Below are 1153433 nucleotides of genomic sequence, written 5' to 3'. Positions count from 1 at the left end.
TTAAGAAGAGACCTGCGGTTTGCAACTTTGTCTTTTCCCTCCCTGGCAATCTTACTACATCTACGGAGGAAACAACATCGCGACTTGATGTCGGTGAGGGAGAGTCTGTGTGTGGTTGGGGTTATCAAAGACCTACTATTTTTTATCTATTCCAGACTGAACTTTTTTTTAACTCTTTTCAAATTTTGATTCTCCTGTGAATGCGGTGGTTCTACCAGATGGAGTTCGCAAGAAAGATCGTAAGGGCCAAGGATGAGATTGACTGTTTAGACCTGATATCATGACTTCAATGGACACGGGATTTGCTACCATAATTCTTGTGGGAGGTTGGGCGGTGCCTGCAACTTCCCCTATTTGTTTTGCCTGTATATTTTGATGGTTTTTCGACTATACCATAGGGGTTGTTTATTTCTGGCGGGGGGAGGGGAGTCCGGGAGCCTGTATGATGATTTCCACCTCCATTTTACTACCTTTAGTATTTAGTTAGTTGGGGCGACAGGCACACTGCTAGTTGGGTTAGGCGACAGCCATATGCAGGGGTGCAGGTTGGGGGGGAGGGGTTTATTGTATTGTCTTTGTTTTTCATTTTTATGTTCTGAATCCTATTCATATCCTGACAAAGGGTGCCTTCCTAAATGGTTATCCTGCTCGGTGGGCGGACGGGTCCTGGTGGTCGTAGTGTTTGCACAGTTTCTTACAATGCGTGGCCTTTTAATTGCTGCGAGCTGGGTGAGGTCGCTGTCTTGTCCACTGCTCTTCTTACTATGTTCTCCTGCCACTCAAAATTGCCTCAAACATGATAATCCTGTTACCTATGGGTGGTGGACTTTTAAATAATGTCGATTAGATTGGATTTGAACTTATTGCATTTTATACAGCCGCACTCCAGTATCATCTCATGATTCAGCTTCTGCCTTAGGGATTACCCGTCTATTTATCGCCATATGTTTGTATACTTGTTGTTCATTCCGTGATGTAAGACACTTGTTGTGTTCTTAATTAATAAAAAGATTTATAAAAAAAAAAAGAAAGCACCCTTCATGTGATTAACTTCTATAATGCTAAACGCAACGAAGAGGGTTGTGGGATCGCTGAATTAAATAATTTTGTTAAACAGAGTTGTGGTCCCTTCACGAAGAATAGGGTCATTGTAGGAGACTTCAATGTCCATCCATGAGGCGAACCTAATTTAAATGCCCTGGAGACATTGGATTGCCCGTTGATATCGGGACTCCACTTTGAACACACCAAACAGGGCAATGCCTTAAATGATATGCTTGATGAGCAAGACTTAACTTCTGCACTGAGTTTTGCCCCGCCATCTAGCAAACAAAGGGAACCCACCTTTAACCCCTTGCATGCTGGTGACGAACCCCAGCCGTCACGCTCCGCGGTGCTCGTGTGCGGATGACGGCTGGGGTTCGTCACGGCCCCGCCCTGTTCGTTTGTTTACCGCACAGCGGCGGAAACGGGCCAGCATCGAAGGGGTTAAGGGCAGAGGCTCTAGTTCTTTTATAGATCGTATATTATTATCCAGAACTAGCCTAGCTCTTCTTCAAGGTTTTTTCAATAATTCCAAGTGCACACAGCGACCATAACCCTGTCTGTGTGACCATAGGAGGGAGTATCATGAAGAAAAAGGGCATAGCACAGGCAGAATTAATTTACAACACATCAATGGAGGGCGGCGGATTAAATGGAGTCAAGTAATCCCGTCCCTCTTATAAGATACTCTCAAAGTCGCTTGTGAGGCAGAATTTTCCTGTTGCCTTAATGAAGAATCATCAGCCACAGGAATTTTAAAATCCTTTGAAGGGATTGCTTCTAAAGTGGGGGGTTTGCTACTTGCTAGGGGGAGAAGTAATACGTCCAGTGATCCCAAATGGTTCTCCTGTCTTTGCTCAAAAGCTGCAAGACAACTTAAGGCAGGCCTGAAATCATCCCCTAGGGATAGATCCCTGATCAGTAATCTCCGAAAAACCTACAAAAATGTTCTGGTTAAACACAAGGCAGAAATGAAGGAAGCATTATGGAGGGAACTTTTGGAACCCAGGACTTTATCTAGTAGTTCCAGATTTTGGAGCACCATCAACCGATCACCTTTTTTAACGGAAGGGGTCAGAGGAGTGGGCTCCAACATCACAGAGGAGGAATGGGTGTCGCACTTTATTAGTATATTTCAAAAGGGGCCCACTTTCACAAATCTGCCTGACAAGACTGTAGACAAAGAAGCAGTGGTGTTTTCTGTTAATGAAATAGAGGAGGGTATTACCAATCTTTCTAATAAAAAGGCCCCAGGTCCAGATGGTATTCCTCCTGACCTTTTTAAATCCAACCCTTCATTCTGGGCTCGGATCCTTACTGCAGTAGGGAATGCTGCGGTTAAGGAAGGCTGTCCAGCATCTTGGGGAGTCTCAACTATCGTACCGGTGCACAAAAAGGGGGATCGTAACTGTACGATGAACTATAGGCCAATCTCTTTGATTGATTCTGTTGTAAAGGTTATTGGTGGAGTCATTTTAACCCCTTGCATGCTGATGACGGCCCCCAGCCGTCATGCACTACAGTGCTCGTGTGCTGATGACGGCTCGGGCCGTCATGACCGCACCCGCGCTGAAATCTTCAGCAAAGGAGCAGAATCGCGGCAGCATGGAAGGGGTTAAAGAGGTTGTGTACCTGGGCAGAGGAAAACAAGATCATCTCGGATATCCAGTATGGGTTCCGCCCAGATCACTCGACCATGGCTCAGTGCCTAAACCTTTACTTGATCTGGGGAAAGTACACCATCGCCCGTTCCGGGACTATCTATATGGCATTCATGGACCTTTCCTCGGCTTTTGACTGTGTCAGCCGGGGAAAGTTGTGGCAGTCCATGGAGGCCATGGGAGTAGAGTGATATTTGATGGACTTCCTGAAAGACATTCAAAGAGATACCAAGGCCAAAGTTAGATATACCACCAATTTGAAGGTCTCCAGGAAGTTTGATATTGAAAGGGGAGTTCGGCAGGGGTGCATATTAGCCCCCTTCCTTTTTCACCTTTATATTAATGATCTAGAAGGTTCATTGCTAGACACAGGGGCCGACTTTCCATACATGGGGCAGCGAGGACTGCCCGTCCTGCTTTATGTGGACGACGCTGTCCTCTTAGCCCGAACCCCAAAAGGATTACAAACCCTACTTAATACATTTACTTGTTTTATGGCTAAGCGTGACCTATCCATAAACAACACCAAATCTTATGTGATGCAGGTAGGGCCGCGCCTGAATAAAAAGTATCCCTTTATGGTGAACGGAGTGAGGGTACCAAACTGTACAACTTTTTCTTACTTGGGTGTCCTATTAGATCATCGGCTCAACTGGGCAGATCTTCTGGAGAAAAAAAGGGGTGAGGTCACTAGGGCAAACAGTGCGTTATTTAGTTTTGCAGCTAAAACGGGCAACCGATCTGTGGCAGCTATGCTAAAAATTTATCGGGCCAAAAGTCTATCAATAGCAAGCTATGGAGCGACATATGGGGATATTCTGGTCTCGACGGTCTCCAGGTGACAGAAAACAATTTTTTAAAACAATTACTGATCGTCCCAAAGGGGACTGCGAATTTGTCAGTACATGAAGAAACTGGTATGCCTTTTTTAAGTGACACCTTGGCCTTGCGTCCCCTTACTTTTTGGTTACAATGCTGGCTTAACAAGGATTTAGGTCTCACACACAATATCTTAAAAGAGGTTCTTAGTTTAGACCACATGATTAATATCCCCTGGATCAAATATCTAAAAACCTGTTTTAGCGAGCTGGGACGTCCGGACTTGTTTTTAAAGCCCGAGGGGATCACTAAAAAGGATTGTACGCTCGTAAAGCACTCTTTCCTTCTAATTAACATGATGGAAAGAGAAGATAGAGAGTTGCTGAAACCTAGTGTAAGGTCACATTTGATGCTTAAAACCTCCCCAGACATGGAACCATATTTATTATGGCCACTCCCAGCGTACGAGCGATTTTTAATAATTAGGTTAAGACTGAATTTTTTTCACATTTTAATAGCTGTGCCAAGGGGCAGTTAAAAAGGGAAAGTGTTAGCACCCTGTGGCTGCGACAACATGTCTCCTCAGGATCTGCTTCACTTTATGTTCTTTTGTAAATACTATGAAATGCCCAGGACCCTCTATTTAAAACCTATCTTAAAAAATCTAAATTTTGTGCAAGTACGTCCCGCTCTTTTTTATTTGCAACTATTAAACCCTGACTGTATCCCCTTTGTGGTTTCTGAAATGTGCAATGAATATACAAAATGTCTGGATTTTTAATTGGTTATCATGTTTTTATGGCTTTTATTCTTTATTTTTATATCCTTTTACTGGCCGTTAAGTCTCCCTATTTCTTTTGATAACATCACTTCTATATTCGTACTAATGTCTCTTTATCAGGGCATTGTGTATGCTGTATTATTTTTCTCCTGTGATTATGCGTATCTTGTATTGTGTAACTTTTATGGTTTCTTAACAGTAAACCGAATAAAGTATTTTGAAATGAAATGACTGTCACACTTAACAGAGAAGTATGTGCCTTGGGAATGTACCCATGCTCAAAACTAACCAAGAATGTAGCTCATTTTTAGACTTACCATTGCACTTGGCAAAATGTGTAGTAACACACCACTAGAGAGCTTCTCTACCCCCTGCCTTGACAACATGGCAAAACTCACTAATTACATGAACAACTGCAAAAAGCACCATTCTGATGCCTGATGCGTTCGGGAGTACCCTACTGCAATGCACTACGATACCTTACTATTCCGCTTTTTCAAGCAGCATGTGAAGACGGCCCTCCCTGAAAGGACTGTATAGTGACGCCTCACACCCTCCCTGATTTAGAGTAAGACGGTCTTCCTGTGGCACCGTCACTGCGTCGGTCCCGGAAAGACCGCGAAGCCCCTGTCACGGGCGGGTATGTTTGGCTCATAGGAGAGCCTAAACAGCATACCGCTGCTGTGACAGAACCTCCAGCACACTTGTGCACATGTTGTGCATGCCACTCAGTGCCCACACAACTATGCACTTTTGAGGGGGCACCCCCATGGACAGATATGCCGGGGGGCCCTGTTGGGGGCCTGTAATGGTGTAGCCACGCTGGGCGCCCCTAGACCCCTCCCTTCCTCAATGACACAGGACTCTGGACTTAGAAAAGGGCTGTTTATTGAAGTCCTTCCCTTGTCCTTTTGGTTTGTAGTCCCAATACTTCTTGGGAGTTGTTTTAACAAAGGGGGGGGGGAGATGGTCTTTCACTATAGTTTCTATCACGGACTAGATAGTAATGTCAGACTTGAACCATACAGAGGGAAAACCCAGAAGAAGGAACTGCCGTTGTTGTTGTCCCTCGTCTTGCTCCTGGCTTCCAGAGCATTGGGGTTGTCTCCTCAGGAGGGAACCGGTAAAAAAAAACAAAAGACAGGGTCAAGATGCTGCCCTATCTGTATATACGGAGGAGTTTTTGCACCCTTCACCAGTGGCCTATCTTTGTGTCATGCCTAGGTGTAGGGGTACTCGGTGGAATTAGGACGGTGAGGCCCTTAAACCCGCCCATCAGCCCTTAAAAGAAAATGAGAGCATGCTGGGCACTTGCCTGAACCTACGACCCTCCGAGGCTGTGGGGAGGGGAGTCGCAGCCTCCGTTTCCCTTGTTGGAGCACTGGACTCTGGCACGGTGCTCCCTGAGTGGTCTCCTGCAGCAAATTCTTCCTCCTTATGGGGAAAGGCTCCAAGCACCCCCCGGCACATTCGGTTCATCCCGTAATGGACTGGCCTCTCGCTTTTCGTTGAGCGCCTCCATCTCCGCTTCATCGTCCGTCGCTTCTCCTTCCACTTGTCTCCCTGTTGGCGCCATCTTTTTGTTGCCTCAGGCTCTGCCCTCCTGATCCTGTGTTGCCAACAAGAGACTTCCAGGCTCTGTCTGCATTGTTAGAGCACGAAGCTCACTTCCTGGCCACGGCAGGGCTACCGCCATGTTGGGTTTGTCGGGATAGCTCCCCGTCTCCACCACAATCACAGGGCCCTTTTCCGTGCCTTTGAGCCAAGTAGATCTCCAAATAGTGTTAACATCAGACCTGCCACTCATGTTCCACAATAGTCGTTTAGCTCTTATGATTATATTGCCGAACTTTTTTCTCCTCTGTGCCTACCGTTGGTCCAGCCAACACCTAGCAGGCACATTTAACCGATGGTTCCTTTGCAAAATATTGTTCCTGTAACTTGCCTATGTTGTAAGAAACTATGCTTGGGGCAATCGCACTGTTATCAGCTAAGCGCTGGCGACATGTAATGCATTGGATAGAAACTTGTTAAAAAGCAAATAAATACATTTTTACAAAATATACATATGTGTCTGTTAATTGATTGCCAAAACTTCCGGTTCTGAACTAAAGTGCTCTGAGACTACTAGTTAGGGGGTTGCAGCAATTTATAAGCCCCTAAATAACAGAAATAAAATTCGAAAATTAGTTTTGGACAATTAAATCAGGATATGTGGAACTGCACTCTTGACTTACGTGTGCAAATAACCTTGAGAATCAGGCCGGATAGTGCTTAATTGGGGTGTCAGCATGGACTAATGGTGGCCCTAGCATGTTCCTTTTGCTAAGTTCATAAAGAATCTTGGTTATCAGACTCAAGCACCAGAAGTGGTTCCTGAGATGCACAAGCTTGATATCCAGGCCAGTCAGGAGATTTTGTTGGTCTCATTGCAAAAACATTTTAGGGCCCTTCTCCTATTTGTTACCAAGAGACCACCTTGCAATTAGGGAAAATGCCCACTGGCAAAAGATCAAGCCCATATCTTTATTAAAGCAATTGGTGTGGAATACCAATACAATACTCTGGGGGAACGTTGATGTCAAGTAAAAGAGTGGATGACACCTATCTAGCTTCTGCTAAGCAGTGCATCATCTCAGTTAATATTATTTGAATTTAAAAAAGCTTTTGGATACGGCAGCAAATTCCTGTTACTGCTTCCACAAATGGAACAAAGCACATCCCCATTGTCCAATATGGTACATGAATTGAAATAATTTATCAATTGCCTTAAACGCATTAATGTCCCAATAATTTGCAAAGGGGCCAGAAAGTATATCATATTTCAGAGAGATCTTTAGAACATAGGGGATTTGAATATTTCTGTCAGGCCATAATTTTGTGAGGAACCATTTCCCAAGCAACACTGTCCAAAACAAGAAATGGAGTGATGTTCATAGCAGGATTATTCCATTGTGCTCTGTAAGAAGAAAAATGAGGTTGAAATTCCTGAACCACAGAAAACAGCCGTTATATCTGAAATATAATTCCCTTGTACCAGTAGCAAAAGTCCACATTGGAATAGATGAAATCCATTAGCAATGCAGATATATGACAATAGTGGAAAAATATGTCTCTCACAGAAAAAACAGCAAGCAAGGATCCATCTTTAGTGCTGACTAACTGGAGGTATAACTATTGTCTTGCTTCAATCCAAAACTAAAGTCATTTTCATATACCATAACTTCATGCAGCAGTATTGTTGGGACAGAAAAGTCCCTCACAAGATAACAGTTGTGCACCCCTGTCCGGAGTGCCTCGGATGCAATGATGTCTAGATCCCTGGTGCTGATTTTTGTTGTCAGGGACAAACATGGATCATGCTTGCACGCCATGACATAGACCTGTCTCACAGACTGCGGTATTGTTGGACCAGGGGGGTTGCCCATAGCACTAACCTCATAGTGGTGAAAGGTTACTGTCTTTACTAGAAGTTAAATGGCATGACTTTGGTTGTGGCAGCATATTGTGTAATGATCAGTAGAAGTGAACAGGCCCTTTCTACCTGTGTCAATGGAGTGAGACCTACAGGCTCACTCATGTAAAGTTCCGCTGCTGTGTGCTTAATTCACCCTTGGCCTACATCAAGTTAGTATGTACCGCTATGCAGTGTGTGTTTGTAGTATGCATGTACTGATTGTATGTGTACGTATGAATGGTACAATACATGGAATATTCTTGGGTCCATTTTGGAGGAAAAAAGAAGGTAGAGGGATCCCACCAGACAGCTTTGTGGTTTGTTGAAAACCTGTGACCTGAGTGGGACAAACACGCTGAAGGAACTAGAGTCAGCCTCCTCAGTATACTTCAAAGGGTGCTTGAGAAAGAGATCACTGGTAAGGGCTCCTGAGCATATCTCAGCAACGCAATGGGACTGATAAAAAAATCCTGAAGAGCAGGACTAAGATTTGGAGTCCCACCTGCTGTGACAGACTGCTTTCTGGAGGAAGGGCTGGGCAGACCCCCAACACAAACACCAAAGACTCAGACTCCAATTCACATTGGATATCTGAAAATAGCCTATAAGAAGGGGAGTTTGAGACCTCCAAAATTGTCATCAGTCAAGCAGCCAGTTGGTCTGTGAGAGCAGTAGAAGCTCTGCATGACTTCTGGATGTGACTAGGACTGGATGTTTAGGCCTGCCAGTCTCCCAGCTGGGTAAAGGACCATCACCCAGGTAAAATCCAAGATCACCTTCCCCTGGAGCCTTGAGCACCAGTGTCTGTCTGCTTGCCAAGACCAGTGTGCTCTGTGAGGAAGAGGAGATTGCTGGAGGGAGCGAAGTTAGCCATGTTGAAAGGGCTGTCGCCCATGTGCGATGGAGAATTGGAGACCCATATTCCAGATGGGCTTGACATGAAGAGGACTTTGCTATCATGCTGATCTGGCAGTTGCCCGAGAGCGGAGTAGGTGTGGTGACCCTGTATACCAGAGGAGGCCCCTGGAAAGGAAAGGACAAGGATTGTAGCCTAGTTGAAGTCGTCATTGAGAGGAAAGACTGGCGTGGCTCTGACTGAGGATTGGAACCAAAAGCTGTGGAATGCCCCCGCCCCCCACTTGAGGGAAGGATCAAAGGAAACTTATGGTGGCATTGGTGGAGCGCCGAAGACACCCAGCCGCTACTCCTGCAGGGCCACGAGCATTACTCACGAAAGGCATCTGCTGCATCCTTCGCACCCGTGAGTCAGGCGCTGTCAGAGTTTAGTTGTGCAATACCTGCTGGTGTAGGTAAGCTAATCAAAGGTCTGGAAGGACCCTGTGAAACTTATCTGCTAAATAGTGCTTCAGCAATGGATTAATTTGGACTTTTTCTAATAGAGTCCGAGTGGGACTCATGAGACTCCAACTGCTAGAAAAGGTCTAACCTGAATGCCGCCCATAGTGATTTGGGAATACCCACTACCGCTAGTTAGAGTGAAGTGGGACTCAGGAGCCTGCCTAGTAAACACAAGAGCCCTGACCTCAGGAGGCTGTCTATAATGTTTGTGTCTGCTGTATTTCACTTTCTGCTCATTCAGAAAGACTATTTTTGTCATAAAAGACCGTATTTGACTGGACAATCATTTATTGCTGCTGTTGAACATACTGTGAGTTGCCAGCCTGTGCTCTCCTCCCTGAATCTACCTCACTCCCCCACACCCTGAGAAGCCTTGGACTGCTCGACCCACGCTACCACTGAGAGTCAAGTGCTAAAGAGGTACTTGGCCCCGTCGCACAGGACCTGCAGCAGGTCAGGCCCCAGGACATCAGGAGTAAAAGGCCTCACCGCAAGGTTGGGCCCAGTGGCTCCTGCTAGCCCTATGGCCACATGAAAGGGGCTCTGTCTGGCATCATTTCATATGATATGGGATCTGTTGGTGGTTCATAATAAACTATTGTTGCAGAGGTTGCAATTGTTGATATTGCAGCATCAAGTGCACTTCTTGAAACTAGCACTTGTAGTGCCTCATTTCATTCATCATTTGATGTTGGTGGCACTTGGTGTAAAGCTGGAGACAGTAGTCCCATTAATTTCCTCAATGGTGTTGAAAATTTCTATGGGGCAGTACTCTTCTTGGGGTAGTTCTTCCAAAGGAGGGACATATTCCGGAGGGACATATTCCAGAGGCACTTTGGTGTCCACAGAGTCGGGCACAGAGTGCTTTTTGATGTAAATAATTAACACTCTCTTGTTTTTCTTTGCACCAGAAAATGGTGTTAACCACATCGACGCTGATGACGAGCTCAGCTCGTCATGAGGTACACCTCTCGTACGCTTATGACGAGCTGGGCTCGTCATGAACCGCGGGATTTTCAAATCTTCAGCGCACAGCGGGAAAATGCGCCGCACCGATGCGGTTAAAATTAATTTCCGAATGGCTTCTATCCAAAAGACTGGCACATGTGATCTGCACATGGTTTACAGACTTTTTTTAAATGTATTTTTATTAGAACTTAGCAATAAATCTTGTTCTGCTAACAAGCAACATCGTCAGCACATCTGGGGAATTGTGGGGGAGGGAAGTGAGAGAAGGAAACAGCATAATGAACAATGCATAAGACATTGTTGTGAAGGACTCCCCAGGACATAGTCATAGAAAATTTACATGCGCAGCAGCTACCCGGAGGTTTCCCCACGCCTACAGACCTGCGCTAGAAAGAAAAAGGGCAAACTATAATGGTTAAATAACCATGTTTTTAGGCCTCTACGGAACTTGTGGTCATTAGTTTCGTAACGGAGATGAAGTGGGAGTGAATTCCATAGTGATGGAGCCAAGTAAGCAAAGGACCGTCGGCCCATATGTGCTCGCTTGATCCTGGGGACTCAAAACTTTACCTGATTTGAGGAGCATAGAAGACGCATAGGGAGGTACGGGTGTACCAAGGCACTAAGATAGTGTGGTGCTGTGCCTGCTTTAATCCTGTGCATGTAGCAAAGGGCTTTAAATTTCAAGCGATTTTTTCCACCTATGTAGCCAGTGGTGATGTTTGGATCTGGTCGGATGTATTAAAATCTCTGTGCCTGAGCCAGTAGTTAAATGGTTCCTAGATATCCTTAGGTCGGGAATGAGGGGGCATCAGTTTCCAATATATGGACAGTTGCTCTTGGCAAAATGTAATTTTGTGTAACTAAGTTTTAAGTGTGGGTGCAAGTTCTCTGCCCCAGTGCATGGGCACTCTTCTCTCCGCCAACAACAGCTTCATGGCATTACGGCAGCGATGTGACTTGGAGGAATCTTCAACCTATCCCAATAATCCAACTGATGTAGTCCTTGAGACAGAAACCCAGTGATCATGTGCACGTGTGTAAATACGTCCTCCCAAATGGATGCCACCCATGGGCACAGCCACGCCAGGTGCAATAATGAAGCCTGTGGTGCCTTGCAGCACAGACAGGATGAATCAGCCACCTATCTGATGCGCTATAATTGCTGAGGAGTACAGTAGACGCGAAGTAAAAATGTAAAATGGATTAACCTCAACTGGCAGTTTGGGGACAGGAATTTCAATTGCCCACATCAGTAAGCCCATTGGACGTCTGTTATAGGTGAATCTGTATGTGGTTCCCACATTTCCAGAGCTCCTGGAACTATGTTTGGAGAGGTATGTTGCATAGTGTTGTATAAGCGTGTAACTAATTTCAGTGAGGTTGAAGTGATGAGGGCATGTTCCAGTGCCTAGAGCGGTAGTGGCGAGGCCTGAAAAGTAGTATGCGTTGAGTGACATGTGGCCTGTAGTTGGTAGTATAAAAGACTGTACAGGAATTTGGGAGGTGGCGTGTCAGTTGGCTGCAAGGGAGGAAGGAACTGTCCATGTGGATAAAGGTCAGAGAACATCCTGAGATTGCCTATATATATGCACAATACAGCCCCTTTTTCAAATAGTGGCAGTATCTGAAGGTTGCAGGACAAGGGGATAGAGGGGGGTAAAGGCGTGTACCAAGGCTCTTTTCCTCAAACACTCCCATACCCAGTGAACGCACTCGACAGTATCAACTTCTTTTCTAGGATGTTTGTAGGGTTGGTGAAGCGCCACTGAAAGTGCATCCGTGTTAGCACAGTTTAACTCCACAGCCACATGTGGCTTGAATGGGGTTGGGTGCAGCTAGAAGTGGAGAAGTGGGCCTGAGCGCAAAAGGCATATAGTGCTAATTCTGGTGCACCCATACCTCCTTGGGCGAGTGGGAGGGTGAGAAGGTCCCAGGTGGTCCTAGGTTGCTTGCCTGCCCATAATAATGTAATCATGTGTGACTTCAATTGACCAAGGAATTTAGCTGTGAGTGGGAGAAGGATGTTAGTAAACAGAGATAAAAATGTAGGGAGGACAATCATCTTTGCAATCGCGATACAGCCTGTGAGGGACAGAGGGAGTTTGGACCAGATAGCTATCCTGTCCTCCAGCGTGCCATGGCGCAGCTATAGTTAGCCTACCGGAGATTTTCTACATTACGACTGAGCCATATTCTAAGATACCGGACAGGTTCAATGTCCCACTTTAGGGGATATTCTGTGGTGAATTGTTGCGCATTGCCAGTGAGGGGAAATATTTTGGATTTTATATGTACCCCAGAGTAGCCTCTGAATTCAACCACCTCACGTGTCAAGGGGGCAAGATTTTCTATTGATTTGTGGACATAGACGGTGAGCTCGTCTGCATAGATGGAGATCACTAGTCCCCATCCGATACCTCTACTTGCATGGTGTTGACACAGCCACGCCGCCAATTGCTCTATCACTATAGCGGAAAGAAGCGGGGTCAGTGGACATCCCTGCCTGGTACCGTGACCAATTACCTAGGGTATGATATCAGTGCAGTAGAGGAAAAAGATAACTCAACTCCAATGAATCAAAAGCCTTAGTGGTGTCCAGTATTGGTGTCCAGTAGGGCAGCCACCGGTGATATTTGAGGACAAAGGTGGTGCATGACTGCAAATATAGCGCATAGGTTGTGAGTGATAGAGCGGCCAGGAATAAAGCCTGATTGGCCAGGTCAAACCAACATGGGCAGCAAGGGTTGTAGGTGGTTAGCCAGCAATTTAGCAAGGATTTTATTTTCTACGTTTATTAGTGACAGGGGCGATAGAAGTCGCATAGATAGGCCGGTTCCCTGGCTTAAGTAGTGTAATATTAGCTGCCTCCCTCAACGAAGGGGGTAAGAAGCCAGTGTTCATGGAATCATGAAACATTGCAAGTTGATGTGGGCCAGTATGGAAGCATATTCTTTGTAAAATGTGGTTGTAAGGCCATCCAGCCCTGGTTCTTTGTCGCCTGCCAAGCACTCCAAGCACTCCAGGAAAACACAAAAATGATTGTAAAACTTTCTACTTAAAAAAATCCCAACCATTTCTTTTCAAAAATACAAAATAATGCATACTCAAACAAAAAAATGATAATTACAACAGGTGACATTACGTGTAGCCAAAAATCGTACCTTCCAATCCACAAAACAAACAAAGCCCAAAGTCAGAAATACAACATACAAATAAATGCACCAAAACGTAAGTAGATTAATCTAACTACAATACTATAACATTAAAACTCACTACACTATACCTTAACATAGTAACTAAACTTAATAACAATTAACTTGAGCTGACTAACCGAGCCACTGTAACTAAACCCACTAACACTCACTAAACTTAATGTAGACCTGCCCGACCTAGTACTAATAGTTAAAAAACTGAAAAGAAATAGCCTTACCTGAAACGCAGCCTCACATCCCCCGAAATGCCATGCTTGTCAAACACTGCTGCTTACTATAAAAAAAAACTAAAGAACACAATGATAAAAAAATTGTGGTGGAATGGAAATATAAAATAAGCACTGGCAAAGTCAAGAAGTCTGGCACTGGCCACAATCCTTTTTATGTTGTTCTGTCACGGTCTTCGCAAAACGTTTTTGTTGGGAAACCTGCTGGGACCTCCGCAATCTAAAATAAATATTTGTTTAAGTCAAAAATAGTTTTTGGTCTGAAAAAAGCACACAATATTATAGTAGTCCCTGGCTTAGAAGAGAACTGCTTTGTGTGTGGATGTGCTCCTTGTGAAAGGGTAGCATGCTGTAACTCATAGTGAAGTCAGCCTATGGTTGAAGGGTGCTGCTGGCTCATTGCCCCATGATGCATGGTGGAGTGAGTGGAAGAAAAATATGAATGACAACAGACTGATAGATACCGTCTGGCTGAAAAGCCTCATAACTTAATTAACACATAGGGCCTTATTCCGATGGCAGTCGGTCAGAAGGCTGACAGCCATTGCAGCATTTGGGAGACCACTCAACAGGCATGCGGGTGGTCCGACCCCCGAATTTGGATAGAACTGTCCGGCTGGCGATCGGAACTCGGGTGGTACTACTGCAGGGCATGCTACAGCATGTGCTGAAGGCGCTGCACGGCAATGGCATGTGCTGACATGCCATTGCCGTGCAGCGCCTTCAGCACTGTAGTGTCATAGCTGACACTGTTAAGGGTTAACAATGTAAGTCTACACTAAACACCCACCCACCACTGATGTCACGAGGCACGTGACATCAGTCAATAAAAGGAGCCGAGCGCACCTGCTCGTGGCTCACTAACCCACGTACCACTGGTGTCCATGTGTCGCAGTTCTTCTACCATGTGGGCCTAGGGCCCCACACTACTACAATGGCGACGAGGCGGAGCCGGTGCCCATGCGTGCACCAGCATTAACGTTGGGGGGGAAAAAGAAGGGGAATGCTGCTCGTGCCATGAGCAAAACCCCCCCCCCCACCAGCAAGTGACCTTCGGCGAGAGGCCCGTGGGGCGTGTGCCGTGCCCCGGGCCGAGTCATCGGAGAAGAAGTGGACCGGGCGGTACCCACCTGCACCGGCCGCAACTGTGCCCCAAGCGGCCCGACCGGAGCCCACCCGAGACGGCCGCAGGAGCAGACAGGCCCGTAGGCCGGAGGTGAGCCCGGGGACTGTGAATGCCCCTGGGGGGTCGCGTATGCCAGGAGCGATCCCCCCTGTGATCGCACATAAGCGGTGCCCACCCGCATGGTCAGGCGCCCTGCCGGGCGTGAAGCAGCCGAGAATTGACTGTAATTAACGGCAGACCAGCGGAGCCCACCCGCGGCCTACCTGCTGCGTCCCCGCCGCGCAGCGTGTGAGAAGTGCGGCGGCGGGGTAAAGGAAAACGCCCGCAGCGTGTGAAGTGCTGCTGGGCGTTGTAACGGGACAGCGGAGCCTACCCGCATGGCCATGGTGCCAGGAAAATAAACTTTAAATACAGCAGTGCCAGCGGAGCCCACCCGCGGCCTGCCTGCAGCACTCCCCGCCGCGCGGTGTGTGAAGCGCGGCGGGCGGGGAGAGTGAAATCACTGTAAGCGGAGCCTACCCGCTGTGTTCACTAACTTTGCCCCACCTTTGACAGCGCCACGGCCGGGAGCAACTCTATCAGCAACCCCCCGCGTGCAGCACGAGAGCAGAGTGAAGCTGCGGCGGAGGGGAGAAGGGGACTGGAAGTGGCAAGGAAGCGCCCGCAGCATGTGAGGAGCTGCTGGGCGCTAACATTGTAAAGCACTGTCCCATAGGCGGCGGGGTGAAAGAAAACACCTGCAGCGTGTGGAAAGCTGCCGGGCGGTGACACACTGACGCGGAGCCCACCCGCGATCACCACAAGTGCCCCAAGCCAAAGCACACAGATAAATCCCCGCGCATCACAGAGCAAGGACCCTGCCGTGGGTGGAGGACAACGAGAGACATTGCAGTCCCTGGGTAGACATTCCCGGGACACAGGGCAAAGCCACATGGGACACAAGTAATGCAGCCTCAGCCGAAAAAAAAAAACCCATCGCACCTCAAAGACTCTTGTGCCCCACTGGCCCATGTTTTCAAAAAAAAAAACATTTGAAAGGAAGGAAAGAACTTACCTGCAGCCAGCAGTACCTCCAGCCTCCTCCCCCTGCACACTCCATGGCCAAGGCAAATTCAGCAAGCCCAAACAACATGGGAAGGAAAGTCACCAAGAGGAGCCAAGCTGTTGCTGAAGGGAATCCAGCCCACAATGCCATCTAGTGGTCACTAGGTGGTATTGCATCAAAAGAAGCCACAAGAAAAAACAAGCACAAGTAAGCACAAGGGACAGCCTACAAGGAAAGCAAGACTGCAGCGACGCGGATCAAGACGGAGACCCAACACCGCGGCAGAAGTGACGCCTGTGGCCACAGGTGATCACCGCAATCGCAGAAGACAACCTCACGCTCGACGGAGAGGAAGAGTCAAGACGTCTACCGCAAGCAGCAAGTTTCACAGGCAACCGACTGGAAGAGCGCCAGTGTACCCCTGACGCGGACAGTACAAGACAGCGCCTGAAAGTAAGGAAGCCACACCCAAACCACCAGAAGACGTGCGAGGCAAGTACCCAAGTGTGAAGAAGAAAAGTGCGACACGCAAGTGGAAGAGCGACAACGCCTAAGAATCTAATGAACCGCAAGGAACAAAGCTACACTGAAGATGTATCACGACGGTACCAAGTGAAGCAAGAACTTGCCACTACACTGCACACTGACGTGCACCGGAAGAGTAACGCAAAGTTACCCCGCAGCCAAAAGGAGGCGAAACAACCGAGCAAGGTGAACGCCCCAAGAAGCTAAAGAGCCTCACCGGAAGCGAGCACGAGAGGTGCATCCACCGGAGAAGGTCCAAGGAGAGGTGAAGCCAACCCTCCGGAAAAGCAGAGCACACGAAGAGCGCAGGAGAAACTGCGCCAACGCAAAAGCACTGCACCAGAACCAATAGCGATCCCAACGGTCGCGGATAGCAAGAAGACTCACGAAGAGCAAGCTGTCCACCCCATCTGGTAGCAAAGAAGATCGCCCAGGAAAAAGGATGATCCGACAAGCCAGAGGGACGCCCAAACAAAAGCCGATCACCCAAAATGATCGCTAGAAATGAAAGAAGAAATTCTGCCAAGTCAGGATGAATATGTCCTGCCAGAAGACGTCCGTGAACTGAGAGATCAGAAGACCCGGAGAGACGGACGCAACACCAAGAGTAACTAGAAGTAATCGGAGACAAGAGAGAAGATCGTAATGACCGGTCCAGTCACCGAAGAGTGGAGAGAAGACAGTGTCCTAAAGACAGGACAAGACCAGAAGGAAACAGGCGGAGTGCACGCTGCTTGAAGAAGCCTGGTCAGCAAGACAAAGGAAGAAAGGTGACCGCACTGTGTCGTGAAAAGGAGAAGAGTGGCACGATGCCATGAAGAAGAGAACTGAAGAAGTCATGTGGCACGACGCCATCATCAACAACTTCTGGAAAAGGTGAAGAGAGGTGTAACAAGTCCACACACCTACAAGAAGAAGAAGAGGTGACACACTACAACATCGTGTACAGTGACCCGCACGTCCTGGAGAACACTGATAGCACCAAGAACAGAACAGGCACCTATTCACAAGACCCCGACGACCCGTGGACGGTAGGAGAGCACAGGCCGGACCATTGGCAACACCCACCTTTGGGATTGAGCGGAAGTCTGGAAGCTGAGGGAGCTCAGATGTCCTGAACAAGGAGAACTGACCAATCCACACCAGCCCGTGGAGATCCAAGGGGCAAAGGCCTCAGGGACACCGGTGGCAGAGGGTCCCAACACGAGAGATGAGTCCATCGCCGTCTAACCTGCACGTCCCAGGAAGATGAGGAACTTGTGCGCAAAGGCAAGAGTCAACAACTACCCTTCAGGTGGAGCTACGGACTTTGCGAGGTAGTACCCCCATCGACTCCTCCATTCACACGCAGACTGTGGAGTTGGAGCAACGCTGTGGAATAATACCCGGCCCAGTGGAAACCTGGCAAAAGGGCCTCCGGTGATATCTCGTGGCAGGAGAACACCCGCGAGAGGGGCGTCCTAGTGAGAAGAATGTCCTTCCAACACTCCACCCTTTGAAAAGTAAAGCCAAGAAACCGACGGACCAGCTGAAGACAACCCCATCCAAGTCTAACTTCTGGTCATCCTGTTTGACGTCATCCTCAAAAGTAAGATCTCCGTGGACTGACCACCACACGTCCACGGCGCAAGCAAAGAAGAACACGCCCACCGAGAACCAGGACATCGAGCCAAGAAGAAATAGTCTCAGCAGCAATTTCCATCACCGTCATCAAGCAAGCAGCTGAAGAGACTCACTGTAAATTTGTAATTACTGTATATTTATGTACTTCCTCCCACAGGCTCGGACTTTGTGCCTTTCCTTAATTTTTATTAAACTTTGGGAGGAATGTAGTGTCATAGCTGACACTGTTAAGGGTTAACAATGTAAGCCTACAGTAAACACCCACCCACCACTGATGTCACGAGGCACGTGACATCAGTCAATAAAAGGAGCCGAGCGCACGTGCTCGTGGCTCACTAACCCACGTACCACTGGTGTCCATGTGTCGCAGTTCTTCTACCATGTGGGCCTAGGGCCCCACACTACTACAAGCACATCAGTGCACCGTGTGGCATGCACTATGTCGTGAATGGCACACAGTGCACACACTACAATACAAATGTAGAGGAGCACCACTTGTGCCCCATTGCACTTTTTTCTACAGGCTCCAATGCACAATCCGCTTTCTGACAACCTTTCCATGGCGGGGTTCCCGCTGTGAAAAGGTTGTTAGAAATGGCCATCGTAATTCAGGTGTCGGTGCACCGCAGTCATTCCCTGGCACTCTTCCGACCACAACACCATCGGAATCCAGGATCCTGGGGGAGGCAGTGGTGTGGCATCAGGCTAATGGCGGTCCGACCGAGGTGCTGTCAGACGGGACATTGTCAGTCTGACCGCCAGCATTGGAATGAGATCCATAATTTTGGTAAAATCAAAAGGGCTTGGATAACACCAGACCTAAAAAAAAGCCAATTGATCTGCCATTAGCTGGCAGCCTCTTTGCTAATTCTTTTTTGTAATGTTTTTGTAATTCTTTATTACAAATAGATAAGCAGCGTTGAAAAGATAAGTAAAAAGGGAGGCATACAAAGACATATAGAAAGAATGGTGTAGGTAGGTAGGTAGGTAGGTAGGTAGGTAGATAGATAGATAGATAGATAGATAGATAGATAGATAGATAGATATATAGATAGATAGATAGATAGATAGATAGATAGATAGATAGATAGATAGATAGATAGATAGATAGATAGATAGATAGATAGATAGATAGATAGATAGATAGATAGAGTTGTATAGGTAGATAGACAGGTTGCTAGACACATAGAGGGTTAGATATCTAGATTGGTCATAAGGCAGATAGATAGACAGGTCGCTGGACAGACGGGCGGACAGATAGACAGACAGACAGACAGACAGGCAGACCACTATACAGCCAGATAGAGAGATAGACAGCCAGATAAATAGATAGAAAGATAGATAGATAGACAGACACATAGGGTTGCATGCATAAACATACATAGATAGAAAGATTAACAGGTAGATAGACAGACAGTCAAGTAATTAGATAGACAACCAGACAGGTAATCAGATAGCCAGACAGGTAATTAGACAGACAGGTAAATAGCTAGACAGATAGGTAATTAGAATGACAGACAAAATGGGTTGCATAGATAGATAGATAGATAGATAGATAGATAGATAGATAGATAGATAGATAGATAGATAGATAGATAGATAGATAGATAGATAGATGAATGATATACAGACAGACAGGGAGATGGATAGCAAACAGATCATTAGGCAGAAAGGCTGAAAGAGCTGGATAGAAAGATAGATAGACATAGATAGATAGATAGATAGATAGATAGATAGATAGATAGATAGATAGATAGATAGATAGATAGATGTACATGGAAGAAACAGCAGAGCTAAATATAACAGTTATTTGTTTATCTAAGCATGACATACAAGAGCGAAAACATTGGTTTACAAATATAATAAAATACAAAAGCACATAAAGCAAACTAGAAGACCACACAAGATTGACATACAAAGTATATTGGTTTACAAATATAATTGCAGTCCTCAATTAAAATGCAGACAAGCATGGCATATAGGGGAGCAGTTAGAAATGCGCGTCATTGCATAAACACTAAGAAAAAGAATGAATCACGAAAACACTGTTTCAAAGGTACACAGTTTTGGTATGTTGTGAAATAGCAGCAGTCAGATAAGTAATAAAAAGGCCAATTCAAAAAGATGTTATAACACCAATAGCAGGAGACAGGAACTGATAAAGCTGAAATGTGCCCTCTGCTTAGCATGGAGAGTTACTAGAAAGCATCCTGCTATCTCATCAGACTCTAAACACAAAGGCGACACCGAAGTAATAAAATAAAAACTGCCACTGAAGAGAACTATATTGTGAGAGGATGTTCTCTTAATGAAAGAGCAAAATGCAATCACCCAAAGTCAAGTTATCTATCGTGGTTTGCTGTAGTGGAAGGAAGCAAATTATGAATTATGAATGTCACAACAACAGACCAGTGGATGAAGACAGATGGCTAAAAGCCCCTTTAAATAAGTATATCATGCATGTATATATATATATATATATATATTTTTTTTTTTTTTTTTACCTACTGGCAGTTGCCAGTAGGTAGTTATAGTTAGGACCTAGTTACCATAGGAAAATGGCAACATTCTATTCCTAATAAGTTTGGCGCCAGTTGATGAATCATCGCGAAATTTGCAAAACTAATTTTTTGTTGCTATCACCTCCTTGGTTGAAAGTTTGGGAGTGATTCGTCAAGGAGGGGCCGAGAAAAAAGGGGGGTCCCAAAACGTGTTTTCTCCATGTTAATTTCCGTAGGAAACTTTAGACAAGGCTACAGGATACCCACTGGCAGTCGTCAGTAGGTAAATATAGTTAGGACCTAGTTACCATAGGAAAATGGCAACATTCTATTCCCAATAACTTTGGCGCCAGTTGATGAATCTTCGTGAAATTTTCTAAAAAATTATTTGTTGATATCATCTCCTTATTTTAAAGTTTGGGGGAGATTCATCAAGGAGGGGCCGAGAAAAAAGGGGGGTCCCAAAATGTGTTTTCTCCATGTTAATTTCCGTAGGAAACTTTAGACAAGGCTACAGGTCAAACGGGTGAACGGAATTACACCACATTTGCCAGGGAGAAGTGTCTTGGTCTAGAAAGCGCACTTTTGTTTATTTGGTGTAAATCCGTTCAGTAGTTTTTGAGAAATATTGAAATTTACAGATATCGATATTTGGGAATTCTGCCATCTGATTGGCTGAGGTGTTACGAGCACGAGCTTGCTGCTGATTGGCTGTGAGTGCTGCGAGCGGTTACAACTAGGAAGTGTTGGCCACCATTTTGTGATTCGTTGAAGCGAGTAAAGGGAAAAAGGGCAGCAAAAAGTGTGAAAGAGGAGGGTAGGAGCGCTGTGAGGTCTGTAGGGTGGTTAGAGTGTGCTGTAGAGGGAGTGTGAAGTGAAGTATTTACTCCGATCGGTGTGAAAGTGCTGTTTTGCCCACTGTGAGATGGTGCTGAGGTGAGGTGCCGGAACACTCCGGGATGAAAGCGTGCGTGTAAACCGTGAGCTTAGTGCTGTAACTAATGTGCTACGGGGGCTGTAGCATACTGGCCAAAGCAAAGTATTTACCCCTACCGGTGTGAAAGTGCTGTTTTGCCCACTGTGAGATGGTGCGGAGGTGTGGGCTCTGTGAACTCGGCGATGAAAGCATGTGCCTAAAGTGTTAGCTGAGTGCTCTGTGGCATCCTGGCAAAAGCGAAGTATTTACCCTTACCGGTGAGAAAGTGCTGTTTTGCCTAGAGTGAGATGGTGTTGAGGTGAGGTTTCGGTAAAGTCGACGATGAAAGTGTGTGCTTAAGCTGTGAGCTGAGTGATGTAAACTGATGTGCTGTGGGCGCTGTAGCATATAGGCCAAAGCGAAGTGTTTACTTCTACCGGTATGAAAGTGCTGTTTTGCCCACTGTGAGGTGGTGGTGAGGTGAGGTGCCGGTACACCTGGGGATGAAAGCGTATGCCTAAACTGTGAGCTGAGTGGTCTGTAGCATATTGACAGAACCGAAGTATTTTCCCTTACCGGTGTGAAAGTGCTGTTTTGTATAGAGTGAGATGTGCAGAGGTGAGGTACTGCTAAACTCGGGGATGAAACCGCGCGCTTAAACTGTGAGCTGAGTGCTGTAAACTGATGTGCTCTGGGCGGTGTAGCATACTGGCTGTTGTAGCATATGTGTGCAGGTGGTGTTAGTATGCGTTTAGAGTATAGCGGGAGTGGGAAGTAAAGTACTCACTGGTACCGGTCTGAAGACTCTGGAATGAAAGTGTGAGTGTAAGTCATGAGTTTATTGCTGTAAAGTGATGTGATGTGGGTGCTGTAAGATACTGGCCACTGAAGCATACCTGTGTAAGTAGTGTTAGTGTGCGTTTGTACTATACAGGGAGTGGGAAGCAAACTACTCACCCCTACCAGTCTGCAGACTTAAATGAAGTGTTTTAGGAAGTAGGAATAAAGAAATAATCGTGAAGAATATAATGCAGAATGTTGCAATGCCACAGAAGAAAAATTGTGAAATGTGGTGTGTTTAAGAAAGTGGCTGTGTGTAATAAAGGCATGGAGTTTCAAAATTATATAGAAAGTGTCTTTACTTAAGTGCCATCATTGGACCCACTGGTGCAAGAGCTAGGGCATCCAGCTGATGCAAAGTTGAACCACTTCTGCTGTATTCAAATGTAAGCTCCTGCATCAGTGAATTGCATATTACATGTTACAGTTGCATGCGACATAAACAATAGCTATTACACTTGAATGACTCGAAATTCTATAAGGAAAATAAAGGTAGTATACGATTACCACATGTATCCTTTAAGAAAAAGAAAGAACAAAAAAATAAATTGCCAAATGTAATCAAACTTTTTAGGTACCCTGGCAGTGCTTTTTTGTAAGAGAAAATTATCAACAGTAGAATAGTTAGCAATCTGCTGCACAGTAGATTGATTGTGATGCGTGTCAGAATTGGTACTAGTTCTGATTACATTGGAACTTTGAGGATGAATACAAACATTGCGCTTCTGAGAAGCACATTCGGTACCTTTGTAGTCAAAACATACATTATTGTCTTCAGCTGTTTCACAAAAAACATTTTTTATGAAGAGAGCTAAGACATCGAGCTGAGACAAACTCCAACCGCTTCTGCTGTAGTCAAATCAAAGCTCCTGCATCAGTGAAATGCACATTATATGTTACAGTTCTATGTGACGTACACAATAGCTATTAGAAATTAATGAATAAATTGTATAATGCAAATAAAGGTAGTTTACGATTACCACACTGTGCCAACCAGTTCCTAAACAAAGTCGTCTTTTTTCAATATTATTGTGAGTTTCTGAGGCTTTGTGAATAACAGGGAGGCAGAGAGGCGAGTGTACAAAGAATAGACGTGGTTTCTAAATGGGTGTCGGGTTTAGGCTAATTCCGGAAGTAAATAGCGTATTTGCATAGGCCATAAATCACCATTCCCTGGTTAAAGTGGAAAAGTAAGGGGCAACAATGAAGATAGAGTTCAAATGTCTGAGTATACTTAGAACGTTGTTATATAAAAGTAGTAGGATTGAAGGGTATTATAAAAAAAATTAAAAGAAAAAGTAAAAAAAGATGGAAAAAAATCCATTCAAGAATAACGTCAGTTTCTTACAAGTCTTGCAGATTCCAGTCCATGAGTTCTTCAGTGGTTTGAGATGCGTAATGTTCCAAGAGGCTATTGTTGCCATCGTCTGAGAAAAGCGAAGCGGTCCAATTCATATCTTCAAAGGGACAGTAATGTTCTTCAAATGTTGGAGCGGCAATTTGAATTGGAAGGCAATCTGCGATGTTGTGAAAGGTCGCACGTTGCAGGAGATCTTTCGCGGCTGCGCAGAAATCCCATTCCGCTGCAATTCCTTTTTGCATTGCATTCGCCGTTGCTCCACTGCCAGAAAAATCACGTTCATGGTTTTCAAGATAATGTATTACCTGCTGGATATCAGGAGCGATTGTTGGGATGTTGGCAAGGCATACATCCATTCGCCAGTCAAATGGGCAAGTTTTGCAATCAAACAATGATTGTACGCATATTGCATAAGTGTAGATAAATGTTATGTTGTAGCTACCTCCGATAATAGAGGCAGGTCGCCGAAATGTTTTTCCGTTTTTTTACAGGATTGATGTAGCTTGGCGTAGAGGCGTATTCTGTCGGACATAGTTTTTTCCACAGAGAGCCTAGCCATTTTTAGAAGTAGAATTAGTAGTAGGATGGCCGTAAAGAGAGCGAGAATTAAGGGCACTGTTCCTGCTATTCCAGAGATGATCGAATGAATGTAGTCTGGTATTAAAAGAAGAACAGTTTGAAAGCGTGTTAGAAGGCCGTAGGAGACTGTGTTAAAAAAGTGTGCCAGACCTTGAGAGTGACATGTGTTGAAAATTGTGTAACAATTCAAAGTGTAATTGGCAGTTCGTATTTAAAAGGGAGTGTATTTTACTTGAGGTTCGTGGTATCTGCAGTCAATGAATTTCTTTTGCAGAAGTGAGGGAGAGTTCTGTTCTGGACAAAACCACTTTTAGTTTGGTTTGTTTCTTGAAATCTGTTTTCAAACGAAGAATTGGAGGCCAAGTTGAAGTTTGGGAGTTAGTTTGTGTGGGTGGGAATAGACATTGCCACAGGAAGTTCCTGTGTTTGAAACAATGAGGACATGAGGTGTGCCAGCTCACATTCTGTAGGGGTGCATGTTATTGAGAAGCAGATAACTGCCGTTAGAAAGCTGTGTGAATGTTAGTCTGACTGTGGGAGTTGGCGTTCTTTTAAGAAAGGACGCAAGGTTGGGGGCTCTAAGCTTAGAAGCGCCATGTAGTTGGACATTCTTGGATAGTAATGAATGACTGTCATTGTGGTCACACTTTTCACCTGTGAGAAAAACTTCTGTATGCGCTTTAAGACAGTGATATATGTAAATGGGAGAAACCACTGCTCGTGAATAAACGTGCTGCCTTATATAATCACATACACCATGACAAACAACATGTGCCCCTAGCAGACACAACAACACTACATAATGTGGGAAACGTGGGTAGCCATGTGCACAAATGAAACTTGGCATGGCACCTCTGCCTCACAATGCAAAATGCATGGAGAGATGGGAGCAAAGTATGTGTGAAGGTGGTAAGTAATTATCGATTATAAAAGTAAATAATGCAAAGTGTTGAGGGGATGTGCCGGACAGAGTTGAGTATGCAGAGCACAGACATATACATGTCAACATACAAGTCTACTGAGTGAAGTGGACAGTGGACGGAACCATGATAGTACAGTCAGTAGGGAAGATTACGGAATGGTAGGGCGTACGTGCCTCCCCCCCACTAAATGTTTAGGGTAGTGAGCTGGCTCGGCATACGCAAGGCTGGCTTAGGGGTTTGAAGAAGAGGCACATTTCTCTGGGTGTGGTTCTCTAACGGATTGGCGAACGTGTCTGCCAGGTCTGCGCAGCTTACATTGCCACGAGGCTGACGCCATGAGCGAAGCTGGCTGTGTGAATGATGCTTTCCGCGTGCTGGTATCTACAAAGCGTAATGGCCGCTGCAATGCATATATGCTCCACAGTTCACCTTTCGACACCGCCATATGTGAAAGAGGGCCTACCACGTGCCGGCGGAAGTTCCTGGACCGAGGTCTCTGAGCTCGGAAGTCTCCTGAGAATAACACTGGGTACCGCGACACAGGCACACAGCGCCCAGCCTGAGGACCAGCACCGTGGAGTGCTCTGTATACTACTAACACAGTAGTCTGACAGGTACCAACTGTGGAAAGCTGTTTTTTATATCATAGTGGGCGTTGCTAGAACTGTATCTGAGAGTGGAGATGAAGGTACTCCTTCCGACTAGGTGTAAGAAAGTCTAGGTCGCAACAGTGGAACAGTGTGTTGATCCCTCAATGGATGATGTTAGAACTGTGTCTGAGAGTGGAGACGGAGGTACTATCTTCGACCAGCTGCAACCAACTCTAGGTCCCAACAGTGGAACGGTGTCTTGATCCCACCATGGACGATGTTAGAACTATATCTGAGAGTGGAGATGGAGGTACTCCCTTTGATCAGCTGCAACCAACTCTAGGTCCCAACAGTGGAACGGTGTCTTGATCCTACTATGGACGATGTTAGAACTGTACCTCAGAGTAGAGATGAAGGTACTCCCTTTGACCAGCTGCAACCAACTCTAGGTCTCAACAGTGGAACGGTGTCTTGATCCCACAAATGGACGATATTAGTACTGTATCTGAGAGTGGAGATGGAGGTACTCCCTTCGACCAGCTGCAACCAACTCTAGGTCTCAACAGTGGAACATTGTCTTGATCCCACAATGGATGATTTCCGATATTACCTGCTGCTTGCTTTTGTCAGAAGTTCGTGTGTTGAGGTGCATCACAGTCTGTGCTTCCATAGCTAAGTGCTGCACATGATTAGTGGGCTTGGTTGACAGTAGTTGGTGGAGTATACTGTGGTACAGCAGGTGTGAACAGTGAAATGGGATCTTGATTGTATGATTACAGGATGTCATAAGTTAAAGTCTGTGATGATATCTGTGTGCCCTCTCTGATCATGTGCAACCAACTCTGTGCTTTCAAATCGACCAGTATGTGGCTGTGAGGTGTTAATGACCACTGCATCTGGTCTAGACTGCGGTTCGCAGGGTTCACAATTTAGATTGAGTGGTGATTGTTTAATTACAGATTCCAGTAGTTAAGTCATTAGAAGGTATATTGAAACATACACAATATTGTTTTATTAGAACATTGGAATGTTGGGAGCTCCATTGAAAACAATGGAGTAGTTCTGTTCTTATAATGGCTTGTATAAGCCTGGAGCTCCAACACTGCAAAGTTTTTTTGTTCACAGCTCTGAAAGTGAAGAAATGCTTTAGGGAGCCTGAAGGGATTACAATCCCCCTGCGCTCTCTTAAGGCTTTGCTTTATTTTTTATAACATTCTACCCTGTAGTGGCAGAACGCTCAAATAAACAACAAAAAACCTGTAAGTCGAATAGTTCAGAGAAAGTTAAACTGACACTGGATATGTTGCACAGAAAAAGTGATTAAACTGGCTATCAACAAATGCTGTTAAAGTCCTATCAGACCACCCAAGTGGCGGAGCCTCATCATGTAGGACTCCCGGACCTTGGTTTGTGTGCAAATGCCCAGATGTATTTTGGCATTGCATCACTTGGCCATGGTCTGGTCACCGCAGTTGTTCATGTGGGTGGTGAGACTGATATGTGCAGTGCAAAGAATAAGGTGAAGTGTATAAAATGGCTGAACAAGCAAACAAAAAACTTTAATGGTGTTTGCCTGAACGTCAGATTAAAAAATAGTGAAGTGACAGTGTGACAAAATCACTGTCTAGCTTGCTTGGTAGAGATCAAAAATTAGGGCCAACATGTTTCTGCCATAATGTGAAAGTTCACTGGCATTCTTCAGGGCCAAGCTTGGATGCTACTGCAATTTACACTATTAAATGTGCTCTAATGAAGGCGTGTGAAAAGAATAATTTTCAACAAAATCAAATCAGAGTGGTCATACAGGACCATCCTACCGCATCTTCTTGTTAAGTCCCCTAGATGCAGTTGGTCTTCCCTGGAAAGAATATAAAAAGAGAAACCATATAGAAAATATACACAGATAATGTATGTAGAGACATGAATATTACTGTGAATCTAGTGTGTACTTAATAAATAAGTGCTAGTACTGTGCAAAAACCAATGCCTGCTCAAAAAACACTGAAACAGGTCCATCACAACTTAGCGATGGCCACATTAAAGGTGCGCCACCTAGCGTCACCAACAGATAATCTGTGTGTCCTTTATCATAAGTTTGAACACTTACCCATCAATTTTTGGGAAGTGAGCCTCACCTCACCCGGCAACTGCTCGGAATGATAAGGCCCCGCTCTAAACATGTAAATAAAGACAGTTCCATATTAGATCTCTGTCCCTAGAATGTTACTTCTGCATACTGTTTAAAACCCAGTCATTTTCTGTTCTGTCTAAAGGAGGTCCCCCCCAAAACAGAACTGGTGGAAACATAAGGCGACTGACGCAAACAATCCTTCAGGACATATGGTCAGTTGTGATGTATATTAGTGTTAATATTGGACAAAGGTGCTGTTCCAACATGGCCCACCATTTTGTAAATGGGGTCAGTTCATGCTGTTTAATAGTAGGATTGATCAATAATTCTGTTGTTAACTGCAATGGCCAAAAGGGGGAACTTGATGGTTAGCAAACATGAAAAAAGGGAGCTACCCTTTATTCCCATCTGCCCTTAGATTCCTTAAAGCTAACTGTGTGTAACCAGCCAGCCCACCAACACCCCAGTGGTCTACCCAGCCAACCATAACTCAGCAAAGGCACCCTGCTCCTGTCTTACCTGTCCGTCGGTACCTCACGGCAGGAACTCGAGCCGAAGGGGAGGCACCGACGGGCAGGTTGAGCGCGCCTTTATACTCCAGTTAAGTGTCCAATTGAGCCTCTAATTCGGCTCAGCTGTGGTAACGAATAGTCATTCGCGCATGTGTAGCTCAACGACACTATGCGTGACGCATGCGCAGTCAAAGGAGCCTCCGCGCATGTATTGCCCGCTGCCACTATACGCGACGCATGCGTAGTCCTTCAAATGGATGCCCCTAGGAGAGACACTCCATAAGTATGGTCGCGCATGCGCGGTCACGCAGGCGCGTCATACAGCACCGTGCTTGTGCATGTGGCGTGTTTGGCTAACGCATAGCTATGCGCATGCGCAAAGGCCAAACACATACCGTTATCGAGCGAGCCTGATATTAGACACCTGGTGCCATTAGCCACATGTTAACACCGTCCTGCACTATGGAAATGGAGCCTGTTAATCAGTGTCCCGCCTGCCCATGGTCTAATCCACATCCTTTGTGAAATTCGGCAAACTGTGCTGAGCCCATATGCGAACACTAGGGTCTGGATACATTCCTCTTAGTCAAGACGGTCAGATTAAGCACAATCGGTATCATCCGATATAGTATGTAATAATGGGCGATATTTACCTGAAGGGCGTCAATCAAGGCCATATGCCCACCCATCGTTTAGACATAACCAAGGGGAATGTACCTCCCTTTCATAGCACAAACCTAGCAACAAGGTCGCAATACCATTAGGTAGATCTCGTGCAGGTATCACTAAGGAACTGAGTGACAGGCCAAAACCATTCTAGCTGGAGTGCGGTAACGATAGATTAATCTCAAACAGATGTCATTGTGGAGTCAAATGAAAGGATAATGAGATCACCCTATTATGAAAAGTACCAAGTATGATGGTGATATGTGACCCGGTTGTAGAAGAAGGCGTCAAGCCCCATTAGTGATAAACCAGCAGTATTCATCTGTGGAAATGGAAATGAAAATGAGAAGCCCTCCAGACCAAACCAGGGATTACTTACAGGGGATCATATGGAGGCCTCATTACATACGGATGTACCGGGGGAGTACCAGATGGCAAATGTAGCACTCAGATCGATATCCACGAAATGTTATCATTTAGCCCCTTGATGTCAGACTTCAGTTTAAAGATCCATCGCTGTTCTCTGACAAACAGAAAATGAGAAACATCCGAAATATGTGACGGGATGTGAGGCTGTTCTAGGACCACCCACATTAGTTCCTCTGCTTTGTGTTTCGCCTCCAGGAAATGGTTTGTTAGGCCTGTCGCCTGTTTCCTGCAACGGATCGTACTTTTATGTTCGCTAATGCGGGACTTGATCATTCTCGTTGTGTGGCCCACATACTGCTTCTTGCAGGGACAAGTGATTAAATAGATCAATTTCTCTGAGTTACAGTTGGTGTGTCTCATGAGCTTCCAGGGTCTATTGGTACCAATGTCAATTGTGAGGGTCTTGCATGTCTGTGGACAGGCTGCACAATTGCCACATGGGTAGTGGCCCTGTACAGGGTTGGTGTTCCATAGGGTATTCGGGGCTTGTCTGATCTCACTCCGTGGTCTAGTATGGACCAAGCTGTCCCGGATAGATGGTCCTTTCTTATAGGCGAACAAGGGGCGAGGTATTGTACCTGCACCTACGTTCAAAATCTTCCAGTGTTTGAGTATAGTCTTCTTCACCGGATTGGAAGATGTGGTGAAAGTCTGCACCATGGTCATCCGGTCTTTGGTGTCCGCTGACCTCTTGTGCTGCAGGAGTGCCTCCCGGTTGTTGTTGAAGGCCCTCTTCCGAGCACGGCGTACAAGATGGTTCGGGTAGTGCCGCTCTTTCAGGTTGGTGGACAGTTCTTCAGCATGGTAGTTGTAGAGACTCTTAGAAGAACAATTCCGTCTCACCCTCAGAAATTGGCCTACAGGCAAATTTTCACGCAATGATTGCGGATGGAAACTCTGGAATGAAAGTAACGAGTTCCGTGCCATGGCGTTTTAAAGAGTTCCCTTTGAAGACCTCCCTCTGCTGGAAAAATTCGGAGGTCCAGGTACGCAAGTTCTTCTTTGCTGCTCTCCATAGTGAACTTGAGGAACCGATTCCTTGAGTTGAGCCATGTGTGAAAAGACGACACTTCTATGGACGATCCTCTCCATATCACCAGGATGTCGTCAATGTATCTTTTCCACAGTACCACCTGGTTCAAAAAGGGGTTACTGTGGTTCAAAACATGGTCTACCTCAAATTGGTGCATATACAAGTTGGCCAGACTAGGTGCAAAGACGCTCCCCATTGAGGTCCCTGAGACATGGAGATAAAGATCACTCTGGTATTGAAATTTTTTTTCCATCATGGCGATTCTCGCGCACTCCATTATGAAGGCAACTGGTGTTATTGTGTCCATTGGTTTGGCCTCCAAGAGGGTTCTGATGCAGTCTAGTGTTTCTTGCTGCGGGATGGAGGTATACAGAGACTCGACGTCGAAACTAACCAACAGGTCTGTTTCAACGTCGAACTCTGCATCCGCTAGTAATCTGAGCACATCCCCGGTGTCCTGTAGATAGGTCGGTGTTTCCTTGACTAGAGGTTTCAGGAAAAAATCCACAAAGGTGGATAAAGGCTCGAGTAACGAGCCTATACCCGAGATGATGGGCCTTCCGGGAGGGGGTCTTTGGGCCTTGTGTATTTTCGGAAGGCAGTAGAAATACGGGGTCACTGGGTGCATTGCAATCAGATACCTCGCTTCCTGGGGAGTGATCCACCCTTCTGCCGATCCTTCTTCTACCAGACTCTTGATGTCATTGAGATTCTCTGCGTCGGATCTTCGTTAAGGCGACGATAGGCACTGGTAACATTAAGTTGTCTCTGACATTCCTCATGATAGACACTGGTGTCTTGCAACACTATAGCACCGCCCTTGTCAGCGGGCTTGATGGTGACGAGTCTGTCGTTCGCTAGAATGGACAGAGCTCGTTTCTCAGAAGTAGACATATTGAAGAAGTGTTTGCGTTGCTGGGTGTTGTTCATGATCTCATGAGTAACTGCTTGTTCGAAAGCTAGGACATTGGCTGGCATTTGTTGGTTCAAGGGAGTAAAAGTTGATTTGGGTTTAAGACCAGTATTCAATTCACCTTGAACCTTGATCCAGTATAACAGCCTCTTCCGCGTTGGAGCGGGATGTTCTGAAAAAGAAATGCAGCCGTATTTTTCTGAAGAAGCTTTCGAGTTCACACCTCAAATTGAAGGGATCACCTAGATTAGTAGGGACAAAGCCCAACCCCTTGTTCAAAACCGTGTTTTCAATAGGTGTGATGGCCCTTGTGCTCAGATTCACCACTAGGTCGCAGCTCCTGTTGTTGGGCCTGTCTTGTTGTTGGTCTGTGGTGCCCAATTCACAGTTTGCTGGCCTCTCCTCTTGCCTCGGTTCCTGCCTCGCCCCTGCCATAAAAAAGACTGGTCATAGTAGAATGACGGGTTGGGTGGATACATGGGCATAGGGTGACCCATTGGTGGAGGTCCCATTGGGCCCTGATGGTAATTCTATGGTCCTGGAGGCCACCATTGTCCCTGGTTGGGGTGTTGTTGCCTTCATAATGGAGTGCGCGAGAATCGCCATGATGGAAATTTATTTTCAATACCAGAGTGATCTTTATCTCCAAGTCTCAGGGACCTCAATGGGGAGCGTCTTTGCACCTAGTCTGGCCAACTTGTATATGCACCAATTTGAGGTAGACCATGTTTTGAACCACAGTAACCCCTTTTTCCACCAGGTGGTACTGTGGAAAAGATACATTGACGACATCCTGGTGATATGGAGAGGATCGTCCATAGAAGTGTCGTCTTTTCACACATGGCTCAACTCAAGGAATCGGTTCCTCAAGTTCACTATGGAGAGCAGCAAAGAAGAACTTGCGTACCTGGACCTCCGAATTTTTCCAGCAGAGGGAGGTCTTCAAAGTGAACTCTTTAAAAAGCCAATGGCACGGAACTCGTTACTTTCATTCCAGAGTTTCCATCCGCAATCATTGCGTGAAAATTTGCCTGTAGGCCAATTTCTGAGGGTGAGACGGAATTGTTCTTCTAAGAGTCTCTACAACTACCATGCTGAAGAACTGTCCACCAACCTGAAAGAGCGGCACTACCCGAACCATCTTGTACGCCGTGCTCGGAAGAGGGCCTTCAACAACAACCGGGAGGCACTCCTGCAGCACAAGAGGTCAGCGGACACCAAAGACCGGATGACCATGGTGCAGACTTTCACCACATCTTCCAATGCGGTGAAGAAGACTATACTCAAACACTGGAAGATTTTGAACGTAGGTGCAGGTACAATACCTCGCCCCTTGTTCGCCTACAAGAAAGGACCATCTATCCGGGACAGCTTGGTCCATACTAGACCACGGAGTTAGATCAGACAAGCCCCGAATACCCTATGGAACACCAACCCTGTACAGGGCCACTACCCATGTGGCAATTGTGCAGCCTGTCCACAGACATGCAAGACCCTCACAATTGACATTGGTACCAATAGACCCTGGAAGCTCATGAGACACACCAACTGTAACTCAGAGAAATTGATCTATTTAATCACTTGTCCCTGCAAGAAGCAGTATGTGGGCCACACAACGAGAATGATCAAGTCCCGCATTAGCGAACATAAAAGTACGATCCGTTGCAGGAAACAGGCGACAGGCCTAACAAACCATTTCCTGGAGGCGAAACACAAAGCAGAGGAACTAATGTGGGTGGTCCTAGAACAGCCTCACATCCCGTCACATATTTCAGATGTTTCTCATTTTCTGTTTGTCAGAGAACAGCGATGGATCTTTAAACTGAAGTCTGACATCAAGGGGCTAAATGATAACATTTCGTGGATATCGATCTGAGTGCTACATTTGCCATCTGGTACTCCCCCGGTACATCCGTATGTAATGAGGCCTCCATATGATCCCCTGTAAGTAATCCCTGGTTTGGTCTGGAGGGCTTCTCATTTTCATTTCCATTTCCACAGATGAATACTGCTGGTTTATCACTAATGGGGCTTGACGCCTTCTTCTACAACCGGGTCACATATCACCATCATACTTGGTACTTTTCATAATAGGGTGATCTCATTATCCTTTCATTTGACTCCACAATGACATCTGTTTGAGATTAATCTATCGTTACCGCACTCCAGCTAGAATGGTTTTGGCCTGTCACTCAGTTCCTTAGTGATACCTGCACGAGATCTACCTAATGGTATTGCGACCTTGTTGCTAGGTTTGTGCTATGAAAGGGAGGTACATTCCCCTTGGTTATGTCTAAACGATGGGTGGGCATATGGCCTTGATTGACGCCCTTCAGGTAAATATCGCCCATTATTACATACTATATCGGATGATACCGATTGTGCTTAATCTGACCGTCTTGACTAAGAGGAATGTATCCAGACCCTAGTGTTCGCATATGGGCTCAGCACAGTTTGCCGAATTTCACAAAGGATGTGGATTAGACCATGGGCAGGCGGGACACTGATTAACAGGCTCCATTTCCATAGTGCAGGACGGTGTTAACATGTGGCTAATGGCACCAGGTGTCTAATATCAGGCTCGCTCGATAACGGTATGTGTTTGGCCTTTGCGCATGCGCATAGCTATGCGTTAGCCAAACACGCCACATGCACAAGCACGGTGCTGTATGACGCGCCGGCGTGACCGCGCATGCGCGACCATACTTATGGAGTGTCTCTCCTAGGGGCATCCATTTGAAGGACTACGCATGCGTCGCGTATAGTGGCAGCGGGCAATACATGCGCGGAGGCTCCTTTGACTGCGCATGCGTCACGCATAGTGTCGTTGAGCTACACATGCGCGAATGACTATTCGTTACCACAGCTGAGCCGAATTAGAGGCTCAATTGGACACTTAACTGGAGTATAAAGGCGCGCTCAACCTGCCCGTCGGTGCCTCCCCTTCGGCTCGAGTTCCTGCCGTGAGGTACCGACGGACAGGTAAGACAGGAGCAGGGTGCCTTTGCTGAGTTATGGTTGGCTGGGTAGACCACTGGGGTGTTGGTGGGCTGGCTGGTTACACACAGTTAGCTTTAAGGAATCTAAGGGCAGATGGGAATAAAGGGTAGCTCCCTTTTTTCATGTTTGCTAACCATCAAGTTCCCCCTTTTGGCCATTGCAGTTAACAACAGAATTATTGATCAATCCTACTATTAAACAGCATGAACTGACCCCATTTACAAAATGGTGGGCCATGTTGGAACAGCACCTTTGTCCAATATTAACACTAATATACATCACAACTGACCATATGTCCTGAAGGATTGTTTGCGTCAGTCGCCTTATGTTTCCACCAGTTCTGTTTTGGGGGGGACCTCCTTTAGACAGAACAGAAAATGACTGGGTTTTAAACAGTATGCAGAAGTAACATTCTAGGGACAGAGATCTAATATGGAACTGTCTTTATTTACATGTTTAGAGCGGGGCCTTATCATTCCGAGCAGTTGCCGGGTGAGGTGAGGCTCACTTCCCAAAAATTGATGGGTAAGTGTTCAAACTTATGATAAAGGACACACAGATTATCTGTTGGTGACGCTAGGTGGCGCACCTTTAATGTGGCCATCGCTAAGTTGTGATGGACCTGTTTCAGTGTTTTTTGAGCAGGCACTGGTTTTTGCACAGTACTAGCACTTATTTATTAAGTACACACTAGATTCACAGTAATATTCATGTCTCTACATACATTATCTGTGTATATTTTCTATATGGTTTCTCTTTTTATATTCTTTCCAGGGAAGACCAACTGCATCTAGGGGACTTAACAAGAAGATGCGGTAGGATGGTCCTGTATGACCACTCTGATTTGATTTTGTTGAAAATTATTCTTTTCACACGCCTTCATTAGAGCACATTTAATAGTGTAAATTGCAGTAGCATCCAAGCTTGGCCCTGAAGAATGCCAGTGAACTTTCACATTATGGCAGAAACATGTTGGCCCTAATTTTTGATCTCTACCAAGCAAGCTAGACAGTGATTTTGTCACACTGTCACTTCACTATTTTTTAATCTGACGTTCAGGCAAACACCATTAAAGTTTTTTGTTTGCTTGTTCAGCCATTTTATACACTTCACCTTATTCTTTGCACTGCACATATCAGTCTCACCACCCACATGAACAACTGCGGTGACCAGACCATGGCCAAGTGATGCAATGCCAAAATACATCTGGGCATTTGCACACAAACCAAGGTCCGGGAGTCCTACATGATGAGGCTCCGCCACTTGGGTGGTCTGATAGGACTTTAACAGCATTTGTTGATAGCCAGTTTAATCACTTTTTCTGTGCAACATATCCAGTGTCAGTTTAACTTTCTCTGAACTATTCGACTTACAGGTTTTTTGTTGTTTATGCGGTTACATTGGGGGTATTTACCTGGTTTGTCGTTAAATTATTTCCCTCGGACCCTCCCCTACGAGTAGTTGTTATATAGAACGCTCAAATAGCCTTATAGCCCTTTGTAGCTGGGCTATAGTGGCTATTACAGTCCCTCTCCCTTGTTAAAGGCCATCGCCTTCGGCTTGGGCCTTTAATGCTGAAGATGGCCTTTAATAGCTGGTACAGCCTGCTACGGCGGGCTATAAGGCTATAGTATACTTGCTTGAAGAAGTTTTTTTGGATGAGTTATAGGTTTAGTAAAATGACCAAATTAATATTGTAAATTGAAAGGAACAGTGAATAGTGTAGACTGTGGACAGATTAAATCCAATTTTAATTGTTTCGATTAATTTATTGTAGACTTTTATATAATTTTGTTGTTGTATTTTGTAAAGAGGGAGTGAGAAAAAGTATTGATGGTTTTGTGTGTGAGTACTGCCTTCAACTAACAATGCAGACAGTAGTGTTCACAATTCAGATTGATGGCTGGTTGAGTGCGTTACCATGTGTGTAGACGCATCCTTGTGACTGGGCACACCTTATTGGTTCGTCATAATCACGACAGACTCCTTTGAGTTTCCAAATTGACTTGCTTTTATTTTAGGTTCAAATATTTCAACATTTTTCACGTATTTTGTTTTTGTGAACTCCTTTAATCCATATTAATGCATATGATTAAATTGATTCGAAACTGTAGTTTTTCACACAGGACAAATGCTCCAATGCATTTCGGGCCGGAAAAGCCCTTTCTCAAGGAGCGCTGAAAACATAATGATAAACGCCCTTAAAATGTAGAACTAACTCAAGGACATATATATGTTCAAAACATTACAATGGTGTAAAACCCACTGGTAAACATGCTAACCTAGTCACATAATATCGTGTGTAAAAATACCTTATAACCCTTGGGGATTATTTTGGACGTGACGATGTTTGAAATAGTGGATTGGGTAAAAAAGTGGATTGGGTAAAAAATGAATCATGCAAGCGCGTGTTGAAACACTTACGCCAGGGTAGCTGGTCTGTTTGGTGAAAACCTAGGCGAAAAATAAGGAAAGTATCGTAAATGTACGTTTCAACCCGAACGGTGAAACAGCATTATGATACCCGTCGGGGCCCCGACTTACTTGTAGGATTTATCGAGCGCGTGCAAGACGCTTCAGGTTATGTTCCGTCAGCTGCTGTGGTAACGGCAATCTGGTGCGGAGTTGCCGCGGAGTGGAACATAAAGTTATGATTAGCGAAGTGAGACGGAGCCATGTGACTGGTCATGTGGCTCGGTCTTAAACATGGTAAAAGGTCTAAGGGTGAAATGGCATTCAAATCGCCATATTGAAGTGGGGAGGTTATGACCAAAGGTTATGAAATGGTGAGGTTTAAGGGAAAAGGCGGACAGGTGGGGTGTAGGGTGGGGTAAAAGCCGAGGTTTTATGGGTGCATAGCTGTAAGGTGTAGTAAGGAACATACATAGGAATATAGTTCAAAAACAGTAATAACATTCAAGCTGATGCTGCCAAGGGACAAAGTGTGAACAAGGTACCACACAGGGTACTACAAAAAGGCACTGAGTTCAATGCGGTCATTTAGACCGTGCGGCTTCATCGCCTGAAGCCTGTAAATCCAGGCCGTTTCGCGTTGGAGGAGAACTTTGTTATTGTCTTTGCCTTCTTTTTTGCAAATAATCTCAAGTACCAAATATTTTAGTTGAGCCAGGTTGTGGTTAAAGTCATTAAAATGAATGGCAACGTTGGATTTCTGATTTTTTGTTCGGATATTTGATTTATGTTCGTTGAGACGAACCTTAATTTTTCTGGTAGTTTTTCCCACGTAGATCATGCCGCATGGGCATTTGAGAAGGTAGATAAGATTGGAGGAGTCGCATGTGGCATCCACATTGAGTTTGATTTTGAAACCTCTCATTGGGTGGTTGATGCTGTTTCCAAGAATGACATTGTTACAGCTGTTACAATTATGGCACGGACGTGTGCCAGTGTGTGATACCTGTTCATTCGGTGGCTTGGATAATAATTCTTTGAAATTTTCAGTTCTTGTGTAAGCGAAGATTGGTGGTTCTTTGAAAAGGTTCCCAAAGTCAGGCTCGGACGACAAGATGCGCCAATGTTTCAAGATGATACTTTTGAAAGTTTTACTAGCAGTGGAGTATCTTGATACTAATACCGTTCTTTTGCTGTCTTTTTTGGTAGTGGATCCTCTAAGGGCTTCCTCTCGCGTGATGTTAGATACTTTGGTGATTGCTTCATTGAGGGTTGTTTGTGGGTACCCTCTGCTTTGAAACCTTTTGGCCATTTGTGTCATTTGGGTGATGCATACATCTGGATCTGATACAATTCGTTTTACTCTTAACATTTGGCTGAATGGTAAATGTCTTTTCAAAGAATCCTGGTGGAAACTGGTGTGGTGGAGAGTATTATTGCGGTCAGTTGCTTTCCGGAAAAGATCTGTTTCTAATCCTGTTTCTGTGAGTTTTACCATGACATCAAGAAATGTGATTTCTTTGTCGTTGATGTTCCATGTTAGTATGATGCGGTTATCTTTGGTGTTTAGTGCATTTAGAGCCTTCTCTAGGGTATGTTGGGTGTTCTTCCAGATGAAGAAAAGATCGTCTATGTAGTGAACATATAACAGAAGGTTGTCGGTCCAATTAGTGTCAGTGTAGATATGTTTTGACTCAAATTCGCCCATGTATAGATTCGCATAGGTCGGTGCTGCGCAGTTGCCCATTGACATGCCGGACATTTGTAGGTACCACTTTTGGTCATGTACAAAATAGCTATGAAGAGTGTATATATCATCAATTCCATGAGGAAGGTTTCGAGAGATTCCGTGATGTCGCTGTTCAATAGGACATTTTCAATTGCCTCAATGCCACCGCCATGGGGAATGGAGGTGTAGAGGCTTTTCACATCGGCGGTGCATAGGATCAATGGTACGTCATTGGTGATGATGATTTCGGAAAGTTTTTTTAGAAATTCTGTGGTGTCTTTAATGTAACTTTTGAGCTTAATTACGGATGGTTGAAGGTATCGATCAAGGAATTTACCAATCGGCTCATGTAAGGACCCTCTCGTGGATACGATGGGTCGGAATGGGGGATTCGTCAAGTTTTTGTGAATCTTCGGCAACATGGTTATCGATGGACTTCTGGGATGTTCTACTATCAGGTATTTTTTGGTGCGATCATCAATGATGCCGTCTTCATGCGCTTTGGTGACTAGTTCCATAAGTTCCTTTATGTATTGAAGGGTAGGATTGCCTCCAAGGGGCAAGTATGGTTCCAGGTCAGAGATGTGTTCCTTAATTTTACCCTCATACATGCAGGTATTGAGGATGACAAGGGCACCCCCTTTGTCAGCTTTGAGGCATTTTATGGTGTTGTTACCTGCAATTTTCTTTAAGGTATCTTTATCTTTCATGGTGATGTTTTGTCGTTTTTTTTTTTTTAAGGTTCAGTTTTGAGATGTCTTGTCTCACAAGACTTTAAAAAATATCTATACTTTTGTGGCTGCATGGAGGCATGTAGGTGCTGGATGGGCGTAGGCCCCGCAATTGATCTATTTTGGTGTCAGTAACCGGTGGTAAGATGTTTTCGAAGAAGTGTCTCAAACGTAGTTTCCGAGTCAACTTGAAGGTGCTGACTTCCAACTCCAATAAGTTTGTGTTGCTTGTGGGAATGAAGGATGTACCTCTTTGAAGGAGTTTAATTTCGTGGTTGGTGAGGTGTGTGTCTGATATGTTTATAACTAATGATTCTTCTTCCCCTTGGCTTTCTTTTTGTTCAATGGTTGGGTGTCTTCTTGATCCTTTTCCTGCTCTTTTTCCCCTCCGGGGTCGTTTGTTTCGTCTAGACCTGCCTCTAAAAAAGGCACAGATGTCGTAGGGGTGTCGTCTGTACTGTTTGGGATGGATTTTTGCCTTGAGTCTCGTGATTCTCCTGGTCTGGTGGATTCTGTGGTCGTTTTTCTTGGTGGACGATTGGTGCTTTCGCTGCCTGAGGATGATGTATCGGTGTTCTGGTTGAAGGGTTTGTTCCGGCGACGCTGGGCATATACGTCTGCCCAGGTGTAGACTTCCCCTAGCTTATAGTCTAGGGTGTCACGACGAAATTTGCGGATTTTTCGTTCATTGATCTCCTTGGTGTGTTTGTCTAACTGTAAAGTTATGTCTTCAAGAATTTTGAATAATTCCTCTGGAGTGATGGAGTCCTTGAGTTCCTGTTCAATGTCAGTGATTTCTTTTGTCAGTTCCAAAAGAATAGTGGATAACTCCTCCACGATCCAGAGAATTAAGTCGAGACTACATTTGTTTAAGATGGCGTTCCACTTTTCTTGGAACACCTGTGAGTTTTTGCATAAAGATGGTTTTAATGCGATCCGTAGTCCTCTGGGTATGCGCAGGGCCTTATGGTATTTAATGAGGGTATTTGCGTGGAGTTTTTGGTTAATCCTGCGTTTTGAAAGGTAAAGGAGATGTTTAACATATTGTTCCTTGGTGCGGCTTGAATTGGTTTGAGTTAGGTCTTCATTAATGAGAGCGTAAATCCGTTCAGTCTCATCTGATCCGAAAGCTAGTGTGCTAGCTCTAGCTTCGGTAGTTTTAGAAATTTCATCATACTGCATACTGCTGGGTTAGGTGTGGCGTGCTGCCTGCCGAGCGGGCGGAATAGGTATTGTAGAAACTGTAATTGGGCAAGGCGCACTGCGCAAGTAGTTTGAAGGTATCAGTTTTTCACGAAATAATTGATATGTAGTTGTTGGAAAGTTTGAGGATTTTTAGGGTGCTCCAACAAGTGGCATAACCGTCCCTGTACGCCGTAGATTGATGGCTGGTTGAGTGCGTTACCATGTGTGTAGACGCATCCTTGTGACTGGGCACACCTTATTGGTCCGTCATAATCACGACAGACTCCTTTGAGTTTCCAAATTGACTTGCTTTTATTTTAGGTTCAAATATTTCAACATTTTTCACGTATTTTGTTTTTGTGAACTCCTTTAATCCATATTAATGCATATGATTAAATCATTATGTTTTCAGCGCTCCTTGAGAAAGGGCTTTTCCGGCCCGAAATGCATTGGAGCATTTGTCCTGTGTGAAAAACTACAGTTTCAAATCAATTTAATCATATGCATTAATATGGATTAAAGGAGTTCACAAAAACAAAATACGTGAAAATTTTTGAAATATTTGAACCTAAAATCAAAGCAAGTCAATTTGGAAACTCAAAGGAGTCTGTCGTGATTATGACGAACCAATAAGGTGTGCCGAGTCACAAGGATGCGTCTACACACATGGTAACGCACTCAACCAGCCATCAATCTACGGCGTACAGGGATGGTTACGCCACTTGTTGGAACACCCTAAAAATCCTCAAACTTCCCAACAACTACATATCAATTATTTCGTGAAAAACTGATACCTTCAAACTACTTGCGCAGTGCGCCTTGCCCAATTACAGTTTCCACAATTCAGATTGAGTCACTGTTGTAGATGATGCAGTCCTATAAGAGAAGAGATTGCTGTATTGTGCTCTGTCTGCACCAGTTATACGCATCATTGCAGGCTCCGCACACGTTTTCTTTGCTTTACGTATAGCAAACTGTAGAGCTCAAGTCAATGCCATGTGGCTGTGGGCCCTTGCTGAACGCTCTCTCTGGCCTGTGATGCAGACTTCAGTATTCACATTTGACATTGAGTCGGTATTGTAGATGATGCAGTTCTGTAGGAAAAAACACTGCTCCAGTGCGCTCTGTCTGCACCACTCATATGCATCATTGCAGGCTTTGCGTACGTTTTTTTTGCTTCGCATATTGCAAACTGTAGAGCTCAAGTCAATGCCATGTGGCTGTGCGCCCTTGCTGACTGCTCTCTCTGGCCTACACTGCAGATGGCAGTATTCACAATTGAGATCAAGTTGATATTGTAGATGAGGTAGTCTTGTAGGAAAAGACATTGCTCCAGTGCGTACTGTCTGCACCACTCATATGTATCCTTGGAGGCTCTGAGGACGTTTTGTTTTTGCTGAGTGTATTGCAAACTGTAGAGTTCAAGTCAATGCCACGTGGTTGTCAGCCCTTGCTGAAAGCTCGCTCTGGCCTATACTGCAAACTTCAGTTTTCACATTTTACATTGAGTCGGTATTGTAGATGATGCAGTCCTGTAGGAAAAGACATTGCTCCAGTGCGTACTGTCTGCCGCACTCATACGCATCATTGCAGGCTTTGCATACGTTTTTTTTGCTTCGCGTATTGCAAACTGTAGAGCTCAAGTCAATGCCATGTGGCTGTGGGCCCTTGCAGACTGCTCTCTCTAGCTTACACTGCTTATAGCAGTGTTCATAATTGAGATCGAGTTGCTATTGTAGATGAGGTAGTCCTGTAGGAAAAGACATTGCTACAGTGCGTACTGTCGGCACCACTCATACACATCATAGCAGGTTCTGCACACGTTTTTGTTGGTTTGTGTATTGCAAACTGTAGAGCTCAAGTCAATGCCATGTGGCTGTGGGCCTTAGCTGATCGCGCACTCTGGCCTACACTGCAGACAGCAGTGTTCACAATTGAGATAGAGTCGCTATTGCAGATGAGGTAGTCCTGTAGGAAAAGACATTGCTCTAGTGCGTACTGTCTGCACCATGCATATGTATCATTGCAGGCTCCACACACGCTTTTTAGTTGCTTCGCTTATGACACACTGGGCAGCTCAAGTTACCTTATGGAGGTGTGGGTCGTTGCTGACCACTGTCTGAGGCCAACAATGCAGACAGCAGTGATCACAGTTCAGATTGAGTTGCTATTGCAGATGATGCAGTTTTGATGGCAACAGATATTGCTCCTAGTACGGCCTGTCTACAGCACGCATTATTGCTGGCTGTGCACATGCTGAATACTTTTGATATGGCTATGTGAGTGCACTAGAACTGATGGAGCGTTTATGATATAATCTTTTTGTGTATTATTTCATATCTATTGATTGTGTGTCAGTATACCACAAGTCGTGGTTCTTTTACGATAGAATTGTTTCTGTATTATTCCACATCTACTGTCCCTAACTTACTGCAGCAAAAATGATTGATTCTTTTAATATTGAATCTTTGTGTGTGATGCAATGATTACTGTTGTAGTTGATGCTAGCAGCAACCATTCCCTGAGGGCTGGTTTACACTCACTCCACACGCATCCAGCACAGACGTCACAGGATATGTGACCCTGGTAATAAAAAGTAGTCGAGCACACGTACCCGTACCCACTTCCACTATCTATCTGTGTCCGTGTGTTCATTATCTATGCACGATACTGTCTCTGGGCCGTACTATATTACGTTGTGCTGTGGACAGCGTATGCAACCATGTTACCTCTGGTATTGGAGAACATTTTGGTAATGTAACTTTTAGGTGTATGGCTATCACAGGTGGAAGGCTACTTTACAGAGCATGAATATTGATGAAAATGATGGTTGCATGTTGTGTGTAGTGTGAGATATGTGTATTTTGCAAAATGTTTAGAACAAAGCTCTCTAAGCAGAAGAGGTGTGTTTCATGAAATGCAGTACAGATATTGACTACAAAGGGTGGCGCTTTCGAATTGTTACAATGGGAAATTTTTATGAACTAATGGCATTTTTTGTTTATGGTCACATGGCAATTGCGCAGCCAGAGCGCAATGTGATCGCTCTCGATGTTATTTTGAGAAAATATATTTACTATAATATAAGTTTATTACAGTTAGAAATATATAACTGTTTAAAATATTTTTAATTATCGCTTGCTCTCATATACACATTAAAGTCATTTAGATATAGTTTTGAGACAAAATAAATGAGGGAATGGCGTATGCGGCGCAATATCGTACATCTATGATGTAACATGGTGTGGTGGCATGCATTCATCGCATTTGGAACGCGCAGCGGGTGCCACCCCATACGTACATGATGTAACGCACCGCTTGGTATTGCGTACTGGTCGCATCCCACAGTAGCAGCTGGCGCGACCTCATATGTACATGTTGTTCCGCGGGACGTGGTGTTACAAACCCGTCGGATACGAAATGCGCATCATTTAAATGGTGTGGATAGGATTCACGTGCTGATCAAGGTTGGTAGACTACCGGTACGGGACTGTAGTTTTCTCCCCCCCCCAAAAAAAAGTTTGATATGCATATTTTTGGGGGAAGATATATTAAACATTACATAAAAGAGTTGTAAAATATTAGAAAACAATTAGAAAAAATATAGGTTTTATAAATATTAAAATATGAAATGAACATTTAAAAAACCTTTGAAATTCACTGAAAAAAACATAGGTTTTATAGACGTTATAGTTAGGAATTAGCATTTAAAAAACCTCAGATATTCACTGAAAAAACAATAGGTTTCAGGGATGTTATAGTTAGTTGGACATTTGACTCATATAAAACCAGAGAAATTCGCCAGTTATAGTTAGTTGAGCAAACTATAACTTGTGCGCCCGCAATGCACTGCTGATGACGTCACATATTACATCACTCATGTCCAACTAGCTATAACGTCCCTGAAACCTATGTTTTTTTCAGTGAATTTCTAAGGTTTTTTAAATGCTAATTCAGTAATTCCTAACTATTACGTCTGTAAAACCTATGGTTTTTCAGTGAATATATATATATATATATATACACATGTCACCTCAGGCCCCGCCCCTCCCTTCACCACAGTGCAAAGGCGCCCCCTGGTGCATTGTAAGTTGGGGAATTTATTCACCTTGAATACTGAGGGTCCCTGGGGGCCAACTAGCCCACCAGGTACCTCCAGTAAGCGCCACAGAGCTGCGTTGCAGAGAGGTGTAAAAAGGGGCGTGGCCTGGACCACCTCTCTGCAACGTAGCCCTGTGGCGCTTACTGGAGGTACCTGGTGGGCTAGTTGGCCCCCAGGAACCCCCAGTATTGAAGGGGATTTAATTCCCCAACTTAAAACGTGCCACAGGGCGCGTTTGCAGAGTGTTGCTGGAGGGGGCGGGCCTCCGGCACAATCGCGTGTATTTTATTTTTTATTTTTTAAGAAGGGGGGCTGTGTGACCCCCTTCCTTTTCTATTTTTTGCACCCTGGGGACCCCATCCACCAGGGCCTGACCTATTTTTTAAATTTTTTAAAAAATGGAAGGGGTTCACGTGGCCCCCCTCACGAGGCCATATTTGGCCCTGGGGGCCCCATCCCCAGGGGCATGGCCATTGTTTTTATTTATATTTTATTATTTGGAGGGGGCTGGGGCGTGTGGGGTGGTGCGACCCCCCCACAAAGGTGTTTGTAATTTTAAATAAAGCCCCGGGGTGGCCGTGTGGCCCCTGCTAATTATCGAATAAAAGCCCCAGGGGTGGCAGTCATTGAGGCTTGGGGGGCCTCCAAGCCCACCCACACATTTAGAAAACAAGCCCCACGGGTGGCGGTCCCCGGGGCTGCGGGGGGCCATGTGCCACCCGCAAATATTGTTGCAAAGCAGCGGTCCCCGGGGCAGTGTGGGATGGATTGGGCCCCCCATACATTTTTTTACTGCCTCTGGGACCTGGCCCACCTGGGGGCTTCAATTAAACTTATTTATTTTATTTTCTCGCCCGGATTCGCGCACACAGTGTGAATTTGGCCGTTTTTTCTTTTTTTATAAATGCTTTTTTGGGCCCTGAGCAGGCCTAGGTGGTCAGGGTGTTTCTACCCTGACCCCTTTTCTTGTTGTGCACCTTTGGTTTTATGTTTTCTAACCGAGGCACAAAATGGCTGCCAACACTTCCTGGTTTGATGTGTTGGCAACCAATTAGAATGCAGCTCGTGATCGGCAGGGTGCGAGGATCCTCTGTGCTTCTATATATCAATATTTTTATGTTTTGATTTTCTCAGCAACTACTGGAACGGATTTATAGCATTTAAGAAAAAGAGTGCTTTCTGAACCAAGCACTACCTTTCTACCAAATATGGTGTAATTCCGTTCAGCAGTTCCAGCTGTAGCTGTGCCTGAAGTTTCCAATGGGAAATGCATTTTTTCACCTCTTTTTCTCGATTTTCTCAGCAACTACTGAACGGATTTACACCATTTAAGCAAAAGAGTTCTTTCTGAAACAAGGGCTACCTTTTTGTCAAATTTGGTGTAATTCTGTTCAGCAGTTCTGGCTGTGGCCATGTATAAAGTTTCCTATGGGAATTAACATGGAGAAAACACGTTTTGGGCCCACTTGGCGAATCACCCTGTAAATCTCAAGATAAGAGCAGACCGAAGTGCCCCACTAGTTTAGAAAATTTCGCGAAGATTCGTCAACCGGCGCCAAAGTTATTGGGAAAAGAAAAAACGCTTTTTGAATAGAAACAAGGTCCTAACTATAACTACCTACTGGCGACTACCAGTAGGTAAAAAAAACTATATATATATATATATATATATATATATAAATATATATATATAATTTTATTGTTAAATCAATATGAAGTTAATGGAAATAATATTTTAATGTTTGTTTCCTAAAATGTAAATATTATATATAAATTATGTTGCAAAATGTTCACATTAAGATAATTGATTTATATTTAAGGATACTACTGAGTAAATGACAATAAAAAGTATTATCAGTGTTTATAAATATGTTACTAATGTTCAAGAAAGGAATATTATTCTGTATCAAATGTGCAATATTGTTTATTTCAACTAAATTACCAAAAAGCTACTTTTATATTTTACTTTGATGTAATTCATACATTTTTTAATTATTAAAATGTTTGCTTATATGTACTTTTACCATTTATTTTAATTAAAATATTTAAAAGGCCTCTTATTTATTATCTAAGTATTACTATACAATTGACTTTGAAAATGCATTCACATTTTTTAAACCGTTTAATTAATTTAAATATGCCTACATATTTAAACGTACTCATGCCTACTACCTCTCGTGGGGTATAGGCCATCAACCAGAGATTTTCAGCTACCTCTCTCCTGGGCTTTTCTTTCAATCTGACTCCAGGTGTAACTAACCTCCTTGCAGTCAGCATTGAGGCCTCGGCGCCAGGTGTTTCTAGGCCTTCCTCTTTTCCTTTTCCCTTGTGGGTTCCAGGCCAGGGCTTGCCTGGTGGTATTTGATGCAGCCTTGCTGAGGGTTTGACCTATGCAGCCCCAGCGTCTTTTCATGATTTCTTCATGAGCAGGGAGTTGGAAAGTCTGCTGCTATAGGTCGTTGTTGTTGATGGTGTTTGGCCAGTGGATTTGGAGGAGTTTTTGATAAAGATCTGGACTATGTTGGTGGTAGTCACAATTGTCCTCCCAGTTTCTGCTCCACACGGAAGGACAGATTTTAAATTGGTGTTAAAATGTTTGATCTTGGTTTGCAGCGTTAAGTCCATGGAACTCCAGATCTTCTTTAGCGGAATGAAGTGAGCTCTTGCTTTGACGATTCTTGCCCTGATGTCGGTATCTGTGCCACCCTGCTTGTCTATGACACTGCCCAGGTAGGTGAAGGCCTCAACCTCTTCCAGTGCATCACCTACAAGATTGAATTCAGTTGTGCTTTCCATGTTAGACTTCAGGATCTTGGTTTTTCCCATATGGGTTTTGAGGCCAAGTTGTGCTGATTTGGCTGACACACTGTCGGTCTTCTCACGCATCTGCAGATTGGTATGAGAGATTAGGGCCAAATTGTTTGCAAAGTACAGGCCGTCAAGCCTGTCCAAGGTGTCCACTGGATCCCATTTCTTCTCATTGCTGTGGATGCTTTCATGAACCAGTCTATGGCCAGCAGGAAGAGAAAAGGAGACAGCAGTCAACCCTGGTGGACTTCGGTCCTCAGTTGGAAGGCTTCTGTGAGTTGCCCTACATGGACTATCTTGCAGATCATTCCCTCGTAAGAGTTTCTAATGATTCTTACAAGTTTATCTGCACACCATAGTGGTGGAAAAGTTTCCAAATTATCTTTCTCTCCCCGCTGTGGAATGCCTTCCCATAGTCAATGAAGTTGACATAGAGGGGAGAGTTCCATTCCATCGACTTCACTATGTTGATCCGCTGTGTTGCAATCAAGTCTGTGCAGGATCTATCTTTGCGGAAGCCAGCTTACTGATCTCACAACTGACCATCAACTTGTTCCTTCATTCTGTTCAGGATGACTCTGTTGAACACTTTTCCTGGGGTTGAAAGAAGAGTTATTCTTCTGTAGTATGCTCAGTTACTCAGGTCACCTTTCTTGAGGATCTTGATGGAATATCCCTCCTTCCAGTCTGGTGGTACAATTTCCCCTTCTCCGATCCTTTCAAACATGGGGTAGAGGATGCCTACCGATGTTTCAATGTCTACCTTCAATGCCTTAGAGGAATGTTTAAAACCTATATTCATATCTGAACAAGGCGAAAGCCGAAACGCGTTGGTATGAGGCAACATTGCGTGAATAATTTTTTGAAGCATCCCAGAGTGTCCTGGTAATCTCTTGATCGTGGGGATTGTTGGTGGATGTTTAGGGCTACCAGAGCCCGAATATATATATATATGTCAAGAGGAAAACACGCGGACTGCTGGCATGCTGCCTAATCGTTGGTGGTATTCAAAAAACTTTGCAACAGCTAGTGCAATGAATCAAAAACAATTCCAAACCCTGGTAGGTGAATGAAAATCGGCAACCAGATGTTGAGAAGATCAAGGTGAAGAAATCTGGTGCAGGGAATCAGATAAGGATGATTATGGGGTACAGTGCCTACCAGTCTAGAGTGAGAGATAGTCTGTGTAGGCACTGGCACCTGATACGAGACCCAGTACTTATTGAGGTGGTATCTCAAAAGCCCATGATCACCTTTTGTAGGGCAAAATCAATGAGGGGCGATCTGGTAGTCAACAGTCCTGAAGTCAGCGAAACAGCCAGTTGGTTGTAAAGTGTCCCAGGCTTTCATAGATGTCCTAAATGTAAAGTGTGTAAGATCAGACGTAATGAGAAACAAGTGACGTCACCAATATTGTACAGCCCATGGAAAATCAGACAGTGTTCTGAACTGTAGAAGCGAATATGTTGTTTATATCTTGCAATGTACATGCCCAAAAATATACGCAGGCAGTACCATTCATATGGGTCATAGCCGCATTCTTCAGCATTTACGGGCTGTCGAGAATAATGACAAGAATTATGTGGTAGCTCGTCACTTAAATGAAATACATAAAGGGAACTTAGATGATTTGTCCTACTTTGCAATTGATCAAGTCCCCAAACTAAAAAGAGGAGGAGATAGAGAGGGTAGAGTTCATCAGCTGGAGTCCAAGTACATTTTTATTCAATACAAATACGCCAAATGGACTAAACGTTAAGGAAGATCTGTATGTCCATTTATGATAATCCTGTTATTCTTTTGTCAGATATTAATAGTTGCATAGCAGAGTGACATTTTATGATGGGTGAAGGCAGGCTTCCATCAGGGGATACGTCAGTAATTAGAGCAATGATTAGAAAATTGTTAATGTTGAGTCGCATTGTACCTATGAAGCTGGAAGTAAAGATGGATCTCTTGCAGTCAGAAGTTAAAAATATTTCCTAAATGGGGAATAGAAAGATTGGTAAGGGTCCTTGAGAATGTCGTGATTTTGGTCTGCAAATCAATGAAAGTAACTGGTGTTTTAGGATATATAATAAGTACTGTGACGCACTAGCACTTTAATATGGGAAGGTAATTTGCACTATTCATGAATGCCAGTACAACGGGATATGGGTTGCACTTGCACCAGACACTGGAATATTGGCAGATGTATGAATGTTCGAATGTTGAATTGGTACTGTTATGCACTAGCACTTGTTTGTGGAATTTTGCAGTACTTGACCAGGAAATAATTTGAACCAAAGTGAATATATATCTTAAGCGCTTGTAGTTATCTATTTTTTTTAATATCTCCCCTTAGATCTTATATATATATATATGTATATATATATATATATATATATATATATATATATATATATTACCTACTGGCGGTCGCCAGTAGGTATATATAGTTAGGATTTTTTCTCTATGGGATTTTTGAAAATTCTATGTCGAATAACTTTGGCGTTTAGGACAGAATTGGCTGAAATTTTCAGGAAAATGGAACATTTTGTGTCTGAGCAGCCCCTGAATATTTGGGGGGGTTTCGTCAAGGGGGGGCCGAGAAAAAAGGGGGTTCCCAAAACGTGTTTTTCCCATGCAATTTTCCATAGGGCGGTTGGACTCACTTTTAGCTCGAATGGCTGAATGGATTTCCACGAAACTTGGCAAAATTGTAGGGACTGGTAGCCCAATGTGCCTTTGCTAGGTCTCAATATATGTGCTCCAGTGGATTTTGAGAAATGAACGTTCAAAAAAATATTTATATCTGTAAGCGCGCTCCGGGCAGGGCCCCGGTTCGCGTACCTGACGCGTAACGGAACTTCGCGAAGCGTAGCTGATTGGCTCTCTGGTGTCTGTCAACATTCTAAACAGTCCGGAGCGGCCGCCATCTTGTCTCTCGGTAGGATCGAGAGACAAGAGGAGGCCAAAACAAAGGAGTAAATGACCATAAGGGGGCATAGCAGATCCTCCCTGACCCCCTAGGTTTGATGTGGAGGCTTTAAAAGGGCCCCGCGGGGGGGGAAATCTTTTTTTTTGCGTGGGGAGCGCCCGGTACGCGCACCGGGAAGCAGTCTGGGGAGCGTACTATAAGGAAAAAAGAATGATAGACTTTTTAAATATTGTATGTTTATTGATTGTTCATTTTGTTGTTTTTTTTGTTTTTTTTTATTAAATATAAATTTATTTTTGTGATTCTTTTTCCAAATTTAACAGAACATTTAACAACACATTGTCGGAAATGTCCTCATTTTCAATCAGCGAATCTACTGCATCTACACATTGAACTAATTCATGGTCCCGTGATTCATCCATGAAATCTGAGTCATCATTGTCCTCAATATCTTTTTCTGTGTTGTTCTCCAGAACAATTTTGAAGGAAATATTCTGCTCTCCTTCCATTTTCTTGCTGTAATTTGCATAAAAAATAAATATATCAGTAGAGATAGGGCACTGTTGGGTTTAAGTTCAGACAGGTACTTGTGAGTTTATAACAGAGAAGTAATCTATGGGCACTGTATGGTTTCAGGCGTGAAGTAGTACTATTAAAAAGTGCCTGTGAAGAAGCCTAAGTAAATTCATAATTATACCACAGAAACCTAAATCAATCCATAATTATAATAAACAAGCCTTTCTCAATGTCTAACTCTTACAGAGGGACAGTATATAACTATCTAAAAATGTTTTCCCAAATTAATTTAAAGTGCATGACATAGTTCTCCTTTCAAATTTACAAAATAACATCTTACCTTTTAAAAACAAGTTTAAGTTGTCAGTGAAAATGCTCTTGCAATGTACTTCAGGAAGTAGTAGTCAAAATGGCTGTGTTTCTCTCTCTTTATATATATTCAGGTACATAACCAATCAAATGTCAGGTAAAAAAAAGTAGAAAATGAAAGTAACATTTTAATTGGTTGTCAATTCCAACAATTCAGATGTGTTTTGTGAAGTAATTTACCTCAGGGTATTTAGAGAGGTCTACAGGCTAAATGGCTTTCCAAACAAATTTGTGAAAATGGTAGGGATTGGTATGTAGTATGAGCTAATCTATATTTGGTGAAAGTGTCTCCAGTGGTTTTTCTGTATATTACTTTCCCACCTTTTTTGAGCGAGCGCTTCCCGGTGCGCGCCCCGGTACGCGAACCGGCAGCGTTACGGGAGTCCTCCATTTTGTGTTTCGGTAGATTTGAGATACAAGATGGAGGGCAAATAATTTTGAGAAGGGGTAGAAGGGGGGCACGGTAGACGTATCCTGACCCCCTAGGTTTTCTGAGGGTAGCTGAGGAGGCCCATATGTGCGAAAAAAAAACCATTTTTTTTCAAATTTTTGCACGGTTAGCGTCCGGTGCGCGTACCGGGTAGCGCTCCGGGGAGCGTACTTTGGTGAAAATTAGTGAAAAAAGTTAGAGTAAAATAATAATTGTGAGTGATCAGATGTAGGGTAGCTCTGAAAAGAGCTTTTTGGTCCTGTGGCTGATTTAGGTACCTACAAGTAGGTACCAATGCACAGTCTTAAATTCAGGATGAAAATTCTGTTCCCCTCATCTGAGAAGTGAACTCCATCTCTTCTGTAGATATCTTGCATGTAGTAACGCAAGTTATTGTTGTAGATGGAGCCCATTCCAATGGTCTCTCATGTAAGCCGAAACAGACTTATTTACATGCTTCCTCGATTTCTCAATTTGTGGACAAAATTGGTTGGACCACCTCCATTTCTGTCTTTGGCATATATTTGAATATACCAAGGCAGTTTGAGGAAAAAGTACCATCAATTGGTCAAATGTGTCTTTTAAAATCATTTCCAGACCTACCCCAGTCAAAGTGCCCAAGTCATTTCCTCCACAGTGCACAATTAACAGGTCAGGTTTTGGCAAATGCAAAAAGGTTTTCACCAATGGTATCAATTGGTGACATCTTAATCCTCTGTGGCCAATCCAGTTGATTTCCACATTTTGTAAATTGAGGTTGTGTAAATTTCTGTTATCAGCATACCTTTGAGCCCAGTGGATATAACTATGTCCAACAATCCAGACAGAAAACATGGTGAGAGGAGGTTCTGCTGCAGTCAGATGAAGTGTGGGAATGAAATGGCAGTTGGAACAGTAGGAGTATGTAATGAAAAAAACTGTGGAGTTTCTGTGGTAATTAATCAGTAGCAGTGATTGGTGGATTTTGATTGCTGAAAACAGAAAGTTAGGGTGCATGGATGAGTTCTTTGAAAGATGTAATTTGAATGGTCAAGAAAAAATCATTTTATGAAAGATTGCACTGGATACGCAGGTGTACTGAGAGCTCAGAGTTCAATTGAAACATTGTTGTGTGAACTTGCAAACATGAGAAGTCTTTCAGGAGGTGGTTGCTATGGAAAAAAGGCAGAAAGGGCAGAAGGGGGAAGGGTGTTGATTTGAAAAAAGTGAGGGAAGAGTTTTGATTGGGTGACATGAGAGATATGTGTGATGAATTACAGCATTTCTGTGCCATTGTTGGTTGCAGCCTCTGGAGTGCATACCTTTTGCTCTGCTGAAGACAAATTAGTGTGTGTCTGAGACTGTTTTGAAACTGAAAAAGTATTTGCTAAGGTGAGAAAAGATTCATTTAATTAGATAGAGAATAGTATGCTTTAGGGAGAAAATTATGAAGAAAGTTGTGTATTTAAAATGTTGCTTTGTTTCATAGGTTGCTTGGGGCATATTTACAAGGCCTTTGAGTCCCTTTGATGTTATTTTTCCCATTTTAATTTAAGACATTTCCCCGTGGTGCAAGGTTCTTGTAAATACGCCCCCATGTGTGCTTGGCAAATTTAGATTTTGTTTCTTTGAGTTACATAGCCATGTTAAAAGTGATGCAAAAATGGTTTAAGGGCCTTCAAAATACGCTTTCATGTGTGTTAGGGCATTTTAAGTCATTTCCCCGTGAATGTAGTTGAATAACTGCTTTACTTGATGTGTTTAAAAACGTTTATTGAAGTCATTTAAGTTTATTGATATGTACTGCTAAAGTTTCATAGGCTGCTTGGGGCATATTTACAAGGCCTTTGAGTCCCTTTGATGTTATTCTCCCCATTTTAATTTAAGTCATTTCCCCGTGGTGCAAGGTCCTTGTAAATACGCCCCCATGTGTGCTTGGCAAATTTAGATTTTGTTTCTTTGAGTTACATAGCCATGTTAAAAGTGATGGAAAAATGGTACAAGGGCCTTCAAAATACGCTTTCATGTGTGTTAGGGCATTTTAAGTCACTTCCCCTTGAATGTAGTTGAATAACTGCTTTACTTGATGTGTTTAAAAACGTTTATTGAAGTCATGTAAGTTTCTTGATATGTACTGCTAGAGTTTCATAGGCTGCTTGGGGCATATTTACAAGGCCTTTGAGTCCCTTTGATGTTATTTTCCCCATTTTAATTTAAGTCATTTCCCCGTGGTGCAAGGTCCTTGTAAATACGCCCCCATGTGTGCTTGGCAAATTTAGATTTTGTTTCTTGAGTTACATAGCCATGTTAAAAGTGATGCAAAAATGGTGCAAGGGCCTTCAAAATACGCTTTCATGTGTGTTAGGGCATTTTAAGTCATTTCCCCATGAATGTAGTTGAATAACTGCTTTACTTGATGTGTTTAAAAACGTTTATTGAAGTCATTTAAGTTTCTTGATATGTACTGCTAAAGTTTCATAGGCTGCTTGGGGCATATTTACAAGGCCTTTGAGTCCCTTTGATGTTATTTTCCCCATTTTAATTTAAGTCATTTCCCCGTGGTGCAAGGTCCTTGTAAATACGCCCCCATGTGTGCTTCGCAAATTCAGATTTTGTTTCTTTGAGTTACATAGCCCTGTTAAAAGTGATGGAAAAATGGTGCAAGGGCCTTCAAAATACGCTTTCATGTGTGTTAGGGCATTTTAAGTCACTTCCCCTTGAATGTAGTTGAATAACTGCTTTACTTGATGTGTTTAAAAACGTTTATTGAAGTCATTTAAGTTTCTTGATATGTACTGCTAGAGTTTCATAGGCTGCTTGGGGCATATTTACAAGGCCTTTGAGTCCCTTTGATGTTATTTTCCCCATTTTAATTTAAGTCATTTCCCCGTGGTGCAAGGTCCTTGTAAATACGCCCCCATGTGTGCTTGGCAAATTTAGATTTTGTTTCTTTGAGTTACATAGCCATGTTAAAAGTGATGGAAAAATGGTGAAGGGCCTTCAAAATACGCTTTAATGTGTGTTAGGGCATTTTAAGTCACTTCCCCTTGAATGTAGTTGAATAACTGCTTTACTTGATGTGTTTAAAAACGTTTATTGAAGTCATTTAAGATTCTTGATATGTACTGCTAGAGTTTCATAGGCTGCTTGGGGCATATTTAAAAGGCCTTTGAGTCCCTTTGATGTTATTTTCCCCATTTTAATTTAAGTTATTTCCCCGTGGTGTAAGGTCCTTGTAAATACGCCCCCATGTGTGCTTGGCTAATTTAAGTACTGATAGGATGTGTTTCTACATAGGACCTGTGTTGTGTTTTCAAATTATGACCAGAAAATCGTTTTTTTTTTAAAAAAAAAACGCTTTTCACATTTATGAGAAGGTCATATTGGTGTCTGCTTCTTTAAATAAATATTGAACTGAGAAATATTAAACTGAGGCTTCTGTAAGTGTCAAAGGAGGTGAGTAATGTACATCGCTCTGTTGCATACAGTCCTCATCCTCTGCGTACTCTTGGATATGCTAGACTAAATCTGCTCAATGAGATAACTAAGCTGAGGAAACACAGGTGATGTGATTGTGAATTGAGCATAAATATTTGCACGTTTTTCAATTACATCACCTGTGTTTCCTAACATTACGAATCACATTGTGCAGATGAGGTTTAGGACTGTCCAGGGAGATAGAGGAGGTCTGGCCTTTGTTCAAGAGTGTAGTGGACATGACTCACTTAATTGGTAGGCCTGCACATGTATTATCTCCTCTGTACTCTTCAACAAGCCTAAATTTAATCTGCAACACTGAGTAGGCCTCACCTCAAACAAACCTCTGGATAGGCCACACCTTATCGTCATCCTGAATCAATCATTTAAAATGTTAGGGGCAGATTTATGATGGCCGTGCGCCTCTTTTGTGCCGCTGTTGCGTCACTTTTGTGATGCAGCAGTGATGCAAAAGATGCACCATGTTGCAAGACAGGCCTCACTTCATTTCCAACAAGATACCGTCAGTTTAAACTGTAAACATTTAGGACTGTGTAGGGGGCATGGAGAAGCTGAATCTTCTGTAAATGTCAAAATTGTTGCATACAGTGCTCAACTTCTGCGCAGTCTTTGATATGTTAGTTTCCATCTGCGCAATGAGATACCTAAGCAAAGGAAACACAGGTTATGTGATTCTGAAATGAGGAAAATAAATTCCACATTTTTCAATTACATCACCTGTGTTTCCTAACATTATGACTCACATTGTGCAGTTGAGGTTTAGGCCTATCCAGGGACACAGAAGAGGTCTGGCCTTTGTTCAAGAGTGAAGTGGACATGACTCACTTCATTGGTAGGCCTGCACATGTATTATCTCCTCTGTACTCTTCAACAAGCCTAAATTTCATCTGCAACCCTGAGTAGGCCTCACCTCAAACAAACCTCTGGATAGGCCACACCTTATCGTCATCCTGAATCAATCATTTAAAATGTTAGGGGCAGATTTATGATGGCCGTGCGCCTCTTTTGTGCCGCTGTTGCGTCACTTTTGTGATGCAGCAGTGATGCAAAAGATGCACCATGTTGCAAGACAGGCCTCACTTCATCTCCAACAAGATACCGTCAGTTTAAACTGTAAACATTTAGGACTGTGTAGGGGGCATGGAGAAGCTGAATCTTCTGTAAATGTCAAAATTGTTGCATACAGTGCTCAACTTCTGCGTAGTCTTTGATATGTTAGTTTCCATCTGCACAATGAGATACCTAAGCAAAGGAAACTCAGGTTATGTGATTCTGAAATGAGGAAAATAAATTCCACATTTTTCAATTACATCACCTGTGTTTCCTAACATTATGAATCACATTGTGCAGTTGAGGTTTAGGCCTGTGCAGGGACACAGAAGAGGTCTGGCCTTTGTTCAAGAGTGAAGTGGACATGACTCACTTCATTGGTAGGCCTGCACATATATTATCTCCTCTGTACTCTTCAACAAGCCTAAATTTCATCTGCAACCCTGAGTAGGCCTCACATCAAACAAACCTCTGGATAGTCCACACCTTATCGTCATCCTGAATCAATCATTTAAAATGTTAGGGGCAGATTTATGATGGCCATGCGCCTCTTTTGCGCCGCTGTTGCGTCACTTTTGTGATGCAGCAGTGATGCAAAAGATGCACCATGTTGCAAGATAGGCCTCACTTCATCTCCAACAAGATACCGTCAGTTTAAACTGTAAACATTTAGGACTGTGTAGGGGGCCTGAATGAAGCTGAATCTTCTGTAAATGTCAAAATTGTTGTATACAGTGCTCAACTTCTGCGTACTCTTTGATATGCTAGACTCCATCTGCACAATGAGATACCTAAGCAAAGGAAACACAGGTGATGTGATTGTGAAATGAGGAAAAGAAATTCCACATTTTTCAATTACATCACCTGTGTTTCCTAACTTTACGAATCACATTGTGCAGATGAGGTTTAGGCCTGTCCACGGACACAGAAAAGGTCTGACCTTTGTTCAAGAGTGCAGTGGACATGATTCACTTCATTGGTAGGCCTGCATATGTATTATCTACTCTGTACTCTTCAACAAGCCTAAATTTCATCTGCAACACTGAGTAGGCCTCACCTCAAACAAACCTCTGGATAGACCACACCTTATCGTCATCCTGAATCAATCATTTAAAATGTTAGGGGCAGATTTATGATGGCCGTGCGCCTCTTTTGTGCCGCTGTTGCGTCACTTTTGTGATGCAGCAGTGATGCAAAAGATGCACCATGTTGCAAGAGAGGCCTCATTTCATCTCCAACAAGATACCGTCAGTTTAAACTTTAAACATTTAGGACTGTGTAGGGGGCATGGAGAAGCTGAATCTTCTGTAAATGTCAGCATTGTTGCATACAGTGCTCAACTTCTGCGTAGTCTTTGATATGTTAGTTTCCATCTGCACAATGAGATACCTAAGCAAAGGAAACACAGGTTATGTGATTCTGAAATGAGGAAAATAAATTCCACATTTTTCAATTACATCACCTGTGTTTCCTAACATTATGAATCACATTGTGCAGTTGAGGTTTAGGCCTGTCCAGGGACACAGAACAGGTCTGGCCTTTGTTCAAGAGTGTAGTGGACATGACTCACTTCATTGGTAGGCCTGCACATGTATTATCTCCTCTGTACTCTTCAACAAGCCTAAATTTCATCTGCAACACTGAGTAGGCCTCACCTCAAACAAACCTCTGGATAGGCCACACCTTATCGTCATCCTGAATTAATCATTTAAAATGTTAGGGGCAGATTTATGATGGCCGTGCGCCTCTTTTGTGCCGCTGTTGCGTCACTTTTGTGATGCAGCAGTGATGCAAAAGATGCACCATGTTGCAAGACAAGCCTCACTTCATCTACAACAAGATACCGTCAGTTTAAACTGTAAACATTTACGACTGTGTAGGGGGCATGGAGAAGCTGAATCTTCTGTAAATGTCAAAATTGTTGCATACAGTGCTCAACTTCTGCGTAGTCTTTGATATGTTAGTTTCCATCTGCAAAATGAGATACCTAAGCAAAGGAAACACAGGTTATGTGATTCTGAAATGAGGAAAATAAATTCCATATTTTTCAATTACATCACCTGTGTTTCCTAACATTATGAATCACATTGTGCAGTTGAGGTTTAGGCCTGTCCAGGGACACAGAAGGGGTCTGGCCTTTGTTCAAGAGTGAAGTGGACATGACTCACTTCATTGGTAGGCCTGCACATGTATTATCTCCTTTGTACTCTTCAACAAGCCTACATTTCATCTGCAACCCTGAGTAGGCCTCACCTCAAACAAACCTCTGGATAGACCACACCTTATCGTCATCCTGAATCAATCATTTAAAATGTTAGGGGCAGATTTATGATGGCCGTGCGCCTCTTTTGTGCCGCTGTTGCGTCACTTTTGTGATGCAGCAGTGATGCAAAAGATGCACCATGTTGCAAGACAGGCCTCACTTCATCTCCAACAAGATACCGTCAGTTTAAACTGTAAACATTTAGGACTGTGTAGGGGGCATGGAGAAGCTGAATCTTCTGTAAATGTCAAAATTGTTGCATACAGTGCTCAACTTCTGCGTAGTCTTTGATATGTTAGTTTCCATCTGCACAATGAGATAGCTAAGCAAAGGAAACACAGGTTATGTGATTCTGAAATGAGGAAAATAAATTCCACATTTTTCAATTACATCACCTGTGTTTTTACTAACATTATGAATCACATTGTGCAGTTGAGGTTTAGGCCTGTCCAGGGACACAGAAGAGGTCTGGCCTTTGTTCAAGAGTGAAGTGGACATGACTCACTTCATTGGTAGGCCTGCACATGTATTATCTCCTCTGTACTCTTGAACAAGCCTAAATTTCATCTGCAACCCTGAGTAGGCCTCACATCAAACAAACCTCTGGATAGTCCACACCTTATCGTCATCCTGAATCAATCATTTAAAATGTTAGGGGCAGATTTATGATGGCCGTGCGCCTCTTTTGCGCCGCTGTTGCGTCACTTTTGTGATGCAGCAGTGATGCAAAAGATGCACCATGTTGCAAGATAGGCCTCACTTCATCTCCAACAAGATACTGTCAGTTTAAACTGTAAACATTTAGGACTGTGTAGGGGGCATGGAGAAGCTGAATCTTCTGTAAATGTCAAAATTGTTGTATACAGTGCTCAACTTCTGCGTACTCTTTGATATGCTAGACTCCATCTGCACAATGAGATACCTAAGCAAAGGAAACACAGGTGATGTGATTGTGAAATGAGGAAAAGAAATTCCACATTTTTCAATTACATGACCTGTGTTTCCTAACTTTACGAATCACATTGTGCAGATGAGGTTTAGGCCTGTCCACGGACACAGAAGAGGTCTGACCTTTGTTCAAGAGTGCAGTGGACATGATTCACTTCATTGGTAGGCCTGCACATGTATTATCTCCTCTGTACTCTTCAACAAGCCTAAATTCCATCTGCAACCCTGAGTAGGCCTCACCTCAAACAAACCTCTGGATAGTCCACACCTTATCGTCATCCTGAATCAATCATTTAAAATGTTAGGGGCAGATTTATGATGGTCGTGTGCCTCTTTTGCGCCGCTGTTGCGTCACTTTTGTGATGCAGCAGTGATGCAAAAGATGCACCATGTTGCAAGATAGGCCTCACTTCATCTCCAACAAGATACCGTCAGTTTAAACTGTAAATATTTAGGACTGTGTAGGGGGCATGGAGAAGCTGAATCTTCTGTAAATGTCAAAATTGTTGCATACAGTGCTCAACTGCTGCGTACTCTTTGATATGCTAGACTCCATCTGCACAATGAGATACCTAAGCAAAGGAAACACAGGTGATGTGATTGTGAAATGAGGAAAAGAAATTCCACATTTTTCAATTACATCACCTGTGTTTCCTAACATTACGAATCACATTGTGCAGATGAGGTTTAGGCCTGTTCACGGACACAGAAGAGGTCTGACCTTTGTTCAAGAGTGCAGTGGACATGATTCACTTCATTGGTAGGCCTGCACATGTATTATCTCCTCTGTACTCTTCAACAAGCCTAAATTTCATCTGCAACCCTGAGTAGGCCTCACCTCATTCAAACCTCTGGATAGGCCACACCTTATCGTCATCCTGAATCAATCATTTAAAATGTTAGGGACAGATTTATGATAGCCGTGTGCCTCTTTTGCACCGCTGTGCGTCACTTTTGTGACGCAGCGGTGGTGCAAAAGATTTGCTATGTTGCGACATATTTACAACTTGATGCATCTAGGCAGGTGTGTCATGCTGTAAAGTCCTGTGCCACATGAAACCTGCGTCAGATTTCATGTGAGCGTTTTGTTGTAGGGTGGGCAGTCATTTGCATGAAAGCCCTGTAAAACTAACACAGTAAAATTAAGAAGATTTCACTGAGTCACATTTATGGCATGCTGAATCAAATCCTTACGCCTGTTTGAAACAGGCATAAGGAGTGATGCACCATGCAATGTGTGGCTTGCCCCTGTGCATTGCAGTAGATATGTCGCGCTTACGATGTGATTCCTGCAATGCGCCGTTTTTGTGGAACAGATGCGTGACGCATCTGTGCTGTTTTTGCTCAATGGTGCTCTGCATTGTAAATGCGGTACATCATGGGTGGCCGAGCAGTGGCGCACGTTCACTGGTGCATCCCTGGGGATGCACCAGTTAACATAAATCTGCTCCTTTAAATTTAAGTATTAGCAGGGGACACAGTGTTGGTGAGGCTTATCCAAGGTTAAGAAGAGATGAGTCCTGTTCACTGAAACAGTGGTGCGGTGGGAGACGGTGGCAGTGTCTCCATACCGCTAGCTTGCTGCCGAGGAATACGAGCTGCAGAGTAATTGACTGATGCTGAAACTGTAATGCTGCATTTCTAGCCGCATTTTAAATATTTCTGTGCTTTTAAAAAGACTTGTGCACTTTTAGCAATTTGCGCACTACCTTAGTTTAATACTTCTTTTAATTCTCTAGAAACTCACCGGAGTGCTGGTCTCGATCCTACTTCCTGCCCGCCTCGTTCCGACTCGGTAATTCGTTACCGTTGTGCGGAGGGCGGACAGGTGAGGGCCAGGCACTTCCGGGAGCGGTTAGCGCTCTAGCTGTTTACAGGGGCTATTTAGCCTTCGCCTCACCGGAAGCGCGCAGCCTCATCCCAGCCGAAGACCAGCCAAAGAGCTGCCCGTCTGCGCCCGTCCGCGACAGGACGGGGCCAGGGGCTCCCCTCTTTGCTTATTACATCTTGGTCATGGATGCTCCTATCCTAAGATATTCGGCACAGGCTCTTCTTGCTCTGCAACCCCAGGTAACACACAGATGTACCAACAAACCGCTAGTTAGCCCTGGAGGGCCTTTTTCTTGCTTAAAATGTAGTTTTCAAGCTACTTATCACAATATAATAGCTGGTCATCCTAATATTGATACAGCCACTCCAAATGGTTGGAAAAGCTTCTTACTTAATGTGAGGTCCCTTCCAAAACATCACATGCAACTCTGGGACTCAATTTACAGTACTAAGCCTGAGATCTGTTTCATAACTGAAACATGGCTTAAACCCCATACTATTCCAACTATCACCCTGGGAATACCTATGGGGTATAAAATTCTCCGCCAAGATCGGCTGGAGAAAGTAGGAGGCGGGATCGCCATTGTTTATAAGGATAGTCTGAATATTAGGGTCTTAGAACAAACATTGCTACCCACTATGGAATTAATTGTCTTTCAATTGAAAGTCAGCCCTAAGATTCACTGGAAAGGAGCCCTAGTGTATCGCCCGCCCGGACCTAATGCTGGCTTTTCTCTAGCTCTGACAGAACTTTTAGCTCCACATATGAAAACGAATGAAAACTTCATTTTACTAGGAGACTTTAATTTCCATATTGATATTGCAGACCACCCTGATACTGTTACACTCCTGGCAGAACTGGCTTTGTTGGGCCTTCATCTCCGAAGTAGTGGCCCCACTCATTCTGGTGACCACACTCTGGACCTAATTTTTACTACCCTTCCTAATGTTTATTGCCACCCTCCCAAATATATTTATTGGTCGGACCACAAAATGTTAGATTTCTCCTTTCTTCATCTACCCGAACACATTAACCGACCCACCACGCAAATGACCAAACGCAGGCCATGGCATAAAGTCACTCCAGACAGGTTTACCCAGGTCTGGAAACAGCCAGTCTTCACAAACATGGATGACATTGAGACAGCTCTCTCAAAATTTGACTCCTCTCTGATGGAAGCCATTAACGTTCTGGCTCCTCAGAAAGTAGTCAAACAACCTACCACAGCCAAAAGGGAAGCATGGTACACTGAGGCCCTCAAAATAGAAAAACAGGGGTGCAGGAAATTGGAAAAAATATGGAGACGATCACATAAGGAGGAAGACAAAGATCGTTACTTAACATCTATGACTACCTACTATAAAAACATCAAAAAAGCAAGGAAAGTCAGTCTTACCTCCCAAATAACAGAGGCAGGTAACTCCACCCGAGAGTTATTTAAAATCGTACAGACCTTTACCAATCCTGTAATATGTGAGAGCCCGGATGTTTTTTCTCAAGATCAACAGTTTTTTGAGGAAAAAATTGAGGGGATATATAAGAAAATTACAAAAGTTACAGGTCCTCTGGAGACTATGGCTCCTGAGACCCTCCCCTCAACGACCCCTGATAATACGCTCCATGCAATCCCAGAAGTTACCTTAAAAGATCTGATCACCCTTATTGGTAACATGAAAACTGGCTCCCCCACTGATCTGATCCCTGCAAAAATGGTTTCCCCTTTGGTGGAATCATTAGGCCCTACCATTCAGAAGCTTATTAATCTTTCCTTTGCCGAAGGACAACTTCCACAACCTTGGAAAGAAGCGGTTGTGAACCCTATACGGAAAAACTCCACCCTTCCTTGGTCAGAGCTCTCCAACCTTCGCCCTATTTCCCTTCTCCCTTTTATTAGCAAGCTGGCTGAGAAACACGCCAATACCATCCTCTCCAACTTCATCGAGGCGACAGGGGGCCTGGACCAATCTCAATCTGGGTTCAGGCCCAACCACAGCACTGAATCGGCCCTCCTATCTGTGACTGATAAGATCAAAATGTCACAGGATAGAGGAGGGTCCATGATAATAGTGCTGTTGGACCTGTCCGCGGCCTTTGATACCGTGTCTCACAACATCCTTCTCAGCCGCTTGCAGGGAGTGGGAATTAGAGGCTTAGCTCTATCTTGGCTGGAGAGTTTCCTCTCAGGAAGATCGCAATCTGTCAGCCTGGGCCCCTATCGTTCCACCTCGAAGGCGCTCACGAAGGGGGTGCCCCAAGGCTCATGCCTCAGTCCCACATTGTTCAATGTATATGTGGCCCCCCTTGCTGAGATTGTGCGGAAGTATGGGTTCATACCAGTTTCCTACGCTGATGACACCCAGCTCCTCTACCCTTTCAGCTCCCTTGGTCCTACAGTCAAGGAAAATTTTGCTGAGGGTATGAGGGCAGTGTCACACTGGATGGCTGTAAATTGCCTCCAATGTAACGTTGCAAAAACTGAGGTTATGCTCTTCGGCAGGGCGAGCCTTCTATGGTCTCCTGAATGGTGGCCGTTGGACCTGGGCCCAGTTCCCACATCAAAGCCCCATGTAAAAAATTTAGGGGTCAAGATTGATCAAAAATTGACCCTTAAGGAGCATGTCAACCACACTGCAGGACTATGCTTCTACACCATTGGTCTTCTACGGAGAGTATTTCCTTATCTTCCTGACACCTATAGGAAGACACTCGTGCAGACTCTGGTTCCTAGCCGCCTAGACTACTGCAACGGCCTGCTGACGCTAGCAAATGCTGATGCAATAGGTCGTTTGCAGGTGGTCCAGAACACGGCGGCTAGGCTGGTCATGGGTGTGCAGGCTAGGACCCCCTCTAAGCCTTTGTTGATGGAGCTACACTGGCTCCCGATACGACAGCGCATTAGTTTTAAAATATGCTGCACGGTTCACAAATGTTTATATGGGAATAGCCCTAAATATCTTGCCCAATCTGTTGAACTGTACCAACCCAGTCGTTCGCTTCGCTCAAGCAACCAAGCCTTTTTGAAACCCCCTGCAACAAAAAGAGCTAGGCAGGGAGACCGAGCATTTTCATCAGTTGGCCCTGCCCTGTGGAACAAACTTCCCACAGAAATGAGGATGAACACCAATCATCTGGCCTTTAGAAAGGCGTTGAAAACATTCCTCTTTCAGGAAGCATTCCAGTCTCTCCAACGCACCTTGTAGACTTTGACCTCTCTGGCTGGCAAAGCGCGGAGATACCCCATGGGATTGATTCCAGCGCGATATAAGAAATTAAAATAAAATAAAATAAAATAAAAATTGGATATAGGCCTCACCTCCTCAGCATCGCTGGACATGGTTAAATAATATCTGCAAAATGTTACTCTTGTTAAACAATTTTACAATTATAGTCTCTGAGATTTGTCTCTTACTCTGCAACATCTCATTGTTGTTCTCTTTCTTTAAAGATAACGACAACATCAAGCATGAGTGATAATGAGCAATCTGTTGATCTCGATATTATCATTGAAATTGTGATTGAAACATCAGTGGAAGTAGATCCCTTGGATGATTTAAATCCTGAGGATGATGAAGAACATGATGAGGATGCCGATTTGTCAGAATTGTATGACATAGGGTGGGAAGCTGACCTGCTCGAGCCTATGGAACTATAAACAGTTATTTTTAAAAGTTACTGGAAATGAAAAGTAACCATGTTAACCGTTTCATTTAAAATTAAACACATCTTCAAAAACAGCGTGTGGAAAGTGTCTTTAATAAAATAGGGAAATATGCTGATAAAAATTAGTTCAGATTTACATATAAAAGAGGAAAGGTCAAATGTAGAAGCATTCTATTTCTTTGCTACTATTTGTGAGTACTAAATTTGCCAATGCACTAAAAATTATTGTATGTAAAATTGACAAGTAGTGTGTTAATTTTTTGACGACTGTTATTGATTTACTGTTTGGTAATAGTGGTTAATAAAAAATTTTATTATATTTTACCACAGATTCAACTGCAGATCATTTCAAAAGTACAATATGCCATCTAAAGAAAGAAGCCGAAAGGCTACAAAACGTCAAAGACAGCAGATTACTAAATGCTTGCAGCAGTCCTCTACAATAAAAACTCGTCATGTCACCAAGAAAGCTCCGGGTAAGACAACGAAATCATTCCTAAGAAACATTTGTAGAAAAAAAAGTATTACTACAGAATATGTTTTAGTCCAGAAAAAGAGAGCCAATTTAAACGGAAAGGAAAGGCCAATCAAAAATGTTACTGCTAGAGCAGGAGATAACTCTGTGCATGGTAGTAGAAGGAAAAATCAGTTTAGGGACATTCGTAGACGAATGTTCCGCAACAGGATAATTGGCAATTTGTTAAAAAATATTAAGAAAGGTCAACAGAAAGTGGTTTTTTATAAGAGAAAAAAAAAAGTTGAGAAAATTATTGATCAGGCATTCGAAATTAAGCGAAAGTTATTTATTTTGATAATCAATAGAATTAGGAAACTAAACAAGGCAATTTATGATTTCAAAACAAATAGTAGATGGAAGAGAACAGTTAATCGTAGTAATTTTTGTGAAGTTTTTTCAGGAGAATGGATGCATAGTTCAAGTTGTGAGGCATTTTTTAATGAGGAGAGTTATTTCCAGGATAATGATTTGGTGCATGCAGTTGACACCAGTGGTCGAGCTTATGAGGTGAAAGATGGTTGTCCAGTTGAAAAAGAAAAACTTGTGACAACAGAGGCAGAAGAGGTGTTAGGTAATGAGGTTTTAGGAAGACGTCCTAAGGGACCAGTGTATACCTGGAAGTGTAGTAGTATTTGCAGTGTGCGACAGGATTCTATCAATTTGCTTTGTGATTTTGTACGGACATTTAATAAGAAAACTTTAAAACAGAAAATGAAGTTGTTGCAAGAATTAGATCCTTGCAGAGTGAGAGAAGTGACAGGTTTGCATGGTCATTCACTGGCTTGTCTTTCCAGGAGAGTATGCCAGAGTGTTTTTCATCATTTCAGGATGCTAGCAGTGCATCATAATAAAGTGAGGAAATTAGTTAGAATGTTGTATTATGCTAAGAGTCCAGCAATTATGCTTAAACAATTATGCACTGCTCTTTTGCATGGTTCTGAAGTAGATGTGAAGAATATTTGTGAAGAAATTGAGTTTTGTTACTTTGCAAGTAAAGAGGAGAATGTTGAAATTGACCCAGAAGAAGAAGGTAATGTGGAAGATAGTGTACAGGTTTCCAGTACAGATAATTTTCAGAAAGAAATTGCCACGTTTCAGGTGAAATCAAGTGAGAGGCCTAATTTCACTTGTGTGTGTTGTCGACGCACTTATTATAAGAATCAGACTAAGTTAGTGGATATATATGCGAAAAGTGAAAGGGAAAATAATAGTGAATGGAAGGATTTTGCAACATACTTGATGGTAGAAAATTGTTTTGATTTGGGATCGGATCAACGTGTGTGTACTTATTGTTGTAACAAATTAAATCAAAACCGGATGCCTGCTAGAGCGGTTCATAATAATCTGGAATTGGTTGAGATTCCTTCTGAATTGAAGGATTTAAATACTTATGAATCTATTTTGATTCAAAGTATCCATCCCTTTCAGGCTATTGTACGAATGGAGCCAAAGACAGGGAAATTGCCTCCATCAGATTTACAGAGAGGATTAAAGGGAAGAGTTGTTTATTTGCCTCTATATTTGAAGAAAAACATTAATACAATTGGAGTAGAGAAAGTGGAAGAGGAACCTCTGGTTATCTTAGTTAATGGGGTTCCGACAAAGAGTAAGAAAATCTGGCAAGATTTAGTGGATGTTAGGAAAGTCAAAAAGGCAACATTGTATTTGAAGAAAAACAATAAGTACTACAAGAATGTATATGTTGCAGAAGAGGAAGTAAGTGGAGAAGAGGATAGCGATTTGTGTGCTGGTCAAATTGAGAAAGTAGAAGCCTCTAAAAATGAAGAAATATATGAACATTATAGTGTTCATCCTTTGCATTCCAAGGAAGTCATGGGGAATGCTATTGAGTTGTTTCAAATGAAACAAGCAAAGGAAGTCCCATTAGTGTTTGGGAGGAAAGTTTGGAAGCTCGGTGTTTCCCACAGCTATTTCCAACAGGTCAAGGAGGAAGATATGATGAGCGACCTGATCAAATTCCTGCTTCTGAATACCGGACTTTACGATTGTATGCAGAAGATCCTAGGTTTCGTCAATGCATTCCCTATTTGTTTCATCTACTGTTTGAAAGTGATCTGTCTGGACTGTCATATGCAGTGAACCACATCTTGAAAAGTGGTGTACACATGCAAAATATCTCGGCAAGGGACTTTATGGATAAAGTCAATGTGCAAGACAGTATTTTGGATTCTCACCTGATTAATCTCATGGCGTGTCAGCGTGGTACTAATGAGTACTGGTACCGTCGTCATGGTGATTTAAAATGTATGCTGAGGAACTTAGGAACTCCCACATGGTTCCTCACTCTCAGCTGTGCCGAGTATGGCTGGGAAGACTTACTTGAATTTCTACGAGAGGCAAATGGAAACATTGAAAATATCGAATTCAAGACACCCGGAGAACTGTGCTCTTTGGATCCAGTGAATGTATGCAGGTACTTCAATCATAGATTTGAAGCTATGATGTCTTTCATCATGAACAAGAAAAATCCACCTCTTGGAGAGGTGTTGGATTTCTTCTGGAGAAAGGAGTACCAAGCAAGAGGTGCTCCTCATATACATATGCTGCTGTGGATCAAAGATGCACCCAAATTTGGAACAGATCCGGATGACTTAGTGATGAGTTTCATAGAACAGTATTCTACATGTGCTGTTCCAAAGGCAAAGGAAGACAAAAGCCTAAGAGAACAAGTTTTACGCTTCCAAAGCCATCGTTGTGGAAAGTACTGTCGTCGTAAATTCAGAAACAAGGACAAGTTCTACACAAAATGTCGTTTCGCATTTCCACGACCGGTGATTTCTAAAGGAAGAGTGAACAGTTTGATGTCTTCGCTGCGACATAATGTGATGAAGAAATCACCCAAAAATACCTACAATTTGAAAAGGAACGAAGAGTCCAAGTACATCAACGACTACAACCCAGTGATTTTGTCCATGTGGAATGCTAACATGGATATACAGTTTGTGGCTGATAACTGTATGGCTGTGGCTCGGTATGTGACATCTTACATCACCAAAAAAGAAAAGACAGAATTGAAGGATATGTGGGAGGACATTTCCCATGAAAAGAGCCTCAGTAAGAAGTTGTACAGTTTCAGTCTGAAGATGTTGTCGCATCGAGAAATCGGAGCTTACGAATGTTCTGACCGGTTGTCTTCAGCAAGTCTCTATGCCAAATCCAGGAGTATCATTTGGGCGAGTCTTGGTCTTGCTGCAACGCGTAATCGAGTTCTGAAACCTGTACGGGAAATTGAGTATTTGGCGGAAAAGGAGCCAAACAGTACAGATATTTTGAAGACCAACATGTTGGATACATATTATCCAAATAGAAGCAGTCACCTCGAGAATGTTTGTCTATATGAGGTTCTACAAAATTACATATTCAAGAGGAACATCAAAGAAGATATTGATAAAGGAGTGTATGCTGTAATTGGAAGTGAGGGATGTCTGGTCAAGCAAAGAAAATGCCACTTGGTAAACCATCGAAAATTGAGTGGCGAATCTCCTGAAAGAAAAGAGTTTTTCTATTTAGCACTTTTGCAACTTTTCAATCCTTGTCGTGCAGAAGAGGAACTGCTTGGAGATTTCCTCTGTTACGAAGACTCTTTCAATGCCGCCAAGGAGACCATAGAATGTCCTGTTTTTCCCAAATATCTAGAAATGTTGAATGCGGAAATCGAGCAGGAAGCAACGATTGTAGCCAAGATTGCTAGAGACAGTTCTCAGGACAGTCAGAGTTCTGTTTCATTGAGTCAGGATCCACTAGGAGGACCAGTTATCGAAAATGAAGCTGCCACTGCCATGATTGAAGTGGAAAGAGCCATGGCACATGCTCAGGAGGATGTGATTAACTTAGAAGACTTGGAAAGACAACTCAACGTTGAGCAGAGGAAAATATATGACGAAGTTACCAACCAAATAGATCATGGATTAAGTCATGAGAAGAAAGAGTGCTCATGTACGTCGTTGAAGCCTGTCCGACTGTACGTGAGTGGAGAAGCGGGAACTGGAAAAAGTTTCCTCATTAAAGCAATTTCATGTTATTTGCAGAAAAGGACTGAGTCATCGCTGTCTTGTGTTGTCACTGCTCCAACTGGACTGGCAGCACATAACATTAAAGGTATTACTTTGCATCGTCTACTGATGCTGCCAGTGGAGCATGATAACAAATTACAATACCACAAGTTATCTGGAGATGCTTGTTGTGAAGTTTCAAGAGTCTTGAGGAAAATGAAACTTCTTATCATTGACGAAGTAAGCATGGTTTCCAATGTCATGCTTGCCTTTGTGCATTTGAGAATGCAAGAAGTTCTCAAAACAGAGTATGATGTGTTATTTGGTGGCAAACACATCATTGTTTTCGGTGATCTTCTGCAGCTGACACCAGTGAAAGGACAACCTGTGTTCAAAATGCTCACGCATGAAGATACTAGGAAGTGCCTAGGGAGCATTGGCAACGTTAATATATGGTTAAACTTCAATTATGCTGAACTGCGTGAAAATATGCGTCAAGCGAAGGATGAAGATTATAAGAATATTCTACAAGATGTTAGAATTGGAAAAGTGACCGAGCATGGGAAAGAAGCTTTACATGCACGATTACTATCAAATTTGTATCCAGAAGAAGACGTTGTGCCTGAGAATATTTTTTCGAAAATTACTGAGAAGAAATCTGGAATATGTTTGATGCCAACTCTTGCAGAATGTGCCATCTTTAACAACAAAATGTTGAATTTAGAAAACCAAGAGATTGTGAAACTGGAAGCTATTGACAGAATAGAGCATATGGGAGCAACACTTATTTTGTCTGAGAATTTGAAATCAAAATTGGATTCATTAGAGAAGACTATATCTAAAACTGCTGGTTTTGAAAAGACTCTGAATGTGTGCTTAAATTGCTGTATAATTTTAAGAAGGAATTTACATGTTGAAAGAGGTCTGGTAAATGGATCAATGGGTAATGTTGTTGATTTTGAGAAATACAGAAATAGAGATGGAATTGAATTTTAAAAAATTAAATTTGATGGCATTGAGGAAGTACAGCTAATTGGTCGTTGCTCTGCTAGGTTTTTGCTTGTAAAAGACTTATATGTTCGCCGTAAGCAGTTTCCTGTTTGCTTGGCATATGCGGTGACAATCCATAAATCGCAAGGTTTAAGTGTAGACAGTGCATTGGTGAATATTGGCAGTTCTGTGTTCAAGGAAGGTATGGCATATGTGGCATTGTCACGAGTCAGAACTTTATCGGGATTGTACTTGATTGAGTGTGATGTCACAAACATTTGTGCGGATCTAGATTGTGTTAAGGAATACAATAGGTTAAGAAGAGAGTATGCGCCACATTTGCCTCAATATCCTTTGTTTGAGAAACGTGTGGTAGGCCGGAAACGAAGAAATGTGACCAATAGTAGGGAGGTTGTAGCAAAAAGACGAAAAGTCGATGAACCCAAAATTATAAGCAGAAAAAAAATGGATTCTGTTGAAGATGTTGTTGGTTTTCAATTTGAAAATAGTTCTGGTGTCAACTGCTATGCTAATGTTGTGGTTAATGTTGTCTTTTCTCTAGAAACTTTAAAAGAAGAGATTGTGGTCAATTCGGATCAAAGATTTTGCAGTTTGTTAAATTCTGTGTTAGAGAAATGTAGCACTGATAGAACAAAAATAGAAAGTGTGTCTGAAATTCGAAATCTGTTAGACAAATGTTCAGGTCAAACGCAATTCTCTCAAAATATTCATCAAGATTGTCAGGAGTTTTTAATGTATATGCTTGATGTATTGCAAGATGAAGGTGTAGATGTAGATCACCTGTTTGGCCTTTCTTATCAATGGCAGCATGACTGCGAGAACTGTAGGGTATCAAGTACTACTAGTGTAGACTCAGAAAAATTTATATATTTAACTTTGCCAGACAGTAAATCAGTGTCCTTTAATAAGCTAGTAAAAGCAGCCGATCACAACATGGAGTGTAGCCAATGTAAGTCTGAAATGTTGTCCACATTATTTATACGAACATATGGCCAGTATGTCATTTTAATGTTCCAACGATGTAGGCCTGATGGAACAAAATTGACAACTTTAATTAAAAAGTTTGTGGCTTCGCAGTTGTCAATATCAGGAAGGACTTTTGTAACTGCAGCAATTATATATCATGACGGTCCTTCAACAACATCAGGACATTACACAGCTTATTTGAAGTCTAGAAACGGCTGGTCATTCTGCAATGATTCTGTTTTAACTTTTAAAAAAAATTGCCTTTTGACCTTAAAAATTCTTACCTGGTGTTTTTACAACCAAAATTTTAGGGAAAGAATCTCGGGATTTGCTCTGAGGAATTTCAAGAGGTTCTAATGGCTCCTACACTATTTGGCCTTGAGGATAAGTGTAGTACAGAGTCAAAAGTTATTTTTGAGTTTTAAGTAGTTCCTGTAAAAAAAAGAAGGTTTTCTTACAGAAAGTGGTGGGCACGGATTAGTTAAAGGACAACAGAGTATTTCCTAAAGCAAACAGTGTTCTTACCATAACACTTGACGTCATGGAAAAATAACTGCACTTTGAATGAGTTCAGAAAAACTGTTTCTTTTAATAAGCTAATTCAAGCAGCCAATCAAAACATGGAGTAGAGGTAATGTAAGTCTGCAATGCTGTCGACATATTTTGAACATACTTTTGGTTATAATGTCATTTAAAAATTCCAACTATATAAACCTGATGAAAATAAGTTTTCAACTTTAATTACAAATGTTATGGCTACACTGTCGTTGATTTTAGGAAGAACATTTCTAACTGCAGCTATTATATGACATGATGGTCCTTTGACAACATCCACTTATTACACATCTTATTCAAAATGTAAAAAAAGCTGATGTTCCGGAAATAATTCACATTGCACTATGAAACAATGTTGTCTTTTTATTTAAAAATATTCTTACTTTCTGTTTTCAGAAGAAAGAATTTAGGGTAGGTAACTGGCCTATAATGATTTTAGGAGTTGATATAATTTTATGTACTGTTTTAAATTGCTTTGTGATTAAAAGTGATGTAGAGAATTAAATAATTGTAGTAGTCATAGAGGTAGTGTAAGTCTGCTTCATAGTAAGCAGTATCAGTGTCATAGGAAATGTGGAACATGAGTGAGCAAGAAGGGTGAGATATTACTAGTACAGGATTGTGAAAGTGATCTTGAACGTTTTCTTTCTGAAAGTTGCGGAAAAAGAAAATGACGGGATTTGCTTAGAAGAATTCCAAGAGTTATAAATGGCTCTTACACGATTTGGCCTTGAGGAGAAGTGCGGTAGAGAGCGAGAAGTCATTTATTGTATGTAACATATTTGTCAAAACGATTGAGCTTTTCTTTAAGAAAGTGGCGGGCTGAAAATAATAACAGCACAACAGAGTATAAGCTGTTCATAGGACATCCTTCGACGTCATGGAAAGTAAGTTACTTTTGAGGAGTTCTGATTTTTGATTGGTTATGTTATATGGGTTTTTTAAACACAATCATTTTTATTGTGGTTTTTTTTCCCCGCTGTTATATGATGAATACCTTCAAGTCACTGTTTTTAGGGGGGGCGTGGCTTGAGCGCCGACTGCGATGGCGGCGTGAGCCCGGAGCTCCGTCCGCGATCCCGAATTTATCCTGTCTATCCCTGCACCTGCGCTGGTGAAAACACTGGAGAGCTCGCCCCCGCACCGGACCCGCGGAGGTGAACGTTGCGGGACCGGCGGGGGCTCAGAGGCGGTGGGGAACACCGGAGCAGAGCTCCTGCGGAATCGCGCTCCAGCGCCCAAGATGGCGGCGGCAGCGCCTGAGGCTGCGATGGCGGAGGTCGGCGGGGCTCCCAGGCAGTGGTGAGAGAGGAGCGGCTGCGGGCGGGCGCCCAGCGGGACGTGGCCCCGACCGCGCTGAAGAAGCCAGCGACGTCCGCGCTGAGGGGAGCGCTCGCGGGGCTGGCGGCTGGTGGGCCGGTGGCCCTTCCCCCACTGCTGCGAGGGACCAGGACGCGGGCTGCCCTACAGAGCCGGGGCCATAGCTGGCGCTTATTGAAGGGAGGAGGAGGCGGCGGCCATCCCGGTGGTTGCCGGGTGTCGGCGTGCTGCAGTGGCCCCCAGGCGGAGGTGGAACAGCTGACTGGAGGGAGACCACGGGCCGCGCCCGCCCTTTGGCCGGGCCTGAGAGGTCGCGAGCGGTGCTGCCTGCACGGGGTGGGGCGGCCCTGCCTGGGGCTCAAGCCGGCGCTTCGGAGGACGACCAGTGAGGTCGAAGGTGACCGTTGCCTCACACGGCTGGAGACTAACGCAGGGCTTGCCCCGGAGGACTACGGTGAGGGGCTCCCGGAGGTGGCGGAATAGCAGGCCCATTCCGTTTCTGCTTTCGGGCCCCGGGCGGAGGGCCGCACAATTGCAGGTAGGCGCGGTGGAGAGCGACTCTGCGCTACGGTGTCCCTGGGGCCTGCGGGAGAAGCTGGGATGTGTTGATCCCGGGGACACAGGTGGACACTGCCCGTTATTTGTGACCGGGGGGTGCTTCATTGTGCCGGGCGACCATCTGCGGAGTGGAGTCCACTTGCTCCGGACGTGAGAGCTGTGCTGGCACAGGGTGTTCATCGGGCCTGCGGATTTGGGACTGAGGCGGTTCAGTTCACCCTCGTGTGTTGGGACGTACTTTTGGAGGTCCTCTAAGATGGCGGATGTGGTTGACAACATGGCGGCTGGGCAGAGTCGGGGCGCGACGGCTGGGCCGGATGGGGCTGCAGCACAACAGGAATTCCCAGATACCACAGCGCAGGAACGCCGGTTGAATGCTCGCCTAGATGGTATACTGGAGGCGATTACTGCGACCAAAGAGTCATTGCACCAGGACATAGGGCAGGTGGCCATGGGGCTGGGCCTCCTGAGAGCGGATCACGCCAAACTGTCTGATAGGGTGAAAGACAATGAATCGCTACTTCAGGAGCTTAAACCTGCGGTGGTCACCGCGGAACATAAACTTTCTGATATCCTGGCCCGACTGGCGACGCTGGAGAAACGAGCGGAGGATTCCGAAAGTCGCAATCGCCGGAACAACGTCAGGGTGGTGGGCCTGCCGGAAAAAATTGAAGGGGACGATGCTGTGCGATACATGGAGGACTGGTTCAGATCCACGGTTGCTCCTGAAGGCTTATCCCCGTTCTTTTCCGTTGAGAGGGCGCATAGGGTCCCGTCTCGTCCTCCCATGCAGGGCCGTCCTCCCCGACCGATGGTAGCCAGGCTTCTGCATTTCAGGGACAGGGACCTGTTGATACAGAGGGCGAGATCGACGGGACCCTACCAAGTGGACAATAGCCGAGTGACTATCTTCCCGGATTACACCCAGGAAGTCCAGAGGAATAGAGCAACCTTCCTTGCGGTCAAGAAAGAGCTTAGGGAAGAGGGTGTGCAATACTCGCTGCTCTTTCCGGCACGGCTGATGAGGCCTGGTCATGGCTAGAAAGGTATAGGATGGGTACTGACCGCCAACACAAGGATGGGAAGGAGAAGAAGAGACCGACGCAGATCCGCAAGTCCCAGAGGATCCGCAAACGCGACAGGCTAAAGCAGGCGATGAAGGAGGAAGCGCTGGCGGCGGAACGGAGAGGAGCGTTGGCTGCCACGGCGACGATCACGGGCTCTCTGCTCAGGGAGTTGGAGGAGGACTCGGAATCGGAGGCCGCAAATCGGATGGTGAACTTTCCGAGGCGGACAGCTCTGTGGGACCGCCGGTCACGCCGCAAACGGCGGATGGGCTGTTTAATGGGTAATTGTGGGGGTGCGCTGAAGACTCGGCAGTGGTGAACATTTATCCAGTTGACCAGCGTTCAGCAGGTACTCTGTTGTAATTTTCATGTGGGATCTTGGACATGGGGTATGGGTTGGCCTGCCGCGGGTTGGTGCTGCGTTACCCCCCTATTGCCCTTACGGCTCCTGTGGCGGCTGCCACAGGTTAGTATACTGTGTGTATTGTGTGGGTTTGGATGGAGGCTGATGCACCGTTGTTAGGTCCTGTCCTGGGGAGTGGGGTTGGGGTAGTTTTTTGGGGTGTTGGGGGGGTGGGTGTAGCTGCAATGATGTGATGGGGTGGTTGATGCAGGCGGAGGGGAGGAGAGACAACAGTGATGGGGTCGTTACCTGATGTGAAGTGCTTAACATGGAATGTCCGGGGTCTCAGAACAATGTCTAAGAGATACAAGGTGCATGCTTATTTAGTGAGGCGGGGTGTTCAAATTGCCATGCTCCAGGAAACTCACTTAACCAAACTTGAATGTGATGCATTGCAGAAAAGGTGGCGGGCCATGTGTTTGGGACCTCTTATTCGGCGTTTGCGAGGGGGGTGCTGATATGGGTCAGGGCGGGGGTCCCATTCCAGGTTACGGATCGGGTGGTGGACCCCGGAGGTCGATATGTAGCAGTGAGAGGGAGGCTGCATGGGTCTGAGGTGGTGTTATGTAGTGTTTATGCCCCTAATGTTGACCAGGCCCGTTATTTTGATGTCCTGTCGGGCTCCTTAGCCCATTTTCTGACATGTCCCATTATCCTGGGGGGGGACTTTAACTCTATCACAGATATAGGGTGGGATAGGTCCCACCCGCCGTTAGCGGAATCCCGGGTGCGGAAGCTGTCTGAACGTAGGAGGGAATGGAAGGACAGGTGGGGATTGCTGGATGTGTGGAGGAGGCAGCATCCTACTGATAGGGATTATTCCTTTCATTCGGCGCTGCACGATCTACATGTCAGAATTGATTCTATATTGTGTGACGCCCATATGGCGGCCATGGTGACACATACTGAGTATCTTGCTAGGACCATTTCGGACCATAACCCTCTGCTGGTAGCGTTCAGATGGCAGAGGGCGAGATCTGCGATCCCTACCTGGAGGCTACGGCCGGACACTTTAGAAGACCAGGTGTTTGGGGACACGGTTGGACAGGGCTTAACGCTGTATTTTGGTGAGAATGAGGGCTCGACTGCAACGAGAGCGCTGGAGTGGGATGCAATGAAGGTGGTGGTGCGGGGTGTGTGCATGGGCAGTTTCTCGAATGTGCGGACGTCTGTTCTGGCGGATTTGGGAAAAGCGGAATGTGTGTTGAGAGACATGGAGAGGAATAGGCCGGAACGACCGGATCTGCAGGACCGACTGCTGGAAGCAAAGGAAGTGGTGGCAAGGGAAACGGAAAGGTTGAGATGTTATGATTATAAGCTGTACCTCGTAAAGGTCCATGCGGAGCGGGACAAGGTGGGCACGTTGTTGGCAAAGATTGCTGATCCAGTGCCGAGGAGTGGCCCGATTCTGTGCATCAGAACCGAAACGGGGGAGGTGGTCCATTCACCGCAGGCCGTTTTACAACGTTTTCAGCGGTATTACATGAGCTTGTATGATACTCGGTTGGAGGCGGATCCCTCGTATATCAGTGCTTATTTACACGAGGTACAGCTCCCAGTGTTAGACGAGGAGCCGGCAAAGGATCTGGGGGGTCCGATTACACTGCTGGAAATCCGTGGGGCTATTAAACAGATGGCCAGGAACAAGACACCGGGGGTTGATGGGCTGCCTGTGGAGTTTTATGCCAAATACGCGGATGTACTGGCGCCCAGATTGTTAGCAGTGTACTCGGAGGCGATGACACTGGGGCGCCTTCCCGTCTCTATGAGGGAGGCGCTGGTAATCCCGCTTCTGAAACAGGGTAAGGATGCACTGGAGGTGGCGTCGTACAGGCCGCTGTCCATGCTGACGGTGGATTACAAGATCTTGAGTCGTATATTGGCTACCCGACTGCTCCCGCATATGACCTTGTTGGTGCACGGTGACCAGGCGGGGTTTATCCCTACCAGGAACACAGCCATCAACACGCGCAGGCTGGTCGGTGTATTGCAGGATGCCTCGGGTTCGGACGGAGCGCCGGCTGTTCTGTCGGTGGATATCGAGAAAGCCTTTGACAGCCTTGAATGGTGCTACCTGGATGCGGTGCTGGAGAGGTTCGGACTAGGTGAGGGGTTTGTGAGCTGGACGAAGATACTAGATTCGTCGGCCACGGCCAGGGTGCGAGTGGGGCCGCTTATATCCTCTGCTTACCCGGTGCGTAGAGGAACCAGACAGGGCTGCTCGCTCTCTCCCCTTCTGTTCGCCCTTGCGATGGAACCGCTGGCGGCACAGGCCAGGACGGGGGACTCCTTTCTTGGAATCCGCTGCGGCGGAAGTACTCACCACATATCATTGTATGCCGACGACCTGTTGCTGTACTTGGCAGACACGGAGTTGGCCTTGAGTGGAGCCATGAGACTGCTTTCTACCTTTGGTGAATTCTCGGGGCTCAAAGTGAATTGGGGTAAGACCTGTGTTTTTCCGTTGAGAGCGGAGGCTCAGCGCCCGACTCTTGCGGCGAATGTGGTGTGGGAGGACAGGTGCTTTACGTACCTGGGAGTCAGGATCTACCATGATGCTGAGAGCCTGTTGGAGGGGAATGTGGGACGAGGTGTCAGAGGATTGCGCGGCTGCATGTCCTTCTGGGCTACTCTACCTTTGTCGGTGCAGGGACGGGTAGCACTGTTGAAAATGGTGGCGCTCCCTCGACTGTTATATTACTTCAGGACCTTGCCTATTTGGATCCCGCAGCGGGTTTTTCAGGAGCTGCGGTCAATGATTATTGGGTTCCTATGGGGACGGGGTAGACGTAGGGTGGCGTTGCATACCATGACTCGGCCCAAACTGGAGGGGGGGCTGGCAGTGCCGGATTTTGAATTATACTATCTGGCAGCCCAGCTCCAGGTTCTGACGCAGAATGTGGCTAGGGAGTTTAGGGGTCCTGACTGGGTCCGGGGGATGGGTATCCAGAGACACGTTCTCTCCTACATTGTTCTGCAGCAGCGGTTGGCGTTGCGAGGGCATACCTTAGAGGAAAAAACCCTCCGACTCTGTTGGAATAGGAGCCTGAAGCGGGCGCGAGCGAGGCGGCCGTATGCCCCGGAGATTCCCATTGGGATGTTGACGGCTCTACCGCATGGGGGTGATTGGTCTCCGCTGGCAGTGTGGGAGGAGTTGGGCCTACAGATGGTGGGAGATCTGTTTGTGGAGGGGGTGCTGGCCCCGTTTGCGGTGCTCCGGGAGCAGTTTGGTCTCCCGGACGGGGATTTTCTCCTACACGCTGCGGTGACTGCGGCGATACGGAAGCACTGGCAGGGGGGACTGATGGAGCCGAGCACGACCATGGCCTGCCAATATGTGGTGATGGCCGCGGGCACAGTCAAGGCGGTGACCTGTCTCCACTCACGGATGTTGAACGAAGGACTGGAACCTCTCACGGCGCTGAAAGCTACGTGGGAGGACAGTGTGGGCAAGCCTATTCCGGATACTGAGTGGGGCCACATTCTGGCTCGGACGTGGAAAGGTAGCAGGAATGCCAGGTTCCAACAAATACACTTCTTCCTTCTGCATAGGGCGTATCTGACCCCGGGGAAACTCCGCCGGCACTTTCAGGTGCGAGACGCGGCGTGCCCGAGATGCCTGGCCGGTGGGGTAGAATTGGACCACATGATGTGGGGTTGCCCACAGCTGGGTGCGTATTGGCCTGAGGTGGGCGCCCTTCTGAATGCGATTACGGATAGGGAGGTGGATTTTGACATGGCGGCTTGCCTACTGCTGTGGTTTCCCCACACGGCAAAAACGAAAGTCACGAGCAAGTTCATTGATTTGGGGCTCATGTTGGCGCAGAGGGAGATTACGTGGCGTTGGAAAATCAAAGAAGGCCCGGCTGGGGGACGTTGGACGAATGAGTTGTTGAAGTGGTCGAGGTGCGAGAGCATATTGAGATTGCGGCAGGCCACAAAATTGGGGACGGAGAAGGGCTTGGAGGCAGCTAGAGCTTGGGAAACGATTGTGCAAGCTTTGAGTGACCGCTTAACGGTGGATACAGAGGAAAGACTCTCGGAGGCTGAGTTCCAGGGAACTGATAGCACGAACGTTTGATCAGTATTGACGACGCACTGTTACTACTAGCACACATCATTGCCAACCACACTAGCAGCGGTTAGAGGGGGGGAGGGATAGAGGAGTACGTAGACTGCCCTGTTAGAGCGTGGAAGTGGGTGGAGAGGAGTATCCATCGGGCGGGTTGGCCTGTTACACGTAGAAGCGGGTTGGGCTCTGTGGATCTACCGCGCTGGGAAGGTGTTGCAGTGGTGGGTACGACTCCTCTAGGGAGCAATTGGGGGGGGGGGGGGGGGGGAGTTGTTGTTGAGGGTCCAGAAAATGCGGAACCAGGATTGTGTTGTTGACCTACCGTCCCTATGTGCCAAGCGGGGAGACTTCTCTTGCACACTGACTTAACGCCGCCCTGCCTCCGGGATGTGGGCTGATGGGCTGTGTACTACTGATTTTCCACGTGGGGTCTTGTATGGGGACGGGGCTGATGGTTGATACTTTCGATGTTTTGTCTGTAACTCTGCAATAAAAACATACTTTAAAAAAAAAAAGTCACTGTTTTTAGTGAAATTTGATATATTCTGAGAACAGCAAAAATAAACCATTTAACATGTATAATTAATTCTGTACTTTTTGTATTTATGATATACATTTAGAACTGTGTAGGAGGCATGGAGAAACTGAGGCTTCTGTAAGTGTCAAGGGAGGTGAGTAATGTACATTGCTCTGTTGCATACAGTCCTCACCTTCTGCGTCCTCTTGGATATGCTAGACTACATCTGTACAATGAGATACCTAAGCTGAGGAAATACAGGTGATGTGATTGTTAAATGAGCAAAAATATTTGCACGTTTTTCAATTATATCACCTGTGTTTCCTAACATTACGAATCACATTGTGCAGATGAGGTTTAGGCCTGTCCAGGGAGACAGAGGAGGTCTGGCCTTTGTTCAAGAGTGCAGTGGACATGACTCACTTCGTTGGTACGCTTGCACATGTATTATCTCCTCTGTACTCTTCAACAAGCCTAAATTTAATCTGTAACTCTGAGTAGACCTCACCTCAAACAAATCTCTGGATAGGCCACACCTTATCGGCATCCTGAAACAATCATTTAAAATGTTAGGGGCAGTTTTATGATGGCCGTGCACCTCTTTTGCGCTGCCGTTGTGTCACTTTTGTGACACAGCAGCAGTGCAAAAGATGCACCATGTTGCAAGGTAGGCCTCACTTCATCTGCAACAAGATACTGTTAGTTTAAAATGTATATATTTAGGACTGTGTAGGGGGCATGGAGAAGGAGAGGCTTCTGTAAGTGTCAAAGTTGTTGCATACAGTGGTCACCTTCTGGGTAGTCTTTCATATGCTAGACTACATCTGCACAATGAGATACCTAAGCAAAGGAAACACAAGTGATGTGATTGTGGAATAAACAAAAAAAATTGAACGTTTTTCAATTACATTACCTGTGTTTCCTAACATTATGAATCACATTGTGTAGATGCCTCACTCAGTCTGTATCTGACACTCTTTCCTTCACTTCCTCTGTCTCCTCTCTCCCTCACTCTCTTTTCCTTATTCACCCTTTCCTTATATAGTTTACCTTACTCAGTTTCTTTTAGTAGCTTTCACAACTTCAATTTAGTTTTCTCTTCTATCCTTCTTTTCTGTCACTGAAAGTATCTTCTTTTTTTCTCTTAGTAATTTACTCTATTTCAATTTCTTTTTGTCTCTGACTGTCTATCACCGTTTCTTTCTCTTTTTTTCTGCATGTTTATCTCTAACTTTATTTCTTTGTAAAATTGGATGATTGTCAATCTTTTCCCTTGTCTTTTCTAATTTTTAAATACATGTTTTAATATTTTTCAAATTTTTGTTGTTTCTTTCACAGATTGAAAGTATAAAAATAACAAGTGACTAAGTTAACGACAATTATAAGGTAAATGTTTTGTACTCTTTTCGTTACATTTCTATCACATTTAACTTCTATTAGTTCCACTGCTTCATTTCTTTAACCCTCAGTTTCCTGCCTTTGCTAATTCCCTCATTCCTTTCTCTATTACTTACTTACTCTACTCCTTCCACTCTTTTTCTCAGTCCCTCTGTTCTCATAGTTCCTCACTCCTGTTCACTCACTCCGTCTCTATTACACTCACTGTCTCTGACTGATCACTCTTTCACTACTTGTTCATTATGCTTTCTCCCTGTAGTTCAAGCACACTAAGGGGCATATTATCAACACAGGCGATAAAATTATCGCTGCTTTTATCGGCAGAAAACTGCCGCAAAAGCGGCTTTAGCGGCAGTTTTCTGCTGCAAAAGCGGCTTTAGCGTCAGATTTCTGACGATAAAAGCAGCGATAATTTTATCGCTTGTGTTGATAATATGCTCCTATGTTATTTACATTTCTTTGCTGTTTCAATAATTCCTTTTCTGTCACTTCTTCTTTTCTGCTTTCTGTTTTTTCTCTCTGTTATTCCACATGTTTTAACCTTAGTCACTATCATACATCTTGTTTTATTCCTATTTACTTTTGCTCACTGTTTTCTTAACACTTTCCCTCATGATTGTTCTTTTAGTCCGGTTCTATCCCTACCTCTCATTCCACATCCTTTACTATTTTTCTTCTTATTTTGAACATTCACTCACATTCTCTAAGAAACTCTTGTTTATTATTCTTCTACTCTCCTTTTTTTCTTTCACTTCCTTATCTATTTTGTTTTTCACAATTATACCCTCTTCCATCTTTTCTTCGGTAAATAGATCTATTAAACAGTATCTCTGTGTTACTCCCTCTAGCTGTCTTTCTTTGAACATTACTCTCTGTTTCCTTCCCTTATACTTACTCTTCTTTTTTTTAAAAAAAAGAATTTGGGTTCGCTTCCGGTTCGCGTACCGGCGCGCGAACCGGGAAGCGAATCAAAAGAAATAGAGGTTGCCAGAGTGCTAAACATTCTAGCAATTTTTTATAAAGGGGAGGTAGTTCTGAAAAGAACTTTTTTTTAAATTATTTTTGTTGTTTTATATTTTTTTTATTATTTTTCTGAACATTTTTTTTACTTTTTTAGTCTTTTTTGAACGATTTTATATTTTTTTTGTTTTTTTTGGGGGGGAGAAACGAAAATGATTCATTATAAAGGGCTCAACAGGAGCAACAAAAAAAAAAAAATTATTTTCTGGGGCGTTTTGGACAATCATGATTGTCGATAGCTCTGTTGATTAGAGTGATGCTACTTTCCCTGTAGCATATCAATTGGCCGCAATAAACGCAGACTTGTTTGATACTCCCAAACTTCATCTGTATATTTGGGACCGTCTCCCTCGCCTCTGGTCCCGTCACTGCCTCTACATTTGATGTTCTGGCCACAGGAGGGGGGTTATCCTGCAGGTCACGTAATTGTGTATTACTATAATTATTAGGGTGCCACCTCTGCATATGGCGATGCATGGTGTAATTGCCATAGCTATATTTTTTATCTGTCCCTCTGGACAGATCTTTCTTGCAGATAAGGCAAGCTACATAGCGGGCATTCACTTTCTTTTGGCCCTGGGGAAATGAATAAAATTGCCATATGAAATCTTCCTTTATATGAGAAATTCTTGGCTCCTCAGGCAAAAAATGCCTCTCCCCTTGCGTCTGTTCCTCTTCTTCCTCTTCTTCCTCCTCCTGTTGAATGATAATCTGAGGAGGTGGTCCTCTCTTCCTAGGAGGTGGTGGTGGTGGTGGGGGTGCACCAGCTGCAGCTACAAGACTTGCCATTTCTAAGTAATGAAAAAAGGTCTTCCTCTCACAAAGTTGAAAGTCAGAGTGAGGAAACAAGGAGGGGTTGTCATCATTTGGGGAAAAAAATAATTCTAAACCAATGAAAAGTGTTATTTTTAGGTCACATGACCTAGCCTTACATCATTAGGAAACCAAAAGTGAAATGAACCAATGAAAACTTTTGATAACAAGTTATATGACCTGTTACGCTTACATTACGCGCTGCGCGCCGCGCCCCGGATCGCTTCCGGCGTGCTGCGCTTCGTGCCTCGGTTCGCGCTCCGGAGCACTTCCAGGTGCGCTAACGCGGCGCGTCACAAGACGCATTACGCGAGAACGCCATACGTCGCGATTACGCGACGCGTCACGATGTTGTTTTCTAACGCGGCAGTTGCGCAAACGGAACGTTTATCGGTTCGCGGACCGGGTCACGGCACCAAATTGAGCTAACGGGAAGCGACCCGGTTCACGGACCGGGAGCGAAACAAAAAAAAAATAATAAAAAAAAAAATACATAATACATTTGTATTAAAAACATATCAAATATATTTTTCGAATTAAAGAAGAATACATTTTAAAGCTTTTGATATTTGCTATTAAAAAAACATTGAAATTCACTGAAAAAACCATAGGTTATAGACCATATATAGTTAGGAATTAGCATTTACAAAACCTTGAAAATTCACTGAAAAAACCATAGGTTATAGACCATATATAGTTAGGAATTAGCATTTACAAAACCTTATTTTACTCACACAAAACCATTGAAATTCGCATATATAGTTAATTGTACTAACTATATATCGCGCACCCGCAATCCACTGCTGATCATGTCACATATTACATCATTCATGACATGGTCAGTGACATCACTGATAACATCACTGATGACTTCTCAAATGACATCACTGATGACATCACTGATGACATCTCAAATGACCTCACTGATGACATCACTGATGACATCATCCAGTGACTGTGTGTTTCTGTAAAGTTTAAATATGTTTTACATATTGAAGAATGAGTGGATGTATAAGTGTCTGGATTTAGTAGGTGCGTGACTGACTGTATGAGTGAGTGAATAAATGTGTCGTACTAAATGCATGGGTTAGTGACTAAACTGTTTGAATGTGAGCATCAGTATGTCTGTTGTGGTGTAAACTGCTGCATGTGTTGATCATTAGCTATACGAGAGGGTATATGTGTTATTGATTGGTTGCCCAAGTATTTGTATGGGAGATTGAGTGTGTGTGGGGGTGGCTGGGAGGTGTGTGACTCTGTGCATAGATGTGTGAGCAGTTGATTCACTAGGTGTATGAGTTCAAGAGTGCATGTGGAAACAGCTACATGGGCGGTTGACTGTGTGCATGAGTGTATTGATGAGTGAATTGATATCTCAATGCTACATGTCATAGTAAGTACATATGTAAAACACAGTACATGTGAGAGTTGGCATATATAAATAACTGTGCATGAGAGCCAGTGAATGTGTGAGTGGCTGTATGGATCATTGTGAACTTGTATCAGGGATTGTATAAGAGAGTAAATATGTGTTAGTATATGTTTGAATAAGTAAGGTGTGTATAACTGTATATTTGAGGAAATGGATGTGAGATTGATTCTTTGCATGACTGACTAGGTGTGTGAGTAACTCCATGGATGAGTGACAGTGTGTGAGTGTCTGTATACACTGAGTGTATCTAAGGTTATATTAGAGTCTGAAGAGGTTCATCGTATTAGCACATGAATGATGTCATCAGTGATGTGATCAATGATGTCAAATGAGATGTGATCAGTGATGTCATCAGTGAGGTCATCAGTGATGTCATCAGTGATGTCATTTGAGATGTCATCAGTGATGTCATCAGTGATGTCATTTGAGATGTCATCAGTGATGTCATCAGTGATGTCACTGACCATGTCATGAATGATGTAATATGTGACATCATCAGCAGTGGATTGCGGGTGCGCGAAATATATAGTTAGTGCAACTAACTATATATGGAATTTCATTGGTTTTTTATGATTAAAATATTCACCTAACTATATATGGTCTCAAACCTATGGTTTTTTCATTGAATTTTTAAGGTTTTGTAAATGCAAATACCTAACTATATATGGTCTCAAACCTATGGTTTTTTCTGTGAATATATATATATTTGGTCCTTGCATCTGTGTTCCTGGGGGAAGCTGTGGCAAGCTGCGGCGCTCCGGAAAACTTTTGTTTCAAATATATATATATTTATATATATATATATATATATATATATATATATATATATATATATTACCTACTGGCGGTCGCCAGTAGGTATATATAGTTAGGATTTTTTCTCTATGGGTTTTTTGAAAATTCTATGTCTAATAACTTTGCCGTTTGTGGACGGAATTGGCTGAAATTTTCAGGAAAATGGCACATTTTGTTTCTGAGCAGCCTTTGAAAATTTGGGGGGGGTTCGTCAAGGGGGGGCCGAGAAAAAAGGGGGGTCCCAAAACGCGTTTTTCCCATGTTAATTTCCATAGGGCGGTTGGCCTCACTTTTAGCCCGAACGGCTGAATGGATTTGCACGAAACTTGGCAAAATTGTAGGGACTGGTAGCCCGATGTGCCTTTTGTAGGTCTCAATATATGTGCTCCAGTGGATTTTGAGAAATTAACGTTTAAAAAAAGATATATATCTGTAAGCGCGGACCAGGCAGCGGTCTGGTTCGCGGACTTTTCGCGCAACGGAGCTTTGTGAAGCGAAGCTGATTGGTTCTCCGGCGTCTGTCAACATTCCAAACAGTCCGTAGCGGCCGCCATCTTGTCTCTCGGTAGGATCGAGAGACAAGAGGAGGCGAAAGCGAAGGGGCAAATGACCATAAGGGGGAATAGTAGATCCTCGCTGACCCCCTAGGTTTGATGTGGAGGTTTTAAAAGGGCCCCGCGGGGCAAAAAAAAAAATAATAATAATAATCGAACGGCTGAATGGATTTGCACGAAACTTGGCAAAATTGTAGGGACTGGTAGCCCGATGTGCCTTTGCTAGGTCTCAATATATGTGCTCCAGTGGATTTTGAGAAATTAACGTTCAAAAAAAGATATATATCTGTAACAGCGCTCCGCTTCGCGTACTTTTCGCGTTACGGAGGTTTGCGAAGCTGATTGGTTTTTCGGCGTCTGTAAACATTCCAAACAGTCCGTAGCGGCCGCCATCTTGTCTCTCGGTAGGATCGAGAGACAAGAGGAGGCCAAAGCGAAGGGGCAAATGACCATAAGGGGGCATAGTAGATCGTCCCTGACCCCCTAGGTTTGATGTGGAGGCTTTGAAAGGTTCTCGCAGGGCAAAAAAATATATACAGTTTTTTTAGTTTTTTTGCGTGGAGTGCGCTCGGTTCGCGAACCGGGAAGCGTTCTGGGGAGCGTACTTTCTTGAAAATTAGTGAAAAAAGTTAGAGTACAATAATAATTGTGAGTGATCAGATGTAGGGTAGCTCTGAGAAGAGCTTTTGGGTTTATGGTACATTTAGGTACTTATAAGTAGGTACCAATGCACATTCTTAAATTCAGAGTGAAAACTCTGTTGCCCTCATCTGAGAAGTGAACTCCATCTCCTCTGTAGATATCTTGCATGTAGTAACGCAAGTTATTGTTGTACAGGGAGCCCATTCCATGGTCTCTCATGTAAGCTGAAACAGATTTGTTTACATGCTTCCTCGATTTCTCAATTTGTGGACAAAATTGGTTCGACCACCTCCATTTCTGTCTTTGGCATATATTTGAATATACCAAGGCAGTCTGAGGAAAAAGTGCCATCAATTGCTCAAAGGTGTCCTTTAAAAGCATTTCCAGACCTACCCCAGTCAAAGTGCCCAAATCATTACCTCCACAGTGCACAATTAACAGGTCAGGTTTTGGCAAATGCATAAAGGTTTTCACCAATGGTATCAATTGGTGACATTTTAATCCTCTGTGGCCAAACCACTTAATTTCCACATCTTGTAAATTGAGGTTAGGTAAATTCCTGTTTTCAGCGTACCTTTGAGCCCAATAGATGTAGCTATGTCCAACAATCCAGACAGAAAACATGGCGAGAGAAGGTTCTCCTGCAGTCAGATGAAGTGTGGCAATGAAATGGCAGTTGAAAAAATGAGAGTGTAAAATGAAAAAAACTGAGGAGTTTCTGTGTTAATGAAGCAGTAAGAGTGATTGGTGGATTTTGATTGCTGAAAACAGAAAGTTAGTGTGCATGGATGAGTTCGTTGAAAGATGTATTTTGAGTGGCGAAGAAAAAATCATTAAATGAAAGAATGCTTTGGATATGCAGGTGCACTGAGAGTTCAGAGTTCAATTGCAACATTGTTGTGTGAGAGGTCTTGCAAGAGGTGGTTGCTATGCAGAAAAAGCAGAGAGGGGGCAGAGGGGGGAAGGGTTTTGCTTTGAAAAAAAGTGAGGGAAGAGTTTTGATTGGGTGACATGAGAGATCTGTGTGAGGAATTACAGCATTTCTGTGCTTTTGATAGCTGCAGACTCTGGAGTGCATACCTTTTGCTCTGCTGAAGACAAATTGGTGTGTTTCTGAGACTGTTTTGAAACTCAAAGTACTTGCTAAGGTGAGAAAAAATGTCTTTAATTTAGATAGAAAATAGTGTGCTTTAAGGAGAAAATTATGAAGAAAGTTGTGTTTTTCAAATGTTGCTTTGTCTCAAGTGTTTGACAAATAGATTTTGTTTGTTTGAGAAATTGTAATTGGAGAAAATGTGAAGTATTAGTACTGACAGGGCTTTTATGTGCATAGGAGCTGTGGAGTGTTTTCAAATTATGACTTGTAAATCGTTTTTGAGAAAAAGCAATGGTTTTAATATTGATGAGAAGGACATAATGGTGTCTGCTTCTTTATAAGGTAATTGAGAGTCTTTCCCATTTCAATGTAAGAAGTTTGTCTGTGGAGCAAATTGCTTGTAAATATGCTCCCACCTGTGCATGGCAAATTTAGATTTTGAATGTTTCCGTTACATAGGCATGTTAAAGGTGACTGAAACATGCTGCAAAGGCAATCAAAAAATGCTTTTATGTGTCTTAAGGACATTTTAAGTCATTTCCCCATGTGCAGTGTTTTCAAATTATGAGTTGAAAATCGTTTTTGAGGTAAAGGAATGTTTTCAAAATTTATGTGCGCCATATGACCCCAAATTTTTTTTTCAGGGGTGCAGCAGGGTGTTCTTGAGATACCCCTGCACCGTCGGAAAAATTCGTAATTTGCGATGAGGTAATTGCTAATCGCAAATTGCACCTTCATTCCTATGGGCCTCCTGCTGCATGGAAATGAATGGGTAATCTTGCTGAAATGCAAAGTCGAATCTGTATTTAAAAGGGTCTGCACCTCTGTACGGGTGTTCGCTATGTGAAGCACGAAAGTTTCACGGGCCGAACTCAAGGCCACCTCTCTCTGAGACAAAAGAGCTCTTATTCTTGCCATGCTGTTGAAATGTGCTCCCAAGGTTGGTATTTGTGGCCAGATTGAAAACTCCCTATGTTCATGTGTGGGAGGAAATAGAACATTTCTGCAGCAAATAACCCGTTCATTTACTGTTACGATAAAATGAATACTTTTAATTAACCCAGAACAATCTTCATTATTGAGCATCAAATAACTACCATTTTCCAAGAACTTGAACGTGGGGATGATAGCAGGAACTGGCGTGCCTTGCAACACGCAAGCCATATTTGGTCGGTGTTTGTTGCATGAACCGTGTAACTGTCTGTGCCTACACATTAGTGAATGATCTGGCGTCTCAGTGCATTCCTCTCCATTCAGATAAAGTTCTTGATCATCTTTGAAAATCTGTATGTGTATGGAAGCGACCAGACTTGATGAAGAAAACCACTACCTAAAGGTTAATAACGACCTATTGGTATATATTTCATACAATTTGAAAACTTATATAAAGCAAAAGGCAGCGTTATTAAACCGTGGATAAGGCACGTTGCCAAAGCAGTCAACCTTTTGCATTTATACTGGAAATGTTAAAGGAAGAATTACGGAGTAGGGCCTGTAAATCTTTAATAGACAACGAGTAAAATTACTCCAACCATCGTATTCCTCTAACTCCGGGATAGTAGGGGTGTTTAATTTTTTAGAAGTAGCCAATCCAAAGCATTTGGTCTGGGAAATTGTTTCATTCACAAACAACATATGTTTTGGGATGAGACATGCACGGTGGAAAGCCTCAGTGCCTTGTACCTGCCAGGTTCGTGAACCCCAAACTGATGTAGATCCTGGATATTTTTACTCTGTATTACGTTAGCATGGTCTCATTACTGGTTTAAACGCCATTTTTCCTTTTTTGTAACTTCTGCACACAACACTTAGTTGTTGCTTTAGCTTTCAGCCTACCTGCGTCAAGATCTATGCCTGCTTCAAGCAGGCGCAGGGTTTTGATGTAGCTTTGTCCTATCTGATTGTAAATGCGGCACACCGTGGGTGGCAGAGCAGCGGTGCACGTTAACTGGTGCATCCCTGGGGATGTGCTAGTTAATATAAATCTGCCCCTTTACATTTAATTATGTGCAGGGGACACAGAGTAGGTGAGGTTTATCCAAGGTTAAGAAGAGATGAGTCCTGTTCAGTGAAAAATTGGAGATAGGCTTCAGTATATTATATACTTAAGTAGTGTGTTAAGTTTTTGATGACTGTTATTAATTTACTGTTGGGTAATAGTGGTTAATAACATTTTTTATTATATTTTACCACAGATTCAACTGCACATTATTTCAAGATTTTAGGATGCCTAGCAAAGAAAGAGTAAGAAAGGCTGGAAAACGTCAAAGACAGCAGGAGCATGGAATATTGCAGCAGTCCTCTAACAAAAAGATTTGTCAAGTCACCAAGAAAGCACCGGGTAAGAGTCGAAAAACAGTCATAAGAAATATGTGTAGTAAAAAAAATATTACTACAGAAAATGTTTCACTCCAGAAAAGGAGACCGAATTCAAATGGTAAGGAAAGGCCAATGAGAAATGTTACTGCTAGAGTAAGAGATAACTCTATGCATGAAAGTAGAAGGAAACAACAGTTTAGGGATATTCGTAAACGAATGTTCCGCAACAGGATAATTGGGAATTTGTTAAAAAATATTAAGAAAGGTCAGCAGAAAGTGGTTTTTTATAAGAGAAAAAAAATAGTTGAGAAAGTTATTGATCAGGCATTTGAAATTAAACGTAAGTTATTTATTTTGACAATCAATAGAATTAGGAAGCTAAACAAGGTAATTTATGATTTCAAAAGAAATAGTAGATGGAAGAGAATAGTTAATCGTAGTAATTTTTGTGAAGTTTTTTCTGGAGAATGGATGCATAGTTCAAGCTCTGAGGCATTTTTTAATGAGGAGAGTTATTTCCAGGATAATGATTTGGTGCATGCAGTTGACACCAGTGGTCGAGCTTATGAAGTGAAAGATGGTTGTCCAGTTGAAAAAGAAAAACATGTGAGAACAGAGATAGAAGAGGTGTTAGGTAATGAGGTTTTAGGGAGACGTCCTAAGGGTCCTGTGTACACCTGGAAGTGTAGTAGTATTTGCAGTGTACGACAGGATTCCATCAATTTGCTTTGTGATTTTATACGGTCATTTAGTAAGAAAAGTTTGAAGCAGAAAATGAAGTTGTTGCAAGAATTAGATCCTTGCAGAGTGAGAGAAGTGATAGGTTTGCATGGTCATTCACTGGCTTGTCTTTCCAGGAGAGTATGCCAGAGTGTTTTTCATCATTTCAGGATGCTAGCAGTGCATCATAATAAAGTGAGGAAATTAGTTAGAATGTTGTATTATGCTAAGAGTCCAGCAATTATGCTAAAACAATTATGCGCTGCTCTTTTGCATGGTTCTGAAATAGATGTGAAGAATATATGTGAAGAAATTGAGTTTTGTTACTTTGGAAGTAAAGAGGAGAATGTTGAAATTGACCAAGAAGAAGAGAGTAATGTGGAAGATAGTGTACAGGTTTCCAGTACAGATAATTTCCAGAGGGAAATTGCGACGTTTGAGGTGAAATCAAGTGAGAGGCCAAATTTCACTTGTGTGTGTTGTCGACGCACTTATTATAAGAATCAGACTAAGTTAGTGGATTTATATGGAAAAAGTGAAAGGGAAAATAATAGTGAATGGAAGGATTTTACAACATACTTGATGGTAGAAAATTGTTTTGATTTGGGATTGGATCAACGTGTGTGTACTTATTGTTGTAACAAATTAAATCAAAACCAGATGCCTGCTAGAGCAGTTCATAATAATCTGGAATTGGTTGAAATTCCTTCTGAATTGAAGGATTTAAATACTTATGAATCTATTTTGATTCAAAGTATCCATCCCTTTCAGGCTATTGTAAGAATGGAGCCAAAGACAGGGAAATTGCCTCCATCAGATTTACAGAGAGGATTAAAGGGAAGAGTTGTTTATTTGCCTCTAGATTTGAAGAAAAACATTAACACAATTGGAGTAGAAAAAGTGGAAGAGGAACCTCTGGTTATCTTAGTTAATGGGGTTCCGACAAAGAATAAGAAAATATGGCAAGATTTAGTAGATGTTAGGAAAGTCAAAAGGGCAACATTGTATTTGAAAAAATATAATAAATACTATAAAAATGTATATGTTGCAGAAGAGGAAGTAAGTGAGGAAGAGGATAGCGATTTGTGTGCTGGTCAAATTGAGAAAGTAGAACCCTGTACTAGTGAAGAAATATATGAACATTATAGTGTTCATCCTTTGCATTCCAAGGAAGTCATGGGGAATGCTATTGAGTTGTTTCAAACGAAACAAGCGAAAGGGAGTCCCATTAGTGTTTGGGAGGAAAGTTTGGAAGCTCGGTGTTTCCCACAGCTTTTTCCAACAGGTCAGGGAGGAAGATATGATGAGCGACCTCATCAAATTCCTGCTTCTGAATACCGGACTTTGCGATTGTATGCAGGAGATCCTAGGTTTCGACAATGCATTCCTTATTTGTTTCATCTCCTGTTTGAAAGCGATCTGTCTGGACTGTCATATGCAGTGAACCACATCTTGAAAAGTGGTATACACATGCAAAACATCTCGGCAAGTGACTTTATGGATAAAGTCAATGTCCAAGACAGTATTTTGGATTCTCACCTGATTAATCTCATGGCGTGTCAGCGTGGTACTAATGAGTACTGGTACCGTCGTCATGGTGATTTAAAATGTATGCTGAGGAACTTAGGAACTCCCACATGGTTCCTCACTTTGAGCTGTGCTGAGTATGGCTGGGAAGACTTACTTGAATTTCTACGAGAGGCAAATGCTAACGTAGAAAACATCGAATTCAAGACACCCGGAGAACTGTGCTCTTTGGATCCAGTCAATGTATGTAGGTACTTCAATCATAGATTTGAAGGTATGATGTCTTTCATCATGAATAAGAAGAATCCACCTCTTGGAGAGGTGTTGGATTTCTTCTGGAGGAAGGAGTACCAAGCAAGAGGTGCTCCTCATATACATATGTTGCTGTGGATCAAGGATGCACCTAAATTTGGAACGGATGCAGACGACTCAGTGATGAGTTTCATAGAACAGTATTCTACGTGTGCTGTTCCAAACGCAAAGGAGAAAAAAAGCCTAAGAGAAAAAGTTCTACGTTTCCAAAGCCATCGATGTGGAAAGTACTGTCGTCGTAAATTCCGGAACAAAGACAAGTTCTACACCAAATGTCGTTTCGGCTTTCCACGATCGGTGATTTCTAAAGGAAGAGTGAACAGTTTGATGTCTTCGCTGCGACATAATGTGATGAAGAAATCACCTAACAACACATACAATTTGAAGAGGAACGAAGAGTCTAAGTACATCAACGACTACAACCCGGTGATTTTGTCCATGTGGAATGCTAACATGGATATACAGTTTGTGGCTGATAACTGTATGGCTGTGGCTAGGTATGTGACATCTTACATCACCAAAAAAGAGAAGACAGAATTGAAGGATATGTGGGAGGACATTTCCCATGAAAAGAGCCTCAGCAAGAAGTTGTACAGTTTCAGTCTGAAGATGTTGTCGCATCGAGAAATCGGAGCTTACGAATGTTCTGACCGGTTGTCTTCAGCAAGTCTCTATGCCAAGTCCAGGAGTATCGTTTGGGCGAGTGTTGGTCTTGCTGCAACGCGTAATCGAGTTCTGAAACCTGTGCGGGAAATTGAGTATTTGGCGGAAAAGGAGCCAAACAGTACCGACATTTTGAAGAGCAACATGTTGGATACATATTATCCAAATCGAAGCAGTCACCTCGAGAATGTTTGTCTGTATGAGGTTCTGCAAAATTACATATTCAAGAGGAACATCAAAGAAGATACTGAGAAAGGAGTGTATGCTGTAATAGGAAGTGAGGGATGTCTGGTCAAGCAAAGAAAATGCCACTTGATAAACCATCGAAAATTGAGTGGCGAATCTCCTGAAAAAAAGGAGTTTTTCTATTTAGCACTTTTGCAACTTTTTAAGCCTTGGCGTGCAGAAGAGGAACTGCTTGGAGATTTCCTCTGTTACGAAGACTCTTTCAATGCTGCCAAGGAGACCATAGAATGTCCTGCTTTTCCCAAATATGTAGAAATGTTGAATGTGGAAATTGAGCAGGAAGCAACGATTGCAGCCGAGATTGCCAGAGACAGTTCTCAGGACAGTCAGAGTTCTGCTTCATTGAGTCAGGATCCACTAGGAGGACCTCTTATCGAAAATGAAGCTGCCACTGCTATGAATGAAGTGGAAAGAGCCATGGCACATGCTCAGGAGGATGCGGTTAACTTAGAAGAGTTGGAAAGACAACTCAACGTTGAGCAGAGGAAAATATATGACGAACTTACCATGCAAATTGATCATGGATTAAGTCATGATAAGAAAGAGTGCTCATGTACGTCGTTGAAGCCTGTCCGACTGTACGTGAGTGGAGAAGCGGGAACTGGAAAAAGTTTCCTTATTAAAGCAATTTCATGTTATTTGCAGGAAAGGACAGAGTCATCGCTGTCTTGTGTTGTCACCGCTCCAACTGGACAGGCAGCACATAACATTAAAGGGATTACTTTACATCGTTTACTGATGCTGCCAGTGGAGCATGACAACAAATTAGAATATCACAAGCTATCTGGAGATGCTTGTTTTGAAGTTTCAAGAGTCTTGAGGAAAATGAAACTTCTTATCATTGACGAAGTAAGCATGGTTTCCAATGTTATGCTTGCCTTTGTGCATTTGAGAATGCAAGAAGTTCTCAAAACAGAGTATGATGTGTTATTTGGTGGCAAACACATCATTGTTTTTGGAGATCTTCTGCAGCTGACACCAGTGAAAGGGCAACCTGTGTTCAAAATGCTCACGCATGAAGATACCAGGAAGTGCTTAGGGAGTATTGGCAACGTCAATATATGGTTAAACTTCAATTATGCTGAACTGCATGAAAATATGCGTCAGGCAAAGGATGAAGTTTACAAGACTATTCTACAAGATGTTAGAATTGGAAAAGTGACCGAGCATGGGAAAGAAGCTTTACATGCACGATTACTGACAAATTTATATCCAGACGAAGATGTTGTGCCTGAGAATATTTTTCAGAAAGTTACTGAGAAAAAATCTGGAATATGTTTGATGCCAACTCTTGCAGAATGTGCCAAATTCAACAACAAAATGTTGCATTTAGAAAAGCAAGAGATTGTGAAATTGGAAGCTATTGACAGAGTAGAGCATATGGGATCAACAATTATTTTGTCTGAGAATCTGAAAACAAAATTGGATTCATTAGAGAAGAGTATATCTAAAACTGCGGGTTTTGAAAAGACTCTGAATGTGTGCTTGAACTGCCGTATAATTTTAAGAAGGAATTTACATGTTGAAAGAGGTCTGGTAAATGGATCAATGGGTAATGTTGTTGATTTTGTGAAATACAGAAATAGAGATGGAATTGAATTTTTAAAAATTAAATTTGATGGCATTGAGGAAGTACAGCTAATTGCTCGTTGTTCTGCTAGATTTTTGCTTGTAAAAGACTTATATGTTCGTCGTAAGCAGTTTCCTGTTTGCTTGGCATATGCGGTGACAATCCATAAATCGCAAGGTTTAAGTGTAGACTGTGCATTGGTGAATATTGGCAGTTCTGTGTTCAAGGAGGGTATGGCATATGTGGCATTGTCACGAGTTAGGACTTTATCGGGATTGTACTTGATTGAGTGTGATGTCACAAACATTTGTGCGGATATAGATTGTGTTAAGGAATACAATAGGTTGAGAAGAGAGTATGCGCCACATTTGCCTCAGTATCCTTTGTTTGAGAAACGTGTGGTAGGCCGGAAACGAAGAAATGTGACCAATACTGGGGAGGTTGTAGCAAAAAGACGAAAAGTTGATGAACCTGAAATTATAAGCAGAAACAAAAAGGATTCTGTTGAAGATGTTGTTGGTTTTCAATTTGAAAACAGTTCTGGTGTCAACTGCTATGCTAATGTAGTGGTTAATGTTGTCTTTTCTCTAGAAACTTTAAAAGAACAGATTGTGGTCAATTCGGATCAAAGATTTTGCAGTTTGTTAAATTCTGTGTTAGAGAAATGTAGCACTGATAGAACAAACATAGAAAGTGTGTCTCAAATTCGAAATCTGTTAGACAGATGTTCAGGCCAAACACAATTCTCTCAAAATAGTCAGCAAGATTGTCAGGAGTTTTTAATGTATATGCTTGATGTATTGCATGATGAAGGTGTAGATGTAGATCACCTGTTTGGGCTTTCTTATCAATGGCAGCATGACTGCGAGAACTGTAGGGTATCAGCTACTACTAGTGTAGACTCAGAAAGATTTATATATTTAACTTTGCCAGACAGTAAATCAGTCTCTTTTAATAAGCTAGTAAAAGCAGCTGATCACAACATGGAGTGTAGCCAATGTAAATCTGAAATGATGTCCACTTTATTTATACGAACATATGGCCAGTATGTCATTTTAATGTTCCAACGATGTAGGCCTGATGGAACAAAATTGACAACTTTAATTAAAAATTTTGTGGCTTCACAGTTGTCAATATCAGGAAGGACTTTTGTAACTGTAGCAATTATATATCATGATGGTCCTTCAATAACATCAGGACATTATACAGCTTATTTAAAGTGTAGAAATGGCTGGTCATTCTGCAATGATTCTGTTTTAATTTTCAAAAAAAAATTGCCATATGACCTTAAAAACTCTTACCTGGTGTTTTTAAAACCAAAATTTTAGGGAAAGAATCTCGGGATGTGCTCTGAGGAATTTCAAGAAGTTCTCATGGCTCCTACACTATTTGGCCTTGAGGATAAGTGTAGTACAGAGACATAACTTTTTACCATAACACTGGACGTTATTGAGAAATACGTGCACTTTGAATGAGTTCAGAAAAACTATTTCTTTTTATAAGCTAATTGAAGCAGCGAATCAAAACATGGAGTAGAGGGAATGTAAGTCTGCAATGCTGTCTACTGTTTTACATTGCTTTGTGATTAAAAGTGATGTAGAGAATTAAATAATTGTACTAGTCATAAAGGTAGTGTAAGTCTGCTTCATAGTAAGCAGTATCAGTGTGATAGGAAATGTAGAACATGATTGAGCAAGAAGGGGAAGATATTACTAGTCCAGGATTGTGTAAATGATCTTCAACATTTTAATTCTGAAAGTTGCGGAAATGCGAAAAGACGGGATTGGCTTACAAGAAATCCAAGAGTTATACATGGCTCTGACACGATTTGGCCTTGTGGAATCGTGTGGTAGAGAGCGAGAAGTCATTTATTGTATGTAACATGTTTTTGAAAACGATGGAGGTTTTCTTTCAGAAAGTGGCGGGTTGAAAGTAATAACAGCACAACAGAGTGTAAGCTGTTCATAGGACATCCTTGGCCGTCATGGAAAGTAAGTTAACTTTAAGGAGTTCTGAATTCTGATTTGTAATGTATGGGTTTTTTAAACACAATCATTTTGATTGTGTTTTTTTTTCCCCGCTGTTATATGATGAATACCTTCAAGTCACTGTTTTAGTGAAATTTGATACATTCTGAGAACAGCAAAAATAAACCATTTAACATGTATAATTAATTCTGTTCTGTTTGCATTTATGATGTACATGTAGAACTGTGTAGGAGGCATGGAGAAGGTGAGGCTTCTGTCAGTGTCAAAGTTGTTGCATACAGTGCTCATATTCTACGTAGTCTTTTATATTTCATTACTTTCACTGTTTCTGACAGATCTAAAAAATTTTTTTTTAAAAGAACAGTAAGTATAAGGGAAGGAAACAGACAGTTATGTTAAAAGAAACCCAGCTATAGGGAATAAACTAGGGATACTGTTACCCGCAATCCTCTGCTGATGATGTCACTGAGCATGTCATGAATGATGTAATATGTGACATCATCAGCAGTGGATTACGGGTAATAGTATCTCTAGTTTACTCCCCTATAGCTGTCTTTCTTTTAACATAACTGTCTGTTTCCTTCCCTTATACTTACTGTTCTTTTTTATAAAAAAAATTTTTTGGTTCGCTTCCGGTTCGCGTACCGGGGAGCGAACTGGGAAGCGAACTAAGAGAAATAGAGGTTGGCACAGTTGCAAATATTGTACCAATTTTTTTATAACGGGGAGGTAGTTCTGAAAAGAACTTTTTTTTAAATTGTTTTTGTTGTTTTATATTTTTTTTATTATTTTTCTGAACATTTTTTTACTTTTTTTGAATTTTTCTGAACAGTTTTATATTTTTTTTGTTTTTTTTTCGGAGGGGGCAACGAAAACGATTCATTGTAAAGGGCTCAACAGGAGGAAGAAAACAAAAAAAAGAATTTATTGTTTGGGGAGTTTCGGACAAACATGAGCATGATTGTTAATAGCTCTGTTGATCAGAGTGATGCTACTTTCTGCGTAGCAAATGATTCCACTGCAATGTACGCAGACTTGTTTTACTTCACGAAATCTCGTTTGTATATTTGGCACCATCTCCCTGCCCTCTGGTCCCGTTACTTCCGGTACAACAGATCTTCTGGCCATAATAGGGAGATTATCTAGGTCGTCCTGTTCCTCTTCTTCCTCTTCTTGCTGAATTATAACTTTAGCAGGTGGTCCACTCTTCCTTGGATGTGGTGGAGGTGGTGGGGAAGCACCAGCTGAAGCTAGTAAAGAAGCCATTGCTCACTGGTAACAAAGGGTCTTTCTCTCACAATGATGAAAGTCAGAGTGAGGAAAGAAGGAGGGATTTTCACCATTTGGGAAAAAAAATAGTTCTCAACCAATGAAAAGTGTTCATTTTAGATCATATGACCTAGTCTTACATCATTAGGAAACCGAAAGTGAAATGAACCAATGAAAAGTGTTATTACTAAGTCACATGACCTGCTGTGTTTACGTTACGCGCTTTGCAGGGCCTCCCGGTTTGCTTCCAGAAACCTGTGCTTTGCGACTCGGTAAGCGTACGAGTTCGCTAACGTAGCACGTCATATGACGTATCACGCGACAACGCGAAACGTCATGCGGACGGGAGGCGTCACGATGTTGTTTTCTAACGCGGCAGTTGCGGTAAAGAAACGTTTACCGGCTCGCGGTCTATTTCGCGGCATCAAGGTCAGCTAACGGGAAGCTTCCCGATTCGCGAAGCGGGAACGAAGAAAAAAAAATATTTAAAAAAAAAAATTATTCATAAACATATAAAATATATTTTTGGATTTAAAGAAGAATACATTTTACAGCTACAGATATTAGCTGTTAAAAAACCAATGAAATTCACAGAAAAAACCATAGGTTATAGACCATATATAGTTAGGAATTAGCATTTACAAAACCTTGAAAATTCACTGAAAAAACCATAGGTTATAGACCATATATAGTTAGGAATTAGCATTTAAAAAACCTTATTTTACTCACACAAAACCATTGAAATTCCATATATAGTTAGTTGCACTAACTATATATCGCGCACCCGTAATCCACTGCTGATGATGTCACATATTACATCATTCATGACATGGTCAGTGACATCACTGATGACATCACTGATGACATCTCAAATGACATCACTGATGATATCTCATTTGACATCAATGGTCACATCAATGATGATATCATTAATGTGACAATACAATGCATCTCCTCACACTTTAATATAACCTCTGTTACACCCAGTGTTAAATACAGAGTATAATTTTTGAAACCATTGACACACCAATACTAGTTACTACATACCCACTCACTGATTCCTACGTCTACACACACATTCACTCATTCACCCATACAATCATTCATACATACAATCACTCATCTTTACAACACTATCATATGCACTCATACACCTATACAGACACTCACACTCTGCCACTCATCCATGGAGTTACTCACACACCTAGTCAGTCCTGTAAAGAATCAATCACAGTTCCATTTTCTAATCTACACAGTTAAACATAGAGTACCTTACATTTTAAAACATATACTAACACATACTTACTCTCTTATAGAATCACTGATACAAGTACACATTGATCTGCACAGAGTCACACACCTCCCAGCCAGTCATACACACACTCAGTCTCCCATACAAATACTTGTGCAACCAATCAATAACCCATATAGCTACTTATATAGCTACTGATCAACACATGCAGCAGCTTGCACAACAACAGACATGCTGATGCACACTTTCAGACAGTTTAGTCACTAACCCGTGCATTTAGTAAGACGCATTTAATCACTCACTCATACAGTCAATCACGCACCTACTAAAACCTTCATTGAGACACTTATACATCCACTCATTCTTCAATATGTAAAACATATTTAAACTTTACAGAAACACATAATCACTGGATGTTGTCATCAGTGATGTCATTTGAGATGTCATCAGTGATGTCATCAGTGATGTCACTGACCATGTCATGAATGATGTAATATGTGACATCATCAGCAGTGGATTACGGGTGCGCGATATATAGTTAGTGCAACTAACTATATATGGAATTTCAATGGTTTTGTGTGAGTAAAATAAGGTTTTTTAAATGCTAATTCCTAACTATATATGGTCTATAACCTATGGTTTTTTCAGTGAATATATATATATATATATAACATTTCTATGGCAAAATGAAACCCCTCATTTTGTTCCTTTTCAAATTAAATGTATTAAGTGTTACCACTTTATTCCAATCAAGATGACTTCAGGTGTGCCATACTTTTGTCATAAGTAAGACTGTTAGCGTTCTAGTTGTTCTTTAGAACACTCTGGGACATTCTGTCATTGGGCTATAGTTGGGCTACATCTGGCTGATATTTGGGCTACATTTGTTTTTTTTTGTCTCTGGTGGCCATCTTTGGGCTACATTGGGCTACATTGGGCTACATTGGGCTACATTTGGGCTCCAACATATATATAGCCCAATGTAGCCCAATATATATTTTTCAAAGTTAATTTTCGTAAAAACCACTGGAGCATATATCTTGAGACATAGCAAAGGCACATCTGGGTACCAGTCCCTACAATTTTGCCAAGTTTGGTGGAAATCCATTCAGCCGTTCAGGCTAAAAGTGAGTCCAACCACCCTATGGAACACTCAATGTTAAAAACACGTTTTGGGACCCCCCTTTTTTCTCGGCCCCCACTTGACGAAACCCCCCCCAAACTTTCAGGGGACGGTCAGAGACAAAATGTGCCATTTTCCTGAAAATTTCAGCCAATTCCGTCCATCAACGCCAAAGTTATTCAACATAGAATTTTCAGAAATCCCTATTCAAAAAAAATCCTAACTATATATACCTACTGGCAAAGTAAGACTGTTAGCGCTCTAGCTGTTCTTTAGAACACTCTGGGACATTCTGTCATTGGGCTATAGTTGGGCTACATCTGGCTGATATTTGGGCTACATTTGTATTTTTTTGTCTCTGGTGGCCATCTTTGGGCTACATTGGGCTACATTGGGCTACATTGGGCTACATTTGGGCTCCAACATATATATAGCCCAATGTAGCCCAATATATATTTTTCAAAGTTAATTTTCGTAAAAACCACTGGAGCATATATCTTGAGACATAGCAAAGGCACATCGGGGTACCAGTCCCTACAATTTTGCCAAGTTTGGTGGAAATCCATTCAGCCGTTCGGGCTAAAAGTGAGTCCAACCACCCTATGGAAAACTCAATGTTAAAAACACGTTTTGGGACCCCCCTTTTTTCTCAGCCCCCCCTTGACGAAACCCCCCCAAATTTTCAGGGGCTCCTCAGAAACAAAATGTGCCATTTTCCTGAAAATTTCAGCCAATTCTGTCCATCAACGCCAAAGTTATTAGACATAGAATTTTCAGAAATCCCATAGAGAAAAAATCCTAACTATATATACCTACTGGCTATCGCCAGTAGGTAATAAAGAAAGGGTGGTCCTCATCTCTATACAACTGGAGCTGAATCATCTGGAAAAAATCTCCTCGCAGCTGTGGGGTGTCCCCGTATACCCCTTGTGCCTGCAAAAGGTCTCATCCTGCGTCACAAAATTCTCGTCATGGACCCCCACTTTCTCAAATTTCTGCAGGCATCCTCTTGATTTTTACACAGACTTCTATGCCTGCATACACCAGTCAATGTTAACTGACCACTGTTCAAGGACTGCAACATCCGGGATACCCCACAATCTAACAATATCTCTCTTGGTCTTCATGAGAGCAACATTATACAGAAGCAGCATGTATTTGCGACCTTGCGGCCCATAATCTCAGTGTGACTGGCGATGGGCTGAGTGTAAAGCTCTATTACAGCTGAAATCAGGTGGCTCTGCGGCTCACTCATGTTAAAAAAAGTCGTAAACTCAGACAGCCCCACAGTGTGTGTAAAAGTATGCCAACTTGTCCACACCCTCCCAATGCAAATCTGTTCTCCATATACAGAAAAGTCTGCTCCTTGTAAAGTATGCCCTGTGTAGGATCTTAAATTGCACCAGGCAGAATGCTGACCTAATGGCAACCTCTCTTAGATACAGGCAAGCTCTTCATCTCACAAAGCTCCCAGGTGGGACTCCCATTTTCCTTTCAATGTGGTACGGGAGGGCTGGCAGCCATTCACCAATGTTCTATGAATATGCGAGATGACATGCTCATGGAAAGGATCAGTTAAAGTCTAAGGGCATTTCATCTGCTATGCCCTGCAGACTATCCCCATATCTTGTCAAAGAGCGTTTCACCTGTATGCAACAATAACGCGGATTCACTGCCAACTCATATTGGGTTGTAATTCTTCAAATGAAAGGAGTTCCACATGTCTCCTAGTTTAGATATCTCCAGCATGTCCCATAGCCTTCGCTCTCAAGTTTCTAAATCTACCAAGGAGTCTGACTCCTACTGGGGTGTTTCTATTGTCACCGTACCTGCCCATCGCAGCTGTTGTGTAGCCCTTTTACATGCTTTGATTACACTCTATTGTATTAGTTTGTCAGGCAGGAATGGCGTTGCCGTATAGTCGGCAGGGGTAACTGCCCATGGCCCATTATCTGTCTCTCCACCATAAGCACAGGCTTCAGCTGAGATGCAAAAGTCTAGTCACTCATCACCAACAGTTGGGCTGCCTAGTAATGCAATTGCAAGTTTGGAAGAGATATACCGCCATTGTAGGGATTCCTTGTCCTAGTTGTTGATGTTATTCTTTGTACACCCACATACCGAAGCAGCGCTCGCGTAACCATGTCTGCTGTATGCAAATATTTATCAGGGACCTCACACAGTGTGTTTTGCAGCAAGAGGAGAAAGTTGGGTAGCTGCTCTGCCCAGCAATTGGCAGAGGGAGTTTCCTCAAGTGTGCTACATATCTTTTATATTCTCTCAGAAATCTCCCCACATTGCATTGCTGGAATTCGACTGGGTCTAGTCTCACATATACCCCCCAGGTAGGTGGAACCCTCTCCTGATCAAATAAATGGACACTCCCAAATAGTCAGGGACTGCCATTCTGTGATCAGCAACACCACTGACTTGTGCAAATTGATGCATAGTCCTGAGTACCTGCCAAATGGGTCTAGCATTACTAAAACACTTGGGATTGAAGGTAGCGGATCTGCTAAGTACAGCAACATATTGTCCCCATAAAAGGAGATTACATCCTCTAGATTACATTCTCCCCACCTGCTGTCCATCATAGCCCGCTGATCTGAGTGTCTGCCTGTACTCTCTGTTATTCCACATGTTTTAACCTTAGTCACTATCATACATCTTGTTTTATTCCTATTTACTTTTGCTCACTGTTTTCTTAACACTTTCCCTCATGATTGTTCTTTTAGTCCGGTTCTATCCCTACCTCTCATTCCACATCCTTTACTATTTTTCTTCTTATTTTGAACATTCACTCACATTCTCTAAGAAACTCTTGTTTATTATTCTTCTACTCTCCTTTTTTTCTTTCACTTCCTTATCTATTTTGTTTTTCACAATTATACCCTCTTCCATCTTTTCTTCGGTAAATAGATCTATTAAACAGTATCTCTGTGTTACTCCCTCTAGCTGTCTTTCTTTGAACATTACTCTCTGTTTCCTTCCCTTATACTTACTCTTCTTTTTAAAAAAAAAAAGAATTTGGTTCGCTTCCGGTTCACGTACCGGCGCGCGAACCGGGAAGCGAATCAAAAGAAATAGAGGTTGCCAGAGTGCTAAACATTCTAGCAATATTTTATAAAGGAGAGGTAGTTCTGAAAAGAACTTTTTTTAAATTATTTTTGTTGTTTTATATTTTTTTTATTATTTTTCTGAACATTTGTTTACTTTTTTTGTCTTTTTTGAACGATTTTATATTTTTTTTGTTTTTTTGGGGGGGGAGAAACGAAAATGATTCATTATAAAGGGCTCAACAGGAGCAACAAAAAAAAAAGATAATTTATTTTCTGGGGCGTTTTGGACAATCATGATTGTCGATAGCTCTGTTGATTAGAGTGATGCTACTTTCCCTGTAGCATATCAATTGGCCGCAATAAACGCAGACTTGTTTGATACTCCCAAACTTCATCTGTATATTTGGGACCGTCTCCCTCGCCTCTGGTCCCGTCACTGCCTCTACATTTGATGTTCTGGCCACAGGAGGGGGGTTATCCTGCAGGTCACGTAATTGTGTATTACTATAATTATTAGGGTGCCACCTCTGCATATGGCGATGCATGGTGTAATTGCCATAGCTATATTTTTTATCTGTCCCTCTGGACAGATCTTTCTTGCAGATAAGGCAAGTTACATAGCGGGCATTCACTTTCTTTTGGCCCTGGGGAAATGAATAAAATTGCCATATGAAATCTTCCTTTATTTGAGAAATTCTTGGCTCCTCAGGCAAAAAATGCCTCTCCCCTTGCGTCTGTTCCTCTTCTTCCTCTTCTTCCTCCTCTTGTTGAATGATAATCTGAGGAGGTGGTCCTCTCTTCCTAGGAGGTGGTGGTGGTGGTGGGGGTGCACCAGCTGCAGCTACAAGACTTGCCATTTCTAAGTAATGAAAAAAGGTCTTCCTCTCACAAAGTTGAAAGTCAGAGTGAGGAAACAAGGAGGGGTTGTCATCATTTGGGGAAAAAAATAATTCTAAACCAATGAAAAGTGTTATTTTTAGGTCACATGACCTAGCCTTACATCATTAGGAAACCAAAAGTGAAATGAACCAATGAAAACTTTTGATAACAAGTTATATGACCTGTTACGCTTACGTTACGCGCTGCGCGCCGCGCCCCGGATCGCTTCCGGCGCGCTGCGCTTCGTGCCTCAGTTCGCGCTCCGGAGCACTTCCAGGTGCGCTAACGCGGCGCGTCATAAGACGCATTACGCGAGAACGCCATACGTCACGATTACGCGACGCGTCACGATGTTGTTTTCTAACGCGGCAGTTGCGCAAACGGAACGTTTACCGGTTCGCGGACCGGGTCACGGCACCAAATTGAGCTAACGGGAAGCGACCCGGTTCGCGGACCGGGAGCGAAACAAAAAAAAATAATTAAAAAAAAAAGACATAAAAAATTTGTATTAAAAACATATAAAATATATTTTTCGAATTAAAGAAGAATACATTTTAAAGCTTTTGATATTTGCTATTAAAAAACCATTGAAATTCACTGGAAAAAACCATAGGTTATAGACCATATATAGTTAGGAATTAGCATTTACAAAACCTTGAAAATTCACTGAAAAAACCATAGGTTATAGACCATATATAGTTAGGAATTAGCATTTACAAAACCTTATTTTACTCACACAAAACCATTGAAATTCGCATATATAGTTAATTGTACTAACTATATATCGCGCACCCGCAATCCACTGCTGATCATGTCACATATTACATCATTCATGACATGGTCAGTGACATCACTGATAACATCACTGATGACATCTCAAATGACATCACTGATGACATCACTGATGACATCTCAAATGACATCACTGATGACATTACTGAGCACATCACTGATGACATTATTCATGTGATAATACGATGAACCTCTTCAGACTCTAATATAACCTTAGATAAACTCAGTGTAAACAGACACTCACAGACTGTCACTCATCCATGGAGTTACTCACACACCTACTCAGTCATGCAAAGAATCAATCACACCTCCATTTTCTCAACTATACAGTTATACACACCTTACTTATTCAAACATATACTAACACATATTTACTCTCTTATACAATCACTGATACAAGTTCACAATGATCCATACAGCCACTCACACATTCACTAGCTCTTATGCACAGTTATTTATATATGTCAACTCTCACATGTACTGTGTTTTACATATGTACTTACTTTGACATGTAGCACTGAGATATCCATTCACTCACCAATACACTCATGCACACAGTCAACCGCCCATACAGCTGTTTCCACATGCACTTTTGAACCCATACATCTAGTGAATCAACTGCTCACACATCTATGTACAGAGTCATACACCTCCCAGCCACCCACACACACACTCAGTCTCCCATACAAATACTTGGGCAACCAATCAATAACCCATATAGTTACTCATATAGCTACTGATCAACACATGCAGCAGTTTACAGAACAACAGACATAATGATGCACAAATTAAGACACTTTAGTCACTAACCCATGCACTCAGTGAGACACATTTAATCACTCACTCATACAGTCAGTCATGCACCTACTAAATCCTTCATCCAGACACTTATACATCCACTCATTCTTCAATATGTAAGACATATTTTAACTTTACAGAAATACACAGTCACTGGATGTTGTCATCAGTGATGTCATCAGTGATGTCATTTGAGATGTCATCAGTGATGTCATCAGTGATGTCACTGACCATGTCATGAATGATGTAATATGTGACATGATCAGCAGTGGATTGCGGGTGCGCGATATATAGTTAGTACAATTAACTATATATGCGAATTTCAATGGTTTTGTGTGAGTAAAATAAGGTTTTGTAAATGCTAATTCCTAACTATATATGGTCTATAACCTATGGTTTTTTCAGTGAATATATATATATATATATATATATATATATATATATATATATATTATACCCAAAAAGAAAATCGAAAAATGCCCCAGGAAGGTATTGAGAAGCTGTATATGCACATCCTGAACTTTTTGAAAAAAGAGGGTTCGACAATTGGGACCTTCATAAGTACGACAATGTTCCCTATTGTATTTTAGTACCAAACAGCTTTATGTTGGGTTTTGGACGTTTCTCTTTTTAATGACAAACTTATTATTATTGAGTAATATATTGCATAGTAATCCATGATTTTTTATGAAAATGCTATGTATTTTGCATTCCAATTGAAGATAGAGTGATACGCACAATTCGATTGAATAGTGCCTCTGATGTGAGGTTGCAACATTGGCTTTCAGGCACTAGCCCATCAATGGACTTCTGAATGTGTGCACTCATATTTAAAAGACACTCATGGAGCAATGAGGAAAGAAAATGAATTCTTGCACTTCCACTTTTTTTGTAACCCAACGCTGTAAATAGTGAAACAATGGCATTTTAATTGTTAACTATTTGATGAATTCGAAAATGATTTTGCTTTATGGAATTAATTATTAATGTTTTGCCCAAATTATCAAGCACATCAGTGTAAATGTATAAACAAAACAAGTGACTGTAACTGTTCTGATGTGCCGATAGGAAAATCTGTCTTTGTTATCCATTGAAAAGTCTCCGGTCATGTGATCGGGTCACCCTGCTGGCTTTTAATTTAAATGCGCGCTTAACATGGAGTGATCACTGTGTGATCAAGGCAGTTGATGCCGAAAAGCGTTGCAGCGTAATTTCGGAATAAAGAACTTTATTGACAGAAATCTCACTGTGTTGGTGTCCGATTTCCTTTTGAAAGGAATCAGATGTGGTGTTCAAATATATATATATATATTTTTTTTGCACAAATATATATATATATATATATATATATATATATATATATATATATATATATATATTACCTACTGGCGGTCGCCAGTAGGTATATATAGTTAGGATTTTTTCTCTATGGGTTTTTTGAAAATTCTATGTCTAATAACTTTGGCGTTTGTGGACGGAATTGGCTGAAATTTTCAGGAAAATGGCACATTTTGTTTCTGAGCAGCCCCTGAAAATTTTGGGGGGGTTCGTCAAGGGGGGGCCGAGAAAAAAGGGGGGTCCCAAAACGTGTTTTTAACATTGAGTTTTCCATAGGGCGGTTGGCCTCACTTTTAGCCCGAACGGCTGAATGGATTTGCACGAAACTTGGCAAAATTGTAGGGACTGGTAGCCCGATGTGCCTTTTGTAGGTCTCAATATATGTGCTCCAGTGGATTTTGAGAAATTAACGTTTAAAAAAAGATATATATCTGTAACAGCGGACCGGGCAGCGCTCTGGTTCGCGGACTTTTCGCGCAACGGAGCTTTGTGAAGCGAAGCTGATTGGTTCTCCGGCGTCTGTCAACATTCCAAACAGTCCGTAGCGGCCGCCATCTTGTCTCTCGGTAGGATCGAGAGACAAGAGGAGGCCGAAGCGAAGGGGCAAATGACCATAAGGGGGCATAGTACATTGTCGCTCACCCCCTAGGTTTGATGTGGAGGTTTTAAAAGGGCCCCGCGGGGCAAAGAAAAATAAAAATAATAATAATCGAACAGCTGAATGGATTTGCACGAAAGTTGGCAAAATTGTAGGGACTGGTAGCCCGATGTGCCTTTGCTAGATCTCAATATATGTGCTCCAGTGGATTTTGAGAAATTAACGTTCAAAAAAAGATATATATCTGTAACAGCGCACCGCTTCGCGTACTTTTCGCGTTACGGAGCTTTGCGAAGCGAAGCTGATTGGCTCTCCGGCGTCTGTAAACATTCCAAACAGTCCGTAGCGGCCGCCATCTTGTCTCTCGGTAGGATCAAGAGACAAGAGGAGGCCAAAGCGAAGGGGCAAATGACCATAAGGGGGAATAGTAGATCGTCGGTGACCCCCTACGTTTGATGTGGAGGTTTTAAAAGGGCCCCGCGGGGCAAAAAAAATAATAATAATAATAATCGAACGGCTGAATGGATTTGCACGAAACTTGGCAAAATTGTAGGGACTGGTAGCCCGATGTGCCTTTGCTAGGTCTCAATATATGTGCTCTAGTGGATTTTGAGAAATTAACGTTCAAAAAAAGATATATATCTGTAACAGCGCTCCGCTTCTCGTACTTTTCGCGTTACGGAGGTTTGCGAAGCTGATTGGTTTTTCGGCGTCTGTAAACATTCCAAACAGTCCGTAGCGGCCGCCATCTTGTCTCTCGGTAGGATCGAGAGACAAGAGGAGGCCAAAGCGAAGGGGCAAATGACCATAAGGGGGCATAGTAGATCCTCCCTGACCCCCTAGGTTTGATGTGGAGGCTTTGAAAGGGTCTCGCAGGGCAAAAAAAAAATATACAGTTTTTTTAGTTTTTTTGCGTGGAGTGCGCCCGGTTCGCGAACCGGGAAGCGGTCTGGGGAGCGTACTTTCTTGAAATTAGTGAAAAAAGTTAGAGTAAAATAATAATTGTGAGTGATCAGATGTAGGGTAGCTCTGAGAAGAGCTTTTGGGTTTATGGTACATTTAGGTACTTATAAGTAGGTACCAATGCACAGTCTTAAATTCAGAGTGAAAACTCTGTTGCTCTCATCTGAGAAGTGAACTCCATCTGCTCTGTAGATATCTTGCATGTAGTAACGCAAGTTATTGTTGTACAGGGAGCCCATTCCATGGTCTCTCATGTAAGCTGAAACAGATTTGTTTACATGCTTCCTCGATTTCTCAATTTGTGGACAAAATTGGTTCGACCACCTCCATTTCTGTCTTTGGCATATATTTGAATATACCAAGGCAGTCTGAGGAAAAAGTGCCATCAATTGCTCAAAGGTGTCCTTTAAAAGCATTTCCAGACCTACCCCAGTCAAAGTGCCCAAATCATTACCTCCACAGTGCACAATTAACAGGTCAGGTTTTGGCAAATGCATAAAGGTTTTCACCAATGGTATCAATTGGTGACATTTTAATCCTCTGTGGCCAAACCACTTAATTTCCACATCTTGTAAATTGAGGTTAGGTAAATTCCTGTTTTCAGCGTACCTTTGAGCCCAATAGATGTAGCTATGTCCAACAATCCAGACAGAAAACATGGCGAGAGAAGGTTCTCCTGCAGTCAGATGAAGTGTGGCAATGAAATGGCAGTTGAAAAAATGAGAGTGTAAAATGAAAAAAACTGAGGAGTTTCTGTGTTAATGAAGCAGTAAGAGTGATTGGTGGATTTTGATTGCTGAAAACAGAAAGTTAGTGTGTATGGATGAGTTTGTTGAAAGATGTATTTTGAGTGGCGAAGAAAAAATCATTAAATGAAAGAATGCTTTGGATATGCAGGTGCACTGAGAGTTCAGAGTTCTATTGCAACATTGTTGTGTGAGAGGTCTTGCAAGAGGTGGTTGCTATGCAGAAAAAGCAGCGAGGGGGCAGAGGGGAGAAGGGTTTTGCTTTGAAAAAAAGTGAGGGAAGAGTTTTGATTGGGTGACATGAGAGATCTGTGTGAGGAATTACAGCATTTCTGTGCTTTTGATAGCTGCAGACTCTGGAGTGCATACCTTTTGCTCTGCTGAAGACAAATTGGTGTGTTTCTGAGACTGTTTTGAAACTCAAAGTATTTGCTAAGGTGAGAAAAAATTTCTTTAACTTAGATAGAAAATAGTGTGCTTTAAGGAGAAAATTATGAAGAAAGTTGTGTTTTTCAAATGTTGCTTTGTCTCAAGTGTTTCACAAATAGATTTTGTTTCTTTGAGAAATTGTAATTGGAGAAAATGTGAAGTATTAGTACTGACAGGGCTTTTATGTGCATAGGAGCTGTGGAGTGTTTTCAAATTATGACTTGTAAATCGTTTTTGAGAAAAAGCAATGGTTTTAATATTGATGAGAAGGACATAATGGTGTCTGCTTCTTTATAAGGTAATTGAGAGTCTCTGATGTTATTTTTCCCATTTCAATGTAAGAAGTTTGTCTGTGGAGCAAATTGCTTGTAAATATGCTCCCACCTGTGCATGGCAAATTTAGATTTTGAATGTTTCCGTTACATAGGCATGTTAAAGGTGACTGAAACATGCTGCAAAGGCAATCAAAAAATGCTTTTATGTGTCTTAAGGACATTTTAAGTCATTTCCCCATGTGCAGTGTTTTCAAATTATGAGTTGAAAATCGTTTTTGAGGTAAAGGAATGTTTTCAAAATTTATGTGCGCCATATGACCCCAAATTTTTTTTTCAGGGGTGCAGCAGGGTGTTCTTGAGACACCCCTGCACCGTCGGAAAAATTCGTAATTTGCGATGAGGTAATTGCTAATCGCAAATTGCACCTTCATTCCTATGGGCCTCCTGCTGCATGGAAATGAATGGGTAATCTTGCTGAAATGCAAAGTCGAATCTGTATTTAAAAGGGTCTGCACCTCTGTACGGGTGTTCGCTATGTGAAGCACGAAAGTTTCACGGGCCGAACTCAAGGCCACCTCTCTCTGAGACAAAAGAGCTCTTATTCTTGCCATGCTGTTGAAATGTGCTCCCAAGGTTGGTATTTGTGGCCAGATTGAAAACTCCATATGTTCATGTGTGGGAGGAAATAGAACATTTCTGCAGCAAATAACCCGTTCATTTACTGTTACGATAAAATGAATACTTTTAATTAACCCAGAACAATCTTCATTATTGAGCATCAAATAACTACCATTTTCCAAGAACTTGAACGTGGGGATGATAGCAGGAACTGGCGTGCCTTGCAACACGCAAGCCATATTTGGTCGGTGTTTGTTGCATGAACCGTGTAACTGTATGTGCCTACACATTAGTGAATGATCTGGCGTCTCAGTGCATTCCTCTCCATTCAGATAAAGGTCTTGATCATCTTTGAAAATCTGTATGTGTATGGAAGCGACCAGACCTCATGAAGAAAACAACTACCTAAAGGTTAATAACGACCTATTGGTATATATTTCATACAATTTGAAAACTTATATAAAGCAAAAGGCAGCGTTATTAAACCGTGGATAAGGCACGTTGCCAAAGCAGTGAACCTTTTGGATTTATACTGGAAATGTTAAAGGAAGAATTACGGAGTAGGGCCTGTAAATCTTTAATGGACAACGAGTAAAATTACTCCAACCATCATATTCCTCTAACTCCGGGATAGTAGGGGTGTTTAATTTTTTAGAAGTAGCCAATCCAAAGCATTTGGTCTGGGAAATTGTTTCATTCACAAACAACATATGATTTGGGATGAGACATGCACGGTGGAAAGCCTCAGTGCCTTGTACCTGCCAGGTTCGTGAACCCCAAACTGATGTAGATCCTGGATATTTTTACACTGTGTTACGTTAGCATGGGCTCATTACTGGTTTAAACGCCATTTTTCCTTTTTTGTAACTTCTGCACACGATACTTAGTTGTTGCTTTAGCTTTCAGCCTACCTGCGTCAAGATCTATGCCTGCTTCAAGCAGGCGCAGGGTTTTGATGTAGCTTTGTCCTATCTGATTGTAAATGCGGCACACCGTGGGTGGCAGAGCAGCGGTGCACGTTAACTGGTGCATCCCTGGGGATGTGCTAGTTAATATAAATCTGCCCCTTTACATTTAATTATGTGCAGGGGACACAGAGTAGGTGAGGTTTATCCAAGGTTAAGAAGAGATGAGTCCTGTTCAGTGAAAAATTGGAGATAGGCTTCAGTATATTATATACTTAAGTAGTGTGTTAAGTTTTTGATGACTGTTATTAATTTACTGTTGGGTAATAGTGGTTAATAACATTTTTTATTATATTTTACCACAGATTCAACTGCAGATTATTTCAAGATTTTAGGATGCCTAGCAAAGAAAGAGTAAGAAAGGCTGCAAAACGTCAAAGACAGCAGGACCATGGAAGAATGCAGCAGTCCTCTAACAAAAAGATTTGTCAAGTCACCAAGAAAGCACCGGGTAAGAGTCGAAAAACAGTCATAAGAAATATGTGTAGTAAAAAAAATATTACTACAGAAAATGTGTCAGTCCAGAAAAGGAGACAGAATTCAAATGGTAAGGAAAGGCCAATGAGAAATGTTACTGCTAGAGTAAGAGATAACTCTATGCATGAAAGTAGAAGGAAACAAGAGTTTAGGGATATTCGTAAACGAATGTTCCGCAACAGGATAATTGGGAATTTGTTAAAAAATATTAAGAAAGGTCAGCAGAAAGTGGTTTTTTATAAGAGAAAAAAAATTGTTGAGAAAGTTATTGATCAGGCATTTGAAATTAAACGTAAGTTATTTATTTTGACAATCAATAGAATTCGGAAGCTAAACAAGGTAATTTATGATTTCAAAAGAAATAGTAGATGGAAGAGAATAGTTAATCGTAGTAATTTTTGTGAAGTTTTTTCTGGAGAATGGATGCATAGTTCAAGCTCTGAGGCATTTTTTAATGAGGAGAGTTATTTCCAGGATAATGATTTGGTGCATGCAGTTGACACCAGTGGTCGAGCTTATGAAGTGAAAGATGGTTGTCCAGTTGAAAAAGAAAAACTTGTGACAACAGAGATAGAAGAGGTGTTAGGTAATGAGGTTTTAGGGAGACGTCCTAAGGGTCCTGTGTACACCTGGAAGTGTAGTAGTATTTGCAGTGTACGACAGGATTCCATCAATTTGCTTTGTGATTTTATACGGTCATTTAGTAAGAACAGTTTGAAGCAGAAAATGAAGTTGTTGCAAGAATTAGATCCTTGCAGAGTGAGAGAAGTGATAGGTTTGCATGGTCATTCACTGGCTTGTCTTTCCAGGAGAGTATGCCAGAGTGTTTTTCATCATTTCAGGATGCTAGCAGTGCATCATAATAAAGTGAGGAAATTAGTTAGAATGTTGTATTATGCTAAGAGTCCAGCAATTATGCTTAAACAATTATGCGCTGCTCTTTTGCATGGTTCTGAAATAGATGTGAAGAATATATGTGAAGAAATTGAGTTTTGTTACTTTGGAAGTAAAGAGGAGAATGTTGAAATTGACCAAGAAGAAGAGAGTAATGTGGAAGATAGTGTACAGGTTTCCAGTACAGATAATTTCCCGAGGGAAATTGCGACGTTTGAGGTGAAATCAAGTGAGAGGCCAAATTTCACTTGTGTGTGTTGTCGACGCACTTATTATAAGAATCAGACTAAGTTAGTGGATTTATATGGAAAAAGTGAAAGGGAAAATAATAGTGAATGGAAGGATTTTACAACATACTTGATGGTAGAAAATTGTTTTGATTTGGGATTGGATCAACGTGTGTGTACTTATTGTTGTAACAAATTAAATCAAAACCAGATGCCTGCTAGAGCAGTTCATAATAATCTGGAATTGGTTGAGATTCCTTCTGAATTGAAGGATTTAAATACTTATGAATCTATTTTGATTCAAAGTATCCATCCCTTTCAGGCTATTGTAAGAATGGAGCCAAAGACAGGGAAATTGCCTCCATCAGATTTACAGAGAGGATTAAAGGGAAGAGTTGTTTATTTGCCTCTAGATTTGAAGAAAAACATTAACACAATTGGAGTAGAAAAAGTGGAAGAGGAACCTCTTGTTATCTTAGTTAATGGGGTTCCGACAAAGAATAAGAAAATATGGCAAGATTTAGTAGATGTTAGGAAAGTCAAAAGGGCAACATTGTATTTGAAAAAATATAATAAGTACTATAAAAATGTATATGTTGCAGAAGAGGAAGTAAGTGAGGAAGAGGATAACGATTTGTGTGCTGGTCAAATTGAGAAAGTAGAACCCTGTACTAGTGAAGAAATATATGAACATTATAGTGTTCATCCTTTGCATTCCAAGGAAGTCATGGGGAATGCTATTGAGTTGTTTCAAATGAAACAAGCGAAAGGGAGTCCCATTAGTGTTTGGGAGGAAAGTTTGGAAGCTCGGTGTTTCCCACAGCTTTTTCCAACAGGTCTGGGAGGAAGATATGATGAGCGACCTCATCAAATTCCTGCTTCTGAATACCGGACTTTGCGATTGTATGCAGGAGATCCTAGGTTTCGACAATGCATTCCTTATTTGTTTCATCTCCTGTTTGAAAGCGATCTGTCTGGACTGTCATATGCAGTGAACCACATCTTGAAAAGTGGTATACACATGCAAAACATCTCGGCAAGTGACTTTATGGATAAAGTCAATGTCCAAGACAGTATTTTGGATTCTCACCTGATTAATCTCATGGCGTGTCAGCGTGGTACTAATGAGTACTGGTACCGTCGTCATGGTGATTTAAAATGTATGCTAAGGAACTTAGGAACTCCCACATGGTTCCTCACTTTGAGCTGTGCTGAGTATGGCTGGGAAGACTTACTTGAATTTCTACGAGAGGCAAATGCTAACGTAGAAAACATCGAATTCAAGACACCCGGAGAACTGTGCTCTTTGGATCCAGTCAATGTATGTAGGTACTTCAATCATAGATTTGAAGGTATGATGTCTTTCATCATGAATAAGAAGAATCCACCTCTTGGAGAGGTGTTGGATTTCTTCTGGAGGAAGGAGTACCAAGCAAGAGGTGCTCCTCATATACATATGTTGCTGTGGATCAAGGATGCACCTAAATTTGGAACGGATGCAGAAGACTCAGTGATGAGTTTCATAGAACAGTATTCTACGTGTGCTGTTCCAAACGCAAAGGAGAAAAAAAGCCTACGAGAAAAAGTTCTACGTTTCCAAAGCCATCGATGTGGAAAGTACTGTCGTCGTAAATTCCGGAACAAAGACAAGTTCTACACCAAATGTCGTTTCGGCTTTCCACGACCGGTGATTTCTAAAGGAAGAGTGAACAGTTTGATGTCTTCGCTGCGACATAATGTGATGAAGAAATCACCTAAAAACACATACAATTTGAAGAGGAACGAAGAGTCTAAGTACATTAACGACTACAACCCGGTGATTTTGTCCATGTGGAATGCTAACATGGATATACAGTTTGTGGCTGATAACTGTATGGCTGTGGCTCGGTATGTGACATCTTACATCACCAAAAAAGAGAAGACAGAATTGAAGGATATGTGGGAGGACATTTCCCATGAAAAGAGCCTCAGCAAGAAGTTGTACAGTTTCAGTCTGAAGATGTTGTCGCATCGAGAAATCGGAGCTTACGAATGTTCTGACCGGTTGTCTTCAGCAAGTCTCTATGCCAAGTCCAGGAGTATCGTTTGGGCGAGTGTTGGTCTTGCTGCAACGCGTAATCGAGTTCTGAAACCTGTGCGGGAAATTGAGTATTCGGCGGAAAAGGAGCCAAACAGTACAGACATTTTGAAGAGCAACATGTTGGATACATATTATCCAAATCGAAGCAGTCACCTCGAGAATGTTTGTCTGTATGAGGTTCTGCAAAATTACATATTCAAGAGGAACATCAAAGAAGATACTGAGAAAGGAGTGTATGCTGTAATAGGAAGTGAGGGATGTCTGGTCAAGCAAAGAAAATGCCACTTGATAAACCATCGAAAATTGAGTGGCGAATCTCCTGAAAAAAAGGAGTTTTTCTATTTAGCACTTTTGCAACTTTTTAAGCCTTGGCGTGCAGAAGAGGAACTGCTTGGAGATTTCCTTTGTTACGAAGACTCATTCAATGCTGCCAAGGAGACCATAGAATGTCCTGCTTTTCCCAAATATGTAGAAATGTTGAATGTGGAAATTGAGCAGGAAGCAACGATTGCAGCCGAGATTGCCAGAGACAGTTCTCAGGACAGTCAGAGTTCTGCTTCATTGAGTCAGGATCCACTAGGAGGACCTCTTATCGAAAATGAAGCTGCCACTGCTATGAATGAAGTGGAAAGAGCCATGGCACATGCTCAGGAGGATGCGGTTAACTTAGAAGAGTTGGAAAGACAACTCAACGTTGAGCAGAGGAAAATATATGACGAACTTACCATGCAAATTGATCATGGATTAAGTCATGACAAGAAAGAGTGCTCATGTACGTCGTTGAAGCCTGTCCGACTGTACGTGAGTGGAGAAGCGGGAACTGGAAAAAGTTTCCTTATTAAAGCAATTTCATGTTATTTGCAGGAAAGGACAGAGTCATCGCTGTCTTGTGTTGTCACCGCTCCAACTGGACTGGCAGCACATAACATTAAAGGGATTACTTTACATCGTTTACTGATGCTGCCAGTGGAGCATGACAACAAATTAGAATATCACAAGCTATCTGGAGATGCTTGTTTTGAAGTTTCAAGAGTCTTGAGGAAAATGAAACTTCTTATCATTGACGAAGTAAGCATGGTTTCCAATGTCATGCTTGCCTTTGTGCATTTGAGAATGCAAGAAGTTCTCAAAACAGAGTATGATGTGTTATTTGGTGGCAAACACATCATTGTTTTCGGAGATCTTCTGCAGCTGACACCAGTGAAAGGGCAACCTGTGTTCAAAATGCTCACGCATGAAGATACCAGGAAGTGCTTAGGGAGTATTGGCAACGTCAATATATGGTTAAACTTCAATTATGCTGAACTGCATGAAAATATGCGTCAGGCAAAGGATGAAGTTTACAAGACTATTCTACAAGATGTTAGAATTGGAAAAGTGACCGAGCATGGGAAAGAAGCTTTACATGCACGATTACTGACAAATTTATATCCAGACGAAGATGTTGTGCCTGAGAATATTTTTCAGAAAGTTACTGAGAAAAAATCTGGAATATGTTTGATGCCAACTCTTGCAGAATGTGCCAAATTCAACAACAAAATGTTGCATTTAGAAAAGCAAGAGATTGTGAAATTGGAAGCTATTGACAGAGTAGAGCATATGGGATCAACAATTATTTTGTCTGAGAATCTGAAAACAAAATTGGATTCATTAGAGAAGAGTATATCTAAAACTGCGGGTTTTGAAAAGACTCTGAATGTGTGCTTGAACTGCCGTATAATTTTAAGAAGGAATTTACATGTTGAAAGAGGTCTGGTAAATGGATCAATGGGTAATGTTGTTGATTTTGTGAAATACAGAAATAGAGATGGAATTGAATTTTTAAAAATTAAATTTGATGGCATTGAGGAAGTACAGCTAATTGCTCGTTGTTCTGCTAGATTTTTGCTTGTAAAAGACTTATATGTTCGTCGTAAGCAGTTTCCTGTTTGCTTGGCATATGCGGTGACAATTCATAAATCGCAAGGTTTAAGTGTAGACTGTGCATTGGTGAATATTGGCAGTTCTGTGTTCAAGGAGGGTATGGCATATGTGGCATTGTCACGAGTTAGGACTTTATCGGGATTGTACTTGATTGAGTGTGATGTCACAAACATTTGTGCGGATCTAGATTGTGTTAAGGAATACAATAGGTTGAGAAGAGAGTATGCGCCACATTTGCCTCAGTATCCTTTGTTTGAGAAACGTGTGGTAGGCCGGAAACGAAGAAATGTGACCAATACTGGGGAGGTTGTAGCAAAAAGACGAAAAGTCGATGAACCTGAAATTACAAGCAGAAACAAAAAGGATTCTGTTGAAGATGTTGTTGGTTTTCAATTTGAAAACAGTTCTGGTGTCAACTGCTATGCTAATGTAGTAGTTAATGTTTTGTTTTCTCTAGAAAATGTAAAAGAAGAGATTGTGGTCAATTCTGATCAAAGATTTTGCAGTTTGTTAAATTCTGTGTTAGAGAAATGTAGCACTGATAGAACAAACATAGAAAGTGTGTCTGAAATTCGAAATCTGTTAGACAGATGTTCAGGCCAAACACAATTCTCTCAAAATAGTCAGCAAGATTGTCAGGAGTTTTTAATGTACATGCTTGATGTATTGCATGATGAAGGTGTAGATGTAGATCACCTGTTTGGGCTTTCTTATCAATGGCAGCATGACTGCGAGAACTGTAGGGTATCAAGTACTACTAGTGTAGACTCAGAAAGATTTATATATTTAACTTTGCCAGACAGTAAATCAGTCTCTTTTAATAAGCTAGTAAAAGCAGCTGATCACAACATGGAGTGTAGCCAATGTAAATCTGAAATGATGTCCACATTATTTATACGAACATATGGCCAGTATGTCATTTTAATGTTCCAACGATGTAGGCCTGATGGAACAAAATTGACAACTTTAATTAAAAATTTTGTGGCTTCACAGTTGTCAATATCAGGAAGGACTTTTGTAACTGTAGCAATTATATATCATGATGGTCCTTCAATAACATCAGGACATTATACAGCTTATTTAAAGTGTAGAAATGGCAGGTCATTCTGCAATGATTCTGTTTTAATTTTCAAAAAAAAATTGCCGTTTGACCTTAAAAACTCTTACCTGGTGTTTTTAAAACCAAAATTTTAGGGAAAGAATCTCGGGATGTGCTCTGAGGAATTTCAAGAAGTTCTCATGGCTCCTACACGATTTGGCCTTGAGGATAAGTGTAGTACAGAGACATAACTTCTTACCATAACACTGGACTTTATGGAGAAATACGTGCACTTTGAATGAGTTCAGAAAAACTGTTTCTTTTTATAAGCTAATTGAAGCAGCCAATCAAAACATGGAGTAGAGGGAATGTAAGTCTGCAATGCTGTCTACTGTTTTACATTGCTTTGTGATTAAAAGTGATGTAGAGAATTAAATAATTGTACTAGTCATAAAGGTAGTGTAAGTCTGCTTCATAGTAAGCAGTATCAGTGTGATAGGAAATGTAGAACATGATTGAGGAAGAAGGGGAAGATATTACTAGTCCAGGATTGTGTAAATGATCTTCAACATTTTAATTCTGAAAGTTGTGGAAATGCGAAAAGACGGGATTGGCTAACAAGAAATCCAAGAGTTATACATGGCTCTGACAAGATTTGGCCTTGTGGAATCTTGTGGTAGAGAGCAAGAAGTCATTTATTGTATGTAACATGTTTTTGAAAACGATGGAGGTTTTCTTTCAGAAAGTGGCGGGTTGAAAGTAATAACAGCACAACAGAGTGTAAGCTGTTCATAGGACATCCTTGGCCGTCATGGAAAGTAAGTTAACTTTAAGGAGTTCTGAATTCTGATTTCTAATGTTGTATGGGTTTTTTAAACACAATCATTTTGATTGTGTTTTTTTTTCCCCGCTGTTATATGATGAATACCTTCAAGTCACTGTTTTAGTGAAATTTGATACATTCTGAGAACAGCAAAAATAAACCATTTAACATGTATAATTAATTCTGTTCTGTTTGCATTTATGATGTACATGTAGAACTGTGTAGGAGGCATGGAGAAGGTGAGGCTTCTGTAAGTGTCAAAGTTGTTGCATACAGTCCTCATATTCTACGTAGTCTTTTATATTTCATTACTTTCACTGTTTCTGACTGATCTAAAAAATTTTTTTTAAAAAGAACAGTAAGTATAAGGGAAGGAAACAGACAGTTATGTTAAAAGAAACACAGCTATAGGGAATAAACTAGGGATACTGTTACCCGCAATCCTCTGCTGATGATGTCACTGAGCATGTCATGAATGATGTAATATGTGACATCATCAGCAGTGGATTACGGGTAATAGTATCTCTAGTTTACTCCCTTATAGCTGTCTTTCTTTTAACATAAGTGTCTGTTTCCTTCCCTTATACTTACTGTTCTTTTTTTAAAAAAAAATGTTTGGGTTCGCTTCCGGTTCGCGTACCGGGGAGCGAACTGGGAAGCGAACTAAGAGAAATAGAGGTTGGCACAGTTGCAAATATTGTACCAATTTTTTAATAACGGGGAGGTAGTTCTGAAAAGAACTTTTTTTAAAATTGTTTTTGTTGTTTTATATTTTTTTTATTATTTTTCTGAACATTTTTTTACTTTTTTTGAATTTTTCTGAATAGTTTTATAATTTTTTTGTTTTTTTTTCGGAGGGGGCAACGAAAACAATTCATTGTAAAGGGCTCAACAGGAGCAAGAAAACAAAAAAAAAGAATTTATTGTTTGGGGAGTTTCGGACAAACATGAGCATGATTGTCAATAGCTCTGTTGATCAGAGTGATGCTACTTTCTGCGTAGCAAATGAATCCACTGCAATGTAGGCAGACTTGTTTTACTTCACGAAATCTCGTTTGTATATTTGGCACCATCTCCCTGCCCTCTGGTCCCGTTACTTCCGGTACAACAGATCTTCTGGCCATAATAGGGAGATTATCTAGGTCGTCCTGTTCCTCTTCTTCGTCTTCTTGCTGAATTATAACTTTAGCAGGGGGTCCACTCTTCCTTGGATGTGGTGGAGGTGGTGGGGAAGCACCAGCTGAAGCTAGTAAAGAAGCCATTGCTCACTGGTAACAAAGGGTCTTTCTCTCACAATGATGAAAGTCAGAGTGAGGAAAGAAGGAGGGATTTTCACCATTTGGGAAAAAAAATAGTTCTCAACCAATGAAAAGTGTTCATTTTAGATCATATGACCTAGTCTTACATCATTAGGAAACCGAAAGTGAAATGAACCAATGAAAAGTGTTATTACCAAGTCACATGACCTGCTGTGTGTATGTTACGCGCTTTGCAGGGCCTCCCGGTTTGCTTCCAGAAACCTGTGCTTTGCGACTCGGTAAGCGTACGAGTTCGCTAACGTAGCACGTCATATGACGTATCACGCGACAACGCGAAACGTCATGCGGACGGGAGGCGTCACGATGTTGTTTTCTAACGCGGCAGTTGCGGTAAAGAAACGTTTACCGGCTCGCGGTCTATTTCGCGGCATCAAGGTCAGCTAACGGGAAGCTTCCCGATTCGCGAAGCGGGAACGAAGAAAAAAAAATATTAAAAAAAAAAGTTATTAATAAACATATAAAATATATTTTTGGATTTAAAGAAGAATACATTTTACAGCTACAGATATTAGCTGTTAAAAAACCAATGAAATTCACTGAAAAAACCATAGGTTATAGACCATATATAGTTAGGAATTAGCATTTACAAAACCTTGAAAATTCACTGAAAAAAACATAGGTTATAGACCATATATAGTTAGGAATTAGCATTTAAAAAACCTTATTTTACTCACACAAAACCATTGAAATTCCATATATAGTTAGTTGCACTAACTATATATCGCGCACCCGCAATCCACTGCTGATGATGTCACATATTACATCATTCATGACATGGTCAGTGACATCACTGATGACATCACTGATGACATCTCAAATGACATCACTGATGATATGTCTGACTATATATGGAATTTCAATGGTTTTGTGTGAGTAAAATAAGGTTTTTTAAATGCTAATTCCTAACTATATATGGTCTATAACCTATGGTTTTTTCAGTGAATATATATATATATATATATATATATATATATGCATACTATTAAAAAATAATAAATTAAACCCTAACAAAGTTTCTTGTATATGATAATCAATTATACATCTTAATTTCATTTCCTTTCTAAAGTGGTTTCAATAGATAAATTGTGTAAAAGAAAAGCACAGTATTAACTTAAAGCCCATTCATAGACAAAACAACATTAAGTAATTGGGATAATCAAATTAAATAATCTTACTGCAAAGCTGTCCTCATTGTGTAAAGCGTTTAATGTTGTCCAATTCAGATTTATTGTTCTAACTTCAACCCTACTACCATTGGGGAAAGTGTTTAATGTTGGGGAGTTCAGGTTTACTATTCTAATGCCAAACCCACACCTATTGGGAAAAGTATTTGTTTGTGGATTTCCGATTTGCTATTCTAGATCAAAACCCATTCTTACAGGGAAAGTGTTTAATTCTGGGTATCATCACAGTAAAAATTAACAACAAATGTGCCATTTGCCGTAAAAATATGCGAGCGGCTGTAGTTTGAGGTGCTTTTGTTTTTTTCTGCACTACTTTTAGCTCAAAATGCATCTGATGCATGTCATGCTAAAACATTTTGTAAACCTCTAGTTCAGATTTACTATTCTAACTCTAAAAACATACCCATCAGGAAAAGTGTTTAATTTTGCAGAATGCACATTTTAATTCTAACTCCACACCCTATTACCATTGTGAACATTTTCATTTTATAGGGGTGGTCGTAGGTGGGAGTGGGGGGAGATTCAGAATTACTACTCTAACTCCACCTACCACTATCATTGGTGAAAGAGTTTAATTCTGGGGATTGCATACTTACTATTCACACTCCAACCCTCTTTCGACTGGCCAGGACAGATGACAGTGTAAGAGAAGACTTGTGGGCAGCGTTACTGAAGGAAATCCAGGAGGCCAAGGAGGGCACTCAAGATTCCACTGTGATAAGTCAGTCTACATAAGTGAATACATAAGACAGGTACGTGGAGGGGGAGGGATTGGGGGAGCGTGTGGTGTCGGCAAGGCCTGCTACAGAGGAGGGATGAAGTGATTAGCACTGCTGGGAGAAGCAGGTATGGAGGAGTTCTCTGATAAATCCAAAGATTGCAGAAAAGAATAGCATATGTGTGTCTTTTGAAATGATAATACAATAAGGGGGGCAAGGGTGGGAAAATGTTTAATGACCTTGCATTGTTGCAGTCCCTATAACTAAGTAACAAACAATGTGCAACAATGGGTCAACACAAGAGTGCAGCAAACTATGTGACTATGTGTAGAAAAGGGGCACCATTCCTGAATCCCAAGTATCCTTGGTGAAAAAGTGTTCCCATCAGATACCCGTCCTGTACCGCCCTACATCACTTGGGATCCTTCACCCGAAGGAAGTGGAAAAAACCACTTAGGATTAGGTAGAGTGTAACCTAATCAGAGTTTGAAGGGATATAAAGTGTGTGGGTTTGAACTTAGTGAAGGTATCAGGGGGTACAAAGAATTAACATAAAGCAGTGCATGAAGTGCTCAATGTGGCAACTAGAAGTGAAAGAATTAATATTGGGTTGTGGGAGTGGAAAATAGAGTTTAATAGAGTCCTACCCACACCCAAGGTTAAAAAAACAGTGCAAGTAGTGGTAACAAATAACTACTCAGATTGTAACTAGGTCGACATGTTTCTGCAGTTAGAGTTGGTTCAAAGGATACCAGTCTGCTTCATCAGGACCTTCTTATTATTAAAGTGCAACTGCTGTTATCAAAAATATATAAGTGTGTAAAAAAGGATCATATCACCTGCAAGCGCCAGTGGATATGGTCCAATCAAATAGGCAATGGACAAACACACATAGAGAACAATACACACAGTTATTCAAGAATGCTGCAAAACACAGAGATATGCTCGTGAAGTATTTGTATGCCAAGTAGTTCATGGTCAGTATTTGTAATGTCAATCAAATGTATGGGCCAGGTGCATACATCCTGGGCTTGAATCTAGTTATTTCACTCACCCAAGTTCTGGGGAATGCGCTCTCCACCTCACCCGGCAACAGCTCAGGTACAAATGGAGCACCGCTCTATTAGATGTGAAACAAAAAAAAGGAAAACATGAAAGAGGAAGAGTTCACCATAACTCCATCCGGCACCCCATTCACTTCATTATTGGGTATTTCTTTACACAGGTAGAAGTGATTTATTGTTGGTATTTGCATCACCCTGTACATCTACTTTATAATTTCGGCAGAAATAATCTCACATTTCGATTTTGTACTGTTTGCTCTGTTGAGTCTAAATCTGCCCCTTTAATGCTGCTGAAAAAACGTTGCTCAGGACAGCAGAAACATGACATCTAGCTCAATATATGCAACGAGCAACCAAGCTCTGACATGGTATAACAAGTGTTTCTTGGAATGCCATAATATCGCCAAAGTTCTATATTTAACTATTTATGTTATGCTCAGGAAGAATAGGTCTTGTTTGTCCAGGTAAACAGATTCTGCGTCTATAATGCCGATACTTCGGAAACCGAGAGACGGCATTTCTCTCTATGTGCGCCTTTTAATGTTTACCCCAGTGCCTATGCGATCCCCTCCTTCGAGTGACCGCGCTTTAGAAGTCGATCGCCTAGAGGCGATTCCACCCAGGGAAGACCTGAACGCCACAAAAGATTCCTCCCTCGCATCCCATAGTGCTTACCTGTCCGTCGGTACTCCCCGCCTTCCTCTAGGCTGACTGGTGGGAGGTACCGAATGGACAGGAAACGGACTACTTATCTCTGCGCTGGTTGGTCCGGTGCACTGCACGTGTGCTCCGCGTCATCCGGCGCCTTTACCCACGAAATAGTCTTAGCGTTGACTATCCGCTGATTGGCTAGTCGAAACCTCGCGATACCACGCATGCCTAGTAATCTGTACTTTGCACTTGAACTACAGAATGACTGGGAATTGTAGTTCAGGCAACGTTAGTGTATTAAACAAAGCATAATCGGCGCTAGGACTACAAAACTGATGGGATTTGTAGTTCGGTTGTGGTGTACTTTGCACTAGAGCTACGGAATGACCGGATGAAAGGATGTCTAGTTTGCTGGATTGTGGTGTAGGCTTTTGGAATGATTTTGTATGATTTAAAACAGTCAAAGATTTAGACTGTAACTTTATATCTCTATGTCTTGTTTCAACCTGTCCAAAATGTGGTTTTTTATCAGACCAGTCTTGTGTCTTATTATTCTTACTGGATTCAGGATGATAACTAATGATAAATAGGCATTTTAGGACTGTGCCCTCTGGCTACTGTACTCTCGGTGTCATAATTTATAGGGACATCCACGGGATATCTTCATTTAAACCCGTGATGTCCGTTTGGAGTTTGTACACCCACCTCTGTTCTCTGTGGTGTAGAAGTGTGCTGACATCAGTAACATGTTTGGGGATCATCGGCTATTCAAGCACAGTCCATTGGAGGTCTGTTGGTGCGTGATGTGCCTCCAAAAAGTGTTTAGTCATACGGGTTGTTTGCTTGTTACACCGTATTGAGCTCTTGTGCTCAGAGATCCTTATCTTTACCTTTCTCGTGGTCATACCCACGTACTTTTTTCCACAGGGACAGCTAATTAAATAGATGAGGTTAGAACTGTTACAGTTCGTAAACCTCCGCTGTTCCCAGGGATGTTCTGTGCCAATATCAAGAGTTGTGGATTTGCGGGTTTGAGGACACGCTGCACATTGTCCGCATGGGTGGTGTCCAGTCACAGCTGGCATATCCCAAAGGGTGCCTGTGTTTTTGGGGATTTCAGTTTTGGGTCTTGTGTGGACCAATTTGTCCCTAAGGCTGGGTCCCCGTTTAAAGGCAAATAGGGGAACTGGTATTGTGTCATTCCCCGTGTTCAGAATGCCCCAGTGTTTTTTAATGACACTAGTTATTTGATTGGACATTGTGCCAAATGTTGTTACACACGTCATTCTTTCTGTTTTACCTTTTGGTGTAGAGATCTCAAGGAGGCTCGCTCGATTGTTATTTTGCGCTCTTTTCTTGGAGCGATTTATTAATTGTTTGGGGTAATCTTTCTCAAGGAGGTCTTTTCTTAAGTTACTAGCATGGTTTTCGAAAGAACCTTTGTCTGAGCAATTTCTGTGTATGCGAAGAAACTGCCCATATGGCAGATTGTCTCGAAGAGCCTTTGGGTGACAGCTATGATAGTTCAAAAGGGAATTGCGGGCCATGGGTTTTTGATAAAGCTCGGACTTCAATCCCTCCACTGTGCCAATTATCATCAGGTCCAGAAATGCCAGTCTATCTTTGTTAAATTCCATGGTGAATTTTAAGAACCGATTTCTGAGGTTCAACCACTCATGGAACTCTTTCAGTTGAGTTTCTGTGCCTCGCCACACCACCAAAATATCATCAATGTAGCGTTTCCACGCACGCAGACACTGAAGATGAGGATTGGTGTCTACGAGAACATGCTGCTGCTCAAACTGATGCACATACAGATTAGCGAGGCTAGGGGCAAAAACGCTGCCCATACTGGTCCCGCTAATCTGCAAATACAAGGAGTCTTCAAAGGCGAAGAAGTTCTCCGTCATGGCCACGGTTGCAAGGTTCATGATGAGTCTAACAGGGGTGATGGAATTGAGTTCTCGAGACAGTAACAGATCTTCTATTACTTGGAGTGTCTCAGTCTGCGGTATAGAGGTATATAGGCTTTCAACATCAAATGACACCAATAGATCTGTCTTGATGTCATACTCCATCTCGGCAACAGTCTTAGTACGTCTTTGGTGTCTTTTAAATATGATGACATCTCTCGTACCATTGGCTGTAAAAATACATCTACAAAGGTTGATAACGGTTCTAATATCGAACCTATCCCAGAAATTATGGGTCGGCCAGGAGGTGGACGTTGGGCCTTATGTATTTTAGGCAGCTGATAGAAATATGGAGTAACCGGGTGTGTTACTTGCAGATATTGACCCTCTTTAGGGGTTAGCCACCCTTCGGCTAATGCTTCTTCTACGATGTTAGCTATGATGTTAGTTAATCTAGCCGTAGGGTCCTCTTTGAGTTTTTTGTAGGAACGTACATCATTAAGTTGGCGAAGGCACTCATTCCGACGATAAAACCTTCCTCCATGATTGGTACCTAATAGCGTGGAAATGCACGCGCGATTGGTTGTGCCTAATCATAAAAACGGCTAAAAAAACTGCTGACAGAATATTGATAGAGATTCAGACCTTGGAAGGCCAGATAAAAACAACAATCTCTTCAAGTAAAATATTCACCAAACACCAGGAGGACGGTAATAAGTCTAGCAAAGAATTTAGAGACACGATATTGTTTACTAAATTAGAAAAATTCAAAAAGGATCTGGCCAAGTTTTCTGTTGAAAAAATATACCCATACACAAGTGATACGTTTGGTTCCACCAACCAGAAATCTGGAAATAAAGGCGGTTCCAGTTATGGGAGCTCCAGCTCGGACGGAGCCTCAAGTGACTCCGATACCAGTCAATCTTCCTTCAAACAACATAGGGGTAGAGGAGGAAACAGGAGAGGGTGGAGAGGATTTAATCCCGCTTTCCCACAACCACAATTTCCACCTTGGTGGCAACCTTCGCCATGGGGACAAGCCCCTTTCCCACCCATGATGAATCCATATGGCCCACCTCCATTCTATGGTGATCAAAATCAACAACCTTTTTTAGGAGGTGGCCGGAGGAGCCGGGGTCGTCAAAGAACCCCCAGAGTAGGACAGGTCCGCTGGAATATACCACCCCAGACCATGGATCTGAGAAGTGGGAAGAAGATCCCACAGGATCTTCCGACAACCGCAGCGGAACAAGTCTAGTGATCAATCTTAGCTCCCAACAACTCTCTGTAACCCAAGAGCAAGTGCTAAATAAAGGTCTGGGCTTTGTGGCAACAAACCACACGGATCCCTTTCAGGCCCAAATCGAACTCAGCAAACTCTATCGGAAGATCAGGCTGCACTTTTTATTTGCGAACAAAAATAGTGGAATTTCTCAAGAACCCACTATTAGCAATACCGGTCTGAAGAAACCCTCGTCATTCAATCCTACAGCACTGGGCCAACCACCCAAGGTGTTAACGTTTGAGGAAGCGGTTAACCATGAAGTCAAAGAACTCTTCTCTCACAAACAGAAGATGTTCTCTAATTTGACGAAAGTCGAAAAACTTGCAATCAAAGAACTCATTGAGAACCCCCTTATTGTAATTAAACCAGCTGATAAGGGGGGTGGAGTGGTCATTCTAGATGCAGACACATATCGGAATGAGTGCCTTCGCCAACTTAATGATGTACGTTCCTACAAAAAACTCAAAGAGGACCCTACGGCTAGATTAACTAACATCATAGCTAACATCGTAGAAGAAGCATTAGCCGAAGGGTGGCTAACCCCTAAAGAGGGTCAATATCTGCAAGTAACACACCCGGTTACTCCATATTTCTATCAGCTGCCTAAAATACATAAGGCCCAACGTCCACCTCCTGGCCGACCCATAATTTCTGGGATAGGTTCGATATTAGAACCGTTATCAACCTTTGTAGATGTATTTTTACAGCCAATGGTACGAGAGATGTCATCATATTTAAAAGACACCAAAGACGTACTAAGACTGTTGCCCGAGATGGAGTATGACATCAAGACAGATCTATTGGTGTCATTTGATGTTGAAAGCCTATATACCTCTATACCGCAGACTGAGACACTCCAAGTAATAGAAGATCTGTTACTGTCTCGAGAACTCAATTCCATCACCCCTGTTAGACTCATCATGAACCTTGCAACCGTGGCCATGACGGAGAACTTCTTCGCCTTTGAAGACTCCTTGTATTTGCAGATTAGCGGGACCAGTATGGGCAGCGTTTTTGCCCCTAGCCTCGCTAATCTGTATGTGCATCAGTTTGAGCAGCAGCATGTTCTCGTAGACACCAATCCTCATCTTCAGTGTCTGCGTGCGTGGAAACGCTACATTGATGATATTTTGGTGGTGTGGCGAGGCACAGAAACTCAACTGAAAGAGTTCCATGAGTGGTTGAACCTCAGAAATCGGTTCTTAAAATTCACCATGGAATTTAACAAAGATAGACTGGCATTTCTGGACCTGATGATAATTGGCACAGTGGAGGGATTGAAGTCCGAGCTTTATCAAAAACCCATGGCCCGCAATTCCCTTTTGAACTATCATAGCTGTCACCCAAAGGCTCTTCGAGACAATCTGCCATATGGGCAGTTTCTTCGCATACACAGAAATTGCTCAGACAAAGGTTCTTTCGAAAACCATGCTAGTAACTTAAGAAAAGACCTCCTTGAGAAAGATTACCCCAAACAATTAATAAATCGCTCCAAGAAAAGAGCGCAAAATAACAATCGAGCGAGCCTCCTTGAGATCTCTACACCAAAAGGTAAAACAGAAAGAATGACGTGTGTAACAACATTTGGCACAATGTCCAATCAAATAACTAGTGTCATTAAAAAACACTGGGGCATTCTGAACACGGGGAATGACACAATACCAGTTCCCCTATTTGCCTTTAAACGGGGACCCAGCCTTAGGGACAAATTGGTCCACACAAGACCCAAAACTGAAATCCCCAAAAACACAGGCACCCTTTGGGATATGCCAGCTGTGACTGGACACCACCCATGCAGACAATGTGCAGCGTGTCCTCAAACCCGCAAATCCACAACTCTTGATATTGGCACAGAACATCCCTGGGAACAGCGGAGGTTTACGAACTGTAACAGTTCTAACCTCATCTATTTAATTAGCTGTCCCTGTGGAAAAAAGTACGTGGGTATGACCACGAGAAAGGTAAAGATAAGGATCTCTGAGCACAAGAGCTCAATACGGTGTAACAAGCAAACAACCCGTATGACTAAACACTTTTTGGAGGCACATCACGCACCAACAGACCTCCAATGGACTGTGCTTGAACAGCCGATGATCCCCAAACATGTTACTGATGTCAGCACACTTCTACACCACAGAGAACAGAGGTGGGTGTACAAACTCCAAACGGACATCACGTGTTTAAATGAAGATATCCCGTGGATGTCCCTATAAATTATGACACCGAGAGTACAGTAGCCAGAGGGCACAGTCCTAAAATGCCTATTTATCATTAGTTATCATCCTGAATCCAGTAAGAATAATAAGACACAAGACTGGTCTGATAAAAAACCACATTTTGGACAGGTTGAAACAAGACATAGAGATATAAAGTTACAGTCTAAATCTTTGACTGTTTTAAATCATATAAAATCATTCCAAAAGCCTACACCACAATCCAGCAAACTAGACATCCTTTCATCCGGTCATTCCGTAGCTCTAGTGCAAAGTACACCACAACCGAACTACAAATCCCATCAGTTTTGTAGTCCTAGCGCCGATTATGCTTTGTTTAATACACTAACGTTGCCTGAACTACAATTCCCAGTCATTCTGTAGTTCAAGTGCAAAGTACAGATTACTAGGCATGCGTGGTATCGCGAGGTTTCGACTAGCCAATCAGCGGATAGTCAACGCTAAGACTATTTCGTGGGTAAAGGCGCCGGATGACGCGGAGCACACGTGCAGTGCACCGGACCAACCAGCGCAGAGATAAGTAGTCCGTTTCCTGTCCATTCGGTACCTCCCACCAGTCAGCCTAGAGGAAGGCGGGGAGTACCGACGGACAGGTAAGCACTATGGGATGCGAGGGAGGAATCTTTTGTGGCGTTCAGGTCTTCCCTGGGTGGAATCGCCTCTAGGCGATCGACTTCTAAAGCGCGGTCACTCGAAGGAGGGGATCGCATAGGCACTGGGGTAAACATTAAAAGGCGCACATAGAGAGAAATGCCGTCTCTCGGTTTCCGAAGTATCGGCATTATAGACGCAGAATCTGTTTACCTGGACAAACAAGACCTATTCTTCCTGAGCATAACATAAATAGTTAAATATAGAACTTTGGCGATATTATGGCATTCCAAGAAACACTTGTTATACCATGTCAGAGCTTGGTTGCTCGTTGCATATATTGAGCTAGATGTCATGTTTCTGCTGTCCTGAGCAACGTTTTTTCAGCAGCATTAAAGGGGCAGATTTAGACTCAACAGAGCAAACAGTACAAAATCGAAATGTGAGATTATTTCTGCCGAAATTATAAAGTAGATGTACAGGGTGATGCAAATACCAACAATAAATCACTTCTACCTGTGTAAAGAAATACCCAATAATGAAGTGAATGGGGTGCCGGATGGAGTTATGGTGAACTCTTCCTCTTTCATGTTTTCCTTTTTTTTGTTTCACATCTAATAGAGCGGTGCTCCATTTGTACCTGAGCTGTTGCCGGGTGAGGTGGAGAGCGCATTCCCCAGAACTTGGGTGAGTGAAATAACTAGATTCAAGCCCAGGATGTATGCACCTGGCCCATACATTTGATTGACATTACAAATACTGACCATGAACTACTTGGCATACAAATACTTCACGAGCATATCTCTGTGTTTTGCAGCATTCTTGAATAACTGTGTGTATTGTTCTCTATGTGTGTTTGTCCATTGCCTATTTGATTGGACCATATCCACTGGCGCTTGCAGGTGATATGATCCTTTTTTACACACTTATATATTTTTGATAACAGCAGTTGCACTTTAATAATAAGAAGGTCCTGATGAAGCAGACTGGTATCCTTTGAACCAACTCTAACTGCAGAAACATGTCGACCTAGTTACAATCTGAGTAGTTATTTGTTACCACTACTTGCACTGTTTTTTTAACCTTGGGTGTGGGTAGGACTCTATTAAACTCTATTTTCCACTCCCACAACCCAATATTAATTCTTTCACTTCTAGTTGCCACATTGAGCACTTCATGCACTGCTTTATGTTAATTCTTTGTACCCCCTGATACCTTCACTAAGTTCAAACCCACACACTTTATATCCCTTCAAACTCTGATTAGGTTACACTCTACCTAATCCTAAGTGGTTTTTTCCACTTCCTTCGGGTGAAGGATCCCAAGTGATGTAGGGCGGTACAGGACGGGTATCTGATGGGAACACTTTTTCACCAAGGATACTTGGGATTCAGGAATGGTGCCCCTTTTCTACACATAGTCACATAGTTTGCTGCACTCTTGTGTTGACCCATTGTTGCACATTGTTTGTCTTTTGAAATGGTCATGGCCTTCCTGTGGCGAAGGGGGTGGGGAAAGTGATGATTGCTGATCTTGTAAAGCTGTCGACTTTGATGCTGGCTTCTTGTTGTTTATCAGTGAAAACAATAACAACTTGTTTTTTAACTCCAACCATATTAGCATTGGGGAAAGTGTTTATTATTGATGAGTACAGATTTACTATTTTAGCTGTAGCCCAACTACCACTGGGAAGAGTTTTTAATTTTGTGGAGTACAGACATATTATTTTAACTCCATCTCTTCTACCACTTTTAATGTTGGGGGAGTGCAGGTTTAATATTCTAACTCCAACCCTGCTACCATTTTGGAAAGTGTATAATTTTGAGGGAGGCAGATTGACTCAAACACGCAAAAGGAGATGGGAGGAATACTTTCAATGTGTCTAACCACTGGCAGTTGCTCGGGGTAGCATCCCAACCCATCATTTTTTTGCTCACCATGTCACTTCAGGTTGGACCCAGCCGTATGCCAATCAGCCTTGACCCTGGCCCTCATTGGAACAATCCAGTCTGCACTACCAGGACAGGTCTTCATTGAATCGGAACACAAGCAACTTAGGAGCGGTGTCACCCTGATAAGGGCTCATCAGCCTGGAATAGCTTAGTTCTAGTGGCACAGTGAGCATGGGACCCATATCTGGACATACTATTGCCACTACAAACCCACATCCATTTGGAAGTGTGTTTAATTTTGGTCAGTTCAGATTTACTTTTCGAATGCCAAACCTACACTCATTGGTGAAAGTGTTAAATTTGTAGAGCTTCAGATTGATTATTAATATTTCAACCCCATTATAATTTCTTATATATACTTTTGTATTTTCTTTTTTGCCAAACTGTTGATTAAATTTTCAGAAACATAAACTTGTGAACAACCATTCAACTCAATTCAAACACATTTTACACTTTTTTCTCCACAGTATAGATATTCAAGGCAAAAGACACTACGCTGATAAGGGTATATATATATATATTCAATGAAAAAACCATAGGTTCGAGACCATATATAGTTAGGTGAATATTTTAATCATAAAAAACCAATGAGATTCCATATATAGTTAGTTGCACTAACTATATATTTCGCGCACCCGCAATCCACTGCTGATGATGTCACATATTACATCATTCATGACATGGTCAGTGACATCACTGATGACATCACTGATGACATCTCAAATGACATCACTGATGACATCTCAAATGACATCACTGATGACATCACTGATGACATCTCAAATGACCTCACTGATGACATCACTGATGACATCATCCAGTGACTGTGTGTTTCTGTAAAGTTTAAATATGTTTTACATATTGAAGAATGAGTGGATGTATAAGTGTCTGGATTTAGTAGGTGCGTGACTGACTGTATGAGTGAGTGAATAAATGTGTCGTACTAAATGCATGGGTTAGTGACTAAACTGTTTGAATGTGAGCATCAGTATGTCTGTTGTGGTGTAAACTGCTGCATGTGTTGATCATTAGCTATACGAGAGGGTATATGTGTTATTGATTGGTTGCCCAAGTATTTGTATGGGAGATTGAGTGTGTGTGGGGGTGGCTGGGAGGTGTGTGACTCTGTGCATAGATGTGTGAGCAGTTGATTCACTAGGTGTATGAGTTCAAGAGTGCATGTGGAAACAGCTACATGGGCGGTTGACTGTGTGCATGAGTGTATTGATGAGTGAATTGATATCTCAATGCTACATGTCATAGTAAGTACATATGTAAAACACAGTACATGTGAGAGTTGGCATATATAAATAACTGTGCATGAGAGCCAGTGAATGTGTGAGTGGCTGTATGGATCATTGTGAACTTGTATCAGGGATTGTATAAGAGAGTAAATATGTGTTAGTATATGTTTGAATAAGTAAGGTGTGTATAACTGTATATTTGAGGAAATGGATGTGAGATTGATTCTTTGCATGACTGACTAGGTGTGTGAGTAACTCCATGGATGAGTGACAGTGTGTGAGTGTCTGTATACACTGAGTGTATCTAAGGTTATATTAGAGTCTGAAGAGGTTCATCGTATTAGCACATGAATGATGTCATCAGTGATGTGATCAATGATGTCAAATGAGATGTGATCAGTGATGTCATCAGTGAGGTCATCAGTGATGTCATTTGAGATGTCATCAGTGATGTCATCAGTGATGTCATTTGAGATGTCATCAGTGATGTCATCAGTGATGTCACTGACCATGTCATGAATGATGTAATATGTGACATCATCAGCAGTGGATTGCGGGTGCGCGAAATATATAGTTAGTGCAACTAACTATATATGGAATTTCATTGGTTTTTTATGATTAAAATATTCACCTAACTATATATGGTCTCAAACCTATTGAATTTTTAAGGTTTTGTAAATGCAAATACCTAACTATATATGGTCTCAAACCTATGGTTTTTTCTGTGAATATATATATATTTGGTCCTTGCATCTGTGTTCCTGGGGGAAGCTGTGGCAAGCTGCGGCGCTCCGGAAAACTTTCGTTTCAAATATATATATATATATATATATATATATATATATATAAAATTTCTATGGCAAAATGAAACCCCTCATTTTGTTCCTTTTCAAATTAAATGTATTAAGTGTTACCACTTTATTCCAATCAAGATGACTTCAGGTGTGCCATACTTTTGTCATAAGTAAGACTGTTAGCGTTCTAGTTGTTCTTTAGAACACTCTGGGACATTCGGTCATTGGGCTATAGTTGGGCTACATCTGGCTGATATTTGGGCTACATTTGTTTTTTTTTGTCTCTGGTGGCCATCTTTGGGCTACATTGGGCTACATTGGGCTACATTTGGGCTCCAACATATATATAGCCCAATGTAGCCCAATATATATTTTTCAAAGTTAATTTTCGTAAAAACCACTGGAGCATATATCTTGAGACATAGCAAAGGCACATCTGGGTACCAGTCCCTACAATTTTGCCAAGTTTGGTGGAAATCCATTCAGCCGTTCAGGCTAAAAGTGAGTCCAACCACCCTATGGAACACTCAATGTTAAAAACACGTTTTGGGCCCCCCCTTTTTTCTCGGCCCCCACTTGACGAAACCCCCCCCAAACTTTCAGGGGACGGTCAGAGACAAAATGTGCCATTTTCCTGAAAATTTCAGCCAATTCCGTCCATCAACGCCAAAGTTATTCAACATAGAATTTTCAGAAATCCCTATTCAAAAAAATCCTAACTATATATACCTACTGGCAAAGTAAGACTGTTAGCGCTCTAGCTGTTCTTTAGAACACTCTGGGACATTCTGTCATTGGGCTATAGTTGGGCTACATCTGGCTGATATTTGGGCTACATTTGTATTTTTTTGTCTCTGGTGGCCATCTTTGGGCTACATTGGGCTACATTGGGCTACATTGGGCTACATTTGGGCTCCAACATATATATAGCCCAATGTAGCCCAATATATATTTTTCAAAGTTAATTTTCGTAAAAACCACTGGAGCATATATCTTGAGACATAGCAAAGGCACATCGGGGTACCAGTCCCTACAATTTTGCCAAGTTTGGTGGAAATCCATTCAGCCGTTCGGGCTAAAAGTGAGTCCAACCACCCTATGGAAAACTCAATGTTAAAAACACGTTTTGGGACCCCCCTTTTTTCTCAGCCCCCCCTTGACGAAACCCCCCCAAATTTTCAGGGGCTGCTCAGAAACAAAATGTGCCATTTTCCTGAAAATTTCAGCCAATTCCGTCCATCAACGCCAAAGTTATTAGACATAGAATTTTCAGAAATCCCATAGAGAAAAAATCCTAACTATATATACCTACTGGCTATCGCCAGTAGGTAATAAAGAAAGGGTGGTCCTCATCTCTATACAACTGGAGCTGAATCATCTGGAAAAAATCTCCTCGCAGCTGTGGGGTGTCCCCGTATACCCCTTGTGCCTGCAAAAGGTCTCATCCTGCGTCACAAAATTCTCGTCATGGACCCCCACTTTCTCAAATTTCTGCAGGCATCCTCTTGATTTTTACACAGACTTCTATGCCTGCATACACCAGTCAATGTTAACTGACCACTGTTCAAGGACTGCAACATCCGGGATACCCCACAATCTAACAATATCTCTCTTGGTCTTCATGAGAGCAACATTATACAGAAGCAGCATGTATTTGCGACCTTGCGGCCCATAATCTCAGTGTGACTGGCGATGGGCTGAGTGTAAAGCTCTATTACAGCTGAAATCAGGTGGCTCTGCGGCTCACTCATGTTAAAAAAAGTCGTAAACTCAGACAGCCCCACAGTGTGTGTAAAAGTATGCCAACTTGTCCACACCCTCCCAATGCAAATCTGTTCTCCATATACAGAAAAGTCTGCTCCTTGTAAAGTATGCCCTGTGTAGGATCTTAAATTGCACCAGGCAGAATGCTGACCTAATGGCAACCTCTCTTAGATACAGGCAAGCTCTTCATCTCACAAAGCTCCCAGGTGGGACTCCCATTTTCCTTTCAATGTGGTACGGGAGGGCTGGCAGCCATTCACCAATGTTCTATGAATATGCGAGATGACATGCTCATGGAAAGGATCAGTTAAAGTCTAAGGGCATTTCATCTGCTATGCCCTGCAGACTATCCCCATATCTTGTCAAAGAGCGTTTCACCTGTATGCAACAATAACGCGGATTCACTGCCAACTCATATTGGGTTGTAATTCTTCAAATGAAAGGAGTTCCACATGTCTCCTAGTTTAGATATCTCCAGCATGTCCCATAGCCTTCGCTCTCAAGTTTCTAAATCTACCAAGGAGTCTGACTCCTACTGGGGTGTTTCTATTGTCACCGTACCTGCCCATCGCAACTGTTGTGTAGCCCTTTTACATGCTTTGATTACACTCTATTGTATTAGTTTGTCAGGCAGGAATGGCGTTGCCGTATAGTCGGCAGGGGTAACTGCCCATGGCCCATTATCTGTCTCTCCACCATAAGCACAGGCTTCAGCTGAGATGCAAAAGTCTAGTCACTCATCACCAACAGTTGGGCTGCCTAGTAATGCAATTGCAAGTTTGGAAGAGATATACCGCCATTGTAGGGATTCCTTGTCCTAGTTGTTGATGTTATTCTTTGTACACCCACATACCGAAGCAGCGCTCGCGTAACCATGTCTGCTGTATGCAAATATTTATCAGGGACCTCACACAGTGTGTTTTGCAGCAAGAGGAGAAAGTTGGGTAGCTGCTCTGCCCAGCAATTGGCAGAGGGAGTTTCCTCAAGTGTGCTACATCTCTTTTATATTCTCTCAGAAATCTCCCCACATTGCATTGCTGGAATTCGACTGGGTCTAGTCTCACATATACCCCCCAGGTAGGTGGAACCCTCTCCTGATCAATTAAATGGACACTCCCAAATAGTCAGGGACTGCCATTCTGTGATCAGCAACACCACTGACTTGTGCAAATTGATGCATAGTCCTGAGTACCTGCCAAATGGGTCTAGCATTACTAAAACCCTTGGGATTGAAGGTAGCGGATCTGCTAAGTACAGCAACATATTGTCCCCATAAAAGGAGATTACATCCTCTAGATTACATTCTCCCCACCTGCTGTCCATCATAGCCCGCTGATCTGAGTGTCTGCCTGTACCTGTTTTGCCGGGGGTTCTATGAATAGTGCATAAAACAGAAGGGAGAGCCGGCAACCCTGCCCCGTCTCCACCCAAGCTCAAACTCCTGCGACAGTATTCCATTGCTTTGTACCTTAACTACTGGTTATGCGTTAAATACCCATGTCCATGACAAGAACTCAGGCCCAAACCTGATCTAACCTGTGATCACCCACAGATAGTGCCTCTTTATTGAGTCAAATGCCTTTTCGACATCTAGGGCCAACATGCTAGCCAGCTCCCTCTGCAGATCACGTCTTGCCAAGTACCCAAATGGAGTATGGCAACATGGATGGCAGCTTCACTATCTTTCATAGTTCATACTTGGATTGTCTGCTTCTACCTACTGTATGGATGAGTGACCAGAAATGGAGAGAGACAACATATAAGACCCAGACATGATTAGTGACTTACCTATGCCCAGGTTTCACAATAAAATGGAAGATATAGATGAGTACTATTTAGATCTTTCCTCTTGTGCTATCAAATGGTGAAATCTTGCGTGCTATGCCAATCCAAGTTGTGTGACCATTGAAAGAAAACTGACTTCAGTGGAGATCAAACTGAAATGTATGCCCCTCAAATTAGGCCCAATGAAAAGAGAGTGCAAAAAGTGGCGACCAATGTGATGGAGATTATCTCCATACTCCAGGTTCTGCAGCACCAAGATGCCCTTTTTTGTTAAGAGTGGAGCTATACAAGTTCAGTCAACATTATATAACATAGAAAATCATGATCTTAGAACACTTAGCAAATCCCACCATAATTTAGCAAGTTGCAAAAAATGCAAAAATCTTCACGTCTGTAAAATTTCCATTTTATTTTTTTAAAGAAAATACACAAAAAATAAGAATGGTGCCCTTTTTTTAACTGTGTACTGCTGCTGCGACAATAAAATAAGGGTGAGCAACAGGCCAGCAGAGGTGGTAACTTCCTCTGTTGCCTTACTGTATAGCACTTGTAAATGCACAGGTGTCGGAAATTGGGCTATTAGTTGTGTGGCCTGCACAAGAAAGAGGACCACAATTTCTCCTTACTGGGAACCAAGCCACCCATTGTAGCATTTGAATCTTTCAGGGTAGCGGAGCACAGCAGTCCAAGGTGTATTCAGGGGAGGTGGTGTGGGATAGTAATCCCCATTCGCTGTTACACAATAATAACAGTCAAGGGGACACTGTTTCTAAGGAGGCGCGCAAAGAGTCTCACACTACCTTGAAAAGAAGGGGGGAAGAGAAGGGTGGGAAGCCTAGGCCAAGGATTCCTGGTGACAAGGAAGAACAAGTCGTATTCCTTGTTGCCCTCACACACCCCGAAGGATGTCATGCTTCATCATCGGGTAGTTGCTCTGCGTCAGGCTGGCGCTGCAATGCCCTAAGGTCCCCCGAAGGGTCACTTTAGCGGAGATCTTCTGTGAACTGCCGTATGGTGCATGCAGGTGTGCGAGGGGAATACTAGATAAGTAGTGACAGAGTGCGTGCAGTGATCTAAAATTGACTACGGGTTACCAAAAAAGTGCGATTTTAGTATGGCAGTACCCTTGCCAAAGTAAACACCCGTAGGTTGGTGGTTACCCTACAGAGCGTAATGTGCCTGGGTAACTTAAGCGGCCACTGGAACGGGAGTGGAATCCACCCCATGTTGGGTGCACAGCTTCATTATCCATTGCACTCAAAAATGCCATCACATAAGTCCTTTTGTCCAAATCCTTTTTAATTCATCATCTTTATTTATAACTTCATCATTTCTTCTTGCTTTTGCGCAAATCACAAGAGAGGACGCTTACTTCTTCACTCAATTCTTACTGAAGCACACATGCTAATCCAAGCCTTATTCTGCACCATGAAAAGTATCCGTAAGTTTTGTACACATCCATAAAATTTGTTTAACCCAATGCATTTCGGGCCTAATGTCCGGCCCTTCGTCAGGGGTGTTCTAAAATATAAAATACATTCTATTAGACTGTGCTAATCCCCATTCTTACATAATCCTGAGTACACATAACAGCCCAACCCTGCTCTCCCACATCAACGTTTTTCCCGCTACAAACCGTAGCTTAATGCTACTCTTTCTGATGAGTATCCTTGCTCTCCTTCGTGCCTTTCACCTATTCACTCATCGTGCCCCTCATGCTACTCCTCCCAGCAACATTACATTCCTCCCATTCTTCTCATACGTTTCAACTCTCCCGTATCCCCTCTTAATCAATCCTGCCTCTTTTGTGACTCCACTACCCTATCTATCGTTCAACAATAGGTTTTCAAACATTATGAGCGTTATAAAATCTTCCCAACTTCTTGATGGTAATATCCTATCCATACCTTCCAAAACGTTCGTGTTCGTGTTCACTGCTCTCTCAACCAAAACCGATCTCAACCTAGTATGTTGCCTCCTCTGAACCAGGCTTCTCATACCACAATTCGTCTCCGCCCCTCAACCACACCTGCTTCCAAACCACCTCGTAACTTCATTACCCCTCCCCCTCTTAACCGCCGCCTCCAAAGCCCATAGTGCACTCTGTATGTGAAACTGTTACTCCGATGTCAAGCACCATATGTAACCCCACTCGCTATGTTAATCTTCCTCACCTAACTAAATACCCATCCTTTTATGCCCCGCCCGCCCGTAGATGTTACAATCTAACGTTAATGATTTAGTATACACATGCTACGATCTTCAAAGCAACGTGTCTTGATCAAACAGTTACGGTCACTCCAACATTCTTTGTTCAAATTATGTTTTAAACATTAAAACATATCCCATTCTCCATATGTATTTCATACATTACAAATCTTATAACAAACGTTGTAAATATATGTGTTTAAACAATTGTCCCTCTTGTGACGTTTTAAATATTTCTCCAATTTTATCGTAGTTATTTGTTGTGGGTGCTCCTTGTTCAATGGGCTGTAAAATTTATAAACAATGCACTGTAAGTAAAGACAAAGTGCACACCTTATTTCTTTTGCTTATGTCTTATTTATACCACTAAATTTCCTTTTGTTGCATGCTTCCCCAAAAGGCGCGGACAGCCCGAGACCGCGCTGTTGAATTATACACCACTGCAAGAGGGAGTGGAATCCACCCCATGTTGGGTGCACAGCTTCATTATCCATTGCACTCAAAAATGCCATCACATAAATCCTTTTGTCCAAATCCTTTTTAATTCATCATCTTTATTCATACTTCATCATTTCTTCTTGCTTTTGCGCAAATCACAAGAGAGGACGCTTACTTCTTCACTCAATTCTTACTGAAGCAGACATGCTAATCCAAGCCTTATTCTGCACCATGAAAAGTATCCGTAAGTTTTGTACACATCCATAAAATTTGTTTAACCCAATGCATTTCGGGCCTTATGTCCGGCCCTTCGTCAGGGGTGTTCTAAAATATAAAATACATTCTATTAGACTGTGCTAATCCCCATTCTTACATAATCCTGAGTACACATAACAGCCCAACCCTGCTCTCCCACATCAACGTTTTTCCCGCTACAAACCGTAGCTTAATGCTACTCTTTCTGATGAGTATCCTTGCTCTCCTTCGTGCCTTTCACCTATTCACTCATCGTGCCCCTCATGCTACTCCTCCCAGCAACATTACATTCCTCCCATTCTTCTCATACGTTTCAACTCTCCCGTATCCCCTCTTAATCAATCCTGCCTCTTTTGTGACTCCACTACCCTATCTATCGTTCAACAATAGGTTTTCAAACATTATGAGCGTTATAAAATCTTCCCAACTTCTTGATGGTAATATCCTATCCATACCTTCCAAAACGTTCGTGTTCGTGTTCACTGCTCTCTCAACCAAAACCGATCTCAACCTAGTATGTTGCCTCCTCTGAACCAGGCTTCTCATACCACTCATACGGCGATTGTGGTATGAGAAGCCTGGTTCAGAGGAGGCAACATACTAGGTTGAGATCGGTTTTGGTTGAGAGAGCAGTGAACACGAACACAAACGTTTTGGATGGTATGGATAGGATATTACCATCAAGAAGTTGGGAAGATTTTATAACGCTCATAATGTTTGAAAACCTATTGTTGAACGATAGATAGGGTAGTGGAGTCACAAAAGAGGCAGGATTGATTAAGAGGGGATACGGGAGAGTTGAAACGTATGAGAAGAATGGGAGGAATGTAATGTTGCTGGGAGGAGTAGCATGAGGGGCACGATGAGTGAATAGGTGAAAGGCATGAAGGAGAGCAAGGATACTCATCAGAAAGAGTAGCATTAAGCTACGGTTTATAGCGGGAAAAACGTTGATGTGGGAGAGCAGGGTTGGGCTGTTATGTGTACTCAGGATTATGTAAGAATGGGGATTAGCACAGTCTAATAGAATGTATTTTATATTTTAGAACACCCCTGACGAAGGGCCGGACATAAGGCCCGAAATGCATTGGGTTAAACCAATTTTATGGATGTGTACAAAACTTACGGATACTTTTCATGGTGCAGAATAAGGCTTGGATTAGCATGTCTGCTTCAGTAAGAATTGAGTGAAGAAGTAAGCGTCCTCTCTTGTGATTTGCGCAAAAGCAAGAAGAAATGATGAAGTTATGAATAAAGATGATGAATTAAAAAGGATTTGGACAAAAGGACTTATGTGATGGCATTTTTGAGTGCAATGGATAATGAAGCTGTGCACCCAACATGGGGTGGATTCCACTCCCGTTCCAGTGGTGTATAATTCAACAGCGCGGTCTCGGGCTGTCCGCGCCTTTTGGGGAAGCACGCGACAAAAGGAAATTTAGTGGTATAAATAAGACATAAGCAAAAGAAATAAGGTGTGCACTTTGTCTTTACTTACAGTGCGTAACTTAAGCGGCCGACATGTTTCGCGCCTCCAAGGTCCCGTAGGATCCGTGCACTTCTTTAGGACCAGGTGAAGGTAGTGTTGTGTTGTGTCTAGTGCACGTGAGAAGTGAAAATACACTAACAAACAAATAAGTACGCAGAGGGTCAGTCACCCTGTTGGGGACCAGGGCAGGGCCAAACTTGTGATTACTATGGGTGGGCTACAACTTAATAGTTGAATCCTGCTTCCTGATAGTGGGCCTAGGGACAAAAGAGAGCAAACAGAAACATACAGACATATATATGGCAGATAAACAGGGCTCAGTAGGATGCCATCGATATACGTGGTATCACAATGCTGAGTGCATTTCTGTAAAGACATGAGAGACAGGCATGGTCGATGGTGCCAAGGTGTCACGTAGTGGCCACTGCACAGGGTAGGTAGGCGGGCAAAGGGCACTGTACTACCACCCATGTGACTAGCACGGCGCTCTCGTCCACCGCCACTCCCTGGCCTGGGCACAGACCGGTAAGTGCCTTAAAACACTAGTTAACCCGTGGGCGCCAAGAGTCGTGCTGGGCATGTCACACGCCTGGCACACCAAGGTTTAGACACCACGAGTGCTGTGCAACGGATCAGCATATGGTGTAGTAATCATCAGTGCACGGTATGAACATGCCCACCCACTAATGGTTCCACTGAGCAAGGGTCGGTATACCTCGTTAATGGAGGAGGTTGTTATGCTACCAGACGCGCTGCAAGACCTTTAACTATGTATAATCGGAGATGTACTCCAAGGGCTATGGCCGTGCGGTGCCTGCACCTTATCAGGCTGGGGGGAGAGAGAAACAAAAAGCAAGAAAGCAGAGCTCATCAATACTTGGCCCAGCACCCATCCGGTTCCGCAGCGACTTACTGTACGCTGTCTTGGATCCGGGTCACAGCTGATCTACTCAAACAACAAATTCGGTGCCGGCTCTTCTACACCTATCAGGTCCTCACGTCTGCCCGGGAAGAAGGAAGGGCAGGCAGGGACTGACTACTTATAGTGGCTTTAATTGGAAATTTGGCAGTATCTACATCCGCTATGCAGTGTCATGCCAGACTTTGAAGCGCATGCACGTGTAGTAGTGTGCATGCGTATAGAGCCACCTAAGAAAACGCGATGCTGCGCATGTGTCAGAGAAGCAGTGTCATTGTGGTAGCTGCTGATTGGTGTTGATTGTGCTGAGTGAAATTATAATTCACTGGTTGAATGTTTCCTAGGGTCGACAACCCTGTCTATTATAGTGCACTCCACCATCAGTAATGCTGTTGAGAAATGATGAACAATAAGCAGTCCCGCATGTGGAGGAAGGCCAGTGTCGGTGCCAAGAAAATAGTTTTTTTTGTTGTAGCTATTTTCCAGAAGTACCCACCCGCTCGTGTCATCCATAAAAAATGCGGGCAAGAAATGGGGCTATAGTGCACATGGTATAGTCAAACCAAAGGGGATGATGGACGGAGTGTTGAACATTGCAAGCACTCACCCCCAATCAACTGATTTGGTTCTAATCCATCATCATTCTTTAGCTCACTCCGCCACCCCAGTTCAGACATGGCCATATGTAAATCAGTCTGACCCTGTGCCTCATGGGAACAGTCCAGCCCAAACTGCCAAGCCATGTCTTCCCTGGACCTGAAAAAAGCATCCTGGGACTGGTTTCTGGCTAATCAGCCGTCATCAGCCAGGTTAGCTTGAATCCAGTGGCAAAGTGAGCAAGGGACCCACGTCGGGCATACCCTGCCAACTTAAGGCAAACAAATCAAAACCACAGGGGGTGATGGACGGAGTGTTGAACATTGCAAGCCAGTCAACTGATCTGGGTTTAATCCATCATCATTCTTTAGCTCACTCTACCACCCCAGTTCAGACATGGCCATATGCAAATCAGTCTGACCATGTGCCTAATGGGAACAGTCCAGCCCAAAATGCCAAGCCAGGTCTTCCCTGGACCTGAAAAAAGCATCCTGGGACCGGTTTCTGGCTAATCAGCAATGTTCAGCACTCCGTCCATCATCTGCTTGTGTTTGCTTTCGACATGGTATAGTCCCCAGGGATGTTGAGATGTATCCCCATCCATGGGAGGAGGGTATCTCAGCTCAGTAAATGTGGCTAAGGTGACATTCGCACAGTGGTCTCACCAGATAGGGAGGCTTCGAAGTGCTTACGGATTACACTGGGCAGTGTTAAAAGGTAGATGCATCGGACAACGAGCTCAGTTATTGGCCCCTCCTGAAAGCATGTACAGTGTAAGGGTACATAGCTAAACCCGGAGTGTGGCTAAGAGGGTGAATGCATAGGACGAGGGGATAGAGATAGGCCTGGAGATGTAGAGATCAGAGCTCGGTCCAAGGTATCTCATCGTTCAGGCCATGGGAATGGGTCTGGAGACGATGAACCCAACGTTGCTCATGGCGCAGTAAAGACACTGCTCCAACTCTGATTGGCTTCTAGAATGGTCCACTGTATCTCCTCACAGGATTGTCTCCTCTCAATAAAGTGGTTGGTCATTCTAGTGGCTGAACGGCCCCGTCTGATTGTACTTTTATGTTCACTGATCCTTGTTTTGACTGGTCGAGTCGTCATGCCTACATATCTAAGTTGGCAGGGGCATGTCAGTAGGTATACACAATTAGTGGTATTACAGTTTGCGAGTTTGCGTTTATCCCATTTGATGTAATCCAGAAGAAGAGTTTTAGTGTGCCTACTTTGAGGACAGGCAGCACAGTTACAACAGGGGTGGTGGCCGACCACGGGTGGCAAGTTCCATAGGGTAGCATCCTGGGTCTGCTTCTTTTTCCGAGGACGTGTGTTGACCAGTTGGTCACGGAGATTCGTAGTGCGTTTGAACGCAAACCATGGTAGTTCAATCTGTAGGGAGTCAGTGTTCAGAATCCTTCCACTGTGCCTGATGATGTTCTTCAGTTGGTTCGACAATGGAGTGAAGGTTGTGACACATGTGATCACATTGCTAGTTTCAGGTGCTCTTCTCTCCAAATGTCCCTGGCGATTGTTATCCCTTGCACGCTTTTGCGCCTTCCATATGACCTCTGCGGGGTAGTCCCTGTCCTGAAGACTGTTAGCAAGAAGGGTGGATTGGATGTCGAATTCATGGAGATCGCTTCAATTCCGTCCAGGCCTCAGGAATTGGCCATACAGGAGGTTCTCACACAGGGCTATGGGGTGGTGGTTTTTGAAACTGAGGAGGCTATTACAGTCCGTCATCTTCCTGTATGTCGTTGTATGCAGGTATCCATCCTCAAGGGTAATGAGCAGGTCTAGGAAAGATATAGACTTCTTACTCTATGTCTTTGTGAAGCGCAGATGGGGATCCAGATTGTTGATCCATTCATGGAATACGGCTGCGGTCTCCTCTGTTCCTTTCCAGAGGATAAGCACGTCGTCAATGTACCTTTTCCAGGTGATCATATTCTCATGGAATGGGTTTGTGTCCGAGAATATGTTAGCAGCTTCGAAATGTGACATATACTGCCCGCCAGATTTGGCGCGAAGGTGCTCCCCATACTTGTGCCCTGGACTTGGTGGTAGATGGTGGTTTCATATTGGAAGAAATTATTCTTCACAGCGATGGTTATAACATCAATGATGAAGTCAGCAGGTGTGTTCGTGGGGAGTGTTGCTTAGTGTAATAGGGTTCCCACTACCTCAATGGTGGCGTCCTGGGGAATATTCGTGTATAGCGCTTCCACATCGAGTGTCAGAATTAGGCTGATCTCCTCCGTTTTGTCATCATTGATGTCTTTTATCAGATTGAGGACGTCATGTGTGTCCTTGAGGTATGCCGGTGTGGCTTGGACAAGAGGACACAGGAAATGATCACTGAATTGGCTAAGGGGTTTGAGTAGGGAACCTATGCCAGACACAATAGGGCGTCCTGGTGGGGGAATTATGCCTTTGTGGATCTTAGGGAGAAGGTAAAAATACGTCATTTTAGGGTTCACGTTCACCAGGAAGGCGTTTTTTTTTAGGGAGATCCAACCCTCATTTGCTGCCTCATTGACCATAATCCGGATCAACATGAGGAGTCGTTCAGTGGGATCAACATCAAGTCTCTCGTAATACTGGGTGCTTCCAAGTTGGCGGGAGCATTCATTTTCATAATCCTTGATGTCAAGGATAACGTTGGCGCCCCATTTGTCTGCTGGCTTAATGATGATCGTGTTGTCGTTGTTAGGGGATTTGATGGCACCACGAAGTCTGTTGGATATGTTGTTACAGGCAGGTTTTCCCTTCAATTGGTTAAGTACAGCCTTTTCGAATGCGAGTACCTCGCTGGGGACCATCCCTCTGGTGGGGGTGAAGTTTGAGGGCGGTTTAAGTCCCGAATCTTCACGCTCTGTTGTTGATGTTTCACTGAAGAAAGATCTGAGTCAGATCTTCCGGAACAGTTGGTGGAGTTCCTCGTTCATCCGAAAGTTGTCCTCCTTCGGGGTTGGTACAAATCCTACATCTACAGTGGGCGTCAGGTGTCTTTTGCGCTTGATTGCTTGATTGGGTAGGCGCATGTCGAATCATAGCCGGATTTTTCCGGGCTGCTTTTCCTTCTACGCGATCACCATGGGGGATACCCATGATGTCAGCCCTGTAACTTTCTCAATAATGCCTTTTTGTTCCATTTCTTGTAGGTCCTTCTCCACTGGGTTTCTCAGGTGGAACGGTACTCCTTCTGTGTCTCAGGGCTATTAGCTTTTTGGCTTTGTCGATATACAGTTTCATCGGGGCTGTCTTTGTGCATCCGAGTCCTTTGAACAGTTGCAGGAAGAGATTCAGGACGTCTTCAGTTTGTAGTGTCTTGATCGAGTTGGAAAATGTAACTAGGCATAGATCTTCGGTTGTGTGGCTGCCCACCAGAATGTCTGCCTCTCTGTCCACCGCGTGGAGGATGGTTGTGACTTCATGCCCATCTGCTTTGACTTGACCAGTCGTTTCTCCTTTTAGCAGCAGATGGGTCTGGCTGCCATACGTGAGGATCCTGACGTGCGATGGGGATAGTTTGGGCCGTGGGTTGAGTTGTTTATAATGTTGGCACCCCATCACATTCACCAAAGCTCCTGTGTCGATCAGCGTGGTGATCTGGGATCTGGCAATTTCTATGGCGCACGTGGGTTGTGGCTGCCTTTTCCGATTTAGGTCACTAGAGAATGAGATTAGATAGCACTCACCCTCTTCGTCGTTTGATGAGTCTTCGAGGTAGTGCTTCTGCCTAGTGGGCGTCCGGGTCACTCTTAGGTTTTCTGGCTCTTCCAGTGGTAAGTTTTTGACTGCTCTCGACGGCGGCCGTGGTCCTCGGGCTCCTTGACTCCACGGAACTCCTCTACATGCTATTACAAAGTGGTTGGGTGTGCCAAACTTGGAACATGTCTGCCCTTGCGCTGGGCATTCTTCCTGCAGATGTTCCTTCCGGCCGCAGTATCCACAGCAAGAACTTTGTGCACTTCTTCCAGGCCATCATCCTCGGGCGCCTTTGCTCTGGGATTTGACCACGTCCACACTCTCAGTCTTGATCGTAGCTGGTTTTTCCGCTTGTTGAGTGATAGCAATGTCCATTGCTGTCACCCTGGCATCGGATAGATTGTGCGACCTGGTCATAATGAGGATCTCCTCCAGGTTAATACCTGGCTGGCGCAGCATGCGGGTCCTAAGGTTCTTGTTCCGGCACCCTTGGATCACTTGAGCCCTAACCTCTTTGTTCTGGTCGTCGTCCGAGCAGGTCCTTGCCAGCTCACATAGACGTCCGTGGAACATGTCCATTGATTTCCCTTTCCTCTGATGTGCCTGGCGCAGTTTAAACCTCTCATAATCCGGGTTTAGTTGTGGGTCAAAATGTGCGTTTAGGGCTCAGACCGATGCATTGCAGTCGTTGGGCGTTCTAGTGTTAGGGGGGTGCGCAAATAGTTTGTATATCTCATCGCCACCGAAATGCAACAAGAGGGAGCGTTTGACTGCTCCGTCTATTTCTCACATCGCCATGAAGTAGTTGTCTAATCTGCTGATCCAGAGTGTCCATCTGGGAGACGCAGTGGCCGGATCTGAGTTCGCTGAAAGGAGGCAGTGCATTGATTTGCAAGTCTTGCAAGGCTGGTTGAACGGCTAGGAGCCCAGCTTGATGGGCAGGTTGTAGGGGTGGTGGCGGTGCTGACTGGGCTCGCTGGTCAGACATCATTGTGCGTGTGTCGTGCACCTTGGTGTGCGCTTGCATCTTCTCTTTAGGTGTGGCTTGAACTTAGACTCTGCTGAGTAGGAGTGATTGAGGGCTCGGGTGTGGCTTGAAGCAGAAGACACAGCTACTGCAGAGCACCTGAATGCGCTCCCCTTCTTGTTATTGGCATCCACAAGCTGGGAAAGCAGAGGGGCTTCCAGTGTGTTGTCTGTGCCTAGCTGTCACGCCTGCCAGATCGCGTTTACCTGCAAAGATGGCTGCCCTGCAGCACGCATCTGCGAGGGGGTCAGGCAATAGTCAAAAGCCTGACTTCCCCCCTAGAGCGGTGCTTCGCGCTCTAGTGTTTTTGGTCTTTGCGTCGCGTCACTTCCGCCGAGCCGTCTTCATTCACTGCTTCCCATGCTCAGATCATCTCTCGTGCTTGGATTTTCCTTCGTTGGTGCGGGACCTAGTTACCTCCCGTGTTTGAGCCCCCTTCTGAGATCCTTGTCCATAAGGGGTTTCGCTGCTCTTTTGCAGGGCCTTGGCAAACCCACACTTCGCCTCCGTCCTTGTTATTTGGGCGGACTCATGGGTTCCTCTCCATTTTTCCTAGCGCCGGCTATCCTCTCCACTGCTCCCTGGGGGTCGCCAGCCTGTTGCTCCCGGTTCCGCCCGCCAACCGGACTTTGTGTTCCGTTGGTCGGCCGGACTTGGGTTGGGCATGTGCTTGGTTGCTCCAGGGGCATTGTGGTAGTTGTGGTCCCCTAAGTATTTATCCTCCTTGTTCTTTTGGACTTCCTTATTGTATCGGATACTGGCATTCGTCACAGTCTTGAAGCTTGAAGACATGGTAAAGCGTTTGCGCAACTTTACGATTATATCTAAAATTGAACCATCTGTATGCTTATGCTTGAATTGCTATGTTTCAGAAACTGCAGACTTGAGAACCCATTATTGGGACTTTATTACCTACTTTGCTCAAGCAGTTCACGATAGGGTAAGAACCAACACCGTAGCACTAGTCTTAAATAGCATTGAGTAGGCACACCCTGTATATACATATGTTTTCATTGCTAGAGTCGTTATTGTGGTGATTCGGTCCTATGTAACTCCTGGGAGCAAGTTAGTCGCATGAATTGTATGAAACTTCTAGACACCCCTTAGGTAAACACATATAGAAATACAACATATTGTTATATGATTTCTCTTGTTGCATGTTGACCATACTTCTTTCTTTTAGCACCTGTTTCCGACCTGCTGGATTGTCCTGTCCGTGGAACCTTTTTCCCTTCCTTTCCTTGTTTTGTTCCCTCCTTTCCCTCCATATCACCATTGTGCTCTAGAGTTTGATAGACACAAGAGGTGTAGGGGGGACGGGTTGGGCTTGTCTTCGGTTACTGGCACTCCTGCGGAAACAGCACTTGGATCCTTACACTAGCGTGTGGTCCAGTTCATTTCCACCAGTGCGCGGCACATGTGATGATGCAGAGAGCACGGCAGGTGGTGCAGCATGGCTCCTGCCATGTTCTGGGGCTCACCAGGTGGTCTTGTGCATGCTTGCCCAGTGAAGCTCGGTGCGGGCTCCAACCGGGGTTCTGCCGGGAGCACCAGCGACACCGGTGCACTCTGGAGGCTGTGCGAGGGGATCGCAGGGTGGCAGACCAACGCGTACCTGTGCAGATGGCAGATGGGCCTTTCCTCACATGATAGGGAGACGGTCCTATCGTGCAGTCAGGGACCGGGGACTGTGCAAGTGACTTCCCAGTGACGCTGCAATGATATTCAATGGTCTGCCAGCAGGGTCGGACTGGCAGTTGCGGGCACCGGGCAATCCCCCGGTCAACCGCAAGTTTGGGGGCCGGTTTTTTGCCCCTGGGGACCGTTTTTGTTCCACGGCCATTTTTGCAGCAGAGCTGCAAAATCGGCCGTGTAACAAAAGCGGCCAAAAACCGACACTGGCAAAGAGTTCGGTCGCACCCCCAACTCCCCCTGGGGGATGGCCGAGCACTCTGCCAGGGCCAGTTTTGGTTCCCAGTCCGGCCCTGTCCACCAGGCCGATGGGCTGGGAGCGTGTTCCAGTATGATAGTGGGGCACAGGTCATCGTCGACGGATGATAAACCGCCCACCCTCGTCGCCAGTGTAACGCTGCCTGCTGTGTAGTGAACAGGCCTCGGATGGCGCAGCAAAGAAATAAGCACATGCAGGCTGTCGGTGTATTGGTATGGGCCGGAGGTCTTGAGCGACCTCCGTCCGTTTATTTATACCCTCTGGCCATGCCCGGCCAAAGATTGATACAAAGTGTAAAGGCCCGCTTCTGTTTGTGGTGGCCTCCTGTTACCCCCAGCCATGGGCATGGACAGCCAGGCAGGTACACCACCACTGGAGTCGGTGTGAAGGATCTCCCCTCTTTCCTGCTGGAATTCGTGGTCGGGGATGGTGTCCTGGCCTCCTTTATTGTATGTTTTGCTGAAGATGTTTTATTGTACTTTTTTTATCAATTGTTTTATTCTGCTTTGTTGGCTCTGTGCCGAAATTAAGCTATTTTGATTGATTGATTGAATCCTCTGCACCTCCAAGTTGCCTACTGTGCCTCCTCCTCCCGTGACTCACGTGACCCCCCCATTTCACTTGTCCCCTCACCCCTATCCCCTGCTGCCCTGAGCAGCCCTTAAAAGCAGGTTCCCAATCCCTGGTGCCAGAGAGTGCAGAGCTTTCAAGTTGAAATCTGCACTCTGTTCCAAGCACCCTCCTATTCAGGAATGGTGCTGCTGGAGACTGCCACGTCACTGACTTTGACATGACAGTCTCCAGCAGTGACAGAGCCCAAATCAAGCAGCAATTTGTGACAGGCACACTTTCTGCCTCATATTAATCACAAGTTTCGGACCACACATTTTACCAAAAAAAGCTTAAAAATCCAATCGTGAGTGTCTCTAACTTTACAGAGTCTGTTGTTCCCAGCCTTCCACAAGAGAGAACATCAAAAGGAAGTGCTACTGATTCTGAAGACTGAGGACGAGCAAGACACTCACTTGAAGGTGATGCTTCAAAGATACTGGCGTGAAAAAATTGATTCTGCCAACAGGTCCAAACCAGTTCCAACTTATCAGCCGCTATCTACACAAGAGCAACGCTTGAACAATTAATAGGCCACAGGACATGCCCAAATTAACACTTTTTACAGACTTGACCAACTGTCCGAACAGCCACATCATGTGCCTTGTGGTGCTAAAGAGAACTGTCTGTTAGCTTCAAACAAGATGAGAGTGCCTCGATCCCAGTGGCTCTAGATAGAACATGGAGCTGTGACGCATCAGAAAATAAAATAAAATTTTCTAGGATGTTTCCTATGTCCCCAAAGCAACTATCTTCCTTTCCTCTGAGCGGCCCTGGAGCCTGCATGCTTCACCCTATCACCACAACGTGACAGCCGGGCCAAGCGGCAATGATACTGAAAAGGGGGGGCCCTTGGCCCCCCCGCCCGCATGGCGGCGCGGTGACCGCCTCCCCCTTAGTGCCTCTCGATGGTGGGGCGGGCCCTCATGGGCGCGACCCGCCACCGATTGGCCGGCGGCCTCCCTGACCCGGATACCAGGGTAGGATGTCCGGGTCAGGGGGGGCGTGCTGCTGGAGAGGCTGGGCGGGGGGCGTTGCCATCCCCACCCGGCCCCTTGTGAATAAAGAGGCGGGGAGCGCCCAGGAGACCCTTCTTGTTCCCTGGACGCTCCCCCACAGTGTGTTGTGCCCCGTGCTCGGGGCTTCTTTGTTTTTGTAAATTTCTCGTTTTGTTTTGCAGGTATCGACTGATGGCTGGGGAAGGTCGTCGCGATTGGGAATAGCTCCGTTGGGAGAGCGTGAGCCGGAAGATCTACGGCGGTACAGGAGCAAGACGTATGGCACAAGGAGAGTCGGAGGGAGGGCCCAGACGGAGTTGAGAGCTGCTCGGCATTTCCGGGAGGGCAGCGGCAAGCAGAGATAACGCCGATCCGGCAAAGGGCTCGGGTGTGGGCTTAACACGGGCTCGGGCAATTAAGGTGAGCCATTGGCCGTGGTGCCGCGTTGTGCTCATGCGGGCGGGGGGGGCGAAGGCCCCCCCCTTTTCAAAAGGTCGTTTCAAACGTTTGCACTCTTTGTTATATTATTTTGTTAACTTTGCTAAAATGAGGACAGAGAGATGTTTCCCCTGTTAGCTCGCGCTGGATCCCTGATCAGCACAGCCGGAGGGAGGCAGGTCGCCTGAGGTATGCGGGGCGGGACGGGTTTAGGGTAACGCTACATAGAAGTCGCCCTCCTTCCTGCTTTAAATAACCAATGCCGCGGCAGGCCGCATACAAGAATCTCCCTCCGCGTGGACTCGGGACAGCTCGCGCATGAAAGGTACGAGCCCTCTGTTCTCCTGGAATCTTTACCGATGTTTCTTTCACGTGTGGAGTTATGATGAAATCCATCATGTGATGTCAGAAAGTGGTGTGGGTGTTTTAGAACAATCATCCGACATTAAATTGAGGCATCACAATTGTTAACGCCAGTCAGAGGTATTCATATTTACTGTAAATATTGTAAATTGATTAAATAAATTGGCCAGACACCCCCGACCCCTAGATTATTTACTTCTAATTATTTCACAAAGCTTTAAATACTACAAGCGGGATGAAACATTGGAAGGAACATTGGCACTATCTATCCTTCCTCCCTGAAATAGAGACTATTTACTCAGTGGTACTTTTCAATGTTGTTCACAATACATGTGTGTTGTGAAGTACCGCGAATGAGGTAAATATTGCAAATGAGAACAAACAAAGACAGTTTTAAAACGATCGTAAACTTCGGTCCCGTGTTGCCTTTTCTTATAATAAATCCAATACTGAATTAAAAGCGCACAGCAAAATGCCCGAGAGATTTTAGGAACCGGTGAGACACGTACCTAACACATTTTCACACAGACATTGGTGGCAGTTGTTAGATTTTAATTTTCTCATATTCAGTTTGTCAAAGATTGCGGTAGTGTTTACTCATCCCTCGTGAAAGCACGTTTCGCTCAGCGCACTGACCGCGTGCGATTGGTTGTCAGGGACAGCTGCCCGGCGTAACGCGGAAGCGTCCGTCCACCTGTCTCCCGGAGCCTCACTTTCCCTCGGCAGCTCGCTGCACACTGGAATGGCCTGACTGTCCCTTAGTCTGAAGATCAATGGTAACGTCAGTTACATCACTGGGCCTAGACATACGAAATGACCCTTTAACATCGTGACATGACAGGATCGACCCCTTGTTTGGCACCCCCTTCCCCCCTCAGCAGGCTCCTAGTTGCTGTTAGTCAGCCAGGAAGAAGGAGTGGATAATACATAATGAAAACAAGTGCTGTTTACTGTGACAGTAAATCTGTTCTGCTTAATTGGTTGCAAAGTCGGCATTTTAAAATATGTTGTAAGGTTAGAGCATCTGCTGCGGAGAACTTTGTGTGTCCAGTAAACGTCAATGAGAGTAATGGTAAAATAACTCTGGGGGTTACCACATTTCCTGGAGAAATATATGTTTTCTCTAATCCCAGTTTTAGATTAAAGTAGCGTAGAGGGTTAATGTTTCTCCTACAAAGTTCATCATGTAATATGCAGATGACAGATTTTGTCATCTATGTAGGTAGGTAAGTGGTTAACTGCTTTTAGCACAGAGTTCCTTTTGTTATTTGCAGTTCATAAATCACAACCCTTCTAACATTGCACAGTGAGCTAGGAAGGACGTGTGTCTCCTACATCATGTATCCCTCACTATCTCATGCAGGCCCACTGGCATTATGTGATTCTGCTGCCACTGCATTTTTCGCATAGTTATGGATTTGCTACATTTGCCACATATTACATCTTCTGCTGCATAATTTACAAGTTGTTCTTAGCTCAAACTGATCAAAAGTTACTAAAAATGCATGTTCCTATGAAGCTGAATACACTTTGCAAAAGCTGACTGTTCACCTTTCAGTTGCATGTTGTGTATTTGGGTGTTAAATTAGTACTTATAAGATAAGACCGTTTATCCAGATAGTGTTAAGATGTGAACATATGACAAAATAAAGAACTGGTACTAACCCAAAATGTGCCGCATTATGCTGCATAATTTAGCAAGCCCTGCTACTTAATTTAATCCTTCATTGCCGCCTAATTTCAGTGGCCCTGGTCTTAAGTAACACACACAGTTCATTGGTTTACACACACAATTTGTTTTCAATGTATAAGGCGTATGTGTAATGTAAAGTGCTCTGACACCCTGCATTGGGATGAGTAGCACTACAAAAAGAAAATTGTGGGTTTTAAATTGAAATATGAGTAAATACTGGGCCAGAAAAACACATCTGACATTTTGACAGTGCATGCATATCTCCCATATATCGGCACTGAAAAAAGGCAAAACAATGCCTCTCTTAGGTACTTGTAAAGCAATATTCAGCTGTGTGCCTTTGTTTCGCCTCCATTGTATTTACATCTAGGTGTGAGGCTCCAGATAGCTCCTAGCCAAGATACTGAAACAAAAGGAGGCCTAATGGTCCCTTAATTTGACCTTTGTATTAGGCCCAGCTGGAATAACAAAGCCCCCCCTGCTGCCTGCACGTTGCTGTTCGGAACGAAGGCAGGCAACATGCAGGAGCTGCTGAATTTGTTTAGCTGTCTGAAAGTTTCACCGGGACAAGTTCAGCATATTTCAGTGGGCCCAACGTCTTGGCAGGCAGGACCGCATTAACAATGCGCAAACTTTTTCTCAGCAGAAGTCTGTCCAGTAGATGGTTTTATAGTTGCTTCACGGCGAACTTTCTGTTCATACAGTAGTGGGCAATGATGATCAGTATAGACTCACCGTTGCAATAAGGTCAGACAAACGGCAACAACCTCATAGAATGTTAAATTCACATGCGCATGACACAGGGGTGGCTGTAGCCTCATCTGGTGAGCTCTAGACATGCCCTGGGGGGCAAGGTCAACACGCACATATCAAGGGTAACGTCCGGTATGCCAAACTTTGAGGTCCCGAAGCCTCAATTAGTTTGAGCAGGAGTATTCACTTCAAGATATAGTTCTACCGGCTACTGCCTGCTCCACCCATTCCTCCATTGCACGCTTGCCTGCGTTCATATACAAGATGGTTGTAAGTTTTGTTAGGAATGACAGTAGGAAGGGTTCCCTATCGCTATTAGCTGTAAGTCTATTCCAGATCTGGGGGATCACGACTGAGAAAGCCCGTCCTCCCATGGTGGTTCTATTAAAACACGGGCAGACCGGAGGTCCCGACTAGGCGAATAGGACTTGGAGTGCCATTCCGAATTGTGGCTTTATGCGCAATGCACAGGCTCTGGAAAGTTGATCAACTGCCTAAAAAGGAACCAAAGGAATTGTTTAAGCAAGGGAATGGATGCTCCCTCAGGCTAGGACAGAGCTATACCTCTCTGAGGTTTGTAATGGCAGGGACACATGTCAGGGGTGGTTTGAACCATGTCAGGTTATTTTTTGACGGTAGGTAACTTAAGAGCCAACGCTATGACTAGATTGATAAAGGGCTTAGGGTCAATTTTACAGCTCGGCACGGATAGCAATGGGCTAACAGAAGGCTGAATGAAGTTGTTACTATTTGCAGTGGGAAGGGTTCCTGGGAATACATTGGGTGTTAATAATGGCTAAGACATGCCTTGTGCAGGCAATGTAAGACAGGCTTGTGTAATGCAGTTTTCGCCACGAAGCCGGAAACACTAATTGTTTGTGTTTGTCTATCTTTGTATTCACGGCTGGGTCCATGGCGGAGATCTGAGAGGTGCTCCACACCGCAACATCAGCAGCTGGTGGACGACAAAGAAAAAGGAAGCATACGTCAGGCACGGCGACGGCAAGCAGCGACTTCAAGATTGTAGATCAGGAGAAAGAGGACACCCAAGGGCTCAAGAAGCAGTGCTGGCAGGTGTAAGTGCTACCCATTCCCTAAGGTGGAAGTGGGAATTGTCATCCAGGTTTTCTTGGTCTTTTTCTGGTTCTTGCAGTTTCTCAAACCTGTGACGCAGGGGGGGAACTCATCGCCAGAAGTCGAGGAGCTACAACGTCCCAGCACAAACAGCAGGCGGGACGCGGGACAAGGAAGATCTGGTTTGGGGGGCCACTCTTATGTAAGGCGGGTGCAAAAGGTTTTCTTTCAGCAGACCGTAAGAGAAGGGTGGCATTGAAGGGGTTAGACATCTCATTCTTCAGGAGAGGGGGTCTGTGCCTTGGTCAGTTCAGGAACTTCTTTCAGGGATTCTTAGCTCAGCAGCCCGACCCCCCCCCCCGTCAGTGGTGATACTTCACCTAGGGGAGAATGACTTGGCCAAACTCGGGAGGCGAATACTCATTGATGAGATCATCTCCAATGCGGGGGGGGTCTCCAGGACTTGCCCGGGTTGCACAGTAATATGGTCTCAACTTATCCCTCGGTGGCAGTGGGGAGGGGGGGACTCGGTCAGGGCGTTGAATCACTCGGGAAAGAGGATCAACACACAGTTGGGCAAATTGTTCCGAGCCCCCCCGCCGGTTGCAGGCGATCCCACATTGGTGTATTTGGGGTGCACAATTCTGCCTGGGAGATGGGGGTCCACTTGACTGAGTAAGGGTACGTCCTGTGGTCAGATAATGTCTGGGCCTGGTTGGAGGGTTTTGCTAAAGTGAGAACTTTCTAGGGTAGGATCCCACATGGGTGTATTTGGGGTGCACAATTCTACCTGGGAGATGGGGGTCCACTTGACTGAGGAAGGGTACGTCTTGTGGTCAGATAATGTCTGGGCCTGGTTGGAGGGTTTTGCTAAAGTGAGAACTTTCTAGGGTAGGTCAAGACAGGGGGAGGCCAGATCGTCGGTTAACAATGCTGGCCTGTGGCGGTAAGGTCATGACCGGTGAGCAGCTATTTTAAGGTCTGAGGGGGCGGGCATCATCCAATGGAGGTTCCCGCCCAGGGGGAGGAGGCCATTGGCCCCTCCTAGAACTTCAGGGGCAAGGTAATTGGTGCTTCAAAGGGGCGCAGGTTGGAGGAGTCACGCTTTCCTTAGGCTGGTAGCCACCCCGCGCGCGCATACTTATGACGTCACCGGATGACGCACAGTAAGGGCCCTACTTAAGTGAGTAAATGGAGTTCACGGCGTGGACCGGGTAATTACCAGGCCCGGCTGCGCATGCGCACATCTCTAGGTGAGGCGCAGCTAGTAGGACCTGACACCGGTTAGCGACCTTGCCATATGGCCAGAAATGTAGGATACAAAAATCAAGATGAGGATGTTAGATTCGGTTAGGAAACAACCTGTATTAGAGTTTTGTTAAGGTTAGCCTCTCAAACTTGTTGACGATATTGTCCTGATGATTTTTGTATAAACTGTTGACCATGCAATTAAAAACCTTTTTTAATTTCATATCTTAATAAATACGGCCGGGGGACTAGCCCCCGCCTTCCAAAGATAACCAGGCCTCATGTTCATGTTTCTGGGGTTGGTGTGGTCGGATGGGGGGGGGGCGGCAGCCAGTCGCCGACCATGTGAAAAGGGGGGGCCCTTGGCCCCCCCGCCCGCATGGCGGCGCGGCGACCGCCTCCCCCTTAGTGCCTCTCGATGGTGGAGCGGGCCCTCATGGGCGCGACCCGCCACCGATTGGCCGGCGGCCTCCCTGACCCGGATACCAGGGTAGGATGTCCGGGTCAGGGGGGGCGTGCTGCTGGAGAGGCTGGGCGGGGGGCGTTGCCATCCCCACCCGGCCCCTTGTGAATAAAGAGGCGGGGAGCGCCCAGGAGACCCTTCTTGTTCCCTGGACGCTCCCCCACAGCGTGTTGTGCCCCGTGCTCGGGGCTTCTTTGTTAACCCACCCACCATCCCTGGAACAAAAAATGGTTGATGCTGTATTAGTCGTGTTAGGTGTAATTTTGGGGTGATTGTTGCCATCCTGGCTATGCACATGGAAAATTGTCGGGTTATATATTATGCGGATGATGCTTTCTTTAGGAATTTTCCCCTTTTAGTGAACGGTAGATATGTTATAATTTGCAATTGTGTTTAGGAAGTTTTTTCTCCATTTAGTGGACTGTGCTGAAATATTTGATGCTTTCTTTAGGAATTTTCCCCTTTTTAGTGAACGGTAAAATATGTTATAATTTGCAATTGTGTTTAGGAAGTTTTTTCTCCTTTTAGGGGACTGTGCTGAAATATTTGATAATTGGCAATTGTGTTTAGGACCTTTTTTCCCTTTGTAGCCTTACAGTGATGCTTTGATGTATTAGTCAGAGTAGTTGTCCTTTAGAATTTTTTCCCATAGGTCGTCGTATTTATTAGGTATGGGGCATGCGGTAAGGTCATGACCGGTGAGCAGCTATTTTAAGGTCTGAGGGGGCGGGCATCATCCAATGGAGGTTCCCGCCCAGGGGGAGGAGGCCATTGGCCCCTCCTAGAACTTCAGGGGCAAGGTAATTGGTGCTTCAAAGGGGCGCGGGTTGGAGGAGTCACGCTTTCCTTAGGCTGGTAGCCACCCCGCGCGCGCATACTTATGACGTCACCGGATGACGCACAGTAAGGGCCCTACTTAAGTGAGTAAATGGAGTTCACGGCGTGGACCGGGTAATTACCAGGCCCGGCTGCGCATGCGCACATCTCTAGGTGAGGCGCAGCTAGTAGGACCTGACACCGGTTAGCGACCTTGCCATATGGCCAGATATGTAGGATACAAAAATCAAGATGAGGATGTTAGATTCGGTTAGGAAACAACCTGTATTAGAGTTTTGTTAAGGTTAGCCTCTCAAACTTGTTGACGATATTGTCCTGATGATTTTTGTATAAACTGTTGACCATGCAATTAAAAACCTTTTTTAATTTCATATCTTAATAAATACGGCCGGGGGACTAGCCCCCGCCTCATGTTCATGTTTCTGGGGTTGGTGTGGTCGGATGGGGGGGGGCGGCAGCCAGTCGCCGACCATGTGTGTGAAGCCCCATGTCTCTTCGCCCTGCGCCTCTGTCCACCCTTCTGCTATGCATATGTCAGTGTAAGGCCAGTGTGTCTGACAGCGCTGCGTCCTGAATTCTTCTGTGGCTGGTGTCTGAGTAAGGCTGGTGTGCCTGACAGTCTCTTATTAACTCATACAACAAATGTTTCTATGTCCTGTCAGCCATTTTGTACATATATAGACATGGTTCATTTAAACAATCTGAATGTAAAGACCTGTCAACTTTTCAGACCAGATGGGGTTTCCTCAGGATGAAAGATGTATTTAACAGTTGGATGCCCCTCCAATGGGAGTATTGTAGCATGGGCTATCAACGATGGAGGTAAGGGAGCAGAATGAACCCCCTCCCCTTTACAGGCTAGCAAGCTCAAGAGAGTCACAAACAACAGAAGTCAAAAGCTGTGTTTATAAATAAAGCAGGATTGTCAAAAACAGATCGATTACAGGTGCTCTCAGGTGTGCTAGGTTACATCTCTTGCCACAATTGTGAGCCGCGCATACATGATAACTGCACACTGAATTATTTGGCAACAAACGCACGTGTACGACCATGTGCTCAAGAAAGCCTCATCTCATGGGTGCGCTCTACAGTGCTCGACTACGGATGGCTGTGTGAGCCAGTGCGGTTGACAGCGCTCCGCCATTGCATTGTGTGTTCTTGAGCTCGAGTCACATGACCTGCACTTGCTACCCGGGATCCTTTTCCCTGAGTGGCTGGTTTGATGCACAAGTTTTGTACCTGCCACCTGGCCAGAGACTGCTGCAACAGCCTCTTTTTGCAGACTTTTGAGGTGTGTGTCTACTGCAGAGTACTGTGGTCCATATCACAGTCCTGAGAAACGCCACATGCAAAACAAAAAGAGGGACTGTTTAAGGTATCAAACTATACTAGGAAGAACAATCCATTTCATTTTCTGTACTCAACTAGATTAACAGAAATGTGTTTTTTGCTGAATTACCACCTGTACGCTCAACCCTGGGAAGCACAGAGAGGTTACTGAGTAACTAGATATGGACGGAAAGTAAACATTCTAAGAGTTGCTGAGCTTATTACCCTAATATTAATACCAATCATATACCTTTTGATTAAAGAATAACTGCATGGAAATTATATTTAGTGCGCGTGATTGATACATGTGCTTCTTGAACTAGATGGTCTATGCCACACCACCCTCCATTGGCACAAATTGACTGTTCGAACTTGCTACCAATGAAAGTCGAAGCCTAGTAAGGAGGGACTTAGTCATTTTTGTCACACTGCAGGTGAGTCACACAGGGCCCACAGAACCGGCTTGACACCAGGAATGTATGTTATGATGGGCTACACATGCTGTGAAATATGGCTGAAGCACAAAGACATGTGGAGAAGTTCCAGAGAGATTCATCCCTGTGACTCCTTGTGCTGCCTAGCACAGGAACGGAGTTGGTCATTTTACTGCAAACAAAAGGAAGTCACCCTAATAGCCAAAAGGGGCAGGATAATTTGGAATTGAACAAAAACTATTTTCCTTTTGTGCTTTACCTGTCTCTTTATACCTCATTAGACACATTAACACCATATTCGAATGAGTACACATTTTGGGCAATATGCAAACGTATTAAAAAAATGCAGATGGGCTCATTTAAGAGGCCCCATAGCGGCATTTTTGTGCCACCTGAACAGCACCTTCTGGACGCTCGAGTGGAGCGATACAAGGCCAAGCAAAGCCCCTTTACATGTTTTTTCATGGCTGTGTAAATATGTGCCCCTTTCACGCAGAACACTGCGTGATAGGGGCGATCGATGGGTGTTGATGTGGGTGTTCCCCAGCAACACCCATGGAATCTGAAGCACCCCCAGATTTATGAGGAATCGTAAACCTAAGAATGAGTCAGATTCTAACTTGATCTCACGGGTGGCATTAGGGAATTGCAACGAGGATAAATATCCTTATTTCTCCTCGCTGTTTCCTCTTTCTATGTGTGCTGCAATCTGCAGCACACATAGAAAAAAGAAAACACCTATTGTGAATGGTTTTGTGCAGGAAGGTGTTGTGATGTGTACTCAGCCTGTTCTCCTTCTTTCTGAGTGTCTCATGGGGTTGGCGTTGTGTCCGTGGAATGCCATGGGGATTCCAGAGAGGCCTAGCATTCTCGTTGAGGCGGTTGACGGAGGTAGCAGACTGCGAGCCCTCTCCTGTTGCAGAGACTAAATAAACTTACCTACGTTGGACTTCATGGTGTCTGTCGTCCTTCATTCCTGCTTCAACATTTTGGCGACAATTGCCTGCAGTGTCTCTTCCACAGCAGGGAGTGAATCCATGGCGTTTTTGTCCTCGGCTCACTATCCATGTGTTTGCTACTTCATTAGCATTACTTTGTGGTTCATGGTGAGCCCAGACCCCATTCTCCGCAAGGAAAAGGCACTGTTGAGTTTTCTTTATTTACTTTGACGAGCCGTTACACACTTGCGCTTGCTTACTTTGTCTCGTATTGACTAGCAACCACTTTTCTTCAACGCACCGAAGGCTTCCCCATGCGCTCTGTCTACTGGTGTCAGCATGCTCACGCTGACGTGACTCCATTTTGGATTTACCTTCTATGGCTTCACTGCGCTCTCCGCTCCAACGCCAACATGCAAATGTTGACGTGCCTCCATCTTGAATAAACTTGTGCCCTGCTTTATTATGCCTCTTTGCACAGCTGTTTTCTCCGATGTTGCTTTACACTGCTGGCATTGTTTACGTGCTGATATCGCGCTTTCATTCATGTCTATTTGCAGATCAGCACGGTGATCTGCACTCCTTTCTTCATACCTTTGTGGTAACATACTGAGTTGCATACTTTTGCTCGCAAGTTATTTTTACACATACTTTCTGCTGATCAGTACGGTGAACCGCACACCATATATCTACTATAATAAACCACACATCGTGGTAGCTCAGTGATTTGCACACTTGGTCTCACAAGTTTTGTTTATCCTCATCGCATCCGAGCAGATCCATAAGGTGTTTTGGTGACCTACACACCTTATATTTTCTACGGTGATTTACACACCCTGTTGACACTCTCTTCCTGATTTGGTGCTGTATTAATTTAATCTTCATTACGTCATGGCTGCAAATCAAATGGTGTCACCTCCTTCTGTTTTCCTTTCGGAAGGTGAAGCACCGTCCATAGAGTGGGAAGAATGGATTGGCATTTTGGAAAACTCTTTAGAAGCCATTGATAGTCTTAGGTTTCAAGCTACAAGAAAACAGCTTTGTTATTAAACTCTTTAGGAAAAGAGGGTCAACATGTCTTTAAGGTTCTACCTGAGGTTAAGGGAGCTGATGGTGAACCTATTGATAACCCGTATATTGAGGCGAAGAACAGACTTGGGAAGTATTTTGGCAAACATGTCAATATTGTTATCCAACGTCACAAGTTTTATTCTTTACCTTAAAAGGAAAGGAAACAGTTGATGATGTCACACAGTTACGAGAACTGGCAATCAAATGTGACTTTGGCGCTATGACTAAGCAGTTGATTAGAGACTTGTTAATTGCGCAATGCAAAAATAGGAGAACCAAGAGAAACTTTGGGCTGCTAGAACTCCTACTTTGCTTAAGGCCATTTTTATTGCTAAAATTGTAGAGTAATCTGATGTGTATGCGAGAAATGCATAGTTTAGAGCTAAGAAAAGAAGACACAGTAAACGTATGAGCCAAGAAAGATATTCAATTAGATAGTGAGCTCAAAGTAAAACATAAAAGGGAAGGCACACCCAGTTCATCCAAATTCAAACCTAAGCCGCCAAGTGATAACAGAAGTAAATTTAATGGCTGTTATAGATGTGGCAGTATGGGTCATGCTGCATATTATGTGGGTTTTTATGCTAGAGACAAAATTTGCAGAAAGTGTGGGGGGGAAAAGGCCATTTGAGCTGAATTTGTAAATAAATTTCAAGTTGCTTTTGTTGATGAAGTTTGTGTTGCACCTGACATACTATTGTGTGTGGAAGACGAATATGTGAACAGGTTACAAAGACCTAAAGCGACTTAGTGAATAGAGTCGCTGTAGAATTGATGGTGAATCCTGGTTCTATGTTCACTATTATAACCTTTCGCATCTTTAATGAGCTTTGGCCCAACGTGTCACTCTCTGATAGTGACATTTCTCTCAAAGGGTACAGTGGTGAGGCTATTTCCATTAAACATGTCATGGAAACTAAATTCAAATTCAAGGGAAGGAGTGTAATGGGAAGGGTATATGTCTCAAATGACAGTTCTGCCATTTTAAGCTGGGTACAACAGCACAATTTGCATGTAATCATAGATCCCAGATCTGCTGAACAAGTAATGGTGGTGGAGGATTATGCTACAATTGATACTATTCTATCCAAATACAATGAAGTCTTTCGAGTAGACTTGGGAAAACTGGTGTGATACATGCATGAGATTAAACTTAAAGATGATGCTCGGCCAGTCAGACATGCATTAAGAAAGATTCCCATCTCCATTCGCAATGAGGTTAAGGAGATGTTGAGTGATATGCAGAAACAAGATGTTATAGAACCCGCAGAAGTATCAGAATGGCTTTCTCTTGTAATCCTTACCAAGAAAAAGGATGGTAAACTTTGTTTCCGTGTTGACCTCAGGTCCCTTAACCACAACATCATCGTAAATAGTTTTCCTTTACCCAACATATCCGCGATGGTACTTTTGATGGATAAAACCACGTAAATTAGATATAAGGTCAGCATACCATCAAGTTATGTTACATCCGGATTCAAGAAAGTTGACTGCCTTTCTAACCATGGAGGGGGCATTTCAATTTAAGAGGCTTCTTTTTGGCCTCGCATCGGCTGCTAGCGTATTCCAGCACATGATGCATAGTCTACTTAAAGGGGTGAGGAATACTCACTATTTTCAAGATGATATCCTTATAACTGGCAAAAACAAAGCTGATCATAACAAAACGTTGGCAACAGTTCTGGAAATTTTACATGGGGCGGGTCTAACCCTAAGGAAGGACAAATGCAAGTTTTTATTGAAAGAGGTGAATTACTTAGGGTACACTGTTTCGGAGGGTGGTGTTTAACCTAAAGAAGATTTGTTGAGAGCCATCAAGTTGGCTGCCACACCCACTACAAAATCACAGCTAAAATCCTTTATGGGATTGGTTGAGTACTATTCCAAGGTTGTTATTAATTTTGCACACAAAACCGAGGCTTTAAGAGAATTGTTGAGGAAGGGGGCACCATTCACTTGGAATTTAGCACAAGAATGGGTTTTTCAAAACATTAAGGATGAAATTGTGAATGCTGGTATTCTTACTCCTTTTGAGCCTGGTAAGGATACTTTCATTACCTTTGACGCCAGTGTTCATGGTATTGGTACGGTGTTATCGCAAAATAAGTGTGGTGTTGAGAAAACAGTGGCCTTTGCACACTTAATAGTTCTGAACGTAACTATGCAGTCATTGAAAAGGAGGCTTTAGCTGAAGCATATGGTGTCCAATATTTTCATACCTATTTGTGCGGAGCACATTTCACCTTAAGAACAGACCACAAGCCCCTTATCAGAATGTTGAGTCCTGGGGGGGGGGCAAGTAAAGGTTCTTCACGGTTAATGAGGTTTGCCACCAGGCTGCAAGAGTTCATATACAAACTTGAATACATTTAGGTTGGAAAAACGTCCAGGCGGACTGTCTATCTAGACTACGGCTTAGTGAGGAGGAGAGTGGAGAAATTGAGGAGGAAATGGTTTGTGTTACGGCCAGTATTGAGGATGTGTTTGTTAATGAATTCAAATTGGTCTCTAAGGATGAGTTGCATCAAGCAGTTATGAACAATGGTGACTATAGAGAGCTTGTTAATTCTATTAGGACTGGTTGGAGGCGTGAAGGTAATCTCAAGTCATCCTTATGGAATTTTATCAAATTGCAAGAAGAACTCCGTATTGGTGTGGCTGACAACTTATTTTTAAGGGGTGAAAGATTTGTTCCTCCAAGAGCACTGAGAAAGAAGTTGTTTCTTTTGGCACACAAAGGTCATCTAGGACAAACTATTATGAAGAAACGTCTTAAGGATCGTTTTTGGTGGCCAGGTCTAGAGGAAGAGTGTGGGTGGATAGCTGTAGTTTGTGCAGGGAAAGTGAGAAAAGGCTTAAAGTAGGTTCGCAAGGTATGAGTTCCATTTCTGGAGGACATTGTGGAGTAGCTTGGGATAAAGTGTGTATAGATTTCATTGGCCCCATGGATTTTCTTCCAGGAGATAAACGTTTTGCTATGGTTTTGGTGGATGTCTATTCACAGTGGGTTATTGTAGAATTTTGGATTAACATCACTACTGGTACTGTGATCAAGAATTTAGATTCGATCTTCAAGAGAGAAGGTTTTCCTAGTATCATGGTAACTGATAATGGCACTCAACTTGTTTCCCATGCCATGCAGGGTTTCCTAAAGAGAAATGGCATAAAGCATGTACGCACATGATTATACAACCCTCAGGGAAATGACATGATGGAACACATGAATAGGGTCATCAAAGGCACTGTACAAATGGCCATTCAATGGAATCAGGATGTTCAGAGAAGCGTGGACAACATGGTGTGGTCATACAACACTACCTTACATGGCGTCACTAATGAAATTCCGTTTAAAAGAATGAGGGGTAGAGTCCCAAAGACCAAACTCACTCCGCAGTGGATGCGGGAGAGTGATGTTCATGTCAAAGGAGAGCACTCTGTGAAGGGTGGTAAAATAGAGGCTGGTGATTTGGTCAAGGTAAAATTGGGCAGAAGAGAGCAAGATTTTCTGCACCTGTGGAAGTGAAGGAAGTGCACAAGTGGCATGTTGTGTTAGAGAATGGACAAAAATGGAACAGGAGGAGAGTAGCCCTGTATTGTAAAAAGGGTGATGTCTGTGGGGATATGTATATGGATGACAGCTCACAAGACATTTCTTCTGAGGCAGTGCGAGGTGTTATTTCTGAGAAAAGAAGTCAACCTTGTTTACATTCTGTTCCTGTAAAGTTTAATGATTTTGTAGTGGACTAGGATTTTAGATTTTTTACTTCTTTCAGTTTGTTATTTTTGTTTTCTTCGTTGCCTTTGTTTGTGATGTTGAACTTTTGATGTGTTTTGCTTAGGTTTGTAAAGTAAGGGGATATGTTGTGATGTGTACTAAGCCTGTTCTTCTTTCTGCATGTCTCGTGGGGTTGCTGTGGTGGCGTGGAATGCCATGGGGATTCCAGGAAGGCTCTGCATTCTTGGAGAGGCGGTTGATGGAGGTTGCAGGCTGGGATCCCTGCCCCTGTTGTAGAGACTCAATAATGTTACCTTTGATGGACTTCGTGGTGTCTGTCATCCTTCATTCCTACTTCGACAGAAAGTATCCCCTACAACGCAGACACCCTTGTACCATGGCGCAAGGGTACCTGCGATGGGGCATGGTAGCCCATTGTGCGCCAGTGCAGGGGTAAAGGACAGGAATATGCCATAACGTATGGATACGGTGCATTCCTGCTCTTTTCTTCTAATGCAGGGCAGTGCAGCAATAGTCCTTGTGGTGCTGCCCTGCGCCAAAACCTCATAAATGTCGTCCACAGTCTCTGTCTCACTTTTGTAGTTCAAAGAATTATCATTTATTTTAAGAATCTGATTCATTTCAAAGTAATTATTTTTATTTAGCATTGTTGTAAAATGGGAAATGATTTATGTACCAGAATATTATGTATATGCAGGTGATCTTTTCAAACTAACGAACGTGTTTTTTAACATTTATGAGGTGTATATCCTTAAGTATATAATAAATTATAATTCTTTGCACTATAGTGAAACAGAACAGAGACTGTGTTTTTTAGGCCAAGTCTAGACTGCGGGCAGCGTCTTCGAGACGTGCCGTATTCACGCTATGTGCTTTGCCAGTGGCGTCACTAGGGGGGTGCGGGGGGTGCGGACCGCACCGGGTGACACCATCTCAAGGGTGACACCGTTACGCTGCAGCCTCACCTCACCGTCCTCTGCTCTGCTTTGCTTTATAATGAACCCAGGGCCTAATGAAACGTTGACACTTTTATGCTCAGTAATTCTGATGCTCACTTTACGTGAAGTGCGTCGGGTTGCCAAAGAAACTTTTGTTTTCAGAATTTCTCTGATATTCTTAGACCGTGTGTGCGCGAATAAGGGGTTGTGTGTGAAAAGAGTTTTGAAATAGGCTTCTTGGTCCAAAACTTCCCATCTGCGTGAAATGTTTTTTTTCTAATTTGGCAGCCTGGTGAGAGAACTTCTACACGAAAATGTCTCTCTTCTGGATCGTGATGTCGATAACAATTATTTGCTGTTTTCTAAGTTGGGCCGAATCCAGTATTTCCCGAGAATATCCTCGTTTTCTTTTGATTTTGGTCACTGAAAAATACGCAACTGAAAACATTGGTTGATTCGCTATATCATGTTTTGATAATATTGTACAATCTGATTTGATTCGTCAATCATGCACTGTTTTGTTGTCGCAAAGATTTAATTGTGAATATATTAAAACAATGTAATTACTAATCTGATTTACAGAGTCTTTGTTGAATTTATGTTTAAGTGATTAATTATTGTGTTGAAACCTTAGGGGCTATTTGCTGTGCGCTTCAATAGAGCACGGAATTGTCTTCATACCCATTTGAGTGACAATCTTTAGGAGTCTGCATGCACCATCTCACCCCCTGCCTGCACGGTGCAGAGGAAGAGATGGTGCAGGCGGAGGGGAGATGGTGCAGGCGGAGGGGAGATGGTGTAGGCGGAGGGGAGATGGTGCGGACAGAGGGAGAGATGGTGCAGGCAGAGGGGATATGGTGCAGGCAGAGGGGAGATGGTGCAGGCAGAGGGAGAGATGGTGCAGGCGGAGGAAGAGATGGTGCAGGCGGAGGGGAGATGGTGCGGACAGAGGGAGAGATGGTGCAGGCAGAGGGAGAGATGGTGCAGGCAGAGGGAGAGATGGTGCAGGCGGAGGGAGAGATGGTGCAGGCGGAGGGGGAGATGCGGGAAGGGAGATGGTGCAGGCAGAGGGGAGATGCTGCAGGCAGAGGGGGAGATGGTGCAGGCAGAGGGAGAGATGGTGCAGGCAGAGGGAGAGATGGTGCAGGCAGAGGGAGAGATGGTGCAGGCGGAGGGGAGATGGTGCGGACAGAGGGAGAGATGGTGCAGGCAGAGGGGATATGGTGCAGGCCAAGGGGAGATGGTGCAGGCAGAGGGTAGATTGTGCAGGCAGAGGTTGAGATGGTCCATGCGGTAAGTCGTGAGGGGGTGACACCATGAGTTACCCGCACCGGGTGACACCAACCCTAGTGACGCCACTGTGCTTCGCTTCCAATTGGTCAAAATGTGTATGTTCCCGAAAAGCTTTCTTTTCTATGGTTTCTTGTGGTTATATCTCCCACCTTCTCGTGTGTTGCGCCTCCTTAGGAGTATTTGCCTGTTACATGTCCCCCTAATGGACTCTTTTTTCACCCGATCCTGTAATTCAGGAAGGGCTTCTTTGTTCACCCGATTCTGTACGCTTCATGAAGTGAGTTCAGCCATTGTTTCCTTTCTGTATTTTGTGTAGATTATCCAGAGTTCTACCATTTACGTAGTATGGCATTGTTTCCTTTCCTATTTTGTCATGGTTTAATTTTAGTTGTCGGCAGCTCTGTATGTAGCACAATATTTTTTACATTTTATTTATTACAAACGAGGAAAGCCGACGTCGAGACTCGAATTTGGTTCACCAGTCCCAAAGTTTTTGCTCCACATTCCGCCCCTCCCACTTCCCCTTTTGTCTGGTGCTCCTGTCCCAATGCCTCATGCCTTCCACCACGTTACTTTTTTAAATTATTTCCTTTCCTGTTTTGTTTAATTTTGTCAGCAGTTTTGTATGTTGCACCACATTTTTAATTTTAGTTATTACGATCTAGGATAGCCTACACCATGACTCAAACTGGGTCCCCAGTGCCAAAGTCAGCAGTTCTGTATGTTGCGCCACATTCAGCGCCTCCTACTCCCCCTTGTTCCTGGTGCACCCGTCCCTCACCCCTCCCGCCACGTTACTTGTTGTATACAGCCGTACAATTAGTTATGAATATTCTTATTTCTCTTCATGAAAATGTAGTTCTATGAGGCCAAAATTACCATGTCTCGTTAAATGCGTTTTTTTTTTTAAGTTGATGTTTTTTACCTGACTAAGAAAGCCCATCTTTTTGTAAAGTGCACAGACGTATCGGCTCTAGGCTACTTAGGAAAGGTAGCAATTCAGAGACCTCAAGGGCTGAACAAGCTTCGTGCATGAGGCACCAATGTTTTAAAGAGGGAAAAAACTACAGCCCAGACAGCAAGTACAGTTGCAAGGTGGCTCAGCGAGTTAAGCAGCAAGACGACTCAGCAAATTAAAAGCTTACCTTTCACATCTGGTGTACTCTGCATAATGGCCTACATCAGCACTGCCATAACCTATTTGTAGCAATTGTATAGCTCTTCAATCCCTGGTTAGATGTCCCAAATTATATATGGGTAAATCAACCCTAAGTTATTGACACTGTTTTCGTGACGCTAGTGTGTCTTCTTTTTTTTTACTTCAATATGGTATAGGGTACACCTTTTTTTCTACATGATCACTACACTGCAAACAAAAAAAAAGAAGTAAAAAACATTATCATTTACAACACCAATAGCTTTAACTTTCACAAATGCGAGACCAATTGCATTACAAATGCTTGTTAACATAGCTGCATATTGCCAAAGATGTTGGATATGGTGTTCATGTTTCTAATGGAAGTGTAAAGAAACAGGTAAAGCACAAAAGGGAAATTGTTTTTGTTCAGTTGGTCATTTTACTCCTGCGTAGCTGTTTTTTGAGCCCCCTGAAATCAGGATGCCAGTGATCCACGGTAGATTCTGATTTTTTTGTTTTTGGTGAAAGTAAAGCATTTACTGCTGTTCGCCCTCCCCCTCACAAAAGACCCAGGGCACTCTCTGTTTTTAGACCACTGACAGAAGTAAGTTGTGATCTTTTTCACGGAATTCACTAAACACTTAAGCAGTCTTTTAGAAAACAAATAAAATATAAAGCATCACAGTATCTTCAACTATTGAAAGCAATAGGTGTGCCAAATTCAGGGGCAACTTTCAAACCCTTAGTCTCAGTATGTGGACAGACATAAACTCCAAAAAATAGTTTTCATGACTCCGCTACTGTAGAGATGGTTACACATGTTATATTTATTTATTTCGTTTGTTTCTGGTACTGCTACAGGCAAAAGGTATGAAAGCATTCTAATTAAGTCTGGAATGCACTAAAGAAAAAGCAATAACTTTCTGGGTTTTTTTCCAAGTGAAAAGGGCAATTTTTGACGTTAACTGGGAAAAAAATAACATAAAACAGTTAATCTCCGCTAGCATAAATGGTGTTTTGCGAGATGAAATGTTAAATCGTTAGAGTCCCTAAATATTGGTGCAGTTTTCAATTATTCTATCGAAAAGTAAATGCGATTTCTAGAAACCTAGATCAGAATAATTCTCTAAGCATGCCAAATAAGTTATTTTAATATACACGTTTTATATTTCATTTGCAACAATTTCCATTGTTTTGTAATTACTATTTTGTCAAATAATATTAAACTGAACTGAATAAGCAAGCCGGGTGCTGCTCTTCAGGGTCAACTCATTCAGGCTCTGATAATAATGATAATGCTACACAGATGAATGAGGCCGCCCTTCTTGAACGCGTGTAGGTACCAGTAAGAAGAATGAAAGCGATTGCAGTGTATGGATACTGGTATTTGACCTGGAGCAAAAAAAAAAAAATTAAATGTGTCGATAAAAATAATGGGGCCTGTTCACAACGACATTTTGGAATATTTAAAAACGTACACCAGTGGTACTATTTTATGTACTCTTATGTACTCTTCTAAATCTTTTTTAGACTCCCTTACCCCCACCCCCGCAGATCCGTGCCAGCCGCCACTGAGTGCACATTCTGACACAAATACGGTTTCACAGTGCAAATGTTTTTCCATGGGTTTTTCATTCCTTTAAGTAACTGGCCACATGACCGCAGCCAAAAAGTGCAGTACCTTCTTTTTTTATAGTATGTAAAGTTTTTATTTTTAAAACATTATTTTTATAAAGAATACAATCACAACCGCTGTTACAGGGTCAGCCTAGAATCAGTAGTAGTCGTTTTTACATTGGTGTTTATATAGCTAGCCCCTTCTGTCTATATTTTGAGAGCGAAAGAAAAGCAAGAAAAAAAGGACAAAAAAATTAGTGGTGAAAATAAAAGAGGTATAGGACAGGCACGGAGAGAGAAACAGTCACTGTACATTACATTTGGCATCAGCTATACATTATACATTACATCTGAAACACTTTCAGGATGTTTGAGTCTGCATGCAAGCCCAACAGGGCTATAGTGGAGAACAACTTTTTGGGTTGAGGACCAATGCGTTGTTTGGGCTTCTTAGCAGTTTATGGGGGTTCATAAGAGTCTAGGTAAGTGTCCAGAGCTTCCTACATCCCTCTTGTGGACGATTTCCAGAGTGAGTACTGTAGCGCAATATTGTCCGCTCCTCTGAGATGCGTGACCCAGTTGATCCAGCCTTTGTAGCTAGTCTTGCTTGTGTCTTTCCAGTTGGTTAGGACCATTTTCACTGCTGCTTTCAGTAAAAGGCCCAGTAGGTCCTTATTGTGTTCAGTTCTCAAATTTGTGCGCATAAATGCCAAGGTGAGGGTGAAGAATTCCATTGCTAGTGTGCACTCGAACATATCGTTAATGAAACCAAAGATTTTCCCCCAAAATACCTTGAGTGTTGGGCATTGGAAGATAAGGTGTGCTAGGTCACCCTTCCCCTTGTTACAGTTCCAGCAGAGTGCGTCCTCCCTGAGGTCCTAATGAGTATAGTTGCGCTGGGGTCCAAAATGCCTTGTGAAGCAGCCAAAATGCAGTTTGTGCTAGTACTGGGGTAATCTTATTATGCGAGGGCGAGGACCATAGTGTTGCCCATTCCTGTTCATTGAGTGGAGTTTTCGATTGTTTATCCCAGTAGGCGACTGTTTTTTCATTAAGTTTGGGGGCGCAGGAGTTTGTAGAGTAATACCAAAATATTCTCTGGAGGCTCTTACCAAAATAAAATGAGCAACTGTCTTAGGTTTTGCTACAGCACTAAATACTAAACTGGATGCAAAGTGCTCAAAAGCGTATGAGTTAACACTGATCAGGAAATGTCCACAATCCTAAGAAGATGGGCTCTCATCACAAGCGGTTATAAACAGAACACTGTAAACCAGGCTTCTCTAACGAGAAGCTTATGAGCTACGGGTAGCTTTCCAGCTAATTTTAAGTAGCTCTTCTCTGTGGCCCCGGTCTCCTAAATTAGAAACTTTTGGTTGTTTGAATTAATACATTTATACTAAAATTGGAAAGCCTGTATTTGAGACAAAAATGCATGCATAACTAGCTCATGTTTGGAGACAAATTGTTGTATTTTCAAAATATTTATAGCTGATATTTGAATGATAAATCATGCAGCTTTTGGGGAGACGAATTACCAGTAGTATTACCTTGGTGCCAAGGGATCTGAAGCTAAGACTGTTATGTGTTCCCCAAGTAGAGGCATTCCAAATTGACACAGCCTTTTCACATTACTATCAGGAACCCTTGCACCAAGGTGATCACTGCTGATAACCTTGCATATCGTGGCCGCTCATGTAATCTTGTCTGATGTGGTTGCTGTTAAGACACTAACAATATTAGTAGCTCATGGTGATTTTCATTGAACATAAGTAGCTCTTATCACAGAAAAGGTTAGAGACTCCTGCTGTAAACACACGATCTCTGCCCTGCATGAGATACCGGCAGCCCGACAAGCCATGCCTGCATATCTGAATATGTGAAGGGATGAGGTAAGAACCTGAGTCATCTGCTCTTGAACTTGCCTCTCCTAGATTGTCAGGTTGGCACATGGAGACCAAGATGACAAATAATTTATCGCATGGTTGCTTAAAATCATTACAGTAGGGAAGAAGATAAATGCACATACAACTTGAAAAATAAAGATAATAAAATATGGGTAAAAAAACTCTAACAAAGGCAAGTTAAAAGAAAGCAATTTTTCAAGCGTGTCAATATCAATTGAGGGACTTCTCTGCAACCATCATAAACTTAACAAATATGTAGTTCAAATGGGTGTTTGCCCCAAGAATTAATGCTTGGCAACAAGGTTGAGTTGTCAAATCTAGAAAAGCATTGGCAATGCCAAATGCATCTGACTTTAAAAGAATGTTATATGGTAATATGAAGAATCACAAGTAGATAGTGTGGGAATTGATACATATTTGTGTAGAAGCAAAGAACTGTAGAATAATATTGGGGTAGGTAAAAAGTCAGGTGATAGGTGCACTGTCCAGCCAGACCTAAAAATCCATTTAGGTTAATGACTGCCCTCCTTCCATTTGTGCTGCTGCCAGAGAAAAGTTAGTTATCCAAGACAATTTAATAGAATGTGTGCGCCCTTGAAAGTTCAGCCCTCACGCAGCTGGATAAACAAAATTATCACATCTGTGTGGAGAGCAAGTAAATTTTTGTGGAATCACCCAACGTTTGCCAATCAAAACATGTACTTCTGACTCCCAACATGTGGGTGGAGCCAAAGCTTAATTCCTGGTGTTCTAACAGTAGCAGCCGGTGTCCGGGCAAAGTGGCCGGGTGGGAGGGGATGGGGGATGACAGAAAAAAAAACATACCTGCCACATCGCCGGTCTTCAGCTCCTCTCTGGCTCCAGTCCACTGCAGGCACAAGCTTCCAAACTCCCCTGCAGCCACTTCTGACGCTGCTCTCATGCTGCTGGCAGCATGACAGCAGCGTCAGGATTGGAGTGAGCGCCCTCAATTTGAGCTACCTGTGAAATTGGGAGCCTGTGCCTGCTGTCTCCAACCCAGCAACATAACCCCATAGCTGCCAAGGTTTCATATTGCCATGTGTGACATTTTCATAACTTCAGTGTAATTATGAGTGACATTTCAAGAATTATGAGTGACACTTTCTCATGCACAAAATCAAGTAACGAAGACTAGGGAAACACATAAATATATGAAATGACACCCATTTGTGCAAGGTAGAGCTAAGATCTTGCCCTAAGAATACATTGCCCTACATAGAATATGGAAACCTCAGTGTTATAAGCGTGGTCGGTCTCTTCACTTGGGAATATTGTGTAATCCTTGTCAAATCAGCCGATCTTCATGTACTGCGCTCCGTTACTAACAAAATGTAACTAAAAAACCCTCAATTGTGTACCTGTTTTGGAAGACCATTGCTGGTTTGTACTGGGGTTTCTACATACATTTTTACCGAGCATAAATGCATACAATGTTGGCAAGTTTGATATTCTTCAGTGTGATGTATTTTAATGTGGATACTTACTCTGACAATATGCAAATGCTCCACTGCACTGTAGTCCTTTGAATTTTTACTGGTGCTTTATGTTACCCTGCAGCTTGAATACTTGTTTGTGTTTTTGAGTGTACAAGGGACAGCTGTATTTCTTTGAATAAGGATTAGTAGAAGCACTTCCAATTTTGTTTTAAAATACTAAACCCATTTGCTTTACATTTTTTATTGTTCTAACACTATTGCAACAAATACAATGTATTATTGAAGGGCGTGTGAGTGAATTGCACAGCAAGGCCATATTTCTAAAGGAATAAACAGGCATTCTTTCTCATTTTCGCCCCATGATCCTGCAGATGCTAAGGGTCGCAAGGACAGTGCCAGGGGTCGCAAAAGAGACATCAGGGGTCACAGATGCGACCATTTTGCGACCCGTAAATGGCATCAATGCACACACTGCGGTATTTGTTCAATCTGTCTCGGAAGAATGAAAGGGTATTCATTTTAGAGATCTTAGCAGGATGAAATGCGAAGTTGTACACAGCAGAATGTCACGTTATGAGGACTGAGGTAGCCTCAAACAAACGCTAACAAATCCATGATCCAGACGACTTCTCACGACACAATGCTTCCTGTAGGAAGAGAATTAGTAGTGAAGACGGACAAAAAAAACCAAGTAAACAAACACCCGCAAACACTAAAGAAAGGCTCCTGCTTCTTCTCCTCCACACTTTAAAACCGGAAGTGTAAAAATGAGAGAATAGGAGGAAGAGGACGACCACAAAAAAAGAAAAATGTTGGAGACGGCTTCAGGAGGACGCAGCATAAGAGGTGAAATACGGAGAAAGAGTTCCGGTAGGAGAGACAAAGGTTACTAGAGCGGCGCTAAGAGAGCTTTCTGAAGCTCGCACAGAGGGGGTTGTTTGTATTTTGCTTCAGTCAAAAGAGTGTAAAAACAGCCCTGGCTGGCATGGCATGATGTGTGCCAGGTGGGGCACAAGAAACACTGGGGCACAGAACTAGGATAGACTCAATTAAATGCCAGGAATCCAGGACATGTGACTGACCCTGCCACAGGCCAACAAACACCACCTGTAGAAAACACTAAACCTTCTGACAAGGTGCTTTATCTCTGTCTGCTAGGTGTTCAGACTTCTGGGTCCTCGATCCAACACCAATCAAGGCTGTCTTCAGCACGATTCGATTTTTATCAGAATACTTTAAAACAGCCTATGATTAAAAGCACTAGATTAAATATACTGTATGCACAGTGTATGTTAGGGATTATTTGTAGCACACATATTTACCAATATTGGCTTCATGGTGCTAGAATTCATGATGTGAGTGTTTGATTGGTTCAGATGCTCCGTCCATCACCACCCCCTTTTGTACCACTTTGTTCGCCATAAGTTGTCAGGGTATTCTCAGACGTGAGACCCTTGCTCACTTTGCCACTGGATTCAAGCAAGCCGGGCTGAAGACGGCTGAAATGCAAGGAAACCGGTCCTCGGAAGCTTGTTTCAGGTCCAGGGAAGGCATGGCTTGGCAGTTCGGGCTGGACGGTTCCCATGAGGCACAGGGTCAGACTGATTTGCATATGGCCATGTCTGAACTGGGGTGGCAGAGTGGGCTAAAGAACGGTGATGAATTAAACCCAGATCTGTTGACTGGGTGTGAGTGTTTGATTGGTTCAGATGCTCCGTCCATCACCACCCCCTTTTGTACCACTTCACCTAAAGTCAGCACCCGGTGCAGTCACACTGGTTGCACCGCCCTAGAGCTGGCCCTTCTCAAGGGTCCAGTGACCTCAGTGACTGTTGTTCTAGGGTGTGCTGCTTCATAGACCTACCCGCAAGACTGGAGGTGAACTTCAGTATGGATAGTGGTGGACAAGCCTTGAAGGTTAACCTACACTTGTCATACTAGGGTCCAACTGCTGGTACGAAGACACCAGCACTTCTAAGGTGTTGCGAAGCCTTCTAAGGTCTAGAATGCGATTGTGCTCTCGCAGGAGAGTGGTCTGGTGGGCTGTTTATTAAGGCTGAACCTGGTTCCCAGTTCCAAATTCAGCAGCTCTGACCATAGTGTCACATCCTCTCCCCCACTGAACACCGTAGTGCCCCACTGAGAAAAACTCCCACTGTTTTCAACTACAACCCAATGGTTGCCCGCTATAAACAAATGGATGCGCAATTTAAATAACGCACTAGACAAGAGCAATATTCGGCCTACAAAAAAAAAAAGTAACAACATCCTGGAAAAAGCAAACACTTATAGGGAATGCAAAATTTAGCAAACCATGGGAAATGTAAGCAGGAACAACATGGTTACCGTAATGCTTTTACACTCACTATTCAGAAATCAGTGAGTGCTTTTGCCAGAAAAGTTAAGGACACAACTACAGGGCCCTGAATGGACCCATTTCAATGGCCATTGCTTATATCCTTACAAAACGTAAGCAGTATGGTAAAAAGACCACATCCCTGGACGCAGAGCCGCAGCACACATTTTGTTTTCCAATCTACACATTGCAGTACCTCCAGGATTGGTGCACTAGTTCCAAGTCCAGGGAAAACAAAGACAAGAAAACAAAAATAGCGCTTCACTGGCAAACTCTGTAAAAGTGGCGCTAAAGTGTTTCAGTGTGAATAAAATCAGTTTGGCCAGTTTGTTACCACTCTGTCTTACTTTATTTAGTTATTTATCTATTTTTCATAATTTTAGCCTTTTATTCCCAATGCTGCACTTTGAAATTAAAAGGTCAGAAAAATAAGACATTTCCAGCAAAAGTGTCTTTCTTTTTTGGATCCATTTCACAAGGAAGCAAATAGAAGAAAGGAGAGGAAAGAGAGTGAGAACCCCGTCTTGAAGTCACGGTTTTCATGGGTGTCTGCAGGTCATGGGTGTCTGCAGGTCATGGGCGTCCGCAGGGAGGGCAAGGGGGGGTCGCAACGGGGGGGGGCAAGTGCCCCTCCTTGCCCCCCCCTGCGGACGCCCATGCTGGCTGGGCAGAAAAACTTCACCTAATTATACGACCGGCAATGCAGGCAGCAGATAGCGTGCTGCCACTAAAAAGCTAATTTAATTAACACACTCGCCGGCTGCACTCACTAAGTTTCGAGGCCGCAAGCCACGGTAATGGGTCCAGACCTGGCCGCTGCAACGTCACCACGGCAAATTCAAACTGAATATCATCGCACATGTGCAAATCACAAAAATAATTACGTCAATTATATAAACAATTTTAAACACAAATTAATAAAAGATTATTTCTTAACATTTCTTTAAGTTTTTGCTCACCTCAGTGTGCAGGAGGACCGCGTGAGGTCACATCCGATAATATGCAGTCCTCGGCACCCTGGTGAGTGTGGGCAGTGTGTCAGTTTCACAGCCTGCCACGCGGCGCCGTGGGCGGGGCCGGGAATATTAAGGGAATATTAATTAAGGCTGCCTGGCAGGCACGGCTGAGGCCGCAAATTGTAACAAATGTAGCTAGCGCAAGTGCATCACTCTTACTTCCAGCCAGAGCTGCGATCCTTAACTGTTTATGAGCCAGAGAGCGCTCAGCGGCTTGGCGGCAAGTGAATGTGCTGGAAGCAGCAGAGCTGTGGTGTGCTAGTAGTAGCACCCAAGGCAGTGGAACTAAAATGCGTGACAGAGCATTTCAGTGCGGTGATGCGTAACACCCCACTGAAATGCGTTAGTGTCACACATGATGCTTGATACTTGACAGGACTGTGGCTCGGGTTGGAGACCGCTTCAGTGCGCATGTCGGTTTGGTTGTCCTGATACGGGCTGCCGAAGCCACATGAGCACTGAAGGCATTGTGTGGAACCACTCCCTTAGGTGCCCCTCATCCCCCCTGGCCCCACCCCCATAGACTCAGCCGGGAAACAAAACAAAACGATAATAATCCCAGGTTTATTATCGTTTTATTTCGTAACAATTTTTGGGCTGCTGGCAGCAGGGGTAACGCTCCTACGCAATAGCGCTGGAGCTGCCGCTGTGTTCTTACATAATTGTCTGGCAACAGCTAGGCAGTCAAGCAGATCATGAAAACAGGGTTTTAAAAGGAGCAGTCTGGCCCGCTTTAAAAAAGGGCAGACACCTAAAATATGTAGAAAATGTAGAGCTGACTACTCATGGTAGCCACATAACCTACAACAGCTGTCTACACCGCTCTGAGCCCACGGAGGAGCTTAGGCCTTGCATGAAAAAATTCCTAAGAGATACTGAATTAATTTTCACTTAAGCTTTGGATGAAATGGCTGTGGCAGCTATGTTTGGTCCGCACCAGTCGAGAGTGAGGTCATTACAGGCCAAGCGTGTGAACGATTTCTAAGCACACTTATTCGGTTCATTTGATGCAAAACTCACTGATTTGTTTGATATTTTCTTGAAAGGGTGGCTTGTTGGTATAGTCCAAGGTCCCTCGAAATGCAGTGTTTTTAAATAATTCCCTCAAAGATACAACCAATTATTAATTTATGTAATTGTCTTGGAGAATATGTCCTCCCTAAAAAGTGTCCCAGCAAGTTTTCACAGCGGGTAATTTTTTTGCATGCGCTTTATGTAAGGCGAGATAACCTTTCCATTTGTTGGTCGCTTAAAGTAAATTCAAGTCGAATTCGCTGTTGAGAGGCGTTTGGGGGAAGGCAAAATACTGCCTATATATTTTGCAAATTAGTGGATCTATCCTGGAGGCCGAGGACTCAGGTGAGACAGCTGAACCATGGGCTTAAGTCTTCTGATTTTTGCTTTTCATAACCCTAAGTAAAGGTGAAAACGATGGACACCGAAGTTCGACTGTACTGACTTGAAAGCCTGACGCAATGAGTTAACCTTGGGTCCTAAACTGTGTGAATCCCTGGAAGGTTTCATGGTGATCGAAGAGCATCCCTAAGCATTGTATACTTGCAATATTTGGACGTTTTCTTTGGAAGTTCTTGATATTTTTCATGCAAATAATCATTGTTTCTGTTTTTTTTTTTTAGGTCGAGGTAATATCCGGTCTGCCGAAGGCAGAACCGGAAGTACCGAGATCTTATGTTGCTTAGATGGCTATTTCTCCCGCCTCCTCTTTTTGCCTCTCCTCTATTGGCTGGCTCCCTAAACGGAAGCCAGCCATTGGAGGGGAGAGCCGTCCCTCCAAATAGGCTCCAACTTTTTCAGATTCGGGGGCGTGTTCCTTGCTGTTCTTTCCACTTTTTTTCCACGCCTCTTTTGAACAGCAGAACACGCCCTCGAATCTAAAAATGGCAGCGCTTTTCTTTATGCCATTTCGCGACGACCGCCGCACCAAGAAGTCGCCGAGTCCTCGCCCCTGCTGCTGCATTACTGCAACAGAGCTCGCAATGGCCGGGGAGTTAGGCGGAGGCAGCCCGGCCCGGACAGAAGACACGCACAGGATCGTAGGTACGGAGCGGGAGCTAGAGCGCACAAGCAGCAGCCCCACTACACCCCGTCCTGCAGCTCGCACAGCCTGCACTCCCCATGGCCACCAGCGCCGTGCTGAGCATGTCCTCCCGGCTGAGCCCGTAGCGTCTCTACCTGGGAATGCATCAGGAGGAGCCTCCCGTTTTCGCCCAGCTCAAACCAGTGCAGCCGTGGAGCCGCGTAATAAAGTCCTAAGCCTGGTGACGGATGCTCAAAAGTTCAGCCGTTTTTTTTTTGCCCTCATCTCTCTCTTCCCGATGCATCCCGGAGCAGGCAGCCCCTGTGGAAGGCTGGCACACAGACACTGGCACATGCCACAGGGAGCTGAGCGCAGCGCCCAGCCCCAGAAACCGCAAAGAAACTTTCCAAAAACTTTTCCTGTGCAAGTTTTTCTTCCCTCTCTTGATCGTCTTCTACACCCAGAAGAGTTAGTCCAAGTGCGCAAACAAGGGACTGGAGCTGAAGCGATGAGACCCGAGGAAGGGCGTAGGGCCAGCAGGCTCCGCCACCCACGCCCCCCCCACCCTGGACTGTCACCCCGCTGCCTTTGAAGAGGGCTCCGCAGAGGCTCGGGGGGGCCGAAGAGAGGTTCCCCCACCATAAGACAAACTGCTCTGGAGAGGAGAGGGTGAGCTGCCCCCCGCGGCCATGCAGGCGCGCTATTCCGTGTCCAGCCCCAGCCCCCTGGGGGTGGTGCCCTACCTGAGCGGCGAGCAGAGCTACTACCGGGCGGCGGCGGCGGTGGGCTACACGGGCATGGCAGTGCCCATGAGCATGTACTCGCAACACGAGCAGTACACGGGGGGCCGCGGCTACGGACCGTACGGCGGGGTCATCACCATGGCCATCCAGAACGCGCCCAACAAGAAGATCACCCTGAACGGCATCTACCAGTTCATCATGGAGCGCTTCCCCTTCTACCGCAACAACAAGCAGGGCTGGCAGAACTCCATCCGCCACAACCTCTCGCTTAACGAGTGCTTCGTCAAGGTGCCCCGCGACGACAAGAAGCCGGGCAAGGGCAGCTACTGGACGCTCGACCCCGACTCTTACAACATGTTCGAGAACGGCAGTTCCTGCGCCCCCCCCACACACACATAGAGAGCAGAGCAGCACACACCTCGCATCTCCACACACCTCTTTTGCGCTCAGCAGTCTGCGCTGGAACCACACACGCACAAACACACACACCACCCTCCACTCAACAATGAACCGGCTGGGGCTGCCAGCGCTTCGATGCTGCAGCAGGTCAGTAGCCGCTAGAAGAGGGTGTGAGGCGGGTGAGGTGGGCAGGCAGGGCTTGGTGTGGATGCTGTGTGGTGCTTGGAACGGGCGTGAGAGGTCGGCGTGGTACTGCATAGGAGTTTAACGGTGTGCGGCGTACTTAGCAGTACCATTAACGCTATCAATCAATCAATCAATCAATCATAACACTTGTATAGCGCGCTACTCACCCGGAAGGGTCTCAAGGCGCTTGGGGGAAGGGGGTCGCTACTGCTCGAACAGCCAGGTCTTGAGTTGTCTCCTGAAGGCGAGGTGGTCCTGGGTCAGCCGAAGGTGGATGGGGAGGGAGTTCCATGTCTTGGCCGCCAGGTAGGAGAAGGATCTGCCTCCGGTGGTGGCTCTTCGGATGCGTGGTACGGCGGCGAGGGCGAGGCCAGCGGACCGTAGCTGGCGTGTGGAAGGTCAGGCGGTCGCTGAGGTACTTGGGGCCCAGGTTGTGGAGAGACTTGTGTGCGTGGCTGAGGAGCCTGAACGTGATCCTCTTGTTGACGGGGAGCCAGTGCAGGTTCCTCAGGTGGCTGCGTCGAGGGATGTCCAGGATGAGTCGGGCGGAGGCGTTCTGGATGCGTTGTCGTCTTTTCTGTTACTTGGCTGTGGTTCCGGCGTAGAGGGTGTTTCCCTAGTCCAGCCGGCTGGTGACGTGGGCCTGGGTGACCGTCTTCCTAGTTTCGAACGGGATCCATCGGAAGATCTTGCGGAGCATGCGGAGGGTGTGAAAGCATGAAGAGGAGATGGCGTTGACTTGTCTGGTCATCGAGAGGGAGGAGTCCAGGATGAAGCCCAGGTTGCGTGCGTGGTCTGTCGGCTTGGGGGTAGTGCCCAGGGCTGGGGGCCACCAGGCGGAGGGTGATGGTCCAAGGATGAGGACTTCCGTCTTGTCTGAGTTCAGTTTCAGGCGGCTGTTCTTCATCCACTTGGCGACGTCTTTCATCCCTTCGTGGAGGCTGGTTCCGGCGGTGTCGGGGTCTCTGGTGAGGGAGAGGATCAGCTGGGTGTCGTCAGCGTAGGAGATGATGTTGAGGTTGTGTTGGCGTGCGATGGCTGCGAGAGGTCTCATGTAGACGTTGAAGAGGGTGGGGCTGAGTGATGATCCTAGCGGGACGCCGCAGATGACTTCGGTGGCCTCGGAACGAAACGGGGGGAGGCGGACTCTCTGTGTTCTTCCAGCGAGGAACGAGATGATCCACTTCAATGCCTTCTCTTGGATGCCGGTGTTGCTGAGGCGTTGGACTAGGGTGCGGTGGCAGACAGTGTCGAACACGGCGGAGAGGTCCAGGAGGATGAGTGCCGCTGTTTCCCCGTTGTCGAGAAGGGCTCGGATGTCGTCGGTGGCTGCGATGAGGGCGGTCTCGGTGCTGTGGTTGGCTCTGAAGCCGGACTGCGAGGGGTCGAGGGATCCATTCGTCTCGAGGAAGGCGGCAAGCTGTCTGTTGACGATCTTCTCTATGACTTTGGCAGGAAAAGGGAGGAGCGAGATGGGACGGAAGTTTTTGAGGTCGGTGGGGTCCGCTGTCGGTTTCTTCAGTAGGGCGCTGAGCTCAGCATGCTTCCAGCTCTCCGGGAAGGTGGCGGTGTCGAAGGAGGTGTTGATGACGTCTTGGAGTTGGGGTGCGATGGTGGAGTCGGCCTTGTTGAAGACGTGGTGGGGGTAGGGGTCAGTCGGAGATCCGGAGTGGATGGTGTTCATCGTGCGGGCTGTGTCTTCGATGGTCACTGCAGTCCAGGTGCGGAGGGTGGTGGTGGGGTGCGTTGGTTCGACGGTTGGGTGCGAGGATGGTGCGCCGAAGCTGTAGTGGATATCGGCAATCTTGCGGTGGAAGAACGAGGCGAGGGAGTCGCAGAGATCTTGTGAACGGGTGATGTCGTTGTTGCCGGTGCTGGGGTTGGAGAACTCCTTGACGATGCTGAAGAGTTCCTTGCTGTCGTGGGCGTTGTTGTCCAGTCGATCCTTCAGTGATTTCTTCTTGGTGGTGCGGATGAGCTGGTGGTGCTTGCGGGTCGCGTGTTTGAGGGCGGTCATGTTGTCAGTGGTCCGGTCGAGGAGCCAGGCTTTCTCGAGGGTGCGGCAGGTCTTCTTGGAGTCCTTGAGTTCGTCAGTGAACCAGGGGGCCTTTTGCTTCTGGGTCTGCTGGGAGGGTTCTTCAGTGGTGCGAGGTCGTCGGCGCAGGCGGTCAGCCATTGCGTGAAGTTGCGGGCTGCTTCGTTGGGGTCCGGTGTGCTGGCAGGTGGGTTCTGGCTGAGGGAGGTGGTGAGCTGGTCGGCGGTGATCTTGCTCCATCTTCTGTGAGGAACCTGTTGCGGGTGGTGGTGGGTAGTGGTTTTTCTGAAGCTGAAGTGGACGCAGCTGTGGTCGGTCCAGTGAAGTCTGGTGGAGTGGCTGAAGGCGATGTGCTTGCTGGATGAGAAGACGGGGTCAAGTGTGTGGCCGGCGTAGTGGGTGGGGGTGTTGACCAGTTGCTTGAGTCCGAGGTTGTCCAGCAGGGTGACGGTGTTGCGGTCCTTGTTGTTCTCCAGGTGGAAGTTGAGGTCCCCTAGGAGGATGTAGTCGGCGGAGGGGAGGGCGTGTGGGCTGATGAAGTCCGTGATGTCTTCGCTGAATTGTGTGCGTGGTCCCGGGGGTATGTAGATGAGGGAGCCTCTGAGGGTCGTCTTAGGGTCGGTGTGAATCTGGAAGTGGAGGTGTTCGGCGGCGTTGAGGGTTTTGTCGGCGTCGGTCGTGATGCGGATGGTGTTCTTGTGGATGATGGCGATTCCTCCTCCGGTCTGGTTGATGCGGTCCCTCCTGATGATCTTGTATCCATCCGCGATGGCGATGTCAGGGGCTGAGGAGGCGTTAATCCATGTTTCATTGAGGAATGCTACGTCTGGTGATGTTGTGTCGAGCAGGTTCCAGAGTTCGACGGCGTGTGTGTGGACGGAGCGGGTGTTGAGCAGGATGCACTTGAGGTCGCAGCTGGGGTTTGGCTTGCGGGCGCGGTGCATGTTCGGAGGCAGGTGAATTTGCAGGTTGTGCAGGTGAAGGGTCTGTGGAAGCGTTTCGGGGCGGCCCAGCAGCAGACGGGGTTCCGGCCGGAATTGAGTGCGTTGAGGGCGGCGGCGTCGTAGGTCTGTCGGGTCGTCTTGCGTCGGTGGGGGCCAGGGGTCCTGGCGCTGGACGCGGTCCAGCCACGGACGGGCGCAGACAGGCTTACCTTTGGCGCGCCTTAGGCGCACAATCGGCGCGCCCGCTGCGCATCCGCGCGGTCGCCATTTATGGCCAAGTGGGAGGGAGGGAGGAGCAGCTGGGAGGCGGGGAGGGCACAGAAGAAAAAGGGGGCGTGGCCGCTAGTACGGCGGCGGGAAGCGGGGAGCGGGGCGGGCAGGCACAGGGGGCTAATAATAATACAAACACGGCACTGGGAGAACACAATGCAGGTGCAAATAACTCAAATGGGGAAGAGACAATAAACAGCACAAATGAGAGACCAAAAATAGAGAAACAGCACAAATTGGAAACAACAAGAAATAAAACGGCACACGTGGGGAAAAAAACGGCACTGGGAGAACACATTGCAGGTGCAAATAACTCAAATGGGGAAGAGACAATAAACAGCACAAATGGGAGACCAAAAATAGAGAAGATGATTCAGAAAAGGGGGTGGTGATGAACATTCTGGCAGACGGCTGCAATGCCAGAAACCGGTCGCCGGAAGCTTGTTTCCTTTCCAGTAAAGAATTGGCTTGGTAGTTTGGTCTGCCCTGTTCCCATGATGCACTGGGCCAGGGTCAGACTAATTTGCATGTAGCCAGGTTCTGAGCTGGGATGGTGCAGTGAGCTAAAAAACGGTGATGGATCAAGCCCTGATCTTTTGACTTGGTACGAGTGTTCTGTTTAATTCAGATACTCTGTCCATCACCACCCCCACTTTTTGAATCGTTTTAGCCACCACAAGTGTGGCAGGGTATACTCAGATGTGAGTCCCTTGCTCACTGCACCATCAGGATTCAAGCAAGCCGGGCCGAAGACGGCTGCAATGCCAGAAACCGGTCCCCGGAAGCTTGTTTCCTTTCCAGTAAAGAATTGGCTTGGTAGTTTGGTCTGCCCTGTTCCCATGATGCACTGGGCCAGGGTCAGACTAATTTGCATGTAGCCAGGTTCTGAGCTGGGATGGTGCAGTGAGCTAAAAAACGGTGAAGGATCAAGCCCTGATCTTTTGACTGGGTACGAGTGTTCTGTTTAATTCAGATACTCTGTCCATCACCACCCCCACTTTTTGAATCGTTTTAGCCACCACAAGTGTGGCAGGGTATACTCAGATGTGAGTCCCTTGCTCACTGCACCATCAGGATTCAAGCAAGCCGGGCCGAAGACGGCTGCAATGCCAGAAACCGGTCCCCGGAAGCTTGTTTCCTTTCCAGTAAAGAATTGGCTTGGTAGTTTGGTCTGCCCTGTTCCCATGATGCACTGGGCCAGGGTCAGACTAATTTGCATGTAGCCAGGTTCTGAGCTGGGATGGTGCAGTGAGCTAAAAAACGGTGAAGGATCAAGCCCTGATCTTTTGACTGGGTACGAGTGTTCTGTTTAATTCAGATACTCTGTCCATCACCACCCCCACTTTTTGAATCGTTTTAGCCACCACAAGTGTGGCAGGGTATACTCAGATGTGAGTCCCTTGCTCACTGCACCATCAGGATTCAAGCAAGCCGGGCCGAAGACGGCTGCAATGCCAGAAACCGGTCCCCGGAAGCTTGTTTCCTTTCCAGTAAAGAATTGGCTTGGTAGTTTGGTCTGCCCTGTTCCCATGATGCACTGGGCCAGGGTCAGACTAATTTGCATGTAGCCAGGTTCTGAGCTGGGATGGTGCAGTGAGCTAAAAAACGGTGATGGATCAAGCCCTGATCTTTTGACTGGGTACGAGTGTTCTGTTTAATTCAGATACTCTGTCCATCACCACCCCCACTTTTTGAATCAAAAATAGAGAAAGCACAAATTGGAAACAACAAGAAATAAAACGGCACAAGTGGGGAAAAAAAGGTTAGGATCACACGCAGATACCGGCGGAGGGTTGGGCTCAGCGAGGCAGAGGGTCGGGATCAGCGAGGCGGGCTCAGCAAGGAGAGGAGCACACACAACAGCTGGTGGCCATGCGGCACGGGGGTGTCCTGGGACAGGTCACACTCACCTGCGCCACGCGGTCGCCATTTATGGCCAAGTGGGAGGGAGGGAGGAGCAGCTGGGAGGCGGGAGCGGGGAGGGCACAGAAGAAAAAGGGGGCGTGGCCGATAGCACGGCGGCGGGAAGCGGGGAGCGGGGCGGGCAGGCACATGGGGCTAATAATAATACAAACACGGCACTGGGAGAACACAATGCAGGTGCAAATAACTCAAATGGGGAAGAGACAATAAACAGCACAAATGGGAGACCAAAAATAGAGAAACAGCACAAATTGGAAACAACAAGAAATAAAACGGCACAAGTGGGGGAAAAAAGGTTAGGAGCACACGCAGATACCGGCGGAGGGTCGGGCTCAGCGAGGCAGAGGGTCGGGATCAGCGAGGCGGGCTCAGCGAGGAGAGGAGCACACACAACAGCTGGTGGCCGTGCGGCGCGGGGGTGTCAAAAAATATATAGCGCTTCACACGACACGTCTAGGTTTCTAAACGCTCCAAATAAAACGCGTTGCTTTACTAATTGAATGGAACTCGTACCAGTGAGCAGTTATGCAGGAGGCATGGGGTTGTAGGGTGCAATGTAGAGTTTAGGATTTTTTTATTTGTGTGATAAGCAGGTTTATTAATTGAATGCAGGAGGATTATAGCAGTGCGGTCCAACGTGTGATTGTTTGGAAGTGGTTTTCTCTCGTGGTGTAGAAGATTTGGGGTGAGTGTAGAGTGGTTAAAGGGGTTTACAGTGCATGGAGGAGTTGGGACAGTAGGCAGGATATGTGTTAGCATAGTCTGTGTGTGGCGCTCTGTCTGTGTGTGTGTGTAGCGCTCTGTGTGTGTGTAGCGCTGTGTGTGTGTGTGTAGCGCGTAGCGCTCTGTGTGTGTGTGTGTAGCTCTGTGTGGATAGCTTTTTTTGTAGGTGGCTCTATGTATGGGTGACTGTCTGTGTGAGAGTGGCTCTGTGTAGGTGGCTCTATGTGAATGACTGTGGGTGGCTCTGTGTGTGTGGCTCTGTGTTAGCATAAATGCAATAGGTCATGCATTTGCGAGCGATTAAGCTGTTGGCATTGTAAATGACAATGCCATTTATTTAACGATTACGCTATTGGCAATGTAAATGACAATGCCATTTATTTATCATTAAAAAAAAAGTCATGAGCAATGCCAATAGCTCTACCTTTAATAATGCCGAGACCATTGCATTGTAAATGCTTGTTTTTAGTTTATTACCAGTAAATTATTCTTGAAATATAGACTCAGACAATCCAATAATCTTTGCAGGCCTGTCAGGGTTTTACTTACAGGGTTATGACACCTGGTAATTTTACCAGGGAGGAGAGCGGAAGGACACATATGTACAGACACACACTCACTCACACTCATGCATTCACACACACACACCCATTAACACTCACTAACAAATACACACATATTCAAATACACGCACGCATGCACCCAACATTAAAAACACATAAAACGTACCTTCACTGTAGAGAGGGAGGTTTTTGAGATCGAAGGAGGGTTGGGTCTGCTGCCTTCCCTCACTAGCTGACTTCAGGTCAGGTAGTGAGGGAAGGCAGTAGCCCATCACTCGCCACTGAGTGGGATGAAGCTAGTGAGACTGCTGACCCCACCCCACTCTGTGAACAGGTGTCATTGATTGCCACGTGGCATTGGGCACTTCCGGGCTTAAAACTGAAGCGCCCAGTCCAAGGTAATCAGTGACACTCCCTCTCATCACAAAGCCTCGAGGCACTTTTTCCGGGCTGAGGAGGTCACATTGACAGGGCTGTGAAATCCTCAGCCTGGCAAAGTTCAGCTCAGGCAGCCAGGAGCATGCGCATTTAGCACATGTCAAGCTCCTGGCTGCCTGACCTGCACAAGAAGAAAGTCTTTCAGGCTGACTTTTGTGCAGCATGACAGACACTCTTCTTGCTGTGGAAAAATGTGAGGGATGGCCCCTCAGCCCATATGGACGGGCTGCAGCTGTATAAGGGATGTCCTACCTGCAAATTGCAGAATTGGCTCTTTTAAGATGACCAGTCTTGGACGTCTGCAGCTAACTTTTGGTCTGCCTCATAGCGGTCTGAGGTAAAGATGTTCGATAAAATGGGAGTCAGATCGCGGGACTTCTTTGCATGTTGCAATTTTTCTTGAGGTTGCACCATTACAACCTATCTAAATCTGGCCCTATGTGTTGTGACAAAGGAACTGATTTGCATTTAACAATGGCCGAGGGATGTTCCATTTCGTCAATTTTTACCAAAGTAGATTCTGAGGAAATGTTGCTATGAAATCAATAACGGAAATATTCAATAGTGAGTATTTTAATAAGGCCTTGGACATAAAGGTGGCTAGTGATATATTGAGCTTGGTGCCGTGCCTGGGTAGAAGCCAGTTTGAGTTAGTGGCATTCAACCCAGTTCTTCAGCCCATTTTTTCAAGGTCCTGTAAAGAGCATTTGCCTCAGTATTTGGATCAATGTCTAACAATGCTATTAAGTGATAATTGGCAGCCTTTTCGTTTTTTTGTTTTTTTTGTAGATAGGTTGAATTATGGAGCCTTGCCATGGTTTTGGAGTTGCTTCTGAGAATCAGTAGAAGTTAGAGAGTGAAATTCGCACCATAGCCCAAATACTTGGTTGTGTTTGAAGTGCTCAGAGAACTGTCTTGGTGACCCTTCCTTATAACTACAGTCCGCGGTTGGGCTGATTTGATGTGGTCCTCAGGTTTCCAGCTGTCAAAGGCTTCTGCAGCACTTTCCAAGATCAGACAACAAATGTTTCTGGTGGAGGAGCGCACTTAGAGTTTGGTTCACCGTAGACTTGTAGAAATTAAACCAATTTTTCTTTGATGTGCTATCTTTGAAATTTTACATTGCTATTGACCAAGCTGTCAATTGTTCCCCAGAATAATCTGGGGTTGTATTTCATTCAAGCAGTTATTAGCTTGGTCCAGATCCCCACCCTTGCCTTATTTGTTTTGCTATCCAGGTAGATTCGTTTCTGCTATCTACTTATTTTTCAAACTCGATAGGAGATTGACATCTTCGGAGTATTTTTTTTTAGATTGTTTTTAGGCTGGAAGACTCTTGCAGCCAGATTCATCATGTCGAAATCGGCTAGCAAAGGTTCCGATTCTGAGAATCTGGCCCTTTGCGAGCGCAATTTTTGCATTTGGGATTCATCATCCCAAATGCAAAAATCGCAAATTGCGAAATCGCTAAATTGCGAGGAATTGCATTTAAGGAATCTCTATTTGAGATTACTTAAATGCAATTCATGGACCATTTTAGATTTGCGAAATCGCTATTTACCGCGAAGTCTGACTTTGTGGTATATAGCGAAAACTTAGAAAAATGAACTTTAGTGCATTTTTCTAAGTTGTATGTTACACAAACACATGTCCTTTGGACATGTGTGTGCGCAACATCAGTCTACATTTTCATTTCAGGGGTGCTGGCACCCTTGAAATAGCATCCTTATTTGCGATTAGCAAATTGCTAATCGCAAATAAGGAATGACTCCCCATTCATTCCTATGGGCCTTAGACCAATAGGAATGAATGGGGAGTCATTCCTTATTTGCGATTAGCAATTTGCTAATCGCAAATAAGGATGCGATTTCAAGGGTGCCAGGGGTGTCCAAAGGACACCCTGTAGCACCCCTGAAATGAAAATGTAGACTGATGTTGCGCACACACATGTCCAAAGGACATGTGTTTGTGTAACATACAACTTAGAAAAATGCACTAAAGTGCATTTTGTTAAGTTTTCGCTATATACCACGAAGTCAGACTTCGCGGTAAATAGCGGCCAAAAATTGCGATTTCGCAAATCTAAAATGGTTCATGAATTGCATTTAAGTAATCTCAAATAGAGATTCCTTAAATGCAATTCCTCGCAATTTAGCGATTTCGCAATTTGCGATTTTTGCATTTGGGATGACACCCCTGGCACCCTTGAAATCGCATCCTTATTTGCGATTAGCAAATTGCTAATCGCAAATAAGGAATGACTCCCCATTCATTCCTATGGGCCTTATGCCAATAGGAATGAATGGGGAGTCATTCCTTATTTGCGATTAGCAATTTGCTAATCGCAAATAAGGATGCGATTTCAGGGGTGTCCAAAGGACACCCTGTAGCACCCCTGAAATGAAAATGTAGACTGATGTTGCGCACACACATGTCCAAAGGACCCATAGGAATGAATGGGGAGTCATTCCTTATTTGCGATTAGCAATTTGCTAATCGCAAATAAGGAAGCTGTAGAAATCGCAAATAATATTGCGATTTCTACATGAATCCCGTTTTGCGAGTCTTTAATAGCGATTCCTTAATAATCGCTATTAAGGACTCGCAAAACAGGACAATGATGAATCTGGGGGTAGTTCTCTTCCTTTAATTTCTTACCGAACCATCGATTGCTCTAGTGCAGTCCTGTCCTTGGTGGCATGTTTTGTGTATTAGCATTGCCTCTTAAAGCAGACATTACCTTGAGAGAGCAGCAAGATATTGCCTAAATTTTGGTGCCTGTTTTTTTTTTTTTCAGTGTAACGCTTGCACTGAATTATAGCGTTGATGGCTAGTTATGTTGTAATTATTGGCCAGGATTACAGAGGTGGGTAGACCGCCCTTAGCCCGACCTAGTTTTGCATGCTTTGTTGTCTGCTTGTGGAATACTTAAAAAAACAGGTAATAGGAATGTTGTATGACGTTAGAGCGCAATCCGTTGCAACGCATGCCTTTATAATATATGAGTTACAACGCGAATGCCATTACCACGTATAACATTTACCACGAATATGCTTTTACCATGCATTCCTTTACCATAAACTTTGTAATAAAAACATGCATGTTAAGGGCATATTCGTAACAAAGATTTTTTCTGACCCGTGCTTCAAGCCTGGTCCCTTGCACCCGGTCCTTAAAAAGAAAAAAGAAATACCCCTGCCTGTACACCTACGCAACCCTCCACACCAAACCCTTCTAACAATTACCCCTCCCCTGAACCCTAAAAACAGACCCCTTTGCGAACCCTTTCCCCCACCCCTTCTTTGAACTACCCTGCCCCTGATCTCCTAGTAGCAAACCCCTATCCCTGCCCCCAGCCCATCTAAAAACGACCCCTCCCCTGCCCTGAGCGCTAAAAGGGGACCTTCTAACAAATACCTCTCCCCTGAACCCTAAATACGGACCCCTGAGTGACTCCTTCCCCTCCCTCCCCTCAGGCCCTTCTTCAAACTACCCTGCCCCAGAGCCCTAGAGGCGGTACCATACACCCCCCCCCCCCCCCCCCCCATTCCATCTAAAACCTACCCCTCCCCTGAAAATCGTTTAACATTATTTATATTTTTATTAAAATAAATACATTTAAACATTCATTTTAGAATCCCCCTTACCTCTCTATGACGTCACCTTTGAAGCTCCTCTGAGACGCAACGTATGTTGTACAGAGGAAACGGAAGGGTTTGTTTCCTCTAACGAATCTGATACACCACTCTTATCACACAAATAGCTTTACAACGAATTTCGTTATAAAGGCATGCATGGTAAAGGATGTGTATGTAACGGGGCATGCCTTGTAACGCATGCGTGGATAAGTATATTCAGGGAAACAGCTGCGTTGTAATAGCTGTTTCCCAATAGGACGTCTGTTTTGTACAATGCTTATTAAAGACAAACAGTTGAAAGTGGCAAATAGGAAATAGTCTCATCGTTTTGTACCGGCATTTCGAGGCCGCCCACTTTCCACGAGAGGAAAAAAGACGGACTGGGTGCTTCTGCCACGTCTTTACTTCATGCTAAGTTATGTGCATTTAGAAATGAAGAAAGCCACTGATAGTTGTCACTGGAAACCTGTCAAGTAGGTGGGACCACCACCCCGGGTGAAATGTCCTTGATCATTAATAATTGTGATCTTTAAATCTCGTGGTTTTTTCCCCCTTTTTTTTTCAGATCGAGGAAGGTTGAACAACATTACTTCAGTGGTCATGTGTATCTCCGTAATTTTTTCAAATCATTGGGTAGGGGATGGTAAGTACTCGGGTTGCAATAATTCCCCATCCTTTTAAAATCACTTTTTTGAAAGAACAAGATTTAAGTCGTCAGCTTAAGCCTATGTGATTCTTGGAGACTACCTAGGTTCTCTTGGCTCACACCCATAGGTCAAAGTCTCAGGAAGCAGGAGGCTGATTCATTTCATCAAGTTGGAGATGGAGAACGATGTTCTTCGGCTGAGGAAGAAAATCCCCCTAAGAAGTAACAAGAGTGAGGGGTCTTTTTAAATTGTGAGGTTAGAGAACCAAATGTTGTTGGTCAAGTTGGGGGCTCGTATGTGAACTGCATTTTTGGCTTTTTAGCATCTTACGATCAAGCTCCGAGATAGGAGATACTATGGGGAGAGACACATAAAGCAAAAGGTCATTCAGATGAGCACTAACTTGTTTCCAGGAGACAAATGGTCCTTTTCCATCTAAGATGTGAATTAAACTCATTTCGTCTTTTTCTGCGAGGCTAAAAGATACACTGAAGAGTGCCCACAACATAAGAAGTTAACTTTGGGAACACCTTATTTATTTATTTAAAACCCTGGTAAAGAGTAGATCTATGGAGAGAAAGGGAACCTGGACTGGCCCCCATCAAGCTGCACAGCCGCATAAGTAAATAAGTCAAATGAATCAAAGTCTCAATATCACCTTTCAATTTCTCTTGTATTTTATCCATATTTTGCACCTTTTTCACAACATTATTCAATTCCTTTTATACATTCCTTTTGCCATTCTCAGTTTTTTTCCAGTAGCATAGGAGAGTTCACATTTCTGCATATCACAATTTAAAAATGCCCTATACATTTCGGGAATGTTCCCTTCGTCAGGGGCATCTAAAATATAGAAATTCATAAAAAGACAATCAGCATGGTTTATTCCACACCTGACTTGATAAACAAACTTATTACAACTGCATATTCAATGTGGAAAATTATAATAGTAATTAAATACAATGCCGAAAATGTAGCATGTATTTTCAACCACCCAATATTTTATGCCACTTATGGTATCTCAACACACAAACATACAGCGAACTAATATCCTTGTAAACCCCAAGTTTACACATTGAAAGACTATATCTATCCACCGATTCCTTATCTTTGAAATTTCCAGGAGTCAGACTGAATCCGTAAAATCTTTCGTGAGCAGTACCCCAGCATGCCAGTAGGTGGCTTCTATCGGCTGCGCGTGCATTGTCGGCATCATCCACAGCGGAAGCGACATCGCAGAACCTTTATAGGCGCCACTCAAGCATGCTGATGTCAGTTACTTTTCACGAATTTCCATGCCAGAAGTGCGGAGCCATGAAGATCACTGACCACTAGGTACCTGAAAGGGTGCAGCCCTATTCCTAAAAATCTGTTTGCAGAGCGTGGAGGATGGGTGGGTGGGTCGGTAAGAAATCTGCGGCTAGAGATTGCCTCTACCAGATAATGTGTTACCAAAGGTAAGTAACTTCTTCATCTAATAGAGACTTCTAGCCGCAGACTCCTTACCTTTGAATAGATACCTAAGCATTACATCCCCTGAGATGAGTCTGTGGACCAATGTCAAACAAGGAAGACCTGCAGGACCGAATGGGCGAAATGCCCATCTCTTCGGACCTGACCTTCCCAGAGAGTAGTCTATGGTAAACGTGTACAGAGATGTCCATGTTAGTGCCTGGCAGATGTCCAGGACTAGAACTCCACATACTAACACAGTGGTGGCAGCTTTAGCTCTGGTGGAATGAGGCTGCAAGCCTTCAGGAGGTTGCTTCTTGGCCAGTGAGTAGCAGATTTTGATGTAGAGCACAACCCATCTGGAGATGGTCCATTTCTGAACCGCTCGACCTTTCTTTGCACTAACATACCCCACAAAGAGTTGGTTGTCCACCCAAAACTCTTGTGTGTGGTAAAGGTAGAACAGCAGCGCTCTTTTTAGGTCCAGATGGTGGAATCGCTCGTCTTCTTTACAGAGATGTGGAGGAGCACAGGTATGCAAGGTGACTGACTGACCTACATGAAATGGGGTGACCACTTTTGCAGAGAAGAAGCCCTTGTGCGAAGTGCCTGTTTGTCAGGCTAGACAGAGAGGTAAGGCGGCTTAGGTGATGAGGTCTGTAGTTCTCTCACTCTGCGGGCAGATGAAATTGCCACAAGGAAGGCTGTTTTCAACATCAGAATTCTGAGGGGACAATTTTAGAGAGGCTCGATAAGAGCACACCTTAAGAATGTTATGACCAGATTAAGGTCCCACTGAGGCATGATAAAGAGTGAAGGAGGAAAAAGGTGAACAAGACCCTTAAGAAACCTATGTACAATAGGGGACTTGAACAAGGAAGGTTGGACAGGCAGACGCAAGAAGGCAGTTAAAGCAGACAGATAGCCCATAAGAGGGTACAGAGCAGAGCCCTGCTGGGCAAGCGAAAGAATGAAGAGAAAGTCTTCCGAGAGAGGCACAGAAAGAGGATCAATATGTATTTCTGCACACCATGTCACAAATTGTTCCCAACAGCAGGTGGATACAGTCTTGGTTGAGGGATTGACTGGCTGCCAGAATAACGTGACAGACTTTGGGAGGAAGGTCGAAAGCTGTCAACTGCCGCCGCTCAATCTCCATGCAAGAAGGCGGGGAGTGGAAAGGTTCAGGTGGAGAAACCTCCCCTGCTGCTGTGACAGAAGATCCTCCCGAAGGGACAGCCTGATCAGAGACTCGATGACCATTTCAGTAGCTCAGGATACCAGACTCTCCGTGCCCAGTCCGGAGCCACGATGATGAATTGAGCCCAGTCGTTCCTGATCTTCTAAAGTACTCTGGTCAGGAATGGTATGGGCAGAAATATACACAGGAGGCCTCCGAGGTACACTCTAGATAAAAAGGGTCTCTGAGCGACAGCCGCCGAGGAAACTGTAGCACGCAAAACTCCTGACATTGCGCATTCTCAGCAGAGGTGAACAGATCTAACCAAGGAGCTCCCCACTGCTGAAAGAGACCTTGTGCTACCTCCGGGTGGAGATGCCATTCATGATCTGCTAGGCATCGACGTCTGAGTTCGTCTGCCCTGGGGTTCAGAGAGCCCCCCAGGTGTAGAACTACCAGGGATTCTGTATTTACTTCCTGTTTATTCTATATACATATTATTATTATTATTATTATTATTATTTATTTTTGTAGAGCGCATAGTCACCATAAGGTATCCCAGCGCTAGGCACCCTATCTCTTTGGTTTGGGCTGGTTCAGGACGGTTAAAGAAGGAACGGGGGGGGCAGGGGATAACTGTTTAGAGTAGGCGTGAGTCATTGGGGAAAAAGATGAGTTTTGAGCCGCTTTCTGAAGTGAAGGTACCGTGTTTCAAGTCTCAGGTCGCGGGGGAGCGAGTTCCAAAGGTGTGCAGTTTGGACTGAGAAGCGTCTTCCGCCTGAGCGGCTTTTCTTAAATCTGGGAGTGGTGATGAGGTTTTCTGTGTCCGACCGAAGGGATCTCGTGGGTCTGTAGGGTGTAATCAGTTTACTGAGAGCGGGGGGGCCTTGCTTTTGAAGTAGTTTGTGAGCTAGACACAGGGCCTTAAATTTGACCCGCTCCCTTATGGGAAGCCAGTGGAGGAGTTTGAGGGCAGGTTTGGCGGAGGTTCTAGCAGGGGTGTTTGTGATAATCCGGGCCGCAGTATTCTGGATTCTTTGAAGCTTGGTGAGGGTCGCCTCCGGGGCACCTAGATAAATCACATTACTATAGTCAAGCCTTGAGATTATCAAGCCTTGAATAAGCAATTTTTGGGAGTTGAAGGGCAAGAGGGGCAGGACTTTCCTCAGTGATTTCAGGAGCCCGAAGCAGGTCCCGGCTACTTTGTTTGCCTGCGCAGTGAATGAGAGGTCCGAGTCGAGCCATACCCCTAGGCTTTTTACCTCTACTTTTGGGTCAGGGGGGGGGCCCATACAGGCTGGCCAGATGTTCGGGGAGAGTGAGAGCCCTTTTGGACCGAGGAGCAGAACTTCGGTTTTTGTCCCATTTAATTTTAGGGCTGAGTTGTTCATCCAGAGGTGGACCTGTGAAAGGCAGTTAAATAGATCTGCTGATTGTTGTCTGGGGTGGGATAGAGACACCACTAGTTGTGTGTCGTCGGCGTAGCTGACGACGCTCACTCCGAAAGGGGTGATAACCTCCTCCAATGTGGACATGTAGATATTGAATAGAGTAGGGCTCAGAGAGGAGCCCTGGGGCACGCCACATTGGAGGGGAATTTCGGAGGAGCGGGCGTTTTTTTCCCAGATCTGATATTGACATTTGTTCTTTCATGTTTACATTCTATTTAAATATACATGTATGACAATTTTGGATTACGTTTATAATGCTTTGTGTATATCCTGAATAAAGCACTGCCTGTACCCTGTTTTGAATACTATATAATTATAACTGCACTAACCTTGGGTACCATTTTTTCAAACATGTATTTCTATCAGATCCTTCTGTTGATCAAACAGTATATCACCCTCCATTATTTTGTCTTTAAAGTCACACTATTATGTTAATTTCGTTAAGGTTGGGTCCTCTAATGGTTTTTGCCAACTTGGGTTTAATCTTTCTCTTCTCCTATCTGTCCTATCCTCAACATGTCTGACTATACACATATGTGGGTGTCTTTTGTTATGTTTCATGTTGCTTACTATGTCAGCCTTGAGAAAGCCCCAGGCTTGTGAGCTGGGAAGGGGTGAAACATGTGTTGGCTGTACTTTACATTTTGTGGTTCATGTTTTGGAACTGCATCCAAATATAAGTAATAAAAAATATTTTGCACAAACTCAGGACTACTGATTTTATGAACTACAAAAAATTACGCACAATATAGCTACTCAGCTTTGTCCTTCATATTTCTATGGTCATGAGAAGGTGGCATGGATGGAGGGGTAGTGTCGAAGGGGAGAGCGTAGACCCTTCGGACAATCTGCAAAACCCACCTGTTTTATGTTATGGACTGCCAGTAGGGCAGGTGATTGCGAATCCTATTGCCAACTGGATTGCCCTGGTGGTAAAGGGGCAGATTAGGAAAGTTTGGAGGTTACCGGGGGGATGGTGGACTGAACAGAGCCCTGGCTATCTGATCCATGATATCTGTGGTTACTGCGTCCCCGGCCACTCACAAGGCTGTGGAGCATGTGTGGCCCGATGGCTGGGAGGGAACAGGTGTGGCTGGAAGCCCCTTCACTAGCCTTGAAAGGCAGCAGAGAGGTCCAAGGACTTGGGCATAGCCCTAGAGTCCTTAAAGTGCTCAAGCACCAAAGTTGCATTGTCTCCTAAGAGACAGGTGCCATTCGAAGGGCATGTCCATAAGGGAAGCCTGGACAACCCCATAAAAAGTCAGTTGTCCTCAACCTGGCATAGTGCCTCTGGGCCACTGTCGATGAAACCGCTCAGCCAAGTGAGTCAGTCGTGCAGAGGCCACATTATATTGTGAACTTTGCTGAATCTCTCCCATCTGCAATAGCCTGAGAGAGAACTGCCCGGGCCTCCTCCTGGACCTGTGGCAGCACATACGCAACCATTTCCCACTGAGTGTGGGAGAAATGGCCGAAAAGTCATGCAGTGTTCACAGATCACAATGCTAGCCTGTCAGAAAAAAAGTCTTCTTCCCTAAGGAGTCCAGCCTTTTGGATTCCCTGTCCAGAGGAGCGACAGGGAATGCACCTTGGGACATCGAGGCTTAGACGACGAATGTCTATGGGATGAGGTGTTGGGTGAGGAAGTTTAGGACCCTGGGGCAGGGCGGTGGGCGATCGCCTGATTTATGAGAACCCCGGTGTTGGGTCTGGACCAAGTCCCCAAAAGGACAGCAGTAAGAGCATCACTGAATGGGAGTAAGGGTTTAGAAGAGGAAACACCTGGTTCTAACACCAGTCAAGGTGTTGCAAACAACGGCAAATGAAGGTCAAGGACCTCAGCTGCCCTCCACACCACCATTGCATTTGAGGCTCCTTCCTCCAAATCCATGGTAGGGAGATAAAGCATACCAGTGTCTGGAGAATCAGCCAGTCCACTGGCTTCACCCAGTTCCTCACACCACTCCATATTTGGGTCTTCTTGATTGGGCTGGTGTTCTGTAGGGTCCAGCAACCCCTCACGTTTTCCCCCCCCGAGGCCTAGCCCAAGGGAATAGGGCTCAGGCTCCGATCTAGGAGGCAAGGCTCCAGCTGGCATCTGAGTCGGGTGACGTCCACCTGGCTCTGTGTTGGAGTTGGGTGCCAGAATGTAGATGGCAACCCTAGTGGCAACGGAAATGTCGGCATCAGGCAGGCGCCGGGAAGGTGGCTTGGATGCCGATGCAGGCGGTGGTGTGAGCACTGAGCTCCGCTCGAGAACCCCGCTATTATCCTGAAGGACCCCCCAGACAGCAACTGGGGACGAGAAAGCAGGGGGGACCCCGAGTGGTTCCGCCTTACTGGATGGCTAACACCGAGATTGCAGAGGGGTTGCTTGGGCCACGGATCGTTGTCGGCGATCACAAGATGGCGGCCCCACTATAACGAGAGGAGCCTACGCAGCACTGTGAGCGCCGTGGACGGCCGTCTTGGGTTGTCCTGTGGGGTGTAGCATCATTGCTATCGGAAACGGCACAGATGGCAAGGGAAGGAGAGCGACTACGGCGCGGGAGATGATCCGCATCAGCTGGTACCCCCGGGGCCGAACTAGCAGAAGATCGCTGGGCTGGACTGCGGGACCGGTGCTGAGGCCGGCTGCCGCGCCCTGAGCTGAGGTGCGGATCAGCCCTGGACGTGGGGCGATATTAAAGGTGGCGCTTGCTCAGCGGCGCTGGTGCGGAGTGCGGCCCGCGCAGTCTGGCGCTTCGAGGCCGGCGGTGCCTGCAACCGCACCACAGGAGACAGCAGGGCCCGGACTGCGGATGAGTGAGCCCTACCCCTCCTTGTGACCATACCAGCGCGTCGGAGGCCATTAGGGCGGAGATCGAGGCCCGGGGCAACCTGAGGCCTGTATGCTGGTCAGACATGTGCCGGTGAGTGCAGGGAGGTGGCTGCTGGGGCTGCGGACGGCGGAGGCGCCCGAGTGGCCCTAGGGTGTTGCCAGTTGCAAACTGAGGCAAAGACAGAGGCTGGTGACTTGAGCCTCTTGCCGACCGACACAGGGAAGTGAAAGCGGCTTGACCCGGAGCCACTGGGACGAGACCTGAAGAGGTGCGTGCACACTGAGTAGCCTGCAACGTAGATAGAGGGGAGGCCCATTCCTAGGGGGGACCGGCCACTAACCCATTGTGTGGTCTTACGATTGAAGCGTGCCTGAATAACAGGAAACTTCACGGAGGGCTGCGAGGAAGCGCTCAAACAGAACTGGTGTAGGCCCACGTGTTGCCACGCTTTGAGCTGCAGAGGGGGGAGTGATCCTCAGGCTTGGGAGCACATTGGACTGGATATTCCTGCTGTGTTTTTTTGGCCTACCGGGGCCTACGCAGATTGCGCATTGAGCTGGAGGCACTGGCTGGTGGTATTGGTGGGGGCGATGCTGGCGGAAGACGGCCTGAGCACCCGGTAGATGTACTGGTGGGTCCTCTTGCCTAGGACCTGGACCCCATAGCCACCCGATACATATCGTGTGATCCGGCACTGCGGGTCTTCGTGCGAGCTCTGACTACCGACGCCATGGGTAAGCCCCGAGGGAGGAAAGAAGAGGATCACCAGCCCTCTGACACTGAGTCCCCGTCCCAAGCTAAACAGGATACGCAAGACTTGGCACAAAAACCTGGACTGCAACAACAACTGGATAAAATCCTATCTGCCATTGCGGACTCTCGTACTGCCCTACAGCAGGACATTGCACAGGTGGCGACTGGGCTTGGCCTCCTGCAGGCGCACCACTCAAAGCTATCGGACTGGGTGAAGCAAGTAGTCCAAGAGGTTGCGCCTGCACAGACCGCACTGGCTGCAACGATGGCAAGCGCTTTGGACCGGATTGCGGTGCTGGAGAAGTGCGCGGAAGATGCAGAAGGAAGAAACAGGCGGAACAACATTCGAGTGGTGGGTTTGCCGGAAAAAACTGAGGGGTCAGACATGGTCCGATACCTGGAGGACTGGCTGAGAACGGAGTTAGCTCCAGAGGGCTTGTCCCCCTTCTACACTCTTGAACGTGCGCACCGCGTCCCTGCTAGGCCCCCACAACAGGGGCGTCCTCCTCGACCGGTGGTGGCGCACCTATTACATTTTCGAGACAGGGACTTGCTTCTTCAGAAGGCTCGCACGGATGGCCCCATCCAGGTTGGCAATAGTAAGGTCACTCTGTTCCCGGATTATTAGTTCGAAACTCGTCGCCGTGCGTCCTTCCAAGCAGTCAAGAAGGAACTGCCAGCAGAGGGGATTCAATACTCCCTATTATTCCCGGCCAAACTTCGCATAATACTGGATGGGAAAACCTGCTTTCAAGACACGCCGGAGGATGCGTGGACGTGGCTGGAATCTTATCAAGCTGGCAGGGATGGACCAAAGCGGGAGGCAAGAGCACTGGTTGAGGATTCACTACCCCGAAGATCGCAGCGTATCAGGCACCGGCGGCGGGGATTGCGAAAACCATCGACCTCACAAACAGAGTTGGAGCGCAGGGGAGAATTGGCAGCGGTCTCAGCGATATCTGGGGACTTGCTGATAACTTCGCCGAGAGGCTCGGACATGGAGAATGACAAGGACAATTCGGAGGCGGACACTTCAGCATCAGACATTGTGCATTTGCCACTGGTCACACCGGGAACGGCGGATGGCCTGATGGATGAGTAGACTCTGTGTTTTATGCGGGGATGGGGGGTCTGATCTGTTTAGATGTGGAAAAAGTGAATGTTGTGGGCTCCCTAAGATGCTATCTAGCACTACAGTGCGGCGGGACCCCTGGCTGGGCTCGCTATTGATAGAACGGGCCAACACTTAGGCCATTGTGGAACGTGGAACTATGCTTGGGGGAACTGGGGTGGATGTATTTCTGGGGGGTTCCTGAAACGGTAACTGGGTGCTGCACTGACTAGCTACAGAATACTTGCTAGGCTCTATCAAGCCCCCACCGGATGGTCCCCAGTTAGTCGGCCTTCATACAGTTTGAGGCAATTGTTGGGCTGGTTTGGATGGGATTCACTATGTTAGTGCCTGTTCTTGGGGGGGGGGGGCAATGTTGAGGGTGGGATGGGATTGTTGGGGGAAGGGAATGGTTTGAATGGCAGATGGTACCCGCCGGCACGGCTAGGGGGGAACGGGAAGTTCCTGTGTTTTTTGCATCAATACTATGGGTTCATTACCTGATGTGAAATGTGTGACTTGGAATGTGCGGGGATTGCACTCCATGCAGCGTAGATATAAATCCACTCTTGCTTAGTGCGTAGAGGCACGCAGATAGCTTTCCTGCAGGAGACACATCTGACTAGAACAGAGGGGTTGGCACTGCAGCGCAGATGGCAGGGGCAGCTTTATTACACCACTTATTCAGCTTTTGCGCGAGGGGGTTGATTTGGATTAGGGCTGGGGTCCCCTTTCAAGTGGCCGACCACCTGGTAGATTCGGAGGGCCGCTATGTTGTTGTAAGAGGACGCCTTTATGGGCGGGAGGTAACCCTCTGCAGTATATATGCCCCTAATGTACAACAGGCACCCTTCTTAGAGCGCTTGTCTGACACCCTGGCAGATTACTTTACGAACCCGGTACTGATGGGTGGGGGACTTTAACTCCATTGCAGATGTGGCCATGGACAGATCCCATCCTCCCTTACCTTCGGCCCTGATTCATAAACTAGCGAAGATCAGAACCCAATGGCAAGATCACTGGGGTTTTGTAGATGTTTGGTGAGCGCAGCACCCGGATGAACGAGATTATACATACTTCCCGGCTTTACACGATTTGCATGTGCGGCTCGATGCGGTCTTATATAGTCCCGGTCTGGCAGCTATGGCAGTTGGAAGCGAATATTTATTGCGCACCATCTCGGATCACAATCCACTGCTGGTGAGTTTCTGTTGGGCTGCGGAGCGCCCTACTATCCCAATCTGGAAACTGCGCCCGGAGTTGCTGGAGGATCCGGCCTTCCGTGCCGAGTTAGGAGTGGGGATCGAGCAGTATTTTGTAGAGAATGAAGGCACGGCCACGACAACTGCCCTGGAATGGGACGCTTTCAAAGTAGTAATCCACAGGTTTTGTATTACTAAATGGGTAGGAGTGCGGAAGCTGTTGCTGCAAGAAATTGAAACTGCAGAGCAGGCGCTTAGGGAGGCCGAGTGAGCACACTCTACTGGCTCCGAGACGCAGGACACGGTCCGGACCTTGAGGGAAGCGGTGGCAGTGGTTATGGAGCGCTTAAGGTGCTTCGACCACAGAGCTTATTTGGCCAGTGCGCATGCTGAAAAGGATAAGGTGGGCACCTTACTGGCATGGCTGGTCAACCCCCTCCCTAGATGCGTTCCCATACTGACGCTGTTCTCATCATCGGGGCGACTAGACTACACGCAGCATCAAATAAACGATCGATTTCGGTCCTTTTAAGCGGACTTATCTATGAGCCACTTGCAAACCGGAGGGATGGACGTGCAGGCGTCCTTGGAGGACTTGGAGCTGCCTACCGTTGAGGCGGAACAGGCAGATTCCCTTGGCCAGGACATCACGATTGCTGAAATCTGTTGCGCCTTTAAACAGTTGGCGCACAAAAAAACTCTGGGTAGTGATGGGCTACCCATTGAGTTCTATTCGGCTTATATTGACCTTCTGGCTCCCAGATTATTGACGGTGTACAGAGAGGCCAAACAGCGGGGTGTACTGCCAACCTCCACTAGGGAGGCCATCATCATCCCCCTCCTTAAACCGGGGAAAACCCCCGACCGACCCGTCCGCGTATCGGCCATTATCTATGCTCACCACTGATTATAAGATTCTGAGTCGTGTGCTGGCTATTCGACTCCTTCCCTTTATGACGCGGCTGGTTCACCCTGATCGCAACACTGCTGGCAGCATACGCAGGCTGATACGTGTATTGGATGGGGACTATGGAGGGGATGATCAGGCAGTGGTCCTCTCGGTGGACATTGCCAAGGCATTCGACAGCCTGGAATGGCCCTATGTGTTCTCAGTCATGAAAGCTTTCGGGCTTGGGGAGGGGTACGTCCGCTGGACTGAAATATTATATTCCTCGGCAAGCGCTAGGGTGAGGGTTGGTAGGGTCATTTCCTGCTCGTACCCAGTGGGGCGTGGCACTAGACAGGTTTGCCCACTCTCCCTGCTGCTATTTGCCCTAGCCATGGAGCCATTGGCGACACAGGCTAGGATGGGGAGGGCATTCCAAGGCTTGAGACTTTGTGGCCGGACACATTATATCTCACTATATGCGGACGACCTTTTGCTGTTTTTGAGGGATGCAGGAGGGGCATTGGAGGGAGCGCGTGCCTTGCTCCGCCGATTCGGAGATATCTCTGGTCTGCGGGTCAACTGGGCAAAGACTTGCGTATTTCCAGTAACCGGAGTGTGCGACCCACCTACCCTACCGCCTGATTTGGCTTGGGAACCTAGGTGCCTCCCCTACTTGGGGTCGCATGTTTATCATACCCAGGAAGATCTGCTTGAAGGTAAAATAGGTAGAGCAATAAGGGGACTTAAGGGCAGCATGCACTTCTGGGGGACTCTGCCATTGTCGGTGGCGGGTCGGGTAGCACTGCTGAAAATGGTGGCGCTTCCTCGGCTTTTATATTTTTTCCGGATCTTGCCTATACGAATACCCGTCGCATTATTTCGGCAGCTTCGCTCTGAGGTGAGTGGCTTTCTTTGGGGGGCGGGGAGGCGTTGAGTAGCGTTGGATACTTTGATGCGCCCAAGAGCTGAAGGGGGCCTCGCTGTTCCCGACTTTGAACTATATTATCTGGCTGCCCAATTCCAGTGCCTTACCCAGGCAGTTGCACAGGAGTTTTGAGGGCCGGAGCGAGAGTTTGAACCAGATGTGCCGCGGCATGTACTGTCATTTGTGGTTTTTCAGCAAAGATTGAGGGCTGCTGAATTATCGGCTGAAGAATGCGCCCTAAGACATTGTTGGAAAAGATACCACAATAGAATTGGGGTGCAACGACCCTGCGCCCCAGAGATACCATTGGGCATGTGCACTGCCCTACCACATGGTGGGGATTGGTCTGCCCTCGCGGAGTGGGAGACACTGGGTTTACAGGTGGTGGGGGACTTGTTCGGAGATGGCGTATTATTGCCCTATAGCACATTGCAGGAGAGTTTCGGGCTCCCGCGGGGCCATTTCTTAATACACGCGGCCCTAGTTGCTGCCATCCAGATACACTGGGGCACTGGCCTTTCGGAACCACCAATAAGTGAGGCGTGTCAATATGTAGTGATGGAAGCTGGCACGTATACGGCGATCACTTGCTTGTATAAACACATGCTTGGGGAGGGGCTGGCACCATTGCAGAGGCTACGCGAGCAGTGGGCGGCGGATATAGATAGAGAGAGACCAGACACGGCCTGGTCGCAAATCCTTAAAAAGGCATGGAAGGGCACCAGAATTGATCCAATTTTTTATTCTGCACAGGGCATATCTCACACCGGCAAAAATCAACCAATATTTCCATGTTAATACGGCACTATGCCCCCGATGCAAGTTAAGGGATGCGAACCTCATGCACATGCTGTGGGACTGTCCGCAATTGGGTACATACTGGGAGGAATAATCACTTTACTCTGTAGTGTAACGGAGCAACAGCTTACTCCGGATAAGGGGACTTGCTTGCTACATTGGTTTCCACATACTAGCAAAACAAAACTGACAAGCAAGTTTTTGGACTTAGGATTGTTACTAGCTAAGAGAGAAATTACGTTCCATTGGAAAGCCGCAGTGGGGCCCAGCTATCTTAGATGGAAGACTGCATTACTTACGTGGGCAGGCAGTACCAGTCTGGGATATTCATAGGTAAGGAACTTGTGGCTAGAGGTAACTATCAGATAAGAAGAGTCAAATTTCTCAATCATGCAGAGATTTTGCACGTGTGCTGAGAATATCTGTGTTGACCGCCAGAGATGGGTGGTTGACAACGAGATAAACAAGTTATTTTCCTTCGGTAACAATGTATATGTAAGGGACATAAGTAGTTATAGATTCCTTACCTTAGAATTACCCCCAGGCGTCAGACTGGATCCGGTGAAATTCTTTCTTAGCAGTATCCCTGAGCGTCGGTAGGTGGCGTCGGTCAACTTCGTGTCCATTGTCAGCGTCGTGGTCGCCGGGATGATGTTGAGGTGTCTACTTAGACGCCATCTCTGCGCCTGGACATTAGTTCCGACACGACCTTCCATGCCAGAAGCGCAGCGCCATGCAAGACACTGACCACTGGTGAACAAAACTGGGGTCTGGGAAGGGAGTCCCTATCCCTAGAAGTCAGTTTGCAGAACGGGGAAGATGGGTGGGGCGATAAGGAACCTCTTACCAAAGGTAACTTGTTCATCTGAAAGAGACTGTAGTTATAGATTCCTTACCTTAGAATAGATACCCCAGCAATACCAACCCCGAGGGTGGGTTTGCGAACTAAGTTCACACCGAAAGTCCTGGAAAACATAACGGCCAAAAAAGCTGTCTCTCCGGACTTGGCTGTCCAGGCAGTAATGTTTAGTGAATGTGTGCAGGGATGCCCACGTGGCTGCCTGGCAGATGTCAATCAGCGGAACTCCACGTCCCAAAGCAGTAGTGGTTGCAGTGGCCCTGGTACAGTGGGCGCGCAGTTCTACTGGAGGTTCCTTTTTTTCAAAGAATAACAGATCTTGATGCATAGGACAACCCATCGAGAGATGGAATGTTTGTGCATGGCCCGACCTTTCTTGGCTCCTACATAACCCATGACGAGTTGTCGTCCACCCAGAATTCTTTAGTATGGTCAAGATAGCACACGTTTTGGGTCCAGACAGTAGAGTCTCTCCTCCTCTTTAGAAGGGTGCAGTTGCGGGAAGAAGTTGGGCAATGTGATGGTCTTACCTATGTGGAAAGAGGTAACCACTTTGGGCAGAAAAGAGGGCCTAGTGCGAAGGACCACTTTGTCCATATGAAAGGTGTTAGATCTGGGGGTCTCCAGTTGGCAGAGGTAAGTACCTTAGACCAAGTAGGGACCCTTGCTTGTAGTCAGGGTGAAGGAATAACCCTCCGAGATAACCCCTGCTCACCCTCTAGGTAGCTTGGCACGAGCAGTCTAGGCTAACCAGAGGCAATGTGTATAATATTTGCACTTAACACAACAGTAATCCCCAATCCACCACAAACTGAGACCACACAGGTAAGTATATTTTATAAAAATATATATGTCTTTATCTAGTTTCAGCAAGGTAAATAAAGCAGTTGCACGATAATCACTTCTTCAGAAAAATGTTGTACTTAATCTTAATGGTTGCAATACTTGTAAATAGGAAGTTTCTTATCTAAAACGATAGTCTCAAGTCTCTTTAAAGATCAGGGTTCAGAATAAGCAGTACTGATTTATGTCAGGCAAATCTGCTCTCAAAATGAGCACTCCAACCACTGCCCCCGTGTAACCTTACTGGTGGGCTTCAAGCGCTGCAAATGCGCTTCTCCGCGAGGCCCGGGGACTCTTTCTTTCCCCAGGGACCACCTCGCTCCTTCTTGCGCCTCAGGCGCCCCGCGCCGTGCAGATCGCACGCGTCCCCGCCCCGGCCGGCCCCCTTTCCTCTCCCGCCCGCTCTCGACAATCCAACGAGCGGCGGGGGAGGTGGTGCTGCTCACCTGGTGGGGGACGGCTGGCCAGGGGTGAGGGACGCTTCAGATTCCCTCGGCGGGGTCGGGTCAGTCTTCCCCGGTCCCGGCGGTGATCGTGGCAATTCCTCGGCTCTTCCAGCCGCCTCAGCCAAGGCAGCCAATCCCGTCGCGGCTCTTCTGCCGAGCCCTCCGTGATGTCACACACCTCCTCGGCCCTCAGCCAATAGGAGCGCGGCTCCTTCGTGAAATCCCGGGCAGTCCTCCAAAGGCAGCGCGGCCTTCTCAGGCGAGCCTCCCTGAGCGAGCCAATCACAGCGCGGCCGCTCCGAGGTTGCTCACGGGTCCCGGGCCGCTGGCGGTGTATCTCTTTAGCGGTTCTGGGTCCCTGGTCGCGGCGGTGATGCGCGGATCTGGCAAATCGGGGCACAGCAGTCCCCACCACAGGCACACGATGAATAGAGGCCGCCCTCAATGTTGTCCGTCTACGCCCCCAGCAACTCACGGGGGAAGCAAAGCAGTCCCACGGCCAGCGTCGGTTGTGTGTCGATAAACACACCGATTCTCTCCCACGGCTGGCGGATGATGTGCAGAGCGCAGGCTGGCAATGAAGACGATCTCACAGCGTCTAAGAGTCTCTTTAGGAACCTTTTAACCCTGGGTTCCAGGAACAGGAGGCCAGCTCTTCTCAGGCCCTTGGAGATTCAAGTTTGCAGACACAGCAAAGTCTTGGCAGTTTCAAGTAGGCAGGGTCACAGCACACAGCAAAGTCCCTTCCTCCTCCTCAGCTTTCAGTTGCAACAGCAGTACAGGTCAGCCCTTAGAGCACACAGCAAGGCAATCTTCCTCTTGTTCTCCAGCAGTCCTTCTTCCAGAAGAGGTTCCTTCTTGATTGTAGAATCTTAGAATCTAATCTTCTGTAGTCAGGGGTCCTTCCCTTATACCCCTCAAAGTCTTTGAAGTCCTTTTAAGTCTTTGTGCAAGTGGGCCCTGAGCCCGGTCTAAACCAGTTCTGGGGGTTGCGGAGCGCTGGGTGTTTCTGGTTTTCTTCTTCCTGACAGCTTCAGGGTCAGAGGTGACAGTTGGCGGGCAGGAGGGGGAGCCAGCATGGTGGTCAGGCAGGCACAGCCCTTCACTACCAGGCGCTATCTCCTCCCGCCTCCCTGGCAGCAGATGTGGCCTTTCATCCACGGGTTGACTCCGACCCCCTCCCTCCGGGGGCTCTGCAGCCCCTGTCACACCCAGACCAGACAGTCAATCCACAAACAGGTCCAGGCACACAGAAAGGTTTAGACAAGAGAACAGCCACTTTCTAAAAGTACTATTCTCAAAAACAGGATTAAAAAAAAACCTTCACTAAAAGAAGTGTTATTAAATTCTGAGTTCAGGGATATCTTTCACTTATGTCCATTTTGTTCCTATGAGAAGATAGGCTGGTATCCATGGGGACCAGCCTCCCCCATGTTATTCTATGGAGCAAGATAGCCTTACAGCAGTGAGCGCACAAAATGGCTGCCGCTCACTACCAGAGCATGTGACCTGCACTAGTACATGCTCTACCTTATCCATACACTGCACCCTGCCCAGGGGGGTACCTTGAGCCTTCCATAGGGGTGACTGATGTGCACAGACCGGGAAGGGTTAGGCCCAGCCAGTGGAGACACTGGCCAGGGGGACAGGGCAGTCCACTGACTGCACACAGGCCCTGCGCTGGCAGGCCTGAGTCACCTTTTTAGGGCTACTCATGTGGGTGGCGCAATCTGCGCTGCAGGCCCACTAGTAGCATCTGTCATCACCAGCCCTGGCACACATAGTGCACTTTACTAGGGACTTCATGGTGATGCAAGTATGCCAATCAGGTATATTTAATCAATATGGCAATTTACAGAGGGAGCACTTACACTCTGGCACTGATCAGCAGTGGCAGAGTGTCCAAAACATCTAAACCAGCAAAAACGAAATCCAGCACAGCATCAAAAATACATGAGTCAGAGGCAAAAAGATGGGGGAAAAACCACGCCAAGGGTGTCAGGTCTAACACGTGTCCCCTCCAGCTGAAAGTGGGGAGAACTACCCAACCTCTTGGGAGTCCTCATCACTAAGGCTGAAGAATCTGGACAGACCATCAGCATTGGCGTGTTCTGTACCAGGGCGGTGCTCCACCGTAAAGTCCATCCCCTGTAGGGAAATGGACCACCTCAACAGTTTTGGATTCTCACCCCTCATCTGCATTAACCATCTGAGGGGCCTGTGGTCGGTCTGAACACGGAAGTGAGTCCCAAACAGGTAGGGCCTCAGCTTCTTCAGAGCCCAGACCACAGCGAAAGCTTCTCTTTCAATGGCACTCCATTTCTGTTCCCTGGGGATTAGCCTCCTGCTAATGAAAGCCACTGGTTGGTCTCCGCCCTCATCATTGATCTGTGAGAGTACTGCTCCCACGCCTTGCTCTGAAGCGTCAGTTTGCACAATGAACTCACTGGAAAAGTCAGGTGCCTTAAGCACCGGTGCTGTGCACATGGCAGCTTTGAGGGTGTCAAAAGCAGTTTGACAGGCCTCAGTCCAATTCACTTTCCTGGGCTGATTTCTAGATGTCAGCTCTGTCAAAGGGGCCACAATGGTGCCATAGCCTTTGACAAACCGTCTGTAGTACCCGGTGAGACCTAAAAAGGCTCTCACCTCAGTCTGGGTCTTGGGGGGCTCCCAAGCCAGATTGGTATCAATCTTTGCCTGTAGGGGCGCCACCTGGCCGATCCCCACCTGGTGTCCCAAGTACACCACTGATCCCTGCCCTATCTGGCATTTACTGGCCTTGATAGTGAGGCCTGCCTTCGGCAGAGCCTTCAACACTTCAGAGAGGTGTTGCAGGTGTTCCTCCCAAGTGGAACTGAACACAGCAATGTCATCCAGGTAGGCTGCGCTGAATTGCTCCAGCCCCGCCAGTACCTGGTTGACCAATCTCTGAAATGTGGCAGGGGCATTTTTCAACCCAAAGGGCATGACACGGAACTGGAAGTGCCCCTCTGGTGTGGAAAATGCTGACCTCTCCTTGGCCCCCTCGGTTAAGGCAATCTGCCAGTACCCTGAAGTGAAATCAAAAGTGCTCAGGTACTAGGCAGCTCCCAACCGATCCACCAGCTCATCAGCTCTGGTGATGGGGTGCGCGTCAGTCTTGGTGACCGCATTGAGCCCACGGTAGTCCACGCAGAACCGAAGTTCTGGGGTGCCACCGGGGGTAGCAGCTTTCTTAGGCACTAAGACCACTGGGCTAGCCCAGGGGCTGCTGGAGGGCTCAATAACCCCTAGCGCCAACATCTTGGAAACTTCTTCCTTGATGCTGGCTCTGACCTTATCAGCCACTCTGTAAAACTTCTGTTTCACAGGCAGACTGTCTCCAGTGTCCACATCTTGGACGCACCACTTGGTGACACCTGGGGTCAGGGAGAACAGGGGGGCGAACTGACCCAAGACTTGGCGACAGTCCTCCTGCTGCTCTGGGGTCAGGGTGGGGGAGAGGACCACACCATCCACTGACCCATCTTGCTCCTTGACTGCCAGGAGGTCAGGGAGAGGATCACTATCCTCCTCCCCTCCAGCATCTGTAGCCATGAGCATAGTTACTTCAGACCTCTCAAAGTGGGGCTTGAGGCGGTTCACATGTAGCACTCTCAGGGGCTGCCTGGGAGTCTTCAGGTTAACCAAATAGGTAACCTCGCTCTTTCGCTCCACCACCTCATATGGCCCAGACCACTTGTCACGGAGCGCACAAGGCTCCACTGGCGCCATCACCCACACTTTCTGACCAGGGTGGAACTCAACCAGAGAAGTGTTCTGGTCATACCATCTCTTCATTTCCTCCTGGCTAGCCTCCAGGTTCTCTTGAGCGAGCTTCCTGAAGCGCTTGGTCTGGTTGCGAATGGCCAGCACATAGCTGAACACATCCTGAGGGGTTTTCCCACGGGATATCTCCCACCCCTCCTTCACCAGAGTGAGAGGCCCTCTGACAGGGTGGCCATACAGCAACTCAAAGGGACTGAACCCTAAGGATTTCTGAGGCACCTCCCTGTAGGCAAACAACAGGCATGGTAACAAGACGTCCCATTTCCGCCTCATGGGCTCTTCCAGGCCCATAATCATGCCCTTCAACGTGCGGTTGAATCTTTCAACCAACCCATTTCCTTGAGGGTGGTAAGGAGTGGTGAATTTGTATGTCACCCCACACTCATCCCACAGGGACTTCATATACCTAGAAATGAAGTTTGTCCCCCTGTCTGAGACCACCTCCCTGGGGAACCCCACACGGGAAAAGATCCCCATCAGGGCACGGCCCACCACTGGGGCTGTGACTGTCCTGAGCGGGATGGCTTCCGGGTACCGAGTGGCATGGTCCACCAAGACCAGGATAAACCTGTTGCCTAGGGCTGTCTTGGGGTCCAGGGGCCCCACGATGTCAATACCCACCCGCTCAAAAGGGGTGCTCACCACAGGAAAGGGTTGGAGGGGTGCCACGCACTTCCCTCCGCTCTTGCCACTGGCCTGACAAGTCTGGCAAGATTTACAAAAGGCAGAGACGTGCTTCTTCATCTGGGGCCAGTAGAAATGGGTGACAAGCCTGTGATAGGTCTTGTCTTGCCCCAGATGTCCTGCGAGAGGCACGTCATGAGCCAGACCCAGTAGGAAGTTCCTGAAGCGCTCGGGTACTACCAGCACACGGGCTGCACCGGGCTCAGCGAACTTAGGCTCACTATAAAGTAAGTCATCCTCCCAGTAGATCAAATGCTCCTTGGACCCCAGGCCTGCTGCCTGGTCTGCAGCCTGCTGCCGCACACCAACGAGAGAAGGGCACTCCTTCTGAGCCTGGCAGAATTCCTCCCTGGAGGGACCACCCTCTTGCTGCCACTGGGACAGCTCAGGCAATTCCCCCAGTTCGGCCACCTGCTCCCCTGTAGGTTCCAGAGCATCCCCCTCAGGGTCTGCTTCCTCCTGGACCGTGGGAACGGTGGGGGCTGGTTTCCCACGCCCTGTACCCCTTCCTCCCTTGGCAGGTTCCTGGGCCATTGTTCCAGGCTCCAATTCTGCTAGACCGCCCTCTCTGGCTGTCATTGCACGGGTGGACACACAGATCCACGCAGGCAAACCCAACATCTCCAAGTGAGTCCTGTGCTCCACCTCTTTCCATGGGGAGCTCTCTAGGTCATTACCTAATAGACAATCTACAGGCAAGGCATCACTTACAACACTTTCCAAAATACCGGAGACCCCTCCCCATTCAAATGGAACATTTGCCAACTTGCAGTAGCGCACTGAACTGTCAGATGCCACCACAGGCCGGAGTACCTTGGGAACAATTTGCTCTTCAGACACCCACCGACACCTGACAGATGTCACGCTGGCCCCTGTGTCTCTCAGAGCCTCTATTTCCTGTCCATTGATGGTCACCTTCTGCCCGTATTTCTTAGTGTTTTGGGGCAGCAAGGTTTCCTGGGCCATCTCTTGGTCTCCTAGAGAGACAAGGGTCATCAATGCTAACCCCTCCTCCCCACTAGAAATCAAATCCCCTCCCAAAGCTACACTGGCTAACGCCGGTGCTGGAGCACCAGTGGGTGCTGAGTTCTTCTTTGGACATTTGGGGGCAATGTGCCCCACCTCCCTACAAGCATAGCAAGTAGGCGGGGCCCTTTTGTCCTGCGTGCCCTTATGGGGCCAGGACTTCTTAGGCTTGGGGGGTTGAGACACCTTCTCCTGGGAACCATTTTGGGGCCCTTTAGAAGACTCCTTTTGATTACCCGTGTCCCCCCACTCTTCTGCGGGGGACCCTGTCCACCTTTGGCTGGGGTACTTACCACCCCCTTGTGGACCCTGGTGCTAGTCCAGCAGTCCGCCTCTTTAGCAAGCTCACTGGGATCAGTTAACTTGCTATCTAAAAGATGCTGGCGCAGCTCTGGAACACATAAACTACTTAAGTGCTCCCAACTAATCAAGTGACACAACCCCACATAATCAGTAACTTTGCTGCCCTTTATCCAACCTTCCAGTGCACGCGTGTACATACTCACACACTCCACCCAAGTACTTGAATCAAGCTTCTTGAAGTTCCTAAACTTCTGGCGGTACTGTTCTGAAGTGGGCCCATACCTGAGGCACAAAGCCTCCTTCATAGCGGGGTAGGATAAAGTACCTGCTGCTTCTAAGGGTGCCAAAACATCCCTCCCAGAGGCCTCAAAATGCTTCCACAATCCTGCCCCCCAATTCTTCTTAGGCACTTCATTCATCGTTAAGGCAAGTTCATACGCTCTGAACCACGCATAAATATCCTCACCCCTCTGATAATTCTGTACCAGATCCTTTGGTATGTATACCTTACCCGCCTGTACTGGTTGTGCGCTGCCACCATTAGAACTGGACTCCTACTTTTTGGCTTTAATGTCCAGCTCCCTCATGCTCAACTCATGAGCCAATTGGAGTTTCTTCTCCTCCAAAGCGAGAGCATTTCTTCTCTCCTCCGCCTCTTTCTCAGTTTCACGGCGCAGTCTCCTCTCATCTGCTTGTGCTTTGAGCTTAAATAGCTCAATCTCATGAGCCCTAGCTCTCTGATTCTCCTCCAGCTCCTCTGGAGAAATAATCCTACTGGAGTGGTTGCTGCCAGCCCTAGACGCTGGCTTCCTCACTGGCAACTCACTGGACAAAAAAGCATTCTCCTGTGTGCCTTCCTCTCCAGTAGCAGCTTCTGGATCACCATGTTTGGCCTCCCACCAGGCCCTCAGAGCTTTCTGTAGCTCTTCCTTGTTTGCACTGCACTTCGCTGGGAATCCAAGCTGTTTGCAGAATGTTTTCAGTTGCTCCTTGCTATAGATGAACAACTCCTGGATTTCAAATTCAAGTTCCAATTCTACTCTCCCGCTTGGCGCTTTCTGAGACATGATGCTTCCTAACCTTTTCAACTAAAAGGTTTCACCAAAAAGAAAAAATCCTGCGCAACCTGTGCTGCTAAACTAGACTAGTGATGTACAAGAAATCACTGTAGGTCAAGTGCAATTATTAGTTCAAAAATCCGCACCGCTGTCCAACAATGTTAGATCTGGGGGTCTCCAGTTGGCTGAGGTTAGTACCTTAGACCAAGTAGGGACCCTTGCTTCTAGTCAGGGTGAAGGAATAACCCTCCGAGATAACCCCTGCTCATCCTCTAGGTAGCTTGGCACGAGCAGTCTAGGCTAACCAGAGGCAATGTGTATAATATTTGCACTTAACACAACAGTAATCCCTAATCCACCACAAACTGAGACCACACAGGTAAGTATATTTTATAAAAATATATATGTCTTTATCTAGTTTCAGCAAGGTAAATAAAGCAGTTGCACGATAATCACTTCTTCAGAAAAATGTTGTACTTAATCTTAATGGTTGCAATACTTGTAAATAGGAAGTTTCTTATCTAAAACGATAGTCTCAAGTCTTTTTAAAGATCAGGGTTCAGAATAAGCAGTACTGATTTATGTCAGGCAAATGTGCTCTCAAAATGAGCACTCCAACCACTGCCCCCGTGTAACCTTACTGGTGGGCTTCAAGCGCTGCAAATGCGCTTCTCCGCGAGGCCCGGGGACTCTTTCTTTCCCCAGGGACCACCTCGCTCCTTCTTGTGCCTCAGGCGCCCCGCGCCGTGCAGATCGCACGCGTCCCCGCCCCGGCCGGCCCCCTTTCCTCTCCCGCCCGCTCTCGACAATCCAACGAGCGGCGGGGGAGGTGGTGCTGCTCACCTGGTGGGGGACGGCTGGCCAGGGGTGCGGGATGCTTCAGATTCCCTCGGCGGGGTCGGGTCAGTCTTCCCCGGTCCCGGCGGTGATCCTCGGCTCTTCCAGCCGTCTCAGCCAAGGCAGCCAATCCCGTCGCGGCTCTTCTGCCGAGCCCTCCGTGACGTCACACACCTCCTCGGCCCTCAGCCAATAGGAGCGCGGCTCCTTCGTGAAATCCCCGGCAGTCCTCCAAAGGCAGTGCGGCCTTCTCAGGCGAGCCTCCCTGAGCGAGCCAATCACAGCGCGGCCGCTCCGAGGTTGCTCACGGGTCCCGGGCCGCTGGCGGTGTATCTCTTTAGCGGTTCTGGGTCCCAGGTCGCGGCGGTGATGCACGGATCTGAAGAATCGGGGCACAGCAATCCCCACCACAGGCACACAATAAATAGAGGCCGCCCTCAATGTTGTCCGTCTACGCCCACAGCAGCTCACGGGGGAAGCAAAGCAGTCCCACGGCCAGCGTCGGTTGTGTGTCGATAAACACACTGATTCTCTCCCACGGCTGGCGGATGATGTGCAGAGCGCAGGCTGGCAATGAAGACGATCTCACAGCGTCTAAGAGTCTCTTTAGGAACCTTTTAACCCTGGGTTCCAGGAACAGGAGGCCAGCTCTTCTCAGGCCCTTGGAGATTCAAGTTTGCAGACACAGCACACAGCAAAGTCTTGGCAGTTTCAAGTAGGCAGGGTCACAGCACACAGCAAAGTCCCTTCCTCCTCCTCAGCTTTCAGTTGCAACAGCAGAACAGGTCAGCCCTTAGAGCACACAGCAAGGCAATCTTCCTCTTGTTCTCCAGCAGTCCTTCTTCCAGCAGAGGTTCCTTCTTGATTGTAGAATCTTAGAATCTAATCTTCTGTAGTCAGGGGTCCTTCCCTTATACCCCTCAAAGTCTTTGAAGTCCTTTTAAGTCTTTGTGCAAGTGGGCCTTGAGCCCGGTCTAAACCAGTTCTGGGGGTTGCGGAGCGCTGGGTGTTTCTGGTTTTCTTCTTCCTGACAGCTTCAGGGTCAGAGGTGACAGTTGGCCGGCAGGAGGGGGAGCCAGCATGGTGGTCAGGCAGGCACAGCCCTTCACTACTATCTCCTCCCGCCTCCCTGGCAGCAGATGTGGCCTTTCATCCACGGGTTGACTCCGACCCCCTCCCTCCGGGGGCTCTGCAACCCCTGTCACACCCAGACCAGACAGTCAATCCACAAACAGGCCCAGGCACACAGAAAGGTTTAGACAAGAGAACAGCCACTTTCTTAAAGTACTATTCTCAAACACAGGATTCAAAAACAACCTTCACTAAAAGATGTGTTATTAAAGTCTGAGTTCAGGGATATCTTTCACTTATGTCCCATTTTGTTCCTATGAGAAGATAGGCTGGTATCCATGGGGACCAGCCTCCCCATGTTATTCTATGGAGCAAGATAGCCTTACAGCAGTGAGCGCACAAAATGGCTGCCGCTCACTACCAGAGCATGTGACCTGCACTAGTACATGCTCTACCTTATCCATACACTGCACCCTGCCCAGGGGGGTACCTTGAGCCTTCCATAGGGGTGACTGATGTGCACAGACCGGGAAGGGTTAGGCCCAGCCAGTGGAGACACTGGCCAGGGGGACAGGGTAGTCCACTGACTGCACACAGGCCCTGCGCTGGCAGGCCTGAGTCACCTTTTTAGGGCTACTCATGTGGGTGGCGCAATCTGCGCTGCAGGCCCGCTAGTAGCATCTGTCATCACCAGCCCTGGCACACATAGTGCACTTTACTAGGGACTTCATGGTGATGCAAATATGCCAATCAGGTATATTTAATCAATATGGCAATTTACAGAGGGAGCACTTACACTCTGGCACTGATCAGCAGTGGCAGAGTGTCCAAAACATCTAAACCAGCAAAAACGAAATCCAGCACAGCATCAAAAATACATGAGTCAGAGGCAAAAAGATGGGGGAAAAACCACGCCAAGGGTGTCAGGTCTAACAAAAGGTAAAAAAAGGAGGCTTGGAAGAGAGAGCCTGAAGCTCACTCACCCTGCAAGCAGAGGTGATGGCAAGCAGGAAAGCAGTCTTTAAAGAAAGAAGATGAAGAGGACAATTATGTAGTGGGTCAAAGGGAGTACAAATAAGATAAGCAAGTATGAGATTCAAATCCCACTGGGGCATTACGAAAGGAGAAAGAGATGAGAAATGCCCTTCAGAAATCTGTTTACAATTGGGGACTTGAAAAGAGAATGCTGATCAGGAAGGCAAAGAAAGGCCAAAATGGCTGAAAGATAGTCTTTAAGGGTGCCCAGAGCAGAGCCCTGCTGGGCAAAAGAGAGAATGAAGAGGAAAACCTCTGAAAGAGGGGCAGAAAGGGAATCCAAAGCCTTTGCTGTGCACCATGCAACACATTTTTTCCATCTACAGGCGTATACCGATTTAGTGGAGGGACGCCTGGCTGCCAAGATGACAGACTTTAAAAAAAATATATATCTCCAAAACCTTTATTGAAGAATTACAAGTCAAGTACAGTACACTGTGCAGTAGGTAAATGTCAAGTAATACATTAGAAGCCATTACAAGCATAGAACAAAGAGAGCAGCAAACAGTCACGAGAATACAACATCTCAAGGACGCGGTACAAAGACTTCATACCGTATAAAGTAGGCACTCCGCAAGAGGGGAGGACCCTCCACCGCATCTGAATGAAATGTGAGAAACGTGCAGGAGCCTAATGCTGGGGAGGGGAGGGTGAGCACTGGGCAACACCGGCGGCCGCCGCGGGCGGGGAGCCGGCAGGGAGCGCAGGAGAGGCAGTTTTACTAGGGTGGAATCTAAAATGAAGGTATGTAACCAGGGGACGCCAAACGTCAGCCGGCCTAGAGTTGGAGCGCATCAAGTCCCAAAACTCCGATAGCAGAGTCTGACATTGTGAGGCGTCCTCAAGCCAAGCATTGACCAAGGGAGCAGGCCTGTGGCCCAACACATGGCGACCCTGCGGCGGGCCAGGACAAGCAACATAGCAATTAGGCGACGGGAGGCATCTGGACAGTGTTTCACGAAGCCCAGGAGGCACAGAGGGGGGTCAGGGGAAACTAAGGCGCCAGTAATAGCCGAGATAGTGGAAGAAACGCTTCGCCAGAAGCCGGCGACCCTCAGGCACAGCCATGCCAGATGCGCAAAGTCTGCAGCAGGGGCTCCGCAGCGAATCTAGGTATCGTGAGGTAAGAGCCCTAGCTTGTGGAGCTGGGCCAGGCTGCGGTATATCCTATCCAAGAACTTAAAATGTATCAGACAAAGCTGGTAATTAGGTGACAGCTTCTTCATCTGATTACAACAATAGAGCCAGTCTGCCTGCGCAATGTCTATGCCAAGGTCCACACCCCAAGCCTTGCACGCTCGGTTGGTTGAAATAGAGGTTGCCAGTTGTGTAAGCACATACAGTTTGGTGACCAATTTATGTGGGGAGGGGGATGTGTACACAAGGTCGAGGGATGGCATGGTAGGGGGGGCTGGGATGAAGTGTCCTACAAATGGAGCGCAGCTGGCAGAAGAGTAGCGTGTCCAATGGGGACGACGATTCAGGGAGGGAATAGAAGGCGTCACCAGGGTAAAGTTTCGCAATCGTCCGCAAGCCCAGCCGCGAAGCATGCTTAGACATGCAGGAAGGCTGGAGCGGGTGGAAACCAGGGTGGTTAACAATTGGCACAGCGTTTGCAGAGAGCAAGGGGAGGCCCGAAAGCCGGCGCAGACCGGACCAGGCCAAACGCAGCGTTTCGACCGTATCCACCTCTGCCTGGGGGCGGGTTGCCGGTGCAAACAGCACCGTAACCAAGGGCCATGGAGATGCTATGTCCGCCTCTACGGCAACATGAGGCGGCGAGGGTGTGGGATGTAACCATAAGTGCAGGAAGCTGGCCTGTGCGGACAACGCATATATCTTAAAGTTCGGAGCACCCAGACCACCAACCGACATGGGGAGAGTAAGAACATCGTACGACACCCGCAGCTGTCTGCCTGCCCAGACAAGTGAAATAATCAAAGAGCGTAATTTACGGAAAAAGTGGGCAGTGAGGAGGATGGGAATGTTTAAAAACAGGTAGAGGAATTTCAGCAGCACGACCATTTTGGCAAATGCAATCCGACCTGCCAACAACAGCGGGAGCCTGTGCCATACTGAAATCTTGACTCAAGCCAGTCCACAGCACACCCGAAATTCGACCTCCACAATTCGTCAAGATCCCTACTTAGCCAGATGCCCAAGTAGCGTATCGGGCCGATTGCCCAGACAAATGGGAAGTCAGGCGTGAACGGGGCAGTGGCATCCGTCAACGGGAACAAAACCGCCTTGCTCCAATTCACTTGTATACTGGACAAGCCACCAAAGGGTATGATTTCCCTGACTAAGGGGCTAAGGTTATCCTGGGGGTGGCGGACGTACAAAGTAACGTCGTCGGTGTACATGGAGACAAGAAGGGAGCAGGTGGAGAAACCTATTCCCCTATGCGTATGGTCCTGCCGGAGCCTGGCGGCAAGGGGCTCCATTGCGATGGCAAAAAGCTGGCGACCTGGCCGTTTATGCGTAGGCGGGCCGATGGAGCCGTGTAGAGGAGTCGGATTTTGCGCAAGAAATTCTTACTAAAACCTATACGGGGTAAACGGTAGAACAGGAAAGGCCACTCCAGAGTGTCGAATGCCTTTGTGGAATCCAGCAAAGCGGCTGGAAGGTTGGGATTGATCTGATGCAGGACAGCGAAGATTGTGCGAAGGTTGTCTGACGTTGCTCTCCCAGGGATGAAGCCAGATTGATCCGGGAGAGCAATTAGGGGCATGAGGAGGAGGCGAGAGGCGATAAGCTTTGCAACAATTTTATTATCAATGTTTATAAGGGAGAGGGGGCGATAGGAATCACAACAGTCCGCGGGCTTGTCGGGTTTAAGGAGGAGAGTAATCAGGGCCTCTCGGAGGGACTGAGGGAAAAGACAGTTTTCAAAAGATTCATTGTACATTGCCGCCAGGTGCGGCTCCAGTAGGTCAGCGTACGTTTTATAAAAGGATGCCGGAAGACCGTCGAGGCCAGGGGCCTTGTCCCCAGGCAAACCACTTATAGCTGCGAGAATCTCCTCCCTGGTGAAGGGGGTTTCTAAGAATTCCCGGTGATACCATCCTCCAAAGCCGTATTGTAAGTAGCTGCACCCAGGGGACGGAGGAGGTTGGCTAGAGTGCGGCCCGGGCGATCACCCTCACTGAAACGTCGCGCCCGGCTCTCGTGGCCTAGAAAGGAGAATTCCCAGTCCACAGCTTCGGAGAATTTGGTGTGTTTTTGGCATATGCGAGCCAGGTTATCAGGGCTGGGGTGCGCAATCTGGGCGGCATCCAGCGCATTAATCTCCTTTTCAAGCAAGGCCAACGTGGTACGTAGGGAGCGGAGCACTCCAGCCTGCTTGGATATGCATTCACTCCGAATTACTGTCTTGAAGCCTCCCCAAAGCACGGAAGCCGAGTCAACGGAGCCAGTATTAAGGTCAAAGTAGGTAACAATGGCAGTGTGGATGTCTGCGCAGAACACGGTGTCCCGTAAGGCATTAGGGGGAAGTCGCCTGAAGGCTCGCTGTGGGGAGCAAGGAAGGCAAAAGCGAATCTGCACCGGTGAATGGTCAGAGAAGGTACACGCCATGTGTGTAGCATCGGTCAACCAGAGCAGGATATCCAGGGAGGTCAACCAGTTATCAATGTGCGACCAGCAGCCCCTCGTGCTGGACATACAGGTGCTTTCCCGAGAGTCAGGCCGGAGGTGATGTCGGGCATCGTAGAGGGAGTTATCAAGTAGAATGGAAGCAAGAGCAGAGGCAGCACGGGAGTGGAATGAAAGAGGACCAGACCAATCTAATGTAGAGGACAGGGTGACATTATAGCCCCCACCCCAGACAATCGCAGCAGGGCCTCAGGAGGAAATGAGGTGCCATACATGACGGAAGAAGATGACATTACAGACTTCGGGAGGAAGGTCAAAAGCTGTCAACTGTCGCTGCTCAATCTCCACGCAAGGAGGTGGAGGCTGGACAGGTTCGGGTGGAGGACCGTCCCCTGGTGCTGCAACAGAAGATCCTCCCGGAGAGGCAGTCTGATCGGAGGATCGATGGCCATGCTCAAGAGCTCGGGATACCAGACTCTTCGTGCTAGTCCGAAACCACAAGAATGACTTGGGCCAGTTGCGCTTGATCTTCTTCAGCACTCTGGATAGAAGTGGTACAGACGAAAAGGCGGACAGGAGGCCGCAATTCCACTCACGGCGAAAGGCGTTGCCGAGAAAGTCTGCCTTGGAAACTCCAACGTGCAGAACTACTGACATTGCACGTTCTCTTCTGTGGCAAATAGATCTAACCAAGGTTCTCCCCACTGCTAAAAGAGACCTTGCACCACCTCGGAGTGAAGACGCCATTCGTGATCCATCATGCACCGGCAGCGGAGTTCGTCCGCTCTAGCGTTCAGGGAACCTGCCAGGTGTTGAACCACCAGGGATATACCCTGAAGTTCCAGCATGTCAAAAAGTGAAGGGCCTCTTGACATAGGGTCCACAATCCCATCTTGCCGTGTTTGTTGCAGTACCACAGGGCGGTGGTGTTGTCCATGAACACCTGCACTACTCTTCCTTTGACAGAAGGTTGATGTGGAGCCCGCACTCCGCCGGAGACCAGAAGCCTTTGATTTCCGCCTCTCCCATGTGGCGGCCCTATCCCAGGAGTGAAGCATCGTCACCACCGTGAGCTCTGATTGGGGAAGGGAGAGGTATCTGCTGTTGACCCAATCCTAGTTTGTGAGCCACCACTGCAACAGAAGTGCAGTCCCCTCCAAGATCTGGACGAAATCTGAAAGATTCCCCTGATGCTGCGCCCACTGGAACTTCAAGTCCCACTGCAGATCCTGCATATGCCATCAGGCATGATCCACCAGCAGGATGCAGGAGGCTATAAAGCCCAGTAGACTCAGGGTCAGTCTCACCGAAATCCGGGATAGAGGCTGAAACATCAGTATCACAGCCTGAACATCCCGGACTCACTGCTCGGGAGGATAGGCCCGAAATTGCACTGCATCCAGAACTGCTCCGATGAAAAGAAGCTTCTGAGAGAGAGTCAGGTGCAACTTCGGCACGTTGATAGTGAACCCCAGTGAATGCAGGATGTCCGCCGTAGTCTGCAGGTGGGAGACGACAGCCCTGGGGCGAGCCCGCCTTCAACAGACAGTCGTAGAGATAGGGGAAGACTGGAACCCCTGATCTGCGCAGATGACCTGCGACCACTGCCATCACCTTTGTAAACACCCAAGGGGTGCTGGTGAGGCCAAAGGGGAGCACGGTAAACTGAAAATGCTCGTGGCCTACAGTAGGTAACGCCTGTGGACTGGCAAGAAGGGGATGTGAAAATAAGCGTCCTGCAAGTCCAACGCTACCATCCAGTCTGCAGGGCCGAAGGCAGACAAGAGCTGAGCCAAGGTTAGCATTTTGAACTTCTCCTCTCAGAGGAAGCGGTTGACGACCCTGAGGTCTAAGATAGGACGCAGGCCTTTGTCCTTCTTGGGTACCAGAAAGTAGTGGGAGTAGCAACCATGACCTACTTCTGGCACAGGGGCCCGTTCGATAGCTCCTTTGACCAAGAGAGCCATAACTTCCTGGCGGAGAAGGGCCAAGTGATCCTCCGACATGCGATGGAGTACTGGTGGCATGAAGGGAGGGCTAGTTTCGTAGGGGAAGGAGTAGTCCCTTCGGACTATCTGCAAAACCCACCTGTCCTACGTGATGTTGTGCCAGTGGGGGAGGTGATGGCGAATCCGTCCATCCACTGGCCACAGGTGGCCCTGAAAAGTCAGACTAGGAAGGTTTGAGGCTCCTGCAGGGGGGGGTTTGGGTGGACTGGCCCGCCGGCTGGCCCCAAACCCATGTCGCTGGGTCCCACGTCCACGCATACACTGGGTAGCTTGCGTGGCTCTTTGGCCTTGGGTGGAACATGTTGGGGCACCCCTACCATAGCCATAAAAGGGGTGAAAGGCAGGGGGTGAGAGGGCGCTCCGAGGGCCAAGGATCTGGCCGTAGCCCTAGAGTCCTTGAAGAGCTCGTGCGCTGAGTCCGCCTTGTCACCAACAGGTGACAGCCATCAAAGGGCATGTTGAAAAGGGTGGATTGGGCTTCCCCAGAAAAGCCAGATGCCCTCAACCAGGCATAGTGCCTCATGGCTACTGACTTGAAAACTGTTCTCCTAAGAGAGTCAGCGGTATCCAGCTACACCGGATGGTGAACTTAGCGGCATCTCGACCCTCACCAACTGCTTGGGTGAGCATGGCCCGGCACTGCGGCAGGACCTGCGTAACCCTATCCCACACCGTGTGGGTATAAGGGCCCAAGACCGCAGCCCTAAGCTGGTGGAAGAAAACAACTTCTTCTCAAGATGGTCCAGCTTCTTGGATTCCCTATCTGGGGGAGAAGTAGGGAATGCGCCTTCGAGGATGAGGCTAGGACCACCAAGCTCTCGGGGTTGGGTGTTGGGAGAGGAAAAGTGGGTCGCCCAGGGCCGGCGGTGGCGTCAGGCAATCACCCTGTCCACAAGAGTCCCTGTGCAGGGCTTGGACCAAGTGCTCAGAAGGATGTCAGTGAGGGCCTCGTTAAAAAGCAGCAGGGGCTCCGAAGAGGCTGCTGCCGGTTGAAGCACCTCTGTCAGGTTAGTCCTGACTGCCACCGTAAGAAGCTCGAGGCCCATGGCCTCAGCCGCCCTACGCAACACCACAGCGTAGAAAGCTCTCTCCTCCATAGCCACAGTGGGAGGAGAAAGCATACCAAGGTCTGGGGAGGTATCCAGACCACTAGCATCACCCAACTCCTCTCGCCGGTCCGGCTGTTTAAGTTGGTCAGCTAGAGGGTCAAGATACCCCGCACAGACCTCCTCACCCTCCTCTGGCTGCCACTCAGGGAGATTGGGAATGGCAGGGATGCACCGGGTCCAAGTCGGGGGCGAGGCTGGGGTTAACGCCGGTTGGGGGCACAACCAGCTTTGGGGCGTTGTCACTAGAATCGGCACCGGGGAAGGTACCGTGAGGTCGACCAGCGTCGATCTGGATCCAGGCCTGGATCCTTGGGGGCCCTCTGCCGTTGAGGCCAGAGCCCCCGGCATCGAAGGCCCAGGGCCCCGAGCTGAGTCCGTGGGGCCCGAAGGCACGCCTGCAGAGTCAGGCTGCCCAAAGATGCTGTACGGCACTTCGTAAAATGCACTAAGCTGGGCAGGGGACACTCCAGGAAAGGGAGGGAAGCGCAGAGCCGTCCCAGCGGGCTCTGAAGATGGAGCTGAAGAGTAGTGACGCTTCCAGGTCCCGCTTCGAGTCGGCCCACAGATAGGGAGAAAGCAAAGAGCAACGTTGCTTCTTCGCCTTCTTCTTGTGCTCCGACTTACCCGAGGAGAGCAAAGACTTCGAGGATGAGTGGTGATGGCTCCGCGATCGGTCCTGTGACTTTCCTTTCGACCGGGCTCTCAAACTTTAAGGAGCAGACTGCCGAGCCTCCAAAAGCTTTTGGGACCGCTCCCGCAAAGACTTCGGGTTCATGGCCCGGCAGTTGGAGCACAAATTCGGGTTGTGGTCCCACTCCAGACACCAGAGGCACACAAGGTGCGGATTCGTGACCGACATCAGCTTGCGACAGGAGTCACAAGGCTTGAAGCCGGTCCGACGATAGGACATCCCTAGTGCACCAGGAGTCAAAGACTCAAAAAAGATGTCGACAAAAAGTTGAAAGAGTTTAGTCAAAAGGGGCACACTATCTCTGGATCGGCACTGGCTAGTGCAGAAAAAGAAAGAACTGACATCAGCAAGCAGAGGCGGCGTCTTAGTAGACACCAGGACGTCATCCCAGGGATCACGACGCCAAAGACGGACACGGAGTCGACCAATGCCACCTACTGACTCGCAGGGGTACTGCTACGAAATAATTTTTCCGGATCCAGTCGGACGTCTGGGGGTAATTGTAAGGTAAGGATTCTATAACTACAGTCTCTTTCAGATCTGATTTTACTCAAGGGTTTAAGGTGCTAACAGACATAATATTCTTGTGAAACATAGTGTCCTAGCATCACCTACAGCAAACAAACCAGAGAAGGGTTCAAAAACCCTTTCTGCTTGTAAACTGATAATAATGCATTGTTGTTGGTTTAAACCAAGATCTCCTGTCTTGCAGTAATGGAAAATTAATATTTAGTGCAAGCAACATAGCCTTCAACTCCAGGAGATTAATATTAATAATCATCCCTATTTATGAACAAATATAGTGGACACCCAAAAGGTAGACCACTGAATATTGTGGGTAACTCTGCAGTTTTTAAAGCACCCAATAAGTGAAACTGATTAAGTTATATCCTGAACCAAACCTTTTTTCCAAAAGACTCATGACTCAATCTCACTGTTCAGATAGAAGAAAAGTCGGATGAACAAAAGAAGAAGCACGGTCAGTGACAGGATGCAGTCCTTCAGAAAGAAGGCTTCCTTGGTATCTAGAACAACCAATTCGATGAGTTTAGCAAGGACTTGTGTTTGCTCACAGAAATCCATTAGTCAACAAGCAATGCTATAACCAGAGAAAAGGAGTCCCTGGCCTTCTGGGGGAAAGATATTCTCACCAACTGGTTGACTGATTGTTGGGAGTTGTGGACTGCTCTGTATCAAAAGTACATCACAACTGCTGCCATTCCCTTGGTAAACACCCTGGGTGCTAAAGCCATGGGGGAGCTGTTAACAAAACTGAAGCTAATACCCATGCTGGTTCAAATAAAACTGCAAAGATATACATACTTGAGGTCTAGGGCACAGAACGAATACCTACGCTAAAGCACACAAAAAATATGAAACACTGAAAACATGCTATTCTTTATTCAGCCATCTTGACCATTGCCATTGGTTGAGGTGGATTACCTTTCTTCAGTGTAACACTGGTGACGACAAGTAGAAGTATTGATGCCTCGGAGGAGAGGCTCAGCAGGTGGAGTCCACTATCGGCTGTAGAATACGATCAACTGGTGGAGAGTATGGCTTTTGGTGACGCTGTTCAAACTGCTGCAGGTGATTGTACACTTTTTATGCTTTAGTGAGTATTGGGTGGGGCTGGACCACCTCTACTGACCGGCCTCCCTCTGTACACGCTCCTTACACTTACTTCTGACAGCTAGAAGGCTAACTGCACAACGAAGCATGAGTGTCATCACAGCGCACCACGTCTGCGTGATGCTAATTTGAAGCACTTATACCAATACACGGAATCTGCCTTCTATACTTTAGAGCAGCCTGAGTGTCAGACAAGATTCCATCTGCAGGTGAAAGGCGTTGATTTTTTTAGACTATCTGTGCTTTCTTCCTGCACTTGGAGCATGCTTTATTCATTGCAGGACACGCTTTAAAATTTCTAGATGAAATTGGCTGCCACACCTGTAACAAAAAGGCCCAGTTTTTCTACTCTCCTTTTAGCTACTCGGAATTTTCATTGACTTACCCTTAGTGTATTTCCTAGAAGCATACAGTTCACTCTTTGAATCACCCATATTTTCCTATATGAATCGTTGACTGGTGAATTTCATTCACATAAGTATTAGCCACTCAGAGAGAAATCTGCACTAACCCATGAACATTCTTCTACCTGCTTACTATTTGTTTTCATGAGAATGTGGTTATCTAGTAATTACTCATAGTGCCAGAAGTCACAGGTTGTGGCTTGTGATCTCAAAGCAGCGACATAACCTTTGAGAGAGCGCCATTTACAGTGAAATTTGTAGGGGTGCAGCATATGTACAAGTAGTCAGCACCCACATATATAGAGGCCGGTTAATCATAGTTAGATGCAAGGTATGAAAAGTGCTAAAGTGAATTGGTATCAGAAATGTGCAGAGCCAACGTTACAAAGTGCAATCCATGCTAGCTGACATATATAGATGCTTTTAAAATGAAACCTTCTCCTAATGCAACGTGTGTTTAACAATGCAATAGAACTTGAGATCTGCTTTATCTGAAACGTAAAGAATTACATATATATATATATGATTTGCTTAAAGTAGAAGATGCATTTACTGCTTAAGGTTTGATGCCTGATGAGCTGAGAGAACAAGTTAATGTAAAACGTTGGGCCTATAACACAAGCAGAGGCCTAAGTTAATGGAAACGGTGCAGGCCTGTTGAGAAATGTCTTGCTTAACATTGAGCTGTAGACAGCATTGATAGATGTGACCTTTAGAAATGTTGCAATAATCATAGACTGCGAGTTATGTGTGTGTATTCCTTTGCAGGCGCCTCATCAAGCAGATAGTGCAGTAGAAGGGCCCATTGTGTGTGTACGTTAGGATTCTAGACCTAGACATGGAGGAGTAGACCCGGAATTCAAGGAGGCAACTTGAAAGGATAAAGAGCCTGAGACCCAAGGACGGCTGAACGGACAAAGATGGATCCTCGCCATGTGGAATTTTACAGAACTCAACACCTTCTAGAGGGCGTACCTATAGGCGTGTCAACAACATTGTGGGGTTTCGTATTAGGGACAGTGCCCCGAGGGTGGAAGCAGAGCAGAAGGCTGAGGAGCGAGAGAGAGCGGTCGCATGGGCAAGGAGCTTAGCAGCAGAGATGGAAATTTTAGTCTAAGAGAGAAGTGGCGAACTTCTTAGGAAGTTTCCACTGCTGACACCTTTGGTTAGGTTGGGCCATTGTTGAGTAGGGATGTCACCTAGCCTAGAGTAGGGACAGACTAATCTGAATTTATGTCTTTTATCCTGATGAGCACCAGAACACAAGTTATAGCTATCTTGTTTAGTTTAATGGTTCTGGAATTGATTCTCGTTCTTTTCATTAGTCGGTTGAGACTTTTCCGTAGGATTATGTTTGTATTAGTACCTGTTTATCTTTTGAACCTCTTGCTGAGGTGCCTGTATCTCCAGTTATTTTTGGTTATGTAATAAACCTTTTAAATTCAGTCTTTAGTCAGTGGTTCTTTGGGGAAAGCAATTGGGTATTCTGAAATTGATTTATTTAGTTGTGACTAGATTGCCTAAATTCACTCTATGACAGGTAAAAAGGTCCAGCCGACCTGTGACGGGATTTTGGAGAATGGTAAGCAGACTCAAGAAGTGAAATCCCGCCTTTTCAGTTGGTAGCAGTGTAGGATGGTTACCTTCTAGAGAAAGGGTAATCTAGAAGTAGGTTGAGATTCCCCGAGGCCCATAGAGAAGAACATGAAGAGTGTCCAGAAAGCCACGGACGGAGGATGGCGTTCCATGGAGTCTGACGGAGAGTAACGGTGCGGCGGAAAGCAGCAGGTCGGAAGAGAGTGAGTATGAAAAGGGTCATGCGTTGCTAGATTGCGGTGTTATGTTGTGTCATTGTGTTGTAATGTCTTGCGGAGTTGAATGCCTGTAGTGTGAAAGGAGATCAGGTTGTGAGCGCGCGCAACCGGTGAAAATCTTAAGCTCAAGGAGAGTTTAAGTGGTTTGGGTGTATCGAACATCCACAGTAATTGTCGACTGTTGTGAAAGGGGGTCATGAGGTACCATTGATCGCCCGAAAGAGTGTGTGGGTAACGGACGCTGGTCGGAAGTTACCGGAGACAGTTGAGGTGATTGTCTGTTCGCTCGCGTACAGGTATTTGCCGAGAAAGGTGACAATTACAGTTAGACTGTAGCCGTACAGTCAAGGAAGTGGTTGCTTGATCGGAAGTAATCATTTCTAGTGTATGATTGGGACGCATGCGTGACCGGTGAGACATCGGAGATAGGAGGGGAACTGCTGCGAAACGGAGGCGAGTGACGTCAGAAGGAGCCGCGCTGTGATAGGGCGGTTGGTGTGAAGCCGCGCTGTGATAGGGCGGTTGGTGTGAAGCCGCGCTGAGATTGGTGGATTGTCATCAGGAAGTAAACGAGGGTTGTAAACAAGGAAACGTTGTGGGTTTCATCATGAAATGTTTTAAAGTATTGCGGAAATGTTTCAAAGGAGAAAACAAGATAGAACCTCGGGGCGGGGAGGAGGCTCCACCCGAGGATACTCCAGCTTAATACATGGCAACGAACGTTGGGTTGCATACCATATTGTGGCTTGATAATTGGTGTAATATGACAGATGGAAACGAGGAATTGACCTTTCCTAAATATGGAACGTTTAGACTAGAAGTGTTCTACCAGTTGAAAGCAATTATGGCTGCATTGCGACCTTTGCCCAGACCAACACAGTTTGAAGCGCTCAATGCATGGATCAGGGCAGCCCACGACAGGAACAGAGACAGGAGACAGGAAAGAGTGAAGCGATCGGTAAGGGCGGTTCAGGAAGCGAGATGGGATGCCATGGAAAAGAGATGGAGGGTACAGACCATTACAGTAGATAAGTTGTATCCGTTACTGGAAAGTAAAGGGGATGGGCAGAAAAAGAGTACAGAAGATGAAGACAGTGAGACAGACGACAGCCTGATAGAGGCTGTTGTCAGAAAGGCCACCCCCATACAATCCAGAGCTAGAGGGAACGCAACAATCGAGAAAGCACTGGGAGGCCCCAACAGGGGAAGGCGGAGTTCCAATGGGGAACGGATGGGACACTTCAGGGGACAAGTTTACCCCAGATAAGGGAGAAAAGGCACCTCCACCCTCACAGGTAAATAGAGTAGTGGGAAGATTTACAGTACAGAAGGTACGGGTGGAAGAGGGTGTCCATTCTCAGAAACTGCCAGACGCACTTACAGTACCGGTTACCATAGGTCCCATAGTATCAGTGTACAATCCAGAACAGACACATAATGAAAATTTACCCCAGATGGGGAGTGAGAGAAGTGCAAGCGATGGTAGAACTCATGTGGCAGATGGGTGGAAGACATTACCTCAACCTATAGAACGGAGCACCCCTTTGGTAACATCGGCAGATCCTTCGGAAGACAGAGGGGGTTGGAGGGGATCGATGGATCTGAGAGGACCAAGGCCGAAGTCGATGAGGGAGTTTAGGCCAGACTTGAGAACTTGGGAAACAGTTGTGGATACCCAGAGTGACAGGTCGAGGAATGTGTTTGGGTCAGAGAACGAGGAGAATAGGATGGTCTCTCACTGTGCAGCTAGCGAAAGCAGACAAGAATGGGAACGCGGAGGTGTGGGAAGTAGGGGGACGTCCCACCACACCTCTGGAAACAGTAGGCAGGAATGGGACTGCGAGACCTGTGAGGGTAGAAGGGTTCCTCCTAACACACCTGAAGAGAACAGAAGAGTGAGTCAGAACGGCAGCGGGAGGGACTCTAAGGAAACTTCTAGCCAAGGCACGTTGAGAGCGGCAATAAAGGCAAGAACGTTAGACGTGCTGAGACTAAAGTCAGAAGTAGAGGAGATTGTAGAAGGTACACTGCCACTAGAAAGGATTGAATTATACGAACCAGATGAGCTATTGTTCGTGGCAAAGGATGTCACTCGGAAGGCTAGGACTGCTCATGAGAAACTCTCAGAAATAGCGAACAAGTATGAGGTGGATTTGACAAAAACGAAAGCCCTACAAGGGGGCCATAGGTTACAGTACTCAGATCAAGACCTGGAAGAAAAGAGGGTGATCGGGTTAAAGACCCATATCAGGGAGCTGATCATGGGAATCCGAACATGGTCCAACTTGGAGAGATGGGAGGAAAGGTGGTCAAAGAAAAAGACTGTTAGGCGGAGTGTTATTGGGACACCCGCGGGAGGAGGGTTGATGCATGTCGAAGCGTACCCCTTGCGGGAGGTGGCCCATGGGGGATATGTACATGTACCCTGGAGCAGGGGAGACCTGGCTGCCTTTACTAACACTTTCCCAAAGTTGCGAGAGAGCCCAGTGGAATGGTACGAGCAGGTAGAGAGGTTCGTTAAAATCTCAAAGGTGCTGTGGATTGATTTAAACACACTGTTTGACATTGTGGTTCCAAGTGATTTGTGGATAGCGTGCAAAGTCAGTGTCGAATGGCCCACAGCGGAGCCAGAGCGAGATACAGCCACAAACGGGCCGTCACCTAGGGTAATGGCAAAGTACGAGCAGGCGATCACGTGGCTGAAGACTAAAGTACCACCACAGGACATAGACTTGGTAAAAATAGATCGGACTAGGCAGGAACCAAAAGAGACGGTGCATGAGTACTATGAGAGGCTATTGCTGATTTTTAAACAGTACAGTGGATTAGATGTGATGGATCCGAAGGATATGGGACAGTTTGTATCCAAGTTTGTGCTGGGATTGAGGCCTGATATCTACCTCATGATACAGCAACATTTGATCTGTTGGCAAAACAAGCCTTTAGACGAGATTTTGAGGTATGCAAGGTACTGCAGTGATGAGATAGATTCGAAAACGAAGAAGCTTAAGGACAAACTGATGATAGTCCAGATGCAAGCAGGAGGACAGGGCCAATCAGGAAATGGCACCTTGGGAAGGAAGTCAGGGGGACAGAAAAGAGACAATGAGGAAGGTCCGAGACCTAGGATAGATATAGCGACCCTGAAAAAGACGACCACGTGCCATCAGTGTCACGAGGTCGGGCATTGTAAACGCGAGTGCCCCCATAATCCGGACAACCAGGTGCAGGAAGAGGAGGAGGAGGAAGTCGAGGAAGTCGAAGCCCCTCCGAGGCGGAAGGTGACAGTGACTAAGCCCCAAATGACAAAATGGGGGACATCGGCCCCTAGGGCTCCGGTTCCTCAACCACCTAAGATTTCAGTAGGGAACAAGGTTTACAAGCAGATGCCCTTCATAGTCGAGGGAGATGAGCATTATTACTTTGATCCAGTGTCAGGACGGTGCCTGAATGGGGAGGAAGACAGTACCCTTGGAGCAGTACTAGAGGTAGCTCAGAGGGGACCCTTTGTAGAGGCTGACGTAGATGGACACCCCACCACCTTCTTGGTAGATACTGGAGCTTCCAGGTCTACTGTGCGGTCCGCAGTGGTCCCTAATTTGCCCCTTTCAGGACAGACTATTCAAGTGGTGGGGGTTGCAAACAGAAGAATGACAAATCCCCTGACCGAGCCAGTTCCGGTAAATATCGGAAGTTTCAGAGATAGACACCAGTTTGTGGTGTGTGATTCTAGCCCCGTATGTCTGCTAGGAAGAGACCTTTTGTGTAAGCTGAATTGCACCATCTATTGTACCCCCAAGGGAGTAGAGTTGCAGACTAATGATGATGATGCCGATTTTAAAGTTGCAAATTCGCATGTGTGCATTGAACTGTACCCTGCTATAACTGTGGAAGAACTTCCCTGGGATTTGAGAGACTCAGTCGCACCGGAAGTGTGGGACTTTACGGGGGAAGAGATCGGACTGATCAAAGGGGTGGAGCCTGTTAGAATACAGATAAAGCCGAACGCTGACTTCCCTAGAACGCCACAGTACAAGCTGACCCCAGAGACACTTGAAGGTATAAAACCCGTGATTGAGTCCATGATTAGACAAGGGATCTTGAAGGAGGTTATGGGCAGCCCCTGTAACTCTCCGATAATGGGCTTGCAGAAGCCAAGCGGGAAGTACAGGATAGTACAGGATCTACGAAAAATTAACAACATAGTTGTCCCATGTTGTCCAGTGGTACCAAATCCAGCAGTAATACTGTTTCAGATACCGTTCCAAGCTGAGTAGTTTTCTGCGATTGATTTGTGTCAAGCTTTCTTTTCCATCCCACTGCATGAGGAAAGGCAATTTCCTTTTGCGTTCAAAATAGAGAGTCGCGTATTAACATGGTGCCGTATCCCACAAGGGTATACAGAGAGCCCATCGATCTTTAATCAGTTGCTGAAAAGGAATTTGGAGAGTCTAGTACTGCCACAGAACTCAGTTCTCGTACAGTACATAGACGACCTCCTTGTTGCGTCAGACTCCGAAGACGCTTGTAGGATTGACACCATAGCCTTGTTGAACCATTTGGGAGAGAATGGGCACAAGGTATCACCTAGCAAGTTACAGTACTGCCTGCAAGAAGTGCAGTATCTGGGTCACAGAATAGAGCAGGGAAAGCGGAAAGTGTCACCAGACAGAATAGAAACGATCATGAGAATGACTGTGCCCTCGACCCAGAGAGAGGTTAGAATGTTCTTTGGATGGTTGGCTACTGCCGACAATGGATTGCAAACTTTTCTCTGAAAGCAAAACCCTTGCAGAAACTGACGCACAAGGACGTAATAGATCCGGTACCATGGGACACAGACTGTATGATGGCTTTTCTCGAGCTGCGAGAGGACCTGTGTCGTGCTCCGGCTCTGGGAATGCCAGATTACCACAAATCATTTGCATTATTCTGCTGCGAAAGGGAAGGATGTGCTTTAGCAGTTTTAGTGCAGGATCATGGAGGAGTCCGTAGACCAGTTGCCTACTTTTCGGCTACCTTAGACCCAGTAGCCGCAGCGTTGCCCGGATGTCTCAAACCCGTTGCTGCAACAGGTGTCAGCAATGAAAGATGTGAAAGCATTGTAATGGGATATCCACTGACAGTGCATGTACCTCATTCTGTGGAATTGTTGATGACCAGGACCAGGACGCAGCACTTAACCAACAACAGGCTCACACGCTATGAGCAGGTTATACTTGCTGCGGAGAATGTGACCCTCAGGAGGTGCTCTGTCTTGAATCCTGCTACTTTGTTGCCATTACCAAATGATATAGATGATGATTGGGAAGACCATGATTGTCTCGATGTAACTGAACTATGCACCAAACCAAGGCCGGATATTGTTGATGTGCCGTTGACAGACCCCGATGAAATTTACTTTGTGGACGGCTCATGCATAAGAGACAATACTGGTCAGTTGAGAGCAGCGTTTGCTGTTTGTACTATTTCTGGAATAATTGAAGCAGCCTGCCTGGAAGGAGTACACTCCGCGCAGGTGGCTGAGATCATTGCGTTGACGCGTGCCTGTTTGGCAGCCAACGGAGTTCGGATTACCATCTTCACCGACAGCCAATATGGGTTTGGGGTGGTTCATGACTTCGGTCAGTTGTGGTCTCAGCGGGGTTACATGACGTCATCTGGCTCCCCAATCAGGAATAGCGAATTTGTCAGGTTATTGCTGGAGGCCTTGCAGGGTCCTGCAGCGATAGCAGTGGTTAAATGTACAGCTCACACCAAAGGCACAGACTTCGTGACTATGGGGAATCGTTATGCTGATGAAGTTGCACGTTACTGTGCAGAGCAGGGATATTCATATACTGAACAGACAATCGAGGGGCCAAAGGAGAGAACTGAGCTAAGCATGATGCTTGAGGTGGCAGATACCTGGGAAGAATTGAGAGACATGCAAGGACAGACGTCAGATTATGAGAAAAAGGTGTGGGAATCGGCTGGTTGTGTCAAGGGAGATCTGGACATGTGGATTTCAGCGGATGGAAGAGCTGTGTTGCCGAATGAGTTGGTGAGTGCGATGGCACGACAGATATATGGTCCTGTGCATCTGGGAAGAGATGCGATGTTGCGTGTGTTCAGACAGACATGGTACAATCCCAAATTTAGACAGGCTGCGGAAGCAGTATGTCAGAGATGTGTCACATGTCAACAGATAAATGTTGGGAAAAGAACACCAGTTACACTGAGTCACATTGGAAGGTCTGGCGGACCTTTTTACAGGATGCAAATAGATTTAATTGAAATGCCGAGGTGTAATAGCCTTAGGTATGTCTTGGTGATTGTGTGTGTGTTCTCTAGATGTGTTGAGGCATACCCTACTCGCAGGTGCGATACACTTACTGTGGCTAAACTATTGCTGAGGGAATTGGTGCCACGATTCGGGGTTCCGACCTCTCTGGAATCGGACCGAGGAAAACATTTTAATAGCGAAGTTGTGAAGATGCTTTGCTCTGCTCTGAACATTGATCAAAGACTGCATTGTAGCTACCGTCCAGAGGCTTCTGGCATAGTAGAGCAGATCAATGGGACCCTGAAGGCCCGAATGGCAAAAGTGTGCTCATCCACGTCCCTGAAATGGCCCGATGCACTGCCGTTGGTATTAATGAGTATGCGTAGTACCCCGGATAGGAGGACAGGGCTCTCACCTCATGAAATCCTGATGGGGAGGGCTATGAGACTGCCATCTATTCCTACAACTGCCTTGCTGAATATCACAGATGACCTGATTCTTGATTATTGCAGGGGACTATCTGATGTCATCCGTTCTGTGTCCCTTCAGGTGCAGGCTGCTGAAGTTCCGGCTGCTAACGACCTCTGTCACGACCTGTGCCCGGGTGACTGGGTGTTCGTGAGGAAGCACGTGAGGAAGAGCTGCTTGGATGTACGCTGGAGAGGACCTTTCCAGGTGATACTCGTGACCACTACTGCTGTGAAGTGTGGCGGATTGCCGAATTGGGTCCATGCTTCTCACACTCGACGAGCTCCAGCACCTAAAGAAGGAACAGCTCCTATCGTAGATGAGAACAATAACGACGAAGAGGATCCGGAAGAGGGGACAAGTCAAGCTGTGGGGGTGCCGGTAGAAGTTGGGAACTCCCCTGATCAAGCTGTGTATGATCACGACGACAGTGATACTGAATCTGCCCCAGAAGAAGAAAGTGGCGGAGAAGGTGATCTGAGTGCAGAAGAGGCTGACAGTGAGGAAGAACAGGGTGCGCAAACGAGAGGCCGGCGAGAAAGAGGTGCAGAAGCTCATTGGCCCGAAAGGCAGAGGCGAATGAATGTGAGATTGGCTTCCGAAAGAACTCGCCCCTGTGTCCGAAGAGTCCGATCTGGAAGGAGAAAACGAAGGAGCGGCGCAGAGTGGTCCGAGAAGGTCAAGGAGGGTGCGAGTGCCGTGCCAAAGATATGCCACTCCAGAGTGGATCTATCCTTTCACAAATGTTAGGATTACCAATGCCAGGGGTACTGAGGTCCGGGAGGGTGAGGTCAGTGGAAGTGACCAGCACAATCCCCAATGTTAAGCTGCAAGTGGTGCTGTTGATACCTGGACTTGAAATTGAAGGTATCCTGACACTCACCATTCCTAATCCCCCTCTCCTAAGCAAGATACGTGATTTACTCCTGGAAAGACTGATTTTTCCTACCTTCGTTCCGGACATGCCAGCCTATGATGTAGTTGTGCTTCGCATGGAACTTTTGGATTATGTGTTGCAGGCAATCGGATCAAGTATAATCATAGACTATTAAGAGCCGTGAATTGAACTTTGAACTTTTGAAAAGAACTTTGAGCTTTAAAATGTGCGTTGAAAGACTTTGAAAAGACTGTTGTGAAAAACTGTTAAAAACTAACCTAGAGCCGAGTGGAAGAAGAACAAAGTTAGGGACTTTCCACAGAGGACGGAGAAGGGTTAGGGCTGTCTGTTGATTGAAGAAAAAGAAGAACTGAAACAGAATATTCAAGTTACCAGGTGTGGTTCCAGAGACTCAAATAGCAAAGAAAGAGACTTGGGTGCTTTCCGAGCACGAACTGCTTGAGCCGAAACCATGGCACCTGGAAACCTGAATCGTAGAGCCAAGTGCATAGTAGGCACCCTTTTAGCAGGAGTGATTCTCCTTATAGTTATAGTAGTTTCAGTTTCATATTTTGCACCACACGAACGAGTAGAGAAGGCTGAGGGGACACCGACACCTAATACCCCTAGCCAGAAGGAGGAAAGAGAAAGAAGAGAGAAGGCTTTACTGGCTGCAGAAAGTCGTAGGTTGCATACTGACCTATCTAAAGGAAATTTTGGACAGAACGCTTATGCAAAACTGTTGTATGAATACATTGATGCGATGGATGCGAAAGACTGTTACGTGTGTATGCAATTGCCAGCTTCAGTAGATGAGGGTATTAGATACCATCACCTTCCGTTGACATATGGAATTTCCTGTAGTTTGTTGATTAGCATACTGTATGGTAGAAATCATTTTGAATATTATTTTTCAAATTATGATGCTGTGTTACCAGAAGTCCCAAATTACAAGCATTTGAATAAGTGGGACTATTATAAATCGGAAGACAGACTGGGATATTTGTTCATTCCCACACAAGAACTAGACACACCGTATGCACACCGACACAATTTGACTTGCTCGTTGTCAGAGGTAGAAAAGAAGTTCATTGAGCAGGTGGAGGATAGGTACACGAAGCAAAAACAGTTGCGAGATTCAGGACAAGGAAAGATAGATTGGACCGAAGAAGAGAAGAAGCACAAGTCAAAAGGAAGTTACGGTCCAATAGCTTTAGATGAAGTACAGAAAGGGAAGCTATGCCTCCATCGACCACAGACTTATTATGAGAATGTGTATGTGGGGCATACCACATGCGAACACACCTTTACATTAGAGTACTACACGAAGGACTTCTTGAAGAGCGTGGTGCAGGTGAATCCTACTGTATCCTTTGTCTGTGGAAAGAATGCGTATGTGAGATTGCCAGAGAAGTGGTATGGAACGTGTTATCTAGCAATTATCTTTCCCAAGATTTACCATACTGAGGATTTTGCTCTCTTGGAGGGAGGGTCCCAGAGGAGGGTAAAGCGGGGGGAGTGCTGGAGCAGTGATTGGAGATGTGTTTGGAGCAGCGATACCTATGTTAGGAGTCATTTTGAATGACGTCAAGATAAGACGGTTAGCAACTGTAGTGGATGAACTGTCAATGAATACTGCCAAGTCATTAGTGCTGGTTGAGGGTGAGATGTTGTCGATAAGGACAATGGTTTTACAGAACCGTCTTGCCCTAGACGTCCTCCTAGCAAAAGAGGGCGGAGTCTGTAAACGTTTGAAGATTCAGGAATGCTGCACTTATATACCAGACAACTCTAAGGATCTGGAGACATATATAAGCAACATTACTGCGATCCATTATGAGATCGAGGATTTGACCCAAGAGAATACATGGGAGACTGTTCGTAAAGGATTTGGGAAGGTTGGAAACTGGTTTGCCAACCTAGGAAAGGGTTTCCTTGGTTTTGTACTGAAACCCCTTATCATAGCAGTGGCATGTGTGATCGCCTTGTGGGGTTTAGTGAGGTTGTGCAAGTGGTACAAAGCGAATAGATTGGCGAGATCAATGAGAGTGCAAGAGATGCGAATGGAAAGACTGCAAGATAATCAATACCGCAGTTTGAGGGCATTGGAGATGCTCAAGAGGGGAAAAATGGCAACAAGCTCTGTTTAGTTCAGTTCTTGTCCTGAGGATGATGTGAGGGTGGTGATGACACGGGTCATCAAAGGGGGGAACTGAGAGAGCGCCATTTACAGTGAAATTTGTAGGGGTGCAGCATATGTACAAGTAGTCAGCACCCACATATATAGAGGCCTGTTAATCATAGTTAGATGCAAGGTATGAAAAGTGCTAAAGTGAATTGGTATCAGAAATGTGCAGAGCCAACGTTACAAAGTGCAATCCATGCTAGCTGACATATATAGATGCTTTTAAAAAGAAACCTTTTCCTAATGCAACGTGTTTTAACAATGCAATAGAACTTGAGATCTGCTTTATCTGAAACGTAACGAATTACATATATATATATATGATTTGCTTAAAGTAGAAGATGCATTTACTGCTTAAGGTTTGATGCCTGATGAGCTGAGAGAACAAGTTAATGTAAAACGTTGGGCCTATAACACAAGCAGAGGCCTAAGTTAATGGAAACGGTGCAGGCCTGTTGAGAAATGTCTTGCTTAACATTGAGCTGTAGACAGGATTGATAGATGTGACCTTTAGAAATGTTGCAATAATCATAGACTGCGAGTTATGTGTGTGTATTCCTTTGCAGGCGCCTCATCAAGCAGATAGTGTAGTAGAAGGGCCCATTGTGTGTGTACGTTAGTATTCTAGACCTAGACATGGAGGAGTAGACCCGGAATTCAAGGAGGCAACTTGAAAGGATAAAGAGCCTGAGACCCAAGGACGGCTGAACGGACAAAGATGGATCCTCGCCATGTGGAATTTTACAGAACTCAACACCTTCTAGAGGGCGTACCTATAGGCGTGTCAACAACATTGTGGGGTTTCGTATTAGGGACAGTGCCCCGAGGGTGGAGGCAGAGCAGAAGGCTGAGGAGCGAGAGAGAGCGGACGCATGGGCAAGGAGCTTAGCAGCAGAGATGGAAATTTTAGTCTAAGAGAGAAGTGGCGAACTTCTTAGGAAGTTTCCACTGCTGACACCTTTGGTTAGGTTGGGCCATTGTTGAGTAGGGATGTCACCTAGCCTAGAGTAGGGACAGACTAATCTGAATTTATGTCTTTTATCCTGATGAGCACCAGAACACAAGTTATAGCTATCTTGTTTAGTTTAATGGTTCTGGAATTGATTCTCGTTCTTTTCATTAGTCGGTTGAGACTTTTCCATAGGATTATGTTTGTATTAGTACCTGTTTATCTTTTGAACCTCTTGCTGAGGTGCCTGTATCTCCAGTTATTTTTGGTTATGTAATAAACCTTTTAAATTCAGTCTTTAGTCAGTGGTTCTTTGGGGAAAGCAATTGGGTATTCTGAAATTGATTTATTTAGTTGTGACTAGATTGCCTAAATTCACTCTATGACAGGTAAAAAGGTCCAGTCGACCTGTGACGGGATTTTGGAGAATGGTAAGCAGACTCAAGAAGTGAAATCCCGCCTTTTCACCTTCAATAGATTCACTATTTACCTGTCTTCTTGAATAAAATGTATACCTGTTCAAGACAGTGATCAATTTGTTCCCATTAGGCAAAGTACATAAGTCATTTTCCTCTCAGGGGCACAATTATTCATCTCAAGTATAAATCCACATAAGCAAGAAATACTGCTTTCCCAAATTTCCCAGTACAAAGGCGTTTCCCATGTGATGTAAAAAATGGAGGAGGAAGAACAATGCTGGACAACGTGATTCTATAAAGTAATAACCTAAGAAAAAACATTAGTCACAGTTTTTTTTTATAGTAACTGATATACAAAATAATAAGAGTGGTCATCATCATCACAGTACTTATTCTCCTTAAAACATTTCTACATCATCCCACAATGTACAGGGCATACGCGGGTGAATATGCCTTAATGGAGAAGATTTCACTCGAGCTGTGGTGCACACACTCACTTCTGCCCCAAAGACTATTATCTTAGCTACTACCTTAGCCTGTGGGCCTTGATAGAGCGCAGTCAACAAAAAAAGCAAGTGAAATATTTGCAAAAAACAATTTTACAGAGAGTTTCTTCTCTAGTTCATGATTGAAATCCAATTGCATGGATGGATCTCCATAGATCCGTGCTATCATATTTTCCAAAATATCATGCCTTTAATCATTTACACAATAAATGATGGGTATTTGCAAACATCTGCTAATGAATGTTGAACTGTTGATTCTATACTTATGTGCACAGATATTAGAAAGTAATCTTTTACAGCTTTCCAACCAGTTCTTAAGAAAGCAATTTCCAAACTATCCTCAAACATCCATGCCTACCGCCTACAGGTGGAACTCTGGCCTGCACCATGCACGCAACAAATCTTCACCGAATGGTAAATTACATGACCACAATAAAGTCCAAGCTGCCTCCAGGTAAAGTCCCCAATCAATCAAACATGACAACTCCAATCTACTAAAGAAGCCATCAGCAGACCTCAACTTTGGGCCAACTAGCTGGTGTAAAGCTACATCCAAACTAGGAACCTCAAGTCATCAAACAGAACTCGGGGGCCATATTATAGATAGGGTGCACAGCCCCGGACTACGCTGTAGTGCACCTTTAACAAAGTGCACCAGGCGCAGACTGACGCAGCTCACCCAATTACAACCAATGAGCTGCCCCCAGGGAGCTGCAAACTCAAACCTGCCCTAAAGGATCGCCACCAGCAGACCAGGGTAGTTCATCCTTTTACAATTATGGTGCTGCACCCAGGTCTGCTGAGAGCTCGGACCTGCTCTGGGACAGCGCATTAGTGAAACACAGCGCAGCTGTTTGAAAGCAGCTGCTCCATCTTTCACAAGCAACATGCACTCCAAAGGGCGACAGAAACCCTCCCGCAGGCGAGTGCAGTAAATGACTGCATCCGCCTGAAGGGGGCTGTCTAGTGGGTCTATGGGACCCATTTTACCTCTCCCTTCCAGAGGGCTTTCCTTTGGGGACATACTGAGTGCCACCTGTTTGTGGTCAAAGGTTCTTGCGCCTCCTTGCCAGCATCCATAAGGCGTGGGGGCAGGCACAAAGTGTTTCCCTCCTTTGTATGGGGCCATGGTCCCAAGATAACGTGGGACTGTCTTCTTAAGATGGTGCTGGAGCTATTTGTATCACAGAAGGGAGCACACACGCATCTGCAGTCCCTTCTATAACACCATAGTTTTACGGGAGGGGCGGGGGGCAGAAAGCAGGTGAACACTTCTTTTGTGCCCCCTAGGCACTCATGTAAATATGGCCTCTGAAGTCACTTCAGCAGACAGAAAGACAATGGCAAGTCTCTGGGAGCCAAATTTAGGAAAAGCCCTGAATGAAACACTCGGAATGGAGTCAAACTACCTACAATTCAGAAATGTTAAAACAAAAGTTTAAGAAATCTTTTGACAGACATTTTCTCTCAAAGGTTAAGACCTTCAAACAGCAGTGATCACGAGATCCCGTTTGCCACTAGCAGACAGCTATATACTTTGTAACTAGTTTGCTGTATTTTTTTATCTGAATAACCTGGCGCCCCAAAATTTTCGCATCATGTTCTCCTCACAGATATATTTATACATTTTTATTGATGGACTTGCCCCAGGGGATGATAGGTGCTTTAGAAGAGACATATGGTTGCAAGGATACACTTTTCCTCACCAATATACGTTTCATGAGCAGGCATTGATGTCAGTCGCTGAGGTATGGATTTCAGTTAATTTATATACATTAATGTGTGGTATCAGCACTTCCTACATGCAGAGGGGAGCAGGCTGTACTAGAGGTTTAGAGTGCGGTCACCACCAGTTGGTCAGAAGGATGAAGGACGGCTTATTTGATTTTATGGGGTCTGCCAGTTTTAGGAGTGGTATGTGGCAGGCAGAACATGATTATTTTCTAAGACTTCTTGTTTTAGGCATTATTGCCAACATAAGACCATGCTTCCAAAAAAACATTCTGGAATAGAGCCCATAAAACAGCTGATCGGTGTTTAACTAACTATGCAGGAGCCAGGCAGAGTTTAATGTAAAAAGGCACATGATATCATTACAATGCAGAAAATGTATGAGATTCAAAAGGTCAGCAGAGCCCAGGTCTCTCTATTCATCACTGCTTGAAGATGCTGACATAGAAGAACTACGTATGGAAAATCTTGCTTTATCAGCATATGACAATACAATTAACACATCAAATGACTTCGAGACATTCAACTTTATTATTAGATATAAAGAAGGACATAGAAAAGTCACATTGAAAAGCACGATCAGAGCAGATGCATAATAACTACTGTACAGAATTAAACTTTTGTGATAATCCGAAACTGTACCTCAGTGTGAAACTACTATTTTTGTCACATTTGCAAACTCTTGGAATTGAGGGCCAGATGTAGGTAGGGTTTTACCGGTCGGTAACGGCCGAATTCGGCCGTTACCGACCGGTAAAAGGAATTTGAGATGTAGGGGGCAGAATCGGTAATTTTACCGTTCTGTAATTTACCGATCTGTAATTTTACAGAATCTGTAAATATACCGGTCGGTAAATTTACAGAACGGTAAAATTACAGATTCTGTAAAATCGATATGTAGGTGGGACTCTGATGAGTCCCACAAGGCCTAAGAAATCGGTATTTTACCATCAAATTCAATTTGATGGTGAAATACCGATTCAGGTGAGCATGCAAATGTGTGCATGCACACCTGTGCCATATGACAGGCAGACCTGCCCTTAGGGCAGGTATGCCTGCCATATGGCCCCCGAACCTTTTTTGGGGGTGCTAGAGGGTGTCAAAGTGACACCCCCTGCACCCTTGCCAAAAATCTGTATTTACCGATCGGTAAATACCGACCTGTAATGCCCCATTCATTCCTATGGGCTTCAAAGCCCATAGGAATGAATGGAGCATTACAGGTCGGTATTTACCGAATCGGTAAATACCGACTTTTAAGGAATCGGTAAATCCACATCTGGATTTACCTACATCTCGGTACATCTATTTTACCGACTCTTAAATACCGAATCGGTAAAATTCGGTATTTAAGTGTCGGTAAAATAGATTTACCTACATCTGGCCCTAAATGTCATAATAAAAGATGAACTTGATCATTTAAAAAGGATAAGGAGGGCTTGGGGGTCAAGTTTTTACAATTTTTCTGCAGAATCTCCACGAGCTGGTTGAAAACCCTCGCTGTCTTGGTGTTTCCGCTCAGGCACTTCCTGGTAGATACTTGACACCGGGCAACCACGTGCAGATAAGGGGAGAAATATCACTGCGCGCGCACTCCCTGGAGGCAGTTTTGAGGCAGGTCCATTGTGTGCGGCGCTCATTTATCTACGTCCGCCGCTGCCCACCTGCTATTACGCCACATTGATTTTTGAAGGCTGTTGCCCTAACAGCCAAGATGACCTAGAAAAAAATGTGAAGGGGAAATAATTAGCTTCTGCCGGCGAGCAGGTGCAGCACCAGCTCCTCATCTTGGGCCAGGGAGAGGCCCGTGTCTAGCGGCGCCGCGGACTCCTTGGGGCCGCGCTTGGCCTTTTTCTTTTTAATTTTCGAAGGTGTTTCCTCCTCTTCCGCTCGGCTGCTGCCCGGGGTTCTTTTCCGCTTCGCCTTCTTTTTCACAAGCTCGTTGCTGAAAGAGAATGGCGCACTTTGTCACACGGAAAGATCAAGCGAGCATCCAGCTATTAATTATGAGGTGTTAAGGCAGCCATTAATGTAAAAACATAGCATATTTAAGAAAGCAATGAAGAAGCAGGCACAATGGAACTAAATCAGCTCACTTTCAAGGCTTTGGGTATGCAGGTACATCAGAGCATTTATTGATTACAGAGCACACGAAAATCAATATTGATTGTATTTAACTCTAGTCCTCTTTTCACCGGTACAAAGCAGAGAAGTATTAAGGCATGGGCAAAGTAGGCACTGGGCCAGGACCCCATCCTTTCAGGGAAACCCTGATACAGCCAGCTCTGTTCTGCATAAAGTCTCGCCCTGATGACATTAAATAATTCTTAAATAGACACTTTTCCTTTAATTTATTCTTAATGTGGTTGATGTATGAAAATATATGACAGTTATTTTGCAGAAAAATGTGTTTATGTTTGATGCAACATTCGTAAAACAGTTTTTTAGATCATTTTTTTAGATCAAAACAGGACCTCGCATCAGTGGAGGGTGCTACTTAAAGGCGGTTGGGGGTCGGAATGAATTAAAAAACAATAATCACTAACCTGCATGCCAGGCATGTGCACTTAAGAGACAGCTCACCACTCCTCCCCCTGCTCCTCTGTGACAGCCCAGCCTCGCCCCTAACCAGCTGAGCAGAGGATGTCAGAGATTATTTGCAGTACTATTAGTGAACTGTTGCTGTGTTACAATATTGAACACATGTAACACAATCCCTGAATAGTTGATGTAAATACTTTAAGAATCTTGACAAGTGTGCCTGTGCACTGACAGTGACCTGGCCAAAGAGGGCATGAAAGAGCTGAAACTGAATAATAAATTCAAAGGTGTTCCGAACAGGGGCCCCCCAAAAAACCCTAACTGCTGGGCCTTCACCCTACCCCAGTCCAAGTCAAACTAGTGTCCTTTTTCCAACATCTTGAGGATTGTAAAGGTACCTTTGTGGATTCCCCTGGAGAAGACAGAGAAATAGGCAAAATATAGATACATTTGGACTTTTTAGGGCAAAATACCAAAAAGTGCTCAGGATAGTAGTGTTTGGTTTTTATTTTTCTTCAGAAAATCCATCAATGAACTGTTCGTTGTGCTAAAGTCATCATCTTCCAGCAACATGAAGAGCTGAATAAAAAAAACAGACTTTTTTTTAAATCACAGATTTGACATTTTTCAAAGAGGATGTCCATTTTTCTTATTTTTTGTGCTCTAGTTTGTGGTGGAAACCAGTGAGAAACTCAAAAGAATTCAGCAAGGGGTCATAAGTGTAGATTATCCCTCAACGTTTTTCCAAAGAAACTAACTGCTGGAATAAAGAAATATTGATAATGAGCAGAGAAAAACTGTCATCTCTGACAACGTTTTAATTTGTCAGAGTGGCCGATTTACATAAAAATAAAATACCATTTTGTCCGCTAGACCCTTTTAGATTCTTATTACACTCTCTTGGTCCAAACCGTTGGTGCCAAATTTACGTGTAACAGAAGCAGCCCCCTAATCTTAACATATCAGTGGACCACAATGAGAGATAGCTGCCGCCGATCTTGTTCAAGGGTGGTATGCTTTTGTTCAGGGGATAACTATAAGAGAAGCCCGAAGCCCAATGTTAACGTCAAAGATACCTTGGAGAGCATTCACATCGCAGCTAACTCCGTTGCGCTAGGTGGAGTTCCGCAAGTGCTGTAATGAGTTAGGTGAGTTAGGTCATGCCGTTCGCACTGATTTTTAGCGCCAGGCGTCTGGGTTGTGCTGGAAAATAAGCACGAAAGGCAAAATGTGCAGCGCAAGAGGGTGCTGCTTTTTTCTGCAGCTTGAGCAGATTTGTTATTCAAGCGGCAGCTTCCTCAACGCAAACGGATGGTTTCTCAACGCGAGCAGTCGCGACCTCCCGCTTTGAGAAATCTCCCTGGGAGATTGTCTAGCATTGGATTTTCCTTGCATGGCAACTTAACAGTGGCGAGCAAGGAAAAAAGTCCCTCTGCAAGCAGGAGCGGCTCTCTCCACGTGGGCGGAGGTGCGTCGCCCCACTGCTTTCTTGCAGTGCAAGAAGCAGAAACATAAAATGATATTATGAATACCATTTTATGTTTCTGCTTCTCGCACTGCAAGAAAGCAGAAGGGTTTGGTTAGGGGTGGACGGTCCAGCTCCAGGCAGGGGAGGAGTGGCTTGCCCACTGTTGTGGGCGCTGGCTGTTTGGTCGGCCCCTGGGCTGACCAACCAATCATACACACTTTCTCCATGTAGGCTACATGCAGCCTGCATGCAGAAAATAGCCTCCCCATAGACGCCTGTGTGGTTGGCGTCCCAGCCAATCGCAACGCTGCCATTGCAGTGTTGTGATTGGCTCAGGGGATTAGAGGGAGGCTGCCTGCTTCCTGTGAGAAGCAGAGAGAGGAGATGCGTCGCGGGACCAGACGTTAAGGTAAGTTAATTGTTTTTAAATTAACCCCTCTTCCCTGCGCAACCCCCTCCCTGCGCGACCTCCTTGCCCCCACCCGCGAGTCATGCCGGCCGCGACACTCCACAAGTTTTCCGGAACTCTACATGCTCCGCGGAGCGTGGAAAACTACACAAACTCCTCGAACGGAGCATGGTTCACCCCCCAGGCCTACCATATAGGACTTCCACATCACAGCTATATTTGGCAAAGGGGGTTGCAAGTTTGTGTTTTAAACTGAGGGTGTGAAGTAGCAGCAGTGAGTGATGGTTCCTAAAAACGATCCTGGATCTCGATAACTATGGAGTGTCAGGGAGTAATCCAAACAATTTTGGAAGAATTGACTATAGAGGGAGATTCAATTGGGTCATTGAGAACACCCCTTTCTCTTGAATGGCTGATGTCCTGCATTCCAGACGGCAACACAGTCGCTTCACCATTGGCAGGAGTTTGCTGTTCCGAGACACCCTGCAGATCATCTGCCTTGGAGAGAGCCTTTAACCAAGAGGAGCTGTTACTTTAAAGGGGGAGGCTGGCTGTGGCCCAATACAAGAGAATGAGCACACTGAGAACAGTGCTACCTGCTTTGTGCAGGGAAGTTTTTTGTGGGGAAATGTGACCACATTCCTCCCCCGGAGGTGGAAGAATTACAGTGAAGCGATCTGGTCATACCACATGGGGTCCATAAACACTAATCCACAGTGAGTAAGGTCTTACTCGACCTGCTGAAAGAATGTGTTGCTTGAAGGATTTACTGATGAGCCAATCCGAGGGATTCCAAGTGCTCAAGGATACCTAAGATTTGATTAGTTCGCCCTTTCTCCTACCCAGCCCTGTGCTAGGAAAGCTACCTGATGGTTCCATTTTTCCTTTATACCTGTGTACTACCCTTTCATTTATCTCCCTGAAAGATTTCATAGAGCCAAGATACTTGTCAGGTGAATGTCGCGCTTTATCAAGTGTGTGTAATATCCATAGCATAAGTTTCCTCTTTAAGACCCAAATTGCTCCACCTACGCGCTTTACCACACTCCCGGGACTTTCCTTCAATCCTACTCGATACGATTGCCCCCATCCTAATCAGTACCTAACTCCTTTAACCACCCCAACATTTTTATGTTAGCCCACTTCCCTAATGAAGTCTGGGCCGGAGAACTACCCCCCAAATGGCGCACAAAATGCTTTCCTTTTTCAGTGAGAAGGGGCCATGTGGGGCTAGCACCCAGAATCAACCCAAGATGACTGCTTACCAAGTTGTGGGACCCCCCTTTGCTTTCTGAAAAGTTATTGTTTGAGTAGAATTTAAAAATGTCTGTTTAAAAAAAAATCATAGCAAGCTGCAAAAAACCACAGATGTATTTATGAGCTGAAAAAAGTAATACCCTTATTTAAGTTAAAAAGGCAAAATGGTACTCTACTCTGCTTTCTCTTGGATTGCACAATCCAGAAACAAGCCTTTCAAAGTAAAACATGAGACAGGCGATCTATTAAACTGCAAGTGAAATCAAAATTAAATTTAAGAAATATGTACAAAATGGCACTCATCAACTACTTGAAAGCATGAACTGGGCATTTAGGAGAAGCGGTAAAACTGATCCACGTTTACTTAAAATATTCACACTGCTGTGAAAAAGAAATACTGTTTGACATGACTGAAAGGGGTCATGACGCTAGAACACTATTAAACCGCCAGAAGGACATATCTTCCCATAAATGTCAATCAAAATCAGCCCAAAATTGTTTAATAATGTTATAGACCTTCGGAATGAAAGGAAAAAGGAGCTCACTCTGTTCTAACAGCACCCTGGAGGGGAGGATGCTCCGAAGCAATGGATATTTCAGTTAAATAAGTCTGGATCCGACTCAACTATGGGCATGAAATGGAATATTAAATGAAAAATGAAAAGTTGCGTACTGTATATAGTTTGATTTTCCACTTTAGTCCAAATATCAGATTTAGTGAATTTACAGTACCACGATTTTTGTTTTTTTAATGGGATACTTCGCTTGCCTATGCAATAATAATCACAAACTTTACTAAAGTGCATGCTTAATTTCAGCCGGTGGCTGCAAGTGGGGCCCATCGGCACTCTTTTTTGGGGACTGGTACTTACTTTTAATCACTAGTCTTTGACCCAGACAAATATGGAGAAAGGGAGCAAAGAGGGAAACGAGAAGGGAGGCAGAGAAACATTGACATGCAAAAGCGAGGATGAAAAGGGACCGGCAAGAGATAAGGGGGCAGGGAGAGTCCAAGGCGGAAGAGAGAAGCTGGAGGTAAAATCATGGGCCTACCTATCAATAGTGCAGGGGTATCGGGGCCAGAACTTTGATCAGTCCACTGCACCCCAAAGGAAGTTGTTTTTTCCTGCTGAACCAGGCAAAGGGGGCTTGATTTTCTTTACTCGCATTATGGCCCATGTCACCTTTGAGACATGACAGTGGTACAAAAACCGCATTGTTTCAAAGTGTACACAAATCTGCTCACCTTTGTCGTTAATGTATTCTTTACCTTAAAAGAAAAATATTTTCGAACACTGTCAAAAGAAAAACATTTTTATTGCTTAAATATGAAAAGAATCAGTGCCATGGCCAAAATTCTGTCTGAAGCACTCTGGGCCACTGCCCAAGTGTCAGGGTTGCTAAATAGCAAGGCTGTTTAATCTTGATTATTCTCGCAATAAGTGAAAATTCAATTACTGGAATGAGCTACATAAATAATGAATGCTATAAATTGTATATCTTTCTCGCCTCAGATTTTACATTTTTGGGGCTCCTTTGTGGATTGAAAAGGCACCTACTTTCAAACTCTTCAGACCATGGTGCAGCGCTCACTAACACAACCCACCAAATGCAAAGGGAGCAGAACAGAACCATGCATCTGGCTAGGCCCGTGGAGCCAAACCACGAGCAGAGCCTTCACAAGACCCACCATGTCTGCTTTCACTTTCGTGTTCGTTATTTAATAAAAAACTCCAAATTCTATGGTGAAAAAGCCAAATTCCTGCCTAGACAGTATTATAGCAGCTCACTTTTGTTATTCAGATTGCTGCTTGTTTTTGTTAATAATGGAGAGGGAAGAGAGGGCAGTGACCTGGCTCGTTCTTCCATTGGGCCTCACAGAGGAACCCGAGCCGCACCAGAACCTGAGCCATACTCCTAGCCTGAGCCTACCGTGGCTCGCCCACCTCTGTGCACTAATGTCTAGCCGAAAAGTACTTCCAGAGCCACTGATGGTGTACCAGGGCAAAAGCGAAACCACGCAGACTGCCGTAAGTCTGTTCTATGGTATGGTTGTCACTGCCCACCTCTAATTAAGCATGGGTGCTGTGAGAAGTTGGCCTGGTATATGATGCTCACTAGTTCTAGTGATCACCTTGTACCATGCCAAGCAACCCTTATGATGATTGGTTGTAAGTCAACCTTATAGACCAGCTATCCTAGTAGCGTGGACAAAGCAGTCTTAGGCTAAGCTCTGTAAAGGCATGTGAAGCAAGCTGTTTTACCATATACAATTCCCTTGAATACCAAATGAAAGGACACCACACAGATATATATTGAAAATATATATATTTATTTACTACAAAATATCCCCTATACTCTTTATGAGCACAGAAGCAAATGCGTTAAAACAAAACACAGTTTAAATACACAAAAGTTGCACAATATGGATGAGCCCTAGGGGCCACTTAAACCATATACTAAAATAGTGGTATAAGAACCACCAATGGGAAAGAAAAGAGGCCTAGGGCCTGGGGAATCGCTGGAGCTGTTCGGGACTAGCAGTGATGAAGTCGGGAAAGGCCCGCGGGACTCGGGTGCAGTGCTTAAAGTGCACGCATGCACCAATGTTAAGCCAATGGTGCGTAAAAGTTACAAAGTTAGTGTTAAAGGAACCTTCCGATGGACCTAGAAGGACAAAACTTTAGAGCTAGGCACTAGAGGTGTGTACCAGTGTAGGAACACCGGCGTTGCTGAGGTACCTCACCCACAGGAAGCGGGTGCACAGGTGCCAAGTCGTGTTGGGTTTCGTCACGCAGGTCGATGGTGCCTGGAGATGAAGATGCTGCAGGCGGGTCGTCGAGGAGAGTTCCGGTGGATCCAAGGATGGATCTGAACATGTGAAGACCTGAAAGCAGAGGGGACAATGTTCAAAGTCACTAGCCAGTGACTACCGTGGGACCAGGATGGAACCAGGCGATGTCGGGTGCAAACAGGTGAAGAGGTGCAGCTTGTCTCTGCAGCCACGTGGACACGAAGAGGTCAAGGACGTCCAGGAGTCGATCACGAGCTGTCCCACGAAGGCTCTAGCTGATGGCGGTATCGGCAACTTGATTGGAGCAAACAGGCCTTGGCTAATGCAAGCCACGCAGGAAGTGGAAAAAGCTTATTACTCGGACCAGCAAGGTCAGAGCGGGTGCTTCTTTTCAGGGGAGCAAGGGCCAGTCTGGAGCAACCAGACCAGCGGTGTAGTTTGTAGATTTCGTCGCCAAGATGGCCGCTAGCCACGTGGCAAGTGGCAAGTGGCCGGGATGGCGCGTCGAGTGGCAAAGTGCAAAAGGGCCCCACGCAGATCGTGGAGATGCTGGGGGGCTGATCTTCGGTGCAAATGCTGCTCGGTGGTGGGGCTTCTCAAACCCCAAAGCACAGCGTCGAGTGTGCCTCGGGTGCTGCGAAGTCAGCTTCTCGGGGGTCTTTCAAGATGGCCGGTCCAACGTCTCTTGGTGCCTCCACGGGTCTCTTCTTTTCAGGGACTGTGGCTCGGGCTCTGAGATGTCTGGGAGTCTGGGTCTTGTCAGGCTCTGGGCTCGGGCTCCGGCGGGAGGCGGCGGCAAAGCAGACATCGAGTTGCTGGTTGGTGCCTGTATTCACAGGGTGGTCACTCCTTGGCCACAAGGGAGATTCTCTTCAGTCTTCTGTGCAGCAGAATGTCGAAGTCCAGTTTTCTTCTTAGTTTCAAGTCGAGTTCAGGATGATCTGAAGTCTTGGGACACAGCTCCTACTCTTATTCCAAATCTAGGGGCCGGATTACCTGCTAGGTCCCTCCTCTGGGTGGGACCAGGAAGGGGGGCGGTTACACCCCCTTTCCTTTGTCCAGCTTCGCGCCAAGACTGGGGCTGGAGAGCCCCAGCACCGGTTTGAACTGGCATATGCACAGGGACACCTTGTGTGCCCCAGGCATGTCTGATTCTATTCAGCCCTGTCCTACCCAATACACAAAATCCTGTCTGGGGTGGTGCTAGCACCTCCCAAGGCAGGAAACCCTTTGTCCAAGCCCCCCTCGCTGGAAGGACTCCCAGCAGCAGGAGGTCAGACTTGTGTCTGTGGTGGCAGCATCCATTTTGTGATGCTGAGGCTCTAGTTTAACTTAACCGGGGTTCAGGTTATGTACATGTCGTGTCCCTCTAGAAGGGTGAAATGCTACCCCCGTCGCCAGAACTGGCGAGGGGGTAGTATTCCAATTCGTATGACACCTTACTCGACATGTTTTGATAAAGCCAAACTCAAGATAGCATTTAACCGCGAGGTTCATAATGCACTTAAGAGTATATGGTATGGCAGTATCATGGAACAGCTAAAGGACTTGGTTCCGAAAGCTGCAGACAGGCTCAGCTCATGCCAGAGCACCATCTCACATATTTCCAAGCACTCTGCCTCCAGGATTGAAGAGGCCTTCCATAGGAGTGGCTGATAGGAACATATGTGTCCATTTTAGGTTAGATATAGGCATACTATACCTAAGTAAGGGGTGATTACATCGACTTACCCCAGCTGAGTGATCAGCCAGTTGTGTCAACTAGGGAGGCCAGGCCAGGGGTGGCACAATATGTGCTGCAGCCCCTGGTAGGCCTTGGAAGCACCTATGCCCTGGGTACCTGGGGTACACTGTTACAGGGGCCAATAAGGTGACCCGGTTCCAATTTCGTAATGCACCTAATGTGCATTGGCATTAATTTAGAGAGAGAACAGCAGGCTGTGGGTCTGATTAGCAGGCCCACAGCCACATTAAGTCATAAACCAGTGAAGCAAAAAGCAAAAATTTGGGGTGACCATAGGATAGCAGACCCTACTCTCCTACACACCCCCCCCCCCAAACGCAGGGACATTAGACTAACCTTGACCAGTTGTGTCTTCATGTTCTAAGTGGAAGTACCTGGAGAGACCATCTGCATTACCATGGTCAGTCCCTGGGCGGTGCTTCACTGTAAAGTCCATCCCCTGTAGGGAAATGGACCACCTGAGCAGTTTGGGGTTTTCACCCTTCATCTGATTAAGCCATAAGAGGGGCTTATGGTCGGTCTGAATCTTGAAGTGAGTGCCAAACAAGTATGGTCTCAACTTCTTCTGGGCCCACACCACAGCAAAGGCCTCCCTCTCAATGGCTGACCAACGTTTCTCTCTGGGGGTCAGCCTTCTGCTAATAAAAGCAATGGGCTGGTCTTGACCATCTACATGAAGTTGTGAAAGCACAGCTCCCACTCCCAACTCAGAAGCATCTGTTTGGACAATGAACTCTCTTGAGTAGTCAGGACTCTTCAGGATAGGTGCAGAGCACATGGCCTTCTTCAGGTCATCAAATGCCTTTTGACAGTTTACTGTCCACTGAACCTTTTTGGGCATCTTCTTGGATGTCAGATCATTAAGAGGAGTCACAATGGACCCATGGTTCTTAACAAACTTCCTGTAGTACCCAGTCAGGCCCAAGAAAGCTCTGACCTGAGTCTGGGTAGTTGGAGGGGACCAGTCCTTTATGGTCTGGATCTTACTCTCCAGGGGTTGAACTTGGCCTCCACCTACAAGGTGGCCCAAGTATACAACTTTACTCTGCCCTATCTGGCACTTGGTGGCCTTGATAGTGAGGCCTGCCTTTTGCAGAGCCTCTAGCACTTCCTTCAGGTGGACCAGGTGATCTTCCCAGGTGGAGCTGAAGACCGCAATATCATCCAGATATGCTGCGCAAAAGTCATCCAACCCAGTAAGGACTTGATTCACCAACCTTTGGAAGGTGGCAGGTGCATTTTTCAAACCAAAGGGCATCACCACAAATTGGTAATGCCCACCTGGGGTAGAAAATGCTGTCTTGGCTTTAGACTCCTCAGCTAACCTGATTTGCCAGTAGCCAGCTGTCAAGTCAAATGTGCTCAAATACTTGGCAGAAGCCAATTTGTCTATGAGCTCATCTGCCCTTGGAATAGGGTGTGCATCTGTCCTGGTGACAGCATTGAGTCCCCTGTAATCCACACAGAACCTCATCTCTCTCTTTCCATCTTTGGTGTGAGGTTTGGGGACCAGAACCACTGGGCTAGCCCAGGGGCTCTCTGAAGGCTCAATAACACCTAATTCCAGCATCATTTGCACCTCAGTCTTGATACAATCTCTGACATGGCCAGGTTGCCTATAAATCTTGTTTTTCACAGGAAGACTGTCACCAGTGTCCACCACATGGGTACACCAGTTAGTCTGACTAGGTGTCAGGGAGAACATATGTCTATATGACTGCAAAACTTGTCTACAGTCATTTTGCTGATGTTCAGTGAGGCTGCCATCTAAGGCCACACCATCAACTGAGCCATCCTCAGGGTTCTGAGTCAGCAGGTCTGGGAGAGGGCCACTCTCTTCCTCCTGCCCCTCATCTGTAGCCATGAGCAAGCCCATGTCTGCCCTGTCAACATATGCTTTCAGCCTGTTAACATGGAGCACCCTGTGGGGGCTCCTGTGAGTTCCTAGGTCCACCAAGTAGGTAACCTCTCCCTTCTTTTCAATGATAGTATGGGGTCCAGACCATTTGTCTTGGAGTGCTGCTGGGGCCACTGGCTCCAACACCCATACCTTCTGTCCAGGCTGGTACTCAGTCAAGACAGCCTTTTGGTCATGCCAAGCGTTCTGTAATTCTTGGCTAGCCTCAAGGTTTTTTGATGCCTTCTCCATGTTCTCAGCCATCCGGGAGCGGAGACCAAGTACATAGTCCACTATGTCTTGTTTGGGCTTTTTGAGAGGTAACTCCCATCCTTCCCTCACCAAACACAGGGGTCCTCTTACAGGGTGCCCAAACAACAATTCAAAGGGGCTGAAACCAAGCCTCTTTTGTGGGACCTCTCTGTAAGCAAACAGAAGGTAGGGTAGAAGGATGTCCCATCTTCGCCTGAGCTTTTCTGGTAATCCTTTGATCATACCCTTTAGGGTCTTGTTAAATCTTTCAACAAGCCCATTGCATTGTGGATGATAGGGAGTGGTTAACTTGTAGTTGACACCACATTCCTTCCACATAGCTGTTAAGTATCCTGACATGAAGTTGGCACCTCTATCAGATACTACCTCCTTAGGAAACCCCACTCTGGAGAAAACTCCAAGTAAGGCCCTGGCCACAACAGGAGCTGTTATGGTCCTAAGTGGAATTGCCTCTGGGTACCTGGTGGCATGGTCCACCACCACCAGTATGAATCTGTGCCCAGATGCTGTAAGATGATCCATTGGACCTACAATATCAATCCCCACTCTTTCAAAGGGGACCCACACTACATGTAGTGGTATCAGGGGGGCCTTTGTTGTTCCACCTGCTTTGCCACTGGCTTGGCAGGTTACACAGGAGCGACAAAACTCCTTTGTATCTTCAGACATGTGAGGCCAGTGAAAGTGAGAGACAAGCCTGTCCCAAGTCTCATTCTGGCCTAGGTGTCCTGCTAAGGGAATGTCATGGGCCAAGGTAAGAAGGAATCCCCTAAATTGCAGAGGTATGACCAACCTCCTGGTTGTACCAGGCTTGGGGTCTCTACCCTCTGAAAAAAGGAGCCCACCATCCCAATATACTTTATGGGTAACTTGAGCATTCCCAGCAGCCTCAGCAGCAGCCTGCTGTCTGAGGGGTTCAATGGAAGGACGGGTTAACTGAGCCTGCCCCAAGTCTGCCCTAGAAGGTCCCCCTGTCCCCAGAAACTCAACCTGATCAGGTTCAAGCTCTTCAGGGACAGTTCCTTCAGGGGTCTCAAGATCATCTTCCTGTGAAGGCTGATCCTCACTAGTAGGCAGTTGGGAAGGCACAGCCTTTACCCTCCTTTTCTTCTTCTTGGAAGGTACTTGGTCCATTGTTCCAGGATCCAAGACCTGAGGTTCAGAGAGGCACTTTTTGGCCTGTGACCTGGTCACAGCAAGGACATGTGATGATATCCTTAACATCTCTGCATGAGTCCTGTACTCAACTTCTGACCATAGAGAGTTCTCCAGGTCATTGCCCAACAAACATTCTACTGGAAGATCAGCACTAACCACAACTCTTTTTAGGCCAGTTACCCCTCCCCAGGAAAAGTTAACAAGTGCCACACTATGTGTAGTAGTGACATTGCTGGCATTGGTCACCAGGTAATTATCACCTGGTAGGTATTGTCCAGGGTCCACAAAGCTAGGTGTCACCATGGTGACACTGGCACATGTGTCCCTGTATGCTTGAGCCACTTTTTCATTAATCAAAGGCGTCTGCCTGTACTTGCCCAGATTACTGGGACGGACAGTAGTGGACAAATCAATCTCCACATCACAAATCAGAACAGCCTGTGTAGGGGTTCTGACTAGGCCAGAATCTCCCTCAGTTCCCAAGGTGGTACCTACTACCCCCTTAGTTTGTGGACCAACACTGCTGACTGTACTAGTGGGTGCAGGTGCCTTAGGGGCTGCAGTGTTGGGGGCTCCACCCTTTTTACACTCACTTGTCCAGTGAGAGGTGTTTTTACATGTATTACACCAGGGTTTTCTTTGACCTTCTTTCTTCTTCTTCTTGGAAGTTTGGGGCCCACCCTCAGTATTAGTTTGGGGCCCTGTTGAAGACTTCTGGTCTTTAGCGTTCTGCTCCCCACCCTTCTGGTCTGTTTTTTTTTGGTCACCACCCTGGTTCTGGTTTTGGTTCTTTTGCTTAACTCTGGTTCTAACCCATTTGTCTGCCCTCTTTCCCAATTCTTGGGGAGAGGTCAGATCTGAGTCAACCAAATGTTGATGCAACTGCTGGTTCTGACAATTATTTAAAATGTGTTCTCTCATAAGCAAATTGTACAATCCTTCATAGTCTGTAACCTTACTTCCCAGCAACCATCCCTCCAGAGCCTTAGTGGCACATTCAACAAATTCAGACCAGTCCTGAGTCTGTGTCTTCTGGGTGTCTCTGAACATTAACCTGTACTGTTCAGTGGTTAAGCCTAACCCATCAATCAGAGCACTCTTCAGGACCAGGTAGTTTCTAGAATCCCCATCACTAACTGTGAGGAGTCTGTCTCTGCCTCTACCTTCAAAGGAGAGCCACAAGATTGCTGCCCACTGCTCCTGAGGGATCTGCTGTACTCTGCAGGCTCTCTCAAGTGCAGTCATCCATTTGTGGATATCATCCCCAGCTGTGTAGGGGGGCACAATCTTACTCAGGTTTCTATTGTCATAGGACCTGTCTTTATCCTTTTGGATAATGCTGCCACCAGTGGATCCTAATCCACTCTCTCTAGGCTGTCTTGCTCTAGCAAGTTTCTCTTTGGCCAGGGCAACTTCTAATTCTTGCTTCTGGATCCTAAGCTCAGCCTCTCTCATTTTGGCCTCATGTTCCCTTCTCTGAGGGCTAGTCAACCCCCTTCTGGAGTGACCATGAGAACCTCTAGAAGCTTGGGAGGTATTGGACTCACCTGAGTGATTCCTCATCCTCCTGTGCTCCTGGTTAAGTCCACTTGGGGGTCTGAGTGGGTTTGGCCCTGACTCAGTCCCAAATAGGCTTAAGTTAGCCTGGCTAAGCCCTCTGGCTGGCACCTGACTAAGTCTCTCATCATCAGAATCACTTTCTTCCTCCTCCTCTTCCTCTTCCTCAGGCTGAGTATCTCCAGTGTTCTGGTCTTCCTCATCTATCTGGACAACAGGGACAGGGGTGTCAGTATTATCATCTTCAGTGGGAGAGCCTCCTTAAACATTCCCTGTGGGGTCTGTTTTAGAGGTCTTTAGAGCTTCAGACTGGTCTAAAAGCTCTCTGAGGTGTGCTGTGGTAGGGACTGGACCCATCTTGAGACCTCTTAAGGTACACAGCTGCCTCATTTCTTTAAAGCTTAACATAGCAAATTTGGATGGTGCCCTTGGAGGGTCACTCTCAACAGGGATAGGTCCAGTGGACCCCTCTGCTCCAGACATTGCTCTCTTGTGGGTAGATATGTTGCAATCTACCTACACTGGTGTTTACCTACTAAACCTATCTAGTAGTTGTAGTCAGGGTGTGCTACTCCCTATCCTCTACAACAACTAAGTTCAGTAGAACTTAAGTATACTAGTCTTGTTTTTAATGTACCTATCAGGTACCTGTATGATCTTTCAAATTATACTCTCAAAGATTGTAATGGTAAAACAACAGCAAGCTCAAATCCCAACCGCTGCTCACCAATGTGAGAAGTTGGCCTGGTATATGATGCTCACTAGTTCTAGTGATCACCTTGTACCATGCCAAGCAACCCTTATGATGATTGGTTGTAAGTCAACCTTATAGACCAGCTATCCTAGTAGCGTGGACAAAGCAGTCTTAGGCTAAACTCTGTAAAGGCATGTGAAGCAAGCTGTTTTACCATATACAATCCCCTTGAATACCAAATGAAAGGACACCACACAGATATATATTGAAAATATATATATTTATTTACTACAAAATATCCCCTATACTCTTTATGAGCACAGAAGCAAATGCGTTAAAACAAAACACAGTTTAAATACACAAAAGTTGCACAATATGGATGAGCCCTAGGGGCCACTTAAACCATATACTAAAATAGTGGTATAAGAACCACCAATGGGAAAGGAAAGAGGCCTAGGGCCTGGGGAATCGCTGGAGCTGTTCGGGACTAGCAGTGATGAAGTCGGGAAAGGCCCGCGGGACTCGGGTGCAGTGCTTTAAGTGCACGCATGCACCAATGTTAAGTCAATGGTGCGTAAAAGTTACAAAGTTAGTGTTAAAGGAACCTTCCGATGGACCTAGAAGGACAAAACTTTAGAGCTAGGCACTAGAGGTGTGTACCAGTGTAGGATCACCGGCGTTGCTGAGTTATCTCACCCACAGGAAGCGGGTGCACAGGTGCCAAGTCGTGTCGGGTTTCGTCACGCAGGTCGATGGTGCCTGGAGATGAAGATGCTGCAGGCGGGTCGTCGAGGAGAGTTCCGGTGGATCCAAGGATGGATCTGAAGATGTGAAGACCTGAAAGCAGAGGGGACAATGTTCAAAGTCACTAGCCAGTGACTACCGTGGGACCAGGATGGAACCAGGCGATGTCGGGTGCAAACAGGTGAAGAGGTGCAGCTTGTCTCCGCAGCCACGTGGACACGAAGAGGTCAAGGACGTCCAGGAGTCGATCACGAGCTGTCCCACGAAGGCTCTAGCTGATGGCGGTATCGGCAACTTGATTGGAGCAAACAGGCCTTGGCTAATGCAAGCCACGCAGGAAGTGGAAAAAGCTTATTACTCGGACCAGCAAGGTCAGAGCGGGTGCTCCTTTTCAGGGGAGCAAGGGCCAGTCTGGAGCAACCAGACCAGCGGTGTAGTTTGTAGATTTCGTCGCCAAGATGGCCGCTAGCCACGTGGCAAGTGGCCGGGATGGCGCGTCGAGTGGCAAAGTGCAAAAGGGCCCCACGCAGATCGTGGAGATGCTGGGGGGGCTGATCTTCGGTGCAAATGCTGCTCGGTGGTGGGGCTTCTCAAACCCCAAAGCACAGCGTTGAGGGTGCCTCGGGTGCTGCGCAGTCAGCTTCTCGGGGGTCTTTCAAGATGGCCGGTCCCACGTCTCTCGGTGCCTCCACGGGTCTCTTCTTTTCAGGGACTGTGGATCGGGCTCTGAGATGTCTGGGAGTCTGGGTCTTGTCAGGCTCTGGCCTCGGGCTCCGGCGGGAGGCGGCGGCAAAGCAGACCTCGAGTTGCTGGTTGGTGCCTGTATTCACAGGGTGGTCACTCCTTGGCCACAAGGGAGATTCTCTTCAGTCTTCTGTGCAGCAGAATGTCGAAGCCCAGTTTTCTTCTTAGTTTCAAGTCGAGTTCAGGATGATCTGAAGTCTTGGGACACAGCTCCTACTCTTATTCCAAATCTAGGGGCCGGATTACCTGCTAGGTCCTTCCTCTGGGTGGGACCAGGAAGGGGGGTGGTTACACCCCTTTCCTTTGTCCAGCTTCGCGCAAAGACTGGGGCTGGAGAGCCCCAGCACCGGTTTGAACTGGCATATGCACAGGGACACCTTGTGTGCCCCAGGCATGTCTGATTCTATTCAGCCCTGTCCTACCCAATACACAAAATCCTGTCTGGGGTGGTGCTAGCACATCCCAAGGCAGGAAACCCTTTGTCCAAGCCCCCCTCGCTGGAAGGACTCCCAGCAGCAGGAGGTCAGACTTGTGTCTGTGGTGGCAGCATCCATTTTGTGATGCTGAGGCTCTAGTTTAACCGGGGTTCAGTTTATGTACATGTCGTGTCCCTCTAGAAGGGTGGAATGCTACCCCCGTCGCCAGAACTGGCGAGGGGGTAGTATTCCAATTCGTATGACACCTTACTCGACATGTTTTGATAAAGCCAAACCAAAGATAGCATTTAACCGCGAGGTTCATAATGCACTTAAGAGTATATGGTATGGCAGTATCATGGAACAGCTAAAAGACTTGGTTCCGAAAGCTGCAGACAGGCTCAGCTCATGCCAGAGCGCCATCTCACATATTTCCAAGCACTCTGCCTCCAGGATTGAAGAGGCCTTCCATAGGAGTGGCTGATAGGAACATATGTGTCCATTTTAGGTTAGATATAGGCATACTATACCTACTTAAGGGGTGATTACACCGACTTACCCCAGCTGATTGATCAGCCAGTTGTGTCAAATAGGGAGGCCAGGCCAGGGGTGGCACAATACGTGCTGCAGCCCCTGGTTGGCCTTGGAAGCACCTATGCCCTGGGTACCTGGGGTACACAGTTACAGGGGCCAATAAGGTGAACCAGTTCCAATTTTGTAATGCACCTAATGTGAATTGGCATTAATTTAGAGAGAGAACAGCAGGCTGTGGGCCTGATTAGCAGGCCCACACCCACATTAAGTCATAAACCAGTGAAGCAAAAAGCAAAAATTTGGGGTGACCATAGGATAGCAGACCCTACTCTCCTACAGGTGTTACGGTTGGTATTGAATCCAAGACAAGACAGTCATGTCCAATCAACCAGACAACGCAATCTTGCTCCGACTGTCCAAAAATAAGACAAGGCTGGAGTGTCGTAAGAGAACATTAGTGGCAGGGATGAGCTGTACTAAAGACAAAGCTGACAATTGTAATACAGGATTAAAAGGCTCGCACCCGATTCCAGCAGCACCGGCACTACCAACTTTCTGCAGGCCATGCATGAGGGTACCTTAAAATATTATCTGTAGAAACACTTTGGAAGTGTTGGAATGGGTAAATACAATGTCAATGTAGACCATGATATGTGCAGGCCTGACAGCGGCAATACCAACAAAGGCAAAATCAAAGTATGCCATAACCTGTGCTCGCAGGATCATGCCAATAACTGTCAATTTATTATCAATATATGTCAGAACCTGTACCCGCACAATGGCACCAACACCGGCAAGGATGAGATCAATGTATGTTATAGTGCATGTACAAATTACAATACTGTACATTATTACTTAAGCAAACTTAACAGTGTCAATACCAGTGAGAACAATGTCAATGTATGCTATAGCAACTGTATGTACAATGTTAAGGATGTTGATAGAAATGATACCAGTGACTGCCATATTATTTTCAGGAGTTCCAATGAGCTTGTATCATTGCTGTCGGATCACCCAAGCTGACCTCCCCATCAACCCCGAGTCAGAGATACGTGGTTAGACAGGTCCTACGACCCATGCCTATCGAATACCAGTGTCACAGGTGGGGTCTCTCTTAACTTTAAGACAAACATGTGCCCAGGGAAAACCCTGATCGATCCCACAGATAGTTGCACCACAAACAGGTCAGAGGCAATTGGCACCAATAAAACACATTTGGCCAAGGGCTCGCGTTCCCTAAAATACCATAAAGCTAGTTAACACATGTATATAGAAACACTCAACCATTCCCCAAAATACCACAAAGCTAGATACCACATGTAGATCGAAACACTAAACCGATCAGGACACAACATGCACTCCACACACAGTGATCACACACTCCTCATGCCGGGCATCTGCACACATACACACTAGCCCAAACTAGGTCTCCCCATGATCACGAGCCATCTGTGATCTTAGCAAATGCCCACATTTGTTGATTAATGACTGAGATGCTTTTTTGGAAGAGAATTTGTAGAGAATTGCTTTATTTGCCTCATGAACTGTATATAACAGAGGGCAAAACTTAGCACATTGAGAGACTTTGAGCAGAGGCACTCTGATAAGGCTCTCCCGGCCACAGTGTTTAATCAAACCAACTTGATCCTCTTTGGCAAACACCTCGTCTTTTCATTTATTGAAGGTAAACGCATATCCGAGCAACATTTTGGCAAGCCAGACAGGAGGTATTGGCTCATCGAGCCCGACTGCTGTCGAAGGAAGGACCCCAGATCGAACGGATTCACATCTGCGCAAAAAGATCGGTGAGCAGATGCCATAATTGATTAGAAGTTTGTCTGAATCAACGGGGCAGAGGTGCGTTCAGGAACAGCAGTCACAGGGTAATAGACTACATCTGATTCTAGCCCCAACGTGTGGCGTATGGCAAACTAGGACAAGCTAGATCACGTTTGTTTTTTCACTGGTCAGCACGCTACAAGAGTCAAAGGTAGCTTGACCTTGGGCATGGACCACAAGGTACGCCTCGTTCCTGGGTGTTAGTAAGGGATAGCCTGACCCGGGTGCAACAGGTATGCCTCGTCCCTGGGTGTTAGTAAGGGATTGCTAGTACCACTGGTCATGGATCAGAGGATACGCCTCGTCCCTCGGTGACAGTAAGCAATAGCTTGGCCTACTGGGTACAGAGGCAAGTCAGTACGCATAGGCTTTTGGAGTGACATAAAGCTAACATCTCATACTTTTAGTCACAAATTTATTATAAGTGCCAACGATTCATCACTGGTAACATCTAAACGAAGTGAGAGGTGTTCCCCCTTTTTCTCTCCACTTGGATCGCTGGAAGGAAGGCAGGGATATGCACAACCGCTGAGTGTGATATAGGGTGTCATTCGGAAATTAAGGAAATTCGAACCTTGGGGAATCAGGTGTAGCTTGTGTCAGGCCAACAGTCGGCCGATAGTTACCAGGTTATTGCTTTTTCTCTGCTTAAATTTTTGTCCGCCGAGCCTAGTGACAGACTATCAGGCTCACCTAGCTCAGCGTACTATGCAGAGCGTCTCCTCTCCACCGGCTATAGGCGATAGGAGAAGGCTCTGTTTTTTTAAAAGAAAAAAAAATGCTGTCAACCTTTTAAGTCTCCATGTGATTTTTTCCCATTTGTATTTATTGATGTGGTGGTGCTGTTGAAAGATTGCAAATCATGTTGCATGTTTAAATGTTAGGTCATGTTTGTAAGGCTATGCTTAAGCTAATAATAACCCTTATTCAAATCAAAGGATCATGATTGCTAGTTTGCAGCTACAAATCAACTTGTTCTGCTCTGAACTAGCAATTGCATTTTTTTATAGGTTATTATTTCATTGCACTTGTGTCTATTTTCATGTTACACACTTCTTTTTAATGAATCATTATTTTTCTGAGCTCATGATCGAATTTTCGGTACACCCCGTGGACACGGAACCCCAAAATTTGAGCATAATTGTGATTATTTATAAAACCTCGTGAAACTATCACAATTTTGCAAAGACCTTAAAACAAAAAAAGCTTCCTAATCCCTCATGGAGACTCCACTAGATCACATGCAGGCTGGGAAACTAGATAAACACTGCTGTGAGTGGCACGCCCATGCCAAAACCCATGTATTTCCCTGTCTTGAGGGGAGAGCATTCGATACCAACATCACAGAACTCACCAAACACATCCAGACAAGACACCCAGGATAACCAAGGTAGCTTTCACAGATCCCAGAGATGCAAAGTAGGCCAGCTCATTCTAGAGAAAGTATAGCCGGAGAAGATAGGGAAAGGTTTGCTTGCCCCTTTTGCGACCTCCTAGCGGAATGGATATAAGAAAGGAGCCAGTTTAATCTGTCCTAGCCCACAGTGGTCATTTGAGTCAGAAGACAGGGCAATAGTGGAGGATTCCATCAGATACGGTGAAGGAAACTCTGACTGGGGTTTACCCTACATGCAGAAATGCCTTACAAAATGGGAAAGGAAGAAGGTAGAGAGAGGAACAGAGATGAGAGCAAGTAGAAAGGGAAGGAAACATGATGTGGTTGCCGCCGAAACCCTGCACAGGGGAAAGGCAAAACCAGTCAGAACAGCTGTAGGCATCACGGCACAGAAGGAGGTGGCGCTAATGGGAACGCCGCCGCAGAGATTCAAGAAGGACACAGCATGTAGCCACGAAGGTCAGGAAGTTGTACAGAGAAGCCCCCCCAAGCCAGGGCCAGGACAACTCCTCCATTCTCGCAATCTCAACTAAATGGCCGGTCCAGCAACCAACTGGCGAGGAAGACACCCCCACTCTCACGTGCCTCGTGCTGTCCATGAGACAACGATCAGACAAGGAACACACTGTGACCATCCTGATAAATGATACCCCACACACTCTGATTGCCACTGGGGCATCTAAGTCCTGTCAAAAGGAGGGAAACATGCCCCTGTCCTGGGACTGCATGGGCACACAAGGATTCTCAGGTGCACTAGTAAAGGTCCCCTTCATGAAACCCTTAGAGCGAGAGGGGGGAGGCAGCAGAGTGAAGGGGCAACTGCTGTATCACCCATATCACCTACTCACCTCCTGGGCAGAGATCTAACGGGCAAATTAAATATGACCATCCATTTCTCTAAAGACAGGACAATGACAGGTCCACCCCAGGAGTCACCCTGACCAGGTTAATGTCCCTGTTACGCCCACAGAGCATGGCGGGACAAGTGAGGGCGACACCCACAGATTTGCCGGTCTTTATCAGTGCTGACCTCACTCCCCGTGGCTAACACCCCAGAGTTGTTAGGACAGAAGTTGCAACTGCCACTTACATTTATGTCCGCCATGAGGCTCACTGTGATGCGGAACCCTTGCGGGAAGACTTGTTCTGCTTGGAAGTTGTTGCGATACGGTACAGGTACGATGTACTGCTGGCCACAGACCAGACAAATGTAATGTGGGCATGCGTCATCTTCACAGTAACTAGCGCCAGCATAGGGAAATAACAGATGACCACCTGTTCAGCGATTACCTGGGGGCCCCGTAGACCATCTTCATGATGCCCATCCATCTTAGGGTAGAAGTACGGAGTGAGGCCCCGGTGCGCTTAGCAGTGCTTGCTACATGGCAGAACGTGGCTACTGTGCCACACCAACCGTGGGCCCAGGGGAATTACGATGTAGGGCTTATCAATACTGCAGACCCAGTGAGGATTACATTGAGAGAGAGAGAGCCCTTCTTCCGCATGTGTGTCAGGACCTTCTCTCCAAGATGCGGAAAAGGGCATAGCCCCTACGATCAAGGCGGGGTCCTCCATGTGGGGTTTTCTCCCTGCAATAGCCCGATACTCCCAGTCAAAAAGAGCCTGGGAGGTATATGGCGGCTAGTGCTGGATCTGCACCCCCTCAATGACATTGTGGTCTCAGAATTCTCAGTGGTACCGGACCCCGTTGTCATATTAATGACATACTGGCAGACGCCTGCTATTTCTACGTGGTAGACATAAAGAATGCATTCTTCAGCATCCTGTTGCACCCTAATAGCCAGTACCTCACGGCACTCACCTCCGCAGGGTCCAGCTGCTATACAGGAGACTGCCACAAGGAGACTGCGTATCCCCCCGTATTTTCAACAGAATACTGAGAAAAGCCCTCACCAACTTTCAGTCGAACAGCAACCTCATACAGTATTCTGTGAACATCCAGGTCTGCAGTCCCTCTGAGGATGTGTCCACAAGAGATGAGGCTCTCCTAACTGCACTTGCCACAAGAGGATATACAGTGGAAAAAGGTAAAGTACAATATGTGCAAAAGGAGGTTAGCTATCCAGGTCAGCTTATTTCAGCATCTGGCTGACTATTTTCACTGGAACGGGCAGATTCCATTAGGGCCCTGCTGCCATCACAGACAAAGAAGGGTATGCAAAAGTTCCTAGGTCTGTGCAATTATGTGTGACAATGGATTTTTAATTATAGCACGCTCATCGTCTCCTTGCTCGGGACAATGAAAAAGGCCAAAAGTGGCAACAAGGAGCTGGTCTGGAAATCCGAGATGCAAGAAACCTTTTGCAAACTAAAGGGGAAATATCTCACACTCTGTTAGGTCCGCCTGACTTTATGAAGGAGTTCTTACTGTTCAGCCACAGTAAAGGGAGGGTTCACACTTTGGGGCCACCTCCCAATCCCATCTTACACCGCACAAGGGGAAAGGGGGAGAACAGCATTTTTGTCTAATCACTAAGGTGAAATATAAAATGCACATCCTTACCCTACAGTCAGGGCTCGAGTCCGAAAAAACAGAAGTGGGGCGACTCACCAAGTTAGGCAGAATGGGTGTGACATCACAGCGTGTAATATCATCAGGCGTAACATCACAGGAAGTGACATTACTATGTGTGGCATCACAGGAAGTGGCATCACAACCCATGACCTCACAGGAAGTGACATCAGATCTTAAGACCTTACATATGTTTAGCAGGTCTATCAGGAGTACTTTAGAGCACATTACAATATTTAACAAATTAGATTTTGCATTGGGGTTGTGCCAAAATATTGATGCAACCCAGATGCAAAATCTGGGCCTCAACATATACTTTTATTTTTTTTAATCCTGCCACAAAGGAATTGGCAGCAAGGAGAAATGTGGGAGTAAATATGTTCTGCGCAATTGGTTACAATGTCTGTATTTTAAAATATCTTATGCGGTTAAGGCAACTCCTGCACAGATTTTTGTGTGCCAGCTAAATCTGAGGAATTATAATAATATTAATGGTAAGATAACTCTGAAGGATAACAACTTTGCTGAAGAAATGTGTTTTTTGCCTAGTCCTAGTTTTGAAACAAATTAGCATTGATGGTTAATATGTTTCCTGCAAAGCACATTATGTTATACACAGATGACAGATTTTTATTTTATGTAAATGGGTAAGTGGGTTACTGCTTTTAAGATAGATCCTTTTGTTACTTGCAGTTCATAAATTGTAATCCTTCTAATATAGCACAGTGCAGTATGAAGAACACGTGGCTCCCACACATTGTAGCCCTCACTGTCTTATGCAACAAATCCTTTATATTGGAGTACACACATATGCCACCTCTTCAGTCAGCCTTTGCCCTGGTATCACATGGAGTCCCTCAGGGCTCTGCTATCAGCCCCATTCTTTTTAATATTTATCTTAGACCTCTGATCTCTCTTATCAAAAGCTTCGGCATCAAGATTGTGAATTACGCCGACGACACGCAGATGATTCTCTCCCTGGAAGGCGAGGACTCCACTTCATTGGAGGTTTTACATAATTGTCTGCGTGAAACGTCTAGGTGGCTGAAGGACAATTCCCTTCAGTTTAATGCAGGAAAGACGGAGGTGCTTTTCAGTGCTGGCACTAGGATTCCTCAACCTTTTCCATCTAATTCTTGGCCCCCGGAAACGAGGACTTCTGTACGGCCAGTGGAATCTGTTCGGAATCTAGGGGTCATGTTGGACCAGAGGCTCAGCATGGAAACGCATGTTCAAAAAACGTCTGCCGGCTGCTTTGCTATCCTTCGCTCTATAAGGAAAGTCCTGCCCCTCCTACCTACTTGTGCCCGCGCTCAAGTGGTTAGATGTACCATCCTTAGCAGGCTGGACTATTGTAACGCCCTCCTGCTCGGGTCCCCTGAGTTCCTGCTGAATCGTCTCCAAAGGGTCGAATCAGCGGCTGCTAAACTGGCCCTGGGGCTTCCAAGAAGTTCTCATGGAGCATCCGCATTGGCAAAGCTGCATTGGCTTCCTATAAGGCAGAGGATCCAGTTTAAGGCCCTCTGTATAGTGTTTAGGGCTCTCCTCGGAGCTGGCCCAGCTTCTTTGCAATCTAAATTTTCTTGGTATTCCCCTACTAGACAGCTTCGATCCTCTGACGCTAAACTGGTAGTTGTTCCCAGATTCAGGAAGGTTAGAGCCGGTGGCAGATCCTTTGAAGTGACTGCCGCCAGACTATGGAATACTCTTCCCATCGAGATTAGGTATATTGGTGAACTCCTCCCGTTCAGAAGGAGGATAAAAACTTGGCTATTCCCCTGCTAGTCCGCTTCCCTCCGGTCTCTTATCTCTTAGCGCCAGGATGCCTGCAATGGTGATAGCTGCGCTTTTTAAATGCTTAAAAATAAAATAAATAAATAAACACATATAATTTATTGTCAATGTATCACCTGAACATGTGATGTAAAGCGCTCGACATCCTGCACTGGGTGAGTAGTAGCACTACTCATCCCAATGCAGGGTGTCAGAGTGCTTTACATCACCCATACACACAACAATTTAAATGCCACTATTTCGTTTTATTTATTTTATAGCGCTTTAGCACTACTGTAGTGCTAGAGTGCTATAAAGAAAATAAAACAAAATAGTGGTAATTCAATTGCTATTTGTAAATATACTGGAGCAACCAACACTTCTGACATTCTTACAGTGCATGCACATACATCTCTTATATACAGGAACTGAAAAAAGGCAAAAGCATTTCTCTCTTAAGTACCTGTGAAGTGATAAGATGTTAGCCTTTGTTTCCCCTCCATTTCATCTAGGTGTGAGGCTGCATAGCTCTCAGCCAAGGATATTCCAACAAAGAGAGGCCTAATGGCCCCTTAGCTTCGGCCTTTGTTATGGGCCCAGCTTGCATCTGATAAGCCCCTTCCCTGCCAGCATGTTGCTGCTTGGAACAAAAGCAGACAACCTGCAGGCGCTGCTGTAAGTGCCCCGGTGTCAGAAAATTACACTGGGACGAGTTCAGCATATTTCTGTGAATTCTGGGAGAAGTGGCAAAGGAACGTGGCACTCCGCTGAAAGCGGGCAGCTCTTCAGCAGGGTAGGCAGGGTCTACCTTCTGAAAATAGTGGGTAGATGGCATCTACCCGCGTCTACCCCCGACTCAAGCCCTACCAACAGTGCTCTCACACATCCACAATTGTGTTTCAAGAGGGGCAGTTGGAAAATGCAAATATTAACAGTGCTATTAATAAAAAGTAAATTAATTTCCTGCCCTAAATGTAGTTAATTTAGGGGAAAACTGTATATCCCTTCTGGTTGTTCTCCCTATTGAACAAGTTAGTTACCTTAGGTAGAGCTATTTGTAGTGGAACACTTCATCAAACTGCAGATTCCTCACCTAAGAACACTCCCCAAGTGCTAGACTAGAAACAGACACCTGCGACTAGCAATGCTCTACCTGCTGCTAGGTGGCATCGTATGGGTCAGCGTTAACTCCACACCACCCCAGAAGTGAGGGAGCGGAGCCAAATAGAAGTGCCAACCCTGTGCACTGGTGTTAAGTTTCTTGTCTATTTCCGTGCCCTCAAATGCGGAGCATGAATAAGTCATAGAACCAGTGTGCAGATTTCTAACTTGGGACCCTTTTTGGTTTTATAATTAGGCAACTCCACAGAATGGGGAGGTGGAAATGCAGGGAGGAGTCTGCAGTTAGATAGAGTATCCACCGGAATGAGCACTACAGAAGGTAGCTAACTTGTTCTTCTGATGGATACGTGCAAGTTCAAATTCCTCACCGTAGCATAAATAAAACAGCAGTACCTCCTGGAGGTAGAGGGTCTGTGCAGTGGACTCAGGCTAAAAAGTCCAGCAGAAGCAAGCATGCAAACTGTCCTTCACAGCGGACCAGGTCTATCTAAATGGTGAATGTGTGCGCCAACAACCACATCGCAGTCTAGCAGATATCAAGAACAGGCACTCCTCGTGTCAATGCAGTGGTAGCAGCCTTGGCCTTGGCTTAATGGGCTATCAGAGGTGGCTTCTTGGTCATTAAGAGGACTATCCAACTTGACAAGGTCCTCTTCTGCACAGCTTTCCCTTTTTCCGTCCTAAAGAACCCCAGAAAACGCTGCTCACCCATATGTCACTCATAGATACAATCAAGCCCTTTTGATGTCCCCCTGATGAAGCCTTTCCTCCTCTTTCAAAGTGTGAAATGGGGTGAAGAACGCTGGTAGGGCAATAGATTGCTCAAAGTTGAAGGAAGTCATGACTTTTGGCAAAGATGACACTCAAGACCGCAGCATCACTTTGTCTGACAGTTTCACCAATAGTGCCTGAAGCTTACTTCACGGCACGAGCTGTGGTGATCGCAATGAAGAATAGTTTTTAGATTGAAAAAAGAAATGAGCAGCTGTGCATCAGCTCTAAGGGTGTACACATGAGAAATATCACTGTCCCACTGTGACATCACAAACAGTTTGAGAGGAAGTATGTGCCTCAAACCTTTAATAAGCTGCATCACAACAAGTGATTCAAACAATGACAGCTGGTCCAGCAAAATCAAAAAGGCTGAAAGGGCCAACAACTGACCTTTAATAGTGCCCACTACAAGGTGTTCCTGGGCCAAAGACAAAACAAACAATAAAACATCCAACAGTTTAGCTTGTAAAGGGCCCGTCTTAGGGACTCCACACCAAGCCACAAATTTGCCCCAGCGCCCATCACAAATGGACTTCGTTATAAGACACCTGGCGGCAAGGAAAACATCCACAACTTCAGGTGGAGGATCAAATGCAATCAACTGCCTCGTCTCCAGTGGCGGCTCCTCCACTAAAGCGTAGGAGTGGCACCCAATTGCATTTCAGCAATGCAAAGAAAGAAAAACAAAATTATAACAACACAATGATATTTTATTTTTCTGTGCTCAAGCAGGCTGTGGGGCGGGGCGGGGCTTGGCTGTCATCACAGCCAGCAGGGAGAGGAGGAAATATGTGCACTTAAGTGCGTGTGACAGTTTGGCTGGCCGTCTTGGGCTGGCCAAACTGTCATGCGCACTAAGCATGTTCTCTTCTGGGCTGTAACTCACAGCCTGGGTGTAGAACATGCACAGGCTCCCACTGCCTGTCTGAGCGCCGACCAATCACAACTCTGCTGTCATGGTAACAGCAGCGTTGTGATTGGCTTAGGGGAGCCTGTGTTTTTCCTTACTCCGGAAGAGAAGCGGACGAGAAACGACGATGGAGGAGAGTCGGTGGCCTTACAAAGGTAAGTGAGGTTTATTTTTTTAAACCGCATCACCCTAGTTCAGTACCATCTGCCACTGCTCCTCTCAATCTTTATGCATGGAGGTGTAGATTGCAAAAGTTGGGAGAAGGACCCTGCCCTGCTGCTGCAACAGAAAATTCTCGCAAAGTGATTGCCTGACCAAGGACTAATTTTTTACGCCCAGATTTCCCAGGTACCACATTATCAGGAGGCAGAGGCAAGAAGGCAATCAGGACTGCTGTCTTCCATTCCAGTTGGAATGCAACTCCTAGCGAGAGTCTTTGCAGACTAGGTTCTCCACACTGTGGGAAGATGCCCTGTGTCACATAGGGATGTAGGAACCATTTGTGATCTGTCAGATGCCACCTGCTGGGCTTGTATGCCCTGGCATTTAAGGATCCTGCCAGGTGGTTCACAATAAGGGAAGTGCCCTTACGCTCTAGTCAACTTCAGAAGTGCAGAGTCACTTGGCACAGGAAGCATGAGCCCACTCGACTCAGCTTTTTGTAGTTCCACATGGCGATAGGAATGCGCACCAGCCTCCACTTGATGGACGGCAGGAAGGCCTTTAATGCCAGATAAATTACTAGCAACTCCAACAGATTGCTATAGAGCTGGGTCACCTTGGAACCGGGAGTTCTCTGATCTCCATCTTATCTAGATGGCCTCACCAACCCATCAGTGAGCCATCTGTCACAACTGTCAGCTCTAGGTGGCAGAAGGGAGAGGGTCCTGCCACTGCAGACGAGCAGCCACTACAGCAGATCATGTGCAATCTCCTATGACATCTGATTAGCATCTGGTAGGTTTCCTTGGTGTTCGGCCCATTGGAGCTTCAGATTCCAAAGCCCGCATATATCACCTGTCATAGTCAACAAGAATGCAGGATGCTAAAAGGTCAAGATCCAAGACTGAAACATCAGGATCAAAGCACCAATGTCCTGGGCTCATCCAATGTAGGGAAAGTCCTGAAGTATACCCTATCTAGGACAGCTCCAATGAAAGAATCCCTTGGTGAAGGAGTCAGGAGCCACTTTGGCTCGCTGATTGTGAGCCCCAATTATGTCAGGAGGTCCACTATCGTATGCAGGTAGTCTACAACTGACTGAGACAAGCAAGCCTTCAACAGCCAGTCATAGAGCTAGGGGAAACCTGGCGTTGCTGACTTCGGAAGATGGGCAGCAACCACTGCCACCACTTTTGTGTACTTCCGAGGAGCTCTTGTGAGGCGAAGGGGGGCACAGCAAACTGAAAATGCTCCTAGCCCATCTTGAACTGCAGGTAATGTTTGTAGGTCTGCAGAATATGTATATGAAAATATGTGTCTTGCAGGTCCAAGAACACCTCCACTTCCTCAGGTTCAGGGCAAATAGAATCTGGGCCACTGTTGCTTTTGAAATTGTCCTTCTGCAGGAAAGCATTCATAGGAATAAGATCTAAGATGGGTTGAAGGCCTCCATCCTTTTTCAGCACAATAAAATAGCGAGAGTAGCAACCCTCCCCTACTTCTGATTTTGGACGTAGGGGAGGCTACTTGCCTCAAACCTGCACATCTTGCAAAAGAAACCTGCACATCTTGCAAAAGAATAAATACGTGTTCCTCTGAGAGTCTCTTTGATGTGGGAAGAGGATGATTTGGCAGAGCAGATAGAAAGACATAACCATGCTGACTGGTTTGGAGGACTAATCTGTCGAATGGGATGGATCACCACCCTGGGAGAAAAAGCTGGCTTCCTCCTTCCCACACAGTGGTTGTGCGCCACTAATGGCAAGCGAAAATGGAAAGGTGTCTGTTGCTGCAGAGGAAGGGGACTGTGAAGACTGGTGAGCTTGTGGGCCTTTATGTTGTCTGCCAGATAATAAAAAAAACAGTCATAGAGGGAGCAAGCAGGGACTTCCAAGAGTAAGATAAAGGGGCAGGGAGTAAGATAAAGGGGCAGGGAGTGTCTGGTAGTGAATTGCAAAGGCATCAAGTGGAATCAAGACTACGCAGCCTTGGTATTGGGCGCGCTAACTTTTAATTGCCCGGGTGGTGGCTTCTGAGCAGAGATGGGGCAACAGCAGCCTTTATTTTACAGATCAAGTACTGCCTATAACACACATTTAGTTTGGCTAAAAAGAAAAAAAGACTAATGTGAGGAGAGGGCATGGGGCTGGGGGCTGGGCATGTGATGGGCAGCACGTGTGCTTGGGATGTCTGCATTGTAAAATATGAATGTCCCTAATAATGCGAGGTGGATGCTCCAGCCTTAGAGCCGGAGGCTGCCGCTGGTTAATGACAATAGTCCTTTCTCAGTAGTGATGTCATAAATCAAGTGACATAAGGTAAGTACTCCTATATTTCTTCCCGAGTCTAAGCCGTGTTAAACCTCATCCAGACCGGGAGAGTGATTTCATTGGCTTACAACAAATGATTTTAGGAGCACTAAAACATTCCGAAGGTATTTTTACACCTTCTTGGAAGGCTTACTTGTTTATCGATGCACTCAGAGGTATGAAGTATGGCAGTTTCTGTGCATTATTCACTTGCTGCATAGTAAATTATGTTGGAGTCCGCACTGGTTATATAAGGAATTTCTCTGGTACTTTTCTACTTTAGCCCGGCGCTCCATAAAACGTACTGAGCTCCAGTCGGTTCTGACTTATTTCTTTTATTCATTATAAATGAAGTCGTGTCCACTGGGGTGATAAAGAACAGCATCTCGAACGTCTCTCCTTGGTGTCTGCATGCAGGAAAATGCCAACAATATGCAGTGACCTTAAACTTCATGGGAATACTTGATTTATATTGTCATTAAATAGACATGTTAATCTATTATACATGTAAAGAAGACCTGTGTGACGTTTAATACACCGAAGTATATTCATATCTAGAATATATACAAGGAGCCATATTGTGTTTCATGTATGTTGTTCGAATATTCACATTTCTTCATTCGCCTTCTGTGGACTATCACATTTTAGAGGCATTTTAAGTCACGTTTAAATAACATGGATGCCAGCCTGTGGGCAGCCATGGACAAAGCCACCCCACGCCCCCTACCCCCCCCCGCCCCACCCCTCGACTAAACAAAGCCCTCTCTCGTAAATTGTGCTCTCTTTCCTCTCTAAGGCCATGTTGTGCAGCCGACAACGCCTATGCTTAAGTTGATGCCTGCGTCTGCCCCCATGAAATCGCGCTGCACATCTGACCTGAGACCCCTCCTCAGGCGCGTAAGGCCCATTGGGCTCAAAGGGCTTCAGCTCCTTCCGTCCTGTGGGTCAGCCCGGGCTGAGACAGCTTCCCGGGCACACAGACAGCCGCACCCGAGGACTTCACAGGTCTTTAACCCCTTCGCTGCTGTGTTAATTTTGCCGCGGTGCGAGGGGGGTGTGTGGGCGCGGCACCGCGGTGCTCATGACGGCTCCCGGCCGTCATGAGTCAAGGTAGTCATGTGCTCATGATGGCCGGGAGCCGTCCGAACTCCGCCTGCTGATTAATTTGCCTGCACAGGCGGGGAATTAATCGCACGTGGGCGGAGCGGCAACGTTCGGACGGCTCCCGGCCGTCATGAGCACATGACTACCGTGGCTCATGATGGCCTGGAGCCGTCATGAGCACAGAACGAGTTAAAAGCCCATTTACTTGTTAACGAGGCTTTGTTGTTTTTCATTCACCTCTTAGAGCCCCTGTATCTCCACTTGGCCAATTGCTGGAAGAATCATCCCCCCAAAGTTGGCTCTAGTTGCGCCTCTGCCCCTCCTTGAGGTAGTTCTAGGTCCAGACATCCCAGTCCAGTCAGAAAATAACTTTCGGGTGAAACAAGGCTTGGCGCAGCGAGTCTTGTGCTGAGCCCTGTTGCCCCAGCACCTGCTGCACCGATGATAGCTATCTATGCTCCTGCTCTGAAGTGGCCAATATGTGGGGGCACATGGCAGTCACAAAATCACCCATGAAGTAGATCCAACGAATCTAATGTCCAGTTAACTATTACATTTAAGAAGACCATGCAGACATATTTTACGTAATAGAACGCCCATGTATAAGGATAGCCACTCCCAATCTCTGCAATCCAAGTAGAGTGACTCCAAAACTGGACATGTGGATGCCCCACCCAAGGTTGCAGGTGACTACAGAATGGTTCCAGCCACCACAGCGAGAGTCGCTGCATATGGGAACCCTTCGGTGCATTGAACGTCATCGGCTAGGGGGTTACAGGTAAAGAGGCTGCGGAGTTGAAACATTACAAGCCATGGTGCACACAAACACGGATGGACAGGGTGGGCGAATGCTGTAGCCGAGTTAGGACTAAATGCAAAGGTTTAAATGAATGAGTAAATGAAAGACTTTAGCTAGAAAGAAGCTGGCATGCTGCAGTAGACAGATGGAGGAATAACTGGATTGCTTAATGGGCTTGGAATCCTGAATGAATGCATGGGCGCAGGTGAATGAATGAATTAATGAAAGGACGCTTTTCGGAGAAATATATGGCATGGGTGGAAATAATAATGTAGGGTAGTGGATGACTGGATCATTACACCTTTCCGGTGGTCCATTGGAGTAAATCCACGACCAGGGGCAGGATGTTGTTTGCCCAAGTAAAAAGCAGGGCCATTGCTGATCACACACTGGAAATCTACTCTTAAGAATAGAAACAAAACGCACCTTTCCAGGTTGGAGAAATGGAGACATCTTCTTATTTCTCGAGGATTGGGGAGGGTATTTTCCACGGGAAAAACATTTGGCTACTTTTGCAGGCATCGGTCGTGCACACTGTGGACTCTCCGCAAGGCGAACAATTCTGAGCTAAAGCAAAGCCATAGCAGAGTGCGGCCTAGAACTTTTATACCGTGATCAGATAGGAGAAGGGCCTTTCTTCTCTCTTGATATCCTTGTACAAAATATGTAAGCTCGGGCTCCCGTATGATGATGAATTGCTCAAGATGTTTTATCTCCCTAGTTCGATGAAACTGGTTATCTACAAACCCGAGCAGGGTTTTCAGAAGACTCTTCTAAATGATAATTTCTATTCTTACAGTTTCCGGTGTTTTTATTCTTGGTGAAGAAGTTCAAAACTCTCAATAGGCGCCCTGATACTGCCTAAGCATGCCAAAACATTCCAAAACATTCTTAAGAGCGCTCAACAGAAATAAAACACGAAAAAGCAGATACATACTTCTCGACAACGAGAAAAGTGCTGGCCATTAATAGAACTACATCAAGAAAATGTCCTGTTTCTGGGACTGGAAAGGTTTGCGAACCACAATGGGATAATTTTCGTCTTATGTAAAATGTGAAACTTGAATAAAAAGTGTAGTTATTTCACTAAATAGCTCAGCGTGTTGAGGCTCTGCTACATTTTATATGTGCAATTAGTCACTCACATTTTGTAACCACAGTGAAGCCAATTTACCCCTTTCTCCTATAAAGGTCAATACAATCAGTACCTTTGACGTTGGGTACAAGACATGTCAATTAAAGCACAAAAACAAACAAGCCTGTAGTATTAGCTATATTAACAGGCCGGTGTTATGAATATCCATGAGGCTGCTCTTCTCTTTGACTGCACAGTATGACCAGGCAGGTCGGGCCCTTCCCAGACTTCTTCGTGGCTCCTGTTTGTGCTTCATTGCACCAGTATTACTAGGGACTAAACTGTAACTCATGGAGAACAAGCTGCTCTGGTGCTCCAGGGAATGAAGGACATTCAGTGTACGTGCCTGCGGTGATGAAATTAGATGAGCGAGTGTGGAATGTAGTGTGTGTGATCAAGGATGTAGAGAAACACTAGAAGTAGTAGCGGTTGGCATCTGCAGGGAGAGGGAGGGGCAGGTGCCAAAATAAATAAATATATTTTAAAAAAACGTACCTGGTGAATGCGATGTCTTCCACTCGGACCTCCGCAGGACCTGGAAGCTGGAGCTTGGAACTCTCTTGACCAATCTCTCATGCTGTGCGAGCAGAGCCCTGATTGGAGGGAGCGGGCTCACTCAGTGTTCCACAGCACCCTGGAGGTCTGCACTGACTCTAACCTAGCTATCTTCTTTTCTCTCTGCTGGCTGACTGACTGACTGATTGTTCCCTCCTGAGGCGGAAAGCCGGGAGGTGGGCTGCTGTGTTGTGCACTGCTGAAAGTTAGCGTGTGTGCTTTGAACTTGCCACCGATTTTAACGCGGCGATTTTTAAATGTACTGTCATTCCCCACATCACTCACGTTCACTTTGCTGACCCTTTGGCAGCTTATATCCCCTCTCTCCGCACCTTGGCCGGTCCCAGCCGATTTAGGTGCTGAGTACCGGGTCCCGGGCGGTGAAACCCAGCAGTGGCCATCTTGGGTGGGAGGCGGCAGCACCTCCTGCGCTCTAGTCCTCCCTACTTAAAGAGACAAGCATGCCTCCGCGCAGCGGACGCGATCAGCGGTCGCGAGCATCAGCGCCAGAGTCATGCCAGAGTCTAGCCCGTCTGCGCCCGTCCGCGCTAAGGAAGCGCCAGGGGCCAGGGAAGCCGATGCCATAAACACTCCACTCTCAGTAAGCCTTACCTACTCCCTATGTACTCTTCAAGCGCTTAAGCCACCCTGGCAGACTTGTCATCACAAGTATGTACCTGAGAGACTGCGGGACGGTTTCGAGTGCTGCTGCACCAGGGGCGCGAAAACTGCCACCCTACCCACACCCCTAGGAACTTCGATTGTGACAAAGGAACAAAATCCCTCCTTTCCTCCTAGGGAAATGGGCTTTCTCATCAATGCCAGATCCCTAGTTAAAACCAATATATCTTTTAGAGATTTCATTTCGGAGAGGAAACCCTCATGGGCCTTTGTCACCGAAACCTGGGGCTCAGAATCCTCTGGACCTGAACTTGTTAATGCCATTCCCGATGGCTACGCCCTCGTGAGATTGGACAGATAGGGGCGTAGGGGCGGGGGAAGAGGCATTTTACACAAAAATTCCATAACATGCCGAACTGAGTGCCTCCCATCCCCTCAGAACTCCTTCCAGGCCTTACACTTTTCTTTAAACCCCTCCCCCATGGTGTCCTTTGCGGGCATTCTTATCTATAGCGACCTGCCCCAGGTCTGCCTTCAGCGCTGAACTCCTGGAAATATTGGAACCATTTATTGACCAACCCAATTTCACTATCCTTGGTGATTTTAACTTCCATCTGGAAAACTCCAACTCGGTAGACACCATATCTCTGGTAGACTCGCTGACTTCCTGCGGCCTTTCCCAAAGAGTTGGTAGTTCTACCCACTCCGCCGGCCATACATTGGATGGGGTATTTACCAACGACTCTAGGCTGGAAACAGGCCTCCCCCTTCCTCTATCCTGGTCGGATCATATGGCAGTTCCATTTGAGTTCACACCGTGCCCATTCATCGTGCCTCTAAAGGACAATAATAATTGGGTTTTGAAAAGGAACTATAGGGGCCTGAATAACGAGTCCCTCGGCCCCATTATCGCTAACTTTAAGTTCTCTCCTAAAATGGATACCGATGTGGCTGCTCTTGATCTTGTTAGCACCATCTCGAATGCCGTCAACACCTTAGCCTTAGCCTAGGCTAAGCCACACTATTCTGCCAGGAAACGTCCTGCTGCCCCCTGGTTCTCAGACTCTCTTAGACTGCTTAGGCAGGAGTGCAGGAAGCAAGAAAGGTTCTGGAGATGCCATCCTGACCCCAATGAGAGGACTAAACACAAAAGCCTACTTAAAGGATACAAGGCCGCAGTTTTGGCAGAAAAACAGTCATATTTCACCAAACTGACAGCCTCCCTCAGTTCTCCTAGTGAACTATTTAAAATTATAGATTCCCTATCCCTTGCTCAACTTCCCGATCCCATTGTTGCATCTCAAAAACTTTGCGATCAGATCTCCACTTTTTTCCACACCAAAATCGTGGATATCTACACAGCCCTGGAAGCCCTTAACCTTAATCAAGAGTCTGCCCCATCTCTTGTTCTATTTTCCCGGCAGGACCCGACCATTGGGCCTCGCGGCAACCTGTCCAACTTCCCTCTTCTCACCGCTGAAATCCTTAATGAGCTTCTCGACAAACTTAAATCTGGATCCCCCCTGGACCCATGCCCTTTAAAAATTTTGAAGGATTGCAGAGAGGTCTTGCTTCCCCCTTTTTTTGAGGTAATAATCCTGCCAATCTCCAATGGTTTCTTCCCCGCGCCTTGGAAGATGGCCACTGTTAAGCCCCTTTTGAAGAAGGCTACCTTAGACCCTGAGATCTTAAAAAACATCAGCCCCATATCCCTACTCCCTGCTCCCGCTAAGATGCTCGAGGCCCACCTTAATCACCATCTGAGCGCCTTCCTGGATAAATCTAGCCTACTAGACTCCTCTCAACACGGCTTTCGGATGGCGCATAGCACGGAGTCAGCCCTTACAGTGGTGGTCAATAACATCCGCGCTAAGGTCGACAGTGGTCAGACTACCCTTCTGATCCTGCTCGACCTTACAGCCGCATTTGACACCCTGTCCCTCACCATTCTGACCACCCGCCTTAGTGAGATGGGAGTGGATGGGCTTGCTCTGAGCCTCCTGACATCTTTCCTCAATCAGCGTGAGCAAAGGGTCAAACTGGGCGATTTCCTCTCCCCGCCAAGCCTGTGCAGTGTGGGGTCCCACAGGGCTCATCTTTGAGCCCTACACTTTTTAACATATATGTGGCCCCACTTGCCAGGCTAGTAAGATCGTTTGGATTGGAAGTACTGTCGTACGCTGACGACACCCAGATCATGGTCTCCCTTTCTCATTCTGTGGAGAACACGGCCTCAAATTTCAGGAACTGCATGGAAGCAGTGGCAGCCTGGATGACCTCAAATTTCCTCAAATTAAATGGAGAAAAGACCGAGGTTCTCATCTTCAGAGGTAAACAGGAGGTCTGATCGGCTGACTGGTGGCCGCCTGCCCTCGGAATATGTCCCAAGCCCTCCCTTGCCACCCGTAATCTGGGTGCAATTCTTGACACCACACTTTCCTTTGACAAGCAAGTCAATAGGACCGTCTCCACCTGTTGTGGTGTCCTAAGGATTTTGAGAAAACCTACACATTATCTCTCCCCGGAAGCCCGGAAACAAGTCTCGGTGGCTCTCATCTCCCCACGTTTGGACTATTGTAACGCACTCTATTTAGGTATTAGTAAGAGGCTGGTCCATCGTTTACAAGTTGTACAGAATGTGGCAGCAAGGTTTGTTGCTGATGCCCCCAGGCATTCATCAGGCTCCTTGATCGGAAAAAACCTTCACTGGCTTCCTGTGCAGGCCAGGATAAACTTTAAGGTATTATGTCTTACCTACCGTGCTCTTCATGGATCTGGTGTAGAAGACATTAGGTCTCTTGTGTCCTTTTATACCCCGGGCAGGGCTCTGCGCTCTGCCAACAAAAACCTCTTGTCTGTTACCCGAACTGCTAAGGCCAGGTGGGGAGGGAAGGCCTTTTTCTCCCTTGCCCCGAGACTCTGGAACATGAACTTAAGGGTCAGGTGTCCCTCGCTCTTTTCCGCAAAGGTTTAAAAACCTGGCTCTTCACAGAAGCCTACCTGTAATCGACATCTGGTTCCACTCTTCACTCAGCTGTTCCATCGGATGCGCCTTGACGCCTCAGGGCTAAGTCGCGCAATACAAATCCCAAATTCATTCATTCATTCATCTTAAGACAGCTGGATTAGAGATGTTTAAAGTGCGTAAGTGTGGCTAGCCATCTCAATACGGCCAGCCAAAAAGACATGCGCACTATAAACATAAGGGCATAGACAGCCCACTCTCATCTCTGCTCCGTCACTCTGAAGCGACCCTGCCACCATCCTGACGCTAGGCTCAGGGCGGGGATGAAAAACAAAATGGTAATAAATTACCATTTATTTTTAATGGGGTTTGCGGGCGATTTTAAGTGGGGCGACACTCCACCGCTCCAACAGAGGAGCCACCCCTGACTAGAAGGTGTGAGGTAACAGAGTGCAATAGAAGGGTTTGATTTTGGTGGTGGTTAGAAGCCGTTGGTGTCGCGCCTTATCAGCTGGTGTTACTTCACCACTCTTGCCTCGAGTGTTCCTTAAATCGGAATAAATCTACGTCCTTACTGAAAGCTCTTTCCTGTCTTCTGTTAACCAGCACCCAACCACCCTGGAAAGGTTTTGCAAGGTAAAGTATTTCTAATTCTAGAGCAAATACCGGGGTCCTGATATAAAGTTAAACTTTAAGGATTAAAATGTAAACCAAGTCAGAATAGCTCCTACCCAGATATCCCACACTTCGGTCATCTCTTTCCATCTGCAGTGCAAAAGCATTGAAGGGAACAAGATATGCAGTGAGGTTCAGGTGGAGCTCAATCATCTTTGCCACGATTCACTGCTAGGATCATAAGGTGAACAATGCAACATAGACATAGGCGTTTGAAAGATTTGTGGTGCGGCTGCTTCAAACTGATGTAATTATTCACCACAAATTTGTGATCCAATGTCTAGGCAGTTCTCCGGAACCATCAGCCTTTTCCCATCATACAACAGTGATTGCCAGGAGGATATAGGATGTGATGAGATAGGCCAGGGATGAGATGGATTGGAATACCACTCACCTAAAGAGGAGTAATTACCACTAAACAGGAACCCTAAATCTGACATGGATCACCTCCCTCCAAATGGGTAAATACCAGAGAACTGCGATAGATGCTGTTTTTCCGTCACTAACCATGTGCCTTAAGGTAATGACTGCCTCTGAGAATTTGATCCCTTGTTTTGCCTTGGATTCAAATTGAATTTAAAGGAGAAAAATACCTGGAGACATTTCTAATGCAACCATCTGGACTCAAACATATTCTTGGTTGTAGGAGTCTAGAACCTACAACTGCCCACTATTGATTTAAGAAAATATCCTTGAGAACATCTTAACCAGGAATAGACACATTACAGCCCTTGCTCCCATTCAAAGAAGCCCTCACTGACACCTTAATGGGTCCCTGATCAAAGCCCTATTCTTCCCTACCGGTGAATAGGCGGGTGGCCAGACGTCACAGACAGACACCTGGCGCCCCTGACTTTCTCACTAAATATCCTACTCCACAGAGTAGGCAGCAGCCACAAAACTGCTAACACTAGAAGTAGAGCTTTTGCATGACAGTCATTACCAGGGTGCCCCGTACTTGTTGCAAAGATGCAAACACTTTCAAGGTCACTGTGAAGCAGACAACCCCAGTTCCTCCTCTCTGTTGGAATTGGGTCTCTAGCTGGCAGTAGTATACACCCTGTCCAAGCAGGGACACTTACTTCTAGTCAGGATGAGTAAGGTACACACCTAAATTTGCCTGTTCTCACCCTCTGGTAGTTTGGAACAGAGCAGTCAGGCTAAACTACAGAGGCAATGTGTAAAGCATTTGTATATAACCCACAGTTACACAGTGAAACCGCCACAAATGGACACCACACTAGTCTAGAAAAATAAAGTATATTTATTTAAACCAAACAAGACCGAAACAACAAAAATCAAACATACAGATATCAAAATGTGACTTTTATAAGGAAAAAAAACAGTTCTGTCCGTAGGAAACTATGGATGGGTCACTTTTATCACAAAGTACCTGGGATGCGTCAAAATCACAAGAAAAAATAGCCGCAGGGAAGGTGCTGTATCAGTTCCTTATGCACAGGGATGGTGATGCATCGGTTCCTTGCTCAAGGGGAAGTGATGCATAGGTTCCTTACTGCCTCGCAGGGGAGGTGATGTGTAGGGTCCTTCCTGGAGAGGAGGTGATGCGTCAGTTTCTTACTGCAGCCCCATCGTGTGATGTAGATTTGGCACACAGGTGTGATGCATGGAGATCTGGATGCACTGGAGTTCCTGCGGCGGCGGTCATAGAGGTGCTGCGTCGATTTCTTCAGCTGCGGTCCAACATTGTATCTATTCTTTTAGCTGCATAGCAGGGCCTGCTTCGGTGTGCTGATCTCCAACTTCGAAGATTGGTGAACGGGGCTCGATGTACGGTAGTTTTCTGGGCCATGGATAGGTGCTGCGGCAATTTCTTCGGTCACACGAAGCTGTGCATCCAAACTTTCTCCCTCATGGCGGTGCTGCTTTGAAATAAACAACTGCTGGCAGAATGAAGCATCAATATTCAGGCTTCACAGCTTCGAGTATCAGGAACAATCTCCAGGTGCCCAGAACTGGCACTGGCCCCACCTGGCAGATCAGAATTTCCAGCAATAGTGTTCAAGGAAGCAGTTGTTGATGTCTTTGTGTCCCTGAGACTTCAGAGCAGCACACACAAGCCTTTGGAGATTCTTCTTAAGCAGGTTTCACAGCAAAGTCCTGTCTTTGTCCTCTCCTTTTCAGAAGCGGCAACTGCAGGATAACCCAGCAAAGCAGCACACATCAAAGCGGCAGTGCTCCTTCTTACAGCTCTTCTTCCTTGGCAGAGGTTCCTCATGATTCCAGAAGTGATCTAAAGTTCATTTTCTCTTTCCAGTCTTTGTCCCATGAGTCTCTAAGCTCTGTAAAACCAGTGCTGTCCTCCCTAGTCCAGCTTCACTACAGGAGGCGGAGACAGCATTGTTCAGAACAGACAGTCAATGCAGGTGCTAGTGAAAACTCGTACCACCACTCTAAATGCATGCCTGGCTATGAGTCACACAGGAAAGGCAGGACACACCTCAACTGTTTGACTTTCTAAAAGTGGCATTTTCAAACACACAATTTAAAATCCACCCCCGCTGAAAAAGGTGTGTTATTAAATTCTGAATTCAGAGAGCCTAAACTCCATTTCCCTGTCTTGCCCTAATGGAAAGGTACTCCTGTAAGACGTTACAAGGCAACTCCCATGTTAGCCTATGCGACAGACAGCTTTTCAACAGTGAAAAACTAAATGCATAGTATTTCACTATTAGGACAATGAACACACACCAGTATTTATCCTACCTTTCACATACACTGCACCCTGCCCGTGGGATGCCTACCTTAGGGGTTACTTACATTTAAGAAAAGGGAAGATTAGGTCCTGGCAAGTGGGTGCACTTGCCATGTCGACAAGGCAGTTAGAACCGCACGTGTAGACATTGCAGTGGCAGGTCTGAAACACATTTGAAAGGCTACTGGTGTGGGTGGCACAATCAGTGCTGCAGCCCACCTAGCATTTGATTTACAGGTCCCTGGCCATACACAGGGAACATTACTAGGGACTTACCAGTAAATCAAATATCCCAATCATGGGGAACCAATCATCATCACAATTTACACAGAGAGCATATGCACTTTATCACTGATCAGTAGTGGTAAAGTGCCCAGAGTCCTTACGCCAACAACAACAGGTCAGAAAAATAGGAAGCAAAGGGCAAAAAGTTTGGGGATAAACCTGCAAAAAGGGCAAGGTCTAACACTCTTGCTATTAGAAGACCACTCCACTACAAGGGACAGGACAACTTCCGTAGGTGTATGATGAGCGTCGCCGACTGGATGAAAAGCAACTGCCTAAAACTCAACACAGATAAAATGGAGGTGCTGAATTTCGGGAATAACACCTCCCAGTGGAATTACTCCAGGTGGCCCATCAGCCTCATTGACAGTACGCAGAAAATCTTTGGTAGAATCATCTTGGCTAGGCTGCGTAAGTGTCTCACAGTTGTTGTGTTACTGACTTCCTTACAAGCTGGCTTTAGAGAAGGTGTTGGCACAATCAATCAAGCATTTCGTATTCAGCTGCTGCATTGGAAGTATGTATTACTCAGGGGTTGCCGTCTATACATGAAGTTTGTTGATCTCCGGTGAGATTTTGACCTTGTCTCTCGGGATGTTCTTTGGAAGGTTCTGGGTGATATGGTATCCCCAAGTATGTCTTGCTCTTGATCAGGTTACACACTGCATCTTTGCACAGGTGCGTTGCGGGACCCAGGGCGAACTCACGGATGCCATTCCGGTCAACCAGGGCGTCAGACAGGGATGTGTTTTGGCCCCAACCTTATTTTTGCTTTTTATAAATGGGCTGGTAGCGTACTTGGCAGATTGAAAGATTGATACACCAAGTCATGCAGATACGGGTCCTACTGTTTGTGGACGACACACTCCTGATCTCTAGATTCCTGATGGCCTTTCAAAAGCTCATGGCTTAGTTTGGGTGTTTCTGCAAGCAGAGGGGGTTGGAGGTCAACATCAGCAAGACCAAGTACATGTTCCTTAATCCTTGTCCAACATCCATGTCCAACTCTGAACTGCATGGAGCTCTGCTTGGGCGAGTTACAATATTTGATTACTCGGTGGTCATACTAACAGAACAGTTTGATTGGTTTCCACATATTGTGAAATGAAAGTTGAAACTCAAACAGTACTCCGGTGGAATTATTAGGTCCCTCAGGGGCTCCCAATTCGCTCTATTTTCCCAGCTCTACAAATTTACAATATGCAAGCTGTGGGGGTTGCATCGTATGAAGCGGAACTTTGGGGCCACAAAGATTGTAGCTTGCTGGATAAAGTTGAGAACTGCTTTATGTGGTCATTGAGTGACCTTCCTGTTAGCACCCTCTCATCGCCTGCACCTAGACTTGGTACTGAGAGCACTTAGTTAAAAAAATAGGGCTTAGACCTTTATTGTATTGGTGCAGACTTTGGTGACACCGGAGCTATTAGCCTATGAGCAGCGCCTAGAGGATGTTCTCAGGTTACCTGGTGCCCTAAAAATACCACGGGTCAGGTACATTCAAAAATCCTTTACCCAACTAGGCTGTGCGAATGTTTTGACCACTCCAATAGACCATAGCAGGCTCACTAAGGCTGACATTAAGAGCTCGTACTGGCAGCATAAGACATTTACTTACATTGAGCAAGCATTGAATTTAAAGTACATTTTAAACTGGGACCCTCTTTTGATGCGGTTGAGCCCCTATCGGCTAAGACATTATAATTGAAATTTCATTATGTGATCCTTCCTCTGTGTTCTTTTATTTCTAAATGGCGGCGAGTTTCCAGGGATCTGGAAGGAACTTGCTCTCTGTGCTAAATCCAATGAAACCATCCATAATGTTCTGCTTTTTTGCCCAGCTTACAGGGATATCGGGTAAAATGGATACTTCTAATTTGCCGGCTCCTGGGTACACGAGACTATAAAACAGTAATTAGGATTTTGAGAACTGATTCTAGGCAATCCATAGTGTTTGCGGTTTCACAGTATCTGCTATGCATGTGGAGATTAAGGTCCAAATATCTGCAGTCCAGAGATTCTGGTTCCATTGTAGTCTGACTTGCACACATTCTGTATGTAAATTGTTGTTCTTGCTGGGATGATTCTTTTAGCCCAAGTATCGATTGATTGAATTAATCATGTGTTTTTATGTATTTTTATGTCAAGTGCTGATTAAAGGAAAGGTTAGATTTACTGCAGCAAGGTTGCGTAAAGTAGCAGGCAAAACATTATAATTAGATATCTATACTAGCTACATATAAGAATTAAGTTGTCCCTTTCTGTATTTTCCTATGGTCTATTAATTAATGGTAGGACATACTGGGAGTTGCATTATGCACACAGTGTAAGTTATGTTACGAAAATAGAAATGTTTATAATGCAAGAGTAGCTGCTCTTGTAAATTCTGTGCATCTATTATTGAGATATCTTTGCTACAACCATAGGTTGATGACAGCTGCAGTTGTTTTTGGGATAATTGCACATGGTTTAATGGTAAGTTGTTTTTACACACTATTGTTATTTAAGATGAAATATCATGGAGATTTTAACATCTGGAAATTTTTTATTGCAATTTTAATGAAATTGTTACAATGAATTGTATGTTTCTTTTATGATTTTTTTAACCAAATTAAGATCTATGTACAAGTGGCCTTCCGAACAAGGACTCTCACCCACTCTGACAGACCATGCTCACAACCGTGGCATTATCCTGGGCAGCTAGCTCACCATGAAAAGCCAGATCAATGGAGTCTCATCCACCTGCTTCCTCATTCTTGCATGCTCCGGAAAAATCTTCAAATGACTCCCCATCAACACCAGACGAACCGTCACTCAAGCCCTCGTCAGCAGCCGGCTGGACAACGGCAACACACTCTACGTAGGACTCACTACCCTCCTCCTGAAGAGACTGCAGACCATACAGAACTCAGCGGCCAGAATCATTCTCAAACTCCCCAAATGGACCAACATCACACCCCACCTCAAAAAGCTCCACTGGCTTCCCACTGAGAAAAGAGGTCAATTTAAGAAACTGATCCACACCTATAAAGCCTGTCACAATCAAAGACTAGCCGACATCAACCACTGCATTAAATTCTACCAGCCGTCCAGACACTTGCGCTCCGCCTCACTTTCCCTCGCCCCCCGCATCTGTTGCAGCAACGGTGGAGGACACCCCTTCTCCTACCTTTCTACTAAGTCTTGGAATGATCCCTCCCCCATTGCCCTTCACCTTCGGACCTCATCCTCTCTTCTGGAATTCAGAAAAGGACTCAAGTCCTGGCTGTTCAACTTAACTCATCTGAAGCAGCAAGGCTCTCAGCGTCTGGATACCCTCGTGGGTGATGAGTCGCACATTATAAATCCTGATTGATTGACAATTCAATTTTCCAACATTTCCCCAATGGAGAGCAGCCTTTATGTGGGCTGTAAGCGAGACCTGGAACTATTGCTGGAGAACCTCAGGCTGAACAGTGACATGTTTGTAAGTGGTCTGAAATTAGCTGCCTTCATGTTCTAGTCAAAAAAGTAATGGAATATGTATACCAACGACCTGTGAAGACAACCACAACCACCGACATGACCTTTGTAAACATAAGAGGGCGAAAGTAAGGCCAAAGGCAAGGACTGCAAATTTGTAATGAGTGGAACCACCACAAATCCAGGTATCTGAGGCAGGACTGCCACAAGAAAGGACACATCTTGAAAGTCCAAAAATACCATCTACCATGTAGTCTCCGTGATCCAAGGCTTGAAAGACTTGAGCAAGGGACAGAATGCTGAATCTCTTCTTCGAGAGAACCAAGTCCAACAACCTGAGGTCTAGGATCGGAAAAAGGTTTCTACCAAGCTTCTTGGGACCAGAAACCGTCAGGAATAGCATCCATGTTATATCTTTTAAACAGAAAGAGGGTTTGGAGCACCCTGCCTCACATCCCAGCACAGTCTGCCCCTTTGCATCCTGGTAAATGCAGTACAAGATTAGTGCTTACTTGAAATTTAGCAGTAGTTTTTCACCAAAGTTGGTGTAGACATTGCTGTATATCTCTAGACACGTATTTTATCAGTAGAGAGCAGCAGTTGTAGCAAGTAAAAGGAAAGTAATTTGGGGTGCTAGAAATGCTGCCAAATTCCTCTCAGGTCAGAGTACCACTCACAGGCACACAGGAGCATCTCCAAAGTTAGTCATTTTCTATCTTTACCTTGAGCAGCAACTCAGCACCTCCTGGAGAGCAGATGGGATGTGTGGAGGTACACGCGGAAAGGGCAAGGCACACCCAAGTTGAACAATCTGCAGGGCTCATTGGTCCTAAGTAATGGAACGTTAGTCATCCAGTAAATGGCGTATATTTTTCCTAAACCGGTGCTTGGGCTCACCTATGGGTGACCCAAAGATATTTTGCATTAGGGCCAGAAAGGGGGAGGAGTAAGACTGCTGCTGCCCCAACCCCTTTCACCGCCTCTGCCCTTGAGGGTTCGAAACTTTTGAACAGGCTCTGGTAGGAAAGCCAGGCCCATCAAGTACATCTTTGCATGTTTCTATTTAAACTTCATAAGAGCCGAATCACCCTGCTATCTAAAGAAGTGGGCAAGATGGAAGGACATGTCCACAAGTATAACTGGGATGTTTCCTGAGAACCTCAAAGAGCGCATTAGTGCACGTCTGCTAATGAGAACACCAAGTCCATAGCATGGGCTACTGTTGGAAACTAGGTTACTGGTTGAGGGAGGTAATACCATACACATGTAGAAACCAAAATCCCTGTCAGGGTTAAACACAAGCAAACCACAAATTAAACTGTGCTTAATCCTCTGGTAGCTTGGCACAAAAGCAGTCAGGCTTAACTCAGAGGCAACGTGTAAAGTATTTATGCAAACTGAAAACATAACACAAGAAAAATGCCACACCAACTTAGGAAAATAGAGTAAAAACTAACAAATTGAACCAAAATGACAAAAAGCCAATCAGTATAACCGAAGGTATGCAATTTTAAAGATTTAGGTGAAAATAGTGCCTAATAGCATAAAGCGCCAACTGTGATTATCTGGTTGTGCTGGACCATGACAAAGTCACAAGTTCAGACCTACCGCGATAGAGCACAGGCCAGATATAGGGACTCAGTTTGGCCTCCTTTACAAAATACCTTAAATCCTAATGTGTTTAGTGTTGAGAGATCCCGCTTTGAGGATGTGTTGTGCAGTCGAAGAAGAAGGCAGCAGCGATGCAGAATCCTGCGTTCTCGCTGAGAATGCTGTTGATGAGGGGTCAGCGATGCCAAGTCCTGCATTGAAAAAGTGATAAACATCAGACGGTTATGAAGAAACTGCGGGACTGCAATGTGGAGTCCTGCATCGTAGCGGATGCGGTCATAAGGATGAGAAGAGATAGTTCTGAGGAGGCTGGGGTGTGAGGTTCGGCTTTTGGGTTGCTTTGCACAGCAGTAGTAGCTGAGCAGCGAGATGTGTCGCAGTGTTTTGGTTCTGCCCACAGGACTAGAGATTGGCTGGCAGGGCATCTTCAGGCCCACTTCCAAGGGGTAGGGGCTGGGGTGGAACAACATGGGGGTAGGACACACAGAGGAGTCCAGGTGTTGGTTGAAGGTGGTTGGAGCACTTCCTGTCCCTGAGGCTTGGATCAGGAGGCCAGCTAACTGGCCCTTGGAGTCAATCTGGGGGTCATGGGTTCAAAATAAAGGTTCAGTTCTTTCACTCAGGCAATAGGACAACAGAGTAGCAATTCATCTTTTAGAGCAGCACAGCAGTCCTTTTGAGTCTTCCACAGGTCCAGAGGTGTACTGAAGAGTTGGGACTGAGAGTCCAATATTTATACCTGGAGCCCACTTTGTAATAGGAGAAAGTTCTAGAGGTTCCCATCCCCAGAGGTGTGTGGAATTTCCGGTCTTCCTGTCCTAGTCCCAGCTTGTCTGGGGTCACACCCTTTGTGAGTGTGCCTTAGTGATGTGCAAGTGTGGTATGTGACATCTCCTTACCCTCATCAAGTCAGAGATAGCCTATCCTATCAGCAACTATTGCCCTTTGTCTCACTGACTTGGAGCAATACAACAAGACCAACTGCCAACTACGCCTAGTCATGTGGCCTAGGACAAAGGCTGCAGACACCAAATGGTAAGGCCAAAAAAGTTGCAAACTTTCTAAAAGAGGCATTTTCAGAATTTGGACTTAAAACCTGACTTTACCGTTAAAGAGGGTTTTAAATTACAATTATTTAGACACCAAACCCAACACCCCTTGTATGTTTGCACTTAAAAAATGATCACTTATTAAATGTAATGAGGTAACCCAAAGTTATCCTGCGGGAGGGATAGACCTTGCAGTTGTGAAAAACAAATTTAAGAGATTTTCACTACCAGGACATGTCGATGTTAAGAATGCATGCCCAATGTTTGTAATATAATGCACCCTGCCCTATCAGCTATTTAGGGCCTACCACAGGTGCCCTATCGGCTATTTAGGGCCTACCTGAGGGGTGAATTCTATGTATTAAAAAGCAAGGGTTAGGCCTGGCAAAAGGTTTATTTTGCCAAGTCGAAATAGTAGTTTAAAACTGAACACATCGGCTGCAATGGCAGGCCAGAAACATGTTTAAAGGGCAACTTAAGTGGGTGGCAAAATTAGTGCATTTAAATTACAAGACCTGTTTACATGTAGCATTACTTTAGTATGGACTTACAGTTACATTAAACCTGCAAAATTATTCTTAATCAGGGCTGACTTTGCCATCTTCAGCCCCTCCTTCAGTGGAATCAGTTTTGACACCACTGGTGCTGCTTGCAGTTCTGTACTCTCACTCAGCCAGGGTTTGCCTAAATGTTACTGTACTACCACAAAAACGCACATTTTCTTTGATAAGCCCCTTGTGGCCTACCACAGGTCAGAAATTTGGCAGGATGGAGGCCATGCTTGATTCCGATTTGGATCCTGCTCAAATCCCTCAGATTTTTCCACAATATGAAGATGATGACGAGGATGCAGATAACCCCAACGCCCCACTCCCTCCAGAGGAGGCAGATAATCGTTGCAGGCACACAGTTAACTCATGAATAAAAAAAAACTCCATTTCCTTTCGCAGGAGGCTGAAACGTGCTTGGCTGCTGGTTTTCGGTAGTGAGAATTGATGAAATTAAAAATACATGGGGACCAGAAGTTCTGCAAAATTCAATGTAGATAATTAATCGGTTATTGAGGGAAAATCAGACACGCAAAGTCCCGGAAATTTAGAAATAATCTATCCCTCGGGTATTGGTACTTTGATAATCAAACATGTACTGCAACCAACGTGTTCCTATATCATAAATTTCAATTTACAAGGGTATGGCCTGTCGCTTAATGAAGATTAATGACTGTGGTCTCTTCAACGGAGTCCAGCGGTCTTCTCATTTACTGTCAGAGTGCTCTGGCAATTTACATTGATAATGAAAACATATTGTGCTAGCCTGGCCTGTTTGCTGGATCGCTCACTGATGCACAGAGAAATGACTACAACCCTAAACATGTTAGTAAAAAAATCTAGTAATACAACAGACTCTTATCTTTTCATTAGCTTGAAAAAATGACCACATTGAAAAAGGAACATTTTAAATTAGAATGGTGGTGAAAAATAATTATAAAATCCACAGTAATGTCATAAGATTAACTGAAGGGAGAAAACAAATGACAACCCGCTGATTAGGGCGCAGATATCACTTCTCCTTCATTAAAATAAGAGCTTAATTTGAGCAGGTTGTTGCAGCTGGGGCACACCCCCTCTTATTCTTCCTCATCAGACTTTGAACCATAGCAAGAGAGAGAAAAACGTAAAAGGGTGAAAAAAGTAGGAAGATAAAGACGGAAAACAGGGGCAAATAAAGGAAGCAGGGACGAAAAAGAACCTGTTTGAGTAAGATAAAGGGACGGGGAGTCTGGTGGGGGAGGAAGAAGCCTGACGCCGAATCAGGAGCCCTCGCAGGCTTCTACTCTTTTACAAATTAAGCTCTTATTAAAATCATAAGAAAATTACAACCCTATTTGCGCTGAAACTATCAGATAGCATGACAGCAGCAACATTATTGCACTGCCTATCAAACTAATTTTTTTCCATTTATATATGGCATTGACAAAGTGGATCTCTAAGCTCAAACACGATGTAATAATGTATTGGTACCAATCTGCACAGGCCACGTCAATATTCTGAGAAAGAGAAAGGGCAGCATGGAAAAAAACACACATCAAGCAAACCAGAACATCTGTCAGACAGACGAGTTCTTTCCTATACATTAATAAGATGCATCTCCTCGGCTCATCAATGCTGAAAGCAGATCAGGTGAAAAAGTCAGTCTAACAAACTATACTGCCAAACTCTGTTCTCAAGGCTTTAAGCGGCCACCAACGGTTGCCTGAAGAACAAATACAAACTAGTTTTAATTTGTGCTTGAAAGCAATAAATACATATTTTCAGAGCACAAATTACAAAGGCGCGGCCGTGCTGTCCTCGGACACTGCCTCGTTTGCTTGTGACTGCCTTTTCGGATCATCCTACGAGCAAAAAGATATACAAGAGATCCAGTTGACATAGTGCAGCCATTGACCCTGAAGGAGCTCCTGCTCGCACACATAACTATGTGCATGCCGACAGCACGGTAAACTGTAGTAACATAGTTGTAAACAAATGTGTAACCGACTTTTACGAATCAGAGAAACGTCCTTTGAAGGTGTGATAACCACAGCCAGAACTGCTGCGAGGGAGTTATTCTCGTGAGAGTTTGATCAGCTGGGCCAATTTAACTTACGCGTTAACACACTGCTGTATATTTGTGCTTAGCTATCGGAAGTGCACCTTTGGCAACTTCTCTGGACTCGCAGAACCCTTGGCAGCAAGCTGCTGTGGCGATCAACAGTCACAAAACAGTGGGGTGACCCAATATTAACCGGAAGGACATGGGGAACTTATGATACAGACAAACAATGGTACGAACGGAAAAAGCAACAAGAGGCATTCGAAGATTCAATCCACAGTTACGAGGTTAGGGCACCAGACAAGATTTCAAAAACAGAAGATTAAGACACATACACATAATTGCATTTCTGAAAGTTTCGTTACATATAACTCAGTCTCAAATAACATTCTTATTTACACATTATATCGAAAACTCTTGTTTCCACAAATGGATAAAGTGATAAAGATGAGTGCTCAGAGAAGGTGCTCACGTGGATAAGGAGTAGAAAAAGGAAAAGAACAGGTCTTCGGCTATGGCAGCAATTTGGAGAGAGGATGGTGGCCTCACTTCTTATTAGTGTCGCAGGGGTGATCAGCATGGCTGGCCTAATCAGGGAGTTCTCATATTTTGCAGTTGCGGCCACTGGGCTGTGGGGTACATCTTCTGCTTCGTCAGCAGCAATGACTCTTTGAAGCATTTGCCACCCGTCGGCCGGCACCAGTCCTTCAGACATGCAGTACCAGATGGCATGCTGCTGGTCTGACTTTAGTTTCTTCATGTTTCACCACATGACCTGCATTCTTGTAGTTTGGAACACCCCTCTCAACTCAAGTCACCACCTGCTCCCTCCAACGGGCAGTCTGCTTTTTTCTGGGCACTTTATACCCCGAAAAGATGGCTGGGGTTCTCCTCATTGGCAGTGTCACCCTCTTGCAAGGCCAGGTAATTTTCTTCCATTCCTTAGCAGGCAGGCTTCTAGGCGCTAGACAGGCCAACAAGTTCTACATTATGGTGTGCAGACTTCAGGTGATGGTCCCTTATATGATGGCTGTCATGCAGATGCAAGCACTGGTCTCACTGAAACAAAATCCTGCAGCACATTCTTTGGTTAAAAAGAACTTGTAACTGCAACTAAGTAGGATGGTTTGAGTCCCACTTTTATACTCATTTTCCAGAAAAAGAATGTGGATCCACTATCTACGGGCTTGGAAGTAATTTGGGGTGGTTCAAATGACATTTTCTGACTGTAGTACCGACTCAGCTTTTATGTAAGGTAATAGCTCTCAATTAGGCATGTATAAAACATGGGCACAATGAAGTGTGTAGTCACTGTACTCAATTGTCAATAGCCTTCTTGAAGTCACAATTAGGGACAGACAAATAGGCAAGCCCTGTCTTGTAACCATCCCACCCTCAACAGATTCTGTTTGCTCAACCCTTCTTCTCTACCATCCACTAAATGGCAGTGCTCTGGAAAATCTAAATCCCTTGCAAAAAGATCTTCACAGAAATTCTGAAGGTAGCCTTGCTTCCATTCTCCCTCATTTCAGTGCCCGGATATATATACACTCCAGACACAGGAATGCAGGCAACACACTTTCACTGTCCATGAAAGCTGTATCCACCCTACATTTTGTGCCATGCTAAACCAGTGGCAGTCCATAATGAATCCCACTGTTCCCAGCAATTATAGTTGCACCTCACACAAAATCTGACTCCCGTGAGTGGGACACACATCCACCATGCGTGCACTCATGCGACACACAATTTTAGCCCAAGCATCTGAGTGTTACATGGAAACGTACATTTGTACCAGTGGGGCAAGTAGGTCTGTTCAGGTGTATGAATTTCAATCCCATGTTGATCAAAAAAAAGACACGCTTGGTGTGCCCTGCCAGGTCACAGTTCAGGTTCAGGAACTTGGCACTACCATGGATAGAACAAGGCATCTGCACACATACTTGAACAGTAAAATGACAGGACAGGATCACATGGTGTCGGGTCACTCAGGGCAGGAGCCCATATACCAAGCAGCTGACATTCCCGCCCCAATTCCACATAATCAAGAACTCCAATCCCACCATATCCCCAACTCCATCCCCTCGGATGTTCTCAGTCTTTTCAATTATGGCATTGCATTTAATCCCACAACTCCTGCTCAAGGCCAGTTCTGGGCACTTATTAATTGTTCTGAGGAAGAGGGTATCTTTGTGTTAACCTTGCATCTCCCAACCATGTAGTACAGTACCTGCCATTTGCTTGCACTGCATTTATACTGCTTATATTTATTAAATATTGTGGTTCCAATTCTCTAACTCTCTCTCTAAGATTGTGCTGGTTAGGGTATTTGGCTCTCTATGTTTATTTCAGCCCATTTACCCTCATGATAGCCCACCTCTGATGTCACAGAAGGTTATATAGTGAGAGAACCTTCAATATATTCATGTAGAACTCCAAAATACATCAGAATCCTTTCAGGTAACAGACCCTGAGGATTGTGAAAGATCATATTAAAAGGGAGGTGGGGGTCAGTGTGTGTGTGTGTACAGTGTCTTTAATTCCATCTGTATCAACAAGCTGAAAGTGCTACACATTCCAGGTAGGTGTTGTGGTTGTTGTCACTGAAAGGGAACAAATGGAGGTGAACGCAATCATTTTACACTGATAAAGATCATATTGCATAAATAAATAAACAATGGACACAGTAATTTGATCTGCCGCTTCAATGGAACACACATTTCCAGGTATTTTGCTCCTTACAGGTTGCCACAGAGCAGCATATGTCTATTGTTGGATTTTTAATCGACCATGAAATTGTAAAGTGAGAAAAGGAAGCTGAAGAAAAGAAGATCTTTTCTGTGAAACTATAACGAAGGCTTTCTTCCAATGCGGTTACATCTGTCAATGTGCCCTGATAAATCCCATGTGTCACCTATTCAAAAACTGAATTACATATGTTCAGCATGACTCCCTCTTTGTGAAATCACAATGCAGCGCCTCCTGCAGCCCACTGAGTTCATGATTTCGGATGTTCTTTAACTTTAGAACGGATTCCATGAAATTCCTGCTATTCAGTGGTAATATAATCCCCCCTGTACAAAAGAGGTTTGCTATTTTTTTGATGTTTTGCACTGCACAGCTTTCATCTGTTGCTTGATTTCCTGGCTTCAAGTTCTTGTGCAGGCTGCTGTCTAATTTTTTTTATTGTATTTATATAGTTCTGCTGTAATGAGATCAAGCCTCTGTACAAGGTGTCAGAGCACATTAAAATGGTCCCGTGTTAACATGAAGCAAGATGAGCACTAAATTAGACATAATTAAATGAGGAGCAAGAACATAGTCACACTGATGTGCCATGATGTAAACAAATCCCTGTTTCTAGAACCCGTCAGGTAAGACATCTCAACTTCAGTATTATTGCCAAATACATAAATCTATATATGAATATGCTGAGGATGGTAGCGATTAGGTATGACATGCGTCTATGCACATCCTGGAATAGAAAAGAGCGTGTCAGGCAACAGAGTAATAAAAGGAAGGGGGAAGCAATTTGAGGCTGCGAGCAATGTCTCAAGTGGGACACAAAGACTGCTATCAAAGAGTAGTTTGAAGACTCTTTTGAATGGAGAAATCAGTGGGGCTAATCTCATGTGTAGGGAGAGCATTCTAGGCAATGTATGCATTAATAGGAATGGTTTGTTTCTATTTTATACGCCCAGGGGAAATTTTTGTTACACTGGCATAATCTGGTATAAGTAGGCATTACGCTTGGTACGCGCAATTCCAGTAATTGCACCACGTTCAAGGCAAAATATTACCCCATGAGTGCAGGAAGAATTCAAACAAGCAAAACACGAGCGGGTGCTGTTTGCGCCATTTGTGCTTTATGCACTACTTTTTGAAAAAGTGTTTTTAGTGTCCTAAATGAATGCAAAACGGCATTTTATTTGAACCCCTTCGGTGCTGATGACGGCTCCCGGTCGTCATCAGTTACGGTGGGCGTGTGCTGATGACGGCCGGGAGCAGTCATGACCACGCCCGCGATCGGAATGTGCCGCACAGGCGCAGAATTCCGGCCGCAGCCAGGGGGTTAAAATATATCGCTAAATGAATTCAATTTTAATGTCATTTAGCATATTTTTTTGCAGAATTTCACGTGGTTACACAAAATCAAATTACGCAAATTTCATACAGAATGTCTTGTTGAATGTGGGTGCGTCAATCTTGGGCAGTCCTTTTTTTCTTATATTCAGTTTATACTGGTAGTGTGACTTTTTGCGAGAGCTAAGCAGGGGTGTTGTACATAATGTGCACAGTTTGATAGGTGGATCTGAGTTTGAGGGGAAGTCTTCTTATTTGAAGATAGGGGAGATGCACTGCAATCTCTTGGATCACCCCTGCAGATTCACGGAGAGGCAATTTGATAGGTGCTAGGCAGGATTCAGTAGGCCTGTCGGCAATGCACTTCCCTCAAGAAGCGATGAGTAGTAACAGTAGTCCTGTGATGTTCAGGGTAGACTGCTCTGTGCTGTGCTGTCTGCGAATGTGGGTTTGTTCGATAGTGATTGCATAAGAGATAGGGTTAAATTACCTTCCCAGACAAATGCCAGTGAAATGGTTGGTAGTATAAGAGTTTACCCTACAGTGGGCTCTGTGCTGTTTATATGTGGACAATGGTAAGCGTCCAACCGCAACCATGTGAATGTTACGTGTGTGTTGGGGTTTGCCTGTCCGTTTAGAGACTCTGTTATTGCAACCCTCCACCTAACCCATGTCAGTGGGTCTTGATTTTAAGATCTCAGGTGACCACTGCACGGTTGTATGATGGAACAACGCAGGTAAAAACATTGCTTGCCTTTACAATGCTTTTGTTACCTCACGTATTTTTAGCACGCATATGCTTTTACCTCGAATGCCATCACCAAATATTGTCAGTCTAACTAAGGTAAGTTTAAATAAATAAAAAAAATAAAAAATAATAAAATATATATATATATATATATATATATATATATATATATATATATCTTTTTTGGGGGGGGGGAGACCCCCATACTTACCTTAAATGCATTGTAAAGTGATGCGTTGTAAAGGCCTATACGTGGTAAAAACCTGCACGGTAATTAATTTGCAGTAAAGGTACTGCGGTGTAAAAGTAGCATTGTAAAGACTATTTCCCCCAGTGCACGGATGAAGAGTCTTGTATTTTCCCAACAAGCTGTGTAAAAAGGTTCATTTTCTTGGAGATGCCAGCACTGAAAAACAACTTGATGGTAGGAGCAGTTAGGTGACAGCTGGTTGTAGACTATCCCATATCAAAAGGACCGCTTGACATGGCGGGAGATGGGGATAGCGTGATTTGCTTGTTGGGTGACCATATGACCAAATTTGTCAAGGACAGTTTAGCATTTGGATGTTTTTGTTCACTGTCCATCTGTCCATTTAAACCGCGGCTATGCTACCAACTGTCCATCATTTAAGTTGAGGTATGCAACACAATTTGACTGGAAAGCCAAGTAGAACATACCCACTATTTGTCCCCATTAGACAGCTAGGCAGCAAACTACTGGCTATCTGCCTAACAGGAGGGTGGAGCCAAGTGCAGGCATAGAGTCACAGATATTCAAAGAGCAAGTATTTTCTATGGACAGCTCTTGTTGGAGAGAACTTGAGAGCTAGGAGGGAAGTGCCAGGAGCACCTACTCTTGAATGAACATGACTTGAAGTACAAGTTACTTACCTTCGGTAACGATGTATCTGGTAGAGACGATTCTAGCCGCAGATTCCTTAATGTAGAATTATCCCCAGGCGTGAGACTGGATCCGGAAAACTTTTCTGCCACAGCATCCCTGCGCGCCGGCGAACGGCACCACGTGACTCCGCCCTGACGTCGTCCGCATCCGTGACGTCAGCGAGGATACATAAGTCCCACCCCTGTGCGCCTACGTCAGTTTTCTCCTGAGAACTTTTCAGCGCCACAACGCGAAGCCATCACAAACTAAACTGAGAGAATACTGGAACAGTGTGCGAAAACCCAATTTTACAGAAGGGAAAGTAATGAAAGGTGAGGAACAGCACCATCCAGAATAGTGCCAGGCACTAAGGCACCAAGTCATGGAATGACAGAATAGAGCGCAACTACAGCAAGCAAGCCTGCAACCAACATAACAGCCTCACTGGAGGCAGAAAGCATGTGAAAAAAAGGGCACAGCAGACGAAGAAGTCTGCAACCACTGCCCGGAGCCAAGAAGGGGTCCAAGGCCAGAATGGAAGATCAATGACAAGTCATCCCCCAACCACACCAGCAGGGGGGGGGGTCCCTTAAAAGAACTAAGGATCAATACCCAGCCAGAGGACCACAACCCCAAGGACTGTAAGAGTCAGAATTGCATGCAATACAAGGAAGCAGGGCACAAACAAACCCTACATTGGAGATCAAATATTTGCATGGGCACCGAAGCACCCAGGCATTCGTCAACTAGAAAGAAGGAATGGAGCAACAACAGCAACAATTAGGCGAGCATCCTCCTAGGGAGGGAGTAAGAAAAAGGCACTTGCAGAGGAATGCCGTCCTGAAGCAGGCGAGTGCAGAAGACCGAGAAGGGTCCTCGCAGAAACGGGGAGGAAGGGCGGGTCGTGAAGGAATCTGCGGCTAGAATCGTCTCTACCAGATACATCGTTACCGAAGGTAAGTAACTCGTACATCTGATAGAGACTACAAGCCGCAGATTCCTAAACGTAGAATAGATACCCTAGCCATACCCAAAGGGGAGGAGGGTCTGTGGGAAGACCTCTCCAACTCAGACAAGCACAAGACCCCCAACAGGGGACCAGTCACGGGGACAGGGAAAAATAGCCCCATCCACCGCCACAGGGGATGCGCCACAGGCCCTAAGTTGAAGAGAACTTCAGCATCGTAAGGGAACACCTACCCCACAGGGGATGTATTAGAACGACAAAAAAGGCAAACAAGCCTTTACCAACTGGAGAAGCAAGGGTAATCCGAAGGAGGCCAAAACACCTCAAGCCCAGTCAACGTGCCAGGGACCTCCACCGGAAGTCCCAAGGTACCGACAACGCAGAGGAAGAAGGGCCACCTACAGACTCCAAGGAGAAGAGGCAAAAGCACAGCAAAGCCCTCCACCGGGAAACATACCCAGTAACGAGGGCAGCTAAGCCCATCACAGCCTGAAGACTAGACAGAACGGCGCCTTGGCAATAAGGCAGGAGAAAGAATAAGAACGTAATCTCACAATGGCCCCGCATGACAGAAGCAGGAGCACCAGGGCGCACGCCAAGGCCTCCAGCCACAGAACAGAAGAACAGGCGGGGGCAGCCAGCCACTGACAAAGCTACAAAACTAAACCCCCGGACCACGTCAGGCTCAGTACAAGGGCAGGGCCAGTAAACCGTCCCGAACGACCCCCAAAGGGGACCGCCCCGGACAAAGGCGATCCACGTAGCAGTGTGATCAGCTAGAAGAGAAGAAACAAGTAGGACGGACCAGGCAGTCAACACAAGAAACGGCAAGCAAAGGGCAAAACCCCGTGGCACAATGCCGTTGAGGGCCTAGGCATGCCCCAGTAAGGGCCAAAGACGGCACAATCATAATACAGCCACACCAGGAAGGGCGACGTACCCGCAAGGAGGAGTCCACACCCCCCGCGTAAGACAGGGCTATAAATAGCTAGCTGTACCCCACATAGGGTAGGACACGTCCCAAGAAAGCATGGGAACCAGTCTTAGGAAAAAACAATCCTACATCTGAGGACAAAATCCTAGACCTGCGGCTGAAACCACAGAAGGCTTAGTAATTAGCCAGAAAGCACAGGCGTACCAACAAAGGGGGCTGGACCAGCAGCCAACTGAAGAGCGGGGCCAACCACAGTAACCCTCACAGAAAGTGTAACAGCCACTTCACAAACCAAATACCAGGAGCAAATGGGATAACGCCTCCCACCAAGACCCGGAGGATCAGCAAACCAACTTACTGAGGAGGAGGAGGAGGCCTGAGCCCCGCAAGAAGACACCTAATGGTGGAGTCCGCATGAGTATTAAACAGCAGGACCCCGTCAAAAGGGAGGTCGACCAGACGCTCTCTAATATTTTCAGGAAAAACAGCATCGCGTAGCCAACCATGGCGACGGAGAGCCACAGAAGTGGCCATAGCACGGCCAATAGCATCAGCAACATCCAAAGCCGCACGAAGAATAAACGCGGCCAACTCTCTACCATCCAACACAAGGCCCCGCAGTTCAGCACTGGCACCCTCATTAGAGACATGAGAAAGAAGGGACTCCACAGAATCCCACAGGCTAGAAGTAGCCCTTGTCAGCACACACAAAGTGTTAACACCCTCAAGGCAGCACTGGAAGAAGCGAAAACATTACGTCCCGATGAATCTAACCACCGGGCCTCCCGAGACGGAGGGAACAACACCACAGGCAAACATGGAGAGGCATTCCACAGTAGAGCGCCTTGAGTAGAAGGGTGGAAAGAAAGTCAGACCGGGTCGTGCGGAGCAGGACAGTGGCGGTGTAGTAGTGCCTGAGGCACCGGATCGCCCGTGGCAGGGCGCCCCCAGGCTGCCATAAGAGAATTATGGAGTGAAGCTTCCAAAGGAAGGAACAACTCCCGTCCACCAGAGCCCTGGTGGAGAATCTCCAAGAGGTTGTCTGTAGGGAAAGGAGTGACAGGTTCACCCATCCTCAGAATACCAGCAGCCGTGGAAATAGCCCGAACATAGGCAACACTGGCCTCAGTAGGGCACCGCGGAGGTGAAAGCAATTCCTCCGTGGGTGACGGTTGCAGACTGAGCCACCCATCCCCAAGTCCAGGGGGAAGCGGCCAGCCCCGGCAGAGAGGAGGATCCACACAGGAATGAGGGCCGATGGGGCCTCAGGGGTAGGCGGAGAGGCCGGTGGAGAAGCCAGCCGTGAGCCACGGAACGAAGGGTTCGAGGAGTTTGGCAATGGGGACGGCGAAGAGCCTTTCCTGAAAGATGCCAGTGAAAAGGCAACTACACAGCGCCCTGTCTCCGGGGAGGAACACGCCAACAGATGACCGACCTCACGATATGAAGGGACCTCAGGAGACGAATCCAGAACCTGGCGCGGCTCCTGATCAGCGTTGACCGGCGCAGGAATGGGCCTCCTTGGCGCCGGGCTGATTCCTGCCACCACGTGCTCTCCAGGAGAATGGGGCGAGGCTGACGCCTGACGCCTGACCAGTAAAGGCGCAGCGCCGGAAAGGCGCAGGCTCGGCCTCGGATGGGGCAGCCACCCTCGCCGAGGACCGAGAGGGACTCGGGAAGGTGCCCCAGGCCCGGCCTCCACCCGCGACTCCACCAGAGGAAGGCTCCCGGCGCTGAAAAGGCACCGGCTCGACCTCTGTTGAGACAGCCGCCTGCTCAGAGAACCGAGGGGGGCTTGTGGGCAAGCCCGGAGTCCCGGCGATCACCTGTGACGCCACAGGGAGCCCCTAGGGTTGATGCGGTGAGGCAGGGACGCTAGGCGCCGAAGAGGGGAGCCCTGAAGGACCGCACCACGACGATGCCACGCTCCTACGACCTGGATATGAAACCTGTGGCGCTGGGCCGGTGCTGTCGCCGACTCCGCGGAAGTCCCAGTGTGAGGCAAGGGATCCGCGGATGCCTCAGGAGGTGGAAAAAGGGCCAAAGAAGCCTGCAGAGCCGCAGCGTAGGCTGTCATTTGGGCACTAGTCGTCTCCGCCGCCGGGAAACAGCGGGTAGGGAGGCGACAGGCGGGGTGCACGTCCCGGGGGAAGACGTCGCCAGCTGCGGAAGGAGGACAGGACATCGGAGACAAACTGAAGGACCTACCAGCCAGTGAGCCACGCCCAAGGGGCCGCAGCGAAAGACGATGTCGCAGACGAAACCGGCAGCTCCTTGCTTCCGAGGTAGGGGACGGACGCTGGGATGACACCGACCTGGACAAGCACGCCAACAGCAACTTCATCCGGCGCTCCCGCCGTGATTTAGGTTTAAGGTGCTGGCAGGTGTCGCAACTCTCCGAGTCGTGGTGCTCACCCAGGCACCACATGCAAATCGGGTGAGGGTCTGTCGCCGACATGGGACGTGCATAGAAGGTACACGTTTTGAAGCCCGAAGTCATTCGCACACTGTTCCACTGAACGCCAAGCGTAAAAAGGGGATAGAAGGCCTGAAAACAGGCCAGGACACAATCCGGATCCGCGTTGTACGCGGAAGAGAGAAAAAACTGACGTAGGCGCGCCGTGGTGGGACTTATGTATCCTCGCTGACGTCACGGATGCGGACGATGCTGTGGCAGAAAAGTTTTACGGATCCAGTCTAACGCCTGGGGAAAATTCTACGTTAAGGAATCTGCGGCTATTAGTCTCTATCAGATAAAAGGAAGAATGGAGACAGGTGAGATGGGTGTAGGGCACGGCTGGGAATAGCTGCCTGTACAGCACCACTAACAGCTCCCTCTGCTCTCTCTGCCCTTCTCACCTTAATTGAGGCTGCAGATAAATACTGCCACAAGGAAGGGGAAAGTCCCACCACTGCTATTTCTTCCTTTCCTGCATTGGGATCAATGTAAACGCCATACAGCGGGACCCTCCCACTCACAACACAACTGAGAAGAGTTTTTGCAGATGTTTTGATGGTCTTTGACTATGGCAAGGCGATATCACAGAGTACATAGACCCATGCAGTGTCAGCAAGCAAAGAGAAGTGGTCAAACATAATTGTCTGTGCTCTGTGTTGCAAGCAAAATATATTGCCATGTATTGATCCTGATGAAAGAGCCAGCATCTTTGTTTTTTGTGGGTCTGAGAATTAGGAGGAAGTTTTGGAAGGGAGACTGGAATTTAAGTGTTTTCTAAAAGAAAGTGTACGAAAAATGTCAGTAAATACCTGCTGACTAGATCGGGAGGTGGGACCTAGGTAGAGAGGAGAGAGGGCACTGGGTGGTAGGGAAAATGGCTATGAAACTGCTTGTCAGTGGAGAGATAAGAAGTGGGCAAGTGGAAAGTAGATCAGGATTCGGGCTAACATGTGAGTAGCTTAGCATTCAGGAAAGATGAGGTTAAGAGCAATATTTTGCAGACTCTGCATGGAACAGAGAAGGGCGAGTGCTTGGGTGAGATAAGAGTGTGGGTACTTGAGAAATTAGGTACAGAGGCAGTTGCAGTAAGAAGAGTGAGTGCTGTGATGCTATCAGGCCAAGGAGTGGAATGGTCTGCCGAGAAGGAAAGTGGCTTGAGATATGGAGACAGGGAAGCTGTCCCACAGAGGATGTGTACAAATGAGGCCTGCTGCTAAAGAGCTACTGCCAGTCACAGTCTTGAAGCAAGACTGTAGCAAATCCACCTTTTCTGAATGGTCTTTCAAGATGTTTCACCTTTTTCTAGACCACATTTTTGCTGGCTTCATGAATCTGTGCACTGCACCACTGCTTAGCAGTAGTAAAGAGCCCTTGCTTTCGCTCTAAATCATCTGCTGTACAATGGAACTCCCTATTTGACCTACTGAGCTTCCTTTTAAGTCGGTTGTTTTTCTTCTAAGAAGTCTTTCCAATCAGGAGGTGTCAGTGCGTCCTACTCTGCTTGTTGGTGTTCATTGCCCCCGGCTCCATTGTTTGCGCCCAATGAGTGAGGGTAAGTATGGAGCAGAGTATAGAGAACAAATAGTGACCATGCAAGTAGAAAATGCATTCAAAATGGTGTGGCCTTGACGAGGCTGAGATGATTTGGTCCTGTCTTTGTAGCACATAAGCGTACGCTTAGCATCAAGCATGCAGAATTCTCTCTCAGCTGAAGAGATAGGTTGTGGAAAAAAGACTGGGAGCACAATATACCTTGAGCAAAAAGGTAGGATTGATCTTAAGAACCACCATGCCTTTGTAGACTTGGAAAAAAGTTCCAAAAGTGTGAGGGCCTGCAATTCACCGATGCGTCTGAGTGATGTGACTGCGACGAGAAGGCAACCTTCCGAGAAAGGAACTACTGAAGACGTATTTATTTATTTTATTTGAAAGGTTTTATTAAGCGCAAACATGACCCGTCTGGGTATCAGAGCGCTGTACACAAAGCATGCAAGATAAAGTGGAAAATGAAGTATATTAAACCTGTAGGTAGTCAGGTAAGTAGAAATCCAAGAAAAGAGCAACCCAGGTAATAGAAGGTATAACTCGGTACAAAATACATCATTGAACATAAATAACAATGCTGTAGACAAGAAGTAAGAGTTAGTTTGGGTGGCTTCAGGTCTATCGTTGCAGGTAGCTATTCAGGAGCAACACTGACTTCTTTTTTTAATGTGGCAAACAAGGGATTACATCTGATTTCAGTAGCAAGAGCATTCCAAATTCTAAGAGCAAAACCATAGAAGGCTCAGTTATAAGTTCTCTTCTTATTGAATGTTTGTGGTTTCAGCAATAGATTATTAGAGCTTCCAAAGGTTTGATTCAAGCCGGATAATTCAAGTTTTTTGCCATGTATGCATTGGCTCGAAAGGGGCCCCATGATGCAAGTGAGAAAAATGTTGATTTTCCAGACTGGGGCAGGTCAGAAGTCTTGGTGGAGTTACAAGCTTACGGCCCTCCTTGAGAACTTTGAAAACTGGGATTTTAAAGAGGAAAGAGTTTTCCCTGTTATGCATATATGAAGCAATGACCACTAGGTGTAGCCTGACTGATGTGTAAGCCAACAGTGACTTTTGAAGGTGTAGGATATAACAAATGATGTCCATCACTGCAGAGGTGTGCGAATGCATGTTGTTTGGGGTACAGTAGTGAACAAGACAGTTTCACTTAGCAGCATAGCAAGTGCATGTGGTGGGCCTACGGGCTATCTGAGTATGTTCATGCACTCCTACGGCAAACCAAGGTAACCAAACTCTAGGACCTCAGGAGTCAAATCGGTAGGTTGAGCTGCATGGGGTTTGGGTGCTTGACTTTCCTGTGATCTTGAGTGAGAAGGTCCAGCCTGTTGATGAGCTTCTTGTGAGGGGCAATAGACACCTCGAGCAGGGTTGAGAACCAGGGTTGTCTGGTCCATTTGGAACCACCAGGGTGAAGGCGAGGGATGCTTCTCTCAGCTTCCTGATCACATACGGAACGAATGGGAGAGAAGGAAAAGCATAGGAAAAGATCCCTGACCAGTTCATCACATGAGCATTGCCATGGAACACGGATGGGGAGACATGGCGACAAAGTTTTGGCATTTTGCGTTTCGTGCCCTGGTGAAAGGATCTATGTCTGGGGTATCCCACTTGCAAAAGTAAGGCAGCAGGACTTGTAGGTGGTTTCCACTAATGGACTTATTGATTTTCCGTGCTGAGCAGGTCTACAAAGTTGTTGTACACTCCCAGAAACACTCTGTCAGGAGGTGGTCCCGTTGATGGATGGTCCATGCAAAATCTGTTGCGTTAGGTGAGGTGAGTGAGCACCTCCTTGTGTTTCAAGATAGAACATGGTGGCCATGTTGTCTGTACATGCCAGGACTACCTTGCCTTGAATCTGTTGGAGAAAAGCTTTGAAACTAGATGAATGGCTAACATCTCCAAGTGGCTGATGTTCAGACCCCTTAGATGAGGAGGCCACAGACCTTGGACTGTGTGTTGTTGAGGTTCGTCACCCAACCACCTAGTGATGCACACGTGGTGATGGTGATTCATGCCCTAAAGTAACTATAACTCACGCCCCACATGCACAGTTTTCTCATCAATAATTTTACAGCAAATGTTGCAGAGACATTATCAATGATGTCATTGAAGATGTCATGAGTGTGGTAATATGTGGGGTAATTAGAAGTGCATGGCGGGCGCAGGTTATAGTTACCTTAGGGCATGAGTTATAGTTGCTTGAGATAACTATAACTGCTGAATGTCTGTAGTTTTGTGTGTGTAAAATCTTAACCTAACTATAATGTCCCTGTAACCTTTGTTTTTTTGTGAATTTCTAAGTTGTTTTTTTTATTTATTTCCCCAACAAAATCTCTGTAACCTTTGTTTTTTTCAGTAAATTTCTATAGTTCTTTTAACGTAAAATATTATATAATTACCATACATTAATCCAACCGCCCGCATGCAGTCAACCCCCCGCATGACCTTCAGCCATGTGCTGTTACAGATCCTGTGGCTAACCTGCAGGCCCTCTCCCGGGTCACTTTTGGCGCCGGGGACACCATCCCCTGAGTGTGGCACATTTTTTGGGGGGAGGTGGGCACAAGGCCTCCTCCCACGTCACTTTTGGCCCCGGGGACACAATTCCCCAGCAACATATTTCAAGGTGAGGGGGGCATGCAGCTACCCTCCCAGGCCGATTTCGGTCTCAGGCCCCAATCCCATGGGGCCCAGCACTATATTTAATAGGTAAGAATCACGAAGCCCCCTCCCCAGGCAAATTTGCGCCCCGAGACCCATCCCATGGGACCCTTTGCATTTTTTATTTTAGGGGAGGGGGTATGTGGTCCCCTTCCTGGGCTGTGTTTGGCCCCAAGGACCCCACCACCTGGGGCCCACCACTATATTTAGGGGGGTACAAAGCCCCCCTCCATGTGCCGATTTGTCTTGAGGATCCAATCTTAAGGAGCCCAGCAATATTCTAAAGGGGAAGCTCCCCTCTCAGGGCCCCAGTGCCAACATCCCTCAGGGCCCACCACCTGTTTGAAAGGGGATTGGGGTACGTACTCCCCCTCCTTCCTCTTTTCAATATCGTTCGGGCCCTGGGGATGGGGACCCAGGGGCCAAAATCAGACTGGGGACAGGGCCATGGGCGCCCTCGCACATATTAATATATGATGGCCCACCCTCTGGGCGGAAAAAAAAATACACGTCCTGGGGACCTCTCCTGTTTTCTTTTTGTTGCAGCTCCTCCATGAACTTACAGCAAAATTTTTAAAAAAACTACGTTTCTGGTATTTACTGATCCTCGACGAATTACCCTGAAACTTTCCAGACAGCAGCTGAAGTGAGTGCCAAACTAGTTTTGAAAATTGTGAAGATTTGTCAAAATGTCCCAAAGTTATAAGCAAAACAAAAACGCTTTTCCTATGGAAACTAGGTCCTAACAAACTACCAACAAGCAAAACGCCAGTAAGTAAGATATCACTCAGTGCCCCCCCCCCCCCTCCAAGTTTTTTCTTTTTAAAATGCAGCTTAATGCCACTGGAGCCAGAACTGGCTTAAAACCAGTTCTGCCACTTCTCACACCTCTGGAGCTGGAATACACATCCATGCCTAGCAAAGTTAATGAATCTGCCTCAAAGGACAATTGGTTGAGTCTGGCCTAGTAAAGGCCAATGAGTGTTAACTGCTGACCACTTAGTAGGATTTAGCTATCTGTAAGTGGCAGGAGCAACTGGCAGAACAAACAGCAGGTTCGGCACTACCTCTATTGTCTTGGGGAAGCCAGAAAGGGTTTCCCCTATTCAATCCCAGGACCCATCCAAGCAACCAGTCTCCAGCCACAACAGCTCCAGAGCTGGAATACACATTCTTCGCCGGGATAATTAACAACTCCAGCTTAGAGAACAATGGCTTGCCTCTCGGCCAAGGAAAGGACGATTGATGTTAACTGGTGACCATTAGCAAGGATACGCTATCTGGGAGTGAAGAGGAAGAGTGGGCAGAACAAATTGAAGCTTTAGCACTATCACATTTGACTTGGAGATGCCATGGAGGGATTCTCCTATATATCCCTAGGATCTTCCTGGACAGTCAGTCTCCAGCCACTGTAGGAAAGGAAACTGGTTTTTGCCTTGTCAGGTGATGAGTTGCCAAGAGGGTGATGGCAGGCCTGCCTGGTGACAGCTGGGTCCTACCATGTTGGAATTGGGGGCCTGGGTAATTTTACAGTAAGGCAAACAGGAAGTGCTGCAAAAGGAGTTGGGGAATTCTGAGAAAATATTAATAACCCGGCATTTGTAAAGCGCAAACAAATCACCCCTGAGGGTCTCAAGGTGCTGGGGGCCGTCGGGAAGATTAAATGAGCTATTGCCCAGAGTCACGTGGTGCTGGGTTGAGCTGCCGCCGGCGCCGGGGATCGAACCGTGAGCACCGTGCTCCAAAGTCAACTGCCCTGGCCACTGCGCCACACCTCTCCCCTACTTAGGATTGGGTGGAAGATTTTCTCCAATTAGTAACTAGTGCACCGACCTGAGATGACTATCTAAGGAAAAATGCTCTGTAGGGAGAAGAATCCTGACTTCTGCTGCAAGAAGAGAAATCACTTAAGGAAGTCTGAATCCTGCTGGCACCTAAGGCCTGGAACTGCTCTACAAGGGTGAAGACGTTGGCCCTCTGATTACCAGCTTCAGGGACACAAAAGCAGAAGATCTCCTGGCTCCAAAAAGGTCAAGCTGACTAAAGAGGACTTAACCCTGTTGGAGACCTGGTTGAACAGACACCTGGTGCCCAAAGAGCTAGGGGTCGCAGAACTTACTAAAAAAAGCTTCCCTAGCAGTTAGAAACTAAGTCTTAAAGTAAAACCTTTGAACATGACAACCCACTTGTTTGATTATCTCTGCTCCACTGCCAGAGGCCTTTAATTGCACCTAGGTCCCGGTACTCTAGCTGCTTTTGCCTTAAAATTGAAAAAATATATCTCCAGTTCCCCTTAACCTATTTTGATGGTCTTCACATTTTTTGCTCATTAATTTGTTCTTTATTTTTCCCAAGTTGCAAACAGAATTAACATATTAATATTATGACTGACAGCTATTCCTACATGCTTATCTAGAGGACAATGTAACAAAAGCAAGACAAAGACACTGACCCATCAATAGTGCACTCAAGCTTTGGACAACAGTGCACCTTCCTGTGAAGATGGTGCTATGAACTGAGGCTATGTTCCATCATAGTCAACACTTTGCTCTAAGGGAGCTCTTTGCACTGTTTATGAATATCATATGTACTATTCCAGTGAGTCTACATTCAGTACTTGATTGGCTTAACATGCACAACAGCCACCAATGCAACCCGTCTAATCTTCTGTAATATGACTCAGGGTAGAGGTTGCACCTGTCCATGGGTGGGAGCACATGGATTCCTTGTGGCAGGGCTGTGGAGTTTGTACACGCTTTCAACCACCTCATCGGACACACATAGAAATTCTAAACCACAATCAAACGTTGCACAGTTTTATCTTACATTACATGTACATTTCACTCTTACTAATTATGGCAGCCACTTCCATTGTCACAAAATCGAAACGTGGGGGGTTTACACAGACATTCCTCCAAGAACATGAAATAAGTCTCCTATAGGTGGTCCCTCAGTGTCAGCCTACGCAAACGTAGAATATGTTTAACCTGAAAACACGACTCTGGGGGTTTGTAAGCAAACCCCTTCCACTCAGAGGTGCAGTATGTTGACCTTTGCACAAGGGTTCTTGTAATTCATTTATGAGCAACACAGTTCCAGGATACTTGTTATGTTTTATTTCTTCCAAACTAATTCAGTCTAAATTATTTGTGACTCAATTTCATTATATTAAATTGCAAACAAAAAGTTTATATATGTTTCGTGCAGCAGCATTGTATTCCGGCTCCTTATATAGTTTAATGTCTGAAGTCGATATGGCAGCCATTTTTTTCATTTTGCTGATTTTGTTCTTTGCCTGTAGGTTTGAAATATTCATTTTGCTAGATTTTAATGGCTTTGCTCTTGGAATGTGTTCAGTGTACCTTGTTTACCTTATTCTAGTGGCCTCTATTAACGTTGGGTAGCAGCAGAGCGTTTCATACAAAGATGCAGAACTGCGTCTCCTTTACATGAAAACTTGTGAATGCACGTGCAAGCAGAACATAATTGTATACACTGTACTGCAAGCTTAGATTATTCTCTAAACAATAAAATTGTGGGCCTATTAACAAAGGTAAACGTACACTTTTGTATAAGTTTACTACGTTTAGGTATTCAAAAATTACGTGCAGAGTTTTACGACTCCGTACTCCCTATTCTGAATCATGATTTTGAGACTCTGCAATCGCACAAATAAGCATAGGGTGTGCTTCTCTAATCTTTTCCAATACTGAGAAATGTAGGAGATTTACTACTGACAATGGACGTAAACCTTCTTCCAGAGTTGGGAAAAAAGTGGGCGGAGGGAAAGTGAATTTGCAAACACTCAGATTTTCGCATGAGAAAATCTACACATGCATATTTGCTCATGCTAAAATGCAGTTCACAAATATTTTCTAGGAATACTATTTCTTGTCCAACTTCTGTAAATTCTTGGGAATTCACGAAAGCTGTAGAGCTGCACTTAATGCAAGGACATATACCATGGGTGTACTTTTGAGACTTTAATAATTGGCCCTAATTTAGTCTCGCGTTGACTGTGAACTTTTGTGATTATTAAAATTCTGTCTCTCTCTCTCTGTATCGGCTGGCTTCACAGTGAGTTACAGCATTCTGCTCTTTCATAAGGAGCATATCGGGACACAAAGTAGTTATGTTTAGTGCCAGTAACTACTGTGGGAGTGTGTGCTTTTTGAGACCCAAAAACTATTTTTGATTTTGCCAATGTTTGTTACAATGGTGAGGGCATGGCAGCTCCCACACCAATCAGGTTTTACAAAAACCAAGCCAAAACAAGTCACACATTGACAAAACTTAAAAGCTGACCACCAGTTTCAGATCTACTGGCTTTGCCAATGCTTGTTTATTTTTGTTTCCCATAATCTTATTGAAACTGGTTACACTGATATTCCATTATGAATTTTTGGGGGAAATACTAGCATGCATCAACACATGTTACTTAATGATTCTGCAAAGAAATGCTACCTGAAATTTTACATTAGTTTAGCAAAAGATTTTTTTTCCTGCCTTTATTTTTTTATGAAAATTTTCTTTTGGAGGCAAAGAATCATCAATCTTGCTTTCAAGATTCTGCAAATATCTGCATCAAGTCAGACAGCATTCTGGGAGCATTGTACATAGCCTCATATTGCTAAACTTTGAAAAATGTGTGTACACTTGTTCATACTGGAACCACTGTCAGTAGTGCAGCCTGAGCTTAAGACATTTACTTATAGCGCTCACTCTAATAATAAGAGTTTTCAATTAATAAACCATAAATACTAGTTTAAACAGTATTAACATATGGGAAAAAGTATTACCTTAACTGCAGACAGTGCCCTTCCCTGATCCCTAATGTGCTACTGCAAACTAGAAGCCAAAGGGTTTGTGTTGCAGGGGGTTGGGCTTACTTGTCCCAAGGACAAAATACGCATGAAAACGTGTTGCCCTTGACCCCAAAGAATATGTCATGCGAGTTGTGCTATAAAAATTCCACATCCCTGCCCCCCCCCTCAATTTTTTCACAATTATTTTACTAAATTGGCAATGTTTAAATATGTCTAAACATATTTTAACATTGCAATTAAGCTGTTACCTCTTTTTAGGTCGAACCTGGGCAGCGCATGCGCTGCTGCGAGGCATGCAGTATTGGAATATGGCTTTGAAGCCCCGCCCACTTTCCGCCCATATTTTTTATTGGCTTTTGTCATTGTCCTTCGTAAACGCAGGCTTCCGAGTCGTTTTTAGGCTTGTTAGTCCCTCCTTGGTACCACCTTGTCGGCATTTGTTACCTCCCCATAAGGACTGGACCTTTTACTTCGGGTGTTACACAGTATGTCTTTTGAACACTATTTTCTTCAATGAGTTTCTTATTCTGCAGGCATGACATGCTCTCCTGCAAAGGCGCAGCTTTTCCTGCACCATTGGTGGACACTGTGTGCTGCGGGAGCGGTCGAGGAAGCGTACATGACTCCCAGTGATATGGCGTAAACACTTAAACAGTACACACATGAATGCAAACCTCTGGAATTGTATTTAAATTTAAGTGACTCATGTTCCATCCAGTATTGTGCATCTTCACGGCCCGCTGCTCACTTTCGTATCCCGCACATCTCAGTCAAATAAGAAAACACATTATTACAACTAGCTGTGTGGTTTCTTTTACAACTCAGGAGTGGCACAAGCGATGCAACAGCAGGCAGACATCCCACATTACTCCGCTCCACTTTCACTTGTGAGCAGCTACACCACAAGCTGACACCAATTATAAATTGCAAAACAAGTAACTGATTTAAAACAAAACGGGGAGAAAAAAAGGAGATCTCTTTTAAGAGGAGCCAGAGTAATTTAGCAAGGGTTTGCAATGCAATAGGTCTCGCATTTGCGAGAGTTCAAGCTATTAGCATTGTAAATGACAATGCCTTTTATTTATGTATTAAAAACCAAAACATAAATAAAAGTTATTGTCATTTACAATGCCAATAGCAACTCGTGTGAATGCGAGACCTACTGCATTGCAAATGCTTGTTAATCATACTCCCAGTCAGGATATAAATGACAAAAGCTGTTAGCGATGGCCCATTACAAGGTGGCTTACTGCTGCTCATGTTTTAAACACTTAAATCGAAGCATGATGCTTCTCTTGGCCAGAGACTGACGCCCCCCGGAGATCACCTAAGGCCCCCCCCAAAGTTTGAATACCTCTGCTCTAAACCCATGACACTGGCAGAAAGGCCTTTTGGTTTTAGGCAGAAAGGACACAACATACTAAAAGTGTCTTTAACTTAATAGTAATATAAAATCTGATATGACGTTTAGTTGGATTTTAAATTACCATTAAAATGACTCACAAAATAATCTAGCTGCACGCAAACTGAAATTAAGCATCATAAATTGTTATGTCAACTATTGTTTTCCTATAGGAGAGACTGCCTTACCACGGTGAAAAGACTTGGGGGGAGGGGAGTTCACTGCCAGGACATGTAAAAAAAAGAAATTCTACATGTCCTGCCTTTAAATACCATGCTTCATTGGGAAATAAGGCCTACCTTAGGGGTGACATACAGAAATAAAAATGGGAGGTTTAGGCCTGCCAAAAGGGTGATTTTGAAAGGTCGAAACTGCAGTTTAAAAGCTGCAAAGCCAGGCTGCAGTGTATCCCTAGAAACATGCTTTACAGGGCTACAGCAGTGGATGGCACAATCAGTGCGGTAGCCCACCTAGTAGCATTTCATTTACTTGCCCTTGCACAGGTACTCCTATATGCTAGGGGCTCATAATTAAATTACATGGGCCAATTAGGTGTATGCCAGTTTTACCATGTTTAAAAAGGAGAGCAGTCTACAACTGGCAGCGGTAAAGTCCAAAAAGAGGTCCAGCAACAAAAGGCTAAAATATGGGGGAACACCACACAAAAGATGGTAATTTGCAACAGTTTCAAACTCTTTTTCTTTTTAGTCCTCATATCACCCCAGCTGTTGCGATCTCAGGTGACCCAGTGGGTACCGCCCTCGCACCTTCGGCACAGACAGCTTACCAGCCACACCAACCAGGGCTTAATACCCATAGTCGTAGGACTACTCCGATCTCCGGATCCGACTCACCACTCCATCTAAGGAAATCTATCCAGATAGTATCTGCTCTATCAGGGGAGCAACCCAAACCCATCCTGCAGCATGACCAGCGTACAGCTCTAAGCAAGTCTTCCAGGAAAGTTGCTGCTTCATCCAGCCAATGTTTGCAAATCTCTCTTCTTGTCAGGAGCACAAGATAGAAGAGCAGCCAGCTCTGCTTCCTGACCAAAAGGCTAAGTGACTATATTTCCACACCCATTAACACCAGCACCAGGCTCATCTCAATTCTGAGACTGAGGATGTATGTTGTAATATTGCTCAATTTATTCCAGAATTCACCACTAATTGAGGGACAGGTAGTGAACATGTGCTCATCATTTGCTTCAGGATGTCCACATCTTTTACATTTTAGGATATGCGATCGGACAAATCTAGCTAGGCTCTGTGGTGTCCAATATATTCTATTAATGGTGAAAAATGTGTTCTTTTTTAAATTTGCTGGCTTTACCGTAGAGTATAACAGTTTCAAAGAAATTTGCCCTAGATATGGGAGCTCGGATTCCTGAATTACTCCCTTCCACATCCCACCCGGTAGCTCCAAAAATCCATCCTCAGCTGCCAGGAGCTTTTGGTACCATGTAGAGACCTCAGTGCTTAAAGGCTGTGTATCCTGCAAAAGGGCTTCTACTTCCCAGGCCCGCTTATCTCCAAAATAGTGCTCCTTTTCCAAGAGGTGAGCTTTATCTACTTAAATCTAGACAAGTAGTCCCCCAGTCTTTGCTTTGAGTTCTTCCCAAGGTAAAAGCCCTTATGCTGTAAAAAGTTCCCCCCAGCTGGCAATCCCGGCCTCGCTCAGAGGAAGGCTCAGCCTATCCTGCAAACATTTGGGAGTGCCCAGGGAATCCAAAATCGGGGAACAATCAGAGTAGTACCTGATGGCAAGAATCTTCCAGACCCTGTACCAAAGGCGCAGTGCACCTTTCAGGACTTTCAGATGCACCGTCTTAAAAAACGTGGGAGCCGCCAAATTGACACAAAACGCTTGTAGATTCCAGAACTATCACCATTTCTGTTAGAATCCCTCTCCATGTTGAGCTATTCAGAGTCCCAAGGAGCATCCTACAATTTTTAAATTGAAAGGCTTAGGTTTAGATCTGGTAATGCCAAACCCTCTTTTTATCAAACTCCTCTGTAACTTTTTCCAAGAGAGCCTAGCTCCCCCTGATGCCCAGTTAAAGCTAGTAATTTCCCCCTGTATTTTCCCTATCTCTTTTTTAAGAATCGTAAGGGGAATACAGTTTAAGAGATAAGTCAATTTAGGTTGAGCAGTCATTTTAATCAGGTACACCTGTCCAAAAATCGCCATTGGCAAGTTCCTCCACCTTTTTAGCAGCTTATCTATCTCCTTTGCTACCTGCCTAGATTATGTGCTGGACACGCCCCTAGTGTATGGACTATTGAGATTCCCAAATACCTTAACTCACTCACCTCCTGACCCCAATTGCTGATGTTCTCTGACTTAGTTGCATTCAAAAGGTAGCCTGACAGTGCCCCAAATTCTTCCGCTAACTTTCCCAACCTAGCTATAGTCTGAAAAGGGTCAGATGAATAAATGATTAAATTGTCTGCATACAACGCTATCTTGGTTCTAAATTGTTGTGCAGAAAAAGGGATTACCCGAGGGTCTTTTCTAAGGAGCTGAGCGAAAAGCTCTATATAAATATGAAACGAAAAGGGGGAAAGCGGACACCCCTGCCAGTACCCAGAGTAATCCAAAAACTCTCTGCGCCATTAAATAGGAGTAGCGCTGTCGATTTTTCATATAATCTCTGTAGAGTCGTGACAAAACACGGGCTAAACCCTAGTACTACCAGGAGCTCCCACAAATACACCCAGAAAACCCAGTTAAAGGCCTTGGCGACATCTATTGTATCAACAGCCAATGGGATCAAACGTTCCATGGCCAGATCAATACACCCGATTAACTGCCATGTAAGATCATGTAAGAATAACCTTTAACAGTGCCCACTGCTTGTCCTTGCTGGGCCTCAGAACTACACTTACTGAGACCCAGGACCAAGGTCGAAACATCAGGATTAAATGTCCTGGATTAGTTGATTCGGTAGACAGTCTGAAAGTGCACGGTATCCAGGATGGCTCTGATGAAAGTGATCCTCTGCAAAGGAGTCAGGTATAACTTCGGGCACATGAAATGTGAACCCCAGTGATGTAAGGAGGTTTGCCCACATCTGTAGTTGGTCCGCAACGGATTGTGATGAATCCACCTTCAACAGCCAGTCATCAAGGTGGGGAATACTGGTGCTCCGTACCTCTGAAGGTTATACTGCAATCATCGCCATCCCCTTTGCGATACCAGAGGTGCGCTGGTGACAGTGAAAGGAAGCATGGCAAACTGAAAATGGTTGTAACCGACCTTGAACCGCAGGTGGCTGCGGTGGCCCTGCAAGTCGCGTATATGGAAATAGCCATCCTGTAGGTTAAACACCACCATGCAGTCTCCTGGATGCAGGGCAGATACAATCTTGCCAGCGTGAGCATCTTGAATTTATCCTTTTGCAGTAGGAAATTTGAGAGGTTGAAGATCTAAAATAGGACCAAAGGATCTGCACATTTTTTTAAAACAGGAAATAATGGGAGTAATACTCAGTTCCGGTCTCAAAGGCAAGGACTCTATCTAATGCTCCTTCTCCAAAACAGCCTGAACCTTCTGTAGTAAAAAAGGCAACTGATCCTCTGAAACCCCCACAGAAGTGGGTGGAAGGTGCAGCATAACAGAAGGAGTGGCAGGGCATAGCCCGGTTGGATTACCTGCAAGACCCACCTGTCAGATGTTAAGGCTTGCCACCCTTGGAGAAAATGTCTGATCATGCCTCCCATAGGGTGATCTTGTGCCTTTAAGAGAAAACTAAAGAGGCTTGGAGGCTGCTGCCAGAGGAGCAAGGGACTGGGAAGATCCCTGTACCAGTGAGTCTGGGCACTGTTTGTTGGACCACGAAAGGCCTCGGGCCTGCTGGTTGGGTGGTAGGTCCTGATGCTGCCTGTGTGCCAAACCCTAGAGAGAACTAAAAAGAGGTGAAATTGTTGAGGATATTGTTTTGCAGGTGCTGAGACACCGAGGCAGCATGCAGTGGCTCTATTGCCTTTGAAGCCCTAAAGGGCAGAGTTAGACTTGCTGCCAAAAATGCAAGATCCATAAAAGTATATATCCATAAGCTGTGCAAGAACATTACCAGAACAACCTCTGGATCTCATCCATGGCACCGAAGCACCACACTTGCGCCAACAGCTCTGCCTAAGCAGTCTGTTTTGTTCAAGCCTGGCAGAATTACATATATGGCTGTATCCTGGCCATCTTGAATGATCATTCCAAGTTGGTGTGGTATTCTTCTGGGACAGCTTCCAAGATCTCAGCGACCATGTCCCATGACAGCACTTACCCAGAAAACAGATTATGTTGACTGTCCTGAGGGTGAGGCTAGCTGAAGAAAACATCTTCTTCTCAAATGACTCAATTGTATTTGAGTCTTTGTCTTGAGAAAGGTCACAGGAAATATTTAGGGTAAGCCCTCTTGGTTGAGGCCTGTATTACCAGGTTTAGAATAAGATTCTGTACGAAGCAGGCAGGGTCATTCAGAGCTGGTCTGTGTCAGCGTACCACCTTTCTGTTAACAGGTTAGCAAGAATAGCAGGATTTAGCCCAAGAGCACAAGGTTGTTGGTCAGGGTATTCTTCATCGGCAGAAAAGGCTCAGATGAGGTCTGTCCAGGTTGTAAAAAGAAGATGAAATGAGGTACTTACCTGTAACACCAGTTCACCAGCACTAATATCTTTCATACATTAACATGCTTGAATCTTTCCCGGTCATCAGGCTGGGACTTCCAGATAACATTAAATAGTAGTAAACAGTGTCAAAATGGCCACAGGTTTCAACAACAATGATTGATTAGTGGCATATCCACCTCATTTGAAACAAAACAAAATTCAACCAATTATGTGGAAGGACTGAGCTTTACTACTACCCCCAGAGACTACCGTAGCTCAGATTTCTACCCCATGTTGTGTGTGCGGACGTTCCATATTAGCTCTCCGCTTTGACCTATGTGAAACCACAACTTGGCTACATCTTGATATTTCTCACATCTCCCTTTGATTTCAACCAGCCCTCACTTCAGCTTTCAGTGTACTGAGAGAGTTGTTTTCAGGAAAAGTCGTTTCTGGAAAATGTCTGGGCCAAGGGAACCCTTTCCTGCCATTAACTACCATTCTGACTGGCAATTTAAGGAAATCTCTTTCGAAATCCACCTCTATCCAGGGGCAAATGATATATATACACACAGATGACTCACTTGACAGCAAATAGCTAAAGTGGCTATGTTTAAAGCAAGTCAAGTTTTTTTCAGATTTGCCACAGGATTGGTAGTTACTGGTCTGGATTTAAAGATCCGGGAAAATGCAGATTCTCCCAGAAGTCTCACAAACTGTGAATCCATAAAAAAAAATTAAAATACATTTGTGGTACCCAACATCCATATACAGCAGAGTTTGTCCGCCCGAGCTGTGTTGAATGCTGGGAATGGCGATATGCTAGAATCTGTGGCCAACCCTGCTGTGCTCGACTAAATGCTGTGTGAACCTTCCATCAGGTCACTTTTCACAAAATACAGTATCTGAAAATCCTGTCCTTTAACAAATCATATTAGTCAACTAAGCTTTATTCCTATCTTTATTCCAAGCTCTTCTTCAATTCTACAAACCATTCTGAAATCCACATACACCCTCCTCATTTTCTCGCAGTCTCAAGTCGCAACTCTGCTTTGTGGGCAATGTTCTAATTAGGTGGGGTGCATAATGTTGCCTGATTTCATGCATCCAAAGACGTATTTGAATGTTTTTCAAAATTCTGTTCACAATGTAAATATTGGAATAAGTTATAATGGAAAATTGGACATATATGAATTCCCCTGTAACTATATGTGTTGGATAGGTTTGTTTTTGAATATTGAAAGCTTACCTGTCATTTTCCTCAAGTTCATTATCCAAATCCTCCTGATCAGAACCACGCAATTTATCCGGATCAGGAAGAGTGGTTAAATCAATCTCATCTGCACTTTCTTCACGGTCAAGGTAGGCGACGGCTTCTTCTTCAGCCTGAAAAAATAAGAGATATGTAATTGGCACAGGACCTACATCAATCTTTCTAATGTGGTTAATATGTCAGTTGTTATTGCACAAAAAACAAACCCTATGACAAATTAAAATGTTCTATAGCATGAATAATTGTTTACACGACTCATAGCGATCTTTTTATCACCATCAATGCTAACAACCAAAACATACTCCTCTCAACCACTAAGATGGACCTGCGGTGACTGACAACAGCAACTAATCCTATCATGTCAAACTTAGCCTCTTTCTCCCTAGAACCTTCATCAAGGCATGCAAAGTGCCACAATGATTAGATAGATCCCCATCTTCTTCAACTGTCTACACGAATTCCAATTATCTCCTGATAGCCAAAGATTTGAACTACACAAACAGTACTGCTGACGACCTCCATAAAGTTTTGCTCCTATATGGAGGCCAAAAAGCATCAAAACAAACAGTTTGTGATAGACTAAAGGTAGAGAGAGTCAAATTTCTAGTGCCTGACAAAAAGAATGTATTTTCATCAGGTCACAAAATGATGCCACTCAACCACTCACTATCTGAAGAGCTAAAAACAATTCCACGGGATAGAACTGATTGATTAAAAAATGTGTTTCTTTATTTCACTGTCCTAATTATTTTTCAGATACAGAGTAGTGGGACATGAACTATCATATAGAATTAAAGGTGATTCCACAAAAGAATTAAAAGCAACACAAGTGCTTATTATCATATGATGAAGTGGTTTACACAAATTTCTTCTTTCAATTTAGTTACGTGATATTTGTAAGGAAGAATATAACTGTGCCAGACACTACTAGAATTAAGTTGGTGTGGTTAATTCCTTTTTTTTTAAAGGAAATATTATGATTGAGCGTTGAGTACATTATCTTTATTTTTCGCACTTATTAGCAGTCCCTCCTTCCCCAACTGTGAAGGATCAAATCCCTCCCGAGAAAGTAGTAAGGTATAGCTGATACCCGATGTCTCGGGTTTAGTTCGCGCTATATAAAACTCTAAAATAAATTAATAGTTGGCACACATCTTATGGCATGCACCAGAACATTCTTGAATGTTTATGAATGAATTTATGTGCTTGGGGTGGGGGATGGGGCGGTCTTGTACTGCTCACCACCACCTGGAGATTTCTCAGGGTTGACAATGACAGACAACCCTGCACAGATGACACTAGGTACTGCAGAGAGAAATTATAGATTTATATTTAAGAAAAGTGAGGAAATTGGACGTTCTGAGGTCTAGAGGTATTCTGTTGCACATCAGGTGAGCAATTTTCCATACAACATGGCAAGGTACACCACATACTGAGTATGTTGGCAACTACCTGGAGCAATGGGCAATTCGGGACATAAAGTTGAATTTTTCTCCTTTAAAAGAAGGATTTGCATTGGAAAAGGAACAATCTTAAACTAAGACTTAGGTAACTGATCTCAAATTGTATTCATATTAAAAAGAAGAAAGGGGGTGGACAAAGATTGGGGAATGCAAACTTGGATTTGGATTTATGAAGCAGAGAGACAGAATAGGTGTAAGGGAGGGAAAGAAAAATCAGGAAGGGTGTGGTGAGGAGTTGGTAAATGCAAGGGGCAATGGGGTGAGTCAGAGGACAGTGTGTTGAAACAGAGGAAACCGGGTCAATTCAGGCTAAAGAAAAACAAGCCACAATAAAAGGAAAAAACATAGAAAGAATACATTGGTTGTGAGAAAATTCAACAGCGGGACAAATTCGGCTGAATTAGCTAGCCCAATAATAAATACAAATGTAACCAGGACAGATTTGCCTGTGGAGCGATTTATCAGCCTTACAAGCATCCCAAAGAAACATTGTTAGCTGCCTCCCTATAAGAAGTACAAGGCTCTGTAGGGCTGACATTCTAATAACTAAAAACTAAAGGAGTGATCCAGCAGTCAAACTACACAAGCCCAAGCATTTTTTTTAGGCGCTGGAAAATACCAAAAATTGAAAGAAAGGCAAAGGAGGTACTGGGCTGACCTTAGTGCCCCAAATTATGTACTTTGGTGGGTGAAGGAAAACTAAGAACAACATTTTAGCCGACCAATGGATGTAGGGACTGATCAAGCACCTGTTGGAATGATACATGTATGTATTCTTTTTTGGGGAAACTTGAAGCTGGCAAGGCAGCAATATCTGTGACTGAATCAGAACTAAAAATCCATAATTTTATGCTGAAATGCCCTGTACCATGTAGACAAAAAATGTCTATCCGATGCATAACTACAGCCTGCGCACCATTTCCTTCCAACACATCAGGAACACCTTTCCACCTGCCACCTAGGCAAACCCCTCTTTTTCACACATAGGACACACTAACCAACATCCTCCCGAGAAATAAATGTATGCACCTTCTTACATCAAACGCTTCATTGGCAGAAAAAAAGTCATCAATGCAAGGCTCACTGTTTTACATTTGAACAGATTTTTACACATAAATGCCATAGAACAATTATGTGTTTGTCCTTCCATAATAAAATTCGGTAAAACAATCTTTAGTCTTACTCTCTTTGCTGTCCATCCTAAATGCTATGTCAAAAGCCGTTATGTTTGAAGGGATGAAACAGTGTATCTGATGTAACTTGTAACGCAACAATCCTAAATGTAAAGCACTCTGATACCCTCTTGGGTAAAGTTTGCGCTATATAAAACTTTATAAATAAATACATAAATAAACACATAAGTAGCAGCTACGAACTTGTTTGAACAGAATCCTACTTTTTTCAGAAGAAAAGTTTTGTATTATACATATCTAGATTTTGTGCTAACAACTGGCAGTGTGAGTGTAAATTCACCAATTAAATAAGTGGAATTCTATTAGTTAAAACGTCATCTTTTTCACAGAAGACAAAATGTGAATAAATACTGATGGAATGAGCAAAAAAATAAGTATGGATAAATACAGACAGAAATGTTAAAAAAAACAAAAGAAAACTGAGATCCCCATTTCTGCATGACAATGAAATGAACCACTTGCCTGCAATGTCTCCAGTAACAGATTTTATCTTTTACATGAGTTTATAATATATAATTACGACATTGGAATGTTGAGAGCTCCACTTAAGTAAATGGAGTAGCTCAGGACCAATAATGGATGGTACTGATCTTCTGCTCCAACATTCTAATGCTGGTCTCGTTATTTTTCCCTTTTTTTAATTTAGAATATTCTACTATCAGTGGGTGGAATGTTTCAATAACATTGCAGCCCGTCTACCTTGAGCTACACTGGTTTTTAAAGGTCTCAACTCTCATTATAGTCAGGCTCAGGTTTTTAACTCTGGTTCAGGCCCTTTAGCAACTGGTTAGCCGATTGTAAGTGATTTCATAGAAAAACGATTTAATTGACCACCATTGCTCAGAAACCATTTCATCTAAATGGTTTAATGGAATATTTCAGGATGAATGGCATTTACCATTTTATAGAATGTCTTTTTTTCTGAATTTGGCTTCTGCATATTTATTTTTAAGGTATAAATGAAATGGTTGAAGGTCTTACTTTCAGAAACATTTTTGTAAAAGGTATTTATTTTAATACTTTACATCAGGGGACATTATTTTGGATTTATATGTTTTACAATGTCAATAATGACTTTGGATGGTTTAAATTCGCTGAACCCTCACCACACTTACACACCATCCATCTCTGCCCCCTAAAAATGCCTCCCGATTCATAAACTAATCCCATTTCTGACTCCGAATCTCCACCTCTGCCTGTACCCCTAAAGCCCTTACAAACCCCAAACTCCACCCTAAAAAGCCCTCACCACACCTAAAACATCTAGATCTGCCCCTAAACTCCACCCATTCCTGAACCTGTGAAGCCCTTTGTACTCCTAAACTCTACCCATCTTTTAACCTAAAACCACCTCACTACCCCTAAACTCCTTATCCCTTTACCCTAAAAAAGAAAAACCTCACCACCCCTGAAAACCATCCAATCAGAACCTCTAAAATTCCTCACCACCAACTCCCACATCCTTAAACCCTAGAAGCCCTTTGTACATATAAACTCCACCTATCCCTGAACTCACATCACCCTAAAAGCTATTCATTCCTGAATGCTAAAAACCCTTCCCCACCCCAAAACTCGACTGATTACTGAATCCCTGAAAACACTCAACAGCCCTAAACTCCAACCATCTGTAAAACCTAAAGTACCTCAACACACCTTCACGCCACCCATCCCTTAACCCTAAAAAACCCTCACCACCTGTAACTCCCCTCATGCCCGATACGTAAAAACTCTCTCAATCCCTAAGATCCACCCATTCTTGTACCCTAAAAATCCTTCGTTGTCACTTTCCACTGACCCCTGCACCCAAAAAACCCTCCTTACTCTAATCTTCAAGAAGCAAGTGTGTGATTTTTTAACTTTCCACTAAATAAGCTTTCCTTTAATTTTCAATTTATTTGTATCTCCTAAAAATTGTCTGCCCTTAAAATAGTTTTTGCATGATTTGGTTTCCTCCAATGTGGTTTCTCAGTTTTCGTTTTTCCATTAATTGACATACATCAGGTGTAGCCCACAAGAGTGGGCTTTAAATACTAATAACAGGTTCCATTTCACACTCCAAGGTGAAGCATCATACGATTTTCCTTTCTGACAACGACAAACTGAAAACAGGGAATGCTGCTGAAAGAAAACACAGACTAGGAGAAGCAGGCAGAATCTATGCGACAATAATATGAGGAGAGAGGCAAGTCTAAAGCCATGGTCCAGAAAGCAGTGTCTCCACACATCAGTCAGTGCATTACTAAAAAAAATACTTTCATTAAACTGCTCCTGAAATTACAAGAAAACAGGACGGAAAACAGCTATTCTTCTTTAATTTCAGAGTATACCATTAATCACATACTGCTAATGAACATGAATTTCAAAATAAAGTCTAGTGCCAGATTGAGAACGCAATGTTCCTGTTTTTCCTGCGCCTAGGACAAATCTTTTTTTTTAAATTGACCCGCTAAATGTTACTGTGTCTTTTCCAATCATGCGGTGAGGGCTGATGGCTCTGCCTCTCTCTCACTCACAATCTCGGGTTTGCCTTAGAGCTCAGATCAGTCCCTTCCATCGCGCTGATCCTGCCTAACACATCCGCGTTATTTCTGGAAATGAGCCCGCGCCACAAATAGGGAGATAATGCGCCTAATAAATGCCCTCTCCACTAGACCCAAAATACAAAGTACCTGATGCTGTCAGCCCAGGAGATGAAATCGGAGGATGAACGAGTTTCAATAAAAAGCAAATAATGAAAATGGTGGCCTGTCGCCATAAAGGTTAGGGTAAGGACAGGATGACAGCGCCTTGGAGCGCTAATATCAGCTCGGCTCAACTCAAGCCACCCCAAGGGGTTGTCCTCAAGTGTCCTCAGAAGAACCCTCCCCGGGCTACAGTTCTTACCAGATCTACCTTTATCAAAGGTCAAATGCAACAGATATGTTTGCCACATTTTGAACAGAAATTTGGACTACCTTCACTTTTAAATATACATGTATTAAACAGCAATCGTACCTGACGAGATTTAGAATTACAATTGAAAACCTCAAAGTAAATGATTTCAACACCTAAGAAAGCTGACCGCAGTTTTTTTTTTTTTTACATTATGCAATTTTACACGGATGTTTTTCTTTCTTTCTCAGAGACAGGGGAGCACACATCCGCATGTAAGACCCTATTTCTTGCATCCCCCCTCCCGTCACACCTCTACTGCTCCGTTGCCATCTTATTTCGAGAACCAGCCACTCTTGCAAACCCCCAAACTCTTTATTTGCTTCTTACTCTTAAAAGTCCACCAGGCGAGACTCTTCTACGCGCCTGCACCGTATCTTGCACAGCTGGGCTACTATTCCGCTCTACTCTTGTACTTCTGAGCAGAGCTGCCTCGCCCTCTGCTCCACTGCATCGAATCTTGCACAGCTGGGCTACTACTCTCCCTGCCATCATCTCCTCCTATGAACAAACTTGCACCTCCTCTCCTTTGCTGCACTTAACTTGCACAGCTAGGTTACTACCCCCCCTCCCCCGCCATCCTCTACTTCGGTGTAGTACACTTGCTTGCCCTTTGCTCTACAACATCCTACCTTACATAGTAGGTTACTCCCCTCCCTGTGACCTTCTCCTCTCATGCTCACACTTGCACCTCCTTCACTCTGCTGCACTGTATCCTGCACAGCTAGGCCCCTTCTCTCTCAGGTGTCCTCCCATCTCTTCCACATAATCGCTCGTCCTCTCCTCTGCTGCACAGTACCCTGCACACCTAGGCCACTTCTCTCTCAGGCATCCTCCCATCTCTTCCACACAGTCGCTCGTCCTCTCCTGCACAGTATCTTGCACAGCTAGGCCACTTCTCTCTCAGGCGTCCTCCCATCTCTTCCACACCTCTGCTGCACAGTATCTTGCACAGCTAGGCCACTTCTCTCTCAGGCGTCCTCCCATCTCTTCCACACAGTCGCTCGTCCTCTCCTCTGCTGCACAGTATCTTGCACAGCTAGGCCACTTCTCTCTCAGGCGTCCTCCCATCTCTTCCACGCAGTCGCTCGTCCTCTCCTCTGCAGCACAGTATCCTGCACAGCTAGGCCACTTCTCTCTAAGGCGTCCTTCCATCTCTTCCGCACAGTCGCTCGTCCTCTCCTCTGCTGCACAGTATCTTGCACAGCTCGGCCACTTCTCTCTAAGGCGTCCTCCCATCTCTTCCACACAGTCGCTCGTCCTCTCCTCTGCTGCACAGTATCTTGCACAGCTAGCCCACTTCCCTCTCAGGCGTCCTCTCCTCTTTACACGCAGTCACTCCTTCTCTCCTCTGCTTCACAGTATCTTGCACAGCTAGGCCCCTTCGCTCTCAGGCGTCCTCCCATCTCTTCCACACAATCGCTCGTCCTCTCCTCTGCTGCACAGTATCTTGCACAGCTAGGCCACTTCTCTCTCAGGCGTCCTCCCATCTCTTCCACACAGTCGCTCGTCCTCTCCTCTGCTGCACTGTATCTTGCACAGCTAGGCCACTTCTCTCTCAGGCGTCCTCCCATCTCTTCCACACAGTCGCTCGTCCTCTCCTCTGCTGCACAGTATCTTGCACAGCTAGGCCACTTCTCTCTCAGGCGTCCTCCCATCTCTTCCACGCAGTCGCTCGTCCTCTCCTCTGCAGCACAGTATCCTGCACAGCTAGGCCACTTCTCTCTAAGGCGTCCTTCCATCTCTTCCGCACAGTCGCTCGTCCTCTCCTCTGCTGCACAGTATCTTGCACAGCTCGGCCACTTCTCTCTAAGGCGTCCTCCCATCTCTTCCACACAGTCGCTCGTCCTCTCCTCTGCTGCACAGTATCTTGCACAGCTAGCCCACTTCCCTCTCAGGCGTCCTCTCCTCTTTACACGCAGTCACTCCTTCTCTCCTCTGCTTCACAGTATCTTGCACAGCTAGGCCCCTTCGCTCTCAGGCGTCCTCCCATCTCTTCCACACAATCGCTCGTCCTCTCCTCTGCTGCACAGTATCTTGCACAGCTATGCCACTTCTCTCTCAGGCGTCCTCCCGTCTCTTCCACACAGTCGCTCGTCCTCTCCTCTGCTGCACAGTGCCCTGCACAGCTAGGCCACTTCTCTCTCAGGCGTCCTCCCATCTCTTCCACACAGTCGCTCGTCCTCTCCTCTGCTGCACAGTATCTTGCACAGCTAGGCCACTTCTCTCTCTCAGCGTCCTCCCATTTCTTCCACACAGTCGCTCGTCCTCTCCTCTGCAGCACAGTATCCTGCACAGCTAGGCCACTTCTCTCTCAGGCGTCCTCCCATCTCTTGCACACAGTCGCTCGTCCTCTCCTCTGCAGCACAGTATCCTGCACAGCTAGGCCACTTCTCTCTCAGGCGTCCACCCATCTCTTCCACATAGTCGCTCGTCTCTCCTCTGCAGCACAGTATCCTGCACAGCTAGGCCACTTCTCTCTAAGGCGTCCTTCCATCTCTTCCACACAGTCGCTCGTCCTCTCCTCTGCTGCACAGTATCTTGCACAGCTAGGCCACTTCTCTCTCAGGCGTCCTCCCATCTCTTCCACACAGTCGCTCATCCTCTCCTCTGCTGCACAGTATCTTGCACAGCTAGGCCACTTCTCTCTCAGACGTCCTCCCATCTCTTCCACACAGTCGCTCTTCCTCTCCTCTGCAGCACAGTATCCTGCACAGCTAGGCCACTTCTCTCTAAGGCGTCCTTCCATCTCTTCCGCACAGTCGCTCGTCCTCTCCTCTGCTGCACAGTATCTTGCACAGCTAGGCCACTTCTCTCTCAGGCGTCCTCCCATCTCTTCCACACAGTAGCTCGTCCTCTCCTCTGCTGCACAGTATCTTGCACAGCTAGCCCACTTCCCTCTCAGGCGTCCTCTCCTCTTTACACGCAGTCACTCCTTCTCTCCTCTGCTTCACAGTATCTTGCACAGCTAGGCCACTTCTCTCTCAGGCGTCCTCCCATCTCTTCCACACGATCGCTCGTCCTCTCCTCTGCTGCACAGTATCTTGCACAGCTAGGCCACTTCTCTCTCAGGCGTCCTCCCATCTCTTCCACACAGTCGCTCGTCCTCTCCTCTGCTGCACAGTATCTTGCACAGCTAGGCCACTTCTCTCTAAGGCGTCCTCCCATCTCTTCCACACAGTCGCTCGTCCTCCTCTCTGCTGCACTGTATCTTGCACAGCTAGGCCACTTCTCTCTAAGGCGTCCTCCCATCTCTTCCACACAGTCGCTCGTCCTCTCCTCTGCTGCACAGTATCTTGCACAGCTAGGCCACTTCTCTCTAAGGCGTCCTCCCATCTCTTCCACACAATCGCTCGTCCTCTCCTCTGCTGCACAGTGCCCTGCACAGCTAGGCCACTTCTCTCTCAGGCGTCCTCCCATCTCTTCCACACAGTCGCTCGTCCTCTCCTCTGCTGCACAGTATCTTGCACAGCTAGGCCACTTCTCTCTAAGGCGTCCTCCCATCTCTTCCACACAGTCGCTCGTCCTCCTCTCTGCTGCACTGTATCTTGCACAGCTAGGCCACTTCTCTCTAAGGCGTCCTCCCATCTCTTCCACACAGTCGCTCGTCCTCTCCTCTGCTGCACAGTATCTTGCACAGCTAGGCCACTTCTCTCTAAGGCGTCCTCCCATCTCTTCCACACAATCGCTCGTCCTCTCCTCTGCTGCACAGTGCCCTGCACAGCTAGGCCACTTCTCTCTCAGGCGTCCTCCCAACTCTTGCACACAGTCGCTCTTCCTCTCCTCTGCTGCACAGTATCCTGCACAGCTAGGGCACTTCCCTCCCAGGCGTCCTCCCATCCCTTGCACACAGTCGCTCCTCCTCTCCTCTGCTGCACTGTATCTTGCACAGCTAGGCCACTTCCCTCTAAGGCGTCCTCCCATCTCTTCCACACAGTCGCTCGTCCTCTCCTCTGCTGCACAGTATCTTGCACAGCTAGGCCACTTCTCTCTCAGGCGTCCTCACATCTCTTCCACACAATCGCTTGTCCTCTCCACTGCTGCACAGTATCCTGCACAGCTAGGGCACTTCTCTCTCAGGCGTCCTCCCATCCCTTGCACGCAGTCGCTCCTCCTCTCCTCTGCTGCACAGTATCCTGCACAGCTAGGCCACTTCCCTCCCAGGCGTCCTCCGACCCTTGCACACAGTCGCTCGTCCTCTCCTCTGCTGCGCAGTATCCTGCACAGCTAGGCCACTTCCTTCCCAGGCGTCCTCCCATCCCTTGCACACAGTCGCTCGTCCTCTCCTCTGCTGCACAGTATCCTGAACAGCTAGGCAACTTCCCTCCCAGGCATCCTCCCGACCCTTGCACACAGTCGCTCTCCTCTCCTCTGCTGCACAGTATCTTGCACAGCTAGGTTACTTCCCTCCCAGGTGTCCTCCTATCCCTTGCACACAGTCGGTTGTCCTCTCCCCTGCTGCACAGTATCCTGCACAGCTAGGCCACTTCCCTCCCAGGCACCCTCCCATCCCTTGCACACAGTTGCTCGTCCTCTCCTCTGCTGCACAGTATCCTGCACGGCTAGGGCTCTTCTCTCTCAGGCGTCCTCCCATCCCTTGCACACAGTCGCTCGTCCTCTCCTCTGCTGCACAGTATCCTGCACAGCTAGGCCACTTCCCTCCCAGGCGTCCTCCCGACCCTTGCACACAGTCGCTCGTCCTCTCCTCTGCTGCACAGTATCCTGCACAGCTAGGCCACTTCCTTCCCAGGCGTCCTCCCATCCCTTGCACACAGTCGCTCGTCCTCTCCTCTGCTGCACAGTATCCTGAACAGCTAGGCAACTTCCCTCCCAGGCGTCCTCCCGACCCTTGCAGTCAGTCGCTCGTCCTCTCCTCTGCTGCACAGCTAGGTTACTTCCCTCCCAGGCATCCTCCCGACCTTTGCACACAGTCGCTATCCTCTCCTCTGCTGCACAGTATCTTGCACAGCTAGGCTACTTCCCTCCCAGGTGTCCTCCTATCCCTTGCACACAGTCGTTTGTCCTCTCCCCTGCTGCACAGTATCCTGCATAGCTAGGCCACTTCCCTCCCAGGCATCCTCCCGACCCTTGCACACAGTCGCTCCTCCTCTCCTCTGCTGCACTGTATCTTGCACAGCTAGCAAAACAAACAGTTGATGGACAGAATGCAGAACAATGTCATACATTCACCAGAGTACAGAGATCTGGGGTCTTCCCCTCTGCTGCACAGTATCTTGCACAGCTAGGCCACTTTCCACCCAGGCATCCTCTCCTCTCTTGCACACAGTCACTCCTCCTCTCCTCTGCTGCACAGTATCTTGCCCAGCTAGGCCACTTCCCTCTCAGGTGCCCGCTCCTCCCTTGCACACTGTAGCTCCTCTTCTCCTCTGCTGCATCGTACCTTGCACATCTAGGGCACTTCCCTCCCAGGCGTCCTCTCCTCACTTGCACACAGTAGCTCCTCTTCTCCTCTGCTGCATGGTATCTTGCACAGCTAGGGCACTTACCTCCCAGGCGTCCTCTCCTCACTTGCACACAGTCGCATCGCCTCTCCTCTGCGGCACCGTATCTTCCACTGCTGTCCTTTCCCCTCATGCACACACTTGTGCATCCTGTCTCCAGATAGGCAAGACCTTGCACAGCTATGCAGCTCCCCTTATTGTCATCCTCTCCTCTGATGTACACACTTGTGCCCCCTCTCCTCTACCGCACATAATCACGCACTGCGAGACTACCCCCTTCTTGTCATCCACTCCTCCCGTGCGTACACTTGCTCCTACTCACAACTTTTTGCCATCTATTAATGCTATGCCATTCAAGTTTAGTTCATTTGATTCCATGACTTTTTAAACTGTTGTGATGCTATTTAATATGTATGATGTTACTATCAGGTGACACTTTATTCAGGTTCCCACTTCTTTAAACAACAACCTTTTCTTCTACTTTTTTTCCCACCAACTGGAGTCCCAACATTTTTTTCAGATCTCAAACTGGAATATTAAAGTTGGATGCTGAAGACATTTCTCCCAAGGCAACAGTGTGTGCATTTCATATAATGAAAAAAGTAATATGTACTGAGCTTGCTTCGTCAGCAGTTTTTTTCTTTTTCCCTTTCCTCTTCATTCAATGCTACAAGTGATGTCAAAATTGAAAACTGTTGTAAACGAACTTCAACATTAGATCGGAGAAGGACCAACGCCACCTTCCGACACGCAGAGGTACTGCTGACCAAAAAACTTTCTGGATCCAGTCTGACACCTGGGGGTAATTCTAAGGTAAGGAATCTATAACTAAAATGTATATTTTGGATCTATGTTATAATTGGTTTGTATCAGAATCAGAGGCGCAGGATATTTTTCTTAAGAAACACTAAAGATAATATTTAAAAAATTTGGAGCTCAACTTAATATATAGATGATTTTGGTAAGCATGAAGAGGACGCTCTAAGTAATATGAAAGCAACATATCTACAGTTGGTTGAGGGAAAACAAGAAGGATAATCAATATTCGATGACCTAGATAATGGATGGCTAGTGAGAATTTTGATCCATTAATGGATATCAGCTATTTATTGGGTTTTAACTATAAGATTGCACTGCACTGCAATATAAGGCTATAGTTGGAAAAAATGCTTAAAACGCTATAGATTTATTTAATCAAACCTTTATTTATTATTTCTACCGTGCATCACATTACAGCACAAAAACACAATAAAGGGTGGAATTACAGTCATGTTTTTGGTTCACGGTTTAAAGGAGCACTAGCAATATTTGCAGATTTCTTACTTGTTACATCGATATTCAAGGTATAAGAATGATGAGTGCACCCATCATGCAGATGAAGACTAAGGAGAGAAAAGGCCTGGTCAGGCACCTTGGAAATACTAGAAATATTCAGGGCACTTGACCAAAACTCAAGCTCTCCAACTCATATAGGACATCTTACGAAGTACTAAACTTATCAGCCTTCGAATCCAATGGCCCAAGTGTGCGTCCAGTAAATCACTAAACTTGAGAAGGCAAAGAAAGTGGCGAATCTTAGAATTTTCATAAGGGGATTCTATATCATATATTATGTTAACACCAGTGTGCGGATGTAAGAAATTGGGTTACTGGTTGAGTGGAGTGAAACCCTTCTCAAGCAGCAATCAGAATTATTCTTAGGGTGAAGTCACAATCAAACCCTAAATTAGCCTGTGCTCAATCCTCGGGAAGGTTGGCACAGAGCATGCAGGCTTAACTCAGAGGCAATGTGTAAAGTGTGCAATACTTCAAACAGTACAATGTGAAAGCACACAATAAAAGAATCCCACACCAGATTAGAGAAAGAGAATAATTTGTAATAAATAAAACAAGATCAAAAAGACAAAAATCCAATCAGTAGAACCAAATATATAAAGGTTTTAAGATGTAATTGAAAATAGAGCCAAAAAGCACAAAGCGTCAACTGTGGATATCTGGCTGCACCGGACCAGGACAAAGTCTCGAGTTCAGGCAGACCGCAATGGAGCAGGGACCCACTACGGGTACCCAGTTACTCTAACCACTAGTATATGTAGTAGACCTTTGTACTCACTACCATTCCTATGTGATTCTTAGAGTTTATCCATTTGTATCTCTTCCTTGAGTGACTTTACAACTTGTACATTTGCATTTTTTTTTCCTGTTTGTATCTATGTAACTCATGTAATCCTAAATCCTTATGTATCGCAACTGGTTCTTTTTTAAAGCACTCCGACACCGTCGGGTAATGTTCGCGCTATAGAAAATCACATTAAATAAATAAATAAAATAAATGAACAGAGTATCTTAAATACTGGTTAACAAAGGCTTTTGTTGATCCATGTCATTGATGCGTCACGCAGGCAAAGAGATGCATTGTTCTGAGATGAGGTAAGGCTGCAGTGCAGAGTCCTACGTAGTTATCGAGGATCCTTTCATAGAGTGCTTGTGATGTGAAGTCTAGCGTCACGCAGTCGGGCTGATGTGTCGGTTCAGAGGAGCTGCTTGACTACGCTTCAATCCTCCTGCTCCTAAAGAAAGACAATCTGAACACCATGGACCCCAATAATTACCGTCCTATTTCTAGACTCTATTTTGCCGCCAAGTTGGCTGAGAAAATTATGAATCAGCAGATCTTAGAATATATAGAGGACAACTCTTTGCTAGACGAAACACACCTTGGTTTTAGGGGAAATCATAGCACAGAGTCAGCTCTAGTGGTTGCAACTGAAAATATAAGACAAATTCTTGACAGAGCGGGGAAAGCGGTGCTGAACCTGTTGGATCTCTCCGCTGCTTTTGATAGGGTCAGTCATGAGATTCTGACTGACCGTATGCGAAGCCTGGGAATTGGGGGCACGGCGTTGGAACTCCTGAAATCATTTCTGGCTCACGACTACATAATGTGACAAAGGTCAATTTCGTCTCCAGGCAGTTTACTTGCCCTGTGGAGTCCCCCAAGGATCGGCATTAAGCCCAACACTGCTTAACCTCTATGTTACACCACTTGCGTCAATTATCAAAGACTCCAGCTTTACTTTAGCATCTTACGCGGATGACACCCAAATTGTGGTGTCACTAGCAAACAGTGAAAACAACCTGGGTGAGGCTTTCAGCTTATGCATGAGCAAGGTGAGCAACTGGATATATATTGCAACTGCCTGGAACTGAATGCATTAAAAACCGAGGTTATGAGGGGCGTGGCCAAGATGGCGTCGGAGTAGGACGCTTTCTCGAGCCTCTCCGACGCCGATCCTGCGCAGCAACTTACAGCGGGGTCCTGAGGCGTTCTGCCTGTGCTGCTTGATCGGCGGAGGCTGCCGCTTGCTGGCGGCGTGTTCTGGTGTCGCCGCCTCGGTGAGGGGTGACCGGCAGGAGCTGTTCGGAGGGAGCCGAGCCGAGGCCTGTGAGGCAGCGGCCTCGCGTGCCCCGGAGGCCGGAGGAGGAGGAGCGGTCCTGGGCCCTGACGCAGCTTCGGCGTGAGCTTTGCCGCGGTGAACGGGTGAGGCGGAATGCGGACCGCACCAGCCGAGGAACGCTTGCTGATCAGCGCTTGAAGGTGCTTTGGCGGACCACGCCGGGGACTGGAGCCGCCGGGAGTTGACTGAGGAGCCGGCGACGAGCTTGAGGGCGGCCCCTGAAACCGCCGATAACGGACGCTGTGCACAGGTCCGGCGGGGGCAGAGCGAGCGGATTCCCCCCCCCTCGGAGAGCTGCGGACTGGTGAGCGTACCGGCGGGGGTTGGAAAGCGGAGCTGCAGAGTGGCGAGGCCCAGTACCTCCCTGGGACACACGCCACGCTGAGGCCTTCCATACTTGGGTCGAGTGGCTGCGAGTGGCTGGGGGGCCGGCGCGTGGTCTTCTACGCGCCGGCATAACGCCAGCAGTGCCGTGCAACATGGGTGGCTGGCCCGTAGTAGTGGAGGGGCTTTAATTCTTCAGTGGCCCTGCTAATGGACCTTGTGGAGTGACCTGCCATTGCGACTGTGGCGCACCCCCCCGAGGGAAGCTCCGCCGGCGCGGCTACGACCTTCAGCTATACACTGGCACCAGGGGGAGCGGAGACCTTGCGGCTTGCTAACGCAGTTCTGGAGAGCGGGGCACTTGGTCTGCTGCCCACCTGGGTGGGCCCTACTGGCGGCAGGGCGCCTGGCGCTACCTTGGAGAGGTTCTGTCGGTGACCGTCCGGACCGGCCCCTCCCGGGTCCTGGGCACTGGTGAGGACACAAGCTGTAGTGGGAACCCGCACCGGTCACCAGCCTTGGGGTATGGGCCTCCCTAGGGCCGGAGGGACCCCTGAATACTAGCGGCGTCACTGCGTGGAGGTGGCCTGGTGGAAGAAGAGCCGCACTTTGGTCGGTGCTCCCATATCGGAGAGGGCGAATAGCATCTTCAGCGGACCGCCCCGGCGCGGTGCATCGCCGGTCCGCATCTCGGCCTCCCGGCTGCGGTTGTCCTGGACCCAGGTGGAGGTGCGTGGGAGCAGACCGCAGCCATGTCCAACTCGCAGCGCAGAGGGGGGAAGACAGGGAAGGAAGTAGCCCCCAAATTGTCGCAGCAACCGGCGTCGCCCGGTGCCAGCGGTTCCTCCAGGCAATCGGATGATGAGGCGCCAGCAACTAAAGCTTTTATGAAGGAACTCTTCGCGACTATCAAAGAGGACATCTCAGAGCTTCGTACCCAGCTGGCCTCGGATCTCAGGGAGGTGCGGAGAGACGTGGATGGGATTGGGGAGAGAGTGGCGACGTTGGAGGACCATGACCTTAGCATTGCGAGCGATGTGCACCAACTCCAACAGGATATCATACGCCTCACAGAGCAAAATCTGGACTTGCAAACCCATGCGGAGGATTTGGAGAACCGCTCCAGAAGAAATAACATTTGCATCAAAGCAGTGCCGTGGGACGGGGAAGCGGGAGACCTGCGTCGATACGTCCTGGCGCTGTTTCTCCAGATCCTAGAGGACGAAGAGATGCTTGACGTCCAGATGGATAGGGTGCACAGAGTGGGGCTGCCCAGGAGGGGCGGGGGTCCGCCGCCGGATATCCTCGTATGCGTACATGACTTCCAGTTGAAGGAAAAGATATTGAGGAAAGCGAGGACCACTGCTTCGCTGCAATTCAGGGGCCATCACCCCCAGCTTTACCAGGACCTGGCTGCGACGACCTTGCAAAAACGAAGGGACTTCCGTCCTGTGACCGCCTTTCTCCGGGAGCGTGGCATATCCTACTCCTGGGGGCATCCTTTCCGGATCATCTTTAGATGGGAGAATCGGTTGCGTCAGATCAATTCCCTGCGGGAGGCGAAGGATCTTCTGGGCATTGAGGACACAGAGCCGTCGCAGGAGCCGCGGGATCCCCATTCCGGAGACGGCGTCGTTCTTCCTCGTGGCACAGGGTGGGCCCGTCCCCGGAGCGGCGGCGGCCGGATCCGGCAACTAGTGAGCAGGAGAGGGGGGCCGCGGTGGCTTTGGTGGCCTCCGCCACCATGACGGATTCTCAGACGAGCTCTGGAGCAGCGTAACCCCGGTCTTATGGAGTGGCGTCGGAGGGGCTCTTGGCCTGAGGTCCCTGGGGTACTATGGTACTTTTGGAGAAGACACCCCGGAACTTGGACCTGGGGGTCCCCAGGTGGTCCCCCCTGCCCCAACCCCGGACCAGCGGTGAACTTTTGGACCTGGACCTTCTGGAACTGAAGACTGCGTGGTTCAGGTTCAGTGCATTGAGTTGCATTTTGTTATTCTTTGTTCTTGGGGAGGTTAGGGGTGGGATTGCTGGCGCTCTGAACATGGATGTCATGGCGGGATGTTCTGGGTTGGGGAGGGAAGTTCGGGGAGTGGCGGCGACGTTGTGTGACGAGTGTGTGTGGAGAGGGCCTTTGTCGATAGTTTCTTTTGTGATTTGTATATGGCTTGGGGATCCGCCTTCGTTGACCCTTGCGTACCCTGGGACTATGGATGCCTCACGGGGCTTGCGGAATGTCCGGGCGGGTCTTCTGGGTTGGTTGTGGCTGGGGTTCTTCCCTAGAGTCCCCGTGTTTATCTACCTCCCCTGGGCTTGGCTTGTGGAGCGTGTGTGGGTCCGGTGCGAGCGCCGTGGCTGTTTGGCTGTGAGCATGGCGTGGAATCTGTATAATCCCTTATGCCTGTCAGCATAGGAACATGGAATGTGAAGGGCCTTAACTCTCCGCAGAAGAGACAGAAACTCTGGAAGTACATTATAGATCACCATTTGGATGTGGTGGCTCTCCAGGAGACCCACCTGGCTAGGAGGGATGAGTTGAGGCTTCGACATCGGCAGTTCCCCCTTATCTATAGGGCCTCTGCGGCCACAAAGCACAGGGGGGTGGCCCTACTCTTTCGGGCTTCCCTGCATTTTCAGCCCATGGGAGTGAATGTGGATAGGGACGGCCGTTGGCTATTGGTGAAGGGACTGTTGCGGGGGCGCTTGTGTACATTTGCTGTGTTGTATGCCCCTAATGCGGGACAGAATAGCTTTCTGCAGGATCTGTTGGACAAGATGGGGGACTTTGTGGAGGGTCATTTACTTTTGCTAGGCGATTTCAATATGGTGTGGGACAGGGGTCTGGATAGCTCTGGAGGCCGCAGGGCAGACACTGGCGTCTTCTCAGATGACACTAAAAGGCAGTTGGGAGACCTGGGACTGATCGACAGTTGGCGCTTTCTCCACACACAGACCAGAGATTACACCTTTTTTTCCAACGTACACCACTCGTACTCCCGCATTGATTATATCTTGCTGAGTCAGGCCCTTCGAGGGGACGTACAATTAGCTAGTATTTTTCCACTCTCGTTATCGGATCATAGCCTTGTGGTTCTGGGACTGCACTGGGCCACCGGGGGGGATGGTTGGCGCAAGTGGTATTTCCCGGCAGCGCTAGTGCGAGATGAGGTATCGTGTAAGGCCCTACGCAAGGCAATTGGTGATTTTTTCCTCCTTAACCCGCCGTCAGACACGTCGGTGTATACCACGTGGGACGCGTGCAAGGCCTCCTTACGGGGCACGTGCCTCGCCCTCAACGCAAATCTGAACAAGCTAAGGCGCGAAGAGAGGGAGGCTCTGGAATTAGAGTTGGCTACTTTAGAGCAGGCCCACAAGGCGAACCCCTCCAGGGTGACCCTTCGCCCCCTGACGGCGGTCCGAGGGAAACTGAGGGCCCATTATAATAACAGGGCGGAATTCACTCTTTTGCGACTTCGACGTACCTCCTACTCCCAGGGCAACAAGATCGGGCGCCATCTTGCCCGGCAACTCCGGGACAAACGCGAGAAGGACTATATCGGGGGCATTCGTGATCCTGCAGGCTCTGTTCAGCATAGAGACGCGGACAAAGCGGCCATTTTCGGGCGCTTTTATGCGGCACTCTACTCAAGCGATGCTCTCGATCCTGACGCACAATCCAGATTCCTGGAAGGCCTGTCTCTCCCGAAGGTTTCTAGGGAATGGAAAGAGTCCCTATCCTCCCCCATCACTCGGGAGGAAGTCTTGGATGCCATTAAAGGCCTGAAGCTGCACAAGGCCCCCGGGCCTGACGGCTACACGGCCCTTTTTTACAAAACGTTTGCCTCTGAAGTGTGCGACTACCTGGTCTCCCTCTTCAACGCAATGGCGATTGACGGCAGGACCACGGATTCTATGGCTGAGGCGTTGATCAGTGTTATTCCCAAACCGGGGAAGGATCCTGCTTTTTGTACATCCTACCGCCCGATAGCACTTCTCAACCTGGACGCCAAACTGTATTCTTCTATATTGGCGGGCAGGATGCAGGATCTGATGCCTGCCCTGATCCATCCTGATCAATCGGGATTTATTAAGGGCAGACAGACCCACGATAACCTACGCCGCGTCATACACCTCATCGAAAAGGCGGAGCGTTTCCGCATACCCGCGGTGTTAGTAGGACTCGACGCAGAGAAGGCTTTCGACCGCGTCGACTGGGGGTTTTTGCACCAGACTCTATTGGCCTTCGGCTTCTTGCCTTCTTTCGTGAGGATGATTGAGGCTAATTACAGTGGGCCCACATCCCGTGTACTGATCAATGGCCATAGATCCGCGAGTTTTCGCCACTCCCGAGGGACGCGCCAGGGCTGCCCCCTCTCACCCCTTCTCTTTGCTCTTAGCATTGAGCCATTGGCGTTAGCGGTGCGAGACAACGAGAGGATTCTAGGACTTCCCTTTACGGGCGAGCAGCACAAAATCTCGCTCTTTGCGGACGATGTCTTACTGTCTATCAAGGAGCCGGCGCTGTCGCTGCCGCATGTCCACTCTGTGCTCTCTGCCTACGAGGAAGTCGCGGGCTTTAAGGTTAATTTCGATAAATCCTTCATCCTAAACCTGACCCTCTCGGCCGGGGAGGTGCAAATGACCAGGCAGCTCACTCCGTTAGCTTGGGCGACGGAATCCTTGCTCTACCTGGGCGTGCGGTTGACTTCCTCCGTGAATGCCCTGTTCCACGCTAATTTCCCTCCAATGATTTCCTCGGTACGGACTGAGCTGGATCGTTGGAAGCCTAAATTCATCTCGTGGCTAGGCAGGATCCACGCCCTTAAAATGGTGCTCCTTCCCAAACTGTTGTATTTATTTCAGGCTTTGCCTATTCCGGTAGGGCTAGACTACTTACGCCGATTGAAGACCATGATGCTACGATATGTCTGGCAGGGAGGCCGAGCACGACTTCCATTCCACGTCCTGAGGCGCCCATGCTTGGAAGGGGGAGTAGGCTTCCCAGACATGCATTTGTATTACAAAGCTGCTCAACTGAGAGTCATCGTGGAGTGGTCCCAACAGAAGTCGGAAAAACATTGGCTCCACATGGATCGTAGCATTGCGGGCCGCTCCATCTGGGATCTGGCCTGGAAGCCTAAGGCAGACCGCCCCAAGAATGCTTACATTAGCACCCCCACGAGTACGGTGCTGAAGGTGTGGGACACGGTAAGCGGTGACGACCGTTGGACCACGTTCCCGTCCCCATTCACCCAGATTCACTTCAATCCGGCCTTCCCCCCGGCCCTCGCGGAGGGTCCCTTCGACGCTTGGAGGAAGGGGGGCTGTAGAGCCCTCACCCACCTGTTCCATGGCGCCGAACCCCTCACTTTCCACAACTGTATGAGGGACTACGATATCCTCCCGACGGAACGCTTTCGGCATCTCCAACTCCTACATTGGGCGACATCGCCTGCCGTGGTAGATGCAGCCACCAGACCCTTGTCACAATTTGAGTCCTTCCCTTCTTCACACTTCTACCATGAGGGGTACGATTTCTTTCCTGTACAAATTGTTATTAGATTCTGCCGTGTCTCCACGTCCTCGATATCAAGACCATTGGGAATCCACTCTGGGGAGGGACATCTCTGCCAACGAATGGCGGGCACTATGGAGAGATGTGACAGCGCACAATCACTCTACTGACCTCAGAGAAGCACATATGAAACTCATCTTTGATTGGTACATGTACCCCGCCAAATTACACCGCATATTCCCGGCCACCTCGGATAGGTGCTGGCGGGGCTGTGGGATGCTGGGAGACTTTAAGCATATATGGTGGGATTGCCCCTCCATTCAGCCGTTCTGGGCTGAGATTCTGTCCCACATTAGAGACATTTTGGGTTATCCGGTTCCGAATTCCATGGACTTTGTCCTATTAGGGCTTAGGGATCCACTGCTTGAATACCAGACCAGGGCGGATAAGCGTGTTATGTGGTTGTGTTTGGGTGCGGCCAAGGTGACTCTGGCGGCAGCGTGGAAGTCCCCATCTACCCCGGCTATTTCCTTGTGGCATGCTCGACTGTGGCGTCTGTTGAGCATGGAACGCCTCTCTGACATCTTCCTGGGGAACTACAAGAATTTCATGTACAATTGGGGCTCACTTGTGCGATTTCTGTCCCGAGGTTTGCCCTCGGCTGTATGCCCGTCAACGCTGCGGTCTCTCCATCTCTTCCAAATTTGATCTCCAGGATGTCTGTATTGTTTGCTATGTTTGTTGGTCGCCGCCACTGGGGGGAGGGTGATGTTGGGGAGGGACGAGGGTGGGGGGTAGTTGGGGTAAGTGTCTTACGTTCTTCCTCCTTGCTGCTCTCTCGCGGCGACTAGCTATGCCTTGGGAGGGCCACTGGGCCGTGAGCGGGGTTTGGGCGGTCTTGTCGACCTGAGGGTGCCTATACTGGACTTGAGCTTTTCATTGCCTGCGGACTATGGAACCATACCGCCCTTCCTCTTTGGATGAGCCCCTCTCCCCCCTTTTTTGCACCCCCTGTGTGGGGTTTTATGGCGGCATGTCGCCTATCTTTCTTTTTCCTTTCTGTTTCCCCTCTTACTGTCTACCCCCCCTTCTATTTTCAACTGATATATTGCAAAATAAAAAAAAAAAAAAAAAAAAACCGAGGTTATCATCTTTGGCTACAAACCCTCTCTTTGGACACCGGATTGGTGGCCTCCAGAGCTGGACAAACTGCCCGTGCTTTTAACTAAAGTAAAGAACCTGGTTTCCTGGTAGACAGCAAACTGAAATTAATAAAATTATCTCTGCCTCTTTGTGCTCCCTAAGGCTTATAAAAAAAAGAATAGAAAAACGTCTGCCTCCAGAACTCTTAAAAACAGTAACCATGGCTTTGGTCCTCACAAAGATTGACTATTGCAATAGTCTCTACCTCACTCTTGCATCAGGTCTTCTGAAGAGATCATAGATCTTGCAAAATGCTTCTGTCCGCTTCATTTGTAAAAAAAGGATTCGGGCCAGACCATTTCAAGAGGAGAATCAAATGGTATGTACCAGTCAGAGCACTGCGCTCGGGCTCTGCCAGGAACATGACGGTCCCCCCATTCTGCAAGGCCAATCCGAGGGGGGAGAGTTTTTTCAGGGCTACTGCGATGCTCTGGAACAGTCTGCCACTGACACTAAAAACAGCCCCCTCCTTACTTAGATTTAGAAAAGTCCTAAACACTTGGCTGTTCACACAGGATTAGAAGGCATCCTGTGCACTCGTCCAGCCCGCTGCAGACATTGCCACTGCCTTTAGCTGAACCTCCACAGCGCCAAAACGCCCTCGAACATGAATTGCACTATTTAAATTGTATTTACATGACATTACATTACGTATGATGTAAAGTCCGGCATTGAGGCTGCCTTAGATGAGAGATATGAGGGTCTGAACTGAGGAAGCGTTGCATAGTGGCGGTTCCGATGGGGCAACGAGCTGCGATGCCGGTTTTTGTAGCAGTTCCGAACCACACAAGAGGTGATGCATTGGTTATGCTTCGTGTTACACCGAGCAGCAGATGAGATGCGTCATTTCCGCTGGATCCACAGAGGCTGGTAGAGCACTTTATGCCACTTCCAGGGGTCTAGGACTGGGGTGACACCACTTGGCAGGGTAGACTCACAGATGGCAGAGTCTAAGGTGCAGGAGGTTGTTAGAGCCTTCTGTTCCTGAAGCTCAAGTCAGGAGGCCAGCCTTGGGGTTCTGGGTTCAACAGATGCAGGGCCAGTCCTTCTCCCCCAGGCAAGAGGGCAGAAGGCAGCAGGTAAGCAGTTCTTCAGAGAAGCAGTCCAGCAGAGTGGTAGTCCTGGCAGCAACACAGCAGTCATTCTTCCTGGTAGAGAATCCATAGGTCCAGAAGTGTATTGAAGAGGTGGTGTCTGAGGTTCAATATTTAAACCTGGTGCTCTTCCAAAGGAAGGTGAGAGAAACTTCTAGAAGTGCACATGTTTCCTGCTTTCCTTGCTTTGGCTTTAGACTAACTATAGGAGGTATGCAGCCCTCTGTGTGGAGGCAGGACAGAGCCTATTCAAGGTAAGGCTGTGCCTAACTCCGCACGCCCATCCTGTCAGTGATGGTTCATCCAGGTACACCTAAGCAAACTACCGAGTGTGGATGCCTAGGAGGAATACACAAAGCCCAACTATCAGATACACCCAGTCATGTGACCCAGAGGCAGACTTCAGACACTAAATGGCTAATGCAGGACAATGGCATATTCCTTAAATTGGCAGTTTCAAAATTGTAACTTAAAATCCGAATTCACCATGAGAGAGGATTTAAAATTGTGGTTACTTGTACCCATTTGGAAATGACACTTATAAGATGTAATAAAATAACTCCCTGTTATCGTATGGGAAAGGTAGGCCTTGTAGTAGTGTAAAACGAATTTAGGAGTTTTTCACTACCAGGACATGTGAAACGTAAAAGTACATGTCCCACTTTTTAAATACATTGCACCCTGCCCTCTGGCCTCTCAAGGGTGACTTATATGTATTGAAAAGAGAGGTTTGGCCTGGCAAAAGGTCTTTTTTGCAGGCCAGTTCAAAATGGCAGTGTTAAAACTGCACACACAGGCTGTAATGGCAGGCCTGAGATATTTTTAAATGGTTAATTAAGTGGGTGGCATACTCAGGGCTGCAGGCCCAATATTAGCATTTAATTTACAGGCCCATGGCACATGTAGTATCATAACACTTTACTAGGGATTTATAAGTAAATTAAATATGGCAATTAGGTATAAGCCAATGTTAACACGTTTATAGGAGTGAGCCCAGGCACTTTAGCACTTGTTACCCGCTGAAACGTGTGCACAGTCCAGTCCAGTCCTGTAAAATCCAACTCAACCCTGATGCATTTAAAATTTGAACTCTGTCAAGAATAGCCCTTTTTATTCAATATATTTTAAATTTATCCCCATCCTCCTGAAGGTCAATCCCCATACCCAGGTCATACACTCAAAAGGATCTATCCCATCCTCCTGAAGGTCAGCCCAGTGACAAGTACTGTCAGGATTAAACCTGCCATTTCAATCTCCCTGTGAAGGCAAGTGAGAAAATTACACCAGTAGGATAGGAAACTTCTGTTGCCCCCTGTTCACTTGACCTATTCCTAACCCATTCTTTTGCTTTCAACCACTCCACCCTTACCTGCATTATTTGAAGTGAGACTTTCAACTGTCCACAACAAATTAGGTGGGATGGTAAAGCAAAAGTCCTCTATCTTCTCCCAATAAATCCTAACCCTCAGAGCACTTGCCGTATTCAATTCTATCTGACCTTCCCAAGGGGACAGTCATCTTGGAGACCCTTATGTAAAATTTCGCAAAATCTCACAAAACGACACATGGGACCTTTTTTGCTCCAAACTGTAAGCCTTTGCGCTGTGAATCTTTCAAAGCATACCTGAGAGTGGTACAATATAAAGTGCAATAAATGTTATGAAAAGAGAAAACAATCTAGATTAGGGTCACACAAAGAAAAGGGGTAGACAGTGTGCAATTAGTAAGGGCCCTTAAATAGCACTTTAATAACTGCAAAAGCCCAAAATTCAGGAACACGAACTAGAGACATTTTCATTCAAAAATTGCAGAATTCCAATTTAATGTTATTCAGATCTCATTAGTAGATGTATGTTGATAAGTCTGGTTGTCCTCTGCCCATTGCTAAACAGCCATGTTGGGGAAAGTCTGGGCCTTTCAAATGTCCCATACATCCTAGCATTGGCAGGTCTGTTCGAAGAATTTTACTTCTCTAATCAATGCTTCAGCAAAGGCTTGCATATGTACAAATATTCTGGCTAGCCAGGTCAATCTTGAGTGCAGTCACAATATATTTGTATTGACTTCATGTCTTTTCAACCTACCCAGTCCCCGCCAACAAACTATCCAAGATTCTTTGTCCATCAATATACCTCTGACGAGGATGATGCTGCTAGTTCAGGGACTGCTAAACTCTACAGGGGCTAGAAGGAGATGCCAGCAATGTAGGGGTAAAGGTAACAGGAGTAAAACCCATAGACTGAGTTGAGATCTGGGTGTACATGTGTAATACCGGATTTAGTAGGAGGGACAAATAAAGGTGTATGTACAAGACATTGCAAGAAAACAGGAAAAAGGGAAGAGAGACTATAATTTTAGTTTTTTGAAAGTGCATATAGCATCATATATATTGTTTGAAATTTTTTTTGTTGAAAAAAAACATTTCATACAACAGTTTAGAACAGAACTGTGATCACAAAATGCTCACAGTACTGCACGGCAACCGTCGAAGTACGGGTGCCTGGGCGCGGTTGCAAGGCAGTTGAGTTGTCGCAATCCGTGTCGTGACCCGACACGGATTGCGGCAACTCAACTGCCTTGCAACCGGGCCCAGGCACCCGTACTTCGACGGTTGCCGTATTCATTACCGAGATTTCAGATATCGTCTGCTGAAGAAGGGAATTAACCCGTCCTTCCCTCCAACAACATCGACTAAAACTCCAGTCGGTCCTGGCCCACTCAGGGCTCCGAGCGAGTGTCCTCTCGTTTTCCACAATTGATAATGAACCGGACAGTTCCTAAGCCTCACCCCCGGTGGACCTTGCGCCTACCCACACTGGACTGCTCCTTCTTTAACGACGTGGACGGCCGCCCACCTACTGTCCTGTACTACACACTACTTGATCTGACAACCCGGTCCTGATGAAGTTCCTCAACTAAACAGGATCGAAACCCCGTCGACTCACCTATAGCGCGACTTGTGGCGCATCTTCTACCTTGGTTCCCTACACTAACAATCATTACCCATTTCATTGAGCAAGAACCATTGACTCTGTATATATTGTTTTTTCACAAGTGTCACCTTGCGTCTCTCGCTGCATATACCCACCTGTCACTTGCGTCGTCACTCTGCTTCACTATGACCAGTGCACACAATTTTTTTTGCAAAAAATATATGATGCTATATGCACTTTCAAAAAACTAAAATTATAGTCTCTCTTCCCTTTTTCCTGTTTTCCTGCAATGTCTTGTACATACGCCTTTATTTGTCCCTCCTACTAAATCCAGTTGAGGTAAGCAATGTAGGGGATCATCATGTCACAACAGCTTATAGTGCAGGAGACAGTATCCGCTGAGGATGCGGAAACAAGAAGGTAGGATGACTGAAGTGAAGGCTTTTGCAGTAGTGCTGGACAGTAGGCTTCAAAAAGTGGATACTCAGATCAGTCGAACTTTGAGGTCTGGGCTCTGGTGGACTTTTGAAGCAGTATTTCAGGAGATGTTTAAACTGCAGTGCAGAACCAATAGGTTAGACAATGCGAGTAACCTGGCAAATTTCAGAGTATTTGTGTTGTCTTCACTGCTTAGGAGAACATTACAGTGACAATTAGTGGGTTTCTTGGTACTCGACTGATCTTCCTTGACTGCCACAACACAACACTGGCAAAGAAGGCTTGCATGCTCGGGGGACTGTCTCGTTTGGATTGAGGAGGCAGCACAGTTAATATGACATTGATCCTGATATTGAGAGATCCTGTGCCTAGTAAAGTTACTACCTTCACAAAAGAGTTACAGCTCAGAACAAGATTACCCAGATCTTTCTAGACTTTTGCATCAAGATACAGTTCTGAAGGTAACAGCTCCAGGAGTTACATATGAGGTGTATGGCTATGGGATTTTAAATATCTGGGTGGAGCCCTGAAAAACATAGTTATTAATGTGGATGAACATTTTTTTTTTATTAAACCCAAGATGGTCCGGTTGCTTTTCTATAGTATTTCAAGCAAGGGGTGATTTGAGAACCCGTATTTCTTTATAGTGAGGGTTTCAGCACCATGTTATTCTGTTCTTCCAGATTTTGATCTGACTGTCATGGAAAATGTGGATATGAAATAAAGGTGGTCTTAAACACTGTGCGCACTTGCTCTCCTCCTTTCCTATTCATTTTCCTCCCCCTTTTTAGGTCTCGCTGAGCCAACGCGCATACGTTGCTCTGCGAGAGTTAAGTAAGGACTTTCAAAAATGCTCCCAAAGTCTGCAGGCGGATCAGGCACAGTGCATGTGCGCCGGGCGCGCCCACCATTTGTCGGCCTGCAGCATTTGGGAGGACTTTCGCGGCCGCTTTGATGTTCTCAGAGAGGCGCACGGCCACTGAGAACATCAAAGCGGCCGTGAAAGTGCTCACCATTTGCCACTCCCTCCCTTATCCCACTTATGCTTGTTCCTGTTGCTGCTACTTTCCACTGTTTGCTCTTTCCCTAATTCTCTACTCTTTGTTTTTCTAGCGCTCTTCTCTCCTTTCCTCTTTTCTTACTCATTCACCTTGCCTTGTCCTTTTCTCGCTCTTCCTTTAGTATCCTTTCGCTTTTCTCTCCCCTTTTAAGTTGCCTCCTACTTTCCTTTCGCTCACGTTTTCCCTTTTAATTTTCTTAGTCTACTTTTTTTCTTCTCTCACTCACACACTTGTCTGAACCGGTGTTCTCAGCTTCTCTTCCCCACTTTGCTTATTACCCCCTTTATACGCCTCCCCTCCCCCTCGTTCCACGGTAAAGCTTGGTACCGTTTTTTTGGCAGCGCGTTGTAAAAACAGAAGTGCTTCTAGGCTCTTCTTTTCTTTTTCTCTCTTTCCCTTTTTTGCTCCTTGTTTTCTTGCTCTCTTTTTTCTCTTTCGTTCTCATGTTCTCGTCCCCCTTCAATGGTTCCACCACCTTCCCCCAAGTGGTCTTTTGTTTCCGCCTCAGTTTTCTCTTCTCCCCCGTCATAATCACTCTCCTGGCTCCTCTCCCCGCCTCACCTTCTACCCACTTCTCCCCCTGATCTCTCTGCGTCTGGATTTCCCTTTCCTCCCCTCCCACCCTCGGGGGAGCTCAGTGCGACCAGTTGCTTCCCTTTCCGGCCACAGTGACTCTTCCACATGTTGTGGTTAATGAAGATGCGTTGTGAGCCTGGCCGATGACACTTCAAGAGGGCTTGCTCCCCTCCCCTCTCCTGTCCCTCCTGGAGGGGAGACCTACCTAGTGCTGGCTGACCGGCTTCACCAAAATGAGTGAAATTCGGCAAATCGCTTGTTTTAAATGCCGCATTTGTAATATAGTTCTCATAAGTATCAGCGTTAATCATTACCTATTCTGCAAGGAAACATTTACAGAGACTGTGCACATGGCGACATAAACAAGAAATACATTAGTTATTAGCTTTTCTAATTTGTTCATTGCTTATTTTGGAACATATTTCACATAATTGAACAAATGGGGATAGGAACATAAGACCTTAGCTTTACGAACACCAGTCTACCGAAATGGTTGCAAATCCCCAGGTTCTAAATGCTGGCTGCTGGGAGTTTCCCTGGAAGGCCAGTTATTTCTTCTTTTCATCTGGTTCACATCAAGGGATCATCTCGTTTTAAATATGTGGCTCTAATTACTTTAGGGAGGATGGATGTGGCTGGTTACACAACATTCCCCAGTTACACACTTTTAGCTAGATTCAGTTTTCACAGTGGTGGCATCATCCTTGTACTATCAGTCCGAGTGGCACATTGCATCTGGGCACAGAGGTCCCATGCTGCTTGCAGGTTATTGGATCGAGCTGAATTATCTTGAGCGGGGTGCCACAGACTTGTTGCGCTGTAGCACAGGCCCACATTCTTGACTAGTTGCAAGTCATGGGTCTTAACCTAATCCTCTCGAAGGTGGGAGGGTGCACTAGTGCCTTCTTGTGACAGTTCACAGCTCAGTATTTTTGCTGGTTAAACAAAGTTTACTGTTCTCTCAGCCAAAATCCAATGCTCCTAAAATGCTTGCCAAGTTTCAAACAGCAATAGAAATGGAACATAGAACTTGGAATCATGCAACACTGCTCTGTGTACCATAATTCCTTGCGTGCATCTTATGACATAACACATCTTCCTTTACAATGGAAAACAAAACATTAAGGAAGCTATAAACACACACACAACCCCCCACACACACACAACCCCCCCACACACACAACCACACGCACACACAACCCCACACACAACCTCATACACACACAATCCCCCCACACACACACAACTCCACACACACTCAATCACCCCCACACACAACCACACACACACAACCACAAGAACACACACAAGCACACACACAACCACAAACTCAACCACAAACTCAACCACAAACTCAACCACAAACTAAACCACAAACTCAACCACAAACTCAACCACACACACAACCACACACACAACCATCTATCTATCGCCCTCACTCTATTTATCTATCGCCCTCACTCTATTTATCTATCGCCCTCACTCTATTTATCTATCGCCCTCACTCTATTTATCTATCGCCCTCACTCTATTTATCTATCGCCCTCACTCTATTTATCTATCGCCCTCACTCTATTTATCTATCGCCCTCACTCTATTTATCTATCGCCCTCACTCTATTTATCTATCGCCCTCACTCTATTTATCTATCGCCCTCACTCTATTTATCTATCGCCCTCACTCTATTTATCTATCGCCCTCACTCTATCTATCGCCCTCACTCTATCTATCGCCCTCACTCTATCTATCGCCCTCACTCTATCTATCGCCCTCACTCTATCTATCGCCCTCACTCTATCTATCGCCCTCACTCTATCTATCGCCCTCACAGATTACACGTGTATGCGCTGGCAATTCTCATTGGCCTTCCCTCTTGATAACGCCTCCTCCTTTGCCCACAGTCTTGTTAATATGGGAAGGAAAATGTACTGTTGATGGTCCTGAAGAAAGACTCTTTCCACATTGCTGTGGAATTAAGCACATATAAAGAACACATTTTAGGATGGCTGTACGTGGGATTTTCAGAGGATGTGCAGCATCCTGAGGGATTGCAACATATCACAGACTTCTCATTTTGTTTTGAGCTTTTTAGCTTTGAAGAAAGAGGAAGTAATTTACTATTTTCAAGGTGAGGAAATACTGAAATATTTTCGCTTGAATGGTTTAGTCACCAAAGGAGTCAGTACTGGTAAAGACTGCAGGGGCGGGGGTGGGAGGGGGGGTTTAATTGATAATGCTGGCCGCTTAAAGTGAAAGTATGCCAGACATTCTGGAGGGATTGTATGAGGCCAGTATGTGTCTAAAGGTGCAAAGCAGTTACAATGTCTCATCGGGGTATCGATAATCTATAATGAAACGGACTTTTAATACAGGTGAGGGGCGAACTGATTGTCTGACGTGAGATCAGTCCCTTTTACATGATTCAAATATTGTTTTGTTTGATATGTCACCAAAGGGGGACTGAAGCCACCGTAAAGCAAGTGCATGTTCTGTCTCTAGAAAACACAGCTTGTGGAAAGGACTGCGCCTAATGCTCTGTAAACAAGCGAGCTTCCAGTGGAACATAACCAATAAGACAACAGTGGGTTTCATGGGATATGATTTGTGAAGTCTTCTGAAGGCATTATAAATAAAAAAGTTTTGTAGGAAATACATGCAGCTTTACCAGTGACTGGGGAAACATGCACCTTCAAACAATCTTTTTCGAAAGTCTATAAAGTACGAACATGAGGATCATATACTGAAACTTGACACATAGGGGTTACATTTACCGTTAAATTTGTGATGACGCAAACACACACCAAGGAAGCTAGGAGTTCGTCTGTGACACCACATGTAAGCAGCAACATTAACAACAGCTGTGGATATCGGGGTAAAGAAGTAGGCGCGTTTACCTTCTAATACACCAAAATATAAGTTTTGCATAAATACAACTTGATGGTTTAACTCGACACTACGGCATAGTGAGGACACACTGGTCTAGACAAACATACTGGTAATATCTAAGACAACCAAAGCTATCAATCACTTTTACTAATACAAATATACAATTATTTGCTTAAATTACCCTCAATGGTTTGAAGATTTAAATACTGGAAATGAGAATGTTGAAAACACACTATAGTTAGATGTAAAATGATGAAACATTCTCAAGATGGGAGGCACTTTAAATGGCAGCAAATACAATTTAAATGCAATTGCTTTGTTTTGCTCTTGACCCTTCCACAAAAAAAGCTCATCCAGACAAATAATATACCAGAGAAAAAAATGCACATCACCTTTAGGTTATCATGAAATGATAACATGCTTATTGAAATTCTGCTCTTTCTTGATCTGGCCTGGTGGAGGAAGGATGAATTCCCGGGAGGTGTAGACAACTACAACAACACAATTAATCTTCCTCGCACTCAAAGTTTCCGACTGCATCATGAACGCATTTTCCTCTCCTGTTTCTGTGCGTGGATTTTCTTGTATAAATCCACAATTCTGCACACACATGCCAAACAAGAGGATTTTTATAATTCGAAAGTAACGCAAGTGGACTCTTTTTTGGTAGCCACCATCTCCACGGCGACATGATTATGATATTCACTGTTTATAATAAGCAATGCTCTCCGCCACTTCCTACTGTGATCACAGCAGTGACACAGTCCCTGTTCCCTCAGACAATTCATATGGAGGTAGGTGCCCCTGACTGACGCAGGATATGTCACTGGCCCTACTGCAGAACAGAACAAAACACCAATTTCCGGTGGCGATGAGATGTACATTATGTTATGGTATATGTGCAGCGGTAGCTTCTGCTGGCAAGTGCTGAGGTCACAGTGTGCGTCTTTAACCTCGCCAACAGCAGCTGGTCCATCCTGTAGTCTTTCATGGGTCCGCTGGTGCCCCCTACTGGTACTGCACTGTGAGCGTGCCCTAAGGTTTTCTATTGATTTAACTCACATAATGCTCTACAGTATTGGTGCTATGCAGTGGGATGCGGTGGACAGTGGTGCGGTGTGATCTAGTGTGAGCTTGAGTGCCATGTTGTGGTAAGGCGAGGGTGTAGTATAATGATTTGCTAGGAGGTGTGGCGTTGTACAATGCGACTTCCTGTCATGTGGTATGCGGTGGACAGTGGTGTGGTGTGATACAGTGTGATCTTGAGTGCCATGTTGTGGTAAGGCCAGGTGTATTATAATGAGTTGCTAGGAGGTGTGGCGTTGTACAGTGTGACTTCCTGTTATGTGGTATTCAGTGAACTGTGGTGCGATGTGATATAGTGTGATCTTGAGTGCCATGTTGTGGTAAGGCCAGGTGTAGTATAATGAGTTGCTAGGCGGTGTTGCGTTGTACAGTGCGACTTCCTGTCATGTGCTGTGAGGTGTGATACAGTGAGATCTTGAGTGCCATGTTGTGTAAAGGCCAGGTATAGTATGATTAGTTCTAGGCACTGTAGCATTGTACAGTGTGACTTCCTGTCATGTGCTATGCGGTGGACAGTGGTGCGGTGTGATACAGTGTGATCTTGAGTGCCATGCTGTGGTAAGGCCAGGTGTAGTATAATGAGTTGCTAGGCGGTGTTGCGTTGTACAATGCGACTTCCTGTCATGTGCTATGCGGTGGACAGTGGTGCGGTGTGATACAGTGTGATCTTGAGTGCCATGTTGTGGTAAGGCCAGGTATAGTATAATTAGTTGCTAAGCGGTGTTGCGTTGTACAGTGCGACTTCCGGTCATGTGCTGTGAGGTGTGATACAGTGAGATCTTGAGTGCCATGTTGTGTAAAGGCCAGGTATAGTATGATTAGTTCTAGGCACTGTAGCATTGTACAGTGTGACTTCCTGTCATGTGCTATGCGGTGGACAGTGGTGCGGTGTGATACAGTGTGATCTTGAGTGCCATGCTGTGGTAAGGCCAGGTGTAGTATAATGAGTTGCTAGGCGGTGTTGCATTGTACAATGCGACTTCCTGTCATGTGCTATGCGGTGGACAGTGGTGCGGTGTGATACAGTGTGATCTTGAGTGCCATGTTGTGGTAAGGCCAGGTATAGTATAATTAGTTGCTAAGCGGTGTTGCGTTGTACAGTGCGACTTCCGGTCATGTGCTATGAGCCGAGCTGTGGTGGTGCGTGTTGACATAGTGTGATCTTGAGAGCCATGTTGTGGGGTGAGGTGTAGTATGCTGAATTGCTAGGCACTGTGTCGTGGTACAGTGTGACTTCCTGTCATGGGCTATGCGGTGGAAAGTGGTGCGGTGTGATAAAGTGTGGTCAAGTTGTGGTAAGGCGAGGTGTAGTATGATTAGTTGCTATGCACTGTGGCGTTGTCTTGACCTTGGACCATGAGGAACAGTCCACCCGAACTGCCAAGTCAGGTCCTCCTGGACCAGAAACAAACATATTGTGACACCTTAGCAGAATACAGCCTAGCAGGGGAGCACGTATGCAATGCATCAATGTGCATCGAAGCACCCTTGAAATTAGTGTCAAAGGAGAAGGAAGTGGTGAACATATCCCTAGCATAAAGAATAGCTTTTCGACAAGCTTTTTCTCATTTTACTTCTATGAGCTGAAAGAATTCTCACTCATCTCCGTGCCTGCAGGGCATATAATTGATCATTACAAAACAGTAATTTAGTCTACTGTAAAAATAATAAAATATTTTTAATGGATAGTAAAAAGCATTCTTTTAAAAATAGATGGAAGTGTATAATTTGTCTCATTTAATCAACCACCTTTGTCTGCTTTGGCGAATTGGATTTTAAAAGAATGATAGCAGTAGATTCGAGAGGCGGTTGCATGGAACATGACAAATATACTTGCTTTTATCTTTTTTTTGTGGTGCATCTTTATGTAGCAGCGAAGTCTAAAATTATGGAAAACGTGTTCTGTAGTTTAAAATGTCAGAAACGAGAGGAGGCTGCCCTGGTCATCAATTGTTCGTAAAGTAATATCATGTGGAGCAAATAGAAAACAAAAAATATTGTTTGTCTTTTAAAGGAAGCTTTTCTTCCATTCCAAATGGTGTTTTAAACTTTCCTTTTATTGAAAGCTATACTACAATATATTGAGAGCACATCTCTAAACTTCACCCAACTTGCCCAATATCTCACATATATATCATTCTACAACCAAAACCTTCTAAATGATAAGCTACGAAAGCAGAGCCCAGAAACCAACTCATGAACATGAGGGCCTAATGGCCTGTCAGGTGTGTGACTTTCAGGTGTGTGAAGTGCAGACCTGCTAACTCACACGATGCATCAGTGTGTCAGGGAAGGCAAACTGAACACCACTGCACAGAATGCGTTTCTAGCTCACAGTCCGGAAAGAACGAGTTTCGACCCTATATGTGTCTTGATCACCTGACGGGCTATATTCCACGATTGTATGTCTTAACAACGACTTCCCCAACCACGACTTCCCTAACAACGAGGTCGCAACCACTACCTCGTCTAAACCACGATTTTTTTTTACCACGCATTCCTTTACCACGTTTTTTCATGGTAAAGGAATGCGTGTTGAAAAAATGCTTTCCAACTAGTACCCCGATCCTCACACCCCTTAATAAAAACTAGTTTCTCACACTTTAAAAATAAACACGATCACCCAAACACACTACATTAACTCTCCCACACCCTAAAATCAAACACGATCACATCCACACACCCATCAAACGAATCCCAAAGCCTCCTATCCTCTTTATATTAACACCCCGCCCTCTAAAACTGAATTCCCCTGCTCTTTAAATAAATACGATTACCTTCTAACCCTAATAACTAAAACCCATCCTCTCTTACCATTTCCTTTTCTACGCTCATCCGGTCTCGTTTTGTCAGGAATGAATGACTTCACATCACATTCATGACGTACGTCACACAAGTAAATACTGCAGGCTGGGTAACATTCCTAACATCGACTTTCCCAAACTCCTCCCTGCCCGAACACTAGTCCGTTGTTTGTGCAAGTCGTTGTTCGGGTAAGTCGTTGTTCGGGCAAGTCGTTCTTCCGCTTTCATGACTCCGGAACTCGTTGTTCCGGAGTCGTTGTTTAGGATGTTTCCCAAATTCCACAGTGGTTATTTTAAGTATCAATGTACCAAAAACAGTGGAAAATGGCTCACAGTAAAAAAAGAGATCCCAATAATACTAGGTAAGGAGTGGATCCCAATTTGTTTACACTTCTTAATGTAAACATAATTCACTGCACAGAATTTGAAAACACAAATAGTTAAAAATTATTGTACATGGGTTTCAGTAGTTATCAATTTGAGCAACAGAATATCAGCGGGATTAGTGTAATCTCATTGTGCTTACATTTCTATGTTATAATAGACAATACTCCGAATATGTACCATAAAATCGACTAGGTTCAACAATCTAGATCCCTACAAAGAACGTCTGTGTAAATATAGAAAAGAGACTGTGAAAGTGCTTTTGGTGCTATAATTCAACCACATTATTCAAAGTCAAATTTGCCATTAGTCATGTTTTGATGGTGGCAAATGTACGTAGTGACGAAAGCAGTTTATTGTTGGTGTGGTTGAGCGAACTCACCTTGTAATAAAATCACAAACCCGCCGTTGGTGCAGTCATGCTAGTTTGCAAAACCGCAGCTCAACCCTGAGTAGCTGTGGCTTCAAGCAGTCAGTTTGTCATAGGAAAATGTGCAAAGCATTTACAAGTACCAAAACAGTTGAATGAGAAAGAAACCCAGATCTGTGACTGGGGGTGAGTGTTTGAAAAGTTTCAACACTCCGTCCATTATCTCCTTGTGTTTACAAGAAAGAAACACGACACAAAGATATGGCCATGTCTGAACTGGGTAGTGTGGAGTGCAAAAAAACGATGGATTTAGGCCCAGATGTCTGTACTGGGGTGAATGTATGACATTGTTCTGCATTCTGTCCATCAACTGTTGTTTTTGCATTTGTCATCCCGAGTGGGATGGGTATGCTCAGACGTGAGTCCCATGCTCTCCACACCACTGGAGTCAAGCTATCCTGGCTGAAGACGGCTGATAGCCAGAAACCGGTCCTAGGATGCTTGATTCCGGTCCAGGAAAGGCATGGCTTGGCAAGTTCGGGCTGGACTGTTCCCATGAGGCACAGGGTCAAGGCTGATTTGCATATGGCCATGTCTGAACTGGGGTGGTGTGGAGTGCAAAACAACAATGGATTTAGGCCCAGATCTCTGTACTGGGGTGAATGTATGACATTGCAATGGGAATGTGGGGGCAAGTAATCTGGCACGGTCTTCTTTACTGCGAATCTTGGGCCCTTTAAGGGGCTCAAGAATATTTTGGGTGTTTTTGCTCGCCTACCCATTTGACTATTCCCCCGCGCTTTCATTTATTTGGAGGTCCTAACCCCAGTGATTTATGTTGTATATTCTTTTTGGTGGTGGGCTTCAGAGATGTCAGTGGGGTAAGCTCCTCAGAAGTGATTTCTGTTGGGGATCCTATGTTGGGGTCGTTGATATTAAGCTCCCTACTTATCTCTGCTGATTCCGTTAGGTCTTGTAACAGTGAAGGGATACTAGTGTCTTTAATTAAATCTTTGTCTGTACCTTGACTTGGTGGTGTGGTCGGTAGCTGGATGGGACCCAGGGACGAACGTTTGTTATACAGCAGTTCTGAGGACAGACGACGCTCAGTAATAGCTATCTCACGTTCTAACACTGAGGCGGACCTGGTTATGAACTGATCCAATGTCCCTCTGACAGTCCCTCCCACCAGGGATTTCCTGCCTTTACTGGGACGTGAATTCATCTTTCTGTTACGTATTTTTATTTGACACAGCTAGTGGTACGAAAATAATATCCGAATCACGGGGGATCATATTAACACAAATGTTACACAGTTCAAAACTGTTAGAAATCCAGCCATTAATGCCACTTATGAAGTGTTGGAATCTTACTTTGATTGTCCCGGGGAACCGATGTAAAGGGGGGGTCCAGCCCGAACTCCTCTGGCCCTGGAAGGCCACAGACGGCCCGCCCTTAGCCCAGGGCGGCCCGCGAGCGTCCCGTGACGCGGAGGAAGCGCCGTTCTTTTCAGCGCCTCCGGGCACGGAAGTGGGCGTGGGTGGGCGGGGAAATCCCGCAAAGGATTCTGGAGGCTTTAGTCCCCCCCCTCGGCAGCCGCGTGATGCTCCTATGGGCAGCAGCGGGGGGGGGGGGGGGGGGGGGGGGGACCAGCAGCCGGAGTTGTCCGCGCTCCAACAGCGCGATGCAGCAGCTGGCCAAAGGATCTAGGTGGCAAGAAGTATTCAGGCAAGTCTCTGACAGCGTCTCCCACCCCACCGAGCGAGCGCCGTTCTTTTCAGCGCCTCTGGGCGCGGAAGTGGGGGTGGGCGGGGAAATCCCACAAAGGATTCTGGAGGCTGTAGTCCACCCGCTCGGCGGCCCCGTGATGCTCCTATAGGCGGCAGCGGGGGGGACCAGCAGCCGGAGGTGTCCGCGCTCCAACAGCGTGATGCAGCATCTGGGCAAAGGATCTAGGTGGCAAGAAGTATTCAGGCAAGTCTCTGACAGCGTATCCACCTTTAACACAGCAGTTTGGCTTTAAAATGACATCTTATGCCGACGATACTCAGATCGTCGTTGCGGTATATAACAACACTTTATCCTCAGCAGTACAGTTTCAATGCTGCATGAGGGAAATTAGCCACTGGATGGGAGACACTGTTTAAAACTCAATTCGGATAAAACCGAAGTGGTTACCTGCGGCAATCTACAGCCAAAATGGGATGGGCTATGGTGGCCGGCTGAACTGGGACAAACCCCTGAACCAGTGGTGAAGGCTAAAAATCTCGGAGTCCTGATAGATAAAGGTCTCACTTATGCACATCAAATTAACGCCATAGTTTCAGCCTCTTTCTACCTGCTGAAGAAACTTAAAAAGGTGCTACCATTTATTCCTCAGGATCTTAGAAAAACAGTGGTGACCATCTTGGTGTTGCCTAAGTTGGACTACTGTAACGGTTTATATCTAGGGTTACACAAACAACATCTAAAGAAGCTCCAGATGGTGCAGAACGCTGCAGTCAGGCTACTACTGAATATCCCTAAGTATCAATCGATTAAAGAAGAGATACGGAATCTCCACTGTTTTGCAACGCTCAAAATTTAAGGCACTCTGCCTTGCCCATAAATCATTAAATGGGGCAGGACAGGTACCTTTGAAACATCTATTCTCATGGTACCACCCAGGCAGGCAGTTAAGATCGACAAATGCCAGATTAATGCTGGTACCCAAGATCCGTACTGCTAGCTGGGGAGGCCGGAGCACGGCCTATTGTGTTGCAAAACTCTGGAACGTTCTCCCTGCATCTTTGAGAGGGTTGCACTCCCTCTCCTCCTTTAGAAAACAATTAAAAACCTGGCTATTCTCAAACTAATCGCACTGTGTCTCCGTTGTCTGCAGGTACTACTCTGGTCCAGCGCCAAGACACCTCAGGGTATTCGCGCGCTTTATAAGTTTCAATAACATTAACATTAACAATTGCAATTTTGTATCCGTTTGCTGCCTTACTTCCACTTGCAGTACTTTTAGTAAATGCATAAAGTACTGAAATAAAGAAAAGGTGCAAAACAGCAGTGGTGGGATCTTGAGAGCAGTGTGGGAGTGAACAGAGTTGTGTTACGCCATATTTACCTCATCCCATATGAAGGAGCCGACGCTGCCTCTGCCCCTTGTACACGGCTGAGTGCCTTCACTCTGAATGTCTGGCTAGCACACCCCGCCCCTGGGCAGAAAGACAGGGCACCCTTGCGGCTGAGTGCCACAGTGCAATGTGCTGTGACACCCGAGGACAGACAGCAGTGACACCCTCTGTCTGCAGACGGGTGTGACACCTGAGGACAGACAGCAGTGACAGCCTCTATCTGCAGATGGCTGTGACACCTGAGGACAGAAAGCATTGACTGCCTCCATCTGCAGATGGCTGTGACACCTGAGGACAGACAGCAGTGACTGCCTCTATCTGCAGATAGCTATGACACCTATGGACAGACACCTGCGACTACCTCTATCTCTGAATGGCTGTGACATCTGTGGAATGACAGAAGAGACACCTGAGAACATACAGCTATGACAGTCTCTGTTTACAGACGGCCGTCACACCCGAGAACAGACAGCAGGGACAGACAGCAGTGACACCCTCTGTCTGCAGAAGGGTGTGACACTTGAGGACAGACAGCAATCTGGAATACAACAAATCAACTGACGTATGAAAGAAAACGAGAGCACACATGGGCGCTCAGAGAAATTAGTTAAAAGTACAGACGAACGTTGATGTCTCGATATTCAAACTAGCTAATAGTTAAAGAGGAACTGATCAACAACAACATGCGGGATATAATTGCTTGAAAATAAAAATAACTTAATATTATTAAATAGACTACGCGCATATTATAGATCGATATGAAAGAGTATCCGATGCGTGAACGTATATGTTTAGTGAAATAAAATAAAATTTATATATATATATATATATATATATATATATATATATATATATATATATATATATATATATGTATATATACATACATATATATCTAGCAGAGATTGGCAAAATTGTTCATGGAAAAATGACGAGTTGAACTTTGTAAAACACAGCGCACGGAATTAATAATTTGATCGATTGTGCAAAATGACACCTATTATATGTTGTCTTGTTCTGTGTTAAACTTGTCTCTGCTTACGACACCAGAGCAAGGTTTCCTCAAGACTCCCGGCAGCAGGCTGTGGGAAGCGCCCTCGGTGAAGGCGCTATGAAACCCCTCTGAGTGGTACAGCGCCCCTCTGCCCTCCTGGGATGCCCGACTGCGGCAGGAAGCCCATAGAGGCGCTGGACACCCCCTCCGAGCGCTGCCTGCCGCAGTACCAGTCCGGCACGGCCTTGCAGCGATGCTGTATCTGCCTAAGAACAGACAAGCAAAGAACGAAACTAATTACCGAGGTAAGGTGTGCGAAGCTCGTGGTCGGTATGTGTAGTAACTGGTTGAGTGGTCGACTTTCCAGCAGACATTCAGGAAGAGCGTTTATACAGGACAACAAATTCATTCCAGCGATTGTTGAACCATGATGCTTGATTTAAAAAAAAAAACACAAGGGAAAGTGAAAGAGCGTTATGCGCGCGTTGTAGGCACGCTGTGAGCGTGCACATCGGCGTGGCCTGAGGCTCATGCCCAGTGGCAGCGCCTGCGGACTTCACTGTACTTCAATAAGTGCTGCTCAGCTCCTGCGGCCCAGGGTCGGGGGCCACCAAAGCAACAAAAAACAAGGAGACACCAGGTGAGAGGAGATCCTGGGGGAGGCTCTCATAGACATAGACATAGATGGCTAGTTACACGAGGAGCAGGAATGCACTAAATGCCAACTGCACCTACGATAGAATTGTGGCGGTGTTTAGTAGTAGTACAGTTTGATTTATGGACTGCGGTAGGAGGGAGAGAGCATGCTATTTTCTTTAAAAGAAGATGTTATGCTACGTGCTTACTAAGCCTGGTGCAAGTGTAATTCAGCAAAGGAAATTGTTTATTAGACTTGGGGGATTACAGAGTTTCTAGAAATGGAGTTGTATTGTTCGAATTCCGATGGGGATTGGGATTTTCGACGTATAATAATGTCACTTGCTAATAATTCTTTCGTGCAATTACAGTCAGAGAAACTTTGTTTATATTTTAAAAGAATGAATTGTGATAATTATGTGGATAACATTTTTTTTTCACTGAGCGCACGTGCGCATAAAATGAAAGTGAACGTGAAACTACATGAGGCTTGCGAGGACGGAAGGGGGACAGGAGATGTGCACACCACGTGGCTGTACATGCGCATTCACTACCTCCATTCGCCCAGCACGTGCCCATCGTCTGTCTCCTTTCCGAGGCAATTCAACAACAATAGATCTCGCTGGCGACAGCACTTCGCCCTGCATAGCTAGGTGCGAGACCTAGAAACAACATAGGGCAAAGTTTTGTGCCTCAAAACTCTCAGAGCTTCCTGCTGCTTTCAAAATCCCAACTTCGGACAGAGAGGGCGAATCGACTCCTTCCTAATCTTTTCATAAACTGTGCAAAGGAACAAAATATGTGAAATACTTTCTGCAGTTGCTAAAGTGCATAAAGTGCAAAGGGATTCAGCGTTTTACCCATTATCCGAATTCCATTTTGCCGTATAAGGGTTAATTTGAAGGATACCATAACGAAACTTCAAATATACTGTTCTTGCCAGGCGAGGATAAACAACATCCAACAACTCCTCAAACCCTGGACAAGGCTTGGCTTCTAAAAATTGCGTAATCTACCTAAACTTGGTTTAGTATGCAGTATATTCAGCTGATACTCCCAATTTATCTGCTTCAATTGTTTCTGGGACAGTATTTATGGCAAGTCCAAATAATAACTTAAACCAAGATTAAGGAACCATGCTTTCACATAACGCAGTCAGGGGAGAGTTTGCAGTTCATCTAAGAGTATTATTTCTCTATGGCCTTATCTACCATGATCCAACTCTAGTATCATCCACAACCTTACCCAAAAGAACGGAGATCTCAAGTTTGCAATATGCTTATCTGTTTTACGTTCAGATCGTGGAAATTAAGCTTTAGTGGTGTAGCCCCGTCATGAATTTATTTTCCTTAATTGAAAGCTGCCTCAAATTTTCTATGGCCCATAGCTCAACCCCATACAATGCTGCAGCCTGGGCTTTGTACTTGTAAATCTCAGTAGCTGCAATAACAGCTTTTGCTGTAGACTACTGATGTTTACTAGACACCGCCCTTGCACCACATGTGAGAATCGTTTTTGCGTGGTTTATTTGAGGATTCCACAACACCCTAGAATCTATAGTAATACCCACATCATTAAAATGTGGGACCATTTCAAGATTTCTCTTAGCAACATGGATGTTTTTTCTTAAAGGTCCTATTGTGTTTTAAAGACGTACATTTGGTTTTGCTAATGTTAATTTCCAATCCCTTTCCTGTGCATTATTCATTGAAGTTATCTAAAAGGTTTTGGAGACCCCTCGACGTCTGCAAGAGCAGAATAGTATCATTAGCAAAAAGCAATGCTGGAACTGCAGACCCGCAGAGCTTTGAGAGTCATGGCTGCAATTGTTGAGATGGTCAACAACATTTTTAATAAAGAGTGAGAACAGGGTAGGTGCGAGCACACACCCCTGCCTCACACCTCTATTAATTGGGATTGGCTCAGTTGGTTCACCATTTGCCCCCCAACAGATCATAGCGTAGTTACCCTGGTGTAAGCTAACTATCTGGGTTAGAATGTCATATGGGACTCCCTGATTTTTCAGGTGTGCCCAGTGCAGCCCTCTTGGGACAAGGTCAAATGCTGCCCTTAAATCTACAAATGCAATACAAATATGGGCATCCCTTTTTTTTTTTTTTATATATATTTTTATTAATGAAGAAAAACAAGAGGAATTACACACATCGGCTATCACAATACGGAACACATTACACCAGTAAGTAGGCGAACAAATCAATGAAGAAGGATACACTCACGGGGCACGAAGCATCAAAATGTGCAAATATACGAAGGAGACAATACAATCAACCACCCCGGAAGCCACCACCTCCAAAGCCCGTCCGCCCACAAAACAGGATGAGTAAATAAAGTAGACAGCCAGACATGCAAAAGGATTGAATCAGGATAGACAAACCACCTCTTGTGTAAAGGGAGAGAGAGAAAAAGAAAAAAAAAGGCCATAGAACTAAACAAAGATAAAACAAACAAAGCCCCCCCGACACCCCCACCCTACACCTCTGCAATGGCTACGGCCTAACCCCACTAGCAGCGTGCCTGTCGCCCCTTAACTAAGTCCTAAAAGTAGGAAAGAGAAAGTGGAGGAGGAGATGTCATACAGGCCCCCAAGGCCACTCCACCCCCGCCAGCAGCAAACCACCCCGGAAATGTAAGCAAAACAGTGTAAAGAAGCAATTATTATCAAAACCACCGGGGATGGTAAAAACACCACTCGACCCCCGCGACGTCACAGGATAGAAGTCCCGTATCAATGAAACCTATACATCCAGTCCAACAATCAAACTCATCCCTGGCCCTTCGGATCCATCTTGTAAGCTCTCTCCGCTCGAACCGCCATGGTAAAAGGAGAGTCAAAATGTTCGAAAAAGTCAAAACCAGTACCACAGAGTAGAGTCAAAAGTTCTAGAACCACAACTCCACAGCTCAAGCAGCGACACCATTCCACCAACCGTAAGTCACAAGGATGTAGATGAAGCAACTGGGAAGAGATGAACGATAAATCGATCCGAGAGGCGTTAAGGGCATCATACAGGAGCGAAAGAGTAGTTACAACCTCCATGGGTGGTTTCGTAAACGATGAAGACGAGAGTGCGATAGTCCCAAGCTCGCATGTTGTTGTTCGAGAGCTGACAAAGGACACCAGATCCGGGTTCCACACGGGGCCCTCCGTGTCAATAAAGACCAGTTGCGGGAGTAACACATCATGTGTCGAATCTGGCAAGGAGTCGGAGTCCGGTCTCAAACATGTTTCTTCCGCTGTTGCAATCATTTCGTGATCATTGACGGAGATTTTCGAGTGGAGCCTCAAAACGGCGGCCATTACGGTCTGCAGCGACGGCGAACACTCCGCCCGCTCCATCTCCCCGTACAAAAAGGCAAATTAATTCTGTAACCCCGGAGGTCGACTACTCCGGGGAAACCGGCACCAATGGAGCGGTCGGTAGAAACAAGCGCCCGGTCAACAAGCCGCCGCCGCAAGGCGAGGATCCAGCCCCGTCAACCCCGGGAGCTCAACGGGGTCTCCGGGCAGCAGACCCCAGCCCTCAGCAACAGGAGCAGTACACCGCCGTATCCTCAGCATCCACCCAACCACCTTGGGCAAATCGAACCGTTCAGGATAGTCTCCACTTCGATAGACCGGACTCCACCCAAGTCCCGTGGCCGATGTTATTCAACTTCAACCCGGATAGGTCTAAAATCGAGGCCCCGGCTCCCACGCTGTGTTAGGCCGAGAATGAAACACGGCATAACTTCGCCATTCAGGACGATATAGACCTCGGGGTTGCACCAATAGTATCAGCAACACTTCAGCCACACGGGGGTACGGTGCGAATTCAGAATCGATTGCAGGATTTATCAGCTACTGGCGGAGGTCGACGGAGCCGGGAGCCTACGCGGCCATCTTGGTTGCTAGCGTAGCTCCTCCCTCCGGGCATCCCTTTTTTAAAATATTTCCATAGAATGCATATTAGCCTAAATACTTGATCAAGTGTGCTAGTTTGAGATTTTGAGATCTAAACCCTGCTTGGCAAACTGTTAATATATTATTTCAACTGATCCAATTATTCAATTTATCTAGAACTTGCTTGGTATAAACTTTCTGCATTGTGTCCAAAAGACGTATTAGTCTGTAGTTCCCAGGATTGAGTTTAATCCCTTTTTTGAACATCAGTACTATTTTGGCACCTTCCAAGTGGGGGGACCGGTGCACCTGAAGCGACTGCATTTCTAATTTAGCTAACATAAGGACCCCATACTTCTAGATCATGCCTAAGCATATCTCTCGAAATTATACACAGCCCATGAGTATTACCCAACTTAATAGCGTTAATTGCCTTTATTGTTTCCTCTAAGATGAAGTGGATCCTGTAGGCTGAACATTCGTTTACACAATTGGTCAATGGCCCACGATGCGTAGAGGATGGCAAAGTGTTGGGTCCAAGAAGCAGGATCCAAATAATATACGGTATGAGAAATTCTGCCTTTACTACTATGCGCAATTATTTTCCAGAACGTGAACAAATCTTTTATTTTAGCTGCATGGAGTAGATCATTCCGGTTGCCCTCGTTCCATTCTCTCTAAGCATAGGTTAATGTTTTGGGTAATTAGCCTTTGCCTCCCTTATTAACTGTACATTTCCCTTTTTTAAGCAGTGTTGTAGAAATATCGTGTGCTCTTTACATTGCTTATTGTACCGAGGATTACTTGGTAAATCGTTCGATGTAATTTCTTTACACGTGATAGCTTTTGTCAGTGATGGTCTTAGGGCAGTCAAAGCAGACTAATGGATAACCGTAATTGATGTTAAAGATTGGACACATTCTACATGAGAACCAAGCACTTTGGAAAAGAGTTTATATATTTCAGTCATGGTCTCCGCATTATTCACAATAAGGGGCCACTTCATTGACCTTCAGTTATTTACAAGGGGCCGTAGCAGTTTCTTATTGATCTCTAGCTGTTTTTCAGTGAAGCACCCTGCAATTTCCTAAGCACAAGGGAAAATTATCACTATATTCCTTGTCATCAATTGTAAAGGCCCGAATTCTATGCCATTCTTCTGTACTATGTAGATTGCAATCTATCTTAGCCTAAGTGTTTCACCTTTTTAAGGTATATAATGAAGACCTATCTTTACTTTCGAGCATGATTCAGTCATTACATGCCCTTAATCCATGTTCTAACGTAAAGTGTAGCAGTTGCATAGCTGCTATAGAGGATGGGACCAATGGACCTGCTACCAATTGTGGGACCCCAATGGCTAAGTCTTCCTCCGCCATCACTTGTTCCAATCTAATAATAGGTTCCTATGTACAGTTAAAATCACCACCGACTATAACTATATCGTTTGGAGCTACACATTTTGGGGCATTGCCCAATAATTCCACTAGGTGTGCCTTGAGATTACTTCCTCTTGGCCTAATATAAACGATCCAAGCTAGCCTGGTTGATGACGGCTGATAAGCCAGAAACTGGTCCCAGGATGCTTGTTTCCGTTCCAGTGAAGACATGGCTTGGCAGTTCCCATGAGGCACAGGGTCAGACTGATTCGCATATGGCCATGTCTGAACTGGGGTGGCGGAGTGAGCTAAAGAATGATGATGGATTAAACCCAGATCAGTTGACTGTGGGTGAGTGCTTGCAATGTTCAACACTCCGTCCATCATCCCCTTTGGTTTTGCTTTGTTCGCCCTAAGTTGGAAGGGTATGTCCAGACGTGGGTCCCTTGCTCACTTTGCCATTGGATTCAAGCTAGCCTGGCTGATGACGGCTGATTAGCCAGAAACTGGTCTCAGGGTGCTTGTTTCCAGTCCAGGGAAGACCTGGTTTGGCAGTTCGGGCTGGACTGTTCCCATGAGGCACAGGGTCAGACTGATTTGCATATGGTCATGTCTGAACTGGGGTGGCGAAGTGAGCTAAAGAATGATGATGGATTAAACCCAGATCAGTTGACTGGGGGTGAGTGCTTGCAATGTTCAACACTCCGTCCATCAGCCACTTTGGTTTTGCTAATATAAACGTTAAACAGCTGTAGAATCTTACCATTTTTTTTAACTTAGGCTCACTCCAAGGATATCAGGTGAATCTATTTGATGAACTCTTATTTCAACATCTAATGTGATTTTTATCCATAAAACCAATCCCCCCTGAAGGTCTACCACTCAATGAGGTAATAGCTTCAAAACAATAGGTCTTATACCCAAGTTTATAAGGAGGATATATCACCCATGTCTCTTGAAAAGGCAAAGTTGGAAGTGTTCTACATATTCGTGCCATTCAGGGCCCAGTAGTTTACTTTTTAACCCTGCCAAATTCCAAGAGACCAGATTTGTTATTGATTGTTCTTAAGAGGTTTAATTCACTAGAGCATCTTTCTTGGATCTGAAAAGTGTCAACAACCTGTGTTGTGAATATATTGGTTAATGATACTACCTGGGGATCATACCCTTCCATCTGATTCTACTAACTCTCCTACAACTAACGCTTCTCGAGCAATAGAGACAGGAAGAACATTATCGCAGCCAAACAGGCTCAACCCTCCCACAGGATTTGACCCATTAATCCAAAGGTCACTTCTCACAGTGTTCACACAGGGTTTGTGGGACCAGTTCATAACATCCATTGTGATATCTACAAGAGGATGGAAGTATCCACTACCCCACTCGGGCTTCCACTCCCACCATCAAAATTTGAAACAAAGGCCACAAGTCAGGTCTGCTGCTCTCTAGAGCCCCATTTTGTGGAGTCAATCCACACCCTCCAACTTCAAATCTGTTGGTAGTCAGGACCCCATAAACCGGGCTGCAATGTGCCCGATGGTCTACTCAGCTTAAGGGAAGAGGCTCCGGGCATCCAGGAACATAGACCCCTACTACCTGCATCGCAGGTTGATAAAAATAACCCAAGGGTAAGAGACTAACGAGTAAGCCACGAGACGACCTGTGGATCTCATCTTTTAAAAGCTTAGCAGCTGGTATAGGGCTATTAAAATTCATAATAACATAGGCACCAGCCCGATCAATGCGTCCATACCCAATCCAACTTACTCTAGTTGTTAGTAAAATAGAATTGGGCAATGCAGGAGAAAAATCCCCGTTTTGTGTGAGCCAGTGCAGGCATTTGCTTGACAAGTCCTCCTGCGAGTCTCTTTGTCCTTTCCTTAAAGGGAGCAATCCCGAGATAACAACAATATACGGGCATGCTGCAGGTGGCAAGTTTATGAATGGAGGTTTGTAAATCTGCTCAGCAGTCAAGGCCAAAGCTATATCTTTTTTGTGATTATCTGGGAGGTGGATGGAATTTATCTGAATTCTCCGTGCAGATGAAAAGCTTGAAGTTGGTTGGGACTGGCTAACTAGGCAGCCTGATCTGTTTTAGACCCCTCTTGGTATCAACACAAGAGTTTCCAGCTGGGCAAGGTTTGTGGGTGGGGGGTATCAGTGCATCAGGTTGTGATGTTACTGTTACTCCTGGCCTGTTTTGTACACCATTTAACGTAGCAGGTAAATTGAGCATAGCTCTACACATTTGCTACACTGCTATAATTCCCTCAACTTGGGGCTTATTTCACTTTGAAGGCTGGAGTTCACTTTGGCTATGATGTTTCCCACCAGGTTTTCTACCCAACCTGGGCGTAACCTCCCCCGTACCTCCTAAACTCCCCCCCCCCCCCCCCCCCCCCCCCCCCAAGCTGGAACTTGCTCACAGGCCAGGATTTCACAATTAGTCAGAAGCAGTGGATGTTTGCTGTTAGACTGGTGGTCCGGGGACCCTTCCATCTGTTCCTGGCTGACTGTAGCACTTCCATGTCACTTTCTTCCATTGAGGACTGACCAAAGCTCATATCTGTCCTTACATTGTCTACATCATTGGAGAAGCTCCCCCTTCCCGCCTCCCCCTCATTCTCAATCTCATTTGGCTTTGACGCTGGTTTGATTAGTAGGCAGAGCATCCAGACTGGAGTGATAGACATCATCTCTATCAGCTTGACCGCCTTACCCACCACCCCTATAGCTCGCTGTAACATTCGGTCTAATGATGTAACCTTATCAGTTGAAATTGGTAACTGACCCGGGTGCATCACACCTGGGCATTTCCGCTTCCCCATAGCTACTTGATGGAAGAAAGTAGTGGCTACTATAGTAATCAGGGTGGTTGCAGGTGCACTACGTTAGCCCTTTAAGTAAATAAATTGAGGCAAGCAGGTGTTAAATGTCAGAGTGAGGTGACATCCCCTATAGTAGCCATGCAAGGTAATAATTAGAACTTACAGGTAGTTTTGCTTGTCCTTTGTCCTTACACAGGAGTTAGATAGGGGGCCCAGCCCTGCCTTGTCCGGCCAAGGATGGGCTCAGACTGGCCCTCTCTTGGCGCTGCTGGAGCCACTACTGTGATCTTAAGTGCCTCCAGGCACGGAAATTATGGCAGTGTCCTCGGCAGTGTGGGGCTTGTGGGCCTTTGGTCGCTCCTCCTTGCACAATCCAGTGCGTCCCCTTACCTCCTCCTCTGGACGTATTGCACTTGGTGACTACCGCCGCCTCCACCCACAACAACCCAAAGCACAATTGTAAAATTGGAGAATAGCAGACTTTAGACGTGTAGCTGTAGGCGGTGCACTGCAATAAGGCATCAGTTGGAGCTGAAAGAGTAGCTGGTAGTCAATTATGGTGAGTTTGTCCTAGAACAGCACTGGCTTCAGTGCCCATAGCGGCACCTCTGGAACAGCTCCCAAAACCAGAGCATGATGGACTTGATAGACTCAGTTCACCTCTAGGCCATATTCAGAGAAGAGAAGCACATGCCTCCTCTGGTACAAACCATGTGGAGCAAAGTATCACCCCTCAACACCTATCTCAGTCTACTCCTTGCCGCAAGAACCACAACTGCCCTGCTGCACACCCTGCCGCATGCCCAAACTCACACGGGTCCCCGTGTGAGATGAACGTAGTGACAGCGATGGGATAGTTGTCCCTTGGACTAGGGGACTAAAGAGATTAGCCTGGCAGCCAGCATGGCTTTTACCAGCCTTTTTTTTACCCAGAAGCCCTTGCAAACGTGGCAGGCTGTCCCGCCCCTTTTAGTTATTAACAAAAACTCCCTGGCGTCAGTAGGCTTTCTGTCCCCCTTATCCCCAGGGAAGCAGGGGGATTTGGTTTGTGGCAAATGGGAAGAAAAAAACCCTATCTGCGAGCCGAGGGGGAGGGTCAAAAAAATGTTGGGTTTATTTAGGGGGTGGGGGCTAAGCCCAGTGACTAGTATGCCTCCTCCAACCCTTTCTGTTACAAAGAAAAACAATCCCTGGCGTCTAGTGAGATAACTGCCCTCCCCCCGGGGGACACACAGGAGGTAACAACCTCCTATTCACACCCGTGGGGGCTGAAAATCTGTTGGGTTATTTAGAGGGTGGGGGCTTGGCAGGATGCCTGGAGTGCTGCCCCCACCCCTTTCTGTTATAAAATACATTCTCCACAGTATCTAGTGGGCTTACTCCTCCTTCCACTCCCACCACCCAGGCGGCAGACTGAAGGTAACAACTCCTACCTTCACCCAGGGGACAGAAAGACTTTTGTGGCTAGGGGCTTGGTAGAGCTTGGCCCCCTCTCCAAACTTACTCACTGGTATCTAGTGGGTGGAACCATGGTTGGGGATCACCCTACTGTGGCGACCCCCAAGCAGGGATCCACTAGAGAGAGAGAGAGATCATTGGAAGGGGCAAATTCTCCCCTTTGCAACGGTACCTCCCCCATGCAAATCGCAGCTCGAGGGCTGAAATATACCCATAAGCACCAATTCAGTGAAAGTGAAATGAGCCGATCAGTTAATTCCACTTTCACTTTCAGTGGAAATAATGTCAGCACACCATGCATGATGATCGTCATTTCATATAAAAAGGCCCCAGTAGCCCGACCTCTAAAACAAATAAAAGGAAACCCTGCAGTGCTCGCACCAGAGGGTCCCTTAGAGCCCTCTCCAGCTTTGGCCAATAGATACACTGAGTGGGTTGTTGAGGTATCAGCCGATGGCAACTGGTAAGTCAGTGTGGGTATCGGCCAGTGGCCAACACCCACACTGTAAAGGTTTGTTCTACTGCTACAAAACACAAACAATATGACAAATTTGAAGTGGTGAAACTGTACCATTGTTTTATACCATAAAATGAAGAGTCCAAGACCAAAGTGTACAGTAATGAAAACAAAGCTGATCCTTTATTGCAAAAGCATTTACTTTGTAGGATTGCATGTTTTGCTTGAAGAAGGAAAATCACTAGCTCCTGGATTGGAAAATCACAACAGAGCTGACTACACAATACGTCAACTAGTTCCCGCTGGGCTGAGGAAGGCAGCTGTCACCGAGACCTGAACACCACCCTGTGTAATAGTAATGTCAATTCTGCCAAGGGCAACAATTAGACACCTGACTCTGCGGATGTACAATTATGGTTCCTAACATGATTTGCATACTTGCCCACGCTGCACTTTTTTATTAATGGACTGTGGATGAGGAGAGCTAATTTTGATTTTGTTCACAAACTCAAGCACATTTAATATTAGGTGTTCGTTTCAGTTAAATTCCAAAACAGGATGTGATCATACAAAGTCCTGGAAATACTTTGGTCCTGCACGCCATTCTGCACACAATGTCTATTACAAAGATTCTGATTTAGTGTACCTTTATGTAATGTATATATAAGTGGAAGTTTACATTGTCGAATATTTTCTTATTGCAGGTGGTTGGTGTATCAGAACACACCAATAATAAAAAGAAATGTCAAACTACTAATTAATAATAATTTATTATGAGCATGTAGTGACATTTCACTGTCACCAGAACGTCTCATTCTTTTTGGGGGTTAACAGGACCCCTACTTAAGGTTTCACTGGGGTCTGACACAGAAACACTTCCGTATCAGTCTCCCTCTTGGTGTTGCACTATCAATGTCAAACTTGCAGTCCGTGTACAGATGTATTGACATGAGGGGTACCACTGGAAAGGTGACAATCTACCCTTTCCTCTGGTGCTCCTCCAGAAGGGATTCCTGTTTGCAGGTAGCAGTGCTGGAATCCACCGCTACATACTAGGGATTTTGTTTTTGAGAGGGTAGGTCTCCCTGGCATTGGACCGACCCTCCTTGGGATTATTATATATAAACATCTATCCTTCCGGGTCGGGGAAGGTGAAATGTCAGTAGCCATTTTGGTTTTGGCTTCTCTGAGCTTGGGGACTTGCCTCTGAAAATAAAAGGTGTGCGCCAACTTCACTGCCAGGTGAATTAGTAATTATGATTTGTAATCATATTTTGAAAGCAATATTTGCTTTGTTGCTTCTTTGAATATTGCATTACAGTTTGCCTTGATGTGTATGTTGCAAGTTGAAGTATTTTTTTCTTTATCTTCTGTTGAAGATTGCTTTGTGCAAGCTTGTAAAGCCAGTTTTCCTGGTGGATTCCAAGATAAGATTTACATTCCTTGATTGTTTCCAGTTGTACCCCACTCTCACTTGCACTGCATTCTCATTTTCTGCTCAAATCACACACAGAACATTGTCAGTGTACTAACATTTCTATGAGTACTTCTGCATTCTACCTAGCAGAATACTGGGGGGTGGGGAGATTTAGGTAGGAAAGAGACGTGGCATCTCACTGAATGAGTGCTGTCCAGGACTTAAGTCAAATAATGGAGGAGAGCTCCGAGGAACTGAGACTGCATCTGAGGAAGAGAGTTGTTGGAGATCCATCTGGGGGGGTGGGGGGGGGGGGGGGGCTCCTCTTCCAGTTATTCTGAAGGACATAGCCATGCAGCACTGCAATGTATCTATGATGTATGTCCCTTTACAAGCACAACCTGTGCAATTGAGATACAGTGGCAGAATAGCCCAATCGGGAGAGCTGTCAAGTATCGCAAAACAGCACAGGAAGACTGCATCATCTAGCTTCTCCTTTCACTCGAGATGCTGGATATAAAGTCAATACTGTTCATTGTATGTCCAATGTTTTCCAACATTTTAAAAGATTCCTTGAGGAAATTCTGCAACAAAGAATGCTCATGTCAAACAGTTTTTGAGGGAGCACACTTCAGTAGAGGAGTTTAAAGATGTCTGAGGCCTATCACTGCTTTTGAGAAAACTGTAAAACACCAACCAGTCGTATCTTACTGAGACAACTTTCTCACACTTCACTCAATTAATAATATATTGGCAGGTATGTATGTGCTTTCTTTAAGGGAGAGGACATTTTTGACACTACACCCAAATACAGTAAAATGTAGGGTATGACTGCAGTATTTGGGCCGAAGGTCAGCAGGCTCCCAGCCAAATCTATCAACCCCAGGCCTTTCTGGAAAGTAGACACTCCGTGGAATCCGGATGCTGTCCCTTGCATAGACCATGCAGTGCAAAAGTCAAACTTTTGGCCAGAATCACAGATTTTCCTCATATTTCTGTTAGGGAAAGTTCTGGAATCCGTCAGGATTCAAATAATTCCAACCACCAAGCTTTCCCATCATTTTTCTGAAGACTATCGTATCCCACATGTGAGGGTGGACCTACTGCCTAAGATAACAACAGACCAAATTAGTTACATTGCAAAGACCACAATAACAGTACACAGACTTCGTATGGTCACAGTTTTCATCTGTTGCTGTCACCGGCTCACAGGCCAAGCTTTACGAGTGAAGTGTTGGAACGTTGGGTGGAAGGAACTTAGTGGATCCACTCAGATTCCAGAACTGTCTCTCACAGAAAAGTGAGGAAAAATAGTAATTTACATAACAGTGTATTACTTTTTTGTTAATCTGCCATCAGAACAAAAATCTCCAGATTAAAACGATGTTGCCTATTTCTATTTTTTTCCTTTTTATTTTCATTACCTTGTGATTTCAACAATTAGTTTCATTGAAAAAAAACAGACTGATCTACACACAACTACTTTCTGAATTCAGAATTTTGTCTACTTTTCAGAAAGTATAGTTTCTAGGTTCACGCATTTCACGGCTGTTTCCATCAAACAGGTAGAAACCACACCAAAATAGAATAAATCTACTACCACTTAGGAAATTGCAAAAACTAGTAAAAAACTCCTTTGCCTGTTCCTTAAAACTGGGAAGGGGGTGATTTAGGCACAGCAAACCTTTTGTTGAAGCCACTTTTATAGAATAAATCTCTCTCACATAGCACTTTTTCCCAATTATAAAAAATGCAATACGTTGACTATTTCTTTTACTCCACAAACCCTGGGTGCCGTTTGAATTCCCAATACATGGCAACAAAAGGATGTACATTTGGTCTGGACTCCGCTGGTTGAAAAAAACGTTATGAAGGCTTAAGTGTGAACTGCCCCAAATACAAGAAAAGAAAAGTACTCCGGCCAGAACCGAAAACTATTTTACTGGCCACATTTTTTAGTCGGACAAATTGTGTCTATAGTTCTTGCACCTGTTAAATCTGCGCCCACTCATGAGTGAGCGAAATGGCATTTCATACTAGTATTCAGCTCCATTAAACTCCTAATCGAGAACAGTATAGATTTACAGAAAGGTGGCAAATCCGACCCTTGCAAGAATCTTAACTCTGATATAACATGAGCAGTGGCATCATCAGATAAAGCATTAGCAGAACTTGTATATAATGAGAATGCAGCCATACTTTCTCAACTCAGTGCATCGCAGCAAAATGGAAAGTACATTTTGTTACAGGACAAGTCAGTTTCGGCAGCATCCCCCCTCTTGGCCAAATAGATATTTAATAAAATTCCAGACCCCTGAAACAGGTAGCAAAAAAAGTGACGCCATTATAAAAACACTTTACAATATAGTAAGTCAGATGTGATACTCTGTCTAACGAAAGCCCGTCCTGCTAAAGATCAATTGCAATTTGAGAACAGAAATTAAATCTGTGAACCCAGTTCTAGAAATGTGCTGTGATGTGGATCAGAATCTCAAGTGGTGTTCTGGGTAAATGTATCTTAAACACATTTAGAAAATGTTAAAATATTCATAACAAATAAGGTGTGGCTAGAAGCGGATAACATGGTCTCCAGTTTTGGACGAGCCATATGGGTGTGGTCAGTAAAGCCGCACCACTTTCCACTTTGCTAATGTCTCACCATTCATGGAGCTAGTGACTTACAAGACCATGTGGTTGAGTGTTAGCCCTTCTTCATACAGCGTGTCTGGAAAAACTGCAAACAGTCTTGTCTGAGTAAGGAGAGGTGCACATACTTCACTGGGTGACGGTGAGAGCGCATGCAGTGTGAATGCATGTGAAGATGTATTTAATTGGGGTCCACTACAAGGGTAGGGTGGCAGAAGTGGGCATGCTGCAAAGTGATCTACTTGATCCATTGTGAGCATTCTTGATGACATTACATACCAGGATGTGGCTATCCTTTAAAAAAAGGTGGCCTTAGAAGCATCAATCACTTACTGTAATAACCTGGTTATTCCTATCATAAAGTATGAAAATCTCTACCATACAATGAGCATCCCTTGTATTTGATGATGATGAAAGACATAATCTCGGGTGACATTGGTGTATGTGAGTTCTTCGGGGACTAAAGATGTAACTAATAAATATCAAAATCTGATATTTCATGTAATAGACAGACCTCTGGTAAAGGGGATGGGACATGTTTATGCAAAATAATTACTTTTAAATTTTATGGTCACATTACTGTATTTACAGAATTTGGAAAGCTGATGTTTTGGACAAAAGTACTGCACCTCAGAAATATCTCTAAAGCTGCTGTTTGAGGGATAAACCATGATGAATTTGGGGACTGGGTGGTTATTGCTGCTTTTGATTCATTGACACCAGAGGGCACTTACTGCAATGGCTATTATTTCATGGCTTGTCATGGGGGATTGTCACATTTCTATTAAAAACTTTTTTATGCTTAAACAAGTAGGATTGATGTAACCTATCTGTTATCTGGGCCTTTAAGATTTGTCTTATCCTCTGCCTACTGCTATATGATTTGTCCACCCTGCCCCTCCAAGTAGACTCAGTTATAAAACATATTTTGGAAAGGGGTGGGAAAAGCCGTTCTAGATGCATGCAGTTCGATAAATTATAGGCCATGTGACATTGCAACACCTGCTTTTTTTAGCTTCTTGTAATGCAGATATAGCTTACACCAGACAAATGATTATAACTTTCAAGCAAGGGAATGTAGCACAGGCCTTTGTCACCATAAAGGCATTAAAAGTTCAGCAGGCCTCCAGAACTCACGGTCTCCTCGGAAACAGAGGTATGTAAGCATGTCTGTGTGTGACATTTATACAGTAAGAAGCTAGATGAAATCAGTGCTTAATTTGTGAAAGAATATGTCCTGGGGCTCAATCTTTAGCTCAGAAGAACGTGGCCGGAGTCAGGAACATTGGGTTGCCGAAAATAATAGAGGAAAGGGCTGGGCTCCCATTTGCACTCGCTTCACAATTATTGTTTGATCAGTGAAGGTGTGTGCACGCACGACTGCCTCCCTCACGTGCCTGTCTCTTCGCCTCGCTGTGTACGGGACGCCTCAATGAAGCTACAAAGGCCCCAGCGCCGAGAATGCTCAGGTCTTCCATCGTTTAGGCGCTCAGTGGCGGGTGACGAATGGCACTGTAATTTATCCGTGCAGACCTGGCGGGCCGGTGCCAGCTGCTCACCTGCTCCCAGAACCTCCAATGTTGCACGACGCACGTAGCTCAGCGGTTAGGGTTGTGCTGGCTGTTAGACACTGCAGTGCAGCATATACCACCGATAGGCAGAGTGATCTGACTGGAATTGATTGTGGGTCACAGGCAGGCGCGCAACACCCATTGGGCTCACGGGGCTTCATCCTACCAGCCCCCTCCCCGTCGTGTGTGTCAGCTTCGCGGGCTGGCGACCAACTAATTGCAGCCACACCCGAGTACTTAACAGGTCTTTAAAAGACCATTTACTTGTAAATTAGGCTTGTGTTGTGTTTTCACCCCTTCTTACAGTCACTCTGTCTATGGTTGGAAGAATTAGCCCCCCCCCCCCCGAAATTTGGATTTAGTTGCCCGCCTGGTCACAGGCACAACTATGAGGACAGAGGGGCATATTATCAAGCCTGTGCGATAAAATTATCGCCGCTTTATCGGCCGAAAACGGCCGATAAAGCAGCGATAATGGGCTTGATAATATGCTCAATGAATTCCAATCGAAGCCCATGTTAGATGTGAAGACATCTAACATGGGCTTCGATTGAAATTCATTGAGCATATTATCAAGCCCATTATCGCCACTTTATCGGCCGTTTTCGGCCGATAAAGCGGCGATAATTTTATCGCACAGGCTTGATAATATGCCCCAGAATGCGGCCAGACAGATTTATTTCTGGGCAGCGAGGAGACTGGAGTGCAGAATGACTTTCCTCTTCGCCTGCTGTGCCTTGGCAGAAAACGTCGTCAAGCACCCGTGCAGCCCTAGCCTGTATCACCCCAGCTAAGCCACGGGAGCCGGGAGCAGACCTCCAAACCAATTATCCAATCCGCATCAGCAAAGTATGAGAAAACGTGACAGACAACCGTGCTGACATCACTAACATGATGATGCATGGACCAGGGTGGGCTTTCCAGTGAAGACACAACAGGCAGCCACCCTGAAGGACAGAAACATTTATTTTAATTAATAACTGGGCCCCACCACTGATGGAAGAAAAATGGTATAGCTCCGGCCCTGTGAAATAAGTGACGGTGCGGAGTACTGGAAACCACTGGCATAAAATAAGCACCGGATGAAATGCAGTGTTATAAGTGGTCATGACAACGATAAGGTCATTGATTGAGTGGAGAGATGGCAGTGTTATGAGAGTGGAAGTGAACTGTCATTGGGATGCATTCTAGTTCTACTAAAGAGGTGTGTCTTCCGTGGTTTCCTAAACTGGAACAGGGTGTCGTTTTCTTCATGGATATGGGGATGTCATTCCAGATCCTGGGTTCATAGATGAGGAAGACCAGTTTCCTTGCTTTTTTTTTAGCTCCAACAGTCTTATGTTTTGCTAGCCCGTGAGCCACCAAAAATGGTGACCTTGTCCGCCAAATAGACGAGAGTGCCAGGAAGATGACTTGGTAGATGTGTAACATTTCAAAGGGTTTACTTAGCTGTGTGAAGTTTTCTAGCACTGAGGATACATAGAAGAAACTTCAAGGGAGACAAAAAGCATGTAAGCACTGGCATCACAAAGCCAGGGAGCTGGGAGCAGAGATGTAGGTGGCAGGCAGGTGGAGGGGGATTGCTGCTCCCAAGTCAACTTATGTCTTGTCGGTTGCAGACCCACTCAGCTTCTAAACTCAGGGCAGATCAGCTGAGCTTTGAAGGACTCACAGTAGCTGCACAAAGCTTAAGAGCAGACTCTTGTATGGGAGTACCAATATTAACATAGATGTAACGTGTTTTTGCCCGTTTTATTGACATGCATGGATAACTTAAATGCAAGCACTTTTATTGTATTTATTAGAGTATGAGGAAACAGTTTTATAACTAGAAACACTTTACATAACAATTACCGTGGTAGATTATAACTTGGGATACAAGGCCATGTGGGCATCGATAGTGAGAAATGAGAGAGAGACAGATGCACAAATACATACATGAAATCAACAAGATGCTATTCAATTTGTAGCATGAGCTACACTAAAACATTTCACTTCTATGTAGGCTAATAACCTGTAGCGTGGTACAATAAATAACATTATAAGGCCTACTCTATGGTGCTAATCCGAACTGCGTCTTAATAGGTGTCATGGGTAAGACATGGAAGGCTCTAGAGCAAGAATTGTGGAAGCTTCATAAAGTTCTGGCAATTTGGGAGCCACTCTTCTGACAAAAACAAGGTCAAATTCAGAACTTTTGTTGCAATCTGGAGCCCTCTTGTTGCTTCTAGCAGTGGCGCTGTAAGGCGATTGCCTATAGCTTCCTTAATGTAGCACTTGCCCTGGCTAACGTACACTCTTAAGAGCTTGAGGAGGTCTCAGTTAATTAACAGCATTTCTCTGCTAAGAAATCATTTATGAATGTAGATTTAAAAATGCACAGGGCCTATACTCTAGTGGTTAACATTTTATTAATCAATTTCTGCCTAACTTTGTTTGGAAACCTTTAACAAAGACTTGTCGATAGGTTGAGTACTGGTCAAGTCAGAGCCTCAAAAGACCAACTACTAGGGCACCCAATCAGAAGGACCCAAGAGTCAACATTTGCCGTTTTCTGTAGACACCCAGTTCCCTCCCTACTGTTAAAATTGGAAATTTGCAAGTGCAGCAGGGCCGTAGCCATAGGGTTGGGTGGGCGGGATGGGGGCATTTGAGGGCCATCCTTTAATAATCTTTGCACCCCCCTACACCCAAACGACCAATGCAGCTGGCACCGAAAAGATTGTGGGTTTTCAGAAGGAAAATAAGCGCTAACATTCCTTTAAACGTTGTTTTTATATTGTTACATTTGCTGCATGTTCCAAGACAGATTAAATGTCAGGCTGTATCTTCCAACAAATTGCTGCTTGTTCTTCTAACAGAGATGTTGTTTTCTTTTCTTCCTTTGACTGAAAAGTGAGAGGATTTTGTAAAGTGAAATATGTGACAATTTATCTGTGGTCCAGAGCCAATTAAATTAGGCTACATATTTATTTTATTTATTTATTAGGTTTATATAGCGCGACAGCTACCCGTAAGGGTTTCCCGGCGCTGAAAGACAAAAGCAAACGTGTGGTCCTAGAGGATTATTGGACAAAGAGCCAGGTCTTCACGGCTTTGCGGAAGCGAAAGTGGCACGACTCCGTCCGCACTACCAAGGGAAGGGAATTCCAAAGTTTAGGTCCCAAAGTTGCAAAAGATCTGCCGCCAATTCTCGAAAGCCTGAACTTAGGGATGCAGAACAAATGTTGAGAGGAGGAACGGGCAGGAATATAGGGTGTGACAAGGGTCGGAAGATAAGAAGGGGACGCTCCAATCTTAATCTTGTGCATAATGCCTTGAATTTTACCCGGCTGTCGAGATTAAGCCAGTGGAGTTCCCTCAAGCGCTTGGTGATGTGGTCCTTTTTACGGCAACCACAGAGAAGCCGCGCAGCAGCATTTTGGACTAATTGAAGGCGGCGTATGACCGCCTTGGTAGACCCCAGATAGAGTACGTTACCGTAGTCCAATCTGGAGGTCACCAAGGCCGTCAGCAAAGATCTCTGGGTGTCAGTAGGTAGTATCCAGAAAATTTTTCTCAGCCACCGTAGGATGGTAAAACAGGTGGCTGCCACTTTGTTTGCCTGATCCTTCATAGACAAACTTGTCAATAATGACCCCGAGATTGCGTACTCGTTCGGAAGGAGTGGGCAGTAGGCCCATGGCCGGCGGCCAGTGTCTCGGGCTCCAAAGATCAGGTTTATTCCCAAAGACTAGAACCTCAGTTTTTCCACTGTTCAATTTAAGAAAGTTGAGGTTCATCCAACAGGATATCTCACTAAGACCAATTTGCAGGGAAGAAGAGGAAGTGCAAGAATCAGCTTGGGATAAAGAAAACACAATTTGTGAATCGTCAGCATAAGTAAATAAATTTAAACCAGAACGATGTGCAATGTGGGCCAAAGGAACAACTTAAAGATTAAAAAGGAGAGGGCTAAGAATAGAACCATGGGGCACACCATGAGGGGATACATTACGTGTTGGATGTGGACGTATGAGAAAAAACTTGAAAAGTCCGGTTCGTAAGAAACTACGTAAGCCAACAAAGGGCTTTTCCGCCAATGCCAAAGGAAGCAAGGTTATTTAAGAGTATACTGTGAGAGACAGTATCGAAGGCTGCACTGAGATCGAGTAATATCAGTGCAGCCGTTTCCCCTCGATCCAGTAGCAGACGGAGATTCTCAGTCACTCCAAGAAGGGTGGTTTCTGTGGAGAACCCCGGACGAAAACCAGACTGAGAGGGATGTAAAAGATTGTTAGCTGCCACAAATTGAGAGAAGTGCAAATCAATATGCCTCTCAAGGATTTTTGAGAATGCGGGCAATAATGAAGTGGGGCGAAAGTTAGAAGCAACATTGGGATCCGCAAATAAGGCCTAAATAAAGCAGCAATGTAGATTAAATTATGTGCCAAGAAAACATATTATGTTGCTTAATGCAGCATATTTTTCAATTGTATCATTTCATTATTTTGTCATTTTTAGGTTGAGCCTGGGCAGCTCATGCCCTGCTCTGCGAGGCATGCTGTATTGAGGAATGGAATAAAGGCTCCACCCATTTCCCCTCACATTTTTTCAATTGGCTCCTGGCGGGCGTGTTTTTGAGTGGTATTTGCAGCACGCTATGCGCGCTTACACTTAATGGGCATCGGCAATAAATATGCGCTGTTAATTTGCCAAAACTGTTTTTAGGTGACTCAGCGCTCCAAGTTTGAAATATGCTCCGTTCCTTGCCCCCTCCGACCATTGCACAGACGCCCGCATTTTTTTTATACTATTTCACTTTTTGTTTGTTTTTAAGCGCCCCCATGCTGCGCTTTCACATTAATAGAGGCCACACCCCTTTCTTTTGGTAAAAGCGCCCCGTAACACACTTTCACTTTAATAGCAGCCGCTGACTTTTCTTTAGACACGGCTCATCTAAAGAAAGGGGCATGGCCTCTATTAATGTGAAAGTGTGGCATGGGGCGCTTGTAAACAAAAACAATATTTGCAATGCTATAGGGCCACATTTGCAAGAATTTAAGCTATTGTCATTTACAATGGCAATAGCTTAAACTCTCGAAATTGCGAGATCTTTGCATTAAAAAATGCTTGTTACACATGTTAGTACTGTCTGGGGAAAGGTTTCACTTCAAAAGCACAAATGAAGCACATTTTGGTTAATAATTCTTAAGTGTGATGAAAACAAAAATTGTAATAGAAACAAAACAAATCTTGGTGATGCACAAGTGAAGAATATTGTATTGTATTGCACAGTTGTATAGTGCTTACTACTATGTGTGGTACTGAAAAGCTTACCTTTATAGGCAGCAAGCTATGCCATATAGGGTGGTGTGTGGTTAGAAGGGTGTTGTATTTTGTTTTGTGATCCAATGTGGGAAGTGTTTCCATGTCATGCATGATGACCACTGAGCTGCAGTTATCGTGCTATGAAATGCAGTGCATAGAAGTATGGTGAATGATGAGGTGTGAGAGACACATGCACAGTTTACGTTTTTTCAGTATGCTGGCAGCTTTGCACAACTCTGTGGGTCCCATTATGGTATTTCTTATTATTATAATCTGCTTAGCTGGCAACTTTATTGGGTTGTCCAATCTGAAATTGTGGGGCTGAGCTGCTTACATTTCATGCAATACACCAGGCAACTTTCTGCACTGGATGTGCATGAAAGGCAGGCAACAGAAATGCTTCATATTTACAAAAATATGGCACATTTCTGCTGTGTACTAGCAGTGGTGCACTGACAGCTGCCTAGCAGTTCGGGCTGGACTGTTCCCATGGGGCACAGGGTCAAGACTGATTTGCATATGGCTGGGTTGAAACTGGAATGGCATGGTGAGCAAATAAACGATGGATCCCATTCCAGATCTCTGTACTGGGGTGAATGTATGACATTGTTCTACATTCTGTCCATCAACTGTTGTTTTTGCACCAAAGCAGGCACACTTGTGCCATTGTGCAAGGGTGCCTGCGTTACAGCTGTTACAGGCAGGATTATGTTTTTGCGGAAAGGAAAACTTCCTGCACAAGAAAATCCTTAGAGCCATAGATCCCTTTCTATGTGTGCTGCAGAATGCAACACACATAGAATGAGGAAGTAACAAGGCAAAATACAGATATTTATCCTTGTTATGCCTCACTGGGGAAGGCGGAGCCTTCTAATGCATTTCCAGGTTTACTAGCTGCAGTAAATCTGTAAATGTGCCAAACATCCATGGGTGGATGCATGAGAATGCCCATACTCCACCCACGGAACTACTTCCAAAGGAATGCAAGGTAACTCAAGACAATGATATGGATGTCTTGTGTTACATAGTATAAACTACACAAAGCCACGCAAAGTGGCTTTGCATGGCTTACTAAAATCCCAAACTGATTTAGCGTCAGGGCGGTGCCACAAAAGTGAAGCATCCGGACACAAAACCTTAGTAAATCTGTCCCCTATTTGATAGTTCTGGGCCAGAGCGGGTATTGTTGGAGGGAGGAGGAAGTGGAGAGATCTGCTAGGTTGTTCATTGTTACTATCATCTTGTGGTGCTTGAATTTAGCTTGTAGGTATAGTGGTCCTTTACCTTGAAGGCTCTATTAACAAGGTAGCCAGTGGAGTGATTGGAGCCATGTGTTCTCTTGGATGGAGGCAGAGAAGAAATCTTGCAGCAGCATTTTGGATGAATTGCATTTTGTGTATTATAAATGTTGGTGTGCCAAGCTATAAGCTCTTGGCATAGTCAAGATTGGAGATTATGAGTTTGAGGATGGCTTGCAGTTTCAGTTGGCATCCAAAGTAGGGGAGGATGCAACGTATTGTTTTCTTTGTATAGAAGGCACTCTGTTTTATGTTGTTAACATGTTCTATCAAATAAAGGTCTGAATCCATGGTTTCACCATGGTTTCTGACTTCTCTTGATATTGTTGGAGAGGCCTAATGTTCCTTAGGCCATATGGCGCCCTGCTGGTATTTTTGGCATTTTTCACAGGTTAAAAGCTCGGCCTTTGGGGTATGTAGCTTTATATGGTTATCAGCCATGTATTTAAGGCCTAAACGCAGTCATCAAGTGTTAAATTGTGGAGGTTTTCCAGGCCATACATTTCTTTAAATGATGTGGGTATCATTTACATAGTTGTAACTGGTGTGAGTAAGTGAATGATTTAATCAGGTTAGGTCAGAATGGTAGGTGGATATTGAATAGTAGAAGGGATATGATGGACCCCTGTGGGATGCCACATTGTTATGTGAGAAGAGCTGATATGAAAGGTGGTATCAAAACTAGTCTGCTGTCACATCTTAGAGGTATGTCAAACAAGAATTTATTGTGTGAAGAGATTGCACAACTGTACAGGAAACTGAGTCATGTTGTTCTTAAGCCAGCCACTTTCATGATATTTCCTATTTCTGACGCATAAGTGGTTGCCACTACCTAAGCCTATCAGTCATACAGAAGCAAAGTCCAATCAGAAAACTTGAGATTCTAATATGGGATGGTGCTTTGATTAGCCTATTGTGCTGGGACAGATTTAGCACAAGTCAGGCACAACATATTTACGACTGACATTGTTCCACCCTACACTGGCATGTAGTTAAATGTAGCCCGGTGAGATAATGTATCTGATTTATTACTTGGGGCCTCATTACAGCAGTTTTATTTCCTATGAAAATAAATTAGATAAGGATAAAGCAGAATTTCAAAGAAGTCAATATGTTTCAAAACGCAGATCCATACTACACAGATTTTAGAATTACAATATACAAAAAATCAGAACATGTTAGTCGATGTTCTGTGGCGATGTCTGGAGAGGTCAATTATAATACAAATGCTTTCGGTCCAGATGCCCTAATTTTGGTGTCCACGATATTTGGTTCGAGGAGATGACTCCTTGAACACAGCCACTTTCAAAAGAGTGGTTTCTAAACACAAAATGCAAAAACCACATACACAAAAAGATGTGTTATTGAATTGTGAGTTCAGACATACTAAACTTCATCTTGATTAAGCCTTTGGGAAGATAGGCTGGAAACATACTACACAACCTCCCCATTCTGTCCTATGGGCAAGATGGCCTTTCAACAGTAAAAAACGAAATGGAAAGTATTTCACTGGCAGGACATGGTACACACCTCAGTGCCTGTCCTACCTTTCACATGCACTGCACCCTGCCCAGAGGGTACCTTGGGCCTACCATAGGTGTGTCTGATGTGCATAGAACGGGAATGGTAAGGCCTGGCAAGTGAGTGCACTTGTCAGGTCAACATGGCAGTTTAACAAACTGCGCACAGGCACTGCAGTGCAGGCCGGAGTTCTCTCTTTAAGGCTACTTGTGTTTGTGGTACAATTAGTGCTGCAGGCCCACTAATAGCATTTGCATTACCAGTCCTGGCACACATAGTTCACTTTACTAAGGACTTTACTAGTAAGGCACCAATCATGGACAACCAATTACCATTACACTTTACACAGGGCGCACTTGCACTTTGACACTGATCAGCAGTGGCAAAGAGCCGAAGGCATCTAAGTTGACAACACCATGTCCGAAAAAAGGTCTAGGGGGAAAGCAAAAAGTTTAAGGAACTTTAAGCAAAAATGGCCAAGTCCAACAATAGCTTAGTGGAGTACTACTGTTATTGGGAGAAGTATAGGATAAGCTGTTTGGTAAGACACTTGGAGATCCCCGCAGATTCCATTTAGTGCAATATGCTTTCACTTTTGTTTTGACGTGAGAATGAAAAATATTGAGAAGTACAAAGAAGACAGAAGCGTATATAGAGAAAAGGTTCTAGAAAAGGAGTTAAAATTAAGAGAAAGAAAGAACAGTAAATAGAAAAGGCAAGAAAGAGCAGGGGAGATAGGAATGGGACGATAAATATAACGCAGACAGAAAGCGATAGCAGAGGAAAAGGGTAAAAAAAAAAAGGCAGAGGGGAGAGACTGGGAGTGAATAGAGAGAGTACAAGAGAGCCTAAAGGAGAAAAATGAGAGCTTGGTACACGTAGAAAAATGTTTGGAAATATTAAGTAGAATTTACAGTTGATCATGTTTGGCCAATATATCTGCCCATTTTGATTTCAAAGTACACATTTGCACTTTATTTTCTATTAGGAAACTTAGTGTAAGATCCAAAAATCACCTTGCATAGTGGCCTTTTAAATCCTAATAACCATTGTTACTTGATCCACATTGCTTTTAGAAAATTGCTTAACAATAACACCACCGTGTTATTTGATACTATATGCTCTTAGTGAGGTAAGCAAGAATAATTTTTCTATACCTTACTTCACATATACGTACCTACGCAAGATATAAATCTCTCCAAGGTATGTAGATGTGTAACTAAAAATAGTAAATCTGGGGAGGAGCCAAGATGGCGATCGGGATGGCTGCATAACCGCTTGGCTCCGTGAGCCCTCCCGCCTGCACATATATCCTGGCGATAAACCTGAGCAGTATTTGCTAATTTAAGTAGGTGAAGGGAAGCATTCACTTACCATCTGCTTTTGAGGCTCCACCGCGCAGTAGACCCGAAGAACTGTCTCCGTCTCTTTGACGGCCCTCGAGGTGCTGAGGCCGGGATCTCGAGTGAGGGGAGTGTCCGGCCGTGATTGCAACACCAGCGGCCTCTGGTTGCGATGGGAAGCCGGTCGGAGAGAATCTGAGATCTGCGAGCCGGAAGAGATGATACCAACCCACCCCCAATAGTGGGTTGCCCTGCGGGAGGTGCGAGATAGCTGGGACGGAGAGAGTCCATGATGCCCAGTTCCCCTTCGGTGTGATACCTGGTTATGTTAACAGCCCCCCCTGGGAACCGGTGGGTGACTCCCGGGCAGCGGGGAGCTTGTTTAGCCTTTTCTGTGACTCTCCTTTCTGCGGCCTTCCCTGACTATTGAGATCCCGCTGTGAATCCTGCTGATCCCGGGGGTCGGACCCGCTCCTGAGGTGCGGTGGAGGGGACAGAGAACGTGACGGCTGAAACGGCGGATGATACTTTCCCGTGCACCCCTCACCCGGGCAGAGAAACCGGTGCACGAAAGAATCCCGGGGTCTGGCTATGTGAGAAACCGCCCACGCCCAAACATATACTGGCTGCATTAACAACCCTGCAGACAGCTCTGATCCGGGAGGCCCGAGATTTGGGACAAAGGATGGCCGCCATTGTTGTCCCGCCATCTTGTAACGGCACGGATCGCTCTCAAGGAGGCGCCGATGTGTCTGCCTCTGCTTCATCGACGTATTCCCCGGATGAGTCTACATTCTTAGAGACGTGGATAGATTTGGTTCATGAGCTTACTGTGGATGCATCTGTGGCGCATGTGATTGTCTCACCGGGGCCTTTCCCTGATCGGCAAGTGGAGGAACAGAATCGATACACGGCTTGGGCGGCCCCGTCGGGGTTTTGGCGCTTCCCGCATCGTGTGTTTCCCTTTCCGTGTCTGGCGGGACTGTGTTCGGACTTGAGACTGTTGGCGGTGTTGACATTGTTCCGATCAGACTTCCGCCATGCATCATTGGCGAAATTTCGGTGGCTGGGGTCCTATGGAGCGGCGACACTGCCTGATCCTCCCGGTGTAATCGGACCCTTTGTGCTACTTTGTGTCCCGTTTGAGGGATGGTTCAACGTTGGTACTATTGACAAAGGAGGCCAGGGGTGAATTTGATTGGAACATGGAGGGACTCATGGCTGGTTGATGGTGATTTGAGGGGCGCTTAGCGGGGTTGTCATTGATTGCGTTATACGTGATTGCTGCTACCTGTACTTCTTTTACCATTACTGTTTATACGATTTTTGCACGCGGAGGTGGGAGGGGCCTAATGACCAGATCGAGGGCCCTTCTCCTGTATTTTTTCTCTTCTTTTTCTCTTTTTCTTCTCTGTATTTCGGGTCTCTTATTTAGGGCGACAGGCACGCTGCTGGGGGGGTAGGCCGTAGCCTTTTGCAGGGGTGCATGGTTGAGGGTTGGGGGATGGGTTTGTTATTTTGTTCTATCTTTGTTTCTATGGCCCTTTGCCCTTTTCCTTTTTCGATGTCGTCGTCTTCCATGTCTCCCGTATTGTGTTTCGCCTTGAGGGGTGGGGCTAGTTCGCCATGATTGCTTGGTGTTTATTGCATCTATCCTGACTCATGTACCCCCTCCCCCATCTCTTTCATCTATGTACATCACTGGCGTAAAATATTTTGCTTTAGTTAGCTGTATTAGGGGTGTGTGTGATTATGCGACATTGATTTTCATTTTATTTTTCGTTATTACAAAATGAACCGTCTCAGATCCTTCTTATCGCATGGTACTTTAATTATATGACATATCCTGGATGCTACTCAGCTCTTGAACTCCGGACCGCTGTATGTTTTTATACTACATTATTTTTAATCGATTTGAATAGCGGCCGGCCGGACTGGTTGTAGGCCCATGTTTGTATTTCCGTACTATAACAATAAAGGTTCTTTAAAAAAAAAAAAAAAAATAGTAAATCTATACTTTCCTATAAGAACTTACCTTACATATTGAAAAAGGACGTCTCTAGCACTCTATCATTACGAAGACTTAATAAATGCAGAGATGCGGCCACTGTTCACCTGCCCTTTCATTTGGTATGCAAAGCAAATACAAACTTTACTTGGTGGCAATTTTTCCTTGGTGGCTCGTAGAAGTAAAACATACAATTGTTTTCCGGTATCAGTGTTATTAAGGTTGTGGAAATAACTCTATATCACATAGTATCAAAGTTGAATAAGTTACTGTAAATTATCAACTGTGTTTTCTTCAACAGGAACATAGAGCTGGGTGACCCCAATCAGATAGTGTACAGTGAAACATAAATACGATACAAAGTAGTTTAGTGGCACAAATCAAGTAACAAAACGATTCCCTGCTGAAACTTAGTTGAGAATGCAGGAAGCTATTTAACCAAATGGGAAACAGAAACCTACTTAGACTGGGGAGAACGCACACTATAACTGCGTGGAATTGACTACACGTTCTAAAGGCATAGAATGGAGTCTTGGTGCGCCTTTGGGGCTCTTTTAAAAATGTCTTGTCAATCAGACGGCTTCCCAGAATCGCAGAACATGCATTTTCATGCACTCGCTGCCAATGTAATGTGAGCGGCAGTCAAGTGAAGAGGCAACCGTTAACGCAAACGAACCAATGGGCCGGCGGATACAATAGCACTGTTAATCTGCCTCATGTAGCTGGTGAAGTTAAGACATGCACTTAATTGTTAATACGCATGAACAATCCACTAAAAGATCTGATCAATGCATCTATTCCGAGAACTCACAGTAACAATCGACTACGCACACCGAAACAAAGAGATTCCAATCAAAGACAGCACATAGCCTCTATACATTAGAGTACTCCTCATCAAAAAAGGATTTACAAACCCCAATTACTGCTTTAAAGGCAATAAACCTGTTCAATCCACTTATGCATCATCCCACCTGACGTGTTTCACGTGCCACCGACGTTCACTCTACAAGCTTGCGAAAAGTGCAAATAATGCATTATTGAAGATTTGGATTGTTTGACGAATACTAATTTAAAAGAGAAGCTAATGATGTTGATAGATTTCAGCTCAAATAAGAGCCTAATAGGAAATCAATTATTTAAAATTAAGTTGAGTCTGGTAGCAATCAATCCTTGCTGTCTCTGCATCTCACTTAATTTGCTGAGCCAGCACTGAACCACACGGAGCGCCATCTTTTATCAGTGTAGGCCGCAGTCAGCTGAGTCTTGCCTTAGCTCCCATCTTGAATGCCCTGAGGGAGAGATGGCTATCGGGAAGAGGAGCCAGATCATCTCATTGCCTTTGCGCTCCACTTACCTGCTGTAACATGCCAGCAGTTCAAGGTCTGGCACGTGAAGGAAAAGGCAGGCCAACCTGTCAGAAAAATGATGTGTAGGCTAAACTGCATTGGAGTTCCAAGTAAAATTCTAAAATATCTGTTAGCGGGCTAACAATCTAAGATACGCTCTGACCGACACAGAGCTTGTTAGGTTATTAGGCGAAAACGAAAAGTATTAATTCTCATACATTTTTAGAGAATTCACTGCAATGGTTTTAAGAGACAACACAATCAACCAATGAAGTCCACTGTTAAGGAGGAAACCGTCCTTCAAATAGTAGGAAGTCACTGTTGTCTTGGACCACAATGATATTCAATCAACAAAGGGAAAACCTGCGCCGGGGGAAGCATAAAACTGATGTTAATATATCTCCCTCCTGCTTATATGCCACGTCTTGTAGCAAGTGTTGTGAACCGAATCTATACAATGAAGGCATGAATACCCTTTAATAGTGCAGAAACCAAAGTTACATGCAACCATGGTAGAAGTGTCCAACGTACATCTAGAAGGGTGGGATCCATGCCAGGCTTTCAAGATACTGATGGGCTATGTAAATCAGTTGCACTGAGAAACACTGTATGTACATTTATTTTATGTGGTTTTCCTGAAAATCTGGTATGGACCCAGTCCTCCTAGATACATGGATACCACTGACCCAGGCACTAGTACAGGTAGGATTAAAATTCTCTTTTATCAAGTGCTAGGTTTCAAACCTAATGAAATGTGAATTGCACTGTGATTAAGCAGCAACCAGTCAAAATCAGGTTCTATAGACCACCAGTCATGGCATTGTTCTCTTTGCACTGCTTAGGCATTTAGCACTGTATACATACAATAAAATGAGGAATGAAAATATCCTCCGCTCTCCAACGCAACAATAGTCTGCTTCTTAATGGAGACCAATGGATTACAACCTTCTGGCTTCCACATTTCAATTGGAGTGCTGTATGGACATATGGAGTTGCCCTCTACAAACATTCAGTGGACATTTGAAGGAAATGTTCTCGTGTCCAGAGTTAAACTGATGCTTTATTTTCAAGAGCGTGAATTGCCCATCATCGATCTCCACAAGAAGTGACATATCTGGCTTTCCATCAAAATCATCTTTAAAGAAAGTCAGGCAAGTGGACTGCATTCCCCACCATCCAGCTCCACAGGAGGTGACAACCCTGGTCTAGCCCATAACCATGTTTAAAAGAAGAAGTTAGGCAAGAGGGCTTAATTTCCCATTATCAGCCTGCAGAAGAAGTTGAATCACTGCAATTTCCAGCATCCATCTGCACAGGAGGAGACATCATTGGTCTCCCCCAAAACAATCTTTCAAAGAAGGAGAGGCAAGAGGACTTCCTTTCCCATTATCCATCTACAGAGGAAGTGAAATCACTGAATTTCCAATCATCCAACTCCACAGGAAGTGACATCACTGCATCTGACTGCATCCATCTGCACAGAAACCGAGGAGTCCTTACTTCTCTTTACTTTAATTAGCTCTTCAGGTCACCCACCACTAGAACTTCCCCAGTTAAGGGCAGACAAGGACATTGCTTATTTGGGCTAGGAAGGCCTTTGGGCAAGAGCCCATGTGCCACTGAAATCTACAAGGTAAGATATAATCATTTGGGTCATGTTTCCTCACCCTCCGAATGCTCAAGAAGGTCTTCAGATGGCTCCCACCCAACACCAGGCAAACTGTCATGCAAGATCTCGTCACCAGCAGACTTGACCACGGCAACTCCCTCTGCATAGGAATCCCCACCTAACTCATTAGGAAACTCCAGACCATCCAGAACACAGCAGCCAGACTCATCCTCAACCTCCCCAGACAAACGCACATCACTTCTCATCTCAGGAAACTCCACTGGCTACCAGTCGAGAAGAGATGCCAGTTCAAGCTGCTCACCAATGATATAAGTGGATCAAATAAAGGGGATTGATTCAGTTTAGGGACCGACAGAATCCTAAAATGCATGTGTAAAACAAAAGTACCTCTGACACCATTAATCTACCAACCAATGATTTTGTTCCCAAGGATTTTTTAATTATCCTTGAGATATATTTCTATATGTTGTCTGATTTTGACATTTATTTTACAAAACGCTCTTGCCTGTCACAAGGCAAACTAGACATTATGATCTTTCTTTCGCTTATCTTTGCATATATACACAAACAATCAATACAATGTGCCCAATAATTATATACAGTGCAAGACAATAAAGTTGTAAAAAATACAGTGCATTATTCACAAAACTAATAATAAGTCAAAAAATGAGAGAACTGGAACTCAGGTACATGTAACATCCTAAGACATTTGCATAAGGTGAAGATTGATCCTATTACACTCTTTCACCATAGGATGGAACAAAGGCACATTAATACTTTTCTTGTCCTTGAATTTTACTATTTTTGTGTAGCCAAGGGAGAGGTCAAAGATGGAGATCAGAGCTCAAGGAACGTCCCCTTTACGGGGTTCTATTGTGTCCAATTAAGGAACCCTATTCCAACTTGGTTCTGTGATGAACCTCTCTCGGGTGAAACCAACGCGTTTCGACCTTCTTGATGGCTGTGTGTTATGCAAAAGTCTTCATCAGGGGTATTGTGTCTTTCAGAAAGGAAACTTGTGTACCTGCATAAATTAAAAAGGGGGGGGAACGTCAGTGTTGTGTAAGGTATCTCTTGTGGGTTGTTCTGAAACACGGGGGTATAACACCTACCATATACAGATCTTCGGAGCCATGGAAAGGAGTTCAATTGTCCTTATGCTTTTCCAATTGCAGCATTTACTGAAAGGAAAAGGTAAGGCACATAACTATGTGTTGACTCCTTACAGAAAACTGTTCTTGGTGCGTTTCTGTTAGTAACATGTGAAACTTGGTGTTTAGCCAAACGGTTTTAAACGCAAAATGGTTTAAGCGATGGGGCATCGCTGTGGGGGTTCTGAAATAGCTTCATCGATCCCTCACTCTGTGAATAGTCCAGTGCTTGTTAGTATCTATTAATGATGGTGTCTATTTTCGGGGAAAGGGGAACCCAATTGTTTTTATTTTTACCCGTGGCTAAGTTTGCTTTGGGTAAAAACCGGAGGATGTTCCCCGTGTTCTCAAGATTTGAGGCAAAGACCATCATGTATTTGAACACCTTTGACAATGGGTTAAATGAGATGAGCGTAAAGGGGACGTTCCTTGAGCTCTGATCTCCATCTTTGACCTCTCCCTTGGCTACACAAAAATAGTAAAATTCAAGGACAAGAAAAGTATTAATGTGCCTTTGTTCCATCCTATGGTGATAGAGTGTAATAGGATCAATCTTTACCTTTGCAAATGTCTTAGGATGTTACATGTACCTGAGTTCCAGTTCTCTCATTTCTTGACTTATTATTAGTTTAGTGAATAATGCACTGTATTTTTTACAACTTTATTGTCTTGCACTGTATATAATCATTGGGCACATTGTATCGATTGTTTGTGTATATATGCAAAGATAAGAGAAGGAAAGATCATATTGTCTAGTTTGCCTTGTGACAGGCAAGAGTGTTTTGTAAAATAAATGTCAAACTCAGACAACATATAGAAATATATCTCAAGGATAATTACAAAATCCTTGGGAACAAAATCATTGGTTGTTAGATTAATGGTGTCAGAGGTACTTTTGTTTTACACACCAATGCTTATAAGGCACTACACAACGAAGAAACGGCATACCTCAACAAACAAGTGAATTTCCATCAACCTGCCAGAGAACTCTGTTCCAGATCCCTCTCCCTAATAACTACCCAGCACATCCGCCGGGCAAACAGCGGAGACCTGGAACACCCTCCCCTGTACCTCAGAGCCTCAACATTGTCCCCATAGTGTAGGCAGGACCTCAAGGTCCTCGTTGTTCAACCAACAGGAACAGGCAGCGTGATTCCCCAGAGCGCCTTGAGACCCTCATGGGTGAAGCAGTCATGCTATACAAATCCTGATCGATTGGCCCAGTGCCTCATGCGGTCAATCCACAACATCACACCAAGATCTATATGACATGACACTTGCATAGCATCCTCACAACACATTGACCCAACCTCGAACATATCCCACTAACCATTACAAACCCTTAAACTACAGAACAAACAGTCCAACTCATCATCATTAATGCTCGCTGGAATATTCCACGCAATAGACATTGCATACCTCGTCACCTATGACAAGCTTGACACCTTCTTCATCACTGAAATATGGTTTACACCACATCCTCGAAGTCCTTCTTCCCACAGTCAACAACATCCATGGTGAGGACTGCGCTCAAAAGAATGAAGGAGAGCTTGCTGTCATTCATAAGCTCCCCTAATGCGCCACCTTAGGCATGCACGGAACACTCAACTTCATGCATAAGGGACTATTTTCCATTTAAAAGTAAACCAAATCATCACACGTTAAGTTATTCTCACAGACTTCTTGCACACTGAAAGCGAGTGCCACTCAACTGCATGGCGCTCATCCATCCGATACACCCACACCACCCTCTTGGGTGACTTCAACCACACAGACAAAACAAGCTAAAAAAAAGCAAGAAACATCCTCCGCAACCATATCAACACACTCAATCTGGTAAAGCAAGTCACCCAACCAACACTGTCCGCAAAAGCCACATATTTGACCTCGTCTTCTGAATCTCACCAAAACATTTATGCAAACTACCCTCCACCGTGGACTGAACCAACCATTTCGCCATCCCTATCGCCATGTCCATGCTCTGAATTCTACCCACGAACAAAGGTCAATCTAAAACAGAAGACCAAACCTTTATATCCTTAAACAATTTATCCATTTACTTTTTTTATTTTTTATTTTGTAGTCAGGGCTCAAAGTGCAGTTTTTTAAAACATTTTAGTCAAGGCTCAAAGTGCAAGCAAAATCTATTGACTTCTGGAATGCTTGTTCATTTATAAAGGTGTGGACGGAGAGTGAAGCACCTAAAGGTGGGCAATAAAAAGTGAAAGAATGTGTTGTAAATCCCTATAATAACCCCACATCCCTTTCTCCTACTGCTAGTATGTATGCATGTATGTAATTATGAATGTATGTATGCAGTACCAGTGACCATAGCCAAGAAGCAGCTTATTGCTATACATGGTCATAGGCAAGCATGCAGTTAAACGTGATGAGTGGTAGCAGGGTTCTGAGAGCAGAAGAGCGCTGTTACTTCATTGTGATGTAGCATTATTTGAAGAGGAGCATCATCAATTCTTTCCTACAATATTCCAGATCCTTGGTGCATTGATAGAAAAGGCCTGATACCTTGTTTATTTTGTTTATCACTTCTTAGTTTAGTCTCCAGTCTGATTATGTCCTGGCCGTGGGAGTGCCATCACAGAAGGTAAGTTAGTTTGCAAAATAAGAGGGGACCCATGTCATGATGGCCTTGTAAAGGATGCAGTTAGTTTTGAAGATGACGTGGGCCAGCAAGAGGAGCCAACGGAGTTCCATCAGGAAGAAGGCATTGCTTCTGTGCCAGGATGAGACGGGCTGCTGCATGCCCTTAAATCACCATCAAGGTGTGAGAGTATCAGGGCTTGACCAGGAGTTCTGATGTGGCTTTCCTGAAGAAATTGTTTCACTCTCTTTAGGAGAGAGAGCAGGCAGTTTTTGTTGTTTGTTTTATTGGCCATTTGTTTCTTGGGGAGGTATGGGTGGTGTCAAGGGTGAATCCAAGTGGCTTGGCATTTGTTGAAAGGTGGGGTTCGTAGCCGACATGACTCTGATCATCAAACCAGGTTTGTATTATTTTTTGTTATTGATTTTGTTGGCAAATAACAGTAATTATGGTGGGGTTGACCTTCAGGTGGATGTTGGACATTCATGCCTGGTTGTGACGCAGGCAGAGTTGGAGGAGTTAAATGTCTGGAACAGAGGAGGCTTTCAAGTAGAGTTGTGCATCATCTGCAAATTGTTGAATTTTGATGCTGTTACCTGTGAGTGGAGCCCCAAAAGTCTGCATGTGGAGGTTGAAGATGAAGGGGACAGCATGGAATCCTGTCGATCAAAGGTGCTAGGGATCTATGGGACCTGAAGGTGCCATTATGAATGGACTGGTGTGAGTTGGAAAAGTAATAAGAAAATCAGTGAAGGACATTGCCAGTGGCTTGGCATTTGTTGAAAGGTGGGGTTCGTAGCCGACATGACTGATCATCAAACCAGGTTTGTATTATTTTTTGTTATTGATTTTGTTGGCTAATAACAGTAATTATGGTGGGGTTGAGCTTCAGGTGGATGTTGGAAATGTATGCCTGGTTGTGACGCAGGCAGAGTTGGAGGAGTTAAATGTCTGGAACAGAGGAGACTTTCAAGTAGAGTTGTGCATCATCTGCATATTGTTGAATGTTGATGCTGTTACCTGTGAGTAGAGCCCCAAAAGGCTGCATGTAGAGGTTGAAGATGATGGGGACAGCATGGATTCCTGGCGATAAAAGGTGCTAGGGATCTTTGGGACCTGAAGGTGCCATTATGAATGGATAGGTGTGAGTTGGAAAAGTAATAAGAAAATCAGTGAAGGACATTGCCAGTGAATCTTATGGCCAACAGTATCCGAAATCGGGGGGCATCTACATCTGTAGTCAGAAAACTGTTGCCTCGATGTGTAAGGTAGTGGTCTCGGTGGTGCAATGTGATCTGAAACCTGATTAGAAATTGTATAGGAGACAGCATTGAAGTAATCAAGAAGTCGAATTTAGACTGCTTGTTTGATGATCTTGCCGATGAATGGTAGGTGACTGATGGGCCCGTAGTTGGTGAGGCCATCACGTTCTAGGATATCTTCCCTGGGACTAGGAGGATCTCACCTGCCTTGAGAGTTACTGGAAGATTACATGAGTGAGGGAGATGTTGACAATGGGGAGTGGGGATGAGAGAGACTCCCTTGAAAGAACTTTGGTGAAGGATGAGGGTAAGATGTCATCTTCATATGAAGTGGCCTTGAGGGAGCTAAGCTTGGAGGCAAAATCTGCAAGAGATTGGTCTTTGAATGAATATCATTGCAGGATTCTATAAGAAGAGGTTGGTGCAAGATGCGAAGAAGGCCTGGTGTTGCTGATGTGCAGTTGGTTCCTCTGCATTTTTTCAATGAAGAAGCAGTTGATGGCATTGTATTTGTCTGTGGAGTGTAGGATGGGGGTTGGGGAGTCAGGCAAGTTGGTTGATGAAGTGCTTGATTTTTTTGAAGAGCGCCTTGCTCTGCTGGTGGGTTCACTGATCTTGTAGTTATAGTACTTTGCTTTGGCTGATATGATAAGCTCTCTTTGTGCTACACAGAGGGCCTTCAGTATCAAGAGGTCATTTGGAGTTCAGTTCTTCTTACAATTTCTTTCCTGTCTGCAAATGGAACGCTTATTGTCAACAAGGTTGTTAAGAGTACCAGGGTGCTAATGGTTTTGGCTGGCACTTGAGTTTTTTAGTTGTATAGTGGATGGTCACATAGTTTACCAAAAAAGTGTTTAAATTGAAGTTGGCCAGCCAAGAGATGAGTCTATGTCTATGGAGAAATCTTTGAGGGATATGAAGGTCTGGTCTTCTCTTCTGAGTAGAACTTCGATTGTTGGTAGAACGCTGAGCAGGGAGATAAAGATGGGGAGGTAGTCAGTCCAGCCCAGGGGTATGGGTAGCCTGCATAAGATTGTTGGTGATGTTGAGAAGAACAGGTCAAAGATGTGCCCTTTGGAGTGTATTGGTGGCATGATTTACCACATTAAGCGTGTAGATAAGCTTATGGTGGGTGTCTCTCCTTTTTTTAATTTTCTTTGAGCTTGTGTTGTCTGGGTCTTTGAAATCACCCAAGAGGGTGCTGTGGCTGTATCGGATGAATGTGCAGTTGAGAAGATCTAAGAATTCATCAATGTAGTAGTCCTTGTTCTGCCAGAAGTTGAGTAAATGAGAGGAAAGGAGGCAGTCTAAGTTGCAGAGAGTGAGAAATGACGCTAAGAGCTCAATGGGTATAGGTGTCACTTGTTTTCTGTATACAGTAAGCCTATGAAGTAAACAATTTAACATATGATGATTTGGTGTACTTTTACAATGTAAATTAGCCCCATATGCACTGCAAGCACTGTATAGGAGGTGGAATGTTGCACCAAACATCCAACAGCATTTGGTGAGAGACTAATACTCCTCTGGGTGCAGCCAAGCCCATTCTATCTCTGCTGTAAAGAACTGGCAGTAGCAGCCTTGCAGACAAATGTGCTGGTAAGCTAAATCTAGCAATCATTAGCAAAGCCAATCTGTCTTGCCTTTGTGACCTGTGTGAAAGTATTTTTTTTTTGTAAAGAGCAGCCAAGTTGCAAATAGCAGCTGCCAGACCCTCCAGAAAAGTTGACAAAATTATTTTCGGTACTGTAAGATGTGGAGGAGCAATAGAGGAGTGGAAGTGAAGAGGATTGGTGGGAGGGAAGCCGTGCACAATTGGTGGGTGAGCAACAGATATGCTGGATTTATTTATTTTTTAAACAGGAAGGGGGGAGCAACATGGAGCATGTAGGATTAGGGGAAGCAGCACACCAGGGCGAGCGCAAGTTGAGGGAGCAATGGACGAACAGGGAGATGGGTGGGACAGAGAAGCAGTGGATACGCAGGAGGCAGGGAGAAACACAGAGTGTACTCTCATGAACTGCTGAACGAAAGAAAAAAGTACTTCCCTGATTGCGAGCAGTGACAGGATACAAGTCATCCACTCAAAAGAATGGTATGGAAGCTATGCCCCAGTGGAGGGTCAAACACAAGGAGAGGAAGGAAATATATTAAATACAAAGAACGCAAATGAGAGTGGCAATAAAGCCAACTAATTGTAAGCAATAGCCGGCTCTAAGCTTACTGTAAGTTTTTGGTACGACTCACAAAAGGTCTTTCGATAGCTGACAGCTAAAAGTGGTCTGTAAGGGACACCTAAAATGAACTAAATGGCATAAGGAAAGCACTGCCAAAAGACTTGTGAGGGAGAGGCTTGTAGCTAAAGGGTCTGTGCTTATCCCTCATGGTTGGGCTATTTTATTAGTTATCTTTAACAAGCATTGTCAATGGCAAAATGTCTGGCTTATGAATGAAAGTATCCTATGTGTCATTAATGGGTTTAGGCAAGCAATAAGTCATCATACATGCACTCTTTCACTCATCTTTGCACTCATGCATTAATTCAGCCATTCAGTGACAGGTTCTTTTATTCTCCATCCGACACAACCGTAACAGGATACAAACATTCAAAAGTATATGAACGATACATTTTAAGAATACAATTAGAAAAAAGAAAACATGCTGCCTTCAAACATGGCGGGCATATGCTAACAACTGAACTAAATATAGCAGGAGGAGTTCATCTCGCAGAGGTACTGTACACAGTTCCTGCATGACTGCCAAGTTTAAAACCACCATGTTGCCCATCTTGGAATGGTAAGAAAAAATGATACACTCTGAAAAACAGCTTTCCATAACGGTTGCCTGGATTAGAAGAAGTGGCCATGTGGGATTTGGCGCACAGCAGATGAACTGTAAGTCATGCAAGGACCTGTGCAACACTAGACTAAAAGGAAATAAGGGAATACATGAAAGGGGAACTATAAAAGGAGAACATTGAAAACTAAAGGAGTGACCAACCAGCCTTGGCACTGAAGCGCATTAATTTTCAGGTAAATGTGAACATGGAATCCGAAACAATTGTCATTCAACCAGTACCCAAAGCAGTACACTATCATGGATGGAAGCGGATTGCAATTGACATTCAGACTGACTAGTGGCATAAGAAAGCTAACCTAAAGGTCCTGTATGTGTCTATGCGGAGATATATCTGTATATCTGTATCTCTCTTTCTCATATATGTGTATATATATATATATATATATATATATATATATATATATACATACATATTACCTACTGGCGATCGCCAGTAGGTATATATAGTTAGGATTTTTTGTCTATGGGTTTTTTGAAAATTCTATGTCTAATAACTTTGGCGTTTGTGGACGGAATTGGCTGAAATTTTCAGGAAAATGGCACATTTTGTTTCTGAGCAGCCCCTGAAAATTGGGGGGGGGGGTTCGTCCAGGGGGGGTCCAGAAAAAAGGGGGGTCCCAAAACGTGTTTTTAACATTGAGTTTTCCATAGGGCGGTTGGCCTCACTTTTAGCCCGAACGGCTGAATGGATTTGCACGAAACTTGGCAAAATTGTAGGGACTGGTAGCCCGATGTGCCTTTTGTAGGTCTCAATATATGTGCTACAGTGGATTTTGAGAAATGAACGTTTAAAAAAAGATATATATCTGTAACAGCGGACCGGGCAGCGCTCCAGGACGCGTACTTTTCGCGCAACGGAGCTTTGTGAAGCGAAGCTGATTGGTTCTCCGGCGTCTGTCAACATTCCGAACAGTCCGTAGCGGCCGCCATCTTGTCTCTCGGTAGGATCGAGAGACAAGAGGAGGCCAAAGCGAAGGGGCAAATGACCATAAGGGGGAATAGTAGATCCTCGCTGACCCCCTAGGTTTGATGTGGAGGTTTTAAAAGGGCCCCGCGGGGCAAAAAAAAAAAATAATAATAATAATCGAACGGCTGAATGGATTTGCACGAAACTTGGCAAAATTGTAGGGACTGGTAGCCCGATGTGCCTTTGATAGGTCTCAATATATGTGCTTCAGTGGATTTTGAGAAATTAACGTTCAAAAAAAGATATATATCTGTAACAGCGCACCGCTTCGCGTACTTTTCGCGTTACGGAGCTTTGCGAAGCGAAGCTGATTGGCTCTCCGGTGTCTGTAAACATTCCAAACAGTACGTAGCGGCCGCCATCTTGTCTCTCGGTAGGATCGAGAGACAAGAGGAGGCCAAAGCGAAGGGGCAAATGACCATAAGGGGGCATAGTAGATCCTCGCTGACCCCCTAGGTTTGATGTGGAGGTTTTAAAAGGGCCCCGCGGGGCAAAAAAAAAAAATAATAATAATAATCGAACGGCTGAATGGATTTGCACGAAACTTGGTAAAATATTAGGGACTGGTAGCCCGATGTGCCTTTGCTAGGTCTCAATATATGTGCTTCAGTGCATTTTGAGAAATTAACGTTCAAAAACAAGATATATATCTGTAACAGCGCTCCGCTTCGCGGAGATAAAATTATATCTGTATTACCTAGCTGTTGCTAACACCAGTTAGCGACGGCTAGTAGGAGATAGCGACCATCTTGGGCCCCACTTTGCATGTGAGTGATATTTATCACTAATGACATGCAAAGTGGGCATGCCAAGATGTTAGCGACTGGAAACAGTCGCTAACATCGCTATCTCCTATTATCAACTTTTGGAAATATTCGAGATAAGCGCGAATATCTCCAAAAAGTAACAGCTGCCCTGAGCAGTTCTTAGCCATGTTATCCAATGGGAGGTGGATAACATGGCTAAGAGCATTAGCTCGGTAATGCATGAATATCGCTGAGTTTTCAGCGATATTAATGCATTGCGGTCGTTTTTTATCGTATTTGCGATAAACCTTGATAATAGCAAGGTTTATCTGCGATAATTTCTGACGGTAAAAAAATCTTTGCAATGCATCGTTAGGGATAAATATCGCTTAACTTTGGTAATATGCCCCAACGTCTGTTAACGTTCGATTCGAAGGAAATCAGGAAGTGTTGAAAAACATTGTCTGCGCCATCTTGTCTTTTTTCAAATGCCACACTTTTGTCGTGCACGGCAGCCATTTTAGATGCCTTGACCAGACCCACTCTGTGCACGCTGTCGATCCTTAGCATGGCTCCCCACCCTCGCAAGCATCTCACCCAGGCAGTGGTCACCCCTGCTCTCTGTCTTATGCATGGGTAATAAACCTCCCCCCATCTGCGCTGCTCTTCCCTGGGAATCACACCTTGTGCCCGCCCGACACCTCCCTTTCGCCCTATTCACTACCGCACCCTCTGACACTCCTTTTCCTCTGTGTCCGATTGTCCAGGCCGGTCCTAGGCTATCAGCTAGCCCTGCAGATGTAGTTTATGGCCACAGCTGTAAAGAATCACCCCTCTTCAAAGGAGTTATAGTAGATCAAGGCCCACACTCGATGAGATCCGTCACAGCAGAAGCGTTGCTATTATCTGAAAACCATCCTGTATTGTGATTGGGGAGGGGACCGAGCGTGAAGCGGAAGATTCCAGGGATGACTCTTTGTACATCAAAGTTTTTACAATTATGTGTCACATTAAAAATATATAGCACTCCGACAAAGTAGTAAGATTATAAAACTTTAATAATTTATAAATATATACAAGAAAACAAAAATAGTAATAACATATAAACATTTTTAGGGAAAAACAACGAAGTAGCGGTCGGCTGTGCGAATAGTCCCAACGCAGCACAACGTCCAGATTTCCGGCGTGGGGCGTCGCGGGGGGTGGGTCATCAGTAGCAAACTGTTGTGCGAATAGTTCCAAGGCAGCAGAACGCGCCGAAATCTAGATGACACGAAAGTGATGTCTAGTAAGTTGCCACCCAGCAAATAACGGCGTGGGGCGTCGCGGGGGGTGGGTCATCAGTAGCAAACTGTTGTGCGAATAGTTCCAAGGCAGCAGAACGATGGCACCAAGGTGATGTCCAGTAAGTTGCTGCACTGGTTTTGGTATCCTACAATGCTGCTCCGAATAACGGCGTGGGGCGCCCCGGGGGAGGCGGCGTGAACGGGCCTCTCCAGGTAGAGTGTCATCTGTTGTAGTGGGGCGCCCCTTTACCGTTTCAGTTGCCATTCCGTCCGTTTTTGGTCCACTGTGTCAAAAGCCGCAATTCAGCTGAGTTGCGCCCACTCTTGCGGTGCAGCGATAGGCGGCTGTCACAGGACTCTCAAAATGGCGGCAGGCTCTTTCCTTTTTGGGCCTGGTCCACTGAAATGGCCCTGGGACACCTTGGAAATCGGACGCTTGTCTGCTAGGTCTTGGACCCCATTCTCGAAAGCGTCCCCTCCGCCTTGAGAATTCATCAAAAGTTTTGGGGGCCCCGACTCCTGCAGGCTTCTGGTGGGGAGCGGCTGCCATGATTGCTCGCGGAATGACCACGACGGAGCTACGAGATGGTGGTGCTCTCATGCTGACGCCAGCTTCAGTCTGAAACATCCAGAAACAAGGTGGGGCTTTCATCGTTTGGGAAAAAAAAAAAGTTTTCATCCAATGAAAAGTGTTGTTTTTAGGTCATATGATCAAGCCTTCCATCATTAGGAAACCAAAAGTAAAATGAACCAATGAAAAGTTTTATAAACAAGTCACATGACCTGTTATGCGGCATAGGGTATAAAATGCGGAGAAAATACGTTGGCACGTGAGGCGGCGTCAGTAGCGGACCGATGTGCGAATAGGCCGAAGGCAATACAACGCGCCAAGATCCGGATGGCACCGAGGTGGTGTCCAGCAAGTTGCAGCACTGGTGTGGCCATCCTACAATGCTGAAAGTCGGCGTGGGGCGCCCCGTTGGCCTGTGAGTTTGCGTCAGTAGCGGACCGATGTGCGAATAGGCCGAAGGCAGCACAACGCGCCAAGATCCGGATGGCACCGAGGTGGTGTCTAGTAAGTTGCCGCACTGGTGTGGCCATCCAACAATGCTGAAAGTCGGCGTGGGGCGCCCCGTTGGCCTGTGAGATGGCGTCAGTAGCGGACCGATGTGCGAATAGGCCGAAGGCAGCACAACGCGCCAAGATCCGGATGGCACCGAGGTGGTGTCTAGTAAGGTGCACTGGTGTGGCCATCCTACAATGCTGAAAGTCGGCGTGGGGCGCCCCGTTGGCCTGTGAGTTTGCGTCAGTAGCGGACCGATGTGCGAATAGGCCGAAGGCAGCACAACGCGCCAAGATCCGGATGGCACCTAGGTGGTGTCTAGTAAGTTGTCGCACTTCTGTGGCCATCCTACAATGTTGAAAGTCGGCGTGGGGCGCCCCGTTGGCCTGTGAGATGGCGTCAGTAGCGGACCGATGTGGGAATGGGGCCAAAGGCAGCGCAACAATATTTTCTGACTGACACCACAAGGCGCTGAGATGCCAAGATCCGGATGGCACCGAGGTGATGTCTAAGTTGCGGACTGATGTGCGAATGGGGCCAAAGGCAGCGTAACAATATTTTTTGTATGGAAGATACCACTAGGCGTTGAGATGCCAAGATTCGGATGGCACCGAGGTGATGTCTAGCAAGTTGCTGTACTGGTGTGGTCATCCTACAATGCTGAAACTCTGCGTGGGTCGCCCCATTAGCCTGTGAGATGGCGTCAGTAGCGGACCGATGTGCGAATAGGCCGAAGGCAGCACAACGCGCCAAGATCCGGATGTCACCGTGGTGGTTTCATAATTGAGAGGCACTTCATCTGCAGTGGGGCGCCGAGATCCGGATGGCACCGAGGTGATGTCTAGCAAGTTGCTGTACTGGTGTGGTCATTCTACAATGCTGAAAGTCGGCGTGGGGCGCCCCATTAGCCTGTGAGATGGCGTCAGTAGCGGACTGATGTGCGAATGGGGCCAAAGGCAGCGCAACAATATTTTCTGAAGAGAAGACACCAAAAGGTGCTGACATTCCAAGATCCGGATGGCACCGAGGTGGTGTCTAGCAAGCTATGCAGTTGAGTTGTGTGCGCACTTGCGGCGAATAGGTCGAAGGCAGCATAACAATGTTTTTTGAATAGAAGACACCACAAGGCGTTGAGATTCGGTTACCACCGAGGTGATGTCTAGCAAGTTGCCGCACTGGTGTGGCCATCCTACAATACTGCTCCGAATAACAGCGTGGGGTGCCCGAAGGGGGGGGGGAGCCGGCGTGAATGGGCCTTCCTAGGTGGAGGCTCGTCTGCTGTAGTGGGGCGCCCCTTTACCGTTTCAGTTGCCATTCAGCTGAGTTTCGGCTGCTCTTGATGCTACAGCGACAGGCGGCTGCAAGAGGACTCTCAAAATGGCGGCCTGTTCTTTGGATTTGGGCCTGGTCCACTAAAATGGCCCTGGGACACCTTAGAACTCGGACGCTCGATTTTTTTTTCCTTTCCTGTACATGCAAAAAAAGGTAAATGCCCGGTACGTTACACGCTTCATCTGCCACGATGAACTCTCCAGAGGAACCGAAAAAAAATATAGTTGTGGTAACTATACCATGCATCGTCATATGGAGAGGTGGCACCAATTAATTATAGTGCTGCATAAAAGAGAGATTTGGAGGAGAACCCCTGACCTGCTAGTACATTCATCAAAGAAGTGGCACTGAGAGCTTCAGAGGCAAGGGAAACGGTCCCAAATATTTAGAAGAACTTTGGAAAGATTAAAATGACATGTTTAGATTGTGGCAAATTAATTTCATGTGGACAGATGAGTGTTACTCTAATAAATACAGCATATGAACATCATCATAGTCAATGGTTGGTAGAGACATTTTGACTATATCCTGGACCTGCCCGTCCTCGCCCAAAATGGCGCCGGAATAAATGGGACTCGTAACTCCTTGTTGTGTACTGGTTGCAGAACCTTGAAATCACGAGATACGTATGCAGTTTTGAAGCACATGGCGGGCGGGGACGAGAATTGATTGAATATTTCGACATCCCTATTGATATTAAGTTCTGATGTGTTATTGATTACTGTACTGTTGAAAGTTCGAATTAACGTCACCCATGGTACTTGCCCGCAAATGTATATGTAGATAATTTTATTGTAACTGGCCCTGCCCTGGGGAGACAACTTACCTGCCACCACCGCCGAGAGTCAGTTCCTGGGATTCGTTGGTTTGCCGCCACCGCTGAGAGTCATTCAGGGCTGCAAACGGGCGCCGGAGCAAGCGCCGAGTAGACGCATAAGCCGCCACCGCCAGGAGAGTCACACCTGGCCATTGAAACCGCGCCGCCGCTCCGGGAGGGACTACAACTCCCGGCAGGCATCGCGGCGGCGCGAGGAAGTGACGAGAAACGCGCCAGCAGTGCGCAAGGAGGCAATAAAGGGAGGCTGAGACCGGCAGAGCGGGGGAGCCAACTTACCTGCCGCCACCGCCGAGAGTCAGTTCCTGGGATTCGTTGGTTTGCCGCCACCGCTGAGAGTCATTCAGGGCTGCAAACGGGCGCCGGAGCAAGCGCCGAGTAGACGCATAAGCCGCCACCGCCAGGAGAGTCACACCTGGCCATTGAAACCGCGCCGCCGCTCCGGGAGGGACTACAACTCCCGGCAGGCATCGCGGCGGCGCGAGGAAGTGACGAGAAACGCGCCAGCAGTGCGCAAGGAGGCAATAAAGGGAGGCTGAGACCCGCGTCGTGGGACGCGAGCGGGACGCCCGGGGCTAAGCTCGGGCAAAGGGCGGGCCGTCTGAGGCCGTCCGAGGTTGGCCAGGGTTGGGTTGGGCCTGGTCCCTTGGTTTGTTGTCCTTATTTCGACGTTTCTGCGCACATCATCATCCCGGCATATTCCATCGTAAGTCTTTAACTTTGGCTGTGTGTAAAGAGTATCATGCCTCCTAAAAAGTTACTCACTCCTAGCAATTCTATTGAGAACTACTTGGTACAAGTTGTAGAAAAAATTAACATTGGCAGGAGAGCTTCTTTGGGAATAGACTCATCCACCCAATCTCTCTTAATTGATATTGAGTCAGATGATCCTTTTGGTCACCAGATTAATAACAGCACAAATTGTGCAATACCTGACTCACTTCCGGATACTACATTCATACAGCCTAGTGGTACTGTTGCTGGACCTGAAGACCTTAGCGTTAACGAAGTATTGACAGAGATAACCACTAGTCATGATCCCTCCATCTCTCCTCCATCACCCGTTCCGGGGAAACGGGAGTGTTTAAGGTCAGCCAAGAACAGAGTTGTAAACCTCCCGAGGAAACAATCAGAGGATGAGGAGTTCAATCTCGCTAATGAGGCTTATGTCACACTTTCAAATGCCCAATTTAATAAACTACTGGCTATGATGGATACTAAAATCAAAGGTGTGGTTAAACCTCTGGTCAGCAAAATAGATAAGCTAACCTCTGAGGTTAATCGTCTGGAAGGGCTACTGGAAAAAACCTTGGGTGAGTTAGGTAAACTCCCGGAAGATGTCTCCGCCAAGATAGAGGAATCTCTAAGTAAACTAGTACCTGCAGCTAATAGTGGACTTACCCCTACCCCTGCACCAAACCCCCAAATGGCAACTAATAATATTTTTCCTGGTGTCTCTCTTATTGCCCCAATCCCTGCTTCTGCTGCTGAAGACCCATCTACATCTACTGAAAAAGGGACTTTCGAGCTTGTGGTTGAAGCTTCCCCATTGGTACTCGTTCTTGCTAATGTTCCTCCCTTGGCTCAAGGTGAGTCTGAAACTACATCTTCTTTAATAAATAAATCTCTATCATGGTTGACCAACAACATGGTAATCACTCCATGGGGAAAACAGCAACTCTCTGAAGAGCTCGTTAATGCAAGAAGGGTCCAGTGGATTGGGGTTAGGGAGAAAAAGTTTAAAGGGGAGTGTGTTGTTCTACATTTTTCTGACCCTGGGGTTTTGCCTAACATCTTACCTAACATCCTACCACCACAACGGAGATCAACCTCAATAGTTCCATTGACTTTGGACTTCTTCTATCCAAGAAAGGGAAGTGGCCCAAACTCAAGTTTTTTGAGAACCAAATGGAACATTGTGACCAAGAGGGGGAGGAAGGATGTCGCTTCAGTGGACTGGGGTTTGGGGTTGGAAAATCGCTTTTCTGCATTGTCTAACTTAAATGATTGCGATTGACAACCATCTATTTGCAACTCTATCCCCTTGCCCCTCTGTGATAAAAGAATTTTTGATGCAGTCATTAATTTAACTACAGATTGTACTCTGGGGTTTCCGTCCAATGATTCACCAGGGCCACTGAATGTAAAAAACATAAAGCAGGTTATTGGGGGTCGGACGGCACACAAGACTATTATTGATCCCTGCTCTCCTATGACATCTAGTTCTGGGAATCTTTTGTCCTGGAATGTGGCTGGACTTTGCTCTAAGATGGATTGCGCTGATTGGTTTGAATTTATTAATAATTACGACCTTTGCATTTTCCAAGAGACCTGGGCGTGTGATCCTATTTTTGCTTTGGGGTATGTAAATGTTCATGTTCCTGCTATTAAGGGCCCCAAAGGGCGGCCGATGGGGGGCCTTATCATATGGATCAGGCAGTCTTTAAAATTTACTGTAAAATGTGTGGAGCTTGACCAAAAAGATATCCAGCTCATCAGATTGACTAGCGATCAATCCATCTCCATAGATATTTATAATATCTATGTTAGAGGTGGAAGTAAAGGTAAATCTGAGGTTCTCCTGAGTCTTTTTAATCTTCTTGAGACACAATCTGCAGGGAAAAACATTCTAATTGCAGGCGATTTAAATCGTACTTTCGAACCTCTAATCACTGGTGATTCTCCTCTCGGAGCTGAGGAAGACAAGCTCTGGAACATCCCCACACTAGATTCCCCACCGATAACTCGGTGGACGGCTGATATCCTAGGCATAAACGCTATGTGTCTGGAGCACGGGCTACGAGCCTTGAATGGTCGGACCAAATCAGATCGTGATCCCGCCGTGACTTTTAATAACGGGCGAAGTAAAAGTCGCATCGACTATGTTATTTGTAGTATATCCTTATGGTCATCTCTTAGTGATATGGTAGTAACAGCTAGGCCAGAAAGCGACCACGATCCGTTATGTGTCTCTCATAATTGGTGGACATCTAACGAATTTGCTCCAACCCCTTGTGACCAACCGGTGCTACCGACGATTATTCCATCTAATAATATGCGTAGGTTAAGGTGGTCTGGTGTCAAGACAGATCAGCAGGTCCTGGAAAAGATAGGAGCAGCGGCAGACAAGGCCATTTTGGCACTGGAGAGTATTGCTGGGTCTTTACAGGGACATGAAGATATTAATAAAGCACATACGACTCTTTTTAACGAAGTTAAAAGTTTCTTCTTAAAACCCGTACATAATATTAGGGACCGCCCGTATAAATCAGCAAAGTGGTACAATCAAGATTGTAGGGTAGCAAGATTTAAATTAGGCGCTGCAATCAAAAGTAATAATTTGAGTGAGATTCGATCTGCCAGGAAGCACTATAAAAACTGCATTGCTAGGGCTAAAAGAGAATGGGACGAAGACCACTGGCAGAAATTGAAATGTGCTAGTGAATGCAAACACTCTAGATTATTTTGGCATATTGTCAAATGGGGCCATGACAGATCTCCAGAAACTCCCAATAATAATGTCTCCCACGATACATGGGTTAAATTTTTCAGCGAGCAGTACTCCTCCAGGGATCAGTTTGATAATAGCTCTAGTCCAACTTACCTGTACGCAGATGAAGACATTTTTGTGCAGAGCGAAGTCCTGTCTGCCTTGAAATCTGTGCACAGTGGCCGAGCTCCGGGTATTGACGGAGTCCCGGCAGATGTCTTTTTAAATGACACCGATAGGTGGAGTAAGTACATCTGCCTTTTACTAAATCATATTGCTAGGGGCGCTGAAATCCCGGTATCCTGGCGGGGTGCTGTTATTATCCCAGTATATAAAAAGGGAGATCGCGCCCAACCTTGCAATTACCGTCCAATCAGCTTAATTGACACGGTTCAAAAGGTTGTAGGACGTGTAATTATTAACAACTTGCTTGATTGGGCAGAGGAACAGAATGTCTTATCTCCTTTTCAGGCTGGGTTTCGCAGAGCAACCAGCACGGTGGACCAGGTCTTCCGTTTTCAATTGATACAGTGGAGGACAGTGGTTCTGGGTGGATGCAGTCTCTATGCAGCTTTCGTTGACCTACGGGCTGCATTCGACCTGGTACCGAGGGCAAAATTGTGGGAGGTGCTGGCTGCTCTGGGGGTCCCGATGACCATTTTAACTTTGATCATGAGACTCCATGAGGGTACTTATGCCAAAATTCAATGGGGTGGTTACGGCAACGATACCATTGATTTTCCTGTCGAGCGCGGGGTTCGACAGGGCTGTTCAATGGCACCGACATTGTTTACACTTTTTATTAATGGAATTGTTCCCCGTATGCAAGCCGAGCCAGTAGATGCTCCCTCACTTGCAGGTGTAAAAGTTCCCATTTTAATGTTTGCAGACGACACCTTAATTTTATCAAAAACCCCCAGTGGTCTGCAAAAGGCATTGGTAATTTTTGACAAATTTTGTAGTGACCACGGCTTGGAGGTAAACGCAGCTAAAACAAAACTCATGGTATTTAATCCATCTAAAAATTTTAAATCTAAAATATCCATGAGTGGGCGTTGCCTCGATGTAGTAAATTCCTTTACTTACCTGGGGATCCACATTTCAAATGATAATAGATGGAACCATCATTTAAATATTGCAGTACTAAGGCACAAACAACTGGCTGGTACCATCATCAAGGAGCACAGTAAATCTTTGACCAAACCAATTAAACCTCCCCTGATCATATATGAGGCCAAGGCAATAGGATCAGCATTGTATGGGGCAGAGATGTGGGGGCAAGAAAATCTCCAGGAGTTACAGACATCAGAGAATAACTTCCTGCGGAAACTAACTGGAACCCCACAGAGCAGCCCCATTTTGCCTCTCAGATATGACCTTGGTAGGAAGGAAATCTCGGCAATGTGCAAACTCCGTCCGATATTATATTGGCGTAGAATTTGGACCACCCCTGAGTTGTCACAATATGCAGCAGGGTTTGCTGACGTCATCAAAGCAGACCGATTTCATAAAATCAGATGGTTTAGATCACTAAAAATAGCATTAAGTGAACTAGGGTTAATTGAATTGTGGTCCGATCCAACTGGGTCATCCTTCCCATCCAAATTGTTCATAAAAAATTTTTCTGGGAACAGGTCGAAAACAGGAGCTTCCTTAGTAACAGTAATGGGTCTATGACGACTGCTTTTCTTGAAGCTAAACTGTTTCCCATGTTTGAAATGTACTGGGATCTTATTACTAAAACCATGGACAGGAAACTGTTTTTCCAAATGAGGGCTGGCTCCCTACCTCTGAGTAATTTAACATCAAAATGGAGAAATGGAGGTCCAGCTATTTGCCCAATTTGTGGGGAGGGAAAGGAAACGTTGGGTCATTTCTTGTTTGCCTGTAATGCATATTCTGCTCCTAGACGTGTTTGGTTGGCTCCAATGTGTAGAAACCTGGGTACTAAAAGCAGTATGGTAGCTCTACGCATTGTCAAATCTACCTCCTTAAACTGGATTATTATAGCGACTGCAAAGTACCTGGGGTGGGCGTGGGTAATTAGGCAGAGATTGCTAGTAGGGTGACTACTCTCTGCTTAGTTGAACAGAGACTGCTAGTTTATCTATTCTCTGTTCCCATGCGAGGTGTTATTTGATGAATGAATATTTGGTACTGATTTTGAATAGTGATACTGGATTGCTTTTAAAATTTGATTTTTTTATCATATGAACTTTGCACCTTTGTCTGTAAATAACAGGATGAAATGTAATTGTAAATGTCTTTTTAACGTGTATTGTGCTTAAGTCATATTTGACTTTGTAATTTAATTGTATTTTATTATGTGTTTGTTTGTCTGCTTTTATGAGTAATACTCGAATAAAGCACTTTTTAATTGAATTGTATATCTAGATAATTTTATTGTAACTGGCCCTGTCGTATTTTAATTATAAAATGTACGTCCACCGATTCCGTAACTGTTAGACACCTTAGTTCTTGCAACCTAATGGCCCGCCCGTTACGTTCCTCTACAGTGTAAATGTCTATTCATCATATACGATTACAGTTTGCTCTGTGGCAGGCCCACGTGGTTATAGGCTCGTATTTGTATAATGAAATTTTCACAATAAAGGTTTTTAAAAGAAAACATGGTAGTAGTATATACATTGGTAAAGTTTTTAATAATAGTGACTGTTTTAGAATCATTAAAAGGCAAGTGAAATAAAGCAGACCAATTACATGAAGGGTAAAAGGTATAATACGAAGGAACGCAGTAAAGATAAATGGTCAAGGGCTGTTGTGTTTTCTATTCCTGCAACATAAAGTGATCGATAAGAATCTCATATTCAGGCGTATCGGCGACTAAGACAGCAGGTCGACCCTCTTTTGCTCAACGGCTCCGTCATGGGACGAAGAAACGCTCTTTTTCTCGAAAAAAGAATATATTTTACTTGCAGGACAGTTGTAAAATTTCCGGGAAAGTACATTAGCCTGGAACATTATAACATATATTTAAGAAAAAATAATGTTCGAAAGTAATGAAAAGCGTAATTTTTAGGTCATATGACCAAGCCTTTCATCATTACAATAAGAAAAGTAAAATGAACCAATGAAAAGTTTTATTAACAAGTCACATGACTTGTTATGCTTACGTTACGCGCTGCGCGCCCCGGATGACTTCCGGATGCGCTAACGCGGCGCGTCATATGACGCATTACGCGACAACGCAGGTACAGAATATAGTCAAAATGTCTCAACCAACCAGTGGTCGGAACACAACCCCTTTCAGCAGGCTAAATAGTTCTGTTAAATGACAACAGAAGGGACAGGCAACAAGAACCATCAGTCAAAGAGGGGAGGGCTAGTTCTTCTCTACCGGGTTACATTGGGGCGCTACCGGAACTGATCGAATTGGTAGTCTACAGTGTTTCTGGATGTTTCAGACTGAAGCTGGGGTTAGCATGAGAGCAGCACCATTTCGTAGCTCCGTCGTGGTCATTCCGCAACCAATCATGGCAGCCGTTCTTTATCGTTATTTTGGGCGGGGTGGGTGGCGGAGCCGAGCTGTTTTGCAGCCATCATTGTGTGGAGTTCAGTTCATCTCACTAGTTTTGTATTTGTCATGAGGGGTTGTTCCTAATGTTTCTATTTTAGCGAGGTCAAAAAGAGATCCCATTAGCGGCCTACTGATTTTGCTCGATTCCTTTTCTTTTTTTTTACACGATTTTTCGTTATCTGCAAAGACTAAACAGAGTATTGCGACTCTGTGTTTGTTTGTAAATAGTGGAGAAGCGTGGCTCAGTGGTTAGAGGCGGCAGACCCGGAAGCTGAGATCAGCCGTGGACCAGGGTTCGATTCCCCGCCTCGGTGGGTCTCGGGCTCAAAAAAAATTCCACGGACTCGACAATTCTCGCTCCGGTGCCTACTCAACTCACGGGGCCACACTCTGCGACTCTGGGCAATAGCTTGCTTAATCTCCACTACGGCCCCTCGCGGCGGGATGCCTGGCTTTCACCTTGTGAATACCCTGCTGGGGTATCTCACAGGGGAATACCAGGACGGGTTCCCTAAGCAAGCGCCTTGAGACCCCTGGGTGATTCGTGCGCTATATAAATTGAAATACATATACAATAGAGAATGAACCAAAGAGAACTAATTCTAAAACAGTAAATACTTGGATAACAATCAATCAAATGGAGAGAGAAGCAGGCACGACGGATTACAACGGGGGCAAAGGCCTGCGTTAACTACCTTTCACTATCTGCAAAGAGAGAGTACTCCTAATAGAAATGAGGGGGGGGGGGGCACCATTCAAAGCAGATCAGTGTGCATAAACACGAAAATGTTTTCACTTACCACGTACTTGACATTCGACAGCTTATGATATTTGCTATTAAAAAACCATTGAAATTCACTGAAAAAACCATAGGTTATAGACCATATATAGTTAGGAATTAGCATTTACAAAACCTTGAAAATTCACTGAAAAAACCATAGGTTATAGACCATATATAGTTAGGAATTAGCATTTAAAAACCTTATTTTACTCACACAAAACCATTGAAATTCCATATATAGTTAGTTGCACTAACTATATATCGCGCACCTGCAATCCACTGCTGATCATGTCACATATTACATCATTCATGACATGGTCAGTGACATCACTGATGACATCACTGATGACATCTCAAATGACATCACTGATGACATCACTGATGACATCTCATTTGACATCATTCTTGTGCTAATACGATAAACCTCTTCAGACTCTAATATAACCTTAGATACACTCAGTGTATACAGACACTCACACACTGCCACTCATCCATGGAGTTACTCACACACCCAGTCAGTCATGCAAAGAAACAATCTCACCTCCATTTCTTCAACTATACAGTTAAACACACCTTACTTATTTAAACATATACTAACACATATTTACTCTCTTATACAATCCCTGATAAAAGTTCACAATGATCGATACAACCACTCACTCATTCAGTGGCTCTCATGCACAGTTATTTATATATGCCAACTCTCACATGTACTGTGTTTTACATATGTACTTACTATCAATCAATCAATCATGGACATTTATATAGCGCACTACTTACCCGGAGGGTCTCAAGGCGCTTGGGGGGGGGGGGGTGCTGCTACTGCTCGAACAGCCAGGTCTTGAGCTTCTTCCTGAAGGAAAGGTGGTCTTGGGTCAGGCGCAGGTCGGTCGGGAGGGAGTTCCAGGTCTTGGCGGCCAGGTGGGAGAAGGACCTTCCTCCTGTTGTCGATCTTCGGATGCGGGGTACGGCGGCGAGGGCGTGACTGGCTGATCGGAGGTGGCGTTTGGGAGCGTAGAAGTTGATGCGGTTGTTGAGGTAGCTCGGGCCTTGGTCGTGTAGGGCTTTGTGTGCGTGGGTGAGGAGACGGAAGGTGATTCTTTTGTTGACGGGGAGCCAGTGCAGGTCTCTCAGATGTCCGGAGATGTGGCTGCGTCGGGGGATGTCGAGGATGAGTCTGGCTGAGGCGTTCTGGATCCGCTGGAGTCTCTTCTGGAGCTTGGCGGTGGTTCCGGCGTAGAGGGCGTTGCCGTAGTCCAGTCGGCTGGTGACGAGGGCCTGGGTGACCGTCTTCCTGGTCTCGGTGGGGATCCACCGGAAGATCTTTCGTAGCATGCGCAGGATGTTGAAGCATGACGAGGAGACGGCGTTGACTTGCCTGGTCATGGAGAGGGAGGAGTCCAGGATGAAGCCCAGGTTGCGTGCGTGGTCTGTCGGTGTGGGTGCGGAGCCCAGGGCGGGGGGCCACCAGGAGTCGTCCCAGGCGGAGGGCGAGGAGCCCAGGATGAGGACTTCCGTCTTGTCTGAGTTCAGTTTCAGGCGGCTGGTCGTCATCCATTCGGCTACAGCTTTCATCCCTTCGTGAAGGTTGGCTCTGGAAGCGGCGGGGTCGTTGGTCAGTGAGAGGATCAGCTGGGTGTCGTCGGCGTAGGAGATGATGTTCAGGTTGTGTTGGCGTGCGATGGGCGCGAGGGGGCTCATGTAGACGTTGAAGAGGGTGGGGCTCAGCGAGGATCCTTGAGGGACGCCGCAGATGACTTCGGTGGCCTCTGACTTGTACGGTGGTAGACAGACTCTCTGTGTTCTTCCGTCGAGGAAGGAGACGATCCATTCCAGTGCCTTCTCTTGAATTCCGACGTTGCTGAGGCGTTGCACTAGGGTGCGGTGGCAGACCGTGTCGAATGCGGCGGAGAGGTCTAGGAGGATGAGGGCCGCTGTTTCTCCGTTGTCCATCAGGGCTCGGATGTCATCGGTGGCAGCGATGAGGGCGGTCTCTGTGCTGTGGTTGGCTCGGAAGCCAGACTGTGAAGGGTCGAGGGATCCGTTCGTCTCGAGGAAGGCGGCCAGCTGTTTGTTGACGGTCTTCTCGATGACTTTGGCTGGAAACGGGAGGAGCGAGATGGGGCGGTAGTTCTTGAGTTCGGTGGGGTCCGCTGTTGGTTTCTTTAGTAGAGCGCTGAGTTCGGCGTGCTTCCAGCTCTCCGGGAAGGTGGCGGTGTCGAAGGAGGTGTTGATGATGTCCCGCAGGTGGGGTGCGATGACAGTGTCGGCCTTGTTGAAGACGTGGTGAGGGCAGGGGTCGGTCGGAGATCCGGAGTGGATGGAGTTCATCATGTGGACGATGTCATCGGTGCTGATCGGAGTCCAGGCGCGGAGGTTGGTGGTGGGTGGCGTTGCTGCGGTCGTTGTGTGCGATGGTTGACTGCTGAAGCTGTTGTGTATGTCCGCGATCTTGTTGTGGAAGTAGGAGGCGAGGGAGTTGCAGAGGTCTTGCGATGGGGTGATGTCGTTGTTTCCTGCGTTGGGGTTGGAGAGCTCTTTCACGATGTTGAAGAGTTCCTTGCAGTTGTGTGCGTTGTTGTTCAGTCGGTCCTTGAATGCAGTTTTCTTGGTGGCGCGGATCAGTTGGTGGTGCTTCCGGGTGGCCAGCTTGAGGGTGGTCATGTTGTCCGGTGTTGGTTCCCTTCTCCAGGCCTTTTCGAGGGCTCGGCAGTTCTTCTTGGAGCTCTTGAGTTCGTCGGTGAACCATGGGGCTCTCTTGCTGCCGGGTCTGCTGGGCGGGGTCCTCAGAGGGGCGAGTTCGTCCGCGCAGTTGCTGATCCACTTCGTGAGGTTGTCGGCGGCCTGGCTGGGGTTCGCTGAGCTGGCGGGAGTGTGCTGACTCAGGGAAGCGGCGAGCTGGTCGGCTGTAATCTTGTTCCAGCTTCTTCGGGCAACCTGTTGCTGGTGGTGGTGGGTCGTCGTTCTTCTGAAGGTGAAGTGGACGCAGCTGTGGTCCGTCCAGTGGAGTCCTGTGGCGTGGCTGAAGGCGATGTCTTTGCTTGATGAGAAGACGGCGTCGAGTGTGTGTCCGGCGAGGTGGGTGGGGGTGGTCACCAGTTGCTTGAGTCCCAGGTTTGCGAGGTTTTCCAGCACGGTGGTGGTGTTGCGGTCGTCGTTGTTCTCCAGGTGGAAGTTGAGGTCCCCGAGGAGGACGTAGTCGGCTGAGGGGAGGGCGAGCGGGCTGATGAAGTCGGCGATGTCCTCGCTGAATTGTGTGCGTGGTCCCGGGGGTCTGTAGATGAGGGTGCCTCTGAGGGTGGTCTTGGGGTTGACGTGGATCTGGAAGTGCAGGTGTTCAGCGGGTGCGATGGTGTCGTCGGTGTTGGTCGTGATGCGGATGGTGTTCCTGTGGATGATGGCGATGCCTCCTCCTGTGTTGTTGACGCGGTCTCTCCGGATGATCTTGTAGCCGTCCGGGATGGCGATGGCGATGTCGGGTGCTGAGGAGGCGTTCATCCAGGTTTCCGTGAGGAAGGCGACGTCTGGGTCTGTGGTGTCGAGCAGGTTCCAGAGCTCGACGGCGTGTCTGTGGACGGAGCGGGTGTTGAGCAGGATGCACTTCAGGTGGCTGCTGCTGGAGTTCGGCTTGGTGGGTGCTGGTGCAGTGCAGGTCCGGGTGCAGGAGAACTTGCAGGACTTGCAGATGAAGGGTCCGTGGGTGCGTCTCGGGGTGGCTCGGTAGCATCCAGGGGTTCGGCCGGCGTTGAGTGCGTTGAGGGTGGCGGCGTCGTATGTCCGTCGGGTCGTCTTCTGTCGGTGGGGGCCAGGGGTCCTGGCACTGGGCGCGGTCCAGGCGCGGACGGGCGCAGACGGGCTTACCTTTGGCGCACCTTCGGCGCTCAATCGGTGCTCCCGCTGCGCGCGTCCGCTGCGCGGTCGCTGAGGGGGCGTCATAAGAGGGGAGCAGGGAGGGCGGGTCCGCCGGGAGGCGGGAAGGGGTTAACCAATCGTGTGGCGGGGGGGCGGGGGCCGCAGGCAGGAGGCGCGGGAACGGGTCCGGCAGAGCGGGCGGCCCCGCGGCGGCTGGGGCGCTGCTGGCGGCGTCGGCGAAGGCTCTCGGCAGGTAAGCAGGGCAGCAGTGGCAGGCGTAGAGGAGCAGGGGGGCGACCAGGCCAGAGGCGCAGTGGTCGCTCCCTAGAGGCAGGCGAGGTCCCCTTAAGAGGGGAGCAGGGAGGGCGGGTCCGCCGGGAGGCGGGAAGGGGTTAACCAATCGTGTGGCGGGGGGGCGGGGGCCGCAGGCAGGAGGCGCGGGAACGGGTCCGGCAGAGCGGGCGGCCCCGCGGCGGCTGGGGCGCTGCTGGCGGCGTCGGCGAAGGCTCTCGGCAGGTAAGCAGGGCAGCAGTGGCAGGCGTAGAGGAGCAGGGGGGCGACCAGGCCAGAGGCGCAGTGGTCGCTCCCTAGAGGCAGGCGAGGTCCCCTTAAGAGGGGAGCAGGGAGGGCGGGTCCGCCGGGAGGCGGGAAGGGGTTAACCAATCGTGTGGCCGGGGGGGGGCGGGGGCCGCAGGCAGGAGGCGCGGGAACGGGTCCGGCAGAGCGGGCGGCCCCGCGGCGGCTGGGGCGCTGCTGGCGGCGTCAGCGAAGGCTCTCGGCAGGTAAGCAGGGCAGCAGTGGCAGGCGTAGAGGAGCAGGGGGGCGACCAGGCCAGAGGCGCAGTGGCATGACATGTAGCATTGAGATATCCATTCACTCATCAATACACTCATGCACACAGTCAACTGCCCATGTAGCTGTTTCCACATGCACTCTTGAACTCATACACCTAGTGAATAAACTGCTCACACATCTATGCATAGAGTCACACACCTTCCAGCCACCCCCACACAAACTCAATCTCCCATAGAAATACTTGGGCAACCAATTAATAACACATATAGCCTCTCGTATAGCTAATGATCAACACATGCAGCAGTTTACAGAACAACAGACATAATGATGCACAAATTAAGACAGTTTAGTCACTAACCCATGCATTCAGTGAGACACATTTAATCACTCACTCATACAGTCAGTCACGCACCTACTAAATCCTTCATCCAGACACTTATACATCCACTCATTCTTCAATATGTAAGACATATTTTAACTTTACAGAAACATACAGTCACTGGATGTTGTCATCAGTGATGTCATCAGTGATGTCATTTGAGATGTCATCAGTGATGTCATCAGTGATGTCACTGACCATGTCATGAATGATGTAATATGTGACATGATCAGCAGTGGATTGCGGGTGCGCGATATATAGTTAGTGCAACTAACTATATATGGAATTTCAATGGTTTTGTGTGAGTAAAATAAGGTTTTTTAAATGCTAATTCCTAACTATATATGGTCTATAACCTATGGTTTTTTCAGTGAATATATATATACATACATACATACATATATATATATACATATATATATATATATATATATATATATATGTCCAAAACACCGTTCACCAGCCACCACTCCACTTTGTTGCGGGTGCGTCCTCTGCGCGCGGTGACACGCGCCAATTAATTTCACAACTCTCGTCTCTCAATCCAAAAGAAACTTTTCCAAAAGAGTGCACTCCTGAGCCATATATGATTTTCGAAGCGAAAGATAAAATGTATTTAGCCGTTTTACAGCAAAAATTGACAGACGCGTTTCAGCGTTGCCACCTTCGTCAGTGTCAATGTGCACTTTGCTCAACAGTGTTTAAAAAAAAAAAGGAGTATTCATTTCATAGACCTAGAAAGTGTCCATGCAAATCATAAAAAGCATAAAAGGACTTATTTGTCGTCGGCCATCTTGGAATGGTGTTTAACGTTACATATACAACAATCATAATGACACCATATTGTACCAATATTTACATGTGATAAATTCTTAATGCATATTACGTTAGCATATGGACTCTCAACTTTCTGATTTCATGCTTGCTGTGTGCTAAGCGTTGCATTTTCATTCAGTCATTATTCATAATGATATTTTATGGCAATGATATTATCTTATTCGTATTTTATGACCGATATATATATATATATATACACATACACAAAGAGTGACACAAAAATTATTAGAGAGGAAGTCTTTGACTTGTAGGGTTTGTTCTAGGGGTAACCAACGCCAAAATCATTCCTTACAAAGGTAATCTGTATGATTTCATGTAACAAAACACCTATCTGTAGGCTTTAAAACAGAGTAATAGCAATCCACCCATAAATGCCTACTGACTGCATGTTATGCTGTTTATAATCAGCATCAGGCCTACTGTCTTTAGCGTGAATGTTCATTATAAACAACCAGGACTATAACCTTTATCTTTGGCTTGTCACCAAAACCAACTCAAACCTACTGTGTTGGTCAGAAGCTTTACCACAAGGCATCCATCAGGGAACTTATAAACACATAGTGGAGAAGGGCCCAAGGGGAATTTATTTTATAGACCTTAGGGTATCTTGTCCCCCAACTACACAATTAAACACACGGAAGATACCGAAGGTCTTTCGTTAATCCAAAATCAATGCAGAGCCTATAAAGTGTTCTACACAGGTAACTGGAACCAGAAGATCCTTGAACTACAGGAGACACACAGAAAAAAGGTTAACATTAAGATGCAGTTCAAAGTAAGAACTAAGTCCAGAAAAAGATTATGAACCCATAGAAAAGTACCCATCAGCCCACTCAATAGTGGAACTTCGTCATCTGGGATTTTTTGTTTGGAAAATTGGTGTCCAAAACGCCCTTCCTCAGATGCAACCTGAGGCTAGCATAGGACCCAATGGTTGAACCTTCAACCAGAGAGGATGACAGAGTATGGAGGCTGATAGGACTTAGTTGCAGTGCTTGAGAAAAAGTGTAAGAGAAAACAATAGTAATTCAAGTGATTAAAAATACCTATCTTAATGTCAATAAGGAAACTTTATTATGTGTGCCCATCTAGATGGTATAGTTAAAAGCAGAGTGAAAATAGCTGTGAAAATATTTGCTATTTACCATAGATGTTAATTGGTCAACATGTTTCAGCCTCTCCAGGCTTTCGTCAGGACCTATAATTCACTACTGCAACACTTACTTTTTGTGCTGTGAAGGACAGACTATAAATATTCTTGAAAATTGTGTATCATCTCCTGTAGAACAACATAAACACAGAGAAAACCATACAGCAACAAGTTTAGCGAGCACTCTGTATCGAAAACCCATGGCGCGCAACTCTTTGCTGAGATTTGACAGCCATCACCCTCGTTCTCTTCGAGAAAACCTTCCATTCGGTCAGTTCCTGAGGGTACGTAGGAACTGCTCGGATAAAGTGGATTTCCACTCGGAAGCAAAAGATCTCTCGATGAAATTGAAAACACGGAGATACCCAGGAACGCTGGTCAAAAAATCTCTAAAACGGGCAGAAAACAACCACCGTGAGGCACTCTTGGCACCTCCAGTCAACAAACCACCTCTGGACAGACTGGCATGTGTCACAACTTTCAACACCTCATCTTCTAAGATTCAAAAAATCATAAGACAAAGATGGAGGATTTTGAATAGTGCTGGAGATAATATTCCTATGCCATTTTTTTCGTTTAAAAGAGGAAACAATCTAAGGGACGAACTGGTTCACACAAGACCGCGACACACTACAGAAGAATCCATCCCCACTTTATGGAATCTCCCTCCAGTTCAGGGACATCACCCATGTGGGAACTGTTCAGTGTGTCCCCAAACGCAAAGAACTTTAAGTGTAGACATTGGCACTACGCGACCATGGTTGCTGAAACGTCACACTAATTGCAACAGCGAGAGAGTCATTTACTTAATCACCTGTCCATGCAGTCTGAGATACATAGGAATGACGACCAGGAAAATTAAGTTACGTATACAAGAACATAAGAGCACAATCAGGCGTAACAAACAGGCGACTCGCCTGACTTCCCACTTCCTCACCGCAAAACATCATGCAGATGAGATACGATGGGTCGTTCTGGAACAACCCTATGTACCTCAACATGTCACGAATGTATCCCATTTTCTACTAAGAAAGGAACAGAGATGGGTCCACAAATTGAAATGTGATACAGAGGGGTTGAACGACGATATCCCCTGGATACAGTTGTAATTGTGCCCTGATGATAGAACACAATCTATGGCTCTTCCAGCAAAAACATGGCTTGGCTTAGAATTAAGACACATGCCGGCTGAACCATGCCATCATAGGATTTGTTCCTTTCTGTTTATAAGACAGCTATGGGATCTCACTTTCGTATTGAAATACGTGTTTGTAAACAACTGTAGACGCACTGTCCCCAAGTCATTAAAAACATTAAAAACAGTCGCACAAGGTGTAATGTTTTTTCACTCCGTTTGAACTTTGTTTCCACATACAACTAGGGTATGTTGCATTTAAAAAGAAATAAATAAAACAACATATGACCTAATAAAACACAATAAGAATGCACACCCAGCATAGCGGTCTAATATAGTACCTTTATGTACAGTGGACTGTCTCTTCATAACTAAGTTCTAATATTTACTCCCTCTTTTTAAACTTATGTTTAGAATGAGTATTCAAAATTCAGCTACCGAATGGATTTTCGTGTTAATTCGCGCTTTTCATGAACGAGCGCTGAAACTATGAGAGAATAATACACGGAGGAGCATAGGTCATTGGCCCTTGGCTGGTTTCCGGTTTCGGGCCGTCAAGCCAATCAGCTGCGACCATCTGAGTTTCCAGAGCGGTCCGCGTATAGAACATTGCAATCGGAGAAACAGGAAGGCAGCCACGACCAATGATAAGCATACAGGGCTTTTTACAGGCACCTTCGGATTGGCTTAATACACGAGCCTATCGGATTGCAAAGAGAGGCAGCTCTCTCTAAGGTCCGCAGGCCGCGCTTATAACCACACGCACCGCACTGGGCCATCACCTCCCCCTCGGCTCGGTGAAGCACGAGGTAACGACGGAGAGGTGAGTGTGCTCCAGCCGGCGATAGAACTTGCGGTTTAGTCTTTGCCCGTAATACTGTCTGAGTTTATGCAACTATTTACAATCGTGAAAAGGCACTTGTAATGGACCATTTTTAAAGGGGAAATAGTGCCTGACTCACTGGTCTCTTCCCTTCCGGCGCATATTATCAGAATTTCTAACAGTCAAGTCGGTTTCCAAGAAAGGTACTTGTTAGATTTAATGGGAATGAAACACATTAAGACACAAGTGTGCCTTTAATACACAGGGCATTAAGTCACATGTATGCTACTTCTAATGATCAGGATTAAGATTTGGATTGAAATATCATTCCATGGAAGTCATCCTAGCTTTGGCCTTCTTTATTGCCATGATGTGTCTGTATTAGAGTGTTGTTTGGATGCATCTACCCAAACAATAAGATGAACTGAAACAAATAATGAGATGAACTAAAACACACTATTCCTATTAATCCCTTATAGTGCGTGGCCTCCTTATCCTGAGCCGTTGCCAGGTGAGGTGAGGTCTCTCATCCCATAATATTGGGTAAGTTACAAATCATACAATAGAATGTACATGTATGCTAAAACGCTAACCAACGATTACCGTTGCAATTACCATAACTTGTTGCTGTATGGTTTTCTCTGTGTTTATGTTGTTCTACAGGAGATGATACACAATTTTCAAGAATATTTATAGTCTGTCCTTCACAGCACAAAAAGTAAGTGTTGCAGTGGTGAATTATAGGTCCTGACGAAAGCCTGGAGAGGCTGAAACATGTTGACCAATTAACATCTATGGTAAATAGCAAATATTTTCACAGCTATTTTCACTCTGCTTTTAACTATACCATCTTGATGGGCACACATAATAAAGTTTCCTTATTGACATTAAGATAGGTATTTTTAATCACTTGAATTACTATTGTTTTCTCTTACACTTTTTCTCAAGCACTGCAACTAAGTCCTATCAGCCTCCATACTCTGTCATCCTCTCTGGTTGAAGGTTCAACCATTGGGTCCTATGCTAGCCTCAGGTTGCATCTGAGGAAGGGCGTTTTGGACACCAATTTTCCAAACAAAAAATCCCAGATGACGAAGTTCCACTATTGAGTGGGCTGATGGGTACTTTTCTATGGGTTCATAATCTTTTTCTGGACTTAGTTCTTACTTTGAACTGCATCTTAATGTTAACCTTTTTTCTGTGTGTCTCCTGTAGTTCAAGGATCTTCTGGTTCCAGTTACCTGTGTAGAACACTTTATAGGCTCTGCATTGATTTTGGATTAACGAAAGACCTTCGGTATCTTCCGTGTGTTTAATCCATCAGGGAAACCATAGTAAGATTATAAATGTATACAACAAAATAAAGTCTCTGCTAATGAAGCCTATTAAGAATTACCATGGTGTAAATCTTCTATCCCCATAATTTGTTTGGGTGGGTCACGAAAACCCTTGCCTACTACAGTAAAAAGGGAGACTCACTGTAACAAAACACCTGCCTACAACCTTTGGCATAGTGGAATGCCAATCTGCACCTAAAAGCCTATTGCCGTTAACACATGCTTTTCACAATAAATAAGTCAAGCTGACTTTGACATAACTTTTCCTAATAAACATACCAGACCTATGACATCTGATATAACTTTTCCCAGTGCAGCCATCAAGCCTATAGGTGTTATTACTGGCTGGTTACCATAAACAACTCAGGCCTACAGTACAGATCACAAGGCATCCATCAGGCATACAGTCATAAAATCACAAATGTACTAAAAATTACAGTTGGCAAAGCAAAATACTCTCTCCTAAAAGGGATTAACAACGATTCTCACAGTGCAACTCTTCTATGCCCCAGTTGGCCCAAGGGGGTAACCACCACCAAAACCCTTGCCTACTATGACAATCTGGGGGATTCCATGTAACAAAAAACCTATCTGTAGACTTTACTAGAGAATAATAACAATTCACCCTTAAATGGATCGATTTTAAAATATGATTTTCACAATAAATACTTCAGGACTACTGCCTTTAACATAATATTTCTGAGTGAATAAACAGAGCCTATAGCCATGATCATTGGCTTGACACCATAATTAACTCAGTCCTGCTGTATCACTCATAAGGTTTGCCAAAAGCCAAAACGAGCAATACAACATTCTTTGGTGGACGCACACAACTTTGGTCTAATCAAATCTTTTACTTCGGGAAAGCAGCTTGTAGATAGAAACAAAGCTCATCCATCAGTGGCCTGAAGGCGCTTTTTTGTTGATCACATAAGTTCCAGCCAGCTGCACTGTCAAGTCAGACCTAAAAATGCATATGGATTACTACAGCACAGGCCATCCCATACTGATCTCAAAAACACAAGGGCACTATGAAAGATAATGGAGGAAAGAGAAGGGGATCTATGCAACTGCTAGAGAAAAACAAACACTGTAAATTATATACATTTCTAGGCCACTTTAACAATGGCATGTGTGTGCTTTTAAAAAGTTCAGGCTCTATCCCATTGCAAGCTTTATACATGGGTTATGAGCCTTCTTTAGGCTGCCAAAATGCTGCTGGGTCATGTAGCTAGGTACACAGCTAAAATAATCACAACTGGGTGTAGGACAAACACTGTTTCTGAGGAATCACACAACTCCTGTTCAATCAAACAAGTATTCTAGTTCGCCAAGATATGGGCAAAGTCACAGCCCTTCCGTAGTACTCCTAAAAGCTTTTAGATTGATCACATGAGGGCATGAAACAGCTGTGCTATCAAGCCCGACCTAAAAAGCTGGTACATAGCAATTTTCTTTTCCATCTTAATATGAAAATAATGCCCTAGTAGGGTCCTTCGCTCAGCAAACAAAAACCTGCTTGCAGTTCCCAGAATTCTTAAGGCAAGATGGGGCGGGCGAGCTTTCTGCTCCCTTGCTCAGAGGATGTGGAACACCCTTCCTGCGGAACTTAGGGATCTGCCCTCTCATTCTCAGTTCCGGAAGGCCTTGAAGACCTGGCTTTTCAGGGAAGCCTATCTCTAATGGGCACTTTTCTTTTTCCTCACATTCAGCTTTTTTCCATCACTAGCGCCTTGACGCCCTCGGGTAAAGTTGCGCTATACAAGGCTCTAATCATCATCATCATCATCAAAGTGTGTGCATCCCAATATTGACCAACTGGATTTATGAACCTTCCGTACAAACCCTTAGTGAGGAAGTGGGTCAGTCAATTTTAAAGATGTCTCAGGATAACATCCACCTGCAGGACAGAGCCCAATCAAAAGGTCAGACTGGTAATATTTAAGATTAGAAACACTGTTGAAAGTAGTGGCACACATTGTTCTGAAGCAAATCAACACGAGGTTGGGGAACAATGTAAAAACTCCCTGGAAGCACTATGTCTTACTGGAAAAGTGGCAAATAATGGGCGTATGTTGAGTATAAACTATTTGTGGTATGCCCTTCATTTGGGATGTGATTGATGCACTAATATGTAGCATCACAAAATAGATAGGCGAAGGAGGTCGCAAAACCAATCGCCTCACTAATAGATTGCAGGCCTGTGAGAGGGACAACAGATCTCTAACCATTTTTTGCATAGTGGCCTGTGTACCTTAACGGGAGAGGTGCTGTTTAAAAAAAAATATATATATATATATATATATATATAACATTGGCGTCCAGGAAAGACATGGGGGAAATGGGAGCAAACAGTTGTCCCTTGGACCATTGTCTGCTCGCACTAAGGGTACCTACAATGATTCCCGGGCGGGAATTCGCCCTACGATCCTACTCTGGTACTGGCAGCTCATCAGTGGTTTCCATGGTCAAAGCACTGGTACCTAGCTTTGCAACTTGCGGAAGAGGGAAGGCCGCTTTCACATCCTCTCCTATTTGTGATTCGGAGAGTGTCGCAAAGCCCCTTTATGAGTTGGTAACACTTTTCCCACTGGTACAAGGGCTTTTGTATATTTCTAAAAGGTATTTTGCGGTGACAACTTCTGTGAAGTTGGTGAATTGCAGGCTTTGCAACCCACAAAAATTATATTGTATAGCAGACCATTTATTCTTAATTTCTTTACTCTACATTAACTCACGACGCCGGCTCGGCAAAGGTTTTTTTTGATTTACCTCAAGCATCCAGAACAGAAAAGCTCCTAGTTTTCACTTCACCCATTTTAACCCTATGCATTGGTTCTTGTGAACAAGCAAGTATTCGTTACAAGATTACTGCGAAGTCAATCATAGTTATTTTGTTATTAATCAACTATACACTGAGCAAACCACACCCTGCAGTATGGGAATAAGAAACATGCAATGTGGTTGGAAACCAAGCAAATACAAAAAATACAGATTGAAATACACAGGCAAACAAGTAGAGTGCAAAGTATCTTCAATTTTGATGTAAGTAGAGTGCAAAGTATCTTCAATGTTGATGCAAGTTTCACTATCTTTCCATTTTCATTACATGTAACAATTACTTCATTCACCAAATGAAAAACAGCATTATTCCTAACAGCTCGTTATCGCTATGAACCGATGGAAAAAGCAAGCGCAGGTTTTCACTAACAGAAAAGGAAAAATAAACCCATTATCTAAGTGGAATATCATCGCGCACTGAATGGGTACATGCAGTAAAAATACCAATACACTAACAAGTCTATTTCTAAAAGAAAACGCACATTTACGGCATAATGGACTTTAAAAGTGGGTGTGGAGGCACTAGCTTTGTCATTGTTTGTTTTGGAATCATTTATTGGAAAAACATGCCACCCGTGCATTCGCATATGTGTGGTGGTTTGGGCGGACATTTTGTAATTTTCTCTTGAAATATTTTTATTAGATGGCCGCCTATGTGTGTGCGCGTACACAAACAGCAATCTTGAAATGGTTTTGTTCAGTGAGCGGACACGCACATGCAACAGGAAGGATTTTTGGAATGTTGTTTCAAAGTATAATCAAAATAATTCGAAACTGACGGACAGCACACGCACCCTCACACACAGTAGTCGTACACAATGATTTTTTTTGTATACTTTACTCTAAATTTACCATTTGATGATGACTTAGGATAGAAGTGAGGGAAGACTGTCCCAAGAGGACCCGAGGGAGATTTTCCTGAAACTGTCCAATGCTTGGAAAACGACCTCTATGGATGGCAAAGAAGCAACATTGAAAGGTGCTGAGATGCCTCTGTGAACCGTAACACTTATTTTTATAGTGGACTGCGAGAGATACCTCCAGACTCACTAATATATTTGAGGATATAATGAAGCAATCAATGAAGGACCTTATGGCAATACTGAGAGAATGTGAAATTCAAGGGATAAAGCAGTTAACATTCTCTGGCATGAGGCAACTGCAGAGACAGAGGCTGGGCCTTTTATGGGAAAAGAATAGTGCAAATGATTCACTATGAGAGAATTTGGGAGGCTTCAACAAACCGTATGTGGGCAGCTAAGGAGTACACCAAAGGAAAAGTGGAGACTTATCATGTGGCCTGATCCGGAGAAGGATTGACACAATACAGGACAGCAGATAAACAAACAGAAACAATCATGGGATGAAAACGCATCAATGGTGGCATGCCCAAATCACTGGAGATGGAGAAAGAAAGTTATGGGTCGCATTGAGCCGATGGTACTCTTACAGTGTCAGGAATGCCCCAAGCGCCCAGATTGACAATCTTTTAAAAAGGAGATACACTGCCATTAGACTTATGTTGCTGCCTGCACTATCCATACTAGGTAAAGAACTTTAGAGTAACCCAAACTCAACAAGAAAAAACATGAACCCCAATGTGGTCTGTTGAAGGTAATAGTATGTAGACTCCAACCTCTATGACTTCGACCTAATTAAATTCAATACCATGCCATCTGCCTGAGCCATCACACCATCTTCACTTGCCCTCTAGAAACATGCATGGCCCTCAAGCCAAACCTACTTTCTTACTCCCATCTCACTTTTGCTGCTGTCGTAATTTGTCCCTTCTGTACCCCATCCCTGTGCTTGCTAATAGTACTATTAAGGTCTGCAGCTCTTTCAAAGATACAGCATGGCGTACAGTTGCACCTCTCTCATGGAGCATTTCTTTGTACTCGATGTGTTTTTGCAAGAAGCTGAGATATAGACAAGTAGATACTTATTAAAAATTATGGATTCTCTAGCCTAGCCTGAACAGAGGGAGATTTATGTTCTGTTGCTAGCAGTGTGTGCGGTTGGCTAAAGAGCTGCAGGCTTACTCGAAAGTAGTCTATGAAATTCTGCTGTGTACAAAACTGAATGCCACATCCATAATGTCAGGCTTCCACATTTAGAAACACATTAACAGAACTTTTATGTGTTGCTGAGGTGCTGAAACAGGGAAAAGCCAATTCCGTCCCAAGGCAAGAGGCTTACGATTTGAGACACATTCTATATTTTTGTTCCACGAATTGCAGTGTGTTTTATATTGTTTGCTGCACTGTGTTTCGTGGTCTAACTGTTCTACTTATGTATAAATTATTATGATTCAGTTAATAAGTTGCATAGTGTCTATAAGACATATTGTAATCCTTAAGCCCATCACAGAAATTACACACTAGTTTTGCAAACGGATGTCTATTTTTATAGGAATAGGGTGATCTAGAGGCTACGTCTACGTAGGTTTCATTGTGCAAGCTCCTAATACCACATTTTTGCGATTCGCTATTAGGAAATCGCACACACCTATGTGCTAATGTGTTCTTGACACATTTAGCGATTCCTAATGGGGGGTCGCAATTGACCTACCTCATTAATATTCCTGAAGTAGGTCGCAATTTGTGACCTATGGAGAATCGCTAAAAACACAGGGACAGTAGCCTGCTGGGTACAGCAGACCATCATGTTTATGTTCGCTTTACAATATAGCAATTTTTTGTTGTTGTTTAATTTTTAAATGCAGCCAGTTTCCCTTAAAGGAAATAGGGATGCTTTTCAAAAAGAAAATCGGTTTCCTTTTTGGTCCCTGGGACCACTGCCTGCCCTTAAAAAACATTTTCACAACCATTCACAACGAGAACCTGGGACCCATTCCCGTTTGCGACTGGGATACCACTTACTTGAAGTTGGCGGTTAAATACAAATGTTTTGTGATCGCATATCGAACCCAAAATATTCATATATGGCACTGAGAGTCGCTATTAGGAAGGGACATCCTTAACATTGCCCTTCCTATTACAGAATCACGAAACCCAAATTGCGATTCTGTAACAAGTTACCAAATCGCTATTTGACCTTTTTACATTTCAAGGTTTGTACATGTGGTCCTAGGTTTGAGATCAAGGCAATTTAATTTACTAAACAGAAACACAGATGCCATTCTACCTGAATTCAATATACTACTCTTCTACAAAAGCAACAACAATGCTTTGCCTAGACTGCAGCAGTGAAAAATCACAAAAATAACATTCTGCAATGTAACAAGTCAGTGTCCATTTGCTTCTGTACCAATAACAACATTAGGTGCTGAATCTTTTCACAGCAATTTCTGATATACTGTACCACATAAAATTGACCGTGGTGGAGTTAAACTGTGCAGAGTTGCCGTCACACACAGTCATAGTGCTGACTTGTAAATGGGATTCATTTAATCATACGATTATATTTTTAATTTCGAGTTTTCAAATTATGGCAGCAGCCTCCTACATAAAAATCTTAGATCCAAAATCGTATGTACCTAAAGCAGCTTTACCCATGAACAAAAATCATTGACTAAACCCGGTCCGGTTCAGGTAAAATCGATGTCGTCCATACAACAAATGCTCATTCCATGCCGGATTAGGTATCAGCCTTAGCAACAAGGGGAAACAGAGCTGGGTGCTCACAATGATGAAAATGCAAACTCTCAAGCATCCTCACATTATACAATGGCCATGCTGGAGGCCCTGCCTACCTCCCTTTTCCTAAGTTACACAGGCTGTGATTCTGAAAAGAGAAGAACAGAAAGTGATAGATGCATTGCTTCCATTGATCTCATCCACTGGTAATTACTCGGGGCACATTCTGACCAGTGTTTTTTGGTATTGCCTACATCATAGCTTTTAGCTGTGTGTTGTCCAAGACCTTTCATGGACAACACCAATATTTACAACAGGCTTTGTGTCAACCCATTGATTACCACTAGTTGGCTATCTTGCCAATCGCTTTGCTTGCGTTTTAGTTAACAGAATTCCTTCTGAATGTGTCTCTGCCTCTGCTGGAGCATAGATTCTTTAGTATGTTTTCACTGGATGACTTCCATCCTTCTACGGCTTCACATCAGGTAACTACTTTTTGTTTTTGCTTGCAGCATTCTATGGTAGAGCACAATTTGTTGCCCCTACCCCTCCTCGAGGACTGCTTCCTCCCCCAAGATTGTCACCCCCAGTGTTTTCCATGCTGTTTCTCCACCCAAAGTACCCCTCTTGCCTCACCCACCCGTCTCATTCCACTCAGCTTTTTTGTTTTTCTATATAAACCCACGCCTCCAAATAGCACCGACATTGCTCCAGCTGCCTGTTGCTCTTTCCTTTTCTTAATCACTCCATGCCTGCTCTAATACAACTCCCACCATCACATTTTTCTATCTTTTTGGGGGCCCAGCAGCTGCAATTTCCTTTCCTGGAAAGGAATACAAATTAAATTACCGCTCCAAAATGGGTGTCTGTTACCTTGGAATGGTATATTTTAGTAAAACAAATATCTCAGCAAAATTTGACACATATTGATCATTGTCCTTTGCTTTTTTGTGCGTTTACCATCATTTAAAGGAACAACCTATTGGCATTAACAATGCTTGATTCTATACTTACAGAGACACAGGAAAGTGAACAACAAGTAGTGACAGCCTAACATCATCAGATATCCAAATAATGTGCACCGAGGAAGGAAGAAAACGTCAAAATGTCACCTTCCAGACTGGCGTAGTCCATGTGTGCCGGACCCTTCCAAATCCCAGCCATGATTTGGGTGTACAAAGCAGGCCTTCAAAGTGATGATCAATTCATACGGGATGTCACACCCAACAAGAGCAATGTACCCTCCGTGTGTCGCCCTTTAGTGCCACTTTGTGTGTCTCTCAGGTTGACCTTCAGAGCTCTCATGTTCATACGGACCCCACAGGCATGTTTCATCTCCATGCACCATTGCAAGTGCAGAACATGAAACTAAACTGCTGAGAGGGACTTGACGCTACTCGGGCACTCCACCCACTGGCATACAAGGGCACTATTACAGATAGGGTGCACTTTCTCCGTTTGCATCACCGCACACCTTAAAACAAGTGTACAATAGTTCATAGGACTCTCTTTTCCCCCTTCAAGAGGGCTGCTACCAGGTGGCGCACTGTCATTGCGCCTCCAGAAAGCTTGTTTGCCTCTGCACCCGTATCAGTAATATGGCATGGGCGCACAGGCAACACCCTCTGATGATTGCGCTGGCACTATATGTGCACTAGCACTATTTGTATTACAGAAAGGGCCCGCACTAGCGTCTGCGGCCCTTTCTATAATACCAAAGTGCCCTTGGGGGTGGGGGGAAGCGGGCGCAAACCTGTTACGCCCCAGGACACTTTGTATAATACGGCCCCTGCTTTTGACTGGAGCTTTGTGTTAGTCATGCAATGCTGCAGCAGGTGGCTCACCAGTGTTGTGTGTTCAGTGGAAGCTTGAGGTCTGCACAACACGTCATGCCTTACACCCTGCGCTCAACAAACATGAACTCTCCATTGTGCTTTAACCTTGCCCTGTGTTCCTGCTGCCTGATAAACTGCAACCCACTGCGGTCTGGGCTGCGCATTGCATCCTGGGAACACCTAGCACGCTGCAATCTTCCACTGGACTTTGGGCTCCCACCTGTGTACTCATCCACAGCAATCACCCCCCCCCCCGATGTACTTTTCCATCCCCAATAGTGCTGATCGCTAACATGCAACCGAGGCACAGGGCGGGCTGCAGCAGTGCACGCCTCCCTAGCATGAAGGCAGTTACAGGGCGGGTGGCAGCGGTGTGTGCTTCCACAACCACACTAAATGCATCCACCGCTCTCAGCCACCGTCTCTTCAGGGTATAATTCAAGCCTGAGAACATCTTTTTATTATACTAAGACAAAACTGGGACTGCCAATGCTTGTTTTGTTTTTGCATGCTTTCCGCGCGCACACTGAAAGGCAAAGAGGTCATGCTTCACGGCCCTGAAAGGAAAAACGAACCAAAGATAAGACATGATAGATCTGAGTATCAGCCATTACCTTCCCGCACATGCATCTTCAGTACAATTGCTCTGTTGGTACATTCAAGTAAACATGCCCTCAAAGTGCTATGAACAGGCGACGAGCCCCACTTAAAGCAGAAAAGAGACACTTATTTTCAAACAAGAACACGCTGTTCGAAAATGCAGGGAGGAGAGAAAACAAAATACCGACAAGGCTCAAGGACGAGAAGTAATGCAAGAAACACAACTCCTAAAAGCTCCAGCTTGTATTACTTCTCGACGCGGTACCGTCCATTGAGGAGGAGCAAAGATGCTTCCATGGCGCTCAGTCACACGCCCAGCACTTGTCAAGGAGGCAGACAGTCCGAGGGCAGCCTGTCAGGATGATGTACAGCAGCATGCGAGTCCCTGACGTCAAGGTTGGACTCGAGGGCCTGACATTAATTAGTCTGTGAAGGGGCAGCAGCAAAAGTTCGACAAAATATCAAATGATCAACGGGTGGACCATGGGGCCTTAAGTTCATAACTTCATTCCGACTAATTGTACTTTTGCCTAGTCAAATAGGTCGCCTCGTTTAAAAAGCCATCCATTTTCAATGATCAAACCTCTTCAGGATATACAAATTGCCAGTGGCGTAGCAAGACCTCTGGCCGCCCGTGGCGGTCCCTGCTTTTGCTGTCCAGCCACAGCCGCAGATAATGTTAACGTGATCGATTTATAAAGCACACTCTTACCGTTCGGTGTCCTGGCACTAGCTGAGTCTGATCGTGGAGAAGGCAAATATCTTAGCAGAGATCTGAGTGGCTGAAAAGCCACGTTTTCAGCAGCCCTCTACATTTTTGCAGAGAGGGAGCCGAACGGATCGATAACCGAAGCTTGTTCCAAATTGCTACCGTTACTAGGTAAAAACTTCTTCCACCCCAGTTAATTCTCTTAAATTTTGGAGCCACCAAAGTCCTGTAGTTAGAGTATCTAAGTGGTCTATTAGGCGAGTACCATCTAAATTTCTGACCAAGATATTATGATCACTGATTGTGCAAGGCTTTAAACGCTAAGCACAGAGCCTTAAATTGTATCCTCTCTTTTACTGGAAGCCAATGCAGCTGCTTGATGATGTTCCTCACTGAGACCTGTTATGGGGTGCGTGGCCCTCGTCACCAGCCGCCTGGATTACGGAAACGCCCTATACGCAGGAACCACCGCCAAACTTCGGAAACGACTACAACACATACAGAACGCCTCCGCACGACTCATCCTCGACATCCCTCGCCATCGCCACATATCCGCCCACCTGAAAAACCTGCACTGGTTCCCCATCAACAAGAGGATCACGTTCAGGCTCCTCACCCACGCACACAAAGCGCTCCACGACATGGGCCCCGAATACCTCAATAACCGCCTCTCGTTCTACACTCCCACCCGCCAGATCCGCTCAGCCAACCTCGCCCTCGCCACCGTCCCACGGATTCGAAGAACCACCGCCGGAGGAAGATCGTTCTCCTACCTGGCAGCCAAAACATGGAACTCCCTCCCCGCACACCTACGTATGACCCAGGACCAGCTCACCTTCAGGAAACCCCTCAAGACCTGGCTCTTCGAGCAGTAGCAGCACCCCCCCCACCCTTCTCAGCGCCTTGAGACCCTCACGGGTGAGTAGCACGCTTTACAAATGTGTTGACTGATTGATTGATTGATTGGAAGAACTCTTGCTGCTGTGTTTTGTACTAACTGTAGTTTTTTAGGTGTTGTAGTCGAAGATTCAGGTCTAGACCACTACAATAATCGAATCTGGCCAACACCAAGGCCGATATCACCGTTGTTTGGGATATTGCCGGAATAAATGTTAAGATCTTTTTGATTTTTCTTAGGATGAAAGGATAAAAAATGTAGCGGGTGTCAGAGCATTGATCTGATTGGCAAAAGAAAGCTTATTATCTATAATGACCCCTAGAATTTTTGCTTTTTCGACTGGGTTTGGCGTATCGCCCAAGTTCGCTGGCCACCAGCTCGCGTACCAAAATGAAGGATCATTGCCAACAAGCACCACCTCTGCCTCATTAGAGTTCAACTTTAAGCAATTATCGCTCATCCATGAGCTTACCGCCGTCATGCAGTCATTAAATAGCTTACTAATGGAGTGAGGTTGCTTCATGACTGCCACAACAATCTGAGAGTCGTCTGCGTACGATGTTCGAGCAAAGGGTTTTATAACTGGGGTCAGGGCAGCAATATAAATATTAAAAAGAGTAGGGCTAATAGAAGAGCCCTGTGGCACTGATCCGAAACGGATCAGACTTAAACGGATCCAAAGCAACAAATTGTGTCCTCTGCTCCAAGAAAAATTTAAGCAGACTGAGAGCCATTCCCTGCACTACAATTGCTGCTAGCCTAGCCACCAAGATGGTACGGTGGACAGTGTCGAAGGCGGCCGACAAGTCTAATAAGATAAGGGCGGCCCTCCCACCATTATCCAGTGCTTGCCTGATTTTTTCAACTGATTTAATCAGCGCAGACTCTGCACAATGGTCAGATCTAAAACCCTGTTGTGTCTCATCTAGCCAGCAGTGTTCGGTTACATAATCCATGAGCTGTTTATTCATTGTCCTTTCTAGAAGTTTATCTAAATGCCTACGTAAGGTGGGACCATTGGGCAGAGTGGGTTCTACATCCTTGGCCCTGTGCCTGCCCACATCGTTAAAGATACTTTCAACTTTATGCACAAAGTGTAAAGCAATCTTGTCACAACCTCAAGGGTATGTCGTTATGTAAGGAACAGAAGAGTATGAAAAAGTTCCTTGTAGGAGGTTTTTGACGCTTTCTATTTTTTGGGTGATATATTTGTTATTTTCGTAATTATCATTACTTTATAGTTGCTAAGACTTTCTTTATATTCATGCCTCTCTACGGGATTGTAGGCCAACCTCCAAAGACGTTCCTGTTTTTTACATCCTAATTTGCACTCCTTCAACCTATTCGAGTACTAGGGGGCCATAGGACGGCTGCGCCGAGAATGTGGTGTGACCATCGGACCATCTGAGCTAATAGAGAGACATTAGCCGTCAACCAGTAATAAAAATTACTGGCGTTCCTGTCTACATCATCCGCATAAACTTGTTTTGAACTAGCTAGTACAATTGCAATTCCTGTTGATTAATTTCTTTCAAGTTCTTGCTGATCTATTTCTTGGAACGCTACCTCTTTGAGGGGCGCTTCCTGAGAGTGCCATTTTAAACAAAATGGCAGAATGATCGGAAGATAAGGTAAGAGCGCGGGTGGGAGGGCCTGGAAATCCCTGCTCTGCCGTACTGCAACAGTTGCAGAGGTATAAGCAGGGGGTGGGGGGAATTGCAGCCCCCAAAACTCATGCTGCCCAGGGCGGTCCACCCCCCCTTGCTTTGCCCCTGCAAATTGCGGCTCTACCATACATAAGAATAAACAGGTGCATGCCACTTACACTGTGTCTGCTCGTTACACCTACCAGACAAAAAGCAGCTGGAAAATACTCAAGAGTAGTTTGGTAACCCTCTTTCTGATGTATACTATACCTAACCGCAGGTTTCTCACCTTGCGCATATCCACATGCGCCAGACTGGATTGGGAGATTTTTGTCAACAATACCCCACAGGTTAAGTGGGGTTGTGTTGTGCTGCTCCATTCCAGAAATTACACCAGCATCAAATATAGCCGCCACCTTTGTGCACTGATATCAGTTTCTTTCTTGACCCTGACCATCCGTAAGGCACTGGGCCAATACAGATTAGAGTTGACAGTGTGCTGATCTTGAAATTGGAATCTTATTATTTGGAGAAAAAGGAGTTCATTCCTCAGAGCGCGGAGGTGAGTGGGTCGGTGAGGAATCTGCAGTTAGCTAGGGTATCTGCAGTAAGAATTAAGGGTGGAACTTGTTCCTGTGATGAATACTTCTAAACACAGATTCTTCATAGTCTGAGTAGATACCAAAGTTATACCCACGAGGATGTGTGGGTTTGTGGATTGGATCAGACATGGAAGTTATGCAGGACAGAATGGCCAAAGTGTTTCCCCCAGACAGATGTGGCTATCAAGGCAGAAGTGCTTTGTGAACATGAGTAGAGATGCACGTGTAGCAGCCTGGTAGATGTCGAAGACAGGCACACCATGCACCAATGCCATGATGGCAGCCATGGCCATGGTGGAATGGGCCATCAAGCCTTCTGGAGGTTGCTTCTTAGCCGGTTCATTGTAGAACTTTCTGCAGAGGACCATTCATATATTCTTTTGTGTACTGCTTTACCCTTCTTTGCTCTTACGAACACCACAAAGAGCTGATTGTCCACCCAGTGTTGCCTGGTATGATCAATATAGAAACTTAAGGCTCCTTTGCAATCGCAGTGATTTCGTCTCTCTTCCTCCTTAGATAGATGAGGTGGAGCAAAGAATACCGTAAGGTTGATAAGCCTGTCTTGGTGGGCAACAGTGCTCTGATTTTTGGTAGACATGCCGCCCTAGTGCTCAGCACCAATTTGTCTGCTAGGAAGGTGGTATATGGTTGCTGGACAGGTAAGTCTTGCAACTCACTCATGAACAAGCTGATGCTATTAACTTGAGGAAAACTGTCTTAGAGTTATGATACGTAGACAACAGATATGCTGTGGCTCGAATTGGGTGCCCACAAGAATGTAGGACCTAATTAAGGTCTTATTGTGGTATCACAAAGAGTTTGGGTGGAAACATGTGGATTAGTCCCTTCAAGAAGCGCATCACAACTGGTGATGGTGGTCCTCCAGAAGTCACTGTGGTGCAAGTGGCATAGGAGGAGGGCTGGACAGGAAAGATAGGACGTACCATCCTGGACAATTTGAAGTACCCATCTGTCTGATGTGATACTTTGTCACCCATGGAGGTAATAACTTATCCTGCCCCCAACACAGTGACAATGTGCCACCAAGGGTAGGGTGAAGGTATATAGGAGTGGTGGGGTTGGGGGGGGGGGTTGGAGTCAGGTGCAGGAGACTGGATAGTGAGGTGATCCCTGACCTCTACCTCTAAAAGATAGGGAGGTCTGTGGTTGCAGAGGCAGGCCTTGGTGTTGCATCTGTTGGTTTTCCCTTCCGAAACCTTCAAAAGGGCAGTACTCTAGGGGATACTGCAGCAAGGACACTGAAAGGCCAAGGGAGTGTGCTGCATCATTGTTTTCTTTGAAGTACTCAGGGGCCAAATCTGCTGTGTCTCTTAAGTGACGGGTGCCATTATATGTCATGTCCATCAGTGGTGCCTGGATGTCACTGAAGAAGCACAAGGATTTCATCCATAAGCGAGTGTGAAGATCCACGCTGGTAACGAATGCCCTACCCAAGCAATTGGTGGTGCCCAGCCCCAATCTCAAGACATATTTCACAGCGTCTTTTCGATCTTGTATGATTAGCATTTCAATAGAGTCAACAAACAATTGTACCTGAACTTCATATGTTTTCCAGACCGCAGGCTTGCTTGCAACGCCATAAAAGGCCTCAGATGGATAAATGTTTTGGAGGGGGCTAAAAACACCCATTTAAACTATCCAAAACTTTTGTTTTGAGAAAAAGAAACTTTATGATCATAATGCCAAGTGAGTAAAATAACGTGAGAGTTCTCTTGTACAGTCATGTAAAAGCCTAACGCGTTTATGCTCTTTCCTAAGCACCAGCTATTCAATCAATCAATCAATCAGTGAATTTGTATAGCGCGCTACTCACCCGCTAGGGTCACAAGGCGCTGGGGGGGGGAGTAGCTACTGCTCAAACAGCCAGGTCTTGAGTTGTTTCCTGAAGGGGAGATGGTCCTAAGTCAGCCGTAGGTGTGGGGGGGGGGGCAATGTCTTGGCCGCCAGGTAGGAGAAGGATCTTCCTCCGGCGGTGGTTCTGCAAATTCGTTGGACGGTGGCGAGGGCGAGGCTGGCGGACCGGTGCTGGCGGTGGGTGTGTAGAATGTCAGGCGGCTGTTGAGGTATTTGGGGTCCATGTCGTGGAGAGCCTTGTGTGCGTGGGTGAGGAGTCTGAACGTGATCCTCTTGCTGACGGGGAGCCAGTGCAGGTCTCTCAGATGGGCAGAGATGTGGCCGTGACGGGGGACGTCCAGGATGAGTCGAGCAGAAGCGCTCTGTATCCGTTGGAGTCTTTTCTGGAGTTTGATTGTGGTGCCGGCGTAGAGTGTGTTCCCGTAGTCCAGTCAGCTGGTGATGAGGGCCTGGGTGACCGTCTTCCTGGTTTCGGTGGGGATCCACCGGAAGATCTTTCGGAGCATGCGCAGGGTGTTGAAACAGGATGATGAGACGGCGTTGACTTGCTTGGTCATCGTGAGGGAGAAGTCTAGGATGAAGCCCAGGTTGCGTGCATGGTCCGTTGGCTTGGGGGCGGTGCCCAGGGCGCGGGGCCACCAGCAGTCATCCCAGGCAGAGGGTGATGGTCCCAGGATAAGGACTTCCATCTTGTCTGAGTTCAGTTTCAGACGGCTGAGCTTCATCCATTCCGCGACGTCTTTCATTCCTTCCTGGAGACTGGCTCCGGCGGTGGTGGGGTCGTTAGTGAGGGAGAGGATCAGCTGGGTGTCGTCAGCGTAGGAAATGATGTTTAGGTTGTGTTGGCGTGCGATGGCTGCGAGGGGGCTCATGTAGACGTTGAAGAGGGTGGGGCTGAGCGAGGAACCTTGCGGGACGCCGCAGAGGACTTCGGTGGCCGTTGATCGGAATGGGGGTAGGCGGACTCTCTGGGTTCTTCCAGTGAGGAACGAGATGATCCACTCCAGGGCCGTTCATTGGATTCCGGTGTTGCTGAGGCGCTGTATCAGGGTGCGGTGGCATACAGTGTCGAAGGCTGCTGAGAGGTCCAGGACGATGAGGGCAGCTGTTTCCCCGTTGTTGAGCAGGGACCTGATGTCGTCGGTGGCTGCGATGAGGGCGTTCTCAGTGCTGTGGTTTGCTCGGAAACCGGACTGTGAGGGGTCGAGGGATCCGTTTGTCTCGAGGAAGGCGGAGAGTTGTTTGTTGACGGTCTTCTCGATGACTTTGGCAGGAAAAGGGAGGAGCGAGATGGGGCGGAAGTTCTTGAGGTCCGTGGGGTCCGCGGTGGGTTTCTTCAGGAGGGCGCTGAGCTCGGCATGTTTCTAGCACTCCGGGAAGGTGGCGGATGCGAAGGAGCTGTTAATGATGTCCGGGAGTTGGGGTGCGATGATGGAGTCGGCTTTGTTGAAGATCTGGTGTGGACATGGGTCGGTTGGGGAGCCGGAGTGGATGGTGTTCATCGTACAGGTGGTGTCTTCGGTGCTGACTGGGGTCCAGGTGCAGAGGGTGGTGGTGGGGGGGCGCTGGTTCGGAGGTAGGGTGCGTGGTCTGTGCGCCGAAGCTGTTGTGTATGTCGGCGATCTTGCGGTAAAAGAACGAGGCGAGTGAGTCGCAGAGGTCTTGTGAGGGGGTGATGTCCTTGTTGCAGGCGCTGGGGTTGGAGAGCTCTTTACGGTGCAGAAGAGTTCCTTGCTGTTGTGGGTGTTGTTGTTCAGTCGTTCTTTGAATGTTGTCCTTTTGGTGGTGCGGATCAGCTGGTGGTGTTTGCGGGTGGCTTTCTTGAGGGCTGTCATGTTTTCTGTTGTCTGGTCGTGGCGCCAGGCTTTCTCGAGGGTGCGGCAGGTCTTCTTGGAGTTTTTGAGGTCGTTGGTGAACCACGAGGCTTTCTTGCTGCCGGATCTGCTAGGAGGGTTCTTCAGTGGTGCGAGTTCATCGGCGCAGTTGGTGAGCCACTGTGTGAGGTTGCGGGCTGCTTCGTTGGGATCCCTAGTGTTGGTGGGAGGGTGATGGCTGAGGGAAGTGTTGAGTTGGTCGGTGGTGATCTTGCTCCAGCTTCTGCGGGGAACCTGTTGCGGGTGGTGGTGGGTCGTGGTTCTCCTGAAGTTGAAGCTATTCAGATATACACTATATATACATAACATATAAATATATGATCTGGAAGCATACTATCAAAACACAGAATAAACGAAACACACATAGCTGCACAATAGTGAAAATGATCTTTGTGGCTTAAAGCCTCAATAAGCTATTAAGTAAAAGTATGATGTTAGGGGCGGGTCCTAGTAAACATATAAATCTAAATATATAAGACGTGTTATGTAAATGACTATCAAACTCTTTAGTTTAATAGACGCGAGCTGACACCAACTCAAAGGTAGAGTGGTTCATCTTCGGGCCCACTCATCACCTGTTTTGAGAATTCTCTCATAATACAGGCAATGTCATAGCTAAAAGGTAAAATGTTTAACCAAGGCTGACTATGAAAACAGATGACCTTGCAACAGTTAATCCTCTTGAATCCATTAGTTCCATGTGTAAAGTAAGCCAATGACTTCTAAACTGGAGGTAAACTTGACCAGGTCAAGTTCCTTGTATTGAGGGCTAGTAAACTGGTGTATGAAGGGACAGGGCACAATTCAGATAGCCTGCATTAAAGGCAAGTGATTCAACAATGAGCTACTATGTAGAGTTACATGGTATATCATCATCGAGGCCCAGTATAAATTATTCCGTTTGAAAACCAATTCTGTATTTTTTTGGAAAGCTATACTCTTAGTTTCTTCTCCTCAGGAAACAGTTACATATAAAAAAAAATTAGGCAGTAATTCTAGTGGTGGTATGACCTCATTTAATATTACTGCAATGCTTACAGATACAGATTTTGACTTTCCAGGTAGGCATGCCAATGTAGCACTGATTGCAAGGGTGGGTAATTAAGTAAATTACATGATATAACCTTATAACCCACTGCTGAGGGCTATACCAGTTGTTAAAGGCACTAGACCTGAGTTTTATGCCTGAGCCGCAGGAGAGGGCCTATAACGAGGGAGAGCGCCTTTAACAACTGAATAGCCCGAGGCAGAAGGGTTATTCCACCAATTTATTGTACAATGTTCTAAATTAAAAAGGGAGAAACATTAAGACAACAATGGATTTTTGTAGCTCCGGGATTATACCGGCCATTATAAGCCAAGAGCTACTCCATTGTCTTCAACTGAGCTCTCACAGTCCAATGTTCAAATCGTAATTACAGTTTGTTTGTTTGGTAAGATTCCATAAGTTTTGTAACAACTAGATCTATGGTGTGCACACTTTTTGTGACATGACATATGCTACAGATACCAGAAGGATAGTGTCCTGTTAGTTGACATCTTCCCTACAATGTACTTTGTCTTCGTTATTGTGCACCTTTTCATAGTCTGGTGTGGACCAGACTGTCTTTCAAGTTTCTACCTCTCTTAAGGACACAAAGGCTTACCCTATTGGTGGTTTCCCGTAATGACAAAGATCAGTCACTTTTTGAAGATGTCTGAAAATGTGTTACACACTTCTGTATGAGGATCAAGTAATGCTGGTCTATTATTGTTACATGCTCTTTTCCTGGCAGTGAGAATCAATCACCTTGGTTAAAGCTTTGAGCCATTATTTTTTGCAAGGGAATCCATGAGCTCTTCATATTTTTCAGCAGAGGAACAAATAATTTTTCATTAAAAATTAGCCACTTGAGCAATTTCTTTTAGGGCCTATATTGGATGTCAAAGTGGAGGAGAATGCAGTAGTTGGTGGAATTTGTAACACCTCAGTAGATAGTTTGTCTCTGCATTAGTATGGTCAGAGGTGATGTTGCTTCTCAAAATTCTGATTGTACAGATTTGCCAGCTTTGGAGTAAAGATATGTAAATCTCCTCTGTCTGATGCAGTGGCCTAACGTAAAACGAAAAGCCCCCCAGCAGAATGTAATGAGGGGTCCCTGATTCTTCCATATCTCACAGATATTAACTGGGCTTCTGCTGAAAGGGGGCACCCCTGAAGGTTTGCCCTCCTGCATGATATGATGGGGGCCTCTCCGTCTTTCATGCCTCACAGATATTAACTGACTTTGGGAAGAATGTGGGGGGGGAGGGGTTGCCGCCCCCTTCCCCCCCCCGTCCTCCTTTCAGAATGTGATGGGGGGCCCCTGAATCCACAATATCTCACATATATTCATTGGGATTCGGCTGAATGGAGCCCCATAAATAATGCATTCTACAATAAGCGCTTCAAGGCATGAAGTAGCTTTTCTATTCTGTTTTCTTGCTTGGCCAAAGTCATTTTTAAGGTGTGTAAATTGCTGGCATTGCAACTTTAACAGGTTGGAGGGTGGGTACATGAGGATAGGAAGGGATTCAGACACGTAGCCAGGCAAAATAGAATCGACTATGTAGACAGGAGAAGATCAAAATAACTTTTGCTGAATTTTATTTATTATTTTCGGAGTTTTATAAAGCGCAAACATAACCAGTCAGAGTATCAGAGCACTGTACATACAGCAGTCAGGTCAAACATACATGGCAAAACATACTTGAAGGGAAGTGAGGGGGAAATGCAAACACAGCAAACAAATACAGAAGGAAATTTGAGGGGCTCCAACTTGCCCAATTAAAGGAGCTCCATATAACACTGAGTATCGGGAACTGTTACCAGATTTTGCATTTTTACATAAAAACAACCTGAAGATTTGAACCAGACTATGAAGAGAATACCGCACAGAATTCTCTACATCCCACTTGTTAACATCGGTGAGGCTGGCAATCTTTGTTAAACATCCCTACAACCAATATTCTGACCATAAAGAACACCAGATTTATTGAGAAGCAGACCAATTTACAGAATACATTTATTCTGCTCAATTGATAAGCATCTAACACAGCATAAATGGTTATATTTGACACTATCCAGAATCTAATGAATCTCCTTGTAGGCAACATGGATGAAAGTAAATAAAAAGCTATATGACACCACAAGCGTTGACAGTCATGGCGTTTTAAAAAAAAACTTTTACATTTGGCCATTCTGCACTGAAGCCAGCGCCGCTGTACAATATGGCTTAAACAAATTGACAAAGCCAATAGATCTCACATAGGCAAGAATTATTTGGCTTTGCAAATGCTTGTTTTTATTGAGCAAGCACATCCACGCCATTGAACAGGCTACCAACATGCAAACGAATAGGATCTTAGATATGCAGGAATTGGTGAGGTTTTTGCTGGGAGATTTGCTCAAAATAGAACTAGAGGATGTTCTTTGAATTGTTCTAATAAATCTTTCGAGTGCAACTGGTTGGCTACATACATACTATAGAAAGGGCCGTCCTTAAGTGGTACGTATCGGTGGGGTGACACTTACATTCAGAATGCAAAGCCCTGTTCCAGATAAATAACTAAAGGCATATATTTTACAATTTCCCTCTGTAGGATTCCTTCTGGGGTTCCTGCACGTCTGCATTGATCTAAAAAACGATCCGTTATCTGTAGGAGTCCCCCACCCTCCACGCCTTTGCTGAAATATGACAGCTCTATGGCATATGCGATGGCGGTTGCCAAGAGCGATGTCATTTCATCACTGCAAGGAGGCTACAAGGAAAAGGGTGAATTGAGGCTTCTTTGTGGACAGCCCTTAAACGAATTGCTGTCTCCTGACGAATTCCTTTTTGGCGAGGAACACCTTTTGTGAAGACACTGATGTACTTCAAGACATCTTTCTGTGGTATGCTCCGTCATCAAGATGTAAACCCAGCAGCAGTCTGCATAGATGTACTCACGGCCAAACTGGCACCAGGGCCGGACTGGCCGCTGCGGGCACCGGGCAATTCCCTGGTACGCCGCAAGGGTGGGGGGCCGGTTTTGGGACGCACCCCCAACCTCCCCCCGGGGGCGCGGCTGATTTTGGTTCCTGGTTCCTAGTCCGGCCCTGACTGGCACATAAACTGATCTGTGATTTATGGAAAGGCCAAACCGGCTGGAGTGAGGCAGTCATATGTAAGGAGTCTGACACTGGACACCTATCAGCCTATCAGAGGCACCAGCCAAGTTTATAAACTCACTAGTTTGCCATTATGCCACCATCTCTTTGAATGTACAGCATATAATTAAATCTGTATTTTCTGCTCTCACCAATAACCAAATGAGGAAAAAGCCTAATTGAAAAAATACTGCAATCTTTTTGGGGAAAAGAATTTGATTTGCTTTTACACATCGGTCAACACAGTCATGATATCATTCTTGGATAGCTTGGACCCAGAAATTCTCCCTGGTATATTCGTAAATCTAAATCGTGACATTGCCAGAACCATAACAGTTAGGTTGGGTGCCCCTTCCCCCTCCCAGAGTCAGTACTACAGGGTGTGATCTAGCTGAAGTCTTGGGGTGCAAGAGACATATTTTCATGATACACAACAAAAGGTGAAACAGTTATAAGCAGGCGGCCCGCCTTCTACATATTAGTTTAGAGGTCAATACTATACGGCTAGATAGAAGGGGGTTTCAGCCATCAGGAGACTCTCAGGGGGACCCCGCAGGTGATCTCATATGCGTATCTGGTTTGGGATTGACTTAGCTATCTGCCATAGTTCCTCCGGCTACCTATAATTCTTGTATCCTTCTCCCGGTTTCTCTCACCAATATAAAAAATATTGCAATCTTGGTATACAGTCCAATATGAATGCACAATTTAAATTAAACACTGACAAAAAAAGTTTTCAAAACATACAGTGAAGCGAACATAGCGCGAACACTAACTGTCAAATTTCCCATGCTTCAGCGGCACAATGAAACCATAATAGGCGTACAATGTATCAAAAAATCAAAAGCTTTCCGACAGTCAAGGTGGTACCTTAGCAATAAGAGGAGGAGGGTAGGTTTCAGTAAAAAGAAAAATAATAGCGCTCAGAAGACAGCGCCTGACATGTGACCTCTGTCACTTAATGCCCAGCAAATGTGACGAGATAACAACATGATTTACAGGCAAGTTTATTACAGAAAACGAGTTTGTGGAAGAATACAGTAAACATTACTTTTGCATGGGGAGATACGAACTCCAGCGACAGGCAGAATGCATTCCCATCTCAACTTTCTGAAACTCCTCAAAATGTCTTTCACATACCACAGAGCTGCGCTGTCTGGTAGACTGCGACCTAAAAAAGTTGGAGCTATGATAGGTCTCCATCGGGATTTCCTTTTGGAACAAATCTACTGTATACTTTCTTTTATTATATTTCTTCATTATGCTGGAACAAATCTAACTGGTGAGAGAACTAAATGTGGGAAGCATCCTATATCTATTTGGAAGGCCTAGGACCTGCTGGGAGCTTTGATACTTCATGTCTAAGCTCTGCAAGTAGCACAAACAACCTTTTTAGTACACATGCTTGCTAAAATAAAGGACTAGAACCCAAGTGATCTTTTCTGGGTGGGAGACTTTAATATTGCCCAGTAATGGCACCTAGACAAACACCCACGGGGCAAACATCCTCATGGGGGCTTAACGACATACTATTAGGGGAACTCAAAGATATGGGCCTTATAGATCTCTTGAGAGAGAAGAACCCTATGGCAGAAAAATACAAGTACTTCACAAATGTACAAAGATCGTATTCATGCATTGATCTTGCCTGGGATAGTCAGTAGCAAACAACAAATCACCCAGGGCCCAACTGCGATATCAGACCGCTCCATGTTTGATACAGGAAGGGGAATGGACTGGTAGTGCCTGGAAGGGATGTTATTGGAAGTTTGACATAGCACTCATTAAAGATAAACTGGCATCTTGTTCTCTGAAAGAAACCATTGCAAATTATTTTTAAAATGATGATACTGGAGATACCCCCAGGGTATACAATTGAGTTCGAACTTAAAGTAGCGGCAGAGGAATTCCAGAGGATGAGATCAATGCGCTCTCTTTGGACCCCAACTGAAGCAACGGGGCGCATGACTTATGGCTACTGAGATGTAAAAAAAAGTGATATTATTTCTACAGCAAAAATTCTATGGAAAAAGGTAATAAGAAAGACTCCATGCTGGCTCAGAGACTCGGGCATGTGAAGGCGCTTAAGCCAATCCCAGATTTTAGGGGAAATAATGGAGAAGCTGTAAATTGGGAAGATAAGAGGGGTATTCAGGACATTTTATTCAGCACTATACTCAGAAAACCCAATCAATCCAGGGCAGGTAAATGCTTTTATCAAGACAGCTGGTGTACCGTGCTTATTGCATGCCAACAGTAAAGCTCTGGAAGAGATTTTCATTCCCAAAGAGGTTAGGAATGCTATCACAGATTTAAACCCAATAAATTCCCACAACGCGATTGCCTCAATAATGCATTTTATAAACACTCCCAGTCAAACTTGATACCCAGCTTATTGCCACTTTCAACTGCTTCTTACAAACGGGGTCAATCACGTCTCGATGACTGAGACACATATCATGCTCATACATAAAGAAGGGAAACCTACGGATCTATGTGAGGCATACCGACCCAACGCCCTCCGGAATTCTGATGCCCCAATTTTTATGAAGGCCCTGACGAAAAGGTTGATGCCTCACATGCCATACTTAACATACCCAGATAAAATCTGCTGAGTGCTTCACCTAGTAAAAAAGACATCTTGCAAGAAGGTACATATCACAATACTGTGACTAGATGAAAAAGCATTTGACAGAGTTAGCTTGCTGTGCCTCAGTTATACTTGCCAGTTCAGTGTGTTTGTTAGCGCACCATGTATATCTCTTGGGTGGGAAGAGTAGTGACATTTAAAATGAAAATCCCACCCAGACTGTTGTATGCCTTCCAAGTCCTGCCAGTTCACATTCCTGAGGCAGATTTGAAGACCCTGCAGAGTGACAGTCACTTCTTCATCTGTGTGGGGAAGACAGCTTGAATATCAAGGAAAGTGTGAACAGGCCATAAAAAATTGGGTGCACTCAGGCCACCGACCATTAGACAATATTACTATGCCTCCCAACTTCACGTCTTTGTGAATGATCGCATTATGAGCCAGAACAACACTGGATCCATATGGATGCAGAAGTCGTGGGCCAGACTTTCTGAGAGATACTTTGGCTGGCACAGCATGCTTGATCTTCTGTGTGTTAATTCAGTGAAATATTTATGAGGGTAATGGGAGTCTGGGACACGAATACCAGAAAGGTGGCCTTGACTTCATTTCCCTACCAGTTCACTCCTTTGAGGAGGAACCCGGAATTTGTGCCAGGGAGTGACGGAGAAGGAGCAGGTTGTTGGATAGAGGAGGTTGTCGAATGCTCAGAGATCTCTTTGTAAAAGATGAGATTAAAACGCTTGAGATGCGTAAAAAAGAATTCAAAATAGCAGAGAATGACAATTGCCCACTAAAAAGCAAGTGGCTTTTCGACCGCTCAATGATTGGTAGAAACCCTTACCAATTTACACATCTCCTACAGCAGCGGTTCTTCACCTTTTGACCACTGTGGACTTACAGTGAATCATTACTGGAATCCCGGGACCTCCACTGAGTCATTTTTGGAAGCTGTGGCCCCCAGCCTAAGCAATTTCTATGATTTGACAACAAAAACAATACACACAAATATGTATACACCAAAATAATGCTCAAATATCGGAATATTTAGTTTAATTCACAATCACATTTGGAAAAGCTTTACAATTTTCAAATGTGCATTTTTATTTTAATATACTTTATTAATTTGAATGTATTCTTTTTAATATTATATAATTTTGTAAAACAGTCATGGACCCCCTGAAGAGGCTTCACCCAAGGGGGTTCCGGACCACAGGTCAAGAACTACCGTCCTAGGGAGATTACATTCAATATCCATTCAACACTAAGGGCGCTAGGTCCTGGTGAACAAGGGCCATTTATGAGGCAGTATCAAACTACCTTACAGTGCAATATCCCCCTATAACAATGGCAGAAACTCTGGTCAGGCACATTTTACGTGTGTAAAAGTGTCCAAAATAGAGAATCTCTTTATAAATATGTGAAACAGTCACATTATGCCTACAAAACTCAAAGCGATGTTTTCACAAACATCAGGGCTGTGTTGAAGGGAGTGTGGCCAAGAGGGTGATGAAAAACATATTTGGTGGTCCTGCCCCCGCTTGCAAATGCTCTGGAAGGTAATTCTCAGTCAATTAAGGAGTGTACTATGCTAGCTATTATGGTCAGAAACTGCTAAAATCCTGCTACACCTATGACCCCAGGACTATAAGCACCTTTCCAAATCTGACTGAAGAAAAGAGACCAATTTGACTTTGGTGGTCAAGCAATTGATAGCACAGAGATGGATGTCAGGAGTGGTGCCGGAAATTGACAAATTGGCAGGTAAATGTTGACCCTTAGCGGAATTTGTCAGCATAGCTGATAACTTGGGGATGTCCGCAATCTTTAAGATCATTGAGACTGGTGAAGCAACTGGACTCTAAAGAGACAGAGGCATTGAGTGTATAAGCGTAAGTTAAATTACCTATATACTATCATGGAAAATGTCTACATTGATGTTCTACCCACTGGGGAGTTTTGGGGAATGGGGGTATTACTGATGTTCTTTTTTCTGTTTTGTCGTTCATATGGGGTAGTTTTAGGCTCAGTGCCTTTTTAGCACAATGCAAAAAACTAATAACATTTCTTGAACTTGCTGGTGGCTTCACCAACAGCATAATTGAATTATTTTGATGAATTGCTAGGGGTGAAGCCCACCATGTCTAGGTTACTATACTTATTCCAAAACCTGGGAAAAATCCAGGGGAAAAGGTCTCTTCTCAATGTTAATGCCAAGATATTTACCAGACTGTTGTATGATGACAGGAGGTATACTATTGGGGCCAGATCGAGAATAAGGGAGTTTGCTTGATTTAATTTTCAAATAAGCAGAAAAATTTGAATCTTAATTTGTGCCACAAAGAAGTTTTTTCAGTTTTAAACAGTATGCCGGATTTATGGCCAACTATAAATGTAACTTCATGCTCTTCATCTAACTTATTAATAACATCTTTATAACTAGAAAAAGATGTGGAATCCTTCAACCAAACAGGGTGGAGGTTAGTAGAATGTGGAGGGCACGTAATGTAATCATCATAAATACTAACAGATAAGTAGCTTTTCGGACGGATGCTTCTCCCCTGTAGATTTTTGGTATCAATGGAAGACAGTAAGTCGATGTGGATGACGATACAGCAAGCCATCTGGCAATACAGGGAGATCTTCTAAGACAACTTACATCACAATAAGAGATCTTCTGCCCAGCACTGGAGGTACTTCTCTGTGCTCATTTCTGCTCCTTCCACCAGTTCTTAGATGAGCTGAATCCAAGAACAGACTGGCCAATAACACTGAGGGCTAAAGCATGGCTGCTTTAGGGCTACTCACCGGCAGTACTAATTGCATGCAATCACATTCTTAGACGCTCCCCCCTCTTTTGCCTAGAAAACAAATACTGTCCAAACACAGGCACAATCGCACCACTCATGTTCCGTGTGCAGGGCTGTGAAAGGGGTAGTCACATGGTGCATGACACAAATTTCATGGAGGTGCAGGAAGTGCTCCTTTACATGCCGGCTAGTGCGGTTGCCCTCTTCCTGGGCCGCAGTATAAGCTGCCATGTAAAGGTGCACTTTACGACTGCCAGTCCGACAGGACAGGACAGGTCGCATCGGGATAGGGGGTTCGGACCGCTGCCTGCTTTCGTGTGGTCTCGTGACTGTTGTGATAGCGGGAGGCGGTCCAACCGCCTGCTACCATAATCCGGGCCTAAGTGAAGATGTTTAATAACATGATGCAACATGTTGATATAAAGGTTTTCCTTACTTTGCTGCCTTTGTCATTCTTTCAAAGTCTGGTCCACAGCAAGCTCTGCAAGCTTTTGGAAAACCCGTCTGTGTACACAGTGATTCTTCGGACCTTCAACCTGTTCCTTGTATCAATACAAAATATGACACATGCACAGTGGTTGATCAGGGAGAGCAGTTCTGCAGCTCTCAGGAAGTCATACAGCCATCTCTGTTGAGCAATACACAACCTGCAACGTACTGAATGCTACACATGCAAGATATGATATTGCTTATTTTACATTATGTGGAGAAGTAAAATGGTAGGAGCATTGCGTTGCAGCGTTTGGATGTGTAACCGGATCTTAATACATTTCTTAATACATTTTCTTTCTCTGGGCACTCTACACAGAGTAGAAGGATCCTTAAAAAACATTCAGGTAGAGAGAAGAGGCAGCAGAAGGGAGATACAGTTGCTGTCATTCCCCCACAGAATTCAAAGCTACCCGCTGAGGAAGTGCCAATGATAGAAGTTTTCAGGAGGGACTCCTCCAAGTCACATCTGATCTCTGGATAGTAATAAATTGTATGCATTACTGCTAATCGTTGCATTTTAATTCATGGTACATCCACGGGATAAGTGTGCTTTCTCTGCACAGTAAGAAGTTGACATTTTAACCTATCATTTAAGTCTCTAACCTAACACAAAGTGAAGTGATGGTGTAGTCATCAAAGCCCCGGTATATTTTAATGGGTAGTTGAACGACAAGTCAAGGTAGTGAGCCTGTGTTTATGCCTACCTAAAGGTTAATATTAAAAAAAAAGAAAATATCTTTATGTCAGTACAATACAGGAAAGCCAAAGTAGAAGCCAAAACCAGGTTTGATTAAAACAACCTCCTCCAGAAGAAATGCCAAAGATACTAACAGATCAATAAAAGACTGTCTAAAGTGAGGCAGTACAACAGGTAAAAGCAAGACTGTTTCACTGTTGATGCACTAGCAAAGCTACTTCAATGGAAGATGACAGTCACAGAAGACCACATTACTGGCTGGTGAAACGGTGCTGTGTATCCTTCATAGGTTCAATAAATTACATTTTTTTCAATACATTTCCCACCACCAAGATCAGACCTGTATATCGAATGCTGCCTCCTACCAGATTTTACTTTTAATAGTAGGACTGTATTTCCTCTGACAGAGGGGTGCTGCTTGCACCTTCCTACCCTTTCTCCGGTTTAAGGCAGTATGTTCCTCTAGTTTCATGACATTCGTCATCTTGAGGTGTGCTAGTTTCAGTCGAAAGCTTAGACTCATCAATAGAATTTCATTTAGTTCAACTTATACATGGCATGCTGGACATTCACCTTTAATCATACATAAATATATTCTGATATCAATTCACACTTTGCAAATATATGTCATCAACTGACCGGAGGAAAAATATAGCTCAGACAGTCTTGGTTGGCTCATGGTGTAAAGCAAGATGTAGGTGGTTTTTTATTAGTTTTATTTTGTGCATTGCAGCTTCTTTGAATATGAGAATTCTAAATAAAACGTGCAATACCAATGTGAGTCACTCTACTCTGGTTTCCACAGGATTAATTCATTTCAGAAACCTACTCCATTAGGTGTCTTTTGGTAGTATGAACATTTATTTTCCAGATTTCAGATGTAGAACATCACTTCTTCAGCTGCACTATGAATATTATCTGTTACAATCTAATAATGCTGTTTGTATTCTGTTCTTGGGCCTAAAGCTCGACTGCTTGGTATCTAATAGCTAATGGGAATCAAAATATCTCTGCAACTGCATGGTAACCACCTTCTCAACAATCTCTCATATAATAGGAAGCCCTGCCTGTCAGCAACGATTTTTTGGATTGGACAAGTCATGGTTAGGCTTCTTTAGCAATGAATTTGTAACAGTCTTTTCACCAAAGCTCTGATACTGTATTAAACTAGTGGACACTGGGGTGTGACCAGGAAAAGCCAAAGTAAACAAGGTGATCAGTGACAGATTTATTTTGGGAGCCCTCACCAACATTGGAAAAAAATATTAATTTGATTACATTTAGCACTCTTCTAAAAAAAATCTCCATAACATCAACATATACAGGACATATGACGAAAGTTGGGATATTTATTAACAATGATTTACAGTGATAGAAATAAGTACACCCGTTATAAAAAAAAGTTTCCAACATTTTACAACAAGCACTCACCCACCTGGACTTCCTCCAACGTCGGTCGGCCGCAGAATGAGAGCAACATGGCGCCGAAAAAAACAAAAACAACTCCGCCCACCACCGCATGACTACACAGAGGGAACGCCCAGGGAAAAAATCGAGGGAACGCCCCCGAATCTGGTCCGGCCTTGACGGACAGATCCGGCACCCAATGGCTAGCCTCCATTTATGGAGCTAGCCAATGAGAGCCGGGGGACGTTCCCGAAGTCCTTATTGTCAACAAAGGATTTCACCTGCGCCGAAAAGCTGCGCAGAGCGCAGCCTTCGGCAGGCGAAACCCAAAAATGTAGTCTACCGTACACAATTCATTTTGTACGCACACATCTAGACACGCATATTTAGGGTAACAATAATGGCTCAGACACTTGTTACCAACTTAGCCAGAAGATATGATTGTGAAACCCTCATAAAAGTTAATTTGTAGATTGCAAACTATTTTTAGCACTTCTGAATTCCTTTGTTTTTTCCTAATACCTAGTAGTTGGGTATATAACCGATCTCTGGACACTGCCATAAAATACCAGAGATTGCCTCGGGCGAGGCATGCAAGGTAACTTTTGTGAAACCCTAGGACTACTGCCACAACGCCAGTGCGGGGCGGATAATAAGATACACCGCTATTCGATTACACGGCGTTTATGAGGGTTTCACAATCATATCTTCTGGCTAAGTTGGTAACAAGTGTCCTATCCTAATTTGATTTTGAACATTACGTCCTGGGGGACAGATAGGACCTCCTCTTCCCTCGTTTTGATAAATAACAATAATGGCTGTCAGTCCAAAGTATGTCAAATCATACAAATTCAAGAAAATAATACACTATTAATAACTACAACTACAAAGGATGTCAGTTTACAGGCATATTTCCTTAGAGCTTTGGGAATTGGCTTTACAGTTTACAGCACAGCAATCTCAAAACAGACTGGCCGCATACATCATGATGGAAGCTCTCCATAATTGAGAGTGCTCACTGTGACCGAGTGGGAGAAAGAGCCCAGATGGTTCAGCAATGGAATGGGCACTGTTAGACTTGGCATACTTGGCGTGGTTTTCTCCCTAATTTTTTGCCTTTAACCCTCCTGTTTTTGTTGACTTTAGCGCTCTGAGCACTTTACCACTGTTAACCAGTGCTAAAACATTTGTGTTCTCTCCTTAAAAATTGGTAAATTTGGCTTAAACCTAATTGCCATATTTAATTTATTTCTAACCCCCTGGTAAAGTGGCACTACCTGTGCCCAGGGCCTGTAAATTAAATGCTACTAGTGGGCCTGCAGCACTGGCTTTGCCAACCACTTGAGTAACCCTTTAAACATCTCAGGCCTGCCCTTGAATCCAGTGTGTGTAGTTTTAAGCTGCCATGTCAACCTGGCAAAATAATCCCTTTGCCAGGCCAAAGCCTTCTTTTTTAATACACATAAGACACCCATACAGTAGGCCCTGGACAGCTCAGAGGGCCGGGTGCAGTGTATTTAAAAAGTAGGACATGTACTTTTATGTTTTACATGTCCTGGTAGTGAAAAACTCTTACAGTTGTTTTTCTGAACTGCTAGGCCTATCTTTCCCATAGGAAAATATTGGATTTACCTTATTACATTCAATAAGCTGTAACTTCCATATGGGAGCAGGTAACCAGTTCATGTTTGGTGTCTTTGAAATTGTAATGAAAAATCCTCTCTTACGGTGAAGTCGAATTTAAATGACAATTTTGAAATTGCCACTTTTTAAAGAAAGTTGGTATTTTCCCGCCTTAGACATCTAGTGGCTGCAGACTGTCTCTGGGTCACATGGCTGGGTGTAGCTGACAGTTGGTCTTTTTTTATTCCTCCTAGAGAGCCACCCACACTAGAGAGCTTAGGTGTGCCTGGATGGGCAATCACTGGCAATAAGGGAGGGCGGACCTGAGCACAGCCCTACTTACATTTGAATAGGATGTGTCCTGCCTCCACATATAGGGCTGCATACCCCCCGTAGTTACTCTAGAGCCAGGGCAGAGGAGGCAGGAAACCTGTGCACTTCAAATGGAATGCTTTAGGAGCTTTTCCCCAACTTCAAAGTAGGCACCTGGTATAAATATTGGACCTCAGAGACCACTCTTCAGTACACTTCTGGACCTGTGGAGACTACCAGGAAGAAGGACTGCTGTGCTCCTAAAAGGACTTCCACTCAGCTGGACTGCTGCCCTGCTGCCTTGCTGCCCTACTGCCCTCCTCACTGAGTCAGAGGGATGAGATGTGCACCTGAACCCAAGACTCCCAGAGTGACTCCAAAGGCTAGTCTGCTGTCCTACTGATCAGAGCCAAAGGGACATAACATGCTTCCATCTACCTGATCCAGCATCCGGATCCAGCAGGAGCAAGCCTCTGATCCCCAAATGGGGCCCCTCAGGTCCTGGACCCTTGGTGTGGCCTCAGTGGACCTGAATTGAACTTTGTGGGCTCTTCGCGACCACAAAGAGGTCTGTTGGTGCAAAAACCTTGTCGCTCGCACTGCCAGCCAATGGGAAGCTCTGTCAACCCGACCCTTCTCGCTACAGCAGCGACCGCTCACAGGGAGTACCATCACGAAGCTCCGGCCCAACCGCCAATGACAAAAACAGCATCTTTGCGCTACCGCAATTACAGTCCGTGACTCCAGGCCTGTTCTTTGAACTACATTGATGACCGCGTGCAACGCTTCCCTGCTCCTTGTGGCCTCTTCCACCGAGAACGAATGTCTTTGCGCTGGATTGAGAAGGTAACTTTGCAGCGGGACTAACCTGGTCCCTGTATCCCAACCGCGCTCCATTGTGCTCAGCCTGAACTTGTGACTTTCTCCTGGTCTTGCACGACCAGATAGCTTAAGTGGCGCTTTGAGCTTTTTGGCCCTATTTTCACTCAAGTCTGTAAAATTGCATATCTCCAGATGTACTGATCGGATTTTCGTTTTTTTGATCTTGATTTATTTATAAATAATTTGCTCTATTATTCTAATTTGGTGTGGAATTTTTCTTGTGTTGTGTTTTCACTTCATTACTGTTTGAAGTGCGGCATAAATACTTAAACATTGCCTCCAAATAAGCCTGACGTCTCTGTGCCAAGCTACCAGAGGGTTGAGCACAAGTTAATTTGGGTTTTGCTTGTACCTCACTCTGACCAGAATTGTGGTTGCTGCTTGATCAGAGCTCACACCCCAGTCAACCAGTAACCCAATTCCTCACAGATTTCATTCCCACAACAGGGTTAAAAGTCATCAACCAGGGAGGAAAAAAAACCTCGCCACAAGATGTAGGGTTCCTGTCTCTAGTCACGACATTGATGGAAGTGTTCGAACATCCAGCATCCGGAAGCCATGAAGCTCACTCGTTTTATCCTAAATTAAAACTGTACGACTCCCAGGAAATTATGGGCTAGATCAGTATCACTAACTGAACTTCTGAATATTCATGAAGAGGTACATTAATAATTGTGTAGGATCTATATCCAAGTAAATGCTGTTAAGGTATGTGCTTCTTCCACTAAAATATGGTAAACGTTCATCTTTCCGAGATGTGGTGTTAAGTTATATTCAACTGTGCTGAATTCTAATAACGTTGTTTAATAAAAAGCTATTTTAAAAAGACCAGGTGGGTTTTCAAATTGAGAAGAAATCCTAGAATGAACTGCGTAACACCTTGGTTCTGCGCAAGAACCGTACTATAAGTCACATAATTGCTCCTAAGACTGACCGGATAACTTGCTGAATGAAGTTCGAGACAGTCGGTAAACTGTGCAATATATTTAAACAGACCTATACTCCGCACCAAAATTCCACCAAGGGCAGGGAGGGTCATCATTACTGGAGGTTGCATGATGTTGCTGAAACTGAGTAGAGACTTTAAAATGTCGACCATCCACATGCATAATGTAGTGCTAACCATTGCAAGCTCTGCCAATCGTTCCATGGCAGAAGCCTCAAAAGACACATAGAAACAAAGAGCACCATGTGTTAAGGGGTTAACATGGGCGTTAGCAGTTCAAAAACCATCAAAGTCCTGTACCAAGGCTCATTCACTTAATCCCATGTCTGCAGAGGCTTTCCCAACAATGTCACACTAACCCTTTTTAAACAGGATGATGTATTCAGGTACATAAAACCCCACATAAAGCAAATGAAGCGAAAAGTAATTTCCAATGTACTTTACGTGACCCAACTCTTATTATATCTGCAATATGCAAAACAATGCTGGTTCTATACTCTATAATGCAACTCTAATTGGAGGCACTTCTACTCTCAGAGCATGGAATGCCGCATGCGTACTGCTTTTACCAAGAGTATCCAACCGTTCAGACAATCCTCCAACATTCTGTCTGCCCTTGCTTATCACGTTTGCCTCAGACTACTCTAGAAGAGTCCTCAAGTCGCATATCTATCTTTGGGGGTTTGTGGTAAATATGTTTTGCTAGCAACAGTATAAGTGCCACTGATTTGTGTCCCATCCAACCCACTGGATCTGTGTGCTTTTCCCAGTAGGCAGGTTCTGGGATTAATCCAATCATCTATTACCAAACACAACTTCATCCTTTCTGTGGCAATCCCCCTCAATTGTACAGTCTTTGAGTCCCTTACATAAGTTAATAAAGCAGAGGAGGGACTGTAATCACACTTAGAGTAAATTCTCATCTTTAGCACTATTAATCCTATGTAGCATGACTAAGGTCAATTGTTTAAGTTACCTCGGATTAGAAGACATCTTTTTAACATGCAAGGAAGCCTTTCAGCTGTCTCCGTTGCAAAGTCCCCTTCCCACATTCCTTTCACTTCAACAACATTTTTTTTACAATACACAACATATGATGTAAAAATCAAAGTAAACAAAATGGGTCGGTAGAGCAATTTCTTTGGCTCACTCAAGATCATCAAAGCAACTTGTGGCCTCCAGCAACTGATTTCGCTAGCAATTTTCCATTCAAACCTGTCCCTACCTCCATACATCTGACAATGTATTAGAGTTTTGGAGGCAGGTAATAACACTTTACATTGGGAAGATAGGATAATTAACCTAGCAATGGGTACGCGCTCAGATTTCTTCATTTTAAAAATTGCTTTCAGTTTGAAATTTTTATGGATGAAATCGAGCCGCTTTATGCACGTGCACTTTACTTACAGTTTAGGGTTGGGATTTTTCCACTGAATGTCACCATAAGTAAATGGAAAAATGTATCTGTGGCCCCACTGTGCCCCTTCTGTAGTTTAAGTGCAGAATCAATTGAATATTTCATGTTCATTTGCCCTTTTTATGCACAAATTAGAAAAAGGTGGTTTACCTCAGAATGCCGCCTCCTGTCTTTCAAACGTTCAGCTGACGCCCTACGGATACTCAGATCAGACACTACCAAATGGCTAGTGTTTACAATGAGGAGATACCTCTTGTATGCTTGGCACATTAGGACTAGGCACATATCTGACAATCAGGAACCATTACGGTGGCCACATGCTGGAAGGAGGGGCCTTTTAACCTTCATTGAAGACGCTAATTTGATTGATCTGTAGTCTGATTAAATCATCCTTGTTTTATCTTTTTTAACCTAGACCAAGACCCTGCTGTCTGTATGATGTGCTTTTATTAAATTACTCTTTGATATTTTCTTACATATGTATTTATTGTATGAGGTGACTTGTTTTGTTTTCTTGTGTGAATGATCATGAAATGATCGAAATAAACGACTACTACTTATGACTCTGGCAACTTTTATCCCTTGCAGAGCCATACAATCAAAGAGTTGACGGCGTCCTGTCACAGCCAGCATAAGAAATTGAATCAAGAATATAAAAGATAACTACCAACACAATAAAGGGACCTGCAGAGCTAATAAGGTCTTCCAGCATAACACACATTAAATAGTGTGTGTCTACCTCCCACAATACCTCATCCCTCACAATGAGAACTCATGTGTACACAGCATGAGAACAGCACCTCGGTGGCCACACGCACAACACTGAACCACTTGCCACATAGGCTCAAAGCACAGACAACACTCTTCCAACCATACACCAACACAATGTAGCGTGCTTCAGCACTCCACATAAAGTAATAAGCGCTACGCAAATACTGTAATGCATTGCAATATCATTTTAAATTAAGGTAGGGAGTACCTTAATAATTATAATACACATTCCTAGGACATACCATTGCCCTATCTTACAACTGGCTAGTTGTTGTGCCACAGAGAAACAGTTATCCAATTATATTGTACTGTGATTAATAGGTAACCAGTGCATAATTCTCTAATAAATATATTCAATGGCTAGTATGTACATGAGTACATGAAAACCTGCACACCTTGTATAAAATCCTGTTTCTGCTTTCTCTACTACAGTGCAGCTGTGACATCACTAGCCCCTATAATAAGAAAATGACAGCTTTTCTACTTTAGTAAGTTTTTACAGATGAATTGTGACATCTATACCTCTTACCAGAAGAGAAAACACTGTAAAAAGTACCTTTCTACGTAGAACGATTAAGGATCATGTACATTATTGAAGTGAAGCCTAGCTTTTCTGATAGCGTTCGTCTAAAATATATATACAGCCTAAAACTCCACTCATTAGGTGCTCTTGTTAAAAGGTTTATTGCACTGTTGGGAATCAATGCAGGGGAGAATAAACCTATCTGCATGTTAAACACATTACTAAAACACCAAAGCGGCCTGATGCTGATTTACATGACACTGCTTAAGAATGCATGCTTTCAAGAAATTATACAGTGCTTATTTCCACAGCACAGGTTTCACCTTTTTACACATTAACTGCAACAGAAAATGTCTTTGTTCAGGAGCAACAGACCAAGAATTTAATCAGAGTTGGGGAGGATGAACTTGCGGGTTTTACCATGTATTATAAGGAATAAAATACCTCCTACTGTATGTAAAAAGGATACTGCAACTCGCTGCAGTGATACGCGCCAGAACTCATGCATGACTTGCAGTACCCTTCTAAAATACTGCATGGGTACTTTTTCCATATATTATTTAAGAACTAACACTATGACAGTATTGATAATCCTAGATCTGCGCTAATTGTGTCATGACCGCAAATAAAAATGCCTGGTAAAGACCATCATGTGTGTTCTGCATCGTGCTTCAGGGCTGTTAATTACCCACAGTAAATCATGACGGTTAAACGAGAGGCCACATGACCCAATGAGCGAAATCTTCCAAAGCACATTTATCTGACCGATGCAGGCAGCAGTTTAAAAATATTGGATTGAACCCTCGCGGCGCCGATTTGGCTTGAACCCATCACTTCAATATCCAGATTATTACTCACTTGCAATGCTCCAATGACAAGCAACACTTAATATAATAATATGAATAAATAAATAAACACTGTTATCAAGCAACCCTGTAATCTCAGGCGTGCTCATTTCACCCTGCCATTACCACAGACAGCTTCCATACATTTATGAGTACTTAAACGGTTAGCTGTTGTAAACACCGATTAGAAAACAAACAGATGAAAGACACCATGAAATGCATTTTCATTGAAAACAGCAGAAGCACTTGCCACATAGTATGCGTAACGAAAGATGCTTCTACCTGAATGTGCATTTTCTGTCTGAAAAGAACGCGTCTGCACGCGAGAGCTGTGAGAGCGCGAGGCCTGTCACATGAGGCAGATGGATTGCTATTCCCAGAGGCTGGCTCTAGGCACAGAATTAAACTAGAGGAGGAGAAAATGACAAGTAGCCATGCACCGGTGAGCAGGCAAAAGACAGCGCACGCCCCCTCCCCCTCGCGGACATGTCAGAGTACAAGCCACACGCCAGCCAGAAAGCTTTCCGAAACCACAGCATTAAAAGGGCGGGAAAGGGAGCGCGCCGTACCTCTTCCGGTTTATTGTGTGCTCTTCGGGCAGCCTTCGCTTTCAGCCTCTTCTCCTGCAAGAAAGGTAAGGAAAGCAGTTAGTGAGATGGCACCATTATAATCGGATTCATGAAAATATCTGATTTACAACACGAGTTGTAGGTGAGCTATTCTTCCTAAAAATGTACCCCTATACTAATTCATCATTGTGGAGATTAAAGACATTTTTCTAGTGTTAATCCTCCCACATTAAGGCACCCATCACTATGGCGGTGGGACTGCCGCCGTCGGTGGCTGTCCCACCTCCATTGGACCCTGCAGGACCGCCTGCCGCATTGTGATGACGGGCAGATGTAAGGCGGGCGGAGAGACCAACCGCCATGCATCAGACGGGCGACCGTCGGAAGGACTGCAAACTCTACAACAGTCATCAGGCACGGCTGTAGGGATTACAATGTCCCTTTCCGCCGGCCATCTCATAGCTGCTATCTCGCCATGAAAATGCAGGCGGAAAGGGTCTTTGACCCCCTTCCTCCCTGGGCCTCCGCTACGGGCCCGGGATATAGTGCCAGCCCCATAGTTCAGGGATATGTAAGATGTGTTTATTTTGTACTGTAGCGTGTGCTGCGGGCTGCAGCACACGCCGCAATACAAACTACAAACATTGCGACCGGGATAAAGGAGGTCGCATTGTAATGTGGCCAGCGGGACCACCGACTACTATTCGGGCGGTCCTGCTTCAGCCACGGTGCGACCGGCATCGTAATGGCGACCTAGGTTTTTAAAACTTTCTGTTTTTATACGACTCGAGTTGCACAGCACAATCATATTGATAGGCACTTCCAGAAACATGTGTACACCAATGTCTGCACTACTGATGGAAAAAAAGAGGTCACCACTTTTAGCATAGCACATTTTTAACACCCCTTAGCAATACTGTAGCAAAGATGCTCAGGCTCTGGTACAAGCAATGACACATTCACTATTGTTGAGGTAGTAAAATACAACAATTATCAGAGCGCTATTGGCCCCTTATGACCCTGAGAGCAGTGCACTGCTACTGCTGCACCAACTGTAGCTACACCCCTGCTTGTATGGCCCACAGTGCTTTTGGAGTTTGTCTATCATAGCAATTGCGCCGAAAATGCTTTATGTTATATTTGATTTACAAGTCAAATAGAAACTACAAAGCACAGGCCAGTAGTTTACAACATATGATCAAGCTTGGCAGTGGCGGCTCCTCTATAGGGGTGTTTGGGAGCCGCCCCCCTGCTTTCTCGCAGTGCGAGAAGGCAGAAACATAAATGGTAATAACTACCATTTGTTTCTGCCTACTCGCACGGCGAGAAAGCTGAAGTTCCTGGTTGGGAGTGGGCGGTGTTTCTCGAGGGCAGGGGGGAGTGGCTTGCCCACTGTTGTTCATACTGACTGTTTGGGCAGCCTGAGGTCGCTCAAACAGTCAGTATGAACAACAGGGGGCAAGCCACTCCCCTCTGCACTCAAGAAACACCGCCCACTCTCCCTGTTCTCTATGTATGCTACAGCAAACATAGAAAAAATGACCCGGGTGGGGCAGCGGCCACACCAATCACAACGCTGCCATTGCATTGGTGCCACTAGATATTTACAAAGCATGTAAATGTATGGTCCACTCGCAATAAATCCAACCGATCGCATCATCTCTCTTATAGTCATGTCCTTAACTTTTTAGGTAAAAACACTCATTTATTTCTCAATAAGTGTAAAACCGTTAAGGTAACCTTGTTGTTTGTGCGTACATTTCACAAGCTTTACTTAATCCTGAATTTCCATATAAGTGTTTGCTTTTTCCAGGATGGTGTTCCTTTTTTTCCTGCCAGCATATTACTCTCCCCTCCATTCCCTCCATAACCTATTTTTCCATTTTCTGGTTCTCCAGCGCTGCAAAGTCATACAAATAGCAATAGCTCTATGCAAATATCATCACTCCACTGCATACCAAAAAAACAAAAAAAAAAACTGTAATTTTCAATGCCAAAAGCTCTAACTCTCACAAACGATTGCATAGCAAATGCTTGTTTTATTGTAGGTAGCTGCCAAGTTTGGACCTGGAATTAGCTATCGGGTGAAGTGTGAGAATACTGTGTACACATTTTGTGGATCCCTGTTGAGTTCATAAGTTTAGGTCACAGAAATGTGAAATTGTTTGTTATTATTGGCAAGGTTTGAGGTTTGCAGAGCACCGTGGGTAAGACAATGCTGTGGGATTCACACAAGGCACATCACCCTGAACTCTGACAGAAGACTGTAGAGTACAATCATTCCGCATGGCAAGTGGGATGAAACTGGATTTTACCCCCAATCTGCTTGCGTATTTGTGAATACCATGCCCAGAACAATTGAAATTTCCTCACGATTGTCATAGGGATGGGAATGTTTTGTACCAGGGGAGTAGAAAACCTTTGGAGGAGATAGAGCTGGGTTGGTACCTGATGTCAGGATGGGCCAGACTCCACCCCATTATTTTATAAAAACCGATTTCTGGCAAACTGATGACTTTCTGACCAACCACCGCCTCCCCCTCCACCCCTACGGAGAAAATTTTCTTTTTTTACTGCCAGGATAGGATGGCCCAACCCTTGTTTGCTTCAGATCAATATCCCTGGTGTCTAGGGCGCTTTCTACTATCCCGAGGGCAGATTAGGGACAAATCCCCAATCAGAGCTAACTTCCTATTCCCCCCGGGAGATACAATGACCATATTGGCCCCTTCAGAGTGGGTTCATGGTCTTATACCAAGGTGGACTACAAACATTCCTTTGTTTAAATATAAAAAAGATAAAGTAATCCCTGGTGAGCCTTCTACTCCCCACCTCCTTTGTTGGGGGGGCAGGGGGGAGCTGGGCAAAACCTCACCATCTGGCTCCCAAGGGGGCAAAAAGACCATCTTTCCCCCTTTTGTGGCTAGAACGTGTCGCTATGTCAGACTGTACCGGCCCACCCCTTTCTTAAAAGTATAATTTATATCCCAGGTGGCTAGTGGGCCTTAGGGAGTGGTAGAGGGGTCAGGTGGGGATTTGGGGCCCCAGAAATCAGACAGGCTGATTATGCCCGTTGTCAGGGAGCAGAGGCCCATAGCACTAGGGGCCGAACCCAATAAGATGACCCCTGGTGTCTAGTGGAAGCATGAGGTGATCACATCAAATCCTCAGCTTTCAAGGGATGCTTCCTTTTTCGCACAGTTCTCTGCGAGGGCAGAGAACAGGCCTTTTTTCAGCCACCTCCAAACTCGCAAAGAAGTCATTCCATGTGCCCTATTCTGAAACTTACGTCATCAGTTGCAGGACTATCCTATCTCTCTGGGCGGCAGTGGGAGAGTCTCCCGGAGCAGTTCTGACGTGGCCTAGAGCGTCCCTAGTGCCTGGTTGTCAGCACTACGGACATGAAGTTCATGTCAGTGGTACCCATGGGCTTAAAGATGGGTAATGTAGAAGCACATCTAAAAGAATAGGGAACTCATTCCATAGTTCCAGTGCCAGAAGAATAAAAGAGCTAAAGCGAAACAAATCACAAGGTGGGTGAAGAACAGGAAACATATATATTCTACAAAGGAGGGCTAATGAACACAAAGAAGGAGCTGTTCAGTAAAGACATTGTAAAACAATGCAAAGAAAACAAAACAAAGTGAGTAGAATAGTAGTCAGTGCAGCTGAGAGAGATCTGGAGTAAGATGCCAAACGCAGGAAAAATAACGGAGAAGTACACACTCATTTTGAGCAGTCAGGAGAGCCAGAGTCGTTTACTTAGGGAGTCCAACAAATAGTGTAGCAGAAATTAAATCAAAACACCACTAAGGATTGAAGAAGCACCCTTGCAGAAGAAAAAATCAGAAATTAATTTATCTTGCAAATATTGTAAAAATCAAATTGGTGAGTCGTAACTCCTGAGGCGAAAAGAGAGAAAAAATGTAGAAGTAAGTGAAACACAAAAGACAGAATTTCTTGAGGTGGGAAAAAGGGAAGCAAAGCTGGGAGGAACTAGTAGCGTAGTGGGAGAAGAGGATTAGGCAGAAATAGCGAACATCTCTTTTTAGATTCTGGTTTCATAGCGCAGGCCTATAGTTACCAATTGTTTAAAAGCTACATAGTGTGGGGTCCTATTTGATACATAATTTCATGCCACTGGAGGGTTTCTTTACATTGCAATGCATTCAGGACTATTTTACATCTCAAAACTACACTTATCTGTTACACAATAAGGGCCATATTATCAAGAAAGGGAGATTCCTTATCGCCGCTTTTATCATCAGGAAACTGCCGCTAAAGCGGCGATAATGGGCTTGATAATATGCCCTTGTGAATTCCCATAGAAGCCCAGGTTAAAACCAGAACCTAGGCTTCTATGGGAATTCACAAGGGCATATTATCAAGCCCATTATCGCCGCTTTAGCAGCAGTTTCCTGGCGATAATGTATTGCCCTTTCTTGATAATATGGCCCTAAGTTCCTAAACGCATAGACGCACTGAAAACAGAAAGCAATCGCAGAAGATTTTTCAAAACATTTCAGGGAGGACGCAAAAAACAAGCTAGACCAATTGGTTTTGCCAATGTTTTGTTTTAGATTTGACTTTGAGAAATAGGATGATACACATTTCTCAACAGCAGAAAGACGAGCAAAGAAGAAATACATTCTTGTAGAAAAGGACAAAAGTGCGAAAAAGATTTGTAAGTCATCAGCAAAGAAGTGAGAATCCAAGCCAATGGTAGAATAGAAATACTATAAGGAAAGGGAATGGTATCAAGGGACCTAGAACATACCCGTGGGGAATAATGTAGGGTAAAGGATAGGGACAATATAACAATCTCTTTCATGATACTGAAAAGGAATGATCAGAAAAAAAGAATACATTAAGAAATGTACCAGGGTAGCAAGAGAAGGTATAAGATTAGCAAGATCCATGGTGCAGAAGATATGAGAGAATGAGAAGAGAAGTCTCTTTATTGTGACATGTATGAAGAAGAAAATTAGACAGTAAACAGTCTTTGTGTAATACACTGGACAGAAAGATTGTTAGCTTGAAGACAGCTGAGGGGAAACAACATACTCAAGAATTGTAGATGGATGGAATTGGGGAAACAGGACAAAAGGTGGATGAATAATTAGGATAAAATGTTTTGGTTTTACGTAAGGTAGAACAACAATAGATTTGAATGAGAAGGGAAAAAAGTCAGAAGAAAAAGAAACATTCAACATAGAGAACAGATAGTACAAAAAATAGGAAACTAATATTTCACCAGTATGGACGGCAATAGAACAGTGAGAAAACCCCGCTCTACACAGAGGAGCACACACTTCCCCCTTTGAAATAAGGTTAAATGTTCCTATATGAGAAGTAGTAGAAGACAGAGAGTGCAAAGAAAGGTTCACCAATGTAGATGACACACAAGATAGAGAGACTGAAGTGAGAGGAAAGGATACTAGTATGACAGATATTTTTGAGGTCACATAAGCTGTCAAATTATCAGCACAATGTGGAGAACAAAGGGAAGGCTCAGTGGTTGGAGGCGACGGGAAGTAATAAAATATGGAAAATAAAATATGGAAAATAAATGTTGAGGATCATGCTTTTTGTTAATAAAGTAGAGAATGTGAAAAAGATTATTTTGCAGCTTTGCACTGGGAGGCATAAAGACTGTGAATGGCCCGAAACCAAGACTAAGTAAAAGGAGTCATATGTCGCAGACGTTCCAAGTGATTTCGAAGCATGAAGTAAGGATAGTTCAGAAGAGAGACAGATTCAAGGCGATTTAGCAGTTAAGTTTAAAAAGCCTAAGTGGGGAAGGGCAATGTAATGAAGAAGAGAAAGTATAGAAGAGCAAAATAAGTTACATACCTTTGGTAATATGCTTTCTGGTGGATTTTCTATTTAACTTCATATTCCGCACCGTAGAATTGCCCCCAGGTGCCAAACTAGATCAGGAGAACTTTGTAGTAGTGCTCCTGCAAGCTGCTAATGGCATCACATATACGCTTCACTCATTAGTGTTTAAGTCAGTTTCTTGTCTTTTCCTTTCAGGATCCTCATATGTGGAATGTGAACAATTGTTGGTAACAGTGTGCTGCGTACTAACTTGGGATCTTATTCACATGTTAAAAGAGGCAATTGCACAGAAAGGGGAGGTAGGAGGGCAGTGAGGAATACACGGTTAGAGTATCCACCAGAAAGAACAATACCGAAGGTAAGCAACTTGTTCTTCTGATGGATACTTCTAACTGCAGATTATTCACCTTAGAAGAGATACCAAAGCAGTAACCCCCCCCCCCCCCACCCCAAGGAAAAGGGTCTATGGAGAGGACTCGTACCAAAAAGTCTTACAAAACAGAGCAGGTGAAGTATCCTTCCTGCCAGACCTGGCTGTCGGGGCACGGAAACACCAATCTCCATGTCGCAGCCTGCAGATTCCAAGGCAACCCACATGCCAAAGCATTGGCCCTGATGACACGGGCCCCAGACCTTCGAGGGGCTGCTTCTTGGCCAATGTGTAGCAGATCTCAACACAGAGGACCATCAACTTCGACAAGATCCTCTTCTGCATAGCCGTCTCTCTCTCTGCCCCAGGGAAACCCACAAAAATTAAAAGTCCACTCAATGGTCCTTGTACAATATATGCAAACGCTTAAAAGCCTTTTTGTGGTCCGACTAATGGACCCTCTTCTCTTTCAAGGGGTGAAGAGGGAGCAAATAAATCTGGTAGACCGATGGATTTCTTCACATGAAGAGCCATGACTGTCGGTAAGAAAGCTGTTCAAGTCTTGAGCACCAATTGGTCTGAAAAAAAGTGGTGTAGGGTGGCTGCATCGTACGCGCCTGCAGTTCACTTGTGACGCGCTGACATAATCACTATAAGGAAGAAAGAAAATGGGTCAGGAGATACACATGATAAATGTCAATACCAAATTAAGGTCCCACTGTGACATTATAATTGGCTTAGGGAGGGAACATGTGTGTCAAATGTTTATTCATGTAATCACAACAGGTGACTTGAACAAGGATGGTTGGTCTGGCAAATGCAGAAAGGCAGAAGGGGCCGACAAAAAACCTCTTACAATGCTTACTGCAAGGCCTTGTTGGGTTAAAGACATAACAAGCGAAAGGATGTCTGACCGCTCCAGGAGCTTTGGCCTGCAACCACACTAAGCTACAAATGTGTCCCAGCACCTGGCAGAAATGAATTTCGCTGAGGGGTGTCTGGTGGTGAGGATTACATCTACCACCTCAGGGGCAGATTGAAAGCAACTATTTGCAGCCGCTCAATCACCAAGCATGTAGGTGTAAGATGCGTAGATTCAGGTGGAGGACCTTGCCCTGCTGCTGAGACACAAGTTCCTCCCGAAGTGGTAGCCTTTTAGGAGAACAGATTTGCATACTCAGAAGATCCAGGTATCGCACTCTTCTGGCCCAATCTGGAATCATTCATTTGAGCCCACCCGTTATTGATTCAACATAGGCTTCAGGCCCCAATCCTACCTACTGTAGCAGGATGGATTGGTCTCCTGCTGAAATGTATTCTAGTGGGGGAGGGATGCTGGGTGGGGCAAAGGTAGGGGATAGGCTATTTAAACATACACCCCCCAACGCCATCTTCGCTCTATGGATCAACAATTAGTAATAGTCCCCCGCACAAAGCTCTGCCGCATCGGGGGTCGCTCCTTCAGACTTCTGGCAGCAAAACTATGGAACTCCCTGCCGCTCCATATTCGTCGCCTCGACGACCTGTTCGCGTTCCGTAAAGCAATTAAAACTCACCTCTTCCCACGTTTGTAGGTCCCTTTCCTCCCTTCCCTTCCCCCAGTAGGTTGTGCTATGGTTCTTAGCGCCGTGATGCCCCGTTGCTGGGGCAGCTGTCGCGCTCAACAAACCTTTAACATAACATAATATGTAAGACCCATTTATCAGATGTAATGGCTGGCCAATCATGGAGAACATGAGGTATACTGTCTCCCACTAGTTGGGCATGTGCCACTGTAGCAGGGGTATACGAGTTGGAGGACTGGTGCCATTACTAACCATCGCGTAGCCTATCAGACCCACATCCAATGCCCAGAAAGAACTGGGCTGTCTGCTGTATCACCAGCTAAGAAGGCTGTCTTGCTTTTACGCCAGTCCTCTGGAATAGCCCATACATTTCCAGAACTGGTGTGGATATTAGGTGGCAGAAGTCAATACCTCCAAAGAACGTGCTGTGTCTATGTTGTCTTTATAGCACATCAAGGTGGAGTTTGCCTTCTGTCTAAAGAAGCCAGACCCATTAAAGGGTATGCGCATTAGTGAAGCCTATACATCACTAGAGAATGCAGTAGAGGTTATCGAGGCATTTCTATAAAGAAAAACAGTGGTGCTGACTGCCCTGCCGAAGCAGTCTGTGGCATCCAACCTGGCACGGATAACATAATTGGGCACGTCCTGTCCGTCATGTATCGTCTGAGCCAACAAGGCCCTAAAGATCCTTCAGGACCTCTTTGCAAGATATTGATGGCCTTGTTCCAAAGGGCATGCATGTATTGGCCCAACACACAGACTGCCTTCCTGGATTGCAGTACCAAACTGGCACAGGAAAAGATACATTTTCCAAAGGCATCAATCCTTTTGGATTAGTCGGAAATGAGTTGCAGTACAACTTACTTGTCGAGTCCTATACAATAGGACTCTCTAGAGCAGGGTGCTTGGTGAGAAAATCCGGATCGCCTGGTCCCATTCAATGATGGCTGACTACTTTACAGCTAGCCGGCAAGAACATAGTTGCGACCAATCTATCAAAATATCTGTGAGGGCATTATTGAAAGGGAGCAGGGGCTCATGTGTTGCTTGCCCAGGTTATGGAATTTTCGCAAAAACATTTGCTTTTGTCACAACGGATAACAGCTGTAATTCTAGTACCTCAGCAGCCCTCTGAACCATCACTTCAAATGAGGCACTTTATTTAAATGGTGGCTAATGTGATAAGTCAAGCTTTCCTTCAGGGGAGGTATCAAACTCACTGGTGTTTTGCACATCAAGGTATAAAGCATCATGAGTGTAATGGCAGGGGGGCAAGAAATCCTCCTCAACACCACCATCATCATCAATATTCTGGGGTGTGTCCTGTCCAGGCACAGGATCAGAGTCTGAGCCAAAAAGATAATGGAGCCTCTGCTGATAGCTGCGATGCAAGACAACAGTTTGTGATTTTCTAATCTCAGAGTGCAAATTGGTAGAACTGATGCAGGTTTGAGACCAGACATGGGTGCCGGGCCATCCACCTGTACCATTGTTTTTATTTATTTTTATTTATTTTCTTTAGTTTTATATAGCACAAACTAGACCCGAGCCATCGGGTACCAGAGTGCTTTACATGAGCACCAGTTTTGTTACATATGGACAAATGGTTGGGGTGGCGGGAAACGGTGTGGATCTCGGGGTTAGAGTGATATCTGCACTCGAGTCAGTACAGTCCCAGTAATAGGTATTGATTGAACAGACAGCACAAAGGTGGAACCAACCAACGCTAACCCAAATGGAGGCTCTTGCCGTTCCATGAGGCACGAAGGCCAAGAGGGAGCCAGACGCACACTGACATTTTTCTTTTATCAATGCCTTTATGTGGTGCGGGGTTGGCGATGGCCCTGGAAACTGAAAGCGCATCAAGCCAACCGAGGATTCTGCTTCTAGGCCAGGGACCTCGATGGAGTGTGACCAACATCGTGGCACACTCGCCCCCAACCATGATAAGGGTTACACCCTCGACCTGGTCTGGACCACCCACTCATTAGCCAGCCTGACGGATATCAGTTCTTGCGCCTGGTCTGATCACTTCCTGATCAGGTGTCTGGTCCAGCTCACGGGCCGAGTGGCCCATCCTCCCCAGAGTGGAATAAAATAAAAGAAGGTGACCTTGTGGGGACCCTGCGTAAATTACTCCCAAAAAGGCTTGTACAGGGTAACCTGGACCAGGAAAGCGAGTCCCTCTCAATCAGGCTGAGTAATGCTATTGACAAGGTAGCACCTGTACGTAGGGAAAGAGTTAGGAACAAAGGCAAGGGGGCCCCCTCGTTTAATGAGATTTTAAGAGGGATGAAACAAACTCTGCGCCAGTTCAAGAGAGCCTTTCGTAAAGCATACGATCCAGGGGTTCTTTCTGAATACAAAGCCGTTTTGTAACCTATAAAGAAGCCAATATAGCCAGGAAGGTGGAATATCACGGATCCAGGATCCTGGCTGCCGACAAACAGAAAGAGACCATCTGCATCGTTAAGGAGCTGAGGCAGTCACAAGAACAGAAACCCCCTGTCTGCCCTGAAGGCTGTAAGAAGTTTCAGTCCTTTTTTCTTCACAAAGTCAATGACCTCTTGACGTCTATCCACAACACACCCGTTGTCCATTGCCCTCTGGTGGCGGACCCTACACCGCTCGCCTACGGCAAGCCCTTCACCGTCTTCCCAAAGCTCAATCATGACTCCCTGAGACTTCTAATGTGCCATGTCAAATCAGGGCACTCCACGGGATAGAGAGCGAGGCCCTCAACTTGTTAAACCGGTCACTTGAAATGGGCCAGGTCCCGACCAACTTTAAGAAAGCTAGAGTTATACCCCTGCTGAAAAAAACAGTGGCGGATACAGCTAACCTTAAAAACTTTAGGCCAATTTCCCAGATTCCTTTTCTGGCAAAGGTGCTGGAACAACATGTGCTTAAAACCCTATCACACCACTTGGAGGAACATCAGCTACTCTAAATGAAACGGGCAGGTTTCAGGGCTCACCACAGCACAGAATTGGTAATGCTGGCCGTGATGGACAAACTTAGGCTCATAGCCGATAACAAGAAGCAATGCGCCCTGGTCCAGCTAGACCCGTCTGCGGCATTCGACACGGTCAATCATGACAAACTTTTGTCACTGGTCTCAGAGTTGGGCATCCAGGGGCTGGCATTTCAATGGCTTTCGTCCTTCCTGTCAGGTCGATCCCAAAGGAGCTAACTGGCTGACCATGTGTCTGATACTGGCAAGCTAACGTGCGGGGTCCCCCAGGGTTCAGCGTTGTCTCCCCTTCTTTTAAATGTATATCTGCAGCCTCTGGTGGCTGCTTTGACCCGCATGGAGTGCCAAGTCTTCAACTATGTGGATGATACCCAAATCATCATCGGGATAGACAACTCTCCCATGGCCCACGCACGGATGCAGAATATTCTGAAAAACACAGTCAACTGGATGACAGCTAATTCTCTCAAAATCAACCCAGATAAAACCGAGGTACTGGCCATTACCCCACAAATATCAACCCTTGGAGTGGCCTTATCTGGCCACTAGAGCTTGGCACCACTCCCAAGCCAGCCCCAGTCTTAAAAACCCTAGGCATAAAAATAGATGCCAAGCTTTCCAGGTATCTACCCTGGTGGGGACATGTGTGGGCCTTCTAAGACAGCTACGGAGACTCGCCCCCCTTCTCTCATTTATGGCACTCCGAATGGCTGTGTCGGCAATGATCATGTCATGGTTAGGCTATGGAAACTCCCTGTACATTGGTCTTCCGGAGAAGCTGCTAACAAAATTCCAGATAACTATGAATGACGCAGCCAGACTGATTTTCAGGCTCCCAAGGCAGGCCCACGCCACCCCCCTACTGCAGCAGCTGCACTGGCTTCCGGTCAAACAGAGCACCAGGTTCAAGGGCCTATGCATAGCTCACAAAGCCACCCACGGTCAGGCCCCAACACACATTAAGGATCGCCTTGTAAACTATGTGCCAGGGCGGTCCCTCCGATCGTCGGATGCTGGTTTTCTGGCTTGCCCCCACTTTAATACTTCCTCCAAAGGTGGCAAAGCCTTTTCCACAATGATCCCCCAACTCTGGAATAAGATACATGCAAGCCTCAGCAAGGAACCTGTCCTTCTTCCATTTAGGAAGAAACTCAAAACACTTCTTTTTATTGAAGCCTGGGGAACAACCTAGGCCATGTTTGCTTACTCCTGCTGACGTGGCGAGGCTGGGCTCTCTCTCAGAGCACTTAGAGACCTATTGGTGATTATGCGCTTTAGAAAACCCAGTTAACATTAACATTAAAGTGGAATTATGATCTGCATGAAGATCCGACTTCTTGTGTTAAGCAACAAAAAACCTCCGCTCCTGGTCTTAAATAACATTTAGGTGAGGTATGGTGCATTTATCACATGACTCTGAGATTTGTATGGATCGCAGGTCTAAAGGCACATGTGAGTCAATAAGCAACACATGGTTTCCGCAGTCACATCACAGCATGAATCCTGTAATTTTCAGTGGCAAAATCCTCTTCTAGCACACTGCTGAAAAGTGTCAGAGTTATTGTAAAACCATTGAAAGCTGGGAGAGGAGGTCCAGATTCACATTGGACAGCACAGAAAGAAAGAAACTGACATCAGCATTTAGGGGTGCCATTCATAGGCGGGTTCTCTCTTTCACCTCAGGGGAAGTATGGAGCAAGCAGAGAGTTGTACAAATGCCACCTATTAAGCACTGCTACAAAATTCTCCAGATTCAGTCTGGTGCGTGGAGGATATTCGAAGGGGATGTATATATGGTTAGAAGTATCCATCAGAAATTAGGCATTATCAGGAAGAAGTGAAAAGTGATCTACAGAGGGTAGGGCACTGCGAACATAATCCCTGAGGTAGCCACAAGACATGGTACACAGATCTCAAGATAAAGAAGTCGGGACATAAAAAGCAGAAGTAAGAAGGAAGTGATCAAAAGGGAAAATGTAGAGTAGAGATAGAAGAGAAATGGAAGAAATAAATAAACAGTGGTAACACTGGGGTTTCTGGTTAACAGTGGTATGCACCCTGTTCAAGCAGGAACCACCACTCTAATCAGGGTAAGCTAGATACACACTAAAAGATAACCTGTGCTCACCCTCTGGTAGCTTGGCACAGAGCGGTCACGCTTATCTAAATAGGCAATGTGTAAAGTATTTCTGCAACACACACATACACACAGTAACACAATGGAAATACCACAAAAATAATCTACACAGTTTTAGAAAAATAGATTAATTTTTTATTGGTAAATCAAGACCAAAACAACAAAAATCCAATATGTAGAATAGGAGTTATGAATTTCTAAAGATTAAATCAAAATGTAGTGCTATTTGTAAGCAAATAGCGCTTAGGGGTACCAAATTCAGACGGACCGCGATGGACCACGATGGAGGGCAGACCGGCTACTGGGCTCACGCAGGTCCCGCTGAAAAAGTACCTTGGATGGAGGAAGCATCAATGTTGAAGACTCTATGGGTTGGGTCCGATCCACGCAGACGATGAAGGCTTCGTTGACGAACCCCTTTAAGATGCAGACACTGCATTGTCGTCGAGCCGTGCAGTCTTTCGCAGCGTTGTCATCCATCAGCTCCTGTGTCGGCATCGAAGGACAATGTGTCGATTCTGATCAGCGCAACGCCGTCACGGCATCGATTTTGATGGTTCTGCACAGCAGAAGCTCACTTTCAAGGGGCCAGTATTGAATTGGCACTACTTGGAAGGGCAGGGCAGGGCAGGACTCACATATGGAAAAGTCCAGGTGCTGTTGCAGAGTTGTAGTAAGTCTTTGATGGCCCTCCGACTTCAGAACAGGGGGCAAGCCAGAAAGCCCTTGGAGTCACTCTGTGTTCAAGTGAGATGGGTCCAGTCCTTGTCCTCAACAGGGCAGAGATTAGCAGGCAGCAGGGCAGCACAGCAAAGCATAAAAACAGTTCTTCCAGAGCAGCAAAGGACAATGGCAATCCTTGTAGCACAGGAGTCTTTAATCCTGGTGGAGTTTTCACAGGTCCAGTAGTACTGTCTTAATAGGGTCAGAGCCACAGTACTTCCAACCAAGTTGCGCCTTTGAAGTGGGGGTGACTTCAAGCAGGCCCCTGTAGTGCACAGGTCTCCCTTTCTTCTCATGCCTGGCTGCAGACTATCAGTAAGGGGTAATCAGCGTTTTGTGTGGGAAACAGGACATTGCCTATTTAGGTGTATGTGTCATCTCCCCCTTCTTGTCCTTCTCTGTTACACCAACCCTTCCTGTGTTTGTTGCTGTCTAGAGAGAAAGCACAAAGTGTAGCTGTCACCTACCCCAGACCTGTATTGGAGACAGCTGTAAGGAACATAGAGCAGTAATAGCAGAGAAATGTCCACTTTCTAAAAGTAGTATTTCTAAAACAATAATCCTAAATTCAACTTTACCAGTAAATAGGTTTTATCATTACCATTCCAAAGATATGAAACATGCTGAAGTTACTCCTTTCTAATCAGGAATCACAGCTTAAAAGTGTTTAAGGAATTCCCAATGTTAGCCTAAGAGAGGAGTAAGCCTCACGATAGTAAAAACAAATTCAGCTTTCTGTCACTACTAGTACATGCAAAAATTACCAGTATACGTCCTTCCTTTAACATACACAGCACCCGGCCCTTAGGGCTACCTACGGCCTACCTTATGGGAAACTTATGTGTAAAAAAAGGGAGTTTAAGGCTTGGCTTATACCGGCATGGTCTCAAAATCTCATAACGTACTGGAGATATATCGACGATATCTTTCTTATATGGAAGGGACAAACATCCCAATTAGTAAAAGCCATTGACCTATTGAATACCATTGATGAACGCGTGAAATTCAAGAACACCATGAGCAACGAGACCATTACATTCCTAGATGTATCAATCACAATACAAGGCAAAAACTGGAAACTGACGTATTCACTAAAAGCACTGACAGAAACAATCTACTCCATTACAACAGTTGCCATCAAATTGCTCCCAAACAACATCTACCCTATTCAGAGCTACTGAGAGCCAAGAGGATTTCAACAAAGAATGACAACTATGAAATTAAAAGCAAAAACAGGTAAAAAAATTCTGAGAAAGAAAGTATCCAATGAGTGTCATCGAAAAAGCTGCTGAATAAGCCAAAGGAAAGGAGAGTGATCAACGGCTAACTACACAAAAAACTGAAAAGAAGTTGGAAAGGCCTGTTTTCATATCAAAATACTCCACTCGAAGTTTTCAAGGGAAATTTAGCAAATTCTCCTCTTTTTTTTAACCAAAAAACAAGAAATCTCAGGGAATGTCTCAATAAACCTTTGACATCCACGACCAAGATACATAAGGGTACTACACCATGTCTAATGTGCAGTCACTGCAATAAAATAATTAAGGGTAACATCATGATTCATCACACAAAAGGAGCACCAATAAAACTTTACACCAAAGCAACCTGCGACTCAAAAAACGTTGTATGCTTAAATGCCCATGTGGTCTCGTATATGTGGGAAAAACTGAACGGAAGATCAAAACCCGGCTAATCGAACATAAGAGCAATATACGGAACCACCATGAGAAATCACCCGTTGCGGTGCATTTTGCCAAAAGTAAACACAATGTTAGTCAATTGAGATTCTTAGACTTCGAAGTGGTGCCAGTTACAGAAGGAAGAGACAATAAGAAATAGTTGTTGCAACGTGAACTATTTTGGATCAGTAAATTTTATGCTTGGAATCCGAAAGGTCTAAATGAACAACTGGACTTTAGCTGTCATTTGTAAAGACATTATCATGCTCTGCGAAAAAGTAACTGCAAAGAACTTTATTAGTTTTTTAGTTTTGCACAAACAAACATTTGACTATTTCCTTAGATATGTCTACATATGGTTATACATTTGTTAATGTTTACAATTTCCAAATAAGCGAACACCTATTTTACTTTGTTTACTAGAAAATTCTCTTTGAACGTTCTGATCACATCTAGTAAGTGTTACACCATTTTCTATTATCAGGTTAGGGTCACATTATCATAAGTCACTGTATTACTCTAACAATATGTAATTCTGGAATGCATGTTTATTCCATGGGATTACAGACTATGAAGTTTTAGTTTCTTTCTGCACCTTGCGGCCCTCTGAAATGTGAACAGGACTCTTGGCACTTACTTGAAAATGTAAAACTTCAGTTGTAATAACCGGGGACTTTATCCAACCTGCGCTCCATTGCGGTCAGCCTTAACTTTTGACTTTGACCTGGTCCAGTGCGACCAGCTATCCAGAGTTGGCGCTTTGCGGCACTATTTTTTATAAATCTTTACGTTCTATAGATTGGATTTTTGTTGTTTTGCTCTAGTTTTCTTTTTTAAATCTTGCTCTATTTTGTTAATTTAGTGTGGGATCTTTTTGTGTGGTGTTTTACTGTTTTATTTTTTTAAGTGCCGCACAAATACTTTACACATTGCATCAAAGTTAAGTCTGACTGCTCTGTGTCAAGGTACCAGGGGGCTGAGCACAGGTTAATTTAGGGTTTGCTTGGGTCTTACCCTGACAAGGATTGTGGTAATCCAATTTCTCACAGCATGACATAGAATAGCACCTTTCCCATAAAGGAAAATCCAATTTTTAGATATTCATAAATCACCCCTAAAAGTATCTAATATATAAAAATAGGGAACACTACATATTGTGGTTAGTGTACCCTCACAGTGAAATACAACCCAAAAGCTTTTCACTGAGTAAGCTTGATTAGACATTTCCCTAACAGGCCTAGATTGTATTGAAATAAAAAATTTATTTTCCACAACTACTTAGGAAAGGGCTAGATAAATGCTTCAATGTTATTTTCCGCTTTGTTTTTAAAATCTGACTTAATGGTAAATCTGTATTTTGATAACTTGAGCAGAAATGTACTTTAGGCTACCTGAGCCAGAACTGACTTTAAACTAGTCCTCCCACCTAAGACACCTTCAGAGGTGAAATATACATCCAGTTAATGACTCTGACTCAGAGAACACTGGTCTACATCTGAGTTTAGGAGAGGAGAATGATTATTAACTGCTAGCTACTTAGAAGGAATTAGCTATATGGCAGTGGAAAAGAATAATTGGCAGAACATAGGGCAGCTTTAGCTCTACCTCTTTTGTCTTGGAGATGCCAGGGAAATATTTTCCTTTTCATTCAGGAGCCTGCAGTCACAGTAAAAGGAAGTAACACTTTTGACCCTGTCAGGAAGGGGAGTGGCAAAGAGGCTGAAGAGAGGCCTGCCTGTCTGGCTGGGTTCTGTCACGTTAAAAAAGAGAATTTTACAGTACGCCAAAAAGGAAGTGCTGCAAAAGGTTGTGATAAGCTTACGAGAAAATAGTTAGGATTGGGTTTTGCACTTTGTCTAATCAGTAGCTAGTGCACAAGATAGGTCTGGCACCTCAACCAACACTTCCTCTGAACATTTCTGGACCTAGGAAGATGCATCATAAGAAGAAGGCCCTGCTGGAAGAAGAACCCTGACTTCTGATGGAAGCAAACACTTCCTCTGAACATTTCTGGACCTAGGAAGATGCATCATAAGAAGAAGTCCCTGCTGGAAGAAGAACCCTGACTTCTGATGGAAGAGGAGGGTTCATACAATAACTCAAAGAATCCTGCTCTCATCCAGGGACTAGAACTGCTTTCCATGGGTCAAATGGTTGGCTTCCTGTCTAGCTGCTTCGGGGACACAAAAAGAAGACGGACTCGACTCCAAGAGGGTCCAGTTGAATAAGGAGGACTAGACTCTGATAGAGACATCAATGAAAAGAGACCTGGCGCACACAAGCCTTCCAGATGGAGCTAAGAGCCTTAGGACTGACCACAACAAGCTTCCGAAGCAGCTGGAGGCTAAACCTGAAAGAAAATCTGCTTTGTGTATCCGGCCGGTATTCCATCGCTGTCAGCTTGAGATCTCTATTTTTCCATACTGGTTTAGGAATCTTAATTTGTTTTGTTCTTTTTAAAATTGTTGGTACTGCTACAACTTAGCACACACTTCTCTGGAGATTGCATGCTAGATCTGCTATTGGCATCAAAGTTTGAACAGAGAGTCTCTCAGAACTGTGTTTTGACCTAACCAGAGTAGGTTTATTGAGTTGGCAGGGGTTTCCCCTTCCCAAATTAATAACCCCATTTCTAACACAAACTGACATCAGAAACTTAAAGCAGAACATGGTGGCTTAGTACATGGGACACGTTTCAAGTACCCATTGAAAATCATGACTTTTATGTAGTTTCCTTTTGTTACATACAACTCGTATGGCAGTGTGGCATTCCAACCATTTGGTAAAATTATAGTGGAGCAGGTTTGTTTGACCGGAGAGGTGAATGGGTGCAGTATGACCTCTGTGGGAAGAATTGCGTGAGGAGTAAGCGGTACGGACCCGTGGCCTAATCATGCTGTGGAAAAACGGCAATGGCTGATTGTGGGTACTCATATTTAAAGGATAAGTAAGAAACCGATCACACTTCATGCAGCTTTTTTTAGTTGAAATTGGTGCTGTTGACTGGAGAATGTACTATAATGTTTTTCGTACTGTGGTTCACTAGATTCTATGTCGGGACCGGAGGCGAGGATTATGCTTTTCTTTCTTCACTTTATTTACACAGCAGCTTTTTTTAAAACCTCTCCTTTAACTTTTTTGAAAAAGCTAAGAACTACCAGTCCCATAAGTCTCTGGGAATGGATTGCAAACACAACCAATCAGAATGCAGTGGTAGTCCATAACAATAACCAATCAGGCTCCTCGTGCCTGTAATAGTTCTTCCTCAACTCGGATTCCCCTCTTTTTTCGCTGCTCGCAGCCTCGAGTTAAGTTGTTTCCTCTCTACTTAAATGTTTGGATACAAGCGTGTATACTGTTTGCATATGTGACTGGACTGAAAATCTTTGTGAGTGTTGGCAGCGCATAGAGCTGATATCCCCTCAGCTGCTCTTTCTTCTCCTCTGCAACTGATAATTAGGTGCCATGCCACGCCGCGGCCCTCCGCCCGCCAGGTGGTACTGTGACTCTGGCGTCTCTGCACCTGCACAGCACGATTGCTGACAATTAGAGCACTGACAGACTTGAAATTGGACATCAGTTGAGGAGCTTGCTGTGAGCCTTGGCCTGGAGAGTGACGCCCTGCTTGTGGAGTCTGTACTGTGCCTAAAACAAATTGCCTGAAACTAAGCAGACTGACACCCTGTGCTCAGGGTCTGTATTGTGTGGCGAATCATAACACCACCTGGGTCTGTATCCTACCCAGTGACCACGAGGGTCAGTTTAGGGGACACACTCCCAGGCTGTTAACCCCAGTAAGCTTCTGGCACCAGGTGGAGTGTTCCCGGGCTTAGACTCAAATGGAGTGGCTCTGCCCACGATAAAAACCTTTGACTGCACTCTCAGTCCCCAACTAGCAGTAATCTGCTAGTGATGGGTGTGCTGCGCTAGTGGCACATGCACAGTCCTATTTTCCCTTCGATTAGGAATACATCCTTATTGGCCATGAAAGCCTCAGGCGATGTATAAGAAGACCCTTTGGCATACCTCCCTTTTGATGATGAGTTCTATAAAGCTGTGGATGCCTCTATCTACCGAGTGGTAGACAAGGCCATGGGCCCCATGAAAGAGTGCCTCGCACAGCCCACTGCGTGCAAGTGCGCCAAGAAACCCCAGACAGTGCCAGGTTCTTCCTTGCGCCCCCAGCTCAGCTATCCAGCTGATACCACAATGACAGGAGGGTGTTCACCTCGAAGCATTTGACCGGTTAAAGCATGCCTTTATGGCAAAGAGTGCCCCTGCCTTACTCCCTTCAGACCTAGACACCCTGCAGGCAATTCCAGCCCCACTATCCCCAGACCCGTAAGATGATGACCCTCCCTCTGATGAGGAGGCAAGGTCCTCCAGACCATGGAGGCCATCCCCCCCTCCCAGTGATGTACCCTTAGGGCGCAGGAGTCCGAGCGTCCAGATCCTCCATCCACGGTCGGCAGAATGGCTTCCTTGGGACAAGGTGGCTCAATATGTGGCCAACCACCTACGCAGACTGCTAGAGAAAGAGGCACTTAGTTGCTTAAGAGCGGAGTGCCCTAGAGCCAATTTAGAGGGGAAAGTAGCCCAAACCCCATGATGGCCACCTTCCTAGCCAAGTTTGTCAAAGAACCTAAAAAGGCCATAGACCGATTCTGGCAGGCATGCCAGGACAAGCTGTGTGATGCCATAGGCCTGATAACCAAGATCCTAGACATGGTAGAGAATGCCAAGGCTTCGGGTTCCATGATCTCTCTGGAGGCTCTTTCGGGATCGGCGCAGAGGGCTGCTATTGTTCTAGGTAACACCTACTGCGTGTTGTCTGTGGAACACAGACGGTCTCTGCTGATCAAGGTGGACTCGAAACTTGGGGACCTTGCCATCTCAGAAGCAGGAGCAGAGGCCCAAGTGGGACTGTTCAGAGAGACCTTCATTAAAGAACTTGGGAAATTTGTGAATACGTTGACTTCCCTAGATAAGGCCCAGACTTCAATAAAACGGGTGTTCCCTTCCTGGGTTTTCCAGGGGTCGGACTTGGTAGGGGCTGCTCAGCCGGCCAATTTGCATCCCAAACCTATTCCAGAGGACACGGCTCCAGGCGAGGCTACAGCTACCAAGATCAATCCCGCTTTGTAAACTTTTTCCCCACCAGGGATCAGCGATACCGAGGGAAAGGCTCCAGAGGACAAGCCAATAACACCAATTCCAGCAAGTGTTCACCCTTCCTGAATGCTATATTTGGTGAGGGCAGGCTGGTGACATTCATCCACGCTTGGTGAGACCTTACTGCGGATGCTTTGGTTCTGCAAACGATGCAAGGTTTTCAAACAGAGTTTTGTGATAACCCCTTTTAAGCGTTCAGACAGTGACCGATCCAAGTCTCATGTAATAGATGCAGAGGTGCAAGCTTTGTTGTCCAAACGAGCTATTCGGCCTACGGCCATTCACCCTCTCGGTTTTCTCAGCAACATTTTTCTAGTGGACAAGACCGATGGGGATCAACAGTAGGTAATAAACCTACGCGAATCAAACAAATGGGTAGTATACCGACATTTCAAAATGGAGGGCATTCACCTCCAGTGAAATGTTCTTTGGCCATCTCTTTGCTTGATGCACTTAAACCTCAAGGACGGATATCTGGCGGATCCCATAGTCTCGCCACACCGGCGTTTTCTTCAGTTTCTTTGGCGTCAACAGGCATTTGAATTTTTTAGCCTTTCCTTCGGGCTGTCCTCTACTCCTTGGTGCTTCACCAAGGTTCTCAAGAGGTGGCACACCTTCGAGTGCAGGGGCTCCGCCTCCTTGTTTATCTGGACAAAATGTTCCTCATGGCCCAGTGCCCTCATCAGTTGTCAGTCCACTTGCAGCCCGCAACAGACCTGATAGAGAATTTGGGGTTTGTGATCAACAAGGGGAAATCCCTGGGGGGCGTGGCTTGCAGCCGAGGGGAATGGCCGCACACTGAAGCGGCTCCTCAGCCCTCGCTGCCTAACTGCCCAGTAATCCTGCTCTGGTGCTCCCAAACCGCCCAGATTTACCAGACGACCGACTAATGATCTTCTAGGCGTCCCCCGCTCAGGCTCTAACACCTGCTGAGTCCCCCTGAGCGACGGCGCCTGATTCCCGAGAACGACCTACCCGCGGCCCAAGATGGCGGCCGCGAATCCTTGACGTGTTGCCTCCGAGGCCGGGGCCGCTCATGGAGGGTATCGTATGAGTCCGCTCCTGATTAGAGACCCGCATCGACTCAGTGAACATAGAGGTGACGCTGCTGCATGCGGATCTTCGCAAAATGGATACCAAAGTAAAAGATATCGAAATCAAGACCCTAGCGCTAGTCGACGACACCTCCACGCTACAACAGCAAGTCACCCAACTTCAGAAGCAACAACAACAAATGGAGACGCTCCTCGATGATTATGAAGGGCGCGCAAGATGCAACAATCTCCGCATCCTAGGTGTTCCGGAGCGCCTTGACGAGCCGCCCGCCGACCTCTTTGTAGAGAAACTGGTGCTCCAACACCTCCAGCCAAAACAACTCTCCAATTATTTCTCCATAGAAAGGGCACATAGGGTTCCCGGGGGCAGATCGAAGCCCGGGGCTCCACCCCGCCCTATCATTGCCCGGGTCTTTAATTTTCGTGACCGGGATGTCATCCTCCAGGCGGTGCGAGCGGGACCGCCACTGCGAATTGACAACGCACAGATCACGTTCTTCCCGGATTTCACCGTCGACGCAGCTTCCTGGAAGTGAAGAAGGCACTCCGTGCGCAGTCCATAAAGTACTCCATGCTGTTTCCAGCGAGGCTGCGAATTGAATCGGAAGGCAAGACCTGGTTCTTTGAATCCCCTGCTGAAGTATGGGACTGGCTTGAGGGGTGGCGTCAGTCCGAGACCACCCAGAACCGTTGCAGGAAATCTGCAGATCGTTCCGACGCTGGGATGCAACCTGTTAGTCAAGACCTATTTACAGACAACACGCAGGGTGAACAGTGACCTATGAGGGTAATACTCCTCGAACGGATAGAGCGCTCTTGTTCTTAACCGTCTTAACGCAGGAATAAATCTGCAAACTCCACCCACTCTATTCTGAGGTGGTTGGCATTTCACAGCAGTCGACTGCTTTGGAATAGTGAGGAGGAAGTTTGTGGATTTATTCCCACGCTTGAATCGTACGAGCATTCTTACCAATAAATATCGGCAACACGTTGTGTGAGCACCGACTGCTGTGAAATGCCGACCACCTCAGAATAGAGTGGGTGGAGTTTGCAGATTTATTCCTGCGTTTGAAAAATTGGTCTAAGCTACCTACGACTCGCCATACCCTTAACTAACGGGACTGCCCATCGAAAATCTCTCCTTGGAAATTGAGTATGCAGAGAATGTAAGCCTGCTACATCAAGACAATTTAGTTACTCGTCGTCGCCCTCTGGACAAGGTATTATTCAGTAATCCTTGGACACAGAGTGAAGTACTCTACTGGGTCCCCCATTTTACTTGGGTCTTTACTACTTTTTTGGTTGCCCACTGTTTCTGTCCTGATGAAGACTCGCATGGCCACGGTCCAACTCACCTTTAGGCTTTAAGACGAGTCGAAATGTCGACGCTCTCTTCTTTGAACTCCTGGATAGTGTGACACATTTTCTTGTGCAATATCTAATTTTGGAAGCGATGTCTCTAATTAAGGAAAATAGTGTATAGAATCTATATCACAACCCAGGTTATTGAAAATGATGTATTGTGTTGCTTGATTAATTGTGCATTTGAATTTGTAAATACACACGTATGTCTTTCTTTTTCCTTTTTTTTTTTAAACACTTGATAATTGTTTATCTTATGCACGCTCGCTTTGGGCAACTTCTAATCTGTTTATATTAAGATAGTTATGAACGTAATGAATTAAACATGCTCCTGAATTTGTAATTATTGCTGTTGCACTCTGTGTTTTTGACTCTTGATTAGTTATGATACATTGAATGTACAGGATTGATCTATTAGAAGTATCCCGTGACTAAGTAGAAATGCTCGTAATGTTTTGATTTAATTCCAGTGAAAGTAATGGTTAAAGACCATTGTATTTGAATAGAACTCTTTAAAGTGTTAGCACTCCCTCGACTCTTATACGCCTTACAGAACTGTCCGTTTCCCATAGCCGATTCTTACTTCAACATGCTCGAAGGAGACCTCCGACTCCTCATATGGGATGGCGGTTCTCCCCGCATTGCTCTCCTCTCACTTACACAGGGGTGGTACGACGGAGGTATTGCCTTGCCGAACATCCGACTTTACTACTGGGCTACCCAACTGACTGCCATTAACACATGGATCTATGGTTTACCCACAAACCCGGCTTTTCACCTGGAACGATACCAGACGGGCCGCGGGGGCTTTCTAGAGGCCTTGTATGGTAAACACTCTCGAGCCCGATATATAGGCCCGATGTCCCACACAATCACAGTCTGGCACCGCGCTAACAAACGACTTGGGTGGGCCAACACTTTTACGCTATCCACCCAACTATGGACCTCACATAAACTGGGCTCTCTCTGCCACTATCAGGGCTTTGACAGATAGGACACAATTGGCACCTCCACTTTAGGTGACATGCTTCACAAGGGCAAACTACTGACGTTTGGGGTGCTCCAGAAGGCACATGCTTTGGCCCAATCTGAGGTTTTCCGCTATCTCCAAATCAAACACGCCATACTGGCCAACGTCCCTGATCTTTCCTCTCTTCCACAATCTTCGCCCCTCGAGGATAGACTCCTGTCAGAACCCCTCCAGGCCAAAGCAATATCGTACACCTACCGCAAACTATGTAATAACATGCCCAATGCCTTCCAACTTTTACGGGACAAATGGCAAAGCGACATCGGAGACTTAGACGAGACAGAATGGCAGGCGGCGTTGATGTCCCCGCGCGAATCAGATATTTAACCATAGATTTCCGCTCATACAATTTAAAGATACTACACAGAACATACATGTCCGCTCCCCTACTGGCCAAGATTGGTAGACGCACATCTGACCTCTGTCTCCGTAACTGCGGTCTGATTGGTACCTTCTACCACATTCTCTGGGAATGCGCGGTGATTCAATACCTATGGGAGCGAGCTATTCGCAAAATGACTGATGCTCTTGGGAAGCCCGTCCCTCTGACTCCTAAGTGCGAACTCCTCAATATATGGGACCCCACAGATCTAACTGCACTGGAACAACAGTGGGCAGCTCTGGGCTTCCTCTTACTAAAAACGGAAATAGCAATGCAATGGGGCTCACAATCTAAACTGCTTTTGATCAGATGGGTTGCTGCTATGGATGTGTGTATGTTGTCTGAAAAAACGGTCTATAAGATCAGGGGATTCCCTGGTGTTTGGGATAAAAAATGGGGGCAATGGAACGCTTATAGAGGTGAACTGTGTACTTCCCCCGCCACTGAAATGACATTGGCTAGACCTGGTTCCCCTCGAAATCGTGCTGGCGTTACATTGCTGTAACATGCGTATTCTATGTCAAATGTGTATTTTATGACTGACTACTTGATACTACCTCTGCTTTTGTTCAATAAAATATATATTTTTTTAAAACAAGGGGAAATCCCTGTAGGTCCCGTCCCAAACAGCAACCTTTTTGGGGTTCACAATAGATTCCACAACTTACTGCAGCACAGATTGGCAAAGCTGCGTACTTCATTGTGACAGATCACTCGCCTAGAAGGACTCATGTCCGCCTCGATTCAGGACATCTGTCCAGGTCCCTTTCACTATTGGGACACGCAGCAGCTCAAGGCATCACACCTTTGCAAGGGCCTTACTTACTCTCAGGTGGTCCCCCGGTAGTATGGGCAGAAATTTCCTGGTGGTACTCACACATGGAGGCATGGAATCAGTGGGGGATGTTCGGATCGGCCCCAGACCTCATCATAGAGTCAGACGGTAGCAGGACCGAATGAGGTGCATGTTGTGGTGAGTGCTCAACAGGAAGGTCATGGTCCCCACAGGAACAATTCTTGCACATCAACTGCTTCGAACTCTTGGCCAGCTCCTAAACGGTGCAATGTTGGGATGAAGGACAGGGCCCAATCTTGTGTGGTTCTCAAGATGGCTAATGTTTCAGCTGTCAGATACATCAACCATTTTGGGGGCATGCGCTCCAAGGACCTCTCAGACTTAGCGACCAGTTTTTAGCAATATTGCCTTGCCCATCAGGTCTCAGTGACAGTGGAATACCTGACGGCCCAGAAAATCAGGTGGCGGACTGGCATTAATGCCATCTGTGAGACTCCAGCCTGTGAAGCCTTAACCCGGAAGTGTTTGCAGGGTTTCAAGAGAGATGGGGTCAGTTTTCAGTGGACCTGTCCGCATCCCGGCTGGACCATCAGTTGCCCCAGTTCTTCAGCTCGAGGCCAGACCTGCAGGTGGCCATAATGGATTCTTTTCTACAGGATCTGGCTCCAGAGAAGGGGTATACCTTTCCCCCTTTCGCCATGATCATTCGAGCCTCTGCCCAGATAAGACGACAGCTGGAGGAGGTGGTCATGGTCAGATCAATGTAGAGGTCTTAACTGTGGTGTCCAGTTCTTCTGGAACTTTATTGAGATTCTCCAATTCAGCTCCCCTGGTTTCCTCACCTCCTTCTCAATCCAGAACTGATTCCCCGACAATTTGTGTTTGAGGGCTCCCTAACCCTGATGGCTTGACGTATCACAGGTCCCAAACCTTTCCCACTAGACTGATTAACTCCTATCCAAGGCGTGGGCGGATAGTACTCTCAAGAGGTACACGTCAGCTTGGACCTGATGTACACGTTGTCTGTGTAGAAGTACGGTCCCCGCTGATGTCATACAGGTATTAATTTATTTTTGCAGACCTGGTGTTGGGACGGGAAGTCTCCTGCATGTCTCTGGAGAGAGTGCTTCCCCTGCCTTATGCTAATCTCCAGGCAAGTCACTCAAAAGCTACTGTATAGTTTCTAGATCCCTACCTCAGTGAGCATGACAATCATACATGTCCACTGAGGGTCTCCCTGTTTACATGGATTGAGACCCTAGAGCTTGGCTCTGAGGTCGAGGGGGCACGCCTAGTGCACCCCTATTTTTCAGAGAGTGGCTACTGCCCTCTCTATTAAGGCTGTGGTAGACTGACAGTGGTGGCAGCAATAAATCTATAGTCAGGAGGGGTGAGTCCCTAGGCACCCTCCTGACCAAGTCTGTGCAGTTTGCCATGCCTGTGGGCCTGTTGCCTTTGTCTGACTGATGTATGTTTGAGAGCCCGTGGGTGTACAGGGGAAGAATGGTGATTTGAGCCACTGTGAGGAATGCGAGCTGTTCTGCTGGACCTCCCAGCTCCCCCGTGCCCCTTCCTATTTCCTTGGAAAGGCCTGGTGGGCTGGGGGAGACACTCAGCTCCTATCTGGGTTTAGCTGCACTAACTGTGTGGAGAGGACCCTCTCCCACTGGTCAGGGCCTCCTGGGCTGGAGTTAATTAAAATTCCTCTCTAGGGAGTTGCACAGCCTGATACCAGAACAGGACCTGGTACATGCTTTACCCATGCATTGAACACGCGGTGAATGGTTTGTGATTGGAGGTGTATTCAAGATGCAAAAGCAGCAGACCCTCTGATTGGATGAGCCTATCAATCACAGGTGATATAAGTCTGGCCTAAGTGGTCAGCTGTTATTCAAGACTGGTCTATGACTGACGAGCGGCCACACCAGAGCCCTCTGAAGTTAGTCATCCGTGACCCCGCGGTGTGAAGGCAGGAGATAAGACTCTGTTCACTACGGTCTGGAAGGAAGGCATCAGCAACATTAAGGACCAGCTGTTTCTGTGAGGCTTAGAGGGGCGTTCGCTTTGGACCAAGGAAATTATGTAATGTAGACAGCTGCCCAAGGTGTGGAAAGGAAGCTTGCAGCACATCACCCAAGGTGTGGAAAGGAAGCTTACAGCACATCACAGAGGCTGGTGGAAAGAGGCTTGCAGCACATGACGAGAGCCAGAGAGGAGGATGCTTGATTCTAGTCTTTGAAGGTGAGATCAAATCCCATCTAGGCTCCTCCCTTGCGCTGTGGGAGCCTGTACAAGCAGTAACTGGAAATAGAGGCCAGTGAAGCAGGCCCCCGCCTTTCTTTTTGTGAACTCTGAGGGTATCAGGGTGAACTGGCACTCTGTCCAGCCACTACCCTCCTACAGCTGTCCAGTGGCTACTGAAATAGTGGGACTCCAGTAAACTGTGCCAAGACATCCGGCACCTTTGATCAGATCCCTGACACCACTAGAGCGGTGTCCTCACTCACAATGGGAGGGCACTTCTGTTGCTTTGGGTGGGGGGTTATGGGGCTGATCATGAACATTTGCCTTCACATCATATGCTGAAACTATATCCTTTCAATACAAAGTTTGGTATCAAGGCTCTAGTGAATGAGAGCAGCCACCTGGCAACTGAAGGAGCCCAGCGGCATGGAGAAGGGGATGGCGGGAGGGGGAGCCCAGCAGCACAAATAAGGGGCGGGCGGGAGGGGGAGCCCAGCAGCACGGAAAAGGGGTGGGCGGGAAGGGAACAAAGCAACTTCGGGAAGGGGCGGGCGGGAGAGGAACAAAGCAACGCGGGGAAGGCGTGGGCGGGAGGGGAACAAAGCAACGTGGGCAAGGGGCGGGCGGGAGGCGAACAAAGCAACGTGGGCAAGGGGCGGGCGGGAGGGGAACAAAGCAACGTGGGCAAGGGGCGGGCGGGAGGGGAACAAAGCAACGTGGGCAAGGGGCGGGCGGGAGGGGAACAAAGCAACGTGGGCAAGGGGCGGGCGGGAGGGGAACAAAGCAACGTGGGCAAGGGGCGGGCGGGAGGGTAACAAACCATCACTGGAAAAGGGCGGGCGGGAGGGGAACAAAGCAACGCGGGGAAAGGGCGGGCGGGAGGGGAACAAAGCAACGCGGGGAAAGGGCGGGCGGGAGGGGAACAAAGCAACGCGGGGAAAGGGCGGGCGGGAGGGGAACAAAGCAACGCGGGGAAAGGGCGGGCGGGAGGGGAACAAAGCAACGCGGGGAAGGGGCGGTTGGGAGAGGAGCAGAGCAACGCGGGGAAGGGGCGGGCGGGAAACAAAGCAACGAGGTGAAGGGGCGGACGGGAGGGGTACAAAGCAATGCAGGGAAGGGGAATAAAGCAACGTGGGGAAGAGGCGGGCGGGAGGGGAATAAAGCAACGTGGGGAAGGGGCGGGCAGGAGGGGAATAAAGCAACGTGGGGAAGGGGCGGGCGGGAAATAAAGCAACGTGGGGAAGGGGCGGCGGGAGGGGAATAAAGCAACGTGGGGAAGGGGCGGGCGGGAGGGGAATAAAGCAACGTAGGGGCGGGCGGGAGGGGAATAAAGCAACGCGGGGAAAGGGCGGGTGGGAGGGGAACAAAGCACCGCTGTGAAGAGGCGGACAGGAAGGGAACAAAGCAACACGGGGAAGGGGCGGGCGGGAGGGGAACAAAGCAACGGGGGGAAGGGGGCGGGCGGGAGGGGAACAAAGCAACGGGGGGAAGGGGCGGGTGGGAGGGGAACAAAGCAACGCGGGGAAGGGGCGGGTGGAAGGGGAACAAAGCAACGCAGGGAAGGGATGGGTGGGAGGGGAACAAAGCAACGCGGGGAAGGGGCGGGTGGGAGGGGAACAAAGCAACGCGGGGAAGGGGCGGGTGGGAGGGGAACAAAGCAACGCGGGGAAGGGGCGGGTGGGAGGGGAACAAAGCAACGCGGGGAAGGGGCGGGTGGAAGGGGAACAAAGCAACGCAAGGAAGGGGCGGGTGGGAGGGGAACAAAGCAACGCGGGGAAGGGGCTTGTGGAAGGGGAACAAAGCAACGTGGGGAAGGGGCGGGTGGGAAGAGAACAAAGCAACGCGGGGAAGGGGCGGGTGGGAGGGGAACAAAGCAACGCGGGGAAGGGGCGGGTGGCAGGGGAACAAAGCAACGCGGGGAAGGGGCGGGTGGCAGGGGAACAAAGCAACGCGGGGAAGGGGCGGGTGGGAGGGGAACAAAGCAGCGCGGGGAAGGGGCAGGTGGGAGGGGAACAAAGCAATGCGGGGAAGGGGTGGGTGGGAGGGGAACAAAGCAACGCGGGGAAGGGGCGGGCGGGAAGGGAACAAAGCAACCTGGGGAAGGGGCGGGTCGCAGGGGAACAAAGCAGCAGGGACGGGGCGGGTGGGAGGGGAACAAAGCAACGCGGGGAAGGGAACCAAGCAACGCAGGGAAGGGGCGGGTGGGAGGGGAACAACGCAATGCGGGGAAGGGGCGGGTGGGAAGGGAACAAAGCAATGCGGGGAAGGGGTGTGTGGGAGGGGAACAAAGCACCGCTGTGAAGAGGCGGGCGGGAAGGGAACAAACCTACGTGGGGATGCGGCAGGCGGGAAGGGAACAAAGCAACGCGGGGAAGGGGCAGGCAGGAGGGGAACAAAGCATAGCGGGGAAGGGGCGAGCGGGAGGGGAACAAAGCAACGCGGGGAAGGGGCGGGCGGGAGGGGAACAAAGCAACGTGGGGTGGGCGGGAGGGGAACAAAGCAACGAGGGGAAGGGGCGGGTGGGAGGGGAACAAAGCAACACGAGGAAGGGGCGGGTGGGAGGGGAACAAAGCAACACGAGGAAGGGGCGGGTGGGAGGGGAACAAAGCAACACGAGGAAGGGGCGGGTGGGAGGGGAACAAAGCAACACGAGGAAGGGGCGGGTAGGAGGGGAACAAAGCAACACGAGGAAGGAACGGGTGGGAGGGGAACAAAGCAACACGAGGAAGGGGCGGGTGGGAGGGGAACAAAGCAACACGAGGAAGGGGCGGGTGGGAGGGGAACAAATCAACACGGGGAAGGAGCGGGCGGGAGGGGAACAAAGCAACACGGGGAAGGAGCGGGCGGGAGGGGAACAAAGCAACGCGGGGAAGGGGCGGGTGGGCGGGGAACAAAGCAGCGCGTGGAAGGGGCATGTGGGAGGGGAACAAAGCAATGCGGGGAAGGGGCGGGTGGGAGGGGAACAAAGCACCGCGGTGAAGAGGCGGGCGGGAATGGAACAAAGCAACGCGGGGAAGGGGCGGGCGGGAAGGGAACAAAGCAACGCGGGGAAGGGGCGGGTCGCAGGGGAACAAAGCAGCAGGGAAGGGGCGGGTGGGAGGGGAACAAAGCAACGCGGGGAAGGGGCGGGTCGCAGGGGAACAAAGCAGCAGGGAAGGGGCGGGTGGGAGGGGAACAAAGCAACGCGGGGAAGGGAACCAAGCAACGCGGGGAAGGGGCGGGTGGGAGGGGAACAAAGCAACGCGGGGAAGGGGCGGGTGGGAGGGGAACAAAGCAATGCGGGGAAGGGGTGTCTGGGAGGGGAACAAAGCACCGCTGTGAGGAGGCGGACGGGAAGGGAACAAATCTACGTGGGGATGCGGCAGGCGGCAAGGGAACAAAGCAACGCGGGGAAGGGGCAGGCAGGAGGGGAACAAAGCATAGCGGGGAAGGGGCGAGCGGGAGGGGAACAAAGCAACGCGGGGAAGGGGCTGGCGGGAGGGGGAGCCCAGCGGCTCGGAAAAGGGGCAGGCAGGAGGGGCAGCACGGAGAAGTGAACAATGCAACACGGGGAAGGAGCGGGCGGGGAACAAAGCAACATGGGGAAGGGGCAGGCGGGAGAGGAACAAAGCAATGCGGGGAAGGGGTGGGTGGAAGGGGAACAAATCAACGCGGGGAAGAAGCGGGTGGTAGGGGAACAAAGCAACGCGGGGAAGGGGCGGATGGGAGGGAACAAAGCAACGCGGGAAGGAGCACTTGGGAAACAAAGCAACGCGGGGAAGGGGCGGTTGGGAGGGGAACAAAGCAACACGGGGAAGGTGCGGTGGGAGGGGATCACAGCAACGTGGGGTAGGTGCGGGCGGGAGGGGAACAAAGCAACGAGGGGAAGGGGCGGGGTTGGAGGGGAACAAAGCAACACGAGGAAGGGGCGGGTGGGAAGGGAACAAAGCAACGCGGGGAAGGAGCGGGTGGGAGAGGAACAAAGCAACGCGGGGAAGGGAACCAAGCAACGCGGGAAAGGGGCGGGTGGGAGGGGAACAAAGCAACGCGGGGAAGGGGAGGGGAACAAAGCAATGCGGGGAAGGGGTGTCTGGGAGGGGAACAAAGCACCGCTGTGAGGAGGCGGACGGGAAGGGAACAAATCTACGTGGGGATGCGGCAGGCGGCAAGGGAACAAAGCAACGCGGGGAAGGGGCAGGCAGGAGGGGAACAAAGCATAGCGGGGAAGGGGCGAGCGGGAGGGGAACAAAGCAACGCGGGGAAGGGGCTGGCGGGAGGGGGAGCCCAGCGGCTCGGAAAAGGGGCAGGCAGGAGGGGCAGCACGGAGAAGTGAACAATGCAACACGGGGAAGGAGCGGGCGGGGAACAAAGCAACATGGGGAAGGGGCAGGCGGGAGAGGAACAAAGCAATGCGGGGAAGGGGTGGGTGGAAGGGGAACAAATCAACGCGGGGAAGAAGCGGGTGGTAGGGGAACAAAGCAACGCGGGGAAGGGGCGGATGGGAGGGAACAAAGCAACGCGGGAAGGAGCACTTGGGAAACAAAGCAACGCGGGGAAGGGGCGGTTGGGAGGGGAACAAAGCAACACGGGGAAGGTGCGGTGGGAGGGGATCACAGCAACGTGGGGTAGGTGCGGGCGGGAGGGGAACAAAGCAACGAGGGGAAGGGGCGGGGTTGGAGGGGAACAAAGCAACACAAGGAAGGGGCGGGTGGGAAGGGAACAAAGCAACGCGGGGAAGGAGCGGGTGGGAGAGGAACAAAGCAACGTCTGGAAGGGGCGGGCGGGAGAGGAACAAAGCAACCCAGGTTTCCTCACCAACTTCCAGGTCTGATTCCCCGACAATTGGTGTTTAAGGGCTCCCTAACCCTGATGGCTTGGCGGATCACAGGTCCCACAATTTTCGCCCCAGGCTGAGAAACTTCTATCCAAGGAGTGGGCAGACAGTACTCTCAAGAGGTACAAGTCAGCTTGGACCTAATGGACACGGTGTCTGTGTAGGAGTATGGATCCCGCCAATGGCATGCAGGTATTACATCTTTTAACAGACCTGGCAACTGAAGAAGCCCAGGGGCATGGAGAAGGGGATGGCGGGAGGGGGAGCCCAGCAGCGCAAATAAGGGGCTGGCGGGAAGGGGAGCCCAGCGGCTCGCAAAAGGGGCTGGCGGGAGGGGGAGCCCACTGGCTCGGAAAAGGGGCTGGCGGCAGGGGGGAGCCCAGCGGCTCGCAAAAGGGGCGGGTGGGAGAGTCAGCACGGAGAAGGGGTGGGCGGGAGGTCAACAAAGCAACATGGGGAAGAGGCGGGCGGGGAACAAAACAACACAGGGAAGGGGTGGGCAGGAGGGGAACAAAGCAACGCGGGGATGGGTTGGGTGGGAAGGGAACAAAGCAACGCGGGGAAGGGCCGAGCGGAAGGGGAACAAATCAACACGGGGAAGGGGTGGGTGGTAGGGGAACAAAGCAACGCGGGGAAGGGGTGGGTGGTAGGGGAACAAAGCAACGCGGGGAAGAGGCGGGCGGGAGGGGAACAAAGCAAGGCATGAAAGGGGCGGGCGGGAGGGGAACAAAGCAACGCGGGGAAGGGGCGAGCGGGAGGGGAACAAAGCAACACGGGGAAGGGGCGGGCGGGAGGGGAACAAAGCAACGCGGGGAAAGGGCGGGAGAGTAACAAAGCAACGCAGGGAAGGAGCGGACGGGGAACAAAGCAACACGGGAAAGGGGCGGATGGGGGGAACAAAGCAACACGGGGAAGTGGCGGGAGGGGGACAAAGCAACACGGGGAAAGGGCAGGCGGGAGGGGGACAAAGCAACGGCGAAGAGGTGGGCAGGAGGGGGACAGATAAACACAGATGGCTGGCGGGAGGGGGACAAAACAACACAGACGGGTGGGCGGCAGGAAGGAGAAGCAACACAGAGGTTGGGTGGGTGGGAGGAGGACAAAGCAATAGAGAGGCAGGGTGGGCAGGAGGAGAACAAAGCAATACAGAGTGGGTGCAAGGGGATGAAGCAACACAGAGACGAGTGGGTGGGAAGGGTAAGAAAAAACGACCTCAAACACCGCACGAGCAGCGGACAGACACTAAGCAAGAAGAATCATCTAACTGCTCTGTCATAGGCTTCGAATCAGGAAGACTTGTAATGTTAATGTCCTATGCAACTAGAGTCCAAAATATTTGCAGTCATGTCGTTCACGAATTCTGAAGCAAAATGCCATCCATCTACGTGTTTCTGAATGTGTAGTACCACAAGTGTTTATGGACTCTCTTTAGTAAAGTTTGTCGTGTTATGACACAAATATTAATGTTGCGTTGGGGAATGTGTTTTTTTGTTTCAAAGCCTTCTGTAGTGCCACTAGCAACTTTCTTACAGTCTTTATTTCATGGTATGGAAGCAAAGTTAGGTAAAAAGTGCTAAGAGTCAGCCAGGGTTGGTGCCACATCGTAGCGCTTTTCTTTAGGGTGGGATGGGCAAGCAAAAATGGGGGAAGGGGTGGTGGTATGGACAAGCAACGAAGACAGGGCTGAGTGGGCATAAGGGGGTGTCGGTGCACGCAAGCACCACACACAAGAGTGGGTAGGAGGGGAAGAGGAAATAATACCTCAAACACAGTGTGGGCAGCGGGCAGACAGATTGCAATAAAAAAGATTCAATCTGTGCTTGGTCCATGCATCATAGAAAGAAAAGGAAGTGGCGCCCAGCATGCGCTGGAAATTAGGAGGCAGCAAAGAAAAATTACAATGAAGCCAATGAATGGTAAGCAATGGGCAGGTTCCAAGCCCTTTATTGTAAACAATAGTCCTTGCAGCAACAGCAGGCAGATGAAGCCTAGTAAGGTGTTACACTAATCTTTGCAAATATAAATATGAGACACTAATTAGGGCAAGTCTGAACATTATCAATAGTGAATCAATGTAACATCCAGATCAAAGGCAATCTGATAATTAATTATAGGGAATCAAGGCATTAGCAAATCTTGAAGTCACTTTTTTTGTGCTAAAAGTCAAAAATCTAATTATCACGGCGTTCAATTCAGGATTTCAAAGTGATGAGAGAAAGAGATGCCAACCTGGGGAGTTGTAACAATTTATGGTTGACAGAAACTCAGTAAGATTTTGGTTGCTGTCTCTTTGGAATCTCATGGGCAACCATATCAGGTTAGCACTGCAGCGTCTCAACAGCTACCCAACTTTATATAGATCTTCAAAACCACGACGAGCAGGGTTCGCAAACACCTCCCCCAGTTCCCACCAGCGTCAATGCTGATACTCAAGAGGCCTTCTGAGTGGCAGAGTGCCCCTACAAATCCCCCAAAAAATAAAGCAATCCTTTAACGGTACGTAGACATTTAAATTACTGTGCGTTAATAGTGATAGACTTCTTGTTACTAGGCAGTTATTAACAAACATAAGCCATACGACTTCGCGAAGCTACACACCCATGCAGAAATACATCAAGGTTATAACAAGCTGCCGGTAACAAAATGTGTTTTTATTTATGGCGCTTAACAGCCGCATCAATTACAACCTCAAAGGCTTTGCAAGGGGTTTCCAGACCAGTGAGGTGAATCGTTTCCCATTCACCGAGGCAGCCTATTAACTCGGACAGGAATTCGAAAGACATTAAAACACGGAGGACCATTCGCACACTGCAGGACTTCCGAGCATAGGGCTCTTCTGACCGGCAACTGTATAAATCCTTTATGTTGGCACGTGCCCTATGAGACCACTGGAGAGGGCTTAATGTTGATGTATGATCTGCACTGGGTAAATGCCCTCAAATACAATCCCGATTATTATCCTGTGACAAAGGCCCGAACCGAAGACTAGGAAGCTGATAATTGCCAAGAGCTGCTTACATTTTGAAATAAACTTTAAGGTATTAAATTTCCGAAATAAAAGTCGACCATCCCCGACATGGACTTGTACCTGGAGGTAACTGAGAAAAACAGGGATTGACACACATTCGATAGATCTCTCTGGTGGAGGAGCTATTGGCTTTGTCAATGTGTTTTTAGCCATATTGTACAGCAGCGTGGCTGAATGTTTTAAAACAATTTTTTTAAGTGCTACAACTAAAATGGAAAGTCACTTATCTACAACGAGATTGTCGGCGCACCTGCACCGTCCTTACTGGCCACAGTCTGCACTTGTTTCTAAAACTAGGTTAAATGCTTTTTAGTTCTCCTCAGAGACGACGCATCGCAGTCACTTGTAAGATATTTTGTTGACTTACAGAGAGCTCAGAGCCTGGCCATTGCTTACTGTAGATGGTTGGCTTCATCCTCACTCATTGTCTTACTTGTTTTTGGCCAGCGCGTGCCGACTACACTGCCTCTTCATGTATTCATTCATCCCTCCCATAGAGCATGGCCAAAGTACTGCTACCTTTCAGCGCCAAGTGTTCTTCACGTTAAACACTGGCTATGGCATAGTGTTTTTTTTCTCCCTTTCAACCATGCTGCACAGTTGCTGAGCTGCTATACAACATGGCTTAAATAACTGAAAAAGCGAAATAGCTCCACTCTTGGCCTGTGAAAGGCTCTGGGGGAAAAAAAGCTTTTTTAAGACATGTTTCACAGCAGCACAGCTTCTGTGCAGCATGGTTGAAGTAAAAAAAAAAGCTATTATGCAGCCTCCGTTGACGGTGTCATAGTGTATTTTTATGCTTTCAGCCATTGTGCACAGCAGATGCACTTCTGTACAACATGGCTTAAAAAAATATAACATTTACAAAGCTAATATAACATTTACAAAGCTAATATATCTCGCACAGGCAATACCAATTGGCTTTGCCAATGCTTGTTCAGATTGTGTTCAATCAGTGTGTGCAAAGTATGAATGGGCGCAGGAACACATGTAGCTCTCCTGAAATACGCCAGTGAACTTGTGGTGTGCATGAGTGGGCACAATGCCTTTCCGGAGTCTTGTGATTCTTTTTGGAAGATGCTGGTTTGTCTCTGTTGTGAGAAGGCCCCTGTGCCTCCTATGAGAGACTCTCGGCGTAAAGTCTCAATCTTAATTAAAGTATATTAAAGAACAATTAACCGCATGCGCGCTAGCGAAATTCCGCTCCTGTGCTGAGTTTTTTAAAACCGCACTTTACATGACGAGCTGGGCTCGTCATGAGCGTGCGAAGAGGCTACCTCATGACGAGCCCAGCTCGTCATGAGCGTCGAAGGGGTTAAGGACGTACATTGGCATTGGATACCCCACATGTCTCTTCTCAGAATTGATCTGTGAACCTACAGGTTGGGGTGAACTATACTGCAGTGCATGTATTTGTAATCGTATTTCAGAGACGCACTGGTGCAATACAAGTAAAACAGATAGGGCCATATGTAGGTAGCCCAATACCGGTCGGTAACGGCCAAAATTACCGAATTTCGTCCCTTACCGACCGGTATTTAGGGTTTGAGATGTAGGAGGCAGGTTTAAGGATTCAGTAATTACCGATTCCTTATTTTAAGAAATCGGTAATTACCGAATCCAAAAAGCTACGTAGGAGGCACTCAAGTGAGTGCCTTTTTGCATTCGGATTCGTTATTTACCACCAACTACAAGTTGGTGTTAAATATCAAAAACCTTTAAAAAAACAATTTTGTGTTTTTTTAAAGTGCCATGTGGCAGACATACATAGGGCATGTATGTGTGCCACATGTGCACACATGCACGATTCAGGGGTGCAACAGGGTGTCAATATGACACCCTGCCACCCTTGAATATGTGCCCCCTATTACAGATTCGGTATTTACCGAATCGGTAATAGTGAATGGCTTCCCAATTATTCCTATGGGTATTGCCCCAGTCTTTTATCCTAACGTTGCAAAAAAAGGTTAATTTGGATAAAAATCTATTTTTATTATTAAAGACAACCCCCAACCATAATGGTACTTTTAAATCTTGAGTTTGTGCTTCTTCAGATCAAGCACTCTTATTGTATACTGCCTAACAGTATGGGTGGTATCTGACTCCTATACCTCAGGGGCTGTTTTTATTGATATACACAAATGTATTACCACTGATTGCTGAGACCTATTGGTTTTGCCAATGCTTGTTTTAGAAACAGCAAATGTGTCTGGAGTTGTTCTCATTAAAGGGGGGTCCCTTTTGGATGAGTAAGGAATGGCATTTTCAGCACAGATATGTGAGGGCTCAAAGACACAGGAATCTGCATCTTTGAGCCCTCACACATGCACATCTGTGCATGTGTGTGAAGCCCACACATGCACAGATAGATTATCACAGTCCCTCAGCAGAGAAAAGCCCTCTTGCCTACACAGAGGGATGTTCACAATCCCTCGGAGGAGCCAAGGCAAACTCCCACTCTGGCACAGAGTGCCAGGCTATGTTACAAATTGGTTACGCGGGGGGGCGGGAGGTTTATTGGCATATTAAGTTTTGCCACAAGAGGCAAATGGGAAGAGAGAGCCCAGAATGAGCGAGGGGGGAGCAGGTTTGAAACAGAAAAGTGAAGGAGAGACCCCAACAAAAAGCAAGAGGATGCAGCGTGGACCCAGAGTGGGCCTAGCGTAGATAGGAATTTGGAAGGAATTCAAGACTGAGGAAATAAACAGCAGGCTAAATGGTAGACATATTTTTGAAGTTGATGTTAAAAGACAGATTTTAGAACCTCATGGGTGTGAGTGGTGTATCAGGGGAGAAGAGATGGGCTAGTTTGACCATGTTAGGATGCAGTTACCGTATTTTCCGGCGTATAAGACGACTGTGTGTATAAGACGACCCCCTACTTTTCTTGTTAAAATATAGGGTTTGGGCTATACTCGCCGTATAAGACTACCCCTCTTCAATGGGTCAATGGGTATTGAATGACCCATCCAACCTCAAATATGTTCAAAAGGGAAGACAGGGGGAGGAGCCAAGATGGCCGACGGGACGGACGTGTAGGCTCCCGGCTCCGCGAGCCTTCCACTCCTGCATCGACATCCTGCTATTTATCCTGTGCCTATGTTGCGGTGTAACGGCGATTTAAACGCGCTGTTTCCGATCGCGTTCTTCCGAGGTCTCTGCCTGCTGGTTTGACGGAGAACTCGATGCGTTGGCTGTCCTCCATGGCTGCCCCTGGACCCTGTGCCGACCGCCGCCGCTGGGCGCTGCTGTAACGGTGTCGGTGGGACGATCTGGGGAGGCGCTGATGCTTGAGGTGGTGCTGCTGACTGCAGAGGGAGATGGTGTATACTTTTTCCGATGTGGCGAGATTCCCTACGTGGCTGAGGTGTGTACTGGCGAGGCGGGATCCCTTCTCGCATCGCTTCTCTTTGTTCCGCTGCTGACGGGCTGAGCTGACTCCATCTTGGAGCGCCTTCTCTGCCGTGGGTCGCCCTCATCGACTGGAGGCGCAGGGGCTCTCCCTGTGCGCCGCTCTGGATTACGAGCCGTGCTCCTACCGGCGACCCGGCCTGATGCTTCCCGGTATCGATGTCGCCCCCCTCCCTCCATTGTGGTCTCATTGACGGGGTGGTGATGGCGCCGGTCTTCCAGGACGAGGAGATGGGTGCCTCCTTGTTCCCTGGGCGTGCTATCCTGCCTGGCCTTGAGCAATATGACGGCCCGACGGCGTCCACTCGAGGCGCGGACCGGTTAGAACTGCAGCGGGTCCTGACTTGCGGCGACATCCTGGCAGCTCTTACCGACTTAAGGGTTACATGGCTGCGATACACCCGAGAGCTGGGTCGGAAGATTGAAGATGCTACATCTGGACTGGGGCGACCGAGGCGCTCCAGCTCCCTGCTGCCTCCAACTACGCCTGGAATGGATACTATGTTTCAGCATGCGTGTACAATGAAGCGGACTGTCCCTGGCAATAATGGGTCGTGTCCATCTATCGACGGAGCTGCTGCTACACTGTCTCCCCCCGCTCCGAGAACTGAGGCTCTGCCGATGCAATCGCTACTATTGCTTCGTTTGCCGCCTTCCCGGTTGCTGGCCCTCCTGGCTGCCTTTGCCTCCGGAGCCTTTTTACTACGACGGTGGAGTGTGTTTCATCCTGTGCTCGAGGGGACGCTCGTCTTTTGGGACACTGGACTTATTGGTAACTGGAGACATTCATCTCATCTTTTTCTGCTTCTTCTTTGTTGGGGGCGGCCATCTTGTCTCTTTGTTCTGCCCTCGGTGGGCTCCCAGCGGTGGCTATGTTTGGTGGGCTTTCAACGTTCGGGCCAGGGCTGATGGTGTTCTTCTCGCTGATTTTGTTTGCTTGACTGGCGGAGACCCGGACTGGAACGCTTCCTGATACATTTGAATGCGCTGTTTGTAATGTTTTTTCCCCACTTAATGGTTGCAATTGATATGTCCTGTTGTTGATCCTTGTTGGTGGGGTAGAGGTTCTGTGCGGGCTGTGGAGTCCGGGATTAATTGGTTCTGGCCCTCCTCCGGTCTTCTGTGTTCTATGGGAGTTTTAGATTAGGATGCTATTTTCTTACTCTCATATTTAGGTATTATACTAATTCTTTCCCTTTTTCTTCTTCTCTCCTTGTTCTATATTTCGGGTTTATTGGGCGACAGACACACTGCTGGGGGGGGGGGGTAGGCCGTAGCCTCTGCATGCGTGTAGGGTGGGGGGTTGGGGGAGGGGTTTTTAGTTTCTTGGTTTTAGTTTCTATGGTGCCTTGTTTTTCTTCGTTTTGTTTCTTCTTCTTTATTCTCTTTGGGTCCGTGTTTTGGTTTGCTAGCGGGCGGGGGGCGGTGGACATTTGCTAGGTTGTTGGTTCTGATACCCCCGCTGCACACACTTTGAGCCGCCATGCCGATTGGGGGGACTTGACTTTTGGGTTGTTAAACTATATGGTGGATTTGTCACTCATGTTCTATTACACCAGCACGGACTCTGCTTTCTTAGTTTATAGTTTATATTTTCACTTTAAAAACCGAAATGTCGACCTTAATAGTTGCAACGAAAAAACATTTAAAATTAACCTTCATCGCTCCTACGACATGGTATCATGATGATCTACGGTGTAACTTTTCAATGCTCGCTTATGGTAGTAATGTGTTACTGTGTCGCCATACTGCATGCGCTGGTGCTTTAACAGTTTCTGTGGCCGTCCTGATGGTTGTGGGCCCGTATTTGTCCTTTTATTAATGCACAATAAAGGTTTTCAAACAAAAAAAAAAAATATGTTCAAAAGGCCTATCCAACCTCTATTGTGTTGTGATTCACTCGCCCAATATGCAAACAAAAGGCCGCGTAGGTCCCTTGGTTCCTTAAAATCAATCAATAATCCCAGCTGCTCTATTCAGGGAGTGAATTTATCCAATCTGTAAGGAAAACAGAGGGCAGCTGATCTCCAACCCGAAGATTAAACAGGCAAAATAAAATCATTTAAGCAAGGGAAACAGCCGGTTCCCAATCAGTTACTAAGCTTACGGGGACTTGCTCACCTTTAATCTAATTAGAAATGTATTTAGTTTGCAGCAAACGCGATCGGTTACTCTTCGCTGTCCGTGCGCCTTCAGCTTCTCAATCTGTTGAGCCGCGTAATCTCGGGGCCTGTATAGACTGGTTTGCCAGCCTCAAGGACGCAGCGCTGTCAGCGCGTCCAATCGTAGCTAGGCAACTAGATGCAAACGTGCCTCGGAATGCGTGCCCAGTTCGCATCGTGGTGCGTCGCTGGATGCATAGCAACCATTTAGCCCACCATATCAATGACGGTAGACTTCTCTGTTAGTAAACCGTCTGCCAATGACTACCGTGTCTAATGTGGCGTCGGCTCATAGCTTAAAGCTGAATTACAATAAAAGTTTGCACCGTGGTGAAAGTCAATTGTAAATATCAGTTGTTTCGCGTTCGACAGCCGCATCTAGTTCAGGGGACAGGAACACAGTGATCAGGTGTCCTGTGTTCCAAAAGTACTATTGGGCTGGTTTGGCATCAATTCAATTGTACACTGTACTAATGCTGTGCACTGTAACGTTGCACATTACTCGAAGGACAACATTTACAGATCAACACACGCTCATTTCACTTGACACTGGGACACTGGCAATTACGACACCCGGCGTATAAGACAACCCCCGACTTTTGAGAAGATTTTCAAGGGTTAAAAAGTCGTCTTATACCCCGGAAAATACGGTACGTCAGTTTAGAATGTACGTCTAAACCGAAGGATGTTGTGTTTGTGCACTCAACTTGCTTCTGAAACAAAGGCCTTGTTCACAAACAGCAAATGTTTCTGTAATCGCTCTCTGCCAGTGTGAACTTCCCCGTGAGAACCCAGGTCTATATGAGAACATCATGCTACTCAGTGTTGGCATACTGCCCATTTGCAGAAACTCTTTGACCCTGATGGCTGGTGGAAATTCCGTTAAAACAAACATTGCCAGAATTCCCCTTCTCTGTGCACCTGTGTCCCTCGTGTCCATCTTTGCTTTAGGCATTTGGTTAGTCCCTGAAGCTAGAAAATAAGCATGGTCTGTTTCTGTAGTTTTATTTAACGCTCGCTGACCTCTATAGAGAAACTACTATGCTGGCTCTCAAGCTGCCTCCTGTTGTTCTCCCAGCCTAGTCCAGGTGTCATGCAGGGGTTGATGGTGCAGGACTATGCCCCCTTGAACTCCTGCAAGAGGGCAGCAAAGATTTGTTTGTCCTCCACAGTTGGCGACTTAGAATTCCCAGAGCGAGTAAGCAATTCTTTAAGGATTGGTTGCACAACAGATCCAACATTCTCAGTACTTTCTGATGGACTGCACTTTCATTTTAGGTGAACTGGAGGATCAGAGCAAAGATCAAATAGGTAACTACCCTATGGGGCTTGCACTGATATACCCGTAATCAGGCAAACTCTATTGCTAAGTTTTGAGCAAATCTTACAGTGCTTTCCCTGGCACTGAAGGCTTTACCTTGACCAAGCCTTGCAATCCCTTCACAGATTCACAGAGCAGGTGGTGAACATCAGTGTATCAGTTTCAGGATACAGAAGCACTAGAGGTAAAGGTTCAATAATTCTGGGTTTGCATGGTGATTCCCTTTTCTGGATACAAAAACTATTAATACACAGATTTAGGTGCAGGGATACTGGCCAGAATCTGAGACTCTATCCCCACCGCTTCCAGTTATCCTGCACCTAAATCCAACATATTTGTAACGAGGGCAATAGGAGTGAGTTTGACCACACACGTAGGTAACAGACATTTAAAGACAGACATGCATTGCTATTTCTTGGGTCTAGTGAGGCAGCACAGTATGTAGGTTCATGTGACCAGAGTCAATGGGAGGGGATGCCCCTGATTTAACATATATTGTATTAAAGGTTTGGCTGAACAAGGTAGGGTTCAGGTGCCTTTTGAAACATAGATTGTTGGGTCGTGCTCTCTGCCTCAAATTTTAAATATCTAAATCAAATTTTAAATAGTGTACCACAAATATGGAAACGCAAACTGCACAGAATGCTTTCAATACTCTCCCACTGCATGTCCGGCAGACATTTCCTTTCCTAGTGGGCCTGTGGTACGTGGAGTCCCACTATCTCCAAAACGATGAATAGTGTTTGCTCCAGGGAATCTGTTCTTGTGTGTTAGTGAAGTCGAACACCACACCTTTGGAAAACATGCTGCTGTTTAGAGCTGCACCTCAGTCTCCCACACCCAAACACATATTCATTGCCCTCCCACAGACTGCAGTAAAATCATTCTATATCAAGTGCTCTACTACTACTAAGTTTCTTCTACATCAACATGGAGCTAAAAAGGCTTGCTGATAAGCTTCAACAAAGCTTCTCTCACCTAAGAAACCACAAAAAGCCTCATTCCTTCTCCCACACAAATCCTGAGTTTGAGCCCAACTCGTATTTTAAATCAGGCAGTAATAAAGCATTCCACAGGTGTCAGACTGCCAATGAGATATTTGCCAGTTATAACTTCAACAAATTATGCAGGGAAACTGTTAACTTTCTGAGCTTGTGGGCCTTGGAACAAGGAACAACATGCACTATTAATTTTCTTCCATCACATCGTCTGAAACTCAGAACTGTGCAGCAATTGACTTGGTAAGTGCCAAACCCAGAAGTATCCACATTTACTGGGTGCGCAATAACAAACCTGGATTGCACAAGACAAAGAATGAGGCCGCCATATTTAGCTGGATGTCCAACAGCTACCTAAAGCTCAACAAACACAATCAGAATTCATGTTATTTGCTAAGAACAACAAACAAGAAACAGAACAAACCTGGCTCAATTACATAAACCTTGATGGCTTCAACCACCAACTTTTATTGAATGCCAAGTCACATTACGTGTGGTAAGATCAGCGCTGGGATGCCTATGGGTAGCCATACGCCCTAGAAGTGCTTATAACATAACATAGCATAACACAACATGACAAACCAATTACAAATTGAGTAAACAAATCAACTTCTCTCTCTTTCTCCAGTAGTCATACAAGCTATAGTCGTGTCTTACGTTACCCTTAAAAAGACCATATTTGCAAGCCCTCCAAACCTACACTGGATCCTGCCTTTGATACCAATCACCAAAAGCTTAAACAAGCTTGACGACACCTCAGTCCTCAAAGAAATCCATCAAGTCCCCGTGGAGAGGAGAATTCACATAAATCTTGCTCAGCCTTTAGAATAAACACCCACGGTTGGGAAGGCTGATTTTAGGCATGCTTACATGCCTCAAATCACCCTTCCCAAGTGTACTACTCTGCCTTCTGATTTTCACACCTTTCCCTATATCAGTTCTTTCAGGAAAACCTCAAAACATGAATTTTCCACAAATTCTCATTATGTGCCCTCGTTTTACTTATCAGGTGGTTTTTAAGGGCCTCCTGTCACCGTTCTAACCTCTTGCTTTATTCGTATTGTATGTAGAAGATACACACTTCCCATTGGAGAAGTTCTATTGCATTACTTGTAAAGTTCTCCATTACCACTCGGTCTGTAGAACTAAACACGAACAGATAAATAACTAAATAAGATATGGCGTGCACATAACACATACAATTATATAAGGGTGGTTCTTTTATTTTATCAGGAGAGCAAATACTTAAGGGTGACCCTGAGGGCGACAGTTTACTCACTCGGTGCTTTTCTTTTATTTTCTTCCTGTATTCTTCTTTGTCAAATTTGTCTTCCTCATGAAGTCTCTCTTTAGCTTTGTCCAGATTTATACCACTAGAATCCTCGCACTCTTCGGGCTCTTTCACTGCAGACTTTTGAACCGGGGGCCACTGTTGGATCAGCTGTGAAACAGAAAAACCAACAGTAAATTAAATGAAACAGTATCCAGGGCTTACAATACAGGATTAGTGGTGTTCCATTCAAGTGGACTTAAACAAGCAGCTGCGAGGTAATGGCCTCTATTTATCAAGAGGTTTGGCCATGGACACAAAGTGAGTCAAAACATAACTTTCATAAATCATGCCAGAGACCTTAAAAATGAAACATATCCATTTGTCATGTCGCCCTTTCTTGTGCAGGACAATATTTTGCATAACATATACATTTTGTCTGGGAGCTGATGCTTTATTTTTACAAATGGGCATCTTAAAGCAGCAACCAATTAAACTTCAGGACGGGTGGAATGCACAAGAAGCACAATCTTGAATTTCACTGTGATTAATGCTTTGGGGCTGCCCATTCCAGCACACCCCTCACTATCTCTCATCTTGTGCCCGAGTATCATTTCCGTAAAATAACTCATTTTCTACCCTTCAGCGTGCATCAGCTGGTCGCTGATCTCTTTCCACAGCAGCCTATAACATAAATCACAGGAGTACGCGCACACATATCCTGTAGGACAGTCCTTCATTGGAAAGAGACCAGCAGTGGTGATTTTTCTATATATTCATTTACGGCGAGAACCACAATTCTTTCAGAAATGCTGTACATAACAACAGTGATGCAATACAGGTAATGATTTTTGGATTGTTGGCATAGTGAGTAAAGACAAATTGTGCCAATGGCTGAATCTGGTTGGCGAAGATATAAACAAATAAAAATAAGTTATCCAATCACTGACTAAAAGGCATAAAGAGGCATACCAGTAACATAAGGTTGGGGGTCTATCCGTCTTGTTTCTTGTTGTTCCTTATATTTTTTCAGTGCGGTCTTGAGCATACCCAGAAGCTGAAGGGTAGTCTTCCTATAGGAGCAGAGGTGTGATCTGACAGAGGAAACAATGGTTTCCCTCAGGCCACTACCAATTGGATTGATTAAGCAGTTAGGGCCATATGCATCAACACATTTTCCCATAGACACAGAATGGGCAAAACCCTTTGATGCATCTGGCCCTTAGTTTGTTCTAGCAGGCCTTTAGACTAGGGGGTGATAGAGAAATATTCTATGTCAGGACTGGAGGCGAGGATTATGCTTTCTTTCTTCAAGTTATTCTTACACAGCCATTCAAAACAAGACTACAGTTGCCATAAAAAATTATTTCCAATACTGAACAGACCTGGATCCACCAATCAGGTCCCTCCAGAGTCCACATAGTCTGCCCTCACTGGCCCTTCCTCCTCTTTCTTCCTGGCTGCGCAGCCGAGATAAGTGCTTTGCTGTTTACTTGTGCATGTCAACTGTGCTTTATTGTACAACTGGTTTGGTTCATCTGTATTGTATTATACTGCTTATTATGTCACTGCTTTCATTGAACTTTATGTTGTGACTGTTGTTTTTCCCCAATTTGGGGTTGATTTGCTCGTTTCTGTTACCGTCTCATTGTGTGACAGGTTGTTTCCTTTGCTTGGTACACTCTGGTGACGGGGGCGACGCCGCAGCTCTTTCCCGCTTGAGGCCTACTTCTGGGACCGCCACTCTCCCTCCGTTTATTGCCGTGTTTTCTTTTTGTTTTTCTTATGGACGAGTGCCGCGTCCATCTGTGTTGAGCCGCAGGAGTGTGCGCTCGCGACCTCCCGCCGTCAGGGCGTGTGTAAAGCTTCTCGCTACGGCGCGCGCATTCAAAAACACTGAAGGGTTTGTGTGGCGCGCCGTAGTTTGCAAGCACTGGCCTGAGGTGAACGCACGATCTGTCCGTTACCATTCTTAAGGGCTGATCGCGTCTACACTCCGTTTGGCACTTTAAAACGGAGCCAGTATTTTCTCTTCCATACGCCTGCTGTGGTCTAGTATCGAGTGTCCTGTCGCTCCAAGTGCACTGCTTCCCAGGCCAGTTTTGAGTTTTTGTATTCAGGAGGCACCAGACACACGTGCATAGGGTTTGCCCTATATATTTAAATTGCGAGCTTCTCGTCCTTACTGCAGGCTGACACACAGCCCATTATAGACTGATTCTTTCATCAGTCTGGTCTGCCATCCACACTGTACAATTAGAGCTCATCAATAATACTTACCCTCATACAGCCATGAATTTGATTATGAGGATGATTCCCAGGGAGTGGACAATGCCCCGACTGACCTCCAGTGGGACGAGGAGTCTTACGAGGTGGTGGACGCCTCGATCTACAGAGCGGTTGGTGAAGCTATCACCCCACTGGAAGAACGGCTGACTCAGAAAATTGACCAAGCGCTTTTAGCCTAGCTAGCCTACCTATGGCCTCTACACCCCAGATGGCCCCTGCAATTCCCACTCAGCAAATGGCAGCACCAGTTCCCTCCCTTCCTCCTGCTAAGCGCGCGCGACGCAGGGATGGATCCCGGTGTCTTTGAGCAGCTTAAACAAGCCTTTTTGGTTACCCAACCCTACTTACCACAAGGGTATTCCCCCACCCCCCTCCTTGGGACGCTGCAGCGCATAATGACGGAGATCCCGGCTTTTCCAAGCCCTCCCAGTCTGTCACACCTCCGGACGCATCAGATATGTATGATCCAGATGACATAATCCACCCACGTTCCTCTGACTGGGCTCCAGCGGATAAGGGGGCAGAGTACGTGTCCATGCGCATCAGGAAGCCTTTGGAGAAGGAGGCACGTAACTGTCTCCAGGCTGAATGTCCTCATCCTCCCTTGGAAGGCAAAAGTTCTTGAGGAACCCCAAGAAGGGGATAGATAGATCCTGGCGGGCCTGTCAGAATAAGCTCCACAACGTGTTAGGTTCTTTGACAAAAATTCTCAACATGGCAGAGGAAGCCAAGTCACCAGGCTCCCTGATCTCTCCAGACTCCCTTTTTGGTTAGGCGCAAAGAGCCATGGTGTTCCTCGGCAACGCAAATTGCGCCATTTCCACTGAGTGTCGCCGCTCTTTACTTATCAATGTGGACCCCAAACGTGGGTATTCAGTCGATTACGAGGCAGGGGCGGTGGCCCTGGGGGTCTTTTTTGCGACCCGTTCGTTAAAGAACTGGGGAAACTTGTCAACACCTTCACCTTCCTTGATAAGGCACAGTCCACCATCAAGAAGGCGTTCCCTTGGGATTTTAGAGGGGCCGGTAGAGGCAGGGGCTACTCGACCAGTCGTGGTTATAATCAACAGCCTAGAGGGCAAGGCTCCAACAGAGGCCAGTACCAGTACCAGTCCCGTTTTGGAAATTTCTACCAGACAAGGGGTCGCCGCGGCAAAGGACAACGTTTTCGAGGAGCTGCAGCCTATTCCACTGGTGAGTGTACTCCCTTCTTTTCGCTTAAAAATAAGGGGCCGGCTGGGGACGTTTTTCCAGGCATGGACTTCTGTCACAGGGGACCCATGGGTTTTACAAACCGTTCAGGGCTTATGCATAGAGTATCTAGAGAACCCCTGCCTGCGGGTCAGACCTCGCCCTATCCGTTTCTCTCAGCAGGACTCTTCCCTGGTAGACAAGGAAGTCTCCTCCCTCTTAGCCAAAGGAGCAATCGTCCCAGCTTCGATTCATCCGAGAGGTTTTGTCAGCAATATCTTTTTGGTGGACAAGACTGATGGGGCAAGCGCCACGTGATCAATCTGAGTGAATTCAACGAGTAGCTGGTCTATCGCCACCTCAAGATGGAAGGCATCCATCTGCTCAGGGATATCTTGCGTCCTTGCGACTGGATAGTCTGCCTCGATATGAAGGACGCTTATCTAGTGGTTCCGATCTATCACCCTCGCCAACGTTTCCCGTTCAGCCTGTCATCGGCCCCCTGGTGTTTTAGCAAGGTCCTCAAACCTGTGGTAGAGTGGTTGAGAGCTCGGGGCATTCGAATGATCGTCTATCTCGAAGACCTCCTCCTTATGGATGCATGTCTCAGTCAGCTTCATCAGCACCTTCAGATGACAGTCAATCTCCTCCAGAGTCTGGGGTTTTTAATCAACGACACAAAGTCGATGCTCTCCCCCTCACAATGCCTGATGTTTCTTGGCTTTGTGATCGACTCAAGGTCCTCCCACTCTCAGACTCCCACCAAGGAAGATTGCAAAGATCGGTCACGAACTGCAGCGGTCTTTCTCCAGGAGTCAAGTCTTCCTCGAAGATTTAGCTTGGATAGTGCGTCTGCTCTGGGCCTCTATCCAAGCGATTTTCCCAGGACCCCTTCATTATCGCGCGTTGCAACGTCTCAAAGCGTTCTACCTGCGGAAGAGGCGCAAATACTCTCACATGGTGGTCCTCTCAGAAGACGCCAGAGAGCAGCTCGGATGGTGGCTTCAACACATGGAAGCCTGCAACAGCCGAGCAATCTTCGGCTCTGCTCCTGACATAGTCAGATGCCAGCACCGTGGGTTGGGGAGCCAGATGCGGCAAGTTTTCTACAGGAGGGTTGTGGTCTCCAGACGAACGCAGATTACATATCAATTGTCTAGAACTCCTGGCAGGCTCCTTCGCTGAACGCTGTTGGACGAGGGAATCCATTCAGTCCTCAGTTCTTCTGAAGATGGACAACGTGTTTGAAGTCCACTATATCAACCATTTGGGAGGAACAAGGTCCAAAGCCCTCTCCAATTTGGCCGCCAGTTTTTGGCAATACTGCCTGGATCACCACATGTCGGTGACTGCAGAGTACCTCCCCGTTCGGAAGAATCTGGTAGCAGATTTCCAGTCCTGCAACTTCACGGATTCAAGACTGTGGTAGTTAGACACAGCAGTTTTTCAGCAGTTGAACGACATTTGGGGCCGTTTTCAATAGACCTGTTTGCCTCGAGGCTCGATCACCAGCTTCCCCGATTCTTCAGCTGGAGGCCGGATCCCTTGGCAGTGTCCACGGACGCTTTCCTCCGGGATTGGAGCCTAGAGATGGGGTATGCATATCCCCCTTTGCGATAACACAGTGAGGCTCAGGTCAGGAGGCAGAGGGCGGAGTTAGTGATCCTTTTCCCCCCTGTGGAGTGTGGTTTCCAGTTCTTTTGGAACTTTCCTGGGATTTTCCAATCCTACTCCCCCTCTTTCCTACGCTTCTTCTGAACCCAGGCCTAACTCCTCATCCTCTAGTCCTGCAGAACTCGTTACGGCTAGTGGCATGGGGATTACCGGAGACGCTGGGAAGTCCCAGGCCTTTTGGAAAAGGCTGAGGAACTCATGTATAGAGCGTGGGCTGAAAGTACGGTCAAATGCTACAGATCTGCTTGGGGCAGATGGTTCAGTTGGTGTATGCGACGGGGTGCTGATCCCTTGGACGCGTGGCGCCGCGGCCAGGGCGACTGACGCTGGAATCTGGGGACCACGGTTCGATCCCCGGCTCCGGCGGCAGGTTAGCCCAGCACCATGTGACTCTGGGCAATAGCTCGCTTAATCTTCCCGACGGCCCCCAGCGCCTAGAGACCCTTACGGGTGATTGTGCGCTTTACAAATGTGGACTTTACTTTAGATATTGTGTACATTCTGAATTTCGTGGCCCATTTAGCATCTAGTGGCTTGGCCTACAGGTCTAGCAATACTTTTAGTTCAGTTATATTGGCTGGGCATTTGCAGCTTAATAAAGCCCCTGTTGGGGAACATCCTCTTGTCTGCAAACCTCTTTGGGGCATTCACCTCTCTTTGCCTCCAGAACCTCGTTACTCAGCATTATGGGATGTGAATCAGGTTCTCAATCTGTTTTTATCCTGGCAACCTAATCGGTTCTTGTCAAGAAAAGAGCTATCAGCTAAACTGGCAATGTTACTTTGTCCGATTTCTTGTAGGTGTGTGTCAGATGTTAGGGCTCTGGACATTACCTCCAGGATGTTTACCCCCTCGGGAGTAACTTTTACATTACATACACGGACTAAGTGCCATACCAGAGTGATCTCTTACCCAGAGTTCCTGTCCTCCCCAAGGTGTGTGTAGTTCGCTGCCTAAAGGCTCACGAGGATATGACAGAGGAACTTAGGCCTCCAGGGGAATGCCAACTTCTCATTGCTCTCCACAAGCCTTTCAAGGCTGTCGCCTCTGCCACCATTGCCCGGTGGGTAAGGGTAAGATGGGTGATGCAGGAATCAGGCATAAGCCTCAAGGATTTTGGAGTTCACTCAGCTCGCGGAGCAATGGCCTTTGGCTTGGGTGCCCATTTGGAAGATATCTTTAACGCGGCTGACAGGTCTTCAGACTCTACCTTTAAGAGGTTTTACTTCGAGCCAGTGCTGTGCATGGCTCACCTCGCAGTGAGAAAGTTTTCAACTAGCATAATCCTTGACTCCAGTCCTGACATAGAATGAACAATTTCCTAGCTATCGTAACAGAAAGTTTCAATTCTATTTAGGACTCGGAGGCAAGGATTATCCCACCCTAGGGATCGCTAGAGAATGTCCCACTCCGTACTACAGTACTTAAATCTTTTTGATTTCTACTTTGTTGAGACTATAGCGTTTTCCTCATTATCCAATACCAATAATGCGGTTTTATAACTGGCTTCTGGTTCTAAGTTTGAGTTTTGCACTGCTCTGACCATTGTTTCGTGGTTTTAGGTTATGTCTGCCTAATAGTGTTTTGACTGGTTACATCATATTCATTTCGTGAATTGATGATGCTTTTGTCCTCGTAGGTCCAGATGCGAACAAAAAAGACGCTTGAAGATTGGTTATGGGCTGACTTTGCGCAAAGAAAGAGGAGGAAGGGCCAGTGAGGGCAGACTATGTGGACGCTGGAGGGACCTGAATGGTGGATTGGACATTATTTTTTTGTTGCCTATTTCCCTAGGGTTCATGAGAAATGTAGTCTTGTTGTTTTGAATGGCTGTGTAAGAATAAAGTGAAGAAAGAAGGCATAATCCTCACCTCCGAGTCCTTAACAGAATTGAAACTTTCCATTACGATAGCTAGGAAATGTTTCATTCTACCGTAGAATCCTATCCTCTTAGAAACCGTGTATTTTTTTCCTGATGACCCATGTCAGCAAGAGATTCTGACATAAAACCCTCCGTGTAAAAAATATATCCGTCAAGAAGTTAATTAGATTCTGTTCCACCAAAATTCTGACATCTGCCTAGCCTGGGAAATTGTCTACACAAGGTAAATTATGTAGTATACGGCCTTCGGAAGGTAACAGTGAAGTAACACAAGTACTGACATATTTGTCACTGTTTCTGCACTCAACACACCTCTATAGAGGCCAGCCAACCTAAGGATGAATTCTGAAGCCATTCACCATGGATAGTGAAAGGAATGTGGGTGATTTCTGGCCTAGTTAAGACGTTTCATGGTATTGTGTGCAAGAAAGCAGCGTGCTTCACAAATGGCACACCACTCTGGACTCCTCTGAGTGTCTACTTTTAAGAAATGTCTGGGTTGGTAGGTTTCCAGGTGTTGAGGCAAACGTTAAACCCAAATAACCAAATTACTTATATTTCCAGACTCATTGAAATAAAAGGGTAAAATCTAAATGTTTTCACGTTGCATTTAAGATATTTTCCTGTGTACCTGGAGTACCAATTTATCGGGACAGGACTTTTGAAAATTTCTGTGATTGTAGCCAATGATTGACATTTGCATGGCAATTTACTAGGTAAGAAAAAGTAATGGGACCCACACAAGTCACAATAAACTAGACTCCCCTTGTTGACTAGTTTTAAAAAATGTCACGTTGGTCGGTGGGCAACCCCCGGCCTAAATACCGCTGCTACTCATTCTCAAGAATCAATGTTATTCAAACCAAAATTCGACATTGCCATGGAGTGTTTTTGGGTCTTTCCTATCCCATGCAATAGGTCCACTCGCCCATGTGTGGGACCATTTTTATTGGGATAAGTTTAAAAACGCCGAATAATAGAACATTTGTTCCTAAATATTGAACATCTCTACAGTTTTGTCTTCCAAATGCATGTCAGTGTGTAAAAAAAACTATTCCTAGCCTCTGACTTGGACACATTCTAAAAAAGGTATAGATTTCCTTCATAGCCATTTCCCATTCTTGTATATAATAAAAAAAAATAATAAAGGATTTTATAAAGCGCCTGGTGACGCCATCTCGGCGTGTCCCCGCGCTGTGGAGAGAGTAGCCGGAGAAAGTGAGCGACCTAAAGGGTAAAGAGGTGGGTTTTTAAGAGTCTCCTAAATAAGGTCTCTGTCTCTGCCAATCTAATGTGCAGAGGAAGAAGGTTCCAATTTTTGGCCGCCAGCGCACGAAAGGAGCGCCCTCCCATTCTGGCTTTATTTATCCAGGGGGCACACAGAAGCCCGGTACCCTTGGAGCGCAATTCTCTGTTGGGCGTATAGGGGATTGCAAGATCCTTCAGATAATCAGGGGCTACCTGAGAGGTGATACCTTATAAATTGATACATGGCCAAAACGCAATAAAAAAAATCATTGTAAGCTTCAGGTCAGCTGATGGCTTTGGATATGGCATGTTTTTGGAGGACTAACAAACACTATCCAACCCTGCAGCCAGAAGAGTCTGGCTGGAGTAATATTATATTACATATGTAGATCTGCCATCAGAGCAAAAAATTATGCATCACTTATTTATTCTTACTTCCACTGTTCTTTTTCTTTCTATGATTAATTTCTTTGGGAAAATCATGACTGACTTACATAAATTACCCTTGACTGAATTCAGAATTTCAGTTACTTTTCAGAAATGTGCAGCATTCCATGTTCACCCGTGGGGTTCATACTCCCCGCCTCCCCCCCCTCCCCCAAAATGGATATAGGTTTTACAGAAAAATAGGTAATATTGACCCCCCTCTCCCGCCCATTTAGAAACATGCAAAACCTGGGGTGAAAAAATGGATTTTTCCCCCACTTCCTGTTTCTGAAAACTGGGAATAAAACGATCTTAGCACAGCAAACCATTTGTATGTGTCATTTTTAGAAGAAAAAAAAACCACTTTCCAGCATAGCGCTTTTTTCCCAGCATACCTATGCTGGCCTTGTAGTAAAAGCAAATACACTGATACACATTGTTAGATGCACCTTCCAATGCCTTGCTTTGATAAGGGCTGCCCTTTATTCATCTACCTGAACGGAAAACAAAGAATTCCCAAGTCTTGTAGAATTCCTTAGTAAAACTGGTAAAGACATTGGCGAGGCTAACTAAGCATAAATGATGGACACGTTCTCAGTCACTTTGCCATTGAAGAAGCACAGGGGTCGCTCTTTGATACACAATGATTGATATAATCTTTGTGTCTGAAAGATTTTATAGCAAACATCGCGTCTGCCCATCTCATTCTCATGCAAAGGTTATGCTATTGGAATTAATAGACTGAACAGTTCTCTCAAAGTTTTTGATGAAAGTTTCACAAAAATGTATTAGCTCCAGCCTCCTGAACCTGAAATGGCTGCCAGATGAAGTTTGGAGCGGAGGTGTAATCCTGAATCCTGAATCTAAAATAATTACAGTCCCTTTGGGATACATTACAGTCATAATATTTTACATGTTCTTAAAGTAGGATTTTTTATGAGAAACCTGCACTGTTAATCAAGCACACTCAATAAAGATAGGTTGCAGTGGAGGCTGTCTGCCCCGCTTGAATACGAAGGGGTGGTCTTAATTTACAGAGGACCCCTTACTATGTATGCATACGTCATATACCTCGCCCATATCAGTCTGAGAATAATTATCATTCTTAGTACTCATTTCGTCTACAGAGTCACTGTGGACACTAAAGGTATTTGTCGAAGGCATATATTATTCTCCTGAATAGGGGACTGAATACATGTCAGATTGACAAATTTGAAGATCATGCATTTCTTTACCACAGATGGTTTTATCTAAAGGTTGTTCCATGTGCCAAAAAATTGCTGAACCCAACTTTCATCCGATCCCCAACTGTGGCAGAGCCCTTAACCTCTGCTTAAGATGGCTGCTAGATTGCCGACTACACACCCGATGCTACAGAATCACGAGTCCTATATGAAAAATATCAATTCTGCACCTCAAGAGCCTCCAATGACAATTCGAGATGAATTTCTAACACCTTGATTCCATATATAAGCATTGCTAGCAGGTAGCTCTAATATATTTAGTGTCAGGGCCTGGATGTTGTGTAAAAACAGTTATAGGGCCAAACTGATCAACCTGGAGGTCCAGGGCATTCTTGTGTTGATGTTTCCTCCGGGCAGGACCAGTGAGGGACTAAATGAATGTCCCTGATGCAAAGACTGATGTCACAAAACAGGTCATCCCGTCCAATTTTGTTTTACTCTCTACCAGAGAGGTAAAACAGTACACCTGATCATGGTAAGCAAGCTCCTTCAGTTTTTAGCTGCAGTTAAACAATTGTTCCCACTTCACACATTTCAATATGCTGTTAACTCTGAGATCAGGTAACTAATAAAGCCCAGAGGCAACCTCAACCAATATAAAAGAAGCAAAATTTATTTTATGAGAAGACAAACTACTGAAGGTAGAGACCGTGCAAAGAAAGCAGACAGAAGACGTAGGGGAAGGTAGACTGAGTGGGCGCACATTTAAGCCGTAGAAAGGACAAAAGTTTAAATAATACTTTATTAAATTAAATTTACATTCCTGCTAGACAGAAAAACAGCAAACATCGAGTGAAAAGGCAAATGGCAGCCACGTTTAAAACCACAATTCGGTAAGTGAAAGGCACTTTCTGAACTTCACTTTATTTACATACAATTCTGGGGAAACCCTTTACTGGGGAACCACTGCAAGCGCTAATGGTTCTGCATCAGTGTGTGGCTTTTCCCAGGGATGCAATGAAAACATCCAGTCACTTAGCTGAATGGCTAATCAGAGTGGCAACATGATTAAACTCACTGTACAAATCAATTAATCTAATGAAGTATGCAAAATTGCTTCCTCATAAGAGAGTTGCAAATGTACTCAATTTAAGGTTTTGATTTATTTGATGTGAATGTGTGTTCAGCTATGCGTTAGGACAAACATTAATTTGGGTTCACTGGGAAATACAGTTTACTGTGAATAAAACATGATGGGAAGATTGGCTGACTTACTTGGCTTTAAACTGGTAACCTTTAAAAGAATATTGGAGCACATTTTACAACAAAACAAATGGTAATTGTTAAATGCGCTTGATAAGGGAAACAAAATAGTCACTGTAATAAACTTCAACAATAAAGTATGGGAAGAACCACATGGCCCAACATACATAACCACTAAAAGGTAAACTTATTTCTGTAAGAAATCCATGCTTGGCTCAAGCAGCAAGGTCTTCTTTGGCAAAATCATGCATTACATGTGCAACTACAATACAAATCAACAAACCAGTAAAGAAAGTAAACAACTTAAAACGTCCCAATAAACTTGATTTAAAACCAAAACGATATTCATTATGTAAATTGTGACAAACTGCCACATAGGTATGTTGAAAGTAGTCTCTAATGGACAAATAAGGTTATAACATAAGGAGCTCAATGATGAAAGTATGCATTAGACCTAATGTTTTGAAACACGGTCAGAAGGGGAAAGGAAATAAAAGGATTATAATATCGCATGTCTCTGGGGCTTAACATTTTCATTATAATTAAAACAATTTAAAAAAAAGTTTGTTTTTAAACATACAAATAGAGGCAATATTCATTGCTCGGGGAGCCTGCACTCGATGCTTAGTTAAAATAATGTACCACACAACAAAAGCAATGATTCAATTAATCTCGGCCACTCGTGATTGCTCAGGCCACGTTTTATTTAATATTTTTTCTGCCACTGTCCCACCCTAGAAGACGGAGACCAATCATAAGCAAATAATTTTCAGTCCTACTTCTATGAGCAACATCTAAAAAATCAAATTCTCTATTCTGGGGTCACGGGGCATTGCATGGGAATATTATTCCCCTCAGCTCTTCTCTTTGGATGATGATTCCTGACCTACTTAGTGTGGGATGTTTCCTCACTGGTTCAACAATCTAATTGTGTGACCCATCCAAAGGTGATTATGTCCTCTCCATAATCGAGGTGCTATTCCCTGTAGCAGGTTGTTTTTACTGCAAGCTATTTGTAGTGACTTTTCTCAACCTTTTATGTACAGCAGCTACATAATCTATCCTTTGGCTGATTGGGGCCTACTGACATGTCTCTGTATCTTTTTTTCAACTTTAAAATCCACTGACATATGTTCATACAGACTAGCGTCCTTAAGAACGCATATGTTTAGGGGGGGGCTACTGAAAGATGTTGACAATTTGGCATAACATGGTTCATTAGTCTGCAAACTTGATATTTTTACCTTGTGTAAGGGGGACTTGAATGAAAATATTGTGAAAGTTAAACCATATACAATTGTATTCTAGGCTGCACCAGGGTAAACACTCAACTGCATTTCTATCCACTGACATACTGGTTGAAATGGAGGATGCAACGACCTTTGGATGCCTCACAGTACTGATGGGGAACCGATGAAGAAGCTTGCAACACCAAATGGATGAGGGCTTTTCCTCCAAAGAGAAAAGATTTGATAAATAAGATTCCTACACCGCCTCCGATGACATCACTGAGAGTTGTGCATTTTAGATGTTCACTGTCAAGATAGGCAGGGTGTACGAAAATCCATAAAATCTTCTCACTCAATCATTCATTGGTACACCTGCTTCAGTTAGAGAAGTCTAACACAAACTGCCAGGCTAGGTCTAAACAGAAAAACAAGCACCCCAGACTGATTTCAGCCTATTTTGCAGTTCAGGCTGGAATCCAACATTGAATTGTATATAGCTGTTCTCTTTCTAAAGTGGTGGACTGGGACAAAAATGATAGATTCAAATATGTCCCCAATCGACCGCCAGTGGCTAAGATTAAATCAAGCATTCCTTATATCACTTTGATGTTTGTTGCAGTTTCAGTAAGAGGCAGGGCTCTTCTAAGTATTATAAGTGAGAAACTGGTTTCTTACACGACAGGCTGAGTCCTGCATATACCTATGTTATTCCATGTTTTGGAGGTTTCGGGACGCCCCAGGCTCTTAAAGCCAGCCGAATGGAAGGTTACTGTCTAAGATGCTCTGCACTGTCACAATCTTAGCCTGGGCCACTTGGGACAAGGTAACTTTCCCTTATATAGTGTAAGATATGCATTCAGAAACTAAACTTTTTGAAACATTCTCCAATTCAACAAAGATCTGTGTATCCAATATGGATTGAAGTATAGTTGCAATAGTATCGATTAGGGTGGGCTCTAGAAAATACTTTTTCAGTCCTTGTAGGCTAATTCATTATGGCAGGATTCAGAACTAGAAAAAGCTGTTTAGGCACTCTGCCAAATTACACGAAATGTATAACACCAGGTCACATAAGTGCCACATTTGCCACCGGCCCCAGGCTGACTTCAACCATTTAGTGTGGCGGTGCAGTCATGTTGCTGTATACTGGAAAGAGGTTTTACACAGGATATTAAATGTGACTGAGTCAGACATTGAATGTGCTCTAGATGTAGCTGTACTAGGTTATGCTGCTAAAGTCCAGACTGTTGGCGATACTGCTACTACTTGCTAAGTGGGAGATAGCTCCCCATTGGATGAAGGGACCTACAGACTCAGCATCTATAAAGTGTGACTATCTGTAATGTTAACGCTCAGATGCTTTCTAACATGCAGCCTATAAAGTCTAGTCCTAAAGATATACAGGTTCACCTCCATCTCTATTCATTGAGAAAGCAGGATGTTCGCCCTGACGATCGCTTAACAGCGCTATTACTTGAAGATTACTATTGCTACAGAAATTACTCCGGACGGTTTCATGCAAAATACTGTGTTGCTGCTCTGGATTAAACTGTAGTTTCGATGACTTTAAACAAACTCTCTGTATATTGAGACCTTTGTGCACCTTGCCGCCTATCGTTTCGGTAAATTATGTGATAACCTTGATGATATTGGTGTAGAGCAAAATGTCAAGCTCCTTGACTCAGAGTCTGGCTTATCTATCATTTAATTGTGAGCTGGGCTCCGATTCAACATTTTCAGAGGAGTGTAGATGAAGAAGACGCAGGAAATGAAAGGGAATTCTGGTCTGGTGCAGGCTGAGCCTGGTCAGCATTTCGGTCACATACTAGTGTGACTGGCCATTGGTGCATCAGGAGGAATATCCTCTTTTAGGATGTTGAAAGACTATCGTAGGCGTAAGAGGTGCATAACTTGGCCTGTGACCACCAGACACAGAAGTCTACAGTAATTATTATATGAAAAAGCTACTGAACAGTGGCAAATGCATTGACTGTAAGCTGGGAATTAGCTACCTCCCAAGATGGCAGAGTACCATTTGCTAAAGTGGACTACATTTTTATGCTACTTACCCGGTCTGAAGAGCAGCCAGAACGCAGAAACTGGATTTCTTTCATCTATGTGACAATGTAAATTATTACCGTGACACAACCATACCAGCTGCTGCCATGTTTTCTTTCTTATGCTAACAGTGCCTAAGGAATGTGTCCATCTATGAGGCTTAGAGTTTCTCACATTTTGAATATCGAGACGAGAAAGTATTTGTTAGAGTGCTCTGTCGAAATAAATTACATTCTCGAAACTGAAGGTCATCGTCTTCCTCATGATGTCAATCTCTGGCACCTGTGTACTTCCTTTTTTTTTTTAACCCAAACAATGCAATTACCATCAAAACCCTGTTTATAGAATACAAAATATTTGTGTCTTGCCTTTGATTAACAGTGCTCACTATGCTATGGGTTCTGTGATTCACGGATATTTTTAGGTTGAGCCTAGAGCAGCGCATGCGCTGTGCTCTGGCGAGCCTTTTAGTAAGGGATTCAGCAAATGCTACCACTGTGGCCTAGAGCTTGCGTGCATGTGCGCGGGCACGCGTTTATGAGCAGAGGCGCCATATGGCTTTCCTCTCTCGTCATGAGTTACAGGCCCTGGCCATTCTCTCCTCCCTCTTTCCTCTCTTGTCATGGGTCACAGGCCCTGGCTGTTCTCTCCTCCCTCTGCATTCCATTCTCCTCATCTCCAAAGTTGAAAACAACGCCGCGCAGACCTTCTCCAGCCTGCTCTTTCCCCTCTCGAGGGAGGGAAACTGCTCCTGTTTGCAAGCCTCACCACTATTCATGCCATGGAAGTTTGTCATTAGGGCATGAACAGTGCATTTCATTTCTTGAAAAACAAGTGTCCCTTTCTACTCTGGACTGCTTGCTCCTCTGGCCCCCACCTCTAGGCTTCAAGGTCAGAGTCTGCCAGCAGCTTCGCTCTGCAGCGCTTCTCTCCTCCTTCTCCCCCCCCCCCTTTTTCAGAGGGGAGATGAAGGGAGGCTGGGTCCATTGCAAGCTTCTCAACCAGCAGCTTTAGGTATGTCATAGGAGCGGCCACTTTACCCTTAATACGTAGTGCTTACCCCCTCTGCCCACTTATCATCAGGTTCAAAGCACACCGTGCTTGTCCCCGCTCTGTCCTAACACTTATCATCAGGTTCAAAGCTTGCCGTGCTTACACCCCTGCCCCCGCTCTGTCCTAACACTTATCATCAGGTTCAAAGCTCACCGTGCTTGCCCCCGCTCTGTCCTAATACTTATCATCAGGTTAAAGCTCACCGTGTTTGCCCCCACTCTGTCCTAATACTTATCATCAGGTTAAAGCTCACCGTGCTTGCCCCCGCTCTGTCCTAATACTCATCATCAGGTTCAAAGCTCGCCGTGCTTATCCCCCTGCCCCACGCTCTGTCCTAACACTTATCATCATGTTCAAAGCTCGCCGTGTTTACTCCCCTACCCCCTGCTTTGTCCTAACACTTATCAGGTTCAAAGCTGGCCATGCTTACCCCCCTGCCCCACGCACTGTCCTAACACTTATCAGGTTCACAGCTCGCCATTATACAGCACAATATCCTTGGTGCAACAACATCCACTGTTGCATGGCTAAACACTTATAAGGTCCCAAAAGCGAGACCTATTGGCTATGCCAATGCTTGTTTTCATTTGTTAACACGTTTTAAGACTTCAGTTAGACATGTGTGAGCACATATTTTCTTTAACATGTGTAAAAAAAGGACTCTGGGCATAACTTTAAAACGTTGAACTATATTCAATCTCATGTAACAATTTATATGGAAACTAAATCTCAAGCAGAGAATTAGACAAATAATCAAAATAAAGAGTTTGAATGAAGACCGCGAACTGATCTGAGCATCCTCCCCGCTTGACGGAGATCATTTTTTAAAGCCTTATTTTCATTTTGGTCATTGAAATACAACACACCAAGTAAACCCGAGTCATCCCTGCCACACAACCACTGTCTCTTGCTCTAGTGAAACCAGCAGTTGCAAGTTAAAACAGTCTTTACCACTGCATGTGAGGTCATCTATTCAGAAGAATCATTAAACACATTTCTCTATGGTCATTATGGAAATTACTATTTGCAAATTTGCAATTTGCATAAAGTATAATATGTCATTACGTGGCATAGCGAAGCCACTTTTAATTTTCGAACAATAAACGTTTTGCATTCTGTTCGCTCGCATATACTACACTTCTCTTCACTATCCCCCTCCTTTGTTCAATCAAGTGCAACACATGTGTTTTTTGTTAAGGTAAACAGAATTTTGTTTTGCCCTTCTTCTTCTTCATTGCTACCAGTTATGTAGCACACCTGGACCAATTCACTCATGACAGTCTCCAGTCCGAAGGGGTCAGAGAGCCTTTGAACCATCATTGCCCAATCTCCCCCAAGTCTTCTGTTCTGGCAGTTTGTGGTTTGTTCATGCTGGGTTCATCTGCCCGTTCTCCTCTGATGACTGCTCCAGCGTGTCCTAAACTAAGATGTCCATCTGCAGGCCCCCCACAGGCTGTACTTGGGGGTCATTGCTGATATCCCTATATAACTGAGTGCAATGTAGAAAGAATTGTAGTCCAAATGTGTTGCGTACAGAAGCTTTACTTTCCTTCCATTAGACCAAAGTACAGGCATCAGGCGTGTGAATAACCGCTGTGCGCTGTGGCCTCATATCAGGCGATAATTGCTGCTATACTTTGATTTTGCTTTTGAATTTTATTGATTTTAATTGTAGGAGCTCTGAACATGTTTTAATCCTTTTTTATAACACTTAAGCGTGACCGCGGTACCCGCCTGTAAGAGCGGGTCCGCCTACTTTGGTCAGCGCTCGTCTCCTTCCTGCCCTATAAAAGATTGCGAGGTCTCGGCCGCGCTGCGTGTGAATACCGCTGTGGCCTCATATCGGGCGATTTTTGCTGTTATACTTTGATTTTGCTTTTGCATTTTATTGATTTCAATTGTAGGGGCTCTGAACATGTTTTAATCCTTTTTATAACACTTAAGCGTGACCATGGTACCCGCCTGTAAGAGCAGGTCTGCCTACTTTGGTCAGGGCTCTAGTCTCCTTCCTGCCCTATAAAAGATCGCGAGGTCTCGGCTGCGCTGCATGTGAATACTGCTGTGCGCTGTGGCCTCATATCGGGCGATTATTGCTGCTATACTTTGATTTTGCATTTTAATTGTAGGGGCTCTGAACATGTTTTAATCCTTTTTATAACACTTAAGCGTGACCGCAGTACCCGCGTGTAGGAGCGGGTCCGCCTACTTTGGTCAGCGCTCTAGGCTCCTTCCTGCCCTATAAAAGATCGCGATGACTCGGCCGCGCAGCGGGCACGCCGAAGGCGTGCCAAAGGCAAGCCCGTCTGCGCCGGTCAGCGTCCCGGAGGCGGTCGGCGTCGGCCACTCTGGCAGTAAGTCAACTTCTATGTCCCGCATATGCTACAATATACATACGCTGTTGGAAATAGGAAGGAAGGTGAATGGGTGCTCCCCTCTCCCTTCATCCTTATTTGCGCAATGCGTCACTATGTGGCTGCGACGCTTTCATCACGGAAACAGGTCAGCTGTGAAAGGAGCCGGTCAGATGTAATTTAGGTAACTGGGATACTAACCAATCTCAGACTAACAAGCAACTTCGCGCAATGCTTCTTAACACACGGTCCATGACTAAACATGTCCTTAACATTTATGACCTATTGGTGGAGAATTCCCCGGACTTTTTATTCCTAACAGAAACTTGGTTAAATGAGGCCTCAAACCATATCATAGCCTCCGCCATACCGGCAGGCAATCAGATAACTAGGAAGGATCGGCAGACGGGCATAGGGGGCGGTATCGCTATCATTTTCAAAAACAATTTTTCCTCCATAACAGTTCCTTTGGTGGTAGTAGAGGGCGCAGAATGTCTTGGCTTCCATTTAGGTGTAACCCAATCTTTGGCTGCCATTCTAATATATAGACCCCCGGGCCCTGGAGGAAGGTTTTTAGCCTCTATTGGCGATGCTGTTTCACCCTCTGTCATGAAACATAAACACTGTTTGGTATTGGGCGACTTTAACTTGCACAAGGATAAACTTGATGATTCAGATTCTACCAGACTACAAGAGTCCTTGGAGGTGTTAGAATTGGCCCCTCATGTACATCTTCCCACTCATGAAAAGGGTCACACTTTAGATCAGATTTTTTCTACTGTTAAATTAGGAATGTTCCAACCACTTCCCCTCGTGTGGTCTGATCACTTCCTTTTGGATTTTACAATTAGAAAGGAATCCAACCTTCCCAAGGCCCCTGGGAAGTCTCAGCTTAGTAATTTTAGACCTTTTCATTTAATTACACCCGATGCATAGAGTACTGCTATCAATAAGCATCCAATATCTTTTAGTGGAGATCTAGAGGTGGATGCGGAGGGCTTGGACAATTGGCTTCAGCTCCGGGTAGGGGAACTTGCACCCCTTGTTTTGTGTCATGTGAAAACTGTATGGTCCTCTGCTCCTTGGTTTACAACTGCCCTTAAAGAAAGTAAGAGGATCTGCAAACACTTAGAAAGGACCGGAGGAAACGCTTCAACCCTAATGATAAAATTATTTATAAACAGGCACTGAAGACCCACTATAAACAACTCCATGAGGAGAAAAAACTGTTTTTCTCCTCAAAAATTGAACTAGCAAAGAACAAAAATAAGGAAATTTTCAGAATAGTCAGTGATATATTTCCAGGACAAGATTAAAAATATTCATAAGACCTTCCCGATAACGTCCCCTGTGCTGAGCAACAGTGGTGAGGGAGACGTCTCCTTAATTCATGTGAGAGAACCATCTTTGAACCAGTTTCCATTGGTTCCCTTGGAGAAATCACTAGAAATCATGAAAGGCCTTAAATTCGGCTCTCCCTCCGACCCATGCCCGGCCAGCATTATAGCATCAATAGCGGAGATTATCAATCCTGCGGTTAACCGGATCCTTAACCTGTCTTTGTTAACGGGCCGTGTCCCCGATAGTTGGAAAAGGGCGAAAATTCTTCCCCTATTAAAAAAAACAACGTTGGACCCAGAATTGGCCTCTAATTACAGGCCAATATCTTTGCTTCCTTTTTTTTCTAAGGCCTTGGAAAAAGTCATGAACCAGGTCACTACAGCTTTTGTTGAAACTAATTCTATCTCCACCAGAGTCAGTCCGGATTCAGGGTGAACTTCAGCACTGAAACGTCGCTGCTGGAAGTGTCTGACGCCATAAAGGAAGTTTTGGATAAAGGCGGCAAGGCCGCATTGATATTATTGGGCTCATCTGCAGCCTTTGATACCGTCCCCCATGACCAACTCCTGGCGAGACTTCAGGAATGCGGTTTTGGGGGTGCGACACTCAACTGATTTGCCTTTATTCTGAAAGACCGCAATCAAATAGTCTGGTCCCTGCCTTTTGAGGCCCCCATTCCCCTTTGGTGGTGGGAGTTCCACAGGGCTCAATCTTGAGCCCCACCCTTTTAATATATATATGGCACCACTAGCATCTTTGGCCGAGGCTCATGGAGCAAAAATTGTGTCGTATGCGGACGACACACAGCTTCTCTTCACCTGCGATAAAGACTCAGATTTTAAAGGATATAGGATTAACTCCTGTCTGACTGACGTGTTCTCCTGGCTACAGGCTAATAAGCTTAAATGTAATCCCGAAAAGTCAGAGATCATATTCTTTGGCCATCCCCCCACCAGCAGTGTATGGCGTAATTGGTGGCCAGCCAATACATCTCCCCCTTCCACTTCCGTCAGAACAGTGAAAAATCTAGGGGTGAAGCTGGACAAGAACCTCTCTATGCAGGCCCAGATTCAGGAAGTGGCTGGCTCTTGCTTTGGCATGTTGAAGATGTGAAAGCAGTTCCTGCCTCTCCTGCTTATCATTCATAGAAAAACAGTAGTCCATGCCATGATAGTCTCTAGGTTGGACTACGTGAACATACTGTATCTAGGGTTGCCGGAGTATCTATTGTCAAGGCTGCAAGTGGCCCAGAATGAGGCAGCCAGAGCAATACCAATGCTGTGCCCAAGAGCACAGACGTACACAGGTTTGCTATCCCTGCATTGGCTCCCAATCCGGAAGAGGATCCATTTTAAGGCCATGGACTGGCTTTTAAGGCTCTCCACGGCATAGGTGCCGGGTACATCATGAAGAGAGTCCAGTTCTACTGCCCTCGCCATACATTAAGGCCCTCAACACTTCAGTTGGCACGTGCCCCTAAATACCACCGAGTGCGGATAGGGGGGCGCTTCTTCCAGGTTCAGGCGGCGCAACTGTGGAACAATCTACCGGTGGAATTAAGACTGACGCACCATCTCCTAGCGTTTAGGAAATCACTGAAAACCTGGCTATTTCAGCAATAATACCTAACAATGGTTGTCCCACTGCATAGCAAACTGTTTATTATTACGCCTCAGCGCCGGGACACTCTATTGAGTAGCTGTGCGCTTATAAATACCCATTTAACATAACATAACATCCTAGGAATCCCTTGTTTAGTTATACAGGCATAGAGTAGGTTCTGTGGATGTAAGTGAACTGAACTAGTTTAAATCTGGCATTGCTTGAGATTATACTTTTGGTGAATTATAAACGTAAGAGTACACACTTCAACTTTTTGCATAAGCTATATTGTACCACTGCTATATTACACAAACTTGATAACTCCAGAGCACACAAATGCCTTCGATGTCATCATGATTATTTTTTACTTTTACTATACTGTTGCTGATCACTGGACGGAGGTGCTGAGTGTGATATACCAGGCGATGGACTGGGAAGTTCCCAATACACTGGAGGTCACAGTGCTAGGATATGAAGCCAAGGTACCGTAGTCAGTTGGGAACCTTATGGCAGTACTTATACTGCTGGCGAGATGAGAGCTGGCCCTCCACTGGATGAGTAGCCCATCCCCTCCCAGGAACGCTGGTTTAAGAGCGCTACTGTCTGTGATAGACATGCTAATATGTCTGCAGAGATGCTGTCGAATAGATCTAGACTCAAAGATATATGGGCGTCTCTGAGGTTATACTTGATGCAACGACAATATGAGACCACTTACACCACGTGCCTCAAACTCCACAGTTAATAGGGATAATGGTTAGTTGTCTTCACAGATGCATATGTTTCTTTTTTCAGATGTTACCTTCTGTGAGGAGATATGTTATAATAACTGCTGGTGTTTAAAAAATAAATAAACCATGCCCTCTGCCCATATGTCTAGCCCCCTTGATCAAGTTAGACTACTCCATTGTGAAGAAAGCTTTCTCTATGTGTCATAGTATGACGCATACTGCGCCTCAGCAGATTCCACACTGTATTAAATATGTGAGCCATCTTGCATTGAACAGCATGCTTCTGTGAGGTATGAAACCATAATGGCCAGTGTATAGCAGGGATTCTATCGCCTTGAGCAGTCAGCATCTTGCACAGAACTTTTAAATCCGTGTGGATCAAAGAGTGGACACTACGAGCCACATTCTTCTGGGCCTCGATCTGACTTTGGGAGCTTAAGAACAATTACCTCTTTCACTGACAGAGGCAGCTGCTTGATACGTATACCTCCTTGCACACCTCTAACATACTATCTACAATGGGCTTTGGAATAGGCTTGCAGAGAGGCTGTTTCCTCCTGATGCTTTACCCTTTTCAGGTTTTTTATCACTATCAATATCTCGAGGCAGTCAAACTTAAGTGATTTTACTGTGTGTTTTCATACAATTTATAGATGACTCTCTATGAGGGTAAATGAGGTAAAAAAAAAAGGTGTGTAATATCACTGTATCCACTGAAAGCCACATATCATGAAAAATGTCTTTCAGCAAAGGAAAAACATCTGCCTTGGTTTTAGAGTAACAGACATAAAACAAAAGAGACCTGCCCTCTCCCTCTGCAGCTCCTCTGCTGTGCTGCTGCCTCTGCCTTGTTCAGTGCCCGGTGCAGGTAAAGGTTCGAGCCACCGTGTTATGCCTGCTGTGTTCTGCCCGTTTTTCTTTGCCTTTGTCACTGTTGCCCTTTATTCATGTTTTGGGCCTGTCTTGTGCCCGTTTTTGTGCCAGTGTTACTGTTGCTCTTTATTTGTTTTGCCTTGTAACTGTTGCCCTCTATTTTGGTGCCTGTCTTGTTATTGTTTTCAGCCCCATTTCCGCCCGTTTCCCGCCGCCGCTGCCCCTCACCCCTGCCAATTCCCGCCTCCCAGCTGCGCCTCCCATCCCCTTCCCTATTTAATGGCGGCCGTGCCGCTGGCACGCAAAGGTAAGCCCGTCTGCGACCTGACCGCAACCAGCACCAGAACCCCTGGATCTCCAACCACACACCTCTTCGACTCAAATGCCCTCCTCGCACTCAACCCAGGGAAGAACAACAACTGCCAGCTGGCCACTCCGAACACCACCCATGGCCAGTTCTCCTGCTGCCACTGCCACTATACCTTCACCTACGACCATACCCGTACAGACGCCACCCCCACAACTAACGCCAACACCTCCAAAGCCCTAAAGTACATCCTCCTCAATGTGTGCTCCCTGCACACACATGGTGTAGAGATCTGGGACACCCTCTCGCCAGATATCGCCTTCTTCACAGAAACCTGGGCTAACGCCTCCTCCGCCCCGGACATCGGCAACGCTATCCCCAACACATACAAGATCCAGACGAAGGACCACCCACAACGCCCAGGTGGAGGACTCGCCATTGCACACAAAAGCTCCCTCCGACTGTCCACCGCCAGCACGAGCAACTCCCTCTCCAACACGAACACCTCCATTTCCAGATCCAGACCAGCCCCAGAACCACGCTCCGAGGCACCCTTGCCTACAGACCCCCCAGACCTCGTGCCTCTTTCACCACCTCCGTAGTCAACCTCATCGCACCCCACACCATTGCCTCTAGGGACTACACTCTCATCGGAGATCTGAACTTCCACCTCGACAACCGCAGTGATCCTGACTCCACTACCCTCCTAGACAACCTCGCTAACATCGGACTGAAGCAGCTCATCACCGCCCCCACCCACAAGGCATGACACACCCTCGACCCCATCTTCGCAGGAGGGAACAGAGTCCGCTTCAGCCACACCTTGCAGCCCCTTTGGAAGGACCACCACTTTGTCCACTTCCCCTTCAACACCACCACTGCGCACCTGCCCATACTGCCCCCACCATGAAGGAACTGGGGCAAGGTCACAGATGAACACCTCTACGCCACCCTCATCCACGACCCCCCCTCTGCCACGACTGATGCAAACTCCACAGCAGGCGCCTTGAAAAATGATGGAGAAACAGCAAAGCCACCGCAGACAAGACCACCTACAAGAATGTCATGACAGAATACCACCAACAAATAAGAGCCACCAAGAGGACCTTCATCCGGAACAAAATCCTCACCAACTCCAGCAACCCGAAAGAACTCTTCAACATCATCCAGAAATTCACCAAATCTCCCAGCGAAGCCACGGATGTCACACCCTCCCAGGACCTCTGTGACAAGCTCAGCTCCTACTTCCACACAAAGATCAAGACACTCAACGACAACTTCAGCAAGCACAATCCAGGAAGCACCCTCCCCCCAGCAAGGACGGCCACCACCGAAGAGACCACCATGACCATGAGGAGGAACCACTCAGGAGCCCCCATGGACCCCTGCCCACAGCACATCTTCCACAGAGCCGCCGCCATAGCCCCTTTTACCCTACCACTGGAAGCAGGCTGAGGTCAAGCCCCTCCTCAAGAAACCATCCGCCGACCAGACGGACATGAAGAACTACCGCCCCATCTCTCTCCTCCCCTTCACATCCAAGCTCAATGAGAAAATCGTCATCGCCCAACTTACCACCTTCATCAAAGAGAACGATATCCTTCACTCTTCCCAGTCTGGATTCTGGAGAAACCACAGCACCGAGACCGCCCTCCTTGCCACCACCGATGACATCTGCACTCTCCTCAACCAGGGCCACACCACAGCCCTCATCCTGCTAGACGTCTCTGCAGCCTTCGACACCGTCTCCCACCACACTCTTGCAGCTAGACTCCACAATGCCGGCATAAGGGGGACTGGCCTCGATTGGATCCGCTCCTTTCCCGCCGGCAAAACCAAAAATATCAGACTCCCTCCCTTTCTCTACGAACCCACAGAGATCAACTGTGGAGTACCCCAGGGATCATCACTCAGCCCCACGCTCTTCAATATCTACATGGCCCCCTCAGAGCCATCGTCAGACAGCACGGACTCAGTATAGTATCCTACGTAGATGACACCCAGCTCATCCTCTCCCTCACGAAGAACCCTGAAGCAAGCAGACTCAGCTTCCAGTAAGGAATGAAGGATGTCGCAGCCTGGAAGAGCAGCAGCTGCCTAAAGTTCAACTCGGACAAGACCAAAGTCCTCGTCCTATCCCCTGCGGCTTGGGACAACACCTGCTGGCCACCCGCCCTCGGAAACCCACCCACCCCTACAGACCACACTCAAAACATCTGCATCATCCTGGACTCCTCCCTCGCCATGACTTGCCAGATCACCACCATCGCCTCCACTTGTTTCAACTCCCTCCGCAAGACCTTCAAGTGGATTCCCCCCAAGCCAGAAAGACCATCACCAATGCACTCATAACCAGCAGACTGGACTACAGGAACGCCCTCTATGCTGGAAACAACAAATCCCTACTACACAGACTCCAGACCATTCAGAACAGTGTGGTCAGACTCATCCTCAGGAGCCCCGACAGGAGCACATGACCCAACACCTGTGAGAGCTCCACTGGCTCCCCGTCGAGAAGAGAGTAACCTTCAAGCTACTCACTCATGCCTACAAATCACTCCACAACATCGAACCCAAATACCTCAACGACAGAGTTTGTTCCAACGTACCCAAAAGAAACCTCCGCTCAGCCGATCTCACCCTGGCAGAAACCTGCGCATCCGCTGAGCCAGAGTGGGTGGAAGAGCCTCCTTTTACGTCGCTTCCAAGGCCTGGAACGACCTCCCAGTGGACATCAGACGCTTCCCCACCCTGCACACCTTTAGGAAGAGACTAAAGACTTGGCCTTCCGGCTAAACCCGGAGCTGAACTAACCTCCCCCCCACCCCGAGCGCCTTGAGATCCTCAAGGGTGAGTAGTGCGCTTTCAAATTCCCTGATTGATTGATTAAAAATTGAAATACTGTGTTGTATGCCGACACAAAACCATATTTGTGCAGTCATGAATATACCATACCTTGCAATACAGAAATGAACAATAAAAGAACAAGAGAGCAGAAGCATTCAATAGTTATGTCACATCAATAATGCTACACTTACTGAGTGAAAAAGCCTATGAAAAACATCAAAATGCAAACATTTGAGAATGAAACGAATTGTACTTTCCAGATAATCAATTTCAGGCAATAATATTTTCTTAATCTTCTGGCACTAGCTCATGAGTAATTGGTTTGTGTGAGAACTTACCTTTCCATCATCAGTAAATTTTACTTTTGTGTTAACTTTAAAATTCTTCTTCAGCGCTTTTTTGGCACCTTTTATTTTTGATACTTTTTCAGATTTCTTGGGTTTTAAGGTCGACTCTTCATCTTCACACTATCAAAAATAAAATATACAAGATACATTTATACATTTTAACTAAAATTAATCATAAGTACATAAGTGCTACTGCTAGCCAAAGGAATATAATAAATCTTTCCAAAGACTGGAAGACGTCATTGGAACTTTGATAAATGGGCATTCAGTGCAAAAGAATAATGTTTGTTATTTTAAACAACAAATATAAAAGTTTAGTTATTGGATTTATCTACTTACTATACACAAATCTACACTTCAAATTGCTTTTTCTCACTATCAACAGATCGATACAACACTTTACATATATATTCTGTGGTTCATTTGGCTCTTCGTGTTGATAATTTCCTATTGTTTGCACACCATCCAGTGAGTTTCCCTTTCACAAAAAGAAGAAATCTTCCCATCTGTTAGTAATGTGATATTTCAAAAGATAGGTCTTAAATAAGCTTTTTGATCTTAATATAAAGAAGATAAAAAAACATACTGCAAATTATACTAGCTAGGCCCACCTGGTGTACCTTTCCTATTTTTTCCATTCTAGCCTATGGCAGAAGCACATTCAGCATAAACCTGCCAAAATGCTATGTGATGCCTTGGGAAACAATCTTGCCAGCACAGGCAAACTGTAGCTATTCATGCAAAAGTAGTCAATAAAGAAAGCTCAAGGTTATTTCCTGATCTTAAAGTTGGGCCATATCTTCCTTCATCGATCCTCATTCCTCAATATGGCTCATCTTGACAGGGTATTAGAGTGAAGATTCCTTGCCTACGTCATCTTTCCCAATTCCTGGATGAAGGTGGCATGCATGAATAAGATTTCAACCTGTGTGCAAAATTTCCTAGGCAGTCAAGGATTCTAAATAAAATAAGCAAGTGCAGGACCCAAGTCAAGGACAATAGAATAGCTGGAATGGCTGATCTAAAATCATCAAATTTTAATAAAAATGAACATATAATTAATACAAAAACAAGATACCTGCAGTGAATCGAAAATAATGAAACTAAAAATCACAATAGTACAGTTTACACACAAAAATTACAATTTAAACATCAAAACAACAAACTGATAGTTGACCTATTTACCAAGCCTACAGCTAGAAATACTCTTCTGCATTTCAAGAGTTTTCACCCCCGGAGTCAACGCGACGGTATACCTTTTTCACAATTCCTTCGTGTGAGAAGGAACTGCACCAACCTAGCTGATTTCGATATTCAAGCCAACATCATGCGCCAAAAGTTTTTAGACAGAGGATACCCCCACAGGCTTGTGAGAGATTCCTTCAAACAAGCTAGATTTTACGACCGTGATGCTCTTCTCAGAAAAAAGGTTCCCAAACCCAAGAAGCAATTAGTCTGTGTGACCATACATTCCACCCTAGACAATACTGTCAAACATATTGTGAACACAAATTGGCACATTTTGAACTCCAACCCTACTTCACAAGTTAAATTTGAGAAACCATTGTTTGCCTATAAACGTAACAAAAACCTGAAAGATTTGATTGTTCATTCCCGGTTTACATCCAATGGTTCCACCTCTGAATTTGTACAAAGGTCTATTAGAAATAATTTTCCAGTGAGAGGCACGGTCAAATGCTCGTCCTGCAAATCCTGCTCCAGCATTTTACAGGGTGAGTCTTTGGAGCACAACGGTTGTCATGTTGAGGCTGGCAACATGTGGAATTGCAAGACAGCTAATTGCATTTACTTCATTATATGCCCTTGCCAACTTGGCTATGTTGGTGAAACATCAAGACCCATCCAGGTTAGACTGACCGAACATCGCTCAGCGATTCGCACGCATAAAACTACAGCACCCCTGGTCAAACATTTCCAAGAAAAAAATCATACTCCCAACGATTTTAAATGGTGCATCATTGAAAAAATTAGACTCGCAGAAAATTCAGGTGGCAGTAAAGCCCGTAAGAAACGTGAAGTTTTTTGGATTTTTTCACTTGGAACATTCAAAAAGGGATTGAATTCCGAAATCCCTTGGGAAAATGCCATCACCTGATTCACGTACTATATAATCCCTTCATGATTCTATTCTAGTCCCTGTATGACCTTTCAATTGCAAATATTGTCCATATCACTACTATGTAGAATCGTTCCTTTGATTGCGGCATTCTCCTATTCAGACCCTGTTTAGATAGTATTCATTGCAATTATGGGGTTATTGCATTCATTGATTTGTTGAATTATATATTCACTCTCACAATCAACTCCGTGATATTCCTTTAGTTTCGTATCACACGATTCTTGTGGCGTTAACCTTAAGGGGCCTATTTTAAAATAATCAGCAACGAATGACTCTGTATATTTAATTATATGCGCAAATTCTTCACCTTAAGTAATATGTCATCATCACTGAGTTTTTCGTCCTTAATTCCTAGCTTGCACATTGAGAAGCTAGCCCTTCCCACTAAATGGCCATTGCCACTAGGGATTCCTCATACACTCTAACCGCTATCCGTGTTAATAAATTGGAGCGTTCTTATAGGTTTTCCTTTTAGCTCTGTATTAATTTTATTAATGGTAATTTGCATAGGTTCTTCTCGCGATATGGTTATTATTAGCTGCACGTAATTCCTTTCATAAACCCCCACTCGAGTATAGACGGTAACACTATGGAGGACGGAGCCTCTCATCTATGTTTACTATCTTGCCTCTAGCGTAGTCAGCCCCGCCTTCCAGTTAGCTCTGCAGGTGAGGGAGTATATTTAAATCACCCGCCTTTCCGGTGTCAGTTGATTCCGACCCGACACCCGCCAAGCCGCATCACTCGCGCTAAGGAAGAGGCATCCACCTCTCAGACCTCATATCAGCCAGGTGAGAACTCTCTCCTTTCCCATCGCCCATGCTCGACAGAAACCGCTAAATTCGCCGGCGGTCTCACACGAGCTTATACTACCCTCTCAGACGCATCTCAGACGCATTTGTTTGATGGTTCCCATACCGACAGCCTGACTTATGTTTTGCAGGTCGTATCGCCGCAACGGACCTGAGACATTTCATTTCATTTCATCAACTTTTATTCGATTATAGGCTTGTATAATCATAAAAAGTACATTTAAAACAGGGAAATATAACATAGTCAAAAGGAAGAAAATCAATGAGCAAATGATCACAGAACTGGCATCGCTATACCGAACAAAAGATGTCTAAGCGGGTTACTGTTATAGAAGTGAATCAAGTTTAGAGGTTGACTTTGCGACGAGTTGATATTACAATTTTAAGAAAGGTCGCTATCATTTTTGCTTCATGCGGGGATTTCGGGGATTGTAAGTGAGAAAGTGCTGAATGTGATTGTCTAAAACCGCTTGAGCAGAGGAGGGGCAAAATCCATGTTTTCCTTGGTAGTCTGTAGTACTTGCAGAAAAGGACAACATGTATCGTTGATTGTTCAGAGACTCCGTCGCAGGGGCAACTCGTCAATTTTCTGGACCAGTTCTTCATTTCTGGAAATGAGACCAGACGGAAAAAAAGATTGAACCGGAGTCTTGTGATTAAAAACTTTTCATAGTTTGAGAGGAAGTATGTCAGGTATGGCTGTATGAGTTTCCCTGTCTGCAATAAGCGAGATTTTTCATTATGTTTTTTGGTAATCTCAGTTTGGTTGCGGAGTTCCCTTAAGTGGCCCATACATAATTCCTTCAAATGTTTCTTCGAGATATCTTCTATTGAAGGGGGTTCGAGGAAGTAGTGCTCGCAGTCAAGGTCTAGAAAGAATTTGTGAATGTAATTGAGCCAAGGTATTTTTTTCCAGTACGCTAGGCCGAGACATTCAGTGATGAGGGAACGGGTGATGTGACTTTCGGGGTTACACCATATACGCTGCCACAATAGGATGGGCTGGCATCGTATGGTGTCGGTCATATATTCCATACCCAGTTCCCGATGTGAGGCTAGGATCGGGGAGCTTTGGGGGAGAGCTAGGATGTATTTGATAAAAGCGTTCTCAGTAACCTGGAGTTGGTCGATGGATCCATGGCCCCAGATGCCTGCTCCGTACGTGGCCACACTGTGGCATTTTGCATAGTATATCGTTAATAGTTCCGCTGGAGCTGGTTTGCCTAGTTTCCTTGAAAACGCACTTAATGCTGATACTGCGCGACGGAAACTGAGGTTTCTAGCTTCCACTGTCTTACTCCAGATCATTGTGTCTTCCACTAAAGTGCCCAGGTATGGGTACACCGATGTTTTTTCTAGTCTACTGTTGTTAATGTATATGGGCTTGGAGACTCTTGGTCTCGGTCCGATGGTCATTGTGAAAGTTTTTTTAATATTAACTTTCAATCCCAGGGAGTCCATGAAAGTCACATGTTTATTTAGCTGTCGCTGGAGTTGGTTGGATGTCCGTGCCAGAATGACAGAGTCGTCGGCATATAGGAGGATTGGTATCGGGCGATGGTCTATCTGCGGGAGGTCCAGGCTCCCTTCCAGCATGGCCTGTTCGAGCCCGTTTGTGTATAAATTGAACAGGAAGGGAGCCAGCACGCACCCCTGCCTTACTCCTCGTGATACTTTAAAGGGACGTGATAGTTCGCCGCCAATGCCAAAACGAACTCGGCCTTCTGCGTTGGTATATAGCTCTCTCAGGAAGGCTAGTATGGGAGGGTCCACTCCGAGGTTTTCCAGGATCTGCCATAGCTTTGCATGCTGCACTCAGTCGAAAGCCGCGCTTAGGTCTACATAGACCAGATAGATGTTACCTCCTTTAGCGCGTGTGTACTTTCCAGCCAAAAGGACGAGGTTTAGGGCCTGTTCCACCGTTCCGAGCCCCTTCTGGAAACCATATTGCAGGTCAGTGATGATGTTATTCTCCCGGGCCCATGATTGTAGTCGGTCCAGGAGTATTCGACCTGCAATCTTGCCCGTGGAGTCCAGAAGGGAGATCGGTCGGTAGCACGCGGGGTCGTTGCGGTCCCCTTTCTTAAAGATGGGCAGTAATGTAGATGTGGACCATGATTGGAAAAGACCGGTTTCGGCAACTGCTGCCATTACCTGTGTGATTATTATTGACCAATAATCAACATTGTGTAGGAACAGGTCCATGGGAACCCCGTCTGGGCCGGGGGCCTTGCCAGGTTTTGAGGCCTTGATTGCCTTTCTGACCTCGTTAAGGGTAAAACGTAGCCTAAAGGGATAGATATTTCTCTTGGCTGTTTCAGAGTCTTGTGTTTGAATTGTTTGAGCAGCACCCGTTGGTATTGCAAAGATTTTTGTAAAGTGGGAGACCCAGTCGTCCTCAGTTATTGCCACATCAAGGTGGTTTGGGTCGGTGATGTTAGCCAGAAAGGGTGATCTTATGGTCTGCCAGAAAGCAGTGCTATCTTTCTTTGCTGCACTGTCGTGTAGTTGGAGCCATAGATCTTGCTTTATCTGCTTTTTGCGATTTTTTCGGGCGATATTATAGATTTTTCTCCGTTGTGAGATTATTTGGAGATCCCTCGGTTTCTGTCTTAGGGCTTCTTTAAGGGATGTAAGAGTCTTTCGGCAGTTAGTGTCAAACCATCTCATGGTAGGAAGTCTTGGCTTGTTTTTAGTGTTTATGAATAGCTCGTCCCTTATTGATTCCTGGATGTTATAAAAGGAGGTGATAATTATTTCTGGGGATGCCTCGGGGGACAAACAGTTTGTTAACCAGAGATGAGTTTTTTCAAGGACCCTTTGTGTTATCTCTTCTGGGTCGATCTTTGACCATTTAATTGCGTAGCCATTCGTCTTCCTCATGGCCAGCGATTGTTGGTCAAGGGAGCTGGCTTTTGCAGAGAGTGTTCCAGCTTTTTTCATGAGGATTTCCACACTAAGAGGATAATGGTCACTGGTTGGATTAGACCCTATTTTATAGTTTTTTAGTTGCCCATTATAGGAGTTTGAAGCTAAAATATAGTCGATGGTAGAGAGAGAGCCTCGCCCGTGAAAGGTGGGTAGAAAATCCTGCACCGGGTTGACTAGTTCGTTAGCAAAGTCAAGGTCTAGGGTGAAGAGGATTTCATTTAATTTGTTACCACCCAACGTGTGCACAAAGTGGGGAATGGGATTTCCGAGTTCGTTCTGGAGCCCACAGTTCCCATTTTTGTAATTTGGGCACAGTGATAAATTGAAGTCACCTCCCCAGATATAGTTGAGTATGGAATTGGGATTTGTATTCTGAAGTAAAAGTAAGTATGCCGCTATTTCATCTAGGTATGAGCAGCATTCCAGAGTACCGGTGTTATTATAGTAATTTATGAATACATATACGTTTTTCTTTGATTCGTTGGTTGTGTGACTTGGATGATTTGATAGATGTGTGTTTCCTTTAGTAGTTTTACAGTGAGTGGAACAGTATTAGAAAAATAAATCATAAGACCACCTTTTGGTCTTCCCATAGTACTAGGTACTGCTTTGGTGAAGAATGTTTTGTAGCCCGCTAAATGAAGTGGAGTTGTGCGCCAGGTCTCTTGTAGGCACAGAATTTGTTTGCTCCTTGCTGTGTCGAGCCATGAAGGACAGGTTATTTTTGTTGTTAAACCTGCAACGTTCCAGTAGGCGATGGCTAGGCTCAGAGTTGGTAGTTCCTTCGCAGTTGCGAGTGTTGTCGAGTTGTTGATATTCGCTGAGGCTTGTTGGACACATGTTCCCGAGTTGATACCACGTTCCGCCCGAAGGATGTTTGGTGGAAGCTTTTTTGAGTGTAAAGATAGTACCTCGGACTTTGGAGATGTTGCATGCTGCTTGGAGATTGCTAGTTGTGACCTGATATCAAATATTTGTTTACTAAGTTTGTCCCGAGTTGGTCAGTCGACCATTTCGAGACAATCGAAACGGTTTTGGGTTGGAAAGCCCTGCCATCCTTCGTAGGTTTGGCAGGGTCCGTCCTGCCAATATGGCCTCTGGCGTTCTCTGGGCCTTTCTCTTGAACCGCCCCTAGCTGTATGGTCATAAGGGTTTTCAATCTGTTTCCATGGCGCTTGATACCATGGCTCCTGATTCCACGGCTCTTTGGGGAGCTGGTGCCAAGCCCAGGGTGGGGGGTTACGCTGCTGTTTCGCTGGGGGATAGAAGAAAGAAAGGTGTCGAGCATCGATCCCCCCTTTTTTGTCGAGCTGAGGCCATGCACAAATATAGTCTACTGTTGAGGGATCTCTTCACGTTATAATGATACAGTCTCCGCGTATTGATTTTGCCGTTTTGCCTATCCAGGCTACCCTACGGGCTGTGATTATTCCGCCCGATAGATGGGATTCGAGAGGTCTGTTGATGCTTAGCCACTGCATGGCTTTATTTTTAAGTGACCATGCAGTTTCTGGTGTATCATCAGTTAGCTCTGGCACTCCTGTGAGGACTAATGTGTAGGGAGTAGCTTCCGGGGGCAAGTATACAGGACGTCTAGTTGGTGGAGGTTTTTTGGGTGTATTTTTTGGAGTCTTTTGAATGGGAAATGAATTCAGTGGAAGGGTTTCGGACCTTTTTTCTAAGCAGGCTCTGCTCGTGTCTGTCTTTATCATTGGGCCTGGAGTATCTGTCTTGTCTGTATCAGCGCTTATTGTTTGGTGTACAGTTATAGCGGAAGGTTTCTCTTTCTGAGGTTGAGACGTTTTAACTGCAGGTTTGGGAAGTGTGATGTTTTGTTTGAGGTTTTTCTGTGGTAGGGACGTTGGGTTTGTGTGGTTAACTGTTTTAGGCGTGGGTACTTGATTCTGTTTTTTGGATGGCTGCGAGGTGTTACGCTGCCCCTTCATTTCTATACGGGTATTAGAGTCTAGGAGGGTGGCCGAGATTATAGTTAGTTGGGCTTCGAGATTTCTAATGCTGAATTGAATGGGCTTTAGATATTGATATAAAAGGTCTTTTATTGTAGTAAGAACTTGCGAGGTGATTCTGCAAGTTTTACATTGATTTCCCATATGGTCGTTTGAGATTGCCTTATGTGGGAGGATAGTTTCTGGGAGAATAAATGTGCTATGGGACGTGGAGTTTAAATGAGTTGTTGTGTGTTCCGAGCACGGGACACTAGGTAATTCGTCATTATTTACTGAACGTGTTTTTGGGATTGCTCCTTCCCTATCACCTTTCTGGGGGGGGTTTTCATTGGATTGAGCGTCCCCCTGAGTTTGACAACCGGCTAGATCAGGGGTTGCTTCCAGGTCGTCAAATGTTATGGAGAGGTCTGACTCAGAATGTGTAACTGACAGGTCTACCACCGACGGTACTGTGTTTAAATCAGGTACTGACAGTGTCACTGGAAGAGAACAATCTTGTGTATTGAGATTGATGGGAGAGGTAGCGTTTGCTATAGCGCCTAATGAGGAACGCTTCGCGTGTGCACTCATAAGGTCTAATGATACTCTCTTCTCCATCAGGGCTATGCTCTGGTTTATAGTCTCATTGACCCGCGAAATGAATAAGTCAATAGGGCCTGTTACTTGTGCTACCTCCTGCGCGTGTTTAGATTTTGGCTTAGCGGTGCTCCTTGTTTTTGGTGGCATATTTGTTTGTTGGGTCGGTGAGAAAAAAGAGGTGGCCCGGTCCGGTCTCTACCGGGCACTAACGGGCAACAACGGGCCCGCCCTTGGCCCGGGCGTCGACCCGCGCGCGTCCCGCGATGCGCGTTATGAGCCCTGTTTAAGTAGGTGTGTTGTAGGGAAGGGGCGTGGCACTGGGAGGGGGCGCGGCTCACGCGGGAAGAGGGAACAGCTGGTGTTACTGACGCTGTCCCTCGCAGTCCCGGGGCCGCGCCTCTCACCTCCTCTGCGGCCTCGCGTCTCCTCACTCAAGGTCCCGGTCAGCTTTGGCAACTGAGGGCTGCTCCTGCAGCAATGGCAATTCGGGCTTTAAAAACGCTGGAAAAGTCTATACAAACAGCAACCTCTATGGCGAGCGGCTCCCGCGAAGCGGGGGCCGCGAGAGGTTTTGTACGCCTTGTAGGGGGCGGGGCACTGGGAGGGGGCGCGGCTCACGCGGGAAGAGGGAACAGCTGGTGTTACTGACGCTGTCCCTCGCAGTCCCGGGGCCGCGCCTCTCACCTCCTCTGCGGCCTCGCGTCTCCTCACTCAAGGTCCCGGTCAGCTTTGGCAACTGAGGGCTGCTCCTGCAGCAATGGCAATTCGGGCTTTAAAAACACTGGAAAAGTCTATACAAACAGCAACCTCTATGGCGAGCGGCTCCCGCGAAGCGGGGGCCGCGAGAGGTTTTGTACGCCTTGTAGCGGGCGGGGCACTGGGAGGGGGCGCGGCTCACGCGGGAAGAGGGAACAGCTGGTGTTACTGACGCTGTCCCTCGCAGTCCCGGGGCCGCGCCTCTCACCTCCTCTGCGGCCTCGCGTCTCCTCACTCAAGGTCCCGGTCAGCTTTGGCAACTGAGGGCTGCTCCTGCAGCAATGGCAATTCGGGCTTTAAAAACGCTGGAAAAGTCTATACAAACAGCAACCTCTATGGCGAGCGGCTCCCGCGAAGCGGGGGCCGCGAGAGGTTTTGCACGCCTTGTAGGGGGCGGGGCACTGGGAGGGGGCGCGGCTCACGCGGGAAGAGGGAACAGCTGGTGTTACTGACGCTGTCCCTCGCAGTCCCGGGGCCGCGCCTCTCACCTCCTCTGCGGCCTCGCGTCTCCTCACTCAAGGTCCCGGTCAGCTTTGGCAACTAAGGGCTGCTCCTGCAGCAATGGCAATTCGGGCTTTAAAAACGCTGGAAAAGTCTATACAAACAGCAACCTCTATGGCGAGCGGCTCCCGCGAAGCGGGGGCCGCGAGAGGTTTTGTACGCCTTGTAGGGGGCGGGGCACTGGGAGGGGGCGCGGCTCACGCGGGAAGAGGGAACAGCTGGTGTTACTGACGCTGTCCCTCGCAGTCCCGGGGCCGCGCCTCTCACCTCCTCTGCGGCCTCGCGTCTCCTCACTCAAGGTCCCGGTCAGCTTTGGCAACTGAGGGCTGCTCCTGCAGCAATGGCAATTCGGGCTTTAAAAACGCTGGAAAAGTCTATACAAACAGCAACCTCTATGGCGAGCGGCCCCCGCGAAGCGGGGGCCGCGAGAGGTTTTGTACGCCTTGTAGGGGGCGGGGCACTGGGAGGGGGCGCGGCTCACGCGGGAAGAGGGAACAGCTGGTGTTACTGACGTTGTCCCTCGCAGTCCCGGGGCCGCGCCTCTCACCTCCTCTGCGGCCTCGCGTCTCCTCACTCAAGGTCCCGGTCAGCTTTGGCAACTGAGGGCTGCTCCTGCAGCAATGGCAATTCGGGCTTTAAAAACGCTGGAAAAGTCTATACAAACAGCAACCTCTATGGCGAGCGGCTCCCGCGAAGCGGGGGCCGCGAGAGGTTTTGTACGCCTTGTAGGGGGCGGGGCACTGGGAGGGGGCGCGGCTCACGCGGGAAGAGGGAACAGCTGGTGTTACTGACGCTGTCCCTCGCAGTCCCGGGGCCGCGCCTCTCACCTCCTCTGCGGCCTCGCGTCTCCTCACTCAAGGTCCCGGTCAGCTTTGGCAACTGAGGGCTGCTCCTGCAGCAATGGCAATTCGGGCTTTAAAAACGCTGGAAAAGTCTATACAAACAGCAACCTCTATGGCGAGCGGCTCCCGCGAAGCGGGGGCCGCGAGAGGTTTTGTACGCCTTGTAGGGGGCGGGGCACTGGGAGGGGGCGCGGCTCACGCGGGAAGAGGGAACAGCTGGTGTTACTGACGCTGTCCCTCGCAGTCCCGGGGCCGCGCCTCTCACCTCCTCTGCGGCCTCGCGTCTCCTCACTCAAGGTCCCGGTCAGCTTTGGCAACTGAGGGCTGCTCCTGCAGCAATGGCAATTCGGGCTTTAAAAACGCTGGAAAAGTCTATACAAACAGCAACCTCTATGGCGAGCGGCTCCCGCGAAGCGGGGGCCGCGAGAGGTTTTGTACGCCTTGTAGGGGGCGGGGCACTGGGAGGGGGCGCGGCTCACGCGGGAAGAGGGAACAGCTGGTGTTACTGACGCTGTCCCTCGCAGTCCCGGGGCCGCGCCTCTCACCTCCTCTGCGGCCTCGCGTCTCCTCACTCAAGGTCCCGGTCAGCTTTGGCAACTGAGGGCTGCTCCTGCAGCAATGGCAATTCGGGCTTTAAAAACGCTGGAAAAGTCTATACAAACAGCAACCTCTATGGCGAGCGGCACCCCTGAGACATTTAATTTCAACACTGTTTGGAATTAATTTAAATCGTATTATCTGAAGTAAAAAATTACATCTCCATTGAGAGGTAACGATTTTGTCAGCTTTCAGAAATAGTGTTTATCTACAATAGCTCAATAACAGAGATACTTTGTGCTCGTTTCAACTATGTATTACTACCTGTTCTCATGGGTTATATTCTTATGTGCCCTAGTCCGCTAAGACTATTGCTTGGATAATCACACATTATTATGTTCTCTGAATTTTTGCTATTTTATGATCAAACTGTGTTATTGCGACACACATCTACTAATGTGTTGACATTTGCCTTTAGGTGTTTTTAAGTCCTTTTGGTCTAAATACCGTTATTAACGTTTGCGGCACCACCATCCAAGAAGTGTCTAGCTCTAGAGACATCACTCTATAGGTAAATCGAATTATTGTAACATCATCTTATGTGCACTATTAATTTTGACATGATCATAGTATATAGAACTATGGATTCTTTTCTACCTTCTTACAGATTCTTTCTTATTCGGGCTCTTAATATAAACTCTCATCAGACAGCATACCCTATTTAGGATTGCAGCCCACATGTATTCCTAACAGGTATTAACATAGAGTGTACATCCCTCTTTTTCTGTTTTTTCTCCCCTATACAAGTGGAGAACCGATTAGTCACCTCATTTGTATTACGACCTTTGGCAAACGTATATGTGTTCTCAATAGTCGCCAATTGTCCTTTTCCACCTACATCGATGGCATCACTTGTGCTCAATTGATTTACTTTTATGAAATTTTATGGAAACGTTGGAATGATGCTATGCATTTTTCTCTATCTAGATCTAATTGGTACCCCATTTTTATGTATGAGCACTGTCCGAGCCAATCCCTGGTTCTTTATGAAGTAAGTAGAGAATGTATCAACAGTGTAACTGATTATATGATTGTACTTTTTATCTAACATGTGACATATAATACGTGATATCAACAATTTGCCTTTTAGACAATGCGTGAGTTGTACTCTATCATCATTAGCCTACAAGTGTCTATCAAGGGACATAAAATAAACAAAGTGTTTTGATTATAGACCCACCGCTCCAAGGCCATGGCACTAGCTGCTATGATGTAGGGACCTTTTAAATTAAATCTTTTTAGGAGAATCGAAATATGTGAAATAGAGTACTGATTTGTAGTTGTATTATTGCGACATTTATAAATGTAACAGTGTATTCTAGCTTATTGTATGTTTTGTATAATTTCAGATTGCCCTGTGGCTCCTGAAGAAGGCGTTAATTCGCCGAAACGCGCGTCGAGTATTGTATTGTCATTTTGGTCAGACACCCTCAGGATTGGTGTTTGTCATAATTTTATTCTGTACCATGTTCTTTTAAATTGTAATTTTTGTGTGTAAACTGTACTATTGTGATTTTTAGTTTCATTATTTTAGATTCACTGCAGGTATCTTGTTTTTGTATTAATTATATGTTCATTTTTATTAAAATTTGATGATTTTAGATCAGCCATTCCAGCTATTCTATTGTCCTTGACTTGGGTCCTGCACTTGCTTATTTTATTTAGAATCCTTGACTGCCTAGGAAATTTTGCACACAGGTTGTTTACCCTGCCCTAGGAGTCTTTTATAGCATTACCCAGGGGGTCCTTGTTATTTACGTCTTGAATAAGATTTCAAGCCTCTCCATTCTAACATGTCTCTCGCACATTTGGAATGATGGGAGTTTGTTGCTCGACATGAATAATTCACCAACCCAAATAATGAAGCACATTTCAAGGAGGCATTTAAGTATGTATCTGACACATAGCAAGAACCTAACTGCACAGCGGAAGAGCGCTGTACCCTGGGGCACATCATATAGGCCGGCTTGAGCAGCGGAGGCCACTGGTGAGGCAATAGGTAGTCGTTGACAGGGGTGGAGGATAGTATGGTTGCAAGAGTCATAGGATTTTAGGAAGCCATATGATGCTTAGAAAGTTCAGCACTACATACTCATAGAAGCTTACCTTCTACATCCCCTGTCAACCCAATCCTATCTCCCTCCATTTCTCACAACACAATTAGCCACAACACCATGCGAGACCATATACAACATCTTCCTTTCTCTTCATCAAAAAACATTGAATAACACTATCATAACCAGCCATCACAACTGCGTAGCCTATCCTGGACCACGCCTACAAAACCCTCCATGGCCAAGGACCCGCGTACATAAACCACGCCATAATTTCCAATAACACCCCAGGAACCTCCGCTCCGCACACCTGGCTCTCGCAGAGATCCCTTGCATATGTTGGTGCTGCTCCTTCTCCCATCTAACCATCAAAGCCTGGAACAACCCTCCTGCCCTCTACCTCCGCACCCTCGCTGACTTCAGGAAGGGGCTCAAGACCTGGCTCCTCAACTGAAACCTGCAGCTAGCGCCTTGATACCCCCTTGGGTGACAAGTCGCACTCTACAAATACAATTTGATTGATTGATTTACGAAGGCTAGGACTGGTGCAATTTGGAAGTGGACTGAAATCCTTTAACCCATTTCAGCCTCCTCCTGTAAAGACCTTTGCTTGACTCCTGGACAGCATACCATTCCTACATCAGACTGTACAAGCAACCTATGAATGACCCTAAACATTCTAGAAGTTGCAATGCATAGGGATTTATAGGTGCTAAAACCCAAACACCTTCAAGCAGGATTTAAGGTGCGCTTTATGGTAAATTCGATACTCTAATAAATGGTAAACAAGGACATTTGGGGACAAGGGAAAAGACACATTGGCACAAGAGTAATACCTGGCAGTCAAGGCATCAAGGGAAGCCTAAAACTAACCTAATGGACATACCTTTAGACTAGGTGTAAATCCTTCATTAAGATCTGTCCTTCCCAGACTGGATCAGCCAGTAAAGCTAGCACAGTGCAGCTACATATATCTATTAGAGTAATACAACACCCACTAGACACAAGAGATCCGTCCGAACTAAATGTGCAAGAGGTGACCATCAGCTGAGTTGCAGCTTCTGTGCACAGACTATGTTGTTGCCCAAGCTTTCAAAAAGAACAACTTTATTTTTCACAGCTATAATTTCTAAGCTTGTGCACTAGAAAGTGCGCAAACGCTGTCAGATACAGTTTCAATAACAGACATTGAAATGGTCTAGTAACATTTTTGATAGTGGTAACAATAGCGACTACAATAAGGGTGTGGCGGGAGGGTGTAAAAAAATAAAAAAGATAATTTCACTTACCTTCCCAGCAGTAGCCTCTCCCCTGTCCTCTTCGGTTGACGAAGCAGGAAGCACACAGGCTCCCAGACTCTCCTAAGCCAATCATGACGCTGCGTCGTGATTGGTCTGAGCGCCGTGGTTTGGCACTCATTCAGGGACTGGGAGTCTGTGCATTTTTCTGCCTCCAGCTAGGCGGTGCATTACAGCCCGGTGGAGAACATGTTAGTGTGCATGACTGTTGGGCTGGCCCAAGATGGCCGGCCAAACCGCCATGCACACTTAGAAGGCGCTCACTGCTCCTCCCCCTGCTCTGTGGGCAGCCCCGCTCCACAGCTAAACAGAGCCAGTAGTGAAAAATAAATGATAACATTGCGATATCATCATTTTATTTTTCCGGTGAGGCGATGATCCTCTGCCTTAGCGGAGGAGCCGCCGCTGCGTGGTTACAGACAAAAGTGTCAGTTCCACAGCTAATGAACAACAAATTATGAGCAGTGAGCACTTACAAGTATTCTTAAAGTTAGGGCCAGAAGCACTACTTATTTAACTGTAAAACTACATTATTAATGCTTTTTATAGCAGATGCGCCTTTCAAAAAGCGGTTGACACACAAACAATTTGATTGTTGAACCTCATCCACTTTATTCATTTTTATATCAAGGTGTTTATATGTCTCTCCAACATACTCCAGTCGAAATAAAAAGACAGTTTTAGTGAATAACTGTTTGATAAATTGGGCGATTTTATATTGTTGTCAAACAGGAATGGGTAGTTGTCCTATTTTAATATATGTGATGTCATTTTTTTTTTAGCACTTTTTCGAAGATAGTTTAACATTTTTACATTACGTGTAAGGTATTTGTTATACTTAGCTTGGGTGACTTCCCTGCTACTCAGCTGGTGTGGCTCTTGGAATGCCTGATGACATAATAGAATCCTGGGTGCCTGGCTTGTGTGGAGTGGCAGTTGATGGCAGGCAGGCTGAGTGGCAGGGAGGCCGGTCCTGGTGGGGTATTTGTCATCTTTACTTATTTACTTGAAACCTAACTTGAAACTAAGCTTTATTAAATCCAGCGTGTTACATATACCTGGTTCAAGGACTTCTTTAATTACAACATTTTTTGGCGACGCTTGGAGAACCTACAATTGTTTTAGGGTGGTGAGTGCTTTATGGTGGTGAGTTTTTGGGGTGGTGAGTGCCCCGTGCAGTTTGTTTTAGGGTGGTGAGTGCCCTATGGTGGTGAGTTTTTGGGGTGTTGAGTGCCCTGTGCAGTTTGTTTTAGGGTGGTAAGTGCCCAATGGTGGTGGGTTTGTGGGGTGGTAAGTGCCCCGTGCAGTTTATTTTATTTCTGGAAGTTTACTAGATTTTCATGCATTTATTGTTATGCTAACTAGTGCCATTTATGCTTGTTTTAATTTTTCCTGAGGGAGGGGGATGGGCAATGTAAATGTTACGTTTGAAAATGCATTGCTTATTTTGGGAGATAATGTCTTTCTCTTTAGAATGCAATGTAAATGCTTTATTTTCACAATGCATTGTATATTTTCATTGTATATTTTGATGGTTCACATTTCCTTCCTTCACTTGTGAATTGTTGTTTCCCTAAGGAAGGGGGATATGTTATACTTAGCTTTGGTGACTTCCCTGCTACTCAGCTGGTGTGGCTCTTGGAATGCCTGATGACATAATAGTATCCTGGGTGCCTGGCTTGTGTGGAGTGGCAGTTGATGGCAGGCAGGCTGAGTGGCAGGGAGGTCGCTCCTGGTGGGGTATTTGTCATCTTTACTTATTTACTTGAAACCTAACTTGGAACCAAGCTTTATTAAATCCAGCGTGTTACATATACCTGGCTCAAGGACTTCTTTAATTACAACAGTATTGCATTTTTTTTTATTAACTAAGCAATTAAGTTACTTAGTCTGTTTGGATTAAAAGAAGCTTTTGAAATGCCGCACTGCACATAGGATTATATCTTTAGTTCTATGGGGTCTTACAGCATAGAGGAATCAAAGTTTGGAATGATGTTTCTAAATTTAGTCTGCTAAAGAGGAGGAACGGTTGTTTAAGCATTTAATAAATGTGTCCGACGGGTGTTGAATGCAATCTGCCTAGTTATTAAAAATGATTTTACTACTCTGACCTTTAGTCGTAAATGTTAAGGTCACTTGTAGATAGGTTCTGAAAGTATTTGCATACAGATTGAGTGCTTTGCACACTATCAGCCTGAAATGTGTAGAGGGCAGAGAGACTTATGAAAGGCAAAGATTATTAAACTTCAAATGAGGCCAATAGCACATACATTCATCAATTAACTACATGAAATAAACAGTCAATCTTCAGAGCCAGTGGTTCTAAATCTGGCTAATTCTCCCGGCGACTTCCATCCGTGGGCTCATCTGTACTTTGTAATGATGATGCAAGAGTTTGCTTTAATCACTTCAGACACCACAGATGAAATGTGCCCCTTTCTTCGGGCCTTATTCATAAAATCTTTTCTATGAGCAGTCTCTTATTCCAGACTTAGGTGTAACTTCAGGGGCAGCTCCTCCGTAATGGCGGAGAGCGGCGCCCCACAGCCCGTGCAAGACGACGATAAATAAAATTATAACAACATAATGTTATTATGGTTTTATTTATGCTGCCTGACCCCGCATTACGTATGGGGTTGGGCCGGACATGTCAGGGAGGAGTAGAGTGCATTTCTAAGTGCGTATATGTGTTTGGCCGGACATACACACTTCTGTTTCTCAAACCCGCCATGTTACACAGCTGGGTTGGAGAAAAGGCACAGGCTCCAATGCACCATCTTAGCGGCAAACGAGGCCGCTCAGAACGATCCTGGCGCTGCTCTCATGTGAGAGCAGCATCTGGATTGGGTGTGGAGCCTGTGCCCTGAGGACACAGCCTCTTCCGGCCGACGAGAAGAGCAGCAAGGCAGGCGGGAGCGGAGCAAAACAGCAGGTAAGTCTTTTATTTTTAATATATATATATTTGATTTCTCCCCCTTCCCGAACCCGCCTCCCTCTCCACCCGCTGCCACCCGCCCACTTTAGGTAGGCGGCAGCCGCCACTGTGTAACTCACTTGTGAATTTCCAAGAGCAAGACGGGCAATTCACAAAACCTTTTCCCCGTGAGTAAGTAAGGACTTACTCCTGGAAATTCACAAGTTGATCAAACAGAAGGCTGCTTTAAAAATGAACTACTCTCAGAAAGGGTTTCTAAATGTGCCCAAAGAATTTGTTATTTAACTTGGGTATTTGGCTTTACAACTAATAGAAAAAATTGTCCACCACCAATTTATGATATGAAGCGTATTAGTATTCACATGCTTAAGCATGTCCTATATCCTCCCCGTTGTTCATGAAATGTTTATTTTTTACAGACTATGGGCCTCCTACAGACCTTCTATCACCCTAGTGCAGAACTTTAGAAGTTACGTGCAACCTTACAGGATGAGTATCCAGACCTTTGCAACAGATCACCAATCCAAAGCGAGGCATCTTTACCTAAGCAAACAATATTTTGCATTCAACAATCTGCAAAAGGTGTATGTAGCATCTTCATTTAGAGTGGGTTTGGCCCTATGAGGACAAGTCACCTGCAGGTGTAAAAACAAAAAACAACGCATTTAGGCCATAACAAGTACCTTTGTGATAATGCAAGACCTCATAAATGATATTTGAGCATATTTCAATCATTACTCAAGCAAAAATCTGACCAGTTATTAAAAAACGTTAAATATCATAATCTGTATAATCTATAATACATGGGAGTCTGCAAACCCTTTATAAATGGACATCTCTAATTTCTTTAGGCGCCTGGTGACGCACTCAGTTGCAGATTACAAAACCAAAATCGTCTGTAATAAATAATTGCAGGCGATTTCTGATATCACAATGCCTGCTGCCAAAACCAGCAGCCCAGGTGAAAGGCAGCTGCTTAAAGGAACGAAAATGAAAAGTTGCTTTTGTTTCTTCTGCTTTATTTTTCTAGCTTACAGCGACTAGCAGAAAAATTCTTAAGATGTCCCTGACCACTGGTCCTCTCCGCATCCTCTTTTCCCTCATTTCCATCCCTCCTCATCTGGCCAGGGTTGACAGGCAGCTATTGTAGTCTCCTGTTTCTCAGCCCAGTTCTGCTGCAGCAGCTTTGGGTGAACATGGGACTGCGGACACCGCTTGAGCAAGAAAGGGCTGCAGCACTCACTGCTCACACTGGCTTCGCTTCTGAATAACCTGATATCAAGACCAAAGTGGGCAGGCATGGAGGGATGTCATAGCATTGTATCTCTGAGACTACTTAGGCTAGGGAGAAGTGATGGTGGGGATGGAGCTTCAAGGGACACACCCCAGTGTGCCCACGGTCTAATGGGGTAGCCGATATACGATACAACAAAAAAGTAACATTAGATAAACAGGACATGCCATTATTTATTTTCACAACAAATGTGTTAGGCCTACTACCTTCATTGTAACTTATCAGGCCTAAAAACATTATAATTAGCTTGTCAGCATAAACACCTACAAGCAAACATCAGGTACACCATAGTACAATTAGAAATATGTACACAATTACAGTTGCCAAAACAATAAAAAAAATCCCTCCTAAGAGAGACTAATAAGGATTTCGTAGTGTACATATTCTATCCCCATGATTTGTTTGCATGAGTTATCAACTCCCAAACTCTTGCCTAATACGCTAATCTGTATGATTCCATGCAACATAAGATTTGCCTACAGGTTTGATCACAGTGTAATAGTAATCCAGCTTTATTTCCTTTAACACATGCTTGTCATAATAGGTATGCCAGGACTTCTGGCTTTGTCATAATGTTTCATAATAAACAGATCAAACCTATGGAGTCTGGAATATCTTTTCCCAATAAACCGATAAGGCCAAAAGCCTTTATCATTGGGTTGACATCATAACCAACACAAACTGGTAAACATCATGTATAGAGTTATGAAATAAAAAATATGTAGAAATATAGCTTGCAAAACAATGTACCACTCCTCTCAAAAGGGCCTAGCAAGAATTATCACAATGAAACGCCAACAAGGTTTGTCAGAGTGGGTGGCCAATGCCAAACCTCATGGGTACTATGCTAATCTGTATGACTACATGTAACAAAATACCAGTCTATAGCCTGTATCACAATGTGTTAACAAACCTCTGGAAAATGCCTACTGGCTGCAACAAACGCTTTTCATGATAAATGGGCCACGCCTCCTTCCTTTGTCACAACGTTTCATAATAAGCAAATCAGACCTATAGCATAAGCCATAACATTTCCCAGTGCACCAATCCTGCTAATAGATGTCATCATCATTACCACCCACAAACAACCATCAGAAACACCATAGTAAAATTACAAATATGTACAAAATTACTGTTGCCAAAACAATATAAAACCCCTCCTAAGAGAGACTAATACTATTTCAGCCCTTCAGGTTTGCGCAAAATTTACCTAGAGCAAAAATCATGAAATTACAAATAAATACAAAATTACCATTGGCAAAGCAAACTACTCTCTCTCCTAAGAAGGACTAACAATGATTCCCTCAGGGGAAATCTTCTGTATACAAACGGTCTGTCCCCATGGGTAACTGAATCCACAGCCACTGACTACAACAGCAATCTGTGAGATTCGGGGTAACTATACCCTTCTCTGCAGGTTTTAATCAGAGAAGAAATAAGTCATTTTAATACACATTAATGTTAAAATATGTATTTAATAATAAACAGATCAGGCCTTTAGCCATGACCATTGGCTTGCCAACATAACAAACAGTCCTGCTGGAGTATAAACTTTGGCACAAGCCAAAAAAGTGCAATACAAGCACTGTTTTCAGTGTAAGGACAGAACTTCGGCCCAGTCAAATCCTGTACTCAGAGAAACCAACATGTGGGAGGAGTCAAAGCGCCTCTCGGAGTAGTACAGGGAGAGCTAATTTTTCTTGATCACAGAAGGTAGTATGACGACATCAGCGCTGTCCAGCCAGACGTAAGAAAGATCACAACTCTATACAGATCGCTGATAATGGTAAAAATTGACAGTCATATTTTGCCCCGGATTCACTCCTGATGTCTTTCTGCAAATTCCAGCATTCACCCGGCATAAAGTAGAGCCAATGCATTTATATTTAAAATGTTTACATCTAGGAGCCTTCATCCCCCATCACAGTGAATGGCTTTGCAGCTTATGCTGACTTTTTCTCATCATTTGGGCTCCAGCCTGACGTGCATCAATTGAGAGACACCATGAGTATTATTAACTGAAACCGAGCTCAAAGCTAGCCCTTGAAAGATTCTATGCACAGTAAGGACTAAGCTTAAAAAATAGCCGATGGGGCAACTATTGAAATGAGCATTTATTTTACAGATTTCGAACACGTTGCTCTTTGCGTTTTCGGAATGTGTTCTTTTGTAGGATGCAATACTATAGTCAAAGTACAAAGTTTCTTGTATTTCAACTTTAGGCCGGTTTTTCAATGAAATGTAATGTTTGCAAACTGGGGACCCCTGACAGAATTCTAAGTGACTGATGTTTGCAGTCTTGCTACACAGCAAATTAAATTATTTTTACCCGAACCATAACATCAGGAGTTCTATTATTAAATGAGAAACTGTCGAATCAAGGTCATGTGCTTTGATTTGCAGTAGAAGGTGGGTCTCCCAATTAAAACACAGTGTTATGTCAGAGGAGGCTTTGCCACGCATCCCCGGAGTATGGCGTGCAAGCTCAAATCAATGGCTACAGAAAGGTGGTATCGTAACAGAACCTTTACAGCTGTATTTCAAGAAAAGGCATACACAATGACAAACATCGAGGCAGACCAGACATCCTCCAAATGGGAAAGCACTTTATAGGGAAAAGATCTACGACATTTTGAAAATTCATCACAAAATGAGGTCACTCATTTTGTATGGGGGTGAAGATCTTCTGAAGGCGTGTTCACCTGTTTTCACCAGTAGTACAATTAATGTTATGTTATATTATATATATTCACTGAAAAAACATAGGTTTCAGGGACGTTATAGTTTGAAATTAGCATTTAAAAACACATAGAAATTAAATGAAAAAAACGTAGGTTTCAGGGACGTTATAGTTAGTTGGACATTTCACTCGTAAAAACACAGAGAAATTCACATGAATGTAATGATCACTGTGCAAATTCGCTAGGGGATAAAAACCGAAAACTAACATTGAAAAAAAGGGGTTTTATCGTATATTAGATAACTATGGCATAGATGGTTAAACTAATCTTCTCCTATAATCGAACAACATGTACTCCTTTGGCGCCTCTCTTGTGAAACAACTCATATGATATCCCATATAGTGATATATATGATGCCAGTGCTAAAGTGCTTAATAAAGTGCAAGAGACAAAAAATGAGTATTAATCAAAAAATAATTTAAAAAAAAATGTGTAATGGAACGAAAACAGCAGAGCCTTGAGAGCGATAGGAATGTTGGAAAATGGGGTCAAATATGAGGTCGTGTTTATGCCGAATTTGCAGGCATTTAAAAATACCCTTGCGAGGGGACAGCCAATTCCCAGTGGAACTAGTCTCTGGGCTGCTCTTCACGAGTTCATTCCGCATTGCATAGGCCCTCCTAGAGGTAACTGTGGGGATCGTAGGGACCACCCCTTTTAATACTTGGTCAGTAAGGATGATAGGCCATTCTCTTTTGATGATTTTCTTAATGTGTTTGGCCTGTCTGCTGTAACGAGTAATCAATCTGATTTCCCCAGTGCTAGTAGAGCTGAGATCAAGTGCATGTGAATTCCTATTTGGATCCAAAAGGGAGGAGCGGCTAAGAGCATTCGCTTTTTTCATAGCTGTCTCCAAGCGACTAGAGTTGTACCCTCTAGCCTCTAATCTCTTCTTAGCCTCCGGTTGATGGTGCTGTCTAGCTGCAAGAGTACTACATGCCCTATGGATTCGTAAAAAGTCACCATACGGAATACTAGCTATGGTGTGTTGGGGATGGAAACTGCCTGCGTGCAGCACGGTATTCCCTGATGTTGACTTCCTGTATAGACAAGTTTCAATTTTCCCATCAATTATTTGGACTTGAATATCGAGGAAGTTGGTCACCGTGGTGTCTATGTTGGCAGTGAAATGAAGATTTAACTTGTTGTTATTGATACTGTTTACAAAATCAGTCGCCTGATCCTTAGTCCCTCGCCATACAATGAACACATCATCGATGTAACGCCAATACTTAACAATGTGGGCAGACCAAGCTGTGGCATGTTGTACCTTGAGGACATGTTCCTCCCACCAGCCAACGTGGAGCCCCACGTAGCTGGGGGAGAAACATGCCCCCAAAGCTACACCTCTTAGTTATTTAAAGACTGAATTGTCAAACTATTATGGAGACATCTATCAATTATCTTAAATAACATTTGGTTGTGGCAATACATTTCAATTGGTCTTTTCTCTAAATAAAACTGCACGGCTCTTATGCCATCAACATGGGCAATGCTAGTAAATAGGGCAGATATGTCCATTGTTACAAACAAGAAATCATCAGACCACTCACAGTTACTCAATAGGTGTAACAACTCAGTAGTGTCTTTGATGTAAGCCGGCAATCCTGTTACAAATTCCTGGAGGTAAAAGTCAATGTACTTCGAAGTGTTCTCAAAGGTATATACATATCAAGGTGTATTGAAGTATGAGTGGGAGTATGAGTGTCCAAATAGATTATTTAGTAGGTGAGTGACTGACTGTATAAGTGAGTGATTTAACGTGTCTTACTGAATGCATGGGTTAGTGACTAAACTGTGTAAATATCTGTATCAGTCTATCAGTTGGTGTGTAAGCGGCTGCATGAGTTGGTGAGCAGCTACAGCAGTGTCTATATGGGTCATTGATTGGTTGTCTGAGTATCTGAGTGCATGAATGTCTGTGTGGGTGGGTGAGGTGTGACTCTGTGCATAGATGTGTGAGTGAGTAACTCACTGGGTGTAAGGGTTCAAGAGTGCATCTGTGAAGGGATGTATGGGTGGGTGAGTGTGTGTATTGGTGAGTGAATGAATGTCTTAGTGGTACATGTGTGAGTAACTACATATGTGAAAGGCAGTATATGTGAGTGTTGGAGTATATAAATCAATGTATATGTGAGGGTGAATGATTGTGAGAGTGGCTTTATGGATGAATGTGTGCTTACATCAGTGACTGTATAAGAGAGTATGTGTTAGTATCTGTAGCAATAAGTAAGGTGGTGTGTGTATAACTACATATGTGAGTAAATTGTATTGTATTGTATGGCATATTTGTATAGCGCAAAACTGTCACCCAAAGGGTATCCTGGCGCTTGACTTGATCAGCCATACGCAAATTTATGCTGCCTTAATCTTTACGCTATCCTGGGTAAAATGTGTGTTTTTAATCCCTTTTTAAAGGAGGAAAGATCCTCCTTACTTCTCAAGGGCAAGGGTAGAGCATTCCACAGCTTAGCTGCAGCGATCCTGAAGGAGCGTCCGCCCATCCGAATCCTCATAATTTTAGGGATTACCACCAGGCAGGCTGATGAGGAACGAAGGGGTCTAGTGGGAATATACCAGGAAAACATCGTCTGCAGCGAGGACGGCCCCTGGCCATAGAGGGCCCTAAAAACAAGACATAGTGCTTTAAAATCAATGAGCTGGGCAATTGGCAGCTAGTGGAGATCCATGAGCGCCAAGGAAGAGGAGTCAAGACGCCGTCTGGAAAGAGCCAACTTAGCAGCCATATTCTGCACTCGCTGCAATTTGCCCACTAGGGTAGCTGGTGCACCCAGAAGTAGCGCGTTGCAGTCGTCAAGCCTGCTTAAGATGATACTACGCACTACCTCTGGGCGGGCATGGGCCGGGAGGAAAGAGAGAATCTTCCGCAATGTTCGGAGCAGCAACACGCACGTTGCCGCGGTTTTATTGACAAACGCGTCTAGCTGTAGATTAGATTCGAACAACACCCCCAAATTCCGAGTTGACACCGCCGCTGCCCCCGTGCCCTGGAAGGAGGAAGGCCAAAAATCCAGTGGCAAAGGCCGAGGAATGCGATCCGATGAGCAGTGCAGTACCTCGGTTTTTGAGCTGTTAAATTGCAATGAATTCAGACTCAGCCATTCTGCTGTAGCTGTCATACAGCGCTGGTAAGTCTCCTGTGACACGGCATCCCTACCCTCAAACAAGAAGATAAGTTGCGTGTCATCAGCATAATTGATGACCGCAATGCCAAAGGACTTGATTAAGCTGACCAGGGGACGGAGGTATAGATTAAATAGAATAGGGCTAATGGCCGACCCTTGAGGTACGCCCTGCCCCACGTTCCTGATGTCCGAACGGTAGGGCGGCAAGGCTACCACCTGGTGTCTATTACCAAGGTAAGAGACCAACCAGTCCAGGGCCAGGCCAGCTATCCCAATCTCCTCTAGTCTCCTGATAAGAATGGCATGGCTGACCGTATCGAACGCCGCCGACATGTCGAGCAGCACTAAAAAGGCTGCTCGACCAAGGTCGACACGCGAACGAAGGTCGTCCAAGGCGGTCACCAATGCAGACTCAGTGCCGTGGGCTGGCCTGAAACCAAACTGAGCCTCGTCCAAGCAGATGTTAGTCTCTAAAAAGCTGGACAAATGTTTTGTCGCCAGTTTCTCCAAGATCTTAATTGGGAGAGGAAGCAGTGAGATAGGCCTATAGTTTGCTGAGCAAGTAGGATCCAGTGTGTCCTTTTTCAGAAGCGGCGATACCACGGCCAGCTTCCAACAGTCCGTAACCCGAGCAGTACTGAAGGACTGACAGCAGATGGCATGAAGAGGGGGGAAAAGCTCCTCATGGAACAGTTTCCAGTATTTATATGGCAACGGGTCGAAAGGAGAGCGCGATGAGATCCCGTCCGCCACGGAGCAAAAATCCTCAAAGGACGGGAGGGGGAAGCTGTTCAGCCGGGCTTGCCTAGCATCTAACTCCAAGATCTTAAGGGTAGTCCCCAGTGCAGAGTTAGACATAGCTTGGGGAGCAGAGGTGACCGGAGTGCCAAGATTGCTCAAGATGGAAGTGATCTTGTCCTCAAAAGCTTTTGCCAGAGAATCGCAGAGCAGTTGGGAGGCCGGGATGTCATTGGAGGCACAAGCAGGGCGAGATAAATCCCTGACTATCTTAAACAGGACCTGAGATTTATTTGCACTGACAATAATGTTTCCTCGAGGAAACTGGCTTTGGCGCACTTAATCTGGGTTTTGTAGGCCAGTAGTGCTTGTTTAAAGAGAGCCTTGTCAGACTCAAGATACTGTCTCCTCCAGGCACGCTTCGCACGTCTACACTGGAGCTTTAGCTGGAGAAGCTCCTTGGAGAACCAAGGCATAGCCCTGTCTCTGATTTTCCGCAAAGGGGCCAATTCGTCCAGTGAATTGGAGATTTTCTGACTGAGGATCACATAGCTCTCCTCCACACTGCCTCCCAAGGAGAAGCCTTCTGCCAGCAGGGTTGGCAGGCTCGACTGTTTCAGGAGCCTTGACCATTGCCTACTCACCTTTGAAGTGGCTCCTGTCCTGCCACTCTTCAAAGAATCAGCAGGGAGTAGCAGAGAGAAATGGACAAGGGCATGGTCCGTCCAGCATTGGGGGGTGATGTTCCGTACCGACACCTGACTAGCATCTGCCAGGATCAAGTCCAAAGCATGACCCTTTGAGTGAGTCGGAGTAAGTACCAGTTGCTGCAGATGGATGTTGCAGCAGGACTGAACCAGCTCTTTATTAGCTAGATCCGTAGATCCGTCCGGCCACAGATTAAAATCTTCCAGGACCAAGATCCTAGTGTGGGAGTTGGAGAGCTCGTAAATCAGATCTACCAACTCGGGTATGGCAGACAAGGCATTGGCCGGGGGTCTGTAGCACAGCAACCCGGAGTACAAAACACCTCCTTGTCCTTTTAAAGAGAAGCCCATTAGTTCACACCCCGGGATTTCTCTTATCTCTAGCTGGGAGATATCCAAAGTTTCTCTATAAATAAGGCCTATGCCACCTCCCCTAGTCTCTACCCGAGGCTTGTGTCTGATTTTGTAGCCCGGGGGGCAGGCAAGACCCAGTTCTACCGTGCTATCTGCTCTAGTCCATGTCTCTGTCATACAGAGCATGTCTAGCTCGTGAGACTCTATAAGTAGTGCAATTTCGTCGTGGTGCTTGCTAAGAGATCTGACGTTAAGCAAACCACAGGACAAGGTCTCTTGACGGTTAGCGGTGGTGTGAGACTGACAGCTCGGTATCGGAGGGGGGTCCATACTTATGAGCTCGTCTCTCGAATAGGTGATATGGGTAGGTAGCTGAGAGGCAGCATTCCCGGCACCCGGCGCCACCTGTTGCGCGAACGGGCGCAAATGGGCTTATCTCTGGCGCACCTCCGGCGCGCCTACGTCGCGCCCGCTGCGCGCTTGGGAGGTGTCCATCCTTTATACCGTAGATCGCGGAAGTCCTGTGAGAGGAAGCCGCTGGCCCCTCCACCAAGATGGCGCCTAAGCTGTGTCGCCTCCTGGAACCACGAGGTCCGGTTGCAGGATAACGCTAGGTGCCAAACAGGTGCTGGGCGTTGAGGGCGGTGTGCCATTGTCGCCCCCACCCCCCTCCCGAGACCTATGGGGTGTGGATATTTTAACTTTCAAACTATACAGGTTCCTCTAATTTTGAGGTAAATCCCACTACTTGTTTGTTTGTTTTTTGCACCTATTTTTCACCTAATTTTAACTTTCACGTCCTAAGGCAAGGGTGGGCCTTAGCGTGCCCATACCGCCTAGGTACACATCCATACGGTCCTGAGGAAAGCCCTGTAAATTACACACATATGGGCAGAAACATGTCGACCCCACTTTAAGTGGAAATATCCAATATCATTTTTGGTAGATTTCCAAACACATATGATTTTATCTTGTCAAGCTGACCACTGAATAAAGTTTTTCCTATGGTACAGCTCCTTGACAATTTTAATCACCATTTTTCACACCACTGTCACAAAACCAGCTCCGCAGTAATCTGGCGTTATAGCACACCAGGGTGGCATTCGGCTTCTCCTGGTGGGCCCGATGATGAAGCATGTCACCACCCAGGGTGGTGAGTGAGGGCTTCTTATAAAATCCCTAATGATTTCCAAGTGTGAATAAATTAGGCGAATTCCTTCATTCTCTGTTCTAGTGCTTACATTTAGCTTGACACTCTTTTGTTGTTTAACATATATAGACCCGGGGGACTGAGAGTGTTCTTGTGTTTCCCTCTCTCTCCTATTGTTATTACTGCCTCCTAGAACCCCCCACCCAATATGGCGGCGAAAAAGATGGCTCAAAGCGGACCCAGCCGACCCTGGATGTCCCTCTGTCCCGCAAGTGCGGGTGACCAACAATTAAAATGCGGGTAAGCTCTATCGGGGATACCCTGTATTCCTAGTGAGGCAGTATGCCAGTAAGCGCCTGCATCCAATATCCGCGCAGCGCAATTAAAGCGAGTGCCACGACTATTTAACCATTTAAATTTTTTAAATCAAACGAGGTGCAAATCAGAAAAATAAAATGAAATAAAACAGCGCGATCGCGCAGGTCAGCAAGTCTACCTGTCTCGAGGCAAGTCCCACCTTATGTAGGCTCCACCTCTGAACGCGAAAGTCCTGTGAGGGCAAGCCGCTGGCCCCTCCACCAAGATGGCGCCTAAGCTGTGTCGCCTCCTGGAACCCCCCACCCAATATGGCGGCGAAAAAGATGGTGCAAAGCGGACCCAGCCCACCCTGGATGTCCCTCTGTCCCGCAAGTGCGGGTGACCAACAATTAAAATGCGGGTAAGTTCTATCGGGGATACCCTGTATTCCTAGTGAGGCAGTATGCCAGAAAGCGCCTGCATCCAATACTCGCGCAGCGCAGCGCGATTAAAGCGAGTGCCACGACTATTTAACCATTTAAATTTTTTAAATCAAACGAGGTGCAAATCAGAAAAATAAAATGAAATAAAACAGCGCGATCGCGCAGGTCAGCAAGTAAATGGGAGTGGGAATTAATTTTTGCATGACTGACTAGGTGTATGAGTAACTATGGATGAGTGGCGATGTGTGAGTATCTGTATAGGTGTCTGAGTGCAAATGATAGTGCTGCATTGATAAGTGACTGCATGTATGAGTGACTGTATGGGTGAATGAGTGGATGTGTGTGTAGACCTAGGAGTCAGTGAGTGGGTATGTAGTAACTGGTATTGGTGTGTCTATGGTTTCGAAAATGGTAGTCTGCATTTTAGAGTGGGTCTGTCAAAGGTTATATTATTGTGTGAGGAGGTGCATCACTTGGATGATGTAATCAGTGATGTCATTTGAGATGTCATCAGTGATGTCACTGATCATTTCATGAGTGATGAAATATGTGACGTCATCAGCAGTGCATTGCGGGGGCATGAGTTATAGTTAGCTCAACTAACTATAACAGCCGAATTTCTCTGGGTTTGTACGAGTGAAATGTCCAACTATAACGCCCCTGAAACCTATAGTTTTTTCAGTGAATTTCTATGGTTTTTCTAAATGCTAATTTCTAACTATAACGTCCCTGAAACCTATGTGTTTTTCAGTGAATTTAAAAGGCTTTTTAAATGCTAATTACTATTACGTCCCTGAAATCTATGTTTTTTTTCAATTAATTACCAAGGTTTTTAAAATCCTAATTTATAACTACAACGTAGTAGTTGCATTTGCAGAGTGGTGGATAAAGGAGGCTGAACCCCTGACCAGAGTTCAGAAATTCAGCTGCGTAGGACTTACAGGAGGTACTAGGAGGGCTTTTTAGCCCCCAAAGTCCCTCAGGAGTAAAGTGGACATAGCCCCCAAGTTAGCCTCCAAGGACATCCTTGGGGGACAACTACCCTCCTATTACCTCCAGTTAGTCCCACACAGCAGGATTGCTAAGTCCTCATAGCAGGCCTCGGCCCCTTTGCCCACCATTCTGCAAACGCTCTCCCTGGCGCGCTCTTGGATGGGCATTAAAGTCACCTTCGCTGCTGGGGGTCCTTTGGGGCCAACTAGCCTACCTCTTACCTCCAGTAAGCCCCACACAGTGGGATTGCTGAGAGGCAGACACAGGCCACACCCCCTTTCTCCACCACTCTCGAAACACGCCCCCTGGCACATTCTAAGTTGGGGAATTAAGTCCCCTTACCCCCTGAGGGTCCCTGGGGTCCAACTAGGCCACCAGGTAGCTCCAGTAAGCCCCACACAGCTGGATTGCTGAGTGGTCCGAGGCCACGCTCCCTTTTTACATGCGCTGCCTGGCGCACTGCTGCTCGGGGTAGAAAGTCCACTTGTGTCCGGAGGTGATTTTTTAAAAAAAAATTAGTCCGGATTCACGCACCCAGCGCAAATTCGGCCAACATTATTTAAAAAATTTTTTTTGGGGGGGGGCCTGGGGGTCATTGTGGGACCCCCTGAGCAGGCCTAGGGGGTCAGGATGTTTCTACCCTGCCCTTTTTCTTGTTTTTCACCTTCTTTTTTCTGTTTTCTTGTGACAAGAAGGCTGCCAACACTCCCTGGTTTGGAGTGTTGGCAGCCAATTGGAATAAAGCTCGTCCTCGGTGCTCAGATATATACATTTCTTATTTCTTGATTTTCTCTGTAACTACTTAACGGATTTACACCATCAAAAAAGGTCACTTTCTGAACCAAGAGCTACCTTGCCAAATTTGGTGTAATTCCATTCAGCAGTTCGGGCTGTAGCCGTGTCTAAAATTTCCTATGGAAATTAACATGGGAAAAACAATTTTTGGGACCCCCTTTTTTCTTTTTTCGGCCCCCGGGGAACTTGACGAATCACCCCGAAACTTTCAAGACAGGAGCTGACCAGAGAGCCCCAATAAAACTACCTACTGGCAACCGCCAGTAGTATATGGATATGGATATATATATATTCTACTGGCAGCAGCCAGTTACAGTTAGGACCATGTTTCCATAAGTAGCCGGGAGGAGATCGGCCCCCACACAGTGACACAAACCCAGACTAGGCTCACAGCGAGTGAACACTTCTTGTACCCTACCTCTATTCTTTCTCTCCCTTCTTCTCTCTTCTTCCTATCCTGTCTCTATTTTTTCCTGCTAGTCAGCACAGGGGGGACCAGCTGGACGTGTACAAAACAGTATCATGTAATTTTTGTAATGCCAGCTACGTTTATCTGGAGCCCTTAACGAAAATGCGAATGTACTGGTTTTGTAACAAAATAATAAAAATACCTTAAAATTAAAAAAAAAAAGAAAACGTTTTTGACTTGCCTTACGTATATCCGTCCATTTGACGAATTGTCATCAAAAATATTTTAAAAAAAAGTGTGCAGGTGACTCTTGTGGTGCATGGAAAGTTTCATAGTGATAAGTGAACCTGGGACCAAGAAAAAGGATGGGGTAAAAAACAATGTGTTTCCCATGTTAATTCTCTTAGGAATTTTGGACAGGACTACAGCCAGAACCGCTGAAAGGAATTACATCAGATGCGGATCGCCAATCTGGCGGAAAAAAAACCCAAAGAAAAACACAGCGCCTGCGCTTTTTGGGGAAAAAGCCCCCAGGTGGGCCAGGTACTGTGGACATTGTTTAAATAACAGAAGGGACGCACTGGGCCCTCCCTCCTGCGATTTTTGGAGCCCCCAGTGACCACCACCTCTCCACAGCTAAATAACCAGTAATGGGGGCCAAGCAGGCCCCACCCCGAGTCCCGGGGCCCACCATTTCCCCTGGGCTAAATAACATTAAATGGGGGGGCCCGCAGACCTCAACCTCCCCTTGGCCAAAGACTTTTAAAACAATGGGAGAGGGGCCATGCGGTCCCCCCTAACGGGCCACACACTGCCCTGGACACCACCATCTCCCCAGGGTGGCTCTCAAGAGTAAAGGGAGGGCCGAGTGGCCCCCCTCTTGGATCCATTAATGGTCCTTGGGGTCGGCACCCCCAGGGCCGGCTCCTGCTATGTCCTGGGGTGTCAGTCGCGGGAGACACAGCTGTTTGCTTTTGCTTGGTTGTAGCTGGCAGACAAAATAACTTAAAGATATTCAAAGTGCATTAAAAAAAGGTCAGAGTTGGAGTTTTAGATGAAGCAATGCTAACCATTTAGCCAATTTCAAATATTGTAAAATGTAGCAAGAAGGGACATTTTGCAAATTCTTACAGGTCTAACACAAGCAAACAAAATGTAAGTGAATTTAATTACACTTCTGAAGTAGATTGTAATGAAATTATTCTTCAAATTCATGACACTGGTGAGAGAGGGTTTTTTCAAGTGGCGATTGTTGAGAATTTTCCGATTTGAATGCTCTTTCACTCACGAGCCAAAATCACCTTAGTTCCAAAATTATTTAAGATTCAAAGTTAAAAGGCAAGATAAAAATATACAAACCTTAAGCCTAAAAGGGTATAGTGGAGAACCCATCAAGTAACTTGGATATTTTAATGGATGTATGGAATTTCATGGCAGATTGGTACCAGGGAAAATGTATATATCTATAAAGGGAGATTCTATAATTAGTTGGTTCCATCAAAGAGATTTCATGGTGTATTAAGATCCTAATGAGTCACCCTTTGTCAGTTTAAAGGAAAAAATGGCTACCATCCAGGTTTCGTCATCAGATTATGAGAAAGCTTTCCCAAATGTTTTCAGGAAAGAATTAGGCTGTTTTCAAAAATTATTCTAATTTTATCAAACGTGAAACTGATTCTATACCTAAAGCTGGCAAGGTGAGGTGTTCTTCTCAAAGTGAGAGATGATATGGCTTCTGAGCAAGAACGGCTCATAAAGTAATGGTGTGATTGAAGAAGAAAAGGGTTCTGAGTGGTTGTCTCCAGTTGTGATGGGAAAGAAAATGAATGGTGATGTGAGGCTATGTGTGGGTCTCAGGGGACTACACTAGTGTGTGATTGTGGATCCTTATCCTTTACCAAAAATCTTGGCAATGCTACACTCTTTGGGTAGCGCTAAGCATTTTTCATTACTTGACTTGACTTCAGCGTATTGTCAAATTAAATTAAATTCACGGTCAAAGGAACTCACTTCTTTTATCACTCCTTTTTGTACTTTCAAATATTTAAGATTGCCATTTGGGCTAATCTCTGCTTCATCTGTATTTCAAAGATCAAAAGAGAGTGTTTTGAAGGGAGTCAATCAATTAATCAATCAGTCAGGGGTTTATAAAGCGGGCTACTCACCTGAGAGGGTCTCAAGGCGATGGGGGGGGGGGGGAGGGGGGAGGTTGCAGCTCCAGATCAGTCGAAGAGCCAGTTCTTGAGATTCTTCCTGAGGGTGTGAAGAGAGGGGGAGCATTTGATGTTGACTGAGAGCTTGATCCAGGTCTTTGCTTCGATGTAGGAGAGGCTCTTCCGCCTGCACTGGTTCTGCAGATTCATGGGGTCTCTACCAGGGCGAGGTTGGCGGAGCGGAGGTTCCTATTGGGTAAGTGGAAGGAGACTCTTTCGTTGAGGTGGAATTTGTAGGCATGGGTGTGTAGCTTGAAGGTTAGTCTCTTCTCAATGGGGAGCCAGAGGAGTTCTCGTAGGTGCAGGGTCATGTGCTTGCGTCGTGGGGTTCTGAGGAGGAGTCTGGCTACGGTGTTCTGGATGATTTGGAGCTTGTGTAGGCGGGTTTTGTTGATTCCGGAGTAGAGGGCGTTACCGTAGTTGTAAATTGATACTTGTATAGCGCACTACTCACCCACAAGGGTCTCAAGGCGCTTGTACGAATACCGCTGTGGAACCCATCCTGGCTTTCCCTGTGAGGTGTCCACTCCTGGGCACCCCCAAGGTGGAGGCCAGGCATCCTTAGCGTTGTGGGGGCTGTTGTGGAGATTAAGCAAGCTTTTGCCCAGAGTTGCAGAGTGGGACACCATGATCGGAATAGGCACCGAGGCGAGAATTATCAGGTCCGTGGAATTTTGAGCCCCAGACCCGCCGAGGCGGGAAATTGAACCCTGGTCCCGGGCTAGACCTCTGCATCAGGGTCTGCCGCTCTAACCATTGAGCCACACTTCTCCTTCCGTAGTTCAGTCAGCTAGTTACAAGTGTGTGGGTGACGGTCTTTCTGCAGTCGTGGGGGATCCACTTGAAGGTCTTGCACAGAATGCGGAGGGAGTTGAAGCAGGTCGAGGTGACGGCGTTGATCTGGCGGGTCATGGTGAGGGAGGAGTCTAGGATGATGCCGAGGTTGCAGGCGTGGTCCGTCGGGGTGGGTGGGTTTCCGAGGGCAGGGGGTCACCAGGAGCTGTCCCACGCCATGGGGAAGGGACCAAGGACAAAGACCTCGGCCTTCTCCAAGATCAGTTTTAGGCAGCTTTCATTGATCCAGGCTGTGACGTCGTACATTCCTTCTTACAAGCAGAGTCTGGTGTTTTCTGGGTTCTTCGTGAGAGAGAGTATGAGCTGGGTGTAGTCCGCGTAAGATACTTTGCTGAGCCCATGCTGTCGATGGCGGCGAGAGGGGCAATGTAGATGTTGAAAAGCGTGGGGCTGAGCGAGGACCCTTGGGGTACTCCACAGTTGATCTCTGTTGGTTGGGAGAGGAAGGGACGGAGTCTGATCCTTTGTGTTCTGCCGGAGAGAAAGGAGCGGATCAAGTCGAGGGCGGTCCCTCGTATGCTTGGAGTCGAGGGTGCGATGTGAGATGGTGTCGAAGGCTGCGGAGAGGTCTAGTAGGATGAGGGCTGGGGTGTGGCCTTGGTCGAGTAGCAAGCAGATGTCATCAGTGGTGGCGAAGACCGTGGTCTCGGTGCTGTGGTTGCTGCCAAAACCGGTCTGGGAGGTGTCGAGGATTGAGTTCTCTTCGATGAAGGTGATCAGCTGGGCGTTGATGAAACTCTCTGTGACTTTGGCTGCGAAGGGAAGGAGAGAGATGGGACGGTAGTTTTTCAGTTCCATCGGGTCGGCCGAGGGGTTCTTGAGGAGAGGCTTGACTTCTGCCCGCTTCCAGTCGTCGGGGAAGATGCCAGATTCGACTGAGGCGTTGATGTTCCGGCCTAGTTCGGGAGCTATGGTGACGGCGGCTCTGTGGTAGATGTGCGGTGGGCAGGGGTCCGTGAGGTCTCCTGAGTGGGTATTCTTCATGATCATGGTGGTGTCTTTGGAGGTAGCAGTTTTCCAGGTGGTGAAGGTCGGCCGGTTGTCGGAGGTGGAGAGGGTGGTGGTGGTGTCAGGAGTCTGTTCACTGAAGTTGTTGTAGAGGGCCTTGATTTTCAGGTGGAAGTAGGAGCTGACCTTGTTGCAGAGGTCATCTGAAGGAGTGACATCCGTGGCTTCGCTGGGGGTTTGGTGAACTGCTGTAGGACGCTGAGGAGTTCTTTTGTGTTACTTGCGTTGGAGTGGATTTTGTTCTTTATAAAGGTCCTTTTCATGGCTCTTATGCGCTGGTTGTAATCGTTCATGGCGCTCCTGTACTTGTTCAGGTCTTTGGTGGTTTTCTTATTCCGCCAGAGTTTCTCGAGGCGAATGCAGCAGCGTCTAGCTTCTTGGAGGTCGGTGGTGAACCAGGTGGCCTTCAGGGGGTGTTGATTGACAGGGTGGCGGAGGGGTGTGAGCTTGTCAGCGAGCTGGAGATCCAGCAGTGTGGTTCTTTGGCTGCAGAGTTGCAGTCGGTTGTGGTGGAGGGGGGGTCGTTGAGGAGGGTGGTGTTGAGGAGTTCCTCTGTGATCTTGCTCCAGTTCCTTCGGGGCGGGCGCTGGGATGTGTTTGGGCGCGATGGCAGAGTTGAAGCAGAAGTGTAGGCAGTGGTGGTCTGTCCAGAGGGATTGCGTGGTGTGTCTGAAGTGGATGTGTGTCCCTCGTGCGTAGATGGGGTAGAGGGTGTGCTCAGCTCTGTGGGTGGGGGTGGTGACGAGCTGCTTCAATCTGAGGTTGGCGAGGTTGTCAAGGAGGGTGGTGGAGTCGGGGTCATTGCGGTTTTCGAGGTGGAAGTTCAGGTCTCCGATGAGGATGTCGTCCGTGGAGGCGATGGCGTGGGGTGCGATGAGGTTGGTAAGGGTGGTGGGGGAAGAGGCCCGAGGCCCGGGGGGGTCTGTAGACGAGGGTCCCGCACAGTGTGGCTCTGGGGCTGATCTGGAAGTGGAGGTACCCTGTGTTGGAGCGGGGGTTGCTCGTGCAGGAGGTGGAGAGTCGGAGGGATCTCTTGTGTGCGATGGAGAGTCCTCCTCGTGGGCAGTTGGGGCAGGCCATTCTTTGGATCTTGTATACCGTTGGTCCATATTTCCATGAAGAAGGCGAGGTCTGGCGAGAAGGTGTACAGCAGGTCCCAGATTTCCGTGGCGTGTCTGTGGAGGGAGCTTAGGTTGAGGAGTATGCCTATCTGGGTGTCGGTGGTGCGGGCATCTGTCGTAGGTTTAGCGGTCGTGGGGGGCCTGTTGACGGTGAAGGATTGTCCGAAGGTCGGCAGGAGAACTGGCTGTGGGCTGTGTTCGCCGTTGATTTGTAGCATTTGTTGTATCTTCCGGGGTTGAGTGAGAGGAGGGCAGCTGAGTCGTAGTGGCGGATGGTCGGAGAACCAAGGTCACTGGCACCGGCTGCAGTCGGGTCGTGGACGGGCGCAGATGGGCTTAGCGGCATGCCTGCGGTGCATGGCCCCGCTGCGGCTGCCATTAAGTAGGGGAAGCACAACTGGGAGATGGGAAAGCGGCAGGAAGGAGGGGCCGCAGGGGCAGCAGCAGCGGGAAGGGCACAGGGCAGAAGACGGGCACAAAAAAGACAGAGAGGGGACAGAGAGGAATAAGATACAAATCAGAAAACAGAGAGGATGCAGAAAACTGGCACAAGGAGACAGAAAGCAGAGAGACAGAAAACAGAGATTGGCACAGAGACAGACCCGGGCACAAGACAGAAAGGTGGCACAGACACAGACAACAGCGGACAGCAGAAGAGCAAGGCTCTCCCACTGGGCCACCAGGGATGAGGTGCAGGCAGGAGCCTGAGGGTGGAGGAGGGCCTCAACACCTACCTGAGCAGCAGCAGCGCCCAGAGCAACAGAGCAGCAGTGATGGCACTCAATAGTGGAGCTGCGAGGGGAGAGCAGGTCCCTGACCAGGAGGTCAGGGGTCTTGCTCACACTCCGTCGCAGATCGGTCAGAATATATCAGGATGATGTGTTGATGTATGGTGATTACTCATAAGAACATGTTGAGCATTTGCAGAAAGTGTTGCGAGGATTGAAGGCACCAAGAGAAATGCAGCTTCAATGTTCCTTCCATTGAATATTCGGGTCATTTTTTTTTTCATCTAATCCTGGTGAGGGCCATCAATGACTGGCCCAGGCCTCCAACAACGGTGAATAATTAAGTTTTTGTGCATTGACGAGTATTATGGGAAATGTGTTCCCAAGTTTGCTGAGAAGAGCAAGGATATGAGGTCCTTGTTGAAGAAAGGACATTTTTGTGATTGGAATCTTGCTCGTGAAAAAGAATGTCAATGTCTTAAAACTAGTCTGGAATATACACCATGTTTGATTAGTTTTGAACCTGGTATGAAAACTACACTTATGATCGATGCTAGTTTGAAAGATTTATGAGCGAGTACTTCTGGAAACTGTGGATGGTCAGGAAAGAACAAATTTGTTTATCTCGAGGAGTTTGAAAGGTGCAGAGTTAAATTATCCAGTTAAAACGGATCACAAACTCTTGAAAGAATTTGTTGCAAACTAGGGTATTGATTTGGTGTCCAGCAGAGTACGGAAGTGGGTGGTTTCTCTCCGGGATTTGATTTTAATTTGAACTATGTACCCGTGAAAAACCATTTGGCTGATTGTTTTTCAAGATTGCGTGGAAAGGATGATGCGGATGAGATTGTCAGTTTTAATGGCGAATCCCGTGATGAAGAGGTGTGTTGGATGGAAAAACGGAAACCTCTTTATCCACTGCCAGGAAGGAAAACCTGCTTCTTAGTGTGCAATCGTCTTTAGAAAATGCTACAGTCAGGGAAAATTAAGGGCAAAGGTGATGTTCAAGAAGACGTAAAGAACCTCACTATTTGAGTGACTTTGTTTAATAAGAGATATAGAATATTAAGTTTATGAGAATAGCTGAATGTATCTATAGATTTTATTGTTTATATTTTAAATTTGTATCGGTTTATAGAGGTTTAGTTGGTTTCACTTTGTGCATTTTATTAGGGGGCATTCTCTGCCCTGAGAATTCTTAGAATGTTATTACTAGAGTGTAAGGGAGGAGTTGGGAGAAGCTAGTGAGGAGAACATTGTTACCGAAGATCTCAAATAAAATCTACTTCAAGTCTCTACATGTTTGCTCTATCGTTGACTTTCACAGAAGGGCTGTCAAAGTTCCTCTATTTTCAAATGTATGTATTTTCATAATTATTTTTGGGAAAAGATAATGTTAAATCCACAGCTGCTACCCATCTCTAGGTCAGACCTAAAACATGGAATACAGAAACAATGCCAAGCAACAAACAGAGATATCAGTTTTTGCAGTGAGAACTGTGAAATGTGTATACATTTCTCAGTGTAAGAACAGAAAATTACATGTACGACCCAGTACGGCTGAGGCCAGGTAATATAATTTTTGGAACAGTGATTACATTGCCTGGGCATAAATAATACAAATAATCAGCCATCAAGTAATTCTCTTATGTTTGAATCGCTTTTATTGAATTTGTACGCAATCAAAAGGAAGAACATTAACAATCACCAGATAGTAAGCAATATGAAGCCGATCTTAGTAGGCAAGATACAGTGTATATATCGTTAGTCCACAGTAGTGAGACTGTAAGATATGGTCCACAGAACATAGCCATAGGATACAGCGCAAAAGACCAGTTGAATTCGACATATTAGAAGGTATACTAGAGACTCCCACCCTACTTTGTAACAACAGCATGAATCAAGCAGGCAGGGTTCTCATGGATACATGTGGCTAAGCTATTCTGAACTAACACAGTCGCATCCCCTACAGACCTATTTGGGACAGAAGGTGCAGAGTACTAAAAACTACCAAACAATAGGAGACCCCTAAGGAGTGAGTGTACTAAACGTGTAAAAGCCCCTAGATAACACTATTAACTACCCCAGTGAGGGTAACCAGCTTTGGGTTAAGACTGTAGGCCCTAGTAGACTGTAACAACTGATTACGGTCTGTTCAGACTTGGCCCCGTCCGGCTAAAAGCATCTTAACAAGGACCAACGGCTTATGAAGTTGCCAAATACTACCAGTACCTAAAGGTCAGGGGGAGGTCCCCCAGTTCTGCTGGCCTGTGAAGAAACGAGGAAGGCACAGAACAGAACCCCAATACCCAAAGACTTAGAGGGATAAAAATGAGAAGAAAAGAAAGAGAAGAAGAGGAGGGAAGAGAGGATTGTGCAGCGTCTCCTTGGTGTAGAGGAGCCCTGGGAAAGGGTGAGCATGTTCCCTGGACATGGGGCCATATTCAGTCTCTTCAGAGGAAAGGGTAGGTATCCCCCCCTGCTATCCCGCCTCGTCCTCACAGGGTTCTCCCCTTGGAAGTAAGGGGTCAGCAAAGAGTTGGAGGGCTCTCAAGCGAGGAGGAACTTATTAGGCATGCTCCAATTTAGAGAGGTGTGAGACTAGGGGCTGCCAGTGCGCTCGAATTTAGCATCGGTGTGGGTTAGTCTATGAGAGAGGAGCTCCATGACATGCCATAGACGAGTAAGCCATACTGAGGACGGGGGGGGGGGAGGGGTTGTTTAAAAGCCTTCTTCTGTAATTCTCTTTTAGTTCTTGTCTCCTTTTGGTAACCACTTCAGTAACAGAGCTAGACTTTGTTTTACATGTCAATCAGTCAACACATGGACATCATGGGAACTGGGGCAGAATCTTCTTCAATTCTGGCCCAGAATATTCAAATACCATCAGAGTGAAATAGTCTACTAATTTCTGGCAGGAGAGAATATCATTTCTCATAATCAGCTAATTAAAGTGCACATGTTATTAGAACTCCCCTGCAATAAACGAAATCAGCACGGCTTATTAGACTGCACAGAAAATAACACTTTACCAATTAATATAATTTTGGGAAACTGACCAAAACACATCTCTTGTGTGAGGAATACATTGCAATCACTCCATGCCTAAACAATACCTTCTAGGGTGCTATGTAAATGCTTTGAAGGACCCTTCTGCTGAATTTTCCATTATAACATGTTTGAGAAAAGTTATCAAGCAGCTGATTACAAGTTTGGGCAAAGTTATAAATAGAACCACGCGTACATTTTCTGGTTAGCCTAGAAGATAAACCAGGTGCTACAGCAGTCGATGGAACAGTGGCGGATCCAAGGGACGGTTGATAAATTTGGCATGCATTGAGCAAAGTGTCACTTTCTATGCAGCAAATGCAGTGAAATGGGATGCCGCTATTACCCTGCTATGTCTCTGTCCTCCATGCCAGTATGTGTTTGTGGTGCGCCTGTGAGATGACAGACCAGGAAATAATTCACTCTTCAATGTGATTTGGTAAATCAGCAGGCCGCCAAGATTCCAACAGATGCAAGGCGTCACACAACCAAGCACATTAAGCTACCGTTAATTGGAGGTATAAGCGTTTTGTAACGCAAGATGTCCATTAATAAGAAAGGGAGAATGATGATCCGTAACAGAAACTGCCAGTAAAGTCTCTTCATCCAGAGAACAAGACCAGGAACGCTAGCAGTGCTAAATGTTAATAAAAAACCTAAGTGCCAGAGTCCAAGGGATTGCCTCGGATGCATCTGTAGCTTGCACAACCCCTTCCCCTGTCAGTACTGCAGAATGCCAGTACCAATGGCCAGGATATGTTACTATTATTATTTTTTAACGTATATTAAATTGTTAAACTGATGTGCTATGCTGAAAATAGGCATACAACTCCAATATGTGGTGGACTGTCATAAGAAAAGAGAAGCGTTAAGATTTAAGTTCCTGTGCAGAGCACTGGAAAACACCAACACAAATTAAGCCCTGCCTAGTTGGAATATCATGATAGCTAAATTTCCCTTATATTCAAAGTGGGTGGACTGTGGGAATTTCAAGAAGATTATGGATCAAGTAATTCACGAACTATCGCTGTTTGCTGGACTCCCCCAATACTTGAAGCCTTATGAATGGTTTCAGGGTGTTCTGCTCACTCTGATCCCCAAAGCATTAAGCTTACAACTTGATATCATTTGCTATTTCAGGGTTTTGCTGCAAAGATGGTTGCCTTATAAGGGAAATTAATACAACCTTTACACAGAACATCTCAACCAAGATGCACACAAGTATGTGTTTGTCATGTATATCTCAACGGCTGCAACATTTCAATATCATAGTACTACTGCTAATCCTGCTCCCAGAAAACAAGCTAGTACAATTGTTAGTGCACACCCCTCCAATCAGGAGCGAAGATCAGTGCTGAGCAGGTTTGTTACTGAGAGTTAAAAACTCAATAGCAACATTGCAGCTAAATCTACTACATTTGTTTGAGGATAGTATAGCTTATTAACTTTAGTAGTCTAAAACACTAGCTGGGCAAACAAAAATCAATAAGTTAAAAGACAAAAAGTTGCAGCACTGGTGGGGCACAAGGAAGGTGTGAGATCACTGTTAACACATCTATCCAGAACAATTTGGTTACTTAGGGGGAAAAAATATGAAAACATCAAAAATAGCAGTTATTCATATCACACTCAACTCACACAACACACAAACATCCAAGGAAAAGCTCCACCAGCTTGCTCCATCTAATGAACTAATATTTGCCCCAACACTATGCCCCGAGAATCTCTATTAAGTCTGCACAAACTTATGCAGATTCCAAATTCAAACCAACTAGAAAGGTCCTTGCCAAGTCCAGTTGTTAAAAATACTAACATTTTCCTTATGTGTTGCAGTTTTAAGGGGAAGCCCACTGAAGCTGTGAGTTATTGTATTATCAATTCCTGTTTAATGTTGATCATGGAACTTTTTCTATCCAAGGGAGAGGGATTTAGATCTGGAATCACCAAGTCATCTCTCCCCTAGCATCACAGATCTCACTGGTCTCGTGTAAATTGTCTATTCCATAGATTTCTCCTCCTCTTCCCACCAGATGTTTTACCAGGTTTTTTCGTTTTCAGGGAAAGTGCTAAAGACCTTTTCACCAGTCGTGTTCATCATCAGGTTGCAAACACGGTAGGTCACAAAAGAAGGTCACCTTCCTACTGGATAGAATCTATGATAATACACCTGACAGAGCAGAAAAAAATAGCTTAAAAATCTAATAACAGAGCTGATAATTTGTCTTAGGCTCAAACATGAAAAGTGCACTTTTAAAATGACACAAACAATGCTAGGCCTTAACTAGACTTTTCCTTTAATAAATAATGTTCTTTGGGAAATGCTGATCCATGCACGAATGTGACTGACTAAGATTTTGTCTTACCTGTAGAACTGCTTTTATTAAACTTAAAATAATTAAACCTGCGTGCATAAATAACGTGCAGTTTGTACTGAAATAACATGACATTTAAGGGTGCCGAAAACACAGTACTTGTTAATGTAAACTATGAATGCTTTAGACAGCTTGCTAAAATAATGATTTGAATATAAAGTGCAAGGACATGCACCCTTAAAGAGCTGACCTCAGTTTAGCTTTCAGATTAACATAAAAAGGAATGTTGCCGTTCGTTTTGTTAAACAATGGAGACGTTTCTTTCCTCACTGGTATGGTAACATTTGTTCCGCTAAATGTTATCTGTTCACACAGAAAGCCATTCATAACTTACTAAAGCTTTATTTTACTTGCTGAGGAAAGGATAAAACACATATTACAAAATTCATATGATCTTTTTCTTTTAACAATTTCATGTTATGATCTAATGAATATCCTGCTTAATAATCTTTTCATGCAGCTAATGTAATTTTTTTTAACAGATTTGTTTAGTTAAAATACATTTTACTTTATTAGAAGGTTAGGGAAGTTAAGTAATGACAAATAAAGACAAGCTAAGAAATGTGCCATGTAGCGTAGATTGATTGTAACGACATAGAAGATAAATTGGAAAATTGGAGGGCTTAAGCAGCAGAGAGGGGTGTCTAAAAGAAGCTTCATATTACTGGAACCTGATTATCAGGCAGCTGAAACTAATCATGGTGAGGGAGACCACTTCCTTTAACTCCTTCGCTGCGGCAGCTATTCCGCCGCAGTGCTAACGGTCACAGGGGGGGCGCGCGGCTCACCTGCGCTGGTGACAGAACCGTTCCGTCACGGCTCGCGGGTGAGCTGTGTTTGTGACGGAACGGTTCTGTCACGGCCCCGCCCGCTTAATGAAATGCGCCGCGCAGGCACGAAATCAGCGCCGCGCAGGCGCGGCGAGCGGGCCGTGACGGAACCGTTCCGTCATGAGCACAGCCCACCCGAGGGGCGTGACGGAACGGTTCCGTCAGTAGCGTCGAAGGAGTTAATCAATGTGCTTTAGACCCTTTGGTGAGGTTAGAAGAAAAAGGTTAGCTGCTGGCCAGTATGCAAAGAGGAGACCAACTCAAGTCGTTGTTTCCTCGACAGCCTGCTCGGATGATGAAAAGGTATGTGAGAATGGAAGAAAAATGTGCCTTTTGGAGAACGCTGAATTCTTATTGGCTGAAGACGAGAAGAACAGGCCATATGTTTTGCAACATGAATCATATTTTTTAAAGGGTGTTCCTAGTTTAGGATTTCGGATGACCGGAGATGAGAGCAGCTACTGATGAGGGCAGAGTAGAGAAGGGGCGCCGCAGCAGGGCAGGTCAGAGAAGGGACAGGAGAGAGTAGACCAGCTGAGCCCTTTTGACATTACACAAGCATTATGTTTTCCCTTCAACTGATTGGCTTTTGCCAAGGCTTCTTTTGTCTTCGCTTTACTTCTCTTTATGAGAAATTCAGCAAATATTACATACTGATTTTGATCTCCATGCTCTAGTCTCTCTGTTGCCTTTTCTTTCGAACTCTTCATGGGTTCTGACTGACACTATTTTCACCCCATTCTTAGAATATGGATGCTTTTTCCTTTATGGAATGTGCTGAATACATTATTTTAATATTATCTGCGCCTACCATATTTTTTATTATCAACTCTGTAACCCAAATGATACTTGACTAATTTATAAAGAACCTGAAATCACTAAAAACGTTTAATTCGAAAATAAAGCCCTTCAAAACTACTTACAACTGTCATTATTGACTAAATTTTGGAATTGCATTTGAGATGTTTGCGATGATGAAATAGCTCTTTTGATCAAAATACGGTGACAAAGATCCATTCGCCTGAAGAACAACACAGCACGGAGTTGGGGTACATTTTGTAAGTTACAGGTTGAACTGACTAAATTACTTTGATTTCTGCGCTCACACACCCAACGACTTACGGTTGGTCTCCTCTTTGCAGACTGACCACCAACTAACCTTTTTCTTTTAACCTCACCAAAAGTCTAAAGCACAAAGGAAGGGAAGTGGTCTCCCTCACCATGTTTAGTTTCACGTGCCTGGTGAAGCTTCTTTTTGACACCTCCCCCTGCTGCCTAGGCCCTCCAATATTCCCCACTTTTTCTTATTGTGTCTTGTGATGCGCTGAACCTTTCTTTTATACTGGTATGTAAGGTGAATAGGGTCCTCTGACACACATCGGTGTTTCATTTAGTGAATAACAAGACTCCTCTCCAGGACCTCTTTTAGTCGTTGGGTTATGGGTACAAAGATGTCTTTCCTTCTTTCTCGCAGACATGGACATATACTGTAGGGCAAAATACGGACTACATCATACGCTAGTCAAATGATTCATATCACCCCACATACGCAGTCACAAAGCCACATCAGGGTTGCCATCATGATGAAGGTACCTTGACGAGGAGATCAAGTCAGGCCCTGTTAGGAGCGATGTTGTCAAGGCTGCGGTCTTTCATCTTGTGTGTTAACATCTCATTTTTCTAGTTCATTCCAACACCCAGGCATTCACCCCAGTTCCAAAAAGCTCAGCCACACTGCCAGTTCCACCGACGGGATCACTTATGGACCCTCCTTCCTCACTGTTTGTCTATAGTTCCCAAAGAATCTGGTGCCCCACCAAGGTCACTTTCCCAACTTTCACTCAGGGGATCCGCAACATACACAGGTACCATCACAGTTGCTGCAGATGTCCATGTGTTCAGCGTCACCCATCACCAGGCCAGAAGAGATGCATCAGAACCAACATTTGTTAACTACTCTACATAGCATAAGTCACAATTTTAGTGCCCATATGTTCACCCAAATCCACCCCATCAGTGCAGAGCTTAAAATAAAAAAAGTAGCATGTGGAAAATAGTGTGGCCATATTGTGTCCTAGTTGGCTACTCTCTCAGCTTCGCTTGTTTGAAGGACTACACTAGCCAGTAAATAAAAACAAAAGAGACCTCCATGATCCACACAACATCTTTGCAATTTTATATGAATTACTGATCTCCATTGGTCCAGTTCTGAAAACCCTAAGTGGCGTTCCCTCTCTACCATGACGTCAGGAAAGATGAAGGCGAGAGCCCTGGTAGTGTGCCCAGCTCAATATCACTGAAAAGTATCAAAAAGGTTCGGCAAGGGGAGGTTAAGTATCGGAAGGAATTTTATTTCTTTGCAGACCCCTTTAAAGGAACTATATTGACAACCTGCAATACTATATTTTTGAAAAGTTGTTAAATTTCCCTTTGGGTTTCTATAAAATTCAACAAATACTTTCATACTCCTCGTCAATAGCGGATGCCTTGGCTTGGCCTATTCGTGACTTCCTTTCATCGCTCCTAACTGCCTTAGGGTGGCTCGGCAGGATTCTGCTTTAACAGGCTACGCTCGGTTTGGGCAGCATCCAAAATAAAATTGGTATTTAACTTCATTAACGCTCAGGCTGTGTATCACAGCGGGAAACAGGTTTACAAGGATTATATGGCAAATCTTTAAGTTTCAATTTCTGAAATGTCGTAAAACTTTTTTTTCTAGGTTTTACGAGATTTCAGCTACGTGACGATACCTGCGTAATAAAAGGGTGAAATCTTCTGCTTCAAGTCAAACAGAGGCCTTGGACTGCATCTGCTTATTTGAAGTTAGGATCACACAGGTGTACTCTTTTCTATAATCCATATCTCCCTCTACTGCAGCATCAGTGGTATTGCACCTCTTTCAAGAGCTAAACAACACCCATCAATCCTGAGAGTGCAGTAGAACATCGGTTCTTGACTGATTTACTTCTGTGGACCCCACTGAACCACTACTGAAAGCCAGAGACTCTCACCTAAGCAATTTCAATGACGTAAACCGAAACAAAATGCACAAAAATACAGAAACAACTGTACATCAAATACACACACATTTTACTTAATCCATAAACAAAAACAAAAACATATACAAAAACTGAAATCTTAATTTGAATCAGAAAGTTGGAGTGTTTCAAAATGCAGTGTTATTTCTAAAAGATTAAATGATCGGCTGGCGTCCAGCATATCATTTTGTCTTTTTTGCTCAAAATGCATACTCTCTTTTTGTCAGTGTTTATCAGTGCTTCAATTGAGTGCCATGATACGTCCATACTAGATTCCTGTGGTAGTACTTGAGCTGCTCCCACAAATCAAGTTTAGGATACCAATTTAATTTTTATGCTCCAATTTCAAATTCCTTCACATAAAGCATTTTCAAATTTTCTATTTTGCTGTTTTATTCTCCTTTAACGGAGTGAGTAAATGGTCCTGCACATCACATCAAGCTGAATCACTGTTGGACCTGGCCCTCTCTACATAGTCCCCCAAGATTTTGCCCTACTGTGCTGAACACCTTTTTGTTGGCTTTTAGGACTCTGTGCAATTTACCCCTGCTAATTAGCGCTGAAGCGCTTGTTATCTCCATTTTTTAAACATGGAAAAATTAGCGTACACATGATTGGTACATTCATTTACTTGTAAATCCCTAGTAAATGGTACTAAATGTACCCAGTGCCTGTAAATTAAATGCTACTAATAGGCAGCAGCACTCGTTGTGCCACTCACTAAAGTAGCACTGCAAAACATTTTTAAGGCCTGCCACTGCAGCCTGTAGTGCAGCTTTCAACTGCCATTCTAATCTGGAAAAATAAACCTTTTGACAGACCTAAACCTTCCTTTGTAATACGTATAAGTCAACCCTAAGGTAGGTTCTAAAAGTTCACAGGACAGGGCGCATGGTATTCAAAAAGTAGGAAATATGTGTTTAAGTCTTTCATGTCTTGGCAGTGAAAACTCCAACAGTCATTTTTCACTGCTGCAAGGCAATCTCTCCCACAGCCTAACACTGGGTTGCCGTATCAAACTTCAGTTTGGGAACAGATAGAGAAATTTGGTTTACACACAAATGAATTGCATTTTTAATTTTCTTTGACGGTAAAGTCGCATTTTAGGTTATTTTAAAAATAACACTTTTAGAAAGTTGGTATTTTTATGCCCACACCTGCTTTACCTTAGTGCCATTGTCCTGGGTCACATGACTGTCAACAGCTTTCCTGTGGTAGATATTGTATTGCTTATTGCTTGCAGACATTGAGACAAAAGAGGCTCACATATGAGGGTAGAGGGTCTTGCTGACAGGATGGATGGGGTGGAGCAGTACCCTGCCATGATTACACTTCAAAGGGCCCTGCCTGCACCACACACACAATAGAACATGACATCAGGCCTCACCTTGCCTTTGTCACCCTAGAAAGTTTGTAACCAAATCCAGGGAAAGAATTGACTAAAACCAGTTTTAGGCGTAGTCCACGGATTTCCACCACACAAAAGCTTGCATCAGGTATAAATGTGGCATCTTCAAAACCTCTCATCAGAACACTCCTGGACCTGTGGAAGATTCAGAAGAAGTACTGCCCTGCTGGATGAGGAAGAAGGATTGCCTTGAAGAATTGGACCTGCTTGCTTTAAACCCAGGCTACCCAGAGTGATTCCAATGATCAGTTGGCTGACCTCCTGTGTGAGCTACAAGGACACAATAGGGGCCTTCCTGCAGCTGCACATCTGGCCAGTAGCAACCCTTCTGTTGGCCTCTGCTGGAGTGTGTCCTGATCCCCAAGAGGTACTCCCAGTCCAGGACCCTTGGCTGGCATCAGTGTTGACTCCTTCTGAAGAACAGGTGACGATACAGAAGTTTCAGGCTCCTGGAGACAGCAAAGTTACGTCCTAACGCCGAGAATAGACAGCCCACAACAACTACCAACGCGAAGCTCCAGTGGGACCTGAGCTGCACACCGACAGCAAATGGCCGCAACCCATAACGCGAGACCTGCACTTTACGCCGCCAGCGACTACCCGCAAAGATCACCAAGTGCAGTTTTGGAACAACCAGTTGTTCACGCTACATTAACAACCGTCTGCAAAGCTCGACCTGCAGCTCTTGCCGACGGCGACCTCGTAGCAACCCCTGTCAAAGGAGCTCTTCAAGTGAACTTTGAAAAGGTAACTCTTCCTTGGGACTAACCAGGTCCCTGTAACCAACCCGCACTCATCAGGGTCTGCCTGAACTTGTGACTTTCCCCTAGTCGAGCGTGTGGATGGCGCTTCATGCTTCTTGGTTCTATTTTCACCTAAAACGTTTACAAATCATATCTCCAGTTCTACTGATTGGATTTTTGTCATTTTGGTGTCATTTTAATTATTACAAATTACTCTGTCTAAATTGGCTTGGGATTTTTCTTGTGTTGCATTATCCCTTTGTTACTGTTTGTGTGCTACATAAACACTTTACATGTTGCCTGTAAATTAAGCCCGACTGCTTTGAACTAAACTACCAGAGAGTTAAACGGAGGTTAACTTAGTGACATTTGTGGTTCACCCTGACAAGGACTGTGGTTATTACTTGAGTGGGGTTCCACCCCTCTCAAACAATAACTAATTGCGTACAATCATTTTCTAAGTTAAGAAAAATTGGGCATTAGGGAAAAATTGTGATCTACTCACAATCATTCAATTTAAATTATGTTAGAAAGATGGGATTAGTACTGTAGTGTTCTGGTTCGAAGTATGTCACCTAGTCTTTAGATTACATCCCTTTCCTCACAGGGTCTTACCACAATGGGGTCTACTCTGCCTTCCATCTTTCTGGGTGTACTAAAATGGTTACAATTTAGGTGGGTGATAGTAAAACCTGATAGTTGCCAACAGCGTGGCAGCAGGTACAACTCCCAAGACTAGGCAATTGCAATTCTAATGGTTGCTGACAGAAGGCTACAGTTCGGAGGTACATGCCATTTACCCGTAACAATTTCAACTGAAATAAGTTACTATGGAGATGTGGGGAAAACGTACTTAATCGTTACTAGTTACCTCAAATGTTAAAGCTTAACTTTGAATATAACTGGAGAGCTGAATTATGCAGTAAAGGCTGGCTCTCTGCACTGGTCATTCATGGACTTGGCAAGTGCATTTTGCGTGTGTCTTGGCCCCTTTGTTGTTTACCCTGTAGATGAATAAATCTAAGGAATTTTAAGGTTAAAAAGTCAAGCCATGTCCCAGTTAGGTTCATGTTCGCTGTCAGTATGCTGATGATGCAGTCCTTAAGGTACACACTATGAATGGTCTGCAAATATTGATAGATTCATTTGTTTCTGTTATGGAAAAGATAGATTTGAAGACCAATGTGACTAAATCTTTCCCTAACGTCTGTGACCCACGTTCGACTAAACCAGGTTGCTTCACATCAATTGTGTACCATTTTGGCCTGTAAAAACTTTCCAGTACCTAGGAGTTCTTTTTGACTAAAGCTTTAGAAGGGAAAATTGTCACAAGGCCAGACCCTGTGAATTTGAGAAGGCTATCAAAGGTGTTTTTTAGATTTTCAAGCAAGTTAGGTTAAAAACATGTTATGAAAAGCTCCTGGCCTGGCTCAGCCGAAAAAAATAGACACTCGATGGGTAGAGAGTATTTATTTTATTTATTTATTTAAAACATTTGTAAAGCGCAACTGTCGCCTGGCAGGCATCCTGGCGCTGAGAGAATTACTCCTAAGATGAAAGTGAACGGGGGGGCTAGGGGCGGGTAAAGGTGAGGGGTTTAGGGGAAGAGCCAGGTTTTTATCCGCTTTCTAAAAGGAAGAAGTTGTGGGATTTGGCGGATGTCGACTGGCAAACTGTTCCAGAGCTTAGCTGCAGCCACTCTGAAGGATCTTCCCCCTGTCCTTACCTTGTTGAATCTGGGTACCACAACAAGGCAGGCTGAGGCGGATCGAAGAGTTCTGGTGGGGGTGTACCAGGAAAACATTTTTTGTAGGGGTCTGGGGCCGGTTCCATGTATCGCTTTAAAAACAAGACAAAGTGTTTTAAAAGCTATTCGCTGCTTCAGTGGGAGCCAGTGTAGCTCTGCTAAGGCTGCTGTAGCGGAGGATCTTCTGGTCCATCCGAGAGCAAGTTTAGGTGCGGCCGACTGGACTCTCTGGAGTCTGTCCAGTAGAACGGCTGGGGACTCTAGCAGAAGTGCATTGCAATAGTCAAGGCGACTGAGAATAGTACACCTGACTATTAGTGCTCGTGCCTGTGAGGGAAGTAGTGGCATAATTTTGCGTAGAGAACGCAATAGGGCCGAGCAGGTGGAAACTGTTTTGCTGACCTGCGTTTCCATGCTGAGTTTGTCGTATTATAGACCCACTAGGGATACCACAGGACAGGGATGAGGAGATAATGCAGAGCTTTGGGTCCTACTACAAAGATTTCTATGACGCCTGTCACCTACATGCCCCTCCCCCCCCCAATATTATAAAATACTTAGCAGAGGTATATACACCTATACTGGAAGACGCTGATAGAGAGGGGTTGGAATTTGACATTGCGATTTAAGAAATCAAGGCAGCTCTGACCCAGCTACGCCCCGGTAAGACCCCAGGACCAAACGGCCTGCCAGAAGAACTCTATAAGAGATGCACCGATCTCTTCGGCCCACACCTCCTAAACCTTTTTAAGGAAGCATGTGAGGAGGGAGTCCTCCCGTGAGACTTGCTTATGGCCACAATAATACCAATTCACAAACATAGGAAACCAAAAGATAAATGCGACTCCTAACGCCTGATATCCTTACTAAACACAGAGGTGAAGACATTGTCAACCATCCTGGACACAAGACTGCGCCAAGTGAAAACGACCCTAGTACACCATGACCAATTGAGTTTTCTACCTGGTTGGGCGACCAGGTTGAACCTGCGTAGAACCAACAATTGGATAATGGAGGTCAAAGACCGAGATACCCTTCACCTACTGTTATCTTTAGACGCAGAAAAGAGTTCGTCGCAGTCCACTGGCCCTTCCAGGAGGCCACCTTGATTTAATTTGGTTTAGCTCCCAACTTTGGGAAATGGGTGGGGTTACCATATAAAGACCCCAGGGCGAGAGTTCGGGTGAATGGCAAGACCTCCGGAGACTTCCCCATAAGGCGTGGTACTAGACAGGGCTGTCCTCTGTCCCCACTGCTCTTTGCCCTCACGATAGAGACCCTAGCTTGTTTGGTGCGCCAACACCCAGTGATGCAGGGATTTCAAATCATCCCAGAGGACAACATGGGCAAAAAGATTTCTTTGTATGCGGATGACATACCATTGTATATCACGCACCCAGATACAACAATACCCAACCTGTTCCACACAATAGATAAATACGGACAAAACTCGGGCTACACAAGTAAATCAGTGATATATAGCCCAGGTGTTTTAAACACACGGCCCAAACTCCCCGGAGATCTCTAGACTACGTACAACGGGTTTACCTATCTGGGAATTTACCTTACTATAGATAAAGATCTCTGCTACCAGAAAAACATTAAACGCACACTCGCAAACTTCAAGGGAGAGGTGCAACAATGGAAATCACTACCAGTTACGATATTAGGCCGAGCATCCATGTTTAAAATGATTACTCTACCCCGATTCTTGTATGCCCTACAAAACACTTATTTCCCCCTATCACAAACAATCTTCCGAGAGAAAGAGGCTGAACTACGCTTATTCTTGTGGTTGGGGAAACAGCCCAGGATTGCGCTTCACACCTTACAGCGCAATCAATACAATGGGGGGGATATCACTACCTGATATAGAAGCATTTTACTGTGGGAAAACCTAACCCCAATCAACACCTGGATACATACACCCGGGCCCACCCAACCTACAGATTAGAGAGGGCAACCATGAGCAGACGCACATCTCTATACTATTTCTATAGTGGCAGAGGTATGAAGAAGCATCTCCCGGCCACCCAAGCTACCATAGAGTCATGGGGTAGAGCAACGAAGGTAATGGGATAGAAACAAACTCACCAAAGAGACGCCCCTGTGGCATTGCACCTAGCTCAAAGAAATGCAGAAACTAAAGGGATTTGGAGGGTGGGATGACATAAGTATTTCCACGTTACACAATGGTAAACTCAAAGGTTTTGGCGCCCTCAAGGCTGAATTTACACTACAGCCATCCCAGTTCGTCAAATACGCACAGCTTAGACATGCATGGCAAGCAGAAAACAAAGTTGACTTCCCATAGCCAGAATATGCGCCGCTAGAGGGGAGACTGCTCAAGGAGCATATTATGACCAAGGCCGTATCACTAACATACAAGACCCTGAACAATAATGCACCAGACATACTGGGCAAGCTAAGGTCTACTTGGGAAGGTAATTTGGGCACGCTAGAAAACAGCCTTGATGCACCCTAGGTTGGTGGCGATTAAATTACGACTTTGCCTCATTCAATACAAAATACTACACAGGGCCTATTATGATCGAGTTAGACTATATAAGATAAGACGAGCGAATGACCCCAAATGCCAGAGGTGCGGACACAGGGATGGCGACTTTTACCATATTATATGGGAGTGCGTCAAGATACAGGCGTATTGGAATAAGATAACACAGAAACTGAGCAAAATACTAGAAGTCACTATACCCCTAGATCCCACATTTATATTATTGGGCATCCAGAACGACGTTGATCTGGGTAGACCACAATTAATCTTCACCGCACTGACCTTGGTAGTGGCGAAAAGAGACGTAGCGAGAAAGTGGAGAGCCATAGACACACCAATGCTCCGAGAATGGAGAGTAGGGATGGATATGTATATGGCAGCCGAAAGGGTCACCTACAAGGTGAAGAGCTGCCCAAAGAAATTTCACAAGGTATGGGGCAAATGGATGAAATATTATGGTCTTGATGTAATAACAGGGGACACTCAACTGGCCCCCAGAGGAATAGCTCTTCCAGGCTCAACGACAAACTGAGGGTATCTTGCTATTCAGGGGAGGGGAATGCCATAAGGAGATGTTTAAACTCTTTGGTAGGCATGTGGTTATGATACAAAGGGGTCCACAAAGGCTATGAGGAGATAAAGCTTTACATGCTGATTACGAACATTAGCTACTGTATGACTGTAACTGAATCTTGTTATGCTTTTATTGTTTTTGAAAATAAAAATATATTTACAACAAAAAAAACCTGTTAAGAAGATGATAGAGATTTATAAAAGTAGATGCATATCCATTGCTAGTTATGGGGCTGGAAATTGGGCTTCCAGTGATGCCAAGGAACTCCAGCGGTGAACGCCTTTCTTCGAAGACTTTTGTCTGTACCTAAATCAACATCTTCCTTTATTTCTCATACCGAGCTTGGACTTACCTCCTGAAGACCCGATAAAGCTCCGCCCTCTGACTGTGGCTTAGCTTTTGAAGTAAAAATAAATCAATGCTCAATTTACAATTATTTTGGATTGCCTCTCGTTCGACTGTGGTAATTGAGTACATTTCTTGAAATATGTTTAAAAGAGCCTTGAAAAGAATGGTTAACCTAGCATTTTCTCCTCAACAGAAGCTGGAAATCTTTGTACTAAGGAAATATTAAAACAATTGTTTCTGGAGAATTGCCATGGTTAGCCTATTGCTAATATTAAACAAACCAACTGTTGGTGCATTGGTCCAACATGTTCCAATAAATTTATCTGAAACATATTTGAAAGTGTGTATCTAATGTTTATCAGACAAACAAGGTTTTGATTTAACATCGTTCATTTCATAGTAACCTTTCCGGATAAAGTGATTTTGAATGGGAGATTGGGTCCATAACCTTGTACACAATACATTTCACTAATTTTTTGTCATTTTTACAAGGAACCATTTTTTTGTTTGAATATCTTTTATTGCTTTTTCATTTTTTCGTAGATACAGTGCATACCATAGAAATAATCGTGAAAATTTAACATCACATCTGGTAGTCCAACAAGAATATTCAGTATAAACAATAGTTTGCCACAGTACTACACATGTTTCATATTATACAAATCAAAGACGCGCTCGAGGGCGTGTCGTACGAGAAATCCTGTATCTGTGTAGCGGTAAGTCCATGTAGGAAAGGAGGATGCGGCAGTGATCAGTAAACCACAACAAAGCCAAGGCGCAGGAGGACCAAAGGAGTTCGTAAACCAAGATGAACTTCAGAGAGTACACAGCATCCAGGCCATATAACCATGCACTATAGTCTCTAGTAATGCAGTACAAAGGATTCGATCCACTGCCTGCGTCTCCATTGGCCTGCAACTTTAAACAGTCATAGAACGGAACATCCGAAACATTACTATTGGCATATGCATATAGATATGGAGTAATGTGTACATAATCCGGTATTCATTACATTATAACAACGGCTAGAACTAAAATCATATTGAGACACAAAGTAAGAAAAGCAAAAAAAAAGAAAAGGGGCTAAAGAAAATATAAGAAGAATGAGCTAATAGCGAAATCATAGGTGTGCGTCTGCTAGTTCTTGACTGTGCCCATGGTGTAAATCTTGTGTGGGGGCCAGGAAACATGCCACTACTGCGATCAGGGTCTATCGGGGGGAAGGGTCATTAGCTTATACAACACCAACGCCAGGTTCATGGCGCAGTGACAGTATAAGTGTTGGTGTCTAGGTCAACTACACACTAATACAGCGTGTCAAGAGTGTTCTGTGGAGAGGCATAAGGCACAAAGAGATCACACGGGCCCCAGTCCCCGGTGTCGCTACTCCCCCAAGCAGGGCCAGCAAGGACATATCTAAGGACCCCGTCTTTGAAGGCACGCTTGTTGAAAAGCCTTTAAAGTGTCATCCCAGGACTGTGCTATAGGGTATTGTCGTAGCCCCGCCGTTTCCTCCATATGAAGGGTTGTACTTTCCGCCTTCGCCCAGTTATCAAAAGAGTTGCGCCAGTGGGCCACCTGCGAGGTGATCGCTGCATTTCCAGCGCTTAGTGATTAACCTCTTCGCTGTGATAAGCCCTAGGCCCCAGAATCTAGAGGGAACTTTAGTGTGTTTCGTCCGCTTATATAGATCCAATATGCATGTCTCCCATGTATGCTGCATTTCCCTGCCAACCCCTTCCGCAAGGGAAGCTGCCACAAAGTGCCAATATGTCTGCAATGTGGGGCATGACCATAGCATGTGTAAGAGGTCTGCATCTACAAGTGCGCACATCGGGCATGCAGATGCCATGGTTTGGAAGTAGCGATTGAGCTTGTCATGCAACAGGTATGCGCGGTGTATAATATAAAGTTGTATAAGCTTGAAGCAGGAGTTGCGCGGGATATTCGTGGCGCCTGCTAGCACTACCGCCCACTCCTTATCTGTCCATGCTCGTCCCCTGTCCGCCGCCCACCTGTCTCGCAGGCTCTGAGTAGAGCACTGCGTATGGGCAAGCAGCGCCTGCGCCAGCCAATGGACCACATGGGAGCCATTCCCCATTACATGCAAGTATTGCACCAGCAAATGCGTTGGCAACTCTCCGGAAAGGTCGCCCCAGGCCCGCGTTAACGTGTGCACGATTGTTGCATGCAGGAGGAACTGCCCTGCCGGGAGTCCCGTGTCCACAACTAGAGTTTCAAAAGGAACCAGTACCCCCTCCGTGTACAGGTCTCCCACAGTGTCCACCCCGGCCTGCGCCTAGTGCTCCAGCGCCGCCTCTGTAACGACATTTCCGTCCCTGGGCATACCTAACAATGGGAGTACTGAGGCATACGGTATCACAGCACTAGTTAGTTTCAAGCTTCTCACATAGCATTTGCGAGCAACTGCTAAATGTAACTGTGACGGATAGGGAGTCCTGGTCAGTGGATGAAACAGAGTGTGAACCTGCATCCGTGTCCAGACCGTGGAGTCCGACGCAGTATCCCCCAAATTCTTCCCGCTCAGCCAGCTGGCCACCCACTGCAGCTGCGCTGCCAGATAGTAGAGTTCCTGGTTAGGAACCGGCAGGCCTCCAGTGTCTGGAGACGCATAGAGTTTCTTCAACGCGACGCGGGGCCTTCCCGTGTTCCATATGAGGTTTCTAACTGAGGCTTCCAATTCGCGGAATATGCGTGTTGGGACGTACACCGGGAGGTTGGCCTAGTAGTACAATAGTCTGGGCAAAACTATCATCTTCGTCAGCGTGACATCGCTTGGTACGTTTAGGGGGAGGATCTTCCAAAAGGTCATTTGTGCTTCAAAGGAGGAGACCGCTCGTACCAAATTGCCCTCCAACACGTCTATCTGGGTTCTATAGATACGTATACCGAGATAGCGGAATGTAGTAGGATACCAGGTGAGCCGCCCCCCATTGATAGTGACCTCACACTCCAGTGTGTCCGCACTGAAGGAGTACACCCCAGATTTGGACCAATTGACTTTAAGTCCCGACATTGTCTCAAAGGTGTGAAATATATCAGATAGGGCCGATGGCAAACAGGTCAGGTCTCTGACATATAAAAGTAGGTCATCAGCGTATAAGGACACTGTATGAAGTCCGTCTGCCAGGGAGATACCCCAATCCACACCATGCGCTCTCAACTGCTCCGCTAGGGGCTCCATCCCCAGTGAAAAGAGCAGCAGGGACAGGGGACATCCCTGCCTGGTGCTCCTTCTGACGCGAATGGCCTCAGACAACAACTTACCGATGCGAACCCGTACCGTGGGTTTCTGTTACAAGAGTCCCACCATCTGAATATAATCGTCCCCGAGTTCATACTTCCTCAACACCGCCACAAGGTAGGGCCACTCCACCGACTCGAACGTTTTTTCGAGATCTAGTACCAGACACCCCAATCGGGGCCACTGTTTCGTGGCATAGCTTTGCACTCTAAACAAGCGTCGGATGTTAAGTGAAGTGCTACGGGCACAAAGCCATTCTGGTCACTGTGCACGAGTTTGGGCACCAGTGGTTCTAAGCGTTGAGCCAGTGCGGAAGCTAGGATCTTGTAGTCGGTATTCAGGAGGGCTAATGGGCGATAAGAGCCCAAAAGCGCACTGTCTCTGCCAGGTTTCGGGAGGGAAATTAGATTAGCTTCATTCAACGTGGGCGGGAGGGAAGAGTCAGAAACGGCCGCCGCATATACTCTAAGAAGTTCTGGGATTAAAAGATCAGAGTAAGCTTTATAAAATTAGTCCGGGAGCCCATCTGGTACCGGGGACGTGCCATTAGATAGGGAAAAGATGACAGTGCGCAATTCGTCAGGTGTAAGTGGGGCTTCCAGCTCGTCACGCTGCACATCTTCCAGGCTAGGCAATGTTATGTCTGAAAGGTAGTCGGCTACAGCAGTACCAGAAACCCGCAATCTGGAGCAGTACAATCCTACTGTTGAATATTAGATTGCGAAGTGAACATTACCGGCGCCATCTTGTCCCACTTAGGCCCTTTTTGCGAGCGCGTAAATGGCAGCCATTTTAAGACTGTGGCCACTCTTGTAACATTGCCGATCGCCTGCATGTCTCCCCGACCTTGTGATCATCCCCCCCGCGCGCTGGCAACCCCCAAGCACATGTTAGAGTCATAAAAACATCCTCAGCGCGACCCAGCCCCGGAGCCACATCCCGTGCTGAACCCACATACCCTTTCATCTCTTTCACGCAAACGGGTCCTTTGATAACCCCCCTGCCCCCATGCCCGATTGTCCGAGCTGATCCCAGGCCATCACCTAGCGCTGCGGATGCAGTTTATTGCCCCCTTCAGTAGAAACTCGCCTCTCTTCAAAGGGGGCAGAGATTAATCAATGTCTTCACACCACAAGATCCGACCGATCGCACATATTTCTGTTCCCAACGGAATGTCCAGCTGCACGATAGCCATCACCTGCTGAGATTGGGGTGGGGACTTCTACTGTAGATACTTGTGGGAACGGGCCTGAAGCAGGGATTCCGAGGATGTCTTTCCGAACATCAAAGTATTGCCAAGAATGTGTTGTATGCAATAAAGCAATAAACCTGTGTATAAGAGGCCAGGCCACAGAGATGCGAGGAGAGCACCTTGAGACGATACCCTGTTTGTCCGATCTGACGTGTTCTACTCCGGAGAGAATTAAAACCTGTTTCCTGGTTTCCAATTTCCAGCGCCTGCCTCTTTATTTGATAATCATCGAATGGTTTAGAGGCGACTAACGCCAAGCAGTGTTAGAAAAGGTCCTCCAAAGAAGCTGCTTTTCCACACTACATAATGATCCACAAAGGCTGCATGAATGGCTCTCTGTGTGTATGCTACAGTATCCTAATTGACGCGCACTTCTGTCACTGGTGCAGTCATTGCATCCTGCTTGATCAGCCAGGCCAATAACTTGCCCGGTTTGTCACCAAGATGGTGGGTGCGCGCCGAATGGGCTGCATAGTTTAAATGCCGCAACCTATCAAGTAAACGTGTATGTTCCTCTTGAGCTTCTGACAGTGACCCTTCATCACCCACCGCCGCGTCCTGCTCCCTCCTGAGCAAATCAGCTTCGATGCGCGACAGCTCCTTATCTAGATGCTTCCTCATACCTGCCTGTGTGCCTAGGCAGTGACCTCTAGTTACGACCTTAAACGCATCCCGCTCAATTTGGGGGGTGGATGCAGTGTGATTTTGATTTTCCTCAAAATAGCGTGCATATGTGCAGACATGGAAGTGCGAAAGGGTGCGTCAAGTAGTAAGTCTGTCTGGAGCCTCCAGGTGGGTACTGTCGGATGTGGGCGTTCCCACGCCAGCTCTAGAACATGAGGATTGTGATCAGAGTGGGTGCGACCCATATAGTAAGTGTCAGTGACATGGGGGAACACGTCCCTCGATAACATGTCCCTATCTAGCCGGACATGTAATGTGTTTGCACCAGAATAATATGAATATACTTTGGTATGTGGATTACGGCTCCGCCATGCATCGGTCAAGTCCCACTGCAAGGCCCAGGCCACTAATGCTTTCATAGCCCCGTGTACAGGCGCTCCAGAGAGGGGTGAAAGGAACGGTCCAAGGCAACATCTAATATACAATTATAATCGCCCCCTAGCACCAAAGGAACTCCGTGCCAAGGCGCCAGAACCGTGTATAGCTGCGTAAAGAAACCACCTCAGGCCGTATTGGGAGCATATAATGAGGCTAGGACAATCGGCTGACCATCTAACCTGCCTTGCACAACTACATATCTCCCCTCAGGATCCACCTGGGAATGCGAGATTGCAAATGGGGTCCCTGGCCTTACCCAAAGCAGTGCTCCACGGGCATAAGCTGAGTATCCTGTCGCATACAGTTGCCCTCGCCACCTTCGACGTAGTTTCTGTATTTCCGTACCGACTAAGTGTGTCTCTTGTAGTAGAGCTATGTGGATGCGGTGCCGTTTAAGGTAAGAGTAAATTTGGTACCTGCGTGACGGTGTATGCATTCCGCGCACATTCCACGTACATATCTTAATCACTGACATGGCAAACCCCAATAACCTCCCCACTCGCACCCCACCACAGTTTCACGGCAGTTAGGTCGCTCCCCTCCCCCACAGTTCACACACACCAAGCTACAGAGCACAGACTAGCAGGCAATTGCAGAGTACGCACAAAATAAGAATACAATTCAAATATGATATGGAAGAAATAAAACCGATAACAAATGCCAAAAGGTCGACAGCGGAACATGCCGTCGTCCAAACTCTCCGATGAGGCAACAAACATCCAAGTTCAGGGGGGTCGCTATGCACTTGGCACGACAGTTCCGCTACATCTGCAACCCAAACAGAGGAGCGCCCCTCCTCACAGGCAGCTTAAGTCAGCCAAGATATATGTGAAACAGTCTGGCCAGAAAGCCCACAGCAGGAAGCCCCATGCTCTAGAGTTAGGGCATCTCCAGAAGGCAATACATTTCCCACACTCCCACCCCCACTAAGTGAGGACCCATCACTATCAGGCTTGGTCAGTCACCGGACAGCTACGCCAAGCTCTCGCTGCTCCAAAAACCATTCACCTCAGCATAAGTACTCACTGCGCAGCGCACTGGCTCCTGTCGCCACATTGCACGAAGGCCTAGTCGATACCAGGCCTGGTAGTTTAGCAAGAGCTCCCAGCGGCAAACAAACAGGTCCAGACAGTAGGACAATACAATCAGTGGATCAAATCGTCTGTTTGCGGAGTGACATCCGGTCGTTCTATAGACATCTGAGAGTCTGGCAGTCCATATATGTGTTCGTCATCGCTAGGTAGTTCGCGTGGACTGGCATCTATGGCTGCATCTGTACCTGGGGAGCCACTAAGTTCCGCCACCATCCGGAGGGCATCCTGTTGCTCACTGTAGATGAGTTCCGCAGGTGGACTCACCTCCGTCGTCTCGCGCGGTCTGTTCACTGGAGATGATCTGTTCCTACGCCGACGTCCTCTGATGCGTGGCCTGGGAGACGGCACCGATGCCGTCCGGGTCTCCGCAGCCATGCCAGCGTCCAACCAGGCCTCCACCTCCTCCGGAGTGGCAAAGAAATGAGTTTTGTCCTGCGCCACCACCCTCAAGCGTGCCGGCAAGAGTAGGGAGTACTTCAAGTCCAGTTGACGGAGCCGTTGCTCGACTGCCAGAAAAGAGTGTCTCTGGCGCTGAACATGAATTGTGTAGTCGGGGAAGAACATTATTCGGGCATTATCAATATGGATCCCCTGTAATTTCCTAGTCTCCCGTAGGATGGAATCACGATCTCGATAGTTTACAATTCTGAGAAGCATAGGCCGGGGGTTAGACCCCATCGGGAGCGGTCGGGTCGGCACTCGGTGCGCCCGCTCTACGATGAAGTGTGGCGACAGTGTGTGGGTCGGCAAGAGGTTTCTCAGCCAGTCTTCCATATGCGTCGCAGGATCCCTCCCTTCCCATCGCTCCGGCACACCCACAAGGCGCACGTTATTTTCCGTGCCCGTCCCTCCGCATCCTCAGCACGATCTTCCAGGAATTCCACTCTGTTGAGGAGGTCCGGCACCTGCTTGTCAGTCTGGGCGACCCTAGGCGTGAGGTCAGCAACTGCACCCTACAAGGTGGTGGATCGCTCCGCCAGCTTCTTGTGATCGGCTCGTCGATGCGTGAGATCAATCGCAACACCATCTATCTTGGTCTCCAGGGAGGTGCGGGTTAGCTGGACTGATTCCTCCAGACGTTCCATTGCGGCCAGCATCGTGTCAAGCTTAGACGCCGTCTGGTCTAGATCCGCCGACTGCGTTTTTTTATCCATTCTCCCCTTTGTCTGTGTGCCACCAGCTCCAATCCTCGCCCTGGTACCCCCAGACATGAGCGGCGCAGTAGGTAGCAAGTCGTTGCCTCCCACACTAGCAACTAACGGTCCACGAGGTGCTAATCACCACCAGGATCAGCGGGAGAGGCTGTGGATCAGGAGGTGGGCACCCCCAAAGCAGCGCTGGTGCCAGATGGGACAGGCGGACCGTGTCCCAGTAATCCACAGTTAGAGAAAGGCGTAGAGTGAGGGGGTAGCTAGCACCCCACCCCGAGTCAATCAGCCTGCCGCACAATGCCGAGCATGAGCCCCCGACTGCGCCACCGCAGGCGTCCCCAGCAGGTAGAGGCCAGCGTGGCGAGGAAATTGCTGGGTGAGGGGGGCACAGACAGCAGACTGCAGGTATTATTCCTCCTACTTGGGCAGCACCACGACCGTGCTGAGTTCCAGGCAGTCCCAACCTTGTGTGGGGCGCCACCGCCGCGACAGGCCACTATGCCGTCCAGGCGCCACCACCGGGAACACAGCTCCGTAGGCCAGGAGGATCACTCACGACGGGCAGCTGCAGGAAGTGGGGGGGGAGAGGGGGCACCCCAGCCAGCACACCCCGTTGCCGCCGCGTCAGGCACCCCCGCCGGGCACAGCAGTTTCAGAGACTCTTTGTCGCTCCGTCCAGTAGGCCGCAATCTCGGGGCCCTGTGGGCGGGGCTAATCCACAGCCTCACGTAGGTGCGCCCACCGGGCAGGGAGCAACATGGGCGGCAGCACACCTCGCTGTACCCCCGGTGCGGCCAACAACTCCCCACCCGTCTCAAACTCGGGTTTGCGGTGGCCGACTGCTCTCCGCGGCTCCGCTGCTCAACTCGGCTGCTGCTCAACTCGGCTGGATGCAGATTAGTATGCCGGATTTATGGCCTGCGAGAGGGGAGCTCAGGTCGGAGCTCTACCCCAGCACTGCCTCCGCCATTGCGTGCGTAGCCACGCCCCATTTTTACAAGGAACCATGAAAAGGTTTTTTATTCCCTATACTTTTTTCAAATAACTACAGAGATCATTGTACTGTTTTCCTTTTCTTGCAAGTATTATCATCTAATTTGTTTTGTGCCACTGTTACTAGCGTTTTTCATTGTTCAATTAAAATAAGGAATGTCTGTAACATAGGATGCACTTTGAAATAATTGAACCTATAGTATGATCTATGCTGGAATGACATTTGCACTTTTTGAATCTTTGTAAACAGATGAATAGTATTTTTATATATTGTATTGTCTCTTTTTATGTGTTTTAGTGTCCTACATGGCAAATATAAGCCGAATAAAGACTGACTGGCTCAATTGACGCAGTGCTGGATAATAGTAGGCCCATACAACACCTAGATGTCACTTTACACCTCACTGAGTTCTGCATATATGTGTACAGGAGGGTAAGCAAGGAGGCTGTCTCTCTTTTAGGATTAAGGTCTACCACCGAGGACATGGAAAAGGCTCTGCTGATGCTGAAGGAGCCATGAGATGAACAGCCCTGTTTGTAGAGCACCGGGCCTCATCAGCCAGAGTCCAAGGTTAGCATTCAGAACCTAGTCATGAGGTCAGAGAAGCCTGAAACTACTGAGACAGTGAACCCTTCACTTCACTCTCCCCACGATTAATCCTGAAGCCTGTGTGCTCCAATGAGAATCAAGACATATGGCGCCGATATCCACGGAAGGCCTGAGGACCCTACGCCTTGTATAGCTGCATGCTTCTGTGCGTTGCTGATATCTATCTGAAGCTCGCTCTATTGCTTTGCACAATAAATGCAGTACTGATGTCCATAAGAAGTCCATAGGGCAGCTCCCTGGATTGCTATGGGTCAATCTTAAGTGCAGCACTGATTCCCAAGTGCATGCACCTAGCACGGTTGAGCAACCATTCTTTAAGCAACATTCATAACTGTGTGAGGCCCACATGCCTGTACTAAGCCTTACCATGGATGTTTTCTTAAAATGTCTCTAAATGCACCCTTCATAATCCCAATACAAATCTTCTTCCCTTCTGAGCATTCTCCAAGTGTTCAGTGCCTATTTATCGCCCCCTGCTACTGCTGCCCAGAGATCTGCATTGCAATTTAAGACCACCACTCCTTCCCCGAGTGGGCTCAGACTAAGTAACTTCTGCTGACCACAGCAGCTCGTGTTAGCAACTCCAGGACACATTCATAGGCCCAGAGGAGACCTGGGTAAATATGGTAACATATAACAATGTCTCAACGGGAATCAATAAGGGGATAAACTTAATGAGACAACTTAATTATAATATACGTTAAATGATGACATAAATCAACCCAAGAACATGATTCATTGCAATAATAATTTCAGAAAAGGACAACCAAATCTGATTTGTATAAATCAAATTACAGCTTCAACTATATTTTTAAGGTTGTGTGTTAAAAGTGAATAAGTGAATGCTTTGTGCTCGTGGAAAACATATATGCGGCGCAAGTGATACAGGTGAAGAAATATAGAGAAAAAATGCTATAGCACATTGGACTAGATATCAAATTAAAGTTATGCATGAATCAGTACAGTCATAACAAAATATAAAATCATGTCATAATTTAAAGCCAAAATGTTCGCTTCTGGAAGTCTATGACGTTTCGACCATGACTTGGGCTCATCATCAGGACATGGAAAACACAACATAGAATGATAGATGCCGAATAGATGAAAAAATAAATTGTATGGACTAGTAAAAAAAACTGTGGTGCCGAATAAAGCAGGCACAAGTAAACAAGACTGGACTATTACACTTCGTTAGTAATCAGCCCCTGGCCAGGTCCCGGGGCAAAAATCGGCCCAGGGAAGGGGGGCCACGTGGGCCCCCGCCTCTAATAAAAGCAAAAAAAAGTAACAAAAAAAACGGCCCCAGCAAGTTGACGGAGACCCCACCCCCTTTCACCACCACTTTGCAAATGCGCCTCCTGGCCCACTACTAGTTGGGGGATGAAGTCCTCATGACTGCTGAGGGTCCTTGGGGGCCAACTACCCCTCTTGTTATCTCCAGTGGATTGCTGGAAGGTCAAAAGAGGCCATGCCCCCCTTTCTCCACCACTCTGTAAATGTGCCTTCTGGTGCACTACTGGTTGAGGGATGAAGTCCCCGTAGATGCTGAGGGACCTTGGGGGCCAGGAACCCCTCCTGTTACCTCCTGTAATCCCACACAGTGGGATCCCAAGAGGTACTCGGAGGTCCTGCTCCCTTTTCTCCACCACTCTGCAAACGCACCTCCTGGCGCACTACTGGTTGGAGAACGAAGTCCCCTGGGCTACTGAAGATCCTTGGGGCACACAACCCCATTCTGTAACCTCCAGTAAGTACCACACAGCAGCATTGCAGAGAGGTCTTCTAAAGCCAAGCCCCCTTTCTCCACTACTCTGCAAATGTGACTCCCAGTTAAAAAAACATAGAAATTAACTCAAAAACCAAAGGTTACAGGAATGTTATAGTGAGGCTTAGATTTTACACAAACCAAACCAGTGAAATTTAGCAGTTACAGTTACCCAAACTAACTATAACTTACGCCCCGCAATGCAATGCTTATGACCTCACATATCACATCACTTATGACATGGTCAGTGACATCACTGATGACATCATCCACAAAACCACTCACACCCCACACAACCTCTTGTACGCTCATTCACACACCCACATAACGATTCACAGACCCATACCAGTACTCACACACCCACTCACTCCTCCATAAAGCCAGTTACACACGCACTCGCTTACTAGAACAGCTCTCACGCAACCATTCACTCACCCATATAGCCACTCAGACAACCTGTCAATCACACGTACAGTCAGTCACATAGCCAAGCACTCACCCATACAGCTACTCACACACCCACTTATTTACCGACGAAGTCAATCACACACCAACTGACTCACCCATACAGCCTGTTAACACAGCCATTCACTCACCCATACAAGCCCTCACACTCACTCACATACCCATACAACTCACTTACAAACCCATTCACACGTTCAAATAAGCACTCACACATCCGCTCACTCATACAAGCACTCGTACATACACTCTCCAATACAGCCCCTCACACACCAACTCAGTTGACCAAACACCCACTCAAACCGCCACTCACTCACCTATTCAATCACGCACCAACTGACTCACCCATACAGCCTGTTAACACAGCCATTCACTCACCCATACAAGCCCTCGCACTCACTCACATACCCACACAACTCACTTACAAACCCATTCACACGTCCAAATAAGCACTCACACATCCGCTCACTCATACAAGCACTCGTACATACACTCTCCAATACAGCCACTCACACACCAACTCAGTTGACCAAACACCCACTCAAACCGCCACTCACTCACCTATTCAGTCACTCACTCACCCAGTCACTACACAGCCACTTACCCACCCATAGAGCCACTCACACGCCATTTACTCACCCATTCAGCCACTGAAACACCCACTCATTCATCAATACAGTCACCACACACCCACTTACCCAGAGACCCATTCACACCACCACTCACTCACCCATACAGCCACTCACACACCCACTCAATCACCAATACAACCACTCACACAGCAGTTCACTCACCCACACAGCTACTCACACACCCACCTATACACCCATACAGTCACTCACACACCCATACACACAAGGATACATAAAGTCACACAGTCACTCACATAATATATGTTATAAGTAGTATGTCTACATTAGAATCAGTGCGCCTAGTATACTAATTTACATTTGCAGTAGGTTAGTGTATGTTTAACACCCATAAACTCTTAAAAACACTTAAACTCACTTGATGAAGTCATAAAACAAAACTCTCCCCTGTTCAAAGAGCACTCCAAGAACAGATACAGTGAAGGCAGGCAACATTCTTTATTCAGAAACATTATAAAGCCCATCGCATTTCGGAGTAAATCTCCTTGCTCACAGGCATCTCAATGGTCTGCGTAGATTTGAAGAGGCATTGTCCCATTATGCTCTTTTCACAGGTGAGACCAATATACTGCATGATGTAATGTGTAGTACTTGCAGTCAGAAATGCTCCTTTTGAAAAGTTATTATTTTCCTTTGTAGGTCGGCGCTGCCACATATTATTAATTACATTGTCCTTATCTTCTGGTGGGCGCTTCTGAACGATGGAAATGCTGATAATTATGCCATGTATATTCTTCTCAGACAGACTTGAAATCGTTCCGTGTCCATGGCCCCTTTTCCATTTCATTATGGGTGGTGCCTCTTTACGGCTGGAGATATATATATATATATATATATATATATATATATATGTCTTGAAGAACGTCCTTCAAGAGAAACGAACAGCAGACCCAGAGATGCAGGTGAAGATCTTTATTAAGTGTATATAGCAACAGCAGCCAGCATGATGCGTTTCAGCCTCTACGGAAGCCTTGATCACATATGTGTGTGTAAATATATCCATCTCCTACTGGCAGTCGCCAGTAGACAGTAATAGTTAGGACCTAGTTTCCATAGACACACTGTTTTTTGCTTTGCTATTAACTTGGGTGCCGTTTGATGAATCTTTACGAGATTTTTAAAACTAGTACGCCAATCACTTTAGCTGCTGTCTGGAAAGTTTTGGGGTGATTCGCTAAGCGGGCCTGTGAAAAAAAGGGTAGTCCCAAAACTTGTTTTTCCCATGCAATTTCCCAAAGGGATTTGAGAAAGAACTACAGCCCCAACTGCTGAACGGAATTGCACCAAATTTGGCAGAAAGCTAAATCTTGGTCCGGAAAAAGTGCTTTTTGTTATCGGATGTAAATCCGTTCAGTAGTTTTGGCGTTATTAAAGGAAAAGTACATTTAAATAGCTAGGGACGCAAATCCTCAGCGGATCCGATAGCTCTCATGCTGAGATCTGATTTGTTGCCAACACTTCAACCAGGAAGTGTTGGCAGCCATCTTAGGTATCCAAATTCAGCCTGAGTCTAAAAAACAAAATGCAAAAAAAAGGGGCAGGGTTGAAATATCACTACCCCCTAGGGCTGGAGGTGGTGTCCCACAGAGACCCCACCGAAGGCTAAACACTTTAAAAAAAAAATTTGCTGAAAATTTGTAGCAGATCCGCTGCAAATAGTTTTTTTAAATGATTTATTAAATGCGTGGTCTCACGTACTTGTTTTATCATCCCCCCGCCCCGCGTGAATGTATTTTCATAATTAAGGGAAGGAGGGTGCGTGTGGCCCCCCTCCCCAAGCCAATATTGGCCCCAGAGAGCCCATCCCCTGGGTCCCGGACAAATAATACAATAGGGAGGGGGGTTGCACAGTTCCCGTCTTGAGCAGATTTTGGGCCCGGGGATCGCATCCCCAAGGTCCGGGCAAATCATACAACAGTGAGACGCTGCTCCCCTTTGGGGACATTTTCAGCTCCGGGGACCACAACCCCCGGGGCCTGATGTGCAATGAAAAGGGGAGAAGGGCCACATTAGTATTATTAAAAGCCTAGGCCCCGGGGGTGAAGTCCCTGGGCAAATATTGGCCAGGGGAGGGGGGCTGCATGTTCTCCTCCCCCTTATTAATATGGCTGGGCCCCGGGAGGTGGCGTCCCCAGGGCCAGAAATCTGCCCGGAAAGGGTGGTGCGTGCCCCCTCCACCATAACTTAAATGAGGGGCCCCAGGGAGATAGGGTCCCAGGGGCCAAATACAGTCAGGGGAGGGGGGCCAGGTATCAATGAGAAAGCTGTACATGGTGGGGGCGTGAGTTATACCTTAGGGCACGAATTATAGTTACATGAGATACTATAGCTGCTGAATTTCTATGCTTTTGGTGTGAAAAATGTGAACCTCACTATAACGTCCCTGTAACCTTTGTTTTATTTTTGCGAATTTATAAGGTTTTTTTAAATTCTTTTCACTGATTAGAACGTCCATGTAACCTTTGATTTTTTCAGTATATATATATATATATATATATATATATATATATATATATATATATATTCACTGAAAAAACCATAGGTTATAGACCATATATAGTTAGGAATTTGCATTTACAAAACCTTGAAAATTCACTGAAAAAACCATAGGTTAGAGACCATATATAGTTAGCTGGACATTTTATTGACATAAAACCAATGAAATTCCATATATAGTTAGTTGCACTAACTATATATCGCGCATCCGCAATCCACTGCTGATGATGTCACATATTACGTCATTCATGACATGGTCAGTGACATCACTGATGACATCACTAATGACATCTCAAATGACATCACTGATGACATCTCAAATGACATCATGACACACCAATACCAGTTACTACATACGCACTCACTGATTCCTACGTCTACACACACATTCACTCATTCACCCATACAATCACTCATACATACAGTCACTCATTATTACAACACTATCATATGCACTCATACACCTATGCAGACACTCACACACTGCCACTCATCCATGGAGTTACTCACACATCTAGTCAGTCCTGTAAAGAATCAATCACACTTCGATTTCCTCATCTATACAGTTAAACACAGAACACCATACTTCAGTGACATCACTGATGACATCACTGATGACATCTCAAATGACATCACTGATGACATCACTGATGACATCTCAAATGACATCACTGATGACATCATGACACACCAATACCAGTTACTACATACGCACTCACTGATTCCTACGTCTACACACACATTCACTCATTCACCCATACAATCACTCATACATAAAGTCACTCATTATTACAACACTATCATATGCACTCATACACCTATGCAGACACTCACACACTGCCACTCATCCATGGAGTTACTCACACACCTAGTCAGTCCTGTAAAGAATCAATCACACTTCGATTTCCTCATCTATACAGTTAAACACAGAACACCATACTTTTTCACACATATACTAACACATACTTACTCTCTTATACAATCACTGATACAAGTACACATTGATATGCACAGTCACACACCTCCCAGCCAGCCACACACACACACTCAGTCTTTCATACATCCACTCATTCTTCAATATGTAAAACATATTTAAACTTTACAAAAACACACAGACACTAGATGATGTCATCAGTGATGTCATCAGTGATGTCATTTGAGATGTCATCAGTGATGTCATCAGTGATGTCACTGACCATGTCATGAATGATGTAATATGTGACATCATCAGCAGTGGATTGCGGGTGCGCGATATATAGTTAGTGCAACTAACTATATATGGAATTTCATTGGTTTTATGTCAATAAAATGTCCAGCTAACTATATATGGTCTCTAACCTATGGTTTTTTCAGTGAATTTTCAAGGTTTTGTAAATGCAAATTCCTAACTATATATGGTCTATAACCTATGGTTTTTTCAGTGAATTTCATTGGTTTTTTAAAAGCTAATATCTATATCTGTAAAATATATTCTTTATTACGTGACGTATCACGTAGCCACGTGAGACGCCTCATGACGCGTCGCATAACCGTGACGTATCGGCTCTGCAGCGCAAACAAAACCCGTAACGTAAGCGCGCCGGAGCACGCTTACAGATATATATATTTTTTTTAACCTTAATTAGACAAAATCCACACGTGCACATATCTTTTTTTTTTTCTTTTTTTTTTCTTTTTTGTAAACCTTTATTGGTATAGACAGGATATACAAATCTGGGCCTACAACCAAACTGGCCGGCCACAACACGTGAAAGCAGTCAAGAAGTCCAGAATGGAGTTACAGAATCAATCATAGAGGAACGGAAGCAATACAATCTTAAAAAGGGGGGGGGGAGAGAGGATCCAAACGGCCAGCAAACAGGAGCAATGAAGGTTATTTTTTATAATAGGGCAAAAAGGAGCATGACAGGCAGGGCGACAATATAGAAGAATCCGGATTCCCAAATCAAACTATTGGTAACAGAAGGGCTAAAGGGCAGCTATGCAGGAATGTCAGCACTGTATATATCAGAATAAAAAGACAGGGCCGTGAACACAAGTCAATATATAAGTAAGAACGACTTTGTATCCCCACCACCCAGTAGCACATCGGAAACAGAACAAAGGGGGCCGGAATAGCGACAACACCCAGACTAACCCGTCATACTAACCTTGGGAGAGAAGGAAAAAGGGAGGGAGGGGGGGAAAGAGTTAAGAAGAGAGGGAAAGGAAAACACAAAACTGAAAGAAAAGAATGCCGCGCCTAAACAAGCGTCCCGTAGCAAAGAACACATAAAAGAGCGATAATATCAACAACGAGGAGGGCATGGGAGTCGCAATGGAAAGCAGCAGAACTACAAAAAGAAGAACAGCGACATTACAGACCCCGCCCCAAACATACCACGGAAGGCAAGGACAGACGCGGCACTCCAATAAAGAGATACAAAAGGGCCATAGAACTGAGGAAAATAAAACATCAATTAAGACCCAACCCACCCATCCCACCCAGCACCCCTGTAGAAGGCTATGGCATACCCTCCAAACAGCGCGCCTGTCGCCCGAAACCAGAACCCGAAATGTAGTAAAGACAAGAGAAAAGAAGAATATAGAGACAAAAAAGGGACATAAAGACAAAAGAAATAAACGGGAGGGAGGAGCAAAAGAGCAGAAACAAATACGGTCGGCCACCGCCCTCCACCCAACCATACGAACATATTATATTTGAACCAGAACAACACAATCTCGAGCGCCAAAAAACGTACAGGGGGGTCTCCCACAGCACTAGAAATATGAGCAACTTCGCCACAGATCTGTACGTCAATAAACCACCGGGAGCCGTGCATCTCACCCCATCCCTTTTCTAACCACAGTTACCACCCACCACAGGACAGTGTGAAATAAGCAACACAATGCGAGGCAAGCACACAATTGAAAGAGAGTACGAGCAAAACGTAGGCCAGGGAGGGCAATCAATAAGCAAGTGGGCAAAAGTTCAAATAAGCAGTTCAAATGTCTCAGCAATAACAACAAGGGCAATAATAGACAGGAGTTCAGTCTTGCCGTCAGGAAAAGCGGGGGTTTCCCTGCAAAATAGAAACACGACCTCATCAAGGCAAAAACAGGCAGCGGTCCACCATTGTTCTCAGGCACCCGGGGAGGATCGGATCCCCGCACGACATCCAAGTCCCCAAACTCCAAACATCGAAGAGCAGGAGGTTCCAAATCCACCGGCCAGCAAATCCGTCGATGGATAGCGACAGTAACTCTCGTAGCAACCGGGGGAGGCGAGGCGGTGGCATCACTGAGACAAGAGGGGACCATGAAGGAGCGTTCACCCAAGATGGCGGTAGAACGAATCGAGTCTCCCGGAGCATCGGGGGGCCAGGGCCGCGCGTAAGGATCGTAAGGCATCAAGAACGTCTCCAATCGTAGGCTCACGCACACACGGCCAGGCCCCCGCGACGTCCAGCAACTCAAGCCCGTCATCACGAGGAGACCCACAGCACAGGTCGTCGGTAGCCATTTTGTGAATTCAGCCTCCTCACCACTCTCCGCGATGCTCGAAACAGTTCACAAATGCGGGCCTTTACAGATTTCCGGGGGGTCCCAGCAATGGCAGCCTCGGTGAAAAAAGGAGATTCGCCCAAGGCGAGGGGCCGTCTGCAATATCGCTGGCGCTCCACTCGAACAGAGTCCGAGGACGAGGGTCCAGGGTCGATGGACGGAGCAGCGGCGGGGGGACCCCTTCACACGATCAGTCCACGGAGCACCGCGCTCCGCACCAGCCTCACGGCCGTCAAGGCGGACCCGGATCAGGGTCACCGGGATGTTCCCACAACGGCTCTCACCAGTGGCGCAGTCTCTCGGCCGGGGCCGACGGTCACCACAGCGCCAGGCCGGATCCGATAGGCGAGGCCCCGGTCTCAACACCACGAAGGCCCAGGTCCCTTCGGGGGGCACAACTTCGGAACCACAGCACGCCGGAGTCTCCAGGCCAAACGGTGAGTTAGAGCGAAACGTTGCGTTGCTATTTCTTCTAAACTGTGTCGTCTCTGGGCAGGATATACAACAGGATATGCGAGTCAGGCCAGAGGGCTGACGGAGCCGATCTACAAGGCGACCATTACGCTCGCGAGCTTGGCTCCTCCCCACGTGCACATATCTTGAGGCCTTGCAAAGGCACATCAAACAAACAGTCCCTACAATTTTTCAAAGTTTTCTTGATAATCTATTCCATAATTTTTTTTTTTTACTGTTTCTCTTGTTACGCTTACCGGGACGCTACCCGGTACGCGAACCGGACGCTCCAAAAACACAAGATGGCGGACTCCCGTTACGCTGCCAGTTAGCTGCCCGGTTCGCGTACAGGGACGCGCCTCTATGGCGAAAAATCACAAAAAAAATGTTTTGCCCCGCGGGGCACTTTAATATCCCCCTCATCAATCCTAGGGGGTCAGGAGGGGTCTACCTTGCCCCCTTTCCTTCATTTCCCCCTTTGTTTTTCACCGCATCTTGTCTCTCGATCCTACCGAGAGACAAGATGGCGGCCGCTCCGGACTGTTTAGAATGTTGACAGACACCGGAGAGCCAATCAGCTTCGCGAAGTTCTGTTACGCGTCAGGTACGCGAACCGGGGCGCTGCCCGGAGCGCGCTTACAGATATATATTTTTTTTAACGTTAATTTCTCAAAATCCACAGGAACACATATATTGAGACCTAGCAAAGGCACATCGGGCTACCAGTCCCTACAATTTTGCCAAGTTTCGTGGAAATCCATTCAGCCGTTCGAGCTAAAAGTGAGGCCAACCGCCCTATGGAAAATTGCATGGGAAAAACGCGTTTTGGGACCCCCTTTTTTCTCGGCCCCCCCTTGACGAAACCCCCCCCAAATTTTCAGGGGCTGCTCAGAAACAAAATGTTCCATTTTCCTGAAAATTTCAGCCAATTCCGTCCTCAAACGCCAAAGTTATTCGACATAGAATTTTCAAAAATCCCATAGAGAAAAAATCCTAACTATATATACCTACTGGCGACCGCCAGTAGGGGATATATATATATATATTACCATGTTGTGCCAGCATGTAAGTTTAGATAACACACATGTTCCAGTGAAGTGAGGCAGTTTGCAGCTTTCTACAAGTCTCTACACCAGTTGTGCTGTAGGTCATAACCATCCCTCTGCTCAGAGCCAACGCAGAAATCGCAACGAGCCCAGCTTCTCGGGGTTTCCGATATGAATGCTTAATTAAAGAAATGCATCTTCCCGGGAGAAAAAGACAATTAAATCAAGCAGCAGAACAATCCCAAGGTGTCAGGTTGCTTCAGTTAAACCACAAGACAGTGTTTACAGCCCATCGCCCCTGCGCTGCCTTCCCATTTTATTAAGTACGGAAATGGATGTCATTAGCGGGCCGTCTCATTGATTTCGCCTGGAAAACACGCAACCGCACAGCACACATTTCCTCTACCCCCTACCAAATTACACCGGCCATCTTGTGCCCAGGGAATCCAATTTGTATCCTGCCACTTTTAATACATTCCTCTGCATTACGAATCGGGCGGGCAGGAATCATTTTGAGAAACTGAATGTGAAATGTGATTCTCGGCTTCTATTTCCAATCGAAAAATAAAGCAACAAGGCCCTTCTGCAGTTTCAGCGATGAGTCCACCAAACTCTCTTAAAAGCGTTTTCAAGGTTTAACTTTAATTTTACATAAATTATATATTGGTAACTGTAACATTGCACATACAAGATACAAAGATTAACATGAAAGAGGTGTCGACTCCTCTCACGTTTTGACTCGCCTCACAAAATGGTCTAAATTATGAATGCTATGCTACTCAATTCACACCGGAGGACACAAAAACATGAAGCTAGATCTTACTACTACGATGTTCCAGACAAACATACAGATATAGTTGTATGATAGATCGTGTAGCTCATGAAAATCTCCTACCAGAAGTCTAATCGGTCATATCAGCTGAACCGCGACACAAGACCTACCCGCGCCCCATACCAAAACAGAGATGCTGTCACAAGAGGTAAAGAGCTTGCGCTCAGTCATTATCCTGGTGACTTCTTCTGCCTTAAGCAAATCTGGATTTTGAACCCCCTTCAGAATTATTGCTTCTGGGAAATTATTGCTTTAGCTCAAGAGAGAGACAATTGCCTTGCGCAAAGAGCTCAGCCCTCTGATTGATTTAATTGATTGATTGATTTGATTGATTTATAATTTTATGGAGCGCGCGAATGCCCATGGGCGTCTTGGCGCTATGACAATTCAGGAGACTCGGGGCAATAGGTCAGGGTCTTAATTGACAGAAAAAAGCCATGTTTTCACTGCTTTCCTGAAGGAGAGCAGAGAAGGACTATTTTTGATGAAGACTGGGAGAAGGTTCCAGACCCTGGCTGTTTGTAGTAAAAAGCTTCTCCCTCCCCATCTGGCCAACCTATGTCTGCCCAGCAGACTTCAGGAAGTAATAAAGGACCCAGTAAGTTCCCCATCACAGAGTTTCTATTCGACGCAAGGGCTAATTTCTCTTTTTCTGTCCAATGGTTGTAGCACTACATTGAATGAGCACCTTCATATCTACCCAGGAATAGCTGTTTGTGAATAAAAATGTACACTCTTAGAGATGACTCAACTAACCCAGGCCAATTCCACGAACAGCTGGTCAAAATAATATAATACAAGGGACTGATCTAAGCTTTAAGTATGAAGATCAGCTCAGGTAGGAGGAGTCTGGAGGTTTCGGGGGTTTGGGGGATTACTACTTCTCAGCTGTAAACCACAATTCGACCGTTAAATGCCGAACAATGCAGCTAAACAGCAAGAGTTTGAATCCTGGGCCTGCCTGCAATGTGTAAGAATGGCAACTCATGGGGAGGTTCTTCTCTTTCTCTTTACTGAGCTATTTGGCAGAGGCGGTGGTGATGGTGATGGTGATAGGGACAGAGCACATATCCAGGACAGAGCTTCAGATAGAGCACTAGACTTAGGCACCATACATACTCTGTTGTCTGTCCCGAAGCAATGTTAGGTCATAACTCGAGCCACAGGGAGAAAGGGACCACAGAAATGGATTAAGGGCCCTGGTTGACCTGCTAGATATTAAAAGGTTCCGATTCTCAAAGGCTGCTACGGCCTCTCAGTGACTTCTACTTAGGTTACAGGCGGATGATTAGGGAAAACACACAGGTTGAGATGCATTTTTTCCGATTACTAGCATTGCACTGCGCATGCGCGGGAAACTAGTTTCAGTTCACCAGCGCATGCGCATTACTACTGGCAGCAAGGTTTCCACACCTGTTTCAAGAGTTTGAGCTGGCCATTATAAAAGTGAGCACTCCGGCCACATACACTCACCTCCGGTTGCAGGCTCATTCAGAACCAGGGGTATCGACGGAGAGGTGAGTGGTGTGGCGGGGCTCTGCCTCATTGTAATTTGACTTGACTGTTTTGCTGGTCGACTAGTTGTTAAGGACATTACCGACCTACCAGTTATTTGGTTATGCAAGTTTTCCACTTTGAAACGGGGACGCCCTATTGTCAGTGTTTTACTATCAAACTTGGCAAGTTTTGAACATGAGAAGCTTTCTTATTTTCCACGCCACATGTGTATTTCAACTACATTGGCAGTGTTGTACATGAGAAGCTTTCTGACTCTTCATGTCACATGTGTACTTCAATCGTATGTGCACACGAGGGAGACTAGATGATTGAGAAACAACTTTCACTTTTGCATAGTGTTAATGTAGAAGTGGTCCTTACTCTGCTTGTCACATGTGTGCCCTGACCATAGGTGCACATGTAATGCAGACTCTGTTTTTAAAGCTAGACACCTGGCCCGGTCTATTGACCCCATCAGGTTTTCCTGTATTGTTTGCTCCTTACTTCTTCTTGACTACCTTAGTCCAGATACACCATCGAATGATTGAGAGTACTACATAGTGTAATCTTTCGAAAATTGCACCACTTTCTCCTCTTCAGAGCGGTGCCCCTATCATGAGCTGTCCCAAGGTTGTGGTGAAGTCCCTTGCCTAGCATTAGCAGGTAAGGGTTCTCTCGTTTTTTCACTTTAGATTGAAGCCCACAGTTCTTTATTATTTATTTATTTATTTATTGCACTTATAGAGCGCGCTATCACCTCAAGAGGCATCCTGGCGCTGGCAGTCACAAAGCAAGGAGGAGAAAAGGAGGAGAAAAGGCGGATGAGGCGGTTGAGAGTTAAGGCAAGCGTGGAAAAAGCCAAGTTTTTAGCTGCCTTCTGAAGGCAGGCAGATGATCAATCTGCCTGAGTTCCATAGGCAGAGAATTCCACAGCTTAGCTGCAGCCACTCTAAATGTTCTGCCTCCAGCTCTAGATCTTTTAAACCTGGGAACAGCCACCACCCTGGCCAGGGAGGAGCGCAGATTACGGGCTGGAACATACCATGAAAACATCCGTTGAAAGCAAGCCGGGCCCAGCCCATGAAGGGCTTTGAAGGTCAGACATAAGGACTTAAAGGTCAGCCTCTCCCTCACTGGGAGCCAATGTAGCTGTGCCAAGGCCGTGGCAGAAGAAGATCTCGACGGCCACCCTAAGTCCAATTTGGCAGCTGCAGACTGAAGTCTCTGAAGCCTATCCAAAAGATAGCTCTGGGACTCCAACAGAAGGGTGTTGCAGTAATCTAACCTGCTTAACACAGTGCAACGAACCACCTCTATCCGTGCCGTCGGTGGTAGCAAGGGCAGGATTTTTCTCAGAGGGCGAATGATTGCCATACAGCTAGCTACCACCTTAGAGACATGCGCCTCTAAGGAGAGATCACTGTTGAACATGACCCCCAGGTTCCGAACTACCCTCACCGGCTGGACCAATGTGGTGAAGTCAATTGGCCAGAGATTGTCAGGTAAGGGAGAACTAATCCTAGGCCGCGGGCAATAAAGCACCTCGGTCTTCCCGGAGTTAAATTGCAGCGAATTGGCTTTAAGCCATTCTGCCATGGCTCGCATACAGCTGTGAAATTCCTCCAAGGAGGTAGAATCATTCCCCTCCAAGGACAGAATCAGCTGTGTGTCATCAGCGTAGTTGACAATTTTGATCTTAAAATGTTTGATGACCGCTATTAAGGGCTTCATGTAGATGTTAAATAGAACCGGACTAACTGCCGAGCCCTGTGGAACGCCATGCGAGACAGTGAGAAGGCCGATTGAAAAGTCGGAAGGGATACCGCCTGTTCTCTGCCTTGAAGAAAGGACTCACACCATCGTAGGGCATTCTCCACAACTCCAACATCTCTCAGCCTGCCCAGTAGGATCTCATGGTCCACCGTGTCGAAGGCGGCAGACAGGTCAAGCAGGATCAAAACCCCTGCCTGCCCCCTGTCTGCTCGCCAACGAAGCTCGTCCAGTACGGTCACCAAGGCCGTCTCGGTGCCATGAGCTGGACAAAAGCCAAATTGCGCTTCGTCCAAGAGCTTATGCTGTTCGAGATGTTTAGAGAGGGTGCCTGCCACCACCCGCTCTACAATCTTAGCTGGATAGGGAAGAAGCGAGATCGGCCTAAAGTTCTTAAGAGAGTCCGGATCAAGGGAAGGTTTTTTTTAGTAAGGGGGTCACTATAGCTTGTTTCCATTGTGATGGGACCCTGCCAGTGGCAAGAGACTGGTTACAGACCCGCCTGAGCGTCGGGAAGAGCTCCGGCTCTTACTCCTTCCAGATTTTTAGTGGGAGCGGGTCCAACCGGGACCCAGATGTTATCCCAAGAGCCACCTCCCTGAACTCTTCCACAGACAACTGTGCAAACTCTGCAAGGGGCTCGACTCCTCCCAATACAGACGGGGTGTCGAGCGTCAGTAGGCTACCGCCGTCAGATGTTAGAGGCCTCCCTCCCAAGTCATCAATAATCAATTTGATTTTGTCCTGAAAGAACCTAGCTAGGTTCTCACAGAGCTCCTGTGAAGGGGGGAAATCATTCTTCACACACCCTGGACTGATAAGCTCATTCAGGATATTGAAGATACTACGGGAGCTGTTTGGGGCCTCAAGAATCATCCTCGAAAAATGATCCACCTTAGCTCTGTGGATCTCCTTCTTATATTCCCCTCGCTTAATTTTCCAGTTCAGCTTATCCCTATCCAAGTATGCATGCATTCTACCACCTTCGTATAGGTGGCACAGATCTGATTGTATGATTTTGTTTCTAATAGGTAATTTCACCTTCCGGAGCAGTCGTACCAAGAGCATATCTGGTTCCTATATCCTTTTTTTGTTTGTTCACATGAGCACTGTAGCAGCAGCATCAGTATAGGTCCAGAAGAAAGCCTTGTCCGACTTAGGGGCATTTTTAAGCTGGAACATGTTGACCATTATTGTCCACCATACCACTGAAACTTAAATTCATGTCGCTGGTTCACAGTTTTTAATCCTGGCAGAGGGTGTTTCCGAATAAAACATATATATTGTTTGCCCCTAGCTAGTTTTATTTGCACTTCCTGTACATTCTGTAATTTGGTTTGCACTGCACTCTCGCTCACACTACTTTGCTCATAATATGTGGATTTAGAATATGCTTAAGAAATAGAAATGTAAAACATCCCTGAGCTCCTCCCTCTCAGAGAGGGGGTTGTAGCCCTCAAGAGAACTAGGTTTTTCTCTTGAGAGGAGAATCCCATATGATGAAGCATGTCACCTTTGGTGAGTGAGGGATTTCGCCCTGAAAAGGGAATTTCCCACAGTTAGGTCTGTGTGTTATAGTCTGTGGCATATTACATTTGTATTTTTCAAACATTCAATCCATAGTAGACCCAAGGATTCTGCACTATTTACTTAATACCTGTGATTTGTTTTGATATACATTAGGAGATTTTAGTGTTTGAAACGTAGATTCCTCTGTGCGATTTCTGCCTATAAATACATTTAAACCAAAAAATAATGACGTGGTATATGACAGAATTACAGGTGCGTGTACTGAACTTAACCATGCAGAGCTTGCACTTGTTTAAAGTACAAGCATAAACTTGACTTTTATATTACATTCAGTAACATTATTCAAGTAATTTCCACTCATATCTTATTTAATTCATGGCGTTTTAGGGTTTATTTTTGGATGGTATGATGGACAATCACTGTGATTGCAAGCTTCAGACAATGAAGGTCTCAAAATTGATACCCCTTTTAGGTTTAAAAATCAAGCAGCAGGATCCTAAAACTCAACCATGTTACTGGAGGCAAAGTCAACTGTCCTTAAATTAGTCTTGCTTAGTTTGGCCTAACAAAGAAGGATTTACCGTAGCCCTTTCTGGCTGCTGATAAAGTAAATGTCAGATTTTTTCACCATGATACTTATGGGGCGAATTAGCAGGTAAACGGAAGAACTACGTGCCATTTTCAGGTATGGGTACTCATGTACTAATAGACCTTTAGGGTAAGAAAACAGAGCTATGGTGTTACAACGCCCAGCTAGTTTGGCTACCATTAAATCGTCAGTCTTGTTAGTATCATCACTTGGTGGATGTGCCTCTCACGGTCTGCAGCAGCCCCTACTATAGTAGTATCCTGACTCCCCAAAGGTCAAGAACAGACATTACGATGTCAGGCAGAATCACTTCCGCCGACACCGACTCTGTAATGGGATCGTCCGACACTCGGTCGTCGGTCTCAATCACCCACATTCCTATATTTCACTATGGGAGCATGCATTACTGCTGTAAAGCAGCCGTAATGCATGCTCCCATAGTGAAATGGGACATGCAGTTATTCCCTGCACCCCGTGGCACGCACCTCAAGGTACCTACCACAAGGTGCAGGGATCAACCGGAGGCCGTGCACCAAAGGCGGCCCAGCTGTGGGCCCCCTAACATGCTTTCCGACATGGTTTCCATGTCCAACAGACCGCATGGAAACCATGTTGGAAACCGTGCATTGTAATTTCAAGGGTGGATAGAGCCGCCCTTGAGATTACAGGCGGCATTCCGGCTGGCGGACAGCTTATCCGAGCCCATCGGAAGCCAACCGGAACGACCGGCCGGATTCTATTCCGACCGCCTCCATCAAAGGTCAGAGCCTTTATGGCCCATATCGTAATTGGCCCCTTAGAGTAGAATGTGACTAGTCATATTTTTTATATTTAAAAAAACATCCACTGCATGCTGTGGGTCTCTTCTAAACATTTACTCCATTTTGTAATTTGTTAAAGTAGCAGTATTACAAATACTTCTATCCATTTCTTTAGTCTAAAATGTTCAGCGAAGTGCAGAGCTGTGATGTACCTCAAGTGTTACTGCATATTACCAAGTAACAGCTTAAACATTTCACACTACCATACCTGCTAGCTTTTAAATATACTCTTTCGCTAATGCCCATGCTTCCAGAGATATGTTCTCCATATCGTTTTCTTTAATGTCTTTCCTCAAAAACACGGTACCAACAGATGGTACCTCTGCACTTCCTCGTTTGGTCTTTAAAATGAGACCAATATAAATTGCAAGAAATTATTTTTGGATCTTTTTCACCTAACTGTAATAATATTCTACATAATTTGGCAAACAGAAGTTCTGACTTTTTCCAAAATTTCAACTAACAATCCCTCCACATCGCCTTGTACACTATGTAAACACAGTAGTGTTCCTCTCTTCATATATCTGAAATATTTAAGATTTGCCTCTTACATGCTTTTTATCTAAGTGGAATCATAATATTGGCAGAAAATAATAACTGTAATTTCAAAGTCCTTGATAAAATTAAAAGCTTCTGCAGTAATCTGAGGGAACCTCCCTACATGCATCTTTATCTACTCTGATGCCAGACTATTCCATCGCTACTCAAATACACTGTGATCAAAATGTGCTACTTATTTCATCAGTGCTTTATAAAATTCAGACATGTTACTCCCCTTTATGGCACAGAATACAGTTTTGAACACATTTTTAAATTAAAACTCAAAATTCTCTTCCAAACTTCCCATCATTCTAGTGTAACTCAGAAAATGTACTTTATCTTGCATAACACTGAGCTGCGGGAATCGGAAACAGGCAATTCCTACTGCTCTTGTTCTCTTACCAATCTCTTCTGGGCACGCCTCACATATTTCCGGCAGTGATTAACTTTCCCATACATGATCAAATAACGGCCCTATTGTAAGCAGGCAAGAAATATTGCCATTTCTGGATCTAACTAGTGTTGACGAACTGAATCGAAAAACACTTTTGGGGTTACTCAATTTTGAGTTTGCAAATGAAGACTGTTGGACAATGGACCAATTAGAGCCGATCTTGCACACAAAGCGTAGTTATATCTGGACCCCACTGGAGACCTTTGGGAAAGATCTTAGCCCCAGGAATGCCTGATATATCCTGAGTGCCTAAAGATGAAGAGAGTGACGTCCAACTTCCACAATATGCGGGAACTTTTTCTCTAAGAAAGGACCTACTAATCCCCATAAACGTTCTTCAACTTTATTGTAAGAAAACAGAGCTATGGTGTTACAATACCCTGCTAGTTTGGCTACCATTAATTCGTCAGTCTTGTTAGTATCATCACTTGGTGGGTGTGCCTCTCATTCTCTGCAGCAGCCCCTACTACAGTGGTATCCTGACTCTCCAAAGGTCAAGAACAAACATTTACTTTTGTGCTGAACTTTCACTGCCAGTATGCAAACGGTTTGAACAGAAAAAACTTTCACTTACTGTTGGAGCTAAAAGTGGACATCAGTATCAATCTGTGAAGTTCTCTATGAAGCTTTTTCACTACCAAGGATTTACCACACCATATGCTATGACGCTTACTTGGGTTTCACTTAGACCGATCTACGTCTAATAAGTAGTAATCAAAGCATTTTTGGCAAGGGGTATGCTGGGCGAGAAACAACTATTTTGAGTTTTTAGTTAATTACTTACCTATTTCAATCTCATGAGGCTGCAACAGGTACTTCCTACATAAAGGAACATTGGTGAGATCCACTCTCCACTCAGATAGTTTGTTTTAAGCATTGTGCAGAGTGCACCTGAAAATAAAGCCGTTTTTTTTTTTTAAATACAGGATGTGCACTTGCTGCTTGTTTTACAGAAGCCCTCCTCCTCTTGAACTCAGGTTACCTCCTAGCATCTTGCAGGGATTTATTATCAAGATAATGCAATATTGGCTTTGATCTCCGAGGGGTAGGGCAGGCAAAACAAATCATCCCGACATGATCTGCTGGATTTGAATTACTGCACCACAGCACACTGAACACAATCAAAATGGAAAATACCGAATATAAATCCTATCTGCAACAATTCCCTGCACCAGAACGAAGCATCCTGTTCAAGGAACAGGGCACCTCTGCAGGACATAATACCTTGCAAATAAATTACTGGTGGACCTATGCATCACATTCAATATATTCCTTCTAGCACAAAACTGCCCACGACAACTAACAGCACCTTTAAACATTCAGGAAGCCAATGCACCTTTAAACATTCAGGAAGCCAATGGCGTCACGTCTGACAAAACATGATATAATGAGTTGATAACAGCCCCTTGTGCAATAATCAGTACACTAGTTACACTTGTTTTAACGACAGTCACTAAAAGTTACGGGTCAATATCACAAAAACATTTGCAACGCTGGACCATGAGGTTTAGCACCTCTTCTAGGTGCAAATTCACTAATTTTACACTTTTCTAGGTTTCCCATAGTCCTTCTGAAAATAATTTGCGAATTACTATTATGCCTATGCAGAGGCAGTTGTACACGCAAAATATTTTGCACTGGTGCAACTGCATCTGTAAAATGTTTCCTATGGGAAACATCTTATCCTATTCAGTGCGAACTTTCAGGATGTTTCCTTCTCAATTCCACTGTTGCAAACGGATAAACTCCTGTCTTGACCAGCAGCACTTCTTCATCAGTTTCCAGGTGGAAATGAGTTGTGGACCTGCTTTTGGGTCATCCCAAACGTTTTACGACTAGGCTAGCGGAGAGATTTGTAGCGTCTGGTATTAAGGGGACAGCGCTCAAGTGGCTTAACCACTTCCTGTCGGAGAGAACGCAAACAGTGATGCTGGGCCCGTACACCTCGGAAAGAAGACATCTAGAGAGGGGCGTGCCGCAAGGATCCTGTTTAAGTCCAACTCTTTTTAACTTATACATGTCACCACTGGCCAAGATTGTCGAGCTACTGCGGTTCGAGATCATCTCTTATGCAGATGATACACAGCTTATATTCACCACCGGTACGGACCCAGCACTCGACAAAGAACGGTTTTCTTCCGGGATGCTGGTCATCTCCAACTGGATGACTGCCAACTATCTCCAGTTGAACCCGGAAAAAAACAGAAGTGATGCTCATGGGAAAAGCTAGTGAGGTATGGGCAGAAGACTGGTGGCCGGCCCAGTTGGTTACGGCCCCCTCTCCTAAACTGACAGTAAAAAACCTGGGATTAAAACTGGACTGGGCTCTGAACATGAAAGACCATATTGCAACTATGACGAGCTCCTGTTATTATGCTCTCCGACTTTTGAGGAAAATTTTACCCTATATTCCCATCTCACATCGCAGAAAGTTAGTCCAGGCACTAGTAATTAGTCGTCTGGACTATGGCAATGCCCTGTTAGCGGAAGTTGGAGAGACTCTACTGACTAAACTCCAGGAAGTACAAAATACAGCAGCCAGAATGATTTTAAATCAACCTGCAGGCTCACCCTCATCTTCTCTACTGAGGGAACTGCATTGGCTGTCTGTAAAGAAAAGATCTTTTTTCAAGATCTGCTGCCTGACATATACTGCCATGAATGAAAGAGGGCCGCTGTATTTACAGAAAAAGCTGCGGAAGTACTCTCCTTGCAGGAACCTTAGATCCAGCTCTCAAAGCCTCTTAGTGATCCCTCGGGTCCGATTAGTCCGAACGGGAGGCAGAGCCTTTTCATTTCTTGCCCCGAAATACTGGAACCAACACCCTCACTCCATACGAAAAATCACAAATTATAATGTTTTTAGGAAACAACTGAAAACCTTTTTGTTTTAGTAATTTCTGTTTGTTCTTCTGCATTTCTCCTTTTGTGACACTCTGTCTAGCTAGCGCCGTGATGCCCCAGGGTGATTTGAGCGCTTTATAAACTTTTAACACACACAAACGTTTAAGAGAATCCTGCTATAGAACAACCACTACCATCTTGTGATAGTAGATTTACCCATGCATTATGTGACACCTTGTAAAGGTAACATTATGCATAGCTAAATCAATTTACGCGTTTAATTCACCATTTCTGAATTGCTCGAAATTATAAATCAAGCGGCTCACATGGGGGAGTTGTACTTACACGTGAAAAGAGGATTGTGAACTGGCAGAAGTCGGACCAGCCACACTATCTCTGTACTACTGTTGTCACTGTCCAATCCACACACTACCAGGGCCAGACTGGCCGTTGCGGGCACCTGGCACTACCCCGGTGCGCCGCAAGGGTGGGGACCGATTTTGAGGCCCTGGGGGGCGTTTTTGTTACTGGGCCGTTTTTGCTGCAAATCGGCCCTGTAGCAAAATCGGCCGAAAACCGGCCCCGGCAAAGAGCTCGGTCTCACCCCCAACTTACCTTGGGGGGCCGGCCGAGCACTTTGCCAGGGCCGGTTTTAGTTCCCAGTACGGCCCTGCACACTACATGCATATTTAGTAAGCCATGCTAGGTTATGATAATTATTTTTTGTTTGTAATAACTATTTTTTTCCTATCACTTATTTGTACATTAATATGTTTTACTGCAAGTGCATGGCAAGAGCCTTCCCTGGGCTCAGATGCAATGCTGGCATTGTGAGAAATGACAGGTAGGGCAAGTGTTGGGATAGACAGTCAAAGTTTGGACATTGTGAATGCTTACACAGGGCTGGGCGAAACAGAACTGGAGAATGAATTCTGTTAGAAACAGGAACTTTCAGAAAGGGAGTCCTTTTTCAGTTTCTTATTTAAGAACACAATGGCTGATACGGACTGAGAAAATTCAAAGAGTTTTGGAGGCTATGAACTGCACATTTCAGCTGCCCATTAATATGTATCAATAAAGACAGGATGGTGTTAAAGTTCTGGGTAGTACCAAAAACTGAATGAGTCAAGCAAGACTAAAGGAAAACTAAAGAAAAATATAATCAAATTAAACATAAAAACACTAAAAAAATATATTGAAAAGTCCAAAAATGTTAAGTTTAAAGATACAGGAGGCTTCCAGCAAACAGGCAATACAGCAGCAGTGTAGGTCTTGTCTTTGAGACAGCTTTAGATGTTTGCCACACTACTGATTTTCCCAAAAATATATATACATAGAGAGACCTTTGGTCATTTGGATTCATTCACTGGTCTGTTTACTTGCCACTCCTACTTTGAGTCCACCCACCACAGCCAATGGATGGGCCTGCACAAGTTACCCATTGGCCGTCTTCACCTTGAGTGACTGCACAAACCTTGTGCACCATGTTCACATCTGCCTAAAAATAGTGCCTTTTATTCATTGACTAAGCTGGTTCGTAGTGTGCCTTTGCTTTTTTTTATATTAAGTGACATTGTAACATTCTACCTGGCTGAGATTTGAGTGCTTCGTTAGGTGGTGATTTACAAATAATAACAATAAAATGCAAGTCAAAACTGAAAGGGTTGTTACTTAAAAAACATCACTAATAAAATACCCACGGAGTGAATGTTTTTTAAATGTAACATTTTTAATGCAAGCATACGTCATGTAGGTTTAGATGTAGCATTTAGTTTTTTTTGCCCCACATGCTTGCAGTAAAAAAGAAAAATAACCACTGCACCCGATGGCCAAAGCCAGATCTATTAGCTTTGCCAATGCTTGTTGTATTAAGGGATCACACTCAAAACCTCGCTAGTGTAATAAAATGGACGTAGAGTTTCATACTGTGTTATCAAGGAAGCACTGGCCAGACGCTAACAAGGAAGAGAATGTGATGTAGGCAGAACATAGAGGAGATCTCATACTGTCTGAGGCAAAGCAATCCCATCTGGCTTAGTCTAGTTAATCCAGATGGATGATTTTTTTTCTCCAGAGTTTTATATAGTGCCAACTTGACCCGAATTGGGTATCAGAGGGCTTTACACAGCACCAGTTGGGTTACATGAGGACACAGGCATTGTTTGTAGGCATGGGAGATTAAGTGATTTGCCCAGAATCACAGGATGTTCAGCGTTGTTGCTGAGACTCAAACCCAGTTCCGCCAGGTTCGAGGGCGTCCGCCCTAGCCGATTTCCACAGACCCTTCACTTTGCATTTGACTTTCAGTGTTTAATGTCTTGGGTTTAGGGAGAGCGGCGATGCCAACCACCATCTATGACCCTTATTTTGAGTTAGGTGTATTTAGGTGCAGGGATATAGTGTGGCCAGATATAACATGTCCGACAGGTGCCCCTGTACTTACATATGCATACGAGTTAACCCCGTGGAATGGTGAAAAGGACCGAGGGAAGCGGAGAGGTCAAGTCAAAGAAGTACATGGCCCAACATGCCTTAAAAGGCAGCTGGGGAATCATGGCCAGGCTATACTTTCAGTCCAATGCCAATGCAATTTTACCAGAGGATTTTACCCCTGCAAACAAAATTGGGTGTGGAGTTCCTGCTACCTACTACTCAAGGACGGACCAATCCACATAAGTAAACCAGGCAGTAGCCGAAGGTGTCAAGTTAAATGCAACACCATATTTCAGGAAAATAAATCAAATTAAATATAGTGGTAGGGCAAATTGTGTGGTTCATCTTAAGCACCAGTTATGGGCAAGCTAAGCTAGCACCACCCCTGGGTCGAGCTCCTTTTTGGCCTGCACAGGATTTATGCTCATTGCACAGACTGGCTGCTGTCAAGCATCTCGTGTGAGCGAGGGGAACAGAAACGAGGCTGCCAGCATGCACATTCAATAGTCACTGAGGAAGAATAACTGGTCAGTGGGCCACCGCCCCTCCTCCACTCCAAACACTAGTGGCCTACTGAAAAATAAATATTACGTTACAGATATTTACAGATGGAAATCGAAACGCATAAACACATTTCTAGGCAGAATTCAAAAGCCCAAAAACATATTTAGAGCAGTTGTCCTGCATATACTTGCAAAATTACAAGATAGCCGAGACAAATCACAATGAATGTATACTTCTAGTAAGGCTAGTAGTGTTCGTGTGCTGAGGCATAAAACATTTTTATTTATAAATAAATCTAGTCTGTGGTCGAGAGAATAAAGAACTGAAAATAAGAATTACGCTAACATAGGCATCATATATTTTTTTTTAATTAAAACAAGTATATTTTGACAAACCTACCTGGTTATCGCACTTTTTTTTTAATCTGCTCAAGGCTTCATTACAAGGCCCACGCAAAGTCGACTACAAAACAAACGATGCACCCGGTTGAGCGTATTACGGGTGCTAGAAAACTAGACTTTGCCTCGATTTTGCCCGTGGAAGTTTCTACAGGTAAATATGTGTAGGAATTTGCTGAACCAAAACATTGCGTAAAGGGGGATAATATGCTGTAAATACAATACTGCAAGGTTATTCCACATTGCATGAAAAACTCTCATGAGCAGGCACAGCATTAGCTTGAGGTGGTGGATGGTCCCCAGGAAGGTTGTTTGCACAAGATTTGCCCCAATTATTGGAATGATGGGCTTACTATAACCTGTACAGATGTTCAGAGAATAATTGGTTTAAGTGCAGATCAATAATACTAGCATCACAGAAATAGAATGCCTGTTTGCTGCCACCATGGAGTGACAATAAAGAATGACTCTGATTTTACGCGTCTCCAGCACTGACCAACAATCCAGGCGTAAGACTCTGCTGCGCATGCGCCTCACAGGCTTCCTTGCTTAGCACATTTCCCCCGGGAGAGCCCGCACGGTTGCCACGGCAACAATTCATCTGGGGAAAAGCACGTGTCCATGATTTCCTATCTGCCAATGGAGGTTTGGTCCCATTCATGTAATTATACATTCTATTCCTTAGGTTCCCATTAAGCATTTGACATTTGCGTTGACGCGACTGGCTGCGCTGGGCCCGGGAGACTCATACTGAAGAACAGTTTCCCGTTAATTGCCCTGCTACTGCTGTCCAGGTAGACATGCTTATGACTGGAAATAACCCTTTTTATTAACCTAATCTTCCTTTGGGAAACAAGTATTGGTAAAGTCAATAGGACTAACTTGCTTTTTGAGTTCTAAGGCCTACAGGTAGAGAGTGAAAAACATGAAAGATGATAGAAGGACTAAGAGATGGTTTAGAAAAACAGTAACAAAGGAAAAGGGTATGGATGGAAAAACACCTGAAAGAGTGAAATGAAGGGACGCGGGAGTGTCAGGTGGATTGAAGAGGCATGAGGTGGAATTCAAGACTACTGAGCCTTAGTATTCAGCACACCCCACATTGGATGCGGACTTCTGAGCAACATTTTGGGTACTGGCACATACTCGAACAAATTAAGCACTGACTGAATCCAAGTTTAACCTCTGGTAGCCTCTCTCTTGAGGTACTAGTACTGTCACCAGATCATTTTTCGATTCCCAGCTCTAACTGTTGCTCTGATTATCATTCCGTTACCCTGTGGGTAGTCTTGAAGGCCTCATTACTCTGTCTTTCCTCACTCCTCCGTGACTTGTGTTTGTTCATTGAGTCTCGACTTTTTTATTCCTAAATATCTCCAAATTATGGCACATTTCACATAATGACTTTGCCGGTGATGCTAGATGCCGTACTAATAATTAAAGGCCATACGTTTAGTTGAATTCATGTTAATTTTGGGAGTTAAACGCGGTTGTGTATCACCTTTCTGATGTTACAGTTCCCATGTTTTAGGGGTTAATATTTCAAGTAAGTAGCACATATTGACCCTCCTTCCTTTGCTTATGATGATGAATATTAATCTTTATATTTTGATGAGAAGTGGGAATACATTGTGGATTCTGGCGTTGCTGTAGTCAGACACTGTGAAACAAAATACTTAAATCGAAAAACTGAAGAAAAAAATACTGTATGATTGGCCTGGCAGAGGCTTGACATAGTGGAGGGAGGGAGCGGGTGTTTAAATGACAACTTCAAATTAGTGAGGTTGGATATTATTCAATAATACTGAATATTACTGAGTCTACCTGCCCCTTGAGGTCTATTAAGGCATCGGGCTGAATATCTGTTTTAAGAGCAAAGCATCATAGGCAAAAGTTATTAAATGTAAAAAGAGGGGGGAATGTGAATCTGGATGCAGAGCTGCAAAGGTGGATTTGTGTGGGTTCTTTTCCGAATTAGGTGCTACTGGGGATTTTTCCACTGATGGCACAGTAATACTATTTTAAAACGATTTAACACGTTTCGAAAGGACTGAAACGTTCTCATTATTTATGCTTCATTATAAAATTGATACCCGGTATCAAAATGGGGGCGGCAAATAAATACACAAAAATTGCAATACATGTTGATTGGGGCTTTCAAAATCCTTGCATCGAATTTGTACATGCATTATTTCTTCGAAGCCAGGGTTTAGAAAACTATTCGCTCGCAGGGAATAAAGCCCCGAGTTTAAGGTGGTTTTAGACATCTGTAAGCCATTATGTTAAATCTACTGTTTCACGCTGACTAATTCATACTCAAGTCATCCCAGACTGCATGTCTGTTTGGATGCTTGTATTTTTCTTTTTTGTTTTTGTTTTACAGTGTATGGAAATGTAGCCTCGAAATACCCTTGCGAAAGGGTGTCGGAGTTATAACTGTGGAGTAGCTTGAAGGCTCGTCTCAGATGTTGCTCTGTTGTTTCTGACATAAACTAAACGTGCTGCAGCATAGCTAAGGAGGCCGTCATTTGTGTTCATTTCTTGCCGCTTGATCACTGTAAATGCTTCAGAAGGCCCTGGCTGTCAGCAGATGGAGATGGTCTGATAAGGCCTCGGGAGATGCCTTGCACAGTACAGCCGTGAAGGGCTTCAGCCTACAAGTCAGATATTGTAAAGCCTGAAGCAGCCCTGGGGGGCAGGGGGCTGAACAACAAGGAAAGGTTGCACACAGTGGAGCACAACTAACTAATTCAGCTTGCGTAACACAAGCCGAACCTATTAAAGGGAAGGATTGTAGCGCTGTGGAACACATACTTTCTCCGTTTTTCATTCAACGTATCTTTTTAGTGTGAAAGGAAACACCAACTTTTGATTTTCTTACTTTTCCTTAATCTGTGCCGCATCAATGACTTCCTTAGTTGCATCAGAGGAAAATAAGATGTGAAATCACCCCCGACAGCCATAGTTTAGGTCTAAACTCTTATGAAGAGCGAGGAATACTCTTTCATGGTTTCTTCCATATACCACCGCTGAAGCGGAGTAAACATTCAAGTCTACAGCTCGCGCCACCAATAGCGCACTGAAGCCTCAACCTTACGAAGGTTCGGTCCGCCAAGTGCGTGGCGGTGGTACATAGGTGTCTCACCATTCACTCATGGGGTATCCTATTATGATAAGGTCTTATGATTCTTTCATGCATCTGTTTTGACATAGCGGTGACATCATGAACTGAACAAGGCGCATGTGCAGAATAAGAAAGAGCAAGGCAACATTTTTCAGGGCTGATGGGAACAGTTCCGGATTACCAAATAGGGAGAGTAGGCACCGGCCTATGGGCCTCACTCCTTTTAGGGGTCCCGCGACAATGGATCAAAATACTACTGATTTGATCTTGAAAGAAAATTACAATCAAGCTTTCTTAAGTTGTTTTCAATTCATTTTTGTTTAAAATGATATGTTTAGTTTTGTGTAATAAAATTGGTTTATTAAAATTGTTGGTTGGTAAAAATTAAAAACGTATTAGGAGATAATCTGCAAGGGGGCCCCCGAATTTTCGACTTCCTAGAGGCCTCCGCAGGGTTTAACCCCTTCGCAGAGGGGGTAATTCCCCCCGCTGTGCTGGTGGGCGCGCACAGCGCCCCCATGCTCCTGACGAGCTCAGCTCGTCATGAGGCACAGTGCTCAGGTTCTCATGATGAGCTGAGCTCGTCACGGCCACACCCGTTCCCATGGAACGCTCAGCACAGCAGGGGAATTATTCCCGCGTGTGAGCGTTCCACGGGCCATGACGAGCTCAGCTCGTCATGAGCACCTGAGCACTGTGCCTCATGACGAGCTGAGCTCGTCATGAGCACCGATGGGGTTAATCCGGCCCTGGATAGGAAGTAGGAGCGGTTCTAAGGGTCAGATCAGAGCTGGATGTGTTATTAATCGACAGTGGTGTGTTCTCAGCCACGTACTACTAGAGTGGATGAGATTCATCCTTTGTGGCTCCCCTTTCATTGCGGGTACAGTTCTGCCACTATTAGGTGTTGACACCTTGCTACTTATCTTTAGGGTAGTTCAAGTATATCAGTATCTGGAGGGTGGTGCTGCTAGTTTTCCAGTACAGGCAAAGGCTGTCTCAAGACTTTTACACGGTCGGTGGTGGTAGAGCATTGGCCACAGGCAAAGTTCCTGCAGCCTTCATTCGGTTTCCTGAATACTGAGGGGTGGAAACTGGAGGCAGCAGGTAAAGGGAGCATCGGAAAGTGCATTAACACAAGCCTGTACCTAGGACAGCATACAGAAAGCAAAACAAAGTACATTACGTCTTTATCTAGGCAGGTAAGGCCTGTCCTCAGCTAGAATGTAGGAGCCACTTGAGCTATCAATGGTGAGCAGTTGTTTCAAGAGGTAGTGGCTTTGAAGTAATAGTGCTTCTCGGGTAAGGAATCCATGAGTTGGGGAACTACTGGTAATCATGATAATGGGGTGTAATATTTTGAAAAGTAGCACACAAAAAAACCAAAAAACAAGCGTGCAAACAGCAGAGGCTCAATCTTGGAGGAAGGGCATAAACAAAGATGGAAATAAATAAAGGACCATTAGCAGACATATAGCATTGTCTATCTCAGTCTGATTCGTGTTTTTTTTCTTCCAGTGGAGCACCCTGGTCATGAGATAGTTAGGTGGTTTAAACTGCAGGGACACTCACCCACTTCACTTTAACATTTTTCACATTCTTAAATCTTAACTTTAGGATGTCCAATTCAGAATTAAGTACAAATTCGGCCAAAGCAGCCCTCTATCACAAGAGAATTGTATAAAAAATGTTCATGAAATATATGGCAGCCACATGAGAAAATGCATTTAAAACACCATTTAAAACACCATTAAGGATGCATTGCTGTTTCTCAGTCTAGATCTAGATTAGTCTTTCTGCACTTTTGGGGGGAAAAATTGTAAATTCAGAAGGAGGTGGACATAATCCTGACATACATGAGAATTATGAGAGATTGTTGGAGTTAACATTTGTTAAGAAGACAAACTATTTTCTCGAAAGTTACACATTTTACACATGCACCCTAAAGAGAAGCCCAGTATGTAATAGCCAATGCATATCTAATGTCCTATATGATGATCCTACTCCAACCAATTCTTGGTGCAAACATGTAGACCAATGAATCAAGAAACACTAAGTGCATCTACAGAATCAACAATGAAGGAGGACATCGAATTATAAACAACATAATATTTAAAACAGTAAGCAAGCACCCACATTGAAAAAGGAAAGGAAAATGGTCGAAAGGTACCAACTCAGGGCAGGAAATGAAGCAAGTGTTCACAATGTTGGTAAAAATATACAACTATCCGCAATCTGAGAAAATTGTTGCTATAGTGGGGAAGTACCAACATCACTCCAGTTGCTAAGAGAGCGAATGCAGGTATGCAACCCCAGGGAGATATCTTGCTAAAATATAGACAGTAAGACTGGGTCAAGGGCACCAGGCTGAGGATCAGGGGGTATGAGGAAGGTACAATATTTGATTGTGAAGAGTGTTGAGGTCAACTTCAAGGCCGGGAGCCTATTACTACTACTGGAAGATTAAGAAGTCAAGGTCAGCCTTGTTGATTCCGGAGGAGTCCATCAAAGTGTTAGTGTAATATGGGAGGCCTTACAGCAAAATATGGTGAAATGGTTGTGCACCGATAGGTCAGGAAAGCACTAATAAAAACTGGTAGTTGAGACTTTACGCTAATCAACTACAAAAACATGGCATCATTCAAAAAGCTGTAAACATTTTTAGGCATGTCCACTCTTCTTGGGGTGGCAAACTGTGAGAAGAGTTCACTATCTTTTTAGACCCATAGGCCACAACAATAAACTTGAAACGCTCATAGAAACATTCAATAAAAGTTACGGGGGGAGAGGAGCCAACAAGGCGATCGGGATGGCTGCATAACCGCTTGGCTCCGTGAGCCCTCCCGCCCCGCACATATATCTTGGCGATAAACCTGAGCAGTATTTGCTAATTTAAGTAGGTGAAGGAAAGCATTCACTTACCATCTGCTTTTGAGGCTCCACCACGCAGTAGACCCGAAGAACTGTCCCCGTCTCTTTGGCGGCCTTCGAGGTGCTGAGACCGGGATCTCGAGTGGGGGGAGTGTCCGGCCGTGATTGCAACACCAGCGGCCTCTGGTTGCGATGGGAAGCCGGTCGGAGAGAACCTGAGATCTGCGAGCCGGAAGAGATGATACCAACCCACTCCCAATAGTGGGTTGCCCTGCGGGAGGTGCGAAATAGCTGGGACGGAGAGAGTCCACGATGCCCAGTTCCCCTTCGGTGTGATACCCGGTTATGTTAACAGCCCTCCATGGGAACCGGTGGGTGACTCCCGGGCAGCGGGGAGCTTGTTTAGCCTTTTGGTGACTCTCCTTTCTGCTGCCTGCCCTGACTATTGGTTCATAAGGAAGAGGTGTGGCGCCGCGGCCAGGGCGACTGACTCTGGAATCTGGGGATCACGGTTCGATCCCCGGCACCGGCGGCAGATTAGCCCAGCACCATGTGACTCTGGGCAATAGCTTGCTTAATCTTCCCGACGGCCCCCAGCGCCTAGAGACCCTAACGGGTGATTGTGCGCTTTACAAATGTGGATATTATTATTATTATTACTATTGAGATCCCGCTGTGAATCCTGCTGATTCCGGGGGTCGGACCCGATCCTGAGGTGCGGTGGAGGAGAAAGAGAACGTGACGGCTGACATGGCGGATGATACTTTCCCGTGCACCCCTCACCCGGGCAGAGAAACCGGTGCACAAGAGAATCCCGGGGTCTGGCTATGCGAGAAAACGCCCACGCCCAAACATATACTGGCTGCACTAACAACCCTGCAGAGAGCCCTGATCCGGGAGGCCCGAGATTTGGGACAAAGGATGGCCGCCATTGTTGTCCCGCCATCTTGTAACAGCACGGATCGCTCTCAAGGAGGCGTCGATGTGTCTGCCTCTGCTTTATCGACGTATTCCCCGGATGAGTCTACATTCTTAGAGACGTGGATGGATTTGGTTCATGAGCTTACTGTGGATGCACCTGTGGTGCATGTGATTGTCTCACCGGGGCCTTTCTCTGATCGGCAAGTGGAGGAACAGCATCGATACACGGCTTGGGCGGCCCCGTCGGGGTTTTGGCGCTTCCCGCATCGTGTGTTTCCCTTTCCGTGTCTGGCGGGACTGTGTTCGGACTCGAGACTGTTGGCGGTGTTGACATTGTTCCAAACAGACTTCCGCCATGCATCATCGGCGAAATTTCGGTGGCTGGGGTCCTATGGAGCGGCGACACTGCCTGACCCCCCCCCGGTGTAATCGGACCGTTTGTGCTGCCTTGTATCCCGTTTGAGGGTTGGTTCAACGTTGGTACTATTGACAAACGAGGCCAGGGGTGAATTCGCTTGGAACATGGAGGGACTCATGGCTGGTTGATGGTGATTTGAGGGGCGCTTAGCGGGGATGTCATTGATTACGTTACACGTGATTGCTGCTACCTGTACTTCTTCTACCATTACTGTTTATACGATTTTCGCACGCGGAGGTGGGAGGGGGCGGATAACCAGATCGAGGGCCCTTCTCCTGTATTTTTTTTTCTTCTTTTTCTCTTTTTCTTCTCTGTATTTCGGGTCTCTTATTTTGGGCGACAGGCACGCTGCTGGGGGGGTAGGCCGTAGCCTTTTGCAGGGGTGCAGGGTTAAGGGTTGGGGGATGGGTTTGTTATTTTGTTCTATCTTTGTTTCTATGGCCCTTTGCCCTTTTCCTTTTTCGATGTCGTCGTCTTCCATGTCTCCCATATTGTGTTTCGCGTTGAGGGGTGGGGCTAGTTCGCCATGATTGCTTAGTGTTTATTGCATCTATCCTGACTCATATACCCCCTCCCCAGTCTCTTTCATCTATGTACATCACTGGCGTAAAATCTTTTGCTTTTAGTTAGCTGTATTAGGGGTGTGTGTGATTATGCGACATTGATTTTCATTTTATTTTTGGTTATTACAAAATGAACCGTCTCAGATCCTTATTATCGCATGATACTTTAATTATATGATATATCCTGGACGCTACTCGGCTTTTGAACTCCGGACCGCTGTATGTTTTTATACTACATTAATTTTTAATCGATTTGAATAGCGGCCGGCCGGACTGGTTGTAGGCCCATGTTTGTATCTCCGTACTATAACAATAAAGGTTCTTTATAAAAAAAAATTAAAAAAGTTACGGGGAACTTTGGTTCTCTTACTGATCACATCTTTATTGCTCCAAAAACAGCTCCCACCAGTCATCAAGTTATTAACATACTGCTCGTGGTCAGGGTGCAACTGATGGATGAAACGGAGACTTTCTTAGTGACTCAACTGAGACAACTGATTGTCATCGTTGTTGATCACAAAGAAGGCCAGTGGTAGTATGAGAGCAAACGTGGTGACACCAACAGCATGGATTGTCTGCCATCCATTTCCACAAATCAGTCTTATCATATCCTCATTTTCCAATGTCCAACTTTGCCACGCTCGTTTTTAGGTCTCGCCTGAGCAGCGCGCATGCGCCCCTCTGTGAGGTATTTAGTAAGGGCTTTTCAACGCTGAACACACGCTTGTGCGTGTGCTTAACCCGCTATTGGCCTTTGCATGCGTCTTTCTAAGAAAGACAGCACGCCATTGGCCCAAGGCGGGTGCATGTCCCGCCTTCTTTCTGCCCTGGCCTAGGGTGCTCGGGAGCGAGCATCAGCGCAATCTGTTTCCAATTATCGCGCCCGTTCTCACGTTCGCGTTAATTGGAAACAGATGGGGCTCGTGCTAGCACACAACTCCTGGGCTTGTTATTCAAGCGTCAAGTAAAACACTCGAAAGGCTGTGAAAAACTATAATTTGCTGCAGCTGGTGAGTTCTTCTTTGAGGGTACTGATTTAGACAGTACTTTCCATACCAAAGATAAACATGTTGCCTTCTTAAGGGTGAGTTGCTAATGAAAGCACAACCACCTGGTTGCAATAATCCGTTATTTTTCTGTACGGCGCACCGGGAGCTACGCACGCACCTCCAATTCTGAGATTGAGCGCCCCAAACTCAAATGAACGGCAAGGCTGCGTGTGAAAGGAGAGAGAGCTGGGTACATCGCTTTCCCAAGGCCATGCTATGCCTCAGGGGCAGTGCTGGAAGTGCGGTGAGATTTAGATCTTGGGAACACTCATGTAACAAAGCCATAAAGTGTCAGAAAACAAAAGTCACGTTTATCTGTAATGTACATTCGCAAGTGACATCAAAGGAGCTATTTATTCCAGTCACACAAACCAAGGCTGCTGCAGCCTTAGAAAGGTGTGTATTTCACGAACCCTGGCCAGTCTATTCTCATGCACAAAATGACAAAAAGATCTTTGCCTGCTCTGCATCCATCCCACCGTGGGCTTGGACCGGCTGCACTGGAATGTGGTTTCAAAAGTGGTGGATTGAGTACAGGGGTGTGCGAAATTTCCTTTGGCACAGAATTTGGAAAAAAAGGTGCATAACTAGTTCAAATGCAAAGTGCCATTTAGCGCCATATGTTTGCATGAAATGCATCCCTACGTTCATTTTAGATTCCAGGACGCATTCCATGCTATAAAAAAAACCTTAAAATAACAAAAAACACGTGTGCTGCAAACAGTAGCCGCACTTGTTCTCTTTCTTCGTATTGTTTCTGTGCTCCTTCAATGGGATTTTTACCCACATGCACTTGAAATTACACAACATGGCACAAAAGGCGTGATGAAAACTTCACCTGGGTCTAATTGAGGGGTCACAGGGTAAAGCCAGTTATGTGGGACTGCTACCCTGGGGGTCTTCTTAAGTTAAGTAGACATTAAGCAGTGACATTGGCCTCCCTGCATTTAAGTTCACCACCACAGTAGTGCAATGGATGTGGCTAGGATGTTAAGTGGGAAAGAGCCCATCAAAACAAGCCAGGGATCCCTACCTGGCATTATATTCACACCCTTAAACTTTACAAGTGAAAGCATCAGTGTTTCTTGACAATATGTGCAAGGACCCATTTAGTAATACAAGCCAGAGATGCAGTACATGTAAAATTTCCCAATTTTTAGTTTATGTCGCATAGTATACATTACCCCGTTTCCTAGGAGCACTCCATTATCCCAGATGTGTTTCAGTAATGTTGTTCTGTAAGCAGCATATGAGTCTTTTATAGTGCCTCAGGTATGCTGAGTTGCTTCTAAGTGTTTGGCTTCTAAGTGTTTGGCTAAATTCAGGGTGCGGATGGGGTTATTGACGGCTAAAGACTGGGAGCTCAGAAGCGGAGTTTGAAAGCAGTGTAAGTTCTCAAAGTGGCTCTCACGGACTCATAACAATGCTCAGTCTACATGCTCATCCCATATTTGGCCTCTCTGCAGAGTACAGAGGGTGGAGTCACAAATGTGTCATTTGGAATTACGATTTTAAGGGAAAGTGTGTGACGGAGATGCACACTTGTCGAGATATTAAAAGGAAAATACGGACAGCGCCAAAAGAAAGGAAAAAGCATTGTGAGCGTGCGGGTGTGCGCGTCCAGCGCATGTGTGTGCACATGCGCGCGTGTGTATTTGTGTAAGAAAGACAAAGTGAATGCACGGTCCTCTGAGGAGACAAAGGATACAGGGGAAGGAGAGAGGGCAAGTCCTGAAGGGAAGAGCATGGCGTAGCTGGAGGAACTGATAGCCTGTAGTGATTGGCTGCGGTGATGTGAGAGGACATCATCTCCTCTACAGGTTGCATATGCTCACTTGTGGGTGAGCTAAAGTGGTTTTGCAGGGGTGGGAGTGGAGAGGAGGATTGTTGCCGTCATCCTCGATGCTTAGAGCTACCACAGCCTCTGCACTGTCAAAAGGTCTGGAAGGACAGCTGCTCCACAGGTTGTGAAGGCTGGGGCTAGCTTAGGAGTACTTGTAGTACTTTCTGTGGAAATGTCAAGCAGGGGAAGCCAGGCCATTGGAGTGGGCCATGGTACAACCCTTTTTAAAATGCTCCAAGGCTGAGTCCACCTTCTTCTTTAAAAAAAACCATTTGCAATGCAATAGGTCTCGCATTTACACATTTTATTTGTTTCAAAAACCAAAACATAAATAAAAAGCATTTTCATTTACAATGCCAATAGCTCAAACTTGTGTAAATGCGAGACATATTGCATTGCAAATGCTTGTTTTTCAGGTTAATACCAAGCAATGTTGCATGATGATTCCTGAAACAGAAGCATCTATTAACACCAGATGAAGAGCTTCACTTTGGAACTAAAAATGCATTTGTTAACTTGTTTCACAGTTTGATTTGGTTTAACTTGTGCATTAGTTTTCATGGAATTATTGTACCCAGAGTAAAAAAAATAACAAACAAGCATTGGCAAAGCCAACAGATCGCGCCTTTGAGACCTACTGGCATTGCCAATTGTTTTGTAGTTATGCTGTCCAACATGGCTAAATAAGCGGGGAGAAAGGGCTATTATATGATTTTGGAGGTACATGCACTACGCATGTGCAAGCCTATAAAATGATGCAGCTGCTTTTTTTTCTTTTTATCTGCAGATTCAACTCGGATTAGCAAATAAAAAGAAAACAAAACGTGCAAAAGCGTTTTTTTTTTTAAAAGTGGGAGGGAAGCAACACAATGGATGATGGGGAAGAGAACCGGTAAGAGTGAAAGCAATGTGGAGCTGGGAGGTGGTAGAGTCACACAGGCAAGAAAGCAACGCAAGCGGATGGGCACTCAAAAGCAAGTGTATCACAGAGAGGAGGAGGAGCACATGGGTGACAGAAACCAGGGTAGAGAGGGGAAGTGAAGTACACTAGGGAGACAGCTGATAAACACATGCAGTCTTGTAGAGTGCTTAAAACAAAAAGAAAAATCAGTATCGAAAAGGGAGCTGTGAAAGGACACAAACATCTACGCTCCAGATGTTTGTACTTTTGTTGAGAAGGAATTTGCGGTACTGCCCATATAATACGTCTAGAAGGAGCAAGTGACCTATTCACCACTATCGATGTTATCACAGTTAAATTTGACAAATTTCTTAAACACCCATTAATGGATGGTGACAAAGCAATTTGTAAAATGATAATAGCAAACTGAGCATCATCCCCAAAGGCAGGACAGCCTACAGCCACATTATCATTAAAGGGTGTCTAATGGTTGAACACACACAATAATCAGAATGAGGGAGAGGTGTGTTGAATATGCTACTTACCAGTATGCATCTGTTCTTGGCATGTAGGGCTGCTAACATTCATATCTTAGCATTAGATCGCCGCCTAGTGTTGGGCTCGGATGATCGCACATTGTTGTCCTGGAAGAGTCTTCGAAGTATCCTGAGATAGGTGGCTCCTCCCCTGGACTACAGTGCGCATGGGCATCGGCTCCATCCCCAGATTGTTTTTCGCCATTGTGGCAGAAGATGGAGTGAAAAGTGTAAAGGATGTCCATGCTAATGAATAAATACAATAGTATATCTGCAGCTGCGACAGGCACCGGGGAGGAGGGCGGGCGATATGAATGTTAGCAGCCCTACATGCCAAGAACAGATGCATACTGGTAAGTAGCATATTCAGTTCGAGGCATGTGGGCTGCTAAATTCATATCTTAGCATAGAATACATAGCAGTCCCTCCATCAGCGGCGGTTGCCCGTGCCAGCTGCAGAAACCTGAAAAAGTGTTTTGAGAACAGCCTGTCCTACAGCAGCTTGCTGCTTGGAATGCACATCAACACAGTAGTGTTTCGTAAAGGTATGTGGTGTAACCCACGTGGCTGCTCTGCAAATATCCTCTAAAAGAATGTTCCCTAGGAAAGCCATGGATGCCCCCAGTTTGCGTGTGGAGTGCGCTCTGGGGGGTATTGTTAAAGTGCGCTTGGCTTTTTGATAACATATCTGGATGCACTTAACAATCCATCTGGCTATCCCTGCCTTGGAAATCGGGTTGCCTTTGTGTTGTGGTGCGAAGGCAACAAAGAGTTGTTTTGTTTTTCTAAAGGGTTGTGTTCTGTCTATGTAGTACATCAACGCCCTCCGTACATCTAAGGTATGGAGCATTCTTTCCGCCACCGTTTGCGGGTTTTGAAAGAATGCTGGTAAGTCAATAGTTTGGTTTAGATGAAACTGTGACACCACCTTCGGAAGGAATTTGGGGTTAGTGCGTAGCACCACCCTATTTGGATGAATTTGAATGAATGGCTCTTGGATCGTGAGCGCCTGCAGCTCACTGACACGCCTCAGAGACGTAATAGCTACAAGGAAAGCTACTTTCCACGTAAGGAACTGGAGTTCGCACGAGTGCAGTGGCTCAAATGGTGGTCCCATCAGTCTGGTGAGAACGACATTGAGGTTCCACACCGGAGCAGGCGGTGTTCTTGGGGGAATGACTCGTTTCAGACCTTCAAGGAAGGCTTTAATGGCGGGCACTCTGAAGACAGAGAGGTGCTGCCTGTTCTGGAGATAAGCCGCTATGGCGGATAGATGTATCCGAATGGAAGTGTACGCTAGATTGCACTTGTAAAGATGCAGCAGATAGCAGATGATGTTGGGGATAGATGCATCTAGCGGGTTGATGTCATTGGCTGTACAGTAAATGACAAAACGCTTCCACTTTGCAGCATAGCATGCTCTAGTAGTTGGTTTCCTCGCCTCCTTGATGATGTTCATGCATTCCGGAGGTAGGTTAAGGTATCCAAACTCTAGGACTTCAGGAGCCAGATCGCCAGGTTGAGCTGTTGCGGATCTGGATGCTGAATTTCTCCATGGTTCTGCGTCAAAAGACTGGGCGTGAGGCGCAGTCTTTGATGCGGCACCACTGAGAGTTCGAGGAACGTGGTGTACCAGGCCTGGCGCGCCCACGTTGGAGCAACTAGGATGAGAGTCATCTCGTGCTGCCTTAGCTTTCTTGCGACCAGCGGTATTAGAGGGGCTGGCGGAAAAGCGTACGCAAATTTGCCTGACCAGTTCATCCATATCGCATTCCCCTGCGACTGTGGGTGAGGGAACCTGGCGGCAAAGTGTTGGCATTTTGCGTTCTCTTTTGTGGCAAACAGGTCTATCTCCGGATGACCCCACTGCTGGAAGTACGGGTGGAGGACAGATGGGTGTAACTCCCACTCGTGCATTTGATGGCTGTACCTGCTGAGCAGATCCGCCATCTGATTGTCCTTTCCTGGGAGGTGTTCTGCCATGAGGAAAATGTTCCTCTGAATGGCCCACTTCCACATGCTCTGAGCCAGACGAGACAGCTGTGGCGAGTGGGTGCCTCCCTGCTTTTGAATGTAGTACATCGCGGTCATGTTGTCCGTCCGGACTAGCACGACTTTGTTGCACAGATGTACAATGAAGGACTTGAGCGCCATGAAGATTGCCATCAGTTCCAGATAGTTGATGTGCATCTTCTGTTGCTGCGTCGTCCATAGTCCCTGCACTGTGTAAGTGAGCACATGAGCTCCCCATCCCTGGAGAGATGCGTCCGTTGTCAGGACAATCTGCGGCACAGGCTCTTGGAACAGTCGGCCCTTGCAAAGGTTGTGTGGAGTCCACCAATGCAGAGAGTCGTATGCCCGACTGGTAACCAACACTAGGTCTGTCAATTGCCCACGAGCCTGTGTCCACTGATTCGCTAAGCACTCCTGGAGCGGGCGCATATGTAGCCGTGCGTGAGGGACTATGAAGATGCAGGAGGCCATCATGCCTATCAACTGCATGAACACTCTCGCTGGAAGCGAGTGTTGTGGCCTGAACCTTTGGATCAGAGCCTGCATGCTGTCTATCCTGACTTGGTTTGGCTGAGCCATGGCCGTCAGGGTGTTGATCGTCGCACCTAGGAACTGCCGGACATGTGCCGGCTGAAGATGCAATTTTGGGTAGTTCAGGGAGAAACCCAGATCGTGAAGAAGGTGAATTGTAGACGACATGTCTGCGGCGCACTGTTGCTCTGACTTGGCTTGCACGAGCCAGTCGTCTAGGTAGGGGTAGACATGGATGTTCTGCCTCCTGAGGTGCGCCGCTACTGTCGCCAGACACTTGGTGAACACCCTCGGGGCTGTGGTGACTCCGAAGGGTAGGACCTTGAACTGGTAGTGCCTGCCTTGAATAGTGAACCTGAGGTATTTCCTGTGTGACGGGTGTAGTGGAATGTGGAAATAAGCATCCTTGAGATCTAAGGTTGCTAAGAAATCTCCCTGGTTTAGCAATGGAAGAATCTGTTGCAGTGTAAGCATGTGGAAATGTTCTGACAGTATGTACAGGTTGAGGGGACGTAGATCTAGAATGGTTCTGAGAGATCCGTCCTTTTTTGGAATAAGGAAGTACAGGGAATAAACCCCCGTGCCTTCCTCTCCCACCGGCACGAGCTCGATTGCTCCCTTTTGCAGCATCACCACTACTTCCTGCTGCAATAAGAGCAAGTGCTCTGCGGACATAGGCCTTTGCCTTGGCGGGATGTTGGGTGGAGTGGACCTCAACTCTAGGCAATAACCATACTGGACTAGTTGTCGCACCCACCTGTCTGTGGTGATGTTTTTCCAGACTGGCAGGAACTGCTGTAGTCTCCCCCCGACAGGTGTTAGGTGGTCGGGGGGCAGTGACAGAGAGTCACTGTTTGCTTGGAGCAGAGGAGCGGGAGCTGTTGTTTCCTCTGCCGCGACCTCTGTTGCTGTTATTTCTGTAACCTCCCTTGTTCTGTTTCGTGAACGAGGATTGTGCCCCACCTTTAGAGAACTGGGATTGTTGACCCATTTGTCCTCTGGTGACTCCACGTGCACCTGAGCGACGAAAATTGCTGCCACGAAACTGTTGGGACTGCAGGGCCCCCATGGACTTAGCAGTTTCTGTGTCCTTCTTTATTTTCTCTAGGGTGGTGTCAACATCTGGACCAAACAGACTTTCAGGATTGACTGGCTGATTAAGGATTGTTGTCTGAATATCCGGTTTAAACCCTGAGATGCGGAGCCACGCTTGTCGTCTCAGCATAACGCTAGTGTTGATAGCTCTAGCAGCTGTGTCCGCAGCGTCAAGTGCACACTTGATGGCTGCGTTTGAGATTAGCTTTCCTTCCTCAATGAGCAGTTGGGTGGCTTCTTGGAACTGTGGAGGCAGGTGTTGTACAATCTGTTCTAGGGTGTCGTAGTGCGCCCTATCGTAACGCGCCAAGAGTGCCTGTGTATTGGCAATGCGCCAAAAGTTTGATGCCTGTGCAGCTACTCTTTTGCCCCCTGCCTCTAGCACTTTGGACTCCTTATCCGGGGGAGGAGCTTCACCCGTTCCGTTGTTTGGGAGTTGGCACGTTTCCTGGCATTGGCGACCACAAGAGAGTCCAGTGGCAATTGTCCCCGGATGTATGCGGGGTCCGCAGGTGCAGGTCTGTACTTTTTTTCAATGCGAGGGTTGACCACTCTCGCTCTTGTAGGCTCCTTAAATATGTCCCCAGCATGCTTGAGGACTCCTTTAAGCATAGGCAGTGTCTTTACTGTCCTTTCAGAGACTGAAAAAGTGTCGAAAAGGAAGTCTTCCTCAACCGGGTCGGCATGCATGTCCACATCATGATTGGCTGCCGCCCTTTCGAGTAGTGCATGAAAACCTGCTGAATCCTCAGTCGGGGATGCACGTGCATTAAAAAGCTGCGGGTCCTGCCCCACACCCTGGGTGTTCTGGTCACCAGTGTCATCATATGAATCCGGTTGTGCATCAGGTTCATTGATAGGGAAATTGTACTGCTCGTCTTCATCATACCCCTCACCCGCAGAGTGTTCTGGGGAGGGAGTAGGGCTCCGTCTCGGAGGAGGCTGGATTGGTTCCGTGAGGCCTGAGGCGTCAAGGGGCACCCTCTTCTTCTTTAGTGGGATGACATAGGAGTCCACTGGCTCCGAAGTGATTTTCCTCTTATAGAGGGTCAGTTTGCCTGTGTCAGCGTCGATGAAATGCTCTGAATCGTCCTCTGATTCGAGTACCCGACGTGGAAGCGGGCCAGCCGGTGAAGAAATCACCTGTTTCGGTGCCGACTTGGTTGAAAAAGCTTTCGGCGCCTCCTTCGGCGGCAAAATAAAGAGAAGTTTCCCAGAAGGCTTCGCTGGAGTGTCCTTTTGCGGCTGCGGCGATGGCATCGGAGCCGACGGGGCAAAGGCCTTCTCCCTGATTCTTTGCAGTGATTCGGCTATGAGGGACGGCTCACTCACAGTTTGTTTCGGCGCTGACGAGGATGGTCTGATCTTTCCCTCGGATCCGACGTCCTTGTGGGCCTTGTGCGCTTTGGGCGCGGATCCTGTCTTAACCGCCTCCGATTCCTGTGTTCGGGGCGCAGACTTCTTTCCGTGTGCCTGCGTAGCCTCCTTGGAGCCGACTTTGGCGGGCTTGGACGGCGTCGTAGCCGCTGACCCGTGCCGACCATCTTTTTTGGAGGACCCCTCCTCTGGCGTCGGTTTCGATTTTGTAGCATCGGAATCGACGGACTTCTTCGACTTCTGCGGACCGGAGGTCGACGGAGTCGATGGGGTAGCGGGCACCGTCGTTTTCACCGGCACGGCAGCCATCTTAGGGACACTCGAGTCCTTAAGTTTCGGTTTCGTTTTCGGGTCGGCCATTTTAGGTGTTGTCGATCCCGATGGTTTCGGTTTCGGTTTCGAAACAGTCTGCTCAGCAAGTAAGTCCGTGGCCGGGCCCGAAGGCGGGGCTGTGGCTTGCGGCAACGGGTCTTGGGTAAGGCCGACAGGCGATCCCGTGTCCCGGTCGGTATCCTCGTAACCTTCGGGGCAGAGCTCGTCCCCCGAGCTGTCTGCCGCGGCCCCATAAATCTCATCGTCGTCTCCTACCTCGTCGACGTATTCAAGGCCTTGACCCGCGACTCCGTCGTCGTCTCCCGGATCCGCCTCGACCTCCGTCTCGGGTGGGGAGATTTGGAGATGATGACCCTGGTCCTCTTCGTCCTGGTCGCCGAAGATGTTCTCCGGATCCGGGGCCGCTTGTTTAGCTTCCATGCGCACCGCACGCCGAAGCTTGAGAGTCTTCTTCGAGCGGAACTGTGCACACAACTTGCACTTGCCGTCGTCGTGGTCAGGCGAAAGGCATTTGTTACACACGGGGTGTAGATCGATGTGTGGGTACTTGGACCCACAGAGCGGGCAGTACTTAAACGGGCTCCGCTCCATGTCTGAAAAGGTTTGCAGTCGTGTCGCGATGAGAAGGCCTCAAAGTTCCGAGAGCGAAGAAAACTCCGCTTATTCCGGCTCCAAGAGACGGAAGACTCGAGACCGTGCGCAGACAATACCGACGCAAGAAAATCGAGGCCTTTTGGCCGCTAAAAGTTAGTTTTTCTTGGTTCCGACAGTAGGACGTCGAGACCACATCCGAACCCAATGGCGGAAAAAAACAATCTGGGGATGGAGCCGATGCCCATGCGCACTGTAGTCCAGGGGAGGAGCCACCTATCTCAGGATACTTCGAAGACTCTTCCAGGACAACAATGTGCGATCATCCGAGCCCAACACTAGGCGGCGATCTAATGCTAAGATATGAATTTAGCAGCCCACATGCCTCGAACACAGGGTTTATTAGTATAATCAAAAAATTTTCGCACTAAAGTGAAATCATTGATAACAGCCGTGAAAAAAACAGCCACACACATTTTCCACACCTGATAAAAGAGGCGCAGTACACAGGTCGTTCTAAGCAAGTTGAGTATTTCAAAGCGGGTCCCCAGATAGTTGTCTGGGGGTCCATGTAAATGCGGAGATCCCGCAGGCCATTGTGGGATAAGGCGGGTGGAGGCAATGTCCTGCCCGCCCTGGTATGACGAGGGAGGGTTGAGAGTGGGTGTCTTTGCTAGAACCTGCAGTTCTGATGTGGGCGCACAGATCCTTGAAACAAACCCAAGCACTGCAACTGTAATGCTGCGAATGAGCTCCAGGGAGGGGGTGGCAACTGGAAGCTCACTAGCCCAAGAAACCTTGGTAATGGAAGCACTCTTCCTTGAACCCTTTCTTCCTACATAATAAACAACAGAGTATTGTTCTCTAACAGTTGCTATGGTGCTGAGTGACGTTACCCTTTTTTGGTAGTGTAATTTGAAATTTCATATTACAAATCCAGGATTACAAGACCTAGCATGCAAGGAAAGAGAAATGGACTACTTACTTGCACTTGAAACTAAACAAACTTAGCTGTGTAAAATTGCATCCGAGTGCTCCATTAACTGGATTCAAAATACACAGAGTGCTACATTTCCTAGGCTCAAGAGTGTAGCTCATCCAGGCTGGATTTTAGCTTTGCATTCTGTGACTTGTTGTCCTTGTGCTATTAAGTCATAAATGTGATTACAAGCTCCGAATGCAATACACCTTGACTGGATGAGGTACTCATAGGTTATGGTTTTAATCCAAATGGTTTGGAATCGCTGTTTACAGCCATGTGGCCCGAATTTCGAGGTTCCGGTCTCATCCATGCAATTAGTTTTTCCCTGTGTCTTTTATGGACCTTAGCAGTTCATTAATCTGCACGGAGTCTGTTTGGACCTCTCCAGCTCCATTTACCTCCAGTTTGTTTTACTTTGGCATTGTCTGAGCGATTACGGGAGCTGCAGACCACATGTCTAGAGTGGGAACGAAAGGATATAGTACAAGTTTAATTATTTTTGGGAGCCTAGGTTCAGATTGCATGAGACGCCATACTCCCCCCATAAAGCCTTTTAGTCTTTATCCCCCTTGGTTGGGGTGCTTGTGCACGTGGCAGACGATTACTTGTAGCACCATGAACTTACTTCAAGCGGTTCCTAAAAAGGAGCTAACACGTGTTGCATGCCTCCACTGCAGCAGGCAAGGGAAGTGGAGATGGGAAGAAGAAATAGTACCTCAATCATGTGGGGAGCAGCGGATGGGCACTGATTATGTTTGATTAATCTGTGCTTGGTCCCTGCTCCACAGAGACAAACAGAACTGACCTTTAGGCTGCACTGGCCAGTTAGGAAGCACCAAAGAAGACTGAAACTGGAGCCAACAAATGATAAGCAGTGGGCGGGCTGCAATGTCCTTTATTGAACACAATAGTATTGCAAGTGCGCTCTCAGACTAACCCCTAAAAACAAAGCTAAAAATATTGTCCTCCCCACAGACTTTTACTCTAGGTGTACCAATATAAGGGTGTGTTACACCTCCATCAGAATTAAACTACTCTTCTGATTTTGGCACAGTGGCACTGAGGTGGTCGGCTCAACCATCAATTAAAAAAAAATAATCAAGGAGCTCCTAATGGCAGGTCCTTTAATTCGTGATTGGGACCTGCTCCTTCCCGCATTTTTGCATACAAAAGAGACGTCCGATTCGAGAGTCATCTGCACAGTACAGTAGAGGTGGTAAACTCTGAAGAAAGCCCGCGAGCAAGACAAAATAAATGTGTGCAGAGCCATCCCACTTTGCAGTAGAAATGCATTTGTAAGAAATCAGGCGGTTCATCGCTGGGTCGCTATTGGAGGATGCACAGCAAGCAAGGCAGCTCATTCAATGCTCAAACGGCAAGCCGCTTTCAAGGGCAAAATCACGACATGTTTTCAATCCATTTTACAATCCCCAGAAGAAAAGTCTGGATAATTTATTGCCTGCTCTCGCTGCTTGTTCCTCATAGAACACAAATGGATTCCAGTGTTTGGTGCGGCCTGTCATAACAGGAATTGCTCGAGGAAAATGTATGAGCTTGCTCTAAACCAGCGATGCAAAGTGATGTTTTAACTAAAAAAAAAAAAAGCTAGCTATTACCACGTTACACAAAATGCGGCATTTACTCACATGGAGCCGCTTCCATGGACATCTTAACAAAAATGCCGACTTGCAAGTCTCCACAAAATGGGTCTCGGAGTCCTACACAAAGCGAAAAAGCAGCAGGCCTGTAATATACCGCGGACCGGGTGCATGGAGGCTTACTGAGGATGTTTATCAGGTGAAGAGCGCGGGGCAATGCTTCACTGTCGGCGCGAGGCATTTCTTGGGTGTACCTGATGAGAATATCAAACGCTATCGAGTGCACTCCTAGAACGCCAGTGCCTCGTGCCCGAGGGACGCCATTGTGCCATGTTTGTGGCACGTCGGCGGGCCCAACCAGCATTGAAGGGGCATCTACTTATCCGAACAGAAAAACACCCGGGGCTATCACTTTTAAGTGAGGCAGTGCAAGCTGACACCGGCGGGCTAATTCGCACGTTTTTCTAATCCACAAAAGAAAGGGTGTTTCACTTGTCCATAAATACAAAGCAACATCTCTTACTTTGTCACCGACACAAGCAACCATGGCCCCATTGGGATGGAAAAAAATCCTAATTCAGGTGGCAGTTGGTCAGAAATTCACAGCACATGGTCAGCACACTGAGAGCCGTGTCGCTCAGTGCTGCTTCTTAAAGTCCAAATCAAAGAAATAGTTAACTTTCAGGTTTTTTTTTCACCCGATACTATTGCTATGCATTTTCCTCATTAATAAAGTAATTGCTTAAAACAATAACATTGTCTTGCTGTACTATAGAGTCTAAAGCCTGATCGGAAGCCATTCAGAAAGCCGATGGTACCTAAGTGAGAGGATTACTGAAGAACAACAACAGTTGTAAGCATCTTTGAGCCACAGGGAAGACAGAAATGGGTCTGTAGTAAATTAATGTGAATTTCTTTAGACTGGGAGTAATGAGTGCATTTGTAAGTGCCTACGGATAACGTCACTGGATTAGGAGTTAATGAGGCCACAGATAATCCGGTCAATGCTGGGAGGGCACGTTTGAGGATTTTAGCTTTGTGAATGTGCCAAAACCAGATTACTTTTTGAAAACCAAGATGTTCCTTGAGTTGGATTCAGAGATAGGTAAAAACTTGTGAAAATACCTTATATTTCGAGGTGTAGGTATGGTCGTGCAAGGCTCGGTGTCTCTGACAATAAGAGTGGCATTGCAAGCCATTAGAGTATCAACTTTATGGATAAAGATTGACAGAAGTTTGTTACAGCCCTAAAAGGGATATCAACTGCACCGTGGAAACTGGATCAAGAGGTTTTAGAATTGCAATGACATGACTCATTGACTCCATTTAGGTATTATCACATCTTTGGACACTGTACTTTATCACAACCGAATGTACATTTTGCAATCTTAAGTGTAAAACCTTTCTCTGAAAGTGCTTGGCAAATTTCTGTCATGCTGATTCTGATTTTTGCCAAATCAGGAATGTGGAATTGCCATAGCCCGACACCAAGGACAAATTGTTTGGGGTCACGGGCAACACGTTTTAATTAATTCCTTAATTGAAAGCCTTAATTATTAGGGTGAGTGCTCCAAGTAAATGTAAGCTCTGACTGCATTCCTAACTCTGGAAGAAGGTCTGTCATTATCAGGAGTACATTTCCAACATTTCTCAGTATGGGAAAAGATTACAGAAGAGTTATTGAAAACGCTTAAAACATGCAAGTTAGTGATTTGCACAGACTCAAAAGGGTATTCTAACCCTGGAACCCTGGTACTATTGCTTACCACTACCTTCAGCCCAGTATGTAGATCTGCGGAAATGTTGCCAGGGGATTGTAAGTATTCAAACACTACTATGGTATGAGCTATAGCATAATCAGGCTATATCAGAGCTCTTATACAGTGAGATTGGTGCCATAATTTGACGCCGCACTACATGACACCAAAGGGACAAGTGGATTTTGTTACAGGACAAGGAAATTTATTAAGCAACCTGCCCCGTGGACAAGTAGATATTTTTATTAAATTCCACACCCCGGCAATAACAAGCATGCCCTCCTAAAAAACAACCACACCACCCACTCGCTCTAGTGCATCTTTCATTATATACTTGGAAACCGACATAGCACTCACAAGGCTGAAAAGCATGTGTTTGAACTGAAACATGCTCTCTGTACTCATAAAAGCTATTAGGTGTTTTGAGTCATCTACCAGTACAACCTGATGACAGGCATGCAAGGTCCAGAGTAGAAAAACAATGCTCTACCTCCTAAAGTAGAAAACATCTGATACATGTTTGGGAATCGATCAGTGGTCTAAGTGGGCGGGATCTGAAGGGCACGACGTGAGTAGTACATAGTGATACCTTCCCTTCAAGCTGGTCGCAAATTTGACAGCCCCTGGCAGGAAAATCCTAGTCTTAATTGTGACAGGTTAGTCTTAAAAATGTTGACAAGTCTAGTCTTAAACTCCTGGCCGGAAATTTGAAAAGTCTGGCAGCAAACCCTAGTCTTAAATTTGAGAGGTATGGTTTTAAAATGGACAAACCTTAAACTGATGGCAGCAACAAGTGACAGGTGGCACTAGTGTTGACAAGGGTGCGCAGCTGTTCCGGAAGGGGGCGTATGAGTCATAGGGGGGGTGGGTTGTTTTTGGAGACATAGGCGTTGCGGAACAGCTCTGAGGCCATGTGTCCCTGTTATGGTGTATAGGTGTATGCCTCTTTTAGGGGTTGTGGTTTCTTAGACTACATATAAGCCTGTGTCAGGAGCCTGGTATAGCAAGCAGCTGCTGGACTACGTGAAGGGTCACCATGGCAGAAAAGAAGAACTACACACCATTTGCGAGAAAACACTGGTTTGGTGGCTCACAGCCCCCCATCAGTAGCTATTACAGAACCATAAGCCCTTTGGTCGTGGACGAGAATGCTCAATCAGAAGAACCTAAGGATATGGGTTGCGACGTTACGGCTTTTGGCTGTGGGTTTGCTAAACGCTTTGGCGCCCCCGGTTTCAAGGATTGACGGTGCCCGCTGTCCCCGATTAAGAGCGACAGCAGCAGCGGCTCTAGCGAGGGTTCGAGTGGCGACTTGACTCTGGAGCAAAGCATGCTCTTGGAGACGGAGGATGCGGAAGACACCATAGTTCCGCCTAATACACCCGTCTATGAAGACGTGGGTTTTCACGAGAGTCTTTTTCCTGAGAATGCCCCTGTTCAAAAGCCTGATACAAGCGTGGAAGGTGAGGGAGCATCGGATGTTATTCCCGCCTCTCAAAATGTCAGAACCGCGGCTGATGGGGCATCGCAGGATATTAACAACTCTCAAGATGGCAGAGCCGCCGCCGAGGGTGGTGAAAATGTAGTGGTGAGTCAAAATGTTATGAGCAGCCATTTATCATAAGGATGTATTTTTTATTTCTACAACTAGCAAACACTAATATTTCTTTGTTTGTTTGTAATCCTCTAGAGAGCAACACCAGTGGGATGCACTTACTTCATAACGCACAAAAAAAATCAAACTATGCCCCCTCCTAATACGCACATCTATGAAACCATGGCTGTTCAGAAGGCTATGAGTCCTACGAAGGTAGTTGTGCAACAGCCTGATACAAGCGTTGAAGATGAGGGATCACCGATGGATATTACCGACTCTCAAGATTTCAGAGCCGCTGCAGAGGATGGTGAAAGTGTGTGGGTAAGTAAAAAATGTTAGGCGTAGACCCTTTACATGAAAGTTTGTTGTCTTTCTACCGCTAACGGGGTGTCAATATTTGTCTTTTGAACCTAGGATGACACACCGAAAAGAACTGAGGCCCAGGGGCAGACTGCAAAAGGTCGCAGCTTGAATCTGTCCTGTATATGCTGTGCAAACCAGACTGGAAGTTCCACAAAGCCGAGTTCACCTCTGCCCATGGACTGTGAAGATGGTTCTAAGAACGATGAGTTTGTAAAAGCAACAGCGTGGTTCCCCAGAGACACTATAGCTGGTGTTAAAGGTTTCGCAGCTACAGTTGTACGCGCATGTGTCAAACTGGACTATTACAACATGTGTTTTGGCCATCGTATTAGGGACCCTCAACAGGGGGCGCACGAGTGTCTAGCCGAATCATACAGAGACCGAATGATACGGCACATATGTAGTTTGCTTGATCCGTACAAAATGTATATGCTGCTAAGGGTGGTGCACGGGCTGAGCGATGAAAATAATTTTGTCCACCCTAACATGTTGAAGATCTTGACGGCGACAGTAAAGGAGATACGCTATTCCAATGACCCCTGCGCAAAACTAAGAAACATGCCAAACGCCTGTGCGTGCTGTGACAGAAAAATGATAGAAAGACTTATAGAAAGGCGCATGTGTAATGTGTATCTAAAAAGCAGAAAAGTAGTGGCCCTGGCACCACAAAAGTTGTTTTATAATAAATAAGACCTGATGCATTGTTACGTGCTAGCTTGTATTTAAAGTAGTAGAATGTTACACCCTAAAACCATATATGTGTTAAACCGTACTTACTACGCATACTGTGAAAAGATATGAAACCCCTTTGTCTGTGATTTGGTAATACTCATTATTTTTAATAAAATGTTCTTACACAAAAAAAGCGTCTTTCATTTCCTATACTGTAAGGACTGCGAACATGTCAGAGGGCCTGTTAAGAAAACTTTATTATGATACAAGAGGGGTTGGCAGCTTTGGAAGCGGTGCGGCTCTACATAGAAGGGCTGTGGCTGAAAAGGAGTCGGTAAGCAGAGAAGCTGTGAAGACATGGTTATCAGGAGAGGAGGCGTATTCACTACATAAACCAGCCAGAAGACGTTTTAAGAGGCGTCCTACAATCGTTAATGCGTGTATAGATTATCAGTGGCAAGCGGACATAATCAGCCTTCAAGATATAGCAAAACATAACGACGGCGCATGTTATATATTAACAGTCATAGATGTGTTGTCCAAGTACGCTTACGCTGCGTGATAAAAGTGGAGATAGCGTCACGGCCGCTTTTAAAGCCATCTTCGATAAGGGGCGTATTCCTCAAAAACTCCAAACAGACGCCGGAAAAGAATTCTTAAACAAGTCACTTCAGAAATTATTAAAGCAGCACAATGTTCAACATTTTGTAACACACACGGAGGTAAAAGCAGCGGTTGTAGAAAGGTTTAACAGAACTTTAAAGTCTAAGATGTGGCGGTATTTTACGGCCAACAATACATACAGATACGTGGATGTTCTACAGGCTTTTTTAGCTGTATATAATGCTAGTTATCATAGGACCATCAAAATGGCACCTGAAGAGGTAACACCTAGTAATTCGTTAACTGTTTGGAGAAATGTGTATGGTCCTAACTTCGGGACAAAGGTGAAGAAGTCGGTTTTTAAAAATGGTGATCACGTAAGGATTTCAAAACTGAAAGGAGTTTTCACAAAGGGTTACCAACAGACCTTTAGTGATGAAATATTTATAGTGGAAAGTGTGGAGCTTAAGGAAGGGCTGTATATTTACAGGTTAAAGGACTACGATGGGGAAACGGTGTCGGGATCCTTTTACAAGGAAGAGTTACAAAAGGTGCCCAATGATCCAAACCGCGTGTATAGGGTTGAAAAGGTTCTGAAAAGGAAAGGTACAGGTGCTAAGAGCCAGGCATATGTCAAATGGCGCGGCTGGCCTGAGAAATTTAACAGTTGGGTGTTGGCCAGCTCCCTGAAGGGTGTGTGAGCTAAAAGCAGCTGCTACGATGGAGACTACACCCTTTTATATAACCTTACCATCCAACGCTTCTAAGGACATGTTCCCCAACAATCAGATTTCTAATTACACCGTCAAATTGGCTAAGGCTGTGGACCTGAAGGGGGACTGGGAGGTTGCCCTAACAGAAATACAATACCCCAGAACATGGAATACATTTACAGCGGCCGAAGCCAAGTTTCACATCAAGAGGGAGCAGGACCCCATGGGCATACACATATCCTTCCCGCCCGGCTACTACCCACACGTTACAAGCATTATCGAAGCCATCAACAAATCCATAGCCGGTATAGAACCACATCTGAATATTCATCTGGTGCTAGATAATGTGAGAAGGAAGGTGTTTCTTAAATCCATAAATCGAAACACCCTGTTTAACTGCTCTGGTAAATTAAAAAGGATTTTAGGGACAGTACAACATGTGAAAAGCCCTGTGGAACAAGATCACACGTGCCCCGATATTAATGGGGGGTTCTACACGCTCTACGTGTACAGCGATATTGTAGAGTCTCAGAGGATAGGTGATAGTTACTCGCCGTTGTTAAGGTGGGTGCATGTACAGGGTGATAATAATACCATGGTCAACATACAATTTAACAAACCTGACTACGTCGCAGTTTCTAAAAACCATTTTGACACTATTTCAATTATGATCTACGATGATCAGTCTGAGCCGGTGGCCTTTAAATACGGGAAAGTTATTGTCAAGCTTTATTTTAGGCCTAGACACGACAGAGGGTATTAAGCAGCCATCATGGTGGTTATGAAAACCCACGGAGATCCGTCTATGTACAGAGACTATTACAGAAGTCAAGCCGGTTATGGAGGACCACCGTACTTTCAAGGTTCACCCGTTATGTACGGGGCTGGATTAGGAGGATTCTTTAGGAGTCTGTTTAGAAGAGCTATGCCTTTCCTGAGAAGAGGTTATGAAATTGCAAAACCTCATGTTAAGGCGGCTGCCACGAACATTGCCCAGGAGGTGGTGGGGTCTGTTACCTCGGCGGTTGCAGAGCGCATGAACAAGCAGCCTCAAGAAGGAGCTGGTTTGATGTATAAGCCACGCGCTAGTGTCAAAAGGAAACGGGGTGTTTCCAGACGCCGGGGTCTACCAGCCCCCTATAAAAAAAGGAGGACCGCTTCAAAACGCCCTCAGAAAAGAAGAGCTCCAAGACGGAAGAGAGCTGCGAAGAAGCGACCCTGCTCTAAAGTAAATATTTTTTAAAGCCTTGTAAACACAGCCATGGCCTTCGTACATTGTGGATCTGGAGAGTGCGCCAAATCAGAGTTAGACTTGTTTAGTCTAAAACCCACGCAGACAAGCATCGAAAACAGCTTCTTCATGGAGGTGTCACCTTTAGCAGCATTGACACCGCTGGCACCTATAGAGTTTTATGTGTCAGGGGCCACGGATATGTATTTGGATCTCAACAACACTCTGCTGCATCTTATGTGTAAAATCGTAAAAGCGGATGGGTCCGACATTGCCGACGACGCTAAAGTGGCACCGATCGCTTACCCTCTAGCTACCATGTTTAATCAAGTGGACATCACCCTGGGCGACCGACTCATCACCCAGAACGATAACATGTACGCCTACAGAGCCTACATAGAAAGCATTCTAAATTACAGTAGCGAAGCCCTTGACACACAACTTTCAGCGGGTCTCTTTCACAGGGATACACACGGTCAGTTTGAAATCACAGCTCTGGATGGTGATAATAAGGGCTTTATAAAAAGAGCGGGGCATGCTGCAGCCAGCCGTACCTTTGACCTCCTGGGGCGCATACATTCGGACCTCTTCTTCCAAGATAAACTGCTCATCAACGGAATTGATCTTAAGATCAAGCTCAATCGCAACAAGGACTCATTCTGCCTCATCAACGGGGATGCTGAACAGTACAAGCTGAGCATACTGTCTGCGAGTCTGTTTGTAAAGAGAGTGAAAGTGTCCCCGAGCGTCAGGTTAGCGCACGCCGAAGCTTTGCAAATATCCAACGCCAAGTATGCTGTGGAAAGAGTAGCTCTGAAGGTATTCAGCATCCCTGCAGGTACCCGCTTAACACAACAGCAGAATCTATTTCTGGGACAGCTACCAAAGCTCATCATCATAGGGTTTGTGGATAATACAGCTTTTAGTGGCACCTATGCCTCAAACCCCTTCAATTTTAAGCACTACAACATCAACTACGTGGCACTGGTCCATGAGGGCAATGTGATTCCTGCAAAACCCTACACCCCCAGTTTTGCAACAGGGCATTACATCAGGGAATATCAGGGACTGGTTTCGATATCAGGCAAGCATCAAAGGGACTGCGGTGTAGCGGTGTCAAGAGAAGGCTATGGCCGTGGATACACGCTGTTCGCATACGATCTGACACCGGACATGGAAGATGGCGATCACTACAACCTGGTCAAAAATGGGAATCTAAAAGCTGAAATACGATTCGCAGCACCACTGGCGACTAATGTGAACATGGTCGTATTCTCTGTATTCGACAGCATCATTCAGATCAACCACGCAAGGCAGATTTTGTTTGACTATCTTTAAAAAACATTTGTGAAATGGATACGGTGCAGATACGTGACTTCTTAAGCAGACATAAATATGCTAGGAAATACTTTTTGGGTGTTTTCCCCAGCGATGGTCTACACAGCCGACGACATCTCGAAGAAAAAAAAAAAAGACATTGCCCCAGCCACCCTTCGCATGGATTTTTAATTAATTGTGTGTGATTTTTTTATTCCTAGGTTTCTGCAATAAAGTTTTGTCAACTAAATATTTTGTAATAAACACCTTGTTATAACTTTACAAACCGTCTCAGTCGTCTTTCAAAAAACATTTTATGGTGCATGTATATTGAAATAACGAGTCTGAATGCATGTTTTTAAAAAATATAATGTCTTTTATTTTAAACGTTCAACATTAAGCATACAACTGTTATAAACTCTTACAGTTTTGACAAGGTACATATTCAGTTTTCACAGGTCTGACCGACACCCTTGTGTTTTCTTTTACATATCTCGCAACTATACGGTCATTGTTAACAAGATCCCCAGGATATACCTTTAAGAAATTTCTAAACGAAAGACCCTGTGACATTTTACTGATAAAATAAATACAATGTTCCCCGCATGTGATGGCCATGGAATCCTGCACCCTTAGTTTGTTATACTCCACCACAGCTGCAGCTTTTTTCACAAACTTGAATATAGGGGTTGTATAGAGTTTGTGCTCAGGGAACTCTGCTGTACTGTCAAACACTGTAACCTTGTCAACATCTATAAACATGGCCGCCCAATGTGTCCCAGCCTGGTCATGCGGGTCTGTGTTAAAGACTAGGGTGCATGGTCATTCTGCCCCTATGTCGCCTGGTAGCCCATCGCTGGGGAAAACACCCAAAAAGTATTTCCTAGCGTATTTATGTCTGCTTAAGAAGTCACGTATCTGCACCGTATCCATTTCACAAATGTTTTTTAAAGATAGTCAAACAAAATCTGCCTTGCGTGGTTGATCTGAATGATGCTGTCGAATACAGAGAATACGACCATGTTCACATTAGTCACCAGTGGTGCTGCGAATCGTATTTCAGCTTTTAGATTTCCATTTTTGACCAGGTTGTAGTGATCGCCATCTTCCATGTCCGGTGTCAGATCGAATGCAAACAGCGTGTATCCACGGCCATAGCCTTCTCTTGACACCGCTACACCGCAGTCCCTTTGATGCTTGCCTGTTATCGAAACCAGTCCCTGATATTCCCTGATGTAATGCCCTGTTGCAAAACTGGGGGTGTAGGGTTTTGCAGGAATCACATTGCCCTCATGGACCAGTGCCACGTAGTTGATGTTGTAGTGTTTAAAATTGAAGGGGTTTGAGGCATAGGTGCCACTAAAAGCTGTATTATCCACAAACCCTATGATGATGAGCTTTGGTAGCTGTCCCAGAAATAGATTCTGCTGTTGTGTTAAGCGGGTACCTGCAGGGATGCTGAATACCTTCAGAGCTACTCTTTCCACAGCATACTTGGCGTTGGATATTTGCAAAGCTTCGGCGTGCGCTAACCTGACGCTCGGGGACACTTTCACTCTCTTTACAAACAGACTCGCAGACAGTATGCTCAGCTTGTACTGTTCAGCATCCCCGTTGATGAGGCAGAATGAGTCCTTGTTGCGATTGAGCTTGATCTTAAGATCAATTCCGTTGATGAGCAGTTTATCTTGGAAGAAGAGGTCCGAATGTATGCGCCCCAGGAGGTCAAAGGTACGGCTGGCTGCAGCATGCCCCGCTCTTTTTATAAAGCCCTTATCACCATCCAGAGCTGTGATTTCAAACTGACCGTGTGTATCCCTGTGAAAGAGACCCGCTGAAAGTTGTGTGTCAAGGGCTTCGCTACTGTAATTTAGAATGCTTTCTATGTAGGCTCTGTAGGCGTACATGTTATCGTTCTGGGTGATGAGTCGGTCGCCCAGGGTGATGTCCACTTGATTAAACATGGTAGCTAGAGGGTAAGCGATCGGTGCCACTTTAGCGTCGTCGGCAATGTCGGACCCATCCGCTTTTACGATTTTACACATAAGATGCAGCAGAGTGTTGTTGAGATCCAAATACATATCCGTGGCCCCTGACACATAAAACTCTATAGGTGCCAGCGGTGTCAATGCTGCGAAAGGTGACACTTCCATGAAGAAGCTGTTTTCGATGCTTGTCTGCGTGGGTTTTAGACTAAACAAGTCTAACTCTGATTTGGCGCACTCTCCAGATCCACAATGTACGAAGGCCATGGCTGTGTTTACAAGGCTTTAAAAAATAGTTACTTTAGAGCAGGGTCGCTTCTTCGCAGCTCTCTTCCGTCTTGGAGCTCTTCTTTTCTGAGGGTGTTTTGAAGCGGTCCTCCTTTTTTTATAGGGGGCTGGTGGACCCCGGCGTCTGGAAACACCCCGTTTCCTTTTGACACTAGCGCGTGGCTTATACATCAAACCAGCTCCTTCTTGAGGCTGCTTGTTCATGCGCTCTGCAACCGCCGAGGTAACAGACCCCACCACCTCCTGGGCAATGTTCGTGGCAGCCGCCTTAACATGAGGTTTTGCAATTTCATAACCTCTTCTCAGGAAAGGCATAGCTCTTCTAAACAGACTCCTAAAGAATCCTCCTAATCCAGCCCCGTACATAACGGGTGAACCTTGAAAGTACGGTGGTCCTCCATAACCGGCTTGACTTCTGTAATAGTCTCTGTACATAGACGGATCTCCGTAGGTTTTCATAACCACCATGATGGCTGCTTAATACCCTCTGTCGTGTCTAGGCCTTAAATGAAGCTTGACAATAACTTTCCCGTATTTAAAGGCCACCGGCTCAGACTGATCATCGTAGATCATAATTGAAATAGTGTCAAAATGGTTTTTAGAAACTGCGACGTAGTCAGGTTTGTTAAATTGTATGTTGACCATGGTATTATTATCACCCTGTACATGCACCCACCTTAACAACGGCGAGTAACTATCACCTATCCTCTGAGACTCTACAATATCGCTGTACACGTAGAGCGTGTAGAACCCCCCATTAATATCGGGGCACGTGTGATCTTGTTCCCAGTATGCGTAGTAAGTACGGTTTAACACATATATGGTTTTAGGGTGTAACATTCTACTACTTTAAATACAAGCTAGCACGTAACAATGCATCAGGTCTTATCTATTATAAAACAACTTTTGTGGTGCCAGGGCCACTACTTTTCTGCTTTTTAGATACACATTACACATGCGCCTTTCTATAAGTCTTTCTATCATTTTTCTGTCACAGCACGCACAGGCGTTTGGCATGTTTCTTAGTTTTGAGCAGGGGTCATTGGAATAGCGTATCTCCTTTACTGTCGCCGTCAAGATCTTCAACATGTTAGGGTGGACAAAATTATTTTCATCGCTCAGCCCGTGCACCACCCTTAGCAGCTTATACATTTTGTACGGATCAAGCAAACTACATATGTGCCGTATCATTCGGTCTCTGTATGATTCGGCTAGACACTCGTGCGCCCCCTGTTGAGGGTCCCTAATACGATGGCCAAAACACATGTTGTAATAGTCCCGTTTGACACATGTGCGTACAACTATAGCTGCGAAACCTTTAACACCAGCTATAGTGTCTCTGGGGAACCACGCCGTTGCTTTTACAAACTCATCGTTCTTAGACCCATCTTCACAGTCCATGGGCAGAGGTGAACTCGGCTTTGTGGAACTTCCAGTCTGGTTTGCACAGCATATACAGGACAGATTCAAGCTGCGACCTTTTGCAGTCTGCCCCTGGGCCTCAGTTCTTTTCGGTGTTTCATCCTAGGTTCAAAAGACAAATATTGACACCCCGTTAGCGGTAGAAAGACAACAAACTTTCATGTAAAGGGTCTACGCCTAACATTTTTTACTTACCCACACACTTTCACCACCCTCTGCAGCGGCTCTGAAATCTTGAGAGTCGGTAATATCCATCGGTGATCCCTCATCTTCAACGCTTGTATCAGGCTGTTGCACAACTACCTTCGTAGGACTCATAGCCTTCTGAACAGCCATGGTTTCATAGATGTGCGTATTAGGAGGGGGCATAGTTTGATTTTCCTTGTGCATTATGAAGTAAGTGCATCCCACTGGTGTTGCTCTCTAGAGGGTTACAAACAAACAAAGAAATATTAGTGTTTGCTAGTTGTAGAAATAAAAAATACATCCTTATGATAAATGGCTGCTCATAACATTTTGACTCACCACCACATTTTCACCAACCCTCGGCGGCGGCTCTGCCATCTTGAGAGTTGTTAATATCCTGCGATGCCCCATCAGCCGCGGTTCTGACATTTTGAGAGGCGGGAATAACATCCGATGCTCCCTCACCTTCCACGCTTGTATCAGGCTTTTGAACAGGGGCATTCTCAGGAAAAAGACTCTCGTGAAAACCCACGTCTTCATAGACCGGTGTATTAGGCGGAACTATGGTGTCTTCCGCATCCTCCGTCTCCAAGAGCATGCTTTGCTCCAGAGTCAAGTCGCCACTCGAACCTTCGCTAGAGCCGCTGCTGCTGTCGCTCTTAATCGGGGACAGCGGGCACCGCCAATCCTTGAAACCGGGGGCGCCAAAGCGTTTAGCAAACCCACAGCCAAAAGCCGTAACGTCGCAACCCATATCCTTAGGTTCTTCTGATTGAGCATTCTCGTCCACGACCAAAGGGCTTATGGTTCTGTAATAGCTACTGATGGGGGGCTGTGAGCCACCAAACCAGTGTTTTCTCGCAAATGGTGTGTAGTTCTTCTTTTCTGCCATGGTGACCCTTCACGTAGTCCAGCGGCTGCTTGCTATACCAGGCTCCTGACACAGGCTTATATGTAGTCTAAGAAACCACAACCCCTAAAAGAGGCGTACACCTATACACCATAACAGGGACACATGGCCTCAGGGCTGTTCCGCAACGCCTATGTCTCCAAAACAACCCACCCCCCTATGACTCATACGCCCCCTTCCGGGACAGCTGCGCACCCTTGTCAACACTAGTGCCACCTGTCACCTGTTGCTGCCATCAGTTTAAGGTCTGTCCATTTTAAAACCATACCTCTCAAATTTAAGACTAGGGTTTGCTGCCAGACTTTTCAAATTTCCGGCCAGGAGTTTAAGACTAGACTTGTCAACATTTTTAAGACTAACCTGTCACAATTAAGACTAGGATTTTCCTGCCAGGGGCTGTCAAATTTGCGACCAGCTTGAAGGGAAGGTATCACTATGTACTACTGACGTGCCCCTTCTCTTAATTTAGGAAAGATAGTTCCTCTACTTTTTATGAAAAGGAAACATGATTGCCTGACAGAAATTTAAATGTGACCGACTTGTTAATCTACAATTGTAAAGGGTGCTTGGAAGCTAGTATTGGCTTTAATAGATAGAATCACTTGAAGCGTCCTGATGACACAGATTTTTTTTTTTTGGAGTGGTATTGCAAGGGAGTAGCCGAGATGTGAAGGTGTGTGCTTTTAAAAAACTGGTATAAAAACTACACAAATCTATATTTTGGAAGCCCTTTCTTTAATCTTAAACCTTTTTGCACATTTATAGCAGCCTATCTTCTATCGAGTGTAATGCAAGACAAAATAATTAACCTATTCACAGTGCTTTATGACACAGACTGGGACCTTGTAGCACTAAGCATACACAAGTCACTATTCCCACTGAACAAATCAAGGCTCAATCCTGTGGTTTTCTGGTTACAGACAACGACCTCTGCAGTGCACTGATAGAGGTTTCATAATGTATGAGTGCATTCCCCACTGATTAACTTAACTTGCATTTAGTTTTAATTTAAGCTAAACGTTATTTTATATGTAGCTCCCTGAAGATGAAAGACCGGAAAAGGTAGCAGAATATTTTTTTAGCCACACCTTTGACCGACGACCTCACGCTCACTCACCCCGCCCCATTTGTGCACAGCATCACAGTTCCCATACATATTTTTTGTATTAACTTCGACCAATGGAAGGTATTGTTATCTAGTCAGAAAGTGTAATTCAGGTGGCGCAGGTCAATGCAGACACTAATCCCCTGAATTTTTAGGGCAGTAACAAAAGAAGCAACCCAGTAGATGACTCCATTGGCTCCCTGATGTCTTTAGAACAAAGATGAATTATCATTTCTTGGAGCTTTCCTCTGTACAATTGAGGGACATTTCTCAGACAATGTCTCACAAGAATGGCACCTTATTTTAGTATGGTGTAATGCTTAAAACTCAAACATTCGCCCAATGTGTTACTAAACACAATCAGTCGCGGTCGGCACTACTTGCGGGTGGTGGGGGGGGGTTTGGGGGTTGAGGGGATAAGGGTTTAATATATATAAAAAAATGTATCTTCGCCTGCCTGCTCCGGTCCCGCGTTGTCTCTGCTTAGAGTCTCAGAAAGCAGGCAGCCTCACTCCACTCCCCTAAGCCAATGTTGTGATTGGCTGGGACGCCGACCACATAGGTGTCTACGGAGAGTGCGTATGACTGTTTGGTCGACGGTGGGGCCGACCAAACAGTCAGCGCCTACAACAGTGGGCAAGCCACTCCTCCCCTGGAGCAGGACAGCCCACCCGCCCGCCCCCAACCAAACCCTTCTGCTTTCTTGCAGTGTGAGAAGCAGAAACATAGAATGGTATTTATAACACCATTTTATGTTTCTGCTTCTCGCACTGCGAGAAAGCAGTGGGGCAACACTCTTTCGCCCACATGGAGGAGCCGCCCCTGAACACAATGTTGAACTTCTCTTACAGCCTTTCCACAGATCCAATCTAGTCAAGAGTCATTAAAGTTCCCTGAATCACTAACATATACTGGGGCACTAATACTTGGATCAAATTTGATCCACATTACCTCCTGGTGTTGCAAACCTAAAATGGGGTCTTGCTGATCTGCTACATACATCTTCCTACAAGTTCTATGACCTTGACATGAGTTCTATGACTTATGACCTTGAAAGATAATGTTTTCCCAAAATAACCGGAAATCAGTCAAAGTGAACCCCGAGGATGGGGTAATTGTATCATAAATGGAGAGGAATAAAGATAATGGCGGGCAGGAGAGGGATGCAAAGCAGGGAGTAACAAGAATCAAGGGAACTCTCCTTGAAAAGGAAGACACGTAAGGTAGAAACTGAAACAAAGTCAGTACAAACTCTAAATACTTAAACAGTCAAAGCACAAATGTAGGAGGTAGGTCTGATCAACAGGAGGAACAGTTAGTTGGCACACACTATAACTGAAGAAGTTGGTAAGAACACTGTCCTACATTGTCTGTTCCTTTTATAGGTCTTCCCTTGATTAAGAATAGCTTTCAGTTGTGATGGCAGGGTTCATATGTGACAAGTCGGCAGGCCCCATTAGAGTGGACCGTATTATAAAAGCAGAGCTTGCCTGCCAGCACCTTCCAACATCGAATTGGTGTATCATGAAGCTACATGCAGTCTCCATTTAGATTATCACCACTGCTCCAGATGCCATCTCTTCCTCTGTGATCAAGTGTTGCATTTGGTTGTTTATGTAGTGACTGCAATTAGGGGGGAATCTGTAGTGGTGGTAAGGGAGAAAGCACAATGGAGCTCAGTCCTAACAATCATTGATCGACCTCAGCGTGTTACGGTCCATCTCAAATGCACCAATATAGACCCGTGAAAAGTAGGGAGTTCCAAAACCTTCAAGGCGCCCCCATTCCGCCCAAGGCCAATGTATGTCTGTGAGGTTTAGGAGACTCAGGAGCTCTTTATTTTGTGTTATGCCACAGGCGCCACCCTCGGGCTACATCAAAGTCACACTGAACTAAAGGGCAATCAGCTAGAGCCTGATGGGTTGGTCTGACAGATCAGTTCGCAGGCTGGTTTTGTGGCTGGTTTACGATCTGCTAGGCCGATTTTTCTGTTAATTTCTCTGAAATTCAAACAAACATTGTCTGCAGCAAGCACACATGCATGCAGTTTTCCATAACTTGTAAAAGGCGTATAAAGTGTTCCTTTACAAGTTCAAAACTGTCACAATTTACAAACATAGGCCACTTTTATTTAGTTATCCAAGTCACTAATGGGGGCCACTTTTTTATGGTGCTTGAGCCTATTTGCTGTCCCTGTCCGCCCCATGGCTACAAACAATGTCTCTCAATCTAGGGTGCCTCAAGTGTTATATATCTAAGTGTTCCACACAAAAATACATACATAGAGGTCACACTTGGGCGGGGGAGGGGGGGCTGGGGAGTATCAGTGGACCCTCTAATATAACAGACTACACTCAGAGAAAGCCAAAAGGAAGCCTTCACACTTTGTGGTTCAGGTAAAAAGGCATAAAGCCTACATCTATGAATCAGACACACCCAACAGTTGTGTGTGATAGCATATTCATAGCAATGGTAGTCACCAATGATGAAGAGTTTCACTTTGCATGGGCCCCTCTAGTTCAGCACAGTCTACAGCTCTACTAGGGAGCAACATAAAAACAAGCATTGGTAAAGACAGTAGGTAGTAGAGTGGCATAGAGAAGTGTGGTGTAGACGAGAGGAGAGTAAAGTGGTGTAAAGTGGAGTAGCATAGAACAGAGTGGTGTGGAGTGGTGTGGCGAGGAGTGTCAGAATAGAGTGGCACTGAGTAAAGTGGAGTGGCACAGAGTGACATGGAGGAGAGTTGTGTGGCGTAGAGTGAAGTGGGGTACAGTAGAGTGGCGTTGCATAGAGCGGAGTTATGTAGAGCAGAGGGCGTAGAGCAGAGTGACGTAGAGTGGTATTGTGTGGAGTGGAACAGTGGAGTGGCATAGAGTGGAGTGCCATAGAGTGGAGTGAAGTTTCATAGAGTAGAATGGCAGACAACAGAGTGAATTTGTGTACAGGACAGTGGAGTGGCACAGAGTGAAGTAGATTGGAAGGGCCTGGAGCAGAGCGGCATAGAGTAGATTGGTCTGCCGTAGAGTAGACTGGAGTTGCATTGAGTAGAGAGCAGTGCCATAGAGTAGAGAGAAGTAGCATAGAGAAGATTGGAGCAGAGAAGACGAGTGGCATAGAGTAGAGGAGTGCACAGTGGAGTGGAGTACAGTAGCGTGTAGCGGTGAGGCATAGGGTGGAGTAGCATAGAGTAAAGTGGAGTGGGTTAGCATAAAGAGAAGTAGAGTAGCGCAGATTAGTACAGTTGTGTGTGTAAGTAACTTAAGTGTCAACAGAGACAGAAGATAGGATGAAAGCAACATAAATAAGAAGCCATGCACGTCTAGGAATAATACAGAAATGCATATAAAATAAAAAATAGTGTGTTGCAAAAAGATGAGGAAGAATAAAGACCCGGAAGAACATATGTTCCCGGTCCATGCTCTAGGGATGAGCTAAAAAAGGAAGGGAAGCCTGCAGTATCAAAGCAATCGAAATATTGCAAGTGAGAGTGACAACAAAAACAAATAATGGTAGGCTGTGGGTGAGTTGTAAGCCCACTGAACTAAAACCATGCTCTGTGTAGGCAAGACCTAATCATGAAGAGCATCAGCCAAGGGACTCATGACACAAGCCCATCACACTGGAAAACATGATAGGCTAACCAAAAAGATGAAATGCAGAGTACGATGACACAAAGTGACCATGTTAGCAACCTCAACCCCCTACAGCTGTATGGACATTTGATTCAATTTACAGAGGTAGAAAAAATGTTAAAGCAGCCACTTCTCTTCTGAGGATATAAAACCACAATATCGCTGCAAATCCCACAGGCACTGGAGAAGAAATACTGGTGTTACACATTATAATGTGCATAGGAACCAGAAGTACTGGAACTGCTGTTTCCTTTACCAAATACAGTTTACTTTCCTGAAAGGCATTTTCTTACCAACAGGAAAATGGCATTGATTGAAGTCATTAAAGCACTAATACCCAAAAACATGATTATGTAGCATGTCTGATGGGAATTTCTATACTACTGCAAAAATAATGACCACTGTGGTTGTATCAATGCACAGAACCTTCCACGTGTACTTTCACCTCCTTCATCCACTCTAAGAATGTTCGAAACTGTGCACGCGCACTCTCCCCTCCTCCATCCACTGCCTTTCGCCTTCTTATAATCAAAGCCGTGCTCACCACTCAGAATTCAAAGCCGTAAGAGCTATTTCATAAACATACGCAGCAAAAAAGAAATGTTTATGGAAATGATGTTTGTTTGCCAGTAAAATTATGTACAGACGATGATTAGCATTTTTTTGCTTTGCAAATTACACATCTGCCAGACTATTAAATCTGCAGAGAAAGTCTTTAGGCAGCACAATTCCTGCACCTCGGCTACAGATCTATCTAATGGCATCAATTGCCAAGCAGCACTTTTAAGGGCCTGTCAAACACACGGCACCTTATTTTTAGTTTACGCAGCAGAGGCTAAGCAAGACAAAACTTGCCACTGATATTCTAGTGTCTTTTTTGTAAATGTATAGCGGCGGCACCCTCCCCCACCTGGTCGTCCCATCCGGATTCTACAAACTTAGACCACAACAATTTTAAAACTGACAAGCGATCCTTCATCCACCATTTCTTTTTAGGCGAGCATGTGTCCTCCTTACCATAGCTACAAGCATTGTGCCCTACATTCAGTGCCGGCCTGTCTACTCAGGTGACCTATCACCTTGGGTGTAACCATTTACTCAGATTCCAGACAATCGTCTGCCTCCAGCCCCCCCGGTGACCTTTTACTTCTGGTGCAACCAGGCATTTCCTTCCGGGTAAGCGTCTGCCTCCAGCCCAAGTGGGTGACCTTTCACTTCTGGCGCAACCACACATATCCTTCCGGACAAGTGTCTGCTTCCGACCCAGCTCGGTGAACTTTCACTTCCGGCGCAACTAAGCCTTTTCGTTTCCAGGCAAGTGTTTGCTTCCAGCCCGCCAAGTGACCATTCACTTCCCGTGTAACAATTTATTATCTTCAGGGCAACTGTTTGCTTCCAGCCCATGAATGAACGGATATCCTGTGTAAACATTTCTACCCTACCTTGCAAGGTGACCTTGTCACCTGCACACCCACTTCTTCCAGGCCACAGGCTCTGCCCTTGATTGTTTTCCTCCAGTTCAACCCACAAGGCCATTGTGTAGCCTGCCAGTACCCCCTGGGTCCTGACTGTCACCTGTTTGTGACCTGTTCCCCACTGTAACCTGCCTTTTTTGTTTAGGCATTGTAAGTACCGCCATGCCTTGCTGGGAGTTTCCGCTGCTGGCAAGGTTCCCCGTTAAAGATGCGCCTCAATTCTTCCAACCTACCAATAACCCCTTGCATTCAATGTGGTCCTTATATTGCGTAGAAATACATCCACTCTAATGTCCAATAGGTGCACCCCAAGTGGCGTGGGCTACTGCTGTAAACCAAATCCTGTCCCAGCATGCCCCACCCTGTATCCTGCACCGGACCCCATCAGCTCGGTTCCTTCTTCAATCCCTCTAAGATCCCAAGACATGCCTGATCTCCCCTCCATTGCTTTGGCAGAAAGCAAAATACGCCTGCCCAGGCCGGGTTCTACTCCCTGGGGGTGGCCTCCATTAAGGACCACAGTCCGGCCATATCGCACCACCCCTTTGACCAGGGGGGGGGGGTGCAAACCAAGGGGCAGATCCTTGGGGAAAGATTAGAGCAGCATAACTGAAAAGCTAAATTTACAACCACTCGGATGACTGGCGTGTGTATGCGCTTACTGATTTTCAAAGGCAGCTCATTAACAGCACAGTAAATCCAGATTTTCAATGTACATAAGGCCGATACAGCACGGTCTGCGCACGGTGCTCACCATGTGCCACAACACTGTCCTACAGATACCATAACAGCCACATGGGACACAAGGAGAAACAGCTCTACAGTATATTACAGTGTGCATCCTACACATACTAAACTACATAACACTCTCAGAACCCCAACCCAGATACAACCATAACTGAGATGCAGAAGACCGTTTATAGCCCTAGTGCCACTGCACCTGCTGCATCATTGGAAGGTAAACCAATCTCCCCAACAAGCACCTCCCCACTGCAGCTTGCCTCAGACACAAGGGTGCTTCTGGGCTGTATTTTGTTTCACTGGTACGACCAGTATTTTAGTATCTCAGCCCGTACAACAATAGGGACAATCATCTAAAGCAGGTATTTGTCTCCCTTATCAGTAAATAAGTAAATCAGCTTGTCTTAAAACAATGCACTTTAAATGTATTCTAGAGGTTCCTTGATGACCCCTGACTGATAATTAAAGTAAACAAAGTGAAAACAATCCTGTTTGGCCATCGACATGGAGGAAGCACTTAACAGGTTCGATCTCTGTGGTGCCTTCTGCTGTGACTGGGAGGGCCAAAGGACGTGTTTTGGTGGGCCTGACCCACCCGCTGGAACCAGGCCCGGTATCTTTTGTAAAACATTATATTGCAAGTACATAAATCTTGCACTTCTGGAAACATTTCAAGGGTATCCCTTTATTACGTTCCATTCAATATCTGAGAGTTCTTTCTATAAATCTGGTTAGCATTTACATCTGGTGAATTAAATTTGGCCATTCACACCACTGTAAGATACAAGGTTGCTATTAATATTTTTCCATCACCTATCGTAAAGATTTGTTGCCACACTAAGTAACTCGTTGGTTCAGTTACCTCACTGTCCAGCGTTAACTTTGTTACTCTCACCATGGAGCCATATATCAGAAATTGTCCTGCTTGAATGTTGTATTCCAATGTCAAATCCTTGTTTTTAGCACACCACTATCAAACAGGTCTCCCATTCTTAGTATCCTAGATTCTTCCCATATTCTTAGCCCGCTCCTCCTAAATTGACAGAATCATTCTGATGGGGAGTACACCATAAAAGGCAGCTCAGGAGCACGTCACTGTCATAGATGTCTTTTCAAGAACCGATCCCACCAACAGCGAGCCGTGCCCATCAACCCAGTGTTTCAGTTCCCTGTAATGTTTCAGTCTCAATTATGGGGCTATTTAGAAAATCACCTGGAAGTCCACTAAAGCTAGGACCCGTGATAGTGAAACCCAAAATCAGGTTCTCCAAGACCACTGTCTACAGTTGGAAGTCTGAGTTTACGTACAGCTACTTCACACATTCCAGGGCTCCATATGAAGTAATTAAAGAGTCCTATTCTCTATATAGGGATTGTTGCAGAATTAACAACAACATCAGAAAGTAATAAAGAAACCTAGGTAAAATCACCACCTTAGCCGATGCAAGTGTCAGAAGCTTCCACTCATCATTGAGAGTGGCAGCTTGTGAGAGAACGAGTCAGTGTCACTCAAGTTGGATATTGTTTGTTGTATGTTGCCGAATACAACCTCCAAAGGGATATTCATACGGTAAGGAATCTGTCAGAAAATGTATCTACCAGAAACATACAGAAAACAGAAGGCCCTGAGTTAAGGCGGCGTAAAGTCTTAATATTTTAATAAATGTTTTTTGAAGAACTGAGTGAGAATCTTTAGCCTCTTAAATTTCAATCAATACACTAATGCTCACAGAACTAAGCACGAAGCTTGGACTCAAACCCCACCCTTATGCAATGTTTGAGCAGCAGATTGATCTAATTGAATTTAAAGACCCGGTGGACGATATTATGAAAACTCCTTTAATGCCACTACTCACAGCAGCATAATATTAGCCTTAGTGGTTTTTTTTTATAAAATTCAGATTTTTCTGCCCACCAGGGTGTGGAAAATCTAAATTTTTTCCACACACACATTAACTATTCTATACTTTCAGATGTGAGTCGATCATATTAGTGGCGTTGTTGCCGGTGGTTAGCACGGACACCTTTTTTTGGGGACCAGGAACTATTTTTCATCATCAGACTTTGAAGAAGCGCCAAACAAAGAAAGGGAGAGATGGGATAAAGAGAAATATGGGAAAACAGCTGCAAGAGGAGAAAGCTGGAGGAAAAATAACCTGAAACAGTAAGATAAAGATACAAAAAGAGTAGGTTACAAAAGAAAGAAAAATGCTCTGGAATCAAAACCAGACAGACTAGGTAAATCAGAAACCTGGCGTTCAGCAACCTAGCATATGGCAGCACTGGGATACTAAGAAAATTGTATTATTACTATTTTATAAATGAATGAAGCACTTTATTGATACAACGATTCTGCCAATTAGAAGAAATGCAATTCAGTGCACCCTTGCATCATTTTTTTCGGTCAAATGCCAATCGTGACACCTTGCACCTACGTCACGACACTCTATGGCCGAGAAGTGGACATGGAAAAAACGCTTCTGTTATAAGAACAGTATGCCGAAGGTTCTGGAACGATTGATTTCTGCTCTCAGAGGGATCGAAAATGCGCGGGAGTTGCAGGGAGTGCCGGAGTGCTGGTTTTGAACTTGCATCGACAGGACTGATTGGACCAGAGGTTTCTGCTGCAGGGGTAGCGTGGTAGCAGTTTCTGTAGAAAGTCTTACCCTTACCAATTACCGCTAAGAACCAGTGCACTGAGTACTAATTTGAATTTTACTCGATGCCCTAACTGGCAAAGTTACATGAAGTCCGGGGAAGTAGAGTAAATTCAAGGCCTGTTTTTCATGGGAAGACACACTGTGGCTGCAGGCCTAAACTCCTCGCTAAATTGTTTAGCACGCCCAGGCAGTACTTTACTCTATCCACCTGGGAGGTAAGCTGCTCGAGGTATTTTATCTTTTTTGTTTAACAGAATTAAGGTACTGTTCCCAGGTGCAAGGCCGATTAAGAGCAATACGTTTCTCTGAATTTTCCAGCACTGTTAGCTGTGGACCAAATTCATAAATGATTCGCAGCAATTTACTCCTTCCTATACGATCTCTTGTATATTTGGAACAATATTTTGACAACCATAGAGTTCTTTTGAGAATACCATGACATACATGATTTACAATTTATGCATGTGTAAATATGCACAATGTAGATTTGTGTTTCTATAACCGGAATGACTAACTCTAAATAAATGTATAATTGATCATTTTGTTCTGTTTCTAAGTCTAGAAACCCTTTTCCACACGCTTCCACCATGACTGTGGGGTCACCCTCCTTTCCTCCACTCCAAATACGCATTTCTTACAGCCTTTTCATAGTAGTAAATTTAAAGAAATACATTTAAAACATATTTGGGTGGGAAATTACTTGCAATAGTTTGCGAATACCAAAAAACCTGCAAGCTTGTGGGTATTCACCTACTTCTGCCAGCGTTTCCACTCAGTAATGGCCTTTCCATGCACCAGAAAGGAAATCTACTCTTATGTAATAACGTGCGATTGTGAAGTATAACATTCAGTCAAATGCACATTTTGTGAATACAAAACACACGCTTACAGTTGTAAATACAACCATTCATGCACTTAAGTTATACTTAGGGGCGCAAATGACTTTGTGAATTAGGCCCAATGCAACTGAAGCGGACATGCTTTGAAGGCAATATCTGTAGACAAGAGATGCAAAAGCAGTTTCAGTCAAAAAGTTGCATAACAAAATAACTGCAGTATGGTATCTTAAATAAAAAGAAAAAAAGAAGAAAAAGAAAAAGAAAAAAGAAAATTAATCTTAAGGAAAGCGCACAAAGCCTGATGCCAGAACAGGATGCAGCCCTTGAAGGGCTGATGAAACAGACCTGGTTAAATAAAGAAACTAAAATGAAACCTGGAGCGATGCAGAAAAAGAAAACGCAGAAGACTCTGCAGCAGCACAAAGGAAACCTATGCAGGAAACACATGCATGATCAAACAGCAGCCCGCTGATAGAAAACAAATAGGAAAAGAGATGCAAAGAAAACGAACTGCATCCAACTCAATACACGCAAAGGGCACTGTGAGAGGCTGGGTCGCCCAATTTTCTTTAAGGAAACAACTAAATGGCCCATCCACAAAACGTGTTACTTCAGCTGCATTAAAAATGCTCTAGGACAGTGCTTCTCAAACATTTGATACTACGACCTAATTTTTATAACAAAGACCCTTTGTGGCCCACCTAGTTTTATTGGACATACGGCAAGGGCAATTTGTGATATAATAACAGCAATTGCAAACGTCACAATCTGGACCACGCCCTTCGATATCAGACTGGGCCGAGATATTAACCTACCCATAAAAGTGGCACAGGGAAAACTCTACTGGAGTCTGGAGCTGGAACACTTTTCAGAGTGGGTTGCTGGCCTGTGGCATACATTCACTAAAATCACATGGTTTCTGAAAAACCGCGGTGTTGATACCAGTGGTTTTAGTAAATTTCAGTAACCCCTTCAGCAACAAAGTATAGGGTATGGCCTCCTATCCATTGTTGTGTTAAACTAGCCCCAGTGATGTATTTTGGAATATATATATATATATATATACATATCGGTTTTATATATCACAAAAACAGCTAACGAGCACACTTTACATGAGCACCAGATTACATTACACAAGGTTAGAACCATTTTATTTTAAGCAAGAGAGATTTAGTGATTTTTGCAGAATCAAAGAATGTTGAGCCAACGTCGGGACTCAAACCGGATTCCCTAGATCCAGTCAATAGCTATGAAGTCAAATCCATATTTCTCAATTTATATGTGAAAGTCATACACAAGTGGTGTGGTTGTTTACGATCACTTACAGTGATGGCTTTGTGTAGTTAAAAAGACAGCAGCAACACAAAAAAAACAGCAACACAAAAAACTGCAGCAACAAAACAGTAGCAGCAACAAAAACACAGCCGCAACAAATACTGCAAGATTCACCCAGAGTCTTGCTACGGAATACTTGCAAGGGTTTGTTTTAAATCTGGACTTGGGGATATTGTTCAGCACCTTTGTATCGGTCCACAAAGTTGGCTAATCATTTTAAGTATTACTTACAAATAGACCAGCACATTTGAGATCCACCAAAAAGACGCCTTGCGAACCGCCAGTCGATCAAAACCCACAGTTTGGGAAAAACTGCTCTAGATGGATATACAATGTAAGCTCAGGTAGGGAAATAAATCTAATTTATTTTGAGATTTGTGGGGAAAAAAACGAATCTGATCCTTTGTTCCAATTACCTACTAGTATTTCGCACTAGAGTCCCAGTCTTTTTCGTTACATCCAAGAGGAGGGGTCTATGATCGTTAATCAAGCAACACTGTGGACCAAGTAAACTGAACACAGTTTTGATCCAAGTGGGGAAGGAGGGACGTCCATGTAGAGAGCTGCCTGGAAGGCACTTCTGCTTCCACCAGACTCCCCTCCCCTAAGAGTCCCCAAACACGAGATGGAAATGCACTCAGTGCAGGGGTTTCAAGCTCGCCTTCCCTTCCACTATGCAATATTGGCTCTTTACCAGATACCCGTGTGAAGAACGCCGCTATCATGTGACATGAAGTGGCTCCATGTAAGTTGGCAGGTGAGTTTGCACCATAATTGGTTCTTTGTACCCACCTGATGGTGTTTAAATGAGTGATCATATATAGCTCTACCAAAAAAAGTTACATGGACCCCTTAGTAAGATCAAAACCCAAATTAATACATACTCGATCTGGAGGCACTCAGCTCACAATAACATCTGGACAAATTGATTGAAGACTTAAAAAAGAATTTTTCTCTTGTAACATTGGTAGTGCCATTACAAAAAGGGTGTATTGTTGAAGCATGATTTCTTACACAATAAAAATAAATATATGCATTCATACCACTCTACTGAAATGAGGTTACCTAGGACTCAACATCCAGAGACGTCTGCTGCCTCAACCAAAACCTAGTCAGTCCAAATGACTACCCCCGTTTTACAATGTGTGTGGTCTGGACTGATTTGTCACACTTCCTACCATGTGTGTGAAAGCCAAATTCCAATGCTGCTGCGTATACTATAAATGTCATGTGTGTATAAAAAAGCTTGGCTTGTGAATGCCAGTACTGTAACTAGTTAGTGCTGCTGCAAGCACTGTACTTATTGTGTGTGAAGGAAACTTGCTCTACTACAGCATTGCACTCGCACTATACATCCTCCTGTACCATTTGCAGATCAAGAAAGCTGGCATTGCTTCTGCTTGTATTATACAAACCCTGGGTGCAGAAATTTGGGTCAGTGTGTTCCATGGCAAGCAGAAGTTACTGGGCCCCAATTATAATAACAAGTTTTTTTTATTTCTGGTGCTCTTGGGTCTCACTCTGCGGACCCTCAAACTGAGAACTATGTACCCTTTTAGCACTTAATTCTCAGGGTAACAAAACAGCGCAGTTCCAGGCTTACTCAGGGAGGTCCTGAGGGCTTGATGCCCAGAACTCAACAGCCAACAAAAACTCTTAATTAGTTAATGTCTAGGCATTACGTTTTCTTTTCAAAAGGAAAACTACTTCAATACACACAAAGCTATATACTGTGCACAAAAATACAAATATATACAAGATGGCAGATGGACATGCCAATGGGGACACCCTCTAGAGGGTAACACAAACTGGAGACGGATCACAAGGAAAGATCAATCAGGAACGAACAATCATAAAAAGCTCAAAAAACACTCTAAATTTAATCTAAATTTCCTTAAATGGTTTGTGTGTCAGCATACCCTTACGACTAAAGACATCACACTCCTATGTATGCCTAAAACAAACGTGGTCTGCATTAACAAAAGGACAGACCTACGGTACTTGCTTTGAAAAAGGGTGTCACCATACGATCAACAGCAAAATATGAGCCCATTTCAAGACGGTACTAAAAATGCCATTGCTATACCTTTCACTACTAACATGCCATTTCTATGTGTTTTCTGTGTTTTAACTTACTGCAACAGCAAACAATACAAAGCAGCAAACATTTCATTGAAAGTCTTATTTTCACCATTCAACCTGTTTGCCTAGCAACCACTAGCCAGAAATACAGGTCCATGCACTTCAGAACCTCACAGCATAAAGTGAAATGAAATGAAATGAAAAATTGCATTTGTATAGCGCATAACTGCCCTGAGGCCTCGCAGCGCTTGAAGATAAAATGGTTTAGCGCAGGCTCAGGGCAGATCAGCAGGATTTAGCAAACAAATGCGTTTTCAAGGCCTTTCTGAACGAGAGGAGGTTGCTATTTCCTCGGATGGCAAAGGGGAGGGCGTTCCAAAGTCTGGTCGCCGAGTGGGAAAAAGAACGGCCACCCCAACGGGCTTTATTAATTTTAGAGGAGGTGGCCAACTGCAGAGTACCAGACCGAAGGGGGCGTGTAGGGACATAAGGCGTGACCAGAGGGTGCAGAATCGCTGGGCCTACACGATGAAGGGATTTGTGCATAATGCACAGAGCTTTAAACTGCACTCTGGCAGTCATTGGGAGCCAATGGAGGTCCCTCAGAGCCTTCCTCGCCGACTGCCGACGGGACAGATTGAACAGTAGGCGGGCCGCACTGTTTTGTGTGACCTGGAGCCTCTGAAGAACCGAAGCCGGTGCTCCCAGATAGAGAGCGTTCCCATAATCCAGGCGGGAGAGAATCAGGGCCTGGACCATGATCCTCCTCGCCTGGAAAGGGAGCAAAGGGAGCACCCGCCGGAGCATCCTCATGAGTCCGAAGCAAGTGGCCGCAGTCTTAGTAGCCTGGACCGAGAAATCAAGGGCGGTGTCAAGCCAGATCCCGAGGCTCTTTATCTGGGACTTGGGGACAGGAGGAGCGCCAAGACATGGTGGCCAGACGGGTGCAAGAGCAGAAGGGGAGGGATTTCCGAGGAGAATGATGTCTGTCTTCTCCCCGTTAAGCTTGAGACAGGAGGCTTGCATCCAACTGGCAACAGCCTCTAGACAGGGGCCTAAGGTGTTGGATGATCCATCAGCGTGGTCTAACGAGACCACCAGCTGCGTATCATCCGCGTAGGTGACTATACACACACCAAAGGGATGGACTATCCTGTCCAGAGGCTCCATGTAGGCGTTAAAGAGGGTCGGGCTCAGGGAGGAGCCCTGAGGGACCCCACACCTGAGAGGATGTTTAGGAGAGACTATCTCACCCTCGAAGACCCGGAAAAAGCGCTCACTCAGAAAGGAGGTGAGCCAGTCCAGAGCCGCGCCCGCACGCCCATGCCCGCCAGTCGGTGTACTAGCGTGGCATGGTTCACCGTGTCGAACGCGGCGCTAAGGTCTAACAAGATAATGGCCACCTTTCCTCCCCGATCCAAAGTCATTCTTGCTTCCTCTGTGACCGCCAACATGGCGGTTTCTGTGCCATGTTGAGGGCGAAAACCTGTCTGGGAGGCACGCAACAGACAGTTGGACTCCAAATAGTCTGTTAAGATATTGTTGGCGTGCCTCTCCAGCAGTTTACTCAGCCAGGGAAGCAACGAAATGGGACGGTAGTTGGACAAGTTGTTTTGGTCCAAGGAGGGTTTCTTGAGAAGCGCCCTCACCATGGCACACTTCCAAGCAAGCGGGACCGACCTGGACACAATAGAGGTGTTTAAAGCTTCCAGGATAACAGGACGAATAACGTCCAGTGCCTTGACAAGGATCCGGGGGGGTGCCGGGTCATTAGGAGAGCCGGAAGAAACTTTGGAGATTAATCCATCCAGGCTGCCGGCATCAAGAAGCGGAATTGTATCCAGCTTGCAGAGAGCCGGAGAGTCAGCTGGCTTAGAAGGGACGGAGGGGGTGTTGACCGTAGGATTACTAAATGAGGAGTATATGGTCGAGATTTTCTTGGAAAAAAAGGCAGCTAGTTCATTACAGCGGTCTTGTGCCCCTTCAGCAGTAGGACGCTCAGCTGGAGGTGAAATAAGGGATTTGGCTATCCTAAAGATTTCCCTAGGCGCGTTGGCTGCAGCACTGATTTTCCCTTCATAGAAGGAAGTTTGCGCCATTTTAATCTCTGATTTATAGAGCCTCATTGCGGACCTATAATCATCTTTCCTAGACAGAGAATGGTCCTTCCTCCACGCTCTCTCTAGTCTGCGGCAGTCAAGCTGTAATAACCTCAGAGCAGGAGTGTACCAGGGTGCAACTTTAGGTCTTCTGATGAGTTTACAGGGGCGTTTGGGAAGAACTTTGTCTAAGGTGCTGGAAATCCAGTGATCAAAGTTGCTAGAAGCAGAGGCAGGGGTCAAGGCCCTTCTCGGGGGGTCTTGAGTGAGAGCCGTTGTCCAGTTGGTGAGGGGAAGTGAGGACCATTTCCTGCCCATGTACTTGGTAGAGGCTTCACAGGGGGAACAAGAGTTAGAAAGCCAGGTGAACGGTATCAAAAAATGATACGTCCAAGGCAAAGGAACAGGGGACTCTACATTAAGATTGATATTACTGTATATGTGATCAAGGAGATGTCCCATCTTATGGGTCGCCTGATGGCCTCTCTGGCAAAGGTCTAACGCTTGCATGTTGGCCCGCAAGTTATTAGCTGCCATATCCTGGGGGTCATCTGAATGGATATTAAAATCCCCAAGCAGGGTGAGGTTAGATGAGGTCACGACTGCGTTGGCGGTGAGATCAGTAATTTGAGTGATAAAATTATTCAGGGAACCTGGAGGTCGGTAGAGTAAAATACCAGAGAAAGTGGTGGTGGGGGAGAGATCAAGTGCAAAGTGTAAGCTCTCACAAGTCAGCAAGGAATTAGGAGTGACCCGACACTTAAAGGTGTCCCTGTATATAATTGCTAGGCCCCCGCCTCTCCCCGATTGGCGGTCGAGGTGCTTAAGGGTGTAGCCTGGAGGTGTGGCCCATATTAAGGACGGGTCGTTGTCAATCTGAAGCCAAGTTTCCGTTAAAAATAGAGCGTCAGGATTAAGCTCATCAATCAACAGATGCAACTCTGTGGAGTGTTTAGGTAGCGACCGACAATTGAGGAGATACAATCTCCAAGTCTCTCCCAAAGGCAGGGAATCGTTACATGGGCAGGAGGTGCTCCATGTACAATGCTTGCAGTGATGGTCGGTGTTAGCTGGAGAGACGGAATGGCAACAGGAAGGACTGACAGGGGGGCGTAAGGAGTGTAACCACAAAGAGTTGTAGGCAACTCGAGTACCGACCATGGTGCCGGTCACCATCCCAGACCAGGGCCAGCGAGAAGCGTCTGAACGCGGACTGGCGCAGACTGGCTTCTCTTTGGCGCCTCTTCAGGGCGTATACGGCGCTACCGCTGCGCGTCACCGCTGCGCGAGATAAGGAGAGGCTATATAGATTAGGCGAGGGTGGAGACTAGCCAGTCAACCTCCCCCAAGATGGCTGCCCAGGATGGGACAACCAGGCAAGTGGTGTCGCTTAAGCCTCCCTCCACACAATCAGCACAAGCTGTGGTGGACCGGGGAGTAGCGACCAGAAAACAGGTAAGAGCACAGGAATGTAATTTTAAAAACACATATTCTAAATCAATAGGTTTTTAAAATTGTTAAAAACGAAATAGCAGCTTGCAGAAATGAAATTTCAAAAACACATATTCTAAATCAATAGGTTTTTAAAATTGTAAAAAACGAAATAGCAGCTTGCAGAACTCCTGGTCGTATTCAAGCGCTAGCGCTATGATCTTTGTTGGTAGGTGATCGTGCGCGCAATACTCCCGCCCTAAAATAGTGAGGGCGAGGGGGGAGACTAGCCCGTCAACCTCCCCCAAGATGGCTGCCCAGGATGGGACAACCAGGAAGTGGTGTCGCTTAAGCCTCCCTCCACACAATCAGCACAAGCTGTGGTGGACCGAGGAGTAGCGACCAGAAAACAGGTAAGAGCACAGGAATGTAATTTTAAAAACACATATTCTAAATCAATAGGTTTTTAAAATTGTTAAAAACGAAATAGCAGCTTGCAGAAATGAAATTTCAAAAACATATTCTAAATCAATAGGTTTTTAAAATTGTAAAAAACGAAATAGCAGCTTGCAGAACTCCTGGTCGTATTCAAGCGCTAGCGCTATGATCTTTGTTGGTAGGAGCTCTAGCTCTAGCTCTTGTAGTGCTTAACACATTATAGAAACCTCTCCTGGGTTAAACTTTCCCAGCCCCTGAAGACCTAAGGTGCCTACTTGCAGGAATAATGGGCGGATCTTGTGGGGGTACTGCTCTTCTGGAAGCCCCACAAACTGTTACAACACTTCTGAAGCCCCACCTGGGACCCCACCCAAAAACTATGAACATTTCCAATCCCTCAATAGGACTCCCTGGTGACTATTTTCTGGAATTTGATGCATCCGTGGCCTACACAGGAATTCTTTAACTTTCTCTTTGTTTTCCTGATTTAAAGTGCCAGCTTCTATGAAACTAGTCACTCACAGACTCACCTATCAGATAACCCTGCTTTTCTGTAGGGTGCCTGCATGCAGACTGGCCAGCACCCTGCCCATCTCAGCAAGTACGAAGAGCCAATGTCTACACTGCCCCAGCATGTCTATTTGGGCCCTCTATCCCCAGACAAGGTCTTGGGGAGCAGAGACGCGAGCAGTGGGGATTGCAATCATTTTAGCAATCTGGAGACCTGGGAAGTGTCACCTCCAAGAAGGGCCACCTGAGTGAGGACTGGAGGCTCCATAGGCAAAAGCGGTCCCTCATCAGCGACGCCACCTCCAAGTGGGGGTGTTTTTACTAAAAGGCCACCACACAGGCTGGTGCCCTGAGAGAACCCGCAGCACACAGGCTTCCCGGGGATGAAAGACTGATCCTGCCAAAGATCAAATGAAGAGCAGAGGTGCCCATATTCCACAGGGCTCATTGCAGAGAAATGTTAATGTCACACATAACCGGTTGTTTTAAATTCCAATATATCAACAGGCCTATGTGCAACTGGTTAGTTTCTTATTGCGCCTGGTGGGGTGCTCCAGCAATTAAGAGTGATCATTTGCGGTCTTCTGGACTCTAAATGTTTGGGATGTTTTCGTTTGATTTTAATATTCTATGGGAACTGCAGCTTTCTCCTTCCTAGAAGGAGTGGGCTGCAAGGCTTTCGTTCGGCACTTCTGTCCTACCCCTTAGTAATCTCCTATTCCGGGGTCTTTCTGTAGCTGCACCATAAAATCCTCAGGCAGATTACTGTCACTACCTGCAATCCAGTAAGTAATATATATATATAAATATACATTTCTCGGAACTGGCCCTGGTTAGTCGTGCTGGCACCCTGTGTGCTGGTAAGAGGCCTGGATGCTTCTGGAGTGCAGGTAGTGACAGTAGTCTGCCTGAGGATTTTATGGTCTGTCTCTGCTACTCGGTGAACAAGGCAGCAAGGACTGCTGAAACGCTTTCGATTGAGGCCGAATTAAACTAATTTTTGGGCAGCTACACACGGCGTCGTTGTTATCTTTGAAAGTAGCGGAGACAGTGTGGTGCACATATATATATATATATATATATATATATATATATATATATATATATATATATATATATATATATATATATATATATATATATATATATACATACTCTCACTGTGTGGCGAGCCCTTGGCAGGGTGGCAAATCCAAAATTACTCAAACAAACGTCTTCACTTTTCCAACGTCGTTCATATAACGAAATAGAAAGATGGCCAAAGCTCTTATTTATCTCTGTGTCTACTATTATTCCAGTAGCAACAAGCCTGACGTGTTTCGAAGCCTTTGCTTCTTGTTCATGGGTCATTCGTGGTGCAGGTCTTAGAACTGGAGTGAGTCTGCATTAAAGTCGTTGCAGAACCTGATGCTGCTTTGAAGGGCTCGGATGACAGAGAACAAAACCACCTTCCAAACCACGAATGGCTCTATGACCTCAATGCTTTAAATTGCTCTCTTACTCTATCCAACTCAGCAAAATCCCTTGGCTTCATCATAGACAACAACATGTTAATGAAAGAGCACATCAAGAATACAGCAAAAGGAGTCAGCTACTCACTAAAAAGCAAATAAACTGAAACCATTTATTCCCGCCGATGATTTAAAGATTGTGATGCAATCTTTGGACCTCTTCAAACTAGACTATGGTAACGCCGTTCTCACTGGGACACCGAAAACTCACCTCGCCCCCCTGAGAACAATACTTAACATGGCAGCCCGGCTCATCTCAGACGTTAAACGATTTGAACACATCACTCCTGCACTCAAGAGTCTCAACTGGCTTCCTATTGAAGGAACCTACAAGACTACATGTATCATCCACAAAGCCCTTCACTCTTATACACCCAACTACTTAGAAAGCAAGCTGTCAGAATCTGGGTCTACTAGATCATTGAGAAGCTCCAATGCACTCATGCTCCTACCTCCCAATCAAAAAAAGTCAGCAATTCAGCTGTGCTCTTTTTCCAGAAATGCTCCAAGCATATGGAACTCACTATCATGTGACCTTTGTTGCAACCCTTCCTTCCCTTACTTCAAGCGAAAACTGAAACTCCTCCTCCTCAACAAATAGTTTAAGTCCTAGTTTACAGAACTTGGTTAACTATTGCCTGATCAGATCCAGACCCTATGAAAGCAGCTTTTTATTTCCTTATGCTGTCTATTAGATCCTCTCGAATTGTGTCTCTAGTTTTTGGCTACTCTACTATCACCTTTGATTTGCACCATTGTCCATAGAACTGTGTGTGTACCATTATCTACCCAACTCTCACCTCGTATGTTCATTGCGAGGCTGTTTTACTGTATTCTATCACAATCATGTGAGGCGCTCTGACACCTTCGGGTCTAGCAAGTACTATATAAAACGAATATAAATAAATATGATCACGAAGAAGACCTGTTACAGGAACATCCTTGAAAGCAGGAACAGGTCTGCGCCCTCAATGTGGAGTGGGGTTTACACAAAGTCTATGACTTCTTATGGTGTGCCGCAACATACCACTTCGCTTCACGGTCTCTGATTGCCTTTGGGTGCATGAGGGCACATTCTCTGCATGACTTAGTTGTAGCTTGAGCCCAAACACCAGAGGCACACCTAGTGTGGGTCCATCACCGACATTTTTTCATACAGTCCAGCATGGTGTGAATCTTCTAGTCTTTGGAGATGGTATTGCATACCTTGCATACAATTTGAAAGAATTAATCAACGGACAGAAAAGGGATCAGAGCGCCAGATCCGCGTTCAAAGGTGCGGAAAGAAAGCAACTGATGTACACATGCAGGGGGTGGCGCTTGTATGGTGATCCGTTCTGTCACTTCCGAGGCAGAAGAATGCCAACAAGGAGCGCATGGCGCCACCAAGCAGAATGCAGGAGCACTGCTGTGTAAATATCCAGATCCAATCTGGCGCCTGGGGAATACTCTAAAGGAAAGGAATGTGCGATTAGAAGTATCTACCAGAATCATCCTTATGAACATGAAGAAATAAATGCTCAGCATGGGACTCAGGGTGCCCACCGTGTAGATCTAAACAAGGCTGACAAAAAATGAATCTAAACTGGGAATAGCCTTCCTGTGGCATTGCAGGGACAGCACTCAAGTGGCTTGCGTCGTTTTCTGTGACACAAGCCAAGTGAAACTGGTATCCATTTTCCCCAAAGCCATAAGTGCCACGAGTTGTGCCATTACAAACAGTGGTGTCCCCTGCTCTCTTGAAAGCTAACTTGCATTTCCTAGTGACTACCAGTCGCAGTCAGAATACCAGCTAACACACATACTCTTACTGCCGGTTTCTAGACCTAAAAAAAAGACACCAAGATTTCGTACGTAAAAGCACCATGGATGCTTTCCAGGATTCCTTTCTCAGTGTGCCACTAACACAGTTTCTTACATGTGGACTGTGAACATTTATAAGTGCAGCGACTCCGTACAATCTGTCCCGCTACACGTCATCCAAAAATAAATATCTCAAAAATGTCAGAAAGTCTACAGTCTTTTTTTTTTTAGACTATTTCTTTTATGACTATTTCCTATCCATGTTCGAAAATTAATTGATGCATTTACTCAATGATACATGAATCTCTTTTACCATGATTATGCTGAAATATGTTAACGTATTTATAGTCCAACCACGATGATACAATGAACCAAGTATTTCTTTTTTTTTTTGCAAGCAGTTGCAGGAATTGCGATTAAGAAGTGAATCCAGTTTCCCGTGAGTATTACTTAAAGAATTAAAAAAATGAAAGATAATGGCTTACTGGAAATTGACACGGAGCTGAAAACTTACAAAACTGGTGCTGGAGGGAGGAGAAAACAAGGGTTAATGTCTAGAACAGCTAAAACCAACTTTAATTTAATTCAGAAAATGTTCTGAAAAACTGAAACGGGTTTAAAATAGGAAAAAGTGCAAAATAATAACATGCTGTGCCTTTCATTCCTTCTCAGGAAGATCATCTAGTCAGTCAAGATCCAGCCGCTAATCCATCAAAGGAAATTCTGCGGAATGGCATATGGATGCCCAAGAGAAGTACAAAACACCATGATCGAATCAGCAGGTTGCCACGCAAACTGGATAATATCTGCACACATATAAGTTGCTTTTCATATTTGCACTTTTACATAACATGAATCATACAATATTTTTGGATCATTATGATATATGTAAATGATTCATATCATTAGTAAGCACTCTTCAACTACCCAAAATTACAAACGGGGATCGTATATTGGTGTAATGGCCAATCCAGGGTGCAGATTCAGTATTCAAAAAATATGTACAATACCTTGGGAATGCTTCTAGTCAACATAATCATCAATGCACCCTTCTTATACTGCCCACAAGCATTTACTAAACTGCTCAAGCAGATCCAAGTTTGATTTTTTAGGTCGAGCCTGGGCAGCATATGCGCTGCTCGGCGAGGCATGCTGTATTCGAGTAATGACTTGAAGCCCCGCCCACATTTTTCATTGCTTGTGTCATTGTCCTTCATAAACGCTGGCTTCTGATTCGTTAATAGGCTTGTTAGTCCCACCCTAGCACCGCCTTATCTCATTTGTAACCTCCTTTGAGGACTGGCTATATTACTTCTGTTGTTACACAATATGTCTGTAAGCACTATTATCTTTAATGAGTTTCTCCAAATGCAGACATGACATGCTTTAGTGCAACAATCGAAGCAAACACAAGATGATGATGGATGGAGTGCTGAAACTTTTCAGACACTCACCCCCATTCACAGATCTGGGTTGAATTCATTATCGTTGTTTAACTCACTTTGTCACTCCAGTTTAGACGCAGCTATATGCAAATCAATCCTGACCCTGTGCCTCATGGGAACAATCCAGCCCGAACTGCCAAGCCAGGTCTTCCCTGGAGCGGAAACATGCATCCTGGGACTGGTTTCGGGGTAACACCCCTCATCAGCCAGGCTAGCTAGATTCCAGTGGCAAAGTGTGCAAGGAGACCACGTCTGGGCATACCCAGTCAACTTATGGGCGAACAAAGCAAACACAAGGTGATGATGGACAGAGCGCTGAAACTTTTCAGACACTCACCCCCAGTCACAGAACTAAGTTGAATCCATCATCGTTCTTTAGCTCACTTCATCACCCCAGTTCGGGCCAAGCTATATGCAAATCAGTCTTGAACCTGTGCCTCATGGGAACAGTCCAGCCAGAACTGCCAAGCAAAGTGTTCCCTGGACCGGAAACAAGCATCCTGGGACCGGTTTCAGGGTAACACCCTCATCAGCCAGGCGAGCTTGAATCCAGTGAGCAAGGGACCCACGTCTGGGCATACCCTGCCAACTTAAGGCAAACAAAGCAAACACAAGGTGATGATGGATGGAACGCTGGACCTGGGGTGGCATGGTGAGCAAAAGAATGATGGATCTAACCCAGATCTCTTGACTGGGGGTGAATGTTTTGATTTGTTCTTCATTCCATCGTTCAATTGTGTGTCTTTTGCTTAGTGCAACATTCAGCGTACCTTACGCGCTTTCACTTTCCAAGCAGTTCGGGACAATGGCGGCCGCTTCTTTGAAATGAAATAGGTCTTGCATTTATAAGAGTTTGAGCTATTGGCATTGTAAATGACAATGCCTTTTATTTATGTGTCAATTATCAAAACAAATAAATAAAAGGCATTGTCATTTACAATACCAATAGCTTAAATTCTTGCAAATGCGAGGCCTATTGCATTGCATATGCGAGGCCTATTGCATTGCAAATGCTTGTTAATCCTTGGCTCCTTAGCATGTCAACTGTCATCCTTTAAAGATGGAAGTTTTGTAGGAAGTTTAGCAGTGCTTCGTAAACTTCTTGCGGATGTACGATTCCTATAGTTCAGATTTAGCTATAAATAGACAACTGTACTGTAGAGAAGTTACAATGAGTAGGGGACAGACTATGTACAGAAATAAAAGATAGGTACAATAAAAAAGGGTTAGATACATACAGCCAGTTTGTACACACCACAAGGTAGGAGAATTGGTTTGCTGTAGGAAGAGGGGCAGAAAGGAAAGGGAACAGCAAAGACAGGAAAGGTGAAATACAGAAGAGGTAGGAAGACAGCAGTGTGTTCTTTTGGGGGGTGAGGGGAGGGGCTGTCATATAACTGAGCGCCTTAACTACATCCAGGTGTTGAGTTAGTCTTCAGCTTATCCTGGGAGGGGAGAAGAGATGTGGCATGTCGAATTTAAACCACAATGAGGGTTCAGACTATTTTTCTCCTGTATTTCCTAGTTTTCAACATGGTAATCCCAGTTACGGATTCACCTGGAAATCCTGATTTTGATAACAGACAGGGCGGGCTGCTGGAGTAGAAAGGTGACAACTTTCAAACGACATGCGGGCATGTAGCAGGAGACAATGGAGTTCTCCTAAATGTGTGTGTTACGTTTTTTAATAATTTTATTTCTTGGAGCATTTTTCACAGCACTGAAGTCCCTGCATGCCTCCTGCACAGTATGCGTAAAATCTGGAAAGATGGAAACTGACATATCTATCTTCATATTGCACGTGTCTCTTCTCATTGGCATCTGTATAATGCATCACGGTCACTACAGTTCATTATATGAGCCACTGTTGGCGTAGCACTGCAATTATTCCAGGATAAAGACCCTTAATAGTAGTGATGTGCCAAATAATAATAGAAAGTTTTGCAGGTATTTCTCTATTTTACCCGTATTGTTGTTTTTCCAACTCCTACAATACAAATGCTCGTTCAACATGATCTCACCTCCAAGCCCTCATTCTTAGCTCAACTTATCTCTTACACTTTTCCCAATTTTAATAAGCTTTTCGCCCCACCACCCCCGCCTCATGTTCAGTATCGGAAATTTGCCTCATCAATACATTCAGCACTTTTGGACACTCTTCCTGAGGAAGCCAGACAGCAGGCTTCACCCCTACCAGGACCTTGCCTCCACTGGAACGGGATAAGGCAGATAATGCCTAGCTTCTATCTAGAGCAGCGGTTCTTAACCTGTGATCAAGTGACCCTGAGGGGTCCGTGACATCTACTCAGAAGGTGATTGACTGCTTGGAAAATGGAAAAGCATTAACAGAATAATATGGGAATTTAATTAAAAAAGCACAATGTTAAACAGAAAATGTTCAAAAGTTCTGTAAAAATGAAGGAATTGAAACTAGAGGCTAAAAATCAAGTTGGAATCCTCGGGTTGATTCTAGGAGCAGTGCAAGTGCGACAAACAGACTATAGCATAGACAATGGGTGGCCTCGATTAATTTTAGAGAAGCTCTAAACTTCCCATCAAAATGCTGCTGTTTTGTATTTATTGGCGAATTAAATTAAACAGCTCCTTATTTGTGTATTTGTATGATGAATTCTTGTTTCTATATTTGTGTATTATTTTGAAGTTCAAATCATCAAGAATACTAAGGCTGCGGTCCCTGACTTCCTGTAATGCTTCACTAGGAGGTCCTTGGATTCCAGCAATGATTAAGTGGGGGTCCACAGAAGTCAAAAGGCTAAGAAAACCTATCTAGAGTATAAGTAATGCTCTATAACAAATTACTGGCATGCACACTTTCTTTGGATAAACCAGCGCAAATTATTGGCCTGTCTCTAACTAATGGACCAGAAGGAACAGCTTCTAAGGAGGGAAAACAACAATACTGAATGTCAATGGCTTATTACAAGGGTAAAGGAGCTCACCGCACATGAACGTATGCAGCACCTCCTCACTCAATGCTCGCGGCCATCTTTTCTTCACTTTTCTGCTCCAACCTTCTTCTAGTAGTTTCAGACCCTGTGGGCTCAGCTCTCACCTCCTCTCTTTGACAAACTATTAGGCTGCATCTAGATTTTTTTGCAAAGTCCCTGTCTTGAAGTAATGGAGTGCTTGCTCTGAGGGCACTACTACTAAGTGCTTTCATTGGCATCCTTCAGAACATAAAATCAAATTAACACAGGCTTGTATGCTTCATTTTATGCCACAGAGCGCTGGGAGATGAAGCAAATAGTAGGAAGTTGGTGATAAAAGCATTCTGACAAATTAACAAGTTACACAGTGGGATGCCAGGTCACTAGATATACTCCAAACTCAGCGTCTCCAGGCGTGAGCTTGTCTTTTAACAAAACAACTTTTAGCATTGGTCCAACTGTCTCAACTGGAAAAAAGGCAGTCACATCCAGCCTGTACAAAAAAAGTTCAATGATAACCTATACATGAAGTTCAGCAGACATGACGCGATCTGGCAGCAGTGATCACAATACTTTAAAGAGGTTTGTACTATCAGTAGCAATATTATAGCTTTTTGCATTTAAGCGTGTCACTAGTATGCGCAAGTTGAAAAATCAATATACATGGAATTGCAGATGGCTAGCTGTCAAATTAAGAACACCCTTTTAAACACTCTGTTATGCACTGCCATGGGAGCAGCAAAAAGCAATGTCGGCGGGCAGGCGGACGCTGATCCATCGCCTTACTTAGGCCTCCATATACCCCTGGAAAGCAGTGGAATGGCAGTTCATGGTCTGGTATCTCTCCTGCTTCTCACCAGTCTTCGCAGAACTGAAAGTGGAGGACAACTGCCACCTTCGATGACAGGGATTTAAGGCTGCATGTATGAGCAGATCTTATTGAGCTCCTGTCGGCGTAGCACCGCGCTCACAGACAGCACTGCATCTGTTGAGGCACGGAAGGAGGTCGCTGAGGTTAGGAGGCGTAGCATGGAGCTAGGTATAAAATGTTTTAAATATTAGGGCAAGTGGGTGATAATGGGGAGAGATGGGAGGGAGGCTGAAAGCTGGAATTCTTTAAGTATCTGGGGAACACTAATGAGATTGGGGGTGGTGGTAGGACACAAGATAAATGTTATTTTTCAGGTTCAGTTAGGGGTAGGGAGTCGAAGCAGGGAGAGGCATGATGTGCTTGGCTTCCCTTTGGATCCTCTTTCCCTGCACCGCTCTTTCATAGGGTTGCCTTTGCAATGGAAGTGGATTTTTTTTTTTTTTTTTAAGAAACCCACATTTTAATTAAAATAGTAACACGAAAGCAGGAGAAATAAGATGTCTTACTGCTCTATGGATGACTTTCTTGAGGGGAAATATTACTATCTTTTGCAGAACCTTTTCACACACACTTTAGACCTCGACTATTTGGACCAGTGGCTTTTAAATGCACACTTTAGGGCTTGTTTCCAGCAGCCAAGACACCTTTCTACTCGTAACCTGACCAATTCGACAAACTTAGGGTTTTTCATGCATGTGAAATCTGACGCTAGAAAGTTATGTCTAGTCTGACCTAATAATGCATATAATTCGGGCATCAGTCCCTAGCTTGAGGCTTACTCGTGCCCACCTCACACTAGTATCCAGGGGCTGGTCTCACACCTGAGCAGTCCCTCAACTGCAAGGACTCAAACTCAAGAGGAATCAAGTGACTAAAGCCAATGTATGCACAATTGAGTCCAATAATTAGGTCATTTCAAACACACTTTAAGACCTTAACAGGTTCTTTTTCTTGCATAACTTATACCCAAATGAGGCTGGATTGATTAGCGCACCCTATGGTCCACGTCTACGGCCTAAGGCGAGATCGGTTTCAGCTCAAGCCAACAGAAGCTTCTCGTAATCTTTTAAACATGGTACCAATCAGGATACGGGCAACAACTTTTCTATTCACGTGCAACCTTTAATTAGTCTCATTCATAAATAGGAGAAGGATATAGATTGATGTTCCCTCCTTCACTTCAATTGAGAAGGACTTGTTAAGCAGTCGGACATCAGCACATGCAGAGGAAATGGTGTAGGTTTTCAATGTAATAAATCTGCCAAATAACGGCCTATGATTCCGATCAATTGCACATATTTAATACCATTTGTAAAGTCTAATCTTGGCAGACATGTTTCAAAATCTCCCCATGCAGACTTTGAGCAATACAGTCCCGATAACAAACCCAATCGCAAAACCCTCTTTAACATGGACAATGACATTAAAGTCACCACAGGGTCCTTCCTAAGAAAGGTGTTAGCAGTTGCTTAGAAGAGGTCTATAAAAGGCTTAGTCTGCTGTATGACTAGAACACATTCCCATCTCCAACAGGGTCCAATGCAAGAAGGCTGGAAATGTAGTGATGCTTAAATAAGAGAACGGTTAACTGAGTATGTGGTCTAGTTAGCAGACACAGTTGTATTCCTAGATGTTAGGGAAGAAGTCAACTAAAGCATTTACTAGATGAGCAGTTGCAAATAATGAAGAGCTTTCCACCTCAAAGTTTCAAGGAACATTAAAGACAAGTGAAACCTCACTCACATCGTCATTGTGAATCTGCTGTCACTTAGAACCTCTCCGTGGAAAACTGCTCCATTACAGACAGCTGCTCCATCTACAATTTTTTTTCAAATGCGTCAAGTGACAACACAGACAAAGGAAAGAGAATCTTGCGTTAGCTATGATGTCAAGTGGAAACCAGACGTGTAAAATGACTTATGACAGCTGTCTATTTACAATTCCAGGCTGTGTGCCACCCCATCACCCATAGGTCCACTTCCTAAAAGCAGAGGGCGAAGAGTCACTACCTTCCATTGCCTTTTTGAGTGTCCATATTTAAAAAGATATGCCAGAAAATGGACGTCACCTCAGAGCACTGCCATCTCCTCACTCGCACCCATCCTAAAGAAATAAATCGCAAAGGTATCTGGGGTCTTCGCAACATCTTCACTCGAGAGCCCACATCCTGACCCACAACATTTTATAAAAATATACCTGGCACCCTGCTATTCTCCAACACCACTCTCGGTAACACCCTCCTTCACACACAAATCGAATATTAGAAAAAAAGATGGATTTCTACCATCCTTGGTAACGCCATCCTACTGTCCCAATATTTAAAAATAAAAACCAATACCCATCACCCCTCTGGTTCTTCCTCCTCCTCCTCCAAATCTGGGAGCCATGCGCTGCACTTTCAACAAGAGATCAGTGAGCCTGCACCATGCTGAGGGTGGCTAAATTCCCGGTCAACCACAAATCTGTGGAAAGCCATGGCTGGCGTGGGACACCATATATGTGGGCACCACAGGACTACCCCCACCGCTCACTCAGGCATGCACAGACGGGGGGCTTGGGGGAGGGAGCTGACTGAAGGGAGGTCCCCTCCCCCGGGCGTTTTGGGAGGGCTGCGAGGGGGACACTAGAAAGTGGTAGAACATTCGAGAATTGGGCTGGTCTGGTAGGTTTTGACCAGCCCAAATATAAAATTAGGTGACTCCGCCCCCTAGCCACCATTTTAGATTTGGTGACCTGGTGGCTAGGAGGGCTGTTAGCGTTTTTTGTGTCTGGTGATTATTTGTTGACTTTAAGGCAGCTTTGTTTGTTTTATTGTCGATAAATTTCTTTATGATGGAGGATTATAGAGTGCTCGAAGCCATGCGCCTGTTATCTGAGGCAGGTCGCATGGATTTGTTGGTAGGAGGGGGGCCGGCGCGCCCTCAGCGCCAGGCCTCTGCTGGCGTGTCTGCTGCGGTGCTGGCGTGCTCATCGCCGAAGAAGAGACGAGCGGGTCAGGTAAGCGAAAGGGGCCGGTCCCGTATGAGGAAACCGGCCCCTTCTGTGCATGCGCGAGCGGCAGGTGGGGAGGGGGGAGCTCCGGCGGCGCCTGGCGCTCCCTTTGTGTGCGCGGCTGAGGCGCGATCGGCCCCTGCTGCGCGAGCGCGTGTGGCGGTTGGAGAGGGGGGAACTCCGGCGGTCTCTGGCCATATGCCCGGGCAGGCGGGTGAGGCGGGAGCCTCGCTGTTGGTCCCTTCAGCGGTGCGGGCGAGAAGTGTGCCTGATGTGGAAGCGTTCGCTTCAGATTTTGCTTCGGCGGGCAAGCGGGGGAGGGGGGGGGCGGAGGGGGGGCAAGAAGCGCTCCGCTTCGGACCCTCTGTTGGAGCGTCGCTTGGAGCCTCAGTATGTTGTGGCTGCGCGAGGAGCGCGCAGGGGCTCTGTTCAGCTTGGCTATTCTCAGGGGACATGCCAAGGGCACGATGAGTCCAATTTGAATGTTTCAGAGCGGGTTGTGGCTGAGACTCAGCTTACAATTAACACGGGCACTCGGAATTTGTTAACCCATTCTGGTTTTTTAGTGCCTGCACGATGTGCTGTGGATAGGTTGGTTTCAGTACGATCTGTATCAAGTGGGGTGGAGGGCCCTGGGGGTTTGGAGCCTCATGCTGGCCTAGTCTTGTCTTCTCATGATGCTGTTTCTGGTCAGGTGGAGGTGGAGGATAATGTGGGCAGCCCTTTATTGTTTTCTACCCCTGGTTCGGATGTGGGTGCTGCATTGTCTGTGGGGGGCGGTTCCAGGGGAGAGGGAGAGTGGGCCCAGATGGGTGAAGGGGGTTCCCTTTCTGGTTTTGCTTTGGGGCAGGAGGCTTCACGGTCAGGGGGCTTTGGGTCTTCTGGTTTCCTGGAGGTCGTTGACCGTTTTCAGAGGGAGGACAGGAGGGTGTTCCAGGGGGGCCATGTTTCATTTTCTCGGGATAGCAATGTAGCGGGACATGCACCTGGTGCAGGGTTGTTGGGGTTTGGAAGGGCAGTTGTGGATAATCTTGGGGGGGTTTGCCAAACTGTTGTGAGGAGTGTAGGGGGTGTGGGTTCTCATGGCAGGATGGTGGGGCATGAGGGGGGTTTCAGGCAGGTGAGTGGTGGGCCTGTACAAGGGCCTGGGGATGCGGTCCCACGGTGGACAGGGGATTCGAGGGGCCCCTCTTTTATGTTTGGTTCTCCTGGGTGGGAACATTTTGGTGCTGCAGGTCTAGCGCAGCGGAGTTTACAAAAGGACGGTGAAGGTCACGACTGGCGGGCAAAGGCTCTTGTTCCGGCTTCTTCTTCAGCGGTGGCGGTTGATAATTTGGATTGTAGTGAGGATGAAGAGGTGATAGGTGATTCTCCGGTCAGGGAGGTGGCTTTGAGAGTTGGTGTTCGAGGACGTTCTTTAGATAGATTCCAAGTGATGAATGTTGGTTCAAATTTGCGGGGGACGGAATCTGGTTTTGGTGTTGTATTTAGGGACCCTAGCACACCAGTCCAAACTTTTTCTTTTCAGGACAGGGATAGGTGCGGCGGTCCAGACTTGGCAGGGCGCGGTCCAGTCCAACTGCGCCAAGGTGAAGTGAGGAGAATGCCTAGCGCGGCCTTCTCTGTTCCACCGAGGGAACCCGACGCGGTCAGCACACGAGGGCCCGGCGTGGCCCCGCTGGCCCCGACGAATAGCAGGTATAGGTGGTCCGCCTTACCGTCGGCTATGGAGCCACAGAGTCAGCGCAAGGGGAGGTACGGACGTGTACAGTCTGCTCCCCCTCATGGAATTTCTTCACAAAACTTAAAAACGAATATTGCTGATGCCGGGTTGGGTAAGACCCGTAGTGTGGTGTTTCCTGCTGAACTCGATTCAGTGGTACTGGATTATGATGAAGATAGTCCCGAAGAAGGAGAGTTACGGGACGTGGAAGGGGGGGAGCCCTCTCATGTTTCTAGTAGTGTTTTTCAGGCTACAGCGGTGCAAAGACAAGTAAAGGAAAGACGAGAACACGGCCCGTCAGTCAGGGCGCCTCGGAGACAGGATACTGTGGTAGCGGCACCAAGGGCTGAGCCTGCGAGAGTGGTCTCTTTGTTACCAGGTGAGCAGTTAGCTACACAGGCCAAACCAACTATGGTGTCTGTGGGCACAGGTGGGGAAGGGGCTATGGGGGTTGGTGAAGGGAGGTTGCTGAAGGGACGTTATGTTAAAGACACTGCTGTAGGCACTGACGATGTGTTGGACGTTACAGGTAAAGTGGAGTGTGGTACTACCACTGAGGCTTCGAGTGGTGTAAAAGAGCCATTGGCTAGCAAGGAACTGAAAATTAAGAAACTGCCTTATATGGGGGTTACGAAGCCTTTGGGTGCACATTTAATGTTGTCTACCAAAGAGAGAATTTGGAAGGGTGAATATGTTGAACTTCTTAAGTTGCTACACCGGGAAGTCCGGTCCAAAGAAGGGTCCAAAGAAGAAGAATTTGAGCTTGCAAAGCGACCTAGAGTGCCGTTAACCATTGAGAATTGGACGGCTGCCTTCCTTATATATGCGAGTGTATATTGTGAGAAATTCCCAGAGCGCAGCGTGTCTCTTTTTAAATACATGGATGTTATACGTAAGGCGCAGCTTACTGGGGGGGGAGGGGTTTGCTTGGTCCCAATATGATGAGGAGTTTAGGGCCAGGATGGCTTGGGACCCGGAGGCCAAGTGGGGGGAGCTGGACACGGATTTATGGCAGCACACCGTGGGGTCAGCATCGGGGGGTAAGACGATTTTTACTGCTAGTGGTCTCCCCTTAATTTACCGGCCCTTTCAGGGCAAGCCCACCAGGGGAGGGGTGGGAAGTAGCTCAAACACACAATCTGGAGTTGGCACGTGCTGGGAGTTTAACAAAGGGTCCTGTAGTAGGGAGTATTGTAAGTTCAGACACGAATGCTCCGGTTGTGGTAAGCGGCACCCCTTGGCTAGATGCTGGGATGACAAGTCAGCGGGAGGGCAACAGGGGAAACAGTCAGGTGCAGGCGGTTCGGGGTCATCCCAACAGTTTTCAGGGGGTAGGGGATCTAGAGGTAATCAGGGTGTTGGGCCCAAGGGCTCATACACCGGTTAAGTTGGAAAAGTTGCGCCTTGCACTTCAGGATTATGATGATGAAGCTGTGAAAGGGGAATTGTTGGAAGGTTTTGAATTTGGATTTCGTTTGGGTTACATGGGTTCCAGACAAAGGAGATGGTCTGCTAATTTGAAGTCAGCGTCTGAGTATGGCGCAGTGGTACAAGACAAATTATACAAAGAAGTACGTGAAGGAAGGATGGCAGGCCCTTTTCATGATTGGCCGATCCAGAATTTGATAATATCACCGGTTGGAGTAGTCCCTAAAAAAGATCCGGGACAATTTAGGCTTATTCAGCACTTGTCATGGCCGGAGGGGTCGTCTGTGAACGATTTTATTGACCCTGATTCTACTTCGGTCTCTTATTCCTCAGTTGACGTGGCCATGTCACTTGTTGTGACCGCGGGCGCAGCTGCTGAGATGTCTAAGTGTGACATTAAGTCTGCCTTCCGGCTGCTGCCTGTCCATCCAGATGACTGGTGTCTACTGGGCATACAATTTTCAGGAAAATGGTATGTGGATAAGGCATTGCCGATGGGTTGCTCCATATCCTGTGCTCTTTTTGAGCGTTTCAGCACCTTTCTACAATGGTACTTTACTCATCGGTCTGGTCACTCATTGGTAACGCACTACCTAGATGACTTTTTCTTTGTCGGGTCCCCGGGCTCCACGGAGTGCCAGTCTGCTCTGGACACCTTCCAAGGGCTTATGGAGGATCTGGGAGTTCCTTTGGCTCCCGAGAAAACTGTGGGTCCTGCTACTGTCTTGTCCTTTTTGGGAATTGAAATAGATTCAGTGGCAATGCGGGCTCGCTTGCCAGAAGACAAGAAAGTAAAGATGCTGGAGTTGCTTGAAAATATGTTGTCAAAACGGAAAGTAATGGTGAGAGATATTCAGGTGCTGCTATGTCACCTCAATTTCGCGTGCAGGGTGGTGAGAGCAGGGAGAACTTTTTGTCGCAGATTAGGTAGGGCCCTTGCAGGCCAACATTTGCCTCACCACCGTGTTCGCTTGTCTGCTGGTTTAAAAGAGGATTTGAGAATGTGGAAATTTTTTCTCTCTTCTTTTAATGGGGTACCTTTGGTTCGGGATGTTGATTTCCAGTGGGATGTACAAATGTTTTCTGATGCGGCAGGTAGTGAGGGATTTGGCTTGTACTGGAATGGCAGATGGTGTGCAGAACAGTGGCCGGATGAGTGGTTGAATGGTGGTCGGAGCATAACCTTTTTGGAGCTTTTCCCTTTACTAGTGGCTTTGACTCTGTGGGGGGAGGCCTTGGCGCACAAAAAGGTGCTGTTTCGTGTGGACAACATGGCTGTGGTGGAAATTGTTAATCGACAGTCTGCTAGAGATGAACAGGTGTTGAAGCTCATGAGAGTCTTCGTGCTGGGCTGTTTGAGACACGACATTCATTTTCGTGCTTTGCACATTCCTGGGGTGGACAATGACATTGCGGATGCATTGTCTCGTTCACAGTGGGGGAGATTCCGTGGACTGGCCAGGGAGGCGGACAGATCACCTACACCGATGCCGGATCATCTGTGGCACGTAGGCAACGTCGGGTCTTACAATTGGTGGTAGGTTCTCTATCTGTGTCTACACGTTCAGCATATTCCCTGGCTTGGAGAGAATTTCTGGAGTCCGGCGCTTGCAGGCGTGAGGAGTTTTGGCGTCGTTCTGAGGATGTGGTGAAATTCATTCTAGATCTCATGGATAAAGGCCTGACTAGAGTAACTATTGCTGGAAAACTGGCGGGTATAGCTTTCATGGGTAAGTTGGTGTGGGGTTATTCTCCTTCGGCGGGTGAGATTGGCAGGAGAATGCTTGAGGGATGGGCCAGGGAACAAGGTCATTCCAGCAGAGCAAGGGCCCCGTTATCTTGGCAGATGCTGGCTCGGTTGATAGATATTTTACCTTCGGTTTGTTCTGACGATTTTGAGTCTTGCTTGTTCTCGATGTTAATGGCATTTATGTTTTTTGGAGCTTTCAGGGTGTCGGAGTTGTTGGGCTCAAAATGTAAGCCTGGAATTTGTTGGCGTGATGTTTTGTGTTCTGATGAGGGGGTACATGTTTGGTTAGCTAGTTCCAAAACCGATCAGAAGCATTTGGGGAAAGGAGTGTGGTTAGAAGCGCGCTCTCCTATAATCACTTGCCCTTTGCTGTTGGCCCGGCGCTGGCGCTCTTTATCAGGGGGAGGTGATGGGGCTCTTGTTTTCCAGCATATTAACAACACTCCTGTTACAGCATACCAATTGCGCATGGTTTTGCGCAAGGCACTACAACACTTGGGTCTGGATGGGAATTTATATGGTACACATTCTTTTCGAATTGGTGCTGCAACTGAAGCCTTTAATAGAGGATGGACGCCAAGAGACATCATGAGGTTGGGGCGTTGGTCTTCTAACTGTTTTCAGCGTTACGTGAGAAGCCAGGCGGAGGAGGCACTTGCGTCATCTTCCTTTCCATAAGCATTAACTATGTTTTCTTTTATAGGATCTGTCGCTGGGCCCCGTTCTCCAGTGGTGACGGTCTGGATAGTTGGGCATTCCTTCGTGAAATGGGCCCGAGTCCAGGCGGCGCAGAGTTACTTCGGAGAGCTTTTAGGTTTTAATGATCAAATGTTTAACATCGTTTGGAAGGGGAAAGGTGGTATGCTCTGGAGAGAGTTAATTCCATGTCTCAACAACAATCTGGTGGGTGGGCTTTGTCCTGACATTTTGGTGATTCATTTAGGTGAGAACGACCTCTGTACCACGAAGGGTGTTGTGTTGTTGCGGGCTATCAAAAAAGATTTGGGTTTACTTAAAGAATTTTGGGCTGGTTGCCACGTTTTTTGGACTGAATTAATTCCGCGTAGGATCTGGAGAGGAGCGGTAAACCCCAGAGCGGTGGACAGAGCCAGAAAAAAGGTGAATTCTGAGGTTTCTAGATGTTGCAGGTCGCTTGGTTTCAGCAGGATTTCTCATAGAGAGATTCGCTTTGATACAGTGGGGTTTTTCAGGGATGACGGGGTTCATCTTTCTAAAATTGGGATGGACCTCTATTTGTTGGAGCTTCGTGAAGTTTTGGCACGATCGCTGGCTATGCAGCGTTAACTTTTCTTAGTCTCCGCTTCTATTTTCCTAGTTGGGGGGGCAGAAAGGGGGGTGGTGTAGTTTTCCTCCCCCCCCCTGCCTTTCTGGGTGGCGTGGTTTTGTTGTTTCGCTGCTGTTTATGGTAAGTTTTGGTGATTATTGGTTTGATTCATTGATTGACAGGTAAAGGGGAAGTTGGTCATTGCTTGACCGTTCAGTTTTTGGGGGGTATTGACAGGGGTGAAGGGTCAGGCAGGCTTTTGGTTATAGAGGGCCTGGTTTTCATTATGTGATGGGGATTGTTGATGACGTTATATGTTAAGTGATGACGTAATAATTTAATGGATGATGTAATGCTTTATTCATGATATTATGTTTATAATGTTATTGTAATGTTTAATGCTGTATTGTTGGGTGGGGGAGGGGCCAAAGAAATTTAGGGGAGGGGGTGGGGGCGGGGGCTTGAAGTTAATTATTTATTTAGTGAGGTCTAGTTTTGTCAGGCTTTGCCAGGTTTTAAATATTGTAATGTGCACCTGTTTCCTAATAAAGCGGCCTTTTTCACACTCAAATATTCTGGTCTACTTTTCTCCCTCACCCCTCGCCCTCCCTCCCAATCGAGCGAGGTGATCGAGGGCACTGAAGGTAGGAACTGTCATCTGACATTCACACCTCCCTCAGATCTTGGGAAACCTGGAACACGCGTTAGATCAGCATTCACCAAAAACACCAGATTCAAAAGTACTGCCTTTCACTAATCTCATTTTAGAGCATTGAAAACCACATTTCCAATCTAGCGTTTACGATAATGGATACACACTAGAAACATGTTGATATTGATAAATAAAAACTGCAGAGACTTCTTGCGTCAAACTAGGCCGCCAGCAGCACGATTGCTAAATAAATAACATAATATAAAAGCTACATATGAACACAATCAGAAAAAGACTGCTAAATAACACTCTTATTTGTGGGAGGAAATATTATTAAACATAATCCAGAAATGAAAAAGGATTAAAATAGGAATGCAATACAAAAGCAACCACAGCATGTGTGAGCTACTTTCTGCAAATGGACAAATGCAAAGCTCAGCTGCAGAAAAGGCACAAAAAAGTCCACTTGCTCAGGAAATAAGACAATTAGGGCTTGAGGGGTAGCAGAACAGAAATGACATTTTTTTTTAAAGGTTACGTCCAATTTCCCCTTAAGGATCTGAAGTACAATTTCAAGACTGTCAAAAAACACAAAAGGCGACCGATGAAAAATAGAAGAAAAAATTGTAAGTGAAAAGTTCAACAACATTAAAAGTAAAGCGAAAAAGTAGTCATAAGTACAATCCATGCATGGTCTTAAACAATAAATTTGGTAACTCCAGTGAAAAATCATAGGGCCTCAGAGTTCAGCAGAGCGGGAGCTCTGTCAAATTCAGGGACCACCTCTCTGCTTTAGAGATGGGTGAAGTCCCAGGTTTTCAGTAGTGGAGTCTCTGATGGCTCCACCATTGGAAACCTTTGTCTGATGCCCTGTCCACCAGAGGGTGCCCTAACATCACTGTGAGATACATTCGGCGGTCACGTCATTGTGACGTACATTTGTCCAGTCTGAGACCGCCAGGAAAGGAAGGCAATGCAGAACAGGAAAAAATATCCCAAAAAAACATAAAATCAAATCAACTTGACTGTGCTAAAGAAAACTCCTAGAGCATCAAGGTCATTTGGTTGAGTTTCGAAAACATAACTTTGCTTTTGTGGCTGATTTTTTAAAACAAAAAGTTTGCTAATTGATCCAAAGCAACATGGCACCCACTCGTCAAACTTTTTTGCCTCATGTACAACCGCTTGCTCCACAAGATGCACAGAAAACAATGAGTTCCTTGCTAAGCAGGCAGGCACGTCATAATACGGTGAGCAGTCCTCCACCAGGGAAGCTTTGGCGACTGCCTCCACTGACCTGGCGAGCCTTCTGCCAGAGTCTAAATGACCTGCAGAGAAACTAGAAAATGGCAAGCAAAACCAGCAACAGAATCCATTAGATGTGATCCGTGCTCTATTTATGGTAAGTGTCTGTCCCTCATAACTTGCTCCCTCGTGGTAGTGTTTACAGAATTCAGACCCCGTAGCTTTGGCTACAAACGCCAAGGGAAGGCGAAGGCAGACGCACTCACATCCTACCAATCATGAATTTGTATGCAAAGCTTACTACATACGATACTTGGGTCAGTGCTCGAGTAACTACACTGAAAGAATAATTAACACCAACATTATACTTTTACTCCTTTACTTTCAGAGTAAGGGGTAAAATATATACTTTCTGCTACTACAGCGAAGCATAAATGAGCGGAGGCATATAGCATTTGAGAATGTCATGCAAGAGGAATTTAAGAGAATGAACCGTGAGTCAGGAGGGTATGCACTCTTTACAACGCAGGCATTACCACATGTTACACTTACCACACAGCAGTTACCATGTCGGTAAGTACCATGCATGTCATTTCCTGGTACTTTACAACTTGGGACTTTACCATGCAGGTAAGTGTGTTTTTAAATTTATTTTGCTTAGGGAATTTGGGGTTTTAAGGGCCAAGGAATGGGTAAGGGTACAGGGATGTAAGGGTTTTAAGGGGTTGAAGTTGGATATGGGTAGGTGTAAGTAAGGGGTAGCAAGGAGTTTTTAGGGCTCAGGAATGCATAAAGGTATAGGGTGTTAAAAGGTAGTAAAGGGTTTTTAGGGTTCAGGGATGGATACGGATATAAACTTGTACTCATTTTTACGGTTCAGGGTTGGACAAGGACAGGGATAAGTTAAGAGTGTGATGAGGAAGGGTGCAGAGATGTCAGAGGTTTTAGGATTGGGTAAAAAACGAGTAGTAAAAGGATTTTAGGGCTCAGGAAGGAGTAAGGGTAGGAGTAGAGTAAAGGATCTTTAGGAAATAGGAAAGGGTATAGTAAGGGATTTTAAGGTAGTAAGATTAGTGTATATATATATATGGTCCTTTGCTAATTTGCACTCTATAAAAATACAAAAATATGAAATCTCCGAGGTATTAGTTTGGTTAACAAGAAATAGAAAAAACACATGATTTAATTGCAGATATGTATAAAAGAGTAATTAGATATTTTGGAGCAATGCATATCTGCAAGATAGAGTATTGGAGGTAATGCACTGTGTTTTTTATTCTTTTTGGGTTTTATGGGTTAGGTTCACCACATTTCTTAGTTCATATATAATATCATTGGTTTGCACTATATATTGTAGGCATTGTATTAGGACATGGCTGGAGAATGTAAGATCATGATGATTGCTATGTAATCAAGCATTTAGGCTGTAATTCTATGCTAATCATACACGGATATATGAAAAAACTATGGACTTAGTATTAATATGCATTTATGCTGTTAATTTGTAATCCAAATGAAAGTATAGCAATCAGGGTTATACATGTTGAAAATCGCGTTTTATTTAATACTATGGTGGCAATGATATGTAGTATTTTTTCCATGTCCATACTTTGACCGTATGCACTTGCACTTTAAAAGGCAGTGAGAAAATTGGTAGAGCTGGCATGTGATCAAGGGCGGGAGCGCCCGAAACGCGTAGTGGCAGCACTGGCTGAATAAAAATATTTGCGCAATACTTGGGTCCAAGCTCGTCTTTTTCAAAGAAGAATTGTATGTTCGGGCAATAAACTATATATATATTTATATACATATATATATATCAAAAGAAATAAAGTTTTTTTAATATAAACAAGGTCCTTACTGTAACTACCTACTGGCAACCGCCAGTAGGTAATATATATATATATATCATGCACCACAAAAAATGCACAGTAAAGCCGTACTATGCAATACAACACGTTGTAAAGGTCTACACGTTGTATTATATGTGTAGTAAATGCATGCATAGAAACAACTGATATTTGACAGCAAAATGGAGATTAGTGTGAAGATCCACAGAACGAAGAACATACACTGCAATGTCTTGAAGCATAGTAGAAAGACACAGAGTGTACGACACAGAGTGTACAACACCAGGGACCACAATTGCATAGAAGCTTTGTATTTCAATGGTTATGTCATATAGCACATGCCACCTTGATGCTTTCCCCTCAGCCGCCTTTGTCCTTCTCTTTGGTTTGCACTTCAGAACACCCTCGTGTAGCATGTTACTGAAGCCTTTTGATGAAGTGTGTGCAAATAGCCATCTTTTGCTTGATTGTGCGTGGTATGCGGTTTATTTACAACCCAGGGTTTTGGAGACGATTCTAGGTGGTGCCCATCAAGCAGGTGAGGGCGAGGACAGCTTCTTCAGCCCGGCCTGGGTAGAGGTTCTCTCGACATGCTCGGAGCTCTTGTCGTATATAGCTCCTTGTTAATATTCAGCCATACTAAGGCTCCGAAACAAAAGCCCGAGTCTGCTGTTTTTAGTGAAAATCCGACAATAACGAGAGAAAATTAATAAGTGTGGCAGTAGCACCTCCTTGACAACCCAACAGGCAGTTCGTTAGCATAAAGAGCTTTTGCATCCAGCTCCTGTCACTGGATGCTACCTCGAGAAGGAATTCTTGACGGTGCAGACATAAATGTCAACAAGAGCCATATTCTTAAAAGGTTATGTAAAGAACACAAAAAACAGAGAAATGAGCTGCTGCGTTCACCTTAGATAGATCTGATCCAGCCCAAGCAGATGTGATATGGAATGGAGGTTTGCGCAGGGAGTAAATGTCGAAAACACCATAAAACACAGATGCATGGATTTTATCTACAAATGCATTTTTTTATTCTGCTGGCTGAAGACTGCACAGTAACATATCATAGGGGAAAAAAAGCAATCAGGAGATGGGGCCTTCTGGATAGAGTTACCGACTCTGGAAAATGAGGAACCAGATTCAGATTCAGCTTAGGCTCAACATCCTTCTTAACAATCACTTCATTTTCATGTGTCAAAAAAGTTAGTGTGTAATGTGAAACTGGTTCTGCTCACAATCATCTCATGCCCTAGGGTCAGTTTTCCGCTATAAAAAACACTGCCCCCCAAAAAACTGTCAACTGACTATTCTGAATCAAGTTCATGTTCTAGTCCCTCGAATAATGTTCCTACAGAAGCCACACTGGCAGCTGGTGAAACCACTATGGCTCACAGAAGTCCAAAGAAATGTAAAACAAATGAACTGGGACTAGAACCTGGTCTTCTTCCCTTGGAGGAGACACCTTGGTGAGCTTCATTAGTACTCCGAATATTATTTTTGTGGCAACATTTGCATCGAGTAATTTAGGGCGATATACTGCTCGGTTTCTTGAAGCCCCACTTGGTCCTTCTTTTGAAATCTCCTGAGTCCTGGTGCTATTATGGAATATATGTCATGTTAAACAAGGATTTATGCCTAGTGAGTTTGCACTTGCACATGAGTAGGTATTTGCTTCGCAAATTTAACCCCTTGGCCGCGGCGGTAATTCCGCCGCGGCCAAGGGGGGGGAGAGGGGGCCGCGTGGCGCCGCCATGCTGGTGACGGAACCACTCAGTCACCAGCCACGGGTGGGCTGTGCTAATGACGGAGTGGTTCCGTCACGGCCCCGCCCACTCAATAGAACGTGTCGCGCAGGCGCGAAATTAGTGCCACGCAGGCGCGGCGGCTGTGACGAAACCACTCCGTCATTAGCACAGCCCACCCGTGGCTGGTGACGGAGTGGTTCCGCCACCAGCATGGAAGGTGTTAATATTCATCTTGTTGGACAACAGGCGCAGCACTAACCAAGGACTCAAGTATAATGCCTCTTACACATGAATTGCACTTACTGTGTGTTGAGCTTTATTATTGCATACTCTCATTTTACGCCACTCTACTTTACACTATTGCATTCTATGCCAATGCACTCCACACCACTCTACTCTGTATAACTTCACTCTATGCTACTGCATTCTACGCCACTACAATCTATGCCACTCTTCTCTGCACTCTACTAGGCTACACTAATCTACGCTACTGCAATCTACGATGCTGCATTATACACTTCTGAATTCTATGCCACTGCACTCTGCACCACTATACTCGGCAATACGCTATGCAAATGCACTCTACACCAGTCCACTTTACTATACACCACCCTACTGTACGCCACGCTACACGACTCCACTCTATACCACACCACTCTATGACACTTTACTCCACTCTATGACAGTCCTCGCCCCTCTCCTCTATGCCTTTTAACTTTTAGCCATGCTGAACAGCAGTCACGCTGTTGTACAACATGGCTAAAACACATTGGCAAAGCCTATAGCTCTTTCATAGGCGAGACCTATTGGCTTTGCCAATGCTTTTTTATGGCAGAGGCTGATAACTTCATGTTGGACTACTGTAATTCATAAAGATATCTCTGCACACAGACAGCCTGTCAGGCAAGACACCCTTCTAGGTGCTTCTGCAGACAGGCAACTCTACATCAAACCTACAAATAACCTTTTGTAGAAATGTCTTGTTAACCGTTATTAAAAGTATTTAGCCCGTACCGCTGCTGAATTAGGGTAAGTCACAACTACACATACCCCGCCCTCCACCCCTGACTTCACCCAAGTACTAGCATTTCTTTCATTTTAGAAGCTCCACGGGTGAAAATATATTCCATAATGACATGATGCAGAATAGCAGTGCTGCCGCTCCCCCAATCATCCTGTAAGCAAACGCTTGTCTTTTACAGGCCGTACGGCATAGTGGTTTTTCCTAAAGGAGCTTTGGGTGTTCATTGCGCTGGTCTGTAGGCCACGCAAGCACTTTGTCTTTGTAGCTACCTTAGAAAAGCCACTTCATGTTAGAGGTGGCCCTGCTACAATAAACATGCTACCAGTGAACGTCTCTGCATTGTATTTAGTAACCAATGGAATACCACAATCATGATTTTGGGGTGCTAAAATATACAAGCACTGATTTTCAGAACCTGAGGAAACACTGAAAAGTATTTAGTGTAATTCACAAAAACAAACACTGAAAACAGGAAACCCTAGATATAATACACCCACGCCAATCGGGATACATTTAAGTATTATCTATGGTTAGACATAGAGCAGAGGATGGAGGCAGGGCTACCAACTGTAGTAGGCAGATGTTGGAACATAGAATTCCTCAGCAGTAGACCACAATCTCTCAGTTACCCAGCAACAGAACTTCGAAGGCGGCAGCTGCGGGCGCATCGAGGCTCAACTGGTAGGTTGACAGGTTGACCGCCATTTCCCTAGTCTAGGTTTACGTGCATAGCTTGCAGGTATTATAACTGCCTGAGTGTTAGAGTTTGCAATAGTATGCAAACTGCATGCAGCGAAAGTGGAAATGCGCCTATAGCACGAAACGCTGAATCCAGAATAAACATACACAGGCAACTAAACAATGTAGAAGCCAACTGTCACAACTTGTCAGAAGGGCAAAGAAATTGAGAGAAACACAAAGGTCTTACATTGATGATTGATGATGACTTACTCGCATTTAGCCTTGCAGATCTACATTAGCCCAGATGGGACATCAGTAAAGTCCAAGAAATTAACATTGGTCGCCACTGATTCACCAACAAGTCCACAAGTTGAACCCTAAAGTGTCTGACACCGAAAACTTGTTATTAATAAAGATTTTAACAGTTGCTTAAACACAGCTTAAAGTATCTTGTAGTTAGAATCTACCATGAACCTTCTGACCTTTTAGAGGTTAACATTGGTGTGGCAATAGGAGTCTTTGCACTTGTGTGGATTTCTGGAGGACCCAGTCACTATCGGTGGCGGGATATATAGTGGTAGAAAAGATGGTGGCACACACTGATTGCTATACTACTTCTATGTGCTGCCGATAGGGATACCCCACAGGATCTTCCATGAACTTGACTCATTTATAAGGGGAACGGGTAGGTGCAGCATGGCATTATCTTAATTACAACGCTCTACAACCATAGCAGGATTATTGGCTCCAGATTTTGAGATCTACTATTTGGCGGTGCAATTGTAGTGGTTTGCTCAATGAATCCATTCATGAAGATACCCTGAGGAGGCGCACGTGGGGATGATGCCAAATCTCTGTGTATTGTACCAATCCTCCTGGCACTGGGAAGACCTGTTTGGGTGATTGTCCTCACTTCTTGTCGGCCGACACTGCTGGCGCCGTACTCTCCAATGCACCCATGTTCTCATTCCCTATGCCCCGGATATCCCACTGAGGGGTTTAGAGGATACTACACCTGGCGGGGATTCAGGGGCCTCGTGGGATGGTCTGCTTCTGGGGTACATAGAAATGGGGGACCTTTATAGAGCTGGGGAACTTCTAACATATGAGGATTTTTCAACTATCTTTGAGATCCCAAGAGGCCAGTTTTATTACATTGGGCAGTAGTAGTCAAGGTGCGGCTTCATTGGGGCATGGGCGTGGAGGAGCCTCCACAACACAGTGCTTGCCAGGTGCTGTGTACTACATCGGGCCGCTTTAGGGTGATGATGTGTCTTTATCAAGCGTTACAGCATGATATTGTTACACCTCTAGTGGGGCTTCGTGACCAATGGGAAGAAGATTTAGCACTTGCTATTTCAGAAGCAGATGTTGCTATATACTTATTTACACCTATACAGTACATAGAAATGCTAGATTTAAGCTGATTAACTTTTAGACTACTACAGGGTTCATAGATCTGGCTCTGGTCCTTGCTAGGTGTGAGATTACCATGCACCTGAAAGCTACTAGGGCCCCTAGGTTTGAGAAATGGAGGGAGGAATTGATTTGGTGGGCCGGATAAGAGATCGCGATGTTGCTCAGAGAAGTGAGGAAAGGAAGGGGATCAATTGACAGGGCTCGAGCTTGGGATCAATTACTGGAATATCTTAGAGAACAGGACATGGATGATATATCTGTAGAGGAATGCACATAGCAGCAATTTTTGAATATACATACCTGGGGGCTCAGAGGTGCACTGACAGTGTGGCAGTTCATTTTTATCTATGCCCCTGGGCTTAATGGAATTCAATGATTTTTTAATAAATAGGGTACTTGTTGAACTGTAACGCATATGTGATGATTTTTTTTACATAATTATCCTGACATCATCATTTGGGAAATGTTTGTAATATCTAAAATTACAATAAAATTCTGTTTAAAAACAAAAAACTGTTGCATATACAGACTGTATTTCCTCTTACGCAATAGGGAGAACATGTTCTGGTTATTGGATATCCCAGAGAGAGCAGAGGGTTGCGATGTGTAGACCTCTACAAGCTTGGAAGAGAGGGGAGGAGTGAAGGAGTGGGAGGAGCGAGGACCAGGGCGTGAAGGAACAGGCAGTAGCGCACTGGGGTTTCTACCTCAGCGTGAGAAAGATGCCCCTTCATACAGCCCCATGCAACGACTGAGCTTGAGCGATGCAGAAGTGTCCAGCATGGTTTACAAGGGAAAAGGTAGAGAAGGAGCTTTAGCACAGGTATAACACAAAACCCAGCTTTAGAAAAATGTTTATTTTCAGTGCTACTAATAATACGATCGCCAATCTAAACCAGCAAGGCTCCGGGCCTAAAACCTATAATACATGCTGCAGAGCATGTATTATTGGCCAGACAGCCACAGGGAACATAGAAAGGGGCATCAGAGTCTAAGACTAAACAATGCCATATGTAGTGTCCAAAGGCAGCCTGTGGAGAGCGAAATGGAGGCATGGGGAAGTGGAGAGTGAAATGGAGGTAATGTAGAGGAGAAAGTAAACGAGAGGGGGAGGGATACATTGGATAAGAGAGAGAGAATATTTGGAAAAAATACAAGGAAAGAAATCGCAACAGAGGAGAAAGATAAATTAATCTGAATAAACGTTTCGGCAAACCAAAGCAGAAGCAAACATTGGGAGGGGAGAACACTTAACAGTGGCTTGGCACCAACTCACCATAGAAGGCAGGTGCACTGAAGCACACAACCAAGTCAAATAGGAACTGACAATATGACATGCTCGTAAGGCATTTTACACATTAAAAAGTAACAGTGAACCATGAAAAAAATATAAAGAGCATCAGTATTATTCCCACAACTCACTTGGCGGTGCAGGTTTATTTAAGATGTGAAAAAAGTCTGCAGGAGCCTGTATGCTAATTTCACCCTGCCATTGGTCATGGCACAATGCATGAAATGCAAACTGCACGCAGTAATTAGAAGAATTATGCAGATAACTTGCTTCTGACACAGTTTTTGTTGCAGACTAATTCATAACTGGTCTGCTAGGCAGGACAATGCTATATATCCATTTCACTCTATCTCAAAATAGACTTCCCCCTAACAAGAGCACAGTGAAGGAAGGGCTCGCTAAAAGAAATTGAAAAAGGCCATGATAAATAGTATTAGATTTCCTGACAAGAGGCGAGAGCGTGGATCAGATCAAATCACTGTGTTTTTCAAGGATATATTGCATGCAATTAACCCACAGAGTATTCTGCACAGAAATGGTCAGTTCTTATCCCTGTGGCTCTGCCAAGACTCCAGCCTCTGAAAATACCAGCAAATGAGCTCCTGGGATTGGACAGACTTGGTAATAGGATCAGCTGCAAACTCTAAAAGGAGAACGAGATATGGAAGAGAAAAATGGGAAACAAGAAAACAGAGGAGCACAACTAATCCTAATGTGCTTTTGTCGTCTGGTACAATTTAGATGGGACACGCATCGAAAGCTATTCAGTATCCTGCGAGATGTACTTACTGTCTGTACAAACCAGAGAAGATGAAAACAAAACAAGCATTAGCAAAGCCAATAGGTTTGACTGTCAGCCTCCTTCCTACATTTGTCAATGATTGTTTTGTTTTGTCATGGGTTTTGTAACATTTCAGTGTTGGGTGAGCTGCCACACCCTCGCCAATATTTGGAAAAATCACTGGCTAAAAGAAAGGAATTTTTGGGTCTGAAAAAAACCACATTGCCATAGATGTCCCTGGCAATAAAAGTGACAACTCTGAAAGAACATATGCCATCGCTCACAGTGAAGTTAGCCAAGAGCGGAAGTGGGATGGTCCATTTTCCAATGTTGAAGGCTGTAGTGGGTGGAAAAATGGGAATGGCACACCAGACAAATGAATGAAGAGGGCTAGACGAAAGACGCTCTCAGTAAGTAAGCTAGTCAAATTAAACAGTCTTGGCTAATGCCAGAACTAAAAATGGTTCCTCCTGCACAGCAAAAAATGTGTAGAAGAGCAAAACCGCCAACCCACTTGATGTCAATTGTCTGCTAGTCCTTGTGCAATTACTGGACTTTTAACAACATAACACGGTTTTAACAACATCACAACTTGCTCCCCCTCCTATCTGGCTCACAAGGTCACCTCTGGTGTTGCTTGGCTCACCTGCAGCCATGATACCAACAGACTGAAGAAATGCAAAAAGGATAAAACAAGGCCGCAGCAGACCTTCTCCATCTCTGAACTGAGAATCTGAAGCAATAGCCCCATGCCCATCAGCACAGCCCCTGCATCCTGCTCGAATTTAGAAAACAGTTGTAGACACACCTCTTTGAAGACCACGAAAACACAAAGCAAACGTCCATTCCCACTCTCAGAACCCAGAAACTCCTCCAAATTGTCCTTGACCATATACAGTGCTCCACTGCTTTTTAGCCATGCTTGCAGTAGGTAAATACCGCGTACCTACTACCATAGTGAGTGCTTTAAAAAAAAAGTGCAATGCTTTTCCTTAACATTTCACTCCTCATTCTGTAACGGGGGTCTCATACCATCACTATCATTCACCAATCTTAGCTAAGTACACATTCATTTACATTGTTTTCTTCCTGCACTCCACCCCCACCCCCTGCCCAAGTTATGGAAAGGAAACTTCCTTCAATTCAACTAACACGTGTTTACATAGAAAAAACATTAATGTCACTGGCTGGGATAAATCAGACCGGCATAACATATGTAATACGCGCACAAGAATGGGAAACCTTTTGCTAACATTTCACTTAAAGAAGTAAATGCTTTTCCTCTATTCATGGATGGTTTCCAAAGAGTTCAGGAGTCCCAGGGTCATGTACATTTCTTTATTGTAAAAGCAGAAGAAACTTCATGTACCAGATGAGTATCACGACAGCCCTTTACAGAACCTCACACCTTTGCAGAGACGGCTGCCAAGCACCAACCTTCAACATGCCCTTGAGCCAGAGTCTTCGAAGAACGAACAATGCCGTAACGAAGTGGAAAAACGCTGCTCAACTAAACAGCAGAAGGATCAAAAATAAATGAGCCATCAAGTACATAATCTGGGGATGTTGTCGGCGTGCTGCTCACACAACCAGAATAATGTTCAGTAACAGCCTTTGCACAGACGTCCTACTTTTCCACAACACGTCTACATGAATTAGAAACCTATTCTGCCAGCTTCTCTCTCGCTCCTTACCGGCTGTGTGCAACGTAGATGCTCTTGTGACTCCACCATCAACCACTCCCTCTTGATTCAAGGTTTCACCCTTTAGCTGGTACTCGTAGTCACGTTCTTCAATCACTTGCATGAGTTCATTGCTATATCCCAAAGTACTGCTGCCGTGCAATACCCATCAATACCACGACTGGACCACACTACATGCCTAGGGTCCACCTCTTAAAATCATTAGTTTGATTAACCATACACCACTGGCACAGATCCATGAGCTTCTACACACACATTAGAACAAAGGGTATGTATACACAATTGTCAACCTTCAAATCGTCATTCTCAATCTCATTCCTCCTACCACGATATTACTTATATTCACTTTCATTCTTCTCAATCCTATGTTTAACGTTAGACAATGTCGGCATCTCATTATTTGCTTTTACCCATCATGCATTGATCCATGAAGTACACAACTCAGAGCACCCCCAGCACACACCTGAAAGGTCACAGTGCACGATGCGCCAAATATCCACTTGTGAAACATCTCAGTCAAGAAAAAAATCAGGAGGACAATCTCTTAGTTGAGATGGAAATCTGACAGTCTTTTTGAGGGTTTGGTTGCCTCACAAAGACTGATTTAAGTAGTGCACTCATTTTAACACCCAACAGATTGCCAACTCACCCTTTCCCATGAACTAGCACCATATAATACAATCCGCACTATTATGGCCTCTTTTAACAAACTATGTAACTCCAAAAAGCCTTAGTTTCTTAGTTCTGGGATAGTTTGCCTCATTCAACTCTAGCATGTTGGACTTTGATCCCTTTAGAAGCGTCACACATAATTATATAAAAGAAAGCATTATGACTAAAGAGCATTAATCTCTCTGAAGTAAATAGTGCAGACACTGGAATTTTATGCTCTGGCAACAGACTAGATGGGGCAGAGTTCACATGGTTATTGCTCTAAACCACAATAAGTACAGACCAATTACTTTTTTTGGCAATCAGTCATGTTTTGTTACTGTCATCATGAGAATCCTATAAAACACAGGTGTGTTTGAGCACCAGCTTTACCTACTGCCAACAAAACGTTGAAGAACATAATAGCTTACAGGAAAACAAGGATAAAAGAGGAAATAAAATAGGCTATGGTGCAGATGAATTCTCTCTATAAAGTCTGAGGAGTACCGGAGGACTAATGATGAGTAACTTAGGAAGGACTCCCAGTTGATGCTGCTACACAACGCCACGCGAGGGGCATGGCCGAAAGCCGGAGCCGCAGCTGCTGTGCCGCTGACCACACCGTTTCACCCCGCTGACTCGTTGACCCCTCGTCAGTTCTGTTGCTGTTCCCCCAGGCAGTGGACAATGGCTGCCAGACGGAGGGTGACAGCGTGGAGACAGGGAGGTGACGAGCAGACAGGCGAAGGGCGGCCTGCACTTGTTGGTGAATACTGCGCAGCTTGACATTGATTCGTTGCCCTGGGAATTAGAGTTCCCGGTCCTGCTTGAGAGTTATCTGAGAACCGGCCCCCAGGGGAATTGGCATCCAGATACCCAGGCGCGCCCTTGTGGCATCACTCTACGCCGTTAAGCCTCTGTTAAGGTTCAGCCAGCCAGTCCCCATGTGCCCCTGGTGAGAAGCCTGAAAGAGGCATAGGCATAGCTGTCGAAGGGAGTGTGGAGTGAGAAGGAGGAGGGAGTAAGGCAGGAGTGAGACTGTGTCTGGTGGTCTCCCTAAGTTGAGGGGAAGCGGCAAGTGCTAGGCGGGTGCAGTTTGCTTACATGGAGTGATTCCCCCTCACACCGTCTCTACCCATCATATCTTAGTCCCGGTGTGTTGCTATATCAGTCAGAAGTGGGCCTCACTGCCCCAGCCTCTATTTTATTTCCCCAGCTTGTTTCTGCACCTTTTATTCAAGATCCATGTCGGCTTTCTGAAGACTTGAAGATTTGGAGTACTCAAAGTGAATTGAAGCTTCTGAAGACAGAAAGGCTTTAGGGCCATCTTCAGCGTGCTCGTGTCCCTTCCCCGTAGCTATCTGTCGGCATCTTGCTGCTACGGAAGGTGAGACGGTGCTTATCCTCTAGGTCTACTGGCTGTTTAGCCTCCTCAATAGGCCCCCAGTGCTTGCTCCCACGGTGCTGTCGCAGGCCTAGTCCAAGGTAATATTATTGAAAGCCTGGACCACTTTAGCAAGGTTTGTGGGGTCATAAACCAGCCTGCAGTCTTAACAGGAAGGGGTGAAGCAAAAACAAAAATCCAAATACAGACACCAACATTGGCATGCTGCGGGAAGATGAGGGTGTCAGTGAAGCTTTGATTCATGAGGGATTGAGTCTTTGCTCATCTGCTGCAAAGAAACCGAGATTCACAGATTTAAAAAAAAATGGTTTTAAACACTGACAACCTGTCACCGCCGCATTCTTCGGCTCTCCTAGCCTTGGGAACCAAGCAAGCTACTTTGCAAACTAAGATCTTTAAACATTTCGTGGGGGAAGACTTACCCCAGAAAATAGAAACATTCACTACGCAAACCATAGTGCATACAACTGGCCTCCATGCAGTGCTCTCTATCAATGCCCTAGGGCTTAGGTTTCTCTTGAACGGGTGCTGCAGCCACCAGAGGAAGGAGATAGTCCCATAGTTGGAGTAACTTCTGGAATGAATTCCCTTTTACACTTTCACAACAACTGAGTCGTCCATGGGGAGGTCTCTGACATAGCCTCGGTTATGGTGGATGTCACGGCAGAGGAAAGAAAAAGGCAGAGGAAGGCGAGAAAGAACTAGCCCATGGCTAACATGGATACTACCATCCGACTTCATCAAGCCCTATGGCCCGGGTCGTAACACAGGCAATCCGAGCACTTTCATTACCTGATCCGAGCACTTTCATTACCTGAGACCATTTCACCAAAGATATAGCAGATTTATCCCATTTTCCACCACATTGCTCTCCCAAAAGGTGGACAGTTGCAAGCCGGGGGGTGGGGGGGGACAACTGTAAACAAGAGACATCTTTTATTCCGCAGGTTCTTTCTTAGGCTTGCCCAACTTTCCAACTGGGTTTACCAACTACTCTTGGACATCCCCCTTTGGCAAAGCCAACAGCGCCTTCTTTGCTTCCTGTCAGACCTAATGATTTTTTACCATCTCTTCAGAGGGTGCCATGTCAAACACCCAGCAAGTCTCCTTCAGGCATGCTGTCATGCAGGACGCACTGTGAAACAATCACCAGTGGGCCTAGCACTTTGTCGCAAGGGAGTAGCAGATGGCCCTCCCATATCTTACGGCTCAGGTGCTCCAGCTTCACTGCCCTTGCCCTCGGCCAGGAGACATAAGCCAGTAAACATGGATAATACAACTAATAGCGATTGCAAGCTCCAAGCTGGGGCCACCGAACAGCGTATTGGCGGGGTAATTCCAATGGCCTCTGAGCTTACTTCCGAATTTAATAGCACTTCACGCCTATACACAAAGAAACTAGTGTTTACTCACAGTTACATTTCTAAGGGTAGTCATGACATACTCAATAGGAGTGGAAGGTCTGCGTAGGGTTTGGAAGTATGCAGGACACTGGCGCTCTAGCAGTCACACAAATAGTTAGGGAGAAGTAGGTTTATACAGATTTAGACGGTGCAGCCAGTATAGAGGAATACCCTAACCTCTTAAAGAGCCAAAGATGAGAAACCATGGCACCGGAGAAACATATAGCAGGTACTGGGCACACGTTCAAGAGATAAACAGTATTGATACAGAGAGCTTTACATAAAAATAAGTCGACACCGGTGGTGTAATAAACACGTTGTTTATGTGGATATATTCTTCAGAACATACAACGCCAGCCGACACGGGTTTCGTCAACAGGGGGATACTTGTGACTCTTCAGGGCTGAACAGGCGCGATGAGTAGATCTAATTACCGGTGATAGTTCCAACCCGGTCAACGGGTATTGAAAGGGCCATAGGTACGGTACGTATGGATAAAGGCAAAAAAACAGGCGGGTAAGTCTGTGTGGTCAAGACCTTATGGTATCCGGTCTCAGTGGTGCTCTTCTCGTCTTAGTAGTATAGACTATATATAACAACTGTTTATATGCATCTTAGAGCGGTAATTAAGATCAGGAGGAATTTGGGGACTACAAGGGAAGTCACCTCTAGACTCTTCACCGACCAATGACTTCGGACAACACGATTATGTCGTTCTGTACTGATCCAGTCTGTGGTCCTTTGCCCCTTGCCTTGTTCATACCATTGTACTAATGGGTTAGGCTTTTCACCCAGGGAGGTTTGAAATTGTTTTTCTGCACTTTTACATTCTTATTAAGGTTTCCAGCTCTGTGGTCCGTTATTCAATTACTTTAAATATGTCTTTTAAAATATTTATGCATTGTGTTTTTAGCACTGCAGTTAGCTGCCCCCTGTAGTCTTCACCATTCCTGCATGGGCAGAGGATTCCATAACTCTTTTTGACATTCAGTATGGATTCAAGAGAGGGCTCGGGACGGAGGATCAATGCCTCAATCTCGGTCTCCTGCTCGGCAAGCACACCACCGCCAAGCAGGGCTCTTCATTCTTGCCGTTAATTATTGTGTCCAGCGCCTTTGTGTTTCTCATAGCAAACTTTGGAACATCATGAAAGATCTTGGTGTAGACAGGTCTATAATTAACCCCATTAGCGAGATTTATTGGGATGCTAATGCTTCAGTAAGGTTTGGCCTAGAGGGGAAAGCTGGGAGTCCTTTGATGTTCGCAGGGGGGTAAGGCAAGGTTGCATCCTTGCTCCTTTTCTCTTCACCGTTTATCCCTAAAATCATTTAGAGAAGGGCCTGGCAGGGACTTGCCCCAGATTGGTCAGCATCCCATTCCAGCTCTGCTGTATGCAGATTACGCTATCCTTACGGGGCGCAACCCCCTAGATTTGCAGCATCTTTTAGATGGATTTTCCACCTTAATGAAAGGGTTGGATTTTAAAGTTAATATTAGCAACACGTTTGTGATGCCATAGAGCCCCAAACATGTGGTCAAATCAAATTATTTTCTGCACCCTGAACCTACTCAACCCATGAATAATTTTAGTTATCTTTGTCTTATTTTTAACAACTCTGGGTCTTGGCATCATCAGCTGGATGCCAGAAACAGTGAGTATGCGTGACCAACGCCCTCTTTTGATTTGATACTAAACTAGTAGGAAGACCCGTACATCATACGTTAGCGATCAAGCAGGCGAAATGCCTAAGTGTGGCTATTTATGGCGCCGGAGTCTGGGGCTTGAACAAAGCAACAGTGCTACAGCTAACTGAAAATAGGTTCGCCGGTCATCTGCTTTCCCTTTCCCAGAGCACTGCCACTTTTATCTGCCTGAATGAGTTGGTGTTCATTCCTTTGGAGGACAAACTATGTATTTGCCCCCTGATGCTGTGGTGCAGAGTCTGGAACAATGAGGCATTCACATTAAATAGAGCAATCATTGAAGATTGTTTGTCATTGGACCAAGGCCTTGAAATCCCCTGGTTGAGGGAGATTAAGAATATGACACTGGCTCTGTCTAGACCATAGCTGGTCGACAGTCTGTCATCCTTCTCCTCCCTTAACAAAAAGGACTCCAAGGGATATGTGCTACGTAAAGTATGGGGCAGCAAGGTGGCACAAAGTCATAACCAAGTCCTTGGTCATACCCAATATCTCACTGCTTCCATCTAACAGCCCTCAGCCATTTTTGTTACTCAAGGTACAACACTACCAGATCTTTCTCCTTTTGAGGTTCAGATTGCAATAACTGGGAGTGCAATTTGGATCCTTGTTCCTGTGATTTTAGTTCCCCACAAAGCACTTTAGACATATTTTTTTTGTACTTTTTATGTTCTTCCAAGATCCCACACTATTAAGTTCTTTTAAATACACTCTCTAAATCATTTCATGCAGACATAACATCTGCTGATGTTATAACAACTGTTTATATGCATCTTAGAGCGGTAATTAAGATCAGGAGGAATTTGGGGACTATAAGGGAAGTCACCTCTAGACTCTTCACCAACCAATGACTTCGGACAACACGATTATGTCGTTCTGTACTGATCCAGTCTGTGGTCCTTTGCCCCCTTGCCTTGTTCATACCATTGTATTAATGGGTTAGGCTTTTCACCCAGGGAGGTTTGAGATTGTTTTTTCGCACTTTTACATTCTTATTAAGATTTCCAGATCGGTGGTCCGTTATTCAATTACTTTAAATATGTATTTTAAAATATTTATGTATTGTGTTTATAGCACTGCAGTTAGCTGCCGCCTGTAGTCTTCACCATTCCTGCCCACTCCCCTATGTTTAGAGGTGTGAGTTTGTGGTTCTGGCTATGACGTCACAGCTCTTAAACTAATTCTGTCAGATGGTTGCCATTGTGATCATGATTTGCCCTCATTTCTGCTTGACTTAACATCTGTGCATAGCTGGCACACTGGCACGCCTTAGTACATTTCAGTACCATTAATCATGCTTAAAAAAGTGCATAGCGGACCCTTTTCTTTTATCATGAGGTTTTTGCTCTCCCACATAAATTGTTTTATTATGTGCTTGTGGATATTAATTGTTTTTTAATGCAGTCACTAGATTTTTAATGTACTTTTATGATCTATCTATTTAATTCAAATACAGTTATTTCTGATTCCAACTTAGGAAGGTTCAATTTAAAGTTATGATTTTTTTCATTTAACCCAATATTTTACCCACTATCCTTCTGAGATGAGGAAAGTTAAAGTAGTTAGAAACAAACCAAGAAAAAGGAATGAAATGTACTCACATTGACAGGGGGCACTTGTGTGTTCTCTATTTCTAGAAGGATTTACACATCCATGTCTTAGTACCTGGATGGTGGGCCCAAATGAATGCAGAAAATAACGTAAGGCAAAATAATCAAGCCAAGAGTGAATTCCTAAACCTGGCTCGAGAGAACATGAATGAAAAATTTCCTAGCTAACGTAACGGAAAGTTTAAATTCTATTAAGGACTCAGAAGCCAGGATTAAGGATTATACCTTCTATTCTTCACTTTTATTACACAGCAGCCAATCTTTAACAACAGACTACATTTCCCATCAAACCGTGGGAAAACTGTAGTCAAACAAATAACCAATGAACATTGTCCATAGTCCACCAATAGGGGTCCTCCATCACACAGATAGTCTGCCCTCACTGGCTCACCCTCCTCTTTCTGAGAGCGAAATCAGCCGGCCAAAACTCCTCAGCCGTCTTGTTTATTGGAGTCAGACCCTACGGAGGCAAAAGGAACCATAATTCGTGCAAATGTACAAAAATCATCAAATTAGAAACATGACAAGGCAGACACTCAAACGAACTCTGCAGAGAAATTCAAAGATCAAGCAATTAAATGCATCACAAATATACATTTGGAGAAGACATCTCCCACAGTGAAAGAACTTCAAGCCCACCCTCCAAAGCAGGATGCCCAAAAATGTGTTACTTACTGACATGCGGGGCTGTAATCTAGAGTCAATCTCTAGGGTGGGACAATCCTCGCCTCCGAGTCCTTAATAGAATTGCAACTTTCCGTTATGTTAGCTAGGACATTTTTCATTCTAGGTCAGGACTGGAGGCGAGGATTATGCTAGTTCAAAACTTGCTCACCACAAGGTGAGCCATATCCAGCACTGGCTTGAAGTAGAACCTCTTAAAGGTGAAGTCCGAAGACCAATCCGCTGCGTTGACAATATCCTCCAAACAGGCGCCCGAGCCAAAAGCCTTGAAAGCCATCGCCCCCCTGACCGAGTGGGCACCAAACTCCCTGAGGCGGATCCCAGCTTCCTGCATCACCCACCTAACCCATCTAGCGATAGATGGGGAAGAAACCGCCTTCGTATGCTCTTAACCCCTTGGGCGCGGCCGAAGGGGTGAACATCCTGGAGGAGATATCCAATGCCCTCACATCAGAGACCCATCTGCAAGAAACCAGACAAAGCAACATAGCCAGCTTGGCCGACAACTATTTTTTGGAAAGAAACCTATTGGGCTGCCAGGACAGGAACACGTTCAAGACCTGGTTAACGTTCCATAAGGCCGAGTAACGAGATTCTGGGGGCAAGGAAAGCCGGACACCCCTAAGTAATCTGCATATTAGGGGATGTTCTCCCACCGGAGAATTGCCCACAGGCACGTGACCCGCTGGAATAGCAGAGCGAAAGTTATTAATCGAGCGGTAGGCGAGACCGTCTGAAGCCAAATGTGCTAAGAAGTTCAGGATATGTTTATGTTTATGTTTTATGCGATTTTTAAAGCGCGCAACTACCCGGGGGTGTCTCGGCGCTCAGAATACAGAACCATCACTGTGGCAGAAACTTTATGCTGAAAAAAACCAGGTTTTTAGTTTTTTTCCGAAGCTGATGAGAGTGGGGGCGGTTTTGAAGTAAAGGGGTAATGTGTTCCAAAGTTTGGCTGTGGAGATAGTGAAACATCTATCACCCCAATTGGCCCTTTTTGTGCGTGGGACTTTCAGCAGACGAGCTGAAGATGAGCGTAGTGTTCTTGAATGTTCAAGCGGGGAAAGGGCATTTTTAAGAAACTGTGGGCCTGAATTATTGATGGCTTTGTATGCAATGCACAGTGCCTTAAATTTTGTCCGGCTCCTGATTGGGAGCCAGTGCAGCTGTCGAATGTAAGGGGAGATGGAAGTGAACTTGGGAATGCCCAGTAAAATTCTGGCTGAGGCATTCTGGACTAGCTGCAATCTGTTAAGGACTTTTTCCTGGGCATTCAGAAGAAGGGCATTGCAGTAATCTGTTTTGGAAAAGATCAGAGTACTGATTAGGGTTTTGCCGGCCGACGAGGGGAGGTATGGCATCAGTTTCTTGATTTTTCTCAGAATGTAAAAGGATGAGGAAACCACGGAGTTGACATGTTGGTGGAAAGTCATTTTGTTGTCAAATATGACTCCAAGGTTGCGAACCCTGCTGACAGGTTGAGGTGGGGCTCCCATCTCGGGTGGCCACCATTGGGGGGACCAGATTGGTTCCAGTTTCCCGAATGTCATCACCTCTGTTTTATCAGAGTTTAATTTGAGACAGTTTGATGACATCCAGGAACTGATTGCCCGCATTCCCTCTTGGAAATTTGCCGCAACTGATGTACCATCGTTGTGTACCGATAACACCAATTGGGTGTCGTCGGCGTATGTTGTAAGGGCAATTCCATATGATTTTATTACCCTCGCTAAGTCCGAAACATAAATGTTAAATAGTGTCGGACTCAGCGAGGAGCCCTGTGGTACTCCGCAGGGAAGGTTAAAGGTGTGGGAGGTGAACTGGTCCATTTTTACTATCTGTGGGCGGTCAGCCAGGAATGAGGCGAGAAGTTCTTTAGCCTTATTCTGAATTCCTATCGATGAGACACGGTCGATCAAGGTGACATGATCGACCGTGTCGAAGGCTGCAGAGAGATCTAACAGTATTAATACTGCCGCTCCTCCCTTATCCATTGTCATCCTTATTTCGTCAGCTGCTTTAAGTAACGCAGTCTCGGTCCCATGACCCTGTCTGAACCCGAATTGGGTATCATCCAGTAAGTTGTTATTATCTATGAATTTAGATAGCTGTATGTTCATTATCTTTTCAAAGATTTTTGCTGGGAACGGAAGACATGCAATGGGTCGATAACTGGCGAGAAGGAGGGGGTCAAGAGTGGTTTTTTTTAGGAGGGGTTTAATGATGGCTTCCTTCCAAACAGAAGGATATATGCCTGTTGTGAATATGGCATTGCATATGATGGTGAGAGCAGGGGAAATAGCTTCTGGAATGAGATTGAGGATGGCGGGAGGACAGGAGTCTAGGGGTGATCCTGATTTTGTGCCAGAAATAAGTAGTTGGATTTGTTCCTCCGCGACAGCTTCGAAGGTTAAGAAGCTGGGTGCGTTACTAGGAGGTGAAAAAATGGTGGTGGTAGCGGGGGGTAGGTGGGTGAAGGCTGAGAAGATAGCAGTAACTTTGTCTTCGAAGAACTTGGCAAGAGAATTGCAGAGATCCTGTGATCCGTCAAAGCGAGGGACGGGAGGGTTAGAAAGGTGAGTAACCACCTGAAACAGTTCTCTTGCGGAATTCTTTGCCTGATTAATTTGGGCGGTGTAGTAACGTGTCTTTTTCGCGGTTATAAGTATTTTATACTTAGAAAGGGCACTTTTATAGGCAATTTTGTCCGTGGGATTTTAGTAGCGGCGCCAGTGTCTCTCCAAATTCCTGCAGTGTTGTCTCTGCATTCGTAGGGATTCTGTGAACCACGGGGCCGCGGGGAGTTTTCTGCTGCGATGGGAAATTTTAAGGGGAGCTAGGTTGTGACAAGCTTTATTTAAGCTGTTGAGACAGTTTATGGATGCTAGAGAGGGATCCTGTTCATTAGTGGTCAAGCTGTCAAGTAGCGTAGCCGCTAGTTGAGGGGGGGTCGATATTTTTCCAGTCTCTGAAGGAGATAGGAGACGATGATGTGGAAGAAAGTGGAAGGGAGTTACGTTTTATTGAAAAACAAACGGCTGAGTGATCAGTCCAGATAAGAGGGATAACGGTCGTAACCACGATGTGTGGATTGCTGGTAAATAGACCATCTAGTATGTGTCCCGCTTTATGTGTAGGCTGTTTGACAATTTGCTGGAGACCGGCAGCTGCTAGGTCGTTTATTAGCGCCGAGGTATCGGGGTCGTGAGTTGCTTCGAGGTGGAAATTGAAGTCTCCTAGAATGGTGTAATGTGGTGTTCCTGCTGATACCTCGATTAGGTTGTTAAGATTGTTAAGAAATTTCAATCTGGACCCGGGGGGGCGATAGTGTAACATGCCAGTAACTGATTGATCATCAGAGAGGCTGATGGTAAAGGAGAAAGCCTCACAATCATTGTATTTAGAGTCCGTGATTTTAACTTTGAGATGGTCCTTATATATGATGGCTAACCCTCCTCCCTTTCTCTTTATTCTGTCGAGTCTGCAAGCGCAGTAGTTAGGCGGAGTTGCTGCTTTAAAATCTGGGCCGGAGGAATCATCACCCCAGGTTTCTGTGATGAATAGTAAATCTAGGTTATGTGATTCTATAAATTCTGAGATTTCAATTTTATGTTTGGGGACAGAGCGCACATTGATAAGTGCTGCTAAGACCTGGTGAGTGGAGATATTGGGGGGGGTAGGGGTCGTGCACATTGCACATTTGTGAGGACCTATGGTGGGATTGGTATAAAGCAGATGGGGTAAGGAATGTGGCAAGTCCGCTGAGGTCATGATTTCTCGGAGTTGCTCGGAAGTGTATTTGAGTGTGCTCGCTTTCAGCGAGGTGTGAGGCAGTACAGGGACAGAGGGAATAGCCCTAGGCCCGGCCTCGGCGCGGACGAGCGCAGACGAGCTTGCCTTAAGCGCGCCTTCGGCGCGCAATCGTCGTGCCCGCTGCGCTCGTGCGCGTCCGATAAATGAGCATGTTTTTATGGAGGTCGAGTGGGTGAGGAGAGGAGGCGTGGCCAGCACAAGTGGGCGTGTTGGCTGAGCCAGGAATGGCGGCAGGATTGAACTAACACTCACCTGCGGCAGCGCTCAATCGGCTGTGCAGGGTGTCTGTTCGACAAGTGAAGAGTGCCCAGGGGGTAAGTGAAGTTAAAAACACACAATTTCTGCTATTTAGCAAATTCTAACAAGTTTAAAAATCGTCAATGTGGCTCCCGGCTTTTCGCCTCAGGAGGGGGTCTGCAATGCGACGCTCTCGTCTCAGCGCGCTTTTTAAGTGTCAGGGAGAGGGGGCGTGGCCAGCACAAGTGGGCGTGTTGGCTGAGCCAGGAATGGCGGCAAGATTGAACTAACACTCACCTGCGGCAGCTCTCAATCGGCTGTGCAGGGTGTCTGTTCGACAAAGTGAAGAGTGCCCAGGGGGTAAGTGAAGTTAAAAACACACAATTTCTACTAGTTAGCAAATTCTAACAAGTTTAAAAATCGTCAATGTGGCTCCCGGCTTTTCGCCTCAGGAGGGGGTCTGCAATGCGACGCTCTCGTCTCAGCGCGCTTTTTAAGTGTCAGGGAGAGGGGCGTGGCCAGCACAAGTGGGCGTGTTGGCTGAGCCAGGAATGGCGGCAAGATTAAACTAACACTCACCTGCGGCAGCGCTCAATCGGCTGTGCAGGGTGTCTGTTCGACAAAGTGAAGAGTGCCCAGGGGGTAAGTGAAGTTAAACTATGAACTAGATATGAACTACATCGGCGTCCACGGGATTGCAACCCTGTCACAGACACCAATGGGACCATCTGGTCCAAGTGGATCTATATCGTTTAATGGTACTATCCGCCCATGCCTTAGCCATGAGGTCTTCAGCTGTCACCCCGAGGCCTGGGACTTCCCATTGTTGCCTGTAATCATCCACGCGACAAGCCGCAATGAGTTCTGAAGAACTAGAGGATGAGGGTCCCCATCGGCATTTAAAAGGATATGAGGGAACAGGGGGAGTAGGATTGGAGGATCCCAGAAAAGTTCCAGAAGAACTGGAAACCACGCCTGAGACCTTCACAGAGGAGAGAGGACTACCAGCTCTGCTCCCTGGTGCCGGCCCTGCGCCGAGACTCGTGTCATCATGGCAAAGGGGGGAAACGCATAGCCCGATTCCAGGCTCCAATTCTGGAGAAATGCGTCTGTGGACACCGCCACGGGATTGGGCCTCCAACTGAAGTATCAAGGCAACTGGTGGTCGAGCCTCGAGGCAAAGAGGTCGATCGACAAGGGACCCCAGAGGTCGGTTAACAGGAGAAACACCCGAGTCCAGTTTCCAGAGGCTTGAATCACTGAAGTTCCGGGACTGAAAGTTCACCACAATATTCTCCCAATCCGGAAGGTACTCCGCTGTCACCGAAACATGGTGTTCCAAGCAATACTGCCAAAACCTGGCAGACAAATCGGAGAGGGCCTTGGATCTGGTGCCCCCCAGATGGTTGATATAGCGGACCGGCGAGACATTGTCCATTTTGAGCAGGACGAAAGACTGAATGCGATCCTTGGTCCATCAACGCACCGCGAAGGAGCCGGCAAGGAGTTCCAGGCAGCTGATGTGCAAACTGCGTTCTTCCGGAGACCTCAACCCTCCTGTAGAGAACTCGCTGCACCTGGCACCCCAGCCCTGATTGCTGGCGTCTGATTCGATAACTAAATCTGGAGCGGACCTGAAGATGGCACGTCCGTTCCAAGCTTCCATGTGTTGTAAACACCAATGAATCTCGACCCTTACATCCTCGAACGAGGCTACTTCGTGAGAGTAGGGGGAGCCTTCTGCGAAGATAAGACTCTTTGAGTCGCTGAAGGGTGCGGTAGTGAAAGGGACCCGGGAAGATCACCTGTATGGAGGCCGAGAGTAGGCCAACCACCCGTGCCAGGTCCCTCAGGGGCACAAGAGCTCTGGGTAGAGTCCTCCTCAGCTAGTGACGGATCTTCGTAATCTTTCGCATGGGGAGGATGAGAGTAGAGGACTTTGAGTCGATCATGAAACCTAGAAATGTTAGAGTTTGTGAAAGAGAAAGCATGGACTTTGCCTCGTTGATGACAAACCTCAGACCCTGAAGGAGGTTCACTGCCATCTAAAGACGTTGAAGAAGACAACGCGGGCAGGAGTCCATAATCAGGGTATCCTTGGTAAAGCACCAAGGGGCTGAAGAAAGGCAAAATGGGAGGGAGGCGAACACGAAAACCTGGTCGCGCCACACAAACTGCAGGAAACGGCAGTGAGGGGGAAAGATCGGAACCACCAGATAGGCATCCTTCAAATCCAGGCGTACCATCGAATCGTTCGGACGCAGCATATCTCGCAGGAGGTGGATGCCCTCCATCTTGAAGTGGCGGTATACCAGCCACTCATTGAAGCTGCTCAGGTTTATCACCGGGCGCATGCCCCCATCCATTTTGTCTACAAGAAAAATATTGCTTAAGAAACCGCGTGGATGAAGAATGGCGGGGACTATCGCTCCTTTGGACAGGAGAAACGCAACCTCCTCGTCGACCAGAGAAGAGTCGTGGAAGGAGAACTGCAGGGGACGTGGTCTGGTGTGCTGAGAAGGGGTCCCCTGGAACTCAATATAAAAACCCTGAATGGTCTGCAGAACCCACGAGTCCCCCGTGACAGAAGTCCAGGCCTGGAAAAAATTCCCCAGCCGCCCACCTATTTTTAGATGGGAAGAAGGGAGTAGACTCACTGTTGGAAGAGGAAGCAGCACCTCTGAAGCCTTGTCCCTTGCCTCTCTTGCCTCTCGTTGGGTAAAAGTTGCCAAAGCAGCTTTGGTCCTGGTTCTGGCTTTTAGCGGAGCCTTGCCCATGTGGTTGGTTGTTGGTACCTTGGCAGGACGAGCGGCCCCTGCCTCGACCAGCCCCCTGGAAAACCTGAGGGAAGACTTTTTTAATAGTTGTCTGGGCCTTGTCAAGGGAAGTGAAAGTGTTGACAAACTTCCCCAGCTCCTTGACAAAAGGATTCCCAAACAAACCCCCTTGGGCCACTGCACCAGCTTCTGTATCCGCGAGGTCTCCAAGTTTGGGGTCCACTTTAATCGAAAGAGAACGCCGGCGTTTGCATTGCCTAGGAACACAATGGCCCTCCGGGCCCAACCTGACAAGGACACCGGAGAGATGAGGGAGCCAGATGTTTTCGCCTCTTCCGCAATGTCAAGGATCTTTGTTAATGGACCAAGGACATTGTGGAGAAGTGTGGCTCAAGTGGTTGGAGCGGCAGCCCCTGATGCAGAGGTCTGGCCCGGACCAGGGTTCAATTCCCCGCCTCGGCGGGTCTTGGGCTCAAAATTTCCCCGGACCTGACAATTCTCGCCTCGGTGCCTATTCCAATCATGGAGTCCCACTCTGCAACTCTGGGCAATAGCTTGCTTAATCTCCACGACGGCCCCTCGCAGCGGGATGCCTGGCTTTCACCTTGGGGATGCCCAGTAATGGGTTATCTCACAGGGGAATACCAGGACGGGTTCCCAAAGCAAGCGCTTAGAAACCGGTCGGTGATACAGCATTATATAAATTAACTACATTTACATTTACATTTACATCCAGCAGTTTGTCCTGACAGGACCACCAGGACCTTTTGATGCCCTTCTTGGGATCACGCATGAATTTGTGCCAAAAGGTCGCCATGCGGGCGTCTATTTCTGGAGTTAGGGCGACTCTGCCCTCCAAAGAAGGTCAAGGACATTCAGCTCTTAAACAGTTACGGGCGTCCTTATCCAGGGGCTTCCTAATGTGCACCGCTACGTATTCAGCCACTTTGTCTGCCGGAGCCAGTCCGATGAGTGAGGGTGCACAATCTCATCTGGGTCAAACATATCCGAGATGGCAGGTAGGGTAGAAGAGTCTGTTGGCTTTGAGGGGCCCGGCTCGAGATCGTTACTCCCCGAAGGCTGTGAACCAGTAGAGGGGTGCCCCTGGGGGAGACAGGGTTGAGTGGCCAGGAAGGCTTGTTTGGGCCTATCAGATGCAGAGGTGTCCCTCCCTGCGTTCCATGGACGTTTGGCCAGCGGAGGTGACACTGCCAAGGCCGCAGGGGAGGGAGTGACAGGAGGTGGGGGAACCACCGCAACATTAGCCAAACATGCTAGCGCCTGGTCAATGCGCTGGGTAAGACGCTCCTCTAAGGGGGCCAAGGCTTCCCCAATAGCACGGTATATTGAAGTGACGACTGCCTCGTAGAACTCCTCATCCCATTGGAGGTTTGTCAGGGTATCATCCCCTCCATGGGAGTCGTCATCATATTCATATTCCATATGACAGGCCAAACAACAGACAGACCGAGGAGGTATGTAATATTAAATGGGCCTAGGCTTCAGACACTGCTGGAAACACTCCAGAATAAGCAAGGCTGGGTGTCAGCCAGTAGATGGGACGAGAAACCTCGCAAATTTCAGATGGGATAAAGGGGTAGAAGCCTCTCTGGCACCAGAGTCTGGTGAAAACGTTTTTTACACAGCAATACACCTAAGAAAACGCTGGCCTGGGCAGGTGCCTTAAAGCAATTTCACACGCAATAAATACAACCCAACAGGGCGTAGTAGGCAGTGATAGTGACTCAACACAATTGCCGAGTGGAGCGTGAGCTATACAACAAGCGGCTGCCGAATATGCTAAAATGGAGGCAGCACGCTCGCGTAAATCCTCAGGCCAGCACCCCCACCCAAAACGCGTCGCACAGACCCTTCTGCGTTTAAAATGCACGCGCCGTACAAACATCCACTGCACCCCCTGACGGGCGGAGGATCAAAGGGTCACCAGACGAGCCGCGTAGGATTCCCGGCTCCCGCGGCTCCAGAAAGAACAAGCATTTACAATGCAACGGTTTCGCCTTTGGAAATGTTAAAGCTATTTGCAATGTAAATGACAATGGCAATTATTTATCTGTTTTCAAAACCAACACATAAATACAAATGTTGTCATTTACAATGCCAATAACTCAAACTTTTCCAAAGGCGAAACCGTTGCATTGTAAATGCTTGTTTTATTTTGGTATACGTGTTTTGACGCTTGTTTCAATGGAGGATGGAAGTAAGGGCTCGTAGAGAAAGACGTGCAGGTAAGACGTTTCTAGGCGTAGTAAAATCCTACGTTGTAAATACCAGCGTGGTAAAGCCACTTGCGATGTAAAATTCGCGTGGTAAAGCCATGCGTGGTAATTGAAATCGTGGTATAATCATATATTCAGATGTTGTGCACGCTTCTCAAATACTGACTACGGCGCTTTATATGTACGTATGCATTTATTTATTTATTTATGTGTTTTTTTACTCATTTAGCCCTGAGGCTCACATTTTTATTAGGCGGGCAGTTAAAACCATTACATTATGAAATAATAAAAAAGGACGTCAAGTATTTGTCAATTCGTTCGGACATGTTTTACAACCATATTGCTGGGGGAAAAACCAAGAATTATAAAGCGCAGAACATCAGGGGGGGGGGGGGATGTTTGCGTAGCTCGAAGGTAAAGTACAATTTAACACCAATTTCCGAGCCCCGAGCCGTACGCCGGCTGCGTTGGACCGCGCCCCGCGCCAAGTTAAGAATAAACCACAACAGAGCCAGTCCCGACAAGTGCAGCGTAAAGAGTCAATGTAATCTCCCTCCTCCCCCCCCCCCCTCTCCCCCAAGTCCCCACAGCTCATCCTGTGCAACAAATGTAGAAGGGAGAAAGTGCTTATTAATGCGGAAGAATGGAGAATCTCTTATCGGCCGCCAATCACCAATACTTAGTCAATTTGTGAAAATGTACAAAATAAACGTCAGCACAGCCGATCCTTACTAGTGCAGCGGAAATATTCAGTGTAAAAACGTCCCTCCCGTAAGTCACAGCAGAGAAAACGAATCAGAAAATGTAGACGGAGAAAGTGCTTCTCAACACGGACGTCCGGTGCTCTTCTCACTTTATATGATGCACACTTTGCGCCAACACCGGCTTCTGCACTTTAAATGGTGCACCCATGTACGTTTGTATAGTGAACAGGCACTTTATATGATGCACACGCTCTCACATACGGCTACAGCACTTTAGATGGTTACACTGCTCGGATACCGAACACGCACTTTACATGGTTACACTCACTGTTCGGATACAGAATAACGCACTTAACATGGTGTGCACACTGCCTGTATGTACCACATTTTGATGACGTAGACGCTGCTCGTGAAGCAAATATCACACATCAAACGTGTACACGCTGCTTTGCTTCTGTCAAGAGAACACAACCCGCCTATTATGTGAGAGGTGAGAGCGCGGCAGCCTGAGGTCTCAGGCGCCTTTGTCATCTCCGAGCCTCGGCACTGGCCGCTCCACAGCCCCACTGCTCTTGGCCGGCTTCGCCTAGTTACACGTTTTATGGGTCATTTACTCCAAACCCAAATTTAGAAAGATGCTCCCTTCTTTTATGTATGTATTTCAGTTATTTTGCGCAATGACATTATTTTAGGCACTACAGAGGACAGTCAAAAATAAAAAAGTGCCAACACCGCAAAATGCTAGGAGGACTTGCGAAATCTAACGAGGTGTGTAGGACAAGTTTTTTGGGAGTGTACTTAGCTGTGAGTGTGCTGTGCGTCAAGGTACAGAGGTCTGTGTGAGCTTTTCATACCTGCGATGGCGCCCTGCCTCGCCCCGCCATGCTTCTTCTTTCTTCCCCCCCGGGCTGCGGGGGCGGGCACTTCCGGCCGGCCGCGCTGGGATTGGCCGGCCGGCCAACCACTTCCGGGTCGCTGCGGGCAGCGCAGCGGCCCTTCTCCTTAGGTAGGCAGGCGGGGGCTGATTTTTACGGGCAAATGCCGGGTGGGCACCGGCTCTAGATAAATAAATGTGCAAAACTTCCTAGGCAATCAAAAAATACGGGAACTAATGCAAGGGAGGACAAAAAACTAAGTAAATGCACGTACATTCATATATTATTTATTTACCAAACATATTTTTGTATACATATAATAAAAAGCTGTAATTAATACAACACAATAATATACATAGTTAGAAGAAAAATTAATTAAAATGATGATACAATCACCAACATTCAAAGGGAAAGAACAACAATTAATAATTAAAAGCAAAAAATGTGGCAGGTTATTATTTTTCGACGCGCGTTTCGGCGTTAAGGACAACGCCTTCTTCAGGAGCCACAAAGATTTCTGCAATATAACAGAAAAGTATACAATTATAACAACACCTAATTAATTATATTTAAAAAAACAATTCGTGCATTTACAATATTCTAAAAAGGAAAATACGTCCTCCATATAATAGCTATTAGACCCTAATGATACAAGCACAGATTCATATACGAAAAAGACACAGATAATAGCGACATATGTGAATTTTGGAAAAACATGATCGATCCAACACTAGAAATATAAACAGTTTCCATAGCTTGTAAAGCATTGTACGCCAATATTATAAAAAAGACACTTTAAATAATTCACGTTAATTAATAAGGCATTGTATTAAAATTTCTATGTCCATTTATGTCAGCCTAAAACATCACATAAATTTCAAAAGACAGTTATATATGACATTCTACTTAAGTTCCTATGTCCATTTATGTCAGCGAGACAGTCCCCAAGGGTAGAAAAAGGAACAGATAAGGAACGGATATATGGTAGATGAAGGAATTGACTTACTAAAAAACAGAAATAAGATATATCTGTAAGCCTTCACTGGATATGGCTACACTTTTTATGGTACACAGCAGGATTCTTGAGCGGACCACGACAGCCCTTACATCAATAATATATTCACCTAATTAATAAAAGGTAGAAAATGTCAATAAGAATGTGATTGGAAAAACTGATTTCCCTTTTGATCGACACTAGACTAACTAAACGAAAATGTGAATTCTCACCTTTTCTTTAAAATAATAATTTTCTTATTTCAGGAATCTCACGTTTAAAGCGTCTAACCAATACGGTATGGCACAGGGGGACACAGTCAGTTCGTGTCACAACATGTATTGCATTGGTGCCTCTATATAGGAAGAACAAAGAGAAACTGCTTTCAGAATTTAACCGACTAAAATCCTTAATTTAAGGCACATGTCATGCTTTACGGGGGCACTGTCTTCCTAACGCTCCCACTTACCGATAAAACAGAGACGGCACTGTTTTCAAAGAATTATTTGATGCTTAGAAAGCCGGGGCCGCGTTTCCCAATGCGCTTTCTATTTAGGCATATAACAGAGTCGTCTTCCTGGCGTTTCTTCACGTTTATGCAATGCTCCGACCAGGATATTGTCGAGCGTCTACAAAACAGAAATAAAAAGCCAGAACAACCCATGAGTTAAAAAAGGGGGGAAGCGGCGAGTATGGGGATAATTCCACCAAGTGTTGCCGTCAGTTACGAGGCGGCAAACGGTCATTAAAGCGTAAACCGTCGCAGCACTTACCGCCAAAGAGTGAAGAGTCTGCTACCGTCTAGTGTACGGTCAGGTGATAACTAACCCTCACTTCACCGGAAAGCAGTTAAAATAGCTTCCGAAATTCATCACGTGCACACTGGGGTCAGGAATTTTAAAGGTGTAGTGTCAACTTTTATGTCAATTTGGTAGTGCGAGGTTCAGCCGTGTTTAGTAATTAATCACCAGCTCGATGTATTTATTCAGAAAGCTACATACCATATATATATTCCTATGTCGTATCGTATATATCAACTTAGCAATGCGAGGTTCAGCTGCGTTAAGTTAATAATAAACAGCTAAACATACGTTTTTTAATTCAAAAAAACACATACCACATATGCATTTTTATTTCATATGACAACAAGGACATCTAGGTAGGCAGATAAAACACTACCTCGAAGGGCCAAAAGGCCATATATTGCCACTAATCGCAGGCATTGCAAAGAGGTTATTCTGATGGAAATAGACAACCACTAGGTCACAGTATTTAAAGTGACACAACCTCAGAAATGAATATTCCTTAAAAGATCGCATTTTCCCAAGGGATTTCGGAATTTAATCCCTTAGAGAAAGTGTTAAAAACGAAAATCCAGTATACTTCACGCTTTTTGCGAATGGCACAACCACCTTTGTTGTCCGGGACTCTAATTTTTTCTAGGATCCGCCAATGGAACTCATCAGGTTTATGTTTATGTTCCAGGTAATGCTTTACCAGCGGCGCCAAGACCTTACCAGTTTTAATGGCAGATCTGTGTTCCGTCAATCGGACTTGAGCTGATCTCGAGGTTTCGCCGACGTAGCCCAACCCACATGGGCATAAAATAAAGTATATGACATTAGTGGTCTTGCAGTTCCATATGTCACATGCTTTTGTTGCGAAGCCATTATGCACATAGTCTTCACCTCTCAGAATGTTGGTGCAAGATTTACAAGAAGAACAGGGTACCGTGCCTCGAACAGGTAAGTTATTTAACAAAGACCGTTGCACAGGTCCACCGTTGCTTGGACTATTGCCAAATCTTGAATGAACAATTAGATCTTTAATGTTCTTGTTTCTTTTATGCGCAAACAGGGGTTTGGCTAAGGTATTTTTAGATGTCGGATTACAGTTTAAAATGTGCCAATTACTATTGATGATTTGTTTGACACGATCGTTCAAGGTGGAGTGTTTAATGACACAGACAAGTTGGTCTGTTTTCTTCACCTCCCTGTTCGCTAACAGGGCATCACGGTCGTAAAACCTAGCTCGTTTATAGGAGCTTCTTACTAGTCTGTGAGGATAGCCTCTTTCTAAGAATTTTTTCCTCATCTCAGATGCCTGAATATCGAAATCACGAAGATTAGTACAATTCCTGCGGACTCGCAGGAATTGAGAAAACGGAATACTATCGCGTTGACTCTTAGGGTGAAAACTGGTAAAGTCAAGCAATGTATTTCGAGCAGTAGGCTTTACAAACAAATCTACTATTAGTTTATTATTTTCATTTTTAATCAAAAGATCTAGAAATTCCACCTGGTCATTATCGTATTTGGCAGTGAATTTAAGGTTGGCATCTGCCATATTGATCCATTCAAGGAATTCCAACAATGAATCCTTCCCATTGGTCCAGATAAACTAATAGTAGATTTGTTTGTAAAGCCTACTGCTCGAAATACATTGCTTGACTTTACCAGTTTTCACCCTAAGAGTCAACGCGATAGTATTCCGTTTTCTCAATTCCTGCGAGTCCGCAGGAATTGTACTAATCTTCGTGATTTCGATATTCAGGCATCTGAGATGAGGAAAAAATTCTTAGAAAGAGGCTATCCTCACAGACTAGTAAGAAGCTCCTATAAACGAGCTAGGTTTTACGACCGTGATGCCCTGTTAGCGAACAGGGAGGTGAAGAAAACAGACCAACTTGTCTGTGTCATTAAACACTCCACCTTGAACGATCGTGTCAAACAAATCATCAATAGTAATTGGCACATTTTAAACTGTAATCCGACATCTAAAAATACCTTAGCCAAACCCCTGTTTGCGCATAAAAGAAACAAGAACATTAAAGATCTAATTGTTCATTCAAGATTTGGCAATAGTCCAAGCAACGGTGGACCTGTGCAACGGTCTTTGTTAAATAACTTACCTGTTCGAGGCACGGTACCCTGTTCTTCTTGTAAATCTTGCACCAACATTCTGAGAGGTGAAGACTATGTGCATAATGGCTTCGCAACAAAAGCATGTGACATATGGAACTGCAAGACCACTAATGTCATATACTTTATTTTATGCCCATGTGGGTTGGGCTACGTCGGCGAAACCTCGAGATCAGCTCAAGTCCGATTGACGGAACACAGATCTGCCATTAAAACTGGTAAGGTCTTGGCGCCGCTGGTAAAGCATTACCTGGAACATAAACATAAACCTGATGAGTTCCATTGGCGGATCCTAGAAAAAATTAGAGTCCCGGACAACAAAGGTGGTTGTGCCATTCGCAAAAAGCGTGAAGTATACTGGATTTTCGTTTTTAACACTTTCTCTAAGGGATTAAATTCCGAAATCCCTTGGGAAAATGCGATCTTTTAAGGAATATTCATTTCTGAGGTTGTGTCACTTTAAATACTGTGACCTAGTGGTTGTCTATTTCCATCAGAATAACCTCTTTGCAATGCCTGCGATTAGTGGCAATATATGGCCTTTTGGCCCTTCGAGGTAGTGTTTTATCTGCCTACCTAGATGTCCTTGTTGTCATATGAAATAAAAATGCATATGTGGTATGTGTTTTTTTGAATTAAAAAACGTATGTTTAGCTGTTTATTATTAACTTAACGCAGCTGAACCTCGCATTGCTAAGTTGATATATACGATACGACATAGGAATATATATATGGTATGTAGCTTTCTGAATAAATACATCGAGCTGGTGATTAATTACTAAACACGGCTGAACCTCGCACTACCAAATTGACATAAAAGTTGACACTACACCTTTAAAATTCCTGACCCCAGTGTGCACGTGATGAATTTCGGAAGCTATTTTAACTGCTTTCCGGTGAAGTGAGGGTTAGTTATCACCTGACCGTACACTAGACGGTAGCAGACTCTTCACTCTTTGGCGGTAAGTGCTGCGACGGTTTACGCTTTAATGACCGTTTGCCGCCTCGTAACTGACGGCAACACTTGGTGGAATTATCCCCATACTCGCCGCTTCCCCCCTTTTTTAACTCATGGGTTGTTCTGGCTTTTTATTTCTGTTTTGTAGACGCTCGACAATATCCTGGTCGGAGCATTGCATAAACGTGAAGAAACGCCAGGAAGACGACTCTGTTATATGCCTAAATAGAAAGCGCATTGGGAAACGCGGCCCCGGCTTTCTAAGCATCAAATAATTCTTTGAAAACAGTGCCGTCTCTGTTTTATCGGTAAGTGGGAGCGTTAGGAAGACAGTGCCCCCGTAAAGCATGACATGTGCCTTAAATTAAGGATTTTAGTCGGTTAAATTCTGAAAGCAGTTTCTCTTTGTTCTTCCTATATAGAGGCACCAATGCAATACATGTTGTGACACGAACTGACTGTGTCCCCCTGTGCCATACCGTATTGGTTAGACGCTTTAAACGTGAGATTCCTGAAATAAGAAAATTATTATTTTAAAGAAAAGGTGAGAATTCACATTTTCGTTTAGTTAGTCTAGTGTCGATCAAAAGGGAAATCAGTTTTTCCAATCACATTCTTATTGACATTTTCTACCTTTTATTAATTAGGTGAATATATTATTGATGTAAGGGCTGTCGTGGTCCGCTCAAGAATCCTGCTGTGTACCATAAAAAGTGTAGCCATATCCAGTGAAGGCTTACAGATATATCTTATTTCTGTTTTTTAGTAAGTCAATTCCTTCATCTACCATATATCCGTTCCTTATCTGTTCCTTTTTCTACCCTTGGGGACTGTCTCGCTGACATAAATGGACATAGGAACTTAAGTAGAATGTCATATATAACTGTCTTTTGAAATTTATGTGATGTTTTAGGCTGACATAAATGGACATAGAAATTTTAATACAATGCCTTATTAATTAACGTGAATTATTTAAAGTGTCTTTTTTATAATATTGGCGTACAATGCTTTACAAGCTATGGAAACTGTTTATATTTCTAGTGTTGGATCGATCATGTTTTTCCAAAATTCACATATGTCGCTATTATCTGTGTCTTTTTCGTATATGAATCTGTGCTTGTATCATTAGGGTCTAATAGCTATTATATGGAGGACGTATTTTCCTTTTTAGAATATTGTAAATGCACGAATTGTTTTTTTAAATATAATTAATTAGGTGTTGTTATAATTGTATACTTTTCTGTTATATTGCAGAAATCTTTGTGGCTCCTGAAGAAGGCGTTGTCCTTAACGCCGAAACGCGCGTCGAAAAATAATAACCTGCCACATTTTTTGCTTTTAATTATTAATTGTTGTTCTTTCCCTTTGAATGTTGGTGATTGTATCATCATTTTAATTAATTTTTCTTCTAACTATGTATATTATTGTGTTGTATTAATTACAGCTTTTTATTATATGTATACAAAAATATGTTTGGTAAATAAATAATATATGAATGTACGTGCATTTACTTAGTTTTTTGTCCTCCCTTGCATTAGTTCCCGTATTTTTTGATTGCCTAGGAAGTTTTGCACATTTGTTTATTTCCCTGTCCTAGGAATCTTTACCTTTATTCAGGGGGCCCTTGTTTTTCACACCGGCTCTAGATAACATCAATCGGGGCGGGAGTGGACACGGACGGCGGGAGGGGGCGGGAGTGGACACGGACGGCGGGAGGGGGCGGGAGTGGACACGGACGGCGGGAGGGGGCGGGAGAGGACACGGACGGCGGGAGGGGGCGGGAGAGGACACGGACGGTGGGAAACGTGCACAGGACAGCGAGGGGGGGCGGAAATGGACAGCGCATCAGTGAAAGGGGAGGGAACGGGAGAAAACGTAACTCCGCCCTGGGAAAAAATCTCGGGAACGCCCCCGAATCTGGTCCGGCCTTGACGGACAGATCTCTGTTCCAATGGCTAGCCTCCATTTATGGAGCTAGCCAATGGGACAGGGGGGCGTATTCCATTCTCCTTACTGGAAATCAAGAGATTTCTCTGGAGGCGGAGCTAAGAGCTCCGCCTTCCAGCGAAACCTAAAAATGGGCGAGCACATGTCCTCGCAAAACCTGGAGAGAAACCTGAGGCCGGACGCGGGCATGGGCCCGCGCCGCCTCACAGGCCGCAAAAGAACCCGGGGAACACGGGCATGCAGGCCCGGTTACAAGGTTTGAAAAAAACGCTCCACAGACTGAGGAAACAGACCGGAGGCTCAGTCACCAACGCCAACAAAGCGCTGCGAACGCACAAACCGGTAACGACATAAGCAAGCAAAACAGCGCACTTAGCCCAAATAACAAGCAAATACAGCGCATTTAGTACAAAGCGTATAGCAAGAACAATATTGCTAAGAGAACAGCATGCATACAATACATAAGCAATGAGGAAAGCACTTATCTCGGCTGCTGAGCAGCGAAGAAAGAGGAGGAAGGGCCAGTTAGGGCAGACTATCTGTGTGATGGAGGACCCCTACTGGGGGACTATGGACAATGTTCATTGGTTATTTGTTTGACTACAGTTTTCCCACGGTTTGATGGGAAATGTAATCTGTTGGTAAAGATTGGCTTCTGTGTAATAAAAGTGAAGAATAGAAGGCATAATCCTCGCCTCCAGTCCTGACATAGAATTCAGATAGGAGTGCTCATCAAAAGTAATCAGTGTTGCCCTGAAAATCTCCTTCATCTACTTCTCGTGAGCAAAGCCTTGATAGGAGCATTGCCTGTGGTTTCCATCTCACCTTAAGTGACTGGCTAGTTGTACAGTGTATAACGTAAGGAAACAGCTGGATCCAATACAATGTTCTCTTTTTAGTAATTGCCTTTTTGTAGGCTCCTGCGTACATAATTAAGATCTATCATTGTACCTCATCTACACGGGTGATACAGCAAATAACCAATCTTAGGTCGAAGCAGTGAAGTATTTTTTCTGCCCTGGAGGGCAGAGAAAACAAAGAAGGTAGCTGAATGGATTGATTAATGTATATCTTTCACTGCTTATCTAATTTCAGATTCTCTTTGTAGCCTTCCATGTGGAAAGGAAGTAAAATACAGGCTGAGAAGATTAACTGATGGAGGCATAGTATTTCCCTCAACTGGGGAAATAGACTTATTTGTTAGGAACCAAATCTCGGAACTTTGTTTGTTGTGGTACAATCTTAAGAGACTCTATCAACTTTCTAATTGTTTGCGCCTGAAAATGCCATAGTGCTGCTTTAAGGACCACATGTGGTTAGCGGAGGGTCAGCAAAATACTTTTTATGCAGGTTGGACCAGCACATCCTTATTTTTCCTAAACACCACAAGGAGATTTGCTTAGGATTAATATAACAAAAGGAAAGATTTTTTTTAGTATACTTGAAAACAACACCTAAATTAATTAGCTGGGAAACCCAGTTCTCTGGAGAGACTAGAAAAGTAGACGGTCAGTTGCGGGTTGGTGTGGCACAGGCGCAAGATTGGATAAACATGGTGCTCGCTTATGAAGAAAGATTTTTGAAATGTCTGCAGGCTTTGAGGTATTTGAAAACATTGGAATTCTGCAAGGGGACGCAAACAGTGAAGAGTCCACAACATAGCCATACATTTTTTATTGTGTGTTGTGGACCTTTAGCCGGCTTTAATGTAGGAAGTTGACTGAAAGATTTTTATCTAAATTGATCCTTAAATACTTTTTAATACTCACATTTTCTAAAACAAATCTGCGTTTATATAGTAGATAAAGTTGATAGCATGATCTTGCACTTTTCAAGAACAACCCAAGGCACGTCTTGAAATTTTCTCACTGCGCTAGAGAAAAAAATACGTCGACATGAAAAAATATTCAGTGGAGGCTAGATCGAAAATAATACAACAGCCCAAGGATAAATAACATTTGCTCAGGAAAGACAAATGTAAGATTTTCTTCATGACCCAATGTCGCAGAGGTAATGATCCGTAGAAATATGTAATGAATTCCCAAGTAGTTGACCTACAAATCATGAATGGGAAAATAACTCACCTGAAGGCGAGTTAACTCCCCCAGCATCAATCAAGTTCAGCAATCTCTGTGTACTGACATACACAAGAGAACCACACATAGGGATACATTTCTGACAAGCACTGTACAAACAAATGCACTAGATCACACACATTAAAAAGGCAGTTGCTTTTTCAGACAGGTCTTCATTCACCTCAGACACACAGAGAAGCCATTTCACACAAGAGTGCCAATGTCACTGCAAGAAAAAAGAGAGGCGCCATGGAATATATTGCACACATTTAGGCAATCATGGAAAACATACAACATCAACAGGTTCATGGGAAATCACCAAGATTCAAAGTGACATGCATCAATCCATGGATTTTGGACAGATCTAGTTTTACCGCAGTCGCTAAGCCATAGACTTACATTATGTTAGTGCACAGGTTCATGGAAATTAGGCACAGAAAGAAAATATCTCCTACGTTTTAACATTCTGTTTTGCATTAACCTTTGTCATACGAAAATAGTGATCAGGTGAGAAATAAGAACGGTGCTTTAAATGTACAGGTACTGTTCGGTACTGAGTTCCTCCACTTCAGGAAGAGTACCTGCACTTCTCAGCACTTCTGAAATACATTTAATAGGAGAGTACCAGCACTTCCAAGGAACAAACAGGTACCCTAAAGAGTGAGTACCTGCACTTCTGTATTTCCATTTAAAGGACTGAACAATAATAATAAACGCGCTTACATTCCTATTACGGATTTTTACTATCTTTTATAACTCTTAATAAAAGCGATTTGACCGATACAACTTCATTCATCTAATTTTTTCGACGCTGGAAGGAACAGTTGGCCCAGACAGGATTCAAACCTGCAAATGGAACACAGATCTCAGTTACTGCACACAGACCTTGCCAAGTGATTCACTCACCCAGCTAATATTCCTCTGATCTAAACATACAAGGAAGACCAACCTCAGCAAAATGTGCGCAAGTAGAAATACGTGTTCAAGAAAATATGGCTCTACATCCATATATTTATGAGGCACGTATTTGGAACTAAAACAGAACTTATTAAATAAAGAGTGAAAACATTTTAAGAGGTGGGTAGTGTATTGATCAGCTGAGCTATGACAAGAGGGAGAATGCAGGAGAAAAATAGTTGCAGTAATCTGCTAGTGTGACAAGAAGCGAAATATAATTTAAAAAAAGGGGTGTGCGCTTAACAGCGGCACGACTGCGCCCCTACAGCCTGCAGTCTCCCAAAAGGAACTAAGGAGCACGAAGGAGCCACCAGAGAAAACAGCCGATTTGAATGTGCGCCTCCTTCTCCTCTGATCAAACAATGGCACAAAAAATGGTTTTCTGAAGGCTCCTTCTTTGCAACCAATCAGGCAACGTCTGTGAGAAAAATACTGATCATAAACAGATTCTTTTTTTTTTAAGGCCTACTTATAGGCCTTTGGCAACCAGGAATGCTCTTCACAACAGTTACTACTCAGTTTACATAGAGTGGGAGACTGAGCAGAAGGACCTATTTGAGAGAGATGTTGGAAGAGAAAAAGAAAAAAGAGGAACGATGGGTCTCGAGAGCCCTGGTGGTCCCGGAAGAGTAACAAGGAGATGCGCTGTTGCTGTATTGGTATACTTTCTTAACCATTTTCAAAATTTGTTGCGTGATGATTGAATAATAATATGGAAAATAAGGCTTTACGGTTGAAATACCACCTTCTCTGACGTTATGGTGAAGCCCTTTGGTTTCACTGTATTTGAAATGCATTTCCGACGTCACCTCCCTCTCAGCACTTCAAGTCAATAACCAAAAGGTCCATACGACCAGTGGGGGATACTGTTTGATGATTTTACCAAGAGACTGAGGTTCAAATATCACTGCTCCATCACAATCAGCACATTTCAACTCCACGCAAAAAAAGCCCCGTTTCACAACCAAATCCCTGTCCTTCACCACTAGAATGGTTGAACTCACATCCATATTCAACTGCTTTAAAAAATAGTCCCTGCATAGGGCTCAAAACAACTTTAAAAAACTATCTCCTGTCACAAAAGTTAGCAGTCCCACCTAGTCTACAACTATGCACTAAACATAGGATATGCCAATAAACCCTAACAAAATGCTTGTACATAACCTTTGGTACAAAATAAGATATAGTTTGCCTTTATTAATAAGACACAACAGCACTTCAATTAAATACCACTTTCATCTATGAAGACCACTAAATCGGTCGAATAGCCTACCTACCAAAAAGAATGGCCTCTTGTACATAAATTCTGGCCAAAATATTTTCCGATATGGATACGCCCGCAAACAATTATTAAGGGATAAATTATTTGCTGCATTAATTAAGGGATACGTTAAGGAATGCTTTCACACTTATAATAGTCAGACCAAAACTGTTGGCAATATGTAACAATGGTTTGTATGGTCCAGTTATCACTTTGAATAGTTCATTAAATCTTCTCAACTAGCTAAGCTCCCAGAGAAGATAACTGCTGTCACCCACTTTTGTATCCGCCATACGAGGGTGAAGAATCAGTGCTCAATCAACAGCCAGCGTAAAGACACTGTTTCTAACAAGACTCGAGTAGCAACAACAGCTGGTATAGCCTGGGGCCTCTGTCCATTTCTTGGTTACAGCTTCGAGATACTAAGGGCACTTATTCCAAAAGCTTCACAAAAGAGCACCCAATGGCTTGGTCCAGTCAAATGTTCTCACCCACTTGACCAGTGGTGCCCAGCGCCGCAAAGATGCCAGGTTTTTAATTAGGCTGACAAAGGCCTCCTGATTAACAAACTAGCGGCTAGGCAAACAAAATGTTTCTATAAACCAGAGGAATAGTCTAAAATAGAAATGTTGTGTAATGGATGAAACGCACAAAAGGTGTATCATCTAAAAGGAAACAAGAAGACAGACAATAAAAAAATGAAAGAATGGCATTAACCTATCATGGTACTATTGGAAAGCAGATGAGCCTCAATTTGAGATACAGTATTTGCACGTTAAACGATACAGGAGCTACGTGACAATTATCAATTAACCCTATGTAAAAAATTAAAATGAAAACTGGCTCATGTCTCCAAAAGCCTTTGCTACACTTGTGTCAATCATGGCAAGTAAAACTGATGAAACTCCTCTGTGGTTGTGCAAGTGCAACACACAAAGAGTGGCAACTGTTTTGGAAATGGCCGAAAAATGAACTACCCTTAGATGTGCACTGCTATGGTCCTTTGAGCCATGCAGAGAGAAGCTGTATGCACAAGAAGAGAGCAGAAGATGAGCGAAGATCACTGATTAGGTGAGCATCTTTGAACATTTGCTTTACATGGACTCGACTGTGCTAAGAATCCTCAGGACTGCAATCTACGCCGCGACGCGGACAAGGGAGTGAAACTCAGTAGTGGAAGAAGCGACCAATCACATACTCTCTAACTAGCACTTTTTGTGAGGGTGCTACAAGGCTGAAAGGCGAGGGCCCGTGTTAAAGTCCATGGAGGCATCTTGTTTGTCAGACAGGCGAACAGAAGGAAAAGAGAGTGACATCCACCAAATAAATGCCGGTGAGCTGGCAGGTGTGTCTGTATGAACCTACACAGTATTTGTTCTAAAAGTGAATGATTAAATGAAATTAAATACATTTACATCACATGACCTCATTGCAAAACAACCTCGGTCTAACTATGACAAAAGTAGTGATGGCAATAAAAATCCATAAAGAGCGAATGGCGCAGAGCACATGGTCTATTTATGGATAAGTGAAGATCAAAGCATGAGAGATGGCGCGCTCAACTAAGCTCGCCAACGAGAGGTAGTGCCGGTGTAGACCTTGACCCACGAGCCACAATCCACCGGATTCACGCCCTAGCCCTACATGTATTGACTAGATGGAGGCAGATAGAAAGAAGCGGGCTAACGAGACATCTCTGCTAACAAAAGAGCAGGCAAAAAGGCAGTGACTCATGCACCTATTAATGATATTTCTATTCAGTATCAAAAGGCTAAATACATTAAACCAGATGCAGTCGATGAGCCATTAAAAGAGGTTCTGGTGCCAGGTAAATGTTAGCTACAACACAGGAAGGCTTTGCTCATCTCACTATGGCGTGTGCTCCATTAAAACGAAAACTGATCTCAGAGGGGAATCAAACACCTGTGGGACTCTGGGAGGCAAACGAAAATCAAATGCAGAGTGCTTTAAAAGCCCCAGTTTAGCCACTATTATAGGTCAGCTTCCTAACTGTATTACAGAGCTCTCATCGGCTTTTATGAAAGGCCCATACTGACATCAATGCACCTGATCTGACATCTGGTCTGAAGCTGTTTTCCCATTGCATGCAGATATAAAATCAGGATATATGGTACTAAACAATGTCACTGCTGTAAGTCGGCAAGACTGACAGGCACCAAAGCTACTAAATACAGTCCCAGTTCTTCAGGTTTCACACACGCCCCAAGGCGACCTAGTAAATGGATGTAGAGAAGGCTGGGCGGGCATTATATATGAAGGACAGCATAGACCAAGAAGACATGAACTACCTTGAAAGTGATATTTCACTATCCATTCAGCCAACTTGGGGTAGATGTCAAGGACAATGCAATGGTAGGCGTGCCCGCAGGCTCTGCCGCCCAATGCTTTTATTGAGGCACCACACGTCATCCCCTTCCTACCGTTCTTTCTGCTCCCACCGGTGCACTTTAAATATAGGCCGATGTGTGGTATGCCTTTAGCAGCCCCACTCTATATGTTCTGCTTGCTCTCCCTTTAGCAGCCTCCTTCCTTCGGTCCTACCTATACAACCTCGGTGCTATCACTCTCGGCCAGAGTCTGCATCAATTGGTCACCCCCAGGGCACAAGTCCTAAAAAAAGAAGTGGGGGGGACGCTGTCACCGGAAGTGACATCACAGCAGGATGTGACGTCATGAAGGGTGGCTTGCACCATCAGGCTCATTGCCTCCCCTCGCTCACCCCTTAGATGCGATTGCATCTGACAATCCAGCGCGTGAGCAGCGTGCTGTGAGCTCCGATCTCTTCCCAGCGAGGCAAAAGAGTGAGGTCCAGCTGTTTGGCAGGGGGACGGCGTCCACCCAGTACAATAAGTGGGGGGGGCGCCGCCCACCCGTGTGGTACCCCGACTCGAGCCCTGGTCACCCCTGAAGCTTCTCATCGTCCCAATGGGGTGTCATCTTTCTCTGGTCCTTTCCAGGGGTAGAGCTACTTTAACCTGGTATGTTCCGTCGCAACCTAGAAAGCTACATCAGGGCCGGCTTTAGCACTAGTGGCACCCGGTGCGACAATCATTTTTGGGGGCCCACGCCCCATGACCGCCTCCTTACATTCTCTCACTACCACCAGGCAAAAGTGCCCCTCATCTCTCCAATCATAAATTATTGCTAAACTCAGCGCCCTACACTCCACCCCCCTCCCCCAGGTCAGCACCCCTCCACAGGTCAGCGTTCAGTGCAGCCGCACTAGTCGCACTGGCCTAAAGCCGGCCGTGAGCTACATTGCCTGAGAAGGCAGTTTCAGGGTGCTGCACATAGCATGTAACAGAACCCCATGGGACAGACCCACTTTATTAAAACTAGAAAACACTTGACAGTAGTGTAGTACTCTGTGTGTTACTCAGAAGTATGTTACATGACAGGGGAAGAATGCAGCCAGGAGTTCATCAGCCGACAGCATTTTGTTTAAGAAAGCTACCGATTTAGAAACTCTGTAGACCTCAAATGTATCTAAATGGCACAGCTACAAGAGGTACAAGCTCAGCAGGCAATAATGAAGGTAAAATTGGGGAAGGGGGGGGCGGGGAGTTGGAGGTGCAGGGAATTTCTCTTAAACAATTGAAGATTTTCAGAAACCATAAAATGAGGAGCAATGTCTGTATATTTGAGATCAAAGAGAGAACAGAAGGTAAGGATCACAGAATATCGCTCGAAGAGTACTGGGTAAGGAGTTACAAAAAGGACTTCGAGAAGAAAGGGTCCACTCTGAGAACACCTCTCTGTTTTACATCTAGACACAGCATGCAGCAGAACATAATGACATCAAAACAGAACAAAAACAGGACACATTTTCTTGTTTGGATAATGTCTAATTAAGAGAAGGTGCAACAGTGTACAATGTGGACATTGTGCAGACGACACAGTGCTGAATTAGTAAACATATATAAATATCACATATAACAAGACAGTTTACAGGCACCAGGTCCCATTGGTTGAGCAATAACTCCAGAATACTCTAGAGTAGAGACAGTGTCTATATGTATACAATATCTATTGGCCGCCTATTGGTTGCGAGATGATTGCATAACCCAAGAGAAGCTTGTTATATAGGTTATGTATATTTGTTCGCTAATTGAGCAAGGTATTGTCTGCACTATGTTCATATCGTATATCGTTTTACTTTGCTTTTAATTTGAAATTATTCAAACAGAAGGTGTGTCTGGTAATTGATACCAATTGTTGTGATTATTCAATAAGCATTAAATTGTATAATTGAATTGACTACCTCAGAAGCTTCCAGGAGGTATCCGACTGAGTGAGTCCCCGGGACAACTGTTGCAACTGTGGCATTACGATACTGGTTACCCTAATCCTCGTAGGCAGATAGGGTTGTCCTTGCTGCACATATATATGTGTTATACGAGCCAGAAAAAGTAATTGTGCCCTTTCTCAGGAAGACTCGAGTGCCTGCAGTGGTAACTGTCAGGGAAAGATTGCAATAAATACAAAGGGCACACCCTTCTAAATCGAATGTCCGGAAAATGGCATATAATCTGAAACAGGAGAAAAGGGATTGTTCCGTAGAGTCCTTCAGGAAACTCCTTTATTTCCATCTATAATTTTAGCCGTGATGGGAGTCTGATGCTCTTTATCCAAGCGAGCGTATTTTGAGCCTCTGTTTTTGAAATCTTCTTGAACGCGAGACTGTCTAAATGTATTAACTTTAACTAAAAACAGGAACTTCATGTAACGAGTATTTCTACTCTCAGGCTTACGTTTCATATATCTATGGCAGTTGTTATTTTAACAAGATAATCCGACACATCCGGTTGCATGATATTTCCTTGGTGATGAAGGGCTTGTCATTATTCCTCATTTAACCACCATATTGAGATGGTATTTAGTGCACCCAAATTGCTCATCGAATTAGAAATGTGCCGCACCATCAGGTGGGAATCAAGGGAAGTACACATCCAAGGTGAATGGTAACTCTGTCTTTAACAGAAATAATGTCTGTCAATTGGTACACGACAAGGGGTCGCATCGTTCAATGCCTTGACCAGCCACAGGATCCTATTCAGAAATCTCATTTTCGTGAAGAGACCATCTCTTACTAACCAGAACCACAGCGTGTCTCCAATGCTAGAAAATGTCATGTGTCATTAGGCCACACATAACGTTTAACTATATCCATGCCCCTCAATTCCTTCAATTTTATGGCACATTATTCATGGCAAAGTGGGAATGGCAGGACAAACGGGCATACAGTATGTTTAATATAGGGGCTAGCAAGACAGCAGGAATGTTTTACTTGCAGGCTGTGAAAAGGAGAACAGTTATGTTCTAAATTGTATTTTGGGATATGGAAAACGACAGAATGCTAGGTATGTTTTGGATTATAAACAAGAAATTAAGTATTATACAAAGAAAATTAAACCCACACTACTGACACACAGAATATGACACTTCAAAGTCCCATTGTACATAATCACACGTCAGCCGCTGTGTTGTTAAGATATTAGCAAAATAATGATTACAAGTGTTTATATGTATGTTATTCACGTTAACTTGTCACCATATCACAGCCAATTGTTTTGGCGCAATATAGTTATGAATTTTAGGATCTGCGTTTCAGTTCTATCCTTGAGAATCTGAAAGACAATAATCGACTGCATGAAAAATACACATGCTAAACCAGTGCAATTATCCTTGGACAGAAAAATAAAGAACCCAGCCTCAACAGTCACATCCGGCAAAAACAGACACTGGTGCAGTTATTCCTACTATATATTTCTAAAGCATTTATCTGTTAACTTCGCCTCTTGCAGCTGCCCAGAATCTGAATGCTGGAACCTTTGTTAGAGAGCAATGCTAGGTAAATAGCCAGGTCTTCAATCAGTGACAAAAAGGAAGCACATCAAGAAAGCAGAAGACAAGTTGTTGCCTCTTGAACTGAGAAACAGAAGACCGATTTCATTTGGCGGTCCATTATCTGCTTGTAATGACTTGATATCGACCTGTTTTTATTTTACACATATAGGGCCAGATGTAGGTCGGCAAATACCGGTCGGTAACGGCCGATTTCGGCCGTTACCGACCGGTATTTGCAAATGGAGATGTAGCTACCAAAATGTACAGATTCGGTATATTTACCGAATCGGTAACTTTACCTGTTCCCCTTGCAAAATCGGTAATTTTATCTAATCGGTATTTACCAATTCGGTAATTGACATTGATTCCTATGGGCGTGTAGGCCCATAGGAATCGATGGTAATTACCGAATCATACAGATTCGTAAATATTACCGAATTTTTACCTACATCTGATTTACCGAATCTAGAATACCGAATCGGTAAAATTCGGTATTCTAGAGTCAGTAAATCAGATTTATCTACATCTGGGCCATAGTGCTTAAAGGCAGCTAGAACACAAAACGTCACATGATCTTGTTCTAGCTAGCAATCTAACAGATGAATTGTGAAATTACGACCTGAGAAATCTAATAAGGACAGTATTATTAAAAATGACCCAAATCTTTGGCCATAAGTGAAGAAGGGAAGACTTTTTTCCCCCCCAACAGTTCTCCATATTAAAGGCATAGGCTGGTGCACTTTGTAGCCTGTGTGGCCAAAGCGCTTCTGGTTCCTATAAGATTGTTCAGATTCCTCAGTGTCTCAACTGGAGTGGGGTATGGTCCTACTGAGAAAGGTCAGAAGTTTTCTAAAAAAAATATGCAGTTCAGTTTGTAAGGACTTTGTCTTAGCCAACTCTAGCCTCGCGCTATCACCGCTGGGTAAAAGAGCGTGAATTCTGGTGGTGTCCCACCAAAAGAAGATATTCTATCTTCTCCGCATGCATGTAACATATGAAGTTGAATGCCTCAAATGGAATACGGGGTAAAGAAAGACATTAAAAGTGATGACTACCATAGTGCTGTAAATATCAGAGGCCTGATTTTGACGGAAACCGGTGAATGGGATAATCTACTATCAATCTGCTAGCCTAGTGCTTCCAGGGATACCAGGCAGTTGCTGCATGCGGATCATTACAAAACGGCCTATGGAGTGGCTCGCTTCTGACACATCGACTATAACTAAAGCCCTAACGATGCAGCCATCTTCCCTACGTTCTCTATTAATGCAACCAGGACCAATTCGGTTCCACAGAGAGGTCGAAAATGTGGTCTAGTTGTGTGAAGTAGATTACTCTATAGAAAGACTGAGGAACACTGTCTTCTTGGGACTGAAGTTCACTCAGGCTTAATGCACTCACTCACTCACTAAACCACTCATCTATTCATTCACTATAACATACATACATCCCATGCCCTTGCCTCATCCAAACAACCATTGGCTCATTATCACACCCTCAAATTTCACATCGAAGCAAAAACACTAGCGCATATAAAACAATGCATGATGTAGCCTTTTGACTTTTTTATTGCTTCTTTTATTTTGTCATGGCTGCTGTAGAACTTTATTGTGGGGGAGCTGCTGGGCCCTCTACAACATAAAAAAAGAAAACAATGGCTTAAAGGAAAAAAATATGTTTATGGTGTCAAAAAAAACACACTACTATAGTAATCACGGATACTGAAGGGAACTACTTTGTGTGTGGATGTGAATCACTCACAGTGAAGTTAGCAGAGCACTGAAACATGCGAATGACACAGAAGAAGACCAATGGATGAAGGAGGCTGGCTGAAAACCTCTATAGGCATATTACATATATAATTTTAGTAAAATCCAAAGCCGACGGTATTGGCTAATGCGGTGGTGTATGTTTATAAACTGTGATAGCACTCAATTTATCGACCACAAAAGAATAGTAAAGATGCGTCAGTTGATTAGGAACTCAAATATGTAACCACTAGACAGTGTGCACATCTCATCAGCAAGCACCTAACTCAATGGGGTATCTTTGCAATGTACATATTTCTATCTAGTACTTAAGCTCTCAGCACAGGCGTGGAACCCATGGGGGAGGGCAATGCAGTCTTCTTATGGCTCTAAAAAGCTGCAAGGGCTTCAGGGATTGTAAAGATGTTGTACTTGGCAGGTCACTTAAGGAGATGGGCTGGTGCCATGGGTTGATATGAGATGACTGACATCAGCGGTGTTCTTAGGGTAAAGCCTCAAGTCTCTAACCTGTTCCTTACATTTAGGGAGGGTTAATAACGGAAGTAAAATGCGGGGCGAAAGTGTAAGTCGCTCACAATTAGAAAGAGGTGAAGAAGCCAACGAGTGTTCGCTGAAACAGAATCTTGTCCACATTTAAGAGACAAAGAAAGATTAATATCAACCCGCATACAGTACGCTTTGCTCTATATTAGCTTGTTCGAGACATAGAGGGATCTGGTAGACAAACCCTGATGATTGTGAAAGAGGGCACAGGCATAACAAAATAATGTTATAGCTGTAACAAATTCAACACCATCGGCAATCACACCTTTGTGACCTGCTAGCTTTGTCACTGGTTTTTAGCTGTACTGTACAACGTCCTTGATGCTGTGCAGCATAGCTAAATAAAAAATAGGATTTCTGCATTTTGGAGATTCTTGAACGTACAAAAAACAAATAAAGATTAAAAAAGCATGACATGTTTTTCTTTTTGTTGAAGGACAGGGTTGGGGACGTGGAAGCGACACAGGGCTTAGCAAGTGGGGAGGGGGAACAAAATGTCAGGAGGGGGCGAAAGTAACATGGGGCAACCAGTGGGGGCTGAATCAATATTGGGTATCTGGAAGCAACCTGCAGGGTACGGGTGGGGGGCAAATGGCAGCGTTACAGCGCAACCTGGAGCGCAGAGGGTGGAGGACAGAAAAGCACATGGTTTACAGACTGAGAGTATTTTTCCAGCTGGGAGTGGGTAGATGCACCCAGTCAAGAAAGCAACACAGGTGGGGGAGCACACGAGGGCAAACGCATCACGGGCAGGGGAGAAGCGCAGAGGTGAGAGATGGAAGCATAGAGAGGAGAGGAGAGGCACACAAGGGAAAGAGCTGGAAAACACATGCACTCTCAGTGCTTAAACAAAAAGTAAAACGTAGCATCTGAAAAGACATGCAGTTTACGGTCAGTAATGCATCCGTGCTTAAGGGGATGGAGAAACTCAAGAAGAGAAAAGGAAGCCCGCATAAGCTAACAAATAAGAAGCAATCAAACGCCAATGACAAGGGTAAGCAAGAGGCGGGCTCTAAGCCCATTATAAGCTCAAAACACTTCTTGCAACAGACAGTGCATGTGCTGTCTAGTATTAGGACACTCAATAATGAAATAAAACATATGTGCGGAACAGTTAATAGAAATTCCCATGGTAGCATCATAGTACCCTCTATACACCCGAGATTCAAGACATAAGGCATGGATATTTCAATATTAATGAGGGGGTCTTCATTTTCGCTACAACTCAAAAAAATAAGGCAGTCAGGCAGTGTTTCTTTTTACATTACTTGCAAAGCCAGATAAAAGACAAATCTCGAAATATGCATCCATTTCATTTGCCTCAGACTGGTAGAGCAGTATCATTTTACGTCAGTGACAACGTTTGAAAAAAGGTCTTATGGACCATCCAGCTTATGGAGGCCTTTTGTCGTCTTTTTTATTTCCGGTGCTCATCCCAAAAAAAAAATATTAGAGGAAAAAAGAAGAAAATGTTTAATGTAAAAGATAAGGATGAGCATTTTAACCGGCTTATTGTTTGATGTAATACCCGATCTGTAAGGCTGTGTGTGCAGACAAGCTGTCATTCGTATAATTATCGCTTTTAGAAGTAATGTTTGGAAGTTGGGGATTTTCTAAAAACATGATAAGAATCCTCCGTCAAGATATGCCGCCAGACAAGCTAAATATGTTAAAAGCTATGAGAAAAACATCAAACAAGGATCTTTTTCTTTTTGATTAAAAGGCATTCTTCCAGATAGAACATATTTAAAAACATTAAAAAGACTGACGCTATGCTGCATTGACTGTGGTTACAGTGGGTCCTTCGGTGCATAAGATGGCAGCTGTGACCTTTGAAATCTATTCTTTGCCACATGGGAGGTGAGGACGGGATGCCTGAGGGTTCAAAACTCAGTCTAAAACCTTTCAGACTAATTAACTTTCAAACCTACCCGTCTTGATCCAGTCCGGCCCAGCGCCCTAGATGGATTTCAATCTCATTCGAAAGGATTCTGTAATAGATTGCTTTGCTCCATGTTCACCTTTTAATTGATATTTCTTAAATGTCCTCAATTTGGTGAGAACATTATGTTCAGAACAATCAAAGTGAAACAATGAAAAAATGGTAAATTCTGTTTACAGAGGGAAAAATTAAAATACTTAAAAGGTAGATTTGTATTTCTTCAGTTGCCATACATGTTAAACAATGGAGTTAAACCAACAAGGTTCTAAACCAGGCCGGTGTCAAATTTGAATTATGCTCACAAAATTTGGGAAATTTCACATTACACCAGTTAATTACATTTTTTGCTTAAAAGACAATGGCTTCAGCAGAATAGCGCTCTCCAACAAGCAGCTTCTGTTGGTACCAATGGCTTGTCTGTATCCTCTGTGACTTTTGTTTTTACTCAAAGTATTCCCTCATGTTAAAATTAAAGTGACTCATTCGCATAGTTTTCGCAAAGGACTGCGAAATAATTGAAGCAATTTTACTCTCTTTATTCTAAAAATATTTCCACAGATGATCTGATCTGCTGTATCCAGTGCCATGAACTACCATCTGGCATCCCCTCGTTAGTCCATATTAAAAAGTTGAGATGGCAGTCTGAGACAACCGTAGAGCAAAAGCATCAGCCTGGTAAACCAAATGAGTAGCTGTGGTACCAAAGGTTCAAACCACATCAGCTGTGCTCACTGGCCTTTGTAGTAGGGTTTCTCTAGGAGAGAGACCATCGTGAACCAGGCAGCCGGATTTAGTGCTACATAAAGACATCATAATTAGATGCAGTGGACTACAGATGGCTGCCATTATGTCAGAGGATGGGGGCGGAACTGTGTATGACCTTTGCAAACTCAACTATGGTTGCACTTCTTCAGTTTTCAAATGTGTTCATCAGAACTGGCGAACACAATCCCTACAATCAGAGGTCCAATGATTATGCTGAGTTGGCTGTAGGAGCCCACCCCCCAAAGAACCCATACATCAAAGCACTATATCAGATGTTTGAGGGCATTCTCAATCATGTACAACCACATCTAAAGATAAAAGAGGACAAAGAACAAAAAAAGGTGTTTACCAAGCTAGCTTAATTCTGACCAATGCATTTATTTGCCATATGAAAGGGTATTTGAAACTGACATGGAACACATAGCGAACAGGTCATGATATTGATATTTTAGTCACACTAAGCAGTTTGGTTGAGTTTCTGGATAAGCGAGGCATAAAATATGTAAGTAACGGATGAGATGCAAGGTACTAAGGGCACAACATACAGGAGTGAATACATACTTGCAATGGTTTCTGAGGGATATACCTGTATGTAAAGAGATAGTCGGGCAGCATTCATGGCCGCAGTTTGAAAATACTATTTGTAGGGGTACAGCTTGGGCAGGTGTAAGGTGGGGTTGGTATGCATCAATGTCACTGAGTCTCAAGGCTAAACAGATGCAGGGGGCGTGGCACATCCAAAAAGCTGTGAAAACTCTACGTCTTTGCAATCTCTTTATCAACACATTCCACTACTGACCTGCCCCAGACACAAAATCATCATATGGCCCTTGTATGTCACATTCCTACAGACCAGAGTCTTTTTATAACCTTGTCATACTTGGATAAAGAGCCATGAATAACTGCTCACAGCACTGGCGAGAAACACCGCGTCCTTCCATCTCAAAGAACAAGGCATAGCTTCAGGGGTTTACAAGAACCCTTATTCCAGCTCATCAGAACTTTACACACTCCACCTGAGAAAGGAGAGGGTGTTTAGGGTACTGGTGAATGGGATCTGCACAGACATCAGCCAACAGCTATTAAATGGAGTAGATGCAGCACCAGTAAGACCTGCTGCCCCAAGAAACGTATAGGGGTCAAGATTGATCCTTCTGCCTATTATTAAATTGGAGAGAGAGTGTTGGGGGAAACACTCTTCTGTGGCTGAATGCCAAGAGCCTAGTTTTAAACATCTTAACAACAGTGTAAAACGTATTAAATGACAAGACTGGGAGAAGTAAGAAATTGGTGTAAAGTCAAGTGAGATCCCATAGTCTATATTCTTCAGTACCAGGTCTCGGGCTCCACTTCCATACCAAGGCCTCGTCTGCTAGCCCACTCCTCGATTTGCACTTTTTTGCCATTTTAGTTTGCATATTGCATGTTTCCAAAACAAAAATGTTACAAGTTTGCCACGGGCACATCTATTGGCTCTTTAAATGTTTGTTTTCTCTTCCCGCTTGAACTCAATTTTAGACTTTCGTAGTGTGGTTTTTAACCCTCATTTTAGTTAATCTAAAACCCTGCCACTTGCAGCTTTATCTACTTTGTAAAGGGTCACAAAATAGTCAGGGGCCCTGGCACAGCAGAGAACAGTCAAGGACTGTTTATTCTTTTACTCACAGATGACTCAGTAGGAGCTCTCATGGTGCAGGAAAATTACCTATATTGCCTGTTTCACTGAACTATGTGCAATAATGTCCTAGAGCAGCTTGGGGATTGGAGTACTGAGTCTTTACAGGATGTTTAGCTTCTTGACAAACTCGTCTGGCGCTTCAATACTCTAAGGGGCACAGTGCCCATTAAGGTAATGCCCAGCAAGGGAACACAATGTGATCGTTTGGCTAAAGAGTTCTAGGGCACAGGAGGAGAACCACTGAGTCCCATATAAAGGTCACCTCCTCCTATTGCACTGAATGCGTCCCCGGTCTTTTTTTATACCTCTTCTGCTAGAATGTATATTTCTTTAAAAAACTTCCATCTGGAGAGTGACCAGTCCTCGTAAATCCAGTAATTCGGCTCCCAGCAGGTCACCGAAGCATGGCCGCTGCATCAATATCTGGAATTTCCACAGACTAGCCATTTACTCTGTATGCATAAATGGATTTATAGAGCTCCCATCTGCACATTTCCAGGCCAAACTGAGCATGAAGTGGGTCTAATTCCTTCCCCTGAAAAGCAGCAGGCTGCACTACAGAAATGTCAGGCTGATTACGGGAGCCATTTGGGCGCCATAACCGCAAAGCAATTTACGAGCACTTCAAAAGATCAAACAAAGCTCTCGAGGATTGGCGCAACACGGCAATGTCATTTTGCCCATTGCAGAAACATTAGATTTTCAACGGATGAACCTCTCAATCAAGGAGCAATGTTGTAAATTGTGCTCTTACCGCAATGAACTTATGAAAAAAAAAAATGTAAAAACTATTTCAATCTTGGAAAGCCGACACTGTAAAGCAAAGGCACAGAAATCATACTCCTGGAGTGCATCATGAGCCACTACTGCACTGGTCTCACCTCTACACTGCCTCTGAAAGTAGCTTATACTCCTAACATGGTTTGCAATTCAGACCAGAGGTGGCTGGGGACACGGGTGCACACACCAAAGTATGCAATATATCATAGTTAGTAGTATTTGAATGTTCACAAGTATCCAGGACTCTAAGAGGAGGAGCCACCAAGTCTTCCCCGGCTGGAAAAGTCCAAATCTGAAAAATAGTCTCCGAGAACTCAATGAATCAGGGTTTAGTTTGTGGTATCAATTGTTATGTTCTTTATTTTTTCCTGTTTTCAAACCGTCCTCGCCAACACGAGCTGTTTTCATCGGCTTTCCTTTGGCGTGTATCAAAGGAAAGGAGGTGAAACAGCGTGGCAGGAGTACTCTCCCAAAGACACTATGGCACACCTTTAATATATGCGTCTCAGACAGCACACATGTTTATTGGGACTGTTCAAGAAAAAATAAGACCTACAATATCATCAGGGCTTTCTTGTTACATCACAACAGGACCAGCCCTGAAGAAGTCTGCTGCAACATTGCCAGCACTGACGAAACACGTGTTGGCAAGGGCGAAGTTTGAAAACAGATTTGAACATAAAGAACTTGATTCATTGAGTGCTTTTCCATACTCCTGACATTACCATGTTAGCCTTCAGACGTCATTCACTCCAAAATTGGGGCCTCTTTTAAATTATGCTGTGCGGGCCATTGAAAAACATTATTTCTTACATTTAGCTTATGGCTACGGTTTTAAACACAACTCTAAAAGTACCCTGGGCACACCTACTATCGGTCCCACTGCAGCACACACTTCTTTGCGCTTGGCCTTAATGAGCACAAAATTTAAAAGCACAATTTTAAGGAAAAGTTACTCACCTTCTGTAAAGCTTTATCTCATAAGATTATCTAGTCGCTGATTCTTTACCTTTGAATTATCCCCAGGCATCAGAGGATCTTGAATTTTTTGGGGAGAAGTACCCCTGCGCACCGGTCGGTGGCGTCGATCAACTCTGCGAGGTGTCGTAAGTAATGGATGTGATGTGCGCGACATCTTTATAGCCAGCGCGCGGACGTCAATTTCTTTTCATCACTTTCTATGCCAGGATCGCAGAGCCATGAAGATCACTGACCACTGGTGTGGAAAAATAGGGCCCTGAATTGGGAACGCCCTACCCCTAGAAATCTGTTCGCAGAGCAGAAAGGATGGGTGGCTTGGCAAGGAATTTGCTGCTAGATAGTCTCTCTACCATTTAAGGCATTACCAAAGGTAAGTAACTTTTCCATCTAATAGTGACTTCTGTCGCAGATTCCTCACCTTTGAATTAATGGATACCAACGAAATACCGTCCCGGAAGTGGATCTGCAAAACAATTTCATACCCAAACGTCCTGCGGTACCGAACAGGTAAAGTGCACATCCAGACGTTTCTGACTGTCCAGGCAGTAGTGTTTTGTGAATGTGCGCAAGGAAGCCCACATTTCTACCTGGCAGATGTCCAGGACCGGGACATCGCATGCCAACGCAGTGGTCGCAGCTTTGGCTCTGGTGGAATGAGCACGCTAGTCCTCAGGGGATTGCTTATTGGCTAATGCGTACCAGATCTTAATGTAGAAGCGTCACTTCTGAACAGCCTTTCCCGTTTTCACTTCATTATATTTACTTATGTATTTATTTATATTGAGTTTTATATAGCGCTGACTAGACCCGGAGGTATCAGAGTGCTTCACATAAGGGTCAGCAGCGAGTTACAAGAATAATAGTTTAAACATTTTTCACAGAAATTTCAAGTAAAAGACAAATCATAAGAGGCAGAGAAGTAAAGGGGGGGCAAGAATATGAGTGAAAGAATAGGTGGGAGGGGGAAAGGGAGCCCGAGGGGGTATGGAGTAAAGGCAGTCCAACGAAAAGAGAAAAACGTTCAACTCAAAAGTCAAGATATCAGAGCGATTAACATAAGGACAAGGTACAGTAATTTAAAAACATTAGTTGCACAGATGTAATAACGAGAGTGGAAAAATCATAGGGGGGAGAGAAGGTAGAGGGGGACAAGAGTAGTGTTCTGAGAGAGGGTGAGGGAAGAGGAGGAAACCAGGGGGGATGAAGTTAAGGCAGACCAGAAACAGGGGAAAAAACATTTGAGGATCGTCAAGGGGAGACCGGAGGACAGGGGGAAAGGACAGAGGTCGAACAAGATAGTGGGTCTGGTCATGGGATTCGACGGTGGCCAGCAACAAAATGGCGGCCTGAGCAAAGTCAAAAGTCCATAAATAAGAACCAGGGAGCAGGATTTAAGCGCGGAAAGTCAGGGGGTTCCAAATCAAAGGCGGGTGGAAGGGAGAAGAGGCGTGCAGGCTCTGGACCACTGGGGCATCGGTGTAGGCAATCCGCGGTGTGTGGCTCCCGTACCCCCATACCTAGAAAAGGTCTCCCGGGTCTCAGAAGTCGGAGCCAAGGCGGAGCATGTACCCAACAAATAGTTGGTTGTCCACTCGGAACTCTCTAGTGCGGTCAGGGTAGAACGAGAATGCTCTTTTTGGGTCCAGTCGGTGAAGATGCTCCTTTTCCTTGGAGGGATGCGGTGGAGAGTAAAATGTAGGCAGAGTGATGGACTGGCCTACATGAAAGGGAGTGACAACTTTCCACAGAAAGGACACTCTAGTTCACAGAAAGAGTTTATATGGGTAGATGATCAGGTATGGAGGCTTGGATGACCAAGCCTGGAGCTCACTGACCCTCCAGACAATCGTTATTGCCACCAGGATGGCCATCTTGATGGTAAGGAGCCTAAGAGGAAAGCTGGGTAAGGGCGCAGAGGAAGCACAAATCAGGAACGTCAGTACGAGATTAAGGTCCCACTGAAGCATGATAAAGGAAAAGGATGAAATGTATGTTGCAAACCTTTCAAAAACCTACGTACAATAGGGGATTTGAAAAGGCATGGCTGGTCAGGCAACCGCAGAAAGGCAGAAAGATAACCCTTTAAGGTGCCCAGAGCAGAGCCCTGCTGTGCAAGGGAAAGAATAAAGAGAAGAATCTTAGAAAGGGCAGCAGAAAGGAGGTCAACCTGCTGTGTCAGCATACCATGCCACAAAATTGCCCCACCATCAGGAGTATACCATCAGGAAAATATGCTGGCAGCATACTTCGAGCAGAGGGTCGAAAGCTGTCAACTGTTGCTGTTCTATCTCCATGAGAGAAAGCGGAGAGTTGACGGGTTCGGGTGGAGAACCCTCCCCTGCTGCTGCAACAGAAGATCCCCACCCACCCCCCGAAGGTGCAGCCTGATCGGAGGACCGATGGCCATGCGCAACAGCTCAGGACATGAAACTCTCCAAGCACAGCCCGAAGCCACAAGGATGACTTGTGCCCAGTTGTACCTGATCTTCTTTAGAATTCTGGGCAGGGCTGGTTTGGGCGGAAAGGTGTACAGGAGGCGGGAGCCCCACTTGAGAATAGACTTCGAGCAAGAGACGCCTTAGAAACTCCAGTGAGCAGAACTGCAGACATTGTACATTCTCGGCAGTGACGAACCAAGAGCTACCCCCACCCCCCAAATGCTGAAAGAGTCCTTGAACCACCTATAGATGGGGATGCCATTTGTGATCGGCTAGGCATCTTTGGCTGCATTTGTCCACCCTGGTGTTCACAGAGCCCGCCAGGTGTTGAACCACCAAGGAAATGCCCTGACATTCCAGCCATATCCAGAGATGTAGGGCCTCTTGACGAAGGGTCCACGACCCCACCGCGCCCTGTTTGTTACAGTACCCCATGGCGGTGGAGTTGTCCATGAACACCCGCACTAGCTTTCCCTTGATTGAGGGTTGAAAGGCTTTTAATGCCAGCCGATTCGCGCGGATCTCCAGAAGGTTAATATAGAGTCCGGATTGCGACAGAGAGCAGAGGCCTCTGATTTCCACCTCTCCCAAAGGGCCACCCCATCCCAGGTGTGATTCACTGGGGAAGGGAGAGGAGTCTGGTATTGACCCAATCGCAGTTCATTAACCACAACTGCAGATCTTTTGCATTTCCCTATGAGATCTGGATCATGTCAGAGAGATTTCCCTGATGCTGCACCCACTCAAACTTCAGGTCCCACTGCTGAACCTGCATATGCCAGCAGGCATGTGTCATAAGCAGGATGCAGGAGGCTATTAAGGTCCACCAGCCTCAGAGTCCGTTTCATCAAAATCCATGATAGAGGGTGAAACATCGGTATTATATTGTGAATATATTGGAATAAGCGTTGGGGAGGAAAGGCCTGAAACTGCACTGTGTCCAGAACAGCTTCGATGAAGGGAGCTTCTGAGGGGAGAGTCAGGTGTGACTTCAGTTTTTTACAATTTGTATTGAATTCTTTTCATATCTTTTTCCAAAATAGTTCATTATAGAAGTAGAAATTGTCTACCTCTGGCTCCCCGACCCACGGGGTCTGTGGGTAGCACGTCCTTGACCAAGCAAAGACTGGGAAGGTTGTGTGCCGTGGTGGCTGGGTGTGTATAGACATGGCTGGAAGCCTCTTTGGTGGCCACGAAAGCAGTGAATTAGGGGTGGCAAAGGTCCATGGAAAAATCTAAAGAACTGGCCGTAGCCCTGCTGTCCTTAAAGTGCTCCAGTGCTAGATCAGCCTGGTCTCCGAGGAGACGGGAGCCATGAAAGGGCATATCAATAAGCGATGCTTAGACATGCCCAGAAAAGCCAGTTGTGTTCAACCAGCTGTGGGGCTGTAAGGCAACCTTCATTAAAACTGATCTGCCCAGTGTGTCAGTGGTATCAAGTCCGAATCGGATCATGCACTTGTCTACCCTCAGTAACAGCCCAAGGGAGGACAACCCAGCCCTCATCAGGACCATCATCAGCACCTGCACAACATCTTCTTCCCCAAGTGGTCCAGCATCTTGGATTCCATATCCAAAGGTGGGGTAGGTAAAGCACCATGGGAGGTAGAGGCTTGGACTACCAAGCTCTGTGGGGTAGGGTGTTGGATGAGGGAGCTGGTGTCCCCTGGAGTGGGTTGGTGGTGGCGGCCACGGGCAACCGTCCTGTTCACAGGACCCCTTGTGCTAGGCATGGACCAGGTCCCAAACAGGACCTCTGTGAGGCCGCCATTAAAAGTGAGAAGCGGTTTAGCAGAAGACACTGCCGGCTGAAGCACCGTCATCAAGTTGCTCAACTTGTCTGCCTTTGAGGGTAGGCAAAGGTCCAGGACTTCTGCTGCCCTTCTTATTACCATTGCAAAAGACTCTCCCACCTAGGTAGCCACAGTAAGGGGAGAAAAATTATGCTAGTAACTGGAGAAGTCTCCAGCTGGGGATCTAGAGGCTGGTATTACTCCGGGTCCAGCGACCCCTCCCAATCCTTCCAGAGTCCTGGGCTATAAGAATAGTGCTCAGGCTCTGGGCGGGAAGGCATGGCTCTAGTCGGCGTCAGATGATGCTGCGCCGGCTCCATGTTGGAGTTGGGGATCAGAATGGGGAGGGCACCGGCGGTGCCTGGAGCATCAGCAACGGGACCGGGGAAGGTTGAGGTAGTCTGACCAGATCCATTTGTGGAACCTAGGGTCCCTACTGGCTCCAGGGCTGCAGTTGCCATTGTGGAACCAGTAGGAGCCCCGCCTGAACCCACAGGGCCCAAAGGCACGCCGCTGTGAGCGGGCCGCTCAAATATGAGGCGCCTGGACTCATAAAACTCATGGTTGATTTGATGAGAGGGGATTGCTCCGGCTCTTAGATGCAGGCTCAACAGCGGAGACAGGCCTCGAATGTCAATGCTCCTTCATCTTGTCGGCCAACGGAGGAGGTGAAGTCGAAGACCTCATCAACTTCTTGCTTTTTTTCTTTTTGTGGGATTTACCCGAATGGCCCACCGACTTGGAGTGCGATGAAGATTGTGGACTAAACTACTGATCCCAGGGCCTTCCTTTCGAGCAGATCACTCCCTCAAGGCCTTGGGGTCTATGGTAAAGCAATTGGCACAGGTCTTTGCGTCATGGTCACATTCCAAGCACCAGAGGCATACAAGGTGCAGGTCCGTCACTGACATCTATTTGTGACAGGTGCCACAGGGCTTGAAGTCGGTTTTCCTAGTGGACATCCCTGCCACACCAGGAGTAGAACTCTCACAAAGCACTTTCACAAAACATCCAAAAAGTACAGTCAAAAAGTGGCTAAAGGGATGGCTCTCTCTGGATCTGTGCTGACAGGCGCGGAAAGAAAAGAACCAACGTCAGTGCACTGGGGTGGCACCTATATAGGCACCACGCATGTCCCATCCAGCACGAACGACGCCAACCACACGCGGTGCCGATCAACACCACCTACTGCCGCGCAAGGGTACTGCTCACAAAAAAATGTCTGGATACAAGCTGACGCCTGGGGATAATTCAAAGGTAAGGAATCTGCAGCTAGAAGTCTCTATCAGATCATAAATGACAATGCTTCATTAATGAGATCGCACTACTGTCTGTGTTCATTTGTTAAACCAATTTCCCGTTTGAGGTTACCAAAACTGATATTCAACCACATGACTGTTTTTTAAACAATTATATATATTAATAAGTCATATCCCAGATGCATTTTGTACATAGGAAACAGTTTCCTCAGATGGTGGTAAGTACACTTTTAATACATACACCAACAATCTTTAGACAAGGAAAAGAAACAAAGAAAACAAAAACCTCTGCTCTAAAACCCCAATGAAAACATCTGAAATTGCTGGTAAATCTTGATATTCATACTGCTTTGTGTTATAAGCGTGGGCTGCTCTTCCGTTATGGCAGCGGAGCATCGCCCCACTAGGTGACAGCAGATTTAAACACATGAAAAATAAAATGATGTTAAATTAATTGAATTTTCCTTCTTACCTGCAGGTTGTCAGCGAGCGCGTCATAAGGCGGGCGGGGCAATGCAGTTGGAAGAGGGGTGATGGGCACTACTAAATGCGAATGACAATTTGGCCAGCCGTCCTAGGCCAGCCAAACTGCAGTGCACTTTGCAGTTTTCTGCCCGGCTGTGTTGTACAGCCAGGTGGAGAGCCACAGGCTCCTAGGCACTGTCTGAACGGCAAACCAGGCTACTCAGACCAATCCCAGTGCTTCTCTCATGCTAGGAATAGTATTGGCACCTGTAAGCCTGCGCATTGTGCACCAGCCCTGGAGTCGAGGATCGGAGCAATACAGTGACCGCAGCAGCAGGTAAGTAAAGTTTTATTTCTTTTATGTCTGAGCTAATATTTGCATTTGTATTCCCCCCACGACTTCAGATCCCCAGCAGCTGCCACTAGTTATAACATATTTCTTTAATGACCACTGTAATACTCACTGGCATCTCCAGCATTGCCTGTTTCTTCTTGTTTCACTGGTTTCAAGCCCTCCCTTGTGGCAATTAGAGCCTGGTCTTTGGCAGGAGGATTTCTTTTTTGCCTCAATAGTCACTTAACATCATGTCCAAGTTCATAAAAAGCCCAAGTTCGTTTCCAACACCTAAATTCTTCTTTTTGAGCATCCACATTTAAAGTCAATGTCAATTGGATTTTCACTTTCCTTAATAAGAATCATTAAGACCCTTTGGCTGCCAAGTATCTAATCACCAGGCCCAAATGCTTCCCTTTGTAGCAATTTCAGGGCTCAGTCTCCTCCCCTTTTCATGAACTACCTCCACTATTGGGAAGCGAAGTCAGCTTACGGTGTGATAGTGTTTGGGCTACACTGCAGGGCTGGGGTACTCTTTAAACAGAAGACCAAATTAACACCATGTCCTCAAACTATATCAGAAAAACGTTTGTCACAGTACAGTGAATAGAAGAGCGCACAGAGGCCATCATTCTAAGGGCCATTGTGACAGAATGCAGCTATACCGTAGAAGGAAATAGCAGTGCAATACTAAACGCTTCATGTGAGATATGCGGGTCAGAATGGGGGATAAGGCCTATATAACAGCACTTTTCGGCCATATATGATTCCGAGGCCAGATTAGATTATTGGCTATGTTCATGAGATGTGGTTGACTAGATGAAGACTATTACACATCTACCCAGAACACAATTGTCTGATCACTCCCCATTACGTTAGCCTTATATATGATGTATGAAAAACCCGCATAAAATGAAGCTTCCAACCAGATATGCTCCTGGCTGGGGTTTTTCGAGACTAAATAAACTTTAGACAATTCATACATATTTTGATATCAACCAAGGCTCAGTGGACACATATGCCACATTCTCGGAGGCATTATAGGTCATTGTGAGGTGAGAATGTATGGTTAAATGTAGAGGCATACTGAAATTCATCAGGGGAAGGTTAAAGATATTGGACAAATAGATAAAAACACTCAAAGATAAATATATAAACGCCCACAGCCCAGGTACGGTACAGGGCATACACAATAAAAGACAAGAATGTCAAGAGGAGGCAGAGAGAGAGAGACTACATTTCTAGGAAAATATGCACAAGCTCAGTAATGCAGGAAACCAGGTCATACATTAGATTGCCTTATTAGGTCGCAGTAGCCTGCAAATGAGGTGGTCCGGATAGAATCAAAAACAGGAACTATGGTATACCATACAAGTGATATCACTCAGAGAGGCAATTGTCATAATGCTATTGAAGCCCGAGAAAGCACCCCCACAGGTGTTAATCGTCTAGAACGCCATCATTAAATAACACAGATATAACATCTTAGCCAATACAATAGTGAACAGATTGCTACTGTTAATGAAAGGGCTCGTAAGACACAATCTATCAGGCTTTATACCTAATTGCTCTACAGCGGATAACCATAGAACAATATTTGCAGTCATGCATCACATTGACCTTTACACTTCAGTCGCAGCTACCTTCTTGGATGCTACGAAGGCGTTCAATTCCATAAAATGTAAGCGTACTTTGCTAAGCAGAATGGGAACTGAGCAGGGGAATGCTTCAATGGATAGACCTGCTATACACCCAACCAGTAGCTAAAATAAAAGTCAATGGTCAAACATCAACTCCCATAAACATACAGTGGTGTCAGACAAGAATGCCCATTATCACCAATATTGTTTGCTGTCGAGCTCCTGGAGTGCATACTTATAGCATACCACCATAATCATGGCATAAAACTGGGATCCCGTCGGATACTGCTATCACTGTATGCTGACAACATACTCTTATTGATAAAACATCTAGAAACAAATCTGAATCTGCCCATATGGGAAATGTTTTGGTGGAAGGTTCGCCTAACTATAAATTGGGGAAATCACAACTGATGCCTATAAACAAACATACTCAAATACCTGCACTAGAATATCCCATAATCTGGACAGAAAATTCACTCCATTATTTAAGGATTTATTATCATTGGGACAAAGACCTAATGAAACAAAATGATGGGAGATTACCTGAAGAGGATAAGTACACAAGTTGAAAGGTGGCCCAGGCTACAGATATCGATAGCAGGCAGAACAGCCCTCATGTAAATGGTAGTGCTACCTATGTTATTGTATCAGATCCAAAATATGCCCATCCCATTACGTTGGGTGTTCTTCGACCAACTGAAGTCACAAATATCATCCTGGGCTAGCAAGCAGTCTAGAATTAGTGGGAACACACTACAAAAATCATATAAGGATCGTGACGGTGGTGTGGTGGTGTAGGGTTCGCTGCATCCAATTATGAGTTTTACTATCTGCTAGCCCAGGGTTTTCACACCATTGGTTCCACAATGTGAGGAAGGTGTCCCACTGCGAATTTGAGAAAGGCGTGGCCCACCCAACCCCACTGATCACGGTAATTACTTGCATGCCTCGCAGGCCACAAAAGAAGATACACACAGTGAATTGCCCTTTATGGGCATGCTCTAGCAGAGCAAAAATGTGTGTATTAAAGACGCTATAGTCATCTCAACTGCTGCTCAGGAGGAGCCTAAGACGGAGTATGAAAAACGAACCATTGGTGATCAACCGTTTTGCAAAAAAAAAATTTGCGCACATTGGGGGACCTATTTCCAAACCACATGTTTATAACAACACAAGACTACATTGATGGGCCCTGCAACTTCCCTAGATACCCTGCTATACTATCGACTTTGAGGGGAAATAAGAGACATTTATTGCACCTTGTGAGCTAGCCGCAAGAGTGATAGCTCACCCCTGCACAAAACAACTGATAGCTAGACTATACAATGAAGTGCTCTAGCATAGCAAAAACGATGGACCAGGCCCAAGAGAAATGGTCAAGAGTACTAGACCAGGAAATATCTAATTATATCTGGCAGTACATTCGCCAACAAACTAAATATAGTTCCCCAAATGGGAAACAGACTAAAACATTACAAATTCATACAACGGGCTTATTATACACCTGTCACGATGGCTAAATGTGACTTGTCTGCAACATCAAGTGCATGAGATGCACCAATCCGGACGTGGTCTTGCCCAGTTATCCTGACCTACTGGCAGGAAGTGGAGAGCACCCTCATAAAAATTACAAATATACAACTGATGCCTCTAGAGGCCCTATTGGTATACGCAAAATAAATACCCCAAAAATATAGGAAATTCATAGCACTAGCCCTACTGCTGAGCAAAAGAAGAGTAGCCATGAAACGGGGGAAGGAAACAGCACCTAAAAAAGCAGAATGGTTGGTAGGTCTAGGAACTTGTAAGAAAAGAAAAACTGCCAGATGGGCTGTATTTGTGCTCCGATTGAAATTCCAATTTGAGAGACAACTCCTGTTTGCCCCCATCACCTCAGTCTTTAGATTCGGGGCCACAATGTAGAGCAGCCATTACAATAGTTGACAACCTAATTTAGATGCTTCTGCAATGAGTGGAGAACTTGAAGGTCACAGGTCTGAGTGTTGGAGAGACACTCAGGTTCATAAATGAGTATTACATAGTCTGGTAAGATTACCAATTGTTAGCTCAACGTACATGAATGAATGAATGAAAGGCGTTTTATAACGCGCAAACTTAGCCCCAGAGGGCATCAAGGCGCGATAACAAACAAACAGAAAGTCCAGACTACCAAGTGAAGACCACTATAACCACCAGAAGCGCGGCCTCTAGTATGCCTGAGAGAAAAGCCAGGTCTTCAGGTGTTTCCTAAAGACCGACAGAGAGGCCTGACTGGAGAGTTCCGGAGGGAGAGAAATCCAAAGTATTGGAGCTAGGGTGGAGAAAGCTCTACCTCCCCATTTTGCCTGCACAGCTCTGGGGACCGAGAGCAAATTCTTAGATGCTGAACGAAGGGTTCTTCTGGGAGTATAAACGCGCAGAAGAGACCTGATACCCTCTGAGCCTGAGCCATGAACAGCACTATGGGCCAGACACAGAAGTTTGAAAGAAATCCTAGAGGGAATCGGAAGCCAGTGAAGATCCCTTCTGGCCAGAGTTACCGAAGCTAGCCTAGGAAGGTTCAAGACCATCCTGGCCGCGGCGTTCTGCACCATCTCAAGACAGTGGATGGAGCTCTTGTTAATGCCACTATAGAGGGCATTACAATAATCTAGCCTCGATGAGACCAAAGCAACTGTTGCTTGTTTCCAGGCTGCATGGGACAGATAGGGAGCAATCTTTCTCAACGTTCTTATGGTGACACAACAGGTGGACACCGTTCTATTTACCTGAGCGTCAAATCATAGAGCGGGATCAATTAGCACCCCAAGGTTCCTGGCGGAGAGGGAGGGAAGAGGGCATTCCCCCTGGGAAGGTGGCCACCAGTCCTTTGACCATAGGTCCCGACTACCTCCAAAGACCATAATCTCAGTTTTATCCCCGTTCAATTTTAAGAAATGTTGCACCATCCATTAGGAGACTGCCTCCATGCATGCTCTAAACTTGAGGGCTGAATCGCTTGCCGACTGGGTGATAGAGACCAGGATCTGAGTGTCGTCGGCGTACGATAGCACCTCAAGTTCGAAGGATCTCACCACCTTGGCAAGTGGGGTAACGTAGATGTTAAATAACAAAGGGCTCAAAGAAGAGCTCTGTGGTACCCCACATTGAACTTCTTGAGAGGCGGAGAGAAAATTGGCCATCTTAACTCTCTGCTCCCTAAGATGTAGAAAGCAGGAGAGTAAACTGAGAGCGGTGCCCTCTACCCCAATATCCTTAAGCCTGGAGATCAGAATTGACGGGGTCAGGGTGTTAAAAGCTGCTGTGAGATCTAACAACACCAGCAAAGTAGAATGTCCCTTATCAACCTCCAAGCGGATATTATTAATCACAACCGTGAGGGCAGACTCCGTGCTGTGTGCGGCCCGGAACCCGTGTTGAGAGATATCCAATAAGTTTGAACTCTCAATAAAGGCAGAGAGATTACGATTGATATGGGCCTCAAGAATCTTGGCCGGGGCTGTTAGTAGGACGATAGGACGAAAGTTTTTTTTAACACTCCCGGGTCCAGAGCGGGCTTTTTGAGCAGTGGTTTGACAACAGCAGTCTTCCAGGATGAGGGGAAAATCCCCTCACTGATGGCCATGTTCATAACCTCTAGTAGCGGAGGGAGGACGACCCCTCTGCAGGTCTTTAAAGTTCTTAAAGGGCAGGGGTCTAGGAGCGAGGATGACTTGGTGGCATCAAGGAGAAGGTTAAGTTCTTCTGAGGTCAGGAGAGGGAAGACGGTGAGACACAATTTGGGATAGACTTCAGTGGTCTCAGTATGGGGAGAGCGGAGCATAAAAAGAGAAAGTGCTGAATTAGCATCCAGCTCCAGATTACAAATCTCAAGAGAGTTATATATATCGGCGATTTTGGAGTGGAAGAAGCTCACGATATTAGCGCAGAGCTCCTGTGTTTCAATAATAGGATCGGCAACTTTGGGAGCCGATAGAGAGTCAATTATTTTAAACAGATCTCGAGATGATTTTAGAGAGGCAGTAAGATTGGTAAAATGACTTCTTTTTTCCTCAACAATAGCCTTCTTATAGTCTCTCAATAGAGATTTGTGTAGGGCTTTTCCCCGGGGGTCAGGGTGTGCATGCCAAGACCTCTCCTGTTGTCTACACTTCTGACGTAGAAGTCTTAGACGGTCAGAGAACCAAGGCTGAGAAGGACTCCTTCGCGCTGAGTAGTGACGTTTAGCCGGAGCTAGGGTGTCTATAGCGTTGGCTAGGGCGTTAGAGAGACCCACTGCAGCTGCATTAGGATCAGAAAAAGAGAGAGAGCTGAAGGCATCCATGAAAGGTGCAAGGGTATCATCATTGATCGCTCCGTAATTTCTTCTGGTCTTCCAAAGATTACTCTTAGATTTATTTGGTGACGTAGGATTAATTATAAGGTAAAAAGGAACTGCTCGATGGTCAGACCAAGAGGGATGGGTGTACCAGTCGTTATTCTGGCATAATTCGTAAAAATGCCATCCAACGTATGGCCAGCGGAGTGCGTGGCGCCCTCGACCAATTGGCCCAGACCACATGCAGCTAGACCATCTATTAGTGTAATCGTATCCTTGGTATCTGAGGCCTCTAAATGGAAGTTAAAATCGCCCAGGATAATAAAATTGGGCTTATCAACAAACGGCTCAATGAGTTTGAGAATATTTTGCGGAAAAGTAGTTCTAGGACCCGGAGATCTGTAACAGAGGATGCCAGAAAAGGAAGCTGAGGGGAGAAAATTAATAGAGAAGTGCATTTCCTCAAAATTGTCGGAGGGAAAGGAAAGGGACTCAGTGCGGCAGGTAAAAGTGTCTCTGAATAGAATTCCCAGTCCCCCACCCCTGCGCCCAGTCCTGTCCATCCTGGTCAGAGTAAAGCCCTCAGGGACTGCCTCCACCAGATCAGGGCCTGAGGATTCAGAACCCCATGTTTCGGTTATAAAGACCCAAGGGGGATTTTTTTGGGAGACAAAATCATTGAATGCTACATTGTTTCGGGCCAGCGACCTAGCATTTATGAGCAGGCCCGCATCTTTTATTAAAATAGCTTCAGGCAGTGATTTTCCCGGATTAACCTGCTTTCTGATGGGGTGTTGGGAACATGTTGATTTAAAAGCCACTTTACAACATTGTATATTAGCAAGGTTTTCAGGAAATGTCGTAAAATGACATGTTCTGAGCGGAGGTCTAAATGAGAGAAGCGCAGAGCGAGAGTACAACTCACGGTCTGCTTGGAGTATAAAACGTGGCCCAGCCCGCCTGGCTCTTGGCGTGTCCTCAGCGCGGACGGGCGCAGACGGGCTTAACTTTGGCGCAACTTTGGCGCAACTTTGGCGCAACTTTGGCGCAACTTCGGCGCGCTCACGCTACGCGCGTCCGTTGTGCGCGGAGAAAATCATCCCGGTTAAATATGTCAGGTCCTGAGTATGGCGCCCCACCTGACCAACACCATGTTACTCCTCAAGGCTATACAAATACAATCAGTTTTGGAATCAGCAGAGGTCACACACCAACAAAGATTTCTGGAGGTCAGAACTGCAATGTGATAAGATCCCTCAGAGGATTTGACAGCTCATTTAGGAGTTTGCTAGTGGTCTCATTTATTCAGTTCTTGCTCACTACCTTCCACAGCCATAATATATTGATTGATTCCTGTACGTACCTTATCGACAAAATGCAGATGCACTTAGCTTTTAGTCTGCTATTTTTAATGAATTGCTTTGATTGATTTTACAACAAATATATTTTTGCATGCATAAAACATGAACCTAGGTACAACAACACAACGGAGCTCTGTTCAGAATAAAGGCTGCAGAAAACAATGGAGATAATACAAACATGCGGGAAAGCAAGAACATTTACATATGATCCTTGTTCATGACCTGCTACATAAAAGCCAGTACGTATACCCCAGACAAAATCTCATGCCGTCTTTACTAGCAAATCTTGTGTCACTTTTGATATATTGAATAATGATCACATTATGAATAGAATGAGCACCAAATTTTGAGAACATTTATAGCAGCAAAAGGATGAACATTTTCGGTTCAGACAAGGTAACCTGGGTATTGCATTGACCTTTGAGTCATAAATAGGTTTTCTAAACTTTAAGTGGGACTGTGTGCCCTTCTAAGCAAAAGAAAAGCTTGTGTATGCACCACTCAGTTTGCCTAGCTTCATTTTAAACTAGTTGTCCAAATGAACGAGTTACTTACCTTCGGTAACGATGGATCTGTTAGAGACATAGTCTAGCTGCAGATTCCTTAACTTAGAATATCCCCAGGCGTCAGACTGGATCCGGAAAACTTTCCGCAGCAGCACCTCGGGGCAGTGCCGCACGACTCCACACTGACGTCGTCCGCGGACTTGATGTCAGTGGAGCCATATGTGCCCCTCCCGGCGCCCTGATGTCAGTTTTCGTCTGAGAAACTTTTCCGGATCACAACGCGGAGCCACCACAAGAAATATGGGAACAGTGTGCCAAAATGATGAAAAAGAAAAAAATTTAAAGGTGAAAAACAGCACCATAAAGGACAGTGCCAGGCACTGGATGTTGAAAAGGAGAAAAAAGGAAGAAGCACCGCTTTGAAAAGCAACCCCACAAGAATGAAGACCACATCACCTTTGGAGAGAAAAGAGGATGTCCTCCAAGTGCCTAGTCAGAGTGAATCCTTGTACCAATATTTTAAAAGGGCAATGGCAATGACCCGAAATGTTACAGCCAATGTCACTCCTAGACTCTATGGTGAAAATTGTAGGGCATATTCGCCTGGCCAGAGTCTAATAAGGTTTTAAAAAGGCTTGGTACCACTGAACAATCATTAAACCTCCTCTTACTTGTTGGCAAATATACTTTGCCTAATCAAGGTTCACACCATCTGCATTAATGGATTTGTCTACCACTCATAGGAAGCTCTGGACAATCATGTTTAAAAAGTGGATAGAGGAGCCCACAGTCAACTTATTGCACCAACTCTACAGCAATGCATCTGCTAGAGTGAGATGTGGCTTGGAAGGTGATTTAGACAGGTGTGTGTGCTGGGGGGGTGGAGTAGAGAAAGAGAGAGAAGGATGAGGAGGTGAGAGAGAGAAGGATGAGAGAAAGAGGAGGAGGGGAGGGAGAGAGAGAGAAAGATCACTGAAAAACCCAAAGGTTACAGGGATGTTAGAGTTGGGTTCAGATTTTACACACACAAAACCATAGAAATTCTGCTGTTATAGTTTGAGTTCTCAAGCAACTATAAATTGTGCCCTAATGTAACTATTACGAGCACCCCCGCCATGCACAGTCTTCTCATTAATAATTGTATTGCAAATGTCGCAGTGACATTATCAATAATGTTGTGGAAGATGTCATGGGTGATGTAATATTTGGGGTAATTAGCAGGGCATGGCGAGGGCGAAAATCATAGTTAACCTAGGGCACAAGTTATCATTTCTTTAGATAACTAACTAGAACAGCTGAATTTCAATGGTTTTCTGTGGGTAAAATATGAACTTAACTATAACGTCCCAGTAATCTTTGTTTCTTCCAGTGAATTTCTATTGCTTTTTTAACGAAAGTAATATTTAATTATCACACGTTAATCCAACCGCTGCCGTGGACAACACAGGGCCACATGGGTGAAGCACGTAAGTGATTTTATGCATATACAGAAGTGGAGCTTTAACTGTGGCACCTTCTATGAAGTAGCAGGGGTGATCGCGTGGCTCCCCTTACCAGGCCGATTAGGGGATGGGGAGGGGGTGGGTGGCAGAGTCCTAATGCCCTCTCGGTACCTGCCGGCTCACCGCCTCCCTGTGTGTGGGAGCAATTTTTTCATCTGTTTTCCTGCCCACTTCACAGCGGGCAAGGAAATGAAAGTTGCTGTAATAATGTCCGGGACTAAAAGTGTACTCCAGAAATTGTTAGATGCCTTTGCTACATACGTTGATGATTTAGATGCAAAAACAAACAAAAGTAAGGCCTTCTGCAGGACTTGTGGCATACAACTTACTAAAGCAAAGTCACAGATATGGGTTGAATCCATCATCGTTCTTTAGCTCACTTCACCACCCCAGTTCAGACACAGCTATATGCAAACCAGTCTTGACCATGTGCATCGTGGGAACAGTCCAGCCCGAACTGCCAAGCCATGTCTTCCCTGGACCGGAAACAAGCATCCTGGGACCGGTTTTGGGCTAACAGCCCTCATCAGCCATGCTAGTCCCAACTTGGCATTCAGTTCGACTCGGATGGGAACTGGGTTCTTTAAAGAGTAATCAGGACACCACAACTTGAAAGAACTGTTGAAGCTAAAAGTAGATTTGCTAACAAGCTAGGTCAAAAGCCATTAAAAGAAATGTGCATGATATATAAATCTAAGTGCATCCGAACAGGGAGTTATGGAGAGGTGTTTGGGGGTATGTTGACCGCAGAAATCTCCAAACAGTTCAAAAGCCCTTTTTGAAGAGAGCCTTGGCGTTCCACACAGCTGTTCAAATGCCATAGCTCATAGGGAAATGGGGCACAATCATTGAATCTATTTTATTGAGTCACACACCCTTTTGCTGTGGAATAGTGTGTGGTCTAAACCAGAAACCCTGATTAATTGGCAGGTGCTGCGGGATTGTCTATCACCTGATTCCGCTCTGCGTATCCCCTGGCTAGCTTATATAGTGATAGCAAAACTCAATGAGAACATAGTAAAGTCAGAATGTTTTTTGCAATCCTGAAACTATCTTTTCTCATTTCAAGAAGCAAAACAATTCCCTTTATTTGAGTGCATTTACTGAAAGGCGTTATCGATCGGAAGCGGTCAAAGTTACAAATGTGCATCATATCTTGCTCCTCATATCTGAGGGCATGCAGTTTTATTTGCCAGCTTTTATGGACTCTGAAAACAGATATTTGTTAACACACTTCCGTTTAAATACAATACACATTCAAGTTTCCTTCCTGAAAAAGGGTGGATGATCTAGAGTCCTTCCACTCTGTCCATGTGATCATAAAGCTGGTCAAAGCACTTTACATCTTAATCTGCAGATTTTATAAAGAGGTTAGACATTGTTATCTGCGCCCACTGTTAAAGAAAGTCGGCTAAAGACACTGTAAACGTGCATTGTTATTTCTGCAGCAGCAACACGATGTATGTACCCTGTTTAGTCATGATATTTTTAAAACAGTCACTTAAGGTAAGGATATTATTAATTTCTAGGTGAAATACCTGCTTTTAAATATTTTAAGACGCAACTGTAATGTATTTTATATAGCCATGTTATGGTACTATGTGTTTTTGTCAATACAAATTGTACTTTTAACATTTGCTGTATTTTATGGTTATTGAATCCGATAAAGATTCATTGACTTGACTAGAAATGTGGGTGTTATTGATGACAGTGGAAAGAGAGAAATCACCACTTTTGGAAAGCGAATTTTAAATGATCCCGTTTCCTCTTTCACAAACCACAGAGACCAGAAGACTAATACTGTGGAAAGTTGGGATAAAAATGCACACAAAAATATTAGTCCAAAAATCTGCTGCTGTGCAAGTTTGGTATATTCTTCTCCTGTGAACCCAGCAAGGGCTACAACTTCCTTCCTGGAATCGACATTAGGATTGCATGAGAAAAGCAATGGTACATACTGCTGCCCAAAGTCTGCTATTAGGCGCAACCTGTAAGATGGCATGTATGGCTGATGCTCCCATAACTCTACCGCGTTTTCACAAGAAGCACCAATGAGGTTGAGAGTTGCATGGTGAAGAGCCCTATGATCATTTTCAATTTTGTGGTTTAGATGGAGCTGCCACCACTGGGGTTTGGGTGCTCCAGGTTTTCACACACTAGGGCCAGAAAGATCAAGAGATTCTCTAAAATTAAAATGTTTTCAGCGTTTCCACTCAATGCTCTGATGTTAGTCACAAGTATAAGAAGCGGGCCTGACATCCCACCGTTTGGCATCATCTGAGACACAATCCCCACCGTGAGGCAGGTGGGGTTCCCAATTGCTGGACCCTCATCATGTGGGACGTGTCAAGTGTGAGCGAGGTTAAAAAGAGCCGCTTCCACAGATCCCCTTTTCCATGTCTTCTGCTGCTCCAGGAGCAGGCGTCTTCAAGATTAGAAAAATCTGACTTCACTGGACAGCACAGACCCACTCACCCTACAAAGCCGACTATCAGGCAACTGCATTATCACTATGGATTTTCGCTTAAAAACACAACTTGCCAATGGACACCAAGACACCTGAACAGACTTTTCAGCAGCCCATTTCTGTCAATGGAGAAATATTTTTATGTACCCGCAAGTCAGTTCCGAAAACAAGCTTCGGTCGCCTCTTTAGCATCAAACTCAGAAGATGGCCAGCACCCGCCGGAGCACTTTTAAAATGTAGAACCAACAATAGCTCTGAAGGCTGCTCGATGTTAATTTGCTTCCTGCTCTTCCCTTTGGCTGCCTTTGAAGCACAGCCATTAAGCCTGCCTGTCTCCTTCACCCAAATGCATTCGTTTCAATGTGAGCCGGACAAGCCACCGCTGTTTGTATTCATGGAGGGCTCTGTGACCTGGCACAGAGACTCGGAGAGCTCTCAGCCCAATCACAAGAATGGAAAAAGCGTCGGCGGAAGTCCATTTGGTGTTATTGGCTCGACTGAAAGAGGACTTGGCATCCCTTCTCTAAAGCTGAAAGATTTGTATATTCCCAGGGCGAGCTTCTCTCGACGTGCTACTTGTCCCCTCTGCACTGTCTATTCTCACTCCAAAAACCTTCTTTACATTGTGTTAATATGCTGTTTTTTTTTTAAACAAAGTAATATTTTATGGGTTTTTTTTTTTACGAAAGTATAGCATTAGCTTCACCGTGGTACACAGAGTATTTCCAATGATTCTCTCCTCTCAGGTACATTTATACTCGATTGATATTCTACAAACGGCATATCGACTTGTAAAGCGTGTGAATGAAACTGGTACAAGGACGCCTTTTTCAACAGTGGAGTATGTAAAGATTTACTACCCAGGCCAACAATGACGTAGACTCCCCTAGATTCCAAAAGACACACCCCTTTGAGATATGATAATCTAGGAAAGCGCTTTTTGAGAAGGAATAGACATAATCGTTGGTTAATTTAAGAGCTCAAATAATCCAATGAAATTATTATTGTTCAACACATTTAGAAACTAATTAACGACTAAGTGCCCTGGAAAAACCTGGGCATGAGGTTGGCCTGAGCAAGAGCCTGAAAAAAAGAGAGACAAGTCATTTGAGTGCAGTCTATAAGGGAGATGGGAAGGAGAATCGCAGGTGGATTCCTGCCAGCAAGAGACACTGTATAAGAACCAGCATAAACAAAAACATTTGATGCACCTCACCTTTACACTATAAAGATCCTGTTCTCTTAAAGTCTAAGATTAAGTTAACAAAAGAATGTCTGGGAAGTTCCTACAGAACGCCCGTTATGGTATGTGATTAGGCCAGCACATTGGAAACAGAGGAGGACTCACAACATGGGGTAGGGTGGGACGGGCTGGGTGGCCCTGAGTGACGTGTTGAGTTCACGCATCAGAAGCCTAGAACAGGTGACAGCCTTGGTGAAGGAAGAGCACATTGGGGAGGGCTTTGGTGCCTTTCAGTTATTTACAGCTGTATTTGGATGTGAAACTGGTACTAATGAAGTGAAACCTTTGCCAAGACATTGCCAACGTGAAGAAATCGCACAATGAAGAAGTGATACTATCACAAACTTTGCCACATTAAGCCGCATAATGTGTGCTCTATTGGCACATAATTTAGTCAACATTGCTGCATAATTTAGGCCTCCTCCTGCTGCATAATTCTTGTGGATGTCAGTATTCCAGAGATTGTCACACACTTCACTTTACAAATTCTCTCACTTTGCTGTCAAAGAAAGAAAAGTAAATGTCTCAATTTGAAAAGAATAAGCAGCCATTTGTCAGAAGACGAAGCTTGACATTTACCCTGTCTTGGCACATGTAGCAAATGTAACGAGATAAAAAATAAAATATTACGGCGCTTTATTGTTCATTGACTTTCTGAACTCCTGTGTCAGCTGCCTCAGTCCCTGACTGGTGTGCAGGGGGTAAAGATTAGAATGGGCTGGACCGGTCCTCAGTGCCCCCTATGGCTACAGCCATGGACCTCCACCGTTTCCACATGGTTTCACCAACCCCGAAGAATGATCTTCTGCAGTCTCCTCTCACATATTGACAGATTCCAACAGGTTCCCCTGGTGGTGAGCCCACTGAGCATTCAGATCCCACTGCAGAACCCTGCAAGCAGGCAAAGGAGCCTCCGGGACATCCTCACTGAGACCAAGGACACAGTCTGACACATCAGGATCATAACCTGAATGTTCTAGACTTGATGGTTCGGATGAAAGGCCGGAAAGGACACAGCATCCTGGATGGCTCGCATGAAGAGGAGGGAGCCTCTGTGAATGAGTCAAGTGTGATTATGATACGTTGGTTGAGAACCCCAACAATGTCAACTGGTCTGCTGTGTCTGGAGTTGGTCTGCGACAGACTGTGGCAAGCCTGCCTTCAACAGCCAGTCAAATTAAGGGAAGACTGGTATCCTTGACCTCGGCAGATGGGCAGAGACCAACGCCATCACCTTTGTAATCATCTGAGGGGCACCAGGGAGGCCAAAAGAGAACACGGAATACTGAAAATACTTATGACCCACCTCGCCCGTAGTTCAGACCTGCGGCCCTGCAGAACGGGGATGGGAAAATAGGCGTCCTGCAGGTCCATTACCACTATCCAGTCTCAGGGATCCAGGGCAGGTAGAACCTGGACTAGCAATAGCATCTTGAATGCATCAAGAGGGTGAAGATCTAAAACAGGACAAAGGCCTCCATCTTTTGGCACAAGGAAGTAGTGGGAATCACATCCACTTCTTACTTATGAGGCCGGTACCCTCTCTATGGCTCCTTTGGCTACAACAGCCTGCTCCTCCTGGTGCAAAACAGACAGCTGGAACTCCAGAAGCTGCTCTGATGTAGGTGGCAGGTGTGTAGCCACGAAGACCAATTTGGAGGAAGAACCTGTCAGATGTAATGGTCTGCACTCCGAAAGAAAGGGACTGACCCTTCCTCCTACCACATGACTATTTGCCACTAAGGTTTTTTTATGGTAATTGCTGGAGGGACGGGGGCTGTGAACGCACGCTTCTTTTAATAGTCTTTTTGTTGTCTGTTTTACCCACAGCCCTAACCTCAAAAGAGGCAGGAATCCTGTTGTGCACAAGGGGGACCCGACGCCATCGATATGCCTAGCCCCAAGTGTATCCCTAAACAGGACAAAACTGGTGGGGCTGGGGGTTGTCCGACTGATGCCAAAAGGCCTAAGGAATGTCCTGTGGCTCGGCTCTCAAAATGCTCCAAGGCAGAATCGTTCTTTCGCCAAACAAGCAGTTACTGTCAAAGGGAATGTATATTAAGTATGACCAGACACCCGAGAAACCTTTGAATCTCATCTAGGCATGGTGCCTGAACACCAGGCTTGCCCCAGTAACCTTTCCTACACAATCCGTGGTGTCCAGGCCCGATGAGATAACAAACTTGGGCATATCCTGGCCATCCTAAACTGTTTGGGCCAGTAAAGCACATAGGTCTTGTGGGACTGTCAGTAAGATATCACCAACCATGTTCCAAAGTGCAAGGGTGTAGGAGGACTTCTGTAAGGACAAATGTTTAAACTCCACAGTGGGGAGTGGCATCCTGTAGATCAATGTACCAATTGCCTTCATCATAAGGAGGAGAAGAGGTCAAACATTTCCCGATCCCCTCCATTGTCATGTCCTTATGGCTGGCTCTGGTAGGAGTCCAAGCGGTGCACCTGGTAGAAGAATAGTGTCAGAGTCTGGGGGACTGAGTTTAGGCTGCGCCACATCGAGGTTTAGGTGTCGCCTCGGTGAAGATGAATTTGGCTCAGAGTCACAAATCACAATGGGTTGCGGTTCCTCTTCCAGCACCATCGAGGCCAGAGGCTACATCCCCAAGACTGGTACAGAGTTCGGTAGTCAGCATGGACGCCAGTGTGGAACCTAAAGTGGGCTCAAGGGGCACTGATGGCATTGAGGATTGACCCACCATTGGGTAACCTGACTGGAGGTCCCTGCAGACCTTTGGAGACTAAAGGCAAACCAGAGAGAGCCAGAAACATCCTAAAGATGTGCAGCATGGCCTCTCAAAAGACTTTGACATGCTGCAATGTCACCAACATACCAGGGAACTCTGGTTGCTTCGGGACCAAAGACTGAATTAGCTCCTCAGTGGAACAGGAGCAAGACCTGAAGGCAAAGTGACTCCCTCTCACCTTCTACGGTGTGGCAGGAAGAGCTTGAGTTCCACTTGCACTTCTTAGGGTTTCTTCTTGTACTTACCCGGGAACTTTGACTACGAAGATGAGCTGCTGTGGGAATGGGAGCAGCTCCACTTTCTCAACTTTGATCTGAAGCAGAACCTGCGTAGAGTCTTAAGGTGGATTGCCATGTAAAGCTTCGCTTCACGTTCACAAAAAGATCTTTGGATTCATCTTGGCACAGTCATAGCAGGCTTTAAAGTTGTGCACCGAATCCAAACACCATAGAGACCTTGTGGGGGATCTGTCACAGACACCTGTTTGTGAGAGTCACAATAGGGCATAAACTCTGTAGTCTTAGGGAGTGACATGTTCCTTTGTACACTGGAAAACTTTAAAGGTAAAAAATCACTTTACAGAGTCAAGAAAAAGAAATACGAGCTTCGGGTCAAAGTGTTAAGGCACGGAAAGAAAGGTACTGATATCAGTGTGCATGGGTGACGTTTATATACAGGTCTGTTCGTCACTTCTGAAGTGGAACAATGTTGGCGCTGAGCCACATAGCACCACCTACCGGCATGCAGGAGCACTGCTTTTTGTGTTTTTGAATCAAGTCTGGCACTAGGTAATATTCACAACATGGAGAATTTGACGTTGGATCTGAATGTGCTGGGCAGAATTGTGCTGACCAAGATGGTAGTGTTACTCAAATTGTTATATTACTTCTCCAACCTCCCGGTCTGTGTCCCAGCCAGAATATTTCGTGAACTTGAACAATTGATCCGGGACCTCATCTAGAACACGGACCGACCCAGAATAGCCCTTTGGAAACTCCACGCACCGACAAGCAGGGTGGGGTCTGGCGGTCCCCAACATGGAATTGTATTACCTGGCAGCACAACGACAAATGGCTTGGGGGCCTCGGCCTAGATGACACAGCCATATATATTATCTGTTCCATCCTGTCGCCCGACCCCCACGCCCATCATAGACCTGTCTTGCTCTAGCACACTGTTGCTATAGGAGGAGCCTATACCTCACCAGGAACACGGTCCCTTATGCCCCGTTACTGCCACCTATGGGGACGCCCAGAGGTAGGTCGGGCACCTTTAACGGGGCACTTGTACATTGGCATGCAGCGGAATTACACACGCTGGGTGGCCTATACCCTGCGGGCACTCTAATACCTTTCAAGACCCTGCGGAGGATCCTACTACATAATTCCGTCACAAGATCGCTCTCTGCGGTGTGGGGTGACATCACCTCTGAACCGAAGATACATCTCTTGATACAATACTTGCATGTCATGAGTAATGGACCCCATATTATACACTGGTTGCCGGAGGCGCTACTCACCCACACGATGCAACCCATGACGGCCCTTCGTTTAAAGTGGGAGGCAGATAGGGGAAATCCATGGACAGACCGCGAATGGGACATTATTTTAGCCAACTCCACCTGCATACCAATAAACTCCAAATTCAGGCTTATACAGACACATATCACACAAAGGGCGTACCTATCCCCGGACAAATTAAACAAATATTTTCACACGACCACCTTGGCATGCCCCTGCTGCCTACAGACAAAAGCGGACCTCCTCCACATGCTATGGTCCTGCGCATTCTTACATACATACTGGCAGGAAATCACTGCTGCGCTTGCGACGTGCACTGGCAGGCCATCACTACATACGTGGGAGGCAGGTTTTTACCCCAAACCGAAGAAACACAGGGTCACATCCAGGTTTACTGACCTGGGCCTCATAGTAGCAAAGAGATTGATTACTAAAAGATGGAAAATACTGAGCCCCCGCCATTTACAGTTGGAAAATTTTGCTCCTCGTGTGGGCACAGGCAGAGAGCACGGCATAGCATAGGGAGGATATAGCCGGGCTATGCAAAAACCCTATTGCGCAATTCTGGGTCACCATACTTGCGGACTTAATACATACCGATAGGGAGGTTGGGAGTGACTCCTCACAAATGGCTGACGGGCGGAACACGGACACTGATCCCCAGACACGCCACACCCCAGGCCCAAGTCAAACTGAGCAGTGACAGGGGAGAGGGAGTCATTATTAGGACTCATGTGCGCCAAGGAGGAGAGGTCTAGCTGCTTATCCCATCAGATATTGCGAGGAAGAGGCAGTCAGCTCAGCACAGTTTAGATGAGAAGGCAGTCTATATTACTTACATACACACTGACCCAGGCATGACAAATTGACGATTTTTTTGGGGGGGGATTGTTTGATTATAAACTGTATTATAATTGCTTCAAACTTGATTTCCAAATTGGACAATGGGGTACAGAAATCCATGCGGAATGGCAACTGGGCTCATGGACAAAACGACAGCATCAAGGTGGGGTAAGGCAAATACTTTATCACCCTAATGGACATAAGAGCGCGACTCCTCTGATAAATAAGTCTGACGTAATGTATGGAAATAACATTCATATGTACATTTGCCGGATAAACGGAACTGGTGTTGGTTAGAATTTATAATATTTCAAAAGTATGCATGCCCATATTTATCTCACCTGTAGAGGTTACCTGATCCCTACCTCATATGTTTATCGCTACCACTAAGTTGGAAAAAATGCAATTAAAGATATATTAAACAATTTTTTAATAATCTGAGGTTTGAATTATACCTCAGAAATGTTAATCGGGGATTGGAGATGGGAAGTTCAAAAGCAGAGTGGCTATTGCAAATTTGCTGTTCTCTCCAAGTCTTGCACGCTTTTGCGGACTGCAACCATGTTTATTAGAGCGCCCCAGCCTTTTACTCCATCTGATTATGTCCCCTCTTCAAAAAACATTTTAAACCACAACTTCAGTTTGTATGGTCTTATCACACTTCTTCTTCCGTCTTCCCTTTCTTGTATCCTTATCAGTAAATGCATCATACATGCATCTTATCGAGTGAGCACTCTCTGGATCCACGCTTTTCTGCTCATAACTCCTGTATTTTGTAGAAACCTGTGCAGTCTCTTATTTTATTGCTTTAGAAATTAATACTGACAATTTGTCTTGAAGGTCGTCTTAGATTTCCATTGAGTTGCAGCGAAGCCTATTCTTCACAAAAAGATTTGACTTAAGATTGTCTGCAGGTTTCATAACCAGTTCAACTTCAGTGAGTCGCCTTAAGTGCTAGGTAATGTAGCCAACCAGCATGGGATTCGGGCCAATGTGTTTGGCTAAGATTCACTGTTGCACAGGCCTCAGACTTTGCTGCAGGTACATTGGAGAAATGAAGGATGACAAAAGTAAGGTGATCTTAAAGTTCCTGACAACATAAGCCTGTGGCATCACTGAAGGACTGCTGTACAACCCGATTCCTCAGCTTCAATCGGTTAAACAAACATCAACATTTAAGAACTCCTCAACCTCATCATCTAGAGAGGAAGAAATGACAACGTAGACTAAGTCTGTGTCATGGAACTTAAGGCCTGATGTATGAATTTTCGCAAACTGTGCACCGACTGTTTGCAAATGGTAAGTGTAGGAGAGTAGGATCTGCTTCTTATAGTTACCCCTACTTTTTGCTGATGTTTCACTGTTTTCGACTTAGACTGGCTGGGATCCTGCTATCCAGGACCCCAGCCTAGCTGCTTTCTCCTCTAAATTGATTGCATGTACTTTAGGTACACTCTAGATTGGATTCTAAGTTCCTAGTATATGGTATACTATGTACCTAGGGCATAGGTACCCCAGAGGCCTCCCTGGAACTGCAGCATGTATTGTGCCACCCCTGAGAGACCACTCAAACTGACACCACAGGTCTGCAACTGCAGCCTGTGTAAGGTGGTGCATGCATCCCTTACTTAGAGATAGGTTCACTATATCTACCTTATATCACTGCACATATAAGTCAGTCACCCCTATGGCAGACCTTATCAATCTTGAAGGCACAGTGCTGGGTTTTATGTGAGAGGGTGCCCATGCATGAGCAGAGCCCCTCTGCAGCCTTCAGAATCTATTCTCCTGGGTTGTTCTTTGATGCAGCCAACTATATACTCTTAAGTGCATTATAACCTTGCGGTAAATGCTAACTTTCAAACGGCTGCTTAGATACATGTCGTGTTTGGTGTCAAACACCTTGTAATCATACCTCCCCGCCAATTCCACCCTTCTAACGGGACATAAGCGACACACCGGTACTCCCGGTACCAGCTTTCTCGACCTGGGCATCACAAAATGGATGCTGCAGCCCAGACACGAGTCTGCCCTCTTGCTGCTGAGAAAAGCTCGAGCAGGGGAAGGATCGACAATAGGCTTCCTGTCACATGGAGGTGTAACCACCTCCCAGACAGGCTTTAGTATATTGGGGCTGGGTGGATGTACTCAGAGTTCTTTGATGTCTGCACTAGGGGCACATTTGGTGTCCCTGTGCATAGTCCAGTTCAAACCAGTTGCAGGAGCCATTGGCTCCTGCTCTTGCACGAAACTGGACTAAGGACATGGGTATAACCACCCCTCTGTCCTGACCCTCCCTTAGGTGGGTCCCCAGAGTTTGTCCCACCCCTTCCTTGGGTATAAAGTAGGAACCCCGGCTACAGGACTTTAGATTTTACCTGGACTAAACTCTGCTACAGAAACCAAGTACTTTGACGATCTGCACGACGCTTGACGACTGAAGAATCTCCCTTGGAGTAAAGGAGTTACTCCCCTGCTAAGCAGGCACCTAAACGCATCTGACCGGTTTGCATCTCCAAAGCTTCTGAGGACTCCGAAGATTTCTGCAACACGGGAGGTGGGTTCTCGAGGTCTCGGAGGTTGATCTGTGCTCTCAGCTATTCTGAGGCCCCTATCCCTCGTGGGGACCATGCAACCTGAACCCCTGTGCACAGTGCTCTTTTGCAGCAGCGTATGCTTTCCGGCAACCCCTGAAGCTGTGCTTTGGGGTACTTGTAGTCCTGACCCCAAACAGTGTTTCCACCGAAAAATTCCGGCCTACACTCCAGGAGTGTTCTGTGGGCTGGTTTTCGTGATTCCTCTCAAGGTCTCTTCACGATCCCTGGTCTGTTGGCCTGTGGGTCCCTGTGAAGGTAAATTTCACTTTCCGTGGGCTTTCCTGGTTGCTCCAGACATGCCCTGACTCTCCATTGCTTGGACAGTCCCCAGGACCTTGCTGGTCCTCACCGAAGAGGATTTCCTCTGACTGGGTGGGTTGCAGTTGCCAAGGCTTGTTGGTATTCCATCCGAACACTGACCCTCCAGCACTCGACATCCTTCGTTGGACAGCTCACCTCTGGACTTTGGTCATCCTCGATGTCTCCTGGTCCCCGTGGCTGCTGAGTCTAGCATTGCGTCAACTCACCTGCAGCACCAGACCGGTGGGCATTCGTCTACTGAGCCCCTGGTCACCCTGAAGTGACCCAGACTCTGTCCCCTCTACTTTCAGGTTATTCTCATGTCGAATCCACCCTTGGATTCCACCAGACACTTTTTCTCTTCACGGCAGCAGCACTTTTCAGCATCACGCCATTGAAAAACAACAAAAATTCCTGACATCACTTGACACCTATGCACCCGGCTTCCCTGGGTTAGGTAACACGAGTACTACGGTGCTCACAAGGGTGCTGGCCTTAGAACCTTCTATGTTTGAACGAATTTGCTCAAAGTCCTCTCCGAAGTGTCCATAATCTTTAAAATTCCAACTGCGACTTTCCAATAGAGTTGTATGGAGTTCGCGCCTGTGTTCTCACACTGCACCCATCCTCCGTGGGTCCCCTGTGTCACTTGGGTGGTTTCTTGGGGTCCCAGCGATTCTGTGTGCTCTAGGCACTGTGTCTAGTCAAGTCATGGTTGTTATACCACTTTCTTAGTATATGGGTTATTCTCCCCCTGGCGCCCACTGTGTATTGTGCTATTTACTGTCATTCTAGTGATTTAATATTGTGTGCTTTGTTCTCTAATCTCATAAAGAGGTTAGCAGAGAGTGTTTAGTAACAAATACATTTGTTTTATATATTCCTTGTGTGGTTCGCCTTTCATTTGGTCATTCAGGAGGTTCTGATCTCGTAAAAACAAGCTGCTTTACATTACTTCGAGACTTAGCCTGAAGGCTGCTCTCCATAGCTACCACTAGGCTAGCGTTCAATAAAAGTTATCTTTAACCTAATCATCAATAAGGGTTGTTTGGACTGGTACAAGGTGCCCACTATAATTAGTGGTCAGCATATACCAGGCCAACTTCTCACAGTAAGGAATTCTGTAAACTGACCCACGTACCAAGAGGTTGGTGCAAAAAATACCGAATCGTAGTGGGTCGCAATTCAACCTACCTCATCAATATGCGATGAGGCAGGTCACAAACTGAGAGCCACTACGATTGGCTATAGTCATGGACATGGCAACTTGCTGATGTCAGCAGACCACCATGTCTGTGATTGCTTTGAAATAAAACAATATTTCTTTTTTAATTTTTGCTTTAAAATGCTGCTAATTTTCCTAAAAGGAAAACAGGACGCATTTAAAATAAATAAAAGTCGAACTAGACCACTGGACCACTGCCTACAACTAAAAAACCGTTTTGGTCAACATTTTCAAAGGGGAAATGATCTTTCATGTTTGCAAATGACTTACTATTAATTTTGAACTGGTGGTAAAATATCGTTTTGCGACCAGATTTCAGTCACAAAATGTTAATACATAACTTAAGAAATCAGTATTTGGAAGGGATGCTCTCAACAGATACCTTCCAAATCGGAATTTCTTAACATTTACCCATTTAAATATCCTGTATACCTTTTCTGAATCGTTAACTGGGTTTACTACATTACAAAGAATGTTTTGGCAGTCGAAACCCTCAGATTTATTGGGAATCTAGGGTTTTTGGGACTGGTAAAACACTTTGTACATCAGGCCCTACATTCCTGTGTGTAGGAAGAATGGGGCAAGTGATGATCCCAGCCTTGAACCTTGTCCAGCGGCATATCATATCAGTCTAGGACCGCGGCTACTGCTGACTGGAAAAGGGGCATTATCAAACCATGGAGTCATTTCTTTATGGATCTTTACAATAAATGTGCACAGACTGAATTTGTCCTGGAATGTTACATTCACCATCCATACAAAACATGCTGGTGATTCACTAAAGGCAAACTTTTATGCCATTTTTATAACTGTGACCAATGGAGTACGGTGGCAAAACATGTTGACTGGTTTATCAAGCAAAGTAGAGTGAATTCAATATTAATGAGATAATAATATAAAAGTCAAACGTTCGGCCAGCAGCAGCAAGAGACTGTTCGACATAAAAAAATGACGAACATTCCTGAAAGTATTTTAGAGGATGGAACCCAGAGGTTCTGCGTACCGCCTCAAGGCTCTTGGTAATGATCAGGTAACCTAACTCCATTTTCAATATGTTTGCAAGTTCCCCAATGCAGGGCACGCCGAAGGAGAGGAGGAGAATATAAGTGAACTGTGAGCTGATCTTGCAGAGGTTCCTCTACACTGTGATATTGCTTTACTCAACACAAGCAATATTTTTCATTTCCCACCGAAGTCTGCTCGCTGCCCACTTTTAAAGATATTAATGCTCAGCATCTGTTCCCAGCTCTAGCCTGTGGCCTCTTCTGAGAAACAGAGTTTGAACAAAAGTCTGAGAGTGCCATAAACACATTTATATTCATGCTACTGCTGTCCAATTAACTGTACACCAACTCATCCACTGGCTATCATTGTAAAAGTAGTGCAAAAAGAACAGGGTTTCGCAAAGCTTGAAGTTTCGCTCGAGACACCTGGTATCTGTCGCACACAGCACTGTACACAAAACACAGACCCCCGCTTGCGGGGGGGGGAGCGCAGCTCCAGAAGGCCCCCTCAACACAGTACCCTGGCCTGAAAGCTCCTGAGTGAGTTGGAGCGGAGCCCCGCCATGTACTGCGCAGGGGGGGGGGGGGGGGGGGGGGGACCTCAAAATGAGTTCGCCACTGGCACTTGGACATGAATAAACGGTTTTCTTGTTAACGTCGGTTTCCCGCTCCCTATTATGAGTTTGTCCCTCCTCTGAAGCATAGCTTGTTTACCCTTGCTTTCAATCTGTTGGGGTGCAGCCTTCCACTGCTGATGTCATGGAAGTACTTTTTTGCTTTATCATTACTTTTTTAGCAATCAAGGGCCATGCACGTCTTGGTGTTCAGCATTCGCTCAGGCTCTTTACTTTGCTTTTTGGCCTCCCCAACTCACCTCATTTCTCCTCCACCAATGCTTGTGTTCGGCAAGCTGGGCTGCAGCCCTGGAGTTGGGCCGGAGGTTACCTCGCTGCACTTTAACCCTTCGCTTCTGGGGTAATTCCCCCGCTGTGCTGGGGGGCGCGCACAGCGCCCCCGTGCTCATGACGAGCTCATCTCGTCATGAGGCACAGTGCTCGTGTGCTCATGACGAGCTGAGCTCGTCACGGCCACACCCGTTTTCATGGAACGTTCAGCACAGCAGGGGAATTATCCCCACGTGTGAGCGTTCTATGGCTCATGACAAGCTCAGCTCGTCATGAAGAGCTCAGCTCGTCGTGAGCACGGAAGGAGATAAAGTGCTGCCCCTCTGCATGGTGGTATCAGCTACTGGCTTTGCCAAAGCCAGAACCTTTGAAACTCCTCCACCATTGGCAAAGCAAAAGCGGCGAGTTGCAATGTTACAAGTATAGAAAATAATAAATGTTCTACTTTCAAAATGGCTGCTGCACCGCGTAGGCATGTCAAGCGATGTGTAATGATGCTGCATCACGCAATGCGGCAGCCACCGTGAGAGCACAGAAAACAATGTTTTCATACATTGCTTTTTCTATACTTTTCACCTTGCCAGTGGGGCACTGACAAAGCCAATCACGTCGTCCTTTCAACATTGGCAAACCTCTTCCAATTGACTTTGTCAATGCTTTTGTAAAAAATTTGGACCAGGTCAAATTATCAGCAGGACAATAATGTATTGGGAAAGTCTCGTGATTTTTTTGACGATCTACAAAACAAATGCTTCGAAAAACTCCACTTTCAATGGGTTTTTATCCACACACCTGCCTGAAAGTACTACAAATACAACTATTATCCAAATAGGCATTTGACATTTTGCCCATCATACGATTTCGAGGTAACATAACTCAAACAATAAAAAAAAAATCAATCTAAATTGTGAATATGTCTGTGTTTGGCAGCTTGCCATGACACGGACAGCTGCTAAAATATGACAACTCTTCCCTAATTCTCAGGTATACATCCCCCAGTCTACAAAATGTAACATCACAAATCAAAACACCAGGCAAAAAACATCAAGTAGTCTAGAAATCTTAGCTTTAATTTGCTCTGGCATGATTAATAAGCCGATGAAGGAATCTTGTTTCGACAGGAGTAAAATGGCGCCTGCAGCACAAAGCAGAGCGCGCGCTTGCACTCGCGCGCCAGAGGCGACTGACACGTGAAGCGACCGCAGCTTTGGGGCATACAAACTCTGTCACATTATTAGACAGGACTTCAACCCTGCGGAAAATCTCGTCGATTAATACAGTCGCAACTTGCCCAAAACAGCTTCAGAAAAGTGCAAACAATCCCAAAAAAGGCAATTCATATTCACTGCAACTTATCACTCATCATCAGACTGCCGAATCGAACGTTCGTGTTTGGTAATTAAATCAGACAGACAGACACACCTTAATTTAGTAACTCAAAGTATGAGCAGAAAGCCATTGCAAGAAAACCTAACTTTAACAAGATGTTAGCCAGCTGTTTCATTAGAAATGATGTGCTTCATCTGTAAAAAATGTTTTTTGCACATTTAAAACAGTTGGTGGAAACTGCAGAAAGGTATCCTTCAAATAATTGTGTTAAAATGCAGAAATATACCTCTGAAAATGAGCAGAAGTGCGGTAGTATTTATGTGCATATAATTCATAAGAACACCATCTATATTAATGTTAAATTGGCAAGTGCGTCTATTGACCTGCCCGGGTGCACGTGCCAGCGGGGATCCTGGTCTGTCACAGGCAAGAGAACAACTGGCCCATCTCCTAAAGCTGAAATGCGAGGCATTCAGTCACTGTAACAGGAAAATACATTTAAGGTGCAAAAAGATAAGCAGATGAGTGGGCTCACTGTAGAGGCGATACCTACTGTCTCTGGCAAGATTTTTAATGCTTGGTGGTTGTTCTTACTCACGCACGTTATGGACAAGTACTACTTTTTGCAAACTAATATTAGTCACCCAGCATAAAATCCCTCGCCGCTTGGCCAGGCTTGGACTGGCCTATAGGGCAATCGGGCAGTGCCCAAAGGGCTGGTCTGAAAGATCAGTTTGAGGGCCAGTTTTTTGGCTGTTCATGGGCATGTAATATAGTCTTCTGGGAAGATCTTTACTTTTGATGTCTCTGATACTAAAACAAACTTTGCCTGCAGCAAGCTCAAATGCATGCAGTCCTCAATACCTCTCAAAAAACGTATACAGCGTGTCTCTACCTGTTCAAAACAACCTCAATTTGCAAACCTGGACTACTTTTTTAGCTATCTAATTCACTGATAAGGGCCACATATTTTGGTGCCCAGTCCTATTTTCTGTTCCAGTCTGACCATGCTCTTAGTACTTCCTATGCCCATATTCAGTATGGTTTTAACTATATGTTGCATAACAATCCATAATGGGTAGGTATCCACATGTACTTAAGACTATCTTTTTTCACACTATTTTCCTACACCGATTGCTAAACGCAGCTGCATGCTTGCTGTGAAATGGAGTGAGCAGTCCATGACATACACAAATCTATAACACTTCCCACACAGGCCTCACTGTACGCGCACACTTTCTATCCACCCATACACTGACACCTAATGCTAAACTTACTATTTTTGACTCCTTTTCACTTCAAATTCAGGCACAGCGGCACAAACACACTACCACTCTGGTTCCCAGTCACATCATCAAAACACGACAATTCTAAACCACATGCCGGGTGCACAACCTTTGATCCACAGAGCTTCCATGGAGTAGCATACTACGGACTGTAAACACGTCAAGGGTGTAAAGTACTACATAAATGCAGCTGCAACACAATACAATATAATTTCAGGAACGATTCTTGTTTTTAAACAATAATGGGTTTGCTATGTGTGATCACTAAATAACTAACCAGATCCTTCTAGTGACCCTGGTACGAGGCAGCGGCTAAGATTCCAGGCTGACCAACACATTTAGACGAGTTTCCTTCTAGTTCTCTCTTGAGTTTCAGTCCAAATCCCACAATAAACAACGGGGTTGCATCCAGCATTGAGAATCCCATTGCGACCTGGAATAGGTCCCCTCCTTACTTAATCGGCTTGGTGGCCATAGCGAAAATGGTCTTCTTACCGTTCTGACTGTACCTCGTTCACAACTCATTTTTCCCACTAAAGGCCGGGTTCTTCTGCAAACTGGATAGCCTGTTAGTCTCTCTAATATGGGTAGGAAGCATAGAAGGGTGGCATTGGTGGCGCTTAAGAGAGACATGGAGGGCTGTCTGTCCCAGATATGCAATTTTACCATTATGAAGCGCATCTGCAGCGCGGCGCTAGATGGTTGCCAGACTGATAATTGGGAGAAATGACCACTGGGGGCAATGGTGGAAGGAGACACCTTACTACAGGTATTGATGCGCGGGGGTCAGTCGGAGCACGCAGTTCCGTACTTAATTAAAACTACGGCTGGGATTTGGGAGAAGGTAGTTCAGAGTGTTATCCGTAAGGCCCCCTTCAGCAGGGGGCTGCAGTTGTGGTATCTCACTCCCTTTCGAGCTATAGATACAGAAATGTCCATGGAAAACTGGAGAGCAGGAGGGTGTCAGGTGGGGGGAGATCTCTAACCCAGAGAAACCTTTAACACCTCTCAAGAAGCTCAGGGCACCTTTGGGTCGGACCGGACCACTTCTTACATTACACCAAGCTAGAGAGCGTTGCAAGGGAGGTGTGGGTGATTTTCCTACAGCGCCACAGCCCTCAGAGGTGCTAGAAGGCCTAATCAGACAGGGGGAAGGGGGAGCATTTATTCACACTTTTTTACAGGGCCCTAATGGGGGCGTGCATATACAGCCATTAATAGCACACGGGTGTTGGAAAGAGAACTCGGAGAGCCCATTTTGGACATCAATTGGGATCAGGCAACTGCTTTGGTCAAAGCAGTGTCTTGTAACAACAGATTAAAATTGCTGCATTTTCACTTTCTACACTGCACCTATGTGACACCTTATAAAGTCAACAAAATGGACCCTACTAGCGGAGCTAGATGCGTGCGCTGTGGGGAGGTGGGAACTTCCTTTCTACATCTGGCTTGGGAATGTGCCATGGTCCAGTCCTACTAAGCACAAGTGTTGCCACGTATTGAGGTGGGCTGGTTAGACCCCGCATAGGAAAGATTCCCAATAGACTTACACTGCTGAATCTCCTCCTGGCGATGCATCGTGTGGCCATTGAGTGGCTGGGCGCTAAAGTTCCGCTGGTAGCTCAGTGGCTCAAGGACCTGATGGAATGGGGGTGGCATAAGAACACTATATAAGACTGTCATCAACTGACGAGGGGGTGGAGGAGGAGGTACTGATCTGGGTCCAATTGCTTGGGAGACTCAAAGAGGATGGGGAGTCGAGCACTGATGACAGCTATGAAGCAGAGGGGTAAACCTACTGATCGAAGTTACCTTTGCTCAGTTTACGGCGACCGAGTGAGAAATTATGGTACTCCTTCTGAATGCATTTGCTCGATGAATTGGTTTTTGCACAAATTGAACTATTCATTGTATGTACTGCTTTGCAGCTGTGGCACGTGACTGATGGGTGACGTGATTCCATTTTTTTTTAACCATCTTTGTTTTGTACTCACTGAGATAATATGTGCAATGCTGTATTCATGCACTGTAAGTTTCTTTGTCTTTTTGTGTTTACTTTTCAAAAACTAATAAAACAGTTTAAGAAAGAAAATATCTATATATATGCTTTAAAGGATCTTCACAGTAACTTCTGTTTGTGGCCCTGATTGGTATTTTTAGGTCTGAAGTAAACCCTATGTCACAATCAGAAACAGAGAGTGGCCTTTAGGTAAGAACCCTTCATAGTCATTGGTTACTTTTGGTCAGCCCCTTTCAGTTATTGCTGGTTTGAACTGTTTCCACATTTGCATCCCGAATATCACGCAAGTCACATTTTGCAGTCATAAATGACAACAAATCAATCTCACTCCAGAAGCACAGCTGCTCTTCACAGAAGGAGATAAACTAATACATTCCAGGGCTAAATAGCAAGTTCGCCTGTACTGCATGTCTCCATCACTACAGGTATCAAGGCATCGTGCTCTAGGGGTGTCTGGTGGGAGTTGCAGCTGTTGAGAGGGGTGATTTGGATTTATTGGAGGAAGGGGGTTAGGTAGAAGGGGTTTATGCATTTATAAGCAAACTCTGACTTATCTAGTACTTCCCGCTATTCCACACAAGATCAACCTCTTAAAAGCCTGATATTAACTGATTTTCTATTTACTTATTTGGAACTACCTGTCCATCAGCACTACAGTAGAAAATGCAGGCTTTTCACAGCTGAAAAAGTAAAATCGTTCATCAGAAATCTAACATCTCACAAGAGACACATGACTATACAGCAGCTATTAGTCATTAAATGTGGGAAAATGTTTTGACCCAAAATAAGTTAAAAACTGTAACCCTTTTAGACTCAAGTAATCCCTCCATTCCTACAGTAGAATGACCCACTCAAATGGAGACCAGAGAGGACGCAAAAGCCCAGGTGCTTCCATTTCCATCTGGACACTTGGAGGAAGCGAATACCTCTCTTGAGCTCGGGCATAGTTAATTTTTGCCTTGGTCTCCCCACAGCTCACCATTTATGCACTTTTATGCAAGAGCATCTAGAGGATTCTCTTATACAGAGCGTGGATGTTCAGCTGATTCCATGCATGAGGCTGCTCGGTGACTCACGGCGCACTGAAGAGTAGACTTTAAACTATTTATGTCTGACCCCAAGACTCAGCTGAAATGAGAGCCCCAGATACTCTCAGAGTAAGGTTGCCTGATCAGCCGCCAAAGCTTTTTACATCAGCCTGGAGTGTATTATCTTCTCCTTAAACACGGATTGAGAACTACTGCGAATCAGGATTATTTTAGTTTTTAAAGTGCTGTTAAAACACTTGAAGTTCAGAGGGGCCCTAATCTGTTTTGACAGCCTTTTGGCTGCAAGCAGGATCATTAGATCCCAGGTCAAGAGCCATCTTTTTATCAGTTTTATTTTTAATTACACCTTATGGTGCATGTGTCAATTTATACAGTTTCCATAATTGGGGCCACTCAAATGTGCAGCTTCTTGGTTAGTGGTCTCAATGACCCATTGGTTCTCACAGTTGATTCTGGCACAACATACTTGCTCACCATCACCTCCTGCGCTCTGCACAGCTGTGAACCTATTTTTAAATTGTCTGCGTTGTCATTGAGTTCATGGATATTGTCTCTCCACCTTAACTTGATAAATTCTCATCATTTCACTAAGAAGGACCCAGACACTCTCTTTTCCTGTCAGATGTATGCAGACAATTATACCCGTGTGCCAGTTTGGTGATGTCTCCGCTGCAGCTTTCTCACTGCATGACGACCGATGGCGATGTGTCCCTCCAAACCCCTGCCCCCCACCACACACAACACGTTACTCTCAGTGTTCTGCACCATGCTGTTCTTGTATCTCGTCACCGGCTGGTCTTAGAGGAGAAGCCGAAATGCTACAGATTTTCTTCCAACACTTGTGCCTGTGTACACAACCTCAATTGGAAGGTCTAGGGGTTCTTTCAGGTGCTTAGGAAAAGAACCTCTGTGCAGAGGTGGCATTGATGATAAAAGACTTCAGTGGAACATAGGGAACTTTCAAGGTGAGAGGACTCAGCATACACAAAGGGGTCTGTGTCAGGGTGCAGAAGTGGTTAGTTTGTTACTGCTGCAGTGTCCCAAAACATATGCCCAGATTCTGGTGCGTGACCCATACCCCATGTTCCAAACCAAATAAACACTTCCCTCCCCCCAACTCCGCACATACATAATGATAATTGTAAACGGTTCCACATCATCCTATAATTCCTGCATTTCCATTATCTATGAGACACGTAATAAATTAGCGAAATGTCCATCTACAGAATGAATGATTGATAATAGCTCAATTTTCATTTTCTGCCTACCTGGTGACAGCACTTTCTGCTGAAAACTAGAACCTGTCATTTTGTAATGGAATATCTTACCACCTAGAAGCATGGACTTGCACGTCCCAACAGGAATAGTGATTGGATGAAAAACAAGACTCATCGAAAGTCACCCCTGCTGACACCTTCACTTTTACAGCTATACAATCAGTGAGGGATATTTTCAAGTATTTCTCATATCCAATAAGGTACAAACGTCAAGGACTTTGTAGATGGCGCTCACTCAATAGTCTACATTCAGGACAGATATTCCAGTGCCTGTTTGTTAACTAACTTATATTTAATGTTATATAATTCTACAAGGTCTTAGCCAAATAGGAGTAAATACTGTTAGAGAGGGTTCTGGGAGTGTCCTACTGTATGTAGCCGCTGGAAGTTTTTCAAATGAAATCTCTAATAACCCCAACTTTGGAAGCTAGTCTGTCCTATAGGTAAATGGCAGTCACGTCACCCATCAATAGGACAGACAGTTACTTGACAATCTAAAAGTTCAATTTTTGGGGATTCCTAACTGATAAAATGCACGATGATAAGTAGGAGCTGCGAGCTAAGGTAAGCTTGTTTTTTTTTATATTATTGACACTTATAGATGGCATTCTATGTGTACAACTAGTCACTAAGAGAAACTTTTTACACCGGTGAGAGCACATCCTAGGAACCAGATGTCCCTCCTCAGAGCACAGGACCAGGACCCCTTGCCTACACTTATATATGGCGCATAACTGCAAAACAAAACCAAAAGGTGATGAGTTGAATGGTTGAATTAATTCAACCACTGATATTTACTCTGGGCTGTATTTTAGCCTATAATTTTTCCTCACGTGCCACTATCAGCAGTGACCAACATACGCAAACCAGTGTTGGTCCTCCTTCTTGGCCCTACTCTATCTCGCAAAATCCAGCCCGCAATGCCAGGCCATGTCTCCTCTGAAAATGCACACAAGCAGGTTCAGACTGGTTTTCACTCCTGTGGGCCTCATCCGTGAGGTGCTGCTTCAGTGATAGCACAGTGAGCTATGCAACCCATCCTGGCCATTCCCTTGTACTTATATCTCCATGGCGCTAACAGACCAAAAGAGGAGCTTAAAGGAAAGGTCATCAGTTCACACCAGCTGCACTGGGCGTCAACTGGTCTGTCAACATGTCTGCTATCTAAGTAGGTTAGTAAAGATGTGATGAGAAAAAATGGGCTAAAATCAACTCTACTTGGATGGCGAACAAGCATGACCCGTGCTGCAGTGAGTACGTACAGTAACCCGTAGATTAACACTAACACCATCACTAACAAACACTGGCTGTGGGTTAGTTCCAAGACGACAGCAGGGAGTCTAGGGTTCTTCAGGACCATTGCGGAACTCGCCAATGACTTATTACCGGAGGAGCAAAATGTTGCAGATGTTTAAGCTAATGTCTGAGAGGTATGATACGGATATATATATATATATATATATATGTATATATATATATATGTATATATGTATATATATATATATATATATATATATGTATATATATATATATGTATATATATATATATATATATATATATGTATATATATATATATGTATATATATATATATATATATATATATATATATATATATATATATATATATATATATATATATATATATATATATATATATATATATATATATAAAGAAAAATAAGAGGCAGCATTCATACCCGCGTCAACTGAGGATGCCATGCATGGTCGAAAATGAATGTTTTGGAAGAATGAGCTAAAGAAAGGCCATTGGCAGCCTCCAGCTTCTTAAAACATAACTAGTTTCACACAGAGCAAGAGAACTCACATGTGCACTCTTGCTCAGGAGCTTTGAACTCGTAAAGCCTGCACAATACTTTCATTTGAAAAAGGAATCCGAACTAGAGGAAACATGCTGAGCCCTGCAAGGGCAGAAGGCCCGGCAACCATCGGATCCAATTGAATTATGCTTTCTGTGTCAATCCAAATACCTTTCCACAGAAATATTCAACTCCACATTCAGCACTTGACAAACTAATGGATACACTATCCGCGAGCACAGCTCGGGACGCCACGTGTACTTGTCAGAGATCCAAATGCCTTCAAGCTCTACACTCGCTCATAAAACCAAAATGTCATCAAATCCGTTTCAAATATTTCTGCTTTCCGAGGGGACCTAAAGTAATAACGACGTTGCACAAAGTATTCACTACATTGTAACTTTCTCAAAAAACCATCCGATTTGCAAAAGAGGCTTTAAGGAATGAATACACGTGACGGAGAGGTCAACAATCAACAAAAGTGCAAGTAATGCTACTCTACGAAAAACATCCTACGTATTACAAGCGAGCATTACGTTTACACCAGAACCCATCTCTTAAATGTCTTCAAAGCCTATCATTCAGTATAAGCAAAAAAGAGCTTAAGATTCAATATAAGCAAACACGAGCATAAAATTCACTATCTGCTAACAAGAACCGAGCATCCACTCTTTGAAAGCAACAGCTAAGCATTCACCTTATGCAAGCAAGAGCCAAGCATTCATCCTATTAAAGCAAGAGCTGAGCATTCACCCTATGCAAGCAAGAGCCGAGCATTCACCCTATACAAGCAAGAGCGAAGCATTCACCCTATGCAAGCAAGAGCGAAGCATTCACCCTATGCAAGCAAGGGCCGAGCATTCACCTTATGCAAGCAAGAGCCGAGCATTCACCTTACGCACGCAAGAGCCGAGCATTCACCTTACGCAAGCAAGAGCTGAGCATTCACTCATTGAAAGCAACAGCCGAGCATTCACCCTATACAAGCAAGAGCGGAGCATTCACCCTATACAAGCAAGAGCGGAGCATTCACCCTTTGCAAGCAAGAGCCGGGCATTCACCCTATGCAAGCAAGAGCCGAAGAGTCACTATATGCTAGCAAGAGCCGAAGATTCACTACATGCTAGCAAGAGCAGAGCATTCACTACATGCTAGCAAGAGCAGAGCATTCACTACATGCTAGCAAGAGCTGAGCATTCACTACATGCTAGCAAGAGCTGAACATTCACTCTTTGCAAGCAAGAGCCTAGCATTCAACCTATGCAAGCAAAAGCCTAGCATTCACTCTTTGCAAGCAAGATCCAAGCAATCGCTACATGCTAGCAAGAGCTGAGCATTCACTACAGGCTCGCAAGAGCCATGCATTCACTACAGGCTCGCAAGAGCCATGCATTCACTACATGCTACCAAGAGCCGAGGATTCAACAACCTATGCAAGCAAGAGCCTAACATTCACTTTTTGCAAGCAAGAGGGTAGCATTCATCCTATGCAAGCAGGAGCCTAAGATTCACTACATGCTAGCAAGAGCCAAGCATTCACTCTTTGCAAGGAAGAGCCGAGCATTCAACTTATGCAAGCAGGAGCCTAGCATTCACTCTTTGCCAGCAAGAGCCGATCATTTACTCTTTACAAGCAAGAGGGTAGCATTCACTATATGCAAGCTAGCGCCAAGACGCCTCGGCATTCGCTGCGCTCGCTAAATAACAATTCAAATCAAATCAAAATGCAAGCAAGAGGGTAGCATTCACTATATGCAAGCAAGAGGGTAGCATTCACTATATGCAAGCAAGAGGGTAGCATTCACTATATGCAAGCAAGAGGATAGTATTCACTATATGCAAGCAAGAGCCTAACATTCACTATATGCAAGCAAGCAAGAGCCTAACAGTCACTATATGCAAGCAAGAAAGACAGACGTTTCACTATTTTCCACATCTTTCTTGTTTTCCAGGTCCTAGCTTTAAAACTGCAATCTGTGGTGCTTATGATGCCATCCTAAGATTCTACCTGCTATTCTTTAACCACTGTGAACAGTACTCCACCCTACCACCCAACCCACCCAGCAAAGCATAAAGAGGCACCCTTATGCTTGCTTTCTTGCCAGCTCAAACCATCTCCACCCTTACAGTCACTCCTGCACCACCCTTTTCTCCCTAGGCCAGGCACATCGTTTCCTATTATGGTCCTTCAAGCACTGTTTTAATTGTTTAATCTCCTGTGAACAATTTGGGGAGAGAGGACAAGGGTGCTGAGAAGCAAACTGAGTAGTTGCACAGAAACAAATCGAGGGCGATGATAAAATCAACACTGGTTGTGCTGAGAGTAAATCTAAGCAAGGAAATTGGGGATGCTGAGGGTTGCAAAGAAACAATCCTAGAGGGTCACTGACCAGCAAATAGAGGAGAGGAACTGAGAAGCAATCTGAGGCAGAACTGAGAACCAAGCTAGGAGTACCTGGAAGCAATACCATGGGGTGAGGGTGCCTAGAGGTAATCCATGAGGAATTCAGGAAGCAATTGATAAGAATTTGGGGATGGTGCTGAGAGGAACTAGAGGGGATGCTGGGGCCGGTTATGAGTGGGGATTAGGCTGGGTAGCGTGAGGCGGATGTTGCAGAGAAGAAGTAGGCAAGGTACCAACATCAAGAAGAAACTGGGATGGGGATGCAGAGAAGAACTAGAAGGGAAGGTGCTGAGAAGAATTAGGTGGTTCTAAGAAGGCTTGGGATGCTAAGAAGCATTAAAATGGAATGCTGAAATGCAGTGGAAGGGGCATTGAGAGTGCCGACAAGAATTAGGGGGTTGTTAATAAGTATTAGGAGTGGGGAGATTTGGGAGATTTGTGAAAGGGTGCAGAGAAACAACACGATTAAAAAGCCTTTAAACAACCACTTGTCAGATGTAAAGGGTTTCACTTTGTGAGTGATCTGCTAAATTGCTTCACACTAGGTGAGTAATGGATTGAGACATGATAATAAAAGTAATTTTAATTTGGCAGCCGCGGAGAGCATTAGGGTTCTTCTGTTAGTACATTCTTTGATTTGCTAATTGAACTAGTGTAGTGCTCTTGACTGTGCTCTAGTTACTCAATGTTCTTCTGCCTGTGATAATCTTCAATCACTGGGATGTGAAGATCCACCTTCCTGCTAACAAAAACAGCTCTACCCAATGATAAGCAAGTCTCTTCAAACCAATGCATCTGCTAGAACCTAGTTTGACATCTCCCCTTTGCAAGGCATGCTAAGATTTCAGCTTTCCTCGCTTCACGTGCAAATTGGGTTTTCTCTCTTATCTTATTCTAGTTTTCTTGGTCACATCTATGAATGCGTTGAGTTGTAACGGGGTAAACCCATGTAAAACTACCCGACCTTGGTCAGTAATACAGTACACTATAGTGGTGGTCATGGTAGTATTTTTGAGACAAACAATGGAAAAGCATTCACCACTTATAACTTCAGTACGATTCTCAAAATCAGGAATTTAATTCCAAAATTATACAGGCATTGAATGCAATATAAAGTCAAAGCATTAATGATTTGCATAATAGTTGCTCCAATCAATAGTAGTGCAATCAATATTTACAGTGCTCTTGTTGTGAAGGAAAGGAAGGGTAGGGTAGATGGTAGTGAGATTGTGGGTGAGGGTAGCCATTCTTGGCTTTAAATATATACTAAAGGGTGCCTAATTCAATTAACAAGATGCTCTACTCCCTTTGGCATCTCTGAGAATCAAGCATGAAAATATTTAAAGGTCACAGAAGAAACAAAAGCTGCACATTTTAAAGTAATGTTGTGATACAGTTAAGTCACCACCAGGAAGGGGCGCAACTTCCTAAAAAACTCAATCTTGAGAAGAGAAGAGAAGTGTGGCTCACTGGTTAGAGGAGGCAGACCTGGAAGCAGAGGTCAGCCCGGGACCAGGGTTCAATTCCCGGCTCGGCGGGGTCTTGAGTCCTAAAATGTCCATGGACTCGACAATTCTCGCGCCGGTGCCTACTCGATTCATGGGTTCACACTCTGCGACTCTGGGCAATAGCTTGCTTAATCTCCACAACGGCCCCTCGCGGCGGGATGCCTGGCTTTCACCTTGCGGATACCCTGCCGGGGTCATCTCACAGGGGAATACCAGGACGGGTTCCCTAAGCAAGCGCTTAGAAACCGCTCGGTGATTTGCGCTATATAAATTCCTGTACATTACATTACATGAGATTCCCCTCAGAAAAGGTTCCTTCACAATAAAGATTTCTGAATACAAACTAATTAATTAATCAAAATGTTAGACGTGACATCCTAGGTGTGCAAATCCCGCAAACCTTTTGCCTTCACTCGTCCTGTTTTGCTTAATTCACTTTTGTTGGCATTAGGACTCTAAGCACTTTACCACTGCTAACCAGTGATAAAGTGCTTGTGTTCTCTCCTACAAATATGGTAAACTTGGCCTACACCTGATTGGCACATTTATTTTACTTGTAAGTCCTTAGTAAATGGCACTACATGTGCCCAGTTCTTGTAAATTAAACATTGCTAATGGGCCTGCAGCACTCCTTGTGCCACCCGCTGACATTGCCATTTAAAACATGTCTCAGGCCTGTCACTGCAGCCTTTAGTACAGTTTTAAACTGTCACTTGGACCTGGCAAAATAAACCTTTTGCTAGGCCTAAACCTTCCCTTTTAATACGTAAAAGTCACCCCTAATGTATGCCCCAATGGCTCATACGGCCGGGTGCACTGTGTTTACAAAGTAGGACATGTGTACTTAAGTTTGCATGTCCTATGAGTAAAACATCTTAATCATTTTTCAATTTTGCAAGGCCTATCTCTCTCATTGACTAACGCTGGTGTTGTGTGTTTCTCACATGGTCTATTGTCATTTTCCCTATGTTGGCCTAAATATGCGCGTTGTAGGCTGCTTTTGTTTTGCACATGTTACTAAATATTACACTTGCTTTTGTGCCACACCGTATTTTTACACAGAACCAGCACATGTTTACACATTTTATTATTTTCCTCGGATTTAGTCTGAACAGCCTAGGCATAATCGGAGAATGCAGCTGCTGTTTTGAATGTGCATATCTTGCCGTATAACTAGGAATAAACAGACGCACTGAGCGAAGGTCCTGAGACAAGAGCGCTGCGTCACCTGAGATGTAGAGCATCCTCCTATGTATTCTAAGGTACAGGGTCCACCACCAAACACAGAGATCTAGAATCTATAACCGCTTAGCTTTAGTAGTGGGGGAGGGTTTAGGCAGATCTGTCAGATAACATGACTGGGCTCTTTATTGCATATGGTTTATTAACCACGTTGATGACATTATTGACATATATCAGTTTACTGATTGTGGCGCTCTTATTGCATTTTAGCCTATCTGAAAAGGGGGGCTTGGTCCACTGCAGGCAGGAAGGACCTACTAACAAACAAAAAGAGTGATCTGACCTGCTATTTGATAAGTGCTGTTTTAGAAAATAAAAGTCTGCGACCTTTATCTTATTCGAATGGTCTAGTGCAATTTAATTACTTTATACAGAACAACCATTCTAATAATAACACATTACCATGTCTTATCAAAAGATACAACGTTTCACCAATACCAGAATACATTTTTGAAACATAAAACATACATTGTTGACGCTAGACAAACTAATAATAACCATTATAACCAGTCAAAAACAATTCAAAACATAACAACAAATTGTGTTCATAAATTCATCATTTTTTCACAATTAACTACAAAGGCTGTAAACCAACTCGGAATACATTTAAACGTTTAGCTGGCAAGGAGACATTTGGAACAAAATGCTCATCATAGACATATGTCACTTAAGGAATCCAATAGGGGTTAAACGCTGTCGCGTTTCAAGTCCCTATCACAATTTGAGGACTTGTTACGTTCCGGGGTGGCAAACCACTTGACTCTCTGGAAAGGTTAGGAGGGCAAGTGAGGCACTATAGCTAGTCGGACTCGGGATCATAGATACTGAGCTCAGTCCCCTACATACTGATGTTCTATGGTCCCAAGTATTGTTCTGTTCCTGAGCAGAATCCCTGCAACAGTGGGCTCAGGGCCGTACTGGCCGTTGTGGGCACCGGGCAATCCCCCGGTGCGCCGCATGGGTGGGGGGCCGTTTTTGTTACAGGACCGTTTTTGCAGCATAGCTGCAAAATCGGCCCTGTAACAAAATCAGCCCAAAACCGGCCCTGGCAAAGAGCTCGGCGGCACCCACAACCCCCACGGGAGGGGGCGGCCGAGCACTTTGCAAGGGCCGGTTTTGGTTCCCAGTCCGGCCCTGAGTGGGTTACCTTATTACAATTAATACAATTAATAAATAAATCAGGAACAGGTCGACATATGCTGTGTAGACATAAATGAATCTTAATTTAAAACCCTGTTTAATGTTAAAGTCGAATTTTAAGTCCCAGTTCTGAGAATGCGACTTTCAGAAAGTTGTACAAAAGGGGGTGGTGATGGACGGGGCATCTGAACGAATCAAACACTCTCACCCAGTCAACAGATCTGGGTTTAATCCATCACCGTTCTTTAGCCCACTCTGCCACCCCAGTTCAGACATGGCCATATGCAAATCAGTCTGACCCTGTGCCTCATGGGAACAGTCCAACCCGAACTGCCAAGCCATGCCTTCCCTGGACCGGAAACAAGCTTCCTAGGACCGGTTTCTGGGCATTCCAGCCGTCTTCAGCCAGGCTTGCTTGAATCCAGTGGTAAAGTGAGCAAGGGACTCACGTCTGAGCATACCCTGCCAACTTATGGCAAGCAAAGCAGTACAAAAGGGGGTGGTGATGGACGAAGCATCTGAACCAATCAAACACTCACACCCAGTCAACAGATCTGGGTTTAATCCATCACCGTTCTTTAGCCCACTCAGCCACCCCAGTTCAGACATGGCCATATGCAAATCAGTCTGACCCTGTGCCTCATGGGAACAGTCTAGCCCGAACTGCCAAGCCATGCCTTCCCTGGACCGGAAACAAGCTTCCTAGGACCGTTTTCTGGCATTCCAGCCGTCTTCAGCCAGGCTTGCTTGAATCCAGTGGCAAAGTGAGCAAGGGACTCGCGTCTGAGCATACCCTGCCAACTTATGGCGAGCAAAGCAGTACAGAAAGTTGTCATTTTGTTGTCCTAACCATTTTGCTTTCTGCTAATGTCCTGGGTCATATGACTGTGTATGGCTGTGTAAGGATGATAGGGGGAAGAGCTGTTCAATGCTCCACTAACACTTCAAAGGGCTTGCCTCCAGCAAACACAAAGGAACCTGACACCTTTTGTTACCCCAGACTTCTTGGGGCCTTGATAGGCGAAGCAAAGAACTTTTTAGAACTAGATGTGGGCTAGTATAGTGAACACCCCCCACATCAAAGCCTGGCACCAGGTATAAATAATGGACCTCTAAAGCCACACTTCAGTACACTCCTCGACCTGTGGACATTACAGAAGAAGGACTGCCCTGCTGCTTGAAGACTTACTTGTTCTGAGGAAGTAGGCTGGAGCTGCTCCCTTAATCCCATGCTAACCTGAGGGACTCCAATGGCCAGTTGACTGACCTCATGCCTGAGCTACAGGGACAAAAGCTTCAGAGGCCTCCCTGCAACTGCCAAGCTGGACTGGACCGGCTTAAGCCCTGCTGGCCTCTGTTGATCCTCAAGAGGTGCCTCCCCTTGTCCTGGATACTTGGCTGGCAACAGTTGAGCTCCTCCTAAGAAGAAAGGTGAATTCCTGATGTTTTGGGCTCTTCGTGTCCGCAAATAGGCCCATTTATGGTACTTGTATCTGACTGACCCAAACTCCATCACAGACAGCCTGAGCGTGTGACTTTCCCCCAACCTAGCACAATCAGATGATCACAGGGGGTGCTTTGAGCTTTTCTTTTAGGTTCTACTGGTTGGATTTTAGTTGTTCTGGTATCATTTTAGTTATTAAAATGTACACAATTGTCTATATGGCTTTGGGATTTTTTGTGTTTTTTCAGTTTATTGCTGTTTGTGTACTGCATAAATGCATTACACATTGCCTCTAAGATAAGCCTGACTTTAGTGACTTTTTGCTGTTCATCCTGGGAAGGATTGTGGTTGTTTTCTGAGTGGGGCTTTCACTCCCCCCTCAACCAATAACCAAACTTCTTGCGAAAACGAGGCTCCTCAGCTTAAAACATCTCCTTTCAATGAACTCCCTCCCGGCCCTCCTCCCAACAACTGACAATTCAATCTTTGAATAGCATCCAACAATAACTCAAAGCAACTTTCCTAAACAGCAAATCAAATCCGTACCACAGGATGCAGTCACACCACTTTTGAACATTGTGAATATATCTCTCCTCTTTGGAACCTTCCCAAGCTCTTTGAAATAAGATTAAATCCTTCTCCTCTTAAAAAAATGATCTTATATACTATGTGATTTCCAATTAACCCCAACAATCACTTGCATTTTCTTTCATAGAATAATCCTTGAGCGGGCAGTCGCTAAACAGCTTCAACACCACTAGACCAGCACAACCTATTTGAACGCTGCTGTTACAAAGTGGTGAACAATGCTACTAAGAGGTAACTGAACTCCTTCCCACGCCTGGGCATCACTGAAGCTTTTGTCAAAAGGTTCTATTCCTACCTCTTTTGGGAGACAATAATTTCTTTCACATAGATTCGTCCATATGTTCCTCACTCAACCACTTAACACCAAGATAAATACTCACACCCATTTTGTTAATCTTTATGGAGTAGCTGAGATCAATATTCAGCTCAATGGGACATTAATAGTCTAATATACATTAAACTGCCAGCCGCTCCCTGCATCCATGAACTCAGATTCTGCTTCAATTGCATTCATACATAAATGTAAACTATCTTAAACCTAAAAAAACTTCAACCCTACGTCCAGAACTATCTCAGTTATACAAATGTGGAGGGGTACTTCAACTGTCTCTCACCTTGTGCTAAATCGCAAGGCTTTCAGAATAATTCTGCCATGAGATGCCTGAGAAGCCCAAAAGAGAGTATTAAAGAAACTACACTTTCTTCCTCATCCAGTGTCACTCCTCATCAAAACATGGTGCCTGATCAAAAAGCTTTCTACTTGAAATGTTTGTTTTTTTAAGTCAAACTCAAGTCAACATTTCTGGAGCATCTTAAACTGCCCTCAGCTCCATCTCAGGTATATGTGAAGTTCCAACCCTGCACAATAAACAGATGGGGGAACATACCTTTTCTATGTGTTCTATGAATGGGCAATTGCCAACATCTCAAACTTTCCCTTTCTCTACCATGTCAGCTCAAAACACCCCTTATTTCCACTTCTTCTGATAACAGACTGTTTCCTCTCATTCTGCCTCAACTTACCTTACTTCAATTTAACCTACCAATAGGCTCCATTTGTTAGCATCCCATCAATGCCATGTAATCTTTGTGTTATATTACAACTTGTAAAGCGCACCATCACCCAATAAAGGCATCCTGGTGCTAGCAGGCACCATAATCTATTACCTAAGATAATAAGAGGAAGCAGAGAAAAGATGGGTCTTTAAAACCTTTTGAAAAGACAAGCGGTCATCAATCTGAGGCAGAATGAGCCTTTCCATGCTTTTGCTGCCGTGTAGGAACCAAAACGACCTCTTGCGAGAATACTGTCAATTCTGGGAATTGAGAGCAAGCATTGAGGAGATGTGCTAAGTGATAACATATTCCTACTGTGCATAAACTGGCATTGTAGAAATCTGGGAGCAGTGTGATCAAAAGCCCAATGAACCAAGCAGAGTGCTTTGATTTTCATTCTACTAAGAATGGGAAGCCAATGCAAAGAAGAAAAATAGTTTGAGAGATGGGAGCAATGATATAAGTGAAAGGTATCCCGAACGGCAGCATTCAGAAGTCTGGAAGGCTTAGAGAGAGAGGAAGCCAGGAGACTAAGATAAAGATAGTTACAGTAATCTAGTCGTGAAAGAATGATTTCTTGAACCACTATTTGACATGCTGAGCACAAGAAAAAAGGTAGTGTTGTACGATTAAGACATAGGTGATGAATACAGGAGAAAAAACCTTACCAATCTGAGGGGCATGAGAGAAACTGAGCAAAATAATCCCCCACATTTCTGACTGCAGAAATAGGAGTTTTGGATGAGGCAGTTTTAGAAGGCCACCAATCACAAGACGAGATTGAGGGGTCTTTCCCAATGATAAAAATCTCTGTATTGAACTTTAAAGAATTCCAGTGCATCAAGCTACAACTTTAGAGAGACTATAAAGAAGCTTGAGGCAAGGATATGGCTAGTAGGAGTCCAGCCAAATTAGGAGTGGAGTATCATTGGCGTACATTGAAAATGAGAAACCATGTGAACAAATAGGTGCAACATAGATGTTAAATAAAATAGGGTTGAGTAAGGAACCCTTTGGGACTATGGACGAGAGAGGGGCAGAAAGGATGACCTAACTGGGGGGCAGAAGAATGGCTTGAAAGTCATTGTGAAAGTAAGAATTGATCCAGGATAGAGCCTTGTCAGTAAAACCTATGTCCATTGACGTGTTTGGGGATCCTGATTATGTATGACAGATCGCCAGATGTTGGAACCATTTCATACAGAGGTGCTACTGGAGGGCTTTCATGTGCCAGTGTGCACGTGTGACTATTACAAACCATGAGTCAGCAGACCTAGCAAAAGATCAGGTTGGATCACAACTTGAGCTCCCTTGCAAAACATCGGAATCATCTCCTGAATGTTCCTGATATTTGGAGAGGACGGATAGCCCAGTAAATATGCTGTGTTCAATACTGCCCCAATGAACAGGAACTACTGAGAGGGCTCTAGGTGAGAATAGGGCTGTTTGATGGAAAGGCCAAAGTAGAACAGCAGGAATGCTGCAGCCTTCAGGGGGTCAAATACAAGCTACAGCGAGCCTGCTCTGTGCAGGCAATCATCGAAGTACAGAAACACCACAAACAGCATATACCTTGTGTGCGACTGCTGGATAGGTTTGTGGTAATATGCGTCTTGCAGTTCGAGGGTTGCAGTCAGTCTTCCTCTTCTAGCCCAAAATAGCCAGAGCCAGGGAAAGCATTTAAAATGTTTCCTTGAGAAGGTGCAAGTTCAAGTTCCTGAGGTCTTGTATCAGATGCAGACCACCGTCATTCTTGGGAACCAGGAAATACGAGGAATTGTACCCTTGCTCAATGTCCTACTCTGGGACCAACTTCACCTGGGACCAACTTCACCACTACTGTGGTGGAAGAGGGCTTCCACCACATGCTACTGAATCCAAAGATGGTCCTCCGACTTAGGGAGAGAGAGTCAGGGAGGGGCATATTGGAAGGTAAGGGCCTAGCCTCTTTTTATAATCTGTAATACACACTAGTCCATCATAATGGCCTCCCAAGGACAGTGTAAAGGACAATATCAACCCTCTAAGCGACTATGTGTGTTCGCTTGAGGGTGTACTAAAGTAGTTTGCCTGGTGGTGCCGGGGAGGAGGAAGTATGCTGAGCTTCTCTACCCGTAGGCTTGCCACTGCTTTTGTATTGCCTTAGAAATTGTTTATGGTGCTGGACAGGTTGGGAAGGATTGTGCTGGCTTAAAGGAAGTCCCCAGGAGTAGCCCTGAGACTCTCTATACTGTCTGTGGGAAGTAAGGTCTAACGATCTGGCAATAGGTCTTCTGGTTTCACAACGTTCCAGGGCTGAATTCTCCTTATCTCTGAAAAGGCACTAACTGTCAAGATAGCTTGAACATCCTCTGAATGGTCCATGGAACATAGCCAAGGATGCCTTAGTGCGTTGGAAGGATCCCTTACCACCCTGACCCTAATGGCCTGGAGAGAAGATTCCAAGCCATCCTTCACCAACTCTGCAAAATAATTCTTGAGATGGTCAGACAGATTTGGCACCATCATAGCAGCCATCCCCCAAAGCACATGGGTATATCCAACAAGGAGGCACGAGGTATTTAAGGACCTTAGTGCAAAGTTCCTGACTAAAAGTACCTTTTTCCCATGGTTTCCACCTTTTAGGATTCCCTGTCAGAGATGCAATGGGAAATTCCTACAGGTTCTGCTTAGTGCATGAAGATGCCTGCAATACTAGATTCTCTGGTGAATGATGAGTGAAAAGAATAGATACTATCCTATAACATCGGGCAATAAGACTGTTGACTGCAGAGACAGAGATTGGTTTGTCACATGCCACTTTAATACGCTCAATGTAGGCAGATGGGTATTGCATTAGGCGCAGAATATTTTGTCTCACTGGGGCATGGACAGAATTCCCACGTTCCCTCGGTGGCTACACAGGATCTGGCACGTAGTCGGGAGGGAACGCATCACCTTCTTGCTTCAGGGAGATGGGACTTCCTTTGCAGACTTGTGGATTCCCTTCAAGACCCTGTTAAGCACTGACTTTCGACAACTCACATGTCCTAGATACCTGTTTGGATTACTAGGCCTCCCTGTGGTGACACAGTATCAGGCTCACCCCGCACAGACATAATGATATTAGGCGACAAATTGCTAATCCCCTTGGCTGCTTGATGGGTGGATGTGGCGGGGGGTGGAGGGGGTGGAGCGAGAGGTGGTACCATGGGCAAGGGACTGGGGGAGGGCCGGGGAGAAGGCCAGGGGGTGGGGAGGGAGTTGGGGGGGTTGTATTTTTCATGCATTATTGTTTGGCTTACACGTATGATTTTAAACAGATGGCACTGTAATGTTTATTGCAATATTGCTTGTATCCAAAGAAAAGATTTAAACCTATTAGGCTCCATGAGATTGTCATTAAATGGGAGGAGGGGTTCGAGTGCTGTTGAAGCAGGTTGAAATATTTCTAATAAAATTACTCTACATGGTCCCCTTGTTGGCTGTGGAAATTCCAGCACTTCAGCTGTCTTCCTCAGAACACCACGGAATGAGGCCACCGCCAGAGATGTTGGCCCCATAGGACACTCCATGCCTGATGACCTGTACAGAGCACTGGAATGATGTGGTGCCAAGAAGTCTGTGGCACCCGAGACAGCAAAAGGAAATAATCTGGCTGCCTCACTGCTATTCTCATCGTGTGGAATTATTTGGGGCATTTGGATAGGATGAGAGTTTGACCCAAATAGATCCTCCTTCGTCTGCCAATATTCTTTTCTTGGCGCAGAACTAGGCTGGATACTTTCCCTGTACCTGGCTATCTCCCAAAATACTGCACTTCTTTTCTGGATTGCATGTGTACTAATTTTGACAGCAGGTTATGTAAATTAAGGAGGAGCTGGTGTGAATGGCAGTGCCTGAAGGGGTATCACAACAGGCACCAGTGGCAACAGTGGAGCAAGGACAGGCAGAGCACTGGGCGCCAGGGTTTGGCACTGGGGCTGACTGACACCAAAAGGAAATCCCACCAGCGGTATCCCAATCGGTTCCATGGGGCTCAAAGGGACAGCAGAGGGAACCGCAGTGTTCTAAAACAATGCCATTAGGAAAGTAAGAACTGCACTGGATCGGTGCTGGAAATTCTATATAGCCCAGGAAGGCTGCAGGCATCACACTGAAAAAGACACTGGGAAGGAGCTGGCCAGGAGGCCGGGACTGGAACAGAAGTTGAGTCTGGGCCTGGGGCCAGGTCTGGAGTCAGTAGAGGTTCTGCCAGTGTGATAATAACCGGTCAGACAAGGACTCCACTGGAAGTGCAGACTGACCAAGTAACCTTGCGCTATAGAAGCAGCGTTTGAGAGAGAAGTCTTCATGTCTTCTTTTCTTCTTATGCTTTCTATTATTCTCAGAGGATTTCACTGAAGGAGAGCATCACAACTTTGACTCTGACCCGGAGCGTGAGTGATGCCAAACCTGGTGCTCACAGCGCACACCATGAAAAGTTTAACCTACCGCTCTTTACTTGCTTTGGTGTGAAATAGGTTGCACATATTGCTTGACATGGAATCATACACACCAAAGATAGACCTATTAAGAGCCTGGACTGGATATGTGACCTTGACAGGAACAACAGGGTTTAAACTTACTTTTTTGAGGGAGACATCCTTAGCAAAGCAAAAACAAACGTTTATGTCAGAGAAATCTCATGGCGAGCAGGTCCAGATCCACAGCGAAGGGGGCAGAAAAACAGGGAACTGCCGTCAGATCACACGGTGCCACAATAGGACACCAGTAATGTCACACCTGCAGTGGAGCCAGCATGGAAGAGCTATTTAAAGTTTGAAGTTCCAGTCTGACTCTTGGGGATATTCAAAAGGTGAGGAATCAGCAGGCAGAAGTATAAATCAGAATTTGAAACGCACTCAGTGTGATGTAGCTGCTAGTGAGAGAGTGAATATATGTCTTTGGCAGGATTACTCTTCACTTGGTACTAAGCCTTATTTTGGGTATGGATTGGTCACTGATCTGCTGTGAATATATATCAATAACCAATTCCTGAAGTCATCATTTTCCTTCAGTTTGTCTTGTTCAGTGGAACAGCATATCAAAAGTTCTCTTGTAAGCACTCAACTGACAATGACTTAATCGCTGCTTATTATCACTTGCATGAAATGACATGATCCTTGAAAAAGGAGGCTAACCTCAAACACATGAGATGAGATATCAATTATGTTATTTAATATGTCATGTGTAAAGTTATATGCAAGGCATGGCGCTGGGACAAGTTATAGTTAGCTCAGTAAACTTTAACTGGTGAATTTCATTGGTTTTTAAATGTTAGTTTTCATCTCTTTCAACACTGAACTAAACATACCATTAATGCACAAGTTACTTACCTTCGGTAACGATATATCTGTAAGAGACGTTAGTTAGTGATAGATTCCTTACCTCAGAATTACCCGAAGGCGTCAGACTGGATCCGGAAAGTTTTCATCAGCAGTACCTCTGCGCATCGGAAGGTGGCGTCATGCGGCTCGGTGTCTGTCGTAGGCGTCATGATCATACTGACCACTTGTGCATTGAAACTAGGGCCCTGAAAGGGATGACCGTAACCCTAGAAATCAGTTCGCAGAACGGGGAGGATGGGTGGGGCGGTAAGGAATCTATCACTAACTAATGTCTCTCACAGATATATTGTTACCATAGGTAAGTAACTTGTGCATCTGAAAGAGACACATTAGTGATAGATTCCTTACCTTAGAATAGATACCCCAGCAATATCAACCCCAGTGGTGGGTCTGCGTACCAAGATCACACCAGAAAGTCACGGAGAACAGAACAGCCAAAGAAGCCGTCTCTCCGGACTTGACTGTCAAGGCAATAATGCTTAGTAAAAGTGTGCAGCGAGGCCCATGTGGCTGCCTGACAGATGTCTTGCAGGGGGACACCACGTCCCAATGCAGTAGTAGCTGCTGTCGCCCTGGTAGAATGGGCGCGTAGCCCCACCAGAGGTTCTTTTTTAGCCAGAGAAAAACAGGCTTTTATACACAAGACGACCCAGCGGGAGATAGTCCTCTTGTGTACAGCCCGGCCCTTCTTGGCACCTAAGTAGCCAACAAAGAGCTGGTCATCCACCCGGAACTGTTGTGTGCGCTTTAGGTAAAATGAGAGCGCACGTTTTGGGTCCAGACGGTGGAGCCTCTCTTCCTCTCTGGAAGGGTGCAGAGGCGGAAAGAAAGTGGGCAAGTTGATAGTTTACCCGATGTGGAAGGCAGTAACAACCTTTGGCAAGAAGGAAGGACGAGTGCGGAGCACAACCTTGTCCGGATGAACAGACAGAAAACGAGGGTTACAGGAAAGAGCCTGGAGCTCACTCACATGCCTAGCGGAGGTGATGGCAACCAGGAAAGCAGTCTTTAAAGTCAGTAAATGGAGAGGACAGTTGTGAAGCAGCTCAAAAGGAGCGCACATCAAATAAGTAAGAACCAGATTCAAGTCCCACTGCGGCATCACAAATGGAATAGGAGTGAAAAGTGGAGTAATGCCTTTGAGAAATCTATTTATGACAGGCGACTTGAAAAGAGAGGGCCGATCATGGAGCCTGAGAAAGGCCGAAATTGCTAAAAGGTAGCCCTAAATAGTGCCCAGAGCAAAGCCCTGCTGGGTCAAAGAAAGAAGGAACAAAAGGACATCTGAAAGAAGGGCAGAAAGGGGATCTACAGCCTTTGCTGTGCACTATGCCACAAATTTGTTCCATCTGCAGGCTTATATCGTTTTAGTGGAGGGACGCCTGGCGGCCCGAATGATATCACTTTTTTTCCGGAGGCAAGTCAAATGGAATCAACTGTTGACGCTCAATCTCCATGCAAGGAGATAGAGGCTGGACAGGTTCGGGTGACGGACCGTCCCCTGCTGCTGCGACAGAAGATCCTTCCAAAGAGGGAAGGAATGCCTTCAGTGCAAGTAGGATCGCCCGGAGCTCCAGAAGGTTGATATGGAGCCTGGACTCCGCCGGAGACCAGAGGCCTCTGATCTCCGCCTCTCCCATGTGGCCGATCCATCCCAGGAGGGACGTATCCGTCACCACTGTGTGCTCTGGTTGGGGAAGGGAAAGTAATCTGCCGCTGACCCAATGCTGGTTCGTGAGCCACCACTGCAACTGTTGTGCAGTGCCCTCCGAGATCTGGACGTACTCAGACAGGTCCCCTTGATGGTGCGCCCACTGGAACTTCAGGTCCCACTGCAGAGCCTGCATATGCCATCTGGCATGTTTGGTCAGCAGGATGCAGGAGGCCATGAGGCCCAGCAGCCTCAAGGTCATCCTGACCAAAATCCAGGACAACGGCTAAAAGCTCGGAATCATAGCCCGAATTTCCTGGACTCGCCGTTCGGGAGGATAAACCCGGAACTGTGCCGTGTCCAGACCGTTCCGATGAAGAGGGAGCTTCTGAGAGGGAATCAAGTGCGACTTAGGCACGTTGATGGAGTACCCCAGAAAATGCAGGAGGTCAGCCGTAGTCTGGAGGTGGGAGACGACTGCCTGGGGCGAGCCCACCTTCAACAACCAGTCATCGAGATAGGGGAAGACTGAAACCCCTGATCTGCGCAGATGAGCTGCAACCACCACCATCACCTTCGTGAACACCCAAGGGGGGCTGGTATGGCCAAAAGGGAGCAAGGTGAACTGAAAGTGTTTGTGGCCTATGGTGAACCGCAGGCAACGCCGGTGTGCCGGCAGGACGGGGATATGAAAAACTTCCTGCAAGTCCAACTCTACCATCCAGTCTTGCAGGTCCAAGGCATGCAAGATCTGAGCAAGTGTGAGCCTCTTGAACTTCTCCTTCCAGGGGCAGTGATTGATGTTCCGAAGGTCTTAGATAGGACGCAGGCCCTTGTCCTTCTTTGGAACCAGGAAGTAGTGGGAGTAACAACCACGACCTACTTCTGGCATCGGAACGCGCTCGATGGCCCCTTTGGCCAAGAGGACTGTAACTTCCTGCTGGAGAAGTACCAAGTGATCCCCCGACATGCGGTGGTACTGAGGTGGCCTGGCTGGAGGGGTGGTCTCAAAGGGGTGGGAGTAGCCTCTTGGGATAATCTGTAAAACCCACCTGTCCGTAGTGATGGTGCGCCAGTGGGAGAGGTAATGGCGAATCCTGCCGCCCACTGGTGTTTTGTGGGCCTGAAACACCAGTCTAGGAAGGTTTGGAGGCAATGGTGGCAGGGGAGGTGGTGGACTGACCTGCCCGCTGGCCCCATGACCCACCTCGGCGGGTCCCACGTCCACAACTGCACTTAAACTGTTGCTGCGCAGGCTTGTGGCCTTGAAACAAAACGTGTTTGGGCGCCCCTTCCTTGGCCACGATAGGAGCGAAAAGCAGACGCCGAAGGAGTTCACATGGCCGAGAGGCCCAAGGACTTGGCCGCAGCCCGGGAGTCCTTAAAGCGCTTCAACGCTGTATCTCCCTTGTCGCAAAAAAGGCGAGTGCCATCAAAAGGCATGTCCATCAGAGTGTTCTGGACCTCCCCTGAAAAGCCAGTGGTTCTCAGCCAGGCTTGACAGCGTAGCGCCACCGTCGTGGAAATCTCTCTGCCCAGTGAGTCGTTGGTGTTAAGGCCACAACGAATCGTGAACTTGACTGCATCTCTCCCTTCAGCAATAGCTTGGGAGAGCACCGTCTGGGCCTCCTCCGGACACTGAGGCAGCACCTGTGCCACCGTATCCCACGGAGTGGGAATAACGGCCCAAGAGGCATGTGGTGCTCACTGACCGCAGCCCTGAATTGGCGGAAGAAAAAATCTTCTTACCAAACTGCTCCAGTTTCTTGGATTCCCTGCCCTGAGGTGTGGAAGAGAATGCACTTGGGGACGCAGACGCTTGGACAACCAAGCTCTCAGGCGTAGGGTGTTGGCAGAGGAAAATGGGGCCGCATGGGCTGGGCGATGTCGTCGGGTCACATTCCTATCCACAGGAGCCCCTGTGTTAGGCGTGGACCAGGTGCCCAAAAGGACGTCTGAGAGTGCATAATTAAAGGGCAGCAGCGGCTCCACAGAAAAAGCCGCCGGCCGAAGCACTTCCGTCAGGAGGTTAGTCCGGACGGCCACTGTAGGGAGCTCGAGGTGGAGAGCCTCTGCTGTCCTACGCCACACCACTGAATAAGTACCACCCTCCTCCGAAGCCACGGTAGAAGGAGACAGTGCACCAGGTTCCAGTGACAAATCCAGATCACCGGCGTCCCCAAAATCCTCTGCCCAGTCCGGGTCTAACTGGCATTGAGCTGCGAGAGGGTCTTCAGACCCCTCCCAGTCCTCCCATTCCTCCATAACCTGCTGGGCAGGTGGGAAAGATGGAGGAGGATGGAGATAGGGATAAAAATTCCCCATCGGAGTCGATCGACACCGGTCCGGCAACATCTCCACGTCGGGGTGGAAGCCAGGGACGACATCGGCAGTGGGGCCAGCCGACACCAGTTGCGGTGCCGTAGACGTCGATGGAGGTTGTACGAGGTCAACCACCATCTGCTGGGATCTATGCATGGATCCATGGGAGTCTCGCAGCGCCGAGGCTGGAGCCAGCGATGACGTTGGGGACGGAGCCGCCGACGCAGACGGCGAGAACCCCCAGTAGGACCCTCGGGGCCCGAAGGCACGCCGGCGTGGCCCCCCGGGCCAAAGAGGTGGGCCATGGCAGACAGGAATTCCTGCCGCTGGGCCGGAGTAGCCGACAGGCAGGTAGGACAACGGCGACTGTGTAGGCTCTGCCAGAGCCGCGGGGGAGGCACCACCCGGACCTTGAGCGTGACAGGCTAGGTGAAGAGTGAAGTTGCTTCTTCGACTTCTAGTGCTTCGCCTTACCTGACCCAGAGTGCGAAGACGTCGTCACAAAATGGTGGCGGCTCCGCGACCAGTCCCTCGACCTCCCACGAGACCCGGACCTTGAACGGCACGGAGCCGACTCCCAGAGCCATGGCCCGGCAGTCGGGGCACAACTCGGAGTCGTGGTCGAGCCCCAGGCAGTAGAGACACTTGCGGTGCGGATCCGTCACCGACATCATGCGGGAGACAGTTAGTGCTGTCATCTCTAGACACGTGTTTCTGGATTTTATCCTTGATCAGTAGAGATTAAAAAAACGATTTTTATCTGGGGTTGCTGAGCAGGCTGCTGAGAGGTACGGAGACCTGTAAGAATTGTGGCAGCCTGCTCAGCCACCCTAGACGAAAATCGTTTTTTGATCTCTACTGATGACGGATAAAATCCAGAAACACATGTGCCTAGAGATGTACAGCACTAAACAGCACCAACTTTGGTGGAACACTCGAGCAAAATACCAAGGAAGCGCGCACTACAAACTGCATTTACCATAATGCTAAGGGGCGAACTGTGCTGGGAGGCCAGTAGTGTGCTCCCACCCTTTCTTATCATGCGGGGACAAACCGCTCAAGACTTACAACCGGGAATTCCACCACACCAGGAGGTAAAGACTCAAAAAGACAGAGACAAAAGTCCCCAAAAACTAATTAAAAAATTGACTGGGGGTGCCACTCTCTCCGGATCTGCATTTGCCGGCGCGGAAAAATAAAGAACTTGCATCAGCAGCGAGGGCGGTGTCTAAGTAGCTGCCGCAACGTCATTCTGGTGATCACGATGCCTACGACGGATGCTGAGCACACAACACCACCTTCCGACGCGCAGGGGTACTGCTGACGAAAACTTTGCGAATCCAGTCTGAGGTTAATTCTAAGGTAAGGAATCTATCACTAACATGTCTCTTTCAGATGTTTGCTTTTTCAGTTAAAGTCTGGGGTTTCTTGAATGTGAACTAAGCTCTTACTATAATACCTAACTATAATGTCACTTTAACCTTTGGTTTAGTTGCCAAGATACTGGAGGGACAGCTGTCTCTAGGAGAAAACTAAAACATGTGGGGAAGAAAGCAGTCGGAAAGAAACTCTCTAAGGAACCAGCATATGAAACATCATCAAGTCACAAGGAAACTAGCAAAAGGATAAAACAGAGTCTAAATAAAACAAATTAGATGGTTTCACTAACAGCAAGATTGGCAGCCATGATGGAAAGGAGCCTTTTAACCCTCTGGCAGGCACCACTGAGCGCCTGTAGCTCACAGAGGAACTTGGCATGCCCCTGGGATGTGATTAAGGGTCATAGCATGGCTGCTGATGGGATTTTGCACACTGCTCCTCATTTACAGTAGGTGGTCGGGGCGGATTGCTTTAAGGACTATGTGCGCTGCTCTCATTTAAACCACAGTGAGTAGCCTTTAAAGGGGTATCCTGGAGAGTGGTGATTTATAACCTCTGAAATCACTAGAGAGTTTGACATTCCAGTCCACGAGATGCCCAGAAAACGAATCAATTGTTTTCTTAGTTAAATTACTCTTAGAGGTCACACATCCATACAAATTAATATAAATGTTTTAAGGTTCACAGCGACAGAACTGAGATATAAGACGTGGCGTGCCTATAGCTAAACAGAGCATTGTAAAACCAGAACATGACAAGCAAATGCATATGTTTCTTTCCTTGCTCTTTGCCCAGCTGGGCACATTTACAAGACCGCTATGATGCAATAAGAGCACCCCTCTGTTCATCATGAGCAACAGTAAAACACTTTCACACAGACCATGATATACATCTACTCTTTTGCAATAAGGCAAAAACAAAGGAGTTGCATGCTACCCACACAGTGGGATTCTCTTTCAGGTCTCCTCGGGGATATGAGTCTAGACGTGTAACTACAAAACCATACAACACATTAGGCAATCAGCCTAGTCTAGATATAAGAAGGAAGGTAAAGTACAGCAAGACCCAATATAAAAGAACATCCCAGTAGTCTTACAATATCCAGGTTTCTTTACAGCACAAAATCCCAGTGTTTATAGAAATATGCAGTATGTACTGCCCATTAAAAAGATTTTTAGGCATCTACAAGATTATTTTTATAACTATAAATGCTGCTCTTCAAGCTACCAACCCATTATGAAGAGGATGTAAAAATTTCGAAGCATTAACACGCTGATTTAATCCTGGCAGAAGAATACTATATCTGCATGAAGAGTCGAACAAAGCTTCATAAATAAGCCCAAAAAGCTTTTTCAGTCATTGGATAATGTCCCAAAAGCAAAGGTCTACCTAAAAGTAAAATTCATAGCCCAAAGGTTTACATTATCGTCATGAGCACTGGTAATGATTTGTGTTAGCTCTACAGAGAATTACAATGAGACGCGCTGCTGCACTGACGGCGAGAACCCATCAGCTCAGGTTAACACCAGGTGAACAATTCTGGCATCTTCGACAGCATGCAGCATGAAAAGCAGTGCGAGATGCGCAAGGCCAAAATATGTTAAATTTTTCACGTACCTGTGCGGCAAACGCACCTGCACACAATGTAATTATACAAGTGCAAACTAAGAACACAGAGGACTTGATTTAGAATCAGCCATATTCCAAGTGCCGTAGGATATAATATTTGTATTAGGGCGAACAGAATACTCTTCATTTTCTGAAGGAGCATCCCACCATGGAAATTTAAAACCAGCCCCAAGTCTCTCATTCCAAGCTGGTCACTACTGTCAAAACAGAATTTTGCGGCAGAATGAGCATTACGAGTTGCGCACTAACTTTACTGCGATCTAAGGTATTCTACACAAACTTCACAAGTTAACATCTTAGTAAATTTGTGCGGGGTAAAATCTTAAGATTGTGAGTTTTGCACCTCGGAAATCCAAAAAACATGCAGCATTACCCCTTTTTAGGTCTCGCCCTGGAATAAGCATCCAAAGGATGCTTTCCAGGGACGGAGACGTATAGTCACCTGTCTGGAGGGAAGGACGGACGAGAAGGTGCACGCGCGCAGTCCAGGCTGGATTGGTGTGCGCGAACGCGCACGCCCAGCCCGGCGCCGTGCACGTCCCCTGCCACCGATTCCCTGAACACAGACATACACACATGCACATGCAGGCAGGAAGGCCCCCCTCCCCCCCACACACACAGGAGCGCACCTACACGCACGCACGCACACACACATAGATTACCGCCATACAAGCCCCCCGCTCGCTTTCACCGCTCCCGGGTTCCTTCCCGCTCTGGCTCCACAACCGGACTCCATGCGCCATGCTGACCAGGTGGGGCCGTTCTGTGGCACGGTCCGGAGCTCTGTCCAAAGTCCGGAGCTCTGTCCGGATCTCTTCTCTCCCTCCCCCCTCCCCCTTCCCCTTCACGACACTCACCGGGCTCTGCTGGCGGGGGCTACACGAGAGCTCCCGCTCCTCGGGGCTCTTTCCGCAGCACTTCTCTTTCCTCCCGGTGTGACTCCTCGGCTCTGGAGCTCTTCTCCGGGGCCGCGGGACAAAAGGCTACTCCTCTTCGCAGGCGGCTCCGGGGCTCTCCACAGCTCACGGGTGCCCCGGGCCGCGGGAGGACTTTTCCACTCCCTTCTCGGTTGCGCGAGGAGGCGGGACTTCCGGCACATAGGAGCCAATGGCTGCTCGCGCACTTTCCGAGACAGGGGCTGTGAACGCGCGCATCACCTTCGTGAGCGTGCTTTTCCTTTACTTTCTCTGCACTTCTAAGACTTTAATACATTATTTTTCAGCGCTTTACTGAAAATCTATGCAGTGCATTCCTCGTCCTCTTCTGGAAGATGTCCCAGTCTTACCCACCACCGGTTGCAGGAGGGGACAGTGGCCGTCTTTCCTCACTGGAGAAGCGTGACGCACATTTGGAACTGGGTCCAGCTGCAGCCCTGTGAGCTTTACCAAACGCATTCGGCCTTGCACCTTGAGAAACTGCTACAGTGTGCGCTCGTCGTCCCGTGGGAATTTCCTTCCCAAAAGGAGAAGAGAAACATTCGGCTGTGTCAGGATAAATACACTCATATGAGTAGAAGCCACGAGTTTGATCCGGAAAATGTGCTTTAAAATATAGAGGCATGACGTTCATGACAAAGGGATTCATTTGGGCAAACACGTCGTTATCGCTCACAGTAAACGATTGAACAAGAACAAGTCTTTTGTGGGCCTCCCTCCCACTCCTTCAATAAAATATTTTCTGGCGGGAGGCCGCCTAGGAACGGCCAGGGTCGAGAAAGGGTCCCCTTTGTAGCTATCGTCGGTGAGGCTGGTGCAGTGGTGCCAGGGCCCATGGGTGGGAACGGGCCACTGAACTTCAATTATAACCGACTGTTATTGTTCAACCTGTTTGAATGGGCTCACATTTACCGGCTCACATTATGGCCCATGGCATTGTACTCACTCGCGGCGCAATGTATAGCTTAGATACGTGTTTGACAGACATTTAGAACCCTCACCAGCATCTGACGCCCACCCCTGCAAGGGGCATCGCATCTTGCATGCTCTGAGAACATGAACTGCTGGCGGGAGAAAGTCAATGCGACAAACGAGTGAGGGCCCCAGGCCACTCAGGCCGGCGACACCCCCCCCCCGCCCCCTAACACTAATGGCTGAAATGGGGAGTCCTCACCCTCGCGGTAACGAGCGCCGCCCGGCATCCGAGGGCCTCGCGCACAGGCCCTGTCACCAGAACAATCAGAGACGGGGGAGGCTCGAGGACAGGATCTGCGCGAGGCTCGAGAGCGCGGCCACCGTCCGAAGGTTCTCCCCAGGTAAGAGCGGCCTATAGCTGCCATGGTTTCAGATTGCTTTTGTGTGACATTTTCATAATTTCAGTGTAATTATGAGTGGCATTCAACGACTACGTGTTACATTTTCTCACGAGCAAAATAAAGCAGCGAAGACGATGTAAACCTATAAATATCAGATGAATACATACGATTTCGTTCACAGTCCTATTTAGTATCACAAACACGCATTGGCAGACTATTAAAACAGCAATGAATGGCCAGCTTTTTTAGGGCTCGCTGGACGCATAAATGTTGAAAGGATTTGCTGAATACGTGTTCTGTAATCTGTAGCTGTAACAGGAAGACCTGGTCCTAGCAGTATGTTACCTATGTGCCCAGTCATCATTCATGAAACATTCGGTCCAACAGCTGAGCCCTTGTTTTGAAAGGGAGCTTTTGAAAAGACGACTGCTCTTAATAGGATCATTACCCTGCGTTGTCAATGTGAGCCTTAAATGTAACAAGTACTTCATTATACTGGGTACACTAATAGTTGTTCTGTTATTGTGATACTTTTTCCAGTCAATGCTATTACGACGTCCCGAAGGCCTCCCTACATACGTTTATTTGAAGGTGTCGGTTTTTGATGACAGTGCGAGGCCCAGCTATATTATCGTGTTGGTCAGTTACATTCTCTACAAAGCAGGTGAAAGCAATACCAACGCTTAGAACTTTCGAGTTGGGATAATTGCACTTTTGGTGCGCTATGTTGGTCTTTCCTAAAAAATAGTGCTGTAAACCAAGTTGATCGGAGCTGTGTTAAAGGCATTGCATTATTAAGAGATTTTGCCAGTGTCTGTATTTCACCCATTTTGATAATTTTAAAGGACTAAGAAACCTTCTGATTGAGGTTTAAGTTTTACACAGTCCAGACGAATATAACATTGTGATGCTTTTGAATCACATTTTTTTACTTACTTTTGGCTTCTTGCAGTTTTGTCCTATCGCTGAAGGTTGGTAGGTTGGGAAAGTAGTGTCTGAGGCGTCCTTTAAAGAAGCATTTGCAATGCAATAGGTCTCACTTTTGCTAAAGTTTAAACTATTAGCATTGTAAATGACAATGCCTTTTATTTATGTTTTAAAAACAAAAACATAAAGAAAAGGCATTGCCATAAGCTCAAACTTGTGTAAATGCGAGACCTATTGCATTGCAAATGCTTGTTGCTACCCGTTCTGAACAGTGGATCTTGTAAAGGGTAGACAGGAATGCACTGGGGCAAAAGTACTGAAGCAGCAGCTTTGACTTGCCACGGGAAATATTGCCTTCATGAAGGAACCTGCACATTAGTTTGGGAGTTATCACACTTGTACGGATACAACAAGTTAATTTCATCAGGTTGTATTCTCAGAACATGAAAAATGTTGCAAAGAGTGTGGAAAAAACACACCTTTCAACATCACGGTTATCATTCATACGCATTTATCATTCATCATTCATATAAGATACTTAATATTGGATTAATGGTTTATGGTTTATAGGACCAACTTTATTTTCTAAATATAGTCAAAATACTTAAGCCTACAGGAACGAATTGCTTAAAAAAAGTCAGTCAAGTGACCCAGTTAAATGTCCAGCCACATTAGTGTAGTTTGGCTTAAAGGCACACGTTTCTGCATTTAAAACAATTAGAGTCATATTAAGTATACAGAAGAATAAATTGGCCACAAATCTAAGACTATAAGGATGACTAAAGCTCACACACTAATGATTTAGAGAGAACACTATGTAAGAACTAGGCTTCATTGAACACAGGCTGAATGAGGATAGCGGAGTTTAAATTGTAAAATCTATCCATACTTTGTCTGATTAAGCACAACTGCCTCAAAATAACCGGTTTGTTGTTCTATACAGTTTCTTACGGCTAAAGCATCTCAGAATCAATATGTTCAATACAGAGACTGAGGAACGAGTAAGTCTAAAATACAACCACTGCTAACTCTAGAGCATTTAGAAGCACACAATGAACCAAGGCAAAAGTTCTTAGCCTGGGCTCATTGGACCCCCGAGGTCCACAACACCTACTCAAGGGGGTTGCAAATGTTGAGAAAATTACACCATTTTAGCATATTAATAACGTATATCTACATAAAAAGCACAAAGTAAAATTGAAAGTTACAAAATGCTTTATAAATGTGAAGGAATTTGAAATTGAAGCTAAAAATAAGTTGGTATCATTGGCTTGATTAGTGGGAGCAGTGCATGTACAGTATTAAACAATCTCGTATGTACAGTTGGTGGCCTCAACCAAAGCACTTCTATACCCCAACAATAGGAGACCATGCATTAGGAGGAAACAAGTAATAGGCTACAGTCTAGCATATTGCTTCATCTTTAAGAAATAGAACCAAATACTGAAATGCTTCAACATTCCCATTAAAACTATTTTTTTTTTTTGAGTATTAAATAAATTTTTGTATCTTTTTGTTTGTGAATGTAATAACATGGCGTACACAGTGTGTTTATTTGATGTATATTGGGTTTTTTTTGTGTGTTTTTAGGTTGAAATCGTAGAAATTGCTTGGGGTGGGGAGGGCATGGAAGCAACCAGTCCTGATTCTGTGGGGGCTAACAGTAGGCAAAATGTAAAGCACTGCTGAACTAACGGATTATTAGAGCGTGGTGGACAACGGCATCTGCCAAAAACTGGGAGATAACCCGCCCACCATATTTAGAATGTATATCAATGTAGACCCGTGTATACATTCTAAATTGGGAACATGGGAAATCCATCAGTTTTGGAGGATATCCTCTATCCCCCTTACTCTAAATAACCCCCCGATCCTGTATGACACATTTACAGACTGACAAGGCAAAGGTAACATGACAATGTTCAGTACATTAAAGGTAGAGAGGACAAACACAGTACATAAATACTTTCTTAAGGTTTAATATTTGAGGTGTAGACAAAGTATTCCTGATTTACGAAGCATCTCAACCAAAGTATTAGTACTACTTTAGGTCAATTTATTTCTAGCACTTCTCACATACCTACACTGAAACGTTAGTCTTTCTCTCCAACAGTGTACGCGTCAACCCATCCCTCCAAGCGTTCCTATAGCCTGTGGCTACACTGTACCCTGGAACATGTACATGACATTATGGGTTTTGAAACAACATTTGATAAGTGAATGAAGGGTTGCTCAACATCAGGCATCACAATAAAGCAAGTCAAATGCATCATGCACCAACAGAAGAGATCCCAAACATGGAAAATATATGGTCACAAGATGCTGTATTTCACATAACAGGACTTGGTCCTCCTCAAGAAACTGAATTTGTATTACAAAGTGAAAACGCATTTAAGTTTTAGAAAGTAATAAAAACGAAAGTTGGGAACACTGATCAATCCCCCATATAGGAACACTACTTGAAACAATCACTGGAGAACACCAACCGAGTAGGCCATGTTGAAGGTTAGACCACATTCAATACAAGCTTTTGCTGTCAAATAAAAATATCTTAACTATGATACATAGCTGCAATACAATTGACATGCTTTCCGAACTGTGACGCTAACAAGTATGAAACGCCACCAAAGCAATTGCAAGACCAACTATCACTTTAACACCACAAAACTGTTCAAAGGACATACTGTCTTTTGTTGTAAGGGAACGCTGGTCAGCTGCACCTACAAATACTTCATCATTAGTCTAAGTATTTACTCTTCGAGTCCTTCCAAACAGTAGCCTCAACTTGTTTGTTGGTGACCACTTTACAGTCCTCCAAACCACAACCTCTGAGGACTACAAACCTGTCATGCTTACAGGTGACTCAAGTCATCAGAAGAGGTTGGGGCCATCTATTTTAACAACTTCTCAATTCTGCACCAGTTCACGAGAAGAGCCAGTATATAACTTTTGCTAACAAACCTTGTGTTTAACTTCCTTTTGAAGCCTTTAACACAAACAATAGATTCAAAAACCCAATTATTCACTGCTCTGAAGTTCACCTTTATGTCCCATTTGACACTATCTCACAATCCATGTCACTAGTTTGTTAAAAGAGACAGAGGTGCAAGATAGTGCCTTGCTAGGACTTCAGTCTCTTCTTTGTGGTTGGGAACAAGCAGCGGGTCTTATCCTCTTTTCATTTATCTTATCATACAGTGACATATGGAGTGCCAAAGAGTTTTTTGCCTGAGTCCCATTCAGGTCCCATGGTTCAATTTTTACTGCTATGCAGATGAGATATAATTCAATTTGCATATTCATCAATTTGAAATTAATCATTTTCAGTAACAATCCAGAAGTGCCTTGCCGACAAACATTACTTGGAAGATCAATCACCATCTCATATGGAATTGCGACCAAACAGACATTCTCATGTTTGGAGGCTCTTTCTCCTAGTGCTTAATTAACATCAAGCCTGAAATCTTGGCATTTTGTATTTCAAACCTCAACTAGCATCACTGATTTCAACCTTTTTTTGGTGTAGCATAGTTAGAGGAAATTTCAGCACTTCACCATCTTTTTGGACAAAATCCATAACACAAGCTGTAATTACATCTAGACTTTACTAATCAAACACTGTTTATGTGGGGCTACCCGAATAAATGTTACAACATATGCAGACTATTTAAACCTTAAACCCAGGCCCGGAAAAATACCTGCTTCATTTGTTCTCATTTTGAGTAGTGTGTTTTAGCACAGCCTACTTTACATTTGCCTGCATTCACCGGTCTAGAATATTGATGGTTTCTTTTCGTACCGTCCAAAGAAAACAAGGAACATGCTGCCTTCATCTTTTGCACCATTCCAGATCATTGCAAATTATGTAAAGCCTTAAAAACCTATTTTTTTAAACCTCTGGTGATGTTTAGATGCTACTGACTTCTGTTGAGCAATCCTGCAACTCCAAGCATCATGGTGGGGTCATAGTGTGCTGTACAAGTTTAGCTTCATTCTTTCAAAGCACTGAAAACTATAGGCTCAATGACCGCAAAGAAGGATAGTAGTGTCTCTGTCTCTAGAGACCAGTGTGAGGTAGTGGAGTGCTGGTTCCTAGCACAATCAGTTCATTGCAGCTTTGCTTATATGAAGTCACTGGGAATCCTCTGTGGAAAACAACCCCATTTAATGACTGTTGCACAGCTAAAACTATATGGGGCCAATCACAAACGGCATTTTGTATAAAGTTTAGACTACAACAGTACTACTAAACATACTGCAAAACGCTATTCTCAAACCTACTTGAGGGGTTTTCTGCCTCCACTGCCCCTAGTTTGTTTGTGCCGAGATCTCCACCTGCCCGCAGACATCTCTGCACATGTACGCCTACTTTTTAGCACTAAATGTTGGAGCAACAGAGAGGAGTGGCTGGAAAAGGAGGAATGCTTACTAATAATGGGGAAGGCTTAACCCCTTGGCCGAGGCGGTAATTCCACCGCGGCACTTGTGGGGGAGGGGGGTGGGGTCACGCGGCGCCGCCATGCTTGTGACAGAACCACTCCGTCACGAGCCACGGGCTCACTGTGCTTATGACGGAGTGGTTCCGTCACGGCTCACCCACTCACTAATTCGCCCACACAGGCAGGGAATGAGTGCCACGTGGGCAGAGCGGCCGCGGCGTGATGGAACCAATCTGTCATGAGCACAGCGCGCCCGTGGCTCGTGACGGAGTGGTTCCGTCACTAGCACGGAACGAGTTAAGGGAGGAGTAAGGAGGCATTAAGGGAAGGTTAAGAATGGACATGCACCCATCCACAAAAGGGTAAGCCCATTCCTATTCACAAAACGCCCTCGAGTTACTACAGTCAAAAACGACCCAAAACAGTTGTAAATATTCTCCAGCTTAGGTAAGTCCAGCAACACCCATGGCCTCTCACAGGTAATGCAACACCCTTCTCATAGAAAATAATGGAGCCTGGGACATAGAATAACACCCCTTGAAAATAATGTTAAAATTAATTAAATCTTTTAAACTGTTTAAATATATATATTTAATTTAATGATCAAAGTAAAGCAAACATTAAGGTGTTAAAAAATATTTGATTACCCTTTTTTTTAATTTAAAATAAATGTAAGATTTATATTTATTAAAAAATTACTGTGATTAAGTCTATATACAACTTAGTTTTAAATTCATGTTTTTTATTTAGGTGTTTTTAATTAAACTACAGAATAAAGAATCTTGTTTTAAATTTAATATATTCAAAATAATTACATTTTTAATTTAAAATTAAGTTAGTAATGCTGTAATATTTTATATTATTCTACCTGTAAACTAAATATATAAAATTAACATCAATATTTAACTTAAAAACATTAAACTTTCCCCTATTCTTTACCATGCTGAGAGCTCGGCCCGACCGTGGAGTTCTCCACCAAATTTTCAGAACAAAAGCCACTACTAGTATAACTCTATAGTTGTGTTTAACTTTTTGACTGACTCCATCCCTTATTTCAGGGGGTGCAGACATGTAAGTCTGCACTTTTGAGTAACTTCACATTTGCAGTGGTGAATTGCCCAAAGTAGTGAAGTTACTCACAAGTGTAACAGTAAATGTATGTGTGTACATTTACTTATGTGTAAGTTTACCTTTGTGAATGGGCCCTTACTGTATGACCAGGTCATGTTTCCTTGGCTATACTCCTTTGACTTGTCATATGCATGACTATTGTGTTAAAACATGTTCCTTGCTATATTTGAAACTCAAAAAAAAGAGGCAAGTGCAAAACTGAAAAAGATGGCAAAAATTGTTTAACATCTGAATAAGTGTTAAACACAGTATTCATAAAACAACGAAAACAATCTATATTAGAGGAAAATAAATGTGCTTGTAATGAAAAGATTAAATCCATTTACCTGTATGGAAGAATCAGGAGTATTCAAACCAAATACATCCCTGCGTTTCACTGTGAGGAGGTCAAGATCCCGAGCATCATCTTCATCGTCGTCATCTAATAGCTGCAGGGATACTAACTTGTTATGAGTGGTATCATCTGTAGAACGATCAAGTGACTCTTCTTCAGAGTCATCCTCTAGCCCTTCGCTCTCTTCATCACTGGATGGACTGGCAAAGGCTGCCTCAGACAGTCCACCTTGTGTCTGGTCTGCAGCCTTCAAGTTTAAGCGTGCTCTAAATTCCTCCATCTCATCATCACTGACTGAAGAGATTTCTTTACTTTGATTGGTCATCTGCACAGCTTTGCCTTTTTCTGCTTGATCTGCAGTTGAACGCTGAGCCTGGGCTTTCTGAAGAAATCTCACCCGCGGTGCAATTGCAAGACCAAGGGAACTGTGTTTTAAGGGAGAGGAAGGATAAAAAAAAGTGAAAATCAATACTTTCTTACTATAGAGCTACAGGCCACATGGTGCTTTAGAAAGGAACTGCACCAACGAATCAGCAGTAATTACTGTGATATGTTTTTATTGTTTTTAACTACCCACCACACGATCTGTGAGCATTGTTCTTATAGTGTAACCAAAGATACCGCAAAATAAAGTACACCAAATATGAGATCATAATTTAAAGGAACATAAACAATTCAAATACTAACCATCTTCACTCTGGACAGCCAGCCACTAAAGCTCTACAAATACAACTCATCACACAACATCTAAAGGGAGACCTTTACTTATTTGCACAGTATGAAAAAGGAAGAAACAACAGTGTTGTCATTATGAGGTATCTCAAACATCACTAACATATGTCTATACATTTCCAGGCTGAAGTGGGTGGTTCAGTTTGTGACTGGAACTTCCAGCAAGACTGCCAACCTCTTCAATGCACATCTACCTGCTTTCTTGACTTAGGTGTGGCATATCTGATGTTTGAAATAAAGTTCCTGAAATTGATGGCTTATTCTATGGCTGTACAAGGCATTACTCATAAGAGAGTGCTGCGTGTGTGGACTGTCTGAATGTGTTTCATTTCTGTGTCTGGTTAAGTGTAGTACTGAGACTTTGAAGAATGTTGCTGTTCTCTGCAAGCCTGAAGGTGGCATTGTTGTTGAAAAGTCCCAGTGTATATTGTATTTTGATTTGTACGTAGGTGCTCTTTGACTGAGTAGGTGGATGCGCTGAATTCCTGAGGTACCCGCCAGTCCATGAAAGTCTGTGGTAGTCTTTAAGAGTTGCAGACATCACTTCACAGCCCAAGGTGCTCAAACCTCAGAACTTCCGCTGCATGGCCTGCTGAGTTCCAAGGGTACCCGATATATAAACAGGAAATATTTAGGTAAATCTGAGCCACTTAAGTTAGCCTCGAATACTCAGCCAGAACCCACCATTTCCAGAAGGATTGTGGACCAGACTTCCAGGTGCATCTGCAGAAAAGGTGGTGTCAAGATTTGAGATGTGAGGACCACCAGGAACAGCAAAAAAAGCAGAAATCTGCTCATAAATTCAACTACCTAACCTCAACCCACATTCTCATGCCTATTGTCAGACAAGGGAAACAAGGCTTCTAAGTTACATCCAGGAGGAATTATGGATTTCTTGCAGACACCAACAAATAAGAGGTTTGCAATGCAATAAACGTGGCCTGCTGCCATGTGTTTAATGAAAAAGTGGCTTCATTGCCGAGCGCAAAGGAAAGAGTTATCTAGGAAATGGAAAATATAAGCAAGATAAATTTGATAAGGGTAGGAGCGCTTTAAAGGCCAAACAAATAGGCCCATTAAAACATTGTTCCTGCATTACTTCAGCCCAACTATGACGTGAACTCATTTACTACAGAATTACATTCATGTTAGATCTAGAACTGCTCTCTCAAAAGATCATAGCCAAATCCTTGAGACGAAGTGAAATCATGCTAGTCAATGTGCTGGCCCTTCACATCCTCCTTCCTAGTTTACTGCCTTGCGCCCTTCACTCACCCAATTTGTTAACCAAATATTTTTCCGACAATGCATTAGCTCGTGGTACTAATATAGTACACACAATCAGGACAATTTGCTTAATTAGTGCATTTTGGCTCCTTATGCAGTTGCCATTTTTTTTAAATTATTTACACCATTCTGTTTCTGTTCGCTCAATGCATACCCTCGTGGCCACTGCACTCCCTAAGCACAAGCACTAGTCAATTTGTGGACAGCAGCAGGAATCGACTCAACGCAGGCTCTGCTGTCCTGAAATCCATTTATAATATAAAAGACAATCCTGTGTGCAAAGCTTCCACTAGGGCAAGAAGATTTGTTTTTCAGGGGGGAGTAGTAAAAGATGGATGTAAGTTTGCTTAATGTTCACTTGGACTTTCATGTGCTTCGCTAATTTGGTTCCCTATACTACCATAAGCTATGGCGCCAGCAACTAAGGTATTTATTCGGTGACAGAGTGTAGGGCAATTACTGATGAGGACTAACCATGCACCAGGCCACCATGGGCATCCCTGGTAATGTCCTCTGCCACTTGCAGAGCTCAGATAGTACTGTGTGCGGATTGGAAGCTTTATTGGGATTCTTTTTAGGTTTCGCCTGGCGTTTACTGCGCAAGCAGTATCGCGGAGGCGAAAAACGTTTGTAAACAATTATGGGGCTTCGTTCCGCCTCTCTGTCCCATTGGCTAGCTCCATAAATGGAGGCTAGCAATTGGAACAGAGATGCGTCACTCATTCCCCGAGCAGATTCGTGGGCGTTCCCACGATTTTTACTCATCCCGCCCATTTTCGTGCGTCATTGCGGCGGTGGGCGGATGTTATTTTTTTTTTTCTCGTCCTGTTTTGGTCAGTTTCAAAGTGTCCTTTGCAGGAGTGGGCTGCAAGATTGAAGTTGCCAGGATGCGGTGGGCTGCGCGATTTCTTTCCTCGCAGGTAAGCGGCGTTTTAAAATATTTATTTTTATCTGGTTTTCGCCCCCCCCTCCCACTGTCCGTGTGCCCGTTCCCGCCCCCCTCCCCCCTCCCGCTGTCCGTGTGCCCGTTCCCCCGTTCCCGCACCCCCCTCTGGTATGTGTTGCGTGGTTGGTGTGAAGCGGTATGCTGTGATATGGTATGTGCATTTATTCCGCGTCTAGTCTACCATGTTGCGTCTGTTGCTCCACTGGTAGACGGTGGCCACCAGCTTCCCTCTGATAGCCGCTTTGTTGGATAGTTTGCAAGTTTTAATCTCTGGGCATGCTCCCTTCCGCTCTGCATTTACAGACCTCTTCTTCATAGCTGCCGACTGGCCCTTGCCATAGGAAACACATTCAGTTATTGCTCGTTTTTAGTGAACAGGCGTTGCATTTTGGGACTTGTAGTTTTGCTTTCACCACTGCTTGTGTTGGTTCAAAACACCAGCATGCAAAGTGCTTTTTTGGATAAAAAACAGGGACTCGCTGAAGATACCATTCGATACACGGCTAATTGGCACACATGCCACCCTAGCAACGTTTCTCCTGATGCAAATATTGTATTTATATGGCCACTGCACCCCTTGATCGCTTTAGAATACTGTGGTTCGACCTTAAAAAAGAATGCCTAGAAACAATGACGAGTACGGTGTGCTTTTAGGGAAATTTGCCACTGCTCGTTTGACCTGAAATGGACCCAGTAACGAATAGTTTTCTTACCTGTCGGTGTAGTTTTGCAGCTTGAAGATCTTTCTGGATTCACTATGCTGTGCATTATTCCGCGGTCTTGTGGTTGGGTCCGGATTCGTAGTCTTTTCTTTGTTTTTTTTTTTTTTTTTCTCTTTGCCCAGGTGGGCGTCGGCGTCACACCCCCTTTGGGTGTATTTCCGGTGACGTCGGCATGCTTCCTGCGGAAGCTCCCACTCTTGGGCGCCATCTTCGGGTTCTTTTTTTCCGTGTTTCTTTCGTTTCCGAAGTAATGGCAATGTTCTTCTTAGTTTGTATTTACCGCTTTGTATTTTCAAAGTCTATTCTTTAGTTAACCACCTCTTCTCTCTCCAGCCTCATCTTTCTGGCGGAGGTGGGTGGGTTCGCTAGTGAATCCAGAAAGATCTTCAAGCTGCAAAACTACACCGACAGGTAAGAAAACTATTCGTTTTGCAGCGTGAATCTTTCTGGATTCACTATGCTGTGCATAGATTTTGTAGCGGTTTCTCATCTCTGTGGCGGCTGGGTGGAAGATGAGCGTTGGGTGTTGAATATGTGCTGTAGCACCTTCTGTCCCACTTGAGCTTCCTTGTTCATTTGTATGTCCACACAGTAGTGCTTCGTGAACGTGTGCACCGAAGCCCATGTTGCCGCCAGGCATATGTCCTCTATGGGTGTGTTAGCCAGGAAGGCTATTGTAGCGCCCTTCTTCCTGGTGGAGTGGGCACGTGTCCCCTCAGCCAGTTCCTGTCCTGCCCGTTTGTGGCAGAGTTGGATTGTTTGTGCGATCCATCGTGCAATGGTCCTTTTGGTTACTGCTTTGCCCATGAAGCTGTTTGCGAAGGACACAAAAAACTGTTTCGTTTTCCTGTGCCCCTTTGTCCTTTCAATGTAGTGCATGACTGCCCTTCTGGCGTCCAGGGTGTGCAGAGCTCTCTCTGCGCTGGTTGTGGGTTTTTGGAAAAAACTCGGTATCTGTATAGACTGGTTCATGTGAAAATTGGATACCACCTTCGGCATGAAGTGTGGGTCAGTCCTCATCACAACTCTATCGTTGTGTATTTGTATGTATGGTTCTTGTAGCGTCAGCGCTTGAAGCTCGCTTACTCTGCGTAAGGACGTTATCGCAACCAGGAAGGCTGTTTTCATAGTTAGCATCTTTAGGGAGGCCTTGTGAAGTGGTTCAAAGGGCTCTTTCATGAGTTCCGTTAGGACTGTGTTCAAGTTCCATGCAGGTGGCGGCACCCGCTTGGGTGGTGCGATCCTTTTCGCTCCTTCTAGGAATCTCTTCACCACCTGTGATGTGAAGAAGCTCCTGCACGTTTCTCCCCTTGTGTAGGCTACTATCGCTGCCAAGTGAACTCTTAACGAGGATGAGCTAAGGTTCTTCTCCAGTAAGTGCGTCAGGTACCTTAGCACTGTGGAGTCCCTCTTCATCTTATTGTGGAGTCTTTCCTGTCTGCACCATATTGTGAATCTTTTCCATTTCGCAACGTAGCACTTTCGAGTGCTGGGCCTTCGTGCCTCCCGAAGTACCCTCAGGGTGCTTTCTGGTAGTCTCAAATGTGCGAACTCTATGTCCTCAGGAGCCACGCTACTAGGCTCATGCTCTCTGGCTCTGGATGCAGTACCTCTCCGTTCTGCATGGACAGTAGATCTTTCCTCCTGCTGAATCTGTGGGGTGCACACTGTGTCATCTCCATGATCTGCGAGTACCAGGTCTGCCTCGCCCACTGCGGTGCGACCAGTATCAGTGTCATGTTGCTCGCTCTGCACTTGCTCAGTACTCTGTGCATCAGTGGTATCGGGGGAAAGGCGTAGGCAAATGTCCTTGACCAATCTATCCATAGGGCATTCCCCAGTGTCCCCTCCTCGGGCTGCCTGGATGCGAAGTTTTGGCATTTTGCATTCTGGCGTGTGGCAAACAGGTCCACCGATGGTGTCCCCCACCTGTCGAACAGGTATCTTGTCTCCTGAGCATTGAGCTCCCACTCGTGGGATGCCGATGTCTGCCTGCTGAGCCAATCGGCTTGTATGTTGTCCTTCCCTGGTAGGTGTATGGCTAGCAGGTCTATCTTGAGAGGGATGGCCCATCTCCATATCTCCTGCGCCAGCGTTGAAAGCGGTGCGGACTGTGTGCCCCCCTGCTTGTTGATGTAGAACATCGCAGTGGTGTTGTCTGTTTGTATCAATACCCTGTGCTTGTACAGTCTTGTTTGAAAGGCCTTCAGTGCAAGGAAGATTGTCTTCAATTCTAAGTAATTGATGTGCTTTGTGGCATCCGTCGGTGTCCACAGTCCCCTCACCTTGAGCTCCTCCATGTGAGCGCCCCATCCCTTCAGGGATGCGTCTGTGGTGATGGTCACTGTTGGCGTTGGGGGCGTTAGAGGCTTTCCCCTTGCTATGTTCTCCATGGTCCACCATGTCATCTCCTTCTGCACTGCGTGCGTTACAACCACTAGATCCTCCCAACTGCCTGTAGCTTGTGACCATTGCTCCTGTAGCCATTCTTGAATGGGTCTCATGTGGAGTCGTACATTCGGTACCAGGTGGATGCATGATGCCATCATCCCCATGATCTTGCTCGCCGTCCTCACTGTCCGAGCTTGTCCCTTCCGGTAGAGGCGAGTTTCCTTCACCAGCGCCCTCGCCCTCTTCTCGCTGGGGAACACCTTGCCCTGTAAGGTGTTGATCTGTGCTCCCAGGAAGATCTTCACTTGTTCCGGCTCCATTGATGATTTCTTCCAATGGATGGAGAACCCCAGGTTTATGAGCGTGCTGGTCACTGTATGTGCGTGCAGCTTGCATTTCTGGTATGAGTTTGCTTTCACCAGCCAGTCGTCCAGGTAAGGGTATACATGTATTCCCTGCCTTCTTAGGTGCGCTGCGACTGCTGCGAGGCACTTTGTGAAAACTCTTGGTGCCGATTTTAGACCGAAGGCCAGTGTCGTGAACTGGTCGTGGCTTTCTCCGACGGTGAACCTGAGCATGTGCTTGTGCTTCCTGTTCATTGGGATGTGCAGGTATGCGTCTTTGAGGTCTATAGTGACCATGAAGTCCCCGGTCTGCAACTGTGGGAGCACCTCTTGCAGGGAGGTCATTTTGAATTTTTGCGTTCTTATGAATTTGTTCACGAACCGTAAATCGAGAATGGGCCTCATTGTCTCGTCTACTTTTGGTACCAGGAAGTATGTTGAGTATACTCCTGTGTTTCTTTCCTTGAAGGGTACCCTTTCTATGGCCTGCTTCTGCAGGAGTTCTTTTGCTTCTTCCTGAAGGCACTGCAGCTGCTTGCTTGCTAGCGGCTTTCTTCTTGGTTTTCTGTTTGTTGGCCTCGCCTCCAACTCTATGCAGTATCCGAATTGGATAATGTTGAGGATCCATTTGTCTGATGTGATTCCTCTCCACTCCTGGAGGTGGAATCTTAATCTTCCTCCCACTGGTGTCCTGTGGTCGTAGGTGTCTAGTTTGTCTTGACCCATCTGTACGTGCTGCCCCCTGGGATCTTTTTTGTGGGTGGGCACACGGATTTTTTTGAAGTCACTTGGAGGTGGGCTGCTGGCCCCCTCTTCTATTTTGTCCCCGTCCATTTCTCCCTCGAAAGGACTGGCCTCTTTGTTGGTACTGCCAGGGCTGTTTCTGATGGCCCTGCTGACCCTGCGAGTCTGCCTGGTGCGTTTGCTGGAAAGCCTGGTGTGATGTACCTGGCTGGTTTCCGCCTCTTCCGCCGGGCCTCCGTGACGGGGTGCCCCTCTTGTTCCCTCTGAACTGCAATGCTCCCATGGATCTTGCTGTTTCGTTATCCTTCTTAAGTTGGCTGAGTTGCTCATCAACTGTTTGTCCGAAAAGCGTACTGCCGTTGAATGGTGTGTTCAGGATGCTGTGTTGCACCTCCGGTTTGAAACCGGATATCCTGAGCCAGGCGTGTCTCCTTTCCGTGACGCCCATCATCATGAGCCTGCTGGCGGTGTCTGCCCCATCCAGGGCCGTCTTAAGGCAAGAATTTGCAGCATTCTTCCCCTCTTCAATTAGCTTTTCGGCTTTCTGCTTGGCATCCTGGGGCAAGTCCTTCACCAACTGCCCCAGTCCCTCCATGATTTGGTACATGTGTCTGTTTACCAGGGCGTTGGAATTAGCCATGCGCCAGTGGGTCGCGGCATTCCGTTCGATCCTTCTGCCCACCAGATCCATCCTTTTGCTCTCTTTATCCGGTGGCGGGCCCGAGGTAGTGGGTACGTTAGCCCTCCTCCTTGCTGTGGCCGTGATAATGGAGTCTGCGGAGACCGTGCCCTGAATGTAGGCCGGGTCCTTTGCGGCATGCTTGTACTTCTTCTCAGTTCTGGGAGTTACTGCCTTGCATGTTGCGGGCTCCCTGAAAGCTTCCTTCCCCTGAGCCAAGACGCTCTCGAGCATCGGGAGGAACTGGCTCCTCGTTTGTGTTGGGAGCAATGTTTCCAGAAGGAAGTCTGCTTTCTGCTTCTCTTCGTCGAGCTTGAGCTTGAAAGCTGCTGCGGCAGATTGTATCACCGCGTTGTAGGCCCCGATGTCGTCCGGCGGCGAGGGCCTCGAGGGGTAGGTGTCGACCACCTCCTCCGGGCTGTCGGTGTCGACATCGATGTAATCTACCTCCTGAAGGTCATAGGGCGCCGACTCTGTGTCTGTCCTGCCCTCATCTTCCTCCCCATAGCTGTAGCTCTCGTGGGGATTCTCGTACTCCTCCTGGTCGTCGAACACCTCGACGTCCTGGTCTTGCTCGGTGACTTCGGCGACCTCTTCTTCTTCCTCCTCGACCGCCTCCAGCACTGGTGGCTTGGTCTTGTGAGGGATCGTGAAGGCCTTCATCCTTGCGTCGAAATCTTTTTTCCGCTGCATGAAGTTCTCCATTTCTGCCTCGAGGCGCCTTCTTTTCTTTTCCATCTCGGCCGCGTGTTCCGCGTCGGATGGTTCCGCCGCTCTCTTCGACGGATGGCTCGTCGCCGTGCCTCTCGGAGTCGAAGTTTTCGACGTCGAACCGGATATCGGGTCTCTGGTCGTCGTCGACAGTTTCGGGTCTTTCTCCCTCGTCGATCGATCCTTTTCGGGGACGATTTTCGACGTCTTCTGCTGATCAGCAGCTCTCGGCGCCGGGGACTCCTTCTCTGAGGATCCGCTGGGCCTGGGAGTAGTCGCGGACGCCGCCTTTTTTGGCGTCGGCGCTTTCGGGGTCTTGCCCTCGATTTTTCGAGACTCAGAGTCTCTCGGGTTCTTGGGGGCCGAAGAGTCTCCTACCTTGTCAGAAGTCTTCGTGTAATCGGTCTCTACGACCGTGTAGCTGTCGTCTTCGGCGGCAGCGTTGTCTTCTTCCTCGGAGGACATCCCCAGCTCGTAGAGCGACGGGGTCGGGGCCTTCCCCTGCAGGGCGGCGTGTGCTACCCTCTGCCTCTCTCTCACACGAAGGGTCTTCGGGGTGAAGGCGGAACAGGCGTTGCAGTCTCCGCTTTCGTGGTCCACCGGTAGGCAAAGGTTGCATACCGGGTGCTGGTCCTTCTGCGCGTACTTGTGGTGGCAGTTACGGCAGAACTTGAACGGCGTGTTGTCCATCCTCGAGCGTCCAGGGCCTCTCTGGTCGCGTGTTCGTCGACGGTCGTCGAAGATCTGGATGGAAAACGCCTTATCTTTGCTTGTCTTTCGTCGGTGAAGTCCCCTGGAGTCTTCAGATGACTTCTCCTCGTCTTTTCTGTATTTTCTTTCTTCTTTCTCCAAAAATGTCTGGAGCCCAAACGGGAACGATCCAGACCCGACCGCGGAAAAAAAGAATCTGAAGATGGCGCCCAAGAGTGGGAGCTTCCGCAGGAAGCATGCCGACGTCACCGGAAATACACCCAAAGGGGGTGTGACGCCGACGCCCACCTGGGCAAAGAGAAAAAAAAAAAAAAAACAAAGAAAAGACTACGAATCCGGACCCAACCACAAGACCGCGGAATAATGCACAGCATAGTGAATCCAGAAAGATTCACGCTGCAAAACTTATTTTGCATTGGGAGGCTGGCGGCGGGGTCACAGAGACTTCCAATCCCCAAACGAGAAAGGTGAGGTCACGCGCTAGTGGTAAGGTCCCAGTAGTTCATTTTTACATGGCTTTCACTTTTTAGAGGTGTAGGAATGAATATGCAAATCACGTTCAAGTGTTCTATAAACTGGTGTTTTAAAAAAATATTCTTGAAAAGTAATTACATCATTTACGCTTTGTGGCTCTTGCACGTGTGATCGCTTTGAAACGATATAACCTAGGTGCACCTAAGGAATGTAAATCAGTTTTAGGTACCCCGTGGCGGATGCCCTAATTAACATGGCTTCCCATATTCAACCCATTTCCGTATCTAATGCCATCAGCACCATATGGCATGGGCTTCTCCAGAATCGGGCACAAATGCTGCCTTAAATTGCCCATCCAATAAGCTGGCCCCTTGGGGAGGAGGCCTGTGGTGCATCGCCAGCTCTGAAGAGAGCCTCGCATAATCACCTCATTGAGACGACAAAGGCACTCCCTGGCATCGAAGCTCAAACCTAGGGGGTGGCCCCCGCCTGAGCCGTCTCCAGCTGATGCGCAGGCCGGGCCTCCGAGGGGGCAGGGCCGCACGCATCAGCAACGGAGAGCTCCGGCTCAAATTAAGCACTGTAAAGGGGCCAGAAGGACCCAGCGGGGGCGGATTCTGAGTCTTAGTGGGACATAAAATCACCTATAATGTTCACACTAGCTGCGCGCGGAGACAATGCAGGCCTCGGAGCACTTGAAAGCAGCCTCCCCGGGGAGGGGTGGAAGTGACTTAGACCTCAGAGACCCTCTTATCCCACCTGAGCGCTGTCAGGGGTCGCTCTTCATCGGTGACAGGTGGGCTGGGGTGACTTTCAGATGCTGCAGTCAAGCAAGTAAGCATCATGCAAATCCTATATGATGTGCAAAGGGGCATAATGTTTCCCCCACAGAGGGGCCTGTGACAGGCATGTGGGTTGGGGTCTATCAGCGTCACCTTTGATTAAAGTCGTGACTCACAATACGAGCACACATCGGGGGATGCCATAGTCTTTCCCCCTTTGCAAACCAGACCCCTTTAAAAATAATCGTAATTTAAGAGGGGGCAATTAACATCCACCCCCTTGACAACCAGCAAATGTACCACTGCCCTTTCCAGCCACCCGGCCATACCACTTTCCGAGAAGGACTTGTGTTACAACTTCATTTCATGACACCAGAGCAACATGCTTCCAACCCCAGTGCAATCTGGGAGTTGTAGTCTTAGTCAACATCAATGGCACCAAATACACCTGGACAATCATACGTGATAGACAACACAGGGACCAGTGTGCCTTGTGCACGAATGCCATCAGCCCTTATGCAAGCAAGGAATGGGCCTCCTGGCCCCAGCTGGGTAATAAAATGTACTCATAGTAGGGATGCAGAAGGTCTCACCAACCCCTGGGTCCTGGTGCTACTGCACCTGCTACAGTACATATAGCTTTTCTCCTTCCAGTATGGTGTTCAGCTGACATAGGCAAGGCCGCTGTACTGCGAGAGACATCTTCACAACCGAGCACTAATACAGGCCAGCATTCTGCTACAAGCTACTAAACTTTGAGCAAGAACTGACATAATATGCAAGTAGGAATAGTGGTTGTGCCACGCTCTTCTTATTTTACTCGACATTTGTGATTTATTGTTTACATTTTGTGTTTGTAGCTCCGGATTTCACCCAGTGCTCTGAAAATGGTTCCCACGCCTTCCGAGGACCCATAAATTGACTTAATTTCATGTCATATTCTTGTAACACCCCAGCCTGACCTGCCCTACCACAGATTGTAAATGTTAGATAGACTTGGAACGGCACAGGATGGCATTGCAAGTGTGACAGCTTTGGTCTTCAGAGGTCTTTTATTCATAAAGGCCTTTGGTACTTTCTATCCCTCCTCTAAGGGTCAATGTCCTGTGTCCACCCCTGGTGCAGAATGTTGGCATCCCAGTGGCTTCTGACCTTCCCTGGTACCACCGATCATCACTGTTATTAAATAAATCCTGCTTTTCCATTGATAAATCTCCACTTTATCATGTCCTTTCCTTCTGTGGTGAGTGTCTACAGTGAATGGCTTCTGGTCTCCCATCTGGCAAAAAAATGCAATGTATATAATTCTTCCAAAGTGAGCCCTTTGATGTCTCCATAGTCTGTAGGGCACTGCTGTCACTGTGCTACGTAAACTAAGGATATCCAATCCTATTTTTCCTAACTCTTTTCTCCGCCCTGCCCTGTTTGCTCAAACAAATGTAACATATATCCAAGGGGGGCTTTATCGATGACTGACATTTAGAACAACCAATGACCAAGTAAGTGTGACCCATTTAGAGTCATTCTATGTACATTGTACCATGTGGTTATCTGCAAAGCCTTCAGAACATGGGGACATCAAGAAACGGCGTTAAAATTATCGCTGCTTTAGCGGCAGGAAACTGCAGCTAAAGCGGCGATAATGGGCTTGATAATACGTCCTTGTGAATGTTCTGGTGTGAACCTGGGCTTCTATTGGAATTCTCAAGGGCATATTATTAAGCCCATTATTGCCGCTTTATCTGCAGTTTCCTGCCACTAAAGCGGCGATAATTGTAACGCCGTTGTTGATAATGTGCCCCATTATTACTCAAAGGGCCATTTAAAGTAGACTTCAAAGAGCGGATTTCTGAGGGACTTGATCACAGAGAAACAGCCCCCAGAGACAGTGCCGACATGTTCGCAGGAGGATAATTCATTGTCAAACTGAACTCCCAGATTCCTTCCTAAATTGGTAGGCGGAGGGGAGTTGTCAAGGTTGTCCAGACACCAATCCGAGGCTGGAAACTGGTTATTTCCAAAACACAGAATTTCATTTTTTTCCGCATTACACTTTAGAAAATTAACATTCATCCACTTGATTACTTTGGAGAGGCAATTTTTAAAAATCTAGCTTGGAACTGGAGAAGGTCTTATCAAGGGCCAGAATCAATTGGGTACCATCAGCGTAGGCCATAGTGGAGATATCAAAGGATTTAATAAGTACTATCGGGGGGGACATATATACGTTGAATAGAGTGGGGCTAAGGGACGAGCCCTGAGGGTCGCCATATTTGCTCAATTTTTCTTTTGTTCTAAAAGGCCCCGACATGATCACCTGCGTCCTGTTGTCTAGAAAGGATTGGAACTACGTCCAGGCACACTCTCGAATACCTATGTCAGTCGGATGTTGAAGAAGGGTATTGTGATAGATGGTGTCCAATGCTTTCAACATATCCAGAAGAATCAAAACTGCATTTTTCCACTATTTTGAATAAACTTTATGGATTTAGAGACTTCTAGAACTGTGGATTCTGTAGAGTGCCTGGGTCTAAAGCCAGATTGGAAAAAGATAAGAACGTTATGCGATTACAGGAAATCCACAAATCCCTTTTATTTACGTTTTAAAAACCAAAACATAAATAAAAGTCATTGTCATTTACAATGCCAATAGCTCTAACTTTTCCAAAGGCGAAACCATTGCATTGTAAATGCTTGTTTATTCTTCTAAAGGTTTAGGGGGTTTCATACTTTCTTCTTCTCACATATAGGAGTGGCTTGCTCTTTACAGACAATATTTATATTTTTCGGCAAAGAGGGAGGTTAACTTTGTCCATTTGGGCACCTCTCACTGAAAGCTTGATGGTTCAATGACATGAACTTTGCCGGTTTTGAATCACAACTTTCCCCAATTGCCAAATCACTTGCATTCGCCTTGGACGCCAACCTCACCCTTAAGTAACAGGCTGTCAAGCAAGATTTGGGAACGCCAATAGGTCATGCCAATAAAACCGACTGGCTTTGTCAGTGTTTTTAGCCGCACTGTGCATTAACATGGCTCCTGTGCAGCATGGTTGAAAAAATAAATAAACGACGCAATGACAAATCGCTGCATCGTTCTATAGGCAAGTACAGGAGTTCAACACGCACATGTGAGCCTACAAAAGGACACCGGTATTTTTTCTATGCATTTACCGATCCAAGATGGTTCAATACATTTGCAAAAAGTAATGCGAAAGTGCTTTCTTTAAAAACTAAAACTAAAACATGTAAACTGAAGATAAGCGGGTTGGAGGGGGCGTAGTAGCTACATGGCGAGTGGGGGGAATCAACCTGGAAGGCAGAGGAATCAACACAGCAGGCGGAAGTGAATCAACACAGTGGGCGAGGTGAAGCAACACAGCAGGTGTAGGGTTAGGGTAAAGCAACATGGCTGTTTGGAAACAACACGGCAGCTGGGTGTTGAGGAAACACCTGAAGGTGCGGGAGGGGGGTGAAGGAACACAGCGGGCAGGCAGAAGAAATACAAAGGAGAGAACACAGGCGAAAGACTTTTTATTATTTTGCAAAAACAGCTATGAGTGAAGGCTGGAAGGTAATGTTACATCATATGGTTATGAAACTATAGTACATTGAAATTATAATGAGCACAAACATGGTAAATATGTCGATATAAAAAAGATGTCAAATGATGCTTCTGATACTGTGGTTCTTCTGTGGAAGAATAAAATCCCAGTTGAGTAAGAAAAAGCAGGAGAGGCCACAGCAGGACACTTGGCAGTAATATAGGTCAGCATGAGTCATACCTCTGAATATATTTCTACTCGGGCTGACTCCTAAATATGAAAGAAAGCTAACTTTTACTTAAAAATGAGAATCACTGAAGAAGAGAGTGGCTCCAATTAGACCTGATAGGATGTATTTGGTAGTTTTTAAACTGGGCGCTCAGCATATGTAATTGCTTAACAGAAATCAAGATTTAATCTCTGACAGGAGGCTCCCGGGTCGCGAGTTTAAAATGTGAGAAATAATTGAAAAGCCTATTATTCTCTGGAAAGTGTGCAGCGAGGCCTCTTTTGAGATAACATATTTTTCCCGCATGGGCAGTAGTCTGGCCCAGGCTCACCCCTGTCACACGGCTCGTTCCTTCCAGAGTGACGCATTGACGCTATAAACGCAGGCGCCAGAACGGATTAGTGGCATTTTCGCAGCAACGCCGGCTCCTGCGTCATCGCGCTGCGCGCCACAGAGCAGCTGAGCCCACTTCAAGGCACGCCGGCTCTTGGAAGGAAAAAATCAAATCGTTATTCCAGCTGCTACGCTCTACAATTCTCACGTCTCGCTGCTGGAACATAAACTATTATTGCATTGCAGATTATGGGAAAAAACTTGTACTCAATTTTAGACTTTGGAGTTTTAATTTCACGTTCAGTAAACACATCTATCTTTTCTGTGTTTAAAACAATTTCACTGCCCAGACAAGGCAACTCTGAATCAAAATGCTGACAGAATGGATGAACATTGCTCTGGTGTTCCTTTACTACTAAAATGATATGCTGGGAAAATAAAACACAAGTTACTTACCTGTACACTGTGGTTCTCCACTATTGATAACTTTTATAGATTTACATGCTTGAATCTTCCCCGCCGTCTTGGCAGTAATAAAAGCAGTGTGAAAGCATTAGCACTGAACTCCATTTAAAAAACAATAGTAGTCAATTCAGATTGATTTATTACACCCAAACTTCAGCCAATCAGTGCAAAGACCCTGGAGCACTCATTCCCTGCAGAGCCACTAGACCTCAGATTTCAAGCACGAATGTAAAGAAAATAATAGAGGTATGCAACTGGTGAGACTGAACGGGGAGGAGGGAGGGTTGCATGTGAATCTATAAAATATATCAATAGTGAATCTATAAAAGATATCAATAATGAAGAGCCACAGTGTACATGCGAGTAACTAGTTTTTTCTCCAGTATTATATCTTTCATACATTCACAAGCTTGAATCAGAGTAGTAAGCGGTAACCAAAGATTAATGGCGGTGGGTAAGGCGAACCATCCCACCATGCGACCTAAACTTAAATACAACAGTTGAACCAAAGATATTGGAATTGCACAAAATCAGAAGACATTGTTTAGCATTAGTCAATGATAATGAAAGCTCAGAGAGAAAAGAGCTTAATAGGAGCATACCTTATACAAACAGTCTTCCTATGGCAGCCTGGCCTACTGCTACATCTGCATTACTCCAGGCATCCAGGCAGTAATGCTTTGTAAAGGTATGGGCGTTCGCTCATGTCGCTGCCCTGCTGATGTCAGGTAGAGACACTCCTGCGAATAGGGCTGAGGACGCTACCACCTTTTGAGTTGAACGAGCCTTCACCTTTACATCTAACGGACGTCAAGCCTTCTCATGATAGAAGACTATAGTTGAGGACACCCAGTGAGCAATACTAGCCCACGTTAAGGCTTGAGCTTTTCTGGAGGCAGAGAAGGAATTGAGCAACTGAGTAGATTTACAGAAAGTCTGTCCTTTGTAAGCAGAATTTCAAGCAATCCCTAATGTCCAGCGAGTGTAAAGCTCTCTCTGCAGGCAAAGAAGGCCTGGGGAAGAATAAAGGTAGAATCACTGGTACATAGGGATTAAATGCTGTCTGCACCTTGGGAATGAAAGAAGGATTGGTGCAAAGGACTACTCTGTCCTCAACAAACTGTAGACAAGGTTCTGTTGTGGTGAAAGCCTGAATTTCACCAAAACGTCTAGCAGATGCAATGGCTAATAGAAAAGTCAACTTCATGAAAGGAATTTAAATTTGCATTTGTGGATAGCCTCGAATGGAGACTTCATAAGCAGCGATTAAACAGTATTCAGCTGCCAGACTACTGGAGGAGGGTTAACCAGACAGTAAGCTCTAAATAGACCTTTCATATACTCCTTCATCAGTCTCTTAGACCACAGGGATAATTGACCAGAACGCCATCTGTATCTGGAGATTGACACCAGGTGTACTCTAATGGATGAATGAGTGAGGCCTGACTTGGAGAGATGCAGAAGATAGGGTAGAATCTCTTCGGGCATCGAGGAGAAAGGATGTCAAGACTGTGAAACACATCATGAACACAGTCCCTTCCATTTTGCCGAGTAGCACTTGAGTGTCGAAGGAGCTCGAGCTTCCTGAAGTTTCGAACAACATTTGTCAGAAATTGTTACAGCTCCAAATTCAGCGTGGTGAGGAGCCTGACTGACAAATGGAGTGTGTGAATTTGCAGATTAACCACTTTGCCCTGGTTCATAGTACGGAGATTCTCAGTCTGCCAGAACTGAACTGGAGAGCACTCTGATAGGTGTGGAAATCCCCCAGACTGAAAAACCCTTTTTAATTGTCTCTGGACACTCCCACTTGAGGCATTGCTTGGTGTCTCTGCTGAGGAAATCGGCCCACTAGTTTTGGACTCCTGGTACACTCCCATATTTGTTTTTAGTGGGCTGACAGGGCCTGAGATCTCGTGCTGTCGGTTCTAATGACAACTTAACGATTTCCGGATCCTTGGAAGAAAAGCGTGGAGACCAAGAAAGAAAGCCTTTAATTGTAGTAGATTTATGTGAGACAATGCTTCCTATGTGGATCACTTGCGGTGGATTTGTAAATCCTGTAGGTGGGCTCCCCATCCTTCTATGGAAGCATCCAATGTCCTCACCACCTTTAGTTTTGCAGAGAGGAAGGAGAGACCCTGAGATATGTTGTCTTTGACCCTCCACCAGGACATTGCTGCGGTCATTCCTGAGGTTATGGAAACAATGCAGTCAAAAGAGCCACGAGATTTGGTGCACTGTGCATCGAGCTGCTCCTGAAGAGGCCTCATGTGTGGGTGGCAATTGGGGATTAAGGGGATGAAGGATTACATCATCCCTAGCACAGATTTGTATGTCCTTACAGAAACGCACCTTTTTGAAGACTGTGACTGCGTTATTTTCTGCAGGCGTAAAAGCCTATCTTCTGTGGGTGAAGAATTTAAAAGCATTGTATCCTTTGTTGCCCCTAAAAACAGTAGCGATCTGGAAGGGATAAGAGATTATTTTTTCCTGTTGAGCTGGAGACCTTGGGATTGAAATAGTTGTAGGCAGGCTTCTGTGGATTTTCTGGCCCCCTGGAAGGATGGATCTTTGACTAACCAATTGTCCAGTTAGGGGAATACCCTGTGACTGGTCCATCGGAGAGACGCCGCCACTGGCCCCATGTACTTGGTGAAGACCCTGTGTGGAAAATGACTAAAATCGGTATACATAAGCGGCGTTCATTTATGTTCACCACAGCCACTGTTGAAAGTAGAGCGACAATCATGAAAACAGTAGCCACGCCATCTTGTCCCTTTTTAGGCCCCATCGCGAAAGTAGGTGGCAACCATTTTTGTGTCACGACCTCTCTGCCCACTGCCAATAGCCTGCGCGCCTCTCCCCCTCACACCCCAGCCTCGCAAGCATTCCCCCGCGCCCCGGCAGCCCCCGGTTTCTCCTGCTTGGACCATAAGCGCACCTCTAGCACGACCCTGTCTCCGAGCCACATCCCGTGCTGAACCCCCTCGCTCTTTCATCTCACTCAAAGAACAGGCCCTTCTTTGATAACCTCTTCCTCCCTGCCCGATTGTCCAGCCCGATCCCAGGCCATCACCTAGCCCGGCAGATGCAGTTTATTGCCCCCTACAGTAGGGCCCCGCCTCACATCAAAGGAGCGGTGGTTAATCAATACCCTCACACCTCTAGATCCGACCGATCGCCCCCTTTCCCGTTCCCAGCAGAATGTCCAGCTGCGCGACACCACCACATGCTGAGGTCGAGGTGGGAACTCTACTGTAAATGTTTGTGGGAACGGGGGTGAAGCGGGATTCCGAGGATGTCTTTCCGTACATCAAGTATTGACAAGAATGTGTTTCATGTAATAAAGCAATAAACCTGTGTATAAGAGGCCAGGCCTCAAGGATGCGTAGAGAGCACCTCGAGAAGATACCCTGTTGTCTGATTTGACGTGTTCTGCTCCGTCAGAATAAACTCCTGTTTCCTGCCTTCTGTCTCCAGCGCCTGCCTCTTTGTTTGGTAATCTCGAATGGTATGAGAGGCGGCTAACGCCGGACAAATACTGAAGGGTTCTTGGTCAAATTCGGCCCTACCTTTCGACAATTGGCGTCCCAAACGTGGGGCCCATCAGCGACGCGTGGATCCAGTGGGAGAGGTCCCAACGACAGAGTGAACGACTGCAACGATCGGGAAGAGCTCCTGCCCGATAGACCCTCGTCTGGCAGCCGATCATCCGAACTTCACCGGTTCCGAGCAGACCTCTCTCGAGTGATCTACGGTCCTGACTGGGAACCATCAGGAGTGCCACAGCAATTACAGAGAATAGAGGACGATCAGGCGCTGGAAGCGGAAGACGAGAAACTGTCCATGCGGTCCGGGTAAGGTTGTGTAAACACGACGAATTGCGAATTGATTGTTTGATTGTTTGAAAATACTAGTATTACTCATTTGATTGTTTCTGAGAGATTCTCTATTTGCAAACAAGCACGGAGTCGCCATACTCTGTTTAGTCTTTGCAGATAGTGAAGGGTAGGTAACGCAGGCCTTTGCCCCCGTTGTAACCCGTCATGCCTACTTCCCTCTCCATTTGATTGATTGTTATCCAAGCATTTACTGTTTTGGAATTGGTTCTCTTTGGATCATTCTCTATTTACAAAAAAGCACAGAGTCGCAATACTCTGTTTAGTCCTTGTGAATAGTGAAGGATAGGTAACGCAGGCTTTTGCCCCCGTTGTAATCCGTCGTGCCTATTTTTATCCCTCATTTCATTGATTGTTTGACCGAACATTGATCGTTCGGAATTGGTTCTCTTTGGGTTATTCTCTATTCGCAAATAAGCACAGGGTCGCAATACTCTGTTTAGTCTTTGCGGATAGTGAAGGATAGGTAGTGCAGACTTTTGTCCCCTTTGTAACCCGTCATGCCTATCTTTGCCCCGTTTGTTGGTAGGTGGTTCAGCCCGGACCGTTTATTAGAGGTAGACCATCCGGCTCCGCCGGAGGACGCCCCTAATAAAAAGGACATAAATAATTATATAAAAAAATTGCGGGTTAGCCGCTGTATCGTGCTAGCAAACAAAAACATAAAAATAGTTAGGAAAACCAAAAGGAATCGAGTAAAATCAGTAGGCCACTGATGGGATCTCTTTTCTGACCTCGCTAAAATATAAACATTAGGAACAACCCCTCATGAGAAATATGAAACTAATGAGAAGAATCGAGCTCGACGCCATGATGGCTGCAAGACAGCTCGGCTCCACCGCCCACCCCGCCCAAATAACGACAAACCCTATGCAAGCATTATAAATATATACAACACTCCAGCAAAGTAACATGTTAAAACTTTTTATTAAACAACTATTTAAACTTTTTATTAAACAACTATTTACATGGCAGCCGGCTGCAACAACAAATCCAACGCATTCGCCGTCTGCTTAACGCTGTTCCTGTCCCGCCTTCAATGTTGGGCTACTTTGAGCTACTTTTTAGTAGGCTTTGGGCTATAAAAAGTCTACAAAAGCCATCAGCCGGCGAGGTAGCGTCGGTAGCGGCCCGTTGAGCGAATAGGCCGGAGGCTACCCAACGCGCCAAGACCTTGCTGGCAGCCATCGGCGAAGAGGTCGTCGGGTGGATGGCCCGGAAGCACCACGGCCACGATGTCGTTGTACGGGCCTTCCCATTCGTCCGCCCTGAGGTGGCATCTGGACGGCGTGGCGTGCGCCGGGAGGGAGAGGCGGCGCGAACGAGCCTCCCCCACCTCCCCAGGTGGAGGTGCCTCAGCTACACCCCAGCGCTTCACTCGGCCAACTGAGTTGCGCCCGCTCTTGCGGCACAGTGCCTCGCTCGGCCAGCTGAGTTGCGCCCGCTCTTGCGGCACAGTGCCTCGCTCGGCCAGCTGAGTTGCGCCCGCTCTGGCGGAACAGTGTCTCATCCAGCTGAATTGCACCCGCTCTTGCGGTGCAGCGACAGGCGGCTGCCACGGAGCTCACAAAATGGCGGCCGACACCCCGGATTTGGGCCTGGTCCATTGGAGTGGCGCTGGGCTGCCTTGGAACTCAGATGCTTGCCTGCTCGGGCATGAGCCCCACTCTTGAAGACGTCCTCTCAGTTTTAAAAATTCTTCGAAAGTCACTGGCCCTCGGCTCCCACAGGCTTCCGGTGGGGGCCACCGCCACTGTTGCTCGACTATCCCCCATGGATATGCCACTGCCCCGGGCGACCGCCACCTTATCCACATCTGGTATCGGAGGAAAGACTGATTCAACGTGTCGGTGGAGGGATACACCTGCTGTCCCGCTCTCCGGAGTGGCCACAACATTGTCACAAGATGGTGGTGCTCTCGTGCTGACACCGGCCTTTGTACTGCCAAACTCGATCAGCTCCGGTGGGACCTCAGCGGGACCCGGTAGGGAAGATTTTGCCTTCCTCGCCTTTAAGCCGCAGTCCACGCCGCTTGTCCTCTCTGTTGGCGCTAACAAACTTTTTGGACTACCGAAAGGGATTCTGGTCCGGCCGCTAGTTGTCGGAGGCATTTGAACTATACTCTGGACCCACCCGGCCACGCCCCAAAATGGCGCCAGTATGGGCGAGACTTGCAACTCCTTATGACGTTTTAGCTGCGTAGCCTTGATATTATGGGATATGTATACGGTCCTTGAGCACGTGGCGGGCGGGGAAGGGTACTGACTGGGCATGCGGACAACCCTGCTGATTTTGGTTCTTATTCACTATTGATTATTGTATTTTCGAAGTAATGCTACTCATGATGCTCGCCCATGGTATGCGTATAAACGATTTTATTGTAACTGATCTTGTTTTACTTTCAATTATAAAATCAACCTTCATTGATCCTGCAACCATTTGTCTTGTTTGAGTTTTTACAGATAAAATGAAGCAATTTTGGTTATGAAAAATTAGAAAGGCATGGTACATACGAACAATGCGAAAAAATAGTCAAGATCTGTCGTATTTTTGCATTCCTGCAGCATAAGCAATAGGTAAAAGACTCGGATATTTAGATATATCTATGAATGGGACGATAGACCAGTCCCTCTGGGCTGCAATGCCGAGATGCAAGGTACTGCTTCCCACAGAAGATAAGATAGGCACGTGGTAGGTAAAAACATTTTCGTGTCTTTGCGCGCTGATGTGCTTTGTACGCTGTCACCCCCCCCCCCTTCTCTTTCTCTGCAGGTTAATATCGGAATTTCAGCTGGAGTATGGAGAAGACCCAGAATGCACCATGTTACACGCAGAAAGAAGAAGAATTGTATGGTATGAATGCACGCGTGGGCCCCGATTTGTGTTGTATGAATGCTCATGTGTGGCGCACGTCTGGGTTGACGGACACATTTCTTTGGGATGACTGAGGTATGGATCGAGCGGTTAATGGAATAAGAAAAACAAGCCCGAACATGGTACCTGCATGTGAAGGACGAGAAAGAATATAGCACTTACCCTACCTAGGAACGACTCTCTCTCTCCCTCTCTGGAGCTAGTGAATGGGAGAGTGGCCTACGCCAGAAACTTGAAGGGTTATTGCAGTACCTCGGACCCCAACCGATATCCCAAATGAACGCCCTAAATGACGCGCACCAGTGAGTCAACTTAATGTGCAGACTAGATGAGAAAAGTTAAGGATACCCCGGGTTGGGATTCATCTAAAATCCCCCCTCAGCCCGGAAATTAGGGATATTGTCATGTTTTAGATTCACCCCCTCTTCTTCCATCCTCATAAGAAAGTCAGAATTGCACCATCGCACATCCGACGGACACCCCTCCTTTACCTCAACTCGGATCGACATTTGTTAGATGTTGGAAGGCCCCACCGTGAGTATAAGCACGACTGGACCAGTGTCCGACCAATTAAAAGGAGTAAGTATTTATTGAAGCGAGGTTACCAACAGAAATTGTCTGCTATTAGGAAGGAAGGAGAACGAAGAGCTCGACCCCCGAATGAATTAAATGGAGTACTGAAAATATGCAACACGCATGAAAAGGCTCTTTCGCCAAAAATAGCCCTCTGTTTTATCTTAAGTTTTCGTACTTGATGTATGTACTGTCGCACCCTATCTGGTATTTGTGTTTACGTAAACTATGAATTTATGTTTTCCCTCAGCTTGTGTTCTTTTTTTACGTGAAACTGACCCGTACTGATCTATATGTGTGTGCACTGAATAGCCTATTATTGTACACGTCTCTCCCTCTCTCTCCCTCTTTTTATGTTGTACGTGTACTAATAGCCTATTTGGTACGCACGACGCTCTCTCCCTCTGAGGGCTCCCTCGCTCCCTTTTGAATAAATGACGACACTGTACCTCGCCGGTACGGGAATAATTGGCTCTTAGACACGACAGTGTTTGAACAAATTGACAGAAACAAAACGATCGTATTTTTGCCATAGTACTGCCTCTCCTTTCTGTAAAATGATAAAACTTAATTGGCCGAGAAAGAAAGGACAGGTGAGACGACTGATGTCCCCTAATCTGACCCTTAAAAAGGGAACTATATGTCAGTGGCTTTTGTCTTAAGTACTTTGGTGACATCACCCTCATCGTTCGGATTACCTCCGCCCATTGTACAAAAATAGAATGTCCGATACGTCCCCGTTCCTCCAGAATGGTCCCAGTTGTGTACCAGCCGTCCCAGAAAATCTTAAAGACTGTAGCTATAGTCCCATGATAACAGCATTTCACAATTTTTATAAATTAACAGACCTTGAAGAAACATATAGCTCAACAGGATTTGTTTTAGACAAACGCGAGTCTCTACTGAAGGAGCCGGTTTGAATTCGATAAACTATGTAATTTTTAGACATCAGACTTCTTGCCACGTTCGCAACTATAACAAGAGTAAAACACCAGACAGACGTGTTGTTTGAAAATAAAAATGCTTGCCAACCTGCACTACAGCAATGATGCATGAGTTAACAACATACACCGATGTAAGGATTACTAAGCATCCACCCTATCGTGACCAATGAACGTTTCCCCAACTACTTGGGGTTGGGAGAGAAATTAAAGTGTGTAAACATCTTCCCCTGCCAATTCTCTAAAAATTGTTTTTTTTATATACTCATTCAAGGATAACGTGCAGTCGTCGGGAGGAGAGAGGCCGGATGTGACGCACAGCCTGGCTGCAGATCGGGGAAAATCTATGACCTCGACCTAGGGGGAGCCGCAGAGCAAAGAGTTGCGGGACAAGGCACCGTTCTCAGCGTGGAAAGTGAAGGAAAGAAGGGCCACCTAGAAGCCCCTGCATGTTGATGAGCTCGTGTCGAAAGTCCCAGCCCATTGTGCCCGATTGATTGGCCCGCTTGCTTGAAATTTCTGCCCTCCTTGGTCCGTTTCAGATCTGATCCCACTCCACCCTCTCTTCCCTCGGCCTCCCAAAGCACGCCCCCATAACCCCCCCCCTTTTTCATATGGAGTTTTTGAACTTGACTCTGAGGACAAACACAGGACTGTGGTCCAAGAGCAAAGAATGGCCACACCCTGCAACGCGAGATCTGAAGTAGAGCCGGACGCGTAGCTCCACCGCCGGTGCTCAACAGCACCAACGAAAGAGGAAGAACGATGAGAGCCTACCAGTGATGGCTCGCTGTAAAAAGACACTGGACAGACGAACCCTTTTTGAACTTTGCCACCCCTTGACTGTCCCCTGTCAAGTTGAATTTCTCTCCCAACCGCTTCATATTGATTACCACCCAATTGAGTTTTCATACCCTTACATCGGTCGCTTTTCAATTGTACAAGGATAACTAAGAAGGCGTTAACTCTATACCTTGATGATTGTAGAACACCAGTTATGCACATGAACATGTTGTTTAGTTTTGATCCCCATGGAGTCCAGACCTCAAGTGATAATAGCCCTTATTCTGCCAGAACATTTTCTGTATGACATCATGCTTGTATTCGAACGAATTTCCTACATCGTCTAAATAATGTCCCCGTCTCCAAGGTCTGACGTATGACACAGCTAATGTAATTTTATATGCACTGCCTCCTCGCCTATCGCATTGACTACATGTGGTTATGTACGATTCTGTCAACATTTATAGTAGGATTATTTCCATCTGCCCGTAATGCATATGGGCTACCAAAGACCTCGATAGACAGCCCAGCCACATACCTCCCTTATTAGTATAACTAAAATGTCAGCTTGTACGTCCTTACCTCAGACATGAACAGAAATTAACTTACTCATGATAAAAACTGGGGACTGTGGAAAATGACTAAAATCGGTATACATAAGCGGCGTTCATTTATGTTCACCACAGCCACTGTTGAAAGTAGAGCGACAATCATGAAAACAGTAGCCACGCCATCTTGTCCCTTTTTAGGCCCCATCGCGAAAGTAGGTGGCAGCCATTTTTGTGTCACGACCTCTCTGCCCACTGCCAATAGCCTGCGCGCCTCTCCCCCTCACACCCCAGCCTCGCAAGCATTCCCTCGCGCCCCGGCAGCCCCCGGTTTCTCCTGCTTGGACCATAAGCGCACCTCTAGCACGACCCTGTCTCCGAGCCACATCCCGTGCTGAACCCCCTCGCTCTTTCATCTCACTCAAAGAACAGGCCCTTCTTTGATAACCTCTTCCTCCCTGCCCGATTGTCCAGCCCGATCCCAGGCCATCACCTAGCCCGGCAGATGCAGTTTATTGCCCCCTACAGTAGGGCCCCGCCTCACATCAAAGGAGCGGTGGTTAATCAATACCCTCACACCTCCAGATCCGACCGATCGCCCCCTTTCCCATTCCCAGCAGAATGTCCAGCTGCGCGACAACCACCACATGCTGAGGTCGAGGTGGGAACTCTACTGTAAATGTTTGTGGGAACGGGGGTGAAGCGGGGATTACGAGGATGTCTTTCCGTACATCATGTATTGACAAAAATGTTTTTTAATGTAATAAAGCAATAAACCTGTGTATAAGAGGCCAGGCCTCAAGGATGCGTAGAGAGCACCTCGAGAAGATACCCTGTTGTCTGATTTGACGTGTTCTGCTCCGTCGGAATAAACTCCTGTTTCCTGCCTTCTGTCTCCAGCGCCTGCCTCTTTGTTTGGTAATCTCGAATGGTATGAGAGGCGGCTAACGCCGGGCAAATACTGAAGGGTTCTTGGTCAAATTCGGCCCTACCTTTCGACACCTGGGTGCTGACTTCTGCCTGAAGTGAAGCATCTTAATTTGATAATGGCACCCTAACATTAATTTGTGGATGAGAAGCAACATACAACAGGTACTTCGATCCAGCGAATCTGTCAACACGACATACACCGGACACGGCTCTTGGGGCTCGACTCGGACCTGGCGAGCTGCAGGTCCTTGATTTTTCCTCAAAGAGAATTCTCGCCTACATGGGACACTCTCTATTCGGGACCAGATTGAATATTCAACGCGCATCTATGACATTTTTTCTACATGCCTTCTCTTGAACCATTTATGCCCTGAAGAAGCCCGCTCTATGGGTGAAACGAGTTGGCTGTTGTTGATCCTGTGCATACTGAACACATCTGGCAAATAAAAGAAAACTGTCAACACAAGAACTATCTCGTCGACCTAAATATGCACATCTGATTTGTTTGTTGTATGTTGCCTCTCATCCACAAATCGTTGTTTCTATTTTATGATCTACTAGCAGCAGATCATTTGAGGTGGGCAATACAGGTGAAAAAAAGTTTGTGACAACATCTGGTTGTGCGGTCTCCTAGAACCCAGCTGCTCGCTCTATCCAAATACTGCACCCTAACATTACGAACCTCCGAAACCTTCAGTGCTTGGAATGTATGGGGATGTGAAATATGCATCCAGAAGATCGAGGAAGGACAGATAATCTCCCACATCCATGAGTAGCAAAATCTTCTGGAGAAAGAGAATCCTGAAGGGTTGATTTTTGATGAACTTGTTCAGTAACCTGAGGTCCTTTATTTGCCTCCACCTTCCAGTCTTTTTCTTGATCAGAAAGAAGTGGAAGTAGAAACTCAGACTGTGATAGAAACTGAGACGCTGATTGTGCAGCACCACTGTGATTGCTCTTTTGAAAAAGAGTAATCAGATTTCTTCTTTGAGAACTGGAAGATGACGATGCGATCTCTTCCATGGAGGAAAATGTGGAGGCTGTTTCCAGGGTGGGACCATTCTGGAATATGTCTGGCACCCATATGTCGGAAGATATGAGCTTCCATTTATTGAGGAATTTTGACAAGGCGGGACCGAATTGACATGGGACTGCGGTCATAGGGGCCTGTGGATGTACGTTGTTACAACGCATGTTGTAACAACGCATGCCTTTACCACGCAAGTCTTACAACGCAAGTCGTTACAACGACTTGCATTGTAGGGCGTGGATTTAGGAATCTTATAATTTTATATTCCAACACCAGTCCCCGTAACAGTAGGGAAGGTGTTGGAATATAAAATTGCAAGATTCCTTATCCCACAGCGCCATCCAGCGCAAGTCGTAGTAACGACTTGCGTTGTAATAGCTGCGGGGTAAAGGCACTGCGGTGTAAAAACCGCGTCGTAAACGATGTTCCCCGGGGCCTGCGATTCCTTATTGTCTCCTGGTGGTTTCCTGAATCCTTCATCCTGTTGCTAGACGTCAAAATCTCAACGTTCTAAAATATGAGGGGGTTGTGTTTGATTGGAAAGCCTGCGCCTAATATTGCAATCGAAACCCTTGCTGGGAAAAGCGCTGCTGCAACTGCGGTTGAGAGAGATATTGTCCTCTTCCTCTGCCCTGAAAGGAGGAAAACTTCCTCTGCTGTAAGCTCCTCAGCAATTTAGCCATTCCAGACTGAATTGGCTGTAGTGCGTCGTTAACTTGCCTATGGAAAAGGTTTCACCGTCGAACTTCATATCCAGCACTTTGGTTTGTACTTCTGGGCAGAATGTGGTTGTCTTGAGCCAACCCTGGTGCCTCAACAACGCCACTTCAGTCATCCACCTGAAGCCGGTGGATGAAATGTCTATGGCTATATCGATAATCTCAGAGGAGGCCTTCTCACCTTCAGATAGGATGTCCTTTGCCTCTTTCTTCTTGTCCTGAGGGAGATATTCCAACAGACGAGATGTCGGACCATATCTGTCGGTCATATCTCCCCAGAATAGCCTTGGGGTTGGAAGCCCTGATGGAAGTAGCTGCAAGTGCAGACTATCTTTTGCTAATATTGTCAAGCCAGCGTCCTTCTTTGTCCGGCAGGGTCGTACATGGCGAGGAAGAATTTTAGCTCTCCTCTGAGCGGCCTGCATGATGACTGGTCGAGGATGACCAATGAGGCATATTGGGGAACTCTTAGGCGCTCAGTATTTTTTACCCGGCTTTGGAACAACAGTTGGATTGGAGGATGGAGCCTTAATTAATCTGAGGCCCTATTGCCATAAAAAGTTCACGAAAGGGATAGCACAAGGGTGTGTTGTGTTTCAGCCTTAGAAACAAAGGAAGCACTTGGCTGGCACAGAGTGGTCAAAGCGCTTTGTAGCTCGCTTCAGGAGTCATGGAAACTGTTGATATCTGCAGGCAGCTAATCAGCTTCTGGTGAAGTAGGAGAGGGTGGCATAGGTGTGACAATGATCCCATTCATCGTGAGCATCAGCATCTATTTGGGGTTCCCCTTCTTAGAATTGCCGATTGTCGCTGTCCAAAAAATTATCCAGGATTGATAATGGGGGTAATACATTTTTATTCTTTGGCAACGAAGGTGAGCTTTGTGGTGCAGAAATGACAGTAGGGATTTCCTGCACAGTTGGCATCAGGGAAGCGTTTATAGTAATCATGTATTATCAAACTTAAGTCTGTGACTAAAGACATAGGAACATTGATGGAAGGCTTTGGAGTTTAATGGTGTTCATTCCCTTGGTCCTCGTAAGAGTAATGTTCCTGGAAGGTGTTTAAGTGCTGAGCGGAGGAATGCCCCCTATCAGAGAAGGAGTAGTCGTCCTTCAGATATGTTCACAAATCGTTCCCCGCCTCATCTTCCTCTGACATTTGACTCAATTGTGAGGGATTGTATATAGGGCCTTAAGTGCCTTCATCCTCCAATTCCTGAAAATCCAGAAGGTGGGTTGGAGGCAATGGAGAGATTTTGGAGAAATCTCAAAGAAGAGATGAGTTTGCTTGTGGTGGATTAAGTGCAACACCTTTTTCCCCCGTCGATATCGCCAACATCACTGTCGACGGCAACGCGATGATGCGCATGAAGAGGAATCTTCTTTGACAGAGGAGCGGCGAGTGCAGCCGTTGACGGCACAGTGGTCGACAAGGTAATCTTCATCAATGAAGACTGCCTTAACGAACAAGTTACTTATCTTCGGTAACAATATATCTGTAAGAGACATATATTAGTTATAGAGTCCTTACCTTAGAATTACCCCCAGGCATCAGACTGGATCTGGAGATTCTTTACACAGCATTCCACGCCCGAAGTGCAGAGCTATGCAAGACACTGACCACTGGTGCACAAATCTAGGGCCCTGAAATAGTCCCTTACTCTAGAAGTCAGTTCGCAAAATGGGGAGGATGAGTGCGGTGGTAAGGAATCTATAACTAATATATGTCTCTTACAGATATATCTTTACCGAAGGTAAGTAACTTGTTCATCTGAAAGACTATTAGTTATAGATTCCTTACCTTAGAATAGATACCCCAGCAATACCAACCCCGGAGGTGGGTCTGCGAACCAAGTTCACACCCGAAAGTCCTGGAGAACTGAATGGCCAAAGAAGCCATCCCTCCGGACTCGCCTATCCAGGCAGTAGTGTTTTCTGAACGTGTGCAGAGATGCCCACATGGCTGCCTGGCAGATGTCACCGAGGGAGACTCCACGTCCCAAAGCAGTAGTAACTGCCATCGCCCTGATGGAATGGGCACGCAGCTCCATCAGAGGCTCCTTTTTCACCAAGGAATAACAGATTTTAATGCAAAGAATGACGCATCAAGAGATGGTCAGTTTTTACATGGCTCGACCTTTCCTGGCGTCCAAATAGCAAACAAAGAATTGTTTTGTGCGATCCAGATAAAATGATAACACACGTTTTGGATCCAGACGGTGGAGTCTCTCTTAGTCCTTGGAAGGGTGCAGGCGGTAAAAAGGTGGGCAAAGTGATGGTCTGTCCTATGTGGAAAGAGGTAACCACTTTGGGAAGAAAAGAAGGTATTTTTCGAAGGACAACCTTGTCCGGATGAACAGCAAGGAAAGGAGGCATAGAAGAAAGAGCTTGAAGCTCCTTCAACCTGTCAGCAGAGGTGATGGCAACCAGAAAAGCAGTCTTTAAGGTCAAGAGCCTGAGAGGACAATTATGTAGTGGCTCGAAAGGAGCACACGAGATCAGTTAAGACCAGATTCAAGCCCCACTGAGGCATTACGAACGGAATAGGAGGAAAGAGGCGAGTAATGCCCTTAGAAAATCTATTTACATAGGGGGACTTGAAAAGAGAAGGCTGATCAGGAAGGCAAAGAAAGGCCGAAATAGCCGAAAGATAGCCTTTAAGGGTGCCCAGAGCAGAGCCCTGCTGGGCCAAAGAAAGAATGAAGAGGAGAACCTCTGAAAGAGGGGCAGAAAGGGGATCCACAACTGTGCACCATGCCACAAATTTGTTCCATCTACAGGCGGCTACCGTTTTAGTGGAGGGACGCCTGGCTGCCAAGATGACATTACAGACTTCGGGAGGAAAGTCGAAAGCTGTCAACTGTCGCCGCTTAATTTCCAATCAAGGAGGTGGAAGCTGGACAGGTTTGGGTGGGGCGCCGTCCTCTGTTGCTGCAACAGAAGATCTTCCCGTAGAGGCAGTCTGATTGGAGGATCGATGGCCATGTTCAAGAGCTCGGGATACCAGACTCTTCGTGCCCAATCCGGAGCCACAAGAATGACTTGGGCCTGGTCCCGCTTTATCTTCTTCAGCACTCTGGGCAGAAGTGGTATAGGTGGAAAGGCATATAGAAGACCGTAAATTCCACTCGCAGCTAAAAACTTTGCCAAGCGAGTGCCACCTTGTAAATTCCAACGTGCAGAACTGCTGACATTGCCCGTTCTCTTCGGTGGCGAAAAGCTCTAACCAAGGCTCTCCCTCCTGCTGAAAGAGACCTTGCACCACCTCCGAGTGAAGATGCCATTTGTGATCCTTCATGCACCGGCGGCTGAGTTCGTACGCCCTGGCATTCAGTGAACATGCCAGATGTTGAACAACCAGGGACATGCCGTGATGTTCCAATCATGTCCAGAGGCGAAGGGCCTCTTGACATAGGGTCTACTACCCCACCCGCCCTGATTGTGTTAGTACCACATGGCGGTGGTGTTCCGTGAACACCTGCACTACCCTTCCCTTGACAGAGGGAAGGAATGCTTTTAGTGCAAGATGAATCGCCCGGAGCTCCGGAAGGTTGATGTGGAGCCCGGACTCCGCCGGAGACCAGAGGCCTCCGATCTTCGCCTCTCCCATGTGGCCGCCCCATCCCAGAAGGGATGCATCTGTCACCACTGTGAAGTCTGGTTGGGGAAGGGAGAGTGATCTGCCGTTGACTCAATCCTGGTTCGTTAGCCACCACTGCAATTGGAACTTCAGGTCCCACTGCAGAGCCTGCATGTGCCACCTGGCATGGTCCACCAGCAGGATGCAGAAGACCATGAGGCCCAGCAGCCTCAAGGTCAATCTCACCGAAATCCGGAATAGAGACTGAAACATCGGCATCATAGCCCGAATATCCCGGACTCGCTGCACTGGAGAATAAGCCTGAAACTACAATGTATCCAGAACTGCTCCGATGAAAAGGAGCTTCTGAGAGGGAATCAGGTGTGACTTTGGCATGTTGATAGTGAACCCCAGCGACTGCAGGTGGTCCGTAGTAGTCTGGAGGTGGGAGACGACAGCCTGGGGCGTGCTCGCCTTCAACAACCAGTCTTCGAGATAGGGGAAGACTCGAACTCCTGATCTGCGAAGATGATCTGCAACCACAGCCATCACTTTCGTGAACACCTGAGAGGCGTTGGTAAGACCAAAGGGGAGCACAGTAAACTGAAAATGCTTGTGGCCTACGGTGAACCCTAGATAATGCATGTGTGCTGGCAGAACAGGAATGTGGAAGTAGGCGTCCCGGAAGTCCAACACTACCATCCAGTCTCCATGGTCGAGGGCAGACAAGACCTGAGCTAATGTCAACATTTTGAACTTCTCCTTCCGGAGGAAGTGGTTGACGTCCCTGAGATCCAAGATGGGACCAGGCCTTTGTCCTTCTTGGGCACCAGGAAGTAGTGGGAGTAACAACCACAACCCACTTCTGGGACAGGGACTCGCTCGATAGCTCCCTTGGTCAAGAGAGCCGCAACTTCCTGGCGGAGGAGGGCCAAGTGATCCTCCGACATGCGCTGAACTATTGGTGGCATGGAGGGAGTGGTATGCTCGATGGGGAGGTAGTAGCCCCTTCGGACTGTCTGCAAAACCCCCAAGGATTTATATAATATTCAAAACATGTTTCATGCTTTTCATGTGCATGTGACAGAAAAATCAATACTTTTAAATAAAAACATTTTTTTTTCTTGGAGAACTTAACACATACATTGTCTTTGAAGTTAGGATTTCCTCAGTATGAATCGTTGCCCTGAAAAAGTCCCATGTGAATAGGGACGAAATGCGCAGGCTGTTTGTTTTGGACATGTCACTGTGTTTTAACTTATCACTTGAAGACTTTTTTGAATAAAAATAACGAAAAATAATCAGAATGTGGACAAAAAATCCTTTTATTCCAAAGTATTGGTTTTGCTGTCACATGCACATGAAAAGCATGAAACAGGTTTTGAATATTATATAAATCTTGGAAGTTAAACTCTTATGTTTCTAAATATTGTGCTCTTCAACTTGTGTAGTTACATGTATTGTTAAAATGGGGATTCTTTACGGTTGACCTGAAGAGTGAGCATTATTCAGACACAGGACAAACAGTGTGCAGGCGAATCTTAAGCCATAACCATTTTTCTGTAGTGGTATTATCTGCAAAACCCACATGTCCGATGTGATGTTGTACCAGTGAGAGAGGTGATGGCGGATCCTGCCACCCACTTGCAACTGGTGGCCCTGAAAAGTCAGACTTGGAAGGCTTAGAGGCCGCTGCTGAGGGGGCACTGGTGGACTGGCCCGCCTGCTGGTCCACAGACCCACGCGTTGGGTCCCATGTCCCCGGATTCGTAGAGGCTGGGCAGCTTGCACCGGCCTGTGTCCCTGGGTGGAACAGGGTGGGGCATCCCTTACTTAGCCACGAAAGGGGCGAAAGACAGACTGCGCAGGACGAGAGGCGGCAGCGAGGCCCAAGGATCTGGCCTTAGCTCTAGAGTCCCTGAAGCGCTCGAGCGCACTGTCTGCCTGGTCGCCAAACAGACGATGGCCATCAAAGGGCATGTCCAAAAGGGTTGATTGGACATCCGCAGAAAAGCCAGTGGATCTCAGCAAGCATAGCGTCTTAGAGATACGGACATAGAAATAGTTTTACCCAGCGAGTTAGCGGGTTCCAGCCCACAGCTGATGGCAAACTTTGCTGCATCTCTCCCTTCTGCAACCGTACGGGAAAGTGAGTCCCGTGCCTCCTCCGGACACTGTGGCAGCACCTGCGCAACCGTATCCCACACAGAGTGCGTGTATTGGCCCACTAGATATGCAGTGTTCACCAACCGCAGTCCTAAGATGGCGGAAGAAAACATCTTCTTGGATTCCTTATCTGGGGGAGCAGAAGGGAACACGCCTTTGGATGTTGAGGCTTGGACCACCAAGCTCTCAGGGGTAGGGTGTTGGGAGAGGAAAATGGGGTTCGCCCGGGGCGTCGGGCAATCATCCTATCCACAGAAGCCTATGTGCTAGGCCTGGACCAAGTGCCTAGAAGGGTGTCTGTGAGGGCCTCAATAAACGGCAGCAGGGGCTCCAAGCACCTCAGTGAGGAGATTCACCCTGACTGCCACCATAGGAAGCTCAAGGCCCAAGTCCTCAGCCGCCCTACGCAACACCACAGCGTAAGATGCTCCCTCTTCCGTGGCCGCGGTGGGGGGAGAAAGCATGGCAAGGTCTGGGGAGGTATCCAGACCACTGGCTTCCCCCAACTCCTCTCTCCACTCCGGCTCCTCGATCTGATCTGCTCAAGGGTCAACAGACCCCTCCCAGTTCTCCTCACCTTCCTCTGGCTGCCACTTAGGGCGATAGGGAACGCCAGGGAAGAACAGTGGTACAAAAGTACCGGTCGGCGCCGGTACAGGCATCAGCCGACGTTGGTCCGTCCGGCACCGTGTCGAAGACAAGGGGGAGGCTGGGGTCGACCCCGGTCGGGGACACAACCGGCGTCGGAAGTGGCTGAGGCGTTGTCAGAGGTATCGATGCTGAAGAAGGTGTCGTGAGGTCCACCGACACCCTACCGGATCCAGGCCTGGATTCCTGGGAGCCTTGAGGCAGGTCACCGGCATCGAAGGCCTACAGCCCCCAGCTGAGTCTGCGGAACCCTAAGGCACACCGGCGGAGTCAGGCTGCCCAAAGAGGAAGTGAAGAGCTTTGTAAAATGCAAAAAGCTGTACAGGGGATGCTCCGGCTTCCGGGAAGGGAGGGAAGCTCGGAGCCGCGGGTGGAGCCGAAGGACGACGACCTTCCACGTCGTGTCGGCCGACGGATGGGGAAAGGCGAAGACAGACTGTGCTTCTTCACCTTCTTGTTGGGCTTCGACTTACCCGAAGATGAAGACTTCAATGAGGAGCGATCATGGTGCCTCAGCGACCTCCCTCTCGACTGGGACCTCGAGCAGTGGTGCTGACTGCCGGGCCTCCAGAAGCTTTCGCGACCACTTCTGCAAAGACTCCGGGTTCATGGCCCAACAGTCGGAGCACGACTTTGGGTCATGGTCGCGCTCCAGGCACCAAAAGCACACGAGGTGTGGGTCAGTGACTGACATCAGTTTGTGACAGGAGTCACAAGGCTTGAAGCCGGTCCAACGATGGAAAATCCCTCCGTGAAAAATCACTAGTCAAAAATTGACTATGGGTACCGCTCTCTCCGGTTCTGCGCTGGCTGGCGCGGAAAAATCAAGAACTGATGTCAGCGCTGATGAAGCAAAGCTTCGCATATTTTGCGACTTGCCGAAGTCATGAACCTCGTTTATGTGTAACAAGGTAATCACATGTACGTTTTACTAACGTTATTTTATGTTTGAACAAGGTTTCTTGATGCTTGCATATGTGTTTTACTAAAATAATTCACTCGAGTCATTTTAACATGGCCGCTGCTTGTATTTAGCTACTGCGCATGCGCAGTCACACTCACGTGTCCTGACGTGTCTGCAGAGTTGGAGGGAAATTTATGCGCATGCGTAATACATAGCTTTGCCAGTAACGTGGTACTGCTCGTGCCACTGCTCTTGTGTCTGTTGATATGTAGCTAACATTTAGGTTGCATAAGTATATTTTATAGTGATAAGTTGAAAGTACAAACCCTGTGATGTGTTTTCATAATGTTATTTTTATGTATTAATTTGTTTTCGCTTGCTTTTCATGTACCACGGGGAATGGGGGTCTAACTGCACCAAAAGCCATCTTGGAGGTCCCTTCTACGCATGTGCGACTTTCTGGGGCACCGACAACCTTGGCTGATGGAACACCGCCAGTTGGCAGTGATGGGCAAGATGCTCCTGAGAACTGACCTGCAACCCTAGCAGGACGGAATCACATGTTCTTATTCCGAAACAATGTAATATCTCTATTGTATTTCTATGCAGTTTCTCATGGGAACCCCAATCTCGCTAGGCGGTACCCAGATATGTAAATGAAGCATCCAAATAGTGTGTTATGATTGGTGTGTTACCCAAATCCTATCTTAGGACCAATCCAAATTGAGGGATTCTGACACTTTGCAACATTGGGGGGTGGTACACCGTCCCCAAACTGTATATCTACCCTGGGTTCACCTAGGGAAATTGTCCGACTTGTCTGGTTTAGCTGACCTGTCACTGACCCATCGTACTCAATAGGTGACTGAAGATACAGAGCGCTGCGGAGCACTCTGTCCGAAATTGACCATAGACTAAGGTTCTACTGAACCTTAAAAGTGCTGGCGAAGCACTTTGCTGGGAGTTCGCTGATCCAATCGGGGTCTTGATCGATAGCTGCAGAGAGGGTGGAGCGCAGGCGTTGCTTCCAAACTGCGGGTGTGGTCCTGTCCTGAGCGGTCCTGTCCTGAGGGTTTGCTGTCTTGTCCTGAGGTCCTGTCCTGATTCCTAATCTGAGGGTATCCTGTCCTGTCCTGGGTGTCCATTCTGCACCTGCTGTCCTTTGAGGGGTATCCTTCCTTGAGGGTTTCCTGTCCTTAAACTGACCCGTGGCCAGGGTTTGGTTTCCACACCAGTCTAGGTAAATACTGCTCTAAGTTCTTTAAACTTGCACCTTTCTATTTTTCTGTCTTTGCTTTAATAAAGTGACATCTTGCACATGTTGATTTTCCATGCTTTTGCCGCAAACTATTGAATCTTAAAGTCAATTGCATATTTTCTTAAATTGTTCCTATGCTATCCTACCTTTTAGAAATCATATTTTGCATTGCAGTTTGTCATTTTCTGATATGGTCTAGAACAGCCTTACTTAAATTTTCTAAAGAGTTTTTGCCTTGAATGCATAGCATATTTCCCTTGCCTCTCATATTTGCATTTGAATGATTACCCTGACTTTATTTCTCTATAGTTATGTACTTTTCATTATCTTGGTTATTGATTGCCTTATTCTTGTAAGTTTGATGCTTGATGAAAACGAACTTTAGATAAACATTTTAAAACTTCCAGTTGTCCGTGGTCATTTTACAACAGTATTGAATGTCATTTGAATTTGCATTTGTTGCCGTTCCTTTTACAGCTAGGCCCCTGATCTGTTGAAGTCATAGGTACCCGTGTCGGTGGATGGTAAGTCGGGTACACTGAGTGATAACAGTAGGGAACACACACAATTGGTAGCAGCCCGTGAAGTCGCCCTGTCAATGAATAGTGTGAATTGAAAGTATATGGGCCCTGAAGCCGGAAACGGCGGAGTCATTGGCTGGGTGACCTCGCGCGCTCTATCAGTTTTCTGGTAGATCAGAGGATGGTTAGGGACTAGCTAAAGGTTAGGTAGGACTAGTTAGACTAGTTAAGTCGGTAGCTGCTAGTACATTAATGCTGCTATAAGAGCGGCTGTTCCGAGGGACCCGATCAATCTCTTGTGAATACGCTGCTGAAAATCAATGAACTGTTTTTTCATTATTATTCTTGTTCTTATATTGTTATATGTATTAATCCATGCGTTTGTAAATCGTGTCAGTCAGTGTTGTCCGAACTCCCCGGGGAATTGAAAGGGCAAGTGGTGAATAGAATCCATTGTCCTGAGGTCACAGGCTTAAGGAAAGTTAGGTGCAGGTTAGGATAACCGGGAAGCACTAACTAGGGTTTTCTGAATACATGTGTGAATAAATGTCAGTAACGAGGTTCATTGGCAAAATTCCCATAGTGGCGTAACCTAGTAAGGGTCACATCGGAAAAATAGCAGGTTCCTCGGAGCTAGGGTGAAAGCAGAGGGGTCCGCTGGGAAACCTTAGACTCGGATATATCCCGGAGAAGTGGATGAGTTTAGGGGAATAACAGGTGCACCGATGCTGGAGTGAAGGGTAGGCGGAAGAGATCTGCCCGCAGCGCGTGAAAAGTAAATGGAAGTAGTCTACTTGCAGTAAAACAAAGCTATCCTGTCTAGACACTTGAGCACTGTGGCGAATGTGTATTTGTTGTAAAATAACCAAGCACTGAGCACTTTAAAAAGAAAGAAAGTTTCCGTTACCTTGTGAAGGGAGGGAATCAGTCGCGAAGCGCCTCTGACGTCACTCCGTGCCGTGCTGGGATTGGTAGAAGCAGCGGGCGGGTAGCGGGGCTGGAATTGTAAAGGAGGGGTGAAGCGCCGGAGCGTGAGGACAGTCTCACGAAGGGGCCGCGCACCCATTGGCCGAAATTATTTGAACGCATGCACCCCATTGGTCGCACGGAATTGCAAGACGCGTTCTGATTGGAGGTGACTTTGTAAACAGAGTTAAGCGTAGAAATTGTATGTGGCACTCGTATTGTCCAGAGACTAGACCCGATCCAAGAAACCAAGGGTTTGAAAGGGATCAGTGGAAAGCTAATAGATACGATATTATGTACGGAGCTAAGAGAAAGATGTCCCTTGTAAATAGGGTAAAGAATTATTTCAAAACGGACAAACCGATTAAGTCTAGAGAGGGCGTTACTATCCCGCCACCGAATACTCCCGCCTCATTCATGATGTTTAACCGAGGGTATAATACCTGTGTGTGGTTGGAGAATTGGGTAAAGTACACAAAAGATGACGGAGTATTGGCTTTTCCGTTAGACGGTACTTTCAATGGCAGAATTTCATTTAATTTGAGAACCCGAATGAATGAATTACATCCCAGACCAAGACTAACACAGTATGAGGCATTAGAGGAATGGGAGATTGAGGCTTTTGAAAGAGAGAAACCCCGAATGGACAAAGGTCTGACTAAGTGGTACCCCAGGCTGAAACAGGAGACTAGGGACAAGAGGATGAAACAGTGGAGGCAGAGCATGATTGTTGAGGGTCTGTTTCCCATGATGCCAGCAGGTAACCCTCCTGGGGGAGAGAAAAGGACAGAAAAGAGTAAGCATTGGGGGGCCCTTGGGGAGTCAGACGATGAATTGTTAGATGACATCTTTACAAGAAGTCCGCCCCCTTATAATGAGGGAGCCCGACCTTCCAGTGCAGGAGAGAATCCCCAGCGTCCATCTATTAAGGAGGAGGACAGATCCCTATGTAGGGGGGGAGGTGGCCAGGTGTTGCCCTATTTTGAGAACCCCGGACCCGCAGAGGTACGCGATATATATCCTAGAATGCCCGTGAGCTCAGAGGAAAAATATTCCCGTGAAAGAACATTTTTTCCCAGACCTCTGTATGAAAACGAAGAAAAGCCAGTAGGTTCAGGAGTACCCTTTTTGCAGCCTCCATATGGGGAGGAGCGCAGGTCATTTAGTACAGGAACTATGTTCCCAAAACCAAATTATGGTGGAGGACCGAGTGAGACGCATCCTACTGCCCCGAGTTTTACTCCTCACCTGATCCCACAGATAATGCCTGAACGAACATTAGGAAGGATACTGGAAGAGAGGGAGCAAGAAGTTCTAGCTAGACAGAGGACAGAAATAATTCAGAAAATCTCCCAGTTAAACACTAGTCCTGAAGCTTTGACTATTCCGGTAACGATCGGACCAGTAGTCCCGTTGTATGGGAATAGTCAAGGAAGTCCGAACCCTCCAGTTATGAACCCGATAATGGCCCCGCCGAGGCAAGAGCCCCTACTGATAGACGATCAGTCCAGTGAGTGCGAGTCCGAAGTGGTGTTCTTGGATCTGCCAAACAAACAGACCGGAAAGGGAGTGCAGAAGAGGCATAATCCTTTTGATGCGAAAGAAATTAAATTAGAATCAGCAACAGGGACTAGGAGTGTTTCCTTGGTAACGCCGGAAGAGATTGAAAGTTGGAGTCGTGATTTAGAAAAACAGGCTCCGCAAACGAAACCTTTAGACCTCTACAAGCTGAGGGTAGAAATAGAGGAATTGATGGCAGGAAATGTGGGGTTAGACAGATTAAACACCTATTCTGAAGAAGAATTGCTGTTCATGTGTAAAAGCCTTACCAGAAGTACCAGGGTGCTCCACGAAAAGCTGACAGACACCGCAGCTAGTATGGGGGTAGATATTTCAAGATCCAAGCCCTTACAAAAGCCTTACAGAGCTGAATTCTCAGACAAGGATTTAGAGAACCTGAATGTGTCAGGGAAGAAGGTGCAGATTAAAGAGTTGCTTGCAGTTTTGCAAAAATGGGGAGATGTGGAAAGGTGGAGAAGCAGGTGGGCAAGAAAGAAAGATGAGGCTCGATCCAGACAAGCTACCCCTGAGTTCCCTTTAAGAGAAGTAGACAAGCCTGAAACATTATGCCCCATGCGTGAAGTGCCAGGTGGGAGGTATGTGCACGTTCCATGGTCCAGACAGGATATTGTGTCCTTTACTAACGATTTCCCGAAGTTGCACGAAAAGCCAGTTGAATGGTACCGGCAAGTGGAAAGGTTCGTAAAGGTGCAAAAATGCCTGTGGAAAGACCTGGATGGGTTTTTCGATATTGTGGTCCCGGTCGATCTATGGACCGAGTGTAAAATAGGCATAGGCTGGCCTAGTGAGGAGTACCCAAGGGACTCCGCCACAGGGGAGCCGTCAATTGAAGTGATGAAAAAATATGAACAAGTGATTCAGCATTTGAAAAACAAGGTGCCAGCAAAGGAAACTGATTGGACCAGGATAGATAGAACAACGCAGGAAAGAGAGGAGACAGTGCACTCCTATTATGAAAGGCTGTTGCAGGTGTTTAAAACATACAGTGGTATAGATAACATCGAAATGAAGGATATGACGCATTTTATTTACAGGTTTGTAAACGGTTTAAGGCCTGAAATTTGTCAGTGGATAAAAGATAATAAAATCTGTTGGCATACCAAAAAGGTAGACGAGGTCCTGCGGTACGCAAAGTACTGCGAGGACGAGATGGCAGAAAAGAAAAAGGCTCTCAAGGAGAAGGTGATGTGGGCTCAGGTGAAGCTCGCAGAACAGCAGGAAAAACAGTTGAGTAACATGGTCAAGAACACTCAGAACCAAGGTACTGGGGGTGGGGGAGGAGGTAAGCCCCGGCCCAAAATGAGCAGGGAGGAGGCTATGAATAAATTTCCCTGCCATCAGTGCGGCGAAATTGGACACTGGCGTAACGAGTGTCCTTACTTGCCGGATGATAACCCCAAACCACCTGATTTAACTCCACAGACGCAGAAAGAAAGACCAAGAAAGACTCAACCACAGGTAAAAACAGTTCAGGTGCCCCGAGCACCAAAGCAAGTATACAAGGGAAAACAAACAGAGGGAGATGAGATAGAAGTCTGGGAAAGCAATGAGAACAGAAATGCAGCAACTTCGTAGTATCTATTAAATGATACCTTCCTTTGTGATGACCAGTACTGACGGGGCCTGAGAGGGGAGGACGAGGAGTGCGTACTTGGCGCCTCCTTGCCGGTAGACCAGTCCGGACCATACATTGAAGGAAAGGTTGACGGAAATGATGTCACTTTTCTGTTGGACACTGGTGCTACCCGTTCTACTGTGAGAGCAGTGGACGTTCCAAACCTACCCCTCTCGGGAGAAGCCATCCAAGTAGTGGGTGTATCTAATCAATTGATTAGTACTCTTGTTACCAAGCCCATGGAGATCTCAATTGGAAACTTTAAGGAAATGCATAGATTTGTCGTTTGCGACACCAGTCCAGTGAACTTGCTGGGACGTGATTTGCTGTGCAAAATGAACTGTACCATCTTTTGCACACCAAAGGGTGTTGAAATTCAGACCCCAGATGAAGACGGCATTTATAAAATAATGTTAGTCCGCCCTGACTCAGAAATTAAACGAATGACCATGCAGGATTTGCCCAAAGAACTCCAAGAAGCAGTGAAGCCAGAGGTATGGGACTTTACTGGGAAAGATGTAGGGTTAATGAAAAACGTGGACCCCATACAGATAGCCATCAAGGACAATGCAGTATACCCCAATACTAAACCCTACAGAATGAATGCAGAAGTGAAAGCTGGTGTTACTCTGGAAATACAGAAATTGCTAGAAGGAAACATCATACAGGAAGTAATGAGTAGCCCCTGTAACTCCCCGATTATGGGCATTAGGAAGCCTAGTGGCAAGTACAGGGTAGTGCAGGACCTGCGAAAAGTCAACAAGATAGTGGTCCCCTGTTGCCCTATTTTCCCGAACCCAGCAGTGATTCTGTATCAGATTCCCTGGGATGCGGAGTGGTTCACTGTGATAGACCTGTGTCATGCATTCTTTTCCATTCCTTTGCATCCAGATAGCAAATTTCTTTTCTCATTTGCCTTCAATGGTCACGTGTATTGCTGGAACAGGGTCCCTCAAGGGTACACAGAGAGCCCCTCTATCTTTAATCAGATCTTGAAAAAATGTTTGGAAACTTTGGTCTTACCTGGGAACTCTGTCTTAGTACAATACATAGACGACCTCTTGGTGGCGTCTAAAAGTCATAGGGATTGTGTGATTGACACCATTGCCCTACTGAATCACCTGTGTGAGAAGGGACATAAAGTGGCCCCTGACAAATTACAGTTCTGTGCAAAATCAGTGAAATATCTGGGGCACCAGATAGAGAAAGGGGTCAGGAAAGTGACATCGGAAAGAGTGAGAATAATTCAAAAGATGCAGTTACCCCGTACTCAGAAAGAGATCAGAATGTTCCTGGGTGTGATAGGATACTGCAGGCAGTGGATTCTGGGATTTGCAGTCCTAGCTAGGCCCTTGATAAAAATGACCAAGAGAGGAACACCAGATGTTGTAGAGTGGGATGATGAAAGCTTAACAGCCTTCACCAAACTGCGAGATTGTCTGTGTACAGCCCCTGCATTAGGAATGCCAGACTATTCCAAAGAGTTTGCCCTATTCTGTGACACTCGTGATAATTGTGCATTATCAGTCCTGACCCAAGATCATGGCACAACAAGAAGGCCTGTGGCATATTTCTCTGCCACCCTGGATCCAGTGGCTGCTGGATTACCAGGTTGTCTGAAAGCAGTAGCTGCTACCTGCGCAAGTTTAGAGCAGAGTGAGTCCATTGTCATGGGACATCCGGTAACTGTGTATGTCCCACATGGAGTGGTAATTTTACTGACCAGAACAAAGACTCAGTATCTCACCCCTAGTCGGCTGACTAAATACGAGAGGATTCTGGTGGGTGCTGCAAACGTAAACATTGTTAGGTGCAGTATTTTGAACCCTGCCACCTTACTCCCCGACCCAATGGATATGGAAGGTGGGGTGGATGATGAGCATGATTGCATCGATTTAACAGAATTCAATACCAAGCCACGTCCAGACATTAAAGAAACACCATTGCCTGTGCATGACAAGGAATTATTTGTGGATGGTTCATGTCTGAGACATGAACAAGGAGGCCTGAGTGCTGCCTATGCGGTAGTCTCCCTAACCAAAATTGAAGAAGCAGGTTATTTATATCACATAAAGTCTGCACAAGTAGCTGAATTGATTGCTATGATAAAAGCTTGCCAAATTGGGAAGAACCTACGCATAACAGTGTATACTGACAGTCAGTACTGTTATGGGGTTGTGCATGACTTTGGCCAGTTGTGGCTACAGAGGGAGTTCCTGACTTCATCAGGTACCCCAATTCGAAATGGAAAAGTTGTTCAAGACCTTTTAGAGGCAATCCAGTTACCAAAGGAACTGGCTGTGGTAAAGTGTGTCGCCCATAAGAAGGACCTGGACACTGTATCACTGGGAAATGATTTTGCTGATCGAGTGGCCCAATGGTGCGCCAGAGATCGGTATATCGTAAATCCAAAACGAGGGGGGCCAGGAACCAGCTGCCAACTTCAGGTGTTTGAAGAAGTGCCTACATGGGATGAAGTGAAAGAGTGGCAGCAGGCGGCACCTTGGCAAGAGAGAGAGAAGTGGAAGGACGATGGGTGAAGACCAAGACGTGTGGATGGTGTCATCATAGGTCCAACTGGTATGCCTGTGTTACCTAGACACTTACTTAGCACAATGGCGAGATTGATACATGAAGGATCACACATTGGTAGGGACGCCATGATTCTAGTGTTCCAACAGACTTGGTACAGTAAAAAGTTCAGGAAAGTAGCGGAGTCCCTCTGCCAGAGGTGCCTGACATGTCAAAAGATGAACCCAGGGAAGAAGACGGTGGTTGAACTGGGAAAAATTGGGAGGTCAGGGGGTCCCTTTGTGAGAATACAGGTTGATTTCATCACCATGCCCCGTTGTGAAGGGAAGCGGTATGTCCTTGTCATGGTCTGTTTATTTTCAAAGTGGGTGGAAGCTTTCCCTACTCCCCAAAATGACGCAAAAACAGTAGCTAAGTGTTTATTAAAAGAACTGATACCTAGGTTCGGGGTTCCAGTCACTATTGAATCAGATCAAGGCTCACATTTTCATAATGAAGTGATCGACGAACTCTGTAAGGCCTTTGGAATTTCACAAAAGCTTAACTGTGCCTACCGTCCAGAGGCTTCTGGAGTAGTGGAACAAATAAATGGAACTATCAAGAACAGACTAGCAAAACTGTGTGATGCATCTAAATTGACCTGGGTGAAGGCCCTGCCTCTGGTCCTGATGGGACTAAGAAGTGTTCCTGATCGCAAAACAGGCCTAAGTCCCCATGAAATCATTATGGGAAGAGTGATGAGACAAGCATGGGTGCCTGGAAGCAAACTGTTGAGTATTACTGATGATTTATGCTTGAATACTGCAAGAGATTGGGTGACCAAGTGCGTTCTATCTCTCGCCAGATCGGAGAAGACGCCATCCTCAATCCAACGACTCCTCTCCACAAACTGGTCCCGGGGGACTGGGTGAAGATAAAGAAGCATACTCGGAAGAGCTGCCTGGAGCCAAGGTGGGGAGAAAAACGTCAGGTGATCCTGGTAACGACCACAGCAGTAAAGTGTGCAGGAGTTCCACGCTGGGTACACGCCAGCCACACCCAGAAGGTACCACCAGACGAGGTGCCTGAAGCAGAAGGACGTCCCGCAGAGGACTCTGCAGGAGCTAGACCAGAAGTAGCTGACGACGTACAGCCCAGTACCAGTCGAGCTACAGAATCAGCAGACGTTGGCCCAAGAATAGTTGACAACGAACTACCAGGAGCCCAGCCTGCTGAAGGGGTCAAAGAAGCTGAGCCAGAAGTAGCTGAAGACGAGCTGCCGAGCATATGGCCAGAGGAGTGGATTCCCTTGATTGATCTCACCGAAGACCCCATTCGAACAAGTGAACGACTTTGGGAAGGTAGAGAGTGGACTAGAGAGGAAAAGCAAGGCACAGGCGAAGAACCTCAGACTCTTGAGATTCACATCAAAACTGAGGAAGGAGAAGGTCAGACAGGGACAGAGCACGTGGTTGATACAGAACAAGTGAATGCTGCAGAGCCGGTGCCCGATACTGAACAAGTGAAGGATACTGAACAAGTGAGGAATACAGAGCAAGTGATTGATACTCCTCCACTGACACCTGATATCGGGAAGGGACAGACTAGACATAGCGTAATAGTTCGAGCAGAAGAAAGTCCAGAGATTGAAGTGCTTGAACAGGATCAGATAGAATTAGAAGAACGTGTTCAGGAAACAGAGTCAGAGACACTTGAAGAGCAAACACACAATTTACCTGAACCAGGCCAGATTAGTACCCAGGCAGAAGAAACAGATGCTAGCCCTGGAATTAGTCAGATAGAAGAAGAAGAAACTGAAGCAGAATTGCCACAAGCTAATGAAAATAAGAGGGCAAGAGAAGAAAACGAAGTCCAAGTGCCAACGAAAAGACTTAAGAAAAGAAAGCATCTGGAGCCTAGATTCGTAAAGAAATTGAGACTGAGAATAAAAACGGTAGAAGAAAAACGTGCAGAAGAAAGGAGAAGTGCTCGCAGAACAACCAGAAGACACTTCCAAAAGAAGGAGTGATCGAATAAAGAGGCAAAACAAAAAGTACAAGTCACCTGAATGGACCCTTGTGTTAGAAGAACTTGAAGATCTCGATATCACTGACGTAAGCGACGGAGAGCCCGTCCCTGAGTACTCTGACGAAGAAGAAGAAGAGCCACCGTGAATTTGCACAAAGTAAGATACTCGTGTAAAGTCACAAAGAGGGGTCGAAAAACTTCTTCTGAGCCAAAATGTCTGATGCAAACGTGAATGGTAGACCTAGTCGCAGCAGTTGCAAAACTTGCTGCAAGGTATGTGTCTGTAGTATAGTTGTCCTGATATTACTCTGGATAGGACTAACAATTTTCATTCCCTTTGCTGTAAGCAAAGATACTAATATTGTCCCTACTGAAATTGTAAATACTGACAGTGAGGAGCTGACAACACAGAGTGTAGCTAGACATGAGAGAGCACTGAGACAAACAAAACAAAACTTAGAAGCATCAGATGAGGGAGAACTACATTATCATGGAATTAAAAACAGGACACGCTTAAATGTTTTCGCAAACTTATTAATACACTATGTAGAGACTATGGAAATTGAAGATTGCTATGTCTGCATGAAGCTACCTACTTCTGTAGCTGAAGGCGTGACATACCATCACTTGCCGCTGACATACGGAATTTCCTGTAGCATTTTAGCTAGTTTATTTTACAAAAGAGGACCGTTACAGTACTATTACTCTAATAATGACGTGATCTTTTCTGAGCTTCCTATACGTGGGAACTTGAATCCTGTACATACCAAAAGTGACGTGATACGATATATGGGAGATTATTTCCTGACTATTGGTGATATTGACATAGGTGAAGCACACAGAGATAACTTGACTTGTTCTTTGCGTGAGCAGGAAAAGATGTTCCTGAACATGGCAGAGAAAAGGAGAATTAAAATACAAAAGAAAGCAAATGACGAAAGTCAGAAAAGACCAAGGTGGGCAGAGAACATGGAAGGCACCTCAACTGGTGAGGCGGGTCCTGCTCTGTTGCTGGATTTTGAAAAGAAAGGCAAGCTATGTCTTCACCGCGAGAAGACTAGCTATTATAATAACATTTTCATTGGTTCCAGTGAATGCGAACATAATTACAAGGTAATTGGAGGTTGGGGTTTCAAAAATGGGTCAGAGCCTGTGTTTCCTGGAATTTATTATATTTGTGGGGACAAGGCTTATTTCAAATTGCCGGATCACTGGTATGGAAGCTGCTATTTTGGCATTGTCTTCCCGAAAATATACCATGTGAATGGAGTTGCTGGAAGCAGTGAAAATACTAATGGCTTAGTGCGTAGTAAAAGAGAAAGCATAGGTGAAATAATGGGTAGTATTTTCAGTGCACTGATACCTGGAGTGGGAGTGGTTCTGAACACTCACAGAATTTGCAAATTGTCCACTATAGTGGATGTGTTGTCGACTGAGACAGCTCATGGATTTCTGCTGGTCAATACTGAAATGGTTGCGATCAGATCAATGGTTTTGCAGAATCGACTTGCTCTTGATACCTTATTGGCGAAGGAGGGCGGAGTCTGCCGGATGTTGAAGGCGCAACATTGTTGCACTTATATTCCGGACAAAAGTGTGCAGCTCAAAAGATATGTGAAAAACATTACTAATTTGGCAAAGGAACTCAGACCACTCGAGGTTGATAGTGCCTGGAAGAGACTGGTAGATGGTCTCTCAAATGTAGGTCATTGGTTTGCTAGCATAGGTAAAGGCTTATTGTTTAAAGTACTGATGCCAATTGGAATTATAGGTCTCATCCTATTTTTCATATTTGTCTGTTGCAAATGCCGTAAGCACACCAGAAAGCATGAAGTGAATGCAAGAGGGGTGAAACGAAGTGTGGATGAGCTCGAATTGGAGGAAGTGAATAATCAGATCTATAAAAAGGTGAAGAATTCTCACCCTACCAAAACTGAAAGGGAAAAGCTGGAGAAATTGCTGGAAGAGATAGAGTTGTACAAAGTGTGAAAGAAAGTTGGCATCTGGTTCCATTAAAATTTTGTGATGATAGTAAATATCATCAAAGAGGGGATTGATGAAGCAAAGCTTCGCATATTTTGCGACTTGCCGAAGTCATGAACCTCGTTTATGTGTAACAAGGTAATCACATGTACGTTTTACTAACGTTATTTTATGTTTGAACAAGGTTTCTTGATGCTTGCATATGTGTTTTACTAAAATAATTCACTCGAGTCATTTTAACATGGCCGCTGCTTGTATTTAGCTACTGCGCATGCGTCAGTCACACTCACGTGTCCTGACGTGTCTGCAGAGTTGGAGGGAAATTTATGCGCATGCGTAATACATAGCTTTGCCAGTAACGTGGTACTGCTCGTGCCACTGCTCTTGTGTCTGTTGATATGTAGCTAACATTTAGGTTGCATAAGTATATTTTATAGTGATAAGTTGAAAGTACAAACCCTGTGATGTGTTTTCATAATGTTATTTTTATGTATTAATTTGTTTTCGCTTACTTTTCATGTACCACGGGGAATGGGGGTCTAACTGCACCAAAAGCCATCTTGGAGGTCCCTTCTACGCATGTGCGACTTTCTGGGGCACCGACAACCTTGGCTGATGGAACACCGCCAGTTGGCAGTGATGGGCAAGATGCTCCTGAGAACTGACCTGCAACCCTAGCAGGACGGAATCACATGTTCTTATTCCGAAACAATGTAATATTTCTATTGTATTTCTATGCAGTTTCTCATGGGAACCCCAATCTCGCTAGGCGGTACCCAGATATGTAAATGAAGCATCCAAATAGTGTGTTATGATTGGTGTGTTACCCAAATCCTATCTTAGGACCAATCCAAATTGAGGGATTCTGACACTTTGCAACATTGGGGGGTGGTACACCGTCCCCAAACTGTATATCTACCCTGGGTTCACCTAGGGAAATTGTCCGACTTGTCTGGTTTAGCTGACCTGTCACTGACCCATCGTACTCAATAGGTGACTGAAGATACAGAGCGCTGCGGAGCACTCTGTCCGAAATTGACCATAGACTAAGGTTCTACTGAACCTTAAAAGTGCTGGCGAAGCACTTTGCTGGGAGTTCGCTGATCCAATCGGGGTCTTGATCGATAGCTGCAGAGAGGGTGGAGCGCAGGCGTTGCTTCCAAACTGCGGGTGTGGTCCTGTCCTGAGCGGTCCTGTCCTAAGGGTTTGCTGTCTTGTCCTGAGGTCCTGTCCTGATTCCTAATCTGAGGGTATCCTGTCCTGTCCTGGGTGTCCATTCTGCACCTGCTGTCCTTTGAGGGGTATCCTTCCTTGAGTGTTTCCTGTCCTTAAACTGACCCGTGGCCAGGGTTTGGTTTCCACACCAGTCTAGGTAAATACTGCTCTAAGTTCTTTAAACTTGCACCTTTCTATTTTTCCGTCTTTGCTTTAATAAAGTGACATCTTGCACATGTTGATTTTCCATGCTTTTGCCGCAAACTATTGAATCTTAAAGTCAATTGCATATTTTCTTAAATTGTTCCTATGCTATCCTACCTTTTAGAAATCATATTTTGCATTGCAGTTTGTCATTTTCTGATATGGTCTAGAACAGCCTTACTTAAATTTTCTAAAGAGTTTTTGCCTTGAATGCATAGCATATTTCCCTTGCCTCTCATATTTGCATTTGAATGATTACCCTGACTTTATTTCTCTATAGTTATGTACTTTTCATTATCTTGGTTATTGATTGCCTTATTCTTGTAAGTTTGATGCTTGATGAAAACGAACTTTAGATAAACATTTTAAAACTTCCAGTTGTCCGTGGTCATTTTACAACAGTATTGAATGTCATTTGAATTTGCATTTGTTGCCGTTCCTTTTACAGCTAGGCCCCTGATCTGTTGAAGTCATAGGTACCCGTGTCGGTGGATGGTAAGTCGGGTACACTGAGTGATAACAGTAGGGAACACACACAATTGGTAGCAGCCCGTGAAGTCGCCCTGTCAATGAATAGTGTGAATTGAAAGTATATGGGCCCTGAAGCCGGAAACGGCGGAATCATTGGCTGGGTGACCTCGCGCGCTCTATCAGCGCGCAGGGGCGGCATCTAAGTAGACATCGGGACATCATCCCGGTGAACACGACGCCAACAATGGAAGCCACCTACCGACGCGCAGGGGTACTGCTAAAGAAAAAATCTCTGGATACAGTCTGACACCTGTGGGTAATTCTAAGGTAAGGAATCGATAACTAATAGTCTCTTTCAGATGCTGCGGACGACGGGGTCAGCACCACCTCCAACTTTGATGATGCGGTCGCCATCATCATCTTGACCGTTGATGTGGTGGAAGTCGCCGACCAGCCTGTGCCTGATCCTGAAGAGATGGAGGCCGTAGACGGTGAGTGCTTAGTCAACAGTGTTATTGACGGACTGTCTTTTCCTGAAGAGGACTACCTGAAGGGAGTGTGAGGCGCAGATGGTGGTTGTGAACCAGCTCTTTGATGCGAGCAAGAAGGGTCACAAAGTCTTTTTTTCTCAGAAGTTTCTCTGGTTTAAGACCTAGATGTTTTAGTGCCTCTGTGAAAAGAGGACGGTTCTCCCTCTTTCCTTTTCCCAGAGGAGATATGAGGCTTCTCACATTCAGAGCCTGAATCCTTGGCAGCCCTCTTTCTCTATAGCCAGAGAAGCAGCCTACCCTCTCAATCCTTGAGGGTCCTTGCAGAAAACATATGGCAGTACTTGCATTCTCTAGGGTTATGATCTGGATAAAGGGAATACATGCTTTCTTTATTTGGATCCTCAGAGAAAAGCCTGGATTTTCCACAAGTGTTGACTCAGACATTCTAAAGAAAAACAGCCAAACACATCTTCCAACTGTACCTCAGATCAAAATATGAATTAAAGAGATTAACTGGAAACTGCAAGTTCAAATGGGTAACAGTGAAACACTGTGACTGAGCAGAGTTCAGGGTGACTCCCTAACACACGACACGCGGTAAGAAATCTGAGGTATGGTGGCTCTGCAGGAGATGAGTGCTCCAGAGTCTCTGTGTGATTGGCTGAAGGCTGGGTGTACTTAATCAATGTATACTATTGGTTTTTCAATGTAGTTTAATGCTGATGCTTTAACACTGCTTTTATTACTGTTACTGTGGGACTCCCACTATGAGGACGGGTAAGATTCAAGCATGTGAATCTATAAAAAAGTACAATACTGGAGAATAATCTTCACAAACAACCATAGAGGTCCAAAAACAAACTGTGCTATTTACTCATGCAGGGTGGACATTCGGTACCCAAAGCAGCCTAAAGAACCCCATTTCTGATTAATGGAGGATGGAATAAATGCCTCTCTACCAGTCAGAAGTGTTTTAGAACCAATTTTGTTGCAGTTCTTATTAAAACAAGGCAGCTCCACCTCACTGCATTCATCCCTTGTGTCTGACTCAGGTTTTGACAGGCCTTAGAAAGTCAGCAAAAATCAAAGTAAGGCTCACTGAAGGTGACACTGCATTATTAGATCAATCTCGGGCCTCAATCCGAGTTAGGGAGGGCAGCACATGTACTCACGCATGCACCCCGCAGCAGTCTACAAGTGTGTTTGCCAAATGTGTTCATCAGGAAAGAGCACAATGGTCATTCCATTCCTCACCCAAGAAATTCTCAATGTTACCACTCCCACCAGTAAAGAATACCGACGGAAAGCGTAATGCCCTCAAACACGTGCAAATATTTAATGCGACAGTTCAATTTCCTGTATATTCACACGCTCCCAACATTACGTATATAGAACATACTATTGCTGTAAAACATATATAATTTTGCAAAGACAACAATCTAAATGAAACAACTACAATAGGAACTATATAATGAGGAACTATCTGCCCATTGTGCATTTCTTTACACAGGTACAGCAATCAGTTAAAAACATATACGTCACTTGGCCCAATACACAGAACTATGAAGATTCAAGGAGCAGATAAAATTATAGATGGATAGCGGTTAGTATTAGAACGCCTTCCACATGAGGTTAGTAGAGATGTCACATTAATTTTGTGATACCACTTGGAGCCAAGGTGTAAAAAACTAATAAATAATAGCTATCAATCTACAATTTTATGTTGTGGCTTGCAATCTGAAGACCCTTTTCCCTCCCATAATTGATCCTATGGACCACCCGTGCAGAGTGGGAGAAGTCATTAGGAAGCCCAACTCATGATTCCTTTCCTCACCCTTTGCCTCCTCCCTCAGGGTTATCCCCTCAAATAAAAAAAAATAAAGATTGACATGGTGGCCTGTCACCATATTCTGCTTCTCTCTGTACCGACCTTATCCCCTGATATTGTGCTCTTTGGGGTCAATGAGAGGCCATATACCATGCTGCCAGTGGCTTCTAAAGCTGCATCAGTAAGGGCAATGTAAGCAGCTGTAATTCTGCACTGGCCCACAGTAAGTGATGGAGAGCATGACTGGCGACACTGGTGGAGTCGATGTGTTCTACAGCATCCAAGGGGTCTGGAGAGTTCCAGCATCCCAAGGCTCTGGAGTGTCCCAGCATGCCCTTGGCTTGCATCACCTGGGTCTGGAGAGTCCCAGCATCCCCTGGGTCTGGAGAGTCCCAGCATCCCTTTGTTCTGGAAAGTCTACAGAGAAGGGGTGGAGTAGAGAGGGTACACCATGAACTGTCATTCCAACACCTCCTTCAGGTATCCGGAGACAGAAGGGACTGCATTAGTTTTATGGTGTGCTGCATTTCTTAACTTATAAGCATCTTGCCATTCTGTTGGGAGCTTTGGAGGCATTAAGCACGGAGTGTTCTGAGCCCAGCAGTTAGTTACACCACTGTGGTCTTTTAGGTGAACAGCTAGTTTTGTTAAGCAGAAATATGCATTTCTACCCCCTTGCATGGTGTTCTTTTCAGGGGTCTCAAGGATGTATAAAAGCTTAGAAGAAAAACCACTGGACCTCTATGCAGATACTGGGCCAAAGGTTGCAGTCTCTTGCACAACACCAGAACAGTAATGAGTGGCGTGCGGGACATGTACTGAGATTAAATGTTGGCGCTTAATGAAACTGATGGTGTGGGTTACACTGGAGGTGCTTCACTGACATTTAGCGGCTGTTGTGCCTTACTGTGTGTCAAGGTCAGAGTGTGTGGCCATCACAACATTAAACCCATGGTTGTCAGCTGTGGGTGCCAGTCGGTACATGGAAGGTGGTGAGCACATCGCTAACAATATGGTCTTCTGTGATCTTCCTGAGGAAGGATCCTAGTGGAGTTTTCATGAACGGTGAGGTTACTCACTTCGTATCTAGGGCAGTGGGTGAGATCTCCACCTGAAGCAGAGGATGCTGTGTCCTAGGGAAACCATGTTCCGGTACACCCTTCATTCAGGAGTGATTTGTGATTGAGGATTAACGCACACACAGTGAAACTGGACTACTAATTTTTGTCCAAGAAAATACAAAAGACTATGAACCATTTGCTGTGGTCAGATATCTGAGGAAATAGCTGCCAAATTGGTAACTCTAAAAAGAAACTAGCCTCAGTGAGTACACATGAGAACACATTAAATGTTTTATACTAATCATTTCATGTTTGATTTTGTTGCCACATTCATATATGGGGAATATTCCCTTGAATGACAAAAGAGTTCCAGATTTCCAACACTGATAAAAGAGACCAACTTTCTTTCTTTTATTTAATTTCTTCTTTTCAATAACCATATAATAACAATGGAATCTCTGACCCCCTCTTCAACATTTTCACAAAGACCATCTGATCTGATCTGTTTATGCAGTGGGAGACTGGAGGAGGTATTCAAAAAGTTTTTGAGTGACCTTTTGACAAAAAGGAAATTGCTATCTCGAAATGTAGCTGGGAATAGGAAGATAGAAGGATATTTAAAGACCTACCAGTGACAGGAAGAGGCGGACTAAACGAAGAGGGCAAGGAGATGGGTGAAGGGAAGGATGATGACGATGATAATGGCTCTGGGGAAGAACTGTAACACTAAAATAAATACAGTGGTTGAAAGACAGATTTTTCCCCCAAGCACAGTGTGCTTCAAGCACAATGGACGTCACATGTATATTCAAGGACCCGTGAGAGATAGACTTCAATTAATCAGCAGAATGAACAATTTTAAAATTCAGGACAAATATTGTGTATGAAATAATCAATATTTCATAACTTTTTATATTTGACCCAGCACAGCGAGAGCACATCGCAGTTTTTAAAATAATTAAAACCAGAATTTTGTAGGAGTACAGGGAAGGGTCTGGTGTGAACGCTGTAAGCGGGATTTCAAAGGCAAGGAGTGTGGAAAATAAAACATAAATGAGAGTGGTGAGGTAGTGAATGCCAAATTGTATATGAGAGGCACCCAGTGGCATCTAGGAACTGTCCTCACATAACGATGCAGTGTTGTAAATGCAAAAAAGGTAAGATATGTTTCACTCGTATATAAGGTTGAATGGGAATTTGTTTTGCCTTGTAATATATGGATTTTATTGTTTTGTGTGAATACTTATTGGGTGGTTATTGGGTAAAATGTAACTTGCAAAACGAATGTCTTGCATCCGATGTTAATAAAAATGCTATTTATAAAAAAAAAAGAACAATCATTGGCAAAGCCAAAATGTCTCACGATTCTATACAGCATGGCTAAACAGGAAAAAAATATTATGACCCTGCTGCATCATTTTGTATGTGCATGCACCACACATCGCTCCTACAAAATGATGCACGCACTTTATTTGACTTTATCTTAAAAAAAAAAAGGGGAAATCATTTTTCTATTTTTCCCCCAGGCACAGGTGAGGGGAAGAGAAACAAACGAAGGGAAGGAAATAACACTGGGGTGAGAGGCATGAAGAAATAAGGGGTGGTGAGGGTGTAGTAGCAATTGGGAGGGAGTGGGTGGGGAGCAATATGGGGAAAGCACCACAGGCAAAAGAGGGGAACTTGGAGCACGGCAGGGAAGGAGAGAAGCACATGGGCTAGAGAGAGGAGCGGGGGAGAAGCATACGGGTGAGGAAGCAACAAGGGTAGTAGCACACAAGGGCAGTAGCACACAAGGGTAGGCACAACACACAGGTTGGCAGGGAGAAGCAAAAGGGGAAGAAAGACTAATACAGAGCACAGCAGGGGAGGGAACAAAAGTACACAAGGGAGACAGGTGAAGAACACAAGCAATACAAACTCAAAAAGCTGTGTCCAAAAAGTGAGCTGTAGACTGACAAAAACAATTAGGCCTTACTCCAGGGGAGGTACAAACACAAGAAGAGGAAGGTATGGAGAAGAGGAAGCCCACACAAGCTGACAAATAAACAAGCACAAGTGTGTGAGAGTCAATGTTTTGTTAATATAAAGAGCCTTATGATATGAGCTTATGCTAACATTAGAATCGGTTTACGCTGTCCTCCATTTTGACTCCACGCCACAATATATCCTGGGATAACTGCTGATGATTCCGGTTCTAAATAAAACTTGTCTAGTTTTCGCTAGAGTAAGCAGAAAGTGTTCTCACTGAAATTTCCTCGTACTGAATCAAGGAGGGTTCTCACTGTCCTAGGTTTTTGTTAAAACAATGTATCAGCTGAACTGTTCAGCTAAGACGCGAGAATGGTTGATTCTCAATATCCAGGGACAATCCTCTAATGTATTCTGCAGTAGAATATTTCACTTAGGGTATTTTCTATTGGTCCAAACCCTGAGAATCCTTGTGTTTCCACAGAATGTATGAAATACTTTGTATAAAGCCCTATATTAGTGTGTGGCTTTTGCTAGCAGGAGAAACCCTCTATCCCCCACTTTAAAAAGCAAACCTATGGCAGATTTAATTTAGAACGGTACTGAATTCTTTGTACTTATGACTTATATGCTTAGCTGCTAAATTTTCTCATGACACCTTTTCTCAAATGTGCCCATCAAATATTTCTATAAAGCATCGATTCTGGCCTGCCTAGAGAAGGTCAAAGAAACTTTGAGAATACTGAGTGGTGTCCTTATGGAGCATCAACCTGCTGAGAAAGGGGTGTGGCGTGCAAGGCACTCTTGCAGGGGGTGGCAGACCCAGGTGCAAAACAAAGTGTCCTGCAGCCCAGGGAGCAATAGATCTGAGTGTACTTTGGGGTCCCGCCACCTAAGCTCCCCACGCTACATCTACCCTCCACGGGAAGACCATGACCAATTGGTTAAAGCGGTTCACAGGCAGTCAAGAGTTACTTCACAGCCAGATCAACCTTGTCCACAGACTCTCATGGGTGGGAAACATCCTGAAGCCTGATAACAACAATTGCATTGTCATCGACTTTAAAGACAGAAGGATGGCTAAAGATATTTTGGCCAGGCTTAGCTTTACCAGTCCTACCGACTTACGCAAGGCTAATTTTACAGACTACGGCTAGTCTGATGCCTGCTCCTACGACTTTTTGTCATTCTGTCTCCACTTAAAAATAAATTTGCACCCATCTTACAGCTGGACACCCTGGATTGACTTCACGCCGATGCCTCCACCTCTGGCCCTAACAATATGCAGGGCAGGAATGGGTTGGCTAGGCTTGCACAGGCCCATCAAACCCCTCTACCAGCATTGATAGTCCTATCCTCAGGAGGACCCTGGAAACAGCTCAGCCAAGTCTTTAATGATAGCTTCGTGTAACGTGGTAGGCCTGGCGAGGAAGTGAGCAAACAAGACTGGCGCAAATAATCAAACGTTACACAGTCATTTGCCTGCAAGAGACATGGTTAACTGATCCTGTATCAATTGATGGGTATCCCACTTATTTCTCACCAGCAATCCCAGGTGCTATGGGCAGGGCCAAAGGAGGTCTCATCACCCTTATTTCCATCATGTTCCCTGCCCAGGTTACATGGTCTTAGTTTTGCGCACTTGGATTACAATATCTAACAATGCGAATGTTACTGATGAACATCTATAATACTGTTTTTGACCTAACCAAGGTGGAATTGGTCAGGTCTTTGCATAAGGACATTGATAATTGCATTAGTGTCATAAAAGGCAGATTTGTGGTGGTACTCCTGGGCAGTGGCTAAACCAAGGCCCCAGTAGCCCAGTGAGCAGGGGGGCATGCTCCAGGAGTCCCCCTTAGCACAGTACCCTGGTCTGAGAGCTCCTGACTGAGTGCAGAGGGGAGCCCTCGATGTAGTTTGCAGGGGTGGCCCCTCAACTTGGGCTTGTGAGCGCAATATGATCTCTGAGGTTCTATTTGGTTTCCGCCCTGGCTTGGGGACAGTGGAGCAGTCCCTCAATCGTTATCTCTTAATAAGCAAATACACTGTGGCTAAGAGGGGCAAGTTTTAGTTATCATTTATGGATCCGAGCCCCACTTTCGACTCCGTAAATAGAATAAAGTTGTGGCGCATTATGTCAGGCATGGGGGTAAACCAGAACATCCCTAAGAGAAATCCAGAATGAAGTAACAACCAGTTTGAGGTACGGTTCGAGGTTATGGAGGTAGGCGGTGGGGAGGGGGGGTTGGGGGGGGGGAGGGAACGGGACAACTGCAGCTTTCAACTGAGTCAGAGGTGTTTGCTAGGGCTGTGTCCAGGCCCCTTTCCTCTTCTCGCTGTAAGTAAAGGGCCTGGAAGAATAACTCTTTGAGCTCAGTGTGGACTGTCCATGTAGAAGTGATCATAGCGTCCATACTTTGAATTACGCCGACAACACAGTCCTAACAGCCAGGACAGCAACCAGTTTGCAGCGCTTGCCTGAACACTTTGTAACTTTTTGATGAGTTTGGATCTAAAGGTTCATCAGGCTAAAACCCATGTTATGGTTTTTGGTGCGAGGAAGAAGGAAGGTACTGTTTTCATAGTCAATAACAATAAAGGAAGTACCATGCCTACGTTTTCTTATTTTGGAATCCCATTTCATAAGAAGCTCACCCGGGGCCCACTGAAAAATAGTAGAGCCGCAGCCTTCTCAAAAGCTGTTGAGGCTAGGTAATGAGCCCATTAGGGAGGTCACTGCCATTTATAAAGCCAAATGCTGCACAATTGCTAGCTATGGGTCAGGGGTTTGGGGCCAGAGAGACCAGGTGGGGCTGGAAAGGATTGAGAACAGCATTATCAAGAGATTATTGGCTGTCCCCAAATCGGCTAGCTCTTTAATCTGCCATTCTGAGATTGGGCTAGGGTTTATTAGTGATGTTATTAAGATGCAACCCCTCCTTCTGTAGTTAAGGATATAGACAAGGAGTCAAACCTCTTAACTAGGTGGTTCTCACAGACTGCCTGAATCTAGATCAATGCTTAAAAATCCCCTGGCTCAGGTACATTCATAACACCTGTTTTACCCTGGGCCTGGATCATCATTTTACCTCTCTTGGTAGCATGAAGGCTAGTTTTTTAAGCACCTTAAAAAACAAGTTTTTAGCTAAATGCACAGAGGCGAGAGTGCGGGGGGATGCTGAGAAGCAAGCTGCCCAGGCATTTGCTGAGATTTGCACAAACAACAGTATAGAGCCATATTTAACACGGGTTAGCAACCGGCGCCATAGGTTCTTGCTACTTAGATTTATATTGTGTACAGTTCACTTGATTTTTTTGGTAAATATTATGCATCACTGAGAAAGGTGCATCTTTTACCTTTTTTCAAACAGGCTAATATCTTATATAATAGAGCTGCCTTTGCATTTCTGCAGTCATTGTCAACTGTGAGGATTTGCTTCTGTACTGCTGTTTATATTCAAAGTGTTATGAGGCAGAGGGCATCTGGTCTATAATGAGTTTACATTTGTTAACCTGTATTTTATTCTGAACATTGTATCTCTTTTAAAAAGGTTTTATGACTCTTTCCTGCTTATATATTGAATGAATAAAGATTGTTGAATAGAAACGAGAATCTGTCTGTCATTCTCATGAGAATGTTTCAGCATTATTACATGGGTTCCTCTAATTAGAAAAGTGATGGCTCCAGCCGTGAAGCACCAAAGTCCATATCCGGACTACACCGCTCCCGGTCATAGATGTTGGCATACCCCATAAGCAAAAATTAAAGACAGATTTGCGCACAAACAAGTGTGCAATAGAGCCAACCAATGGTAATTAATGAGCAGGTTTTAATCCCACTGTAAACTGACAATAAGTATTTTCGCAAACAGACAGCTTTCGCTGTCTGGCAGGAGAGACCTAAAGACAAGAAATACACAGTGTTCACTAGAAACCCTGTTCAGACATCTCAAAAGCTATTAGAATGAGTAGAAAGCCAGACAAAAGGTAATGTCGAAAGTAAGCATACAAGTACAAACAATTCTGTCAATTCTGCAATGAGGCTGCTGGGGAGTCAATGACCCTCAGAGAATTTCTGGGGTTCAGGAGGCTTCCCTATCTGCAGGTATGGCTGGTTAGAAGCTGATTAATTCGAAGATGACTGGGCTTGAAATGAGAAAGACTCCCTATGATCTAAGGTGAATCAACATCATATCCACAGCCCAAAATTGAGTCAATAAGTGGTGGAAAAATAGTTCATAAACACCTCTTCGGGCATGATTCTGATTAATCATGAATTATTTCAACGGGTAGGGTCTTCCCAAACCTGAAGTTTCTCACTGAGATCTGTAGGGAGACCACTGGCTCCAGCTTGGAGGCAAGCCACGCTGCCCTGGAGGTGAAAATGCTCCCATGAAGACAGCAAGGAATTCGGTGAAATTCTTTGAGGAAAAATTATTTGCTCAAAGAAATCAGCAATGATTGAAAGGGGCAAAGTCAAGTAGTAGGTGTGAAATGAGAATTAAAAAAAAGTAAACATTTTATGATAACTTACGCATGCTACACCTAAGTGTAATACACAGCTAGTTATTGTAATGGATGTGGCATTATGCCAAAATAAAAAGTTGAAAACAGTGCCCCACTGAAATAAAATCGCCAGTCAAATTACAAGCCAATGGATAGACTGGTGTCATAAGCTTCTTTCTACCATTGCTCTGTTCTTTTCACACCACCACCTGGCTACACAAGCGTTTCATCAATACAGGAGGAATACTTATTAGAGCTAGTGTTGAAGCCATCTTTCTTTTGAAAGTATTTTCTGGATTATATATGCACTTCACTGTACCTTTCAAACTAGTTAATACCTACACAAGAGTAGTTCTCTCCAAGAATCCTCATCGGGATGTGTAGCATTTCAGGGCTGTAGCCCAGTTAATTAAGCATATATTGTCTAGCCTTCACTATTATTGACACTAACTGAAATGTGGCTTTGACTCTGTGCTTGTTAATTGTGATTTTGCTGCATTCCCACTCAGCCGGGGTAAAACAGACATATAAACAGGATCTCATAAAGTATGACTGCATAAATACCATGGTATGACTACTATCAGAGCAAATAAATTGACAAACCTATTATCGCATAGGGTCGTGTAGTAATAAGAGACTCATTTAACATAACACATTTTCTTAAGCAAAAGGGTCTGGTTGTAAATAGATAAGTTCGACCTAAATACAACCACTGACCTAGGAACCACTGCATCACCTGAGGATCCTAGACCACTGGAGTTATTTTAAAAGTGGCACAGGTGATAAAAGACCAAACTTATCAATAAATCACAAAAGGCCAATAAAGTCCTAGACTAATAAAATGTTAGTGTCAAACAATTCTGAAACAGCCTGAACTAAATCCACTGGATTCCAGGAATTACCATTCAATTTTAAGATTCTCACTGGAGCCACAAAGGTGACTTGGGCCCAGACATTCCTGGTTTTTTAGAGAACTTGTGGCAGGCGAGGCAGTGGTGGGAAGGTGTACAGGAACTTTCTGTTCCATTCCAGCCATAATGCAGTCCCTGGCGAGTGTCTTCGCAGAAACTCAACACACAAACCTTTGACCCTGCGCATTCTCAATAGTTTCGAAAAATTTCTAACAATGGTTTTCCTCTCTACCAGAAAATGCCCTGCACCACCTCAGGCCACAGGAGACATTCATGGCCCACCAAACATGGTGGTGGAGATGTCTGCCTTTGCAAAGCGGCTGCTCGCTAGGTGACTAATTTACTATACCAAGCAAGTCTTGCCACATTTGAGAGATCTGGATTGGCTCACTGTGAACAAGCGGATCTTATTTAAGACCCTTCTCCTAATGCACAGAGCAAGGAACCACTCTGGTCCAGCTTATCTGTCATTCAGGATACGCCACTATTCAGTTAAGAGACCCTCACGCTTATCTTGTGGCCACTTGGCCGCAACTCCTAGGGTCCGCCTTCCCAAATCAGGGGGGCAGATCCTTCTCACTTCTAGGACCTCAGGCTCCCAATAGAATTACGTTAAAATGAAGGTGAAGAAAAGAAGCCTAAGACGTGGCTTTTTACACTTTAGCCTCTCTTTTTCCTACTCTCCGTATAGCACCAGGACACTCACTTCGAGTAACCATGCTCTTAACATTTATTCATGGATCCCAACCAGGTGATCTGCTTAAACCAACTCCAGAGTCGCAGAGCCTCTTGGAACAGGACCTATAGCCCCACTCCGCTCTACTTGTTACAGTACCACATGGTGGTTATTTTGCACGTGAGAATCTGCACCAGCTTCCCCTTGATAGACATCAGGAAGGCCTTAACCGCTTCCGTGCGGCGCCGATTCCGCCCCTGTGCTGGACATTCCAGAACAGGGTGCGGTCGTGACGGAACCGTTCTGTCATCAGCACAGCTCAGCCATGACTGATGACGGAACGGTTCCGTTACAAGCATCGAAGGGGTTAAATGCCCAACGAAAGGTCAGCAACTCCAGAAGTTTAATATAGTGCTGGATTTACATTGGAAACCACAGTCACCTGAACTCCAAATCAAGCAGATGATCACCCAACCCTAGCAGTCACGCAGCTGTCCCCATGTTCACTTAAGGGTGACTCAGTGGACTAATGCATCCACTGCAGGGGTCTGTGTTCGACCTCATGGTCACAGGTTCAAATCCCGGGGGGTCCACTCAGCCTTTCATCCATCGGAGGTCAATAAAATGTTATGTTATGTTATTATTGGCTTATAAAGCGCTATACCACCCCGAGGTATCTAAGCGCTATCAGCGGACACACAACACAGGTAGGCAAGACTGCCAAATCACAGGGGCCCCCACGCCTCCTCAAAAAGCACAGTCTTCAGCTTCTTCCTAAACACTAGCAGGTTAGTTTCCTTCCTGAGTTCTGCTGGGAGGTGGTTCCATGCCAAGGGGACAGTGCTAGAAAAGGCTCTGCCGCCCTTGGATGCAAAATTAGACCGAGGGCATATCAGGTTACATGCCACAGCAGACCGGAGGGTCCTACTTGGCATGTACTTAATGAGCCGTTCCTTAATGTATTTGGGGGCTGAACCGTAGATTGCCTTATGCGCAATGCAGAGGCTTTTGAATTTTATTCTTTGAGTGATTGGCAACCAGTGTAGGCTGCGGAGTAAAGGCGTGGCTCGAGTATGCCTAGGTTTGTTAAAAATAAGCCTGGCCGCATCGTTCATTACCACCTGGAGTCTGGCCAGGAGGTTTTTTGGGAGGCCATGGTATAAGGAGTTTCCATAGTCCAACCGTGCCAGGATCAGAGCGGAGACCGCCAGCCTAAGCGTGGAAAAGGACAGCAGTGGGGAGAGTTTCCGCAACTGGCATAACAAGCTAACACAGGTGCCCACCACTGATGATACCTGCTGTGTCATGGATAGCAGGGCATCAACTTTGATGCCAAGGCTTTTTACTGCCAGTGCTAGTTCTGGAAGTGGCCCTAATTCGGCCGGCCAGAACTGATCATTCCATGGATTGGCAGCTGTCGTAATTGCCAGGACTTCAGTTTTGTCTGGATTTATTTTTAGCGAGTTATCCGACATCCAGCTGATTGTAAACTTGAGTATGTTTTGCATTCTCAAGTGAGCCGTAGCCGAGTCATCAATCTGAATCAGGATTTGTGTATCGTCAGCATAGTTATAAACTCTACAATCCCTGAATCCCCTGGTCCCTTATCCGCGATAGAAGTTGGCAATGATTAACGGTATCAAATGCCGCGGATAAGTCCAGGAGGACCAGGGCACAGGGAGTTTTTTTTATCAGCCTTGAGTCTCAGGTCATCCAGCACGGACAGCATTACCAATTCCGTGCTGTGGTGAGCTCTGAAACCCGCCTGATTGGGCTCAAGGAGGTGATTGCTTTCCAGGAAATGGGTGAGGGAGTGCAGCACATGCTGCTCCAGAATCTTGGCGAGGAAACGAAGCTGGGAAATTGGCCTAAAATGTTTAACATGTTTGGGGTCGGCACCGGGTTTTTTAAGTAAAGGAATCACTCTTGCCTCTTTGAAGTTAGAGGGCACATGTCCCGTCTCCAAGGAATGATTAAGCAGGGTGAGTACTTTGTCATCCAACCCGGGCCACCCCAGCTTAAAAATCTGAGGCGGACAGGGGTCTGCTGGTGAACCAGATTTCACCCGGTTCAATATAATCGCTAGGGATTCCTTGGTGAGGGCTGGCAGCACCGATAGGTTATTCATAATTGGCCTAGCGGAGGTTAGGGAGGGTTCAATAAAGCAAGGAAGGTTTGGGGTCTGACTGATTTCTGTTACCAAATTCATAATTTTATTCATAAAGAAGTCTTGAAAGTATTGGCAGTCCTTTGAATTAAAGGTGGGCTTTGGCTCTTTGACTGTCCGTAAATCATTTAAGACCCTAAAAACTTCTTTCTGGGGGTTGACTGCCTCTTGGATGGCAGTTTCGTAGAAATCGGCCTTCCTCAAACGGATAGCTTTTTTATATGACGCAAGCTGCAGAGTGTAAGCTTCCCGTGCACTGGGCGAGCGGGACTTACGCCAAGCTCTTTCACATTGACGGAGGACTTGTTTTAGTTCCCTAAGATCTTTATTAAACCATTCTGCGGCTTTGCCCTTGTCTCTCAATCTAATTTTATGAGCAGGGGTAACTACCTCGATGGCTTCTTTAAGTAAGGACTCCAAGGCAGCACTTTCAGTGTCCACATCGTCCACCGACGACGAGGGGTATGCGGCTTGTAATAGAGTGGTTATTAAGACATCAACTTTAACCAGCTTCCAACTACGCAGCTGTTTCCACTCTGATTTCACTTCCCGCTGTCCTAGCAGGAGTGGAAAATGGCCTTCAATCAGGTAGTGGTCAGACCAGGGACACGGGGAGATCACCGGGGGTGCCAACAGTGGGCGGGAGGACCAAACCAGATCCAAGGTATGGCCTTTCTGATGTGTTGGCTCCTCTACCATCTGTGTAAGTCCCAGAACAGTTAAAACTTCATCAAGTTGTTTTGCCTGGCTGTCCTTCGGGGTCATTTCCCAGTGGAAATTAAAGTCACCCAGCACCACGAGTCCTTCATAACGAGTACGGAGGTCCTGGACCACCTTCAGGAACGGTTCCATGAACTTGGCTGTTGTGCTCGGTGGGCGGTATACTAAGAGAAAACCACACAATCCGTGGGGGAGCAGAATTTTACGCCCAGGACATCTACACCTTCAATACATTCTGAGCATAATGTTTCCGTCTTTAGAGTGTTTTTAAAAAGGAAGGCAACACCACCCCCCCTTATATTATCTGGGCGGTTAGCATGGATGGCAGAAAAATTAGGCGGCAGAGCTGCCACTAAGTCAGGTGTTGAAGACTCATTAAGCCAGTACCATTGAGTTGGGTAACAAGAAACATCTGTTATTCAGCGGCAAGATACCCAAGGGTCAACATGCGCTTTACAATACACATGTTATGTTATGTAGAAGAGAGAGGGCTTTGTCACCAGTCCAAATGCGATCGAGCAGCCATCACTGAGGATCGTGTGCAGTTTTCTCCGGAATTCGAATTGCATCTCCAGGTTTCCTCTGTGCTGGGCCCACCGGAACTTCAGATTCCATTGCAAAGCCTGAATATGCCACCTGGCATAGTTGACAAAGAGGATGCAGGAGATTGAAAGACCATAAAGCCTAGGAGCTGCTCTCATCGAGATCCAGGACAGAGGCTGAAACACCAGGATGCTAGCCCGAATATCCTGCAATCGTTGCAATGGAGATAAGGCCTAGAACTGTACCATATTCAAGGCAGCACCAATTAAAGGAAGCCTCTGAGAAAGAGTTAAGTGCTGCTTTGGCTTGCTCATAGTGAATCCCAACAAGATTGCAAGGTCCACCATCGTCTGGAGGTGGTCTACCACTGACTTTGGCAAGCTAGGTCATCAAACTAGCGAAAAACTGCTATCCCCGAGCTCCAAAAGATGAGCAGCAATGATCGCCATCCCTTTTCTGATCACCTAGGGTTCACTGGTGAGGCTGTAGGGAAGCATAGGATACTTGAGAGGCAGGTTGCGTCTGTGAGACTGCAGGACGGGTATATGAAAGTACGCAATACTGCAGGTCCAAGGACACCATCCCGTCACTCTGTTCCAGGGCAGACAGAACCTGGGCCAGCATAAGCATTCTGTATCTGTCCTCCACACAGGAAGGAATTCAGAGGATGAAAATCTAAGATGGGCCAAATGCCTCCATCATTCTTCGTCACAAGGAAATATAAAGACTTGCAACCTGCCCCCATTTTCAAGTCTAGAGCCCTCTCTATTGCTTCTTTGGAGAGTAAAACTGGCATCTTTTGCAACAGAATGGGCAGGTTATTCTCTGAGATTCACTCTGATGTGGGGGGGAAAATTCCGCAGAGCAGAAAGAAACAGCTGCAGGGAACGATTTAAAGGACCCATCTCTCGATCGTGATGTATTGTCAGCCTTAAAAAAGCAGCATAATAGGGCCAATTCCCAGTTCGTCTTCTGGTGATTATGTTCGGACTTTGACATACTGGAGGACCTGGATCGGCAAGTTGATCCCTCGGGGATCGTGATCGCGCCCTCATCCTGAAGTTCTGGTGTTCTGCAATCTACAGCTTTTCTTCTCAGTCCCGGATTACCTTAGGGCACACTCAGGGTCCATGAGGTCACTCTTGATGTACAACTTTGAGTCGTGCCCGGAGACCAAGCAGCACAGACACACCTCCTTTGGATCAGTGCCCCACAGATGTTTCCTGGAGTTGCGGCATGCTTTGAAGGTCTTATGATGAGACATTGATTCCTAGCACACTGGATTTTCTTAGTTTAGGGGTCACTGGAAAGCCTAAAAAATTGGAAGCGGGCTATGGATCTCTGTCGGAACATGTGGAAAGAAAGGAACTAATGTCAGTGGGCAGAGGTGGCAATTATATGCGTCCCCGCTCTGTCATTTGAAGGGTGGGATGGGGTAGCAGCATGCACAAGTATTGCTGTAAAAGTCTCGCGCTGGAGAATATCTAAAGATGAGGAATCTGTAGTTAGAAATATCCATCAGAAACAAGAATATAGATTGAGAACACAGTAACAATAAATGCGGAGTGCTAATAACAAATATTCTTGGCGACCTGACCAAAATGTACCTGCTCACCTGTAACAATGAAAAAATGTTAAAACAAACACTCAAATAGCATTGGGTGGTTGCAACAAATTTACAAATCTAACAAAAGTAATGGATACCTTACTAAATACATCACAGAATGTGTTGTTATGTACTTACAGGGCATATTGCACTAAAGGCAACTTGAAGACATCAAACACATCTTTGTTCTTCATTAGGTAGACTGAACGCAAGTAGGATACAAAACACTAAAAGAATACAAAACCACAATAGAATCAATATATTGTCATGACTGAAGCAAGTGCAATCATTACACAGCTACCTGTTTAATCTGATAAGTCACACAGCACCCATGATAACATTTAGAACGGAGGGAGGGAACAAGAGAAAAAGGGAGGGAGAGAACAAGAGAAGAGGGAAGGGATCCAGAGATGGAGAGAGGAAGGCAGAGAGCGAGAGAGAGAGAGAGACACACACAGACACACACACAGTGGTGTCACTCTATGTCCTATACAATACAAAAGCAACACAGGGTAGTTAAAGGCTAGCAGTAACACACGAAAGTGAAGTAAACAAAATCTTCACTACTTCGCACACCAGGCATTATGAAAACCAATGTTACTAGTCCATTAAAAGATTAACAGTCTAGCACTGGTTTTACATGGCTTCATAAATGAATTACCATTCTGAATCTACAAAGCTGGTGCGATTTTACAACTTGAAACTTTTAAATGCCATACTAATTTCAGTTTGTGAGCTACCAAATGCCAACGAATTAACATACCATTTAAATGAGCACTTTCAATTGGTTATTTATGCGAGTCCTTCAACCACTTAGTAAAAAAACTGAGGACTTCGACTTTTATTTTCCTGAACAAGCCAGAAATGGCTAGATCAGCAATAAACCTAGTAGAAGGTGGGGATGAACAAGTTGTTTGTTTTTGGTAACTGTCTTTATGGTGGATACTCTGCCAAACTATAGATTCTTCACCTTTAGAATATCCACAGGCACCAGACTGGGTCAGGAGAATTTTCCAGTAAAGCTCCTACGTGCAAATAGGGGATGCTGCAGGGACCATGTGACACCCTGGGAGTAACAGAGTGGAGCTGCATTAATAAGCGCCACCTCTTTGCGCTGATGCCAGTTTCTTAATCTTTCTCCTTCCACTCTCTCGGACACGGACCAGTGTGAACAAACTTCAGGTGCCTGTGCCAAAACCCATCTTGGAACCTTATATTGTTCAGGAGTCCATACCACAGAACGGAGAGGTGGCTGGGAAGTGAGGAATATGCATTTAGATAGAGTATTCACCAGAAAGAGCATTGCCGAAGATAAATAACTTGTTCTTCCAATGGACATTCCTAAACATAGATTCCTCACCTTTAGAATCAATACTACAGCAGTGTTCCCAAAGGTTAAGTGTCGGAGGAGTGGTCTTAGATTGGAAAATCTGAAGAGGACTGAGCAGGCAAAAAGGCCCTTCCATTGGAGATGGCCGTCAAGACACTAGTGTTTTGTGAAGGTGTGCACTGATGTCCATGTTGCAGCCTGGCAGATGTCTAGAATTAGCACCCTCTTGCCAATGACGTAATGGCAAAATTGACCCTGGAGGAATGAGCCTGCAGATCTTCAGGGGGTTGTTTTGTGGCCAGCACATAGCAAATCTTGGTACTGAGGACTATCAATCTTAACCGGGTTCTTTTCCCCACCACGTTCTCTTGCTTTCCACCAAAGAATCTCACAGAGAACTGATCAAGCTGATCCAAATAAGGCCTCTAGCATCTAATAGAACTGACATTGAGGCAGAGGATATAGATTAGAGTCTAGTTGCAAGCAGACTGGTTGCACTTGCGTACTCTTATAGTGGAACATAGGCCTGGAGCTGGTTGACGACTGCTCAGAATCACACAGTGGCCTCGGGACAGGTGGGGTCAGTATTAGTGCTGGCACGGCACATAAAGGACTGCTGTGGACCCAAGCACTGGGTTGCAAGAGTGAACCGGCCCAGGAACAGGTCTCCTGCCACTGGCAAGCACGTCCTAGAAGAATCCACCAGAAGCTGGATAACAATAAGGTAGAAACATGTAAAGCAATTACAAAGAGATTTACTCATTAGGTCTCACAAAGAGATTTTGTTTTGAGTAAAAGCAATTTGCCATTGAGAATTGCATCCCCCCTGGGTGGGTGTGAGTTTGTGATGAGTTTATCACCTGCATGTGTTCACCTTCATATACACAGAGAGCCATCACACACAATTAATAACAAAGAAATCATCTAACACACACGCAGCCAGCACACTATTACCCAATAATACAGTAACACCTCTATACACAAATACACATATAGTTAGCATCTGCACACAAATATATGCACCCACATCAAGCACGCTAGCTCTTTGTTTAAATGCATGCGCTATACAGCTATTATGTCTACCATCAATAAGCTGATGTTCCATGTATATGCATAAATAAGATGCTATAATAAACAACCAAAACAGTTAGGGGGTTCTCACTGCAGTGGCAGCTGGTAATATGAGCAGGAAGGGGTGGGGTTTGGCGGATGGAACACACATACACTCACATATACACATGCACAATTGCATCCCTTGCATTCACAAGTATGCATGCATACACCCACCATTCACAAGAATACACACCCATTCACAGCATGCATGCACAAACATTCATATATACAGACATACCATGCACACACCAAACATAAAAAATAAAAAAATCACACAACTTACCCACTGCAGCAGTGATCTCGGGTGGCGGCATTAAAGCCTCTGAGGTTCCTGAAGGTGGAATAGCCGCTTCCTCTCGAGGAGGCGGCAGTCCTTACCTTGTCACACATTGGGATGAGGTAAGTGAAAGTTGCTGACCCCATCCTACTCTGGGAAGAGGAGTCACTGATTGGCACTCTGCCCTGGGAACTTCACAGCACGACTGGGCTGAGAAGGTCACACCCACAGGGCTGTGACATCTTCAGCCCAGCAAAGTTCAGCTCAGGCAGCCAGGACCTGCGCATTTAGCACATGTACAGCGCCTGGGTGCCTGACCTGAACATAAAGTGTGTCTGTCAGGCTGACCTTTGCTCAGCCTGAAAGACACTCTTTATGTCTGCCAAAAGGACAGGCCACTTCTGTCTCACACTTTATTTCTTGAGGTCAAGTCCACCTGAACCGTTGCTCAACATAATAAGGATTTGCATTGCAGTATTAATGAAAACCAGAAACAATATAAACAGAAACCACTTGTGTTCCTCGTTAAGAAATAAACGGATTAACAATATAGCGCTTTCACTCTGTTAGGTTTTAAATCATCTTTAAATCCAGAAATAGAATGAGATATTATCAATAACCTCTAAATGTCATATTCTTGGTCAGTGTGAAAAAATACTTTCTGCATCAGTGGCCATAGGTGTACAGAATTCTACTCGTCGTCACAAAAAATGAACACGACGGATGCAACATGACGGGCGAGAACGGACGCTGCTTTATAATATATAGATTGCGATAGGTGAACCGCCGTACTTCCACCAGTAAGAGATGCTGGAACCGGATACCTGACATATAGGAATATTGACAGTTGGGACTTAAACAACCCTTGAATCAATTGAGTTTTCACTATATAGGAGGTTGTTCTAGAAGGGAGTGACCTATCACGAGTATTTCATTGACGAAAATAGGAACAGATTAATTGGAAATATACTGGCCCTGAAGAAGTCCTTAGGGACCAAATGTGTTGGCTACGGTCGTTTCCTTATAAAGAAGATTTTGAATAAAGAAAATTTACACAAGACCTGCTGATTGGATCTGTAATTTTGTTAATTGTGACATGTTTTGATATTGAACGGAGCTGGATCTTTTGTTCGTTTAACTAATAAAACCCAGAAACAATATCAACAGAAACCACTTGTGTTCCTCGTTAAGAAGTAAAAGGATTAACAATATAGCGCCTCACTCCGTTAGGTTTTAAATCGTCTTTAAAACCGGAAATAGAATGAGATATTATCAATAACCTCTAAATGTCATATTCTTGGTCAGTGTGAAAAAATACTTTCTGCATCAGTGGCATAGGTGTACAGAATTCTACTGGTTTGGTAATAAAACAATGTAAAAATAACTTATTAAATTGGACACTTTCTGCGAAAATATATAAATAATCTTTTGTTGGATCATGTCATATGGGGTCAGTAGGCATTGAGCTCAGAACTCTTAATCGTGTCAGTGTTTTATAAAGCTTATTCCGCCTTGAGACAAAGTCATTGTATTTCATGCAATGAAGAAAAACAGTCTAGATATTTAGCGCTACCTAAAAGATAGATATGTAGGCACAGCCCACATACCAAAAAGTGTTGGGACCCTTTAACCTAATGGCTAATTGTGCCACTACTTCAAGTTTTGAAACAACAGATATACACACATAATGAAAGAAACCTTTGTTAGATTGTATCTAGACTTTCATTTTCAACTTTAGGCAACTTATACTAAGACATGAATCTTTTCACTTTGGATGTCATATGACAAGTACCCTCTCTGAACATTTGGTTCTAAAATGAATCTGTTTTTTAATATTTTGTTCTAATTAAACGAATAACCTAAACCTCACCTCGGCAGTACAGTGGGTGCCTTGCTTTGAAAAACATTTTGTGAAGGATGATAATTTATAAGTAGTACCCCTTGTGTTAGGATGTCTGGGATGAAAGAAAATATTGTACAGATTTATTGAAAAAAAATTCATGAAAGAAATCTTCAGAGTTGCACTAATAATGAAGGAACTTTTGACATAAACACAAAAAGGACAATTGACAAGACACAAAACAAAAGGAGGAAAAGTCTTCTGAAAACAAACCATCACATATACGTGGGTTCTGAAAACATCCTGCAGCTGAAAGGCTTACAGGTATAGAGGTCCAGCAGACAAGTGGTGATACTGCCCCAGAAAATGTCTAGAAGCTATTCCACTGAGAAGTGGGAGCATTTCCTTGTAGAGTATAGTGGTATATCCTTCTAAAGTATAGCAATGCTGTTTAGAAGTGCTTGTCCGGATGCTGTGGTAACTAGTTGGTTCCCGATGTGCCTTTCACAGCAACCCTAGTTCATAATTCCATCCCTAGCCATTGCTTAATGCATAACAACTCTAAGTGCAGAGTCCCAATTTGTACTTCGGAGCCCATAGCCAGTGGAGGATGTGGAGTTTAGGAATAATGCGACTGCCTAAATAAATAAAGTTTTGTTTGTTTGACTGACTGCCTAGTCTTAGTTCCATCTCATGCCTCTTTCTTCCACCATCCTGTTCTTCCTGCCTCTATCTAAATCTCACATGTTCCTTTGATCCTTCTTCTCTTCCTTTGCAACAGTTTCCCTATATTGTTCTTCCCCCTTCTTTCTCCATTTTCAGCCTTTCTCTCTTGCTCTTTATCAAAGTCTGCTGATGTAAAAAGTGCCAGTGTCCAAAAATGAGCTCCGGTGCTCACCACCTGCAATCACAAAGACAAATTAAGCACTCCTCGGTCTGCCACAGAAGCCAGACCACTTAGCTACCTACTCACCAGATGGGGAGCTGATGGAGCACATTTTCATCTTGCCACTTCAATACATTTTTTTAATTTTTTCCCTTTCTGCAATAGGCAATGAAAATTAAATAATCAATAAGTTTTAAAGAAAACCTACCCTCTGAGCACGCTCTTTTAACTCCTGTTCTTGAGCAAGGAATGCTTCTAGCCTCGTCTGGACATCTATAAGCTTTTCAGGGTTAATCCTAGAAAGAAAAACACACTTGTTGACCAGGTTCACAAAACAAATTGATACTTTTTATTGGTATACAACAAAGTAAACTATCACCACTCAGTGAACAAAGAGTTCGAGTGTGTTAAGTAGGCAAATAAACAGAGGTGCAGCAGATACACACAATCATCGCTGTCCAGAGAATGCAAGATGGTGACAACAGCTAAGGATTTTTCCAAACAAGACTCTTAGGGCAGATAATACATGTCTAAATAAGATAATGATCTCTTAAGAAGAGTCCTTACAAAAACGTCCTATACAAAGTTTACAGGACTAAATGCATTAGCTATTAACACTCAAACGAAAATAAACATTTCTGAATGTGGCCAACATATGGCAAGCTTCCATTTTGGGTATCTGGACACATTTCAAAAACCCAACGCAATTATCAGCGCCACAGTGTGGTTAGGAACTTAGAGCAATAAACTGTATCTCAGCAGTCTCAATAACTGGAACATAAATGGCATTTAAAAATGTTTGGAGAGAACACGTCCTGTGTGGTTTTTAAATTGATTAGTAGCCCAAGTACTCTATTAGCCAAGATCATTCGAAGCCGTGGAATTGAACGTACATCTTTCCATCTCAAAAAACATGACTAACTTGAGGAAGCAAGCAAGCCTGGCTGAAGACGGCTGAAATGCCAGAAACCGGTCCTAGGAAGCTTGTTTCCGGTTCAGGGAAGGCATGGCTTGGCAGTTCGGGCTGGACTGTTCCCATGAGGCACAGGGTCAGACTGATTTGCATATGGCCATGTCTGAACTGGGGTGGCAGAGTGGGCTAAAAAACTGTGATGTATTAAACCCAGATCTTTTGACTGGGTGTGAGTGTTTGATTGGTTCAGATGCTCCGTCCATCACCACCCCCTTTTGTACCGCTTTGTTCGCCATAAGTTGGCAGGGTATGCTCAGACGTGAGTCCCTTGCTCACTTTGCCACTGGATTCAAGCAAGCCTGGCTGAAGACGGCTGAAATGCCAGAAACCGGTCTTAGGAAGCTTGTTTCCGGTCCAGGGAAGGCATGGCTTGGCAGTTCGGGCTGGACTGTTCCCATGAGGCACAGGGTCAGACTGATTTGCATATGGCCATGTCTGAACTGGGGTGGCAGAGTGGGCTGAAGAACGGTGATGTATTAAACCCAGATCTGTTGACTGGGTGTGAGTGTTTCATTGGTTCAGATGCTCTGTCATCACCACTCCCTTTTGTACCGCTAACTTGAGGAAGCAGTAGTAGACCCTGTCAACTAACTGGCACAGTGGGTCAACTTGACTGTCCTCCTCAGGTGACCCAGCTAGTGGGTCTTTCCTCTCTTTATTTGATACATGTGATGTCATTACCATCAGCTGCCTCTGCTTGTGGTACCAATCTCCATAGGGGACCATGCACAATGGAATTTGTAACAAGTTCTTGAACAATGAGGGTACTTTTGGTCACCTCCAGTGCACCACGTGGTGCCTCCTTTCTCAGAGAGTTTCCATACTACCTCTCTCTGCATGTCCTCACCATATTTATAATATAAACATGTATTTCCTCCTGGTAGCACATTTTCTTTCACTTTCTCTGAAAGAATCCCAATGCTTCCTTCATATTTTTTGTCAGGCGTTTGTGATTGCATGTCCTGGGATTTTTTTTATCTGGCTGGAATGGGTGTGGCATGGCCGAAGACAGACCCTCAGAAGCAGAATTGCAGATCAATGCCCCTTGGTGACTCGTGCTTTCCTCCCAAATCCAAGTCTTTCTCTAGGGAACAGGCACTTGTCTTTGATGTTGGTTTTGATCGGACCTTCCTTGACCTCACCCGAAGAATTTGTGCAGTCGATCACAATGTCTCATTTAGAACGACATAAATTCACATAAATACATTTACATTGCCGTAACATTACATTGACAATTACTTTACATTGTCTCTAATTGTACATCAATCGTTGCACAAATTCAGGTTTAGATTCAGGCACAGATTTAGGTTTTGAGCAAGGTTTAGAGATTGGCTAAGATTAAAGGTTAGGGTCATGTTTAGGCTTTGGTGAGGGCTGGGGTGGGAGTAGTGCTAGGACAAGGGAGAGAGTGAGGGCTAGGTAAAACCATTGACGCAATATACATTTAGTAATGTTACGGCTATGTACAAATAATTATGTAAAGCCTGGCAATATAATAGTTGCAGAAGAAGTAAGTAACAGAGTTATACATCTTATTGATGCACCATATCAATGCAAAGATTTCAGGTACAGAGGGGCCCTAGTGTGAGATGCACATGCCAGCAACACCCCTGTGGTCTTGAAGCACATTTAAAGATACATTCGTATAGCAGGCCTTGTTTTTCAGGAGCTGGGTCATGGTGATGCCTGCTGCATTCCCTTTGCCCAATAGTACCATGAGGAGTGATTTTTCTCATGCTTTGCCTTCCAGCTCAGGGGGCACGAGAGGCGATTCCTGGACGGATTCACTTCATCGTGTCAATGAATTACTGATGGATTAACAGCTCGACAAAGCAGAATTATTCAAGCATTTCAATTTATGTAAGATCAAATGCTGGAAAAAGATGCCATTACTTAAAGGAAAGAAAGAATGCCTGGCACCAGTTTAAAGCTGCACTGCATACGACCAATCAACCACCACAGTGAGCAATCCAGTAATCTTGTAAATAATCATTTTTATCCGTTTTAGTCTCTCTTGGATTTAAAGTTCAGACGGAGGTGATGCGATTTAAAATCTTTTAATGCTCCAAGAATGCCCATCCGGGGTTTTCGCAACAGCTCGGGGTATCACATTTCAATTTAAGTTACTTAAAAGAAAACCATATTTTAAAAAGTCATTGCTACTCCCCAATACCCTTGTATTTATCTCCATAACAATGTAAAGTTACCCAGTAAGTTTAAATCAGGACAAATGGACATTTGTTTTCTTACTTGATTCCATTGATGGGCACCTTCCGCTCGGTCAGCTGTTGCACCATGCCTTTCTCCTCTGAGGGAAGGAGGACTAATAAAGCTTCACCCCCTTCTTTATACCTGTTTAAGATAAATGAAACCTGTTATAACCAGCTGTAAACCAGGATAACCAAATCTGACAACTTTGTTGGCAGACTATGCCTTAAGAACTGGGACCTAGTGTGCGTGCCAACAGATCTACCAACCTTGAAATTCTCCTGATGCATGATAACCAGTTATTCGTCTTCTGGGCGCATGGTTTTGAGATTAGCTTCAAACATTTACAGACTCACCAATCAATGATAGTGCGGCACATAAGAGTGGGGGAAGTAGCACTGAATTCAGCAAAGGCATTTAATTGAATCTAACAAAGGACACTATCATAAATACTGTGCCACTAGATAGTCCAACAACAAAGCCATTTTATCAGAGTACACAGAGCAGAGAAATCCACCATAACTCTTCTCCAAAGAACATGCTAAAAAATTCATTGACAGAAAGAAAGTACTTCCCAGAATACTGTGCCATTGAAAAGCAACAACAGGGCCCTATAGTGTAGGGTACAAACTAATATTCTAAAAAGTTGGGAACCATAAAAAACAGAATTATATTTTCAATATTTTTAAACTCAGTAAAACCACCCCTCGACAACAGAACACACCTTAGGGATCAAGTGTGAAAGAGAAGAAATTCTAAAGTTCATCAAGGGCTTGGAAATTGATTATGCTTGATCCCACCCAGTTACAAAAGGGACTTCCTAGGTATTTGGTCAAAGGACCAGGTGCCAGCAATTAGGTACACTTTAGAATGCCTGTGACCTGCATAATCATTCCTTTGCCTTCAAACACAAGTCTCCTAAAAGCCTTTGGAGAGGGCGGTGGACACCCTCCACTGTATGTGAGGCTGCTCTTCATCCATGAAAGCACAGTGCTCTACTGGGAGTGCAATCAAAAAAATGTGGAGCACACTCAGACGGTCCGAAGATCTCAAGCCTACAGGGATAGACAACAGGGGGAATGGGCCAAACAGAACTGTAGAAAACTGCTAGGATGGTACAGCTGTTCACACTGTGCAAAGAGCTTGCTCCTATATTCTGTACGGCCCTACGGGATATAAATACCCCTGCATCCATAAGCACCAGCCCATTAGACAGACTAGCCCATAATCCATTTTTGTATGGAAAAGGATGATCTAGACACAGGTTACAGCTGATGTCGTTTAACCTTGCCATGGGCACAAATCTGTAGAGGCGTCCATTGCCTAAAGTGGTCTGGCACCCTTACCAAAATTCATATATTGACAGAGTTTACATCTAGAAGAATAATTAACCAGTGATCGTGTACTTTGTAATTAGTGCCCCAGAATAGGTTTCCAAGAGGGGTGCAAGATCAGAATTATGTGGCATTAGAATAAATGCCAGAAAATATATCTAAAGATTAACTTTTTGAAGCGCAGTGTAGCCGTGAGTTACAGCCTCTGGTGACACTAATTCTGCTCCCTATCACTTCTTGTCATTTTTATCTACAGCACGGCAATACTGCTTCTACACCAATACCACCGCCCCATCTGTCTCAGGTTTCTAAGATTCCGCAAAGAGGTGGGTGGGATGGGGACAGTGTAGATTAATGTCTTAAGTGATTCACATAAATACATACAGGTTTCCTAAAATAAATGCACAGGGCCAAATCCCTCAAGGTAAAAAGTCAAGTTTAAGACACGCCCTGTGATCAGGAAGAAAACACCCCTGATACACTAAAAAACAAATGTAATAATTAAATAGCTGCTCTCTCTCAAATATCACTGTGAATAAAACTCTCATTACTAAAAATGCACGTATTAAACTGTTACAAAACGCATTGATGAACTGGAGCCCACATTTTGTCATCTGCACAGAACTGTTTGCTATCAAGATTCGTCAGGCAATGCTTTATTAAAAAGAATATACTGATGTTCACATCTTAAAACGCTGCGCTCTGCCTTACTTTTACACTGCGGTCTATTGTGTCGTTTTTATTATATTAAAATTCACTAGTGTAATCTGTTTGCACAGAACAATGAGAGATGCGGTCTGCTAAAGGGATTGAGGTCAGCAAGTGACTCAACAACAGAGCCAGAAGAAATCAGTATGCACCGTGGGCAATTACAATGATTAATTGATTTATGAGCTGATCAATTGCATCTCAATTTCAGAATAATGCAGATCGGTTCCTGGCGGAAAGTAATGATTCTTGGCCCCTCCACAGAGTCCGTGATCTGCCACTCTGTATTAACCAAAAACTTCCATCGGAAAATGTTCAAAGAAACCTATAAAAAACGACTCGTTCAGGCTCGGTGAGTCGGGGAATGTAGAATCGACAAGTCTGCGCCGCTCAGATGGCTGGTTTTATAGGCTTAGTCGTCCAGGCCTCGAGCACAACGAGAAATTATTTCCGTCTTAAGTCTGTAGAAGAAACTAAGGGCATACAGTTGTGCCTTAGAGTGCACCTCTGGTCTGGGGCGGCTGTACGGCGATAAAACAGGGCTGCACCCCTACATTTTCACAAATTAACAGTCAGGTATCACGAAAATCAGCGCTATAGAAAAGGCCAGAAGAAGTGTTGGCAATGCACATAGGTTGGCTTTAATGCGCCACATCCTACATACACTAGGGCGTGCCACCCCTCTTTCACTCGCAGTCACATCCCTCCCCGTTCACTCACTTGGGGCGCACCCATCCCCACCTGTCTTCACCCTGACCCCTGCATCCTGTCTTTAACAGGCCCCTCCGCACTCACACAGGCACACCACTAACCTGAACTTGCACAGGCCCACTGCTCACCTTGCACTCACACAGGTAAACCCCTCCCACTGCACTCATACACGCATACCGCTCACCCTGCACTCACACACGTAAACCCCTCCCATTGCACTCAAACATGCATAACGCTCACCTTGCACTCACAGGTAAACCCCTCCCACTGCACTCACACATGCATACCACTCACCCTGCACTCACACACGTAAACCCCTCCCATTGCACTCAAACATGCATAACGCTCACCTTGCACTCACAGGTAAACCCCTCCCACTGCACACACACATGCATACCGCTCACCCTGCACTCACACACGTAAACCCCTCCCACTGCACTCACACATGCCAGGGGCGGCCTTAGGCATGTGCAAGCTGTGCACCTGCACAGGGCCGCCAAACCCCAGGGGCCGCCGGCCACGCCAATATATATCCTTAATATAATAATCCTTTTAGGATGGATACATATTTGCGTGGCGGCCCCTGGCAGGGATTTGGCGGCGTCCGGCTCTGTTCCACTTCCAAACACCCTGACCCCCCGACCTGAGCTCCGGAGGGCTCCGCCCTGCCCGGACCTCCTCTTCCGGGGCCCCCTACCTACGCTCCCTGTCCAGCCTAGAGCCGCCCCTACACACGCATACTGCTCACCCTGCACTCACACACGTAAACCACTCCCACTGCACTCACATACACACTGCTCACCCTGCACTCACACACCTAAACCCCTCCTACTGTACTCACAGCATACCGCTCCACCCTGCACTCACACACGTAAACCCCTCCCACTGCACACACACACGCATACCGCTCACCCTGCACTCACACACCTAAACCCCTCCCACTGCACTCACACACGCATACCGCTCACCCTGCACTCACACGTAAACCCCTCCCACTGCACTCACACACACATACCGCTCATCCTGCACTCACACACCTAAACCCCTCCCACTGCACTCACACACGCATACCACTCACCCTGCACTCAGACAAGCACACTGCTCACATTGCACTCACAAGGACACGCAATCAACGTATTCATGCTGCCACATCTCTCACCCTGCAAACATACAAGCACACCTCTTACCTCTACACCAGCCTCCATAGGCACACACTTGCCACCGCAGTCATGTGTCTGCTTTTCACCCAGCACTCAACATGGGCCCAACAATGCCCCTAGACTCTATCGACTCACTCAGGGCTTTCTAAAACAGACTGGAGGGTACGTGTGTGCAGCCTCTGAAGAACCTTCGGCAGGCTAGTTTTACCTAGAGGTGGGCGAGCCAACAAATTCACAGGGAGAGCTGGGCTAAAGCGGATCCAATGGTCGGTTCTGGCTCCAAGAGCCTGTGAACGAGCGGAGCCTTCAAGCTATGTGCATGCAAATCGTGCAAGTAACATGCACAAAAATATCATATAGTCTCCTCAAGGAACTGGTGCTTGAAGGGACCCCATCTGCACAGGGATCGCAATTCGATTAAACACCCTCCCTATTGTTTGCTTCCTGGCTCTCCTCGATCCTCCATAGTACAACACAGCGCAAATTGTCCAATGAATACTCAAATTAGTCACCGGTATGTTTATTCATCAAAGACTATGATTTATTCATTGACTTATGAGCAAGCTTCATAACCTTCACTCTCTATATTTGAACCTGGGATAAACATGTATATCCATTTATATGGCAATATACAACAATACACATACATAATGCAGTAAAAAAACGTAGACCAAGGGCATTCAATCGTTATATATATATATATTCACTGAAAAAACCATAGGTTATAGACCATATATAGTTAGGAATTAGCATTTACAAAACCTTGAAAATTCACTGCAAAAACCATAGGTTAGAGACCATATATAGTTAGCTGGACATTTTATTGACATAAAACCAATGAAATTCCATATATAGTTAGTTGCACTAACTATATATCGCGCACCCGCAATCCACTGCTGATGATGTCACATATTACATCATTCATGACATGGTCAGTGACATCACTGATGACATCACTGATGACATCTCAAATGACATCACTGATGACATCACTGATAACATCCAGTGATTTTTTGTTTCTATAAAGTTTAAATATGTCTTACATATTGAAGAATGAGTGGATGTGTAAGTGTCTGGACGAAGGATTTAGTAGGTGCATGACTGACTGTATGAGTGAGTGATTAAATGTGTCTCACTGAGTGCATGGGTTAGTGACTAAACTGTCATAATTTGTGCATCATTATGTCTGTTGTTCTGTAAACTGCTGCATGTGTTGATCAGTAGCTATATGAGTAACTATATGGGTTATTGATTGATTGCCCAAGTATTTGTATGGGAGACTGAGTGTGTGTGTGGCTAGCTGGGAGGTGTGTGACTCTGTGCAGATCAATCTGTACTTGTATCAATGATTGTATAAGAAGGTAAGTATGTGTTAGTATATGTTTGAAAATGTAAGGTGCTCTATGTTTAACTGTATAGACAAGAAAATGGAAGTGTCATTGATTCTTTACAGGACTGACTAGGTGTGTGAGTAACTCCATGGATGAGTGGCAGACTGTGAGTGTCTGTATAGGTGTATGAGTGCATATGATAGTGTTGTAAAGATGAGTGATTGTATGTATGAATGATTGTATGGGTGAATGAGTGAAGGTGTGTGTGTAGACGTAGCAATCAGTGAGTGCGTATGTAGTAACTAGTATTGGTGTGTCAATGGTTTCAAAAATTATACTCTCTTTTTAACACTGGGTGAAACAGAGGTTATATTAAAATGTGAGGAGATGCATTGTATTGTCACATGAATGATATCATCAGTGATGTGGTCATTGATGTCAAATGAGATGTCATCAGTGATGTCATCAGTGATGTCATTTGAGATGTCATCAGTGATGTCATCAGTGATGTCACTGACCATGTCATGAATGATGTAATATGTGACATCATCAGCAGTGGATTGCGGGTGCGCGATATATAGTTAGTGCAACTAACTATATATGGAATTTCATTGGTTTTATGTCAATAAAATGTCCAGCTAACTATATATGGTCTCTAACCTATGGTTTTTGCAGTGAATTTTCAAGGTTTTGTAAATGCTAATTCCTAACTATATATGGTCTATAACCTATGGTTTTTTCAGTGAATTTTCAAGGTTTTGTAAATGCTAATTCCTAACTATATATGGTCTATAACCTATGGTTTTTTCAGTGAATTTCAATGGTTTTTTAATAGCAAATATCATAAGCTGTCGAATGTCAAGTACGTGGTAAGTAAAAACATTTTCGTGTTTATGCACACTGATCTGCTTTGAATGCTGCCCCCCACCCCTCATTTCTATTAGGAGTACTCTCTCTTTGCAGATAGTGAAGGGTAGTTAACGCAGCCCTTTGCCCCCTTTGTAATCCGTCGTGCCTGCTTCTCTCTCCATTTGATTGATTGTTCTCTTTGGTTCATTCTCTATTTACAAACAAGCACAGAGTCGCAATACTCTGTTTAGTCTTTGCAGATAGCGAAAAATCGTGTAAAAAAACAAAAGGAATCAAACAAAATCAGTAGGCCACTAATGGGATCTCTTTTTGACCTCGCTAAAATAGAAACATTAGGAACAACCTGTTGAAAATAGCAATGCGTATGTACATAAGCGGCGTTCATTTGTGTTCACAGTACCCCTTGTTGATTGTTTCAATCGAGCATTGAATTGTTCGAAGTTGGTTCTCTTAAGGATCTTCTCTGCCTGCAAACGAGGAAGAATAGGAATATTCTCTCTCCCTTTGCAGATAGTGAAGGGTAGGTAACGCAAGCCTTTAACACGTCGTACCTATTTCATTCCTCATTGATTGATTGATTATCCGAACATTGACTGTTTGGGAATTAGTTCTTTTTGGAGGTATTCCCTGTTTGCAAACAAACGTAGGAAAATCTTTGCAAGTAGTGAAAGGGTACGTAATGCGGACCTTTCTCCCCCGTTGTAATCTGTCATGCCTATCTACTCCCCACTGATTGATGCACCTGTTTCACCCGGACCATTTACTAGAGATACGTCATCTGGCCCGACCAGAGAGCACCCCTAGTGAAAAGGACATATGCAATAATAACGAAGTGATCACTGTATCCTGTTAACAGAAACTTTAGCATGAAACAACCTGGAAAGAAAAGAATAGGAAAACGAAAATCAGTAGGCCACTGATGAACATGAACTTTTATTAAACAACGAACAAAGAAACGATAACATAACGTAATGATAAAACCTATTAATGTCCTAGAAACAAGAAAACGTTAAAATATGCCAGTGGTGAGAGACCAGAAAAACAGTAAGAGAAACCAAATCACCCCTCGCTGTCCCACCGCCTGCCACGCCAAAAAAATCGATAGACTAGGGAAAATGCAGTCAGTAGAACATCCGCCCCCACTCTGGAAACTTCCAAGGTGGGGCAGGGTTGCGGCTACGCCCAGCCGGGAGCAGCCCATATAAGGCAGGTCCTGCTGCCACGCCTCGGCCAGGAGATCCTAACGTAGGGTGTAGCCGGAGGAGAGGCCGAGGCCAGCGGGACCCGGCCAGGGGATTGCCTTTACAACGCTGAACAGTTGCAGGGGGGGGGAATGTCTCCTCGACCCTCCCCTCTCTCTCCCAGTCCGGCCGCGGTGGCCCTTGAGAGTTGCAGGTACTCCCGCCACATGCTCTTCCGGTCCGGCCACCAACGGTCGGGGGGCCGAGGACGACAGGATCCGGCTGCAGCCGATAAACCAAGAAACCCGTTCATGGGGCCAGAGCCAGGGGCGTCCGGCCGACATCTACCGGAAGCCCGGCCCGAAGACGGACGGGACACTTCTTCTTTCATGAATAATGGCTGCGACAACACTGGGGGGGGATGTCTTGCACATGCCTCCGACCCCCCCCCCCCCCCCCCCCCCCTCGTCCTCATCGCCTGGTCCGGCCATAACAAATCTCAAGCGAGACGCCGTGGGGTGCACTGGGAGGGAGAGACGGTGCGAACAGGCCTCTCCCGCCTCCCCAGGTGGAGGCTTCCCAGCTGCACCCTCAGCGCTCCAGGTGCCCGGAAAAGGGTTCTTCCACTGTGGCCATGCTGCAACGTCTCGCCCGGCAGGGTGGAGCCCGTCCGCTCATTTGACCCCGCGATCGCCAGTAGCTACCGAACTCTCAAAATGGCGGTCGACCTGGCAAGAGCGGGCCCAGCATAAAGAAATGGCCCGGTCACTGGTTGACTCCACCACCGTAGTCCTCCACGACCTTGAAGATTCTAGAGGAGCCGTGGGAGTCTCCGACCCCCGATGGGGAATGACTGCCATGATCGCCCGTGGAGTGACGAAACTGTATCCGCGGGACGTCGGCGCTCCCATGCTGGCGCCAGCCTCACTTTGAATTACTAGAATCCTGCAGACCTCAGTTCCGGTGAAAGCACAGTGTGACCCGGTAGGAAAAATTGTTGCATCCCCTCCCCTTTTTCACTGATAGTTCAAACCACCGATCCTTTCCTTTGCCCTTTTAACGGAACTTTGGACTGCCTCCCCCTCTTTTACATTTTCTAGAGAAAACAAAACATTAACCACTACATTAGCATAGCAGTTGACACCAGAACTGTTTTCAAATTTAAAACCAACAACATCTTCAACAAAATCCTTTTTGTTTCTGCTGTGACCCTGCTACAGCACAGGCATTGTCCCCAGCAGTAATTCTGCGATGCCGGTAAGAATAGCTGTGGTGCCTACTGGACTCACTCACCCCCGCGGCGCCCCACGCCGTTATTTGCTGGGCGGCAACTTACTAGACATCACTTTCGTGCCATCTAGATTTCAGCGCGTTCTGCTGCCTTGGAACTATTCGCACAACAGACCGCTACTGACAAGAATATTTCATTATTGGTGCTGTCAATTTCAATAAATCTATTGGATAATTCAAAAGAAATTGCCACGGTCTCTTCGTTGTTTAAATGTTTTTACTGTTTTTGTTTTGTTGTATATATTTATATGTTATTAAAGTTTTATATTCCTACTACTTTGTTGGAGTGCTACATATTTTTAATGTGACACATAATTGTAAAAACTTTGATGTACCAAGAGTCATTCCTGGAATCTTCCGCTTCAGGCTCGGTCCCCTCCCCAATCACAATACAGGATGGTTTTCAGATAGTAGGAACACGTGTGGTGTGACGGATCTCATCGGGTGTGGGCCTTGATCTACTATAACTCCTTTGAAGAGGGGTGATTCTTTACAGCTGGGGCCATAAACTACATCTGCAGGGCTAGCTGATAGCCTGGACAATCGGACACAGAGGAAGAGGAGTGTCAGAGGGTGCGGTAGTGAATAGGGCGAAAGGAGGTGTCGGGCGGGCACAGAGTGTGATTCTCAGGGAAGAGCAGCGCAGATGGGGGGAGGTTTATTGCCCATGCATAAGGCAGAGAGCGGGGGTGACCAGTGCCTGGGGAAGATGCTTGCGAGGGTGAGGAGCCATGCTACGAATCGACAGCGTGCAGAGAGTGGGTCTGGTCAAGGCATCTAAAATGGCTGCCGTGCACCACAAAAGTGTGGCATTTCAAAAAAGGCAAGATGGCGCAAACAATGTTTTTCAACACTTCCTCATTTCCTTCGAATCGAACGTTAACAGACGTTGGGGCATATTACCAAAGTTAAGCGATATTTATCGCTAACGATGCTTACCAACAAATTTTTTACCGCTAAGCATCGTCAGAAATTATCGAAGATAAACCTTGCTATTATCAAGGTTTATCGCAAATGCGATAAACGGCCGCAATGCATGAATATCGCTAAAAACTCAGCGATATTCATGCATTACCGAGCTAATGCTCTTAGCCATGTTGTCTACCTCCCATTGGATAACATGGCTAAGAACTGCTCAGGGCAGGTGTTACTTTTTGGAGATATTCGCGCTTAGCGCGAATATCTCCAAAAGGAGATAGATATCTTGCATGTTGTAATGCAAGTTATTGTGGTATATGGAACTCATACCATAATCTCTCAGGAAAGCAGAAACTGATCCTTTTGGGACCGCCTAAAAAGGCCTAGGGGGTGAGGAGTACTCTACTTTGCCCCCTTTTCACGTTCCGAACTATTTTATTTTACTCTCTTCTGTAATTACACAAAATAGCAGCGATAAGATGCATCGGAGACACACAGTGAGAGAAAGGAGGCCGGAGATGAAGAAGAGATGTCAAATACACATTGGAGATAATATAGTGGCAGAAGGGAAGTAAATATGAGTAAACTTACCATGTAACATAAAAATGTTGCACTCTATACTATAAGTCTCATTTTATACTACAATCACTTCGCTACAACCTCATAAATTAAAAATAAAAATGAATAATGTCTCAAACAATTTTTGATTTCTAAATATAAATTTATTCTTCAGAATTTTCTAAATTTGAAAGAACTAGTAACATGTCCTCATCAGCAATGTCCTCATGAAAAGTCTGCAATGATGATTCTTGTAACTCTATGGTCTCCAAACATTCGATAAATTCGCCATCAAGAGATTGATCAAAAAAATCATTCAAGTCATCTCCTCCTTGTGACAATATTTCATTATTGGTGCTCTCAATTTCAATCAATGTAGTGGAATCATTCAAGTCATCTCCTCCTTGTGACAATATTTCATTATTGGTGCTGTCCATTTCAATCAATCTAATGGAATCATACAAGTCATCTCCTCCTTGTGACAATATTTCATTATTGGTGCTCTCAATTTCAATCAATGTAGTGGAATCATTCAAGTCATCTCCTTGTGCCAATATTTCATTATTGGTGCTGTCCATTTCAATCAATCTAATGGAATCATACAAGTCATCTCCTCCTTGTGACAATATTTCATTATTGGTGCTCTCAATTTCAATCAATGTAGTGGACAATTCAAAAGAAATTGCCACGGTCTCTTCATTGTGAGCCATTTTATTTTGAAATTGCTTGCTGTAAATTGCAGAAAAAAATAATCACTTTCATTTATCGTTTTTAGTAATACATAATATAAAACTAACTTTATCAAGTATTTAGTATAACAGAAGGACTGCAAATAAATAACAGAAAACATTTTTCAAATTATCTTCAAGTGTACAACATAGTTCCCCTTACAAATTAACAACTCACCTTTTTAAAAGTAGGAGAAGTGTTAGTACTGTGCAAATCAAACACCAGAAATTCACCACCAAAAATTCCTCACAAATGTACCTCAGACAGTAGTATCACAAAATGGCTGTGGTTTCCTCTCATTTGAAATATATACATAACCAATTAACTTTCATCACACACAAATACAAAACCAAACTAACATTTTAATTGGTTCTAAATTTCAACACTTTCAAATGTGTTTTCCCCATGCAATTTTCCATAGGACATTTACATACGTCTACAGCCTGAATGGCTGAACGGAATTACACCAAACTTGGCAAAAAGGTACATCAAACCTAAGAGGTCAGGAAGGATCTACTATGCCCCCTTATGGTCATTTCCCCCTTCGCTTTGGCCTCCTCTTGTCTCTCAATCCTACCGAGAGACAAGATGGCGGCCGCTACGGACTGTTTGGAATGTTGACAGACGCCGGAGAACCAATCAGCTTCGCAAAGCTCCGTAACGCGAAAAGTACGCGAAGCGGAGCGCTGTTACAGATATATATCTTTTTTTGAACGTTAATTTCTCAAAATCCACTGGAGCACATATATTGAGACCTAGCAAAGGCACATCGGGCTACCAGTCCCTAATATTTTGCCAAGTTTTGTGCAAATCCATTCAGCCGTTCGATTATTATTATTTTTTTTTTTTTTTGCCCCGCGGGGCCCTTTTAAAACCTCCACATCAAACGTAGGGGGTCAGCGAGGATCTACTATTCCCCCTTATGGTCATTTGCCCCTTCGCTTTGGCCTCCTCTTGTCTCTCGATCCTACCGAGAGACAAGATGGCGGCCGCTACGGACTGTTTGGAATGTTGACAGACGCCGGAGAACCAATCAGCTTCGCTTCACAAAGCTCCGTTGCGCGAAAAGTACGCGTCCTGGAGCGCTGCCCGGTCCGCTGTTACAGATATATATCTTTTTTTAAACGTTAATTTCTCAAAATCCACTGTAGCACATATATTGAGACCTACAAAAGGCACATCGGGCTACCAGTCCCTACAATTTTGCCAAGTTTCGTGCAAATCCATTCAGCCGTTCGGGCTAAAAGTGAGGCCAACCGCCCTATGGAAAACTCAATGTTAAAAACACGTTTTGGGACCCCCCTTTTTTCTCAGCCCCCCCTTGACGAACCCCCCCCAAATTTTCAAGGGCTGCTCAGAAACAAAATGTGCCATTTTCCTGAAAATTTCAGCCAATTCCGTCCACAAACGCCAAAGTTATTAGACATAGAATTTTCAAAAATCCCATAGAGAAAAAATCCTAACTATATATACCTACTGGCGACCGCCAGTAGGTAATATATATATATATATATCAGGTTAGCCCCAAAGAGAGATGCCTACAGTTTCGATTCTTTAATGATGGCAGCAGCATTCAGGCAAAACAAACATGACTTCATCAAGCAGTGTAGCCACGCCAGACGCGTTTCGGGAACTGTGTTCCCTTCTTCAATGGCATCACATCCAAACGTCTTTACTGCACGCATTTAATCCCTGGAACCTGCCCCAGTGGGCGGGGCCACTCGCATGACCTTCTGGTCCATGTAGTGCAGATCAACTTCAATAAACCTCCTGTGAGGGCGTTTGGTGAAAAAGTCTTTTTTAAAAGATGTGTTACCCCAGTGGGTGGATGACAATCACCTTGCTTTGTCTGCCGCACTTTTCAGCTGTCACCTCGAACGCAGACTCCTGTATCGCTGCTGAAACCACTTTAGCTCCAGCACAGGCCCGCTTGCTCGCGGTGGGTGTCTCTCGCGGCTGGGCTCAGCCGCACAAATCCAAACAACAGGTTAGCCTCAAAGAGAGACGCCTACAGTTGCGTGTGCATTTTTGATTCTTTAATGATGGCAGCAGCATTCAGGCAAAACAAACATGACTTCATCAAGCAGTGTAGCCACGCCAGACGCGTTTCGGGAACTGTGTTCCCTTCTTCAATGGCATCAATCTCAATCATCCAAACGTCTTTACTGCACGCATTTGATCCCTGGAATATATATATATATATACACACAAACAAATCCACAAAGTCACAAAAAAGTGCAGCAACTAAACACTTATTTTTTTCTTCTTTCAAGGCTTCAAATAGTTTAGGGCAATTATGTCTATTTCACTAATTGAGTGCACAGTCCACACTGGGAGGTAGTCCTTTGGACAATTCACACTGAGGATTGGCTTATCCTTTGTTTCTTTAGTGTGTGCCCTAAATAATGCTTTCCAAAATTCTGATTTAGAAGACTCCTTCAATGGGTGCGACGCGTTTCGGCTGTTTTAAATGCAGCTCTCTTCAGGACATCGAAGAACATAAGTACATATTAAAAAGGTATATACAACCTGGAACCTCCTTGGTGAGTGCAAACATAGCGGTAGTGCACCCAGTGAATTAAAAACCAAGTTCAAGTACCCGTAGTTCTGTGACATGCAGGGCTGAATAGTACCGTCAACTATGCATTTTAGTAGGAAGGCTGTAACAAGTGCTCTTTGTTGGGCAGTACTGTAAGGGCTGATAGGCATGCCTTTCTCAAAGGAAAGGAATGATTATATTGTATCCAGGATATCTCACCGCATTAGTGCAACAAACTATTCCTTGACTTATGTGAAAGACACCAGTGGTGAAAAATAAGTGAGTAATGAAAAGCTCAAAGTGGCAATGCCCCAGGGAAGAAAGACTTTGGAGAAATGTGTTGAAGCAGCCAAGAGACTCAATAATATGCCTGGCACAGAGCACTTTCTGAGGGCAAGCAGTGAAGGGGCTCCAAACATCCCAAAAAAAGAGGTAGCCTTGTGCATTCAAAACCATCACTTCCACATCGGGGAGTAGGAGCAGGCATGGTGCCTTGGGCAGAAACTATAGACGTCACCACACCTGATAAACCATTTACCCATGCAGGATTCCCCTGAAACTCCCTCTCGACTCACACTTGTGCTGTTAATTAGTTGCAACCCTTCTCCCACAGTTCCTCTTTTTCCCATGAATCTCCTCATCCCCCAGTATTCATTCAGAGGTTCACCTCCTCCTTTGCCTAGCTTAAGGGCCACATTTCCTCCCCAATCACCGAGGTACAGTGTACCGTCAATGCCGTCAATACTTACAAATATATGATGTTACATTGCGGTGTTTACACCGCCATACCTTTTCAACTCAGGCATTACAATGCAAGTCATTACAATGACTTGTGTTGGAGGGCGCTGGTCTTAGGAATAGTAAGATTTACTATTCCATCTCCAGTCTATGTACAGTAGGGAAGGTATTGGAATAGTAAATCATACTATAGTAAATCATACTATTATTTAGATTAGAGCGCCATCTACTGCAAGTCATTGTAATGACTTTCGTTGTAATACCCAAGGTATTGCGGTGTAAACACCGCTATGTAACCGATGTTTCCCATATCTATATATGCTGGGACCTACATCATACATGGTGTTTCTGCATAATAGTACTCTCCCACAAGTTAGTGGGAGTACAACCGCAGGGAATAGTTGATGTTTGCACTAAGCATGTACTACTCATCGTTGCATAATGACTACAGGACTCATGATACCTTCATGTTAACTGTATTACTCCAATGTTGCTAAACACAGTAATGTAACGAATAAGGAAAAACCACGATAAAAGTTTAAAAAAGAAAAAAAGATACTCTCCTTGAGATTCAATTTCTTTAACACAAGGAATCGTTTCAGATTAGTACATCAGATGATATCTCTGCTTTGAGAAGTATGTATTAAATTTGAGCTTTTAAACACGCAACATACCTGCACAATCTTGATGACAACGCAATTAGTGAACTAAGAGGCAATTCAGTTGTCATGTGTACCCGGCCTAGATTCCAATTATAGATGCAGCAATATTATAGGCAGTGATGGAGCGAGATAGAAAACAAAATTTTGTTTAAACTCGTGAAGTCACATTTCCATAACATGAATAATAATATTAATGATTTGTGATTTGTCGTGCTAATACAACTTAGATTAAACTTTACACATGGGGGGACTAACATGTGTGCTCATAAACGTGCATAATTGTTGCATCTTTTTGTTCGTGCAAAATAATAAAATAATTTATTGTTTTCGTTTTTGTCATTATTAACTGCTGCAAACTTAAAAGAAGCATGTGCTTGTTTTGCTTTTCCTTGTCTGTGTGATGTCATTTCTACTATTCTAGGTGCATATGAGTCTCATGGAATAACGGAGACTGGTAGATATAAACGCTGCTTTATTTGTTTGCAATGGCTAGGTAACATTTTGATTAATCGGGTGGGTTAATTAATTAGTAAATCCTGGGGTGGATACAGAATCTACATTATTTCTTACATTAATACTTTTCTTGTGTTTGTTTTATACTAGAAAGCTTAAGTTGCCTGCTTTTGGGCTTAGTCACTTGAGTCGCAGAAAAGAGCTGACTTGTAATTCTGCAAAAGTCACGAGACGCCCATTCTGAATTAAAGCGTTTATCAAAGCTGCATTCACAAAGCAAAAACTGATGTGCTGTCATCATTCCGTCGGACGTGGCCAAGGTCGAAAGTGAACATTTTGTCAGCCTTAACTTGGCATCCGCGGAAGTTGCTTGGACGTAGCGAGAACAAATTTGAACATTTGTTACAAACTCAGGAAGCTCCTGGTTTCACGTGGAAGAGACAATGGTCTTTATGAAACATGATCTAATGGAACTTTTGAAAAGTGGGTGACATGTCACTTGTCACTCTCAGCCAATGGGACGTCGAAGATTTCTGAAAACTTTCCTTTGCGTAGTTTAGTTAGCGTAGAAAGGTATAAAAAGTCATGCCCCTAGGAATGGGCTGGCTGCTGCTTTCTGACTTTCCGATGAGGGTGATGTGCTGACGGACTTTGCGTGGAGCACGTAAGAATCCTCAAAGAACTTTACTTTAAATTCTATCTATTTAGCTCAGTTAGGGAATTAGGTTTTAGAAATGCTAAACTTTACACATTTACTTTAATTTTGATTCACTTACTTAAATTGTATTTTCTCACAATTCTTTATAATCATGCTTGCTTCAATGCTAATAAAATTCATTTATAAAACTATCAATTTATATACCATAATTTAGTAAATAAATCTTACTTTTGACAAACAAGCTGGTCTTGGTTATTCAGGAGTGTAGGTTACTATTAGCTAGATCACGTCGCCAATGGTGGTCATTTAAATGGTCAAGTTTTATTCTAATGACAATATTCTTTATGCAAATATATAAAATTGTATATAGTTTGTAGATAATGTATATATAGATTTAATCTGACCACCTGATTCAGTAGGCCCAAAATATGTCAGGTTTATAAATGGGTCCATATTTAGTATAGAATTTTGTTTATAGGTTATGAAGTTGGGTAGCGTTGTTTATGATATATTTTCTATAGGCCGCTGGATCAATTCTCTGGTAGCAGAAATTGATGGTTGCTAAGAGTAACCAAGGTAATATGGTGGTTGCTAAGGGTTACTAAAGTATTATGGTATGGAAATAGGATCGATGTTTTAACACATGTTAAGTTCGTTTTTCGTGCTATCTGTAAGCTATACCGGTATAGATTGTGTGGCGAGAAATTAGTCACGCAAGCCATCTGTTCTGTTTGTAGTGATATCGCCGAGTATCACAAGAGGTATCGCCGTGTACCATAGTGTTGTCGCCGAGCAGCACAGTTTTAGGGCTAGGTGTGAATCTTGTATAGTGAGGGTTTTCTAAGAAATTAGAGCAGCATGAGAATAGGGACAAAGCGCCTTCCATAAAACTCACTGTGATAAGAGTATTAGTTATATCCGAGCTTGAGTGAAGGGTAAATTAGCGTCGGTGCATGATTATCTATAAACAGGTTAGAGTCCTGTACGGGTACATGTTTCATATCTATAAACAGGTGAGAGCCCTGTACGGATAACGTCGTTATTTTGCTAACGGTGCATGATTTCTATAAACAGGTGAGAGTCCTGTACGGATTTCATGTGTGTTTGAAATTAGGGAATTTTCCGTGTGAAAGTGCGAGTTTGAATTGTATTTTATGTTCAAGTGAAACTCTTAGAACTTTCACTTCGCGGTGGGTTCAGAGCAAAGCGAGTTCATAATTATACGTGTTAGAAGGGTGGGGTAAGGTTACTCTACTGACAATTGAAAATGATCCTTAGTGTGAATAGCGCCGTCTATTCCGAAGTGTGGATACTTGAATGTATGTAAACTATCCTAAATAGTGAAACGAACAGATGTTGTCCTTATAGTCATTGTTAAGAATTAATTTACACTGAAAAGTGTTCTTAAAATGGCGTTGTGAAAAGATTTTGTGAAGGAGGGGTAAGCGCCAGGAGTGAGAAACGAGAAACCGCAGCTGCTGTGTACGTCACAGAGCCGCGCTGGGATTGGGTGACCTACGTCACAAGCTATATTCTGATTGGCTCTTGAGTCTCTGACGACCTGTGAGCTGATTGGTCCTTCGGAAAAACTCCAAATTTATTGGTTGAGCAGAAAAGTGACGTAGCCCGACTGTCATTGGCTTGTTGGTGTGTTTCGCGTACGGATTGGTCGTTTTGCGGAACATCCCGGAAATATTTTACGAACGATTTTGTGAATTAGATTTGACTTTTAAAAATGAGTTATCATTTTAAACATGTTGAGAAAAAGCCAACATTACTTCAGAAGTTTAAGAATTTATTTTCACCTGACAAGAAAATCGAAACGCGAGGTGGTAAACTACTTCATAAGTATAAAACACCTGCAGCGTATATGGAAGGTGAATATGGATATCATACTGTCTTATGGTTTGATAGTTGGAAACGCTATACTAAGAACGACGGTGTTTTAACTTGGCCTGATGATGGTTCATTTAATGTAAAAGTTTTAAGAAATTTACGAGAGAAAATGAATGCTCTTGTTCCGAAACCGAGACCAACTCAATTTGAAGCTTTAGTTGAGTGGGAAGACGAGATGTATCAATTACAAAGAGAAGCTAGTGGAATTAAAAGACCCTCTAAAAATCCACCTTGGAGAAGAGAAACTCATGAAGATAGATTGCGAATGTGGAGACAGGGAAACATGAGTGAAGGATTGTACTTAATTCATGAAATGGTAATGGGTACTCCTACAGGGAAATCTATGGAAAGTGAATCTGAGGATGCAGTAATGGAAGAAATATATACAACTGCTAGAAAGAATCAGCCTTTGAGACCTCCTAGATCATGGTCTACTCCGGTGGTTTCTACTGAATCTTCACCGAGTGCACCTCCAATTAATGAAGCTCCTAAACTTTATCCAAATAATTGTGAAATCATTGAAACTCCTAGAAGATCAGAATTCGAGAATGCTCGAAATGAAGGTAGACATTTTACAATGGCTCCAAGAGCAAGAGAACCTCCAAAAGATTATACAAGAGAGACAAGAAATATTGAAGATGTTGATTATAATGAATATTTAAGATCTAAAGAAGAATTAATAAAAAGAATGACAAAAGGCATGGAAGCTGTGACAGTTCCAGTAACAATTGGTCCTGTTCAGCCCGTGTTTGACCAAAAGGAAACAAACAAAACTGGATTAACTATTCCATTAAATACAGAAATTCAAAAGGCTGCTGAAAAATTTTATTCAGACTTATCTGAAATAAACTCTTCTAAATCGAGAATGCCTGATTTAACCTTTAATGAGGATTTATCTCCAAAAACACCAATGGGTGCTATATCAGATATAGGGAGTCCTGAAGTCAGGGTAACCACACCAAAACTTGATGTGGCTAAATTAAAAGCGAATATCGAAGAATTAATAATTGGAACAATTGGTCCAGATAGTTTAAATTACTATCAAGATGATGAACTACTGTTCATTTGCAAAAGCATACAATGGAAAACAAAAAATAAATATGATCAACTAGAGGATCTAGCAGCAGAACTTGAAATCGATGTGAGTAAACAAAAGAATTTTGCGAAACATTACAGATTAGACTTTTCAGAAAGTGACATCGAGAGTTTAAACTCAATGGGAAGAATAGTTCATATTAAAGATTTGATTGTCTATATCAAAAAGCTAGGAGAACTGAACAAATGGAGAGTAAAATGGACGAAAAAGAAGGAAGATGAAAGATTGGAAAAATTGTCAAAACAATTTCCAATGAGAGAAATTGCAGGTGGAGGATATGTTCATGTCCCCTGGTCGAGACAGGACATTCTGTTATTTACAAATGACTTTCCGAAATTGAGGGAGAAACCAGTTGAGTGGTACAGGCAAGTCGATAGATTTTTCAAAGTGTCAAAAGTTCTGTGGATTGATTTAGATGGATTTTTTGATATTGTCGTTCCATCTGATCTTTGGACAGAATGTAAAATATCGATTAGTTGGCCAAAAACAGAACCTGAGCGAATTAAAGAAACAGGTGCTCCAAATCCACTTGTAATGGATTTTTATGAAAAAGTAATTGTTTGGATGAAAAACAAAATTCCACCCAAAGAAGTCGATTGGGTTAAAATAGAAAGGACAGAACAGGAAACAAAAGAATCAGTTCATTCTTTTTATGAAAGACTACTGTTAATTTTTAAACAATACAGTGGTTATGAAAAATTAGATGAAAAAGACATGAGCCATTTTGTCTATAGATTTGTTTATGGACTAAAACCTGAAATTGGAGAAATGATCAGAACTAGTATTGTCGGATGGCAATCACTATCTGTAGATGATATTCTAAGAAAAGCAAAGTATTGTAGCGATGAAATAGAAGTAAAACAGAAGAAGCTGAAGGAGAAAGCCATGTGGGCTCAGGTAAAAGTGGCTGAGCAACAAATTGCCAGCATGGGTAATAAGAACACTAATTTTGTTCAAACTGGGAATACAAACCAGATACAAGGAAAGTTTAAAGGTAATAATTTCCCAAAGAAATTTAGCCCAAAGATTGAGGAGTTGAAACAAAGATTACCTTGTTTTAATTGTGGCGAAATTGGACATTGGAGAGACGAGTGTCCTCATCCTCCTAAAAACTTAAAGAATCCCTTATTGAATCCACAGATGCAGAATGGTGTTGACCTGCAGCGACAGCTACAGATGCAACAGGGGTTAAACGAATTTAATATTCAGCGACAGTTACAGCAACAGCAACAACTACAGGTGAATAATCGTCAAGACCAATTGCCACAACCACCTTTTCCGAATTGTGGGGGAGTTCAAAAATATAATCCTAACGTGGGATTTCAGGGAAGTGAACAGGTAATAAAACCACAAAAACAGCAAAAGCAGCAAAGGGTTCAAATGCAAAATGCTTCACAACAATTTTTATTAGCAGAAAGTCAAGACAGCGATTCTGATGATTATTGTTGACGGTGCCCGAGAGAGGAGGAAGAGTGTGTTGTTGGAGCCACTCTTGAGGTTGACCAGTCTGGTCCTTTTGTAAACGGGAAAGTTAATGATGTAGACATCACTTTTCTAGTGGACACTGGTGCTACCCGTTCTACTGTTAGGTCAGTGGAAATTGAAAACCTACCTCTCTCTGGGGATACCATCCAAGTTGTCGGAGTAAGTAATCAGCAAATTAAAACTGACTTAACTGATCCAGTACCAGTTGAAATTGGAAATTACAGAGACAAACACAGATTTGTGGTTTGTAATAGTAGTCCAGTGAATCTATTGGGCAGAGATATCCTATGTAAAATGAATTGTAGAATATATTGTTCTCCTGATGGAGTTGAGTTACAAACAATGGAGGAAGATGGTTTATATAGAATGACAATGATGATGATGGAAGCAGAAGAAACAAAATTGTTTCCTGCATTTGAAGAAAAAGATTTACCTGAAGAACTTAAAGAAACAGTGAAATCTGAAATATGGGATTTTACTGGAAATGAGATGGGTCTGATGAAAAACGTAGATCCAGTAAAAATTACATTGAAACAGGGAATAGAATTTCCAAACACTCCACAATATAAAATGAAAACAGAAACAATTGAAGGTATTACACCTATAATTGAAAAATTAATCAAGCAAGGTGTATTAAAGGAAATGGAGAGTAGCTCTTGTAATTCACCAATTATGGGAGTTAAAAAGTCTAACGGAACATTTAGAATCGTACAAGATTTGAGAAAGATTAATCAAATTGTCGTTCCATGTTGTCCTGTGGTTCCAAATCCAGCAGTAATTCTATTTCAGATTCCACATGATGCTGAATGGTATACAGTCATTGACCTTTGTAATGCATTCTTTACTGTTCCCTTACATCCAGACAGTTATGAAATATTTGCTTTCAGATTCCAAGGTAAGACCCTCGGATGGTCAAGAATCCCTCAGGGCTATACAGAAAGTCCTTCAATTTTTAACGAACTGTTAAAAAGATCATTAGAAGACCTAGACTTACCTGGTAGGTCTACGCTAGTGCAGTATATTGATGATTTGTTAATAGCTGCAAAGACAAGAGAAAATTGTGTAACAGACACAATAATTCTGTTAAATCGCCTTGCAGAAGAAGGACATAAAGTGTCCCCAGCAAAACTACAGTTTTGCAAACAAGAAGTAAAATATCTTGGTCACAGAATTGCAAAGGGAAAAAGACAAGTAACAATAGAAAGAATAAAAATGATTCAAGCAATGTTACCACCAAGAACACAAAGACAGGTCAGAATGTTCTTGGGAATGGTTGGTTACTGTCGACAATGGATAAGTGGATTTTCAGTAATTGCAAAACCACTACAAAGACTGACAAAGTCAGATGTAAAAGATCCAATTATTCTCAATGATGCTGAGATGGATGCTTTTGAGAACCTGAAAAAGAGTTTATGCCAAGCTCCTGCTTTAGGTATGCCAAATTATGAGAAAGATTTCGAACTGTATTGCAGTGAGAGAGAAGGATGTGCATTATCTGTGTTAATTCAGAGACATGGAAATTTAAAGAAACCTATTGCATACTTCTCTGCAGTTCTTGATCCAATTGCAAAAGCATTACCAGGTTGTTTGAAAGCAGTTGCAGCTACAAGTATCAGCCTCGAACAAAGTGAGGGGATCATTATGGGATTTCCTGTGAAAGTTTTTGTGCCTCATTCAGTTGAAATATTACTGACAAGAGGTAAGACTCAACATCTAACAAGTAGTAGATTGACAAAGTATGAGAAAATCATACTAGGAGCAGATAATGTTTCGATTTCAAGATGTTTAAATCTGAATCCTTCTACATTACTGCCTGATTCTGAAATTGTTGATGACATTGAAACAGAACATGAATGTTTAGATGTCATGGAATTCTGTACTAAACCAAGAAAAGACATCAAAGACAGACCTTTGTCTGAATCGGATTTTGTCTACTTTGTAGATGGGTCATGCTTAAGATCCGAAGGAGGTGTCTTAAAAGCTTCATATTCAGTTTGTACAGTCGTAGATGTTGAAGAAGCATCATGTCTTGAAGGAGTTCGTTCAGCACAAGTGGCTGAATTGATTGCTTTAATTCGTGCATGTGAAATATCAAAGGATATAAGAGTTACCATCATTACTGATAGTCAGTATGGATACGGAGTTGTGCATGATTATGGACAACTCTGGTCACAGAGAGGATATATGACATCAGCAGGATCACCAATTAAAAATGCAGTTTTCATTAGGAGATTAATTGAAGCAATACAATTGCCAAAAGAAATCGCCATTGTTAAGTGTGCAGCACACACTAGAGGAACTGATTATATTTCCAAGGGAAATGCCTTCGCAGATGAAACAGCTAAATACTGCGCAAGAAAAAATTATTCATATAATCGGGAGAGGAGTAAAGAAACTGATTCAAATTCATTAATGCTAACAACTGTTGTAGAAACATGGCATGAGATTAGAGATTTACAAAATGAAGCAGAAGATGAAGAAAAAGACTTGTGGTTAAGATCAGATTGTAGACCACGTGAAGAAGATGGAGTGTGGGTTTACAAAGATGGCAGAGTAGTCTTACCAAATTGTTTGATTGCTGACATGGCCAGATTATATCATGGTCCAGCACATCTCGGAAGAGATTCTATGGTTAGACTTTTCAGAGAAACATGGTTCAATACCAAGTTTAGAACTATTGCTGAATCTTTTTGTCAGAGGTGTTTGTCATGCCAACAAATGAATCCAAACAGAAAATCAGTGGTGGGGACAGGAATAATTGGTCGAGAAGGTGGTCCCTTTACCAGGTTACAAATGGATTTCATCGAAATGCCATTACACAATTGTTTGAAATATGTGCTTGTAATTGTGTGCTTATTTTCAAGATGGGTAGAGGCTTTCCCTACACGACATTGTGATTCAATTACAGTGGCAAAACTAATGCTCAGAGAAATCATCCCAAGGTACGGTTTTCCAGTCACTATTGAGAGTGATGGAGGAAGCCATTTTGATAAACTGATGAAGTTAATTTGCGAAGCTTTGAGCATTGAGCAGAAAATACACTGTGCATACAGACCAGAGGCATCAGGAGTGGTAGAACAAATAAATGGAACAATTAAAAACAGAATTGGAAAAATGTGTCTTGAAACAGGTGTAAAGTGGACTGATGCTCTTCCACTTGTTTTGATGTCATTAAGAAGTACACCAGATAAAAAGACAGGTTTGAGTCCTCATGAAATTTTAATGGGAAGAGTTATGAGACAGGCTTTTGTACCTGTAGGTAAACTATTGAGCATAAATGACAGTGCAATTTTGGATTACTGTAAAAGGTTATCTGATATGGTAACTTCTGTGTCTAATCAGGTGGGAACTGAAGCTCAGTCAGATGAAAAAGTTTTGACACATGATCTGAGACCTGGCGATTGGGTCAGAACGAAAGTACATCGGAGAAGGAATTGTCTAGCTCCTAGATGGCAGAAACCTAGGCAGATAATTTTGATCACTACTAATGCTGTAAAGTGCAAAGGATTGAAACGTTGGATTCATCCTAGTCATACTATTCCAGTACCAACTCCTGAGAGTTCTGATGTTGAAAGTGATACAACAGACGATTCTGATTCTGAAGCAGAAGGCGAAACAGAAGGTGAAATAATTCCAGATTCTGAAGATCGACAAGAAAGTCGACATCTGGAAACTGTGCCAGTGAATGGAAATTTGACAAGAAAAGACTTGGAAATTATTGAAATAGATTCTGAAGGTGAAGAGAATCTGTTAAAAGGAAAGATAACTGAGGATTCGGTTGTCTCCATTGAAGACAAAGAAGCAGAACAAAAAGAAGTTTCAGACCAGGAGAGTATCGAAAGGCAGAGAACAAACTCTGAAGTAAGGAACAAAAATCCGAAATCTGGGAAGTTGGGGGTAATTGAGGAAGAGGAGGAAAACGAATTACCAAGTACCAGTGATGGAAGACAAAGTGAAGTTCCTGAAGGAGTGAAATTGCCGAATAGAGAAGTTCCTGAGTCAATTGAAATTTCAGACTACGAAACTGAAGAAAGTGACGTGGAAGGTGAAAGTGAAAACAGAAAGAAAAGGACTTGGAAGTCAGAATCAAATAATTCTGAACCAAAGAAGAAGTACGTGAGAAAAGCAGACTACTGGCCAGGTGGAAGATTGAGAGTCAGATTGATTAAAAAGCCAAAAGAACAAGTTGAAGAAATCAGTAGTCAAAAGAGTCCTGGAAAAGAAGTTGGAGTTGGAAGAAAAATTGAAGTGATATCGAGAAAAGGGAAGAGAATAATAAGACCAAACCAAAAATACAAGTCTCCTGAGTGGACTTACTTAGTAATTCCACCTGTTATTGACATATATGATAGTAGTGAAGAAGAAAACGAAATCCAAGAAATTAGTGACAATGATTGAAGTACAGAAATATTAAATTGGCAAAAGGCTGAAGAAAAATTGTTAGTTGACACAAGGTCGAAGAAAAACTGTTTAGTTGAAGAAAGCTTATGTATGACATAAGGTCGAAGAAATCTTGTCTAGGGTTTAAAAAAAAAAAAATATATATATATTTTAAAAGGGGGGTGTAATAAGAATTTTAAAATTTATTTTATTTTTTGAGGTTATAGCTGTGATTATCCCTTTGGAGATGAATAGAGAATTACACAAAGTTAATATAACAAGCAAAGCTCTGGTTAGCCAAACTAAACATAGTGCGTCTGCAAAAGTTATTGATCATCAGCCTAACATTCATCAAGATAAATCAATTGGTGATTTTTCAAGTAATACATTCACAAAGCTATTGAGTGAATATGTTAAAGTAATGGATGCAAAAGACTGCTACGTCTGTGTTAAGTTACCTGCTTCTGTTTCTGAGGGAGTAACATATAATATGCTTCCTCTCACTTATGCTGTAACATGTAGTGTATTAACTAGTTTATTTTATCAAACTGGACGTTTAGAATATTACTATTCAAATTATGATGAAATATTTGCAAATATTAAGATTGATAATGCTTTAAATAAGCATAAGAAAGCAAAACAAATGAGAGAATTTTTCCTTGTTACTAACGAACTCACTTACGAGTATGCTTACAAGAATAATCTAACATGTAAATTAAGTGCTGAAGGAAAGAAATTTTTGAACATGGTTGAGGAGAGAAGAGCAATTTATAAGAGGAATGAATTAGTCAAGCAGACTAAGTCAAGTTTCTGGCAGAAAGAGGATGAGAAATTAAATGGCAAAATGCTTGAAAATATTGCAATTCACATAGACAAACCAGTTAGTGGAAAACTTTGCATTAGAAGAGATAATACACTTTTTGATAATTATTTTGTAGGTGCAAGTAACTGTGAAGATACTTATCAGATTTTGGGAGGTTGGGGATTTAAAGGTGGAAAAGATCCTATCTTTCCTGGGATTTATTTTGTTTGTGGTGACAAAGCCTACTACAACCTTCCAGACCACTGGTATGGAACTTGTTATGTGGGAATTGTTTTTCCTAAAGTGTTTCATGTTGACAGAGATTCAGAAGGATTGTTTAAAATTCATAATTATGTAAATAGAGTTAAAAGAGAAACTTTTACTGAAGTTCTGGGAGATATTTTTCAAGCTGTAATACCTTTTGTTGGTATAACCCTAAATGCAGGGAGAATCAGAAAATTGTCCACTATAGTTGATAGATTATCAACTGACACAGCTGATGGGTTCCAATTAGTGAATGTTGAAGTTATTGCAATTAGATCCATGGTGATTCAAGATCGCCTTGCTTTAGACATACTCCTAGCAAAAGAGGGAGGAGTCTGTGGCATTTTACATGTACAACATTGTTGTACATATATACCTGATGAAAGTAAGAATATTGAAATGTATATTAAGAATATTACTCAAATGCATTCAGAGATAATTCCTTTAGAAGAAGATGATTTTACAGGGAAACTTTCAAAAAGGTTTCAAGCAATTAAAAACTGGTTTCATGATATCGGAAGTTCAATTCTTGGCAAGATTCTGGCACCTTTGATTATAATAGTATTCATTTTTATTTTGACCAAAATAGGTTGTTTGTTACATAAAAGAAAGAAACAGTTGAAAGAAAAGAAAAGAATCTATAAACTCAGAAAAGAAGAAGAAAGAGAAATCGAATTACAGGAGTTACATAGAGAGCGTTATGCTAATTCCAAAGATTATGCAGAAACAGACTTTTAGGTTTACTGATACAAATGAATTTGAATCGATTTCTTAAAAATTTAAATAATCAAAATTTTGAGTGCTGGTGTGGTGATTTGTTAATCACCAGATGAGGGAGTTGATGGAGCGAGATAGAAAACAAAATTTTGTTTAAACTCGTGAAGTCACATTTCCATAACATGAATAATAATATTAATGATTTGTGATTTGTCGTGCTAATACAACTTAGATTAAACTTTACACATGGGGGGACTAACATGTGTGCTCATAAACGTGCATAATTGTTGCATCTTTTTGTTCGTGCAAAATAATAAAATAATTTATTGTTTTCGTTTTTGTCATTATTAACTGCTGCAAACTTAAAAGAAGCATGTGCTTGTTTTGCTTTTCCTTGTCTGTGTGATGTCATTTCTACTATTCTAGGTGCATATGAGTCTCATGGAATAACGGAGACTGGTAGATATAAACGCTGCTTTATTTGTTTGCAATGGCTAGGTAACATTTTGATTAATCGGGTGGGTTAATTAATTAGTAAATCCTGGGGTGGATACAGAATCTACATTATTTCTTACATTAATACTTTTCTTGTGTTTGTTTTATACTAGAAAGCTTAAGTTGCCTGCTTTTGGGCCTAGTCACTTGAGTCGCAGAAAAGAGCTGACTTGTAATTCTGCAAAAGTCACGAGACGCCCATTCTGAATTAAAGCGTTTATCAAAGCTGCATTCACAAAGCAAAAACTGATGTGCTGTCATCATTCCGTCGGACGTGGCCAAGGTCGAAAGTGAACATTTTGTCAGCCTTAACTTGGCATCCGCGGAAGTTGCTTGGACGTAGCGAGAACAAATTTGAACATTTGTTACAAACTCAGGAAGCTCCTGGTTTCACGTGGAAGAGACAATGGTCTTTATGAAACATGATCTAATGGAACTTTTGAAAAGTGGGTGACATGTCACTTGTCACTCTCAGCCAATGGGACGTCGAAGATTTCTGAAAACTTTCCTTTGCGTAGTTTAGTTAGCGTAGAAAGGTATAAAAAGTCATGCCCCTAGGAATGGGCTGGCTGCTGCTTTCTGACTTTCCGATGAGGGTGATGTGCTGACGGACTTTGCGTGGAGCACGTAAGAATCCTCAAAGAACTTTACTTTAAATTCTATCTATTTAGCTCAGTTAGGGAATTAGGTTTTAGAAATGCTAAACTTTACACATTTACTTTAATTTTGATTCACTTACTTAAATTGTATTTTCTCACAATTCTTTATAATCATGCTTGCTTCAATGCTAATAAAATTCATTTATAAAACTATCAATTTATATACCATAATTTAGTAAATAAATCTTACTTTTGACAAACAAGCTGGTCTTGGTTATTCAGGAGTGTAGGTTACTATTAGCTAGATCACGTCGCCAATGGTGGTCATTTAAATGGTCAAGTTTTATTCTAATGACAATATTCTTTATGCAAATATATAAAATTGTATATAGTTTGTAGATAATGTATATATAGATTTAATCTGACCACCTGATTCAGTAGGCCCAAAATATGTCAGGTTTATAAATGGGTCCATATTTAGTATAGAATTTTGTTTATAGGTTATGAAGTTGGGTAGCGTTGTTTATGATATATTTTCTATAGGCCGCTGGATCAGCAGTTAAATCAAACTTAATAGAGGTTTTTGTACAGCGCACATCCTGAGCTCATGTATCTGCAGGTGCCTCATATGTGATAATGAACATAAAGGAGGCTCGTTGAAATAAAGTAGGCTAGGAATTACATAGTGTCATCAAGCAGGGAAGCCGAGATTGATGCCAGAGTTTCCATTTTCGATCTGTGCAATTCATCCACTAGATGGAGACTTTTTTCTGGCAGTAGAGGTTAAAGCTTTGTCATTCATTTTTGGAGGATGACAGCAGAGTGTGGGATATGGACGGCACCCACATTTATTTTTGGCCGTTTTATGTAGCACCAGGGCGCAAGTCCTAAAAAAAAAAGTGGGGGGACACGCAAAGTTAGATGGTGTCACGGGAAGTGACGTCACGACATGAAGTGACGTCACGAAAGATAGACACCTCTCATTACAGGGCGCGCTACACATCAGTGGGGAATCAGACTCAGCGCTTCTCTTAATCTAGTGACTCCCCTGAGCTCTCTGGTGAGGTGAGGCGAGGCGACGGGGCTTCACAGTATCACAGCAAAGGCCTTCGGTGCACCCACACATACACCAAAAGCACAAGAATCTTTAGTGGTAAAATCGAACTGATTTGTGCTTGGGAGATCAACGGAGCGGCCGTGTGGACAAGGTACGCCATAATTGAAAGTCCAGCTTTTGGGCAGGGGGGACGGTGTCCACCCGGTAAAATAAGTGGGGGGACGCCGTTCACCTGTGTTGTACCTCGACGCAAGCCCTGCGTAGCACGAACCGTTCCCAAGGACATAAAAGCGTTCGATAACACACAGATTACTGTATCCCTTTCTCTATTTGTGGCCTTCACAGGATGATGACCCGAGGCAAAGATTCGAACCTGAATCCCCATGTTAGGGAAGCTGTAGCCATTAGGCCACGTCACCTCCTATGAAAGCTTAGCTTCTTTGGGCTTCAGGTTCCAAGAGGACCTCGAGCTGACCCAAACTTCTGACTCAAGCCTGGCTTGAACTTTTGGTGGTGCGCACCATTGAACCTTAACCACCTCTTTGGCACTGGTAATACATAAAAAATGGTTCATGGGTGAAAAAGTTATGTTAACAAAGGGCCCAGGGTGCTGGGGAGGGGAAATGTGGGAGAGAAGAGAAAGAAGAGGGTGGGACCGATGACATGGTCGGAGATACTTGTCTAGATGGCAGAGTTTCAGACAGAAAACGTTTATTCAGCACCCAAGTACTTAGAAAACAAAAGGTTTGCACTGGCCTGACCAGTTAGCAAAAGAGTATCAATACCTTGAATTTCATCAGCAAAGAGACGGGGGCGGGATGTTACTCATTACCTTTGTTCTCTGGCTGATCATGCAATATCTTGGGCACTCTCTGTTGGTTCTACACAGACCATTCTAGCAGGTGATCCGCCCACTGAACTGTCTTGTAAGTAACCCTGGGCGTAGTTTGCGTAGTAGCGCTACGAGTAGCTACGCGAAGTGCACTTCGCACTACGCAAGCTATGAGTAAAATGCTGTTCGCAATGATTGCACAGTGCCGGATGCTTGTCCGCACTGTGCAATCATTGCAAACCGCATCTTGCACAGTGCAAGCGGTCGTTTTCTGCCGCTCGAGTAGATTTGTACTCGAGCGACAGCTTTCTCACCGCGGACTGGTAGCTTCTCATCACGAGCGGTCGTGAGCATACGTGACCACTCACAATGAGAAACCTGACATCCCCGCGTTGAGAATCTCGCTGGGAGGCTTATTTCCACGCTCGCGATCGGCAACTTGAGGAAAAAGTCTCGCCCGGATGTTCTTTTGCTCGCTCGCGGTCCCCAACTTGATGTTGAGGACCGTGAGCAAACAAAAAATGCCCACTATGTGGTTTTGCACTGTGCTACGTACAATTTGCGTAGCGCATAGTTGCGCAAACTACGCACTCTCCGTGAGCGTAGCGTAGTCCTACGCCCAGGGTTACTTGTAAGCAGCTTTCTGTATTGCCTGACTAAACATAATTTATCTTTCTTACTGTTTCTCATTGTCCTAGCCCCGCCCCACAAACGCGGTTTCATGGTCACCTGGCAGGCAATGCATCGTACTCCATTTCCTTCCCATTGCTACTGTTAAAACGTTACCAAGATTCTCTAGAATACAGCCTTGAAAGAATACTTTCTAGATTCCCTGGCACTAAGGACTTCACCAGTGTGCCAACCTAAGAAAGAGAGCCAGTTGGACTGCAACCGGCTGACAACACGGTGAGTATTACTTGAGTAAGATGTGTTTCAGGTAATAATCAGTTATATAAAATATCACAGGGAAAAATAGTGGAACGCAAACCCTCACATTAGAAAGGCACACTCAAGTACACTAGGAAACAATGGATGCATTTTAAAGATTTTATTTTAAAATCAAAATCCTATTTTATTGTACACAATATGATTTGGAACAGTGATAAAAAAGAAACAGCATCGTAGCTGCAACCTTAGGGAGTGAGGTGAACAGCTGAAAATATTCCAACATACTGGTTGTTTAATTTTACATCAACCCCACCCTCATATCTTTGGCTTACTAAGATAAACTCGCGCAAAAAGAAAACCCAGAGAGGGATCACTTTTTCATCCCACCTAGGAATTTCCCACCCTGAATAGCCAGCGGCTTGTCCGAGTCCCAGTAATAGAAATTAGAATGATAAATGCATCCAGAGAACATATATGCCCCGGCTCTATTTTTGTCCATTAAATAGGCACCACCCCAGTGCAGTGATGTCAGTTTATTTTCGCAACTTTTCACGCCAGAAGTACAATGCCACTGAGAACACTGACCACTGGTGTGTGGATCTAGGGCCCCAAAAATGCTCTAAAATCTATTCGAGGATAGGATGGGTGGGTCTGGAGCTAGATAAAGTCTCTACCAGATAAGCTGTTCCACAAGGTAAGGGACTTGTACATCCGATAGATTTCTAGCTGAGGACTCCTTACCTTACAATAGATACACAAGCAATACTCTCCTGGAGGTGGGTCTGCAAACATGGTTTAAACCAGAAAGTCCTGCAGGACTAAAAGGGCAAAGTGCCCATCCGACTGATCTGACTGTCCAGGCAGTAGTGTTTAGTGAACGTGGCAGCGAAGCCCACTTTGCTGCCTGGTAGACGTCCAGGACCAGAACTTTGCATGCCAAGGTAGTGGTTCCAGCCTTTACTCTGCTGGAATGAGCACGCAAGTCCTCCGGGGGCTGCTACTCGGCCAATGCGTAGCCATGCAGAGTACAATCCATTGGGTGATGGTTTGTTTCTTCACTTCACGGCCTTCCTCCTTTCATGGCTGAACATATCCTCCCAATTGTCAACATCCACAATGAACAATTTTGTGCGATTAAGGTAGAACAATAGCGGGTCCAGCCAGTGAAGTCTCTCTTCTTTAGAGAGATGAAGTAGAGAGTAAAAAGTGATGGACTGGCCCACCTGGAACAGGGTGGTTACCTTCAGCAAAAAGGATGCTAGAGTCCGAATGACCAAGTTGTCTGGGAAGAAAGACACATATGGAGGCAGAGATGGCAGGGCCTGCAGTTCACTGACCCTCATGGCAGATGTAATTGCCACCAGAAAGACCATCTGAAGTCAGAAGCCTAAGATGGCAGGTATGAAGCGGCTTAAAGGGAGCACACATTAGAAAAGTAAGGAACCAAAGTAAGGTCCCTTTGGGATATTCCGAACGGAGTTGATGGAAACGTGCTGGAGACTTAAGGAGACTATTTACAAGCCTATTTAAAGAGGGAGGGTTGATCTGGCAGTTGCAGGAAGGCAGAGATGGCAGATAAGTAAACCTTTAAGGTGTCCAATGCAGAGCCCTACTAGGCAAGGGTAAGGATAAACAACAAAACTTGAGAAAGTGGGCAGATAAGAGGTCAACCTGTTTGGCTTTGCACATGACACACATCTGCGTCAACAGCCAGTGAATACCGCCTTGGTGGAGGGACGCTGAGCTGCGAAGATAACATCACAAACTTTGGGGAAATGGTCAAAAGCTGTCAACTGTTGCTACTCAATCTCCAAGCACAGTTGGCGCTTACAGTTTCAGGTGCAGGACCCTCCCCTGCTGCTGCGACAGAAGAGCCTCCGAAAGGGGCAGCCTGGCTGGGGGACTGATGGCCATGCTCAACAGCTGGGGATACCAGACTCTCCGAGCTCAATTGGGAGCCACAAGAATGACTTGGGCCTGGACGTTCCTGATCTTCTTGAGAACTATGGGCAGGGGTGGTATGGGCAGGAAGGTGTACAGCAGGCTGGAGCTCCTCTCGAGATGAAAAGCATCTCCGAGCGAAGGCCACCATGGAAACTCTTGCATGCAGAAGTGCTGACATAGCACATTCTGGGCGGTGGTGGACAGATATAACCAAGGTCCTCCCCACTGCTGAAAGAGACTGCACCACCTCCGGATGGAGGGGTCATAGGCATCTTCACCGGAGTTCGTCCACTCTGGTGTTCAGAGATCCCACCATGTGTTGAACCACCAGGGAAATGCCCTGACATTCCAGCCAAGTCCAGAGATACAGGGTCTTTTGATAGAGGGTCCGCGATCCTACTACACCTTGTTTGTTGCAGTACCACATGGTGGTGTTGTCCGTGAACACCTGCAGCCTTCATTTGATGGAGGGTAGAAAGGCTTTCAAGGACAGTCGGATCTGTCGCAGCTCCATCAGGTTGACGTGGAGTCTGGATTCCCCAAAGACACGAGTCCTCTGATCTCCACCTCTCCCAGGTGGCCGTCCCATCCCAGGAGTGACCCATCTGTCACTACTGTGAGAGCTGGTTGGGGAAGGAAGATGGGTAGGACTCTGACCAAATCAAGGATCGTCAGACTCTTGTGCTGTTTCCACAGAGATCTGGGACATGTTGGAGAGATGCCCCTGATGCTGTACCCACTGGAACTTCACGTTCCCACTGTAGAGCTTGCATATGCCAGTAGGCATGTGTCACAGGCGGGATGCGGGAGACCATGAGGTCCAGCAGCCTCAAAGTCAGTCACACCCAAATCCAGAATAGAGATTGAAGCATTTCATATCCTAGCCTGAATATCCTGGACTCGCCGTTTGAGAGGAGAAGTCCGAAACTGCACTGAGTCCAGAACAGTCCAGGTAAAAGGGAGCATTTGAGAGGGGGTGAGGTGTGGATTAGGCACGTTAATAGAGAACCCCAGCGAGTGCAGGAGGTCTGTGGTAGCCTGGAGGTGGGAGACGACTGCCTGGGGCGAGCTCACCTTCAACAGCCACTCGTCGAGACAGGGGAAAATTGGTACCTCTGATCTCCAAGGTGGCGTTGCAACCCCTGCCATTACCGTGGTGAATACCCGAGGGACACTGATAAGGCCAAAGGGGAGCATGGTGAACTAAAAGTGCTACTGTGAACCACAGGTAAAGTCTGTGGACAGGTAGGACGAGGATGTGGAAGTATGCGTCCTGCAAGTCCAATGCTACCATCCAGTCGCCCAGATCTAGGACAGAAATTTAGAGGTCACAGGTCTGGGATAGGATGTTGGCCTCCCTCCGTCCTTCTTGGGTACCAGAAAGTAGCAGGAATAGCAGCCATGCTGTACTTCTGATGCTGGCACCCACTCTATGGCTCCCTTGGCCAAACGAGTTGCCACTTCCTTATGGAGTAAGGAGATGTGTTCCTCTGTCAGCCTGTCACAAGTAGCTATCATGGGTGAAAGGTTAGATACGAAGGGGCAATCTGCAGAACACAGAGGTCGGATGTTATCAATCTCCAGTGGTGCAAGTGATAGTGTATGCAGCCTCCCAGTGGGTGCCCATGATGTTTGGAGAACAAACTAAAGAGCCTTGGAAGCTGTGGCTGCCGGGGGAGTGGTGGACTGGCTTGACCTCTGGCTACCTAACCCATAAGCATGTGGGTGCCACCTCCTCTGCCACAGGCTGGGAAACTTGCGTGCCATGGTGCTGGGCAAGTAGAGAAACAGCTGGAAGCGCCTTCTGTGACCACAAAAGAAGTGAAAGCCAGACAGGGTTGGCAAGGGGCCATGGAAAGGCTCAAGGACCTAGCCGTAGCTATGCTTTCCTTGAGGCGACCCAGCATTGAGTCTGCCTTGTCTCCCAAGAGATGAAAGCCATCAAAGGGATGCCCATGAGGGAGGCTGGGACATCACCTGAAAAGCCTGTGGTTCTCAACCAGGCATGGCACCTAAGGGCCATTAACAATGAAACCGCTCTGCTCAGTGAGTCGGTCGTAACCAGTCCACAGCAAATGGCGAATTGAGCTGCATCCCTTCCATCAGCAATAGCTTGGGAGACTATGGCTCGGGCCTCCTTTAAGTCCATAGGCAGCACCGGCGCAACCGAGTCCCAGAGTGGCGCTATCGACCCAAAAGACATGCAGTGTTAATTGACTGCAGTGCCAGGCCAGCAGAAGAAAACATCCTCTTGCCTAAGTTATCTCTTGGATTCCCTGTCCGGTGGCGTGGAAGGGCATACGTGAGAACTTAATTTTTATGTGGAAGCTTGGATCATCAAGCTCTCCAGGGTGGGGTGTAGTGTGAGAAAGTTGGGGTCCGCTGGGACGGGGCGATAGCAGCGGACTATTGTCCTTTCCACAGGAGCCCCTGTGTAGGCATTTGGCCGAGGTTAGAGTAGGACATGTGAGGGCTTCATTAAAACACTAGAAGCGGTTTGGATGGGATGACTCCGGTTGAAGCACCTCCATCAATACGTGAATCTTGACAGCCACAGAGGGTAGCGTAATGTCCAGGACCTCAGCTGCCCTTTTCACCACCAATGCAAATGAGGCTCCCTCTTCTGTAGCTACGGTAGGAGGGGAGACCAAGCCAGTATCTGGAGAGGTGTACAGTTCACTGTCATCTACTACGTTCTCACGCCAGATTGGGAGGAGCCACAGGACCCTTAAGAATACAAGGGTCCAGTGGCTCCTCCCAATCTTCCCTAAGTCCTAGTCCATAGGAATAGGGTTTAGACTATGGCCTGGAGGGAATGGGTCTAGTTTGCGCCGGAGTGAGCGTTGAATCACACCCATCTGGTTCTGTTTCAGAGTTGTGGATATGAATGGGGGTGGTGGTGCTGGGAACGTGGGCAAAGGGACAAGCGCTAGGGAAGGTCAAAATAGATCGACCAGTGTCGGTCCAGGTTTGTCCATTGATCCAAGAGGTTAGAATAGTGACACAGGTGAGGCCCACCAGTGGGGATAGGCCGCCCAAATAGGAGGTACAAGGCCTCAAAAAAAGTTCATGGCATTGCACAGGGGTTGCTTGAACTCCAGAAAAGTCGGAGTAGCATGGAGACAGCCCAGGCACAGGGATGATCGTGGAGCAAGGCCTTGAATGCAGACGTTCCATCGTATCATCAGATGACTACGACGGAAGGGGCGAATTCGAAGATCTCTATAACTTCTTGCTTTTTCGATTCTTGTTGGATTTACCCAAATGCCTGGATGGCTTTGATGAAGATTGATGGCGCCGCAAAAAGTAATGGGACCTTCCTTTCGACCAGGATCAAGACTGTTGCAGCGTCAAGCAGCAAGGAGTTTGAGGGACAGAACCCTCAAGGTCATGGCATTGTGGTCACGCTTGAGACACCAGAGGCAGACGAGGTGTGGATCCGTCACCACCATCTGCTAGGGACAGGCTCTCCAGGGCTTAAAATCAGCCTTCCTTGTGGACATCCTGGGACACCAGGAAACAATGTCACAAAAAGTCTTTGACAAAAAGGTTGAAAAAGGTCAGTAAAAAAAGTGACTGGGGGTAGCTATTCACCAGTTCTGCTCTGACTGACGCTATAAGAAAAAAACTGACGTCAGCGTACTGGGGTGATGCCTTATTATGCACAATGCACATCATTTTCGGCATGGTCGGTACCAAACTGAGCCGAACGACGCCACCTACCGGTGTGCAGTCGTATTGCTCACAAATAATTTCTGGATCCAATCTGACGCCTATGGATATTTCTGAGGTAAGGTACTGCTAAGGTAAGGAATCTGTGACTAGACGTCTCTATTAGATACTCCTATGTGCAAGCTGCCTCTGGGAGCGCTCAAGTTAGGTGAAGGGAAAATCCCAGAGGAGCCAATAAGAGTGCAACAAGCACTGTTCTAAGCAAGCACAGAACTTTTGATCAATCGGTTGCTGTACTCAAGGCAATCAACATGTCAGTGGCACAAAATCCCCTCATGGAGTAGTACATATTTAAGCTCTTTTTCTGTTGATAACATAAGATCAGACGACAGCTGTACTGTGAAGCCAGACCTAACAGCAGATACATATGTCAAAGGCACTAGACCCTACTCATAGCTGTTTGATCCATAAGTAACATGTGAAAGGGTGCATGAGGCACTGATGGGAGCACACCGAGTCAAAAAAGAATAGTAGACTCAACTCCAAAAGCTTACACTGCGATTAGTTGTGTTTTTGCACATGACTTAGACACCACTCACTCCAGAACTTTTGGGAGTAAAACATACTTACCCAAGAAAAAAACAGTTTGTGTATTGGCATGTGCTACAGGTGATGTGAGTAAACATTGGAGTCATACGCATTGAGGCCTCTGCAAAGGCTATTTTGGTATTGGACTCATGGGTCTGATGAACAGGGAAGGACTTGCCTGTACCTAGCACAAAGCAGAAAGAAACATGAAAGGAGGTGGTAACCCATTCGTAACCCCTGTGGGATCCAAAATTCAAACAACTTTATTTCGATTCCAGGCAGGAGTCATAAAAGTATACATGCATAATAAAAAATGTAAACAACATTCCCAGTTGATATCTACAGTTAAAACAAGATATATTAAAAAGCATTAGTCCGGTAGGAAGAGAATCATCACTTGGCTCATTACATTGACAGGAAAAATTCCCCTTAACTAATATCCTATTCCCTTTTTAGGTTTCGACTGCAAAAAGCTGCGCAAGCAGCTTTTGCGCAGGAGAAATCTTATGAGAACTGTAGTGTGGCTTTGGGTCGGCCCTCGTCATTCATTGGCTGGCTCCATAAATGGAGCCTAGCCATTGGACGAGGGGCCTGTCCGTCAATGCCGGACCAGATTCGGAGGCGTTCCCGAGATTCTTTGGCTTTTGCCGACGTCACGCGACGTCAGCCGAAAGCCGGGAACGCCCCCGAATCTGGTCCGGCCGGGCCGTGCTTGTTTAAAATCTTTTGTTCACGAATATTGTCCATGCGGTGCCTAGTTTATTCTGCTGGTCTGTGGTGAGTGTTCCCTGCACTCTGCCAGGTCCGTGAAACCTCGCTGCGCCATGTTACCCCCGAGCTTCTCGCCTCTCGCCCCTCCCCCACACTACCATCACGCAGCCTAGCAGTGTGCCATGCAGCTTACTGTGTTGAGTTTTCTTTCTTTATGTCCTCGCTGGGGGCCTCCGTCCGATCCCACCAGGAGGTCCCGCCTCGCCTGGGGTAGCGGTCTCAGGACTCTTGCAGTTGGCGCCGCCTTATCAAGCAGGAATCCACCGCTCCACGATTACCCCCCTGGGCCGTGCACCTTTACCCGCAGCAACAGGGCGGTCTGTCCTTAGCGGCGCCCTTCGCAGGCCTCCCTGCATGACTCTATTACTTCCAAGCTGTTTGCTGATGGTGATTATCACAAAATCCTTCAATGTGTACAAAGTGCTTGCAGACATCCTCCCTTTCCCTGAGCCTCGTCCGCGCTCGTGCCCGTTGAGTGCACATCTCTGTGTGATCCTGGGCGTGCGCAGCGGGGGTAGCTGATGAGCCCTTCGTGCCTTGGTCTGGAGATCTGTGTGTGGGGGGTGGGGGAGGTGAATCCCCACACTGCCTCCACATAGCGCCTCCCAGGTGAAAACATGCCTTCTAGCCGCTCTGCATTCTGTTCGGCTGTTTGCTGATGGTGATTATCACAAAATCCTTCAATGTGTACAAAGTGCTTGCAGACATCCTCCCTTTCCCTGAGCCTCGTCCGCGCTCGTGCCCGTTGAGTGCACATCTCTGTGTGATCCTGGGCGTGCGCAGCGGGGGTAGCTGATGAGCCCTTCGTGCCTTGGTCTGGAGATCTGTGTGTGGGGGGTGGGGGAGGTGAATCCCCACACTGCCTCCACATAGCGCCTCCCAGGTGAAAACATGCCTTCTAGCCGCTCTGCATTCTGTTCTGCGTAGACATGTGACTGCCGGGCTTACAGGCTCAGACATTCCTGCTCTAGAGTTCATTACACCCTCTGGGACTCTGGGCCTCTTGAAGCCTCACACTCCCTCCTCATAGCGCCTCCTCGTTGAACACTGGACTTCTAGGGCTCTGAGTTCTGTGTAGACAGACTCAGACATTACTGTTCTGGAGCTCATTACACCCCCCCTCTCTCTTGACGCCCCACACTGCCTCCTCATAGCGCCTCCCGGTTGAACACTGGACTTCTAGCCGTTCTGGGTAAACATGTGACTGCCAGGGCGGACAGGCTCAGACGTTCCTACCCGGCTCTGGAGCCCATTACACAACCCCCACGGGACTGCGGGCCTCTTGAAGCCCCACACCACTGCCTCCTCATAGCGCCTCCAGGTTGAACGCTGGACTTCTAGCCGCTGTAGGTACTGTGTAGACATGTGTCTGCCGGGGGCTCAGCCATTTCTGCTCGGTTCTGGAGCTCATTACACACACCCCCTTGCCCCCCACCCCTTGATGCCCTCACTGCCTCCTCACAGTGCCTCCTGGTTTGACACTGGACGTTTTACGAAATAGTACTATTAAAGTACCACCACATAATCGGTTCACGTAAGTACAATGGCGAAGGAACCGGATGTTTAAATTTGTATCTTATAATGGTGCACCCTTCATTTGCAGTTCCGCTATTGCGAAAAGGACATGCGTGTTTTCGTCTTCAAAGGACTTCATTTCTTGCTAGTTTAGCAGCCAATTAGAGGGCCTTCTAACGTGCTGCTCAGCCATTTTTGAAGTCTACTCGAGTGATTAAGAGCCTTGCGAATATTGGCATATCTCCCTTCGATTCTGATTACAGTTGCGTAGTTAATTTAGTTATTGGGGTGTTTATCTCACATATACATCACTGAAACTGACCGTGCTAAATATCCTATCTGAAAACACACGTTTTGCAGACAATGAAATGAAAAGAAAGCAAGAAATATTAAATATATTAAATTTTCTGTTTTTATTACAAAATGCCAGCAGGTTAAAAATACATTAGGAATGCTTCGGTTGTGTTATTTCATGAGTCTCTCTAGTACAAGTCGCAGGTAAACACACCGGTTTGACACTAAACTTTAAAGGCACCGTAGGTGTTCCTTTATTAGTTGTGCCTGTATTTGGTGTATTTATTTCTAACTTTTCTGAAAACTGGCTTTTTGAAATATATAGCTAGCTTGTCGACCTATAGGGACTACACACAGCTGCAGTTTCCGGTTCGTGAATATTAGTACTTCGGTCTGCCCCCTACGTCTCCACCCCAGCAGTCATTTCACAGCAGCCATTGTCTGCTGGAGCGTCATCCCATACATTGCGCAGCATCGGCCCACCTTGGAGGCAGCATGGCGGAAGGTAACATCAGGGAATGGGTTGGCTCGGACACTTCTGCTGTTTATGGATTGTAGCCTGCAATATCGGGAAAGGAGTATTTGTGATGTGGAGTACCTGCTTGCACAAGCCCCTGCGTTCGAACTCTGGTAGGGCCTAGCCAGACTTTCATCATTAGGAGGACGATAAAATAAGTAATCTGGGATGTGAACTAATGCGTTAAGACAATTCCGTTTCTACCATACACTGTAAATAATCACCACTATTGTCAGTTCAGTGCACTGGTCCAGCCTGCCTGAACACTTACTGTGCCAGGGCAAAGCCTACTTAAGACACTACATGGAGCAGTGGAAAGGTGCAATTCTATAGCAGTGCGCGTGCACCCGGAAGTTGTGATCTCAGGGGCGGGCTTAATCTCAGATGCGGGGGTTCGCGCTAACACTAGCTGCTGTAGCGTCATCCCACGCATTGCGCAGCATCGGCCCACCTCAGAGACAGCATGGCGGAAGGTAACATCAGGGAATGGGTTGGCTCGGACACTTCTGCTGTTTATGGATTGTAGCCTGCAATAATGGTGGTAAAGTTCTTCAAGAAGAGCAAATAAGAACGAGAGGCTCCCATGGATTGGTGAAGGGGGAGTAGGGGCAAAAGGCTGGGGTATCTGTTCTTCCCAACATTGGGTTTTAACATCTGACATGTTGCCTACTCCTCAAATAATTAGCTGGCAATGTTTCTTACTAGTTTCTGCGAGTAATACTTGCCTGGGTGTATAAGCTGTCAAACCAATCATTACGTTTGCCGTAGCATTTACATTAGTAGGGACTGCTAGCTCCTGTTTACTGCACCGCAAGTGTACGTGGACGGGCTCATCTTTGATTAATACTCCCAGGCGCTCGCTTGACCTGCTGACTTAGCCAATGCTTGCTTTTCTTTCTCCCCGCAGCCATGTATACTTTGCCCCGTCTGTTTTATCATCTATACCATCTGTTTCCCTCCCCCCAGTTTTTACATGGCTGACTGGGGAAACTAAGCAAACAAGTTCTGCCACACGGCTCGCCCTACTCTATTTCAACATCCCAGCTTTTATATTGACAACACAGGCACCGCTCTTTAGGTTGCAGTACAGCACCCACTTTCACACTCTGCTGGCGGATCCTCATCGCTGTCCCGTAATCCCCCCCCCCCACCCCTCCCCACCGGCGCCGCAATAACCTCAGCATTACCAACAATGCACAAACCACGCTTTAAGTTGCAGCATAGCGCCCGCCTTTTCACCCTACTGACTGCTCCTCATCTCTGTCCTGTCCCCGGGTGCTGCGCTGAACTTTCAGCATTAACAACAACACGGGCTCCACTCTTAATTATTTAGCAGGCGCTCGCTTGACCTGCTGACTTAGCCAATGCTTGCTTTTCTTTCTCCCCGCAGCCATGTATACTTTGCCCTGTCTGTTTTCTTATCTATACCATCTGTTTCCCTCCCCCCAGTTTTTACTCTTTACGTTCCCATTTTACTCTCCCATATCCTCAGTGCACCTTCTGTGTCTGTTCTCTAAACTCCCTCCACCGCTTCATCCGTGTTCCTCGCACTATCACTCACCTATTTCCCATACCGCTGTCACTGCCTTCTGTTCTCCCCCCCCACTGCTTTACTACTACTCCTGTTCTTTCAACTTCCTCTGAGCTCTGCCATTCACTCCTTTCTTAGCTCGTTTCATCTCCTCTTCCCTTCTTTTCTACTTCCCCTGCTCCTCCTATTTTCTTGCCATCGCTGTTTGCACTCTCTCCTCTGTGCTGCTAGTAATACTCGATGCCTGCTGTCCCTGCCCCGTCCATTTACCTCCCACCTTGACTGCTGTGGTTCATGTGTGGGTGCAAATGCAATAGGTCTCACATTTGCGAGAGATTGAGCTAATGGCAATGTAAATGACAATGCCATTTATTTATCTGTTTTCAAAACCAACACATAAATACAAATTTTGTCATTTACAATGCCAATAGCTCTAACTTTTCCAAAGGCGAAACCATTGCATTGTAAATGCTTGTTAGGTTTTGCCTGGCGAAAAGATGCGCTCTGCGCATCTTTTTCGCGCAGGCGAAATCCTGATGAGTTCTGTAGTGTGGCTTTGGGTCGGCCCTCGTCATTCATTGGCTGGCTCCATAAATGGAGCCTAGCCATTGGACGAGGGGCCTGTCCGTCAATGCCGGACCAGATTCGGGGGCGTTCCCGCGTTTCTTTGGCTTTTGCCGACGTCACGCGACGCCGGGAACGCCCCCGATTCTGTTCCGGCATTGCCGGCACCTCCCTTGCTCCCCCTCCCGCTTGTTTCCTGGTGCCCGCCTTCGTGCTCCGGCCGGCCGTCGTCAGCTCTCTCCTCCCCCTTTCCCGCCCCCTCCCGCTTCTCTCTGATGCCCGCCTTCCGGTGAGACACTGTGATGAATGCCACTGAAAGCCCTGGATGGACTGGGCTGGGTCCGGGTCAGTCTGCTCGGTAGTGGGCTGACTAAAGCGTGAACGCTTGAAAACAGCTTGAAACATTGAAAGAACATATTTGAACCAGCCTTTGACAATAAATTATGACGTAATGCAGCTAACACAAATGTAACGTGTGAAACTGCAGACTGTTATGTTCAGCCAGAGTGGAGCTTCAGAGTGGAGCTTCAGAGTGCAGAGTGGAGCTTCAGAGTGGAGCTTCAGAGTGCAGAGTGGAGCTTCAGAGTGGAGCTTCAGAGTGGAGCTTCAGAGTGGAGCTTCAGAGTGGAGCTTCAGAGTGGAGCTTCAGAGTGGAGCTTCAGAGTGCAGAGTGGAGCTTCAGAGTGCAGAGTGGAGCTTCAGAGTGCAGAGTGGAGCTTCAGAGTGCAGAGTGGAGCTTCAGAGTGCAGAGTGGAGCTTCAGAGTGGAGCTTCAGAGTGGAGCTTCAGAGTGCAGAGTGGAGCTTCAGAGTGGAGCTTCAGAGTGCAGAGTGGAGCTTCAGAGTGGAGCTTCAGAGTGCAGAGTGGAGCTTCAGAGTGGAGCTTGAGAGTGCAGAGTGGAGCTTCAGAGTGCAGAGTGGAGCTTCAGAGTGCAGAGTGGAGCTTCAGAGTGCAGAGTGGAGCTTCAGAGTGCAGAGTGGAGCTTCAGAGTGCAGAGTGGAGCTTCAGAGTGGAGCTTCAGAGTGCAGAGTGGAGCTTCAGAGTGCAGAGTGGAGCTTCAGAGTGCAGAGTGGAGCTTCAGAGTGCAGAGTGGAGCTTCAGAGTGGAGCTTCAGAGTGGAGCTTCAGAGTGGAGCTTCAGAGTGCAGAGTGGAGCTGCAGATTCAGAGTGGAGCTGCAGATTCAGAGTGGAGCTGCAGATTCAGAGTGGAGCTGCAGATTCAGAGTGGAGCTGCAGATTCAGAGTGGAGCTGCAGAGTGGAGCTTCAGAGTGGAGCTTCAGAGTGGCGCTTCAGAGTGGAGCTTCAGAGTGGAGCTTCAGAGTGGAGCTTCAGAGTGGAGCTTCAGAGTGGAGCTTCAGAATGGAGCTTCAGAGTGGAGCTTCAGAGTGCAGAGTGGAGCTTCAGAGTGGAGCTTCAGAGTGCAGAGTGGAGCTTCAGAGTGGAGCTTCAGAGTGCAGAGTGGAGCTTCAGAGTGCAGAGTGGAGCTTCAGAGTGGAGCTTCAGAGTGCAGAGTGGAGCTTCAGAGTGGAGCTTCAGAGTGCAGAGTGGAGCTTCAGAGTGCAGAGTGGAGCTTCAGAGTGCAGAGTGGAGCTTCAGAGTGCAGAGTGGAGCTTCAGAGTGCAGCTTCAGAGTGCAGAGTGGAGCTTCAGAGTGCAGCTTCAGAGTGCAGAGTGGAGCTTCAGAGTGCAGAGTGGAGCTTCAGAGTGGAGCTTCAGAGTGCAGAGTGGAGCTTCAGAGTGGAGCTTCAGAGTGCAGAGTGGAGCTTCAGAGTGGAGCTTCAGAGTGCAGAGTGGAGCTTCAGAGTGGAGCTTCAGAGTGCAGAGTGGAGCTTCAGAGTGCAGAGTGGAGCTTCAGAGTGCAGAGTGGAGCTTCAGAGTGCAGAGTGGAGCTTCAGAGTGGAGCTTCAGAGTGGAGCTTCAGAGTGCAGAGTGGAGCTTCAGAGTGGAGCTTCAGAGTGGAGCTTCAGAGTGCAGAGTGGAGCTTCAGAGTGGAGCTTCAGAGTGCAGAGTGGAGCTTCAGAGTGGAGCTTCAGAGTGGAGCTTCAGAGTGGAGCTTCAGAGTGCAGAGTGGAGCTTCAGAGTGGAGCTTCAGAGTGCAGAGTGGAGCTTCAGAGTGGAGCTTCAGAGTGGAGCTTCAGAGTGCAGAGTGGAGCTTCAGAGTGCAGAGTGGAGCTTCAGAGTGCAGAGTGGAGCTTCAGAGTGCAGAGTGGAGCTTCAGAGTGCAGAGTGGAGCTTCAGAGTGGAGCTTCAGAGTGGAGCTTCAGAGTGGAGCTTCAGAGTGGAGCTTCAGAGTGGAGCTTCAGAGTGGAGCTTCAGAGTGGAGCTTCAGAGTGGAGCTTCAGAGTGCAGAGTGGAGCTGCAGATTCAGAGTGGAGCTTCAGAGTGCAGAGTGGAGCTGCAGATTCAGAGTGGAGCTGCAGATTGAGAGTGGAGCTGCAGATTGAGAGTGGAGCTGCAGATTCAGAGTGGAGCTTCAGAGTGGAGCTTCAGAGTGGCGCTTCAGAGTGGCGCTTCAGAGTGGCGCTTCAGAGTGGAGCTTCAGAGTGGCGCTTCAGAGTGGAGCTTCAGAGTGGAGCTTCAGAGTGGAGCTTCAGAGTGGAGCTTCAGAGTGGAGCTTCAGAGTGGAGCTTCAGAGTGGAGCTTCAGAGTGGAGCTTCAGAGTGGAGCTTCAGAGTGGAGCTTCAGAGTGCAGAGTGGAGCTTCAGAGTGGAGCTTCAGAGTGCAGAGTGGAGCTTCAGAGTGGAGCTTCAGAGTGCAGAGTGGAGCTTCAGAGTGGAGCTTCAGAGTGCAGAGTGGAGCTTCAGAGTGGAGCTTCAGAGTGCAGAGTGGAGCTTCAGAGTGGAGCTTCAGAGTGCAGAGTGGAGCTTCAGAGTGGAGCTTCAGAGTGCAGAGTGGAGCTTCAGAGTGGAGCTTCAGAGTGCAGAGTGGAGCTTCAGAGTGCAGAGTGGAGCTTCAGAGTGCAGAGTGGAGCTTCAGAGTGCAGCTTCAGAGTGCAGAGTGGAGCTTCAGAGTGGAGCTTCAGAGTGCAGAGTGGAGCTTCAGAGTGGAGCTTCAGAGTGCAGAGTGGAGCTTCAGAGTGGAGCTTCAGAGTGCAGAGTGGAGCTTCAGAGTGGCGCTTCAGAGTGCAGAGTGGAGCTTCAGAGTTGGAGCTTCAGAGTGGAGCTTCAGAGTGCAGAGTGGAGCTTCAGAGTGGAGCTTCAGAGTGCAGAGTGGAGCTTCAGAGTGCAGAGTGGAGCTTCAGAGTGCAGAGTGGAGCTTCAGAGTGCAGAGTGGAGCTTCAGAGTGGAGCTTCAGAGTGCAGAGGGCGCAGATTCAGAGTGGAGCTGCAGATTCAGAGTGGAGCTGCAGATTCAGAGTGGAGCTGCAGAGTGGAGCTGCAGAGTGGAGCTTCAGAGTGGAGCTTCAGAGTGGAGCTTCAGAGTGGCGCTTCAGAGTGGCGCTTCAGAGTGGAGCTTCAGAGTGGAGCTTCAGAGTGGAGCTTCAGAGTGGAGCTTCAGAGTGGAGCTTCAGAGTGGAGCTTCAGAGTGGAGCTTCAGAGTGGAGCTTCAGAGTGCAGAGTGGAGCTTCAGAGTGGAGCTTCAGAGTGCAGAGTGGAGCTTCAGAGTGGAGCTTCAGAGTGCAGAGTGGAGCTTCAGAGTGGAGCTTCAGAGTGCACAGTGGAGCTTCAGAGTGGAGCTTCAGAGTGCAGAGTGGAGCTTCAGAGTGGAGCTTCAGAGTGGCTTCAGAGTGGAGCTTCAGAGTGCAGAGTGGAGCTTCAGAGTGGGAGTGGAGCTTCAGAGTGGAGAGTGGAGCTTCAGAGTGGAGCTTCAGAGTGCAGAGTGGAGCTTCAGAGTGCAGAGTGGAGCTTCAGAGTGCAGAGTGGAGCTTCAGAGTGCAGAGTGGAGCTTCAGAGTGCAGAGTGGAGCTTCAGAGTGGAGCTTCAGAGTGCAGAGTGGAGCTTCAGAGTGGAGCTTCAGAGTGCAGAGTGGAGCTTCAGAGTGGAGCTTCAGAGTGCAGAGTGGAGCTTCAGAGTGGAGCTTCAGAGTGCAGAGTGGAGCTTCAGAGTGCAGAGTGGAGCTTCAGAGTGCAGAGTGGAGCTTCAGAGTGGAGCTTCAGAGTGGAGCTTCAGAGTGGAGCTTCAGAGTGGAGCTTCAGAGTGGAGCTTCAGAGTGGAGCTTCAGAGTGGAGCTTCAGAGTGGAGCTTCAGAGTGGAGCTTCAGAGTGCAGAGTGGAGCTTCAGAGTGGAGCTTCAGAGTGCAGAGTGGAGCTTCAGAGTGGAGCTTCAGAGTGCAGAGTGGAGCTTCAGAGTGGAGCTTCAGAGTGCAGAGTGGAGCTTCAGAGTGGAGCTTCAGAGTGCAGAGTGGAGCTTCAGAGTGCAGAGTGGAGCTTCAGAGTGGAGCTTCAGAGTGCAGAGTGGAGCTTCAGAGTGCAGAGTGGAGCTTCAGAGTGCAGAGTGGAGCTTCAGAGTGCAGAGTGGAGCTTCAGAGTGGAGCTTCAGAGTGGAGCTTCAGAGTGGAGCTTCAGAGTGGAGCTTCAGAGTGGAGCTGCAGAGTGGAGCTGCAGAGTGGAGCTGCAGAGTGGAGCTGCAGAGTGGAGCTGCAGATTCAGAGTGGAGCTGCAGATTCAGAGTGGAGCTGCAGATTCAGAGTGGAGCTGCAGAGTGGAGCTGCAGAGTGGAGCTGCAGAGTGGAGCTGCAGAGTGGAGCTGCAGAGTGGAGCTGCAGAGTGGAGCTGCAGAGTGGAGCTTCAGAGTGGAGCTGCAGAGTGGAGCTTCAGAGTGGAGCTTCAGAGTGGAGCTTCAGAGTGGAGAGTGGAGCTTCAGAGTGGAGAGTGGAGCTTCAGAGTGGAGCTTCAGAGTGCAGAGTGGAGCTTCAGAGTGGAGCTTCAGAGTGCAGAGTGGAGCTTCAGAGTGGAGCTTCAGAGTGCAGAGTGGAGCTTCAGAGTGGAGCTTCAGAGTGCAGAGTGGAGCTTCAGAATGGAGCTTCAGAGTGCAGAGTGGAGCTTCAGAGTGGAGCTTCAGAGTGCAGAGTGGAGCTTCAGAGTGCAGAGTGGAGCTTCAGAGTGCAGAGTGGAGCTTCAGAGTGCAGCTTCAGAGTGCAGAGTGGAGCTTCAGAGTGGAGCTTCAGAGTGCAGAGTGGAGCTTCAGAGTGGAGCTTCAGAGTGCAGAGTGGAGCTTCAGAGTGGAGCTTCAGAGTGCAGAGTGGAGCTTCAGAGTGGAGCTTCAGAGTGCAGAGTGGAGCTTCAGAGTGGAGCTTCAGAGTGCAGAGTGGAGCTTCAGAGTGCAGAGTGGAGCTTCAGAGTGGAGCTTCAGAGTGGAGCTTCAGAGTGGAGCTTCAGAGTGGAGCTTCAGAGTGGAGCTTCAGAGTGGAGCTTCAGAGTGGAGCTTCAGAGTGGAGCTTCAGAGTGCAGAGTGGAGCTTCAGAGTGCAGAGTGGAGCTTCAGAGTGCAGAGTGGAGCTTCAGAGTGCAGAGTGGAGCTTCAGAGTGCAGAGTGGAGCTTCAGAGTGGAGCTTCAGAGTGGAGCTTCAGAGTGCAGAGTGGAGCTTCAGAGTGGAGCTTCAGAGTGCAGAGTGGAGCTTCAGAGTGGAGCTTCAGAGTGCAGAGTGGAGCTTCAGAGTGGAGCTTGAGAGTGCAGAGTGGAGCTTCAGAGTGGAGCTTCAGAGTGCAGAGTGGAGCTTCAGAGTGCAGAGTGGAGCTTCAGAGTGCAGAGTGGAGCTTCAGAGTGCAGAGTGGAGCTTCAGAGTGCAGCTTCAGAGTGCAGAGTGGAGCTTCAGAGTGGAGCTTCAGAGTGCAGAGTGGAGCTTCAGAGTGGAGCTTCAGAGTGCAGAGTGGAGCTTCAGAGTGGAGCTTCAGAGTGCAGAGTGGAGCTTCAGAGTGGAGCTTCAGAGTGCAGAGTGGAGCTTCAGAGTGCAGAGTGGAGCTTCAGAGTGGAGCTTCAGAGTGCAGAGTGGAGCTTCAGAGTGCAGAGTGGAGCTTCAGAGTGCAGAGTGGAGCTTCAGAGTGCAGAGTGGAGCTTCAGAGTGGAGCTTCAGAGTGGAGCTTCAGAGTGGAGCTTCAGAGTGGAGCTTCAGAGTGGAGCTTCAGAGTGGAGCTTCAGAGTGCAGAGTGGAGCTGCAGATTCAGAGTGGAGCTGCAGATTCAGAGTGGAGCTGCAGATTCAGAGTGGAGCTGCAGATTCAGAGTGGAGCTGCAGATTCAGAGTGGAGCTGCAGATTCAGAGTGGAGCTGCAGATTCAGAGTGGAGCTGCAGAGTGGAGCTTCAGAGTGGAGCTTCAGAGTGGCGCTTCAGAGTGGAGCTTCAGAGTGGAGCTTCAGAGTGGAGCTTCAGAGTGGAGCTTCAGAGTGGAGCTTCAGAGTGCAGAGTGGAGCTTCAGAGTGGAGCTTCAGAGTGCAGAGTGGAGCTTCAGAGTGGAGCTTCAGAGTGCAGAGTGGAGCTTCAGAGTGCAGAGTGGAGCTTCAGAGTGGAGCTTCAGAGTGCAGAGTGGAGCTTCAGAGTGGAGCTTCAGAGTGCAGAGTGGAGCTTCAGAGTGCAGAGTGGAGCTTCAGAGTGCAGAGTGGAGCTTCAGAGTGCAGAGTGGAGCTTCAGAGTGCAGAGTGGAGCTTCAGAGTGCAGCTTCAGAGTGCAGAGTGGAGCTTCAGAGTGCAGCTTCAGAGTGCAGAGTGGAGCTTCAGAGTGCAGAGTGGAGCTTCAGAGTGGAGCTTCAGAGTGCAGAGTGGAGCTTCAGAGTGGAGCTTCAGAGTGCAGAGTGGAGCTTCAGAGTGGAGCTTCAGAGTGCAGAGTGGAGCTTCAGAGTGGAGCTTCAGAGTGCAGAGTGGAGCTTCAGAGTGCAGAGTGGAGCTTCAGAGTGCAGAGTGGAGCTTCAGAGTGCAGAGTGGAGCTTCAGAGTGGAGCTTCAGAGTGGAGCTTCAGAGTGCAGAGTGGAGCTTCAGAGTGGAGCTTCAGAGTGGAGCTTCAGAGTGCAGAGTGGAGCTTCAGAGTGGAGCTTCAGAGTGGAGCTTCAGAGTGCAGAGTGGAGCTTCAGAGTGGAGCTTCAGAGTGGAGCTTCAGAGTGGAGCTTCAGAGTGCAGAGTGGAGCTTCAGAGTGGAGCTTCAGAGTGCAGAGTGGAGCTTCAGAGTGGAGCTTCAGAGTGGAGCTTCAGAGTGCAGAGTGGAGCTTCAGAGTGCAGAGTGGAGCTTCAGAGTGCAGAGTGGAGCTTCAGAGTGCAGAGTGGAGCTTCAGAGTGCAGAGTGGAGCTTCAGAGTGGAGCTTCAGAGTGGAGCTTCAGAGTGGAGCTTCAGAGTGGAGCTTCAGAGTGGAGCTTCAGAGTGGAGCTTCAGAGTGGAGCTTCAGAGTGGAGCTTCAGAGTGGAGCTTCAGAGTGCAGAGTGGAGCTGCAGATTCAGAGTGGAGCTTCAGAGTGCAGAGTGGAGCTGCAGATTCAGAGTGGAGCTGCAGATTGAGAGTGGAGCTGCAGATTGAGAGTGGAGCTGCAGATTCAGAGTGGAGCTTCAGAGTGGAGCTTCAGAGTGGAGCTTCAGAGTGGCGCTTCAGAGTGGCGCTTCAGAGTGGCGCTTCAGAGTGGAGCTTCAGAGTGGCGCTTCAGAGTGGAGCTTCAGAGTGGAGCTTCAGAGTGGAGCTTCAGAGTGGAGCTTCAGAGTGGAGCTTCAGAGTGGAGCTTCAGAGTGGAGCTTCAGAGTGGAGCTTCAGAGTGGAGCTTCAGAGTGGAGCTTCAGAGTGGAGCTTCAGAGTGGAGCTTCAGAGTGCAGAGTGGAGCTTCAGAGTGGAGCTTCAGAGTGCAGAGTGGAGCTTCAGAGTGGAGCTTCAGAGTGCAGAGTGGAGCTTCAGAGTGGAGCTTCAGAGTGCAGAGTGGAGCTTCAGAGTGGAGCTTCAGAGTGCAGAGTGGAGCTTCAGAGTGGAGCTTCAGAGTGCAGAGTGGAGCTTCAGAGTGGAGCTTCAGAGTGCAGAGTGGAGCTTCAGAGTGGAGCTTCAGAGTGCAGAGTGGAGCTTCAGAGTGCAGAGTGGAGCTTCAGAGTGCAGAGTGGAGCTTCAGAGTGCAGAGTGGAGCTTCAGAGTGCAGCTGCAGAGTGGAGCTTCAGAGTGGAGCTTCAGAGTGCAGAGTGGAGCTTCAGAGTGGAGCTTCAGAGTGCAGAGTGGAGCTTCAGAGTGGAGCTTCAGAGTGCAGAGTGGAGCTTCAGAGTGGCGCTTCAGAGTGCAGAGTGGAGCTTCAGAGTGGAGCTTCAGAGTGCAGAGTGGAGCTTCAGAGTGGAGCTTCAGAGTGCAGAGTGGAGCTTCAGAGTGCAGAGTGGAGCTTCAGAGTGCAGAGTGGAGCTTCAGAGTGCAGAGTGGAGCTTCAGAGTGGAGCTTCAGAGTGCAGAGTGGAGCTGCAGATTCAGAGTGGAGCTGCAGATTCAGAGTGGAGCTGCAGATTCAGAGTGGAGCTGCAGAGTGGAGCTGCAGAGTGGAGCTTCAGAGTGGAGCTTCAGAGTGGCGCTTCAGAGTGGCGCTTCAGAGTGGCGCTTCAGAGTGGCGCTTCAGAGTGGAGCTTCAGAGTGGAGCTTCAGAGTGGAGCTTCAGAGTGGAGCTTCAGAGTGGAGCTTCAGAGTGGAGCTTCAGAGTGGAGCTTCAGAGTGCAGAGTGGAGCTTCAGAGTGGAGCTTCAGAGTGCAGAGTGGAGCTTCAGAGTGGAGCTTCAGAGTGCAGAGTGGAGCTTCAGAGTGGAGCTTCAGAGTGCAGAGTGGAGCTTCAGAGTGGAGCTTCAGAGTGCAGAGTGGAGCTTCAGAGTGCAGAGTGGAGCTTCAGAGTGGAGAGTGGAGCTTCAGAGTGGAGCTTCAGAGTGCAGAGTGGAGCTTCAGAGTGCAGAGTGGAGCTTCAGAGTGCAGAGTGGAGCTTCAGAGTGCAGAGTGGAGCTTCAGAGTGCAGAGTGGAGCTTCAGAGTGCAGAGTGGAGCTTCAGAGTGGAGCTTCAGAGTGCAGAGTGGAGCTTCAGAGTGGAGCTTCAGAGTGCAGAGTGGAGCTTCAGAGTGGAGCTTCAGAGTGCAGAGTGGAGCTTCAGAGTGCAGAGTGGAGCTTCAGAGTGGAGCTTCAGAGTGCAGAGTGGAGCTTCAGAGTGCAGAGTGGAGCTTCAGAGTGGAGCTTCAGAGTGGAGCTTCAGAGTGGAGCTTCAGAGTGGAGCTTCAGAGTGGAGCTTCAGAGTGGAGCTTCAGAGTGCAGAGTGGAGCTTCAGAGTGGAGCTTCAGAGTGCAGAGTGGAGCTTCAGAGTGGAGCTTCAGAGTGCAGAGTGGAGCTTCAGAGTGGAGCTTCAGAGTGCAGAGTGGAGCTTCAGAGTGGAGCTTCAGAGTGCAGAGTGGAGCTTCAGAGTGCAGAGTGGAGCTTCAGAGTGGAGCTTCAGAGTGCAGAGTGGAGCTTCAGAGTGCAGAGTGGAGCTTCAGAGTGCAGAGTGGAGCTTCAGAGTGCAGAGTGGAGCTTCAGAGTGCAGCTTCAGAGTGGAGCTTCAGAGTGGAGCTTCAGAGTGGAGCTTCAGAGTGGAGCTGCAGAGTGGAGCTGCAGAGTGGAGCTGCAGATTCAGAGTGGAGCTGCAGATTCAGAGTGGAGCTGCAGATTCAGAGTGGAGCTGCAGATTCAGAGTGGAGCTGCAGAGTGGAGCTGCAGAGTGGAGCTGCAGAGTGGAGCTGCAGAGTGGAGCTGCAGAGTGGAGCTGCAGAGTGGAGCTTCAGAGTGGAGCTTCAGAGTGGAGCTTCAGAGTGGAGCTTCAGAGTGGAGCTTCAGAGTGGAGCTTCAGAGTGGAGCTTCAGAGTGGAGAGTGGAGCTTCAGAGTGGAGAGTGGAGCTTCAGAGTGGAGCTTCAGAGTGCAGAGTGGAGCTTCAGAGTGGAGCTTCAGAGTGCAGAGTGGAGCTTCAGAGTGGAGCTTCAGAGTGCAGAGTGGAGCTTCAGAGTGGAGCTTCAGAGTGCAGAGTGGAGCTTCAGAATGGAGCTTCAGAGTGCAGAGTGGAGCTTCAGAGTGGAGCTTCAGAGTGCAGAGTGGAGCTTCAGAGTGGAGCTTCAGAGTGCAGAGTGGAGCTTCAGAGTGCAGAGTGGAGCTTCAGAGTGCAGAGTGGAGCTTCAGAGTGCAGCTTCAGAGTGCAGAGTGGAGCTTCAGAGTGGAGCTTCAGAGTGCAGAGTGGAGCTTCAGAGTGGAGCTTCAGAGTGCAGAGTGGAGCTTCAGAGTGGAGCTTCAGAGTGCAGAGTGGAGCTTCAGAGTGGAGCTTCAGAGTGCAGAGTGGAGCTTCAGAGTGGAGCTTCAGAGTGCAGAGTGGAGCTTCAGAGTGCAGAGTGGAGCTTCAGAGTGCAGAGTGGAGCTTCAGAGTGCAGAGTGGAGCTTCAGAGTGCAGAGTGGAGCTTCAGAGTGGAGCTTCAGAGTGGAGCTTCAGAGTGGAGCTTCAGAGTGGAGCTTCAGAGTGGAGCTTCAGAGTGGAGCTTCAGAGTGGAGCTTCAGAGTGGAGCTTCAGAGTGGAGCTTCAGAGTGGAGCTTCAGAGTGCAGAGTGGAGCTGCAGATTCAGAGTGGAGCTGCAGATTCAGAGTGGAGCTGCAGATTCAGAGTGGAGCTGCAGATTCAGAGTGGAGCTGCAGAGTGGAGCTGCAGAGTGGAGCTGCAGAGTGGAGCTTCAGAGTGGCGCTTCAGAGTGGCGCTTCAGAGTGGCGCTTCAGAGTGGCGCTTCAGAGTGGCGCTTCAGAGTGGCGCTTCAGAGTGGCGCTTCAGAGTGGAGCTTCAGAGTGGAGCTTCAGAGTGGAGCTTCAGAGTGGAGCTTCAGAGTGGAGCTTCAGAGTGGAGCTTCAGAGTGGAGCTTCAGAGTGCAGAGTGGAGCTTCAGAGTGGAGCTTCAGAGTGCAGAGTGGAGCTTCAGAGTGGAGCTTCAGAGTGGAGCTTCAGAGTGCAGAGTGGAGCTTCAGAGTGGAGCTTCAGAGTGCAGAGTGGAGCTTCAGAGTGGAGCTTCAGAGTGCAGAGTGGAGCTTCAGAGTGGAGCTTCAGAGTGCAGAGTGGAGCTTCAGAGTGGAGCTTCAGAGTGCAGAGTGGAGCTTCAGAGTGGAGCTTCAGAGTGCAGAGTGGAGCTTCAGAGTGGAGCTTCAGAGTGCAGAGTGGAGCTTCAGAGTGCAGAGTGGAGCTTCAGAGTGCAGAGTGGAGCTTCAGAGTGCAGAGTGGAGCTTCAGAGTGCAGAGTGGAGCTTCAGAGTGCAGAGTGGAGCTTCAGAGTGCAGATTCAGAGTGCAGAGTGGAGCTTCAGAGTGGAGCTTCAGAGTGGAGCTTCAGAGTGGAGCTTCAGAGTGGAGCTTCAGAGTGGAGCTTCAGAGTGGAGCTTCAGAGTGGAGCTTCAGAGTGGAGCTTCAGAGTGGAGCTTCAGAGTGGAGCTTCAGAGTGGAGCTTCAGAGTGTCAAGAGCAATGCCAATAGCTCTAACTTTAACAAAGGCAAAACCATTGCATTGTAAATGCTTGTTATATTTAATATCGGTTTCTAATCACGAGGGCCGATCTAATAAAATTCAGCACTGCATTGCAAATGGGAGGGGTTGACAAAGATAGTAAGTGCTCATAACACTCTCTGTAACAACGGGATCCAAAAGAGACCAACACTGGGCTAATAAATCTGCTTCTGGGAACTTTATACAAAGCACAAAAAAGGGTTAGATGCACAGTAGTCTGAGTAACTATATTATTACAGGGACATGGCGGTAGGTTCTTACACCACCCACCCTGTTTTGGGAAAGCAAAAAGAAAATGTAACGTATTAAGACGGAAACGTGTTAAATAAAAACGCCATTGTGTGTAAATAATGTAGGTTTGGTAAAGGGGCCTATGAAGTTTACCCCTTACATACATTGCATGCTTGCTACGAATTAGAGTGCCCAGAGTATTGCGGAAGGCGATTTTGGTCTTTGTTTTTGAATCCTTGTCGATTAGCTCAGGGTAATCGAAAATATAACTTAAACCAATCTTATAAAGTTATCCTTTACATATTGAAGCCAAGGTATCTCCCTAGTGTGGTCCAGCTTGAGGCAATCCTGTAAAATTCCATGGGTCAATTTTAATTCTTCAGATTGCCAGACTTTAATCAAAAGCAATAAGGGGGCCAGATGTATAATATCACTGAGAAACTCCATGCCCACCTCCGCATGGCAAAAGGTGTTTGAAGTGCCTGTCGGAACTGCTAGGAGACGCTTAATACATTTATTTTCCTGCAGCTGCCGTGTTTCACAATAGTGTGTGCCCCACACGCCAGTACCATAAGTTGCTACCGAGACACATTTGGCGTTATATAGAGCTAATAATGTGGGTATTAGTTTTTTACCTAGCTTACTCGCAAAGCGGAAAAGGCCCTCCGCTATATTTGATACTTTTTGGGCCCGCAATGCAATTAATGGTTCCCAATTCAATTTTTTGTTAAAAAGGTTTCCCAAATAGTTAAAATTTTCCACTTTCAGTATGATGCAGTCCTTAACCCTATAGGTTCGTGTTTTTGCATTTTTAGGACCGCAGGTCATAGCAAAAGATTTAGTAAAATTAACTTTAAAATCCAAATCCCCCATAAACAAATCAAAAGCATCCAGACAAAGCTGCATGCCATTTTCAGTGAGAGTCATTAAAACCGTGTCATCCGCATATGACAGCATAGGAATTCTTCTATCATTTGCCTTTGGGAAATCAGCCTCACAGTGCAACAAAAAAATTTCCAGGCCGTTCGTGTAAACCAAAAACAAAAAGGGAGCTAAAATGCATCCTTGCCGAACACCCTCAGTGGACGGGATAGGATTAGTTTTTTTCCCCCCAGGGCCATAACGCACACTTACTGTAGTTGCAGCATGTAGTCTACGGAGCAGGGATACCAATTGCTCCTCAAGCCCCATCGACCCCATCATATGCCACAGCTTGCCCCTACATACGGTGTCAAAGGCACTGGATAAGTCCATGAATGCCAAATGGATGGAACTATATTTGGCACCCATGTACTTACCCATAATTAGTGCTAAATTCAGGCACTGCTCGGTGGTTCCCCTACCCCGTCTAAATCCATATTGGGAGTCAACAATGATGCCAACTGAATCTGCCCAAGTTTCAAGGCGCGCCAAAATAACTCTGCCCATTAATTTACAGGTTGCATCAATTAAAGAGATCGGCCTGTAACAGCACGGATCTGATTTTTTACCCTTCTTAAAAATTGGTACCACTACTGTATCTTTCCAGGATCTGGGAATGACCCCCCCAACTATATCTCTAAAGACATTTAATAAGAGAGGTACCCATACGTCCATATTGCATTTAAAGAAATCTAGCGGTACCGCATCAGGGCCAGGCGCTTTTAAGGCAGAACCCCTTGTCAGAGCCATCTTCACCTCAGAAAGAGTGAGAGACGCCCCTAACTCTTTAGCTGATTCACTATCAAAATCCTCTATTCCCTGTAAGGTTCCTAGGGACACATCTTTTGGATTAAAAATTTTACTGTAATGGGCAACCCATTCATCTTCTGGTATTTGCACCTGCATTAACTCGCTATCCTCGGTTTTTAAAAATGGTTGATTTATTACTTTCCAAAACAGGGTATTATCCCTCATGTCTACTGCTTTCTCCAAATCTTCCCAAGCCTTCGCTTTTAACTCCTTTTTTCGTCTGTTTAGTGCCGCATTGTACTTTTTCCTGGCCGCTCTAACCAAGTCTCTGTCAAGTGGCACTTTTCATAAGGCTTTTGCTAGGCTGGTTTGGGAGGCCGAACATTCTGCATCAAACCATTTAAAACCCTTCCCTTTGCTTCTACCTGCCTTCTTCACTAGGTGTGTAGCTACATTACCCAGGAGAGTTTCAAAATTCATAATAATACAGCCAGGGTCAGTCTCGGGGTTCAAACACAATTCTATCACTCCGATGTTTTCCTTAAAAATATCCGACTCTAGTTTGTCCACATTTACTTTATCCCATCTTAGCGTGACCCCCTGGTTTTTGGTATATTTTATTTGATGATCAGTATGGTCAATATGCCGATTTTTTCTGGGGGCAGGGACAAAGCTCACAATTAAGGGATTATGGTCACTAGCCGGGTTTGCCTCAACCTTAAAATCAGTCACCAAATCGACATAACCCATAGATACAATAATAAAATCAATTGTACTGACTCGATCCCCTAACCCCTGAAATGTTGGAATACATGTTTTAGTTGAGAAACTAGACATGTCCAGAATGCATAAGTCATTATTAACAATAATACTATTTAAAGCAATCCCTTGACTTGAGTGAATAAAGTGGGCCAAAGGCTGATCACTATGATCAAACAACCCACATGCATTTGATCCACTGAACTTGCAGAGGGTACAATTGAAATCACCCAACCAAATAATAAAAAGTGGGAAAACTGTATTTGTTAGTTTAACAATCTACTCCTGTAACATATCCATAACAAATGTTTCGTGGTGATTAAACACATTATAATACCAATTTATCAAAAGGACAGGAGGAAAGAATATACCACTAACCATAAGCAATTGATACCAGGTGGATTCGGCTAATTGTTTCACCTGTATTTGGTTCATTTTTACAGAAATGGCAGAAAGGAGTCCCCCCTTTGCCCTCCCTGACTGCGAGGGTTCTGCCTGAACGTTCCATGATTGGAAACCATCAAAACTTGCTATACCAGTGCACCACGTTTCCTGTAGACATACCAAATCAAAAGATTCAATAAATTTCAACCATGCAGGGTCTTGTAATCTCCGTGACAGACCCGCTATATTCCAGGAAATCAGACGAACACTTTCGTTTTCTACCCGTTTGTACACCTTCCCTGGTATAGACATTTTCCCCAATGGGATTTGGTTGCCCTCCCTCAAAACTACAGGGTTAGCATCCTTAACCGTCTCCAATTCGGAGTTTTCAACACTTTCAATGGGTGCTTTAATATTCATGTGACCAACAGACTCCCTACTTATATGAACCAGATCATGCACAGCATCATTTGGTATTATGGTTTTTCCTTTAGCCTCATTTATGTATGGAATTTCTGTGTTCCTAGCCCCAACCTGCTGCTGAGACACTACTTTATCCATATTTCCATTAACCATAGTAACTGTAATAGCGTTCTCCGTTTGACCTTTAAACCCCCCCCTAATAGAGCAGGGCCTATGGAGTCAATCCACTCCTTACAGGCCCATGAGGGGATCAAACCGGTTTCTTAGAGGCAGGAAATGTGGAAAATGTGGATAAGAAAAATGATGCTGCACCCTCCCTGGACCATTTAGGCCAGGCCAACTACCCCAGGAGGAGGTCTTTGGCAATCGGGAATGGTTGTTATTCACATAGGGGTAAAAGTAATGTAAACTAATAGACTGTATGTCCCCTGCACGAGCAAACCTAGGTGTCTTACAAATAAATTCAACTGCCCAAGGATCCTGAAGGTTGACAATCACGCAGTCACCCTCAAGATCCTTGGAGCTGTGCCCCACCCAGGGGACCCTTCTTACAGCCATGATGTCAGTCCTCATACCCTGAGGTAGACTCCTATGCTTATTGAGCCAGAAGAGAACCTTACTTCTTAAGTCTGAATTAGACTCCCTAGTATTTGTTCCAAGTTCAGGGACCCCTGTTAAAATGACTGTATAAGGGATTGATTCCGGGGGTAAATTAACTAAGGGGGGGCCTCTTCTTATATGGTTGATTGACAGTTGGGGTAATAACAGATGGTTGGGTGAGACCCTGCATTGGGGTAGGTACTGTCTTTGGGACATTTGATACCGTGGTCGATGGTTTTGGAGCTGATGAAACATTTTTTGTAGCCAGATTCACCGGGGCTCCTACTTTAGTTTTGTTATCAGGCTGTTTAGGAGGGTCAGTTCGACCTTTTGAAATATTCCCAGTTGTTATTACTTGGTCCAATTTCAGTGTGTTCCCTTTTGCCAATTCTTCTAATCTATCCAATTTATCTGTAATTTGATTCAAACGATTTATCATTGGCATCACCAAAGATTTAACCAGTGCTTCCATGTTTCCCACAATGTCCACACTTAATGGTTCCTGTAGAGAAGGCAATGCAGAATCGCTAGAATGACCTGTTTGATTTACATTCTCTTCCACCCTGTCTAATTTAACCCGCTGAGTTAGGTTTTTTTGATTGCTTATTCACCCTCCTTTTCCTACCCTTTCTATGTCCTCCCCTTCTTCTTCTTGTCACTATTTCTACATTTTCACCAGTTGAGGTTTCATTCTCGGGTAGAACCAGGTCAATGACTGCCTGTGATTGGGGTACATTACTTAGACATGATGCATCAGTATCAACCACATCCTTGTCTATACCTGTTTGTACAAGGAACACATTTTTAGGGGTGGAGGATAAATTTGGTGGTTCAGATGAATAAGAAGCTTCAGCTATTACAAGGTTGTTAGATATGGGAGCATTTTCCATCACCACTCCGTCCCGCTCCATATCTAGAGCACATCAAATTGGGCTGGTGATAATTAGCGGGGCCAAGTCAGCTCGTTCGGCCGGGGTTACCGCTACGCTAATTACACCAAGAGAAGATCTTTTACCCGTCACAATATCAATTGAGAGACGCCTTTCCGCAAGGGCGATTTCCTTTTCTATAATTTTTGTTGTTCTTGTAAAGAAATCGTCAAGTGTACCAGTTACTAACCCGGCCTTAGTTTTAATGAAAACTACTCTTGTTTTCCCTGAGCGTAAATCCATCTTAATATTAACCAAGGGGGGGCAGGGTTTACACAAGTATTTCTAATATGCGGCTCCTATAGCAATCCAATATAACACCATAAACACACAAAACACAGAAGCCAGAATATATGGCCCAACCCAACCTCGACCGACCACGGACGGCCACAGACGGTCCCGCCCTTGTCCCGGGCTTCTCCCGCGCGTTCCCGCGCAGCGGGTAACGTGACCTTTTAAGTAAGAGAATGTGATGGGTGGGGGCGGGGCGAGCAGGGAGAGCGGCCCAGGTGTTTCCTATCGGGCTAGCCGGGACTCCTGGGACATGGAGTCCCTAAGCACCACGCTCGCAGCCCTACTCCACTAACCAACCGCTCCACAGCAGTCTTGCAAAGTCACAGCCCCTCCTCTGTCCAAAACTCCACCAAGGCAGCAGTCGAAGCGGGACCCGCGAAGCGGGTCCGGCAAGAGGTAGCGTTTTCCAAGGCGACACACGGGCAGCAACAAGAAGCAATCCCAAACAGGTAGGCAACACTTTCCCTGGGTGAACAAAGAAAAAAAAAAGTTTGGGCGTGGGCAGTGGGTTGACGCTTAAATGTTTTTTGTTTTTTTTTAAAGTATTTTCTTAACAGCAGACTTTTTACCTTTAAGGAAAAAGTGCTGCATTAAAATAAAGTGCTATACTGAAATGTGATCACAGATGTGGTGGTCTGCTGACCACATCAGGCCACCGTCCCTGTGATAGCATCTAATCCTAGCGAGCGGTAATTTGCAACCTACCTCATGAATATTGATGAGGTAGGTCTTATTGTGACCCACTAGCATTCAGAATTTCGCAAACCAGCCTACTAGTCCATAGTCCGGTTTGCAAAATTCCACACTGGTCGCTAAAATACTGAAAATATAGCGACCAGAATTTTGCAACCATTGTTCAGTACATTTGATACATCATTTGCTAACTGAATGGTGCGACCAGTGATTAAGTATTCTACTTCACTTACTTTTAGCTTTGCATTATGGGGAACAAGACAGATGTTTTTTCATAGATGTGGTTTGCTGGCTTGTACCAACAAATAAAAAAAAAACTTACCAAATGAACCACACCCAGGCACAAACCATTGTTGGTTCGTACAGACTGGGGGAGAGGAGCTCTGAGCCTTAATTGCACTTTATGTGACCAAGGAATGTGGGTTTTGACCTGGACTACCCAACTACCCCAATTCGTGTAATTCTCGGCAACCACTTTACTTTAACGTGCCTCTATTTCATAAACTGCAAAGTTTTAGGAAGACCGAGAAATTATTCCGCTCAGAGCAAGGGCTATACTAAAACATATACCCTCGATATGTGCTTTCAAACCTTTAACCCCTTTGCTGCGTTTGTCGGCCAACAGCCGTCGCGAGCACTACCTCCATAGTGCTGCGCACATCCGTTGGCCGATGAGGCCCCGCTCACTCAGCTAAACCACCGCGGCAAGTGGATAACTTAGGTTTCTTCGTGACAGACCGTTTATTTAGTGTACAGCAAATTAATAACCGTCTCTTAGCTCACTCTTAGTAAGGGAATTGTTCCGTAATTCATTCTAAAATTATGTTTAGAAATGGGGCCAATTTAATTAAATGTCACTCAAGTAGTAATGCAATCTAATGTATTAGGCTGATACACAAATATAAAAAATAATATTTTTTTTTAGTTTCAAAGAGTAATATTTTTCATGACCTTTATTTTATTATTTACAAGGTTGGTCTTTTAAATGACTCAGCTCGTACTTTGCATTTTAGGATGCAGCCATGGGTCTGACTCGATTCTCACTAAGAATTATGTGGCTTGCTCACCACTAAGTCAGAGCTCAGGTCAGGATCGAGTTTGGACAGAAAATTAGCCAGTCATTCTAGTATTGAGCCATCGAAAGCCATTGGCTTCTGCATCAAAAGACCACTTGTTTGCGGCTTCTTTCAGAAATAAAACAATTTTCAGTCGGATGCATTTGTGTAATCAGTATTGATATCTAGTGTGGAGACGCATAGGGAACCTTGGTAATAAATGGCTTGCACTACTGTGTTCATTCAAGCGTTCATGTTGGCTCACACTCCAAAGAGTTCTCCATTTTTTCTTCCAATAACTCCTTTAACCAATCCCCTCCTTCACCCAGAAAAGAGAAACCAAGTACTAAAGGACCATGAACACCCAAATCTCAGACAGCTCAATCCCAAGCCCTTCTTGTACAAGAGGATTCAAACTGCTTCTACATCTTAAACCCAAAAATAGATGGCATCCAAAAGTGCAGGAGACTATAAAGACTACATTGGGACACTCACCAGATGACAGCACCAATCCAAAGACAATAGTTACAAAGACAGATGACCACACCAGACCAAAGACAATGGTTACAAAGATAGACATCCTCTTCTTCATACACAAGACTGAAGCCTGGCGGTGCAAAGCCCCAGGGAAGTGGCAATTAGAGACCGGTTCCGACTGGTTCAGTTGCGCATACTGCACAAGTCATATGCCTCTAGGTCACTAATCTATAAATTGGGATAGGGGATGTCTAAATACTGTGTTAGGGAATGTGGATAAATTGGTACCTTCTTTCATAGTTTGTGGGATTGTAAATATATGCATGAATATTGGAAGGGTGTGGCGAAAATCATGTCTAAAGTCACAGTGATAATAATTCCAGTTGACTCCCGTTGGATGCTTCTGTGTGTAACAGGGGAGGACAAATAGCCGAAATATACCACCATTTGGCTGAAGGTGGCGGCGATGGTGGCAAAACATAGACCAAAAATGGGGGGCGAAACAGATACCGGAAGTGAACACCTGGAAATCGGACATGGATTGGTGTACCAGGGCGGAAAAAGTGGTTTATAAAGCCAGAGGTTGTCCAAAAAAAGGGGATAAGATTTGCGGATAATAGAAGAACTATTGTGGGTATTAGGTAGAGAAGGAAACTGGAGGGGGAGGGTTTACCTTAGATCAGATTACAATAGTCAGAGTTCATATGGGATTTGACGAACGGGTTGAGAGCAAGGGGGGGGTTGTTGATAACAATGATATGCTATGTACAACATTGTAGATGTGGTGAAACTGTGTGTTATCCTAAGCCGGTTTAATAAAAATATATATTTTTTAAATTTAAAAAAAGACTGAAGTTTGGCAGATTATTTTACGGATGATGCTCAGACTAAGCCAGAGCTCGGAAATCCAAAGTGCTGCTCGACTTGATGCTGCCGTCCATTATGGCTCACTGAAGTAAGCTCAAAATGATTCTGGTCAACAACAGGAACCTACACATTTGGTAAGATCTGTCAGTGTCTCAAAATAGCCAAACTGTACACTTATGTAACTCCAAAAACCTACTAATTCAGCCATATTTCAGCAACACTATCCCTACAACAATGCCAACCTCTCAACACCCATGCCACGACCATGCACAAATAAACACCAACTTCCTTGACCACTCTCCAGGATAGTCTTTCCTCATTGCCATTCACTAGTGCAACCATCTCAAGAGAAGACCAGCTCTCTTTCTCAATATAAACCTAAAAACACTACCTCCTAGCACACCTCCCAATCCAAACCATTAAAGCACTTGACTATCACCTACCGCGCTCAACTGATTTATCTAATCCCACAACTCATAACCCATTAAGACCTGCTATGCCTTGAAGCGTGCCCATGGCCTTCTTTCTGACTTCAATTGTCGCTTATTTGGCCTCACTGACACATAGTTTGGAGACAAATGAATAACACTCTTGACAACATTCACTTTCTACCTCTGAGTCACAAGAAAGGGGTGACTAACTACTTGACCTTTACCAATATCCACAATGTATGCTAGCAGTGGTTAGCTACCCCCAATACTTTCAACCTCCCACAGGAATTTCTAAAAATGACACTCTGCTTACAGATTAAAGTAAACAAGACCTTGATCATGGGTGACTTCAAACTAGGCGTTAACAAGCTCGACTCAAAATCTGGTGGGGACCGTCTAGAAATATGCGTAACATAACATGAGTATTTGCAAAGTGCATATTCACCCAAGGGTATCTTGCCGCTGAATAACAGATGTTTATTGCAGGCTCTAGACTTCCAACACACAGTAAGTGGCCCAGAGAATACTGTTGGGCACATGGTCATAGTCATGTTCATATATAACCTGAAACACTAAACCCAGTGGTTCAACCATTGTCGTGGTGAATTCACTCTTTCCTCTCCATCAACCTGTCTGACCTGTGTAACATATCTATCACGTACAGCAATTATCCTATCCTTACCATCCCACAAAGGCACATGGGAAACATCAGCATAGATAGCTTTGAGTTACTTACAGTGTTAGAAAGATCAAGCCACTCTACAGACATGAAAACCATGTTGAACGACCTCTTTCGTAACGTATTTTCTGTCCACAGCATCCTAGCTGAAACAAAACTGCCAAAACCCAAGTAAGGCATCAAAAAAGTCACTCAGCAGGAACCAGCTTAACTGAAATGCATTACCCCCAACCTGGATACTCAATAGAGCAAGTCTATGATTGAAAGAGATATAGCTCACTAGAACATACACCAGTGAGATTACCACATAACAAATAGGAGATTCAAAAAAGTTACTTCACCAAATTCACTAACAAGACATCCAAACAAACTAGTGAAATCTTAAACATTTATCACTAGCAATCTCACCCTGATGCCATGAAAGGCAACCAATTCACATGTAAAGAACAGTGCAAATACTTTACTCATTCTCATCCAAAAATGTCAAAATATGTGTCGCAGTCAGATACATACTGGATATCTTTTCCCACCAGTCTCTCTACCACTGAGGCAATCAGCCTTATCCCGTTAAAATTTCTGGATACTGCCTGGATATGAAGTCTTCACCCCCAAGATAAAAGCATGGCCCACTGATCAGTCTTGCTTAAAAGACTTTCTTCCTTTTCTCGAAAAGTCAAGCATGATAAATAATATCTTTGTACCCCGCCTGGCTAAAAATAAAGTTGATCCTAAGATTTTATTGAACTACTACCAATTTCCAACCTTCCCATTGCCAACAAGATAATGGAAAGGAAAGTGATATAACAACTCCAATAGTACACTCCACTAAACCACCCACAAAGGACACTGGTCGTTCCTAAGCAAAATAAAGAATGAGCTGTCTGTTTCCATGAGCAAAGATGAGAAACTCCTTGCTTACCTGCAGCCTAATGTTGACTATATACCACTGGTGGAAAGCCTGGAATAGTGGGCAGCCATATCTGGATTTGCTCAGTCCTGGGTTCTTTCTAAGAGCAACCCAAAAACATCAGAGCCGGGTCAGTTGAAAGGTCCATACACTGGCTGACCAAATGCATTCGCAAAGGATCATCCTTCTATTGCCTCTTGTTTAACATCTATGGTTGTACCCCAAGTACTTCCAAAAGTGAGCGTTCGTCATTTGTACCTAGACTACCAACCAAATAATCCTACCAACATCTCCTAGTGCTTGAAACATGTACTCTATATACTACCATCCTCTCCATGAACTGCACAAAAACGTAGCTCCCTGCTAAGGATGGACCTGAGCCAGTGCCACTTTCACACCATTTGACTGACATTGAAGCCTAGGAATCCATGCGTCAACTGCCCAAAACTCCTGCACCCTAGGAATACTTTTGGATTCATCCCTCCAAGTCAATGCATTAGTCGAAAGCATCAACATACAGCTCTCTGTACTTCATAAAATCCTTCCACTTCTTCAAACCAATGATATATTAAGGATAACTGAAGCTATAATCATGGCACCCCTTGATTAATTCAACATCACTTACACTGGTCTCCACAAGAAACTCACCAGGCTACAAAATCAGGCACCCAGACTATGCTCAAATCTCCACAAACATGGCCACATCAAACCCATCCTAGAAAGCTCTCTTCTGGTTTGAAAGAGAAGCAAAGATCACATTCACAGTTCTCTGTACTGAATATTTGGTCCTACTAGGGCAAACAAAGAGGATTCTTACCTAGCTTTAATGGTGGCAGCAAAACTAACTTTTCTTATTCTAAAAGAAATGGGACTGAAAACGTATTTGGGATAACGGTAAATGATGTAAAAGAGAGCAATGATTAACCAGCATAAAAACTTGGCATTTATGCACGAATGCATCTGTATATTTGCATTTGTATCTTTCAGCATGGATAATCTGCGGGTGAGTCAGATAGTTGAGTCCCTGTCAATATACAAATCTGATATTACCATAATGCTTCTCAGAGGGATCTGGCTGGGAGGGGGGGCGGGTTTCTGTTTACTGCTCTCCGAAATGCGCGTGTTTTCGGTGTTTATCGTGTTTTGGGGGTTCTCTCGGAAAGTATGCAGCTAATAATGCATGGTTAATACTGAGCCGTAGCAGATCTGCCCATACAGCGCCAAATTCACTCCGGAGTATTAGAAAAATGGACGCGCTAAATTTAGTGGTGATCACAGAGCAGCGACGTGGTGAAGGGAGACCCTGGAGAGAGGCTGGGAAAAGAGTTTTTGGGAGACTGAAATCTAAAGGAGGTTGGGGAGAAGGTGGGACAGGCGGGAGTGGAATGAAACAATGGGGGGGAAGAGAACTGCGGGTGGGCAGTCACTGCCAGGGAGCAGCGACGGAGGTGGACAGGGCGAGGGGGATCCATGGGACCCCGGGGAGAAGGCTTCTTGGATACAGGGAACAGCAGTGAGACCAGAGACAAGGGAGCCGAGAGACAAGAGAGCCGAGAGACAAGAGAGCCGAGAGACAAGAGAGCCGAGAGACAAGAGAGCCGAGAGACAAGAGAGCCGAGAGACAAGAGAGCCGAGAGACAAGAGAGCCGAGAGAATAGGGAACGAGAAGACAGGGGAGCAGTGGTACAGGATGATGGCGTGGACACCTTAGCAGCAAGGCAGCAAAAAAGCGGGGTAGGGAGGAGGAGACAAAAGCACAAATCTGTTTGCCCGGACTCTTCGGTTGCATCACCCATTGGGCTATTTCCTTTGTGGCAGCCAAGGACTCTGTTTGGTGATGGAGTCTGCGTCCATGCACGCGCTCGAGGTCCAAAATCCCCATCATGCATAATCTTTGATAAGACTTTTTACTGTGATTCCAGACAAGAACTACAGGTGCCGGGAGTCTGACAGGAAGTGCAGTCCGACCCTCTTTCTAATACAAGAAGTATAGGTGCCAAGAGTCTGACAGAAAGTGAAGTTACACCTTTCTAATACAAGAAGTATAGGCGCCGGGAGACTGACAGAAAGTGCAGTCAGGCCCTCTTTCTAATACAAGAAGTACAGGAGCCGGGAGTCTCTGACAGAAAGTGAAGTCACACCCTCTCTGTAATACAAGAAGTACAGGAGCCGGGAGTCTCTGACAGAAAGTGAAGTCACACCCTCTCTGTAATACAAGAAGTACAGGAGCCGGGAGTCTCTGACAAAGTGCAGTCCGACCCTCTTTCTGCACAGGATGTTTAGGCGTCAGGAGTCTCTGACAGAAAGTGAAGTCACACCCTCTTTCTAATACAAGAAGTACAGGAGCCGGGAGTCTCTGACAGAAAGTGCAGTCCGACCCTCTCTCTAATACAAGAAGTACAGGAGCCGGGAGTCTCTGACAGAAAGTGAAGTCACACCCTCTCTGTAATACAAGAAGTACAGGAGCCGGGAGTCTCTGACAGGAAGTGCAGTCCGACCCTCTCTCTAATACAAGAAGTACAGGAGCCGGGAGTTTCTGACAGAAAGTGCAGTCCGACCCTCTCTCTAATACAAGAAGTACAGGAGCCGGGAGTCTCTGACAGAAAGTGAAGTCACACCCTCTCTGTAATACAAGAAGTACAGGAGCCGGGAGTCTCTGACAGGAAGTGCAGTCCGACCCTCTCTCTAATACAAGAAGTACAGGAGCCGGGAGTCTCTGACAGAAAGTGAAGTCACACCCTCTTTCTAATACAAGAAGTACAGGAGCCGGGAGTCTCTGACAGAAAGTGCAGTCCGACCCTCTCTCTAATACAAGAAGTACAGGAGCCGGGAGTCTCTGACAGGAAGTGCAGTCCGACCCTCTCTGTAATACAAGAAGTACAGGAGCCGGGAGTTTCTGACAGAAAGTGCAGTCCGACCCTCTCTCTAATACAAGAAGTACAGGAGCCGGGAGTCTCTGACAGGAAGTGCAGTCCGACCCTCTCTGTAATACAAGAAGTACAGGAGCCGGGAGTTTCTGACAGAAAGTGCAGTCCGACCATCTCTCTAATACAAGAAGTACAGATGCAGGGAGTCTCTGACAGGAAGTGCAGTCCGACCCTCTCTCTAATACAAGAAGTACAGGAGCCGGGAGTCTCTGACAGAAAGTGAAGTCACACCCTCTTTCTAATACAAGAAGTACAGGTGCCGGGAGTCTCTGACAGAAAGTGCAGTCCGACCCTCTCTCTAATACAAGAAGTACAGGAGCCGGGAGTCTCTGACAGGAAGTGCAGTCCGACCCTCCCTGTAATACAAGAAGTACAGGAGCCGGGAGTCTCTGACAGAAAGTGAAGTCACACCCTCTCTGTAATACAAGAAGTACAGGTGCCGGGAGTCTCTGACAGAAAGTGCAGTCCGACCCTCTTTCTAATACAAGAAGTACAGGAGCCGGGAGTCTCTGACAGAAAGTGAAGTCACACCCTCTCTGTAATACAAGAAGTACAGGAGCCGGGAGTCTCTGACAAAGTGCAGTCCGACCCTCTTTCTAATACAAGAAGTATAGGTGCCAAGAGTCTGACAGAAAGTGAAGTTACACCTTTCTAATACAAGAAGTATAGGCGCCGGGAGACTGACAGAAAGTGCAGTCAGGCCCTCTTTCTAATACAAGAAGTACAGGAGCCGGGAGTCTCTGACAGAAAGTGAAGTCACACCCTCTCTGTAATACAAGAAGTACAGGAGCCGGGAGTCTCTGACAAAGTGCAGTCCGACCCTCTTTGTGCACAGGATGTTTAGGCGTCAGGAGTCTCTGACAGAAAGTGAAGTCACACCCTCTCTGTAATACAAGAAGTACAGGAGCCGGGAGTCTCTGACAAAGTGCAGTCCGACCCTCTTTCTGCACAGGATGTTTAGGCGTCAGGAGTCTCTGACAGAAAGTGAAGTCACACCCTCTTTCTAATACAAGAAGTACAGGAGCCGGGAGTCTCTGACAGAAAGTGCAGTCCGACCCTCTCTGTAATACAAGAAGTACAGGAGCCGGGAGTCTCTGACAGAAAGTGCAGTCCGACCCTCTCTCTAATACAAGAAGTACAGGAGCCGGGAGTCTGTGACAGGAAGTGCAGTCCGACCCTCTCTCTAATACAAGAAGTACAGGAGCCGGGAGTTTCTGACAGAAAGTGAAGTCACACCCTCTCTGTAATACAAGAAGTACAGGAGCCGGGAGTTTCTGACAGAAAGTGCAGTCCGACCCTCTCTCTAATACAAGAAGTACAGATGCAGGGAGTCTCTGACAGAAAGTGAAGTCACACCCTCTTTCTAATACAAGAAGTACAGGAGCCGGGAGTCTCTGACAGAAAGTGAAGTCACACCCTCTTTCTAATACAAGAAGTACAGGTGCCGGGAGTCTCTGACAGAAAGTGCAGTCCGACCCTCTCTCTAATACAAGAAGTACAGGAGCCGGGAGTCTCTGACAGGAAGTGCAGTCCGACCCTCTCTGTAATACAAGAAGTACAGGAGCCGGGAGTTTCTGACAGAAAGTGCAGTCCGACCCTCTCTCTAATACAAGAAGTACAGGAGCCGGGAGTTTCTGACAGAAAGTGAAGTCACACCCTCTCTGTAATACAAGAAGTACAGGAGCCGGGAGTTTCTGACAGAAAGTGCAGTCCGACCCTCTCTCTAATACAAGAAGTACAGATGCAGGGAGTCTCTGACAGAAAGTGAAGTCACACCCTCTTTCTAATACAAGAAGTACAGGAGCCGGGAGTTTCTGACAGAAAGTGAAGTCACACCCTCTCTGTAATACAAGAAGTACAGGAGCCGGGAGTTTCTGACAGAAAGTGCAGTCCGACCCTCTCTCTAATACAAGAAGTACAGATGCAGGGAGTCTCTGACAGAAAGTGCAGTCCGACCCTCTCTCTAATACAAGAAGTACAGGAGCCGGGAGTCTCTGACAGGAAGTGCAGTCCGACCCTCTCTGTAATACAAGAAGTACAGGAGCCGGGAGTTTCTGACAGAAAGTGCAGTCCGACCCTCTCTCTAATACAAGAAGTACAGATGCAGGGAGTCTCTGACAGGAAGTGCAGTCCGACCCTCTCTCTAATACAAGAAGTACAGGAGCCGGGAGTCTCTGACAGAAAGTGAAGTCACACCCTCTTTCTAATACAAGAAGTACAGGTGCCGGGAGTCTCTGACAGAAAGTGCAGTCCGACCCTCTCTCTAATACAAGAAGTACAGGAGCCGGGAGTCTCTGACAGGAAGTGCAGTCCGACCCTCTCTGTAATACAAGAAGTACAGGAGCCGGGAGTTTCTGACAGAAAGTGCAGTCCGACCCTCTCTCTAATACAAGAAGTACAGGTGCCGGGAGTCTCTGACAGAAAGTGAAGTCACACCCTCTCTGTAATACAAGAAGTACAGGAGCCGGGAGTTTCTGACAGAAAGTGCAGTCCGACCCTCTCTCTAATACAAGAAGTACAGATGCAGGGAGTCTCTGACAGAAAGTGAAGGCACACCCTCTTTCTAATACAAGAAGTACAGGAGCCGGGAGTCTCTGACAGAAAGTGCAGTCCGACCCTCTCTCTAATACAAGAAGTACAGGAGCCGGGAGTCTCTGACTCCCGGCTCCTGTACTTGAAGTGCAGTCCGACCCTCTCTGTAATACAAGAAGTACAGGAGCCGGGAGTCTCTGACAGAAAGTGCAGTCCGACCCTCTCTCTAATACAAGAAGTACAGGAGCCGGGAGTCTCTGACAGAAAGTGAAGTCACACCCTCTCTGTAATACAAGAAGTACAGGAGCCGGGAGTCTCTGACAGGAAGTGCAGTCCGACCCTCTCTCTAATACAAGAAGTACAGGAGCCGGGAGTTTCTGACAGAAAGTGCAGTCCGACCCTCTCTCTAATACAAGAAGTACAGGAGCCGGGAGTCTCTGACAGAAAGTGAAGTCACACCCTCTCTGTAATACAAGAAGTACAGGAGCCGGGAGTCTCTGACAAAGTGCAGTCCGACCCTCTTTCTGCACAGGATGTTTAGGCGTCAGGAGTCTCTGACAGAAAGTGAAGTCACACCCTCTTTCTAATACAAGAAGTACAGGAGCCGGGAGTCTCTGACAGAAAGTGCAGTCCGACCCTCTCTCTAATACAAGAAGTACAGGAGCCGGGAGTCTCTGACAGAAAGTGAAGTCACACCCTCTCTGTAATACAAGAAGTACAGGAGCCGGGAGTCTCTGACAGGAAGTGCAGTCCGACCCTCTCTCTAATACAAGAAGTACAGGAGCCGGGAGTTTCTGACAGAAAGTGCAGTCCGACCCTCTCTCTAATACAAGAAGTACAGGAGCCGGGAGTCTCTGACAGAAAGTGAAGTCACACCCTCTCTGTAATACAAGAAGTACAGGAGCCGGGAGTCTCTGACAGGAAGTGCAGTCCGACCCTCTCTCTAATACAAGAAGTACAGGAGCCGGGAGTCTCTGACAGAAAGTGAAGTCACACCCTCTTTCTAATACAAGAAGTACAGGAGCCGGGAGTCTCTGACAGAAAGTGAAGTCACACCCTCTTTCTAATACAAGAAGTACAGGTGCCGGGAGTCTCTGACAGAAAGTGCAGTCCGACCCTCTCTCTAATACAAGAAGTACAGGAGCCGGGAGTCTCTGACAGGAAGTGCAGTCCGACCCTCTCTGTAATACAAGAAGTACAGGAGCCGGGAGTTTCTGACAGAAAGTGCAGTCCGACCCTCTCTCTAATACAAGAAGTACAGGAGCCGGGAGTCTCTGACAGGAAGTGCAGTCCGACCCTCTCTGTAATACAAGAAGTACAGGAGCCGGGAGTTTCTGACAGAAAGTGCAGTCCGACCATCTCTCTAATACAAGAAGTACAGATGCAGGGAGTCTCTGACAGGAAGTGCAGTCCGACCCTCTCTCTAATACAAGAAGTACAGGAGCCGGGAGTCTCTGACAGAAAGTGAAGTCACACCCTCTTTCTAATACAAGAAGTACAGGTGCCGGGAGTCTCTGACAGAAAGTGCAGTCCGACCCTCTCTCTAATACAAGAAGTACAGGAGCCGGGAGTCTCTGACAGGAAGTGCAGTCCGACCCTCCCTGTAATACAAGAAGTACAGGAGCCGGGAGTCTCTGACAGAAAGTGAAGTCACACCCTCTCTGTAATACAAGAAGTACAGGTGCCGGGAGTCTCTGACAGAAAGTGCAGTCCGACCCTCTTTCTAATACAAGAAGTACAGGAGCCGGGAGTCTCTGACAGAAAGTGAAGTCACACCCTCTCTGTAATACAAGAAGTACAGGAGCCGGGAGTCTCTGACAAAGTGCAGTCCGACCCTCTTTCTAATACAAGAAGTATAGGTGCCAAGAGTCTGACAGAAAGTGAAGTTACACCTTTCTAATACAAGAAGTATAGGCGCCGGGAGACTGACAGAAAGTGCAGTCAGGCCCTCTTTCTAATACAAGAAGTACAGGAGCCGGGAGTCTCTGACAGAAAGTGAAGTCACACCCTCTCTGTAATACAAGAAGTACAGGAGCCGGGAGTCTCTGACAAAGTGCAGTCCGACCCTCTTTGTGCACAGGATGTTTAGGCGTCAGGAGTCTCTGACAGAAAGTGAAGTCACACCCTCTTTCTAATACAAGAAGTACAGGAGCCGGGAGTCTCTGACAGAAAGTGCAGTCCGACCCTCTCTCTAATACAAGAAGTACAGGAGCCGGGAGTCTCTGACAGAAAGTTAAGTCACACCCTCTCTGTAATACAAGAAGTACAGGAGCCGGGAGTCTCTGACAGGAAGTGCAGTCCGACCCTCTCTCTAATACAAGAAGTACAGGAGCCGGGAGTTTCTGACAGAAAGTGCAGTCCGACCCTCTCTCTAATACAAGAAGTACAGGAGCCGGGAGTCTCTGACAGAAAGTGAAGTCACACCCTCTCTGTAATACAAGAAGTACAGGAGCCGGGAGTCTGTGACAGGAAGTGCAGTCCGACCCTCTCTCTAATACAAGAAGTACAGGAGCCGGGAGTCTCTGACAGAAAGTGAAGTCACACCCTCTCTGTAATACAAGAAGTACAGGAGCCGGGAGTTTCTCACAGAAAGTGCAGTCCGACCCTCTCTCTAATACAAGAAGTACAGATGCAGGGAGTCTCTGACAGAAAGTGAAGTCACACCCTCTTTCTAATACAAGAAGTACAGGAGCCGGGAGTCTCTGACAGAAAGTGAAGTCACACCCTCTTTCTAATACAAGAAGTACAGGTGCCGGGAGTCTCTGACAGAAAGTGCAGTCCGACCCTCTCTCTAATACAAGAAGTACAGGAGCCGGGAGTCTCTGACAGGAAGTGCAGTCCGACCCTCTCTGTAATACAAGAAGTACAGGAGCCGGGAGTTTCTGACAGAAAGTGCAGTCCGACCCTCTCTCTAATACAAGAAGTACAGATGCAGGGAGTCTCTGACAGGAAGTGCAGTCCGACCCTCTCTCTAATACAAGAAGTACAGGAGCCGGGAGTCTCTGACAGAAAGTGAAGTCACACCCTCTTTCTAATACAAGAAGTACAGGTGCCGGGAGTCTCTGACAGAAAGTGCAGTCCGACCCTCTCTCTAATACAAGAAGTACAGGAGCCGGGAGTCTCTGACAGGAAGTGCAGTCCGACCCTCTCTGTAATACAAGAAGTACAGGAGCCGGGAGTTTCTGACAGAAAGTGCAGTCCGACCCTCTCTCTAATACAAGAAGTACAGGTGCCGGGAGTCTCTGACAGAAAGTGAAGTCACACCCTCTCTGTAATACAAGAAGTACAGGAGCCGGGAGTTTCTGACAGAAAGTGCAGTCCGACCCTCTCTCTAATACAAGAAGTACAGATGCAGGGAGTCTCTGACAGAAAGTGAAGGCACACCCTCTTTCTAATACAAGAAGTACAGGAGCCGGGAGTCTCTGACAGAAAGTGCAGTCCGACCCTCTCTCTAATACAAGAAGTACAGGAGCCGGGAGTCTCTGACAGGAAGTGCAGTCCGACCCTCTCTGTAATACAAGAAGTACAGGAGCCGGGAGTTTCTGACAGAAAGTGCAGTCCGACCCTCTCTCTAATACAAGAAGTACAGATGCAGGGAGTCTCTGACAGAAAGTGAAGTCACACCCTCTTTCTAATACAAGAAGTACAGGAGCCGGGAGTCTCTGACAGAAAGTGCAGTCCGACCCTCTCTCTAATACAAGAAGTACAGGAGCCGGGAGTCTCTGACAGAAAGTGAAGTCACACCCTCTCTGTAATACAAGAAGTACAGGAGCCGGGAGTTTCTGACAGAAAGTGCAGTCCGACCCTCTCTCTAATACAAGAAGTACAGATGCAGGGAGTCTCTGACAGAAAGTGAAGTCACACCCTCTCTGTAATACAAGAAGTACAGGAGCCGGGAGTTTCTGACAGAAAGTGCAGTCCGACCCTCTCTCTAATACAAGAAGTACAGATGCAGGGAGTCTCTGACAGAAAGTGAAGTCACACCCTCTTTCTAATACAAGAAGTACAGGAGCCGGGAGTCTCTGACAAAGTGCAGTCCGACCCTCTTTCTGCACAGGATGTTTAGGCGTCAGGAGTCTCTGACAGAAAGTGCAGTCAGACCCTCTTTCTAATACAAGAAGTACAGATGCAGGGAGTCTCTGACAGAAAGTGAAGTCACACCCTCTTTCTAATACAAGAAGTACAGGAGCCGGGAGTCTCTGACAGAAAGTGCAGTCCGACCCTCTCTCTAATACAAGAAGTACAGGAGCCGGGAGTCTCTGACAGGAAGTGCAGTCCGACCCTCTCTCTAATACAAGAAGTACAGGAGCCGGGAGTCTCTGACAGGAAGTGCAGTCCGACCCTCTCTGTAATACAAGAAGTACAGGAGCCGGGAGTTTCTGACAGAAAGTGCAGTCCGACCCTCTCTCTAATACAAGAAGTACAGATGCAGGGAGTCTCTGACAGAAAGTGAAGTCACACCCTCTTTCTAATACAATAAGTACAGGAGCCGGGAGTCTCTGACAAAGTGCAGTCCGACCCTCTTTCTGCACAGGATGTTTAGGCGTCAGGAGTTTCTGACAGGAAGTGCAGTCCGACCCTCTCTCTAATACAAGAAGTTCAGATGCGGGGAATCTCTGACAGCTAGTGCAGTCAGACCTTCTTTCTAATACAAGAAGTACAAGTGCCGAAGTCTGACATAAAGTGCAGTCAGGCCCTCTTTCTAATACAAGAAGTACAGGTGCCGGAAGTCTGACAGAAAGTGTAGTCAGGCCCTCTTTCTGACACAGGATGTTTAGGCGTCAGGAGTCTCTGACAGAAAGTGCAGTCCGACCCTCTCTCTAATACAAGAGGTACAGATGCCGGGAAACGCTGACAGCTAGTGCAGTCAGACCCTCTTTCTAGAAATACAGGTGCCGGGAGTCTGACAGGAAGTGCAGTCCGACCCTCTTTCTGAAACAGGATGTTTAGGCGTCAGGAGTCTGACAGAATGTGCAGTCAGACCCTCTTTCTAATACAAGATGTTTATTATTATTATTATTATTATTATGAGTTCTTATATAGCGCTCGATTACCCGTAGGCATCTCGGCGCTTGCCTTGGGAACCCGTCCTGGCTTTTCCCTGTGAGATACCCGTACTGGGCATCCCCAAGGTGAAAGCCAGGCATCCCGCCGCAGGGGGGCCGTAGTGGAGATTAAGCAGGCTAATGCCCAGAGCTGCAGAGTGTGAACCCGTGATTCAAGTAGGCACCGAAGCGAGAATTGTCGAGTCCATGGATAATTGGGCTCAAGACCCTGCCGCGTCGGGAATTGAACCCTGGTCCCGGGTCTGACCTCTGCTTCAGGGTCTGCCTCCTCTAACCAGTGAGCCACACTTCTCAATCAATATCAATATCTACATGATCCCCCTCGCCCCCATCGCACGCAAACACAACATCAATATCATCTTCTACGCCGACGACACTCAACTGATACTGTCCCTCACCAAGGACCCAGCCACCGCCAAAACCAACCTCCAGGAAGGAATGAAAGACGTCGCAGAATGGATGAAGCTCAGCCGCCTGAAGCTGAACTCAGACAAGACGGAGGTCCTCATCCTCGGACAATCCATCACCTCCTGGGACGACACCTGGTGGCCCACAGCGCTGGGCCCCGCGCCGACTCCCACAGACCACGCACGTAACCTAGGATTCATCCTGGACTCCTCCCTCTCGCTGACCAGGCAAGTCAACGACGTATCCTCATCCTGCTTCAACACCCTGCGCATGCTCCGAAAAATCTTCAGGTGGATCCCCACAGATACCAGAAAGACCGTCACCCAGGCCCTCGTCACCAGCCGACTGGACTACGGAAACGCCCTCTACGCAGGAACCACAGCCAAACTCCAGAAACGAATTCAGCGCATACAAAACGCCTCCGTCCGACTCATCCTCGACATCCCCCGCCACAGCCACATATCCGCCCACCTAAGAAACCTGCACTGGCCCCCCGTCAACAAGAGGATCACATTCAGGCTCCTCACCCACGCACACAAAGCGCTGCACGACAAAGGACCAATATACCTCAACGACCGCCTCTCGTTCTACACCCCACCCGCCAGCTCCACTCAGCCAGCCTCGCCCTCGCCACCGTTCCACGGATCCACAGAACCACCAATGGAGGAAGGTCGTTCTCCTACCTGGCCGCAAAGACATGGAACTCACGCCCCGCGCACCTTCGACTGACCCAGGTCCACCTCACCTTCAGGAAACACCTCAAGACATGGCTATTCGAACAATGACAGCACCCCTCCCTTAGCGCCTTGAGACCCTCACGGGTGAGTAGCGTGCTATATAAATGTATTGATTGATTGGTTGATGTTTAGGCACTGGGAGTCTGACAGAAAGTGCAGTCAGGCCCTCTCTCTAATACAAGAAGTACAGGTGCCTGGAGTCTGACAGGAAGTGCGGTCAGGCCCTCTTTCTGCACAGGATGTTTAGGCGTCAGGAGTCTCTGACAGGAAGTGCAGTCCGACCCTCTTTCTAATAGAAGAAGTACAAGTGTCAGGAGTCTGACAGAAAGTGCAGTGAGACCCTCTCTCTAATACATGAAGCATAGGTGCCGGGAGTCTGTAGATTCCGGCCTACGTAAGAAGTGAATGGGAGAACATTTTGCCTGGTGGGCCTTTTGAGCGGTCTACACACGTATACATGCACAGGTCACTGAGCTGTTAGAGCAACTGCTCTCTAAATGTCCAAATGTGTATGATTTTATAGAAAATCATAAGCAATCCATACGTTTTTAGTCAGCAGCCGATTGCTACTTCAGGAAGGAGCGTGTTTGAACACGAACAACGGCTGTGCATGTATGCAAGATTCTTCCTGAATTAATATTCAACCTCTGACTTCAAACATTTTGAAATGCTTTTGATTTTTCAAAACATTTCTTATTTGATTTTATGAATACTTGTATCAAATACATTGGGGAGGCCATACAGTAGACCTCATGTAAGCACTACTGTTACTTGATAATAATATTATCCTTGTAGAAGGAACCACCTTTATACAGTTATTTCGCTCAAAATGTTTACAATTATTGACAGAAATGAATGGTTAAGGGTAGTATCGGTCAGCAGACCCCATGAACATGCACTGCAGATCCCGAGGGGCAGCAGGCCACAGGTTAAGAACATTTTTACAAGTGGAGAAACTCTGCCTGTTCGTCCATACAAATACGCTTTATATAGTGCAAATTCTGAACTGAATTATTTCAAACGCTCTCAGATTTGACACTCACAAGTGCGGTACAGTGAAGTAAAGTGGTTCACCTAGGATTAGACAAATGGTCAAGTGGAGAAACTTGGATTTGAACCCAGGCTTCCTTTCCTGCTCTCACATCCTGCAATTAAGCCACGGGATAAATATCTCCGACAGCGTTCAATTATTTCATGAACTAAATTAGTACATTTATTCAATAAATACAATTCTCAAATTTTAATACAGTATAAATCTATATAAAATGTCAAAACATGTCTTATAAAAAAAAGTACAAACGTAGGCGAAGGTAATGACAGCAGTTATATGGACTGTCAAATGAAAGCAGACTCAGACAGCCGGAGGAAGGGGGCACAGGTTGCAGCCCTCCGTCCCACAGGTTCATACAGAGCAGAGAAGCACCTTTGCTGAGTTCAGGTGCTCAACTGATCTTCTGTCTTTTAAACCAGAGCTAGGGAAGGAAGAGTGTAGTGGCTCGGATGCTAGGCTCGGCTCTAGGTTGGCTTGCCAATAAACAGGAGCCGAGCCAGAGACACACATTCAGATCGGACCAGGCTCGAACCCTGCGTGGTTTGTCCACCTCCCCCCTTCCTCCCCCCCCCCCCAATTCCCACACTCCTGCAGATAAAAGTTACATAAATCTCTGAATGGGAAAGGGCAAATACATGTGGAATCACTGCAGATCTAACAATACTGAATATTTTCTTGACATTTCTACCTGCTCCTTTCATTTAAAAATGAATATATACATATTTAAGCAACTCTAATTCTACTTTCGTATTGTTGTGTCTGCTTGAAAAGAGGTGCATTTACTTCAATTCGAAGCATCGACCAGGGGAGAAACCTGTACTACCAGCTAGCTTTGCCCACCATAGTGGGCTAGGAACTATACTCCACACTGACTCCGTATCTTAACTACACCCTATTAACAACATGTAACATCCAAGGAGTGGAAGAAAAAAAAGATTAAAAAGTGTGGATGAAAAACAGACACTGGGAAACTGCTGCTTATATGGACAACTGCAGCCCTACTGTAGGGCACCAAATAAAGTATTCTGTTTAACTCTAGAGCGAGCAGACTGAGGCGACAGAAATAGAAGCACTTCAAATACAGCTGCATACAGTGCTTCTCTGTGCTCTCCATCGGCCATCTTGGTACTAGTTGGATTAAGTTTACAGCACAAACTTGTGAGTCTTTTTCATGATCTGTCCACCTTAGGGGACACTGCGCAGCAGACTAATATTGGAGTTGGGCGAGGCCCGTGTATACTTGTGCACTTGCATCTGTCCAGGCTTCAGCAGGGCTCAGATGTAGAATGTGAGACCTGGTAATGATCCAAATCCAATACAGCCTGGTGATCCGGAGGTTAAGCATGCTAGAAGTTCACACTGTGCTGTACAGGACGCAATTTAATCAATATGTGTTCTGCTCCTAAATGCTGACCAGAGAGAAAAGTGTGCAAAACATTACAGAAAAAAACACTGAACAAAAGTTTTTTTTTAAAGTGTATGGATTAGCCTTGGACAGACAGAACCTTTCACTTTGGAAGCAAGCTTCTAAATCAATTGTGCATATATTATCTGAGGTATTTTTTCGTGTGGTGTTACACATGCTGAATTCTGAATAAAAGGGATGGAGAGGTGGACAGACATTTTTGAAAATCAGATTTTTCACAATCCGTAGTAATGCCCGAATACAGGCCGTAGTGGGCATTGGGGTTTTCCCCGGGAAGCTGAATGGGTAGGTGCCAGTTTTGCAGCAGTGGGGGCAGGTTTTGTTACTGGGGGAGACCGGTTTTGCAGATGTGCTGCAACATCAGCCCCCAGTAACAAAATCAGTAGTGCTTCATAATTGCACCCCCACCCCTGGGCTCATCAGACAAAGTTGCCGGGTCTGCTCTGGGTTCCCCGTCCAGCCCTGGTCCAGAGTTCAGCTCCTATTGTTTCAAGTGCTGCTGTGCCTTGGTGTGCAGTGGACTGAAAACAAGTGAGAGAGAGGGCGCTGCCGCCAATAATGCCCCACGGTGTTTTGTTGGACGCACGAAAGATTGAGTTTTGCCTACATAGGTGGTGTGGTCAATGCTTCACAAAGGTAGCTGAGGCCCTGTAGCTGCAGCTGTACCTGTGCTCCTGCCTACCATGCCGAAGGGAGATTTGGTTCAATCGGAATCTTATAAAGCGCGACTACTCACACACGAGGGTCTCAAAGCACTACATTTCCAGGCCACTATTTTCCATTCCAAGGCTTCCATGGCATCCTTATGATTACAAGACTTTCCTCTGCTTTTTGCAGTAGACTTTCATCATTTGTCAGGAAAGAGCCAGGTCTTTACTGCCTTTCTTATTTCCAGGTGATCTTGGATGTCCCTTGTCTTTTCCGGAGGGAGATCCGTGTTTGTGCCGCTCAGACTGGAGAGGTCCCACTGATCCGTTCCTTCTAGTAGGAGGGGATGATCAGTCGAGGTGCCAGGCTAGAGCAGAGTTTTCTGTTCCAGGAGTATCTTTACAGTTTTACTTGGTTGAAGAAACGGCCTCCGCGATGGATGGTCCTGTGGGTAATGTTGAGTGTTGTGAAGCCAAAGTGTTTGGCCATGGACAGCCTGTTGGGTGGTTGGGGCGATGTGCTCCAAAAAACCTAAGAGTGGTCCTGCAACATCATTTTTAATTTGTTACAGTCTTTGGAGTGGTAAGAGCGAGGCTTTAAGCTACAGCCCCATTAGTGTAGGCTGAGTTGGACATGATGACGAAAATGGTGGCCTAGAGATTCTCAGGGAATCCTAGATGAAGGATGATGCTTAAAGGGCTTGCATCACGCAGAAAGCACTTCTTCAGCCTTGGTTCACCTCGAGGACTAAGGAAAGGCCGGAATCCACAATTACTCCAAGGTTTCTAACTTCAGTCAAAGTTGACCTATTCCTGGAGCCAGGTGGTTGTAGGCTGGTAGTTCTTCCATTATCTGCAGGACTCCCTTTTGGAGATTTCTAGGCTACACTATGTGCCAACTTGGCATCCCCTGGTCAACATCTCGGAGTAAAAGATAGAGTCCTGAATATTAGAGGTCCATGCTTTTTTAACCTTAGGAGAAGTGAAAGCATCAAGCATTGAGGATCACCAGAGTTGGTGTTAAAAGGAGGAGATAACAAGCATTGGCATAGCCAATAGGTCTCGCCTTTGCAACCTTAGAAGTATTTAGTTATGCAGTACATGCAGGTGTGTGGTAGCAGTGGCAGGAGCGGAGAGAGAGTTAGAAAGGAATGGAATAAAGAGCCCTTCGCATCTATTATGAATGACACTTGGAGCTCCTGACCTTGAGCGCACGAGAGCGGAAGAAAAGGCAGGGGATGAAAGGAGCGCACATGCTCCCAGGGGCAGCACCAGGAGGTGTGGCAGAGGGCCGGACTCGAGTGGCCAATTAGGAGCTGAAGCACCAGGGGCGCCACTTATGCACAAAGCGCACTTTTGCTTGAATTATCCTCGATGAAGAGCGTGGAAGGAACATGGTGAAGCCACTGCCTCAACACTTCAGGCAACGCAAGGGAGGGGCAGGCGGGATGGGGCGGAATAATATGATAATTGTAAAAGGGCCTTCTTCGTGTGTATAAGCGCTCCAGAGTTACTGAGTTTGCACTGTGTTTGTGAGTGCATGCACGTACAGTCTTTTTTTTGTGCCATTACAGACAAACACATAAAAAATGTTTTTATGGTGGTTTGCCCAGAATCACAAGATGCACGAGCCTCTTCCCATGGTCTGCCGGATGTGCGGGTACATGAGGACCCTGTTGTATCCTGATATTCTCAATGCAATCCTTCTCTACCACCAATGGAATGTTCATGTGATGTATCTATCAGAATGTTGGTGATCTGCCTGGTAGATTACAGTTGGCTGGGCTGGGCTGAGCACCTTGCTGGGGTCTCTCTATGTTCATTGGAATAAAGCATCTCTGAACTACATCATCATTTGTGGACATTTCATCATTACAGACCCCTCTATAGTTTCTGAGATTTCTGCCTTTCCTTATGCAGTACTCTGCTTTTTGGCAGATGTGTTTGTAAATTAAAAGAGCAGATAGGGAAATGTCTCCGAGTTCGAGCAAACAACAGAAAACATGCCTGACACAAAGCGTGCTGTAAAGATAACCCTGGGAGCAGGGCCATCTGAATCTAAGATGAACAAGCACCGAAACACCAGCACGGCAGCAAGAGTGGCCGTATGTGCTGCTGCACATTAATGTATTCAAAGAAATCTTTTTAAGCAAGCAACTCTAGAAATGGTCAAGCTAACAACAGAAATCGGGCCGGGGGATATGGGCTAAAAAACTGCCGGGTCTTGTTGCGTGCTCCGCTGCAATCGTCATGAGTAGGGAATGGAAACAGGATTTTTTTTTTCAAGGGTGGAGCGATGTAGGGGGGGGAGAACAGCTGGAATGGAATCGAGGGTCAATTTAAAGGAGGAGTCTGAGAGGAACGAAGACTTCAAAGGAAGAACACAAACAGAGCGCGCAGGAGAGAGAGGGAGGTGAGGTAGGGTGGGGGAGGGTAAGCACTTGTGCTTGTGGGAGCGAGGAGCGGCTTTTCAAAGGTGAAACAAGTACTAGTAATTAGCCCGCAAGAGGTGCGCGCGTGCACACGCTGGGGTGAGCAGTCTGCTCTTTTTCGAAGTACATACTGGTGCTTGTGGCATGCCCCTGCGCGCTCCCGCAAGGTGTATGCCGCCACAAGCAAGAGTATGTGCTTCAAAAAGAGCTTAACAACAGCTAAAGGTCTCCTAAGCAGCGCTTGCGCGCTGCATAGGCGAGACCCAAAAAATGGTGGAAGTGATACGATGGCAGATCTGTCAGAGGTAGCCGGATATCTAGTCGAAGATGATTTCTTAGATGACATGTTCTCTAGTCTCAGTAAGAAGTGAGGGTATACAGTATCAAAAGTGATGGACAGGCCCAACAGTACTGCAACAACTCCATTTTCTTCCACTAGAATCTTCATGTCGCCGAGAAGGAAATCAGGACAGATTCTGTGCCTCTCCCTGTCTGAACCCAGAGCGACGGTTGCTCAGAAAGTTTTCAAAAGTTCATATTTGTGAAGACTTTGCTACAATGCACCAAACGAGCGCTTAGGGTTGAATCAATAAAGCAGAGTAGTGAGCATTTCTATGCTTGGTCTGGAAACCAAATCATTTCAGAAAATATCCACATTATTTAGTACTTCCATTGATTAATTACATTTGAATGATGTACCAGTGAGTTTGTTTGGGTTTCCCTTTTCAAAACAGTTTTTTACTGCGATGGGTCTGGGCCTATGAAATTCCCTTCCAACTTTTAGCAAAATGTGTTTAAAGCAGCTGTTCTTCGAACATCCTGAGCCATCTTCAGTTTTTCACAGAAGCCACTGTCTTAAGCTCAGCAGCAATACAGTGCCAACCAAAAGGGTGTATTATCATCACAGGACTATCTGCAGGAACTGCCTGTGTCAAGCAAGTATGCAGAAAAGTACTCCTGCTGCATTCACAACCCCCACCAGCCTTGACAGCAATTTAAACCACAGACAGGCTCTGCTGTGACAAAGTGGCCTATGCCCCCGCCGAGGGCGCTCGATCAACATGGGTGCCTGCGTGAATATCCCGTGTCACACTAGGTGCTGATGTGCAACATATTTCGCACTAAAACACAGAGGTACAAGCACACTACACTCTGGCACTTTCTACTAGACTAAATGCAAACAAAATACACAGGTTGCAGCTTGAAAGCTTGCACAGTTTCCTTCAGATGCCAGTGAAATAAACATATGTACATTGCAGGGCTGCACTGCTGGCGAGTTCCTGACTAAACTCATAGCACCTGTCAAAGGGTAATATTGTGTCTCATTGCAGGCGATTCCATTTTGCAAGCTCTGCTTCAGCTATTGTCCCCAATCTAGCGCAGTTTCTGGTCTTCGAAGCACTCAACCAGCTCACCCTGGCTACAGCGCAATACAAACCATTACTTGTGGAAGGGAACGGGGGACAGCAAACTGGCAGCTAAGCAAAGCCGTCTTCCCCTTGCCAAGACTGTACAATCGGCCATCTTAAAAATAAGGTCCCAACCCTCATGCAAAGTCCAGCAGACCCTCTCCCTTACATGAGGACGGGCTCAGGGACTTCACAAATCCAAGTGCATTTTCCAACACGATGGCGCTGGCAGCTGTCATCAGCTCATCAACATCCAGACGTGTGTTTGGGCCTGGTAGACACAAACAGTTCATCTGATGATATATTTCAAGTACCACCCCGTAGATAATCTCCAGCTTTTAATAGAGACAATACTCTAGTCTGTGCCCCCCTCAGGTGGTGCCTTTACAAGGCCTTCAGGAAGCAGAACCCACACCCAACAGACACTATTGGGACACGGTGAAACGTGAGCTCTTCGCCTGCTTACACCTTCTGTTTCAACTCTAGCCAGTAGCAATGACACTTGCCGAAGTCACACGTTTGGGCGGGACAACAGCTGCCTGTGACCACTTCACGTCAATCCTCATCAAAGAGTATCGAACGGGTCTCTTCGCTCCATTGCTTTCGCCTGCCGAGCCCTCACATCAACTGAATAAAGACTCCCACCCGGAAATGGGCATGCTGTCTAATGGCCCGACACCTTCACTGCAGCCACTACACAAGAGCTCCACATTCAGCTCTACAGGGGTTAACTCACAACTCCAGCCCAGATAGAGAGCTGGCGACCCAGTTTTGGTGCCATTCAAATCACAGTACAGACTAGGTACAGGGAAGAGGAGGACCAGGTCTGAGTCCAAAACACATACCTGTACATAAGCACCAGCATCCGCGCGCGCTGTATGCACAGTACTGGCCGGCCTCACTTGCAACGTGTACAGTACTAAACAGCACCAGAAAAGATACGCACTGCTTGTGCAGTACTACCAGCACGAGAACATACATATTTATATTTCCATCTTTCCATACGCTCACTCACCCAGTCATCCTTCCTTACATTTAACCAAAAACTCATTCAAGAACACCACCATCCACTGTCGCCGCGTTTCGTCTAGGAACCACTTCTTGAATGTGTAGGTTATACAGCAGCTCCCCCTAGTGGCGATCTGCAGCCGCTGCCATTCCATACAAAGCACAACTGTGCCAGCCTTGCCTCAACGTCCTGTGAGAATATGCAAGAATTAACTGCAGTGGGCAGGTTGCGGACAGGGGTTCCACGGCCTCGGGGGCGACAGAAAAAGAGGGAGGCGAGAGGGTCTTATGATCTTCTGCTTAACTTGTGCGAGTAATATCTCCAGATTGACGGAGGACATGTTCCTGTTTTACTATTTACTGCCTGATATATGTAATATTTAGACAATACCTTGGGCACATGGCATCACTTTCTTTTAAACTCCTCAGTGCAGAGCGGAGTATGTGAAAGTTTCAGATTGAATGCATTCGTATCCAGTGAGCTGATGGGCAAGAGGTCGAATCTTTCGGTGCAAACCCGTCACGCCTCGAAAGCCCACACACTGAGTGTATTTTAAGTGTCAACTTTCAGTGAGGGTGGGCGCCACTCTTACGGTTTTTAAAGCCACGTCCCCCATTGCTTTATGGTTATGGTAGTCCTTTCAGGCCCAATCTTTCAAATGCAATCTTCATTCAAGCAGTCTCCTCACGCGCATTCCATGATGACGGTGATTGCGTAGTGCGTAATGTCCTCTTTGGTTGGAAGGGGGGCAGGAAAGGAGGGAGCGCGAGAGCAGGGACACACCCAGAATGTGGGAATTAACGATCTGCACAGCTCAGTTTCCATGTCTCTAAGGTGCTATATTTGAGAATTAAGCGCTACATAGAAGCTGAGCCTTGTGAGGGGGAATCGGGCGCTGAACGGCTGTGTGAGCCATGTTGCCCGACACCAGGAACTGTAAACGTACTAGCTTGTGAAAGGCAGACCCAACGTTTCTGTCTTCCTGGCCTATAAGGGGTGGAGGGTCTTCTTCAGGTCACGCACAAGGCAAGACGACCTGGAAGCAACACAAGGCGGTGAATCTGGCGTCACGGGCAACTCCAAAGCAAGCCGTTGGTCATTACAGGCAGGGCTTTAAGTGGGCCGGGTCTCACCGGTGCTATCTGAGCACCGGCAGATTTTTAAGGGGGGGGGAGGGGCTCGAAACGGGTCTCTATCGGGCCCCGATTTGTGCCCTGGCACAGGCGGTCCGTCTTCTTTCTGGGCTGCAGTGATAGCAGGCACTTCGATGTGCGTGTGCTTACATGCTCACATATCACTAGTGGAGAAGTGAAGGCATGACATCATGCCAGGTGAGGGTTGTAGGAGAAGGGAAATCTTTAAAAGAGAGTCATTTTCTCTCTGGATTTCCCTTCTCATTTTGAAACTCAGGAGCAGCAACATTGTCGTGGTGTCAAGAGGGCTTAAACTGGAAGGTCTTTCAATATTATATTCAAGCCATAGTTGCTGCTTATTTATCTTATGCAACTAACAACCATTGACAAAGCCAATAGTCCTGACTTGCATATAGGCATTCTATCACGTGTATCATATATCTGGATGCAATAACAGAAACAGCAAAATACAAGTCGGGCGACACACTATGCTATGCACAGATGTTTATCTCGCGTGTTTTAGGCCACGCCCTTAATTACAATGATCGCGCCTCTTTGAGAGACCTCTACCCCCCCGCCCCCCAGTTTTTCCATCCCACTTAAAGCCCCAATTACAGGAACAGCACAGCACATACTGATATTCACTGGCAGCAGCAGCTGACACGCAGGTAGTTAGTGGCACCTTGGCATGTTGAGTCTCACACCACTCAAAACCACAATTGGAGCATAGAGGGAAGAAGAGACAGGGTCGCCCTCCACTCAAAAGTTATAGAACAACCAACAAGACCCTGTCCAGGGACGTCAACAAAGGTCAGTTACTAGGGAGGAAGAACAGTCCATTCGTACTGATAACTCCTCCAGAACCCTACAAAAATTGTGGGGATAATTTCACTGCACTGCGCCCAGATTCATAAAAAAACGGATTTCCTTGGCAGAAACACTGAACACCCGATAGTCTGACCCACCTAGGTCTATCACCAAAATCCACCCACAAGGTGTTGGATCATATTCTCCTTAGAAAAAATGTGTGAAAACCAAGTGACATCTCACGGAAACACCACCAACGGGGTAACTGGTATGTAATTTCCAGACAAGCCCCTGTCTCATCATCGGTAGTCACTTGATTCTCAAAGAAAAAGAAGGGAAAATAGTGTCTAAACACAAACAACACAAATATGTGACAGAATGTGGAAAGCAGAGAACGTCTGCTAGTGACAAACACACAACATAAAAAAAGTGCATAAAACACAGCATCTAATTCCCTTAACCAACTTTATTCATAGGGAAAAAGTTTAGATGCTGTACCAATAAAAAGGCTGGTAGTTAATCATGCATACCATTACCTAGTGCCAGTGCCGACATGTTTCACTGCCATATACTTTAGGGCAGTTTCATCAGGGCTGCACTATATGCTGCACCTCCACTTTGGACACTTGTTCTTTGTTTACTGCCAAGGAAAAACAGGTCAACAAAACAATTAAAAACATGTAAACCCCTCGATCAATAGATGTATAGGTCGTGTTATGTGTGCAAACAAAATTTACCCATAGACCACCAGGTTGATCATACCGGTCGCCTAAGGGATGGAGGAGATGTATGGAGCTCCAAACGTAAGTTCCTACCTTCACTTTGGCTAGTAGCTTTCTAAAGGGACAGACAAGGAGACAGGACCATTAGCCAGGGGTCAAGCGGCAAGCTCCACATGTGCCGAGTTCACAACATGCAGTATGTTACAACACCATGCAACATATCAGATAGTTGGTCTAGAAGTGTCGTGTAGTGCCACGTGCTTAGAGCAAACACCTAAAACCACAGTCAACTACCCTTGACTCGGTTCCAGTCTTCTGGTATCACACTGTGCTGTGCATCCCAATTATAGGTACACAGGCGTAACCCGTATTTGATGCCATAACTGCAACTTAGGTCAAATCGGACAATTAGGATATGCGTCAAACGGCACTCCACAATGCAGATTCAATGGCCCCTGAGATACGTTTTACGAGTGCAGCAGCTTGTATTATGAACCCTTAAAAAACAGACAACGAGCGAGTTCTACTTTTCAGACACGCTATCCGTTCGCTCAATATGAGCGTCTAGGCGCGATGCAACCACTTATACAACACGCAATCATTCCTCATCAGTTCGGATACTTCTCACCGTAGTCGCTCATTCAGAGCGCTTTGCCTCATCCATTCTGTGCCCGTTCGCCTGGTCTGCTGATAACCACCTACGGCGGGCTCCGCCCCATGCCGGCAATCACATGACCAACGTAGCAAATCGGGCAGACATCTTGGAGTGGCAAACCTGATGTGTGTCTCTAACCCGAAACATAGACAAAATGATAACAGCCTCAAAGTGTAGACCCTTCGGTTAGTTAAAAAACCACATCCTTGGTTAACGCGGGCCTTCTCCTAATAGTAAGCAGGCCAAGTCGACAAACAAAATCTGCGTCGCCAAAGGCGGCCATCTTAGGCTAGTCAGAAATGACTCTCAGTCAGTGCTGTAGCAATCTGCTACAATAATGATCAGAAAAAAACGATCAATGAAGCCTACACAGATCTTGATCCTCATTCTACCATGTTGTAGAGGGGCTGGCAAACGTGTGTCACTCCATACCAATCTAACCTATCGGCATTGGCTGTACATTTGTAAGTGCGTGAGGATGTGTAGTATATTCATGATAGCCGCAAATATGTGCCACGCCACATTCCATTGGACAGTTAAAGGGCAAAGTGACTCATAACCTAATCTTGTTCCATTCGATGATTTTATTCAGCCTGCATTGATCCGTTTGTTCACTGTAAATCCAGCGTGCCTCCTTTGCGAGCAAAATACTTTCAACGTTCTGGGGGGTACCCTTCACCTTCTCCAGCACTGTCCAAGTGAATGTGTGTTTCTCTTTGAAACAGTGTTGTACCAACTTGGTGGTTAATTTGCCTGCCCTTATAGTGCTTTGATGTTCTTGCACTCTCACTTTGATTTTACGTGATGTAAGACCTATGTAGTGTAGACCGCATTGGCACGTCAGTCTATACACCACCTGGGTGGAATTACAGTTGCTGAACTGATTGAGGAACCATTCCTTTCCTGAATTGAGGGTCACACTCGTGCTTTTCTTGGTGAGCGGACACACAGAACACGACCCGCAGGGATAATGGCCTTTTGGGACAGTCGATGTAATGCTCTTTGCTTCAGTAGGAACTTGAGAGTGTACAAACTTGTCTTTTAGATTGCCAGCTCTTTTAAATGCGAATCTAGGGTTCTGGAGGAGTTATCAGTACAAATGGACTGTTCTTTCTCCCTAGTAACTGACCTTTGTTGACGTCCCTGGACAGGGTCTTGTTGGTTGAGTCTCACACCACACCAATGCCAGTGATGGCGACATTGGAATTCTGCTACCTCCGCAGCTAGGTGACACATTAGAGCAGGCAACAACCAGAACCATAGACATTCAAAGCATTAATTTAATTTCACGACAATTAAGTGTCCGCGGCACAGCGACACAGCAACACGAAGGATTCTAATTAGTTGCAGTATTTAATTTAGATTCGGATCAATTCTATTACCCATATCACGGGCCATGGCCCTTTCAATCAAATCATAGCTAACCGCATTAATGATCCGCACTCGACTGCAATTCAGCTAATGTTTGCATTAGTGTTTGCTGAGAAATGAAGGCCGCGGGTGTGGGAAGCACCCACTCGAAGCAGAGGAACGTTTTTGCCTCACACAAGAATTAAATGATTCAGTCAGTCAAGAATGTTTATTCGGAAAATGCACCCATAACATACATAAAACTATGCAACTTCAAATTTGATTAAAACCCTTCATGCAGTAAATATCATTAAAATACAGCAAAAAAAACGCTAAAATAGTCACACAACCTACATCTACACAATTTAGAAAATCATAAAATAGATGGCAAGTACTATGCCGTCAAATTATTTTTTTATTTCTTTTGGCATAAGCTATATCATGTCCACTATTCGGCTGGAGACTCTGGAGGATTATGAATGTAGTAGCATTAACTCCAAATTGTGCAGCTTAAAATACATATGTGACAAAACTAACAACAACATAAGCGGGAAGAAGGTCAAGGGGAAAAAAAACACCCACAATTTCACTGTTTTACAATCAGTAGTAAAATGCTAATTCCACCATAAAAAGTACAAATTTTTCAGGAAATTATACAAACAATTTTAACAATTCAAAAACACTAGAGACTCCAACAGACTTTCACACGGTAGAGAAATGAGTCTTGTAACCTGTGATCTCTAATTTTTATACTGGTGATGGCGCTAATAAAGCGCAAGCAATAATATCAAGCTTATCAAGCTTATTTAAGAATACTGAATATAAACAAAACTGTACATCATTTAAAACCAATATTACAAATATTGAAATGCTAGAAAGCCTACGTAGTCAATACAACCTGCAACTAAAACGTTACATCCTTATTTTTCCTCAATAGCCCCACCGCAAACAAGTATTTACTCAGAGCAGACACAGTATCAATAGATGTATCATTCTTCAAAACCCTTAGAGCTTCCATAGGAAGTCTAAAGCCAAGCCTAATGAATGCATAATGGTCGAATCCACTTTGCTCTTGTTTTTATGCCTTGCAAAATAGGAGCACGTGACTAATATTTTTCATGCTAAAGAGCACATTGGACATATATCTATAGGGTCTACTGAAATTCCTACAGACCACATGGATGTCATGCTTTTCCAGTGTGCCACACGGTTCTTCAAGTATAGACTTTTTGTCATCTGTTGTTGCAGTATGTCCAGGAAGGGCTCATAACATGGGGTATCCTTAACAGACAAGGACTCTTCTGATAATCTCCCCAGAGTGGAATTACAGAAATAATTAGCTGTGACATAGTCCCAGTAGGTGTCTTTTAGTTTCTTTTTAGAAGATATATAGTTACATCTTCTGGGTGAGTCGAGACCCTTTCAAGTCCCAGCCTCGAGAACCATTGCTGCACATGCCTAAACCATGGAAAGTAGAGCTCTTACCTAAGGCTAGAAGCTCCTTCACAGCTTTCCTATAAGGCACAAGATCCCCAGCAGAACAAAGCCTCACCCAGTATATCAAAGGTCTGAACCTGGCAATACAGCCCACCCTTTTGAGAGCTACATCAAGAAACATTGGGATCCGGGGAGTACTCTTAGGGAGATGCAGCAGAGAACGAACAACCTATTCACGCTCAAAGTCAGTATCTCAGAGTTTACGTGGCCTCAGATTTCAGCGTCCTAAAGTGCCGCAGTTTGAGCCTTTAATTCACACACTTCCAAGGCAGGGAGCATAGGTCTTGTGAACGATGCCCGATGTCTTTTATGAATTGGCTAAGCTTGGTGCTGGAGCACGGCCCTGCGCTTTTGAATATGTGGGGATCATGAAACCTTACTCTCCAGCATACTACCTAGATATTCAAACATAAAAGCGCACTCCAGTTCTTCCTTATCCAAATGTGCATAGCACATCTAAAAGACTTATGGGGTCTGACTACCATGTATTTTGTTTTTGACGCATTCATCTTCAGCCCCTTGGATGAACAAAACTCGTGGAAGTTCTTTAGTAGTTGCTGCAAGCCCACAGGAGTTTGGTAGATTAGCAAAATGTCGTCTGCGAATAGGAGAGCTGGCACAAAGACCCCACCTAATTTAGGGGCACATATGTTCCCGTTAAGTAAGGGCCCTATAACATCTTTGACAAACAGTGAGAAAAGTGTGGGGGCCAATGAGCACTCCTGTCTCACCACTCTACATACTGAGATACAGTCAGTTAATTGTCCCTCTCAAGCCCAAAGGATTTGAGCATAGTTGTCCTGGTGAAGTCTTATTATTAACAGGGCAAGCAATGTTTCGAGAACACCCAACCTCCTAGGCGAGTCACATAGCAACCCCCTAGCGACTAAGTCGAAGGCAGTCCTATGATCTACAAAAGCTATGTATAGAAGGGTGTCTCTCAACTTAGTATACTTCCAGATAATTATAAGTCTTAAAACCTGGTGTTTGGTACTGACTTTCGCTCTGAACCCTGCTTGATAGGGGGTCAAGATCTCCGGGGCACCAATCCACTCTAAAGCCCTTATTAGGATGGCGGTCGGTCGGACCACTGACCGCCATCGCTTAGGTCAGGAGAATACCCGAAAATGAACTGTCAGTCCCATCTGCCAAATTAGGATGAGACTGCCATGCTGTCGAGCGGAAAGTGCCTTTTTCTACTGCCGCTTGTACTGTGGACCAGGAAAAGGGCCGCAGCACAAGCTGCAATAGAAAAAGGCACTTTGAGCACACTCATGCACCGTGTGCCAGACACCACGTGGTGCCTAGCACATGGTGTGTGTATGTGTGGGGGGGCACTACATGTGACCCCTGGGGCCACTTAGAAGTGGAATACGGGGTCTCCGCATGGGACCCCCAACGTCCATATCTGTCTGCCTTTTCATGGCGGTGGGACAGCAATGAAAAGGCATTAGAAAGGAACATCCTAATCTCCACGGCGGTGCATGCACAGGCACTGCCTCCATTATAGGGATAGGATTCCGACCGCCGCTCGAAGGCTTCTTGGATCCTGTCTGAGGCGGTGGTCTTTCTCCCGACATTATCACTCAGACTACCTGCATCATAATGCAGCGGTCGGACCGATGTCCTGGATGTCTGGTGGACCGCCATCGATAGCCTGTCAGTGGCGGTCCGTCCGACATCTTAATGAGGGCCTAAGAGTTTGAGATTTTGTCTCACATAGACCTTCTGTAGAATGTCCATAAGACTTATTGGCCTTTGATTGCCTGGGTTTATGCGATCCCACTTTTTATATATGAAGAATATCTCCGCACCTTTCCAAGTGCCGGGGATTGGAGCACCTGGGGTTACACCGTTGCAAAGAAATTTAACATAGGAGACACAAACTGATAAATCATGGGACAGTAGTTCAACCAGGATTTTATCCAACCCAGGTGCCTTGCCTAGTTTTAGGATTAAATCATTCATTGTTTTTTGCAAAAGTAAATAAACCAGTTAACATAACAACACGCCTACATCTGAAGGCCGGCGGGGAAATAAAAGGGATGGTGGTAGAGATCATAAAACAAGAGTGACGGGGGTGGAGGGTGAAGAGGTACAAGAGGTACACACATTTATTAGCAAGGTGGGAGATGAAGGAGGGATAAGTAGGTAGACGCTCACACAAATCAATGTCTCACATTCCAGTTCATATACCAGATCAGCCACAGAGGAAGGGCTAGACTGTATCGGGAACTTCCACTGTAAGGTGAAGCACTCGTAGATTTGTTGGTAAGGTGAGTTCTCGGAAGCTTTGGAACAAAAATCTCAAACAGGGGCCCCAGGTCGTCTCAAACTGTTCTACAAAGGCCATCAGCTTCTTCATATACAGGTTCCGAAGTTTATGGAACCAAGCAGTATGCCTGGCCACACATCCATGCCCCATTTTGATAGTATGATTTGTTTAGCTGCACAGACTGCCAGAGCGATGGCTCTCCCTCCTAAGGATTCTAAAGGATAGGTCAATGTATTGGGGAGACCTAGGAGGATATAACTGGGGAAGCATGGTATGTCAGTATTAAACATCTAATCGATATCTGCAAGTATGTCGGTCCAATTGCGGTGTAATTTGGAACAGTGCCACAGTAGATGGGACATAGTACCCGAGCTATTGCTTGCTGTGGTGCCAACAACAATTCCCTCCACTTTTCCATCCGGCTGTGCTTGCAGGTGTATAGTACCAATAGTGGGCAACTTTAAGTAGAGTTTCCCTTCCTGAAGCGCTGCCGGCACAGATGCTGGCCAGTCGCAAGATATCGGACTACTCTTTATCAGAGTACTGCTGCTCACACTCCAGTTCCCATTGGGTGGGGGCAGGTGAGGCGGTAGCGTTGGGGATAGTGTTAAGGAAAGCATAAATGTCAGACAGGATACACTTGTCATCATGCCTAGAGAGGAACCACCTCTCAAAAGGCGTGTGTTGTCTACTCGCAAGTGGGCGTATTAGTGTGTGGGTTACCCAGGGTTGGATAGCATTGTAGTGCCAATACACGGAATCAGGTAATCCAAAGTCTGCCTTCAGTTGAGGGAAGTCTAATCGTCCCTGTACTGCATTAACTTAAAGCAGGCACTGCTGGATGTACTTTTAACTCTTTACATATTTTGTTCTATACATTTTTAGTAAGCAGTTTATCTATGATGGTTAAATATCTTTCATATGCCGCAATGAAGCTCCTCCTACATCTTGCCTGTGGGCTCGATATATAAATAATAGTAAACTCTCCTGCACCCTCCCATTGCCAACAAAGTTACAGCTACAAAAAAAAACTGTAGTAGTGGTCATCGCGAATAAAAAAAATGTTGGGCTCACCTTCTGGTAATCTTGAACTCAAACACTGGGAGCCTACTATACAGTTCCCAGAGTATGGGACATAACCCCTAAAACATGTCGAAATATGCTTAACCAGAATTGGCAAATGTAACTTTCCTATAAGGCCAATGGAAAGTTAAATGTCACTTGTGGACTGCAAAACTTATTGGGACATCCACTACAGTGGCAGAGAAAACATGGCTTTAGTCCTAGCCTGATAGCAATAGCTATACCCTGCTGTTCAGACCTGTTAATATTACCCATTTGACAGGTGGAAAAACAGATTTCAAAACACCCCTAAGTGCATCTTGCTGCCCACAAGATATGGTGCATAATATTTAAGAGTGAAATATGTGGGATATTAAAGACGGCATATTACCCAAGTGACTAGGCCCAAAACAACATTGTCAGTGGCCAGGATGTAGCCGGCACATAGGAAAAGTCAAAGTATAGATTATACACTTTATATCTTTTGACTTGTACCACCCACAGACTCCACTCAAAGGTTTATTTTTATATAAATCTAAATAAATGGCGAAGTCGGGTTTTTCTTAAGTGTATTTGAAATGTAACTGTTAAGTAGTTAAGTCAGGCAAGGTAAGCCTTCAGAATATAATTTATTCTTGAATTCAAGTACAACACACCGGCTGGAGGAGGGCGTAAGCGTCGCAGCCGGTCAAGTCAGAAAGCAACCAACTGTCACTTGTAAACTGTCATAGGGTAGAGTATCAGCTGTAATTCTAGAATCGCAGCTGATGTCATAGCAGGGTAAGCGCGAGGGCAGGGGACGCGCGTGGAGGGGGACAGGAGCCTGAGGGGGACAAGCTACCGGCTAAATCTATTACAGTGCAACACAACACATCTCCTTCCCAATAGGTGAGAAGAGGAACATGGATTGCTGGAAGAGAGCATATAATGTATGTTCAAACAAACAGCCTAATTATTCACTTACAAAGTCTTTGAACTTGTTAGGCATAACAATTGTGCGTCCACATCTACTGGTAGTGTTTCATTCTATCACAGGACCGTCCTCGGGATCCTGTTCTTCCTCTGACTGTTCAGTACTCTCGGACTGGAAGAATCAACAGAATCACTGCTGCTGAAATCTCTTTTTTCCGCTATAGATTCTATTAGATTCTGGTTGGAGAGAACATACGCTGCTGCGGATTGGGTAAGCCCCTACTTACTATTCTCTTCTCCCGCTTTCTCAGACTCTTCTTCAAATAACCAGTTAAAGTTATTACTGGTCCGTTGGGGGTGAAAGACTAGAGGTGGTTAAATCCTATCCCTTTCTTGGGAAAATAGTCACGAGCAATCTATCCGAAAAAAAACATATTGAGAACAATAGTAGGAAAGCTCTTGCTCAAGGAAAGAGTCTCACCTCTCTTTATAAAGCGACAGGTAGGAGGCATTTTTCCATACTGCTCGAGGTTTTTCGAGTAAAAATCCCCGCATCCCTAATCTACGGATTAGAAATAGTGGATATGGCATGCTGGAATTTTTTGGACTCTATTGAAGGAAGAATCTTACGTAATTTAGCCTCTGTAAATACTGCAAACTCTACGTCTTCGTTAAGACAAGAATTTGGCCTGCGCAGTGCACGGTCTCAGGCAGTTGCGAGTGTGGTGCGTTGGGTTTTTAATATAGCTGAAGGAAAGCCTGGCACTCTGAGGTTTCAAATAAAAAATGAGTTGTTGGGCTCCTATAATGCTTACTCCTCTATTGTAAGGAATTTTAGACAGGCGATTACTTTATTACAGATAGATGAACAAAGTCTTTTTTCATTATCAACAGCCCAATTAAAGTTATCCTTAAAGACTACGTCTTGGGAGTTGAGTTTTAGAACAGATAGTAGGACCCGTAAAGTTAAGAGAGGAATGTTTCCTATCGGTAACTCTTGTGAAATTAAAAAACTTCAGCCATACTTAGGTTGGAATCTTCCTCATGCAGTTAGGCGATTTATTCTTTTGTTAAGATATGATTTACTCCCATTGAACTGTCTTTTGTCTAAATGGCATGGTGGTTCAGATATTTGTGCTTTTTGTAATCTTTATTCTCAGGATTTATACCATGTTGTTTTTGTTTGTCCAGCCCTTATGGCACACAGGCGCAAATGGTTAAAACCTTTGTGCCTTCAGTTGGGTATTTTCACTGCTTATGATTTTATTGCAGCAACGTTTAATCCCCCAAACGAAATGTTTTGTTTTAAATTGTTTTACTTCTTTAAATGTTTTCTAATATTATATTGATATTTTTATTCATTTATGTAATTTCTGTTGTTTTTCTTTTTTCTGATAAACTGTTATGTGGATCTCAATAGAGTTCCGTTATCATAAATAAATAAAAATTTGAAAAAAAAATTTAACCAGTTAAAGTTTATCGGCTTATCATAATCCTCACATATATCCTCCTTGGCTAGTCTGTCTGTTCCAAAGTCTTCTACGCTTTCTCTATCCCTAATGTTTTTCCTCTCACATGTGGATAGTGCAGAAGCATGCTACACTTTCCCGTCACTGAAGGGCAGAATTACAAAATACTTTCTCAACAACTAATGGCTGTGTAAATCTGTTCTGCCCTTTCTCAATGAGTCCACTTCTTTTTACCCTTACTGTATCTCCTTATTTGATAGTAAGTGGTTGATATCCATGTTTTATGTCAAAACGTCTTTTGCATTCATTTTGTGCCTTTTGTACATTTTCCTGACCAACTCCGCAGACCACTCAGCTTTTCTAGTTGTCTTGAGCCAACCCACATTATCTTTGGATAATGGTGTTCTACCTCTCATCAGTTCCAAAGGGCTGAAGCTTGTGCTCTCCCCGGGTGTTATCCTGTATGCCCAAATCATTTTATTTACCTCCATTTTCCAACATAGCCCATTGTTGTTGGCTAGTTGTATAGTACCTTTGATTACTCTGTTAAATCTTTCCACAGCTCCGTTGCCTGCTGGATGATATACGGAAGTGGTTTTGTGAGTTATCCCATTCCTATCTATGAATTTTTTGAAGACTACAGATGTGAATTGTCTACCATTGTCATTTACAATAGTTTTGGGTATCCTTTCTCTTGTGAAAACACTGTCGAGAAACATGACAATGTCATTTGCTTCGACTTTGTGAAATACCTAGATCTCCGGCCATTTTGAAAAATGGTCCACCAGAACCACAACATACACATTTTCTCCCTGGTACCATAAGGGGCCCATTACGTCTATGCCCACTCTCCCCTACAGCATACCCAGGCAAGACAAAAGATGCAAGGGTGATTTCAGTGTAATTTGAGATTTGTCAGAATTTACACATTGGACACCGTCCCTGACCTTTCTCTCAATTTCTTAGTCACAACCTGGCCACCAGTACCAACATTTTATTCTTTGTTTTGTCTTGTTGATGCCCATATGCCCCTCGTGGCAAATTTGCACGATTCTGCCTCTTAGTGTTTCTGGGGGTATTACCTTCCCTTGTCTTAAAATGAGTCCTCCCTCAACAGATAATTCATTTCTGAGTTCCCAGTATGGTTTCAACTCTTTCTTGACCAGCTTCTTGCTGGGCCAACCATTTACAATTAGTTTGTTTACTTCCTGTAACACCATATCCTGCTCATATTCCATCAACCATACACCTCTATGAATGCTGGGGAACTCTTCACTGATGTTCGCCACACAAAATTCATCCTCTTTGCATTGCCCCTCACTACTTCCAGGTAGGAGTAAATGGCTGAGAAAGTCTGCTACTACATTCCTGGCACCAGGCAGATACTGTACATCGTAATTGTAGTCTAACAGCCTGACAGACAAACGTGCGTGGCGGAAATACTCCAAACCCCACACACACACCAATGCCTCGCGCTCAATCACCGAGTATCTTTCCTCGGTGGGAGTGAGTGACCGTGATGCAAAGGCAATTGTTACTTCATCACCGGTTAATCCGATCTGCGTGAGCACAGCTCCTTACCCCTTACAACTTGTATCCGTCGTGACCACGCTTTTGAGACTCGGGTCAAAACCTTGTAGGGGTGGTGAGTCGCAAATTTCACGTTTAAGAGCCACAAATGCCTTGTTGCAGCACGGTGACCATTCAAACTTGTTTTTAGATTTCAGTAATTGTCTAATGTCCTATGTCTTTGTTGAAACAATCCTCACAAACTTTTAATAGAATTCTACCAGCCCTAAGAAGGCTCTCAGTTCCTCTTTTGTTTGTGGAACTGGTGCATCCCTAATGTCGTTAACTAATTTCTTCTTAGATGTTATGCCCTCTGGTGTGATTTCAAGTCCCATGTATGTTACTTTCTTCTCTGCGAACCTGCACTTCGCATACTCTGCGGTCAAACCACACCTTTGTAGGATATTTAGTACTTGTGTCAACTTCTGTTCGCGGTCAATTTGATTTTTCCCCATTACTAGGATGTCATCTTGGAAGATGAGCACATTTTTACACCTTTAAAAATGTCATGCATGAGTCTTTGAAATAATGCTGCCGCTGATGCCAACCCAAAAGGTACTCTCCTAAACCTATAACACCTGAATGGCGATAAGAAAGTGGTGAGGCACCTGCTGTCCGGATGTAAAGGAACCTGGTGGTACGCTGCGGTTGAGTCAATTGTTGAGAATACCTTCATATCTTTTGTCAAGGACAGCATTTAATTTATTTTAGGCAGAGGGTATTGGTCTATTATAATACTTTTGTTTAGATCGCGTAATTCTATGCATAATCTCAACTTGCCATTGGGCTTGCAGGCTACCACCAAGGGTGCTACCCATTCAGATGATTCCGTTGGTTCAATGATGCCCACCTCAAGTAGCACACCTGGCTGCATCTTGACCTCCTCTCTTAAAGTGAATGGTATGTGCACCTCATGTATGCTTGGCACAGCATCTTCTTTTAGTTTTATTTTGTGTTGACACCCTTTCAACTTACCAATAATGCAGTTGAAGACTTTTGGAAACTTGTTTGCAATAGCTGAACCAAGTACTTTATCCTGCTGTGTCAATAATACAGGTTCCGCACTGTTCGGATTTAGTGTTATACCCAATTTTCCTTGGTCTTCCCACCCTAACACAGATGGTCCTCTAGCTGAGATATAATTCACCAGTGTTTTCTCGGTCTTTGAATTCAAATTTCAATTCTCTATAACCTACTTGCTCTATAGGTTCTCCTGTAAATGTTTTCATTGTGATATCTGGAGATTCCATGCTTTGTCCTAGTGCGTTCTGAAATTTCTCTTGCCAAACCTTTCGGTTGACTATTGTACAGGGTGAGCCTGTTCCGCTACAATTTCAATGCTCACTCCTCCAATTGCAACTTTGCCCATGGGCTTCCTCTTATCTTTCTCTTTTCCTCGATTCTCAGATTCCTCATTCACATCAAGTACGCACAAGTTATAATCGGACTCGTCAGAGGAATCCCCTTCGTATTCTGCGCTTCCCTCAACCAATCTGACTCTTGCACTCATTTTTCTGTGACACACTTTCTGAAAACGCCCCACTATTCCGCATTTGCTATATTTGACATTGCGTGCAGGACATTTCCAGTCATATGCCAGATGTCTGTGGCTTCCGCATCGGTAACATTTTCTTTGCAGCCCATCTTTTTCTCCCCTTTTCTGATCATATATCGCACTTTCTCTGCTTTTGCTCCTGCTTTTACCTTTTTGCCTTATCCTGTTAACACTTATTTTAGCCACTACATTAGGTTCCTCCTCCTTAATTTTACTCTCATTAATTACTGCCTTGGGACACCTTCCTGTCAATTCTGATCGCTTTACTATTTCTATCACATCATTAAGTGTTTTTTCTCCTTTAGCCCATAGCACATCCTGAATATTTGGGTTAGCTGCACACATTACGATCTGGCCGCTAATTAATTCATCATGCAGTTCCCCAAATTTGCATGTAAGAGCCAAATTTTTAAGTATTGAAACATAGTCTTTAAAACTTTCCTCTTTCCCTTGTTTGCAGTGGTAACATTTATATCGGTTCACTGCAACACAGACAGTAGGCTTGTAATAACTGTCTATATCTTCCAATACATTTGTAAACAAATCACCCTGTTCACCTTCCCGTACCTTCTTGTTAATTTTATTGTACACCTTAAGTCCACCAGCCCCCAAGCAATGTAGTAACATTTTCTTTTTTTCCTCAGGCTTAAGTGGTTCATACTCATCATCACATGTAGAAATGTAGTTATTGAAATACTCCCGCCATTCCTCCCATTTTAATGGAGGCTCGCAAGAAACTGCCAAAAACTCTTGCAGGGATGACAAGTTGTATTTGTTACTACTAGCCATAATCTATTGAGATTGCAATGCACAGTTATGTATTTCAGATGTGGTCCGCAGTTCCTAATTTGCTTCTTAAACAACTCTCTTTAAGTTTCCTTTCACTTACAAAAAAATATATTTATAACATTTTTTTTCTTTCCCCCGCAATTCTCACTTGTATTGCTCTTGTTTTAATATCTTGCCCGTCGAAGCCACAGAACAATTCGCTCACTCATTCCCAGGTTTCATGCCTCCTTATTTCCACTTTTAGTGAAACTGGCATGCCACTTTCTTGGCTGTAAGTATTTTCCAAAATAGTGGCACGTTTGCATGCTCATATATCGTTTAAGACTGTACCGCTGACCTTATCTTCTCCCAATATGGTTTCTGTGCAGCACGCTTATGTCAGCACATCACGCTAGCCTAAACTGCGCCACAGTCTCTTGTGGAGATCTCCTTAAATATCATCTAAGCCAGCCTTGACACACTTCATTAACCGATCACCACAATACAGACTTTCTTTTCATTTAATATCTTTCTACCGTTAGTCACTGCCACTCTCAGCGATGCTGGTTTTCCACTTTTCATTCATGCTCCAGTCTCCGTTCCTCACCTCACATATTTTTGGCAATTCTGAACACTTTACACTTCCATAATATGCGCTCTGGATCAGAAATATCCTTACTTTTGTGCTTCTTTTTAAATTCCTCTTAGCTGATTCCATGTTCCTCTCCTGAAAGGATCATTACATTCAAAATCTTTTTCTTTTTCGCATGGATTCTCCTGTGTGTCGTCTTCTTCACATCGTCACCATAAATGTTAAGTAGTTAACCCAGGCAAGGTTAGACTTTGGAATATAATTCAAGTACAACACACCGGCTGGAGGAGGGTGTAAGCGTCGCAGCTGGTCAAGTCAGAATGCAACCAACTGTCACTTGTAAACTGTCATAGGCTAGAGTATCAGCTGGCATTCTAGAATGCCAGCTGATGTCATAATAGCAGGGTAAGCGCGAGGGCAGGGGACGCGCGTGGAGGGGGACGGGAGCCTAAGGGGAACAAGCTACCAGCTAAATCTATTACAGTGCAACACAACCAGTAACTTTTATTAGAACACTGGAATGTTGAGGGCTCCACTGAAGACAATGGAGCAGCATCAGACTTATATTGTCTGGTATAAGCCGGAGCTCCAACATTCCAATGTTTATCTTTCTGTTTCTCCCTTTTTAATTTAGAACATTCCACACTCACTGGGTAGAATGCCTTATAGATCAACTGTCTCAGGCTTTACCCACTGTTAAACGCCCCACCTTCGTTAATGGCCCTCACCACATATAACTTGGGTTCAGGGTTTTTAACAACCAGTATAGCCCTCTCCACCAGGCTATAAAGCTATAGAAAGTTACCTTTTCCCTGTCAGAAGCGGCCGGCTGCTTATTTGCATTAGGTCTTCAACAACTGCTCAGCCGTACTTAGCATCAATTAGGAGTGAAAGAAGTGTGAAAACTGCTTCCAGGGCAGAGACCTGCGGGGAGATGTTTTCTTCCCCCAGAAGGAAGAACAGTTGGGTTGGGCCCAAGAATGGAACATACTCTAAAGTGACCTTCTCTGTCATAAGTAAATGTCAAGCGACACCGGGAAAGGACCCAGCTTTTGTCCCCCTTGTCAGGTTGGTACCAAACCCAGTGGGAGGAAGCTACCCTCAGAAACGATTTCAGGACAGGTAAGAGCGAGACCAGTACAACACTCCACTTCTGCTTCACGCGGCGAGTAGCGGTCTAGCTGTGTAAGAGGAGGGGCTATTAAGCCCTCTCGTCGCTCTGAGCGAGCAGCGGTCGCGCGCAGGGGAGCGCCAGAGTACGTGCCTGAGACAAGCCAGAGAGAAGCCCGTCTGCGCCCGTCCGCGACTGGACGGGGCCAGGGGCCATGGCATTATCATCGCCTGGTGCAAATGACCCAAAGAAATCTAGGGTGAGCTATTCCTCTCAGGCTCTGACGCGTTTAAGATGTAACCCACTTACACTCTGTAGGATAAAAAGCCATCGTCCTCCTGAAGGGCCGTTCTCATGTAGGCTATGTCTACATCAATTTCAAGTTGTAAATAACGTATGCCCCAGAACTACTAACATATCCCAACAATGCATTACATACAAGCCCACTGAAACCATTCAGGGTGGGACGAACCTGCTATGTAATATAAGGTCTCTAGCCAAACATTTTATTGAGGTTTGGGACCTCATCTCTACGTACAAACCCGATCTGTGTTTTTTCACGGAGACGTGGCTTAAACCCCATTCCATCCTGGCTATTACTTTTGGGATCCCGGAAGGGTATAAAATCATCAGACTGGATCGACCCACGAAAGCCGGAGGGGGAATAGCAATTGTACACAGAGATAGTATTTCGGTATTGGTTTTAGACCAATGCTGTAATCCTGCCTTTGAAATGATGGTTTTTAAGGTTGGTTCGTCTGCTAAATATAGCAGAAAGGGAGCATTGGTTTATCGTCCTCCAGGCCCCATAAAAGGAGCCTCTAGACTATTAGTGGAAGCACTTGCTCCCTATGTTGATGCAGATAAAGACTTTATACTGCTCTGTGATTTTAATATCCACAGCGAGAAGAAAGATAACATGAAGGTTCAATCCTTTTTGACTGATGTATCTCTGCTGGGACTGAAACAGTGTAACAGTGAGCCTACGCATCTGGCGGGTCACACCTTAGACCTGATTCTTTCCAATTTTTCTGGTATTAAGTGCAATATGCCTAAACAGACTAACTTGACTGATCACTTTGTTCTTGAGTTTTCGATGCCGAAGACTGGTACTTTTTCAAATTACTTTTCACAAATCCCTGTTCCAGCGAAGACAATGGCAGAAAATGTCTGATGTAAGTTTTAAAAAGGTTTATGTTGCTCCACCTATTTTAGCCACTGATGACATTAATTCTGCCCTTTCTAAATTTGACTCTGCCATTCATATTGCAGTGGAGCAGATTGCTCCGCTAAAAATATTTAAAAGGCGTCCTGCTAGGAAACAGGAAGTTTGGTTTTCTGAAGAACTGCGGAGCCTTAAGCGTATGGCTAGGAAAACTGAGAAAGTTTGGAGAAAGTTGTACTTGGAGGAAGATAAAATCAATTATCAGATGGCGATAAACATCTACCACAAAGCCATCCGATCTGCACGTAAGAACCATGTTACCTCGCAATTGGAGGCAGCAGGCAACGATCCGAAAGTGCTTTTCCAAATTGTAAATACTTTCTTGAAACCAGTGGCATGTGAAAGTGCGGATATGGCATCCCAACATCTTTTCAACAACATCTCAAGCTTTTTTACCGAGAAAATTGATGCTATTTATGAGAAAATAGAGGCACTTATTCCGCCCATAATCAGTCAGGATGTCCATATACCGGTGCAAGCAGTTGCCACTAATCCTAATACTTTTCTCAATTTTCCTGAGATCTCTTTGCCAGAGGTAGAGATGTTGATCAATAATATCAAAAGCGGAAGCCCTTCAGATTTACTACCTGCAAGATTAATGGGAACATTGGGGAGAACACTTGGTCCGGATATTCAGAGCCTGGTGAACCTTTCATTAACAACGGGATGTGTCCCATGGGAATGGAAAAAGGCCCTAGTTAGACCTATTCGGAAGAACACCTCCTCCCCATGGACCAACATGTCCAATCTTAGGCCGATTTCCCTGCTGCCCTTTCTGGGAAAAATCATTGAAAAGCACACAAATAAACATCTGTCCAACTTCCTGGAACAATCGGGAAGCCTGGATCCTTCACAGTCAGGTTTTAGGCCAAAATATAACACTGAAACGGCCCTGCTGTCGATAACTGATGATCTCCGCATGTACCAGGACAGTGGTTTTTCCGTTGTCCTGGTGCTACTGGATTTATCGGCAGCGTTCGATACCATCTCGCATAACATCTTGATCGAACGACTGACTGTGAACGGACTCGGTGGCAAGGCACTGGACTGGATAAAGAGCTTTCTCTCCGACCACACCATGGGTGATTTCAAGTCGGATGAGGTTAAGATCACCAAGGGGGTCCCACAGGGCTCGTGTCTGAGCCGAACTCTTTTTAACACCTATGTGGCCCCCTTGGCAGATATAACAAGAGCCTTTGGTTTCTGTCCAGTGTTCTATGCTGACGACACTCAGCTGCTTTTTCCCTTTAAACTACTAACTCCGGAGGTTATACAATCTTTCTCCGAGGGGATGAAAGCAGTAACCCAGTGGATGTCTTCCAACTTTCTTCAGTGCAATGTTGGTAAGACTGAGGTGATGCTTTTCGGTGAGGCTAAGGTTCTATGGTCTCCTGATTGGTGGCCACCGGACCTGGGTCCAGGTTCCGAACCTAAACAAATAATCAAGAACCTTGGGGTACGGTTGGAGCCGGAATTGACTATGAAACAACATGGTAACACCACGGTGGGATCTTGTTTTCACGTGATAGGTCTCCTCCGTAGGATATTCCAGTTCCTTCCGGACTCCATTAGAAGAACTTTGGTTCAGGCTCTAGTGATCAGCCGACTTGATTATTGTAACGGTCTTCTGGTATGTGCAAATGAAGAGGTACTTGACCGACTGCAAGTGGTACAAAACACAGCAGCCAGGCTAGTCCTCAATGCTCCCCCCAGATCTCCATCTAAACCTCTGTTGGATAAACTTCATTGGCTATCCATACGTCAAAGAGTGAATTTCAAGACCTGTTGTACTATACATAAAGGTTTACATGATTTGGGACCTGCCTATTTGGCCAACAAATTTGTACCATATGTCCCTACACGCACACTCAGGTCAAGTGAGCAGTTGCTGCTGAGGGTACCCAAGATCAGCAGGACCAGATTGGGTGGTAAGGCTCTATCGGTGGTAGGTCCTACCTATTGGAATGCTCTTCCTCTTCTATTGAGACAGTGTTCCGACCATCTCCTCTTTAGAAAGCAATTGAAAACCTTTCTGTTTAAACAAAATTAGCTGAAGTTCCGACCACTTAAAGCTCAATTGACCTATTGCTCTAGTATAGTACTATTGTCATTGTCCTGATCTATGTTTGTTTGCTGTCTTTGAGCGCGGAGATACTCCTTCGGGAGTTTATCCTAGCGCTATACAAACCCGCAAATAAATTAATAAATAAGGGATAACAGCCGAGGGGACTGATCATGACCCTAGTCACACCTCTGGGTGGGCACACAGGCTCTTTACAAGAGGAGAAGAGTATCCCTTCTGTGAGAGTGAGGCACACCCTGGGACTGTCTGCAGAAGGGCAAACAGGAGATGTTGAAAAAAGTGGGAAGGGTTGCCCCAGAAACTTTTACCTTATTGGTTAGGTAGTGTCCAGGAGCCTTCCCACTCCACCCAATAGCTGGTGCCAGGCATAAAGGCGGCACCTCCTCAAAACACTTTCTGAACCTCCGAAAGATCAGAAGAGGTCTGGACATGGTGCCTGTGAATGAAAGGAGCAGTGAAGGACTGACCTGCTCCCTCTTGTACCCAGGACAAAGAAGTGGACTCCAAGGGTCAGCTTGGTGTGTGGTTACAGAAACACCACAAGCTGCAAGAGGTCTTTTTCCAGAAAGTAACTGGATGACCTAGAGTGGCAATTGCTGCTGGGGAGGACTGTGCTGCTGGCACCCAAGGCTCTTTAAGTGTCATCGCAGGAAGTCCTGGGTCTTAGAAGTGTACTCCTGTTATTGTTTTGCCACCAGATGAAAGTCTGGAAACTTTGAAAAACTTTTCGTCTAGAGCGCCAGCGGGACCTGCAGGATGAAGTATCCAAACTGCAGTTTCACCGGGTCAGACTGCCTTTTAGTCCTATCCCAGTCAAGGATCCCAGCACCTGAAAAAAAAGTCTAAGTTCCATTTTTTGTTGGAATGTAAAACCTTTTTAGCAAGAAATCTCCAAAGGTTCAAACAGACCAACCTGCTTCAACTATCCAGCATTCAGTTTCAGAGCAGCAGCTACAATTTCAGCAGCAGCCGGCTCAAGGAGAATTTTTCTTCTCAAAAATGAAAAAGCCCTTTCTGCATTGAGACTTAAAAACTTTTTGACTTTGACAGACACCAATCCACTCGTTGTATCCAACTAGGCACCCATCGTGGATGGCTTTAAATTGCATCTAGGCCCAGTTCTACTGCTTCCACAGGCGCCCGATTGGGCAGTATTTGAGAAAATGCATATCTCTGGTTCCTCTTATTGGATTATTGTTCTTTTGTTCTTACTTTTCAATAGGATTTTTGTTTGCTTTAAAAATTTGCTGTGGAACTTTATTCTGTTTTGTTAACTTTTTCTAGTGTATGCACAGATTAAATACCTAACATTGCCTTTGGATTTAAGCCTGACCTATTTGTGTTATGTTATCAGGGATTGAGCATAGGTTTATTTAATTTAATTTGTGTAATGTCTAGCAGATGATGGCCTTATCATTGAGGTGGACACTGGTCCACCTTAAATAATAAACCACTTTCCTGTAGCTACCATAGCCTGTGTGATATCTGGGACTTCTGGGACTGTCTTCCCTACTTCTCTTACTATCTGAGACAATGCAAGCATAATGAAAGATCTGTCCTATTCTAAAGTGGTCCTGTGTTTCCATATGTGATAAATTATCTGTGTGGGTACAAGACGCCCAGTAACTTACATGCCCATTTTCCATTTCCACATCAACATTTGGTCTGCCTTTTTTCCCTTCCAGATCTGATACACCTGTCTAATTACGTATGGCAAGTGACTTGAGATTCATACACCCATCATGAGAATGTCCTTTAGCGGTGTATCATTGTGTGTTCCTCGGGGGCGAGGCCGGACCAGCCAAGATGGTGGACGTCTCTCAGTGAGGCTCCCGCTGCCGGCCGGTGACCGCGGCCTCTAGTGCCCTTTCTAGGTGTCCTACCACGACACGGTGCCCATCACTGGTTCCCGGAGCCGGCGGGGAACATGCCGGTGTGTCTTGATTACAGCTGAGCAGAGCAGCGGGGACAAAATCACCGTGGCCGCTGCCTCAGCGAGCGACATCCATAAGATGGCGGATGGGCACCGAGACATCGCTGGTCTCTGAAGACCGGCTACCCTCAGAGTCGTTCCAGCGGATTGAGCGGGACTAAGGGGAGTGCAGCTGCGGGACATGACTGGCCAGTCCTAGCAACGACGGACCCTCCGGAGTGCCGAGCTGCAACCCTGCATCAACGCGGTGGGAGACCCCTCCCCCCCCCCTCCTCCCGACCCGGCCTGCGGACACAGTTTCCAAATCGGCACCATTAGGACGGCGCGGGGAGGCGGCTCTCGTTGAGCGGGGGGAGTCTAGACGGGCACCAACTGGGACGCGTGCCCTGCAACTATAAGGTGAGGCGGCGGCGGCGGCCCAAGCCCAGTGGCCCAGAGATTGCGCACAACTCACCCGGCGCTCAAGGGCCTCCATGCTCCCACGGAATCCCAGCAGGGACAGGCAAGGGACAACAGCCCGAGGGGGCAGCACAGCCCTGACATCGCGCCCGCAGAGCCTCTGAAGCACACAAGCGCGCCCTCCCTTACAGAAAGCAAGTCCTCGGCAATGCGGGCGGAGCTGAGAAAGTGGGCCTGCTGCCTGCGCGCTCCACACGCGACTGGGGGACCCAGAAGACGCAGAGACCGGGGCGTTGGACACACCATCGGCGGTGCTGCTGGAGGGACGTGAAAGAGAGAACTCCGTCCCTCCTCCCCCCACCCCATTCCGCGAGCAGTGAGAGAGTCGACCCTCAACAGAACTGAATACAGCGATCAGCACCCAGAGACAAACACCATACCTGCGGCGCATCAGAGGACAGTGAGCGCGCTGGGGCTCGCCTTCCCCTCCCAACAGCTAGGCCGTAACAGTGCAGACCCGGCCGGGGGTGTGTGCCAACTGCCTGGGCTGAGTAACCTCGCACACATTGAAGCCAGGAGCGAGCGCGCACCGACAGGGGCATCTGTGCAGCAACTGGAGGGGAGGTGAACGGGGAATTCCTCCCCCCCCCTGCTCACGGCCCGTGAGGGACCGCAAGACATAGGTGGATGACCGCAGTGACCAGCACCGGACGCGGGAGGGCTGCCCTGACACTCCCTGCGAGTTAAGAACTATCCGCAGCCCCGTTCGCAACTGGTGGGGTGACGCATAGGGACAGCGCGAGTGCACAGCGACCAGCACCCGCCGTAAGGTGACCGCTCTGACACTCCCCACGACACATGAACCGTCTGTCACCTCCATCACACCCCTGGTACCGCGAGAGAGTGACACCCCCAGGCCGCCTCGACGACACCTCGCCACAAATACAGCCATCCGCATGGGAGGCGGGGCCGCCCAGCCGCCACTGACCCCTCATACGACAAAACCAGAGTAGCCCGCCGACAACCGCCACACTCGGAGCGACGCACCAGGCAGTTGACCCCCCTCAACATGGGCCCACAGAAGACACCCGCCCAGACACCAGCCATCACCAGGTCCCGGGACGAACCTACCGGAGAAGGCGCTATGTCCAGGAAACTCGACCAAGTCTTAGCGGCCATAAAACACTCCAGAGTGACGATGGAACAAAAATTCGACACCCTGGCCACAGACCTTAACATCCTACGAGACGATCACAGGAAGCTCGCCGACAGGGTGAACCAGGGCGCAGCGACAATGCAAACAATAGAACCACAAGTGCAACAACACCACCAAACCTTGAAAGAGCTTCAGACCCGGGTTCAGGCTCTGGAGCATAAGACGGATGACTTGGAGGGGCGCTCGCTCAGGAGCAACATCCGCGTTATGAATCTGCCGGAGGGGGCGGAGGGAGCCGACCCGGTCAAATACATCACGGATTGGATCACAACATTCACGCCCGCTGAGGAACTGACCACCCACTTCTCCATCGAACGGGCGCAGCGTGTACCAGCGCGGAAGCCAAAGCCGGGCCTCCCCCCCAGACCCTTCCTGCTGAAACTGCTGCACTTCCGGGACCGAGACACCATTCTCCGTGCAGCCAGAGCACGTGGTCGACGGCAGGTGGAGGACAAACAAGTGATGTTATTTCCTGATTACTCCCAAGCAGTACAGCGTCAAAGAGCCACCTTTCAAGCAATCAAGCGCACCCTGCGTCTACAGAATGTGCTGTACGCTCTCCTGTTTCCGGCCCGCCTCAGGATCGTCCACGACGGGGGCACACACTTCTTCTCTGACCCAAGGGTAGCGAACTATTGGAAAGAACAACACCTTCTCCGCCGAGCTGACACCTCACCCGCACGAAACAACTCTGGTGCACGTAGGGGGGGCGCGACCCTGAAAACTCCCCCCAACACAACTGGGGGCACAGTCCAGCCCATTGGGAACAGGCTCTGACACAAATCATCGCTGAGCGCCAGAAAGCGCTGAGGGCGGTGGCCGCCCTTGGCCCTGAGAGGAGAAACTCGGACACGGAGGAGGGCCCCCACCTATTCAGCTCGGAGGATGAAGGCAGTGATGCACCCGAATCCAGGGAGGGCTCTGTGACACCTCCCGCAGTGACCCCCCAAACAGCGGACACTTTGCTCTAACAAGATTGCGGCAAACACAGGACACTCAGATGGATCGACAACACCTGGGGTTGGATCATGGCTAGAGGCAGCCCTGCGACACTGTTCGAGCTAAGGGACCTACTGATTGTTGGCCTATATCGGGGGGAGCACTGGGGCCTGGGCCCTCCCACCCCAGCCGACCCAGGAGACGGATCGCAACGGCTTTAGTGGACACTCCACCACAGCCTTCAACGACCGCGGAGCCGAGCCGGCAGTGGCCGGATAGATGTCCTTCCACGACCCTACGACAACGAACTAAGGCTTTATGCAAACTAGTTTGGAGGTGTTGCTTCGTGCAACGGGTCCCCGATGTTGGGACTGTTCCCCAAAGTTACAGTTTTGTACCCCCTTTCTACTCCTCTTAGTCATTGCCGAGCGAGTGAGAGGCACACAGAGCGGACAACTTAGACCCCTAGAGGACGGGTGGCGGTGGGTGACAGGCGGGGGAGGACCAGATGAGGGACATGCCCGAGACAGATGCTCGGATCGCACAGATGCCACATGACGCACAAAATGTCAAACACGGACTTCAAGATCCTCACGCTCAATGTCAGGGGCATGCACACGGCCAGCAAACAGTATTAGATATACGCATATGTGAAGCGCTAGCAAGCCCAGGTGGCCCTCCTACAGGAGACACACTTGACGGCGCAAGAGGTAGGCCGATTACATAAAAAATGGCGTGGTATACTATGCGCCACTGAGTACTCCGCCTTTGCTGGAGGCACACTCATATGGATCCGACCAGGGGTCCCCTTTAAAGAACACGCCAGGATCATTGACAGGGAGGGTCGATATGCAATACTGATAGGCCTGCTAGAAGGCCAGTCAATCCTTATAGGGTGTGTGTATGCCCCCAACACAGATCAGGAACAATACTGGAACACCTTAACTGGTGTCCTAGCTCGCCATGCAGACATACCTTGGCTCCTGGGAGGGTACTACAATTGTGCTCTAGACTTACACCTTGACAGATCTCACCCCCCACCACTCCTCTCACCAGCACACAAACAAACAGAGCGCTTCCGCCGGTGGTTGGATCACTGGTCCCTAGTGGACGCATGGAGACTATTACACCCGGCCGAGCGACTTTACTCTTTCCATTCTATCCCGCACGACCTGAGGGTAAGACTAGATAGATTCCTATGCACCACAAACCTGCTACCCAAGATAAGACATGCAGAGTACATCGGGAGAATACTATCAGACCACGAAGCACATGTACTGATCCTTCGCTGGCGGCCCCCTCACTCCCTGGTCCCAACGTGGAAACTACCCCAGGAATGTCTTACTGATCAAGCCTTTCGTCACGCGCACGGCAAATTCATCAGGGACCACTTTCTGCACAACGCGGGCACAGCCTCTTCCAGGGCCATAGAGTGGGACGCTTACAAAGTTAGTCCTAGGGTCACTGCATTCAACAAGTGGTGGGAGTACGGCGCACACTAGATGAAGCGGAGAAATCGCTGGCGGATCTTTCCCGGGACGCAGATCAAGGGGAAGCCATACTTGTACAACTCACAGCGGCAAAACTTAAGCACGCGGAGGCTATGCCGGTCGTATCGCCAACAGATAGGAAAGACCTAGATAGCACAATTACACCTCACGACATAAAGCGTGCTAGAAACTCGCTAGAAAAAAAGAAGGCACCTGGCCTGGACGGCTTTCCCCTGGAATACCTCAAAACCTTCACGACTGACCTAACACCCCACCTGGCGTCCATATACAGGGAAGCCCTAACTAATGGTGTCCTACCAGCCTCATTCCGAGAGTCGCTAGTCGTAACATTTCCGAAACCACACAGGGACCCCACACTTCCGGCCTCTTATAGGCCTATCATACTGCTGAACGCAGACTGTAAACTCCTGGGGAAGTTGTTAGCCGACCGCTATAGTCATATCCTCCCAGCGCTAGTACATGCCGACCAATGCGGCTTTGTCCCCCGCCGTAACACCTCCCACAACTTGCGCGGACTATTCCACATACAACATGAAAGTGCGGACCGTTTTCCGGGTGCGGCCTGCCTGATCTTCGACCTGGAAAAGGCATTCGACACCCTGACCTGGCCCCACCTGTTTTCTGTCCTACGGGCCATCCAGATAGTTCCCACTCTGATGGCATACACCCAACTTCTGTATAGAGGCCTGACCTCTAGGATAAGAGTCGGAAAACTAATCTCGGCCCCGTTCCCAGTTTTGGGCAGTGCTCGCTTTGCATGTATGTCAACCCACCCAATTGGTACAATGTGGATCTGGCCTGGGTCATTTTGAGCACCTATAGTGTTCTACATGTTTCCAATAGCTAAAGTAGAATAGGAATTGCACATCAGGTTCTTAGGTATACTAATGCATCAGCCGTGCACAAGGAGACAGTTGTATGCACCATTCTTCCACGGTCTTCTCAATCTACTATCGAGTGCTTCCACAGCCAATGCAAATAAGAGAGGAAACAGTGACAACCCTGCCGCGTGCACTTTTGTCAACGCAGTGCTGTCTGACATTATCTGCTTTAATCCTAGCTGTGTGAAATGCAAACAAGAGTCTCAGCCATTTTAAATAGGATGGAGCACACCCCGCATGCTCTAGGTCCTCCCCTATATACGTTCAACAAAGTGTACTGAAATCTTTCTCTATGACCGGAATGTAAACTTGTTTCTATCACTGGGAGCAGCTTATTAGCAAGCACTTTTATAAAACAGGATAAGGGGAACTTAATTTAACAAGTTGGGGCCAGTGTGTCGCAATTATGAATTTGTAGGCGTGGCAGCAGGAGGGCTTTAGTGGCAGGCAAAGTACCAGCAGGGCATATAGTTAACATAAAACAAGATGTGAATAGATACCGATATACCAACCCCGGTGTACACCATTATACTGGACATATTTTGGATTGGCAGCTGATCTTAAAACCCACATGAAAGACAGAGATCGTCCAACTTTTGAAACCATTGATAGCTTGATCACCACACCTGGGATGAATGTCTTGTGTACACTCTCACATTTCCCACTAGCAGGAGCTTCTTCATTCCAATGTTTGCTTCAACAATTCAGGATTTGTTACCAACGTAGTTTAGCAAGTTCCGCTGTTTGTACTTTCATTTGATTTCATCTCCAAGCTATGCTTCATCATCAATACAATTTATCAGCTTAGAAAGGAAGTTAACAAGCTCCTCTTAAAACACTGACCAAGAGCACTGAACTGGGTCAGTGAATATGTTCCCTTAATACATCAACATTATATTTTTTCCTTTGAGAAACAGGTGAACATGGAAAAAGAAAACATGGCTTTGTTTAAACAAATACTAATATCTACACAGTTTGAACATACCGTGCTGTCCTTCCTACTCGATGAATGTAGGTGCTGGCATCCTCTGGACAATCAAGCTGAAGAACCCAGTTGACCGCAGGAAAATCTAAGCCAACAAAAGCCATATGTTAATAAAATCTATCAATTTTGTATGTTTACACTTTGACTACATAGCTAATGGCGCATAACTATAGGCAGTAGTGCCCATCATATAAATAAAGACAACCTATAAGGGTAGTGTCATAGATGAGTTGTAGTTAAATAAAACAAATTATGTAAAAAAAATAAAATGAAAAAAGGAGATGTATACAGAACAGCCAATTTGTATTGGCAAAATATCATAGCATTGCATAGAAGCAGTATACTCCTCATTTGTGTGGACCTCACAAGGGTTCAAAGTATTTATCATCTCCAATTACATATCTTGGGGCTCCTCATCTGGAAGGACTCACAAGAAGGGCAGATTCAGAGTAGCAACTACCATTGTCTGAATTTGCCAGGGGTAGCATTCCAGCACTTTTCGCCCATTGTGTCACTTTACACAATGAAAAAACCTGGCTCTGCAGGTCGTGCTGGACTGTTCCTACTGTAACAAGACCCAGACATATTTGCATATGGTTGTGTCTAATTCGAGGTGCCATAGTGGATAAAAGAAAAATGGCTTGGAATGCCACCCACAGCGATTGCCAGTGGTTAGACTTATGGCAAGTATTCCTCCCATCACCTTTTGTATGTTTGATGTAACCCCTTCAGTGGCCAAGGGTATACCCAGACGTGGGTGCCTTCCTCACTGTGCCACTGGAACCGAGCTACACCTCACTGTAGAGGACCAATCGGGTGGAAACAGATCGTGTGTTGCTTGTGTTCCAGTTCAGAGAGGACCTGGCTTAGCAGTTGTGGTTGGAATGTTCCTATTGGAGCAGGGTCAAGACTGATTTGCATATTGCTGGGTCTAATCTGAGATGACGCGGTGGGAGAAAGAACAGTGGGTTGGAATGCTACCCAGAGCGACTGCCAGTGGTTAGACTTACTATAAGCATTCCCCAATTACAAGCATTCCTCCAATCACTTTTTGTGTCTTTGACCATCCTATGCCATCACAGCCATGACAGCATTGCCAATCACAGCACCCACTAAACACCATTGGAGACAACTAAGCAAAGACATAATCTTGTTATAGTACATGGACAGGCATGGAGTGCTGTTGGACGTTATTGTCTTCATCCCAAGTTAAATCACCTGTTCCTCATATCTGAGGCCTAGTCATGTGTTAGGTAGTTTGCAGCAGTGCCTGAAACTAAGGGCTAGACATACGTAGCATTGATTGCAACATACAGGTCGTAATACACGACCAGTATTCTTTAGACCAGTGTGGTAATTTGCAAACCGACCTATGTACTAATAGGACAGATTCCAAATTACTGATTTGTAGTTGGTAGCAATTTGACCTACCTCATGACCTACCTCATGAATAATAATGAGGTAGGATGCCAATTGTGACCCTCTAGGAATCCCAGCCATCACAGGCATGGTGGCCTGCTGGGGTCAGCAGACTACCATGTCTCCGACTGCATTAATTTTGAATATAACCCATTTTCCTTTAAAGAAAACAGGATGCAGTTAAAAAAAAGTGCAAGTTTCATTTTTTTTCAGAGAAGACGAGGTCCATAGGAGCACTGCCTCCTCTTCAATAATGTTTCGGTCAACTTTCACAAAGGGGAAGGAGGTCCACTGGGGGGCCCTTTAGGTTACAAATGGCCTACCGCCTCTGTTCAGGAGGTTGTAAAGATTAATGTGATCAAATTCGGTCTAGAAAATATTTAATACATACTAATGCAAATCAATAATTGGAACCTGCTCCCTAAAACACACCCATTCCAAATATCTGTGTGGTCACAAACAACCCGATTCCATGAATTTGGCCTTTTGCGACAGAAAAAAGGCAGCATACACCAAGCCCTAAATGAGCGTCATCTCAACTAAGAAATATAAAGTTTTCAGTACTAGCTTGAATTTCACACTGTTGTCCAGCACTTTAGGGAATGTATTTAAATGATCATCACACATAAGCACAGCAAGGATGTGACATAGAGATATTTTACACTGCCCTCCATAGCACCTACCTCAGTGTCGTGCCACACACAAACAATTGAACTCACTGGAGAGACCATTTAATACACCTCAACATAGAACACATATGCAATTCTGGCATCTTCTAAATAGTTTCCTGCATGCACTAACCAGTAAACTGAGCCACACAGAAACACAACAGAGTGCAATAAATCTTCCACTCACTTAACATTGAAGTATACATTAGAGACAACATTTTGCATACATTTGACATAGGAGACAAATGCTAAGCAGTGAGTTAGTAGTATGTCACTATGCACTCAGCTCCTAAGTGATAACAATAACAAACAACAAAAATAATTAGACGGAACATTCCACATACATATTCCCAGCCAATCTAGCAAGCCATCTTACACAACAACACATTTTAGTTTCTTTTATAAAAATCTAATCCCAAATCTCAAACCTTAAAGGTCGCACTGCCATCTTAGAGAGGGACCACACAGCAGCAGTCAAAACTTACCACATGTCTTCCCAGAAGATAAAAGCCTTTGACTTGTGTGGAAAGGTATCCCTAGACAGCAGACTGGCACACCAAGGACATATTAATGGCAGACTATGCTATGCACTACACAAATGCCATTAACATAACACAACTGTAGGAAAGTGGATTATTATGTGTTGTGGTTGTGAGAACTCAACATGTAATAATGACACAATCTCCATCAGGTCCAATTAGATTCTTTAATAAAACCTTTAGTCCTGGGTAGCAGTGGCACAGAGCAGGCAGGTTTAATCACAGGAAGAATTTAGAATACCAAAACAGGCAGTTAGTAAGGAACACAAATCAATAAAAATCCAACACCAATTTATAAAAAGAGTGTATATAGACACCCAAGTAATAAAAATCTATTGGGGGAAACCAGTGAAAGATTTTTCAAAGTTAGCATAAAGCACTGTATTTCAATTTTTAGAACACAATGAATCGTTGTAAGCAGTTTAATAGTTTTGAGCAAACGGCTAGATCGGCTACTACTAAAACTCTCTTGGGCAGGCCTCAACAGGTTGGGAGCCCGTTACAAGGACCACTAAAGTCCAGGAAGACAGTAGCCTGTCGGATTCAGCAGTTTCATGGTCGTCACTGATTTTGTCTTGTATTGTGGTCCAGCAAAGAAGTGGTCCTGATGCTGGGAATGCAAGATGCTGCGGACACTGAAGATGCAGATTGAGTCTTCCTTAGGCCACGCTTGGATCCAGAAACATCCAGGGATCATCTCAGGCCTCAGAACTCATTCTCCCACGATGTACCACTGGGGTCCAGTGCAGGTCCAGTCGCAACTGGTACACTGGTCTCCTAGTTACAGTGGTCTCAGTGGTTACTTGCAGGTATGTAAATCATTTTTGTAGGGGAACCAGGGTCCACTCTGACTAGGCAAAAGGGCACTTCGTCTAGGTCAGGACTCTGTATGGTTCTCTTTGACATCCAGTGGTGGGCAGGCATTTCTCTGCAGCTAGGCTCTCGAGGTTGCAGGCTTCTTTAGCTTTTGTATTCCTGGTGCTTTACAGGAGACTAGCCACCTACCCCTTGGGGCCACTTCTGTTCGGGCACAAGTGGAGCTCTTTTCCATGAGTGGGCACAGCAAGCACAGTCCTCTTTGTGGGCCCCTCTGGTGCAGCAGATGGTGTCCAGACTTTGGTGCAGCCTCTCTTTGCTGGATCCAGGGAGCAGCAAGTTAGTTCTTTCCAGTCCAGTAGTGATATGAAGACTGTGCAAGGGGTGCTACTTTTATCCATCTTCATGTTTGTTGGATGGGAGGACTCACTAGGCTAATGGGGCAACAGTTCCCACAGGACAATTCTTCCCACTTTACATTATATTCTGGGAGTTTGGCCAAAAACAATTCCAGAGCATCCTTACCTCCCTTAATTGAAGAGGGCTCAGGTTTTTCTTCCCCTTTGTTGAGTTCTGGGCACACCTCTAAGGTGTACCCAGCAGAATGAGCCACTCCTCTTGGAACACTGGTTCTGCAACCAGCTTTCTCCACTCTGTAGGAGGTGCCAGCCTGTCTATTGAAACAAATGAGCCGGTACACTAGAGTGTGATCAGCATTTTCTATGCACGCTAGAGTGTGATCAGCATCTACTTCACTGAAGTGGCAGCCTCTTTGAAGCTGTAACCACCGCCCGGTTGTCATCCTGCTGAAGGAGGCCACACCTCCTCCCACCAACAGTTGTCTTTGTTCCCTGCTCCTGGGAGACCTTCACACTTCCGAGCAGGGAAGAAGCCTGTTGTCTGGTGGGAACAACAGTTATGGATAGTAAGAAAGGGCTACGAGAGGTTAGGGTAACAAAGTGGTAACTTTTTAACATCACCTTTGCCTTAAAAGTTACTCTAAATCCCAATCCAGCATGTAGTCTAGTTTAATGAAACAATTCATTTTATACCTTAAAGTACCATATTCGATGGTCCCATATGGAAGTTATCACATAGCACGTGGGCTAGTGAAACTCCATGTTAGTCAGTGGGGCTACCATCCTTACTACAATAAAAACGACAATTGCGAGTTTTTTCTGTTTTACTGTCAGGACATGTAAGGTATAATTTCGACATGTCCTCCTTTTTAATATCAGCACACTGCCTCAAGGGATTATAAGGACTCCCTTAGGGGTGAATATAGATATTAAAAAGAAGGAGTTTTTTTTCCATGTTAGGATGGCAGTTTGGAAGCTACCCGACTAGGCTATGATGGGACACCTAGAGCCTTGTTTCCACTTTGCCATAACAGTGGCACAACAAGCACCACAGTCCACTAGTGGCAATTAACAGAGAACCATACACTAGGGTCTTAAAAGTAAGTTAACTATGCCAAACAGGGATTAGCCAATTGCACATACACCAGGACCTGGACAGCAAGGCCCAGTGCACTACATAGTTGAAAAAAACAATAGAATCATTCCAAAATTCTGGGGGTGATCATACAAAAATAGGCTCTTTCCTACAACAACACTATAAAATGGATATAACACCCTGGCAACAGGATTAAAGGGGAAGGAGACAGTTACAGGATTGGAAGATCCTAAATAAGGGTAGCATCGCGGATAACCTTTGTGATGGGTGATATGTGAAAGAATGCATTCTGAGGCAGTCTGAGAACTCTAGCAACAGAGGTCCTCTGTGGGTTTACATTTCAAGACATATTATTAAGTTCTAAGCGTAATATGGCTTCACTGCAGTTTGTGCTGCACAAATAGACATTCATTGAAATACTCTTCTGAGTAATGTTCGATCCGTAACCACATTAAAAGAGATTAACAGGTTTGAAATACATTTAAAAAAATTTAGGTATATAGCTATTATAATCATTATCACAAAAACACACACAAGCTAAAATAAACGATTCTAGTAACAAGATAACAATTGATAACAGTGTGAATATCACTTGACAATAACAAAATTCCTATCAATAGCGCTGCTAAGTCCATCATATATGGCATTTTTAACAGCATCCCAAGTTGCTAAGCATTAGAAACAATATTAAAAAGTAACTTTCGCTTTCTTTTGTCTGTCAGTATTGACATTCGAGCTCTCAGGGATATATTTCATGTTCCCTCATGTTCCATTCCTCTGCTCCACTTCCGAAAAACTATTCTTCAATGTGCATTATCAAAAGTGATTTCATATTGTTTTCCATTTATTTCTGAATTACCTTCACAACGATTTAGAGTCTCACTTTCCTTTACATAAAGGCATGCGTGACAGACTTAGTTTTGTTTTCTACATGAACATTTGACTTTCAAAATATTCTGATGTCTTCAAAAGAGAGGATCTAAATCCCACAGTGTTGTCTACAGATAGGTGATTTTGCTGACATGGGATTTCCGTACACAGGACTAACAATTTTAAATAAAATTATTTAAAAGTGGTTCATGAATTTTAATCTATATTTCTTGAGTCGCAAATTGTCAGTAAAAGATCTGTAGGTGGGGCCCATTTTGCAAAAAGTTGCCATTAACACTCAGACCCTTGGAACCTGGAGCCTGGAAGGAAGTAATCAAGAGCAACCTACTGTAAACAGACTTACCTCAGACAGACTGATCAGCAGTGTCAGAAACAGGTGAAAAATTAACACAAATATCAGATGTGGTTAACATTTCCTCAGCTGAGTGTGTCGAAGTGGTCTGGCTTTTAAAAATGTTGTGTCTTTCCACCCACATTCCTTCCATTTATAACCATGATTTGGTTTTACAGGTAGGGTTATTACAGCACTATGCATCACATCCAGACTGTGCATTTAACAAACCACTCAGTATTGTGAGGAAAGCAGTACAAAAAGTGCAACCACAACAAAGGAGTTGGGGGGGAGGGAACAACAATAAAACCTGAAGCCAAACACCGGGCAAAATACACAAATCACCATTAAGTATAAAAGGACCTAAGTTAGGTGCTCAGCAGTTATCTTAACATCCCTTTACTCAGGGTAAGGAAACTACAGGCAGTCTATGGCGTAGCTTTTTATTTACTTCAAACCAAGTAATTTACCACAGACTATTACCAAAGAAACGTATCCTTTTTGGATATATAACAATTATTCACAGCATCACACTTTAGCTGCATCAACATGTCAACGGCAGTAAGTGAATTAAACAAAACATTACACTTTAATTTTAACTCGGCCATACACTAGAACAACTTGGCCGTACCTTTGAACTTTACACTTTAACTTTTTAACTCTGCAGTACATTAGAACTTGGCCGTACATTTGAACTTGACCGTCTCGGCCACCAATGTTCCACTCTGCTGAGCACATTGCGCCGGCAGGCCCCAATGCGCTACAGCCTAAACAGCAGATTCTCCATCCCCAATAACCTTAGAAAAGTCCCTCTCTCTCTAGAACCATCCACCACCCTTGACACACCCCGTCTCAAATGCACTCTCCTCAACTGCAGATCGGCCTCGAAACATTCCGCCGCCATTGCTGATCTCCTCTTATCGCTGGACCGTGACCTAATCATACTGACTGAAACCTGGCTAACTGAATCTTCGACACCTATAATGGACATTCTGGTTCCGCCCAACTACCACATTATCAGGCTCGACAGATCAGGCAAAATAGGTGGTGGAATCGCATGCATCTACAGGAACAACCTCTCTGTTCTGAAAGTCAATTCCACCTCCCTACCATCCCCTACATCCTGGGAATACATCTGCCTCGACATTATCAGTGAGGGCAAACCGATATGCTCTCTTCACAGCATTTACCACCCACCCAGGGACAACTTCACCTTTTCCCAACAAATCATGGATATGATCTCAACCAATGCCGGACGGCAGCTCACCCAAATATACCTTGGTGACTTCAATCTCCACTGGAACGATCGCAAGGACGCGGTGGTAAATAGTCTTAAAAGTTTCCTCGATGCCCTTAACCTCACCCAAATATGCAACAGCCCGACCCACGAGAAAGGATCTATACTCGACCTGATCATCTCCAAAGAAGACTCTATCCAACTCGAGTCCATCCAACCCTGTGACTGGTCAGATCATCATATTGTCACATTCTTCATCAATGAAAAAGTTAAAGTTAACCCGGCTCAATTCTCCAAGCCCAAAGTCTGGAAAAGAGACATGAAAAAACTCAACCCAGGCTCTTTGCCCCCTAACAGTTGCAATCTCCTACGCCCGCCGACTGGCGCTACGGACGTTCAAACCCTGACTGACCACTATCTCAACGCTATGGCCTCAATAATTAATGAGGCTGCACCTATGCAGCTAAAAAGAGTCTCTACTAAAATCTCCAATCCATGGTACAACGGGAGTCTCAATGAGGATAGACGAGACATGCGAACGGCAGAGCGTACCTGGAGATCAGCGCCCTCTGCAATGCACCTAAAAGATCTGAAGAAAAAGAGAAACGCCTACTTCAGGAAAATAAAACGCTCAAAATCAGACTTCTTCAGCCTCCAGCTCGACCAAGCAAAAAAACGCCCGAGAAAACTGTTTGAGCTAATCAAATCGCAATCCAAGGATCAACCCCAACCAGTCAACACTGTGCGTGAGGCACCCTCCTGTGAAGACTTCGCTGCTTTCTTTATCCAAAAAACTGACAACATAAAGAGCGATCTCCTCATTGACGCAAACCTCTACTCCAAACCCCAGTGCCTAGCACCCACTGAACCAAAAAACAAGGCTACATGGTCAACCTTTGGCACATACTCGGAAAAAGAAATTGGCAAACTGCTCAGCACCCTGAAACCATCCAATCACCTCACGGACCCCCTTCCTGCTACCGCAGTAAAAGACTTTACCCCTTTGCTTCTCCCGCTCTGGACCAAAATTATCAACAGCTCTCTCCAACAAGGAAGCATACCTGACTCCCTCAAAGTTGGTCAAGTCACACCTCTACTAAAGAAACCTACAGCCGACCCCTCTGACCTCAACAATTACCGTCCCATCACCAATATCCCCACTCTCGCCAAACTGCTGGAAAAATGCGCACAACTACAACTGACTAAACACATTGAACAATTTGATCTCCTTAACCCTCACCAGTCAGGCTTCCGAGCAGGGCACAGTACAGAAACTGCTATGACTCACATAATTGACGACGCACTTCAAATGCTAGACCAAAACGACACCTGCCTCCTCATCCTTCTTGATCTCTCTTCAGCATTCGACACCGTTAAACATGAGAATTTACTAGAACTACTAAACACAAGAATGGGTTTATCTGGAACTGTTCTCAAGTGGTTCGCTTCCTTTCTTCACAACAGGTCGCAGAAATTCAAGAGCAATAACCTGATGTCCTCGCTAATACCTGTAACGCTAGGCGTCCCCCAAGGATCCTCGCTATCCCCAACACTGTTCAACCTAGTCATGGAACCTCTCACTACCCTGCTACAAGCATCCAATGTACACTTTCACATGTACGCTTATGACACCCAACTTTATCTCAAATTACAGTCCCCCAAAGACATTTTGCTCTTGAACTCAACGATCAGATGCACCCAATCCTGGCTTGCTGATAATCATCTCAAACTCAATGCCCTGAAAACAGAGTTCCTTCTGATCTCACCTCCAGCGAAGATCTCCACCACCCAAATTTGGCTTAAACACCTAACCGCACTCAATGTCCAACCCACCATCGTGGACTCAGCAAAATCTTTAGGCATAACACTTGACACCAATCTCAACATGCAGCAACATATCAGCAAGGCAACAAAGGGAGCAAACTTCCAGATCAATACTCTGAGGAAACTCAAACCTTTCCTCCCAACCAAAGACTTCCAAACCGCAGTACAAGCACTAGTCATCCCCCGAATTGAATACGGCAGCATCGCCCTCTGCGGACTCCCCCCAACTTCAACCGCACCCCTAAGAGCTTCTCTAAACGCTGCAGCGAGACTCATCACTGGATCAAAAAAGCATTCCCATATCACCCCTGACTTTAAATTCCTGAATTGGCTGCCTTTTGAAGCCAGAATTCATCTGAAAATCGCCTGCATGACACACAAGGCGGTACACCTAAACTCACCCGGATACCTCGCTCAGAAACTGACAATCTCTGGCGGAGCTAGAAACACTAGAGGCACAAACAATCTTCTGCTGAAACCTCGAAGATTCTGGAAGGAAAAAACATATAAGCGCTCCTTCTCAGGAATGGCGCCTAGGATCTGGAACTCACTCCCTCCCGAAACCAGGCTTATCTCTTCCACTACACTCTTTAAAAATGAAGTAAAAGCTATCCTCATGGCTAAATACACTTGAACTATTATTTCGAACTCTGGTAAGATCTGTACTACATGTTTTGACCACTTTGCTTATTTGTATTGTTATCTTATTACTCACATGATTGGCTTTGCAGCCACCTACCTGTACTGTTTGATCTATTGATATATTTGTCTGACTATGCTCCCTCATGTACCCCTCTTTGTAAAGCGCTCTGATATCTGCAAAGATCTTGTCCGCGCTATATAAAACTTTCAAAATAAATAAATAAATCAAGACAGGAGAAGGTGTGCATGTTCTTCCCTGATCAACTCTGTTTAGTAGGGGAAAGAAATGAATCTTCCAAGGGTTTTTTTTCCACAACCTGCAGGTGTACCCTTTCCAACAGGGTAGGACGGTGGAAATCCAGGAAAACAGGAATCTTACAACTGTGAAGAAATAAGTTCTATGTTTACAAGTTCTCATTGCCATGAGTCACCCACTTCTGCGATCAGCACATTCTCTTTCGACTACCAGCCTGATCTTATATAGTAAGTCTAGTAGCATGTAGGGCCATCAAGAGAGCAGCAACAATCACCCTAATACCTCAGACATCAACAAAATGTGAGTGATTTGTCTTGCATCTCCAGCTGCGAAAGAGGGTACACAAAGCATCACAATAAAGAATACCTTGTAGCATTATCAACGAGTCCTAAACTGGGTTAACGCTGCACAATAGATGTAACAAAACGCTCCGTGTGGTGCCCATACCTCTTAGAATAAGCTCCTCATGAACCAGTCTCTCTTCTGGTAACCTTACTGTCCAGTACATCAATATGTGCCTCAGTCTCTTCAATAGGAGCCTTCCAGGGAGATGACCTTACTTCCAATCTGCTAGGATGTTTTTTCTAAGTTGCTCACGAGCAGCATCAATTTACCTTAGGTTATAGAAGCATCAGAGATGTCTGGATTAATTTGCTTCCACTAGTCATTTTAGTTACAGGTCTTGGGTATAAAATAAGTCACTAAGCATTAGTAAGTTACCCTTTGTTACCTTTTAGCAGCATTTTCTAGATGGAGGAGCAGGGTCGTTCTGCAGAAAAAAGGTGTCTGGATGGGCACCTATATCCCTTGTATTAGTTACGAAAGGCCATGCATCCCTTTGGTAAGAGAATCCACCATTTTTTGGTCCACAGTCACGTGCGGCAGGCAGGAACCCAGTCACTGAATGGCATCATCCTTCCACTCTGTTCCAGAACAGGCACCTGTCTGGTTTCTCCTGCTGTTACTGCTACTTCAGATGTGAGTAAACCCTATGCCATTCTGGCAGTTGGTGATGTTTGGGGTTAGCTTTCACCCTCAATTCTGAATAAGTGTGTAAGTGCACAGCTGGGCATGAAGCTGCTACACATCATCATTGCAGCATTGTTGCCATCTTGAAAGCTCTCCGAGTTGGGACAGCTTTTCAGCAGCCAGTGTCAGCCTTCTAGTTTTAGTGGCAGTGCTTTAGGAGAGCTGCTGTTTTCTCCCACAACAACAAATGCCACATTCTTTGATCTCTCTGAGCCCCAGGAGCTTTACGCAACCTCAAGAAAGAAGATGAGCCGAAGCCCAAAGGGTTGGTGGTCTTCCAAGGACTCTGCATGCTCCAACCTCAGGACTACTTAAGGAGTCTACAGAGAAGATATATGAGGTTATTGGGAGGCACATTAACAGTAGAGCAACTGTGCAAATATATAGATTATTTCACCACCTTGTTATCTAGTAGGTGCTTAACAAGGAGAAACCTTTTCTTTAACTTTTAATGTGACCCATTACCCAAGTCACACCTGTGATCACAGACTGCCAAGATGATTTACATGTTGACAACTGCAAAAGAACATGCTTTGAATTCTGGATGAAAACGTTACTTGGCTGCAGTTCCAATCTAGATGAAGTGCATCACTGAGCAAATGGAATGCACACAGCAGCTTTCATGGTGGGTGACTCTGGCTTGAGTGATGATAACTAGGGCTCCAGTTTTTTTTTACATTTCTGTATGTATGTATCCATATTTATTTTTGGGCCATTTTATCTGTATTTATCTATATTTATTTTGTGTTTTGCATAAAAATGAAGTATCAAAACTGTATATTTCCATATTTATTTAACTGATCGACGAGCACTCATACTTTGATGTCTGTCATGTTTTAACTATTTAAGGTCCCACATATTACATAAAAATACATCCACTGGTAAATATTAGCATTATAACACAAACGTATGTTGACATATGCCGTAAAGACATTTCATCCAGTTTTTTCATTTCCCAAGGTTTCTAGTTGTTCCGCTGTTGGGCTATAATTCATGAAAGACAGCATGAAGGTTCACCTAAAGAAGCACTATTTTCTGTATTTATCCACATCAAAACACATTGTTTTCTGTCTGTATTTATCTGTTAAAATCCATAAAAACGGAAAACAGGGAGCCTTAATGATAACTGATTTGCTAAGTATTGTTGCATATTTGTGTACTCAAGGGATGAGCTTTCAAATGGGAACTTGTTTAAAAACACACTGCCACGCAATAGAGTCAGTGGTTTTGTGGAGCTTCAAATCAACACATAGGTGTTGAAAGTAGGACTATGAAGGTGCTGAAGCAGTCCCAAAGTAACCATACTGGAGTTCAGAAGGTGAATGAGCAATAAAGATAACTTTAAATTGTTGTGTTTATCTTGTCACGTTTGCTGTACGTTTAAAGATGGAGGTCAAATGCCAGATTTCTGACAATTTGCTACTTTTTGCGACTGAGGTTTACTTTTCTTTCTGTGGTGAAACATTAAAAGGATTTGGTAAGGTGAACTATGTGGCAATCCTACTGGGCTACATGGCTTCTGAAATGAAAGGATGTAGGATGGTCAATGTTTATTTATTAATGCACAACATGTAAATGCCCATAAATGAACTGTGCACACATTTGAGAATATATCGCCAGTTAGGAAAAGAAAAATGGAGCACATTTGTATGTAATTCTGAAGTGTGATGTATACAAAGATTTGAATACAATAAATACACTTTACTGGTGATGCAAAATGATAAATATTCGCTGAAACATTAGCTTTTGAGCCCTATAGAGAATATAGTTTTATCAGTAAAACTGCATGTCTGTGTAACTTTAGTGGGCATTTCAATGGAAAATGTGCGGTCTGTAAATTACAGCACAATACCACAGCATGTTTTAATAATATAGATTTTTTTGTATAACAATTAATTTTTTGATAAAATTAATATTTAACAGCGAATACGGTATAACACAGAAAACACAGAGGGTCTATCAGCTTAATTATATAGCTGGACTGTCAGTACGAGTCACCAGGATCTCGGGGTGTATAAATCACATGAAGACAGCATAATTCAATATAGGGTGAACACCATGAGTATAGGAAAATCCAACACAGCGCAGATCATTCATACATGGCTGACAAATCCAGAACAATTACTGAAGGGTTTCCATCAAATAGACTCAGTGATCAGTCCTATCATTTGGCCAAACCCAAGTGCATGTCAGTCTGGTCCCCTGATCATTGGGACAATGTGACGGGGTGGCGGGGCTGGGGAGTGACAATGATGATGAACACGCAGACGGCTGGTCTGCTCTACCGTTGACCCCCCTTTCTGTTGTCCCTATACAGACTGATGCCTATGCTGCCGTACCTGGGGATTGGTGGTCAGCTGTCCCGCGGATAACCCCGGTCACCACTGCAGTGAATGATGACCCTGGCCTGCATGACTGGGGCTCAAAGGAGACCGATAGCATATGGACCTGTGCTCCGGTAAACGATCACGGCCCCTTTAACTGCAGACTACACGACGGCATGGCCACGCCCCCTGAGGGCGTCGAGGAGTCAAAAGCAGGAAGAGAGAAGGAGACGACGGACGGCGTTTCCCTGGAGGCGGAAGGTGTGTTGGAGTGGAGACGGAGAGCAGCGGAGACGAGTGTTGGAAGCGGAGGAGAAGCGTGTGGAAGGAGCCCAGCTGAGAGCGACAAGCCAGGAGGCCACCGATTCGGCGCTTCGCCCTGCCACGGTCCCACGGGAGGAGCGTGGCTGGACAAGGTACGGGGTACTGTGGCCGGCTGGGTGGGGAGGAGCGACCCGAAGAAACCGAGAGCCCCAGTGTAAATATTGTACAGTCTGCATAGTCCCCCCCCCCTTCACGAGCACACCGGACGGCTGTTGTTAACTGAGCACTTGGTTGTCCCTCACTCCCTGGGCCCTTGCAAGTCGTGCACGGACGTCCCAGTGATTGTGCCTTCTCTTGTTTTTCTTTCCTTTCCGGGACGCCTCCGGACGAGTCTGCACTCCTGCACCAGAAGGCACCGAGAGCTACTACCCTCCATACCGGCGAGCCTGACTCGACACCCTACATCACTCTGGAGTATTCAGGATTCACAAGAGGTGTCAGGACGGAGACCTCAGACTTTGCCAAACTAAGAGTGTCCTCTAAGAGGCGTAAAGCATACTTAAAAATAAAGCCTTCTTTAAGAGCACTCTTCCCTGACTCTGCATCTTTGGATCCCTCCCCCCTGGCTTCAGCTGCGCCTTCCCCTGTGTTCCCCGAGCCTGCCCCTTTACAGACAACAAACATCTATTGCTGGTTAAGGATTTGGTCCATCAACATACGCGTATACAGTGACATGCAAGTCCAGCTTCTACCCATATGAAGATACAAACGATGATTACGATGCAAACACCAATAGCAAACAATACTTATATATATTGAAGAGCGAGGTGAGAGAGAAAGCTATAGAAGGAAGAAAGTAAAGAGAGGAATAGAAGAAGGAGAGAGAAAGAAGGGAAGAAGGACGGAAATTACAAAGCAGGGAAGAAAGTGAGGGGAGAGGGAGGGCATGTGAGTACAATGAAGGAAATAAGGAAAAAGCAAGAGTCTAAGCGAACTATGAGGGAAGGGGGGCATCTATAAAAAGGGGGAGAATATACAAAGAAAAGTATCTGCTTTGTCCATTAAATTGCAAATGATCTTTTCATATGATGCAGTCTTGTACATCTCCGCAAGCCATTCCTCGTGTGATGGCAATTGCGGAGAGCGCCACTGTCGCAAAATACTGATTTTGGCGGCTGTAAGGGCAGTGACGAATAATCACAGAGCATGGCAGGTCAATTTGGGAATAACCCATAGGTCATAGAGGGGAACTAGGGGGTCTGCAAGTGGTGAGGGCAAATCCATAGATTCCAGTAGGATCGACTCAATTGATGTCCAGAAGGAGTGTATGGTGGGACAGTCCAGCAAAATATGGACCATATCACAGAATGCAGGATCAAATCGCCAACAGGCAGAATAAGGAAGCAACCCTGCAGCCTGGAGCCACGCTGTGGTCCAGTACCAGCCCTGAAGGATTTTTCTAAAAATTGAGTTTCGTCCATGCCTCACAGACTCCTCGTTCTAGGGCCTCCAAAAGTTGTGTAGAGTCTTCCTCGTCCTATTCCACGTACAGACGAGCTTGCTAGGTTGTCCTGAGGCTATCCAATTGTGGTTGAGAATAAAGATGACAAATCAGGAGGTTATATAATCCAGACATCACTGCTTTAAGCTGGCCCCAAGTGTTGAGGTAAGAGAGTAACAGGGAATGGTCCAGGGTGTGGACCCAATTTGCTCAGCAGACAATGACGTAATTGTATATATCGCCATTGTTAGTAAAGCAACTAGCCAAATCCGTCCTGTAGCATCTCTAAGGGCTTGAGTTCACCAGCAGAGATCAAGTGCGTAAGAGTCAGAATCCAAGCTCTGCGCCGAGGGCCCAGACAAAGTTGATCCCTCCTATGCGAATTACAGCATTATTCCAAATAGGAGCTTTGTCGTGAAGATACACATCCGCTGAAAAAAAGCTTGTGGGCCGGCATCCGGGCAACGTACAAGGTTTTCAGCATGGGATTGGGGGAGTGGGCGGCAGAGGGTCAGGAAGATAGAGGGCCTGTAATCCCAATGATGCCTCCTGGAGTCTATGTTCAATCATAACCCACAACATAGGGTCTTGGACCCAGTGATGCATGTATGCAAAGTGTAGGGCCAAATAATAATGTTCCACAGAGGGCAGGTCTAAACTTCCTCTTCTGATCTGTGGGCAATTAACTTCCGAATTGCCAGATGAGGTCTTGCAGAGCCCCAGGTAATATATTTAAGACAGTGTGCACCAAAATGCACTGCCAGCTGCATACCTCTCTACTGCTGAATTGGTGCGACTCATTTGCAAAAAGGGCTCTTTCGGTGACACTTGGATTTTTCACAATCGCTATGACTTCAGTGCATGACATTGATTGCAGCACCTCCACTCTGAAAATTGTTGCAGCGCCACTTACCAGCAGGTATGACCTGGCTAAAGGCAACTAACTGGAGCAAATATTTCGTAGTCTGCAATGGGTGACTTCACTGATTCAGAAATGGTACAATACAATGGTCTTACATCTTACAGACTGTCCCTAGGTAACATTAAATGCTGTACGTTCCAACGTGTATAAGCAGAAATCTTTAAAAAAGAGCGGAAGCCACCGGCAGGCAGAGTGGTCATACAGTTAACGAGGGCCAAGACCAGACAGATGGGGTGGAAGGGGAAACTCTCCCCGCAAACTCCCCTATGGCTGGGTACACATCTTCGATCAGTGGCCGCCTTGGGCGGGTTCTGGGGTCGGGACCTGGTGGGGAACTCGACCCTTGGGGATGTGCTACAGGGCACCACATTAAAATCATTCCTACAACTGCAGGCCGACTTTAACCTACATAAGTCACAATTCTACAAATTTCTCCAGCTTCGCCATGCACTCACCCCACCAGATCCGCAATCTGGAGACTCTTCCCGAGTTCCAACCCTTGAAGGGCCGCCTACTAATGGGTGATCTTGGTCTCCACAAGATTAGACAAATATACCAGACATTGACGACACACACCCACCACCCTTGACAAGACCTGACTTGCCTGGCAGGGTGACATTCCGGAATTGACCGATGATGACTGGGCCGAGGCAATCGCCAGCCCGAGGGGTCCGGCAGTATCCACACGCTATCTGCTCATCCAGTTCAAATATCTACGTAGGGTGTACTATACTAGGGAGCAGCTATGGCCGATGGGTGTCATCCAGTCCCTAACCTGTTTGAGGTGTGGCAGGGATGAAGGGTCATTTATACACACTGATGGAGCTGCACGGCTTTGCAACCCTTTTAGTGTAGGGTTCCCTCATGTCTTAATGAAGTGCTGGCATGGGTGCTTCCCCTAGACTCACAGCTTTTCTTGTTACATTCCACCGATGATATTGGGGGATCCGGGATAAACAGCATCTGTTGTTCTTACTGAGCTAGATAAATGCATGGGGGCCGAGATCGCTGTCTTCGAGGCCCAAGGTTGCCCCATGAAACATCGTAAGATCTGGACCCGGTGGGCGACATATTGAGGAATCGACCTGCCTCCTTTACCGGAGGTGGATCCATGAGTGGCACCCCTTAATCCTGGATATGTATCACCCTGTGTTATATCGTTATGGACTATTGCTGCCCTACTATGATGTATAGATTGAATCCGGTGTGCCATGTGTCCTGCTGTGGAGATCGAAAACTGTCTGCATAATGTTCATATTGTTTCACCTGCATGTTTGGCAGGTACTGTTTATCAACATAAATGTGGTTATCGGTGCAAATAATATCCTTTCATCCATACAGGTCGCTGCGGGGCTTGTGCCCCTCATAATGCAAAATAACCCAATAACATTTGTGAAAAAAATGCGTGGAAGAAAATGCGAAATAAAATGCGAAATAAATTGCAAGCCAGGTACCAGGCCTCAGACCAGAGAACTACACATATAAAGATCTGGGTGTTGCAAAACTACATCTATTTGAATTGAAATATTTTCAACAGGTGGATAGATGTAGTTTTCCGAATCAACCTGTCTGGCAGGCCTGACACTAGTTGCCTCAGCTCGTCTGCCAAAGCTTGGGAGGCTTCGATCTTAACCTCCTCTACCCTAGTCCAAAGAGACTGAAAGGCACACACGCACTTCATTTTGTATAGATTTAATCTGAAGGTTCAAAATACTTTGATCTAATCCTCATTCGTAAGGGAGATGCCACATACTCGATGCATTTGTTACATTCCTCAATAAAAACTTTATTTATTATTTATTAGATTGACCTCGGAGTAACAAGTAGTTTGTAGTGTTTGTTGAATAAAATGAAACCTCACTTAAGTGTTTCACATCATTTAACAAATTACCCTGAACACTATCAGACTTCTGTTTCTGTGGTTAAGTATTTTTAATTGTTTCTTTGCTCTATTTTTATCATTTAATTTGTTAGATTCTTGTGATCAACATTTACATAACCTTATATAGCCGTAGGCACGAGACAAGACTGTAAATGTTTTATTAAAGTTGTTTACCTGTTTTGTATTACATTGAATTTTCCCAGTACTGCAATATAAATTGGTGATGTACTATAGGTGGTTTTGTTTTGAGTTTAGGCATTCCATTAATATGCCTGTGTATATTTATCAGAGATAGGAATTCACAAAATGCAGTTTTTGATTTACCTCTTAGTGATGCTTTAGGTTTATTAAGCACAGTGGTAAATTATTTACAGTCAGGCTAACACTTGTGTGTCCTAAGCCTTAGATTGTAGTAAGATCAATTTGAATATCTATTTTATCTCTGCACTTAAAGTGCACAGCAATTTGAAAGAGAGTAGATGATATCTGGATTATTCAATGGTGTGTGTTCATTAGAATTTGTCAGCAGTTGTTCAAAATAAGAAATGCATGCGTTTTCAGTGCTAAATAGGAAGCTGACATAGTGTGTTCCCAAAAACAGTTTTGCTTTACTTCAGCGCATGCTACATCAGCAGTTGCTTTTGCCCTTGGGTTATCGCTTTAATTAAGAAACTTTAAAATTATTGACACCTACCAAGGCCTCTTGCTGCAATGTCAGTGGCAAACAGGACTGCTGCTTTCTTCCGAATGAAGTCGTTGTAGACTTCCATCCTCTTCATTTGCTGCTGTTTACCATGAAGAGCAAGTATAGGTATGCCGGGGCGCAACCTGCAGAACACTCTGAACAAATACTGCACCTGTGTAAAAGGCAAATTAAAGAAACACATTAACATGCACTGTACAAATCCTTCATAATGCAATACATTTCGAAGTATAAGAACTAATGTGTGTCTCTGTAAGGCATAAGCACTGTGGCCCTTCCTAGCATCCCTGAGAGGCAAACGGTTCAGCTTTATGGATGAACTGAGCATCAGAGGTGCAACCTGCTGGAATGTACTAGTTAGAGGAAGCTACAGTATACATTCGGGACTGCACCCATGTGTGGCCGAGGAGCGGCACACAGAAATTCACTGGTTACGGTCAGCCATAGGGTAAACTCCAGGGAGTGTACCCATAAGCATAAAAGGAGCAACAGACAGAAATGCATTGGTTACAGGCAGCCATTCTATACGCTCAAGGGCATGCACGCTTACATGCTTGACCTACAGGTCTGATTCAACATGGAGGCTCCCAAACTAATTGAACTTAGATACCTGGTGAGAACCAAATGTGTCAAATCGCAAATCAACGGCTGTGGCCCATTGCCAAGCTCCTGTGTGTCCCATTTAGTCCTTTATCACCAACACGTAACAGTGAATACCTCACTAACTGATCACCAAGCTAAATGCTCTATAGAATCCACCCATGAGCACGCCACATGAGCAACTGGTTACATGCTGCAATGTTGATTTTTACTTAATCTTTTAGGTCTTTCTCAAGACATTATAGCTATCTAGCAGAGCAAAGTCTTCTACAAGAACCTTAGAAGGACTCTGCTTTTAAGTGAAGCTTACTGGGTTTTTGTTTGGGCAATTGCATGGTTGCTTTCTGTTGGGTATTTTAAAGTTTAGACATCAACAACAGTACATAAGTCTTTGTCCAGTGCACTAGGGTGAGAGAGAAAAAAAAGGAATATAGCAGGACAGACTTTTTTTTAAGCATCCATTGTACCTGAACACCCATGACTGATACACTGAACAGGGAGATGGAGCGCGAGTATCCGCTATACTCGTACAAGCGTGAGAAGGTGGAGCCATTATTTTTTTTTAAATCACACCGGCGCGAGCGAACAATACTGTGACACGCAACGTTTTCGGTGGTCACGTTATAACCAGCACAAGGTGATTGATGCCTTTAAGACACGTGACCTATGCACATCACTTGTGTCACAGAAACAACTGGACTGCCGAACAGGTCGTAATTACTTGTCATCAGACGCCTCACTTTGACGTTCCGTTTCAGAAAATCGGAGGAGTCCACAGGGAGCACACGCGCTTGGAATGGGAGTTGGTTAATGACTGAAATTACGGTCATATGCGTGAGGAGTTGAAATGTGGCCACTCTGGTTCATTTAACAGCAATATTGTGACAGACTTATGAATTTAATTCTTCCCATTCTAACACCACACTTTGTTGTAAAGAGTCCAGAGTTTCTTCCTAGAATTGGGCATTGCTCTTTGACTATGGCTAATGACATCATCACACCACCATTTTTCCTACCTCAGCCAGGACCTCCATCAATACCGTAGGAGAATTGGGTAGAGATGATGGAGAATTATATCGTAGCATTAGACGGTCAGGATTTTTCTGCTGCAAGGAAGAGGACCCTGCTTTTGAGTGTGCTTAGGAATAAGGGTCAAAGGATTTTAAGTACTAACCTGTAGAAAAGGGGCCCAATGGCCGACCCATAACCAATGTCAATAAGGAGGCTATTAAACGATTAGAGAATGTTTGCTAAGGAGATCAATTTGGGTATGGTGCGCTACAAGTTTTATACCCAAACGCAGGCAGAGCACAACTCAATTGATGAATTTGCAGCAAGATTGAGGGAGCTTTCAACCAAACGTCGTTTTGGTACCATGAATGGTGATACGTGATCAGCTTACTGTACAGTGTACAGACAAGAAGATCCAAGATAGACTATGGGCAGCAAACAATCATTCTCTCAAGGAAGCGAGGCATGACAAAAGTCACTGAAGAGTCCCAAAAGTGTATGAAGGAACTCAATAGAAAAGAGAGAGGGGGTGACAAGTCTGCTGTTAATGAGAACAGTCAGGAGGATGTGGAAGATGTAGTTTGTGTGGTAAAGAGGCGAGATGAGATGGGAGCATCATTATCTGTGCCGAGAGGTAATGGTAAGGAGTGTTTTAGGTGTGGCAGTGGTTACCATACAGCAGAATCTAAGAGGTGCTTTGCCATCAACAAGGAATGCAGGAAGTGTGGGCGCCAAGGCGATTATTCCCAAATGTGTAAAGATACAGTGCGTGGGGCAAGGATAACAAATCTAATGTGGTGGTCGTGGAGGTTATGAATAACAATGTTTATGGTGAAAGAGTGTTGGTAGTGTGTGAAGGTGAGGATAAGTGGAAGAAGTACGCAGCAATGGGCGATGTGAGGAGACAAGCGAGACCCTCAGTGAAATTTATTGTGTGTGGGAAGGAGGTGGAACTGATGGTAAATGCATGATCTATGTACACCATAATTCCTAAGAAATTATTCAACACTGTGTGGAGTGTGTTACGCTGTTGGAAAGGGCATTAATCCTTCAGGGTATCAAGGGGAAGCCATTGTGGGATAAATGGAAGGAGACATTCAACTTCGGACACAATGTACTAAAAGGAAGGTGTATGTATCTGAGCAGGGGCCACCAATTCTGGGTTGGATGCATCAAGGGTACCTTTGTCTGTGAGGGAAGGGGTCAAAGAGTTACTCACCGACATGCTCAAGGAGGGTGTGATTGAACCGGTTGAATCGTCACCATGGGTTTCTCCAGTGGTTATCACCCAAAAATTGGATGGTCGCCTGAGATTCTGTGTCGATTTGAGATCTCTTAATCAAGAGATTGTGGTTGACGCATTTCCTCTTACTAATATAGGGGACATTTTTAACATGGTGAAGGGTGGTAAGTACTTCTCGACGTTAAGTTTGAGAAGTGCTTACCACCAAATTCGGTTGCATGAAAAATCCAAAAAACTCACCACTTTCGTCACCACTGAAGGAACGTTCCAGTTCATCTGTATGCCGTTTGGCTTGGCACCGGCAGCGAGCCTGTTCTAAAGAGTGATGACGGAAGTGTGAGAGGGAGTTAAAGATGTCATTTACTTTCAGGATGATATTCTAATTATGGGGTAAACCACAGGGCAGCACAATGTCACTTTGAGGAGGGTGTTGAAAACACTGGAGGACGTTGGAATAACGTTGAACAAGGACAAGTGTAAATCTTTGACAGAGAAAGTAGACTACCTTGGGTATTCTATATCCAATGGAGGTGTCAGTCCTAAACACTCTCTTTTGGATGCCATTGGAAAGCCACCAGCTACTGCAGAGACAGATCAATTAAGATCTTTCCTTGGACTTACTGAATGTTATTCAAAATATGTATAGAAGTTTGCAGACAAGACTGAGGGTTTGAGGAGATTACTGAGGAAGGGAGAAAAGTTTGTCTGGGCCAGGGAACAAAGAAGTTGCTTTGATACCATCAAAGCAGAAATTTGTAATGCATGAGTTTTAGCACTCTTTGATAACAAACTGAAGTCTGTCCTTACAGTGGATGCGAGTGGCACCGGTTTTGGGGCATGTGTTTTTCACAAAGGCATGGAAGACACAGTTGCTTTTGGCCCGTGCACTCTCACACCAGCCGAAAGAAACTTTTCGGTGATAGAGCGCAAGGCATTAGCAGCTGCATGGGGTGCTGAATACTGTCGCATTTACCTATGGGGAGCATGTTTTGTGTTACGCACGGATCATAAACCCTAGATGAAAATGTTATCTTCGGGTGGGGCAGGCAAGGGGTCTGAGAGACAAGCTAGTTTAGCTGCTAGGCCGCAAGAATATTTTTACACTCTAGAATTTGTGCAGGGGGTGGATTATTATCCAAGCAGACTGTTTGTCTAGACTGTTGTTGGATTGGAAGACTGTAGATGCTATGGCGGAGAAGAAATTTGAACTGGAGGGTGCGGTAGCATCCATACATGACGCGGTCCAGTGTGGTCTAGGGACTTTCACTATTGAACAATGGGCGGAAGAAATTGAACTTGATGTTGTACTTAAGTAGGTGTCTAGAATGATTCAGTGTGGAACGGCAAGAGAGGGTGCATGGTCACAAACCGTTCAGCCTTATTTTAAGGTTGCTGATGAGCTGTTCATTTGTGGGGTGAATCTTATGATGAGGGGTGATCGCTTTGTTCCTCTAGAAGGGCTGAGATGGAGGTTGTTTGAGCATGCGCATGAGGGCCATTTAGGTCAAGGTCTGACTAGTAAAAGGCTCAAAGGAAAATTCTGGTGGCCATGCTAGGATGATGAAGTGAAGAGGTGGGTGGAATGTTGCTCATTTGCAAGGAAAGTGAAAAATGAAGGTAGGCGTAAGGATGTTGGCGGACATATAGAAGATCCAGGCAAGCCTTGGCATACCATTTGCCTAGACTTTATTAGCCCCACGATGGAGCTGCCAGTGAAGTTAAGATTTACTGTGATGAAAGGAATTTTCAGGGAAGAGGGTGTTCCTGTGGTTTTGATAACTGACAATGACACTTAATTAACATCGCACCAAATGGTGAAAAACATGCACGGACCTCGGTACATATTCCTAGGGGTAATAGTAATAACTAAAAATTATTACCATTTTATGTTTTTGCCTTTCGCACTGCGAGAAAGCAATGGGTCGACGCTCTTCCGCCATAGCGGAGTAGCCACCACTGCTGTGCAAGCCAAGAGAGCCTCCTTCCGAGAGGTCAAGAGGGTGCTTCGAGACCAAGGTCTCCAAACCTCTTTAATGTTCTTGGCCAAAATGAAAATAATGCTGGATGGCGTCAAGCACTTCTAAGAAGAACCGAAAACGGCGTGGGAATGGCTGGACGCTTACAGACCGGGGGCACAGTCCCCCAGGTCGCAGTGGGCGAAACCAGGTGCAGTTCAGGCAGTGACGGAGATTGCGGTGCCCAATATGTCGGATTCAGAGACTGGTTTTCCGTCAGTGTAGCAGTCCATAGAATCGAAATCGGACGGTTCGACAGTGGAAGGTGGGTGTCCCGCAAAAGTGACCCCATAATCTGCAGAGAATCTTATCTGAACTGATGCAACTCTGAGCTGTTTGTTTACTGGGATTTTACCTTGCTCAGCACTTCCCCCTGCTGACAGTGGATTGATGGGGACCTTTGCCTTTGTAACCTGCCTCTTGGTGGCTATATGGTTTAACTGCCATGGCAATGACCGTGGGGGTCAGGTGAGCACCTATGTATTGGTTCTGGGACGAATAGGTGAGGGGTGCCTGAGTTACCTATTAGGGAAGCCATAGTTTGCTACCGGATGACATGCTCAGCCAGCGTTAGAGAGGGAATGGTGGACTCGGATTACTTTTGCCTGCCCCTCAACCCTTAGCCCTATCAGGAGTCCGGAAGAGTCATGCTCATTATCAATCAGGCATTTGTTGAGCGTAACTACTCACCCGTAAGGGTCTCAAGGCGCTGGGGGGTGGGGTGGTGCAGGTTCCAGACCATCAGGAGGGGGTCTGTTGAAGAGCCAGGTTTTGAGGTTTCTTGCGAAGATAGGGAGCAATGTTGTCTGTCTGAGGTGGAGCGGAAAGGCGTTCCAGGCTCTGGCCGTGCGGAAGGAGAAGGAGCGGCCTCCCGATCTGGTCTTTCTGGTGCGGGGGACCACGGCATAGCAGAGCTGGGCTGATCATTGGGTCCTTTGGGGTGCGTGGAATTTAAGTCGGCTGTTCAGGTATTCTGGTCCGGTGTCATGGAGAGCCTTGTGAGCTTGGGTGAGCATTTTGAAGGTGACGATGGGGAGCCAGTGGAGTGCGCGCAGGTGCTGGGAGATGTGGCAGTGTCTTGGCAGGTTGAGGACCAGTCTTGCGGCGGTGTTCTGGATGTTCTGTAGCTTGCGGGTGAGATTTTTGTTTATTCCGGCGCAGGGTGTGTTGCCGTAGTCGAGTCTACGGGTGACTAGGACATGAGGGGTAGTTCCAGGCGTCGGGGTTTGGGCCCATGGTGAGTACTTCTATTTTGTTGGTGTTTAGTTGTAAAGCAAACACAAGGAGATGATGAACAGAGCGCTGAAACTTTTCAGACACTCACCCCCAGTCACCAATCTGGGTTGAATCCATCATCGTTCTTTAGCTATATGCAAATCAGTCTTGACCCTGTGCCTCATCGGAACAGTCCAGCCCGAACTGCCAAGCCAGGTTTTTCTTGAACCGGAAACAAGCATCCTGAGACAGGTTTCTGGGTAACACCCTTCATCAGCCAGGCTAGCTTGAATCAAGTGGCAAAATGGGCAAGGGACCCATGTCTGGGTATACCCTGCCAACTTAGGGTGAACAAAGCAAACACAAGGAGATGATGGACGGAGCGCTGAAACTTTTCTTTAGCTCACTTAGCCACCTCAGTTCAGACCCAGCTGTATGCAAATCAGTCTTGACCCTATGCCTCATGGAAACAGTCCAGCCCGACATTGTTCTGCATTCTGTCCATCAATTGTTATTTTTGCATTGGTGTTTAGTTGTAGGCAGCTGTTTTTCATCCATTTGGCGACGGCTTCCATGCCTTCTCGAAAGTTGTGTCTGGTGGTGTTGGGTTCGTTGGATAGGGAGAGGATGAGTTGGGTGTCGTCTGCGTATGACAATGTTGAGTCCGTAGGTTTTGACGATGGGGGCGAGCGGAGCCATGTAGGCATTGAAGAGCGTAGGGCTGAGGGAGGACCCCTGGGGGACTCGGCAGGTGGTTGGAGTAGGGTCCGAGAGGAAAGGTGGCGGGGGGGGGTTTGACCCGCTGCGTTCTGCCGGAGAGGAAGGAGCGGATCCAGTCAAGGGTCTTGTCCTGGATCCCTGCGTCATGGAGTCTGTGTATTAGGGTGCGGTGAAAGACTGTGTCGAACGCCGCTGAGAGGTGGATGAGGGCTACTGTTTCTCCTTTGTCCAGTAGGGTGCGGATGTCTTCTGGTGCGGCAAGGAGGGCGGTTCCCGTATTGCGTTTTTTTCTGAAGCTGGATTGGGTGGAGTCGAGGATGTTGTGCTCTTCGAGGAATGTGGCGAGTTGGCTGTTGATGGCTTTCTCGATGACTTTCGCTGGGAGCGGGAGCAATGAGATGGGTCTGTAGTTTTTGAGGTCGTGGGGTCCGCCGAGGGCTTCTTCAGGAGGAGGTTGACCTCGGCGTGCTCCCAGTCGTCGGGGAAAGAGGCGGTCACCAGGGAGCGGTTGATGGTGTGGCGGAACATGGGTGCCATGGTGTTGGCAGCTCTGTTGAAGATGTGGTGGAGGCAGTGGTCCGTGGGGGACCCGGAGTGGATGGACTTCATTGTCTTCAGTGTGTCTGTGTTTTTCAATTGTGTTTGGGTGACCAGCTGTTGCTGTACCGCTTTCGGGTTGGGGAGTTCGATGTTGTGGTATCTGTTGTTGGTTTTGGAGAATGCGGTGCCAACTGTGGCGGGAGGTGTGGGCACGAGGTTAGTTTGGAGTCAACTGTATGGGTTTTATGTTCCGTTTGGGTAGATGGCTGCTCTAAGCGCAGGTCTCACATTTATGACATGGAAAACCTGGGGGATGGGGTCTGCATCAAATTGGCATAATAACCAAAGATATATTAGGCGCAGAAGGGTGCCCAGTGTTATGCTGCAGGAGAGTCACCTTACAGGTGTGGAGGTGGATTGCCTGCGGCATTGGTGGCGCAGCCAATTATATGCCGCCTCCTACTCCGCTTATGACAGAGGGGCCTAGGTGTGGATTAGGACGGCGACCCCTTTTGAGCTGGAACGCTCCTCCACAGATAATATGGGGAGATAGGTCTTGGTCAAGGGCAGGCTACTGGGTAAGGAAATCACACTAGGGAGTGCAAATGCACCAAACCTGGACCAAGCAGCGTTTTTTCAGTCCCGCTCGGCACCCGTGATACACCTAACGAGTGACGATCTGCTCCTGGGAGGAGATTTAATTGTGTCACTGTCATACTGTTCGATCGCTCCACGCCCCTCTACCTGGGGCACAGGGCAATAGAATAGCGGTAGGCCTCCATAACTAGTTACAGCACTGGAAGCTGGCTGACATCTGCCGAATCCAACATGGGGTGGAACTGGATTACTCCTACATTTCCCAAATTTACGCACTTTATATTAGATTGGACAGGTTTGTGTGTTCCGCCAATTTGAGTCAGTACGCAACTTACTTTGAATATCTTGGCCTCACCTTTTCTGACCACAGCCCGTTACTTCTGGGGGTGCATCCAATTGATTTTCACACAGTGATTCCCACATGGAAACTCAACCAGTCGGCACTTGAAGACGCCTGCTATTGGGACTACCTATAAGCTATCATCACAGGGTACTTTGATTCTAACCAGTGCTCGGCATCCAGTGGAATTTAAAGTACTGGTCCGCAGACACTGTTTGGGTAAGTCGGTGGGAGTCCGAAGGGAATTGGATGGGGAGTTGCGAGTTCTGGGTGGCACACTCCATGTCTTGTCTTAGCTAATGCCTTGGAGGTGGAACCAGTGACTCACCATCGGCTCCTTGAGGAGAAGGAGCAGTAGTATATCCTTACACTAGAGCATTTGTGATGTCATGACTATAAGAATGGTGTGGCCCGCAGTCATGAGGACGAAAGGACAGTCGGGGCTCATTAAACCAGAGACTCGAGGCACCCCTATCACCCAACTTCAGGCCGCTGTCGGTGTGTGCGTCTACTCCCCGGGGACCATTAATGATGAGTTTTGGGACTACTATGAGTCACTTTATTGATACCCAAAGCTACTTCTGGTGGGTTTGCAGACATATTTTATAGACTGGTTACCACTCCTGACTTTACTTTATAGGACCAAGGTGGATCTTGGGGGTTCAGTGACGGTTCAAGAGATAAGGCATGCCATAAGAAAAATGGATACTGACAAAACCCCTGCATGGACTCCCTGCAGAGTTTTACTCCACATTCATGGGACAACTGGCCACAAAACTGGAAGCACTTTATAGAGTCGCTGAAATTGGGAGCCTTGCCCAACTCTATGCGAAGCGCGCTTGTTGTGCACCTTCCCAACACCAAAGTTATGGGTGCACCTACATCCATGTTCCAGCCTCTGTCCATGCTCAACATGGATTTCAAGATCCTCAGTAAGGTTCTGGCCACTCGATTGCTGCCCCAGATGCCAGCTCTGGTCCATAAGGACCAGAACTGCTTCATGCCGACCAGCTGTCCCCCCCTTAACCTCTGACGGCTCTATCATATCTTATATCACCCTGCAGTGCCGTCCCTACCGGGAGCCATGCTCAGGTCGGTGGACTTTGAAAAGGCCTTTGACACGATTTGATGGGACCTTCTAATCGCAGTCATGCATCGAGTGTGACTGGGAGAGGGCTGGGTCAAATGGGTCACATTACTGAATTGTAGCCCGACAGCAAGAGCCAGGACAGGCTCTCGGGTCTCCTGTCAATATGATAAATATTTTGGGGAACAAGGCAAGGTTGCCCATTTCCCCCCCCCCCCTCCTGTTTGCCTAGGCCATCAAGCCCTTGGAGGACTTATTTCATCAGGAGGGCAGGGGCTGTGATATTGTCGTGGATGGCCTGCTTTATCTGACTGACGGCCCTGCTGGTGCCCCAGGTGCACCCTGATGGCTGGAGGCGTTTACAACACTCTCAGGCCTATGAGTCAATAGGAACAAAACCTGCCTATTTCTGGTTACACAGGGACCCAGCAACCTCTGGACTACCCTCTGGTCTTGACCTGGTCCCCTTCAACTTTTAAATATCTGGGTATTTAGGTGTACCACAGTCTGGAAGATTTAAGATGGCAACTTGGGAGGGGTGCTCCAATCCCTTAAGCCTAGCTTTCCTTTCTGAAGGTCCTTGCGGCTGCCAATCATGGCCCAGATATCTGTCTCCAAAATGGTGCTGCTACCCCACTTACTGTATTTCTTCACAAATCTCCCAGTTAAAGTATCCGTCGCCTGATTCCGACAGTTAAACATCCTGCTCCAAGAATTGACCTGGGATGAGGGCCATCATAGAGTTTCTGTCGTTGTTCTGCGGTTTCCGCCAGGTAAACAGGGACTGGGGGCTCCCGATTTAGAGCTGTACTTCTTAGCAGCATAGTTTCAGTGGGTCACCTGATGGGTTCATGAGGATCCCCGCAACAAATTGGACCTAATGGGACTGGCACCCCATCAGGGAGTGTTGCGGCACAACAGCTCTGAACAGCAGTGGGTATTCTACAACCTGGTACTGTTGATGGTGGCCAGCGCCGCATAATGAAAACTAGAAATGTGCCACTTTATGCCCGTGCTTTGTTGTTGGTGGGGCTGCCTCATGGGGATCCTGTTGCCCTTTTCACAGTCCAGCAGCAAATGTTGGACTGGACAGAGGTATACATGGTGTTGGTTGGTGAGTGTTACCATCTGGGCACCCTTATTCCCTTTGGAGGAACTAGCAAACCAGCGCACTTTGCCCCTGGGATTATTCCTAACCCATGAAGCCCAGATGCTGTCCTCTGAAGCTCTCTGGGACAGGGGCCAGGAGGAGCTTGTGCCCCTGCAGTATTCCAGTTGTTTTCGGCTATGGGGGTCGGCCTGGCGTCTAGTAAAGTGGTTCTACAAGGCCGTCAATGAAATGGTGCAGAGACCTTTGATCTCAAAAGACCGGGAGTGGAGTAGGATATTGGGCTTTCTCAAGAAAACCTCCAGAAATATGAGACTGAAATACATTGAATTTAACTATGTCCACATGACATACCCGACACCCCATAGGTTTCAGGTCACATATGGATGGGAGCCACCTAAATTTACCAGGTGTAGCCACCCAGATGCAGACTTGTCACATGACGTGGAGCTGCCCCACTCTACAGCTGTTCTGAAAACGTGACATTCCTCAGATTGCACACTACACTGGGTTGCACTCTTCTGTGCACAATTGAGACTTGCCTTCTCTGGGGTTCCCCAGACCCAAAGCATGGAAGGTAGACAGTAGGTTGTTGGGCATAGCCCTTATGTTATCCAAGAGACAAATTGCAATGGTGTGGAAGTCTGTAATGGGAACTGTTCAGGGAACCTGGGTGAGGGATGTTACCACGTGTACTAGAGATGTGGAGAGGGCCTTGCTTAGGGAAGACGCATGTTTGGTGCGGAGATTCCCAATAGCTGGTCTGTGGACAGAGGTTTTGGAGAGCTGGGAACACCCAGAGGAGGATGTGGGGTCAGAGCCTGAGGAGCGGAATGAGCTAGTTTATGGAGATCAGGGCAGGGACTTAGGTGTTTAAGTAGGAGTGAGTGCACACAGGGGAGAAATGGCCCCCTTATATTTGGGGTACTCCGCCCCCTCTCACCTGTTATGATCTCTGTGTGCCCTAGCACTACCCCCCTCCATTCCCTGCCCTCAGGATGTAGTGAGACTTCCCTGATATATTACAGAGTTCTCGGCCCGTTGATACCCGCTTAAGTGCGCCCTCTCTGATGTTACTCCTCACATGAAGGAAATGCTCACCCTGAGACAGTTCAGTTTTTTTCTGATGTTATTTTAAATGTTTCCCCCTTACCTCTCTCCTGTCCCAATGTCCTACGGGCCACAGCAATTTTCATACAATCACATAGGCTCTGCTTAGGTTGAGTTGGCAAACACATTACGGGGCAGGCCCAGATCGCTATTCTGGACTATTTTAGTCAGACTGTGTGTTGCTAGAACTTTCTGGGTCTGATCACGAGAGACTTTTATGCTTATTCCTTTCTCCTGCTATGTCTTTGTCTCACATGCTCATTACTTGTTACTGGACCAATCTCACTGAGGCACAGTCCTGAATACTAGCAAAATGCAAATAACATATGTTTAAAAACAAATTGGAGCGCTGAATGCTTCAATGAACATGACCGTATGATCAAAAACGATATGCTCATGTACTGTTAGGAAACCAAAATGTGTCAACAAAAGAAAGGCTGTGCAAATTCCGTTTCAGGAGTGCCTTGGTCTTCAATTTGCCCAGAAGCTGCTTGCTGTTTCTGTTTATCATTGCTTAAATGACCAATCTGTCAATGTATTTATGCTCCTATCTTTGTGGTTACAAACTATTCCAGCAGTGCTATCCATATGTAAGATAGTGGAACTGGGGAAAAAATGGTGGGAGTCTATTTTTTCTACAGAACAGGCAAATCACCCTATAGGAGAGAATGCAGAGCATTTTCAGAGGTTTCTTTACTTCCTCCTTCCGCTTCCTTGCTCATCACCCCCTAACCAGACAGTACAAAATTCACAACTCAATGTTCATTCCAATAGGTGGACAGAATTTGCGCACATGTATACACTATTCATCACTAACCAGACGTCAAACACAAAACCCTCATCATTGTGCATGCACACCACCCCACAATTTGCACTTTCCTCTTTTGCAACTCACTCTCATTACTCTTTGCACTCACCATTATTTCCAGCATTTGTATAGCCCTTCTAATCCCGGACAAGGGCCCGGAGTGGTAAGGGTTGGTCGAATAAAACGCCACCCAGTTTATCATCAATGGTTTCTACATTGATGTGCACATTAGCCTCAACTTGAACACCTGATGTGGACGATGGTCAAGAGCGTGGTAAAGGATAGTAGGTGCCGCCCCACAATTTTAATAAACAAAGCAACCTCGGGTTAGACACTTTGGTCTTGAATGAGGATTCCTCAAAAGGTAAGCGTAAATAACACTCATTGGGAGAGAACAGTTTCTCACATGTTATCTGAGTGTTTAGGATCAGAGCTAACACTTGTTTATGTTTCCTTTGCTTCTATTCTGATCCCTGGCGTACTGCATCTTCATGGCTCACTTGTGACACTTTTCTTTGAGTTTCTTCTTTTTTACTGGAACTTTAAAAAAAGATCTTTTATTTAAAAACTGTTGCATATAATACCGGGGGTAATCGGAGTGGAAGTTTAAAGTTATACTGCCAGAAGACTGCTACATAAGGCTTTTCCCCTTAGGATGAGCAACAAATGAAAATATCTATGATCAACAGCTGTAACAAAAATAAAAACACAAATGTACTCATGTACTTAACTGAATTATTATGATTTCACAAACACAAACAGTTCAGTGTATCGGTTTCATATAACATGTATAAATGTAAACAAGGAAAAGACTTACAACATTTATCATAGTGTAATCGTAAGAAACAAACAAAAAGTTAACAACATGCATCAGTGATGTAACTGTACCTCTTTGCAACTTGCAAAAAAGACGATGCTCTTTTTCTTCAGGTGATTTCGTATGAATGAGTACAACATGTTAATTTTTTGAGATAGTTCACAAACTACATAGTTTTGTTCCAAAGTTGCTGGAGTACTGAAAGAAAGAAAAATAGATGTTCTGGTCAGAACAACAATTTTTTTATGGCGAAAAGTTGGATAGTTCATAAGGTTGCCTTTTACATAACAGACAAACACAACTGGGTGGCAAACTTCTACTCTGAGACTAACAGAACTTGCCAAGTCGCCACGTAGTCTTTTAATGCAGATCCTGCATTGTATCCATCTTCACAATTGCTTTACTGTTTTCATTTCAGACCTTTTTAGTTCCGCTGTGAGCCGCTCTAGTGGTCTTCCATATCTCTCTTAAAAGCATGGAGAAGGGATGCAGATATTACGTACGTGATTTCATAGATTGTACTTTCAAGTCATGATTGGCTAAGCATTCTTTGTCATGGTGCTGGCCAGGAACTATAGGGTGGACGTGTCATGGGGAGCCCCACACTTCCTTGGTTGAGCACTGCAGAGCAATGAACTGCCAGCAACATTGGAGAATTAGTTATTCTTTTTAATCTTTGTTTCAATGCTCGAATGAAAGCCTGATTCCACTACTGGGTTTTACACTGCAGACTGGAACAATCTCTTCAAGATCATCTCCTAAATCAGTTACAACACTTAAATCGTTGCGTCTTTCCCCAGTATGCAAACTCACTATTTGTCTTTATTACAAGCTGCCTGTATTTTACTCACTACTGGATGGCCGCTGGATGATCACTATTGATACTTCAACACTGAAAGACTATAAGTACCCGCAAGCCTTCAGCGGAAGATGGTGCACTAATCATGCACTCAGGCACTTTATTTTAGAATGCGCATCTAAGAAGTTAGATTATTATATGGGGTGGGTGTCTATTCACCTCAAGAAATAATCACAAACCTTGTATGGGTGAACCCTCAAATAGTAAAAAAAACTCAAAATGGCAAGCAATAAAAAAAACAAATCAAATTAGAAAAATAGAGGACACTTTAATAAACTAAATTTACACCAAAATTACAAAAATCCAATTTGGGGAACTGGAGATATACAAGATTTCGGGGTAAAGTTTAGGAAGATGGCTCTTTATATAGTGGACCTAAAAGAGGTATTCTGTGTAAAGAGTCCAGGCAAACCCCAATAGTTTACAGAGGCACAAATAACCCAAATGTTCTTTTTTGTGGTGGTGTGGGAGAGCTGGTAGGCTTACCAAAGGGCCATGTTAAGCATTTATTGCACACACAAAGGCAGTGAGTGAGACATAGACTCAATAACGAAAACCGGCACCATTTTATAAAAACATTTTTATATGAATTTAGATACCAAGATAGTCGGAATTGGGTAAGTATTTTTCAATTTTCGAATTTTTATATGTTTCAAAAGTCGACAGTGCAATTTTTGGAGCGGTATTGTTATCATATGGGGAGAAAACATATAATGCATTCAGAACTTGTCAGCGACTTTTTCGGAACTGAAGGGGAGTGTGGGGTAGGGTCCAAGGCAACACCAGCACATCACCTCGAACGGTAGTCCGTGTGAACCCACAGGGAGGCTCAGTCCTTGAGATGCTCAGGCACATAGGGACACAGTTGGTCCCCTTGTCCTCAGGCTGTAGGGCTCGGGTGAGGTGCTGTCTTTCGGCGTCTGGTCCGTGCTGCAGGAGATACTCACGGTTGAGGGGCCAAGCACAAAGAGGATGGGAGTTCATTGGCACTGTCACCTCCCTCGGACTCGAGCTGTGGTGTGCAGGGGCAGATGAACATTGAGGTGTCGCATGGCGGTGTTTGGAGATTCACTCTTTGTCTTTGTTCTGCAGCAAAGGGGAAAATAGGGCAGGTGGGCCACTCTCTATGTGGGTCACACTGTCCCTTGAGTCCCTAGACATGCTGGTCGGTCTTCTTCTGCATTGGTGCCCGGGCTGGACACAACCAGCCTTGCTTTCTGCAGGGGTTCCGGTACCCCAGGCACTGTTACTTTGTGGCTCAAGTCGTTTCTGGCGTCCCCACACTTGGAGGGAGGACAGATCTGACCTGTGGGAGCACTGTGACCTCTTCCTGGGTGGTTACAGCGTCAGTAGTCCCGGTAAGCGGCAGGACCATGAACCGGACCTTGCTTCTAAGTGCCTCCTGGGAAGTAGCTCCTCTACTCCACGAGAGTTCTCTGGCGAATTACAGCGCACTGGGAGCACTCTGGGTTTCTAGTAGTCTGCACAGCGTCAGTACAAGTTTGTTTCTCCATGAGGGTCGGGGGCAGCAGGCAGGCAGACAGGGTTGGCACCACAACAGTGGTTGCTCCACTGTTCTCGTATCAGCAATCTTCTTTGTCCACTCCTTTTTGCCTGTGGAATCTGAAGTCCTGGTATCAGGGGTGCCACCTACATACTGTATTTAGGGTTGTTACAGGGACTGTCAGGTGATAGCCAGTGGGTTACCTACCTTTAGGGTGACTACACCCTATATATGACCATTTCTTGTGGGAACCGGGCATAACCCTGACCCAGAGAAACTAATTCCACACAAAAAACAAGATGGTGCAATTTTCCAAGTCGTGTGCACAGCCTTAGGGACAAGCACTCGTCAGCAGCTGGCTGGACTGCGGCAATGCCCTCTACGCGGAAACCACGGCCAGACTCCAGGAAAGACTCCAACAATTACAAAATGCCTCCCCACGCCTCATCCTCGGAATCCCTCACCACAGCCACATCACCGCCCACCTGAGAGACCTGCACTGGCTCCTGATCAACAAGAGGATCACCTTCAAACTCCTCACCCATGCTCACAAAGCACTCCAGAACACCGGACCAGCATACCTCAACGAACGTCTCACCTTCTACACCCCGAACCGCCATCTCCCCTCTGCCGACCTCGCTCTCGTCACACACATCGGCCCAACGACCACCGTGGGCAGATCATTCTCCCACCTTGCCGCCAAGACATGGACCTCCCTCCCCACCCACTTGTGACAGACCCAGGACCTGCTGACCTTCAGGAGACTCCTCAAGACCTGGCTGTTCGATCAGTAGCTGCTTCATCCCCCTCCCCTTCCAGCACTTTGAGACCCTCACAGATGAGTAGCACGCTCTACAAATGTTTGATTGATTGATTGATTAGGGACGGTACTAGCCTGAACACACCTCCTGACTAGCTAATTTTACCGCCTGGCGCCAGATGGGCCCTGGGCAGGGGTGGCATTTACCCTGCCTGGGGGGAAGCCTTGTGTCGAATATCAAAGGTACAGAGGCCTTTGAAGTCTCCTGCCTTGATATGCTGTTTTACCTAGCCATCCTGCTTGGAGGAGGTATAAAAACTTCCTGCTAGAGCAGGCATTGTTTCTGTTCTCTGATCGCGGAGCTGTAACCTGTTAGAGGGGTCAAAAACCGGTCTGTGGTGGCAGGCTGGTCTAGTATGGTTCAGGGGGTACATCTAAGGAATCCTCTGGGTCCATGCATTAATACATTCATCACAGGAACCAATGTGGGTTTATTAATACATGGTGTTTGATACCAAACACCATAGGTTTCAGTGTAGGTTTCAATGTAGCTGGGAACTTTGTTTTGACTAGTGCCCAGTATATACCTTAAGATGGCTCCCCTTGTCACTTGTACTATCTAGTAATTGAACTGGACAGCACAGTGGCATATCTGCTCATGCAGACATGACAACACATGTAATATAATGCACCCTGCCTTAGGGCTGGAAGGCCTGCTGTAGTGTGACTTACATATATTTCATGCAGTGTCGGGGAAATGGCATTCAATTTTGTCTGCACCATTTCACACAGCCTGCAATAGTAGTTGGTATGAGTCTGGTGGTGGGTCCCTTAGGGTGGCATAATACATGATGCAGCCCTTGGAGACCTTCTTAAGCACCAACGCTCTAGGTACTAGGGGTACCATATACAAGGGACTTAAAAGGGTGCTAAAGGGCTTGCCTATTGTGTCCCAATTGCACATTTACTTGGTTTTTGGGGAAAAAAACAGTGCCACTTGGGACCTGGTTATTAGGAACCCAGTGCACTTCAGTCAAAGTTGCATTAAATACCAGGCAGAAAATGGGGGTGACCACGTCAAAAAAGGGCACTTTCCTACAAGGGCAAGAAGCTTATTCTTACCAATGGATGTGTTAAGTTAACCAGCCACTCATTTCTCAAATGCTTTGCCCAGCTGTGCCATTTAAAGACAGGCTTAAATTTAGAGAGTTGATTAGAGTCAGCATAAAATGTTGATGAAATGACATAAAAAGTTTCAATCCACATTACTGTGGCATAAGGTACCAGATCTGAAGAAAGAAGGAGATGGAAGGAGAAACAGTAGCATAGACACAAACAAAGGATCCAAACATGAATTAAGTAGGTTCCGATCTACAGGAAGTGAGGAAAAAATGTGACTAGTGAGGGATAGAAGTGGAACTTGTAGGACATATATGTGGGTTCGCAGTACTGGTAAGTACATTTCTGTATTCAAATAACTACGGAAGATGTTTACGGTCCCCGCCACCAAGAGGTTGAGAATTGGAAAGCTTTAAGAACACTGTAGCTTTCAAAGGAACATTAAAAGGCACCTTTCCTACCTTAACAGTTGCAAGGCACCCCTGAACAGTATACCTGGTTCCCACCTAGCGCCACTGAAAAGCATCTTACCAGCAGTGGGCCAACTAAAAGTTTTAAAGTAGTGTGACCTCATCACCCAATCCTGGCAGAGGGGCACTGACTAGCACTACAGTCTCAGATCATCTGCAAGACATGTGCATCATCAACAAGGGCATTCACACTAGACATTACCCAAGCGGACCAAACAAAAGTAATCAGTCTAAGGATGCCAAAGTAACGAAATAATCAGATACATTATGTATCACGAGGGACCAAAAAGGGAGAGACTAGAAAAGAAATCTACTCAGACGTACAAAGTATGTGGGATTTCACCCGGTCCCTGATGATGCTCACCCCTTCACTGATATAATTTAGGAAAATAATTGAAAACTCATCGCAATAAAAAACATCTCATCCGCCACTGCTAAGGAATTCCCTGCCTCCTCTTGCCCCCGAGTCTGAACTGCAGAGAGAACTTTCCTCTGTGCCTCACTCACATTGTTCAATAGATGACCTGATCGCAACATTGCCTGACACTATATATATATATATATATATATATATATATATATATATATATATATATATATATATATATATCACTATACTACATCACAGCTTAGAATAGTACTATGTGAAGTTGAATATACACACAGCAAAAGGAAAACAGATATTTACCTTGAGTAAACAGTACAGGCTGAACATGAATATTTTGGCCAAACACAATCATATGAGAACTGTAAATGTAAGAGTTTGTGCAACCTACACACATTTGGCTAGCACTTGGTTCAGGGAACAGAACAGTAAAGAGCAATCTGAATAATACTGTCAATATCTTCCCAAAAAAGGATTTAAACAAAAAATAATCACCTGAATTTTGCTTTATCATGAACCCAAACATATTCTGGGTCCTTTAGACTCAGACGTGCCAGGTCCTTTACAGATTTTGTCTGTGTGGCAGAGAAAAGCAGTGTTTGACGTTTCTTAGGCAAATTTTCTATGATAGCATTCATGGTATCAGCAAAACCCATATCCAGGATTCTATCAGCTTCATCGAGAACTAAAAAAATAAAAAACAGGATGGAAGTTCAAAGTCTTTACATTATAGGTTAATGACAGAACTATAAATAACGATTTACCCAATAACATCACATGCAATGCCAGAGTACTTTATCTGAACAACTACTCTTAAGTCGATGCAATTTTAAAAACAGCAGTAAAATCAGAACCATAAATGCTGTCATCTGTCGCCAAGAACAAAAGAAAATCGAGATCTGGCACTGTAAACTTTCCAAAAGAATGAGTTTTGTTGTTACATATTACAATAGACACAAGGGAATATTAATTACAGAAAATATGTTATCACAGCTCTTTTATCCGTAACATGTTCTTAAGCCTAGAATATGCATATGTTCAGGCAAATGAAAGATCAGGAGAATGCAGAAGAAATTCTAAAGTAAAGCCAGCCGTACTGAACTTCCAAAAGAATCCTTTAAACTAAGCTTGAGATGCAAGCACTTAAAGCAGGATATTTAGCAAAGCAAAAACATTGAACAACATTCTCAAAGACATACCTTTTAAAAACATATTTCAGTGTTGTCGTTTACTTACTCAACATTTGAAGATTAGATGCATGGAAAAAAGAAGTTTCATCCATGTGCTGTAAAAGTCGTCCTGGGGTACAAATCAAAACATTTGTGCGATGGATACTTGCTGATTCTTGTTTCAAGTCCTAAAATATAGCAATGTGAAAAAGAGGCAACAATGAGCTCTTTTCCCAGAGGCAGCTTCCTACAATCCATGGTCATTAAAATCCAAACATCTCATGAAATAGCTAAGACCATCCAACAAAGAACAGTCCCCAACTGTTAAGGGACTCGCTAAAAGTCAAGTGCAGCTGCTTATTTATGTGAAATTAATTATCCTTATAACTAAAAAGAAAATTCTGGCACAAAGACCACTGATATACCATGTCTTGAAAACATTTGTTAGGTTGATTTCGGACTAGTGGTAGGATAAACCTATTAAGATTGTCAATATTTGAAAGATGTCAGCTGTAGAATGGTGGCAATTTTTCCTCTAATCTTTCTAGGAAGATTACCTTCAATGTGATTCTCGCACACTTAGTCTCTCCCTCCTTTGTAACTGGTTTGGAATTGCCAGAGATAGATAGAAGGACTAGAGAAACTTTAGAAAAGAATGCATCCATCTTTACATTGTTCAATGCAAATGCACCTCCTGCACCGGACCAATATGGTTCTCAGCTCAGATTTGGGGTTGACGGCCAATTCCCCTCACCTTCTGGGTACTCATCCTGTTCTTCAGGAGCAGCAATACCATAGTCAGATATGTAAAGAGGATTGGAGACACTGGATCAAAGAGCGCTGGATGCCTGGAATGCCCCCACCTTGCTCCGATACGGTCTGATAGAGTTCCATGTTAGAAACATGCAACTTCTCTAAACTGAAAATCTATGCCACAGGACACTCAAATATTTTGACTCTTTAGAATGTGCATGCCCATGTTTTAAATGACATCTAGAGGGCCGTTAAACTAGGAAGGAAACTCATTGGTGGTGCTGTTAGTGCTGCAGACAATTTGTTACACCAATACTGAATCTCTTAGCCACTGCGCCATTATCGTATTCAATATACACAGAAGTCTGTTTCTCAGCGATATATTCCACTACAGAATGGCAAAAGCTTACCCAAGGTTGATTTTTGTGGGCCAACTGCCAATAACTGCTCTCTACATTTTGCTTGAAGCCAGTTGTGATTGATAAGCACTTCAGAGCAATGCTAGTAAATGCCTCTCCACAAAGGGGACAAAATGAAAGAATAAACAGCACCGCCCAAAAGGGGTGCAATTGCCATGACAGCAAGACTATGTTGGAGGAAAGTGCCTCTTTTTGTCATGGTCACTCCCCACTTTTTGCCATTGGTACTGATGTTTTTCGACTGATGTGCACTGGGTCCCTGCTAACCAGGCCCCAGTGCCAGTGCTCTTTTCCTAAAAACAAGGTAAAATGGTCTAATTGTCACACGATTGGCACATACTTTGGCACCCCTAGTAAGTGGTGCCACTGGTACTTAGGACATGGGTACAAAAGAGGGTACCTGTGGGTTGCAGCATGTATTATGCAAGCCTAAGAGATACCCATACGAACTTCATTCATGCGGCCATTGTGACATGGTGCAAGCCAGCAGTGAAAGCAAGACATGGGACACTCGTGTGCCATGCCAAAGTCACTGAATGCAATATATGCAAGTCATCCCTACAGCAGACCTGGTAGCCCTATGGCATGGTGCATTATATTATTTGTGGGGGCATATCTACATTAGCAGATATACCCCTTTGCTGTCTAGTGCGCTTACTAGATGGTACAAGTGAACAGGGAAGCCATCTTAGGTATATGCACTGGTCATTACGAGCTCCCCAGCTACATAATGGCTTTACTAAAACCTATGATGTTTGGTATCAAACACCTTGTCTTAATAAATCTGTACTGTTGCCAGTACGAGATTTATTATGACCTGCACCCAGAGGGTACCGTAGAGGTGCCCCATGAAAAACCTACCACTATCTAGTGTGCCATCTGACTGGTATTCTCCAGTCTGCCACCACAGACATGTTTCTGAGCCCTGCAGGTGAGAGCCAATGATCTCTGAGGCCACAAACAATGCTCGCTCCTGAGGAAGGTGTTCACACCTCCTCCAGCAGGATGGCTAGTGATTTAGCATATCAAGGCTAGGTGCTTCAAAACCCCTCCAGCCTTTGATATGCGATCCTGGCTTCCCCCAGACCTGGGAGAAACCACCCTAAGGCCCATTTGGCATCAGGACTGGTGGGAAATTACCTATGCAAGTAGGCATGTTCGACCACCAGGCTAGTCACACCCATAAGGTGGGTAGCCTTGAGAGCTCCATTATTTATTTGAAAAGTTTTATAAAGCGCGAACTAGACCCTTACGGGTACCAGAGAGCTGTACAGATGTGACGAAAGCACAAATAAAACACAATTGTACAAATGGTATAGCTAAATCCACACACAGTCAAACAGAGGGGGGAAACAATCAAGGTCAGGAGTTGGGCCGGCCCGTACCTAATCGGAATTGCCCTAGAGCAGGATACCAATTAATTGACATGAATACAACAAATCGAAACAACGGTGTAAAATAGGAATCAGATTTGTAGACAGGGCATGAGAACAAGTTGAAGCTATTAGTGTTCACTCCCCATGAAAGAAGGATTCCACCATCTTGCTTTTGGTGGAATTAGGAACTCTAGGACAGGGTTATGCCCACTCTCCACAGGAAGTGGTCACATAGGGGGTGTAATGACCCCAGGGGTAAGTAGCCCATTGGCTACTACCCTCCACTCCCCTTGAAGCCCCTAAATTCAGTATTTAGGTGGCCCCCTGACAGCAGGAAGTCAAATTCACCTGACCAAAGAAGGACAGAAAAGAGCAGAAGAATGCACAAATCGTGGACAAGCAGGGGACGATTGCAAAGACCAGACACATCCTGCAGCTGTGCATCCTCCAAAAGTTTTGTAGGGCTGCCAGTACTTTGCCAACCTGACAGCATCTCCCTTGAAGTGGAGTAGCCTCTTCCCTGTAGTCTGCATGCACCGACCGCAATGTCTGGTTCACTGCTCTGAACACCAGGTCCCCTGACGAAGCAGCCGCCCAGGAAGTAGTCATTGTGCTCCAGGAAGTCAAATCAGTCTCCTCACCACGTTTTTTGGAGATGCCAGGACCCCCAGGAACAGCCCTGCACCAATAACCGGAGTAACAGACCCCTTGCAGCAGGCAAGGATTGTTCAGTGTCCAGCCCGTACACGAATACCGCCAAGACCGACCTACCGACAAGGGACTTCAGCATCACCAAGGCCAGCACGGAGAGTGGCCTGTTCTGCCCCCATCTCCAGGTCAACCCAACAAGTCACAGCCTCCAACGCAAGCAACCCGCCGGACAAAACACCCTAGGCCCACAGCCCGAGTCCGAGCCTACTGACGATGTACCCTTGTCCTAAAGACCCTCAAGAACCGAGCCCCTCATTGGGTTCTGAAGGACTTGTCCACAAGTCTCCACTTGCAGCCTGTTACTGTTACAGGCATTCTCCATAGACTTCAACTGTAGCGTTCGAGGCTATCCTTGCGACCAGCACCTCTGCACCTGGACACACTAGAACAGGTAGACAAAACTGCTGGTGGTTCTAAGAACCTTGGCCCCTACTTACCTTAAGTCCAGTAGTACCCTGTAACTCGATTGCAAGTACCCCTATGCAGTGTATGTTTCTCCCACAGGGTAACATTACTGCGTGCAAGGCTAATGCTTCAAATCGACAAAGAAAATACGTCTAACTTGAAAAGTACTTAGCTATTCTCGTAGACCTTGGTATCTAATTTAATATAAAAATCTATGCTATCTTTCTAAATTAGTGTCGGATTTCCTTATTGATTTGTGTGTGCAACAAATGCCTAACACTCCCCTCTGATAAGCCAAAGGCTGCTCGAACACACTACCACAAATGAAGCACATTGAGATTGTTAATGTAAGCTTCAGTACACTAATAGGGGATACCTGGACTCTCTGCGCAGTGAACCTCATTTTGGTACCCTATATAAAGAGTCAGCTTCCTACAGATGTGCCCTGCCTTACAGGTAGGAGCAACAAGCTGAGGACAGTTATGATGTACATCATAAACTATGGGACTCTTTCCTGAAGGGACGCTCGCTCTTGAGTGGGGGGGGGGGGCAGAGGGGGGTCAGGAGTGAATGTTTTAATGTGTCAGTATTCAGTTAAGAGGATTTACCACCATGGTCTATTGAAAACAGCAAGATTAAAGGAGAAATGGGTGACCAGTCTTTGATGCATAATGCTCCAAACTAGTTCTTATGGGTCTTTCTCAGCCTACCTTCAATCTGATGTTGTAAAAGACTAATGTTGCCACAAGAGCAAATGTATGATGTGCAACTGAATCTAGGCGTGTCGAATACTCTGTCGATGAGCAGGGTTTTAGTTACAGTCATGCTCAGAAAGTACAAGCATGTACAAGCGCTCCAGAAAAATAACTTTCAATGACAACAGATCTCGTCATAGCAGACACATATAGAAGCATTTACACCTTAGAGCATATTGCCACGGGATTAGGTGCTACTTCAAACTAACAATGCTTCAAAACATCATGGCTTAGTTCATTTGAACCATTTCCGTTTGTTTTCAATGATGTTTCTTTAAACACTTTAGCTTTCAAATAACACAACATGTGTAAGCGTGTTAAGAAGATACTAAGAGCAGTGTTCCTTGCCCCCAGTGTCTTAATAGAAGTCAAAACATATATTAATATCTCTATTAAGCTTCATAACACCGTGGTCAATCACTGCCAAAACTCTTGCAACACACTGTCATGAATGTTCAGCATATGTTTACACTAACATCAAGCATTATTGCCAAAGAAAATAAATTCTATATCATATTAAGAGTATTAGAAATCACCAAAAATGTATTTTTCTGCATCTGTGTTATTTAAATTAACTGAATTCTGAAAAATATAACGTATCTAGAATGTATTCCATTCATTTCATATAGACATTTTAATATTCTGACAGTCCCAAATCAGATTGGAGAACAGAAAAAATATGTAAATATTTTCGTTCTTCATGAAATTCACTGTCCCAGCACAATCAAATTGTATGTGGGCACAGATAGCTTTTACAACAAACTCAAACATGACCAACTGTGTACATCATTTTAGAAATATTTTTGAATCCGAAAGAAGTTGTATAGAATTCCATAAGAAAAGCACAAATACATTTTTCACAAGTCTCAAACACATCTAATTATTGACCATACCCACAGAGGAACATTGGTGTTTACAAATACTATACTGTATATTCAAAATGCAAATAAAAGTTGTCAATAAATCCGTTTTTAAGAAACAAAACATTAACTTTTCCCATCCTGCTGCAGATGATGTGCTATCTTTGAGTGATTTGGTTAAAAATGTTGCGCAAACATGAGAAAGCGTACCTTTCCACCAATGATGAGACCAGCCGAAAACTCATGGTTCTTCCCAATTTTTCGCAGAACCTCGAAGGTTTGATAAGCCAGCTCTCTGGTCGGTGAGATTATCAGAACACCCAAGCCATCATCTGCTGTCCACTGTTGACGATACAAGCATTCCAAGGCCTGCAATGCCACATACAATGTGTTAGGACACCTTAAACAATCTGAATAACAGAGCCAGTCATTCAAAACACGAAACGCAACAGAGAGAGGTTAATTTAGAGGGGGCACAGTACAACAAAGGCCTGCTATCACTGAAACAATGTGACCTTGAAAAAACTTCAAATTAGAAATGTCCCAATTTCACTGTGGCTCTGGTTAACTAATTATTCAATATAGTATAAATGCTGAAATGTTCTGGATTTCACTCTGCATCCAGGTATTACATGTTGCCCTCCCTTCACCATGCTATGAGAAAATTAGTGGCTGTAGGCACCAGAAATTCTAGTGTCAATAAGTCCCTTTCTGCCATCCAGGTAAAGTCCAACCAATCCCCGTAACTATGGATTCCTACTTGATTAAGTATAATTGCTCCTAAAAATGAAATGGCAACACCACTTTGAGGCACATCACTGACGCCCATCCGATTGTACAAGCTCTGCACACTGTAGGCGCTGGGTGCCGCCTGATCACATGGCTGTACCATGCTTTTTACCAGAACACACAGCACCCCCTGCTTCCACTACACACAGCCTTGCAGGAAAACACAGGCTGCAAGCTCTCTCAGAAAGAATGGGATAGTACTCTCCTCTATCCGAGGAAGGTCTCCTGGAACACCTGGTTCCAATACATTCAGCATAATCTACTACATATAGCCTACCTGTAATGAGGTAAATATCACCAAACTTTGATATTTCAAGATGTAGATTTATTGACCACAGCTGAAGCAGATCACCCAAGTAACTGTGTAACATGGAAGGCCTCAGACAGGCAAAACATAATACAGTCTAGATTCACATGACATAGGTGATGATGTAAAGCAGCCAGATCACCACACTACCTTACCCAGGTGAGACTTCTCAGGCTCTTCACCGACTCTCCCCTAATTGCACATAATGCATGGGACAGGGGGCCGATATAATGCATGTGTTCTGGATTGTTCCCTTGGCACACAACCTGTGTCTAGTGGTAACGAACAAATCGACAGACCTCATGGGTCGCACTGACCTTCATACTTTGCCAGCTGTCTGCTTGGACCACACAAGAAGAATTCATTGACCTAGCGATGCTCATAACTCAGACTGATCAATATACACCGGAAAGCCAGAGCGCTACCCAGGATAAAATGATGGAGCACAGATATGCTCTCATGGGGTAAGGTGGAAGTGGCAGCACTAAGACGGGAAGAGGCCCGCGGGAAAAAAACCTATAACAGAATAGGAAGAATTGCTAGAAGGCTTGCAACCGCCCACAGACGATTAAGGACTTTAACATTCTCTGGTACTTCCCGGTGGCGTAGAACTTTCTATTCGGATAGAGGAGCATTCAGCTTGGGGCGACGGGGGTTCCGATACATTCAGCAGTGTGTAATATGTATTGTCAAAGTAATAAAGGGTAGGGCTGTGAGGAAGCGTGGACAAGGGACTTTATTACATCATGTTAACTGGACAGCTCCCATTACTATGGGACGCTCTCATCATGGAGACTGCCTGCTTGGTTAATTGTTCTCTTTTTTGTGTTTTACTATTTTATGTTTTTTATCACCGTAAGGGCACATGGCTCCTGTAAGCGCAGACATGACGCGATAAAATAGCAGTACATGGGCGGCGTATTCCATCTATGCTGTATCTCATATCCGGCTGGCGTCAGCTAGCAATCGGTTGTATGCTAACCATGAGAATGCTAAAAGAGATTGTTAAAAAATGTCTAAAAAAAGAGACCCTCCAAGGAGACGAAAGAGATGAAGAAATAAACACCACCAACCTCGTCGTGGAAGGGAAAAGTTTTTTCTTTAAAGTAACCCTCACCCACCAGGCTTACCCCTTGGTGGCATGCTTCATCATAGGGTTCATTCCTAACCTGCTACGGAAAGGGGCGTGCTACGACCAGCGGATACTGTTTCCATCACAGGCACCTGAGAGAAAACGTACCTTTCGGGCAATATTTAAGACTTGGATGCAATTGTTTGGAACTCGGTGACTACAAAAACACAAGCTACATATCTGGCTTCCAAGTTAAATGCACGCAAATACCCGCACAACATTGTGACAAAAGTGATGAAAACCGCACACCCTACAATCCACTCCAGTGCTTCTCCATAAACCTTTGGATTTCATCATACAGCACCCTTAACAATAGTTGGATGGTGCCCTATTTAGGTAGTATCCCATTTGGGACAACGACTGACCAGTGTGCAATTACAAATGGGGTTCATACCCACCGCCTGGCGTGAGGTACAGCACAAATCAATTGGTCGACTTTTAACAACATCCTTTAAAATCCAAAGTTCATTCACACTCGCACCCAACTCCAATATCCTGACGGGGGTGTTTTTTTACCAACTTTGTTTCCTTCCTAACTAAGTTTTATTCCTAACAGCTTTCTTTCTAATCATTCTTAATATACATGGTGTTGCAACCGAATTACCGATATCATTTGCAGGTTTTGCCCTTCTACGAAGTGCTGAGCCGGTGCGCCTTTTTACTATTAGATTTGTGCTATTTGTCTTTTGTTTGAGTGTCCTTTACCCTTTTCACTGTATTTTTTTCTGGTAAACGGACTGAGTATGCAATGAGTATTAGACAGCCGGGGCGCGAACCGAGATTTCCTGAGTGCACCTTTGGTAAAGCAGGAAGTGAGTAATACACTCCCCTAGCAGGTTAGCGGTCTAACACCACTACCACCACGAGGACGCTGACAAAAGTTTCCCGTCCACACAGAAGAAGCACCCACCACGACCCTCCGGTATCTCTGGAGCCAAGGGCAAACAGGCTCTTTCCTCAGTGAGGGAGTAGCCTTAATGAAGTAAGTACAAGTAACCCATACCGGTTCTGCTGAACCTCCTTGGACGGTTGATTTTTCTCTTCCTCAGCATCTAACGTCTGAAGGGGGAACTCTGTTTCTTAACCCACAGGGTCTGACTTCAGACGTCCCTCCTTCCCCGATTTGGACTCATGGGACCTGAATATAGTTGCTTTCATGTATGTAATGACTCCTAGTTATGTAAGGTTTCCATCACGGATCCAGTATGATAGGAGCGTGTGTTTTGTGTACAGTACGTCCATGTTTTTCCTTCTTCTTTATCCCATTTCACAGTGTGCTCACATGTTCTTGAGAAATATATCACTACTCACTATTTGACGCACGAAGAGCAAATTTTTTATAAGGCCCGTGGGGCGTGCATATTTTTAATGATTCTTTTTTGTCTTCGCCAACCTCTATAGTAAAAAACTGGGAATAGACTAATGTGGTGCTGTATAGTTTTCCTTTATTTTCATTTGTTATTGTGCATTCTTTATTGGCTATTTACTTAGAGATCAGTTGTATATAGAAGTGGGAGCAACCCCCTTCGGTCCTGAAGAAAAGCCTTGGGGTAGGGCTTGAAAATAGTTGACCAGGGAAATGGTGGGTCATATACTCTATTAGTTTCCCAGCATCCACATTTGTTTATCATATCAGCTAGGGGAGTGAATAAATCAACCTTTTTCCTACTAGTTAGATATTTTGTATCCTTTTTATGCACTAAAGAACCCACTCCAATACCATCCCAACCAGCATAGGTGTATGGGAACCTTACAAAATTGGTGCTCCAGCGTATCCACTGGTCGTAGCACGCCCCTTCCCGTAGCAGGTTAGGGATGAACAGTATGATGATGCATGACACAAAGGGATAACCCTGGTGGGTGAGAGACTGCTTAAAAGGAAAAACTTTTCCATTCCACAACGAGGTTGGTGTTGTTGCTTTTTCATCTCTTTTGTCTCCTTGGAGGGACTCTTGTTTGGTTATTTACATATAGTTTGGAGGACGAGTCCGCTCCTTTCCCCTCTACCTCCCCCTTTGTTTTTGTTAAAAAATAATGACAACACCATTTTGACATCAATACCATATAGGTTATGGGGTGAGAGGTATCTGTGAAGCAAGTCTTAGGATGTACAAAACCGGGAACTATTCATAAGCATTATAGGATTGAGTCCCAATGGATTACAGCCCAATGATCGTGCTTGCCTGGGGTACATTTCAAAGTAAAGGTATGTTATCCAACCAACACCATAATTGGTCTTTCACTCAAGGACTTTATGAAGTCAAGTGGACCCTGTCTGCTAGCAACGGCCATTGGAGCAAACAGCCGAACTTTTATCCATCCTAATATGCACAACACAGACAAAATGATCAGGGGTATTTCTCCTCTTTTCTACTTATTGCCTGCAGAAAGCTGGCTCTTTATATAGTAGACAAAAAGAGGTATGCTGCTTAAAGGGTCCAGGTATGCCTTGAGAGGACAGGGGCTTGCTCTAGCAATCCCAAGGTGCACTATTTGGGGGTAGTGTGGTCGAGTAGCCTTAGGCTTATCAGAGAGGAGTGTTAGACATTTGTTACACACAGAGTCAATAAATTGTGCACATTCAAAAAAAGGAGAAGTAAACAGACATACACTTTCATTGGGTAAGGTATCACGGTTCTTCAGTATACAGAGGGTACACTGGTACTTGTATCTTTGAAAGCTGTAATCTTATCCTATGGAAAAGAAACATACTGAACGGGTACTAAGAAGCGACTTATGGGGCCATTCTTCAGGACTTAAGGTAAGTATGAGGCAAGGTCCAAGGCAGCACCCACAGGTCACCTTGGGCTGCTCTGGGGTGTCCGGTTGCAGAGGTGCTTTTCCACATAGGGTGCCCCGTTAAAGTCAATGGGGAAAGATCCGGTTACAAAGAGGTTGCATGCAGTGACTGGGGGGGGGGGGGGCGCAGTGCAGGCGAACCCACAGGGGGGCTCAGTCCTTGAGATGATTGAGCACATAGGGACACTGCTGGTCCACTGTAACTCAGGCTGGTTGGTTCAGTTGCAGGGCTGATTTCTCCAGCAGGGTCGAGCTGCGGGAGGCACTAGTGGTTTGACGTTATCCTGCAAAAACAGGCTGCAGGCAGGACTGGGGAACCAGTCCAGTCAAACCCACCGGTGGGCTCAGCTCTTGAGGGTCTCAGGACCTCGTTGGCACCATTTGTCCACGGGTCGTGGAGCTCGGGTGCAATGGTGCTTCTTGGTATTGGGTTTTTGTGGTTCCTGCTGTCTGGCATGAGAGGCAGCAGCTGGGGACAGGGGGAGGGGGGCAGTCCGGTGGAGTCCAAAGGGGGCTCAACTCTTGAGGGTTTCTGGGCCTCAGGGGCACAATCTGTTCATGGCAACTCAAGCTGGGCCACGTGTGCAGTGCAGCTTTGTACAGAGGGGTCACGCTGGCAGAGGCTCTCACAACAGTCATTTTGGTGCAGCTCCTCTGCTCCAAGGGAAATGTTGTTGGCCAGTTAAAGTCGTGGGTCAGTCCTCCATTGCTTTTGGAGGTGACACCACTTTTAGGATGAGCCAGATCCAACTGTCAGGGACAGCAGGCAGGCCGGCAGGGTTGGCACCAAGTCAGTTGCTGCTCCTTAGTTCTCATCTTAGGAGCTCTTCTTTGTCCTTGTTTCTTCTTCAGGCAGACAAATCTCAGTTTCGGGTGTTAGGGGGTCACCTAAATACTCATTTTAGGGGCCGAATGACGGGTAGTAGCCAATGGGCTACTTACCCCTGGGGGTCACTGCACTCCTTAAATGACCACTTCCTGTGGGGAGTAGGAATCACCTTGTCCCAGACTTCCCAATTTCACCACACACAAGATGGTGACATTTTTTCGTTTGTGTTCTCTTCAGGTAGTGCGACCTAGGGGTGTGACTAGCCTGTGAGTTTAACACGCCTCCTGACTCTCTAATTTCCCATCTGTCCTGGTGCCAGATTAAAGGTGGTGTGATCTTTGAAGCTCCCTGCCAGGACATGTTAAATTACTAGCCATGCTGCTGGAGGAGATATAAACACCTCCTTCCAGAGCAGGCTTTGTTTCTGACCTCTGAGAGCGGGGTTCTCACCTCGAAGGGGGTCAGAAACTTTGGTGGCAGGCTGGCCAGGACCCTTCAGCCAGCACACTAGAGGACTAGTTGGTTTCAGGGGGTTCCTCTAAGGTGCCCTCTGGGTGCAGGTATTAATAAATACAACATTGGAATCAGTATGGGGTCATTAATATAAGGTGTTTGATTCCAAACACCATAGGTTTCAGTGAAGCCATTATGTAGCTGGGAAACTCATTTTGACCAGTGTCCAATTCGTACCTTAAGATGGCTTCTCTCCTCACTTGTAAAATCCAGCAATGGAACTACCCATTACAGGGGCGTGTCTTCTCATGCAGATCTGTCCTCACATGTGCTATAATGCACACTGCCTTAGGGCTCCAAGACCTGGTGTAGGGGTAACTAACATATAGCCCATGCAGTTATCTTAGGCATGGAACACAAGATTGTGCCATTTCATGTTTTCACACATGGTTTACACCATGCCATGCAGCCTTCAATGGCAGTCTGTATGGAGTTTCTGTGTGGGCCCCGTCGCGACCATCGCACGCCAACACAACCTCAACATCATCTCCTACGCTGACGACACCCAGCTGATCCTCTCCCTGACCAACGACCCCGACACCGCCAGAGCCAACCTGCACGAAGGGATGAGAGACGTAGCCGAATGGATGACGACCAGCCGCCTGAAACTGAACTCAGACAAGACGGAGGTCCTCATCCTGGGCTCCACGCCCTCCGCCTGGGACGACTCCTGGTGGCCCCCCGCCCTGGGCACCGCACCCAAACCGACGGACCACGCACGCAACCTGGGCTTCATCCTGGACTCCTCCCTCTCCATGACCAGACAAGTCAACGCCGTCTCCTCGTCATGCTTCAACATCCTGCGCATGCTACGTAAGATCTTCCGGTGGATCCCCACCGAGACGAGGAAGACGGTCACCCAAGCCCTCGTCACCAGCCGACTGGACTACGGCAACGCCCTCTACGCCGGAACCACCGCCAAACTCCAGAAGAGACTCCAGCGGATCCAGAACGCCTCGGCGAGACTCATCCTCGACATCCCCCGACGCAGCCACATCTCCGGACACCTGAGAGATCTGCACTGGCTCCCGGTCAACAAGAGAATCACCTTCCGGCTCCTCACCCACGCGCACAAAGCCCTACACGACCAAGGCCCGAGCTACCTCAACAACCGGATCAACTTCTACACTCCCAAGCGCCTCCTCAGATCAACCAACCACGCCCTCGCCGCCGTCCCCCGCATCCGAAGAGCGACAACAGGAGGAAGATCCTTCTCCTACCTGGCCGCCAAGACCTGGAACTCACTTCCGACCAATCTGCGCCTGACCCAAGACCACCTCTCCTTCAGGAAGAAGCTCAAGACCTGGCTGTTCGAGCAGTAGCGGCACCCCCCCCCCTCCCAGCGCCTTGAGACCCTACGGGTGAGTAGTGCGCTCTACAAATGACCTGATTGATTGATTGATAAGGTGCCACAAGATAAGCTGGAGCCCTTCTGGACCCTCTTTAGGACCAGGGGTACCATTTACTAGGGATTTGCAGGGGTACTGAAATCCATTCCAGCAGGGCTACAATTCGACATCACCTTATTTTAAGGAAATAGCACTGGCACTGAGGTCTGGTTGGCAGGCCTCAGTGCACTGTCAGAGTAAAAAAAAAACATCCAATAGATACAAATCCAAGATCTATTTCACTTCAAAGAAGCGACCGCCACTGTCCGAGGCTACTTGAAAGTGAAAGCGTGCATGGCGAGGAAAGCAGTTGTTGCCTGAAGTAGGAGAAACTCATTAAAGAAAATAGTGGTTACCGACTAAATAAAACATACAGTGTTGCAACAGAAGTAAAAGGGCCAGTCGCCATGGGAGGTTACAAATGCGGACAAGGCGGTACCAAGGAGGGACTAACAAGCTTAATAACAACTCGGAAGCTAGCATTTACAAAGGACAATGACACAAGCCAATTAAAAATATGGGGGGGGGGGGGGGGGGGAGTGGGCTTTGAAGCCATACTCCACTACCGCGTGCCTCGCAGCAGCGCATGTGCTACCTAGGCTTGCCTAAAAAGGTGGTCAATAATTGTGGGGACAACTGCAAGAAAAACCCAGTTTCCTAAATTGCTCATATGTGAATTTGACATGCTTTGATTTGGGTCCAATTCAGCCTTAAATGTCTGCAAAGTTGCAGAGTTAAATTCATGGAATTTGCTGTTAAGGTGTTTCGCTTTACATTCTTTGCACACTGCATCCTCTGTCTCAGACAACCTAAGCATCTGGAGAAGAAATCCACTAGCTGTACTAAGAGAAAATCTGCAGAAACAACAAGAAAAAAGGATGTAAATTGTGATGAAACAGATATATGACCTAACCAAACTGAAAATCTGAAAAGAAAAACTGAAGACTTTGAGTCTGATACGATAAATGAGTCACTGAACAGTCACAAGTCACTACCACAGTTGAACAGGGAGAACTACGGAGTTGTACAGCGGGAGGAATCAAGTGTTGGAAATCAAATACAAAACAATCAGTAAAGTGCATAGTAGCCTCCGAAGAGGCGTCCCAGCACGAGCGGCTTAGGTCAAAGAAAAATACTACAGAGTTAAAAAAATATAGTTTTTTTAGATTTTTCAAAAATTGCTTCAGAGGAAGCAAACCACAGGTTGATTGGAAGGTAAGCCCAACAGTAAGGAAAGCGAATGATCTTCCTCCTCTTCTTGCTTTGTACTCAAAGACTGGGACTGAGAGTAGACTTTAATTCTCTTTCTTCAATTAGCAGGACCTCTAAGATCCAAAGCACTAAGGTGAGCGCCATAAATTGGACTTGCTTAACAATAGTCTGCCAATGGAGATGTCGATGATGAGACGTTACTGATTAAAAATGGGAATTTTCAAAATCACCCTGGCAGCAGCATTTTGCACAAACTGTAGACGACGCAGTAAGAAAGCCGGTAAATGTTTATGTGTTTATGTTTTAGGATTTCTAGAGCGCATCGCTGCCCGTAAACGTCCCAGCGCTAATGATAGAAGCAAGCGAGAGCAGATGGGGGAAAGTTACGGGTACAGCCAGGTCTTTAGAAGTTTACGGAAAGGGAGGCGATTGGGTTGGGCACGCATGTCCAGTGGAAGTGAATTCCACAATTTGGAGGCGTTATACGAGAAGCGACGGCCTCCGGATCGAGCCCTCTTGATCCTGGGCGTCAAGGTCAAATGGAGGTTCGTGGATCGGAGGATTCTGTTGGTAGTATAGGGGACGATGAGATCTTTGAGGATAGGTGGGGCCTTACCACATAGTATTTTGTGGGTTAGACAGAGGGCCTTAAAATGCACTCTTTCGAGTACTGGCAGCCAATGCAGTGCTCTAAGGGCCGGTTTGGCCGAACAACGATTGTTGGTGTCTGTAAGGATCCGGGCAGCCGTGTTTTGCACTACCTGGAGTGAAGCTGTCACTTTCTTAGGTGCGCCGAGGTAGAGGGTATTTCCGTAGTCCAATCTGGACAATATTAGGCCCTGGACTAGGAGATAAAGCCTATTCGCGTAGTTCAGTTTGGGCATCATTAAAGAGTGAACAATGTGGTCTTAAGCGTGTCCTTGAGCACAAGATGTAGCATTCGCCGTAGAGATTTAGGAGTGGCAAAGCAGCTGGCCGACACAGTATTCGCTTATGGAGTAAAGGAAAGATTGGAGTAAACAATTATTCCAAGATTCCTGGCAGATGAAGCAGGCGAGGGAGGAGCCCCAGGCACTGAAAGCTACCAATTGCACGAGTCAGGATGACACATAGTACCAAAAAAGAAGGCCTCTTTTTTGTCAGAGTTAAGTCTGAGGAAAGTATTACTCATCCAATCTCCAACAGACTTTAGGACCATTTTAAAAGAGTTGAGGGCCCAAGAGGGACTATTGGGTACAGTCGGCATAGGACATCACCCCGAGACCCAATCAGTCATCTAGACTTGCTAGCAGCTCCAGGTAAATATTAATAAGAGCAGAGCCCCGTAGCACTCCACATTCCAGCGACTCTGCAGTGGGGAAAAGGAAGATAACAGGACCGACTGAGTCCTGTCCATAAAAAAAAAGACTTAAACCACAAGGTTTGTATCCTTAGCCTACCCAAAAGAATCTCATGAGAGATTATGTCGAAAGCCGAAGTCTAGGAGCACAGCCATGGGCACAGAGTTTTGCTCAACATTCTCTTTTATAAATTTAAAAATGACCATCTGTTGCCTGGTATTCCTCCGGATTCTTGCCTTTCGCTACCATTTTTTTGCTGAATACCATTTTGTTGGCTTTAGAACTCAGTGCACTTTAATCCTGCTAACCATTGGTAAATTGATTTTGTTTTCCCTTTCAAACAGGGTACAATTGGAATACACCATATGTCCCTAGCATAAGGTACCAAATGTACCTAGAGCCTGTAAATTAAATGCTACTATTGGGCTGCAGCACTTATTGTGCCATCGACTAAGGTAGCACTGTAAAGCCTGCCTCAGCCCAACCATTGCCACAGTTTTTTGCAGTTTTAAAACTGCCATTTCGACCTGGCAAAATAAATATTTGTTCAGGGCCTAAACCGTCCCTTTTTAGGTCGAGCCTAGTGCAGTGCGCATGCGCTGCTCTAGGAGATGACACTCGTACTTGTGGCGGCATACACCTTGCAGGAGCGAGCAGCGGCGCGCAGGAGCCATCTGTTTCTAATTAGCGTGGCCGCCCTTGTTCTCTTGGTAACAGAAGTAAGTCGTTGCTTAACACATCACGCGTTTCCCATTGTTATCCCTCTCTACTGTTGTGTTCTTCTGTCACCCACAGGTGTCAGAGCAAATATGCACTACAGCCTTGCTGTGTTTTCTACGGTGGTTCATCCTTTTCCTCTGTCTTCGCCTCTAAGTGCTGTGTAAGGATAAAGTTTTTGCCAGTAATTGGCCACCTGTGGATTTCTGTTATCAAAGTTGCTCTGTAGAGATTTGCTCCGGACCACGAAAGGCGATATTTCTCTGGACGGCTGATCGGGCTAGAGACCACTGCACAAGGTGGACATTGCCCTCCCCTTAAGGGGGAAATAGCTTGAGTAAATATGTCTGTGCTCACATTCACATCAGCATTAGTTCTCCAATCAGCGATACCTTGCGTGAAGGCATTGAAAGCAAATGAGACCGTGCAGGGCCACAAGCTCTGTGCACAGACGCATAGCAAAAAAAAAAAAAAAGCAACAATTCAGCGCCTCGGGTGGAGTTCTCAAAAACAACTTGTTTGCTCCAGCGACACTTTAATCAGGGCTTTGGGGGAAAAAAGCAAATGCCAACAACTTTATCTCATGTATCGCTGATCCGACTTCCGGCCGTTGCTTTTGGGGCTCGCACCTCTCCCGGAGCAGTTTCAGCTTGCAACGCATCATTTCTAGAGCCTTGCATGAGCTATCGCTGTCTAACACGTACTTTCAAAGTGTTTCAATGGAGATGTGGCAGTGATATCTATGAATAGCCCTCGCCATTATTGTGTTGCTGTTTTTTGATACAAGCGAGGCGCCGCGGTAACAAAGCAGTTTTTGTTTGATTTGGAGCGGCTTTGGCTTTATTACTTACAGGCAGGGCCAGGGTAATTATGCGATTGTGCGTCCGCAGCATTTTTTTCGTACAATCATGGATATGCTGCGTTTGTCACATAATCCATCATCTGCTGCATATTCTGCAGGTTTTAACAAAAAAACATGTTTCTAGCTCAAACGGTTCTAAAGTTGCTAAAAATGTTGCAACACATGTTGCTGCACAGTGGAAGGCACATTTTTACTGGTCACCTTGGCTAGCTGATTGCTATGTTTGTAATATGAAACTGGTGATAATTGGGGTCAACCTTTCCCCAAACAGTGTTAACAAATGTAACAAGCAATGGCATAGCCAATAGGTCTCGCCTTTGGGACCTTATAAGTGTTTAGCCATGCAACAGTTGCTGTTGTTGCACCAAGAATGTTGTGCTGCATAACTAAATACTTATAAGGTCCCAAAGGCGAGACCTATTGGCTATGCCGATGCTTGTTACTATTTATAAGTCACCCATAAGGTAGACCCTAAAGGCTCAAGGGGCACAGTATTTAAAAGGTAGGATAAGAAGACTTAAGTTTCACATGGCCTGGCAGTGTAAAAACCCAAGGGATTTTTTTCACTGTAGCAAGGCTAGCCTCTCATAGTCACAGTGGGTTACCTTATTGCATTTAATAAGTGATAACTTCAGTTTGGGACCAGCTAGAGAAACACTTTTTCTGCTCATTTGAATTGTAATTTAAATTCCTCTTCAAAAGTAAAGTCAGATTTGAACTTACGATTTTGAAAATGCCTCTTTTATAAAGTAGACTTTTCCTGCCTAAACAAAATGGGCTTTTCTGACAGTGCCCAGGGCCCTATGACTGTTAATGGCTCTCCTGTGGCGTGATGTGCATTCTTCCTAGACAGTTGACAAGGGGCCTGGGTGTGGAAAGGGTGTTCCTCTCCTGAGCAGGATGTACCCAGCCCTTTCATGAGCTTCATTGAGCAGCCTGAGCGCTGTATTCAGGCCCTTCCTGACTTCAGAAGATACCTACCCTGCCAATGGTAAACACAGCTCACATCTGGGACTGCCTGCCCTTTGTTTTAGTAGGCAGACTAAAGCCAAACCTAGGGAAAAGGACAGAACTGACCAGAACCAGTTTTAAGGTTAGACAAAGGTAACACTGGGTATAAAAGTGGCACCCTCAGAACCTGAAATCAGAACACTCCTAGACCTCAGAAGATTCAGAAGAAGGACCACCCTGCTGTCTGCTTCTTTGAGCTACACACGCTTCCAGAGGCCCCTCCTGCTTCCCAGGTGACCAGACCCAACTGGACTGGATGTGGTCCGGTATGTTGGCCTCTGTGGGTGTGAGTTCTAACCCATGTGCCGTCCTAAAGGTGTTGTGCCTTTAACTGGAGTCGGAGTGTAATCGCCCCTGATCAACTGAAGGTTTCACTGTATCATGCGCAGGACGACACCGAGCCTCAAATCGCAGCACTGTGCAGAGCCTTATTGGCGGCTTCACTGGATCCAATGCAGAGTCACGCGCTGCAGCATTGAGTTGCCAATCAGGGGCTGCACAACAGACTCAATGCATAGTGACCCAGAACCAAGCATTGTAGCACAGACTCCAGAAGGACAAACGGTACAATTTCCAGCAGGCTGCACCTGGTCCCATACCCGACCGTAACTTGGTCGTGGTCATCCTGAACTTGTGAGTATGTTCCAGTCTGATGAAACAAGATATCCACAGTTGACGCCTGGTGTCTTCTGGCGCTATACTCATAACTCTGGTTCTACTGATTGAATTTTTATTGTTTGAGTGTCCTTCTATTAGCTTAGATCTATTTATTTTTTCTAAATTGGTTTGGCATCCTTCTTGTGTTGTGTTTTTACTTTATTGCTGTTTGAGTGCTGCAAAAATGCAAAACTCAAAGTTAGGCAGGACTGTTTTTGTGCCAACCTACCAAAGGGTTAAGCACAGGTTTATTTAGTGACTTTTGTGATTCACCTGGACAAGGATTGTGATTACTATATGAAGAGCGTTTTCACCCCCTTCAACCAATAACCCAATTTCTTACATCAAGTAGTAACATCCTGCATGCAAGCCGCAGTTTCTTTTTGCTTTTGACAAAGAAGTTTAGGAATCTGCAGCAGAAAGTTATACTCAACATAAAGCAAAAGAAGCAACAGGGCTAGCAGGCTGTTGTTCTAGGCAATCTGATGAATGGAAGCATTTAAAGTTGATGAAACTTCAGGTCCTGCAGACCGAAAAATATTCTACTGACAACGAAAATGAACTACAGTCTCTTTACAGCAATTCCCCCTCCCCCACCCATCAATGGAAAGATTATAAAATGGTTACTATGCACACGCTGACTTTGACAAACAAAACTAAACCAATTTGTTTATGTAAGATTGGTTGGATGAGTTACAGGGCTTTCATCTTCTAAAAGTGCAGTTCAATTTGTATATAAGGAACTAAATATATGTTACTTCTAACGTCATGGCAAATAATTTAAATAGCTGCTAATGGGGTATGGGCAACTATGTGTGTTACTACATAAGGTTATGTAACGAAGACCCTGTCATGGGAACTTCCATCCCTCTGGGTTGTTGCAGATCCAAAGATTTTTAGAGCCACTTTCCTGCAGGAACACTAAACAAGAACGCTGATGGAACACGAGAAAGTGAGAATAATCTCAACACAACACACCTGGAGTCGGGTAGACCAATAAACTGTAGACTTATACAAATGTTTTCTCAGGATAAAAGGCTTAGAAATAACAGAAGTACACATAATTAATAAGGAATTGCTTACAACAAGAAAGCTACTTTCCCGATTGTATAAATTAACATTTATGTGTTTAAATAAATCTAGATTAATTTATGTGCAAAGAAGTGGCTACATAGTTTGATTTGGATCTGGAACAACCAGGAGAGGCCTGTGATACAGAAGGTTTACTACTTAATGTTTGATGAGGTGACAATGGCTTAGACTCCATGAATAGAGGAGTACCCGGTGCACGCAGTAGGGATTATTGGGGATTTAAAATTAGAATACATATTACAATGTGGGCACAGTGTGGGTTTAATGGCACATGGGTATTGTAATTATCTCACATTTCCAAGGGATAAAACTCTGTGTGGATCTGACAATTCACTCAACTCCGAATGACAGAACTATGAAAAGCAAAAATTATTCTCTGCTCTCCCTGCAGAAACCCCTTCCCCTTTACCAGATGAAATAATGAAGTGTACCCTGTCCTTACCCCACTCTGGAAAAGCATTTACTCCAGCATTTCCCAGGAGTCAGTATGAGAGTTAATTTGAAGTGCGAAACAAGATGAAAAAGGAGTAACGAGTTTGCACAAATTTACAGTGCTTGTCAAGCACCAACTTCTTCCCTCCAAGTCCCCTCAGCCCCAGGAACATCCACACGCTTGATCTTGTTCCTAAGGTTAGTATTGGGCACAATCTGGTTTTCAGAGGGAATGACTACAACATTAAGTCTAATTGCTGGTGCAAATGTTTCATGACTGACAGAATGAAGAAGAAGAGAATTTCGGTTGATAGGTAGTTTGTTATGCACAGACATTCCATTTATATGCACACAAATCTTTGGGAATCAAGTTGGCAGATATTAGTGATCAACAGGACAAAAACAAGTGATCCAAATCAAACCCAAAGCTTACAGGGATAAGGAAAGCCAACGTTTTGCCTGATCCAGTTTTTGCAGCTCCTAGGACATCTTTTCCTTGCAAAGCGAGCCCTATAGTCTGCTTTTGTATCTCGGATGGCATGCGGTACTGAGCTTCTTGCAAACCTGTCACAAAAGAGGACAAAAGCAGAACATTAGACTCGTTCAGAATAAAAAGTCATATGAAGGCAGAATAAAGCAAACAATATTTATCTTCAATTCCTCTAAGTCACCTGTTTGGACTATTCTTGCACAAGAAGAGCCAATGAGCAGGGGGGAACATAAAGAACTCATACATTTATTGGTGTTTTTCAACAATTTCATATTCAGCCAAGTCTGCTACAATTCAGTACTACAATAACATGGCCATTTTTCAGCTCTCGGAGCACAGTTGTCATCATTCCCAATTATCCGCCCATCCATCTCCAAACACGCATTATGTCCTATCAAAATAGGCTTGCTGAGTGGGCCCAAAGAATAGACAATTCACTTCTTATTCTGGTCCCACCTATAACACCTCCTCTAAATAAGTATCCAAAGCGAAGAATGGTGTAAATATCATATATATTGTAGAAAGGCAAACTATAACCGGAGGCTCTCATCCGAACTGAGCATTCATTGTAGGAAAGAGTGCATAAATTATACATTAAAAGGTATAAGGCACAAGTTTCAAAGATATATAAAACATACTTATATGGTTACAGGGTACTAATGAAGAAGCAAGCAACAGGAGCATCCTAAAACATTTCAAGTAGAGACAGGCAGGGGCACTGGGACCTAAGAATAGAAATACAATAGTTTCACTGCATCCACAAAATGCTGGTAGGCCTGAAACGGTACAGGAGATCGAGAAAACGTGCACCAATTTGTGTGTTAATCAGAAAGAACTGAAGAAAAGAACTAAAATGTAGGTCATCAAAGTCCAAGACCTATTTAAATGACGCTGGAAAAACCTCTTGCTGAATGTCAGCAAAGTTCAGGGTGGTGAAGGTGGTCAAGGAAAAGCATCACCTCTGTTTTTACAGGATTCAACTGCGACATCTGTTGGGAGCTTTTGGTTTGAAAACACTGACTAGTTCTCGGTTTAATCTACGCAGTTGATTAGTGGGGCAGGACTGTCAAGCATAAGTATAGACTGATTTCTATCATGTAAATCAGCAAACCTATCCTGTAAATCATGAACACCACAGCAATTACACAAACATTTGATGCTAAAAAATGTCACACTTGACTGAGAGAACTTACAAAACTGGGATATGGACAACATATCTGCCAACTGTTGGTCCTGAAAGATTTATTTATTTTATTAAATCAACTTATATGGCGCAACAGCTACCCAAAAAGGGTTTCCCGGCGCCCAACATACAGCCTGGTAGAAAATGTAGACAGCAAAAGTGATCAGATTACTGGTTAAACAACCAGGTTTTTATCTCCTTTCGAAACCTGAGAGGGTTTTGCTCTTTGCGTATTTGAATTGGGAGTGTATTCCAAATGACGGGACCCAGGTAGGCGAAGGATTTGCCTCCCATCCTGGCCAGCTTGAATCTGGGGACACAGAATTTTTCAGCTGCTTTGGATCGTAAATTCCTATTGGGGATGTAGGGGGAAGCTAGTGCCTGCAAATATTTAGGAGCGGTACCTGCTTTGATTTTAAACATGTAGTATATGTAGATATAGTATGTTCCCTGCTCAATTACAGTTCATTTTTTTTAAATGTATTTTTATTTTTCAACAGTGATACAGTGTCCAATCAGAAGAAGATTACTTAATTACAACTACCCCCCTCCCACCCCCACCCCTCAAGACCTGTAAAACCATTAATGTATTGATATAGGCGCAAGACACTGCAAGTGGAACACAGAAAAAAAAGGAAAGAAAAGGAAAAGACACATAAACGAAGAAGAGCAGGATGAGAGAGGATTAAGCAGGTAGCGAAAGAAATTAAAAAAAGAATTCTTTAAGACATCGCTAGCTATCTCCCCTGGTCGTGTTGCCCTTGTTGCTCAATCCAGGTAGAGAATTTCCCCCAAACCTCAGAGCCTATCTTCCTCTTTCTTCGTCCTTTCTTGGTGTATATTGCCTTTTCAAAGTGGAATGTAGCAACCAGTCTGGCCAGCCATTGTGCGAAAGAAGGGGAGTCAGTGTCTAACCAGCCGGAGGAAACACAAATCCTCCATATTGCCATTGCTATGAAAACCAGCCCTTCCTCCTTAATTATGAGTGAATCAGATTGGGTCCCCAGAAGAATGGTCGTAAGGTTTAACAAAATTGGTTGGTTAATTATTTCACTAAGTAGGTTTTGTATTTTAAGCAAGGTTGGGGCTAGTTTTGGACAGGTTGCGAAAATGTGTATTGAGTCTGCCCCTACTTCGGAGCACCGCGGGCATAGTGTTCCTTTCCCGGATCCCCATTTAATAATTTTACTTGGTGTCATGTAAAGAAAGAAAATTGTTTTAAAGTGTTGTGCTTGTAATTTAGCGGAAATTAAGATCTGTTGTGATAGAAGCAGAGAATTATAAAAAAAACTTTGAGGCGACTCAAGTTTGACATGCCATTTTGTAGAGATGGATTCTAGGTCATCTGAGGTTTGCCTATTAAGCATTTGATAAATACGTCCGATACGGGGGGTGGTGATATTGCGTAGAGAATGTAGTATGTATCGCTCAATTACATTTCAAGGGAGTCGCCTCAGCACACTCACAATGAACTTGTCACCTTGGACATCTTAGGACCTTGGCAGGGAGAAAGGAAATTCCAGAACAATCTGTAGGGGGGAAAACTCCAGACGTTTTTCCCACTTGAAAGCTGGCACCAGGTATAAATATTGGACCCTCAGACCCACTCTTCAGTACACTACAGGAGATTACAGAAGGACTTCCTTGTTCTTCTGAGGACTGCCCTGCTGCTCGAGGCCTGCATTGTTTCTTAGAGCAGAGGACGACTCTTCTGCTTGTTTCTCAGAGGACTGCTCTGCTGCTGGAGGCCTGTCTTTTTCTGCAGCCCTGCAGCATGAAGGAGAAAGGACCATCTCATTGAACCCAGGACTACCAGAGTGACTCCAAGGGTCAGTTGGCTGACCTGTTTTGTGCTACAAGGACACAACAAGCTCCAGAGGACGGCTTGCAACTGCCCAGCTGACCTGCTGCAACGGACTCTTACTGGACCTGCAACTGGACCTGCTTGAGCCTTGCTGACCTCTGCTGAAGTGAGTTCCTGATCCTCAAGAGGTGTGTCCCCAGGTCCTGGTTCACTTGCTGCCATCAGCGGAGTGCCTTCTGTGAAATCCTGCAGTTTTTTAATCTCTGCACACTGGAGTTTGAGGGGGTAATTTTTTCAGTGGGACTACCCTGGTCCCTGAATCTAGCCCGCACTACATCGCAGTCGCCCTGAACTTCTGACTTTGCCCGGTCTATCGCGACCAGATACCCACAGTTAGTGCTTTCTGCTTCTTGGAGCTATTTGTACTTCAGTGTTTAAAATTGCATATCTCTGGCTCTACAGATTGTTTTTTTTTCATTATGTTCTCATCTTATTTATTACATTTTACTCTATTGTTCTAAATTGTTTTATGATTTTTATTGTGTTGTGGCTTCACTATCATTCTTTGTGGGCCGCATAAATACTTCATACATTGCCTTTAAGTTAAACCTGACTGCTTTTGTGCCAAGCTACCAAGAGGGTTAAGCACAGGCTAATTGAGTGACTTTTGTGGTTCACCCTGACAAGGATTGTGGTTGTTGCTTGAAAAGTGTATTCATCTCCTCAATCAAAACCCCCATGTCTCACTTGGTGCTCAGTGGTGGCGACCCCCAATGGGTAATATACACATAAACATATGTGTTAAGTAGGGATTAGACTGATCTAGTAGGGGAAGTAGGGAGTGTGTGATGCAAAATACTTTGGGATTTTATAATGTTCATTTATCTTATATAATGAATGCTGAGATTAGAATAATAATAATAATCATTTTGATACGTATGATCTATGTCCTACTTGTACAAAATAAATAACATCTTACTGCAAAATAACAACAGCTGTGTATGCCTACTGTTTCCAAGGGGGTCTGGACGGACATAGACAGACAGACAGGCACACCCTCTCCCGTTTAAAATAAGGATGGGGTCCCCGGGGCCTATAAAGGCTCAGGGAGAGGGACCACTTGGCACCCCTTCCCTTTTATTTATATTTTGTCCCTGCGCGTTGGGGTCTACAGGGCCTAATAAGGCGTGGGTAAGGGTGCTGCATGCCAGCCCCTGTTTAATTGTATTTGGCCCTGGGGATGAGGTCAAATACAATTATAAATGTTTTACCAAGAACAGTTCTCAACCTCTAAATTTGTTCTTTACCAGTCCCGTCTGGTAATTTTACCAGGGAAGGCGGCGGCGGCCACATATGCACACATACCCATTCACACACATCCATGCATTCACACACGCAGACCCATTCACAACACTCACTAAAACAGATATATACACAAATATATACACACATGCATGCATCCAACATACAAAAAAAACATAAAACTTACTTTCACTGTAGAGAGGGAAGCCTTGGAGGTCCCAGGAGGTTTGGGGCTGTTGCCTTCCTTCATTGGCTGACCCAAGTTAAGCCAATGAGAGAAGGCAGCAGTCCCTCAATCATCAAAGAGTGGGATGTGGAGAGTGAGTCTGCTGACCCTACCCCACTCTGACGAGGTGTCACTGATTAACACTCGGCCCTAGGCACTTAAGGGCTTAGAACTGATGCACCCAGGTCTGAGGCAATCAGTGAAGCTCTTCCTCATCATGAGGCAGAGGGGCTCGAGGCACTTTTTTCAGGCTGAGGAGGTCACACCTCCAGGGCTTTTAAATCCTCATCCTGAAAAAGTTCAGCTCATGCAGCCAGGAGCAAGCGCATGTAGCACATATCTAGCTCCTGGCTGCCTGAACAAAAAGTGGGTCTGTCAAGGCTGACCTTTGCTCAGCCTGACAGACACTCTTTTAATTGGGAAAAAGGTGGAGGATGAGGCCCCTCAGCCCATATGGACAGGCCCCTGCTGCTCTTTAGTTATATTGTACAGATGCTGCCATACTTCTTGCAAAGTATGTAAATCCTTAATATAAATGTCAGAAGTGGCTACAACAAACCTTAGCTTGCATTAGAACCTCAGTAAATCAACTGCAGCATAAAGTTAACACTTACCTCTCAATGTATTTCTTGACAACGGAAAATCAGAAAACTTGATTATAGTTTCAAGATTGATCTGCAAAAGAAAAACACATATTGAAGAGGGGCAATCTCACTCTGAAGATCCAGGGGGCCCCTTCCTCCTGCAGCATTTGTGCTTGCCTCTCCCTCTCTCGGATCTTGCTGCCCTCTCACCCACTGGGTTTCCTGCTTTTCTATTCTTGAAAGAGTCTCCCCCCCCCTCTCTCTCTGTCTGACAGTGCATGCATCTCCCCGGTTTCAGTGCAGCTACAACAATGAAGTGCTTCTGGATCTTTCATTCTGTGCAGCTTTCTTGCTCTTCTGTGTCCCCACCTTTCCTTCATACAGTGCGTGGATGTCTACATGCTACAGTGTCTCTCCCTGCTACATTAACTGCATCGTTTTTAGCAAATTCGAAATGAACAGACGTGTCATGCTGTCCATTAAGCTTATGATGGCTTTCATGGTCTACAAGAACATCTATTCAAGTCAAGTCAAGTCAAATGATCTTTATTCGGAATAAAAACATCCATAAAAGTACATACAAAATACAATAAAAACACAATATGATACAATAATGACATCTGGAAAAACAAGTCTAAGAACAGTCAAGCATGATCAAATTTCAATTTCATATCTACACGCAAATTTGTCCCTTCATATTATAATAAAAACAGCTTTATACACAAGTTAAAAATATGCAATTAAAAGATTCTCTAAAACGCATAAAAGAAGTGCAGTGTGCAATTATTCTACCTCAATATTTAAAGTGACTCGTGATCTGACGGCAGTTTTAAGGAAGCAGCTCACCCTGAATATAACTTCATCTGATCCCAGTAATAAAAAAGACCTCAATGCTAATTTAAAATTAGTCAATTCATGTTTTCTACAATAAGGCATTAAATAATGGGCGGAATTTTTTTTATAAAAACCACAAAAGAACAAGAAATGCATAAGGCTCTGTTTCATATTAGGGTTACATGGACAATTTAGAGTTTCTAGATGTTTATTGTAACCCAAAGGGAAATTTAGTAAATTTACTATACTCCCATCTTGGAAACGAAACAGTAAACCCCTATTCCACCTGCCAAGGTGCAGACGTAAATACCTATATGGTGGGCCAGGATGTTTAATGTGGGGTTCAGAATAGCCCATATATTTTGTAACAGTGCATTTAGTCAAGTTCTTCCTTTCCCGCTCCTCTCTATACAAGTCATATAGTGCCCTAAGAATAATGGTCTTATGGGAACGATTTATTAAACTTGGTGTAGTAAACAGAGAACCCTGCCCTACACTTTCAAGGCAATCTTTTACCGCTTTTAACCATGGTATACAGGATGCCCTATCGCATTTTAAACAATCTAAAATTATTTCACGGGTCAGAATGGCAGCCGGGTTATTCCATATCCTTAGCCAGAAGAGTGCTGGTCTGGATCTTACAAAGTCCTCTATGTATGAGATGTTTAATTCATTATGGCACACATAGTTAGGGGAACAAATGACCCCACCCAGCACCTTCCGGCAGAACCTATTTTCTTCCATTTGGATATGGGAGCAGTTTGTGTAACCCCAGACTTCCGCGCCATAAGTGCCAGTTGGCATGCATTGGGTTTGATAGATCTTAACTAGTGGTGTAATTACGTCTGCATAGTTGGGTTGTCTCAAAGAAATAACACAATTTATGGCTTTACCCAACTTATTCCTAGCATAAGATACATGTGCATGCCACGAACCAGTGTTTGAAAATAACAACCCCAAATAGGGGAAAGTACTGGTACTTTTCAAAACATTTGACCCCGATTTAATCTCGGCGATTTTATAATTTTTAGGGCCACAGCTCATGATTAAGGATTTTTTTAAATTAGTTGTCAGGCCTAAATCGGCCATAAAAAGAACAAATCCTGAAATTAGAGTCCGAAGTGCCTTGGGGGTGCGGCCCATCAGGACCGCATCATCAGCGTAAAGAAGGGTAGGTATAGGGACTCCATTTACATAGGGTACATCTTTTGTTAAAATACCCAGAGAGCCGCTTAAATTATTAATATACAAAATAAACAGAAGGGGGGCCAGCACTCACCCTTGTCTGACCCCCCTACCAATGCTGATATCGTCAGAAACTTCACCAGATTGATTTATACGCACACGTGCTTTTAAATCACGATGTAAAAAAGCTAAAAAGTGGACCAAATAATCATCTAAACCATACTCTATTCAAATACCCCAGAGTTCTAGGTGACGAAATTAAATTGGCACAAAATTGGAGGCGGTCGGTGCTCAGGTCACCACTACATTTTGCAAATTCCCATGGCAATGATTGTAACTTGTAGAGCTAGGATATCTCCTCAGGGGATCCCCATGAAATTTTAAAGCACTGAAATGCCCTGCTTATGTGCTGGGTCTCTGGAACACTTTTAAATGATACATTACATATATGGATCTGGTTTTCACTTCTGTGACCTATTTTAGAATTCATTTGATTTCCTAATACAAATAAACAAAATACAGTAAACAAAATGTAGGCAATACAGAATACAGACTACAAAACTAAACTGATTTGATTCGTTATTAAAGTGTGCTTTTCTACTGAAAGGCTTTATAAATATGTGTCATTAGGGTGCTAAATGTCCCTGTGCATGGAAGAGACAATTCAGTGCTTATGACTTAAATGAGGATCCTCTGAAGGAGAACTTGGAACATATGAAGTAACTTTAAATTTTTTAGTGGCACCAACAAAAGAGTGTAATCTTCTCTCTTTAGGACTTTGGGTGGAGTCCTGCTTGACAAAATTCATGAATTTCCTTAAAACATTATTTTTTAATAACTAATCTTGACCCTGTTCTAAATTCAATATGCATTTTTAAGAACATTATGATGCTAGCATATTTTCTTCCTGGCTTTTATTAGGATTCTTGCTTCTCAGTATCTGACTTTCAGTGTGTGTTGTGTAACTGTCTATGTAGCACCAAGAAGCCTTGCATAAATTCAGCTGCATAAATAAAATATAACAAAACACAACATTTTGGGTGTCTACCGCAACAGGCAGTCCATGACTTAGATAGAACCCCAACATGCCAACTGCAACTGGGTAAAATATTTCAAATGACTTCTAAGAGAAATTTAACAAAGATAGATAAGGCATGAATTGGTCAAGGGCAATCCTTTCAACGCTGTACTCTGAGAGACAAATCATTCTGCTATGATTGGGTCTAGAGAACCAAAGAAACCAAAATGTGTGCTGCTTCACACACTGAGTGATAAACTCTCACTGCTACAACTACAGCACCAAAGAAACTTAGCAACAAGTAAAACAGATGAACCTTTGTAGCTGCAACTGAATGTACTTCATTTAACCGACTCGAAACGAATAAACACCTTGTAAAGTAGAACACATACTGTACATGCAAATATTGCTCTACACAAATTTACACTCTGTGTGTACTCAAGCAATGAAATCACAAACAACAGTATAAAAAACTGACAAGTTTAACAAACAAAACTGCACAAACACACGGATCACCTTATATTAGTAAACAGTTAACTGCTTTGCAATCCACCCACATCATAATTACACACAAACAAGCACCTACAAACAAGTCTTTTGACTAGTTTCGTACTTTACAACTACCACATACATTAGTACTGAAATTATCAATGTGAAAGAGCAGCTCCAAACAAAACAGAAGAACAGTGAATTCAGTTACTCTTCAGTCCAAAAGAGACAACTGGAACGCACATTTGTTTATTCGTTTATAGACCGGACACCACTGACTAAATTGTCTCTAGGAACTAGGAGCAATGAAACAGTAAATAATCACGAGAAGTACAACTAGAAAAGAAACCCTGAATGCAACATGCTATGTATAATACATAAGGGGAGAGGAGTTGGCCTAACGGCTAGGGCAGTCGACCTCGAATCTGAGGAACTGGGTTCGAGTCCCAGCAAGGACGCTGAACATCCTGTGATTCTGAGCAAATCACTTAATCTCCCCGTGCCTAACAAAAATGAATGTGTCCTCATGTAATGCAACTGGTGCTATAAAGTGCTCTGATACCCGATTCGGGTCAGGTTCGCGCTATATAAAACTCTGTAAAATAAAAAAAATATGCTGTTTACTATCAGACAAAATAATTTCCAATTGTGTTTTCTAAAGGCCAGCAGAACATTTTCCCCTAAGGTCTGTGAACAAAAAGATCCAGATCATTTGTCCTATCCCTTTTTTTAAAATTGTTTTTATTTTTTATTTGCAAACTGGTGAGGAAGACATAACAATATTCATATAATAAAAAGAAAACCAATTACATAAAGTACTAAGTAAATGTAACACGATCATAACAAAAGCTAGTTGCATTTTCCACTTGGAACAGATTACAGAGTAATTTTTTTTTTCTTTCTTCCCCCTTTTTCCCTTTTTTTTCTTCCTTCCCCCTTTATTCCCTTTCTCCTTTTTTTCCCCCCTCTTCCTTCCTTTTTCTTTTTGTACATACATACATACATATTGTCGAAGCCACGGGAGGGATGTAAATCAATTTCAAAATAACTATCAGAAAGAAAAAAAAGGGAGGGAGAGAGGAGCATATATGCCTTCTTTCTCCTTTTCTGACCCTTTAAGCATAAACAGGGCTATCGATAAGGTCGCCCCATATTTTCTCAAATTTTTTTAGTGAACGAACTCCTCTAAGGTTGGCTTACCCAAGTTCCATAGAGTGGATTTCATTAACTAGTGACCACCATTCCCAGATGTTAGGGGGTTTGGGGCTAATCCAAGCTCTGGCCAGTGTAAGTTTAGCACAAGATATAAGAATCATTATCAGTGCGGATTGAGGTAGGGAAATAGGATATATATCAAGTATTACAATTGATGCACTAAGGGTAGGTAGAAATATCCTTTTGATTTTCAAAACTTTGATTAATTCCCCCCAGAAATCCTTTAAAGTTGGACAGGAGAACAGCATGTGTTCTAAGTCTGCAGCGTAAGCAAGGCATTTGGGACATTTGGTACGGTCCCCTTGAATGTTATTAAGGGACCACTTTGAAATCTTTTCCGGTGTATAATATAACATGCAAACTGTGCCAAACTGTTGTAGTCTTAAGCTAGATGAGCGTACCGCATTGTTGATGTTAGATAAAGAGCATATAATTTGCTTAGGCGTAATATTTAAACCGGTTTTATTGCTCCATTTTTTAGCTAGTTTTGAACAGTCGTCATCTTTAATAGCACAAAAGTATATGTATGCCTCACTTATCACTGATTTTTTTTAGTAGAATATAGACAATTCCAAATATCAGAGTCTAAGATATTAAGTAGCGGTTTCTTTCTGATTAGGAAATCATGTATTTGTATGTATTTAAACCTTATAATTTCCGTCAGATTATATAGAGTTTGTAAAGTATGAAAATCTAAAAACCCTTGAGCGCCATATAGGTCCCCCAAAGTATTAATACCATGAGTTAACCATCTGTGGGCCGTTCCATCGTTAAAAATTCCCGTAAGGCCAGGATTGCCCCAAAGCTGTAATTTCGGGTGGTAAAAGGAAGTTTTGCAATAAGCCAGAATGTTAGCCCATATTCTGATAATGTCTTTGGCGGTCTTAAATTTCACCCTTTTGTAATAATTAGGATTGTTAGTTCGTAGTAAAAACATATTAGAATCAGATTTTAGCATGAATACGTGAAAAAACAAAGTGTTTTCGTTATGTAGCAGTGATCGAAGGCGCTTAATAAATGAGGACCAAAAGTATAGCTTAACGTCTGGAAAGTTTAAGCCACCTTTGTCTGTACTATTTTTAAGAAGCTTCAACGATCTTCTAGCTTTTTTATATCCCCATATGAAGCTGCTGAAAATCCCGTCAAGCTGTTTAAAAAAAGAATTATTTAGAGCGAGTGGGATAGAGCGGAATAAGTATAAAAATTTGGGAAGTATCTTCATTTTAATGAGGTTGATTCTGCCGATTAGGTTCAAAGGTAGTCTATGCCATTTTTTCAAAGTAACAATGGTTGATTTTATTAATTCATTGTAGTTAAGATTATTTATTTCTCGTATTTTTGAAGTAATTTTTACACCTAAATAGGTAGCAGTCTTACAAATTTCAGGGACATTTACCGCTGGTAAGTGATTAGCTATAATTTGTGTTTTATTTGAGTTTAATTTATAACCGGATACTTCACGATTTGTCCTATCCCAGCAAGCCTTCAGTCTTCCTTCCATATGAGTTTAGTTCTAAGGATATGTACTTGGTCTAAAATCAAAATTAGCAACTTTGCAGGTAATATTCTTCAGCACTGGAAATAGTGCAATGGGATTAACCCTTTTGAGATATGGTCACATTTCTTTATTAAAGGACCAGCCTCACTGCTGTGTTTTGCTGCTATTCCAGTCACATAATTAGGTTCCTTGGAAGCCCACTCAATGATGCCTTTACATAGCCCAATTTGGAGTTAATGAACAAACATGTAATACGAGCGCATGCGCCAGACCACTCCTCTGAGGCCCTCCAATAGGCACGGCGCACGGTAGGAGAGACATGGGACAGGCTGGACTGTATGACCCGCAGGGAATTTTGACAATTATTACATAGGGAAGGAGATAGATCCGGTAGACTACTTGCGTGGTTGTTAAAGCGTGAACGTCCCCCCGTTGATTCTTACGTTGCGTTGCCCAGAGGGTGGCTCTTCAAATACGTAGGCCGTGATCAATAAGATCTTGTTCGATCACTTGGTGACCACGTACAGCCAAACTGCGGAAGACAATGGCCCAGGCAGGTGTGCTTTTCTCTGAGGGCTCTCGCTCCGGAGACTCTCAGACGACCAGCGGAGGGAGCTAGAAGCAGAGATAGGGTTGGACGACCTTCAGGAGGCCCTGGATGGGCTCCCTGTTGAATATTATCAGGCATATGCCGATACCATCCTTCCATGACTTCTGGACACTCTGCGGGAAGCAAAGCAGGCGGGTATTCTTCCCCAATCCATGCGTGAGGCACAGGTAGTTATGCTCACCAAGCCCGATAGGGGCCCTGAGGACCCTGCTGCATAGAGACCCTTGTCCATGTTGGATGTGGACGCCAAGATATTGGCTAAAGTCTTGGCCCTTAGGCTATGGAGGGTGGTGAACACCTTGGTCCACGAGGTTCAATGTGGGTTTATGCCCGGGAGGGGTACATGAACCTGCCTAGATTGTCACATATCCTCCATATGGTTGCAGACACAGAACTCAGGGTGGCAGTAGTCACCCTGGATATCGAAAAAGCCTTTGATACTCATACATTGGCCTACCTTTGGGAAGTGTTGCGGAGAATGAGGTTTGGAGTGGAGTACATAGCCTGGGTTAAGCTCTTGTACCAGGTAGCGATGGCTACGGTGCGGTCTGGGAGACGTTTCGGAGGCCATTAAGATCGGGAGGGGCACACGGCAGGGATGCCCGTTGTCTATATTGCGGTTTGCCCTGGCCATGGAGCCTTTGGCAATATGCCTGCGCAGAGACATGCGGTGTGAACGTGGATGGTCGCACGCATGTAGTTTCCCTATATGCATATGATGCTCTCCTATATATATGTGAGCCAGAAAGCACGATTACACCTGTTTGGAACTTCGTCGGGCATCCGTACTAATGGTCAGAAGACTATTCTTTTCCCGCTCGCGGCTTTGGCACGGGGGGAAGTTCAGGATCTCCCCGAGGTTGGCATGGACTGGAAGTGCGATCTCTTCCGGTATCTTGGACTGCAGATTGCACATAGTCCAGAGGCTCAATACTTTCTGAATATGGGACGGGTCTTGGATGGTTCTAAAGGCATCAGATAGCATAGTTAACACACAGACGGCAATAAACTTGACCTTCCACTTTTACTACAGAACATTATACAGTACCCCTATTAATGTAGAGAGCGCAGACATACAGTAGTTCCTGGAAAAAATAGAACTCCCACAAATAACACAAACACAGTACGCAGATCTCGAGTCCACCATTACCTTAAATGAAATAGAAAATGCCATACAACAACTAGCAAGAGGGAAAACACCAGGGGCAGATGGATGGCCACAACAATTTTACTTGACATACCAAACACAGTTATCCCCTCGTTTACATCGTGTGTACTTAGAGGCGTACGATAAAGGCATACTACCCATCTCCCTGCGAGAAGAGGTCCTGGTCGTGCTCCCTGAACCAGGTAGGCACCCATTATTTCTTGTCACATATCGACCATTATCCCTATTAAACACAGATTATAAAATATTAGACCACGTACTAGCAAATAGATTAATCAACCTAATACAAATAATAATACATCGAGAACAAAATGGATTCATACCAAACAGGAACACATTTCTAAACATACGTTTATGATAATGGACTGGGCAAAGACGCACAAGAGGCAAGGGTGGATGGCTTCCTTGGATATAGAAAAGGTGTTCGACACACTGGGGTGGCACTACCTACAAGCAGTTCTGCCACGTTACGAAATTGAGCCACACTTCCAGAAATGGGTATCCCTACTGTACAACTCCCTGAACGCAAGAGTCTGTATGGGTGCAGAAATCTCAGTACCGTACAATATAGAATGGGGCACACGTCAAGGCTGCCCTCTATCACCAATTATATTTGCTTTAGCAATAGAACCATTGGCATGCATGCTTCGTAAATATGTTCTAGAATAGGATTTAAAAGTGCACAATACATGGCACGTAGTATCGTTATATGCAGATGACGCATTAGTATAGCTGAGGAACGACGCGTCAAGTCTACCGCAACTGATATAACTATTGGAGCAATTTGACAAAATTTCAGGGCTAAAGGTGAATTGGGACAAGTCACTTCTATTCCCCCTGACATATATGAGACCGGAACTGCAGGATACACTCCCAATCGCTCCATTAACATGGAAATGCGACAAGTTTAAATATCTGGGTGTCCAAGTTTACAATTCGCCCGTAGATTTAATGGACGGAAATCTAGGCAAAGTATTGACCAGTGCCAACTCTTCATTGCAGTTCTGGACAGGTCTACCACTTTCACCCACGGGCCGCATTGCTATACCCAAGATGCCACATGCTTCTTTTTTAATGTACCCCACACTAACAAACCAGTTGCGTAGGATATGGAACAAAACACATGCTAAACCAGCAATATCCAAGCCCCTCCAAACGCTACTCACCCACGGCACAGCTCATCGAGCAATTACAATGCTCTACAAATCAATACGCCAAGACAAAATACCACAATTGGGAGCACTGAGGACTTACTGGGAGGGAAAGTTAGCTCTAACTCTAACCGACAAGAAGTGGTCACAATGCTTAATGAACACCAAGACTAGCTCAATCAATGCGAGACAAAATACACCCAATTCAATTATTTACAACACACTTATCTCACACCTCACAGGATTGCTAGAATATATCTGGCCTCCTCACATATTTCCCCATGATGCAGCACATCCATAGCTTCATTCGTACACAAGGCATGGACATGCCCAAAAATAGGGGAATATTGGGACAAAGTTGCAGGGATTTTGACGGATGCCACAGAAACAACTGTGCAAGCAAGCGGGCAACATTTTATACTAGGAATTACTAAATGTACATCTAAACGCAAAGCGTTGAATGAAGTTTCTGGACTTAGCTCTAATAATAGCAAAACTACAGAATACCTATGTGCTGGAAAGCGAGGACAACACCTCCCATATCTCAATGGATTGAAGATTTATGCAAAGCCCTGATGGCCGAAATAGACAACGCACAAAAAAACAACTAGACACAACAACAGAAACCACAACCCCAGAATGGAAGACATACCTTTCCTTCATTGAATCGAAAATAATTACAGCAACATCATAAATGCCGCTAGCAACGATTATATATCACGCTGCCTCCACCACTAAAGAGAACCCTCACATACATATATGTAGGGCTTCCCTGCGACAATATACAGGAAACTCCTCCAACCTCCCTACACCAGCCACTATACAGATACACTTAACATTGGGCATCCGGACAAGATCGGCACATAATTCCCCCCCCCAAGCACAGGCAACATACCTTAAACTGCTACAGAAACACATCTACCACTCAGTGCAAATGAAACATGGTCGTAGACAACCCACCTATAACATCCCTCACTACAGACTACATCCATCAACGTTGTTTCTTCTCCTTTCTTAGTGTTTGTTTAAATAACATAATGGATGGTTCAGTAAAATTGGCAAAAGAAATAACTCCCACACACAGATAACAGCGATATGCAATATTGATGTTGAATGCCCAAATGTACAGCAACAACTGTATTAACTGCTCAACGTAATAACATGTCAATGGAGATTAGACAATTGTGCAACTGATATAGATACCAATGCGAAAGTAATTGTAATACCGTGAGAATTTAATGAAGAATTATTTTAAAAATATATATATTAGTAGCTCTTGATGAGTTCGATTGAACATAAGTAGCTTTTATCAAAGAAAAGGTTGGAGACTCCTGGACTCTATTGTGACCGATCTTGACTCCACAAATTTGGGAGAGCCGAAACACTGAACTGCTTAAGATGTGGGGATATAGAGGGCTCCTTCTTTCACACACTCTGGGTGTTCCCTACTGTTCGCATGTACTGACCGACATATTGGGTGAGGTATGTATGTTCCTGATGGCACTCCTACAAGTGGATCCCAAATACATACAGCTCGACATCGCCACAGCAGTAGCTCTCCCGAAAGCCCAGCTTCCCTTTTGTAATCTAGGTCTAGTTGTGGCAAAACGTGACATCGCCAAGCACTGGGGGGCACTTGAACTACCCATCGTTGAGGAGTGGGGGAGAGGGATGGACATGTACATGGCCGCAGAGGAAGTCATGTATAAAGCCAGAGGTTGTCCCAAGAAATATGCTGAAATTTGGGGTCCCTGTGGTAAATATTATGGAAAAGCTATGTTGGATAAAGAAATTGTGTCCTCACCTGAATGATGTGTAAGTGTTCTATGGAAGCTTTAAGAGGGATGGTCTGTCACTTGATGTGTGCTGTGATACCTGATGGTCGGATCGGATATATTGTGGTACTACAGGTACCAAATGAAGAATTGCCTTTGCCTGTACATTGTTGTTCTGTACGCGTTATTGGAAACAACACTAGGTAGCACATCAAATGACAGCAGGAGCAACTGAAATAGGGATTGTAGCTCCTTTCCTGGCTCTTTGAAGCAACTATCTATGAAGGTAGGACTGGGAAGCAGAAATAAGCAATCTGAGTTCACAAATGACTGGAAAACTCTGTTCGGCTCTATAGAGAGCTTTCGGTTCCCTTCAATTCCTGACATCAAGGCATTCCAAACCTCCAGCAAAACAGGAGGTGAAGGCTCCCAGTCAGATGCTGGCCTAACTGCAGACACTTGAGAAAGCGGATTCAATTTAACAAAGACAACGGCGAGCCAGAAGGTAGAGGTGAGCCCATGAAACAAAAGCTCCTGAACAGGGTCAGAGTAGGAGTGCAACTTCTAGGCACAAACATGATACCCTGAGCTGGGAAAGCACCTGGCACATATATGCAGGAGATCTACTTCAGAGAGGCTACGGGTGAGAGCCCCCTAGAGAATGGAGGCGGAGCAAATTAAAATTCCATCACCCCATGTGCTGCACAAAAGAAAGCAGTGCCACAGAGATCATGAGGCAGAGGGACGGCTCAGATTTAATGAGGAGTGGAATAGATTCAGCATGCTGTTCAGCTGCATAGCCAACAATAACAATGTTACGTCTCAGAAGCTTCGGGACGATCAGTTAGGTGCCCCCTGCGCCTGCAATCTATCTCCCCATTGCTATGCGCGAGACTTGGTGTGGACACCTCTCAAAAGATGACTAAAGGAACACTGATCGTGCCATTACAGTGAATGCCCCTCATAGCACATGGATAAAGTTGACCCTCACACCGGGACGAAGAGCATGCAGCACCCGGGGACAAGCTTGGGCTGACAAAGTCACTGTGTCGTGAGGTATCCTACTCACTGGGAAACATTTGGACAAACTTTTAAAGGGCGGCCTCTGCAAAAAGAGATAGGGGTCGACAACAGGAGAGGCATGTGAACTTGCATGTCTCATTCACAGGGTGACACAAGTTGCAAAGTACTGAACAGAGTCTATTCGGACACAGAACCAAATGGTGGAAGACTAGCTGCTGCACCCTGGGCTCAGAAACTTGGGTCGAGATAAGTGCTGAAAACAACATTCAGTAATTGACATGTGGGCCATTTCAACCATAAAAAGTGAACACAGAACCTGGGAAACCTGGTCCAGCTGGCACGCCCTAGATAAGACTCTTTGCTATTACTTAGGATACTCAGGACTGCCTAGTTCACATCTTAGGAGAGATCTGTGTTAGGTCAATTAGATGCAGCCTCCTCCTGCGAATACCTGTGCATTAACATCACCAGCAACAGCAGGCCATTATGCAAATTGTACATGTTTTACCATCTGCCAGGTGACAACTTCCCCTTTGTGGGAGAGATCATGAAAATCTTTCTTTCAATGTGGGGCAACATTGTCCCCAAATCTTTCTCTGAGACTTCAACCTACACTGTAATGACTTGAAAGACCCGGTAGCGACCACTCTCAAAACCTTCCTTGCGGACCTCAGCCTAGTTCTAATATGTGATAGTCCCACCCACATTCTGGGCTCGATCCTGGACCTTATTATGGCTAACCCCAATGCTATTCAATTGCCCTCGACTGCATGTGACTGGTCTGATCATCATTAGATCTCCTTCCACATCATTCAACTCTGGTCCAAGAAAAGATCACAAGACCAGGGTCTGGAAACGATCTCTCCGAAACTCAAACATGAATGACCTGATCTCCCTCAGCAAGAACACCTTGTTGCCTCCAATTGACAAGTCCGAGTTACAGGACCTCACGGAACATTACAACAGCTCTATATTGAGTATTTTAGACTCAGCTGTCCTCTCACAACTTAAAAGAAAGTCTTCCAAAGACTCCAAACCTTGGTTCAATGATAGTTTAAATTCAGAGCCACGCAATCTGAGACTTGCGAACGATCGTGGAGAGGATCCCCGTCCCCGGAACACCTCTTTCTCCTGAGATCTAGAAGAAGCTCTTACAACAAATATATCAGCAGGGTGATATCGAACTTCTTCAGAAGCCAACTGGATAATGGCTAAAAGATGTTCTTAATTGATCAAACTCCAATCCAACTATCTCCCCACTCTCCAGCCATCACAGGCCATTACACAGTCAACCTGTGAAGTAGTTGCCTCTTTCTTCCTTGAAAAGACTATTAAGATTGAAAATTATCTACGAACTCTACAAGGCAACCAACGGACTGCTCTATTCCCGATTAACCCTACATCCCCTCCTCCACCTCAACCTCTGCCTGCTGTAGGTCTCACCAAAAATAATGCCCGCTGGAGCCAATTCACTCCATGTGACGAATTCTTTATACTCAACCGGCTTTCTACTTTGAAACCCTTAAACCACTTCAGTGACTCTTTACCCTCAAGTTTCTTCAATAAGATGAAAGGGTCCTTAGGCCCTCTCTGGACCAAAATAGTAAATGCCTCTTACGTCACGGTGTGATCCCTGATTGTCTAAAGTCAGGGCAGGTTACACCCATTCTGAAAAAAAACACTGCGGACCAAGAGGCCCTCAATAGCTTTCCTCCTATCACTAGCATTCCAACTCTAGCGAAGCTCCTAGAGAAATGTGTTCTTGTCCAACTATGTAACCACATTGATCAATTGCAGCTTTTAGATCAATTCCAATCGGATTAACATCAGGGGCATAGCACTGAAACGGCTATTACACACATAGTTAATGACGTCCTAAAAATGCTCGATTGGAATGAAGCATGCCTTCTAATCCTCCTTGACTTATCTTCAGGGTTTGATATGGTCAAGCTTGAAAACCTCCTGGATTTACTGGAACGAAGGATGGGTCTCTCTGGCGCGGTATTAAACTGGTTTGACTCCTTTCTTAACAACAGAACGCAAAGATTTAAAGTCAATCATTCCCTTACTAACTCTATGCCATCCACTCTTGGGGTCCCTCAGGGATCTGCACTCTCTCCCATGCTTTTCAACTTGTTCATGGAGCCTGTAACGGGATTACTCAATTCATCAAACATTCTCTATCACATGTATGCCGATGACACCCAACTGTACCTCAAAATCTCCTTCACAGACAACATCAGATCACTCAACCCTACTCAAAACACAACACTGGCTGACTTCCCAACATCTTAAGCTCAACTCCTCCAAAACGGAATTCCTCCTGATCGTGCCAACCGAACAGTCTACCATCATCGCTGTGTACTTGCACCACCTAACATCTCTCAACTGTACCCCACACATCAACTCTGCAAGGTCTCTTGGAATTACACTTGACAAGTCACTGTGCATTCAGGAGCACATTAGCTCAGCCACCAAAGGTGCCAACTTCCACATGAGGATTCTAAGAAAGATAAAACCCTTTCTCCCCCCGGATGACTTCAAGTCTGCTGTTCAAGCTCTAGTAATTTCCAGGCTAGATAATGGTTGTGCAACACACTGTGGGCTTTCCAGCTACAAGTTGGCACCGCTCAGGGCTTCCCTGAATTAAGTGGATAGGCTCATCACAGGTTCCAGAAGAAATAGTCACATAACACCGGACCTGGAATCATTAAATTGGCTGCCTTTGGAGGCTAGGCTTCATGTTAAGATTGCGTGCATGACTCACAAGGCCGTTCACTTTTTCACCCCTCTGTAGCTAGCTCAAAAACTGGATCTTTCTAGTGGGAGGCGATCTTCTAGGAGTTCCAGTACCCTGCTGCTAAAACCTCAAAAATTCCCAATAAAGAAAACCTATAATCAGGCGTTCTCGGGTATCACCCAGAGAATCTGGAACTCCCTTCCTCCGCACCTCAGACTGATTCCCTCTAAGGCATCTTTCAAAAAAGAAGTGAAAGCTCTATGGATGAAAGCCCTTGTTTGACTGCACCTACCCCCATCAGGTACCACTCGTGGTTGGTTCCGCTACTTGGGGGCTTCTCTCCTTCTCCACGGACTGCCTCGACCTGATTAACGCTACTACATAGTTTTTCGCAGGGGTTCCTATGCTTTTGACTATGTCTGTGACTTTTGATTGTGCTCAACCTCTATATTTGTCTGTTGCACTAATATGCTCTTCTATTTCGTTTTGTGTTGGCATATTATATTGCTCCTCTATCGATTCCAGTACCTTGCTTATCACTGTTGTTGTTTTTAACCTTGATCATCAGTAAAGAGACAGGTAAAAATGCTTCACTAAACTCTAACTTGCTTTTGCACAACATACCTTATTCCCTCTTCAATCTTTACGCGTCCAACAAAGGCCAAGACTCTTTCCTCCAATAACTTTTTAGCAACCAACTGGGGGAAGCAAAGGAGGATATAATAGCTGGGGGTAACTTCAACTTTGCCAGGAACTCAAAGCTGGATAGGGACACAGGCACAACAGCCATGTCAGGGAAACTAAAAGAGAATTAATAGACTTTGCCCCATTGACACCTGGAGGTACCTCCATCCTTTAGGAAAGAACTTTTCTCACTACTCTCAATCGCAAGCCACATACTCACGAATAGATTACTCACTGATTTTCTACTCTCTGAATCGCTCTCTCATGAAAGTGGCCATGTCCGATAACTACATTTCCAATCACACACTCTTGGAAATGACATAGGAGAGGGGCATACACCCCCACAGGGATATTATCATACAGATGCGGCAGATAAAGCTTCCGAGTCCTGTACATACGGCGATAATGGCAAAGGCAATTAATGTATTCTTTGGCGATATTGCCGCCTTGGGTGTGCATATTAGTATGATATGGGATGTAATAAAGGCGAATCCGAGAGGTACTGCAATCAGCACTGAATTGGGACAAACAAGGGAAGAGACTGGTACACTGTGCACCATAATCACACTCAATATACATTCTCTGGCAGTTATCATTTAATATGGACTTATTTAGAGGGGGAGGATTTAGAATGGAATCCCAAAAATACGCTACGTGACTTATAGCTCCCCCATCCCCAACAGAAATATGATGCCACAACGCGCAATGTCTCGCCTTATCCGCAAAGTGTCCTGCGAAATGATATTGGAAACGTGACCACCCTAACAGGAGTAGTTACTTACATTCAAATTATTTTTTCTTAGTGTTGCCTTTCAACATAAGTCACTCTCCCCAATCATAGCTTGTACATATCTCCTCTCATTCTGAAGTGTCTATAACCCCTTCGAAAAATGGCAAAGTAATGTGCCTGCCTTGTCGCATACAGTGCTTCTCCCAAGCAGTGACAGCCCCATGTCCCAGCTGTGCAGAGTCCGTGATGCTGTGCTGTGCCCTCTGTACTTTCAGTGTTTCTGCTCTTACCTCATTGTATCGCTGCACCAGACGGCTGATGCTCTCCTTCTCCACTTGCCACTCTGGTTTACGTCGCTCTTTTCGCAGTGTCTTGCACTTCTGCTGTTTTTTACTGTACTTTTTCTTCCATCGCTCAAAGTTCTTCACGGGGTCTGTGCGGTTGTTAAACCTAGACGCTTTCTTGACTACTGGGGTAGCTGGTGTCGGCGACTGAGTGGTCTCCATGCCGATAACTGGCAATAAAGCATATAAGTCAGTGCCCCTTCTACACCCGAATGCTAAACACACATAAAGTACTCCAGTGCGGATACATCCATTCTGCGCATTCCTCACTGCGCCGGGGGCGTACCTGAGTCACAAGGGTAGCCATTTTAATAGCAGGCAAGTCTCCCTAGTGATTAAGGCGGGTCGACGATTGCACAGGGCCCTGGACTAATAAATGCCTGACTCTGACATGTCTGCCTCCTTGAAGCATATGCGCCCCATGCTGATGTTAGAATCTCACAACGTGAGACAAAACTACTTCCACAACATGGCGCGTTCGAATGACGGCTTTCGAATGCGATAAACTTTATTAGTATCATGGAATTGAACAGTACAGTAGCTTTGTTCACGCTCTACGCTTAACATCACGGCTATGTAAAACAGCATAAGAGCAGTTCTGATAAGCTCCGGTTATCTATGCAAACTGTTTTATGGCTCTGTTTACCTCTATATTAAAACAGCAATTTTTATTTATTTATTTATTTATGCATTTTTATATAGCGCGGACTTTACCCGAAGGTGTCAGAGCGCTTCACAATAGGAACAGAACTGATACATGAGAACATTACAAGTGAGCAAAATACAAAGGCAAACGTTACATTAAATGAAGCAGAATTACAATTGTGCGCCAACAAAGTATAAGAGGTAGTAAACGGTGCATTACAAAAGTGACAATCGTGAGTCAACAAAATACAAGAGGTAGCAAACGGTGCATTGCAGGAGGAAAAAGTGACGTGTGCAGGTTACAAAAAGCGTACAAAATAAATATAGAGGTATAATACTGCCATATATGGAGGACACTCCAGCACAAGAACAAACGTAGGCACTGGTGGCACTTGTGCAGGTGTCGAAACAAACAAATGTAGGAGGTAGAAAACAGTGTGTTACCGGAGAGAGTGACGGGTGCAAGTCACCCACGAGTCCCAGACACAGAAGGAAGGACAATACTGCAATAAGAGGCAGACTTTCAAACCACAAGAACACACTTGGAAGACACTTCCATAGTCAAATAAAGTAGGTTTTTCATTAGTTGAAGGGCTTCCTTCAGATAGCATAGAGGGCATGAATTACATTTGGAAATGTCTTTGAAGAAGGAGAACTTTGAGGTCAGATTTGAAGGCTTGGGAGGAGGAGGTGGTCCGGAGCTGAGGCGGTAGTGAGTTCCAGATTCTCACTGCGCTGCCTGAAAAGGATTGGGCCATCGATCTCTCCTTCTTGAAAGTGGGAGGTTCAAGCAGTAGATTTTCCGCATTTCGTGATGGTCTAGAGCCTCCAGAGAGTTTCAGTTTATTCGCCAGGTAGCGCGGAGAGGAGGAGTGCAAGGCTTTATGGGTGATGCAGGCAGTCTTGTAGATAGCTCTCGCCTCGATGGGGAGCCAGCGGAGGGAGGATAACATGGGAGTGATGTGGTCGCTTCTTTTGGCCCCATAAATGAAACGAGCTGCTGAATGTAGAACAGACTTAAGGGGGGATAGGTGGGATTTGGGGAGGCCAGTCAGAAGAGAATTGCAGTAGTCCAGTCTGGAGAGGACCAGCGATTGGACCAGGGTTTTGAGGTCATGCACCGGAAAGAAGCGACGAATCCCCCAAAGAAGGCACAGTTGGTATTGGGCAGACTTTGCAATTGAATTAATGTGGGAGAGTAGATTGAGTTTTGTGTCGAGTATGACACAAAATTAAAAAAAAAAAGCAATCAATTAATGTGCGGAACACAGCCTTCAAAAAATGCACCTAGGCACATTTGTGAACAGAGAAGGGCAGCCGTTAAGAAAAAACAAGCAGTGGCAAAGCCAATAGACTTCGCCTTTGGGACTCATTCAAACGTGCAAATGCTCTTCCAGTACCATTGCTATTGAGTATAGACAATAGATGTTTGAGGTCAGATTTTAAAGTAAATTCCTTCCCCCACAAATAGCTCTTCAAATATTCCACTGCCCATGTGCAAGCAAGAGCTTCATGTTTGATAGTGGAATATCTGCTTTCAGAACTCGCCAAAGGTATTGATGCAAAAGCAACTGTTCTCTCAGTTCCTTGATATTGCTTCCTAAGCATGGAACTCAGATCCCTCACACTGGCATTAACAAGCAACTCCTAATTTTTTGATCAAATGGTAATAAAATACGTGTATTTACAACTGAGTTCTTCAATTTGTGCGACGGGTATGCCCAGACGTGGGTCCCATGCTCACTGTGCCACTGGAACCAAGCTATACCTGCCTGGGTTGCTTATTGCTTATGTTGCAGTTCAGGGAGGACCTGGCCTATTGGAGCAGAGTCAAGACTAGTTTGCATATGGCAGGCCTCCAAACTGAGGTGGCATAGTGGGTGAAAAATAATAGATTGGGATGTGGCTAGAGCAATTGTCAGTGGCTGAGATTAATTCAAACATTACATTCATCACTTTGTTTTTTGATGCCCTAAGTGCAATGGGTATACCCTGACGTGGTTGCCATGCTCACTGTGCCACTAGAATCAAGCTATACCTGACTGATGAGCCCTGACTAGGGAAAAATCTGTCCTGGGTTGCTTGTGTTCCGGCTCAAGGAGGGCCTGGCAGTTTGAGCTGGACTTACCCATTGGAGCAGACTCAAGACTAATTTGCATATAGCTGGGTCCAAACTCAGGCATGGTGGGAGAAAGAGAATGGATTGGGATGTAGCCACAAGCGATTGCCAGTGGCTGAGATTAATTCAAGCATTCCATCCCTCACGTTGTTTTCTAATGACCCGACCATTGTATAAGAACATATCTGTCAGCCAGAGCCCTTCATGTAAAAAAGGAAAGTAGTATTTATGAAGACTGAAATATAATTTCTTGATGCAAAATTAAATATGAATCTTTTAGATCCTTTGAGGCCATGTCAGTAAGGCTACCAGTCTTTTCCTTGATAAGTACGAGTTGTTCAATGGAATTGATGTCTACTGCCTCGCAGAATACAGTGATGTGTTTAATGAAAGCTAAAATTGGAAACTAGGTATGCTGATTATATGGAGATGTCAAGTAGCCAAAATGGCAGTGAGTTGCAGAGAAAAATATTAATTTTATCCTCCCTGTTCCCCAAAGGACTGCAATGACTGCTTTTGTTCCTAAATTGTTCACATCCGTGAAAAAAAACATCATACGAAAAGAGGATTCTGTGGTTACAGACGTAACAAGAACAAACGTAGGCACTGGTGGCACTTGTGCAGGTGTCGAAACAAACAAATGTAGGAGGTAGAAAACAGTGTGTTACCGGAGAGAGTGACGGGTGCAAGTCACCCACGAGTCCCAGACACAGAAGGAAGGACAATACTGCAATAAGAGGCAGACTTTCAAACCACAAGAACACACTTGGAAGACACTTCCATAGTCAAATAAAGTAGGTTTTTCATTAGTTGAAGGGCTTCCTTCAGATAGCATAGAGGGCATGAATTACATTTGGAAATGTCTTTGAAGAAGGAGAACTTTGAGGTCAGATTTGAAGGCTTGGGAGGAGGAGGTGGTCCGGAGCTGAGGCGGTAGTGAGTTCCAGATTCTCACTGCGCTGCCTGAAAAGGATTGGGCCATCGATCTCTCCTTCTTGAAAGTGGGAGGTTCAAGCAGTAGATTTTCCGCATTTCGTGATGGTCTAGAGCCTCCAGAGAGTTTCAGTTTATTCGCCAGGTAGCGCGGAGAGGAGGAGTGCAAGGCTTTATGGGTGATGCAGGCAGTCTTGTAGATAGCTCTCGCCTCGATGGGGAGCCAGCGGAGGGAGGATAACATGGGAGTGATGTGGTCGCTTCTTTTGGCCCCATAAATGAAACGAGCTGCTGAATGTAGAACAGACTTAAGGGGGGATAGGTGGGATTTGGGGAGGCCAGTCAGAAGAGAATTGCAGTAGTCCAGTCTGGAGAGGACCAGCGATTGGACCAGGGTTTTGAGGTCATGCACCGGAAAGAAGCGACGAATCCCCCAAAGAAGGCACAGTTGGTATTGGGCAGACTTTGCAATTGAATTAATGTGGGAGAGTAGATTGAGTTTTGTGTCGAGTATGACACAAAATTAAAAAAAAAAAGCAATCAATTAATGTGCGGAACACAGCCTTCAAAAAATGCACCTAGGCACATTTGTGAACAGAGAAGGGCAGCCGTTAAGAAAAAACAAGCAGTGGCAAAGCCAATAGACTTCGCCTTTGGGACTCATTCAAACGTGCAAATGCTCTTCCAGTACCATTGCTATTGAGTATAGACAATAGATGTTTGAGGTCAGATTTTAAAGTAAATTCCTTCCCCCACAAATAGCTCTTCAAATATTCCACTGCCCATGTGCAAGCAAGAGCTTCATGTTTGATAGTGGAATATCTGCTTTCAGAACTCGCCAAAGGTATTGATGCAAAAGCAACTGTTCTCTCAGTTCCTTGATATTGCTTCCTAAGCATGGAACTCAGATCCCTCACACTGGCATTAACAAGCAACTCCTAATTTTTTGATCAAATGGTAATAAAATACGTGTATTTACAACTGAGTTCTTCAATTTGTGCGACGGGTATGCCCAGACGTGGGTCCCATGCTCACTGTGCCACTGGAACCAAGCTATACCTGCCTGGGTTGCTTATTGCTTATGTTGCAGTTCAGGGAGGACCTGGCCTATTGGAGCAGAGTCAAGACTAGTTTGCATATGGCAGGCCTCCAAACTGAGGTGGCATAGTGGGTGAAAAATAATAGATTGGGATGTGGCTAGAGCAATTGTCAGTGGCTGAGATTAATTCAAACATTACATTCATCACTTTGTTTTTTGATGCCCTAAGTGCAATGGGTATACCCTGACGTGGTTGCCATGCTCACTGTGCCACTAGAATCAAGCTATACCTGACTGATGAGCCCTGACTAGGGAAAAATCTGTCCTGGGTTGCTTGTGTTCCGGCTCAAGGAGGGCCTGGCAGTTTGAGCTGGACTTACCCATTGGAGCAGACTCAAGACTAATTTGCATATAGCTGGGTCCAAACTCAGGCATGGTGGGAGAAAGAGAATGGATTGGGATGTAGCCACAAGCGATTGCCAGTGGCTGAGATTAATTCAAGCATTCCATCCCTCACGTTGTTTTCTAATGACCCGACCATTGTATAAGAACATATCTGTCAGCCAGAGCCCTTCATGTAAAAAAGGAAAGTAGTATTTATGAAGACTGAAATATAATTTCTTGATGCAAAATTAAATATGAATCTTTTAGATCCTTTGAGGCCATGTCAGTAAGGCTACCAGTCTTTTCCTTGATAAGTACGAGTTGTTCAATGGAATTGATGTCTACTGCCTCGCAGAATACAGTGATGTGTTTAATGAAAGCTAAAATTGGAAACTAGGTATGCTGATTATATGGAGATGTCAAGTAGCCAAAATGGCAGTGAGTTGCAGAGAAAAATATTAATTTTATCCTCCCTGTTCCCCAAAGGACTGCAATGACTGCTTTTGTTCCTAAATTGTTCACATCCGTGAAAAAAAACATCATACGAAAAGAGGATTCTGTGGTTACAGACGTAAAAAAACATTGGTTTAGTGTTCTTAATTTTGACGAAAGCATCATCTGCTTTTCCAAATTGACAATACTTTTTTCACTGGCTGCTATCAACAAGTGCCCCTGAATTCCAGAGCCAAACTACAATAGTGTGGCTGCTGCAGAACTCACTTTACTTGATTGACACAGATGTATGCATGCTGAGATGCTGACTATACCCTTAGTGCGATCATTAAACTAGGTCTGGAGAGATGCCAAGAACATTCTGTTTCATGGGCTGTACTTGGTCTGTCTATTCATAGTAGCCTCTAACAGTATGGGAAAGTACTGATTTTTTTAGGTCCAGCCTACAAGACAGCACAAGGCGTCTGATCTCAAAAGATCTATGGTGCACTTAAGAAGAACTTACAGTGGCTTAAAGCCCACCCATTGCTTACCATTGGATAGCCTTAGTGTCACTCTCATTATCTTGCTTCTTATTCAATGGCTTTCCTTGTCCATATTGTGTTTGTTCCTTCCTTGGTGCATACCCTTTTTACTTTCCTCTTGACTAGCTTACTTGTGTCCTTCTACTGTTCATTTTTTGTGAACTACTTATTTTTTTAGTTAAGTGCTCCATAAGAGTGCATGTGTTTTCCAGCTCCTTCCCTCATGTCTTTCTCTTCCACCCCACCAAATACCATCCCCACTACCTCCATGCTCTTTGTTCTATCCCCTGTACTTACTCTGCCAATGCTCTCAGTGTCTCCCTCGTGTGCTTCTCTTCCCCATGTTGCTTTCTCCTTCATGCCCTATACCAACTCCCCAATGCTTCCCCAAACGACTTCAGCCGCAAAGCCCCTCAGTTTTCTTTTAAATATACAAATGAGGCAGCTGTTACAGGCTTTTTTGTGTATTTGTTCTATCTTTCTAGCCATGCTACATAGCATTAGCCAATGCTGGACAGCATTGGCAAAATGCATTTGGAATTAAAATCCACACTAACCAAATTCTTCTGGTTGTAGCAGTTGGATTTCTTCCATTTAGTCCACCAGGATTTTTGGCTTTTGACTACCTGGTTTTTGAACTTTTATTGTGAGCAGGTCTCACAACGTCAGTCTTACTCACTGTAAATTCACATTAATTAGACTGAGCATGCTATTCAACAGGGTCTACCTTGTAAGACATGGCTGCTGCTGGACAGCTAGGTTAAGACACAAACACATGTGCATATGCTTGTGCGCATATGGGTCAGCTTCGTGTGTGAGATTACCGTCTTGTGCAGCTTGGTATCTGCACCCAGGTAGCTTGTCGCAGTAGGGCTCTTCTGTGGATGATGCTGAGAGATCTTCTGGTGTGAGTTAGTATTTATAGTGTACATCTTTAGTGCTTACTGAAGGTCTGGTTTGATTACACTATGTACACATTGTAGGCAAAATCTGCTCTAAAGTACAGTTTCACTCCACTACAGGGTCCAGCAAGGTACCAGTCTGGTGTTAACCATGCACCTGAGTGTGAATATACAGTCCCTAACATCCAACCTAAACACCTTATGGCTCTTTAAGATTTTTTCTATCTCTCTGGCTCACCTCAGAATCCGATTCCAGGTCTTTGTTTCACCTGCTTGGCCGAGTTAATTATTCTTCTGCCAAGCAGAGGGATCAAAGGCCTCCCCACACCACAAAGCAATTAACAGTGCTTGACCCAGTTCCTGGGAAAGGAAGATGTGGAGAGTAAATTTGCTTCTGATAATGAGCTGGTCACACTGTACATTGGCTAGGACAGGAACACAGTAGGAGAATTGGACCTCTGGAGCAAGCACAAAAGATGCTCACCTTTGAAGTTGTAGTGGGAGGGGATTATACCTAGGGGAAGAACTGAGGCTCTCAGGGAGTACTTTCTACAGACCACTTGAAGTCAAATATTAGGATGTCCCTGAATGCTTTGCCTGAGGGTTGGGACAGGGATGGAGTGATAATGTTGCATCCTAGGATTGGCCAAGGATGTCTAGGTTCTAGAACTTTCCACCATGACTTAAAACCACCTATACAAAGTTGAGAAGTCACTGGACCTTGGAGCGACAACGGCAAAAGGTCACCCAGATAGAAGAAGAAGCTGCATGATGCACTTTAAGAAGGAATGTTGGGACTTTGACTCCAGTTGAATTGGATGGGTCTCTCCAGGGCCAATAGTGCTGGCATTTATGTCCTTTGACGAAACGTTGGGGAAATGGACCTGCTGAGGCACCATGGGTGGTGCCCCTGGGCTCTTTGTGGACTAGCCCATGCCTTTTCTGACACACATTGAAAAGTCCAGAATCTCTGGATCTGGATAAGAGTGGCTGGAAGTGTGTTCTGGTGGGTGTATAGGTGTTGTGCAAGATGCCCCCACCAGTAGGAGAAGAGCACCAGAAGCCAGGCAGAAAACATGTCTGTAGGGGAGTAAGAGGGGGTCACAGCACCTAGGGCCCACGGACAAATGGCTGCGTACACAAATAACTGACACCACACACTTTGGGTAGTATTATGGACCGGAAGCCTCGAGCAACCTCCGTCAGTTTATTTATAGCCTTCTGGCCACGCCTGGCCAGAAGGTGCTACAATGTGTGTAAGTGTTGAGACCCGCGAAACACTAGAGCGCCACATCCCTTCCCAACTTGGTATTTTGTTTGTTTTTCTTCTTCAAAGTTTTAATGAGTCAACATGCAAAATCTGCCAGCCTCTGGCTTGGCCTGGGGTTCGGTCGGAGGTTGTGAAAACTTCGCCCCCTGGCTGTCGAAGGCTCAGGCTCTCGCCTCACTGGCGATGGCGGTGTGCTGGCAGATCCACCATCCTCACCTGGTCCATCGACATTGTCAGGTTGGTCAGCAACTTCGGTGGTTGGCCCATCACAAGTTACCGGGGTTTCGGGCACAGATGGGATGCGTTTAAACCACGATATATTCCTGGTGACTTCTTCCCCATTTTTCTGTACCGTCACAGCAGTGCCTTTTGTCGCCTTGATTGTCCACGGCTCTGCTTCATAAGGAGTACGAAACTTTCCTCCCGGCCTACGTGTTCGTATCAACACCGTGTCTCCAGGGGTCAATTCCTTGTCTCGTGTCCGCCTCTTCCGGCTTGCCCGCTCGTTGGTCTTTCTCCTTCTCTCTTGGGTAGCGGCCGACACATATGGTTCAGGCATCCAATTATCCGCCATTGGTAACAGGTCGCGCCGGGGTCCTGCAAACATTAACGACCACGGGGATCTTTGAGTGGTACTGTGGGGGGTGCTTCTATACTCTCTCAGGAAGAGTTGAAGTGCTTTTTCCGGGTCTGTACCTTCTACCATTGCTATCCTCAGAGTTTTATTGGCAGTCCTCATAAATCTTTCCGCTTCCCCATTGGCCTGAGGCCACTGAGGTGTAACTCGATGATGTTTTACCCCTAGACTTTGCAAGAATTCTTTAAATTTGCTTCCTTGAAACGGTGGCCTATTGTCTGTTTTAATCAACTGGGGAATACCAAACATTGCAACGATTTTACTGAGGATCGGCTGTACATTTGTGAAGCTGGTGGTCGATGCCACCTCAACCACTGGGTATTTGGTGTAACTGTCTATCAGCACCACAGTCACTCTTCCGTCAGGAAAACTACCAAAGTCCAAACTGACCCAGGTCCAGGGTGATGGAGAGGGTTCTTCCGTGATGATGGGTGCTGGTGTATCCGGCAAACTGGTTAGCTGGCATGCCCGGCAGTTCCTTACAACACTGTCAACTTTTTCTTCCATGTGGGGAAACCACACCTTTTCCCTCATTCTGGCTTTCATCCTTCTCATACCTTGGTGTCCTTCATGGGCTAGCAAGGTCGCTTGATCTTGGAGAGTATTTGGAATTACTACTCGTGACCCTCGAAGTATGAGCCCATTGCTCGCTCTAAATGTAAATGTAAATGTAGTTGAGCTTATATAGCGCACAGCTACCCGCAGTGGGTTTCCCGGCGCTTGCTTAGGGAACCCTTCCTGGTATTCCCCTGTGAGATAGCAGGGTATCCACAAGGTGAAAGTCAGGCATCCCGCTGTGAGGGGCCATTGTGGAGATTAAGCAAGCTATTGCCCAGAGTCGCAGAGTGTGAACCCGTGAGTCGAGGAGGCACCGGGGCGAGAATTATCGAGTCCGTGGAATTTTTAGCCCAAGACCCCGCCGAGGCGGGGAATTGAACCCTGGTCCAGGACCGATCTCAGCTTCCGGGTCTGCTGCCTCTAACCCCTGAGCCACACTTCTCCACATCCGCTCTACTGATTACATTGTGTACCTTCCAGAATTGGGAAAGGCGAGTGCGGTCTGCCTCATTCCAGCCACTGACATTGCGTAAAAAGTTCTCCCAGGATCCAGCGTCTATCGCTGCCTTGACTCTTGTCACGACTACATCATTGTCATACTGAGCTACAATGTCTTCAGCTGCTAATGCTTGGGGACACGACAGTTGGGACACCATATCCACCAACTCTTCGGTCCGCAGTTCTTGATCTTGAGCTGCACCCCCTTCTGCCGGAGGATGTCGTGACAGAAAATCCGCCGGATTCTTTGCTCCAGGTCTGTAGACTAGATCCATTTGATAGTGTTGGATCTGAATGGCCCATCTCTCAATCTGAGGCGGCGGGTGCGGGGCTGTACCTTTAAACAAAGGTATCAACGGCTGATGATCTGTGACCATCCTGAACGGCTGTCCGGTGATATATAGGTGGAAATGATTGCAGGCCCATTTCACTGCCAAAGCTTCTCTCTCTATCTGCGAATATCTTGCCTCCGTCGCTGTGAGGGCCTTGCTTGCAAAGGCTAGGGGGACCCACACTCCAGGTTCTGACTCCTGTGTCAGCAGTGCGCCCAACCCAACAGGGCTGGCGTCCACCAGTATTTCTGTCTGTCTTGCCGTATCAAAATACGCCATCGTTGTGCTGTCCAGCAACACCGCTTTCACTTGGTCAAACGCCTCGGCTTCCGTTTGGGACCATTTCCAGGAATTTTCTTTTTTCGTCAGGTTCCGCAGTGGTTCAGCTATGGTGGGTAGCTGCGGGATAAACCGGTCACAGTATTGTGCCATGCCCATAAAACTTCTCACTTCCGACGCGGTTGTTGGGGCCGGAGCACACTTTATGGCTGATGACTTCCGGGGATCTACCTTGACTCCCTCTGAGTCGAAGACGTATCCAAAGAACTCTATGGACTGTTTGAAAAACTGGCACTTCTCCTTATGTAGCGTGACTCCAAATTCGGCCACTCTCCGGAGCGTGGCTTTCAACCTACTATGGTGTTCTTCGCTAGTCTTGGCGTGGATGAGTATGTCATCACTGACATTTAGCACTCCATTCAATCCTGACAGGATCTCTTTAATTGCGTTTTAAAAAACTTCGGCCGCAGAGGTTATGCCAAAATGGAGTCTTTTATACCTTCTCAGTCCTAAGTGCGTTGAAAACGTTGTGATGTAGCGACTCTCTTCCGCTAGCTTTAGTTGGTGGTATCCTGCATTTAGATCTAATTTGGAGAACCATTGTGCTCCGTTCAGGTCCGTTAATATGTCATGTACTGTGGGCGTGAGATGCCTCTCCCTCTTGATCGCTTTGTTGGGCATCCGCATGTCAATGCATATTCGAATTTTGCCTGGCTGTCGGGGTTTCTCCGCAATCACCATCGGAGATACCCATGGTGTCGGCCCAGTTACTTTCTCTATCACTCCCTGCTCCTCCAGCTTCATCAGCTCTTGTTCAACTGCCGACCGAAGATGGAACGGAATTCTCCGATGCCTCAATGCTATCGGTTGTATCGCCTTGTCAATGTGTAGTTTGACTGGTGGCCTTTTGATGGATCCTAGACCTTGAAACAGTGATGGGAACATTTGAAGGATTTCCTCTGTGTGTAGTGCCGTAACCGCATTTGCAAAAGCAATTAGCTTGAGGTCTTCAGCTGCGTGACTTCCAACCAGCAAGTCTGCCTCTTTGTCAATCACATGAAAAGTGGTCGTCAGCTCTTGACCTTCTGCTTTAACTTGTACAGTCATCTTCCCTCGCAGGGGTAGCGGCGTTTTGCTGCCATATGTTAGAATACGAGCCTTCGACAGTACCTGCTGTGGTCTCGGTTTTAACGCCTTATAATGTTGAATGCCCATCACATTGATCGTGGCTCCAGTGTCTATAACTCCTGTTACTGTCGATCTGTCAATTTGAATCTGACACTTCGGTTGCGGTCTTCGCCTCCTTTTGAGTTCACTCACGAATGATACGTAATAGCACTCTTCTTCATCCTCAGTCGACGAATCATCTAGCCGCTGTGGATAGCGGGATTGTGTCCTGCTTCCTCTCGAAGGGTGTGTGTTACGTGTGTCATCTAGGGCAAGTTGCCTGACCGCTTTGGTCGGTGTTCTCTTTCCTGCTGTTCCTTGTCCTCTAAAGCTTCCTCTTGCACCGCCCCTGCAGACACTGGCAAAGTGGTTAAGTCCTCCGCATTTGGCGCATGCCTTGCCACGTGCAGGGCAGCCATCTTGGTTATGTTCTTCATATCCGCAGAAACCACATGGTGCGCGGCGTTGTGTTCTGGTCGGCCATCATCTTCGTCCTCCGCGGCCACTGCTCCGCACTGCATCCACTCTTTCCGTTTTCACTGTTACTTCAGTGCTCGCTGACGGGTTTATGGCTGCTTCCATTGCCGTGGCTCGCGCATCTGACAACTCGTGTGACCTGGCCAGCATTAATATTTCATCCAATGTTATGCGGGGCTGTCTTAATATCAGCGTCCTTAGATGTTTATTCTTGCATCCTTGAATCAGCTGCGCCGTCACCTCTTTTGTTTGATCATCGTCTGGACATGTGCTTATCAGCTCTCTCAACCGCGCGTGAAAAGCGTCCATCGTTTCTCCCTCCCTTTGCCTGGACTGCCTGAATTTGAACCGTTCATAATGGGGGTTCAATTGCGTGTCAAAGTGTGCATTCAGCGCTTGTGCGGCAGCATCATAGTCCGTTGCTATTCCGATGTTCGGCAGGTGTGTGAATAATTTGTAGAGCTCATCACCACCAAAATGCAGTAGCAGGGATCTTTTCACCTCATTGTCCTTTTCCCTTGTTGCCATGAAGTAGTTATTTAAACGGCTCAGCCACACCGCCCATCTCGGCGCCCCCGTGCCTGGGTCAGCCAGCGCACTGAATGGTGGTTTCGGGTTGATTTGGGAGTGTGGCGACTGTTGGACCACTGGACCCACTGCTTGTTGTCCTACCGGCCCTGCCACCTGCGCTGGGGCTGCTGCCTGTTGGGCCCCTCCCACAGCTGCAGCGTTTTGCACAACCGACATTGCTGCGACTGTTCAGGCCTGCTTCTACACCTCACTTGTCAGAATCAGTGCTTGATGTGTGGCCCTCTCTGCGATCTGGCATGCCACTTCTTCTTCCTTACTTTGCTTGTGTGCTGATTTATTTATTCATTTATTCTTATGTTGGTTTTTATTGGATGTTTCAATGCTTGTTTACATTTGCACTCGGCGATGCCGTCTCATCCGCATGCCACCTGCACGCATCTAGCTGTCACAGGGACTCACTATACCCTGCGCTGACCTCGCCACTTTTGCGCTGAGAATGAGGCTTCTTCACGCGTCTCCGACGCTGGGGCAGGCCTCGCGTCCACTGCGCATGCGCGCACCACTCCGGGCGTCAGCCGGGCCCTCTCACCGCACAGCCCGATGCCTGCCGCGTCTCCATCCGCTGTGGGGATCACTGTTTGCCGGTCCCTCACGCAGCTCCACGCACGCTGCTTACCGGTGTGTACTTCAGCGGCGGTACCTTCTTCGCCGGCTCGTCCACCACCACCTCGTCGGCCCATGTGCAGACCGGAGGCCACACCGTCACCGGCGATGATAGGAATTTCTTACTCCTCAGCCAGGGTTCTTCCACAGATGTCACCACCCTCGTCCCGAGTGTAGGGGAGTAAGAGGGGGTCACAGCACCTAGGGCCCACGGACAAATGGCTGCGTACACAAATAACTGACACCACACACTTTGGGTAGTATTATGGACCGGAAGCCTCGAGCAACCTCCGCCACGCCTGGCCAGAAGGTGCTACAATGTGTGTAAGTGTTTCCGGGTCTCGGCCGAGACCCGCGAAACACTAGAGCGCCACAATGCCTATAGTAGGGAGCTAGAAAGTCCACCTCCTCATGAAAAGTGCCCTTTTAGAGGCCCAAAGGCCTGAAGGAAATACTCCTGGTGGCTATGGAGGGCCAACAGGAGAAAAACAAGCCATACATTGTGAACATTGGACCTATTGTGAGAAACAGGCTTGGGAAGTCTTTTCCCCATGAGACTTAAAAAGCAAGTATATGGGGCATATAGCTCTGTTGCGATTTTAGGCAGCAAATATCTCGGGCCAGGGGTCAACGCAGCTAGCTTTTAAAAGTGAGCTCCCTCCCTTTTTTGGCAGAAGATGGCTCTGTGGGGACACCTGTCCTGAATCAGTATTGCACCAGGAGGCTGCCATCTCTCTGTGGACAGCACAATGAGAGCCAGTCCTGGGAATCACATTCTCTGTGTGTTCCCACCTTCTGTGTGTTCCCTCCTTCGCAAGAAGGGAATGCACAACAGACCTGGCGTGTAGTCAGCCCCCAGTGTCTGAGGTGGGGCATGTCACGCTGCCCTGCTTTCTCCTTTCCTGTGCTCCTGGCAGGCAGGGGAATCAACATTGCTCCTGCCATGGGTGGAAGCCAAGGAGAATGACTATTTTTGCCAGGCGGAAGCCGAAGAGAATGGTGACAGCTCCCACAATATCCTCAAATGTGCACAGGGAGCCATGGTGGTCTTGCTGCTCCCCTACACCCCTCCAATGGCCTCTGCTATTTGTGGATGGCCCGGGTGGGAGCGGGGTACCACAAAAAAAGAAAAAGCTGATTCCAGTGTTAAGCAACCGAAAGACGCTCATTAGATATTCACAATGCTGGGCTGGAGAACCCCATAGTGCCCCAACAGCAGGCTAAAATACACCTGTTTTGCTGCTAAGAAGCCCCAAAAGGGGCAGGGGCAAGGCCAGTGTTTTGTAATGTTTTGTGGGAGGCTGGTGGTGGTGCAGCAATCCCCACATAGGAATGTTTTTTTATGTAACTCACCCTCCCTCTCTCAGGGAATTGAATCCCTGACCCCAGGAGAAATTTATTATAACATCTGGCACTGCCAGAGCTAGAGCGTTTGCTCTTGGGCTCTGCAGTGCAGTAGCAGTCTAGCAGTGTTACTATAGTAAAGTAAGGACTCTGAGATGCATGCTTTATATTGAAATGCTTTATTTAAAGGGGCCGATTGCAATTTCGTCCGGGAGGGCTCCGAACCATGTTCCGAGCCATTCCGATGGGCTCAGTCGGAAAGGAATCCGACTCGGATTTCCGGATTACGGCCTGTCCACAGTCCGGAAATCCTCCAGTACTCCCCCGGTCGCCTCCGTGTGACCGAGGGAGCACGATGGCAGCTTTTCACTTCCTTTTCATGCCGGTCTATACGGCACGAAAAGGCAGTCGGAAGCAGTCTCTGGGGGCCCCCAGCAGGGCCCCCATGGGTGTGAGGCTGCCGGATGGCGGCCTGGGGGCACTTGATCCCTGCACCCGTTGGCAGGCACCTTGGGGTGCCGGCCATAGGGTGAAGGGATGAACTGCACCCCTGCTTTCAGCAATGCAAGCATGCTTTCCGGTCAGAAAGCATGCTTGCATTGTAAGGTATATGAATGCGACGCATCGTACTACTAGGGCTGTAACCGACAACCGCAGGTCAGTCGGTTACAGCGAACACAAACCTTATTGTGTTTCTGTGGGCAACCCAATGCCTCTTAAATAGGCTTTTCTAGTTGGGCACGCCAAACTACCCCACACTCCATGTCTCAACCCACTCCTAGGGCTGTTCAGGGCTTTTAAAGACATAGGATTTGGATTTGAAAAGGACCTTCAATTTCTCAGGGAAGAGAAGCATGTATTGGAGATTAAGTGCTTGTAGTTCTTGCTAGACCTCTCTGAACGAGCGACAACGTTGTTGGACTGACTTGGTATAATAGGTGAAGAGCATTATGCGTGCATTTTTTAATTGAAGTTCAGGTTGCCCATTGTCCTCTCTGAGGATAGTGTTGCTGTCTCGGATATTTAGTAATTTAGCAATCAATGGGCGAACCGGCGCGCCATGGAGAGTAAGATGTGCTAAGGATCTGTGTACTCATTCCACCACAAACCAAGGAGAGATCGCTGTCTCCAGGATCCATGAGCAAAACCAATTCTCCAGGAAATTAACTGCGTACGGTGTCTCAGACCCCTCCGGGAACCCTGCTGTTCACACTTTATTGTGGCAGGAGCCACTCTCTGCATCTTAAGCTCTCTCCTCCAGGGCTGCTGCGGAGGACAACAGGCCCGTGACCTGCTGCTTCAGGACAGTCACGTCATCCTCCACCGAGGACACCCGGGTATCAGCTTCAGAGACTTGAGTGAGAACTTCTCTTAGATCCTGGCAGAGGAGCGCAACATCCATCTGAACTTAACCTACTCTGCTTTCTAGGACAGATTTTGAGTCTTGCATGGCTTTGAGAGTGGTGGCCAGGTCGGGCTGGGCATGATCTGGAGGGGCCGTTACTTAGGGGGCCCAGTTGAGTTCCCAGTTCCCGCCAGTACCATGGTAAAACGGTCAATTTTGGATTGGGCCTGCGCCCATAGTCAACACAGGGCCAGGAGCTGAAGTAGTAAGGAGAGCCCCACTCTGGCCTGCTTGACCTCAGGCAGCACGAGTAGTCAGGATACCCCCAGAGGCCATGACAAATGGCGGGGTCAGCTGGTGAGTCCCAGGCACCAATCCAGAAAGTCACAGCTCCTTCACGGAGGACAGGTAGTCAAGCGGGCCCAGGGACAACAACCTGGGTAGCCAGGATGAAGGCGAATGGCAGAGAAGGTAGGGAGCAGTTTTATACTGCGACTGCCATGTTGCCCTCCTTGGTCATGCCCTGATAATGCCCTGTTTAGCAATAATATGACTGTTTTTGACTACTGGTTTTATTGATGTTATTAAGGGGCTATTTAACATGTGGTTACTTTTATTGATGTCGGTACACCCTGAAAAAAGCCAGTAGGCCTACCTTGGTTCTTATGACAGTGCCTTGTAGTGTGATATTTAATCTGGTATAGGTGGCGGTATTGTGGTGATAGTGTTCAGCGATCACTAAGGGTGTAATGTGAAATGAGGGTGTCACCAAAGGTACTTCCAGTAGTAGTAGTAAAATTATGTTTATTTAGATCCTTGGTCTTTAAAACAATGAACATCTTCCTATTATATTATCCTTTACAATATATACCAACTAATCGCATATACATTGAACATTACAAAGGATTTCCCCTTTCAGATAAAACCTTAAAAAATCTACCAACAGCACAGGTTTCATCTAAAAAGTTAATTTCGTATAAAAGCCCTATTGCATCACATCAAAATTTGATACCATATTTGGTAAAACTGGTTTTAAAATATGATGCCTCAAGCCTAAGAAATGTAAACAATCAAATGAAAAGTACGTTATAACATCACAAGCTTCAAGCCCACTGGAGCATACTCCCGCCTCATTTAATCTGTGCGTAAGTACTGTCCCTTACTGTTTTTTTCTCCAAATCTCTTTATTTTTATATGCCAAATACATTCAACAGACAATACTACACCTGTTGGTCGCATAAAAACCCAGCCATTGTCTACAGACTCCCCCATTCCCATAACATCGCATTAGTTTGAATCAATACTGTTGCTTTTGTTCCAGCGCTTCAACAGAAATTCTTTATAAATGACGTCACAATCTACTACTACACTTACCAATTAAAACCAGGCCCATAAGAAACAACAGAGCAGCTGAAACAAGAGGCGAATGGATCTAATATGTTTGTTTTTGAACTATAAACCATCTTATAATAAACAAGACCAGCTTGTCATTTTAAAAGTTTATTCAAACATATTCAAGAAAACTTAGGTTTTGGAACTTTATTAAGCAAGCATTAGAAAAAGTCATAAAGAGAGTTTTATTCAGCATTTATAAAGAGAGCTTAATTCAAGAAAATATTATTCATTAGCAGAAATAAGTGAAAAAGAACATTTCCAAACCCTAACTGACTCTCTGTCTCTACCCTCATCGCCTGGAAACAAAGTCTTTAAAGTCAGCTTTCCTTACGTGTATTCATCAGACAGCAGAACACGTCCCTCTGGAATCAAGAAGCGTAAGCCAAAAATCTGCTCCTTGAGCTAATTCTTATTCCCTAAAACTACAGCTAAACTGACTAATTTCACATTCCAACAGCTGAATTCTGGCTCCCCATTGGCTGAACCCCCCTCACGCCACAGTAAACTGTGACATCTTCCATCACGAGTCCGGGCTTTTTACACTAAGCCATTGTTCATGCACAGAGTCCTGGCAGCACTTCTTTAGGCTGCAACATTTTGTAGCAAATATTGTTCATGAAGTGCACGAAAATGCCGCGACTCACATTCCTGGCCTTGAGCCTGTCCGTTCTGAGCTTTCCGTGGCACATTAGCAAACCTCTCCACAGAGTGCCTTTTGCAGTTCTTTTCAAAAAACTTTTCACAATAAAAGTTCATAGGCTACTCATCCTTTTCAAAATAAGTTCTCATGTGGCTTTACATCAGTAGGCCTCTTTCAGAAAGCGTCAATTTTTCTGCGCCACTTTTGCTTGCGTCACTGCGCCACTTTCAGCTTGCGTCACTTTTTCAGAATGCATTATATGCAACTCTATGCTTCTTTCAGTAAACTATTATTTAAACAAACACAAAAGAATAATTAATTCAGGTAAAATAAACCCTTCTGTTACCCACCCTTCCCTGCTAGTGATTAACCCATTAATAAATGACAACTAGCAGAAGCAAACAAATAAAGCAGCACATAAAATATCTACCATTCTTCATATAGTCCAGCTTTATGAATCTGAAAGAATTAAAAGATGATTAAATGTTTCACAGACAGACAATCACAACATAGGACAAACATGTAAGCACATATAATGAAGTACATGCCTTGAATGATCAGCCGCATATTAATAGTGACAAAGACAATAGGACAGACATAACAAACAAAACAATATTAATCATGTGTTACAAAACAGACTTGCAAATGCAACAAAAGCACATGTTATTAATTCCCGCGTGTTCATGTGTGATGCAAAATTAATCTAGGTTGGATTAATCAAACATATCATGCAACAATTCATTAATTGATTAGTTCATGTTATAGGGAATTGAATTCACAAGTCAGAATAAAATATTTTCTGAAGCTCGCTTCATCAACTCCCTCATCTGGTGATTTTAAAATCACCAAACAAAATCCAAAATTTTTTTGCAAAAATTTTATCTAAGATGAACATGATTCAATTTCACCTGTGTTAGTATTTCTAAAGACTTGTCTCATCAGTTTGCCTACAACTCTCATATTCAGTTTTACAAAATCCCTCCAGATCTATTTCTTTCTCTTGTGTAACATGCAACTGATCTTCAACAAAAGTGTCGCAAAAACTATAACTAATAAAAGTGTCAGTATTACACTATGTTTGTCTTGACTAGCTGAAGCTTTACTTATCCTATTGACCTTAAACTTCTCCTTGCTAATTTCTAAAGGAACAATGACAACCTAAATTAACCAAAGTATCAAATATTAGGAACACATATATCAGAGACATTTTACAATATCTCTTTAACATTAAGCATCTTGAGCTGTTATTTATAAAAAACATGAAAGTCATTTCATTAAGCTTGCAAGGAAAAATAAAACAAAAATTTTAAAAATGTCTAAAATTTCAAAAAATTTCTACACCCCCTTTTTCAAATTTTTTTTTTTTTATATATACCCTTAAACCTTCTAACAGTTTTTCTTCGACCTAATGTCACAGGTTATATTTTCCAGCTAACACAATTTCTTCGACCTTGTGTCACCTAACACACTTTCTTCAGCCTCATGCCAAAAAACAGAAAACCTAAAAAAAATTTAACAGGTATGTACCTCAATCATTGTCACTATTCTCTTCAATGTTTTCCTGACTACGACTATTTACCTCCATTACAGGTATCACTTCTATTTTCTTTCCTGTCTCACTTTTCTTTTCAGAATCTTTTTGACTTGATATCTCATCAATCTTTTCTTTTGACCTGTGTACCAATTTGAATTTCAGGCTTTCATTTTCTTCTGGCCAGTTATTACCTTTTCTTGGTAATTTCTTCTTTGACTTTATCACGTTATTTTCTGTTCTCCAAGCTCTTTTTCTCAATTTTCTTATTTGAGAATCTTCATCAATTCCATCAGTTTCAGTGTCAGAAATTTCAACTTCAGACTCAGGTACTTCTTTACTCGGCAGCTTCACTCCGTTAGGAACGTCATCTTTGTAACTGGTACTTGGCAATTCATCTTCTTCTTTTTTTTTTTTTTTACCTTCAACTTCCTAGTTTCAGAATTCTTGTTCCTGCTTTCAGAGCTACTTTTCTGCTTTTCAATACTCTCCTGGTCTTGAATCACAATCTGATCATTTTCTTCTTCTGCTTCTTTTTCTAGCAGATCTTCATCATTTTCTGAGTCTTCAGTTACAACTTTCAAGTCTTCTTTATTCAAGGCTTGTTTTCCAATCAAATTCTCCAGATGTCGACCAACCTGTCGATCTTCAAGATCTGGATTTCTTTCAGGTTCTTCTTCAGAATCTGAATCAGCAGTAGTAACACTATCCTCATCAGGATTTTCAGGTATAGGTACACCAAAAGTATGGCCAGTGTCAATCCACCTCTTCAGTCTTTTGCACTTCATTGCATTTGTTGTGACAAGACTAACTGGCCTCCCTTTCTGCCACCTTGGCACTAAACAATTTCTTTTTTGACGAACCTTCTTCCTGATCCTTTCACCTGGTAACAGATCAAGTGCTTGCTCTTTTTCTCTTGTTTGCACTTCACTTTCATCTTCATTAGACACAGAAGTCACTACATCTGGTAAATTCCTGCAGTACTCCAAATTGATGCTATCATTGATAGTCATCATTCTTTTCACTGGTATGAATGCCTGACTCATGACCTTGTCCATTATAATATCATGAAGTCTTAAATTTGTCTCTTTATCAGTAGCACTTTTCCGAAACATCAAAACAAGTGGAAGGACATCTGTCCAATTTATACCTGTAGCTAGGCATATGTTTGCATCTTTGTTCTTTATAGTACCATTCTCTTGCTCCACAACATCTGAAATTTCTATTCTATCTATACAATGGAGCAGTCTGTTTTTAATATGTCTTTTGCCATCTGATAACTTTGTAACAATAATTTCATCAATATGTCGCGTGAGAAATGTCTCAACCCATTTTGAAATCAAATAGATAATCACAAAAATGTAGCACAGTATGTTATGCAGTGCCATCTCAATGAAATCCATTTGTAATCTGGTCAATGAATCATTCTCCTGTAATTCTGTTCCCAATCCCACAGTTGTTTTCTTAATTGTGTTCACTTGCTGGCAAGTCAAACAACTCTGGTAAAGAAATTCTACAATTCTATGGTACATTCTGTTCATGTCAGTAATCATGCTATTTAGTAAAACTACTCTGCCATCTTTGTTTGTCCAAATCTCATCCTCATCTCGCTGTCTATAATCTGCTCTCAACCATGTGTTTTTTTCCTCATGAGTTGCATCATCTTGTAAATCTTTGACTCCCTGCCAAGTTTCAACTACAGATGTTAGTATTAGTGAACTCAAAGCATGTTCATCATTCTTTTTGTATGCTGCACATTTTAAGCCAGCAATCCTTTCTGCCAATTGAATGTTATCAATCAATCCTTTAATTAAATTTGCATTTCTGATAATTGAACCTGTAGAAGTAAAATAATCTTTTTGGGACCAGAACTGTTCAAAATCATGCTCAACTCCATAACCGCATTCATTGTCTGTTTCCTGTTCTCTATTTAATCCTGTATCTGTATTGTCTGTCTGCTTATTAACATAATTTGGCAATGGCAGTGAAGCCATCTCATTCTGTTCAATCATCACCTGTCGCTGTATTTGTAGCTGTTCATTTAACTCATTTATCTCAATCTCCTTTTCATTTAACCATAATTTTGACTCATCAGGCTGTGTCAATTTAATCAGATCAGTATCACACTTCTCACTAACTAGAACTGAAGTCATCTGTTTCTTGCTGAGTTGTAATCCCTACTAGTTCAATTTAAAGTACAATAGAATAAACCTTTTCATTAAAATTTTTAATTTCAGAATTTAATGGGACCATTAAAACTGAAGAATTAATTTCATCTTTTTCAAGCACAGGGACTGTCACTGCTTCCATATTCCTCATTGACTGTTTTAAATCATTTGATGAATTCACATGATCAGGAATATTAATTCCAGAAGTACTAGGCATCTCATCATATTTTTCCGTTGCGTCACATTGAGAAGAAGTCTGAGCTGTTACTCTATTAATCTGAACTGGGACTCTTGGCATTTCATTAATCTGTTCTGGGGTTTTGCTTGCATATCTGTCCTGATCTGTATTTACAACATCATTTTTACACTGATCTATATTTTCTACTCTGACATGTTTATCATTTATTTTCACTAATTTGGGAATCATTACTTTGCTCTCACATTTAGCAACAACTTTTTTCATTTTCCTGTACCAGGAAATCCTTTTCTCTTTCTTTTGGTAATTGTTATCCATGTTAAAAATAGTTAAATATAATTTCAATTAAGTAAATACACTCTCTTAATTTGCTTCACAGTGTTTGCTGATCAATTAATTAATTAATTTAACACTATCAGGTGTAGAAAAACCTTATAACTTGATCAATCTGGAAAGAAAAACATCAAATTGCAAAAACAGCAATATAAAATATTCAATTTACAACAACAAAACACCTAAATGTGATTGGCTAATTTTAAAATGTATTTATTTGCACTTACACACCTTTCTGCATCAACAGCTGTGGAAAAAGAAATCCTGATGTGTTTGCCTTTAATTTAAATAAATTGTCTTGTTGTGAAAACCTTTAGACACCTTTTTGAAACCATGAAGACTTTTTCTCATAATTATTCCAATAACTCATGTTTATGACACAATGCTTTACTGTTAACGAGGTTCTAACTGTTATTACTGCTATAACTTTTATTTAATTTACAATTCTAATGGTAACTATTTATTATTTGCCTTTTATTTAATAAGCTCTAATCACCTTTGCTGTTGTTATTTAATCAGGGTAGCTGCTTGCTGTAATATTTAATACTTTATAGAAAATTCCACCTTTCTAATGTTATGGCTAAAATTAGAAATAATCAGTTATTAAAATAAAGCTCTGGGCATTACCAGCGTAGAAAATTAAACACTCGACAAAAATGTAAACAATGTGCATCAGCACGAGTGTTTTAGCTAATCAGCGTGTGGCTGCACAGCGCTCAGCCAACCATAGTGCCTGCGAGAGACTTAACCAATCCAGTCGCAGCTCCCTTATGACGCTGCGGCTTCTTTAACCAATCAGGGCACAGCTCTTCTCTTTGACCAAGAGGTCACAGCTCTTCCCGTGACACACTGCAGAACTTAGTTATAATCAGTGCGCGACTCCTCAATAACATGACCTGATAATGTGAAAACGAGCCTTGCTCAATAAAAACGGAGCGCGACTTGGTTATGACATGACGTTTCCACCAATGACAGCGCGGCGGTGACCAACTGCAGCCTTTAGCTTTTCCCACTCGCTGTCAAATTTGACAAATTTCTATTTAAAATCAATACCTTGGCAAGGAAAAGATACTTAAAAGTGTAAACAACCCCCGTATTTCAGAGCGCAGCTCCACTCATATACTACGGCCTTTCAACCAATCAGGGTGCGGCCCTGCTATGATGCAGCAGCACCCTGACCAATCACAGCGCGCGGCTGTGACGTAGACAGCCGCTGCAGCTGACAGCTCTCCCTTACGCTCCAAGCAGTCCCCCTCCTTTACAAAATGCTCGGCACACCCATAAATTTGACACGCTTCTTTCTTTAACAACAGCGCATCTGAGCCAATTACAGCACTGTTGACGACACTTCCGCGAATCAGAACGCTGCTTTACTCTGACACTCGGCGAATCAGAGCGCGACTCAATTATGATGCTCCAGAGCCTTGCCCAATCAGAGCGCGGCTCCTGCTATGACGCGACGGCGTTTTAGCCAATCCGAGCGCGGCGGCTGTGACGTAGACAGCCGCTGCGGATCCCAGCTCTCACCTCGGCTCCTCACTCCTAAAACGGTCTTACCCTTGCAAATCAAACCGAGCCCAGAATACAGCGCGTAACCAGCCAACACCAAACGCGCATCAGCTGTTACAGCAAAGAATGAAGCAAATATCTTAAACCTAGTCATTACACGAATACAATCAATTCAGGAGGATGACGCGCATCAGCCAATCACGCGCAACCATTCCAAAGCGCTTTAACGAATTATAGCGCTGCTTTGCTATGACACTACGGACGCCTGAACCAATCAGAGCGTGGCAGCTCTGACGCACACAGCAGCTGCGGTTCCAGGCTCTCCCCACACGCTCTCACTCCTAAAATAGCCCCTCCCTCACAATTTTCGATCGGGGCACTTTTCAATTATTTAAATAGCGCGCAATGCCTTTAAGATGATCTAAATAGCGCGCAACACTTTACAATACTCTAAAATAGCGGATTCTTTATCCTGAAGGCTCCAAAAACGCTTTCCAATTACTTTTTAAAACTTAATTAGTAACTACATAAAGGAAACCATTTGTCTGCTTCTCTAACAAAGAGATATTTTTATACATTCATTCAAGTATTCTCAGCGTGGAATAGACAACGCTATTCTCACAGAATAGTTTCAATTGCCAATAGAGTAATTTTTACCCTACCCTTCTAACAAATCTCAATCATTCACGCACTTCCAGACAGAAAACCCTAATCATACATACACGAATTCTTGGCAAGACTTGAACCAACCACAGAAAACGTCAAACGTTGATAAGAATAGACAACGCTATCTCACCCTTCTCTCAAGCTTGAATAAATCCTACTACTCTTTTCACAGAAAGTTTTAAAACGGGCAACAAGTCCCTATGCTTAATGCTACAATTTCATAGGCAATCCTCACTATACTTTCAACCAATCAATCTAAGGTCCCTAAACTTGTGTTGTACGTCCACAACACGTGATATTTTCTATACCACAATTTTGAAACAGACAAATGCACTGTGTAACTCTTCTAGCTACACTACTCTTGCCATGGCAAACCAGGAATTGTTCACACTGCTGGAAAAACCCCAAAGATTACATACTACACATAACAACCTGACAAAATCAAGATCAACGTATGTTAGACATTAGTCCTATGAATATACTTACATATATGTAATATGCATGTCAAAAACAACATATAACCGTACGAAGCTACCAAAAATTGTTCCAGCGCTTCAACAGAAATTCTTTATAAATGACGTCACAATCTACTACTACACTTACCAATTAAAACCAGGCCCATAAGAAACAACAGAGCAGCTGAAACAAGAGGCGAATGGATCTAATATGTTTGTTTTTGAACTATAAACTATCTATAATAAACAAGACCAGCTTGTCATTTTAAAAGTTTATTCAAACATATTCAAGAAAACTTAGGTTTTGGAACTTTATTAAGCAAGCATTAGAAAAAGTCATAAAGAGAGTTTTATTCAGCATTTATAAAGAGAGCTTAATTCAAGAAAATATTATTCATTAGCAGAAATAAGTGAAAAAGAACATTTCCAAACCCTAACTGACTCTCTGTCTCTACCCTCATCGCCTGGAAACAAAGTCTTTAAAGTCAGCTTTCCTTACGTGTATTCATCAGATAGCAGAACACGTCCCTCTGGAATCAAGAAGCGTAAGCCAAAAATCTGCTCCTTGAGCTAATTCTTATACCCTAAAACTACAGCTAAACTAACTAATTTCACATTCCAACAGCTGAATTCTGGCTCCCCATTGGCTGAACCCCCCTCATGCCACAGTAAACTGTGACATCTTCCATCACGAGTCCGGGCTTTTTACACTAAGCCATTGTTCATGCACAGAGTCCTGGCAGCACTTCTTTAGGCTGCAACATTTTGTAGCAAATATTGTTCATGAAGTGCACGAAAATGCCGCGACTCACATTCCTGGCCTTGAGCCTGTCCGTTCTGAGCTTTCCGTGGCACATTAGCAAACCTCTCCACAGAGTGCCTTTTGCAGTTCTTTTCAAAAACCTTTTCACAATAAAAGTTCATAGGCTACTCATCCTTTTCAAAATAAGTTCTCATGTGGCTTTACATCAGTAGGCCTCTTTCAGAAAGCGTCAATTTTTCTGCGCCACTTTCAGCTTGCGTCACTTTTTCAGAATGCATTATATGCAACTCTATGCTTCTTTCAGTAAACTATTATTTAAACAAACACAAAAGAATAATTAATTCAGGTAAAATAAACCCTTCTGTTACCCACCCTTCCCTGCTAGTGATTAACCCATTAATAAATGACAACTAGCAGAAGCAAACAAATAAAGCAGCACATAAAATATCTACCATTCTTCATATAGTCCAGCTTTATGAATCTGAAAGAATTAAAAGATGATTAAATGTTTCACAGACAGACAATCACAACATAGGACAAACATGTAAGCACATATAATGAAGTACATGCCTTGAATGATCAGCCGCATATTAATAGTGACAAAGACAATAGGACAGACATAACAAACAAAACAATATTAATCATGTGTTACAAAACAGACTTGCAAATGCAACAAAAGCACATGTTATTATTTCCCGCATGTTCATGTGTGATGCAAAATTAATCTAGGTTGGATTAATCAAACATATCATGCAACAATTCATTAATTGATTAGTTCATGTTATAGGGAATTGAATTCACAAGTCAGAATAAAATATTTTCTGAAGCTCGCTTCATCACTTTTTCATGGCATCCGCCCTCCCCTCTGGGCCCGGAAGTGAGGGATAACAAGGGACATTCTCTACTAAGTCGGTTCTCCATGTCTAACCATAAAGGCTCCCCTGAGGATTGTAACATGAGCTGTTGCATGTCTTCCCATAGATCAAGCCCAAAGTGTTGTCTCCATGGACCCCAAATTTTACGGAATTTTACGTGGCAACCCCATACTTAGGTATGTGGTGTGTTCGGAGGCCATATAAAGGTCCATACCCCTTGTCCATTCCTGAATCGTAGGATACTCCACTACTTCCCATCACTAAGAACACATCTCTCTTGTCTACCGTCAGTCCTAGGGAGGCGAAAAGTAGTTGGTCCCTATTAATGTCTACCTCACTCGGGATTCCCAAAAGGGCGAATCCAGGTTCGACCTGCAGTGCCATTTCGAATATTGTCCCCAGTGTCCCAATTATGGGCTCCCAATATGTCTGTATCGCGGGGCAGGCCCATATCGTGTGAAAAAAGTAACCTTTGACCGTTTTACAGGTGGGGCAGTATGGCGTTTCTGATATTCCCATCTTGTGTAATTTTTCTTTCTCATAATATATTCTATGCAGTATCTTATCCTGTATGAGGCTCAACCTTGCCTTGATTGCAACCTCTCTGGGGTGCATTAATGCCGCCTCCCAATCTATGTTTTCCAGGGGCCCTATATCCTTTTCCCACCTTCCTCGCAATCTCCCCAATCTGTCTGGCATATTATTGTTAATAAATTTGTAAGTTAGAGAGACAGCCTTTTCCACAAGCTCTTTCTGAAGTAGTCTTTCCTCTAGTGGGGCTCCAGTAAGTTTGTACACTGTATAACTTCTGCTCACCATGCATGTCGCAGCTGCTCATATTTAATGAATTGGGATTTGTGTAGGCCATATTCCTGGCTAAGCATAGTCCAGGTTTTGTTCTTCTTTGTCCATTACGTCCCCTATCAAGGAGATGCCCAAGAGGTCCCCGGCCTCAAATCCCTTTAGTTTGCACAGTTTCTTGAATCCTCCCCCTTCCCAGAGCGGTGTGGTCTTTGGAACCCAGCTCGCCCAGACTATGGTTTTTGTTGCTCTCGCCCATACCTTTAAAGTGACTTGTGTTGGGGCAGTAAGTGTGAGATTCCCTTCCCACCATAAAGATAGTGTAGATGTGTGTGTAGATGTGTGTGCTGCACGATCGATTCTCTCTCCAGGCGGCGTGTTGCGTGATCTCTGGCTCTATGTCGCCATTCATTTATGAGAACGAGGTGGAAGGCCCAATAGTAGTCTTCTACATCTGGTAGCGCAATCCTCCCATTGTAAGGGTTTCTCTGCAATGCTTTAGGTGCAATTCTGGGGTGACCTCCTTGCCATAGTAGGGATCTGAATCCACTTTCCAGCTCGGCAAACACTCCCCGTCGGAGTGGATGATATGTATTCTGGAGGGCATAATGCAATTGGGGTAAGGTGATCATTTTAAAGATGGCCGCTCTTCCGAGCAGAGAGGGGGGAGGTCTTTCCAGAGTTCCACACGTTTTGTTTGACCTTTCTGAGGTTTTTAAGCCTACCTTTCTCATTATGCGGGGTTATAAAGATTCCTAAGTATTGAGAGCCCTCCTTAATGACTCTTAGGTCACCAGGCTACGGCCAGCATATATGAGTTTCATTAGGGCAGTAGAGTGCAGACTTGATCCAATTTATTTTGAACCAGGAGCAGGGTTCGAAAAATCCACTCGCCCTCTCGTATTACTGAGCAAGACTTATTAAGGACAGAGCTATTTTTAGGGACTACTCGCCCTTCCAGGCAAGTTGAAAATCCTATTAGCTTTAGTCACAGAATAAAAAGTAAATGTAGGTAGACAACTGACTTTTGACCTCAGTCTCAAATGTGACAAAATAATAAGATTTAAAGACATCTTTATTGCTCACAAAGTGAAAGAGCAATACAAATGGCTTTACATTTGCTTATCTTGTCACATTTGCTGGCTTTCAGAGATAGAGGTCAAAAGTCAGTTTGTTTTCCTACATTTAGTTTTCTTTCTGTGAATAAAGTTAAAGGATTTTGTAAAGTGGACTGTGTGACAACTCAACTGTGCAAAGCATGTTAAATGAAAATCTGTAAGATATCAGGCTTTTTTCTAACACAACACTGAAATAGCTAAGTAAACTGTTAAACATTTGAAATATATTTCCCTAGTCATGAAAACCCATTTTAAAATTCTGTGGTGATTTTTTTTTTTATAGGATCAAAAGAAATGAGAACACTTTAGTTGGTGATGTGCAAATTTTAATTTTTTTTACTGAAACCCAATTGTTTATGCGCCATTATCAGTAAAACTACATGTTAGTGGCAACGTTTTGTGGCCATTTCAATGCAAAATATGCAATCTGTAAACAACAGTGCACTACCACATCATGCTTTGGTAATATATTTATAAAAAGTGAGTTTTTTCAACATGAACTGGAAATTATTACTGCTCATGCCCAGATGATAAGGCTATTAGTGAACTAAGAGGCAAGCCGGGGATCATGTGTACCCTATATATGGTCTTGATTCTTGTCCTAAACATTTAGTCTAGTAAATAAAAAGAGTTTTTGGACAGCAGAAATAGTAAACTTGCATATTTGAAGGTACTCTCTTATGTGATAATAAAAAAATGGCACTCCATAAGACAAAATATTTGCCTAGGATCACACAATTTGAGACCAGTTCACGGGTCAAGTACATTACAGCTAGGTCGAGTAGATTATTAAAGTTACTAGACCTGCAAGTCTAGTAACATTTGTAGGATTTTTCAAGCCCTGCAGGAGTGACTACCATATTTTACTATGGTATCAAATAGGGTAAAAATTACTGTATCGGGGTTTATGACATATAGGAGGATGTCGTCAGCGTAAAGGGAAATCTTTTCCTACTCTTGGTCAGAAAGAACCATTGGAAGTCCCGGATTCCTGGGTAGCCTGGGATATTAAAGGCGAGGGATTCAAGGGTGAGCGCAAAGAGGAGTGGTGAGAGGGGACATCCCTGTCTTGTCCTCCCGTCTATGGGTAATGTTGCTGATCTTACTCAGTTTACTCTCACTGTGGCTACGGGTTGATTATATAGGAGTGCTACCCAGCTACGGAAATTTGGGCCTTGCCTGAATTTGGCCAGAGTACAGTCTAAAAACGGCCAATGTACCATGTTGAACGCTTTTTCTGTATCTAGCGATAGGAATATGTGGGGTGTGTCACAGTCTTTTACATTCATTAACCAATTATTCGTCCTTCGGAGGTTCAGCCGGGTTGCTTGACCTGGTATAAAATCCGATTGGTTGTCATGGACTAGTGATGTGATAGGTGTTTAATAATGAGATAGGTCTGTATGAGCCACATTGGTTGTAGGGTTTGCCTTCCTTGTGTATGACAACAATTGTTGCTGATCTCAGATCAGGGTGTGGGATGCCCTCCTCATGTGCATCTGTGGAAAGCCACAACAAATTGGGGACTAGAAGGTCAATACAGCGCTTATAGAGTTCAGCCAGTAACCCATTAGGGTCAGCGGTCTTACCCAGACGTAGTTTAGCCACTGCTTCCCGAACTTCCGTCAAAGTCAAGTAAGGGTTCACTTCTTGTCTCTCTTACCCCCCCCAATACTGGGGTCTTAACTGAGGCTAGGTATTCCTCTATCTCTGTGTGGGATCTTAGGTGACGGGCTGTGTGAAAATCCCAATAATAGTCGGGGAATGCCCCAGCCATGATAGTGTCAGTGGTATGAGTAATACCCTGTCGATCGACAATTTCCTGTACCCATCTAGCTTGCATCTCTTTCTTGCTTATCCAAGCCAGTAACTTCCCTGCCTTGTCTCCCACTTCTGTAGCAACCTGTCTGGTTCTGCTTCTGCAGGGGTCTGCTGCTCTGCAACGTCGCTCGGCCTCTTCTTTCCACCCGCTGGCTGCACCGCGTCATCAGAGAAGCCCTCGGTGTTTCGTATTGCCGCAGGTTGCCAGTGTTGCCCAGTTCACTCTGGCCTACTCTTTTCTGATCTCTGGAGAATTGGAGAGTATCAAGCCCACCAGGCCAAATTTTTTGTCTTGGACGCTGGTGTGCTTGCCCGGGTTTCTTTTTATTTCTTCACTCGTTTGGCTGCTTTTCTTTGCTCCGATTTAGGTTGGAGTTTTATTTCCGCCACTCAAGGGGATCCTTCCTGGCACTTAAGATGATGCAGGTAACTGCAGGTGTATGCATGGATAAAATTCCCCAGCAGGAGCTCCCTGTATGTGCGTCTTACTCAGCCATTAGTCAGGCCATGCCCCCCTACTTCCCCTTACTTTTGAACCCCCATGCATACCCTCCTGCTGGATTTCTAAGATGAGTCTGATGGGGAAGTGAAATGTTTGAGTAAATACTCCCAAGCATGAAAATATGGGTAGAGCCACAGACCAGGGCACAAACTTGCTACGCTGCTTAAACCCAGGTCGACAGCTAACCATATCGACACCGTGGATGACACTGACGGCCATCCCCTGCACGACCCTGGTGAGATTATGCACAAATGTGTTGCTTTTTACCACAGGCTGTACACCTTCCACACTCAGGCTACCTTTGCTGATGCAACTGAATATTTAAGACATCTCACATTAGCACGGCTGGATCAGGCAAAGCGAGAGTTCTTTCGTCAACCCCCAAATGGTTGCAGAGATCATGTAGGTTATCAGGCAATTAAAGAATGGCAAAGCACCGGGAAGTGACGGCCTCTCGGTTGAATTTTATAAAGCCTATACCGAGGAGCTGGCTCCTATATTATTAGAAGCATATGAAGAGGCACTCCAATCAGGCACCTTACCCTTAACTATGAGAGAATCCATAGTTATCACTCCTCCAAAGTCAGACTAACTTTCGAATAAATGTAACTCCTACCATCCCCTATCCCTTATCACTGTTGATTGTAAAAGTTAGCTGAATTGCTTGCGGCTCATTCATCCAGATCAGTCTGGCTTCATCCCGGGTCATTCTACAGGGGATAATCTTCGCTCTCTGATTTCCCTTACACATCAATTAAATCCTGATGTGCCAGTCATTGCTGCATTTTTGGATGCTGCTAAGGCTTTTGACACAGTTGAGTGGTCATTCCTGCTCACGGTGTTAACCAGAATGGGGCTGGGTGGCACATTTGTAAGGTGGGTGCAGTTGTTATACAGAGCCCCTTCAGCTAGACTGCATTCAAACTGTGGCTTGTCAGAACCTTTTTTAATAGGTAGAGGTACGCGACAGGGTTGACCCCTGTCGCCACTCCTTTTTGCCCTTATAGTGGAGCCCATTGTGTGTGCCCTTCGAGAATTCCATTATAATAGGGGTGTAAATATTGGGTTCTGCTACACATTATTATCTATGTACGTGGATGACGCGATGTTAATTGTCAAAGACCCTGCAGTTAACATGACTCCCGTTATATATGAAATCATTAAGTTTGGTCAATGTTCTGGACTCAAAATAAATTGGACCAAATCAATAAAGGTCCCACTGACTACAGCCACTACTAGGCCAGATGGGCCCTACCAGTGGCAATGGCAAACTGAACCAATTAGATATCTGGGTGTTCTGTATCATACCGACATTGCAACCCTGCTTAGGGAGAGTTATGGACGTTATATGGTAACCAGTAAGCCTGCTGTAGACAGGTGGATTACTCTCTGACTGTCACTGGTGGGTAGGATTGCTTTTATGAAAATGAGGATCCTGCACAAGCTGTTATATCTATTCCAAAATATCCCAGTGCCTTTGAATAAAGCATGTTTTGCTCCATTGCATTCCCTTAGGATCAGGCTGGGGTGGGCTGGCCGGCAGCCTAGGAGTAGCAGACGTATACTAGAGCTTTCATATCACCAGGGCAGACTTGCTGTCCCCAACATTGAAGTTTATTATTTAGTGGAATAAGTACAATTCATTCATACTCTCCGCATATAACTATTAAACACTATTGCATGCTCCAAGTGGACTGTGCGCCTGGGGTTGTGAGGTCATTGGGGAGAAGACACATTTCAACACTAGGAGACTTATTCCTAGAACATACGTTCAAAACATTCAGTGAATATGTGGGAGACTCCCCGGCTACCATGCTAGATGTTCTTGCCTATGGCAAGCTCTCACATGAAGCTTGATGCCTCTTTGAAAATTTTCCGGAGGAACACCCAGAATGGCCTGTGCTACACATTCTACTGGCTAGTCCACAATCACTTAGACATCTCTCACAACTATATAATGTTGCCATGGAATATTTAATCTGGAACCTCCCAGGAGTCGCCGGGAATGAGTGAGTGACATGGGACTCGAAATATGAGATGAACAATTGCAATATTGTTTCCAGCAGACCAGAGAAGTATCTTCTAATGGCAGATACTGACGGATTCACTATACGTTTTTATATAGAGTATACCTTTCGCCACTGACACTTGCACGGTTTTACACAGACATAGATGCTAGCTGTAGGCACTGTGGCGATATGGGTGCGGACTTCCTATATCTAGCATAGACCTGCCCTAGATGGCCACTTTCTGGTCTCGACTTATGTCGGCTCTTCATGAAATGACAGATCATTCTTTTCGCTTCACTTCCATTATGGTTTTGCTAGGATATGTTAAGGAGATTCCGAACACATATAGAAAGTTCACTGCTATGGGTCTGCTTTTGGGGAAACGCACGGTAGCTATAAGATGGGGTATTAATCTTTCCCCGAAATTTCAAAATTGGCAGAAAGATATGTCTTTGCGTGAGGAATGGGTGGAGACATACACAGAGACTTTGCCACCATCGTCTATTCCGTGAGACTTCTGAGATCTATTGAGAACATTTTTTGCAAAATTAGGCTTTGAATGAGCAGGTGTACCCCTCTCAACAGAATAAGGCTCCTATATGTATAATATTTGTTGTCAGATATATATTAGGGTCTTGCTATAAGGTTGATTTGTGGGGGCGTTACGCTTTTACTAAATGTAGAAATTATGGGAGGCCTCTGTAATCCAGGCATGTTTTTCGATACTTAGGGGTCCATTAAGATGTCTGGCGGTGGCATCACCGCGGTGCTGGTGGGGAGGAAAAATGCCTTTTTCCGCCCGCTAGCAGCGGTACTCACATCCGCCATATTAGTATAGCAAAACATAGGTAATTTCCCGTCCTCCGCAGAGCAACGTGCACCGCCATCAAAGTGCGCCCCCCACCGCATCGGTGGGAGCCAATCGAGACTCACCGCCATGCGGAATGACATCCGCTCCGCTCCACAAATTAGGATGGCCCAAACAGGCAGACGCACCGCAGCGGAGACACCGCCCAACCAGAGACGGCGGAAACTCGACAGCGGAGCGCGAGAGCACAGACCCGGTCCTCTCAACATGGTCATGAACGCCATGGACCCAGCCCTACATATGCATCCGGTGATGTACCTGCTACAGCACTATCATCAAATGGGCCGCCGCGGACGACATACCAGGTACATAAATACACAAATACAACACACAACACACGGGCTGACACAGGGTCCAAAACTAAAACAGACACCCTGCTGGGGATTACAACACATCCACAAGGGCACCCACACATGACCCACCTGCCACCAAGTCACCCCTGTGCATCTGGGACACACATCGACCGCGAAATAGCAGCAACGTCCCGTTCCCGGTCACATCACTGCCGCGGTCAACACATGCGCACAATGCAGAAGGCAGGGCCACTCCAAGGCATGGGCAGGGCACAAAGACCACAGGGACCAACCACCCCCAACCATACGTCTACACACCCAATCAAGCCACAGGCCAGGTGCCCATCCTGTGCACCCCCATGCACACCAACAAGCAACAAGCACAGCAACAAGCAAGCACAATACACACCCTGCACCACACAACAAACAACTAGGGAGACAGCCACTGCAGGAGTGGCTGACAAGGAACACACAACACCAGTGCCTCTAACACTGTAGGCTGCCAATACTTCCCAGCACTTATACACACACACAAACACACACCCTGGGTGTAGCCACAAACAGAATACACACAAAGAGAAGCCTGAACAGATGCCTGCCCAAAAACAACACACAAACACCACAAGAACACACACAGAACCCCAACAGAAACAGACATACCCTGTCAGCCAAACCGTGGAAAGGCAATGGGAGCACAAACACAACACTCACAACATACCACAAATCACACAAGAACAGCACCAGCACAGAACCACACTGCCACATCAAACCAACTACACATGCACATGAAAGCCAAAATCAACAAACACCACAGGACATCAGGTGAAGCACATCAGTCAATGCCAAGCCTACATACACACAGCACTGTATGCACAACGAGCAGTCTGTGCACACCAAGCACAACAGCTACACACAGACATGACTGGTACAACCTCAACACACACACCACAAATCAGCACAGCACAAATGCAACAGCACACACAGGAAGTGAAGCAATACCACATCCAACACACAAACATCCAACACAACAACAACAACAGCGTCACCGTTCACCGTCGCACAGAAGCGTTTGCCATGGTCTTCCATCATGGTACCGTAACCGCGCAGGAGCGCTGTTCCTGACTATTTCTTTGCCACTAAGAGCTTGCCTGGGTTTTTCCTTTTCTTGTTTCCAGCCGTGCAGGAGTGCTGTTCATCACAATTGCTTTGCCACTAAGAGCTTGCCTGGGTTTTCCTTTTCTTGTTTCCAGCCGCGCAGGAGCGCTGCTGTTGTTGCACCATTTCCGCGCAGGAGCGCTGTTTATTCTTTGTACTGGGCCGCGCTATAGCGCTTACCCTTGGTCTTTCCTTCTGGAGCACTACCGCGTAGGAGCGCTGTGTCTTTGGTTGTTATCATAGCGCAGGAGCGCTTATACTTGGTGGTTATACTTTGGTTACCCTATCACAGCGCAGGAGCGCTTTATCTTGTTTCTTGTTTCCTTTCCTGTGTTCCAGAGTCCACACGAGCCCTGGTGAATTTATGGACGAGGGGCTTCTACCTGCATGTGTTTAGTGGTCTACCCTGAAGGGGGTGGTGTGGTCTGTCCTGATTGGGTCTTTCTTCTTTCCCCAGCTATATCAAGATCCTTCCCTGCTCCTCAACCACCAAGACCTCTTCATTCCTTTTTGGCTCCCTTCCCTGGTTCCATCTCATCCCTGCTGGGTGCCTGTCTCCGCACGGGTCAGGTGGGTACAGGGGCGGTGGCTCTTGTCGTCTCTGTGGAATCGCTTCACAAGCAAAGGTGAGTCTTGTGGGGCATCCGACAACAGTCTCACAAATGAAGTGATGGGGAGGCACATACACATGTAAACCAAGGGGACAGCTGACATCCAAGTCAACTGACTAGCATGTCAGTAGTAGACATGTAAGGGCTGTACCATACACAAATAGAGGGAGTGCAGACCCACAATGGCTAGGCACAAGCGGCACATATAGATGATGGCATAACACCACACACCCCATGCCATACAGGAGGAGAAAAGGTACCATGTGCCTGCAATGCATGACAAAAACAAACACAATGCAAGTGAGGAGCAGCAGGGCCACACAGTCTACACAAACACTCTCAAGACACATTGATGATCAAACAAACACAAAACTGATGTGCAAGTCACACACATTGCACACTCATAAGTGACCAAAACAACAAGGAAGAGTCACACAGAACTGCATGGACACACCAACACACTACGCAGTGCACAACTGACAACTCACACAAGTGCTTACAATCATTTACACAGGGCAGGACAATCCAAACAACAGGCACACAACTCCTGGGTGACACATGTGTGTCTATCACAATCCAGGGGCACACACACATCCACAACCACTACAAAGTCACACCCTTCACACTGCACACCTCTTCACCATCCAAGACCACACATCTCATGTAGGCCAGGAAGCAGGACTAAGGGCCAACACAAAATGAGCATACACAAACACAGCTGGGCACATATACAGGAATAACACACATACATCATGACATTGCCCAGCCTGCATGCAAATCTGTGCACAGCATCACACCCTGTGGCAGTGTACCCCAAACTAACATGGCAACAACGTAGCCAACAATAGCAAACTACTAAAAAGAGAACTGCATGACAGGCAAAAGAGGCAACACAGATAACACAAGTATCAGTGTCTGAATGGACTGAAGACCCTGTCACCCCTGTTTAAAAATGTGATGCGGGCAAACAGCTTGGCAATGTTGAAGCGACACATAGAGCATGGGGCACAGGCAACCAAATGCACACACCAAAATAACTTTAATCAGCAAGGACACTGACAAAACAGACAACAGGAGTAACTGTCTTTATTCACATTTTGCACAGATATGACAGTAGAACAACAGTAGACAAGAGCAAGGCACACAATGCTGATCATATGCAAGATAATCTGCACAGGCAAACTCCAAACAGGAAGGCCAGTGTCCATGGCAGGCGGCACAGAAATTACATGAGAGGCCGCACAGGGGAGACTCCAACACAGCAGAGCAACAGGGCCAGTGTCCATGGCAGGTGGCACAGCAAGTACGCGAGAGGCCGCACAGGGGAGACTCCAACACAGCAGAGCAACAGGGCCAGTGTCCATGGCAGGTGGCACAGCAAGTACATGAGAGGCTGCACAGGGGAGACTCAAACACAGCAGAGCAACAGGGCCAGTGTCCATGGCAGGTGGCACAGCAAGTACATAAGAGGCTGCACAGGTGAGAGTACAACACAGCAGAGCAACAAGGCCAGTGTCCATGGCACAGGTGAGAGTACAACACAGCAGAGCAACAGGGCCAGTGTGCATGGCACAGGTGAGAGTACAACACAGCAGAGCAACAGGGCCAGTGTCCATGGCACAGGTGAGAGTACAACACAGCAGAGCAACAGGGCCAGTGTGCATGGCAGGTGGCACAGCAAGTACATGAGAGGCTGCACGGGTGTGAGTACAGCACAGCAGAGCAACAGGGCCAGTGTCCATGGCACAGGTGAGAGTACAACACAGCAGAGCAACAGGGCCAGTGTGCATGGCACAGGTGAGAATACAAAACAGCAGAGCAACAGGGCCAATGTGCATGGCACAGGTGAGAGTACAACACAGCAGAGCAACAGGGCCAGTGTCCATGGCACAGGGGAGAGTACAACAAAGTAGTGAATGACAATTTAAGTTGCCAGGGAGAAATGCAGAGTCAGGACATGAGAAGTTGCACAGTGAGTGGGTTTGACTGTACCCTTCCATGACCAGCAACACACCCAGGTGGCAAACAGTGGGCAGGATTAGCACACCTGTATGAGAGACAGGTGTATGAGGGGGACTGCCACTCACATTTGGCTGTCAGGCGGAATAGGAGCAGGCTGTGTGTCGGGGACACCTGGGAACACTGGACTGGGGAGACAGAAGCCCAGGTGATGTAGGGCTACCAGTGGTTTGGCAAGCTGGAGGGCTGTTTGAACCAGGTGGTATAGTGGCACATGGAGGTGGAGTCATGCAGAACTGTGACACAGTGTGGGTGGGAGAGGTTGGAGGGGTGCCCTTCCATTTCTTGGGAATACAAAATGGCTTCCCTGTCTTGGGGTTAATGGGAATTGGGGATGAGACAACAGGCACACACACCAACTCTCCCGCATCAGGTGCAGACACTGGCCCTCTCTCTGGTGACGTGCTGGATCCTGCGGAACACTTTGCCTGGCTACGCCTCTGGACCACCTTCCCCTGCTTGCCAGTTGTCCCATTTACAGTGTCCTCCTTTGCCTCTTTGCCAGGTGTGGCCCCGACAGTACCCTCCTCCACCTGCTTCAATGGGCTTGGAATTAGAGTTGATGTGGTGGGTGGATGTGCCCCTGTGCCCTTCCTAGGTGTACCCTTGCCATACAACACCTCCTCTGTGGGCACAGACACTGCATGCCTTGCTCTGCGTGACATTTTTGGGACAGGAGAGTCCTTTGCTGGTGATGCCTCTGAGGCATGTGAGCCTGATGTCAGCTTCATTGCTTTTTCACCCTTGCTCTTCCCTGACGGGCTCTTGTCTCTGCATTCTGGGGTGGCTCTGCTCTTCTGTGGGGATGGTGTCTGTGGCCGGGACCGCTTGGATGTGTCTGCTGTGTGCTCCTTGTGCTGTATCGTGTCTGTGACGCATGCGAACCGTGGTCACTGTCATCTGATGTGGGCACTGACTGTGGGGTTGACAAAGGCACCTGAGCAGGAATGGGAGCATGTGCCTGTTGAAGGGCAGACGTAACTGCGGATGACAAAGCCTGGACTGTACGGTGTAGCCCACCCACATCAGAGTGTATGCCCTCCATGTAGGCAACCACCTGGCCTAATTTCTTGTCATAGTCACTGAAGGCATTGAGCAGGGCGGTCTGGCCCACACAAAGCTGGCGCAGGAGCTCTACACACTCTGCACTGAGGGCAGCAGGGGGGACAGGTGCAGGCTCAGCGATGCCAGGTGTGAATGTAACTCGTCCCCTCTTACTGACACAGACACGGGCAGCACCAGATGAAGTGGATGGGATGCTGGGCACTGGCCGCTGTGTGGTAGATGATGTGCCAGACTCCCCATCCCCTGTGCCTGCCAACATGGAAGCATCACCGCTGGCATCAGATGATATAGTACTCTGTGTCTCAGCCACAGATTCCTCCTGAATACTCCGGTCCCTCTCAGATGCGCTGGTGAGCTCTGTGTCACTGGCCTCCGGTGCAGCTGTGGTGCTACTCTCGCCACCACTGGTTTCCGACTCCCGTTCCTCCATGTCCACTGGCGATTCTGCATGGGAGACAGATGCAGGGTTGTGTTAGTGTCATCATCAGGACAAAGCAATCCGATCAATGCAGTACAGGAGATGCCCAAATCAACGTGGTGACCACCACACCCTGCAATCACATTGCAGCAACACACTACATAGACCACAACAGTGCCTGTAACCCTGAACATCTGCCATGACTGAGCCCTGTTGAGGCCACACAGCACAACACCCTGCCCGTGGATGAAGTGTACCAAACACATAACTTGCCCTGCACACACCTAGGGACATGATATGGAGAAAACACTCATTGCCACTGACAGACCTTCAGGGAACAGGAGGGGACAACACACACATCTATTAGGGAATGTATGACATAATATCGACAGACAGAATATCTACATACAAAAATATCGACACAAAAATATCAAAATCAAAAATATCGAAATTATATCTACATAATGGTAAGTACAAAAATATCGAAAAAATAATATCGTACAAAAATATCGAAATTAAAAATATCGTTTTTTAAAATGTATTAATAATAATTTAAAATAAATTTAAAAATACATATAATTTTACAAATATTAACGCATGTTTTTACAACGCAGATACTTTTACAACGCATACCATTACAACGTAAGTATTGGTAAGTATATAACAATTTTTATGTAAATTAATTAAAATTAATATAATATAATTTAATTTAATTTAATTAATTTAATTTTAATTTAAATTTAATTTTACTTTAATTTTTACACTGTACCCCTGTACCCCAAAAACCCAAAACTGACCCTGAACCCTAAAAATACCCCTTTACCCAAAAACTAAAAACTGACCCTGAACCCTAAAAATACCCCTTTACCCAAAAACTAAAAACTGACCCTGAACCCTAAAAATACCCCTTTACCCAAAAACCAAAAACTGACCCTGAACCCTAAAAATACCCCTTTACCCAAAAACTAAAAACTGACCCTGTGCCCTAAAAATACCCCTTTACCCAAAAACTAAAAACTGACCCTGAACCCTAAAAATACCCCTTTACCCAAAAACTAAAAACTGACCCTGAACCCTAAAAATACCCCTTTACCCAAAAACTAAAAACTGACCCTGAACCCTAAAAATAAACCTTTACCCAAAAACTAAAAACTGACCCTGAACCCTAAAAATACCCCTTGATCAAAAACCCCAAACTATAACATTTTAAATATAATTATATACTTACCAATACTTACGTTGTAATGGTATGCGTTGTAAAGGTATCTGCGTTGTAAAAACATGCGTTGTAAATGCATGCGTTGTAATAGTTTTTGCGTTGTAAAAGTTTCGTTGTAATGGTAGTGCGTTGTAAATTGTTGCGTTGTAATGGTTGTTTCCCTATAAACACACAACCCACTACACATAAATAAATGAAATCATTTAATCACTTAATAATTATTAATTACCAATTAATTATTAATTAACAATATCAAAAATTAATAAATTAAAAATATTAACACATTAACTCTAATTAATTTAATTTACTACTTAATATTATTTCATTACAAATTAATTATTAATTAACAATAACACTAAATTAAATATATTAGCACAATAAATCTAATTAATGTAATTAACTAATTAACATTAATTAATTACCAATTAATTATTAATTAACAATAACAATAAATTATATATCTTAGCACATTAAATCTAATTAATTTAATTAACTAATTAATATTAATTAATTACCAATTAATTATTAATTAACAATAACACTAAATTAAATATATTACCACATTAAATCTAATTAATGTAATTAACTAATTAGTTTCAATTAATTACAAATTAATTATTAATTAAAAAATATTAAAAAATATATATTATTATTTAATTATTATTAAATTACTTCCCACCCTATTCCCCTATAAACCCACAACCCGCTCTAATACTAAAACGCAAAATGTTAACATAATTACTAATTTTCAAACATACATTTCTAAACATATTTAGCAAACATATAAACAACATAATAAAATACATAACACTAAACATCAAAATTTCGATATTACTAACATACATACCTTAATCTCGATATTCTGTCTGTCGATATTATGGCACATCGATATACTATACCATCGATATTAAAACATCGATATTATTGTATATCGATATTTTAATTTCGATATTTTGTCTGCCTACCCTATTAGGACATGACAGTCCACAATGCCAAGTAGGCCATACCAAGCACCATGTGCTACCCTGGTGCACCTTTTTGTCAGATGTGTGGGCCTCACCGATCATGGTACATGCAAAGTAGGCATACATGATGTCACACTCAGATAGTGGACCCTGCTGTTCACCCCCTAATAGATTCCCCACACTATCCCAATGCTGAATGACCATGTAGATCCTAACAAATCTAGCTATGAGAAAGCACAGCAGGGAGGATCAGCTTTGTAAGGGCAGTTTGGCCCAATGCCTGACACTGGCACACATCCCAGCAGCCACTCACATGACACAGCACAGCACCACCACACGAACATCACATGGGCCACCGCTGCCACAGGCCCTGTACACATGCATCCGCTCCCAGCCAAAGTCACCATCCCCAAATACTCACCCCTGCCTTGCTGGCGATGCTCCTTCAGATGTGCATCCAGCTCCGCATATTGTCAGTGGTGTCATGTTGCGCCGTGCCAAACGCCCAGTGCGCAGTCGCACCCCCAATGTCATCTCTGCCACGGTCTTTGCCAGCCGGCTGATGTCATCTCACCTCTTGTGGCAGTGGGTGCGTCATCGGTTTGATACCCCCAGGGCTCACACCTTTGCTGCAATGGCCCTCCACACGGCCTTATGCTGGTGTAGCTTGAGCTGCATGTATGGGAGAAAAGAAGGGTAAATGACCAGTTGCACAGTGTCATGTACCAACATCTATCAGTACAGTAGCAAGGCACAGACTCAGGACCTGTTGTAATCTCCCTCCATCCCAAACTGGAGGACACCTCACAAGGGCACTCTGCATGGGCCAAATAGCATGCACACATGAGGGCGTAGAGGGTCCATGATAATCTCACACACATGCAGGATGACTGCACTGAACCCCTTCAGTGGCTTGCAGACATCACCAGTCCCATGCATGTCTGCCCACTACATACATCACATATCTACCTATTTCTGTGTGTAGAAGCACTGTGTGCACGACTGGGCAGCATTCAATGAGCATGTCCTGTGAACATATGTTTTGTAATGTGTATGGCCTCTGGCACATGGACTCACCAACAACATAGCCATCTACAGAAGTGTGTATACAGGGCTGATATCGTGCATATCTACTATTCAGTGTGAATGAACAGGAGCCGGGACCATGTAAGTTCGGTAATGTGTTTTCGTTTGGGTGGGCAGGCACTGGGCCTAGTCTCTGGGTTCATACTGAGTTGGACAACAGTGGTACACAGAAACATTCACCCGAGCAATTACTGTCCTGGCACCTACATGTCCAACATCATGTGGCTCTTGATGGCTGATAATGTAACACACTGCACTCACACATACAACTAGAGGCGGGGAAAACAGTGACATTGTAACACACACTCCCTCGCCCTGGAGACAACTTGTTTGTCAGTGTATGACACAACCCCACACCCTCAGGCATATACTGCAGCAGCACAACTACATATCTGACACCCCCTGCCCTACAGCTCCCTCAATGATGACTTACCACTACATTGGGGCCACCATACAGCCTTGGGTACTGTGCCAGCACCTCGTCCACTAGGACCTCCAGCTCCTCTCTTGTGAATGGACTGGCACGGATCTTCTCTATCCTTGCCATCCCTGTGGACATGGAACACCTGTGGTGGAAGTGAGTGGTGAGGGGTCCCAGGCAGCAGGCCCTGGAGGCAGCAGCAGGAGAGGGTCCCAGGCAGCAGGCTCTGTGAGCAGTGGAAATGTGAGGCTCACTCCCACAGATTTATAGCCCCCTGGAGTTTGTAAGGTGCAAAGCTGCAACAATTGTTTGTCCAGGTCTGCCTCATTCAAAAGCATCCAATGACCGCCTCCGCGGTGGCGGAGCACGCCTTCCGTGATTTTCAAAAATGCATCATGCCACCGCAATCCTTGCTTCCATTGGCTGTAAGCAATGCTCCATGGCGGTGATGCACCGCAGGGGCCCGGGGTGCGCTACCGCGATGGCGCATTGTTCAAAAGCATCCAATTACCACCTCCGTGGTGGCGGAGGACACTTTCCGCAATTTTCAAAAATGCATCATGCCACCGCAATCATCGCTCCCATTGGCTGTAGGCAATGCCCCATGGTAGTGTCGCATCGCCATGGCCAGGCGGTAGCTTCCACGATGTGGGTGGCGGAGCATGCCCAACACCATCTACCCATGTCTCCATGCCAATGGCTACCGCACTTGTGAAGGGGGTGGTGCTGGTGTCACACCGCTGGGGCCAGGCGGTAGCTTCCGCAATGTGGGTGGCGGAGCATGCCCCCTGCCATCTACCCATGTCTCCATGCCAATGGCTACTGCACTTGTGAAGGGGGTGGTGCTGGTGTCATACCGCCGGGCCAGGTGGTAGCTTCCGCGATTTGGGGCACATGCAATGGCAATGTCCATCGTGAACACTGCATCAGTACACAGCAGCAACATGGTTAAGGGCACTTCATTGGGCACACTATGCCATTATTCCATATAATCCACAGGTGGACGCACGTTATGTGTGACGCATATTGGTCTGTGGTCCCTGCCATGTCACTTATGCATTGGATGGTTGAAGATGGTTCATAGTTTTAAGCTGGTGTCAATAATGTGTAAGAAATTAATGTGTTGTGGATCAGTGCTGACCTTGGCAAGGCTTGTCTCACTGTATGGTGTTGTTACTTACTTGTGCTTTCATATTAGCTCATGCACACAAGTGACAGTTTTCCAGCTACTATGATCATTGGGTTGTGGATGTGTGCCAAGTTCACATGATGTATTGAGGTGTGACAGGTACAGCAGATGGGTATGTGACAGTCATGGTCATTTTACACACATTGGTGGATGGTACGGTACAAGGCGTGCACATGTGAATTGTGGGGTTCAGTATGTGTGCATTTACATTGACCTATGTGTTGTTAGCGGCACTTGTGTATTGTAAATGGAGAGGTGCGCCCTCTGTGTGTCTCAAATGTCCACCCATGTAACCTGGTGTGCTACGCATCTCTCATGGCAGTCTTTGCTTTCCCGTGACATCCTTAACGGTATGTGCTCTGGCCATCTCATTATGGTTGTCTGTGACATTTATATATTTACATCTCCACTAGGAGGAGGCCTAATCTCATACGTCAACTGACAGTGCTCGAGGACATGGAGGATATTGCGATCATTCGCAAATTCCGCCTCGACAGACCTACACTGGAAACCCTTTGTGATCTGTTGGAGCCCCACCTGCAGCCTCATCGCCACTACCCAACAGCATTCACACCCACGTACAAAGCGATTGCAGCCCTCCACTTTTTTGCAACTGGTTCCTTCCAGGAGACCGTGGCCAGCGCTGCAGGGATGTCGCAACCCATGTTTAGCCTGGTGCTGAGGGATGTTCTTGCAGCCATGATGTTATCTAAGGATCGATACATACATTTCCCCAGGGGAGCATAATTGGCCGTTGTGAAGAGTGACTTCTATCCCCTTGGGCACATCCCCATGTTGTTGGTGCCATCGATTGCACCCATGTAGGTCTGGAGCCACCACAGACAAGTGAGCACATTTTTAGAAATCGTAAACATTATCATTCAATCAATGTGCAGGTGGTGTGCCTTGCGGACATGACCATATCACATGTGTGTGCAAGATTCCCCTGCTCAGCTCATGATTCGTACATCCTGAGGAATATCATGGTGCCCCGGATGATGGCAAATCTGCTTCCCAAGCGTGCTTGGATTGTGGGTGAGTATGCCTAGTGCTATGGTGTGCTGTGTGTGTGACCTGCTGCCCTCTGCCTGTGCAACATTGCAATGTGTGTTTGTCATTCACAGGTGACTCTGCACATCCCAGCCGTCCATGGCTGCTGAGCCCACTACGGAATCCCAGGACCCCGGCTGACGTCAGGTACAATAAGGCCCATGGCAGGACCCGACGTGTCATTGAGCTGACTTTTGGCTTGCTCAAGTCAAGTTTCCGCTGCCTGGACAGGACAGGAGGTGCACTGTCATACTCGCCTGGGAAGGTCTGCAAGATCATTGTGGCATGCTGTATGCTGCACAACATGGCCATTCACAAGGGGATTCCCCTGCTCCTGGATGATGTTGAGGCCCCAAGGCCCCGTCTGTTCAGGGCCCTGAGTCCAGTGATGAGGACAGTGGAGAGGAGGGAAGAGTTGACATGCGTCAACAGCTCATCACCCGCTACTTCACTTGAAGGTGGCTGCACATTGTGTTGTCTGCCTGTAGACAAATGTGGATGTTTTGTGTAGTGTTATGTCTGTGATGCCACATTAACGCCAGTGACTGTTGTTCTGTTGTGTCTCCCTCGGTGCCTCGAAAAACTCCAGGCCTACCTACTGTACATCTTTTGGATACATCATGGACCTTTTCAAAACTGTAGATATTGCAGTAAAAACCAAACTGCACAAATTCAAGTGTGTAAGGTATTTTATTTACAAAGGTGACATGTGAGAGGTGCGGGCATATTTACATGAAGGTGGTGATGGAGCAGTGAGTTGACAGTCATGGTAGATGAGATGCAAGAGTAGACACCACATGGATGTGGTGACCTAGTCAACAGACAGGTGCCATTCACAAGGCAGTGTGGGGAAGGACAGTCCAAACTGTCAATGCAATGGAGAAGAGGGTTGCCATCAGGGCTGGCTCCGTGACTGGCGTGTGGCTGGTGCTTTGCCTCCAGAGACTCCCAGGCTCTTCTTTGGACGCCCCCTTGATCGCTTTGGCGGGGGGGGGCCTGCTGCATGGCCAGCGGCGTCTCAGGACTCACCCCTCTCTGTGGCCGCAGGGGAGGATGGTGCACTGTCTTCCTGCAGCACAACAGAGGGGGCGGAGGTGTTGTTTGGGACGTAGGTCTGTCCCTCAGTAACGCCACTTGCTGGGCCATGAGGTCTACCATTTGTCCCATGCGTGTGTCGATGGACCTCATCAGCAGGATGAGCTCACGCAAAAGTTCGTCAGACCGGCCACTTTGTCCCTGGACCTGTTCATATGCTCCGATGACTCTGGTGAAGTGGTCCAGGGATGGTGTGCCAACCTCCTGAGGTCTGGGGGTGACGCTGGCCCTCCCACCTACCCTGCTGCCATGGACCTGTTGCCTCGCCACTGTGGGGCCACGCACACTCTCCCTGTCCTCCACAGTTGTTGTTGTGTCCTGGTCATGCCCTGGGGCAGGGAGTGTGCTGCAGGTGGTACTACTGGTGGTGGTGGTGGTGGAGGTGGCAGCGGTGGAGGCACAGGCCGTGACTGCAGGGGTCTGCTGTGCAATGCCATGGCTGACACATGCTTCTGGGTGGAGTGGAGGAGGGATCCATCTTGGTAGGCTGTGGGACAGTAGGCATGGTTGGAGTAGTAGTGCAGGCCTCCCTCCCATATTCAGGCCTCCCATGGAAGATGGCTACCTACCTGTTAGGTGAGGGTGAACAATGCAATGGCTTCCAAGTGCTTCTGGGTGAGGTGGGGGAGGGTTCCATCTTGATGATGCTGTAGGACAGGGGGCATGCTGGGAGTAGTGGTACAGGCTTCCCTCCCCCATACAGCCCTCCCTGTGAAGATGGCTACCTACCTGTTAGGTGAGGGTGAACAATGCAATGGCTGACACATGCTTCTGGGTGGGGTGGAGGAGGGATCCATCTTGGTAGGCTGTGGGACAGGGGGCATGGTGGAAGTAGTGGTGCAGGCCTCCCTCCCCCAAACAGACCTCCCAGGCAAGATGGCTACCTACCTGTTAGATGAAGCTGAACAATGCAATGGTGTTTGGGTTGTGCAAGTAAGTACATATCAGTGTGTTGTTTAACATTTGTTTGTACTTACCAGCCTTCACTCCCCCGGCTACTCCTGTGAGACTCTCAGGATGCAGTATGGCAAGCACCTTCTCCTCCCATGGTGTGAATGGTTTTGGTGGGATGGGAGGGCCACCGCCAGTCCTCTCAGCCAGCTCCCGGTTCTTGCTTCTCCTCTCTTTGACAACCCTCTTGAGATCATGCCACCGCTTCATGATCTCCTTCTTGGATCGCGGGGTGGTCCCTACTGCATTGACCCTTTGTACTATCCTTTCCCACATTTGGGTCCTTGTGGCTAATGGTGTCTGTTGGACCAGGCTACCAAACAGTTGTGGTTCCACTCTCACTATCTCGTTTACCATGACTGTCAACTCACTCTCTGTGAATTTGAGCATTTTCTGTGCTGCAATGGTGCGTGGTGTTTGGAGTGTTTGTGGGTGCAGGGGTGTGTGTGGTGGGTGTGGTATTGATGTGTGAGGTGTGTTGTGTGCTGAGGGATAGTTGGCGCTGGTGTGATGGTGGTAGTGATGGTGGTAGTGGTGGTGGTGGTGGTGGTGTGTGTGCTGTGTTCCTTTGCCTCTCCTGTCAGATCTGGTGTATGGCCTTCTCTTCTGGAGTGTTGCAAAGATTGTGGTCAGTAAAGGGGCTGTTTTTATACTCAGCTGCGTGGGTGTGTCCTAATGGGATTTTGATGTCAGGTGTGTTGTGGGTGTTGTCCATGGAATTGTGTTTTTATGGGCATTTGTATTTTCATTGGTATGTGTTTTGTGTATACGGAGGGCATGGCTACTTTGATTTGTGCAAAGTTTGGCATCGTTGCGGTATTTTGGCATCGTCCGCCATGTTTTTCATTTACCGTCCGCTGCGGTGGCTTTGCTGCAGCTCTTCCGCTGTCTCTCCCATTCACCCTTGTTTGCGACCGCGGCGGTCGGTAACAGCGGATCGTACCACGGGACCATCGGAGATATCCTAATTTCACATGCGGTGTCTCCACTTTGCTTGCGACGGGTTGTAGCTTTTCCGCAGCGTTTCCGACCGCCACGGTCGGTTTTTGGACGTCACCTCCCATGTCAGGCGGTTTTGGTTTGCCCGCTACCGCCGCGGTCGGTCTCTTTTGGCGGTTGATCCTAATTTGATCGCCGGTTTATCCGCGGTACCGGCGGGCGGTTGGTTCCCGCCTCCATGGCGGTCGGGGTGGTTTTCTTCCCGCTATCCTAATGGGGCCCTTACTTTGTACAATGATGAGATGATCTGTGTGATTGTGTAATTCAGTCGTTGTGCTATACTGGTTGGCGGTGCTGAAACCGCAAGCTCCCATTTCCCTGTGGGAGATTGTGGTGCAGGTGGAAACTGCCCGCCGCACAAGCTCCTACAGAGAAATGGGAGTTTGTGTAAATCCCTGCCCCTTGTTGCAGGCGCCTCGAGGCGTCTGCCACACCAGGCACACCGGGCAGAGATTTTCATGGGCAGTCCCACAACCGTAGGTCCAAAGTCACGTACCGAAGGCTTTCCATGTCGGAAAGCCCAACATGGAAAGCCTGTTGGCAAGTGACATCATAATCCATAAGGCGGAAACGCTGTCCGTTAGGGATTCTTTGCAGCTTCCAACTGGCTAACTGGCTCCTTGAGCCCATTGGAAGTCAGTCGGTTTGACCGGCTGGTTTCCACTCCGACCGTCAACATTATAATTCAGCCGTCAGAATGTAAACCAACGGTGTAGGTCGATAAGCCTCCAACGAGAGGTCGGACGCTTACCAACCGAGATCGTAATAGGGCCCTTAGTTACTTATTCGAAAAGCGCAAGCTTATAGTCATTGCTCTGTAATTACAGGATTTTAAATTAATTTCTAATCTTATTGCCTGGAGCATGGGACATTTCAGCAACCCTAATACATTTTTCAGGAAATGTTCTTCAGCCTTATTTTAATCAATTTTGAACCTGCACACAGGACTTCTACTTCACATAAAATTTAAATTTGTGGGGGGATTAATGTATTGTATGCATTTAACATAGTTTGTAGTGAGGGTCCCTTGTAGTCTTGTTTACATTTTTTTACGCAATTTCCATGAAAGTTTACTATTGAATATTTTTCCTGGATATTTGTACGATGAGACTTCCTCAACTACTTTGTTCCCAATTGACCAAGTAAAAGCTTAATTCTTATTCCCTATAGTTAATATTTTGGTCTTATGCATATTTCCTGGCAGTAGTTACTGAATGCTCTTAATTTCGTTTGGAGACCAACTTGAGTTAAATCGCAAAATTGCCTGAACTTCAGTATACAGTAAATATGGGATATGTAGACCCCTCATTTAGATGAGAAGGATTGACTGTTCTGTATTGTCTCCTGAAGGTCCGCTGATAGAGTGCAAAGACGCTTCCTTGAGATAGATCATGCTCTATGGGGGTATCTTATGAGAAAAAGATCCATTTCTGTCTAATTCCACTCTTCCCAATTGCCTCTATGCAGCTCTTTTAAAACCCATAGGAGGCCCCAGCTTATTTTTACAGCTTCCAATGTATTCCAGAGGGTCCCCCTCTTTATACGGTCAAAGGCTGAGCAGAAAACGATAAAGCAACAAAATTAATTACCTCTGGTTTCCACTGCTTTTTGAGCAATTGTACTTCCATCTACCTACAGGTCTATATTTTTAATGTAATGTATAGTATTTAGTAGTGTGTGCATAATAAATGTAATTACATCACTGACTGGACAATAATCTTTTGCGTGTTGTTTTTGCAAATTAGTGAATTAGGGTTACTGTCCCATGCCACCTCCCCAGAGCAGGCCTAGGATTGCTGTGCTTTGCTACTCTGACAGAGTCAAATATTACAATGGGTTACGTGAGTCCCAGTAAAAAGACTATTGTAAACATATTACTTGTGAAGAACTCAAACCCTTAGCAACTTTTAACCCATTTTCTTACAATGATGAATGAATAACAAAGCAGGTACTTTGCCCAGATGCACTGGCCATTTTCACAATGCAAGCTAACTGCGAGCAGCTTTACCTTTTCACACTAAAATGTGTTAATATGGTTTTCTGTTGTGAACGACTGGGCCATAAACAAAAGCCTTTGCTCTGTCCCCAAGCATCTTCAGTTATGTCATTGATTTCCTCTTGCAACCATGGCTCTGCTGTCTCGCATGTCATCTGTATCCAAAAGACGCAGCCACTGCTTTTGTTGTAACTCAATGGAAAATACTTTAATTATAACAGAGTGTTTCTGAATCTATTCATTTTTTAAAGGAAAAATATTTGACTATCAGTTATTATGCTTACACTGGGTCAGCAGTTTAAAAGGGTGCCAAAATTGAGCCTTATAACAATATAGTTCCACTTTCTAGAAAATCATAGTTTTGTCAGTTTTTTCTGGTACATGTTAAAAAACATATTTTCTATAACAAAAAAATGCTACTAAACTTAGACATACGCACATTGTTTCTTTGTGTAGAGTCCTTGTAGGCGCATGGAAGTTTAACTTGTGTTTACTGGCAGCTGCCCCACATATTATGTTATGTATGTATGTATTGCGACTTATATAGCGCACGTATCACCCGAAGGTATCAAGGCGCTTGCTTAGGGAACCCATCCTGGTATTCCCCTGTGAGATACCCCGGCAGGGTATCCACAAGGTGAAAGCCAGGCATCCCGCCGCAAGGGGCCGTAGTGGAGATTAAGCAAGCTATTGCCCAGAGTCGCAGAGTGTGACCCCGTGAGTCGAGTAGGCACCGGAGCAAGAATTGTCGAGTCCGTGGAATTTTTGAGCCCGAGACCCGCCGAGGCGGGGAATCGAACCCTGGTCCACAGCCGATCTCAGCTTCCGGGTCTGCCGCCTCTAACCACTGAGCCACGCTTCTCCCATTTTGAAGATTTGTTATTGCTGTCCAGGAGAGTTTGACTGGTAAGAAAGATTGCAGTGTCTTTGTTTCTAAATTATATTGAGGCTTATTCGGCTCACCCCGTTGTGATCTACTTGCGAGAAATGCACATGCGCGCGTGTGCGCATGCAAAGTTTTCTCAAGGATTTCGCAGACGGCGCGGAAGAGGAGGAGGGCAGCCCGGGGACGCCGCAGTACAGGTAAGTGGGTTTAATTTACTTTTAAGTAATGTAGAATTACTTGTTAATATAGGGGGTGGAGGCGGGGGCTGGCCAACTCCGCTACGCTGCGGAGTGCGTGGAGATTTGCCTTCTCCGCGGAACACGGGGGAGGCAAATCTCCGCACACTCCCCACCCGCGCGTGTGCATTTCTCGCAAGAAATGTGCATGCATGGACGCGCACTCAGTTTTCTCAAGGATTACCCAGATGGCGAGGAAGAGGAGAAGGGCAGCCAGGGGACAGTGCAGTACAGGTAAGTGGTTTTAACTTACTTTTAAGTAATGTAGAATTACTTGTTAATTTAGGGGGAGTGGAGGCAGGTGGCGTAGCGGAGTTCCACGGAGTTTGTTCGCAACTCCGTGGACCTCTGCGCATGCCCGCGATGCCCACTACGTCCAGGGTTAATGTCAGTGTTGATAACAGTTTTGCAGACATGGCCTTTAACACTGGGAGAATTGATGGACCCTTCATTGATCTGTATAATGTTTGCAACTCTGCTGTTAAGCCCTCTGCTTCGTCCCACTGGAGATTTTCGACTTCCATTTCAGAGACTAAGTGCGTTCATAGAAATCTTCACTGTGGCTTCGACCAAAGGCTGTCCACAATCTCGCTACCTCTTGGGACTCCTCCTGCAGCCTTGCTCTGATGAAATTTACCTTTTCAGAACATTTTCAAACAAATTCTTCTAAGTCTGAAGATAAGTTCTGACTTAGCCCAATCCACCGCGGTCGGCCATATTTTTGATTTTGACTCTGTTTTGTGTGTCTAGATGTCTTCGGTTGGCACATTGATCTTGTAGGTATTTATATTTTTTTATTTATATAAAATTTATAGCGCGCTCAGTTACCCAGGAGCATCCCGGTGCAAGTTTTTACTAAAAATTTTACAAATGCAGAACTCAGTTCTACTGATTGGATGCCATTTTAGTGTCAACTCATTTATTAAAATGTACTCTAGGTTTTTTTTTACATTGCTGTGGGATTTTTCTTGTGCTGTATTTTTACTTGTTACTATTCGTGTGCTGCATACATACTTTACACTTTGCCTCTAAGTTAAGCCTTACTGATTTTTGTGATAAGCTTCCCAGGGTTAAGCACATGTTTCTATTTAGTGCCTTTTGTAGTTCTCCTTGCCACGGATTGTGGCTGTTACTCGACCAGGGCTCACACCCCAGTCAACCAACAACGCAGTTTCTCACAATGACGCTGTCTAATCCCTTCTGCATGCACAGCAGGAAAAGATGTGCTAGCCTTCTTTCCATAGGGTCTATATCACTCTTCCCAATCCTTCATTTTGCAGCACTATATATGGCTTTTCACTGACTTATGGCTGCCTAAACCCACTGCTCCCCACCACTGCCTCACATTTCTATGCTTTTCCCATGTATGCAACACCTAGCATTTATTCCTCACCTGACAAATCCACAGGTACTTTTGCCTGATTCTTTGTGTACCCCTTTTTGGGTTTCCACTTGTCTCTTCTATTTTGTTCACATTACAACCCTGCTCCTCCTTCACCTTTTAGAGCAGTGAGCTGCACACGATGATTGTTGATGTTGGGTTACAGAACTGTCGCTGGACACCGATCACCATTCTAGGACAACTTACTGGCTTGTGAACTTCTAATTCGTCATCTGTTGCATTATATTGTGTTGTACTGTAGAGATGACTGTTGAGACCTTAAAGCGCTTTACAAATGGTTAGCACGCTACTCTTTAGAGACCAAAGTTGGATTGTAGTGGTAGTTGTAAGTGTTGCACTTAATAACGCTATTAGAGCTGTTATACTGTTTAGTTGCCTGCAATTTCTAGTGTTGTGAAAAGTTAGCAATTAATTGTTGTTACTGTTCCACATGCCTTAGTTCTGGATCAATATGCATGTCTCTTTTTTGGCCTATGCTTATACATGCTAGGCAAGTGAGAATGGGAGAAAGCTCTGAATGATTAAGTCTTGAAGGTCAAGCAGTAGAACGTAGGAGACGTGGTCTGACATGGGTTCAGTTAGTAGGGGAATGATTGAATGAAGTCTGGTATGCAAGTCATGCGTATTTTCAAGATGGCTGACATGCTATATCATGCAAGGAGTTCAAGTACAAGAAGACATTTTTATTATTTTCTTTTTGTTTATAATGTCTGAGTTGTATCCTCCAGACTATGCAAGTTCGAACAGTTGAATTTTAATGGTGCTGTTTGGATCACAGTGGATATCTTTGTATGATAAAGGTGGGCCTTCATCCTCATTTCCAGATGTGACATATTTATCCTTCTTCGTTAATGATGTGTTTAGTATGTTGTCCTAAGGCACTGGACCTTTTAGTACATGGCAAAGAGTATGTGGCCCTTCTGGTTTCTTGGTGTAACTCAAAGGCCCACCCACTTTCTGTTGCCAGTGAGATCTTTATTTTACAAATCGAGGATCAAGAAGGGAAAAGCCACCTTTTCATCATACGCCGAAACTGCTGGTGATATACGATAGCCAGTATCTTTTCAGAGAGGGAGTTGCATAGTTTGGAAGATTAGACAGAGAAGGATGTTCCACCAATAGTTTTTAGGTCTTGCGCCTAGCGTTGCAGTGCGCAGCACTGCTTGCGCAGCGAGAGACCTCATGTAAGGGGTTTGAAAACCGACTTTCCTTTTGGCCCATGCTATTGGCCTTGGCGTGCAGTTTTTTATCAAGACAGCACACAATTGGCCAAAGGCGGGTGCATTGCTCCGCCCATGGCCTATTGGTGTCTGTTACCCGCACCGCTGCCATGTGGTTTCAATTATCGTACCCAGACATGGGCGCGATAATTGAAACCACATGTCACGCTGTGGCACGCGTGGGCGCACCACTCGCTGGCTTATTTGCTTTTCAATAACGATCACTTTCACTTTCGCGATCGCTTTCACTGCCGCTTGTTAGGCTAGGAAGAGGGAGATTTTGTGAAGAATAAAACTGAGCATTACATTTTCCTGATTGACATATATTAACACAAGAGCAATTTTCGGCGGGAGACAGTTAAAGTAAAGCATTTTTTGGCTTACAAAATCCGAATTCTCCCACCTAAATAGAGTCTGTTGGCATGTATGGTAATTGTAATTTTCTCTGGGACTTTTGGGTCCCTACAATGTTTAAAGCAATACAAGTCCCCGAATGCAGTGTGATCTTGCCGACAAAGCCAGGGCTGAATTAATAGTGCACGAGGAGTATATAGGGATGGCTACGAAGCAGCTGTGCAGAAGCTGGATTGTAGTTTGTGGCATTTTCAGCCAATCGTGCAATTCTGCGATGTGTGTGGGATTTGTATCATTGTAAGCATTCGGTCAGTAATTCAAGCATGTAAGGAAAAGTGTAAAAATAAATAACTACACGAAAGAGTCAAGCACGTGGCGGGGACACACGTGATTCTCTAAAAATGTAATGGATTTTGAATGGACTGACATTTTAGTCATTTCAGCCGACTTTAACGTTTCCTGGGGTTTAGCCATCGCGATTGTTGGATTTGCTTCTACTCTACCAGAGTCTACCCCTTAGTCTACCACACATTTAAGAGCATAGTCAAAGTGGGCGGTCTCTTTTAAATTTAATTGATGTCTAATTAGGTCATTGGTTGAGCAGCCAGGTGATTTGCATACACCCGGTTCAAGTCAGAGGATAGCCTCGTGCATCTTGCGTGGACAGTGAATGGGACAGGAGAGACATTGAAAGGTTGGTGACCAGATGAAGCCCACGGTTACTGCTGCTGGCGCTCTTTAGGCCGCTCAGGGGTTCCTAAAATGTATGTCCTGCCAGGAGCGTATGTAAATCTATATAAAGAGACCTTGTCCTCTTTGTTCTGAAGTCCGCGCACTACACGTAAGGTACGTGAATGTCAATCACCAGCTGAAGTACTGGAAGTATAAGAATATTTTTTCCTGGTCCTATTTGGTTGTTTTATGGTGTTTATTTATCCGAATTTACTTCTTGCTCGCTGGTAGAGCGCTCTGAATGCCTTTAGACAAAGTCGCGCCATACAAAAATCGCTAAAAAGCTTAAATAAATACGCACGTGTAGTATTAGTAGCCCATAGGACGAATCCTTCTGGGACTTTATTTTTGCTTTCTAGAGCAAGATGCGGTCGAAAGACTGCGGGTTAAGAAACCAGAACAAAAATAACTGATGTTTCTTTTGTGTTAACTATATTTTTTTCAAAAGAGCATGTTACCTGTTGTTACATTTTTTTTTGTATATCGTTTTTGTAATGGTAAAAATGCAAAGGTGAGTCCTCGTATGTAACTTAGTTTTTTTTCTGGAAAAAAGGACTGGACAGATTGCGTTTACATTTGACGGGCAACTATTGTAAATATTATTTTACCTTAATGCACATAGTCTCCGCCAGGTGCTGTTGTTTCAGCGATTGGGTTGCAATGCGTGATTTCTGTTTGCTACGTTGTAGGAAAGGCTAGAGGCGTCTAATAAAGTTATTTGTTTAACTGGGGAGCCACATTACTGAAGCTATTGGGACACCAGTACATATGTACAGAGAAGTTTTAAAGCATGAGCAAAGTTTGCAGTTGCTCAGGGCCCTACCTTTCCAGGGGCCCCATGGAAAGTAAACAATCTCGCTAGTAAGCTGCCTCTCTCTATTTTCATATCTTGGCCCATCTCTGCCTGCCCCTGACTCTGTCTCTCTCTCTGCCCGGCGGCATACAGGAGTCCTTAAAAGCCCTATGTCACCTGTTTTTGTGTGAACCCTGTTTCTGAAAGAACTTTTGGCATCATGGGAGCTTCGATGAGCAATGCAATAGGTCTCGCGTTACTGAAAGTTTGACCTATTGGAGTTGCAAATAATAATGCAATGCCAATAGCTCAAACTTTCAGTAATGCGAGACCTATTGCATTGCAAATGCTTGTTTCTAACATGGAGGAACAGTTTTTATCTGCGGGGCCAATTTGGATCATAGCAAACTTTTCTGCGTCTTCTTGGCCATAGGAATGGATATGGCCTAGGCAAGATGGCGGCCGCCTTGGACGGCTGAACGGCAGCACGACTGAAGAGATGCCGGCAGACGATTTGACCCGCATCGTTGCTTAAACCTGCATTCAGCATCCAGTTTCTGTACAAACATACGAGCGTGTATCCCTGCGGTTTGTAAAGGCCTTGCTCCGGAAAGAAAAAACGGTGATTGTGAACTTGCCGTATGCCCCGTATGCCCCTTACCTGTAATCGACCGCTAAGGCGGCTCCTACGGGAGCTGACACAAACTGCGAGGAGGGTTGCGTCAGGAGGCGCAGCAGGGGGAGGTTTGATCGCGGAGCTCACGGAGTTTGCCGATTGGAAGCGGAGCTTGCGAGGAGGACGGCGCTTGCTTCACAGATCTCGGCAACAGCTCCTGAGAGCAAAGAAGAAAACGAGCCCTCAGGGGGAAGGAGAGCCTAAAGGATTACGGAGCAAGCTGGAAGCTCCTAAAGAAGAGGAGGGAAGCGATCAGGACTCTGAAGCTGCGGGTAAGGGGGGTTTTGGTGTTAAAGAGAGGAGAAAATTGATAATGGCTCCTAAAATGAATGCTGCAGCCAAAGCGGCTGCAAAAAGGAAAGCTGCTGCGGAGCAGGCAGGGCTGACATTGGAAAAAGGGGGAGATGGAATGAAAAGGAAAATTCAAAGTCCAATATCCCCGGTTAAAAAAGCAGCACAGCAAGGAGTGGCGAAAGCTAGTCACGGTACTACCCCAATTACGAACATCTTTCAAAAGATAAGGAAAGACAAGGAGATTATTGGCGATGCGCTGGAGGACTCTGAATTAGGGTCCAAAGAGAAAGATAATTTGAAGGAGGAAATGACGGGTGTACAGGTCTTAGGTCTTCAGAGTCAGGTGATGGGCTCCATAAACAAAGAGGAGGGCGGTAATGTGCTGCCATACGGAGTGGAGAATACTGAAAATCTGGAAAACTCTATTCAATCTGTATCCCAACCCGAGCCTAATATATGTACTATGCCGGTGCTAGAACAAGCCACTAAAATCCCAAATCAGGAGCTGGAGGGGGGAATGGAGCAGGAGCAGGAGCAGGAGCTCAAGGAGAGTGCAGAAACTGCAGAGAATACAGAAACTTTTGAAGATAAAAAAGAGGCTCCTAGCGAGGCCTTCTTCTCACTCTCTGAGGGAGGGGAATGGTCGGATGAAGATGAAGGGAGCTTGGATCAAGAGGAAAGTGGCTCTGCCTCAGAAAGTGACCCTGATCGGGAAGAGGCTTTACCCTCAACATCAGCTGGAAAATCTAGTATAGGACCTGGAATACGCGGTCAGAGACATGATCAGCCTCAGCGTAATCCACTAATAGAGAGCCCTGGTGGAGATCTAGCACAGATGTCACTGCTGGAGGTAATACATCAAGAAATATTGGCGCACAGAGAAGAGGCTCGACAAGAGAGCCGTAAGTCACAAGCAGCAGCTAGGAAAATACAAGGAGCGGTAAGGAAATTGGCAAGAGTATGTACGAACTTGGGAGAACGGGTGACTAATCTTGAGGAAAGAATTGTGACGACAGAATCAGAAACGACTACTACCTTGCACAAAGTGGCTCAGCAAGGTGAGCAGCTGATTGACGTGCAGTGGAAGCTCGAGGCGTTGGAAAATAGAGCGAGACAAAATAATCTACGTATTCTTGGAATACCGGAGGGATCAGAAAATACGGACACAAGAGCCTTCGTGATAAAACTTTTTGAGCATGCCTTCACTGAATTGAAGGGGTGGGATTGGCCGAAGGAGATACAGAGAGCACATCGTACCCCCGCTAGAGTTCATAAGAATGCTAAAGAGGGAGATAAACCCAGAGCGATTTTAATCTTTCTGGGTAATTTTAATCTGAAACAGGCAATTTCAGAAAAAGCAAGACCGGATTCAAAAAAGAATATTGATGGCTTTTCTTTCTTTGTCCGACCGGATTTTTGTCATGTCACGGTGGAGAGACGCTGGCGGCTCAGGCAGATGATAAAACCATTTCAGGACAAGGGCATGCAAGTTTATCTAATTAATCCGGCACAACTCAAAGTAATTAATGGGGGCAGAACCCTGTATTTTTCCTCGGAGGTCAAAGCAAAAGAGTATCTTGATTCTCAAAGCTCTTAGACTGTATTTTGCACTGTGGTTGTACGATGGCTGTATTATGGATGTGACTAGATAGAATTGTACAGGGTGTTGGTGTAGGTGCTGGTGCTGGTGTAGGTGGCACATAGGTTTAGGGAGGTAAACGGGTCTACGGGTTCATGATGGTTAATATTGAATCTCTTCAGTTAGTACTGCAACCATCACATGCACAGACCACTGGGTCTGAGCGCCTCTGTAAGGGGGAGGAAGGGGAGGAGGGGGGTAAGGGGTGGGAGGGGCAAGAGTGTTGAAGGGGAGGAAGGGTGGAGCGGGGGGTTCAAGGGGAGGGCAGGGGGGGTGGGGGTGGGGAAAAAGGGAGAAAAAAATATTGAGATGAAAAAGGGCCAAATACCAGTTCGGGATGGTTTTGATAGATGTGTGTATACAATCAGGTTGGAATTGAAAAAAGATAATAATGTCAGACATTAGGATATGCACTATTAATGTAGGGGGCTTAAATGATTGGAAGAAGAGACAGAGACTGAATCAATTTGTGAAGTTTAACAATATTGATGTAGCTTGTATCCAAGAAACACACTTACCCTGGGCTAAAAGGAATTTATTGAGTATCCCTGGTTATAATCTATTAGGCTGCTCGTCCCAAACATCAACTACAAGGGGAGTTGCTATTGTAGGGAAACGTAATCTGGGGGGAGCGAGACGCACCAAAACAGATGGCTCAGGTAGATGGGCCTTGGTTGAGCTGGAGCTGGGCATTACTTTAGGGGTAATTTATGGTGCAAATGAGGATGACCCAGAAGTGTTCAATTTGATGGAGGAGGAAATGGCTAACTGGGGTACCCCTGTAGTGTTATGTGGCGATTTAAACATTTCGGTAAATTGGAGTCAAAAAGACAATTACAAAGGACGTAAACAGAAGGTGTATAGAGCATTAAGCTCTCTTATAGTGTCGCATGGTTTGTCTGATGTATGGTCGGAAAAAGTTATTGGAGACCCAGGATACACATACTTTTCATTTCCAGCTCAGAAATTCTCTAAGTTAGATTATTTTTTTATCTCTACGGGTGAATTAGGGAAGGTTAAAATTGCCAAAATGCCAAGATTGATCTCAGATCATAACCCCTTGATATTGACATACAGAGTATGTAATGTAGCTAAAAAGACAACCAAATGGACTTTTGAAAAGAAACTTCTAAACGATGAAAGATTTGTTACACATATAAAACAGTGGGCAAAGGAGTTTTTCGAAATAAATAGATATAGTTCGTCCAGGAATGGGGTTTGGGAAACTTTTAAAGCAGCTTTAAGGGGGGAAATCATTAGTTGCTCCGCAAGATTAAGAAAGGAGGACAGAAAGAAACTTGAAACGCTCCTCTTAGAGCTAACAGAATCAGAAAATCGGCATTTAGAAGAAATAAGATTAGGTAATGATGGGAGGGAAACAGCTAAAAGTATTGCGCTGATTAAAGGGGATGCTCTAAGAATATTTACGCAAAAAGAGACCAGAGAATACCAGACATCGCGAGCTAAAAGATATGAGACAGGAGAGCAAGCTGGCAGGGTGTTGGCATTGCGCATAAGGCAAGATCTCAATAAGAATAACATAAAGAAGCTGGAAGAGAATGGAATAGGTTACACTGAGCCTAGTGAGATAATGGGGGTTTTTCAAAGATTTTACCAAAATTTATATGATCAAGAGGCCAGCCAGATACCATCTAGACTAGATTTCGGAATTCCTTATCCAGTTTTAGAGGAAAGGGATATAGAGCAGCTGGAGAAAGATATATCCCCTGAAGAGATCAGAGTTGCGTTACAAGAACTTGCGGCAGGTAAAGCGGCAGGCCCAGACGGGATACCTATTGAGTTATATAAAACTCTAGAAGAGGAATTATTGCTTATAATTCTAGATCTCTTTAATGGAATAGTTTGTTCAGGGAAGATTCCAGATTCATGGAAACTGACTAATATCGTGGTCTTCCATAAAAAAGGTAAACCAGAAGATAATCCAGGGTCTTATAGGCCTATTTCTTTAATAAATGCAGACACTAAACTGTATTCAAAGGTGTGGGCGAAGAGGATGGGAGGAGTCATTGGACAACTTGTCTCTCCTTGGCAGCATGGGTTTGTCCCGGGAAGAGGTACGACGGATCACATCTCGCGGGCAATTTCCATGTTCGATGCGTCAGCTGCCACGGGGAAGGAGATGGCCATGATTCTCCTGGACGCTGAAAAAGCCTTCGATCGAGTAGTTTGGAAATTCTTATGGGAGGTTTTGCTCAGTAGAGGGTTCGGAGGAAAATGTTTGAAAGCTATAAAAGCCATGTATGAAGATCCGGTAGCCCGAATTACAACTATGGGGTTACAGTCAGAAGAAGTGGTTATTAGGAGAGGGACGCGCCAGGGGTGTCCCTGTTCCCCTATACTTTTTGCGCTGTACATAGATCCACTAATTAGAAAAATTCTGGCTTCAGATCAAATCTCTCCGGTTAAACTCAATGGTCATGCCACTAAAATATTGGCCTATGCAGATGACTTGGCGATAACAACTACCAACCCACAGATGGCCATGACAGAATTGATTCAATTAGCTAAAACTTTTGGGTCTCATTCGGGGTACAAGCTAAATGAAGGAAAAACTATAATAATCAGCACTAAGAATATATATAAGGTTGATCGAAGCTATGTGGATTCTGCAGTTTATTTGGGGGTGAGGATTAACGCGAATGTGGAGAAAATTGTACAAGAGAACTATGTACCCTTGATAACATCAATAGATAAAGAGCTGAGAAGAGTAGACGTCCTACATCTATCATTAATCGGTAGAGTGAACGTTTTGAAGATGTCTATGTTTCCTAAAATTTTGTATCTTTTCCGGGCCATACCTTTACTGATAGATGAAAGTGTATTTAGGAAATTGGAAGCAGTTTTCTCACAATTTCTATGGCAATATGGGAAAATTCGAAGATCTTTAGCTAGACTATCAGCTCCATTGGAAGGTGGGGGTTTGACGGCACCAAACTTGAGATTATATCATTGGGTTTGTCTTATATTACAAATGAATGTTCTGTTTAAATATGATGATAATGAGGTCTTAAAAATACTAGATAGAACTCCAACAATATATGAATTATTAGTTGGCAGAAAAGCAATGGGTTTGCTTACTCGAGAAATAAACTATAGGTATTTTAAAAGGAGTGGGAGTAGGTTGATGATGAGTGCTTGGGGTTTATGGAAAGCAGTAAAGAGATATTTGAAGATTCCGAAAATTAATTGTATTACAGATATTTGGCATGCAAAACCTTTTGAGCATCTAGGGCAGAATAGAAATAGTAAGCGATGGAAGGAAGCGGGGATTAAGTGTCTTGGCGATGTTATGGTAGAGGATGGAATTTTGGGCTTTGATGTGCTTCAACAAAAATTTGGTATACCAACTGACCAATGGTTTCTATATAGACAGCTAGAAGAAACAGTTAAGGCTGTTAGACCTAGGATTCGGATTCAGGAGCTTAACCCAATTCTGAAATATGTGAGGAATGGTGGTAAGAAGATAAAAATTGGCTACAGCTATCTTCTCCAAGGTTTGGGGGATGATATCGGGCGAGTGGAATCTGACTGGGCGGAAAGAATTAGTGATCCAGATGTGGATATTGATTATGTTCTTGCAATGAATAAAAAGGTGCTAAGAGCTTCAAATTTAAAAGCACAGCATTATAAAACTATTTTTAATTTATATTATACACCTGCCAAATTGTATAAATGGGGTAAGAGGGATAATGATAGATGCCCCAGGTGTGATCAAGGACCAGCAGACCTACCCCATATGTTTTATAAATGCCAGAATATGAATCCGGTCATTATGGAAATTGAAAGATTTATAACAGGGTTGTTAGAGGAACAGATTACCTTATCCCCTACGATGGTTTTGATCGGTAGGGATGCTAGTCTAAGATTAGAATATGAAGCGGAAGCCTTTATCTTTATCTCCATGGCTGTGCTGAGGATTCTAATCTCGGCTGGATGGAAAGATCCGGTAGCCCCCACTTTCCAGCTGTGGATTACTAAACTGCTGGGAATACACAATAGTGAGGAATGTTTATACGAGTTTAAAGGAAGAAGAATGAGGGAATTGGGTTTGAAGATATGGGCCCCGTTAAAGAAATGGAGAGAAAATAGATGAGTAAGAATGTAAGGATCATAATGATGAGATTTAAGTTAGTATTATTAATAGTATATGTTAGTTGCATGTCTTATTGTCAGATTAGGTTGAACTTATATTTTGCTGTTTTGTGTACTTTTTTTTTTTTTTTTTTTTTTGTATATCTGATTTGTACTTTGGTAAGTTATGTATGTACGTGGTTTTCTTTTGTTGCCCTGAATTTTCTCAATAAAAAAAAAAAAAAAAAAAAAAAAAAAGGAATGGATATGGCCTTCACAGTCCGGCGCTTAGATGGCATGCTGTGACAGCGAACTAATTCCTATAAACAGCACCAAATAAGGTGTGGTGCAGCGGCCAGGGCAGCTGAAGTCGGAGAACAGGGTCCACGGTTTGATCCGCGGTTACTCAGCTCAGCACCATGTTACTCCGGGCAATAGCTCACTTAATTTCCACAGGCCCCCAGCGCCTTGAGACCCGTAAGGGAGAGTATTTCACGATTTACAAATACGAATTTACAAGCCAGGGACAGCTGCACTTTCTTCCTATACGGCGCAGGAATTATTGCGAAGTCACCCAGAATCGACACCATTCAATGTAAATTGAAATGGTCAACAGTTTGGTTATTTTATTATATGGTACATCCCACTCATTAAATTATTTGGGAATCCGCCTCAAAAACCGTATTGCTTAGTTAGGTGACTTTGTTTCTGCTACTAAAACGTAACTAACTCTCCAATTTCATTACAAACTAATTTCATTACAAGCTAGCTTTCTTTGTTATTCTCACATTTACTTGTGGGAATTCCTAAACACACCTCTAGAGGGCAGCCGGGGCCCATAAATACAATCAGTGGCTACATTCTTAAGCACAGATATTAAACTATTTCTTCAGCTTGTAATACATGTATGAAGGCGTTTTGCTTTGGGATTCCCTTCTCGATGAATTTACAGAACGCAGCAAAGACGAGGTAATGCCTCCCCCGAGAGTGGACTCCTACCTGATAATACAAGCATGATAGTGCTGTCACACTCCTCCTCTGGCTAAAGGTTTCTCCTACAACTGAATACAGGATAACAATTTAGTTGTAATTGTAAATGTATTTATATAGCGCTTACGACCCCTGACGAGGCATTGAAGCTCTTTTTTGGCGAGAACCATGTTACTCCGGAACCGAAAATTAGTAGTTTAGTACATTTTTAGGTCTCGGCTATGAAGCGCGCATGCGCTACATAGGAGACCTTTAGCCGTCGTTCAGCTCTTTTTCAAGCACTGCACTTGTGCGTGTGGCGGCATACACCTTGCAGGAGCACGCAGGGGTGCGCCACAAGTGCAGTGCTTGAAAAAGAGCAGAGTGCGCGCACACGCACGCTGGCACCACTCGCGGGCTCACCTCCTGCTCCCCCTCTCTCTCATAACAATTAACTTTCGCAGCCGCGGGCAGCGCTTGTGGTTTAGTGCTTGTTTCTCATGAAAATGTTACTTTCCGCCTCAGTTTAGCGAGCATTTCTTTCCCTTATTTTGTATCTAACAACCGCCATAGGCATTGCATTTTTCTTTGCCTAATACCTGAAGGCTTTGTAACATTTATAAGCAGATACAATAATAACTTTGTGTGATTTAAGACGCAGCAATATTTACACTTGTAAGAGAGGCCTCATTTGTAATGCTTTTGTAAGGCTATCATCGATGACACAACAAAGATGTCTTGAAGTGGCATATTCGTTAATTACCAATGTGTGTACCACATGGCTAGGCTCGAGGTACTTAAGATCAGTTGCCAGTGTCAGCTGAAAAAAAAGGTGTCCTGTTACAGCTTCGCCTTCCGCGCCTCTAATGCTATGTCAAAAGTGTATTATTATATTTGAAACCTCAATTAAATAAGAATGTCAGAGAATATTTTTTTAGCTGTATTCGGGTATCCCTTGTGTGTGTGTCTTACCCACTGCTAAATGCCATTACCCGAGTGCCTGATTTAGGTGTTACCGTACCCAGGGGCACTCCGTTGGGGGTGTTGCAATCAATATCTGTATTTAAAATAAGTACATACCTTTACGGGAGGCATGGGGGGAAGGCTGTTATTTATTTACATGGTGAAAGCCTTTAAAACATTTTGACATAACCACCAATTTGCTTTTGTGCTAGCCCCTTGAAAGAAGATAGGAAATGTGACTTTTGTGTGAGTTTCAGAGTACCTCTTATTGTTTTTTGGTCTCAGAATTGTTTTTGTCACTTTTCTTTTGGTATGCTGCGCACTTTTTCTACCAAATGAGCTTTTGTTATTGTCAAATAACTGTTCCTTTTTAGGTTGAGCATTGGCATAGCCAATAGATCTCGCCTTTGGGACCTTATAAGTGTTTAGCCATGCAACAGTTGATGCTGTTGTACCAATGATATTGTGCTGCGTAACTAAATACTTATAAGGTCCCAAAGGTGAGACCTATTGGCTATGCCATTGCTTGTTTACTTGTGCATTAGTCTTGAGTGTTTTGTAGAGTTAGGGAGGTAGGGATAGAATATTTGTTAGGAGTGCATTTGAAAAGGGGAAGTCATAACGTTGTTTTTGTAAGTAGTGGTTGTGTGTGGTTGTTGGCTAAAAGGATGGATGAAAGTTTGAGAAGGATGTTTGGAAGTTCATAGTATTCAGAAAGGTACATAGGGGCAGATTTACAAGCCCCTTGCGACACTTTTGCGTCACTTTTCCCATGTTAAAAATGACGCAAAAGTGGCGCAAAGGGCTTGAAAATCTGCCCCATAGTATTTAGAAAGGCTTGGGATGTGTCATAAGGAGGAGAGATGAGAAGGACAAGTTTTATTTTTTTTAAATAGCAAAATGTTAAAAATTGTAAAAGAAAATACTCCCTATCGATAAACGGACCACCAGACTGCTCCGATATCTCTTCAAACTCATGTTCCTTAACCCATCACTGATTTTCCATGACCCAAGCAGCGGGAACCAACGAGGAGGGTTGAGGGGTGAGTTAAGGGGTTGTTTAATCTTTGATGCCAGGATTTTTGCACACTTATCCGTGTGATAACACAGTGCATTACATAGGTATCCAGTGTATATATCCGGTGATTAAAAGCCAGGTTTGACAATCGCTGTTGCCTGTCCAGAGAGAGATAGGAAATTCATCTGTACGGATAACAAGAATTGGATTTTAATGGGTTCTCATGCACCAGTGTGAATAATCAGAAGGTGGCTATTAGGCTAGGATCAAATGATTGGATAAATAAAAAAGCCCTAAAGAAGTCTCTCATGAAAGAGGCGAAACACATTGGCTATTGAAAATAATGTACATTTTAAGAAGATTCAAATAAATAATGTTTCTAATAAAACAAGGAGCCTGTGGATGAATTTTGCACAGCCCATGCTACAACAAGCGTTATACTATATTGACATGGAAGAAAACTTGTGTGTGATGATCGCTCTTGTGTAATACCATACATATTGCATAACAATATACTTCGGCACATAAAGCACTCATTACCAAAACAGTTTTTTACCATTATAAAGTGGAGCCCTCTGTTTACTTACAGATGACTTAGACCCCACCCATTATTTACTATTGGTTGGCTCCATCATCACTCTCATTTCCTTGCTTTTCATTGACCGCTGGTTTTAGGCTTCATTTCGTCTTCTTATGTTTGTCTCATCGGTGGAGCATGGACCAAGTTCTAATTAATTCAGGTGCCCAGTGTCCTTCTACTGATCATGGTCGGATTGAGGAACAATTTTTTTGCTTCCTGTACACTGTGTCATTGGTTAGCTGTCCCCCCCACCACCCACCCCCTTCATTTAAAACTACTTGTAAACTGCTGCCACATGGTTCTTGTGCCAGGTACACTGCACCATTTTGAAAGCATTTACTAGCAGTTTGTATCTCTAAACGTACGGTGGCAAAATAATGACAAAGAGAATAATAAACCGGGATGAGAAAAATTATTTGAACATTTCAGGCTTCCCCTTGGTGCACAGTGAAGTTTACATCGTCTGACGTAATTAATTAAGTCATCACCCATCACTCAGAATGCCTAAACACGCCCCTGAATCCGAAATTTTCAGATGCTTGCGGCCGCCATTTTTTTTGTGCCGTTCTTCTTGTTTTTGTATATGGTGGTTGGGGGGTGGAAGAGAATAAGCTTGTTAACATTTTGCAATTGTATTTTAAAAAGTGTCTATAATGCGTTCAATGCATGTATGTCTCCAGCATTAATTATTGAGCTTTGGGGGTACAGCATAATTGTGGCAAGTAAGTAGCAGTTTTAAAGGGACAGTGGGGTCATAAAGAGGGTCAACTAAAGGAGATTTCACCTTAGTGAGATCGAGAGACTGAAAGGTTCAATTAACTTGATCTATGATCTAATCTGTTTTCCATGAGCTCATGATGTAATCAGAACACTTCAAGGAAACTACACCGCATTGAGCAACCTACAAATTACAATGAGTAAATGCAAAACTTTTACACAATCGGCTTAGCAATGATGGATCTTGTGTCATATTATGGAGTGACACGCCTACAGGTCAACTGGATTTACTCATCTTGGATTGAACCATGGCTGAACCCGGCATATGAAGTCGAACTGTAGGCGATGGGGGATGGGTCTCCAATAAGGTTCTTATATGGAGCAAAGCTCCTTCAAGAGGCACCCCCAGCAGCCAGGGTGGTGGTCGTCATATGGAGAGCTGCTAAAAGACTGGTTGGATCTGCAAAATGACGGATTAAACGCCCCTCTGGGAGAGCACAATGCTGAATAAGATTGCCACATTGGAGGGGTTTGGAGGATGGGACGGCCTAGAGATTACAATGCTGGGAAACGTGGTGAAGGACGACTCTGTCAAGGATTTCACCACCATTATTGAAGAATTTGGGTTTACACATACACAATTTTATAAATATCTGCAGTTATCCCATATCTGAGAGATCTTGAGGAGCTGCCGGAGTTTAGTCCCAAGTGGCCAAACTGACCATGTATGAACCTCCTAGCTGGGGGAAGATGACGCTTATTTACAGGTCACTAGTAATTATTATCCCTAAGAAATTTGCCAGAGTCATCTGGGAGAGGTATGTGGAAAAGTTAAGAGGACAAAGAATGGACATTCGCTCCCAGTGCCTCCTGCAAGGCTGCTATCTCAAATCGACTTTGCCTCATACAGTTTAAATATTTGCATAGAATCTGTTAACACTTGAGAACATGTGGAGTCTTGGCTAAAGAGCTGGCCCAGAGATAAAGGAAGATGAACAGAATATCAAGAAACAAAACACTGACATACAAAGCAACCAGAAGTCTCAGTGTGTTAGGTCAATCAACACAGAAGGAGCACAAGGGGGAAACAGTCAGGTCGACCTCGACTCAACAGTCTACCAACAAAAATTAACCTGACCGATCTTGAACAACAACACTTATCTTCAAGACAGTCAAGGAGTTTGTAACACTTTTTCAAAAACTTCTTCCAAGGCAAGGCCCACTGCCACTAGAATATGTGTCCACTTGTTCAATTTCAAAGCAAAAAATGTCAATACACTACATAAAAGGGTTACATTTTCCCACAAGTTACGTGAAAAAATGTGAGAAAGGAAAGAAAGCACCTCAAGGTAGTAACACCAAGGGAGGCTTGCTGGTTGGTACTCACTAGCACACCCGCTTATCATTATCGGTTGCTATCTTCCTGTAAAGGAAAAGTGTGTGTTTCATCATAGAGTTCTCAGAAGTGAGAAAAGGAAAAAGAGAAACAGTGAAAAAGCAAATATAAATGCACTGTCTGTGCTTGTGTCACTAAAGCGCCCTCTGGTCCCCGTAAGAAAAGAAATGCAATTCTCAATGTTTAAAATTAGGTGCAACTCACTAGCTGGGCATAACTTTATTCGGTGCTGTGAGCGTCCTCAATTTAAAAATGGTTTATATTAAACCATTTTCAAAAGCAGAAAGTCGACATGTTTTGTTGCCGCCAATTTATGCAACTTCATCAGGGCTGCCGGGGTAACCAGTATTCACACCGGACCGAGTGGTTGCGATCGTCCCTCGTACCTGCAACCAACTATTCGGGGACCACGTACCAGCTGGTCTTGTGTCCCAATGGTGAACGCAATTGTCAATGTCACTGCTACCGTATGCTGCCGCTGCCTTAGTGCTCTGTCCTAAGATCAGTGTGTTAGGTGGCAGGTACATGTTCAAATCTGATCAGGGCTGACACAACTTATCATTCTGTGAAGACTGATAAAATGAACATCACAAAGTACAGAAACCTTGATCCCTGGCGTTTGCAGTTGATACAGACACCAGGGTGGTATTCAGTTATTAAAGAAAATGTGCCCACACACCAATTTGAAGTCTGCAAATGTTTATTAGCAAAAGAAAAGTTAATCTGTGAATCACAGAATCAGGCGACAAGGGATCCCCAGCACCCCAAAGAGCATAAAGCTATCCAAATAGAGAGAAGACTCAAATGTATATGTTTTCATACATAGGGATCCAATGGAGATCATCTAATGATACAGAAACAAAGGTGTTACACAGGTGTAGAATCTGAAGTCATGGGGGACTGTAAACAACTTTCAAATCGATAAAGAAAGTAAGCATAAGAGCATGTCTTTACATGTCAAAGACAAATCAAACTTGGAAGCAAGGTTAGCACTGAGCAGAAAGATGGTTGTGGCTGTTACAGTTATGCTAAAGTAACATTTTAAATTTACCACGGTGCTCCCTACTCAATAACTCACAAGATACCAGAACAGGAGCCTCAATAAACACTAAAGAGCACATCTCCCATCACCTGCGACAATAAACATACTCAACAAGCAAAGAGCCACGCAAAACACAACTTCCTCATGCAAAGTGCCACCTCCAGTTGCAGAGGGCGATGAATGCAGACTTTTGGTTTCCAGGGGAAGAGATGGCTAGAGTCAGTGGGGGACTTTCTAGAAGCGGCAGCAGCCTCGCAAGACAAGCAACAACAGCAGCTTCAAGCGGGGCACGATGGCAGCCACCTAATGGAACACTCTCTGTAAGAAAGTCAGAAATATACAAAAATCTCAAAGCAGCACTGTGTGCACTTTAAACCCTAAAATAAATATGGACCGAGAGCGCCACTTCTTCAGCTTGGCAGGCCAGAAGCCAGGCAAATCCTTAGCAGCTTTTGTTGTGAGGCTACATAGCCTCGTACAAATTGCACTTTCAATACATTCACAAATGAAAGTACAATTGTCTGCAGATCACCAATGGCTGTCTGTCAACAACAAAGGCAACACCATCTGCTAAAAAATCTACTCTTCTTTGAAAGGAATCCTCAAGGCAGCTAAAAGCTGTGAGCTGGTCAAAGACAAAGCACCAAATCTCACTGCAAGTAAGGATTGCAAGAAAGAAGGGGCATGAGGCAGTGAGACGGGCACAGACACGTCTGAAGGTGCCCTTACCAGGGAAGTGGACCAGCCATTTGAAGCTTGTTGCTGGCTGGAGAACATTCCTGACATTATTCCAGACAAAGGGAAATATGGCTTGACCTTTTGGGGCCTGGAAGTGTTAGAAGTGTTGTATCGGACATCCAGTTCCAAGGACTACAAATGGGCAATGTCTTCTGAAATCAGCAGAGGAGAAATTGGAATCAGAAGAAAGTTGGCAGGAGCAGAGATGCAGAGGAGCTGAGGAGTGAGAAAGGGAGCAAGCCAGCAGAGGTGGAGAATCAAAAACCTGGAGATGTGAATGAGCAGCAGACAGATCACTGGAGGTGGAGCGGCACAGTAACCGAATGAGAAGGAATGAATAAGGCACAGTTCTCACTAGACCCAACATCCGCTAGGAGTGAGGCGCTGAGTCCCTGGAAGCCACAACTCCATCCTGGTGTTGTAGCCTTAGGAAAGTGTTTCAGCTTTTTGGGGGGGGGGGGGGGGTGAGGGTGGGGGCTCAAAAAAAATTATAATTGAGTTTATTATAGCCAATGCCAGGGTTTGAGGATCACAAAAAGGAGCACATGTACATAGTAATAACAGATCTGTTGATGGTGTTATAGTCATTTTAGGAATTTTATATGCAGATTATATTTACATCTAGCTACAGATCTTTGCTCTCAATGGTGTTACCACCATGATCAGCTGTCTGTAGAAGTTACAAAACTGGATGGCTATCCAAATCCTCAAGCAAAACATGGAGAGAAAAAAAGAGTACCCCTAATCAAATTCCAGCCTGATTCTAAACTTAATGAGGATTGATTTGTTGAACTCACTTGCAACAGTTTCCTCCTGTTGTTTCCACTAATCAGAAATGACTGGGAATCTCACATCTTTCCAGGACCTGTGATGCTGAACAGACTGTCTTTAAAGCCCTGTCACTTTGTATGCCATGAAGAAGTTGAAACCGATCCTTCAGCCAAATGTTTTCATATTGGTCCTACAATCACCATTTCTCTGCAAATTCGATTATGGAAACTCTTTCGTAGCTGGTGTTCCTACTTGATATATAACTCTACCAAAGCGGTAATTAACTCTGGTTCCAGACTTATTTCAAATTCCATTATGTAACATCAGTACTCATAAACCTACAGAGGCTGTCCTTTCGAGGCCAGAGTGAAATATAAACTAACAAGTGTTACCTTCAAGACCTTTGATACTTATTGCCACCAAATAATCTCAAGACACTATCAGCCAGATTCATCAAGCTAAATTGCGCTCGCAAAGGGCCAGATTCTGAGAATCTGGCCCTTTGCGAGTGCAATTTTTGCATTTGGGATTCATCATCCCAAATGCAAAATTCGCTAATAAAGAATTCGCACATTTGCAAGGAATTGCATTTAAGGAATATCTATTTGAGATTCCTTAAATGCAATTCATGAACCATTTTAAAACTGCGAAATCGCAATTTTGGCCGCTGTTTACCGCGAGGTCAAACCTCGTGGTAAATTGCAAAAACTTAGAAAAATGCATTTAAATGCATTTTCTAAGTTGCATGTTACACACACACATGTCCATTGGACATGTGTGTGCGCAACACCAATGTAGATTACATTTCAGGGGTGCTACAGGGTGTCCTTTGGACACCCTGGCACCCTTGAAATCGCAATCTTATTTGCGATTAGCTAATTGCTAATCGCAAATAAGGAATGACTCCCCATCCTATGGGCCTTTAGGCCCATAGGAATGAATGGGGAGTCATTCCTTATTTGCGATTAGCAATTAGCTAATCGCAAATAAGGAATCAGTGGGAATCGCAAATTCAATTGCGATTCCTACATGAATCCCGTTTTGCGAGTCCTTAATAGCGAATCCTTAAAATTCGCTATTAGGGACTCGCAATTCCTTACCTTGATGAATCTGGCCCTAAGAACCTGAGAAGTTTACCGAATCTCACACTTGATATCAAGAGATTCAACACCAAGAAAGCGGCCTCACAGGCCTTCTCAGTTGCAGCAACAATAATATGGAATTAGCTGCTGTTGGAGCTCAGACTGATCGAATCCTTATTGATCTTATACAAAATAAGAGAAACGTTCCTGTTTGACTTACAGCAGAATGAAGAATTCTCAACCTTATCCTTGTTCAATTTTGTCTGGATCAGAAGCTGCCCCACCCTCATACTCTCTTCATCCCTCCACAGGTACAATACATCACCATGCACTTCTCTATTCCAAATTTTCCCCATTCCACTTGACATTGGCTTATTACAAATGTTCGAGTCCTAAATGTTACTGCCTGTCTTGTCCTTGGTCACACCTTTCCCGCTTGAGTAAATCATATTTCTACTCTCTCTTCTGCTCACCAACTGTACTTTCTACCTCCGCCCTCTGTCTCCTCTGCTTTCCCATTTTGCTACTATAACAGTAGTAAACGATTTCAGGATTCTGTGCTTCTATAATTGTCCTTGTGCCAAAAGACAGTTGGGAGGTCAGATAAGAGTTTGTGTAGACATGCAACAATCCATTCTTTACACTCGGACGAACCATCCACTTGTCCCTTGCATTCATGATGCATCTGATAAATGGTTCATTTATTCTCTAAACTTGACCTTAACAAGTATTATCATCATTTAGAACTGGAAGCATTGTCATTATACATTACAACCTTCACCATGCACTCAGGCTTGTTCAGCTATAAACCCTGGTAATTTGAGAGATCATCTGCAGGTAGACATATAGAAGATCATTTAAAGCATTTTTGTTTCTCTCAATTAGAGTGGCAATATTTTGGGATTTGGCTAGGCCAAATAATACCATGGTTACATACTTTTCAACTTATGTAAAGAATTAGCAGACGTGGAACTGAAGCTGAATGAGAGCAATATACTTTCTGTCAGCTAGTGCTGAGGTTCTTTGGAGACATCTCCTCTCGTGAAGGCATATAGCCTGATTCTGACCCTGGGTTTAATGAATAATTTTACCAGGTACAACTAAGATTTTGCTCCAATCAGTGTGCCATTGAGAGAGGCCATAAAATAGGAACAGACTGCTTTTGTTGGTACCAAGGCTCGCATTTTAGAGGCAAACTGTACTACTTTGACCCTGCAAAGATTTCTGAGGTAGTTGTTGAAGTCCGTCCTGTGAACTGGGTTTCCATCCTGATGCTATATGCATCTGATCTAGAATAACCACAACTTATCATTCCATATGCCAGTTGGAGTCTGACTAAACATGAGAAAGCTTACTTGCTAATGTAAAAGATGACACTTGAATGTGTGTGCATGGGATCATATTCCTGTATGGAGAATCTTTTTACTGTAATGACTAACCATCAGTATATTTGGCAACCCCACAGCTAGATTTAGTTTTAGTTTAGTTTATTTGCATTTGTATAGCGCATAAATCACCCGAAGGTCTCAGAGCGCTTGCAGAAGAAAAAAGGAAAAGCTCCCAGCTGTGGACCCACATAGCAGGTGGGCAGGGCTAGAACAGCCACGTCTTTAGTAGTCTACGAAACCTGAGGTAATCGGACTCTGTCCTTATCTGAAGGGGAAGAGAATTCCAGGTTTCAGGGGCTGTCTTGCTAAATGCCCTGTCACCATTTCTGGCTGTGCGTACCCTCGGGATAGTAAGAAGGAATTTGCCAGAAGATCTAAGCATTCTTGCTGGTTTGTGGGCTTTTAGCTTGTGTTCTAAGTATGCTGGACCGTGTCCATTGATGGATTGCCCCTGTATATAGAGGGTTTTTAGCTTATACACACTTGGCACAATTCTCATAAGTCAATCAATCATTCAGGGTTCCTATAGAGCGCGACTACTGACATGTGAGGGTCTCAAGGCACTGAGTGGGGGGGAGGGGGTAGATCTACGTTTCAGTTGAAGAGCCAGGTCTTGAGGTCCTTCTTAAATTGCAGAAGCGAAGGTGATTGCCTGAGGTGCTGAAGCAGGGAGTTCCAGGTCTTTGCAGCGAGGTTGGAGAAAGATCTTGCTCCAGCAGTGGTCTTGCACATCTGTGGGATGGTGGCTAGGTCCAGTTGGCAGAGCAGAGATGTCTGGTGGGAGTGTTGAAGGAGAGGCAGTGGTTGAGGTATGCAGGTCCTGAGTTGTGGATTGCTTTGTAGGCGTGCGTGAGGAGCTTGAAGGTAATTCTTTTGTTGATAGGTGAAGGTCTTTCAGGTAGCCGGTGATGTGACTGCGGTGTGGGATGTTCAGGATGAGTCTGGTGGAAGAATTCTAGATGTTCTGCAGTTTCTTTAGGAGTTTCTGGTTGGTGCTGGCGTAGAGTGCCTTGCTGTAGTCTAGTTTGCTGCTTACTAGTGTATGGGTGACCATTTTCGTGGACTCTGTGGGGATTCATTAGAAGATCTTATGTAGCAGGTGGAGCTAGTGGAAGCAGGAGGACGAAATGGCACTGATGTGGCTGTTCATTGAATTCGAGGAGCTCAGGATGATGCTGAGGTTTCGTGTGTGATCAGTGGGTGAGGGGGGGATTCCAAGCGCTGCGGGCCACCAGGAGTTGTCCCAGGCCGAGGGAGTGGAGCCCAAGATGAGGACTTTGGTCTTGTCTGAGTTAAGCTTGAGGCAGTTTTCCTTCATCCAGGTGGTAAATGCCTTCATCCCGTTGTGGAAGTTGCTCTTGGTAGCTGTGGGTTCGTCAGTGAGGGAGAGAATCAGCTGGGTGTTGTCGACAGAGGAGACGATGTTTAGTCCGTGGATTCTGACGATGGCTGCAAGCGGGCCATGTAGATGTTGAAGAGGGTGGGGACCAGGGAGGGTCTCTGAGGCACTCCACAGCTGATCCCTTTGGGTTCTGAGTTGAACTGTGGAAGTCGAACTCTTGGTGTGCAACCAGTGAGGAAGGAGTGGATCCATTGTAGGGCTTTGTCGTGAATGCCATTGTCATGGAGTCTTGTACAGAGGGTGTGGTGGGAGACAGTATCAAAGGAGGTTGAGAGGTTCTGCAGGATGAGGGCAGCAGTTTTGCCTTGGCCGAGGAGTGTGCGGATGTCGTCTGTAGCAGCAAGGAGAGCGGTCCTGGTGCTGTGGTTGCTTCTGAAGCCTGATTGGGAGAGGTCCAGGATGTGGTTTGTTTTGCTGAACTTGGAGAGTTGGGGGTTGATGGCTTTCTTGATGACTTTGGCTGGGAAGGGGAGCAGAGAGATGGGTCTGTAGTTCTTGAGGTCCGTCAGGTTGGCAGAGGGTTTTCTTCAGCAGGGGTTGACGTCTGCATGCTTTCAGTCTTCAGGGAAGGTGGCGGGCTTGATGGAGCAGTTGATGGCGCAGCAGAATTCGGGTGCGATGGAGGGAAAGGCTCTGTTGAAGATGTGGTCAGGGCAGGAATCGGATGGGGATCCATAGTAGAGGCTCTTCATGATCCTTAGGGTGTTGTCAGAAGTGACTGTGGTCCAGTTGGAGAAGGTCTGCTGGGGTCTGGAGCCATTGGGTGTGGTAGGTGGTGTAGGTCTTGGGTTACGAAGCTGTCATAGATCGTCCTGATCTTGCATTGGTAGAAGGTGGCGAGGTTGTCCCAGAGGTCTTTATGGTTTAAATCTTTTATTGATTTACAAACAGGAGACAAAAAAGATCCCCAGCTCCCTGAGGACAGTGCAGCGAAGACAACAAGTGTTGCAAATAATAGCATCACCAAAGTAAGATGAGCGGCCCGGGTCTACGGGAAGAAACAATAAGTAGGGGTGGGAAAGAACAGGACAAACAACTGAAACCCAACTTTACCACCCTCCACCCCCCATTCCCCCCATGTCCACAAAAGAAAAAGGAAGAAAGAAAAAAGAGAATGAACTCTCTAGAAGTCAGCGTGGCCGCTTAGGATTATGTGAGGAGCTAACTTTCAGGATTTGTGTATCAGCAAGGCGAAGAAGTCTGAGATATCGGGGGCATGTCAGTTCTCGGAATTCAGCCGT

At 45.4% G+C, this 1153433-nt stretch overlaps 1 protein-coding gene across 1 annotated transcript; it reads right to left on the bottom strand.

Annotated features, from left to right (window-relative positions):
• Positions 1–242402: 242402 nt before the first annotated feature.
• Positions 242403–1077786, bottom strand: DDX10 (DEAD-box helicase 10). Its single transcript, XM_078657055.1, has 19 exons — positions 1077467–1077786; positions 1061087–1061147; positions 1055901–1056031; positions 1040598–1040756; positions 1035176–1035296; positions 1034435–1034624; positions 1028914–1029040; positions 1015623–1015785; positions 996929–997013; positions 885122–885223; positions 882107–882194; positions 876591–876679; positions 810917–811349; positions 527933–528061; positions 502055–502216; positions 457710–457763; positions 318886–319022; positions 243273–243839; positions 242403–242575 (listed from the first exon to the last, which is right to left on the bottom strand). Exons 1-18 carry the CDS (start codon positions 1077680–1077682, stop codon positions 243641–243643), a joined length of 2646 nt encoding a protein of 881 aa, XP_078513181.1. The 5' UTR covers positions 1077683–1077786; the 3' UTR covers positions 242403–242575; positions 243273–243640.
• Positions 1077787–1153433: the final 75647 nt, after the last annotated feature.

This window comes from Lissotriton helveticus, chromosome 8, assembly GCF_964261635.1.
Source record: "Lissotriton helveticus chromosome 8, aLisHel1.1, whole genome shotgun sequence".
Taxonomy (NCBI): Eukaryota; Metazoa; Chordata; class Amphibia; order Caudata; family Salamandridae; genus Lissotriton; species Lissotriton helveticus.
The sequence above is the reverse complement of the archived record's forward strand: the minus strand, read 5'-3'. Positions and strand labels throughout refer to the sequence as shown.

Bases quoted from the DNA above. Each gene is read 5' to 3' on its own strand.
- DDX10 (XM_078657055.1), bottom strand. From the start codon at position 1,077,682: ATGGAGACCACTCAGTCGCCGACACCAGCTACCCCAGTAGTCAAGAAA. The intron at 1,040,757-1,055,900 runs GTAAGCTTTGGG...GTGGCATTGCAG, and splicing joins CGTTGGCTTTCCTTATCCCT to GCCTTGGAATGCTTGTATCG. The intron at 882,195-885,121 runs GTAAGAAAACAA...TTTTCTTTCTAG, and splicing joins GTGCCCATCAATGGAATCAA to GATTAACCCTGAAAAGCTTA.